The sequence below is a fragment of the Melospiza georgiana genome, chromosome 3 (assembly GCF_028018845.1).
Source record: "Melospiza georgiana isolate bMelGeo1 chromosome 3, bMelGeo1.pri, whole genome shotgun sequence".
Classification (NCBI taxonomy): Eukaryota; Metazoa; Chordata; class Aves; order Passeriformes; family Passerellidae; genus Melospiza; species Melospiza georgiana.
Genome location: NC_080432.1, coordinates 18,936,800 through 20,090,232, shown reverse-complemented (window position 1 = coordinate 20,090,232; position 1,153,433 = coordinate 18,936,800). Strand labels below are relative to the sequence as shown.

At 39.6% G+C, this 1,153,433-nt stretch overlaps 6 protein-coding genes and 1 non-coding gene across 13 annotated transcripts; 4 read left to right on the top strand and 3 right to left on the bottom strand.

Annotated features, from left to right (window-relative positions):
* Positions 1-18,534: 18,534 nt before the first annotated feature.
* ISM1 (isthmin 1) lies at positions 18,535-59,972 on the top strand. Its single transcript, XM_058021247.1, has 7 exons — positions 18,535-18,544; positions 19,200-19,675; positions 41,710-41,946; positions 51,645-51,912; positions 54,843-54,986; positions 57,437-57,526; positions 59,455-59,972. The coding sequence occupies exons 1-7, from the start codon at positions 18,535-18,537 to the stop codon at positions 59,970-59,972; spliced, it is 1,743 nt and encodes a 580-aa protein (XP_057877230.1).
* Positions 59,973-88,473: 28,501 nt separating this feature from the next.
* On the bottom strand, positions 88,474-167,475 carry TASP1 (taspase 1). Of its 2 annotated transcripts, none has more exons than XM_058021338.1 (14): positions 167,406-167,475; positions 164,647-164,864; positions 162,900-162,967; positions 161,366-161,434; positions 152,793-152,913; positions 151,536-151,620; positions 145,915-145,994; positions 135,462-135,568; positions 128,545-128,664; positions 127,479-127,557; positions 112,968-113,078; positions 103,649-103,759; positions 100,010-100,083; positions 88,474-89,958 (listed from the first exon to the last, which is right to left on the bottom strand). In XM_058021338.1, the coding sequence occupies exons 2-14, from the start codon at positions 164,783-164,785 to the stop codon at positions 89,863-89,865; spliced, it is 1,260 nt and encodes a 419-aa protein (XP_057877321.1). In that variant the 5' UTR covers positions 164,786-164,864; positions 167,406-167,475; the 3' UTR covers positions 88,474-89,862. The 2 variants fall into 2 exon arrangements, with proteins under 2 accessions (XP_057877321.1, XP_057877322.1); XM_058021339.1 differs by having other exon boundaries at positions 145,930-145,994.
* Positions 167,476-174,909: 7,434 nt separating this feature from the next.
* ESF1 (ESF1 nucleolar pre-rRNA processing protein homolog) lies at positions 174,910-206,115 on the bottom strand. 4 transcript variants are annotated; one of them, XM_058021353.1, is made up of 14 exons: positions 205,939-206,115; positions 202,382-203,060; positions 201,316-201,644; positions 200,338-200,451; positions 199,566-199,666; positions 198,303-198,455; positions 196,787-196,901; positions 195,427-195,565; positions 189,613-189,774; positions 182,863-182,984; positions 181,598-181,688; positions 176,818-176,885; positions 175,967-176,113; positions 174,910-175,815 (listed from the first exon to the last, which is right to left on the bottom strand). In XM_058021353.1, exons 2-14 carry the CDS (start codon positions 203,058-203,060, stop codon positions 175,516-175,518), a joined length of 2,520 nt encoding a protein of 839 aa, XP_057877336.1. In that variant the 5' UTR covers positions 205,939-206,115; the 3' UTR covers positions 174,910-175,515. The 4 variants fall into 4 exon arrangements, with proteins under 4 accessions (XP_057877336.1, XP_057877339.1, XP_057877338.1 ...); XM_058021356.1 differs by having other exon boundaries at positions 206,043-206,077; XM_058021355.1 differs by having other exon boundaries at positions 205,887-205,946.
* Positions 205,865-214,169, top strand: NDUFAF5 (NADH:ubiquinone oxidoreductase complex assembly factor 5). The gene is made up of 11 exons (XM_058019470.1): positions 205,865-206,443; positions 207,670-207,710; positions 207,929-207,992; positions 208,644-208,691; positions 208,793-208,896; positions 209,695-209,734; positions 210,674-210,871; positions 211,888-211,948; positions 213,194-213,277; positions 213,617-213,699; positions 213,814-214,169. Exons 1-11 carry the CDS (start codon positions 205,865-205,867, stop codon positions 213,898-213,900), a joined length of 1,389 nt encoding a protein of 462 aa, XP_057875453.1. The 3' UTR covers positions 213,901-214,169.
* Positions 214,170-261,362: 47,193 nt separating this feature from the next.
* Positions 261,363-1,109,384, top strand: MACROD2 (mono-ADP ribosylhydrolase 2). 3 transcript variants are annotated; one of them, XM_058019700.1, is made up of 19 exons: positions 261,363-261,594; positions 265,453-265,551; positions 284,941-285,048; positions 446,568-446,597; positions 525,036-525,152; positions 759,968-760,089; positions 833,628-833,658; positions 859,741-859,814; positions 1,028,650-1,028,731; positions 1,042,658-1,042,699; positions 1,045,629-1,045,694; positions 1,058,015-1,058,077; positions 1,061,337-1,061,402; positions 1,072,044-1,072,121; positions 1,072,733-1,072,807; positions 1,073,303-1,073,392; positions 1,098,793-1,098,876; positions 1,104,342-1,104,410; positions 1,106,197-1,109,384. In XM_058019700.1, exons 1-18 carry the CDS (start codon positions 261,549-261,551, stop codon positions 1,104,401-1,104,403), a joined length of 1,335 nt encoding a protein of 444 aa, XP_057875683.1. In that variant the 5' UTR covers positions 261,363-261,548; the 3' UTR covers positions 1,104,404-1,104,410; positions 1,106,197-1,109,384. The 3 variants fall into 3 exon arrangements, with proteins under 3 accessions (XP_057875683.1, XP_057875682.1, XP_057875681.1); XM_058019699.1 differs by having other exon boundaries at positions 265,453-265,569; positions 1,106,201-1,109,384; XM_058019698.1 differs by having other exon boundaries at positions 265,453-265,569.
* Positions 362,651-373,903, bottom strand: FLRT3 (fibronectin leucine rich transmembrane protein 3). The gene is made up of 3 exons (XM_058019697.1): positions 373,832-373,903; positions 365,932-366,665; positions 362,651-364,845 (listed from the first exon to the last, which is right to left on the bottom strand). The coding sequence occupies exon 3, from the start codon at positions 364,798-364,800 to the stop codon at positions 362,851-362,853; it is 1,950 nt and encodes a 649-aa protein (XP_057875680.1). The 5' UTR covers positions 364,801-364,845; positions 365,932-366,665; positions 373,832-373,903; the 3' UTR covers positions 362,651-362,850.
* Positions 648,894-649,084, top strand: LOC131082164 (U2 spliceosomal RNA). Its single transcript, XR_009114322.1, has one exon. It is a non-coding gene; the product is annotated as a U2 spliceosomal RNA (small nuclear RNA).
* Positions 1,109,385-1,153,433: the final 44,049 nt, after the last annotated feature.

Below are 1,153,433 nucleotides of genomic sequence, written 5' to 3'. Positions count from 1 at the left end.
TAGAAGGATGAAGGAGGTGTATTTTCTATCCCCAAGAAAATACAGGCCAGTGAACCTGATGTCACTTCTGACAACTGCAAGAAAATCAGGTGCACAAAGGAGCTAACATTAAGTTCAAGAGATTGTGGCATAAATTACACCAGTCATTATAGTTTTGATCATTAAAATAGTGGTACAAAATAGTGTCACTATTAGTGACACTATACACTATAGTGGTACAAAATAATGTCACTACCCAAGGTGCAGTGCACATTAAGTGAGTAAATTGATATAAAAGGTATCAGGAGGGTGTTTTTATCAAGGTCCTGCAATGATTTGTTCTTTCCCCCAAGATGTTCATTAGTGTTATAAAGGATTTAGAAGGACAAAATAAATAAATCAGCTGCTGGAAAAGTTGCAGATATGCCACAGTGGTAAATAAACAAAACAGGCCAGGTCTGTGAGGCAAACTGCAACACTTGGCAAAGTGGACTCCTCTGAACATGTGTTTTAAACCAGCAAAATGCAAGGTCATAGATCTGAGAACAAAGAGTGCAGATGACATTTACATCCTGGCAGCAGGGACTGTGACAGCTTGGCCCGGGTACAGGCTGTGGGATTCATCAGTGCATGCACGAGAACAGATTAAACCCAATCTCAGACCTCCTAAAATATGTTTGTGTTAAATCCCTGTAATCAGCTGTTCTCATTAGCCAGACCACTCTGTTCTCAACCACTGTGTAGTCTTTAGTGAAAATTTGCCTGCTTAGGACAATTTTCCCCCATTTTCCCACAAGCTGTAAAAGGCAGAAGTATCTGACTTTGAACTTGAAACTTAAATGTTTCTTCTCCCTCTGAAATGCCTTATCATCTGTAGTGAATATCCTGAAGGTTGCCACTTATCACACCAATTACCTGACAAGAGACCAAGTTTTAGGGCACCTCTGCCAATTTTGAGAGAAGAATCAAGGGGCCCTGTGGAAATCAAAGTCAAAACATCACTAAAGATCCAATGGATAAATGGTGATGTTTGATTGGAAAGGTTCACTCTTGCATTCTTGAAGCTCATAAACCCTGCAAGGCTGAGCAGTTGATATGGTTCCTCCTTTTATGTAAGAAAGTATTTCTCAGGTATTCAGATGGTAAAAAATGCCAGGATTAAGTTATCTGTGCAAACTAAACTAATTTTCCTTGTGAATAGGAATTGGGATAGCTTCTCATCACATAACTGCTCCATTTTCCCACAGGTCCCCTACCTTAATTATTTTCCATTTGCATTACTAATTAATACAGACTCCCAAGTTCTATGTGACATCTAAAAATGCAGCACAATCTGTAAATCACTAGGATGCTCTTGGAAAGAATCCCATTCAGTCATCACTGAGCAGGTAAAATGCCAAAAATGAACATCAGCCAGCCTCACAGCTGGGGATATAGGACAGGTCAGAGGTATTTCCTTACCCTCTTGGACTTTTCCAGGAGCACATTAACCACAGGAGAAGCTGCAACACTGCACTGCTGATAATCCAGCCATTTCTATGGAGGTTCTTGCTTATTGGTACAAATACTGGAAGATGTGCTGTCAAGCTCTAGAAAGAGGCAGTGCACACTTAGACACTTGCCCACATTCCTCTCACTAGGAGCACTCCAAGATGGTTTTTATCTGAATGTTCATGTGATTAAAAAGCAGACACCATACCCAGAGCAGGGCTGCAGCCTTTGCATTAATCAAATGCAAAATTTTCCTCTCTGGAAAATGCTTGTGGCTGGTAATTTACAGCATTTGCCAGCCCTTCCTTGTTAAAAATGCATGTCTTTCCAGGACTGGTGAATAGCATCCCTTTTCTGAGCTTTTTGATGAAGCTGGATTCCCCCTGTAGCCCTAAAGCTGCACATTCCTGCTGTACCTTTCCTTGCTTTCTGTGAGCTACAGAAAGCTCTGTCCTTCCTTCTGGCCTGATGAGCACAATCAGACCTGAATAAAAGCACAGCATTTTTACTGAAGGGACCTCCAAGGTCAAGCAAACCTCTCATAGCTCCTGTGTGTGGCAGCAAAAGTGAGGACAGAGGCACAAAGTGGCAGAGCAGTGCTGATTGGAGAGCTCAGCACCAGGGCACAGTGCTTATTGTGTGTAATGGTGACACGTCCCTTTTTGCCTGGCTGGTTGGATTTCTTTCTGTTTTGATGTGCTTAGATTAATGTTATGGGCCCTGTCAGAAAGGGACAAGTCACAGAGCCTGACTGCTCCTTCCTGCTTCTTGTTCCTCCAGTTCCAACCTTCTGGGACAGCCAAGCTATCCACTTCTAAGTGGTGTCCAGGAACTGGAAGTGAAGGGGTTTTTTAATCAAAATGCCTCAATGTCTTCATTTCTCAAGCAAGTGAATTTGGCTTTCTAACGAAAGACTGTGATTGTGAGAGCCCTCCCTGTATGGACTTTTTTTTCTTTTTTCCTTCGTCTTCCAAGCAGATTTGCCCTGCTATGACTCTTGTCTTGCAAAGGCAGGAAGGCTCCTGGATTTCCTGTCTTTACCCAATGAACATCACTTAGCATCCAGCCAGAAGGCTTGGTCAGGATGAAAACAATATTGAATTTTTGAGGTCTCATTTATTTAAGAGAGTAAAACGTCTTTCTTCTCAAAGTGCTTCTCTTTAGCTTTCATTTCCTGTGCACAGAGTAGCTTTGTCTTGAGTACAATAATTAAGTTGTTGACCTTCCTTAGAGGTCAAACATAGCTTCCCTTTAGAGAAAGATAAAAACGAGCAATAGGAGATACTTTGCCTAGCTTAAGATACTTGGTCTGTATACCTGTGATGTTTCTGTAACTTCTGCTGGATATTTTTCTCAAGATAATTCAGGGTGACATGCTGTTGATCCATTTATTTTGGGAGGAACATAGTATTTACTGGAGTTGCATTTTCCTCGTTCTTAAGGAGAAAGAAAATTCTATTGTAACTTCACCAAAGAGCGTAAGGTAGCATGCATATGTTTAATGAGATTTTTTAAATGGCATTTTTACTCTATATTAGTGATTTTTTTTTCTCTCTAATCATCTGAGAATGTTTTTTCAAGATCAAAAATAAGAATGGAAAAGCCCAGACATTTTCATGCATTATACAAGGCAAATTATCATTTTTTTCATACTGCTTTTTTTTTTTTTGTATGTCAACATTCACATTCTCCTCCTTGTAAAATTGCAAATGTCTAATTGTTATGGTTTTCTTTAATTCTTGTTTACTTGTTTTTAAATATGACTGCTAGTTTACATTAATGTTCCTAATAGGCTGATGTTGCATTCCATATGGGATATGAAGTGATGCCAGCAGCTCAATTCACAGGAGCTGTGCCTGTGTGCCCAAGTGAGGCACTGGGATCTTCTGATCCATTTGAATAAGTATTAGCAGCAAGTTTGACTTCTTTTTTATGGAAATGTGAGATCTTGTCCATGACATGGAAATTGGGGGCTGGATTATGCTTTACAAACTGGGAAAGAAATAGAAATTACTGCAGGTGGAAGAAATGTGTAAATTCCAGTGATAGGAGGCTCTGTTGTTCATCTGTGCAAATGGCAATAGATGCTGGAATTGTTAGGCATGTGGGAGGAAGGAAGAGCAAACAGGCTTCCACCTCCACTGCTGGAATAGGATGGGGCACCCTTCATCATTTGAATTATGAAACCTTCTATTGTAAACCCTCATATTCCCTTTCTTGTACCTTTCTTATTCTTTCCAGAAGCTTTTTTCAGATTTCCTTTTCTGGTGCAGGCTGTAGGATGAAGTCTGAAAGGGCAAGGTATGGAGCCATAAAGAAGCCCAAATGTACATGTGCTCTTGGAGGAAAGAAAACTAACTCACATCACAGTTGAGACCAAAGTTCCCTCCATTTCTCACTATTTTCTCATAGCTATTAATACATGAGCAATCCCCTCCTCATTCACCAAAACCCTTAAATTCATCACACTGTCCCATCAGGGCAAATTAAAGTCAAACATGCCTTAATGACAGAGGGGGTTAAGTGGAAAAAAATCAGGCCTGAGCAAAGCATCTTTTTTGTTTCCAGAGCAAAAGAGCAATGCTGGTATCTAATTTTGGACCCCAGGGAAATGCCTCAATACTGAAGTGGTCAGCCCCACGTACAAACTTAGTGAGAGCCTGGTATTCCCCACTGCCAGCAGTCACTCAGACTGTGTGGGCACCCCTCAAAACCCCTAAGTAGCAGCTATGGTTGCAGTTCTTTCAGCCATCTTAGGGCTTTGTAGGTAAATGTGGTCCAGCAGCATCAAAAGGCAGCTCTGTTTCTAATAAAGATTAAAAGGCAGCTCTGTTTCTAATAAAGATTAAAAAATAAAGATTAAAAAATATTTTTGAACGACCCTCCTTGTTCCTTACTATTATACGGTATTAAAATATAAGAGTGCAGCCAAAGAGAATAGAAAACAAAGAGAAAAGCCTTTTAAAAAAATTCCACATTTTTATATCCTTCCCCTACCAACCCACCACAGAATTCAAGGGTGGGGGATTCGAGGGTTGAAAGAATCTTCATATGGTGCCAAAAATTCCCCACAGATCTCTCTGGTCCCTCAGCATTTGGCTATTTAAAGCAAACACATTGTGTTTTAGATGCTAGTTTAGATCCATTTTCCATATGAGGAGGTGGGATGTAATTAATTAGCTGTTCTTTTGATTTCTGAGTATCACATGTACATTTCATAAGGGCATGTACTTTTGACAGGCTGGAAAAAGGAAATAAAATACAAGTTGCACCAGTTAAGTCTTCCTGGTACAAATGATGGATCAGCAGGGGATTGCTACCAATGCTGATTGAGTCACACGAGTGTTAGTACAAACCTAAGGGGGAAAAAATCTGGATGAAATCACAGTAACAGAGTTTAAAGTGTTTATTTTAGTCATAATTGCACTGTTTTTACATAATGTCTTTGATCTGTAGGTTGAAAAGAGGCAAAGCCAGTAATCCACAGTAGAAGTAACCAAAGATAAACTTCTCTGTACAGTTTAAGAAAATGAAGTCCATAGTCAGAGATACACACATGAACATATAGGACAGGGAGGTGAAACCCAGGCTTCAGCATGCCAAAAACTACAGTTCATTGCCATTTCAGTTAATGGAGTCTCTTTTCTGGATTTCTGTATTTACTTAAACCTTTATGTGGATCATGTACCAGAGAAAATCCCACGTAACAAAGCAGTCAAAGTGAGGGAGAAACCTCTACATTTCCCATCCAACATGACAAAAATAAATAATAAATCTGCAAAGCTGGAACAGACAGCTAACTCCTCCAGATCCTTCATTAGCACAGAGGTCCAGCTGCTTTTGCTCCATGACCCTGTTGGCCACAGATGGACATGGAGATCCCTCAGAGTGTCACCTCCAGACTGGGAGCCAAATTCACCACAACAGCAATTTGATGTCTACAGTGACTTAACAAAACAAGCAAAATGAAGAAGCAGCCAAGTCCTCCATATCTGCTCTCATACCAGGACTGGATTTACTCATCCACAGACCCAGGGAGCTGCAGCACCAAAGCAAGTGGCCTGTGACCTCTTGGGTCAGGGGATGAACCAGAATAAACAAGCCCAAGAGTCCCAATTATCTCTCTCTACTTTTTGCCTCTTTATTTTGTTTTCTAAAGCTAAGGAGCATCTCCTGACTGAAATGCTTGAAGGTTGAGGACATAATGATACTCTTTAATTGCACAAGTCCTTTGTCATCTTTATCTCTGCCCAGAGGAGAGGAGGTTTGTAGAGGAGCTTTGGCCTTTATGTGAGGTCTGCTGATGTAGCTGGGAAAACACACTCTGTTGCACAAATCCTTTCTCTGGGAAGTGCTCTCTTCTGCTGTGAGATCAAATGTGTTTAGGGCATCTAGTGTGTCCCTCCCTGTATGGGGAAATATTGGTGAAAATGTCAAATATGTATATTTGGTGAAAATGTCTGGGCATTATTTCGTGACTGTTCTTTTCTTTACTGTTCCTATGTGCAGTTTTCCCAAACGATGCCTGGAGGGTTTCATGCAGGCTGATTCTCCCAGGGCCCTCTCTGTAAGAGCAGAGGAAAAGGCACCTTTGTGAGGTGTTTCAGAGCCAGAGGCTGCATCAAAATGCTGAGCAATTCCTCTCTTGCTGAGCTGCAGGGAGGCTGAGAGAGCCCCATTGGAACCCTCCCTTCAGCCCACTGTCCCATGCACTGCTGGTCTGTGAATGGATGTAATTGCAAAAGTGAATCACACTTTAATGACAAATGCTTCCAAAACAAAGCTATAAAGTTCTTGACTCAGTTATTAAATTTAAATGAACTGTTTAGGTTGTTTCCTTCCACACACCCCACCCCCATTAACTTATTCTTGAGGGGAATGTATTTATGGAGCCATGTGCTTCTCACATGGTTGAGGCTAAAAATAGCTTTAGAAACTCATTCCAGCTAAAATTTAATTTAAAATCCAGTTTGTCAGCCTAACACATTGGTCTTTTAGCCTGGTTTCTTCATTTGTAATGATAGCCTTGACCAGTCTTTCGAGTGCTGCTTATTTCCTATGCTGTTCCTCTATTAAATAATATTTAAATAAACACATTCCTGAGCTCAAGGAAACCCCCAAATTACATACAAAATTGATTTTCTCTGCATGGTCTGGACTTCCACTTGGGCAAAAAGAAACTTACTCTCAAAAATACACATATGCACTGTGGAGACATCAGCTCAGGTTTCTTGCTTGGTTTGGGTTTTTTGGGGGAGAGAGAGCCTTATCAGTCATTGCAAGAGTATTGTCTAAGGACTAATTTGTTTTTTCTATGTTCTTTTTTGTCAGCAATCAGCAAATGAGATGCTTCAAAATGTCTGAACCCTCATGGGTCAAATCCTTCTGTTTATTTCAATGTGAGTTTTGTCACTCATTTTAAAGCAGAGACTGTAGCCCATAATAGACAATTACACAATTCCTGGATGAAAGGGATGTTTTCTCCTTGCCCTAGATCATTAAGTCCAATGCAGAATCTTTCCATTCCCATCAGTATTTAGTTTGTTTTTTTTTTTTTAAATTGGTCTTGAGATGACTGTGTCCTGAGCTCCAAGGGTTGAAATCCTCTAGCAAAGAGATTTCCAGCCTGTAGTTTATGAATCTGTGGGGCAGCAACAGGCAGCTGAAGAAAGCAAAAGTAAAATCAGCAGCCTCAGGAACTGCACAGGGATCCCTGTGAAGCAAATGCAGCATTCCTCATTAAAAACCAGATGGAGCACCACTGATTTTCTTAATATTATGCTATACAAGGTAGAGATTTTGGTCACACAGGAATTATTAGATATGCTGAGAAATTTTTTGTTCTTCTGGTTTCAACACTTTTCTGTCTGAATCTCACTACTCATTTCTACAGTGTTAGGCCTTATTTATTTAAAAGCATGGTCCTTTTTGCTTCCAGAATTCATGTCAATTAATGATGCTGCATTCCCTTTGTCCAATAGGATGGAAGAGGCAATTCCCCTCTGTGCAAACCAGTTGCTGTTTTACTTTTCAATCCACTTGTACATCTGCTCCCTTCCTTCCTTTTTTGCCTAGGTCCCTCCTCACATGGGAAATTCCTCCTTTGCTTCAGGTTTGTTTAGCTTTGTCACTTTTGGGTTGCCTGCTAAATTTAGCAATCACTTCTTAGGTTTATATTTACATATATGTGTGTGTGATTAGTCTACTTTTTTTTTTTTAAATGTACTATTTAAATAATTTTCAGTCAGTGGCAGAATTTTCAGCCCTGATTGTTCAGTTCATGTCATCAACTCTAGCAGGAGTCTCTCTGCAAGCCCAGGTAACCCTTGTCTGGTATTTTGCTGAAACAATCAAAGAATGTCAGTGGACTGGAGAGGTATTAAATATCTTTTTATGTTATCCTTGCAAGTCCTCTATTTCTTCAAGGACTGTATCAACTATTTGATCTGATGCTGGTTCCTACAATAAGTAGATGCCATGACAGATATAACCACTGCTCTACTCAAACCAGGACTGAGTCCTTGTGCTTCTGAGAGGATTGCCATGGGTTTACTTGAGACAGAATTAAAGCTGCCATACTTAACTCATTTGCAAATAGATTTGATCACCACAAGAAGGAGAAAAACCAGAGCAATTTAAACATTTACAGATTCATTTTTCCTCCAAGATTGTGTCCAGTTATAATCAGTTTTTCAGGCAGTCACATAAACATAGGTGAGTTTTCTTGGGATTCTTGGGGCAGGTTACAGGCTCAGCACCTTTAACCATTGCTATTTTTGTTTATGAGTCTACAATCAGCAGCTTGAATTTCACACACATCCAACTGATCTCTTCACACCTAATGTCTCTAATTGCATTTTTAAGCAGGAGTGACCATGCCTTCCAGTCCTTTCACATCCTGCACATACATTCTCTATCTATTTCAGTTGGAGGGTATGGGATTTTTTTTAGTTGAAACCCCTAAAGAAAGGGAGGTTAACATCAAAAAGTGCTTTATAATAGTATTGATTATCCCTGCAGATTGGAAAGCACATGGTTTGCATCCTCCCTACCTGAAGGAGGGGGCACCTACACCCCAGTCACACCAGTTTCAAACTGGAAGAGTTAAACTGATGTAAAACCCTGTGTCCTTTAGCCTCGAGGAGCAATTGGGTGTTAAAAAGGCAGAAATCAGATTTCAAGCATGTGAGTAAATGCATGCCAAAACTCAGCCTTTAACATGAAATTATTTCTTAATGTGGTTGGAAGGGGCACAATACTGGCTACAAAAGGCAGGAAATTCAGAGTTAGCACCTGTGCACCATCACCTTCTGTGTGCTGGAGCTGCTGCTCTGGGACACCTTTGGGGTTTACACAGCCCAGATTCTGCAGCCTCCACGCTCTGGGTGCTCTGCAGCAGCAAATGCCACCAGACACTCCTAAATGCATCTTTCAGGACTCCTGGTTGAAGCTGGAGTCCTGAAGAGCTGGGAGTTAAAATCTCCAGCCACCAGAGTTTGCCTTCTGCTTTGGAGCCCCTTTGACTTCATGATTTCCTCTATACATGGCATCCTTAGCAATGCCAGTTTAAAAAATATCCCACTCATTCAGTACACTTAAGTGGCTCAAAGCTTGAAGGTTTTAAGGGAAAAAAAAAAGAAAATAAAAGCAGTTGTGACGTTCATGGTGAGAGCAGAACAGCAGATTTCAATCCAGGCTCTAACTCCCACAGCCCCCCCAGTAATTAAACAAACAGCCAAAAGTTTAAGTGTGGACCAAACTGGGGATTAGAGGCAGGTAGGGATGTGAGGATGAACCCTGGCTTGCTGCTTGGCTGGGACAGGGATTTGGAAACCCAGGCCACCACCACATCCACAGAAATCAAAGGACAGCAAGGAGGAGAAAAAGTTCTGCTCTCTTTGAAACAAAGAGCTGCCAAAATGTTCGTGTCAAGGATTTTGGTTTTTTTTTCTCTTGCTTTGGGCAGGCAGAGCTGGGTTGCAGCCAAGCAGCTCAGGACCTCACTGGCACCCAGGGACCAAAACAGAAAGTGCAAAAATGGGGGTGTGTGTTTAGGGGAGCTCTGTAAACACAAACCCTGCACACAAACTGTTAAGCATATTCAGGATTTGGAGTTTTTGCTTTGGCGTCTCTGTATGTCCTTTAATGAAACTACTGGCAATGAGGTAGTCTTTTTTTCCCCTTTGGTTTGAATTTCTAAAAAGCATAATTTCAGCAATTTTTCTCTGTTCTTACACACACACACAAATTGCTTTAGACAGGAAGAAATTGCTTTAGACAGGAAGAATTTTCTAAATTGAGTTAGACTTGAATCAAATAATTGAAAACCTATTTTTAAAAAGCACTGTGGTACTTTGCATTCTTAAAAAAAATTCTTGTATTCCCAATTGTTTTTCAGTAAACTTTCATCGGTCTGTTGAAAGTTCTGCAAGTGTGAATATTCAAATTTCAAACATCTGGCTTCAAAATCGAGTATTTCAGAAGTACTGTATCCCCCTTACTGCAGAATTGTCAGTAAAACTTCAGCAAAGACCAACTCTTTTCTTTGCCAAGGGGCTGGTTCTGCATTATTCACTCAAATAGGGTCTTTTTTCCCCATTGACTGGAATGGGAGCAGAATCCATCCTGAAATAGTAGCCCCCCTGGTTTAATCCATGACAAATAGACCCTTTGAAATGAGTTTCATCTTTTGTGTCCCATTTGTTCTCTGATGCAGGTGTCAATTGGATCTTTTCCTGTCTGTCTGTGCTTGAAAAGCAACACGTTGTAGTTAAACCCACTTGTAAATTGGAGCATTTTACAGAAGAACTCCCCCAGGGATCTACTAAAAAAGCTACTTGAGTTTAAGAACCAGAAGTCAAAAAAGGGTTAATTTGCTTTCCCTTTCTCATTCTGTTTCAAGTAGTTTCTTGTTTAAAAAAGATCTCTCTACTTATATGTCTCATACTGTATTTATCTCCATATAAAGTAAAAAGATTCTTCACACACAGGGTCTGATCCTGCCTGCACTGAAGTTCATTTATTTGTAAATCATGGAAAAGAATTTCCTTTTATAGTGGGCCCAGCTACAAATTTCCTATTTTCTTGAGCCAACAACCTTATCAACAACCTGCTTTGTGGATCAAGGGCTAGAAACTGCCTCGGAGTTTTCAATCTTGTGAAAAGGTGACTCTGGAACTAAAACTGCAAGAAGCTGGCCCAGCTGCCCTGCCAGCTGGACAGACTGGTTGGCTATCCAGAAAAAAAATACACCAGCAGCTTCAGCAGCAACAACAAACCCACACATATCACATTGTGAAAGAATGAGATTATGTATAAGAAAATGCATAAAGTGTTATCTGATATAACTGCACAAAATGAGCAACTTTATAAAGGCCTGATCAGAGGGGGCTGTGTTGTTTGCAGTGATGTGTGCCCCTTTTCTGTACCAAATCCTCCCATGAGGATTTGTGTAGCATTGCATCACCTGCTGAAGCCAATTCCAACTGCACAAGGATGTCACTAATGCATAGAGAAGAAAAATCTTGGTTGCTCATTAGCAGCAAGTGCCTGTCTCTGTCAGCAAGGTGGAGCTCCAGGTATTGCTTCTCCCATGCTGTGTTTCACATTTGCTGCTGTCTTCAGGGCACCAGAGGAGTGAAAATCTCCTACAGACAGGGCAGCTGCCTTGAATAAACACCTGCCTTGATCTGCAGTGATTGCCTCAGTGCAGGTTCCAAAGTGCTGCACATTCAAACCATTCTCCCTCTGTCTCTCCAAGGAGCCTCCAGCCAGCCCAGAGCGGTGTCTCCATCCAAGAACATCTGCTCTGGCAGGACCAGGAGAGATGTTTGTGTGATTTCACCAGTGCCTGGTGAGTGTCTGTGCTCCCTGCCTGCTGTTTACTGGCATGCAGCAATCAGGTTTGGCTCCCTGGAGCTTTCTGCAGCTTCTCTCTGTGCTCTGACCATCTCATCCAGACCCACCCAGACTCCCAGCATTGCACTGTGGACAGCAGGTGAAGCTGTTGCTATCCAAACTGGGCCTGAGAGCACCAGCAATGTGCACATTTGTTTGCCAGACAGCACACTGGAAGCTGGGTAGCAGAGAATGGTTTTCTTAGAATTAAATACTTTACAGGAGAGGTCCCAGACTCTGTTTTCTTTCTCTGTTGCCTTATTTGACATAAAGTCATCCTCCACATTCCCCAGTTATTCCTGTCCTGTGCCAGCTGGGACATTCCCCAGGGAATCCCTCACTGTTTAGTATTGGGATTATTATTTTGGGTACTGAGGTGTCACAGACATGGGCACTGCTGTGAGCAACACTGCACTAAGGGAGGGCACAGAGACAGCTGCACTTCAACCCTGCTAGGAGGAGCATCTAACCCAAATGCCCATCCTTTGTCCAAGAAGAATTCATTTGGCACCTCAGCAACTTAATAAAAAGCATTAAACACATTTGCTAGTTTAAATTATTTCTTCACCTGCTGTAGTAACTCTGAGCCTGTCCTTGGTGTTTCCTTACAGCCAAACACCTTTACTGGGCACCTTGTCACAATCTCTACAGAACAAAGATTTACTTCCCATAAAAGCTTTTTCCTTGTATTTCAGAAAAATGTGTGTTTTAAAAGACCAGTCACAGATCATTCAGATGTCTCTGCAAGGAATACAGCATTTCTTGTCAGGCTCTGATTTGGTGCCCCAATGGCCCTCAGAGAAAGAGGCAAATAGCAGGGAAAGAACCTGCCCTCACTCTCCATGGTTCTGCCACATTTGTTGAAACAGGATTGTGGCATTTTTCCTCCTGCATCAGCTTGCGGTGTGCAGTGCTTATCTGGAAACCTTTGCTTTACAGAGGAGAGTGTTTATCATCAATACTGCTAAAGCACTGGCTCAAAATTGGGCTGAGAAACTTTACTGTAAATTCAGCACTTCAGTATTTAATTACTGGAGTATTAAAATATGCAGGTTTCAAAACCAAACATTTCACTGATGTGAAATGATGTGGCATCATTTTGACTTGACAAAGCACTGCACAAAGACATTGGGAAACACAAGTGTTGGCTACCAAGCAGAGGAACTGACTGAGCAAAACCAATAAAATGAACCCCCCTGATTTCCTTTCCAGGACCTGTAACTAGACCAGGCAGATCCTTACCTGTGCCAGTGCTGCAACTCACCGAGAGGAGTTCAAGTCCCTCTGCACAGGCTGTGCCACAGGGGTGTTAAATCACCCAGATGAGGCCAGGTGACACTTTAAACATGAAGTCATTCAGAAATGAGCTCAATTTTCTTCACCTCTGGGAATGAAGGCCTTCCTGCAATGGACACAGGTAAACACTTCTTTTAGGAGACAGGCTTTCATCTCCCCCACCACCACAGGATTCGCTGTGAAATCCTCCTTTCCCTTTCCTGCTGCAGAGCTGTCCTGCTGTCCTTCAGCCTGAATTGGCCTTATGCTACTATTATTATTATTATTATTATTATTATTATTATTATTATTATTATTATTACTACTACTACTACTACTACTACTATTACTATTACTATTATTATATATTATATTATATTATATTATATTATATTATATTATATTATATTATATTATATTATATTATATTATATTATATTATATTATATATAGCAATATATGATATAATATAATATAATATAATATAATATAATATAATATAATATAATATAATATAATATAATATAATATAATATAATATAATATAATATAATATAATATAATATAATATAATATAATATAATATAATATAATGTTATTGTTATTATGTTTCTGATCTCCAGTCACAAAAATAGTCTTGAAAAAAGCCAATTGCAAGACAATAATGTGATATTTTTCCTGCAGAAGTGAAGAGTTGAAAACCATAGGTGCAGAAGGTATAAATTGCTCTGTTTATTTCTATTTTTTTAACTCTCAAAAATGTTGGCAGCTACACTGCTGGACATAGGATAAGGCCTGTCAGAAGCAATCAAGAAATTCAAGCCTTAGTCAAACATTACCTTAGGGTAATTTACATCTTTTTTAGCTGTCAGCTATGCCAGGATCACCTCCTTGCTCTGTATTTAGCACCCACCAGACCTGTTTGGGTGCTGCTGTGCACCCACAGACAGCCTATGTATACACAGGGTGAGCTGCAGCCTGATTTATTTCATGTAATAATTTGAATTTAGTGATAAATTTGGCTGAGTCAAGTTAGTGGATGAGCCAATCTAAAGGCTCACTGCTGCCAGAAAACCATAGGGAATGAGGGTAAATCAATCCAGAGTGGGAGCCTTTACTCTGTTTGAAACACTCAGCTCCACTGCACCAACCCAGGCACTTCTGCAGTGCTAAAACTCTCTTTAGAGGAAAGGCATTTGCTGGTTTCACTGCATTTCTCCAAAGAGGCAAATTTGCCTTGTGGCAAGCTCTCATGAAAGTCAGCAGAATTTAGAGTCTTTGGGCACTTCTGGAAAGCCCAGCCTGGCGTGCTGGTTCCCACAGCCCCATACTGCCATAGCACAAAAATGTGCAGCATATTGAAATGTGAAAATGTGGCAGGGCATAAAACAAAGAGAATTTGGTATTAAAAAACCCCAGCCTAGCTGTTGGGAAAGTGGACTGGACTGTTGTTTCTGTTTTCTCCATTTCCATATTCCATAATCCAGACTTGTTATACATTTCCGGTTTGGCTTCAAGTTTTAATAAAGTGGCTGCTGAATTTCCAGCCTGTCACACAGGCACTGCAGAACTCAGAAATCTTGACCCCAGCTGGTGGCAAAACATGTAGATGGGAAGAAAAGCACCAGTCTAGGAGAAGCAGGAAAACTGAGAACCCTAAGCTAATCAGCTCTTTTAAAAGAGGGTGGTTACTATTCAAGTAGTAATTTATTGAGATAAAGGAGCCATGAGTCACAGAAAGACTTAGGTTGCCTGCAAGGGAATGTTATTCTTTTTTCTTTCCTTTTTTCTTTTTCTTTTTTTTTTTTTTTTTCTGAGAGAAGACACTTGTGTGTGCATTTGCAGCTTATAGCTAAGAGGTTGGGGCTAGAAAGCTAATCAGCCATTCTGTCTCCTATCTGCTGATCTGCTGGCCTTGGGGGAAGGGGAATGTGGGCAAACAGGCATTAAATTCCACTGGCAGGCGACGGGAAGGTATTCCTTGATAAGCAGCATCCAAGATGATGAGCCATAAAGCAAAGCCCCTGTGAGGAAGCAGGGGAAGAGGTAGGGAAAGCTTTGAGCATCTGTCTCAACCCAGCCTTGCTCAATGCTTGCCAGAGCAGAGGTCACCACCAACAATAATAACCCTGGAGAAGCCAGACGTATGCTTTCCATTCACCAATAATCTACAAAGCATCTTAGGGTGAAATCCTGGCTCCTCTGAAGTCAATGGGAGCTTTGCCAACGACTTCAGTGGAGCCAGGTTTTCATCCCTGATAAATTTAAAGCAACCCCCAGGCTTAAAGATGAAACGACGGCATCCTGGGAGTGGGTGCAGGCTGAGGAGCAGCAATGCTGCTCTGAAAAGCTGTCAGATCTGACAGACAGGATGCCTTCACAGTCCTGGAGCAATGCCAGGGTGGACAGGGAAGGGGTAAAGTGGACAATCAGGTAAACACCAATAACTTTTAACTGCTGGGACTGCTTCATTATAGGAAGTCTCGATACTGTGACATAAAACGCAGTGGTCCTTCTCACTTCTGAGATAAAGCATATAAAGTGAGTTATGTTGATTTGTATTATATCATACTGATTTTTTTCCTCTCCCCTTCTTATCCAGTGATTTTCACGTTGGCCTTGAAGGTTGTCACCTGGTGGCACTCATCCAAAGTGAGGATTTTTCACACTTGACCAGGTACAATCAATGAAACAAAGCAAAATGCTCATTTCAGTCCCTAGGAGCACCCAGCCTCTGCAGTGTGCTGTGTCTCAGGCAATACTTTGGTTTCCAGGACTCAACACCAAGTGCACAGTGATGCAGAGGGGCTGACCCCAGGCAGTGTGGGGGACAGTACATGGGTGATAATCTGTGATGGCTACAGCAGGAGACAGGAGCATCCCCATCAGGACATGTCAGCAAGGACACGACAAATTCAGCCCCGGACAAAGTTTGCTGGCTTGGAGCACTGAAGGTGGCACAGTAACATTTTTGTTGGCAGGCTGATGTAAGGGAGACCCTGGCCCCTTCCTCTGGCAGTGTCACAGCTGCAGCCAGCAGGCTCCTGAAACACCTCCCAGGAAAGAGCCCTCACCCTGCAACGTGGGCAGCCACTACTCACTCTTGAAGCTGCACAAGAAGAAACATGTGAGGTGTGTGAGAGGCAGGGTGTCAAGGACCTCCCACGGCTTCCTGACTGCCATACCTGAGCTGGGCTGCAGCACCTGACTGGACACTGTGGCGCTCATCAAAGAGCCTGGGTTCTTTTCCCAATGGCTCTTGCTACTTCCCTGGCACTGGCAAGAAGCTGGGAGCACACAGGAGCTGAGCCTGCCTTTATCACTGGAGGGAAGAGAAATGGAAGGTAAAAGCTGGAGGTGGAGGGGTGAGGTGTGAGCTGTGAACATTTACAGGGAGCTATCACAGGAACACACCTCTCTTATCCCAGCGCCACTGCCAGACCCACTTGCTGATCCAGCTCCCTGTGGAGTGCCCATAACCACATCCCCGGAGCAGCATCCCCCCAGGCTAGCTATGGTCTCCTCCTCCTGGTGAACTTCATCTTCCAGGGACTAAACGGTGGCTGCTTGAGCAAGTGTCCACCCAGCTGGGAAAAGAGAACTTTCCCCTCTGCTTTTAAATCCATCTCCCCTGCAGGTCTTGATTTAGCCATCTGGACTCATCGATGAAGTCATCTGCTGACTGAAGAGTGTTTGTGAATTTAGAGGGGGATCTCCAGAGCGTGTGTGTGCCCACTCCTGCCTCGCTGCCTCACAGGCAGCAGTGCCATTCCCAAGTGCCACCTCTACACCAACTTTTTCCAGTGGGAAGAGGCTTTGTTTCCTCACTGCCACCCGCCTGCTGCTGCAAGCAGCCCTGCTCTGTCCCTGCCTCGCTTTGCACAACAGCTCAGAGCGTTGATGTGCCACGAGGAGATGCTCACCAGGGCCCATCTCATCTGGATTAAAGATGTCTTTGGGTTCAGTTTCATAAGGCAATGGAGAGCTTGCATTACCCAGGGCTTGGCTGGGGCAGATCCATGTGTGTTTTAAACCAGGCTGTCACTCAGACTGTTTCGCATTAGGAGCCTTCAGCCTTGCTCTGAGGGCTGTCGACTGGTGCTATGGAGCTCTGAAATGCAGAACTCATGTGCCAAGTTTCCACTTTTCTTCAACAGCCACTAGGTATGATCAGACTTTGGCAAACCTGGAGGACACTTGTGCCTCTTGGCTGCCAAGCCTGCCTCCTGTAGCTGCCCTGCTTCTGCTCACTGCCACCAGGATGGCAGCAAGGGTGGCAGGAGGAGAGCCAAGGCCGAGCGATGACATCCAAAGTATAATCAGTGTTTTTATCTTCTTGATTAGCCCAAGGAATGTTTGGGTTAAAAAAAAAAAAAAAGGCATCACATTTTTTAAAAGCCATGTGACAGTCCCACAGGCTGTTATGGCTTTATGCAGTATTGAATAGCTCTGGATGATCCAAGAGCATCGGTGCCATACCGGGTAATTTTCAACAAGTGCTGTCACGGGATGGGAGCTGCACCTCTGACACACTCAGGGCAGACCCATGGCAGTCCCTGCCCTGCACAGGGATGATCTGTGCTGATCATTCCTACTGCAGTGCTAACATGGAGCATGTTTGTGGATTTAAAAATCCTTAAATCTGAAGGTTTGGGGTTTGTGGCTTTTGGTCACATCTTTAATGATACCCCAGTGCAATCATATTAACTATATTCTTGCCTGATTCCTGCGCAGTCATTGGCAGTGGTTATCACTGGACATCATCCTGACTCACTCATGGCCAAAGCTTTCAGATGCTCCAAGAGAACCTCTGGGGAGCTCTGATTCTCCTCATGCCCCAAAAGTGCCACTTTTCCAGGGCACAGTGAGGGCTAAGGTTCCCACGATGTGCCTTGTCCCAGCTGGCACCACACACTGGAAGAACATCTCACCTTACCTTGCAGGAAATCCTGCTGAGGACACTGGTCTCCAGATTAAAATGTTTCAGATTGGGGGATATTTTTTCCCCAATTTAGACGTTTTAGACCAATTCAGCCTCTCAGCTGTCACATACTCACAGATTGTTCGTATCCTCGTTTTTACACACAACATTCCCAATTGCGCAAGAACGACAACAAAGATTCCAAAACTCCCATTTTTTGTTAGGAGGCTTTATTTATGCTTCAAGTTGATTTGAGCTGTATTTGTTCTTGTTACTGAGCTGCACCTTGAGCACCCACAAAGCAGCCCAGCTCCCTCAGACTGGGCGCTGAGATATTGACTTACAGCAAGTGATAATCCGACCCTCATTTTCACATACTCTCAAGCCCACGCTACTTTTAAGTTTGAGGGCCTCCCATCTGAGAGAGAAAGGTTTTTCCACAGTACTGACACAGGTCAGCTACCCAGAGGAAGAGTAAGGAGTGTCAAACCCTGGTGGAGTCCCACTGGGGCCACACAGACCGGCTGAGAGTGACGTGTCCCTGCAGGGCAGATCCATCGCAGCCGAGCAGGGATGGCAGTGGGGAGGCAAGGTGCAGCCGTGTGTGTGTGGGGAGGGGTGCGGGAGCAGCACTGGGGTGTCCTGGCAAAGCAGGGCACGGAGAGGAGCAGCTCGGCACGGGGAGGAGGGGGGGACACGCCAGGCTGAAGCAGGAGCTGCAGAGAGGGAGAAGGAAAAGGGGGGGAGCAGGGGAAGGAGGCAGGGCGGTATAAAAGCATCCGACACGTACCTCTCCCGACACAGAGCGAGGGGGCGAGAAAGTGGGGCTGGAAGCAGCAGCAGCAGCAGCAGCAGCAGCAGCAGCAGCAGCAGGAGCGGCAGCCGCTCGCAAACACGCACGCACGGTGGCAGGAGCGAGTGCGGCGCTACCCCTGCCAGCCCCAGGGCACTGGAGGGAACAGAGAGGAGAGATGGAGCCAGGTATCCAGCTCCCCGGGAGGGCAGCGGGCAGCTGAAGCTTTGCGCATCCCCTCCACCCAGATCTGCCCCCTATCCCGTTGCCCACGGCTGAGCCAGGGGAGGAAGAGGAAGGGGCACGGGAGAGGGAAGCTGCAATCTGCCCCTCTTTTTCCCCGGGGAGGTCGCAGCTCGAGGGGAGCTGGGAGCCGGCGGGGGTCGCGGCGTGCCCCGCTCCGTTCTCCCCGCACGGCGAGGGGCCGGGACAGCGGGGGCCGGGCAGAGCAGGGCAGGGCCGGGCAGGGCAGGGAGACGCCTCGACGGCCGTCGGGAGGGGAGGGGGGAGCGGCGGGGCGGGCGAGGACACGGCGGCGGCGGGGGAAGCTGGTGCGGGGGCCACCCCCATCCCCGCGCACGGAGGGAGGCGATAGCCCCGAGCTCTCTCCTCCCCTCGGAGCGTCCCGGCTTCCCCGCCATGTGAGACTCGTCCCCGGCCCCCCCCGCCTGCCTCTCCTCCCTCCTCCCTCTCCCTCGCACACGCACTGCCGGCTCCCCCCGTGCTCGCAGCGTGTCCCCGCCGGCCGCCGAAAGCCTCTGCTCTCCGCCGGCCGCGGCTCCCCGAGGAGCTTCGGCCGCCCGCTCCCTCCTTCCGACGGCCCGCGGTGCCTCTGGCTTGCAGGGCTGCCCGCAGAGACGCCGCCGGCCTCGGGTACCTGCCGCCCGCCGCCGGGCAGCGCCGGGACTCTGGCCGCATCCCGCCCCGACGTGGCTCCGCCGTGGTGCGGCGGCCCCCGCTGCTGCTGCTGCTGCTGCTGCCGCCGCTGCCCCGCGCCCGCCGCCCGCCCCGCCGACGCCGAGAGCGCCGCGCTCCCCGCCGCCCGTCCTGCGGCTCCCGGGGCCGGGGCCGGGGCCGCTCCGGTGGCGGTCCCGGTGGCGGCGGCCGCCGCGGCTCCTCCTCCTCCTCCGCCTCCTCCGCGCCCGCCGCCGCCGCCGCGGGGCCCTAAAGCCGCCCGGCTCAAGAGGATGGTGCGGCTGGCGGCCGAGCTGCTGCTGCTGCTGGGGCTGCTCCTGCTCACCTTGCACATCACCGTGCTGCGCGGCGGCGGCGGGGAGCCGCACGCCCCCTCGGCTGCCGGCAACCACAGCCAGCGGCAGGTGAGTGCCGCCGCCTCCCCCGCACCCTCCCGCGGGGCAGCGCGGGGCTGGCCGAGCCGGGGGAGCCGGCGCCGTGCACCTGCCCCGGCCGCATCCTCCTCCTCCTCACGCCCGGCCCGGCCCCGAGGGCTCCCCCGCCCGAGGGCTTCCCCCGGGGCTTTTTTACGGGGTGTCCCCCGCCCTCCTCGGCTTTAGGCTGTCGGGGCAGCGGTGGCAAAGGCAGAGGCGTCGGGGCGGCTCCCACGCGTGTTCCCGCAGCGCACCTGGGCAGCCTGTGGGGCAGGGAAGGGATGGAAGCAGCCGTGTCACGCACGGCGTGTCCCACCCAGGGCATCCTCCTTTCGTGGGGCACAGGGTTCCCCGGAGTGAGGGGGAACTGATGGGTGTATGGTCTCGGGAAGTGCTGGAACTAAGCGTATGGCTTTCCTTGGAGAGCTCCAAGAGACAGCCTGACATTCAGTCCTGAAATAGGCAGCAAACTTAGGGTCTAAAGTGCTTGTGATGTGAAGGACAGTGCTTGTGACCCAGCTAGCCCATTCCAGGCTTTTAAAAGACTTCTCCCATGAAACTCCACTGTGTATTATGTCCAACAGAAGTGAAGGAATTTTTTTGTTCTGTTTCGGTATTCTTTCAGGTCGTTCTTTTTATTCATGTTGCCATTCATTTATAATGGTTGGAGACAGTGATCAAAGCTGCAGCGTCACCAACATCTGCAGACAAAGCTTGTAAATCTCTGGTCAGTTGCGTGTGCCCTGGCCAGCTCTCTTCTCCATCCAAGTGGTAAAATAAAATCAGCTACCAAGTCATGGGATAAACTGACAAAATAATTATTATCACCATAAATTTATGTAAACCATCCATCATCTGGGTAAGAATCACAGCACCAGCAGAGGATAGAAGCCAAGGAGAAGTCAGGAGAGTGCAGGCTGTGCTGGTCGCTCCATGCTGGTGGTCCACAAAATGAACCCCCTGGCCACGGGGAGGGAACCCAGCACTGCAGGTTCAACATCCCAGCACAGCCTGGAGCCAGGTCCCCCCTAGCTCAGAAAACCTCCTGCTGGACTTGGTGGGAGTGCTGCTGGGGAGTGCTGAGCCCTGCACTGGGGGTCAGGCCCCACCAAGCTCTCGCTGCTCTTTTATCACCGGCGTGACACTCCAGGATGGTTTTTTTTAATATCTGCAAGATTTTTGGTAATAGTGTTTTATAAATGATGCTTTCTTTTCTCATGGGCACTGGGAATGCCTTTTTAAATTATATTCCTTGGAAAAGTAAATTTGGAGAGGTTTTTTATGAGGTGTTTGCTATCATTAGAATAACCCTGAATTTGCCTTTTCTTGACAGGCTTGTAACATAATGAGAGAAACATCTGGGCAAGTGGGAACTCTGGGTGATGCCATTTCCCTGAGGAGCTCCTTTTAGAGCACTCTTGTAAGGTTAGGGTGAAACGAGGAAAATCATCTTCAGATAACTATCTTGGATTATTATCATTGCAGTTGCCTGTCTCACAAAAACCTGTAGATTGTTGGCTTCAAGAATTTTTTCTGCAGTGATGTTTTACAGATTACCTTAATAAACTCTGTGCCTTTAAGCACCGTGATAGGTTTAGCAGTTCATATTTTCATAATGTTTTGCCATTTGTAGAGTTGAAATCCTTACATACTTCCCAACTCCATTGATTCTGCAGTTATGTATTTGAGAGACAGTGTCTGTACAAAACATTACTGGGGGAAAGGATATTGATTAGAGCAATTGGTTAAACAGAGGGAAATCTATCAATTTTCTGGTTTTATAACTTCCAGGGATTCTATTGCTGGCTTTAGAAAGTTGCACTTAAGCAGGCAGATGCTCAATGAGAAGTTTGCACGAGGGTCTTCTCATTTTGGCAGATTTTGGGCTGTATCATGGCACGTGCTGAAGTAAATGCAAAATCTTAGTGCACTGCACTCACAGGCAGAGAATCAGTGTGGAAAATACTGCACAAACCCAGACTTGTTGATATGAGCACTTAGATACCTCTCAGGGCTTTTCTGTCCTGGTACATCTGTGGAGAGGAGTGATTGTGAGAAGTGAGTGAGATCCGTGTTGCATTTGGTGAAATTTCTCTTGAAGAAGTGTTGCAAATCCAGGAAAGAGTAATCTTTGCAACAAAGATGTTTATAGATGTCTTTCAACATGGCAAATTTGTATCAAAAGTCCCTGGCAATTATCAAATAGAGGATGTGGTCTATTAGGGCTTAGGCAGTCTGTTTGCACAAATGAGGTAGTCAGAATTGGGTCCTTTTTACTTAAAATGAATTCAGAAAGAATCCTTCGTAATCTTAAAATATTGTTGGAGATTTAAATAGTCTAAAACACCTGTAGGCATTTGAAGTCTGATTCAGTAAGAGAAGGAAGAGCTTCTCTTTCTCCCACCCTTGGTCCTTCAAATGAAGGAAGGATTTTGCAGGGTAGGTTTTGATTTCCTTTGGTCTTTCAGTTGGGTTAACCCCTGCAATTAACTGGACTGAGAGATGAAAGAAATATACAAAAAAATACCCTTCCATCCTAAAATTAAGCAAGTTATGTTTTCCTTGCTCTTGCTGCTGTTAGAACTGGGCTGTGGCAGGGCAAATGAGCACAAAATGGGAAATCCATGCTGGAGCTGTAAAGCAGCTCACAGTCTTGAGTTATGAGAGGGAATCAGCCTTGTGTTTCTCAGTCAGATTTCATTCCCTTCCTTCCATCTCTTCCAAATGGGAAAAAATGGATAATTGAGGAAGGGGGAGATTTTTTTCTGCTGAGAATTCTACTAGGTCTAATTTAATTATCATCCAGAAGCTGTTCTGGAGCATATTTATGAAATAAAGAACTACAGACTTTCTTTTCTGAAGAAGAGCAAATGAAGCTATATTAAGAGATGGAAAAAAGCAGCTTGGGTATGTTTCTATCTTTTTACATAGTTCTAAAACCAAGGGAAGGCTTGAACATAAATTTTGGAAGACATTTTTAATACTTTACGATGCTCTAAAATCTGTGCTTTCATTCTGAGAGAAAATATTTCATCGTGAAGTTTATCCTCTTCACTTCTAATTTTTCCATAGCAAGCCTTGCACACCAAGAATAACAGTGTTCCCACACCAAGAAAAATGACCTTGTAAAATGCAGTAGCAGAGCCACCAACAATATATGCCATAGCACATGAAGTCAGATTCTCCACTGCAATACTTGCAGCCGTATTACATTAGACTGAAACTCGGTGGTTGTGCCTAAAACTGGAGCCGAGTAAGAAAACATCATTTAAAAAGCAGCACACTGCTGTAAACACATTTTTTTTTTCCTTTTAATCCCCCTGCTCCTGCCCTTGTCCCCCCCTTCAATAAGCATGCAAAGCAATTGCACCCTGTTGGAAATGCTCTCTGAGCCCTACCAGAAAAAAACACATTCTGTGTGGGGGTACCAGTTGTGGGTTTCTCTGGGTCTGCATTGAAGGCACTTGAGATGGTGTTTCATGTTTGGACTCAAATTTTTATTATTTCTTATGAGTAAAGCAGTCTTATTACTTTAGGTTCAGCAACTTTTCATTAGAAGGCACAAAATGGCCAACAATCTCTTGTTCCAAGGTCTTTCAAGACTAAACTGTCCAATTAAGAGCTGACACCGAGATTATTTTCCCTTTTAACCCAATAACTGATCCCAAAGAGCTGCAATGTGGATTTTTCTGTCCAATTACAAAATGCCACCCAAACCCATGGAGAAGGAGGAAGAAGAAGCATGAAGAAGAAACCCAGGACAGCACCCTGTGCCCTCCATCTTGCTTCAATCCACAACAGACTAAAAATCCCCAAACATAAATTTCTCCCCAAGTGATACACCCACACTATGCTATATAATCCATTTCACACTTTTGTGGATTCTGGTCCATTCTGGAGTTTAGGAAACTTTCTCCATGGTGAGGGTCAAAGTCAGAGCTCCCCTGGGGGTCAGGGCACCCCAGAGCAGACAGAGAAATATTCCCAGTGCTCTGGGTTTCCATAATTCTGCTCCTTATACACGGTTGCACAGGAGTCACTCTCCAAGCTGTGTGAGTATCCCTTTACAGGGATGAGCTTGTAATTTTCTCCCAAGATCCCCTGTTCAGTGTCATGAGTGGTTTAGCAATGGTCTGCTGTCTGCTACCTTTGCTGGGGTGCATTTCTGTCTCTTCAAGGGCTTGTGAGTTCTTGCTGACCCTTGTACTGCATTCAGGCAATTTGTAAAACTATCTCCAGTTTTCACCTTTCAGGCTTCTTCAGCTAAGTAGGACTCAAGCTGTTTACTTTGGGAGCGTTTTAGACTCATTTTTTTAAAGTAAATTTGAGCTCTGGAGCTTTACATTTGGTTTGCTCTGTTAGGAAATGATGTCTACATCATCTTTGAAAACCTGTCCATTCCACATTCTGCCTTCTTGTTTTCCAGACTGCCTTTAGCCTGTATAAGGTGCCAGTAAGTGGATGTACATTTAATGTGGACCCTAAATCCTTCCCTGCCTTAAGAGATGTTTATGCATTACATGAACAGCTTCCAGAGCACGTGGCTTGTGAACTGGGCAGGCTGATTCTATGTAACCCAGAATCTCTTCTGGTGAGGAGGTTCCTCATCACAGGGGATGCTGGTTTTTGTGCTTTTTGGCAGTGACAGTGGAACCTGTTCTCAGCTTTGCTGTGTAGATTCTTAGTCAAGGCTCACCTTTGCCATGTGTTCCCACAGCCATGTACTGAGATTCTGCAATGGCTTAGGCCATGTGCAGCTCATTCTCTCCTCTCCCAAGGGAGGGAACTGTGTGTGCTCTTTAGTGGTTTGGCTCTGGGGCTGTGGCTTGTTCCAGGATCCAGGGGGAAGGAAGGGTCATCAGCTTTACGTGTGATGCTGCTGCATGCAAGGAAGCAAAGGGTAAAATGGGAAACAAAGTGAAGGAATGAGGTTGCTGCACTGAGCAGAGGACCATTTTCTGGCATCCTTTCTCCTTTCAAACCCGGCTCCCAGAAATCTCCAGAAAGCATTAATTAAACTTCTCTTCATACCTATCACTTTGACTAATTTCACAGCAAACTAAAGTATCCTTGGTGGAAAAGTGCTACTGCACCTTCAGGATAGGATGTGGCAAGGTTTTTAGTATCTTAGACTACTGCAATAATTCAGAACAGTTATCCAAGAATATTTTAGTTCTGGCTGCAAGGATCAATGTTAGGCAAGTGTGAATGTAACTTCCTGAGTTAAATTTTACCAGGATGTTTGGATGAGGCATATTTTGCCAAACATCTCTTAAGCCCAACAGCAAACAGTTACTGTGCAGCTTATCTTGGATCATCACTGATAAGTACCTGGCATTAAATCACAAGGTGCCTCTCTATTTTGTCTCTGTAACTACAGATCAGAGCAGTTTTTCCGAGTGCCTCATGCTGAAGAATCTCTTTGAGTTATTTATTTCTGTTTAAAGCAAGATTTAGGATTTTTTCCAGTTCTTTATAGTATTGGGCTATTTGTAAGAAAAAAGCAGAGTGTGTGTTCTGAATTCATCCTGGGCCATCACAGTGTTCTCATGTTCATTCCCATGGTCCTGGAGCCAAACACAAAACACAGTGGCTACTACAGGGAGAGGTGCAGTGACATGGTGCAGCTGCATTGGTGTTTTCCACTTTGTCTCATCTTACCTGGACAGCCAGCACAAGTTCTGGAGTAGCTTTTATTTTTAACTCCTGTTGGTTGTGTAGAGAAGTTTGTTCTACACAGGAAGAACAAACTCCAGTAATCTTAAGAAAGCATTAACTAAACTTTTCTCTATACCTATCACTTGGATTAATTTCATAGCAAACCAAAGGATCCTTGGTGGAAAAGTGCTACTGCCTCTTCAGGGTAGTATGTGGCAAGGTTTTTAGTATCTTAGACTACTGCAATCATTCAGAACAGTTATCCAAGAATATTTTAGTTATGGCTGCAAGGAGCAATGTTAGGCAGGTGGGAATGTAACTTCCTGAGTTAAATTTTACCAAGATGTTTGGAAGAGGCATATTTTGCTAATTTTGGTCACAGCAGCTATAACAGTGATACAACCACTCTGCTCCTGACCCTTTGCTCTTGCCTGACTGGTACAAAACTCTCTCCTTTGCTTCTCCTGCTTTGGTTGCCAGCCCTTAGGTTCAGTCACATTTCCCTGTTCTGTCCTTTCCCAGTGCCAGCTGCCCACAGAAAGAGGAGGCTGCAGCTCTGCTGGTGGCCTCAGCAATTTCTTCATCACCGTGCTGTGTGGTGCTGCTCAGTGTGTAGTGCCCTGTGGTTTGTAACATCACTGCTATGGCCTGCAGGTACTCAGAGGTTCCCAGTACTCAGAGGTTCAGCGCACTGAGCTGTTCGACACCTGGCTCTGCTGTGGAATTCCTTTGCTGAGGAGACATCTGCTTAACCAGTACAGGTTCTGTTGGATGTAAATTGGGAACTGCGGCTTGAATCCAGCACTGTTCTTTTGTCTCTGCTCGTATCTGCAACATCTCTGTGTCAGTAATCAATGCTGAATTGTTCCAAAGTGGTGGAAAACTCCGTCAAAGAAAACAATGAAAGAATTGTTGATAAGGTGGAAACACTTGTGTTAAGCTCTCAGATGCTGCATTATGTCACAGTATCTCAGAACTTCACAGAAAGTGAAATCCAGAAGGCTTCATTGATAGTAGTATTGATAATGATGCAGACAGTGCAAGATTGGCCTGCCAACATAATGTGTATGTTTGAAAACTTTCTGAAATCAGTGTGACTGCTGAAACCCCAGTCATTGGTAGGTATTCTAGTGGGAAGAAAAGATCAGTTTGCAGATATCTAATGTTTTCTAAGATGCACTGGTTTGTGAACATTCACGCTTAAGAATTTTCCCTCTGTTTGGCTTTATTATGTAAAAGTGCACAGAGTGCAAGTAATGCTAGGAAATTATTTTGCCATCCTTCTCCTATGCTTACATTCTTCTGCATTACTTTAAAATCTTGAAATACACTCCTATTTTGAATATATAGATAGACAATTGAGATGTTTCCTTACACAAGTGTAAACCTAAAATATTGAAGCCATGTAATTTTACTTGGTGCTTACATCCTGACTTAGCAGCTTTGGCAGGTTTAACTGTGAGCACTGGTTGTTTTATGCTCTTCTGGGTGTTTTGCCAGTGTTCCTTACAAACAGATGTGGTAGTACCCAGTTGTGCCTCATTTGTTCTCTTCATGGTGTTGGTTAGTGCTTATTTGGTCCTTTTTTTAATACCACTCTTACCTTGCTGTCTGCTCTAAGACTGCACTACATAAAAGCCCTTTGAAGTGGCTGGATAATGTTCAGTTATCAGAAAGGTGACTTTTTAAAGGTATTATTTCTCAGTGGTGCCTTTTTTCCCCCCCTCATTTTACTTTTCAAATGTCAACCCAAGCTTGTGGAGGTTGAGGTTTCAGCATTGTGGTGCAGCTTGTGAGCAATGTGCAGTGCAGTGGGTCTCCAGCCTGAATAGAGACACTGTCAGAGATGAATAATGAAGTGTTAACTTTAAAGTGAAAAATACAAAGTGCTTCAGTAAAAGGCAGAAGGCAGCACTCAGTGATGGAGTGGTTACTGCTGCACTTTAAGACCATTGTGTATATTTTACAAGTTTTAAAGACAGTAAATGCCAGGCTAAATTCATAGTCCAAAGCATAGAGATGAATAACATTTCCAAGAAACAGCGCAGTGAGCTCACTGGTACATCAGCAAGAGCAGAATATTTCCAGTGTTGGTATTTCCATGAACTTTTGATTTGAAATACCAGAAGAAGAAAGAAAACAAAGTGAAATGTAACTTATTATTGTAATAAGGGATGGCTTGCCACAGTGGTCACTTCTGTGGCACCAGAATGCTTGGTTAGAGGAGCTGGTGTGGGCGTTACTGGTAAGCAGCTCCTTTATCCTTTTGTCCTTGTTTTTCAAGTGCTCAGAGAACTCATAGCCATGGGTCATATCTTTTTTATTCCTCTCTTCCAGCAGTCTGGCTGGACAAAAGCAGGCCTGGAGTTGTTCATCTCTAAGCCTTTAATGTAGGGAAGTGCTCCTGAAGATGAGAGGGGGAAATCAGGGATGAAAACTTTCTCTCACACTCTTGGTGGAGTCAGTGCACATTGAAAGGCAGGAGGAGTGCAAACATCCCTTGGCTTTTATACTTCTGTGCTAGATCTGCCTTCTCAGTGTGTTTAAATTGACCTCCTTCCACTGACTTCCACAAAGCAAGGCAAGTCAATGGTTTGTGTCAGCTGCAGAGCCAAGATCCTCTTGAATATGAATCTTTCATAGCTCAGTTTTCCCACAGAGCTGATAAGCACACAGCAAATGTCATCAGGACCCATAAGGATGAGCTGGGCCCTGGAGTGTGGCTTTCTTCATGTTACATGAATTCATTTCCATCTGTTGTGTTTTTCTGCAGTGAAAAATCCAGGTGTTTGTTTGTTCCACAGTAGTTCTTCATCCTTGGGAAGATGAACGTTTCCTCTTTGCCAGCATGGCTGTTGAGATCAGTTCTCATGACAGAACCAGTAAGTTTTCTGTAAGTACCTATAAAAGCCAGATAGGGCCCATCTGTTTCTGCCACTGGAGCCACTCTAAGAAAAGCGGATTTCTCCTCTTCTAAGGAGCTGTGACTGGTCCATGTCATCCATGGGACAGGTACAACTTCCTGAATGCTCCTTTCAGGCATCTTGCCTTTGCATTCTCATTGAGTTGGGTGCTCAGGTACTGGGTTGGGCACTCAGTCAAAACACTTCCTCAAATAGAGGAATGCCCAGGAATGCTGAGCAGGTGTGACCATGTTCACAGGGGTCTTAGGATGAGGGAAGAGACGAGGATCTGACTCCATGTTTCAGAAGGCTTGATTTATTATTTTATTATATATATTACATTAAAACTATACTAAAAGAGTAGAAGAAAGGATTTCCTCAGAAGGCCAGCTAAGAATAGAATAGGAAGGAATGATAACAAAGGTTTGTGGCTCGGCTCTCTGTCCAAGCCAGCTGGGCTGTGATTGGCCATTAATTACAAACATCCAGCATGGGCCAATCACAGATGCACCTGTTGCATTCCACAGCAGCAGATAATCAATGTTTACATTTTGTTCCTGAGGCCTCTCAGCTTCTCAGGAGGAAAAATCCTAAGGAAAGGATTTTTCATGAAAAGATGTCTGTGACAAGCAGGAGGTGAAGTCCTTGCACTGAGAGAGATGTGCTGCAGGCTGTGATGGCAGGAGTTGACAGCAGAGAAACAGTAACAGAAATAACAGGCAAGAGGACCGAGTGATAATACAGCTATTTTTTTAAGCTAGTGCTTCAAAAATTATTTACACAGTTTTAGTATCTTTATTGCCTTAGAAGTAACCCAGCAGCCTCAGAAGAAACCATCATTACTCCACTGGAAGCAGCTGCTGAAGTTCATAAAGATAAAATATAAATTTGCTTAGTTTTACCTGCCATATGCATCAGTGCAGGATTTTAGAATGAGAGTGGTCTCAATATAACATTAATAACCAGATATTTACTAATGTCTGTTTGCACAAGCTACCCAAAGAAACAAACATGATTAATCGTTTCAAACAGAAAATGAGAACCATAGCTGTCCAACATAGATTCTGTAACACCTCACTCTGCTTGCCTCCTACATCATGTGAATTGTTTATGCACTATTTAATTTCACGGCCAGAAATTATTTCTCTTCTATTTAGCAACATGAGAGCAACAAAACTGCCTCTGTCTTTAATGTCTGCTGATTCAACTCTCATCTGAAAGGGCCTCTGGAAGTTACCTCAGTAATCAGACTGGAGTTGTTTAAGATGCAATCTGTATATCAGCATTTTGTGCTCCTGATTTTAAGATTCTCTGGTCAGAAGCAGTCTGTAAAGGCTCGCTGCACAGAGCAGGCTATAACAAAGCAGTTAATGATTCTCATGGCATGAATGCTGCCATTACAGTTTATTTGAATGATGCTGGCATTCTATCTTAAATATATCACTTTTTATTAGTTGGTTGAGGTATTTTTTTTGAAACCAACTCAATATCAGGCCTGGGTATGCATCTTAGCTAAACTACAACCCAGCCAGCCCATGCCTTTTGCCCTGTGGAGTGCCCGGAGTTTTTTCAAAACATGTAACCACAGTGATATTTTTATAAAGGAATGTTCACCTCATGGGATTTTTTAAAGGTGTTCTATTTTTTTTCCAAGTTACAGCTTCACTTTATTGTACATGATGTCCAATAAAAAAGATATATGTCTGTGATTGGACTTTGAAAAAGGGCCATGGTGCCTATTCCATTTAAAGGGAATGAAGTCAAGCAGTAAATTTGCTGGTCGCCCTTTTCATATTGACTGTATCTTGGCCAGCAGTTGGTCTTTGATGTTGTAACAATAGAGCAAAGGCAGAGGAGGAGGAGGATTAGGACCTCCATAATATAAAAACAAGCCTGCATTCATCATGATTTTTATGGAGCACAGTCCCTGTCTATTGGAGGTTTGAACTATAGGCTTAATGTTCTGCAGAAGAGTACAGCAACTTTAACATTTGCAGGTGGTTTACAATTCATCCATCATTACTCCTACCATCTCTTCTTAATTCAGTTTGTTTAGGCATTCAGCATTTGACTTTTTCTATCATGTTATTCCTTTCTACAAGAGGAAAGCAGATGTTTGTCAGGCAGGACAGAGCTTCTGGAGTATCATTTTCCATTTTGGGGGTTGAGAGTCACATGATTTATGAAAGGCTCACTGCAGCTGGCCAGTAGAGTATCTATTCCTCACCTTGTGCTTTAAAGTCCAGGCTTTTATTGGGAAAGAATGGGGGACTTGATATGTGTGTGTCTAACATTTGTGAATTTGTATCTCAGAGGGGATATTTCTGAGGCATGCTGCCTGTAATTTCAGGTGTATCAAAAGAATAGTGGCAGAGGTTTTAAATGAGCTGTTTAGCCTGGTAGAGTCCTGGAGAATTTTGATGTGTTGGAATGGTAGCAGCACCAGCTCTCAATCCAAACATGCAGGAGGAACAGGGTCATCCACTGCCTGAAACTGTTCAAGGTACCAAGAGTGCTGGTGGGAGCAGATAGGCCTCAAAATGTGAGCAGAGCTTGGAGAGAGACAAATAATGTGGAAGGCAGCATGAAGAGAGTGTTCCAGGGCTGTGATGATGGCAGCAGCAATGAGCCTGCTGCAAGGGCATCCAAAGGCAGCTCTTAGGAAATGATCTGGGGCTAGATCAGGTTAAATTGCTTTGCTTCACCAAATCCCAGTGGCTCCTGCTCAAGGCATGATCCTGAAGCCCACTGACAAGGCAAAACACCAAGAAGTTTGTCTGCCAGACTGCAAAGACACCTGTCCCAAGGAAGGGAAGGGGTGAGGGGAAGATGCCGATCCGTGATGCATTTGACAGTTCAGCACTTGATTTTGTGATGAATCCTGTGCCTTCTATGGGTTCAGATTAGACCTGTGAGTCCAAATTCATGAACAAGCCACTGCTTGCTCGCTGAGCTGCGGTAGCTCCTTAGATGTCTTATTCCACCTTCATCCTGCACAAAATAGAAGGTGAATTTAAATTTTTAGTGAATCAGCACTGAGCAAACAAACCCTGCCCAGAACTCTCATCAGGGTGACAGCAGCCTGTCCTCAGACCAAGGACATGGCTTGTCAGTGGGGAATCTGATTTTTAGTGAACATCTACCATGATGGCCATTTTCTGCAGCAGATGTAGCCAGGCAGCATCAGGTGCAGAAAATGCTCACCTTCCATTTCTGTGCTCAGTTCTGTGTGTCCTACATCCAGCCCAGATATAGTGTTGTCTTGGCTGTTGCTGTTTTCCTCAGCTGCTGAGAGCAAACTGCATGAGGCTCAGCCAGTATAGGGTGAGTTCTGGCTAGTTAGAGGCATCACTAGTGTTTGAAAGGGTTGGCCCTTGAGAGATCAATAGCTCTGAAAAAGCTGCTGAAATCCTCCAGTGGATGTGAATTTGATCCCTGCTCTTCTTTGATCTGGCATTCATGGCCCTTTGAATAATGTAAATCAAAGCTGCCTTTCTCACCTACCCATCCCTTTTTCTTCTTCTGTCTCCTGTGAGGATCATTTTTTCATGTTCTTAGGAATACAGCTTTGGCTGTCTGAACATCAAGATAAAACAAACTCATTATTTGCATAACATCAGAGTAAGGGCCAGATTAATACCACCTCTCTGATTTCTTTTTTTCTTCCTTTGTGCTATTCCTATAATAAAATACAAGGGGGGTGTGCAGCTGAAATCATGTGTTTGCACACATATGGACTGAGTGGGGGAAAAGAGATGCATGTGCCAATTCTCTGAAATGCACTGCTGCCATTGATAAAAGGAGCAGCAATTACATTGTTATATTGGGTTATAAACCCCATAATACTACCATGAAAATGATTGCAGTTTGCTTGGGAGAGCTGGATGAGGAGAAAATATATATATTTATTTCTTTAGCAGAGTTAAGTAGCTGGAAGTGAGTTCTGAGCCATAGCCTTCAATGTCTCTGCTGGTTTTGCTTTGGGATCTCTCTTTGTATAGAGCTGTGGCTTCTCCACAAGGGTCCCATGTTCTTTGTTTCTCTGTTCCTTGCCAGAGGAGGTGAGGGCACACAAAACTGAGCTTCTTATCTTTCCTCTCTTACCTTTGTGCTGTGTTGGGCTGCTGGGACTAATCTAAAGATGCCTTTTGCCTGCTCCCTTACACTTTATTGTCAGTGGCGTCTGGGTGGCTTCAGGCACATGCTAAGGCTATAACAACTTTAAAAAATAAAACCATTTACCCTAAAAATAGCTCAGAACTAACTAGTGATCGTGGGGTGGGAGGGAGACAGAAATGAAGATATTTTCATTTCATGTAAGTGTCAGATTCAAAAGCATCTGCCTTGCTCAGTGCATGTATGGAATTCATTTCCTGTCTGCAGTCGATTGGAATGCCCCCCGAGTCGTTAGAAATTGAAAATCAAGTCATGCTTCTTTAATCAGCTCTAGGAAATAGCCCCCATCCCTAACTGTTCTAGGAAAATTTATATATACATGCACTGAATTTATGATGCAGAAAACCTGCCCTTCTCTCCAGGGTGCATCCTTTCTCCCCTCTTAGACAGAGCAGGGTCTTCTCAGTGTCTTGCCATGGTGTGCCACCTATCCACTCACTGGCTCTTCTTCCCCATCGTGGCACTGCAGGGAGGCCTTTCTCCTGTGAATCCACATCCCCTGGTTTCTTGATCTGTCACTCAGGCAGCCCAGGGAGGTGCAGAGAGAGAGCAGGATGTCTGTCAGGTACCTGCTGCCGATTCCCCAAATTCTGGGACTCTGGCTGGGCCCTCCCCTGTCAGGGGAGACCCTCCTGGAGTGGCTCTGTGTCAGAAAGAGACACTCACTGGATGTTTTCAGTCTTCAAGTTCTTGTTTATTGTTTTCTTATCTAGAGTTTTGCACGGTGTCCATATCAGGCTCAGTGCACTGGAAAAGCACCACAAAAATGGCCAACAATCTCTTGTTACAAGGTCTTTTAAAGCTAAACTGTCCAATTAAGAACTGACATGTAGATTTGTTTCCCTTTTTAACCCAATAACTGATCCCAAAGAGCTGCAATGTGGCCTTTTCTGCCCAATTAGAAAATGCCACCCAAACCCATGGAGAAGGAGGAAGAAGAAGCATGAAGAAGAAACCCAGGATGACACCCTGTGCCCTCCATCTTGCTGCCATCCACAACAGACTAAAAATCCCAAAATCTAAATTTCTCACCAAGTCATGATACACCTACACTGCTCTCTATAATCTATTTCACACTTTTGTGGATTCTGGTCTATCTTGAAGTCTGGGAAACTTTCTCCATGAGTGAGGGTCAAAGTCAGTGCTGCCCTGGGGGTCAGGGCACCCAAGAGCAGACAGAGAAGTATTCCCAGTGCCCTGGGTTTCCACAGATGTCCACTGCTGATGGCTTGATAGGAAACCACAGCAAGTGTTGCCTCTGTGTGCAAATGCCATGGATGCTAATGACTTGCAGTTGCTCCTGTATCAGTCTCCAGAGTTTTCTAAGCTGTGCACTTGAAAGAGTATTTCCCTGCAGGAGCTGAGGTGCTGGTCCTGAGGCAGCTGCTCAGATTTCTGCTGCTGTTTTGCTGTAAACTCCTGGGCGCAGTAACCCCTTCCAGAGAGTGTTGTGAGGTATTGGAGGTGAACAAACCCTGCCTTTCCTCTGCCTCCACCCTCTCACTTCCACCCAAAGGAAAGCGAGCATTAGTGGGGAAGGCAGCTAAAGGAGAGGCACATAAATTATCTAGCAGCCATTTGATGGTGTGTGTGTGTGTGTGTGTGTGTGTGTGTGTGTGTGTGTGTGTGTGTGTGTTTTGAGCACCAAGACTAAAGTGATTTGCCTTTTTTCAGGCACAGGAGTAGCTTTGCCAGAAGCACAGGAAACATCATGTTTTTGGAATATAACACTCGTCTGCTTTCTTGCTTTCCTGTTATTAGCTTTTGCTTATGTGATGAAGTCATCATGTAACTTTCAGTCTCACAGGGACTAAACACTTTCTAGTCTCTAAAAACATCTGCCAGTTAACACAGCGAGAGTCAGAGACACTTTTGAAAGCATAGGGTGTATATTCAGTGGCATAAGAGAGGGAGACATGGAGGCTGGGAATAGCTGTTTCTTGGACACTAACAGCTGAAGGCAACTTTGGAAATTGAAAAGGCTTCAAGCAAGGTTACTCTTTTAGCTAGGGAGAGATAAAAACTTCACTTATTAAAGCTGGTTCACCTAGTGAAATCCTAGCCATAGGGATTTAGTAGAATAAACTTGCAAAAGGACATAGTTTAAAACCCAGGAAAATAACTTAAGATGTAGGTTTGTTCTCTTTCATTTACACTGATGTTTTGTGTGCTGACCTGCAAAGCCTGAAAAAAGGGTTGTGTACAAAAAGTATTAATATTCTGAATTTCCTTTGCAGTTTTAATTGCAGCTTAAGGCAACTTTTCCCATTCTGTTGGAATCTAATGTGTAAATTATGATGCAGATTTCAGATGATGTGTGAGATTAAACTAGTTTAATTGAATTTAGCAAAGGTATAAGTAAATTCTGTTTTATAGCTTTATTTCACTGCTGATTTGATGCAAGTCTTTAATAAGGCCCAAAAAGAATTAGAAATTTCAAAGAATTTGCATTTTGGCACCACAGGTCATTCGTGTAGAATACTTGGGCTACTCTTCAGCTGTACCTTTGCCTCTTCAGCCACTAAACCCTAATTTAGTCCTGTGTGGAGAGCTCAGCCAGGGAGCAGGGATTACAGGGAAGATCTTTAGAGTCATGAAGAATAGCTTAATGTTCATCAGCAGCTTAGGCAACTGAAAATACCTGTTAACTAGAAGCAAAATTTGGCACTGAGCATCTGTCAAAACCCTACACAATTCAATTCTGTGTGCTTGGCTGTCCCCTGGATGGCTGAGCAGATATGCTGAAGAACAAAGCACCAGTGTTGTACTACATTAGAAAATTTGCTGAAGGGCCTCTGTTTTTTTTTCCAGCAGACATTGAGCTGTAATCACCACCAAGTTTCTATTATCAAAGTGTTTATACAAACTGGCAGTTCTTCACCTCCAAGCTGAACCATGCTGTTTGTATTTTCCAGCTGAATGAAAACATGAAATACAAGCAAACAACAGAGCACAAAAAATAGCTGTGATGTGAAATGTGTGTCCACAACATGTAGCAAAAAGATCTGAGTATAACATGGTTGGTTTTCTCCTTAAGCCCAGAGTTAAAAACCCTGTCTGCCAGAACCATTCAGATGTGGAGCCACTGTTTGCCAGTGGTGTGGAGGGGACAGAAAAACTCCCAAGCAGAATCTGAGTGAAGGATGGACCAAAGCTTCATAACTGCAAGTGAATAAACTGGTTCAGTAGGGGAGGAATGGTGTTAGGATGGACCAAAGCTTGATGATTATAAGTGAATCAACTGCCTCAGTAGGGGAGGAATGGTGCTAGAGCTGGTCTGGCACTCAGGAGGTTTCAGTTCACAAGGTTCAACAAGGCAACAACAGGCTTTTCCTCCACTGCAGAGGGTGCTGATGTAGTGTTAGCCATGTGCCTCAAAAGAGCTCTCTGGTACCTGCTAGATGTGAAGGGGCCCTCAACCCTGCAGCCTGAGGATCTCTGCAGCCATAACACATGTCCTGGCCTCACATTCAGTCATCAGGATTTTCTGTGTAGCCATGAGGGCTGCACAGACAAGTTTATAGTGTAGAAAGACTAAAATTCAAAAGCTGTGGTTCTGTGATGAATGTGCCCAGATGCTTTGAGATGCTCCTGAGAGCTGTTTCAGCATAAGGCAGACAACAGCTGGGGTGGGCTGGGTGTGTGCTGGGGCACCCCAAGCACCTCACTTTGCCACTGGCACCAGCATGTACAAAGACCATTCCTTCAACAGTGACTGTGGATTGATGAATGCCCTGAGCCTCTGACTTGCAGCAGTATTTGTGACTCCATCCTGTTCTCCACAGAGACAGAATCTCTTCCAGAGCCATACAGCCCCTGAAGTTCCAGTGTCTCAGAGCAAAGCACTGTGTGGTGGCTGGATTTAGTCTGTCCACGGCTTCATAGTCACACAGGCAGGTGTAGTGCAAGTTAGAACTGCTTACACTGTCATTTTACCAATTTTCCTGGAGAATAATAGAGAACTGTTAAAACACAGACCATGATTAACAGAACTTTATTATTGTTGTTATTATCCTTCTATTATCAGTGTTATTATCCTTCTATTATAACTGTTATCAGTGATTCATCTTTTATTTGCATGATGTTTAAAGCAGATTCTGTATTTTGGACCTGCTTAGTGAAAACAATTGTGTACATACAAGCCAATACCATCTGTTTCAAGTTATTTATTAGCAGTGATTATCTAAAATGCACTCTGTTTTTGGAACAATTAGTTTGTGCAGTTTTCTCAAGATAAAATTTTTCCCTTTACTGGCATATGTGAGTGAGGGGCTAGCTCATTTTAAGGGAAAATTAAAATGTCTTAGAGTGGTTGATGTAACACCCCTCTGCTCTGACTTCCTGTCTGACTGCCTGGACTGTATGTGGCATTAATCATAAAAGAAATCTTTCTCTGTGTGTCTCTGATAATGTTTCTCAGCTGTTACCCTCACTGCCTGCTCCTTTAACGTGCCTGATAGATGCTGTTTGTACTCATGATAGATGAAAAACATAAATAAACTCCAGGAATTAGATCACCCAGGTTTGTTACACATCTTGGATCTGTGCCTGTAAGAGTCTCATGTAGTATCCTGGTGTGTTACTCAGCCTCCCAAGACTGGTTAATTTTAAAGTGATCATTTAGCACTAACCTGAAAACCCACAACAGCCTTCAAAATGAAAACAATCTGTTTGGGCAGGTGGGAAATGAAACCACTCCTAATGGCCATAATGGTTTTCTGTGAAGGCCTCAGGCCTCATTTTGTCTCTGATAGCAATACAGCATCTGTGAAGTTTCCTAATAAATAAAAGTTCTTTGTTGCTGGTGATTGAAGATGCTGTACAGGTGCATCATGAAAGTGCAGTGACAGACCCTCGGTTTTCAATTCAAGACCTCTTGTCAAGATCATTTTACAAGATATTTCAAAGGAGTATACAAGAAATAAGAAAGCAATGTAGCTGCAGCAGGGATTTAGTAATAGATTCCCTTACTGGCTGGGAGCTATTAGAATAAAAATTGTATCACTTTTCTAAAATCCTCTAATAATTAGCAGTGCTTGCAAGTGTGCTTTTGCTTTGGCAAGCAGGAAGTGAAGGAAAGTAATAAATATGAAGGGCAGAGAAAGAGCAACTGCTTCAGAATATTTTCTATATTTACAGTCATTCCTCACTTACTCTCTGTCTTGGTTGTTTTTCCAGAACTGGAAATGGTATTAAAATAAGGAAGAGGGGAGGGAGATGGACTCCTTACTTGCCAAAATTGCAGAGAAATTCCCTTTTCCCCTAGTTTGGTATTTTTACAAGTTCCCATTTCTATTTAGCTTCTCTGTGGGGAAGAGAAACAGTACATTTCCCTGCTCTCATGTCTGTTGTGACAGAGGGAGAAACATGATGGGAAGGCCTAGGAGGGTGTTAAAATACAACTCTGATTATTGGAGAGTTAACCTGCAATATCAGGCAGAACATTTTTCCTGTGTGCAGGGCTGTCCCTTGGAGCCTTAAACCCTGCCATAGTGCAAGTCCCACCTAGATCACTGAAAATTATCCTCACAAAATCCTGTGAATTGCTCTTCTTTTGTGGTTTATAGATGGACACAAACATTTTGATATATGCTGACCTATTGCCCTCCCTTTTTCAGAGATGGGTGTTGCAAGGTGTGTTATTCTGTAATGCAAAAAATGTGTCAGATCCTCTCTCAAGGGTTTATTTCATTGCTTTGTCACACAACCCATAAGAATGGGCTATATCTTCCTGCCTTCACATACTGTCCACACTTGGAACCCTCAAAAATCCTAAGCTGTTTTTGTATTAGGAATTTTTATAATTATCTGATCCCGTGGGGCCTGCAGAACTGTAGCTTACAGACAGTATGAGTAACCTCTCAAAATCATCTTAATGGAAAGTCCAAACATTGTGAATAATCCTTTTAAATGAAGAGGGTAAAAGTGTTTTATCTTAAAATATTTAGAGCAGATGCATCATTTGAGTAAGAAACCAGTGTGCCTGAATTAGAAATGTCATAACTTCAGAGAAACTGAGTCAGTAGTTCTGAATGAAGTGACATAGCTTTTAAAGGAAGGCAAACAACACTGCTTTCCCAAAAGCATCACTAATAAAATTGTGTACACCTAAAAATAAACAGTGTGAAATATAAACATGGGAAATAACGTAAAAGTAAGGAAAGAAGAATATCCCCCTTGAAAAAAAAATCAAATTTCATCTATTAGCTTTGGAACACAAACCCTACTTTCTTCAGAAAGGATGCTGGCATTGCAATAAGGACAAACTTTTTCCTGCTAGATGGGTCTTGGAAGAGCCTTAGCAGAGCTAATGCAGTAGCACAGGGTGAGCACAGTCTTCTCTTCACATGCAGTTCAAGCTCACTTTTGTTTTTGGCAGCCTCTTTGATCTTTTTACCAGAAATGCACATTTCTAATAATACTGCAGGTCAGCTGAGACATGACACCAAGAAGTATCTTCCTAAAAAAATGGACAATCTCTTCATTTTATTAACTGGAAACAAATGTCCGCTCACTCATCGTACCACGAGCAGATAACTGGAACGATCACACACAGTGAGCATTTCCACTTGCAGTACAACACAGAGGCCCAAGAGCTCCTAAAGTCCTTTCCCAGTGCAGAAGGGGCTGTGAGGGACAGCCCTGCCTCTGGGCAGAGCACTGTTTAACCTGGGTAATTCCTGCCAGGCATTATCCAGCCCTGCCCTTGAAGTCAAGCTCCACATCCCACCCTGTGGCTCAGCAGTCGCTGCCATCAGAAATGTGTCCCTGATGTGCCACTGGGGTCTCTGGGTCTGCTCTGGGCAAGCAGAGGGGTCCATCCTGCTCCCTTGCCTGCAGCAGCCCCTGGGATGGAGCAGTTATCTTGTCCCCTCTCTGTTTCCCTTTGCAATGTGGAGCAGCTCCATCTTGCTGGGTCTGTAATTAAGGACAGCCCCTGCCCCAAGCAGCTTGGTAGTGGGCCCGATCAGCCTGATGTCATTACTTCACCATGACAATTTCCTAACCAACTCCATGTGATATTCCATCTGCTTGACACTATTAAAAACTTTTTATATGGCCCTTATTATTGTAGTTGCTGAGCTCCCCGCAAACATCACAGTGAGGAGGGGAAGTGCTGTTATCCCCACCGAGGCACCAGCAGAGCATGACCTGTCAGGATCACACACCAAGTCTGGCCAGAGACTTAAATCTGGGTCTCCAAAGGCCTTGGCCAGCTCTAGCTGCGTGGTATGTTAATGTGGAGAGAAGCAGGATGCTCCTGAAGGAGCAGGCAGATAGGGAAAGGATGGAATTCTATGTGAGATTTTTATTAGTTTTTAATAAAATCTTACTTTATTTTTAATAAAGGTAAGATTATGGGCATGATACTCCACTAAAAATAGTTGAATGCCACATTTTTCCTGTTCTTCTTAACTGAAGCAATTTAATCACAGCAATATTACGCCCTGTTGTTAGTCAGACATAACTGAAAAGCCATTTAATCTTCATGCACCAAGCATGTTAAATTCTAACTGAAAAGTGTTAAGTTAAAGCAGCACCATATGAGTGAGGAACCTGAAGTTAGCTAAGTGGCCGTCAGTTTAATTTCCTAGAGCTTCCTGCTGTGTGATCTGCTTTCTACTTTGTATTGAATAATGGGTGGGCCACCAAAGGCATCTGAGAGTCCTTCCTGGTCTCCAGCAAAGAGAAGAGCCTGATTTAGCCTTCAAGCAGAGCAGACTGTCAGGAGCACACACATTTTTAGCACTGCACACATACACTAAATTCAGAATTTGGTGAATTAGAATTTATCTACATCTCACAGATTAGAATTTATCTACATCTGTGCTGTAGATAAATGTATAAAATTACCCTCTTGGCACTTTCAGAGTGTAACTATTCTGGGAATGACAATACAACAACAATATTAATTCTGATAAATTGCTTTTGCTCTTTACAAATAGCGTGCAGTGAGGAGGGTAGAGGAGAACTACCTTCATTTTTACTTGAGACAATTTCACTTAGTCCAAGATTAATTCTTCAAGCTTAGTTTAACTCAGTGAACAATTTCCTGTAATGCGCACAGGTTTTATTCTAACATCCCTTTAAAGGTCAATTTAGAACATTCTAAGCAAATAAACACAAAATAAAAGAAAAAGCATTGGAGCTGTTATCTATCTGAGAGCTCAGCTAAAGGTATGCTGGGGCTTAATTTGAACCAGGGGAGCTGGATAGAGATTGCGTTTAACCAGAAACGCTGGCAAAAATATGCTTCAGTAGAGCCAGAACCACATGTGGCCATTCCACTTTAATTGTGCTTGTTTTAAAAGATAGGTCTTTAACATTTACCCTCTCCATGCTTGCTGTCTCTTTATGAACTGAAAATAAAAACTCCCCAGGCAGTCATACTAAGACCTCAAGCTAAAATTTTTTCAGCTGAGTCAAACCCAAAACCTGTGTGGAATCTACCCCATGATTTTTTTTTTCTTTTTCTTTTTTTTTTTTTGTAGCCATAAGAAGATTGGACTGCTGTGCTGTTTTTTCCCCCAAGTCCCCCAGGCCAGTCCTAACCCAGGGAGCCAGTGTTTTGATACTAAATGTGTCTCCTTGGTGAGGTCAAAGGCAGTGGCAGCAGTGCTACTGGTTCAGAGGCAGCCTGCTGCAATGTACTACAAAACCCAGAAGTACGCTCAACAATAACAAAGGCATTAACCGCTGACCCACAGCTTGGTGAAATTCAATCCCACCATTAGGCAAACATGAAAATGAGATCCCAGAGGAAGGAAGGTTCAGATGTTCAAGACCAGAGGAATTGGGTGAGGAACACAGAGACGAGATGGAAGTTGTTGCAGACTGAGGGGAGAGAAGGGGAGGTTGCCAGCTCAGCGGTAGGATCTTTTAATACCATAAATTTCAACATGGCCTTAACAGTCAGTGTTTTTGCTTAGCTTTGGAACAAAGCAAACTCAAATGATTTAAGATGGATGCCTTTCAGCATTTTTAGGGACATGTTTAATGTGGTACAATTTGATTTCCCAGAGGTTACTTCAGAGCCTCATGTTTCTAGGTTTAAGTCTGATGCTTGTGTCCACGTGTAGGTGCTCATCACAAGGCTGGAATGGTTCAGGAGCCTGGAAGAACTGAAGTCTCCAAGTGTGACTCAGTTTTATCTTGTGTCAGCTGGTTACAGATCTGTGTTTCAGAAGTGAGCTGTGGGTCTGGGTGCTGTAAGGCTGGAGGGATGGGGGCTCTGGCAGGACTGCACACTCTCAGTTGTCATTATTGGGCCTTGCTTTTCTTCCCCAGAGCACACTGAGTGCAGAGGACCATTCTCCTGAAGACAGTTTCACCCTGAACCCCGAGGAGCGAGGAGAATACCCCAATCTCCAGGCTGCCCACCGGCCCTTTCCCAAGGAGCAGTTCCGGCAGGAGAGCGGGCATACGGCCTTGCAGAGAGATGGACCCAGATCTTTTCTCCTGGACCTCCCAAACTTCCCTGACCTGTCCAAAGCAGATATCAATGGGCAGAATCCCAACATTCAGGTACAAATTTATGTTAATATCTGACCATTTTATAACTTACACAAAGTTATTTTACTGAGCCAAGACAACTTTCAGCCTGGCTTCCATGATGCACAGCCAGAACAATCCGTCTCTACCAACAGAGAATCTATATAGTACAATATAATGTAATACAGTATTATATATTAAATATATATAATGCATACTTTTTCTCTCTAAGTTAATGCACATATTGCAATTTTTTTCTGAATTTCTTCTTGGATACTGTTGATTGCATAAGCATGGAGATCAATGTAGACCTACTTGTGATACTAAACCCATCTTTGTGATTGCCATTTTGGAGCATAATTGCCTTCACTGAAAATAAATGGGTGTTTTAATTTCTGCCTTCAATTTACTGTTGTAAAATTTTTGAACAGATTTGCATTTTGTATACTATTATAAAATGCAACTGTCCCCAAAGGCTAACAGAGAACAAGTATTTCAGTTTCAGCTCAAAATGCATTCTTCTGTATGGAAGTGAGACTTAATTTCCGTAGCAGCTGCTTGTAGTATAAAAAAATTTGTCTGCAAAAAACTTTGTTATATGTTATTCCTCAAACAGTTCTTGGGTTTGGAACGGCCTCTTACAAGCCACTTGCATCTTGAAACTTCAAGGATCGGAAAGAGGAAAAAATGAGTGATTTGTTTTTAATTCAGAGCATTAAAGCAAAATTGGCATTAATAAGCAGTCTTTTTTAACCAAAACAATAAATTCAAATGTTCTTCTGCCTAAGATGTGCTTATAAAAACAATGCCCTAATAGATCTGGTTTTCTGGTTAAATTAATTCCTGGCTTCTTAGAGTTCCCCAGCCCACAAAATTACCATCCTTTTGATATGTCTAAGAAGTATGTATATAAAGATGTAATAGATCTGCTGGTGAGAGGCCAGCATGCTCCAGAGGGCTGGAGCACCTCTGCTCTAGAGACAGGCTGAAAGGGCTGGGGATGTTCACCCTGGAGAAAAGAAGGCTCAAGGGAGACTTTAGAGCACCTTCCAGTGCTAAAGGGCCTCCAAGAAGGCTGGAGAGGGACTTTTCACAAGGGCATGGAGTGATAGGGCAGGAGAGAATGGCTTTAAACTGGCAGAGGATAAGTTTAGTGGTTTTAACTAGTAGTTTCAGGAGGAAATTCTTTACTCTCAGGGTGGTGGGGCCCTGGGTCAGAGAAGCTGGGCTGCCCCATCTCCGAAAATGTTCAGGGCTAGGCTGGATGGGGCTCTGAACAACCTGGTCTGGTGGAAGGTATCCCTGACCATGGCAGGGGGGTGGAATTAGATGATGCTTAATATCCCTTCCAACCCAAACCAGCGCATGATTCTTACCCATAACTGGATGAGGAGAAGCTGCCTCCACAGCATCACTCCCTTGCATTCACCATAGATGAGTTGGGCCATTAAGAAGTCTCACAGATTTGGGTTCAAAGGCAGGTCTAATACTTGACAGGCTGAGGGAGTAAACATGTTCAACATGTGGTGATGGAACACATCTCTTGTGCTAGGAGAACCATTCCAGAAATCTTTAGGAAAGTATCTTGGCTTGAAAAGTCAGAAGTCTGCTAATGAAGGCAGGAACCTTCCTTGAAATGGAAAATGTAAATCCCTTTCCTCCAAGTTATTATCATTTTGAAATTAAGGGGCTCTCAGACAAAGATAGGGGAATAGGAATAACAATTGTTTACTAGGGAAATTAAAATACAAGTGCAATAGTACAAAAAAAAATCAACACTGACAGAGTCAGAATATGACCTGACAGCTTATGGGTCAGGGTGGTGTTAGCAGTCCCATTAAATGGTGGCTGCAGCCCTCCTAATGTTCCAGGTGTGGTTCTGTTGGAGTAGGGATCCTGGAGAAGGGTGGAGTTTTCCTCTGAAGGTCCAGTGGAGGTGTAGATGGGCCTGGTCTTCCTCTGGGAATCCAGTGGGAAAGGGCTGCTTCTCTGGGAATGCAGTGGAAAAGGCTGGTGTGGTGTTCCAAACCTCAGATTATATCCAGGTAGGAATGCTTGGCTCCTCCCTCTGGGCGGAGCATCTCCCAATGGGATGATGGGATTTTATCAGCCATGCAGTGACACTCAATGGCCCATTAACAACAGATGGGAGGATTGGCTGTGGGAGAGATAAAGAAAACTGCCCAATGAACAGAAGAGAACTGCCCCACCCCTAACAGATGGCAGTAGAATACACACCCCCACTCACGTCTTGTGACCTAAGAAAGAAGGGAAGATTGGAAGCTGAAGGGACCCCAGATTGTGGCGTGAGGCAAATGATGCAACATCACTATTTGAACAGTATGTAAACTGCAGAGGAGGACAGGAGGAAACAAAAACCTTTCCTGAGCAGTGACAGCATACAAAGTTCAGACACAGGGATAAAAGAGATGGAAACAGTTCCCTGGCTTGTTTTCATGGTAACTGCTGGTGCTGCTAAGACCTCTTTTTCCACCATCCAGTCTTGGAAATATGTTAGCAGCTCTGTCAGCAGTTTTGCTGGACTCTGAGAACTGGGAAGACTGGTTCTGTAAACTGAAAAAGGGCAACACTGATCCCAGATCCCTATGCACAAGGTTGAGCCCTTTCAGAAAGAGGCTCCCTAAGTTCTGCATTTTATTTGCTCTGAATTTACTCTGCTTATTTAGGTGAGTAAATAGTGAGTACACAAAGCTTCTTTAAGTTCTTGTTTGACACCCTTACAGCTGGTCAAGCCTCATGGACATAAAACTCCCATTAATTCCTTACAGAGTCAGAGAAAGTTTATTTTTTTGCCTAAAGGTTGTAAAAGTTGGCCTACTCTTTTACGAAAAAACAGGATTATAGTGAATTCTTCCTTGTTAAACAGTACTATACTGACCTGAACAGAAATAGAGACACTTGACTTGTAAATTTCTCATCGGCTGTTCGGCAGGTGAAAACAGAATTGATGCTTATTTTTCTTTTTGCACAATGCCTCCCAGATCTGTAAGTTACAATTCTGGGAGTGTTGATTTAAAGAGTCCTCCTAGGACTGAGAGGCTTGATAGGAGAAAACAGCCTCTGTTTTAAGATAGCACAATGGCCACATTTTCTTCTCAAAGACTCAAAACCTCTTTTTCCTTCTACTGCATAAACCAAAAATAATATTTTTTAATGGAAATTATACCTGGGAATTAGAAATCCAAGAAAGAGGCATAAAATTCTTCCAAAAATGAAGGTGGAAAGAGTGAGTTCTCTTTAGGGCCATTTCTTCTCTGGGTCCTGTGAGGTGGTGCTTGCTGTATCATGTCCTGGTATGTGTTGTTTTAATGATGAACTAAAAATGAGTATCAGAACACCATCAGAGGAATTCAGACTACCCCAGGTACTGCCATATTTATTAGATGCTAATGTAAGTACAGCAGACTGTCTCTAGAAAACCCTCAGAAGCAACAGGCAGAGCTGCAGTAATCCAAGTGACTCTTTGCATACATGACCAGGACAACCCTTACTGGCCTTCCTGTGGTGTTGTAGCCTTGTAAAATCTCCCGTCATTTAAAGTGGCATTTTATGCTTCAGCTGTGCTTCCACACTAGTTGTTGAGAGTAACCACAGTGGGCACAGAATGGCTGCTTGGTTTGGGGTATTTTGTTTTCTTTTTTGTCATTTTAACGATTCTGTCAATGCCTGGAAGACTTCTAGATGAGAAGGTGATTACAAAAACTGATTACACTATTTTTTAGTTCCTTTCACAAATGGAAAATCCCTGCTGTCTAGGTTTGCACTTGTCTGACAGACCAGCCAAGGGATGCCTATGCAAACCCTGTAATTGGTCAGGTTACTCAAAGCCAGAATTGTTCTTTGCCCTGAGCAGCAGAATGAAGTCACATGGAAGGTGTACAGGAACCTGTCTGTTTTCCATTTCTGATGGGTTTTTCTTGTCTGTTCCAAACAGCCTCTACAACCTCTCAGCAGCCAACCCTCTGTTTGGAGCCAGATGTTTCAACCTGCAGTTGAACTCTTGCTCTTGTCCCTCAACTTTTCTTTTTATTAGTGGCTTCCCAGGTTTGTGTGCTGAAACAGGGTCAGGGAGTGTTCTCCTCTGTTGTGGCACTGCTTTGCTGCTTCCCCAGCAGTGCTTGACACCATGAAAAATGAGCAGAAAAGGCAAAACTCACAGAACCATGAAGTGTGGGTTGGGTAGAACTTTCAAGATCATCCAGTTTAAGTCCCCCTGCCATGGGCAGGGACACCTTCCACTAGATCAGGTTGTTCAGAGCCCTATCCAGCCTTGTCACAGCTGCAGGGCAATAAGGGCATTTTGTTAATATTAATGTTCCTCACTGAACTTAGGTCTTGGTCAAGCTTCATGACCAATAGAGCTGAAGCCCAGTTGAGTGAGCTCCAGTTGTAATGTATGTGTCAAACTTTTGATGAGGTGATGTGTTCTAGATGAACACTGCACAGAAACAGGTAGGATTCCTGTTTAAAACCATGTTGATAACCATGTTAATTGACAGGAGTGGTTTTAAAGCAGAAGAAGTTAATGCCTGCTTGGTCTTTGCCATTTGCCATGAGGCCTGTGGCCATATTCACCAGCCACACCACTCCTGTGCTGCTGTGTTTGCTGTGTTATCTACTTGTTACCTATTTTCTCTCTTTGATACCTACTGGGTTACTGCCTTCTCTTAGAAACACATCTACACAAACATACACAACTACAGAGAAACAAGGCTGTGTGATCTGCTTTGAAAAAAGAGCTGCAGGCCTCAGCTCCTCTCCAGGTTCACCCATGGCAATTTCCCTCACCTCCACCTGCATCACAATGTCACTTTTCATGTATTTTATTATATGAACTTTTTAGCTATCATTTATATTTATCCTTTGAAGCTGCTGGTTTCAGTGCATTGGAAAGCAGCACCCTTTTGGTGTTGTCACAAAAGACTCAACAGTGTCTGACCAGCCCTACCAGTCTCATCTCCAATTTAGCACAGGAAGAGGCAGAGGGCTCCAGTAGTGCTTGTTTCTTGTAATGCCTGTAAGGTTTAAAGCAAAGCATTTGCTGCCAGGTGCAGCCCTGGAAGCACAGTGGAGCCTTGCAGGAGCTTGCAAGGTGTTCCAGCTGCAGAGCCTTGTGGGGGCAGAAAGTCCGGGGTGCCAAGGTTAAACCCCTGCCAACACCAGAGCTGTGCAGGTTTCCTTGTGTCATGCTGTAACAAGAGCTCACTGCAGAATGCAGAATTCAGGGCTGGAACACATTTTTATATCTGGGGTTCATCAGAGATTCCAAATTGGATTTACAACATCAAATAGAAGTTTCAGGTCTCAAGGCACATTGTCTTCTTTGCTCCCAAGAAATCTTCAGGGACCCTCACTTTTCAAGTCCAGAAAACTGTTCTAAGTGACATGACACAACCAGAACTAAATTATTGCCACTGCTGATAGCATTTTAATTAAAATTATGTGATGTAAAGCCAGATGTACCATTTCAATCTCGTACTGAACTTGTTCCTGTTCTCCTGATATATTTACCTCATTGCTGTCTTACCCAGAATGGCAAGTTCTCTATTGAAAATTTGCATCAATTGCTTGAAAAAAAAAACAGGATAGAAAGGCTGTAGGATCTGCTGCTTGCACAACATCACAAACATATTTCTTCCTGAAACATAATCTTCTGGTCACTTAGGGCAATGTTTACACCAGTAAAGTGAATTCAGAAACATTGTCTCAGTAAACAGGACAAAGAACACAGAACTTTTTGTGCACTCTAGCAGGCTGGGATAATATTTATCTTCTGTATATTTTTGGCCAGGAGAAAATTGGATGTTGGTGTCTGGAGACATCTGTGCATGATACACTTGTTTCATTAGAAATTGCCTGCAAATCTGTTGTTTTAATGTGCCTACGCCAATTGTTTTTAACAGTTTTCAGATGAATGTCCTTATTCCTAGCTCATACAACCATAAAAGAAGTGGATTTATTTTAGGTTTGAATACTTCTGGGGATGACTGTGGATTTATACAAGGACTATGTTACCACAGACATTTTGGGAAGTTTGAGAAAAATCTTTACAGTTTTGATAATCACTGGAAGAAGAAATCAGCCTCTAAAATGGGCTCCAAGATAGAACTGCTAAACCAGATCTGTTTTTTAATTTTTAAGAGAACATGTTTTTGTTGGAATACTTACACAGTATGAAAACTTTTCCAGAGCTTCTCTAAACGCCTGGTTTGTATTACTCTAGTTCTTGATCTTTATTCTCTAATTCCTGATTCTTTTATTCCTTTTTATAAACAGCCCCCAATATAGAAACTGATCACACAAGTGACATATTTCAGTGCCATGTATGTGTACAAGCGTATGTGTAAGTGCAGTCATGGGCTAACACTGTAAGTCTATCTGTGAGCACTGGGAAGAACACAGTGAAAGCTCATTTTTCAAAATTTTAGAATGGAATAAGGGAGCAATTTCTCACTGAAACAGCACACAATTCTTCTCACAATTCTGCCCTAACTTCTGGGTCATAGAGTGGAGGAAGAATTACTAGGATTGTGCCTCTGGAAGGTCCATTAAGCCAAGTCCCTGAAAACACCAAAGTCAATTGAAGTTGGCTTCTGATTTCCAAGAGTGACAGTTCAGACAATCCCGGGATTCTTTACAGAATTTCTTTCACTGTATAATTTTTATTCAACAATAAACACCTTGGTAATCAAATCTTAAAGCAGTGCGGAGGGGAACATAGATATGTATCAGACTACCACACTGGATTTTGCTTTTGGTGTTTTTGGTTTTTAAATTGGCTGTGTGTCAGGAAACTCATTTTAGAGGCCTTTCTAATAAGGTTCCTCAGAGATAAAAACAGACTGAAGTGCCTATTGCACAGATATTCCAGTCTTGGAAGTAAGTAGCTGTATGAAAGTGTGTGTGTTCCACTGGAAGTATGTGTGTTCCACCTGCCTTTCCTCACCAAGCTCAGCAGAGGTTTCTCTGTCCCTGCAAACCTTCTTTTCCTTAAGATGACTCGGCATCATCAATCATTATTTAAAATCAAGTCCTTGTGGTTCTTCAGATTGTCCTTGGCTGAAATAATGCCAGTTCATGCTGATTGACTTTCATACAGCTACAGATTATCAAAGCATATGGAACAATTATCATTTTTTTAAAATCAGAGGGGTTTTTTTTTCCACTTTGCTGAGTCATTGCTCAGAGAGTTAGTGTGGTCCTAAAAATACTTGCTGCTGAAGTACTAGAATTGTACTGATTTCCAGGTGGGGAGTACTAAAGCCCCACCACTGGCAGTGTCTGCTGCTCAGTAAAGGCCAATTCCTTTCATTTATTGTGAAAACTTGTTTTGCTTGGACAGAGGTAACAATTTTGAATCCCTGAACTGACTCTGATGTTTTCAAGCTTATGAAATCCATTTTCATTCTCGGTCTGTAGAAACTGAGGTTTATGTAAATGAAGTACCCATTCCAATTCCATATTTAGGCTGGGAGTGAAATACCCTTTGTGTAAAGGAGCCATTAGGCTGACAGCTGCACTTTCCCTTGCTCTTGCTCTTTTCCCAGTGGAGCTTCCTAGTAGCCTCCAAGTTTTTTCATTTCAATGGCCTGGTCTATGGTAAAATGCAAAGCATGAAATAATAGATCCAAAATCTCCTGTCTCCAAAGAAAGGATGTGTGGGCACTGTTTGTGTTTGCAGCTCTGAAGATACAACAGTTCTGCTTTGCTTCCCATGTCACAGCCTGTGAATCACAGATAGCTGTGACCTTTTCTTTCTTTTTCTTGTATGTGTCTTGTGATTTTACTAATACCAATTGTATAAAACTAATCTTTTATGTACAATACACATCCACAGAGCTGTGTAAATTACTTTTAGCATAACAGTGTATTGTTTCTGTTTTATGCAACCTGATTTTCATTGTGTACCATCTTGAAAGGCTGAAAATGCCTCTGTACCTATTAAACATTATAGATACATCTGACAGTCACTTGTGGTTGTTTAGCCAGTCCAGTGTAATCACTGAACCATATTACCCTGAAACATCAGAGCATTTTATGATCTATCTGTGGCCAGGCAATGCTTGCATGACTCACAGAGCCAAGGTTTCTGGTGGAGAGTCTCTGCTTCTACCTAAATGGCCACCTATATGCACACACAGTATTTATCCAAGAGTTTTACAATTACACATTGTTCTGCACAGAAAACAATAATCAAAGGTTGCTCCTATGCAGAATGATACTGCATTTATGATGTCTGAGAGGGAACTGGGCAGCAAACTCTGAATTTTGGTTCTGGGCTTCTGTTAGAAACCATAAACAGGTCGACCATAACAGGTCATTATGCTCTCCCAGCACGACAAAAGGACCAACTTTAAAGGGCTTTGCAGCAAGTGGCTCACTCAGCAATGGTCAGAGGAGCTGCTGGCTCCCATCACTGCCACAAAGTGTGGTTTCATGCAGCAGGAACAGCTGGGCTGCTGCCAGAGGGGCGAGACAGATGCAAACCCAGCAATACCTGGGCTCTGCACCTTGACCTTCTCACACATGGCCTTGCTTATCCTGAGTCAGCCCAAGTCCTTGGAACAGCGTCTGCACACTGGTGTGCTCTGTGCTTGCCTCGAATTCAGCCTCAGCATAGAGCACAGCTTTGGTTTTCTTTTTCCTGGTCATATACGTTAGGCTCTGAACACATTTTCCCCATAGGGCAGAGAATTCTGCTGCGAGGGTTTTAGGCACAGCGTGGGTTATTATTTTGTGCAGGATTTTTCCTAGCCTTGGTTCTGAGGTCTGATTCAGCAGAGGTAGCAGAAGGAATCCCTCAGCCTCTGCATGTCTCTGGGCTCAGTAATCCACATATGGATTACAACATGCCAAACCCATGGTATTGCACAGCCCCCTTGCCAGGCAGCACCTTGTCTGTCACCTTGATATTTTCTGAAGATTCCTATTTGCCCAGGATTTTCTCCTGGGAAGCTGAGAAGCCTCAGCTTCTCCCTATGTTTGCTGCTTTGGAATGTGGCTTAGACATTGTTTACCAACAGGTGCATGTTTGATTGGTTTCTTGTGAATTGTTTTTACGTAATGGCCAGTCACGATCCAGCTGTGTCAGACTCTGAGGAGTCACGAGTTTTTGTTATTCATTCTTGTTAAAGCTCCTGTCTGCATCCTTTCTCTATTTATTTAGAATAGTTTTAGTATAGTATTCTTAATATGATATGATATGATATAGTATAATATAATATAATGTAATGTAATGTAATGTAATGTAATGTAATATGATATGATATGATATAGTATAATATAATATAATATAATATAATATAATATAATATAATATAATATAATATAATATAATATAATATAATATAATGTAATGTAATGTAATGTAATGTAATATGATATGATATATGATATGATATGATATGATATGATATGATATGATATAATATAATATAATATAATATAATATAATGCAATATAATGCAATACCATGCAATATAATACGATACAGTACAATACGATACAATACATTACAATACAACACAATACAACACAATACAATACAATACAATACAATATATCAGCCTTCTGAGAACATGGAGTCAGATTCATCTCTGCCCTCATCCTGGGGACCCTCACCAACACCACACGTTGTCTTTGCTGTGTGGAAAGCTTTCCCCCTGACAGAGAGGAGGCACTGACAGGTTGCTCTGCTCTGAATCCCACAGGTTACCATTGAGGTGGTGGACAGCCCTGACCCAGAGCCAGACAAGGAGCTGCAGAAGGAGGGCAGCAGGCCCAGCTGGCCAGCCCCCTCGCCCGACTGGAGGAGCTGGTGGCACAGGTCCTCCACGCTGACTCGCATGAGCAGCGGTGACCAGGACTACAAATACGACAGCACCACCGAGGACAGCAACTTCCTGAACCCCCTGGGCAGGTGGGAGAGCCATGCACCCAGTCACCGGGCGTTCCAGTCCAAGGAGCAGCCAGAGTACGGTGGGTTTGCATTCCAGGCCTCCCGCGGGCATCCTGGGATTCTCAAAAACAAGCGTGGGGGGGAAGGAGAATGGTGAGGCATGGCTGAGATTCAAGCAAAATAGAGTTTTTCAACATGTGGCTTTTGTTCATCAGCTTTCAAATACAAATCTGTGCAAATGGACAAGCTGCGCTGTGGTAGCTGCATTCCACTAGTAAGTCTATAATCTTGAAAATCATACCAGTTATCCCAGAAGAGGGCCTTTTTTAGTCCAACGTGTGCTTTTTTTAAAAAAGTGGAGGAAACAAGGTTTCATATTTATTTTTAGAGTAAGGGTAAGTACAAATTTAGAATTGTGCGGTGGTTTGGGGACCAGAATATAATTATTGGATAAATAAGCAAGATCTGAAATGTGGTAGCGTTTGGTGGATACACAAATAAGATGAGTTATGTTGGTGCATGTGTGGGGAGTGGCGTGTGCAGCAGGAACATTGTGTATTTGTGTGTGTAATATTCTTCCAGATGTGTCATGGGGAACACAATTGTTTTCAGCTTGTTGTATGAAATAGTTGCAGAAACTAGAAACAGAGCTACAGCTCTTCACTGCCCTGACAGGCTGTGACTATCCACATGGGAATGGCCCAAGGGAGGTGAGCTAAACTATGCTCACAGGAAAAGCCCCTTGAACTTGTGTGTAAATACAGATTACTTTTAGTCAGAACAAGGTGTCATGCTACTTTTACCCTGGCATTTCTGTTGTTATTCCCCAGATGCTGCAGAGTGCAGTAAAACAAAGTAAAACAAACTTATTCTTCCATGGTTTGACTGACTTGAAGTACTAGAATCTTAAAAATCAAGAGAGAGTTTTTTATGGAATAAAAGCTGTGGAATAAAAGTGTGTTTAAACACATACATATGTATTAAATTTTTCGGCCAGAAGATTAAATCTATCCCTTCTTTTTGCACCTATATTTATTTGTGGGCAGGGTTTATTGCCAAGAATTCATATCTTAGGTAGTTATTCATATAAGTTAATTGTGATAGAAAAATCATAGTAAGAATTACAAGTATGAATATAGGAAGAACAGGTTGAGCTGCAGCTGAAAATCCGACATGGTATTTTCAATAGTGTGCTTCATAGTGCACTGTAAACACGAGGTAGGTAGGTCTAAAAATTATCCTAGAGCTCCCTGCTGCACAGCAGAGCATCCAGCTAGCTGGAAGCAACTCCTGGCCTCTTGTCTAACCTGAAATGCTCTCCAGGAGGATGCAGCAGCAGATCCTGCCCATGAAGGGTGTAGATGTTCCACCCACTGACACATTCTTACCTTTCCTGTGGGTGTCTCTCTCCCCTCCTGCCACTTCCAAGGGCTCTCCCTGCCCTTCCTGGGCATCTGTTAGACTGGCATTGTGTCTACTCACCTGCCCTTCCTCCTCACCAGCTGTATGGAGATAAAAGAGTTGGAAAGGAGCTGGGAAGAAGAGCAGGACCAGGCACAGTGGGCAGATCACATTTTCCTGAGACATCTGATGCCTTTTTTGTGCTATTGTGGTGCCTGCCTGCTGGCGAATCCCAGAACCACAGGTCTTGCACACTGACATTAGCCATGTTCACACCCACATCCCACCACAGACACCTGATTCCAGTGTGGTGGCTGCCCCATCATCAGCCCTGTCAGAAAAGGAGGAGGAACACATAAGGTCCTTGCCATGAGGAACTCACATCTAGGCAGCTTGCTCTGAGTGAGATCTATAACCTCCCCATACTCCTGGCAATAAATGTTTAATAGCACCCCACAGAGCTGTTGTCAGTCGCTGCATATGGAACAAATCAAGTTACGTGTTCTGCTAACCAGCTCAGGAAGCCCACAGACAGCATGGCCCTGGGGGAAAGTGTGTAGCACAGAGGCCAGGCAAGGCAGGGATCCTCCCTGGCTCTGCTCTAGCTCAGGTACTCTCCCCTAGAGCTATAGAGCAGGGCTGTCTCTGAGCCACTGAACCAGATTTTGCTTTGCTGTCAGTGGCGGTGTAACCCAAAGGAGCTGCAGCTGCAAGTTGTGATCACAGTAAAATATCTCCTGTAGGTTGCAGGGAAAACCATTAAGACAAATGTTCCCTCAGCTAGGGAGGCCAGTGAGGAGGCAAGAAAGCTGGGACAGGTTCATGAGCTTTGTTTGGTGGCCTTCACATGGTGGGATGTGCAATAGTTTACACAGCACACAAAGGGAACTGGTTCTGAAGGGTTTAGGTACTCACAGCGCATCAGCTTTTTGTTTTGGGTGTCCAGTGCCTTCGGCAGTCTGCCAGAAGAAAACAAAATCATGTTTCTTTTTCATAAGGTTCCTTCTAGTAAATATCCAGATTTGATGTTCTTTAATAATTCACATGAAACACTAAATATTGTATGTTGTTCTTGGTGCAAGAAAAGCATGCACTTCCCTGCTCTCATAGCAATATTCCCTGTTCAAGGGACTGAAAAACAAAATTGTGATTTTCACTCATGACCCTTAGCTTCCCACAACACACATCTTGCCCAAAAACTGAGTACTGTTGTGTGCTTTGAAAAGACGAAAAAGAAAACTCAGTTTATTCTTTGCCTGATGAGTCTGTGGTCCGCAAACACATTCCTGTATGCAGGGAAATGACGTGAATAGATGTGTGCTGTTAGTTCACGACCGAGCTTTGCAGCTCAGGATCCTCAGCAGCCAAAAGGTCAAAAGAGAAAGGAAATATTTTTTCAAATAATGTTGCGTGCATTTCCCTGAGGAGCACCAAGTGTGAAAACCATTTAAGCAGCAGCCTCGCGCCTGGCACTCGGCCCCGGCTCCAGGTAGAGACATCTGGATTCCATTCGTGCTTTGCCTGCTTAATAGAAACCACCACACAGTAGTTTTTGGGCAGCAGGAGTTTTGTTTCCTCATTTCCTCCCTCTCATTTGTCCTGTGAGCAGATTACATGGACGGTGAGGGCGAGTGGAGCCCCTGGTCCCCGTGCAGCGTCACCTGCGGCAGCGGCAGCCAGAAGCGCACCCGCTCCTGCGGCTACGCCTGCACCGCCACCGAGTCCCGCACCTGCGACAGGCCCAGCTGCCCAGGTGGGAACTGCCCCTGGAACTGCTGCCAGGGGAGCAGGGATGGGTGGGCAGGGGTGGAGAGGGCTCTCTGCACACTGAGCCTGGGGGCTGTGTGCGCCGTGGCAAGGTAAGGGTGCTGGTGGGATAAAGAGATTTTCAACGCTGTTTATTCGTAGTAATGATGCACTGCTAGATGCAGTCCTCCATCCCCTGGGACTTAAAAGACAAGTACAGGCTTTCTCTAGGTCGTGGCAGTCATTTTTGTGCACGGGTGTTTTATATTCTAAAGGGTGTGATCTACTCCCTTGAAACAAATTTTGAGCTGTTTTAGGATTTCCAACTGGCTGTGCTGTTACCTCAGTGAGCTCCTGTTTTGCTGTGAAGGGGATGGCATTGCTTGCATTGGGATGAAGAGATGTATAGTTTTGGCTTGAATATATTTAGAAAATATGGCCAAGGAGCCTTGCCTTAGCTCCTACCCATTCACAGGATTTGACATTTTGAAGTGTCCTCACCATCACTCACTTACCATCTTCACTTTGGCAAAATCAGGGCTGAGCACTCAAGCCCACATAATGAAAATTTGAAGCTGCTATGGAAAACTGGTTTTTAAATGTTGCTGTGTGTTCAAATTTAGACCAATTTGTCATGCAGAAGCTGCCACAATGCAGGGGATAGGTGCAAGTTCATTACTTCCCAAGATCAGAGAGAAGTGAAAACACAAGTCGTGGTGGTATGCATTACTCTCAGTTTACTTAATGACTCAGAAAGGCAGAAATTTTTAAGCTAGAGGTCAGGCTTTTTTTAATGGGAAATAAAATGTCAGCAGTGCTGGAGAGGAGACTTAGAAGACTTGGTGAAAGAGTTGGAGAGAAGTTTCTGACTAGCAGATAGATCCATGTCTCCATTGCAAAGCAACAACTGCGAGGCAGTTGAGGGGAAAATGTTTCTGCATGCTCTCATGCATCCTAAAACCTCAATAATAAGGAGTAATTCCAGAAGAAAGCAAGTAACCCCCAGTTATATTCTCTAGTATTTATTACCAGCTAGCACCAAAAAGTGGCAAACTTGAAAGAATATATTATGTCATACAACAGACCTCCAACGATCAGCAAGCAAAATATATTCACTCTTTGATGCTGTGCTGACATTTTCGAAATTACAAGGTCAAAGCTCAGCTTCTGCTGTTTATAATTCCAGCAGTGAATTACTGCCTTGTAATGGGTTCTTGGGTATATATTATTCTACATCTAGTGCTGGAGTTAAGGCAAAACTCTATGATAATTTTGTTGAAAATTGGCCTGAGGCTGTTTTGAAGCTTTGCAAGCCACTATTATGCCCCAGTTCAGGAGATCAGGAGAAAGTTCATTGGCAAGAAGATGGGTGGTGAATAGACTTCATTATTAACCATATAGTTATCACATACTAAAGATCTTTCAGTTCTCTTTAAAGGCCTTTAATTCAATGGAGAGGAAGGAAAAAAAAACCTACTTGTGTTAGGCCTGCACAATGCTAGGCCTAAAAATGCTAGGCACCTCAATAGGCTGAACTAAAGCAGCAACAAAAGGATGTTTACTTTGGCAAGATCATTTTTCTGGCAATGTCTGTGTCTCTCAGCTGGTAGCAAGCAATTAACTGGAGGCTGCTGGTAAATCCTGATATGTTGAGATCCTGATATTTTGTTTTGGCAGCTGTAGGTGATGGGGATGGAATTGCTTGGAGAGGTTGCTTATATCTTACCTACTCACACCTTTTAACTGCCTGGCACTGGGAGAGACCAACAAGCATCAGTCTTCTTGTACCAGCATCATTCTTCCTTGAGAAATGATTGCCCACATGCAGGGATGAGCTTCCTCACCTGACTTCAGCCCTGTCACCCTGTTTTACCTTATTAACATCTGTCACAGACATCTTTTCATGAAAATCCTTTCATCAGGATTTTTTCCTGCTGAGAAGCTGAGAGGCTTCAGGAACAAAATGTAAACATTGATTATCTGCTGCTGTGGAATGCAACAGGTGCATCTGTGATTGGCCCATGTTGGATGTTTGTAATTAATGGCCAATGACAGCCCAGTTATCTTGGACTCTGTCTGAGACACAAACCTTTATTATTCATTCCTTTCTATTCTTAGCTTAGCTGGCCTTCTAAGATGAAACTTTTCCTTCTATTCTTTTTAGTATAGTTTTAATGTAATATATATCATAACATAACAAATCAAACCTTCTGAACATGAAACCAACATTCTCGTCTCTTCCCTCACCTGAAAACCCCCGTGAACACCGTCACAAACGTCACAGGTTCCTTGGTCATTATGGTTTTAAAAGAACAGTCCAGCAGCAGCTTCAGAATGGTTTTCTGCCCAAACAAAGCACCTTGCAGAGGCTGGGGAGGAAGGGGAGGTGAGTTGGCAGCTGGTTCCATTGTGTTTGAGTGGGGAAGCAGCAGCAGCACTAACTCGTGTTTGTCCTAGGGATCGAAGATACCTTCCGGACCGCTGCCACAGAAGTGAGCTTGCTGGCAGGGAGCGAAGACTTCAATGCAACCAAACTGTTTGAAGTTGGTAAGCAGCCTCATCAATCCTTCAGTAACAGATAAGAGACTTCCTTAGGATTTTCTTAGTCCTTAGTGGGATCAAGACGCTGAGTTTTAGCATTTAGTAACAGCCATTTGTTATCTTGCTCACATTTCTGATTTGAAAATTTGCTTTGGTCAAAGAATCTTTCTCCTCTTAAGTTCTGTGCTTGTTTCATCATAAAAGGGTTATTTGTTGTCCTAATTCAGAAAAGAGCTGTAAGACTCCACAGTAATGGATGGGGAGGAAAATCAAACACTCTTTATTATTTTGATTAAATAGCCTCGAATGGAAGACCCTATAAAAGCATTTTCATTTCATGTAAAAGAGTACAGCTGTCACATCAGAAAAATTGAAAAAAAATAGACAATGACTTTTATGAGCATGCATTGCTTTTATAGCTCTGTGTGCTGCAGTAGTAGTAGCCAAAGCAAATTTATAGGGCATGGCTTGATTCTGAACTATCTCAAACTCAGTCCAACATCTGCAATGTCCTGATTTCGTCCATTCAATGAAACCACAGTGTGGCCACTCATAGACACTGGATGCTGGATTAATTGAATAAACAGTGTAACCCAGCACCTCCCTACTGTGGGAGAGCAGAGCACAATAGTTAATGACAGCCAGGATGAGACTCTTTAAGGAGATAGAAAAGCAGGAAACAGATCACTAAGTAAATATTCTGCAAGAATGTGTGCTGTAAGAGTTTTAGGTCCCAGTTAGTTTCTCTCCTGCAAAGTCCTCTTCAAGTAAGTGTGGAGCAAGATATGCAGGTGGTTTTTGACAGCCCATAGGATGATATAGACACCTTAAATAATGTTTTAGGCAGGAGATGTTTACCTGGATTCTCCCAAGAGTCTTGCAAAATAATGAAGTGCTGGTATTAAATTTGCTGCTGGTCTACAAATCTCTTTAATCCTGGCTATACGTCTTGCCTCTGGCACCATAAACTCCTGCTGATGTACAGCCACTCTGATCTTTTGTCACATATGTCCTTTAAGATCCTGAGTCACTTTTGGCTGCATTTGCCTGATAAGATGTCAGTCTCCATGTTCGAGATACTGATGCTTGAAAAGTGAATATCAAATAGAAAAAAGTATTTGTTCTTTAAAGAAAGACTGAATTAGGGTCTAAAATGTACTTCAGAAAGAGTAATACAGGCCTTGCTTGCCATCTTGGAATCTCTAACATCATCTGAAACTTAATCCTTCATCATCTGACTGCCATTTTTCCTGTTGAGTGTGTTCTGACTAAGGTTTCTAACTGGAGACTGGCACCAAATCACTGTGATTTCCCCCTTACCAGCCCATGGTAGTGTCTCTTGTGCCTCATGGGGATATCAGTAGCTTAGTGAGAATTTGCCAGGTAGAAAAAGTGTCACAGATTCTTACTGGCTCGGTTCTGCCCTGTAACTCAGACTAGCCCTGAAGTCAGTCACAGGTGATTTCTTTATCTGACAGGACAGCACAGTGGTACACTGTGGGCAGGGCAGCAAACTGTGACTGCCCTTTCTTTCTGCAGCAGAGCACTGATGCTGTGTCACCATAGGACACGAAATAACACAACTCAGACACGCAGCTTTCTGATGGTAAAAAGAGAACTTTTTATTTCTTATAGATTTCTAAAAGTGCCAGTGGATTGGAGGGTGACAGTGCCACCTCTCCAATGACACTGGACAAACCAACAATCTATTAAATTTCTCTCCTTCCATAAAAGAATGCAAAACAATAAGTTATTTACGTAAACTGTGTGAGAAAGTTCATTACAAGAACGTAAACATCAGAAGGCTCAGAAAAACTTTAAAAATCAGGGCAACACTGCTGAACAGCTACACTTGACTCAGCTGCTATCACTGATCACACCAACTGGGATGCTGCTTAATGTATCTTAAGTTTCCATTTCCTGCCCTGAAACAGATACTGATAGCTGTGAGAGATGGATGAGCTGCAAGAGCGAGTTCCTGAAGAAATACATGCACAAAGTGGTCAACGACCTGCCCAGCTGCCCTTGCTCCTACCCCAGAGAAGTTGCCTACAGCACTGCTGAGATCTTTGACCGGCTCAAGAGGAAGAACTTCCGCTGGAAGGATGCGAGTGGTCCGAAGGAGAAGCTGGAGATCTACAAGCCCACGGCGCGGTACTGCATCCGCTCCATGCTGTCCCTGGAGAGCACCACGCTGGCGGCACAGCACTGCTGCTACGACGACAACATGCAGCTGATCACCAGGGGCAAAGGGGCAGGGACACCCAACCTGATCAGCATCGAATTCTCAGCAGAGCTGCACTACAAAGTGGACATCCTGCCTTGGATCATATGCAAGGGGGACTGGAGCCGCTACAACGAAGCGCGGCCTCCCAACAACGGGCAGAAGTGCACGGAAAACCCCTCAGACGAGGACTTCTACAAGCAGTTTCAAGAAGCAAGGGAATACTGAGAAGATTTTCCTTTTCTTCAGATGCTAAATAGCATTCGTTTCCTGGATGCCAAAGAACTGGTGGTGGCTGCTGCACTGGCTCCTCGACAGGGGCCGGTCAGTTCCTTTCTAATGAATGTATATAGCTGTAATATAATAATACATGAGTATTTTTCACAGTGTGTGTAATTTATAAGCACATATCTCTCTGTCTCACACACACCTATTTTTGCATACAGACATACATAAGTCTTGTCCTGATAGGATTTTATACTGCAATAACGTTCGTGTAATAATGTGCATTTCATTTTATTTCCCATCTGTAACCTAATGAAGGGGGTGGGGGGTAGCTGCCATCACCATCAGGCCCCAAGGCCCCAGCTGAGGAGGCACATACTTAAAAGTTGTTATAAACAATAGGATTGAAGAATGTACTCCTCCATATGGGAACGGTTTACAAGATTAATGCACCTACAGCATCAGTTTTCTCTATAATTGGTTTCATGACCGGTCATATCTAAGGAGGGAAGAATTTTTTTTGGAAGGGTAATAGTCAAAAGTGAATATAGAAAATCCCTACCGATTTTTCCTCTTGGAATTCTTCCTGTTACCTTCTAGATCAGGTATTTGCAGTCCACCTGGTGTAGGCTTGCAGGAAGATGTAGCTGTGGTTTTCCTATGGGCCAGAAAATGTCCTGGTGCAGTGCTTCTGCAAGAGTTCCAAGCAGCCCCCTCCTGGAGACATCTCTGATACGGAGCTGCAGCTGCTGGGGCTTCCAGAGCAGCTGTGAACCTGTGAACTGAGCATTTAAGTATTTGGAGGAGTGAGGGCAGAGAAGGAATCCATATCAAAGGACCAAAAAGATCATAGTTCCTTCCCAGTTTTTTAATATGAAGAATGTTTGGACCTGCTTGTTTCTTTCTTTTAAGAAAAGGAAGTTTATTATTTTAGAGAACAGTAAAACTGGAATCCACAAGTTCCCTGGGATGAAAGATGCAACAAGCCCTTTTTCCCCATTTTTCTCATGCTGAATGCAGTGTCCTACAGCAGAAGCTGTTCTTTAAGGGAAGCTTCCTGGGAGGAACTACTGGTGTCTTAAAGTGTCTTAATTTTTTTAAAAAAAGCTAGCATTATTTTTGTAAAGTATTTATTGAATTGTAAGAATGACTCACATGTGGGATGTATCTCTAACATAAAAGGTTTCTGTAGATGGAACTTGATTTCCAAGAACACAACTGTTGTTAGGCAAAGATTTTATTTCCAAATTTTTATAAAGTGCAAGTTTACAAACTGTCATAAAGCAGCTCATATCTGCATTCTGACGAAAGATTAAAGTTACACCCTGGGTAAATAAATACTTACAGTTCCATCCTTTGAAAGACTGCCTTGCTGCAAGTCGGTGTGTTCATTTGGAAAACCAAGGCTAAATGTCACTAGAGAAATGCCTATTTTGGGGTTATGTGGTCTGACACACATTTATGGAACCTCACACGGAGTTACAGCCGACCGGCATCGCCGTCAGCCTCAAAGATTCAAGACAGACATAAAAGGCAATTCCCTCTGCTATATACAGGCACACATAGATGACATTTAAGGTCCCTTCCAACCCAAACCCTTCTATGGCTTCCTGTAAATCCTTTCTGCGTCTCTGTTGGCCTCTGGGGTGAGGTTGATTGCGCGCTCACAGACGGACACGCGCGTGGTGCCCCCGGGCAGGGCCAGCTCTGTGTTGGCCGGCCCAGGTGGTGCCAGCCGGGGGTTCAGAGCCAGTCTGGGCCGTGCACACCCAGTCTGGGCCGTGCTGGAGGCTCTGCCAGCTCTGCTGGGCTGCTCCAGGTCTCCAGAACGCGGCGGTCTGGGCAGAGCCACCGCACATCTGCGCCAGCGACGGCTCCGCTGAGGTCACCTCGGCAGCTGGAGAACTTGGCCAAGGCATCCGAGCATCCCACATCCAGGCCTGAGCTGGTGGGGAGGACGTGGATGTGTTCTAGCACAAGCTGGTAGTAACAAAACATGGTTAGTTGAGAAAGAGGGTAAACAGAGGGATCACCCCTTTTTTTTTTTATAGAAACCAGATTTTGTAAATGCTTGCAAGGTCATATGAAGGCGCCACTAGCTCGTGGAGCCAGTTAAATTGACAGCAGATGGATGAAAGGCACAAGGAACTCCAGGATCATTTCACAGGGAAGACAGGTATTTTCAGGGAGAAAGCTCTGCTTCTTACTTCACAATGTGGGGAGGGAACAATATTCTCAGGTTTCTCTGGGAGAGAGATGAGAGCATTGGTCACAATTCATGAAATATAAAACACATCCCTGCCCTTTGTTGGATTAGTAAATTATGGTGCTATTGAGAAATGCTACTACACTATTAATACAGAACATAGCACATAAAGTGTTGGGGAAGAGGAAAAATTATTCTAATAAATGAAATGACGCACAAAGTTTCGCTCGTAATTTGCCAAGGCTGGAAACTCTGAGGGAGCCAAATAGCTTCTGATAGGACCTACCAGGTGTTTCATAGGATGAGTCCTGGAGAGCAGATTGAGATAAGTAACAGTCTTTATTAAAAGCAAAGTCTGTCCTACTTCATAATAAATTATGATCCATTTTATTTTCTGCTTTCTTTATCTCCTTTCCAGTGACCAAAACTGTACATCAAAAACCTTTGTGTAGTAGACTTTAGCTAGGAGATGGAGGGTACCATGGCCAAATTCAGCTCCATCTTTTAAGTACAGAACTCTTCCTATTAGAGCAAGGCCCAAGGAAGGGATTGTGGCTCCCATTCCCAGGCACAGGGCGGTGGTGAGGAGAGGATGTTGTTATGTTTCTTATGTTGCCACAGAAAAGACATATTGGAACACTCAACCAAAGACATGGGGGGGGATTGAAACAAGCATAACTGAGCAGGGAAACTGAAACAAGGAACCAGTCAAGTCATCCAACTTATTTTTAACTCCCTTTCAATCAGCAGATACAGATTAGAGCACGGCTTCTGAGTCAATTGGTGGGAATGAATCAAGCTGGCACAGCTGCTGTGAAAGATGTGTGGAGCAGTGCCCCGAGGCAGCCATAAATGGATTGAATTGTACCTTTGATGGTTAAAAGGATGAGTGGGCCTGGCTTCACATTGCCCGGACAGCTGCTGAGCAGCAAAATTCCACTAACATAACCCACAGTGATGCATATGGGTTATAGGACAATATAGAGAAAACCAGAACCATGCGCACATCGACGAATCCCCACAGCCCTGCATTAGTTACCAGCTGCTTTTCCCCCCTCCTGCTGTGCAGACTGGTTAGCACTGTCAACACAAGACATTCTTTGGAAAAATGCTGGTGAGCTCGTGGGGCTGTTCCAGATACAGCCATCACACTGAGGTTGTGGGGCTGGCTGCAATGAGCTGCTGATGCACCTGACACATCTGAGTGGAGCCAGCTGAAGGCAGGAAAGGGGGAAATTCACCTTTTCCTCTTGAGGAATCTGCCCTGCTTGAATGGCAGGGCCTTAATGCCACGGTGTCTCATTTGTGATCAGGAGGGAAGGCAGTGAGGAGGGAGAGCATCAGCAGGAAGACCACCAAAATGAACATGACACTTTTCCCAGCAAACTGGAGGGAGTGTGCGTTGCCACCTGGCCCTGTGGCATTTCTGTGCCAGCTGAAGGAGCGTGTGTTTTTCTGTCACCAATTTCCCGCTTCTTTACCTTTGTAACTTGCAATGGAAAAATGTGTGGGCAGTTTCCATTATGCCTGTGCTGTTTCAGACAAATTAAGGGGTTGGCTAAGAAATCGCTGGTTTCATATTTCATACAGAAAACACACACATGCTTATATTTATATGTCTATGTAAATTAATTTAGGATATCCTCTAGTCATGTGCTGTACAGCAGTGCCTGCAGGAAGGGTCCCAGAGCAGAGCACTTCCTTGCCTCCTGCACAGGGCATGAGGCTATTTTTGCACTTGCACAGGGGGGAGAAGGGCCAGGAGGCTAAAATGGCAGCAGTCATTCTTCAGCTCTGCCCCTTACGAGTGGCAGGTTTATTCATTTTTCCTTTTCAGCTGCTCTGCTAAAGCCACAGAGGCCTTTTACGACCGTGCTAATTTTCTATCAGTTCAGGGAGTTATAAAGTTTTTCTTTATTTATTCTCTATCACAAAAAGGATCTGGGAGTGGAGGGGGATTTTTAAGCATACAGAGAAACTTTTCATTCAGTACATTGCACAATTTACAAGGGGTTCAGAATGTTATATTCTGGAAGTGATAGCAGTATTGCACAGGTCAGAGTGGCCAAACTGAGCACAGCTAAGCGTGGGTGGCTCTGGTCTTCAGAGAAGTGCTTAGATAATATTTCCTTTTTAAAACTGGGCAAACAGCATTACATGTGTTAAATGTCAGAGCTTGCTGTTTATTATGGGTCTGACCAATGCTTTGCTTACAGTGGAACAGTGCTTCACTTATGGATTTCAGGAGGACTCTGGTAAGACTCTGAAACATGCCTGGAGCAAGAGACAGCATGTGCACACCATGGTGGTGGATACAGGATGTGAGTCAGAAGGTTTGGGGAGCAGAGAAGGCTTGGGAACCAGTTCCCAGTCCAGGCACCATATTCCAGGCTGGTTCCTGCCTCTGCACAGCTGTGCTTAACCCATTTGCTGTGCTTAGCCCGTTCCCTTGTCCCCAAATCCAAGATGCAGCCATTCCCCTTTCCACACTTCCCAGGGGCAGCTCTTAAGGGGATGCTGCTGAGCCATGAAACACAGAACTGGGACACAGCTGGCCTTGGAAAAGCCCCATCTGCCTGGTAGGGCTCCCTGAGCCGGGCAGGGAAATGGGAGAAGTGCAAATGAGCTGCACCATGCAGACACAGGGATTCCTGTATCCCACTGCTTCTGGCAGAGCTTACCATCAAGCACTCAACGGGGAGCACCTTCTAATCACAGTGCAGCCAGGATTAATACACCTCCTGCCTGCCAAAAATGAGGGCAAACCTTGAGCAGCCTTGCAGCACTGCTGCAGCTCCTGTTACCCCAAAAAGGACAGGGGATCCAGCCTGGCATGATATCTCCATCCAGGAGCCAGCTCCCACCAGGAAGCAGAAGCACAGCTCCATCTCATGTGCAAATGTCCCAGCTATTCCAGTACAACCAGCAAATGACAACTTGGAGAAACAGCAAGGTCTGCCGCTAATGCCCTGCAGCAGTAACCACATCTGAATTCAGTGCATCAGTTGACCTACACATCTCTCCTCTTACAGCCTGCCTGGGAAAAACCAAGAAAGAGTGTGGAAACAGGAGGAGTCTCTGGGTTGAGAGGATACCGTGACAGGAATGGGAAGAACCTCTGGCCAGTGTGGGGAGGAAAGAACAGTGCATTGAATTACAGCATGGCCTCATTAAAGGTGATCCCAATTTAAATCAGCCTCTGGATGATGATTTCCTGAAGGAGGGTGCTCTCAGAGAGGGGCAAGTCAAAAGGAACAAAGCAAGACTTGAAAAGGAACTGAGCAAAGAAAACTCAGTGTCTATGTCCAAAGCAGGATTTCCCTTGCCTGGCTGTCCACAGTGGAGCCATTCCCCAAATATTTCACCATGTGTTAAATCGCCACTAGGTACACAATCCCAGAAAAGCCCAATAGAAGGTGCAGCTGGTAGGTGTGGGGGAAGGAAACATTCCTGAGCTGTTTTCCTGAGTGACAATGCCCATGATCACACACTCGGAGAGGCCGCGGTGTCAGTGGTGGCTGCACCACAGCTCCCAGCTGCCCACTGCAGCCCCATGGCAGTGGTTAACCTTGACATATAACTGTGTTTTTGCCCTTGCCCATAGCGGCACAGCTCTCAGTACTCCTGTAATTTAGTGTGGCTTTGCTCACAAGGCCAAGCCCCTCGCTCTGACCCCCAGGCCGGCGGGTTTGCCCCCTCCCAGCACCACTGGCAGCACAAGGGGCCACTGGCTTGGGTCTCCCTTCCCACAGGAAAAGGGGGACCTGGCCTCCTCTTCCCAGCACACAGCCAGGAGGCTCCCAGCCACTGGAGCAGCACAGGCTGGAGGTGGGGAGGAAGCTGACTCAACCTCAAACACAACCGCATCCATCCCTGCTAGGGTGGGTGGCCTGGCTGGAAAGGCCGGGATTGCCCCATGGATTCCCTCTGTGAGCCAGAGGAAAGGCAGGGAGCTGAGTGTGCAGCACTGGTGGGGAGCCCCAGAGCTGTGCACTTTTAGATCCAGCTGTGTGCCAGAGCCAGCACTGCCAGTCTGAATCTCAGTCCTGGTGTGGAGGCAGCACCCAGAGAGCCGCACGGGGAGCTGGGCCCAAAGGAACACATGGAAGGAGAGCCCAGCTTTGATGTCTAAGTCACTGTCAGGATGTGTTTGGTCTGCATTTGAAAGGAGGTGAGGCCAGACAATTCCAGCTTTAGAAGAGGAATCTGCAATGCCAGGGAATCCCACAGGATTATCTGCTCCATCTGACACTTCCAGGCTGGCAATTCTACCATGAGCTCTTGAACAAAGTTTGAATAGGGTAGACCAAATTGAATAAAACTGTGAGGTTTTTTTCTTCCCATGAAGATCCACCTATTTCTCCCACAGATTGCCTTCTGCAAAACTTCCCAATGCTTCCAGCAGATGTAGAGCTGCTCTCCCACATCTTCAAACCCAGAGTCCTCCAGAGAGAATCATGGTTTGGGTTGGAAGGGAGCTTAAAGCTCATCTAGTTCTGCCCACCCTCCTCTAGTTCTGCCCACCCACAGCTTCCACTGCACCAGGTTGCTCACAGCTCCATCTAACCCAGCCTTGAAAGGTTCATTGGCAGCAAAATCTAGAAGGAAACAGCAGCAGCCCCTTCTGAACCATCCATCCCAGCTTTCCTGCTCACTGGCTGAGGTTTTCAGGTCAGGCCAGGTGTGGACTTCGAATAAAGGCTTGAAAGCCTTCTCTGGGAGACACTCATCCAATATGCTTGCTGCCAACCCTGGGGCACAGGGGACAAGTGACAGCCCCTCTCCTAGCACAAACTTGTCCTGTGCTGGCTTTCCAAAGGCCTCACTGCATCCCTGAGCTCTCAGGTCTGGTAGCACCACTGGCATTGCCCACCACTGGCCACTGCATGGCCCCTATTCCAAGATACTTCTCATGCCAGATTTTTATCTTTTTTTTAATGGGAAGAGAGACAAATCCAGACCCCCTGTATGAAGACAATTTGTCTCTTCTGGGTGAGTTCCAACAAGAGGAGTGCACTTTATACATATGGGCTTGCTTTCATGTTTGATTGCTGGACTAAGACCACATTGTTGTCCAGCTCAAGGGAGGGAGAAAAAAGAGAAAAAACCACACAAATCAGGAAAGCATTAGGTAGACCTAGCTCAGAATACATCTTCTGACCAAATGGAGAGCAATGCTTTTTATAATTAGACTGTCTGCTGGGAGTCAAACAAAGCAAATGGTGATGTTTCAGTGTTGTGGGAGCCGTGCAGTCCCCAGGAGATGGTCACACCTTCCCCACAGCATTAGCTGTCATCCCTGAACAGGTTGTGAAGGGAGGCTGTGGTTTAGAAGACCCTCAGAAGGTCTTGAACTGCATAGCAGTTCCAAATGCCATTCCTCTGTCACAGAATCCCAGAGTGGTTGGGATTGGAAGGGAATTAGAGATGACCCAGTTCCACTCCCTCTGCCATGGGCAGGAATATCACCCCCAGAACAGGTTGCTCTGGCCCCCATCTGTTGGAACTCAGCACATACCTCCAGGTGTCCAGAGTTGCTGAGGACCTTGTCAGGGGGCTTGGAGACCCTGGCACAGTGCCCAGAGCACCTGGGGATTTGATTTTCACCCTTGGAGCAAGTTACCAACTTTGTATGAGGACATGAAAGTCACACAGGTTTGAATAGTATAATAATAAAATTATCATAGGGTGAAAATGTAGATTTTAGGATTTTTGGTATGGGGGTTATGGAGACAAGGTGGAGGAAATTTGGCATGTCTAGCCTTTGTTCTTCTTCTTCTTGGTCTCCATTTTCTGCAGTGATGTTGGCACTTTGGGATTGGTTTAGAGTAGAAGTGCACTGTCTAACATAGGTGATAGATATTAGGAATTAAGTGTAAATATGTTATTTGTAGTTTGCAGTATAAAAGGACAACACCACCTCGGGGGTGGTCAGAGTGCCTGTGGCTGCTTTGCTGAGCAGATCTCCGGTGGGCAGAAAGAAAATTTTATAGATAAGAATTAATAAACAACCTCAAGACTGAAAAGTGAAGAGTCCAGACTCATTCCTCAGTTGCTCAGGCTGAAGCAGAGACATCCCGAGCATCTCAGGGCAGCAACTAACAACAGCAACCCGAGAGAGCCATCCACCCTGGCCAATCAATGCAGGAAGACAAGGTGTGAAAACAAACCCTGACTAGTCAAAGAGTGTTTGAACATCATCTTCAAATTTGCACAAGGTGAGCATTTGTGTTTGGCACTAAAGGGACAGCGGCACAACCAGCAGGAGAGCAGATCCAGTGAGTGGGACTGTACCAAACACTGGAGAGAAAACACTCTGTACTGACATGTAGCATCAAAGAGTAAGTGATTCTGTCCTTCAGGTAATGTTTCTTTCAACAACAACCTTTTTATGTAGTGGGAGTGGCACAAATGACATTGAGACACACAGGCACAGCGAAGGGAACTCGAGCCTGACACCCACATTTCTGCTCATGGCAGAAGCAGTGGGCACACAAAGGGCAGAGCCTTTGACCCCCAAAGCCAACAGCAAGGCCCAAACCATCTCTAGCCCAGTCTGTTTTTTCAGGAATCAACTATTTACCAAGAAGAAACAAGTAAACATTTTCCATCCTCTTCTCTTCCTAGACATTAAGCAAGAGTAACTTGTAAATTGCTTCCAGCAACTTCGAGACAACAAGGGAACAAACAACTTTCAACAGGCATTACACTCATTGCTTCACACGAAAACAATTATGAGGCTGAAGGGATCCTGACAGGCAATTGGAAAACAGTCCTTTTTATGCTAAATTTACTGTATTTTAGTCCAATTTTCCATGATTTAAAATGTGCGATGCAATAAAGGGCTGGAATGCCTTCTTTTGTCACAATATTTCACACCCAAGGTCTCAGAGCACTTTTGTGAATCAACCTCTGCAATACTTTTGCAAAGCCAATGGTTTAGGAAGCAGTGAACTGGAAATAAAGGGCAGTTTCCAGAGCTGTTGGTGGTCACAGAGGAGCCTTAAAAAAAAAAAGGAAAAACAAAAACAAAGCTTCATCCCAATATTTGAGCTCCCTGATCTCATGCCCTCCTTGGGCAGGTGTGTGCTGACAGCATCCCAGACCCCCTCACCTGGAGCTGGAGCTCCTCATATGCATGTCCTGGCTGCACTGCATCCCAGCAATGGAAGAAATGAGGAAAGAAGGATGAGATGGGCTCATGGAGGGAAGAAAACATAGGAAGTGAAACACTGCACATTTTGCAGTATTCCAGATTCTTCCTGGGAAGAAAACAGTGTCCACTGCCTCCTGAGCAGGCCACAGCTCAGTGGAACCATTTGAGGGTCCCAGTTCAATTCCTCTGGATAAGCTGCAAAAGCCAATTGTAACCAGCACTGTGGACAAAGGGCTCAAAGCCTGAGCAGACAGGAGACTGGGCTGGTTTGGGGGATCCCACACACTTATGGGGGGGTATTTTTGTACCTCCATGCAGAGGAAATTGCTTGTAACCATAGGCCATGGTTTCTCAGATTCTTTAGATTATCAGCACATAACCAAATATTTTCAGGGTTAAGCTGTTAGCTTAACTATATGCCTAGTGCAGAGCCTTTCTTGAGATAATTCACAGAATCCTGGAATTGTTAAGGTTGGAAAAGACCTCTAAGATTATCAAGTCCAATCTTCAACTGAATATCTCTGTGTCCACCAAACCATATCCTCCACCATTGGCACAATCTCTGGTCAAAATGGGGAAGGAGTTGAGGCCTTTCTACTGACACAGACTTTCTCAGTATGTTAAAGCCAGAATCAGTGATGTACCAAGGCTTTTTATGAGCCACAGTCAGCCCCTACCCAGGGGGACACACCAGGCTTAAGCAGCAGGATCACAACCATACCTTGGTGTGCTTCTCCCTACTTATAATGTTTCTATGCCACTATTAAAAAACATCTTTAAGTCCCTCTTGGGAATCTCAACCCAACAAATATTCATTACCTAATTTCCCCATAGCTTTTAAAGCATGATAGTAATATTAGGAAAATTCAAGATGTCAAGAGAATGAACCTTGCTGAAGTCAGAGAGGAAGGGCTGTGGCAAAACTGGGACCTGATTGCAAATCCCTTTTCCCATAGAGGTCCATATTTACTTCCAAAAGCATGAGCACTACTATGAAATATCACTGAAACACAAATTATAATAATGCTGACATTTCTGAAGATTCCAGTGACTGAGTCTCATGTCTACCAGTGGTTTAGACAGAAACTGGGCACCACCAGGGCGTGCCAGGCAAAATCCAATTTGTGCAACGTTGAACACTGTCCACACCTCAAAGCAGCACACAGACAAGTCCTTCAAAGAACTGGGAATGGGTGGATGCAGGCAGTGCACACGGTGCAGGGTTTGCCTCTCTGCAAATGTGCCACTCACAGATGACACCTTGTCCTGCATCCAGGAGGGCTTTGTTCTCTCTGGGGTGAAACCTCAGCCTTCAATTTGTTCAATGCAATTGCAGAAGCTGAAAGGGTGAGGCACAAAGCCATTTGTGTGAGCACACACATGATGGAAGCACACCGGACATGAATTCCCTCACAGGGGATTGCTTGGGTCCCTTTGGATGGGCACAGGTTGGGACACAGCCATCACCTCCCCCCTGGTGCCAGGCAGCGCTCAGGCAGACAGTCTGTCCTCCAGCCCCTTCTAAAAGATAAATTAGGAAATGGGAAAGAGAGGGGAAGGGGGATGAGTGCTTGTGAAGCTCCCTCAAGAGCAGCTGCAGGCACAGGACACCTTGCAGCACACAGCCTGCAAACAGTGCTGTCAGTGGGATGCAGAGCTCACAGCAGCAAGGGCTGCAGCTCGTCCCGGCTCCAGCTGGGCAGTGTTCTCCTGACCCCTCTGCTCAGCAGGCTGCAAAGCCTTCCCTGGGATTAAACACCTGCCTGACCATGGGAGCCACAGCAGGACAGGGGGCTCCTGGCCAGGACAGGTTCCTGCCTCTCCCCTGCACTGGGCTGATCCGCTGGCTTGTGCTTGGGAAAAACAAGGATGGCCATGTGTGGCAGTCACATTCTCTGGACAGAGAGAGACATAATTCTCTGTCTCAGGGATTTTTTCCTGGAGAAGCACAGGGAGAAGAAAGAGAAAACAATTCTTATCTGTATTCTCTGCTCCTGTCATTTTGCACATGTGGAATGTGTTAGGAAGATTGTTTACCTGAAGTAATTTGTCCATTGGATTCTGCTGAGGATTGTTTTGATTCCTTGGCCAATTGGGTCAAAGCTGTGTCCTGGCTGTCTGGAGACAGTCACGTTTTCTTCAGTATGTAATTTGGTATAGTACAGTGTAGTATCTCTTCAATAATGTAATAAATTATAGTTTAATAAAGAAATTGTTCAGCCTCCTGAATCAATGGAGTCAGATGCCAGTCATTTCCTTGGTTCCTGCATTTCACAATACCCATGGAGCAGCACCAGGGCAGAGAAAAGGGGGAGCAAACACCTGCAGGTGCTGCTTCTGCTGCTGTGGCAGAGGTGTCTTGACCTCAGAGAGAAACCCGCTTTATCCCCACAGGGTCTGGAAGGGAATAAAACCTTAAAATCAGCTTCCAGGGCCAGCTGTTCCCTTACATCACCTTTGCTCACAGGTTTCCATCCCACAGCTGTGACTGCCTTTCACGATGGAGGTAGACCCTCAGAAAACCAGGCAGGGGTTGGATCCCCTTTGTTCTCCTCACTCAGACTGTCTCTTTTCCTTACCCCCTGCCTCCAGCCAGATGTGCTCAGTGCCTCTCTCCTGCCAGCTTTTGCCTTCACCCTGGTGTTCATTCAGCAATTCAATTCAGGAAGCTGATCCAGCTGAAATCCTCAGCGAGGAAAGAAAAAGAAGCTTCCAACCAGAATATAAGCACTGCCTTTGAACACACACACAAGAAAACCTTCCTAATTTACTTAAAAAAAATAGAAGAAAGAAAGTGATTGAAGTGTCTTCATAAAAATTTCCTTTTATGTTGAAGAGAAGTGCCATAAAAATACCAACCTTCTAACACCATAAATTGAGTTGTAGAGGAGATGATGCCTTTACCAAAAGAGGCTGTATGGAATTCATCACTGGTTCACTCTTTTAAAATAAATCAGCTGGCAAAGTTGTGACGTGACCTACTTAATTTGTTGTCCTGAAAGTTGATGAGCATTTAAAATTTGTTCCCAAAGCCTGGAAAATGAGAGAAGGGGGGGAGTGCAGGCACTATATCCAAACCCCTGAGCTGAGATGCTGCCTTCTTTCAGACACTGCAGGAGTCAGTGGCTGCAGCAGCAATGCTGCTTGGGAGGGGAAAACTGGGCTCCAGTGGCCCTCACAAGGGGATCCAGTCATCATCCTAACTTAAAGATGTTCTAGCAGAGATTTGTTACATATATCTTGAGAAGCTTCCACTGATGGAGATTTTACTCCACAGGTGAGCAAGCCATCTTCCACACCACTAAGTTTTTTGCAGAAACCTCCACCCTTTTCTGCAGGTGACAGACATAGTGAGCAGCACCTTCCCTCTCTCCATGCCCTGCTGGAGCTGGAGTCTGTCACTGTCCCACACCCTTAACCTTGTAGTTCCTTGCACTTTCTCTCTTGCTCTCTTCTCACTTCCCCATTTTTATTCCCTTTCCACAAAATGTGGAGCCCAAACCCATTGGGGCTTTCTCTGCCAGGGTACAGTTTGGTGGACAAGTTTTTGTCCCAGTGCACCACAGGCCCAACACACCCCTGCACGTGTTTCAGGTTCAGTTCATGCCAGCTTTGGAAAACTATCCACAACTCACTCAGAATCCATTTACCTCTGTTATTATTGTCATAACCTAAGACTATACAGACTTACATATCCAAAAAACAACAAAAATATTCAAAAAACATTTTTAAAATATCCAAAACCAATAAAAGTAGTTTTAAAAAATCAAACACAATACTAGTCTCTCAAAAATCCCAAATCTCCCCACTCTTTCCCAGGTAAGACACTGAAAACTCCCCTGATGATAAGCACAGCACTGCACCAAAAATGTGGCTCAAGGGATCCAGACAACCAAAGGTTTTGCAAATAGGTCTTGGTGCTTTGACTAAAAATCCTTAAGAGGTTTAAAAGTGGGTTTGGGAATTTTATCTGCAGGGAGATAAATCAATTACATCTACCTGGTAGCATTTATAGCAGCTTAACCTCCTTTGAGAGGTCATTTACTCTCTGATTTGATAAGACTGTGGCCCTTTAATAAGCTGAAGCATTCATATCCTTATGACAATCTGGCACTGGAATTGTTTGCTTTAGCACTGCAGGTTGCACAAGAGACATGAAAGGTTTCAGCGTAGCTGGAAAGTCACTTTTAATGAAATCACCCATCGCTCCAGGGGCTGCATTCTTTACAGTTTGTGCATACTGATGATATGTGTCTTCAGATGCCTTTTGGCAACCCCATGCCATTTTCAGAAACCCATCTGGGACTCAGGAACAAAGCAAAAGCACACTAACATGAGGATGACAGAGCTGGCACAGCTACTGGCTGGAATTTCTTTAAGGAAGCTCAATCACTTGTTCATTTTGCTGGCAGGAAAAGATAGGAAAATGATTGTTCCTGTTCTCAATGAACTTCATGATATTGTTAAATCCCTCAGACAACATATAATTCATGGCAAAGCTGTGGCAGAATTCCTTTGCACTTATCCACAGTGTGGCTCTCCCCCAAAACACAGATCTCTGCCCTCATTTCATACACAAAAATTGCCCAGACGAACAATAGCTCCAACTTGAGAGAAAAATCAGAATGTGTGCCCTTTGTTTTTTTTGTTTTGTTTCAAAACTGCCAAAATCTATTATTATTATTATTGCTGTTGTTATTCCATCAGAGGGAAAAAGTGCATCTTTTCTTGCAGACTCCATGCTGTAATATGGATTGGGGGGTGACTTTTGAAGAGAATTTTCCAGGTAATGGCTTGAGCTTTGCCCTGGAAACCCTGAAAGGGAAGTTCCAAAGTGTGCCCCATACCTGACAATGCCCCTGGGCACCAACAGCATCCAGCAGTGCTCCAAAGGCACCATGAGGGCACATCCCTGAGCCAGAGCAGAGTAAGGAGGTGACACTTACTCCAGCTGTGATCACCAACCTAGCCTAAATCTCCTCCATGGATGCCAGTGGATATTTGAGTGGCACCATGGATGTAGCCCCAGACTGCAAATCATAATTCATACCTATCCCAGCTTTGCATGTCTTTTGGAGAAGAGCTGTGAATCACTGAAGTGGAGCCTTGCAGAGGAAATCCTCAGCCACAACAAAGAGGTTTCATGCTTTATCTCCCCCTCTCAAGTGTTTTAGCAGACAGACAGAGGATTTTCCTCCCAGTGACAACAATAACTACGCTCATTGAAGAAAAATATGTGGAACAGGAAGACCTACATTCCTTGCGTGAAAAATAAGAGTGGTCTGTGCCAACTGCATTTTTCAGGAACAACTCATCCACATGAAAAAATGGCTGCTGTGATAGTGTCCTGAACAGAGGCAATGGTAATGTGCTACATAACTGACAGATGGGAAAAGTAGAGGGAAAAACAAGGCTTGGTCTTTGTTTATTCCTAATATTCCATTATTAATATGCCCCTTGGACTCACATTTAAATGACTGCATCTTCCCCACTCCCTGCTCCTGCTGCTTTGTGGAGCAACTGTACCTTATTCCTATCCTACTCCTTAAACTCCTACCATTCTCAGGAGTTTTATTACTTTGTGTTTAAGAACATTCCTCTAATGAATCCTGATGTCTTGGGCTCTTCAGGGCATGGGTTTGTAAAGCTCATGCTTTCCAAATCATTTAGGTATAAACTTAATCTATATGTCCCTAAATTAATTCAGCTTACCCAAAGGGTATGGCTTAAATGCAGCCTGGTAGTCCAGACAATTGTATTGTAATGATGATGATAATGATGAATTATTATTGTTATTGGTATTACTACTATTGTTGTTGTTTTTATTTTTATTGTTCTTATTTTTTTTGAAAGAGAGCTCAAAAGGGGGAATAAAGAGCTCAGGACTATTTCTTACCCTGAGATTAGCTCAGTTGGTTGGAGCATGATGCACATCATACCAGGGTTGTGAGTTCAATCCCACTTAAGAATCTGATGATCCTTGTGGGTCCCTTCCAACTCAGAAAATTTTGTGAATCTGTGAACCTCTTCCAAAGGGGAAAGAATGACAAGGACATCAGCCTTGCATGTGAGATAAGGCAGCACCCACATTTCACAAAACACATTTAAAACACAAGGAGGGTACTTACAACACAAGGAGAACACAGTTCCTACTTTCTACCTGAGCACTGTCATCTCCAGAGCAGGACCCCATGGATGCTCCCCAGTTCCAGACTCCCCGATGGCACCGGTGCAAGTGCTTGTCCCACATGCAGTGGGTTTGCCCAAGTCCCCCATGGCCATGACAGCAAAGGGCAGTGTCTCCTTTAAACAGGGATGCTCCTGACTCATTCCCATCCTGACAGATCTGCAGGAAACACAGGGCTGAACCAAAGGCAGGAGAAGAGACTTTGCTGATGTGTGAAGGAGCAGGGGCAGCACAGGGGCTCAGAGGGGGCACCAGAAGGAGCAGAGGCTGAGCCGTGCCAGTCCCACCAAGTAAAAACACTCAGCTCCCTTTCAGCCATTAAAATGAGTGAAGAGCAAGACTGTTTGGACAAACATCAGCCAAAAGAAACCTTGGAGGCAGTTAGAAGGCTACTGCTTCATACAATATAGACCATGTTTCCAAATACAAATATTACACTTGGCAGAGACACTCCTTTGCTTCATGAGTTATGTTGCACTTTTTGTTATGTTTAAGTTTGTGCAAGAGGTATAAATAGCTGGGCTGGTATTAAATGAGCTTTTCTCTTTTTTTATTTTTTTTTTTCTGGTTGCAAAATATCAAAATGGGCCCAGCTCTTCATGGAACAAACACACACTATATTCCTGTGCCTGAATTTTTGTTGCTAATTACAGAAAATACCACGTAACTGACAAACAATGTTCAAGAGCCAGACGTGAAAAACACATCTTTCCTATATGAAGTCATTTTTTTCAGAAATCTGTCTGGAGGAGGGCATCTGGATCACCAGAGAATTGACATGTGTGCATACATGAGGCTCAGTGGCCTCACAGAGCAGCAGTTTGTGCTCATGCTGGGCTGTGGAAAGCCCCATGTCCCAGCTGAGGAAGAGGGAGTGAGACAGAGGTTTAGGGTGTCAGTTTAGGGTTCACTCTGCTTTAGGGTGTCAGTCACAGCTGCTTTGGGTGAGCCTGTATTCCCTAAGAACAGAGGTAACAGGCAGTCCTGGTTGTGCCCTGGTTACAGACACAAGATTATTCTTTGTTCTACATACAGTGACAACTATGGTCATCATCCAGGCCTCTCCATCTCAACATGAGAAAGGCTGTACATGAAGGCCAAGGGATACTTTGATTTGTTCTTTGATAAATCTGAGTGTGCATAAAGATGAGAGCACAGCAGGGCCCTCACGAGGCAAATCTCCACTGCTTCTTTATCACCAACATCTACCTGGTTTAACCAATTACTACCTGAATGGATAAAAGAGTTACTTTTACAGATGGATGCAGATTCAACTATCTAACATGGATACAACATGAAATTACTGTCTTAGATAAACCAGAGAGAAGAGTTCAAACACTGTTTAGCAAAGAAAAGGGTTATCATCTTTTGTTGTCTATTCCCACTGAAGTCAACACTTATTTCCATTTTTTACAAAAACTTACTAAATATCCCCAAGCTTTTTCAAGACCACCAAACCAATAGAGCAGACCTTGACTGAAAATGTGAGATTACTGATTAATGATCACAATTTCAGCAGCCCACAGAAAATGAATCCTGTTCAGTTGCAGGGATGATAAAGGGAATGGCACACAAAATCCTTTGTTAAATAAAAGATATTTTGCTTGTGAGTGGACATGGGGAATGTGATTATTCAATGTGTCATGCAGGACCTTTCCATCCATTCATTCCAGCTCAGCAGTCAGGTGAGAGCCACCAAGGAGAGTCTCACCTCACAAATGCTTTGAGGCTCAGATGTTGGAACAGCATCACATCAAATGCTGCAGATTAACAGTAAAAAGTACAGGAAGAAACACAAAATCCCTTTATCCTCTAATCCCTCATGGATTTGCTGATGGCCAGACCTACTCATCAGAAGCAGATGAGTGTGCACTGCATTACATCTTTATAAATAACTTGTTGACTGTTCTTCTGGTTATTTCCCCTTGTACTACTGTAAGGAAAAATATTGGTCACCACTATTGTGACCAATATATGTAGGGAAAAATATTCCCCCACCAGTGACTGGTGGAACAGAATAAGAATTACTTTCAAAACCCCACAGAAATCTTGGTTTGTTGGTTGCTCCTGACACCACTACATTTCAGGAAGTGTCCAACCAGTAACAGTCATCCTAGAGCAATCCTGCAGCCAGTCTCAGTTAAAAGGCTTCTGCTTATCTCACAATCAATGGCTCTTGAGCTCATTTTCAGTTCACATTTTTGGCTGTGAGAAGTAGCTTGTGTTTCAGCCAGCATGATAATCCCCAGAAAACATGCTTAGAAAGTGCTGAGTTAGACTTGCCCAGCTCTGCACTCATTTTCTACAAAAAACAGCATCCCCCAAAACAAAGGTGTGGGACAAAACAAACACACTGTGAGCTAGAGAAGAGCCATCCCCTGTGTTTGCTTGCTGCCTTACTCATTTGGAAAAGAAGTGTATTTTTAACAACACAGAATTAGTGCAGGGTGGTGAACCCTAAGCTGTCATTAGAGGCTGCCAAATGAGCCAGTGTCCCCTGTGCTGGTGAATAAACAAGGGCTGAACAAACAAATAAACAGAGCAGGCAAGGGTGGCTTTTTGGCCTCCAGCACAGGTCAGTGGAGTGGGAGTGAAGAGAAACCCTGAGCTATTTTCTCTCTGCTTCCACACCAGACACTGGTAGGGGTGCCTGGGGTCCCCATCTGGACTGGTGAGATCAGCTCAGTTTCCTGTTTCCCTGTGGTTAAACCCATTGAAGCATCATTCCACTCAAGGAGGAGCCCCTTGCTGTTGGAGAAGCACAACATGGAGGAAATTCAGCCTCTGGATAAATGAATCTGGTCAGTGAGACTGCTTTACAAACCAGGCAGATGCCAGTCCATCAGAGCTGCAGAATGTATGGGCTGAGTTTTATATTTCTTAACATACATTGCTTGCATGGAGCAGCATCCCAGCAGGAGCTGGGCCTGGGAACCCCCCTGTGCATGGTCAGACAAACCTGGGTGAGTGTAAAAATTGACATGCAGACCACTCTGTATGAATGGTTTGAGCTCTGTCCTTGGTGCCTGCCCCTGCATGGTGACTTCAAACATTCCCAAATATTCTCTTCTCAATAACTTCCCTGGGAAATCCAATGCTAACCAGCCTTGTGACACCTCTCTGATGGTGGCCTTGCCAGCTGAGCTCAGATGAACTTCCCTGCATTCATGTGAAGAAACAAAAATATCATCCTTCACTTCCTTTCCCCAACCTGCCCACAAAAGCCAAGCAGAGTTTCTGCTAAAATTAAAATCTTACTCATGCATAGAGGAGGAAAAGAAAGGAGACTGAGAAAAACACGATGTACACAGACTTGGCAAACACCATCCTTGGTTTCTGTGTGGGATTAGTACAGCCCAGCCAGGGTAAGTTCCTCTCTGGGCAATCTTACAGATAGATTTATGGTAGTTGTACTTCTGCTACAATTTTGTTTTCACATTTACACAGTACTCCACATATTCCTTCTCCATCTTCACCATGAATCCAAAGCTGTCGATTTACTTTGAAGCCTTACTGACTCAAGTCCTGCTTCCTCTCCTTGGCTAAGATAGTTCTGTTAAGAAAAGGTAACACCTTAAACATGCTTTCACTTTGCTTTTTGTGCTTAAAGTTTTCTTCTCATTTTTTTAAAGTGTAAAAACATCATTGTGTTAAACATATCTGTCAAAAGCAATAACTGCTTTCACTTGCCTATTGTTACCAAAAAACCTCTCTGAATGACCTACAGAACTGACATTCTCACACAGCCAACAAGGACAAAGAGTATGCCATGCATTTTAGGTTTTTTAAGTTATGATCTAAAGGTAGGAAAAAAGCAATGACCTACCAATTGTCTGTTGACATTCTGATGTTTCCCTCCCTCACTTCCCTGTGTAAAAGAGGTTCCTTCACAAATGAGGCTGGATTATATTGCATGCTGATTTTGATAGCATGAGAAACAAAATATTTGCATTTATTTAGCTGGTAGATTGCTTTCTCCTTTTATGGAAGGGAAAAAAGCCTCTATCAAAAAATCAGAATATTTACTCTCATCATAAAGAATACTGATTTCTGATATTCCAAACATCTGATGCACTTTAAAGAAGATGATCCTTATAAAATCAAATAATAAGCATCATTAAAGGACAAATGAATATTTACATAAAATATAGAGAGAATATATATAAAACACACATACTTTATATACATATATATAATATGCATGTATATAAATATATATAATAAATATCTATGTTATAATATATATAATATGTTATATATATTATACATACAAATATATTATATATATAATATATATGTAATATCTTTTTATATATTATACATACAAATATGTATAATAAAATTAATAAAGCCCCATTGTTATTTCTGTATTATGATATATATGGGAGACCTGCCACATATTAGGTATCAATATTGAAAACATTCAGTATTTGATGTCAACTTCATACCTACATCACTGGTAGCTGGAAGAGGACAACACTTCCAGGAAGGTAGATATATATATATATATATTTTTTTTTTTTTTTAAGCAGAAATTCATATAAACCATACAAGACAAAACTATTTGCTTGTGAGCATCCTTGTAACCCTCATTTTCTAAATTGCTCCAGCTTTTGGACAATTTCAGGCAACTGAAGCCGCCCTGGTTGATGCCAGTCTCAATCCTGCCTGGTGCCATCTGTGCACGTGCTCACGCCCAGCCACCGGGGAGGGCACTGAATGTGCTGGCACGCAACATTGGACTCTAGGTGCTGGAAAACAGAAAGGAGGATGTGCTGAATTTCACCCTCCCCGAGCAACACGGGTTTTGCACAGCCCACCTTACTCTCCGTTCTTCCCAGCCAGAGCAAGGTGGGAAGCAGCCAGGCAGTCCCAGCTCCAGCACCCCAAAACTAATGGCTTAATCTGGCAGATTCCCAAAACCTTTTGGGATTCATGTATGGAGACACATCAGGCTGATGCTCTGCCCAGGACAGGAGCCCTGCTCACAGCTTCGCTCCCAAAGGTGCAGCGGAGGGCAGGAGAGGGATGGAGCGGCAGGATGCGATGTTAACGCACTACGTGTTAGTTACTAACACACTACGCGTGTCATGGCACTGCAGGAAGCGTGTCCCTGCCTGTGGTACCCTCCTGTGGCCAGGTCTGACATAGCAGCAGCTGGACACCTGCGCTCCGACCGGGGAATCGGGAATGGCTTGGCAGGGAGCTTTACAGGTCAGAATCACAAGGTTGGGAGAGACCTTCAAGATCATCGAGTCCAGGCCGTTCCCTAACACCTCAACTAAACCATGGCACTGAGTGCCACATCCAGGCTTTGTTAAACACATCCAGGGATGGTGACTCCACCGCCATTCCAGAACTTTATCACTTCTTCTGTAAAAAACTTTTTCCTAATATCCAACCTATATTTCCCTTGAGACTGTGTCCTCTGGTTCTGTCACTGCTGCCTGGAGAAAGAGACCAACCCCACCTGACTGCAACCACCCTTCAGCAAAGTCTGATCCAACCTCCCTGCAATGAGCAGGGACATCTTCAACCAGACCAGGCTGCTCAGAGCCCCATCCAGCCTCACCACGAGTGTTTCCAGGGATGGGGAACCCACCACCTGCCTGGGCAACCTGTGCCAGTGTTTCAGCACAAACCTTCATCCACATGACTGCCCTGCAATACCCCACTCCTGGTGACCACCATCCCTTGTGTTCATCCAAGCCACCCACAGCTCTGCTTCCTCCCCAGCAATCCCCACACCAGCTTGGTTTGTGGCCCCTGGTTTTGGAGCAGAGTCCTCTGTGAGCAGGGAGCACCCAAGGGTCTGGCACAAGGCTCAGCAGCTCCTGGCTCTGCTGCTCACTGGAGGCTGCCCGGAGGACTGGAGCTGTCCTTTCCATAGCTCCCAGCCAGGCACTGTGTAGGGATGGCTCCTGCCTCTTTTCTCTTATGAACTTATGGTCTGTGTGCATGGGCAGGGCTCAGAGCTCCCCCAGCCATCCCACACCACCAGCCACCACCACTGTCTCTGCTCCCAGCAAGCACAGCCCCTGTCAGCCCTTGGCAAGCAGCTGCTGCTGAGTCTCCTGTGGCAAGTTTGGGCTGGAAAACCAAAGGAAATGGTGTGGGGCACCTCACGACTGCCCAGATCTGCAGCATGCTCAGCAGGCACTGGAGAGTCCTGATTTTGAAGGATGCTGAAGACGCAGGGGAGCCCAGAGATGCAGGAACTTTCCTGATCCCAGCAAATAGTGCCCCATGCCCCCTGTCTATCATCTCCTTCACATTCCCAGCAAAAAGGCTGCTCTTCCTGCTGAAGTGGGGGAAGGAGGGGAAGGATTATTGTGTTAGCCTTTTTCTGATATGGCAAAGCAGTGCCAACAGATGGAGCTGTGCAGAGCAGAGACAGCTCACTTTGGCAGAGCACAGGGGAAGCAGCAGCCAAGCATGGAATTCGAATTATTGAACATAATGAGACATGAATCATCTCCAAGCAGGAGACAAGCTTTATTTACTATGCTCAAGTGAAAAATAAGTCTGTCAACAAAGCTATAGCCCAGAATGGGGGAATCCCAGGATTTCTCCATCCCTTCATGTGAGGATGTTCTGTCCCAGGAGAGAGGAAAGGCTCATCACAGCCCTTCAGCTGGAGCCTCAAAGTCCTGAGCTGAACTCACAGCATCACCCACCAGAGCTTCACATCAAAAGGATATATCATGCAGGACTTCTTCCTTCCCCAGCCTAATCCCAGACTTCAAAGCCTGGACACAAGGGCATGGCACAGAGCTTCCACCCATCATCTCCTTGGAGATGGATCAAAGTTCCCAGCTGAGCCCTCTTGCCTAACCCGAGGCCACAAGCACAACAAGAATCCAGAGCTCACCAGCATAGTACTCAAGTGAAACAAGTGATGGTGCTGGAGAAAGAAAATAAAGATGAGAAAAGTGGAGAGAGAGAACAGGACAAAGTGGACATGAATAAAGATGACACATGCACATACAATTCAGGACACCACTGGCCTGAAAGAACCTGCACCTAGGATTTCCAGATGAATAGTTAATCATGCTCACTAGCCAGCCTGGCCACCATTTTTACTAAAAAAACCATTAAAATGTAGTTTTTGGAGCCTCTGACTTTTTTTAAGTGGAGACTTCAAGAGTTTCCCCAGCAAATTATTCTGCTGATTCTTGGCAGTGATGCAGAAGGGACAATAGCATCAGAGTGATGGACACAGGCTTTAGCACTCCCAGTGCCCTGAGAGCAAATCTCCAAACTGTGGCACTCAGGGAGCATCCCAAAGACAGTGTGACATGTCCTGGGGGCAGGGCTTGGGCAAGGTGAGAGGTACAGCTCAGTCTGGGAGGAAAACAAAATCAACAGGTCTTGTTTTCTTCATGACCTCTCCAGCAGGGGTAAAAGGAAGGTTTTTAAAACCCTGTGTGTGCCATTTGTGAGATCAGCTAACATGGGCTGGTTCTACTGCAGGGAAAGGGATGGAGGGCTGGAATTGGAACTAGTTTGAAGCCAAAGCACAGGGGAGTGTTGAAGGCTTACCCATTTCTTCAGACACCTGAATGCCTTTGGGTGCCATTCTCTGCAGGGTTAGCTCCTATTGACTACCTGACCTGGGCTTGGCATCCCCACAAAAGTAAAAGCATCTTTGTTTTAAATTGATTGTATGACTTTAGAAATACCTAAAGTGAAAATGCTTTAGCAAGGTAAAAGCAAAGGCATCTTAGTTTCAAAACTGAAAACAAGTAAAACAGAAAAGTACCAAAAGAAGAAAACAGCATTAGCTCATCCCTGAACTTAAAACTCTCACACTTTGGAAAACAGGATAATTCATTTGCCTTCTGCCCCTTGTGTATTAACAGTGAACTTTTTGCCTAGTTTCTGTTCCTCATTTTTAATTGGGTGTTTCCTTATTTGTGAGTTCTTTCCTAATTCAGGTACCTCCCTAATGCTGGTCAAGATTCTTGAAACTTATCTGGAAATAACTGTTCTTTTGATGTGCAAATAGAATACTCTAAATAATGTTTTTTCTATCCATTAAACCTTTTTCCTGAGGAATTAATGGAACTGCAGGCATCTAATTGCAACAGATTGCAAATCATCTATTATACAGCATTCTCTGCTGTGCCATGGCATTGTCTTTTGGTTGGATACATTTCCTTTCATGGACATTAGGTGACATGTTATACAATAAAATGGGGTTTGAAACAATATCCCTCCCTCCACAGACACACAATTAGTTTCAAAGGCCCTCATGGCACAACACTGATCATTAATTACCTCAAGCCTCAGCCTGTTCTTATCTCCCCAGAGGAGTTCACTGCCTCCAAATTTTAGAAACTGTTTCTTCATCGGCTCAACAATTGTACTTCACTAGGATTGATTCCCATAAAATCAGCCACAAATTCAATTTTTATAAACATGGCAATACTTTCCCAACAAGATCCATGGTGCATTGTAGCAGTTACTTCCAGGGATGGACTGGAAGCAGTAAGAGCAACATCCAACACAAAGAAGAATCAACAGTGAGTGGAATGATGGGAGCAGTTTCATTTTATACCCAATTTAACATCAGCAAAAGGCAAGTCTGTTTGTTTTCCCCATCCCTCTTCCAGCCATGCATTCCTGTGTTTCCTTTATAAAGTCATGAAGCTGCAGGGCCCAAAAACATCAGCCCCTGGCCCAAGCAAAAATTAACCTACCACAAGAATATTTCCTGCAAAATTTTACCCTTTGGATAAAATCCTGAAGAGAATCATGGCTGCAGATATAATTGATATTGGTGCCATCATGGGTAAAACAAACTCAACTAGGGGGAAATCAATTTATGCATGGCTAATTAAAATAGGTTTGGATAGCAACAGACAAAACACCACCTTCCCTCATAGTCTCTTTCCCAGGCTCAATGTTACTCCCTCATCCATAAATCCTGTACCCTATCCTGCAAGAAGGGCTTGTGGGGCTGTTTCTCATATTTTTTTTCTCACTCCTTGCTACCCATCCTGCTTCTCACCAGGGCCTTTACAGTTGTCCACAGTAGAATACCAGGGACAAAAGAGTTTACTCTTAGCTGCAAAAAGCAGCAGTATTTTCAAGCATGGACAATTTGATGGCAAATCTCAAGCTGACAGGGAGCAGGACTGGGAGATCTCCAACACAGAATTGCATTGTGTGGCTGTTACCAGTCACAACTCACATTTTAAGGAAAAAAATTCTAAAAGCTATGTTCAGTAGGATTTCTGTCACAGGTCCAGTACATACAGAAGATGTTCCAATCCAGGCTGGTTTCCTGCCTTATCACACTTACCTGGGACACTGCTTTGCCACAGGTGAGTTGTACCATGGGAATCCTTGCCCAAGGCTGTGCTCTAATAGGTGGTTGTTGATACCACTCACACACATGTACCTGAAATGAAACCAGGACTGCAGAAATTATCATCTTTAGAAAAACTTGTAAATTATGAAACAGTGCTGAGAGCACTGTGTGTGCAGTCATTGCTCAGCTAGAGCAGATTATTAGCCCAGAGGAGCCTGTGCTTTGGTTCTTCCATTTGGCTTGCTGGAGCCCTACACACCCAATAGATATTCCCAGATAATCCAAGAAATGAGTCATAAAAAACATCTCACACAACCTCATTTTTGAAGCCTTCAGCATTGGCATTAAGGGACTCATAAAGTTGGAGTCCTCTAAGACAAATACCTTCAAGGATGACATCCTGGCTCCACTGAAGCTGATGGCTGAGCTCCAAAGTGACACATTCTGAAAATGGCATTTCACTTTGAAAGGCATTTTGCTTCAGAAAGATGAAATCTGCTGGTCTCTATCCCTATGCCTCAGTGGCTATTTGCAGCAATACAAGATTATCACTGAGACCTCAGGGGTAAGGGAGGGTAGGATGGTTTAGGCACAAGGCCAAGGGAAAGCAGGTCCCACCTTACCTGCCACTCATGCTAACACAATTTATTTGCTTCATTAGGCACACAGGAGTGGGTAACAAGACACATCTGTTGTGTTTAAATCCCTGTCAAGTGATGCTAATGGTCTTTATGCCCCAGGTTATGCGGAATGTGTACATCCTAATCTGTGTCACTGTAAATCTAAACCAGTAAAAGTCACTGTACAAGTCCTTCTTATCTCTGTGTTATCACCCAACAGAGTAAATGATCAAGCAGGGGGCTCTTACAGTAGCAAAACCTCCCACAAGCTTTCCTATAAAAAATGAGCAAAACGAAAAGAAGTAAGTTTAATTAATCAGTAATAAAAATCTGTCCTTAGAGCCACTACCTGAGTCCTTTGCCACAAGCTTCCATATAAAATCTCAACACAATTTCCTGCAAGTTACAGGTTCTCAGCATTTCTTGGCTGATCTGGCTCTGGTATGAGGCACTGGCTCTGTCCCAACCCTCCTGCAAGGAATCTACAGAACCTCTGCTGACGCTACATGGAGGCTAAAAGCCACAGAAATTGTGTTTGTCTTCCCTTTGCTGTAAACCAAAACAAATCTTTCACAGGAAAACCAAGTGTAAGGCAGCAGTTCATACTTTGTTTCTTCAAATATCCCTAGGAAGACAAGCCCTAATAGTATGTGAAGGATATACAAATTCTTTGAAAACCCAGTTTTCCTGGTTACTGTCTCTTATTCTTTTTTTCCTTCAAAATAATTTTGTTTTCCCCTCTACCACTTTTCACTGATTTCTTCTCTCCCCTGCTGGCAAATTTATTTTATATACTCTGCTAACAGAGCCTTTATTTCCCTACCCAGCTACAGTATAAACCTTCCCTTCAACTTTTCAATTTTCTCCTAAACCTTCTCTTATCAACCAAGCTGATAACCAGGTTCTATACCTAAATCATATTTTAATATGAAAAAGTGACTCTCTACTAAGAGGATGGATGTCAGCCACCCAGAATTACACTTACCCCAATTCTGTTAGAGTGGCAAACCTTCTGAGAATGAGGAGATGGTGCTCAGTTATTTGCACACACAGCACTGTAAAAACTGAGGAGATGGTGCTCAGTTATTTGCACACATAACACTGTAAAAACTGAGGAGATGGTGCTCAGTTATTTGTGCACATAAAGCTGTAAAAACTGGCCAATCAACAGATAAATCCTGTTACCACTGAAGGACAGAACTCTTGATATATCTCACTGACTCAAAGTAAACGATTCACATAACAACTGGAAGAAAAAGAAATCAAGAAATTGCATTAACAAGCATGTTAAAGTCTCATAACACTTGAGAGCTTCCCATCTAATCCTGCATCATTCTGCTCAAAACTGGGTTACAAAGACTGTCCAGCTGCACAATTACCACTGTGAAACATTGTACCTGTAATGCCATAACCACCAATTCCTCTGGCTACTTTTTCTATATTCTGCTTTTAATTCACATTTTAAGCAACAACAGCAGTTACCCCAACCTTGCTAGTAACCCTAGATTTGTTACCAGCTTTGTTTTCTTTTAGGCTTCCTCCTTTTCACAGCACTTTCTGTATTGTCCTTCACAGGTGAATGGCTGCAGTTCCCCTAAACCAAGTCCTCTCAGCCTCCACCTCAGTCAAATCTCTCAAATGCCACAGCATTTCCAGAGGTCAATTTACAAGCAGAAAAGCATAGAGTTCACTTCTACAGAACTGTAAAGAGTTTTTAATTAAAAAAACCCAACCCAACCAATCAACCAAAACAAAAAATCCCCACAACTGGAATTCAAATCACCTCTTAAGTTTTTTTTAGTGTAACAAGCCTGTCTTCCATAACTTGTTCAGGTGGAGCCCTTTGAAATCACTCATTGCAGGCTTGTGCTGTTAAGGTTCAGGAGCAAAGTAAGACAAAAACGGGTTATCTGTCAGGTTTGGTTTAGCCGATTAGAAACTTCAGGCAAGAAAATTTATTATGGCTTAAGACTGAACAGGACTACTCTGGCACCTACCTGTCTGCTGATCCTTTAGGACATGTAATTTTGTCTTTGAGTATAATTTGACAGCATTCAAATTTTATTTCTGTGTATTTCACTTGCTCACCCTTCCTTTATAATTTCAGCAGCTATTGCTGTCCACTGTGTCATTTCCTCTTGGGCTGTACCTGCTTGTGCCAGTGGCAATGGTTACTCACCACACACAGGGCTTACAGAACACATCAGTGCAGTGTCCCTCCTCACCACTTATATTCCATAAGCTTCTTTTAAGCTCAAAATAGAACTAGTAGCACAAGTAGATCATAATTAAAGTTGTATAAGATATTACATTGGTTTAAGTGGAGTTTGATAGGAAATTCTGCTCCTATTAGTCTTCATAATTACTGGTACCAAATTCATACATAAGATGGTTTTCTTCTCATATGTACCTTAGGTAGAAAACTCTGCACCAAAAAGAAGAAAAGAAATTGATTGGAGTCTTGTATAGATACAAAAACAAAGTAAAAACAAACTACAGAAATCCTATGCTGGAATCCAAACCTCCAAAAAAAAGATTAAGCATGTAAAGGGAATAAAGCACTTATGAATTTACATTTTACAATGGCATGAAAGAGGGAATTTATGCCAAAATTTCTATATGATGTCAGTAGAGAAAAGCACTTTTAGAATAAAAGCAGGCTAACACTGTTCCTTTAGCTTTTTTAACAACAAGACCATTTTCAAATCTGGCTATTACAAACCCATATACATGATCTTCAATTTTTCACTCACTACACAGTGAAGGGTCCTTCACTTCCTCAGACCATGAAAGCACCACTGAGAATCCAACCTCAAGCATTGTATTTCAGCACAAACTACTTCAGGACAGGCACATTCCATGCTGTTGTTGTGCAATCTGGAAAGCTGCTGATTTATATTTTTTACAGAACTGTATTGAAAGATCTTCAACTATAGGGCTAAACTGAGGTCACAATTAAAAAACTATATAAAGATGACAACTTTTCAATGTATGCTGTAGTGTAATAGTGAAAATTAACTGACGCCATTAAAAAAATTTTATTCTTTTCCATGAAAGATTGGTACTACAATCAATATAACCATTTCATCAGTCAAGTATGTCTGTTATAGGCAGGCACAATATTACAAAACAGGCAAGTACAATGCCTGATTAAGCAAATACAGTCTGAATATCTATTCATCCACTATTTCTGAAAACAGAATTATCAAATATCCACCAGGGAAAAGGATGAACTATTTTAGTTTCTCTTTGGCATACTTATCAGGACAATGAATCAATTACAAAAGTCTTCTATTGCTGCCAGTGCTGTGAAGGAAAAAGGACTGAGTGGAAGGTTTCATGTCAGAACTCACTTTTAGGACTTGGGCAACCTGGCTCACATAGCCAAACTGGTGACAAATGGCAGTTCAGCTGCCAACGCTTCACGAGGCAGACAAGGATTACACTGTTTTACACTGCAGGTTTGTTCAAGGTATCAAAAGAGTTACAGTAAATTTCTGCACAGTACATACATATTACACACAGTTATAAATACCCATGCTGCGGCTGGACACCAGGAAGTTGCTTTACCAACACCAAAGCTCAGTATCAGACCTCCCACCAGCCACTTGATACACATTGCACTTCCCATCCAGTAATATGTTCATTTCTGTACCTCTCTTAAAAATAGATTTAAAGCAGAAGTGAAGAATAATATTGAATCTTTCCATAAACTTTGTTTTCTTATTTACACTGTAATATTCCATTATACATAAAGACTGCGGAACGATACATTATCTTCATATAGCTTTTTGCAACACATACAGCTTGGAGCTATTAACATCTTGGTTTGGGAACACAGATATGACCTATAAGACTATTTAAAAAAAATTGAGCCTTAATTTTGCTCTAGTTTGTTTCACTGAAACCATTCTTTGAACAAAAAAAGAATCCTCCTTACTGGAGAGGAAAAAAACAACTCATGTTTAAATCACCTCTGGATTTCCTTAAACCACTAAGAAACTTAAAAACCATAAAAATTTTTTGCATAATTATAAAGCCACTTCAAAGGCCTGTTACTTTTAAATTTAGAATATGAATGACAATTGTGACCGTATCTTTAAATTATTTTTTCTTAACTTTTGGTTATCTTTGAACACAGAAAAATGAAAATGCAATCATTAATTATACATGATCTTTGCACAACTGGGGAGTGTTCCTATTTTATTTGTGGGACAAAATGAACATGCACACAACCCCCATTCACAGAGTGAGAACATAAACTACAGCAGCACTTGTCTCAAGTTGTGATGCACATGGTTGCAATACAGAGTATAAAACCAAAGCAGAATTTCCAACATCTGTTAAAACACAAAAAACCCCTTATTGTACAAAGAGTCATTCACATTCTCTGCAATGAAGTGAAGAATCAGCTGCTTTCTGGACTCTCCAGCCTGCAAACCCCTCCTTCTATTGCCACGGACTGTCCTGCCACAGCTCCAGGAGGAAGTCTTGAAATGTGAGTCTGTGGAGAAGTCAAGAGAATATTATGGACTGAGAAAAGGCAAAATTATGCAGGACAGTGTAAGCTTGTAAGTACTGAACAATTAAGCTGTTCCCTCACTGAAGTCTGAGGACAAACTACAAAGCAACTTGAAAAGCAACTGAGATTCTGTTTCTATTTTGTTTGCATTAATGTTTAACACATGAAGAGAAGGACCAGGACAGATGCATAGAAAAGGCAAATTGGATGAATCAATGTACTGAAAGTAGAAAGAAATATCCAGAGTGAAGAGAAAAGAAAATACTTATGGCATTTCATGGTTTATAGATCTATTTCTTAGGGTGATTCAGAAGTCTTTACTACCACATACAGAAATACACCTTTGAGAAACCTCAGACAGAATTAAATACTTGACAAACTAACACTTCAGAGGATAAGGCAACTGCAGTGATCAGGATGCAAATAAGCAATTTTGCTGGATAAAATACCTACACATCCACCTAAAAACTCCAATGACTTCCTGTTGACACCTACCAAAAAAAAAAATCAACCCAAACCGAAATTGTGTTTCTGCCAATAGGCATCTTTTTCACAGAAAATTTGAAAAGCCTTTGAGAAGGCACTGGAACATTTCAGCCAGGAAGTGGGTACATTTGTCTGTGTATACAAGACTCCAGCTTATAACTGAATTGTAACTCAGTGACCCTAAAAAACTGCTAATGATCCTTTATATACTGGGGTATGTTTTATTACTGATGGGCAAAAGCACCTGCTTATGAAAAGATATTCTGACTTACTGTTAAGAGTAATGACATTTTATTTCCCTTTGCACATGTTTTTACACTGTGAAAACTGCTCATGTTGTATTGAATTAGGAACTAGAAATTATTCCTACTATGGTAAAAAGCTCACAACATAACATTGCTGGCATTTAGAAACTACAGCTTCCTCTAAGTGCAGCCCAGCACATATTTGTTTGTACTTACATTATCTCATTTAAAAGATTGATCAGTTGCAAAATGTGTAACTTGCAATAAGGCAACAGTGTTTGTTAACACTGTTAAGGGGCTGTCACAAAAGTCCAAATGTAAAAGTTCAGTAAGAAAAATTTGCATCAATTGAGCAGAAAGTGATTTGAGACTCTAAACTCCGCTCATTACATTGAAGAAACATTTTGTGTCTTGAGCAGCTTCTAAAAATTCCTTTATTGATAAGGGGGGGGCATCCTGCTGCCTGCACTTAGGTGGCCTTATTTTCAGTTAAATCACAGAATAAGATTAAATTCACAACATTTCAATGTTTTCATTTTATTGCTAAAACTTGATCTCTGGCTTTCCTGCTTGATATATGAACATATTCTGTGCTTGATATATGAACATGTTCCTGCTTTCAGAACAATTTCAGTTACAATTGTGATTTACCACTCCAAGAAGAAAATAATCTGTTCAAATCTGTTAGTTTCCCTCTACAATTTTTCTGTAGATGTCATTTCATAAATAAAAAAATATTAAAGTAACAAAATCAAGTGGAAAAAAGGTATTTTTTATTCTATGACTGACAGATCAATGATATTTTCCTGGGTCTGTAAAAATTTCTAAATGAAAAGGATGACAGTATAAAAGCAGCATTGTTTGATGGGCTTGGTAGCAAATTTGCTTCCTCATGGGAAGAATGCCACTTGTTGTTCAGTGAGGTACTACAATCAGAGCAAACCAGTAAAGTAATCCTAATGAGTTTTTGAGCAAGGGAAGGAAAATGTACAAGAGGGGATAAGCAGGTGGTCACTATCTATTAATACATTAGCAAGTATCCATACTTAAATAGCCACCCAAACCACATTTCCTATAGAAAACCTCATTTCCTATGTCAGGAGGAACACATTCCCCATACACAAGACCCCAAACCACTGTACACCATCATCTGAAGATTTCCATTTGCAGAAAGACTGAAACCACTTATAACAAAGCATTTCTTAAAGCCTTTACTTGCATCCTGTTTATTTGCATACTTTCTATGATGGAGTAAATACAGATCTGGTTCACACTGACTACTTGTTATTACTTTCACCAATGGCTGCCTTGTGTAGAACAAAACTGAGACAGATCTAAGATGATAATGTTTAAGATGTTACTTAATAAATAATTTGAAAGGGTAACATTGCCACGTCAAGACAACTGTAGAAAACTCCCAAATGAATTCTTACATTTATATCTCCCTTGTTCTTAACCATAAGAACAAACTCCAGTAAATAAAAAGAAACATCAAAGAACACAGAATATTTTTAAATTAACCACAGTACTTATTTGTAAATTCGTTACATTTTTATATCCCAACATCATATTTTACATTAAGTCCAGATTGTATAGTCAATTAGGTTGAGAGTCTAGAAACTTAAAAATAAAAAAGCAAACAAAAAAGAAGAACACTGGAAAGGTTTTAATTGAACTCAATTAGTCTGTGAGCTTTACAAGTTGAATGAACCCACACCTGGAAGAAATTGTGCCTGGGACCACAAAAAAAAAAGGAAAAGAAATATTTTTCCTGAATTAATCCTCCACTTAACTCCACAGAAGACTCTATTTGAGGAAAGTGCATGTCAAAGAATGGTAGATTAGGAATGATGAGTTATCCACATGTTCAGCTTCATATATAGGGATTTTACAGTCCCAAGAATATTCTGATTTGCTTTGCCTTCCCAGAGAAAAGCAAGGTTGGTGAGGGTCCAGCAGGAGATGAGGTACCAACATCTGGGACACCAGTCAGTCACCACAGATTTTTGCTGCAGCTTTGAGGAGGCACCTCTTGTCCACAGTTCCACAGGAAAAAAGGTAAATGCTGGAAGAAACATTTGATCTTTTGCTTCCTAATCCTCTATAAAGCCCAAAAGAGCCAACCAACCTTCTGATGCTGATTCTCTGTGTTCTTGCTACCCAAACACTCAGTGTTTCCCTCTTTCCCTCCTAACCAAATCAACTTCATGAAACTACTGACCCCAACCGCAGTGCTGCAGACACTGGAATGTTACTCTCTCCCAGTGCTTTCTGATGCACACTGCAAAGTTCCCTACCTAAAAAACTAATAGCTCTTTCTGGAATTCATGGAATACAACACCACAGGAACAATATATCGTTTCATCTTTTTGACTTCTATTACTTCACGTCTCGTAGACAAGGATTCTGAAACAACCTTGAGACCAAGGAATATGAAAAATATTTTCTTTTAAAGAATTAGTCTCCTCCATCTATTCACATAAAAGTATCAGTTTGTCACAACCACTTAGAGATTTTTTCTTTCATTAAAAACATAAATACAATATAAAATGAATATATAAAATTTCAGCCAAGAGACAGTGCTGCATGAGAAAGCTGAAATCAAACACTGCCAAGAGGACAGAGTACAACTACCAGATGGCAGCACATTCAGTTCTTAAGCAAATCTAGAGAGTACTTCATGTGTTTAGCACTCTTATTACACATTCAGAATGTGCTTTAGACAGAATAATTTATAAAACAATTTTTTTCCATTCATTACACTATAGAGATGAAATATAATGAAAGACCAAAGGTACAATATCCTTAAGGAAATTGCTTTCTACAGCTTTGCTCCCTGAAAAAAAGAGTACCACCAAACACACATATTCTTTGGAAATTTGGAGCCTTCTAGCTGGGTACACACTTCCACCATGAGAACCATCTGACCACACATTCTGAATTTATTTTCTAAGCAGGTAAGAGCCCATTTTGGCAACAACTCTGCTGCTCTGTCTCCTGGTAATCTCTCCTCCACCATGGTTTGTATGCACACCTGTAGTACAGCAGGGGAAGGTGCCCCACTAAATACTGGCAACTGCTGTTATCAGAAAATCCATGTGAATCTTGCTTGGTGAAATCTTAAAAAAGAAAAAAATGGGGAACAAATAGAAAGAGAGGATCCAGAATATTGTCCTTGCTGGGAAACAACAGAAAGACACAGTGATGGGGTAATTCTGGTCTCACTGCACTGAAAAGAATTATTTTACATACAGGTTGATTAGGAAGTTAAGAGTTTTCCAAGCTCAAATTCATTCTGTGGGTAAGTATATCACTATTAACTATTTATGTATTTAATTAAATCATACCTATATCAAGACAGCCTAAAGACACATACCAACCAATCATCTAATCAGCTCAGCATGCCAGAGTTTTGTAGAGGTATTCTAAAACTCTGTCATGAATCTTCAAATGTGATTTGTATCACTGTGAATTGCAGGGCTAAGGTTATTGCATTTATATCTGCATAGCTGCACACACAGTCCCATCTTCCCTTTTTCCCTCTCTCAGCCAAATCCAGGGAGAGTTCCAGAACTGCTGGCTTTATGCAAGAACCCAACCCAAAAAGTGAATTTCTCTTCTCATATCACAGCCAGTTAACTTCCATGAAGGTCTATGATCCAAACATTTTAACTGGTATCTTAGCACAAATAGGTTTCTATTTGTTTCCAACAAACAGAAAAACCTTTTTATGAGAGAACTGGATGCAAAGAGTAGTTTTCAAATGAAAATTTCTGACTGATTTCCCCAGTCTCCAGACAAGCATGAAGATTAAAGGAATAAGAACAGTGACATATACTTCTCCTGCCTCATGAAGTTAAAAGAGTGTCTCTGTAGTCTGAAATGAATGACTGAATTATTGGACTTCATATTTCTGCTCACTAAACAGGCTTGGTAAATTTTTCCACTAATTTTCAAATTAGAATTAGGATTCTTCCAAGATATGTTTCTTCACCCCATGAGCACTGGAAAGCTGCCCTTCTCCTGACAAAGGGCTTTCACAGACCTTTCACTCACAAAGTCAAATACAGAAGCTCACCCTCAGAAAACCCACAGCAATCACTACAATCAGTGTTTGTCACATGTATCACTTCAAACACAGAGGGAAGGACTTTTGCTACATTTTACAACATCAGTAAAGGCGAGTAAATCTGATGATGACAGCTTACAGCTCCACAGGAAAAGTGAACTGGAGATGGTCTCCCTGTCCACCATGTTTATGTTTGCTCATAGTGACAGTTGAAATTAACTGTCAAGATAAAAATTTCTGTTTGAACATTGCAACCACAACATTTGGTGTGGACAGGAGCTGCTGCAAACACAGCAATATGCAACACTCCCCTCTAATGCTGCACTGTGTCTTGCAAAGCTTTGGGAATTTGGTTCATTTTAGAATGGAAAGAACAGCCTATGTAGCTTTGCATTATTAAAACCTGCCATAACATAAAGCTTAGCAGTTCATGTTATACTAAATGAACAGCTGCCAAAAAGAGATTTAAACTGGCAACTGAATTGGATTATATTCAATATTGCAACTGGGCTTTTTAAATTTGCTGTCTAAGTCATCCAGCTGTTAGAAGAACTAAAATCTATGAGTCTGAACTACTACTCAAAAATATTGCAACATTTACAGTCTGCAATGCTTATAAAGATCATATAGCAGATTTATAAATACTAAGAAACATAGTAAGCTGATAAATGATTTTAAATACTTAAACAAAATAAATTACCAGAAGTGCATTTTGGTGGTATTGAGACTGGATCCTGCACTAGGAAAAAAGGACTTTGACTTCAAATACTATTGACAACAAAGTGAGGAATTACCTATCTTCAAGCAGAAAAATCAGCCACCAGCAACTACTCTCAATCACCACAACAAGACACTGCTCAGATTCAGGAAAAAGTATCTCAGCCACTTACACTTTCTGCATACAGAATGCTGCAGGGCTTGAGTAAACAAATACTCTGCAGACCCTGACTGAGATGAAAGGGTCCCTGTCTGACTTTGCACAGATACACAACATGGAATCAAGGAAAGGCTGCCTACCCATAGCCAGAACCTTCAAGAGATGTCGCTGTATGAGAACTCACATTGCAGGCATACACTGCACTCTCATTTGAGATTGAAGAATTAATTTATTTTCCTTTGAAGCATCCTCCATTGAGTAAGCAGACATGGAACAAGAAGATATGAAGTCTTTGTAACCAAGAAGAGTCAATTAACTTGTGCAACCTAACCATTATCACCCTTCCTTCCCATTCCTCATTTTAATCTAAAATCACATTATGGGTGAATTGAGGAATTATTTCTTCCCACCCCAAATTACATGGGAGAGGGTCTGCAAGCCCTTTGTGCAAACTGACACTCAAATTGCTCTACCAACTGCTACATAAACTGTTAAGACCTAAAGTACTGCACATCATCCATGACAGGATGGACAGAGCTGCAAGAAGCAACACCTTAGAGGAGAGCTACCACCCCAGTGGTGACAACAAAAATGCATCAGCTCTCAGAACATAACCCAGTCAGTTCAGGAGAATAGGAAATGATAACTGAACCCTCCAGAATAATGTTAGAGAAGGGAGAGCCCTGGTAACAGTGTGACCTTTTTAGCTGATGCTATGAACAGTTGTTAGATCTGTTATGGATCTGCAAAAAAACCAAAGCATCTGGAAGGTTGTTCTGAAGACCAACTAGCATCTCAGAAAGAGAAGAAAACTTGGACAGGAAAAAAAAAAAACTGCTTAAATTCATATCAAGTAATCCATGAGTCAACAACACAATCACAAAAAAAAAATCTCCTCAGTTCTTGCAGTTATTTAACCCCCCAGTCCTTCACTCTGGAAGTCAGAACCTTTTGGATGCAGCAGTTACTGCTACAAGAGGAGCTGTGTGAACACAGAGGGAACCCACAAACTAATATTTTCTATCTGCTTCTATGCATTCTCACAGCTGCAGTCAGAAACTTCTGCTGCAGCCCAGAATATTCCAACAGCCTCAGGAATGGATAGAAAGAGTTGAGCATCAGCTACTGTGACAATTCTACCATCACAGAGGTGTCAATACAAGACCTCTGCTTCAAGAGATTTTGGGACGCCCATTCATCTTCCAAAGAACAGGGCTGATGTTGAAACAACCTGTCACAGTATTTTCTCAGGAAGGTTTGGTTCCAGAAACTCCTAAAACAGAGTGTGTCTGCCCCTTAAGCTCATGATAACTGAGGCTCCCAAGCACCAGCCTGGGTTAGTAGGCTGGTGCAGGGTAGTTCAAGAAGTATAGGAAAGAGCCAAAATACTGAGATGAAAAGATCTGTCACATCCAATTTGTGACAAATGCTGGCACCAAGTGATTTTGAAGCTGCTTGTGTTTAGAAGGATGACAAGAAAAAAAGAAAAGCACAGCTGAACCCGCTAAGATCTGCCTTGACTAGCTGTTTGTGGCCTAAGAATCTGAGGGAAGCCACTGGGACACCCACTGTGCAGGTGCTGGAGTTGACACTTCCAGAGTTACGAGCAGTGGAGGAGCTGAAATAGTTCCAGCATCCAGAAAGAGCTGATAGGACACACAAACAGAGGTGATTGTGTCAGCAATGAGGTGTGAACTTAGTTCATCTGGCAAGGCTGTGCAGGATTCTTAAAGCAACATTCACCCAAACACTTTAATCCAACAGGAAATGATGACTTTTCTAGGCAAAAAAAAAAAAAAAAAAAATCTGGACACCTTTCCAGAAAGTATGTTAAAATCAAGCCACTATTACTACACAGCTCTTGCAGGCTCAGCCATTTGGTGCTGGTGAGCCAACATTCAGGCAAGGTGAGAGGCCAGCTGCAGAACCCAGTCCTGACTAAACAGGGAGCAAACAAACCCCTGGTGCCAGGGTACTTGCAAAACAGTGCTTGGAGAGCTCATGCTGTAGAAGCCAGAAGCACCAGCAGGTCACAGGGTACAAACCATTTCAAGTCTCTGATTCCACTTTTCTGTCCCACTCCTCTTTTAAGGAGCTGCTGACAGATAACTGTGCTCTGTCTTGAGCACACCAGTGTCTGCAGGTGAGCTGCACCTACCCTGTTTGCCTTTGTAATAAAGACATCCTGTACCTCCACAGTTTCCACCTGGTGTTCAGAACCACCGTTTGTTAGTTCCTACTATGAACTGTATTAATCTCCCATGCCCAAAGAATCACACTAAGATAGTAAAGCAGGTTCCTTTTCTCTTTAGCATCTACCCCATTATGATTCTAATATTAGTCTAGTAAAAAACTGAACCAGTTCAAAATCAGGCACTGTGACAACCCCTCAGTTTAAGAACAAAACTCAAGTCCTAGACTGATGAAAGAAATAAAACCTGAATGTCTTTACCACCCTAGAAAAACAGGAAAGCAAATATTTCCTTACAAGCTGCTGCCTAATCATTTTGCTATGGTCCTCATAAACAAGTGATAGTTTATACTTTTATGAACTCTTATCCCATTATTCTTTCATGGCAAGCACTCAAAATTAACTGTAGCAAAACAGTCACTCTATTAAAGAACAGAGATTTTTTTTTCACTTGCAATACATTGTGTCCTATTTCAAGCCCAGTTTTCCATCTATAACTTAATCCTAGTTGTAGCAGAACAAAATTCCAGCTTTTATGACAGAAGACTTTTTTTGATCAATAGAAGTCAGCAGCAAAAGCGTTTGTGGTTTTTCTCTGGAAAGCATTTGTGGCCACAGACTCAAAGAAGGAAGAAAGGGAGGGGGATTAACTCTTCAGTGAAGGTCAAAAACATAATTTAAAAGTGATCCAAGAAGAGCAGCTGTGTCTGTCAGCACAATCAGGATTACCAGCTGGAGAATTTACCAGCAGTATGAAAACAATGCACACCAGATGTCAAATGTTGCAACTGTGAGTAGGAAAGCAACTCTGGGCATGGCACTGTCATGCTAATACTCACTGCCAGACAGATTTCATATTTAGCATTTATTTATTAATTAGACACTACCAGGAAGAAACAATAACATTTTGAGCTTCACATTGTAAGTCACAGGCAGGTGTGCACACTGGAAACATTTAACATCCTTTATTCTCAGTTATTCTTTCACTGCAAACACAAGACAACAATTTTAAAGCTAACTAGCAAATACTAGAACATCTGTGCCTGAACTTGCTTTAGTTCCACTCAGTTCAATCTGAGCTTTTAACTTCAGTTTGGACTTTTTTTCAACTAAATCTGAAACAAATATTAAGAAAAGAAGTAAAACCACACTTTCATCCATATATAGCTATCTGGGAAGAACTGTACCTAAGTTATTCAAAAATGAAGCAAATACTTCACTTACAACTCTACCAGCACTTCCTTCATCAGCTGCTTGTTATCTTGTCTTTCTGGGGCATTCTTGCCTTTTTTTTCCTGCCCATTTTATATGCTGAAGATGAACTCATCCATTCCAGTACTTGAAACAGAGTGTTTTACCAGTTTTGCTGGGTAAAATACCTGATGTTGATTTTCTTCTTTATATATGCATATATATATATATATATATATATATATATATATTCTTGTATTACCTTGGTCACACCCCCACCCCCTCTGCATGAATGTCTACAGAAACCATTGCAGTCTCTGCTTGTAGCTTCTCCCATGTTCGTTCCTGTTCTCCAAATACTCTCCTTTTTCTCCCTTGCATGCTCTTTTCCTAAGAATGGATGGTTCATCCACTTGATTAATCCCTACTCCTTGATCATGATATGACAGAATTCTCCAGTTTTCACTGTTAAACTCAAATTTAATGTAATATTTCTCTCATTAAAAATCAATTATAAGGCCCCAAGAAACTAAAAATATGGATGGTAATGTTGTAATTATTTATCACAGAGGGTACTCTAGGAACTTGTTTGAAGTTTGTTTTATATCTTCCTTGATGGTGCAATTGCTTTATCCAAAGGAAGACATGCCCTCAGAAAAATATGGTACCAGCATAACTGAATCAAGATGAATAAAGTTATTTAAGTACAAATACTGTCAGCAGAGGGAATGGACATGTGTTTGTGGCACCATAGCCTGACATGGAACATATGTTAGTATAGGGTTGCTAATTGCTGCAATTAAAAAAAGAAATTAGAAATGCCTAATCAATTGACACATTTAACTGCTTATGCAACCATTACTTCTGTTCTCTTAGAGAAAGAAATTTCTTATATATTTCATTATCATTAATTCAAATTCTCCTTAGCTTCTGCAGTCATCCTACTGTATTACAGCCTGTTCCTCATGGCTTACCTTAGCTTTGCCATCCTGTGCAGACATATATCCAACACACATGCTCTCTGTTGTATGGCTCCACAGAAACTCCACTAGAAAGGAAAATGCAAGAAGTTACAAAAAAGGCATTGGTTTAACATACAAGATGCAATTGAACCAGACTGTGACTTGAGGAACAAATACAGGAAGGATAAAAAACAAAGACCAAAAACTACTTAACAGAGCATTTAAATCTCAAAAGAAACAGCTACCAAACAAAATTTTCCTGAGTATTCATAGTCACACACTGCAGAACTATGAACCACAATGAGAATGTTACTTGGATGACATGGAGCATCCAAGATGAAAAATACATCAACTCCAATTGCAGTTAAAAACTGGACCAGCTTCTAAAGCGGTGGCCTTTTCCACCCATCAGAAAAAGCTGACAGAACTTGTATTTGCCTGCCTCGAACCCAGACAAAAGCATAAAGCCAGGTGACCCAGTATCAGCAGGTAAAGGGGGATTTGTGGCTCAGCTGTTAGCCTGTATCCCAAGCAGGACACAGGCACACATGCAAAAATATTCAAATCTGCAATAGGGGAATTGAAGATATGGATCAGGCAGGAAAGACATCCGGTAAAAGCAAAATTATCCAGCAGACAAAGGAGAGAAGTATGATGGAAACAGAGTAACATGCACAGTAAGAGAGATTTCTAGCAAAATTAGAGGAAGTCCTGGATTCAATAGTACGCTGAATTACACACCCTTTCTTCGTGGAGAGTGTAAGGAGCACTAAAGGTGAGAGAGGAAAGAAAGATGAAGAAGAAACCCCTAGCAAAGCACTCCCAGGTCTGATTACCTGGACTTCCAGCACCAGATAAACAACAGCAGCTCTCTGGTACTGCACTCACAGCTAATTTAGGATATCAGGGTTAGATATCCTAAAGCACTGCCATGATTGCAGGGATAATGATTAAGAAAACTAATCAGTGCTCACAAGTTTTATTAATGCCTGTTAATCCAGTAAGGAGCTGTCCTGAAGTCTGAAAGTGTTCTGATTTATCAGCTGTTTAACAGCCTGTTCCAGTAATCTCTAATTGCCTGATACATATGCAGGTATCTTTATGTACACAAACACACTCCTACTCAGCTGCAACACAAAATTCAGACAAAGAGCACAGCATTCAAATGTTCAGTTCTCTCTTAGTGGAGCTTTATAAATTGCCACACTGTTTTCTTCCTGCTCTCTGTCATGGTCATTTTTCTTTGTATTCATGAAGCCCATAATTTGGAAGGGGAGAAAGAAAAAAACCAGCTGATCAGAATTTAAGGCATTTCACAGAATTTTGTAAAAGGCTTTAATAAAATGCACTGAGGCACAAATTCTTTCTCTGGATTATGGGAGGTGTCTTACATGAATTACACAAGATGCCTTGAACAGACATTTCCACAGATTTCTTTTGAGAGTGATTTTCACATATTGCAAAAAAAGCATCCCTGGATGGGTTTAAAACCTTTACTCATTCCTATTCCTCATTCCTTTAGGATGAAGGTCACAGCCTGCTGAGCACACTTATCCTTTGAACCACATCTCCTTGCATAGCAATTAAACTAGAGCAGGAGATCAAATGTTAGATGATCCCAGCAAGACTTGAAGATTCTGACAGATATGCAGATATCATCATAAAAGAAAAATGAACTTCATGGAGGTGTGTACTCTGCTCCCCCACAACAGATTTGTGACTGATACCACCAAAGGTGAATCAAAAGCTTTCACAGAGTGAAACATATCCAGCACAATCAATGTGTGTTGGAGGTGCCCAACCTCTCCATGGCACCTCAAATGCTCCACTGCCAGTGAAAGCATTTTTTTTAAAGACAAATTTAAAATTTGTATTTAGATTTAATAAATTTAAATTTAATTTAATTTAATTTTTAATTTAATTTCATTTTAATTCCTATCTTTCAATTTTGAGAAGCTGAGAAACAGTTCAGAATAAATACCCTCAAAATATTGTATCTTTGCCTTTGAAAACTACCAAAAGTAGCCTGTACTAGCAGAAACCTTAGTTATTGTTAGCCATTATAGGTAGTGAACTATACTGAAAATTCTAAATTACATATGAAATATCTTCAGATAAGTATATTTTCAACCATTTAATAAGTCACTTCCTTGCCATTTTTTCAATATTAGAAATAAATAAAGATTATTCCTGTAACAAAGACATGAATTCTTTATTCTATACATGAAGTTTTTCAGTATTAACCAATTTATTTTCAGTCCAAACAAACAAAAATACTACATATGTTTAATTGTGTATTATCTCTGCATTCATTATAAGGTAGGAAATTTCCATGGTACAGAAAAAGCACTGTATTACAATTAATCTCTGCTAGTTCAGTGGAAAGAAAACCAAAAATCAATGGACAAATAGTCTTTACTTATGTTGTACAATATGTGGGGATTTTATAAATTAATTTTTGAGGAAAATGTGCCTAATCTTCATGAATAGAACATGTTCTCTTACATGAGTGACAAGCATTACATGAATAGAAAAAAATTCACTTCCAGATCTCAGAAACTGGAGGTTACATTGATCTTGTTTGTTCTTACTTAATCAGACTTATATTTTCATTTTCTTAACTCTTTTTTTTTAAGGATAAAATTTATGTTGCAGGATGCTGTTGCACTAGGTAATGTCACAAATGGGTAAATAATAATAAAGCAGAGTATTACACAAAGGAAAAACACTTTAACTCTGGTAACATTAGATAGGTCAATGTGACCCAATAAATGCACACATAGCTGCACATCTGAGGAGCACCACAGGAAAGGAGATGGCACAAGTGTCATCCTGAAGTAATTCATATGCCCCCAATCCCAAATTCCTTCCCTTAGAGAGACCTTACTGTCTCAGGGCTGTATTTCCACCTTGTTCTGCTCATATCTACAGCCTTCAGTTCCCATCTGTTCCTCCCACACAAACTACAGGACAGTTTTCCATAATACACTTTTTTGCCATAAAGCAGCAAGAGGGATTGCGTTTCCAGGACAGAAAGAGGGATGAAGGGTTGTAAAACCTTTTTGGAACCAGACAGCTACTGGGAGAGGCAAAGTCCAGGTGATTTCAGTATGAGCAGCAGAAAGCTCTGTTTGGTGCAAATGCAAATAGTAACTGTGATTTATTTAAACTGATTTTCCTGGCAATTACCAAGAATAAACAACTTTCCTTACAAATTTTCAGTGCATTCTCCAAATTCACACATTTTCTTATGCAAAAAGGAGGAATAAAGAACTTTTTAGAAAGCATTTTTTAAAATTAAGCTACTGAGAAGCAGCAAACAGCTACATGCATTACTCCCAGCTATAAATGCAATTTTTCCTATGAGGAACACATCCCACCTCACCACAAGCAACTATTGTATCTATGCCATAGGTTTAGAAGGATCCCACACAATCCTCTGAATGGCAATTCTGCTTAGAAATGATGAGTCTGAAAGAATGCTCTTTTCTGGAGTTTTGTTAATATTAGCCTTGTTTGCTCCCTATTTCACTTTATAGATTTTTATTATTTCAATGTCAATTCCATTTTGTTTTCTCTGTGGCTTTCAAACACACACAGAGATTTCACTTCACCCTTCATTTTAAATTAAAATGAGTAACAATTCCTTACCTAGTAAAGTTGGCTTTTCCTGTGAGGATTCAGGCTCTGCTGAACACCTGCAGGAGCGGAGAACGATCACACCTCCGAGCACACCATCTTCATTGGCTAGGAAAGGTGAACCTGGCCAAAATCATGGGGGAGAATTACTTGCAAGAGAAACAATTTCTTGGGCATTTTTTTCTTAATTTGACTTTCTGCCTTTTCCTTTTAATCTTGTCACTAAAATTACAGCTCAAACAGTGCTTTTACAAAAGCATCGGTTCTCTTTTTCCTACTGTTTCAAAAGAATAATTTTCTGGAATGTTAATCTACTAATTCACCAGCAATCAAAAAAATGAAGAGCTAAATGGAACAAAACAAAAACATTAAAAATTATATTTGTGAGTGCAAACCTCAAATGTAATTTGGATGGACCAAGGAAAATATAATAATGAAAAACGGTGTGTCAAGTTGAAAAACAGTTGTGACTCAATATTTAGCTCTTTCTGTTCTATAGATTATATAAAGACAGATCTAAAAAAAAAAAATCAAGCAAATTTAGGTCATTTTTACAGTTTATTCCTTTTTGCCAACTTAAAGCCCTTTGTAGAGGCATCATGGAACTGCTATACTGTCTGCCTTGCTGTCCTTTTTACAGTGGCTCCTGTGTTGTTAATTTACGACATAGGACACAAGAGTCTTCTATCAGAAGCTGGAAAAGCTTTAAAGGTAGCTGAACCAAGTCTAAGTATTTTTTTCTCTGGTTTGCAATTTGAAATAAGATTCCTATTGCTTTAAATGTAGAAACAATGGTATAATTTAAGTACAATTTAAAATGTCTTGAGCCACAAAATTAATCAAGTTCTTGAACTTAGGCCTAGAGACATGCTAGTTACACATCTGCATTATAATGTCTTTTAAAACTGAACATACAATTGCAACAGCCATATAATGTAATTCTTTTCAATTCTTTCTTTTAAATAAATTAGTGTACGGGCACTGTAATTTGTCAGCCACTAGAACTTTAGAGCAGATCTATTCATTAGTCTCCTTTAACTTGCCCACAACTATTTGTATGATTAAAATTACTCCTTTAATGCAAATAACAACAAAACTGCCCAATAAAAAACAACTTTGAGCATTACCATAAGGAAAACTAAAAGCTTCATTGTGTTTTCTCTAAACATTAGAGCAGCCACCTTGAAAAATGATACAAGGTGGCCATTGCAATAGAAGCCCACATTGCAGGAAGATAATAAATGCAATGTGCTTAATAAACAATAATATCTTAGTTAATCTAATGCAAACAGATTATTATCTTTAAAGTGCCACTTGCTTTGTAAAAGAACTATTACTACTTACACCTAGTAATACACCTCCTGTATTACTCACTGACTGTGACCAAGTCCCTGTGAAACAAGAATCCAGCCCATGATAAGGTAGAAGATAAAACAGGAAAATATGTTTGGTTAAAATAGAAACACAAGGCTTGGAAAGTTGTGAAGGGTTTTACCACCCAAGTCAAAATCAGGCACTTCAAAGACAATGCTTCTACCTGAACTCGGTCTGCAGACCTAATCTTACACTAAACTGCACAAATGATTTAGGCTCTAAGCCATGGTGAAAAGTCCAAGCTCTCTAAGCTGTGGTGAAAAGTCATTGCAAAGAGACAGAAAAGCTCAGCTTTCTTTTTCTAATAAGCAGTTACTCCTTCCCTTTCAAGAGCTGTGAAAGATTCTTCCACGGTTCTAGTGAAAAATATTAATTATTTCTTTAATTAGAATGGCTAAAAATGTTCTACTTCATCAGAACACAGCCAGCATACAGCATTCACAGCAGACAGCGTGTTCAAGGGTACACACAGTAAAACACTGGGACTGTATGAGAGCACATAATACCAGACAGCAACTACTGATTATAGTTTATAGAGTTGGTTCCACTGAAGTCTTGTTCTAGAAATGCTTCCATTAGTTTAATCACTTATTTGAGGGATTTTGTTTCTCCCATACTCTGAAAAAAAGAGATGAAAGGGCAGTCTGTAAATAAGTCAATTATATATTTCATCATTTTCCCAGTATTTTTGTCAAATGTGCCATCATGACTGACCAAACTGTCAGCAATCTGAGTAACTTGGATATGGTCTTCTGAAATTTCACAAGGCTTAGCAGTATATTTCTTTCATTGCAGAGACTCTGCAGCAGAACAGTAACACTGCACTTCCATCAAAAAACTTCCATTTTTACAGGGATTTCTTTGCAGGAACAAAATATTCATCTTCAGTGAAACACAGAATAAAAAAAAACAAATCACTCAAAGTAAGTGGGTTTTTTTTGAAAAAGGGTTTAAATAAGTAATTTAAATTTGAGCTTCAAGCACATAAGACAGTCTTCAGCTTACAACTTCATCCAAAAAGATGCTTAACCTCTACATGAACAACTGAGAGCCCCAATTCTGTCAGCACAAATAGCATTTATTTATTGACATTCAACATGGTGTCCATTATACTGCCCTAAGTATGTACACAATTGTTTTCTGAACAAATTACTTCCTTCAATGATAATGCACCATGGAAACTTTATTACCAGCCCACAAAACTCAAAGGCTTTGAAGATCACTCAAAAGTTGGAAAACTGACTGTATTAATTCAGCCTTTGCTGAAGTACACTGCCACCCTACTGCAACTAGAAAACTCCAGAAGAGGATTTACTTAACAGCAGTGCTCCTGATAAAAGTCCTAATTTCAGCACCCACAAAACACAATAGATGGGCAAGACATTGACTTCTTTAAGTCAACACAGGTTGGGCCCTTGGACTAAGAAGAAATGTTGTTTGTGCCACATGAAACCAGGTCACACTGCACTAACTTTGTAAGGTCTACTGGTGTGAGATGAATAAAATTACTTAAAGTGATTTTTAGCAGGTAATTTGAGTGAAACACTGAACCAAATGTCTTTAAAAATTGTGTTATGCAAACAAAGCAAGAATGGCGGGAGACATTATCTCTCCTACACACAAAAACATAGCCTTGCTTGCCTTTTTGATCTTCTACACCATTTCATCATTACCTGCAGAATGAACATTATCCTGGAATGGTGGCAGAAGTCTGAAAAAGAACATTCCCCCTTGTTTCCATCTCCAAACACAAGCAGCAAATGAGGACACAGTCACTTGCACTACTACCCTGCAAAGATCCAGGATCTTCCCACCCACAGCCACCCTGCCTCCCTGTTTCTGTTCAAGGCCTCCATTCCCAGACATCAGAAGGAAATTGAGTGACTCCACCCTCTCCCGTCCCAGATGCCTTCAGCAGCAAGTTCAGCTAAATCATCTCTGCAAAATCAGCGACAATACAGTTTATGTCTCCAATTCACTGCCTAAGTTGTAAAGAATCAATCTCTAAGAATTGTCAAAAATGAGTTGCCTACAATAACATTACAATATTCTATGTTACAGTAAATTCAGGCTGTTCCTCTGCTCTTAAAAACCAGACCCTAAGCCAAATTAAATACATGCTGAAATGCATATTGTTTAAAAGTTACTTATTTTTCAATTAAAGCAATTTTTCAAAAATGTTAAAAGAGGGATTAAAATATAATACTTTTTTTAAGCAAAGATCTTTCTAGATATGTGGACCTACTGATGATGATTATAATTATGTTAAAGAGTGTATTTTATCAAACTAGACAGTGCAAATGAGTATGTCTACAGTAAGCAAAACTCCACACAGCTGAATGCTATGCATCCATCACTGGATCTGTAAAAATAATGGTAGAACTTTTTTTGGTACATTATTATACTTTATTTCTAATGAGAATCCATGTACCATACACACAAGTTAATTTGACTGTTCTCAAAACACTGTGAATTCAAAGGTTAGGAACATATTTCATTAATTTAGTTCTGAAACTCATTTGTTACAATCAATCCATTGAGAAAAACAATAACAGAGCAGACTTTTGTAAAAAATAACAATATAGCTAATGACTTTTTTCTATACACATTTAATTAGTATTTCAAGAGTAGGAGAAAAAGTGGAACTAAAATACTGCCATGTACATTAAAGGCAGAATGGTTTCTCATCAGAAAGAAACAGTGATCTGGCTCCCACCTCCTACACAATTTTTGGAATTCAGCTACACCCATATTTCCTTATTTGGGCATAGCCCATGCACAAGTCCTTATTTGTAATTAAGCCACACCCACATTTCCTTATTTGTAATTAAGCCACACCCACATTTCCTTATTTGGCACAGCCCTGCCCACATTTCCTTATTTGCATTTAGCCATGCCCACATTTCCTTCTTTGGAATTAAACCCCTCCCACATGTCCTTATCTGGGATTCAGTCATGCCCACATTTCCTTATTTGGAACCTAGACACTGTACTTTTCAGAAAAATAGGTTTTCCTGTACAAATTCAAAATTTAGTTAAAATACACCAAAAACATTGTTTTCCACTGCAATAAAACAGAATTGCTGGATAAATCTTTGATCTAATAGCTTGCTAATGACAAAATTACAAAAAGCTGGGACTTTAAATACCATTTTAAGTCTCATGAAGCCCAGTGTTCCTTTCCCAGTTACGCTGGCAGAACCACTGAGGAATGTGGGATGAAAGATCCAAAGTAAAATTCCAACTGCAGCATTAACTAATAATGTTAGCACTGACTGGCCACAGCAGAGAAAAGGGGTAAGACAAAACCAAACAAACCCCATATATTTCATTCGTTTTGGTCAAATCCTTACCTTCCTTAGTCACAAAATTATATTTTACGAAACACATTTCTTTCCTTCAAAGCTCAACTACTCTGTTATTACTATGTGACATACATAAAGCATCACTACATTTTTATTTATGTATTTTTGTATGTTATTAATCTGTAGCAATGGTCTCTCAAAAACAAGCAAGCAGGTCATCACAGCTACTCCACATTCCCCGATCCCATCAAGTTCTGCAAGAGCAGCCAGAACTGAACACCATGACAGGTTCAGCTGCTGATCAGGAACAGAACTGAGAGTTTTGCAAGTGTTAAAGCAAATAATGGCCTCAGCATTCAGCCTTGCTCTGCAGGGGCTACAGTTACAGGTGAAGAACACTTTAATTTACAAAAGATGCTAAAGACAAAGCTCTGCTGTGATGAAGATTGGTCCCTCCAGATCATGGGAATGAAGCTGTTCACTTCTCATATTGCGCCTTTTTCCCCCTTTGCAGTTACTGCACAGAACCACTCTAGCACAGATTCAACACCAAGCTGTAAATGAAGTGTTTTATTTACACTTACCCAGCTGCTCATCAGATGTGCTACAGTCACACTCTTCCATTGCAGAGAAACCATTACCAGCTTCATTGTTTACATCAGCTTTCAAAGGCTTAGAACTTGAGTCTAAACACTGGCTGTGGTGTGGTGTAACCAATTAAGTGCTTCAGCATCCCCCAGTTTTAACAGAGGGCAGTTAAACAATTCTAAACCTTCTTGGGCACTGTGTGAGTGAAATTCTGGCTCTTTCAGATCAACAGGTACAGATCACCTTGGCCACTGGATTGTCAGCTTGTGCACAGAGTGTGGTGGAAGTGAAGCTGTTTGCCACTGTTTCTGCTGTGTATCCCAGTAAACTCCAAATATAACAAGCACTAAATGAAGCCTGCTTTTAATTTCATGCACCATTATTTGGTGAATGTTTAAGCACAAGCTGTCTCAATCAGAGGTCTTTATATTTCATGATACATCAAGTTACAACATCTATATTGAATTTTTAAAGAAGCTGCAAGAGAAAACATTTGCACTTTAAAACTTACAGATAAGGTTTTAAGAAATTAAATAACTGAGGATACAACAGACTAATAAAATCCCAATGCTTTTGACATGAAGAAGCATAGAGAGGACCTATAAAAAATCCTTGTGGAACATCACCGCATTGTGTTTATGAAACTTCAGGATCACTTCATTCTCTTCTGAAATCCTTTTCTCTGTGTCATGGAGAAGCATAATAATGCTTCCACAGTTTGTTTCCTCTGCTAGAAAACCACAAAGGATACTACAACATTTAGAGCGATCCAGCACCAAAGGAAACTAATCTACTATAAAGTAACTACAACACTGTGCAGTGCCAGTCACAGTCTTGTAACTGTTGAAGTATGAGGCTTTTTCCTCCCCTACAAGCATAACTAATAATCAGGAAATTAATTTTCTATGATTCTTAGCTGTCCAAAGTCTTGCTCAGAAGAGAGGATTTTGACACTACATTTTTAGAAGGGAAAGTGTCAGCATTATTCTTCTGCTATTACCTTGCTGCAGACTTGGCTCAACTGAAGTGCAGTTTAAAAATGCAAGAATAGACAAACAGATCTCTGCTAAGGAAAGAACAAATTCCAACTATGTCTTTCAGCTCATTATTTTCTAATACTTCATAAGAAGTTCTAAAGTACCATTGGTAATGCTGCCACTGTTAAAAGCCCAGATTTCCAGCCAATGAGATGACACAAATATTTACTCTAAGTCTACATTACAGTCTACAAACACAAAGTTGGCTGTATTTGAAAGGAATGATGAGTAACAAAATCCTCCCTTCTTCTGTCTGGAAGGTATTTGTGTTTACAGAACACCATTCTTTAACTGTGAACCAAGCCTTCTGCACTCTTTGACTAAAGATATGGCGCCCATTCCATCTACAGAAAGTCTGTATTTCATTTCTCTCACCTCTGACTCAACCAGCAGTTGTGCATTCTCCACAGTAAGCTGGCTCTGAGAAAGGATGAGAGAAGCACATCTGACATGAGTTTGCTCATCACTTGCTGTTTAAACAGCACTCAGTGTCTAAGCCAGGCATTCCCTAGCCGGAAGGATTCCCAGGACTCTGTAGAGACTCAGAGTCCTGTAAACAGGAAGCACCAATCTGATGGCAACTGCCAAAATCAGCTGTTCATCCCTGTGATACAACTAACACACATTTTGACTTCTGATAAAACATTCTAGCTCAGCTTTGTCAAATGCAGGGTCCTTTATAATGCCTGGGTCCATTATAATTCTGGTGACAGTTTGACAAGACCACAAAGCAGGGCTCTAAGGAAGGCAAGGGAAGCATCCAAGCCATCAGCAAGGAGTCTATTACCCCATTTATCCTCATGTTTCACTGTAAGAAATTCTGCACCATAGCACACATCCTGTGCTATCAACTTGCACATCACTTATAAAAAGCCACAGCAAAAAACCTATTTAGTAGAAACCTACTGTTTTTCATGCATGTTTTTAACTTGCACTGTATTTGCCACGTGTAACTTGACATTCCATCATCAGAATTGCCAAGATGGCCAAAATTTCTCTACCAGCTACAACCTCAATACTATGTCACAGGTAACCAGCAAGACGTATCTGGATTTTGGTGTTTTCCTCCATCAGTCTTCATTCACAAGACAGATGAGCACAAACTAGATTTTATGTTTTCTAATCCAAGCATTTCATCTATACAAAAAACAAAGGTGGTGTTATCTTTTTTCCCCACGTCAGCACTGCCCAGAATATAACTGAGATACTACTGAGTATAACTGAGCAGATAATACAATTTTTTTCAAATTTTCTTTTCAATTTAATCCTGTCTCTCACTCTTTTCACTTTCTGCTGTTTAGTTGGGTTTAGTGTTTTCCCAAGGCAATAACACACTACACTGATATCCTGGTACCTCTGTCTATGCAGCTCCTCTTTCTCTACAATTGATAGCTCAGGTGTAACAAATTCTTCAGCAACATTTAATAGGCTCTTATCTCCAACAGAAACATTTTCACATTTCCACTAAAGAACACAATGGATGTATCACATAGGAGCCAGTTAACATTTTAAATGCAAAGTGGTGGCAAAATACATTTGCTTTAAAGAGCATAATGAGAATTGTGTTTTTAGCTAACCATTACCAAACCTAACAAAGAAAATCCAGAAAACTCAAAGCAATTCAAAGAAGGCACCTTGAACTAAAACAATTTAAATTTTGGGCTTTTATCAGTCAGTGTCTATGAATTACTTCATCAGTAGCTTTCCATCTTGTGTATGTACATGCATTAATATAAAATGGCACAAGGCTACGTACAATTTGGGCTTGCTTTTAGCACTCTTAGAACAAACAGCAGAATAAATTTTAAGAGCATGGAATAAAATTTGACTTTCCTAAAGTTAGGTCACTTCCATACAACATCTGCAAAGCAGGTTAGAAATTAGCAAAGCTATCACAAACATCCTTCCTAAAGGCTTCTTTTGGGTACACAAACTCCTAAATTTTGTGCCACCATGCACTGGAATGAGCGATTAAATATAAAAAGCTACATTTTTCCTGCTTAGATTAGAATCTTTTTGAGGAACACATAAGAGTGTTCTGCACTCTTACAATACCTAGAAGTGACCACAGTACAGCAGCTGATTATCAAGTGCAGTCTCCAATGGAAAGGTGACTTCCCTTCAAACAGTCAAATGTCAGAAGCAAAATCTAACATGGATTCAACACTAGAAAAAGATATCAAGAAGCTGCAATGCACTGCTTGCCAAGACCAAGTGCGTTAGTCCCTGAGACCCCAAAAGCTGTGTAATGCCCCTCTTTCAGTTCTAATTAAAGTAGCACACAACAAGCTTTGGCAGCACAGTGTACAAGTATTATGCTGTCCATAAGGAATTTTCAAGATGAAAATTGTCTGTGGATTCTAAAGCTTGAAAAATTTTAAGGGGTTATGAAAACACTGCAAGTCAACATATACACCAGAAGCTCCACTGGAATTTTCAAAAAAGTAGATTTTATGGTTATTTAAAAATCCACTTTCATATTTTTGGTTATGATTTGAGGAAAGAAAAAATATATATATTTATAAGAAATTGAAGATATATTACACTATTCTCTTAAATCAAATAAAAATTTGGTTTTTTTAACAAAGTATATTTCCCTTTTCCAAGAAATGAATTTTACTATGTAAATAGCAAACCAGAATCTGTCTGTCCAAAGCATTTAATTAGAACAAGAAATGGTTTTGAAGTCTACTATTTTTAAAAGAGTTAACATGATGAATAATTTTTACTAATGCTCCTAACTCATCAATTCTAAAATATGCAATTGTACACCACAGCTTGTGATTCAGACAGGAAATTCTTTCCTCAAACCTCTCTGGGTATTCTATGACTCACAGAACAATTGAGGTATTTCCAAGGGTTTTCCTTTAAATATCCTAATATATTCTTCTGTAGTTTAACATTTTTCAGATGTAACACAAGACTAAATCCGAAGCCAACTGCAACACAAGGCTTAAACAGAAATCACAAGAATAAATATCTCTGATAGAGTTACTTGCATTTAGGCAATGTGGGCCATATACTCACCAATAAACTTGTTTTGCATAGTCTCTAGGAGAGCTTGGTGGGCATCCTCTGTTTGCAAAGCACATGAACATTCTCTGGCCAGTATGGTCCTCACAAGGTGCTCTCCACAACCTAAAGAAATATTAAGAATAGTCAAAATACAGATATGACTTTGAAGAAACCCTGTAATTAATTTATATCATCACATTAATTTGACTGTGATTATGCAAAATAATGACAGTTGCTTCACAGTGAAGAAAACGCAAATGACAAATGTCTGCCACACATTTTTATTTTTTGAAAAGGTTGACACGAAGTCACTCAAAAATTCAAGAAAGTCAGTGGTTTTCTCACAACTTTCCTGAAATTTTGACTCTACAAAGTCATAAACCAAACAAAAAATAAACAAAAATTACAGAAAGAAGAAACAGCAACACTGTCTCTGACTTAGCATCTCTATCCAGATAAAATCCTCTTACTAATCATTCTCCTGGGAACAATCCTTGCATGCAACTCTCTCCTTTTGCATGACAGAATATTCTCCTTAGTCCATCTGAGTCAGCCTTTTTGCAACAAAGGAATACGTGAATTCAGCCATGTTTTTTTGCCAAAGTGGCTGGTCACAGGACTCCTAATACAGATTCCTGTAATTTTCAAAGGTTTGTCCTTAAGAAACTAAAAAGCTGCTGCAAACCATCATTTATTGCCTCAGTGTTTTCTGTACCTATCCCCTGGAACCTATTTTTGGTGAAGACAAGCAGGTCATTACTGCTACTCTTGCTCTGTAGGAACACTTTCACACCTGCTATTTTGTCTCCTACACCCTTTTCCCTTCGTGTGCTGTGCTTTGGGACACAGAGCTGCAGCCAAATGGCACCATGGATGTTTACTGGACCAGCTGGGGTTGTTGGGCAGAAAATTCACTGCTGATATCTTCTCCATATAGACCAAGGTCATTACACTACTTATGCCTCCTGTTTTTGATATTTTTCCTTAATGGCAGGGAAGCAGACAAAGCAGCCAGAAGAGGTTTACCCAAGAGCCAGGTGAACTGTGTTATCCAGTTAGGAAAGGAAAAACCACAACTAATGGAGAGTTGTGAAATAACAATGATCTCAAATTACCTAAATCTAAGTGACTGCATTTTGATCAGATTTGTGACTTATCAGGACCTAAAACTACATTTGAACCAGAATATATAGAGAGAAGTCAAACACAGTCTGTTCAATTATATATAAATATTTGTAGCATATTTCTCATTAAATACAAGATGATGCAAGCACTGGAATAATAATACAAAAAAAAATCTGCTATAACACAGTTGAACTTATTAGCTCAGGTACAGAGCTACATAAATACACCTACACAGCCTCCAGAAAAAAATTTATGGCTGGAAACAAACTAGTTGCTTCCAAGTGGCAGGGAGCTGGAGCTGGTAAGCCATCAGACCTAGGCTGGCTTCACACAAAGGCAGCTCAGTCTCCACAAGTAACTCACACTTTACTGGAAGCACTGACAAGCCCAGAACAGAGACACTGTCTGAAGCCAGCCTAGATGTGGCATAAAGAAAAATTTAATAATTAAACCCAACCCCAAGTGGCTCCAGAGCAGCCTGCTGAGTCTCTCATCCCTGTGCCTATGCTGAGTTTAGAGCACTGGCTGCTGTGGGTACAGCAGGGCACAAACACGTTGGCAGGTCTGGCACTGTGTGTTGCAGTGACTCACAGACTGGTTCCTAGTTCTTCTCATCATTTTAAACCCTAACATGGCAACCTACTCAAAGAATCTCCCTCTCTGGCTGCTTGACACACAATTATACCCTTCCCCTTAAATGCACAGCGAGTTTCCACTGTTCTTCAAAGATTGCTAATACAGAAGGGAAAAAAAATTACCCCCCTCATTTTCACGACTGAAAAAACCTCAACCCCACCCCGCCACCCCCACCAAAAAAAAAAAAAACCAACCAAAAACCAAACCAAACCGAAGAAAAAACACCAAACAACACCCTCTGGAACACTATGGATGCATTAGATGATTAGATGTCAGAAAATCAGCCTAGAGACCAGATTGCTCAAAAATTGTGTACACATGTCCCAAAATCCTGCTATGTTCAATCTTCACAAAAATACCTTGGTCTTCAGTTCTGTGTCCCTGCTAATGGGAAGTGTCTCCTGATTAATGCAATTCAGCTAAACTGAGTTCTTTGAAGTGGGACACTTTGGCATTGAATCTACATACAACTGGCACAAGAGAAACACAAAAAATGTTTTGTATAGCAAACAGACTGAGTAAAATCCAGTTACAAATATAGAGGAAAATGAAAGAGCCAAAATACTACAACAACTACACAGCCAAGGGAAGTTGTTCTTGAAAGCACAAGGGAGAAAGTGTTTTCATTGAGACTGACAAGTTCTCAAGTTAATGAAAGAAGTGTCCTGCATAGGAGATAATCTTCAAGAGGCTCATGCAATACAGCAATCTCATCATCTTCTTACAGAAGGGTCTGTCTATTCATTTGCCTCATTATATTCACACTCTGAAGCTTCTGTCCACAATAGAACTGTGAGTTACCTACTATTTATTCCAAAGTGATGGATGAAGAACATGCAAAAAACCCCACAAGATGCATTTTACCCATAGATCACAACATGGACTTGTTTAAAACTAGGAAACTTTAATCACTATGAAGTTTTGCTGTAAAGAATAAAAATAAAATTAAACAGGCAGATGTTCTGGCAAAACCTGAGAAAGCTGGTTTTTTCTTGAAAAAAACCTGTTAGTACCATTAAAATATAACATGTAACACCTTTAAATATAACTATATAAATAAGAAGCAGGGGACTTAAAGAGGAATCAAACAAATGAGACACAAATCAGAGTGAGCCTATGTACCTTCAGTGCATCAAGTAATAAAACCAGATGTTACTACTTTACAATTTTCAAGAATTTCCTAAACTGGAATTAAAAAAAAACAACAATGGCCATTTTTTAGCATGACGTATAATGTTATTTCCCCCCCCAGGAGAAAGACTTTATTGAAGAGTTCCCATAACATCAAGTCTGCTCCAAAAAAAATTCAGAGAGAGAAAACTTAATATAGCTAAAGAACAGCTGCAGCCCACATCCCCATCCAGGATCAACCACAAGGAAAGCAGCTTTGAAATTCTACTAACACATCACACATCTCTACATCCCCACAGACAGAGTAATTTCTTTTTGTCATATTTATGTCAACCTATAAGGCAAAAAACTTACAGCCTGCTGCTGGCAGTGTATGTAAAAATCTTTCAGCACATCACTCGCTGGCAGTCTGCAGGGACAGATAACTAAGGAAAACAATTTCCCCATTTACAAAAGAAAAATTTGTTACTGTAGTTTTTGATGTAGGAACATCTATTTTTGAAGAAGAAAAAAAAAATCTAAGCAGTATGTCACATACTTTGACCAGATACAGGCTAAGAAAAAGAACTGCACTTTCTATTATCCAAACCAAATTTCTTGCAGGTTTAGCAGATCTGTATGTCTGTATAGCCTCAAGCTGGGGACAGACTGTAGGTAATACTAGGACTAGGCACAAAATTAATGTATACATTACTAGAGCAATCAAAACTGATTTTTAACTCACAATATAAAGTTGAGGGTTCAAATTTATAGTTCCAGTCACTTTAGTCTAACCACCAGCATCAGCCAACTTCCAAGAAAGTTGTATTAACATGACTCGAGAGAGCAACTCCAGTGAAAGCTGCTTAAACTCATTTCCAAATCATGCACACAAGTTGATGAAAATGTAAATCTGATTAATGTGCATAACTATCTCCCACTATACTACATTTAACTGGGAGTGTTAATACATTTGGCATTTCTTTCACTGAATAGTACTACCAAGCACAACCAAACCAACAGGGACTCCCACTAAGAATTTTCCAATTCTACATTAAAGTCTCACATACATTTGTTTTAGTAACTTTCCTGTAAACAGAGTTAAAATCATTCTATTATCCTTCCCTAGTTATGATGATGACTTCTTCAGTATCCTGAAGCTCATTACTTTTCAGAGATGAATATTTTGCAATGACAGACAAATGCTTCCCTAAGATTTCACACGAGTGACTCAAACGCAGACGACTAGCTGGAAAAATTTACTGGGTTAAATTACAGCTTCACATTGAAATAACTTTCATATAGTAAACAAATTACTTTCCTAACACAGTAATATTCTGCAAACACCATGCTGCCTACTTGTAACTCCTCTGCTGACAAAAAAGCTCCTGTTGGAACTGCTGTTGTCCATGTTTGCAGGGCTAAGTACAATTAACTGCATTCCTCTAGGATTGCTTCTGGCAAAGGCAAAAACACTTCTACAGAAAACAGAGTTTATAGAGACTATTTTGATAAATCACGCCTGACAAATTTGGTGACCTCTACAATGAGGTTACAGCATTACTATGAGGGTGGTGAGATACTGGAACTGCCCAGGGAAGTTCTGAATGTGCCATCCCTGGAAGTGTTCATGGCCAAGCTGGAAGGAGCTCTGAGGAATCAGTTCTAGTGGAAGGTGTTCCTGCCCACTGCAGGAACTTTAAAGTCTGATATTTAAGGTCCTTCCCAACCCAAACCACTTGAAGATCCTACAAAAAATAAACAGAAACAGACAGGTATTTTGATGCAAGTTTCTAGCCTCCTAGATTAAGGGGAGAGAATATACAGACTCCTAAAGGCTCCAGGCATTGATGGCAACAGATTCCTATGACAAGGGAAGAAAAGAAGAATGAGGCTTAATAGCCACAACACCTTTATTTTGTAAACAAACTACAAACCTAAACAAAATCCAAAAAGATCCCAGAAAACCTGTCTTCAACCAGAAGTTTCTATTCCTGCCTGAAAATTACTTGAATATTATCTACAAAATCACTTGAAGATCATACAGAAACGCCAACACTGATTTTGAGAGACACATATCTTGGATTATGCCACAATGCAGTGCTTCTTTCAAAGTGCCAGGCAGACCAACAGTGAAACAGAACTTCCCTTTTCTGTGGCTATGTGTAATTTCTGATAATAATACACTTTTACCTCCAATCCAAATACTCCTCATTGACTACTACAAGAATTGCACAAGAACAGTGTAGGAATCTACAACCTTTTTTTTTTCTTTGTCTCTTTTTCTTAAGCTATCCTACTATAATTTACCTGTTCTGGATGTATCAGTAGTCCCCTGGAGTTACTACTTCAGCAGTAATTTGCTAGTTAGCCTATGCACAACTTCCATAACAACTAGGGGGAAGGAGAGGTTGTTATGTTTTTATTTTTTTAAGATTGTTAACATGTTTAACTTTTAGGTATTATATTAGATACTATCTTACACTGCGTACAATTCTGAAAAAGGTAAGAAATCTAAGCTTATACTTTATAATATAAAATATATAATAAATTTTAAATGCTAATCTTTCTGTACCAAAGAGCAACTAACATACGATTCACAGCTTATACAAACTTTAACTTGCTACAGACTTGGATCTTTCATTTGAGCTTCATGCAAGAAAATAAGGATTAAATAACTGGGTTTTTTCCTCAGCATAGTGACTTCTCAAGAAAATTTCTAATGCTTGAAATAACCACAACAAGAGGAGAAAGAACCCAGCACAATATAAGCTGAACATCCCATTCAATGCGTGCTCTGCATCTTTTAAGGCTCCTCCAATGGAACCAAGATGGCAAAGGAAAGGAGCAGCATGTCAGAGAGAAATTGTTTTTCTGCTCCTTTTGATGGGAGATGCTTTCAAGTCAGGAAATTAGAAACAGGTGTGCCAGAGGGCACACACATACACACACACACATCCATGCAGCACACTGAAAAACACGCGTTTCCAATTTTCAGACATGAAAGAGGCTCCTGTTGAATGGAAGGAGAAATGAAAATCGAGTTTGCTTTCTGTGAGCCACAAGCAGAGAGCTTGTGGAGCTTTGACAGGCTGCAGGAGCCTGTCTAGCTCTGAAACACACAGTACCTCAACAAAAAGTGTTGGAACTTGTTTTAAAGGAGTACAGAATGGAAACTTGCATTACTCATGTACAGTCAAGAATGGAAAAATTCATCTAGTTTACTCCACTGCCAAAGTATGACTCTTTGCTTTACAGAAGCTGAAGACAGAAGTTACAGGTTATCTGTATTTTATCATCTATTCTACGCAGCAGCATCTGAACCTGGCCCTGTTGTTTCTGTCCTGCTAAGCTTTGATGTTATTTTCAGTTCAATAGTAGTCCCTGAAGTATCAGCTAACAAGTTAAAGAACTCCTATTTCTGCTCTATTTCCTGGATAACTTCTAGTTATGCCTCATGGAAACACTGTGAAACCTGTATTTCAGTAAGCTCTGCTCATCATTTCCAGCATCTCTAGAAAGATTTGAGTAAAACCTTGCATGGCAGTGATTTTACAAAAACAAAACACAGTACAATATAAATATTTAGTTGGCAAGACACTGATACAGGTATATACATATTGAAAAAAAAATAATGCATAATTCTCAAAAGACAAAATGCTGCAGTCTAGCAGAATGCACTACATAGAATGTAATACATGAATACTACAGTATTATATTAAAGTAACATAATTTTAGGTTTCTTTCTCCTATCAGCTGCTGTATCTTGTCTTCATTCTAGCAGGGCAAGTTTTTAAATTACTGACCAACTGCCAGAAAAAACACCTGCAAACAAAGTCCTGTCCAATTCCTAAAGCATTGATCCTAGAGGGCTCAATGGAGCACGTTCCTGCTGCAGACAGAATATCCTTAGGTGATTTACCTACTAAGAAAATGCAATGGAAATTTTCCAAAAGGTTGAAACTTTAGTAAATTTGGGCAGGTTTCAAAGATAACAAAAGAAATTCAACATGCAGACATGAGTGTCTTCCCTAAGGAAGCACCTTCCCTAAGGAAAGGTAGGAAAACACTTCTCTACATTTTTAATATGGGAAAAATAAACTAAAATCACTCCAAAAAACAACTCGTTCAGCTTTTCTACAAATTTACAGATAAGAAAAAAATGGTTAGAGAGATAAGGATTCATTCATTTGGCACTGTAAGTTCTAAATAGTGGTAAATGGCAGATAATTTATCTTAAAAGCTTTTTGTTTGAGTTACTATGAACAAAAACAATTTCAGATGTGTCTCTAAGAGAGGTTAGAATGAAGAAAAAATGTAGGTCCCTTAAAGAGGATGTGCTTTTTACATTCTTCATTACATTTAATACATTTTTAAAGATTAATTTCAGTTCAGCTGTAAAAAAAAAGAAGCAAACACTTTTACCCAGGCCTTCCTCAGAAGTTTTGCTGTTACTGATCTCTGTAACTCTAAACTACACTTCTGTCATATAAAACTTACAGGGAAGAAAGTATGACAGTAGCTTATGTGTTTGTTAACTAAAGGTACAAAATCACTTACTCTCAAATCCCAGAAAAGTACTTAAGACATAGAAAGAGAGTTCAGTCTGCCACCATCTTCATGTCACTTTCTATCCTTGGCACCTATTTCAAGGCACTGGCACAAGGCTCAGCAGCAGGGACAGGACCAAGTGTCCAGAGGCCCTGGTTCCAAAAGTGCTGCTCAGCAAGCACTGAGCCTTCTGCAGGAAGCTGCAACTTCCACATGCCTGTGATCCTTCAAGCCTCATAGATATTATAACATCAAGCCAAATGAAAATTTCAATAAACCCTCTGATTATTGTATCCATCCAGTTCTGCCTCCCAGCAAGCCTTCCAAAGGCAATTCAAACAATCATTCTGATCATTGTGGGGACAAACCCCTCAGCTGTGAACACTGCAGAACTGTGTTTAGTTAATTAGATTCTCCATGCTACCATCCCCACAAATAATTTCTGCCTTGGGCTTCCTCTCTCTTCTCCCAGACTTTGGTGGTGCTGAGTTAGCTCACACAGCACCTGCTACAGCACTGAATCCTCCCAACTGCATCTGGACACACAGGCTGGATGAACTCTTGACAGAAACATTCGCTTCATAGGTAAAGACTGATATGCCTAGAGATAGAGCTCCCCTTCCTACCCTCTGATTCACAGTAACAATGACAGAACTCTTCTCCATTTGCTTCATCTGTGATGCATTAAATGACCTCTTATTCCCCAAATCTTACAGGACCAGACTGATTTTGAGAGATAATACATGTGTCTACAAAGAGATTAATTGTATCACAATATCTATTCCACACAGTGTAGCTCAAACAATCTGTGCAGGATACAAGATCTGCATGTGAAATTCCTCTGGGCATTGGGACTCAGGACTGGCCAGACAGACAATGCTGCACTTGTGTGTTACATAAGGGCTAACAACACATGCAAGTTTGAAGGAAGCTTTATTATCACATTATAAATGTAATTCAGTGGCACAAGCTGCTCAGAGAAACTGTGGATGCCCCATTGCTGCAAGTGTTCAAGGCCAGGCTGGATGGAGCTCTGGTCTAGAGGAGAAGGAATCCCTGCCCAGGGCAGAGGGGTTCCATCCATTAAGGCCCTTCCAACCAAACTACTCCATGATTCTACAAAACAGCACTGGCCAGGTATTCATCCACAGGATCCTAACACAGCCACTGCTGCCCTCAACAGAAAGGAATCACAAAGCCAAAGTTATGCACCACAGGTCAATTTATTGGCATTAAAGCTTCCCTGAAAAGCACTTACTCTGTAGATTTGCACATCACTGTGGTTTGTTTGCAAAAGGAGTTTTCAAGTAGGAATCTACAGACCAGTGGCTGCCATAAGGAGACCAAAATGCTGGCTGAGGGCATAACTCAACAAATAATTTAACAACCACAGCCCATCTCTGCACAGGTGTCATTCCTATTCCATCCTATCCCACGTTGCCTGCAAAAGCAGCCATAAGAGACACAATGGACTGCAAAGAATGACTGATGTGAACACAATTTGAGCAGGAAAAGGTGGGGCAAGGAAAAGTGAAAATATTAATTCCCTTATTGATGTTGATTTCAAAAACAAGAGAAACCTGGCTGGACAAGACTTCCTGAGGTTCTTTTCAAATTAAACAATTCTGTGATTCTTCAAAACACAAAGTGTGCTATTTATCCTTCATGGAATGATGCATTATGGGTACAAATATATATCCAACACAGCTTTTAAAGTATTGTGATCTAATCTCTAAAATGCCTTTATGAGAACAGAGGCCACTGCTTTTGTCATGAGACCTTAACAGTTTTCTAAATCTTGGTGAATTCACCAACACAAGAAACTGGCAAGGAAGCTTACACAGAAAAAATACAGTTTATACATGCATCCCTAAAACACTGCTGTTTTCCCAATCTGATTTTCATTTCATTCAAGAAAAGATTCTGTGCAGGAGACAAGAGCAAGACATCACCAGGAGACTTCTCCCAGACAAAAGCCTCAACTACACCTCGTAAATAAATGTGGTATTTCCAGAAATCTGACATTCCTTGTACCTTCTCAACAAAACACAGCTCTGGCTCAGCCCTGAAACCAAATTATGTTTGTTAGCATGCTTAAATTTTCTGAATGACTTCAACATATGTCAAGTTTCTACTCCTTCTCTGGGATCATAAATTAGGTTGTATTTTAAATCTCCCTTGGATAACCTATGTTATGTATCAAATAGTCTTTCTTGTATCAAATAGTCCCTTCAAATAAATTTTAGTAAAAGCTGGAGATTTTGCAACTTTTTGTCACAGAATTCCTGCATTTTGTAAACAATGCAAGACCTTCTATCTTCAGAAATGCAATATTAAAGGTTTGCTGGCTTCAATGGCTGGTACCTAGACACAGCACACACCCATCCTTTGTATGCTTTCTATTTCCTGCTCTTGTTAAGATGAAAGGAATGTGAGACATTTTCAGTCTCTACACTTTCACTCAAAAATTCCACTTGGGTTTAATTTTCAAGTGTCCTGCATTAGCTGTTACTGTAATTTTATATTTATCTTTATATTTATTGTTAAGGTTCTGCAAATCCAAAGAGAATTAGTATTTCTCTCCCAGGAAAGATACAGCCTGCCCCTTACACCAGCAGTTTTACTTTTGGCACAGTTAGTGAATGAATATTCACAATCATCACAGATATTCCAACTGAATAGGAAATTCAGTGTCACACTTGACATTACTTTGAATGAGAAGAATATGCAAGAAGTCTTTGATTCTTATTATGCTCAGGAAAAACAGGAAGTTTTTTCTTAAAGTACAGCCAAAAAATGGACTATTGCTTCTTCTGTGGCTGGGTTTTGTTCACAAATGTTTTCCCTCCAAATAATACCCATCTTCCTGTGTTCACATTTGTATACCAGCAAAAAACACCCACTAAAGAATTCCAAGCAGCCTTACAAAGTGTTCTGGCCTCTTTTTGTGGGGAGGTGCTTAAAGGGGAGCCTGTTTTGTTTGTGTCTGTGTGCACACATGCATGGAAAAGCTTTCAAACACTACAGATTTGGCTTCTTCTACACTGATCCAAAACCAAGTTTAGCTGCTAATTACATTTATACTAAATAAAGGCCATTGGTCATGCTCATCTCATTTAACATCTCATTTAATTTCACTCCACCTCCACCATCATTCCTGCACAGAATGGCCCTTGCACTGTTACTGCCCAGGTATCCTGGGTGTGCCTCCAACACAACTGCAACATTCTTTGAATTTTAATACTGCTTTGGAGATACTTAAATTCCTGTAATGTTTATCCTTTAGCTGCCAATAAAGTCCCACAACAATTTTTTCCCAACCAAAATATTAATTTTAATATAATTCAGAGTTTACACATCAAAATGTCTCAAAAAGTTGATGGGGAAAAAAAAAAATCAGAAAGGCTTTACTTGTTTACACAGAAACTGAATTTTAGACTGAGAGTTGCAGAATAAACCTTGGATTTAGGGCCCCTTAAACTCACAGTCATTCCTAAGTTTCCCCATCTCCCCCACTATGTTTTTAAAAAGTTTCCATCTTTTCATTTCAGTTGTCCCAGGCCCTGTTAAACTATAACCATAAAATATGAGTTTTACAATATGCTGTATTTTGTAAACCTTGAAGTAACTTTTGAAAAGCCAAAAAAAAAAAAACCAAAAAAAAACCAAAAACCCCAAAACCACCAAAGACACTGTGTTCAAACAACATGGTCAAGTGACTGTTAGAGGTATGAAATTACCATGCAAAAAGTTGAAGTCGTGTCCAAACAAGAACAGAACCACCACCTTTGGCACACTCAGCATAAAAACATGACAAAAATAGCCAAAAATAATTAAGAAACAACTTGCTAAAAGGCATAAGAGCTAATACCAAATCCTTCCTGAAGAGGCAAAAGCAGGAAGCCTCCCAGCAGCTACAGGATCAATAGAAGATCCAAAATTTCTTCAAATAATACACAAGCATTGAAAAAAAGCTGCAGGAACTTGGGATTACTTTTGAGTACTTGTGTGGTGACATCTTCCCCCAGCCTGCTTTTTTTCTAATGAGGCAAGTACTTCAAGACACTGAAGCTTCAATTGGAGGATTTTAGAACAAAATTAATAAAAATTGAAGAATAAAGCCTGCTGTATTATTAACTGTGGAACTTAAACTAAAACTTTTTCCAAGGAAGTTTGTACAAAGGTAATCACAGAATAAAACTATTTCCAGCAAAACTAAAATATTATTAAAATAAAATATAAAATATTCTATTCTCAGTGATCACTAAAAAGAAGTTTAAAAGTGTAAACCAGCACAAAAGAGAAACCTTTTATTTCCCGAAGAATTACTCAGCTAAAATTACCTGGTTTAACACACACTTATACCAAATAATTTTGAGGATACTTTTGATAAAGCTTGTGGGGAATTAGAGTTTAACTTTTTATTCAAATTTTATTTTAATTCCAAATGTGATTTGATGAGTCAGCTATTCTCTGAAGTCATGTAACAATAAACATTAAACATTAGACAGTGGTTGCTGTGGGCATTGAGTAATTTTATTCTTTTTTTTCTTCTCCCCACAAAACGGAAAAAATTCCCTGTAAAAACTATTAGATTTGTGCCAAATTCATGACTCAAAGAAAAATTAAAATAAATAGACACGTGAAATTAAAACAGCAAAATGCTATATTGGGAAAACCACAAAAATTTAAACTGATTGTAGGTTTCTCTTATGTACATCTTTTAAATACCTTTATGTACAGGTGTAAATGTCTGAATGTAAAATGAAACATAAAATGAATGTGCATGTACACAATTTATATATAACATGAAAGTTGTATTTGTTGCTGACTTAAAAAAAACATGTTAAGACAAAACCTGCTTGGAAACCTCCAAGAAGGGGGTAAAATCACTATCACAAATGCAGTCTAGTCTGGGTTTAGTAACATCTAGATTTAGGGGGAGTGGTTATATTCTGTTAAGAATATAATTTTGGAGCTTTCTAAACCAAGGCATCTTCTACAATTCAGACAGTACATTTATTTTCTAAATATTTAACAATTATGTATCTTAATGCATTATTCTCTTCCTTGGCCATGGCAGTTTCACCTGAATATTTGCAGATGTTCATGCCCCCATTCCCATGTCTTGTTGAGATCCAGCCAAGCTGCAAGTTTCATTCTTTCAACTTTTCCTACAACTTAATTTTCCATCCCTTTACTCCTTAATTAAATTCATGGTTCACATCGTTGGATGTTCATATTTTAAACAAGAGTCAGGCATCAATACATTTTAGAACTGCACTAAACATAAAGTACATTATAAAATAAAACATTATGAGCTTCTGAAATGGAAAAAAGAATGGTATTGATTACAGAGGAGTTCTCACTTCCTGTAAACATTTCTATCTCACTCTCTCTCACAGACATACACATACTTAAAAGGAAAACCAGAAACAAGAGTTTAATTAAACACCACTAGTCTGAATTTCAAATCCATGAATGAACAGATGGCCACACTTCACAATCCAGCAGCAGGCCACTCCAATTAACTGGGACTGGGATCAGGGTAATGTCATGGAAGCCAGAAGTTTTGAACCAAAAAAAATCCATATATGTGTATTTGTGACAGTTGTAAACAGTATAACATTGAACTATTTAGGATTATACAAAAGTTGTACCAGCAAAAAAAGAGGAAGCTAATATTTCAGACCAGCATTAAATCTAATCATCTCCTGTGAGGGCACCAGGATGCTTGTCAGTGCTCACATGGACTTCAAATCCAGCTGACTTTGTAAAGAACAGCATTAAAAAAGTAAATAAAGCTGTCCACTTCAGCTCTTCCACAAACAATCTCAATATTGGACTTGTGCTCACTTATTAATTAAAACATGGTCCCCAAATGCTTAAATATATTTGGTTACTCAGTAAGCATCTATTAAACTAAAATCAGTGTGCTGTCCCTTGAGTAAAAATGTCTTCTGACACTGCTGGGTTCAGTAAAACCATCCCCTGAGTAAGCACCAAAAAGGACATCTGCTTTTACTGACATCAAACTTAAGGCTGAGCATCTACACCAGTTTTCAACAGTGCAAGGCAGACATGAATACAGAGGAAATAAAAGCAATACAGGATATTCCTGATGCCTCTATCAAATTTTAAATCTGTCAGCTTGCTCCCCCCACTGTTTCTGTAGCAGGACTCCAGCTCTGCACTGCCCATGGGATACAGCTGGCATTACCCAAATCTGAACTCTGTAGATTTTCTTCACCTGCCCCTGCACTGGATGCTGATAACTCTGACCCCTGAGCAGTGGCAATACCACAAATTTTGCAAGCTGACATAAGCACTTATGAACAAGTGTTACAAGTAGTTTTTCTGATTGAGGCGGTTGACAAAACAAGTGGAAGGAACAAAAAAGTAAAAGCAACTCCTACATGATTTCGCCTTAACACTTTAGTGTTGTGCAAGGCATCAAATAGACACAATATTTTTGTGTATCAAGGACCCTGAGCTTTCCAAAGACAACAGAAGTTCTCCTAATTCTTACATCACTTTGACAACTGCTGAATAAATATTTCCTGATACACTTATTCCAATATTTTGGTTTTGCCTTTTCCCTTCCCTTTCAGAAGGAAAAGAGAGATGAAGAAAAAATTCACTTAAATACTCATCTGAAATAGTAATTAAATATTTTTGAGGAAAAAATGCTGCATGTAGCATTTCTGTATCAAAGGACCCTCTGATTATCTCAGTCCTTTACACAAGGCTTCCATTCCCAGAGGTATTCTGCATTTAATACAATATTGGGCTAATAAGCACTTCTTCACAGGAGAACAGGTTCCCTAATACTTAAGAAATCCAGCACATCCTTTCAGTGCAACACAAAACAGGATAAAAATTCCCATGGTTGCTAATTAAATAAAAAGGGCAATATAAGCAACCAACAAGAGATTTAAATACAATACTGACAGTAATAAATTATTCAAATTAAATGAAACAAATAAATAAATGATACAAATTTAGCATATAGTCTGGAAATTATGTTGGCATTTTGAATTTACAAACTAGTTACAGAGGAAGATAGTAACTTCATTAAATATTTATAAAAGTAGTAAATACCTGAAGTACTCACAGCAGTGGAATAAGGGTTATGAGCTCCTGTGTTTTCAGCCCAGCAGCCACAACCATAAAGAGCTGCCTAAGGAAAGAAGCACATTGTGCATAAAATTAAAGTGTGTGAGATTTTTCCTTTATTCCCTTTCCTTAAAAAAAATACAAAAATAACCTTAAACCAACAACAATAACAAAAAAAGAAACCCAAGAAAAATGCAAGTATAAGTACAAAAGATTAATAAGAATATCATAACCATATTGTCATTCCACTCCATTTTGCTACATCCTTTTACTATTCTTGAGATCTGTTTGTCATAGGTACAAAATTCTAGCCTAGCTTAACAGAAAATGAGGGTAAAGATATAACCCTACTCATATAAAGTCTCTTTCACTCTGCTATTCAAAAAACAAACAAACAAAAAATCTTAACTACTAAATCTTAAAAAATCTTAACTAAAATTTCAAAAGAGAACTGCTTTTTGGACAGTGGAAAATGTCAACAAAAATACAGCTGTACAGCAATGGAGTACAAAATTTCTGCTCTACCTCAAAATCCCCTAACAACAATAAGGTGAAACAACATCATCATCATCATTATTATTATTAACAATAAATACAACTACACATAATTTATAATCATAATTATATATAACACATCATAAATACCTGATATGTTCTTTTATTACTTTTGTTATTTTCTCCAATTCACAAGATAATTTAAAAATTAATTGGGACAGCTTCCCTAAACACTGAGAGAAATCTTTTTTCAAGACTCTAAGCATTTAAGAGACCATTTAAGGATATATTTACACCCAAGAAATTACCTTAGTGATATCTCTGTCAAATTGTAACTAACTACAGAACATCTTCCCGATCACAGTTTTATTACACTGATGAAGGACACTAAAACTACTTGCAAATCAATGCAGTGAAAATGCCTTCAGCATTTAACAGGAAGGAAGAGAGAACAGAAATTTGCTGTCACAGCTCTTGCTTTACACTACAGCTGTTTGTGACACTGAACAATCATTCCCAATCAAAAAAAAAAAATTTAAAAATGTACAATGATCACCTGACCAACTCTTCCAGGGTGCTTCAGTGCTAAACCTCCACTGGAGACAGCAGCAGCCACATTTCCTTCTTGGTCAACAACAACTGCACCAACTGTATCCAAGGTTCCTGAGTCATTCTCCTGCAGGGCACATAAACAGAAAAAAAAAAAATCTAGCAAAAATAGTATATTAAAGTCAGATCATACTCCTTAGGAGTGTGCAAGTGAGAGCCTAGCAACCAAATGGATTTGTTATCATGCACCTGTACCCACTGCCAAAAATCTTCCCAAAATGCTGCTTTGCCTCAGACAGGACCTTAATAAAATTTCTCCAGTAGCAAGAAGGTAATACACATCTCAGAACTGATCCAATGCTTAGATCACCTGCTTTTACTCACAGAAGTGCCAGAAGTCATTTTTTCTTAGTGGTTGCCACTTGTCCACTAAGAAATGATTCAGCAACTGATGCCACATCAAAAGGCCTCTCCTAAAAGGCCTGAAAAAGCATTTTCAGAGGCTCTGATCTTTGAAGATGTGTGATTTAAAAAAAAATGCAATTAAAAAAAAAAAAAAAAAAAAAAAGAAAACAACAACAACCAACCTCCCTCCCCCAAAAAACCTCCAAACCATCACCAGAAAAAACCAAGCAGCTGTTTACCCTGTAAAGAGAAAATACTGATATTCTGAGCAAGACAATAAATGGAAGAAGCCTCAAGAAAAAAATCTCCCCTAGGCCAGATTCCTTCTGCCAGACTTGTTCTCAGCTCAGGAATCTTTGGTGAATAAAGCAATTTTACCCTTTGTTCCTGTAACTAGAAAAGTTACTTCCATGACTCCTGAGGTAGATTTACTCCCCCAGGAGCAGGGGTTTTCCTTTATATCCTTCCCCCCCTCCTTAATGCACCACACTAAGTCCCTCTTACAGAAGGAACAGTTTTCCCCTCTCTGCAGAACCCAGGGCAAGGCACTCACACCTCATGCTCCACCACACACAGAGCATGCAGTGTACAGAAATTAAACCAAATAAACAGAATTGATCCATCATCCATCATGTACTCCAAAGATGCACATTGGTGCTGCACAAGCCTCAAACCTCTTACACAGACTTACCCAGGGAAATAATGCCAAAGATTATTAAGTTTTTCATATAAATATGAATTTTCTGGACTAGAATTCAGAAGGAGGAGTTAAGAAAAAAAACCCACCAGTCAACTTCAAATTATCAAGTTCCCATCATCAATTAAAATTCCCTTGGGCATACTATGTCACTTCTCAAGCATGGTTTCTAGTACTGCAATGCTGATGATACCCTGGCCACACTTAATTTAAGAGAAAACACTTGGGTTAATTCTGTGTCAGTCTCAAAACGAGAATATGCAGTACAGTCAGTCTCAAAAGAAAAAATATGTTCTACAGTACTTTTCAAGCAACTGGAACTCATAGGCAGAAGTTTCATCCTTGGATTTCACCCAGAGAAACAAGAAGTTTCTTCTATGCACCTACACCTGGATCTTCCCTGGCAAGTTCTGCACTCAGATGCTGGCACTGACCACACTCAATATTAAAACAAATTACGTCCCAACAACAAAACACAGTAACTGCTTAAAGACTGACAGGGGTGAGAAGCTAGAGATCCACAGTTTCAACTGGCAGTGGGAAGAAGGGTAAGCTGAAAAACAGAGGAAGGAAGGATCAGGAAGGGTAGGAAAAGTAGAAACAAAATGATTATGGGAGCAAAGAGGATAAGAAAAGAGCCAGCTCCCTTCCAAGTTCTAAAGATGAAAGAAAATTAAGGAACCCTTTTTTAACATCTCATGTGCAAGTGTATTTTCCAGCTCCCAGGACTCCCAGACACAGCCTGAGCTAAAACCAACCCAGCTCAAACAATACTACTCAGGGAATTGAAAAGACCTTAACCAGCAGAGCAGGCTGCTCATGGGAAGTGCAGATTCCCATCCTTGGAGGTCTCCACGACCAGACCACATAAAACTCTTCCCAACATGAATTCTCTTATGATTTCTCTGTACAGTACTATGATACAGGTGCTGCTATCTACATCCCTGCCCTCTTAAAGAATTTGATAATATACATATAATTCATTATATATATAATATTACATTATATAATATATGTATATTAATAATATGCATATAATTGATTATACATATAAATTATATATATCAATTCTATAGACAATTAATATAATTGATAATATACACATAATTTATTGTTATATATCATAATATACATATAATTGATTATATATTATAACATATATTTATCTATTATATATGTTTATACATTTTATATATACATAATATATTTATCTATTATATATGTTTATATATGTTATAATATATACCAAATATATATTTGATGTATATTTGGTATATATTCTATAAAACATATATATCCATTAAAAATTTCCTCTTTCGTCAAATAAAACTATACCCACAACAAAATCTTAATTAATAGACAGCTACAGATATAAAAACCTAGCTTATCAAAGTTTGTTTAAATGAGGCAATTTTGTGGCTGGACATCTTTTCTAAGGGAAGCATTGCTAAGGGAAAGTTGAGTTGGCCCACATACCCTTCTGAAGGAAATCTGTATCTCTGAAGCAAATGAATTCTGTATTTTTCTTCTCAGTAATATAGGTTTGGGGTGGGGGGAAACAGGACTGGTTTGTGATTTTAAAAAAGTCACTGATATATAGGTGATGCTGTATTTTCCTTATTCAGCAAACTGAAAATCAGCCATGTTCTATTCCCCATCCAATGGGAAAAAAAACATTGTCAGCATCTTCATGAACTGTATTGGCAACCCTGATTTCTGGAGTAAAATTAAGAGTTCATCACAATTTAGCAAAGGAACTTTCTGTACATGTCCCTGTGGAAAAGCATTGTGTGCCTGAGGAGTCACTGCAAGGCTGCACCTGCTGAGAAGCCTTTCAGTGTCACGCATTTCATCTCTCCACATCACATCAATGTTGAAAAGCAGAGAATCCTGTCAAGCTAGAGTCAGGACAATAAAACATATTCAGAAAATATTAGAAAGAATGATTTAGAAAGTATGATAAATACTACAATTCACAAAGTCTAAAATAAGACCAAACTTTATACAGGTCCAATAGGGACTAAACAAGATCCAGCCTGCTTGTCCTTACCTTTCTATTGACTGATTTACTTAGCCACCTAAATTTTAAAATTTTGCAGGTTCCAAAGGAAACTTGGTGATATCTGTTACCAAATTCTGTATCTGAGTTCAGTTACTAAATTATACTTGTCCACTGCAAAAGCGGTTTGGGATTTCAACAATGCAGTATTCCAACCTAAATATAATCTATTATGTAGTTAATATTTTGCATGGAAAAAACTGAAAGTCAGTGTTAGAAGTCAAACCTCACATTACTTAATTTGCACCTTGCCAACAGGAAAGGAAATTAATGTATTAAACCATGGTCCAAATACTCAGAATTTGCTAAGAACATGCACACAAAACTGAAAGATGCTCATCTGCACAAATGCAGAGTCCTAAGCAAGCATTTTTAAAATACCCTCCATCCCTCCTGCACATTAAGAAATTTTAAATATTCATCACTACAAGCCCCTAAGGAAGCAATTAGCAGATTAGGAGAGCTCTACCCAGTGCCCACTGAAAGATTCTGCACACAAGGCCTTTTCCCTCTCCACCTGAGATAGTTTTGAAATGCCATGGAAAGTAATTACCACTAAATCTCATCTCTGAGTAAAACTGACAAAACACAAAATTAACCACATTGAAGCAACTAACATTTATATGCTATTACCCAACTATCTAATTATGCAAAGCCTGATGAACAATCCCAGCTCTCCCAGTTTAACAGTTATTTGGTGTGTAAAAAAAGAGCATTTTGTTTGATTCTCATGTGCAAGATAAGGAAATTAATCTATACTGTATTTCCACAGATAAACCCAAAACTAAACAAAAAAACTAAACTAGAATGGGTGAAAATTATTTAGGTTCCTTTTGCCATATTAAATGGATTTTGAAGCATACCTTTGAAAACTGTAAGGTTTTATTATCAATGATCATTTGCATACAAATGTGAGACGGAACATTTATTTCTTTTTTTTTAAGGAAATTCCCAAACTGCAAGACTAAGTAAGACAGACACTAGGATTGCCATAGTTGACTGCTACACTTAAAATTACCTGCACATAGTCAAAAATATTTTCTAAATCTGTTCAGTCTTAATACAGTAACAGAAGCACATGGAACTGTTGATTCCATGCATATTGCATAATTCCAACTGGTGTACACATATGTCAGTACCTATGTTGAACTAGATAAAAACCAAGCCAGTTTTATTAAAACTCAACCTAAATAATGTCATTTATAGAGTTAAATAACTAAGCTATAAAATAATAACTTACAAACACCAATTTGTTCCAAAAAAAATCACGTGTATTAGGGGTTCTTAGTGTCACTTACTCAATCCAAGAAGAGGACAACTTTTTACAGATAAGCTGAGATCACTTGTAAAAGTGATCTAATTTTTAAACATGTATTTTTATTTTTAAACCTGTATTTTTCTTTTCAATAGCAAAAGACAAATAAAATTAGGGTTTCTAGCCAAACTCTGCTAAGCTATTTTCAACAACAATTTTCTCTGGTAAAAGACAGACTAACAGTAAGCTGACAAATATTTACTTCTAATATTTACTGGTGCTTGAGGGAAGAACTTGAGAATGGCATCTGGCTGAAAGAACACATCACAGACACCCCCCATGAGAATGTTTAGTTAATTTTTGTTTGTGTGTGAGTTATTTCTTAGCTAAGTAAATCAGTAAGACTCTGCAACTTGAAAAAGACAAAAGTTTTACACCTTCGAAATTTGGTGAAGTTATATAAATGGATCTTCCTGTATGCAAATGCATAACCCTCTGCAAATGCTACAATGGGTGAACAAAGAAAAACACAGAAAAAAGTCCATTTATCAGGAAATAAAACTCCTTTAGTAAGTTACACTGCCAAGTTTTTCCATACAAACTTGGACAAATTTAAACAGCCTCATTCTTTTTAAGGTTGGTATCATCACATTTTTATTGAAAACTAATTTTTAAACCTGTATTTTTCTTTTTAGCTGGTGATATTTATCAGTAGCTCAAACTTCCAAGTAATTTCAGTCTGTTTTGGTCACAATACTATCTCTTCACACTGGCCTATTAGTTCTGATCCCATTCAACTGCACCCTGGTTAAAACATCTTTTCTACCTTGCTCTCCCCACAGCCTGCAGCACTGACAGAGGCACACAGGCTCAGCTGCAGCACAGAGTTGAAGTGGGTGACTCAAACCAGAAAATAAATCAGCTCTGAAATCCTGCTGAAATGAATGGTCTGCAGCTCCAGAGAAGCATAGCTGATAAAGTTACAGGGGTATTTATCAATTAAAATAACTTTGACAACATTAACTTCTAATTACTCAAGTATTTAAAGGGTTTTAAACCAGTTATTTTAAAACCATTTATGAGAGCACAGCTTTGACAGCGTGAGTTGTAGGGCAACAAATCACAAGGCTCATCCTTGCTAAATGACTTTTTTCTACTAGTTTGGGGAAGATATATTCTACTTTTCTTTTGGAATTTGATTTTTCATTTCTATTTCATTTGGAAAAACTGCTTAGAAAACCTTACTTCTGCCTGTAAGGCTGCAATTGCCCTACACTCCTTGGATAGCAGGAGAATCCCATATTGAGAGCATGGGTTGGTTTTCATCCCTGCTCCATGGACAGGATGTGCCCAGATAGCTGACAAAACCTGTTGTTACTGGATTACTCACCAGGGAGAAGAGCTCTATGTGATCACCTCCTTTACCTACCACCACTGGGAATCTCCCACAAGCTCTGCACAGGACTCTGGAGCCCTTGAAATTTCAAATTGCAGGTTGGTAAGCTCATGCATTGGCATATGTTTCAAGCATTGACTCGCCCCTTATTACATGAAGAGCAAAACTGCACAGGGACCCCTCCTTTCCCCAGGTACACTTTCACACTCCCAGGCTCTCAAGGAGGGAACTGAAATCCTGGCAACAGGAAAAGTTCCAGAATGAACAACTAACTTCCATGGCTCCCCCATCCTTAGTTTCGTCACAAATCTTAAATTCTTAAAAAATATTAAAATTAGCCCCTTGCTAAAGAAAACATCTTATCTAAGAACACAGATGCAAATTGCCTAATTTATCATTATTTGCCTTTGCAGACTACAGAGAATACACTTCTTCTAACAATTCTCTGGGATTTATACCTTATTTAGATCAATATATGTAACTATGCAGTGATCAGACAGCAATGCCCAATCCAAAGGCCCACAGGCCCCAAATAAAGCACAGGCATTGAATTTAATGACCCATACTTTGATACTCAACATCAAACACAAATACTGTGAATGACATTCTCACAGTTTACCAAAGCTCTACATTTAAACTAAGAATGAGGGGAACAGAGGGAATCCCTGGTAGTTTTGTAGCACAGGTAATATGGGCCGGGTCAATGCCAGATGCACATGTTTACCTACCTGATATTTCAAATTTCACCAATTCCAGTTCCATAATGCAGTGTGCTCAGGAGACATTAAAAAGTGGGAAACAGTGACAGAGATCCCAAGCTAAAGAAAATGTTTTGGTAAATAATTATCTGTTTGTATTTACATTTGTTGTATTTCCAGTTCAAAATGAGCAAAATATTTTTCTTAGCACAAGCAAGATATAAAGTGAGGGTTTGGTTTCCAAATAGCAAGGCAGAAAGTATTAACTGCACTAAGTTTTCATTATATCATCTAAACACTAGGATGGACAAGGAGAACAGGCTTCTGAGGCTACATCAGTCTTGTAAGACATGAAGTTTATTAGCAGTCAGCTGTAAGTTTAGGACAACACAAGAATTTGAAACAAGAGCTAACCTTTTCATTTGATTGTCTTCTTTTCTTTAGTTGAATGAGATCTGTTTCCACCTTTTCGGCCAACTCCAGCTTCCTCTTGTTCCTCTTAAAAGCTGCTAAACTAAACCCTATAAAAATAGTTCAAAAGCATGTAACTAAGTAAAATTTACTTATTTGAAGCAAATATTGATAAGTTGACATTTTGAAGGATACATCCCCCACTTCTTTACTGATGCAAAAATGCATCAATAAAAAGCCAAAAACTAAGTATTCAAGTTTCAGTACAAGTTGTTCACATCTTTTCCTAAAAGTTCTAGTATTGTTCAGCAAAAGTGATGAGTAAAATATCTGGTAGAAACACAGCATGAACACATGGAAGCTGGTCTAAATATCTTTGGCAATGAAGCAGCACTGCACAGAAGAGAACAGAGTAAGTGCCTTGTGTTAAAATTGTTTTTGACTGCTGACAAGTAAATAGATACCATGTGAGCTCATTCTGATAGCCATGAAATTAGGTTACTATTTTATTACCTTAATCACATATCTGTATGTTTACCCATATATTTCAAGCCACACACAAGTCTAGCAGTAGTTTATGCTCCATAATCCAACACAGTCTAAAGACCACCTAGGTCTCAAGAAGACAAACATCTACTTTCCTCATCTAAGCCCTACATTCAGAAAGGAAGTGCTCTCTAAAGTGGACTAAAAAATAAAACTGTTATGCTTAAGAGACCAAAATTACATGTTCCCATTTTAGAAGTTTCATTTCATGAACAAATTGCAGATATTGACATATTTAGTTTAAATTAGTTTTGACTCAATATCATCCCCAGGCTGTTTTAACATCCTCTGTAAAATGTAAAGAGGTGTGGAGAAAATGTCTTTTGTCACTTGTTTAACCACACAAAATCAAGCTATTGGGAGAACAGAGCAATTTGAATCTTACTTATACAAGTAAGTCACAAATTCAATGGAAACTAAAAAGCACAGGTTTTTCTATAAACTTCATTTTAAATGAAATTCTGAACCTAGTTACAACACTATTATTCAGAAGACTGGAACAGTTACATGAAGTCTAGTAATAAGCTCAATATTGCAGAGCCAATGGAACCCAGAGCTTTCATTTACAATTCTCACAAAGTACACAGACAGTGAGCATTTTACTTTGAAACTTCTCCACACAGGTGTCAAATTCACCTAGTGAACTCTCTTTTAATCATGTTTTAAAGTATATAAAACTGGACCTTAATGTACACACGGCTAGTTATAGTTAGTTCAAGTATATAACTCAGAAAGTAGTGAGAAAGCTGGCATTTCTCCCCAAAAACCTAATGAATACCAGTTCTTTAAAGATGTAAACTCATATTAATCAGCCATCACCAAGAAGGTAATTCATTCTACTATATAGGGCTGATTAATGCAGACAACACACTTCTATGTTTGAAATGAGGATGAAGAGGTAAAACCTGAATACTTGATAAGATGGAGCAGACAAAGAACCATTTTAGTCAAATACTAATTGGCAGTAGGAAGAAACAAACTAAAAATCTCTCACAGATCAAGAACTTTGAAAACAGAAGTGCCCCAAAAGAAATTAAGCCAGCAGATTGTTCTTAAGAGAAGTTTTAAACAGGAGAACTTGTAAGTTGACACAAGTTCACCAAGCACAGCAAATACCTATGGGCAGAGCCATTTGGGGTGAGTAAGAATGGTGCTGGCCTTGGTATTCCTCAAAAGCAGGATAAATGTGCCTAAACCTGTTACCTGCTGCTGTCACTGCCTCCTGCCAAGCTAGAAAAACATGGACCTACAGAGGCAAAAGGGTGCAGGAGCCCACACATGCAAACTTGAACAGGTTCCTTGTACCTCAGAGCCCAATGCCAGCAGCGTCCTGAAACCTCCTGCAGTATTTGCATCTTCAGCAGCTCAAACACAGGCACAAAAATCTCATCAAATGCACACAACACATGGACTAGCTCCAAGCTGCCCTGCCAGCTGCACAGAGTGCTGCTATACGGCCTCTCAGGATCTCCACCTTGGTAGCATATTTATCCTGCCATTTTTCCACAACACACAAAATTCTCCAAGCTTTAGAGATGTTTCATTCACTTAAGACTGCAATGTCTAGCTAAGCAACTAATTTTCAGAGGTTACCCTGTGCCTTAAGATAGTTTGTCTTTTCAAAACAGGAAAAAACCTAAAGATTTATTCTGAGTGATCTGAATGTTAACACTAACTTCTCATCTGCATTGTTAATTCAAAGTGGTATATCAGTAAGTTGAGAAATATGGGGTAGAAAAAACATCATTATGAACAAGGTACACATCTCTTGGGCCATGTCAGACAGACAGATGAAGACACCTTTCTAGCAGCACTTAATGATGTAGCTTGGAAGAGATATTAGGAGGTTGTGCAGTCCAACCTCCAAAAAACCCAAATCCAGTTTAAAAGGATTTGTCAGATTCTGAGTATTTTCAACAATGGAGATTTCACAACTCCTCTGGGCCTCTGCATCATTATTTGATCAATCTCAGGTTTAAATAAATAAGGTATTAATTCATACTCTTCAGTTTTGTTCAGTTTACCATGAAATCTCATACCTTGCATACCTGTGAGGGAAAGTCAGTCTAGTCAGACATCCAAAGAAGGGAAATTCTTGTGCTCAGGCTACATTGAACTTCTAAATAGTTATTAGGATTAATTTTTACATCAAAGGTGAAGGTTTTGTCTTAGCAAGGATTCATGAATAACAGCCTTTCATTATTTAAGGAAAATAATTACTAGCAGTAATTATCAATTCCTCTTAGCAGGACAAGCCAGCTAATACCTCCAAAGTGACCAAATAGCCATGAAATAAAGGACCAGGTTACAACTCAAAACCTGGCAATTTTTTCCTCTGATAGTTTTATGTCCAACTTCAGTTTAAAAGAAGTCTTGACTCTTATTTAAATCTTAAATTTAGGGGGTTTTTTCTCCCCAGAATAAGGGAATAAAGAATAAGCAAGTGACAGGCTGCCTGCCCTCAGTTTATTCCTGCCTTTGTGATGTTCTATCTATGTAAAACCACTACAAATGCCCTTAAAATGAACAGTACTCTCACTGCTTCATCTTGGTCTGCTAGGGACAAAAGAAACTGAGGAACACAAGCGAGCTCCAAACTACACACATGAAAGATGAAACCAGAGTTTCCTGAAAACACTCTCAAAGTTTGGTCCTTGACAAAGAACACACTAAAACATCAAATTAAAACATTCCATGAACTAAAATACAATCCAGGATTCAAGCATGCTTGGTTAACAACACACACAACATGGAAAAACAACCCACAGAAAATTTTTTTTGCAAATAAGTGCTACAGACAGAAAGAAAACACCTACACACAATTTGAGTTCATAATTCACATTAAATCTAAAACAAAACCTCAACTTTGTGGTGCAAGGACACTACAAAATTTCATTTGTCCTTAATGACAGTATAAAAACCACTCTCACCTTCTCCAACCAGACAGTGCATTCCAAGCTTGAGAAAAGGAAAGGGTCACAACACAGTGATGAAGACAGGAATGTTTTCCTAAAACAAATGCAATATAGCTACATCAGCCTGATGTTGCCTGGGTCAAGGAGGAAGAGAAGAGCAAGAGAAGCAAAGCTTACTGACTGGGGAGAAAGCTAGGAAGAGGGGTAAGGGAGCTGAATTAGCTTGAAGAAGTTTTGGTGGTGGTTGTTGGTACTGTTGTTGAAATCTATGGAAAGGTATTTAGTAAAATGTCCTTTGATTTCGCTCAAGAACTTAAAAGTTTAGATGTAATTCAAAAATGTACTTTCAGATAAAATCCCTGGCAATTAATACCCTACCCAGTAACAGCATGGGCACTCCACATCATGCCTAGAAGAATTGAGTCTTGGGAGTACAACCAGCCCATCTCTTCTGCTCCCTCATTTATGCACCTACTGGCATAAATAGAACTGCCTCTGAGCTGCTAGGACAGGAAGGAAAAAAAAATTTAAAGCCCCACAGCTTACAAAATTACTGTTCTTGTTTAAAAGTCATTTTATCAGGTCTCATCCAGACTAAAGACTCAATGAGTGACAACTGTAGCACATCAGTACCAAAGTATTATAAATAAATCCAACCTCATTTACAGCATTTACCACACATCTCTGCTCTTCTGGAACAAATAATCTTCAAGGACCTGGAGACACCATCCTAATCATCCACATTCTCCCTTCAGCACCCAAGGTACCAACATGAGTAGTCCACATGGACTCTGCAATTTGGTGCAACTGTGCCAGACAGGGGAAGCTCTGGTGGAATATTTGGTCACAGCAGAGCTGAGACAAGTGTGGGGGTTGGCCTGGGACAAGGTTCAGTGGGGCTTAGCCTGGGACAAGGTTCAGTGGCTGAGCACAGAACAGCAGAAGAAGCTCCTGCTCAACACCACAGGCCTGCAGGAGAGGTTGGCATTAGTGGATGTGGTATCAGAACATGCACTTGATAATATTTAGCTGTAAGTGCAGCAGAAAAGTCTGACAGGTTCATTTGTTCAAAGCTAAGACTGCTGTGGATGTTCAAAAGGTTCTGATGTTCCTGGATACCCCACTGAGAAAAGGCCACAGGATCTCCATTACATAATTAATTAGCCCAAGATTCATCTCCCAAACTATTACTGCTAGACAACAAATACACCTTTTTTACATGCTTTTTTCATCATTATCAGCACCTAACAAGGAGATGAGAAAGTAATTTTCAGCAAGCAGGTCAGTGGAAGAGATTATTAGTCTCTGGCTAATGATGAAGAGATTCATCTGTGCCACTTGTTTGCCATAAGATTTCCACATTCTTTACCCACATCCTGTACTCTGATCATTCCCTTAACTCCTTTAACTATTATACTATGTACAGGTAAAAATTTCCTGTTTTTCAAAAATATTGGCAGTTCTATTAGGTAACGATACAATGACTAAGTAAATGAAACACAACTGTATTTCCCATTCTACACAGCTCTTCAGAAGTTAGTCACCTTTCATAGCCCATTAGAAATGGTTCAGAGAACACAGGCATATGAAAAGCAGAGTTGTCCTACACATGGAGTCCTTGAAACTACTGAATTGTACATACAGACTTAAATATAACACTAAGGGCACCTTTTCATTTGTTTAATATTGGTACAATTGATACACCTCTATCTAGATGTTAATCCTAGCCCTTATGTACCCTAAACAGGCCCTCAGATGACAGGCTGTTTATCAGAATACAATTAATTTCTTGCCCAAAGTTAATGCAAAACATTTTCACTACAAAGTCCGTGTTTCCTTAAAATCCCCATGCTTTTATAAGCCACATATATTCCCTTATTTATTTTCAGCAAGGTTGAAAATTTGGAAAATGGCTATGTGAATAACTACATTTTCAAACAGAGGAAGGAAATACATATTTTTAGCACCACTAAATGACAAATCAAGTTCAGGACAATATTCAAACCTTCCTGGTTACAGTGGTGGAACAGCAAGTTGGGAACACAAACTCCAAATACCAACCCGCAATGACACACATTACAAATTATTCTGCAACTAAATATTACACAACCTGGAAGTGTTCAGCAATCCTTGCTTAAAATCAAACTATAAACTGAAAATACTACAAAAACCCCAAGAATATTTTCAAATCTTTGAAGGAGAGATAGAGCTCTGACCAATCATATAGCACCCCCTGGCAGACAGTGCTTAGAGTCAGCTGGCAGAAACTTTCTGCAATTTATCTTTCTATTCCCTATTAAAAGAGAATGCAACTATTGAAGAAGAGAATTAAAAAGGACTATATTAACAAATGAGTTAACCCACAGAAATTCAAATGATCTTGTGAAGAATTCTGTTGAGCAGTTGCTAAAATAAATGACAAATTCAAACAGGAAGATGAAAATTTCTTTTTAACAAAGCTATTTTAAATGACAGATTAACACCACTTAGGCTTGTGTTGGGACTAAAAGACTACTAGAGATAGCTTCCATGTTGCCATACTCTGACAGAAACAGAAAAATGAATGGGGGGGGAAAAGGCATTTAAAAGCATATTTAAAAATAACCTATCTCTCAGAGCACTACTCTATAGATCTGCTCTTTACAACACAAACTCAGGGTAAACTGCTGCTGGACACAGCATTTCTTACTGCCTCCTGCAAGAATTCTTGTTTTTCATCAAGCAGCTTGGAAGACTTTCATTCAAAGTGTCTTCTGGGCACTTTGGCTCAATCTTTTTCCTGGGTAACTTACAGCCATTCTCCTGGCTGCACTCAGCTGTTCAGATTTCAGAACAAAAAGTGACCCTACTGTCTCCAAATCCAGGGAAGATTTACATCATGTATTCAGATTACCAAGCTTCCTAACCAAAGGTCCAGAACACTTGAGTTTATCTCCAAATCTTTCACCCTCCCCTTAAAAACAAAGGAAACATGGTCTGAGCCACTGACCTGAGCCACTGCCTGAAATTCATAGCACAGTTCCAGCAATACACCAAGTGACAATAATAATGAAGTAATGAGAGAACTGGGAGTGAGATTTGGGGTTTTGGAGGAGAGGCAGGCAATACTGGTGGTCAGGGAGACACAGTGTCACTAGAACAGTCTGCCTTACACTCATCCAGAAAAGACTCTCCCTCATTAAAGAATCCAAGCAGCCATAGGATAAAACAGGAAATTCCATGCATGCATACAGTTTGAAAAAAATAAAGTACAAGTAAAGAAATGGTTGTTACAAGTAGAATTTCAAACCAACCCATAGTAGCCCTGAGTCTATTGAACAAGATGTGATTTTACTGATAACATGAAGTTATTCAAGGTAACTTGAGAATTTGACTGAAGAAGGATTCTGAGTAGGATTCTGACAATGAAGTAGCAGTTTTTATTCAGCAAGTCTCAAAATAATGACAATGAGGTAACTCATAGTTGTAAAGGTTTTTGCAGGTGCTGGAAACTAATGAGGGTTCAAAAGGAAACAAACATTTCATGTCAGAAAAGGTCACTGTTTACTTTCCATGTATGCAGGAGTCACTAAAATATCCAGAATTTAGAGTCTGGAATAATGTAAGGGACAGGGGAAGGAAAGCAAATACTTGCTCTGTTCTTACATTCTTCCTTAAGCATCTTCTTTATGGCTAGTCTTGAACTGCAGTTCACAAGTAATGTGGATCCACTGCTGCTATTTTTGTTCTTTTATAAGAAGAAAATTATATTTTTGTTCTTATATTATTCCCTGAGGTGCTTACAGTCACTTCCACATGGTCAGAGTTACAAGTTTGCTGCATGAGGAGGTGCCTTCCATCTCTTTCCCTTGGAAGACTTAACATTGCAAGCAAATGCAAGATGCTGTCTTATCTTACACCATGTTATCTTTGTCAAAGATAATTTACATCTATTATAGGCTGAGTTGATAACTTCAAATAGAAGTGGTTTGGTTATTCCTAGTGCAGGCACAGATATTGGCAGTTGAGGATGGACCTCAAACTTACGTTGCATATTTAAAGTGTACTTTGGATATTTTAAGAGACTCCAATGTACAGTAATTCAGCACTTCTAAACTGTAATCACACCTTAACTCTTGGATTACACTGTCAAAGCAGTCTCTCTAGCACAGGGCAACAAAGCACTGGGATAAGCCTGCATGGGCTCTGTACTGGCAGCCTCTAGTTTGGGCAGGGATTAACAAATCCAGATTCCTTGCAGACTGTGGGCAATACAGACAGATCACATTTCAGGCGTTTGGTTTTTTTGAAAAGCACCTACTTTGTACACTGCAAAGTCACCAGGTTTCTACAAATGGTAGAAATCCCATTTCCTCACACACTCGACAAACCAAAGAAGACAAAGCATGTGAGCCTTGAAAAAACCTTGATGTAATTCAGCAAGTAACATGGTTTAGAACATTCTTCCAGTTTGGTGCTTAGATACTTTGATAGTTCTGAGAGAACTCTGGAGTATGACCACAAAGCAGTTTGTGACTCTTTCTTTGATACTGATCCCAGGGAAGCTCCATCCTTGCAAACCAATCCCCCAGCCTTACTGACACCAGCTAGAACATTCTCATCTCATCTCAGGTCCAAGAAAAAGGAGACAGAATAAGACAACTTCAAAAATATATTTTCCATGTGCAGCACAGAGAAGCCAAAACATGCACACAGTTCTCCCTGCCAATATTTACTGCAAGTACACATCTAAATTTGGATTAGAGGCTTTTGGAGGAGATTTGGTTTTTTGAAAATAAGTTACTAAAGATATTTTCCTGATGTTTGGCAATTAGTGCAGTTCTTTCTTTTACAGAGCTATTCAGAAGATATGTGATGTTTACTTAATTTACCCCCAGTTCTCCATGCAAACTTGACAAAGCAATGGTAGCAACCACTATCAAAAAAGTCTCTCTTTTTTTGAAGATTGGCACATTATTTAACAAAACAGGTGACTTCAGATGAGATCTCTTTGTGGTTGCTTGGAAACAACATCTATTTGATTGTTTCTTAAGCATATCTAACTTTCCTTTCCATGGTAACATTGGATAAATTTATTTTGGCTTCTTAAATGTTACCTGTGAGTTGCCAATTTCTTTTCACTTGTAACAATCCCATTTTCCAATCCCACTGACCAGAGGTCAATGAAGTACAAGATTTACTTAGCTAAAGACTGGGACAGCAATCAGTGTAACATTTTCTGGAACTGATTCTTCAGGTTCTTGTTTACTCTTGCATTGTTTTTTACAAAGGGAAAAAAATCCCAGATGTACTAGCATTAATAACTACACTGCAAAATTCAGTTGTCAGTTCTGGTTGTTTCAACTGCTTTACTGCAAATTGTTTTACTAAATAGAAGTATGCTGAATATACTGCAGAGACAAAACGCAAGTAGTGGTCTATTGGAGCAGGATTGTGAAAATCCATTGGCTGGGATTATTTTTCTGATGTTTTTCCAATATAAATTCATAGTATGGATTAGCCAACCAAACTAGCAGTGGCCATCCTTATTTTTAAACTGTAATGTGCATATTTGTTCTGACTTGGGTACATTGTAGCTAGCAGATGTATCATCTGGCAATTAATGTCACAATCAAAACACACTGGTACTAGAAACACTTGAAATCTGTGCATGCAAACAGAATTAATCAAGGCACCTTCTTTGTGAACTATCTCCTGCATGTAAGTAGCAACTGCTTCCCTAAAAAGAAAAAAAAAAAAAAAAAAAAAGGCAACCTTCCTCCCCCCCAAAAAAACTTTAAAGCATTTAGTGATTTTACTCTTTCTAGAGCCACAGAAATAAAGGTGTTCTGCTCAACTCAGCACTAGAGTAGTTCTGCAAATGCTGTTTTGGAAAGCAGCTAGAGCAAAAGTTGCAGTCATGTGGAGCTAGAGATCAAAACTTTCTGTTCAAAATTAAATGTGTCATGAATACATGCGAAAATCAGTGCAATCAAATAAAACACTGCCACTGTTTCTGGGGTTACACTTCAGCACTGAGCATCAACAATTCTGAGCTGCAGTTGCTACATATTTATCTACATTTAAAATTAGATCCAATAAAAGGCCCAATAAATAATGGGAGCCCTGGGTTTCAACCTCTGATCTAGGGATGGGTCAGGTATTTGAAGGAGCAGTATTGTTTACTATAAAATAAACATTCCTAATCTTCTGTGTTCTCCTTCTTTGGACACTAATTTCTGATTTTTTTCCTGCATAACCTCAACAGGCAGCAAAGGGCATGTTCTCACCAAAAACAAACTACAGACTGGTAGTTTTGGCACTTTGCAAAAGGGAAGAGGGCTGAAGAAGAGAAGGAAGAGAACCACATCCTCCTTTCCATGGGTAAGTGCATTCATTTTTAGCCTAGTTCATAGATGATGTATCAATATAACAATCACTTTTTTTAAGACAAGAAGCTTTTCTAAAAAAATAGGGTTAATATACAGTATAGTTCAAGTCTGTTTTCCAGATTGGGTTATTCTATCAGATTAGGTGAAGTCCCAGGTTAAAATAAAACACAAATTACTTTGACAGCTTTTTTAGACAAGAGAAGTTCTGAACAAAGACCCAGAGATGGGTGTAACTGCACAATCTCAGAGACAAACTGGCACCTGCTGAATTTTGATACACAGCTAGTTGGTGCTGTTAGGACCCAAGATGGATCACAACTGGAGACTTGCAGGACTGAGCTTTTAAAGAGCCTACATTTTAGTTAAAAAGAAGTCCATCATTGGATTTAGTCCTAGAATCACTTAAATGAGATGTTGCTAAAATGCAGCTAAAGTAATAGTTGACAATTTTTTCTATTTAGATACTTATCAGAAAATTAGTAAACTTAAACAACCCTTATAGACCATAACACCACAAGCTAGCTGAACGTTAAGAACAATGAAATGATGCAAACCTCAAAAGATGAGGCACCATTTAAAGTTACTCTGTCCTGTTCTTCCTACTGACACCACCAGTTTACTCACTTGTAGCCATGATACCTGGAGGACATGCTGGTATCCCGTGATCAACTGCCCATCTGTAAGCTCCTTCACCAACTAAAAAGCTAGGAGACACAGAAGAGGGAGTTTAAACAAAACCATATAACAAATCCCCCTTTGCTTGCAATTATTTTTTTCTACCTGGTTTGGTCAATTTTAAATCATAAGCTGTCTATATTTCACAGGACTGTCTGCTATTAATTACATTTGGCAAGCTTATGTAGTTTCATTAAACGATTATGCAGCTCTGACATTAAATTTATTACTGGACAAAACCAAGTGCTAATAAATTTGAAATTCAATACAAAATCAGCTTTCAACTGCAGCTAAAACAGGACAGAGCTGTCTCAAATCTTGCTGTCTGTAACAACTTAGCAAGATCCTGAAGACCAAAAGCATGGGATGAGAAAGGTGAGAAGGGTATTTCCAGTAAAGCCAGTCAGCGCCAAAGGAATACCAAGCAGTATTTTGTGAAGCAAAACAAGCTAAAAACTAACTTTATTTAGAAGGATTAAGGTCTATTTCATGGAGTTTTATCAATCATTTGCAAATGAGATTAGCCCACTAAATTTTAAATAGACTTGTAAAAAGACTCCAGCCATCTGAGAAGTTGTTTTCTAGTCAGTACTGAACACTTTACACCATAGTGAGACAGTACACACTGCTGTGACAACAAACAAGAACAAAAAATATACACACACATGGAACTTCTGGGGATAGAAGAAAAATCAAACCTCATGTTGTTTCCCCTTAGAGAAATTAATCTTATTGCCAAAAAAGTGTATGTAGTAACTAGAAATGAGACACTTTCATAAAGCTGCTGTGCAAGACAATAAAGGACAACTACTTCCAATCTTATTTCCAAATTGGACAATGAAGTTAAGAATAACATAACTGCCTAATGGAGACCAAAAGCAAAGACTAAGAATTCTCAGCAAATTGAAATGTCAGAGTTAAGAAGATGAGTCTAAAGAAGCTATTCCAGTTACAAACTGGTCCCTGGGGCTATGCAGTTCTCAGTTTCTGAGAACACTACTGATATAGCAAACTTGTTGGCATTAATGCTGCTGAAAGTTTTCTTAAGAGTGCTATATCCAACATCAAGCTTTCATTATATAGTATTTTGTGGTGCTATTTTCTATCTTCTATATGATTTAACCAATCCAAGAGGTATGCCCAGTCTTTCTTTACTGAAGTCTCAAAAAAGGTTGATTTAAACGAGAATTTGAATTGTTAAATGCGTATTTCTTACCATTGTTAGTGCAGCTTCAGGTAAGAATTGTTAACATTGCAAGATACTGCAGGATAAGTTATTGGGGACTTTGGTAGAACTCAAGCATCTACTGTTACATAAGTTAGTGCTCAAGAAACAACCTGGCACTGACACACAACATAAAAAAAACTTTCAATATTACCATAAAAAGGTATGCAAACTGCAGTCAAACCTAATTTAGTAGTATTCTTCATTTTCTAAAAGAATGTGGGTTTGGTGTTTATTTTTCAGAAGTAAATAAGTACTTTTCAATAAAATAATTTACACAGAGAGAAAGGTTAAATGGGAGAACAAACTCAACACTGGGAGTTGATTTATGGTAACTCAAGCATAGGTCAGTCAGAAATACTGTGTTTTACAAGCAGCTTCACAGCTGCCTTTTTAAAAACTTAGTACCAGAGAATGTCACTAATATTTCATGAAGAGTGAAAAAAAGCACTCAAGAGTGTCTCCTAACTCATGTGATGCGACTTTTAGTTTGTTCACATTTCCTTAATCCTTAGATTCCTTTCCCTCCCAGAACACATACAGTTTTAATTCCAAAGAGTCTTTAAATCAGAGCAGAAAACTAATTGAGGCTCCATATCATCCACCTTTTTTAAGCTGTTCAGTTTGGATCTTTAAAGGACACCATAACCACAGAAAAGTTGAAATAAACTGTTTACAAGACAAACAGCATCAGGATCTCAATGCTTTGTTGTCTGCACATAAAAACAAAACTACCACCAAGCTTGATTTATTGGGGGAGAGGGAAGAGGGAATAAAGCCAGTGCACTATAGAAAGCAGTCAAAACCACCCCAAGTTTCAAAAGCCTTCAGGCTAATTCAAAATACAACCTTCCAAAGGGAGGGGAAAAACAAATACAAAAACAAAGGATGAATGAGTTTATTCTCTGCTATTCTGAAAGCTGGGTCTGCATAAACAGGACATAAAGATCTTTCATGCAAATATATCAGACAAAGTACTCTGTAGTTCTTACAGGCTCAGAACAGAAAACACCCTCCCAGCAAGGAGGTGCTGCTCAACGTGCTTCCCAGTTCCAGGCACACTAGGCCATATTAATAGAAAATATAAGTAAAGGCCTCTAAAATAGTCTTTTTAGGCAATTTTCTCCAAAAACATGATTATGCTGGTGCTGAACACTCCAAACAGGGCCATTTAATATGGCTGTAGGGAAACAGGCTGCTCCAAGCTAAACAGAAATGTCAGAAGGTTTGGGTGATGGTCAAGGTGATCTGCATGGTAATAAATATACTTTGTAACATCTTATCATAAAATGTAGCAATCACTCTGAAATCAGTGTTACAAAGAAGAAACTGTTAAGAAATACAGAGCAGGGATAAAAGGTGGTGTGTCTTCATTCCTCCTGGGAACTCTGACTAGGCACTGCCCTACTAGTTACACAATGTTTGTATCCTGTACATAAACAGGGTAAAGCTGTGCAGAAACTACAAATCTCTGTATATCCCAAGGGGAAACTTAAGAAGGAATTCTTTCCCATATAGTTATTACTGAGAAAGGGATATGAACATGGAGTTAATGGCAGTACTACTAATGAGTTCTAAGAAAGGAGATATTTAGGTGCATTTGTGCTGTACTGCAAATCTTACATTTAAGACCAGACAGATGTAAAGAAGCCTCTTTCCTTAGGTCAAGGTTTCACAGTAGCAAACAGAAAATCTTCAAGCTTGTTACTACAAAACATCTAATCCATTACTCTGTGCTCAAACACCACTTCCAAAGGTTCATCCAGTTTGTAACCATGCAATTACAAAAGTACTTTCTTTTGTAAAAGTTACACAAGGAACAGGAATATCTTACAGGAGATTATGCAATATTTACAAGTTAAATATTTTCTGTCCCTTCATCAGAGCAAGTCCTGACAACACCAAGCTGAATAAAGTATGACAGAAAGATGTCAGGACCTCAGAGGTTTTAACAACTGCACCATGCATTCAGGGTTTCTCTAAACTTTATAAACTCTATTTAGATAGTGGGATTCTGTGTTTTAAATAACACAACAAGAGATTGATCCAGAAGGACACACTCTACAGAGCAATTTACAGCACTTTAGATACATCAGTTCAGGCACCTGATCCCTCCATCCCAAAAAGCTTACCATCTCTGAATAACTTAATTCATACTCATTGAAACTTCTCCTATGGAAAATCAGAAATATACCACTTTGAATTGGTTTTGAACTGCCACTATGAAAATGCTGCACAGGGGTAAACAGGCCAAGCAAACTATCCCCACTCTTCTTTTATAGTGAAAGTACTCCCTAATGCCACTTTTACTAACCTCACAGCTCCTCAATTTTTCCTGCTTGGTCACGTGCCAAGCATTTTTGGCAGAAAACATTAAGCTAGCTTAGATCATGCTATAGAAACAGTCTGTTCCATAGGTTTCTTTAAGCAGGTTCTTAGGCCAAGCAGTATCTGGAAGATTCCCCAACACACTACATGCCAATGAGAACCAAGATGAAAATCGTGGATCTTTACAATTAAAAATCACTTCCTAGGAATGCCAAAATATGGTTGATCTCTTCTCATTTGACTCTAAGTATTCCCAGCTTTGGCAGGAATACATTTCAGTCCCAAAACAACGTGTCATGCCAACCCCAGCCAGAAAGGCAAGACATGAAATCCTCCATTCCATCACCTTCAATGCACATGAAATTTATCATTCTGACCTTGGCACACCCTGTGTGTATAGAAGCATCCACCACAGAAAGCCCAAAGCCTAAACCATCATATCCCACTAGTATAGACTGTTCCCAGGGTAAAAAAATTGCCATAATAAAATGTGCATTCAAAATCTAGAAGGAGGAAAAGAGGAAATTAAAGTATTAGTCAGGTAACCCAAGTGCACAATATTTGCACAATAAACTGCATGCCTTGGTTCCAAAGACAGCTCATCTCTCACCTTGAGATCTGAGCTACCCTGCCTTTAAAAGCATCTGCTAATCCTGCACAGTCCTCAAAAGATTTAGTCTTGCCCTTGGGGGCAAGAGGATATAGTTCCTTTTCCACTCAGTATTTTTAAAATAGTAGCATCATAAACTAGGTCATAAAGTCACAGCATAACATCCAAGTGCTCTTCCTTACAATAATTCTATACAACAGCGATGATACAAGTAAAGCAATCGCAAGAGCTTGCTCCTGTAGCTGACTTCAGCAATACTTCTGGAACACCAAATTAACACATTTCACACTCATTTCACATTCTAATGTAGCTCATTTTCTCCTGACAGCTAAAGAAATGAGCAGCTAACAGCTATTGAACATAAAATTCCTATTCTTTAGTAAACCTCTCCACAATTACTCTGTTCTTTATCCATTAAAGAAAAGTATTTAAAATGCAAAATTTGCCTGTTGATGGTTTGATTTCAAGGTGGCTTTTTGTGATCTATAACTTTTTTTGCACATGACAGAACACTGAAATCCTCACTGTTTCCATTGGAATACTGCACCACCCAGCTATAGGCTACTTGGCTGACTTTACAGAACAATACAGTCAGGAAAGTAAAATGTGTAAATCTAATACTTACATCTTTTTAAACTACATAAATGCTGGTTTAATACTTTTGCAAATACTGACGCCTAGTTGGCAAAGGGCAGCAAATTCTGCCACAGGTACGACAACTGATGATGGCAGTCAATGAATAGGAATAAATTATTCAAGTTCTCTACCTGTCAATTTAAACTGCTAATGAAAATAAGATGTTTTAAGAGCAATCAACTCTGACACATGTCTTGGATTCTTTCCAAAGTGAGGCAGTAATATTTGGAGTTATTCTGTGTTTAATACTTACCTCTTCCATTTAAGTTTTAGGGACTGCTTGTTTTCATTTTGTTGTAAATACTATTAAATTTATCCTTAAAATAAGAGCAAATTACTAAACACTGCACATTTCCACAAAGCCACAAAGGCAGTAAAACAGGAGATTTTTTTCTATAGTTATTAAAAACTGTTGCTTTTAGTTAAAGGTAGAGGCAATGGCAGTAGATTTCCATTTAATCTTGATGTTTTTGGGTATTTTTCAAAAGGCTACAGTAACAAACATAAGCATTAAATATGACAACTGGAAATAATCAGACAGACAGAAACTATCACAAAATGATGTTGCCATCTATATCTAATACTTCTTTCCACTCAGTGCATAAGAAGTCTCAAGATGAGAGAACAAAGCTTATCTTCTTTTTAAAGACACACTATCACTGGTATGTAAAAGAGCACCAGCCTTCCTGGGTGAGATAAAAACTTCAAACATTGCATATATGCAGTAGAGATGAAAGACCAAAGGAAAGTCAAGCAGAACAAAGCAATTACCAAGGTGGAATTCTGCCAGCAGAGAGTTTCCCCTTCTGCCCTTCACACAACAACCTATTTGCAACCGAAACTGGATTCTTGATTCCTAAAAAAGAAAAATTAGCAAAGAAAGGGAAAAAAACATTAAAATATTTTCCCTCATAGCACTATAGAGTTCATTTTGGCAGTGGATTCCTTTAATTTCTCAGATACCTTTAATTTCCAAGGGTTTGTCAAGTAATTAAGAGACACCTTATGTTTCAATGTAGCAACAACATTTTCGGTTTTCCCTTCACATGCTGTTGGTAGTGACAAATCCTTCCAGTCAACACCTCTCCCACTTTTTATTGAAAAGAAAGAACAAACCATATTGAAATAGGAGGAATGATCTCCTACCACAGAAATCTCATGTAAAATCTATTGTATCAAAGGGTCAAAGATGTTTATAAGCATTAATTTTTCCAGGTGGAATTCTCATTTGGATCTATCTGGCCAGAACAGAAATCACAGGACTCAGGTTTACCTGTCTCTCATTCTCAATTTCCTCCTTCCCCATGGTTGGAAGGATACATTTTGTAACAAACAAGGCTTGAAACACTTAATTTTACTATTTATTTTAGATTTATATCTACATGAGGAAGCTATTACTACAGTTTAGAACTACTGTAGGATAAAGAACAAAACTTCAAATCTTGTCAGAAAAGCTGTTCAATAGTGGTATGAACAGCTAAGGCTGTTCACATACTTAGAATGAAGCCTCAACAATCCCTCTTTGGGACTTGATATCTATATTTGTTTTACAGTGAAACTTAAAACTAGAAAAAAAGAGAGAAACACATTAGTTCTCATATTAAACAAGTCCCATATGCAAATAAATTGCCTGAGCAAAAAAAAAAAAAAAAAAAAAAAAAAAAACAAATAAAAAACCTAATTTAAACACTTGTAATACCTTTTAACAACTGCATTTTATTACAAAATTACCATTCTTCAAATTCATCTCAGCAAACTGAGTCCCACTGTGAATACTGTGTGGTATCACACAATTGTGCTACATCAAAGGATTATCAGTGAACTAATAAGACAACCTGTTCCACAAAGAAATTAACACAAAGCAGCATTTCAGGGAGCAGGAATGCCTCCCCCTTTTTTAAAGGAGCAAAATTTATTTAAACACAGCAGAATTTACAATGTGTCCCCCTTAAAATCAGTAACAACAACCCCAAAATTGATCTTGGCACTTAAATCAGCAGTTAGCTTTATAATACATAATGAACATACCACTCAGTGCTCCAACAGCTCCAAAATTCAATGACTTTCCATCCATTATACTGGCATCACATTCTATCTCACCCAGAAGGTTTAGGTTAGATCCCAATCCTGCATTTGTAAAAGGAGAATCCTAAAAATAAGAATAGAACACTTAAGGCCACATCCATAAGAGACTAGATTTAAATCTCTGTGTAACTGATCTGATGGCACTGATCTTGGTGCAATGCAATTTCTTATTTTAGTAATTTAATCTTCCATAACAAAGACAAGGGAAATTTGAACAGAACATCTAAAATTACGACAATGGACAGCTGTCACCTCTGTAGGGTGTGATATATCTTAAATGTAATAATGCACTAATATAAAAACCAATCACATAACAATTAAAGATGATCACTTCTATGCAAGCAAAAGCCTTACAATACAAGTGGAAATCTCTCCCTCCCCCAAAGTACACTTTGCTTGGTCTTTAACCCATCAAGTATCATTTAAGTAACATTTTATAATCACATCACAGACCAGTCTCCCTTTGAAACTCCTAAGTATGACACTACAGCAAAACAGAATTGTCCTTTTTCTGAACATTCTAAGCCCATGACTAAAAACTCACTTCGTAAAACTCCTATTTGACCATTAGCACAGGGACTGCGGTCTGGAAGCTTCTTGACTAAAAACCAATTCCTATTTCATAGAAACCATGGAACAACATTTTAACAACATCATAAAGATTTTTTGTTAACACCTTCTGTGGCTTTTAACAAACCCAAGTCTGCCCAAAACTAAGTTCTGCATGCTAAAACTGAAGCCCATTTTTACCCTTCCATTTCATCAGAGCATCCCCATGACTTTAAAACCACAAAATTTCAAAGTAGCACAGTTCAGCAGTCTCACCGCCAACTCAATACAATCCCTCTTCTATATGCAAGCAATATAGGACAAAGAAATAATAGCTAAATCCAATTTCAGAGAGATGCTGCATGATTTTAGGGTTTCCTATGTTTCAATTACAACAGTGTAACAACCTGATGTGACAAAGAACAATGTTTGTCTAGATCACCTGTGCACTGTAGAAATATGAGATCTCATTTCACTGATGAGTAGTAAAAGCTGAACCAGGAAACAAATTATTGGAAACAGCTCAAAGTTCTGTCTTACATTTAAAATTAACTGGATGGGTTTTGAACATTCAAATTTGCAATGAATGTGAAGAAATAAAAGAGGTGAGCACATAGAAATGAAAAATAAATCTGATGTCAGTTAGCTTTTATTAACTTTCAAATCAGCAAGCAGTGAGTAAATTCAAAATCTGTTCTGCAAGATGTTGATTCAAATTTACAGACACACAAAGAGTTCTCAGCATTTGAACCACCAAAACACTATCTTTCTGAATAATACACTATCATGAAACTGGCCTTTATCTTCTGCTTTTTCCTTCTGAAGCAGCACAAGATTTTATCCCACATCACAACACTTGCAATTCACGGTGTATATTCATTTTGTTGTTTATTTTGACAGAAACACCTCACAGCAAGTAAGTAAATTTGAAAAGATTTAGGATAATGAAACCTTTAGAGTTTAGAGTGCACAATTTTCTGTAGAAAGGGGATGGGTGGGGGAAAATATGTTCAGAAACAGATGATGGCCTTGAGAAGGCAGAAGATTCAGAGTAGCTGCTGGCTTAGCTGGACTCATTGCTCCCCAGGCACTACAAATATGAAGAAAATTAAGTCAGTGAAGTTTAGGAAAAAAGAGAGCAGATAAGTAGTGGAAGGAATTGAAAGCAAACAGTGAAAGGTACTTGGAAGACACAGTAAAACCAGGAATGCTTAGGATGACCAATGCTTGCTCCTAGTGCTGTCCAAGCCCTCTGCCCCTGGGTAATCAGAGTGCAAAGACACATGAGTGGAGACAAATCTCATGTTCTGTTCCAAACACATTCACTCAGGGCATTACACTTAAAAGAATTAGCAAAGAGCAAGAATGTTGTGCTCCACAGATTTGTCACTGCCAAAGCAGAGGCAGCTGTTATCCTGAGTAGATGTCATGGCCAAATCCAGGGAGTAAGAAGGATCCACCAGAAAGAAGTCCTGGTAACACTGTCCAGAATCCCTCTGCACTCAAGGTACAAAGGTCTCTGCTATCTGGTAAAGGTAATAATCAAAAGAGGCCAGGGAAAAAATACAGGATACAGAGTTCACGTTATTTCTAAGGAGCTGTATGTGCTACATGCTTTGGCATAGCACCTTTACTGGCACCACCTCAAGGATGCACCAAGATAATAATTTACTCAGAGGATCTAAGAACAAAGAGAATGTCACCTATTCCTCCCTACAGAATATCTATTAGAATACTACAGAAATTTTGATAAATAAGAACTCCACACCAAATTGCAGGTGTCTCTTTGGTGGGGTAACTCTCATATTAGGACACAGAAGGAATCTCACACAAGTAACTTCTCCAGTAAAAAGAAATAAAGACCAAATTCCAAGCATCTGTTCAAACTTTCTGTGGAGTTTCAATTAGCTGTAGAATCAGATTGCATTCAATTAAGAAAACAGGCTTAGAATTCCGAAGAGGAAGATGGTTTAACTTCACACATCTGAAAGGCAATCTAAAAACAGCTTTAGAGAAAGTGGGTGTGAACCCATGGAATTTTTGATATCTACTTAAGTTTCTCTGAGGTGAGATAAAAGCCTTTGAAACAATGTGGGGGAAAACCTTTATAAAAAAATGGAAACAAGACCTTCACACCTACTTCTATAAATAGGCAAAGACATGAAATACACCACACAAATACAATCTCTACTTGAAAACATGCATCTCTGCAAAGTTTGACCAAAAGATTTCAAGAGTCTGATATGCAAGTGGAAGAATATAATGTATGAACATCAAGGTGTATTTTGAAATGAAAATTCAAAACTTACAAGGTATGCAGAAACATTTAAACAGAAGCATGAATGACTTTAAAGAGGCAAGAAACAAACTGACCTAAGTGAAAGTCTCTTCATACCCTCAGACAGAAAAGTGCAGTACTGCAAGACCTGACTAGCATAAAATGGGAAAGAACCCAGCCAAAGAATGTGCCCAGGAAAAGGGAGAACAGGAAAAGAGAAAGAGGCATCTTCAGGAATATACTTTTATTTAAAACCACAGCAGCCATCAGCCTTTGTGTTTCTAAGGAAACTGAAAAAGACAAGTAAACAAACCAAGCCTGAGCTTTGCAAGTTAACACAAGCATTGCCACCATAGAACACTAAGGAAGAAGAGAGAAAAGACAAACAAATGGCTATTCAAAGCATTTTAACAAAATGTAACTCTTCAGTCACAGGCAAAAACTAGACTTCGTGGCAAGGACTCCACAAAATGTCTCTAACTTACCATGCAAACCTGTAGCAAAAGAGGTAAGAAAGCTTTAAGACGTGAAATAAGAGTTTTGTTTTCCCAAGTTACCCATCTTGCAAAAACTCTCAAGCTTCTGAGGGCATCATTTTTTTTTACAGAATCCTTTTTACTTCAAAATGTATTTATAAATGTTCTGGCAGAAAATACAGGCATGCTGAAATTTCTAGCTGTGGTCAAAGTTGAAATGCTTGAAGATGTTACTCACCTCTGTAACACATCTAGACAAACAGTTAAAATGCTTGGTTTTCAATGAACATGAAAGAACATTCCATCCATCTTTGATACAGTTTTGGCCATGGCTTATTTGCAACTTCTAAACCAAACACAAAGTCTACAGGCACTTCTTTCCACATACTGTAATTTTAGAAGTTATTTTTCTGTGAGAATTTCATGACAATCAATAATCTATGAGAATGAGTCACATCCCTTTCAATTACATGAGCAAAAATGTTGTTAGACAACACTTCTGTCACAAATTACTGTTGCTCACTCTGCAGCAAAGCATCTTAGTAATGCTTTTAACTGGAATTAACAACTTCCAGTTCATTACCCATTAGAAGTTCATCTATGGTGACTGCCTTAATACAACAAGGATGCTTCTTCTTGAAAGAGAAATCCTTGGGACTAAGACTGTATATTCGAAAGTCCTAACTACTAGGAAAATAATAATAAAAAAAAAAAACATAAAACAATTCTTCAAGAAAAAGGCTCTTTCACTACAAAACTTTGCTGACAACCATAGAAGCACACTGCTTGAGTGTAATAGGTCCAAAACATTCTTTGCATGGATCCACAATAACAACATGCAAAATGAACTAAGCAATTTCAGTAGCAAGGAGATTGGAACCCAAAATGTGACATCTGCTTCCCCATCAATCATATTGACTCCCAATTCAAATGATGTTCATAAAGAACGTTCTACTAAAGTCAGATAAAGAAACAAGTAATCTACATACATATTAGTAAAGGATTACACTAAACTTAGAAACAATTTGAAATCTTCATCATTCTTTACATCCAATGTGTATTCCTAGCACCTGATCAGTAGATTTCATTAAGTGCTCTTTAGTCAAAGAAAAGCTTGAAATTGCTAATTTTCTCACAGCTACACAAAAATGCAAATCAACATGTGGTTTTGCTGAAAACAGCACATTTTAAGTGGGTTGTATGGGGTCTCCTCACCCAACAAAAAAAACCTGTTTAATAATTTCATTGTGTTTCAAGAAACACCCAGGCATCATATGGTGGCTGATAGCAAGAGTGCAAAAACTAACAGTACTGCAATAATGTCTCTGTGAAAGTAAACAGAGTAAATAATGAGTCTTATGAAATACCTTGTCCAGAGCATTTAATTACCAAAGGCTGACAGAGGTAACACATGCACTTGTTTCTCTGCAATACCAGAGTTCTCAAACTACAAACCATACCTGCCTTAATGACCTTATCAAATACAGCTGATGCTTATGAAGACCAGCACAGCTGTTTTACCAATATTCTGTGTCAGTCTTGTTCCTTTGCAAAAGAAATGCACCTTTTCCTCTAGTTAATACTACCACTATTATTGTATTCACAGAACAGCATTTCACTTGAGAGTTGCACAGTCCAACAAAGAAAGGATATTCTTTCTGCTCTTAGAGCCTGGAAAAATAAAACACAGAGAGCATACCACAAGCAAACTGTCAGCTTGCTCATAAAAGATCAAGAGCAACTCTTGTGCCTCAACTAGTCTTTGAAGTGATGCCTTTTGGATGAGCTGCAATCCTCTGAACAGGAGTTCTGTAATTGAGCGGAACTGAGGAAAAAATTCATCTTTTGTGAGATTTCCATGAAAAGATTTGTGCCTTGCAAAGATTACAAATGTTTGGAATACAGCATTAAAAGTCTGAGAGAACAGTAAAAGTGATAAAATATTTCAGATAAACTCATGGCAATGTGTCCTACAGAACCCAAAATACCAAGAAGTTACAGTCAGTATACTTTACAATGAAATTTGTTATCATTTAATACAATATTCTGTTGTTCTGCATCTTCAGTTGTGTTACAGGGAGACAAGAACACAGTTTGACAAAGATTTTTGTTATTTATTTGCCAACTTCAAATGCTAAAACACATTGTTTATGCTAAACCTTAAACAAAAGGGAGTGACAGCTCACTAGAGAGACCATCAACACAAACCTATATTTTTACTCATAAAATCTTTCAATTAATGACAAAAACTATTCTGATTGCTTTGTCAACTTGCCACATGCAGTTTGTTTTCCATAGAGCAACAGAAAAACTACCAGTACCAAAGCAGAACACGCAGCTCCAGCAATAAGAGAGATGTCAGAAGGTAGTGCTCAGAATGAGGTATGAGCAGACACAAACTGTTCCATATTTTGGAAGCTGACAGTTTAACACTTGAGAGTTTCTCATACCAGATTCAAAAAACTGCAAACCACATCGTTTTCTGGTTTGGGTATAAATTTGACTTTCCCTCAATGTAATTGTATAACTACTTTAAACTACAAGAAGGCCAAATCCCAAACTCAGTACTTCCTATTCCAGTAACAGACAGAACCTTCAACTAAGAGATTATATAAATCACTTAATGAATAAATGAAAGCAAATAATTGCATTAACTTAATTACATTAATTACATTGACTGCACTACAACCTGAGCAAAATAACATTTTATATTAAAAACAGGAAAAAGGAAAAAAAAATGTTTTGTGCAACAGAACACATAAAAATACTACCTAAGACAATTGCCAAACCAGAAAGGGGAACGATGGCAGGCATCAGCACAGTAGTAGCAAGACAGATAAGGAGAAAAAGGTTTCTGATTGGAGTAATTGGAAAAAACTTTTTCATCTTAGAGACATTGTTATTATTATACTGCTAGAGTCCCATACCTTCTAGGTAGTTTTCTCAGGAGCAGCTCTTCCCAGCAGTTTTGTTCCTGCTTGCTCATCAGGGCTCCTCCAAGGCTCTCCCTGACCAGCCAACCCACTCCCTTTTACCCCAGTTATCTTCATTAGCCACAGCTGCAGCCCAATTAAGGACATCACAGCTGCAGCCCATTTAGAACAACTAGAATTGGGGCAAGGCCACTTATACAATACAGAGATTTTACTATGGCTCAAAGGCCACCTCTACTATATTTCCCCCTTTTCGTTTACTTACAGGAACAGATTTTACATAGACATATTTACATATTCTACAATACATACCTTTCACTGTGACTCAAAGGCCACCTGTATTTCCCCAACACAACACATATATTTTGCTTATGACTCAAAGGCCACATTACAACACATACCTTTTCCCATAACTCAAAGGCCATTTACAACACACACAGCTCCTTGCTCAAAGGCCATATTCTCAAAGCTCCTGGCTGTCAAAGCTCCTCAACCCAAAGGCCATGTTCTTCTACAGCTCTCAGCTGTCCTATCCTCCATTGTTTTTGTTACATTTCTAGAGCCCCAGCTCTCAGGCTGCCACAGCTCTTGGCTGTCCTATCTTCTATCACGTCGGGGTCACCACTTGTTGTTACCATATTTCTAGAGTCCCATACCTTCTGGGTGGTTTTCTCACAATCAGCTCCTCACAGGAGTGCTGCTCCTGCTTCTTCATCAGAGCTCCTCCAAGGCTCACCTTGACTAGCCAACCCACCCCTTTTATCCCAGTTATCTTCATTAGCCACAGCTGCTGCCCAATAAAGGCCATCACAGCTGCAGCCCATTTAGAACAACTAGGACTGGGGCAAGGCCACTTATACAATACATAGATTTTACTACGGCTCAAAGGCCACCTCTACTATAAGACATAACTTGTTTTACAGAAGCTACTTCTGAGTATTGAAATCTACTAAAGAAAAAGATAAGTCTCTTGGGGATAACAAAAACATACAGACTATTTAGTCCAGACACAGCTGCAAAGAGATCTGCAACTGTTCGGTCAAGCTTCTCAAAGTATGTTTTTCTCTGTAGCTCAGGAACACAATAAAAATCACAACCCAAAGTAGATTTTTATTTTTGTTTTCCACTGAGGAGGGAGCTGACACACAAACCAGTCTCATGGAGTGAGAGCAGCCTCAGTGTGCTTAGGGAAGTGCATGGTAAATAATCCCATTAGAGAGATACTTGCTGCTTTCTGTGAGCTATACTCTAATGTGTAAGATAGCACATGAAAGCATATTTGAACAGCTCAGGGAGACCCACAGGAGGGCTGAAAGCCAAGGCACTTGCCAAGTTCACAGTGTGACTGAAGCCTTGGCTCCCAGTCAGCATGTCTAACACACACTGAAGTATGCACTGACTGCCTGCCTTACGCCAGCCCCACCACGTACATTAATGAACACTTTCCCAACATCTGGATAAGAAAATCCACTGCTAATCCTCTTGGAATACTACCATAAATTCCAAGTGCAGGAAATTATTTTTACAGCACAACACTTACCTTGCTTTCCTTTTTTTTTTTACTAATAAAGTTGGAGGGGAAAAAGCAATTACTGCTTACAGGAGAAGAAGAATACCTGTTTCCATCATCACTGTCATGAGTGATTAGTGGATCTGGGATAATGACCAAACTGCTTCATTTACCACCCAGAAATGGTTAGCTTTACTCACTTCTACATTATTTCATGGGGACCTTTACTGTGGCAGATGCTATAAAAACCTCATCACTCTAAAAAGACACTTTTCCAAAAACCTCACCAGCAGCTGCTCATCAAGATGTTCTATCTTAATTAACAAGTACTGTTTTGAAATAAAAACATTACTGGCCCATTCCTCTACATATATTTTGTCATAATAATCACACCCAGTAGGATATATTTTCCCTCTCTAAGAAGCAGAGCCAGAACAACCTGTCTGTACTCAGCAAGCCAGAAATTAAGTTCCTTACAAAGTGTTCAATAAGTCTTTAATCACTGCATTTATTCTTAAAGGTTAAAGACTATCTGATAAGGCATACCTAAAATGACAACCAAATTGCACCAACTAGGAAACTTTTATTCAGCTTGCATTTTTATAAAGTACTTAAACACATTTACACCAAAATACGGTGGAAAAGCAAAAGATAAAATGAGTGTACCACAAAAACAAAATTCCACTGAGATTGCCCATTTAATATCCCCCTACAGAGTTTTGGCAAGATTTACCCAAGAGGTGTACTTACTACAAGTCAGAAATTCGTACCTCTAATTCTATAAGTGCTGCAGTCACTGCATCTGTTGCAAGAGCACCAGCCTGTAGCTTTTCAATTGCCTGGAAAACACAAGTTTTAGCTGATTAGGAAATTCTATTATTCAGTGACTGAGGCCTACATTTTCCTATTCCTATATAAAATAAAATCTTCACCAAATAATTTAAAATATAAGAGAGTGTAAGAACAAGAGGCACTGGAAGAAGTCAGTATGACCCATATGAGGGCAGATCTGAAGATATGATTTTACTGCTATGACATTGTGACACTGCATTTAGTAGCAGATTTCTGCATAGTCAAATTTCTGTCAAAATAACTTTTTATACTTTATATCCTCAAACACCAAATGTTTCAGTCAACAAGTTCCAATTTTTCCTTCCAAGATTCAACAAAAATTTCTAGTACCACATATAGCAATTACCATAAAATTGAAGAGAACTTCACAAACTCATTTAAAGCCAACATAAATCATGTAAAATAATGTTGCCTTCAAATTATATACAACAGTGAAATTGTAGAGCCTAATAGTATTTATTAGATTCATACTGAACAAGACCTTATAGTCAAGCTTTCTCAGGGAACCCCAGAAAACAACTCTGGCTGCAAGACAAACCTGAAATTGTTTGTTCTTCACAGAAGTTATTGATGATGGCTACTGAGCACAAGAGTAGCTACACAGAATCTCAAATTGGACTTCAATGCAACAGCAGATCTCACATAACTAGCTGCAAAATTACTTTCACCAAGGCTAAAAAAGCCAGTGCTAAGTTTGGATGATTTGTGAGGCCTCTCATTACAAAATTAGATTGGTATTAGGATTGAGCAACAAACTGTAACACAAAGTGATAATTATCAGAGACCAACTCTGAGGCTCCTCTAAAAATCCTGCCAAGCTCCCAAGCTCCTTCTCCCTGGAGAAAGCAAAAGACATTAACAATTTTAGAGAGAGGTCTTCCAGCTACTCATTCAACACTTAAAAGACAGGACTTGCCAGTTCCAAAGCAAAGTTCTTGGAAGAGATGAAAACATATTAATTTCAATGGAAATGAAAGTCTTGCCATTTCTCTGTTTCCAAATTTGATTTTTTTGTTTTTGTTTTTCCTGTTTCTACCTCCCTTCCTATTAAGAGGGTAAGTGCTATCAAGAACAAAATAATTATAGAAACTCCTACATTCACAGAGCAACCTGGATGCTAGAGTTTATTTAAACTCCAGAGTGGATATGGAAGAAATCAATATACAGACACCATACTTAGCTCCAGAAAACAGAAAGCTGTAGGAATACTCCTTGTAGGTACCACTGTGACCTTCTCTTGCTCTCCCAGTGTTCATTTGGTGTCTGCTATTTGCTAGCACTGAAGAGAATGTTGCTGCATCTCATGGACACTCACTGTCCTGCTCTGTATCATCTTAACTGTTTCTGCTCTGTTTTCCCTCATTTCCCTCAATAAACACACAGAGCCCAAGCAGCTAAGTGCAGATATTTCCTGTGTCCCCAGTACAGGACTGTGGAGCTGGTGACATTTACCTTCTGGCAGGCTCTTTTGCACACATGCTTGTACTCTTTAGCTTTGGATTCAGAATGATAACCTGCACCTGCAATTGAAACAAAAGGAAAATCTATTATAGTAGCTGGCAAACTCCAGCCTGTACTTCACATAGAGATTTAAGACACAGGCAGATATAGTGTTCCTGATTCTGGATTACACTGGCATTTCCTTTTTCTATCAGTGATTGACTACTTTATGCATTCCAACACAGAATCAAACACACTCAGTAAAATACAGGATACAGATCATATATCCAGAAGCATGCAGGTATAAATATCAGCATCAATCTTTTCCTATAAAAACTTTCCAAGAGATTCCAGTTTCACTCATTCTTGGAGGATTTCCAGCACAGCTTTTTTCTTTACTGTCCATTATTGGGCAAAACCCTCATTTTTAAGTCAAACTCTTGATTTTCTTTTTTCCACAATTCTGCTCATTTTCTCATGTTTATGCCATGTTTTTAGAGCTTGTTACTCCTGACTTAGAACAAGGAGTTCCTTCAAATGAAGATCATTCAGATTTTTCACCTTTTTCTTATTCTCAGCTTTTGTATCTATCCCATTGTATTGAACCATTCTGCCCTACTTTGAAGCCACTGCCCCTACTTGCATAGCTGAAAAGTTTATTAATGCCACCATTCTACTAAATACAGCATCAGAAAAACAAGAGTGGAGCATATATGTAAAATCTACTTCTGTTTTACCAGGTTTTGCACTTAAAAACATGCTTGTATTTATCTCAACTTCCCTTTGCTCACCTCTAGAAATATTAGTTTTGAGGAACTCTAATAAAATAAGCTTTAACACCAATACCAAAGTGACCCAGTAAATGACACTATATTGAGCAATTTCATTTGCCCTTAAAATAGAATACCAGGGTCATCAAACATCAATCCAGAATAAACTGTTTAAGGTTTGGAGCTGGTTTTTTAACCTTAATGATTTTATAAAGCAAGTAACATGTTGGCTTTTCAAATATTTTAGGCATGACCAGGCCACTTTGCTCTATTTTACCTCATGTACTCATATAGATGCTCAAAACAAATATACACCCAGATATAAGCATTGTTTACTTCATGATTCATAGTATTTAATAAAGAATCTATGAAAAAAAAATTTATGAGCAAGACACACCAAACACATAATTTCTGTATTAGATCTGAGTAGAGGACTCCTTCATTACATGTGGAAAGAACAAACAGTAACTCACTTAAACATGAACAAGATCAGAAAAATAGACTCAGAAGAAATGTCAGAAGGGTAAAAAGATTTCTGCAACAAACAGCCCTAGCAGATTTCAGAAGGTCTTAGCTGGACTGTCCTCATGGACAAGCTAGACAAGGAACGAACCATCAGCAGTGAAAGGACTGTATTTGATCTTTCCATAGGTAAAGAAACAGACTGAAATATCTCCCTCATTTTGTAGGTTTGCCAAGCTTAGCAGGCAAGTACAGAATACCACATTTTATAATAATTTACAATTAGGGGTTTTCTTTGTCAAGGAGAACAAAAACACCATCCAGAACAACCAAAGAACTATATTTTGATTAAGAGTTTCCAGTGCAACCTCCAATCAAACTCCTCATTCCGAGATTTGAACACACAGTTGATGTCACTTTATTAGCACACTAGTAGTCCAGAGCCACTATAAAATTTTTGTTGCTATCTAGTTTGATACCAAACTATTCATTATTTCCATTGCAGCTGTTCTGCTTCCACACCTTACCTGCATGGACAAGCACAAATCCCACTCGTTTCCCTCTTTGGGTTTGCTTTGTTTCGGGCTCTTTGACCACCACTTTTACAGCTGTAACCTGAGATGATTTGGAAGGTAACACTTCTACTGAACTTATCCCCTTCTCCATGGTCACACATTGGGATCACCATCTTCTACTGGGAAGGAGCACACTTCCATTCAAAAATAAACTCTGGAGAGAAATCATCCTAAAACCAGATCAGATATATATGTTAGACACTGACTTCAAGAGATGAATTTCACACAAAGAACCAAATCCCAAAGAATTTTTGGGAGAGAAGTTTGAACCAAGGGGAACACACCTCTCCAAAGCAGGGTTTCCAAGTTCTGCCTCTTCCCTAGCATTAATGAGACCTGAAATAATCAAAGTTCATGCTGCAAGCTGAAAGCAGCCTTTTCACTCCAACATAACTTGAACCTAATGATCTTGCCAGACACTGGAAGGAACTGTTAATATAAATTTTGCTTTCCATGGTGGCCTGTTTTCCAACAATACAACTAATTTCTCCAGCCATCACATCTAACTGGCACATGACTAACCTTTTAAAACACCTTTGCCTTTCTATGCAGGGAATACCTGTTTAAGATCCTATAATGAACTCCTAGTCTTCTATATTGTTTCATCCCATCTCCTTATAACTCCCCACTAATTTGCAGCAGGAAAAGAAAAAATAGATTAACTTTTATTTCATGACAAATTATTTCTAAAACAAAACCCAGCCTAAAACAGTCAAATAATGTTTATCTGGGTAAAGAGAGCTACCATGATTACTAGTAAATCTCAACATGCTAAAGTCAAGTTCAAATAATTTAGTAACTATTGGTTTTGATGGTTACCCTTCAGATGCTAAGGAAATTAATGTTTATAGAAAGCTAATGGAAATATTGTCAGTATTGTCTAGTATGTGAAACAAAAATAACAGTGCAGAATGATGTATTTATCAGGAGTTGCCAAACAAACTGCCTGTATTTACTGCTGCTCTTATCCACAGCTTACTACATATTAATCCTGACACAAAAACATTTGTCTACTTCAGAAGATAAAACAGAGGCATTCCACACACTGAATTACTTAAGAAAGTGAAAAGCATGTAATGTTAATGGAGAAAACCTCTGTAATATATTAAGATAGCTTATATATTAAGAACTAGATTAATTTTAAGGTCCCTTCCAATCCAAACCATTCTCTGACTCTCCACCTCTATATTCCAATATAACATCTATCACTCCTACCATCTCAAAAAGGACTTTGTAACCCAGGAACACTGGAAGGTGAATAGAACTGGGAAAATGAGATGTTTAATGCATAAGACTTAAACCACTAACTCTTGAAATGCTATATGGCTGACTCCAGCAATTAAATATCACCCCATTTAAATGGCCCAAACAATGTAAATGATGTTTACCAAGATTCAGCACTGCCAGAGAACAAACCAGCTGGTTTGCCATAACTATTCCTTTGATACGAAAAATCAGCACAGCTCTGGAGGAAGTTATTCACCATAATTTCTTCCCAAATACTAAACATACCTAGTAATCTGCATACACTTATAAATTTACTTTTCAAAATTAAATATTAACTTAATGTTATAATTATATATGTCCTGACAAAAAATGAAAGGCTACTATAATACATAGGTTCCACAGAAAGTGTTTATGGATTGAATCCAATTGTAATTGTCACCTGAAAAAATTTCAGAGCTAAGATTAAAGTACTCATCACTGCATTTACTTCCTTTTTATCAATAATAGTAAAGATGGCCCCAGCAACCATTGGTCCTCTTTGCTACACCCTACAGAAAGTCACTCCTGCAACAAGGGCACAGCACAGACCTCAGTAAAGAGAAAGAGGAGCAAGTAAGGAATTTAAACTCTCCCAGGAATGGAAGAAATAGCGTGGTAGTAGGGAAAGCAATAATGACGACAAAATAGCTTTTTAAAATTAAGATGGAAATATCACTTGAAGACTTGCTAACAGTATAGCTGCAGGCTGAAAATCCTCACTAGGCCTTTGCACAGAGCTGGGTCTAAGGATGTGTTTATTTCTACAGGGAACATGCAGACAACCCGTCTCTCTCGTTTGCTTCCGTTTGTAACACTTCCTCCACACCAACTCAATTTTCTCCAACACCTCCCATCTCAAACTGGGATCTCAATCTTCAACTCCTTTCACATTCCATTCACAAACCCGCTGCTTCCACGTGTTAAGCTCCCACTGGACCCAACTTTTCCCTTTCAAGCCTCCTCTAGGATTTATCAGCTCTCCCTCCTAGGCTGTCATACTTCCATCACTCTTGACTCCATCCGTCCCTGCTACCCATTTCCTGCTCCCCATCCGTGCAGCGCCAGGAACGGTGGGAGAACACACAACAGCGTGACTGCTGGAGAACAGCAACCGAAACCATTTGACACCAGGAGCCCCGAGCGCACTGCAGAAGGCACTCGGACTGCGGCACGGGCGCTGGGAGAACACAGACACGCGCGAGGGTCCGGTCGGGTCGGGTCGGGTCGGGGCATCCTCCCCTCCCGCGCCTCCATCCCGATCCCGCTCCCGCCGCCCAGCCCGTGACGTCACGCGGGGCCGTGACGTCACGCGGGCAGCCCCACCGGCGGACGCGCGGCCCGGCCCAGGCCCGCTCCCGGCCCGCGCAGCCCCGCAGGCACAGCGGCCGTACCGGGGGAGGCGGGAGCGGCGGGCCGGGGCAGCCCCGCGGCGGCGCCGCACTCACCCTGCACCGCCGCCATCCGGAACCGCCCGCTCGCCCGCCCGTTGCCTCGGTGAGCGTGAGGCGTCCCGCCCCCGGCCCGCGCCCATTGGCCGGGTCGCGCCCCGCGGCCGGAAGTGGCGGCGCTGTTGATTGGCGTCCCGCAGGGCCAATGGCGTTCCCCGGGGCGGGCATGGCGTGTCCCGGGCCGGGACAGCGCTCCCGCTCCGGTGCCGCTGTGCCATCGGTGCCAGGCACGGCTCCGGGCAAAGCAGCGCGGCCCCACAGAGGCCATCTGTGTCTCAGGGCGTGGATAGTAACCTCCGGTATTGTTACCGTGAGCCCCAGGGCAATATATATGTGTGTGTGTATGTATATATATATGTATGTATGTATGTGTGTATATATATGTATGCATATATATGTATATATATGTATATATAATATCAACGTGAGTATATATCGTATCGATATATAATCAATATACATGTCACAGAATATGTAATGTATCTCTATATCTATGCAATATATATATCATATATATTATCTATAAATCATACAATATGCAATATATGTATGATATATATATCATACAAATATACAAATATAAAACATGCTACATACCCATATATCAATATACATATTTCTATCCATATGCAGATATAGTTTATCAATATACATATATATCATCCAATATGAAATACATCTATAGATCAACATAGAATGTAGATATACATCATACATTATGCAATATATGTATGATACATATATAAATATACAAATATATAAATATGCTACAAATCCATCTATAATATCAAGACACATATTGCTATCAATATGCATATACAGTTTATCAATATACAGATATTGATATATCATCCAATATGCAATACATCTCTATATCAGTGTAGATATATATCATGCAATATGCAATATACATATATTAATCTGCAATATACATATGTATTATATCACTACATATATATGTAACACAGTATGCACTATATAATACAATATACAATATACACATATTGATATATATAGCTACACATGTCACTTCTGACAGCTGCTCAAAACTCACCTCATTGATTAAAAATACTTATATTTCATAATGGACTTGCTAGGAAATTCTCACAACAATCAGATATTTTACATCATTCTGCTTCAATGACCATTAAACTATTGTGTTCTGCTAGAGAGTTTTTATTCATTTCTGTCCACTTTGTTGTAGAGGTGGTGTAGAGAACATGTTGTTTACTGAAGCTGCCTTCCCAGGATCAAGGACAGCTGTACATGAATCCCATGATGTCCATGACACCTTCTCTGATGGTCACTGTCATCAGTCCTGGGAACCAGCTGTGTGTGTGAGACACTTCATTATCCCAGTCCATGCTGTCCACTGTTCCCAAAGTGCCTCCACACTTCCAGCCTGTTGCTCCTCTTCTTTGTAGAACCATGAAATGAGTTCAGATGTCCTTACAGATTTACTTACATTGTAAATTTATTTTAGCTGACACCTCAAATTCTCATTTGAAAAGCTCAGCCTTTTGAAGTCAAAACTCTTAAGCTTTTATTACATCAAGACAAGGCGGTTCTGTTTGCAGAATTCACTTAACCTCTTGCTCAAGTTGCACATGAGAAGTGGAAGGATATATATTATACAAAAGCTTATCCTGACCCCTCTAGATGAAGTAGATTTTAACTCCTCAGTTTTTTTTCCTAGGAGTAAGCCCAGTATGTAGCTTGTAATATTAACCATATTACACTGGCTCTTGCAACAGTGAACAATATCATTCACTCTCTGCAATCAAGCTGTCAGAAAATCACCTGCTTCAGCCAAACTACAATTTTTGAAAATAAAATTTCTATGGTACTCTCTGACAATGAACTCATTCACTTCTAATAAAGGGTGTCTTTCTAAATACACCATTTTAATAACAATGAAATCTGTATGAGTAAGGTTGCAGTATATCGCTCCATGTGCCTAGCAGGTGTTGGTTTCTCAGTCAGAGAAAAGCGCCGCCTCCTCGTCCAAGTCCTTCCACACGTGGTTGCTCCTTCCCCTCTGGAGCGCGTCCCCCCGCAGGCAGCGCTGCCGCAGGTGCCTCAGGAAGCCCTTGATGGAGGCAGAGTTCTCCTTCTGGCGGCCGATGGGCTCCTCATGGAGGGGGGAGCGCTCAGCCAGGCAGCAGGTCCGTGGCCAGGCTGAGCGTGTCCAGCTCTTCTCCTGGGAGACACGGGGCAGGGAGCACGATGATGGGGACAGAGGGGCTGCAGGGGCCGGGCCCCCTCGGGCTCTCCTGGGGCCTGGCTGGGCTGCCCCAGGCTGCAGGCTGGGTGGGGAGGATGTCAGGGAAGTTCTGTCTTGTTCTGGGGGCTCAGCCTGTCCTTGTTGCCTCCTGGGAGGGAGGCGGCTGAGCCCAGCCTCTGCTTCTGGGCTCGGGCACGGGGCTGGGGAAGAGGCAGAGGAGCCTTGGTGCCTGCCCAGGCTTTCCCCTGCACAGGGGCTGGCACTGCTCCTCACCCTGCAGCTGCCCTGGCACCATCCCAGCTGCCCGGTGCCCATCCCTCACCTCTCTCCGCTGCCTCCGGGCTTTTCTCCGCAGGCTGCAGCCGATGCCGAGCGCGGCCAGCAGCAGGGCCAGGGCCAGCAGGGTGCAGCAGTGCCGCTGCAGGGGCCCCAGGCTGGCACTGCCCGTGCCAGGGCGCGGCAGCTGCGCTCCCTGGGCCGGCACGGGCAGCCGGGCCGCGCTGCTGGGGGCACGGCTGAGAGCTCTGGGCGTGCTGGGGAGCAGCGAGGCCACGCAGAGCCCCAGGAGCAGGGAGAGCCCCGGGCGGAGCATGGCACAGCTGCCCCGGGAGCTGCTGGGCCTGACCCCGAGCTGAGCTGTGCCCACGGGCTCCGTGCCAGGTGCTGGCACCGGCTGCGATGTCACAGAGCTGTTGCCTGGCAGCCAGAGGCTGGGAATGGCAAGGCAAGGCCAGGCCAGAGGGTCTGAGCAGCTGCTTTGTCTCACTCTGCCTTTGTATATGAAAATTAAGATAGAGGTGCCACTTAAACACTAATTGGGAGCGTTACTTCAGACTGAGAATCTTAATTAGGCCTTTGCATATTTTGTCACAGAATATATTTATTTTTACATATGGTTGACTTAATAGTTTTATAACACTTCCTTCTCATCAGGTTAATTTGCTCAAACCACTTCCATCTCAAAATATTATTAATGTCCACTTACATTTCACTTAGAAACCTGCTGCTTCCGCTTTGGAAGATCCCATTGGACCCATCCTTTCACTTTCAAACTTCTAGTATTTATCGGTTCTCCTTCCTGGCTATCATACTTCCATCAATCCTGATATTGACCCTCCTTGGGTCAAGGAGGTCATGCAGTTTGGTGTCCGACATCTGTGTAGCTAATGAAACAGTATTGAAGGAATACACAGTAATGTGACTCCTGAAGAACATGAACAAAAATTATTTAAGGACTTGGGGGTGCTGGTGTATGAGAGGCTGGACGTGACGTGGCAATGTGCTGTGGCAGCCCAGAAGGCAACCTGGTTCTGGGCTGCATCCAAAGCCCTGCGGGCAGCAGGGGAGGGAGGGGATTCTGCCCCTGTGCCGCCCCTCTGGCGTGACCCCACCTGCAGGGCTGCATGCAGATCTGGGATCTAGCACAGGAAGGACATGGAGCTGTTGGAGTGAGGCCAGAAGAAGCCACCCAGATGATCAGAGGGATGGAGCAGCTCTCATTGAGGAAAGACTGAGAGATTTGAGGTTGCTCAGCTTGGAGAACAGAAGGCTTAGGGGTGACCTAACTGTGGTCTTCCAGTACCTGAAGGGAGCCTACAAGAAAGATGGAGAAGGACTATTCACAAGGGCCTGGAGTGACAGAACAAGGGGGAATGGCTTCAAACTGAAAGAGGATAGGTTCAGATCAGATGTTAGGAAAACGTTCCAAGCTGTGAAGGTGGTGAGGCACTGGCACAGGTGGCCCAGCGAAGCTGCGGATGCCCCATCCCTGGAAGCGTTCAAGGCCAGGCTGGATGGAGCTCTGAGCAACCTGGTCTCCTTCAACCTGGAAGCTGCCCGAAGCACTGACTGCACTGCAAAAGTAAATCTGAATGCTCGGCAGGCGCCGGGAGAAACACAAACACACGCGAGGATCACACGGAGGCAGCAGGAGCCGCTCAGCCGCCCGCAGCCCGCTCCAGCTCGAGGGACCCCGCAGGGCGCGGCCACAGAGCGATCGGAACGCAGGGGCGGACAGGGCCGACGCTCCGGTGTCCGTATGGCAGCAGTAGTAAGGCACAGTTTGCTCCCGAGCGGGTTCAGGTTCCACAGTGAGCCCTGACCCGGGCGGGCTGGCCCCGCAGCGCCGCCTGGACTGTGACGTCACCCTCAGCGCTCCGTGACGTCACGTGGAGAGCGTGCGCGCGGCCGCCTCATGGCGCTGCCCAGGGCCTTGAGCTGCTCCGTGGGATGTCAGTTGCGTTCCCAGCCAGCAGCCAGCAGGAGCTCACCCGCCAGACTTAAGATTTTATAGGGAATTTTGACAAATTATATTTCTGCAGCACTTACTATAGGACTTCCTAATAACGCTGGTTTCATTCTGGCCCGTGACGTCATCCGCAGCAGCCGGTGACGTCACGTGGAGAGCCTGCACATAGGCAGCCTCATGGCACTGCCCCGTGGGCCACAGGCTTCATTCCCAGCCAGCAGCCATCAGGATCTTGCCCGCCAGACTTAAGATTTTAAAGGAACTTTTGAAAAATTATATTTCTGCAGCACTTACTATAGGACTTGCTAATAACACCAATTCCATATTGGCCCATGACGTCACTCTCAGTGGCCCATGACATCACGCAGAGAGCCTGCGCGCAGCCGCCTCATGGCGCTGCCCTCAGGGCCCTGAGCTGCCCTGTGGGCTGTCAGCTTCGTTGCCAGCTGGCAGCTGGCGGGAGCTCACTCACCAGACTTAAGATTTTAAAGGGAATTTTGACAAATTATATTTCTGCAGCACTTACTATAGGACTTCCTAATAAAAACAATTTCATTCTAGCCTGTGATGTCACCCACAGTGCTCCATGAGGTCACATGGAGAGCCTGCTTGCAGCCACCTCATGGCGCTGCCTTCAAGGCCCTGAGCTGCCCTGTGGGCCCTGGGCTTCGTTCCCAGCCAGCAAAAGCTCGCCGGCCGGACTTGAGTTTTCAAGGGGAATTTTGACAAATTATATTTCTGCAGCAGTTAAATAGGACTTCCTAATAACAGCAATCTCATTCTGGCCCGTGATGTCACCCGCAGCAGCCTGTGACGTCATGCAGAGAGCCTGTGTGAGGCCGTCTCATGGCGCCGCCCTCAGAGCACTGAACAGCCCCATGGGCCCTAGGCTTCGCTCCCAGCCGGCAGCTGGCAAGATCTCACCCACCAGACTTAAGATTTTAAAGGGAATTTTGACAAAATGTACTTCTGCAGCACTTACCGTAGGACTTTCTAGTAGCACCAGTTTCATTCTGATCCATGATGTCACCTGCTGTGCCCTGTGACGTCACGTGGAGAGCCTGCATGTGGCTGCCTCATGGTGCTGCCATCAGGGCACTGAGTTGCCCCGTGGGCTGTCGGCTTCATTGCCAGTCGGCAGCCAGCGGGAGCTCGCCCACCAGACTTAAGATTTTAAAAGGAATTTTGACAAATTTTATTTCTGGAGTGTGAAAAACGCTAATAACTTGTTTTTAAAATTTTAAAAGTTTAATAGCAAAAAAAAAAAGTTAAAAAATAGTAATAGAATTAGACAATAAAAACAAAGAGTTTTGGACAGTCTGGGTACCTCTTTCTGGGCAAAATAAGACCAAAAACGCATACAGGGACACACGTTAACAGAAGATCAGCCCTTAAAAGCAACAGCCTGTTGCATATTCATACACCTCATCCATGATGCATAAATTCCATTCAAACACAGGATTCCATCTGGTCAACTTCTTCCTCTGAGTCCCGACTGCATCCTCAGGGCTGAGTGAGGCAGGAAGAAGTTCATTTCTTCTGATAAGAGGGCAATAATTTTTTTTTTCTCTGAAAGATTTAGGCGTCCTGTGGCTGCTATCTCACTGCGAGTCCTCTCTTTCAGAAAAGTATCTTACATAGCATAGCTTTTATTTTAACATTATGTTATAATCTAAAACTGTATTTAACACACTACTTAATAAAATGAGTACAATATAACTTTATAACAAAACACATATAATATTCATTTTTAATATTTGCAAAAAGCCAATCATAAAATACACCTTTTTCACATGCAGCACTTTTATAGGGCTTCCTAATAACACTTAGTTTCATCCACTAGCCAAATTCCATTTCGTAACAAATAATAACTCTTAACAGATTGCTTTCACCAAGAGAAGTGTCATTTGCTTTCCTGTTGGTGGTGAACTCAGGTTATACTGTGTATTAAACATTAGCAAGAACTTGCACTGCACTGCTGAGAGCCACTAAAGGATCATAGAACCATGGAATGGTTTGTGCAGGATAGAGCTTTTAAAGAACATCTAATCCAAACCCTCCTGCTGTGGATAGGGACATCTGGAAACTAAACTTTTTCACCCCCAGACTTTATTCCATCTCCACCACATCCTCATTGCCCTACACAAGATCTCCCCCAGGAACTCAGGAGGCTCCTGCCTAATAGTCACAGAAAAACTTTCTATGGCTTTCTTCCCAATAAAAATGTGCTTCCACTTTTGCATCATTGACTTCTTTTTTCAAAGATCAGCCTTACATTTTTTTAACAACGCAAAATATGTCAGGAACAAATGCAAGTCTTTTTAACACAAGTTTTTGGCATGCAAAACTATGTGGCTTTTGGACAGCAGCTTTTGTCTTCCACATTACCAGGTGCTTCCTATTTTGTTGGACAAAACTACAAGGAAATAACATGCACTCCACAAACCCTCCGGAAATCTTTGGCTTTCTTTCACAGATTTTAACCTGAGGTCCAAATCCAAGTTTTTATTTTTTTATTTATTTCAAGCCCTTGATATTCTTGACAGCACTGAACTGAACCAAGGAAATTCCTCAAAGTACTTTTCTTCTTCTCAGATGGCAATTTGAGGTAGGGCAGACTGATTTGAGAGAAAAGGAGGGTGTTGCTAAAAAAAAAAAGAGGACTGCAACAGGATATTGGCTTTTGCATTATATATATTAGTTTTCACACTGACCATAAGTATTCAGATATAATCTTTATTTAGCTGTTTGTCAGTATAACAAAATCTTTAAGTTTAAGTACATAATGCATAGTTTATAGAAATAGTAGTGGGGTGAAACAACATGTTTTCTAAAATTGTATCATCTAGATCTGCCTTTGATTTTTTTCCTTTCCCCCTTCCCACCTCCCCTTTTTTAACACTGCAACGCTGGAAGACTTGGTGTAAGTATTATATTGATGGAAATGTAATAACAATAGCAAAAAGTTTATTCTGATCTAATGTCATTTAGGTGTGAAAGAAAAAAACCACAACCAGTACACAAAACTGTTTTGGGCCAATTTAAAATATTTATTTCAAAAAGATGTTAGTGAAATACTTCTAAATGCAAATATTTCCATGAATTGGTTCTATGACCTTCAAGTATTTAAAGGAGAAATGAATAAAACATTTATGCAATATTTAAAAAAATCTACAAAAAATTTGTATACAAAATTTCTTCCATTTGTAGTTATATTATTACCTTCTTTATCAGGACAGGTATGTTTTACAGACTTCTGTGGGATTAAAAACTTGAAAACCACTTAGTTTCAGCAATAAACCTCTGCAGAACTGGTTTTATTATTTATAGATAAACCCATAATTATGATGTTTTTAGCCATTTTCAGCACTTCCATTATTTGTAAGAGATGACATGATACAAACCAAACCAGCCCAAAACCATCATTTCCTTACATATGTGCAAAACAGTATTTGTTGTGGCATAGGAAAAGAATGATTATTACTATGAACACTTGACAATTCACCAACATAGTTAATGAATTTTCAGGACATTTTAGGTGGACAGGAATTAGAGCAGCTCACAGTAACTTTAACAGATGTCTCCAGTTAGCAGGGCTTGGACTAAAGTAAAGGCTGAGGAAAATCAAAGTTCAGTTATTTGAATTTCTGCTTTTTCCGTGCCTGAAACTCCTCAGTTTTATGTTTGACAGACTTGATTAGCATTGACAGGGCAGGATCTATGGCTTTCTTGGCAACCTCTCCTTTCTTTGCCACCTTCTTCTCCAGGCTCTTGTTTGCCTCCTTCAGATCTTGCTCCTTTTCTTCTCTTCGGCGAGCTTTCTCTTCCAGGATCTTTTCTACTGCTTTTGTCTTTTTGAAATTTGGATCTGAAGGATCCAAATTAAACAGGGGAGAAGTAAACATGGCTTGGAATCTTGTATCAGCAACATTCACCTGAAGGGAATAAAGCAGCATTTATTTTAGGTCAACTTTTGCCATGACAGCAAAGCTTTTAAGCCTAATAAAACATGAACTGCTTCAGAATTCACAGCTCATGAGATTCCAGGAACTGCTCCAGTCACAAAGTCAAGAAGTACACAATTACCTGGAAGTCATCTTCTAGTAATTCTTTCCTTTTCATAAGAAGTTTCTTTTTCTTCTTGCTCAGATTGTGTTGTTCTACAATCTTTTTATAATTAAAATGTTTTCTGGTGTCATCCTCATCATCCATCATCAGTAGGGCCATTTCAGCCTGTCACAAAATAAAAAACTCCATGTATACAATGAAATTTTTCTGTGAAAAAATGCAGTATCTCATTAATAAAGCCTGTATGAGTCTACATTAATTTAAATAAGCTTAAATAGGGTCATCAGGGCAGTATTATTTCATCCAAAAACATTCTTTTAACATTTTGAGGTTTAGTATTAATATAATTTGATTTCCTTCTTATTAGACATAAAATGATAATTTGATTTCCTTCTTATTAGACATAAAATGAATGCAAATATGCACATTCAATTTTGAAACACAGTAATAATCTCATCTGAAAATTGTACACCAGTACTTAGAAATAACTAATGGATACAATTTAATACTAGTATTCATATAGTAAAATAAAAATTAACAAATCTGGATTTAAGTAATTCCTTCAGTTAACTTGTGCTGAGAAAGGATGAAAAGAAACAAATTAGCAAATAACTTAATCTTCAAGGACAAAAATAGATGGGACAAGGTTTGAACTCACCAGTGTTTCATACAATACTGATGTTAAAAAAATAAAAACTTGGCACTGCCCAACACACAAACTTCTGGGAAGCTTTTGTTCCGAAAGCTCTCACTATTAAAATTGTATAGTTTTATTCTACTGCAATCCTATGAAATTCTGCAGTTCCACTCACAAACACACACCAAATACTTGCAGAATTCATGCAATGCAACATTTTACATCACTTTACCTTCTGTTTTTCAACTTCATCTTCATCTTCTGAGGTACTTTCTACTGATTCTGGCTTCTTCTTTACACCTAAGTGCAAATACAAGGCATGAACAGATTTATCCAAGCTTATGCATGAGGGCATCATTTACCTATAGCTAGAACTGCTAAGTAAATCTCATTTTCTTGCACTCAGTATTTGAATGTCAGATGTGGAAAAAGGCTGCAAAGTTAAGAAAAACAAAGAAGACTTAAAGCAATAAAATAATTTGAATAGTTGTTCAGTTGTTGAATGGTTTGAATAGTTGTTCAGTTTAAGGAGGCAGCAACATTTAATACAGTAAAACCATGGTTTTAAAAATATTTTGTCTTTTTCATACAGCAGTAGAGAGAAGTATCACAATAGTGCAGGCAAACCCATGACATCACACCACTCCCAGGGCATTTTCTAGTGGAAATTAAAATATGATTGACTCTGCTCAGACTGAATATTGTTCTGAGAAAGCTCCCCTGCTCCCTTAGCATTCAGATACACAGTGCTGATAATGACAGACATAATGAACAGTAACAGCATAAGACATTAGCCAAACCTCACTTCTAATGAAAACAGACTTGTTTAGAAATCCTACAATATCAAATTATTCTCTTTGGAATGCCGGAGATCTTGATCAAGAAAAAGCAGGAACAGCAGAAGGTTTCCTGACCTGAACCACACACTCTGACCTTTGAGCTTGGAATGACATTCCCAGGCAATTTTCTGCAGTCCACTGGGGGTACTCTTAGGGAAGATATTTGGGTTCATTTTGTTAGGACAGGTTTGTACTCAGACTGGAAATACAGACATGCCAGACACATGTCAAGTTACATCACTAAGGATACTCTGGAAGAGGATGTATTTCTTGAGAAAGGTTTTTTTCTGCCTTGACTATTCCCTTGACTATTTCTACATGGATTCCAAACTGGAAATGGATTTCCAGAAGAAACAAACCACCACCACAAAAAAAATAAACTATCCTGATGCAGAAAGTCATCAGCTGAACAACTGAACTATTGATTTAGTTCAGTAGTTCCAGAAAATGTGCAGGAAAAGCAGATTCAGATATGACATTGTTACCTAAACTACACTATTTAGGTTGATGTGTAGAAGGGAGAGAAGTAAATGTCTTCTGTAGGCCTCCAACAACTATGGAAGCTTTCTAACTTTCAGAAATAGCTAAACTACAGAAAAGGAGCACAGAGATAAAATTTGAGACAATTATATGAGAAGTTAGATCAATAAATTTCTTTTCTTTGTACACAATTCCCAAAGAAAAGTCATTCAAGACACCTTCCCTCCTCTTTCATTCTATGGGGAATCACAGAAGTGATCCTTATGCCATCAAAGCATTCTGTGGCTGCAGATGGGGCTGAACAAGGAGTTGGTATCAAACTGAGCTCATCTCCATGAGAATAAATAAATTAGTAAACTCTTTATTTCTTACTTTGACACTCTGCAGCTAGTAAAACCAGGTTGGGACCTAAAATCACCCTTGGGATTCAAAAATCTGTATCATCATACTGAAAATGGTTCTGCTTGAAAATTCACAAATGCATCCTTTTTTGTATTATTAACTTACTCCTGCTACAGTCCCTCCTCTTCCCACACACATTCTGTAGTCCCACCACACACACTTGTTGCACACTTATGGCAAACTGCAATCCCTCAGATTTTTCCTAACACTTCATCCCCACTGCCATCTTTTAATCAGATTTGTCCCACCTACAGCAGAAGATACTTCAGTGTGACACAGAACTAAATTGGTAGCTGCCACCAGGCAGTGTAAGGAGTGTCCCATTTCTGCTGTAATTCCCACTCAAGCTGCCATTTGACTCTTTCTCAGCTCAAGAATTTTGTTTGCAACATTAACTTTGCACATCAACAACCTTCCAGCTGGCAGTAAAAGCTAACCTTACCTTTGGGACTTGAGACACAGAAACTGACCCCAAATCAAAAACTCCTCTCACAAGACCTCTGCCTCATTCAGAAACTTGAGTCAGTCTCAAAAGCCTTGCAAAGACACATGGTAAATGAATCTTTTCATCTACTTGATATTTCAAGTACAGGTTCTACAACTGTACTCTGATTTTGTTGTTAAGCCCTTAGGTCCTTGCACTGATACTGCTCCCTTAAAGAGCCATCAGTTCCTACATACATCATAAATTAGATCATGAGAATGCCTCTAATGGTTTGGAACTAATAGGAGTTACAATAATGCATGGAGAATTCCTCAAAGGTTCAACAGAAACTATGTTTAATGGTCTAATGTGTTCTGAAACTGTTCAGTGATCACCAAAAACAGGGCCTTGCTCTCATGTTAATAAGCAATTACTCTATTTAGCCATTAATTTTTCAACAGTTTAAGCTACAAGAGTCATTTTGTCTCCCTTTTCTAAGACCCCACAGAAGCTCATGCAGTAACAGTGAAACTGGCCAAGCCAAACCCAAGTCTTAGAAAGCTTTCTGAAACAGTATGGGCATCAGTGTAAAATTAAAGTGACAATTTTTTTTCCTTGACAATATGAAACTCAAGTCAAGCTTCTAGAATGGATCATCAAGGCTCATGTGCCTGCAGCATCTGACATTTTACTTTGTGGTACTATTAAAAAGTAACATGAAAACTGTGCAAAGCAAGTACTAGCATGAAGCCCACACAGCTTTTGGGCACAGCAGGCACAAAGAATTTGTTCTTCCTTGCCTCTCCCAAGTGAAGCACCCAGAGTGTAAGAATCATTTCCTGCTCATCAGGAACAAAGACATATCTGAGGAACATATCCTTCAGTGGACTTCCCATAAATTCCAGTTTTCCTTGCACAGCACTCAGAGCTTTTAGGCCCTTGGTTTAGCATCTCCTTAACCTCTTGCATCCCTGCAATTGCCTCAGCTCTTGACAGAAACCAAGCTACACAAGACCCATGCATGTTACAGCCAACAAAAGAATCCAGCACTACTGCATCATCAGTTTCTGCACTGGTCCACGTAAGTCTGCAAATAAATCCTGTCATATGCTTTTTCAGCATCATCTAAAATAATCTGACAGTCAATTTAAGGGTGAAATTTCAGTCTTCCAGGGGAATTGTGGAAGGCTTGTGAAAAATGATGGCCATTTAAGTTGCCTGTACCCTAAGTACAAAGTTGGCAGAATTACAGCCAAGTTCAAAGATGACTGTAACTCATTTTCCCTCACTGGATAAGTTGTGTTTAAAAGCAACCCCAGCTATGAGACAGAGGCTGTTCTGGGTAAATTTGGTGAATGCCAAAGTTGTGCTGTGTAATTACCATTAAAATGTAAACTGGCTCCCAGCCAGCCACTGTACTGCCCCTTTAGAACTTCCCCAGGGCTAACCACGTCCTGCTTTTCTCCTGTATCTCAGTAATTATCAGCAATCTTGAAGACAAAAGCTTCACTTCCTTAACTTCTATGTGTATTTAACTATCCTCAAAGACTCCACAAACTTTAAAGTCTATTCTCCATATCATGGACAAGGTTTACTTACATATGTGCAGATAAGCTCATTCTCTGCTGAGCCCCTTTAGGACACAATTTCTCACTTTCTCAATTTCTCAAAATATTTTTTCAGATATTTCACAGAGAACATCACACATCATGTAAGAGTACCTAGGTAACCTTGGTATTAAAGAACAATTAAACAATTTGGTGGAAGGAATGGTTATCTTTACAATTAATTCCTTCAGCCTATACCCAAGCCACTCAGAAAGCATGGCAGAAAACAGCACTGCATGACACTTTCAACTGTGGTGCTTTTTTCTAAAACATAGACAGGACTCACTCTACAGTTCTGTATTTCAGATTATTAAGTACAAAATCATCCAGAGTTGGGGGGGATTGGTTATTTATTTTGTCCTAGGATAGATTTTAATATTCAGGACAGAAGCCTGTGCTGGCAAGTATAAAATTAAAAGTAACTTACCTTTTCCAAATGGAACTTGGATCTGCACTACTATGCTCAAAAAACCCCCAACCAAACAATAGACTGGCAATGAGTAAATCAGTTGCTACCTTCTTTATGTTTGTTTTCTTCTTTTGTTTTTATGTCATTTTTCTTCTTTTAATATACAGTAATATAAGCCACCCTTAGGATCTGGCTCCCAAAAGTATGGAACATCAGAAATTTACCTTTATTGATTTTAATCAGTAAAATCACTCCAAATAAATTTGCTGTTACCATGGCAAAAGCTAATTTAAACATCAGAATAAAAAGCTTGTAAAAAAAGGTATCCTAAAAATCTAAACTGGGCAAGTTATTTTTTAAAATATTACATCTCACTATTGGGGTTTCTAAGCAGCCAAGAGTACTCCAGTAAAAATGTGTATCAGACTAACAGAAAAGTGATTTCTTCTCAAAGACAACTTTGTTTATGATGCAAAAACATTTGACACTTTTGTAATTGACCCGAGCTTCAAAAGGACCCATATATATATGGCTCTTCCTAAATAGAAAGACTTGAAAAGCAATGGAGTTCTCTTCTCTGGAATACTTAGGGGAGCAGCTTGTTTTTAACAGCCATACCCACAAACTGGATCACTCATGGTCTCTGTTGAAAACCAAGAGAATATTTCTTACCATTCCATGTATTACAATACTCATCATTTTATAGGAATAACAATTTTAGGCAAATAACACCTACTTCATTTGATTCTGAACATTCTATCTCTGTGTTCAGTCCAGCCTGACTTTGTTTTGGAAATTCAATATTTAACAAAAGGGCAGATTTACTCTAGAAGTTGCCTGTCTTGACTGACCTGTTTTCTCAAATTCTTCAGCAAAATAGGGGTCATTGAGATCAACATCAGGTGGAAGTTCATCTTCACTCTCTTCCTTCTCAGCAGCAGCCTGTAACAAAGCACAAACATTATTTCAATCAACATTTGATTATTTCAACACTATTTCAGTCAATCAACTATTTAAGTTTAGCTTGAATAAGATGTTTTTAGTAGCTATGAAGATGAAAACTAAAATACTGTACATGGAACATCAGAAAACCAGAGCACAGTAAAAATTCATAGTAAAGAAAAATTGACAATTTCAACCCTCTTTCATACATTTTATTAGGCACATCCCCAAACTGTATATCAGACAACCATTCCAACAAAATTGGATCAGCACTGTTATGTCCTTACTTTGTGTTTCACCAATGCTATGCATGGAGACAAATTTGAGTAAGAAAGTTCACTTTGTGCTGCAGATTTCAAAAAGCTGGAGTTCAGATGTAAAAGAACAATTTTTTTTATTGGCAGTAGTGTGTCATACACCTTGCTCCTTGACTTAATTTACCAAACTGTACAAGCATGTTAAAGTAGAGAAAGTTGCTCTGCTACTGAGCATTGCTGCTTGCTCCATTTTGAGCACTTATTAACTTAAAGAAGTTACTCATCAAGTGCCAATTAAAATTAACTGACAGGCACAAAGTAACTCAAGGTGTAGAGTTTACTCTTACAAGTGTCATTCAGCAATGGGAGTTACACTGGGAGTAATTTGAGACTTTAGAAAATCTAGACTCTGCATGCCACATGCTTTTTTTTTTCTCTTGCAATTTGAAATTTGAATAGTTCTTCACAGCTATTAATTCTTTGTTATTACAGGTTTGGGAAACAAGTCTGAATTATTTTAGCCTCAAAATTTCCAAATTATCATTGTCATAACAACTACAATTATCATTGTCATAACAACTTTGAATTGATATGCACACAGTAGCAAAAAGACCACTTTAATGCATTAAAAATGCAAATTAAAGCCAATTATTATTAGGACTAACTTATCTTTACAGCAACATAAGTAGATAAAAGATGTTTTGTGTAAGCATATGTATGATCAGCAGTATGCTGAATATCCTTTTCCTCTGTAGGTTTGATGAAGTACTCCCAGTACTTCCACATGAATGACCACTGCATATTCTAACCTTAAAATAGCACTGCCAGCTGAAAAATTTATTTTGTTTATCTGAATCAAATATTACCAACAAAAAACAAACAACAACACCCTCTCAAATGGCCAATATAAACATTACCTTTCTCTTTTTCTTAAGAATTCTTTTTTCTTTCTTCTTCTCTAGATATTTTTGCCATGGAGTCAGGTTATCTTTTCCCTCCAACTTGTTTTTGACCATTTCTTCAGCACTTTCTTTGAGCCCTAGGAAAAAAGCCACAGTAAATTTTAAAAAATATGATGAATCTCAATTTTTTTAAATAAACTGTTTTCTCCTTTGCAAATATCTAGCTTTTATTCAACAAGTCTGTGCAAACAACACAAATATTGCTTAAAAGCCCATCTTTATAAAGAAGACTGCTTTACAGGATGTGTTGTTCCAAATAAAACATTCCTTCAGTAAGAACTGTACAAGAGTCAGAAGAAGTGTTTGCTATGTGGTATCTGATCCCCAACACTCCTACTGCTCCTCAGAAAGGTCTCTTCTCCAGACATTCAGCTGTGCAGCCTACAGATGCACAACAAAACCAACAGACATACACAGAGCCCTTGTGTTTAATGCACCACACCATCATTCGTTAAAATCCTGAATTAGTAACGTTGCTGAAGCTTTGCCTCTGTGACAATGCTCTGACAATGCTGTAGGATCTCTGCTGAACACAGTATTTTTCATTCTAGAAAAGTAAACCCCATAGAAGTGCAACACATAATTCTGGCCTAACAGGATCAGACAGTTAAGTTTGGATGTGTGAATTAGGTTTATATTAAATTCTGTAATTTAGCACAGACATCCACTGTTTCCATGCCCAACACTTTCATCTGCATAAACCAGTGTGTCCTAACCTTTAAGCTTTTTGTAAACAGAAGAGAATGAAGTTTCCTATAAGAATGCACATTTCGAGTAGTCAATGATGGAAGAACATCACCTTAAAAATAAATCCATTAAATATCTGAAGCATTCCCATGTAGAATACTTAAATCCAGAATATGCACTTCATTTAAAAGCAATCTTGTAGTTTTGGCAAAAAGTTCCATACATATCAAGAATACTTTTGTAAAACTCATTGCATCACAGAGCACTTGGATGTTATGAGGATGAAAACTGATTTCAGATATTTCAGATGCACCTCACGAACATTCAGCCCACTCTTCAGAAGATGGGCACTTGCAAAAACAAAACCTCATGATCTAAGGAGATTAAGTGACTTAATTGCAATACACTGGAGCACAATTCATTGGAAGAAATGAAATTGACTTCATTGGAGGTAGGAGGTAACAGCCTGGGCAATGAAATATTTTTCTCCTACCTGCAATTCCTTGTTTCATTCACTAAATTTTTTTTTAAGCTTTGGTAACAAATCAGTCAGATATCCTACAGGTAACACTGTCTCCCACAGAGTGACTGAATTTTCTTGGGAGTTTGTAGGAATCCTGCTTCTGTTTCACTCTCCAAGCCTGATATTTGTTGTCTCTTCCCCAGTCCTACTTCCAGTGGTCTCCATTCAGCATCCTCTTCTGCCACACCAGTCCAGCCCTGACTTACCTCATCCCAGTTTTATTGCTTGGAAACCATACTCAGACCTCTCCAGATGCCCTAGACTAGACCCCATTCTTTCTCCCAGATTTCTCAGTTGCCAAGTCCCCATTCCTCATCATTCCTTACAGCTCTCCTCAGTATGGAGGCACTGAAAGCAATGACTGTGGTGGAATCAACAGGGCAGCTTTCATGGACAGCTCTAGTCATCCCCAGAAGAGCAGGCTGAACCTTTCTTCTGAAAAACTGCAAACACTAATCTCTGTTTTTGAGTTCATTGACACTCCAAAAATCATTCCAAGGCTGGGGAGCTGGTTACACCTTGTCTGAAATATGAAGTATGGACAAGATCTAAAATCATATTAAACCATAGGATTGTAGGAGGAAAACAGTGGAGCAAAAACAAGATAAAGGATCCTTCTACTACTCTGGATAGATGCCAGAATGAACAGTAAGTGGCAAACTGTCACAACCACAAAAATTGGGTACTTCACCAGCAAACAAATCAGAGCCACCATAAAGGAAAGATTTTGCATAGATTGACTAAAAACATGCCAGTAAGAAACTCTCATACAACAAGAAAAAAATATTTAGTTATCTTCAAAATCCATGAAAGGAGAGTCATCAGCTTCCTTGAAACTGCACCACTGTAACTTTGAATACTTTGTAGTACTTTTATAGAAAAAATTACTGGTCAGGTAACAACCTTGCAGATTCTCTTTGAAGATAGTAAATACAGAATTAAAAAAAATATGTGTCACAACTCCAGCAAAAGAGAGACCCAAAATCTGAAAGGAAGTTATAATATTTCTGATTTATTTGCCTGGAAAATTGAATCATTTGATCCATCTGGCACTGAAGAACTTGGAGGAAAATCCAGCCCTTTCTTGTGGTATTTGGCAGTCTCATGAAAGGCATTAGAGTTTCTCCACAGATTAGAATGGCTTAGAAACTACTGTCCAGACCACTTCCCGAGCATAAGAGTGTATTTAAGTGGTCAAAAGGATTTTGATTCCAGAAGGGGAAAGGAATTGTCTACTTTAGGTAGAAATATTAGCTGGCCATAGAAAGGTCTAACTTATATACCCTTATTGATATACTTTTTTTTTTTTTTTTTTTTTTTTTTTTTAGAATTAATCAATCAATAGTTTTATTTAATCTTCACAAAGAGGGCAAGAAAAGAGGGGAAAAGAAAAAGGTCATCTGTATTAGCATGCAACAAAATCATACTTCAGGTAAAGGATTAAATGTGTGCTAAATACTACAGCAAACCTAAACATACTTCTGTTCACACTGGTGGGACAGCAAGGGATGGGTGCAGGCAGAATTTTTACTTCTCCAAAAAACTCAGTTGTGAAAACTTATGGAACTTTAACAGCCTGCAACTGTCACTGCTATTAGAGGCTAGAAAGACACATTTCTGTTCTCAGGAAATCTAAACAGCAAGTTCATCTTGTATGTAATACCTCACCAAAAAATGAAACACCTTGTTGCAGGGAGCTGAAAGGAAGAGCAAACAGAAGTACCCTGATAACATGAGACTTTGTCACCTCCAAAGATTAAATATTTAAAGTCAGCCAAATTTTCCTAAGCAGTAAAAGTGCCTGTGAGAACCCACCACAGGTAGCAGCTGTCAGGTGTGAGCCCCCTCACAGCTCAGCACGTGCTGCAGGAGCTGAGGCCTCTCCAGGAAGGGACACACTCATCAGTGACCCAGATGGAGTCTAATAAATATTTCCTATGGAAATATTTCCTATGGAGTCTAAATAAATATTTCCTACGAGCCTTTCTGGGCTCAACATCATCTCTAACTGTACACTTGGACTTTACTCTGCACTTTAAGGACACCACAGCCTTCAGTTCTACTTCTGACCAGAACAAATTTGAAATTTTGCTCTAAGCCTAGCTAAATATTTACATCTTGTTCTTCCCAAAGGAAAAGTTTTGAAGTTCAAAAAACGCCCCCAAAAACTTGGCTGAGTATCATCAAGAAAATGCAGTTGTGGTCTTCTCTCTTTTCACTTTCTAAGGGGAGCTTTGGGAGCTGGATAAGGATTCATAGTAATTGTTACTTAAATCAGATATGATTAAGAAAACAGATGGATGCTTGAATATAACACTGATTTTGTGCCTAGAAGAAACAGACCAAAGAGAGTTGGAATCACATCTAATTTATTTTTGCTGGCACGGTGGTTTATTTAAAACTATTATGATTCAAGAATAACTGAATCAATGACAAAGTATGCTTTCTATAACCATGTGTAAATAACTCTGCCAAAACTTAAAATTTAAATGAATTCAAATATCTGCCTTTCAACTGAAAAACTTCCTAGATTTAACTGTTGTAATTCTTCCATGTACTAAACATTTGGACAGGAAAAAGATTTTGCAATAAGTCAAGCACATGAAAGCAGAACTTGATAATAAAAATATTTCAACAGACATAAACTAGTTCTGAAAAAAATTAAGGAGTCTTCAGAGAATACAACAAAAACTATTTGTGAATGCCCAGAATGCTCCAACTAAACATAAATGAGTTTGAAATTTAAAAGAGCACATTTGTTCAAGAAAAAATAACATAACTAACTATCCTCCCTCCCATAAGGAAGCACAGCCTCAAGCACGTATAAATTGCCAGAGCTATAAACTACTGTGCAGCATGTGCAGCCTATGCCCCACAACACAAAAATAAATATATAAAAGAGTAACCCCTTCAGGTGTGCAGGACCTCTTCATCAAATGCTGCCTGAAATAAGTAATGGCTGAATTTCTGACTGAAAAGCAAATTTAAGACACCCATTTTCACTTTTATTATTTGTGTTTTGGAAAAAAATGTATTGCAGGGGTCAACAGCCAGAAGTGGCACTGCTGCCCTAGTGGAGGGGAACAGTCTCTAACCAAGGCAAGTGACTTCTGTGATTTCCAGAACCTCTGCTCTTCAATAAACCACTCATTTTTCAGGGTAAGAAATGAGTAAATGTTAACATATACTGTAAAATCATAGTTGCTACATTAACATCAAATACTATAAACTAGCCATGTAAAGTTCATTGTGCACACATGCACATTGAACCTAAAATTGTATGAACAAACCTGACCCTGTGCATGGACATCCAGCTAAATTTAGACAAAATCAGTCAAATTTATCAAGATTGGGGGGTTTTGTTTGGTTTTTTGGGTTTTTTTACCATCTCTCCCTCAAAAGAGATAAGGACATAGCAAAAGTCCTAGGAGTCCTACAAGAAGCTGCAGTAGGGAAGGGGTTACTCTAGGTGTAAGGATGTAAAAAATCCAATTTTCTAAAATCAAGTTCCATTGCAAAGAAACAAGAGCCCTTGCAACACAGAACTGGGTTCCATCTCCACTACAGTTAATACTCCATTGCCACTAAATGTGAATGCAATTTACTCAGAACATGCAAGGTACAGTCTTAAGGACAGCCTCTTAAAAAACTTCTTGCTCTCTCAGGCAAGCAAGGCTGAAGAGTTTCCTTTGATCTCCCTTAAAACAATTTTCCATCTCCTAAAATGAATGGTTTGCTCTAGATTCCTGAATATGATACCACATTAAGTTGCTCAAACTTTTTTATGTTTCCAGGATTTCTTTCATACAATTCGCAAAACTCTTCAAAAACCAGAAAGAATAATAAACAAAATATCCTCCAAACGTGTTTTCCAAAACCAACACAAAAAAATAGTTTACTTTAACAACACCTAAATACAAGCATATATAAATAAAAACACACTCCTAGCAGCAATTGATTCACCTGTGGTTTCCACCTTCACTCCGAAAGGTGGCTACAGTCAACGTCTGTAGAAGTCTTATAAAGCTGTCTAGCTATGAAAACTCCTTGGCCTTGAATGCTCAGTGACACAACGAATTATTTACTGAGTGAGCAACATTGTGAATGCAAGTACTGACATGCTGTGGACAGATGGAGTACAACACTGTGTCAGTGAGCTTTTGTCCTGGCTGCATGATACGTGCTTTTCCAAAAAGGTTTTGACAGAATTCATGCCAGAAGTTGTTGGAATTATAAAAGCATGCTTGAAAGCACACAATTTTTAATGCCCATGTATCCTTTTGAATACAGGTCTGATAAAGAAACAGGAATAAAATTGTTCTGTGCAGTTTAGTCCATTTCAGTGAACCATCAGAAACCAGAATATTTCAAACCAAGCAGAACTTCTATTCAGCAGCAGTTACCTGAGTTACAACTCAGAATAATATCTGTATAAATCATATCATTAGATATGCATTCCTGGCTGGGATTAACCCATCAGCAGTGAAGGGCCTGGACCCTGGCATGTGTCTGGTCTTGCTCCATGCAGCAACAGAACAGGGCTGTGTCCTGACAGAGGCTGCAGTGCCACAGCTGCTCCCAAGAAGGGAATGTCATTTCCTACTCTTTCAGCTGCACATTTAACCCTCTGAACATCTGCCTATCTGACAAGCTAACTCAGTGGAAAATATCAAGACTTCTTTTCCAGAGTAGTTCTGTTACTTTAGCAAACAAAATTAGGCTTAGAGAGACGTACCAAGTGCCAGGGCTGGTACAGGCAGTCAGAATGAGCTCTGGGCCAGGATCAAGGTGATGCCCCAGTGCAAACCTTTCCCTCTGTGGATGCAGTGAGCTGTTAAACTGGCTCATTGCACATCACAGAAAGCATTCAGTCTGAGTGGCTTTTTGTCACAAAGCAAAAAGAGAACTAGACACTCATGTGGGGCTCTCCAGATGAGCTGTGCTGGGATGCTACATGGCTAAGTCACCTTTCACTCATTTCCAGATGTCAATCTGGATGTCACTGTTCCTCAGCCATTCCTGGTACCTTGCTTTCTCCCAGAGCAGTTTCACTGGAAGGTCAGATTTCTTCCTCTTAGCTCCCCAAATCTTGAGCGTTAAGCAAGCAACACTTCCAAACCACTCTCCTCTAATTATACACTATGTATCCAAATCATACTGATTTTCATTTTTAAAAATGTAAGTATGTTTTATGACTCTATAGCAAACACATGAATTCTAGTTAAAAAACATCTATGAAGTGATAACTGAAAAAGCAAGTACAAAAAATCCTGGCAAAAAATGATCTATGAAGAGAAACTTAGAGCTGAGGAACTGAGTCCAGTTATGTTATTTCTTCTATTTCCCTCACTGTAAACAATATGGATTGCAATTTATGGGGAAAAAAGGGCTTGCTTCTCCTACTATAAATTCAGCACCTTACACTATATCCCTGTGAGCAGACCAATACTGCCTATCTGCCAAGGCAGGAAAAGAAAACAAAAAATAAACCCTACCTGGAACCCATTTAATCTCCATTCCTATATCCTTTTCTTCCTGTTTTTTCTCTTTTTCTTGGATGCTTTGCAAAAGTTCTCTGTACTTGGCAATTTGCTCTTCATCATCTTTTTGGCTTTTCTTTGGTTTGTCATCTTCCATTTCATGAGCTACATCACCATCTAGGAGGAGAGAGCAAAGTTATCACAGAGAGCCTCAAGAAAATGAGCAACTGAAGTTAATCTTCATGAAATGAACCTAAAATACAGAGATTATTTCCAGAAGATAATACAAAATATTTTCATCTATTATTACCCCACAGAGTAGCCAGTTTAAGAATTCCCTTATTTAGATGAAATAAAATAGGATCTGAAAAGACAAAAGACAATTTGTCCTGCAAAGGAAATCACTCACAGGACACACATCCTTCAGTGGATTTTAGAATTATTACGTTTAGAGTCCCTTCCAGCAGAGTAGAATGTAAATCTCTAAAACCAGCCCTTTGTGTAGATGGGCACTACCTCTGCTAAATTCCAGTGAGCTGGGAGTTCCCTGATTATCCAGGACTGCTCAAAAATGATGGAAAGTGGCTGAGAGCATGTGGTATCTGCCAGCTCCCTCAGTACCCTTGGGTGGATCCCATCTGGCCCCACAGACCTTTGTGTCTCTATGTGGTGTAGCAGATCACTGACCATTTCCCTTGGGATTAAAGGGGTTCCTTTCTGCTCCCTGTTCCTGCTCCCAGCTCAGGTACCCAGAGAGGGGCATTACTGTTAAAGACTGAGGCAGAGGAGGCATTAGTATTGCAGTCTTTCACTCATTCCTTGTCACAGTGCTTCCCTCTACATCCAGTAAAGGATGGAAATCCTCCTTAGCTCTCCTCTTAGTACAAATGTATTTATACAGACAATTTTTGTCTTCCACAGCAGCAATCAGGTTAAGTTCTAGTTCGGCTGTGACTCTTATTTTCTCCCTGCACAACCTCCCAACACCTCTGTAGTCCCTCTGAATTGCCTGTCCCTTCTCCCAAAGTTCATAAAACCCTCCTTTCTTTCCTAAGTTCCAGCCAAAGCTCTGTTCAGCCAGGCCAGGCTCATTCCCTGCTGGCTCATCTTTCACATGGCACATGGGGACAAGTCAGCTGCAGCTGCTTTTCTACTTTCTCATCAGAAGCTGAGATCTAAAAGGGAACCATCTGCTCATCTAGAAAGCAAAAGGCAACTCTGTTTTAAAGACAAGTAGAAAAAGAAGACATTTGCTTGTTTCTTATTCCTAGTGCCCTGAGAAAGAAGAGGCTGCACTGCATGGGAACTGAAAAAATCCTTAAGCTAAAAGAGGATCCCTAAAACCTGGATAGGCAAGGGGCTACCAGTTTGTATTTATCACTTGTTTTGCTAGGAGAAATTTAAGTGGCAATACATATTGTCAGTTTTTCTCCTTTAGATACAACTTGTACTTCTTCTGTCAAAACTGACAGTTTTAAAACAAATGTTCAACATTGCCTTCAGAAGAACTGTAGGGGCTTTTAATTCTGTAAGCAAATAAAGCACATTTGACAACAGCTGCAAGAAAGGAAAGTGAGCTGAGTTTGCTCTCAAAGTTTGTTCAGAGTTCAAATAACCTTGTCAATGGCTTTCAAGTATCAAGCTGTATTGCACAACATCAGGAACCACTTTCTGATGGATATTAAGGCAGCAATGCTTTCTGCCAACAGCTTGTTCAAAGGCTTTTTGAACAAAACACACAAACCAAAAAGTTCTGGGGCATTAACTGCTGCACTGCAAGAGAAATACAATCAACCTGGGAAGGAGAAAAAAGGCAAAAACTGATGAAATTTAGAGTATAAAATACAAACACATTCTTAATGTTTTCAAAAGAAAGTAGTCATAGAAGTACTAAAATATTTAAAAATAAGAAGGTTCAAATAGCAAGGCTGGTCAGAAATATTCCAATACAACAAGTTGTTTTTAAAAGATGACATTAATACCAAATATAACCAAATGCAGAGGTTCAATAAATTAAATCAGTGACTAGCAGCTGAGTTAGCTGAGATCATGTTCTTGTAATCACAGGGCTGTGAAGAGATCATGTTCTTGGTTTAAGAAGATTATCTTGCAATAGCTGAGTAGATGATTTTTTTTTTAAAAAAAACTCAGCCTTAGAAACTAAAGACAGTAGAAAACTTTTAGCAGATATAACATCTGACAAGAGGTCTGCAGCAAAGCTGAATTATTTTAAAGGTGGAGGGGAATTTTCTTTCCATGATGTAATGGCAAAGCAGAAAACTCAGCTACTGACTTGGATGCTGATGGCCATACCATAAAAATTGTCCTAAACGTCTCCATTTTATTCAGGGTAGTTACTCAAATTCAGATAGATAAAAAATAAAAATCAAAATACATACAATGCATGTAGACCCAGAGAACTAAAACCAAAAATCTTTATACTCCAGTGTTCAAGAATCAAGTCTGAGGTAGAGGTTTTTGCACTACAGCATACTATGAAAAATTAAATGTGTTGATGTCAGTTGTGAGCCAGAAAATAATGTGAAAGAAAACACTGGAGTTTAACAAGGTTTTGTGCAAATCCCATTAGTTCATCCCAGTGATAATAAAAAAATTGAAAAATTTAGAATACAAGAAGAAGTTTACTCAAAGCCTACCAAAGTTGGTGCCTTTTTGTAAGATTTTTCAGGGCAAAAAAGATATGGAAGAAGAGAATGCAAACAGATAACAGTAAATGAATGGTAAACATTGAATTCTGGCATTTTTAAAGAATTTTTTGCATTTTCCTTCAGGTCTGTGTAGTCTAACTACTGAGGGGCGTGCACCGGGTGCAGTTTTTAAAGGTGCCCTTGCAAACCAGGTTTTGGTAGCTGCTGTTTCAAGGAGCTGTCTGTGCAGAGGTGAGCTGGCAGCACTGCAGACACAGCTCTGAGCCAGCCAGACCTCAGGCAGGGTTAACGCACTCTGGCAATCAGGGTCAGTCCTGAGCAGGGACTCACTGGCCTGCAAAAGCACAGGGAGATGTGTTCTTCATGTTACTGGACACTCCAACAGCTGATATCAACTTCCTAGGGGGAAGGCTGACATGACCCTTCTTGGCCTTACAAGCACCTTCAACTACAAACCAACCCCAACAGCTCTTGCAAACATGCTTTGGAAAAGTATCCAACATCTGCATCAGTTGCATCAAGTCTCTGATGTTTCACAGAAAGAAAATCACCAGGTTGTGGTATTTGCATTCTGAAATTCCCATGAAATTCCACCCAGGCTTGGCCAACTCAAACTGCTAAACCCTCTTGCTGCTTCTTTCCACAGACAATAATAAACAACCACATGATCTACTTCTGTCACCCTCCATTTGTTAGCCTTCTGTAATAGCTTTAGCAAATATAAACACATGTGGATACTGTTAATTTTTAAGAGAAAAAGCTGTACCTTACCTAATAAAATGCTATACATGCATTTAAATTTATATACGTAGTCATGAGTTATTGCAACAAATAGATTTCAGAGCTGTAAAAAGATTTGATAACTAGTCTGATTCTATCTAACCTTAATTATTGAAAATAAGATTTAGCAGCATTATTTAAACAAAAACTCCTCCCTCCCTTCTTTCACTGCACTTGTGCACCTCTGGTGTCAGGACAGCAGCACAAAACAAAAGACCCTGTGTCTCTGTGGAGTCTTTTAGTGGAAGTGAAATACCACAGGAGACTGGGCTTCCTGCTCAGATTCCCACTGAGGAGAGCAGGGATCCACATGGAGCTCCTACAAGCCTGGTGGGGTTCAGTGTTTGGACAACTCTTGGGTTTAACTTTTAGGTTTCCCTTTGTGGAGTCACACCTTGGACCAAGTGATCCTCATAGGTCCCTTCCAACTCAGGATATTACATGATTCTATCAAGACCAGCTAATTAAAAAAAGTCCTGTAAAAGTATTTATCATAGAGTCTGTTTCACTATTTGTGTGCTGTGCAAAGCAGAAGAGCAGAAAAGATGTGGCTCTTGTAAAGATTTAAAAAAAAAAAACAGATTAAAAGCTTAGACATAAACCCCATAATGCTTAATTTGAAGCATATTTAAAGTGTCATACACTAAATCACTGGTCCACATTGTCAAAATAGCAATTATGGGCTGGATTTGATGAATGCCACAAACACTTCCTAACTGGGGTAAATGTACCCAAGTACCAGAAAATTCAGGAGCAATGTAAAGGAGAAGTTTTGTGCTATGAACCACAACATTCCAGGTCACTGAAATCCTTGATGTTACAGAGCTGTTGTTTAACAGTAATACTAACATTCATGATGCACATATTTTAAGTTGAAAAATTCCATGGAAAAACATGTTAGAACAGGCCAACAAAAACTCTTTTAAAAATAAAACATTTTAATAAGTTTGAAAAGTACAAATAGAACTCCAGGAAATTTTTTCCTCCTTATCAGACTCCTACATTTCCATTCAAGCAGCTGACATTGATTTTTCCCATTTGTGCATAGCACCACGTAATTCTGCTGGATGGAACCCTGACAGATGGAATCCTGTTTTATTTCACATAACTGAATGGATAAAATGTCAGGAACATATTAAAGACATGACAACATAATCCCTCTATTAGCAACTTACTTTTCAAAATATCATTTGAACCTAGATATTTCCAGATTTAAAATTTATTAGTGTGGTAAGATTATTTAAGGTCATTTTTTTTCCTTCCCAGCAATGGAAATTTTAGTCTTTAAAATTCCTGAAGTGTTGTTCACATGAATATTTGCTTTCATCACCACCCTATCACAGATGCTTATCTTTAGCAAATTGATAGCCTTGTACCTGAGAGAAGATTTAAGTGCTTCACTCTGCATCCCTTGGTCCCCTTTACAGATTTCACTAAGTATTGCTAGAGAAACTAAAGTGCATTACAGTGCAGTTTGTGAGTTTTCATGTAAGGTGAAAAACAAGAGGACATTATCACTGCCAAGAGGAGTTTGCTGCCACAAGATTTCCCAATTCTATAATCAGAAGGATCTGTAATTTTTTTTGCATGCTCCAAGCTCATCTCTGATTGCAGCAACCTGCTTTAATGTGGTATAAATCAATTTTAACATCTGTTTGAAAGATCTAATTAAGATTTAATGAAATTTTATTTGCCTTGTGATCTAGGCTGTATATATTACTAAGAGCAGGATGAATTTTAGAATGAAAACAAGCAATTTAAATCAGGAATTTAAACATTGCTGCACCATTTGCAGAAGATTCATATACCTTACAAAGTTATATGAAATAATCTTGACATTCTTAAGAAGTCTGTGAATCAAAGAGTACTTTAAAGATGTTCCTGTTCATTTAGTCATTATCCAACTTGCATTTCAAACTAGGACTTTTCCTCTGAAAAGGAAACACTTCAAGTTCTATGGGCCTATAATTTATCTCAGAAATGAACAGATTAAAAGCAGATATTGCCAAACTTGACAAAGAGATGTCAAAATACACTGAAAAGAGAAAAAAGGGAGTAGGAGGAGAAACAAAAAGCAAGAAAATGATTTTCCACTCAGAGGTGCAAGCTCCTATTCAGAAAGCAGCTACTGTGGTCCAGTGGAAGGTGTCCCTGCCGCTGGCAGGGTGTTGGAGCTAGATGGTCTTTAAGGTCCCTTCCAGTCTGCACTATTTAAAGATTCTGCTCAGGGCACAATCATTATACAACAAATAAAATATTGTCCTTGTAAAAGATGATATTCAAAGCATTTTCTATAGATATGACATTTAAATACATAAATAATTTGCATTCAAAGCCCTGCAGCTAATGACTTCGTGCACAATATTTATTCCTAAAGTACCTTGCTGCTGTTCCTCCTCTTCTTCACTTGATGAAGCCAAATAAGCTTGAAAATCCATGTCAAGCAGCTCCTCTTTGTTAAAAGTTCTGCTGAGTGATGTTACTCGCTCATGATCTGTCTCATCCCATGTGATATCTACCTTAAAAGAAAGAATGCAAGTTGTAGAAGCTGAACACTGAAACTAAACACTGTAACACTGTCCTTTCAGGGAAAATGATTTTATACTTTTCATTCAATTACCTGTTAGTAATTTGTCACCCTGGTTTTTTAAGATTTTCTAAGCCTTCTGATGTTGACATTCTTGTAGTGAACTTTATCACACACTTTCTGTAAATAACTCATTGTTTTGCATTTATTTATGGAGGAGGAGAGAGTTGATGGACTGCTGGTTTGACCAGTGTCATTTGAGAGGTGTCACTGTCACCTTCCAATCCACTGTCACTTTTGTAAAACTATAAATATTGGAGTCAGAGAATTAAACTTCCCTTTTTTTCCTTCACCTTGAGAACGGTGGTGTGCTTGTGTTCCTTCATGTCCTATAGCGACAGTAATTCTCACTACAGTAACTCACTATAATAACCATTTAGTAACCCGAATTTAATTATAAATTTTGGAATTTATTCCACAGTCAGGTTCTGTAACAGCAGGTCCCACAACACAAAAATTTGGCTCTGTGAGCCAAATTTCCTTTGTGGCAACAGATCCTGGAGTTGAAGCAGCCACCAAGCCCTCTCTTTTGCTCTTCCAGCAGCAATTGACTGCAGGAATTACACATGGAATCACACAGGGATTGTGATGGACTCAATGGAAGCATTTGCGCAACTGCGCCCTGGAGCAGAACCTGGAACTGATCTGACTCAAACATGATCCAGCACAAAGTGCTCCTTTCCCAACTAATCACTTCTCCAATCTGCTTCACTTCGTGGCCAGATGGAAATTCTGGCTCTCAACAGGACAGAGTAGGAATAAATTGCTACAAGAAAGGGAAGCCACTGTTGAAGCCTGGCATTACTACCAAAAAAGCTCTTATTGATTTATACACTAACATCCATTTTAGGCAAATTAAAGGATTTGATTGTAAATAACAAACTAATTTTATGTGCAACTTGTCACAGAGATACAAATGAGGTCAAAATTCTGGATATAATTTGTAAAAGAGCAGCACAATCCCCTTTAAAATCCAAACCAGGGTTGCAACTTGTAGGTCCATAGCATGCTTAAATCTTTTAATATGTTTGATGTCTTTATTTTGAAATGGTGGAGATCAACAGGAATCTTTTCCCCAGTACATATATCATTCATAAGCTGACAGCAAAACTAAATAAGTAAGAAAAGCATTACAAAAACATGGTAAAGATACCTTTGATGTTCCCATAGCAGCAGATGTGAAGTACTTTGGTTTATAAGCAGCTATGTTCACTTCTGAGGCTACATCTTTTGGCTTATCATCAAATGTAACATTATCTGGAATAAATCTTGAAGGCAAAGAAAACATGTTATTCTTCAAATACACTGGGAAATTGCATAGTATAAACAGCCTAAGCTTTCCTGAGTATGGTACATCAGCATGAAAGAATTAACTAAAATCAAAGGGGGTAAGCCTGAAAAGGGTACAAAAGATATGGACAACTACTCCCCACATGTAAGATTTATTGCCTGGCTTCTGCAGATCTGTTTCACAGGTTTTCAGTGTATAACACCCTCTTTGGGAAGTATTTAAATTTTCAGTCTGGTATAAAAAGGTGCCTTTTTGGACAGTTTTGTTTTATGATCAATCTTTTCAGAAAGTTTAATATTAAAAATTAGAAAGAAAAAAGTGAATAAAATAGGATTTGGAAACAGATGAATAAGAAATTCCAAACCTTTTAGGAAAGCTTGGTACATCTTGAAAATTATAATTAGTAAGGAAAAAAAAATTAACAAGTAAAAATGGAAGAACTTAGCTTAAAAAAATCCCAAAATCTTTGTTATACTACTTGAGAAATTACTTGTGATTTTTAAATAAATCTTTGCAAATGTAATCTGAGAAATAGTATTCAACATAAAAATTTAACAAAGCAGAAGATTAGGAAAATCATTGGAGATTTTCAAACAATTGAGTTTGTTGTAAAATATTACCAGTGTTTAAAATGATGAAACATTACATGTTCCCTCAGCAAAGACGTCTCCTCTAAAATGGTTCAAAGCAAATTAACTGCGTTTCTCTAGAATATGATTCAAAGCAAAAAACCTTTAACTTTCACTGACTTCCAAGGGTGCTCATAACAGAGGCCCCAGCAGACCAACAGGGCTTTTGTCACAACTTTTTGTGATTTAGTAACTTTTCTGCTTAGAATAAAAGGGGGCTTTTGCAACAAAAGGAAATACTAACAATAAACCAAACCATAATTTTAAATCCTTTCTTTCCCAAACGTGACTTTTGAAATGTCAGAGCATTCAGCTCATTCACAAGGACTAACATATCTATTGCAGCTTTGTGACAACAGCAGCAATAATCTTGCCCTGTGGTAAGGAATCATGAACAAGATCCACTTCTGGACCTTTGGGGAGAGAAAAACAAAAAGGTGTGGTTTTCTGAATCCTATCACTTTACTTAATTGTACCAAAAGCTTGAAGATGTAACCAGAACTTTTTATCTGGCTTCTCTGAAAACAGACTCTATGCAGAGATCCTCTTCAACTTGCCATATTACAATAAAAATGGTTATAAAGAAGAAAGAGGAATCAAAGGGATATCAACAACTCACTGGATGCCAAATTTATCTTCATATCTTGTTTTGGTTACAGAATAAAGTAATATTTACTCTGAATTATTATAAGCTGCCTTTAATTCACCCTCCTTGGCCCAATGTGCAAAAATATCATCAGTGGAGTTACCTCAGGTCTATGAAAGAACAGCTACTTTCAAATTCCAGTCCATCACACTCCTCATAAATTTTATTGGCTGTTTCAGGAGAATCACATTCCACAACTGCATAGAAGTATTTCAGTCGCTTGAACTGGTACTCCCGCAGCTTTTCCCTATAAATCCTGCAAAAGTGGAGAAAACATCAGGCAGGTGAGCTGGCTTCAACAGCTTTTCATTCACAATATCTTTTAGTTCAACTCATCAAAATATGCACCAAAAAACAACTCTCCTAATCTTGTAAGATTAAATGTTGAACAGCACAAAGTTCCACCAGTATTGAGTTTTCTTCAAGTGAAAAAGAACATTTCAGACAGTTTTGTTAAGTGTGAAATTTGTACATGACTCCACTGAAAGGTCACAGGGATGAGGTTCAGTGAATATGAGGGGCACAGGTATCACTGAGGTACCTCTGGGATACCTGAATTTCTGTCTGTTGGATTCCAGATGCTCCCAAGCCCACTGAGTAGTAAATCCAACGCTTCAGGATGCACCTTGATGACCACAAGGCAGGTGACCTCAGAACATGCTCTACATCCACCTTACACTCTCCTGATGCACCAGAGAAAGTCTTCAAAGGGATCTGCCCTTATTTTAGAAGCATCTACATTTTCTAAAAACAGGGCAGTCCAGCAGGATGGATTACACAAATATGGCCCCAGCCAGGCTGCCAAACATCTAGAAATTCTGGGAAAATATTAAAGCAAAACCTTGAACAAAAGCTAAAAAAAGGCAAAAAAGACATGCCTGAAGAAGCCAGGCCAATGGTAGGAGTGAGGAACTCAGCCTAGGAGGGCAGGGCTGCTGCTGATGCCACACAAGAAATCTCAATCTGGGAATTCTTGGACTAAAGTCCCTGTTGATTCACAGGTAAGGATTTTGGCAGTGAGCACTAAAGGGAGTTTACTGCACAAATGACAATTTGTAGAGGAGATATGCTGGTTTTTAACCTACTCATGTATTTTTTCCATTCATTATTCCAATGAGCTACATCATAAAATTTTGAACTCACATCAAAAAGCAGATCTTGTCAAGTTTCATCATCATGCATTTATTAAATGCACTGATAATGAACCAGTGCCTGTTGTAAAAGAACCTTTGAGAAAAACTACAAAATAAGGTGTCCACAGGATACTACCACATAAGAACTCCTGGAAACAGGAGTTGATATGGATTTCCACTAGGAATTAAACATATTATATTTCTCATTTGAAGACAAAAATTAATTTTAATACCCATCATCCTCTGTGGTATTCTCTGGAAGATCAAACAGCTCCACAGGTCCTTTTTGTTCTTCCTCTTTCAATCTCTCTTTTCCAAACTCTGAAGGATAAATCTACAGATACAACCACACAAAACTAAACTTTTAACTGTGGTGTAATGTACACAAGCTAAAAAAAAAAAAAAATCTCTCCAGGCTTTTACATTTCACAGTTTTTAATTAGGATCAGCAAAGGGATCAATTCCATAAACTTTAATTGCTTCCTAATTTTAACTTATGGAAAAGGCATCAGAATAACCAAACTGCCTGCTAGGAATTTTGAGGCAGATGAAGAACAACTGACTTTGTTCATTGTACATTGTGGCCCTTTTCAGAAAGAGGTATCTGATTATATTTCTCAGAGAGCTGAGGCAGACACTAATAATGGAAAAATATAACTTAACTGGCCAGAATACAAGTAATTTATTAATAAGGTTTAAGGCTGGGTTTAAAGTTGGGTTATCTGCCATACAGAGCACTGAATATTAAACTAAAGGAAATGTAGTCTCCTCCAACTAGAGAAAACCAGCACTGAGGGCCAATCTCATAAACACAAGAAGTCAATGGCTTTGACCTCTAACTCTGCCAAACACATGCCTGTTACAGCAAGTTACATTGCAATATAGTTTCTCTTTAAACACATTAATATTTCTTTTGGTTCTCCACAGTACTGTCCTGCTTCTTATTTTGTAGTCTATTTTTTTTAACAGTAAAAGTTCGCACTCCTTTTAGAAACCAGTTCTTACCTTAACAGAAAACACTGTTCCTCCTTTGGGTGTGAAAGAATTGAATAGAGCCAGCAAATCCTTAGCCTTCAACCTATCCCAATCCATATTGCAAACAGCCAATCTACTTGTAATCTGAAACAACATAAAATTCAGAACATAAAATTACAGGTTTAGTTGTTGACTGTTGTAGGGAATACACAATTCTCTAGCAGAACTCAGTGGTAAAAATCAAAGTCAGCAGTAAACTTTGCTGAAAAAACTAAAAGCAGCATTGTCATCGTGACTTTTTATCACTTAAAGAAGCAAAGATGAGAAGCATCAATAACCAGAGCACATAAAAATGACAAATAGTGAAGCACCACAGAATGGACTGCACCAATCACAGATTTAGAACTGCAGTGACAACACCATTTAGGATTTTGTTAACATGGACCATTGTTAGTCTCAGGAGTAACCACTGCCACTGTTGTGACAGCACTAGAGTGCTGTGATTTCTTTACACACTGACTGTGCTAGTTGTAAATTCCTATTTCACTGTCTCATGATGCCTAATTTCTTAATGTGTGAGTAAAGTAACTAAATTTTTGAAAACTGAAAAAAATCAGTAATGAGCAAAAATAACGAGCAGTACTATTTAAATTCTGCAATTACTGAAAGGTTCCATTTTGTTTGTCCTTTCACCTGTAGACAGCTTATCCATAGGTGTAGGTAAGTCTGTTTAGGGAAGAGGAGATAACAGTGAAAACTGCAAGTCTCTCATTGTCAGATAATTTCATTACCACTTCCATTCTGTCACTAAAAGGCTGAAAAACCTTTATGAAAAATACTTCCACAAACTGTTCCATACATGATAGTCTATAATGAACTCACAACATTTCTGAGTTTGTCATGGAGCAACCTATCACAGGCAAAGTGGAAAGTTGCTACACACCTCAAAGTATGGTTTTTACATGCTAGGTGTGTAAAAAGTAACTCTGAAAGTTGCTTTCCACATACCTCATCTCCACGAGGGGCATCTTTATCCAGCTCGCGCCACGAGTGCTCGATCTCTGGCTCCTTTGGAAAGAGCTCATTTAAATCCTCATCATCCTCTGAGCTCGTGTCAATGTTCCCTATGCCTCTGGCTAGATCAGGCCCACTGTCACTTTCTTCATCATCTTCTGAATCACTGTCATCTTCACCCATTTCCTCATCATCTTCTGGCTCCTCTTCCTTGCCCGTTTCTCCACCATCTTCTGATTCCTCTTCTTCCAATTCTGCATCTTCACTTGAAGAAGCTTCTTCCTCTAACTGGCTTTTACATTTTATACTTTGGTCACAGATGTCTGAGCACAGAAAGATAAACATTAGATACATTTTTATATTACAATTACACACGACCCTTTACAAAAAGGAAAACTTCAGGGCTTTTTCATACCTATTTAGAGGACTCCTGAAAGGTGTAAGGATGCAGCAGCAAGTACGAGGAAAATATCAGCATTTCCTCTTTTGTTTGTCTGGTCTAATCTAATTTAATTACTCTTTAGGCCCAGAATTGTACTATCAATCACCACTGCAATTAAATATTCTGCTATTTTATTTATATTACAGAACCAACACGTAGAAATCATTTAATAATGGAGACTATACACACGCACAAGCAATATAAATAGTTTTTCTTCTAAAGCCTGCTCTTTCTAATCCCCCTAATATTAATGGCTCAGTGCTGCCATGTTTACAATTTCAGTCCACAAGCTGTGATGTGCCTTCATGGTATCAGCTCATATATCTGCTGTTCAGTTTGATAAACACAGCAGTGTATATGCTGTTACAAAGTTTACTTTCCTAACTAACCAACAATTTCAGCTCCAACAATTAAAAGGACTGGGATGTTCACAATCTTACTGAAGAATCAGAACTGATTCTATACAGAGCTGACCAAGTCCAATCCTTCAGCAGCACTGAATCTGAGTCAGCCAGCTATTTTATAACTAATCTTGCAAAATATCTTCCATGGATAAAACAAAAGCATCAACGTGCAAATGAACACAACTGAATTCTCCTTGTTATTTGAACAACTAACCTGATTCTTTTATTTTCCCTCCTGGGGAGTGGTCCCTCCTGAGAGCTTTGACTGACTTGGTAGCACTTTTTTGTGAAGACTTTTCCTTGTTTTGAATGGAAATGGGTTTTCCTCCTTGCTTGTTTTCCCCTTTGGCTGGAAGGCCCTTGTTTCCCTGAGAGGGATCACCTTCCACCACCAGTTTCTGTGAGTCTTCTTTTAAGCTGAACTTAGATTTACTTTTTTGTCCTTCTTTTTTAAGGTCATTTAGTTTAGTCACTGCTTCACATGTTTGGTCCACCTCTTGTTGAGTTTTCTTGCTCTCCTCCTTTGGGAGGCCACCAGCAGGGTCCTTTGCAGAATCTCCTTGTCCTTTACCTTTAACTTTCTTTTTCTTTTTTTTCTTTACCGCAATTTCTTTACTCTCCCTCTCTGAAAGGTCAGAGTCAGATTCTGACAAGGCATAAAACTTCCTGAGGTTCTCTGCAGAGCTGTAGTTAACAGGGCGCCCTCTTTTATCCACTGTGTACCTCAGCTTGAACTTCTTGTCATGGAACATGGCTCGGAATCTCTTGTCGATCTTGACTTTGCGCTCCTTCTCAGGCATCTCCCAAAACCTGGGGTCCCTCGCGACGCAGCTGAAGCGGCCATCGCTCAGGATCTCCTCCATCTTCGATGCCATTTTTGAAGACTTGGACATCTACAGTATGGAAACACCAAACATTCCTGATTTAAAAAAACCTTCACAAAACTGGATTTCTGACCTACACCTAAGAAGTTCTTACCAAAAGCATGTATGGCAACTTCATGGCATCACACGCCACTGTTACTGTGATATTTTATGAAAAATCCCTTTGCCAGGATTTTTCTCCTGAAAAGCCTCAGAAAAAAATGTAAACAATTATCTGATTGCTTAGAATGTGGTCTAGAAGTTGTTTACCAACAAGAGCATCTTTGATTAGTTCCATGGGAATTGTTTTTACTTAATGACCAATTCCAGTCCAGCTGTGTCGAGACTGATTTGTCACAGGTTTTTATTACCATTCTTATCTAGCCTTCTGATATCTCCTTTCTCCTTCTTTAGTATAGATTTTATATATCATTTTCTTCTAGTATGAGATCATAAAATAATAAATCAGCCTTCTGAAAACTTCAAGTCAAATTCTGATCTCTCACCTCATCCTAAAAACCCTTCACAACACCACAACATGCCACCTGGTTGGAAGGGACCTCAAGGACTCCCTGGCCCAACATTTCCTGGCAAAAGCATTGAATATACAAGATGGCCCAGCACCCTGTCCTGCCAAATCTTGCAAATGGGAATCTATTGGTTTCTTTGGGTCTGGATTGAAGGCACTTGAGATGGTAGTTCATGTTCAAACTCAGGTGTTTATTATTTGTTATCACTAAAACAGTCACCCAACCATGAGTTCATTAGCAAGGCACAAAATGGCAACAGTCTCTTGTTACAAGGTCTTTTAAAGCTAAACTATCCTATTAAGAAAGGACACCCAGATTATTTTCCCTTTTAACCCAATAACTGATCCCAAAGAGCTGCAATGGGGACTTTTCTGCCCAATTACAAAATGCCACCCAAACCCATGGAGAAGGAGGAAGAAAAAGCACAAAGGAGAAACTCAGGAAGACACTTTGTGGCTTCCATCTTGCTTCCATCCACAACATAGTAAAAATTCCCAAACCTAAATTTCTCACCAAGTGATACACCGACACTACTCTCTATAATCTATTTCACACCTTAGTGGATTCCAGTCTATCTTGAAGTCTGGGAAACTTTCTCTATGAGTGAGGGTCAAAGTCAGTGCTCCCCTGAGAGTGAGGGCACCCCAGAACAGACAGAGAAATATTCCCAGTGCCCTGGGTTTCCACAGGAATCCACTGTAGTAGGAATCCTAGTAAAATATCTGTATAAGTGGCTTTGCCCCAATCCTAGTTGTTCTAAATGGGCTGCAGCTGTGCTGTCCTTAATTGGGCAGCAGCTGTGGCTAATGAAGATACCTGGGATAAAAGGGGGTGGGGTGGCTGGTCAGGGAGAGCCTTGGAGGAGCCCTGATGAAGAAGCAGGAACAACACTGCTGTGAAGAGCTGTGTGTGAGAAAACCACCCAGAAGGTATGGGACTCTAGAAATATGATAATCACAATATGAAATACAACAATCCACCACTTCCCTGGGGAGATTTTTCCAGTGGTTGAATGTTCTCCTTCAGGAAAATTTTCCATCTAAATGGAATCTCTCCAGGAATAACTTGTACCTATTGCCCCTTATGTTTTGTTTTTGATTTCTTAGAAAAACAGTCTTCAGCTTCTCTGTAGCCACCTTTTAAACCCTGGAAGGTGAGGATGAGGTCTCCCCTGAGCCTTATTTCCTCAAGGTGGAACAAACCCAGCTCTCTCTGCCTTTGCTCACATAGCAGCTTCCCAGTTCTTTGGCCATCCTCACGGCATTTCACCAGACCCTCTCCAGCCTGTCCATCTTCTCTGTACAGCAGGAACTGAAACTGAACACAGATGTGACCTGACAAGCACGATTTGGCACAATGACTTCTTTATCCCTGCTGGTGATGTCTGGCTGATGGAACCTGTTGGCTTTGACACAGCAGCAGATTTAAACAAGCCACAAATAATCCTGTACCTACCACGGTCTCAGGCACAAAACTTGGCTTTGCCAGCTGCACTGGGAGCTCAGAAATCCCCTGTGCCCTGGGCTGTGTCGAAAGCTCCAGGAACAGCAGATGAGGAAGGGAATTCTGCCCCTCTGCTCAGGTGAGAGCCCACCTAAAGTGCTGTATCCAGACCTGAGGTCCCAACACAGGAAGGACATGGAGGTGTTAGAGAAAGTGCAGAGACCACCAAGATAACAGGAGTTCCTCTCCTATGAGAAAAGACTGAGAGAATTTAGCATAGTTCAGCCTGGAGAAGAGAAGGCTTCAGAACACCTAACTGTGGCCTTCTATCTGAAGGGAGCCTACAAGAAAGATGGAGAAAGCCTATTTACAAGGGGCTGGAGTAACAGAACAAAGGGGAATGGCTTCAACCCAATAGAAGGTCGGTTTAGATTAGACAGGAAAAAAAAAATTTTTCCCTGCGAGGGTGGCAAGGCACTAGCACAGGCTGCTCGGAGAAGCCGCGGATACCTTATCCCTGGAAGTGTTCAAGGCCACGGTGGATGGGGCTCTGAGCAACCCGGCCTGGTGGAAGGCGCCCCGAGCCATGGGAGGGAATTGCGAACTATGTTTAAAATCCCTTTCAGCCCAGGCTGTTCTATGATCCTACGATACACCTGCGGTGCAGACACATCCCCCGCCCCGTGACTCCTCACCAGACCTTCCACGAGATTAACCAAGTGCGCACCGCAGCTACAACCCGCCAGCAGCGCCAGCACGCCTTCGGCCCCCACACCCGCTCCGTGCCCGATCCCAGCGACGCAGCCCCGGCTTCGCTCCGCTCACACCCACCGTGCCCGGCGCCCACAGGGAGGAACCCCGATGCCGCCCCGCTCACACCCACTGTGCCCGGCGCCCGTAGGGAGGAGCCCCGATGCCGCCCCGCTCACACCCACTGTGCCCGGCGCCCGCAGGGAGGAGCCCCGATGCCGCCCCGCTCACACCGACCGTGCCCAGTGCCCGCAGGGAGGAGCCCCGATGCCGCCCCGCTCACACCCACTGTGCCCGGCGCCCGCAGGGAGGAGCCCCGATGCCGCCCCGCTCACACCGGCCGTGCCCGGCGCCGCTCGCACGCCGCCCTCACCGCACGGCCCCTTCCGGCGGCGCTACGGCGGCCGCGGCGGGACACACGCGGCTCCCCGGGCGCAGGCGCGGAGGGGCGCGGAGGCCGGGCCGATGCGGGGCCTGGCGCTGCGGGCGCGATGGTGCCGCTCGCTCTGGGCGCTGCCGGCAAGGGCCGCCGCCAACGCCGCTTCTTCGCCTCCTCCCCATCCTCCTCCTCCTCTCGCCGGAGCCTCACCGGGCGCGTTGAACCCGTTCGACCGGCGGCTGAAGCGGAAGCAGAAGAACTGGGCGGCGCTGCAGGCCGAGCCCGCCAAGTGCGATTACCTGCGGGAGGAGGTGCGGGGCCGGGGTCACCCCGAGTGCTGGGGCCGGGTCTGGGCCCGCAGCTCAGGGACCATATTGAGAGGCTGGAGCGGGGCCAGAGGAGGGCAGCAGGGCTGGAGCACAGGGCTCTGAGAGAGCTGGGGTGTTCAGCCTGGAGAAAAGAAGAATCAGGGGTCACCTTATCAATCTCTGTAACTCCCTGGATGGAGCTTGTAGCCAGGTGGAGGTCGGTCTCTTTTCCTAGGCAGCCAGCGGCAGGATAAGAAGACATCGTCTTAAGCTTTCTCAGGGGGAGTTTCGGTTGGACTTAAGGAATTTCTTCACAGAAAACAGTGATCAGACGTTGGAATGGGCTGCCTAGGGAGGTGGTGGTCCCTGGAGGTGTTTAAGGAAAGGCTGGACGTGGCACTCGGTACCGTGGTTTAGTTGATATGATAGATGAGTAATGCGATGATTGACCCTCACAATTATTGTTGTTATATTGGTATTATCGTATTCCTGGAGTCCCAGACCTTTTGGGTGGTATTCTCACAGCAGCTCTTCGCAGCAGTGCTGCTCCTGCTTCTTCATCAGGGCTCCTCCAAGGCTCTCCCTGACCAGCCAACCCACCCCCTTTTATCCCAGTTATCTTCATTAGCCACAGCTGCTGCCCAGTTAAGGACAGCACAGCTGCAGCCCATTTAGAACAATTAGGATTGGGGCAAAGCCACTTATACAATAGATATATTTTACTAGGACTCCTACTATACACAATAACAGACAAACAGCATGCATAAAGGTTAAGAAAAGTTTTATAGGTTTATAGTTACGTTTGAACCCCTCACGTGGTTATCAAGAGACAGCTCGGGTTGGGACATCTGCTATTGCTGGCTTGTCACTTTGGCGACACCTGAGCTCCAATCAGGATTTGAGGAAAAGATCTCCACCCCTGGACAGCGAAGAAGGTTTGATGGACAGAACTTTGGGAGGGGTTAAAGGGTTAAAAGGCGAAACCCCCATTGTGTGGGTGAGTACATGGAGGGGAAAATCCCTTGCTCCCAGCACTGTAACCCTTTTCTCTATTCAGTCTTGTGTTGTATTTTTGATAAGGTTGAATGAACCTTTCTAAATTATGAAAAGCAAGTAATCATTTCTCACAGCTGACAAGGTGCTGGTTACTAATAGATTGTACTTGGTGGTCTCAGAGGTCTTTTCCAGCCTCATTGATCCTGTGGTTCTGACCCCGCCTCTCCCCCCAGGTCGGCGGCAGGATCGCGGACCGGGTGTTTGACATCACCAGGTGAGCCCCGCCTCGTCCTCGGCCCTCCCCTCATCCCCAGGGGACGGGAGCCCTGGGGATATTGCTGGATGCTGAGCCCTTTCCCCGAGGTACCACTGAAGGATGCTTGGTGGGCTGAGTTCAGTAAGGCCCTTAGAGATTAGCAGGTGAAACTTAATACAGTCTAAAAAGTATTTTAAGACTTGGTTCTGTTCTGTGTTGCTGATCTTATCCTTTAGAACGTTTCCTCTGGCTTTGGATGTTGGCTCTGGAAGAGGTTACATAGCTCAGCACTTAACCAAGGTACTGTGTCTTCATACTTACAGGTGTTTAAAGGAATTTCATATGTGTGCCTCCCTTTCAAATAGGGCTCTGTCACAACTTAAAACAATCATCTGAGTCTTGATTTGGTAAATGTTCCCCTCTCCCCCGCCCCTATACCTGTAGTTATAGCTCAAAGCTGAATGTTGCACAGGTTGTTCTTGATTGCTGCTGAAAACTGGGCAAACATGCAAAGGAAGTTACCTGTTATGATACAGTGAACTTTTAGTTTTGGGTAGGAATATGCCTGGTTTTTTGGTGACTCTTGGCCACAGTTAGTTGCTAAAGATAAGTGTCGTTGTGGAGGCTTTGAAGCCATTAACAGTTTACCATTCATGAACCACTTCGTACGTTAAAGTGATTCCTTGGCTTCCTTAATCCATGGTTTATGTTTAACTAAACTTATGCCTAAAACTACAGAATGTGTTTTCTGTAACCACTTCTGCCTCAGCTGTTCTCCCTGGGAGCAGGTGCCACATTGGGTGGGAAAAGGGCCTTGTGTTTTATATAAAGCTTCTATCAAGAGTGGGATGGATTCTTTCTAATTTATTCATATAGGTGTGCCAAAAAATAACCCATGTCCATTTACAAAATAGTTCACATACTTAATAGACTTTTAAATTTTTATTTCAGGAAACAGTTGAAAAACTTATTCAAGTTGATATTGCAGAGAATGCTTTAGTAAGTAGCTTTTTGAATGCTAAAGTGCTTCAGTTCTGTAATACAGGGAAGCAAAAGAAGTGAGGTTTTAATGAGCGCTTTTTCTTCCAACCCAACATTAGAAAAATGCTATAGAATCTGAAATCCCAACGATCAAGGTTGTAGCTGATGAGGAATTCCTTCCTTTCAAAGAAGATACATTTGATCTTGTTGTCAGCAGCTTAAGGTATGTACTAATAATTTATTTCTTTTGTTTGGTTAAGTTGTTAATAATGTTCTCTTCAGAGTAGCTTTAAGAAAATAAATCCAACAAAGTTTACTAGTCCGTTAAAAGGAATAAGAAAAGTACTTGTATAGTTAATATGAGCATGTATAGTAGGAGTCCTAGTAAAACATGCATTGTATAAGTGGCCTTGCCCCAATCCTAGTTGTTCTAAATGGGCTGCAGCTGTGATGGCCTTAATTGGGCAGCAGCTGTGGCTAATGAAGATAACTGGGATAAAAGGGGGTGGGCTGGCTGGTTAAGGGAGAGCCTTGGAGGAGCCCTGATGAAGAAGCAGAAACAACACTGCTGTGAAGAGCTGTGTGTGAGAAAACTATCCAGAAGGTATGGGACTCTAGAAATATGATAGCTAGAAGATAGGACAGCTGAGAGCTGTGGCAGCCTGAGAGCTGGGATTCTAGAAATATAACAACAGCAAGCATGCATTAGAAAAAACTGCTGTCCTGGTGGTTCTTCCTGTTTTGTTTGTTTGATTTCCTTAAAACACTTGCAGCTTCTCTCTTTCCTGCATTGTGGCAAACTAGTGTCCAGGGTTTGTTTTCTCACCAAAAAGAAGTGCTATGTAGATAAACTTCTCTTCTTGTTTGGTATTAGTTTCAAGGCGTTTCAGCATGGTTGCACCTTCAGAAATCAGTTTGTGGCTTTGGCTCCTGAAACTTACTTAGCTAATTAGGTAGTTACTGGCATTGCCTAATTTTGATTTAATCTGAAATTGTAAAATGTACACTTCTCTTATTTCAGTTTGCATTGGGTGAATGACCTTCCTAAAGCTTTCAAAGAGGTAAGAAATTGTTTTTTAATACTCTAGGTTAGCACTTGCCATTACTTGCATTGACCAAGAAGACTTTTTGGTATTGGAATAAAGCAAACACTTGTTTAAGACAGAAAAATATTTTTTTCACTAACTAAATTTTTTTTAGCTACCTAAATTCTTTTAACTATTTTTTTTACTATATTACATCTAAATTGCCAAGTTTGGAAGTAATATAATATAGAATCTGCCAAGCGCTCAACTGCACAGAATCTCATGACTGTTGGCCAACAGTCCCAACACACACACACATTGATTCAGTTGGTCAGTGAATCAAAACACACCAGAATCCAATTACCAATTCCCTTCAGGTAAACAGTCTTCCACAATGCATTCCACTTGTGAACAGCACAGGAGCAATAAATTAGATAGGAATTGTTTTGATCATTCTCTGCTTCTCCCGGGTTCAGAGAATGTGAATCTTGTGACTGTCAGCTGACAGACCTGACACAAAAACACACATATACACACAGACACACACACATGGATTCAATTGGTCAATGAATCAAAACACACCAGAATCCAATTACCAATTTCTTTCAGGTAAACAATCTTCCAGAATGTATTCCACTTGTGAATGACATAGGAGCAGTAAATGAGATAGGAATTGTTTTGACCATTCTTTGCCTCTCTCACTGCTTCTCCCAGGTTCAGAGCATGTGAATCTTGTGACTGTTGGCCAACAGTCCCAAAACACACACACAAAAAATGGATTCCATTGGTCAATTAATCAAAACACACCAGAATCCAATTACCAATTCCCTTCAGGTCTTCTTCCATGATCCATTCCACTTGTGAACAATGCAGGAGCAGTAAATGCAAAAAGAATTGTTTTCATCACTCTTGGCTTCTCCCAGGCTCAGAGAATGGCTCTCCCAGCCATGCCCTGTGTGTGTTTGTGTGTTGCAGATCCACCAGGTGCTGAAGCCCGATGGAGTGTTCATTGGAGCCATGTTTGGGGGGGACACCCTGTACGAGCTGCGCTGCTCCCTGCAGCTGGCTGAGCTGGAGAGGGAAGGGGGCTTCTCTCCTCACGTGTCACCCTTCACTGCTGTTGCTGATCTGGGACATCTCCTCTCCAGGGCTGGCTTTAACACCCTCACTGTGGTAATTATAAGTAAGAGAGCCATCAGGGAGGGCAATCCAGAACATCAGAGGTGCTGGAATATGAAAATCACTGTTTGCTAATGTAGTAATGACAAACTGCTTCCTTCTGTATGTGGTGCACCTCACTGAACAGGCTGCAGAAATAGCCTGGACTGCCACTGGTTTTGGCTATGTGGTAATTAATGGAACCAACTGTAGTGTACACTGAAGTGTATCTTTGGCTCATAGCCCGGTAGAATTTGGATGGTTTTCTTGAAGAAATGTCAGAGAGTATTAGACCTGCTTGAAAAAATTATAGACACTTGCTCTTTCTTCTAAAAACAAGAAGAAAATAATGGCATTTCAATTAAAATTTGATTGCATTTGAGCTACTAAGCAAAGCTTTTTAAAAATGTTGAAATAGTACATGCTTCCTAGAAATATATGATTTGAGCAGAAGAGGCAGATGAACAGAATTATAGAATGGTTTGGATTAGAAATCATCTAGTTCCAACCCTCCTGCCATGGGCTGTCAGTCATATTTTCTAGAGAAATCCATTTGCCCAGGGTTCTTTTCCTGGGAAGCTGAGAAGCCTCAAAGACAAAGGAAAACAATAATGATCTGATTTGCTTCCCCTGTGTTTTGCTGCTTTAGGATGTGTTTGGACATTGTTTACCAACAGGTGGTTGTTCCATTGGTTTCATGTGAATTATTTGACTTATTGACCAATCACAGTCAGGCTGTGTCGGGGCTCTGGAAAGAGACACAAGTTTTCTTTAGTATCTTTTAAGCCTTCTATAAGTATCCTTTCTGTATAGTTTAGTTTAATATTTTTTATATAATATAGTATCATAAAATATAAATCATAAAATTAGCCTTCTGAGAACATAAAGTCAGATTCATCATTCCTTCCTTTGTCTGGGAACCCTGCAGGTACAATAATGGGCAGGGAATAGTTTGGGTGTACAGCAAGGCTGAAATAATGCTGTTGGTTTAGTTTGATGTGCTCTAAAATTGAGTTTCTCAATTCTTCCAGGATACTGATGAAATCCAAGTGAACTACCCAGGGTTATTTGAGGTTATGGAAGACTTACAAGGCAAGTATGTTCTTTGTGGAAACATAAATGTTTTCTGTGTCAGTGCACCAGACACAGAACTATTTTACTGTGTGTTTCTTAACTCCAAATCATAGACTAACTAGTGTGGGTTGGAAAGAACCTTTAAAGGCCATCTAGTCCAACTCTCTGCAGTGAGCAGGGACATTTTGAACTAGATCAGACTGCTCAGAGCTCCATCTGCCCTGGTCTTGGATGTTTCCAGGTGTGGGTCATCCACCACCTCCCTTGGCAACCTGAGCCCGTGTTTCACCATCTTCATCACAAAGAATTTCTTTCTAAAAAAAATAAAAATAAATCTTACTTTATATGCAGCAGGGGAAGCATTAAGGTTTTTTCCTGCTGTCTAGTGAGTCAGGAGATTATGCCTGTCAGGAGGTTTGTGTTGGGAAGCACAAGTCAAAGATTTGCTACTTCATGCTCTGCTGTGAATGTTCTGCTTCCCTGGAGTTCTGTTCTGTGTGAGCCTGTTCAGTGTAAGGTGCAGAAAAGCCCTAAAAGGGAGACAGAAGTCCATATCCCACACACTGACTTTTCCTGTGAGCCTTTCTAATTAGCAGGGCAATCAGCAAACTGCTTTGGAATGAGAGTAAATACATCCTTAATTTGGAATATGCTGAGGAGCAGCCAACAATTGAGTAATGGTTTTGTTAATATTCTGATTGCATTTGCCATGGATTGTAAAGCAGTCATTTACATGCAGTCTGTTGTTACTGACAGCAGCTCAGGGCATTTCTTATCTGGATCCACTGCTGTATGGATCCATTCCTTAATGGAAGGGCAACTTTTATGGGGCAGAAACATTCAGATGCATTAAATGATTAAAAATATTAGAATTGTGGTTACTTTGTTTTTTAAATTTCTTGGACTAGTAATTTTAATTATTATCTGTTAAAACAGTATAGTTGTGTCTGAATAAACCCTTTGTACTCATTCTTAAAATCAGTTATACTTAAACACCTAAATGGTCAAAGACTCAGGCTGATGAAGGAATAATTTGAAATGATTCTTAGCAATGCAAACTGTAAATTGCAAAGCATAGGAATTGAAAGTTCTGGATTGTTACACATAAGAAACTCACGTAATGATCTGTGGTATGTTCTCTCTTACAGTGAATAGCAGAGGAATCTGTACTTTGGTTTTATTAGAATGTGTCCTTAGTGCATGGCACTTAACTCATGGCATGTGCAATATCTTCTTTTCCTTAAAGCTAAAACATATTTTTAGGTATGGGGGAGAGTAATTGCTCTTGGAATAGAAAGCCTCTGCTGCACAGGGAGACAATGCTGGCAGCTGCTGCAATATACCAAGGTCAGTATTTGAGACTAATGAGTTCATCTAAAATGACTTTAAGAACATTTTTTCTATCTTTTTTAATGACCTTTTTGTAAAAAACTCCCAAAAATCTAAACAAGCCCAAAGCAAAACCAAAAACCCCAAATACTTGAGAAAAAAATGCCATTATCATAAGCTATTTTTAACCTTAATTATAATGCCAGGATTTGAACTGTATTGATGCACCAGTGTGAGATATTTTTATTGTCCCAAATCTTTCACCAGGAGTCATTATGATGAGTATGATGTTCTGAGAGCTGAGTGTTTCTTAGGGCTGACATCCTGTACCTTCTCTCTCCCTTCCTGCCCTAACAGAAATGTATGGGAACAGCAATGGCTCTGTACCTGCCACCTTTCAGATCTACTACATGATTGGCTGGAAATACCACGAGTCACAGGTAATGTGAAGCTCTTATTTTCTCTTTGAAGGTACTATATAAGTAAGTGATGTTTTAAAAGGTTTTTACATCATATTTTTGTTTAAAATTAGCCCTATATTTTTTTTCCCTTAGGCAAAACCAGCCCAGCGAGGTTCTGCAACAGTTTCATTTGGAGATCTGGCAAAAATAGAAGGACTTCTTAAAAGAGGAAAAAAATAATTGTTCTTCAGAAATAATAATGGTCTTGAAACTTCTATAAAAGTTTTAATTGCAGACAGTCTTCACTTGTGCTTATTTAGTGATGACATCCTGAAATGATAATAAAGTATCTACTATAGAGCTTTTTGTACTGTGCCACAGCATTATCTGTGAGAAATGGTGTTAATTTTTTATTTCTAGGTAAATAGCTGAGCATTTTGCTTTCTCAAGTCTTTGAGAGGACTATTCAACTCTCAACTTTTTATTAAATTTACTATTTTCAAACATAATGCCTCTTTTAGCATTTCAGTATCACAGGCTGCTCCAGGTATGGTTTACATGTCTTGAATGCATTTTTGAATGATTTCCCCAGGATAGTAGATCATAATAAATAATAGTGTATTGTAAAAGTGTATTTATGAGACATCCTATAAGAGAAACTAGCAGCAAATACAAATATACTAATTATTATGGTTTTTATGTGTTGGAGAAGTATGGGTAAAAAGTTACTTTAAGAAATTTGAAGTAAGTGATACTTGATCTAAATGCTAGTTGAAAATTACATTTACACATCACTTTCCTGTTTTCTGTGTCAGAGGCAAAGAGCAAGAAGAGTAATTTTCTCTTTAGCTGTGCATGGAGCTATGACTTTTCCTGTCTATAACTGTGTTGCCAGAAATTGATATTAATTGCAACTATGACCCATTAATATGAGAAAAAATCCCTGCCCAGAGATTTTGTTTGATTGTAGCACTCATGGTGTTGGGGAGAAATGGAAAGGATGAAGTCTATACAACCAAATATGCAGTTCCACAAGTTTTATCCTAGTATCTGAGTGGTGTATCAATCCTGGTGGAGCTAAAGCCTTTTTATTTCCTAGGCTTTTGTAAGATTATCCACCAGGTGGAGTTTGACACAACTTCTGTGTAGCACAAACCCAACATCCAGGTAGTCAGGACTCTTCCCATCTGCAAAGTCTTGGTTTGGGTGTTTATTTTATTGACCAAGCTTTGACTTTGAAGAAGAAATGGGCAGAGAAGGTACAAATCATGAGAAAGAGGGCAGCAATATTCTGTCCTGTTTTTGCTTGCAAGCCTAACCCCTAACTATTTGAGGGAAATGAGTTCATTTTTTTTTTCCTAGAAAAGAACAATAATTCTGCTGAAAAAAGGGGGAGAGGGACTCTAAATGGTCTGTTAACCTTTAAAGCTCTCTAGAGACGAAATCTAATACAAGAGCTTGTTTCTGTGAAAGCTTCTGTTCTTTAATACTCCATCAGTGGGCTCAGTGCAAGATACTGCATCACTCTACAGGTCCTCTCTGGCTTAAATAAAGTCCCCTTGTTTCTGGAGGAATCTCTGGTTTCCCAGATAGAGGTTTCTGTGAAGTTATGTGCCAAATTCATGTAACTTTATAAATCATTGCTTTAGTAGGTTAATTTCCAGTCACTTGAGCTGGTGGTTGTGACTCAGAAGTGTTAAGGGAATGAGGAGGTGGAATGTGCTGGGTAAATGTTAATTGGAGAAGTGCTCCTACTGTGCTCCTTTGAAGTATTTGAGTTATGGTGAAAGGGAAGGATTTCCAGTTCTTTGATTTCATGTTTCATAGATGGCATACATAAATAGTAAAGTGTTTTGGTAGTGCGGAAACATCTTCTGAACAGGAAGAAAAGATAAGTAGCTTTCCTCCTAGCATTTTGGGGGAAAAAAGGTGTAGATATCCTATTAATTTGAAAAATTGGGGAGTAATAAAAGTAAGGAGTAGTAAATATGGCATTGGTGGAATGTGGGTTGGAATTAGGGAACATGTAACAGGCAGGCAAGGTGTTCATTTCCCTGTCTGTGTTTGAATACCTACCTTTTGTGGGGCTTGTTAACTGCATTTATGGGGTTTTTTCTTGGAGGTCTAGGTTACTTCTGGTTTCTACTAGTTGCTTGAATAAGTAACTTTGAAAACACTTGGTTTACTATGAAGAGATATTTTTGTCACAAGGCTTCTGTTTCCTTTTAATTAAAACATTTTTATTCTTTTTCAGATTTAAGTCTTTATGGCTTTCTAAAATGGTAATGAAGAACAGGGTTGCCAGTTACTAGCCTAGTACTTTGTGTGCTGAGAGCTTTTTCAGAGCCAGTATCTCCTAAAAAGTGGTTGTGAAGGTGATGTAATGTCTCTTGTAAGCTTAGTTAACTTAAAAAGCTTTATGCATAATACAGAATATTTTTCTCCTGAATACAGAAGGAGAGAAGAATTCAAGGAGATAATTATTTTGATTCATCAAAAGCTAGGAGCACATAAATAAAAATAAGTTTAGAAGAAGCATGGTTGCACTTAACGAACATGAGTATTTTTATTTTAGAGTTTGAGTCACAGATCAGTAAGTAGCTGGTCTGGGTCTTTGGTTACAAGATCTGTCAATGTTTAGTTTTATTCAAGTCTGTTTAGGATAAAGGAATGAGATCCTTACTTTCAAGACTAAGAATTTCTGAAGTTAAAACATGAGAGGACTCTTCATTACCTCTAATTTAAAAAAAATGTCATGAGCAGAAGTACAGAAGTGAACCATGCAAAATTAAATTCAGCTGTATTTCTTTACACTGTTTAAAAAAATATGAATGACACTCTTTTAATGTTTTCTGGAAAAACTGGGAGCTAACGCTGATCTTTCAGTTGCAGGGGGAGAAACACACCAAGCTTTCATATGGTGTTTAATTGGAATTTTCTGAAGCAAAAACCTGATCTCAGGGATTAAATTCATTAGAGCATCTTGCTTAAGAAGCCACTTTTTAGAAGGCTAGCATGTATGTTAAACCTCTTAAGTTTCCATTTGTCTAACTCAAAGATTTAATATGCACTTTTCAAAGATGTAGTCCATTTTTGCCCAAGTTTTGGAGCCATTATTTTGGAGAAGTGCAGTTATTGTAGTCCTTTGATTGGAATCAATCTGAGTACTGAAGCAAATGTGATTTCCTGAATATCTTGGTGCTGTCAGGTGAAAGAAAAGGAAAAGAAAAATAAAAACCTGAGATAGGTAAGTTTAGTTGAAGAGTGTTTAGTTATAAGAGTGAAGCAGAAGACACCAAAGGAGTTCATTTGATGCTTGTAAGGGGAAAACAGCTCATGCCTTACTTAAAACAAGTTAAAATTGAAGTGATTTGTTGATTTATTGATAGCTTGTAATTAACTGTTAGTCCATGAACTATACATGCAGGATTAATAGCAGCAATATAAGAGATAAATGACTACTAGACCCTTACAAAACCTTAGTAAACGCCTTCACATACCTAAACACACTCCTATAGCAACCCCAAAATGCTCACCCCTGTCCCTTTAGCAGGAGGTTTCAGTGGTGTGAGCCCACCCTTCTCAGAATGTGTTCCTGTGTGTGTGCATCCATCACCTGAGGAGATGTGGAGGCTGTTCCTGTCCCCTGCTGATCCATCCAGCTGTTGGGGCAGGACCCCAAAGGTGACATGTGGTGGTGTTTGCAGGGGTCCCAGGATGAGGGAAGAGATGAGAATGTTGATTCCATGTTGCAGAAGGCTTGATTTATTGTTTTGTGATATATATTATATTAAAACTATACTAAAAGAATAGAAGAAAGGATTTCATCAGAAATCCTTTTCATAGAAAAGAATGAGAATAAAATCTTGTGACTGAGACAGTCCAGACAGCTGGGCTGTGATTGGCCATTAATTAGAAACAACCACATGAGACCAATCACAGATGCACCTGTTGCCTTCCACAGTAGCAGATCATTATTGTTTAAATTTGTTCCTGAGGCCTCTCAGCTTCTCAGGAGAAAAAAATCTGAAGGAAAGGATTTTTCATAAAAGATGTCTGTGACAGTGACATCCCAGGAGTGACCTGTGCTTGTTGAGCCCTGTGTTTTCAGCCCACTGCCAGGGGAGGGTGTTACCTCAGGCCCTCACGGACTCTGAGGTGCCAGGGGCACTTTCTTGCTATCAGACCAGGTTTTCATTGCCTTTTTCCCCTGCTAGAAATGTTACAGCTTTTTATATTTGATTTGATTTTTTTAGCTGATTTTTCTTTCCTATCAGAGGTCTCTTGATAACTGCCTGATTACTATTTCATGTGGCCAATGGTTATCTTCGTTTTCAGGAAATCTCAGCAGATTTTAAGCAAACACCCTCTCAGTACTGGATGTTTTCTATTTCTATCACAGCAGCTGATGTCCAGGATTTTTTTGCCACCTTGTGCTTTATGTAGGTTTCCCCCATTTGGAGGTGTGCCTTGGAGTACAAGGTATGTTGATAAAGAAAGAGACAAATTCCACAGAAAATGTTCCTGTTTGGAGCCTTATTTTGAAGCAGTGAACAATGAATACTGGGGAATTCTATTTGGCCTCAAAGTACTCATGATATATTAAAATTTACGAGTTTTCTAATAATCATAAAATAAGGAGGTTTCATTACTCAAATACAATCTATATATAATATATCAGGTATAATTTCTGGTTCCACAGATGACAAAACTACAGGGACAGAAATACATTGGATACATTTCAGCAATCTTCCTGTACTAAAGGGGCTGCAAAAGAGCTGGTGAGGGACTTTGTAATGGTATGTGGGGTGATGGCTTTAAAGTGACAGGGGGTGGGTTTAGATGAAATTAAAAAAAAATAGGAAGAAATCATTCCCTGTGAGGGTGGTGAGGCTGTTGAACAGGGGAGGTTGCCCAGGGGAGCTGTGGATGTCCCATCCCTGGAAAAATGTTCAAGGCCAAGTTGAAATGTTCAAGGTTTGCAGTAATTTAGTCAGCACAAGGTCTCCCTGCTAGTGGCAGGGGGTTGGAACGAGACAACATTTTACATTTCTCTCAACCCAAGCCATTCTATGATCCCTTGTATAAAATACTACCTTTTTAGCTGAATTACAACATAAGTTACTGTTTTACTCAGTACCTTCATTGGTTTAAGTGGTTTGAATCTCAAACCTTGAATTTTTAAATCTAAAGTAAGGCATCCTAATATTAAAATATCACTTATTCTGTGGAAATACTAGGCAAAATGAACAATTTACTGAGAAAATCTACTGGGTAACAGGTATAAGAAGTAGTAACTTAAAAATTTTTGTTAATAGTGGAATCATTGTACTCCCTGAAGGTTTTTTCTCCCTGGAATTTTTTCCTCTTAGAATTGTTTTCTCTCTAAATTGAGCCACAGATTGTTGTATGTGATGCCGATTTTTTGAGCCATACTATCATCCTGTCTTCACAAAGTGTGTATGGCTGTAGCATTCAGGTGCCAGAGGCATCAGTTCTTACCAAAAATTACATAAGGAATGTTTTGAAGTTTCCCATTTCTTTTTCTACCATGTGTAGGAATGTGCCCCCTGTTGATGGAGTGACTAAATTATCCTGTCTTCTTAAAACGGCAAAAAGCCCAGAAGTTTCTCTCCCAGTTTGGTACAAAGGCACCTCATAGGACATTTTGGACTTCACCTCAGACCTGGGGTTGCCCTATTGGACAGAGGCCAAGAGGTCTTGCCTAGGTAATTCACTGGAAAAGGAATAGAACAAAGGACATAATTGCTTTTGTGGGGTGTTTTAGCAGGAGCAAGAACCTCTTGCCCCTGACTTGGTTTTTCTCTGTAAGAGCTTTGTTATTTTGTCTTTTATTAAACCTTTTTCTGTTTCCAACATTGCCTCAGAAGCCATCCTGCTAATTTTATGCCATTCAGGGTAGCTGGGCTATCTCAGATTCTCTGAGAGCTCTTAAGACCTGGTTTGAGGAGAAGCCCATCAGTGATGTATTTTATTTTTAGTTTTATGAAGATCTATTACTTTGTTCCAGTTCTAGAACTATTGATTGCTTTAATTTGATGCAGAACTTATATTTGTTACAGAACTCTTCATGTTATTTCCTAATGTCAGTTGCTTTCCCTTCTCTAATTAAAAATGTAATTCCCATCAAGTACCACTTCAGATCTGGCGATTGTATGCCCAGTCAATTTCTTGTCTGACTCAAAAGCAGGATGTCCAGTCTTAGACTTCTGAGGCTGTAAGAGCTGAAATGAGGGATGTGGGACTCCAGGGGCTCTCCAAAATGCAGTTTATTCCATCCAGGAGGTTACAGCAGCCCAGGGAGGTGGGTGACAGAGCTGTGCCTACAGCTGTCAGCTCCAGCTGCAGGCAGCCCTGGAGACCCTGAGTTTAGGTTACAATGCATTATAGACTTTCCTTTGCTGAGCATCTTAATACAGCAGAACCAATCTGTACCTTAACTTTTATCTATAGCCTGTCATAACCACTGTAATTACCATATTCATGTTACTGTTCTCCAATCACTGAAAGTTAGTACATTACAGTTTAAGCTAGGAGTTGTTTTTCAGTTTTCTTGCAGTGGAAAATTCTGAGACTTTTTTTTTTTACTTGCAACATCTGCAGTCTTGTTTGCCTGTGCTCTCTTCCTTTCAGGTGGGTTTATCCTTTGCTCTAAGCCATAAAAACCCCTTCTAACTAACACACCCTTTGCCTCCTTGGTTATCCAGTAAGACTGGCTCAGCAATTCTTTTCTTCTATATCAAAACTTGCTTCTGTCTCTTTTCCTTCATCAGACTCTACATTCAAAAATCTTTCTGCCAAGCAGATATACATGTGAGGCTTACTTTTCAAACTTTCATCCTTCCCAACGTGAGGCAGCAGCTATAGTAAGCTTTACTTGGTAAACTAATGCTGAACTTCATAGGTAGCTAAATTCAAAATATAAGCCAGTCAGAACTCAATATCCACTTCACGGAGATTTGCACACTATCTTGTCCAGACCTGAATTTTTAGTCTGTGATATTTTTTTTTTTAACCTATAATTGTTTCTGAAATTCTAAAAGAATAGCTGAGCTGGAGCTACTGCCAAGAGGTTTTGTTAATCACATCTCAAACAAAGCATTCCTCAGATGATTTTGCCTCCAGGATTCAGCTTGGAAGGCATTCTCAGGAGGAGCTGCGGTGCTGTCACAGCCCTGTTGAGTCAACAGACGTAGAACACTTGCTTGATGCATGGATGACTGATCTTAGATTACCACCTTTCACAAAACAAATGAAAACATCTGTTCTTTTATTTATATGTGAGCTCTCCAAGTAGATGTGTACAGTTTTCTTTTTGTTTGTTTTTGCTGTGTGTGTTCTTTTCCCCTCCTGACTCACTGAATCTTCATTGTATGGAAAATGCAACTTAGAGCACTGAATGGATTGGGTGATTGAATCTCTATTCAGGTTGGTTTACGGTGTGGTGGCTGGTATTTTTTTGTACCTAAAAGCTCATTATCCCTTAGAAGATAGCTAAGCACAGAGTTCTAAATTAATTCTATCCCAAAGATATGACATTAAGATAATAGCAAGAAACTTAAGGCTTTCCAGAAAAAACGCCTCACCAAAATTAAGATAGAAAAATAGCTTACAAGCAATAAAAACTATAACCAAATTAAAAAATCACGAGCATAATTACAAATTGTAAACAAGGGTGAGACTATAATAGTATGACTACTTATTAGCCTATGTTTGGAGCAGACTCAGTTGATCTGCTTTGGGAAAGAATTCAGGTTTATGAGCACAAAGGCTTCCAAAGTGCAGGGAAGTGTTTCCCTGCAGAGAGTTAGTAAATCTTCAAAAATATAAAATTACTCAATCCCTGCACTCCTTTCTGGCATTTTCTGCTGGACTGCTTGGCTTTGTTATACTGGCTCTCCCAGACCTCTGAATAGCCATGTAGAGACTGTGTATAATTTTAGAAGTTTTGAGAATTGAAATCAGAGCCCCTGTAAAAAAGATCTGAGAGTTAGATCGCAGAATGGCTTGGGTTGGAAGGGACCTTAAAGCTCATCTAGTTCCCTCCCTGCTGCCATGGGCAGGGGCAGCTTTCCCCAGAGCCCCTGAGTGCTGCAGCAATACAAATGGTTCTGTGCACCTACTTGTTCAGTTCCTGCTGTTGAATATTGCTGAATAACTCCATTGAACTGTACTGTAAATATTATTGTTTTCGAGCAGTTAACCATCTTGAAAGCACATCAACATGACTTAGTTAGTGTAACACTTGATGAATTTACAAATGTATCTTGGCATAAGGCGAATGCTTTTTAATGCTGTGGTTTGTGTGCCTGCTCCCTGCATATTTATTTTCAACTTCCAGTTGATTAGCTGCTTTGTCTTGTGTGTAGAAATGGCCTGTTTAATGCAGTGGGAAGTCAAGTAGAAGCCAGCATTTGTTAATGGATGCTTTGAACAGGCACAGTCAGACATTTTATATTATTCTAGCTAAGCAGGAATTCTAATTTATTTCTAAAGATAGAAGTACAACAACCCAATTACCTAGTTTTTTCACAGAGTGTAATGAGTATAATTAGCATAAAATTGGTCTATAAATTTAATGGGCAATTTCTTGTGTGGACATTGAAAACACTAGTAAAAATGTGGCAGGCTACATTGGAGTCCATATAGTAACTTGTTCCCATTAGATGCTTCCTTGACAGAAGGCATTGCTGTAAAATACCAATCAAATCTGTTCTGCACAAGGACTTTTTAAGGTGTTGGTTCAAACAGGCATGCCTGTAGATTTAAAAGTTCCTTCAATCAGAGAAAATTTTTTCGCTGGACTGGCAGTAGGATTTTTTACCTTTTAAAGATGATATTCTAACTATAAGTTATAACTTGTAGTATATGTGAGGATGTGGGCAGTTCTGTGTGTAGCCTCATAACAACAGCTGGATCAGCTGTTCTAAGTGTAGAATATGCACATAGCTGACAATAAAGATATTGAAATGCTGTTTATTTACTCTTGAAAATGGAAGGGGTGCTGGAGTCCCACACCTGATGCAGAGCTTGTCAAATCATGATTCAGGCTGCTGCCAGCACTTGTGCAATTGATTAGATGTAACCAGCTGTGGGGCATTTCAGAAGTTCTAGATGAGGGAATTCAAAGGATATTTTCCCCTCCCTTCTACAGCTTACTTGTTTATGATGGGGAATTCTCTATGTAAATGTATTTTCATCCGGTACAGGAAACTCAGACACAGCAAAGTTGCAGTGACCTGCTGGAACTAAAGTGGTGAAAATGAATGCTGTGAGAGAACGTATACTTAGAAGAATATGAAGTTTATTCTGCTTTGTTTGTTCCCTAGAAGGCGAATAAACAAAAAATCCAACCCTGAGGCTTGAAGATTAAGACCAAGTTCTTCAAAGTATGTTTTCATGATGGATTTTTGATTTCACCCTAGTTCAAGCTGACATTACTGCAGAGAGAGATAAATTTAAAATTCTCTAAAACAAATTTACCAATAATGAAAATGCTTTAATTCCTTCAGGAGTGCATCCATTTTAAAGGTACTTTTATTGCATTATTCTGCTAAGTACAATGAATAAAATTATAGCTGTGACTGTGAAAATAGCAAGTAATTTCTTGTGCATTAGAACAGCAACTCTCTTAGGGATTTATGCCCTGCCACACCTTTCCCTGTCTGATAATTTCACAGAGTGCAGTTGCCTGCCTCCCTCTTTTGCCTTTCTCATTTGAGAAAATGAAATAGTTTGCAGGTCCTGGGCTGCTTTGGAGAGCTGGTGGGCCACTGTGTGTACTCTGTGACTAGCAGCCTGCCAAACAAGCTCAATTTACTTGGTTTAGGGCCAGTAAAAGATGTGCTTTTACATTTCTAGGATTTAACTCAGGGCAATGCAAATTATTTTATCAAAGTATATGAACCTCTAATTAACAATTCTGTTCCAGGTTAAACCCTAAGAATGTTAATCCTATGGGATTTCTAACTTTGATTTATTCAAGAAATAGTATTTTAAAGTAGGTATTTAAAAAAGGGTTTTTTAAGTTCCTGAGCTCAGTGTGAACCCCACAGGAAGAGGAGAAAAGCATGGAGCAGTCCATTGCTGGCCTCCCTCAAACTGAGCTGTACTCTGCTAAAATAGAACTTCTTAAGGAGGAGAAGTGTTCTCGGGTCTTTTGTTCTGACAGAGTCACAGAAAAGATAGGTCAGAGTTTTAAATAAATCTCTTGGGAGAGTGTATTCATATCTTACCTGGTAAATCAGTGCATCTCTCTTCACTAGGAAGATGTGGTTCTATAATAAGGGTGTTTTGGCAGTAAAACTTGTCAGATGTAAAATGTTTTGTTGGTCTGTGCAGGAATTCAGGTGTGTTTTGACTTGGAATGTGAGAACCACCTCACTTAATCCTGATTATAGGAATAAAGTTATTCACAGGCAGTGCAGGAAGGGGCTGATTTTTGTGGCTGTGCTCACAGGGGTAGCTGCTCCCAAGCCCCAGCAGTGTTTCAGGGCTGCCCTCAGCTCTGCAGGCAACAAAAATTAAAAAAAAAATTAAAGCTCCCATTTCTGGAAATGTGGTCAAGCAGTGTGCAACCTGATCTGGTTGAAGGTATCCCTGCTCTTTGTGGGCAGGGTGGGCTAGATGGTGGGTTTAAAAGGCCTTTAAACCTAAACCATTCTATGATTCTGCAGTCTTACTAAAGTGGAAATTATAATGTTTTTCTCCCATCAAATGGGAGCTTTGTGATTGACAAAATAGAACCAGATGCAAGCACAAAGCAAACCCCTGTTTCCCAAGGAGTTTCAGAAGTTAAAAATGGACATATGGGCGGGTTGGGAAGTTGGCTGCAAGGTCAGGTAAGTAGAGCAACATTATTTCCTGTAAAAATAATTGTGTTGATTTTTCTCTTCTGTGAATCTTTTCAGCACAGGCTTTTACCATGTCTTGGAAGCAGAGCACTTGTGCTCTGAAATGAATAATTAGCTGTTGGAGTAGGTCTGTGCTGTGTCAGTGCTGTCTTCCACTTTCCTTCTCTTATGTAACAGAGAAATTGAAACTGAAATGGGGAAAAGTTACTAGGTCCTATACAGAGGTTGAACTTTTAAATGAAAATGGGATTGTAATGTTAAAAAGATGCTGCTTGGGAAAGACACCTTTCCTCCTAGTGTTCTCCTACTAATTATATTTTCAGCAATGTTCTTGCAGAACTGAATTTCTAAGCATATTTCATTTTAAAAAATAATAGTAATTCAAATTCTAACATGGTGCCACTAACTGGCTATATTTTGCAAAATGGTACCATGAGAAGCAAATAATTTAGTAGTAATAAGGACTTTAGATTCAGCATTCTATGGATCATATGTGGTTTGTATTTTAGTAAAATATGCAAATTTAATTTTTTCTAATGTACTTTGCAAAAATGCTGAATGTGATTATTCTTTTTTGTCTATAGTTTCAGTCATTGTCACTTATATTATGCTGTTTTGCAACTTGTCCAACTCTGTGAAATACAGCTAACTGTATGCTGCTATAATACACTTTTTAATTAAAAGACGTAATTATTTATTTAAAAAAATTATGAAAATCCCTGTTCTGGTAAAGTTTATTCAGCAACACAATATAAAACTAAGCACAGGAGAATGACATCTGTGTAATTTGGTAAGGTACAGCTCTGTTAGAGGAATGTGTGTGATAACCATGAAGAACTGTCTCTTTGACTGAGAACTGGAATAGTGAAGACAAAGGAAGGAAGGAAACTAAGGAGAGGAAGATCACTGGTAACCTAAATGTTGAAATTCATGCTCCATACTAATGAGAGACAGCTTATTACCAGTTCAAGATTTTAAAAGGTATCATATTTCTCATTAACCTTCTTTAATAATTTAGATTTCATATCTGCTTCCCATTTCATCTTTTCATGCCCTGCCTTCCCCTTTATATACTGTAGAAAACTCTGCTAGTTTTTCATTTCCAAGCTGTGTTACCTAGAGGTGCTAAATTTTATATCACAATGGTGTCTTTCTCTCCATTTACTGAATGACAGTGCATATAATTTCTGCATTGATTCATCTGTTAGGTTGCCACAAGTGTTTAGGCTTAAGACCTTGATATTAATTCCTTATGCACAGCTATTTATATCAGGAAAACTCAATTGTTTGAGCACTCCTGGAAAATAAATGCAAGAAGTGCCCTGATATCATTAAATCAAATTCACTGAAAAATAGAAGAAGGAAAATTTGTGCAAAAGTGAAGCTCTATGGCTGCAGTTCTGGAGTTTGGTTAGACATGGAGCCTTGTAGCCTGCTTGAGCTCAGGTATTTTTATTGCTGATGCAGAAGTTGGTTGCATGTATAATATGACAGCAGTTTGGCTTGAACAGGTCTGGAACTTTGACCTCTGGATTGCCAACTTCCTGCAGTTGGTGTTTTCCTTTGCTGCAGGCCCTTGTTACTGGTTTTTAAAGCTGGTGATTATTATCTTTTGCTGTTCTGAAAGGAAGCAAAGGGCATAACTACAAACAGTGAAACTGTGACCAACACAGAAATAATGTCATTGTTCTAAGCAGTCCCAGATAGTTGCAGGGGATGGAAGTTTAGGAAAGGAAGAAGGCACAAAGAATTGAGAAACAAATCTTAATTCTTCTTGTTGTTTGCTTCTTGTTGCCCAGGCCCTGAAGTGCCAAGGTTGCCAAGTCGCTTGAAAATTTCTGAAATAATTTTTCCCAAGTGGAATGAAAGCAATACAGAGCAGCCCATTTGTTACAGTTCTGTGTTTAGCTGGAGCATAGAGGGATTTCTGAGGGCAAAACCTTTATTTTGGGACCTGACTCAAGAAAGCATTTCTGCTTCCTCTTCTTGTTACCAAAAATAAAAAGCGTTATTAAGCAATGCTGTTTGCAGCTATGCCAGGGAAGCTGTATTGCTTCCATGTGATTGCACAGGGTATTGTCAGAGAGCACTATGAAAAGGACTTGGAAACATGGAGCATTGAGAGAGGACAGCTCAGAGGGCACCACAGGCTAAACTAAAGCCTGAGATATCAATTCATTTACAATTAATTTCCAATTCATTTACATTTCTAGGATTTAACTCAGGGCTATGTAAATTATCAAAATATATCAACATCTTATCAAAATAGATTCAATGCAATATCAAAATACCATTTTATAAAATAACATTTAATCAAAATATATTAACATAAGAGGCAGAAACTTTTGAATCTGAAAACGAAAAGCCTAAATGTCAAAGGTAAAGGAATGATAAAAGCAGCTGTGAAGGATGGGGTGGTCAGCAGCTGGATTCCCAAAGCACTGAGGAACTTTGGGTGACAAACAAGAAAAGGGGCACTGTCAAAAGTATCTACTATGGTTTCAGGATCAGAGAGAGAGAGGAAAACAGGTTTATAGAACAACATGAAAAGAAGGCAGATGGGATTTAGAAACAGCTTTGCTAAAGGAGAAATCAGTTGAGTGTTCTAATGATGGAAGGAGAAGGACAAGCTCGAATGAGGGAAAAGGCATCTGACAAACTTGAAACTTTCTTTTTGTTAGTTAGCTGGAGATGACGAGGCACACATTCAATTCTGGTGCTAAAATGGGAGCTTGGAGTACAGCCAGGAGATATTTAGATCACTCAAAGGCAGGAATTACTTTTGGAAAAACTGAGAATAGGTGATGTCATTCAGGTGAAAGAGAGAAAGTGCACCAAAAGAGGCTGCAGGAAAAGGAAATCTGTCTTTTTATCACCTTATTCAATCAGGTTAAGTTTTAGGAGGAGAAGTAATTATTGCTTTTCCTTTCTCCTTTGACATTATATAGACTGATAGATGCAGTTATTGAAAATATTTAAAAAGTCATTATGAAGATAAGATTTGGACTTTGTCATCCTGGTCACTTGGATATGTCAAATTTCAGTAAAGGAAAAATATGTTGTAGATTGAAAAGAATTAGAAGTAATAGAGCAACAGGAATTACTTTGCTGTACAAAACACTGAAAAAGTTTTGGAGAGAAGTTGACTGGAAGATGTTCAGTGTTGAAGGTGAGAGGCTGGAAATGAGAGCAGACAGTGTGGGGAGTGATGTAGGCTGATTTCACTCTATGTGAAATGCATGGTCAGCTCAGTTCCTGGCATTTTGAACAAGGTTGAGTTTTAATGCCTAAGAGGTGAGGGGAAAATAAATTTCCTCTCCCAGACAGGATGAAAACCAACTCCTGTGGCTGCTGCTACCTTCCAGGGAGTGAGTAAATCTGCATCTATTGTAGACAACAAGTCAGATGCAGTGCCATGGCAACTGCTCTGAGACCAAGCAAGTCTGCCTCTTCTTGCTTTCTTATGTATGCTTTTTCCATCCCATTAGACTAAAAGGTTATTTATCTTTTCTCTCCCTCTCCCCCCCAGTAATTGCTGGCTTTGATAATAGTGCGTACAAATGAGAAGATGTCATTCAAATTGTTAAAGAAAGATAAGAACACAGACAGGGATTAAATCACTTGAGAAGGCATCAACAATAGTGATTTTTTTAAAGGAAAGATGAGCAGGTATGTTTCTGTTTTCTGAATAAAAACTTTTTCTCAGTACAATGATAAAATTAAGTCGGTCACTAGGATTGATTTAATGATACAGCTGAGGAAGTACTTCAGGATGTCTGTTTTATGTTGGCAGCTCCATTCCATACAGTCCACTAGTTCCTGAAGACTCCAGCAGAGTTGTGCTGGCTTGAAAGTTTCTCAGAGTTTTCATGTTAATTGGTAAAATTCTTTGTGCCTGGTGTCATCAGGAGCTCAATATCTGTCTTTGGGGCATCACCTCCATGGGACATCGTTCAGAATACTGAAGAAGCCTTGCTGACTTTAGTAAAGGGCCCAAAAGATATTTAATCTTCCTTTGAGAACTCAAATGCAAGGGATGCTACCACAGGCCTTATTTGCAATGATTCATTATTCACTACTTTAATTATTCACTACTTTAAAAAGGTGAACCTTACTTTCAGCCTTAAATCTGGAGCTTGCAGATGTTGCATTGGTTCTGGATTGCTGTGTAAGACTGGAGCCCTTCAGAGTAAAAACAAACCTGAGAGTGGATGGTGATCAAATGATATTTTAACACACTTGGATGAAAAAGAAAGTAAATGTCTTTAGAACTGCTTATTCTTTAAATAGCATTTAATTGCACTAAGTACTGTATACTTGACTGGGAAGATCTTTTTACCCATTTCCCTCAATTTTTATGCTTAATTTCTTTCAATTTTTTTGAGGAAACGTGATGACCTTTTTTCTAGAAAAGATTCATTTAGCTAAAGACATATGTATTCTTTTACAGTTTTACTGACTGTAGATAGGGTACAGAGTGGATAACTTTGTGATGCAAGGAATATTTATGTATGGTGATTATGTAAGTGAGAGGTATGGCTGCACAACCTCAGGATGTGAAAAACCTGCAGAGCATCATTTTTAATATGCATAAAGCTTCATGGTGCATGTTATTTTGTGACCTGATCACAGAATAAATCCTTTCATGAAGAATAACTGCATTCTCAGAACGAAATGTGGATTGATTTCACCGTGTGAGAGAGAAAATATACAGTACAGAAGTTCTTAGAGAGCACTTTGGTAGAACTGGACAGAAAAGTAACAGTAGAACCGAGTGAGATTTTACACTTGTGCAGCACAGCTAAGCCATGAGCCAGACCTCAGTGTTTTAATATGCATGAAATATTCTATGCTTTAATGAGATCTTGTGCTTTGGCTCTGAAGATTGTTAGTACCCTGGTGAATGGCCCTTCAGACTTTGGGAATACAATGAGAATTTGCTTCCTCTTTTAACTCTTCAACTTCTTGGATAGAATTTATTATTTCCCTAAATATAAGCAGCTGTCAAAATTCATTATATATTATAGTACCCCTTTTTGCTATTTTTAACTCCATGTCATTAAGTGGATTACATGGTATCTTTTTGTAATTAAGTGCAGATTAAATATTATACTAAAAACATAAGAAATTACACCTTTTCAGCTGCCAATACGAAATTTCTAAAGGCAAAAGAATGACTGATTTTTTTTTCAAGAAATGTTGGTCATTAAAACAAATATATCTTGTTCTTGTTGATGTGATTGTAGAATCAAAAATGTCAACATGGAATGTGGTCTGTTCTTTCCCACTTACATTTCATTAAAAGGTAATTCATTTTTTTCCGATTTTATCCTTTCATTCTTTGGGAAAGAATGACTTCCTTCCAAGAGTTTAGTTAGATATGTTATCTGGACCCCAGGAAACCTAAATATTAGTAGTCAGGGAACACAGAAAAGATGGAAATCTAGAAGGTGTTTGCATATTAATTTGGTAAGTATTGGCTTTATTTGATAATAAAATAGCATTTCTATTTCCACCAGCTACATAGATTGAAACCAATCCATGGAAATTACTTCTAAAAATTCTCCATGCTTTGAAATTTGTTCAAGACAAGCATTATGGACCCAAAACTTTCTTCATATGAACTTGCAGAGTCCCAAATCTAAATGAAACCTATTTAACATCAATCAATTAAGACTCTCTATAGAAATAAGAGAGGGATTAGGTCTTCCACAGCTTTGATTCCCACCTAAGACTTGCATCACCTGTGAAAGCACTCTCTGCCTTCACTGCCCATAAGGCAAGGCAGCCACTCTCCTGCTCCACGTGTCGTGTTAATGCCTAAAGCTGGGGGAATGTAAATCTTGGTTGTGTTCAGTGAGCTCAGGGAAGCCAAACTGCTCAGTGGAACTTGGTCCTCTGGCTTTGGAGTTCAGCTCTACGTTTGCCTCCCGATTTTCTTCAAGTTTGGCTCAGGTATGGTTTAAGTATAAAGTAAGTGTGTGTTATTAAGTGTGAAAAATCCCTATTTTATGATTGGCTTTCCACAAATACTAAAATTAATATTATCTCTGTTGTGTTAGAAAGTTAGGCTGTATTAATTCTCTTAAGTAGGTGTGTTAAATATAGTTTTAGGTTATAACATAATGTTAAAATAGAAACTATGCTATGTAAGATACTTTTTTAAAGAAAGGACTTGCACCAAGATAGCAGCCACAGGATGCCTAAATCTTTCAGAGAAAAAGAATTTGTTGCTCTCTTATCAGAAAAACAAACTTCTTCCTGCCTAACTCAGGATTAAAGGTGCTGTCAGGATTCAGAGGAAGAAGCTGACACTGACCAGAAAGAATCCTGTGTTTGAATGGAATTTATGCATCATGGATGAGGTGTATGGATATGCAACAGGTTCTTGCTTTTAAGGGTTAATCCTCTGTTAATGTGTGTCCTTTTTTGGGCTTATTTTGCCCAGAAAGAGGTACCCGGACTGTCCGTAACTCTTTGTTTTTATTGTCTCATATTGTTCTAAATCTTAATTGTCCAAATTTTTATTACTCTAATTATATCACTATTTTCATAACCATTTTATTACTATTAAACTTTTAAAATTTTAAAAACAAGCGGTTGGCTTTTTTCACATTAATTATCTCAATCTGGATCCTAGAGAGATTTCTTTGGGTAACACTGTTGCTAATTCTAATTTATCTGATTTCAAACTAAGTCACCAACTGCATGAGAGCTAAATTCTGTTCCCCATGTTGGACTGTAGTGACAGTCAGCCCACTCTGTCACCAGTGCTCAAGGGGAGCTACAGCATTTTCTGGAAAAGAACAAAAAGCAGCCATCCTACTACCCTTATGCACCTGAGCAGCTGCATTAGACTTAGCCATTATCAAGTCCTTAATTATGGCAATTTATCAAATTAGCCTTAAAATAATACATAGCTTTTTCCAAATGCTCTACCATTAGCATGCCCAGTTTTGACTGTCTTTATCAAATAGTAAAAAGTTTTCTTCAAAATGAGTCTTTCCACTCACCCCCAAAAGGTGAAATGAGTTTGATATATATATTTACCTTTTGTTTCATATGAATTGAAAAATATTAAAATGCACAAAAATGTGTTTCCCTGATTAGCTTTTTAATCTGATTTCTTGCTAAAAGTGATCATTGCAGATGCAGTCTCACTCAGCAGATTTGTCATGATAAAATAGCCATAGTTTAGCCTGGGAGGTGAAAAGTGGCTGAATTTGAGGTTATATGTGAAGAGCTAGATATTTCAGCTGGAAAAAATTCTTTCTAAAGAACAAGATCAGGTTAACTCTGCTAGAACCAGACAAACCAGCAATTTGGAATTCTTGTAGCAGTGCATTGGTTTATATGGAAGATGTTACTTTTTTGTGAAAACATGAAATGGTGCTGCAAAGTATTTTCACTGAAAATACATTCCCTGCTCATCCCAGCTGATGATCTCTGAAAGTGCTCAGCAAAGTATAAAATGTATATATATATATTTATGTGTGTATGGTTTATATAGATGTCTTTTGAGAAGGCAAGCCTTAGGCACAAGGCAGTACTTACATATCTGTTATTTTGCAGAGCCTTGCAGACTATGCTGACCTAATAAGTAAGAATTGTTACTTCTTTTCTGACATTGGGAATAGAAAGGAATGAGACTCAATCTTCTGATTCAATTGCTTTTCCTTACAGCACTGAAGCAGGAAGGAACTTTCTCCTAGTTTGATGCTGTCTGTCAGCTTCTGTTCCCCTTTTCCTGGACACCTAGAATCCGCTCTGATTCCATATTTGCAGCCTGTTATCTTTCTTTCACATTCCTAGTTTTTACAACTATTGCAGTATTGCATCTTAGGATCTAGGTTGAAGTCTTGTTGTTCTGGGTACAGTGAATACAAGCACAAGAACCAGCTTCCACCCTGAGAAGCCCTAAAATACAATCTGCTCTTTCACAAGCTGTGCAGCTCCATAGGCTGCATCTTCATTTTTGCTAGCAAGGATCGTGGAGCAGTGGATGTGGATCTGCAGGAACAAACAGGCTGCAGGTAGCCACTGTGTGGGTTTTGAAGGGGTCATGGGTGGCTTTACATGACACTAGTTAAGATCTCATTTTGTGAACTAATTGCCCATCTGTGGTTGATGTGCACTCTCAATTTAGTTGCACCTTAAACTAATGGAGTCAGTGCACATCAAACCTGGTCTACAATGTGAACAAAATCAGGTTGAATGGGGACAGTGGGATTTGTTTTGAGAAGTAGATTCTTGAGCACAACAAGCAAACCCAGGACTGTTGGTGTAAGATTTGCTGTTGTAGCAGCACAAACATGGTTGATGTCCAAGACATACACAGGGAATCCATGTACCTAAATGGATCCAGTTGAAACCCGTGGCTTAACATCTTCTGCTTGGTTTCTATGATTTTTTTGTGCCCAAAACACAGCCTTCATGACTGTCACATATAACACACAAGTTTTTTGTGTGTGACAGTGCCTACCTTGAGCACAACTCAAGAAACACTGTTAGAACAGAGGGCTGAGACATCCCCATAAACACAAATCACTGTTGCTTTTTGTGTTGCTCTTGTTTTGCCCCAGAAAATTTTAAGAAAATATCTGAATTTCTCCCAAACCTGTTACCAGCACACAGGTTAGTGCTTATAAACTCAACTTTTGTCCATCTTCAATATTTTTAATCCAACAACAGTTAATAAACTGTAAGACCTAAAGCAGAGATGGAAAAGGAGCTGTATATAGTGACCCAGAGATATCAAACCAGCCAACTTATGCTAAACATAATGAAACTGTATAAGCATGTTGGGCAACTAAAACAAGCATGCAAAAGGAAATATTTCCAATATTCATTTCTCTTCTTAGTAGTTATTGGACAGTTCAGTAAAAAAACAGTAGCTGGAAAAATTCAGTGCCAGGGCTTATAGTGGAAATTATCAACAATTCAACCTTCATGTGGCTGCAGATATAATGCCAACAATGAGAAATAAAGGTCTTATTATTTGCCAAAACTTAAGGTTTCTGTTAGCTCTTTATGTCTCTGTTAGCTCTGTATTTGCTATTGCTGCACTAAGGACACTATTTCAAGACTGTTGGTTTGCAAAATAAGATACTTTCATTTTACCATCTCTCATGTAAACTGGATGTTCTACTGATGATGCTTTAAGGATAAAATTATCTCCAACAAAACAGAATAATATAGGAAAATTCAAATTGATTTTAACTTCAAATGGTAAAATATGTTTTCAGCCATTACAAATAGAATTTCTTATGAAGCTCACTATGCTTCAGAAACAGTTTAAAGTAAAAGTTTATGACTTACAGCACAATATGGCTACTTTTTTTTTAAAGTACAACATAATCTTGGGAATTAGGGAAGCTTCTAGCTGGTGCTTCAAGGCCAGAAATGCTCCTGCCCCTACCCACCTGCAGAACTGAGCTTGGCACCATTTCCCATAGGAAGCTTAGTCAGCTCTGTTAAACAAATTGCAATGATATGGTTTTGTATTGTATGACAAAACTCAACACCTACTCTTGCAGTTCATGTAGGGTGCAGTAATTTTGAAAGAATAAAGTATTTGGGGAACACACTGCTGAGAGGGCTGAGCTGGTTTTGCTTGTAACATCAGGGAAGCAGCACAGCTCTCGTGAGCTCTGACTCTGCTGGCTCAGCTTCATTTCTAAGTCTTAAATGTGGTTCTCTCATGCTCTGCAAGACTGAATAGGACACACATATAATCAAATATGAAGCCTTTAAAGCTGCCAAGCTGCACAGTCAGTTTCATTTCTTGGCTTAAAGCACCAGTGCACAGCTGGAATTTGAGATGTGAGGCTACAGCGGTACAAAATGTTACAGCAAGTTATGTCTGATGGAACCTCTGCATGGTGGGTTTGTTTGCTTCATTTTGGTTGTTTGTTTGGAGTTTTGTTTTTGTTTTGGGGTTGTTTTATGGAATATGTCAACTACTGAACCTAGAATTGTTTTTCAGGAATAGGTGTACCTATTTGGTTCAGTAAAGTTTTCATAGGCACAGTTTGGAAATTCTGATCAAGAACGTGAGGAGATTTCATTGGCTTGTGGCTTTCATTTAAAAAAAATCAACCAAAAATTTTAAAAATACCCCACCCACCTTAAAACATTAAGTTTTGTATGGAATTTAGAATAAAAATGGTCTTGATCACAATATCTTTGATATTTCCAGTGTAGGCTACTGAGAACTGGGCATGGTCCAGTGAACTCAATGGCTCAGAAAAGCTGATAATCACAAAATCATAAAGGCTGTGGGCCCATAAATTAAGCCAGTGGAAACTGATGTAGAGTGTGGGGTATGCCATTTTTGCAGTGTATTCCAAGATTTTTGGTAGCTACAAGCTGGAATTAAAAACATGAATGATAATTGAGATTAGAAAGAGAGAAATCTACAGCAAATCCTACAGATATTCTAGTGAAGCTCCTTCCATGTACCCAAGGAAATAGCACTGTGGTATATTCAAAATAGAGATAATAATGCTTAGGGATAATTCTAGACATAATTATTATATTGGTTTTTTATTATTTATTATTTATTCTTATTTATTTTATTATTTTTTTTACTGAATTAATATCCATTTTATGTATTAATGTATTTTTGTAAAGAATATGCAGTTCTTCAGAGCCTTTAAAATGAATTTATGGGAAAGGTAAGTGCATAGTTCATGGACCACTTGAAGCTCACCATTCTGCACAAGAGGGGAAGTTCAGAGAAAAAAAAAGACAATCACCTGTACAATTTAAAAGAAGTTGTTGTGATGTTAAATAAGGGAGAAATAGAACTTCCACAATTTCCTCTGAAATGTGATTTAAGTCTAAAGGAAAGCCATGCTGAAACCCTGGAGAAACTTTTGACCAAGGCAATGAGGTTTCACAGTCGAGAGTGACAATTTCTAAATATAACTGCATAGTCACACACTGTTTCCTGCAAAGCTGTAACAAACTGCCATCCTAACAATCTCTTATTGTACAATTGCACCTTAAATTGTCACCCAACACAGAAGTCTTTGTAGATCATGGCACTTTTTAATCTTGTCTGTAAAACTGCAGGAAATATTGCAAAGGAATATTATAGGAAAAATAAATGTTATTTTTTTCAGGTTCTCTGCAGGAGACCAGAGCAGGCTGCCAGGCAGAAATCTCCAAAGCAGGCTTGCTGTCTGGGATGCTATGGGAGCATGGAGCAGCTGAGGAACAGAGAATTACTGTTACATAAGCTTTCTATTTCCTGGCTGAACAAGACAGGTCTCTTGTAGAAAAGCCACAAACTAACATGAATCCCTAATATGGGTGACAAAGCATAACAGTGAAGTGGGAAAAGGCATCCAGGTGTCACAGCTCTGCAGGATGTGCCCCAGAGAGGCAGCTGTCCCACGTGTCTGCACCTGGGGTGCATCAGATGAAATGTAGGTGAATCAAAGTGTTTCACTGGTAATAAACATTCACACAAGAAGCAGAATGGGCAGATCTGGTTTGCAGGGACAAAGGAAGGGGTAAACAGTGCTGGGCCAACATGTCCCTTCTTTCTAGCTGGTGCCTTCTGTGACGGTGTTCACAGAGTTTTTGGATGAGGGAAGAGACGAGGATCTGACTCCATGTTTCAGAAGGCTTGAGTTATTATTTTATGATATATATTACATTAAAACTATAATAAAAGAATAGAAGAAAGGATTTAATCAGAAGGCCAGCTAAGAATAGAACAGCAAAGAATGATAACAAAGGTTTGTGTCTCTGCTCTCTGTCCGAGCCAGCTGGGCTGTGATTGGCCATTAATTACAAATAAGCACATGAGACCAATCACAGATGCACCTGTTGCATTCCACAGCAGCAGATAATCAATGTTTGCATTTTGTTCCTGAGGCCTCTCAGCTTCTCAAGAGGAAAAATCCTAAGGAAAGGATTTTTCATAAAAGCTGTCTGTGACAGCCTTCTGTGGAAGTTTTTACCAACTCCTTTGCAGTGGGATGCAGTCACCAAACTGAGCCATGTGTGGTATCTCACTCCTTTGAAGTTCATACTTGAAGGGGAAGAGCAAAGAGAGATCCTGCCGGAGTACTTGGGTGCATTCAGTTCAGCCTTCTTGGTATCTTAAGAAGGAAGGGGAAAAGGCAAAGTAAGTGGAGAGGGAAAAGACTGACTGGGTAAAGTTGATGCAAAACTTGGTTTGATTAGCATGTATAGGAGTCATTTGTAGTAATTTATCTGCTTTTTCCCTAGTGCTTTTGTCCTAAACTTATTTTGCACTGCAAAGTAAGGCAGTTATCAGCTGCTTTTCTGTTATCCTCTGAGGGGAGCATTTTCTGCAGCTGCTGAATTGCACTCAGAACAGTGGAGAATGATCACCATGATTTATAAGGAGGCTTCAGGTCAGTACCACGCTGAGGAAGTGAAGGAGCAGGGGCTGATCAGACCAAGATAAGTGCTCCTGCCTGGAAGTTAAACGGCTGCCCTTGAGGGGAGACCACATGGGGGTCGCAGGTTCAATTGCTGCAGGGATGTGGTAATCACTGGATGGGTCATTTACCTGAGGAGTCTGGAGACAGCAATAACTATTCATTACTGCAGAGCTATCCAATTGATGACTCTCTTTTTTCCTTATTTTCTTGGGCCTAGCATATAGAGAGCAAAACAGGAAAGCCACTATATTAAACAGCTCTTAAATAAGGTGTAACAATGAGCTTTGTTATGAGTAGTGTTTATACATGGTACTGAAGAAGAGTAAAATGCAGAGGGTGGAGCCTACTGCTATTAACACAAATTATTTCCACTCATAGGTTTGTGAAGTTCCTAGTCCAAATTAACTGAGCTCCCTGTTTCGGAGAGAGTAATGTCACAGGAGATTGAGCTTCCTACTTTGGAGAGAGTCATATTGGAGTCTTCCCTTTTGAGCACAGGAGTAAGAGGAGAAAGATGGGCCTTCAGATTGGTGTAATCCCAAGAAAGGCAGGCTCATGCCCAAGTAATCTGAAGTTCAAACTGCCTGGAACACAACATGGCACAAGAGTTTAAACATTTTATTCAAACTGCATGGGTTATAGAGGCTGGACAGCTGAGACCTATTAAAGGGAGAGCTGTTCCAGTGTGGGTAAAACTGATCTGCTGGCACAGACAGCTAGCTGGGATGCAGAAGACTTGTATTCTATTTCAGATTTTATAAAGACAGCCCATGCTCCCTGGACAGACACTTATCCAACTTCTTCTGTGGTTCCTGTGTGAGAAATTGGTGTAATAATTCTCTTGCTCATGGTCATGTGCTGGTAACCAACAGAAGAGATCACTGCCATGGTGCTTTGACTCCATGCTCCTTCCAGTAAAAGTTCAGAGAAACAAGGATGAATGTGTTTTTTCTCTGGGCTTTGCTTATGAAATATGCTCTCACTGAAGCCCATTAATCCAAGTGGAGGTTGATGCATGGTTATTTGCTTGATCTAATGTTTACTGAAGTCAGCTGAAATCTTTCACTGGGTGTTTAATGTCTTCCCCTCCCTGTCTTGCTGTGATGCTTTATGATCAGTGGAGCAGCTGAGGAAAAATGCTTGAGATTAAAAGCTCTTAGGGTGAGTATTGAGGCAACAGGGGTCCAATGAAAATAACCTGAAGGGTCACATAATTTATATTTTAAAAGTAATTGTAGCCCTACAGAGGCAGTGTTAGTATAAGGACTGTTGCAGCCTTGGTGCTTCAAAGGTATATGGGAAATAAGGTTGTTTAACACAAGGTCTAAATCAAATTTAAATGCATTTATTCTAACCTTTATTCCACTTATCCCCATAGTGTGAAGTGCAGAATAGAGTGCCCAATAAGCTGAACACTGACCCAATAATCTTTGTATTTTATCAGATAAAGCAATTGCATTTTGAAGTTGCAAATGCCATTGTTTCAACATTTGGAACTCCTTGCTTGAGACATAACCTTCATTAGATAAAACTCTACTGAATTTGCCTTCTTTTCCCACAAAGACTTAAAATAATAACCTGGAATACAGGCAAGGAGCAGGAGGAGTGTGTTGTACAAGGAAAAGCTGTGGCCAGCCACAGACCACCCAGCCCTGCTCCAGGACAAGTGATCCTGGTCACAGAGAGGATCTTGGGGACTGAGGGGTCACACTCAAGGTTGGGGACACCAGTGTCACTTCCAGACCAACTCAGTGCACAAACACGTGGACAATGCCAAAAGAAGCCAGGGAGGAAGCTCCTGAAACTGCAGGAGTTTGTTCAGACAGGAAGGAGGAGGATTTCAGTTTTTAATTCTCTTGAGAGAATTAAAATTTTAGTGTGGTCTTCTTTCTCCTTCACTCCTGTTCTGTGTTTCACAAATCCTGACTTATTTTCTCATATGTGAGAGCTACATGATGAACTCCAGTCATAACTTTGGCATGTTCAGTCTCCTTTCACATCAAATGCTTATTTAGGAAATACCTGGAGGACTATTTGTAATTACTATGACACATTCAGTATATCCACAGAGTGTTTAAAAGGGGTTTATTATTATCTATTGTGTTTATCTTTCTGTTCATAGTTTCCAGAGTGCTTTTTATGTCTTTAAGACAAATTAAGGGATGAACCTGGTCTGACAAGTAGCATTTAGACCCAAGAACCAAAATTCCTAAAGAGTCTTCAAGTTCTACAGCTATGGGATTTTTATGAATGAAGTTAGAAGCAGGCACAAGAGGTCTTCAGGTAAGACACTTTCTACAATCTCAGTAGTAAGTGAAAATTTCTTGAAAATTCTGCCATCACTTGATATTTACTCTTCTGTCCTTTGTGCATTATCTTTTAGACTGTGTTTTCTATACCATGCTGTTATTCAGTGATAAAGGGTTCAACAAAATGAAAAATTATTCAAATGAAAAATGGGAATAAGACTATGACTTACCTGGTTTGTACAGATAAGAGAGTATATGAAATATGATGTTGTCAGTTTAATCCATGTTACTTTGGACATGACCACACTTACAGTGTATTAACAGTAGGAATTCTGCTCTGTAGGTTTTGTTCCAGCTAAGTTGCTTAGCAACCTTAACTCCAAGATAATGATGTCTTGCTGCCTGTGATTAGAGAATGATTTTTCCTGTATTCTGTTTATGATATACCTAACTTACATATTTTTGTTGCTTGCAAAGTCTTTCCCTCAGTTTTCATTCCAAATATAACTAAGTATATAAATGTTCCTTGAAGCACTTTATCTTTGAAATTCACCAGTCACCTACTTGAATAATGGAAGTAGCACAATAGAATTATGAGAAAACCCACTCTATACAATAATGCAAAGAACATAAAATGGAGAAGCAGCCTATAGAGCTGCTCCTGATACTGCTGTATGAATACTTAAAATCTTTTCAGCACAAGTGCATTGCTAATAACCATGGATAATGCTCTAGTCCTGTGGTTTCATTCTCCTCTTAAATAAATAAATAGAAAGCTCTGGGACTTGCCCATATGTGATGCTGTGCTTTGGAACTGGTCCAGAAAAGTGAAGTAGTGTACTTTAAATGGTAGCAAATGCCTCTTGATAAAGCTGGGAGCTAGATCAATTACTTTAATAGCATTACAGAAGTCCACTGGACCTCGACACTTACAGTATTGTGAGCTAGCATGTGAAGGATGGCATTAATATATTTCAAAATATTCTGTTAAATTCCTGAACAGCTTATTGCCATGGTTACTGTGACAAGAAATTAAACAAAAAGGAAATAATTTTAAATTAATCCATGCTGAATAAGATTCTAAGGGAATCCAGACTCTCATTTAAGCATTGGGACCCACAATAAAGAGTGACAGCTCTTTGGCTAATAATATAACCCATGCCTGCTGGAAGAGGAGGAGCTCTCTTCTGGGATTTGGGGTGTCTATCATAAATTATTGTAACTCGTCATGGTGTAGAGGTTTGCAACCAAAGTATTGATATTGGTATGGATGCAATGGAAATATCTGCATGTGACAGCACCAGAAGTTACAGCAAAGTATTATGAGACTGGGATCTGTCTTGAATTCCAAGGACAATGTACCCAGTGGTAACACCGAGGAGAATGCTGTTTAAATCCATGTGAGAAAGGAGCACAGCACAGGTGCTTCCTCAAGGCAAGACCCTCCATCCTAAACTCAGTGTGAAAAATGCCAGTCACTTGTTTTTAAGATTTTAAAAGTTTAATAGTAATAAAATGGTTATGAAAATAGTAATACATTTAGAGTAATAAAAATTTGGAGAATTTGAATTTAGACAATATGAGACAATAGAAACAAAGAGTTATGGAGAGTCTGAGTACCTCTTTCTGGGCAAAATCAGCCCGAAAAGGACCCACGTTAACAGAGGATTAACCCTTAAAAGCAACAGCCTGTTGCATATTCATACACCTCATCCATGATGCATAAATTCCATTCAAACACAGGATTCTGTCTGGTCAGTGTCAGCTTCTTCCTCTGAATCCTGACAGCATCCTCAGGGCTGAGCGAGGCAGGAAGAACTCTATGAGAGAACAATGAATTCTTTTTCTCTTAAGGATTTAGGTGTCCTGTGGCTGCTATCTCAATGTGAGTACCTCATTCCTCTCTTTAAAAAAAGTATCCTACATAGCATAGTTTCTATTTTAACCTTATGTTATAACCTAAAATTATATTTAACACACTACTTAAGAAAATTAATACAGCATAACTTTCTAACATAACACATATAATATTCATTTTAATATTTGCGAAAAGCCAATCATAAAATACACATTTTTCACACTCACGATGCAACAAGTTTCAGTGCATCATGTGTGCCAATCCTTTCCCTTTTCCCCAACAGACAAACTTATATTTCAATCAAACAAAAGGAAAATTAAAAAAAAAAAAAAAAAAAAAAAAAAAGAAAAATAGACAATGAGCTTACCAAAAGCTTATGGCACTACTGGAGTCAAACCCAAAGTACTAGCTGTCAAAACTGGTAAATGTAGTTAAGTATTAACTTAATGCTTCATTCAACTCTCTTCATGTAAGAGATGTGAACAAGTCCTGTAGTATGGCATTTACCTGCTGCTGTTAAGGGTTTCTAATGCATCAAGTTGTTTGCAGTTTCTGGCTGTTTATTTGAACAATTATCATTACTTAACAATTCAGCACTTCTGCTCTGAGTATTTGGAGTAAGCTTTTAGTTACTGAGCTGGACTGGCTTCTGTTGCAGTGTTGGGTGTCTGAGGGTGTTACAGAAGCAGGAGGGGAAGGCATCTGTGATACACCATGGTGTTCATGTCTGTAGTGAACATTCTGTAGACCAACAGTTGAAAAACCTGAGCATTTCTGCAGTGAATTCCTGCTGTGTCAGCCTGGTGTTCCTTGAATATTTTTGTAAAGAAGAGAAGTGTTGCCTCAATGGAAATAGAATTGTCTCATGCAGGATATAGCTCCCTTACATGAAGCATTTGTTTCCAATGTCTACCTGCCAGATGTATAAAATCTGAGATTGTGTTTGGTGCTTTCAGTTTAAAGTGGAAACTCAGTCTGTTCATCCTATTGTTGCCAAAGGTGCCATGGGATCTGAAACAGATGACAAAATTATTCTTTCCAAGGAAATTCCTGCAACCAAAATGCAAAACCTTAGCAAGAGCAACACCGAGGCACAACAGGAATACAGTAATATCAAATTTAAATACCTCTTGAATGACAGGTTTAATGTCAAATTTACTTAACTTCACCAAACAAACATGTTTGTACAAGTAAATGTTTGGCATCTGGAGATCCCCCTTGACTTGAAAGAAAGCATCAATTAAATCACTTTAGCTTATGCTGAAGCCGTCTGTGCCAAGCAATACAGTGAGAAACACCTTAACAGATATACATTTTGAGCATCTCATCCACTGATAATTATGAATGAAATTAATGCAATCTGGAGTACCTGATTTTGTAGTGACATCCCCAGCGGGGAGCTCACAGTGGTAATGCTGGCTGGCTCTGGAAATGAAGGTGCATTAAATGTCAGTGAGTTGTAATGGGAACTGAATTTGGTGTGAGTCATCAGAAAAGGGCAACTGGGAAAAACATTATTTCTAAGGGAAGGCCTTTAACCCATGTACTTAGTGCATATGTAGTCACAAAGGAGTTTCACTCAGACTAAAATTCTTTAAAATTACATCTGGTATTCAAGAGACCTAGGCAAATCAGAAAGTCTTTGCTGTCAGAAGTTACAGTATTTTCTATTTTTGAATTATAGCTAATGTTTTTCCACAGAAATATATTTGACCTTTTAGCATTTAAAGATGGACCTATAACTTTGACAGCTAAATATAGTTTTTAATGGTAGTGTAAGAACATCTGAATTAAAATAGTCAAAACATCTCTCACATTATGCAATCACTCAAAATTCAGGTTTAAAACCTTGTTGGGGATTCATATTTAATATTTAGTTAAACATTGCCAATTATCTTTGGAGCCACAGAATAAAAGAGATCTTTTGTAATTGTCACAAAAAGTGACATGGAGCAGCTTATTCCAATGTGAATGAAGCTCTGAACATAAGTAGTTCTTTTAAAGAATAAGAGAGTACATTAAAGGTTCAATATCACTCATTAATATTAGTTACTTCCAACATTGATCAGGAAATGTGATCCTCTACAACTATCTCAAAGAAGATGCTGTCATTTGGATAATTACACGTGACCCCAATTTATGCCAAGATATATGTAGAAGTAAACTACTTCTTACTGCTATTCAAATATTTATAATCTTTCCAGCTGAGTCGTGCTAATTAGACCTTTATACACTTACAAAGAAAATTTAAAATAGTGCTTTTAGCTTGGCTTTTATAAAATCTTTGGGAAAAGAAATAAAGATGTCATACAGCAACACAACTGCAATGGCATCATGTGCAGAAGCCCAGGAGGTCTGAAGAATAAATCAGGAGCTATTTTTTCCATTGCATTCAGATTTCCTATGGCTGTTGTTTTGCTGCCATTGATACACTCTAGTTCAGAACTGAGGGGTTAAAATTGAATTTGAATGTTTCCTAATGCCTTTAAGAGTAGTTACAGAGCAATGGCCTGAACACCAATAGCTACTATTCCACTGTCTGCCAGCTAACTACAACACATTTTTTTTGGCAGTAAAGATCTTTCAAGTTCTGTTTCTCCTCCCACACTCCCAGAGTATTAGCTTCAACTTAATGTGACTGTTACTTGGCAACATTAATATTAACATGAGGTAAGGGTTAATAAGATTAAAGGGTTAGTAACATTAGGGTTAATAACATGAAATGAAAAGACGATCTGGAAGTTATTTTGCAGGAAAAAAAAGTCAGGATCAGGTTCAAATAAAGCTTCTGGTAAGAGAGAGAGGACTTCTAAAGCCCTTTGCATTTATTGATGGCAGGGCTGGATTTGTACCTGAAGCTGCAGAAACCTAAAGGAAGCCACCAGAGGGCCAGTAAGATACTGGTCACTGATAGCCCAGATCAGTTTCTTCCTCTTGTTACTTATTTTCCTGAGGGAAATAACCATCTTTATTGCTCAGCTTGGTTGGGGCTTATGTAAAACAGGTATCTTACTGGAATTAGCTTGTATGTAGTATATACTTTGCTAAATATATTTTATTTCTGTGTAATGATAAAAAAATACTTGGTCTAGATGGTTTAGCATTTTAAAAGCTCTAGGTGAGAAAATTTCTTTGCCTTACAAATCCTTCAGACAATCTACCACAGCACTGAAAACCACTATTGACCGCTATATGGATCTAAAGAATGCGTATTCCACAGTTAAAATACACCAAACATTTCAGAAATCTTAATGATTTTCCTCTGTGACTATTTCTTCATTTTGCTACATTCACTGCACACTTCCCACTGAGTCACTTTCTTGGATCATCAAACAATCTATAATCCACATTTTACAGAACGGTTTTCAAAAAACAATAACCTGCTCCCAAATGCAATTCAAGTGAACAATGATGAATTGGCCCCAAATTCAATTGCAAGTTTAGGCAAATGCTCAGACGTTTTACCCCATGGGATGGACTCACACTGGAGAAGTTAATGGAGAACTGTCTCCAATGGGAGGGACCACACAGCGTGGCAGGGAAACATCTGGAGTGGACATGATATAACATGTAGAAGTAGAAGAAAGTGTAATTTTTTTGTTAAAGATGATGCTTTAAATTTTCAAGACACATCTGCTTTAGAAAAGCTTTGTAGTTCCATTGTCTCACGCTGCCAGCATGCTTTACAGAGGGCAAGCAGCACGTGGGGAAAGCAGATACTTAAAGCCAAGGCTGTTAACTTGCAGTGAGATGATGTCTTCCATTCTTAATCTTTGAAATTCATTCAGTGTGTCCTAGATATGAGAAGAAAAGAAATAATGCACCATTTCTTTCAAAGCAATTTTTATTTTTGAGGTATACACATGGATTTATGTGTATTTCTAAATATTGTTCATCATTCATATTAGCAATAACTGATGTAAAATGTCGCTCAGTTTTCTACTTTTATTCTTAATATATAGAATTTAAGCAGTCTTGTTATGTTGCTGAGCTGTATTTGCAACATTTGTTAAGACTGGCATCCCATACATAAAACATCAAAAAATTCAGTTTATCTGCTTTTGAGATGGCACAAATATGTTCACATATTTTATGAGCTGAATGAATCTGGGCTCCTTAGATTGAAGAAAAGCAGGTTATAATTGGTAGCTGGAAACAGTGTGATCATTGAAAAACATACTCTGCATGTATTGACTTTTAAAAAGCAGGATTAATGACCCATTCACTGTTTAGAAGACACTTCAATAAGTATTCAAAGATTCTGCTTTATTAGCACTAGGAATTTAGTAATAACAGATAACAGAACTCCAGTGTTATCAATGAAATCTCATATTTAATGCTATTTAATGTTTACCAGATTTTGCAGGAAACAAAAAGTAAAAATATCTAGTTGTGTAGTCAACATCTTCCATTTATTGCTTTTCATCATTTTGTACCTGTGCTTCTCTATTTTGTTTTATTTTTTCTTGAACTGTTCTCATTCAAGGAGGCTGCTCTTGTCCCAGATATGATGCATTTAGTCAGCATGTTTCTAGAACTCACAAACCTGGAACAAAACCTCTTGTTTTAATAAGAAAGTAAATCTGATGGACCCTTTCCAAGTATAGTATCTGACAGAATAACTGAGATAAAAATTCACTGAAAATAGAAGTTCTCTGAAATTCTCAAAAAACTGTTGTTTCATTGAGTGTGCCATGGGCAGCACAACCACTTGACCATTTTTTTTCTGATTGTGTTTCACATGAGCCTGACCCAATTTACCCACATCTGAAAGGCAATGCCAAGTTTCATTCCCTGTGAGGCAGCGTAGCCTCCACAGACAGCCTGGGGATATACACACAGATCCAGTGGATGCAGCTATAGCCTTGTTTTATTACTGCTGGAATTTGACCTATCAGAAGGAACCTTGCTTCCATTTTTATCCCGCCAAAGCTGTTTCTTAAGCCAAGTAACCCAAATTCTGATTTTACCTAAGGAAAGAAACAAACTCCAACAAAACACAATATCCTACCCCTATCCATGCACCAAAATACTGACCATGGCTAATGGTATAAATTTTGTTAATGCCCCTCACTGTTACTTCCTCTTTGGAGCTATCCTAAATCTAATTTTTCTTCCTGAAGAAATCTCTTTAATCAACTTTTATGTAAGGGAGAATCTCCTAAGTCTTTGAAGAAATAAAATTTTAGCATTCCTATTATTATTTCCTCAGAATCTGGAGCAGAGTGTCTGGTGCTCAGGTAGTTCCCATTTTTGTTTTCTCTGTCAGGGTGTTACTTTTTCAACTGAAACTTGACATCACTTCTGAAATGGCATTTGTGACCACAGATGGTATTCAATCACCATTAAAGGTAATGGGCACTTTTGCCTGCAGCATCTGCCCTTTGGGACTAAAAACCTTCTCAGTCTTCCCTCTAATCCTGCTCAGATGCAGGAATATACCAGGAGAATCCAACAAGACTGACATCAGACCAGTTTTGATGGTTTCATACATTTTACTTATATTAAACAAGCATACAAAAAATTTCAAACATTTTAAACCTCTAGTTGTCATTGCTGAATCACTGAAATATTTCATTTAGATAGCAGGGTGTGAAACTGCCTAAAGAGGGTGATGGCCAATTAAGGATTGGAAGAAAGGCAGGGGCAGACCTTGTATGAGGCTGGATAATACACACAAAAAAAGTCTGCTGGCAGAGTTATATCAGTAAATGAGTATTTTGGCAAGGATTGGTTCATCAAGCCATGTCAGCTATGCTAAAAAAAGCACTTCAGTATCTTGAAGACTTGTTGTGTCTATGCTGGAGGGACAGTGGAGATCTAATAAAAATAAAACTCAGTGGTGTTTCTAATTTAGAACTTCTTTTAAAATGGGTTTAAATTGTTTTTTCTCTAAATAACTACTGCTAGGATTTCTATCTTCTGGTTTTTCATTTCCCTCTATCCACAATTTGCACTTTGATGACCTCCTTAATCTAGGTTTTAAATCATCTCTATCAAACTAAGATCAAAAGATCTCATCTTGGAATTATAATATTAATATGCTTTGTTTTTTTTTTCAGCTTGGCAGCCTTGTTCAAAAATGCACATCATTTATATTCAGGTAAGTCCTTATTTGCATGAGGAAGTTCAAGTGCAGCAGAATTTCTGTTTTCCCTGGAATATTTTTCATGTTTGAAACCTGTAACCATTCTAGATCGCCTTTTCCATAGCTTGTGTAAGTCCATCAAAATCACATTTGCTCTAGGTAATAAACCAGCCTAAAGCTGAAATACTGGCTGTGACCCTTTGGAAAAATGTAAGGAATTTGTCAGTAAAAGTGTTATGTCCCTTTGGCAGTGTCTCAATCAATTATCCTTGTGCCACTGTAGGTATGGCAAGTATGTTGCCATCAAATGTCCAGGGTGAACTAAAATACATTCTGTTATTCCAGCTTTCATACACAAATTATTTTAAAGCTAGGCAGATACTGCTATTACAGCAAAGGGGAAGATTGTGCAAATTTACTGCAGAGCTCTGCTAAGGCAGATGTGGTCAGACACTGTTAATCTGGTTTCTTAACTTCTCATTGAGTTTGTGGTCCATACCTTCTAACTCTATCCGAAATTGTGTGTTTAACTAGAAAAACAGAAGCTGAAACCACAGAAAAATTGTTGCTGCTCTTGTGATAGTTTAAGGTGAATATTACCTGCTGCATCTGGATATATGGCTTGGTGTTGGGAACTGATAGAGAGTTGTTCTGCCAGCTCCACTTGAACTAACCTCATTACTTTTGGATTCTTCCCTGAGGCTGTTTCTACCCCATTTTGTACAGCTGGAGCAACGTGATGAGGCTGAAGTTTTGCAGGCTTGAGTCTGTAACATGAAACACTAACTCATCTTTTTTTTAGAGGAGTAGTAGATTTCCCTTGTATAGGAGACTTGTTCAATTCTCCAATAATATTTCCAGAAGGGGCAATTAATTATTAAGGTCTGAGAAGGCATATTCTAGGAGGGATTTTTGTGAATTTATATCTGTTCTGATTAAATAATATTTTTTGGCAACATTTAATATTGCTTAATTTTTAAGGTGATGTTAAATAGGGGAAATTATCAGCAATTAAGATGAGTGTCAAATCCAGAAATCATGAAAACAGTTTTGCTGCCTTACAGAGGCAGTCTAAAAGTAATATTTTAAATATTTTTCAAATAGTGTTTTAAAAAACTGGAATACACGTTCAGTAAACAGAAATTTTTTAATATTTCAGGAACCACAGAAGTGGTTCCTGATGAGCATAGCATTTTTCTTATTGTTGGCAGTGCTATTTACCAATCCAGAAAATTTAACCTTGTTTTCAAATGCAACTGAAGCAAGGCCCAAAGAACTAACTCAATTATTTAATATACTGGTTTCAAATGGATTGTGTATTGATAAACCTGTTTATTACCCCACATGCAAAGTATCAACACAAAATAAACTCAGTCTAAAATATGTGCAAGTCACCAGCAGAAAAAAATTAACAACAACAAACTTATGGAGAGCAGCCTGTGATTTTCTTGTTCACAGATGAGACTGTCTCCAGTATAGCTTATTTCTAATAAAAACATTCAAATGCAACAAATAAATGGATTTAGGCAGAAACTAAGATTTTATTTCAAAAACTTACAACTAAAATAACTGCATCTGGAAGCAAATATTTGATAAGCATTTCTAACATACATCTCAACTACAGCTTAGCACTTGAAATTGAACTCATTTAATAAGTGCCCTCTTCACAAATCATGTCTATAAGGTATTGATTTGGATACTAAAAATGAGCAGAACCAAAATTAATGGCCACTTTGCAAAATGTGGTTGTATTCAAATTTTGTGGGGCAGCTTCAGCTGTATGTGGTGAATTTCCATTTCCACCTGATTCCTAGTTTAAGGACCTGGACTGATTCATCAATCTTGGAGGGACTTTTCAGGTTCCTGCTTTATCAGCAGCAAGATACAAGACATTGATGCTGCTATATATAACAGCAGCTTAGTGCAATTTCATTTTTCCAATAATAAAAATATATTTCACCACAGTAATGATAGCACATTGTAAGACTTTATTGAAAGTTGCAATTTTTAGCTAACACTTGAGAGAACACTTACTGTAAGAAACAGTCTTTAAGACTCAGGACTGAAAAAATGAGCTCTCATTAGCTCTACCCATTTCTCCGTTCAAATGTATGTCACTTTTCACTGCCCAGTTCTGCAGTGATGACCAACTACCAGAGAGAGGGACAGATAATGAGAGATGCTTGTGGCTCAGCTAATTACTACTAAGTCCATCTGTAGTAAGATGTGTGACTGGGGGAGGGAGAACAATTTCTGTGAGGTGGCAGCTGTTTACTGAATTAATTTCTGGGTCCTGGGGGCAAATTCCAGGCAATGTATCCCACTGATGGTCCTGGTCCTGCTCCTCCTGAGCACAGGACATGGCTGCTGTGTGGAGAGCAGACCTGAGATCTCCAACAATTTTGGTGATGGGTCATTTGGGAACACCTGTGGTGGCCAGGGCTGGGCAACCAAATTGCCAAGGTGGGCAGCTGCACTCTGAAGTGAATGAGCTGTGCAAGCTGCCCTCCAGAGAATTGGTTAGATTGTGCCCCATTACAGCCATTCATAAGAGCTGTGAGTGTCTCTGAGATGTCATCTGATCTCTCTTCTTCCTGCCTGCTGTGTCTTTAAGTGTCACCTCAGCGTCCAGACAGAACAGCAACCCTCTGAGCGAGGGCTGGACAGAAGCACAGGTCCCTGCAGGGCTCCCTGGGAGTAACTGGAACTGTTGTCATCGCTTTGTGATCTTCCAGTCCCGGCAGGTTCTGCAAGTCGTTCACAGAAATATCAGAGGTGCTGTGGTCTCACCTCCTGGAAGCTCGGGGCACACACAGTCAGTGCCTGACCCTCCCTTCCCGTTATTCCTCAGTGATGTGAATGGTTCATGCTGATTTTGCCAGGCTTGGCCAACCTCATCAGCATGGCACCCAGCAGGGTCTCAGCTCCTGCTGACCCCCTCAGCACTGATTGGGGTCACCCCAGACACCCCCAGAGCCTGCCCTGAGACTACTGAGTGCTCCTTCCCAAGTGTGGGCACTAAATGCTTCAGTTCCAAAGGCTCCAGTAGCAGTGGGTGTGTGGGACTGCTGCCTGTCCATGCTACCTCCAAATAACTGTGTGGATGCAATTTGGGTGCTACTGGTACTTGAGACAATTTTTCAAATTTATTAGAAGAAGTAATGTGCAACACAGTTTGTGACTGTGTTGGAGGGACTGAACGTTCTTCCTGATAAATGATACAATTATGCTTTGAAATGGATTTACATGTTTTGAAACATTATTTCTCTGTGGTTTAAAAAAAAAATTGTTTTCTGCTTCTGAGAATATGCAGGGTATTGGTAAGCGGGTTTATTTTGTTATGAAACTGTTTTGTTTCTATCCAAACAGAATGTACCTGAGGCAAATAGTCTTAATTTGCTAACTAATTATATAATTACTTTTTTTAAAAAAATTAATTTTTTTATAATTCTAACACTTTAGTAACCCGGTAGGATAGTTATTAAAATATAAGATATTAAATTCTATGAGGCCACTTCTTGAAAGGGCTTTCAGGAAGGGATTGCTAAAAGAAGAAAAAGTAAATTCATTTTCCAGCTTATAACAAAAGGCAGCATAACAGCACTGAGCTGTAGCCACCTACAAGAATAATCATAAATTCAGTGATGTTTTAGCCAGCTAGCTATCCCTTAGACTGCTATGCATGAGCAGGCAGAAGCTCTTCATTTTCCCTGGAATGGATTATTTGGAGGATTTGCTATGCATCAGCCTTAACTGTGCTACTTCTTGTATGTAAGTATAGATGGATTAACAACCGGGAGGACATCAGGGCCTTTATCCAGCTTGTAGATAGCCCAGGGAAGAGGACACACAGAGCAAACTCCTCCGTGTTCCTGTGCAGTGAGGAAATGGCCTGGAAGCCAAAGCAGCACTGCAGAGCCTTGGGATAAAGCTGCTGGATCACAGAGCTCCTGTGAGCAGAGGGCAGTGCCCAGCACTGGATCCTGCCCAGCTCCCAGCAGGAGAGAGCAGAGTGTTCTACACTCCCTGCTCTCGCTGACAGGGTCAGCACATCGATTTGGATTCACTGTTGCAAAGAACATTTCTGTATCTACAATAAATAATTTTCTCACAGTCAAACTCATAGTTTGACTGTTGGAAAATTAGGAGTTCGACAGGAACGGAACAGAACTCATGATACAGTCCTTGACCAACTTGAGGAGGAATATAAGCAAACCTGCCTCCTACAGGCCATGAAATACTTGTGGACTGGTAAGAAGATTTGCACTGATTTGGGCACAATGGGAAAAGCTATTAACATACTAGCAACAAAAACTACTGTAGCAAGGCAAAAAAAAATGTTAATGGTGATGAGGACTATAAAAAGAATGAAAGGATTGAAACATCTTGTAAGAACTGTGATGCCAATCTCCTACTTTTCTTGCATCTCACATAGAATATCACTGATACAGTAACTGCTATTTACAAATCAGTAAATTCCAGTTATGGGGAGGATATTTTAATTAACACCATTCAGGCTCAATATTATAATATATAGTAGAATTTTTAAAAAAAATCTCCTTTCAAACCTGAACTCTCAAATTTTGAACGAATTTTTACCAAGTGCTATAAGATAATTCACTGAATACAATACATACAAACTGTTATGGTATCCAGGTGATTAAAGGTAAAGCAGGTTTTTTTATGACATTTCTGTTCTCCCTTCACACCAAATAAATAATTTAGAACAATTTAATTGAGAGGTAAGTAGTGAAGTGGATATAGTGTATATTGCATTAAGATGGAAAAAAAGAGAAAAGGAAAATGTAGATATGCTTGTGCAGTGCTGGAAGCATTGCAAGAAAAGGAGCAGGAGCATGTGTTGCATTTACAGGGGATAAAAATACACTGTGCTACTAATGGAAAGATGAGCAATAAAGAACACAAAATGTTAGGCAAAGCCAACAAAATGCAAGAGAAGACAAAAGAGTAAAGTAAAATTAGAAAGAAAAATTACTTGGAAAGTAATTAAGTAACCATGTCATTCCTTCAGCAGACACTCTCCACCCCAGCTCTTTCTTTTGTCTTGGACTCTATACAGTATAAAGATACAGTTCTTTGTCTAAAAGTCACACTGTCCAGCAGGGTCTGAGGCTACAGCAGGATCTTTTCTTGCAATGTAGTGCAAAAATTACAGAGTGTGGGGGTATGCTCACACAGCCCTATGTATTGTGAGATACATAGAGAGAATTTTTGCTTGGCAGAGTGACTCTGAGATATGTACAAATCTCTTTTCTTGGCTTGGCAGTGAAAGAAGGAGTCAGGATTCTTCTGTTCTCATTCTTAAGATTGTTTATTATTTCTCATCTAACACATTTTTTCTCTGACTCGCTGTCGGTCTGTCTGGCAGGTCAGACAGAGGCACACTGGCCGCCCCTGGGGCAGTGTTATCTTTTTATATTAAAACTACTAGTACATTATTTACTACAACTTCCTGATACCTATCATTCATGTTAGACAGTGAGCTTCTACCTTAAAATAATCTAAAAGTGCTACTATCACAGCAGAAGATGCAGGTCAAGAAGAAGAAGGAGAAAGACTGGACACGCCCAGATTCCTCCATTTTGCCTCCTGACCCCCCATTATAAATCCCCAAAATTCTACATTTTCACTCTGTGATAAATTCACTATTATTCTACTTAAACTTTCATGGCTTATGAATCTTCATATAAGATTGTTTTTTTTTTTTTTCTATGGGTCAAGCTCAAAGGCACAGGGGTCTTGGGCTCTGTGCCAAGGTCTCTGAGCCCCTCAGGCAGGGTCTTGAGTCCTCCAGGGCAGCCAGAGGAATTTCTTGGGTTCTGACATCAGTACACCAGTCAATTGAATTGAAATTCCTTAGACTAGTCCTTTAAAACTGGATTCTAGATGAAAATGTGAAAAGGGTGGTGGTAAACTTCAGCAAATCCAGCCAAGGCATGGACAGGTGGAGAGGCTGTGAATCCACTCCCCCAGGAGGTGTTCAGCATTTTACCTGTCAAATAACCTCTATAACCTAACCTCTCTGAGCACTCTGGTGCAACCTTGCTTTGGACTAAGATCTTCTGTGGGCCTTCCAGCCACATTGCATCCATGATTCTTTCATTTTGTACATGCTGGGATTCTGTTTGTCTCACACACAGAATCTCACCAATGCTCACTGGCACCTGTACTTCCATAATCAAAATGTGCCTTGATATTTGCTTCCAGTCTGTGCAACAAAAGGTGTGTAGGAATGGATGGATTCAACAACAAAATCAATCAGAAATGGTGAGAATAGCAACATGAATACAAGATGCCCTGAATAGATGGCATCATTTGGAGGGAATAAAGCTAAACCAAACAAAATAACCAAGCAAGGGAGAGAGATGGAAAAGCAGACTTGAAAATTAATTCAGTTATTTCTTATTATATATGAAATAAACATATATTTGTAGTGGTATAATTCCACTGATTTTGATGATGCACATTATCTGTTGAAACAAAAATAGTAAGACGTATAACATCTATGTTCGAAACAGCCTCAGTTTCTTATCAGCTGATTTGTACCAGCTTTACCCTGTATGTAATTTAAAAATTTTGAGTTATTTTTTGAATTCTTACATCATTTATCTGTCTGCTCATTCTTTCAACTCTCAACCACCTCTCAGCTTTTTTATTCTGTCTGGTGACAACATTGCTATAAAAGACAAAACAGAAAAAATAGCAGAATAATGACAGCGGATGTCCCCTCTGGTGAGATCTGGATTTCCTCAGTGGAGAATGTATGACATTCTTTCATTTCAGATGCTTGAAAACTTTCTTTAATAATGCAATTTCAGCCTAATTTAACAATTAGCATGTTAGATGTCTTTTAAAGGTACTCCCACCTTTTATTGCTTTCAGCAACCAATTATTTTTCAGCCCAACCAGCCCCAGTTCAGTGCTACAATGGCACAGCATGTTGGAATAAATCACTTGCCTTCTGCCCTTTTCAGTCTTAAAATAAAAATCCAAGCATAGGTGTAGATGTGTGCAGTCATGAGGGAAGAACCAAAACAAGAAAATGCATGTTTGCCTCTTCTTATGGTCACCTGCCTTGATATTTCTAATGGCAGGATGTTGCTTTTCTGGAAAGAAGAGAAGCTATTTAAGCTTCATTAAGGAATTTTATAACCAGGGAATATTTTTACTACTACTGCAGATTAACATTATGCTTTCCTCTGCTAGATGTGATCTCATTTAATTATGTTCTGTCCTTGCAGAGACACTAGACTATCCTGATGTGACTCTCTTGATGATAAGAAGGTTGTACACAGCCTGCTGAGGTCAAGTTCCCAGCAGTCTCAGAGTACATCAGTGGTGCTGGTGAAGTCAATGGAATTGCTTTTATGTACTTTATGTTTGAGCACATGGTTATACCCTGCTTTTTTTCTTTTTCTTTTTTTTTTTTTTTTTAACTCTGCTCTTCTCTATTGAGGTCACATTGACTTTCATTCTGTTTGTGCTTTCAATCTTTATTTTTTACTGAGGACATTGTAGGCTGAACAGGAATTCTGCTTTTTCAAGCGGCATACAAAAGAGTAATTACCTACTTCTAGAAATTGCTTCTAGTAATTTCCTACTTTCTTAAGAGAAAACTCTATAGAGTTTTCTTCTCTATCAAATACTTTGTGGAATAGATCTTAGTTCATTCAGATACAGAATGACTGAGATTAAAAGTTACTTGTGTTTCCAGCAGCCACTGGCAGAGGCCTGAAAAGGTTTGTGCATCACACCTGAGCTGTGGCAAACTCCCAGGGAGCCAGTGTAGCATTCTACTCCACTCTGCATTGAGTCATCTCTGAGTTGGGACACTTTCCTCTTTTCCTCTCTGAGCCAGGAATAGTTCCAGGAGCAGAAGACAGTTTCAGTCTGGATCGACTGCTGAATTTTTCAGCTTGTATTTTTATCCCTTCCATATGATGCTGATCCTGGAGAGGAGCCTAAGTTGAACATTCCTGCCTTTTTTCCCTGGCTCTTCTGCTGCACATAAAAGATCAGGTCTGTGGGGTTATTGTGGAAACTCTGAAAAGTGCTTTCTCTTTTGCCTTTCTCCCTTGCCTCCTTTGCCTGTGGCTGTAATGAACAGGAGCACTCACTGCAGAACTGAGGTACAACACGGTAACAACATGCAGTAATTATAACATGCATCAGTACCACATGGTGCACATAATCACACCTGGTATTTCAGAGCTCTAATTAAGCCTTGGGAAAATGCTCCACTCATTTACATCACCAGACAGAACTGTGTTAAAATACTACTATATTGGAACGATGTTTTCCAAAATAGTTGATTTAAAATAGGTCTGACTTCAAAGGATCTACAAAATTCTCTTCTCGAAGTTTGTAATGCTGCCACAAATAAAAAATGACACGTGTATATAAAAATATTAAAAAATTAGTCTTGTCATAAGTGTCACTTAATAATGTTAGAATATTAGATATAAATTAATATTAGATTATTAATATTAGATTATTTGACTAATTATCTCAATATATTTATGTGTTTAATGTGTTATTTATTTACTATCAAAAATGAGAATATTTAGACACAACTAAATATTAGTTAGTGGTTAAACTGAAACACTGTGGATAATATTAACCAATATTAGTGGTTAAACTGAAACACTGAGCATTTGATTACTTGTGAAACAATAGAATAATGAGATATCAAAAGACATATCAAAAGTACAGAAACAATTGTCTTTCTTTGAATAGTTTGGCTATCACTAATAGTTAGCTATAATTACATTAACTATATATATATAGTTATATATATATAACTATAACTATATATAACTATAACTATATATGTATATAACTATATTAACTATATAGCTAATTATATATATACATCTGTATATATAATTACATAATTATAATTATATAATATATATAGCTATATATAATTATATACTTATAAAATATATAATTATATATATTATATATAATATATAATTATATATTATATATATATATTATAGATAGATAGATAGATAGATAGATAGATAGATAGATAGATAGATAGATAGATATTATAATAGCTATATTTAGCTAATTATTTGATGGAACAAAGGATAGTTCCCTGACAAAGTGGACAAAAATCATAAAGCTGTGAGTAACACGAGTGTATTGCCTTTCTTCTTCCTCTCCACTCACCCACTTGGACAAATGGGGCTTGCAGTTACTTGTTTCCTCTTTAGCTCATTTGCCCAGGGCAACAAACCAAAGAAATCACAGGTAACAGTTTATCAAATGCTTTCAGGCAGTTAACTCCCACTCTTCTGTCACTCAGCATCATTTTATTAAGAGAACCTTGACCCAGGTGTGCCATGAGCTTGAAAGTTCAGTAGGTGGGATGCAGGTGTCACATGAAAGATGGATGATGTGCATTTTATGTTTTCAATGCGCGTTAGTGCAGCTCAGAGTGGACGTGCTAATAAAAGATGACATCTTAGCAGAGATATTGCAGGAGCCTTGGGAAAAGGACTCAGAACAGTTCCAGCATGTGATAGGAATGGACAGGAGGAGAGACTTCATGGTTAATGTACAGGAGCTGTAAGTTTCTATTTGAATTTCCAGCAGTGGAAATGTGCATGGCACAGGGTTTATCAAAATCAGCAGGACCGTGTATAGCGCACAGTTTGCTACACAAGCAAGATTTGAAAAGAGTAATGATGGCTGAAATAAATTTTTATTAAATATAAATAATTTATAAACACATTTTAGATTATTATATTGCTCTGTTATTGGTGTAATAAATCAATTTTGTTTAACAGCTACAGATATTATATGTTAAAAAAGGCACTTTCACATACATGATGAACAAATTTTTTCTTAACACATGAAACTGTCCACAGTGTTCTGTTGCCTTTTGCTTTAATGAGGTAGAAATTGAGGAGTAATCTGAATATAGATCTGCATTTCAAATTTTTATCAATAAAATTGATATTTAAATTATGAAAATTTGAATTATTTAAGAACTTTTAAGACATCTTAATTTCATATTTACCTTTTTCACTGTATTCAGGGAAAAAATGAACAGAGCAAAAACCAAAGAACTGGTTTCCACTGTAAACAATAAAAAGAGCTGCTTACTGCCATTTTCATACAAATTTTCTTCTTGTTGAACTTCACACCTTTCTCACAAAAGTGCCCAGTTTTGCTGCCCCATGTCCACAAACACAGGCCCTGACCCTGCACCACACTGTGGCTGTGAAGGTGGCACTAATTCACCCTCCCCTCTTTGACACGGAATTTTTCAAATGCATTTCAAATCAAGACTTGGAACAGCCAACTTCCATTCCCACCCTGTCTATTTCTCCAGCAACTGACATTTTGACCCTTTCTTTAAAATCTGCATCTCAAACCAACTCTCTCCTGGTGATCCACAGCTCCCACACCACAGATGACCCCCACGAACCCAGGGCTCATCCCAAATTCTGGGGTTTCTGTGGTTGAGATGAGTTCTGAGATATTAGAAAGTCTCTTTTTTCTCAGCCCTGCAACTGCAGAAGAAGTCGAGATTTGTTGGTTCTGCTTTTCAAGGTTGTTTGTTTTTTCTTATCTGTTACATTCTTTCTGAGATCTGTCCAGCAGGTCAGGTTGAGGCACAGTACCTGCCCTTGGAGTGGGGTTGGCTTTTTATACTAAAAACTACATGTACTTTACTGACAATAATTTTCCAATACCTATCACCTATGTTAGACAGTCTGCCTCTACTCTAAACCAACCCAGAAGTGTCACCATCACAGCAGAAGATGGAGGCTAAGAAGGAGAAGAAGAAGGACAGGACACGTCCAGATTCCTCCATCTTGCTTATTGAAGCCCTATTCTGAAACCCCAAAATTCTATTTTTTCACCCTGTGTAAAATTAACTATCATTCTACTCAAACCCTTGTGGCTTGTAACTCTTCACACAAAGTTGGTAATTTTTTCCACGGGCTAAAATCGAAGGCACAGGTGTTTTTGACTCTGTGCCAAGGTCTCTGAGCCCCCTGCCAGGGTCTGGAGCCATCCAGGGCAGCCAGAGCAATGTCCTGGGTTCTGACACAAACTGCCTCCTGCAGGGCCCCAGATCTGCTCAGCTTTGCTCTGCAGTGGATCTGCTGTGCCACCACCTTTATTTTGGTCAGGATGGTTCATGGCAGTGCAAATGCTGCACGTAGTGGCCTTAATGCTGGTTTGGTTGGGTGATCCTGCAGTTTGGATCGAGGCTCTAGCTCTCCTTTGGTTCATTTATTCATTTCTGTAGCATAGTATTCACTCTCATGTTAATTTACATTTCCTATTATATATCTAATGGGAGCTCTCTAACCAGTCATTACTTTATCCATATGTTAAATGTTCATTTTGCAGCTATTAGTATTCTATCTAGGCTATATATCTCTTAAATACTAATTTTGGACGTTGCCCAGTCTTCCTCTGCAGGATGCCACCATGCTGAACCTAGTTCACTAGGATGGACTAAATACACACAGATCATCAGACCAACACCAATTTTCTGTTGCTGCCATTTTCATGCTCATTTTTTCAACAGAACTTTTTTAAGCCCTTCTGAGCATTTCTTTAGCCCTCAATGTATACAGCTCACTACAGTGCTCTCAGAAAATAATCTCCCAGTTTGCAGCAAGATTGGTTTTCATCCAAATACTAAAAGGCTACTTTTTAGGTGAGTTTTCCCACCATGCATGATAATGCTGATTGTTTCTCTGCCTTCAGGCCTCCAGAATCAACAAATGTAAGAAGACAGGGCAGGCTCATATCAGTCAGTGGCACAATTTATTGCTTCTTCAGTGGGATCAGTTGTATCACCAGCACCTGAAGAAAAAAATGTTAAATGCAGTAAGAATTTTCTTACTGGAATTGTTACATTTGTACACTTCTATTTTTAAGTTGAAGGCCATTTTTGTTCCTGTCTTTTATCTTGTCTTTCATTTTGGCGCTGGTGTAAACATCAGGCTTAATTTTCTTTCCCCTTTTATAGATGTACATACTTGCTTTAGATATTTTCCAAAATTAATGGCTGTGGTAGCTGCTTTTACAAATGAAACTGCAGAATGCATGCAGATGGCCTCTACAGGAAGAGAGCTAAGTTTTCTCTTTCTCCCCTTCTGGTCCAATAAACATTGATTTATAAAATGTGGAACAGATCCCACAGGACACCAGAATATTCAGTAGCCTGGTAAATATTCAATGATCTAGGATATGCGTTCAAATATTTGCTCCACATAATAGATGTAAAAAGAAGAAAAGAAAAATTTACCTGTTGGTTTCTCTCTCGTTTTTATATTATCAAGATGAGAAAATTGTGCTTGGGCTGCCAAGGCACATCATCTGGGCAAAGTGAAGTAATCAGGTAAAGATAACAACAGCCCTTCAATAGGTGATGTAATATGAATGCTCAAATATGCTTTGTAAAGAGGACTTGGTCTGATTTATTAAAAGGTAAACTGGGTTCTTCTCTGCATCACCAAGTGGGATAAGATTAACGATTTCACTGCAAGGAACTCTACCAAGATTAATGGCTGTAGTAGAGATGCTAACGTTTGTGTTTAGCAGGAACTATGAGAAAGTAAGTGAAATGTTGCTACTGAAATGTTGCTCAGTTGTACCTCACCTTTCTTTGACACACAAGAGTGTATCAAAAGAGAAAAGCCAGTATTTGACCAGGGGCTGCACACAAGACGGTCTTGGTATGAATTACCTGGAATTCCATTTTCCATATGAATGGATGTAGGTCCTGCGTTTAACTTCAGTTGGACATCTCTGTACCCCTGTGAACTGTTCTGAACAGGTGAAGCTGTGTCAGATAACAAGCACAGTGAGGCTGTGGTGTGTCCTTTGTCACACCAGCCCCTCATCACTCCTACTCCAAGTCAAGCGCCTGCTGTGCTCCAGGGCTAAATCCATTCACTGCATAGGGAAGGGACTTTCCCTCCATGGGGGGCACAAGTGAAGCTGAGAGTGTCTCTAAGTTGTAGGGAAGCTTTTGTATTTGTTTATTTAGTTCATGGAAGTTGGTGTGAAGGAGAAAATTGCTCTTGTTAAAGGGAAGGCTGAGTGGCACAGGGGCCAAGGTCCTTTCCTTGAGCCTTGGATCCAGGCGGACCTTGGCCTCTGCTGCAGCCACAGTGATTTACACAATAGGTGGGAATTTCACAAAGGGCTGAGGGAGTGGTGTGGGGATCCCAGGAGTCACAGAGTCTCAGAATCAGGTTGGAAATGACCTTCGAGATCATCAAGTTCAACCTTTGAGTGAACACCAGATTGTCAACTACAGTAAGGCGCTGAGCATCATGTCCAGTCTTTTCCTAAGTACCTCCAGGGCTGATAACACCACCACCTCTTTGGGAAGCCCATTCCAATATCTAATCACAATTTCTGCAAAGAAATTCCTCCCTATGTCCAACCTGAACCTCCCTGGCCCAGCTAAAGACTATAGTTACATGGGACCACATGGCTGCAGCCTCATTTCAGGGAGTTCTAGAGTAATAAGGCCACCTCTGAGCCTCCTTTTCTCCAGGCTGACCACCTCTAGCTCCCTCAGCTGCTCCTCACAGCACTCGTGCTGCACACCCTACACCCGCTCTCTTGCCCTTCTCCGCACACACCAGCTCAGTCCCGCTCCCGGCACCCTCAGCCCGGCATCTCCAGCTCCAACCCTGTATTGACACCGGCCGGTGCCGTTTCCTGCGTCCCGGACGCTCCACGGGCGCTGCGGGCCCGCGGGAGGCGCTGGCGAGCGGGCGAGCCGGGCCAGGCTCGGGCCCGGGCCCCGGCGCTGTCGCTCGGCAACAGCCCCGCCGCCCCGGGCACAGCCCGGTACCGCCGCAACCCGGAAGCAGAGGGGCGGAGGAGGCGGGCGAGGGGCGGCGGCGGGGCGGGACGGCACCAGGGTGTCCGCCCGCTCCCTCCCTCCCTGTCGCCCCGCGGGGCTCCGAGCGCCAGCGCCGCGCAGAGCACGCAGTGTCGCACCCAAGCACCCGCCGCGCCGTGTCCCCGCACCACACAGTCCCCCAGATCCCGCCGGGCCGGCGGCACCGCGCTCAGGCTCCTCCTGGTCGGTGCGGGAGGAGGAGGAGGAGGAGGCGGCTGCTGAGCGGCGGCTGCCGGAGCCAACGGGCGGCGGGGAGCGGGGCGGGCGCTGCGGGGGTGTCGGGGTAGAGCGAGGCGTGACCCGGCTGACGGGCACCGTGCAGCGGGCGCGGAGCCGGAGCCGGACCCGGCGGGATCAGCGGCACCAGCGGCGGCGCGGGGCGTCGGTATCGCTCGGCTCTGGCTCTGGCGCGGCGTCTCCTCCACCCCCTCGTGAGCCTGGGGAACCTGCAGCTCAAAGCCGCCGCCAGCCACACCACCATGTACCCCGGCAACAAGCGGAAAAAGCTGTGGCGGGAGGAGAAAGGTATTATCGCCCTTGCCGGTGGCCGGGCCCGCTTCTCCCGCCTTTAAGCCCACGTTGAGCCGGAAGGGAGCGAGGGAAGGGAGGGAGGTGGTCCCGGTGCCTCCAGAGCCGCCGCCGCTGCACCGGGCAGCGCTTGCCGCCGGCCGCGGCTGAGGGGACGGGGTGGGGAAGGGGGAGCTCCGTGTTCTCTGCCTTCGTCCTGGGCTCTCCTGGCCGAGCCAGCCTTCATGGCAGCCCGGCCGTGCGGGAATTGGGGATGTTCCCCTCACACCTCGGCGTATCGGTGAGGAGCGGAGCCGCGGGGCGGAGGGAGGGCGGTAAACAAGCCCTCTCCGGAGGGCTGCCCGCCCCCAAGTCACCTTGTGGGAGTGTTTCAGGCCGAAAAGTTGGGCACATGCTCTGGAAACGTGCTTTTTCTGCTTTCAGTGGGTTTGTTTTCTGAGGAGAAGCGGGTTTGTTGGGATCATTGGTGTAATCAGTTTGGATTCTAGCGTCGTTCAGCCGGGGTGAAATGTTTTGGGTATGGGAGTCTCAGAGCACCCCTGCGTCCCATCTTTTCAACTATTTATTTGTATTTTAAGGACCCCCACCTATGTGTTCTCAGTTTATAAAGCCCCTAAGCCAAACTCCAGAGCATGAAAACTGTGGGCCAAGTATTTGGTGCATTGTTTTATTTGGACTTTGATCCCGGGGAGACCAATGTAAAAATTAAGAAAAAAATTCACCGAATGGAAGTGTGACGTTTATATCTGTGAGGAGGAAAGCTTCTTGCCTGGTGTGTTCCAAATAATGTAGTAATAGATGAGGAGAGGAAGAAATACCTATGAGAGGGTCATGTTTTAAGTTCTCTTTTTTCCTTCCATCACCCTTGTGACTCTGTTTCAAGCTAAGAGGGCTGAAGACCAGTTCAGCGAACAGGATTCAAGTGCACGTTTCTGTGGAAAAATTGTTAAAACAGAAATGAACTTATTTTTCTGTTGTGTAGTTACTCCTGTCAAACTCCTCTCAAATGAAGTGAGTCTTTTTCTTTCAAACCATCTTACAATCCATGTTTCTGTAGTAAAGGTGAGGCAACACATTTCTACCTGGCAGAAGTTTCTGTTTTCAATGAAGAAAGTACAGTTAAATTGTCTCAAGCATTGTTTATGTGTGGTCAATTACAACCGGCTTTTCCCTTAATGCTGTATGTTTCACCTTTGAAACATACAAGGGGCGGACGGGGGAAAGTTACTGGTGGGCTCTAGTGAATGTTATTATTACTCCCTCTTGTCTATTTCAGTTGTTGCTGTCTGTGTGAATTCATAGCCTGGCAGGTGAACTCCAGTCATTAGTAAGGAGGGTCTGGAAACTGGAGCTGCTGTGGCACACTTTGGGTGTCTCGGTCCCTTATGAGGATGGTGGTCTCCATCAGCATGGGGATGTTGCTGAATGCAAATCAGGTTTTCCATCCAGGATGCATTTTTGAGTGCTAGCTGGCCACAGCTCCCTGTCTTTTTGCCCAGTGAAAATGAAGAGCATTTGCCAGTCTTCTGCTCCAGTAACTGTTCCAGCACCATGCTGATGTTGGCCCCGAGTACTTTGAGTGAGGAGGGCAGAAAAAGCTTCTCTCTTCATTGCTAGCATCGCCCTTCAGTTTTTAGCCCTGTTCTTACAAAGTACCTCATTTACTAGAGAGGAAAACTACAGAAGCCCAGCTTCCTTCCTTCTTACCCAAATCAAATCTTGTCAGGTCTGCCTTCACCTTTCACAAGCACCCCTGAACCCCTGGGTGTGCTCACTGGCACTGTTCTTCCTATGAAGCTCTGAGTGCTCTTGCTCTCAGCCTTTTATATTCTGAAGCACTTCTTAAAATGAAAAAAGCACTGATTGCTAAATTTGAGTTCAAACCCACTGACAATACGCTTGCTTTTCTTAATTACTTTCTTGGTAATTAAGGCTTGGTCTACATCCTCTCAGGGGAGATCTTCCATGAGGACAGCAGAAACTGAGCAGGAGCCAGGAGTGGAGGTGATTTCAGAGCCTCAGACACAGGACTGGGCTGCCTGCAAACTTCCCAAGTTTCTGCCACAGGCAGAAAGCTGTGCTTGCAGTGAAGGCTGTTGGGAGCATCCTCTGGGAGGTTTGTCAGACTCAATTTAAGTTCTTGCTGCTGACTCACAGCAGCAAACTTTTGTAAAGCTTTCCTACAGAGAAAAACTTGTGTTTTGAAGGCACAGGAGTGGCTTTGTCACCTCTTCAGCAAAGGACACCTAGACTGGCTCTGTTTGTCAGTCCCTCAAAACTGACATGCTCTCTCAGGTCTGCCCACCTGGAGGAATTCCAGTGTGCAGGTCACTCACATACTTGGAGTTTCCTATCCCTGGAGCTTGGGATGGATACCCAGCTGTGCAGAGTGGTGACCCTCATCAGTCAGTTCTCATGGCAGGTGTAAATATCCCACTGAGGTACCAGGCTGAATAAGGAGAGAGAAATGTTTTTGTCAACTGAAGAAATCGGTAATGCTGTCAAAAAATACCAAAATGAACTTATTTTGTTAAGGAAGGCTGTGTTCAAAACTTCCCTTATTAGACTGTGCTGACTGCAGCCTACATAATTAGGAAACTTTATTTTTAAGAAAGACAAAAGAACCCCAGACCAGACCCCAGTGATTTTCTTTCTTGTTTTTTTAAAGATTTGATCTGAGAAGCAGTTTCCATGTTCATCTTTTGCTGCTTCTACTTGGGATGAAAATGTTCTTGTTATGTCTGCCTAGTCCTTTATGTAAAATGCAAATAATGTAGGTCTAGCCTTTCCTCACACCCCTAAACGTTCTCCAGTCGTTGAAGAGCATTTATTACTGATTAATATGTCAAGAAAAACTGTTAAGTGTGGTTAAAGCAACACAGTGGTACTGGTAAAAACAGACTGAGACATTTGAGTAGAGTATGGGTGTCATGATGTTCTCTAGTCATCTTTTTCTTTTTCCCTCTTTTTTGGGAGGGAAAAAGTTCTTCATCTTGTGCTGAACTAATACTAAGCTTGATGAGGTAGGGAGGGAAAAGAGGATGTGACTACAAAAATGAGCTGAAGTGCTGGGGTTGCTTGCAGTTTTGGATCATTGGGATGGCTTTTTTTTCTGTAAAAGTGCATTTATAGCAGGGTCTGAAGAAGAGTGAAGTTGGCAGTTGCTGTCGTACTTGTGCTATGTTTGAGGCTTTACTTTTCACTAAACATCTGAAAAAAGAGTTGGTGACATTCTCAGTAGAAAACAAAAACAACTGTCCATATGTATTTTAGTGTGGTAACCAGGTGTGTCCTGTTAATATTCAAATGAAAATCTCTAAACCTAAACTTGCCTTTTTTTACCACCCCAGACACTTAGCAATTAACAAAACATTTTCTGTAGCTCTGATCTCTTTTGTTGTGTAGTAGCATTTTATTAATTTCCCACCATGCTCCCTGCCTTTACTCAAACTTTTGTTTTTTAAGTTCTGGTTTACAAATGCAAGACTTACAGAACAGACTTTCATACCTGAAAACACCCTATAAAATAACAACTCTCTACTAAAGTTGCTGTTCTCTGATACAGGAATTAAAGTGGCAGGAAGAAGCAGCACAGCAGTGATGTGGGGAGGAGGCCTGGAGAGCCCAGAGTGTGGGGAAGAGGTTTTAACTTATCTGGGATAGCCAGAAAGAGGGGTGTGCAGTGGGACAGATGCATCATGGTCAGCTCCTGTTGTAACTCACTGCCTCACTCTTGCTTGGTCCCCTCAAGTGGCGTTCCATTCCTCAAGGGCAGTGCATTGGTCACTGTGGCTCATCTGCAACAATGTATGAAAGCTTGCAAAACTTTTTTTTATTTCTCTTTCCCCTGAACAGAGCGTTTGCTGAAGATGACCTTGGAAGAAAGGCGCAAAGAGTACTTGGGGGAATATGTTGCATTAAAAACTATTCCAACATGGATGGAAGACTTAAAAAGTAAGAGTGAAAGTGATGGTAAGTGAAGTGGGGGAGTCTTAAAATATAGAGCACTCTGTTTTCTCAGTCTGAAGTTACTTCTAGGAAGGCCAAGACTTAGAACCTGTGTTGTTTTGAACAGTGATAGCCTAAAATTGGGACAGGGGTGAAAAAAACCCAGCAAGATTTCTTAAAGCCTCACTGGTGTCCCAGAACTCTGTTGGTATCCCCAGATGGAGTCACTAACCCTTAAGTGTGTGAAATAGATCTTCTCTGCATGAGTCTTACTTTGCAGATACTCCAGCAGTCAGCCATGCCTAAATTTACTGAGCATAATGATATGGGGAATCTGGGCAAAACAATGCTGCAGGTGACCCAGAAGCAGAGGGTAGGTGTGCAAGCTGAGTTATTTTCTAAGAATCCAGAAACTGGAGAAGATGGAGCCTCCCTTACGTTTGGTTCTGCCTGCTTTCCTGGGCTGAGGAACATCACTCTGGCCAGGATTAACTCTACTTTCCTTAGCATGTGCAGCCTTATCATGGTTGTGATCACCAGTAGAGTTGTCTAAATACTTGCAGTGAGAACTAACCAAAAATATGAGTCCTATTTGCTTACAGGCTTCTCTGCTCTGCAAATAATTCTGTAACAGTGACAGTGCCTTGTTCTTTGTCTAGTTCCCTTTCAAGGGTATGGAGGAATAGGGATGGCTTCTGAGCTAGTTTCCTTCTCTTCTGGTGTTTTTTTTTTTTTTTTTTTTTTTTTTTTTTTCTGTGTCTTGCTATCCTACTTGACTGAAGTCTGTGGTTTTTTTTGAAGGAATATCTAACTATGAGATCTGAAGTGCTTCCTGCCTCTGCAGATATAGGACTAATTTTCTGACCCTTTTGCTATCATTAAAGAGGAGAAGAGGTGTGTAGAGTAACCTCATGGCTGCAGGTGAACATGGTTTTATGGTGATAGTCCAGGTGCAATGAGGCCTGGAGCTGATCAGCTGTTTTTAAACTGGCATGCTGTAACACTTATTTTAGCACAATCTGAAGGAGCTCACAGATTTTTCAGATGTCCTTGTCAAAAGCAGCTATTACCATTGTCTATTCCTAAAAGCGTCTGGAATAATTTCCCAAGTGAAAATATGTCAAGAGATTGCTGAGCTCTTCAGCCCTGCTGAGTAGCTGTATTGCATCAGTACCCATAGACCTCTTTCTCCCATCTGAGTAGGTCATTTATATCTTGCAACATCAGAAAGCCTCTCCATCTAGAAAACAAAGGCTGCATAAAAATAAAGAAGAGTACCTGACTTCTTGCAAGTTGATTTTGGAGGCCTGTGGTAGGTGGGAGTGTACAGTACAGCATGTGGTTTAACTGGGAGACTGTTCATCCCTTCTAGCCCAAACTGTTTTTTTTTTTCCAGCTACTCTCAGATTCTCTCTAAAGCACTGAAATTCACAGATGTTGCATTACTTGGGCTGCTGCAAGTGACAAGGTGTGGATTTACGTTGTGATTGCTGTTACACTTCACAGAAGCAAAATGTCAGTTTCTAATATGTGGGTATTGAATCATGGCAGTGGTGAATTTATTTCCTTGTAGCTGCTCTTCCATTCTTTCTGTTAGTACCCAGTACACTGCAAAAAAATGCTGGAAGGCAAAAGTTGTGCTGGAGCACTTCTCTGCTAGTTGAAGGTTTTGTTACAGTGTACGTTCAGGAGAAAAATATCCTTAGACACTTTTTCTTGGATGTATTTGTTGCAAGTAAGCTATGTGTAGTAGTGAACTGCTGGAAGGTTGGGCTGCTGAAATGCTTTCACATTCCAACTGATTAGGACAATTAAAAGAAGTATGTGTATTAATGTGACTGTTACTGCATTTGTTTCAAACTTTATTTCTCTTAAATGTTGACCCTGTTCTGAAGATATCAAGTGTGTCTCAAAGCTGTCTTTCTGAGCTGAATTACAGAAAAACTAGAATTTAAATCTTATTTTAGCTGATGAGAACTTTTGCTCTGTTTGATGGGACGTGCAGAGGGCAACAGGTGCAGTTTGAATGAGATTCTGGAGAGAGCAAGTGAAGCCCCAGGTGTGATGGAATTGATGATGATCTGTCAACACCATGGTCAAGTTCTGATATTTCCTTCAAGTGAAAGGTGGATGCTTGCACTGACAAATGGAAGGGGTCTGAAGGAAGGTGGTGGTGAAAATAAAATCTTCTGTGTATTTGTCAAGCCAAAACAAAAACTGATGGGGAATTTGGAAAAAATTCTTTACAATTTACTCCCAATACCATATAGAGTAAAAAAAATGACAGATTGATTAGTAAAGCATAGAGTGGCTGTTCAGGGAGAGTGATGAGGAGAAATCAAGGAAACAACCAAGAACAAATCAAGTGAAGCAGGCACAATCAATCAGCTGCTGGAGTAAGAAGCTGTAGGAGAAGGGCAGAGCATCTGAGCTAGCAGCCATCCCCATGGATACTCAGTACTCAACTGATGTTCAGCACTGCACAAGTTTTTGTACTGGCTGTTAGGGAAAATTGTGTGTAAAGTGTAAAACCTTCACAGTGCCTGTTTTTAAATGGGAATGGCTCCCTGGAGGGTGTTGGGGAGTTCCAGTTAGACATCCGTTTTTGTTATCTGTAAGTCTAATGGCAGATTATTAAAAAGTCTGTATGCAGAATGATGCAAACTGAAACGACCTAAGAGGTTCATATTGGGAAGGAACCAATCTCACTGCCAGGGCACTTCATGGGTGCTCTTTACTGGCAAATTGGAAGAACATGCCTTAGTTTGCAGAAGAAAGCTTTTCCCTATCCCTCTTCTACCCTTTGACAGAAGTTGTGTTCAGAACTGAATTCTGGAGAAAACCAGCCAAGCTTGGTGGAAGTTCAGTGTTTTGGTGAGGATGGAAGTTTTTGCAATAGAGCCACATAACAGAGGGATGCACATCTATGTAAAGGCTCCTGAGGAGTAAAGTTACTGAATAGTGAATGGCATCTGGCAAGAGCTTTGTCTCTTTGTAGCAGCAAAGCTATTAAAAAATATTTGGAAGTTCAAAGAGGCAGTGTCTTTTAAAATGCTGTGCTGTGACTAAAAAAAAAGAAATCCTACATTTTTTGCCATTTTTCTCATATGGACACGACTTGCCATAAGAAATTAGCTTGGTGTATGTTAGTGTGGAATTTGCTCAATATTTGTGTTAAGTCTTGGTTTTGGGAAGAGGGTGGCACAATGTGGAATGCAAAGACTAAACTTGGTGCCCACTGTTCTGCACTAAGGGAAGCCATCTGATGTGGGTATGTTCCTTTCCAGAAGGGCTGTGCTGTCAACACCCCTGATTTTTGGTGTGCTGCTTGCCAGGCTGCACAGGTGGATCTCAGAGATCAGGTGTTGCAGCAGTGGAAGGAAAAGGGACAGTTAGTGACAAATGGCCCTCTTAAATGTCAAGAGGGGATGGTAGGAAGACAAAACTTTTGTTCTTGAAGTGGTCCTGTAAATATAAGCTTTCTCTGGTTTAACTGTTTATTAAGGAAATGAGGAGTTGCCCACTTTGGAAGCTAAGAATGAGCTTGCCATAGAGGGCTGGATAGTGTGAATGTACTGTAAGGTATCATTCTCTCCACTTGTTATTCTTCAGACAGACCAAAAGCACATAAATCTCATCTGTTTTCTCATGTACTTTGATACAGAGTGTCTTCCTGACAACATGTGAATAATGAACTTGTTTTCTGAAGTTTTGGAATTTATATCCTTGTGTTTCAATGCTATTTATTACATACCACTTTGTTAGGCACTCATCTTGTACAGCAACTGGAGCTTATGCTGCCCAGTGAATGAAATGCCACCATGTAGGCTAACAACTGGAGTGTATTTTGAAGTTAACTACATATATTAGCTTTTTGTTCGGTACACACTAATTCCTGAAGATATCTTTACTCTGCAGTGGGGAATTTGAGAGATGACTTCTGAAAACTTTTCTGGAAAGCTTTTTTTAAAATTAGGGTGCTGGGAATTTTGTTGTCATTGAGTTTTGTGTGTCACTGGTAGAAAAACGTTTTGTTGTATTAATTGGCTAATTCAGAAAATGGAATAAGTGATCTTGTTTAACTCCAGACAGCTTATAGTCCTGCTGACTCTCACAGCCCTGGAATTCACTGGTATGACAGTGATGCCAAGAAAACAGCAAATTCAGGTGGTGGTTTAAAGATCTTTGCTAGTGGTAAGAGCTGCTTTTCATAGGATGAAGTTAAAATGGAAGGATGCGATAACTGAGTTTATTTAAGGTTAAATGATACTCTGCAGTCCTTTTAAACAAGTCTTGAAATATGTTTAGATGTTTTGGCAGTCTCTGAATCTTTTTAATCTGCTATTTTTAAAGAAAATGATATGGCTTCAGCTATTCAAATTAATCTAACACTGAGGGTTTTATGTATAATCATAAGTTTTGGATTTAATAAAAGCATTGTTGTACTATCAATGTGTAGCTTTCTAAATATTCACAGTGGGTTGACACAAGATTACAGAGACAAAGCATGTAGATAAGCCAGTCCAAATGCTGCATGGTGAAAAAAAAAATGTGTAGAAACACTGAGCTCTGGCCAGCATTTCTTGAGATTGGTAACTAACACAAGTAACTCTCCAGTATCTCCGTGCAGCCCTGCTTGATGTGATTATCTGTCCTCCAGGAACTAGGTGATAAGTATCAAACAGACTTTGGAAAATGACACCACTACTAAGCTGCAGTGAAATTCAGCCAGACATCTACAAGTAAGAAATGGCATCTCTCTAAACCCTTCAGTATTATCACCGGTTTATACAGAAAAAGTAATTATGTTCAGCTAGAACATTGAGATTGTTAGACCAGTTTGACAATCACAAGATCTGTTGGTAAGAGCTGTGTGAAACCTGCATGTTTCCTGACCATTCCTCCGCCAAAAATCCAAGTCCATCAGCTTTCATTGTGATTTTTTTTTTCTTACAATGACTGTAACAACTGTCTTTATAATAGATTCTTAGCTGAGTGGCAAGGATGAAAGTAAATTGAGATAGCAAAAATTACATGAAGCTATCTTGCTCAAAAAAAAAAAAAAGCTTTTGCTACTGAAACTCTTGGTTTGAGGAAGTTCAGAGTGCAGCAGTTTTTCTGCTGAGTACACACAGAAAACAGCAATAATTTGTGTGCCACCATTCAGGGTCTCCTCTGTTATGTGTGGCCCTGAATGTGAATTCCAGCTTCACCCAAACTTGTGCTGTAATCAGTTTTGTCCTTACTTTTCATATATTCATGGCATACCACTGTTCCTCATGCTAAACATCTTATCACAGGGTCTCTTCAAGACTGGTGTGTTAAAGGTTAGAAAACCATGTCTCTTAGATGCACATGGAGAGCACTGCTTATTAATTGCTGTGTATAATAGCTGGGGGAGCACCATGAAAAAACTAACAACTGTGATTTCTGTGAATTGTGTGAGAATTATGGTAGTTAGGTATTCTGAATACTTGTGAAATTAACATGCTTTTTGTGGACATGGCGGAAAATGTGTTTTCTCAGTTCTGCTCTCTGTCCATGTTATATGCATATTAAGGAAGCAGCAAAGGAATTAGAGGGGTGAGAAGGGCAAACCATGTTCTTAGTCTGTGCTGAAGGTGTCCAGGAGTCTGTGTGCCCATGGCATAATGTGGAGTAACTTCAAGGCTGAGCTGGTATTTGGCTGCAGCAGGTATCCAAGGCTGCCAGGGCAGGAGGGTGTAACCAGAGAGCCCTGTGTGCTCTGCTTTGCCCAGGCTCTTGGCTGCCCTTTCAGCATGTGTCCTGAGCAGATACAAAGCTGCAGAGTGGTGCAAATCTGACCATGCCATCTGGTGACCCCCCCACACCCTTCTGGCTTTCTCAATGCATACTTTGGCTATTGATTTCCAAAGATAGACTTGCACAGTATATAGATGGGAATAACCCTTTGTCGTGGTTTCACATAGTTTGTGTTTTAGTTAAGGGAAAAAATCCATGAGCCATGGAAGTGATTCCCTGTAAGGACCTTGGCAGGTTCCTTTGGACCTAACAGAACAATCAACTGGCTAGTTTTAAATATTGACGCTGTTAAATCACTTAAGAGCTCTCTCTTAATAAGAATATACCTCTCTGAAATGGCATTTAAAGATGAGCAAGCCCCAGGAAAAACTCTGGCTTCTGGCCTTTGAACAGGTGACTGGATGCTGGCCAGGCTGGGCCAGGAGGAGAATGAGGAGATGCCTTAGTCTTGGGCTGAAGTTCTCTTGTAAGGCTGTGGTGAAGATACAACTGATACTCCAGAGTTTTTTTCATGGAATGCTTTGGGGGGATGTAGCATTCTAGGCATAGCCATGAGCAGAAGCACCAGTGTTGAAGCAAGCAGATGTTGAAGTAGCTGTGATCTAACAAGGAGCTTGAACAGAGAGAGATGAGAAACCTTGCCCCAGGGGTGGAAGAAGAAAACCTCTGTTCCCTGAGATAAGAGAGCTTTTGTTTCTCTACTAGAGCAGCTCATCTTAAAATTGCACCCCAGTAAGCTGAGGTGGCCCATGATGGTAATTGTGGGAAGACTCCCAAACCATGGGAGGGACTTCACGATTGCAGATTTCTGGGCAGCTGCTATTTGTGACAGTTAAAACCATGAGAGAGCTGTTTCTTGTGGAAAAGTCTCCATGGCATGGCAGTAGACCCTCTAAGTTCCTCGAAGTGAACTGAAGTAAGATTATTTTTTAAGTGGTAAACTGACTGAAAAAAACAAATTTGTCTCTTTACGTTATCAGTAGAAAAAAAAAATTGGAGGGAGGAGAAGCAGTCTGAATGTTTATTCTGAATTCTTACTATTTCTTTTCTTTTAGTTCTGTTAATGAAATTTTCTTTATACCCTTTAAAGTTTTGAGCCTTCTTTGCTCTCCTCCTCATCCTTACCTTGCAGCAGAAAATGAGTAAATAATTCTAGTGGGTGCACTGATGTTTAGCCAGCTCTAGATGCAGTGCATTTATTGGTGCATTGGCCAAGAAACTCAGATTGGTGAACCTAAACCACTGCACTCTTCAGGTACAAGCTTACTTAAGCTTAAACTGAGCAATAATCTCTGTGTTTGTGTTTGTTTGCTCTTGGAGGTGAATCATCTCTAGTTAGTGATATCCCTGATGTGAGTAGGTAAATCAGTGTGTTTAGTCCAAGAGGTGGAGGGAAACTACAGTAAACAAAAAGACTGAAGATGTATTCAGTTGACCTTGTAATTCTCTGGTGAGTTTCATCTGAGTAACCTTTATAGGATGGATTAGCTGCCAAAGAGATGATGGTTGTTTTACAGTTTGCATTAAAGTGGTTTTGGGAAAAACAAAAAAGTTTCTTGCTTTCAGCAAGTATGAGATGATGATTATTAAAAAGTTCAGGTCTGTTTACATAGATTAAGAACACAAAATCCAGTGTAGCTAATCCTCTCTCTAAGAAAGTAAAGCACTTGTCTTTGATGTAATTAAGATGATGACTTCTCTTTAAGCTGCTGCTCTGTGACTTTTTTAACGAGGTAACTTCCATACAGCATTAAGCTTATACAAGTCCTGGATAGAATTATTATTTTTGTGGCTCTTCTTCATGCAGCTGAGAAAGCTCTCTTATCTGCAGTGTCAGACAGCTCCTTGAGGGGCAAAAGTTAACCATAGGAAAGGATGCTGCTCTCAACAACAAATTGATAAATTGGTGTCCTTATTGAGGCTCTGCAAGCTCTTGATGGGTTTTAGAAAGGGATAGTAGGTGGAGATACAAAGGGAAGTTAGGCACATCTTTGCCAGAAAGAATAATTTTAATGCCTAATTACTAGTGACTGAATCTTGACCAGATGAATAACTTTCAAGCTTCTGTCCTGTGCAAGATGAGAAACAATCCTTTTTTTTTTTTTTTTTGTAGCTGCTGAATGTCACTGCACTGAAGTTTTGTACAGAGGTCCCTAAGGAAGTACTTAGTAGAGTTAGGAAGTCAAGATGATGCAGTGTGCTGTCAGCTGGCAGGCTCGGTCTGGGTGTGAGGGAGGACGGCTTTAGCAGCAGTGATGCTTTAACTTGGGATGTGCTGTTCCTCACAAACTGCTGAGAAAAATTGTAGGTTCCAGCTTGGAATATTTTGGTGGCTGACTTGAGTAAGATAATTTAACATATCTTAAAAAGTAGCAGGTTATATATTTAGGCTTCTGTCTTTTCTTAGATTATTATTTTTTTCTATTCTTCATTTTATATGTAAAGGGTGAGTTTCTTTTGAGTGTGGGGGATTGCAGGATCAAACCCCCAAATTAATGTACAATTTCTGTAAGTCATCTAGCTTTTCTCAGCATGGTAGCTTGGCTAGTGCCCTAATCTATAATTTTTGATGGATTGAGGCATATGTCCTCACAGTCTTTTGCAGACAGATGTGAGCCAGTGTGCCAGCCTGGTTAGAAGCCATGTGCCTATGATTAGGTTGAGGCCAAACCCAAGCTGTTAAATTGTACCCTTGTCATGGCTCACTTATGTGGATCTGTTGCCTGACTATGTGACTTTAGGATATTTTCAAATGTAGGTGGAAAAAGCTGATGTCCTTTTCCAGAAGATGGAGCCCTCTTTTGATTAGACAGATAGAGACTGTTATGGCTTGGTTTTATTTGATGTAGCTTAGATATGACAGGTATTTGTGAAGGTGCTGAATTATTGCCTCAACTAGGATTTGCTGCCTGGCTCTTCACATAATGAGTGATGACACAGGGTAGATCACCCAGCTCTGGGTGTGGGAGGCTTACAACAAGTTTGAAAACTAACCTCGCACTCAAAGGAAGTAATGATACTGCTTTAACTCCCTTGATGGGCTTGGGGGATCACTGGTGCAGTTTAAGCTCTGTTTGGATCATGTTTACTAACTTTCGTGTGTAGCTGTATTTGCTTCATGCACAGCTGAACACTTGATTACACATGTGTTAAAAACCCAGTCACTGGAAGTAACATAAGCCTGGCTTTTCTTTTTTGATTCAGTATTCCCTTTTTTATTCATATGCCGTTTTTTGATTCATTTCTACATGCTCAGCATGAAGAAATGTCTCTTAACAAGCCAGCGAGGATCTGAATAATTGTAGTGTAGAATCATAGGATTGTTAAGGTTGCAAAAGACCTCTAAGTTCATTGAGTCCAACCATTAAATGGTAGTAGTTACTCTGTGAAGTGATAGGTGGCTTTCTCCATATGAGGACATCTAGCTGATGTGTATTTGGAAAATGAGTTGAGAGAAAATTTCTCAGCCTTGTAGGAAGTGCTGCTTATTTTTTTTTTAAGGCCCAGAAAATGCTCTTCTGTGCTGGGGAGAAGGCTTAACAATCCAGTAGAAGGATGTTAAATTTGGATTTTGCACAGCTTTAAAAACCATTGAAATGATATTGAGAAGTATTTTCTATTTCAGTGTACAGTGTGAGGGAGAAGCATAATATTTGTGCACAGAGATTGTCCTGAGACTTGCAGGCTATTGCATGTTGACTTAGCATATTTGCCAATAATAACATCCCTGGGAGTGGGTCATCAAATGTTGTGTTGGAGAAGACTTCTCAAGAGTTTACCCAAAGGCTCCTTTGCATCTCTACACAGTCTTTTGCATCTCTAATGCAGAGTAGGTATGAAGAAAGTGTAGATATGAAGAAACTGGTTGCACCTCTGTCTTGCTTTAAAACATCTCCCTGTGTTATCCTGCCCTTTGCTTGTTCACCAAGGCTTGTTTGTGCAGTTATGGGCTTTTTTGATGGTCTCCTTGATATGGCTGGTTAGACTGTGAACATGCTCCAAGTTCTGTGTTTTCCATTTGCTGCACAGGTTTGACTTGTAGTTGAAGTTCAGCCTGCACTGGATTTATTCCTGTGTGCTCAATGCAACCTTTTCTGTGTGAGGTACTGTACTGCTTGCCCACCCATGTATTGTGTGTTGCAGTGCTGTCCTTTGGTGGGATTTCCTAATGAATCTACATCCACTGAAAACAAACCCCATACTTCATGTAGCTGTCACTGAGAGTATGGGTCAGTCATATTTAAAGCAAAAGTAGAGTTCCTTTCTGTTTTTTCCCATCTTCCTGTGTTCTCACCAGTGTTCTTATAGGGAAAGGAATTGTAAGTGTACTACAAATAACTAAATCCAGGAGAATAGGTGATGTACACAGACATTCTTATATTGACTTAAAGGCTTTGAGATTTGCTGTGTCTTTGATTTCTAGGTAGATACATAAAAGAAGATAGAGCTAGATATTTCTGCTGGCTGCTGGTGAGTTTGTAAATGCTTGAGAGTTTGTATTAATTTCCATTTTTTAAGTCTTTGAATGAAGCAAGCATGACTTGCAACACAAATGAGTAGTGGTAGAGTTGTCTTCAAGTATTCAAAGTTGTTTGAATTGAACCTCCACTATTCTTCAGTGACGCAAATTACATCTGGTATCTTGAGGGTAGGGAAAAGAAAATGCTGCAAGGTAAGAGCTACCCCCAAGCCTAATATCTCCATGGAGAAAACATCTCCTTTTGCACCTGCATAAGAACTTACTGTCTTGGTTTGAAAGATTTGTGTCTGCCCAGGAAGGTGGAAAGCTCCCTTGGAATGGAGAATTTGACTTCCTTCCCTTCAAATTACTACAACTTTGAAATTATGGAGCTTTCACACAAAGATATGGGAAAAGGAATAATAGATCTTTACTAGTATAGGGATAACAAGGCAAAAAAGGACAACAGTGGCAGCAGCAGCACAAACCCAGTCCCGGCCTCTCACGGCTGTGGCGCTTTCCCCTTGGGTGCAGTTCCAGGCACGGCCAGCAGGGGCGCTGCTGGCTCACGGCCGGCCAGGGCGGGTGCGGTGATTCCCCCACACTCCTGCAGGGGGCGCTGTGGCACAGGCCCGGCCGCGTGCCCCTCACGCGGCAGTGGTGGGTCAGCCACGTCCCCCTCACAGAGCAATGTGGCTCGGCCATGGTCTCCCTCACGCGGCAATGGCAGGCCCAGCCACGTCCCCCTCACACGGCAGTGGCAGGCTCAGCCACGTCCCCCTCACGGAGCAATGGTGGCTCGGCCATGGTCCCCCTTGTGCAGCGATGGTGGGCTTGGCCGCCTCCCCCTCATGTGGCAATGGCGGGCCCAGCCGCGTCCCCCTCACACGGCAATGGCGGGTGGGCCAGCCAAAAAGATGGAAAAAAAATCTTCCTTTACAAACTCCCAGGGCAGCCAGTCATGGTGTCCCTCCTGATAGTGTAATGAGCTGTAGCAGGAACCTTGGAAGCAGCAAGGATGAGCAAAATCCTGGAAAGGTAAAGGAGATGTGTCAGAAACTCTGCGGCTGGGGTGTGTGGCTGCAGTAGCAAAAAACTCAGAGCAGTGGCAGAAGGACAGTGGGACTGGACAGTAGCTACCTGGCTCCTGAACACAGCCAGCACAGGCTCCCTTAGAGGATGAAGGGGCTCAGAGATCCCAGGATTTTCCCAAGGCATCTGGGCAGATGCTGAAGTGTCCTTTGTTTAGTGAGGTCAGCTGTTAATAAGACCCCAATGCAATGGCCGCTCTTATGAGCAGAATGCTGCTCATGGTAGGAGAAGGCAGAAAACAGAATCCTGCAGTGGTAGCAGATTTTTCCCACAGTGACTGCAGGCTGTTTCCCTTCCCAATGCCAAGAGTAAAAGAGAAAGCTAGGAGCTGCACCCAACCTTTCCCCCAGCCCAAATCTTGGGATACCTCTGCTCTTGCCACAGGAACCCCCATGTAAAGAGAGAGAGTAGCCAGCTGCACACCTCCCCTGAGTTTGGCAGCTTATTTTGTCTTTCTTAAGTACCTGGTCATTTTTGTCTCCTAGCAACATATGGGCAAAAATTCCCTGAGAGAAGGAACAAAAAGAAAAAAATTCTAAACCTCAGCCCTTACCTATCTGTCCAATACGAGAAAACGAAAGTTCTTACTCCCACCTGGTAAGCTGTCACTCTATGTCAGGCAGAGAGGTTTTTGAATGACAATGCCATGAAATATTTGCTGATGGTTTTGCACAAGTTTTGTAGTTTTCTGGTAGTAACATTTTATTTCCAAGCTTTACTTCAAGTACTACAGAAGTCTGTAATACTCAACTAGAGAAGTCGTTGCTCAGCAATGGTGTAGAGAATGAAAAAAGCAGAAAATGTGGAATAAATTGTCTGACAGCTTAATAAATTAATGATTGAAACTAATGAATTTGTGGTTCCCCACTATAAACTTATTTTAATCCTCCTTGATGTTGTATGTGCTCATCTGTTTAAATGGGTTCTCACATTTTGGTGAGAAAAACAGGTGTTGCTGAGGACTAAGTACCTGATTGGTGGTGAAAAGTAATTTTTTCCAGACAGTTTATTGTAGGGGGACACAGTGTGGGTAAATGAAGGTAATGTAGAATGTAATAATATCCCCCAACGAGTTGCAGCTGGACCCTATTACTAAAGATTAGGAGCAGGCTGGATGATAATGGGCAACACCTGTAGCCAGTAAGAACTGGTGGTACAAAAGAGTGGATTGGTGGGAACTGGACTCAGAGGAGTCAGATGGCTGCTGCAAGGACCAGGAACAGTCAGTGCTCAGAGGAGCTGCCTACAAGAAATATCGAGGAGGTATGGGACTCTGGTGCTATGGAATCCTTGCACCATAATGGTAATAGAACTCTTGATATATAAGACAAGAGTTTATAAAGGTGAGGGGATGAATGTTGCACTGTTGGTGGTATGAAGGCTCGTAGTTACCCCACGTGGTACTGGATCAGCTTGAGCACACCAGGAATAGTTGTATGAATGCTGTGATATTGCCAAAACACAGGTCTTGCAGTGAAGGGATCTGCTTGGTCTTGGAAGGAATCTAGTGAAGCTGAATTACCTGCAGTCCTGTAGTTTTATAGACAAGTATCAACATCCTCATGGGGCAATGAACAGTGATCTAAAGCAGTGTCATATGTTTGTGTCTCCATTTTTGAACTTCCATTGTTCATTATGAACTCTTTGTAGTAGAGGAAGGCTATAAATTAGGAATTGAGTTTGAGACAATGCAGTGTAGTTCTTGCCTCCATGTGACCTTGGCTGGCCATTTGATGTACTGCAGTACAACTCAGGCTGCTGTTCACTGAGAAGAATCTGTGTTGAAATTCTTGGTATCACTTGGAGTGAGGTACTGATCATCAGGCTTGGGCAGGAACTTAGCAAAATACCATATCCAACAGCATTTTTATCCCTCAATATCATTACACAGTTTGGAATACCTCTGAAGGTCTGTGTTGTAAAACCAACCAAACAAGACAGGGTTTGTTCACACAGACAAAGCACATCTCCTTCTGAGTCACAGCTGAACCAGCAGCCTTTTCCATGGACCCTAAATCATGAGATCTCCAGCAGGCATAGCAACCAGAACAGCTGGATGGTGACTCTCCAAGTAAACACACAAATACCCAAGGGTCTCAGCCTACTTATGTCTTTGCTGTCAATGTGCATGCTGCTGAAGTGAGAAGACTCCGATTTATGAATTGACAATTGCATGTCCCTGCAGATAAGGGTGCATCACAAATTAGAACTGGGAATGTATTCCTGTTCTTGTTCTCCTCGTTTGTTGTTACGCCTTTCTCAAACTTTGTTATTTGGTACTTTAGCTTTCCATACTGAGTCTTCTCTCAGTTTACAAAAACTTCATAAAAAAGGCAGGCTCCCTCCTTTCCTTCTACCTCTTTCTCTCCCAGACTTCAAGGGTTTTTTGCCTCTCAGCTTTGTTATTTTGGGGATTTAGAGAGCTGTGTGGGATAGACTGAGAAAAAGGTTGTTTAAGGACTGTGCAAGACCTTGTAACACAAGAAAATTGCATTTTGCATGAGTGTTGTGTGGGTTGTTCAGAGGGACTGGCTGTTTTGATCAATTCTCATGGTATGCCACTCTTTCTGTCTGTAATGTGTAAATGTCATCCCTGGCTCCCATTTAAATGTGGCTGAAAAGTCAAGGCTCACACTTAGAACCTTGTTTGAGGGCTGCTGGTAGCTCTAGCACTATGTTAAACCTGGCCTGAACGACTCAGCTCGGGGCTTTTTGTGATAGTTATACAGGTGTGAGTTATATTTCATGCCTCCTGTAGAACCTTGAATAGGAGATACCATGACCTCCTGCCCTGGAAGATGGGGCAAAGTGTGACCTCAGGAGGTTGGTCAGTGGTGCAGAACTGGGAAGTGCAGTTCATGCACCAGATGAGCCACAAAGGAGATTAAAACATGGGAAGGGGGCTGGAGCATCTCCTGTGCCTGGAGAGACTGAGAGAGCTGAAGTTTAAACTGAAGGAGAGGTACCCCAGATGGGATGTGATCAGTGTTTATAAACATAATGTAAGAGAGATCTCTCCAAACTCATCTCTGTGGTACACAGTGACAGGACAATGTCACTGACATAGTGTATGAAAATCCTTTCGCTAGGTTTTTTCTCCAGAGAAGCTGAGAGGCCTCAGAAATGAAATGTAAACAATAACTATCTGATGGCTGTGGAATGTGGTCTGGAGATGGTTTACCAACAGGTGCATCTTTGATTGGTTGCATGTGAGTTGTTTTTACTTAATGGCCAATGACAGCCAGCTGTGTTGGATTCTGAGCCTGTCCCAAGATTTTATTATTCATTTCTTTCTAGCTTTCTGATGTCTCCTTTCTCTTTCTTTAGTATAGTTTTACTATAACGTTTTTAATATAATATCATAAAATACTAAATCAGCTTTCTGAAACATGGAGTCAAAAGTCTCATCTCTTCCCTCGTTCTGTGGACCCTCAAACACCACCACAGGACAAGAGGTAGAAGGCACAAATTGAAAGAGGAAATTCTTTCTGAGCATTAAAAAGCAAAGCTACACACATACTGTTAGGGTAGCTGAACACTGGAACTGGTTACTTGGAGAGGTTGTGGAACCTCTGTCTTTGGAGATACTTTAAATTCAGCTGAGAGAGGGTCCTGGACAACTTGCTCTGGGTGACTTGATCACTAGAGGTGCCACCCAGCCATTCTGTGATTCATGGTGTCTGTTTGCCTCTGGAGTTTGGTACTTGGCTCTAGTCCTCAGCTAATCCAATTATGCCACTCAGTAATTAGCTGAAACAGACCATATTGGCAGAGTGTGCAGCCAGGGAGAAGGTGTTGGTGTTCATCATCAAGTGCTTTTGACTTGCATGTTGTGTGCATTTTTGGCTGGGGAGAAAGTGATTTGTCTGCAACAGATGTTTCTTCCTTGTGCTCAGGTTCTGATCTCGTTTAAGTCCAAGAAGTGATAGAGCAAATCTGTACTACAAATTTGAAGTAGTACAGTGCATCTGTGAGTGCTTTTCCCCCGGTGATGGAACATATGGAAATAATGCTTATCTTGATTTAGATAAGCAATTGCCTTTCCTATACAATCATCCACGCTTAGTAGGAGTAGAAGCAGACACATATCATTACAGGTCTTACAGTCTGTCTTTTTTAACGCTCCATAAGCCTATGCAGAAACAAATGGAATAGAAATTCTATTAGATGTGAGATTAGCAATTGCTAATAGTTCATCATTTATAGTTTGTACAGAAAACTCGTGGAAACAAAGCCTGAAGTAAAAAAAAAAGGCACCGAAGGGAAGAAGCGCAGAGTGCATAGCAGAATTGCTGCTGCACATTCCACCAGGGTCAGATGTGCTCCTAAAGCTCGCTCATTTCCTTTGTGTTTTCAGCAACCCAAGAAAAGTTGTTTAGTGTCCTAGTCAGGTGTTTGCTGAGGATTCTTCCAGGAAGGGTTACCTCTTGTCTGGGGATAATGTGGTTCTTGTCCCTTGCTCAGGTTCTTTTTCCAGATTCTCCTAGAGAAGCCTTCCTTGTGGGGATGTGTCTCTACTAGTAGCTATTGTAGCAGGGATGAGGTAGTGGGCAAACTTATTTCTGTTGAACTTGGGGTGAATTTACTTCTTTCAGCTGTGGAGTCTAAAGCTGACTAGAAATGATGGAACTCTGCTATTTTCAGCTTTTTTTTACTTGCAATCCAGTCTGCTACTTGTTTTTACGAACTTGAAGAGAAATGTGTCATGTTACTTGTTTAACAAACTTCCCTTATAACAGTGTGAGTCTGTGAGCCTTGCTGCCATCAGTCCTTCTCACTTGTTCTCTCTTGGATTTCTTCTCTTATTGGCCTTTGCTCATAGAATGCCAAGAGACTTTTGCTTTGCCAAAGGTATCACTTTATACTATGGGGCTTTGGTACCTATTTTTGCTACTTTGTGTGTGCTCTACTCTTTCATTAACAGTCATTTTAAAATGCAAATGTAGTGGAGTTTTTTTTGTAATAAACTCTTCAAGCTGTAGGTTTTTCTCTTCCCTTTAGTGGTAAGCTCTTTGGTATTGCTGTAGGGATTTCTGTAATTGGATGCTTGAGATCTATTTAAAAAATTAATATACTTTAAAGTGTATCGGACTTTAAAACTTTGGCTATTTGAGCAGTGATTGAGTTTCAGGGCTGTTTTTCCAATACTGTAGGTTTGTGCCATCCTTGTCCATTGCACCAGCTGAGTACATTTATGTCCTGGGTGGGGGCTCCCTCTAGCGGGATGTTCTGACAGTCCCTTATTCATTGGTTCAGATGAACTTTACCCCTTTTCTTTGCAAGTGTGGTTTTTGCAGACTCCATCGAATGCATTTTTCTACCCTTGTGTAAGCTGTAAAGGCCCTTTCCTTTACAACTGATCTGGAAGGAGTTGTAAACAAAGCTGAGGGCTAGGACTGCCTATTTTCTCTATTTGGTGTGAAGAGCTCAGGTAATCAGCCTCATCCTACTTGAAGCTGTGGCTGTGTGGATTCTGAGATGTTTTGTACATGACTGAAAGACCAAAGGATCATGTAGGAGGAAGAGGTAAATGAAATTGGATTGTATAGGCAGAGCGGAGGACTGTATATAGCAGAAGAAGACTGCTGGATCTAGAGGGGAAAAAGTCGGGGTGGGGCATGAATGTTCAGCTGTTTCTGGTGAAGATTTTCAGCTGTAATATATTACTGAGGCTGGGACAAAGGAGACAAGAGGAGGACCTACAGCAGTGTTGCCACTTCTGCGTGTTGTCGGTAACAGCCTAAACCCCTACAGTTTGGAAAGGATGTACCAGGATCTACTCCATCCTTTGTGAATGTGTGTGCAGAGATGGTTTAATGGCCATTGACTTCGCTTTCTCATAAGAGTAACAACCAACTTGTTTGCAAGACTAAAGTTAAAACAGAAATAAAAGCTGTCTTATTTAATAATGAATTTTAATAACAATGAAATCTGTATGAGTAAGGTTGCAGTATATCGCTCCATGTGCCTAGCAGGTGTTGGTTTCTCAGTCAGAGAAAAGCGCCGCCTCCTCGTCCAAGTCCTTCCACACGTGGTTGCTCCTTCCCCTCCGGAGCGCGTCCCCCCGCAGGCAGCGCTGCCGCAGGTGCCTCAGGAAGCCCTTGATGGAGGCAGAGTTCTCCTTCTGGCGGCCGATGGGCTCCTCATGGAGGGGGGAGCGCTCAGCCAGGCAGCAGGTCCTTGGCCAGGCTGAGCGTGTCCAGCTCTTCTCCTGGGAGACACGGGGCAGGGAGCACGATGATGGGGGCAGAGGGGCTGCAGGGGCCGGGCCCCCTCGGGCTCTCCTGGGGCCTGGCTGGGCAGCCCCAGGCTGCAGGCTGGGTGGGGAGGATGTCAGGGAAGTTCTGTCTTGTTCTGGGGGCTCAGCCTGTCCTTGTTTCCTCCTGGGAGGGAGGCGGCTGAGCCCAACCTCTGCTTCTGGGCTCGGGCACGGGGCTGGGGAAGAGGCAGAGGAGCCCTGGTGCCTGCCCAGGCTTTCCCCGGCACAGGGGCTGGCACTGCTCCTCACCCTGCAGCTGCCCTGGCACCATCCCAGCTGCCCGGTGCCCATCCCTCACCTCTCTCCGCTGCCTCCGGGCTTTTCTCCGCAGGCTGCAGCCGAGGCCGAGCGCGGCCAGCAGCAGGGCCAGGGCCAGCAGGGTGCAGCAGTGCCGCTGCAGGGGCCCCAGGCTGGCACTGCCCGTGCCAGGGCGCGGCAGCTGCGCTCCCTGGGCCGGCACGGGCAGCCGGGCCGCGCTGCTGGGGGCACGGCTGAGAGCTCTGGGCGTGCTGGGGAGCAGCGAGGCCACGCAGAGCCCCAGGAGCAGGGAGAGCCCCGGGCGGAGCATGGCACAGCTGCCCCGGGAGCTGCTGGGCCTGACCCCGAGCTGAGCTGTGCCCACGGGCTCCGTGCCAGGTGCTGGCACCGGCTGCGATGTCACAGAGCTGTTGCCTGGCAGCCAGAGGCTGGGAATGTCAAGGCAAGGCAAGGCAAGGCCAGGCCAGAGGGTCTGAGCGTGTGGCTGTCTCAGCCTGCTGCTCAGTCTTGCCACTGTGGGACAGGACTCAGGAGCTTGGGGATGTGCTCTCTGTGCCCAGGAAGGAATTGCTGACATGTCTGAGTTGGTGTTCTTGAGTTGATGGAAATGGAGGGTAAGACTAGAGGAACAAATTTGTTTGGACTCCTGCTACTTTCTCACTAAATATTGAAGACTCTTTTTGCAGACAAATAGATGAACTCAAGCTTCTTGACACTTGTGTTTAGAAAGAATTTAAAAAAGTAATAGTAGAAGTGAATTTCATAGTCTTCCCTTCTCAGTTCATTTCTGGTGATGTGCGTGTCTAACTTGGTGAAGCTTTGGGCAGTATGTTTGTGCAAGGGTTTGAGGTAACTGAGCTGTTCTGTAGAGTGAATCAGATATAAATGAAGTGATTTTGTAAACTCTCAAGAGTTTACAGGAATAAGAGACCTGTGATAACATTATTTAGTAACAAATCTGTTGCAAGCTAGTGTATGTTGTCTTCACCACCTGCGTCCTCCTAGTTGAGCAATTTAAGGTGACAAAGCTTCAAGTTTAAAATTTGCGCGGAGCTTTTTTCAGGCTTGTTGTCTGGCTACATGTCTTCAGAAGTCTTTCTGAATTTTGGAGCTGCTGGCAAATGGTGTGCTTGTGTATTTTCGTACTCATTTGCTATAATTCTGGATTGGAGAAATTATTACTCTGGTTAGGAGGGTAATCTTAATTCCTCAATTTGTTTTTGCAATTTACGCCCTTGTGATTACCGAATAAAATTACTTGATGGATCTCGCTCCAAAAATCTGTATATTTCCACAGTTTTGTAGCCAAACCGTTCGTGGATAAGGATTCAGTGCTTCTCTAGCTTGTATTTGGAAACAAGTAACAAACGAGCAAGCCTGATGTTAGGGCAGTGCTTTTGTCTCTGTGGGTTACCGCTGCCCTCTCGAGGTGAAACCGAAAGAAACTGCGGTCTGTCGCCGTACTGCTGCCTGTTCAGGGCTTGTAAACAATGACCTCGGACCCACTCTTATAACCTGGCTTTTCTGCTTTCTTGGCTTGTAGGTGAAAACACTAAAGAAGATCTGCAAGGGAAGAAAAGTCTGAGTGAGAAAGTTTCTCTCTACAGAGGTGACATTACGCTGCTTGAGGTTGATGCCATCGTTAATGCTGGTAGGTGGTTAAATATTTTATGTAGCTGTGTCTTGAAAATCCTTTACAGCTCCATGGTACAAGTGTGAACTCTGGAAAGTTGCCTGAAACTGGTGAGTCCTGTGGCAATCTGTTGAAAAAATGGTTTTTCCCCCAGTTTGTTCATATTGTATCTGTTCGTCCTGTGTGCATTTACTGTGACAGGGATTGTTGTGAAACACTCATAGCAGGGTCACCGTGAGAAAATTAATAATCTTTTGTCTATCTTTGACTTAACTTGGTTAGCTGAGACTTGACACTTTTCATTGTAGAAGGCTCGTTTTTGTTACTAAGTTAATGCAGTTAATCCAGTTTGTTGTTATGAATCAAGCCACTTGTGGGCTAGGAAATGTGAGAACTTTAACCACGAGGTGATAGAAGACAGAATTTTGTTTATGTGGTTTTCATAGTTGCTTTCTTGTTGGGAGATTGTATGTGTCAAGTTTTTGGCCCTGGTCTACAGAGTTTTAAGTGTTTAAGTACCTCTTCTTGCTCAGTGACCGTGTCTCCATGTGTACAGTCGAGGTGAAGAACTGTATGTAGCATCTTGTGACAAAAAGAGGGAAATGCCTGTGCAACTAATGAATCAGTGTATTAGATTATAGTAAACTAGTTCAGTTTTTCGGCAAAAAAAGTGAGAAGGTTTACCCCTATACACATGCTCATAGCCAAATCTTGCCTGCACTCTCCACTCCTAAAAGAGTGTGTGGTTTGTGTGTCCTGAGGCTGAAAAGTTTTCCCCCCTAGTACTTGAGCGGCACTGATTAATTTTCAAGAACTAATTTTGGTGGTATTAATTTCTTGGAAGGAAATGTGCTGCAGTATCTTCTGAAGTTCAGAGATTCCCAGGGTTGTAATGGCTAAAATGGGGGTGTTTGCTTATCAGAGGAAAATGCCGTGTGGAATTACTGGTTCATGTCTGCAAAGAGCCCAGGAATGTTTGCTCACACAGTGTAGAGGGTAGTGAACAGACTCTCTTTGGCTTTGTATAATGCTTGATTGTATGACATCCCACTTTACCAGTGGACATCTGCTAATGGGTTTTGTGAAGTACAGATGGGATCCTTAGCCATTTCAAAGTACATTTTTGCATTCCAAATACTGAGGCTGGTTTTCCTGTGCTAAAAAATTTAATTCATCTTCTAGTTTCTTGATGCAGAAAAGCTCTCCTAAATAACAAACAATACAGTAGCATCCATGTAACATGATCCTCTCCTCACTGTGTTGACAAGACCTCTGAAACTTGAATATTTTAATATTTTTTCCTCATTCTTTTTTTAAGAGGATTTTTCCAGTAGTTCCTTTGCTGACTTCCTTACTTTATTGCTTTACAGTAAGTCAATATTAGCATACTTTCCATCTTTTATATTTAGCTTCTCTTTGTTCATAGTTCCCTTGAACTACAGGCTGGAACTAGTTAGGGATTAGCTTTAGAATAGGAATACTTCACTTTTCTTGATTTAAATCCCCCTTTAATTATCCTGAAAGGTCCAAAAAAACCTATATCCCAGACTGCAAATGATATTATCTGCCTATAAACCTATTATCTGCCTGCCATCCTTGTGAGAAATGCCTCTCTCTGAGGAGGAAAAAAAAAAGAATCAAATCAACACATATTGATATGCAATTTTGAGAAAAGGTTTAAAGACCTCTCAAAACAGACTGAGGCTGAAAGACCTAAAGAGGGACAAAACACTCTGAAAGTATCTAGATAGCTTAGTTGTTTTTACTGTCGTTGTCTGTAAATTGAATTTGGGCTTAAAAGGGAGATTCAGATTAGATGTCGGCAAAGCTACTTATTGATTGGAACGTGTTTATACAGTGATACTTTGGTGTATCAGATGGAAACAAAACAGCAGCACTAGGGCCAGGCCATTGGTACAGGTGGATTTTTAAAATTCTTCTAACTCGTTATTAACCTTCTATAGTTCCTAAAAGGCATAATATGTTAACTGTTATGAGATATTAATAAGTTTAGGTTAAAATAATAACCTACAGTTACTCTGGAAAAACCATATGCTCTTTATATGACAGTGCAGTAATTAAGTCTAACCCTTTGATTTGCTGAGGATAGCTGGAAAGCTACATGAGGAAGGTGTTGTGGTTCAAGATCCATATTATTTATGCAAAACATCTGCTGTGCTGGGATTCTTTTTAAATCCAACAGTTTCAGTGAAATTTTAGTGTCTCTTAGATGGCATCTAAGCCCATGTTTCTGCACCATATGATGCTTTTGCAAAGAACTCCATTGTTTTTTCTTCTGCAGCTGAAGTTATCCAAGCCTCAAAGACATAAAGCAGTAAGTAGCCACCGTACCAGTTTCTGTATGTAAGTTGAAAAAAAGGCAGCCTGTTGAATATGGAATAGGAGATAGGGTTTTTGGAGGTAAATGTGTGCAAGTTCTTTTTATACTTAATGCCTTTTGACTATCCCAAATGTTAATGATTGACTCCCTCCTGTCTGTTGCAAGCCCTGGGTTAGGAAAGGAGGAAGAGACCCTCTGGAGACTTTCTCTCTGAATTCAGAAATTCCATTAACTGTCTCCTGTAATAAATAGTTTAAAATACAGCAATTCATATCCAAGTTAAAGCCACAGGACGACACAGGTTGAATGTTTACATTGACTTATGCGAAGATCTAAACATGCTTGAAGTAAAGGGAATGGTGTGGTAAATTGTGGGGCTGTGGAAGGGTTCCAGGTGGTTCAGATTGTCTCCAGATTTGGATGCAAACATATTGGCAAAAAAAAATGTATTCTTAAATATGTAAGGAGGAAATGAGACCTCAATGGTGATCTTTTTTAGTTAAATATCAGGATATCATTGATGAACACTCTTGCAAAAGGATCCTTTTTTATCCTAGACTTTTAGCAGACAAACTGAATGTTGCTTACTTTCTAAAAATACCTCATGTATAGTTTGCTCATTCTTTTGAGAAACATCACAACAGCCTCTTTGAAATCATTCAAGACTAGAGCGAGGAGCTGAGATGCATTGTGAGAGAGAAAGGAGTGAAAAAAGGAGTTGATGTGCGATTTTGCTAAAATTGATGTCAATTATCTACCCCTGTAAATGTCTTTTCCTTACACAATGGCTTCCTAAAACTTCCTTGCTACCGGTTTTATTGCAGACAGGTATTAGTTTAACTTGATATTTTGCTTAAGGTGTCATGTTATGCCATTTCCTTCACACATTTTTTTAAAGGATTCAGGTAAGACTTGTATGAAAATCCTACTTTCACTGCTGTGTTCTCCTCTTAGCTTTTTTGTTACCCTGTAAGAAAGTAAACAGGCTCCTTGAGGCATGTATTTACTGCATTAATCTGTGCTGACTGGCCTTTTTAACTTATTAAATGTTCCTGGACGTCACTTCATCCTGATGCCAAAAGTGCTTCAAGCATTTGGAAGCTAGATAACCACAATTAGCCAACATCTGAATAAATCATCAGAACAGAGCTTGGAGGGGGTGTGGTGTGTCTGTGGTGTCTAGGGAGGGGAGAGAGGGGCCATGAAGTCCCTCTGGCAATCCCAAATACTGAAATAAGCAGTAAAAGCCTGAGTAAGGTTTGAAAAAACCAATTTCTTCAATATTTGTAGTACCAACTGAGCATGAAACGACTACATTTCCTCTGCATTTTTAATATGGAAAACTATGTAGCTATTTATGTCATGTGCAGTAACTATCTGAAGTAGGTACAGGAGTGGTGTTTGGGGAGTGGGTGTGACAGGGATGTCTGTGTACCTCATAGCTTAAGCAGCAGTTCATCACTGCTGACCTCAGGTCACTTCCTACCTGTTAATAAATCTTACTGTCCAGTTATGAGATAAGGAGGAATGTACTGATATGCTTGTGAGAGAGTTTTTACTAGGAGGAAGATCAAGGGGAAGCCATTATATTAGGGGAAAAAAGGATTCTCTTTATTTTTATCTGATAGGGAGGAGGAGAATGAGGACTTGCAGAACACTAGAAAAGATAATATTTCTTCTTATCTTTGAAAAATATTCTTTGTATCAGTACAAAAGTATGGTACTGAGAATGGAAACCTTTAATCTTCAGGAAAAAGGAAGATGTTCATGTCTATTCAATTAGATATTACTGTTAACAGGTCTGTAGTATTGCATCTAAATTTGCAGTTAGAGAGTTGCTACAGTTATAGCAACTAGGTGTCTCCCTTTAAATTGTGTTTGAGTGCTGAAATACTTTCTAATACTCAGAAATTTGGGGAAGAAACTCTCAATTTTTGAAATTAATATATTTTCCACTTGAGAAAACTAACGTGATTTAAAATCTTCCTCTGATAAAGAGAGAAAAAGACTTGGTGACTAACATGGTAAACAACTCTTTATGTCCAGTTTTTACTAACCCTGATGCTGGAATTTAGTTCCTGAGCCTCACATTGCTCAAGAAGAGCATCACACATCTGCCTGTGTGCAGTGAGCTGCCTCAGCTGGGAATGCAGGTTTGGCAGGCACAGATTTCTCAGCTTCCCTGGCACAGTGTGCAGGACCAGCTGAGGGAAGGAGCCCAGAGGTGGTGGTTTCCTGGTTGCTTTTAGAGGCAGAGATGTTTCCAGGGAGAGAATTGCAGCTGAGTTTTTAAACAAATTTGCAGGAGTTTGGAATGCAAAAAATTTGGGGAAGAAACTCTCAATGTTAAAATGAATATCTTTCATTTGTTAAAATGAATATCTTTTCTGTGTGCAAAAATAAACGTGATTTAAAAGACTTGCTGACTAACATAAGTAAACAACTCTTCATGTCCAGTTTTTACTAACCCTGATGCTGGAATTTAGTTCCTGAGCCTCACATTGCTCAAGAAGAGCATCACACATCTGCCTGTGTGCAGTGAGCTGCCTCAGCTGGGAATGCAGGTTTGGCAGGCACAGGTTCCTCAGCTTCCCTGGCACAGTGTGCAGGACCAGCTGAGGGAAGGAGCCCAGAGGTGGTGGTTTCTTGGTTGCTTTTAGAGGCAGAGATGTTTCCAGGGAGAGAATTGCAGCTGAGTTTTTAAACAAATTTGCAAGAGTTTGGAATGCTTGTCCTGCTCTACCTCCGTGTCCCAGTACTGAATGTATGTGAAACTGAAAAATATTCAGTTTTAAATACTCTGTGCTTGATTTGCTTGTTGCAAGTCAAGGTCAAGACTGGGTTTCACTGAAGCCTCTGCATGACTTGATTTATAGGATGAAATAGATATTTTCATACTGAATCTCACCTTTCCTAGTGAAATATGCCTTTCTTCCCTCAGGCTTCTGACTTCACAACCATGTTTCAGCATTTTTGTGTCACAGCAATGTCTGTATCCAGTTTTTTTTTATCTGGAGATAGCACATATTTTCTTCCAGATTCATCATTTCCTAGCCTTAACCTTGACTATGACTGTTTAACTTAATGAGGTGTCCCTTTTTTTCTCAAGCTCAAAATTACACATCAAGGTAGAAGAGCTATGTATTGATACTGGGAGCTGAATATATTATCAGTGAATTATGCTTATACAAGTGTGTAAGTATGGATAGGGACTGAACTCTGCCTTTCCACACAAACAGCTTGTTAATGCTCAATCAGTCACTGCAGTTGCCTTGAACTTGGTGCTTAATGAACAGGTGGGGAAAAAGGATGGATTCTAATCTGGAACAGATCTGACATCAGGCAATTTCACTGATTGCTAATCCATTTCATTTGGCAACTTAATTTATCACACAGAAGTTTCATCTTGTAACTTCTGAAGTAGAAATTATTTCAGAAGTGGCCTGTCTGAATATTATGAAGTTATTTGAGTCAGTTGCTGAGCCTGCTCTGGTATTGTGTGTATACTTATTCTCCCCCTTTTTATTTTACAGTGAACACTAATTCTTACTTTAGAGCTCATTTGAAATTAATTTTCAATAATTTCCTATGAAAATAAGTCCCTTAACTCAAATGTTCCTGCTATTGAATATGGAAGAAACAAAATGTAAAATCTGCCCTTAAGCTACTTATATCATTTTGACATTGGATTTTTACATTTTATAGTATTGATTTTTGTGGGGTTTTTATTTTTTTTTCATTTGAGCTAAACATAAATGGTTGATTATACTGGGAGATTGTTAATGAGTTTGCTGTCCATTAGAATGTTTTGTAAATATACCTTACATGTTTTATCTCCAGAGTACAGATAGGAAAATGGAAAACTTGTATTGAAATCCCTTATATAGAGTTGTCTGGCATCTCCCTGTGTAACTTACACAATTGTAATTTCCTCTAGGAATAGAACCAGTATTGCTAACAAATTGTTGCTAATTTGGTTTTCATCTTTACTGTGAGCAGACTGTGGTGTTAATCAAAGGTTTTTCAAGTTATTTTACAGTTGGTACAATTACACTTGTGTGTAAAACCCCAGATTAATTTATGTGTAGTCCTCACTTACTCATCAGGAAAGTCAGTGTTAATAGTTGAGGGAATCGGTCATGCCCAATTGTGACATCTGTGAGTGAGTTTATTACTGCGTTCTGTGGAAAATGCTTTAAGCCTGGCTGGTGAGCAGTCGATGTGGTTAAACTTGCCCTCTGCTTTTGGTCTAATTTCATTTCAGTGCTGTTCTTCCCTGCAGTGTAATACTCATTTGGATGAAAAGGCTGTGTATAGTGACAGTGTTCAAGAGAATGAGAGGGAAGGCAAGCACTGCTGTAGGTGTGGTTTAATTTAGGGGGAGAACTGTGGCTGCTGCCTCAGTTGAACACCATTTGCTGTAACTATGTGGCCAAGGCTTATGACTGAGGAGGCTCACTCAGAATTGCACTGCAGAAGGGATGGTTGGAATGCACTTTGAAAATATCTCAGGTATAATTAGTATTACTCAAAACTTAAGCATTAAAAAAAATAGTTTGGCACTGCTGCAGGCACATATCAGGGAAGAACTTTCTTCCTTATTCTAGGGTGCTTTGGGAAGGGGAAATGAATGGTGGTGAAATATTTTCATTGCAATGTTCCAGCAGTGTGCTCACAGCCATCTCATGTAGCTAATGGAGATGGCTTCTGGGTGGAAACGTGCCTCAGACACCTGGGTGTTATCCTGCCACATGCTGTGTGGTGCCAGCAAGCCGAGAGCCTTGGGTGGTGGAATGGAGGCCTAAACCTCAAGGAGAGCTTTGCCACTCAGCTGCCATATGGCACTGCAAACAGATACTGCATGTTAATGGTAATCAAGTGATGGTTTCAAGCAGTGGGATGTGAGTGTTCAGTGACTTACTGAGAAGCCATTAAAAAAACAGCAGAGAAGGAAATGTACTTTCCACTGGAACAATGCACTCAAAAGGCTCCTTAAATGAACAGATTGTGGGCTGAAGCACCAGACACACATGTTGAGGTTCAGAGCTATGCTTTAAGACTTCTCATGTTATTCTGTGCTGCCATAAGTCTGAGTGGAATGAGATGAGTGTGCATGATCCTTAAGTATCTGGTACCTGACTATCCAAAATGGTTTTTCCAGACAAGTTGTGGATGCCTCATCCCTGGAAATATTCAAGGTCATGTTGGAGGGAAGTTGAGCAACCTGGATTAGTGAAACGTGTCCCTGCTCATGGCAGGGACTAGATGATCTTTGATGGTTCCTTCCAAAACAGGTCATTTTGTGATTCTAGGCAATACCCTGACACGAAATTAATGGCCTCTCCTCTGACAGGATTCAGCATAGTTTGTCTTCTGAAAATCTAACGATAAATGGGCAAGGTAGATGTTTTAGTAGCCTTATCTAACCTGATGGTCTATGGTAGCTGGATTTATTTACAAGTCTGTTTTCAGTGTTGATGCTTTCAGGACAGTATCTGTTTTACCTAGACCAGTGTGTTCTTCCTGTTTCTTTGTGCATCTGTTGTTGAACTCATTTATTGTCTCTGACTCCACTGTGATTACTGACCCTTCATGCCACGGTTACCCTGGACCCGTTTTGCGTGTGTTTCTACAGAAAACTAGCAGTGTACAAGCAAAACACCTGCCCAGCTGGGTTTCTTCAAAGGTCTGTGGCTTCCCTCAGTTGGGAGGCATGAGGTGGCACGGGATGCTGTGAATCCTTTCTGACAGCAGGTGGCAATAGTGCCCCTGTTATCGTAAAACCACTTTTAGGCCTGTGTACCTTAATTTTCCTGGACATAAAATCGGTGATGACTTAAGCAGAGGAAACAAAATGCGTGTATTCGAGGTGTGCTTGTTGGATAGGCCATCGATACAGCTCATGCTTATTAAATGCTGACTCCGTTTCATTATGTGTGTTCAGTGTGTGTTTGAAATAGACCAGGAGACAGGCGTGGTTTGGAAGAACTGTAAGCATCTGTTTTACTTCATAGAGGAAAATATTTTGGAGAGACCTTGCTAGCAGCCTGTCATATCACACATTTGACAGTGCAGCTGTCATCTTGACTGCACTGATGGAGCAGAGGGATGTAAGAAACTACTCAAGGTCGTCTTGAACAATTATGCTTCGTTTCATAATATTAAATCCACTTTTAATCAGGACTTGTGGTGGATTATCTAAAGGATTGTGGGTTTTTTAAGCCGATATTTGCAACAGTGTGTTCTCAGTCAAGATAGGCTTGTAATGTTGGGGTTTTTTTCAAGCTTCTGCATTTTAAAAAACCCAAACCAGTCAAGTAATTTCCAAATGTTGGAACACAAAAGAGAAGACTTCTTTGAAGCCTCCTGTCTCTTCTTAGAAAATATTGGCAGTGAGAGGTCAGCTGGTAGGCTGAGATTATCTCTGCACTGCTAATATTGACCCCTCCACTCCTCTGTCCAGATGTATGTTTGTTTTTTCCTCCCTTTCTGTTTCTAACCATGAACACATGGGGTTTTTCTGGATTTGCACAGATATTGTCTCAACACAATCTCAGTCACTGTAAGTACTACAGTAAGGTCAGCATGGGAATTAGCATTTCTATGTGTCATGTAATCTCGTTAAATATATGCAGTTAAGTATTGAATAGGGGAAGGTCTACTTTGATTGGAAGGAGTAAGCTTTAGATTTATTTATCTAATTTGCTAGATGCAGAAAATGGGATAAAAAAGCTGTAGTCAGAGTTGATGTGCAAAACTGCTATTGTGCAGCTGGCTTACCCTGTCTCGCCCCCCTGCCTTCTCAGGCAGGAGGAGTTCCTTTTGCTTAATTCCCTTTGCTGCTGAGTCTTCCACCCTTTGCTAGGGTTTTGGGTTTGCCTAGTGCTTTGCCATTTGCTGCAGGTCTTGGAAATGTTAGTCCCTTGAAATACAGCTTCCATTACTTGTTAAATAAATAGTTATGGACTGTGAAATGCAGTTTAGGTTTTGTTTTGACCTATGGCTGTTAGCAACTGATTTTCTGAGAAAAGAAAAACGTTTCTGTTTGCAAAACCACAGCTTGCTTCCTTTAGGAATTCAGAATGCCTCTCACTTAGAAATTAGTATTAAGGGTACAGCTTGGCTTTAAAAATCTGGGCTTCAGACTCCTTTGTGTGACCTGCTGCCCCAGTCATAAAAATTAGTAATGGCAGCTAAATACACATCAAAGGTCGGTGGAAGCTTGTGAAAGCAGTATTTGCTTGTTAATCCAAGCACAATGGCAAGTGTGTTTGCATCATGTGCAAGGAGTAGCCACTTGCATGTTAATATACCGTTGTTCAGAGTTGTCTGGATGTGTTTGGGAATTGTTTTAATTGCAATATTGAAGGTGCTGCAAGTCTCTGTGCTTTCCATCACAGTGAGGTGATGAGCTGCTGCTGCTCCCAGACTTCTTCCCTTCACCATAGAGGAGACAGGAACATTCAAGGTTCCTCTTAGTGTCTCCTGCCTGGATTGTCCCTTGCACAGGGACAATATGTTTGAACAGCCAAGAGGGGATGTGGGTGGTCCTGCTCCTTCCTCCCTCGGGGTGTCCTGTCCCTAACATGGAGCTCTTGGGAGCTCTGCAGCTTCTCCCTGAGCCGTGCCCGAGGGCTGGCAGTGCCACGGAGCAAAGATGACTTGGCTCTTTGTAGGAGCGATGTTGTAATGGCCCTTGTTCTCAGATGGTTTCACCACTGAAGCCTTGGAGCCTGAGGCTTTCATTGTCTATTGTGTCTGACCAGTTGAAACCTGTGGGAAAAAGACTGATTTGGAGAAGTTTTTCGGATAATTGTTCCTTCTCTCTTTTATCACTTGCATGTTTGCACCGCAGTAACTTTAATCTGGTGTGCAACATGAATCACTTAAACGTGTCTCTGTAGCACCTTCATTTTATGCTTGAAAGCTGGTTTCTGTCGAGTAATAAATAGAAATAGTTACTATCTGGCATGCCTAGTTGTGGGCTGCCTCAAAAAAGATGATTCTGTCAGCTATATTTGATTTGTATTTAGAATGTTTTGCATTGCAAATCCATGTTAGAAATGCTTTATAAATTTAAAGTGTGAACCATATTGCTTTTTCAAGGGAACTGTACTCTTGTGTCATGTGAAATAACTTTTTATGTAAGAAAGAGGCGATATTGCTTTCAACTCTATCAAACCAGGTTATAGAGGAATGTAAGTCTTCCCTGTGACTTGATATGCCCGATAATAGTAACTGGCAAAGCATTCCCTTTACATTTCTAAGAATTTGTGGTGTACAGGCTATTTCAGAGGAGCTCTCTTTTCTCGTCCTGTCAGTTTCAGTCCACTTTGAAGGGATTATGATGAGCAGTGTGGTCAAGTTCACTTGGCTAGTTCTGAATTTCTACAAATCTGAGTAATTTTATTACTCTTTCTGAAATGAAAATTACATTTTAGAATGATTTTCAGAATAGTCAATCAGTGAAAAATGGTGGATATTAGCTGCAGAGTCACCAGACCAGGAAGCTGAGAGAGAGAAAAAGCTGAGAGAGTTTATTAATGACAACTTATTTCTTTGGTTCTGAAACAATTTTCATTTTAGGGTGTCCATTACCTTGAAAAGTAAAACTACTAAATCAACTTTGGGGGCAGGGTAGACCAGGGCAAAGGCTTACTTGTTGATTTTCTTTGATTCTTTGGGTAAAGGCATCTCTGAGTGCTGGAGGCCAGACAATTTTTGCCATGTCCCAGATGCGTTTTGCCAACTAGCAGTTCTAGCCTTGGCCGAACTAATTATAGCCCCCCTTCCCCACTAGGTGACAAATGCAGCATTTCAGGGAGCTGAGTGATCAGTGTTAGCTGATTCACCACAAAGAGTGATTTCTCTATCTTCTTCCTCCCTTCTGATATAAAAGAACCTGCTTAGGAGGCCCAGACATGGACTTTTGGCAGGGCTTACAGCCCAAAGGCTCATTAGGTCAGGAGTTTACAGCTTTAGAGGCTGCAACTCTAGTTCAGACTAGTCTCCACCACCAGTAATGGATGAGATTAAAACAGAAACTGTTTCTTAAATCTGAAGTGAATCCCTGATGGACAGGACAGTCAGGATGTTTTGAGGTGGGAGTACTTATCTCTATAGTTCTTATCAAAGACTCAGCAAAAGGTTTTGGGCTTCCTACTTCTGTCTTAGTTCCCATGTCCCAGGGGCTGAGTTACATGTGGCTTTTGTTCTGTCATGCTGGCATTGTCAGACTGAAAGCAGGATCTGAGTCAGAAGTATAGTTTAGCAATATCTGCTGCCTTCCTCTCCTGTCCTGTCCTCTAGCTCTAGCATCCAGCAGAGCAGCCTGTGTTGAGTGCAGCCTCCCTTTCTGCCCTTTCTAATGGCTGGGGAGAAGGGTGTGACAGGGGAAGTGTGCACGGTGTTGCCTCTCTCCTTAGAAAGGCCCCGTGAGCTGTAACTCGATGTAGCCTTGTAACTACAAATTGCTGTCTCAAATCATGACTTCCTGCCTGTGCTTTCAGCAGCCAGGGAAGCTGTGCTGATGTATTTAAAATTTCTTATTTGGGCCACTGCTAATCATTCAGGAAAGCCAGGTTTTGTTCTTCTTGGCAGCCTCTTTTAGAGAGCCAAGGCTGTTCTGCTTTGCCTGAGGGTGAGACTGAGCTGGATGGCACTTTGGTGTCTCTGCTATAGACACCGTGCCTCAGGAGTCTCCCTGGAGCGCTGCTGGAGTCACTTCATATTTCATAATTCCTTGCTGACAATTAAGTCAATTTGCTGGTGCAGCCATGATGGAGCTAAGCTAGGACATGTTTCTTTTTTAGCCAAGATATGTAGTGAAAAGCTCGTTCTTTTGCTTTGATTAAATTGAAAACTGAAGTTCGTTGTTACCTCTCCCTGGCTTGGAACGTGAATATGATTTCTCAGTGGCATTGTCACTCTCTCTATATTTCTTGCTCATGAATTTTTAAAAAAAATTATTTTAGGGGATTGTTTTGTTTCAGTGGGTTTTTTTTGTTTGTTTTGTTTTTGTTTATTGAGAGGAAGACTCAAAGCAGGCATGCCTTGTAACTTGGGGCTGAAGGTGGTAAGGCATCACTTCTCAGTAAGAAAAGATGCAGCTGTGAGCAGGGGCCCGTGGAACTCTGGTGGGCTTTGACTTTTTGTGGCAGTGATGGAAAAGCAGTTTCATGATCCAAGGCTTTAGGAAAAGGGCACAGGCACTTTGGATCTGTGCAAACTGAGTAGTCTCTCTCTTCCCCTGTGTGGTCTCTGAATCAAGGCTTTTTTTAAGAGTTATTTGGCCAAATGCAACATCTCTCCTGCTAGAAATATTGCTTTGAGTTTTGATTTTTAAAAAAAAGTTTTTATTGCCTCTGTTAAACAGCATTATCTTAGGAGTCTTGCTAAATGTATAATTGAGAAAATATAGTTGTTCTGTCTTGGGTCTAATTTTTTTCCAGTCCTGGCATGAACACAGTGCTGCAAATTTGGACTTAGTCTGGTGAGACAGAAAGTGATTTAATGTTAGAAGTGGAATTTTGGGTGCTTTCTGGGTGTGGTGAAATCAGTTAATGAATTGGCTTAACTTTTTTGCTTGGGGTTGTTATGCTGTTTAGACATGGGCTCTGTCTAGATGATGTTTATACACTTGAAGCATAATGTTTAATTTTCAATATCTGTAGTGCAACATGTAATATGTGTGTATATTTGCACTCTTTGTGTTTTGGTAAAAAAAACCCCAAAAAACAACTAACTGCAGTTTTAAGTGTTGCTTCCAGACCAGCTAAGGAAATAGTCTGAGCTGCCAGCAGTCTGCGTGGCATTGTGCAAATACAGAAGATAAATCTTAAATAATTAGTGAGACTGAAGAGTTTTTACTTAGAATCCTGAATTTTGATCCCTTGTCAGTGCATATAATGAATCTGTGAATTAGGTGAGAAAGAAATATGCGTATGAACTAGAAATAAAATCAGTTACTGAAGAACCCCAGGCTTTTAGTTCAACTTCGGTGCGAGCTGGTCCAGGTAACACAGAGGGCTGATTCTTAGCAATATTGAGGTAAATCTGTTTATACCATTTCAGTGATGCACTGGTGAAAGGACTGTTTATATATTCCAGAAGTTTATTTCAATTATGTCTTCTCTTGAATGCTTTTTTCTTTTTCTGTGCAGTGTCATAATTGAATTGCCTGCCATGTAACATGCATGCTTGTGTAAGGTAGCTGATAGGAGAAGGGAATGGCAAGAAAACTATGGGAAGAGATTGTTTATGCATTATTACTGTTCTTTTACACCAGTGCAACTGGTGGCTCACTTTTTTCTTTTTAGCACCTTGCTGAGAAAAGGTGTGAAATGTTATTTGTTAATGGATATAGGATTTCTATTCTCAACTTATGTCAACTATTTCATCTTAAGGATGGGAAATGTGCATCTTGGAAGAACCAAAGCATTTTTCTTCTTCCTTTGTCCAAAATATTTCCTTTTCAGAGTGCGTGGATAACTCTTTTTGATACCAACCCATTATGCTTCTGAAGCTTAGTACCTACAGCACATATAATAGCTTGCAAGTTTAATGAAAATACTGATTTTAAATAAGGCATTTGTGTCACTCAAAAGATTTGAGTTTAAGCTCTGAACCTGGAAAAAGCTGCACAAGTTCTTAAATTTAGTGCCGGCGTAGTCATGTTCACTTGGAAGGATTGTTCATACATAATTTAGGGACATAGAAAAGTCTTGGAAATTATGTGTTAAAGGACTATTTCTCATTGAAGTTCCCCCCCCCCCCCCCCCGATTTAATAAAAAAGGCACTAAGTTTTGTTCTTTTAAAGCTGCTCTCTAATCATGTAGTTCATTATTTCAGCTTCAAAGTGTAGTCTGTACAGAGAGGCAATGAGGTGTATCCACATCTAGAAATTAAGCAATAATCATGTAGTTTAGTGTTTCAACGGGCTTTGTTCATTAGTAGGTACAATGATCCATTGTAAGTACTTGCTGTAGTCATGATGTTCTTAACAGTCTGAAACTTAAACTCTCCAAAATCGTTTTTTTGAGTATATATTCCTGACTGAAGTAGTGCTACCATGGGTACCAAATGTGTCTGGTGTAATGGTGATTGTTCTGTGAAGTCATTATGAGAAGAATGCCAAACATTGTGTGATGGTGTAGTGTGTGTGTGCATATGTATGTGGCTTTGGATTAATCAATAATTCACACTTGCACTAAGAGCAAGAGCAACAACTGTAGACATGGCAGAAGGATTGGAGAAGCTTCTTTAATTTAAGCACTTTTAAACAAATTGAAGCAAGAGAAGTAGAAACAAAGGCACACTGGGAATCACTGGGAGAAACACTGGGAAAAACAGGGGAGAATTAAAATTGAAGTGCTGCAAATGAGTGGTAGAAGGACATTGGCACTGACATACAGGAGGGCACATGGGGAGAAAGTTTAGTGGTTTGATGGATTTGAATTATTGAGGTTTACCTTGTCACTGAGTCCATGGATTCACTAAGACAACACTCCAGATTGTGAAGATTGGTCAGTAAAACCATAGGATATGAAAAATATCATGCTTTAGTTTGAGAAGATGAAGAAATGATGGGCTAAAGGTATGAGTGGGAAAGGGCCCCTTGACCAAGGTGCTGTGAGTTGAGGCTGTAGTTAGTTACATGGCAATTTGGAAGCTTCTCAGCAATTGAAATGAGTAGTACTTTACCCTGAGGGAGTGTGCTTGAACTCTTCCTCTATCTAGGACCTGCTAAGCCAGGGCTGTTCTGCAAGTGCATGAAAATGTGGAAGTCAGCCATGCTGAATTCCTTTTATAATTTCTTGCTGGATTTCTTTCACTTTTCCAGCCTTAGTGAAGCAGTTTGCTTCGAGAGTGCGTATAAATTATTTTTCTTGATAGTGTTGTGCAAGGTAACTGTAAAATGCTTACAGGGAGTGGGAGAGAAGTTGATGTTTTTAATTATTTCTGGTATTGCAAATGGACTGTGTTGCAGTAGCTGAAGCACCTGTTGAAAAGCTGCTGATTTTCACTTAGATTTTACAGTGCAGACTGTATGTGTAGCCTAGAAACTGCAAGAAGAAGCCATGGTATGCAAAGCTCCCTGGAATCTGGTGGCTTGTGGGGAAGAGTGTCCTGGTGCAGTCCTGCTGGAGCTGGGGTGCTGCTGTGGCATCTGCACACAGGTCCCACGCTGTTGTGTGCTGCACATCAGTTCTCTGCCAGTAAGACCAAGTGTAAAGCCATGGCTCATCAGTGATTAATTATCAATGTTTAAATCTGCCCCAAAGAAATGGCAAACTGCATAGTAACCACAGTTGCCTTCACAGGGCAAGAGGGGGGAAAACGTCTGGTGGTCCCAGACCAACACTGCCTCTTAACAAGCATCAAATGTTTCATAAATGGAGGCAGAGTTCAAATCACTGCTCTTTAGCTTTTTTGGGGAGATCAGCATTGAATTTATTTAGTTTTTACTGTGGAGACTTTGGGTCGCTAGAGTGTGCTGCAGTCCCAGCCCTGGGCTGGTGTGAGCTTGCCCCAGTGCTTTCCCTGCCACAGGGCAACTGGGAGTTTTTCATCACGTTGCTTTGCTGTCGCCTGGGCAACTTAAGTGAATTTCCCTGCTGTTTTCTTTGTGTTGCACCCTGCTTCCCTGGCGGTGAATGACTTGGTGGCTCGTTAGCTCGGTACCTGTGTGCCCCGGGAGAGCATCTTGTTAAGTGTTGTATTGCCCCTATGGCCACCTTTATTTTGCTGACTGAGGAGCCCATGAGAGGTTTCCATGCTCATGGTTTATAAAGAGTTGGTATCAACAGCATTTAATTAAACCATTTATAGGTGCTGTGAAGTAATGTTTATGGAGTTCAGCTTTGGAGCTTTGTAGTGGTGAATGTGGGGAAGAAAGTGCAGACCTCCTGCACGGGGCTGTGTATGGAAGAAAACACATGGTTTATACAGAGTTTGGAAATGTGTTCATTTTATTTACCAAAAAGTATTGGTTCAATGTTTTTAGAATAAATATGATCTGTTTTCTGTGTTCCTGCAAGTTGTCTTTGATAGACAGATGCAAGTTGAAACCACTAATTTTTTTGACGTTCAGTGCTTTTTTGCTTGCTCAGGAAAACTTTGTAACTTGAATTCCTTTCATATTTTTGGTGAAGGCTGAGGCAGTCTGGATGTCTAGCTTGAGGACAAATCCAAAACCATAGAAATGTAATTAAAAGGTTTTTTATTACTTCTGCTGTCCTGTCTTATTTTAATTAAGTTCATCCTCTGATGAAAATTGCACTCTGAATTATAGTGGGAAATCCATAATGTCGTCTTTTTTTCTTGGACGAAGATCACGGTTGACAATTCTCCTCTGCGGGCACAGTGAGTTTGTGACATGAGGAGAGAAGCTCAGCCGTGCAGGGAGCAGTTTTCATAGGGACAGGCCTGAAGTTGTGAGACTTCTACAGAAGCAAGGGACAGTTGCCTTCCATCTCAAGTATGAGATTAACCTGTGTTCCATGTAAATTTGTATTTTTCAAGTTGGGATTTTCCAAAATGAAAGCCTGTTAAGGAAAAGTCCAATTTTGTGTACATTTCTCTACCTGCACATTTTGCAATTTGTTACTTAAAACTCATCTGGAAGGAAAATAAATGCCAGTGCAGAGCCCACCTGAGCACCCGATACACAGCAGGATTACCCACAGTTATGAGCTTCAGGCTGCTGTTAAAGCCCCCTCTTTCATTTCCCTCACATCTCTGTGTGCCATTCCATGCTCCAGGATTCTCTCATGACTTGTTCTGCAAAGCAGGCAAACATCTTGTGCAATTCAGCAGAGACCTCTTTGGAAAATACAAGCGTGGATTAGGACAGTTAGGGAAAAATATCCTGCTGAAGGGCCTCCTTTCCTGCTCTCTCTGACAACTTTGACTTTATGCAGAAATGGGTTGTCCAGCTATTTTCTCTGTTGAGCTTGTGGGTCAGGTGGCCACATCAGAGCAGCTGAATCCGTAAGTGCTGTTAGTGTTTTATAGCAACACGATAACATTATTTAATCTGGAAATAGTTATGGCTGGTAATATGTCTGGAATTTGTGCCAGATAGTCATTTTCTTGTCTAGAATGATACAAGCTAAACCTGAAGAAAACCAAACCCCAACCATACAAACAGGTCTAGCAGCTTCACTGTGCATACACTGCACAGAGCTGTTGTGTCCAGTGTCTTTAATTGAATGTGATGAGCATAGGTTTGGCATGGCAACTTATGAAAAATAAAATTTCTCTTTACAGGCAGTGAAAGACGAAGGCTTCTTGTTAATTTTTGTTTCACTAATAAGAGAAATATATTTTTTATTATTTTCGAGCTGTATGTTAAGGCTGTAAATTTCCTTGGAAAGCTAGCAAATGGAACATGCCTATGAAGAGATTAAAGTAATTATACTGCAATGCTCCAGTAGGAACAGAGAGCAGTCTGGGATAAAATTATTTGGAGAGACGCCAAAGCCGAGTTTGGTTCCGTTTTAAGCTAAAACTAATTAAAGTTGTCAGGTCTTACAGTGGTCAAAGGTTGCTTAGCTGTTACTTGAAATAAATGAATCTTTTTCTCAGTCAGTAACGCTAGCAGCTATGTGTTTGCAGCTGTCTCATAACAAAAAAAAAGCTCCAAGAACCTTCTAGTTCTTGTGTGTATGTTTCCCTTTGTGCATGTCTATTTTGGCATGTCACATAGTATATCCTGGCCACAATATGGAGTTTTGAGTCTTTTTGTCTGTCTTCCTTCTCCTTTGTGATTTAATTTCACTTGTGAGGAGGAATTCTTATAGAAGAAACTTCCTCAGGAAGCTGCTTTAACTCTTTCTGATTCAGAAGAGCTGCTTTGTGTCTGTATATTCTGTATATTTAAAATAGCCCTACAAGACTAAGGAGAACATTTATGAGTTCTTTTGAATGTAAAGTCTGATAGAATATTTCATTTCCTTAAATATTCGAATATCCACAGGGAGCCTACTTTTTCAAGAGCATGTAGTGACAGGACAAGAAGGAATGGATTCAAACTAGAAGGGAGTAGATTTAGATTAGATATTAGGAGAAAATTCTTTGCTGTGAGGGTGCCCAGAGAAATTGTGGCTGCCTCATCCCTGGAATTGTTCAAGGCCAGGCTGGTTGGGACCCTGAGCAATGTGATGTAGTGGAAAGTGTCCCTGCCCACAGCAAGGGGTTGGAAATAAATTATCATTAGGGTCCTTTCAAATGCAAACCATTCTATGATTCTGTAACTGAAAATGTTTCAAATGTCTTGTGCAAGATACAGTTGATCTGAAATTGTATTGAATGAGTTGTTGTTGATCATTAGTCATGTTTCCAATAAATACTGGCATCAAAATATTCAGGTGAAATCAAAATATTCTCATGGCATTTTGAGGAAGGAGTTTATAATTCTGGTCAGTAGTAGGTTTTTGTAAGAATCTGTGTAAGGAATTACACTATTTGTAACAAGGAGACACTACCCATATGTTCCTAAAAATCTGAAATTATTTAAAGGAATGGAATTGAAGATTGTTGTTTTGTTCTTGTGATGTCGTGTTAGGTGTTTTTCTCAAGGTTTGATCTTGGCATGTTAAAACTGAATTTCTGCCATCTTGCATTTTTGCAGTTTGTAGGAGGAAAGTTTGCAAATGTGTTTTGATGTTTTACATACTCAGTTCTGGCTGCCTGACACAGATTTGGAGACAGCTTCGCTTACGCACCTGTGCATATGTGCAAGCACACGTGTTAAAAAACACAGCCAAGCAGGCCGTTCCTCCGTGCTTTTCTTATGGATGAGTTGTAAAACTAAGGCACTGTTGGCCTTTTTTTTTATCATAGTAGGGCTCAGGTGTGGTGCTGGGCTAGACTGATGAGTGGAAGTGGTGCTTTTGCCTGTCTAGAAACAAATTTCTTTGCATTGCTCATTAGTTCAACTGTTTCCCCTCCAAAAACAACCACAAAGTGTTGATAACTTTCAAAACTAATTTTATGTTTTATTATTAAATTTAGTGAAATCTGTTTATATGTTGGGAGAAAAAAAAGATCTGAGAAGACATGTAGTAGAAAGGTTGATGCCAGTTTTATATACCACTACTGCTAAATAAACTTTTAGATAAAGTTTCACTAAGCTCTGCTTACCATGAAATTTATGTCAGACTTGACCAGCTAAATTCCGACTGGGATGATGAATAGTTTGCCCTTGCAATTAAAAAAAAAAAAAATTAACTTAAAAAAGTTTCTTTATTCTAGGGAACAGCTTTGAAGTAGTACTGCTAGGTATACCATGTGTGTATATATGTGTTTTACTACTGATATCCTTCGTGGGTGAGTATAATTAGAATTGTGGAGATGAGCTTGAAAGTATGAGTTGAGATTGGATGTCTGTTGACTTCCTGTGGTTTTGGGTGTCTTGACCCTGATATTTCATTAAAGGTGTTGACTTAAATTGAAGCAAGTAAAAAAGCTTGTTGGATATTGCAGGCTGCAAAGAGGTTGTTTTATAGCACCGATGTTACCGAGACATTTTTCATATATGAAAATTGTAAATGTGTGAGATGAAACTGGTTGTGTTGTAGGCCTTGCTTTGAGTCTTTACATCTCTACCATCTGTGTATAATTTCATCAGTCATGTTTAAGTGCAATTATGAAATAATACTGTTTCCTTTCCTTTGAGTTTTTGGTGTTGTAGACTTTTCCCTTACGGCAAATTCTTCTCTCTGTAGCTCTTCACAACAAGCTCTCAAAAGCAACTGCACAGAGGAGGTCTATTTAACCTGACTGGAGTGGCAATCTAAAGAGCCAGTAACAAACCCTGTGGGATTGGAATAGCTTGTACTTAGAGCAGGTGCTCTCTAAGCTGGGGTTTAGCAATTTGTTGTCTCAAACAACCTGTCTGACCAGAATGTCAGTTTAAGAAACTTCTATGGAGATGACTGGAGTGATCAATGTGTAATGTTAAAAACTTAATGAACCCTTTCTTTTAAAAGGAAAAATAGACTTAGGCTGAATGCTTTTAGAAAATCAAGAATGCGCAATTGCTGGGCTTCATTTTTGGGTGAAAGAATATTGAAACTGTTTATTAACAACAAGCAAAAGGTACATAATAAGCATGTTAGACTGGATGCTCTCTTTAGATGTTACTCTCCTGAGAGCTCTTCAGCCATGGCAGTTCCTCCATGTCTGTTGGCTGAAGAAGGCACTGTTCAGTCATATTGTGCTGTTCTGTGTTGATGGATGCAGGGAACTTGAGCTCTGCATTGAGAAGCAACCACTAAATGTCAACTTTATTAAAGCAAAAAGGATTTTAGGTTGTTTGCTGCTGTTGCTGTAAATTTCCTTGACCAGTTTCTTTACTGAACTCCTCTGTTTTGACTGTCCCACTCCCCATGGGAGCAGCCTTTCAGAACACACCCAACTGCAGTGTTAAACTTCTCTTTTGGTAAAAGTGATTAGGCAGATTTGTAGTCAGCAGGTCATAAATGCACAGCAAAAGGACTGGACATACACATATGCTCTAATATCCTTAATGGATCGGTGTGCATGCAAGGGGAAGGGACTTTGCAGTTTGCAGGCTGACATGTTCTCCCTAAAAACCATCCCCTATTGCTGCCATCAGGGAGAAAATCCTGGTTAAACAGACTATTTGTCTTGTGTGGCAAGACATTTCTTCTTCCTAATAGCGTCATAGAATAGGTGTTTCTCAAGCTCATTTCTACTAACTGCCCCTGTCAGCAGGAATAAGTTTAAATTTTCATAAAATATGGAGGAAATGCTTCTGCATTTATTTTTTCCATTAGCACTGATATCAGGAGCCATTTTTCCCTTGCAGAGATGAGTGTTGTAAGCAAAGTCCACCTTCTCTAAATCCTTATTCATTTGCCTTGTAATGAGTGGCAGTTCAATTATTTCAGCACCGTGAAGCTATTTGGGATGCCATGGAGTGGCACATATATTTATATATATGCACTTCAGTAGTTGAAGCTGACCAAGGCAGTGATGTGAAGTGGTGCAGTCTATTCCTAGAAACAGGAATAGTCAAGTGGCTGTAATTCAATGGTTGGAATGTGATACCTGTTGGGTTTTGCTGTTGAGTGCATTAATAAACAATAACCACTAAAATGGCCATGTGCAGCCATACACACACATTTCTTCCCACAGCATTTGAATAAAGTACCGAATCCATAGAGGAAAGTATTTTGTTGTCTCTGTGCACACAGAAGTCTGGGGCATTTTCTTGTGAAGTTCACAGTGGATTACCAGATTTTTTCGAATTTGCTTTCAAAACTACACCATGGCAAACTGCACTTGTCACTTGAGTTGCTAATGATACCCAGAAACCTTATGTTAATCACTAAAATCCACAAGTCCCCGAACAAGCAAACAAATGAAAGAAGTAATGGATTAGCTTGTTACGCTGTCCTGGATGACTTGTTTTTCAGTATGCTTATGGGGATTGCTTTCTGCTGCCCACTGGTTATTTAATCCTGTTTTAACACAGAAATTTGGTGGAAAAAGCTACTAAATCTCCTTTTCTAAAATAGGTCTTCATTGTTTATCATGGAACAATTAAAATGAATGTGACTGTCTGTTTATGAAGGTACTAGAGCTTGTAAAACCTTTCTTGTTTGTTTTGGGCTTATTTAAAGGTTGTTTTTGAGGGCTACTAGTGCCAGGTAGGAAATAAAGGACTTTTGAAGCAGAAACTGCATGGTTTTGTAATTTTTGTTTGATTTTTAGGATTAAACTGTGATTACAAAGGAGACAGGTCTTCAAACAGTGCCAGAACAGTAACTGTAGTGTTTCAGTTACATGTCTTGTTTAGTCAGTAAAATTAATGGGTATTCAGTACTTGTACATCTGAAGATAATTTGAGTGATAGTATGTACACATCTGTAGTGATTTTTATCACAGAGTCCTTTGTTGTAAGTATTGAGTATTTCTGATGTTCTTTATTTCACAGAAAAATACAGTGGCATTTTTTGCTTGCTACTGGTAAAGAGTAAATATACTCTTCATGTTTCATACCAGTTCTTGAACAAATAAGTATCTACTGCTGTACCATGAAAGGCCTCCAAAGCTTCCAGGTTGCAGCTGGTGAGAGAGATCACATTTATATCTGAGAAAAGATTGATTGGACCTGCTGGCTCTGCTATAATTTGGTTATTGCCTATTGCCTAATCAATACCGTGCAAATTGAAAACCCTGAGGCCAGGCAGGAGTGAAACTCTCGCTTTTCCTGGTCAGCCGTAACTGAAGGGGCTGCTGCCTGTGTCAGGAAAACAGAAAAGCTCTTGCTTTCATCTGTGGTCTGCAGTGGCAGGACAAAAGGGGAGACTTTCAAAAGAAGTAATGAGAATCAGAAGCCAAAATCCCATTGACTTTTAATGAAGGTTAGGGGCAGATGCTTTCGTTGTGCATCAGAAACTTCCTCTTTCTCAATTGTCCAAGTTGCTGATGGTGGATGAGATCTGCCTGTGCCACCTTTTGGACTCCTGCAGGAACAAAAGTTACCTTGAGTTGTGTTTGCTGTGTGGCCCGAGCTGAGCACAGATCCCCTTTGCTTGTTTCCATGAGGAACGGTCAGTAATCACACCCCCACCTTTGTCCTCCTCCTCTGTGTGCTGCAAAGCCTCTTGAGAGATAAAAGCACTGAGAATTTACTGCTTGGTTACTCTGGGCTGCAGCACTGGGTATCTTCAGAGAACAGAGTCAAGATTTTTCCAAAGTTAAGTTGTTCTGTTGTGTGAGAGAAACTTTATCTGGTTACCTGCAAAAGGTGCTGCAAAGGTCTTTATCAAGCAGTGTTGGAAGTACTTTCCATGTACCTACACACCGTGCTGTGCTTACAGGAAAGTTAATTTAGTGATTAAAATACTTCACTGCCTGAAAAAGTCACCTCCTTTATCTTTCTTTGTTAATATGTGAAGCTACGGTAATAACTTACGCATTTTACAGTAGTACCAGTCACAGCCTTGGAAAAAATGCTGCTAGGATATTTTTTTTTGTTTTTAAATTTTTAAAAGACATTTAGACCTTCCTCACCAGGTATGCTTTTGGCATGCTCACAGGAAGCTGCTCCCGTGATGAGGATTGGCTGGTGCATGCACACTTGCAAAATGCTCTGCAAAGTGCCCATGTAGCTTTCCAGCTGTGACTCTGGTACTCAGGGAATAGGGTCCCTGAGGCAAGCAGTGGGGAGGGAGGAGGGTGGCTTTGGGAAGGATGTGGGAAAAGCAGAGAATTATTTCTTTGAGACTTGAAGTATTCCTGGATACAGTATGGAATTAAACCTAGCTTTATGTCTTGTTTGTGCACTCCTAATTGCCAGGTGATTCCCCTCTCTCTGCATCTGTGAATGTATTGTGCACCATAATCTCTGGGAATTTAGGACTTTATTTGTAGTTATTTTGATAGAACTCTTGGTTCCTGATTTTGTGCTTGGAGATCTTTATATTTTGTGTGCTTATTGTAGGTCTAGCATTTAGATTTTAAATATGCAACTAGTTTAACTATGGGGAACCTGCAGCAAGTCCCTCTATATATTTCTGCCTTGTGTTAGGAGTTGAAAAGAACCTGTATGCAACCCTCAATTCTTTTGAAAAAGGTCTTTGGATGCATTATGGATGAAGCTAGAGACAAAGTGCTTTTTAAAAAGTTTATCTTGCACAGTCATGCTCTATGTGAATGTACAATCTATAGCTCTTACAGTGACAAACCTGGTGCCCACCTTTTTGGCTTGTGGCTTTTCTCCACAGTTCAATAATCTTTATTATTCATATATGAAATGATGAATGAATGCTTTATGAAACCTCACCAATACAGTGTTGGGAAGTATTGATAGCAGTGTAGGCTCACCATTTACCTTGAGCTGGCTTTCACAAGTACCTGCTCATGCCTGAACTGGTACTTGCCAAAGCTGCCCTTCCATATGGGCTATCTGTAGGAAACCAGTGTTCTTGCAGATTCATGGGTTTACTTCCATGGGTGTTGTACATGGATTTAACTTTACCATTCCATATCAGAAAACTCAACATCAACAAGAACTAACAAACATACTTTCAATAACATTTTGAAGTAGTCTACATCAGTGCTTGTTTTTCTCAGAAGTTAGAATATATTTTTATAACCTGAACAGTTACTACTGGAACACTAAGCTGAGGTCTGATTTTGGCTATTAATATTACACCCTTTAGCTGTTCTGTCTGCATCTTTATAGTTATGTAACTTTATTTTTGGTTTAATCTTTCCATTATATAAGCTTTTGTCATTTTTAAGAACAGATTATGAAAGCACAAGTCTGAAGAAACTAGTCTTGGGTGCTTCAGGAAAAAACTGAACATAAGGGCAGAAGTATGGCATTATCTTCATGATTTAAGAAAGAAAAACAATTGGAAGGGAGAAAAGAGGGAATGATTTCAACCACCTGAGCAATGTTGGTTTGGCTGTTGCCAGTAGAGTCTTGGTGCTGAACAGTAACCTCCTGTGTTACCTTTATCCCTGTTTTATGCTCCATTTGTTCAAAATCTAAACGGTTTTCTGTGTTTTGATAACTGAGAATGTGACAGAACATTATTAAAAAGTACAGATCTTTTCACAGGAAGTCTGTGAAATAATTAAAATACATAAACCACCAGTAAGAATTACATAGCAAGCAAGTGGTTGAATTAAACCAGCAACTCTTTAAATATGTAACCTTAGCTACTAATGTACTGACACTACAATTCCTTCCAGCATTGTTCTGATGATGGTAAGAGCTGAAATACCATTTTACAGAACACATTAAAAAAAAGCAAAAAAGCTTAGTGGATTTTAGGTTTGATCTCATCCTCCCTCCCCCATTCACATGGATTTTATTCCTCAGACTAATGTTCTGCAAATTCTTATGTGGGCTTAAGGATGGCGTTTGGTACCTGTCACTTTTTGGTATTTAAAAAATTAAAGTGAAAGTAGGTTTGCTACATGAGTTTCAGTAAATATGGTTAAGGTTCAAATCATGTTTGTTTCTTTGCAAAGGGAAGAAGCGCGTTATTTAGGAGGCTTTGAAGTGAGTGTAGCTGAGAAAGTGGTTCTTGCAGGTTTTTGATGGACTTTGATTTAACATCTTTCTCAACATTTGCTTTCTGTTAACTGGTGAAATTTGGTCTTGGGAGTGGCAGAGTGACCTCTAAGGAGAGTTTAGACTGAGGCTTTTCTTTATATCCATCTGGTTATAATACCTGTGTTCTGATGTGTTTGTAAATGGAACTTTTTCTGGTTTTGCCATGAGAAGCCATGAGATTCAGGGAATCACAGAATGAGCTAGGTTGGGAAAGACCTTTAAGGTCATCTATATCAACCTAAAATCATTTAGTCCAACCTTCTTTTGGTTTCAGCTGCCAGCAAGTGTTATTTTAGGGCTTATTTTGGTTTTGGGCTTTGCACAGCAGCATTGCAAGCTCAAGGATTTCCTTCATATTTCTGTTTTTGCTAAGATCAGTCAGATGGTATCTGATGGATGAATTGCTTGTTGTGACAGGATGTATGGGATCACAACTGCTCCTGCCTCCCTGACGATGGACATACACACAACTGGGATGTACATACTTACAGCAGGAGAAATGGGCTTTGCTGCTAATTCTCCAGTTTAAACCATAGAATAAACAGCTGAATGGTATTAGAGCCATTAGCTGGAGAGATGCAGTTATGGCAATAAGGATACCTGAGAAAATGCAAGCCTAATCTGTTTTTTTAAGAGACATGTTTTTTTATGGAGCATTATTTCTTTCTTACCTCTGCAGCTTAACTTACCCCTTGGGAAAACAAGTTTGCTCAGTGCACCTCCTGCCTCCTTAAGTCCCCTGTTTTTCCAGCCTTGCAGACTTCTTTGGGTGTCCATGTCAGGCTGCATTGTGTTTTTGATCAATCCTGTGCCAATCTTCAGGACAGATGTCACACCCATTTTTAGGTATCTAACGTTCATCATGGGGGGAAAGAAGAGCAAGAGTAAAGGAGAGGATTTTAACTATTCAGGTATAAATTCATTTGTGTGCTTTAACTTCCTCACTTTCCTTTTTTTCTTTCAATCACTTCATTAAAAAAATAAAAATCTAAAGTAGTACCGCTGGTTTTCATGAAGTCCCTAATAACCTTTCTTTTTGGTGGTAGGAGCTTTAGCTCAGCAGAATTCCTTGGAAGGATTCCTTGGTGTTGTTGAATGTCATAATTAATGGGATTTCTCTGGAAATACGACAGGTAGCCAGGGCTTTGGAAGCAGAAATCCTTTGTAGGGAAGAAGTTAATGAGACAGACAAGTCGCAAAAGGATCCGCTGAAGTTGTTCAATATTTTCCTTGTGCTGGGGCAGCTTTCTGCTTCCCTTCCACTGCTGGCTGCTGCACTAAAACAAAGGAAAAATGTGATTTAAACCTCAGCTTCTCTTGTCTTTCAGCCTCTTCTTAGGAAAAGCGGGGGGCTGGGTTTGGTTACTTATTCTGGAGAGACACTCCTCAGAATTTGTTTTCTGTCTAATCAGTGCAGTTTGGTGAAACCAGAGATATTTTTGTAGAATGAGAATACTGAAGACTTTTTGTTTTCTTAAAAGTTTCATGTGGCTTAATTAGGAATTTGTGTTTCCAAATGAGAAAAAGATTTGTGAGTTTATGTGCTTGGGCTTCTCTTAGTCATATATTTTCAAATTCAGCCTTCTCAATGCTTTTGGAAGAAAACAACAGAAATGTCTGAATAATTTTAAGCCATCTTTAAAGCAATATGTTACATCAATTTACTTTTCAAAATTTCTGTGGCAAGGCAAGATCATTCTCTTAGAACTGCAATGCATGAGTTTAGTAGGATATTAAGATGGATCTACAGTGTATGGTAACAGAAAGATAGCACAGGGTATTGTGTTAGTTATGGCACTGTTAAAATTGACAGAAATATTTCCTGTTCTTTCTGTGGAAATTACTGTTTTTCCTTGACTCACAACAGGAATGCTCAACTAGTCATTGAAATATCATTGCCAGATATTTTGAATACATTGTTTTCCTTGAGAAGGAAAGATTATCAACAAATTCAAGCATGTATTCAGTTATGCCATATGTAGAAATAAGGCATTTGAATATTCATAAATAATTTTCCTTGGATGGCTAATGAAGATGGCAGGCAAGAAAACAAATGGCATGTATTTTTATTTATTACCCTCATTATTGAATTGAAGAATTATTGTAAACTTCTTGAATCTTTATATCAGACTCTTTTAATTTGCTTTTAATTCCCTGTAATTTTTTTTTTATCTCCAGCCTTTTAAAGCATTGTACATTATCTGAATCCAGACATGTGGGATTTGAGTTACGCCGAATCTGTTCTTCTGGTGTTCTCTGTGCTTTTGGCCATATGGGCATCTTTGTTTTTCTTTTGTGAGCCTCCTTAAAAGCCTCATAGCTTACAGTTAACAGGAACACTTGCTTTTTCCCACATTTTTTTTTCCACTTTTATAAAGATATCAAAGTCCATGCAAGGGGAGCAAATAAAAAAGGGTTATTCATGTGAAGCATGGATGTTGTTACTGGCACCTGTGTCAGGGTAGCTCCCGGTATCAATCTGGGATAAAGGGATTGGGAGCAGCCCTGCCAAGAAGAAGTTGGGGGTGCTGGTGGAGGAGGACCACCAAGTTAATAAGAGAGATGGAGCTCCTCTCCTTGGAGGAAAAGCTGAAAGAATTGGGGTTGTTCAGCCTGGAAAAGTGAAGGCTCTGGGGGGATGTAATTGCAGCCTTGCAGTAGCTGAAGGGAGCCTACAAGAGTAGTGGGGGGAGACTGTTTAGAAGGGCATGGCATAGCAAGGGGGAATGGATGAAACTGTCAGAGGCCATGTTTAGGTTACATATTTGGAAGTCCTTCCCTGTGAGGGTGGTGAGGCTTTAGCACAGGTTGCCCAGAGGCTGTGGATCCCTGGCACTGTTCAAGGACAGGTTGGACAGGGCTTGGAGCAACCTGGTCTAGGAGAATGTGTCCCTGCCCATGGCAGGGGATTGCAATGATCCCTTCCAATCCAAGTCATTCTGTGATTCTATGATTTTTTTCCTAATACACTAAAAAAAAGCATCTGTTGGCGTTTCAAACATAATTACTTTGTTATAGCAGCATTTTATTGAGCTTGGTTGAGGTCTATACAGACCAGTTTTTTTCTCATTCATATATCTGGAGTTTTTCCTTGGTCTCTTTTCCTTGCTGCACAAATGATAAGTTTTTAAAGAGCCAGCATTGCTTTGCAATGTAAATACAGAGGATGAAATTCCTCTAAGACTGAATTTAGATTTGAGATTGCAGTGTAATGAAGAGAGATGGGAGTAGAGGTAGAGCTTGGTCTTTTTAAATGACATCATTTTTTCTTGTGGCTGCTTAGTGCTTTAACATTTTAACTTGATTAAAATTAAACTAAAGGCGCTCCTTTATTCTCCTTGAAATTTCCTACTGGGCTTCTGGAAAGCTTTTGTTAACTAACATTTGCCTAGCTGATAACAGCAGAGCTGTGGCTTTCAGGTGTGTGTCAGCAAGCTGGAAGCCGAGACTCACACCTGGTGGGCTGCATCAGTAGTGAGCCTCAGGGTGATGTTCCCCATTGCCTTGGCAGTGACATATTTCCCTCTGTCAGGTTCTGTTTACCTCATTGTTTCTTAGCTGTTTGATACAAGTAACCAAATTCTTTAGAAATACCTGTGTTTTGAATTGCAGGTGTTTGGAAATCATTGTGGTATTTATATTGCTAAAATATGCAGTTGTCTGGGTGACAGCCTGGAGAAGCATCCCCTGGGTGAGAGGAGGAGGGTGGAGGTGTTCTGTGGGTGTAACGAAGGCGGAGTGCACAGCCACACATTTCTGCAAGGAGAAATGATGGTTTGGAAATTGGAATAAATGTGAGAGAGCAGAAATTTCAGTTGGATGATGGGGAAGATTTTGGAGCTTTCTCCTGTGGAAAAGAGTCTCAGCAGCTGAACTCTGTGATGTGAAAGCAAATGCAACACGCTGCCTGCACCAGCTCCAAGATGAGGGATAGCCTGGCTTTGCACAGCTTGTGCCTCTGAAGCAGCCAGGAAGCCTGAGAGCATTTGCATTTTCTGCCCTGAATCCAAGATTTTTCAGCACACATTTATAATTTTGAAGTGTGTAATAGTAATGGAGTCAAAACTGCTTCATGGAATGAAATTTTCAAGGAAGTGCTGTAAAGGAAGGCATTTCTAGTGCAAGACTTAGATTCCTTCATCAGATAACCTGTTGCAGAATTGAGCTCTCTCTGGGTTCAGCACATGAGATGCTCACAAGCCAGGTCTTCATAAAGCTCAGCAGCAGGAGAAATCTTGTGCATTGTAAACAGGAGCAGTGTCCCTTGTCAGGGAAATTGCCAGGATTATCCTGAGTCGCCGGGTTCTTAAATGAGTCTTGAAACAGGGCAGTGCTGAAGGAATTTATGGGATAGGTTTATAATCAACAGATAGTTTAATTAATGTAGCATCTTAACTACTCGTCTCCAATTTAATTTTTTCCAGATGTTAAGTTTTAATGGAAGTTTCTTCAGTGACTCATGAGGAAGGTTAACATCTGGGAAGAGCATTTAGGGAAAGCTTGCATGGAAGTGAAACAATATTCCCTTAGATGTTACCTTACATGTCAGCACAAGGCAGTCCTGAGATTTGGGGAGGTTTTATGTATTATTACATTTATATGTATCACACACATATTATTTTGGATTGGTCAGCTTGGCCTAAATACAGCTAATATCACTCCTATGTTCCACTTTTCAATCCTTGTTTTCTCTGTTCAGAGGTAAGATTGAGATAAAGACTGCTTTTCAATATCTTAGCAAGCTTTTGCTTTTATAGTACACTGTAGGAATTACAGGATAAGTTATCTGCATTGTCTATCCATATGGAAATACTTTAAAAATCAGTATTATTTAAAAAAGCATTATCAGTCTTAGATGGTCTAGTTGCTGTTTCTTTAGTTTGTATGCCAAAGTGATTTTATTTCAAAATGTTTCATGTTCTAGGAAAATCCATATGAGGACTTCTGAAAGGCAGTGCCCAAACCCAAAGAGTAGTAGGAAATGCTTTCCTGAAGTTCTGTCCCAATGCTGGGACAAGTGAAGCACTTGGAGATATGTTTAAAGGGTTAAAAAAAAAAAATGCCCACAAGCTTTATGTTAAACCACATGTTTGTCCATATGTTTTAGATAGGCTATCTATATTTTTGTAGAAAACTGATATTAAATGGAAATTCAAACCTTTGCAGCTTGCTTAACAAAAGACACTTGTGGTGGAGCTCTGAGGTCCCAGGACAGTTCCATTACTGTAATTCCACAGCGTGAGCTTTAACTGTATCTGGAGATTTTAATGGATCACATGGGAAGTAAATCTCTTTGTACCTGCCTTAAGCCATCTGTTACTGATACAAGATGTTGAGCTGCCTATCTCTTTCACTTGGGCACAGCTGTGCGCTTCCATAAGGGCCGCCTTTGGAACTGTAAAGGGAAGTTTCAGATTCCATTCTTCTCCCCTGTTACAGGAAATCTCATGCTTTCTAATTTCAATTGTGTAATTTTATAGATTTTTCCAGAAGATGTAGGTTTTCGATACATTTCTAAATCTAATGAAGCTTTTAGAAATGCTTTATGACTTTTAATGTACTCCCTTCATTCCTCCATTCTTTCATGCATTTCCTGTTGTTGATCAAGTTTTTGTTGCTATTTAAATTGCATGCACAAAACCTATTTGTACCCAATTGATATTGCTGAGTATCAATGCAAAGCAAAATTAAACATTAGATTTAAATAATGGACTTGTTTTTCCTACTCCTTGTTTATTATTTTCTAATATAACTGTAATCAGTGAATATTGTAAACAATTCATATAACTGGGAGACAAATAAAGCAGGATTGAAATTTTATGCCTGATAGGACACACAAACTGTTAACGTCTAAGATGCAATTGATTTGTAATAAACTAACAATTCCCATTTGCAACTCTAACCACTTTTCTGAAGGCTGCTGGTTTCATTTGTTTTTCAGAAGTCATATTAGTTACTTCACATTTCTTTGGGGAACACTTTATATCACTGGTTGAACTCCCCACCCTGGAAATCTGAGACTGATGTTCTCCCTCAATAACCAGGACCTTCTTTGCTGCAGTTTCTGGAAAAAAAAATTATGGCCATCATTCAGTAAATAATCTCTAGCAAAGGGAGGCTTCTTCCATACAAATAATCTTGGTAGTAAACCCAGGCCTTCTCACTTACACTCCAGTGGCATGGGACTTCAGGCAGTTACCTACCACTCTCTTTAGCTCATTCTTTTCAGTGTCAGAGGAGTAGTAGATTTAAAAATGGCAAATGTAGGTGATGGGGAGGTGCTTAGAAATCTGCTCCTCAGAGAGCTGCAGTAGTAGGCAGCTCCTTTCTTGTAAGTATATTTTAAATAGCAGAGAGGAGGAAGCTTTATAGAAAAATTTTTAAGTCGTAGGGGAGTAGTGTGATGACAGCAGAGAGTAATTTTTACTACTTTTTCTCTTTGTAAGGAGTAGCTGGTTTTGAGAAGATGTGAGTGAGTGAGTGAGTGAGTGAGTGAGTGAGTGAGTGAGGGGAAGAATCTTCCACAGACAGTGTTGGGGTGGTGGTGGGTGTATGATGAGGTGAAATGGCTAAGGGGGAAATTGGCAGGACTGATGAGGGCAGGTAAAGTGTGAGTGCTGGTATGAAGGTTTTGAGAAGAAAAGAAATTCATTATGTTGGCTTGATTCTTCAGGATAGTTTTATCCCAGGCAAATTTGTAAGAGCCCATTTTTAGTATGACTTCTGTTTCAGGAAATAATGACTAGAAGCTTAAATTTCTGTGGAAATCTAATTTCTTTAGCATTAAGCAATATGAAGCTTATTCTTTCAAAAAGCAAATTGATGTAGTTATTGCTCATTTCAGCAAGATGCAAATTATATATGTAGAATTGTCAATAAAGTTTATACAAGATGCTCTGTATTCATTGTCTTAGGTTTAATGAGCTGGGCTAATTATACTGTGCCATAACTAACCAAGTAACAGCCAGATTGATTTTTTTTTTCTCCTACAAGATGCTTTGGGCTTGTAGTTCTGAGATTTAATATACCCATGTAATTGCATAATGTTGCAGTTCAGCAAGTCATTGGGGAGTGTTTGGATTGTTAGTAGCAGAGTGAGAGCCTGTAGCTTCTTGTCTGCTTTGTCCACACATACCAGCCTCCCCTTGGGAATCACAAAATGATTTGTGTTAAACAGGACCCTAAAGATAATTTAGTTCCCAACTCCCATCCCTGAGCAGGGATTGACTCTGATTTCTGAGGAAAATCTTTGTTATCTTAAACACAGAGTAGTTGGATTTCAGTTGTCTGTGTGGGAAAGAAACCCTTCTCAATTCCACATTTTCATTTTCTCTTTTATTTCAGTGGGTCAAAGGCATGATGGTTTTGTAGGAATGTATATCTTCTGTAATTTTTTTCCCATCTGTGGATGAATTTGCCTCCCTTTCCACTGTCCAGTTTGGCCCTCTGCTGCTTCCATAGGCAGTGCAGCAAGAGCACCTCTGAAGGCAATCCAGCCTTTCTTAAAGAGGTGCCCCACAGCTACGGTAGATTCCTTTGGAGTAACTGATATCTCTCCATTCCCTATAGACAGAGATGGGAAGTATTTACCCCAGTAAAAATATCTGATTTAGACATTTGTCTTGGCCATAACACATTAAAAATAGCATCTTTCACATCTTTCCTTGCACTAGCTGTCTGTTTCAGACTGCTACTTCCAGTTGGCTGGACTGGATTTCAGTGGGTGTTTCTACCTGTTTATGTCAAGCTCAGTGGCTTCTTGTTCAGGAACATGGGCAGCCTTTGAACTGAGACACCTTAGCAAAGTGCTTCTCAACATATTCTCCAAGCAGCCAGGTAAACCAGGTAGACTTGACTTCCCTGAGCAGATACAGAAAGGTCAGAGTAGGCCTCAGCCACATAAACTGACATGTCTTTTTTATTTTGTAGCTTGGCTTAGGCTTAATGATTTTGTAATATTTTCTGTTACCTTCTTTAAGCAGGAAATGAACCCTCAAGTATGCTGTAAAATAACATCTTTCTTTATTTCCTTTTGAAAAAAAGAATTAATTGAGCATCTAATTTTACTTAAAATGTCATAGAATGTGTTACGCAGGAAGAAGAATCACCAAATTCGTGGATTCATAACTTGACCATCAGTGGGTTTCTTTCAAATGTTGACCAATTAATACCAGTCTGAATTGTAAAACCAAGCAAAAGTGGCTTCCTTTGTCATATTTTGTGGGGAAGTGTTTTAGGTTTAAATTTTTCAGCTCATCGTATTACTTCTTGAATTAGGTAAACTGTTAAGCAGAGAGGAGGAACCTTTATAGACATCTTTTTAAGTAGTAGGAGAGTAGCATGATGACAGCAAGTTGGCCATTATAATTGTCTTTTTAATAGTTGAAGAAGCTGAACAGCTTTTACCAACAGCATAATTTGTTTGCTTTTTTCTCCCCACTTTTTTGAAGAGTAAGCAGAATATGAATGACAGATACTCTTCAAATAGGTACTTGGTATTTCATGTAATTAGAACTAATGTTGCTATTGCCATATTGTTGCAAAAATGCCTCCAATGCATCTGTTTTCCTGGGACTGAATTCCAGATGTTAATTTGCAGTCTGCCATCTGTTTGGTTTTGGAGGCTGTGTCAAGTTGCAGGTCAAAATTACGACTTGTTTGCTGTCAGGAGAACGGCAGCATTTGCAGCACTCAAATCTTGAAACAAATTCTTGGCTGTCATTGCAGCCTAATGTATGTTTCCCTTACCTTGCTAGAGGGAATGAATGTGCACAGAGCTGGGATCTGGTGTAATTGTATGTGGCCCTTCTGGTGTGCTCCTTGGTTTGTGGTGTGCAGAGCTGGCGGGCTGTGCAGCTCCTCCTTTGATGCTCCCCGAGCCTGTGGAGTGGGTGTGGCAGCATCGGGAAGCAGCCGGTGACCTTCTCATCTTGCTCAAGTGCTGAAACTCCTCCTCTCCACAGCCATCAAAAGCCCTTTGTAATTTCCATTCTACCATGGCAGTAAATGTTGTAATCTCAGTCTTATGACTGTAGTAAATGTTGGGTTTATTGCTAGGTGAAAATACTTTCAGCTATTAACTATGGAATTATAAACTACTCCTCTGTGACAGCAAAAACTAAATTCCATTCTCTCACTTTGAACTCTGGCTGAACAATGTGTCCTAACAAGGTAGTATGATTTTTTTTCCCCCCTAAGAATCTGTGTTTGAATTAATGTGGAATTTGTGACATGCGGCCTTACTTGGGAACTCATTATAGTTCCAATCATTATCTAACACTTCAAAAGATAACTACACTTAATCTCTCTTCAGACTTAGGTTAATAGTTGGTTTTTTCCACAAGAATTTCTTTTTTGTTGCTTTGGTTTTATTTTTTTTCATGATCTGATAAAAAGGTAGTGAAGAAAGGGGATGATTGATGCTTCTTTGCTGTTGTCTTTGCCCTGGGGACACTGTAGGAGTTTATTTTGATCCAAAAGTGATAAATCATAGAATCATGGAATGGTTTGGGTTGTGAAGGACCCTAAAGACCATGCCATTCCGATCCCCTGCCATGGACAAGGACACCTTCTTCTAGAGCAGGTGCTCAGAGCCCCATCCAGCCCAGCCTGGCTCAGGCTCAGCAGACACACATGAGCAAAGCAGTGCATATGCACAGGTTTGGGAGTAGCCAAAGCTCCTTTAATTTAGCTTATGGGCAAGTCTTCCCTGTAATTTGTCATCCTTGCATTCCAAGAGTTCCTGTTATTGCAGTTCCTTAAAGCTGTAAAGCAGCAGCTGAGGATGATCAGTGCTGACAGGAGAGTACCTGTCTGTCTTCTGCGACTTTTACTTGGTATTGAGAGCTGTGCTGTACACTTTGTAAGAAGTAACTGACTTCACTTTTGCAAGATTTGCATTTCAGTGAATTTTATTTTTGTAATGTAATGTCATGCACTGAATTTGAAAAGTTTTGGCTTATAAACACTGCATAGAGGTGGTTAAAATTATTTTTTCATTTAGCTCCCAGTAACTTGAATTTATGACACATCTGTTAACAGGCATATCCCTCTCTTTCTTCCTGCTCAGAAATATGTTCTGATATTTTAACTTATCTTCCCTCTTAAATGAAAGTTGCTGTTGAGTCACTCTTGCAATGGGCAGTACTTTCATTCAGAAACCCCTGCAGTAATAATTTCTGGTGGGTGCTCTTAACACGTCTTTTTGCCATTGGTTTAACTTAGCTCATGTATATTGGTGCTGTGAATGGCTGTGTAAAAATCCTTTCCATTAAAATGCTTCATGCCTAGTGCTACCATGCAAATGAAATAATTCAGGACAGTTTTTTGCATGTAAATTTTTAAAAGGGATAAAAGCAGTAGAGCAGTAATGTGAGTCTCTAATGTGTTTAGAGAATGAAAGATCAGGTTGCAATGACTTCTAGAAAGGCAACAAAAAACTTGTATCTTTGGTTTTATAACCCAAAACTTGAGTGAGTAAATGTTCAGAGCAGGAACCACTTAGAGCAGTTTAAGTAATGTTTACCTTTTTTTTTTTTTTTTTTTTTTTTTTTTTTTTTTTTTTTTCCAAATAAGAAACAAAACCACTTTTTGATGCAGTCAAAATGGAAATATATATTCTGGAGAGGTTACAACATAGAAAAAACAGGATCTTGTGTTTCTTCTACAGATTTACTTCCATCCTTCACCTTCAGCTGGTACCAATTGAGTTTGGTTGCTCTGCCTATAGTTGTTTACCCAGATGTATATATGATAGTAATTGACAGCCCTGACTTAATTGCTATTTCCAGTTTATTAAAATCTAAAATCCACCTGTAACTCTCAGCTGCAATGCTTAAGATTAAATTGCAGCTCTCAGTTATAAGACAGGAAAAAAAAATCATCTCTAAGTTTTCAGTAATCTCTGTTAAACAAATGTAGGGGCTTGCAAACTCAAATAAGATTAATAAATTCTCCTTGTAACTTAAATTTTCATGCAATATTACAAAAGAACTGAGGGTTTTGGTGTGGTTTTTATTTTTCTTTTTTTCTCTCCTACCATATGCTCACTGTATATTGCATTAAGTGTAAGGAACATTTGTTAAAAGATCTGAAAACCTCCAAATCCTGGAACTGGAAGAGATTATCCAAAGGAATGAGAAGCTGCAGGGAGTACTTTTCTCCTGCTGAATTACCTTTTTCCTGAGCACAGCTCTTCAGTGCTGGATGGCCATGCTCTCTGGCTCATCCAGGGATTTGGAGTGGGGATGGTGGTGGTGAGAAATTCAGGATGGTGGAGAAAGGGGACAGGTGTCCTTGCCTCTGCTTCCCCTTGCTTCAGTTGCTGAATTTTTTCTACCAGTGGTGTATGTGCATCAGCAGGCCAGACATGGTAAAACCCTTCTCATACCTTGTCATGGCCATGCTTTTGGTCTTGTAAGAAAATCTGATAAAGAGAGCTTGTGTAGTCTTTAAAGAAATAATCCACAATTAGGCATGATTGTAACTATTCAAAGTACATATGAACAGTTTTTTCCCTGCTCCTTCTCTCTAACCTACTTTTACTTGTTTGCAACAGCTGCCAAACACAAAGCAAAAGCAAAGCAAAAAACAGAACTCAGGCACAAAAATGGTCAGATCTTGAGTGTTATTGTTGGAAGCACTTTGCCACATGTATGTGCCCATCACTAGTTTACATGGGATTTGGTACTGGATGTGAAATAAGAATTTGTTAACCTTAGTTTGCATTTTGGTACTTTAAATGACATTTTACTTAGTTGTGGTGATTTTCACAGGATGAACTCCAGTTTGTTAGTGTATTTTGTCTCTTCGGTGTAGTGAACCAAGTTCTCTTCATAAGTGTCTTGTTACGGTGTAAAAGTTAGGAAAGCATTTCCCTGGGTTGGCAAAGGCAGAAGCTGTAATCAGGAGCTGCTGGGGCTTTTCAGTGGTGATTGTGGCGCTTATATGTCCCAATATAATGTACTTTTTGGCGAAACCTCCCTTTTTTGTGCATTCTTATGCCCTCAGTGGTGCTGCTACCAGCCAGGGAATCATGGTAATAGTTTGCTTTGCTGAGCTTTTTTTCAGATAGAATTCACATGAGGAAGGAGGAGGAACATCCCAGATATCTGATGTTTAAACTTTGTCTAAGGAATACTAGTGTTAGGAAAATTAATCCACAAACACCAGAGGTTTATGTCCAAAAAGGAGACAGAAGAGTCCTTTTACTTTATTCAAATAAAGAGAAAGGTCATGGGGCATTCCTCTGGGATCTCTCAGATTTTTAGAGGATGCAGCCTCCCTTTTTATCCCAATTTCCTGGCTGCATTTCCCTTCTCTCTTTCCCTATTGGCTGAGGTACTTGAGAGGTACAGACTCCCCAGAACACCTGATACCAAAGATTTCCCTCTAAGGTATAACCCTCCTTTTTAATTTTTAATTCTTATGGAATTTAGGGGTTTTTCTTTCCCATTGTTTCTTTCATCTTTCAATGTCAAATTTCATTTATCAGCAAACCTAAGGTTTATTTGTAAAAGCAAATGTCTTTTTCCATTCATCAATCAGTGGAATTCTTCCCATTGTTTCTTTTATCTCCCAGTGCTAGTTTTGTCTACCAGCAGACCCACAGCTTGTTTGTAAAGACAAATCTGCTATTCCTCTCACTAGTGAGTGTTTTTATTTCTTGAAAGAAAAAGCAAAGGGTGAGTGAAGAAAAAGTATTGGTGACTGGATCATATTTGTTATGAAAATGTTTGATTTGTACCTTAATGGGAATAGAAAAGTAGTCATTGTTTGTGCATAAAAGCAGCTGGTACTGCTTGGTGCCAAAGAGAAGTTCCAGCAAATCCTATGGAACAAAAACAGTGGAGGAGAGAAAGGGTGATTCATAGCAGTGAAGAAGTTACAATACCAAGATAAAGGAAAGGCAGCTCCCCCAAAATTGTTTGAGGCAGGGATGTTCCATGGGATGCAGTGAAACACGTTCATGGTTTTCAGCTTCTAATGGGAACTCCAAGGGAATCCATTCCATGCACAGGTGGGCACTGAAGGGAACAAGATTTCCTTACCCAAATTGCTTGAGTTTTATAATGGACATCATGCCAAAGTTATTACAGGTACCTGTGACTTGCTGTTCTCTTTGAAGAATCACTTTGCTTTGACTCAAAGTTTCCTAAGAGTTTTTACAGACAGATACGAGGAAGGTTGAAGGCAGTGGGTGTTTTTCTGGGGGTGGGCAGAGAAGGTACTGCAGTTGGAATTGAATTTTGTCAAAACCCCTGAAGACTCAGCAAGGTATTCATAAGATTTGACAGAAGAATCCCACATAGGGTAGGCACTGGCAAAGCCCTGAAGTGTGGAATGTGACAAAACATGGCAGATTTCTAAGGGTCTATAAAAATAGAGCCTGAGAGGCAACGTGTGCTGGTGTCTGCATCAGTGAATTTCTTCTCCCTTAATAATGATGCCCTGAAGGCACCATTCAGCTTAGCTTCAAAATGGTTATGATCATTAAAAGCAACAAGCTGCTTCAAAAGTATATTGGAATTTAGGATACTTGATTTCAAAACAAGAAAAGAAATCATGAGGCTGGAGCAAACAAGCCAGGACGTGCGGTTTCAGGTTGTAACTCTTCTTCCTTACAAAACCAGCCATGATGCAGCTGTTCAAGTGCAGCCTAACATAAAGCATCAGTCAATAATGAGTGCTTTGAAAATAATGGAATTTTTACCTTGCTAGAATTGAAAAAACATGAGGAAAAGTTGGTTTCTTCAAAAAAATGTTGAATGCATTGTGCAACAGGCGATATTATACTTGCAGCACAAGTGCTTAAATAGTTTAGAAGTTTTGCATGAAATAGTTATATAAAATGGATGAGTAGAGTAAAATCAAACGCTGAGAGGAGTAAGTCAATCTGTAAGAAAGTGAATCTGTAAGACACAAATGACAGCTTATGGAATGTTTATCTCAGAATTAATTATTCATATATATGCATGTGTATATAAAAAAAAATGTACCCCAGTAGAGATAAGAGCTAGAAATTACAGACTGGGTATGAGTCTCAGTTAATTGTTTGATTTTTATCACTTCTGCAATACCAATTTCTAAATTCAGTGTTTAAACAGTATGTCACTGAAATGTTCATTTTCACACAAAGTGCACAAGGACTAATTAAAACAACAACTTGCACAGAATTGTTTATATGATGTCAGTATTCATGTTTAAGGTAGCACATAAATCTGTAATTGCTGTTTTCTTGTTAATTACTATTACTACGAGGGTTTGGATTGTTTGAAGAGGAGTAGCTGTTTCTACCACATGTAGCTTGAGTTGCATGTCTAATTATCAATAACAATAGTTGTGTATTGGCATGTTTTTCAAATGTGGCAATGGCTTTTAAAAGAAATGAGAATAATTTCCTCTGATAGAAATGTGAAACAGTTCTTAGACTTCATAATGAGAGATGATGCAACTTTGTTTTGGAGTTTATTAATCGAGTAAATAGGGATCAGTCAGACCTGCTGCCTGTGCTGTCTGTAGGGGTACCAGGATCACCAGCAGTCCATTGCCCCTGTGAGAGTGTGGACTGACAATGCCAAGTGAGGCATTTTGATAATATTTACATAGTGTTGCCAATTGCAGTAGCTAATTTGTACTGTGGAGTCTGTTACTACCCTAAGTTGATACATTTTCTCACCTCAGTTTCTTACCTTCAAATGTGCACAGTACTCACATGTGGTGCTGCTCCTGCAAAACTGCTTTTGCATCTCTTCAGAGGAAATACTGCCTGTAGTGCTACCAGAAATTGAAGAAAAAACAGTTCTCGTGTGAGCTAAAACATTACTTCTATAAAAACCATCCTAGAAACTTGTGATACTTTAACTTTCTCAGCAATTTTATCTGAATTCCTGTTTTATCTCTTACACCCTCCTGCATGGTAGCACCTGGAGTTTATTCTCATTATGTATTCTGGACTCTTACACATGTCACGGATGTTGGTGTTGTGTATGCTTTTAATTTTCAAATGTTTTAGAGCTTATATATATATATATCCAGTCAGCTTGTTCTATAAACATTTCAATAGTCGGCTGGTCAGCAGTTTGTCGTGTGCAAGAGTGGTAAAATCAACGTGTAACAGTTAATAGGAAATGTGTGTTTTCTGAGAAGAAATTGTAGAGAATATTTGGGGTTTTTCCTTCTGCTTCTATAGTCACAAAGCTTGGATTGAGTTTAGATAGCCAGACTTGAAATGGATTCATTCTCATTGTACTCTATATGGAAACTCAGTCAAAATTTTGTAAAATCTGGATCTTGATTAGATGACAAAGGTTTTAGTAATGATCTTGGCTAAATTGTTTGAACCTCTTCTGCTGTTCACTTGAGGGAAAGATCCCTCAAGCATGAAGAATAGTATTTTTTCCAGTTTCATTGTGTCGCAAAAAAAGAGGGAGCAAGAGGGTATTTTGTGCTTTATATAGCACAAGAGGGTCACCAGATTTTTATTTTTTTTTACTGACTGCTTTTCATCCCTTTAATGGGCACTGACCAAGAGTAATATACCAAACATTTATCTTCAGTAAAAACTCAGTACTATGTCCATGCATTACTGCAAGAGTGAAAACAATTCTTATTCTTTGTGGTGTAAAAGGCCCATGCTTTTTTCTCTGGAGTGTCTGTGCAGATGTGCATTGATGTAAATATGTTCTTATACCCAGATGTCAAAATGCATATTTCCTTCTGTGTCTTCAAATGCCACTTTTACGTGTTTCCTTCTTTTTATTTGTTTGTGTTTTTAATTTTTTATGTTTTTTTTTAAATTTTCCCAGCTGACTGCTGGCTGGGACAGAGTTCTCTGTGCCCTAGCAGATTCCTGCTTTGTAAGACGGGCAAAGTGTTAATCAGGTCTGTGTAATCCACACCAACTTGATTTGTTGCCAGACATATAATTTAAATACAATACAAACATAGAATAACTTTAATCTCTGCCTCTGAAGTTAGCAAGTTAAAAGTTAATGCAAAAAGGAATGATCACAAAAGCCCCTTTCCCTAGGAGAAAAGATTCCACTGGCAACAGTTTTGCCTGTGGTATGATATAAAACTTGGCTATCAATCAGAAGTGTAGTCATTTGTTATTGTTTTATAAAGTATTATAGCTCACTCAGGCACAGATGTTATTTACTGCCTTGAATTGAGTTCATGGATCACTGTACTATTCAAATACTCTTTCTCTGCTCTTTTTGACCCCACTTGCAGCTGAACTTCTGAATGTGAAGGCTCATTGTGGTTTGGACTAATATTGATTTCTACTGCTCTTGTGAGGTGTATCTGCTTCCAAACTGAGTTAAAATAAAGAAGGTTGTTTCTTAGGCCTGACTAATCTCTTAATGCAACCATTCTCAAAGCCATGATGAAAACCAGCTGTTTTTGTCTCCTGAGGTGCCCTGGCCAATATCTTGCCTTTTTTACCTTGGAGAAACTTTGGAGGGTGAGGTTCAAAGACTGCCTGTAGCTTGAGTTCTAGAAAATGCAAAAATAATAGGGATTTCACATTGTACTTGTTAAAAGCAAAATGATGTTATTGCTAACAGTTGTTAATTCTGCATTTGATAATGTGGTTGCTGCTTGTGCAAGTGATTCCTGAAAGAAAAATCAGTGTGGTTGCAAATGTGTAACAAAATGAGTATTATTGAAAATCTGCTGAATTCTTGATTGTGCATGTGTTTTTTGCAGGAAGATGAGATATAAAGAAATCTTAATGCTATGTAGTTCATGATCTGTCTTGTTGATTTCCAGGCTCTTTCATTCATACATTTATCATTCATCAGAATTTGTCATTTCTCTCAAATGTTCTGTGATTCCTAAGGGAATAGGAGGTACTGCCCTGGTCACATTCCTGTTCATGCACAAGAATTTTCATTTCCCTGCAAATATTTGTAATTTGTTTATCAGAAATTTTCTGTTTTCATTTAGAAAAATTTTTGATACTTATTATAGCAGATTGTTTTATGTGATACCATGAGATTTCATGGAATTCTCTTTCCTCAGATGCTTCTGAGGAAAATCTCTGGATTTTTTCAGTAACTGTGGCAATTTTTATACCTCAAGACCTTTTATCTCTCAGTCTTATTTGGCTTTCACAGTCACGCCAACATATTTCTCAAGGTAGTTAAGGAGTGATTCCTTTCTTTTTTACTTTAGAGTTAGTTTATTCTCCTGAGGGAGCAAGGAGAAGAAACAAAGTGGAAGAGAATTGATAGCATTACACAAACCCTGAATATAAAACAGCTGCAATGTGTTCATGTGAGGGGAACTTGTGGCTTTATGAATTAACTGCTTTACCTAACTGCTGAAGCTGACTTATTACCTATCAAAAGTACTGACTAAGACTGTAAAACTCTGAGGTTTTTTGTCTGTAATGCTGTGAAATAGATGGTTATGAATAAGATTGGTGGTTATGAATAAGCTTATGAATTTACCTCTCTTTATCTCCCCTTCTGGGGCATTCAAAGACAACATGTTTAATTTCTCTGGGTAGCTTCATTAGGTATCTCAGGGAGCCAATCACTTCATTACTTGGCACTGTGTGTTACATAAAATACCTAGTATACAGAAATGTGCTTGTCAATTTAGCAGAAATGGATCCAAGATCTTCCATTTTATTCCTTCTCATCTGTTAACCTGGCTTCTTTGTTCACCAGGCTACATCTAGGAAATACAAATACAACAAACCAGAGTGCTGGTAGGGATCTAAGTCTGTGTTGAATCAAAGTAATCTAATTCTATTGCTGCTCAGGGAATTCAGGCCTAAATCCTGGTATTCCTGACTGATCAGTGCAGGAGATTGGTCCAGAAGCCTCGAGTGCAGCAGCAGGGAGGCGATGGAGCAGCAGGGAGGCGAGTGAGTTTGTCTCTGATGCCAGCTCCTCTCTGGACATATGGTGGGACATATGGCTCTGGCAGGACTGTGTGCCTGGGCTGGGGGTAGGTGACAAGCTCTGGACGGGCAGGGTGGGATGCAACCCTCACCTCTGACGGCTTTGTCTTACCCTGCACCATTCCAGGGAGGGTGTGGGATCTCAGCACAGCAGTCCTGATGTGCAGAGTCACCGAGACAGCCCTTGGGGGGCTTGGAGGTCCTGGAACATTGCCAGAAGTGTCTGTGGTTGGACTTTGATCCTGCACAGGAGACGACACCTGTATGAGGATGGGAGGATCACACGGGGATAAATGGTGAAGGGATAGATTAATTATGGTGCGAAACACAGGTTTTAGAATCTCGGTACAGGGGGCTTCTATGGAGACAAGATGGAGGAATTAGGGCGTGTCCTCCTTCTTCTTGTCGTCCATCTTCTGTGGTGGTGGTGGCACTTTGAGATTGGTTCTTACTGAATGTGCACTTATCAATAAGGGTGAAAGGTATTGGGGGGAAAAAGTAAATATCTTATTCGTAGTTTTGGGTATAAAGATAAGTGACCGCCCCGAGGGCACTCAGTGTGCTCATGGCTGACGTGCTGTGCGGATCTCTGTCGGGCCAAGAGAAAATATTGTAGATAAAAATTAATAAACAACACTGAAGACCAAAAAACCTGAAGACTCCTTTCGTCCTTTGGAGCGCGGGCTGCCCCAAGGCCATCCCGAGCCTTTCCAGGCCATCAGAAACAGCCGAGAATGGGACAGGAGGGCTTCTTGCCTTGAATTCCTCAGTTGCTCTGTGTTTTGGCAAGTGAGCAGAGATGACTGCACAAAGGTGGCTGAGACCATCTCTGAGCTGGTGCTGCAGGCTGGCTCTGCTGCCAGGAAGCTCACAGGGTCCTCTGTCTGCTGGGTGAAAAATTATCACATTTTAAATGAACTTTATCCTACTTTAAATACCTTTCAGTTTCATGTGCTTTTTTCCAGCCTCTCCACAGAGAGTGCTGCTTTGTAAATCTGGATTTCTGCTCACCTTAACCTTTCCCATTCCAGTCTGGAGAGTCCCAGTCTTCCCCATCTCCTGCTAATGTGAATGCATGAATATATGGTTTCAGCTGTATATTTTTAAGTTGAAGCTTGCTGTGTAAGGTACAGTACTTGAGCAGCATTTCCAGTGAGGTTTTGCTAGGAAATAAGCAGGAGTCAGACCATACCTTTTCATCTAAGAGAATAAATGTCCTTGTGGAACTGTACTTTATGGATTTGTAAAGAATTAAAAAATGCTTTTAATGAAAGTTCTCAAGAGATTTCCAATGATGAAAGCCTAATGCCACTGCATGTTTGTGTTTCTTGAGTTATTCTCAAAAAAAGTCTTCAGTGGCACTAGAGTTCTTGAAAAAGAAGAAACCAAACCCTGAAATTAAGGGAAATGGTTGGGTTTGATGTTAAACTATCCGGCGTCTCTTTTACTTTCCCCAGCCCAACTTTGCCACACAAGCAATGCATTCCTCAGATATTGGACATTGGGTTACTCTGTGCACAGGAAAAGCTAGGAAGCTTTCATGGACATTTTCCCACCATCTGCTGAAGGCAGACAACCTGTGTGAGTGTGTCTGTGATTCACACCACTTGCCCAGCTGGAGCTGAAGTGATTAGTTCTGTTTCAGTGTGAAGCATTCCTGCCTTTTGGACAGGTTTACATCCATCTCACAACTAGGTTTTTATTGAGAATTGCAGGATTTTGTCCTTGTCTTGTAAGATGACTCCCTTTTTTAATTTTTAAATTTTTGGTGTTAATTTTATGTCCGTTACATTGCAATACCCAGATAGCTGGTGGCTGTTTCTGGGCTGGCTGCATGAGGAGAGTTGGCAGGCCACTGGGACAGGGGGGTTTCAGCTGCTCTAAGCCAAGCTCATGTCACAAGTCACATCTTCTCAACTTCTAACAGGATTTTGGAGCCATGAGCTCTGGTCTTAGGAGCTACCATTCTAGCACAGTAGTTTTTACAATAATGTTTTATCTAAGCAGATTAACAGGCATACTTGTAAATTTTGTATCCAACCCTTGTTTTTGTGCTCTTTTTCTATCTTAAGCCATCTTCTATTTGTCTCTACTTCCACTCTCTTGCTGTGTGCTTATTTCTCTTTCACGATCTTTTTCTCAGTCAGTGACTTCTTCAATTTTCCTGCCGTCCCAAGTTTTTGTAATCAAACTTTCATCTCTGTTTCCTTATAATCTGGCAATTTATATTTCACCTTCTGCAGCTTTCCCAGAATATATTGTTTGCTAAACCTCCTTCCATGACCTGTGCTCCTTTCACTGCTCACCAGCCTTGGATGCACTTACATCCTTTCATGTATATCGATGGTGCTTTCGATTTTCTACTTCCAAATACTCTTGTTCTGCTCTGGTTCCCTGCTGCTCCACTCCACTTCCCACCAGTCTTACTCAGGAACTCTGTTAGGAACTCACATAGAAAGCCAATCCTTCTCCAGTTTATTCCTAAGAAAAGTGGGGAAGAGCAGAAACTGAATCCATTTTCTCCAGGAACTTCTGATATTGTGGACCTTTTAAGAAGGTGCCCCAAATAGAGAACCTTGCCCTGTACCTCAGTTAGTCTTCAGGTGAAGCTTTTTCCAAATGTGCTTGGCATAGGAAAATGTGATATACTTTTCCACAAAGACTTATTTTACATAATGGGCTATGAAGATAAAGTCTAGATGATTTGCATAAAAGTATAACAAAAAGTGAGAAAAAACTTACTACTTTTTTAAATCGCTTTTTCTAAGATGGGATAGAAATTACTCACAGACACAGATAAGTTTTATGTATTCATCACTGAGAAATCAAGTTTTCAAGTTGTTTTTTTTTTCACTTTTTTACTTTCCTTTTGGTGTTCCATCATAAAAATTCATTCTTGAAAATCAGCCATTCATTTCTGGAGACAGTGACATGAGGTACAGACAAGGCTCAAGGCAGAAACTGTATTAACATTATTTTTCTGAAAAACCTATTAAATGGAAGTTGAGATCATCTAGAGCTTCCCAAATTTTTCAAATTTTTGTCATTTGTGGATCTTTTGTTTGTTTCTTGTTTTGTTTTTTAAATGAGTTGTGGGCGTGGTGGTTTTTAGGTGTAGGTTTTCGGGTCCTGCTGCCAGACAGAGCTTAAAGCTGGGTCTGCAATGACTTCAATGAATGTTAGAAGGCTTTGAAACAGGAGGAAAAAAAGGCAGGTTTTATTATACTATAAACTAGAATAATTGACTGTTTAGGTAGAAGTCAAATGATATGGGAAGGTGTAAAAGAAATTAAGAGGTTCGCATAGAAGTTGTTCCTTGATCGTTGTGTCCTGGTGAGTGGATTCATTCTCTCAGCCTTGATTTCAATTGTCCACTGACCCTGGTGGCAAATCCTTACCTTGAGTTACAGTGTTTCCCTTGTTTATTGCTCTAGTTTCTAATAAGGATGTGGGAAGGGTTTTCTGTCTAGGATTGGCTGCCGTGGCATCTGAGCAGTGAACGTGCAGTAATGAATTTTCCTGGGGTGCTTTCAGCCTCCTCTGATGGGTAGCTCAGAGATTCCTTGAACACAGGGGTTTGACCTGGAGGATCTCAGGTGCACACCCTTGACCTTTGCAGTGGGAAGGTCTCTAGGGCTGTGTGCTGGAAACAGGGAACTTCAGCACATCTCCTGCCCTGGTGATGAGCAGCGTGGTCTCACACCAGAGGCACTTCCTTGGCCTTGGAGCTGGCCACATTCTCTGTATTTCAGTCTCCAGCCCATCCTTTTAGCCACTTTGTTACCCTGTGGAAAGAGCAGATGTTAGTAGATGTATCTGACTGTATTCCTTTGGGGAATGGTTTGTTTTCTTCAATCTTTCTGTGCTCAGCTCTTAAGCTTTGGAAAGGTGGTTTGTTTCCAGTGTGCACTTACCATGACTTGATTGGGAAACATAGCTATGTCAAAGGACTGAACATTGAAAAAACTTAATATATTGAGACAGCAAGATATGAGAATGGAAACTTTCTTGTCTTTGTCAGCTTTCTATTTCAGTAGTAAACTGAGAAAAAGTAGGGCAGCAGCACTAGAAAATATGAAAACTAATCGATGTAATTATAATTATTTTTGTAAATCACTCTTTCTAATTATAGTTACAAATGGGAAAAGCATCTGGTGTCACAGCAACAATAAAAGTGACATAAGTCTAATAGGAAATCAGAAAACTTGTCTGAGACTTGATCCCTTTGCTGCCAAATTCAGGCTGCTGCATGTATTTGCGTAGGAGTATTTTATTCTTAGTAAAATAATTGTGTGTTTGGCCATTTTCTTTTTGGTGCAGTGGCAGCCTTAAAGACAGCTTTGCAATTGCAGATCAGTAGCAATTCAGAAAAAATGTGTTCAGAAGAAAATAATCTATTTTGTTGCACTTACTGCAGCAACAATAATGTAATTTTGTTGCACTTACTGCAGCAACAATACTGTAATGTGTCTTTTTGTCCAAAGCAGTCTGAAGTGCTTCATCATAGAATTGGTGAATTTAAAGGATAACTGTAGTGCTGTCTAAAGAATTAATTAAATCAATGTAATTTTAAATGCTATCAAAAGAGTTTTAGTGTGTATTTGAATCTTAAAGTGCTAGGGAAAAGAATTCTATTTTTCTGGTTAAATATCTATTTATTTTTTGAAAATTTGGAGGGAATAACTCTGTTTATTATATGGTAAATGCATCATATTATTTTTAAATACAAATACAGCCTTTCCTATTCTGAAATAGTCTCATTGGCTTTGGCATTTAACTGCATGTTTTAAACTTCTGTGTATCTGGACAGAAGATTTTGTGCTTTCAATGAAAATTATACATTTTGAAAGAACAACAGGTAGCATCTTAGTTTTCCTTTAAAATAAACAGCAGCATCAAACTCCCAGTCTATAGCAAATTTTTACTCTCTGATTTGTATTTGGGAAAGGGGGAAAAAACCACAGCAACATATTCAGTATATCAGTGTCTGATTACAAGATAGTGGGGCATTGACACAGAACAAGAGGTCATTTGTGTTTCTAGCCAGTTTCTGCCTCTCTTCTCTCAATTAAATATGCTAACATGGCAAAAAAACTTTGTGTCACTGACACATGCTTTAAAATCTTCATCTGGAGGCCTGTTCTTATTTCATTAATTTTCCCCTAGGTAGCAGTGCTTAATTATGAGCTGCATTAAAGCTTATATAAAAGAGGAAAAATCAGATGCAGATAAAATCAAATTTTCTTTTTATTTTATAGGCTTTCTGGGGGCTACATTTGAACTAAAATAACTGCAGTGACAATTAAAAAAATGTCTCTGACTTCAGGGATCTTTTTGAACCACAGGAACTGGACAAATGTAATTTGAAAGGACCTTGGCAATTAACATGTTGTCTTCTGCTCCTGTGTTGGACCCAGAATAGCCAATTAATTATGAATGTTTCAGCTTGTGGTTTTAGGTCAGATTAGAGATGTGGCTCATGCCTCTTGACAGATTTTTTTTCCCCTTTTTCCAGTAACCTAATGAGGAAAATAAGCACAGTCCAGGGGCAGGGGGGTAAGTTGGAGAGGTGACCAGGATCTAAATGTCATGCTCACAGTGTTGGACCAAAATGGGACCAAAATGTTGGTGTGGGAGGTGTTTTGCTCTGTGGTGGCTTCTTCGCAGTGGCCTTGCTTCTCATCTCTACAAAGGTTTGAAAAGGAAGGGTAGGGTAGCACTGAGCAAATTAGAATAAGTAAAAATGTGCATAGTCCAGTGGTTTTTAAGAAAGACAGCAAAGGGTAATTGCTGATTATTTCCCCTCACTGAAAACTTTGTCTCTTTTTGAGTTGTTTTTGTTACATTAGCTTTTTGGCACGAGAGTTGCCAAGTGGATGTAGCAGTTTTAGTGCCCTGCTTATTTCCAACCTTAAAGGTAGCAGAGCTTTGATACTCTTGTCTACAGATTTAGGGATGAACCCCAAATTCTTTGAGGCAAGAGATTTACTGACTATTTCAGCCTGAGTTTGTGTGGAAAATTTAAAATAACCTGAATGAGGGTGGTAAGATTGTAGGGGCTCAAAAGCTTTCTACATCTTACTGTCATTCTTTCACAAACTCTTGTCCTCCCAAACTCTCTGGAAAGCAAAATTAAGGGTGTTGATCTGAACACATTTATTGCACAGCCTGCCTCACCCAAAGTTCTCTCTCAGGAGACACTCTTGACTTTTCCTTCCTGCAGCACGGCTGTTTGCAAGGCCAGCAGTTCACTGGATGCTGACTATGGATTTCACTTGGCCTATAAACTATATTTTGCACCCACAGAGCAGAAATCTGTGCACCTTCTGCACCTAGGTAGTGCTGCCAGCTTTCAGCAGCAAAGACATTGGTTTAAAAAAAACCCCCAGAATGCAGCCATGTAAGAGGATTTAGTGTTTTTCTACCTTTAGTGCATAATATTCTCTTCTACCCTTCAAACTTTGAGGGAAGTCTCCAGTGAGTGACATATGGCTGATAGAAAATGTGTGCCTGAGCCATATTAATAGAAATGTTTGTGGCTGAACCACATTAGTACAAACCTTGCTTGTTGCATTCCTGGGAGACAATAATAATGCTTGTTATGAAATCTGGAAGTGACAAATCAGCCATTAGGATTTTATAGCCAACTTTTTTTATTAAACGCTTGATGCAGGGTGTTTGGGCTTCAGAAATCAATGTGTAATGTTACTGCTGTCTTGGGCCACCTGAGAATGTTATTCCCAGGGGGGCAAGAAAATATTAAAGATCATCAATTACATGCAGCATCTTAAAAGGATGCTCAGAACATAGGTATGTACTTCTAATTTTGCTCAGTTTGAGGGACAGTTATGGCCTAATCCCTGAGAAAGCAGCTGGGTTTATTTGGGAGACAAAAGTGGGGAAGATCAAGGTGAAGCTGAAGGACTGTTGGGATTGAAGGAGGATGCTGAGCACCATTTCTGTGGCTGAATCAGAAAAAACAAGAGTCAGAGCTCATCTTCAGCTCAGTGTTGTCCCTTTGGGCTGGGCAGGGCTGGGGACAGCACAGGCTGAACTGTGCTCTGCTGACCACTGAATGCAGAACAATGTGGATATTTAAAGCTGCCATGCTCAACAGTGGCCACAAACGTGTGGTTTCCAAAATCCTGGTTCCTCTGGTCCTGGTGGAGAGCCAGTGGTGATTTTAGGCTTCTTTTATTCCTTTGTTTGGTTGTGTGAGAAGCTGTTCAAGCTGGTGGGTATGGAAAGTGGAAAACTCTTTGAAGTATTAAATAACATCTTTTCTTTTCTCCCTGTTGGAAAGATGGGATAGGGAGCTCAGGGGTAATTCTGGATCTGTAAAATTGTACTGGAACAAATGAAGTGCCTCTCAAGTGCCAAATAAAGAGGTATATGTTGATGTCATCTAATTTTAAGCTAATAGAATATGTTTGCTGCTCAAAACCCATTGCATTTTCTTATATCTGTGCATTCAAAATAGGTCTGACTTCAATCTATTCTTGACTTTAAAAAAATTGTGTTTGGACATCAAAAAATGAGTTAACAATTCCATTATCCTTGTGTACATCAATTTCAGGTTTATCTGCATCGATGGAAAAGTCTTCTAGGGATAATTTTTTTTAACTGGAAAAAGTCTATTACTTCTTGCAAAATCTATGTAGAAAGTTGCACAGTTGCTAATAATCTGGGATTTCCCCAGTGTATATTTTTTCCTTGCTTAGAGTATTTGCAATTAGAAGTCTCCATCTCAATGGGATAATTAAGAAATAATTTACCACTTGGAAAGAATAGGTCTCTTCAGGCAAACTGCCCTGCTATTGGTTAATTATTACTAATTTTTGGTTATCTGATACAGTTCTTCCTGACCTGACATCTGCATAATGTAGAAGCTAATGAGAACAGAAATTAAGCCTGGTAGTTGACATGTCCTCTATTCAATTTGAGAGACTAACATGGAGCGAGATTAAAAATAAAATTGTCAAAGTGGGACTTCAGCATTACTGGCAACTTTATGTGATGCACCAAATTTTTATATAGATGGAGAGATTTGTGGAGAGAGAAAGACAGACATGTGATTTAGCAACCTACATTTGATTTTGTCTTGCTAGCTGAAATACTGACCACAAAACATGGATATTGCTGGGTACTCTGGGTAACCTTAACACCTGCTTGTGGGACTTGCCATAAAATCAAAATTTTCTTCTTTCTTTGCAGTAAATTAAGTTTTACTTTAGCAGTTCTTCAGGATATATTTCCATTGCATATCATCCTGTCTTTTACATTTTTAATGTATCTGAGTATCATTTCCATTTATAAACTGCACCCTTGTCACTCTCCTGTTTGCTCTGCTTGGTTGGAGAGGTGAGGTCCTGCTGCACCTTGTGTGAGGCAAGAAACTCTGGTTCTTGCCTGATGTTACACCCAGAGGGTTTTCTACACCTCTCCTGGCCACAAAATATTTGTCTTTATGTCAAGGCTGGAACTATTGAAGGGGCTCATTTGGAGACATGATGGGATGTGAGAGTGTTTAGAGTCACAGAACCATGGAATGGTTTGGGCTGGAGGGACCTTAAAGGTCATCTGCCATGAGCAGGGACACTTCCCACTAGAGCAGGGTGCTCAGAGCCCCTTCAGCTGTCCTTGAACACTCACAGAGATGGGACATCCACAGCTTCTCTGGGCAGCCTGTGCCTCACCACCCTCACAGGGAACAATTTCCTTCCTGTGTCTGATCTAACCCTTCCCTCTGGCAGTTTAAGCCATTTCCTCTTGTCCAATCACACTCCATGCCCTTGTCAGAAGTCTCTCTCCAGCTCTCTTGCAGCCCCTTTAAGACAGTGGAAGGTGCTCTGAAGTCTCAGTGACCCCTCCTCATCTCCAGACTGAACAACCCCAGCTGTCCCAGCCTGTCCTGAGGATAGCTGCTCCAGCCCCCTGATCATGTTTATGACCTCCTCTGGACTCACTCCTGCAGAATGTTTGAAATTTCAAAATAATCTGTCTTTTGGCATCATGAAAAGTAGCTCATAAATTTGGACAAAAGAAGAAGACAGCCCTTCAGTTGTTAATGCAAATTAAAACTGTCTTATAGGCACAGAGAGGCAAATGGCCTAAATAATGGCATGTAGTAAACTGTGGTTGTTTTTAAAAAATAAAGGTGAGATACATGACAGGACCATTACAGAAATACTAACCTGATGTTCACCTTGGGTCTTGCAGCTCTTATGCGGTGGTAAAGGTTGTTTTACTTGGATAAGAACAAGTTATTCCAATTAGCTGTGGACATGGACATGTGCATTCAGTGACAAAAGGCCACCTAACATGTTTTAGAGGTAGTTAACCTGTGTGGTCGTGATCCTTATTGATCCAGATGCATTATTCCATTTTTAAAAAATGCTCCATTTTGCTTTTGTTGACAGCAGAGGAATAGAATAATGTTACACTTTGAATTTTTCTTAGTGAGAAAATAGCTGTATCCAAATTGAGGGAATTATTATGATAAATGAGCAAAATCTGCTCCCATCTCAAAAACAAAACTTTTTTTTTTTCTATTCAGAAGGCACACAGCTCATGAAATATGATGACAGATGCAAACAAGCGAGTTACAAAGCCCTTACAATAAGATTGCAGCAGAACTTTAGAAAAAGGGGGAGTGCAGCATTCGAGCCGAAGCCATCTGTCTCTGTTACTGAGCATTCCTTCCCTTGGAGAGCATAATTATGGGTCTGGCTTTCTGCTGCTGGATTTTTATACAAATTTGTCCCTAAATAAAATAGAATTGATCCAGAATAAGGTGAAACTGACTGCTACTCTATATTCCCTGGACTGTGGCCACAGAGTTATAATTTCCATTGCTGTTTGACGTTTCTGCAGTGGCACTTGGGGAGAATGGTGGAATCTGTGGTAGTGGGTTGCGGACCTCGTGGCTTGTCATTAAAAAAGCTTAATCAATAACAGAATTTATTACATTGGAACCATTTTTTTTAGGAGTGACAGGGAAATTCTCAGTATGCTGCTTTAAGTGATAAATTGGTTTGGGCTTGCTAAAGATTAATTATATCTTTTAAATAAAATTGGAACAGCAACTGAATTGTATTTCTTATAAGGGGGAGATTGAGCAAATTTTAGTATTTGGCTTAGAATTCTGGAATGTGTTTTTTTATCTGTTTTATGATAAAATATTACTGTTTTGAATAATGCACTATTGTGTATATGAATCAATCAAGTTAGCCATCTCTTGTTTCATTTAGTCATAAAAGACTTATTTAATAAAAGTTCTAAGCCTTTGTACTGCAGTAGAACTGCATCAGGTCATCTTTACTTGGACCACAGCTGACTCACAGTCCTGTCCCAAAGTTAAGACAGGTGGTGTAGAAGAATTTAGCACTGCTCTGTGCAAGCAACTCTATTGCTTATGTAATTTCACATATTTAAAAAATGAGGTTTCTAAAATAAATACAGTGTGGAACAGAATCATCTCAGGTGGAAATAAGATTGTTTTTATCTCCTCATACTGGCTCTGAACTTAGTTTCATGATGGAGGTGGTGTCAGGTATGGAAGCGGTACTGAGATGTGTCTTGGCACAAAAAGTAATAATGCAGTTGAGGAAAACATGAGGAGGAATGAATTACAATGATCTTTAAATGCTTTTTACTTGGAGAACTTGAGAACATTCAGCATGTTATTAAAAAATAAAGAAGTTGGTTTATATTTTGTACGTACCTATTCCCTCTGAATAATTCTGTCATTGATCTCTACACATCCCTCTGCTGCTGGCCATGTGCAGGCTGCACCCTGTCATGATTTGCTGTTCCTGAAGTTTAATGGGATATCCATGAGAATCCTGCTCCTTGAAATAGTAATATTTATCTTTTTAAATTTTTGTCAAGCATTTTAGGAAGGTCAGATTTGCCATCAGTTAGCTTAGCAGCTTTTTACCAGCTTACAGTCATGTAGCCTGCGTGCATGTGTTTGCTGCTCTCCCCACTGGGCCAGAGGAAAAGCAAGCCCAAGGAGGTGAGGGAGAATGGGAGGCCTCTAAAATATAAATTAATTCCCAATTATCTCAGATCCAGTATCGGGTACTTCCTGACTTCAGGTGGCCGAGTATCTTTTATTAGTGATAAGGAAAATCTCTCTTTTTTCCCCTGTACGTTCAGAATCCATTGTCTCTATGAAATCTAGAGCTGTCTTTAATCTGTATTTTAAATACTTGCACCAAAGTTTGGCTCAGAAATGGTTTCCAAGCTTTGTTTCTGTCCTGTCCCTCCTTTGGTCTTGCCTTAACAAGGTTCAGCATTAACATCCTTGTTCCCTTACACTGGACAGGCAGATGCCAGTGACCTGCAGCCTTCCTTTTCCTAAAGTGTCATGGTGCTTTGGGTAACATCTGATTTTCTGTTCTCTTCCAGTCTTCCAGTAGCAGATGCTTATTTTAAAAACAAATATTAATACATTAGTATGCAATGCTCAGAGCAGCAATTTGAGAACACAGTTAATATGATTTTCCTGTTCTGTAACACTTGTTTTCCTTGTATGCAAACTCTGGTGGAGCAACTGTGACAGTCTTCTCAGTTGAAGTTTGAATATTAATCTTGCATTGGCTATAGAGGCTGGTCCCAGTGTAGACTTTAATGAGGCTGGCACTCAAAAGCATTCATGTGTAACTGGTGCTGTCTTGAGAGAAGATGAAAACACTCTCTAGTCACCAAGGGGCAGCTGAAGTCGAGGAGCAGCTCACCAGCTTTTATTGCTTCCTCGACTGCCTCTTCTACTTGGTTTTCCTCAGCTTAGTTGATGTTTTACATGAATGTGCAGGACTTCTTGCATTTTCTATTTAAGATTTTCCTATTAATTTAACACTTTGTCTTTTTTTTTAAAAAGGCCAAGACTAAACAATTTCAAGATCAAGTGTCAGGCAGCCCCTGAGATTAGAGAATTTGGATAACGAATGCTGTAGGGAACGGAGCATAATGGTTATGTAGCTTCTGCTTGCTGACAGAAAACAAAATCTTGTCTATGTAAGACAAGTCAGTGAGGATGTTTGGACACCCTACCACATCCCATGCAGGGAATGAATTCTTTGAGATAATAGTTATTGTGGTTTTTGCACAATTTCTATGTTGCACAATTTCTGTCTGGTGTTCAGTTAAGTTAGAAGAGAAATTGATGCTTAGCAGTGAGTTGCATTCTTTAACAGCAAGTTTAATCCTTTGGTGTGAGTTTTCCCAACAGGTTTTTATTTATCTTGAAGGTAAATAGCTATTAATATTGGCAGATGTTTTTAAAAAAGGAAACACCAAAACCCCTCCACACCTCCAAGTAAATGGCCTGCCCACAGTGACCAAAAGTAAGTGTTAAAACCCAGCCCTCCAGTACTGTTCTTAAAGGATCTTGGGCAGAATTTGGCCAAGGGGCTTTCAGTCCTGGAGCTATAACTTTAAGTGCATTAGTAGTCTTTTTTTTTTTTTTTTTTTTTTTTTTAAAGAGGATTAATTGGACAGATTTTCAATCTAGCCTGTTAAGGAAACTGGGGCAGTTCTGCTTGCTTTCTGCCATCAGTAATTCCTTGTGGTTACTGGAGCTGCTTATCTAGAGAGAAGCACTAGCAGAATTTCGTCTGTTATGGATAAGCGCTAAAAAGTAAAATAACTGAGTCACAGCAAAATGTGTGTGCTCTGTGGACAAATGCAGTGAAAACTGTTGGGGCACATTTGAGTGGGAAAAGGACAGGATTTGCATGGTGTTGTCAAGGCATTTCCTATGTGGCATTTGGGGAGCTGATGCTTACTCCGATGAAGCTGTAGTGATGCTCTGGTTGGCTATGGCAGCGCTTGGGAAAAAGCTGAAGATTTGATTGCTTCAGAAATCTGTGAAAGGATTCTCAGTTTGAGAAACTTGGGTTGAAGGATTTTCTGCATATTTTGCAGTGTGTATTGATTTCCTGCTCTGCACCTGAAATATGAAATGTGAGGTAATTTCCTAGTTACATGGAGTATTGGACTAAATCCAGAGGGGAATAGATGAGTGCCAGTGGAGCAGAGCTGTTGTGTACTGTAACCTGTGTCTTGTTCTGTGCAGAGACAGGCAGATATGCAACCTGGTGGAGTGACTTAGGAGAAGGGGAATCGAGGGAGTGGATTAAAACCAGCAGCTCTGCTTCTAACTTGTGCCACTTGGGGCAAATCACTTCAACTTGGAGTGAAATACTGTTTTCATTAATTCACACGTAAACTTCTCTTGGTTTCAGTGGAATGTGTTTTCCTCCTCTGCAGTTTCTTGTGTTTGCTTTCAGATATAAGGCACAGGTGGGGAAAAAAGCTGGTATCATATTGAACATCATCAATGTTATTACAAGGCTGCCAGCAGAGAAGCAAGCAAATAAAACCTATTGAGGCTGCATGTATTAAAGGTTTTCCTTATACTGATGCTTTCCTTGGTTATTGAACAATTTTGCATTTTCTCATTTCCAGATCTTAAATTCTGTTGTTTTACTGACATTTTATTAACTTGACACATTTTAAAACGTGTGGTTTCTGCCAAGTTTGCCTGTGGTGTTTGCATATCCAACATTATTGTACTTGTGTGACTCTTTCGTCCACTGGAAGAAACCTCACCCAACAACTGAAATGGTCTTAGGAAATTCATGTAGAAAATTACTTCATGCTGTAAATACATAATTAGTCTTGCCAACCATCAGAGAAAAATCCATCTCAATACTTTGTAATCTCTACAATTATTTCCAGATTATGACATGATAAACAATTGTCTTGGGTTCCACAAATTAAAGCATAGCCAATAAATGGCTGTTGAAGACAGTGGTGAATAATTGCTGGTGGTGAAGGGTGGACTTTTCCCCTAGGTTAGTCTCAGAGCAGCTTATATGCATTAATAAATAAAGCTCTTCCTTCCCTGCTCTCTTCCCAGCCTGCAGTGCAGTCTGTACAAGTCCAACTGGTCTTTCTTCTGTTGTTACATGTCTGGTTTTAGGCTCTAGCTGGAGTTTACAGCATGCAAAAATGCTTTTAATTTTTCACAGAGTTGGAAGACCAGGTAGTGAGGGGCAGTTTCAGGTACCAATCTCCAGGTTTTCAGAGTGAAAAGAAAGATAATTATTGCCAAGGAATGAAACCTTTATTTAGTTTTCCATAATCTGGTCACTTTCAGTCACCGCTAGGTATGGCCTGATTTAAACAAGGCACATAATAGTGAGCAATTATGTATAGGATTATTCAGTATATGCTGAACATTAATTGTCATATTTGGAATAAAAAAATGGGATCATTGCTCGCACGTCAGAAGAATGCCAGCAGTTGGTATTTCAGCATGAGAATATGCTGGGAATTGGTCCATTGCTAATGAGAGAAGTGGGCAGAGCTAATTTTAATAAAAGGCTTCTAAGGACCTTCTCTCACTTGTTGGTTTTTCTGACCTTCAAAGAAAAACTTCTTTGCTAACAATATTTGTTTGAACTTAGTCTTTATTTTTAATGCAAAGTTAAAATCAACACTGCCAGCACATTTCTAACAAGAGGTAGAATGCAGTGTCATTATATATTTCATTATAAGTGATTCATTGTATTATAGGTGAAATGTGTGTTTACTTCAGAGACTGTGTATGTGACCAGGAGGAAAAATAGTGGCCAAGAAACTTCTTAGAAGGCAGAAGGAGGTCTCATCCCCTGCCTCTTTTTCCAGCACACTTTCTGTCGTTCATGAAGGCAGCTGCTTTCCTATAATCATGGCTATACAGAAAAACAGAGGCAGCTTCAAATGCTTCAGAGCAAAAGCAAAGCTATGAATTCTGTAGATTATTGATGCCCTCAGTGACCCACCACTTTCTCACTTTGTTGGTTGTAGATATTTGAGTAAATTATTATTTAATATGCACGTGTGGCTGTTGTGCATGCTGTGGTCTCTGTTCATGAGCTTACAGGAGCTGGCTGCTGCAAGGACGCCTCCACCACGTGTGGCACCACCTGAGTCTGAGTTTGGAACTGAGGTTTCTCTAAAGGGCTCTCAGGCAAACAAGTATTTTCTCTCCAAGTGCTTCTTGGGAGTAGTATCTCCTAAGGAGGACTGTGCTGAAAATCTGTGTGGTGGCTGTAATGCTCATCTCAGGAAAGGGTTTAATGTATTCCCTCATTCCTAGTGGTGTTTAAATGGTTTTTGCTTTCAACTATGTCATCTGGAGAGAAAATAAGTGTAAATATGTCTTAATATGCTCTGTGAAAAAGGTATAAAAGTATACCCTACTCAGGTGAGGTTTTCTATATGTTAGTTGTAGGGAAATGAAAAGAAAATTTATGAATTAAATTAGTGGCTTTGTATTTTTTTCTAACTTAAAGATTAATCTCTTTGAATTTATAATGTACTACTTCACTGAGAAGAACTTGGTGTTTTTTAATCCAAGTCGTTGGTTTTTGAGCTGTATTTTATGTAAGTATTCTTCATTTCAAACTATGACTATGATATAGCCATCTATTGGACCTGGTATGCAGCAATCCTGTGCAATGCTGGAGTTCTTTGATGTGCAAGCTTTAAGAATAGGAGATTACCCTCACTCTCTGGTAGATGAAGAGATTTATTTTTCATCTTTTTATGAAACCTCATCTAGAAGTCATTAAATTCTATTGAAACCATCCTATTTAGTTCAATGGGAATTGAATAAGGAACATGATTTTTGTGGTCCGGTGTTTAAAAAACCCCCAAAACAACAAGAACTTGGCAGTAAAGTCATAATTGCATCCAGATGAGTTTCTCCAAGTGGTTATGAAGCAGCTGATGGAAACGCCTTAACATGACCAAATTCAGCATGCCACTTGTTTCTGTGTGTGGGAAAGTCCAACACAATCTGGAAGTAATTAGTCTGGAACCAGCAGCACTCCCTGAGCAGTCCTTTTAAAATGAGTTGCAAATAAAAAGGCTGGAAAGTCCCTATTAATAGGTATATTATCAGCTGTGTGTTGTGAGAGGTGTTTTTATCAGTAATGTGACTTGCACTTTTTAAAATGTATTTTTGACCTGTGTCATGCTGTATGTGCAGCACACTGTAATAATGGTTGTCTTCCTGTGGACTGCACAGAGCTTCTGTTCCTCTGCTTGTGGAATGGTTAGTGTTTTCTTCCATTTGATAGAGTTTCACATCTTCCTGTTGTTGATTTTGTTCTGTTTTTCTGTGCATTACACAGTTTTCTGGGCCAAAACCTCTTTTTTTATGAAAAGCTGGGACAGTAGATTAAATTTTCTAAGCAGTACTAGTGTGGTGATGTAGGCACAGGAGCCTTGGCTGTGGAAAATTTTCTGTACTCTGGCTGGGTCCTTTTGTCTATTGGTACTGAAGAAGGAAGAAATTTGAATAAAATACTTGAGAATGAAACTAAGAAGAAATCCATTTCAACAGGAAAATGGAGATTAGTGCACACATAATGTTTAGCAGTGAGTTTATTCCTTGTGGTGCTGCTCTGTCTGTGGTGATTCATTCCCAAGTGCAGCCGTCTCAGGGCAGGGCATCATCCTGCCTCTGATGGTGTTCACTAGCAGCTGTTTAAGGAAGACAATAAAAAAAGACAAAAAGCTAGTAAAAGCCCACCAGCATTATGTTCCCATCTTCAAAAATGGGCTGTAAATGTATCTCCCCAATTTAAGTGGAATTACTTGTGCTGTTTCAAGTAAGGGAATTATGAAGGCAGTGTGGCCCTTTATCTTTTCTTCTGTGAGGTCAGTGCTGAACTGCTGAGCTATTACTGCTTGACCAGAGACCCTGAAAAAATGGGATGGAGCAAAATAGAGAAGAAACTAAAAAACTTAAAGATCTGATTTTTTTGAGGGGCAGCATGTACAGGAATGGAAGCATTCTTTGGTATGCCTTTTAAAACAGCAATAGTACATAGGAGGTGCATTTCTTAATGTGAAACAGGAAGAGAAAACAAAGGAGGAATTTCAGTAAAATGTACTGATTGAAAACCAGCATGACATAATATACTCTCTAGCTTCTGAAACAGAGAAACAAAATTAACTTTTTCAATTCTGTTATGACTAACCAAGCTGTAATGTAATGTACTAAATCCCTCAGTATTATGTAATAAAATTAGTCAAAAGATGACAAAAGCAGAAACCATACATGAATGAAAAAACCTTGCAGGACTTGTATTTAAATTGGATTGTGCCTGTTTGATTTATGCTGGTGTGTAAGTACACTTGGCTCAAGTATTTGTGGAAGCAAGGACAGTAGCCTCTTATTCTGTGTTTGCTGTTCTTTTTCATTGGTTGCTTTTTTTTATTATTTGGAAATACATTACTAAATATAACAATAGCATTGTCATTTATAGGGTAGTGGGAATAGATAAGTCTGTTGTGCAGTCTGAGAATATAAATAGGAAGAAGCAAAAAGCCTTATTTTGCTGCAGCATGGTAAATGGTGGAATTGCTGGATTGTCTTGAGCTCACTTGGCTCAGCTTAGGTGCACATAAAACCCATCAGCAGCAAGCTTTTCACTGAAGCAGTATCAATGCATTTTAAGAGGAAGCACTTCCTTGGTTTCATTTAGATTGCAGGCCAGCTCTGCATGTGTTGATATTTCAGAAAGAAAAATGTATTCAAATACCAGTTTTTTGCAACATAATTTGTATGGTACCTCTAATGATGCTGTGGGTTTAATGATGGTGGTGACTCTTTATTCATGCATAACATGCATAAGCCTGCAAGCTGTGCAGACCCTGTTAGCAGCTTTTAAACAGCCCCCCCAATCAGTTATGGAGATGAATATCTAATTTATAGCTGTGAAAAATAAGAGGAAACAGAGGTGGGTCTTCAAGTTCAAAATCAATGCCTGCCTTTCTGTTTGAGCCTTATTTCTGCTCCCTGCTCCTGCCTGCTGATAGAAACACCCCTTGATGCTTCATCAGTATATTGTTTTCAGCTGCAGCATGCAAATACTGTCAGTGTTTTCCTATCCAAAGACACTAGAGCATTGCTCTTCTCTATTTCCATTCAGCAGTGAGAGGAGTTTGAAATGTCTGTCCTGAACAAAAAATTGCGCAGAAATGGAAAGCTGCTCTCTAACAGAAGTTGTAAAGAAAGTAGCATAATGCTGTGGGAAGGAGTAAAGAAATACATTAAAATTGAGCTTTTCTTTGTGAAGTGAAGTCAGTTTAAATGAGGCAAAGAAAAGGATTGAATATAAGCAAGCATGATGCTAACTGCTCTGGAATTAAATAGCATGGACTGGGGGCCCAGATATGTTCCTGCTTTCACAGTCCTGTTTGCTTCCAGCACTGTTCCTGGATTGATTCCTGCCTTGCACTCCAGCCAGGCCAGGAGGCTTCGTGCTGTAGTGACAGAGGGATTAGGGCTGCACCCTTTTCCCTGGTGGTGTGGGATGTCTGTCATCACACTGTCTGCTGTGGAAGGCACATCTGTCCTGCATCTGGGGCTGCATCTTCTGCAGAGCAAATCCCTGACTGGATGTTGGGTGCTCTCAGGCCTGCAGGTGGTGGGGATCCTGTGTCCCAGCTGGTCGGTGTGATGTGGCATGGCAGGGTGTGCCAGTTGGTGTGCTTTGGTGTGCCCTGGCACAGCCTGTCCTCGTGTCACCTGCCACCTGCAAGGCGTTCCCTGAGTGGGAGCGGGTGGGAGGCAGCGTCTGTCTGGCAAGGCTTTCTGAGTGCTGCAGGAGTTAATGGGGTGCACGTGACTCAGGTTGCTGATACCAATACTCTGATTTACGTGCTGATGGATCCGACAGGCACCCTGGCTCCCTTGAGCCCTCCAGCCTGGCCTGCCTGACGGAGATGCAGCGAGGTAGCGCTCATCCCGTGCTGGTTTCAGTCCACCCACACGCGCCATATGCATAATTTTTCCATAAAGGATGACTGTCGGGATATATATGATCTCAATCTAAGACAGTTGCACGTACTCTTATTTTTCACATACAACTGTTTAGAGGTATAATTTATCTAACTAAAACTAATTGTTGAACACCCAAGCAAAGCTAATGGTTCGTGTGATGCTTATTTAACAAGAGTCCTGATACTTGCTACCTTACGTTTCTCTTTCTCAGTTCCACCGGGTATCTTGTGTTTGTTAACATACATGCTTTTACAGGAATTTTTGATAAGTATGAGGATATTGTTGGCATTCCAAGTTAAAGATAATGGTCGGCTTTTCAGAAGGGCTCATTGTTGGGTGACTCTCACCTCATTTAAGTTGGTGGTAAATCCTTCCTTAGTATCAAAACTAGTACAGTTAGGGGAGCACACAAGCAGTTTTGGAAATGATGTTCTAAGAAGTTTTTTGCTTACAGGACTGACAGGATAACAAGCTCATTGCTTCTGTTACAATGCTAGAGTTTGGCTATTTGCATAACACAGAGCAGTAACAATTCAATTTACAATTCACAAATAAGCATTTTAAATAGTGGCTTCACACTGAATTTTGTGAATGCTTCTCAAATAAATTGAAGGTTTTGAGCACATTTTGTTTATATTGGGAAGCTGAAATTGTACTTGGATGCCCAAGCCTGAAAACAGAGTGTAATTTGGCGTTAGTGTGTAAATGCTTCCTGAACAGGGGGAAATACTGATACAATTGGGTGTTTAGTTGTGCATGTAATAGATAATAACTTGGTCATTCTGTACTTGCATTGTAAACTTGCTGGTTTTGTTAATTAGTTGGCTGTCAAGAGAAAAAGCCGCAGTTTAGAGGGACTCAGGATAAACTTTTTTAGTTTCTTAATCAATATTTACAGGTAATGCTAGTACCAAAGAAGAAGACCTCCTGTTTAGCTGCGTGCTTCTCGCAGCTGAACAATATTGCTGGAGTTTTCCCCTGGTTGCTGTGCTGGTTTCAAGTGTGATAAAGCACAGGGTGGGGCCTGGGAAGCTTTGGTGGTGGTGATCCTGGGCTGCAGGAAGGTGTCTCCCAGCCACAGGATTGTGGTGCTCCCGATGCCAGGGGAGCTGTGTGAAGGTGAATGTAGGAGTAGTGGCAGATGTGCTGACTGAAGAGCTGCATCAGGAGAGGCAGAGCTGAGAGAGAGATAGACGGTGAAGTCACGTATGATGTCTGTGATAAACATGATAAAAACTTGCTGAGGAGCAGCTTGGATTACAAAGAACTTTCTGCCTCTTTCATGTCTCACGATAATTAAATGGTCCATTTTTATTCAACTTCTTTCAAATGGGGTTCTAATTAAGCAATAACTAATGAAATATGAGATTAAGCATCAGCAGATCTCTGGTGGGCAGAGACGTGCCCAGGGCAAAGTTTAAAACAGTTTTGTAAAACTTGTGTTTGAAACAAAGCAAAAATATTTATTTCTGAAGCAGGAGACAGATTCTGTGAGTGTAAATGCAGATTGAATTAATTTTCTCAGTGTTTTGCTGAACTGAAAGAACATAAAATTCAATATGTATTCCTTTTAATGTGGTTGCGATATCATCACCACAAATTTAAAAAAAATGGGTCTGTAACCAGATAAGAAGATGCTATCAGGCACTTCTAATTTTAATTAAGGTTCAACCTATTGGAGGAATATATATTTAAAGAATTAATTAAAATGCTGTTCACTGTATAAGAGATACCAGTATAGGAAATTAGCTAATTGCAGTATCAGAGGGGATCTGTGCTTTGCAAGCTGTTTTGTGATGAAAGCAACTTCATGTGGATGAGAGAGACATCTTGGGGGGGACCAGGAGATGATGACAATGACCTTCTTTCTGGGTTAGTTTGAGTAAAAGTGGTCGCTGGGCTTGCTGCATCTGTGCATGTCAAACAATGTTATTTCAGTCTTTGTTTTTCTTTGGGGTGTGTGGCTGGCACAAATGCTCTAAATACTCGAGATAATTGGGCATAATTTGATTGCATCATGGTAATCCTGTCTCCTGCAAGAAGGGCTTTTGAGGTGGTTAAGATACCTTTAAAGACTGGAGTCTTTCAATTCTGTCATTCTTGATAACCTTTTTATCGCTGCAAGTTTGCGCGAAGGTGCTGCTGGAGCTCCTCAAAGATCAAATCGTGCTTTATTTAATATTTTCATTAGCAGCCTTTACAGAAGAATTAAAAGCTTGCTAAATAAATTTGCCAACTCCAAGGCTGAGAGACACTGGCAAGGCGGGGGAGGACTGGATTATTAAGTGAGAAGAACTGCTTTCTTCTGCCATTAATTGGTTTCAGGATAATGTTGTGTGCTTAAGGATGGATGGTATGAATTCCTTCTCTAAGCTCAACATCACCATTTTGGAGCAGTAAAGAATGAAGGTATCCTCTCTGTACTTAGGAAGATGAGTTTAAACAGCCGCAGGTCAGGGAAGGGTAATTAGGATAATGGTGGAAGGATCAGCCGGCATTTTACCGGTGGCCTGGAAGAGCTTGGCTTCAGCCTAGAAAAACGTAAGCTGAGGGGAACTAGGATTGATTTCCATAAGTTTATGGTAGGGAAAAAACCCAACCAAACCACAATGATTTAAGCTAAAGGATGGCTTTAGAAGGCTGTATGGGGTGTGAATATGGACTCCATCTGGCAGGCAGATTTCTCACTCTTTTTGGTGCTTCCATGGGCACGGTGCCTTGAGCATTTGCAAATATAGTTTCGGCAAACCCCAAGGTCAAGTGTTGGAAGTGTCTCCCCCACAGAGCACATTTATTGGGAGCTTGCTTTAAATGATTTCTTTGAAAAGGGAGAACAAAGCTTCTAGGGAGAAGTACTTAAAAAGGGAACTTAATGCACAGGCAGCTCTGTCTTCTTTAAGAATTTAGTGCTGCTCTTGGTGGGTGTGTGGATGCGCCAGACGTCTTCCAACACCTCTGAGTAGGTGCCAGTCTGTCAGATTAGCTCAGCTAAAATAAACCTTTCTCCCACTCCCTGCCTGCTATCAGCCCTTTGAGAGAGAATTGCCTCTTAAAATCTACTGGGGTGTTCACTGGGCTTTTATTCTGTGGTTTTAAGCTAGTTTTGAAATGAGCAGAGAGGAGGTGAAAAATGTTGGGCGCTTTTAACACTGTCGTTTAATGATCTCATCCTTTGAGCCTGTTTGTGGAGAGGTGGCTTATCTTGAGCCGTTTTCTCCTTTCCTTGCCTGTTTTCCACGAGAAAGTCTCCTATTGTGTTAAGCTAATAACCCTTATTTATAGGTCAGTGTAGAGTATTAATGAGCTTTTTACACTGTGGTTGTGAATGTCACACTTGTTTCTAAGAGTAGGAGTGGGAAATAGAAAATATTGCCTGGATTTGTTCTCCTTTTTTCAACAGCGTGAAACAGTTGATCTGATTTAAAAAATAAAAAAAGCTTTGATCAATCAGAGCCTTTTAGCTTTTGTTATTTAAAGTGCAATCCTGAGGACCAAGCATTGTAGCACTTGCCTTCATAAGCACCTGCTTTAGGAAAGTTAAAAAAATAGAAATTTGCTGTGAAATGGATGTGTCTGTAACGAGAGAATTTTGCAGGGCAACCTGCAAATAAAAGTTGAGAGTTTTTATTTGTCTTGTGAACCCGTAGTATGTTCACTTAGCTGTGATGAACCTCTGCTTGCTGCACAGCAGAGTTTTGTCGCCTCCTCAGTCAAAAAGCAGCAGAATTAGTGTTGACAGAGGTATAAATGTGTCAAGCTTGGCTTAGACCAGGAGTGGCCAGTATGACTGACTTGGTGTAACGTGTCCAAGTCTCCATATGGGTGGCAGGTCTGAGAAAACAAATTGTACAGCCCAGAAAACAGCATAGTGGCAAAGGGACACCGTGGTTCGTGGAAGGGACGCGGTGGCAGCAGCTCTCCAAGGCTCCCAGTCCTGCCTCCTCGCCAGTCTGAATTGCAGAGCTCCCCAGTAATGTCATCCTTCAGAGTTTGTGCAGTTTCATTTCCTCCAGCAGCAACTGCTCCAGCACAGCGTTGCTGCTGGCAAGGCGAGGTAGCCCTGGTGCTGTCACTTCCATTCCGTTTGCAGCCACTGCAAACAAAGGGCTGAACATCTGCAGGTTTGCTTTATCAAATGGTCCTCTAACGCTGCAAACAAAGAAAAGGGAAGCTGAAGGCATTTGAAAGGAACTTAACAAATTAGTGTTAGTATTGTAATTTGCTCACTCTTTACTTTTGGCTGCTTAGCAAAAATTGCTTGGAAGACCTATTAATTTTATCATAAGAATGATGATGCTGTGTACAGAAAAATATCTGGCCATATGCTTGTATCTTTATTTTAAAGGACAAAGATTAATGAAATGTAATTTAAAAGGAAAAATTAAATAAAATTTATAATTATGTTTATTAATATATAATTGTATAATATCTATTATTATATTTATTAATTATATTATGTATCAAGTTTATTTTTATACATTATGCTTTCAAAGAAAATGGATAATAGATTTAGAGCACTAATACTCCCATTTGCACTATGGCTGTGTATGTAATGTGGTTTTAAAAGATCAGGGTAAGTGTCATGTAAAGAGTGTTCTTGAATGGCAGAGTAAATATCACAAATTCTGCAATGTTAGACGATCTGATGTGGACTTGCATGGATTTCAATATTGTGTAGCTGACTTCATATCTGGTTAGTACATTTCACATTCCTCTGGCATGTTGTGCTGATTCCTTCTATTGCTGCTACAGCTGAGCCAAAAATTACTGGTCCCTTTCAAGCTGATTGGAAGAACATTTAAAAATCATTAGTAAAGGAAGAATGCTACATAAAAGACCTTACAAAGCACATTTTTTAAAAAGACTGTTCTGGACACAGAATATGTTCAGTTTTTTAAAATAAAGTTGAAATTTGTAAGTTGTTTCCTATGGTTGGAGGAGTGCGCCAAAGTGGTGTTTGTGTTTCTTTTTCTGCTAGTTTTCTTCCAATATGAAATACCTGCAATTAACACTGTTGCTTTTCCCCATATAGGAAATATTAGGGGTTTTTTTCTAGGCAGATTCAATGGTTATTACTCTTGCAAAACTGGATTTAACAACAAATACCCCCAGCACTTTGCAGTGTTCAAGAAGCCTGCACCATCAGCATAAAATTGTATACCTCAGGTATTAAATAGTGTTTTTTTACCCTTAGAGTAATAGTCAAATCTGGGTCAGCTCCCAGAAGAATGAGAGTTTAAAGGTCTTGGACAACTTCCTAGTGCCCACATAGGAATTGGCGGCTTCCCTGTTGTGCTTCAGTGGTTCAGGGAAACCTTGGCAGTTTTTCATGTGCTCTCTGAGTCCTGTGCTGAGGTTGCTCATCCGTGGGCTCACAGAGCCGCTGCCCTCCTTTGGAACAGAGAGATGTTTCAGGCTGGCATGTGGCATCCTGGCATTGATAACAGAGCTGCTTTGAGATGTCTGTCCTGCACCTGAGCAGGTGACCCCCCCATAAATCTGTTCTGTTCACTCGTATCAGGTCGTTGGGATACATAATGTCCTAAAATAACCTCGGTGCTCCTGTTAATTTTTCTGTTAATAGACCCAAAAGAAAAAAAATAAATAATCTTGCAGAAGATGGGTCTTCTGTCTTGGGAGTGTTTGGAGCTCAGATCCACTCCTTGCCTCCCTGTTCTCGCTGCTATTGAGCCTGTACAGCATCCTTTTAATACAGCTCTAACCTGCTCAGCCAGATGGTAAATGTCATAGAGATATCTTCATGTTTGTTTGGGGTTTTTTTCTGTGTAAGGTGAAGTAAACTTCAGTAAATCTCTCATCTGATCATGGAGAATAAATTTGATGTTGCTTTTGGGCATACTTATTCCACATCCTCTTTCTTACTTGTTTTCAGGACATAAGTGACACTAATTTGCACTTGTACAGTTCCTCTATCTTGATTACTGAGCAGGCTGCATGATGTGGAGATTAGCGATGACATTTTGAAAGACCAAACGCTTGCCAGTGTCTTTAAAATTCTCTACTTTTCCTTCGTTGTATGATCAAGCCCTGGGGGGAGATGTCAGAGGCAGCTTCTTACAAATGGGAAAGCACTAGAAAACACGATCCCCGGCTTGTTTGACAGATGAAAGTTTATCCCAGTGGAGTTTTTTTGCAAAGGAAGCAGGATTGACTGTCTGCTGAGCAGACCTAGCACCTGCTGGAGCTCCTTCTCAGCAGAGAAAAATTGTTTTTTCCCCTCCATAGTGGCATTTGAGCTGGTTGTGACACATGGGAACACGTGCCTTGGCAGGTTTCCAGGCTCCCATTGACACCTAGCATGGTTCATTTCCCTATCCTCAGGAATTCTGCCTCATTCCTGGGAAGGCACAGGCACGTCCTCGATGGGTTCCTGTGCTGGCAGTGATGCACCCAAGCATACCCAGACATGAGCTGCTTCTGTTCGAAGACGTTTTCCTGTTTAATATCCTTTAGCACCAGTTTATAGCAGCACTGTAGAGATTTCCATGAACAACTAGGGGAGACTTGACTCATCACTCCCATACTGACTTGCAAACCTCAGAAAGAGGTCAGTGTTATGGGGATTTGACCTAATAACTTCCTAGAGCTGCTGCGCAAAACAGAGTAAGAAACATTTTGAAGAGCTAGATTTATTTTCTTTTCCTGGAAATATTGCCACAGAAATCTTTGCATCAGTCAATTGCTGCAGAAATTTTGCATAATCCAAACCAGGCTTTTGTTCATACTTCACTAGTATCCTTTCAACCCACTGAATGCGTTTTAATTGATTTGGCAGGATTATACTGAAGGATAAAGTTAGTCTTTACTAGCACAAAGGAGAACAGTAGGTAATTTTAAATTTTATTTTAATTTAGCTAAATAAACCAGCAGTATCTAATGTAGCAGTGGGTGCTTTCAGTAGTGTTAGATATTCTGTGGAGGAAAAATAAAATACCTGTCAGAAATATGCTGATGATGGCGGCCTGCCTGGAGCTGAACTCATTGTAACAAAGCCTCCTGGACTGGAATGGGTGCTGCTCCTGCTCCTCACCTCCCAAGCAGTTTTTGCAGTGTAAACCCACAGCCAGCAGCTGTCAGGCTGTGCAGGAGGCACTGCTGGGCTCTGGGGCTCCTGTGCTTTGCAGGAGGTGTCAGCCAGGCCATGGCAACGGGAGCTGGAGCCTGGAGGAGCTCAAAGAGTGGGATTAGAAGAGCTTACATCCTTTGACTGTGTACCGGATCACTGGATTGAAATCACTTTGATAGGTGCTTTCTGAGGATTTTGCAGGGTTGGTTGTTTTTTTGATTTGTTTGGGGGTTTATTTGAAGTCCCTGAGCCTGAGTTGCTTTGCTCTCTAGTTTTGCAGCAATAGCAGCATTGAGTTTAAAATGGGTATTAAGGCAATCCAATTTATACTGACTGTACCAGCAGGGTGCTCCTTCATGGGACACAGGATATCACCTTCAAATCCATATCAAAGAGAGATCCTCGCTTCCCCTCCCTTCCCAAAGTGGTGTGGTTGCTTTGGGAACAAGATGTGTTTCTTGCATGAGCAGCTCCATAGGTCCTTTTGTCAGAGTAGCTGAGTTTGTGGAAGTTTGGGTTTTTTAATTCCTTTCACTGAAATAAGGAAAATCTCCCTGCAGCATACAATAGTACCCTTTTTCATCTAATTAGCATACTAGTACAATGTCGTTTCCCTCTCCCATCTCTAAGACCCTAAAAGAATTTCAAGAAATCTCTTTTTGCACTTCTAGTATTTTATGACTAAAATTATACAAGTGTTAAAGAAGTCAGTTGACAACAACACAGGGCAAATGGGTGGGAATTGTACTGCACAAATGGCCATTTCCGTCTGTGCAGAACATGTATTGAAAAACACTGGGAGGTCCTCAATAAACATGTGCTCATCATAGCATTGGGGATGAAGTCATATACACAAAACCTTGAAAATTTATTTGTAGGTAAAACTTGGCATTACATCAAGTTTTCCATGCTTGAAAGATAAATTGTTTGTTTTTTGTTTTTTTAAAGAATAGTGTAGGGTGGTAATAGATTTCAGAGGCTGGGACAAAATGTTTCCAACAAAACACAGAAATTTAGGACAATTTTTTTTTTTCAGACAAAACCAGTCCCTATTAGTTTTGTTCAGGTGTATTTGGCTTCTTTTAACGCCTCTGTCTGTACCCAAGGAACATTGATCAGTGCAGCTCTGTCCCTAGGCCAGCAGATAATGAAAGACCTGAGCATTTCCTGAGACAGATAAGGTACAATAAACAAAGTAGTTGTTATTTTTTTTTAGCATAATTCAATTCTCAGTAGTAGAAATGTGATTTTGTGGTGTTGCATTTCTCCTCCAAAATTCTCTTTAACTCATCTTGTTTATTTGGACTTTCTTAAACTTGTATATGGAACATGGGAAAGCAACAGTGGTAAGAGCAACTTCTTAGGAATATATTGTTATCTTGTTCCCCCAGCCTTAAAATCATGTATCTGTAAGTTCAGGAAATAGTGGAGATTTCCAGGGAAAATATTTTGTGATGTGCTTGCCCTGGATTTAAGTGCAAACTATTTAAGGAGGGTTCAGCACTATCCCACTATGTGCCAACAAGTGTGATTAGCAATGAAGAGGTTTTTACATGCATAACAGTCCTGTTTACTGGACAAATGCTCTCAATGAGCTTCATTTAATTAACAAAGGAAAAAAAAGAGTAGAAAGAATAACCTGGAGATGGTGGTTGTCCTGCTGGTGCTCAACCTTTTTGACCCTTAAAGGTACTGACAAATATTCCTGTAATCAAAAGCACCAGGGTTTGTAAGTGGGAGAGGTGAGGCTCTGTCTGAGACAACCATGGCTGGGCTGGTGAGGTCTTACATGCAGTTCCATCACTGCCTTTTTTCCTTTATCCAAGGAAATTGCATGAGGTCAGCAATTGAGCTCTACCACTGATAATTCTCCTGACTGCTTCATTTGGCTGCAAAATGCTGAATTTCAGCAACCAGAAAAACTTCCTAGACCTGGCAGTACTGTGGTGTTTTTCTTAATTTTTATTTTAGCATGCTGTATGTTATTTCTGTATCAGGGAGAAATGAAAAGGTTTTTAGAGGATGAAGTAGGTTACATGCCATTAAGGAGTTCATAAGGTAAAATAATTGCTTTAAAGACATTAGGCAGAGGTTCTGTGTTATCAGCTAATGCCATAAAATTGTATTTACTCACTGGGTTAGCATTTCCCTGTATATGGCTTTCTTTCTGTTAATAAGCTCATGTTCCTCGTGGGCAGTAATTTATTCCATCAGGCTTTGGAAATAAGTGTCTTAATGTTTTTTGAGAAGATTACTGAAACCAGGTAAACAAACAAAATACCACAGATTCTGTACCTATCCACACTCAAACTGTGCAGAAAATGAAAACTGTGTGAGGAGGATTGCAATGCAAATAACTCATGTCCATTAAATGTGGCTTGAACAGGGGGTGAGCATATTATACACACCATCAGGAAGTTTACACAGGCTTGCATTTGGGATGTAATTCTGGAGTAACAGTTAAAATACAATTTCTTAAATCCTCTGCTTTGTCAGCCTTCCTTGGTAAAAGGGTTTACCTTTTTAAAAATGGTTACTTTTGTACTTCCTCATTGAATCCATGGAAAAAAAAACACTCGAAGAAGCCAAATAAACTCCACTTTACACACACAAAGCAGTAGCTGAAGAGGATATGTGAGGTAAGGAGGCCTTCTTGTGCTGCCTGTTCAAGCCGCTGATGCTTGGTCTAGTAATTGAGGAAATTTTGTTAATACAGCAGGCTCAGAGGTGGACAAAGGCTGATTTGCCTTGGCTTCTGTGTGTAATGTAGCCTGAAAGATGCTGCTTCTAAGCCACACCTGCATTATGGAAAACAACTGCTCGTGTGCATCTCAAAATTTATAAGTCCCTGCTTTTGATCTCACAGTACTGAAAACAGATTTCATTACCTTTTTGCAATCCTTGCAATAAAAGCAAGGCTTCAAGTTAAAACCCTGGAAAGCATTATTGTGAGGTGAGATGGGAAAGCAGAGTTTGTGGGGACATCTTTTATCACACCAGCACCTGCTGTGTCTGAGGGTCTTCATTTAAAATTATCAACCAGTTGAATTTGTGTCCCATTAAAAATGGAAAGGTTTGCGGTAAAATTATTTATTGTTCCTAATTACAAAAGAAAAAAAAAAAAACCAGAAAGAATATTTAACAAAACTGGTCCCCACATCCACAAAACCCATCTGTTTTCATGTGGAAAGCCAGTTTCCTAGTAGGCATTTATCAGGGACTAAGCCACTGGAGGAAAGCGGTATTACATAAATTGGATGTGCAGTTCTGAGCTAAATAAATTTTTAAATATTTTGCATAAATTAGTGACATTAAATTATGCATAATGTGCATAATTCCATCCTTTTGTAAATGATGTTCCCACAGTTAGTGATTAAAGAACATGGTGCAGCCCCTGGAGTTGGAACAATTAGACCTTCCTCAGCTCTGTCTATAGATAGGCATTCCTTAAGCTCAGCAAGGGGACAGCAGTGTGTGCTGGCACTTGGCTATGATCTGCTCCCTGTTTTTGATGACTTAAGAGGGCTGTTCAGGACAGAGCATCAGCCTATATGAACACTATCAACCAGCTTGAACAAGTCAGATTATTTAATTAGCCCTATTAAGATCCTTCTATTTTTATAACTTATTTATGAGTGTTCTTGCTAAGCTTAGAAGGTCCAGCTTCAGATATCAAAAAGATTTTTTCAGCTCATGTTGGTAATTTTGAGGGGTTTTATACTGTGACTCCATTAAATTTTCATTCTAAGAAAACAAAAAAGGGGCTTTGAAAAGCAGTTGAAGTTGGGAAATTCACATCTGCAGTCCTGAGCTGCAGGTTTCAGGCATAGGGCATTTATGATGTCCATGCATGATGGACATTTGCTTGGTTGCCAAAATATGTATTGTATGCTTTTGCCTTAGACCATCAAAAGTCCAGAGAATGTTTATTTAACACCCATTTGAAGAGTCTTGCTTTCCCCCAGGGGAGAAATGTTCCTCAGGCATCACTTCAAGACTGCCATGCTGTGAGTATCTTACTTGATGTCCTGAGCTGAGAAAACAAGGTGATGCTTGTTTTGAGCATCTGCTTTGCCACCCTTTTACTCAGATTACATTCTGCTCTTTTCTAGTTTTTTTGAGGGAAGCAGGCAATGATTTGATGAAAGAACTATTAAATCAAACATTCATGTTTACCAAAAGAAAACACTTTTAAAACAGTTGTGTCCAGAATTTAATACCTTTGTCATGGCTGTACCTTCAGAGTGTTTGAAAGGGCTCTAATTTCATCACAAGGGTGGGACTCTTATCCACCACTCCAAAATTAAATTCATTTGCAAAGAAAAGAAAAAAAAGTTAAATTCTGATGTCTGAATTCAGTCACGAGCTTTTTGTCTCTAATGGAGCCACTCTGGGCTAGTTTGGAAGATGAAAACTCCTCAGGTATGGAGTAACTTCATGCTTTAAAGAAAAATCAGTGATGGACAAAGATCAGTCTCTAGGTGATGCTGACACAACATATGGATTTGGAAGTAAGATTAAGGCATTCTGAAAGTGGAGAGTACCCATGTGAATTATGGTTCTGCCCAAAACTATCTCAAACAAATGTGGTTTGGGTAAATTGATGCAGATGGCATCTGCCAGCTCACTTCTGGAGATCCTATCCAACTTTAGCTGCAGGTGAATGTACAAAATTTTATCCTCTTAGCAGGGAAGTCTATATATGCTTTAGTGCATTATGTCATCAGTAAATTATTTTAATAGCAAATAAGCCTTTATTACTTTTGCTCTTGCTTTATTGCATTTGCTGCTCTACATTCAATATGTACAGCATTGGCACAAGATAGCTTGCATGCTCACTAGTGCATTAGCAGGAGAGATGGAAACTGTTTTCCAAGAACATAATACTTAGAATTTGGTACTGTTAAAGCCAGAAGAAAAAAAAAAAAAAACAATTAAAAAACCCCAACAGTTGCTGCACATCAGGCTCTGGTAGAAAGCTAGGAAGTAACAGCTTATAAATGAAGCAAGTTTCTCACAGAATCATAGAATATACTGAATTCAAAGGACCCATCAGGATCACTGAGTCCAGCTCCTGGCCCTAGTTCTGGAAGGTGCCAAGATGAGAAAGTACCAGGGTGTTTTTGGAAACAGCTTTCAGATTAAAACAGAACTGTGGGCAATTCAGGATAGCAATATAAATTTAAAAAGGGACAATGATAAAGAAGGTAAAAGATAATTAGCGTAGTATTTGAATATGGAGAGTATTCATATGAATATTCAAGTGAACTCTGCACACAGAGAGAATATTCAAGTGAACTCTGCACACAGGTTTAGGCAACACTGAAAAAAATCCCACCCCTTGCTCCACAATTGAATATTGAATAGTATACAGAAATAACATGGAATTTGGAAATTGAGATAAATTTAATGTGGTTTAATGGCATTTGATAAACGTGCTGGATAAAGTGCCTACTGTAGTAATCTGCTTTGCCTGCATATATACCTGTCTGACTGAAGGGATTTATGGTGGTGCTGGGGAGCACTGCATGCAGCAGCTGCAGCACCAGGATGAGCAGCAGCCTTGAGGAGATGGGCCTGACATGGAGAGGAACAGAACTTTGTATCAACAGCCAAAGGAAAAAAACACAGTTTGGTTTGAAAGCAATCTTTCACTTGCCAAATTAATTTTAACGTTATGTGTGTGGAGTAAGAGCTCCTGTAGAACCCCAGGAAGGTCTTGTACACTCACTCCAGTGTGCCATTTTTTGCATTGACATCACATGTGCTAAGAGGACACCAGCTCTCCTGGTTGCCTGAGGAAGGCAGAGCCCTGTCCAGGTTTGCACTCTTGCTGGTGGAAGATGAAGTAGGAACAACTGGGCTGATGTACTGAATTTGCTTTGGATTTGTACACGACTGCCTCACAGGCAAAAATGTCACATAAAAAAGTAATTTTACTTACATTTACTTAATCATACAATTATCTCTTCAAATGCCAACTTTTTTATACCCTTATGACTTCGTGTGGCATCACTGGAGTTGGTACATACCATTACCAGGCACTTCTGGCTTAGGTGCCTCAGAAGGCAAAGCACTCATTGAGTATTGTTTTACTTTTTTCACATCAGTTTGGAGCCAAACTGAGACACAGGTTTTCAAATAGCTTGAAAATCCAACAAAACCTGTTTAATGTTGTAACTGGAGAACTGCTGGCAAAGAACTAGGCTCTCTTGCCAGTGACCCAGCCATTTCATGGGCTCAGGTATCAGGGATGCCCGTGTGTGAGTGCAGACAAAGAACAGGTCTGTCCAGTCCCTCTCTGTCATTTTCCTTCCCGGCTCATTGCTTGGGAAGCTTTTTGAACATCAACATAATGAGGCTCCACATGCTCAGTCTTGGCTTTCTTGCCCCCTAGATTGGCACCTGATGGGACAACAGAGCAAAACAGTCTTGTTTGGTGCATTTCACTGAGCTGAGTGTTACACTCTCCTTTCCATGGATCCATTCAATGCTCCATGGCTTGTCCAAGGTCAGTAAGGAAGCACAATGCTGAGTGCCTCCACTGCTCAGGAACTGCAGGAGACATTTTTGAAAGTGATGTGTCAACAATTCCATGGTGCAGGGAGTTTGGAGAGGAGCTTCCCTGGGCACATCTGGAAAATGAGGATAAAAAAAAGTGTGTTACTGGAAATTTTGGGTCTGTGGAGTTAAATGGATCCCTGGTAGGAGATTGATTTGCAGGCTGAAACCATTAGTCTCAGTGTTGGTCACTCTCTCATTCTTTACTACTCTTAAAGAAACATACAGGCCAAGCACCACTAAAATTCTCATAGAATTAAACTGCATTTGGTATACATTCCTTATGGTCTGAGATATTATCTGAAGTATTAAATTTTTCATTTGCTGTTTCTTTAAAAAAATCCCTGTACTTCAGAGGGTTCCTTCCCTCCCTTTCATTGTTCACACTGTTCACTGTTGTGAAAACTTTTTTCCAAGTGATTAATAATGAAGAAAACCTGCAAGGGTAATACTGTTAACCTGAACACAGAAGCTCATGACCTGAGAAGTAGTAACTTCCGAGTGGGTTTCTTATCAGAGCACTGCAGAGGTGCAGCATAATTCTGAAGTAGTTTTTCAGCTTCATTCATGAATAAGACCAGTATTTTTCATAGTTAAGTTATGTATGAAAAGGTGGGTATTTTATTATTTCCTTTTTTCTTAGTTTTTAAAAGCTTGATACATGTAGTGTTGGATCAAGGCACACACAAGACTGGCCAAAGGGCATACAAAGCACTTTGGTTTTTAGTTGAAGAAACAGAATGATTATTGCAACAAAGAGTGGCTTGGGGTTTAAACATAATAGCTCATAGTTCAGCAGGAAGGCAGAAAGAAACATGTTACCTTACAGATTTACCAAGGAATTTCTGGATAACTGTGACAGTAATGGGCAGTATTCCTGACTGTAACAGCATTACACTGAACACAGACTCGGTATATGCTTCAGAAGAGCTGCATTCTCCATTTTTCTGCTCACCTCTGGGACCACAGTTTTTGAGACCTTGCATTTATTGCCTTGGGTTTTGTCCTGCTCCCCTTTCTTGTGAAACTGCACTTTCAGCCCTTTTTCTTTTCAAAGCAGTTTCAAAGCATTGCCTGCCCTTGTCTCCCAAATGCCAGTGAGCATCCATTTTGCCTGTAATATACAGACTACTGACTCTGATAACCAAAAAACTATTCCTGAACTGTATCTATCCCTTTGGTTTGTAGAGCCTACCTTTTTTTTTTTTTTTTTTTTTTTATTATTTGTTTGGAATTTGGTTATGCTTTCCTCTAGGGATTATGGGATTTTTTAAACACTTGCCAAAAGCTTCAGTCTCATGCATATCATCAATTTGCTTGTTCTCATTTAAATTGGATTTCACCACTGTTGAATGGATATATCCAGACAGCTGATATTGCCCATTACTACACACATTTTTGTTTATTGAATATTGTTGTGGTTTACAGATTTAATAGACCCAACACTGGAAGTTCTGTGAGTTTTTTGTAGCCATTTTTGCTCTTCCTGACTTGCCAGGTTCAACATAATTTTATTAATACCAAAGTGAAAAATGACCTGTGCTTACACTTACAAGGATCTCAGATGAATGTTCTGACTGCTCAACACGGCAAGAAAATTCACTTTCACAGTCAACAAGTCATCTTACTCAGTAGAACACAAAAGTTAAATGGTCTGTAACTTCAATATTAGCAAGGAAAATACAGTACAAATTACTAAAAAATACTAAAATATAGAATTGTGGTCAGGTATCCCCACTACATTAATCGCAGCAGTAGCCTGAAATTTGAAACTTTTAATAAAAAGTTCTTAAATATAAATTATATGGCAAATGTACAGTACATTGCTTTGTCAGTCTTTTAATCCAGTGTTTTGCAGTAGAACAGCAACTGTTAAGTCAGTCTTTTCTTGTTTTCTTTAAAAAACAAAACAAACCCAAAAAACCCAACAAAACCCAAACCAGTCTTTCACGTCCCTCAGTATCATGAGTGTGAATGATCTGAATCTGGAATACCACTGTCTCTGTAGCTCCTGTTACTACTGCTTTCACTGTGGCTGTTCTTGTACAGATTCATGCCATTAGGTGGGAAAATGGTGTGTATTACAAACTCCTCCTTGGACACTTGGTCACTGGTAATTGGTATCATCTGGAAAGAAGTCTCCCTGATTTCCAAGATGGAGTTATCCTTCTTGGTTCCCGCTTCGGCATAGTCATCTTTTCTCCGGCGTCCCTTGCTGTAGGTGCAGTTCCGGGAGAACAGGGACCCGTTTCTGTGCACGTACCAGCAGACCAGGGCCAGCAGCCCTATGGCCACCAGCGCCACCACGCCGCCGATGATGGCGGCCAAGGGCAAGCTGGAGTTTTTGTAAGGTTCTTTCTCCTGCTCCCGGTTGAGGGTGGTGGTAGGGTTGTACATCTTCAGCGGCGCCGTCTCGGTCTCGATGCACTCGGGTGTTTCGTCGGAGAGATAGATGTTGCTGGTTTCCATGGGAACCATGCACACTCGGTACGGCGACTCCGGTTCGAGAGCCGTGAGCAAATAGTCGCTTCTGTCGCCTGTAACTATAGTTTCAGTTATAGATCCAAAGGCAGGGCTGTGGCCCATCTTGAGCCAGCTCAGTCTCAAAGCAGTCATGGGTAGTGCAACTTTCCAGGAGATGTGGATGGTCTCCGTGCTTACGGATTTCACAAATATCGTAATGATTTTGCGTACCGGGCTCACCGTGGTTCTGTAGTTTTTATTTAGGTTGGGAGTCTTGATGTCTGGTTGTTTGGTCACAGAAATGGGCCAGTGTCCCTGGGCTGGGTATAACGTGTTTGGTACTGCAGTAGTGATTTGGACGGTGCTTATCACGCTATCGTCCTTACAGTCAAACAGGTCTGCGCTGAGGTCTTTGATAGCCATCCCACGTACTTTTTCTGGTGCCTGACACATCAGTCCACGTACGTTCACTTTCAAAGGCAGTGACTGTAACCAGTCACGCACCCATTTCATTTTGCACCCGCAGTGCCAGGGGTTGTTGCGAAGAAAAAGTTGAGTGATGTTGTCCAGGTCATCAAAGACACCCTGAGGTAAATTGCTGAGATTGTTATTGGACATATCTAGTCGGTACAATTGCCGTAAGTAAGAGAAAGCATTGGGTGGCACGCGGTTGATGTGGTTTTCTTGGAGATAAAGCTTTCTTAGGTTTGTTCCCGGCAGATTCACCGGTGCAGCTGTGAGTGAATTGCGGACCAATGACAATTCTGTAAGATTGACTAGATTAATGAAGACTTTGTCTCCTAATCCATGATTATTTAGAAGATTTCCATCTAAAACAAGGCGTTTTAGATTTGTAAGGTCTTGAAGGGACAGCTCAGAAATTGTGGAAATGCGATTATCATCCAAGCGTAGCTCTTCTATGGTTTTAGGCAAACCCCAGGGAATGGTGCTAAGGTGATTTCGAGAGAGAAAAAGAAGTCTGAGATAGATGTTGTCCCGGAAAGCTCCATCCTCGATGCTAACGGCAGAAACAGAATTATCATCCAAATGCAGTTCTTCCAGATAAGGAATTTTTGAAAGTGAATCATAAGTAATGGTCCTTATATTGTTCTCCTGCAAATGCAGTTCCTTAATGTACTTAGGGAGGTTAGTGGGGAATTCATCTAGGCTGTTGCGGTATAAATATATTCTTTCCACCCTAAGCAAGTTCTTCAGTTCTGAAGGAATCCCAGCATTATTTATTTGATTGTTCTGAAGGAAGAGGGTGGTTGCATCTTCTGGGATTCCTGTAGGAATAGACGTCAAATCGCGATCATTACAATATATGAAACCCACATCACAGCGACACACTGAAGGGCATGATTTGGCACTAACAGAATAAGGTGCCATGTCAAGTAACAGCCCTATTTTAGTCCAAACTAGGAAGATGCTCCAGGTAACACTAATCATGGTCAGGAATGATGAGATTTCTATACAGTTCTGATCTTCAACAATCTAAAAAAACCAAACAAACAAAATTATCCAGATCATCAGTGAAGAAACCGCAATAAAAAAATCAACATTACAGAAGACATCTGAAACACACATTAAGCCAAAATTCAAGTGCGTAGGTGCATTTTACTCTCTTTTCCTTACATCAATAATTCTACTTCTTGTACTCGTTCAATTAACTAAATAGGTTATTCTGCATAGTGATTAAAAATAATATAATCAAGTATGCCTGATCTGTGAATTATTTTGCTTAAGCAACAAGACTCTTCCTAAGGATTCCTTCCTATTTCATGTGTACCGACAATCTTTGTTCACAGATACCAGATAAGAACGGAACAGAAGTCACACCAGAGTTCAAGTAAATCATTCTATATCTGAAAGATAAGAAGTAATTCCTAAGCCAGCTAACTTCCTCAGGAGCCCTTAAGTGAACTATAAAACCCTTACCAAACCCACAAGTCTAGTGGTAGCTATTTCAGAAGTTCAAAAAAAGCCCTAAAAGCAAAGCATAAAATGCAGATAAAAGTGAGGCCCAGTGAAGACATTTTCCCAAGTCTTCCCCAGTGCTCAGCTTCACAGTGTGTAACTCAAAAACACTGTAGACTATTTTTCTTGGTTTTCAAGCTTAAGTGACTGCTCAGAAAGGTGAATGTTACAACTGGCAGGTAGCTGGTAGAGCTATGGCTTTCTAGTTCACTGGATGAAATATTTCATTACATGCTTAATTTCATGTTTAAATATTTGTCATTCTCAAAAGTCGTTTTACTAAGTAGCACACTCATAAGAGTCTATTTGGCAGGTTTAATCACGTTTTCCCCTCCTATTACTAGCATAGTAGAAATTAACTCTTGAGACTGAGATTGTACTTTGCATTGGTAGTGTGTTTGTACACTGAGCTCAGGTATTTAGCATTTTTATAGCTTTTAAGACAACATAATTCAATTACCATTGTAATTAGGGTTGTGAGAACTCCTGCAAGATGACCTATGCATTAAGCAGTGTCATGACCTTTTCTCTTATGGGTTCATATATTAATTGAACTTTATTCTCAGAGGCATGAAAAGGAAAATGAATTTATATTGATCCTACCGTATTTAAAAGTATGAGTAAATTTTGTGCTTGAGGATATCCAGTGAAGGGATGTCTTTCTGCCCAGTCACTCTTATGGTTTACTCCATGAAGCAGTTTTCTCTTGATGGTGTTTACTCAGATGCTCCTTGGTGGTGGTGGTGTTTCCTGGCTCCTGGCACGATACTCAATGAGCATTCCAACCAAGATTTATCATGGTACATAAGCACACCAGGCCCCAGTGTAGAAAAGCTTCAGCTTCCTTCTATTTTAGTCCTCATGTGAAGTCTGTGAATGAAGAGCCTCTTTTGTTTCCTTTAATGCCTTTAGCAGGAATTACTTTCCTTGTAACTCTTACAAACTCTTCTGTGCAGCGTAGTAGTCAGAGGAGGGAACTGCAGTGCCGCGTGATAGAAACCATTCATTATGCTGAGGACTGCAGCCTCTTCAGGAGGTCAGGAAAGGGATGCTTTTCCTATCCAGAATTATCCAAGTATGACCTTTGTACAGTAGCTACATCCTGATACATCCACACCTCTTTCAGAGAAACGTTTTCCAACTCTCACTTTTTAATGCTCCTTCCAAATTTGTAATGCAGGAAAGAATTCCTCCTGTGCTGCAAGAATGCAAGTTACTTTACCACAGAAACATCAGGCAATTCAGATGGTTTTCTTCATTATAAAAAACCCCCACAAAAATATCAATTCCTTCCCAGAAAACTCCCCTTTGAATGCTTTCCTCGAACTCCTAATGTCCTGCAAAAATAAAAACAAAAAAAAATGGAATTAATAACAACTGGTGCATACTAGTTTTAAGGGTTGCATCCCCTGTACATGAGTAGCACACCTTGTTTCCCCAGGGCATTGGTATTTCAGCAAAATCCACAGAGCTCTTCCAAAAAATGTTTTGCTGTGTAGTTTCATGTTACTGCAGTTTTGCTGGAACTGTATTTTCCCTTATTTCAATAGAAAAATAAGGCAAAGAGTAATAAAATATTTGTAAATTAAGTTTTTCATCTTATGTCAAATGCTAGTGTTACCTCCTTAGAGGAGAACAAAATGGTTGCTTTTGTGTTCCTGGCAAATAGATGATCTCCTTGGTTTTAAGTGTAAAAGGAGCTAATTGCTTTTCACTAGCTACTGTGTGAAAGGGAAAGCATTGTATTAATACATTTCCCACTTTGCAGCGTGTTGATTCTGAGCTAGGGACTAGCCAGGCATCTGTGTCTGATTTTTGGCAATACATAGGTGGGTTTAGTCTGTAAGTTTTCTAAAAATATTATTTCTTTCCTTTGTATTTCTTACAGAAGACTAATTAATTTTTTAAACAGCATTTTAACTTGGGCTACTTCATATCACTACTGCGTAAAACATCCAGTGAGATACCAAGTCCCCAGCATGTCTGTAGGTAGCATGTCTGAAATAAAAGTGGTTAAATCTGAAACGAAACAAATCCTTAATGTGTACTTGCTTTTCCCTTTTGTGACATCACATTTGTCCAAGGGACCAAGCACGATCCTTGGAACCAAAGCACTTGGCAGGAACAGTGTGCTGAGTAATGCTTGCTTAGTTGCCTTCCTGGGAGCAAAACTAGAGCATCTTCTGCTCCTCTGTAAAATACCTGACCTAAACACAAACACTCTGTGTTTTAAAAATGTCTTTTGCAATTTGTAGCAGGTCTGTTATGAAACAGGCCAGTCATACTCCTTACAGCAACACAGAATATGCAGTGATATATTTAAATAGATACAAATTCTGCTGCTCTTTTTCATAGCAAAATGTTAACCATAAAAAAAAAACCCAAAGCCCCCCATTTGAGAGATGGTGTGAGCACCCAGTGAGGGAGTGGAAAAGACTCTTCTCTCCTGCTGCTGCTTTTGTGCTCCTCTGAGCTTTGTTTTCAGAATCTTGTTTTCAGCAGTTGCCCAATGAACAAAAGAAAAGAACTCAAAATAAGAGACCCCCATGGTGGCATAAATAAGTATTTTTATGTATGCTTTATTTAAGGCAAAAAAACAGTCTATGTGGCCACATTTTAAACAGAAGGGAATGCATGTTTAGTGGTAACTTATGTAATTTGGGTACATTATATAATCATTATGAAATGGAACAAAAAAGCTCTGTATTCTTCCAGTGTCTAGTTTTCTTGCTCTGTATTACTCAAGTGTTTTGGGGAAAGAAGCCCAGGCCCTATTCCTAAAACTTTGAAATAAAGAGCAACTTAACAGCTGTAGAAAAAAATGGTGTCTCTTAGGAACTAATGTGAAGTCATGATAGAAGGTATTTTCTGGAAGGGTATGGTGAAATAGGAATATAAATTCCTTTAATAGGCCTTTGAAGGCTACAATAACTTTTAAGTACTTAAAATCATAAATTTTCTTTAGAACTCGGAGCTGTAAAAAACTTGTTAGTATTAAGCAAAACGTTGGCTCTAGTATGCATACATTACATAGATACATGCACACAGCAAGTTCATTTATTTTACCTTTCTAGCACATAAACTGTTTCCTCTGTGCTTCATTTGATAGTCATCTCTTCATTTATTGCCACTATTATAATAGCAGTAATGTGTAGGATTAAAATGAAAGCACTAAAGCTCATTAAGTTCCTGGAATTTTTTTCTATCCCTTCTCTCAAAAGTTACATGAAAACAAGAGCAAGAAAAAGAAAACGTCTCTTTGGAGAAGATGACACTGTTTCAAAAATGTGGATTAAGACCATACCCCCCACTCCCTTTTCTAAACTTAGAATAGTTTTCTTCAGGTCTTGATTGTTTGATATCTTGCACTTCCCTTTTATATCTCAAGCTATAGCTGAAAACAATGTTTTTGCATATCAAAGGCTCCAGTGATCTGTCTGCAGAGAAGAAGGGAATAGTGCTGCCATGCTCCAACTTTCCCCTTCTTGAGCTGTCTCTAAATATGCCCTGACACCAAGTCATTATAGCTGATCGGGCAGGATGAAAAGAAAAGTGACCCCCACTGGTACAGACACTGTGGCCAGGTTTCTGCAGCATCAGATTGGGAGGCTTCATGGACACATGGTTTTGAAAGAAGCCATTATTTTGGAACAGACCAGATTTTAGAAACTGTGCTAATAATTTTTAAATGCAAAAAAAATCGGTCCTTGTTTTTTGGTGACAAAAGTAACACTGGAAAAATTGAACAGCAGCCTTTTTGCTCTTTATTCCAAATTCAATGTTTTCCTCAACTTTCTGAACCACATGGTTAAATTAGTTTTCCTGGGATTGTGTAAGCTAGGGAATTACTAGAGATATCAGCTATGTGTGGACCTTGCATGTGGACCTATTGCTGTGGTACAGCAAAAGTTTTATCATCTCATTTTAAAATGTTCAACATAAATTGAGCTATTAAAAAACCAAAAAAAAGTACATAAGAAGCACATTGTATTTAACCTGAAGTATGGAGTCCAGCTGCACTCACTGTACCGTAGGCAGGCAATGGCTTAACAAAATAAATAGTTTTGGTAGATTTGAAAAGTTGGGATTTTTTCTAAAAACAGTGTCAAAGATTTCTTTCCAAGTTAATAGAAAATGCGAATAAAATCAAGACCTGCCTCACTTGAGGTCACACAATGCTTATTTGAATTTCTAATCTACCTCTGTGTTCTCCAGCAGCAACTCTGGTAGCTCAGTGGCTTCTTTCTTACCATCAAAGTAACAGAGGAAAGGGAAGCTACTAGGTATTTTTAGGTTGTAAAAGACAAAACGATTATTCAAAGCCACCATTAGAAGGTACATACTTGATAAGCCAATTTGCTTAACCACTGTACTTGTATTCCAGAAGTAGCTCTGTATTTGTTTAGAATCTGAAGCATACCAGAAACACAAAATGTGCTTATTTTTTAAAATACTTGTGAAGTCCATCTACTGCTTATAAAGTCAGTTGTGCTTACAAAGGTCATGCTGCAGCTTAAACAGCTTCACCAACTTTTTTTTTTTTTTTTAAGAAGTTCCACAGTGCTAATCTAGACTTAAAACAATGTCCACACTTTGTTTTCTTTAAGTGTATTACTCAGGGTTAGTTGATAGTGACAGCAAAATGCTTTCTAAGCACTCTGTCTAGGAGCTGCAATTTCCACGATCATCGTATTTCAGGAAGGTGCCCCAGCCTTTTGTTTGGTGCTAGGCAAGCAGAAGGTCCTCTAGCTGTCTGTGCAAGGGGTAAAAAATGCAAAGGAGTTTGTTAAAGTGAGAGTGAGCCCTTCAGTCAGACTGTAGCACTGCCTGTTAGTGAGATTTGTTGGTGTTTTTTGTTGGAGATTTCATTTACTTGCAGAAAACTTGCTCCCACTTCTTGTGCAGTAGGAATAATACTGCTGGTGTCTTATTAAGTCCAACTCAAGTGTCCTAAAAAATGCAAATTGTTATGTGATCTTCCCTCAAATGCAAGTAAATCTGACTTAGAAATGAATTCTGAGTAAAAGCTTGACTCCACACCCAAGATCAGCCAAACCTGTATTTGCTGTAGAGGATGGAAATGAACTATGAGTGCCTCTCTTCTGAAGTTTACTTCTAAAATGTTTCCTAGTTTTGAAGATGCTGGGTTGAAAAGACCCAGACTATTACTTCTATTCCTTCTCACTCTGTTGTTTTGACTGCTCTGCTGCACGTTAAGAAAACACTTTGAGGGGGAGATCTTTTGCAAAGGATTGTTGGTTTGTGTTTTAGTGCTCTTTCAGTTTAGCCAATTATGGCTTCTACGTTTTCTTTTTGAGAGCTGCTGCTGAGGTAATTTGTCTGGGCATTAAATAAAAGAATAGAGAACAAATGCTGCCATTGTTTCAAGGGAAAAAAAATCTGGTTTTCCCCTCTTGACAAGTTTAGGTAGAATTATACCTGATAGGGAGTTTCTGGCACAAAACTCCTGACATGTAAAAACATTATTTTAACACTAGATAAAGTTTCAGTCGTTTTGTTTCTTTGCTTTTGAATAAGTTGTTTGCTCATCTCCTGATTATAAAGTTTGCTCCTCAAAAAATTAGAAAAAACACGAAGCTGTAAGAATGTTTGGCTTCTTACAGCTCATGAAAGGCACAAGAGAGGTAGTGATGCCATAAGATATGTACTGAACACTTTTCAACATTCCTGCCCTGAGTGGTATTTGGCTGCTTTTAAAAAGAAATGTAAGCAATCACGTATTAATTCTTCCGTGCACTCCTGTGCTTTGAAGTGATTAAGGAAAAAACTTAAGAGCTAACTAGCCATTAGCATCCATGCTTCCTGCTCCAAGGAGACAAAGATGGCCATCTCCCAACTGAAGCCACTTCAAATAACTGCAACTGCAAAGTTTGCAAACTCCAGCAATTGCTTGGATTAGTCACCATTGCCTTGCACAATATCAGACAACTTTTAGCTACTGGTGACAGAGGAAAAAACCCAAACCAAAACAAACCCCAAAAACCCCAACCCAGAAACTCATCTTTATTTCGTTCTTCCTGTAAAATGTATCCACTTCATTTCTGGAGATCAAAGCTCGCTGTGAGTTTACTACAGAGTTTTTTGCCCACTGGGGGGTGGTACATGCTACAAAACCTGTGCTTTTAAGAGCCACAAGTCAGATGTTTTTTGCTGCTGTCCAGTCTTCTCTGCTTTAATTACAACAAAGTCTCCCGTTGAGAAAACAGAGGCAGCTTGCAAAGGAGGGAGTTATAAAAAAATAAAATAAATCACTCTTCTAGAGAGTTTAAAGAATTTCCCATGCTGATTACTTGCAGTATTTATCTGGTTGTTTTCCAGTTAAAATGGTACAAGTGTACAAAAAAAAAAAAAAAAGAAGAGAATTAGCATTTTAAATATATTCCAAGGGCTGTCACTGTTTCTGGTATACAGGAGGAGCACAGAAGACAGGAAAAAATACAGCTTTTAGAATTGATTAAATGTGGATGGAAAAATAAAAAAGCTTGATAGCAGCATGAAGTAGGATTAGAATAAACCCAGTGTATTTCAAAGATAATTGGCTTTCTGTAAACCCAGGTATACCTTTTGTTTATGAAATATCTGAAACCCTATCTTAAACAGGGCTGTATTGTATGGGTTTGGAATAAATTAAAGGAAACTTGAAGGTGGGTTTTCTTTTGAGGGAGGGAAGGGCACTGAAAGCTCTTGAGTATGACCTAATGCGTGGCATATATCGACCAGGAAAACACAGACTGGTCTTCTTTCTGTTTTATAGCAAATAATTATTTTCTTTATACACTTGAATTGACAAATGCGTTTTTCAGTCTAATTCAAAGAAATGTTCATTAAGAAGCCATATCCCCAGGCAATAGATGGTGAGCATAACTGATGCTTCTATCTTTTTGGGCAGTATATTTTAGACAAGGAAATTGGGGTCAGGATAATGAACTGTTTTTTAAAGTCTGAACATTTCCAGCCTCTTTGTATAAAAGATGTACACGGAAATGCAAAATGTGAATCTTCATGTTTCAAAGAGGCAAAGAGAAAATGCATTCAGCTAATGTGCAAGAATAAGATTGAACTGTAAAGTAATTCTGCATTTTGGTGTGAATCTGGTGTAGAAAATACTCCACTGTACTCTGTTAACTGACCAGAACTGATCCCTTGCAGAAGGGAAGCGACTTGCCTTCAGCCCGAATGAATAACCCGTCGGTAACAGCATTCCATGAATTAGTTAATTACACTCGTCCTCGCGTTTGCAACACTCCTTGCAACTTTGCCTGGATGTGCCAGGGTTGAGCTCAAACCCCTTTGCGGTCTGAGAGATTAAAATTGAGGCAACCTCAAAGAGCAGGACTGAGCCAGAAAGGCAGCTGTCTGTGCAAGAGCTGAGCTTTTATTCACCAAGGGGATGAGCTTGGAAACTAAGCAGGAATCCAAAAAAAGAACCAGCCAACCAACCCCAAAATCAAAAAGCTGTGCCTGCTTGCTGTGAGCTATGGCAGATGCTGGAAGCAGGACCACTACGTTGGGAAATGCAGGAATACTTGGGCTCTGCCTGATCAACTAAGTTGCAGCAGCTTCTAATTGCATTTGAGGAAAAGAGCTAAGACCAAAAGATTTTGGCATATCCAGCAGACGATTTTTGAGGTCAGAATCACGTAGAGATGAGGTGTGCAACAAAGTATGTAGTGAATTATTTATTTGCAAGCCATTTATAAATTAATTAGCTGTGCCTATACGGGGGCACACAATCACTTAATACACTGAAAACAGCTGAAAAGTTGATTAGGACTAGGCGAGCACCTATGGAATCGCAGGAGGATTATGAGCCAGCTCTTCTTCCCAAAGAAAGTGGGGCGTCGGGGCGGGAATTTGGGCCTGTTGCATTCTTTCTGTGCAACCATTTTGTTGCCCATCTTCTCGCCCGCAGACTTTGTGGTGCGGGGGACAGCGCTGCGCAGGGGCGCGAACGCATCGCCTCGAATTTTTTTTTTTTTTTTTTCCTTTTAAATAGATGCAGCAAGAAGGGGATGGAGGGAGGGGGAAGTTTCCCAGCCGTGGGAGCGATGCGGGGTACGCGCAGGAGCATCCCCCACCATCGGCGTTCGAACGCGCGGCCGGGGTCCCAGCGCCGCGGGCGCTGCTCTGCGGGTCCCCCCGCGCTGCTCTCCGCCCCCGCGCACGCAGGCAGGGCGGCTTCGCGCTGCCTCCTTCTCCGGGCGCCGGGGCAGCGCCGGCACCGCACGCCCAGCCTGGGGAACCCCCGGCTCCGCTCCAGATGTGCGGGCTAAGCCCGCTGCGCTCCTGCGCACCCCGCCGGGAGGGAGGGCGGGCGGGCGGGCTCTCCCCGCCGCAGCGCCGTGCCCGCACTCCGCGCCGGGAAGCGGCTGGCGGTGCGGGGAGCGCGCCCAAACTTCCCTCCACATCCTCCTCTTTCTCCGCATCCCCCCGAGCCGCGCAAGTCCCGCGGAGGAGAAGAAGCGGTTTATGCCGCGCTTACCTGCGGAGCGGCGCGGGGAGGGGCGGCGCGGTGCCGGCGGTGCTCCGGGAGCGGAGCGCGGTGCGGAGCGGGCGCTGCGCTGTGGCGGGGCGGCCGCGGACGGAGCTCGGCGCGCGCCCCTCAAGTCGCGGCGGCAGCGGCGGAGCCGCGGGGGCGGGGCCGGACGTCACGGGGGGCGGGGCCGGGGCGGGGCGCGGCGCGGGACGGCCGCTAGGGGGAGCAGCAGGCGGCGCCACCGGCCCGCCGGCCGCGCAGGGGGTGTCGGGGGCGGACGTGGCGCCTCAGCCCCGCTCCGGGGGCAGAGGTTCAAAACTATTGCTTTAGCCTATTCTTGACGTGGCAGGGAAGCGATGGTGCCGCTGGTGGCCGTGTCGGGAGCGGGGTGGCTCCCTTTCATGCCCCAGTTCATCCCCCAGTTCATCTCCCGGTGCCCGGTTTTGGGCTGGGGAGGTGATCCCGGTTCTCTGGTTTTGGGTCCAAGGAGCAGGACAGGCCGCGAGTTTCACGAAAAACAAACAAAACTTTAAAAAATTAAATTTAAATTTATTTGCCTTTAAAGCACAAATAAATGGATAAATTTTCTCGGTTCCAGTCACCACATGGCTGTGGGTGCTGTCGCTGGCTCCCCTGGCATCTCCCAGGCTGTGGCGCTTCGTGAAAAGCATTGCAGGCTATGGCAGTTTTGAGGAATTTGAGGGTTTTCCCGAGGTCACTCCTTTAGAATCATCAAATGGATATGAACTCGCCAGGACATCCCTTATCATGCGACAGGACTGAGATTGAGTGCGAACTGCGGCCTGGCCAGGCTGCACTCCTTGGGGATTTGTCCTAAAGTTTCTGCCCTTCAAACACAAGCAGAAATTTATGGTCGTTAAAGGGCAAAGTAGAAAACATCTTCCCCAGGCGTTTTTTCATCAAACCGAGTTTCCTTTACCTGTAGCATTAGCTTTGGCAGATGAGGTTGATGTTTCTGTTGTTTTGGTTTTTTAAAAATTTCCCATTGAATGGGATGTCTCTCCCAGCAGACAGCTGCTGCATTCACGAGCATCCCGTTCTCTTCATTGGCCGTGCACAAGTGATCTTGGCCACCTCATGCAGGGCCTTGACCAGCCTGTTCTCCAGCACACAGCCAATGTCTGGGGGAAGGCAAACTCCTGAAAACTGGCTCTGCTCATCCCAGTTATCCTCCAGTTGCACTTTTTGCTAGTATCAGAAGACTACAAGACCAAGCTCCATTAAAATTTCAAAGAGAGCTCAACTTCTGTAAATCCTATAGAAACTTCTACATAGGTGCACCGTCTGTGTAAAGTTTGAATACTTTAATTGCTGTTGATCTCTTTTGTCACAAACAAAACCAGACAAAAGTGTCAAACTCATCCTTCTCAAGAGGATTTTAATAAATTTTTGAATGCTGCTTGATTGACTTGATACTTAGAGATATGAAATGTTATATACATGCTGTATTTATTCAACTAATTAAAAAAAAACTGGATTGATTTTCTTTTATAAGGAAGGAAAAGGATTTTTTCACTGCCACTTCAATTCTAATCTTTCCCTGAGGAGAGCAAAAACTAATAATAAATTGACTTCAGGTTAAGGTGCAATTGTCTGTATTGATAATCCTGGCAGTGAGCTGTGTCCTAACCAGCTCAGAATGATCATCTGTATTGCACATACATCTTAATGCATATCTGGCACATTATAGGCATATGGATACATATGTACATGTATTACATGAACATATCATACATCTAGTGCTACAGCATGGCCCTGTCTCATCATGTGGGACAGAATAGTGGGCTCTGGAAATGCTAAGACTTGGGAAATGTTGCACCTATCCTGTTTTGTTTGGTTTTTTTTTTTTTTTTTTTTTTTTTTTTTTTTTTTTAACTGAGATTCCTTAAAGGTTATAGTAGTATTTTTCAAAAACTTTATGTATTTGGTATTTCTCAAGCTGTATTACGTAAGAGATTCCAGGGTTATGTTGCTGTGCCATGTTGCTAAGCCTTCACACAGATCTGTGGGATGCTTATAAAAGATGTATATGGTACTCATCCAGCTATCTCTCAGCTTAATTCCAAGGCTGGCCCAGTACTTATGGCACTGGTTAGAAATTACAGTATGTGTTCCTAGAGAATTCCAAAGGGCATGTCAAAAATAATTACATTTCACCCGGTCACAGCTGCTCTGGAGTACTGAAGGGTCTTTAATGTGCTGTTGCAAACAGATTTTTGACTGTGTTATTTTATGCAAACTTCATAAATATACTTCTTCAGAAGGTGGGTAGCCTTTAAAATGCTCTCCACAAAAATATCTTGTACATGGAGATCTTGACCACGTTCTCCATCCTTTTCTTAAAATGTAGGAATTCAAGGTGTCTTCAGTTCCAAGAGAATGGAGAAGTTCTGTTAACAAGGATGGAGCTACTCATATGTTGGGAATAAAAATATGAATATTTAACACACAGGCGTGTGTGTATATTCCTAGGCGTGCCAAAGCCTAGGAATATAATGAGATATTTTAGTTGAATTTTTAAGTTAAAATAATGTTTTACCTGTATTTTGTTTATAGAATTAATTAATGCTCATGACACTGAGATTAAAGTTCTTGTCAGACCTACAGGGAAATTACCTTTTGGAAGACACAGTAATCTTGTTAATGCTTCATGGGCTGAGAGGGTTTAAAAGATGTCGGGTGGGAAATTCAGAGTACTCACACTACATAATGTGTTTCACAGAATTTTATGCAGGTTTATAACATGCTCTTGGAAGGTGCTCTTAGGCTAATGTGGAAATGATGATGCCTTTTTTTTTTTTCTTCTCCTAAGCATCCTGATGGTGTGATAAGAATTGAAGTTCTGGGAACTCCCTCAGCCAAGGGTTGACCTGAATGACTCTCCCTGTGACTTGACAGGATTTCTGGATATACTCTGTCCTGCTGTAGATCAGGTTCCAGTCATATACATTTCCAGGCAGGACATTTATGAAATATTGAGAAACCAAACACCTTGACTGGGAAGTGAAATTGAATCTGAGATCACTCATCCTCAGTGAAGGAGAGGGCTGGCTGTCTTCAAGAATCAAAACTGAACCCTTGCTTTGTTGAGCATCTCAAGGACAGGTTTCTGTCAGATAAAGCTGAGAGTAATAGTTTGATATTCAATGGAATAAGCTGAAATGAATGTTAGTGGGTTTTAGCTTCAGGCTTTTATGAGGTTATATTGATTTTCCAAAGCAAGCTGTCCCAAATCCAAGTTAGGCATAGGCTGATTTGTAGAGACATGTAAGGAAAGAGGATGCTGAAATATGAACTTCAGTATGATGCACATCCTGAAAGGTTTCCTGATATTCACTAAGTAGTGTTTCTCAGCAAATACATATTGCATTTTGTGTTAGACTTCAGTCTTTAAATGATCAGAACCATTTCAGAATTAGAATCCAGTTTTGGATATATTCCTTCCAAGTACAAATGTCTGTCAAATTCAGCTTTCAGCACTGTGTATGTACATGGAGTACCTTGTCAAAGTTGGTGCAGCAGCTCTGTATCAAATGTGTCAAAAATGGGAGTGTAATCATGCAAGACTGTCCACAGCAGAGCTAGAGAGGTATGAAGAGTCTAAAACTAAATACTTATTTTAAAGTAGGTGGGCTCAAGTGTGCTTCTTTCTTTTCCCCTGCGAAAGGAATGTGAGAGGTAATAGTTGTTACTGTGGTTATTTTGTCTCTCTGTCAAGGCCAGGAGGTTAGACCACTGTACCTGTATTTTCTGCCATTCCTCCCTCTTCTCTCCAGGCTTTCTCCCCATTCTTCTTTCCAGCTCTCCTAAACAGCCCCAGGGAAAAGCCCTGTCAACTCAGAAACACTCCTGATGCAATCACATCTGTATTTTCCCTAAGGCAAATAAACAGCTTTGCTTGTGAGATCATGTGCTATGGACAGCAAAATTAAGTAACTTAATAGGGTACTTGAAATTGCAAAGCCTTTGAGTGAGGTATTTATTTTTTATTATTTACAGGACATATTGCAGTGGGTGAATAAGCTGACTCTGTAGAGTCCATTCCAGGAAAGTTTGCTCCTAATGCTCAAAGTGAATATTTGTATTTAAAAAGCAATTTCCTCTGTTTGTTAGATGTCAAACCATGAAGCCACCATGACAACATTTTTAGGAGAAACAGTGCTAACTCCTTTGCAGCTATGAAGAACATGGAGTTTTTCCTTGCTTACTTGACAAAGTAAGCAATGCTGTCAGAACACAAGAGACTTTCCTTTTGCTTGATGTGGCTTTGAAAGTGTGTTAAAGGCAGGAAAAATAGTGTTCCTCCAAAACAACCTTGAAAACCTTAGCTGAGATTGTTAGTAATGTCTAGTGTGTGTGAGGAAGAATCCTGTGAAGGAAAAAACCTGCTGTTCTGCCCTCAGGGTAGTTCTGCATTTGCAAATTCACATTTTTATGGATGAGGCCTATACTGAGCTGAACAAAGTGGTAAATGCATTTTTACACCTGCCTCTATAAAAAGGGCTCCAGTAGTACAGAAATACATTTAAAAAAAGCTAAAGAAAAAACCAACCTGAAACCTTCTGAAATGGCAGGAAAAAAAATCGGGTGCAATTTTGGTCTTGGACTCTTTCTTGGAGCTTTGTTGCTGCTTATGCAAGAGTTACCCAGAGCCAGCCTTTGAGGATAGAGAGATATGCAAGGCAAGGGTGATTTGGGGCTTGCTAAGAAGGGGCTTGGGGTGGATGACTCCTTTCTGTCCATGTTCCTGTTTTGTTTGTTAATGTTGGAACTCATTGCTGCTCCTGCTGGTGCCTGTTTAGACACTGGTCAGACAATCAGTTGGGCAAAATTCATGTTTCTCGTTTTATATTCATAACCAGTTTTTATAAATCATAGTTCTTCACAAGTTTGTTCTGAAAGCTTGAAAAGTCACATGTTTTCTCTCAAGTCTATTTGCAGGCCATGAAAATAGTTCTTCTGGTACTTTCTCTTTGTTTTTACTTCCTGATGGCCCCAGAGGATTTTCCGCCTTTGTCTCCACCACTCAGCCGCCCTCTGCCAGGCTTTTTGCATATGCCCTGCCTCTTACCCACCTCCTCTCCCCCTCCTCCTGCAGTGCCCAACAGTTGTTTCTCCACACATCAACCCACATGGGAACATTCACATTCCAGCTTTTTTTGCATTGTGCATTTTTTTGTGCCTTGATCTTATGCCGAGAGAAGCTGCTTCTGTTGAACTATTTTCTCTCTCTTATTGTCCTCCTTTGGCCCATTTTACATGTTAGAGAGTTTCCTATTTTCTTTCCTCCTCCTATTAGTTGAGCAGTCTTGCTTAGGTCTAATCTGGTAAAATTACAGTGGCTAAGTTTCTGCACTTGTATAATGTATGAGTTCCCCAATTTGAGTATTTAGCATTCCTGGTAAACTCAAAGCAAGTGTATGGGGATACAGTGCTGCTGAAGGCATTAGGTGGTGATCTGTAATCTCTGCAAAAACATACACCCCCTGCTTTGCAGGCAAATGGAAGCATTAGCACATTTATTTTGGCCAAATGCACCACCCTAGTTGTTTGTGTCTAGTCTGTGTTAACATCTAGCAATGAGCCGGAGTCTGTGCATTTGCTGATTTGCTTGTGTAATACCTGGGTTTGAAATTACGAAAGGCTGTGCCAGTGTTGAATATATGAATAACTCAGAAGTGTTTATTCTCAGGAAGGACTAAGTTTACATTGTCTGAACAGATTTATTTAGTCGTGAGCAGGGGTTATTATTCTGTCTTCCTCTGTTCAGCAAGAGAGGCTGTTTCAGGAATGGCTTTGTACAACAGCAGTTAATGGGGTTGGCAGAAAGTTATGGGTTGATATGGTCATTAAAAGTGAGTTAACAGGAATTTTTAAATTTCCCTGGCCATGAGAAACGCGGTGATGAAATTCTGACTCAGGAAAAGGACACACAGGCAGAATCTTTATCTTAGTTGAGAAGACAAGTAAGTTTTGTACAAGGCTCAACCCCACCAGCACCATCTGTGTGAATTGGTGTAGGCGCTGGCGTGTTTTCAGCATCTGCTGGCTGAATGTGCTGTGGAAAGATCCTTGAAGCTAAACAGAAAAAAAAGTAGTTGTAAGGCATATGTGTGTGTTCTTTCACATTTCCTTTCCTAGTCGTACATCATTAATGGTGACTTTACTTTTTACCCATTAAATTTTGTTTAGAATTTCCCTCATGTGCAAAGGAGATCTCATTCCTAAAGCACTGGCATTCTCAGCAGAGGCATCCTATTTCCTTTGAGTCTCAGAAGCACATTCTAGTTGGAGAGTTTCCCAGGTACTCCTTGAGCAATCCCTCTTTAGTCTTCACCCAGTTCCAACACCTAGAATGACTACAGACACTGAGGAGTGAGAAGCTCTCCCCTACCAGCTGTCTGCCCAGAACTTGCTGGTGAGCAGGGAAGTGAGAAGAAGGCCTGAGACCTGGGAATTTGAGCAGGTGATGGGCATGCATTATTTAGTGGGTATGACTTGCTGGTACTGAGGATGAAGTTCACTGAAGTGGTAAGAGGCTGAATTTTCATGGGAATTGGAATCTGAAATTAATTTTAAGCTTGGTATCTGGAGCAGTGTTCCTCATTTTCTTTTTTTTTTGTTCTCCCTTCCTTAATCCATCTTTAATCTCCTTCCTCAAAGGTTTTGTTCTTTGGCCTTTGGTGCACACACACTAATTGCTGCTGCCAATCCCAAGGCCTTGGGGGAAGTGTTGGGAATCCTAAAGAGAGGTAACCTGTAGGAACCCATAAGAGACCTTCAGCTCTGTGACTCAGGAGAACAAAGCCATTTGGCTGACCTGGATGTGGCTGTGTGTGATGTGCAGCACGTAAGATAGTTGACTTGCCTGAGAAGGTGACAACAGCAGGTCTGTTAGTGAAGAAGAGAGTCTGACTTTTTCTTTGAGTTCCTTGTTTCTCCTCTCACCTTAAAAGTAAGAAAACCAAACTCCTGCCTTTCACATAGACAGCTGAGCATGTTTTTGTCTCCCCTAAGAACGGTCTACACTGTATAGCTTTGTATCCAATTCATTGGTGGGAAAAAAGATTTTCAAAGCTGCTTTATCGTCACTCTTTCACCTGCTTCTCCACCTAAACCCCACTGCTCTTCACTGGAAGTTTGTGGCATTGATGCCAGAGGTTTTGTCTCCATTCCCTTCTGTAAAAAATGTGGAAGGCAGGCCTAGCTCTGCCAAGACAGCAGGTTAAACACAAGGCCTGTAGCACAGTCATTACAGTCTAAGTCATGCCATGGGATAGAGAGATCAGTGATATACACTCTTGAGTGGTTTGGCTTTTCATTTCTATGCTTGCTACTCTAGGTGGGTTTTAAAACCAGGATATAAATCTATTTCTAATCTTCAGGTATTTTGACAGAAACTCAGAGGTCTAAAACTCAGTTTTGCACATTGCTCTGAAAGCAGAACTATGTAGTGATGGTATTGACAGGGCTAGCTGGACCCATGGTCTGAATCAAATATGGTCTGTCTGTAGTCCTAATTAAAGCATTACTGTATCTCTCTCCACATAAGCAGGCTTTCAGATACAGTAGAATTGTGAGAACTATTTGATTACCACTTAATGACAAAGAAAAAATAAAATCTTAATTTGAATGAGACAAGCAGACAGAGTCCCTCATTAAAACTGGAGTGGTTCTTGACCTGTTCAATGATTCTTTAAAATCATGCATTTCTCAAACCATCAGTAGCCCTAACTAGCAGATCATTTATAGGTTTTGTTCACCTGATATGTACCTCAGGTAAAAGCCACGCAAGATGCTTGTTACAATAGCAACATAGTTTTGTACATAAAACCTCAAACCTTTTACAAATCAATTGGCCACAGTACCCCCTGAGATGCAAAGTATGATTTTTGAAGGTGATGCTTGAAACATCTGCTTTTGTAGTTAAAATGCACTGAAACCAGAAGTTTGCCTTGCAAATGCCCGCAGATGCAACACCCAGACTCCAAGAGAAGCTCAGGAAGAGCTGTTAACAGCTGCACTGGGAAATTACCTTCATATTTAAATATGAATGCATCTAAAAATAGCCCCAGTGAGAAATGAAAACTCCATTTGTTGTTAGCCTGCCTAGTATTTGTCTTTATTTCTAGTTGGTGTTATTTTACATTATTGTTGGTGGATATAACAAAGCCTATTTCGTTTCTTCTTGATCATTTTTTCCCGGGGGTTGTAGAGAGGTTCTGATTGCAATTGCAAATTCTTCAGCGAACAAGTCGTGATTGCTATGGATTGTTCAGCCACAATCATTTAGAGCCTGTGCCGGGTCAGCTCTGTGCTCTGTGCTCTCAGTGGAGCCTAGAAGCACATAACAGGTTATTGAGTTCAGGTCCTCAATACTCCAGGCAAGAGCATCTAAAAATGGGTTTGCGCAATGCATCTGGTTGGCTGCTGCTGCAGAGGGCAGCCCCATCTCTGCTTCTGTATCAGCTTGTGTTTGGCCAGGCCTTTAGTCTGCTCAGCTGCCAAAAATGCAGACTTCCTCCCAGAATGAAACATGTTTTGGTGGTGCTGCTTTTCTGTGCAGCTTATGATGGAGCCAGACAAGTGCTGGTGCCTGTGGGACCATCCTGTTCCTCTGCACTTTGGTTGTTGGGTCCAGCGTGCTGCACTGTGGAGCTGAAGGTGGCTTTTGTGGTCAGCTTTCAATGTACTGCAGGTATGCTTTTCAGAGAGGTGAAAAGTCAATTTCTAAGCCTCATTAGGGGCTCTATTCAGTCTCCATGGATTTAATGGAAACTTTCTGTGTATGTGTGCATGGAACAGTTTCAAGTCAAATCCATGCACTCGAAGAGCAGATGAGCCAGCTCTGAATGACAGCCAGTCACACTGCACGTCACAAATTGCTGCTGGCTCAGTTTCACTTATTTGTTTATTTACTTCACCGTTCTGAGCTGCCTGCAAAACAACTGCAAAGCCCTGCTGCCTGCTAGTTATGGTTTTCCACCCACCACCGCCCTTCAAACCTGACTTCAGCGCTGCATCTGTGAACTTCTGCCTTAAGAGGTCTCATACAGCCTTGTTCATAGCAAACGTACGAGTTTGGCATATGCAGCTGTCAAATTTCTTACTGTTTATGTCGCCTGTCATATTACTACAAAAACATTTTTCTTCTTTGCTTTTCAGTTTCTGAAACTAAAGAGAAATACTCATCTCTTTCTGTAACCTGTAATTCTACATCTACTGTATTTTTAATAACAATAGATGCCATAACACACTGTGGCTGTTAGTGTGGAATTGCTTTGTTGTTTTCCTGATGGTCTAAGGATTTTAATATGTTGGCCAAATGCCTCATTGAAAGGATTGTGGCATTGGCATGGAAACTGGCACTTTCATCAAATTGTGTGGCAGCTGTTCATTTTGTCATGACTGTAGCAACCCTTTGCTCTCGCAATGTGGTGCTTGCGTTACTTAAGGTTTCAAGTAGAAGCAGTCTCATGTAACTGTTGATGAAATGTGCAGAGCTTATTCTGGGAGTCCCTGAGCAGTGGGTGCTGCCAGAGACAGGGCAGGATCTCTTCACTCTTGTGACCAGTGACTCGAGGAAATGGAATTAAGCTGAGTTAAGGGAGGTTTAGGTTGAATATCATGAAGGGGTTTTTACCCACAGGGTGGGTGTGTGTTTAACAGGCTCCCCAGGGAAGTGGTTAAGCCTGACAGAGCTCCAGAAACATTTGCACAATGCTCTTAGGCACATGGTGGGATTCTTGGGATGTACTGTGCTGGGCCAGGAATTGGGCTCAATGATCCTGATGGGTCCCTTCAAACTCAGCATATTCTGTTATTGTATGATTATTAATCCTATGTAGCCAGCTTTGAAATCTATCTGTGTTCTCATCCTAGGGTGGTTTGGGTCCGTTCCCTTCTTAGAGATGAAGAGAAGTTACCAGCATTGATCATTAGCTGCTTTTGGAATGACTTTTGGAAAACATCCCTGAACCTCTATAAACCCAGGAATGCCGTGCAGAAAAGCAGGGAATGTCAATTTGTCCTTTGCTATGGTACTCCAGTCTGTAGAATGCTGTGTACTAGGAAAACATATTTACATAAGCTTGAGAGTGAGGAGGACATGGTAGGGATTTGCATTTTCATTTTGGTGAGCAAAGACGTTGCTGTGTTGTGTTTGTGGCAGAGAGCAGAGGTAGATGGGAATGAGGGAGCCGTGGCAGCCAAAGCAGGAGTCATTTACCAGAGGAACGATGAGGCATCACTCTAACAGGCACTGACCTGTTGCTGGCCTGTGAAGGGCTGTACCTTTCCACTTTGAAGCTCTACAAGTTTAATAGCTTTAACCCAAAGGCTTTCAGAATTCTGTTGGATATCCTTATAATACCGTAGATGGCTTTGCATACGTATTTTTTATTTCATCTCATGGCAGTGATATGCTGCCTGGATTATAGGCATCTTTTTGAAATTGCTAATTAAAATTCCTTTAAAGTTTTTGGATTTGCAGGCTGAGCTGTCTTCTGTATTGTTTCAAAAGTGGGTGTTATAAATTTTGTAGGCATTAGTGTGTTGTTTAGAAAACAGATGTTATTTGATATCTTCAAGTCATCTGACTTTTTCTGGGTAAGAGGGAGAGCACTGTAGACAAAGAGGAGTTTTAAAACCTGGGCTCTCAATTTGTGTGTCCTGTGGCCTGCCAGCTCTTTTACCTTTTTCTGGATGGCTTAGTCATCCATCCAGTTAGTGGTGAGTCTGCTTTAATGTAAGCACTTGAGGCCTGGGTTTTGGGTCTGTTATTTGAAGTGGAGTTCACAGCATTTTAAATTTTAAAACCATTACTTTGTAATAGTATATTGCAGTGATCTGCAGCAGAGAAAACAAATTGGTTAGTGCAGGAGTAAATAATCTCCAAGAATAAGGAAAAAAACCCAACATATAGAAGATTGAAGGAAATATTTTATGGCTTCTACTAGTTTTTTTATAATCAAATGTGACTGCTTTCCTCTCTGTCTGTTCTCTGCACACACATGCACATACATATTTTCCTTACATTCCAAGTGTTTCTGATCAGAGCAGCTAGTTGCAGGCACAAAGGCTGTTAGGAAAATATCAGTCCTAGAAAGAGCAGCTATTGAAAGATTAGACGTGACTGAAAACAAAATCTTGTAGAAGAATTTCTAATGTAATTGTAACATAATTTGTTACTGCTTTTGCTCTGCTGTGGCATGATTAAGTACTGAATTTGAATCAGCTTTTAAAAGAAAATGCTTACTTTCATTCCACAGCACAATTGGCAACTAAATAAAAGTTCAGACTGGATTTTTTTTTTCCAGCCCTCTTTTCACAGAGAAAGAGAAATGTACATAGGGTCTTTTGTATTTTGCATAGGGGAAGTGTAGCACAATGGGCCTGTTGGAGGAAAGCAATTCCGATAATCAGTTTTCTGTACTACTTATTACAACTGGTCAGGACTGAGGTTTAATTAAATTTTAGGGATAAAGGACAATAGAGTGTGCTAAGGATGGCGAGTCAGCTTAAACTTAGAATTTCCTGGCTTTAATCCATTTCTGTGCCAACTCAGTAGTACTTCAATGTATGACTTGAGATGGGATTCATTGTATAGAAAGCAATAACTGTTGAGGTTTTTGAAGTTTTCCAGGGTCTCCTTTTACTTCCAAAATAATTATTTGTTCATGAGTGGGTAATAGGAGTGTGGCACCTGGGAATGCCCCCCTTCTGTGCCAAGTTTCAGTGCTGTGGGTTTACACACTAAGTTGTCAGGTTTGTTAGTTTGTCACTGTTTTTAAAACAATTCTAAAGTACAGTGATTTCAAAAGGTTAGTTTGTTAAGAGCAAATGTTTTTTGACTCTTAAATGTCTTGTATCAAGTTTAGAGAAGATGGAAATAACCTGGTGTGCCATTATGACATTTAGAGTGACCTTCTGTATAATGGGGCCCAAATAACCTCTTGGCACTATTTTTTGGTATCACAGCTGTCACAGGCACAGCTTCAAAAGACATCCTGTCTTCCAAGGTGGAGAGTCTGATGCATATCTTAAATATGAACTGTTGCATGCTTGTCCTCCAAACTGGCATTGCTGTTAAAACCTGTTCCAGTTTGTGATCTGCCTGGTGGCAGTGGCATTGGGCATCGTCAGCAAGGCAAGAGTAATCTCTGTGATAAGAATTGTCACATATTCTGGGCTTTGAGGGCTGCAGGTAAATCACTCCTGCCTTGTTTTTGGATGTCTATATTAATTGCATTCTTCTGTTTGCCCACACTGAAACAAATGTTCTAGGTTTTGAATTCCTTCTTTAGAGCTTTTCTAGTGCTTTTCTAGAGCCATTAACATTTTTTCCCCAAGGTGGATACAGCTGCAGCAGTGATTGCTTCAGTTTGTGCTCAACCAACAGCACAAATTCAGAATAAAAGAGAATTAAAATTTGAATTCTTTGTTGATGGCATTCACTCTTCAGCATCATTTTAGCTACGCCTTTCTGTCAGACTCTCAGTCTACAGATTTTTTAAAACCAGTTGTGTAGAATTTTATTTTTCAGGCACATCTAGAGTATTAAAAAAAAAGAAAAGCAGAATGGACTGTCTAGCAGGGTGCCTGGAATTTTGCTTTTGTATTCTTTAAGAGTCATAAGAAACTTGAGCTGGTACTTCTGCCCTGCACTGTACTTCTGTGCTATGTTAATGCTTCTTAATGATCAAGTGCCACTGTTTTAGCATCCACTTACATAATTATTAGATAATTAAATAAAATATACTAATAGTGGAGAGCCCCAAAACACTATGTTGAGATATGTTTAATTCTCCCGCTGTGAAAGAAAACACTGCTTCAGAAACTTTCCTTTTCATGCTTTTTCCTTCACACACTTTATGCTTTTGTGGGTGATATACTGAGCTAAACTGGCATGTTATGAACAGTCTGTGCTGCACTTTTGCATTGCAATAGTTTTTCTTCAGTAATTATGTGAGAAATTTAAAAAATCCAACATAAATCAATACCCAACTTAGATCTTTTGTATCTATCTGCCTTTTAGCTGCTGTTAGAGGATACATTTGTGGTCCTGCATGGTATGGGTTGAAATACCTAAAATTTGAAAAACGTTTAGGCTTAAAAATTATGTTTGCAATTAGTTAATTCTGATGTAGAATAATTTTATTGAATAAATTAGGAACTATAGTAAAATGGAGGAGACACCTATGAATTTTGCCAATGTATGATTAAAGTGAAAACTGCTTCACACTACCTAATTGTATAAACAGTGTTAGTAAGACTAATTTTATAGACTGTAAATATTTGGATTGGCATTTGTCATAGCATTTAGTTAGGACAAGCCCCTATACTGTATTTATTCCCAGCCTAAGACATATGCTACTTTTACACAGATGTTCCAAATCAGTGTGTTCGGGCTGCTTATTCCCACCTACATTCATGAATCATTTGAAAAGGGAGGATGGAAAACACTGACATTTTTAGCAAATGCAATTCCAGAAACTCATTAATAAATAAGTTTCACACGCCCCCAAACCTTGAATTAACAATAAACCTTATATGAGAATGTGAAAATGATACCTACTGGCCATTTTTTCCCAGTGTTTGTGCTGTAAATGGTACAGGGAAGGCTGTTGAGTAATTTTGCTCAATGATGGGCTACATATTGCTTTTACAGAGACCAGTTTTCTACTTCAGACAACAAAAGCTCAAAATTTTGTTGTTTGTTTTTTTTCCTTAAATTCTAATTGCTGAAAAATTATTTCAGCTAGTCTTGCTTATCATATAACAATGAAGTTTTAGGGCAATTGACCTGCTGACCTTAATTCCCAGGAAACTGTCACATTTCTTCTTTATTCCTTTGTTCACCCCAACAATGTGACCCAAAATACTACGGAGCTTTAAAGTTTCTCAGCGTAGTAAGGTCAAGCTTGAGTCGCCATAGTTACAGTTGAGCTCGGCGGGTCAGAGGGCAAACAGATTAATGATGTCAGACACATCTTTAAATGCTTCTTACACCGCTTGGCCGTGCGGTGAGCAGCTGAGCATATTTGAGATGACAAAGGCCTCCTTAAGTCTTGCTAATAGGAGGGTCTTGGGAGACGGCTGATGGAAGGGTCCCTTCCGCTGCGCGCCGCCGTTCAATATCCAGCGCCGGTGGGCACTGGCGGCGGCTGCTACGCTTCACACTGTCAGAAGAATATTGCAGAGTGGATAAAGAGCTGCTGCTCCCCTGTGCCTTTCGTTCTGGACATCCGATTCCTTTGTCCAGGATTCAGTCCAGTGGTTAAAAGGCTCAGAGAGGATGTAAAAGAGTAAGCTGGGAGAATATATTGCTGTTCTCGATGAAAGACGCGCGCTTCCCTCCGCGGTGGTGAGGTGAAGCCAAGAGAACTGTGGTCGGAGTGCCTGTTTCCTGGTACTTATTAATAAAAGCCCTTCTTCATACATGTAATGGTCAGATATTAATAACGTATCTGCATTCTTCCTCTAGATAATGAAACTTTTTAAATTAAGAAGGGAAATATGGCTCACTTGATGACTTACATGGGTTCCTTGTGGAATAAGCCTTGGTTTGGTCTCATGTAGCCCATTTTTATCAGAATTCAACAAGACTAAATAGCTGCTTGATCATTTTACTTTACGAGCAAGAATGTTTTTTCTTTATGAGATCATATTACTTGCACACCTGCACTATTGCACTTTTTTCGGAGAATGATGCATGTTGCACAAAGATGAGAAGCTCTGGGTGACTTGACATCATTGCTATGGTAGTTTAAAAAAAACCCAAACCAATAACCCCACAAACCCCAGCAATGACTTTCACATGCTCTATATCCCAGTATCTTCAGCAAGCTTCTGATTTTGAAATAACATCTGCGTGAAACATGAATTTATTCTTGAAATGGAAATCCAGCTAATGGCTTGTGTAAGTCTCCAAACTGAGTAAAAAGAGTAAAAACTTTACAATGACTTATGGAAGCAGCATCAATATTTCTTTATTATACGTGTACACTGTCCTTCATCAAAATGCATTATCAATTCATCATTGGGTAGTTGACAGCAGGAAAGTAGGAACTGTTGATGTAAAAGTAATTTAGATGAAGAGGGGAGTGAGAGCCTTTCTGCGACAGTGTCCTGATGCTCCTGGATTGAAGAAGATTGTCAGTCCTGGGAAGGACTTGATTGCCTGGTGCTGCTTTACAGTCTTTGCTTGTGACTGGTAGAACTGTGGAGAACTGTGTAGTATTTCCTCTTCAATCCACTGGAATTAATTGCAACAGAAGCATTTGGACACCCAGTGGTCAGCAAAATAAATACTTATCTGTCACGGCTTGTTATATTGGGCTGTATCAAGGGCATAACAAACAAAAATTTATGTTCTTTCAGAGTCATTAACATATTACTTATGCCTCTGAAAGGTGCACTGTTAGCTTTTGGATAGTTTTCATAAAGTTTTCTTATCCTTATATTTGATATTCAACAGATTCTGTTCCCTTCAGTCTGAAGTTCTGGGAGTGCAGTGTTGTCTTTATTCTAATACTAATGAAGAATAGACCACTCAAGTTTAAATATCTTTTCACTGTAGCTGTGAGGTGAAAGAAGAAGCTCCTTATTTTCCAGAATTACTTTTCCAGCCTTGTAGGATATATTATAGCCTCTTTCTCTATAGATCTCTTTCCTTTGGCCAAGTGCAGTTTCCTTTTCTTCCTCAGAGCACTAATCTAGTACTTGAGAGTTAAGTGCTGCCCCTGTTTCATGTGGTGCTCGTCTCCTCCAGTCCAAATTTTTTCACATTCTCCCCTGTGAGACCTTGCTGCTTTTGCACCTACTTTTTCACCTGAAGTAAGTTTTGATTCCGTCAGTGCACAGAGTCATCCATGGAAAGTTTTGGGTTGGAAAGGACCTTAACAATCACCCAGTTCCAGCCTCCTGCCATGGACAGGGACACTTTCCATTCGACTGGTTTGCTCAAAGCCCTATCCAGCCTGACCTTGAACAGTTCCAGGGATGAGTGATCCACAATGTCTCTGGACAGCCTATTTCAGTGCCACCCTCACAGTAAAGAATTTTTCCCTAGTATCTAATGTAAACCTACTCTGTCAATTTGGATCCATTCCCCCTTGTCCTCTCTCTCCATGCTCCTGTTAACAATCCCTCTCCATCTTTCTTGCAGACTCCTTTCAGGTACTGGGTATGTCACCCCTAAGCCTCCTGTTGTATAAATTCTTTCAAGCTTATTAGTGTTGTGGAGACTTTCATGTGTCAGCTGCATCTAAGAAGTTAACTGATATTTTTGAAGAATATTTCTTTTAAAGAGTAGCTGAGTTTGTCTTGGTCTTGGGAAAACTGAGGAGTTCCATGTGTGTGGCATACCTGGATATACTAAATACTGCAGCTGGGCCTGTGGCATGCAATCAGAGTGGGAGAGGGGGTCTGACTGCACAAGAACTGGGGCAGAGCACCAGCAATTCATTTTATCAATAATAAGTCATGAGTAGAGCACTGGTAAACGAGTGAGGCACTGCTGGTCCTTGTACAGGTGCCATACCAGGACTGGGAGAGCTGTTTTCAGACAGAGATATTCTCATCCAAGGTGAAAAAGCAGCTGCTGCAAACTTTCTGCAGGAAACTCTTCACTTGTTTCCTTACAGTTCTGTGCACCTTTCAGTTCTTAATCGGCAGAACAGCTCAGCTAAGGGATTTCTTAATGTGGCAGGTTCTGGACTGACAGCACTTGTATCCCCTGGGAGCTGTCAGATTCTGCTGCTGGGGTTGGATTTGCCTGTGATCATTCAGTGATTAGTAATGACACTATTTCTTTATGGTCATTATTTTGAGGGAATTTTATGTGATTGACAGAACCACATAATTAAGAAAGATGAAAAAAAAAACCTCACCCCAAACTTTGAGCTAGCCAGCTCTCAAAGTGTGCTTTTCTGATGTGGGAAAACGTGTTTGTCATTCTGTACTTGTGTTGATTTAGACATTGAGTGCATAACTCAAGATCCCTTGGCTTCTAGAGCTGTATTGTGTGTGCTTTACTGGCCTGTTTGGATTGTTAGGAACTGCATCTCAAACGGAATTATTATTCTGTAATGCTGCAATAGACAAAAGTTAGCCTCAGTTTCCATGTGCTAGTCATGAAGTGTATTAAAGGGGTTTGCATCTTAACAGATAGACAGTGATTCTCTACTGGATTCAGATATAATGAACTAATTGTAAACCTGATAAAACAAATGCTAGAAGAGTAAAAAATGTGTTGGAATCTCTGGCTACAAATTTACATGCCATATCCTTCCAAAAAACTCACCAAAATCAAGGAAATTTGCCAATTTAATAGTGAGTTTTGCTAGGTTATATTATGTTTTGTGTGTTTTGACAGATGTTGTAGCCACATGTTCTGATAGATTTTTTTGTGTCCATTAAGCACTGATATCATTCACTGGTTTCAGCTATGGCATGAGAGATGGCTGTGAGCACCTTTGCAAAAACTGCACAGAAAGACTCCCTTTGTCCAGCTCCAGAGATCCCTTGGAGTGACTGACAGCAGAGCTTGCTTTCCCTGCTTTGAACAGAGTCCTTTCATTTGCAGCCACGTTTAGGATAATTCCATGAATTTTCCTTGTGCTCCCTAGCATTGCCCCTCCACTTGTCCCTGTGCCTGAGCTTTCATTCCTGGTGAAACTCAAGGCACTGTTACTGGCCCATGTCTTTCCCTATCTGAAACTAATTCTTCTTCCTGATGGTCTTGAGGGCAGCCTGTGCTAGTCACATCAAAGGTCTGGTTTCTTTCAGGGCGGTACTTGATAGGGATGGAAATTTCCACAATCCTCTCCTGATGTTAATAGAGGAGCTCTGATTTATGAGAGATATAATTCTTCCAGTTTTAACTTTTACAATTCATGAAGCTGCTCGTGTCTGGGGTTATTATTAGATTAGGTATCCATTTTCTTAATAAAAAACGTGGATAAGTGGAGGCTCAACATGAAGATTCAAAAAGGGAACTGTAAAAAAAATTACTGAATAATAGAATTATTTTTCAGGATAATTTGTTTTATACTAATCTTACGGTGCGAAATGTGCCCAAGCACAACTTGCAGTGATTTGCAGTCTACTTCCTAAAAACAATTTTTATGTATGATAATTAAGTAACTTCTGATAAGTCTGTGCTATCAAGTACTGTGGGTTTTTTCTTTTTCAACATAGCATATAACAAACCACTGCTGTCCTCATCACTGCTGTTGAACTAAAATTTTCACCATTTTTTGTCTCAAAAAATGTATTTGGGAAGCTTGTAATGAAAAACTTCCAATGTGAAGTCCATTCCCTGGACTTGGAAAGTGGCACAAAAGCAGATTTTTTTGAGGTGATTTCCTAAAACTGGAGCCTTGGACCATTGCATGTGTGGTGTGGTTACGTGAGCGACTGTGTACGGCCACTTTTAAGCCATTTACCAATTTAAGACAAATGGGAATTAAATGATGGGGGAAACCTGTAGTAGCCAAATCTACTGACATGCTGCTTTTTTAATGTGAAGTTTATAAAAACCCTTGAGTGTCGTGTCTGATGTGATTGTCTGCCATTATAAATGGGGTCTGGCAGAGTGGATGTAATTTGTGTACGGAATGAAACGAGCGCTTAAGGGTAAAACGTACCTCAGGTTTTTAACATAAACACAAGCATAATGCAGGCTGCTTTGGGAGGCCTTGCTATTTTCCTGTGTTAAATCTCATCATTTACTGTGCACTCCTACTTAGGTAATGTTTCATTTTAATTCCATTCATAGTGAACGTTGTTTTTTTTTTTTTTAAATAAAGCATCTGAGATTTCTTTTTGGTCAAGAGCTCTTTTGAAGTGCCCAGGAATACTACTTGCAGCTGCATAAATGGTTTGGCACTGTAATTATGATCCCATTTCTCAAAGGTAAATGAGAGGAGAAACAAAAAGGGGCTTCCCCTAATCTTGTTTATATCAAAAAATGGCAAGAACAAATCAAAGACTATAAAAATAATAGTAGCAGATGTAGAGAAAGTCAGAAGCAGGAGAGGAGCTGGGGGAGGTACATTTTCTTTGCAGATGTTTAGAGCAGAAACTAAATAGTGTGACATACCTAATATTGTAAAAACAATATTTAAAAAGTTGATTTAGAAGCAGATTCAGAAAGAAGGAGGAGTTTTTCCCTTGATGGAACGGGAGATAGGGTAATCATCATAGAGAGGGCTTGAAAATCAAAAGGCATAAACAAAGTTCAATTTAGTTGTACATGTGTATCCTTTCAGCTGGCAGACCAAATTATTCTGATTGTTTCTCATCAGATTTTAGTCCTTCTGTTCCATACTGTTTATATTAACTTCCATTAACTTACATGTTTTGAGTGAAAGTTTAAAATGGGCTATGGAAATTGCTTTCATCACTTCTTGATTTTAAAATAAGCATCAGCACTGTACCTATAATAGATTAGTTTTAATCAATAGTGTATTGATAACATACAATAACATAACCCAGAATAACTGCATGCCTTTAAATGGAAGTTTAAATACTTTTTTTTTGGTCAGTGATTTGAATAGGCTTACAGCACCCAGAGAAAGAGTTGTGTTTAATGCTAGAATTTAGATATTTAGGAGTTTTGCTTTTGCAATTGAGATATCTTACTGCACTTTAATGCAATGGACTTAAAACAGTAAATCTATAAATTGAGAAGCCTGAACTTGCTGCTTCCATGTGCAGGTTAACTCTGAGTTCATTTTCCATTCCTCCAAAATCATCAGTGATGAATATAGTCCAAGGATCCAAGAGTATATATATGCATATATTTTAAGCATTGTTGCTCACTGAATAATTAATGTGAAAGCTGCTCATAAAGCTTGGCCAGTAATGTACCTTTGAAAGGTATTACCATCAATATCTGACATGACTTTGATTTCCACTAATGATATGTAACGATGAGGACTGCTTAATCTGTCACTGCATATAAATCACTGTAGCTGGGTGGTCAAGGAGACCACTGTATTTGGTAGTTTGGGAATGTAAATCCCTAATCCATCACTGGCAAACTGGATTTCTAAGTGCTGCTTTATATGTTCTGTTGTAGGTCTTTGTTTATAATGTATTTCATGGGTTTGGAACTCGTAAGAGGTGAAACTGGACAGAAAAGCATTTATTTAATGCTAAAATCCCAGCACATAAAGCTCATTTAAATAAGGAGAGCTAAAATGTCGAGCAACAAAAGGTGAATAAACTATAAATGAGCTCTGAACTACTAACCAGCTGTTACATTCCATTTTAGAAGCAAAACAAATTAATGCAAAGAGAGGGGAAAAAAATGCAAGGAGAAAAGAAAAGGATTTTTGAAGCAGAACACAAATAAACAAGTAGTGCCAGAAATGGAGCTGGCACAGGCGAGGATGGAGGCACTAATTGTTTGGTAAGGCACACACAGACATGGGGTGTGTGAACATGGGGTTTTATCCTCATTCTCAGCTGAAGAAGTAAAGATGCTTTAGCCAGTGCTATGAAAGACTTGGTAAGGAGCCAAGATTGGAACGGGGTTTGATCAGCCTTCAGTGAGAAAGAAGCAAAAGCAATTAGAAAGAGATCAAAAGCCTGTCAATACACCTATGGAAGACTTTGCTGGGTGGAAAAATTACTCTGTTTAGTAAGTGACGTGTTTGGGTGACAGTATATCATCAACTTGGTAAGAAATTAGTTCATTTCATGCAATTACTGCATTTACCTTCAGAATCACATCTTAGGCTGATCCTGTCAGAGGAAAGCAGAGAAAACAATGGGGATTTGTATTTCAAGTCTGGTGAACAGTGAGAAAATAGTCTTAATTTTTTTTATTGAGTAAAAACTGTCTTTAGTGTGCAACTAAATCCTTTCTTTTGGGAAGGGGAAAGAAGGAAGCCAGAGGATAATGGAGCTGTGAGCAGTAAGTGTGATGAGTTGAAACAATTAGGAATTGCTGGAAAAAAACTTTTTGAAATTATTAAAAGTGTTGCCCAAAGAATGTAGAGTAGTCTAAGTGAATCCCAGCCTTTTGTATGCATCACGTGAAGTAAGCGTCCTGAAAAAAAATTACTGTTGAGTACTCTGCAATGTTTTGAAAACTGGTTAAAGAATCATGAACAAAGCAATGCAGTCAGTTGATGAATTGGTTGACCATTTGCATTTTATGAAGAATTATTAGTATATATGTTGTTTTAGGCCATCAGGCTGAAATGATAGATAAGTAAACTTGTGTACTTTGAAGATAATACTTCTGAAGATAAGTTTGGAGAGTTCAGAAAAAGCCAATGTAGAAAATGAAGTTGAGGAAAGGAAAAGGGAATTATCCTTCATGGAGAGTGTTTTGTGTATCCAGGGGAAAAAAAAGGCACCTGGTAAATAAAAAAATAGGGCAATAAGTGGTTATGATGAGAAGGGACTTAGTGAATAATAAAAACTGTGGGTATAATGTCATAACTTGGTTGTTCTCTGAAGAATTGAAAGCTAGGGTTGTCCTCTGGTTGCAAATAAGTCCGATAGTCATTATAACAAAGCAGCAGCACTGGCTGTGCCTAACCAGCCAAAACCCCTGGGGCATCCTGTCTGTCATATTCTGAATCCCAGGAAATTCAACCACAGCCCTGAGATCTGCTGTACCATGCTGTCTCTTCCCCTGTCTCTCCAAGATGGTCTGGGGAATTGGATGGGAATAGAAAATCGCTGACTGAACCCTCCCCTAAAAAGCTTCAGCTCTTCACTTTTTGCGTCAAGCTGAAAATGGTTCTTGTGTCAAGCAGTAAAAGTAGGCTAATATGAATTTTTCCTTAGAAGTGAGAGGGTGAAGGATATGAGACACAGATAAAGTATTGAACAGAACTTAAAAGGCAAAACAACACTGCCACGTCTTAATTGGATCCTATGAAAACATTTACATCAGTATGGTAGTTACCCTTTTATCGTTGTTTTTGCAGTCTCTGAGACATTATAGAGCAATCATTTAATTTCTATGTTTACTTTGAAATGAACTAATGCAGAGTGCTGGGTTTTCTGGTTTATGACTTGTGTTACTGCTTCACTGTATTAAAATCCTCTCAAAGTTCTTTAACCAGCACAGATCTGTTGATAATTAAAATCTAAGAATCAGCTCTCTAAACAAAGCTCAGATATTTGTTTCTCCTATGCTAAAATAAATATTGATTAAGTGCATTACATGGCAATAGAAAAGCTAAAGTGAAAGGAAATTTCTGGTTGTTTCCCTTTTTCTGGTGAGTAAGGACATTTAGCAGTGTGCAGGAGTAGAGGTTGTGAGGCTGATGTGGAAGCAAAACATGAAGAGGAATTACTTGGTCCACAAACCTTTCTGACTTAAAGTGAAATTATTTGCTAATCCCAAAGCACCAAAAATTAATAGGCCAAGATTCCGTGGTTTTAACAGAGGCAAACTGATTTTTTTGAGTGATCTATGCACATCTCCTGTTACATTCTTAGCAAATTTAGTTCTGCTTTTAAGAAGCTTTTAAAAACAGGATAGTATCCCTCCTTTCTTCTAAAGCTGAGTTTGGAGGGGATTTCTGTGCTGTTCTTAAAGCCCCACTGGTCATGGCTGACCCCCCAGTCTTTCTACCCAGTGCAAAGCGCATGTCCTGCACCCATTTTCAGTTTTGTCTTTAAAACTGTAACAGGAACTTGTGGCAGAATGCCATTTTATACAGACATCTGGCTGGCTTTCTTCCCCTGTTTAAGCAGAAGCAAATATTCCTTCAGGTTTTGTGACAAGGTGCTGTGTATGTAATTTGAGTACTCGTTCAGGACAGTAATTACTACCGTGTGACATTTGGTGAATTGATGCCACAGTTTGTCAGATTCTCATGGATTTTTGAATTATAGAGGATCACCAGCCACTGCTGATTATTGCTTTGCAATGCAGATTTTAAGAAGAAACAAAGCAAAGATGAGGTTTCATGTAAGAGAAGCCCTAAGCTGCATTCAGTCAGATTCAAGGAGCCTGATGAAGTCTTCTGGAGGAGCTGATTTCTGCCCATGATGAGCTGCTTAGTTGATTGAATAGGTGATTCAGTTCCTGACAGGTGTCAATCTTAATGTTTGCTTCTGAACTTCTGTTTTGCCTCATTTATCTTAATCTCTGATTTTTTTTCAATTTTTTTTTTTTTTTTTTTGCTTTGTCTCCTGTGCTCATTTCCATTCTGGTCTCTGTGTTGCCTCTTCCTTTTGCATGGCAAACCTTGCATCGCTTTCCTGGAGTCCCCTCCACATGCAAAGATTAAAGCAGGCTGCTGGTTTTAAGTTCTAATTAAAAAAAAAAAAACCCAAACAACAAACAGAATCTGCAGGAAAGATGTTATATTTTAAAAAGCAATCTAAAGATGAGTAATGACCTTCCCTTTGTCCAGAATGGCTAAGATAAGATAGCGAGAGAGATTTATAAAAGATACCTCAGTCGGGAAATGACTAGTCAAAAATCAAGATGAAAATGTCAGAATGAATATGTATGTATCTGTCCAAACAAATCTTTAAATGTGCTTCGACCATCTCCTAAACTGAGTTCCACAGATTTTTTTTTCTAGGGGAGAAGAAAAACCCAACAGGAGAGGGATGTCTTTTAAAGTTTCTCAGAATTTATCCTAAATTAAATTTTTTTTTGTACACACTGAACCTACTCCTCAGCTTATAAATAAAGTATTGTTTTTGTTGTATCCAGTGGTGAATTATGAATAGAAATGCCTAAAAAGTGGAAAGCTACAGTAGTTTCCAGACTATTGACTGAAATTAGAGATGTTTAATACTTCATTCCTTCTAGACTGACTCTCCAAGTACAGTAGTTGACTAGCCTTGCAATTTTTAGAAAGAATAAAAAAAACATACATCATGCTGTTTATTGAACTGAAAGTAAAATGCATTGTTTGTATAGATAACACTACTTAAATATTAAATACTTTTTAAAACTGAAATAAGGTTATTCCAGTGCTAGAACACTGAAGCCAGGAGGCCTCGAGCCTGCTCTCAGATTGCTGCAATTTTGGGAGCTATTGCATGCAGTCTGTCAGTGTTTGTGTCCCTGGCACAAGAACATGTGAGCAGTGCAGGAACTGAAGTTGCTAACTGGGAAATTGTAATAAACTAGTAGTGTGCAAGTAATGATGTGTGCCTATGCTAATTTTTTTAGTAATACTTTACTCACTATTCTGGATGAAATTCTCATGTTCTTGAAGGGATCTGGTCTTAAAATCTTTAAGCCTCTGTCCATATAAGGTCTGTAATAATTTAAAGACAAAAGACTGTCCTTTCTGTTGCTGTGCACAGCAGACGAGGAAAAGTGTAGTTGCCCTGTGTTTAATTGTGAAGTTCAGCAAGGTTTTTTGTACCTCAGAAATACTTGGCTTGGTTCTGATTTATGGAAGATGAAATTATCAGTCACACACACACACAAAACCCCCAAATGCTGTATTTGCTCAAAACTGAAGCATGCAATTTAAAAATAATGTTTGAGTTCTGTTGTGAGCATGACAATATGTCAGAATTAATGGGAAGCTCTTGTGCCTGTGGAAGCTTTGAAATGGGAAAGGAGATTTTATCTCTTTTCCTATTCTGATGTTCATGTGCTCCCCTGTGTCAGATCTGCAAATGTTTTGGATCTAGTGCTGTGTGTTGCTAGGTGGCACAGATGATAAAAGATGAATTTTCCCTGTTCCTCTAAATGATTTTGTTTGTGGTTGATGCATGTGTAGTGATGACTCTTTTTTCTGGGGGTAGTGTGATGGTGGGGAGGAGGAGAGGTGCTAGATTCAGGTTTATAAACTGAAAAATAAAAGATGTTCACACCTTCAAAAATGTAAGCAAAATGTAGTTTGGCCAAAAGTGTGGTCGTTTTGTAAGTTTTTCTAACATGTTTATTCAAGAGTAAAGGGAGCTTTTCCCTCTCTGAGTGAAAATTGTCAAAACCAGGATATGTACAACTGGGACTGCTTTCCTGTATGTGGTTATAGATGATGGCTTTGCAGTACATGATGCTGCTTGCTGCAGGGACAGGCACAGGATACACAGGGTTGAAACGGATTTCTGGACTCTTCCAGTCCAGCCCTGCATTCAGTCAGATCAGTTTGCTCAGGGTAGAGCCCAGCCCAGCCTCCATGGCTCCCAGGATGGAGATTCTCCACCTTTCTGGGCCACCTCCTAGTACTTAACTGCCCAAATGATGCCTAATGTCTCACTGGAATTTCCAGTTGATGGAAATCTAAGATGGCAGGTGCCAGGACATTGTATGGAAGATAGATAAACATCCACTGTGGTCTTTCTTAATAGTGAAACACACAGTTTATTCTGTGTGGTGTGTGACATTTCTTGCCAGGGCAATGAGGTAAATGCTTTGACATTGTGTATTCTGCATCTGCTCTTTTGGCTTCTTTGTTGCAGAGGGAAAGATTGGTTGGATCTTGAGCTGACCAGAAATTGAATGTCCTGTTTATTCCTAAAGGCATGAGCACTGGGGTGAGGAATCCTGCTTCCCATCCTGAACACATGCCTGCAAAAACCTGGGTGTTTGAGTGATAGGATCCACTGCTCATCACTCCAAGGGATTTTGTTTCCTGCACTATCTGTGACAGCCATCAATTGTCAGATCAGATTGTGTTCCTGCTGTAGATGCTGCTTCTCCACACTCTGATTTTTTAAGCCCAGACCATCTCTGTGCATGTGTTTATAGCAAGATCTTGGTTTTTGCTAGCAATGTGCACTCTGTGTTTTCATGAAACTGCGTTTCCACAGTTCTCAAATTCCTTGAGCTTGCTGTGGAGGAAACCTCTATTCTCAGTCTCATGCTTTAGGATGAAACATGTTAGTAAGGTAAGATCCATCTTACTTCCTCTTACATGTCTAACCTTTAAACACCTAAATGTGAGCTACACGTGTCTCAGGTTACAGCCAATGGAGAGAAATAAATCACAGAAAGAGATTCAGCTTGATTAAATTAGGAATTGAAGATAAGTTAGAGTAATTGCTATCTTAAGCTGTTTATTCCTTTCCATTGTCTTTAGGAAACTCTGACAGTTAAATGTGAGCTGGTTGCATTAACCCGTGGAAACCTTACCTGGGGTGGCTGAAATCCCACCTTCCTGTTATTGCTCCACACTTTTTATGTTCTGCTTGCTTAATTATGGATGCTGCTTTTAGCAGACAGCCGTTCTGTCTGTTTAGTGTCACAAATTCAGTGCCCCATACGCTTTGGAAAGAGATTCTGGGGTGAGCAATGTGCTACAATTTAAGTGTTTGAATGTATTTTGATGTGACAGCTATGTTGTCTAACTAGAAATCAGTATTTTATGAGTTCTGAGAAGGGTGCAGTATTGCATAAAGGTAGCTGACAGCTTGTGCCTGCTGCTCTGGAATTTCCAGACAAAGACTATGCAAATGTTGACAAGATATAAAAATAAATACTTGTGAAGTATTGTACTTGATCTGGATAATAATAAGACTGGTTTTAGCCAAGCTGTTTCCCCTGGTGGCCAGCACTCAAGTGTTTGGGAAGACACCAGATGACCTCCAAGGAGAGGATGTGGGATTTTGTGTTTGCTTGGTGCTTTGTGGTTTTTCCTCTTTTTTTTTTTTTTTTTTTTTTCCTTTTAGGCAGCTAAACCATCTGAACTGATGGCATGAGCTGTCAGAAAAATCCTTCTTTGAAACATGGAGACTGACTAGTATTTTCAAGTTAGGAATAAAGGCAGAAATAAAACAATAAAACTTAAACAATAGAAGGCTGAATCTATTATAAGTTTGTTGGCATGGGTTTTTTCATAATACTATCAACTTTGTGGATTGATGGCATGGAAACTGTTTTGTCTAAGAAGTGAAAAATTAGATGACCACTTGTTCCTGAGAGGTAAAAAGAAGATGCACCTAACACTTAAAATTTATGGGATAATTCCCTGCAAATGCTGGACTTGAACTGAATACTTGTACTTTGAAATAAGGGTAAAGTTGTGGCAACACTTAGTTGTTCAGGAAGATAAAGCTTCTTTCCTGTGGTTGGGATTTGATGTTTATTTTAGAGTTCTTCAAGAGCATGATAGTATTCGGAAGATACTTTAACAGCAAGTGAGGCTGTCACATATACATGATAAAATGCATTTTATTATGCGCTTTTGCAATTCACCAAATGGATAACCCTGTACTAAATGTAGAATTTATAAGTAGAAGAGCATTGGAAGAATATAGCTCAATATTCAGAAATATGCTGTCTATAAGAGGCAATGAAAACATGTCTTGGCACTTGGAATGGCATTCATTCATTCTTCATCACCAGCTATTGTGAAAGCAACTTCTAGTAAAATACTCCAGTGTTTGATTTTTCTATATTAGACTACAAGGCCTCTGAAAGTTTTATGTAATTTTTTTTTTAGTTTTCCATTCTGTCTGCAATAACTTTTAAGTTTTGTCTTTCTTTCCCTTGTGCATGTTTTCTTTCACCAAGATGGAAGTGTTGTGCTCTCAAAATGCTAACCTTTCCAACATCCCTGTGACATATTCATGCATGAATACTGTCTCAGTCTTCAGGGAGGTTATTCCCCTGGAGCTGCAGGAGGACACTGTAAGAACTTGGGCTGAAGCTCTGGGGTCCCTTGCTGTAAGGCTCGTGCTCAGGGAGGTGGATGATGCTGTGCTAGGCAGTGACAGGCTTGCTGGGGTGAGTCAGGGAGTGCTGGTCACATGAGAAATGTTTTGACTAGAAACAACTCCAATCAAACAAATCTCTAGGGATATAACTGTCATGTTTCTGAACAAAGAATGATCAAACAAAAGCTTACAGTGAGGTCTTAATCCAGTCCCTGACAAAGCATCCTCTGACTTCACTCAGGTAACATTCTGAGTATTGAAAACCTGTCTAAAAATTCCTACCTTTTTATACATTTTTAAAAGTAAATTGTAATAATAAATGTATTTCTACCAGCATATCAACATAAATTAGAGATTAAAAAGATGATTAACTTTTCCATTGTACGTTAATATTTAATTGGCCCCAGAGATTTTTGTCTCTGTAATAAATGAAAAGTGTTGTCTGAAAGATTCAACTCGGGATCTTCATAGTTTCCAACTGTAAGTTTTCTATACACTATTTAATACTGAAAGAAGAGTCCTAAGGTAATTGGAAGTAACATCCAAATTTTGCAATGTCCTTTAAACATCTTCAATGATGTAAGAGAGTGACCTTTCCCTGCTTAAAAAAAAAAGAAAAGAGGGAGAGAGAAAAAAAATTACCTTCTACAAGAGAGCAAATACCATGTACTGTGTTTAGAGATAAGTGTTAAAAAGTCACCCAGGTAGAAGAGGTTTCCTTCTCCCCTTGATCTGCAAAGATAAATGTAAACATTCCAACTGCAGGCTCTCTGAGTTAGGGTGGCACTGGTTAGACCTTCTCAAATAAAGAGATGCTGAAGCATACCATCTTTATAATTATTCCATCCTGACTTTGAATGATTCAAGGAAGTACTTTTATTAAAAATTCAAGTGTCAGTTTTGATGTTTAGCTTCTTTATTGGAACTTTTAAACTTAAGGCTGATGGCAGTGCCTTCAAGATGCTTTTGATTTACCTATGAGTAAAATCTGAATCCCATTCTGACTGCACATTTTCCAGATTAGTCTGAAGCTTATTGTGTTGATTTATTTTAGTGAAAAGAAGTATGTAGTCTTTTCAAACAAAAGAAATATCAGAGGTGATATTTTATTTGCTAGCTGAGCAGAAAAAGAAAGCATAAGCACATTGGTCTATTTGCTCAGTTTAGTGAGCAGTTCTGGCTGCTGTGGTGGAAGGTTGGTCACTGTTCTTGGGGGGAAATGTTGAACTTTGGGATCACCTAAGTTACCTTTCCTCTTCTGTACAGTCATCAACATTGTTGGGGTATTTTTTCATACAATCATGGAATGAATGCTTTGGGTTGAAAGGGACCTTTAAAGATCGTCCACTTCTAATCCTCTGCCATGGCAGGGACACCTTTCACTACACCAGATTGCTCAGAGACCGATCCAACCTGGCCTTGAACATTTCTAAAGATGTGGTTTAGAAATGTTCTGGGCTACCCATTCCAGGGCCTTGCTGCGGTCTCAGAGAATTTCTTTTTAATAGCCAATCTGACCCTACCCTCTGTCACTTTGAAGCCATTTCCCCTTGTGCTATCACTCCACGCCCTTGCAAAATTCCCTCTCCTGCTGTTTTATCATCCTTTGGGAATATTTGCCTATTTTCTGAAGTTCTTGGTTGTTTGTTTTAATTGTAACCAATGGAATCTTTCTCCTTCTGTTGCTAAGAAGAAAATGTTTACTTTTTACAGTGTTTCCATTTATCTCTTCAGCTCTTGCCTGGGGGGGGTGTGTATGTGTATATTCTTTTGCTGATATGAATTATATTTTCTGTCTGGAGATCATAAGTTTTTTTGAAAGTGAAACAAAATGATTAAACTGAAGTCAGCTATATTATTTGAAGCTGCTGTATGTGTTTATCCTCATAGTGCTTAATCCTTGACTTTGCCTCAGGCTACTAACCCTAGCTGGTTATTAATTCCTTAAAAATGCCCTGAGCCAACATTGCTGCTGTTATAACTTGTTTGGGGCTGAAATGAAGCTGACGTTTTTCTTAGCTGCAGCATCTTCCCGATGTAATGTCACGGGATCAATTGGTTTCAGCAGTGCTGCTATTTCACCATGTGCCTCGAAAAATTTATTTCTTGTACAGCATCTGTTTAAGACTTCTCAAGTTAGCGTTTAGTCTACCAGGAATGTAGCCTATTTTAATAAAGAGATGTCAGGTCTTTTGGAAATACTCTCACTATACAGATCCTAAGTGGCCTATTATGAAGAAATCCATTGTTTTAATTTATGAAAACAAAATCAAAACCCTTCAGCGGGATCGGAAACTTGGGCCATTATGGTGTGGGAAGAGGACAACTGTGAAATTGGAGTGAAATACAATATGGTTTGAAATGCTATAAACTTCTTTTTGTATACATTTTAGGGATTATTCCATAAACCACTTGAGAAATGTTGGCCTGGCATGCATGTGTCTGAGGCATTCCTCTTCTGAACATGCAGCAGAGCTTCATCCAGGCTGGAGTTTAGATTTTTCTGTTTTAACAGAAGACTTCCTATAAAAATCAAAATGCTGTAAAATTACAGATTGGTTTCAGGAGCAGCAAAACACCTTGGAAAATTATCTCCTAGTGCTCAGGCCAATCCCTTCCTCATCAGCTGGCATGAGCTGAGTCAAAGCCCGTGGAGCACAGACAGTCTGTGCTGCCTGATGCCCAGCTTGGCTCTGCCTGACTCAGCACTGATGGGAGGCATGTCTCAGAGGAAGGATGAGTCTGAAGGGTGTGCTGGTGTGTGGAGCCTCTGCTCTTGTGTGCCTGAAATGCAGTTGGGATGTCCTGGTAAATTCCACTGCCTTGGGAAGCCTGCACACAGCGTATGCTGTATGTATGACTGACACAGTGTGGCTGTGTGAGAGCCCTGCCTGCAAAGGAGATGGAGCAGCATGCATCTGCCAAAAACTCACCTCACTTTTGTACATCTACACTTTATTTTTCATGTTAAACAGCTCTGCTTTTAAGGGTTCTCTGAAACATATTCTTGGTTTTTTTTGAATGAAGTAAAACATGTTTTAAAGTAAAACCTGTTTACAAGTAGTAGGATCACTTAAACACCTTCAAAAAATCTCCTCCATAACACCTTTAAAAACACCTTCCACTTAAACATCTTAAAAAAATCTACACCCTACTCCCCAAACTTTTTCCCCACTCTAATTTTTTCCTTATGAAGGAAGTTTTGTCTCCAAGTTTCTATTTCAGAAATAAGTGACTTCAAAGATAGCTGCAATCACATCCCAAATCACATCCCAAACCACTTCTGCTACTTTCCAGGAAACCTTCCCAGCAGATATCTTGGAAGAAAAAATCATTTGATTGAAAAAGAGCAACAGAAGGAGGTCATCCATTACCAAGAGTAAAATTTAGCAATCTGCTCCTCCCTTCTGAGGAAAGAAGGCCAAAATACAGGCTACTTTTAAGGTTCCTGGTGTGTTCAGCCTCTAGAGCATTTTCCAGTTCTTGTTAGAGACCAGGCAGATAATGCTGTTTATAATCCTTGTGTGAGGGACCTCACAGAATGTTATTTCAATGCATCTTTCTATCAATCTATAAAGAATTCCTAAATATTTGAACAGTAAAATGACAACTTTTAGCCAAAAATGTTACATTTATTATGTTTCATTGACCTATTTGCATCATATCAGTGAAAAGCTCCCTCCCTTCTCATATTGCCAGAAATGATTCAGTTTACCATTTAAACGATAGAGTTAATCATTACAGATAATTAAAGCAAAGCCTGTGTGAAGAATGCTGAAATTCTGTGAATATTAAGGAATGAAATTATTTTATGCTAGATTTCTGTAATGAATATAATATGAAATAATTTCATCCATGCTAAACAACTTTATTAACTATAAACTTGGTGTGATTTCAAGTATCTCACAATTTTCCCTGTGATGACACTTGTGGGAGACAAAGTTAACAGGATGATGAGCAGAGGCAAATGGTGGCCCCATGGCCTGGGAGTTCCAAGGCAGCTAGTTTTGAGTCAGTGGTTATAAATTATGCTTCTATGTTTGTTTTCAATGTAATATTTATAATGTTTTTCCGTGATAATATAATAACTTAGTGAAGTCAAAATGTGAGATGCATAACACTCGTGGTATGTAAAGCACTTCAGAAATTAAATGGAGACTTCCAGCTGCCTTTTCTCCAGGGAAGGAAGCTCTCCTTTTGGAGCTGCATGAATTTTCCTCAGACCTGAGAAGTTACTGTGTTACATGGCAGGAAAAGAGAAGAGTCAGGGTTGGATCTGTAATGCTTCCCTAAACTCCCTTTTGGAGCTGCTTCTACCAGCCACTGCTGTAGCAAACTTCCTCTTTGGATGATGGTGATCCCAAAGCAAATGGCACTGGGAAAGCCTGGATCAATGGTGTACAGTCTGTAAAAGCAATGGAGAAGCTTATTTAGGGAAATGCTGGTTCTCATGCATTAAAAGCTAGGAATTAAATGCTGGAAATGAAAGATGTTAAAGTAGGACAGATTTAGTTTCTGTGTTGAACTTGGTTCTTCTGGCTGCACAGAGAAATCTGTGAAGATTTTGAACATTGAGCAGAAGTGGGCTTGGAATCAAGACAGTCTGGATGTTGAATCGAGTCAGGCTGATCTGGTTTCAGCAGAGTTCCCTGCCGCAAATTGAGGTTCATCTCCCTGAAATGTGCAGCACAGGCTGCGGTGTGGGAGGGAATCAGCGAGGGGTTAAGAAGCACGAGTGCTTGATGAGAACAGCTAAAATTTTCGGAGCGCTTCTTGTGTTTTCAGAGGCGAGGCTGGCGCAGGAGAAGGCAGGGAGCTCCTGGCAAGCCGACAGCTCATCCATCCCAGCCTCACACCGCGACCGCATGCTGCCGGCGGCTGGGGCGGGGGCATGCGGGCCATGGAGGATCTGCCAGTCAGGGAAAAACCAGCGAGTCATTCCAGCCCCATCCTCCCATCTTATCCTGTGCACAGCCCCTCTCCGTGCCCTTGCTTCACGCACAGCCCTGGAGGCACAAGCTGGTTGTTTCAGGAGGAGTTCTGATGTGGAAAACATCCCCTTCCTTACTCGACAGTGCTGCCAAAGATTATTGAGAGCTGGTATCTGCTGACTCCAGTGACAATTTCTAGTAAGTTTTCCATCACCAATTTCTATGGTGATGCATGAACAAAAAAGAACACAGTTTGACTTTCAGCTCCGGAGCTATTTTTATAAGGCTGGCTCTTAAAGACAAAAGAAAACATTTTCTTTCTAAACTGAGCATATTTGACACTGAAGGTCAGTCAGAGATAATATGACCAGAACTCTGGTGTTTATGCACTCATTTGCTTATAGAGCAAATTAAACGATTTAATGACCTGATGACTTCCTCTTCTATCATCCCTAAATGAAATATAACCCTCTTCACCCCTTTGTGTGCCTCTCAACCCATTTAAAGATCTTTTAAGGTTTTTTTTGTCCATGAAATCGGCACCTTCCATTACCCTTACCAGGTGCAGCAACTGGAATTCCTGAAATGAGATTCAGGGGCGTTATGTGACTGCTCCTACCATTATGCAGATAGTAATTTCTTCCCATGCTAATTATTATCAAACAGCTAAGAGAAAGATTAAAAAGCACTGTGTTCCTCAACCCCTTTTTTTGTCCCCCATTATATTTTCTGACAGAAAGGAAGAAAGAATCCTGGAAACCAGTTAGTCAGGGAGATGCAGAGAGTATCTGCTCAGAGCCTCACGTGAACCTGGTACTCCTGTGAGGCCAGGGAGAGGGAGGGAATGAGGGGGAGAGAGAGAGGTGTGGACGTTTTTATCAGAAGGTGCTTTTCTCACGGTGCCCAAGATAAAGGGAATGACATTCTTGCAGTGCCCTAATGGGGGTGGAAGAGTAACTGGATCCTGAATTAGGTGCTTCACTAATGTGCCTATTTTTTCCAGTCCATGTAGTTCTGCCTAGTGCCTCAGGCTTCTGCAATGGTGTTTTTATGCCACTTAAGGTCTTAGATTTGTACTTTTCAAACCGAAGAAGATGCAAGGCTTGTAATTTCTTCATCCTCTACCCAGTTTTGGTTTTTTTATAAATTATTATTTTTTTAACACTGAGTTCAGTCCAACTGATGGTTTTGATTTTGGGCATTTTTTTGGCTGTTGGTTTTTTTGGTTTCTTTTTGAATCAGCCTAATTGTGACATTCTGTGGTTAATTTTACTTGGATGGAAATGTAGCACATAGTGTATTGAGATCCTGATTTTTTTTTTTTTTTAATTTTTTTTTTGTCGCGTTTACAGTCTTTTTTCCAATGTGGGCTGTGGTTTCATTACAGTAAGTTCCTGCTTTGGATGCAGAGACTTACGTCAGATTCACCAGCTGCTGCTCTCCCAAAATAGGCAGCGTGCCAGTACCAAGGATTAGCTGGGTTACTGTTTGTCCCACCAGTTGTTTTTAAAATCTTTAACTGTGCAGAAACATCCCTGTATGCCATCCCTGAAACTGGGTGCCTGATGCCTTCTGTTCCCACCCTCCTTTTAAATTTTCTTCCCCAGAAGAAAACAGAATCATCTATAGAAAACAGAATCATCTATTTTGGTTGCATTTTTGGTATTCATTAACTCGATTTGGAAAACACTTTTGTCAGTATGTTTGCGCTTTCTTATAAGCTAGCAAGCTTCCATATAAAAACCTTTCTTGTCTTAGGTGAAGGCTTTTTGGGATGGGTTTCCTCTGTGAATCACAGTGGCTGCAGTTTTAGGATACTGTCATTAAAATGCTTATCACAGGGGTGAATGACTTGCTTTCTGATAACTCTGGAGGGGAAAAGAGCAGCAGTAAGCAATGCTCACCCAAACCACAGTTTACTCAGCTTGTGGAACAGTTTTGTCAATAAAATTACCTCCATGCTACAAGAGCCATGGCTTGGAGACCACGGCTTTGTGCGAGCTCTTCTCAGTCCATCAACTTCACTAATAAAGCTGAACTGAAATCCTAAACTGGTTCCTAAATTAGGCTCAGAGTTGAGCAGCATGCCTGTATTCCAGTCCAGGCAGCCAGGGATTTGCCTTGCAGAGGTTGCCTGAAGTACCAAGTGTGTGCATTCCCTGGAGGAGCTGAGGCTGGCAGTGGAGGAACCTGGGGCTGAGCATCCGCGTGCTGAGCAGAGATACACCCCTGTTACTGTTGGTGCACTATTTCTGTGCTCCCATGAGAGTGGCTTGGGCCTTTTCATGGCTTGCTTTCTCCTAAGATGCTTCTGTAGCCTTCAACTCTCCCCCTTGTCCAAGTTAATCCTGACAGTTTTGGAGCAGGCATGTCCTTTAGGGCAAATTGCAGGAAAGTTAACGGAGGACCATGAACACTTTGATGTGTTTGCTGCTGTGCTCCCTGAAAAGATGACAGGTTTTAGCCCAAGTTTAAAATAGAAATCTGAATTGTAGCTGCAGCCCAAGCCAGAGCAGCCAGTCTGGAGATACAGGGTCTTTGTACTTGTACCAAAGGTGATGGTATTTGGCCAAGACAAATGTAGGAACTTTGGGGAACCAGGAGTTAAATAAAGAGAGACTGCAGGGCTGTTCCTCTGCTCCAGGGCAGCTGCTTCCTTCCACACTGTGGGATTTAACTTCATTAACCACACTAGGTCTATCAGAGTGTGTTTTAAGACCTACAGAAGATTTATTCTCAAAAGGAGGAAGAGGATTTTGAGGCCTGTAAGATAAGTGCTGTGAGCATAGAGAAAACCTGTGTGTCAAGAGCAAGAGAGTAGCTTGTCTGGGGAAGAAGAGATGGTAGATTTAGGAGAATATTTTCCCTCTTTGTGTCTAAAACTTTCAGACAGAAGGTGGATTTTGACTCTCAAACCCTGTTGTTTTCCCCCACACTCGATTTTACCAGGTGGGCACTTGTGATGAGAAGTGTGTGGGGTGTGGTGCTACATCCCCTTCAGTGTCCCGCTTTGTCAGCAGCCATAAGTAGAAGGGGGAAGCAGGAATATCTAGGCTGTTAGTGTGTCCCCTGAGTGAAGGAGAATTGAAAAGCTTTTGTTCAGAACTCCCCTGGATGCTGCACCTTTCATCAACTCTTCAAAGTGTCTGATGAGAGTGACCCAACTGCTGCTGCACTGCTGGTCTGCCCAAGCCATGTTGTTTCTCATTAAAGAGCCTCCCTCCCCACACTTGTCTCTAGCAAAGAACTCAGAAACTTTCTGTCATCAGGTGGTATTTTAGGGGAGGTTACTTTGTCAGCATTCATCCATCAGTTGTCTGACATATGTGTCCTATCCAGAGAGCTGTGCATCAAGCCTTCATGAGTGTATCAGGCCCATTCAAACATATTTCTGCTGGATTTAGGATCACCTCAGGAAGCCAAAGTGAAAATAATGGGAAAGGAAAAATATGCACCCTAATTCTAATTTAATTTATTTTTGTGCAGTTTTAAAAAAATTGTATGAGGATTATACCACTTCATTAATACACACACACATATTAAGGAGTCCTTAAGTAAGTATTTGAAACCACACCTCCCAGGCCTGGGAGTACAATGGTTGTCCTTGGGTTCAGCCTGGTTCAGGCCACCCTGCACAGGATTCAGTGCTGTCCCATCAGGGAAGACACCAGATGCCATCAAGGGCTGGCTGGGTGGCTGAAAGCCTTGAGCATCTTGTTACTGTTTCCAATGATTATTTTTAAGTCTCTACCTCTTCTAAATCTCTCTTTTAGATATCTTTTAAATCTCTTCCAGTTCAAAGGTATCATCAGCATGTGCTGAAATGTAGGACTTCAAAATACTCCCTTCTCTTTCTCCTGCCTTTCAGTCCCTTCATTTCTGTCTTTGTTTTCCCTCTCCAGATCTACAATGTGAGCTGAAAATCTTGCTCTCATTAAAAATTTTGTGAAATCTTCCCCATCCCTGGAAATGTTCAAGGTCAGGCTGGATGGGGCCCTGAGTACTGGCCAAGTGGAAGGTGTCCCTCCCCATGCCAGGGGGTTTGGAATAAGATGTTCTTTAGGGTATTTTCCAGCCCAAACCATTCCACAATCCTATGAAGCGTGGTAGTTACCAGGGTATTGAAGATTAATTAATTGGGGAATTCAGTGGAAAGATCTTGCAGGTATTTTCCAACTTAAAGAATTCTGTAATTGCGTATGTCTGATTTGAATTTTTAAAAAATGTTATTTTTACTTTCAGAAGTAAAAAAGTTAACCTTGGCATGTCTCCACCAAACTCTCTTTGGTGGACTCCTTTGTAGTGCAAAAGCCAAAACACTCCAGTGTTTTTTGTTTGTTTGTTTGCTTTTTTTTTAACTTCAGCAGTATCTCTGTTCTCATGGCAATGGGCATGGGTTGCCAGTACTCTGAGTGACAGGAGGAAAAGGTGATGTTTTTGATGCTTTGACAGCTTGGACCTACTTAGCAAGCATCCTACCTAGAAGATATTATTTCTTTATCAAGTGCCATGTTTCATTTTGCAAATGACATAGAACTGTGTTGGCCCATGTCTCTGTGGCTTTCCCTGGAGACAGAAAATACAAAATGGTATGATTTTCTGGAAGCATTTCATTGTCCAATGCACTGATATTAAAGACTGTATAAATCAGGCCTTTTAATTGTTGGCAAAGTGACATTGCCATGCCACTAAAGGATGTTCTTTGTTGAGGGGAAAAAAATATGCTTTCTGACTTTAATGGATTGCCTTAAAAATCAACTTAAGGAAGTTAAAAAGAAGACAGTCAAAAATGCTTTGCAGTCCAATGAGTGTAATTTAACATTATTGGTAGCCTGAACTGTGGTAGCTTGATTGTGTTAGTTGATGTTCAGGTGCCAGTTAACAGCATGATTGCAGCAATATGGTTTCATTGATCCCCAAACCAGATTTTGATTTGATTTAACTGTTGTCTGTGGTTGTCAAGCCACGCTCTCAATGATTCAGTGAACTGTCATAATGGTCCATCTTGTCTCTGTAGCTTTTTATTCCTATTTTCCCGTGCCATTTTCTAAGCCCCTGTGAGCACACAGAAGATCAGGAACAGATTAACTGGGTAACCAACTGTGGGCTAGGACCTGATCCAGCAAACCATGAACATGGGCCCTTGTGGTTTACGTCACTTGTGCACTCCTAAAGGTGAACATATGCTTTGGTGCTGCGGTGAATCAGCCTGCAAGAACATTCCTAAGTTAACATCAGGGCTGTCTCAAAGAGGAAAAAGGTGGTTTTTCCTTAGCACTGCTGATTCAGTGGTATCCAGCAGAGCTTTTTGGAAACAGTACCTGAAAATTATTTTAGCTTTTATTGCAGGAGGAAAAAAATCTGGCTTATTGCATTGTAGATAAGAAAATCAGACTTAATATGAAATTTAGGAAGAAGTGCTTGTATCTGGCATGGACAAATGCTGCTTTCTCCTCAGTTGAGGTTTGTGAAATTACTATATCCAAAGTTTTAGAGACTAATGAGAGAGTTTGTGATTCGAGCCATGCTTTTGCAAAGAGAAGTAAGACTGTCCAAAATGCTTACCTAGTCCTCATCTGAATTAAATGTTTTGCCTTATACTAGCAATAAAATTGTATATGTGAGTTGGTATAGAAAGGATTATTCAAAGCATGAAGATTAAAAATAAATTCCTTCTGAAATATGTGCAAGAACCTAGACCATGCATATCAAGGTGGCTGTAATGTTTCCACATTGTTACAGGTAATAGTTTGCAAATACACCAGAACAGGAGAATGACATGTTCTAAGTGAAATGTATTGGTTTGACTATTATTTGAAGGTAGTGTAGAAATAGGGCAGTGGAAGATCCATCACAAGGTTAGCTTTAATGGTTACAGTCTTTGTTGTTACCAGTTCAATACTGGGAAGCTCTAGAACCCAAAAAATTACAGCTATTAAGGAAAACCATATTTTTTTCCAATATGTTAAATATTTTTGCTGATGACTTAACTGATTGAAAATTGTCCAGTTCTTCTTTCAAAACTGAGACTTTTAAAGACCAGATGTAGAATAAAAATACCAGCTTACACAAGGGCTCCTTTGCAACTGACAAGAAAGAGAAGCAGAAAACGGTATGAAGATACAATTTGCATATAAAAACAATCTTAATATCAAGCTTGTATAGTTTATATAAAAACAATGGCTTCCCAGTAGGGTGGTACCTTTGTACTTTGATAAAAATGGCATTACTGTAGTGAGTTAATCTTAAAAAGGGGATTTTTTTGAAACAGCACTTGAGAAAACCATGGAAAAAGAATCCAGGTGGAGAGGTGGTGTTAGATGTTGGATTTCTTTTTGCCATTCAAGTAGAAGATGGCAATTAATGCAGTCAAGTTGATTTTTCTGCATTTAGTCACTCAGCATAAAGCATGAAGCTCCCAATTCAAGCCTGTGTACAGCGGGTGATTGCTTCGTATTATGCTGAATAAGGCTGTTTCTGAACTGCCACTGCATCTCATCAGCACAGAGTGGGCTGACTTCACACCAGTTATTGAAAACACATTTTCATAAGTCTTCTTTCCTGATAAATATCCAGCCAGAATTCTCTTATACGTTGTAGTGTGCATTGCTATTGAGAAATGTTTAGCGATGCATGTATAATGCCAACCGTACAAATACGGGTTTGTAATATTTCTTAGCATATGTGTTATGAATTCTTGAAGTTATCTCAGTCCTGCAGTATATCTGTGCTGAGCAAACCGTGGCTGGGGGCCAAATCCATTTTACAGCCATCCAAAACAGTCTTGTGACCAATCAATCAAGTTTACACTTATAAAATGCCCATAGTATAAGCACCTAAGGCACTGTGCATAATCCATATGAAAATAAATACGATATACTATCTCTGAATGGTGAAGTCAGGTGGAATTAGACATGTTCCTCTGAGGTTGTAGTAGATAAAAGAAGCTGGTTCTATAGGAGGAGATGATTAACACATGGTACAACTGCACACAACTCGTAGAGTTGGTCGCACTTCTGAGATGTGGATGGAAAATTGATTGAATGTCTGAAGGGAATGAAAGGGTACTGAATAAGAAGGTTTTATAAATGGGACACAGGCTGCTGAGCCTTCTTCTGCAAATTGCTGTTTAGCCTTGTGGAGAAGGCTCTTCCTTCACAAACACAACTCCACAGGATTCAATTATTTCTAAAATTTTCCTGCTGTTCCTAAGAGTGGACAGCCCTGAGGCTTACTGGGTTTTGCAATAAAAACATTGCAGATTGGTCAAGTGTGCACTTGGCTGTTTTTTTTTTTTTTTTTTAATGGAGGTGACATCCATGTCATGAGTAAAAAACTTATTTTTCAAAAAAATGGGGGCAAAACCCCTACCATACATAGTATCTCTGGATACTGCAGTTTATTTAGGAACCAAAAGGATGAGAGGCTTTACCCTGTTTGATGATCTGTGGCCTTCCCCACAAGGATGATCTTGGCTGTAGGAGCTGGGACTGAAAGCCAAGTTCACAGTTAGCTCCTGATATCTGCCCCCATGCATGAGCCTGAGCTCCAGGATCTAACCAGCATCTTCTTCCCTTCCTTCTTCCCACTTCCCAGGCCTCCCATTTGCCCAGTCTAACACTCCCACGTCCAGAAGCACGTGGGATCCACCTCCTAATTTTCAGTTCTGTCTCGTGTCCATACCAGCTGCAGCTAGCAAGTAGCAGGCTTGTGTTTGAGCATTCAGGAGTTCATTTTTGCTGCCCCCAATTATCTGCCACCCATTAGCTGTTACAACTTCAGTGACTTTTTGTTTTTCCCAACAACACCCCAGCACTCAGCTATTAGTAGGCTGCTGGTGCAGCTCCCAGCATCCCGCCGCTCTGTGTGTGTCACAGCGGGAACCATCCAAAGAAAGCGGCGTTTTTTGAGAAGGGGTGAAATGGTTTAGACAGTGGAGAATTTATTCTAATACATGAATCCAGTATTTGAACGTGCAGGTAGACAAAATTGCTTCCTGTTCTGCTAATCCTTTTGCTGGATAATTTACAGCCTTCTGGAAGTTCATTTCTAGTCTTTTCAGCTTTCGTTGATAAAGATGCAAAAAAAACCAGACATGTACAAAAGGACTGTATATAGCGTATAATTCATTTCGCAGAGCTGGGACATCTCGCTGAATGTGCCATTGATTTACCCTGGCACTAATTCCTAGTGAGTAGCTCATTTTGAGAGTAGCTACAAGTTGGCATATTTGCAGGAGCATTGAATTCTGGCATGCAGTCACTGTTGTATTAAAAACATGATGTGCAGTGAGTCTGGAGAGCCTTTGAAAGTGAGATCTCAATAGAAGCCATGAGTTGTATTGTTACTCTCAGTGCATGCACTGTAAAAACACCCCAAAAACTAAGCTATATATGTTACCAATAGTGTGCAGTTTAGGGAGTGGATTTTTCTTCCAAAATGTGTTAGTAATGTTGTGTTTATTAAAAAATGATTCTCAAAGCCACTTTAAAGTCCATATGGTATCTGTTATGATTGCCTTAATAACAATAGCATAATTATGTGTATTATATCCTTATAGGATTGAATGTGCAACAAACATTGCTTGTGAGCAGCAAGTTTTTATGAGATGACAGCTGTTTTAGAACCAAAATTATAGCTTATTTATTGTGTGTATGCATTTGGGCTGGGTGAAAAATAGCAAAAGAATGAAATCTGCTAAAGGACTATTTCTCAATAAGTGTTATTTTGCAATAAAAAGGCTGGTTGTATTCTAAATGAACAATAAGAATGGGTTGGTTGGAAATAACATATTTCTGTAAAATAAGATGTTTCAGAAGGATGCAGAATGCACCAACTATCAAGGTTTTTATTCCTTTTTTGTGAATGAGAAAGGAGACCTCCTTCAGAATTGGGTAACTTTGCTTGGTAGTGGAAAGTTGTGGTGGAAAAGATGAGGCAAGAGGAATCATCCCCTTTGTAAAGCAAGGCCTGGGTGGGAACAGAGGGGAGAGAAGGGAGGAGCTCTTGAAGGCTCATATTTTTTGTGGATCTTGTAATGGAAAGTCTCTGTTGTCTGGTCTGGCAGGGCCAGTGCTGTTACCCCAGGCATTACATATGAGAGTGAGTCGAGTTGAAAGAATTGGTTGCAAGAAGGTTAACTCTAGACTAGGGTTCTCTTTTCCCCATTTTCCTTGCCTTTTCCAAAGGAAAAGAAGTGAAGGAGTGGCAAATATAATACCACTGAAAAATGTGAGGTACCTCAGGCCTTTCACACTCTGTAATCACTACATTAGAATTAATGGTCAGGGCTTTAGGATAAGTTGCAAAAAGAATCCCTTGTGAAAATGAGTCTTTTAATTGAAAGTTAGCTTTCTACTGGTATTTTCTTGTCAGGGAAGTGTGTGTCAGTTACAGATTTTAGGAACTTGCTGAAGGTTACACAAAATCCAGAGTTTCAGCTTGCACATTGTTATTTGCAGAGACTGTCACCTTCTTAGGGAATTTAGGAAATGCAAGGTGGGAACTTGTAGAGCTGTACTGAGGAGGCTGGGGGGGAGGAGTTCAGGTGGGTGTCTTCATTCCTGCAGATGAGCTGGAGTGTGGTTTCCTAGGAGGGAAAGAAAAGGTACGTGCAGTACAAATGAACCGACATTTCATAACAAGGCTTATAAAGCATTAAAATTCAGGCACAGCTTCTGTACAAACACAAACCAAGGCTTTTGCATGTACAGAAAGAAACTCTCATTCTCTGTGAACAATCTTGGCACAAAGGGAGCTCTCAAAATAGTATAAGGTTGTTAAAAAGTGGTTCCCCAGTGTAAATGAATGTAAAATTTCTGGTGTGTGCTGTGAGTGAGTGTCCCATTGCTTGAGTCTCATGGAGATCTAAAACTCACTAGGAGTAAGAGTGACAGCTCAGCTTTACCCTGCGGTGATACTGTGACAACACTGTTGGACAAATTCCCTCTAACACAGGAGAAAGGTTGATCAGAAATAAACTAGGCTACAAAGAGCAACTTCAGCGATTCTGAAAATCCTCAGTGCCATGAGAGGAAAAATTACAGCAGACAGAAATTCTGTATAATCCCTGCTTAGCTTGCGGATCTCATTCCTGCAGGTGCCTGTGTCTGTGCCTGAAGGGGTCTTGCCTAGAAGGTTTCTGGGTTGTGTATTTTAAAAAAAAACCAAGATGGAGTGCTGGAGAAAAGGAGAATTCTGGAAACAACCAGGCTTTGAGTTTCTTGGAGGTATCACTGCTGAGGATCAGAGCTCAGGGGCTGGGCTCAGGCTACCTCCACCTCCAAGTTTTTCCAAATTTCAGCCGTCAAATGCCTCACCAGCATTTCCTTTACTTGGATGCAACTGCATGCAGGGTGGGGGGCTTGGTTTCAAGGAGTTTCTCTGTAGAATATGGGGTGTGTGGCCCTTTGACAGGCAGAGGTGCTGCAGAAAAGCCTTCCCTGAGCTGCTCTCTGCTGTGGCTCTGCTGCTGCTGCTGCTGCTGCTGCTGCTGCTTGTCACCCGGGATCCCTGGGGACTGCACGCAGAGCAACAAATCCTCAGGAGGCTCCAGCTGTTCTCTGCTGGTGCCTTCCCAGCATCAAAACAAGTGTCTGCCTGGAAATCCAGTGGCACAGAGTTCATGTGCTCTGACGATTGACATGGGCAGAAGAGAGATCTCTCTTCTTTAGGGCAGGGGTTTTTCCAGATGGCCCTGTGGAAAAAAAAGTACTGTATGATGGCTTCCTTTGAAAATGCTTTGTAAAACTCAGAGTTCTTCCCTGCTGTGTAACAAAACAAAACAAGTATAGTTTTTTTGTTTTTTTGGTTTTTTTTCATTTTCAGGTTCATTTTCGACATAGCAGTCTATGCCAGATCCTTTGAATGGCAAACACTGGCAGATTGGATCATCCTATCTCTTTTGTGGTAGAAATTATTGTCAACTGTGTGAAACAGTGATGTTGGCTATTTATGCAGTGAGAGTTAAGTAGCTGTAAATTGTGTAACTCTTGTTAATCTCTCTGAAAGAAATAAGCCAAATACAATGCAGTTGAGTTTTATGGTCTTGGGTTTTATTCTGTGGCTGCGTCATTTTTTATTTTTACCAGGGCTATGAAATGGTTGTTGAGCTCATAATTGGATGGAAATACTTTGTAAAATAGTAAGCAGGTTATTCAGTTTTGTCTGTTGTCTCTGATGTGATTTAAAGCAGTTAAAAAAAAAAAAAAAAAAAAGTGCAAATTTCCAGAGCTCATTACCTAATGCACTGAATTACAGATGGAAAGAAATTATACAAGTATAATGGCTGATCCTGTTGGGATCAGGCTGCAGGATCTTTCAAATGTGTGTATCCTAAGTATAAAGGTGTGACTTCAAAGCACAAATCCTCATTCCGGTGTTGGCTTTTATTTGGAAACCGTTTTACAGCACTCCAGAATGCCTTGCACAGAAATTCAACAGATTAGGTTATGTTAGATAGGAAATGTGTTTATTTCTTTTCTTTAGCAGTAATGTCAACAGGTTTTCCAGTGGCCTGGAAGCTTCTTGGCAATTTCAAGTACTGGAGGACTGCTCTTCCTTTAGGAGAGGGTTGTGTGAGGAAATGGGCAATTCTGATGGAAGGAGAGTTGTAGCTGGTGGAGAATTTCTGCTTCTAGGGGAAAAAACCCAAAACTGTCTTAGTATGACATGGTTGGATCTAAAATAGCTTCCTAGTTCTCATTTTTGCTAGCATAAGCTTGTATTGAAAAAAAAAATAAAATATATATATATATATATGTGTGTGTGTGTGTGTATATCTAGAACAAAATGTTTCACTGAAACTAAAAAGTAAGACATTTTTTCTGTTACCAGAAATGAGCTGCAGAGGCTTGTGACTGTCTTTTGGCTTTTTTCCACTTCCAAATATGAAGGGATTTAGATATGGGACATTTGGCATAACAGAAAATACAATCCCAGCCGAATTCTGGTCTCTGCAAAGCAGCCAGATAAAAGATTGTAATTTTGATTTTAAGTTTTCAAAGTTCAGACTTTGTAAGGTGCATCATAGAAGCATTTGCTGGTTGGGTGTTATAATAAGATTTGGGGAAATAAATTGTGTTACTTAAAGAAGTTTTGGATTCTAAGCAAAACAATATATTTCCAAGGTGATGTGACAAGTTTGCTGGATTCTACAGACATTAGTTCTGCCCTGTTAATATTTGTGGTACTTTTTTTCTTTTTTTCTGTCCTGAGTTTCCAATTTGGGTGGTGCTCCAAGACATTATATATGTGGTTACTGCACTGTTGCTGTTTGTCTTTCCCTTGCTTGAAGCTGGTGTTTGGGAGTGAACAAAACATCTGTTGTGATGAATCTATTGAAGAATTAATTTAGGAAACAGTCAGTCTTTCAGAGTTATTTTTAATGATGGAAATGACTCAAGAAGGAAGAAAAATATTGTTGATTACATCTGTCCCAAATGTTGCAGGTGTGTAATGCTGTTCATTAGGCTGATACAGGTCTTGCTGGAGTTTCCACTTCAGCTGGAAGATGTCACTTCACTTAAGTGGACACTAAGTCTTCTAACAGTTAACACTTAGAACTCTGTTCCACCTTCTTGGCATAGTCATCTGCATCTGAGCATCATCTGCAAATTCTGTGGTGGGGAAAATGGGCTGAAATACATGGTGTGCCACAGCAGCCCTTTATTGCCAACAGGAAAGGACATGCAGTGGGATCAGAACAGATATGTTGAACAAACCAGTGTTTAATCTGTAGCAAGAGACCCTTGCACCAAGCTAGGATCATTTCAGAAGTGTTACAGTATTTTTCTCTGTTTGATTTTTAAGCCCCAAACATTGCAGTGGAAGTCTATAAATTGCACTGGATGTCAGAAATCAGTTTTCAGGTGAATATTCTGATACCAGAGCTTGTCTCCTCTTAAATCTGGGAGTATATCATGAAGACTTTTGGTAGAATGTGTGGAATAATGTTGCTGTGGTATAATACGCATACCAGAAGGGATTTGCACTGAAGTGCTGGTAACCACGAAGAGCAAAGAATTTCCCTTTCTTAATTTCCAGTATCAGAGATGTTCTAACAGGGATTAGACCATCCCTCGGGGGAGAAGTGCCTGCTTGACACAATACAGGCTGAATATTGCTTTGGGATCAAATCAACACTTCCTTTGCTTACAAGAAGCAAATATTAAAAAAAAAAGAGAAAAGTACAGTATAAAATTATCTGGTTTGCTTTGCTTACTTTCAGGTGAATGCCAAAACAACAACTTTGGTCAATCATTTAATGATTAGAATCATTCATTCAGTTGAAATAGCTTGCTGCTTTAAGGCCTGTTTTTAAATCTAACCTGTTCAGGCTAGAAAGGAGCTTGAAAATAAAACAACATCAGAATCTCAGTGTTGCAGACAAACACCTACATGTTCCCACTGAGCAATTCTGCTGCTTAAATATTCTTTGCTCTTCCGGTTGTGTATCTGCCTGCAGTCTTCGGGACGATTCCCTGGAGATCAAGGAGTCAAGCCAACCAACACAAATATAGAAGTGTTGACAGCAGAGAAGAAATCTGCCTCTTTGTAATCTGAATCTTGGGTTTGTCTGAGTTTCAGTGTTGTGCAAAAGACTGGAGGATGGGGCTCTGAGCTCTGGGTTGAGTTGCTCATTTTCCTGAACTGAACATTAATGTGAAAGTCCAAAACCATAACCTCAACTGGCCCACTCCTTCAGTAATTCTTATTTACTTACTGTTTGTATTTGTTTGACTCACAAGACTAATTTTAGTTATGGATGTGTTTCTTCCTGTTTCTTATTAGATTATTCCCTGATTGGAATAGTTTTGCTTTGAAAAAAGGTGTAGATGCCATCAATAGAAGTAGATTTTTTTAACTGTGTTCATTTCATTGACTTTGGAAGAGAGGTTGATATGTCTGAAATTTTGGAGAAAGGAAAATCATCATAGTCTTTTTTTCAAGAGATTAAACAAAGAACTTTGGTTTTATATTTAATATACTCAAAATAAATTGCATATTTATGGCATAAGCTATTAATGAAGAAGAGTTGCACAGAATAAAAGATATTTGTAAAACTTAATATTTTTATTGAAATATAGCTGTCTTTATACGCTATTATGCAAGTTTCATGTCTAAAATTGAGCATAAATATTCAAGTGAAGTTCTTTAATGTGTTAAAATTCTACATATGTGAAAGTCTTAACCTCATACTTGTCAGATGAAATTTGTTTTGTGCAATAGGAAAATAGCAGGAGTTTTCTTAATTAAGTAACATTTTTTTCTTCAAATTCATTTGTTCCCATGTTGTCATCAGTTAAGGAAGAGGTTGTAGAGACAAGTTGCCTACCTGTATGCCAGGATGATCAGGTCAAAAAGCTGTGATTAATAAAATCTTTTTGCTATAAATATATTCCAGACAATTCCATCTATTTTGTTCTCATCAGAATCAAATTATAGCAAATACTTGCTTTACCCAAGATCCTCTGTTCTCCAAGAGCCCTTCAGCATTACTTGTAGCACTACCTGGAAATACTAATGAATTTAAAAGTACCAAAAGAATTTAAGCTGATTACATTTAGTGCCTTTTTTCTTCTGAAGGTGTTTCAGGCTCACTTGTCTTTCCTTAAGTGGAGCATTTCTGGAGGTCTTTCCATTTGCATGCTTTGCATATGATGTCTTCCAGGATAAGGTCTGTACCATTGACAATCTGCAAATTAGAAGAGGAAAAGCAAACTCTTATGTCAAAGCTGAAGATGGAAAAGATGCAAAAATATCTTTAATGTAAGGCACATAGCAAAAAAGTCTACTGAGGGAAGGTCAGTTATGAGCTCATTTCTGTGGAATTTTGGGTAAGGATATACAAAATGCTGTGAATGCTCCCCACCTCTCTCAACTGGACAGATCAAGGCTGCAGCAAATCTTCATACAACCTTCTTGTTGGAAATGTAAATATTTTGCTTTAAGGTAAAACCACTGTTTCCCAAACTTTGTGAGGAGTGAGAAAGGTGAATTACTAATGGTATAAATGGTTGGCTGAAATGGTTTTGGTATGCACAGTGGCAGATGTAATGTCATTATGTTGAACACAGCTTGGTAAAGCTGAGGACTATAAGCATTTTTTGTTCTGAATAAGTTATTAAGAAGTGTAATAAAAAAAAAAACAACTAACACCTGCATAAGTAGAGCCAGTGCCAGGTTTAAAGTGTGCAGGAGCCAGACTTGCTGTGCAATGAGTACAAGGCATGTGAAACTTGTTGCCAAATGGTATTGCAGTTGCTTTTGGTTTAAGGAGAGGCTGGATGAGTTCATGGATGAGAAAGTCACTGGGGATTATATAGAGACTAAAAGCAAGTATGTGGAGTATTAATAAGAGAATTGTGCTTGGTTATCCTGTTCTTGGTCATCTTTTGACACCTTTGTTAGAAGTTCTAGTGGGTCTTTGCTTTGAAAGAGTACTGCAGTTCTCATGGTCTTTCCTTCCAGAACACCATCTGCCATGTATGAAAGGTCAGTTACAAAAACAAACCAGCAAATGGCAGAAAACAAAGTCTATCAGAAAAATCCTTTGGTGATATGGGGGAAGAAGTCATTAGACCAGTCACATACCCATCATATCCAGCTGCTGTCTCTTCCTCTCTGCAGGACAAGGCTGAGTTTCAACAAGAAGACAAAGAAATGCTGGAAGGAACTTTAGAGCAGGGCCTCTAAGTTTGTGCTCTTATGGAGGGTTGAAAGGAATTACAGAGTCTGTTTCTTATCCCATGCCCAGTACAAAAGGCACAGGTGGGAACATCTGGAGAGGAGTGGGAGACCTCAGTGCTTGTTTTTTCTCAGGACTTGCATTCCCTGCTCCCTGTTTCGTGCCCCTGAGTTCCTGCCTCGCTGCTCTCCATGCCCTGTGCCAGCGTCAGCGCTTTCCCTGGGCTTGGGACTGCTCTGCTCCATTCCCAGGCTGGTGCATGGAGAGGGGAGGAACGAGCGCTTCTCCTGAGGGCAGGACCTTTCAGATCTTGTTGTGCTGCTTCTGTACGAAGTGGCAGCCTGTCTTTTTTAGCTGAGATTAGCTTGTCAGCAGGAGCACTCATTTCCTGGAAGCAGGATGTGGAAAAGGCAGTTGCAGGGGGCAGGTTAAAACACAGTCCAGTAAAAAGTTGTATGTGCAGGGCAACGTGGACTTGAAACTCTCCAGTAGCCTCCATATTAGTGTCACACAAGTCTGGCTGAAAAGCATGAGTATGCATGCTGGATCATCTTTGGGAATAAATGGCACATGGAGCCTCATTTTTACTTCAGTCAGTTGCTTCATTATACTGACCCTCTGTCTTTGGAGGACCTGAATTTGTAGAGGCAGAATAGATATTGATTTCCTTTCCTCTCTTCTTGAAAGAATAGGCTTTTGGATCTTTCTCTTTTTCAGTTTCTGAGGCTGTAAATCAAAGAAGTGTTTATGGAACTGGGAGCGTGGAGGACTTTAACTTCTGTTTGTCCAGCCATTGGAATATTGAAACAGTATGATTGTGAAAAATCCTATCAAACTCCATCAAAATTGGCAGAGTTTTGCAAATTTTTTGAGTTGGAGTAAGTTAGAAGTTTTAAAGAAGCTGTGTAGAATCCACACTTGCTTGTACAGGCACAGAGTAGCATGACCTGGCCCTTATATTGCAGAAATGTGTGTCTGAACAATGAACATGGGGAGAGGGCAGGGAAGAAGCTGCAGAGTTTACTTGGGTCCTCACCACACTGAATTAAGGGAACAAAACCTCTATTCTGGGCCACTGTGACCTGGGGGCAGCACACAGTGGTCCAGCAGCACTTGGCAAGGATGAAAATGTCATCTGCTTTGTCCTTAGATGCTGTCACAGGGATCTCTCTCTTCCTGGTGGAGGAGCAGGCAACGTGGTTGCACTTAGAAGGCTGTGATTCCCTTAATTCTAAGCAATTGTTTTTGGGTGGGTTTTTTCCACAGCCTGTTAGGATCACGGAGTTGTTTAGACTTCTAGTTAGTGGCAGAAGCAGCAGAGACACTCAGTCTGACACAGGCAATTAAGTATTATATTTTCAGGATTGGAAAGGCAAGGCTGCTTTAGAAAGAAAAATCAGAGAAGAATTATGATTGCCCATGAAGCCTAGATAACACTTGTAATATTTAAGATATATATACTTGGACAATGACTTACATTGCAATGATTTAGGAATTGATTTGTAGAGGTGGGTTGTAATACTTCATGGTTTTAATTACAACTGATAGCACTGAAGCCAACAGCAAAAAATAGTGTGGTGGAAAGCCAGCTAATTAGGGTCTTAAACAAAAACCCAGCCCTCTCCAGAGGCAGTGTTGTTAACAATTTTTCCATTGTTGCAGAGTGTGGGTTCAGTTTTAGTCCATAATAAAATATGCTGAAATAGATTTCCTAGAATTGTCTACATGAATAATCATCTTCAGTGGCTGTGAAAGTATGGGAGAATATCTGTTTAAACAAGTTGCACGTTCTCTGGCAATCAGTGTTTACTCCTTTTAATTAGAATTTAAGACTAACTGGCATATTTTCCATATTGTATGTTGGAATGTAGAAAACTCTTAACTACTTATGTGTGTAAGTTGCACACATAATTTCTTATTCTTTCATTATTTCTTAATTTCTGTCAAATTTCAGAACTTCACTTTGGATAATCCTGAGGTATCCTGAAAAAAGTTATACTGATTGTGATGAGACTTAGCTGATAACTCATGTAAAAACTCTGAAATGATGAGTCACTGAAGTGAATTGATTCTTTAAATACCCAAGCTGGATGCCATTATGTTATTTTATGTGTGTACCTTATATTTATAACAAGAAAATCTTTCTTTAATAATACTGTAAGTACTTCTAAATAATAGGCTTTTGACCACTGTTACAGGTATAGCTTCTGAAATACATCCTTCAGTCCAGTTCATTACTTCTGGTGCAGAAGAAAGGAGGAGCACCTGCCTTGCAGAAAGAAGTTTTTTCTCTCCTTGTCAAAGGAGAAAGCAAAGATGCAAATGAAAATAAGAAAACATCCCAAAATGCAGTGGCATTTCATAGGAAGGCTGACATGGCTGCTAAGATAAAGATGCTTGCAAATTCTTAGAAATTATATTTCTTTTGGAATTGTCTGGGAGGATATTACCATAGGATTGTTCTTTGGTTAAGCAACCCAAAGAGATGCACCTTCAGTGTATCTCCATCTAAATAAAGAAACCCAACAAAACCACCAAAACCCCTATTTTGCCCACATTATTTTTTCCTTCTGGAAAACTGGGCCTACCCTGAGCATCTCTTCCTTAGGCTCACCAGTCAACCAGCAGGTTTTCCATTGACAAGGGTGAGGCTGTTGTGGTGGTACTTGGAGAAGTGGTCCTTGACCTTCTAAGCCTCTCGGAGGCAGTGGTTTAGAAATTCATAGCCTTTCAAGTCATGCTTTTTGGGAGTCAATATTTTTTATTATCAGCCAGGAATTCACCCGGCTAATGCTTTCTATTGTCTGCGGTTTTATGTGTGAAGCACTGTGTTAAGTTAATGCTTTGCTATGTCTTCCCTCTTATTTAACCTTTGCTTTTGCCAGATTCAAGTGGCATCTTTTTGTTTTGTTAAACGGGCAATGATGGTGTGCTTCAAGTACTCCAAAGGTTTTCCTGTTCAATGCTGTAAAGCTGGAACAACAACAACAAAAAAAAGTGCAGTTGAACTTTTAAAGCTTTTTTTCCCCCCCAGCACTCCTGGAACTCAAGTGAAATCAATTGTTCTGTAGATTTGACTAAACCTGGTGCTTTTTGGTGCAGGTAGAGCTGAAGGTTGGGTGAACCTTTCACTGATAACATTTTATCCATGGCTTGTTCCTCATTATGGCTCTTTATGGCTTTGAGCATTGCTGGTGTTTCAGAGGCCAGGGTACTCGGGATTGCCCGTTTTGCTATGTAAAATTAATTAAATTAGGGAGAAAACAGGATAAGTGAGTTTGCCAATATTTTATCTTTTTAGTTTTGAGATGCCCTGATCACCTTTTGCACATCCTGATGAGTAACACACAAACCCTCTCGAGGGAACAATTACCATTAGAGGATAGTGCTGAGGAAGGACTAAACTTTATAAAGGAATGACTCAGGCCTTCAAAATCCTACAGAACACAGAGAAAACAAGCCAAGTGTCCTGTAATTATGATTTCTGTACTGTCCATGGTGCCGTGGTTGCTCGGTGAGGGCTGACACTGCTGTGGGAAGCAGGAGTTAGCACACGCTGCTCCGTGACTTGCTGTCAGCAGCAGGAAAGCTGCACTCAGAGTTGTGCCACGTGTCAAAATGCTGAGTTCTCCAATTTGTGGAAGCTGTTCCATATCTGTCTTGTTTTCCTCACAAGTGGCATTTTGTGGAGAGTATCCCAACAATTTTATTTCTGAACAAATAAGGGGAAAATATATTTATTCTCCCCACTGTGGAGAAAATGGCTGTTTTATGTCCACCCACGTGAAGTAAAACTACTTTGGTGCATTTGAACCGAGCCTCCTGAGCACTTCCTTTTCAAGACAGAATGCTTCTCCCATAATCACAATTTGTAAGCTCCTTTTAGTAAGACCTGCTCATGTTTTACTTCAGAAGAGCTTGTGGGCCTGTGAGTATCCAAGGTCTACTGACATCCACACACCAGATCTGCTGTGGCATTTGGAGGTAGTTTAGAGTGGCTGAAGAGACCATATTCCTTCCTGGAGCTAAACTGTGCTCATGCTGTTTTCTGCAGGGTTTGATCTGCACTGTTAAGTGCTGGTGCATTTGCTTTACCTTCCTATTTAAGGAGTGTTAGATGGAATTATTTTTCACATATAACTGCTCAGTCTCTGCTTTCCAGATGATGTATTACAGTGTTAAGCTTCTGGTTTAAACATCACTTAAAATCTGAATTGCACAGAGTTACAGAGCTCAACTTCACCCCGAGGAGTTCCTGTAGATCAGGTGGCAGGACACTGGCAGGTTAATTTATGTAGTAAAGCCTCCAATTCCATCGTTAATTCTGGACTGTCTACTGTCACTGTTCCGTGGCTAGAACCTAGAAGTTGCCATGGGCATTCCATCATGAAAATATAGGAGAAAAATCAAGACAAATGGTCATAAATAGAAAAACTTGGGGCTTTAATCTAAAAGTTAGTTTTCAATTAATGGCAAGAGGAGGGCTGTTGTTTGACATCCTACAGTGGAAATGGAATTTCAATATGGATTTTGCAGGTTTATTTGCTGTTAATTGCATAAATAAGTAGAAGAAAGGATGGGGAGGGTAAAGTTAATTTGAGTAGAGATAACTCTTCTGAGACAAATCTTAAATCTTGCTGAAACAGGAAGGTTAAAATAGTACTCACTGGGCATTAAATTTAACTTTTCCAGTATTTCTTTCTTGTAGGCTGATTAAATTGTCCAGTCTCAAGGGAAGCAAGGGGTTTTTCCACATTGTGGTAATGCTTGGTATTCAATATCCAGTTTAGGTTGTTTGTTTAATAATTCAATATCTGTGATGAGTCTTGGTAAGTGAAACTTTTTGCTTATACATCTGAGTTGTTGTTGAAAAATTCCTTAATATCTGATCTTAAGAATATATATTTATCTATATCCATTTATGTCTTACAAACTTGTTTTTCAATAATAGTATGATTCCACAACACATCTCTGTTTGCAGTTTCATAATTATATTGCCAACATTTATAAGACTCCACAGAACAAATTTTAAACTATCAATATGGTGTCCAGTAAAATATTCTTAAGAGCTTTGATTTTGATTGAAAAAAATTACCATAATGCATAGGAAAAGATAATGGCTATTCTTCAATCAGCTACTTCCTAGTCTCCTGTGACCTTTTAACTCCCAGGCTATCAGATAAGGTTTTCCAGTTTGCAGCTGCATTGCCTCTCAAGAGAAAGCCCTGATAAATTAATTTGAATTGGAGTTTTTTTCTTGTCTTACCCAGGAGTGTTTTGAGGTGTCTTTATTGAAGGATGACCCCGAAAGACAGAAAATAAGGGAAGTTTCAGGCAATATTTATTGGGGCAATTAAAAAAAAGGGTTGCTCTGTCAGACATGCATGCTGCTTGGATGAAACCTGTGTTAGGTACTTATATCTCATAGCTGCTTGTTTACATATTTGCCTTCTTTCTGAGTTAAGTCCCTTTAATCCGGTTACTGGAACTGCATGCGCTGAAACCGAAAAGCAAAATGTCATCTCACAGTGGAAAGCTGGATAGCAAATGGGCACAGGGCAGCTCAGGAGAGCAGTGAGGGGGGGGCTGAGTGGTGTAGAAAAATAAACTGGTTGGGTAACACAAACCTGGAGAGGTAGAAAGCAGCTGAGAGAGGAACCAAAGAGAGGAGAAGTACCTGGAGATGATGTGGTTGTGAGAAAATGTCATAATGTACAGCCTTGGAGAGGGGAGAAATGTAGAGATTAGATCAAGGGGGAGGGAAACCATGAGTGGGATATCAGAGACATGAGAGCTGAGACAAGATGAAAGAAAACTGTGGAGACAACATCTTTGTCTCTGGTAGAAAATCTTGGACAAATAGTGCTTATTGCCCCTGATAACAATGCCTCATTTGGGCTCAAGATTATTTCTTTGCTCAGAAGTAGCAGTTCCCAAAGGGTTGCTTTCAATGAAATACTACAGCTTGTAGTTTTTTTTTGGCAGCTGTCTTTATTTAAGCATAACTGTAGTCATGGAAGGGTAAAATGGCTGTAGAAGACAATCCCTCGCTGGAGTCTCAGGACAGAAAGATCCCATGAGCAATGTGAAAGTACAGCTGCTTACTTTATGTTCATACAAGCTGACTTTAACTTGTGCAGGTGGGGGCAGACCTGGTTGGAGTTAGTCTCTGATGCATTTCCACTTGTGACAGTATCTGCCAGGTGCTGGAATCCTCCCACTGTACCTGCTGTGTGCTTCTGCCAAGGTCTCACTGCAGCTCCAGCACTGGATTTGTGTGTGTGTGTTACTGGGGGTGATAGCCTGGGCTTCCCTTCCATGTTGTTTCACTGTATCCTACCAGAGTGAGCATGCTGATCTGCTCCCAAACCACTAGGGCCTCTTATGCTTTAAGATTTTGAAAATTGCTCCCGGCTGTCTCTTAATCTTCTCCAGAATGCAGATTTGCAGCCCTGAATGTGCATGGTGAGAGTGCTGTAAGCCTGTGGGTCTAAAGCTGACTGGGTCTCTCCTACAGCCAGTGGAAAAAGGGAGTTTGCTTTGCAGGATGGGAAGTTCAGTGGCTGCATCCAGCTTGCTTTCTAGGAAGACTGATGGCTACCTGGGGAACCAAGGAGAGCAGCACATTATGGTAAATTATTATTTGTGAACATCCTGTGAAATCTAATCTTCCAAACACTGTCATTTACCAATTCCCCATTTGCTTTCTACCCGTGTGGTTTCAGCAGCATTAGTTGCACTCGGCTGGTTTAGCAAACATTTTTTGTCATTACATGTATTTGCTATTACATTCTTCCAAGTGTAAATCATGGAAAGTGAAATCATTAGGCAGTTGAATAGTAATAAAAGTATCTCAACCCGATGTTCTGGAGATACCTATACAGTCATTTATAAAAAAAATAAAATGAAAGAAAGATTAAAGGAATATCAGAGGAAAAATATGTGTTCCTGCAAGTTTTTAAAGCTACTGTATGTTTTAATAATTTTCTTTTTCACCAAAAGAAATTAATATTTTTTCAGTTTGATGACTTTAATAAGTAGATGATACTATACAGAATTTATAGTTAGAGATTTTTTAACTGCAGCTGAGTAAATTTTCAAAGTATTTCTTGTGTAACAAAATGAAAGATGATAGTTTTTAAAAAAATATTTCCTTGGGATGCAGCAAGTTTTGTTATAGTTCTCAGACTTTAAGATATTCTATGAATAAACAAGGTCTTGCATCTTTTCTCAGGGATTTTGTTCCTTCTGGTGAGTTTTTTAAACAGTGTGTTAAAGTGGAGCATATCATCCTTTTTCACTGAATTTTTTTTAACCAAATTCTTTCACATGTGAATTAACTACATTTAAAGCATTTAATGCTTTTCCATATCCCTTCTGCTAATCTGCCTGGGATGCCCTGTTTCCCAGAGGCATTTCCTTATTTGGTCTTAGCTCCGCCCACATTTCCTTATTTGGACATACTCTCACCCGCATGACCATATTTGGAATTTGGTCATGCCCACATTTCCATATTTGGGCATAGCCCAGCCCACATGACCATATTTGGACTTTGGCCACACCCACATGACCATATTTGGAATTTGGCCATGCCCACATGACCATATTTGGAATTTGGCCACACCAACATTTCCTTATTTGGGCATAGTCCTGCCCACATGACCATATTTGTAATTTGGCCATGCCCACATGGCCATATTTGTAATTTGGCCTCACCCACGTGACAATATTTGGAATTTTGCCACGCCCACATGGCCTTATTTGGACTCTTCCCCAGCCACATGACCATATTTGGACTCTGGCCACGCCCATATGAGTGGCTGGGTCTTTATCAAGGCTCAAGGCTGCCAGCTGTCAGGGTCTGATACTTGCCATGCTTGTACTGTGCCTTCACCTGTGGAATACGATTTTGACAACAAACATAGTGGAAGTTCCTGTATGGAATAATACTTTTATACCATGGCAACACTATCACAACATTACTGCTCTTCCTGCACTCATTTTCTTTTACTGGCTAGAAAAGCAGTGGTGTGACTGGGGAGTTGGATAAACTTGGGCAAGCAGAGAATTGAGCCTTTTCTGGGTTGTCTGGTTTTTTTGACCTTTCAGTAGATCTCAGGGCTCAGTATAGGTCAAAAGTTCCAAGACAAAAAATGATGCATAGATTAAAATTAACTAGTACAACTAGAATGCATAGAATCGTAGGATATTCTGAGTTGGAAGGGACCCACAAGATCATCCAAGTTCAGCTGCTGGCCTTGCACAGGACAGCCCCAGGAATCACACAAACTCCCCCTAAATAAATAAGCAAAACACCCAAACAACCCGTCTTTGACATAAAGATGCATAGAACTTTTTTCTCCTCAATAACAGCCCTACAGTTCTCTCTTGCAGTGAGGCTGCTGGGCTGGGCTGGGCTGCGCTGCTCCTGGCCAGGGTGCTGGGGACAGAGACTTGCAGAAGTTGGCTGACAGCATGAATAACTGGCTGGAGGGGGGAGGTCAAAGCATCTGATCACTGGGCCTTCTAGTACTTTCCAACAGTAACTGCAGGAGGTATTAATTTTGTCTGTCAAAACAGACTAAAGACGTACTTAGGCGCTGAAGATTATTCATTTAAATTATGAAAAGGCTGAAGTTACAGTGATGGATGTTTTGGAGGATGCAAGAGGGGACTTAGTTCTGTTTAAATATGAATTCACTCTGGAGCTGTTGTAACATCCCTTACCGTAAGAAGTGGAATTGCTGAGCTGCAGGATTTGTTTTTTGAAACTGTGCTTAGGACTTATCTGGTCTTCTGCTTCAATGGCATTTCTCAGATTAGGGAATTTAATCTTTTTAAGCCTGGCTGTTTAGTCAGTGGTGACCCTTGTGGCATTTGTGGCATGGGAGCTTTCCATGCAGCTCTGAGCTTTGGCTGGATCCTATGGGAGCTCTGTAGGTTACGTGAAAGGGACTCAGATCTCCCAAAGGACATCCTCTAGAATGCATTTCTGCATCCTCTAGAATGCATTTCCTCTAGGAAATGCAGGAAATGCAGGTTAAGTGCATTTATTCTTCTCAAGGATACTTTGGACCCACCAGTAGGTGAATTTGTCTTTATGAAAGTCTGTTTTGTGCACCAGACATTAAACACTTCAGATCTCAGCTTCAGTAAAATGGCAGTGATAGAGTAGATGTTAATATCCTGTAAATTAACGTGGATTGTTTCAATTCCAATTCAGCTGCTTTTTCTTCATTTTAAAGAGGTATCTTATGTGCCTCAAGCAAATACAATTTTATTCTTTTAAAGATTAATTTTTAACAAGTGATGGTGGAACACATCATGCAGTTGCCTTTTTAGCAGTTGTCTGGTTCTGCCATGTGAGATGCAGTTTGTGTGGAGTCTTGGTCAGTTTGTTACAGGAAAGTTTATTACCCCATGCTGAAGCGTCCCTTTCACAGCTGATTTTTGTGCTGTTCCTTGTAGGACCTGTTGCAGCTTTTATAACCATAGCTCTTTAAAGGTGTACTTAAAATAAATAATGTGAATTTAATGTGTAGCTACATTGGTGTATCTTCTGGGAGAAAAAAAGGAGACAGAGTTTTTGCAAATCTTACTTTATGGTCGTGGCTTTGTGTGCTTTCTTGTGGTTGTTTCTTGTTTTTTTTTTATTTATTTATTTTTTTGTGTGTGTGTGGTTTCAGGGTTTTTTTGCTTGTTTGTTTCTTTTGTTTTGTTTTTACATGTTGTGTTTTTGCTTGCTTTTTATCTTTTTATTTCTCCTCTGTTCCTCTTTTCTTCCTGTGTTTCCTAATTGCTGGTCTTGCAGAGGAAAACCAAATTTTATCATGAATGGGGCAGAAAATAGCCATCAACTAGTAAGGAGTTACTGCTAGTGGATCCATGCTTTTGGAATATTGAAGTTCTTTTCCCATTTTATTTACTGCATATTTAATGAGTGCTTCAAAAGTCAGAACCTTCAGGAATTTCAAGGTATTTCTCTGCACCTTTCCCTATCTTCTAAGAGAAGAAAGCCTAGGAAAAACTTGGGAAAGGGTTTTGTAAAATACCCTCTCAGTTGATTGGGATAACAATTGGGAGTGCCTAAGGATATGTGCAGACATCTTATCTAAGTTTAGAACTTGGTTTGAACTTTGATTGAGATTTATTGTTCTGTTAGATATGCTTGATTCCATTACAGCCTTTAAAATGTTCAAGGCCAGGCATTTTTGAACAAAAGTGGTGAATAAGTGACTTGCATTTAACATAAGTATGAGGCTTCTCCAGCCTAGGAGTTCCTATCTCAACCTTGATTAAATAACCCCTCCAGGAGGGGCTCAGACAAAGGCTTGGTGTGTGTTTGCTCAGAGAGATACTGCTGCTTTCTGCACATCTTTACAAACTAAGGGACTTTTTAAAGACTTCATGGCTACAGGCATCTTGGCACAGAAGGGGACTTTGTGGAAAGCACATCTGCTGTCTTGCAGCAACGTGGCCTTTTTGTAAGAGACACGACATATTTCTCTAGGAACATGCATGGCTTGCCTGTTGCTAAGGTCTGTATAGTTCACCTTTCCATGTTTCTGAGCATATTCCAGGATGCTTGTGAATACTTCTGTGGTATTTTATCTACCCTCCGGCTCCCCCCAGTCTCCATTAGTAAAAGATTGTGCACATAATTAGTTAAAAACTTGCCTTGGATTTAACAAGTTTCCTTTTTGGAGAAGGATTGCATTTTTTGTGGTGGGACAGAATTTCTCTTTTCTGCAGTGCACATGGCAAAATGCAAGGCTGGCTGATTAGTGAATTCAGCAAAAATAAAATAACTTGTTCCAGTATTTTAGACTTTAAAATGCCACTATCTGTCTTACTAGCACCCGTCCTTGATTCATGGCAGTTCTGCTTGCACAGGGACTGCAGTGCCTTCTAGTAAGAGTCACCAGCCTGCTCCTACCCCTTCCTTGCATAGATTAGATGGCTGTGCAGTATTAGTAGAATGTAAACTAGCAGTTTAAATGAGATTACTGGGATTACTCATCTGGATGGACAAGATTTAAAGTGGTCTTGATTGAGGTCCTTAGAATTGTGAAGTAGACAGCAAAGCCATTATGGACAAAAGGAAAAATGAGAAATGGGAAATAGTTACAATGTAAGAATGGAATTGGTTTATGTTTTGGGTATTTCAGAAGAAATAAAGGCATTATATTGCCTTTCATTGCTCTGATTGGAATGGTGTTTTTTTTTTTTTTTGTGGCAAGAGATAAGAGAAACATGCCATGAAATAATTTCTTTTTAGATGCAGAGTTTCATAGCAGTAAGAAATACCTTTGCTGTGGAAATCAAGTGAAGGAAATGTACTTTCTCTCTAAATGTATCTATGTAGCACCATGTGTGTCCAAAAGACTTGCTTAAGACACCTTTCATCTCACCATTTTTATATTACAGCAAAAAGACTTTTATATAGGGCCAAAAGACTGAGTAGGAAATACAGATTAACACTCAGTGGATCCAGACAAGTCCTGTATAATCAAGGTGTTGCAATATTGAAGTAATAAACTCTCCCCACAACTTCACATTTTGGAAGTAGTCTTTGCTGAGTTTTATTCTTGGCTTGTAGCTTGCTATTTCCACCTCAGTCTGATAGCTGTTGTCTAAGGAATATTGGAATTTGTCTTTATTTTTGGTCATTTCCTTTCCCTCATGTGCAGTATCAAAGTCACCCAGTTCTCTTCCACTACCAAGCTTTTCTCCTTTGTTCTCATGTAAGAATTAAGGGTTTTTATTCATTGTAATTTTCAGTAATTAAACTGATTAGAATTAAACTGGTGGGGAAACTGCATTTGATTACACAGGCAATACAGAGGAGGTAAAACTCATCTAACTAGGTTCCTTTCCAGCCTTTAGGCTTTTAATAGCTAAGTTAATTTCCTAGAGGAGTATGGGCTGATTGAAGGAAAAACTATAATCATTAATTGCAGTAGATTTAATTTGTTTTAAGTATAAAGAAAAGACTGCCTGAGACTTTGGGGGAAGAACAGAGCCATGCTCCAGTGCAGTTCCTTATTCCAGCCAGATCACTGTGGATCTTGCTGCCTCTAAAATACTCCGGTAACATTTTGGGGCTGTTGGGGGGTTATATACATATTGGTAGGAATGATATCAGCATCACATGAGATAAATTATCAAGACATCTTTTCCTGCAAATAATGACCATGAACTTGTGCTGGGTACTTGGTCATGTGGGCTTTGAACTGTTGTCTCCCTGCCTGATGCTTTGGGCACAGCAGATCCTCTCTAGCTCCACTGAGCCATCTCTTTGCTGATGTGCATATGCAATGTGGGATTGATGTGGCTGCTTTTCAAGAGAAAACAGAATTCTCCATATTCACTAAAGTTTGTGGGGTTTTATTGTCATATAATTTATTTCTCCCTGGTGGTTAGAGCATGTGACTGCTGTTCTGGGGCCTCTCTCTATTAATTGCCACTAGAAAAGTAATTTTATATAGACCTATAAAAGATGATTCATAATTTTCTTTTCTGAACAGCTATAAAAACATACTTTACCTGCCTGACAGATGTGCTTATGTGTAGCATAAGATACCTGTGATATCCTTTGACATTACTGGTCTCTGTATTCATATAAACAATGTTTGTACTTTGCCTAATTTTGCCTTTATTTTCTCAGTACATTTTTCAGAATTACTCAGCTGCCTCATAAATCACTCTAGCAGTATTAGAATAGTGAAATGAAGTGTTTGCTCTGCACAGATTAGATTATAGCAACCTTGTTTATATTTCCTAGACATGGAATAGACCATAGGGACTTACATACTAATCCTGGATTCAAATGGTCTATGTGAAAGCTTGGAGCTTCTTAAGATCTTTATTTTTCCTCGAGGTAAAGTATAGAAGGAAAAATAACTCATTAAAATATCATCTCATTGACTGCAAGGCATTGGAAACTTGCTCTAGATGGACTGTATATATTGCAGCATTTTGGAGAAAAAGGATTCAGCTTGGACCAGTGTGATTTTTGAACCAATATTCATCCAGCAGAGTTTTTGAGCTACATGAAATTGTCTTCCTTTTTGGCTAACAGAGAGATTGGTAAACCAAAAGCACAGAAGTCCTTATTTAAGCAGCACTTTAAAAATGCTCAGTAACAGCACAAAAAGGAGCAGCATACTTTGAAGTGACTAATCAGCTTTCCCCAATTTATCTTTGGTTTATTTATCTGTAGAAATTGTTTGTAGTATTTTTCTTTCTTGTTCTCAGTCCTAAGCTCTGATTCACAAGCCACAGTCCTTTTTATTGAAACTCTCAGTGAGAATACTTCGTAGGCTGTACAAAATAGCTTCTGATTGAGTTGTGGCCCAGGCAAAGGGCAGATGTGTTCTATTACTTGTTTTATGTGCTGATATTACTCTTGAATTAGTGGGCACACTGTGACTAGAAGCAATGGAAAAAAAAAATAGCAAAAATAGCAAGTATGAGCAATTCTTGCGGTTTTGGGTAGCGGCTATGGCTGAAAGGATTTGTGGTGGAAGTGCTTGTGGTGATGGTGGTAATTTAACCACAAACATCTCAGCCACCAGAGGGTGAATTTATACCATCTGTCTTGGGTTCACAAAACACAGATGTCCCACACTGCCACTGGACAGTGCCTGCCTGTCATCATCAGCTCTGGAGGGAGATCCATCTTCCACACGTGTTGTGCATCCAGAAGTCCTGGCTCACCCAGACCATGGAAATCTGTTGCCTAACTGGGAATCACCCTACATGACAAGGTGGCACGTGTCCTGCTTGATACAGGCAACATTTCCATATCTAAATTGACCAGTGGCATAAGCAGGAAGCAAGGACATGAAATTCTAAGGATGACCCACTGGTGCCTACATGATGAAGTTATTGATTAGGAGTTGCAGCTTGATGATTATTTTTCTGTCTGCATGGCATTATCAGCGTCGACAGTGCAACATCCTGCCCTCCTGTTGTGCTTCACAGAAAATGAAGCTCCTTGTCCAGCATAACCTCAGTAAAATTTTCATCAAAGCCTTAATGCTGCTTCTGCTAGAATGCACAACCTTATAACAACGCTGCCTGTTTACTGCAAATTTTTGGATAATAGCTTTAATCTGCCTTACCTTCAAGAAATGCCTGTAATCATAGTGTTAAAGAGGGATCTTAAGAGTTTAACAAATCAACTCATTGCTTTATTACTCAGGCAGCCATGGGGAGCACAAGGGGCAGGCACACAGGGGATGGCCAGGGAAGTGGGGTGCAGGGCACTGTTTGCTAGGGAAGTAACCACACAGCACAGCTCGAGCTGGTGGTGGTTGGGATAAATCTCAAACCATGAGCATCTGCAGCTAGGAAAGATTAGAAACCCTCCACAAGCTGACAGGAACAAAGAATTGTCCCACACAATCTAAAATCTGTCATTGACAGGGATTTCATCTGGGCTCTTGGCTCTGTCATGCCTTTGAAAATATTTTCAGGCCTTCCCATCATTTTGATTATTTGGGATCTTCCTTTTCTTTAAAGTTCCTGAATAGAGTTTTTAGAGTTTTCAGGGAATGTGAAAATAGTAAGCTAGCAGTATTTTTTTCAAACTTTAGTTTATGTTTCTCCATTTAAAGATGTGTCATGGACTGTACCTTCCAAGAGCAGTAAAATGGAGAGGATGATCGATCTGACTAAGCTGACTTACTTTTATCATAAAAGGGGAAGTTTCTGATGTCTCTGATAGAGTAAGTTGATGGCTACACTTTATTCTTACTGTCTTTTATGGTCTTCTCCAGATTTTTTTTAGGCTATAGCTTTTTGAAACAGACAGTTAAGAAAAAGTATGGATAGTATATTTGACAGCAGGATAAAGAAATATTTGGGACAATATTATTAGAGGCAGTGCATGATGTCCAGTCCATATTTTACCATAATGCATTATTTCTGGTTTGACTGAAATACTGAGGTTATTAAGTTCCACTTTCCCTTACAAAGGAACACATGACTGTTGTTATACAAATATTTAGCCCTATAGGAACAGTTTGGGCCTATGTTTGAAAACAACACCCCCACGACTTTAAAATACATAACCAGATCCTCTGTTTCTTCTGTAATGTGGCTCCCACAGACCACAGTAGGAGCTGCTCCTAATTTCAGTCTATATAAAGAAAGGATCATTAGAGAGGTGATGCAACATGATCATGTGCAGAGCATGTTACACTCACCCAGTTGGACACATTTTAAAGTCAGCTTCAGTGCTTTGCAGGCTCTTCAGCTCCTACAAGTCTGTGCTAGTAGCTTGCAGGAGCTTGTAATTCACTGTCAAAATCTTCCTTCCAGGCTCTCTTTCAAAAACAGTGCAATAACAGCTTGCCTTCCTCTAACTTGGAGGCAAAAGTTGCAAGTAAAGTCTTGTCTGTGTAGCTGAAAAAAACCAAACCATACCAAACCAAAACACCAGGGCTGTTTCTGTTTTGTAGGACATCAGGTGTGCCTTTTTTTTTTTTTTTTTTTTTAATGGATTGTTCATGAGTGTTACTACCCTAAGAAAAAACAGTGGTGTGGACATGTGCTACTTTGACTTGAAAATACACCCACTGAGGTCTCCCTGCAGCTGGAGCCATGACCACCCTTGCTTGGCTTGCCTGGGAATAGAACAGGGGCAGAGTGGGATGTGCCTGCACCACAGGGAAACTCTTCCTGCTGTTTGCCCCGTGGAAAAATGGCAGGACAAGGCCCCAGGTAGCTTCTTTCCTGCAGTGGTCTTTGATTTCATAACAAATTAGGGTTTTAAAAATTGATTTGAAGCCTGAATGTTGAATATTAATGTTTCAGGACTGAAATACATTTGTTTTTCTTGTCTTTTGTTTTCATGTTCAGAGGGTAACTGTTGTTTTAATGCAGCTTTTTGCAGTCTGACATTTTCCTTGGAGAAGTTAAATATTAGGCAGTTTTCTGTAGAAAAATATTGAAATGAAACTCAGTTTCATTTATATATAGCTACACCATAGCTACAACATAGCTATGTTTTAAAAATAGAAGAAAAAGGTCATAAGATACAGGTAGACTTTGGTAGGTCCAGACCTGGCTGTAATTTTGAAAAGACAAAAGCAACAAAAGCTTGAAGAACTTCAGTCTGATTTTTTTTTCCTGTTTTCCAGATAACATATTCTAGTTCCTTTGGGATACTGGAAAGATGCCTGAGTTTTATAAATTTCACTAATTATTTTGCAACAATTACTACCAAAACTGTTTTCCTAATTGTGCTAGTAGAACCTTGGACCACGTCTTACTTTCTTTTGCATAGGCTTTTAAATATTGATAATGATTCTATTTAAATGGATTAATTATATACTGCAGCACTTTGATTCCCTTTAATGTTGCATTTACAAACCACACAGATGCCCTAAACTGTGTAATGAAGAATGGGTTTTAGTAGACCTGAATATTTTTGTCCTCATTATTCTGTGCTGAAGGAAGTTCCTGTTGCTTTACATTTCAGCTCAGCTAGATTGTTAAATACTTTAATGATCTAGAAAGCAACTTTTAAGTGGCTGAGCAAATCACAAACTGATGCACAAAATGGATCAAATCTTAATTAATCTCTTTCCCTTTATCAACTTGTAGTGCATGTGACAATTTATCACCCTGTTTTAGAATGAAATTCTTCCTGGTTTGTGCTTTTCTGATGTTTCCTGAAATGAGAGGAATGAGGGGAAAGTGAGCATGGTTTCTGTGGAGGGGCACACACAGAATATGGCCATGGGTCTTTCTGTGCTGACCAGCCCCTTTTAGCCTTTTCTGACTCCTTCCCTGCAAACTGCAGGCTCTGATTCAACAAGTCTGTCATCTTCTCCCTCCAAGGATGACATCAGCCTCATCAAACAGGTTCTTCTGACTGTCCTTCTTGAGGCACTGGCAGGAAACCTGCTCCTTCTTCATCACTTTCTTTCTTTTCTTTTGAAACAGATGGTCCTGTCTAGCTGAAATTAATGCCACTGGATGGGTATAATAAGTATGAATTTCATTGGTAGGAAAGTGTGAACTGCTGTTTTTGCAAAAATTTCACCTGGAAGTGCTTTGTGTAGTTGTGTTTGGGACCATTCTTAAAAAAACAAGTTCATTTGGTTTTTGGGATATTCTTTTAAGTTACATTTTTTTGTTGTGGTTGTCTGACTTTCCCACCAAGAAGCAATTTTGGTGGAGTCCTCAGGCTACTGCAAAGTTTAGGCTTCTTTTAAAGCTGCAGCCTAAACTTCAGTCCACATGGAAGTTTATACAGCAGCATTTAGGAAGTACTCTGGGCCAAACACCTTCTCTCATGGATTTTTCTCAGGATGTATTAGTCAACTTCAATTTCTGTTAATTTTCTTTCACCCTGCATTAAAGCAATTACTGTATTTCACTGTATGGTAAAAAACCTTCATTCTGCTCCCTCTGCTTTGAAGTTATGCCTCCAATTAGGCCAAGTTGAAGATGTTATCCTGATAGCTGTGTGCTCATTTCTGTCCCTTGCTGCTGTCTGCTGCCTTACCTACCTTGGGTCTTTGGTGCATTTGGTGGCTTTTTTTTACTCATCATATCAGATTTCAGAGATGCTTTGCATATGGCTGATTAAGCTTAATGGATGTAATATATAACTTTTAAAAATAACCTTCTTGCATAAATGCATATCATGTATTGAGTTGGTAATGTATTAGAAGAAGAAAAATAACTGAGACCTTATGACAGTTAGTTTCCTTATTGAATTCAGAATGTTGTGAAGGCAATTTCCTTGACAGGATCAACTCCACAGTACTTACTAGTATGCTGATTATTTTTTTCCCCTTAATCTACCTCTGACATACCTTTTACAAGCTTGAAATTAGAGACAATGACTGCTTTATTTGCAAAGATAGCCAACCTTAGTTTAAAAAACTCTGTTCTCTGTAGAGAATTTGTGAGTGGGGAAGAGAATATCACAGGTTGTGACAAGTGAGCCACAAAGCCATTTTACTGATTCCAAATAAAAACCTGTGCTTCTAATTGCACAAAGCCTTCCATTAGGGTTTTTTTTTTAATCTTTTAACTTGTAGTGTGCAGTTTCCATATCTAAAAAAAAGGTAAGACATGGAAAACTCAATTCCTTCTTTAGTATCCCACATCATCTGTTTTGCTAAAACAAAGATGATGGAAACTTCATGAGCTGAATTGTTTGGTCAAACTTCTAGGGATCTTCTCTTTTTAGGAAGAAAGCTTGAAGTTGGTACTTCCTATTATGAATAAAATGAGACTGGATAAATGTTTGTGTTTATTTACAGAGAGGTTTTTTAGGGAGAAAAGGAGATTTTTTAGGAATGAAGCTGAAATCTTTTGAGTGTGTATTGAGAGTATGATGTGCTCTTGATCACACATTAAAAGTAAGCAAACCCGGAGAGGAGCAACTTGCTTGTAGAAATCTTCTGTAAATTGTTCCACCCATATTCTGGAGCTCTTTCTTGGGTATGGTTATGTGTTTTAAGTCAATCTTATTTGGCCACTTAGGCCTAGTGGTTTTCTGATTTCCAGTAGTTTCTGCTTTGCATGATTAGCCACTGACAAAACTTTGCCAATCTGGCCCAGTCTGTTGTTATAATGTTATTTTACCTCTCCTGACTGCTGTGGCTTTATATGCAGGGAAACATTTTAAACAGAGTGGTGACTGTGTTTTATTTACTGTACCTGCTGCAAAATGACTTCATGATCTTTAAGCCTGAAGCTTTTTACTTTAAGGCAGCCAAACACATCTCTCACTGAAAATGTTTGGATGTACAAGGTGCAGCTGTTATCTCACTCCTCTTTGTTCTCTCTGGTTTCTTGAGAGAAGATGAAACGAAATGCAGTGACAGGTAAGGATGTCTCACAAAACATGTAGAAGAAATGTAGCTTCCATTCCATAAATTACTGTTACTCTGCTCACCAGCTGCCTCTTATGATGTTTTATTGATGAATAAAAATGGTGTCTGAGGCAATAGAATGTCTTGCATCTTACAATACTGCCAGTTATAAAGTTGTCTCCTTGAATAAATTTCACAATTAGAAAGTATTGACAAAAATATTCAATCTTTTTTACATCAAAATAAGCTCAAACATCTGCTGCCAAAGTCAGACAATATCAACTAATCTTTTAGAGTTATATTTTTATTATACTGACAGATGCATGGCTGCATGACATAGATGTCAATTTAAGTTACTAGTGCCATTAATACTTGACAAAGACATGCTCCCAGAAGAATTTATGTTCTTAAATTGTTGTCAGATGAGTATGTGCCAACAAAAAGTAAACAGTTATTCAGTCGTGTTGTTAACAAAGCTAAAAGTGTGTTATCTCCAGAGAGATCACAAAAATTGGTATTCACATCTTTCCTATTCTCTAAATTCCTCAGAATTGACAGCTGAAGAAATAATTCTGTGCCTGCAATTGCCTGTTCAACCTACCCATCCATACATCCCCCTTCATTGTTTGTATGTTCTGGCTAGCAGTGCAGGAAGATTTTCAGTTTTGTTTGAGGTGAACTTCTTCAGCATTCAATTACTTTCCTCAAAATTTCAAATAACCTTACTATTTGGTAAGAATGATGTTGTAAAGAGAACAGTGAGGAAAACATTAACACCACACCAGCATTTCTGATCTGCTTATTCAGTCAAAAAACTGCTGGAAAGTGACAGAACATTGCCAGAGGATGGATTGTAGGAGAACAGAGATAGTGCTGAAGGCAATCTCAGTCCTGAGCAGTTGCACCTGTGCTAATTACCAAAGAGTAGGACCAGCCCTGCCCTTAACAGGGCACAGCTGTGTCCAGTAAGGATGGCTGTTAGGAGTGGGTTAGCTGGTGGAGAGGAGGGCCAGAGAGTTGGACTTAGTTGGCTGGGCTGTGAGGAGCGGTAAGAGCAAGGTGGTCATGCAAGGGATAAGAAGGAGTCTGCTGGCCATGCAGAAGGAAGAGAAAAGGAGTCACTGTGTGAGAAGCTGCCTGTGGGAACTCACAGAGAGAAGGTATGGAAGTTTTACAGTAAGGTGATAAACTGATGGTGACGGTCAGATTGGTGCCAAGCACTGACACCAACAATTGGTGGCCTGTATGAGTCCTGATGCAGCATAACTCTTTGAGAAGGCTGAGGTTTAAACCACTGGTGTCCAGTTCTTATTTGTTGAATTTGTTGCTATAGTCTTTTTTAAGATTTGTACATTTTAGTAACCTGAGCTTTTGTTGTGGGTATTCCATCATGAGCAACTAAGCTTGCTTGAAATTCTTTCACTCCAGGTTTTTTGTTTTCTGTACTTTTTCCCTTCTCTCCCCACAGTAGTTTTTTGGAAGGAATTTTGTTTCTTAAAGCAAGAGTTGAGTTCTCAGGGTACAGCAGACTAATGTTCTGGGTTTCTTTCGCAGGTTGTCCTGGTACTTTTAAAAAGCATGCTTATCTAGTCCATTGAGGTTTTAAGTAACTTGAAATACTGAATTTCTGGTTGAATCTGGGGCTATAAACATCTCATTAAGGGCTAAATCGTTATCCTTAGTGATTAGATACTGGTTTTTTTTGTTGAAGTGATTTTTTTTAGAGTGGCTTTCTTCTTAGGGATGAGGCTGAACTTTGCAGAAACACTTTTTCTGCTAATGGTTCTAATGTCCCTATTAAAAAGAAACCCAGACCCAAAGGGCTGAAAGCCATCTTAACACTTCTAGATGTGTTTCTGCTCACTGTACTGAGACAGACTGGGAAGATGAGCTCTGTCTCTCAGAATGCAGCATTCAAGTCTCCTTTTAAAGCAGTGGTGATGCACAGTATCTCTAGAGCTGTAATTTGTGTCCTCATGAAGCCACTATTTAAAGGACACCACAGGAACTGGTCTCCAGATATGGTGCTCTTTTTTTTTACTTTTTTTTGAAAAAATTGAAGCTTCTGTTACTGATGTAGGCAAAAATATTTAAAATTAGATGAACTATCACCTCTGCTGCCTCTTTAGGGCCATCACCAATGATGTTTTGGATGGGACTCTATCAATGTGTGTTGTATTTCAGTCTCGCATAGCAGTCTGCTGCCTGCCTGACCACTCTGTGTATATATTAAAATAATATTTCAAGTTTCTATTGTGAGTAGATTTTCAGAGTTAATGCTCAGGAATCTGTTGTGGACTCTAGTTTTTAAGGAGGCAATTTCAGAGAGGTTGGGCAGGTCACTTTGAAAGGGTGATATGGGGAATGAAATGAGGTGCAAGAAGCCTTTATGCACATTTGTTTGGAGCCCATCTTTGCTTTCTTTTATTGTTCTTTGCCTTGGTAACTTGGTACCAATTTAATCTTCCTGTTTCCTCTCACCCCAAGTCTCCTGTGACTTGAGAGTCTTGTATAGCTCTGGAAAAGAGAAATAAGAACAAGAGGTTAGCCAAGATGGATTTACAATCTGCAGTTGTAAAATCATAGAGTCATGGAGTGGTTTGACTTGGGAGGGACCTTAAAGATCATCTCATTCCAGGTGTCCTGCTGTGGACAGATATTCTGGGGTGACACCTTCCCCTCAATCAGGTTGCTCAGGGCCCTGTCCAGTCCAACCAGGAGCCCTGCCAGGATGGGACATCCATCCAGAGCTTCTCAGGGCACAGGGTGGCATCCAGAGCTTCTCAGGGCACGTGGTGACATCAAGGTGTTCTAGCCAAGGCTGGGCATGCCCTGAGTGAGAGGAGTTGCAGCAGTGTAACCTGTGGGGCAGTTTGGGCTCTGTCAAGTTTGGAGGTTGAAAGCTTCCTGGGACCTTCTGCTGGTTGCTCATACAGCTGCCCATAGTTGAACCTCTACAGCAGGAGCAGCTTCCAAAGGGTTTTCCAAGACTTGATGGTTTGGGAGCTCTGATGGACAAAATGCAGCTGCAGATAAACACAGAGGGACTGAGAGGAGAGGCCATGCTTGCTCCAACATAACATGATGTGATTGCAGCCATGGGGTTGTGCTGACCTCTGTGTGGGAGAAGATTCATTAGGTGTTAAGTGACAAATTACTTCTGTGGTGGTAAGACTTTCCCAAATATGGAAAGAAATGTGTGCTTTATTGAACCTTTCAGGAAGCGTCTGAAAAAATCTGAAAATAAAAGTTCTTGTTTTTTGACACATCATCTTTCTAGAAAGGAAACTGTAAATATAAGTCAGTCTTGTTTTTTCCTGGAATCATAGGGAGATGGTTTGATTTTGCTTCGATTATGCAAGCAAAATTAAAAAGTAAAGAGTCCTTGTGAATTATTACTGGATTTTCAATAGCTGTAGTAGATGCATTGCAGCCAAAACCCCATTTGAACTGTTTTTACTGTTTCTATAGAGAAGTGTGTGGTGCTGACTTACTTTTTATGTTATTAAGAAGTTTTTGGAAAATATTGGCAAGATGAACGTTGTCAGGAAAACTTAATGAGAGAAACATAATTCTCTGAGAAGCCATTGAATGAAAGTTTGCAATGGGGATGTTGGCTGGGTATCCAAAGAAACTTTTTTAGCAGTGGAAACTTTGGTAACAAGTTTTAGCTGTGTGTCTCAAGTCTCTTGAACATAATAACTGAAATCTTAGAACGTGACTCATGTAAGGATTAGAATAGTTTAATTGTAGGTGTATTCTGCAGTGCCAAAAAAATAAGCTGGAATAGCAGGCAGTAGGTGACATTTTGTTCTTTTTAGTTTCTTCTGATAAGAACTCTCCTGATTTCTATAGCAGATAAGTACTTCTTACTGCAGGAAAGTGATGTTACCTGTTACAGGAGGTCTTCAGAAGCAGCTATAGAAATATGTGAGGCTGGCTTTATTTGTTTCTTTGTTTAATAGTGAATTTCAGTCAGGGCAAGAATTAGGTAAATATAGAGAGGTTGACATTCTTTGCAACATGTCTGCACACATTTTTTATTACCATCATTATGCCTGTGTCAAAGGCAATATGTTCATGGCAGTATTTGCTCTCTGCTAGCACTTTAGAGAGGATAGGCAAGAGATGTTCATCACTTACAGATAATGCTGTTGTTTTTTAAAGTTTTCCATTTTGTGCCTGTTGCTCCAACCTTTCTGTGTCTTCAAACAAGCACTTTGAAAATGGCTCCAAATTACTTTGTTTCAGAAAAAAGGGGTTTTTTGTCCTATTTTCCTTCATCTAATGTTCCAGGCTACTAGAAACAGACTTGGGTGAGGAAAAAACATGAGAACATTTTTGTAGGTCATGGTTTCAATGATTCCTCAGTGACAGTAGGACAGCTAATCCTAGGATGAGTAAATAACTTAGTTGCTTTGATTTGATATGGTCAGCTATGCTGGATATAAAACTGCATTTTTTTTCTTTAAAGAACATTGCATTTTGACTAATGTAGAAGTACTTCTTGAGTAATATAGAGATACTTTTGAGCATGGATCTTGGCTGTGATGGAAAATCTGGCTTTCTGATGAAGGCAGTTTTACTGCGGTGTCAGGGAAAGCTGACTGCAAATGTTTGAGCTGAAAATGGATGTTAAGTCCAAGGTGTTTGTAGAATATCGGATAAAGAAGAAAACAACGATAATTATCAATTTTATATAAAAATCTCAAGGAAGTGATGAAAAAACCTAACAGCAGGGAATTTGCCTTTTACATGCTTCTATTGAAGAGACAAAGGAAAATGACATAAACAATAACATATACAAAATACCTGATTTACTCTGTGTATCCTGCTATATACCCTTGTCCTGGAGCAGGACATGGTGTGAGCTGTCTGTTCTTTACTCATCTGAGATAGCTGTGTCTCTCTCTTTGTTTTAAATATATTCTGATACAACAAGGTTTTGTTTCCCACACATCCAAAGGACAGGTTTAGAAGCTTAGGCATTCCTTCTGTTTCTGCCTAGGCACTGAAAGGAAAATATCTGGCATGACTCCAATTGTGCAGGCTTAATTTGAAGGACCATCTTGTATCACCATGCTCTGAAAATTGCTTTTCATAAGTGATTTATCAAGTTCTGGCCTGGGTAGCTGGGTGGTTACAGTGCTGAGTCAATTAAGCCTGCTGAGGGAAATCCCAGCTCAATTGCACAAACCCTTTTACATCAATGGAACCAGGATTTCTCATCATCATCATCCCCAAAGGTCCCATGGCATAGAAAACAAGGAGAGATAATCAGAAGTTGCATCAAAGTCTATTTAAGTTTCTCTACAATGGAAATTTTAAATTAATTTGGTAATCACAAAGGAATACAGTTTATAGAATTAAAAATGCAGGATTGTAATTTCATAACCTATTCAATGCATTAGCTTTAGTAATTGTATTATTGTTTTATTTATTAGCTTGCATTTTCAAAGATACTGCAAAGGTAAAGCTTGTGATTGCAGTTTACAATAAGTGATTGTTTTTGCATTAAGTGTTTTCGGGTAAGGGAAGAGTAGCAAAGTTACTGAAACAATGGACAATCTCCTGTGAAACATCTTCTATTTTGGTTCCATGTGTATTTAGAAAGCTCAATGCTAATAATTCCCTTTTTGTTTTTCTTACAGCTAATTCCAGCCTTCTTGGAGGTGGTGGAGGTGAGTCTTTGCATAATGCTTAATTAACTTTTAAACAAACATGAAATATATGCTGGATCAATGCAGAGCTTAGTTGGTTATAAAAGAATATAAGTTCAAAAGTTGGAAATATAAATTTATTAGATGGAAAAATGCACTAAAATCCATAATCTTTCCTATCATCAAGAGGTAAGGTTTGCAACTGCTGCTGAATTTGGTTTCAACTCTGGGTCAGAGTAAGGGCTGACTAAAACATAAAGGGACTGCTGAACTGCCTTATGCTGTGTTGTGTTTTTAAGTATTTAGTCTTTTTAGTTTACCCCAGGGGAATCTCAAATGTATGATTAATAAACTATTTTAACAGATATATGGAAATATTAAAATACAGTAAAATGTAATTATAGTAAATGAGTGTGGCTTTATCTTTGTACTTTTTTTGTTTTTTTAATATTTTTATGGTTTAAACTTGGTTGCTTACCTTATTCCGCTTGTCAGAATAATCAAGTAGATTTCAATACAAATCTTTGGTGCAAGTCAGAGATGCTACCAATGTGTCTACTGCTAAGGCAGGGATGCTCAAGTAGATATCATGGTATTGCTTCCAAATACATGGATGCTGGTTCATTTTAGTAGATTGATGCTATTTTACTTTTGGTATTTCTGTAGTACTGTGGCAGTGAAATCTACATGAGTGGTAAAATTCAGCAAAGACAAACCCATAAAGAGCTTCATCTCAGATTTCCGTGACTTCCCCTGCCACCCAGAGGGAAGTGAGCGAGCTCAGTTCTGGAAATTTCCCAGCGCAGGAGCAATGCAGGCAGCAACTAATGCTCCTTCCTGGTGGGAGCATTATCTCTATGATCAGAGATTACATATGTAAGGGTAATGGAAAGGGCTCTGTAAAAAGACAGATCTCTGTTGCTTGTGAGGCTGCAGGCTAAGTTGTCAAAGCTTTTGTTTTAACTGAACAGGCAGCTCTTATTTTGCACTAGGAAAAGGTGCTTGACAACTAAATAAAATCATCTAAATAAAACCATTCACATTCTTCAGCTGTGTGTCTGGACATTGAAGTACAGGGCAGCCTTACCTGTTAATCCTGTTGGATTAATCTGTTTCTTTTGATTTGAGTTAGTTGTTTGCAGTATACCAAATTTTTCTTTGTTTAAAAGATAATCCTTTAGGAGGTAATCCTTGGCTAGCTGTTCCTGTTTCTGCAGAGCTGTTCCTGCACCTCCCCTCCAGCACTTGCTCCCAGCTGGTAACATTGAAAAAAAAATATAAATCAATGCAAATGTTCAAATTCTAATCAGGTTCCCAGAGCACTGCTGCTGCTGAAAGGATTTGGCTATTAACTTTCCGTGTTATTTATTCAGCTGGACTGTACTTCAGAAGTTGATGTCTGTTCAGTGTGGCCCTTGATAATGTGGCTCTCCCTCTGCAGCAGATGGGATGAGCCTGTGCTGTGGGTCAAATTAGGGTTTTCCATGTATTTTATGTGTTAAAAGTGGCTATTAAAAAGATGTTCTCTCCCCTCATGGCAGGCTGAGATGATGGCAGCCCAAGGTGAGGCTTCCCATCCCTCCCTTCCTCCTCCTGCCCGGACATCCTTTGAGGCTTTTACTGCCATTTTAAAAACTCAGTGCTTTTGGGATTATGGGGAAGCTGCTGTGGGAGGTTGGGTTTGGGCACACAGTGGGTTCCTCTGGGTACAAGGTGCTGCAGCCCCATGGCCAGAACCTCAATCCCAGATCCTTTGATCTCTGGTGGAAGGATAACCATGTACCCTCTTGCTTGTGGTACAGGAAAAAAAAACCCAAATCTGTCAGTTTTAGGGCTTAGAGGGTGACTGCTTATGGCTGAGGGGCTGCATGTGTGGAGGTGCCACAAGCCACCCATGGGTAGGGCAGCTGATGTCCTCAGAGCACGCTAGTTTAAGATTGCCAAATTTTCTGAATAAAAATCCTGAGTTTCATTGCCAAAGCACTCTAGATTTTGGACAGATGCCACAGGTGCATATTTTGAGAAGGGAAACGTGTGTGCAGTCTGCAGGCCAGATCCTGCTCAGGGGTACACCAAATGGAGGAGCCCTGGCCAGCCATCTACCTTCCACAGGCAGACGGAGCCTGGAGCCCCTGGCTTTTGGAAAAATGGCTTGGTGCTCTCCACGGGCATTTTTCTGCAGAAGAAATTGTTTGATTCCCAGTGGAATGGTTGTGGATTTTAAATTCTGGGTATATGTTTTTTCTTTTATCCAGAAGAAAGTGACGGTACCACTCTGTGTGAAATATTGATAGTGAATTATTAAAACTTTATTATATACGTAAACACCAAAGCCTTCTTTTGATTGCAGATGTTGAATATTGATGGTAATGCATAATACCAGTGTAGTTTCTCCAATAATGGGATTCAGATCTCCTTGGTAGTTCTTGTTAATTTAATCTCTTTGTCACTGCTGGAGGTATGAATACATGTCTTAGTTCTACAGATAAAGAAAACTGGAAATTTCCGCTTGTCCAAGCTTATGCAACAGGTGCTGTGATTTTGAGCTGTTCTGTGTTTGAACTCTTTTCAGAACTAAACTCAAATGAATTGGAAAGAGTTATTTGCACATCCTGATCAAATGTTTGCAAATCACTTTCCCTGGGTGTTAAAACCATTTTCTTCATGAGACCTGCTAAGAAACCCAGTGGGCAGCATTGTGGGTGAACATGGTGCACCTACTTGCAAGTTCAGGGGCTGGTGGATTTGGGTGGCTGCATATCTTCCCTGTGTCACCTCAGAGCCACATCAGGGCATCCCTGTCCTTGGATTTCCCAGAGCTGGAGCAATGGTTTGTTCTTGCATTCCCTATTTAAATGCCGTCTGTTCATTTTCATGACCATTTGGAATGAAGAGATAAAAGCAAAAAAGATACCAGGAACAATTTTTCACAGAACTGTTAATCATAAAATCAAGAAACCCACAATGGAGTCTTTAGTTAAATATAGATGTTGAAGGTTTTTTTCTGCTTTTCAAATAACTCTGAAGTTTCCAGGATTTCATTATGAGTTTGGTGAGTGAGCCTTTTTTCTTTTTCATTCTTTACTGTTTTTAATAATTGATTTTTAATTAGGAGGCATATTTCACTTTCAGGTCTAGATTTATCACACATTCAGCATCTCACTGCTAATAACTTGCATGGAGCATTATAACTTATTTGTGCATTGTGTATTATTTGTCCCATTGTGTTCAACACTGCAAAGGTGAAAAATTTTCAAGAAAATTACTTGCATTTGGAAGGAGTGAACAAAAACGTGGTATTTTGAGAAAAAGTGTAAGCTCTTTTAAAATGTGTCCTGAAATTTGACTTCAGAAATCACAGTGCCCTATTTTGCATGGAAGTCTTTTTTCTTTACACTCTTTTACATTTGTGTCAAGGAATTAAAGCATATGATTTCATGTATTTTATTCAAGCAAAGTGAGCAAGAGCTGAGGTTTGTCCTCCCTTATGGCTTTGGGTAGTCTGTGGGGTTTTTTTTTGGGTACTGTGCTCTGCTGTTCCCACCTAGTATTTAGTTATTTTATTCATGGTTCATTTTTCCTATACTTGATTTGCTGACCGTAATCATATTCTTCTTGCATGCTGATTTCTGCATTGGCTTGATTTCATTGACCTTAAATTAAGGGTGTATTTAATTTTGGTTTTTTCTTTGAACCTCCATAAGATTTTATTGCCTATGCTGGAATTTGGGAGACATCACCTTTTAGTGTGTGTCCTGTTATGATCATAGTTTCTTTCAGCTCTGTACTTAAAACTGGTAATTAAACTGGTAATTTTGTCTTTACAAACTCAGAGAGAGGAGGTTATATTGCAGTCTCTTAGTGTCATTTGGACCCAGTTTAAACTTCTGTGTTGCCCCAGAAGATCTGTCTACTTTTCTGTTTCTCTCCATCTCTCTCTTTTTTTTTTTTTTTTTTTTTTTTTTTTTTTTTTTTTTTTTTTAACCAATATAACTATTTTTTTCCCTAGGGCTTTTGGAAGCATGGAAAAAAAAATAATTCCCATATAGCCATAAGTATTTTAGTATATCTTAAATGTGGACCAGACCTCCCTATCCACCCTGCCAAGGTACAGTTTGTAGGCACAGTTTTAAGCAATTCTTATGGCATGGGGAACTTTGTGTTCATGGTCACAGCAGGGAGCTGGGTTTCTCTGTACTGCATTGCACAGACCCCATCTTGGAACTCAGGATTTGCTGCTTTTATGTTATATTATAAGAGTGACACAAAAAAGTGTTTTCTCCTGAAAGAAATTAGCAGACTGACTTTTATCCTGGACTTGTGTCCCTTCAAATGTGTCAACTGCTGCTTGCCAGCCACCCTGTCTATTTTTCAATTAATTGTGAGCTACTGAGCTAAAAAATCCAGTGATTATCCAGTCAGTAGTGTCAGGAAGGAACAGCTGACAAATATCTTGACATCCCTCCCCTTAGCCAGGGATAAATTTTTATTCTCACAGCTGTGTCTTAGGTACATTACTGGCCATGTCCAGCCGTCTTCTGGTAGTTAAATCTCTAGCAAAAAAAAACCAAGAAAGGAGGTTTTGCACTTTCTTAATAGTAACTTGACATCAGTTTACTGAATGGATATTAATGACGCTGAGAAGTGAAAGCTGTACAAGAGAAAATTGGAGACAGGAATGAGATAAGTTGCAGAGCACCCTGTAGCAATATATATGACAGCAGAAGACTTTAAATACCAGACTTGCCCTGCACTCTCCCATTCAAAATGTGTAATAGGAAGAAGACAAGCCTGTTTTGTCCTAAACCAGGACTAGATGCTCTCTGTTTTGGATTTCACAGGGCTTGGCTTTGATATTTACATAATTTAAATGCCAGAGAAGCAAGTGTTTAAATCCAAAGTTCAAATTTGTGCCTGATGTGGGCATAACATGAAATGCATCCTGTGAGAGGGAGAGGAAGGAGTTTGGGAAAGGAGCACTGACAGGACTCTTTCATCAAGAAAATAAGCATTATTATTTGGTATTGTGTTGTGTCAGTCTGTTGGCATGTTCTTGTATCATGTCAAATGCGTTTGTCAGATGGGGGTGTGCTCACAACAAATGGCTCCATGGAACAAACGTGCTTCCCCTGGGATTTCAGCTACCTTCAAAAGCTCTCAGTTGCTTTGTACACTGCACTGTCATAGCCTAGGTATGTAGATAATGGCTAGGAAGGTACAAAGATCTTCCTGGTGAATAATGACCACGAGGAGAACTGATAATTTAAGGCAAATGGCCATTTGCCTTTGTTGTTAATCAATCCCTCTTTGCTAGAAGATTGCTGCTACAATTCTGTAGCGTTGTTAAAGTATTTTATCTCCTTTTTGTATTTGCATGCTGTTCTTTTTCATCTCTGTAAATAGAGTGGGTTTGAGAAGACTGTATCCACAAGTTCCCCCACTGTGACAGTGCATCAGCCAATTAAAATGTTACTATTTATGTATTTTTTTCCTGCACCTCTGTGATAGTTCCATTGGTAGGCCAATAGCTCAGAGTAGACTGTAACCCTTTCAAGGTGTTTGGTTCAGCCCAAAATCTTGTTCTTCATGAGCTTTTTGTTCTATCAGATCAAAGCAAATATATTTCTCAGTATTTTAACACCTTGTTACAGAATTTATTCGAAGTTACTACGCAAGCAGAGTCTTCCTTTACAGGTCAGTTATTCTCTCTCTCCTTCCCTCCCTGTCTCTTTCCCTTTCCTTTCTTCTTTCCTCTGTGTATATATGTTTAGTTTTAGGTTTTGCCTTCCGTTATTGCAGTGGAGTTTTAGTTGAGCCTTTAATGAAATTAGCAGATTTTCTCATTTTGTAGTGCATCAAGACATATAATGATGAAAGCTCTATAAATAAATAAGCACAGTTTATTTCAAAGGACCCTTAACATAAACTGCTGTGGCTGTATTTAAAATGTGTGCTCTACTCTAATTTCTTTTTTGTTTTTGTTAAAATATGATATATATTTTGCTCTTTGGCTAAATAGGGTGCCAGCTTCCTTTTTCCAGTCTTTTTATACAATCTTATATGTAATAATCATAAACAGGAAGTCTCAGGATTGATTTTAAGTATTTCTCAGTTGTTGCCTAATTGTATCCTGCTAATTACTCTTTCCGAGCAGTTAGTTAAAAATAAATAAATAACTTTTATTTATAGGAATTGATACAGCTATATGATCAGTTTGTGTTTTTCTGGTTTTTTTTTTCAATACATGTTCAGCCTGTGATTCTTTAAAAGGGTGCTCTTGTTCCATCTGGTGATACAGAAATGTGACTTTCATTCATGAAAACAATCTAAGATTATGTCCATCCAGTCAAAATCACTGCTGTCCTCAGCGTTTTAATGCTGCTGCTGTGTTGCCTTAATTGGGCATTAGGAAGTGATGTTTTATATTTCACTCCTCAGTTACTGAGTGCTGAGTCCACAGTACCCTCACTCAATTGGGAGGTCTCTCTCTGTCTCAAGCAGACCATTGCACTAACTCTCCTCATTTTGTTCAATTTCATTAGGAGGTCATTACATGTTATGTACTCACAAGTAAAGCATGAAGATAAACACTGTCTGCTCTCTGTCTATACATTACATTCATATATATATGTGTGTATGTGTGCATGTCACTATGGACGCTTTTTATCTGAGCTTGCAATTGCTTCATGAAGTCAGATTTAGCATGTGTGTACCGAAATAAGTGCATAAAAATAGGACATTAATTTTCTTAGACTGGGGCCTTTAGTTCATGGTCATTGAAAATTTGAGGCACTCTTGATATAAATCTAAGGTGAAAAGGCAGGTGGTTATGTAAGGAATGTATTTATTTCCTTTTCCTTTTTGTTTCATTTTGGAGGACAGAGCTGCAAATCTGGGAGAGAGATCACAAACCTTCCCTACATGATGGACATGACATGATGTATGAGGCAATTCACTGTCCATTTATGTCAATGCAAGGTGATCTAAAAATGTAAACACTTTTTCCTCATACACACACATACATGTGTGTCTCACGTGTCTTGCATGTAGAAAACACAATTTTTTCATTTAACAAGGTGCTGCTCAGTCATCTTAGGAACCTTCTCCCTGTAGCTGAAGGTGAGTGGCACAGTTGCCAAGGGAAAACAGGCTGGGAGTGCTGGAAGTGATGCACATCTCTACAGGTTACAGTGAGAATGAAATTGAGCATTTGAGTATATATATGTACCAGTCTATAGATGCTTTTTAAAATTAAGCATTTGGTTGGTTTCCTTAATGAAAAAACTGTAAATTGGGACATCTGTCAAAGTTGTTCAGTTTCATGCAGAACAATTTTGACAGTGTCCTTTTTGCTGAGGTAAGAATGAAGTGAACACGGCAGGAAAGACATGATTTGTTAGGCTCAAACAGTGGGTGGTGATGTTTTTAAATCTGTTATTCAGAGGTAGGATCTACAGCTATTTTCCTGATCCTGAGGAGAACCAGGAAAGGAGGTCCTGTAGGAGGATCAGGCTACAATAGGAGAAAAATGAGAAATGCAATTTAAAACATTTAAGATTGTTTTAATTGATTTTACAGGGGGATATTAATAGAAATAACGTGAAATAAAGGAGTGATGGAGGTACTTGAGTTTTAGATATAGAGGCACTTTTGAATATCAACCCCTTTACTGAAGCTTTCATGCTGGTATGCCTAAATACAAAACAAAGTCCTTAATCAGTAGAATGTTCCTTAAAAGTACCTGTAAGCCCCAAGTGCATTAATTTCTACATCAAATGTGTATACAGGTGTGACATGAAGGCATACAAAAATGGCACCAGCTGTTTGCTGATTCTTGTTGGTTATTCTTTTAAAATGTGCACATCCAGTAAAATGAGAAAATGGGCATTACATGGCACTCACACCTTGCAGGAGGAGGCAGAAAATTGCTGTACCACTGTCTGCTGATGTACTGACCCCAGAGGTCAGAGATTGGAGATTGTCATGGTCCTTAATTCCCAACCTCCTTTAATGAAAAAAATTTACAATAGTTTCTTCTTTCTGTTTCTAATGAAAGTAATTGCATCTTAGTCACTATATTTTCAAAGACAATTTTGAATAAAACTCAGGATGAAACTACAGAGCCAAGGAAAACCCAAGTATTGAATTTACAGATATTACAGAAAGAGTTCACAGTTCTTCTCTTGCTGCATAGAATGAAGGAATATGAAATCAGGTCTGCATTCACCTCTCACCTTCTATTTCAAATTTCCTGCTCTTTCTGCAGAGCTTCACTGCTCATTTATGAGTTGCTCTTTCCTGATCACATTTTTCCAAAGTTCTTTCTTCAAAGCAAAGTGCTTACAGATTATAACCTGCAGCTTATCAAGAGCCAGGAAAATCTCTGACAGACTAGATGGCAAGATAGTTGAGTCTTGGAAAAATCTGTCCTCCTTTGTTTGCAGTGTTCTTTTCTTCCCTTCAGCTTTAGAACCCTGTATCAGACAGTGTGAAGTGGGATGAACTTGTGGCATAATACAGAAAATGAAATGTTGTGATTGGTAATGAAGGATTAAAACTCTTACATCTGTGGAGCTGCTTTTTAAGAAACATTATTGTAAGAACTGCATGTTCAAGTCTCTCTTTGCAGTTGCACATCTTTTTGAATTGATAATATTGGGTGGCAATGCAGCTGAGAGTTGCTAATTTTCATTCTAGCGACATATGGAAGACTACAAAGTAGACAGCTCTTGTGATTTAAGAAACAAATAAAAACCTCCCTGCCCTTTTTAGGGCATCAAGTCTAGCCTGAATGACTTTGCAGCAACAATTTAGATGTAATTTTTTAAAACCATATGTAATGGCGAAATAGTAATGTGAGATGTGAAGTGACCAGGGCCAGTAACTGCTGAAGAGGGCGTGGACATGAAGGAAAACACATGGTAAACCTCGTTTCTGTGAGCATTATTACCATGGAGTCTAAATACTCCACAGACCTAATTACTCTGCGAACAAAGTAATGTTTTCTCCAGTTTCCAGTTGGAAAATGAGACTAGGAAACCGTATGTTTTGCAAAAGGTCCGTGTAGAAAAGAGCAAAAAACAGCTCCCTGGAGGCAAAGAGAAAATGTAGAAACTTACATCAGTTTTGCAGGTAGAAATTTTGGTTCCTATTTGGAAGTAAGAGGAATTTTAATTTTTGTATGAGTGTTATTGGTAAAAACAGGATGATGTTTGGAGGAAGGGAAAACATACTCTGCTGAGAGCAACTTTCTCACAATTAGACCTTAATTGGTGATAGAGCAAATCCTCTAAGGAATGGCAGGACTACCAACTGGAAATAAGTACTGCTAGATAAACAGTTCTACACTAAGGGACTAGAAGGGAATATAGAACAAATGTGATGTATTTGAGGTTACTGCTGTTAATAATTCTAAATAGACAGAATTCACTGTTCTTACTTGGGCCTTCCTTTTTTCATTATGTTAAAGAAACACTGTTTATTTCTAATTTTAATTTATATAGTGTTAATAAAAATATGTTTTAAAATACTTGATGATAAAAGTTTTTTGCATTAAGAAAATATCTAATTTTATTATCAATCAAATCTAGCCTCTTTCAACAGCTGAAGAATTTCAATGTTTCTTCTATAAAAAATGCTGTCTTATGATTATGTGCAGAATAATTGGAATTATTTTCTTTAGAAAGTCACCTAATTTGCATATTGTTCCTTGTACTTTATGAAAATGCCTCAATGCGTATGGTTTATAATTCAAGTTTCTTTTAAATCTGATTTTCTTTTTAAAATGATGTTTTTGCCATTTGGACTGGCAGATCTGTAGTGTTGTAGTTTTGGCTGCATATACAGTAGCAAAGAACAAAATATTTTTTGTCACACTTCTGTTACAGTTCAGTCTGTTCCTTTTACATTATCAGCTTGTTTCTCTGGGCTTCAGAGGCGTCTGCTTTAATTTTTACTGGGCAGGGCTGCAACTTAGCAAACTGGGGTAAGCTTCCCAAATAATTCACAAATGTGGTTGATTAAATCAGTTATGTCTTGGCTGAGTGATCTATGAGCGTATTATGCACACACAATGTTAAAAGAATGTTATTAAGGTGCAAATCTAAGTACTTCAAGTTAGGAAGTGCCAAAATTGAAGTTGCCTGCAGGCTCACAGTCTCTATGCATGTGTGTATGTATATAATATTGACTTCAACTGTGCAACTTCACTGTTCTTCCAGCTGGAACATCATCTCACTCAAAGCAAATCCTCATCCTTCTCACTCAAAGCAAACCCAAGGTTTACTTGTTGAGTATTTCAAGTCTGGTCTGCAAACCAGTATTTGTTCTGGTATATGATTTGATAAGTAAATTAAAGATTTCATAGGTAGTTTATTTGTCTTCCCCAAAACAATGGTGTTACCTTGACCAAAAGAAGAAGAAAAGAACCAAACCCAGAGATTAACATCAGAATTCTAATTTTAAGGCCCAGGCTATACAGAAGAGGGCTGATTTATTTGTAGAGTGGAAGTCCTTTTGTTTCAAAAAGTAGGTCTGATAAATTCCAAGCAATTCTTCAAACTGGAACTTGTGTAGTTTAGGATATCATGTCAGATCATTTAGTTGAAATGTACCTTGAGATTCCCACCTTCTTCTCTACTTGTTCCCAGTCCCACTACCTGCATTTTACAGTTTATTGCTCCCTTATTCTCATCCATTCTGAAGACTGCAGGCCTAAATTTACATATTAAAGAGGAATTGGGTTTAGGGAGCATTTTTTACTCAGACAATTTCAAACTGTGGTCTTAAAAAGGTGCTTTGATGTCATTAAGGAACAGAGAGCTGATTGAGAGAGGAGTGATGGGTGTGGAAACCAGTGTGGAGGGGAAGAGATGAGTGATAACTTCCTCTGCTGCTGGGCAGAGGGTAATGTGAGACTGTGTTCTCAAACATTTGGGGTGCAGGAAGTGAGCGTCCCCTTTCTAACTTTTTACCTTAATGTTCACTTCTAAAAACAAGTCCCAGTCACAGTTCCTCTCTGCTCCTGGCTTACTGTCCAGTTCCTTTGCTGGGAAATGGTTTAATTTTACTCCCAGGCCAATTTCCCAGATTCTCTCTCTGAATTTGCATGACTGTGCCCTTTCATTGCCAGCTTTATTCTTATGCTATATCCTAATCACAGCCTTAGTCCCCAGTCCCTCTCATCGTCAATCATATCATCAGCCTCTAAATGCAGGTAGTGGCACTTCCTCCTTTCACCAGTTTGTGCTGGGATGAAGGGAAAAGTGTTGTGAGCAGGCAGTAATTTCTTAAGCCAAATGAATTCATTACTCAGGCAAATGAAAGAGAATTGCCAATTTCAGAGCTACTGCAAATGAAGGAAAAGTTTACAAAAGGCTACAGTTGTGGTTGTCATCTTTGTTTATCTTCCCATCACAATTTTGATTTAAAATGTTTAACCCAGTCCAGCTGTAGCACAGTGGTCACTCTGTCTGCTGTTCCATGGCTTTTAGGAATGAAGGTGGTGTTGTCACTGTAAAAGGATAAAACCCCTGGTGTTCCTACCTTCTTTGTATTTCTTCACCCTTGATGACTGGGCAGTAATTTCTCTGTGGGGATTATTTGTCCAAGGATGGGGCCCCTGTTCCATCCAGATATAACCCAGCTGCAGTGGAATTTCACCCTTCTTTGGGCTCACAAGCAATTAGCACTGCAGGCAGGACTGCCTGCCCTTGCAGGGAACAAAAGATGCAGCAGAAAAGTTTTCCCTTGAAATGGCAGCTGGACAATGAATTGGGAGATTAATCAGAAAATTATTTCAAGGCACTTTTTACAGCAAGGAAAAGTCACATGTCCTCACCATGAAATAAAATGAGAATTCTTACATGTGTAAGTTTATACATAGATAACTGGTGGAATGAGCCTCAAAAAAAGGGATATTCTTAATAACATCAGCTACAGATAACAGTCATGTGTGAGTTTTGAAGGAAATTTGCTCTGATGACAGGTCAGTTTTCCATCAGGAGCTGGAAAATTGCAAACATATGATTATTCAAAAAAGATTATATCTGCAAATAAGATATACTAAGCAAATACTGGCAAGTTCATATGGGATATTATTATCTTTCCCTTTGAGACTTGATTCAGCAGAAGCAGTAGATTTTTTTTCCAACATAAAGAATGTGTATGTTTAGAGGGAAATTGATTATAAAGGAAAGAATTACCAGTGCACATCAAATATTAAATAGGATTCTCTCTTTTTCAAAATTAGTTCCCAAATTTGATGCTGTAAAATTTTAGCTGTAGTGGGAGAGCTCCCAGAAGACCCTTCATTATGTCTCATTATAACAGCATATGTGAGGCCATGGTACCCTTGGTTGCTGTAGTTCCTTATTTATTCAGGAAAAATATATTTTATGGCCGCACAGCTGGGTAGCCTTCTGTATCTGTAGATTTCTCCAGAAGTAATCTTTTCTATACCCCATAATATCTTGATTTTCCTTAGAAAGGTCATAAACCAGGCTTCTTTCATTTTTATATTTTTATTTCTTGACTACATGGTGAAGTTTAATATCAGACCACAACTTTGTCTAGTGCTTCTCTGGGTGTTCTTAATAAAGGGAGGGGTTTTTACCTTTTAAAAGGAGAAATTTTAAATTTTAGTATGGCAGCACAAGTATGGCAGAGTTCACACTCACCTGATGACAGGTTTGCCATCAAGGGTAAGAATTTGGCTGTACCTTTCTAAAACAACCTGAGTTCTTAGTCAGGTGTTTTTCTCATTTATGTTATTTAAATCCTAATAGCTCTTATTGAGCAAGTTGGATCAGATCTCCTTTGGAACTCTTACCAAAAAGCTGTTTAAATAATATGTAGCTTTAGGTGTGAGATTTAGTTAAATATCTGTCCTGCCAGGGGAGACAACTGTTAGCAAGACTTGTTTGCCACAACTTTACAATTCCAGTGGTAATGTTTAAATTATTTTATAGGCATGAGCTATCCAGGCAGGCTGCTGTGGTCCCTAAGAGCTTTTTTGGGCAAATTACTGCCCTAAAACTCGGTGACTACTTGTAGTGTAATAATTGAGGAAAGATGATTAAATATATGAAGCATTTCAATATCCATTTTAAGCTCACAGTAATTCCTGACAAATGGGAGCATCTTGGCATTTAGAGAACTACAAACTTCCAGTTTGTAGTTTTTCCAGTTTTTTGTGTGGACTTCCATTTGGTGTGAAACAGAACCTTTGCGATCACACGTTTGTGATATCCACGGTTGTCTTTGGTCATGCTGAGTCTGATCTCTCGTGGTGGTGGGATCTGGAGGTTTGTGAGTGCAGTTCCCCCTAAGATGGTAGAAGACAATTGGAAAAACACTTGTTGGATTTAACCATGGAGATCATTCCTTTCCCTCATGTGACTTTGCACACAGGCATCGCAGCTGCTGATCTTTAGCAGGTCTGGGAAGGGGCGTTCCAGCTATTTTAAAAGATTCTATAAATAATCAGGGGAAAGCAAGACTCATTCAGACAATAGCACTTTGCTTAGGTCACTCTTGGTGGATCATTCTCAAACTCCTCCCTGTTTTCTTGATTGTTACCTTGCAGCTTCCATAGGCAGTCTTTTAAGTTCATCACCATCTATACCATCACGTCATTGAAACATTTTCCCTGACATCTTAGTTTATATTTTTTGATTGTTGGTACAGCTTTAAACCTGAAATTAAAGGATTCCTGTTGCTTTCAGCTGGGGGAGAAGCTGTCATACCATTCAGTGCCTCATCTGTGAGCAAAGCAGGTGCCTGTGAAAGGATCAGGACATGCAGGAGCTTTGTAGACTCATTAGTTTGTTCCACACTGCCTGATCTGGTTTTGCTTTTGTAGCAAAAAACATCTGTGAACAACAGTGCACCTGAATTTCTAGGGAGAGAGATGCCAGCAGTGCTCCTGCCTGCTTCTTTTTGGGTAAATCTCACTTAGATGCAGTTGTCCTGAATTTGCAGAAGGGAGCAAATTGCTGTCTCCTCTTCATCTGTGGGAATAAATCAGAAATGGGAGCTGTGGGCTTGGCATTCAGGCATTTCCATTTGTAGTACACTGACATACTAATGATGGTAATTTTGCATTTGTTACTACATGCCTAATCTAATTAAGTTTCTCTTAGGGTACAATTGTTGTTTTCTGTATTTAATTATGTAACCACCAGGTGCAAGTGTTAATAGTGGCTGAATTGAGAAGGCAGTCTTTTATCTTTGTATTATGTAAGAATTTCTTTTCTGTATCTTCAGCTTCCAGTGAAAAAAGTGCTTACAGTATTTGATTGCTCCAAGGAGTTCTAGTAGCACTTCTGATTGATATACATAGGAAACACTAATGAGGACTGAACACTTACATTACTCTTTAATTTAGATGTGTTCAGAACCATTTATGAGCTCTACATTTTTGGTTTCAGGTGTTGCAGTAGATCAGACTCCCTTTCCCAGCTATCCTGTTGATTTTGAAGGTTGGCAGACTTGCCACACTCTGACAGATCTGTTTCTGTATGTTTGAAAAAGTCTGAACTATGTAGGGATTTGTTGTCTGAAGCTGAATTTCGTGGAGCACTGGCAAAACTGCTTCTGTGACTGCCAGCCTGGCTCTGAACTTTTTGCTACCATTTCACCAATGCTTGTTCAAACATTTTGAAAGAGTTTTCAGCAGAATTCTTTGCCTGCAAGAATAAACTCAAGTATTATTTTTAACACTCAAGGATCTGAGCTTTGTAATGATGTAAGAGTGTGCTTGGAGGCAATTGACTCTCAGAAGGTTTTGAAATTATAACTTTTAATTTTTAAATAAATTGAACAGGAATTGCTGTAAATGTTTCCACCTGCAGATTGGCAATTGTTTTAATCTACTAAGTAAAAATAAGTAAAGCTTGTATTTTCTAGCTTCTAGTCAGTCATCAGTAATCTATAATTAGATAAATTTGGCATTGAGTGTAATAGAAAAAATAGATAAATGATTGATGCATGTTTATTCTAAAGCATAAGGTACCCATGCAACATTCCCGTTACTAATGAAAGAAAATTGTCTGCAGAAGCCTTTTTCAGCCTCTTGGCATTTGTGAATAAGTATACATGTCTGAGTAGAAGTATGGCCTGTATGTACCATTGGTTCAAGCCTGCTGCCAGATGCCTTCCTTTCTTAGTTACTTTTCAAGGATGCATTTAAAGAAGGATTTTGAGCTCACCATGGATGACAAGTCAGTGGTAGTGAACCAAAATACACTGCTTTTCATTTAAGGATCCTGTGGGATCATTTTGCCTTGAGCTGTGAAGTGTGATTTTACACTTGAACCATTTTCAGTATAGAAACATAAAAGTTCCAGTTTATTCTGGTGCAAGAATGACAGTATCCATTGGTTTAATTCTACATCCAGGTAAACAGGCTGTGTCTTTTTTTTTTTTTTTTTTTTTTTTTTTTTTTTTTTTTTAATTAAGCTTTCCAGGGCTGTTAATGGTAGAGAATTCCCCCACTCCTGCCATCTTAGAGACCTAAGTTACTTCAAGTTTAGCTTGTTTCTTACCCTTCAGGCCTTTACTTCAAACTCCACTCCTTTGATGGTTTATCACAGAATTTGCTCAGAGGCTTCCATTTTTGAGGTAGTCTTTTAATTACTACTGATTATGCACTGCATCAGAGAAAAGTGGTTGAAAACTTTAAAACCACAAATCAACTATACATCAATGTGTTACAGTAATGAATGCTAACATACTGTTTCTTCAGGAAGAGCCTGTTAGGGACAGAAGACCATGTTTCAGGTGATGTTAAAAATACTAAGCTTCACTTCTGAGAGCAGCTTTCTAGAGGTAGTGGTCAGGTTTCATGAAAAATTAATTTTAAAAATATTAGAATAGGTATATTTGATATTAGTTCATAGAAGTCTTCAAATTAGTATCAGGATTAGGTCTGCAGATTAGTATCAGGATTAATGCTTTCTGGCAGCAAGGCCTGACACTGAATGCAATAACAACTTTTCACTTAGTTCCTCTATACTTTTAGCTTTTGGATTAGTTTTTCCATTATTCCTGTTCCAGGAGCTGCTTTTCCCCCAGAAGTACAATGATTTATTTGGGTGATAATACACAGGCTGTGGTATTTCAGAAGCTGTTACCAGTTTCCATGTAGGGATGCTTGGAAAAAAAGCAAATAACGCTATCTTGCAAAAAATATGCTGGCTTCATTAGGTGCAAAACTGTCTCAAATGGCCCTTAAGCAGCACTTTGGCTTCTCCAGCTTCTCAGCATGAAAACATGTCTAAGTAAGTTATATTATTTCAGGACAGTGAACAGCTTGCTTCAGATCCAGCAACTGTGTTTATTTTTTGCTTTTGGTTTTTCTCCCAAGTGAAGAATGTCACTCTGCGCTGTTTACATTTACATCTCAAAACAATTAAGTTAAAACAGCTTCTTAAGATTGGGAGCTGGCTTTCTCTCAGGGAGAGCTTTACATTCAGTTTCCAGAGTCATGCAGTAGATAGACTTATTTTTGTGCCTTTTTATTTTTTTCCCCAAGCTGGTGTGATTTCCTTTATGTTCATCTTTCTGAAGATATCTGAATGCTGTTGATTTTGAATTGTGCATGTTGGTAGGAACACTTAGATGTATTTTCTGTAGAGTGCTTTAATTATGAGAAGAGCAACCAACGGATTTATTCTGTATTTGCTGATATTTCTTATTATATCTTTGGGTATCTCACTGAAATACCTTTTTGATGAAAAAGCAGAGTAGTAAGCAGTAAAAGCTTTCCTATATTTCATTACAGGACTAGGTACTAACAAAATACAGAGACTTTACTCCGTATATTTTTCCATGTCCTTGTACTAGAGCCATTTGTGAAATAGATGACTAGGTTTTTTAGTCTGAACTGACTTATAGCATAATTGTATTGTTCTAGTGCTTCACAGCAATACTACAATATGTAGAGAACTTTGAACAGACCCAGTGTTACCAAGTTTTAGGGCACCATCCTGCTCTCTTCTTTCATCCCTTCCCCATTTCCAGATTTCATCAACCTACTCCTGTGCAGCTGCAATACATGTTGATGAGTGGGCAATCCAATACTCCTGTGCTCCCTCTTAGAATAACTGGTGTTTCTTTCTCAGAAGACTAAGCTTTAAAAATAATTTTGCCCCAGGGCAAGGCACTGCGGTGAAGATTTAGAAGTCTTTAAAGCTCAGGACCTTCTGAGCCTTCTTGTTTCTGGATCCCGATTCTGTTTGCTCCTTGTGGGGTGGAAGAGGATGCCTGTGGTTTGAGTGACCTGCCTTCTGTAGGCAGTTGCTTCCTCCCTACTGTTCATTTGCAGAGGCAAAGCTCTTTTTTGGCAGGGAGCACCAGGTGGATGTGAAGGATTTTGGCTGGGAGCACCAGGTGGATGTGCAGAATTTTGGCTGAGAGCACCAGGTGGATGGACTGGATTTTAGCTCAGAGCACCAGGTGGATGTGCAGGATTTTGGCTGAGAACACCAGGTGTTTGTACTGGATGAGCTGTTGTGCAGCCTTGGTGTGGCATCTGCTGGAATGGCCTCCCAGCAGGGCCATGTGAAGGCTTGCTGCACAGGCAACATGGGACATCAGTTTTGCGTACTGTTTTTGTTATTCCCTAAACACACATTGCCCAGGCTCTTTGAGGTAGGAATGATCCTCTACAGATCTTCTGTCATCCTCTGACCTGAGCAAGTTCCCTGTGAAAAGTCCAGAGTGTTTTTATGTCCCTCCTACTTGCCAGTGGACAGAGCAGGTGTAAAGCAGGGCAGTGGGCTCTCAGTTTCTTACAGTCTGGAGGAGACCCTGATTTTCTTTGTGTGTTTGTCATGCCCCTGTCTGCAGGCTTTTCCTACAGAGCCTGGGGGCAGCCTGTTCCCTGGAGGGGTAGGTGGTCAGCAGAGGCAGGCTGTGGGAAAGGTGCTCCTGGTTCCCAGGGCTGGTGCTGTCACCTCTGACATTGCCTGTGGCCCCAGCAGCCGCACTTGAGACCAGCATCATTTCCTCCACTGGTTTTGCAGGCAGTGCAGTCCCAGCTCAGAGGTCTGCTGTCAGCAGGGGTTCAAAGGGCATCGTGTGGGATTTAGCCACTGTTGCATATACAGTTGAGAATAATTTTCTGCTCCTTTGATAGCTCTTGATGCGTTTTATTCAGTTCCAATCTAATCAACTTAACTGTTTTAGCACATTGTCTTTCTTCAGACCTCTTACAGAAGGCTGGTGTAATCTCTCTTAAAAAGAAAAAATAATTCCCCTTTCATCTTTCTGGGGAGATCACTTTATTCATGTGTAGTGACCTGGCTTAGCATTTGATAACTAATGTGTCACTGCAAGTTCCTCATTACGGCCCCAGCTTGCAGACCACCTGGAGTGCTCCATTATTAATGTGAACTTCAGGTTCAATTTTTAGATGTGTGCAGGTGCATGTGCACTATTCACTGCAGGCTGGTGACACTTGCCCCGTGAAGGGACAAAAGTACACACGGCTGAATGTGTCTTGCAGGCCCATGGAGCACTTATTGTTTTGATAGCAGCCATAAGACAAGTGTGAGCACTGAGGCTCCAGCTCTGTGTTGATTATTATCTAACTTTTGCTTTCCTTGGCAATCATCCTTTGATATATAGGCACTTAATCTCAGTGCCTGGAGAACAGAAGTAGAGAAGCCAGAGAGGGGAGGATAAAGGGGAAGCCACGCTCCGGTTAAACCAATAACATGGGAAAAGCTTAGTTCTGATTCCAGACATACATGGATCTTTGGATGGTAGATGATAGTTACATGGCAACCAGGCTCTGCAGGGCCCTCCAGGTTGCTGCTGGTTGTAGTGCAAGATGTAAGTAATCTTGTTGATGCAGCCAGGATGCTGTTAAGACGATGAGTTTAGGAAGGATCTTCGATCTCCTTGATGGAAGCTTAATTTTGTCTGGGGTTTTTTTTTTTTTTCAGTAGTTGCTTAAGCCACCTAAACTCCTCTAGCCATCCATCTTTGCATCCTGAAATCACATAAGTGACCTACTGAATTAAATCTCTGATCTTAACTTGTTTGTTTTATAGTCTAAATAAATGAAAAGGCAGGAGATAAGAGTCTAATGTTGCATACAAATCAGCGGAGCTTGGTACAGTTGCAGGGTTATTTATTGGTTTTACTGAGGTTTGATTTTCAGGGTTATTTCCCTTTTCTTTTTAAAGGGGGTATTTCTTTGTGGACTTCTTTTTGTTTTGTTTTCTTTTTTAAAGGAAATATGGAAATAGCAGAAGTGGGAGGAGAGGAGGATTCATAGGAGCAGTGGAGCTGGGAGGACAAAGGGAGATGGGCTGAAAAGGAAAGGGGAAAAAATAGTTCTGAGTGTGTGAAAGGGAGTGGGAGGAACAGGAAATCAGAATGTGGGTTTGCAAGCACTGGGAAGTGTGGGCAGGAGTAAATTGGACTGGGAAAGAAAATTCCTGAAATGTCTTGTTTTGTTTAAAGACACCAGCCTGTTTATAGTAAAATAGCTTCTGCTTTACTCACTCAGGACAAGGTCTTGACATACTCTATCTGCTAAAAACAAATAGTGGAATACATTAGTAGATTTTTTTTATGAAGAGCTAAAGCACAAAAAGGTACTTTCTTAATAGCTTAGTATTTTAAATTAACATCTCCCTCAAGTGCCAAAGGATTAAGGGTTTTAAAATCTTATACAACTGTATATGGTTTGTGCAGTTACTCTTTGTAGTCATTTTACCCTTATTTAAACTGAATAAATACTGATTTGGGTTTTTGACACATTAAGAGTGATGCTGTGTTCTTCTCACAGGTTATTGTAGACAAATTAGAGTCAGGGCATTTCAGACTAATGTTTCTAGTTATGGCCAGTAACACTAAAAAAATGAAAACTCTGAGATTACTCTGAAAATTTTGGTTCTCCTTTTAAAAAAAGAGTAAATTAGATCTCTAAGCACTGATTTTCTAAATTTGCTGGTATTACAGTGATTTTGCCTTTTGGAGTTGTTTTCAAATAAGTGAATATACCTATCTTGTAGCATTTTCAAGTGCTATTAAAAGATAAAAGAAGTCTAAAATTTGATTGAATAGTTTGGCATTAATTTAAAATACCAATTAATGTTATTTAAGATCTATTTATTTCTCCTCCACACCTTAAATATTTATGGAGGAACATCCAAGAATTTGTATGGTGTATTTAAAACCTATCTGGTGAATGCCCCTTGTGAAATAAATTATTTTTATTGCAGTTTAGAAAAGTATATATTTAATAGTGCAATGCTTTGCTTATGTACTTACATAACTCCAGTGTATAATACAGGTCCAAAGGTCTTTAATTAATTACAAAGATAGGACTTTAATGACAAAATAATGGCTCTGGTGTATTTGTACCATTGGGTTTAGACATTAGAAAGGTTTCATATCTTTCAACTCTTCCTTATGTGATGTTACAGTAGTGCCCCAGACATTTTTTAATGCATGAGCAATCAACATAAATGAAAACTAGAAAGCATTCCTGGTAAGACAAGAGGCAATGTTACTTTCAATAAGGTGACTTCAGAGAACTCTCACACAGATATTTCACTAGAGACATTCTGGTTTGACCTCTATCTCACCATGGCTTTTTTTGTTTCCTTTCTATTTTTTTTTGTCTTTTTTTTTTTTTTTCTCTTATGATTAAAGAGAGGAGAGAGAGGAGAAGAGGTTTGTAAAAGCCCTCCAGAAAACTGACAGTTCCTTGTAGAATTGTAGGTCTTTGTAATTTCCATATATTTTCCTGCAGGAGAATGGCTTTCTAAGAGCACGTTAGCCTTCAGCCTTGGCAGGTGTGGAAGTACATCTGCAGTATTGTGATTGAAATGTTATACCTGCTTATTCTAAAACTGACATGAGAGGTGACAAATGACAGAGGCATTACTGGGTCAGGTGAAGTCTTTGTCATAATCCCTTTTCCCTGAACTTTTAGCTGGTGCAGCAAAGAGAATCCTGTTTCGGGGATTATTAACACCACCTGCTACAAAATTCCTTGGGGAAGGACTGGAGTGCTTTGGATTCAAACACTGGCTTTGAAACATGCAGGAAAATGGCACAATCTCTGCAGACACTCTAATGACTACTTTGGGTTTGGTATAAGCCAGCCTTTTCACTGCAAAAATGTGTTACTAAGGATATAAATGCTGTTTTTCCCATTGCAATGTAAAAGGGAATTTTCAGTGAATTCCTTAAGTTCTTGTGTTTGACAGGATTCTGCTGCAATGACTTGTGCAGCAGGGTTGAACTGATCTCTGGTTGAAGCCCCTTAGTTTTGGGCAGCACAAGTAGAGAGCTCTATCTCCATTATACAGGATTTTTTACTTCTCTTTCTTCTCAAGCACTGTTGCATGTTTTTTAAGCTTTGCTTTGTGTCTGGTTCATCCAGAAGGCAGATTCTTCTCTCAGGAAGAAAAAGTGGAAAGCCTGTGGGACAAGTGTTTTTCTCTTGGATCGAGTACTTCTGTCCTACTTGTCTTGCGTAGCTGCAGTCCATTGGCAGGGCAGGAGCACGGTGCATCCCTGACTGGCTGTGGGGAGCTGGAGAGCAGAGATGAAAGATACCTGACCAGAACCTGGGCACCAAGTTTGACTCCCGTTCACCTCCCATTCCTGTGCTGGCTTTTGGGTTTTTTCAAAGCCAGATGAGGAAAAGTGCCTCCTCTCAGTCATCAGCATTGATAGGACTAGAATCCTGCTGGAGCTGCCTGAGGCAAAACAGGCAGAGCAGAGGAGCACGCAAAGTCCTGGGCTCTTTTCATCACAAGCTCTGATTGCAAGTCCCCCTGGAACTAGGAGGTGAATCTGTTCCTTTGTATTTCTGACTGAAGTGAGTGCTGATTGATTTGTCAAGTGATTACATGCTCAGATGAGATACTGGGATGTACAGTTTGATTCCATTCAGCACCACAGCAATGCCCAGGCAAAACTTCATACAGTACAAAGAAGATTGTAGTCATTGTAGGAGGATGTGTACACAGAAATCACCTTTCTGAATGGGTTTTTTGAACCTTATTCACCATTGCCTCTCTTAGTTTGTTTTCCCTTAGCAGAGTTTTCTGACTTTGCCCTTGCAAAAAGCAGAATCTGCTGTGTAACTGTTGGCCAGAAGGACCCATTTCAAATAAATAATCCTAATGTGCCCTTAGTTAATTGTCTTTTTGGGTATGTCCATCTTTTTCAACATCAGGGGCTGTAATGTGTACCTAGACCACGAGGAAGTTTCAATTTACCAAAAAGAGCTCTAAACAAAGGTACTGGTTGCTTGGCATGTTAGTATGTTGGGAGATGTTGCTCCTGTGAATATGAATCCCAGCATTTTTTTTTTTCTGGCAGAAATGCCCCCTTCTCTCTCAAAATGAATCCCCCCAAGTCCCAACTACCCACAGTTTGTTCTTGGCTGACCATTTTGTTCTGCCATCTGCTGTCTGACATCACTGCATTGTATAATTTGCAGAGTCAAATTTACAGTGTTAGAGAATCTGCAATCTCCTGTAAGATAAAGCTACTTTCTACAATTTTAAGCTCTGAAACCTAAAAAGAGATGGCATGTTGTACAGTTTTTAGGAACTATGTGAGAAATAGTGGGTGCTGCTTACTACAGTCATGATTTCCTAATATATGTGTGTTTCTTGAAGGGTAGCTCTCAATATCTGAGGCATAATGTACTACGAGTATTTTTTTTCTTTTAATTCAGAAAAGGATTTTTCTGTAAAACAATTGGTGTTTATGATGTGGTGTGAATGTAGTATTGTATCTGAGCTAATCCTGGAGTCTTTTTTAGAAATTTGAGGCTACTTAAAACAATTCTTGGCATAGTAGTTGCATTTCTAAGCAGTGGCTCTTTGCTTTGGTGGAAGCAGGGTTTTTTTTTCTTCTATTGCACATTAACCACACATGTTCAGAAGAAGTGACTCTCTGATTAAGGACATTGCTGTAGCAGAAGAAAAAAAAATTTTTAAAGTTTTATTGCCATCAAGCCACTACTAAAATTATTTTTTTTTATACATGCTAAGTCTTGAGTTCCTTTGAAGTTGTGGGTTTGGGTTGATTGTGAGCTCAATCAAAACTCTTCCCCTGCAGTTTGAGTGTCTGAAACCTGAGAAATAGCAACTAATTGTTGTTTGGCCAGGATCTGGTTGGTTGCCAGATTGAAACTTCTGGGTCTGAAAGTGGAGCAAAGAATGAATGGTCTTAAGCTGAGAAAGATGCAAATTGATAAACCAAAGGCAGCCTAAATATTAAATATGAAATTGAGTTTTTTCTATATATTGGTAGAAACACCAGTGAAGAGGGGGCTGAACTGTTGAGAATTAAAAACAAGATTGCTGAGCTGAGAGAGTCTGAATCCCTCAATTGTCTGCAAGTCACTTGGTGATGGTGGTTAGAGGCTTAGGGACTCCCTTGGCATGGCTTTCTTTGCCTCAGGGGAAGTGTGGGTATCTGTCTGTCCATCTAAATATGTTTGTATAAACAAATATATGAATTTAGAAAATTTCATTTCAGTTTTTGCGCTCTCACTTTTTTAACACCTGTTAGAGTTGCAAAAGGTTGTTTGAGACTGGCTGGGTAAAATTATCTAAAATTCTGGGACTTGCAAGAACTCAAAACACAACCAAAAAAGCCTTGAGGTGTGTTTTGAAGTGATGTATGGACACAAAAGTGATTGACAAGCCCCTCAGCATGGGCCTGATTTTTTTGAAGTCTCGGAACAGTATAGCTTTTGGGTTGGACTTTTTTGTTTGTTTATTCCTTGTCTAGAAGCCAAGTTTCTGAGTTTCTCTGAGGGGTCCAAAAACCCACTTTTAACTCATCATAGGGCAAAATAATGCTGCTCTTCAGTGGTTTGTTTTCTCAGTGCTGGCATGGAACCCAAGCAGAATTCTGCCTTGAGTTTTGTAACAGCCTCTCCCAGTACTGCCTGAATTACCAGTGGTAATCCAAAACACTGATATTCCTTCCAGATGGAGATGGTGGTGTCCAGATATCAATATAGATTATTTAGGAAGTGAGGAGAAATCATAAATGAATACCAGAAAACACTAAAGGATGTATTGTTGTTCTGGTGTCCTCAAGACTGATCAGGAGAGGGTTGTGTGTCTTCCCCTTCACTGCTTCATGGACAGAGCAGGGAAAAGGGGAGATGTTTGCACAGTCTGAGAGGAAATCGTGTTCTTATTAGAAAAAAGGCATGAATAAGATGCAAGGGACTATGTGCAGTACTTAAATGCTATCTGTATTGCTGCTGGATCACGACATGAAAGGGAGGCCTTTGGGGAGGAAGCTGCGGGACAATACAGCCTTTCTGGGCACATGATCATTGTCTTGTGTCTGGACTGATCTCTGGAAATCTAGTTCAGGGAGTAATTTTAAACTTCCCTTAAACATCACTGACTTGCTGAAGTGGTCAATGTTTTCATTCGTTTTGTTGACACATTTTGGTGGCGTGTTTTAAGACGTCTATGGCTGTCTACTGATGTACACAAACGAGCAGGCAAACCAAACCCAGGCTCTGCCCTACAGTTTGTATGTGTGAGGATTTCACTCTGCATTGGCCTTCTGCTCAATGCTTAACTTCCTTTGGAAAGGGTTGTACATTTTTTAAAATAAATATGACATATGAAGAAGATGGCAGTCTGGAATATGCCGTTTATAAAATGGAAAGAAATCTGTCTTAACTTGCAAAAATGAAGATATCCCTCGAAACACAGGAAGGGAATATAACTTGCTCCTTTTTTCCACAGAGATATTTTGATGAACAAAGCAGATACAGTATTCCTGTGTGTTATGGTTTTCCTTAGAGTTAGGTATCTATTTCCTTACTTTAGTGTTTAACACTTAATCAAACATACAATCGTCTGTGTTGGAGTAATTTATTTTCAATCCTAAAAGGTAAAGAGAGAGTGCAGATGCTCACCCAAGTTTCTTTGGCACATACATGTATCTCTTCCTGCAAAGTGCTGCAAATAAAAAGTAATTCTCCATTTCATTAATGCACTTCAGCTTTGTTATTTGAACTTCCTGTCTCATATATGTAATAAATGAAAAGGAAATGAGACTTTGGAGAAGATAATGTAAACACACAATATTTCTGTGGTTTGACTGAAATTAAATGAATGCCTTTTGTAAAAAGCTAATTATTGTGTTCAGAGTCTAACATGGACCTGGCCAAGTCTGTAGTGCCTCCATTATTTCAGGCATCAGCTTTTATGAAATACAGTATATCATACTGTAAATATAGAGGTGCTTTATTCTCTGCTGACTTTTGCATGTAAAGCAAAAGGAAAATAAAACGCAGTTGTGTTCTCTCTTGAGTTTTGTCAGTTTCATCTCATCAGTCTCTTAATGTTTAACTTAGATATAGGAGCGATTTAATTTTTGGTACATCAGATTTCATTGTGAGGGTGTGTTCTTATATGTGCTGCATGTAGGTAAAATAAACTGAGAATAAAGTAACTTAAATATAACACAAAAATATTTAAATGAGTGCTCAGGCCTCCCTGCTTGTAACCTCTTCTCTAATTCTTAATTCTTTTGTCCTGGATTATTTTCCCACCCTTCCAAGTAGGAGTTCCACAAGTCCATGTTTCTGTCTAGTTTCCTTCCCATGCCCCCAAGCTGTTGTGATTCAGTCCTTAGATTAAATAGTCCAGACGTGTTCTTAAAGTATTGAATTTGTTTGGTTGAAACTTGTTCCTCTTTTTTTTTTGTATGTGTGTTGTTTGTCTATTTGTTTGGGGGTTTTTGTTTGTTTGTTGGAAGTTTGGGGGCTTTTCTGTATATTCTAAAGAGTAAAATTTAAAATCTGGTGAAGACAAAACTCTTGTCCTTCTAACAGATTGAAGTATTTTTTTCTTTTTACTGATGCATTTCATCCTTCTTTGCATTATGAGTTCTAGAAATGAAAAGAGATTTATATCTCTGTGTGTATTTTGCCTTTGAATACTTAATTCCTGTCAGTTTTGACCACTGTCTCTCTGTTTATATTATACTATATTGGGATTGCTGAATGATAATTTTTTCATGTTTTTATCCCTCTTCCTTTGGGCAGTTCTTTGGGCTGGGGGTTGATAAGTAGATAAGTTCACTCAACCAAATGCCCGTCAGCCTCACTTTTATTTTTAGTTCCTGCATTTTGAAAAATTGAAAAAACCCTCTCTTCGGTATTGAATCTGATAAAATGGCCTAGACCTAATCTGTGAGTAGCATATTTAGATTAGCTTCATAATCCTAAGAGAAGGAAGTATTTGTTAGGTGATTTGTGTATGTCACTTTTAGATGACAGAGACGACTTTGCAGGAATTGCCTTTGGTCTTTTAATGGCAATTAAAAAGCTTTCTCTGCCCTCATCAAACTCATGAACAAGGGCATAGTAACTGCAATGCTTGTTATTTTAGAAATTTCACCTACATTGTCCAAGTTCTACATAGACTATTTTTAAAATACAGAATTAGTGCTATGCTGTCTGTTTTGTGTGTTTGCTTGGGAGTGATAAATAATATATAAACATGAGAAATACTGTGTCCACTTCTGGGCTCCCCAGTACAAGAGAGATATGGAGCTTAATTGGCTGTTAAAGGCTTTTCTGTAGTCTGAAATATCTGAGAGCCTCCACGCATCCAGCAGCTACAAAGGGTTTGGGGAAGGTTGGCCCTGGGTTTTTAAAGATACAGGAGACTCAATGATTAAAGTGAAATACCTTTCTTATGCCAATAAAGGATTCAAGATGCCTTTTAGCATAGTGTATTTCTCAGTTTGCTTCTCATGCTGGTGGTTTTGGAGAGGCAAATGCAGAGAAATGTGTCGAACTCAAATATATTTAAAACCTGATCTTTGAGAAAAGGTTGACAGACGTGGATTTCTTCTGTATAAAAGAGAATAGTGATCAGTTGTTTTCTGTGCCTGGTGGCTACATTAGCAGAAAAAAAAAAAAGATTAAAGTTGTAGTAAGGGGAGAGACTTCCTCCTAAATCTAGGAGCTACATAACCATTAAATAGTAAATAGGCAGAAAAGCTTTTTAAATATTGGCCAAATATTTGGCAGGGATATTATTTGTTAAATAATATCTATTTAACACAGATATTTAAGTAGCAACAGGGAGAGTAAGATGATGACCTGGGTGACTTCTTGAGATCTGTTCATAATTTCTGTGCATTCTGTCTGCAGCAGTATCTCCTTATTTACATCAGTATATTAAGAGACTTCGGGGGAATTTTTTGTGTAGAAAACCCACAGTTTCTGAGGAGTCCTTAATTTATTTAGATTTATTTAATTGGACATCCAAGCAAAGGAAGTGTCAGATTATGGAATTGAGCTTTATTGCTGCTGGATAAGGAGGGCAATTAAGAGATTGCCAGAATTGCATAAACCATTTGAAGTGCAGCCTTCTTGAAATGCCTTGTCTGGATGATCCTTAGAACCATCCACTGTGGAGGTTGGTGGGCCAGCAGGGAGAAAGTCCAAATGCTGCCCTGGGGAACAAGGGAAGCAAAGCAAAACCACCCTTGTTAGGGTGCAAGAGCCTGAATGAGAGATGTGGGATTCCAGGGGCTCTTCAAAATGCAAAATGGAGCTGTCAGCTCCAGCTGCAGGCAGGCCTGGAGACCCTGAGTTTAGGTTACATTGCATTATGTACTTTACTTTGTTGAGCATCTTAATGTATAGATTGGTTCTACTGTATTAACTTTTATCTATAGCCTGTCATAACTGCTATAATTACCATATTCATGTTACTATTCTCTAATCACTAAAAGTTAGTACATTACAGTTTAAGCTAGAAGTTGTTTTTCAGTTTTCGTGCAGTGGAAAATTCTGAAACCTTTTTTCTACTTGCAATATTTGCTGAGTTGTTTGCCTGTGCTACCATTCTGATTGGTGAAAACATCTTGTTTGAGGTGGGTTTATCCTTTGCTCTAAGTCATAAAAACCCCTTCTAACTAACACACCCTTTGCCTCCTTGGTTATCCAGTAAGACTGGCTCAGCAATTCTTTTCTTCAAAACTTGCTTCCATCTCTATTCCTTCTTCAGATTCTGCATTTAAAATCTGTCTGCAAAGCATACATAGCTGTGAGATATTCTTATCAAACTTTCATCCTTCCCAACATTAGAGTGAGGAAAAAGGCTTCTCCCAGCATGCCTTGCTGTGACATGCAGATTCAATGTATCCCATTGGCCCTTCCCCCTCACTCCACCCCTGTGCCCTCATCCCATTGGCTGGAGTGTTCTCCCCCACCCCTCAAAATCCAAATATAAACCCCTGCTTTCCCTGACTGAGTGGCTTTTCATCCCTGGAGTCTTTCAAGGAGGAAGCTCAATGAAGGCTCTCTTTGAACCCCACTCAAAGACCCCATCTCTCTGTGTCTCTGAGGTGTCTTTCTGGAGACGCTTCTTCGGGAAAAGTCGCGGCGCTCTGAGCAATGCCCACTGTGACAATCCACATCTTCAGCGCATGTTTTGTGATATCAAATCAAATACCTACAGGCCCCACAAATCTGTTTTTGTAGGATATGAGCAAGCTAAAATTTATAATATAAAATGTATCAAGTTACAGTGAAAAATATGTTGAGAAACAGCGTAGGGATATGAGGCCATGAACACCTTATTGTCGTCAGCTGTATAGGACAAGAGGAGTATTTTTGGACTCTGCTTCAGCTGCCCAGTGCATAGAAAATGAGTAGCTGATCAGTGATCATTCTAAATACCCATATAATTCTTAGCTTCTGTCCAAGTATATAGACATTCTCTGTGGAATTGAAATGGTTTTATTTCAATGAGTATAGAAACATTTTGCACAGTCCTCTGCTAAGTATGAAGTGCTAACCCATGCATTAATATAAAAGATATTCCAATAACAGACTATATCTTTGCTAGTGATGTTAGTTCAGTTAACAGATGATCACTTGTATGCAAAACCCCTCTGGGAGGTTCTTTGATGTAAACAGTTGCCTCTAAGTGAGAGAGAAATTGCTGTTGTGAGCCATGATATGCTGGTTGTGTAACACTGTAGTACGTTGGAATTTGCAACAAGTGGGAAACACAGGCTCTTTTTATGGCTGGAACAGTGAAATCTAGTCCATTTACACACTGCCCTGAAATACCCTTTTCTTGAGTGGTGTCAGCAACAGTCTGGTGTGTTCCAGAGCTGATTGGCCAGTAGCAGACTTTGTTGCTGGCAAAATGTTGTTCTTATATGTGAATATCAATATTACAAAGGTATAGTTATGTCCAAAAGCTGAAGGCTTGAAAACAGCTATGTTTTGTATCCTCCACAATACTCCTCCTTCGTTCTTTTCCTTTTTATCTTTCATTTTTGTTTTCTTTGTGATTCTTACACTTAGTAAAATTTAATTGTTAGCAATGTCTTCTCTGGGTATCTGTTGGGAACTTTCTAAGTCTTTAAATGTAGGAGTAAGGACTCGTTACCAGCTGAGCAATGTCTTTTATTCCTGTATTCATAGTCATTGAATATTAAGAGAGATTTGGTCATAAAATACTACTAAATAGTGATTTAAGCAATCTGTAAATGTTGCTTTTTTCAGAATCAAATGTAACTCCTCTCTTATCTGGAATATTACTTTACCATTTTAGTATACTGTTATCCATGAAAAATGATATAGAAGAAATGTTGAGTTTTCTAATTAAAAAATTAAAAAGCAGTGTATCTAGACATCTTGCATGTTGTATATCCATCACAAAAAATATGGGAAAAAAATCCTTTTTCTGCAGGAATATCCATTTAAAAAATGACCAATTTCTAGGAAGGCCCGTTTAAAGAGATAAAGGATTATGCAGTCTCTAAATATTGATCTTTTTGTGTACAAATATATGTGCTTTTTCTCCCATTTTGTCAGGAGGACTTGGATGATGGTGTGCAATATTAAATCATTGTGTAGAAGGAAGAGATATTTGCTTCTAACTCATTGGGAATTACATAAATTTAGTCTCTGTGCTTAGTGTGGAGTATGTCCCGCATAAAAACTTGAAGTTGATATACTCTTGTTCTACTGTGTTGCTTAATAGATTGATTTAAAAAAAAATTGTTACCATGTTATTCTCTATAAAAGTGTTTTCATTTGCTTTATAGGCATTGAAAGTTTTTACAAGTCAGATTACCCAAGCAAATATTTTGATAGCTCATGCAATGGTGTTACAATCTTCAGTCCTTTGGAAAGGGACGAGAGTAGTTCAAACATCTGTGAGCTTTTATTCTTATTGGTAACAGTGATACATCTATTTAAAGCTAGAGTGAGGCAAACAGGTTTTATTAACCTTTGCAAGGTCATTAAGCCTTTCAAAAATTTGGGAGTGATGAGCTGGAAGATTCAGTGTTTCATTACTTACTCCGGAGCACTGCAGATTGCACCCTCGGTTTTCAGGTCTGAAAGCTGAGGCCCATTTGAAAGGTAACTGTAGCAGACTAGAGAATTTTAATTTCAGATAAAATAGTGTAATAGTTTATGCTGTTACTCACTCAGTGTCAAATGTGGTTAATGTTTGTGTCAGTTTTGGAGGTTTAGGAAAAGGCAAGCACCTGGTTACAAAGTACTTACAGGGTACTAAATGCAGCTGTTTAAGGATGGGGTGGGTACATGGGTGAAAGTTTGTGCTTGGCCAGATCCTTTCCCTTGTGATAAATTTTATGCAAGTTCAAAATTAGTATTAAAGCAAATAACAATTGTTTTACTATTCTAAGTCTTAGTGCATAAAAATATTAATAGTTTGAGAGGCTAGAGAAATCCAGATGACAAGTTTTCTTTATGACTAATAATTCTAGATCTCCTGAATCATATGGACCCTTTTATTACAGTTGGTCTGTGAAGTGCAAAGCATGTCACCCTTCCCTGAAATGGAAGAAATGCAGAAACCTATAATGCATCAGGAAAGGGTTAGAGATTGATGAACTCAGTATCTGAGGAAAGTACTGAAACATCAACATGAGATCAAAATGAAAGGGCAAATAAAAAGAGCTTAGGTCAGCTTTTAAAATGTAATATTCTTTGGCTAAGATCCTACTTCTTCATGCTTCGATTTAATCTGTCAGGGCAAAAGGGCAAAGGTTCCCATGATTGCTGGGGAGGGTACAAGATGCATGACAGAGCAATTTGCTGAGTTTCTCTGGATGAATGTAGACAAAGCTTGCATGTCTTTGCTCTTTGTCTCTCTGACAGTAGCCTTTAACATAGGCTTATTGTTCACTTTTTGGGTCACTGAAAGGCATTTATAAGGTATTTCTGGTGCAGAAAGCACATGAAACTGTTTTCTAATTTGTCTTAATTGCTTGTCTCAGTAAATGGTTAATTCCCATTTGTATGTGCTCAGCAGTTTAGAAAATAGGTGTTTGCTCATATTTGAAATCTCAGTAATTGCTCAAAGCCCTTAGAGGTGTTGGTGGATGATCAGCTCTAGACCACCTAAACCCTTTTATTGTCTCTTCTCATGCTTTCAGAAATGCTAGGTAATTATTTTATAATTTGTACCACTTTGTTCCAAAGAGAAAAAGGCCTGAGTACAACTTCAGCAATGTTTTGTCATTTGAGACTGTAGTTCTTGATTTCCTTTTGTGACAGCATGTGTGTTAACCCTTTGTTGTGCTGTTAAAACCTCAAGTACTCAGATTGGCCATAAAGTTACCAACCAGTACATGTCTCTCTCCAAGTCAATCAGGTTTTGGTAGCAAATAGGGGAAATGTGTGAGCACAGACATGTGCCTATAGAAGTTCTAATTTGGCCAGAGCACAGTTATTTCTACATTAAGAGATAATTCCAAAAGTCTTCTGCTATTCTGTGCATTACCACTAATATGCACAGATTCTAAGGAAAATGGAACAGTGCTGGCTTTTCAGGCTTGTACATTGAATTATTGATCCTGCAACTGATTATTCCTAAATAGAAGAACTTTCCAACCAAATGCAATGGCCTGTTTCAGAAATTTGTCAGAGATCTGGAATTGAAGTCCACACGAAATATCATCTTGGTTTAAAGAGTTAAATAGCTTGGTACACCTTACAGAAATAGGCCAGAGGCTTCGTGTCTCTTGCCTAATTTAATTCAGCTATCCTCTGCTGATTCTGAGAGAGAAAATGTTTTGCAAACCTAAGTTTGCCATTAGCTGGACAAATACAATGTCTTATATACATCTTGCATATTATAGTAATATTCAGGAAATCCCTCATAGTAGCAACAAATGACTTGGATCAAGGTTAATTTTGCTAGGGAATGGCAAGATCACTGCTAGACATAAAAACAGAGAGGGTAAGACTTTACAATCTATTTGGACAGTTCTTAAAAGCAGTGTTCTTTAATCTGTGTGCAAATTCCCACTACATTTCTGAGCAAAGGAGGAACATGACTAATGAGCCTATGGTAGGTCATTTTACAGTCCAAGTTTGTCATCATATTAAGTAATGAGTGTTAGGAATTTAAGAGGAATTATTCAATGCATCACAGCATTCTGGATCTGAGTAGTAATTCCCAACAGCCAGTGTAGTCATGGCATGCAGGACATCAGTTTGTCAATACTGCAGACTTTGGGGGAAAAGCATTATTTATTGGTCAGACTTAATAATATCTTAGAGTCATCCTCTTTGATTTTCCCCTGTTTTTTAATAACTGCTTTTGAGTGTTTCAGTTCCTTTATTTGAAAAGAAAAAGTACATTAGGCAGCTCATAATGCTTTGGACTTGAGTTGGGTAATGTCCAGACATAGAGAACAACTTGAGCAAAGGTCAGCACCTGAGCAGTGAGAGCTGCATGGTCAGTGAGGGGACCCAAGGCTGAGGATTAACAAAGAATCCTGATATCAATGTTTACCAAGTGCCAGCCAGAGTTTGGAACAATTTGAGCTGAGCAATGCATCCCTTATCAGTCACCTAATGCTGGCTTGTGTTTTTCAAGGGTAAAATTCCACTGTTTTGCCAGACGTGATGGTGTGTTCATAGCCTTGGAAATTTAAGACAAATAACAGAGGATACTAACCTGCTGGTTTTGGAATTAATAGTAACTAGACATAATTTTTTTGGGTGTGTTGCCTAAATTCACTCTGCTAATGCACACGCCTGTCCCAGCAGCATCACCTGATCTCTGTCCATAGAGATACCTGGCCTCAATGCCCAGGAGGAGCTGGGCCTGAAGAGCCTTTCCTATTGTGTAATTCCTCTATTTTGCCCTAACTGGATGCATTTCTGTTTTTAGGACTGCTCCAACTTAGCACACATAGCTCCTTAAAGGAAAAGCAAAGAACTTATTTCAAAATAATTTGTTTGCAGAAGTCACAGGAGCAGTGGAAACCACTATTTACATTTAGGTCTTTCAAACAAAAGAAAATTAAATGGAATTTTTGTTTTGCCTTCAAGTATTTAGTGCTGCATCATAGGATAAATCAGTATCCATGATTTTAGGTAGCTTTATTGTTTGTTATGTCTTTGCTATTTTTCGATTATTTTTGGCATGCCTTCCTCTGCTGATACTTATGTTGACATTTATTCTGATTAGTTTAAATGAAGGTTTTAACCCTGGCTTTATCCATTTAGATGGCATTGCTTTTGAAAGAGTAGGAATAGTAATTGTATCTAACTATGCAATGCATTTAGGTACTTTTTATTTAATGTCTGTAACAATACATTCCTTTTTTGAAGGAAATGAGCCATGCACTTTCTGGGAGAAATCTGTGTTCCTATGTATAGTGGCTCCATGGAAAATTCCCTTTTCAGCCTTTTCAGGTGGTTTTTTTGCTATACTGAGCAGTATAAAGCTTTGCAGTGTTTGTGCTTCTGACATTGTGCAAAGGCTGGGAAGATTATTCTCCTGAGTGGATCTATCCAGTGATGGAAGGTGCATGGATTCAGGGTGGTGGCATTTGTTTATTCAATTGTGTATTAAAATGAAAAATAAATGGCACTGAGGTGTCTTGTTTCATTCTTTCTGGGTCCAGGTTGGTAGATATTGGATTCCTGTGATTGTTACTAATGTGATGTGAGGTGAGGGCACTCAACACCCTGTAGATGTGATCACATTTGAACCTTTTCCTGAACGGTGCTTTTACTGATTTTCAGTCGTTCTGTCTTTCCCTCATTTGCGTCTGCATGTTGGAATTTTTCTACCTGCACAACTTACATGAGTTGCCTATAAACATTTTCAGGGAAATGTAGATAAAACCCAGCTTTTCTTAATTCCTGTTTTTTCCTTAATTTAAAACCTTTTTTTTGTTGCTTTTGACTGAACTATAAATATGGTATGGGATACCTTTTATTGTTGGTGTTAAAGAAAAAAGGAAAATACTTAATCCAAGAGAATAGTTTCCTTTCATTGGTTTTGTGAGATATGCTTCAGGAAAACATTTTTTCCTACATAAACTGTTTGATTGATTGGAGAATATCATATCACAGGCAGTTGGAGAGTACGTATTTGTTGGGAGCACACTGTTGGGAGCAAACTGAGAAGAGTTTGAGAATAGTAAAGCTAAAGTTGGTTTGCATTTTCTGAGTAAAAATACTCATTTTGATAAAAGCAAACCCTTAGCCTACATAAATCATGTATAACCTATCTGGATTAAATCATCAAATGCCCAGGATGGTTTCTGCAGGCTTGCATATGTAGAAGCATTGGCATTTGGTTACCTGGACAGGTCTGAAAGCATGTCCATAGGGGTGAAACCTGGTATCATGAAGTATCCAAATCAAACATAGGTAGTTAGTTGGTATAAGAAACCCTTTGTCTTGTTTAAATATATATTCCAGTTTATGTGCTGCTAATAGTACATCTCTTCTCTAACTAGCATTGGAGTTTTTTTCAGCTGAAGATGAAAAAAATAACTAGAATTTGTTTGAGCAGTCATTTGTGTTGGACTTTTTTGTTTTATGGATTGAGTAAGAAGAGAGATGAATAGGGGAGATGAAGAAGTTATGTTCTTAATACTAACACAGAGTAACTCCTTACTGTCTTTGGTTGTATCACTGTACCACAGTCTGCAACTGTGGGTTTTCACAGTCTAGTATTGGCATATTTTATGGTTATGAGTGGAACAGAGCTCTCTCTTTTCTCAAGTAAATAAGTCTGGAAGCTCCTAAAGAAAATAAAAAACCTATGTACCAAAACTGTTTATAACAGCTCAACTTGTGATAGTGAAGGATATCTGTCTCCAGTGAAACACTGGTGGCTGATTTGGTCTAGATATTCATTGATTTGCAAACCAAAAAATAATGACAAATTATGTAAACTGGTCTGAAAGCTCAAGTTTGTGACCCCTAGCATCTCCTTTGCATTTTTCAACCCACTTTCCAACATTTTACATTTCTATAGCAGTAATTGAACTTGAGAAGTAAGTGGTAATTGATGTACCAAACCTGCTGTAGTGTGATTTAGGTTATCCAGTGAGTCAGGCTTCTCTCTGACACCAGAGAGATGGCATAGCATGTTTCAGATGATTAAAGCCAATCTACTGCTAAGGCTTGAATTGAATGCTATGCATTTAAAAGTAGTGTGCATGCAGAATATTGCTTGAAAATATGGAAAAAGTAGATGTTATTTCATAACATTAAAAGAAATGAAACACACTCATGTAATTAGTACCCTAAGGAAAGGAATCAAAGCTATGTAAGATAATTAAAAAGGCTTGTGATAAGCACAACTTCTGAACTAGTTTGTTGTGGATGCACTATTTTGATTTCTTGTGATGGCTACGTTCTTGGAAACTTGTTTGAGAGGTCAAGCTGAGTTCCAGGAGCTTATCAGGCTCAGACAAATAACAGCCGTGTTATAAACCAGAAAATAATGCAGGAAGGAGAGAGGAGAAGGACAGAAAAGTACATTTGGAAAGGTGAAAGATTCTCAAAAGTAACGCTGGCCAGTTTTCTACTGATTTGTATATTTTCTGTTTTAAGAGTGTTTGTTTTATTGTGTTTTAGAAATAGTGCCAGATTTAAAATAATCTATTCCAAGGATAATTAATAGAGGGTGGTACTATTAAGGGTGGTATATTTTTTACCTTATCTAATTTACAAAGGTCATAAATCTATATGAACAAGGGGAAGACCACTATTTAGAAAGCAGATGTGAGAGCCAAGAGCTTTGGATCTTTTCCAGGTGATTTTTCTGGGCTGTGTACCAGATCTATCTGCAATAGTAAGGAATTATTTTCTGGGTTCACAGTGGAGTGACCACTTGATCCAGAGTTGCAGAGAGGATCTTCCCCAGCCTCCTGTGGGTGAGCCATGAGTCTCACAGCTCTTGCTCCATCCCAGGAGTTTTTGTCCACTTCCTTGGATCTCTGCACAAATGGTGCTTTTTAATTTTTTGATTTTTATTTCTCTCATTATCCTTTGTGGAATATGCTGTCCTGAAAGGATGTTTGAAACACTTATGTGGCAAAACCTCATGAATGTCATTTTCAGTGGATGTTTTGAACAATACTGAAGCACTTTGGAAGCACCTTTTAACACACAAATTAATTCACAGCTTTGCTATTTTCTTATATGTGAAACAAGATTTTATCCGAAAGTCCACATTTCTTTAAAGCAGAAGTTGTAGTCAGTGACAAAAGGTACAAGGAAGTCACAGCTGTGAGTTAGAATGAACATTCTCATGTTTTCTTTTTATTTTAACTTAATTCCTGTCAGAGTTTGTTCTTGTGCTTTTAAACTATATCCTTCCTGTTATCAGTAGATGCTCCCTAATTAAAAGCTTCTAAAACGTAACATAAATTAAGTACAGAGGAAGGAGTCAAGGATAAACAAATGCTTATAACTAGCTTGCTGTGAGTCTGGGGTGTAGCTGGTTTGCATGGATGGTTGAATAAAGCTTAAAAAACATCCAAGCTGTGTATGCTGAGACAAAAAAACTTGGAGAAAGCTGGATTACTACCTGAGACAAAAGCCCTGCATGATTCAGGAGCTGGAAATACAAACGGGATCATTAGTGATGTATTCCTTGCCTTTCTGCCTTAACGATACTGGCATGAGTGAATCTGCATGTCCAAACCTTGCTTGGATTTTTTTGAAAGTCAGAAATGGTGGCTGCTTTTTTTTTTTTTTTTTTTTTTTTTTTTTTTTTGCATAATCAGTATGATCTTTGGTGTAGTGAATTATTGCTTCTGACCCATCTCCTCTTCTGCTCTGTAGCATTGAAAGTCTGCTGAAGGACAGGTGAAACATAGTGAAGTACATCTCAGCAACAGTAGTTCTGCAGCCATTGACACAAATTATTGCTATTATTGCTGTGGTGTATAGTGCTCTGTCAGGCTGAAATTACATTTGTGTGCCTTTTAAGTTTCTTCACTCTTCTCTGCAGTTGGGCAGAACATCAGCTCTAGACCCCAAGGGCCACGTTAAGTACAGCATCACTTTGCTGTGAAATTGCTGTTAAAATTTGCTGTTAAAATTTACTTCCATTTTTTTTTTCCTATTTGGTAGTGTCGATGTCAGCAGTGTATTCGAATTTCCTCAATTCAGACAGCAGTGATTCCACCAAAAATAGTTGCCTTGGAATTTCTTGTGACCAGCTACATGATGATTTTGCATATTGATTTCTACTGATTTTTTTTTTTTTAACAAATATGTGAAATGGCTTAGCTTGTAGTCCTTGTGGAATAAATTGTCTTGTCAGACAGTGGAAAATATGCACCACTTCTCCCCAGTCAATGTGTATGCCAAAGAGAATAACTAGTAATAAGAGAAGTACCTGGCTAGGATGTAAAAAAATGTGTTAATTACTTTTGATGGGAAAATGAGATTTTAATTTATATAATGTCTTCTTCTAATACATTCAAGACACTTACTGTTAGTAATGAACAAGGAAAATCAAGAGCAGCTGTACATTCTGAGGAACTAGCTATCAGAAACTGAGCTGAGAATCCTAATATCTAGCTTTTCATATTATTCAAATGGACAGCATCCACATTTCCCTCTATTTTTAGGGCTTTTTTCATTCCAGTATTTGAGAAGTCAGAGTGAGACAAGAACCTGACAAATTCTCATAACCACTTCAATAATACCTTTAATCTCAAACATGCCATGACATTAATTGTACTAATATTTAGCATTGCTAAAGGAATTTTCATCATCGTGTTTTAAAAGACTGTACACAAATGATTGGAAATGTTAATTCCAGCGTACAGATAAGAAAAACTAAGCAAAATAATTTTGTATATTTTAATGGTGAGCTGTTTGAGGAGCTGGCGTTACATTCATCAGTTCTCTTATTTCCCATCTGTTCCCTGAGCAGCTGCATGTGCAGGGATTTCTCTCTTTCCCTCAGTGGTGGGCAGAGAGCAGAGGTGGATGAGTGGAACAAGAAAACAGAGCTTGAGCACCAAATTCCCTGACACTGGCTCAGGTTGTTGGGTGTGGATGGGGAGCTGGCAGGAAGCAGCATGGGACCAGTTGGAGCAGAGATAAGCCAGGAGGAGAGGAGGGAGCAGGATGCTTTGCATGCTGCCTGGCCTTGTGATGTGGGTTATGGAAGAATAGTGTCACTGAGATGAAACGGGCTCAGAACAGAGATCCCCTTGGCTGGAGCCTGTCAAACCGGTTGCATGTGAAGCTCTCAGACTTTGGAGATGTTCCTGGTCCCCCCATTCCCACCATTTTCTATTCCAGCCTATGTGATCTGCAGCTGTGTGTTCATCTGTCCTCTCTCAAGTGCTCCTTTTTGGTCTAATATGAACTTTATTGCTATTTTCCTTTCCTCTTTTTCTTTCTTTGTTTCCTTATTTTACTTTCATTTGGTTTGATCTTCTGATTATGCCCTTTCTCACATTATCTTTGCTGTTTTACTTTCCTAATCACTTCCTGGCAAAGCCCCTTCCAGCTGTAGGGAAGGAACATACATAGCTCATTCAATATTTACTATCATCTTCCCTCTGCTTCTGAGTTGTATTAGCAAACCCTTGCCTGTTTTGTCAGCTCCTGTGAGTAGGACTGATTGCTGTATGTTGGACATTTAGAGAAGGGAGCTATGATTTTAAAAATGCTTTATCCATGAGTCTGTATTTGCCTATTCATAATCCTCTGTCACAAAAGCACTTGAAAAATTCCATTGTGTGCAGTGCCGAGCTGCTCCTCCAGAGGCTCAAAGCTCTGTCATCTCTCCCTAACTGCAGGGCAGGCAGCAGGTTAGACTTGCCCACATCAGATCACTTCACTGTGGCCATTTATTTCCATATGTTTAAGTCAAATCAGTAATAGGGTGTTTGGAAAATCTCAGCCATAAAGGTTTAAATACATAGTTTTAGCAGCTCAGGTTTCTGATGCTCTCAGGTTCATCTTGTTCTCATGTCTATATACTGAGCCTTAAAAATGTGAGGGAGTTTGTGCATATACCTACAGGCAACCCTGACTTGGCCTTCTTTAGTCTATTCATCACATAAAGAGATTTTTTTTTTCTTAAAATTACTCCTGGGTCATTTGAAGTTATTGAAGAATTATCAACAGAAGAATTATGAACTAAGTTATATGAAGAATTATTAACAGAAATATTTTCTGATGATAATATTTTACAAAGAATATGAAACATTTAAAAATAGGCATATTTGAGCATGTAATTTAATAATAAGACATTATTAATATTGGGTATCAGTAAAGACCCTAGGAGCAGAATTGCCTTGCAGACCTTTATTTTCTGACTGTATCACTTGCATGGCCACATTATTCATTTGCTATGGTCAAAATGAAAAAAAGAACGTGGAATTGTTTTCATAGGCCAAGGAAAATATGTGAGCAGTAATAAGAAGACTGGCCATGTCAAAATCTGGAATCATTCTTCAAATTTGCTTTGAAAATTAAGCTTTTAACACCAAGCAACTGGCTCTCTTAAATATCTTGTTTCAAGGAAAATACCGCAAGCAATAAATTGCAGTATCAAATGGCCACTGTAACTAAATCTTGTTCTTCCTTCAGTGGCCTCAGGACAATTGGTCTAAAGTCTCCTTTAAAGAAAAGAGCTATAATTACTACTGCAATTGTTTGCTTTGCCTCAGATGTAAAAAATGTGCTTCCTCCTCTTTTGTCCTTTTTATGGCTATTTTAGCTTCATCTTTCACTGTTTAACTGTTTATGTCTAAATAGATTCCCTCTAAGGTCTAAAGACTGCAAGTGACTAACATGCAAATTGGCAGTTTTTCTGATAAGTTCAATATCAAAATTAATTAATATTCCAAAATAAAACTTTTTTATTTGTTCTCAAAATACAGAAATAGTAATGTTTACATAACAAATGATCTACTGATTATACTTCTAATGAGATGAAAAAGCATACACTAATTAAAAAATATTAAAATTCCTTTGGAATTTGTTTTTACTGGAGATTAATACTCAACATTTTAGAGGACAGAGGGTCTTGGCAGATCTAAACAAAGCTGTTTCTACAGGGTTGCTGATGTTTATAATCTACAATAGAGAAAGGAGTGTTTTGTGAATGTTGGGAAAAGATCAACACTAAGACCTAACAGATGGGTGGTATCAGGAGAACATTTGCTAACAATACTTGATCTTAAAGACCTGCTGATATTTCATGGAAAAGATTTGAAAAAAGATTCAGCATAGATTAAAGAAAAAGGCTTCTAATAACACAGATTTCACAACTGTATTTCACATTGTTTTAGTGGACTAATGAAACAGATCTCATTCTCTGAATTAGTTGTTCCACATGTCAGTTTATTTGGTTGCGGGTTCTTCTGTGAGAGTGTAGGGTTTGGCCTCAGCATTATGAACAGTCTTCTGTACACTGCATTCTTAAAATTCATATGCAGAAACTTTTGAGACAAATAATTAGATTTGCGTATTTAAGTGAGTTTAAATAGCAAGCACACTGTGAAAAGATCATTTGTGCGGAAACTTTCTGGCTTTTCTAGCTAAGATGGCAAACCAGGCTTAAACAGTTTGTAACTGGAGATAAATAAGAATTCAGAAGCAGAGAGCTGGAAGTTCATTGTTTGTAAAATATTTATTTTGCTACAGTGCATGAAAGTAATGGATTTCAGGGGGCATTAAATGATTCATATTCTCTTTAAAGGAAAAAGTTCCTCTTGATGTAGTATGAATTATTTTAAAAATGCATTTTCTGAAATCTGCTGTTAGCTCAGAGCATCTTGAACTGTGTTAGGTACCCTGTGCCTGCCATGTGGATGTATTCCTGTCTTTTGCACTGGGAACTGAAGGACAAGGCCAATGATGGCCTAAACTGAGGGGACTTTAACTTGCCTCTGTAATGAATAAATGATGTGATGCCAAAGGGAAAATGGTTAAAATTTTTGCAGCAGCATTTGCAAGTAAAGCTCTGCTGTGTAGGGTTTGCATGGGGAGGATGGGGGGATGATGCTACCAGGGTGGCTTCTGTGAAGCTTCCAGAAGCTTCTCCCATGTCCAGTAGAGCCAATGCCAGCTCCAAGATAGACCTGCTGCTGGCCAAGGCTGCGCTCAGCAGGAGTGATGGTGGAGTCTGTGGGAGAGTGGATTTAATAACAGCAGAAGAGTTACTGGGCAAGAGGAATTGCAGCTGGAGAGAGCAATCAAAACATGTGAGGGCCCTGCAGACACCAAGGTCAGTGCAGAAGGAGGAGGGCAAGGAGGTGCTCTGGGCAGCAGAGCTGATTGCCCTGCAGCCTGGGGTGCAGCCCGTGGTGAGGCACGTCTGTCCCTGCACTGGAGCGGGGGGGGATGCTCAGAGGAGGCTGGGACCTTGCAGGGAGCCTGTGCTGGAGCAGGCTCCTCACAGCACCTCGGGACCCACAGGGAGGAGCCTATGCTGGAGCAGGTTTGCTGGCAGGAGATCCCATAGGGAGTTTGTGCTGGAGTAGCCTGTTCCTGAAGGACTGCACCCCGTGGAATGGACCCACATGGAAAATTTAGAGAAGGACTGTGTCCCATGGCAGGGATCTGACCTTGGAGCAGGAAAAGAGTGTGGAGAATCTCTCCCTGGGGAGGAAGGAGCGGCAGAAATGACATTGTGTGAGATGAACTGACCACAGGCCACCCCTCCACCCCCATCCCCTGTCCCCTTATGCTCTTCTAGAGCGGTCAGAGACATCAGGAGTTGAGCCCAGGAGGAAGGAAGGAGTAGAGAGAGGTGTTTTAAGGTTTAAGATTATTTTCTCTCGTTACTCTTCTCTGATTTGATTGGTAAGACATCAAATTTCCCCAAGTTGAGTTTGTTTTGCCCAGTATGGTAATTGGTGAGTGATCTCTCCTGCCCTTACCTCAACCCATGAGCTTTTCATTATATTTTCTCTGCCCAGCCAAGCTGAGGGGGGAAGTGATAGCACAGCTTTGGTAGGCACCTGGCATCCAGCTGGGGTCAACCCACCACAGATGAAAATTTTAGAGGTGGATTGATCCTGTGCATACAACCATCTTCTTATTGCTTGTCAATTTGTCCCCTTGTTTGTGCAAAATGAAATATGCATCACTGGATGAATATTTTCATTAATAATTGGGCAGGTTTATTCAGTTTTCATATTTTTCAGGTAAAATGGCTCTCCAGTTCCCAAGAATAAGACTGATCGTGTTCTTTTCCTGAAATAGCTGTAACACTTCTGAGTTTTGGAGTTCAAATTCCATATTTGACTACAGGACAAGCGTCTGCCCCTGTCTGATAGTGTTTTATTGCTTTTTAACCAGTCTTTGAATTTTCAGACTTCTTAATATTTTAACAAACACATTCAGCAAAGAGTGTATCCATATGGAACATGGTCTCCTTCGGAGATGAAAGAGAATTTTTAGGCAAATATGTTTCCATGCAGTTCTCCAATGCAAATAATAGTGCCATTTCATTAGTATGAAAATAAGCTGAGGAACATTATTAAGGATGCAGATAATTCCATGTCAAATGTCATGACTCCTGCCAGGGTATTTTTATAAATTGGTTTTCATGGCTGATTTTGAGCAGCACCTGAGCAAAAAGTAAACAAAAAGTGGCCTCATACTCAACAGCAAAAATTAAGTTTTTTAGTATTTATAACATCCATTCCTTCTTCTGAGTCAGGCAGATGTTATTTGGGGAAAAGCAGCCACCCATGTAGTACAGTACAATGGACCAAATCAAGTCTATACACATTAAGTTCAAACTTAGCATTTCCTAACTCTCAAGTGGTTCTCCATACAATAATTATCTCAAAGCATACTTTTACTATAAAAGAAGCATTTTCAATGTAGCTAGTGCTATTGCTATCAACCTGTGTGCTGAGGAGAGCTGTATCTGAAATTGTGCAGAATAATTTGCTGTTATTACGCATGTTTAGCTGCTTTGCCCCTTTGTAATCTCAGATCTTTTTTTTCCCCTAAACTACTGTATATGTGTTTGCCCTTATAAAACATGTCTGTGAACATATTTTTGCTCTAAGTGCTTTGAATCAAGTGTTTGCAAATGTTTTCAGAGTGTGGCCCACATTTTTGCTGTACTTTAGGTTGCAGAGTCTGTGCCTTCCAGTTCTGACTTTACATCCTGACTTTCTGCTTTATCAATACTTCAGCTGTTGCTCAGAAGGAAAATAAATATGTCAGGAGTATTTTATTCCTCCTAATGCAGTTCAGCAGTTGCAGAGGACCCATTGCTATCAGATAATAGCAAGCTTATCTAGAAACTTCCTAGCTCAGCACTGGTGAAGCACAGATGACATTATGAGACTCAGTGCCATAACTGATATTTTTCCCACAGATACTGTAAATTCCAGGTAATGAGCAAAGAGTGCATTTCCTAACTTGTCCAAATTAGTTATATGCATCAATGCTTAACAGGAACTTTTTCATCATCACAAAAATCTGGCTCTGGGAAAGAAATATACTCCTCATTCCCAAAGGTCAGCTGTTTGAATGGCAGACTTGAAGCCAAGTGTTGCCTCACTGTTGAAAAAGCTTTGTTAAATCCAGCTGAATTCTGCCTCTTGTGTAAGCCTAGAAAAAAATATTGTAGCCTTTGTATTGGGTAAATCAGAACTTCTGGTAACAGAGCCTACAGCACCATGAAAATGTTCTGTGCTTTTAGAAGAGAAACTGTAACCAGAAAATTCTGTTAACAGGCCCTTGTTACAGCTTCAGGGTATAGATATAGGCTGGGATGGGGGAAAAAAATTTCCTCCAGGCAGAAATGACAATTGTGTTTTGAAAACACCTGAAGAGGGTGAGAAATAGAGTCAGATTTTTCCCTGGCACTTGCTTAGCAAGCTCAGTTCTAAAACTTCTTGCACAGAAACTAACCCTAGATCAGTGCCCTGGGCTGCATCCAAAGCCCTGTGGGCAGCAGGGGACAGAGGGGATTCTGCCCCTGTGCCCAGCTCAGGTGAGACCCCACCTGCAGGGCTGTGTCCAGATATGGGATCTAGCACAGGAAGGACATGGAGCTGTTGGAGTGAGGCCAGAGGGAGCCACCCAAGATGATCAGAGGGATGGAGCAGCTTTCCTTGAGGAAAGACTGAGAGATTTGGGGTTGCTCAGCTTGGAGAACAGAAGGCTCAGGGGTGACCTAACTGTGGCCTTCCAGTACCTGAAGGGAGCCTACAAGAAAGATGGAGAAGGACTATTCACAAGGGCCTGGAGTGACAGACCAAGGGGGACTGGGTCCAAACTCAGACAGAGGAAGTTTAGATCAGATATTAGAAATTCCTTACTGTGAGAGTGCTGAGGCACTGGCACACGTTGCCCAGAGATGTGGCTGCTCCATCCCTGGAAGTGTTCAAGGCCAGGTTGGATGGAGCTCTGAACAACCTGCTCTAGTGGGGAGTGTCCCTGCTCATGGCAGGGGAATTGGAACTGGATCATCTTTAAGGTCCAGTCCAAATCTTTCTGTGATGTATTACTTAGTCTTTAGACTGGCTTTGTTTTAAACTTTTGGTGTTTAAATGTGTTTGTATTTGTGCTTTTAGCTAACCCTTTCATGACTGTTGAGGACGGTGTTTTACCATGTCACTCTATGTTTCTTTGGAGGTGTTTCTCTCCCTCATTGCTGGATGTTCACTTATATCAGGATGCCATTGGAATCAAGCTTTAATATAATTTTGTGACAAGACTTCCTTCAGTGGAAATTTGGAAAAGACAAGGGTTCCCAAGGGTGTGAATGGAAACCTCCATTAGGGTGTTTTGATTTTTTTTGTCTGGATGATCTCCATGATGGAGTGAAGCAGAGAACTGCACGTTTTGCTTCTCAGCTGGGCACCTTTCTGGGAGGAACAGTGACTCCTCATGCCCTGGGCAGTGTCTGGCAGCTGTGCTCTCTCTCTCTGTGTTGACAGCAGCTAACAGGAAGAAAACCATAATTTCCTGATGAATTTGTCCATCACCTTTCTTGGAAGGAGCTACTCCATTAGCATTTTCTTTCCACCAACAAATGTTTTTTTTACATTTTTCAAATGTAAATTTTTTTTTCCCTTCATTTTTTTCTTCTTTTTTTAAAATCCCTGGAGGTCCTCACTTTTGACAAGAAAAATCTTGTTAGGTCATCTCTACCATCTCCTGACTCATTCAGGGTTGTCCCACAACAACAACGATAGCTTTTTGTCCAGTTTAGTGTTTCACTTTTCCCTGGAGAGGAGATTTTAGGTGACAGTCTAATGCATCTCAGTGGCAACTACTTTGTGAGACATGACATAAAAATGGCTGGATTTTTAATACAATGCGTCAGCGTATGATTCATATTTAAAATACTTCACCTGCATGAGTAATAACAATTCAAAAAGTAACCTCCTTAGTAATCTATTGTGTGTCTTGTAAGAACAATTTTCAGGGCAGGAACAGATTAATGGAGTCAGGACTGATTTAGCATAATTCCCCTTAGAGATTCTGCAATGCATGAACTACACAATTGGTTTGTTTGCAAAGGTTTTGGGGTTTGTAACTCTTTATTTCAAGTTAGCAAAATGCCATCACACATTTATAAAAAACCCCCCTTTAATTTCTTCTACCTGTTTTGATTGGTGTTTTTTTTTCCCCTCCTTGCTGGGGTCAAAATAACTTTGCTGTAGAAAATTTTAAATGAAAATTTGTCAAAGAAAAAAATAAAATTAGTTATGTGCTCCTAAGTAATTTACAGCATCCTGTGTCAGAAGCTGTTTCAGATGGTTAATTATATATATGTTCGATATGAATATTATTTCTTCCTGAGCTATGCTGCACTCTGATCTTTGCTTAGTTTATGATATCATAGAATCATAGAAAGGTTTTGATTGAAAAAGACTTTAAAGATGATTCAGTTCCGACTCCTGCCATGGGCAGGGACACTCCCCACTAGAGAAGGTTGCTCAGAACTCCATCCAACTTGGCTTTGAACACTTCCAGGGATGGAGCAGCCACATCTCTGTGCCAGTGCCTCAGCACCCTCACAGTAAGGAATTTTCCTTATAACATCTGATCTAAACTTAATCTCTCAGTTTGACCCATTCCTCCCTGTTCTGTCACTCCATGCTCTAGTGAATAGTCCTTTGCCATCTTTCTTGTAGGCTTCCTTCAGGTACTGGAAGGCCACAATCAGGTCACCCCAGAGCCTTCTCTTTTCCAAACTCAAAAATCCCAATTCCCTCAGCCTTTCCCCATAGAAGAAGTGCTTTACCCCTCAAATCATCTTGACTTGCTCCAGCTGCTCCATGTCCTTCCTGCGCTGGGGATACCCAAGAGTGTTTTTAGTGTCAGATAGCTCTGCTGAGGTGTGCTGCAGGGACTGGTGGGTAGACCAGTCACTCTAAGATTGGTGCCCATTGGGGGTAGAAGGTTTCCAGGTTGTTACCCATTCCTTCCCGTAGCTCCACGTGTGGTGGGTTCAAGACAGCCGGTTCTTGGTGGACTCGTGCTTAATTTGATGGATCCTGTGCTTTGTGGGGCTGGGAAGCCGTGGTCCAAGGTCTTGATTTGTTACATCTCAAGCACTAACACAGCACTGGACATCTGAGCTGATCCTGGAGTCATAGGCCTCAGCTGCTGGCTGGTTTGGTTTTAGTCAGGCATATATTCCTATTTCATTTTTTTCTTTTTTTTTCCTGCTTTGTAAAGATACTGAAAAACTACCTAGTATTTATTTTAATATTCACCAAAATATTTAAAATATATTATTTTCCTTAGGAGTAAAGGGAAGGGGCAGTAAGTCTCTAGGTGCGTGTTCACAGCAGTTAGTTCATGCCTTTGTCACCATGTTGTGAACTGGCCCCCTAGGAGTCAGTGAATGGCAATGGCCTGAGAGTTAAATTGTGTTTGGGGAGCTGTTGGCACATGAGTGTCACACAGTGCTGCATCCTGGGCACCTCCCAGACACAGACCTCCAGTGAGCAGCAGCAGCATATGATCTCATCAAAGATTTAGAAACTGGGGGGCGGGCACAGTGCCAAGTGATAAAAATGGACAAAAGACACCAGAAGAACCTGAGGAATAGACTGGAAGCTTCTGACATGTTGTATTGTAAGGGACAGAAAAAAAGCAAGACAGAAACACTTTCACCAGCTCCCAGAGGAAGGGAAGAATGACACTTCACGCTGTTTTTGTCAGAAAACTCTTAGTGGACATGAATTATAACCTCACTAAACCATACCCCCCACTGCTGCTTCTGTGTCCAAGACAAAAGATATTGTTCTTGGGAAAAAGTGTTGTAGGGTCTGATTCTTTTCATTATCCTTTACTTTTAAAACAACAAAGGAGTACAGCTGTGAACTGATCTGATGTAAACATCTTCTATCTAGACAGAAATATTTTTGGTATATTTATTTGATCTCAGCATTTACTCTCTTGGCATTTTATTAGCATTTGTTTATAGTGTTACCATGTTCCTGTAAGGACTCTCACCCTTACAGACATCCATTGCCATTTCCAAAAAGGATGCTCAGCTCCACCACAGACCATTTTAGATTTAGAACATCTGTAATTCAAATTTCTGTCCTAGTGAACTTGTCAATATCTCTCTGAGTAATAATCTCATTTCCATATTACTGACTTCCTTTAATTTGAGTCTATGTAAAATTGTTCTAGGTAATAAGGACTTCTTAGTTGTACAAAATCACTAAAGACAAAATATTACTACTAACTTTGAAGTTAAATCACATATTTCCAACCAATTTATAAAATAAATCTTACAAATACAGTTTTATAATCAAAATGCTGGCAGGACTTTATTCATGGCTGCATAAATACTGCTGCTTAGATGTAGCCCTGGAAGTATAGAACTACCTGTTTGTAATTTTAGATACAGCTATATAAATTTGTTCTGTTTGTGTCATGTAATGAACTGAAGCAATGCTGCAGGCAGTTAATGAGGTTTGCTCCAACTTATAATATCTGCACAATTCTTCTGCCTATGTTGTGGCATTAAAATATTGTTATGCTATGCTGCTACTGACATTGTTGCTCTTAAGGAGAACATCAAAATGGGTGGTTACTGCTATTTATTTGAAATGGGGGTTATGTAATTTTTTTGTGGAGAGTAATGTCTTCTTTTCAGCCTGAAAATGTAATTTTTTAGTAATGTTTTTACTCTGAAAGACACAAAACATATTTCCTTTTTGAAGGCTGCTATCTTCCTCTGTCAGTCTGTTCTGAGTGTCAGCTGGGTTTTTTTTTCAGGGGCAGGATGTCAAGGGGTCTTGTAACATCTGGTGTTGTGATCCTTCTGCTTCCCCTCCGAGTGAGGCACCTTTTTTCTTTTTCAGTTTCTGAGGCAAAACAATTCCTTGGACTGAAAAAGTATAGGTGCAAAGCACATTTTCATGGGCTGGAAAGACATTTTGCTCCTGGAATTACCCTGTTTTGCTGTTAGCCTGGTGGCCAACATTTAGTATGAAGTCACTTTTCACATTAGAAGCACATTCCAGCTCCTGTACCCACCATGAATTTCCAGATCAGTGGTGAATTGTGGGTGCTGGATCTCGTTTTTTGCACTAAAAAGTCACTAACTTGCATAAAATAAATATTGTCTGGGATAGAAGAAAATCTTACAGGAAGGACAATACATTTAAGGTGGCAAAATATCCTAAATAATGTTACGGTCATGTGAGTTGGATTAACCCTTGGAGGAGGGGAGAGGCAAAATTTAAGACCTTGAGTTGGCAAAAGCTGGGAAAGGGTTTGTCCCATGGCAGAGCCATTAGACTCCAAAGGCCACGTTGTATTTGGATGTGCACCACAATATTTCACATCTTACCCAGAGAAAACTTGAAGTGATTAGGCAGGACAGAACCAAAAGAAAAAAGTTTTGCAGACAACTTCCCCTTTTGTCCTGGCTGGCAGCTTCCTGTTTTCAAGCTCTGTTTCAGTCAGCTCAGTGCTCTTGGATGACAGCAGGGTGATGTTTTGGTTTTTTTGCTGACCTTGTGCCTCCAGTGGGAGCCTCTGTCCAAGCATGGGCCCCCCACATCTGTCTGGGGGTCCCCCCTTTTCTGTCTGCCACAACCAGCCAGGGAAACCCTCTGCTGTGGGAAAGGGCAGAGAGCCAGTTTGTCGTGTCCTTCATGGGGATAACACTTGGTATGAAGAAGCTCAACAAATTACTGCCTCTCAAAGTAGACTTCTCTCAGATAAAATGAAAGATTGGGAAAATGGCACTTTCTGGGAAAAAGCAGCTTTCAGACTGCAATAGTTTGAATTGCAGTAGGATTAGTTAGGATTGTTTGTTCTGCAGTAGGATTGCTGTTCAGGTTTGGATTAGATACTCAGATGTATGTCAAAATCAGCTTCTTCTCGTAAGAAGGTTGTGGTTTCTCTTTTTCTGTACTGAATGTGCTGTTCTTGACTTCTTCTGAGGATACCTGTGGCCTGTGGTCACTGCAGATCTTGCCTGGGCATTAGCTTTATTCCATATTACTATGGGATAAACCCCCAGGCAGGTAACTCATCCCCAGTCCTGGCTGCCCTGGGGATTCTGAGACCTGTGTCAACATCTGTGCACTGCAGCAGAGGCACAGCAGCACAAGCTGGCTACTAAACTGAGTCCCAATCTCTGGAATACTTGGTTGTTTCATCCACTAAGCAGCTTTGAGTGTCCCACATACTTCTCTGCAGCTCCCTTTTATCACAGACATCCTCCTCAGAGAGCCTTCTGCAGAGCCAGTGCTGCCTCACTGCCCCCTTCCCCAACTTGGATGATTATAAGTGAATTCAGTGCTGTGCGTTCTAATTTTCATGTCAAGTGTCTGTTCTTCACACACCGAATGAATGTGTGCAACTTCAGAGTTTTCTCGGCTGTGGTGTTGACTTGTGTGTGTTTTTGGGAAGGCAGACATATTTCCTAAAGTTTCTCAAATAATTGGTTCCCTTTGGCTAGCTTATTAGTGTGTATATATATATATATTTTTTTTTTTTTGGTTGCATGTTATACAACAGTGATCTTTACCAAAACAGATTTTTACTAGAGAGATGGAAATTCATTACTTCACTGTTAATTTCTGTGTCTAGCAGCTTTGTTACATCTCTGGTCAGTAGGAATTTTGCCCTTAAGCAAATCACAGAACTTATCTCTTCTGGTACCCCTTACAAATGATTCCAGGTTAAACTTGCAGTGCTGAGCCTTGCTGAGTGGTATTAGAGAGCATCACTGTAGGGACACATCCCATAGGTGCAGCTCCCCCAAAGTGCTGTTCATGTGACTGAAGGATTTCTAAGGAGGGATCTGAAGGTGGATGGGTTGTAGAAGGGAAAGAGGGGAGTTATGACGTTTCTACTTGTTGTAAATTAAAAATTTGACTATTGGCACTCACTGGCCTCTACCTTGCCTCACAGAGCATTTCTGTCCTATTCTGTTGTAAGACAATAATGTGGAGCTTCTCCTAACAGATCCATCAGTGATCCCAAGTGCTATCGTTTGTTGTATGCCGTATGTTCCAACTACTTAACAAATTCTCATTATTCCTTAATTGCCTGCTTTTTAAAATGAAGTGTGGAGTTGTGAGACAGGGTATTCAGGCACTTACTAGACTTTGAATCATAAACTAGATGAATGTTTTTTTAGGAAGCAGAGAAGAGAACATTATCTTAGGAAAGGATTGCACTCGTGGGCTCTTGGCAGCAACATGTGGATTGCTTGCTTTTATACCTGTGGAACTCAATTTTAGAACATATTGGGTTTGTTCAATGTACATGTTGTTTATAGAGCTTTTTAGTTAAAATTATCTACCCAAATGTTTCATCACCAAGAGGCCAGTTTGAGCACAAATTAATGCAGTGGTCAGTTTTTAACTACTTAATTCTCAGCAGTGGCCCATTATACCAAGTTTTGTGTCTCTGTACAATATAGTTAAGTGTTAATTAAAGAAAGGGTTAACTTATACATTAAAAAAAAGGAGAAGTTGATGTTGATTAGCATGGAAAAACAGTAGGGAAAAAGTAACTTCAAGTAATACATAGAAATTGTGTAAGCTAGTATTTATTGGCTGATGTTGAATATGGCTTTTCTATCTTCACTGGTAAATGCATTACTAGATCTGTCTCCAGTTTGTTTACAAAATATGCCTCCCATCCACTTCTCCTTGTAGCAAAGCTGGAGCCTGCAGCCTTGGCTCTGCAAGCCCTGGGGCACTGGCAGGGTCAGCTCACACAGGCACAGCCTGTTTCAGAACAGGGACTGCACTTGTCACCACTTCAGTGCACCATTAAAGAGACAAGAGCCTTGCAAATCAAGAACAAAATGAAGTTAGGACTAAAATCCAACCAGTTCACTTGAGTGCCATGATTTAATGATAGCCCACCACTCCATGCTGTGGGGGAAGATTGTTGTTTTCAGCAGAGTTGTAGGATATACAACGCTGTGTCTGGGGCATGTGTGCACCTCCATGCTTTTATTGCAAGGCTGGGCAGCACAGGCATGCTAACATGGTGCTTCAGCATCCCTGAATCAGCAGGGTGCCATGGCTCACTGGATCTTCATGGCCTTTTATATGAGGCTCAGTCTGTGACATTGTACCCCAGTGGCAGAAGCAGAGCGAGACAGATGGCAAAAGCCATTCTTTTGTTGGAAAAACTAAGGTGGAGACAGGAAAATGGAAAGAGAAAGTATCTGTATAAATTTGTGCAATGAGGAAGACTAGGAAGGACAGTAAACAGTGGCTTACAAGGGTTAAAAAGCAGGAAAAAAATCAGTGTCCTGTTTCTTGGTTAATATACCCCATTGATTTCATAAGATCTCTGCTGCAAATTGTCTTTCTTTGCTCATTTTACCAAAAGCAAGTGATCCAGTGGTAATATTCTCACCATCTCTATTTCTGTCTAGCCTTCAGAATTAGTTTCCTGTACATACAGATACCATGTTATGGTGTGTAAAGCTTGCTCCTGCATCAGCCTTTAGTTTGGGGCCCTGGAGCATTTTCCTCCAAGTGGGAAAAAGCACTCAGAAATGCTGTTGATAAATGAGCCAGAGAATATCTGGCTATATAAACTCAGGAAAATCAAACTGCTTGTACTTTTTTTGTTATAATGGAAAGCTAAGTCACAGGTCATCAGGTTGGCAAATACCTTTGTTGTTTCCCTACCACCAGGCTGCAAAACCCCTCAGACAGATGGTGCTTCATTGCCCTGCAACGTGCCATGGGTGAGAAGAACCCACAGCCAATAGAGATCCCAATCCATGCCTTGCTATTCCCACCTCAGCCTGCTGCCTCATCCTTCCCATCACAGTTCTCACAACTGCTTTCCACTCCATCACTCCCTGGCGTGATTTCGCTTGAGACTTATGTTTCATAAAATAATCCAGGAGCAGGATGGTTATACATATATACATAAATATAAGGAAAAAATCCTCAGTGATTCTCTAATATCTCCATAAGCAGTCTCATCACATTCTTTTTAATTTGTTTGGGTGCAGGTAATTTTCAGCAGGGATATTGCAAAGTCTGAGCTGGCTTTCAGTATGTTCTGATAGTTGACTGGAAAATTGGTTTGCATTGTCTCTTTCTTGACACTTTTGTCTCTCGGGAAAGGTTTTGCATTTCTGTTTCACTCCAAGTCCTTCCACACCACTCAGGGACACACTAGGCAGGGCTAATCCTACAGAAGTGATAGAGGAGGCAATTTACAGTGTAAACTTGACACATTTTTTTTTACCTCTGTACAGAGGGGAGGTTCAGGTTGGACTTTGGAAGGATTTTCTTCACAGAAAGGCTGATTAGACATTGGAATGTGCTGCCTAGGGCAGTGGGAGAGTCACTGTCCCTGGAGGTGTTTAAGGAAAGACTGGGTGTGACACTCAGTGGCACGTTGTAGTTCACAAGGTGGAGTTCAGTCTAAGTTTGGACTTTATGATCTCAGAGGTCTTCTCCAACCTCATTGATTCTCCTATTCTATGACACAGATTACCTGTTTGGTTCAAATATTTGTTCAAATGCTCCCATCAAAGAAGAAGCCAATCTCACTTGACTCAGAAAAGCAAAATACTGGAAAATATAGCAGCATCTGGAAACAGTGCTCTGAGCTGGAAAATCATGGGCTATGGTTTGTTTACAGTGTCCACATACATGACTGGAAAATTATTAAATTCTTGGGAAGTTTTATGAGGTCTGATGGGCCTTTATGAATCTTTTAACCTCTCTCTATTTCCTTAAATCTGGATTTTTATGCAAGTTATTTCTATCCTATTCTTTCACGCTGCCCTTCCACTGACTGCTTTAAAATAAGTCAAGCTTCTCTAGCACATGTGGCTTTCCACAGCTCAGCTATGCTCCCTGGAACAGTAATTGCTTTGCCAGATCATTTTTTTTGGAAAGGCTTCCAAACAGTGATCTAATAAACCTAATATGTTAAAATACTTGAGTATTCAACAAGTGTTTGGCGAGACGAAGGATGTTCTTGGAATCAATATCCAAGGACTGTAGGACACGTAGTGTCTTACTGTGCTTGCAGTGCTGCAGCTGATTTTATACTTTGGTGCATTTAGAATTCAGGGTTTTTTCCCTCCCTATCTTTGTTTTTTCCCTGATCTGTGATCTTAATTCCTGAGGTAGGAGCATGTGCATTGGGCAGGTCAGTGTTCAGAAGTGGCTTTCTCCAGCTGCGTGCTCTCCGTGCTTGTTTGCCTGGTGAGAATTTGTACTAAAACATTTCCTTTAGCTGGATGCTGAGCTGATTGACTTTGTCATCACCTGCTGGATTTCTTCAGACCTGGGGGATTTGGGGAGGCCAGTGGGTAGGTGGAACCACTGTTCAGCAAACCAAAGTTTAGTTGTTCCTCCTCCCTCCCAGAAACTGAAGGACTGTTTCCGATGTAATTGGTAGATAGAAAGGAGGTAAAAATCATAACAAGACATAAGTGGTTTTGTTAGGAGAGAATTTTTCTAAGAACAGATGGAGGCCTAAGGAGGACCTAGGGTCTTGGCAAGGACTGTTTTATATGTCTTTCTCTTCCTGGATTTTGTGTGTGTTGACATCCACATTATACATATATATGTGTGCATAAATACACACATTTATATTGGAAAATGTTGGAAAAAAAGGGAATGAACTTTCCTGTCTCTGCAGTATTGACTGAGGAGTTGGCCCATTGGCTTGAAAAGCCCCCAATGTTCCTGTCTCTGCCCATATCTCTCTTTTTTTTTTTTTTTTTTTTTCCAGTTGAAAAGAGTTTTGTCCTTTCTAACACTTTTCCCCAGTTCATAGAAAGCGAGGTCAGGGATGGTAATCCTGATGAGCAGGGCCTGAGGCTGTTTCTCTCACAAGTCTGCTTTTGTTCTGTCAAGGGTCCTTGCTTTGGTGGGAAATTCTTGATTCCTATAGTTTTGCTGCCTCCAGTGTCTTTAAGAAGGTTTTAAAGCCCTTTTAAAAATTGCTGTAGCTTGAGGTGGCTCTCATTAGTGACCAAAAGTAGCACTGCTGTTTTCCCTCAGTGCCAGCATGTAACAATGAAAGACCATCCCAGCCCTAAAGAGCTCGTGGTGTAAGGAGGGGAGAAAAGACAGCAAGCAGGCTTGGAAAGCCCAGTGCAATGCAGTGGTGATCATGAATTTTGGGTCAAGGAATCCCTTCTGCCAGCAGCTGGAAGTGGCTGCCTAGGTGGAGCAGGCCACTCTAGGTCTTAATTTGCTTGCAGTTTGTACCCAGGAAATAAATATCAATGGTAGTGAGACCACCTGGATTTCATAGATAACAGTTATTAGTGTGAGAAAAGAGGCAAAATGTTTCTTCCAGCTCAACCAAGTCCAGCAGAGGAGAGGGGACTAGTGAGTGGGAAATGGCAGGCATAACTCATTCTGTGGCTAGGGGAGGGATCTGTGCTTACTATGGGCTTCAGTTAATGTTGTACATCATGTCCATCCTGGATTTAAGCTTTCCCAAGGAAGAGCACCAATTCTGTTTGCCTAGGTCAGTACAGGCATTTACTGTACACAGATTTTCAAAGCAGGGTGAAATAATGGTGTTCCAATAAAACATATGATGACTTTAATTTCTCATATCTAGGTATGGTTTTTAACTGTGTAAGGACCAAAAATGAACTGAATACTTTTATCTGGCATGCATGTCCTGATTTAAAATCCTCAAGTTAATCTATAACATATAACCCTTTTTTCCCCCCAGTGTCTTCTGAGGTTATGCAGTGTACTAAATCTTCAGAAATAGATGTTTAAGCTATGAGAACATGAGACTGGACTGCCCGCTTTTCTCCTTCTTGTTGTCCAAAACTTTTGGGATTTGAAAACACTGTTGACTTAGATTGGTTAAGGATGTTCTCTTCCATTCTCCTGTATTTATCAGTGATAATATTCTGCTTGTGTAATATGTACCCAAGTCAAATTATCATAACAAGATCAAGTGGGTAATAGAGGCTCAAGATGCCTTGCTTTCTTCCCAGAAGACTGTACAAGATGGTGAAATAGAAGCCCAGACAAATAATTAATTATTGACTTTGAAAATAGGAAGAGACAAGCTACATAAAAGTAATGAAGTCCTGTCTTCAGAGATTACTATTTAGCCACACATAAAAAAGTAGTGACCTGTGTTTCTTGTGAAGAAAAGATGATGGCAATTAATGTTTTTCTACAAAGCTTCCCTTCTAAAACATTTTCTGCTGAATTACAGAAAAAGGTGTAAGTGGAATATTACAGAACAAAAAAACAAAATGGATTTTAATTAACAACAAATAGTCATGATAAATTAGCACTCACCATCATGATAAAAATCTAATAAAGGAAGATTTTTTAAAAAAACATACCCCTTCTCACCCTCCACTCCTGAAGAAATTAAATAACATTGACAGTTCAGACACTTGCTAGAGAAAGCAACCTGGATGATTAATCTGTTTAGTTCTCTTGACTGACATTTACACAGCTAATTGTGTAGTGATGATGCTTCTTCAATAGGTCTGAATATTAATGGAAGATTTGGTTAAAGCTGGAACTTGTTTGTTTAAGAATATCACTGGAGAAATAAGAATGCTTCATCAACTTCATAGTTTCATCACAGGTTTTATGACATATCATGGAACTTTAGTGCATTTATGACTTGTAAAAAAAACTTGCTCAGATGTTTGACATTCTGTGCTTCAAGGAATCCTGATTGGCAGTTGATTAGCCTTTTGCTCAAGTCATTATCATCTTTAGTGAAATTAGTTGGCTAGAAAATTGCATTGTAATTCATCAAGGGGAAAGGAGCATTTCAAAAGCTCTTGAAAGTATGATCCTTTTTATTTAGTATACAATATCAATTATTTTCCTAGCAAGCTCTTCGAAAATGTCCTATTCATCATATTATAGCAGCTTGTATTAAGTTATTATCTCGGTCTTCATTTCAGTCTTTTCACTGAAACTGGGTGATACCTGTGTTTGAATTAGCTCATGAGTAATACTGAAGGATGTGTGTACAAGAGTTTGGTTTTGAATCAGAACGGCACTGAAACTGCTTTTTAGAAATGAGCCCAAATGCATGGAAAACTCCTCTCATTATATTTAACACAAATGCTAGTAGTCAGATTTTACTCATTCAAAAGGCCAAGTTTTTGCAAAAACCATCTAATAAATACTGCACCAATGTTAAGGTGAAGAAAATGTATTTGCAGAAAGAGCATTAGTTTTGCAAATTCTGTAGTGTACTGAAAAAAGCTAAGACAACAGTTTTGATGAATGTTCCTCATTACCTGAGTGGAAAGTAGGGTGCCTGAAGCACGGTGCTAATGAGGTGGAGCAGGGTGGAGGTCACCTGCTGGAAGCACTGGGGAAGGTTTTCCCTGCCTTGTCTCCTCCTGACACCTTCCAGCTCTCCCAGCTCTCTTTCTGTGAGAGCTCCTGCTCAGAGCGTGACATGAAACAGCAACAGGAGGGCAGGATCTGCATTCCTCTGAGGGAGTTGGTTCCTACCCTGTCCCCTCCAGCCACCCCAAATGTCACATGCAGAGACTGACCAGCTCTGGTGTCTGGGGACTGTCATGCCCTGCCTGAGGGGCTGCACTGCAGGTTTCTTATCACTCATATTTCTGATTGCTGTGCTCCACAGTTCAGTTTCATTCCCTACTTTGCACTTGGGTTGTGGAATGTAACAGGTTATAGGAATGTATAGGTGTGACGGTGATCACAGGGGTTTTTGGATTGGGGAAGAGATGAGGATCTGATTCCATGTTTCAGAAGGTTGATTTATTATTTTATGATATATATTACATTAAAACTGTACTAAAAGAATAGAAGAAAAGGTTTCATCAGAAGGCCAGCAAAGAATAGAATAGAAAAGAATGATAACAACAGCTTGTGTCTCAGAGAGTCCGAGCCAGCTGACTGTGATTGGCCATTAACTAGAAACAGCTCTATGAGACCAATCACAGATGCACCTGTTGCATTCCACAGCAGCAGATAATCAATGTTTACCTTTTGTTCCTGAGGCCTCTCAGCTTTTCAGGAGGAAAAATCCTAAGGAAAAGATTTTTCTTAAAAGTTGTTTGTGACATATAGGTTCTCTGTGGTGTTGTTTCATGCAGTATAGGTAATTCTCTTTTTGTCTTAGTTGTTCTTCAATCTCTAGCCATGGCTTAAGGTTGCCTTAGGCATAAAGAGATGCTTTTGACAACACTGAGTGTCACTAGCTTCATTAATTTCAGTTTTTTATACAATTAACAAGGTTTTTTATGGTGTTTTACTGTAAGCTTGCTTGGTTTTAGATGTTTTAAAGCAGTATCTTGATATTAGAATTTCTAGTTGAATTAAATATATATTTAAGTGAAGTACAGCCACGTGTGTACCTTATAAAATTAGCTACTATGCAGTGATTATCCAGTGGAATTTAATTCCTAGCTTGCAGATAATCTCTTCCTACACAGAAAGTCAGAAAACATTTTTATCATTACATTTAACATTCCTCTGTGAGAGTCTGTAAGAAAACACGTCAGATGAAATAAGAACATTCTTTGTGTGTGTTTTAATAGCAATTAACTCACTGGACACTCTCTAAGTCCTTAATTAAAATGATGGGTTTGTATGTTGCTTTGTTTCAGTATTGACAGACTTGTCTGCCCAAGATCATTTAATGAATCCCCTCAGCATTGAAAATAATAATGGGCATCTCCCATAAACTAAAGCATCACCAAACTTCTCTGTCTGTCTTCTCTGTGCTGGAACAGCCTTATTTGTCATGCCTTTCCATTTCCACTGCACCCTTATTATTGCCACTGTATGCTGCTTCTGCCTCTTATCTGATAGACGAGTAGCAAAAATAATTTGGGCAAAACCAAATCCATTTAAATTGTACTTATTGTAAATTATCTGAAAAATGAGTTGCAGAAAGTTGCCTTCCTACTTTGAAATTCAGAGTGTTGCATGTTTTGTATCTTTCCTCCTTCAATTATTGTTGTGGTAATAGAACAGGTGGGTTTTTTTTCTAATGTAAAATCTTAAATTCCTGGAGTAATAAAGCATACCTATATTAAACTCTGTACAAAATATTTGTCAGAAGGAGTAATTAAAATTAATTAGTGCTTCTGGCAAAAGTGTAATTGTGCCCTAAAGGTATTGAGCACTGGACTGGAAGATGTTTTTGAGAGTTTCTAACAAAGTAAACAAAACAAATTTCTTTAAAAGCAAGACTGCTTTGAGAGTCAGCCCATATTATTGCAGCTTATGGATATGCACTCATGCTTCTATTATGGCTCTCATGCCTGTTGATCACTTCTTGTTTTCCCAAGAGGAACTTTGTAGTCTCTTCAGGAAGTATTATCAGCTCCAAGCTGTTCCTCTTGGCCACCCTGCTCTGACCACAGGCTAAATTAATACTCCTCATGCATAAAATATAGGATGGAGGGATTGGTCATGTGTGCTCCTCCCATCCCCAGATGTTACATTAGGATATGCTCACCCAGAATAATGTCACAACCTTTCATTATTTACAGGAGTCAGAGCAGCAGCTGGTTAATGATGATGGTGTTTGGCATATCTAGAGTTCTTCTATCTGAGGAATGTAAAGTGCTTTACAAACACCAGTTAAACAAGTGTTATCTTTCCATCATTACTATTAAGTGGCCCTACTGGAATAATCAGCCTGCTATTAACTGGAGTTTCTCTCTTCTCCAGTCATATTTAGCATGGTGAAATAATTGACATACATACTTACTGTGTGCTCTTATGTCCTTACTTCTCCTGTCCCTTTTACTTTGTACCTTACTCCTTTAGGACTAGTTTTGGAGGAAGGAGCTTGATTTTTAAAGAATGTTTGTTCTCTAACTGTGAAACTGAAAAAAAAAAAATCATTTCATAGGAAGGTGGTTTTATAAATTGTTTAAGAAACTGTAAGAGGTCAGTCTCCAAAGTCAGGCTCTCTAAGGCCCTGTCTCAATGTGTGTTTCAGAGTGGCTGGAGAATATGCTGCTTTCTTGAATCTTTGTAGAGTTGCCAGAACACCTTTTAGACAGAGGAAGAAATAGAATCTTATTGTTTGGCAGTAGTGATGGGCTACCCTGTATGGTTCTAAAGCTTCTTGGCAATGTTGTATAGCTCTTCTGTCTAGGAAGAATATAAAAGTTGCAGACAGCTTTTATCTGACCTGACAGGGTGCAGTAAAATGTGGTACTCACAGCTCAGGAGGTGCTATCTCTCCAAATGCTGCCAAAATACATCGGTGTGCCACAATACAGGGCTGCTTTATTAAACTCCCTAAATGAGAAAGTGGGATGGGATTTACACATTTCCTGTCTCACTAGCCAGAAGTACCTCTGTTCCCTTTCTTAGGGAAAACCATGCACTTGTAGGATATTCACTTTATGATTTGAGACCTCTTTGCACTCATTTGCTTGCAAAGTGTGATGGAGGAAAACCAAGAGAAAAGACCTGTGGCTGTGCTGGTTGTTGTGGATGGCCATTTTGTAAACTCTGGTGTTGCTAAGTCAAGAAGTCATACAAAGGGCAAGGGATATCCTACAGGTACAAGATGTGCTTTTCTCCAAGCAGAAAAACAATGCTAGTCCTTTCACAGCGTATTTTCAATTCCTTTCCCTGGTAGATGTCAGAGTAGCAGCATTTGAAAAGACAGGGGAACATGGGACATCTCCTAGATTGTAGCTTAAATTCACCAGTACTTGTCCTGGAAGAATTTCCAAAATCTGTCCTTTCAGTTTCTGACTCTTCTGTGCTAGATGAAGTATTTGAACACAAATAACTATGTTATGTTCCCATTCCTTAATGTGATCATTGTGGTTGACAAAGGATACATATTATGTAGCAAAACCCTCCCTGTACTAGTGTAGATTTATGCTTAAAATTTGTAGTATTTCTTCTGGTAAAATTGACTGGAAGCATTACAGAAGGTCTGAGGCATAAGGAAAAGAAATCAAATCTCATGTTTTCTAATCTTACACACACTAAAATCATTTTACAATGATTTTTAAGCTGTACTGTGTTAGGTCAGGTCTGTTACTTGCCTCTTCTGGGGAATGTCTGCATATGCTCCTGAATGTAATAAGATCTCTTCTTTTTCTAATTTTTTTCTGTAGCTTTTCTTTTCAGTAGTATGGAAGAATTACGTTTATGCTCTTGGGAACTGTTAATGGTTTTGATTCAGTAAAGCACTTTTTGTATGAATAGATAACATTTATCATTTGCTTAATAACTGTCAATTTATGTGCTAATGTTGAATAATCAGAAGTAAGATAGAGAAAACACATTTGGTTATTTAACAATGCCATTTGACTGTTGCTGTGTTTTAAGAAGGACTATGTAATTACACATGCGAGAGAGACTTTGGCAGCACAGGTATTTAGAGTTTGGTTGTTGAAAAAGCGATATGTTTGACAAAAGCTTAGTTGTTGTTTTCCCATACCTGTGCTGGGGGACAGGAGCACTGCAGTTGGTGTGGTGCTTTGTGCATCCACCCAAATATTTCTGCACCCAGTGGAGAATGCTCCCAGAATGCTCATCTATGAAGAAATGTTGTGCCTCATGTGCATTGTATCCAATTTATTTTTTTTTAAATATGCCTTGTTTTGCTTGTTTTGTACAGTGTAAATCCATTTCTGCTTTACTTTGTAGCAGTTTTTGTTTTGATGTGTGGTGAAGCAGTATCTGGCCTAGTGTAAGTAAATGGAGCATGAGAAATGGGGAAAAAGTACAACAGTCACACCTACTGCAGCAGGAGTGGGAGCAGAGCCATGAATACCTAATTGACTGTAGTGATTGCTCTGCCCATACACACATTATTTCTGTGTGTGTTTTAGCAAGGCTTGGGTTTTAATTCTTTCCCAAAGCTCAAGACCAGAATATGTTTAGAAAGGACCATTGAAGAGACCAATGACAACAGAGGGGGAAGCTTTCCTCTCAAATGAGGAGTCTTGTGTATTGCAAGAAATCACTCTCCTTGCTGTCCATTGCATTGTGGGAATGATTTATTTTGCCCTTGAGATTAATTTAGGAATTCATCCATGGAAATGAGAGTAGTGACACTGACTACTGGGTCTTTAGGCTCATCCTAGCATTGATACACTCCAAAAAGCTTTACATACAAATCTCTGCATTTCTCCCTTCTCCCTGCTGCAGTGCCTCTGATTTTTGATGTTTGAAGGCATTGAGCCCTGGGTTATGTGTGTGTATATATATATATATAATGTTACTATTAAAGCACTACTCAATCATTTTAAGTTTAAGCATAGCCTGAAGCCAATAAGTAGAAAGAGGTTTAAGAGGAAGGAAGGGGCTCTTTTGGAGCTGTTCTGCAATGATTTTTTGATTGTTCACAGAGTTCTGGAGGAAGATGTGGCCAAGGTCTTATAGACAAAGAGAGCTGGTCGGACTCCTGAATCCCCAAGACCTTTTATGATAAACAGATGGTGCCAAATTTTGGACGAAATCCATTGTGGAATTACCAAGGGACGTTGTCTTTTTGGGAAATGGTGTTTAAATATGTCTCTGTATTTGACAGGGATGAAGTATACCTCCTGATTTGCTGGAATTAAAACTTAATTAGGCCAGATTTTTCTGAGAAGCCCTAACAACTGTGTTCTCCCTTAAAACCTGCAGGTTAATGAATAATAGAAGAGAAAGATTGAGCATGGCTATCCAAACTTTTTTTCCTAGTCACTTTTTATTCTGTACTTTACTGGGGTATCTGTTTAAAATATCAAGGGAACATCAGTAATTTCACAATGATTGACTCCAAAAAAAGTGCCAATGCTGTCTCATAGAGCTATTTTGTTGCTTTCAATTATGTAGACTTGCAACACTAGCTCTCATTTGATAGGGAATCTGCTGAAGATGAGAAAACATTCAGATGGTCAATATTCCAGCAATAAATGCTAGGGGTGGAAGTTCAAGCCCTGATGCTCACTGAGTCATCCTCTCTGTCATGTCCATGATCTTTCCTGTATTTCCCAAGTGTCCTGACCACAGGAGCACAGACTTCTCTTACTCATTCACACATAGGCACATTGCTGTGGAGTGACCTGGGCCTCCTTGAAGTCCAAGACAGTTCTGTCAGGGATTTCTTGTCCAACTGGAAAGGAAATAGTGATAGTGTCAATTTGTGCTTTGGTTGTGCCCCATCCTATATAAGCAGTCTACAGATGTTGAAACACTCATGCTCTGGTTTCCTTGTGCTGTCTGTTACCTACTATTAATTCCCAACGCCTTATTTAATCTAAGGGTTATTTGCAGATGTGTTTGATAGGGAGTTGTAAGTTTCAAAACAAGTAGATTTCTAAAAACTGGCATCCAGAAAGAAGTTAAAGCCTCTGTTAAGCTGGGGAAATCCAGCGAGACTCTACCACTACATATTTTGTTGAAATCATGCGGCTGTATGTAGATTAGCTGTAGCACATGTGACTTTTACCTGGCCAGCAACTCTCAAAAGTCCAGGTTGGAGATGTGGAAGAGCTGAGTGTGAAGTGAGTGAAGGTGAGACAGGAGATCTGGGGCTTTCTGGAGCTACAGGGAGGGTTTGAACAGTACTGGAAATACTATCCATCATTTTACCCTCAGTTTCCCTCACTATGTTTTCCTATTTGTTGTTTATCTCCCTTACAAAGTACATAAAATTCTCTGATAAATGAGCTGTTCAAAACAAATATTCTTGTAATATCTGTATCTCTGCTGACATGCACATAAGGCATTAATTGACAAGGAGTGATATGTTGGTACTCAATTTTAAAAAATCCTACTCATTTGAAAAAAATTATGAAGAGTTTAGTTCAACAGAGAAAACTGTCTTTCAGAAAGTTGTGAACATTACTCTTTCCAACATTACTCTATCCCACTGAATTTTGTACAGTAATATTTTAAAAAATGTTTTTAAAACTCTTTTTTTGGGATGTTTATGTAAGGGATTTCGATGGTCAAATAGGTTTGTTCAGGCAAAGCAATACTTAAACTCCAGGCCTTTGCATGTCAGTGTGAACTAATTAAAATCATATTGTGCAATAGGTCAAGAGATCAGGAAGTTGGCCTTCTAATTAGAAGAGATAGTTATAAATAAAACCCTGTTGTTGAAAAGGAAGAAAAAAAATAAAGAAGATCTGGATGTGAGAAAAATAAATCAGAACCCTGTGCCTCTGCTGAAGGCTGTGTTAAAAGTCACCCCTTTCCCTTTTGCCTCTCCCTGTGTTACACTGAGAGAGACTCGAGGCTTCAGCCTGTCCCTCATTAAGGCTCTTTGGGCTCATCCCTGTGCTGGCAGGGCCTGCCCATGTTGTGCATACCTCAGTCCTCAGATAACAAATAATAGCCTGGCCTCCCCAAACAGAGTCTGACTGGAGAATTCAGATCTGGTTTGTATTTGCTGTCAGCTTAGGCCTTTCATCCTCCTTAATACTTTAGCTGCACCCATTTTTTTGCGGTTCTTGCTATCACCACAAATGGGCACCTTGCCAAACTGGATAGGTGTCATCTTGGGACTGCTTTTGCACGAGCTTTTTGAGCTAGCCTTCATTCTTTATTGTTTAGCTTTCACTCTTCCATCTTAATAATTGAAAAGCATTTACTTTCAATAACATGTAGGTGTTGGGTGTTGTTTTACCCTGGAGCATAAACATAATTAGTAAAAAAATAATAACAATAAACAGGTTTTAGATGGTGGAACAGCTCTTCAACTTTTTCTGTAGTTTTTCATCACTTCAGAAGGATGGAAGGCCCATCTAGTTCAACCAGGCATTTGTTTTGCAAAGGGAACCTGGGCAGGTGGTGGGACTGCATACCCTCAAGGCTCCAATCCAGCCTAATTTATTCTGACTCTATGAAAGCATATATGTTGAAAATAAAAGCCATTAATAATATTAAGGCTTGTAAATCTAAGATATCCATTTATCAGAGTGAAAGACACCATCTTTCCATAGGATCATGACCAGCTTGTCTTTACAGTATGATGCTGGTAATACTGGAATACAGGGCATGTTTATGGTGTGGGACTGTAAGTTAACCACTGGTCTTCTGGAGACTGTCTTGTAAAATGTTTCCTCAGCATATTCACACATGTTGCTTTTCGTTTGACCTCAGATGTGTATTTCACAAGGACTTTGCTGTGCAAAATGTTTTGTATAATATTGTGAAGGCAGGGAAGGATTTCTTTTCTCCATCTTCCCATCAGAAGTAAGTAGAACCATAGGATTAGATTATTTCTGTAAGTCTCCTGGATGCTCTGAAAGAGTTTGTCTGTCCTGCCCTCAGTCTCGTTGGCTCCCAATGCTTCATCCTTAACATCGCCACTGCAAGCAGAACATATTAGTCATTGTAAGACAGGGCTTGTTTATGCCTGTACCCTGGGGTGGCTGCTGAATGTTTTTGTTCTGCCGTTGCTCAGTTGTTTGTTAGTGCCTGTTTACAACTACAACCTTAAGGGATGAATATCCTATCGTGCTGACTTCTGTGTGTGGCTGATACAGAGCTCGAGTTTGATGTGATTTGTTACTTTGATCTTTTGAATTTTGATTCGTACAGGTTGTCGGGCTCAGTACCAAACTGCTGCTTTGAAAATGTAAAGATTTGTTTTATTTGAGTGAGAGTGGGACTTTCCCCCTTTATTTGCAGCTACGCTAACTCAGGCATGGCTAAAAATCCTGAAAAGTTCAAATAAATTTCAGTTCAAACCCACACAAGGTGCGTGCACTTTTTTTTTTTTATAGTTAGGGCCCAGCATGTGCTTTTGAAAGAAATTCCCATGTCCTGTGGCTAAACACTTTGATATTTAGCATTATCGTGTACCTTGGATATCATGTACCTTCATTATCATGAACTAGGTCTCTTTCTGGTAAAAGTAGACTGGAAAATGTGCCCCTAATGCATTCCACTGACAAACTGGCATTCAGCCCTAGAACCAGTCAAGATCTAGCTCAAAATAAAAAATAAATAATGCCCCCAAACAAACAAAAGCCCTTTGCACCATCAAAAAGCACCTGAACTGTGTATGGTATTTATACTACAGGCTCTCACCACCAGCTGTTTTGCTCCACAAGTGTGTTCTTATTGGTCCTCTGTATTTGCTAATGAAGATGTACCCAAAGTGGTAATAGAAAAGTGCAGATAGTATCCCCTGTGTATAGATGGCTCCAATTCACCATATCCCTTCTCATAATCCAGCTCATGATTTGCTCTGTGCAAGCCTTTTTGGCTTCTGTGAAAGTAAGTAGGTGAAGCTGTTTTTAAAAGTATGTTTTCTGAGAGTGGGTGGATTAATAATAAGAATCATGTTGAACTTAATTCTGCATTTGACACCACTAACAAACTATTAAGTATTTTTTTTTATTTTTCTAAAAATGGGTAAAGATTTTGTGCTATAAATGTTTCCAGAAAGGAGGCCAAGCTCGAAGAGGAATTTATTCCCAGGGTTCATCATGGATACAGTCTTTGGAGCTTTGGTACCTTCAGCCAGTGTTGCCTGTCCTCTCACTTTGTCATATTGGAGTGGTTGCTCCTTTCTGATGGTATCAGGCTGCAGTTTAGATATGAACTACCCATGGTTTAATGCCTCTGATGTGAACATTCCAATGTAACTTTTCAGAAACAGATTAACCCTTTGTGATTTTAATTTCTCTGCAAGCTTTTCAAGCTTTTTAAACTGGCACCATCTTTTTTTTTTTGTACAATCATCAAATATATATTATTCCCTCTCCTCCCTTTAATGGAAGCTGGCAAATAAAATCTGGAGGCGTAAATATAATACAAAATGTCACAGGATATATGTTGTTCAGTCTTTCTACTCATGATTATATGTATTTTCTTTTAAAACTGTATTTTTATATATTGGAAATATGCACACTTGAACGTGTTTACTACAGCTTTTATGGGCTAATGTTGAGCTGCTTTTTCATTTTAAAGCCATGTCTCAGTGCTCTTGTATTATTTTGTTAATATTGCTCAAACTGCAGAGCACTTGAGATGCTTTGGCCAAAGTGTTGTTCAGAATTACGTCTTTAAAAAATCAGTTAATATTGATCCACATCCGTAGAATGTTGCTATGGAATTGATGCTGTTTACTCGTTAATCACTGCAGACTGCAGCTCCCAGTGTTGGCAATGTGACTTGTTTGTTACATGTGACGATTGCTTTATAAATGTCAATAAAATCAAGACAAAAAACTCTAGTACGACTGGAAGTAGCAACTCAGTATTTTCCTCATTATTTTTGGCAGCAAAGTAGTCTTAGAGAACAGTATGCAATAAAATACCAGCCAACTGAGTCCCACACTGTGGCTATAATTACATATTCTTGTTTGCTAATCAGTAGAATTTTTCTGTGTACACTATTATACTTTAATGGTTCTGTTGCAACACCAAATTTACTACAATGTTCTCTTGAAGAAAATGGCACATAATGATTTTGTATTTACTACAAGAAGATATTAAACTAAATAATACATAATGATGCTACACAGATTAACGAAGCTCTTTAGTTCTTCTGTTCCTTATCTATGCTTTAATGGTGTTTTAGGACAAACATAAAGTTATTTGGGAGGGAATTACCAGAATTACCGAACTGGTAAATATAGCCATCTGTGTGGGATGTCTTGTTTCTTACTTGAAAACTATTAGATTGTAAATTTAAGCTGTGCTTAGTACTTTAATTTCCCTTCCCACAACTCATGGAGCATAAAGAGGGTTGCAAGCAGCTCAGATAAGTAATAAGTTCATTAATTACAGGTTTACGTTTTTTGTAGGTTAAAAAAGCTTGTGTGGGACTTGATTAAACAAGCTGTTGTGGTGTGGCCCTGTGGAGGACTGGGCAGCAAGCAGCTCAGAGGAGCTCCACATGCAACTTTTGGAATCAGTCTTCCATTTAACTCTAATGGTTTCTTGCTGTTATCAAGCTCTGTGCCCTCCTCAGGTTTTTTATATTATTTCTGTCCAAAGTGATTGCACTGCAATAACCCCCAAGTACAGTGGGCAAGGTGGAAGGCATGTTATCTCAAGCTTTGCCATTATCTTGTTGTGACAGAAATAGAATTTATTTCTGTCATTAAATAAATAAATAACACTCAAGGATTTCTATTCCTTTTCTTTTTATTCATGATTATTCTGTCACCAATTTCCACTTGATAATTCTTCAGATAATTTCTACAGTCTTAAGTTAGTATAAGGCTTTTCCGTTTACCTTGGAAACAGGACTTTGCTGTCAGACCCAATCTGTCTAGCAGTGGAAAAGGCAGGCATGGTCCAGTGATGGCAGCTTGCTCCCTGTACTGCAGATACAGTTAATTATGTGTGAAGGTTGTGGTTTTTTATAGATTGAGATATAGATCTAATATTTTTTGTAGATTTGTCAGTTTCTGCCATGCAATCTGACATAATACTGTGAATAAATAGTTTCTCTTCTGAATTTGATTTATAGTGTAAGTCTGTATCAGGATAGGATACTGGTTTCAGAGGGGAAGTTGTATTTAGTTTGTGATATCTTTTGCATGTGACTGAACAAGTTGATATTTCAGCATTGCTAAATGTTGGTTGCATCCTAGATCTTGTAAGTTATTTTTTGGCAAGATCTAGTAAGTTACTTTTTTCTTGGTTGTGTTGGATGTAGGATTTGTCACAGGCTCTCAACAAAAGGAAAGAATATTTGAGGATATTTGTTTTTATGGGTAATTACTTCTCAGGCTTGTGTTAAAACACTGTCTGAAAGAATGTTGTTCATACATCATTTTCTGGTTAATCTAGTGTTTACCTTTTCCTTCTCTTGCATTTATTCCATTAGAATACATTGTCATGCATTCAGTTGGATTTACCTTTTGCAAGGCAGTTTTTGTATACTTAATACTGTTAATTAATCTGGTTTGAAACAGCACTCCAAACTGAGAGGATGTTTCTGTGGTTGCAGACTGAGAACTATCTCAACCAAGTTTTCTCCCTTCAGTGGTTCACAATAAAAGTAAATTAGCACGGGTGAAAATGGTCCAGGAAATAAGAAAAACAGCTGCTCCTCAGTAAATAACTTGGAGTTTTCCTAGAGCCTGTTAAGCCTTGCTGCGAGGCAGAGAGTATCTCCTTTGTTGCTGCTCAGTCTTACTTCTTTGTACATTCCAGCTGCTGCCCTAATTCAGAGTTCCTACAATCCCCATGGTTTTTTTAAGTCCTTTTGAAGTATGCCCAGCACTGAATGTACTTTGCCTCTGTAACTGACCTTTCCTCTGGTACTTTCTTCACCCTCTGTCACACAGTTGGCGCATCATGGAAACCTCCAGGAAGATGTTGTGCTGCTGCATGGTCAAGCTAAGCCTGTGTGGGTTAGAGGGGAAGGGAAGAGATAGCTGTTAAAAACAAACAAATTGCTTACAAAAATTTTTGAGGATGTAATATTTGAAGCTGTAAATCATGAAAGCTTTTTCTTGGCAGATCTGCCCACCTTTCTTTTAAAAGATTTTTCAGAAGTGGAGCTATTCGCCTTGCACCATGCACTTCCTTTGTCTGGCCCTGGCTCAGTGTCCTCTCCCAGGCTTTCTGAGAAACTTTAATGTATTCTTTCATTCCAGCAGTGATGTATAGCGTTCTTGTGCTTGGTGCACCCTGTGGCTAAATAGAAAAATCACCTTCTCCCATGTCTGGATTAGTTATATTTAATTAGAAGTCATATTTCCTTATGGAAGCCCTCAGGCTTCAAATCCACAAAGACCTGTGTGAGAATGGCCTCCTTCCATGTTCTCTGTTGAGAAGGGTTTATATCACCTCCCCTTGCATTTTTGTGGGGAAAGAGTGGTTAACATTACACTTTTTTTTTTCTTTTTTAATTTTCACTCTACCTTTAAAATTCTCAGGAATGACATGCCAAAAGCCTTTTGGGCTGTGAGGATGCATCACTGTTATAAGGCTTCCTTTTACACAGTCATTTTGTAATTATTACTTGATAGCCTGCTCTGTCTAAATCCTTGACCTGTGCCTGTCAACTGCTGGCTGATTGTAGTGAATAAATTTGTATAATCACTGCACGATGACTGCTTAATAACTGTACTCCAAATATGCAAATATCTATTCTGGCTTAATACAATTCATCTGCTTTGACCGGCCCGTGCACTTAGAATTTTTGAAACATTTATAAGTAACGTAGCACACCATTGCAGTCTCCTGCCTTCTCATGCTGAACTCTAAAATGCTGAAATGTACAGAGAAGGAAAAGATGAATTGCAAAAAAATCCAAAGGAAAATAGACATCAGACAACAGAGAAGAAGCACTTGTCTCTATGTGTTGTAAATGAGGGGGAAAAAAGCCCCTAAACAAAAAACTTCCTTTAGGATTATAGAAAGTTTTTCTATTATTCTGTTTTTTAGGTTAGCAATATGCCTTTTCTCAGAACAATCTGTGGTATTAATTTGCTTGTCTGCATTAGGAGAAGACTACATAAAATTGGAAGATGGGATTTCAAAAATGTATTCGAGTCGAAGACACTTAGAAAACACTCATAAGAAACCCCCAGCCCAAAACCAAAAAAACCCCACCAAACCAAAAATTGCCAAAACCACGAGATAAAAAGCGAGGCCATAGTCATACAGAAAAGACATTTCTCATGTTTGTGATTTTCCAGTGCTGTGGATGCCCTGGTAATTTCTTTCTCTGATCTTGCCCTCTTCTTTTAAGCATTTTCTTTGGCCATCAAGTGGCATAGGTTACTGAGACAGATGGACAGCAAATCATACCAGTTGGTCCATTTCTGTGTTCTTTATTGCAACGTCAGAGCATCAGTAAATAGCTTTTTAAAAATAAAATCTGATTTTCATTGCCCTATAAGACATGTTATTATCTTATTATCAGATTCTTGTTCCTTTAGCCTTTCTCTGAGTTAAACCTAATGTGTCTGAACCGTGCAGGAGGAAAAAGAGAATCCATAGTCGATGCACCAGACAGAGCTTGGTATGACAGTAGTAGCCCAGTCTTCAATAGCCATCATGGCAAAGAGGGGTTCAGAGACATTTTGAAGGCAATAATATGGATATTTACTAAAAAATTACAGTCATGTAATAATAGCATGGGAACATGAGTAAAAATAAAAATCCAGGGCAAAGTAGGCGTCTTAGCAATGAAATGTAGACGAACCTTTGTTGTCTTTCCAATCTGTGCAGTATCCAGCTGGAAACAAAGTAATGTGGCTGCCCAGGAGGCTGAGGAAAGGATTTCAGAGTGGTCAGACCCATTTCTTCAGGGTGATACCACCTAAAACAACTTGCACCTTCTTAATAGCTGTCTTGGGAAGCTGGGGGTGCAAGCTGGGAGGAGTGTGAGCTGAGCTTGGTTTAATAGCACAGAGTAACCTGAATTTCTCCAGATTTATCACTTCCTTCCTCGGTAAACAACAAACAAGCAATTTTTGTGCTCGCTGTATGTAGGGCTTAGCTGTCTCCTTTCCATCTGGGAAAGAGTGTGGCATGTCAGGTGTCTCAACATCAACACAATTAAAGGGAAGTGAATGGCTCCTTCACACATGCCTTAATGTCAGCAGTTTGGACTGGGAAAAACTGGAAAAGCACTATTGGAGCCTTTCCTACTGTTTTTTCTTGCCAAAAGTGTGACATTCAGACAGGTTTATCAGCCCCGTGTTTCTCTGAGCCCTTATGCTGCTTGAGTGGGCTGACAAAAGTGTGAATCCTATTGACATTACAGCTCTCATCTACAAAATTGGAGCAGAGCACTCGAAGGCTAAGGAAGATGATGTCATAAGTGTGAGATAAAATGAACACTTTCTTCATTGTTTAGTTGTTTATGGAAGGAATTTGCCAATCATTGCCAGCATGACAGGACAACTTTGACTTGGCTTTTAGTTTATTTTTAATATGAGTTTCTGGTATCCTGAGATACTTAACTAAAACAAATAATCTGCCAAAATTTGTGAGTTTCCTGTTGGTTTGTGTTTTGTCAAAGTAATAATAATTGGCTGTGTACAATAAATGTAGGGCACTTAAATTTTCAGATTTGTGGGCAAGTGAGCTTTATTTTGAATTCTTGTTGATTTCTTTACCCATATGGGCTTTTTGCCAGTTTATGGCAAGGACATTGATTATGTTGGATGTTTCAGCTGCTTTTGTTATGCTTGACTGTGAACTGCATCCAGATAAGGTCAACCTTCTCTTAAAACAACCACTAGGTTTTAAAATTTAATTCCCAGTACTTTTCACCGTGTCAGGCAATTACTGGTGGTTTGTAATGCTAAATTTATAAGATTTCAGCTAAACAATACTCAAAATACAAGTTTCCCATGTCTGACTTCACAATGAGGTTTACACCTGGCCTTGTTATGAGTAGTTTTGTTCCTTGCAGTATCTACTGGAATAATGGTTTACTGTGTTTTATTATTATATTTCATTAAACTTGCTCTGCAGCGTGGTTGGTTGGAGGTAGGAGGATCCCCAAATGTAATTCTACCTGCCTGAAAGGCACCTTGTGCAGCCTCAGAATGTTGATTCTTCAGAAAAGAAGGCACTGTGCAGAGAACTTGGATTGACACATGAGATAATCAGTACTTTAAACATCAAGACTTGTAGGTCTCATTTTGATCTTAAATAAGGTGTACACACTAAGGGTTTTGAAAGTAAGAATATTTAAGGAACGTGAATGTAGACTGTGATGAAATGTGAACCTAATTTAGGGAAGTAGCCATCTCAGAATAAATGGTTCATCTGTGCTTTTTGTGTTGAAGATGGAGAATTTTAAGGATGAAGGTTAAGATCATGCTTTTGAATGCTGACATTTTGGCTGGGAAATACTGTATAATTGCTAAGTTTTAAAAATTAATTATGTTGGAGGCCTGTAAACCAGTGCATTGATTAAAAATCTCCAGTCCATTAAACTTCCCAATGACAGAGGCCGTCTCAGTAATAAAAACTGCTGTTCCCAGCAGTTGACTGGCATCTGTGTTATAATCTTTTTAAGATCCCCACCTTTGTTCGTTAGAGCATCACCTGTTGTCTCTTGAGGGCAGGATTTATTTCCTCTTGACATCGGTCTCAGAGGTACAGTTGCAACTTTGGCAGCAGTTGACTCCAGTGAACTTTGCAGAGGTACTTCAGTGGTTCAGCAGAATGAGGCTGAGTTTCATTGAGTTGGTTCTTTGTTTGTTATGTGGGGGTTCAGTGGTGGTTTTTTGGAGAGTGGTGCTTTTTGTCTTTTTGTTGGTTGTTGTTTGTTTTCCTTCTGGTTGCCACACACACCCTTGCAATGGGCATTTTTGGAAGGTCCATAAGAAGGAGGATGTGTGTAGCAGAGAACCTACAGTGCACAAAGCAGTTTCCTCTTTTGTCCCCAGCAGTGCATCTAAAGCAATGACATTATCCTGGTTTTATACACTTTTATGACATTTGCCATGTGGCAGAGCAGTACCATGTCAGAGATATATCAAGCACAGGTGACTTTCTTAAATAAGCAAACCTCATGAATTTCCTACTGAAAACACAAAATGAAAAATCTGGAAAAGCACCAGAGAACAAGAATTACTATGGAAAAAAGACTATATGGATTCTTGAAATGTAACACAATAAATCTGCATATGTTGTTTACATCATAGCTTCACTTTATTCAGCCTTGCACACAAGGTCACAAAAGAAATTTGGGCCTTATTATTCCTGGAGGAGTTTGTATTTTTTGCTGTGGTGTTAGATTACCTTACCCTTTTTATTACCATCTGCACTGCAAGGCTAGTTTTGCTGAGGTTATTTTTTTTTTAAGCAGCATCCCATGATACCCTTAATTCTGTGTTTCCTGTGCTTTTGCTTCATTTGCAATTTTAAGAAATTTTCTCCAAGAAATAGATTTGTTCTAGATTGTATAGCACTAAATTAGCTAGTATTTTTACTATGAAACTTTAACCCTTTAATTCTGGAACACAAATGCAATTGTTTTACAATAAATTAAGAAAGGATTTCACCTGTTAGTGTCCTTCAGTGTATAGGGAGAAAATGGTGTCCAAGTTTACATATTTTTGTTTAACATGATGTTATTAATATGCTGCCCTTTTGCATAGGATTTTTATTTTGATACCTGACTTTGTTCATGTATTTTAAGCAATTATTTTCAGCTGACTTCTGTGTGCAACCAATGCCGTTGACTGCAGTAGGTTTGGAAATAGTTTTTCTTCATTAATGGCTTCTGGTGAATTGTTGGGAGAACAAAGCACTGTCCCTAGTGGCTCCTGAAACTTATGGAAGCATGCAATGAAATAGCTATTATTTTTCATGAAAAAAAATAAAATTAGAGTGCTACTTTTAATAGCTTTACACAAGCATGAACAACTTGAACTACAGAGAATGAAATTAATCTGAAGTTTCTTCAGTTGTTTTTCAGCCCTCAAGATATTGTTCATGTTTGTCGGTCTACAAAATTGAGATGCCCCTTCCATGTGCTTGTCCACCCAAGCATGGTGAAACAATAAATACAGAAACTCAGTTTTTCTGGGCTCTCCACACATGAAGGCACTGGGTAACAGGATCACTTTTCAAAAGACAGGTCGACCTGCATCCAGTCTTTGCAGTCATTCAAAAGCCAAAGTGTTGTGTGCTATTTCAGAGTGTTTATGGGACCTCAGATTGTGGGGTTCCAGTTTGTTGGGATGGGAGGCAGAAGGGAAGAGGGTGTTCTCCACCATCCTGTAGGTGTTTGCTGCTTCACTGGTGGCCCTAGGCAGGACTCAGTGCTCTCAAAAATCCTTTGAAGTAGCTTGGTTTATAAGCCTGAAACTCATTTTAAGAAACAGAGTACCAAGGGGGATGGTTAGAAGGCCTCTCTTTAGTACTTTCAAGTGTTGTCAGTTGATCTGCATGCAGATCAGAGATTGGATTTCTTTCAGTTATGAGTGACAGTTTTGTCTGTGGGATTTTTCCGACATCTTTCCCATAGACCTTAAATGGCAGGTCACTTGTGTATGAAAATGACCCAAAGCATATCTGTGTGATTTCCATAAACCTGAACAAGAAGGCAGCCTCTAGAAGAAAGGCACACTGTGAGGCAAAGTGAGGGCTTTGAAGTGAAATCACATTGTTTATTGGTTGTAGAAAGCAGTGATGAAGCACAATTCCTTGTCGCTGTCATGTGATACCAAATCAGATTTGACTGGGTTTTTCAGCCAGTTGTACAGTGAGCAGTGGGATATGGTCTAATGTCTTCCAGATCTGTTTGGAATAATGCAGATGAGCATCTATGTAGCAAACTGAAAATTGAAAATACAGATGAAATATCTGAAACAAATATATCGAGGGTTTTTGACTTTGCTATTAGTTTGGCAGCATGCCATTATTATAGTGTAAATTTCTTCATCATTGCTACAGAATAACAAAATGCCTTTGACCACAATTTTTCCCTTCTGAGGTTGTTATTATCTGTAATTTCCACTAAGTTTCCCTGTTAATAGTGGTTGTTTCTCTATGCACTGATGTTACAAGTTGCTGCACACCTCCAGAAAACAGAATATCTCATGTAAATATTTTGTACATGCCTGCTCCATGTTTCTTTTTTCTTAATTAATATGTCTAAGACATATTGTAGCAGAGGCCGAAGAATCATATTTAGATTTGTCAATCTACTCTACCTTGGCAATTACCTTACTTTGTGTTATTCAGAGTGCTCATATTTGACAATATATTTCAAAATAGTTCTGAAGTGAATTTATTGTTTAAAACAGAATATTTCTGGCATGAGTTATTGAGTTATGAAATAAAAAATGCTGCATAGACCAGAGGTCATCTCTATTAATGTATTTAATGAAGTATGATAGGAAAAAGAGAGTATTATGAAAGTTTTGGGTGGGTTGGTGTTTGGTTTTTGAGTTTTGATTTTGTTGGTGCTGTTCTCCCCCTTCCCACCCCCCCTTTCATTCTTCCCTGTCATCAGTCACTGAAGTATATCAAATGCTAATTTCTGCTTTTCCATCTAAGCCTGTCTGGAGTATTCAATCATTTTCTCTTGTGCCACCTTTATAAGGGAAGTATGCATGTCTACTTGTTCCATTCTGGCAGATGTCTTCCATTTTCCTTGTCATATGTCAGGATTGGTTGTGATAGAATTGATTTTTCTCTGTTAAGAATTCAATTTTTTTTCATTATTCTTTCATCCTTCTGGAGCTTCTTTGCTTATAAAGGTTGGACACAGACGTATGGAATCAGGAAACTACTGATAGTCCATCTTTATCATAGCTGTATTTGCATTTAGAGCACCCTTCCTACATGAGAGGGGTTATAGATGGGGAGCTGGGATGTCCTGTGTGATCACAGCTGCTCTGACACATGGAATGCTGATTTTGGCTATTTTAATCCACCACAGGTTTGAAGTGGCAAAACTGTGCTTCCACTTCTCTGGCAGAGGTGATGGTTTCCTTCTGCAGGAAGGAAACCTTCCTTTCCTCTTCCTTTCCTCTTCCTTTCCTCTTCCTTTCCTCTTCCTTTCCTCTTCCTTTCCTCTTCCTTTCCTCTTCCTTTCCTCTTCCTTTCCTCTTCCTTTCCTCTTCCTTTCCTCTTCCTTTCCTCTTCCTTTCCTCTTCCTTTCCTCTTCCCTCCCTCCCTGCTGTTTGGCTGTGCTCTGAGCTGGACTTAGGCTCAAGTGGGTGGAGTTTGAGGAAGAGGAGGTTGGTTTGTGCAGTGGAAAGAGCAGAGCAGCTGAGCCTTGCACAGACACTGCTCAAAGGGATGTGCTGAACTGGTGGGGACAGGAAGGACCTCAGGGGTGGGAATGGTTGGTCAGCCACCAAGCAGATCCTTGCATGGGCTTGAGTCCTTGTCCAGTATTCCTAAGGACTTCTTCCTCTGTAAAGGATCATGGAGAAAGTGCTAGTCCTAAGCATCTGTGCTGTTTTTATTTGGTGTTTCAGGAAGTGCTAAGGTTGGTAGAGGTTGTGGTGATGCTGCTTATAAAATTATTTTGAGGTTCCAATGCATACTTTACTTATCCTGCTTGGTTAGGAAAAGCATTTAGTAATTAGGTTAAAACAATTAAATTGGATATTATGTGCACAGGATAGATTTCAAGCATTCTTTCTTCCCTTTACAAAACATTTTTCTTGCAGTAGCATCTTGGAGTCTGTTAAGCAGAGATTTTGGATAAGTTAAAAATAGAAGTTCAGCTGAGGTAGAACAAGAACATTCTCTGTCTTGGGACAGAGAATGTGCAATGTGCTTGCAGCTGGTGGCTTGGCATCCATGGTGTTTTCAATAAATAATTTTAGAAAATTTTGTTGAAAGTGCAATATCACGTGATTCTGTAGTTTTATATTTTGCTAATATAAAGTACTACAGAAAACCATTGTGAAAACCAGTGACCAGGATGGGCATGGAGTATTGCAAGAACTGCTTATCCAATTTTACTGCGTCACCTGAACATGACCTCTGGTAGAGAACTCCTCAGAAAGGACAGTCAGGTTTTTAACACTTAGCAGAAGAGTTTCATCCATTTGAAGATGTTATCTGTCTCCCCACCTGGGGCTGCCTGACTTCAGGAAATACTCAACACCTCATAAAACCAGTTATGGCTTGAAGGTGGAGAGGACATCTCAGGGGGAAGGAATTTCCCCAGTGGGCTCTGCATGGTTGGTGGGAACACTGAGTGCCATGGGTTGCCCAAATGGGAGCCTGTAGAAGCTACACAGCTCCTGCTGTGGACCTGGTGATGTGAATCTCTTAAAATCCCATCCCCCCTTGGCTTTCCAAACCTGTTCTGGTTTAACTGCTTCTGACATGCTGCAGGGCACAGCTCTAAGTCGGAACTAGTTAAATCTGAAATAAAATCTGAAATCTTAAACTGTGTTAATACAGACTCTTCCTTTCTTAGCTCTATAAGTATTTGTTTAGCCTTTATACTTGTTTATTTTACCTTTTGAGTTGATGTTGTAGTTTATGTGAAGATTATTTCTTCTAGTTGAACTCCATAGCTGCTGCTGAATTAGGGCTTTACTCTAGTGAATACGTTCATGCATACACTGCTTCCTTTATTATTTTCTATCCTTTTTCTCAAACTTTTTGCTATAATTACAGTAAATGATTTCTTGGATTGCATGTTGAGAGGGCAGAATTGCTGTGCCAGCAGCCTTGTTTTATTCTTTTGCTGGCTCCTGAGGGTAATAAGATCTATGCACTCTACAAATTTTCTTGCATACTTAGCTGCAATTGCAACCTTAAGTAATTATTTTTTAATTAACTCCAAAATATTGCATGAATACTGCAAAATTTAGAAAAAATGGGAAAATTTAAAAAGCTCAGTAGTAGGTATTTCTTGTATTTCAAAACAATAAGCATTATTTCTTGGCATTTTTATATAAGGCATTAGTAGCATGGTGACATTAAATGACCTGCACAGTTGTAGAAGTATCAGAGGTATGTTGTAAAAGACTTTGGCATTTAGATGGGGATCAAATTATTTTCATAATTGGTTGTGAGAATTTCTTAGAGCCTTCAGTAAGATCCTTTTCTAATACTGAAACTTCTATTTCACATTTTCTGGATATTTGCTTTTTAATTAGCACAAGTTGGCTAAACATTAGGGTTTTGCAAAACTCACTGACTAATTCTATCAAAAGAAAAAATTGTATATATTTAGATATCAACTTAGAGATCAGTTGGTCTGGGCTGTGGGTGTAAAAATGGGCAGTAAATGTTTATGACCGTGAGTAAAGGCAACATAAAAAGTGGCTTTTAATAAATTTTGGCTTCTGGGCTTGTTTTGCAGTGGATGGCTGCATTCACCGAGCTGCTGGGCCCTGCCTGGTTGCTGAGTGTCGCAACCTGAGCGGCTGTGAGACTGGACAGGCCAAAATTACCTGTGGATACGACCTACCTGCCAAATGTAAGTCAAGCCTGCCTTTCTTTTTGTCTCCAGCACGTGCTGCTGGTGTGCATGGTTCATTTCCCTGCAGTCTAATTCAACGGGGTATTCATTTTACACAATTAGCAGTGGGACTTAATTAAGCATGTTCTGTAATAATGCTTCCCCTCAAAGCAATTCAGGCTTTTCTAAATGATTATTTCACCTATGTTATGCGATGAAAACTTACATGTCTCTAAAATATAAAGCAGCTTTCATGTTTATTTTTTGCAAGCTAGAACCTATCGTTTCATATGCATAATGAAGGATTGGAAATGCTTTATGAAATATGAACAAAATATACATTATCATATTTAAGTTCCGCAGAGACAGTTTTTTGAAATGTTGCATATTTGATGTTCTTCATGCTGATTCCTTGATTGTGAATACTTTGAGGGCCCAGGAGATCAAAGTGATGTATTGTGTTTTCAGCTGCTGTGTAGTGTCTGATTGGCAATTACTGTGAAGGCATCTGTCACACTTTAGCTTTCGACAGAGTGCAGCTCAGTGCTGGAATGTTTGTGCACTTTGAAAGTGGAATTGTCAAAAGTTTTCCTCCTATTTCAAGTAGGAAGATGGTTATTTGACTGTGTTGTGTTGATGTTGAGCTTGTCTTGCAAAACACTAACACTTTCACAGCACATTGGTTGACCAGTCCATTATGTGAGAATAAAAAGTAGGAAATCTTTGCAAATTAGGATATTACAGAATGATATATTGAGACATGAAGATACAAATACCAAAAAGCATTGCAAAGTTCATATAACTAGAATTCAACTCTCTTTTTTTTTGTTGTTGTTTTTGAGATATGTGGGTTGCAGCAGGAACATGGCTCATTCAAAAATATCCAGATCTCTCTTAACTGTTATGTAAAATCAAACACTGGCTGCAGTAGCAGGTATCTGTCTAGGCTCCTGTAGTCTTTAATGTCTTGGGTAAATAGGAAAATTGTTTTCCCAGTAATTTGTTTGCTCTTTCTGTGATGACAGTGATGAGAGTTTCCAGTTATTTTCTCAACAGTGATAGTTTCTATGTGTGGGAAAACTTTGCTGTATTTTATGCGTAGTTTTACCACATGGTAATGGCCATTTATGAAAGGCTAATTTGGCTAGAGGTCAGGGAAATAGTTCAGGAAAATTCAATGTGGTAGTTAGCTTGGGTTTGTATCTGGTTCGGATCATGACCAGGTTCCCATAAAAGGGATTGTTGGATGACACATCATAATTTACTCTTCTGGGGTAGGTTAATGTTTAATTCTTCCCCTTTAACCAAAAGGTAACTCTGGATGGACAGAAAAGCTGCTCATCAGTAGGTGCATTATTCCTCCCATGTATTTTAGTGATAGAAATGAAATACAAAGTATCAAGGCAACTGATATGTGTGTTAGAAAGAGGAAGGGTCATGTCTGAGGTGTGACCTCCCTTTAAATCTTGCAGCAGTTCAAGGGACTGCTGAAGTTGGGTTTGAAAAATGGGATCTTGTTTGAAGGCTATAGGAAAATCTTTGCTCTTTGTGTAGGAACAATAAACAAACAATTAGAAAACCCATTATCACTTGAAGTTGGAAATAAAGCCTGTAACCAGGCATGGGGAAAAGCCAATATTCTTCTTAATCAGTATCCTTAAAAATTGAAATTGCATCAAAGCCATGTCTATTTGTATTTGATCGTGCATCAACCTGAGAAGGGGAAAGGATTCCTTTAACACCAACAGGCACAGGGAGGGAAACATACAATTTTCATGCAGAGGCTGAGAATTTAAAACTCTTGATTTTTAAAATTTTTTTCCTGAAAATATATTTGTGTTCTCACCAACTGTTGTTTTCTTTTACTTTTGCCTCTATAAGCTTTAGTTTGTGGGCTCATTAAATTAGTGTACCTTTTAAACCATTCATCTGAAAGTGATCAAGCAGTCGAGACTGGTTTCATATTTTTGAGAGCTATAAACCCACTGGATATCTTTTGTCACTCTGTCACTTTGTCTAATGGTATGACAGTTTAACTGTGGGAACTATTGTGCCTTTGCCTTTGCTGAGGAAAGCAGTGCTGTGAAAGGAGGTCCAGACTCTCCCATCCACATCTGCTGTGAGGCAAGGTTGTGTGCCAGCAATTTGCTGGAGGTTATGGTTGATTGCTAACTTCCAACTTTCACAAGCAGTTTGCTTTTTATTGATCTGTTTGTGGATAGGGCAGCAACTACAATAATCAGTTAACACTTTTTTGAGTTATGAATTATTTATTCTATTGTCTGTTCTTCTCGTGACTGTAGTTGGACAAACAATTATAGCAAATGTAAAATTAATTTCTTAGCATGATGAATTGTTGTGTTTGGGTGGGGGTTTTTTTTGTTACTTAACAGAATTCTAAAATGTTAGAATTTCGTTTCCTACCCCTGGGATTTTCCCATTTCAAGTTCTTGATCCTGAAATGCTTTGCTTGGAAACAGTTTGCTGAATTCAGCAAAGTTGCTCTGGGATGCAGCAGCCTGTGTGTGCTGTCTGATGCAGGACTTGGGCTTCAGCAAGGGCTCCATAGTAAAAAAGGTTTAGTATTCAAAAATTGTGCAGCATATTGCTTTATTTGGCACTGAAGGGAAGTTATGCTTTGTTAGGAAGGTGGTAGTTGGTAAATAAAAACCACTCTGGCCATCTCCTTTATGATCTATTGTATTTTTATTGAGTACTTCGCTATATTTACTTAGGTTAAACAAGAGCATGTCTGACAAATAAATTCTTCATAGTGGAAAAATTGAAAAAATAATATCTGACTGAAAAATGCAAAGATCTAGTGTATAGGCTGGCTTTCTGTGATTTGTTCTTGGTGCATCTGAGTCAGAAATCAGTTTATGAAGTACACAAGTAACAGCAAATGTTTAGAGAGAGGATACATACAATAATTCATAATTTTCCTTGGTTCCTTATTGCAATAATGTGAACAGACCAAGATTAACATGTCTGTGACCTGGAGATGTTTCTTTATGAACTTTTCATGCCAAAAAGTAATCTGTTTGAAAACAGGAAGGAAGTCAAACTGAGTTTTCTAATTACTAGTTAATGTAACATTCAGTACAGTTTTACAGAAATCAGTGTAATCACCATCTGCCTCCTGTACTGCAAAAGCCTACACAAAGCCCCCCCAAATGCCAACCAAGTGATTTGCTTGAATGCATAATTTGGTTGATGTCATCTATTGTTGTTTTTCAGCAAACAACACCTATGCAGGCAGCAAGTTTCCGTAGTGCTCTGGAGGACTGAAAAAGGCAGTGCTTTTTGCTCTTAGTTTCCTTTAAAGCTGTCCCAGACTGATCATCAATTATTTAACTTCTGTACTTCATATTGTTGTTCCTTTTAAAGAACAGTTCATTCTAAATATTGTACAGCTGATCTTCAAACACTGAGCAGTACTCTGATACTGACATGCTTTAAATAACAGATGAACAGTATCTGTTTAAAGCTCTACTAATGCTTGTTTTCTTTCTCGTTTGATTAATAGTCTCAGTTGGCGCTGCTGGCAGAAAATGGGCTGGATGTAAATTGTGTTTATGGCTGGAACGAGGGGTCCATAACAGCTTTGTGGATTGTTATCTGCTGCAGAGGTTCACTGTAAAAAAAGACCCTGTCAGGACACATTAGAAATTAGAGTCCCATTCTGCCTGGTATTTAACAGGCCTAAAAACAACTGAAAACCAGCAGAGGCACATGGCACCCTGACCTAGGCAGGAAAGGACCTCCAAACTAACTTTTTTCTATTGTTGCCAAGTCTAGTAACAATTTCTTTATTTTTCTGAAAAATGTCTGATAGTAAAACTCCTAAATCTAGGAAAATAAAATCTTACAGCCTCTAATATGGGATAGAACCAACCATCAGTAAATCTAAAAGGTGGACTTTTGGTGGAGACACCTTGCTAGGCAGTTTCTAAATACAATGGTTTATGTTCATAATAAATCTATAATATTTAGAAAAATTTTTTCTGTTTGCTTGACATTTTTAGTGCTTTAAGCACAGTTCCTGAGTAAATAGCATATATAGGAAGTCTTCTGGTCCAAGATCAGCCTGGAGTAATATTGTGAATGTGCTCTCAGAGACAGTTCCTGCTGTGAAATAAGTAGTTAGGAGAAGTGCTAGTATTAAACACAGTAGGAGGAATCATCTTTTAAATTTGTTTAATCAGATTAAGAAGTGGAGATTAAAAAGCAGAGATTAAAAAGTGTGCTACTGTTATGTAGGCATAATTTCCAGTCTTGAAAAGATGAATATTTGCAGGGTATTATTTTAAAGTAAGGCTGTAATGGTACTGATTTTTCAATCTCCTAATTTTCTCAGAGATCAGTTGCAGAGCTGTAATTAAAAGATTGATTTATGCAGAAATGGAACTCCAAAACTCTACTGCACTACAAAACTGACCAGTTGGAAGCATGGGGTATAATGTTCAAGGATATTTTTCAGACTTCCATAATTCCACAGAGAAATTTGTTTACTGATTTGTATTACCTTATTTATAAAACAATACATGTTTTGTTTCAAATTATTCTAAATTTCTGTTATGTAGGGTTTGAAATGTTGTCTCACATTATTGCCAGCCATGTGCCCAAACTGCATGACACCTCCTGAGAAGGCAAGATATAGCTGGAGAAACACAAGCATTTCCTGAGCTGCAGCAGCTCTTTCCCATCCCTTTAAATCATTGTCATTGCTGATACATTAAAAACCAATTTGAAAATTAAGCCAAGCAAGTTAATACTAATCAAAAGTCTGAGACCTCTTTTTCTTGACAGATATTTTTCTTTTTCAGTATCCTTTAGGAAAGGTTTTTTTTATAGTTAACAAAACCACTTACCACATATTTGTGTTTTTCTTCTGAGTGGTTTCTGGGTTACAAAGGTTTTTTTAATAAGATCATATTATGTATTTTAAGACAGTTTTGAAAGTAAGTGAAGTCATGCCTTTATTGTGTTTTAATTTGATCTAATTGGCTCCAGTCATCTTAATGACCTGCTGTATTCACCATGAAGTCACACACATGTGTGTACTGTCAATGTGTTGGAAGGGAGGTATTAATGATTACTTCTTTGGTCCTAAAATCTCCTTAGATTTTTTTACAGTGTTTATTGTAAAGTTGTATGGCTTGTCTCCTCCTTACGTACAACCCCACACACCTGTGAAAAGGGAGAAGTTGGGACTCCTGGGGATGATGGGGAATGCATTTATTTACTTCAGCTAAACAAGTTGAAACCTCTCTTTCTCTTCCAAGTCTGTGCAGGCTCTGTTATCAGTTTGGGAATAAAAGAGACAAGTGCTGTAGCTACCAGAGGTTATGAATCAGCAAGAATCCTCCATCACAAGAGTGTACAGTCTTTGTCCTTGGATTTGCGCCTAGCTCATAGATGTTTTTTTTTTAATGGATAGATTCTTTAAAATTTAATTTGTGAATGGACCCAAGTGTGTGTGTGTCAGTGTTCTCTGCAGTGTCATGCTGTGGTTAACTCATGGCATGCTCTGCTGGAAGCTGTCGTTTCACATCTAATTGTTTGATTACAAATGTATGTGTTGTGGCTAAAGGAAAGGTTTTACTATCTATCCTCACTTCTAAATCTAAATCCTCCTCTTCTGGCCATTGCTTGTTGTAGTCTGGTCACTGAATACTGAACTCCAGGACAGAAGTGGGCACTGAGAAATTGTGGAGAAATTTGCTCAGTAATTGGGTCCACCATTGGCAAAAGTACAGTGTGTGTGTTAATGTGTTGTAATAGCAGGCGGTGGAAACCTGATGCCATGAATTTCCCTCCCTGGCTTTACTTCCATAATTGTGGACAGCTACATTTTCTGCAAAGGTCTGATTTTCAGTGTTACTGAAAGCAGCCACAGGACTGAGTTTGCAGGGTGGTGGTTTGGGACAGCAGCCTGCACTGTTCATCACACTTGCTTGGCATGAGCATCCAGCACTGTCTGGAAACCCCCTTGATGGAACAGAGAGTGAGTTACAAGGTGTAAACACTTTGCTAATGCTTAATTTATGTGCAAGGTACTATTTCAAATGTCTCCTAATTAGGTGCAAAATAATTTGCTGGAATATGCCTTTGCACACTGGCGCTGTAGAGTCATTCCTCAGGTATGTTGGCACTGGAGAAGGGCGGTGTGCCCCTTAAGGCTAATATATTTTATTTCCTCCATACTTGGATATACTTGGTCCTTTTTACTCAAATAATAATAAAAAGATGGAAAAGTCTATTGCATGAAAAATAAACAAAATTCCCATCACTACAGTGAGCTGACAAGGGGAAAGGGTTAGAATGGAGATATTTATACTCCTTTAAGTGCAGTGGTTGCTGCTCCCACTCTAATATGTCCCCTCAGTAGCCAAAGCCAGTGCTCAGTACTTGAAAATTAATCTTTGATGCATGAGATTTTGTCTGCCTGAATTTCGCTTGTCTCATTTTAAATGGTGATAGAAATTGCTTACTGTAGTAAAACACAACATTAACCTCATAGTGTGTTGGCACTTTGTGATTTATGCTGGTTTAGTCTCTGAAAAATATGCAGCCTGTCTCCCAAACCTGGATTTAGCTTATAAAGTGTGCTGGCACAGGCCTGGGGCTGGAATCAGAACACTAACTGCTGATCCTCTATTTCCCTGGAGTAGCAAAAAGGTTTAAAATTGGAGCCCCTCAGAGGTCATTACCTTCATATCATTCTTTCAGATTAATAATAATTATATGATTGTAGCTGGAATGTTTTAAAAACAGTACAGCCTAATTTTCTTTCTTGAAAGCAAAAAATAGGATTCCTTTTTGTGCTGAAACTGCACATTACCCAGCCAAAAATATGACAAATTATTTGCAAATGGAAGTAATCAGATCATAAGTAATAAATAAAGATTTTCTTTCTACTATTTTGAAATAAAGCAGAAGGAATAATATGAATCTGAAAGGTGCTGTGATTTTTTTTTTTTTTTGGAGCTCTCCTTCACTTACCCACAAACCTTGCAGTTGAGGTTTAAAGTTGCTAATTTGGTGTTGGGTTTTTTTCTGATTATATTTTGAAGGAATAATACAGACAAAAAGCAGGACTGTTGTGTGAGTTCATCTGTAATGTAATTGCTTTAGACCAAGCTTAAGTAGATAGGATGAGAAGGTGATGTAAAATGATTTTTGAAAGATCTTTGTTTCACTCAGCTGAGGAATTCTGAGGCTGTTCCATGTAAACAATGTTTTGGTCTATGTATTTAGGGTTGTTTTTTTGTGAAAACTGAGGCCAAGCAGTTGAAATATTTCTCTTTAGGAAGAAAACAGCAGGTGTGAGACTATAGGGTATAAATAATATTTTAATTGCTGTAGGAAGGAATCTAAATACTGTTAATCAGATAGTAATAAGAAGTAAAATTGGTATTATTTTATATATTGAGGATGCTGTTTCACTGCTGGTGAAAAGAGAACATCATGGAGGATATTTTGCCTTCAAGTATGGGGATGAAATTCACATGGGTTTTTGTTGTTGCTGTTCAGCACTAGAAATTTGTTCCCCCTTATAGTTTCTAATAGCAACTCCTTTTTCTTAATACTGCCTTCACACAGATTTTTTTTTCTTAAGTTTTAACTTTTCATGCAAGTTGAAGACCATTCACTAGGGATTTTTATTTTCATTTTTTATAATTCTCAGATTAATTTCTTCATTTTTTGGTATTTGTGAGTTTTTGATAATGTTTATGAAGATTCTTGAGTTGCCATCAGTGATTTTTTTCCCTTTTTCAAACATAAAAAAGCCAAAGCAAGTGATGGAAGGGACACATTTATGTTACTGTATGTCTGTAGCTCTGTGCAAGCTGGTCAGGATTGCAGATTATTTACACCATTGCATGGCTTGCAAGTGCTGTATCATGTATTCTCCTCTGAGTAGATGGCAATATCTTTTAGATTATTAGCTGGTAAGAAAAACTAGGTTCTGGATGTGGCTCCTTTTTGGCCATTTACAGACTACTTGGAGAAGGTTTTAATGCTTGCAGCACAGGGTTCTCAGCTTGCTGGACTTGGTCTGCTGAGAATACAGAGGAGCTTTGGAATCCATCATCTGCAGGGCACAGCAGTCACCCTGATCTGGGATTTAGACTTTTCTGGATGTATCTAAATGCTAACAGAAAACCCAATCTGTGACTTAAAAGACTCATCAGTACTCCAAGAGACGGGTAATAGTTCTAGGACTAGGTGTAGGAGGAAGCTGTATTCATGGAAGATCTAATACTCCCAACAAAAACTTTTTGTGCCTCTTTCTGCCCATGTGTTGGTTTGTTGGTGAGTATAATTTGTATCATATAATTTATGTAGTAAGAAGCTAGAAGAAATTATTAATTAAACAACCATCACCAACTTTGAATTACATCTTACATACTCTTGCTTAGCTATTTGTCATGATGTGAAACTCTCTGCTGGCTCCTTGGGAAAGTGAGTTATACTGAATTTCCTTTAACACAGTGGTCTGAATTCTCATATTTCGTAGTGATATGTCAGAGAGATGGACGGAGAAATGTCTGAAAAATCTCATATTTTAACATGACAATGTGTTGGAGCATTACTGCACTCTTCTATGTATGCTTCCTATTTAATTTTTCAATAAAAATAGCTGGTAACTTTCCAAGGCTTATAAATAAATAAATACGTAAATACATAAATGTAAAATGCTTTGCAACGCTAAAAATAATCTCTTTGATATCTGATTATAGCTATGTCTGTCTGGAGCACTTTTTTTTTGGTAACTTTCTGACTACACTTCCAGTCAAATTTTATACAATGTTTTCATTATAATTAAAACACGTGGGTTGGTTTTGAGAAAGTAAGAATACAATAAGAATATTGTTTGAATATCTCATAGTCTTCATGGGCTGTAAACAACAGGTCATAAGACAAGACTGTAAACTGTTTGAAGTACCCATGAACACAACAGCTCCTATTGAAGCATTTTTGTTTTAACAGCTGCATTATTCAATTTTAATCCTCCAACAGAATTGGGGAAGCTCCACATGTGTTTATATGTAACACAGAGAGGGAGGAAAAAAACCCTTGAGACTCTGAGAGGTGTCATGGACACAAAATAATGTCATGTTATACATTATTAAGAGCCCTCAGTTTGTAAATGTAAAGTGTAATGTAAAAATTCATTATCTGTAAGCCCTCAGTTTTGAAAATCACAGTTCACTCAAGTAAAAGATTGCATTTATGTCAGGTATAATCCTGTCAGAGGTGTAATCTTGTTTAAAACAACTTTTTTTTCCGCCAAAATGAAGCAGAAATGGTCTCAGGGAAGACTTCATTTAAAATTAGTTTGTTGCAATTCAACCCTATTCATTAGAAGCTGAAAGTGGAGTTAATGCAAAATTGACTGGGGAGCCATGGATAGTGTGGGATTTCTTTCACTTTAGACAGTTGAACAAAACAAACATGCAAAAGAAGTCACTGTAGATCACAAGCTTACACTTTGCAAAGAAAGCCAAATTCTGAGAGTGAGTTTTGCCTTTGAATGTTTGGCCCTAGCCAAAAGAGGGATATGAGGCTCCAGAACTGCCAGATCCATCCCTGCTATGTGCTTGTTTTTTACAGGATATAAAACCTCCCCTCTTGGTGTGATTTACTGCTAAAGAATATTTATTACCTGCCTTGCTTAAGGACTGTCCCTATGTTAGCTTGGGAATAATTTGGTTAGAAGTAAAGAAAACTTGTATTACACAGGTTTCCCACCATGGGGAATTCAAAGGCATCAGAGAAGAGGCAGAAGGTCCATGATGGAGATTGCTGAGTCTTTCAGATACATGGATGTCCTTTTGCACCTACACATCCATGAGTCCTCTTTCTGTACAGAACTTTAATTTTTCAGTTGGAGTATCTGAGGTTCTCTCTGCATCCCCCAGATACTTTTTTTGCAGTTAATGTAAGTTAATGTAACTTATAACACTTCAAGGTCTCTAAAACCACAGGAAGATTTCCTTTCCTTTCTGTTTTTTTTTTTTTTTTTTTTTTTTTTTTTTTTTTTTTTTTTTTTTTTTGTTACTTCTCTTTGTTGTAGGCTTGAGACAATGCTTTATTTAGCTTTCCTACCAGCTGGTTGTGTCAAAAAGAGCAGTTAGTTCATGGGTCAGAGAATCTCTTGTGATCATAGACAGAGGGTGAGGCTGAAAATGAGAAAGAACTTCTTTTGTCTTTTTCTTTTTTTTAGCAACAATATTTTAGAGGCCCAGTGACCATGAATCAGAAATGAGTAAACATGAATGAGTAAATCCCCTGTATAGCAGACACAGCATTTCTGAAAAGGAAATCCTCTAAGGTGGAACAAACCCTCACCTCATACACAAAAGAGCTGGGGGCTCTGGCCTTTTTCACATGTTGTGATGCTGCTTGGTGTGTTGTGTTTGGCTGTAGCATATGAAGAAATTGTAGCTTGAGCTTGTTCCACTGCTGCTCCCAAACTGCTCAGAGTCACCCTCATGCCTGCAGGGATGAAGAATTTAAGTGCTTGTTTAAAATTAAACAACACCCCTCCTTGTGTGTAAGCTACACTAGACAGACACATGGACTGACATGAGAGCCATGGGAAGGAGAAAGTTTCCAAATCTGATTAGGCTCTTTTTTAGTAAGAAGGGAACATTCAGTTTTTGGAATATTCTGTGCTCTAAAGGTATTCTTTGAATTAATTCCAACTTCCTTGTGTATCTAAATGATACCCAGTGAGGACAAACTGAGGGTATTAGAGCAGTTTGAGTAATCCACTCAGCTGGCATAATTTGGTAATAATTTTCTGTCACTCCTGTTCTGTGTTGGACTTGAATCAGAACTGCATAATCAATTGCTCTGTAACTCATTAGCTAATCTGCTTCCTTCCAAGAATCCTATTTTATTAAATAAATGGTAATTCATATTAGGTGCAGGTGTGGTAAGTCCCTGTATTGTTTTTTTTCAGCAGTCCAGGATTTTGATGTACCCCTGCAGGGTGAATGAGTGGTTTCCTAATGTGTGTAGTTTTTTAGGGAGTGAATTCAGTGTCTTCAAACCTGGGAGAGCTTTAGGCAGGGCTGGTTGCACTGAGCCCTGAAATAAATGCTTCCAAGGTAGTCCCCCTTTTAGCCTTATGTGCAAAACACATGGTTGTTCCCCTCCCACACTTTTCCTCACTTTTCCATGTAATCTAACCAGTCAAACACATGTCCCAGCCTATGGAAGAGGAATTCAATATTTTTCTTTAAAAGAGGGCTTTGCTTTTAGCTGTTACCTTCAGGCTCTCCTTAATACAAACCAGTGATAATGCTCATTTGAATTATTGTGTGTTTTAATTGGAGAAATTGTAATGAGGATGTGCTGTTGATGTTTGGATAACAATGTGTTTACAAAAATTTTAAATTTTTGTGTTTTAAATCATAAAACACTTCTGTCAGCTTACAGTATCTGGATGCTCAACATCAAACCCTAACCCTACAGGAGCTGTGGTTTGACTCCAACCCCAGTATCCAGTATCTAGTTGCACCTTTAGTGTCCAAACTGGTAAAATGGCAGCCATACAATTAACAGTGTACAATTAGTAACAGTTTCTTCTTTACATGCTTCTCCTGGAAAATACAGCATCCTTCTCCTACCTCTGCATTTTTCTACTTCAAGCTTTCCTTCCTCTTTTCAGCACTTTCTTGTGCAGTCACTTCAAGTGGGGATTTCTCAGTATTATTGTTTTATTGGGTATTTTATTCTTCATCTATTATTCATCTGTTACCTTGTTTTAATATATGCATTAAAAAGATAATAGACATGTATTTTTTTCTGACATGAATCTGTGCCATACTCTCTTGTATACATTCAGGGAATCTCCCCTTCATTTTTACCTGTCACAGGTCTTGAAACATGGCTTGTGTATCAATTATCAAACCATACCCATTTTAAAATTCATTTCTTCTTGTTCCTGCCTATCAGATATTGAGAAATGGTTGACTGCAATTTCTCAAAGTTGCAAGAACTAGTCTAAGCTTGCCTTCTGATCAAATAAAGTCTTAAGACATAATGCTTTATAACAGGCCAGACTATGATTAAACACATAGAGTTTTAACTTGTGAATACTTGACCAAATAAATGCCATAATCAACTGGAATAGATGGCATGTGAAGATTTGCTGGGTGTGAAATTTTTTTTCGTTACTTTCTTTCTTACCTTCTTTATTTCTTACTTTCATGACCCTAGTGTTCATTTGCAATCAGTCTCACGATATACATCTTTAAAATTATCAGTTGTTTGGGTTATTTTAAAGAAATTTTAGTCTTCTAGAGGGTTGTATTTTGGGTTTTCATGGGGAAGAATTATGTGTTCCACTCGTGGGCTGAGCAAATATTTTTGTATCTTGCCTGTAACATCACTTGGGACTAGCTCCAATACTGTTAAAAGTATTTTGAGAGTTTGGTAGAAATCATGCTTTTCTCCCTTTTTAAGGGATCACAGTTTTTGAAAGCTAGAGAAATTTCTTTGTCTCTTAGCTTTTGGTCTCAAACAGAATGCATTTCTTTAGCTTTAAAATGCGAAGTTTCTGTTTAACCATGGATTGTGAGTTCCCTTCTTTTGTACATTCGTGTTTGAAGGTATTCATTTGAGGGTAATTCCAAATAAAAAGAAAGTCTCTTGTAGCACACTGGATGTCTGCAGGTGTTCTAATCTCCTGCTATATCACTGTCTGGGAGATTTCACCTTCATGTTTAGGGAGTTCATTCGGGCTAATCAGGATTGGCAACTCTGTGCAAATGAGATTGTAAATGAAGCTTGAAGGTGGAATTTATTTTAAAGAAAATGTTTGGATTAAAGAGCCTGTGTTATATTTATCTTTCTAATTTTCCTCTTCCAGCTGAGCACCCTTACCATTTTCATATTTTCTTATATTAAAATTTTTCAAAATCAGAGAAATTAAGGCAGATCATTAATATAAACTACTGTTTTTTTCCTGAGTATCAGTCATACTTAATGCATTCAGAATGCAATGGTAGTGTATGGAGAATTCAGTCCTAGCGAACATGCTGAGAAAGAGACAAGTAAATTGGTTTTCCTTCTTCATTTTGAAATGTTTTCTTGAGGACAGTGTTCTGCAGGAAGGAAGGTTAAATTATGGCTCCCATTTAGGAAGCAGCCCTGTGTTTTAGGAGCAGCGAGAGATGTTATTAAATGCCATTTCTCCCTGAAGTCCTTCCGAAACTCGGTGGAGTTGGTTTGAAAACTGATAGCGCTTTGCCCTTCATGAGCAGCTGGCTTATCTTTATGTTCCTGGAGACTTGTGGAATTTATTAAATCCTTTAAGGAATAAAAATGGCATATACTTTATACGCACAGATTTTAATCTATTTCCTTTACTTTATTGACGTTCCGTGCGCATGCAAGGTCAGTGGTGTCTCTGGTGCTGCCCGTGCTGGCAGGGCTGTGCTGTTCTCACAAGCACTCCCAGTTCTCTTCCTTCAAGTTCCTACTTGACTAATGAAACGTTTGCATTGCTCTTTTGCCCAGTTCCTAAAAATTCCCTGAGGAGCTGTTTTCACTTTCTGTAGAGCATTTGCATTTTATCTTTGTAAGAGAGGAGTTTTGGCATCAATCTTTTTTTTTCACTCAAATGGGATTGATTTTGGAGTTACCTACACAACCATTCCCACATTCCTGCTTAAGTATAAGCCTTCAGAATACATGGAACAATAACCATTGCATATCAGAAGATTAACTAGACCGGAGAACAATAAAACTTAGTGAAGCAGGAATCCTCAAGTGATGTGGAATGATTTTTGAAGCTTATGTCAGTTTTGTGAGAGCTTTAATTTTACATTCCTATACCTTTCAGATTACTTGACAATAGCAAGCTAATAGTAGGGTGTACTTTTTCTACTTAGAGAAAGGAATGGAACAATTAAAAAAAAAAAAAGTTTCTTGCCTGAGAGGCGGAATGGGGCTTGTTGTTTGAGATTTTGTGTGAGAAAAAGTTCAGTTTGCCCTCTGAAGTTGTCATTTCAGCAACCTGAACGAAGTGGTTATGAAGGATTTTTGCTTGTAAAGCCTTTTGGGGAGCTTAATGTAGTTTGCAAGTTTCCCTGTGACATTTAACAACAATTGGTTAGGTTGTGGCAGTGTCACAATCCATATTTATGCATCAGAGATTGATTTTCTTACCTTGGCTTGTGCCTTTTCTAAAATGGCTGCTGTAGAGTTAAATGTGCTGTCTGTGTAAATCTGTTTCCATATTGTGGGTGGCACTGAGTGTGTGTGTTCATAAAGCATATGGTCATGCTCTTCAAACAATGGAAATCTAAAACCAAGGAATTTCTGAAATACAAAAATGAGAGCAAATCTTTCTGAAGGATAGCAATTTCTTCACAGTCAAATAATTTTACAATTTTTCCTCCTTTAATTTTTTCTGGGCTTTCCCAGGCATGTTTAATGCATGTGTGCAATTCCAAAACAATGGAAAGAATAACATTCTGGGATGTCATTTTGAACAAAAGAAATGCAAACTGGAATGCTGAAATTAAGCCTGGAATAGCTGGGAAAAAAGACAGTTGGTTAAGAGATGTATAATTTTGAAGGTATTAATTCTTTGCAGCCTGAGCTGTCATGTTTCAAACTGCTTCCTGCAGCAGAATATCAGAAGCTACCAATTCAAATTGTCAACACAGAGTAAACAGTCAAAATAAATTAAAATTGCCCTCTGTGATTCGTTGTCCTGAACAATTTGAAAGGAAGTGGTGTTATTGAGATATGTTATTTTCTCAGCAGGGAAAGCAAATGTGCCTTCCTAAGACTTATCTGTCACTTCCTAAATACCTCATTCAAAACCATGCATATATTTTCATTTGTTTGTGATAGGCATGGAAGTGGGAAGTCCCCATTCATCCTTACTGCTCTCAACATAATATCTAACAAGGCTGACAGGTCTTGTAATTTGTTTGCTTCTTCTATTCTTTCATTTCTTTTTCTTCAGTTCACAAAAAAGCTGTATTCCTACTCCTGTCACTTTTTGTGTGCTAAACTCACTTCAAGTGAACCTACATTTAAATCTCAAATCTTCTGCTCTGAATTAAAAGGTGACTGCACTTACATGAATAGATTTTTGAGGATGAAAATAATAAGGTTCAGTAGCTTAAAATTTCATTACCTAAATCTGTTAATACATACTAATTCTAAGCACTGCAGTGCTGATTTAAGATCTTACTAGAAGCTTTTTCAGAGAGATTGTAGAATGAGTGCATGGGTACTAGGCACGTGGGAAAGTCTGGACGTTAAATAATTCTTCAGATAAAAAAGCAAAAAGGCACTGGGGTGCCTGAAGACTCCTGCTTAAAGTGTGCCTGGGGTTGAAAATTCATTCTGGCAGCCTGTGATGGCTGCAAGCATCCAAATGCCTTAAGAAAAGATTGCAGCTACTTCATGGGGTGCATTGCTTGATGGAAGATGCTCCAAGTATGCATTTGCATTGCCTGGGAGTGTCACCCTGGCTGTACAAACTTGAATTAAGGGCTTAAAGTATTACATTATGAGAGGGAGTGAGCAGAGGAGAAGAGGAATTTAGAACTTTGACCAAATAGAGAATTTAAGCTGAAAACACTGCCTCTTATCTCCCTGCCGTTTTCCTTGTTAAAATTCAGTGAGATCTAAAAAGAAGAGGAATAATTGGGTGATGAGTTGCTGCATGAAAATTTCAAGGAGGAGTTTCTGTTTTGTGGCTCTGTGTCAAGAGCTTTCTTACTATGTGACTGTTTCATAAAATGAGTGGATTAGTGGTTGAAAATGTGGGCATATTGAAGGTGACTACAGTAAACTGTCATTAAGTGAGCAGGATTGTTTACCCTGTGTGACTGCTCTGCCCCTGCCCCAAACACCAAATCCTGTCAGGCTCTGGGCACCTCTGGAGCTGCTGGTGGGAGTAGCAGGGCCACTGCTGAAAATCCCAACTTGCTTTACAGGTTTCCTGGCACCTTTCAGCAGTAGATGGAGGAAGAATGTACCAGACTTGTTGAAACAGAGTGATCTATGAGTGCATGGAAAAAATTCCTCCAGCCATACCATGACTGGAGCTAGGGTGTGTCCTGCGCAGTTTGGGATGGGAAAGATTGTTTCCTGGAGGCAATCATGGTCCTCCAGTGGCTGCCTCTCCCCAGAGTGAGCTCAGAGGCCTGTGTGGGAGGAGGCCCATTCATCATGGCCCAGATCTGCTGTCAGAGCATGCTCCTGTGTGTGGCTGTAGGGATCTGCCTTGGAGTTGTGCTCCTTTAATCCCTTCACACTGCCCGCAGAATTGCAGCTTGACATCATGGTGCCCTGCTTGGTTTTCTAAGCAGAGGAGCAAGGCAGTCTTCCATCTTCCTTGTGCCTCGTTTCCATGGCAATAATGAATGAATACAGCATTTTAAAGTTTGTAAAGGATTTAGACCTAGCTGTGCATTCATTTTATATTTTCTTATTTGTGATGTGCACAAGTTTATAAAAAGAAATCAGGAGGTACAAATTTCCCTAGCTGGTGACTAGTAATAAAATATCAAACAACTTTTAAATTGTTAGTAGATCGGACTTCCAGACATTTGTCTTAATGTTTGGTTCCATGTTTAATAGAAGTTCAGGGGAAATAAAAAGGGCTGTTTCATGATTCTGTACAGGGCCAGGAGTTGGACTCTGTGATCCTTCTGGATGCCTTCTTCCAACTCAGCATATCTGTCATTCTGTGATCATTTATTCAGTATTTGGGGAAAGTTAATCCAGATTTAAGGTGTCTGTTCCAGTGTGCTTCACCTCTGAGCTGCATGATTTACTTCTAACCAAGGGCTTTGTGCAGCATGGAGGATCATGGTATTGGAGATAACGAGGTAGACCGCATTATAGCATTTCCCTCCCTTTTCCTTTTATGCTTTCACAAAGCAGAAGAATGTTTTCCCTTGTGTTTCTTGAAGGAATCAGTGAGTAACTTTAGGAAAATAAAATTATTTTCTTGGAAGACATGGGGCTTAAACTTAATACTGAAGCAGCAGGTGAAAAATCATCGTGAAGCTGGTTTTAATGTGGGAAGTGGAGAATGTGTAATTGAAACAGTATGCTGATGAAAAGGCATTATGTGAAACTGTCAGAAGTCATTATAATACACTAATTAACATGCTTTGCACCTTAGCTTATGTGGTTGTGTGTTAATATTTCTTCCTCTTTTGCCTGTTATGTTCCTTAACCTTTTTTGCAAGTATTTGAAAGCAGGCATTGGTATTTTCCGTACTTTGCTCTTTTAAATGCTTTGTTAGACAAACCTGTCACCTGTATAATATGGATTTTCCTCCTGATAGCAATTTAATGTGTATGCTTGGGCTTTTGTTTTCCTAATGCTGAAAACAGATTATAGCATAGATTGTATTTCATCCTAAGCAGATAATGTCAGATTGTAAAGGGAAAACTTTATTCTGTGCATGTGACTGATACTTTTCCCTTGCTTGGGGCTTATCTCCCTCTTGTTGTGAGCTTTTTCTGGAGAAAGCCTCCTGAACATAACAAATTGAAACAGCCCAATAGATCTTCATACCTCACAGGACTTGTGGAAATGCTTCAGTATGAAATCACACTGCTTAAAATGCCATCATAGCATTTATGCACTACCTGAGGAAATAACAGCTTAGGCAATAGGAAGGGCAGGAATTGGTTCCACGACTGAATTTCATCCAGTGCACTAAATTTAGCTAATAGTGCTTCAGACTGATTACCATGATCTTTGCATACTTACGAATTTTGCCGCTGCTGCTCTTCTATTCTCCCTAGCACATCTACATAATGTGAGGTTTAATGCCTGCTATAGATTTTCTGGCCTTTCTTGGCTTCAAAATACAAAAAGGCAGGGTGTAAGCTGATGCCCAGCGTTTCTGAACATGCCCACACTTTGCAAGGTTCAGTTTATGGTACATCCCCAGATGTACCAGCTGATTCCAAGCTCTGTCAGGGCTTCCTGCTGCTCAGATAGGTTTATCCATCTGCATAAACCTTACCTCAGTGAATATTTTGGGAATGGAGGAATCAAAAATGAAAGATGAAAATGGGGAAAGTACCATGTGTTGAAGGAAATCTGGGATGAGAACAAACGCAGTGAAATCAGACTCCTGTTTCTCTCCCTGGTGATGGATTTGAGATGGGAGCAGTTCTTTCAGTCCTGAAGTATTTAGAGTAATTTTCCTTTTTTCTAAGGCCAAACATGGAAAACTTTAGTACAGCAGTGAGAAAAGCTCTCAACAGAAAATTCTGTTTATGGAAATCGTTGTGCAATCCATGACTGTCAGGGTTTTTCTTGCTCTAGTGTGCATGCCCACATAGACATCCCTGCTGAAAAATACCATTTACAGTTAATGCCTTAGGCACATCTCCAGTGTAGTGAACATGTATAATTTCTAACATAATATTATGTGGTAACTGTTGGCAAACTGTTCACGCCATGATGGAAGTCAGCTTAGATTAATTACTTCTTGATGTTAGGAAATGGCAGCTCTGAGAGGTACAAGCTGTCCCTTGTGCTTTAGAGGCAAGTTGCTGTCACGTCTGGGCTAGTTCCTCCTGTAAGTCATTGTGTTGGATGATCTGGGAACACCTGGATCTGTCAGAGGATGCTGCTGGGGCAGGGTGTGGATAGGAGGCAGGGAACAAGGTCTGGGCAGTGCAGGGGTAGCCTGGGGGAAGGGGGTCACTTCCACTCCGGGGTACTGTTGGAAGGGTGGATTTCCTCGGGCTGTGATTGCTATGATCCATTCCTGAACTTTGACACCAATTGTGAAATTGTGTTTCCTCCTCTTTACGCTCTTTGCGTAATCCTGTGAGAAATCGCAAGATATGCATCAGTTCTAGTGCTGCTTCAGGATTTCGTGATTTCCCAGGATCCTGGGAATAAGGTGGAACCTTCTGGCTGGGATCCTTTCTTCAATGAGTTTAGCAAAGTATGTTTTATGTAGGTGAAATTTTGCAAAAGCACAAAGGGGCAAATTTTGGCTGCTTGTGAACAGCCACCCTTTGGCTGTTTGTGAAAGCCAGGGCTTTTGCTCCATGCAGAAATACATAAATAACACTTTTGGAAAAGCCTCTTGGTTTGCTCTCTGAGGCTGTGTCTTCATAATAGCTCTTCCCTAGATTTGTTCTCAGTTTACAGATCTACTTGAGTAGTAACAGTAGTGCAAAAAAATTACTGAGGTCCTCATCCTCTCTTTTAGTTTAGCTAGAATGATTTCTGTAGTGAGACAGTCCTGCAGTTTTAATTTGGAAGGTCTTTGGTGCCTTGAATAACAAATATAATCTGAATTATACCTGTAAATAATAACTGGTGTTGGAATCATCTTTATCTTTTAAATACAATCTATTTGATTCGCTCAAGTTTCTTTTTAATACTAGGTTGCTTTCTGTGTCTACCGTTTTAGATCGATTGGTTTGCTTTTCTGCTGTCAAGACTTGCCCCTCTGTTGTTGTTATTGGCAGGTCTGGAGCACTTTTAATGTCCACTCAGTAAATTGAGCATTCATTGACAGTTGTTCTCCACAGCAGCTAATACAGTGTGTCATCTCATGTATCTCCTACTTTAATGTCTATTTGAGTAATAGGAAAATAATGGCATTTACCTGGGTAAACCAAATTAATTTTCCTTTGCTTGGTAAATATACTGTACCGACAAAATTTAGGATATGTTCAAGTAAGGAACCAGTAAAAAAGGACATTAATATTGAATCTCTGAGATGAAACTTGTAGGTGTGTGGCATGCTGCCTGCTGTAATAAGCTTTTCAAATGTGCTGTAAGTACAAGAATTGTTTCTATTTCCTGGCCAGACCTTGCTCTCCACTTGTAAAAAATTATTTATTCCTTCCATTTTTTGATTTGGTGGAAAAGAAACTACTTAACCCTAACACTAGAAGATTTGCACTGATATGACAAGAGGAGAATGGCTTTAAACTGACAGAGGACAGGGTTAGCTTGGATATTAGAAAGAAATTCTTCTCTTTGAGGGTGTTTGAACAGGTTTCCCAGAGAAGTTTTGGATGCCCCATCCCTGGAAGCGTTCAAGGCCAGGTTGGATGGGGTTCTGAGCAACCTGGTGTAGTGAAAGGTGTCCCTGCCCATGGCAGGAGGCTGGAACTGGATGATTTGCAAGGTCCCTTCTGCCCAAACCATTCTGTGATTGTGCAAAATCTATCAGGCAGTCAACAAGAGTTTTCTAAATCTCACTCTATTACTCTCAGGAACACTGTCAGATATTTATAGTAAAAGCAATTATGTTTGGTGGGGGTGGTGGTGATGGGGACAGACAGGATGGAAAGCGGCTATACAATGCCACTTCTCACAAATGGTAGGTGTCAAACAAAATGTAAAATCTGAAGGTGCCATGTAAGCTCAGTTCTCAGAACCTTTGTTTGGAAGACATGAGTTTTACTGACAGCTTATGACAGAAAGCTTACATTTTCCAGGGTGGGCTGAAATGTGGCTGAAATGCATGGCAGTCAATCTCAGCCATTCACATCTCTGGTTTTCACATTTTGATGCAGCTAGAATGAAATGAAAAAAGTACTAAAGAAGCACAAACGAAGTAATTGGAATCTAATCATGCTTAATTATGAGGTATGTGTTTAATTTTAGGCATATAAATAGGCCTACTGAAGGGAAAAGGACATATTCTTTTCATTGCCTAATAAGAATTTTGTCATATGTTTGCTCTTGAAGTAGTTGGATGTTTCTGATCTTTTAACATGAGGCTCCTTACAGTCTTCCAGTTACACAGGCTTTCTGTTAAATAGGCTTTACCTCTTTATTGGAGTTAGTTAAACAGGCTTTAACTTGTTCCCTGAGAACAAATAACCTGACAATAGGATTATCAAAATGGATAACGTAGCCATTATCCGTTGCCTTAGTTAGGGTTTATATCAGCCATTTTTTTGCCCTTTTTATTTACATTTGTCATTTCATACTTTTAATTTTTTCCCCCCACTGCAAAAGGGAGCACATGTTTGCATTAATGAGCCTTTGATGCCATTGCTAAATTTAGCAGGTGGAGGCAACTTATCCTTGATGTCTGTTAATGATTGCATGCAGCATTATTAATTTCTCATGTAGAGAGGACCTGTTGATATACTTCTATATATTCTCCACACTGGATGCTCAGTTTTGTCCAAGGACAGTCTTTTTTGTGGCTTTAGAAGTCTGACCCAAATAGAAGAATTTTTGTTCCTGTGTCACACATTGGTACACGTGGAACTTTTACATGAATGCATCTTCCTGCTTAGAGTGTGTGCATCAGAGTTTTTTAGACAATTACTTTAATAAAAATGTGTATCTTCATACCATCGTAGGAAAAACTACTTAAACAATAAAGAATTGTATTTTTCACCATAAAGGTTAAGAGTTTAAACATCTTTTTATGTATCTGGCACTAAAGAGATGGTATTTTGCAGGGATTCTTTCTGTTTCTAGCATGTATTATTAGAGCAGAAGTATGTTGCATTTGAGCTTAGACTTAGATCTGCTTTTTTACCTCCAAAGATATATAGCATAAGTTTTCACTTCTGAAAGTTCATCTGTGCTGACATTCTCATTTTTAACTCATTAGAACCTCTAGAGCGGAGCGGCTTAGGTATGCTTTGTGGTCCTGAATTTATTTACCTCTTGGGTAACCGTAGAGCCTTGAAAGCTCCAGAGAGCTGAGTTTCAAAGAATATGGCAAGCCAAAAGGTTGACTAAAATCATGTGTCCCTGCACCTAACCCCATCACCCGAGTCATTTTCAATTGTTCATTGGCATATGCTTTTCAGTCTTGTTCAATAACAGGTTTGCAGACCTTTGACATCTCTATTTAAAAAAGAACTGACAGCTTTCCAGCAACAGCTGGTAGAAGGCATGTCTAACTGTTCATTATGAAGTGGATTTAAAAAAGCATGCAGTTTCCTATTTCCTACTCTGTCTCCATGTTCAAAATGATTTTTACTAAATTTTTTGCTTCTGCTTGACAGATTTAGCTGGTATGTAATATTTGCTTTTTACTTTACTGAACACTGCCTTACATGGGAAGTATGAAACCAACAGTCTTGGCATGGTGTGTCAGTATTGTGAGCAAATTTTATAATTGGTTGAATTGCTTTTAAAATATTACCTGCAATAATTTCCTCAGATGCTGCATCTCAAATTTTTCTATACAGTTCAAAGAGACCACACAGCCAATTGCAATTCGAATTGTTTTTGCAATTTAAACATTGCAAATTGAAATCTGACTTGGTGCATCCCATTGAAATGCAGTAACAACTATTGGTAATATTTCCTTACAAATTACTTTATAAATAGGTCGATTTCCTGTTCATATTCCTGATTAAGCAGCCAGGTATAGAAGGAAAGTCAGGGCTTTTCTGGAGTCTGCTGGCAAAGGTTGTAACAAGGAAATAGTTTCTTAGCATAAAAGCCTGTCCGCATGCTTACACATTCCTAAATGCAAATTTTAAAGCTGATTTCCATTTCAGTATTCAGATATTTCCTTGGAGTGATGGATGGAATTTTCTTAATAATATGAAGTACACGGCTGTGTGTTTATGAAAAATCTGAAGCCCTAAATTTTCAGTGATGGTTGTAATTGTCATCCAAGCAACAAGCATCTCCCTGCTCTGATCTTCAACCACTACTATCGTGCTATTGAAAGCTCCCCAAATATGTCAATTTGCTTTCAGACTTTGATCCCTGACTCTTCTCTTGAGCTCCCCCAGGGCAACATTCCACTTCCCTGACCATCTTGTATGTAAATTGTTTTCAAATGAGTGAATTAATCAACATTGCAAAACCTTAATTGAAAATACAACTGATGATGCATGTCAGTTCATTCAAGTTAGAAATATATTTTAATTTTCATGTTCCCCAGAGCAATTAGCATTTCTCACTTTAACTTTTCAACCCTGCAAAATTACATAGGGATTTTAACCTGAAAAATGCTGAAATTACCATTGTCAAATGCCAACTTTTAACTTCCCTTCTGTTAAATGCCATGAAAACATTTTTAAGCAATTTTCATCAAAAATTTTTGAAGACAGATAAGGAAGAAGCTTCTACCAGGAGATAAATGATGGCAGTAGCTGTGCAAAGGGATAGCCTGGTGGCTATCACAGACAAACATTTGAAGTCAACTATTTCCCTTTTTTTGCCTCTACAGTTGTACCTTGAGTTTGTTGCTAATGCAGTTGTTACTGTTGGCCTCAAGTAATGCCTTCCCCACCTTTTTCAGATTCTTAGGTGAATAAAGTGGTTCATGTGATTCAAACAGCTGTAGTAGGAAGAAGGTGGGGGTTTTTTAAACTATTCTTATTTTTAAATTGAAGAGCTTATTAAAAAAGAAGCACTTCAGCATGTTAAATTACTTAATGCTGCACATCCTTGGAACCCTAATCACTTCCAGATGGAGCAATTTATACTTCTAAGAGAGCTCTAATTTTTAAAGTGAATCGGGGTTTGGGTATCTACATCTTAGAGCACCCTTGTACATTGCAGAGCCAAAGCCCTTAAAAAATTAAGCAATCTAGTTTTGAAAATAAGTGCTTTATTTTTAAACTTTATTTAAGTAGTTCCTATTAAAGCCAGATTTTATTTCCTGCTGCTGTTCATATGGTGCTCATATGCATTCTTTTGAGACTGCAGTAAACAGAGGCAGGAAAGTAGGAAATATAATTTGGTGAAATAGCTCTGGAAAGACAAACTGTGTGTAGGTGAAAGTGAGATAACTTTATACGTGCCATTCAAGGTGCTTCATAATAATTGCTGTCTTTGCTAAAAATCTTCTGTTTCTCCTCACACATCTTGTTTTTAAATCCCATTTTCACGTTATCTTTTACAGTTATTTGCTTTCCATAACCAATCCATTTCTTTTTGTCTTGTGGTCTTGAGGAAATGAACACACTACTCACTATTGCAGTGTTCAGACATCCTCTCTATAAAATCAATGCAAAATCAGTGTCATGACTCGCTTCTTTGCCTCTTGGGGCACTTTCTTACAACAATGACAATTTCTTAGTGATCTAAACATGATGTAGCAGAATCACTTCCCCAGCAGTGTAACACAGGCTCATATTCCCTGGAAAAGGGGTTGAGTGCAGTGGTGTCTGTTGCTCAGAGCCTTAACTATCCTTAGAGAGTGGAGAGAGAGTCTTTGTCTCTGCAGTTGAAAAGAAAACTTAGTAAATAAGATAATTCTATTTGAAATTTTAGCTATTTCTAATTGGGAATGTTCTATTTTTTTCAGTGAGTGGGATTTCAAAAGATGGATCATGGTTGGCCCCACTATTCATTTCTGTTTCATTGCCTAGCAGATGAAAGGAAAGAATAGTACAACTCATCTAATACTTTAAGTCTTGAAAATGCTAAATCACATGTTCATTTTGCTGGTCAGATACATGTAAAAATTGTAATGTGGAGTTCTGTATAATTTGCTTTTTCTTTTAGGGTCAATGGAGGATAGGCTGGGAAACATGGTAAATCATGGGAAATTATAGACATTATTTTTCTCTTTGTGCTCAGAAGAAAAAGGGGAAGCAGCAAAGGAGTTGTACTGGGATAAACTGGGCTGAAAGGACCCAGTGAGTCATGCCACATTCACTGACATGTTGATACCAAGATAACACCAAGAATATGTCATCATTTTTTACCTTGTGACTTTTTCTGTTTGTGTGGTGATTTCTTGGACAGCCAAAGGCAGATTCCAAATCACACCCCAAAAGATGATATGTCCCTAAAGATGATATGAAGGACTAGCACTTGAACCTGCCCAGGACATCCCATCAGCTCAGTGTTTGAGTAACTCTGTGATTGCTTCCAATAGCCAAGCAAAAAGCTGCAGCTTAGAGCAGGTGGCTCTCAGCCCACATGTGCTGCTTTCCAGCCCTTCTTTAACATCCACTGTCACTTTCCCCTGGAGACAGAAAGTTTTATTTAGTAATGAGTTCTGTTTGAAAAGAAAAAAGGTTAATTTTCTCATGTTTTGTGCTTGTCAGAGGTGTTTTTTTTTTTTTACTTTGAAGTCAGTTGAATCCTGAAACAAGCCTAGGTTCTCTTTGTGTTTCTCCCGAACTGCAGCCTCAGTAATTTATGTAGACATTTCATTCTTAAATATCCAGATATTTTAATTGTCTGTACATTTACATTCCACATTTTCCCATCATAGAGTGTCACAGAAGAACTAATTCTCAAAATATATCTTTGATAAAAATACACTGTATAAATTTTAGGAAGTTCACTTGTTCTGTGATTGTAGGCTATGAATTTTTCCTACCACGACAATGAGTTTTAAAGTTGTAAATGCAACCTATTTTAATGAAAATGTATTAGCAATTAATTTCTGAAAGCTACAGTTTCTGTCATTACTGTGTGTCTATGACAAACTCCACGTGCAGTTACTGGAACATACACATGGAACATTTTTTCTCATTTTAAATTTGTTAAATATTACTTGAGCAAAGCAGGAAAGATTTTTTCCTATTTTCATATTACAGTAATGGGATGATAATAACTTTCATGTTGGGAAGAGTAAAGGAATAGAGAAACGATATGAAATACCACCATTACAGAAATTGCCAGCTCATGAAAACATGTAAATCCATGGTGTTAATGTGTGGCACTCTTGGTTGTTGGAAATATTCCTCATTTTTGGGTTGTTGTTGGAAGTTTTCCTCTATCAAAGGTTTAATCAAGACCAGCAGTGTGTGCCTTGATATATATTTACTAAATATATTTAGAAAAGCTGACGCTGTAAAATGATCTAAAATAAAACCTTTTTTTCTGGAGCAGGTCCTACTCTGGGGACACAAGATTTTATAGTGGTGTGGGCTGGTCCAGCACAGAATTTACAGGCTTGAAAATTTGCTACTGCTCATTTTATGAAAGCTAGATTACAAATGAAAGACTATGTATTCATGTGATATGTGAAGCCTAGGCCTGCCTTGCCAGCTGGTCAGCTGCCAGGTATAAATTATGCTGTAGGTATTTTCATGTAGAATATGGATAACATACTGCAATTTCTGTGTTTAATTTATTAAAGTACAGTGAAAAGCAATATATAGTCAGCATTTGTGTCCTTTAACTGCACACTAGGCATATGCTTTTGTTCTAAATGTAATCAAAATTATGGTATCTCAGATACCACTTAGTGAAATCCATTGGCAAAGGCTGCAGTTTTTATTGTGATGACTATATTTTTGCATGTCTTTAAATGAAATGGCTTTGCTGTTGCTGCTGATTTTGGAGGCGATGTTCTTTTCCTTGCAGCATGGTGCACAGCTGCTTTGTGGAACAGGGGATGTGGGAAGGTTGTTGGTGCTCCCACTTTGCAGTTCCATGCTAATAACAGGGAAATAAATCAAAATCATTACTCTGATGCTCTTCCACATTTTTCTAACACCTGCTCCACGGGTGGCCATGGATAAGTTGTTAAGTGGTCCCATGGCTCAGGTTAAAGTGCCTTTGTCTCTATTGGCAGCAGTTTTCAGCAGTGCTGAGAGGAACATCCCACAGGCACAGACTCTCTTGGAAGATCATTACAGCACAGGATGTGTGGCTTAGTATAGTTTAAAAAAATTCACATGCAAATCTCCCATTTAGACCTAGTACAGGTATAGTGAGTAGAAAATTATTGCATGGTGCCTTCTTCCTTCCTAAAGTAGCTTAAAAGCTAATGCGAAGTTATCTTTTAAGATTCAACTGCCAATTAAAGCAATAGCAACATAATCAGTCATTAGAGCATACTGTATTTTAATGAGCTGAAGAGCTCTAAATCTTCTTTTTCATCTTTGACCACATCTCCACATATTTTATTTCTTAGATGTCAGACATTCAAATGGTTTTCAAAAATTGGGCATGGGGACCAGGATGTCTTTATTTTAGCTAGTCCATAAGGAAGTTTGAGTTTTAGGGAAATGTTTATGCAATAAATATTTATACTGATATTTATTGTTAACTTTTACTGTCTGATCTTTGCTGCATAAAGAAGGTCATGCATCACTTTTTAAATTCCTTTAAAATTTGCTTCATATTCCATCAATGAGAGTATAAGCTCTGTCCAAACAAAAGGGTTTATCTTGTGGTCCTGACACATAATAGAAGAACCCAACTATCCTTTGTAATCAGGGCAAAATTTGGGTTCTGCCCCCAAATCTGTGGGCTTCTCTAGCCTCTGTATAGTGAATTAGAGCCCCAAATATTTTTATAGCTATAACCTTGAGCAGTTGTTTTGAGATAGATACCAATAAATATAATGGGTCCACGGGGAAGAGACAGAGCATTTTCAGATTTATGAAGGGGGAAAAAAAATCAATAGTCTCCCTGAGGCTGTGTAAGTCATGAGTAGTACCAGTAGCTTTATGCAAAGTTGACAATATCATGAAATACAAACCCTGGGTTTGGAATTTTACCAGGAATTAAAGGGGCATTAAAAAGAAAAGTAAATGTTTTGGCATATGGATTAAGAAGGTGGTTTGTATTTCTTATCGTTTTGCACTGCAAATTCCTTTCAACTGAGCAATAAAAGACAGTTCAGAAAAGATTTAAGAAGAGGTTGGTTCTCAGTCCACATGTCTCATCTGAATTATGTCTTTCACCACCCTCTATTAAATGTGTCTGTCTCTGAGGAGTGCTCATTCTGTAAATGGTGGGTTGCTGGGACTGCTCTTTAGCGAGCTGGATGTCTTGGAATTAGGAATAGATGCTGGTTTTGAACCTGTTGTATGTGCTCGTCACTTAACACATAGCAATAGCAATTACATTGCAAATAGTCACACCTCCATACACAACAGTTCTGAGAAATCATCTGGTTGCTCCCAAGTCTCCTTGATTGTCCTTCTCTGCACATGCTGGTTTGGTTTTCAGGTTGTTGGTGAGTTTTGTCTCAAAGCAAGGGAAAAGAAAAAGAAAATGCCCTCAAGTTTAGAGATATTTATCTATATATAAAAACATCAACTGTTACATGAATAACACAAATTGCACTGTGGCATGAATTGATGTGTGTGTATTGGAAATTGTACTTCTGTCTTTGAAAGATTACTTCCATAAGAGTGATCCGTATTTGTGAGTGAAACAAAGAGAAAATAATTCTGTTCTGGAAACACTGTGGTTCAGTGCTATCCTTTCAAGTACAAGTTCAATTTGCAAACCATCTTGTTCTGTTACCATCAGCATTTTTTAAATTATCATCTTCCATTTTCCTGTATACATTGCAATATATGCAAAGAGTAACATTGTGCATAGATATTTCACTTCTAGTTGCTTTAAAAAGTCTTTGGAAATGAATTTGGGATGGCTCTTATGGCATTCTGTCATGGTGTGATTGTGGTCTGTTGTTTGAAGATGAGGAAGATTTCATTGGGGAAGTCTCATATTTATTTTACCTCAGTATACAACAAATTTAGATACTACAGAAAAGATCACACAATAAGAATGTAGGGGATGTTACACTGAGAGGCATTGAGAAGTATTATATTTCTGCTGTTCCCCAAAAAAGAAAGTGTTGTTGCTGCTGGAAAACTGAGATGCTTAACAGCATATGAAAGATTTTTCCACTCTTTATCTACAGTATAAAAGACTTGGAGGAGATACTTGTTTTACATATGGACTGGAAGAGAATCCTGCTTACTCCTGGAAGAGAATCCTGCTTACTCCTTTGTTAGTTATGGTAATGGAGGTATAAATAAGAATACCTATGTAATCTGCACTTGGATCAGCGGAGCAGTTTCTGGTTGGAGCTCGAGGCTGGGTTTCCCCAGCAGGAGCTGCTGGCTCTGCCTGTGCAGGTCGGTTCTCATGGCCAAACCTCCTCTGCTGCCTCCTGCCCCCAGCAGCCTTTGAGGTGGGCAGGGAGGGCTGGGTGCTGGGCATGTTCTCCTCCATGGCCCCAGACAGCTGTGCTGTGAACAGAGGGTAACTCTGTCTCTTCCCATGAAAGGTGTGTTAAAAAATATGGGAACTCGTGTTTGGGTGCAATCCTTGGCAAGATGGGCCTTGCAGGGCTTTTCTTCCCCCACCAGCCATAATGCTCACCCATCCTTCTTGCCTTGGCTTTGCACAGAGGAGGGGACTGGAATTCTTCACTTCCCGATCAGGATTTGGCTATGTCTGTGGTCAAGAAGATTAAATTGTATTCAGGCTCTGTTTTAAATATAGTACCTGCCTGTAGTTTTTAAAATGGAAAAAAACCCCAAAACAAAGGAGAGAAAAAGCTTCAGCTGTCTGGGACATGCACACAGTTTGGATATGCAGAAGTGGAAATAAATTTAAACATGCAGTCCCAAAGTAAACAGATATGACTGTGAGTATACACAGGGAACAGATCAGTTGAGCTTTACACAGTAATTTTTCAAGTTAAACATGCTTTAATGTAAGCCATAAATTTCATCATATGAATATTTTTATGAGCTGCATTTCATCCATTTATTACTCTGGAGTTCCAGATAATGACAACAGGTAAATACAGTGCCAGTTCTCCTGCATGCTGAGTCACTGGAGCCTTCTCTCTCCTACACATTGTTTGAGCAAGGGTAACAAATTACTGCTATCGTTTCAGACATATTTCAGTGAGATTTTTATTTGACAGTGCAGCTGCCATGATTTCATGCATTAGTCCGGGCTGCTAATTTCTGACTTCAGGTTCAAGGTGGAGGGTCTAGTTTTGAGGATTCAAATGTGTTAGTAATGGCAACTTCTTCACAGTATTCTTTCCTATTTTGGGTCAGATTTTACATTTACTTGGATCTTGATTCTCAGTTTGTAAATGAAACTAATTTCTAAATCTGTAAGATTGTAGTGCTCATGAAGCAATGATATACACTGAAAATAAAATAAATTAGAATAATTTGCTATAGATTTCAGACAGATTATCATACATATGCCTTATTACATGCCCCTGTGTTATTAAAAAAAAAAGTCTGGAGTGACTAAGAACCATTTGAGAAACAGGGTTGTGAAAGAGAGCTCTGCCATAGTCTGCCTTGGGCAAACAAAATCTCGATTCCACAAGAATATTCAGGTGAGGACGTGGAGTCTGCTGGGGAGACTGTGGCCTGCTGAGGACCAGATTCATTCTGTCTGTCTTTGGCTGCTTAACTGAGGGATCTGCAGATGTGGCTGAAGGAGGCACACCCACGTCTCCCTCCTCCCTCCTGAGGAAGGACAGCTAAGCTGATAATTTAAGCATATTTGTGAAGTGTCTGATGGATAATCACTACCCTTGAGCATAGGCAAAAGACAGTTTGTATTGGAAAAGTGCTTTTTGAGGATGGCAGTACATGTTGGGCATTATCTATGTCCTGTATCCTTAGAGGGCAGTTTAGTATTTTTCCCATGTGTACCTGAGCAGTAACAGTCTCTTTTGAAAGCTTTACTGCACAGAAGTAGATCACAGCAGAGTCCAAGAGCCAGTGTAGCTCCCTAAATTTGCTTTTCCTGTTTCAGACTTATTAGTATTTTCATCACTAGCTTAAAATTAATCAGGGCAGACAAGTCCTTGCAGCCATGAAGCTAAGTGCTGGAAGCAGTTATTGCTTTTGTGAGTGCTGTACCATAGCAACCCTGTCTGTGGCATGTACCAAAGCACTGCAATTTGAATTTTGGGAGATGAAGGAACTAGCTCTAGTGTTAGAAACCTTAATCTGCAAATGGTATAGAGCTTTGAATGTGGAGTGACCTTGTTTGCCAGGCAAGGCACCGTGCCTGAGAGCTGTATAGTAGCTTTCTAATTCTTTTCCAAGAGTAATGACATCTCTCATCTGTGTGTTGATGACAAAATTGCCATGTTTCTAGAAAAGGGATTGTACTGTATCATGTAATCTCTTTCTCTGTCTTCACTCAGAAGGAGATTATATTTGCTTCAAAACATAGTAACAAGAAACTGATTCTGTGAATTTGAGGATAACATCCTCTCTCTGCTCCAAAATATCCAAACCTTTTTTTGATTGTTATTCATTCCTTTATGCAGGGAAATCCACCATTGCCTTTGGTCATTGCAGCTTCTTATATCTTCTACTATGCTACACTTAAAGATTTTGCCATGCCAATTGAAATAAAAATTATATGCTGAATTGGAAATGCTTTATGGTCCTTACAGTGGATAAAATATGTTAATTTGTGTAAATGCTCTTTTGAGAGCAGATGCTTGCACTGAAAGCATGCTTATCTTAAAAGCTGCATGTCTTTCATTCTTTTTTATTCAGAGTTTATTTTTTTAATACGTCTAATATTTCAGAAGAGTTTTTAAAGGAGATATTGGAAGCTAAGTGAAAAAAAAACTCTCCTCACTTTTTCATAAATATTCATGATTTCATAGAAAATCTTATAACTGAATCGCTATTTTCTTTTGAGGTTTTGTGTTTTCTTCCCCTTTCCCCCCTTTTTTTCCCCTTCCTTTATGCTTCATTTCATTGCTATAGATTAGCAATGCTAAAGAATGCTAGGTTGGCTGTGCCATTGTATGCTTGACATCAAATCTGGTATGTGAAGTGTTAGTCTGCTCACTTTTCTTACATACGTTTTCTGTATCTTAATCATGTGTGATAGCACGCAAGTGAATTAAGCAGAGTTAATATGATGAACTATGTACTTGCAAGGTTTAGAGTACAAGCTGAAGCATTTATTTGTGTGTCATAGTTATTTAGCTTATAAATAGAAATATATGCACGTTGCCTTTGAGGCCAGCAACCACAACATTGCATTATAGGTTAATTGTGAAGGAAAGCTTAGTAAGAAACTTTTTTTTGGAAGTACTTCTGTTTCAGTGCTCCTTATTGAAAAAGACTTCTGTCAAAATTCACCTGTTAAATTGCTATTCTGAATCCAGTGGTCATTTATTTTAAGTGAGACTACAGCTTGGTTCCCAGGCACAGGTATGAGAATAGAGTAATTCTGATTCAGGGGAAGTGGCTTTTGTTTTATCAGATTCAATATATTTTCTCATTGATGAGATGTCATCTTGGTCTTCCTGTTTTTAGTAGAACCTCTTTTACTTGAAAGAATAGGCAGAAATGATGCCAGGTAAAGCAAAAATAAATGTCTGCTACCAACAGCAGGGCAGTACCATTGGAAATACTGACCTGCTAGAAAAACATGCAGCAAAATACATCCATACATTTTCCTTACAACAAAATGTGGGCATATATATAATATTAGAATCATTAAATATTCCTTCCTTGGGTTTTCAAGTCTACACCTGCTGTTAATCGGTGCACTGTATAATACATAAAAGATGGATGGTGCAGTGTGGCAAGAGTAATGAATTTCACTTTTCCTGCTAGGAAACCCACAGAGCCTGGTACCAACTGATCATAAATAAGTGCCCAGTCAACAGCAATGTCAGTCCCTGTAAGGAGAACTTTGGGGTAGATAAATCAAATGTTGTTTAGGATATTTTTCTCAGTAGGAAAAAAAGACACAAGTGCTTTCTGGATGTTATTCACTGCACAGTTTTATTCCATCTCATTCACTGAATTTCAATGTATTAGACACTTAAAATTCAGTCAAATGCAGGGGAGAGAGGGTAAAAATGGCAAAGGATGAGGATATTCAAATCTCTCTGGAGAAGTGAGTATATAAAACTGAAAGCTGGCAGTGCACTATAATAGCAGAGACCTGTAGTCCTTTCTCCCTGGTCAATAAGTTAGTCAGAAAGACACTTTGCATATATTACAAATATATCCTTTAATAATGTATTTTTCTTTGAGAGATTTGCCCTTCTTCCCATCTTGTTTACCTGTTTTTCACCATGTGCAATTTGCGTTCATGTGACATGTTTCTGTTTGAGTAACACAGGCACGCAGTGTCATTTATGCACCCCACAACTGCCCATGGCTTTCTTTGGGGCAGAGCAGGAATGATTGTTAAAATCCAAAATTTGCTTGTTACGTACCATGCATTACCATGCTTACCATGGATTGCACTGGATTGGAAAAGTGTTGTGGAGAAAGCTGTGTTTTGGTTTTTATGCTGAACCTAAAGTTTCTACTATTGCTTCTAGGAAAGCTAAATAAACAGAAACAGAGATTACAAATTCAGATAATTTCTTGTCCTTTCAGTTCTTTGTTTTGTGTATGGTCATGGGAATGGAAAATCCAGTTATTTGTCCCTGGTCACATCTAGGACTCCAGTAGAAAAGGAGATCTTGAAGAACTGAGTTTAGGGAAAGGTGAACATGCTAATAAAGTGTGTGTTTAGTTAAAAAAAAAAATAAACTCCTTTCTATATACTATGTTATATATACTGGTCTGAAATAAAAATTGATGCAAGTCATTCCTAGAAGGAAATAATATTTAGAAAGTATCAAGCACAGACTTTACATCCTCTAGCCTTCTGCAGCCTGTATCCCAGTGGCAAAGAATTTAATGGTTCAATCAGGAATGAAACTGAGGTTCAGGTTTATTCCTCTGCTCCAGATGAGCCACAGTGGAGTGTAGGGCTGTTGTGGTCAAGTCTGAAGTTGGCCATACATGTGTGTATTTTTTCACTGTTTCCTTTATTAGGATTGTTTTTAGTTTCTAGGGGTGTTAGATTTCTGCCCATTCCAATTGCTTTTGCCAGCAAGTTTGAAGATAGCAGGGAGTCTAAGAGACGAAGAGCTTGAGTTGAGCTACGTATGTAAAATGTCACAGCAATTATGGCCCTGTCATCAACTTCTCTCTTTCAGCCAATAGACCAAATTATAAAACCAGTGCATGTAAAGAAATTGCCTCCTTCTACTTATTCCAAGTGCTTTTGAGTGGAAAAGGTCCACCAACATTGAAGTGAAATAAATAAAATTGCTCTGGCTGCTTGAGCTCAGCTGTGGTGCTACCAAAGACAGTTGTTGAAATAACTGAGGAAATCCTGCAGATGGTTCTCTGGCTGTTGAAATTGTAGATTCTGATTTGTTGAAGTGCTTGTCTGTTCCATGGTAGACTGGAGGCTCCTCTTCCGTGTTATTTTGGTTATGTTTAGTAGGTATCTATGGAATAAAGATATCACAGATTATGTGAACTAGCTCACTGCAAAAGCTAGATCTACGACCTCTTCTAATGGTCAATAGTAATATCAACAACAACATCAATAAAAACATCAACTTTGGGTGCTAGTCTTGCATGCTACAGTGATGCTGCAGTTGATGACACAATTAATGTCTTTCACCTATAATGATTATATGGGTTAATATAATATTACACGGATGAGTAAAATGATTTGGTGTACTTTGTTTAAATAAAGGTTAATAGCTAAATATGAATAAGCATAAGCTGAACACAACTGAAGTGATAGGAGGGGGTGAAATGCCTTGGCTAACAATATTCTGGATGTATATAAAGGGAATTGTAGAAGATAACACAGATATGTAGAAGCACAAGAATGGGGGAATCCTTTCATCTTAATTAAAAATGTTTAGGACCTGACTGGGAAACTGTGAGGGGTTAACGAGATAGCTACTAAAAATTCTGCAATGGATAAATAAATAAAAAAAAACATAGAAGATACTATTAGGAAGGAAAAAAGGGGTGCAAACCAAGAAGTATGAATTTCATTTGATAGTGGAGCAGTGGCAATGTCATTGATACTTGGAACCATAAGGGATGCAACAAGAAAGAGGAACGACTGAATTTTTTTCTGCTCATGTTTTTAGGATACTGCTTGCATGTCTGGGGTAGGATTCTTGGAAATACGTGATGTGCCAAGGGGATGAAGGAAAAGGGGATATAAAATGGCCTGAGGAAAAAAATAGTTCTATTTTATTCTGCTTTACTCCAATAGTAAATTAAAAGGAAATCATGATGTACAATGAAAGAGCAAGGCAGACGTAAGTTAACACATTTAAAGGGCTTGATCCAGTTGGTTTAATGTGTTTAAGAGATCAGTGTATATCCTGTTGTGTCTCAGATGAAACATTCACTGATATGCACGAAAAGAAAATAGATGAAAGACTCAAATTTTCAAGGCAGGTATTATTTTTTTTTACCTGTGAAATCTGGCTGCCAGTGCATAAAGATTTCCTGTTAAGTGAGAAACAGAACAAAGGAAAATGAAGATAAAATCTCTTCCATCTAACACGACTGCATCAAAGCTTATAAGGCATATCTTCCTTTCACGTTTGTTTAGTGAATGTTAGTGTCTGAATTTTTAAGGAGACTTTGGTCCACAAAATGTCATGCCTTTGTTTTTGCCAAAACCACACTGTAGTTTTCAGGAGGGAAGTGGAGTGGAAGCAAGAATTCCCATACAAGTAAATTCCTCACGGTTTTGTAACCAGCCACAGAACGAAACATGGGACTGTTACACTCCAGTAATAAACTGCCAAGGCTTCAGAGAGCTTTCATGTCCCCCCAAAATCCTGTCACTGCCATCACACATTTAACCCCTCTATGCCATGACTTGAGGTTTTGTGCTGTAGGACTTGTGGACAATGGAGCAGCTGCCCTTTGCTGGCTCTCTGCTGCCAGCCTTTGAATCAGACACGTCATTGGCAGCAGTGGCAGAGAGAGTGGTGCTCTTTGGAGGAGACAGTCCTGACTTCTATGCCTGGGTTAGAAATAGTAACAGAGGAAATGCTATAAGCATCAAGGAATTCCATATTTAATAATAATATCACCCTATGGGCCTGTCTGCTTTAAACAGGCTACTGAAAATCACTCTTGATTTTAAATCATAAGACTTTGTAACCTTTTGATTTTCAGAAAATAGAACGTGGTTAGTATGGAAATATTTGGATATATTACATCCATGCTTTTTTTAAACGTATTGTAAACAGAGAGGAAACCAGTGCATTTACTGCAAAAGTATCTTGAGTTACCATGTATTTTTTTAGTCAGTAGTGACTTTTTTACCCAGAATCTCTACCCAGATGATCTCAGTATCTAGCTTAGATATGAGGTGACACAACAGACAGTAAGAAAAACTTAGGCCTGGGAAAGGGAGAGGACATTTACATAAAGTAAATGAAGGTCTTTGATTGCACTCAGTTACACAAGATAATGGGTTAGTGTGGTCATTTCTTTGGGGAAGGTTTTTATTTTTTGTTTATGAATAGATTTAAGGAGCAGAAGACTAATGCTATGGCTCAAACTGTTCAAACTGAAAGGGTGGATTTGGCCTAATACAGTTTGATAGAAGCATCTAGGAAAATGATTCAAAAGGCTTTTTCTGAATTCCTTTGATCATGTAGCTTTCAAAGCATAATCAGACTGCTCTTTGGTTCTAAAGTAGGGCATTATCAAAGAACATGTGCTGCATAACATCTTGCTTCTCTGTAGTCAACCAACTGCATCACTTAGTCTTTACTTGGGAGGATGCGACACAAGCCTGCATAGTTTGTCTCAGTTTCACTTGTTTGTTTTTTACACCTTTAATGTGTTGTATTAATAGAAGAAGAGGAGCCTCTGCACACTTGTGGCACTGCCTCTGGGAATGTCACTCCAATACAAAGAGAAATGCAATTCCACCTGTGTAGAGCAGTCACGTACACCCGTGTGTGCAGTACACCAAGATCCAGGTTTTAGCTGCCTTTTAGATATTTTTGTGTTTACAGCTCTGTTCTCTCCATAGGCTTTTTTTTCCTGTATGCTTCTGCACAGCCAAGCATTCTGTACACTTATCCATGCCTTTGTGACACAGCTTTCTTTGTCTTGCTGTCCCTTGGGCCGCTTCCAGCCTCTTGAGACGAGAGGTGTTTACACTCCTTGTCTCAGGTAGCAGTGAACTCTTGATTAGGCAGCCAGGCTGATGTTACTGCTTGGGTGTTGTGCAGTTGGAAATGACAGCTCTCAGCAGTAACAACCTGTGTGTCTGGGGTGTTTAAGTCATGCATTAAATAGAAAGCCTTCCTGTGCTTGCCTCAGTTTTGTGAACTTACCACATGAAAGGGATTCTTTACACTCCTGAGGTCCCATGGGCATTGATCCATGAGCTTTATCTGTGCACATAGTTGCTCTGAGAGAATATAAGCTTTGGAAAGCTTGTCCTTTGGTTCAATCCAGACTAGCAGGTATGTTTGTGTTCTTGGTGGACGTGTTTGTCTGATTGCCTGGGTGAGATAGTAGGTTTGTAGATAGTCTGTACCCAACATTCAGGCTTGTTTGCCAGAGGTAGCTGGCTGATCCTGCCTGTCTCCAAAGTAAATGAATGGCTTTTCATTTATTTTCAGCAACAAGGAATTTGGGGTTTCTGAAATGGTACATTGGACTTAACTTGGAATTAATCTAATTCAAGTTTTGTAATTTTTGTAATTTGTTAGAGCTGGTATGCAAATGGGTAGCTCAGATATGGGTGATGTAGTGTAGCAGCTATTTTGATTAGGAAATCGGGGACCAGTGTAATGGGAATATTTTGGCGGATTTCCACAAATACAAATAAGCATTATTTATTCTAAACTACTATGCTATCACTTCAGTAACTAAAATCAAGCATGAATCCAACAGATTGGTCAAGCCTTAGTCATATAGTACCATACACCTGACGCTGTACTGTAGGCTCTGCTGGCTGCAAACTGATGGCCAGAACAGCACGAGGAAAGCAGTGGGTGACACCCTTCTTCCCCAACTTCCACCTGCATTTATACATTCTTATCCCACACATCCTGCACCAGTCTTGCCCCAAGGATTACATCCTCTTATCCTAGGTCAGAACTGGTCTGTCCCAGTGTGCCCAGAGGGCTGTCACCAGAGAGAGCTCAGCCATTCTGATCTCCTCAGATGTGTGTTACCTATTTTCAGACTGGGTCATAAGTTGTCATGTTTGTTCAGGGTGTTGCAGTCTTTGTATGACTTATGACTGAGTATATGATTATCTTTGCCTTATGACTTTTTCCTTGCAACTCTGCCAAGCACAGACACTACCAGGTATTTCAGTTCCTACCCTGTGACATGCCCTCTTGAGGTATTTTTGGGGTAGAGGGCAAATGAGATGTGTTCCACAAATAGTCCTTATGCTGCAGTGGAATGAGGATGGCCCAGAAATTACATGCACCTCACATCACCTTCATCAGATAGCGTTACAAAGGAATCCAGCTGCAGAGTCAGGCCCTTTCTAATTGAAGGGATATCACTTGGGACTCTTTTCCTTGAAGACTACCCACACATCATCTTTGAGATTCAATCATGAAATCCTTTAGTGAGGAGACACCCATTGACTTGCTGAGCAGATGCCTTTGTAATCTGTCTGTCTAAAGTCATCAAAGGTGAGGATTTCTATATAAAAAAGCCCCAAAGCTTAAACAACCTGCCTAATTTTGCATTAGATGTCTTCATGGATTAAAACATGACAATTTTCTGTATGGTCAAGTCAACAAATCCATGGCAACCTTGACTTACTTAGATTTCCAAGCATGTTCAATAAAAGGCATGATGTGGGATTTTTTTTTTTTTGTCAAGTGTACATATGCACTTATGCAAAAGAATTTTGCATAAAAAGAATTTCAGGAAGACTATCTGATGGGTTACACCTTGATTTGACTCACTTGAAGAGAGCATGGTTTGTGGGCAAGGAATGGAGCTCGACAGAGTCCTCTGCAAGTCTCAAAGAAAGGGAAACCCTGCACCACCTATCTTTGACTCAACAAAGTGCAGCTCAAGTTTCATCAAAGCTGTGGGGAAATCCTCTCGTTTCTGCTCTATTGCTTCAATGAAATGAAAAAAAGTCTTTTGAAAAGCAATCTTTTATCTTATTTGGCAGATATGGCCAAGTTCTGCCACCAGATTTCTCAGATGTAGTTTATGTAATCACATGGTGCAACTCCTTGTTAAAAGAGGGAGATATTATGTTTTTGTCAACATACATCTTGCATATATTAGAGTGAAGATCTTCCCACGTGTGGACTCTTCCCTTCTCTGGACCTCTGCCACAAGAAGGGTAGGAGTATCAGGATTTAGAACACATTACTGCAATCTTATTGTAAAACACAGACATTTTTTTTCCTTCATTTTTCTGTTTTAGGATAATAACAATTTTTGAGCAGCGAAATAGTGTACACAATTATGCTATCCTGGCTTGCTAGCTTTAGAAAAAGACCTCCTGTCATCCTCTGTTTAGAGAGCCCTGTCTACTAAAACACAAAGCTTCTTGGTTATTATTAGATATTTCAAATTGAAATGATTGTGTGAATCAGAAACTGACATTTTCCCAGCAGAGAAAGAATTTCTGAGAATTGAGAGTGTTCTGAAAGAGTTCATCTTCCATGAACTGAATGCACTGCTATAAATTTCGTTGCTCCCTAATCAGCTCTGAGTATGAACATAATTTCCATAGAACTTACCCTCTATAATGGTTTTTCACAGGTTCACAGCTTCACAGAGGCTGTGATACACCAAGAACTGAGGACAGTGTGCATTATACCATAAATACTTCCTTTGCTTTGTAAAGAAATCTCCCGTGCTCAGCGTTTGCATGTCATTATCTCCCTCACAGCTGTTTGTGAGCAGTGCTGCTGTCTCAGCTCTGGGAACAAACAGGTTTGGGCATGCATGTGAATGACATGCTTTGCTCCTGTCTGTTTTGCAAGCTGGAATTGTGGAAGTATCTCCGTTCTCAGCTGGAGCGTTATTCTCGGTAGTAAGTCTTCTTTTCCCAGGCAGATTGTTGACATGTGCTAATGAGGCTCCAAATAATATAAAATAAGGGTTCCCATGGTTGCATATTTTTTAGTTCAAAAGCTTCTTCTTGTGGCAGACCCAGGTACAACACGCTGACGCCGTCTGAGATCATTTGCTGTGCAGTTTGCCTGCCCACAGCCAGAATGCACATCTACTTTGCTATTGTAACTCTAGTGTTGGTTGAGACCTCGGAATTAAAATATTTGGCCTGAGGTACTTTTTTGATGCACGCTCATTTTCTTTCCATACTAAACCAATGCTAACAGCGTCTTCCAAAGCAAATGAGAAAGCAAATGTGTATATGTAGCATGTTGCTCAGTAGTAATCTTATTTTCAGACTAAAGGAGCATTATTTCATGAAGCGAATCTATGCCACAGCCACTTCAGTCCAGACCTGTAAGCTATACATACATTCATTCTATTATTCCATGTACCACCTTCCTTGGATTGTGTGAGTTCTCTGAGAAAGTGATCCTTGGAGCCTCACAGGCATCCTCTACAATTTTTGTCTCAGGAAAAAAATGTGTTCCTCAGACAGAACTCTTCTTTCCCATGCCACAGACACTGTCTCTGGCACAAAGGGACACCTGCCAAATTGTCTGTTATCCTTATGACATGAGCAGCCCTAAGTGGCTCTCAACTTCATGCCTCAATAACAAGTGTGCCTTGATTGATTGCATATCAGCTGGCTTGGTGTCCCAGCCTCCTGCCTTTTCTGGTCTGTGATACCTGGGGGAATGGGGAGGGGAGAAAGAGTGACTGTTCCCATCCCAGTGCCTTCAGTCCTCTCAGGCCCCTGCTGGGCACTATGAGTATTCAAATTAAGTTTTTAAAGGTAGGCGGTGACTTTTTTCCTGTGTCTGTAATCTTAATTTAATCACAAAGTAATTCACGTACGTGCTTCCACTGGTACACTCTTGGCTGTACACAAGCATGTAAATACTTGGCTTTGTAAAGCTGAGGGCTTTGTCTTTGAAACATTCTCCCAGATTCCTAAATGGAAAATAGCTGGGTGATTTTAATGGCAATAAACCTTGCCAACTGAGCTTAATTATTTTACTCCATTTTTTAAAAAGAAAATTTCCAGTGGAAAATACTTGAATTTTTGATTACATATTTTCCCAAAAATGTTAGCCCAGCTCAGTTCAAAATGTTCTATAAAGCTGAAGGCCCAGTGGGTGTCTTTCCATGGTTTCACAGAAAACCTTGGTGACTTCCCTTTTTGTTGTTTTTCTAGCACTCTGTGGTTTATTTTTGCAATGTACCTGCCATTTGGAGCCCTTTCTCAGCCTTGGCAGGAAAAGAAAAAAATAACAGCTTCATTCAATTGGCAACGTGGTTCTTACTCTGTCACCTATTTGGAAGTGTGAAACCTTTTTGGTAGAAAAAGTAATGCTTAAATATTTCTTATGAAGAAGCATAAAACTGCACCTATGAATATTATGAGTAGGTGGTATTAACCAAATCAGTACCACATGCTGCTACACTGTGGTCTTTTAAAAGCAAGGTACAATACTTTTTTCACTGATCAAGGTGAGTTTAACTGCATTTTAGTAACTCTTTGCTGAGTTGTAAGGTTGTGTTTAGTGTTATTTATAAATGTTGTGTATGCAACCCTCTCCTTAATCAGACAGGAAGCAGTGAGCGCATGGTAGTTGTGCTTGTCCCAGGAAAGTCTGTCCATGTGAATCCAGCTCACTGGAGCATCCAATGAGCACTGGCAAGAGGCAGCTGCTCACTTGGACAAAACTCAGGAGATACCAACTTGAGATTTCACTATCAGGGGTTTTATCTCAGTCTCTCCATTCTGTGGTGTCTCTCCTCCTCCTAACTCCCACAGTTTGGCTGCTCTTTGCAGTGTTCTTTGAACTGAGTTAGCAATGAGAGGGGTCAGAGCAGAACCTTGTGTGAATCACTCCTGCTTCTTGAAATGCATTTCAGCTGGACTTACCTGTTCACCTGTTTTTCATTTGTTATCTGTGGAGGAGCACTTCTGCTAAATGCATTCATTAGGGATTTTTGCTTGATTTCCTTGGGTCCCTGGGATATAATTAATTATTGATCTCTAAAAGTATCTTCAAGAACAAAGGAAGGGAATTGATTTTAAACATTGACACAAAATACATTCTTTGTTTTGTTAACAATTTTAAGTGAATAGGAATGATTTTTTGGGAGGTTCTCATTTTACCTCTCCCAGTGTTCTTGAGAGTGAAGAGAGAGAAAGAGAATTGTCCTTGCAGGAACTGAGTGCTTTCTATAGTGTAAATTAGATGCATTAGTATCTTGTGAATAAAGCAGAGTGAGTGTCTAGTGAAAACACTGCTCTAATCCAACATGAACATACCATGTGTTTCAGTTAAAAGTGTGAAAAACTATCAGAGGTCCAACATAAACTTTGAATCCTTGGCAGGGTAAAGTGCACCAACAATATGGAAATGAAAGTAGAATTCTTTTCAGGGATGGCAGTGTTTCTGTATTTCAGATTAATGCAATTTATTATTATGACATTTACAGTTAAGAGTATCTTCCAACCATCTGTAACATTCAGAGATGTTAGCTCTTAATGGTTTTGTCTTTCTGTGCAAGGCATTATAAAGTATCTCTCCAAAACTTCTGGCACTGGAGTATGTGTATTCTACAGTCAAAGTGCAGTAGCTTGAAAAAGAAGTGTGATGTTATTAGGTCTAATTGTGCATAATTTTAAAAGCTGTTTGACATCTAAGGAGGGATAAATGCTTTCACACTTGCAGCGTTCAAACACGGCACACTGTCCTCACACCAATTAATTACACTGCTGTGTATCCTATGGTGTGACCTTCTCCTTAGCTTTCAAGCTTCTCCTTTTTATTAATTTATATCCTCGATATTAAGTACATATTCTGCTTAAAGATTTGTAAAGAATTGGATTTTTCTGCATTTGTACATTTTTGCTATATGTTAATAAAGGTAAAGATGGTTTTGGAATTAATGTGCCCTAACGTACTCCTTGAACCTAAAATTCAAATTAGATTCACATCTATACATTATAATGCTGGGAGAAGAAAAATTTCAAATTTCAAAGCATGTATCCCATCGAGGTTAACTTACTATTTATTGTACAAATTACACTTATGCACTAGATCATTTAGTGTTGGGTTTTATTGCAGGAAATCTTGGAATTTCCTTCTGTGTTACAAGGAACCAGCATTTATTTGCTTTTGAATGCAAGTAGGATCTTCTGGATCAGATATGAAAATCTGAGGAAGAGAATTTGTATTTTAATACCTACATAATAACATTTCTGTTTAGATTTGTATCTCTTCTAAATAGAATAAAGAATAAGGATATGGTTGTAACATGTTTTGCATATGCTGTGAACACTTTAAGAAAGGAAGAAAGAATGTCAGTTAAAAAAAAAACTCAAAACAACAAAAGCAAAATTTTGTAGTGAAATGTAGGAGTTGTTGAATCTGGGTATTGAGCCTCCGAGGTTTACTTTTCTTAGTCCCTCAAATAAATATTTTAATTCTCAGTCAGAACTAGTAACTTTCAAGAAATACTCATTCACTCTCACATTTTGGCATAACAAACTCCACAGGTCCTTCAGGAATACTGATTTTCTGAATGGTGTTTTCTCAGTTGCACTCTTGACCAATTGCTTTCTCTTTTGAGTGGGCAGGTGAAATGGAACTAAGGAAGCAGAAGTGACTGAACGCTGCTGGTGGCTATGGTTGCAGCAGGGAGGGATTTTTAGGAAACAGATGGCTGTCTGCCAGCAGTGGAAAAAAAGCCCTTCACTTGAGGGCTTAAAGAACTCCTCCTGGCTTTCTTTGCAATGCAGTGGGAATGAGGGGCAGAGCTTTCCTGTGCCATGGGTGGGAAACGTCAGACTGCCAGGGAATGAGAACCAAAAATCTAGAAAATGTGTGTTGGCTGTGTGGAGAAGCCTAGATGAAGTTCTTAGTTTGTATGTATTAGAAGACAGTCTGAATAAAATAAGCATACAGACAGAGAGCTAAATGCAGGAAAGAAAAAGTATTTATATGATTTATTTAGTTTAAAATTCACCTTCAGTGACAGGATTCAGATGGAAACCTAGAGAAGGGAGGCAGCATTGCTCAAAAGGCATGGAAAGAAGCTGATTAGAAATTGTCACATTTTCAGGGGAAAACAGGAAGAGGAAATCACATAAGAGAGAGGATGAAGCAATGAATGCAGAAATACCAAAAGGAAAGGCATTCCTGTAGTACTAATATTGATGAAAATGACACTTTAGGTAGTGGAGCCTGTGGAAGAATTTTGAGTTCTGCCAGTGAACAGAAAAACTACTTCTTGTCCTTTAGAGGAGCCCAGCAATTTTCTCTATAAGCCTCTTCTTCAAAAGTGAAAATAATGAAAGGTTAAAAGGCTACAGTGCATTCAGAGAATAGAAGAAAGCAGCTCATTTTGGAGTGTATCCAAAAAAAAGCCATCAGTTTGGGTATGTTGTGGTACAGCAGTGGCTGAGAGGAATCAGTTCAGGTCTGCAGGAGGAGGGGAAAAGCAGGAAGGAAGAGATACAGGATGTTTTTGATGGAAAATGCCCAAATTTCTTAGGGCTACCTGCAGGCTTAGGTTTGTCAGTCATGACACCAAGTGTCTTCAACAAACACTAGATGGAAACCTTAACTGTTTTTGAAGAATAAAGACATAGGAGCACAAATCTGTCAAATTGTAGTGTCTGATATACTAAAATAAATACCAAATTCCTCAGAGACTGAAAGGGCATAGTAAAAAATAAGAGCACCACTGAAAAAGACTGGCCCTGGAGATGAATGCTGTGAATGGCATAACTTGCATGACCAAACATGCAATCTCAGAAATATAAGTTAAAAGCTGCGGAGTTATGAATTGGAGAAAAATCTCAAAATACTCCATCTTCATTTTGAAGACTTGAAGCAGACAGGATGTTCCCTTCTTTTTTTCTTTGAAGGAGAGAAATCCTTTTGGTCCTCATGACAGGGATGTCAGCATTGTAATAATAAAACAATGACAAACAAATGGGACTTGCCATGGATTTCAGGGGGCCACAAGAAATATTGTCTGCATAGTTATTTGCTGAAGCAGATATTAAGTGATCCATTTCTCCTGCTGTTTTCCAGGTGACATTTTAATGCTAGCCTGTGACAGCTTCATACTTAAAAAAATAATAATAAAAGCAGTCCTGGTAATGTATGAAAAAATATGGAAGTGATATATTTAGACCACACAAGTATAAAAAACATCCTGGTTAACAAGAACACTAATTTAAGTGGCACCACTGGGAGTTCAGAGAATATAAAAAGGATGCTCTTTTTTGGTAGCTTGTGCACTAAAACACAATACTTAATAATGCCTCTTTCAAACACAAAAACTTAATGAGAAAAGCTTGTACATCTAAGAGGTCTTTTTAGGAATGTGCATGTTTTTCACACTCCATTTTCTTGTTAGACATATGGATTTCAGTAATTTTCACATCACCAAAATGCTGCATCAGATATAAGTATCAAAGTAGAAAAGAAATAGCAAAGACCTTAAATAGCTGTTTGAGATTCATTTATGCAGTGCTGAGAAGCCACATAGAAAGTCTAGAAAGAAATATTTAGAGTCCCATAAAAATAAGTAAGATTTGCTATTATAAGAAAATTGTTCTTATATAATGCTCATTCCACAGACCATTTGGTACCATTTCAGCACTGTGCTTTCTTAGCTTCTTTATTTCATGTTTAAGAGAGCTCTCAGGCTAAGCCCAGTAAAGGATAGGTGTGCCTATGTTCATCTATAGGATCAGTAGGTTTGAATTTATCGAATTCCCATAATTCCCATGCCATTCTGGAAAGGGACAGTTATCTTTTTTCTTTTTTTCTTTTTCTTTGTTTTTTTTTTTTTTTTTTTTCTTTTTGTCCCTAGCAGTTAGAGAAGCATGCTATGTCTTGCATGAAACAGTTCTACTGTAATAGATTGTATGTTTTATTTAACCAACTAGTTTCTGGCCTGGAGCAAAGCAGAATAAAGGTGATTTTTCAGAAAGTTTGTAAGTGTGTGCATAGAGAGGTGATAGAGCCTGTCAGTGGGACAGGGCCAGTTCCCATCTCTGAGTGATCCACAGCTTCCCAGCACGGAATAATCAGCAGAAAGCAGCATCTGTGCTTTCCCATGTGAAGGCCACTGAAGTTTATTCAGGAGCCAAGGCTGTGGAACAGGATGGCTCCAGCAGCTCCAGGATGGCTAAATTGGGGTTTAGGGAAAGGTGATGTAGCTTTGTGGGGACCCTGGCTGGGAAGGATACAGGGATAAGCAAACTGAAACTGAAGCCATCCTCTCTTCTGGTACTCAGTTTTAGTTTGGACTTTGTTTTGTTGGAATTTAATTTGGGTTTTCTGTTTCGGGGTGGGTTTGTTTTTTTTTTTTTTTGGTTTTTTTTTTTTTTTTTTTTTGGTGGGTTTTTTCAGTGGGTTTTTTTCAGGGGGGTGGTTTTAGTTTCTTTTTTTGTTTGTTCGGTGGGTTTTTTTGAGTGTCTATCACAGAGTATTTTCCAATTTCTTAGTCAATTCCTATTACCCTTGCTGTGACCTTTGTTCAGGTACTGTGATTATGGCAGCAAGAATGGGATCTTTTTTTTGGCAGGGTCTCTATTAGCCCTCTACCCCTTTTCCTCAGATTATTAAATTCTCATCTTTATGGATTCACTTGTTTCTAATGCTCTATACATTAGGAGTTTTTACTTTCCTCTAAAAACTAATTTCAGACATTGGAACCAGTAGATACCCTATTTCCCAATGGTATAGCAGGAGAGATTAAAAAGAAAACAAACCAGAACATTGCTGAGAGACCAATGTGCTCTTACCTAACTAATCAGTATGCAACCATCAATCCTCTTCTTCCCCAGAAAGCAAAATCTCTCCCTTCAAGGTTGCAGTTAGGAACTATTCACGTACCCAGATGGCTTATGGGCATTATCATGACTTGTGAATTGAATTAGTCTTCATATGGAGTTCCATTTTTCTTCTATCCTGAGCTGTATTTGCATAACTTATGGCAAGGGTGCACTGAGAACAAGGTTCACTTGAAGCCCTCCTCCTTTTTCCTGTGGCACTGCAGTGGCCAGCAGTGCCTGGGAACAATAACACTATTTCAAATGCCTGACAGGCATTCACTGGTTTATGCATGATGTAGACTTTTCCTCCAAAAACAGGTTTTCATCATCAGTACTTGACATCACTGATAGGCTGTCAGTGGGAAAAGAAAGAGTTCAACATGGTTATGATGAATGAATTTGAAAATGCATGATGGTGCCTTTGAGGGTTTAGAAGCAGCATTGCCTGGGTAGGTACACTATGGATAGCAGCATTTTACATGGTATAGGAATAAATGCTGATGCTCCATCTTTATTACACATACTGACATCTGCTATAAGCATTATATTTGCTTGCTAAAAAAGAGCTTTTTCCAGCATCCTTTATGGTGCACAGCTACATTCTGAAACGAGTCTTTCCACATTAGCCACATTTATTAATGACTCCAGCAGAATTTTTTAACATCTATCAATTTGGAAATTTAACATGTTCACCTGCAGCCTATTGTAATTCAGGTCACTGTAGGGAAATGGAAGCTTAACATTTGCAAATAGGCTCTATTTCACTGAATGTGATGGATGTGGGTATGGATTCTCTGTACACTGAATGGGTGCACATAAAAGCAAGTATTCTGTCTTGCTCTGAACGTGATGAATGTGAGACTTGAATGCCTGGGTACTGAAAACACACAGTGCCTGAATGGACAGGTAGACTGTATCCACACTTCTGATCTCTGCTGCATACCTACCCACACTAGTCATTTTCTTTGGTGCCTGCTGAGAGCCAGATTGCAAGTCTCATAGAGGGGGAATTCAGTGGGAATCTAAAACCCAGGATTTGTGGCCCACTAATTGAGACAACACAGGAAATATCAAGGAACATCTGTTCCCTACAGTCACATATTCTCAAATAAAAAAAGAAAGGGAAGTTTCATCCTTTCTTTACTTTGATAGCCTTAGGTGTAAGAAATAAGTATGGGATGTTTGTTGGGGTTCAGAGTTCCTTTTCTAAAAGAACCAGTTATCAATAGCCTCCTCACAGTGATACAGGATACCTGCTCTGATTTTCCCTGCTGGAGGTGAGTGGATCATCATTGATTGGTTGTGCTCCAAGTTTCTTACGGCTCAGGCTGCAACTCTGCACTCCTCCCTGGAAAACACCAGCGTAACCTTTCTCAGAGGGAGAGGACACTCAGTGAACATGAAGCTGTGTGATCTGGTGGACAGAATAAAAGGGCTGCTTTTGTCTCTGGCATGGGCTTCTTTTTGCAGCATTCTCAGAATTGCACAAGCCAGGCTTTTCATGCTGTTACAGCCCAAGTCTGGAGAGGCTGGGCACTTGAAATTTCCACTGGAAACAATGAAAATGTATTAACTTGGGGAAAAGCATGTTGGTTTTAACTTAGGAAAATAAATAGAGATGATGGAGCTATTTGGAATAGAAGACTGATCTAGAATCAATATCCAAAGCCTTTGAGAAGGGACTTCAATTACTGCCAAAATCCAGGATGGAGCAGAAAGACTAGTACTAAAAGGAAGTGTAAGCAGGGAATGGCTGGCTTCAAAGAAACCAAACCTATTCATTTTGCCAAGAATTATTTTATACACTCTGGTCCCAAGCCATCCTGAGGGCTTTCACACTGTCCCTGTGTATGCTCTTTCTAGGCATCAAGACCCTCTAAAGGTTAAAAAAAAAAAAAAAAAAGGTAAAGGCCAGAACAGAAGAGTAACATTAATGTGGAGCTGGAAGAATGAAAGAGTAAAAGATAATTGATTCAGAAGAGAAAAGGGACTTGCAGAAGCTTAGATGCTCTGAAACAGAATCTCAATTTTATTACACAGAGTAGATTGCAATTCTCAGTGACAGACTTCTGCTTCTCTTCTGATTTGAGTTTCTCCAGTCATTCTGACAAAATAGTAAAAAATTACTTTTTAGGCCCTCAGGGGATGATGAGGAGCGGTTGGGATTTACAGTGTTGATTAATAGAGTATGAACTGTCAAATCTGAAAGGCAGCTATCCCAAAATGCCAGGAACATCCATCCCTCTGACACACAGCGTGAGTGCACGTGAGCTGCTTGAAGTGTTTATTGTAATATTAATTGTCATGTGAGGTGTGCACTGCACTCCTGTGCTTTAATGTGACAGCAGTTTTCAGGTTGTTCTTGACAAAGTGTCTGATCATGCATCCCCACAGCACTGAGCAAATACATCTCATGGTATGTCAGCTGTCTGAACAAACCTGCTACCTGAAGCAAAGGCCTGCTCCCAGCATATTTTTTGGTGTCCCACCACTTTTTACAGAGCCTTTTGAAAGAGCTGTTTGGATTTTCAGAGTATCCTTTCATTTTAGGAGCAGCATAGACAATTCTGAATTGGAGCTGTAACTCAGTGAAAGCGGTTGAAAACATCAGTGAGTGTTTTGCACAAGAGCAGCAAAAGACTAAGTAAGGTCCAAGCAAGTGCACAGGGATAAGAAAGCCAAGAAATATTTCTGACTGTACTCTTCAGATTCATGTAAGCTGGTGCTAGTTGTCTAATTTGTACTGTGCATGTGCGTAAGGGTAAGTTCAGCTCAGCTGTCTGTAATTTTATATCCTGTATTTTTTTATGGTGGATAATGAAAACAGATTTTTTATTTTCCCAGTTGATTTCTTCTCTGTCAGTCTGATCGTGCACTAAGTGTCATACTTGTGACATTCAGTCTAAACTTCAGAGATGTAACAGGTCCCATTAAGCTGAAAAAGAGATGTTGTGGCCTTGAAGGACTCCAGTCTAAATATTCATCGTTTTCCTTGATGAACTGAAGCAGGAGTGCAGGCACATTTGACTTTGGGACTAACCTACATGTCTGTAATTCTTAAGAAAATAAAAACCAAACCCAAAACTAGAAAAACTCCTCACTGTTCCCACTGTCAGCTTTCTGTACCTACAGGGCTGAAAAACATATTCAGGAAAGAACATTTAATTTATAAGTGTAGCATGGCTTCTTGCCCTGGAAAATGAAGGGTTTATTTCTTTTATACAAAAAAGGAAGTAATCTAAATATTGGAGTATTTTTGCTTTTCAAAAAGAATAGAATTGATTTTGCAGACAGCACACATTTGTTTTATGCTTTAGTCTGTGTTTACACAAAGCGCATGCTACTGGTAGTAACTGAAGTAGAAAGAGATCTTTGGAGCTTTATTTGGGAAAAGTTCATCCGTAGAAGTGTTTAAAGATTATACAGTTACATTTGCGTAACTCTCTTGGTGTTTTCTGAGGTGCTTTAAATTTTCAGTGTAAAAGAGACATTTGGACTATTTGGTTTTAATTCTGTTTACCTAGAGGCCTATGGAAACAAGTTTCTTTAACACTTCTCAGAGCAAAACACAATCCAGGAACAGTTCCTCTCTTCAATAAGCATTCGAATAACTGCACATGTGTCTATAGAGATTTGCAGCTGTAAATGACTGTCTTTATTAGGAAATATGTAACTTATAACTTGTGTTTCTTGCTAAAGTTAGAAGTTGACAGCTCAGACTGTGAGACAAGGTGTGGATTTTAAATAGAGTGCACTAGGAGGAGAGACTGCAGGAGGTTTAGGGGGTGAAGAAGCATTAGCACTTTAGCTGGACAGCTAAATACATTGGTAATCACAATTTTGTGTTAAATATAGTATCAACCCTAAGCACATCCTCTATTTTTAATAACTTAGAGGTGTGGGAGGCTTTATATTTATTTCCTTCATTTTTTACTTGGATGTATTTAAAATACATTTTTTCTGTACCCTTATTCAGACCAAAACAAACAAACAAAAATCTGTTATGAAAATCTCTTACTATTGGCACTTACAGATCAGAAAAGAGAAGTAAATTGCTGTAAAATTTCTAGGAATGCTTGAGCCATAGTGCATGTTCTCTTTGCTTCTGAAGCTTTTAGGCTGTTTACTGACAACCACTGCAGCTTGTCCTTTGACCACACACACATTTTGATAAGAGGGAAAATTACAAAAGTGGAGAAGATGAATTTTGCCTTGAGTGACCTTGGGCTCCTAATTGCTGGAGGAGTGAAGAAACACCCCTTTGAAGTGCAAAAGGCTGGGACAAGTGGGAAAACAATCTCTTGGATATTTTTCATTGCAGAAGTGGATCTGTAAATGATAATCAAGGAGCAGGCTTTTCAAGAGTTTCTTGTCCCCTTGCTCTTTTCAATGCTTCCTATTCTTGTGCCGCATTCCTTATGCCCGCTTTGGCATTTGGAGATGAATGCCATCTCATATGGTGACAATAAGGCCAATTCAGTGCCCTTCTGTAGGACATTAGGCTGTATGTCCAGCTACACGTAAGGGATTAATTAAATAGCTGTGAATAGCATATTTGAGACAGAAAGGTCACTGTCAGCACTTGGTGTGCTTATGCTAACCCGTTATGTTAGGAGAATAAAATGATGCATTAAGCATAATTAAACGTGAATTTGAGATGCTTCAAAGCAGAACCAGTTACTGTCACTTAATTGACTTGGTTGTGTTTTGTGTAAATGGTTCTTCAGACTTTGTTAGTAGTGGGAAATTCTTGTATTTATATAAGGTATTTCTTCTCTTAGCAGCCTTATTCAGTCTTCTTGTCAGCTCGCCATCCTTTGGTAGCATGATTGTATTTATAACTAAGCTATTGTATCTGTCTTGGTTAGCAACTGGTATCTGCTCTAAAAAAGAAAATATATATTTGGAAAAACACCCTGTCTAAAATCCTTTTTTGGAAGAAGGTCTTTGTTGCTGCTGTTTTGTAATGAAAGTTGAGCATAAGAGGGGTGAAGAAAAGAGAGAGATGAGTAAAAACTCTACATGGTGAAGATGTCATGTCTTGCCCACATGGATCAGGCTGTGATGCCTCTTTCTTTGTTGGATGGAGCTCAGGGCAGGGAGAGCTGAGCAGGAGCACAACCAAAGCCTTGCACTCGTTCTCTGCTCTATCCTGAGTTCACTGCAAGTGCCAGCAAATCTCTCCTGCCTGTTCTGCCCCACTGCTGTGACCTTCCCAGCCTTCTCACCAGCCTTGGGTCAAGAGGTTAAATCACAGAGGGTCTCCACCAAGAAAGGAAATCCCATCATCTTCACGGCCCCACAGCATCAGGATTCTTCTCCTTGTGCCCTGTGCTGTGCCCATGGGATGCTGCAGTTGCCAGTGCAGGTTCTTCTGTACATCTTTAGTGGCAGATGGGGCTGCAGGCTGCAATCTCCTGGACACCAGCTCTGTGTTACAAAGTGGATGCTTTAGTGTTGGTTATTACTGATATAAATTGAACACCACTGTGCTGGGCACTGTAGGAATGGATAATAAATGGCAGTCGTTGTCAGAAAGAGTTACCAGCTCAGATTGTTTTGTGGTAAGTGATGAGGCAATAGGCTGCTAATGCACAAATTGCTCAGGCACAGGGGAAATACTGAAGTACTACTGTCATGATGTTTTCTGTGCTTAATTTGCTGGCATTATTATGTCATACTGGTGAGTTCATCACCCTCTGATATTGCTCTGTGTTCATAATGACCAGTATAATATAATTTGTGTACTGTTCTTGGAAATTATTTCGTATTCACAGTGTATTCTAAAAAAGAAAACACAGAGAGCAGAAATCCTAGCTATTGTTTGGGAAGGTTGTTTGCTTCAGTTTTCAATAATGCCAGATGAAAGCATTTATTACATCTATTCAACTGGCTTTTTCTTGCAAGGAGAGGTTATCACTTTATAGTACTGTAGGGTAAGATTTTAATTGCATTCATCATACATGGCAGGGGATTGGCTAGGATGGCCTCTGAGGATTAAAGCTGGTTATCTGAGTGTGAAGGAATCATTTGGTGATCTGCCAGTGCACTCTTGTTTTGAGGGCAGCTTTTGCTGTCAGCCTGTTTATCTGAGTGCTTCTTCAGCTTTTCTGTGCAGTTACCTTGGGTGCATGAGGGCATTAGCTCAGGACACCTGCATCTCCAAACCCTTGGCTTACCTGGTCTGCTCCGGACCCTTGTGCTTACATATTTAACATCTGGACTTCAGTCCCTGGAGCCATGCTAACATTCTTTCTTATCACATTGCAAATACATTGCCAGAGCTGGTTTTGGACTTTATTTTCATGGTCTTCCTCTTCAGCTGATAAAGGCATGTCTCATCCAGTGCACAGTAACTGGTAACTCTTCCTGGTAAAACACAAACCCCATGTGTAGATGATGTCACATCCATCTTCTTCTGGAACTTCGCGAGCTACCCAAAAATATTACTTCAATTAACAAACTGATAATGCATTCAGAAAGTACTAGGAAGAAAAGCATTCCTTAAAAAAAAAAAAAAAAAAGAAATGCCTTTTTAATGGAGGAAAACAGCATTTGGTATGAAATAGTTATAGACTTAATAAATGTGAACTTCTTTTATTGAATCCTGCTGACAGACAAGTAACTTAAATCCTTATATGTAGGAACTTTATTTATAGGGAGGTTCTGCAAGAGTGAAAAGTCAGGCTCTTGCATCGCCAGCAGAGCCTCACTGGAAAAATATTATTTCATTTATGAATTTATACTGTGTCTCTGATGCACCATGTAAAATTAACTTTTATCTCTAGACAAGATCTAAAATGTTTCCAGCAGTTCACTTGAAAGGATGGGAAAAAAGAACTGTATGTTAACTAAGAAGATGACATCTTGCCTGAGGCAGTCTGCTTTTCTCCTGGCTCTAGGAGGAATTCCCTGTCTCCTAAAGGTCTGATTCTTTGTGTTTTATTTTCTTTCTCTTTAAAAAATACGTAACTGTGGTCTTCTCGGATATTTTATGAGTCCCAGTTGCCAAAATGAAACAAAAAGAGAATAGAAATAATCCATATTCCTGGATAAGGTGAATCATGTGTTAGCCTGCCTCATCTCCAGCTTAAGTGCAGTGTTTGATCCGCCTGGCTCTGGGGAGTGTTCTGATCCTGAAACAACTGGAATCCATAAGAGCAAATTGATCTGGCTTTAAGGTGTGTGTCTCACAAGTGCTTTTCTTTGGGAAACCCATAATGGAATACTGCTTCGGTAGCACTGCAGAGGGTGAGCCACCGTGTGTCCAACAGAAAGAATCCCACACCTGGGTGCCCCAAACAAAGGGATCGTGCTCCCACCTCCCTATTCCACAGGTCTCAGCTTTGCAAGTGTGTTTATGGACATTGAAATACTGTCTGCTTTATAAACTTTGGGAACAGTGGATGGCAAAAAGTCCTAATCTATTAGCAAAGAAGTTTTCCACAGAAAAAGTGAAAAAGTTTCAAGTTCAGTGTGACTTCATGAGCAGACTGACTCTGTTTGAAAGGCAGTTCTGGCTTTCAGAGCGTGCTGCCAATCAGAACCCTGATGCTGCTTTGAAAATCACCATGGGAATGTCTACAAATAATAACCATTTCTGCCTAAATTAAAATATAAATGAACTTGTACATAAATGCTGTCATCAACTTTATTGTTCAAAATGCTACTGAGCTTTAATGTGTTTTTCTGTCCACTTAGGCAGGAATTCTGCACTGATTCATTCTCAGGTGTAATACTGAACCTCGACAGCTGTTTTAAAAGTCCTCATGCAGAAACTGATCCTAAGCTCCTAAAAGTCTTAGAATATCTGATATCCATCTTATTTTACTGATTTTTGATGTCAGTGATTTGGGGTAAAATTAATTTATTATTATGCCACAGAAAAACAGATTAGTAGGAACCCTGTGTTGTTTTTCTCAAGTTTGTCTTCCATGAGGACTTTCCATTTCTATTAGGTGAGCCAAAGCTAAGGTTGTAAGTGTGTGGGAATAGGTCCTTGTGTCATGTCCTGATGCCTCCAAAGGTTAAGTGGAATAAGTGCATGAAATAGGTCAGCAAAGATGGGCAGAACCATGATCACAAATTCTACACATCACTTGTGCATGGAAAAAGCGAAACTGTTTGGTGGTGATGTGATAAGAACTGGAAAAGTGTAGGAAGATGGAGATGTGTAAGGGAAAAATGGGAATCAGAACAGGGGTATCTATACGTAGTCTTACTTGTTCTTCTGTAATTCTTAAATCTGGCACTTGAAAGGTCTCTTTGCTTTCTCAGGAGGTGTTTGGCTGTGTATTTGTCTAATGGGTTTATGTAGCTTTGTTTAAAATAGGGTCTTATTATTTGTATAATCATTATCAAAGCCAAAATTTTACAGGCCCCCAGAGATTTCTTTAGCTTTGTGAGCAGATATATTTTTTAAATTTTATATTTAATTCCAAATCACAGGAATGCCAACTTCTGGGGTTATGAAAACCAGTGCTTTATAATTCTTGTGCAAAATATGCCAAAATAATGAACTGGAAACCAAATTATTTTACTTAGTCACAGTCTTAGTGTCATGAGTTAGATTTTAGGGAAGGTGGCAGCAGAAACATTGGCATACTTTAAGTCAATATTAAGCACCAAAGGATAAAAAATATTACTGGCCTTGAGGAACCTTTCTCTTCCAGTAATGCTGTTCAGCATCATGTGAGCTATTCTCCCTGTGACAAAGGTTTCCCATTCAAAACAGGAGTAAGAGTGCATTAAATAAAGTGAAAATAATTGCTTCTATCACTTCATAAGATTTTGTAGTAATAGGTATAAATACTTGTCTATCACAGAGATGTTGCTTTTCATTTCCAAAATATGCTGCAGATATTAAACCATGTGGTTTTTTGGGTGAAAAGGGACTTATCTCCATTTTTGAGCCACTGCTTTGAAAGGAGGCTGTTTTTCCTTGAAAGCTTTGTTGATCTGACTGTGCTTTGTAACATACAAAAGTAAGATGTTTCAGCATGTCTCTTTCTTCTGGAATCATTTAGTGCATGAGATGATGAAACCAATGGGCCAATTTGTGAACGTCTGTCTTGGCAGTTAAGTGTGTCCTGGACATTTTCCAAGTACCTGAAGAGCCCTTGCTTCCTTAGGTTACCTATAGCTTAGGGTCTCAGAGGGAGCTGTGTTTGCTGTATCTCTGTGAACCAAGAGGCCATTAACTGGAAGGGTCACAGTGTTAATGGAAGGAGTAGTCTCCGCTTGCCATTATCTTGCAAACGTTCTGCAGGAACCAGGGAAACATAACACTTGCTCCCTTTCTTCTCTAGGTGGTTTCTAAATTGGTGACCTCAGTGTTCTGTGACTAAATAAAGAGATTAGATGCAAATACAGAGGCCAACAAAACTGAACTTGCTCAAACTGCTAGCGGAGAGCCACGCTCCATTATATGGCCACTTTGGTAGCATCAGGTCAAATTCCTCTTAGATGAGTAAAGGTCACAGAGATTGTATTGCTTAATTGCCCAAATTTCTCTTTGTACTCTCTGTTCTAATCCTTTCGTGTACTCGAGGAGAAGAGCACTCACTCTCTTTGGGACTTAGCTGGATGGAGGGTACAACACAGAGAAAAGATAAAAGGAAAATTTCAGATTAGGGTCATGTCACTGATATACTGAGCAACTAAATAGTTTTTCCAGAGTGTTTAAAAATGCCCCCCAAAATAGTGGAAAGCATTAAAAACAAAATGTATAACTTTCTTCAACATAAACAGTGTAATTGTGTAATTTGGAAAGAAACTGGTTCCTTAAACAGAACATGAGTATGTTCTTTGGAGTATGTTCTATTCAGGATTGTTGTGATGCTGCTTCATGTGTCATAAATTATTTTATTAATTATTAATGCTTCTTAAAACCTCAGTTTTAACATTTGGATAGTCTTCTGGAAATGTAGAAAGAAATATTAAACATAAAGTTAATCCATTATGCACAGTATAAAAATGTCCCTCCCTGACAGAGGAGTAACGTGACATTACATCAGAAAATTGGAGAGGATCCTACACAAGAAATTTTAGATTTGCTTTCTGACATCCAGCTTGAATTTGCTATCTGTCCAGCTATCCACTATCCACGTAACAATTATTAGGGAGGATAACAGAGATTCCAAAAGCCAAAAAAGAATAAGACAAGAGTCCAGTTTGAAAATTTAAAGATATTATATGCTGATGTTTTTGTGGGGTTTTTAAAATACCTTCTTTTGTTTTAGGCTTGGGTTCTTCTTATGTAAATTGGAATGGGCTTGGGACAAGTCGATTATTAGCCATATAAGATAGATTCAGTGAGGATATGAAGAGTTGAATTGATGTGTAAAGTTTAAGTTTCTTGGTCCAAAGTAGCCCATTTTAATGCATTTATTTTAATCAAGAGAGTCTTGATAGTTCAGCTTGCAGACTACATTTCCTGCATTTGTCTCCATAGTATTTTAAAACTGGCTTAGAACTGGAGTAAATTAACTGATTGTGACTTCAGATTAGAATGCATATGCAAAAGCAGATGATAAAGCATTAATTAAAACTACACACACGTATATGTAGAGAGTTATCTAAAGCATAGTTCCAAGAGGACTCTCAAAGAGGAGCATGTCCCTTGGTTTTTTTGTGCCTAAACTGGGTCAGAATCATCACTGATGACGTTGTTCCCAAACCTGTATTCTGAGTTGAATGAGGTACAAGTATGCTTTTGATAATCCTAGTTAAAAATACTTTCTGTGCGTGCTCCTAAGGGTCCTTAGGGCACAAGGACCCTTGGATGGAGAGGTAACAAACCCAAGAGCAGGTAATACCCAAGACATTGTGTGTTCTGTGCAGAAGGGTTAGCAATCCCAGGGTGATGTGATTCTGAAGTTAGGGTGAGGTTGTTGACAGCACCAGTTATTGCTGTTGCTTGGTTGCACTGATTCACAAGTGAACCAGGTTTTGATCAAACAAAGGGAAAAAGAACTGCTCTCATGTGTGATGTTATCTGAGATGGCTCTATCCATTTCACCTTTGGCTCCAGTTATTTTGGGTCATGCAGTAATTCACTTTTCCATTTATTTTTTCCTCTTCATTCCAGTAAGATGCATTAGTGATCAGAGCCACTCTGCTGTGGAAAAACATCTGGCAAAATTCTGCTATTGTCTTTGTCAGCTGTCAGGTTTTTTTTCAGTTTCTTTCCAAATTACACTGTTTCTTTTTACTTTCCACATATTAAGCACTCCAGTTCCCAAAATTACAAGTGTCTTGACCATTTTGTTCCTGCACTGTGAATGCGCTGCTTAAGGCACATGCCACACATGTTAAACTTAGGCTAAGAACAGAAGACACTTTGGGAAAAAGCATTAGACTGTTCTCAATTACAGTTAAGAGGGAAGATTAAAATTGCAAAACTCAAACCATTGTTTAAAATCTTGCCTTCAGTTTGACCCTTGTCATCGGGTTTCTTATTTCATAGCACTAAACCAATATTTCTCAATTGAACTATTTTGCACATTTAGAAGTCCCTGCAAATTCTTACAATGGCTTCCTTATTTTCTTTGCTGCTGTTTTGGTTTTGTTGTCTTATAATTGAATGTTAGTCCTTTTCTTTTAGTATTTTGATTCATAATGCTTCTTTTAACAGTAAACTATATACAGCTTATGAATAAGATCACATAGCTTCCACCAACTTTAATTGCAGAAGGGAAAACAGACTTGAAGTGCTGCTGCCATATTCACATTTATGAGTTCTCTTGCTATGCATGTCCAATAGAAGTTACATAAACCTACCTAACAAAGTAGTTTTTCTGTCTTTTCAGGCGAATAAATACTGTTCATTAAGATAAATGAATAACTCACTGTTATTCATTGCAAAGGAAGAAGAATTAATTTAATATTTTTACATCGCTGATTTCATAAATAATGTTCATGCCAATTCATTCCTGACTCTTTACAAGATTTTAAACATTTTCTCCATTACCCTGTAAAAGATCCTTTCTCACTTATTTTGGCTTCTGTGATCCTAAGCCAGCAGACTTCTTCTTTTTTTAAGGTTGGAGGTTAATTGGACAAAGCATTTCTTCATTCACATTTCAAAGTCTTCTATCTGATTTTTCACATTGTGGAGAGACTTTGAACTTCTCCTGGAATGTCAGATCTCTAAAAAAGACTTCAGGGAACCCATATTTTTTTGCTCTACTTCAGGGGTCGGGGCAATAAATGATTTTTAGGCCTTTCTCTGAAGGCTGCAGAGCTAATTCCACCTACTTCAATTACAGTGGCCACAAGTCTCCACTAACTTGTGCCTTCCCTTCCATGGAAAGGGGGTGACCTTTTGATGGATGTGTAAATGAAAGAACAGCACGAATGGAGTCTGTCAGAAGTGTTTGTGTCTAGCCACCAAAGAGAACCTTTCTTAGGCTAATGAGAGAGAGAAGTAAGCGCCAGTGCTGAGGCACTTGCTGGGAATTTCAGTCAGTGAGGTCGATCAGTGTTGGGCTTTCATAGCCCCATCACAAATATTTCAGGGATGCTGTATTTTGTAGTTGTGAAAGCATGTGACAGGATAACTACTAATAGTGATGTACTTCTCTAATCTGTGTTTTCTGACATGGATCTTTCATCTTGTCTCTGAAATGTTTTTTTTTTTTCATATCGTCTGCTGTGTTTTTTTTACTGTATGTCTTAGAGACCCAATAACCTGTAGTGAATTTATTTAAGACAAAAGAGTGACTCCTGCAGCAAGTGAGTGGAGCCTTCTCCCATGTTAGTTGTAATTGAGGTTATGGCATGGCACAGTGCCTTTGGCACAGTTCTTTCTGTTGCTGAGAAACTCAAACCATGGTTTGGAGGCTGCTGCAGTGTAAGCAAAATGAATTAATTATTAGAGACATAGGAAGAATTAGAGGAGAAGAAAACGGCTTCTGGAGTGAAATACAATGTATTGACTTTGGGAAAGAGAGAGGAGGAGAGCAGACAACTTAGTAATGAATAATCCACTTTCATGTAGCTAATGACACCTTAGCAGATCTGCAGGAGCGAGCCTGCTGCTTGGGTTGGCTCTCCACATGCTGTCAAATGTTTCTTAGAAAATTGAATTTTGTTACCGAAGTCTTTCCATGGATTTAACTGTGGTGCTCTGTAAAGGGGTTTGAGAGGTATCAAGTCACGAATATTATGGCCTGCAAGCTGGTTTTAAATATATTTTAAAATTATTGCGAGAGCTCTCACCTCAGGAAAAGAAAACAAGTGGAAAAGAAAGAAACAAAAAGTGGGTTTGCATAAATTTTAGTGAAATACTGGTCTTTTCAAGTTTAATATTTAAAGAACGTGGAATATACTATTGAAGCAAATGTTCACAGATGTGCCTCTTCATTAATTGCCTAATCAAGCCTTTCTTCCACAGAGTTACACAGTACTTCAGTTTTGTGTGTTCTTTTACTATCTGCTTTGAAAGAATGTTTGTTTAAAATATTGGATGGTCTCTGGGTGAATTTTGGTCCATATAGCAAAATAAGCAACCTATGCTTGGATTTTTGTGCCTCTGCTGATGTAACTTTATACCCTATGAGAGGTATTGTAGAGATGCCAAGGAGAAGGGACTATTTGACATATGTAATACTTAGCAAACTTGCCTTTCCCTAATTTTTGCCTGTCTTGCATTTCATTACTTTGCTGTTTACCTTTTCTTTATTTTTATACTTACATTTTTAAAATTTCTCATTGAGAAATTATTATTCTATTGTAATTAATAATTATTTTGAACAGACATCAGTGAAGCCATTATGTTTTACTTTTTGAGGGTGAAGGAATGCCGTGAATCTCCCTGCACTGACAAAAAGGGATTTTTTAAATCGTTTTGAGTCTCCTCACTAATTTCATCTATCTTGTGGTTTCAAAATGTACCTGTTGGGTAGTATGGGAATGCTCTGGGAGTACCACAGGTGGATCTGATCAGCTCAGTCTCTTTCCTCTGATAAAGGAGGATAAATCTGCTATTGTACAATGTTATTCTGCAGCAGGACACAGGAACTGATAATCATAGATGACCCCACTGCCTCTGTGCTTAGGGCTTTACAAAGTGAGAAAGGTCTTGCAAACATACAGTTAGGTCACAGATTTGCATGGCATTTTTAAGAGTTCACAGGAGCACCCTTATCTCCTTGGTTAACTTATTAAAGAAAAGTTTAAATAAGAGAAGAATGCATCTCTCCAACTCTCATCTGTATACAGCTATGGTTTCCACCCTGTGGGAAAATCTAAGTTTGTCAGAAAACAGTAAAAGGTTAATGTTATTTGACATATCAAAGATTCTACAACACGAAACTGTTTGCAGTGGTATGAAATCTAAGTAACTCTGTTAGTGAAATAGTTCAGATCCATGCTGGAGCATCTAAGAGGAGGGGAAAGCATTTGAAGACTCTTATCCTGAAGTTAAAAGGTGGATGTTAACTTCCCATCCATTCCCAACTTCACTTTGAGGTTGGCATATGAATTTTGTTGAAAGACAGTTGGACTTGTGCATTTGGAAAGGGTACCTTTAACAATTTTTTTAGATGGTTTAATGTGGAGATGTTATAAATTCGTGTATCAATGTGATCAAGTTGGGTTCAGATTGAAATTCAGACTGATTAAAGAAGGGAACAGAGATCTCTCAAGTTCTTTCACCAATTTTGTTTTAATATGCTTGATATTTTTATAACAGACTCCAGCTTGCCTTTCTGTGCGTGGTGCTGACACCCTGAATTGAAAATTATGGCACAGCTCAAGGATGAGATCGATTGAAGTGCTTTTTATTACTGACTGTTCCCAGGCAAAATGTTTTAAGCAAACTGTGTAATGGAGGAAAATTACATTATATGGGGTGCTGGCCTTAAAGAGATCTTTATATTATGCCTTCTGATAAAAAAGAAGTGCATTGAAATGAGTAATTGCAGTGTGTGTACAAGGAAAAAAACCAAAAGGTGTGTTTTGACTGCTTAAATGAATGAAACTGAAAATCCAGAAAATTGGGTTGGTTTTTATGTTGTTTGATAGAGAACATTCAGTCTACTTAAAAACTCCAACTTTTAAATTTGTACTAGCCTGAAAAGCTGACAGGTACAAGCCAGCACCTTTCAAGAAGTCTGTAGCCATTTGTGTCAAAGTACCTGTGTCATGGGTTTGGAAGTGCAGTTTAAAGGTTGGCATGCCCCACAGCCATCTACAAGTTATACCACTTTTGTAAAAAGAAACGTTGCTCCTCGTAGTGGATCAGACTGAAAATGTGTTTAGTCCAGTGTCATGTCAGGCACCAATGAGAATATTCCTAAACCTCAGTTTATTAGCCCATTTTCCAGATATTTGTAACAGAGACATCCTCAGCCAACAGTAGTGTTATTTTTACAGTAAATGCTCTCATAATGCTTCACATTTGAGTGTTCTGTCACTTTATTAATTCTTTTATTGCATGTTTATTAAAGAACTTGTTTCTATTTGGGGTTTTCTTGCAGCCTATTATATGTGACTGTCACTCTTGCACATGGAGAGGTGGTGAACGACTGCCACTTCATCCCCTTATCCAGGCCACTCAAGTTACTTTAATCCTTCATCATAACTTTTTAAAGTAATAATTGTTAGAGTTGGCATTTAAAAATATTTAATGGTAGTTAATGAAAGAGAGTGGGGCTTTTTTTATGGTTAATGGCTTCTGTGTGTTGGTTAGGGCTACGTGCTGAGTTCTTGGAGCCCTCTGCAGGAAAGTTGTCCTCTCTTAAGAGAAGAGGGTGGTGTCCATGCATTCATGTAAACACAGGGAATTACATGATTGCTGGAGGGGTGTGTACAGCTGCATTTTCTTTGTTTTGATTTGTCTATTTTTACCACTCCAAGGTAATAGCTTTGATCTGTTGGTGTGGTTTGTGTTGCACCCAGCAAGCAGCCAGTGCTCTGTTCTCCAGGGTAGCTTTGCTTGTGCTGCTCCTAGGAGAGAAGCACATCATTTACATAGCAAGCACCCTTTTTTCTTAATGCAGTGCTGCTGCTTATATGGTCAGATAGCTCATGTTTCAAAGGGCAGGCAACACACCGTGGTTCATTTCCATCTCTTTTGCATTGTGCATGTTTTGCTTTGCATCTGTCTTAATTTGCTTTACGTTTGCCTTAATGTGCTGGTTGTAAGAGAGGCAGGCGTCCCCCTTAATGCAATTATGGGTTATCTTTTGGGACAGTAAAGCTGCTGTGGGACCAGCTAGTTGTAAGGGCTGGTAGGAATGATGAACCAAAACCTCCCCTACAGGATAAGCTGTTCTTTCTAGCTGACACAGAGTAACTCACACAAGAACCTGCCTTAATAAAGTGCACATTAGCCAGCAGTGATAGCAGAGAGGTCAGTGCCACATCTGGGCCTCTTCCTGACCCACACCTTGCTTCCCTCTCCTGCCTGGTGTGTTTGGACAGTGTTGATACAAAACTTCACAATCTGCTCAGAATTCCTCTCTGAAGAGTGAACTTCTGTCACCTGTTGGTGACTCGACCTGCCTGGGTTTGTAAGAATCGATAACGGGAGGCTAGATATAAAAAAGGAGTGGGTTTCATGAAATCTTGTAACAGCTGTTGATAGTTTATTTGAGAAGAGTAGCAGGCAAAATGGGAAAGGGTAAAAACACACTGAGAGAAGTGAATTTTTGCCTACAATTAATTAAAACAGACCTCAGCAGTTCTCATAGCTGTCTTCCTCATCCTGTGATAGTTCTCAGTTGATAACAGATTGCCTCTGACAAGGAGATGGTATGTTGTTTCATAGAGAAGCTCTTCTTTTCAAAATTTAAAGTATGTATTTTTAAGGATGTTTGTTTGCTTTATTTGTGGTAATAAAGGATAAGGTGCTGTGGCTCTGGTTCACCAAAGCACTTAGGCATGGGCTGAAGAGCCCTGATGAACAAATGGCTGATAAGGCAAGTTCTTTATCTGTCTGACTAAAAAAATCTATTTTTCCTTTTTCTGGTATCCCATCTTCCTGTCAATTGCCATGGTTTTTGCACTAATGTTCAATATACCATGGTAGGATTAGAAAAGTAACTGTTCAGGCTGGTTTTGCAAGGCACAGTTTGGAAGAAATTAGTGCCACTGAGCTGCAGAACCATGCACTTTCCTTCCCAATTTGCTTGTGTTTAGCAGTTGGAAAATTGGTCATTGGGCCCTGAGGATGCGTGTATATATTTACTGTGCTAATTTTGGGACAGGCATGTTGTTAGAGCACAGCTGGCCCTTACCACCTAGGTGGAACACGCTGTATTCTACAAGGCTTCTGAGCTCTATCCTTCTTGGGGTGTAGGATGTCATGCCTTGGTGACCAGATTGAGAGGATCTTCATTTGCCTTTCACCGTGAATTTATGGCCCTGGGCCAAATGAAGTTCTCTTGATGCAATATGTGCATGGGCGTGGAAGCAGAGATAGAAGTTCTGGCTTCCCTGTAATGGGATAATGGAAAGTCTGTAGGGAATGGGACAATAATTTCCCCATTATGAATGGGCCTAAGAAATGAGTTTTTAGTTCCACTAATGTAAGTCTTCTCTATGCCCACTCAATTTATTGTCTGCTATGCCTCTGGCTCTGCTCTAAGAAATGCTTCTGCACATGTCTAGACTGATTAAGATTCATATAAATAGATGCTTTCTATATGAAATGCATTTTGGCACTGTATTGACATTGGAATATATTACTCTCTTAGCCTTTAACAGTTGAACAAATTTAAATAAAGTGATGGCTCATTTTTACAAGGTGATAAAATGAACATAATTGGGTTAATAACTTAATCTGGCAGCCTGGAATTAGATTGCACGTACCTGTATGAACAAAATTTGATTAGGGAAAATCAGATTTTCCATTCCACTTGCTGCTTTTGTGACCTTTGGTTATTCCATATCACTGCCTAGAAGGAGCCCCTTCAGAGCAGCCACTCCACATCTGATGGTGTCACTCATCCCAACCCCAACTGCTTTTTATCTGTAGTGTTGTCTTACTACAGGACAGCCATTTTTTTTCCTTTAATATTGCTAAATAAACTTCCTGTAGAAGAGTCAGGCACAAGAAAGGGGATTTAGGGCTGCTTTGGCAGATGGCTCTCACAATTATTTCCTGGCGGAACAAATCAAATTGGCTGAGATGAATTTTGGGGATGCTAACAGTGGTTAGTTTGGCTTCCTAGAATTTCCTGTGTGAATTTATTTTGCTTACCAACATTTGGTTTGCCTTTTTTTTTTTTTTTTTTTTTTTTTGTAGATTTGGTTGGGGTTTTTTTGGATTTTTTATTAATGTGTTCAACATCAGTTTTCTAATGCCAAGAGCCCCACAGTGGAGTTGATTGCAGAGAGTTGCTCAATCACTGAACTATCAGTGACTTCTGTCACCAGGACTTCAGGAACAGAACAAAAACTGCCAGAACCTACTCCTGGTCTCACTAAAATTACTAGCCCTGCTTCCTTGCCTGACTAGAGGCTGCAGTAACATCATCACTCTCTGCCTCAAGTATTTCCATTGACAGAAAATATTAAATGTGATAATAAAGCACAGTTTGTGCACAGACTCACGGGCAATGGTCACTAAGTGTTTCATGTCACTAATCATCACTGACCTACATATTACTAGTTGTGTTGATGTGCCTCTACCACATTCTGCTTTGTAGCCATTCCTTTTCCCTCTTAAAATATTAAAATATTGCCCTGGGACCACCAGGTTATATCTGTGACATGTGCTCGTGATATGGCATGGTAAATGGGTGCTAATTGATTTATTACCCTTTCAAGGTTGGAACACTTATATACAACTAATTTAAATGTTGACAGCAGATGAAAAGCTTAAATACCAATTGCTGTTCCAGGAGAAAAGTTGTTTTAAATTAATCACTTAAAATTCACATTTAATGTAGTCAAGTTTAGCGATTGAATAGACTATTTAAATAGAGCATCAAATTAATAGATCTGGAAGTCTCTAATGTTCAAATGAACAAATTAAGGCATCAATGCTCATTATTTAGCCTTTTAAGGATGAACTAATGTCAAAGCTGAAGGAAGGCTGGCAAAAGTTACTTTTTGCTAGGACATGTTAATTTTGTTTCACTGTCAGGAGGTGCAGTAGCCCTTCCTCTGTGTGGTGGATTATATTTTCAATGCTGTGTGCTTGGGTGTTCCAGGGTGCTGTGTATTGTCCAGGTGCTATGTGAAGTTGATCCCCGTGCCTTGACATGCACACAATGAAGGTTATATAAAAGTTCAGCTTATCTTGTAATATGAGTGAACTGTTTCCTTCTGTTCCAGATATTTTTTCTGCCTGTGGGTATGTTATTAGCAATTTTATTCAGTACAATCTGCAACAGTAAAATACTGTGGTATTGTTCACTTCTGATTATACTTTTAAATTTGCTTTTACTTGCTTCCTGTTGCTGTGCAAACTCTTATGTGTGTATATCCTCTATGATAAAACAGGTTTGCATTGATTACAGCATCCTTAAAAGTTCAGTCCAATTTGTAGTAAATATTTTTGTTGTGCTTGTTAACAGACAGTATATATTCCTTGTATTATACTATTATGTCTGTCATTATAACACCTACAAGGGAATGCAAATGAAATTAATCTCAAAATTTCAGACATCTTCATGACATCTCTAAATTCCTTTTCTTGTACATGTTTGTATTCCTAGACAGTGTCTTTCTATGTAAACACATTTAATCTCAGATGCCTTCCTTTTAAGAAATGATTGTTATTATGGGCTCCTGACCAATGTATGATTGCAGCTGAAAAACTGAACCAAGTGCTGCCTTGTCCAAGGCATGGACTGTGCGTGTGCAGAAGGGAATGAAGACTCTATTAGGGGAGTGTTTGCACTTCAGATGCTTCTAGACATGTTTTCCAAGGCAAAACCTGCCACAGAAAATTATCCATATTTAGGAGGTCAAATAATTTAGAATAATTTAGAGGTACAGAAAGAATTGGTCTTTTTTAATAGAAATACTCAAAAGATTGTTTTCCCTGGAGAGGAAGATGTAGAAAACATCAAATAGTTGTTATATACAATGACACAGTGGGGAGAACTTGGTTTGTATGTGGTGCGTGAAGAAAATGGGAGAAGTTTAATGAAACTGAACAAGTTACGGAAATCAACAGCTGACATAAAAAGTGTGTAATGTTTGATTACTCGCAACTCTAAAATATTAAACTAAGTCTTTAAAAGAAGTAAAAGCAAAAGGTGGAAGGTGAGATGCTGGGATTAGACTTTTGTAGGTCAATACTTAGACGTGAGAGGAAAAGCCTCTCAAGTTACTTGGTGTTCAGTCAAATGAATGAACCCGGGTTTCCTCTGGGGAAGTGTCCTTTGTCACCTGAACATCCCCAGTGAATTAACAGCAGCTCCTTTTCTTTCTCCTGCCCTGGGCTGCACAGGAGACCCTTACCTCTGCTGGGTCAAAAGGCTTTGGCGTGGGTGAGGCGTGATTTGGCTGATGGGCCTGGAAGTGTGATGTGATGGATTGTCCAGGGCTGCCAGACAGGATGTATGGCTGCAGGCAATGGCTGTCTCTGCCTCAGCAGATGCAGGAATGTAGGTGTTTCTTTAGCTCTGTCAGCCAGTGTTCATGATACTCTGGGAGTTTAATTGTCTCAAAGACTTTGCTGCCCTTTCATTTCAGTTTTGATGAAGTTGGTCAAAAGGTTCAAAAGTCACGTTCTGGTGATGGAAGAAGGGAAGCTGTCACGGCCACAGCAGTCACATAAGCCTTTTTGCTATGTGAAACTAGAGCTAAATGAGAAAAACTGCGTTTTGGAAGTAATTTAAATAACCCTGCTTCAGGGCAAAAGATGAAGTTGGATTATGTTCACAAAGTGGAGAAGACATTTATCTTTAAGCATAATTTTATCCTTTAACTGTGTCCATCTGGATTTCTTCTGTCTTCCTTGGAAACATTTGATATTGGCCACAGTTGGTGAAATGATACTGAAGAAGTTGAATCATTATCTTGTCTGGCAATTCTTAGACTGCCAAGTCTACCACCCTGTCCTCATTAGCCTGATTAATACAGCATACAAAAAGTCTTCTTTTACTAAGTGATTTGGTTGTATGTGCTGATAATTGAAGACTTTTTTGCTCCTTCCAGAATTTTAAGCCCAACTGCTGTTGCATTTGAGAGCTGGAGTGGCTTGTGAAGGGATAAGAAAGAGCAACCTTGCTACCTTCCTTCTTAAACGTGACGGAAGAGCAAACTGGAACAGCCATCCCTGACTTTTGAGCGTAGCATATGTTCTGTGTTGATCCAGCTCTCTACTCTATAAAAAAGGGGGAGGGCTGAAGGAGTTGCTGACAGACCAGCACAGTTTTTGTGGTGTGTGATGTGTGCCAAATTTCCAGTGATCCAACAAAGCCATCTGGTTTCACATTTATCAAAGGTCAGTACTTATGCATTCTAGCAGCACAGCTGAATTGATTCACTGACATGGAGGTAATTATGAGCTCAGGTCAGAGTGATGAAGGTATAGCAGTGAAAAATCCTGCCTTTTGATGTCAATCCTTTAGATGATCTGGACCATACTAAACTGTGGCTAAATTCTGTCTATTCTTCAGGGTATGTGAACTTTGGTGTCCACCAAACCACCACAATGCTTTTCTGAGAGAAAAGCATTGACTTATATAATATTACCCTATATAATATGGAGTTTTCTTTAGCAAAAGTCCTAGAAATTAAAATAAAAAAACTGGGAAACTTCAAATATGGCATTGGAAAGGGAAGGATTGAAGGATCTGGTAGATGTCTTTTTGACACAAAAAACAATTAAGCAGCTCTTGATTTGGGACTTCATATTAATGATTCCAAGCATACAGATTGTGTCATTCCAGTTGTATGTTAAAATTCATTGATGCAACTAAATTTTCAGGATCTTTATGAAACAATATTTTTTCAGTTAAATTTTCATTAGCTCCTCATATAAAAGCAGCAGCAACAGAGCAGAGTTTTGCTCCTTCGGTTCACACATTTGTCTCTAGTTAGCCCAGAATTCAAAGCACTAGAATCTTTTTATACACAGTCTAAACTATGAGGTTATGTAGTTTAGAAGCATCACAGCCATACGACAATCTCTGCTTACAAACAGAGATATTGTAGCTTCAGAGTGAAATGTGCCTTAAGACTGAAGGGATATACTTATATCCAGAGGGGATCTACCACCCTTGTGTGAGAGGTTGGACTGAGAGGATCAGAAATTTCTTGATGGCATTATATTTTTGTTCTCAGATTTTATTCCATGATTTTACTCTGTTGGTATAATTTCCATTTTACAGATGAAGAATGGAAAGAGGTTCATCCTCCTGGACCTAACATAGAGGTGAAATGCAGTGTATCAGTGACCACTATATGACTTAATTTATTCCAGTGCCAAGCAAACTAGATTAGTTTCTTTTATCCTCTCCTCAGAATATCTGTGTCAGTGTGACCATGAAACCTCAGTTAAGTGCTTTGGAGAAGTTATTTTCCCCCATGACACTGAGTTTTTCTAGGAGTCTTTAAAGAATAAGGCCCCAAATCCACTAATTTGCTCTTCAGCTTGAATACATATGACATGTCCTACTTCTTCTCCTTCAGGAAGAACGGAGAGAGAGATCTGTGACATAATAATCTTTACTGTAATTCTTAAAACCAGAAAGATCTTTTTTTCTCTATTGTTCCTCATCATCAACCTCTGAAGAGAAAGCTTCTGTGGTCTTGAAATTCATGAAGAACTACTCCTCCATCCCAATTTGAACTCTTCTAAGGACAACAACTTCTGCTAAGTCATCAGCATCCAAATTCTTCCCTTTCAACAAGAAAGCATTCAGAGGTATTGATCACTTTTCTTCTTTTCTTTTTCCTCTGATATGCTCTAGTAAGAACAATTAAATCTGTAGCTAAGGCTCATGTTTTCTTAAAAGATTCTGCTGCTTTCTGTGGAAACATATCTTATCATGCAGCCTGTTTGAGCCCAAGAATATTTTGAAAGACCCACACTTAGCAGGTAGCCCATTTTTGTCCTTTGCCTTGTAAAAGATTACCCCTCCCTCTGATCCAAGTTTTCACTTTGGCACAGGGTTTGCCAGCTGACAACACTCACTTGCCATACCTAATTACTCTTTTAGAAAACATTTTACAGGTTGGAAGATGTCTGTATAAAACTCCACCAGTCAGAACTGAGTGAAAGTTTTGCTATTGACTTCAGCAATGTCAGGATTCCATCTTTTAGCCCTATTAAATGGAAAGACAGAAACCTTTCCTGTCAGTAACCATTAGTTGTGGGACTGCACTGGAATTACTAGAACTTTAATGGCCCAATAAATCAAAGTGGTTCAAGCTATTGAGGGCAGCCTAAGATACTGCCACACACAAACCAAGCTATCATGATTACTTTCACTGTTTTTCAACATTTATTTCTTCTCCCCTTACAGCTTATTGTCTCCTACTTTTGATGGGAGGCAAAGAGTGGGAAGAAGGAATCCTGCAGTGCAAAGTTACAATTCTATCATGATTAGTTTTTTACAGATTTAAAGGATAACTATTAAGCCATGGTTGATCACATTGCTGTAAAATATAGTTATTGAGTGGTTTTGCTTTTCAGCTTTTACCTTTTCTCCATAAAATTTCTGCTTGATTGGCCTGGATTCAGTGAAACCTCTCATTAGGGCCCCATGGTTCGTTAGAGCTTGAAGAGGCATCACTGAAAATTGAATTGACTGTGCTGTGATTCTCTAGCTGCTGTGGTTAGAAATCATCTGATGTGATGCTGTGTCCTTTGCATGCATGAATCTTTCTCAACTCCATAGCATGTGTTAAGGAGTTAATTTGTGTAATATCTAAGTTCTGAAATGCAGGATCAGTAGAGAAACACTTTGTACAATGTGAAAGAATATCAACAGGGAATGCATTTCATTCTAAAAGGTTTTCAAGAATTTACTATGATGATCTGTACAAAACACCGATTTTCACACTGGGGTTTTCTTCATTATCTTTTGATTTGAGAGATGAGACTGACAATTCCTTAGGCTTGCTACTGCCATTAGCCAGATTGATAGGCAGAGGAACAAATGCCATCATGAAAAATCAGTCTTTAAAACTTTTCTCCCCATCCCTCAATAAATGGAGTAATAAAACATAATTATGTTTTTTTAATCAAAGTTAGAGTCATGTTTGCCAGAGCATGAATGTGATTTGCATACGTAATTCATTGACACTAAAACTCAGTCTGTCCTGATTTAAATCATGAAATGAAATATATGGAAGGGGATGGGCTCTAATTTGAGAAACTAATGACTGAATTGATGAAAACAGCAACAACAGAAATGTTTCTGCATGTGCAGCCACAGGGAATCCTACTTGCCTCCTTGTGGGGACAGCTATACCGATTAACATGGGGTTTTTTGGTGAAACAGGGAGGGGAGCCCATGTCATGAGAAATGATGGTACAACTTAGAGTGGACCTTTGATCTGGAGTGAAGATGATGTGACTTTATTTGACCCAGGAACTGGTACCTTTTTGCCCTCCAGCTGAAAATCTGACATTTTACAAAATATGTCTCTTTAAAATGGCAGTTGTCAAGCTTTTTAAACAGGCAGAAGATCATTCTTTCAAGGAACTTGGCCTTCCCTGCCTTGCTGTGGAGGGGCAGAGTACCTGGAAGGGGAGAAACACAGGATGGCTCTTCCTAGGAGCAGGGAGGAATCTCTTTGGTCTTCTTGAATGAAAATAAATAGGAATTCATTTATTTTGTTGTGTTCATGCATAAATCATCTGCTCATTGCCCAGAAGTGTAAGGATGATACGTGGCTGTAGGTACACAAGGGAGGTTTTGACTCAGTTGAACATGTTCAAGGAGAGCTTTCAAGCCTCTGCTGTGGGTATCAGTATTGTTTGAATTTGTTATGAGCAAGCCCCAGAAAGAATATTGTAGCTTTTTTGTTGGTATCACATAAACTTGGGTTTATCTCAAATAATAGAGAGTAAGAAGCAATGATAATCTCCATTTTAATCTATGTACTCTGTGAAATGAAACATCATGCAAAATTACTGGGTTTTGTCTCTGAGGAGCTTGAGCATGCTGATAAAATGACATATTTAATCACAAGGAATATATTTAATAAGAAGGATTTATGTGTCAAAAACTGCAACTAAATGACACAGGAGCTGCTTAGAGATACAAAGACAAAATTTACACTTTCTATTCCATTTCTATGAAATGAACATTTAAAGGTCAGGAAGAAAGGCTAGTATTTGCATTTAAATGGAGAAGTTTTAAGTTGAAATGGTGATTGCTGACCTCTGCCCTGACTCAAGTAGATTTTTGAGGTTTTTTTTAGGACTGAGAATAAGGCACCAAAAAAAAAAAAGGCTAAATTACTATAAATCAGTAAAACAATACAACTAGTCTCAGCTTTTGTGTTATTGCCACCTGTTTGCCCATATTTGGTCTTCATCAAGCTGTTCTGTGCTTTGTGTGGTTTTAAATAATGTTTGGCCTCTAACCATAGCCACTTCAGTGCCTTCTAAGGGGGAATACTTTACAAATTCAAGGAATCTGAATAAGAAACTGCCAAGGGAAAGTGCCAATCCACTTATTGAAGCTCCTTGTTTTTACGGAGCAGGCACATTTCTCAGTGTGTGCATGAGACACTTGAGAAGTTTTTGCTGTTCACAGGTCTGAGGTTCAGCCCAATACAGACTTGAGAGGGTTATAACATTTTCTTTTGTGGTGCACAAAGTGATGTTCCAGCTTTGGAGCTACACCAAAGCATCTCAAGGACTCAGGTTTGATGGGAAGCATGTTTTTCTTTCTGTCCACTTGGTACTGGTGGGTGGGATGTGGTATCTTGTAGCTGCATACCTCCATACTCAGCTCCATGTTCCACTCTGCAGCAAGTGGTGCTTTACTGCCCTGTGTGCTCAGGGGCAGAGGCCTGTTCCTCACATTAACTTGCACTGAGTGAAAATACTAACAAGTAAAGATTGTTTTTCCCATTCACCTCTTGTTCTGTGAGCAATGTAGGCTGGACAAAAGATGAAGACACAGCTGGGACTTCTCTGTTGGTCCCAGCTTGGACCAGGCTGTTTAAATACAAAAGTCCCAATCCTGAGATTCAGGATTCGCTGTTCTGGTGCTGACACCTATTCTGTGGTAGCGCTCCAGGTATGACTCAGCTTGGTCTGTGTATCAAGTTCTTGAGGGAATTTTCACTTTTTGTCACACCACTTACAAGTGTGTGCAGAAAAAAATGCCATATTACCTTCTGAGAGCTGCCTCTGAAATGTCACCTGCATCATCTTCTGAGCTGTCAGGAGTGGCAGAAAAACTTTCACTTATTTGTTAAAGAGCCTCCTTGCAGCAGGGGTTTGCTGTGTTGGAAGTAGTGCAGTAGATGGGAGAGATGTGAAAAATGCACAACCTGAAAAGATGCTCATATTTTAAAAAGACTTAAAAGATGTTAATATTTAAAAAGAAACCTGCTATTCTTAAAACTTTTATAAGTTACAGTGTATGTTCGTGCAGTACATTATACTGTAGGTAATCTCTGTAACTGGGTAGCATTTAGATTACCTGTATATTTACTCTTTTTAAACACAGGCTATGTATTTCAAATTTGCTAGCGAAAGAAGATTGAGTAGTTTCTGATATTTCACTTCTGACATCTTCCTGAAAAATTACAGCATTAAAACCACGTGGTTGTGACTTGTTTTTATAATTCTGAAATATGAAATACTCTTATGAACTCTTTGGAGCTACCTGTCCAGACTCATATCTGCACATAGAGAACTGTAGAAAAAAAAAAAACACAGCAGGAAAAGTTTTTATTACCCCTTACTAATGATAATATCTTAAGACTTATTGGTAATAAAATTCTCAGCTAGAAATATGAGGTTTTAATTGATCCTGCCCTTTTAATAAATCATGTCCAGGGTTAAAGATTCCTGTTCCCACAGACTTGGGCAGGGGTGAAGGGTCAGCTCTCCTTGTAACCGCTCACTCCTTGAAAAAGGAAGAGCTCCTCCTTTGCTCAGCCCTCAGTTATGGGCAAGACAAGATACTGAATTTGTAGTTTCATCTGTGCTGTCTCATGACTTCCAAAGCTGCCAGGTGACTCCTGTTTTTTTTCTGAGAACACTGCATTGCGGTGTATTTTGGTCTTGAGGTGTCAATACTTTTTTGAAGTCAGAAACACACTTTATTTTTTCAACATGACTTCTAGAATCATGCTGCTCTGGGAGAAGTGTTTCTTGCTTCATGTTGTTTTTGAATTATTAATCATATTAGTTATGATTGATACTGATCAGGGCCCTTAATTTTCTGATGTCAGTTTTGTAGTGAACACCCCATCTCCCCATCATGGACTTTTTCCTTTCTTATTAATGCTGAGAGATGCCAGAGCTCATGGGTGAGCAGTCAAGTAACTGAGATTTCACAGCTTCCTGCAGTTGCATTCCCTGGTGTCAGAATTCTGCCTGAAGAGATGCTGCTTGAGTGCTGGTAGGAATGTTTTGAAAACTAATGAGTTTACTTTGCATGTGTGGACCATTACATCTCTATGTAAATACAGTGATTATTTGATCTGCAGCTGGAAAAGGAGTCAATCTGCAGGACAAACTTAAAATATGTTGATAAATATGTTTGAAGTCTGCCACCTTTATTTCATCGAAGATCTGTCATATTTTTTGATGCCTGTTGGCTTTTGGGGTAATACAGGAACAGGTACATGTTTTTGCTGGTCAACCATCCATCATGTTAGCAGCTGGGGCCAGCATAAGTGTCTTACATGAGTAAGATTGGCATCTCCTGAACAAGAACTTAAACTTAGTTGTACTTCTCAAATTTGGAGTATCCAACACTCACTGTTGACCTTGGGCTTAACCATTGGAAGGGTTTTTCTGGATGGTGTGTGTTTTAAACCATCAGTGTGTCTGGAGACCAACATCTTTACCTTAACTGTGTTACAGGAGGTTACATTGTTCTTTTTAAACAGGATGTGCTTGTAGACCTAAATCTCTATCCACTAAAGCATATCTCATATGAACACATAAATATTTCACTGTCAGGAAGTAACAACTTATCCTTTTTTAGCTGAGGAAGGTGAGACTGTTTAAAACCCAAGATTGTTGGTATAGAAGCTTCTAAATTCAGGGCTCATTAATCAGTTTTACAATCAGAGCAGCAAAAATAAAAAGTGTATCATCTAGAGCTGTGATTATTTCCATCAACGACAGCAGTTTAAAATGTGACTTGTGTAACTAAGGTAGTAAGTAGGAAATTAAAAAAAGAAAAAAATTCCCCCTAGACTATAACATTTTAAATTGGAGGTGATATAACAAGCAAGAAGCAGACAGGAAAACTTCTTGCTCTTTGCAGAGTGAGGAGTGAACTTTTGACATGCTGACTTAGAGTCTTCCTCTGAATTTGCCTAATTTGAAATACTTTCATTTCCTATCTTCTGACATTCACCCAGGACCCAGTTACTTCCGGCCAAATTTCATGAGTCACAAGATTCCTCCTATTTATCTCAGCCAAATCCATTTTTTACAAGCTGCCACTTGCATTTCACATTTCTACTGGGGACATTGTAAGGAGAAGAAAATAAATTAAGCAATAAAAGCCAGAAGATTATTGTCAGGAAAGTGGAACAGCAAAAGAGGAAAAGTGATTTAAACAAAAGAAGGAAAAGCCAGCTAGGAATTACTTGCATTTTCTCTGGTCTACTTTCATTAATGTGGAAACCAACTTGCTGAAGGAATGAGAACCTCCTGTGGTAGTCTATGGAGAGAAGAAATAGCAGAAAACATTTGCAGTGCTGTGAACCTGGTCTTGCTGGTTTTGTTTTGAGTTCCCTTAGTGCTAATAGCTCAGAAAACAGCAATAAAGATGAACTGTCTGCTGCCACATCTTATTAAACACTCTGTGTTGATCCAGCCTGAATGAGGTGGCTGGGCAAGGTGGGTTCTGGCTTCTGACACCCTCCAGAATACAAAAGGGACCAACAACCTTCTTGGTTTTGTGAAAACAACCCAAAGAAATAATTAATTGGTTTTTCTTGATATCATATGGAAACAGTAAGGCAGGAGAAGAGATCCTCGGTTAGTTTAACATGGGAAGCAGATCAGACATTGCTACCAAGAGGCTCCTCAGCCACTGTTCACAGAGCTGGCCAGGTCCTGAGATGGTGTTTTCAGGACAACCATCCTCTACTGTGCACTTTTGAATGGTTTATTTTGTATTAAAAAGTATTTAATAGTAATGGAGATTCTGATTTTTTATGTGCCTTTAAGTGGTATTTTGGAAAACAGATGAAATTCAAATTGGGGCACATTGACATAGTCTGCAATGACTTAAACGTCAGTGAAGTCACTGACCTTCAAGTTTGCATATGTGATCCTGCTGAGGTTTTAAGGTTTCTATAAATCTTTCTTAAATAAATAACTTTGTATTGTCCAGTACTTAAATATTCCCAAGCCTGGGAAAAGTTTAGTTAGGTGCAACATTCCTGTGGTTCCATAAGCATGTGCACCATCTGGAGCCAGCACCACAAACAGCACAAACGTGGCAGGCTGCGTGCTTGGCTGTGTAATGATGTGAAATCTCATGATCTTCTTTGTAGTGATGTTTGGAAACCATAAATATAACAAAACATAAAGCTGTCACAGTGCATGGTAGTGGCAGCCTCCTGAGAAGGTAATCTTCTTGCAATTAAAGCTGTTCATAGTGGGTTTTGACCTGTAATTTATTGTAAATTGAAGATGCAGCAGCAATAGAGACACCTCAAATTCCCAGGTCTCCAGCTGCCCTGAGATGCAAATGCCAGGTTTGCAGTTACAAACATTGTGGAGGTCTCATTTGCTTTCATTTGCTTAGATATATATATATATATTTGTTACCTTTGCATGGACGTGATTACTGTGGAAAGAGAGACTTGCACTGTCAAAATAAACCACTGCAATAATGAGTCCTCTAACCTTGGCTGATCTGCAGAAACTCCAGCTGAGTCCTCATCTTTACAGCTTTTACTTCCAGTTCCTTTTAAAATATATTTGAAAAAAATGTAACAAGGCTTACAAATTAAAAGATAAATATACAGAGATGTGTATAATGGCACATTAAGGTGACAATTTCCCCCTGGATCGTGACTTGATTGTGTGATGTCAAGAATAATTTGTCAAAAATTTCTTACTATGAATGAATTTACATCCTGTGAAGTTAGAAGTCTCCTTTTTGCTCCATGTTCAGCTTTTTAAAAAATCTACTTGATAATATGAAGATTCTAACTTAGACTGACAGATCAACAGAAATTTAAAGTTGTCTTGTCTGTCCTTTTTATGTTTCTTTTCTGCCAATGAAAGTACTGCCACATGGACATTGTCAGTCATCAAATAGCAGGAGGAGAGGTTTCCTTATGAGTTTTGGCTGTCAGCAGCATAACACAGAATGGTTTCGAATTCCCTCAGCCCCCATACATTACTCAACAGGAGAATAGGTCTTGATCCTTTCCCCCTTAATTTTAAATAATGCTTTTCCCAATACATGCTAAATCTTCGTAGATTTTATTTTAGATTTTCTTATGATACAAGATCCTGTTGTGGTCACATGTTCTGTACAGGATTTTCCTGTGCATGGCCTAAATTTTGATTTAGGAACTAGTAAGCTGGAATGAGTATGTAAGGATACAGTTGGCAATTAATGTTTAATTCCATCAAAAAAATTGCTATAACCCCTTTTGCATGGACTTGCAAGAAGAATGGCAGACACTAAAGAGATGATTTAATTAGATGTCAGCTTTGATAAACTAATTTGTTTAGAGACGTATCTGGCAAAAAGTTGGATTGCACTGCAGGTTCCTGTTTGTATCTGACAATTTACATAGGGCTGCCTTCATCTGCTCTCCCTTCCTGATCTGATTTCTGTCTGGGGTCCATCTCATTGCTGTAGCAGGCATTAGAACCCAGACAGAGGCCTTAACTTTTGTTGTCTTCACCTTTCAACTGATTTCAAGGAACCAGGCTTGCATGGAAAAGCTCCTTGCCCTGGACATCTGCTGCTTGCTAATTGATTTAGTTTAAGCAGCAACATCCTGATCTGCCTGGAGAGATACTGAAAATGTTCATGAGGCTGCTGGTGGTGGTTACAGGGGTGAAAGGAATTTGGATATGCAGGAGAGAATCCTGACAGGGATTCCCAATCCTAAGAAGGCCATCAAAGGCAATGAAATTTTATCTTACTGGAGAGCCTGTGGCTACAGAAGTGGGTGGCATTTGAAAAAAAATGTAGGTGTACCATATGCTTTGTCAGCTAGGACAGAAAATGTCTTGCCTTACTTAGACTTTTTCAAAACCAACTAACTTAAACAGGACCTGAGGATATGAGCCATCAACTGGAAAAGATCCATGACCTCTTTGATCCTGCTTGACCAGAAAGAGCTGCCCTGTCTCTGAGGCTGTGCCAATCATACTTTCTCCTTTCAGCTTTGCATTGTGTTAAATGTTGTTTTAATTAAAAATAAATAGGCAAAATTACTCCTTAGAAGTGGTATCCCAGGAACAGAATTCTTCAGGGTATTTTGCTCAACTTAGGCTTGTTTTCATCAATTTTGCTGGCAGACCTGGAGGATATGTGTCAATTCTGTGATCTCAGTTATGTATGTTAAAGCTGAAGGAATAGTTAAAAGGTTACAGCCAAAATTGACCTTAAAGTCGTTTGATGTTCAAATCTTTCATGTGTTGACAGGCCTGCTCACGTGAAGGGTGCTACTTCAGCAGGAGTTTTCCACTTCTCTCTAATGCTCACCTGCCTCTTAAAAATCTCACATTCAGATGGGAATTTATAGGGCTGTTGCCTTTTAACTTCTGGATAAGTCAAACTGGGGCCCCCATAATAGTCCATTGATCCATTTCCCAATGAGTACACATTTTAAAGGTGGAATAGAGGTTACATTATTATCAGGACAAGTTTGTTATCCAGTATGTGTATGTTTTCCCTCAGTAGATATCTGAGAAGTGGTTCCATCTATAGGTGATTAGTTAATTCTTATGTGGCCTAAATGTTATGGTTCTTTGTTGAGCCCATTTCACCAAATAATGTATACCCTCCGATAAACCTGAGTGCCTTACCTTGTCTTTTGCATTTATAGTCTTCACAGTGTGGAAATGGTTAAGGCTTAGGAATGCTTAATCATTCCTTATCCAAGGAATGGATGGAATTTGTTCAAGATGCACAGTTCTGTGTATGGGTCTTATGATACACTGAAGTATGTCAGAAATGTCCAGCATTTCAACAAGCAGGGAACTGAGCAATGGGACTAATTCCTGTCACTCTTCTTTGTTCCTTACCTCCAGCACCAGTGGGAGAAAGGTGTGGGGACCAGAATTCTCTTTCTGCAGGGTCTTGTGCTGCTTTTCCTTAGTGTGTGTGAGCTGCTCCATCCCAAATTGTGTGCTAGGTTTGGTGTGTGGTTATGAGCTTGATCATTTTGTCATGAAAAACCTGTGCCAACCCCACTTTTTTCTTTTTTAAGCCTAATTTTGTAGCTTACCCTTGCCAGCCCACAGTCTTTGTGGGCTTTTTTCTTTCTAAATCCCTGAAGTTTGTCTCCATCATTTGTGGGAGTCAGCATGGTATAGTGGTTAGGTAATAAATCTGGGTTCCTGGCTCTGGCTCAGACTTCTCACATGATCTTGATAAATCATTTACCCTTATTGCCTCAATTATGAAGCAAAAAGAGGTAATATTTACTTACCTCAGAGGCACTGTAAAGTTAAAATGCTTGAAAGCTCTTTCACCTATTTCCCTGGTTAGTTATGTGTCTTTGTAGTGTTTTTGCTTCCATACTGAACTTTCTCTTTGGTGTTTTTTTTTTCCCAAACTTTTCTCCCTCAGTGGCCACTACCCATTTTGTACCACAATTTTCTTATTTTCTTTTTCTTTTTTTTTTAATTTTCTCTACAGTGGAGGGTTACAGTCTCTGGCTTGTGATGTGTCACCATGTGGGTCATCCTGAAACCCTTATCTTGGAAAGCCTTGTTGAATCTTTTATTATGCTGCACTTCTTTGGTGGTTTTTTATGTCCAAACTTTGCAAAACTGTGGCTTTGTAAAGTGTTTCTGCTTTGTTAGTTTTCAGTTAAGTTCTCATAAAAAGATTCAAAGCCACAGTGCCCTTTCATATATTCCACTTGTGCTTTTTTCTTTCACTTAACCTTTCTATATTGGTTTAAGAAGCATCTCTAGGAAATTGCACTACATTCTCTGTTAGGGAACAGTGGGTTTTTCAGGAGTAATTACCTCCTTACAAATACACCTGTATTTTTAAACAAAGCAAACCCTTTTAAGTTTTGAGGCGGAGTAGAAGTGCCTGAACAACTGAGCTATTTCAATCAACTGCTTGTGCAGTTGTATCATCAGTGAACGCACATTTTATGTTCCACCATGGGTGCCTGTCACAGGCATTATGTAAAAGACAGATGGAAAAACAATTGTGGGAAGAGGAATATCCTTGAAAGTTGAGTACTATTGTTCTTTTTGTTTGCACATTTATTTTGCATGATAGATTTTTAAAACAAATCCATAAAATTTGGGCTGCTTCTGTTCAGCTCCCTTGGGACATGAACTACCATCTTTTGAAGATTTTTTTTAAAGTATATCTGGGTCTCTCCTCTGTATTAATTTTTGTACTGACAAAATATTACAAATATTTGTGAGTTTTAAGGAGATTAATCTAGACTGACTTTTAATGAGGATATGCCTATTTAAAATGCACTAATGATACTTGTCAGGATTGCAGGTGAAAGCAGTCTTTTCCCTGGTCACTCAGGGATGTACACCCACGCTGTTACTGTGAAATATGCTGTCTGGCTTTTGGGTTTTTTTCATCTCTCCCCACTGCTGGAAAACTTGAGACTTCAATTTTTTTGGCCTGAACTCCATACTGTCCCTGATAGAACTTGGAGAAATGTTTACTTCAAATCCAGATGCTGTCAGGAGTTGCAGGCTTAATCAACAGACCCCATGAGAGATTACTAGAAAAGTGATTTAAACTCTCAAATTTTAGACATTTTCTGCAATCCTTCAACTTCCAGGGCATGTGGTGGAGCCTGTTAACCCCAGTTCTCTCCATCTCTCTGCCTCAGAGGCAGTGGGATTTAGTCTGACATACCTTACAATCTCAAAGGGTTTTGAATCTCACAGAGCAGATTCAGCCCTTCAGAGCACAGAATCATGGTAGGTGCTTTTATTTTCAGCACCAGGTCTGTTCAGAGGTGGTTCATTTAATGATCCTGTCTCTGGCTGGAGTTCCTGTTCCTCTGTAACTCTCCCACAGCGAGCAAGTCTGATAGTTTGGCATTTGGAAGCTAAATCAATAGCACACATTCAGGAGGATAGAGATCTGCAAGCATCAGTGGGAGCAGTTCTTGCAGCCATGCCACTGACTCTTGTGCCTTAAACACTGAGTGAGAGACACTTGCTGGAACTGAAGTGGATGTGGGAGTTCAGTGCTCATAGTCAGTCCCCCTTCTGTAGTGTTAACTCTAAGGTATCAATTAGAATAATGACTATGCTGTTTAAACAGCACCTGTTTTTTTTCTTTTTTTCCTATTTTGAATTGGCACTTTAAAAGCCAGTGATCAAGTTACTGCTTTATTAATGTAGATTTGGTGAATATACTAACTAATGACTTCAGAATTTGATGTGACGTGAATGTTCTATTAATGCAGAGGAAAAATTAGGCTATCATCCCTGTCAAGCAAGAAGCAAAGGGATGATAAATGGGGTGAATAGTTATCCTAGCTCCATGCAGCTTCATGCAACTTTGAGGTACCACCCTAAAATTATCCTTTGAAGAGTTATTTGTAGAATGAAAAAGAATGAAACGAGGCATCACTTGCCATGTGTTAGATCCCTGAATGACAATGTCATGGGACTTTTCCTGGGCACACAGGGCAGGGAAGTCATGTTGTTTCAACTTCAGCATCCATCACTGGTGGTTACTGCAGTGCAGTGTTGCAAATGAGAGTTAATGTCACAGTTTTCAGTAAACTGGAGCTTTGTCTTCCTATTTGTTTTTGTCATTTAAAAGGAAGTAGATTCGCCCACAATGAAACTGCATCTGCCAAGTGTTAGGGAGCTGTTCTGTAGCATCTGCAGCATTGTGCTAAGGACTGCCTTAAGGTCTTTCCTCCTTTAGGTACCCTTTAATTGAATAAATACTGCAACCATTTATTTCAGAGGTATATTCCTCTAAAAGGTTTCTTTATTGATTTTTTTTTCAGTGTTCCCTTTCTGTAATTTCTGTGGAGTTTAATTATTAGTTCCAGGTATCCTGATTGAAAACCAGACTATAAGAAATGGAGGTTTAAATTGAGACTTTTGTTTTGAAGTGTTTTAGAATAGTTTTAATATAGTTGCTATAATGTATGTTTTTCTGTTTACACTATTAGGTAAATGAGACAAAAATGAGAGCTTCTGTCTGAATTTTGGTATATGAAGCCAGAGTCCCAGAGCAAATGTCTGTGTGATTAAAGTGGTATTGAAGCATTATTAAAAAGCTGTAATTTCAAATATTTTATGCTTTGTTTCACATATAGTGCATATACAGTGAAGATTAAATTCTTAATGTAATTCTGGTGCTGGCACTCTACTGAAGTCAAAGAAACTTTTCACTGGTCCCTATTGGCTTTGGATCAAGCTCTTGGTTTAAAGTATTGATTAAAAGAGAAACTCAATCTGAATGGAAAGCCAAGATAATTGATACAGCAAATGTGAATTAGAATAAAGAAAAAAAACAAACACAAAACAGTAGCTCCCAGAAGAGTACATCCACAAATGTAATTTTTCCCTTTGATTTGACAGACCTGGTTCCAGGTTCTTATTTAAAAAGCATCTAAGTAGTGATTTTTTCTGTACCTACCCATGCTTGGTTTTCTCCTCTTTATTCTTTTCCTAATAACTCTGCCATTTAATATATTTTGTTTTCCTAGTATTTATTAGATTGCTATGCAGTAAAAATATGATCAGAAGAGACTTAATTAAGGGCTGCTGCAGCAGCTGAATCTTTGAAGACAATATACTGTAGCAGTGAAGACTGTCAACCACCCCAATAAAAGAGGATGTGCCCACTGGGAGAACCAATATTGTCACTTAAAATCTGGTAGCCTAGGAGGGAAAATCAGAACAGTTCAAAGTGTCTGTTGTATTCCTGTCTTACCTAAATCACAGTCCTCAACAATACAAATGCATGTTTAAAAGGAAAAGGGAAAGCAGAATGGAGTAGGTTCTCAAACAGCTCCCCGAGGTCTGCCATATCTAAATACTGTGAATGAAAACTGCTGAATTAAATTCATGCAGTCTGTTCAAAAAATCATATGCTTAAAATACCTGGGTTTGTATAGCCTTGGGAGGATTATGCAGCAGAGAAAACAACTCAAAAAATAATGTAAATTCAGGAGACATCACAGAACTTTGTTGTGCAAGCCTGCTGTGTTTCAAGTCACGTTGATTGGACAGACCAATACTTGTAATTTAGAACTTAAATTTCAACTGAGTAAATAATGTTTTATATGCTCCTTAAGGTGGCTGACATTTCAACCATCCAGATTAGTAAAATAAAAGGAAATTTGAAGGACACCTAAAACTGAAGTCTAGGTGAAAGGAAGAATAATGTGTGTATCATTTGCTGCAGTCCTGCCCTCTGGGGGTACAGTCAGGTTTTGATCTAGAGACAGAAATTCACAAGAGAAGGATGCATTTTAGGGATGTACTCTTGATGATGGGTAGCCCTCTCTCTCTTACACAATACAGCCTTTTCCCCATGTACCTTTTTCCTTTGGCAGGAAAATCTATAACCCGTTTGACAGGAGAGCAGAGTGCTGCTGCATCGATCACTTCATTAGGCTGCAGGTGAGGCTCCTTCCTAGCACACCGAGGCCAAACGATTCCTGGCCTGGTCTTCAGGTAGGGAGGAAGCTTTGAAGATTTGCAGTGTGCAGAAAAAGTGTCTGTAAAGCACAAGACCTTGTATTTTGGCTTTTCATTAGGCCAGTTGTTCCACTGGTGAAATTAACACGGTGGGGAAGTAGTTAGAAGACGAGGAAAGGGAGGAGTTCTGTATACTTACATACCCAATGGTTTAGACATGCACAAATCACAGTGCATATCTTCAGAATGCAATTCATAGTCTTAAAGTTCAGTCCTGCTCCTGGGAAGGGCCAATGGGAGATGCTATTTTACTATAGTTTATTATAAAGTATTTGCTGTACAAATTATGGCACCTGTAACTGAAGGGTGGTCCTAGTGTCCTACAGAAACACCCATATTTTGTCTTCATGAAGACACAATCACGTTCTCCCAAACAGATAAAATGGAATCTAATACAGGTTTATTTTCCTTAACCTTCTTTCCAAAGAAAGAAGGAAAATATGTGCCCAAGGGTAGACATAAGGAAGGGAAAGCACAGTTAAGTCTTTTTCCTGAGAGAGTTTGTTCTCATTATCTAATGTGTCTGTAGAAGGGGGGTTTTGTTCCCTTTTTCATACACAGCATTTGGTGGCTTTCATTTCTGAATAGTCTGTTGCAACCTTTGGTCTCCAGGTTCTGCTTTGTAAACAAGTACAAACACACTAAAAAAGAAAGATTAACAGTAATTTTTCTATTCAGAAGTTGAGGTGAGATCACTTTTCTTTTCAAAAGAATTGTGTTTTTAAATGCCATTGTGTATGTTTACTGGGTGTTAGATGTTTTGTCATTCCATCTGATCAATTACATTTTAGAATCATAGCCGTAGAAGATATATTTTATTATTAGTCAAGTATTTTTTTTTTAATTCTTAGTTTGTCTGGCCTCACTGGAAATTCTATTATATGAGTCTGTGATTTTAGGTAGAGCTGGTCAAGAATTTTCCAGTATAATTTTTTTTCTCTTTAGAGCTCACCAGTTCTTTAAAAGAGAAACACTTTTGAAATTCATTTCATATGCAGCTGATGGACTGGAATTAGTAATTGAGATGTTACTATTCTGTTGCCTTCTTTAAAGGTTTAATAATGTATTCATTTTCTACTAGTTCATAGTATTGATTGGTGAATCAGGTGTGTTTCTTGAGTCTTGGCAGTTAAAATTTCAGTGGTCCTTGAAAACGGAAGAAAGTATATTCAGCAATAAATTATGAAAAAAATCTTGATAGATAAACCAACTTAAAATTACTTTGCTTTTCTTCATACCAACTTATCTATGCAAAAGAAGTAGTTTATTCAGGAATGAACGTGTGAAGCTTTGATACACGATCAAAATTATACACTTCTGACTTTCCTTTGCTGTTATTTTATTTTTACTAGAGAATAAAAGTGTCTCTGAGCATTCCCTATAATGCTTTTGGATAGAAGACCAATGAAAGTGTGTCTAATAAATTTAAAAATAAGTTTCATCCCTGTATTCAAAGGGGACTTTAATGAGTTTTTCACATAGTAAACTGTAGTGGGTTTTTTATGAACAGGCCTACCATGCTTGTGGTGAAGGCTATGTAAATTACACCGATGCATATTTATTCATGTACTTCTTGTGGGAATATATTTAGGGGCCTATAAGCATATATCAGAATTTGTTACAGGGAAGGGAACTTTTGAGGAAGGCTTATTATCCCAGGAGTGGAATTAAGGTGAAATTAACAAGTAATTGAAGTTATCTTTGATCATGATTTTTCATTCCCTTTTTTTCCTTGCTCTTAGGAAGTGAATATTTTTGATGTTCAGTAGAGCAGTACAATGCAGCACAGAGAGGCATAATGCTGAATTTTCATAATAATGTTTGTAATGCAAATGAGGGACACTTCAAAAACAGGTTGATTAGCATTTCTTAATAAATTGCCAGTCTCCTCCTTTTTTCTTCATTAATTCTCTCAGCAGATTACATAGCTAGATTTTAGCATTAGTGAATGTGAAGTGTGCAGTGGCTTCTTGTGATATAATTATTTGGTGGCTCTAAATAGTTTCAGATTGTGCGTTTACAGCACTTCCTCCAGCACTGAAGCACTGCAGTGAATTAATGAGCTGCTTGTCACCTCTGGGACCTTTCCTTTGAAATCCAGTCTGCCTTCATGTGAACTGATACCATTGCAGGCCAGCAGCTGGGAAAAGGTTAGAAAATGGATGAGCTCCAGGGACATTGCTGAACTTCCACAGGAGCATATATTTACTTTAGCGCTGTTTTTTGGAGATCAAACCTGGGGAAATGCAGAGCTGCTTGCAGTGCCTCCCACTGAGCACATCAGCCAGCCAGAGCATTCCCCGTGGTGTGGCTCTTGGTGATGGGCTGTGCTCTCCTCTCCTCTCCCTTCCTTCCCTAGGTCTTGCAAGGGAGGTGTTGGCAACACAGCCCCTTGAGCAAACAAATGGCTTCTCCTTCCTATGTATCATTCAGGTTTCTTCCTAAATAATTTTGTTGTCTTTTTAATTGCCAAAAATTCCTCTTCTTCCCTCTTATCTTTATTTAATTTTAAAAATAATTTATTCTCTTCCTTCCCTCCCAAATCTTGCTTTTGCTGTTTCTGTTTCTAGTCTCCTTTTCCTCTGTTTCCCACTGGGAGACCCAACAAGCCATTTCCCCTGCCAGACACCTGTGAGGAGCTATCTGCTGCCCGTTTTTTGTTCTCATTAGAGAGACTTCAGAGAATGAAATGTTCATTGTACTGCTTTGATTTTAGAGGAGAAACAAGGGTGATGTTGTGTGAGCTTTCAGTTCAGAGCATCAGTTGGTGAGCATAAGTGCCTGTCCATTTTTGATTCCAGTTGAGCATCGCTCTGCTGGTCAAATTACTTTTCCTGACTGCTCAAGGCAACAACAAACTGAGTTTTCAGGGGCTGTGTTTAAATGATATGTGCAACTTGTGATAAGCATTCAGATTGCACAGCTGAACTTGGAAATTTAAAAGCTGTGGAGTAGAATCGTAGATTCATAGAACAGTCTGGGTTGGAAATGATCTTTAAAGGTCACATAGCTCAGCCCCCTGCAGAGGACAAGCTGCAACTTCTGAATGTCCCTGGAGAAGCTCTGAGTTAGGGATACTTCATCTGCTCTAATTTTTGGGTCTTCTTGAAGTGGTTTACAGCATGGGGCTGTGATCACACTCTGTAACTAAGTAACATAACTCAAGATTCCATTTCCAAGATTCTATGCAGGATTTTTTTTCCCAAATAGGAATGTAGAAATAATGTATAACACTTCCTCTCATTAAGATGGTCCTGGAGTCTTGTCTTTATTAGTAAATTGTCTTGGCAATCTTCTTCCTTTAGTGTGTGTTGATTTTGATGAGGTAGTTCATCAGAAGTCTGTTGTAAGCCATTTTGGGGGCCTTCTGTCATTTTAGCTGGTTGTAGATTGCCACTGAGCTGTCAAGCCAAGGCTGGAAGCTCTGTTCTCTGATTTCCCTTCCAAAACTGCAGGAAAGTCCTGTGCTGCTCTCCTTTCTCAGTAACAGAGTCACTTAAATTTAACATTTAGGATAAACCCGTGGTTTGCACTATTGATGATTACTTAATCTCTTTGCTTTTGATTTTGTGTGGGATCTTAACCATTTTAAAATAAGAAATGCAACTCCAAGAAGCTGTGTAGTTGAACAACACAACAGTGTGTGGCAAGTTACAATGATGACTTTTTCTGCCCTTTACTTTTTTATTGGATTTGAGAAGAGAGGGAGGTGTATTATTTAAAAAATACTGTTGCTAGATGAATTGAGTGAAGGAAACCTTCATTTCAAGGAAAAGGTTGCTTTATTTTTTCCCCTTCCCTTCAGCATTTGAATTGGAACCACAGCAAGGCATGGTTTGGAAGGGACTTCTGGAGATCACTTAGTCTCTCTTTCTGTTGGAGGAATTAGATTTGATTATTCAGGACATTACCAAGCTGAGCCTGAGTTTTTCCACCAAGAAGATTCCACCATTTTGAGTGATGTTTTCCAAAGTTCAGTTGTTCTCACTGGAATATTTTCCCCCTATATTCATCTGTACTTTCCCCTGCAGCAACTTGTGCCCATTACCTATGTTTTGTGAAAATATGTCTTGAGGGGAAGAGTACCTCTGCTTTCTCCATATCTACATTTGAAATGGGAGGTGCTGGGAGGGAATGACTTAAACTGAGAGTGTTCTGGAGGAAGGCCAGGATGTGAACACCCACACAAGCCCTTCTCTGCAGTGCTCAGATACTAATGAAGGGAACTGGTGGTTTAATTTCTTTATGCCTACAGGAGCAATCTGGTTTTTGATCATAAAGTAATTGTAAGAGTATGAACTGCTTCTGTGTTACTTCAAAATGCCTGCCTGGCCTCAGACACTCCTGGAAGTGCTGTAGGAACTTGCCAGGCTGCCTGGCTTTTTTCTGTCCCTTTTGCAAGACGACCTGCTCTCTTTGCCTGTCCTCCAAGCCGGGCATCGAGCTCCCACCTCCAAATCCAGAGACAGAGGCTGTGTGAGCATGACCCTTCTGAGCAGGGCCCAAGGGCTCATGAAGTGGTTTCCAGGCCCACCTGGACTGGAACACCAAGTAATCTCCAGTCTGTTAAGGAAGAAAGTCTGTCATATTTCTTACAGTGCCTCACCTAGTATGGCCCATGAGGGGAGGAGGTGAGAGGATGCACTGAACAGCCTCCCCAACCACCTAGTGTGGCTTGTTCATCCTCTGCTGCTGCCTCCAGCAGCTTCCCTATGAAAGTTTGGAACATAGGAAGCAAACTCAGTCTTTATGCAGCTCTGTCAGCCATTATGTTACAGATTTACTGCCAAAATTCTGATCATTTATTGAGCTGACAATTGAATTCATTTGTTCCCTGGAAAACGGGGCTGTGCTGCCTGCCATGTTAAGGTGAAACAGCTGGAAGAGCTGTGGGGGGATAAGCTGGCTCAGAGCATGAGGCTGGGATGGGAGGGCTGCCCAACCACAACACACACTGCTGGCTGACAGGGGAGCAGTGATGGGGCTTCTGCTCCCTCCTGTCCTTTTACCCAAAACCTGATGAGTTGATGTGTTGTCAGGTAGTCTGGACAGCTTTGCAGGAGGGGCTGAGAAACCAAAAGCCTATTCTTGATTGTGAAGGACTTTATGCCTGAACTACTTTGAGAATCTGAGGCTCTTTCAATGCCTTGTACACTTGAAGCAGTTACCTGGGACTCCTGAGAGATGGATGATGCAGGGCCAACCTCTCTGTTAAGCCCGTGGGCTATTTGTATGATTGGATTAGGTCAGTTCTAATCAGATCTTTTCCCCTATCACAAGCCAGACTCAATGCAATGTAATCAGGGAAAGCAGCAAGAATGCTAGCATGGCTTATTCTAATAAAGTGAAAAATCAACTTCACTTTTTCTTAGGTTGTCGCAGTAATTTGTTTTAGCAATTAAAATTTAATTCAGTCAGAAATATGCTATAAAGGCATGATAGCGTTGCTAAGAGCCAGAGCTAGGAAGCTTTGCTGGCTTCCCTTAGTGGTGAACCAAGAGAGGATCAGCATGGAGTCTGAGACATTGAGAGGCACTCAATATATTCAGTGTCTGCATTCTTATTAGGTGTTCTGAATTTGACTCCCAATGACATTTTATATGTATGGAGGGGAAAAAAAAAAGGAAAATATATAAATATGGGAAGTTTTAATTTAGGCTTGTGAGGACAATAGCTTAGCCAGTTAATTAGCCTTCAGAAATGGTTTCTTTGTGTGGTTTATTTTATAGAAATGTTCAATGAATAAAGAAAAACAGGTAACAAGTGAAGAGCAATGTCCTGTTTCAGTAATGGTGCTGAAACAATCCTTTTTTCTTATCACTTTAAGTTACCAGTTACTTTTCCTTCCCTTATTACTTCATTCTTAACTTAAAACATATTCAAAATTGTGCTCACATTGTTTGATGAAGGTGAAATTTCAGAAAGTAGAATATTTGGAAACAGGACTAATTTGATTTATGTTACCTGTCCTCCTGGGAGCATTGCTTTGCTTCCAGGTATAAAGACAGAGGAAAGTCAATCAGTTCCCACATATTCCCACTATTATATCCCTTGTATCTGATACTGCAGAAGAATTTGGCCCAAGACCTAAGAGATTGTGCCTTTTGCAGGCTGTGACTGGTGGGAAGGAGAAGACAGGTATTGTCATATTGTGATCATAAAACCAGAAAAGGATCTGAAATGCTTTTTTTACCTTGACAGTATCCTTGGCAGAGCTAGACAGGAATCTACTAAATGGAAACAGTAGCTAGACCAAAGGGGAAAGAAAACATGAGAGTAAGGCCCCCAGTTCGATCCTGAAATTGCTGGAATATTTTGAACAGGCTAATGATGGATAGCATATTCATACTAAGAAAAGATTTTGGTAAGCAAAATAAACCCCTCCAATTAGTTTCCACCATGATTCATTTAGATGTAATTTTCAGTTGGACTTACATCTGGACTAATGTCAGCACTGGAAGATCAGTTTGCTACTGAAGAATTTGAAATTGTATCTGGAAGGGCATGGTAGGAAGTGGGATCCATTTCATCAATTTCTTAGGAAATTAAGTTTTCAATTAAAATAAAATTAATTTATCTTCCTAGAGATAGGCCTGTAGAGACTTGCATTTGGGTTATTATTCAAATATCCACAAACAGATGGCTCCCATGTTTCTTTACTTACTATAACCTACCCAAGCAGAGCAAAAAGCCTCACCAAAAATAAATCCCCACCAAAAAAAATGTCCACATCTTAAATATCAAAACAGTTCCCTGAAACTGTAATGCCAGTCTAGGATACTTGACTTGCTTTGATCTCCATTGGTGTGCAAGAAGAGAATATTGAAATAGGTAGGCATGTTTCAGGGTTTGGTATTTGATATTTTAACAAGTTGTATTCTTAAAACTGTAGTCAAAGAAGGTCAGTAACTATTTTTTGAATGCATGCAAAATGTTGTGGTCTGAGTTGGAGGAAGTAACTTGGTCTTATGTTTCACTGGAAGCCTCCAGCATAGCTTGGGAAAGGTGTGAAGTTTTCCACTTGGGATCATTCCACACTTCCCCCAAAGTATTCTCATTCCATTTGTTTTCATATGGCTCTTAGAATATTTGCTAACATGTAGAAAATTTCTGAAATGTCCAGTGCTGTTGAAAATGAGCCTTTTTGAACCAAAGTTCAATCTTTTTTCACAGACACAGATTTATGGCTGGGGAGCCAGAGGCTTTGTGAGCAAGGAGTTCATATTTGCTCTCAGTTGGTGCTAGGTAGACATTTGAGAGTGCTCAAACCCTCCCCCTCTCTTCATCCCATGCTTTCACTTCCACAAAGCTGGAAATACTACAGATATGCCAGACAAAGGGAAACTGCATTTTTTGAGAGGTGGAGAAGGAAAAAAAAATTAAAAAATCAAAGATCAAATATCATTCAGTGCTGCAATTCAGTGTGAACAGCTGGAGGTGGCAAGCAGAAAATGGAAGAATTAAAATAATCCTAGATCTGCATTCACAAATCCATGGAAACAGAATTTCTCTTCAAAATTGTCCAATCCTGATATGTGTGCAACTAGGCCATAAAATATATTATGAAGGTTTAAGGTGTGGCAGAGTGGAGGCAAGAATTTGGAGTTTGGAGAAAATAAAACAAGGGTGAAGGGGAAAACAAAGGAAGAATTCTGAAAGGAAACATGTTGAAGGATAAAAGCTGGCACTGGGAAGCTGTCTGATGTGCTGAGGTATTGATCCAAATGCCCTATGAGCTTTGCAGAGAATAATGTGAGGCTTTGCTTTCCCTGGGGGATTCAGGTATGATAACTTTGCAACAATTCAGATCAAGGGGAGAAAAAGATCTATCTCAAGTCTTGTAGAAAGATAAACCTTCTGCCATTTTCTAAACCCAAGTTCTAACACATTTTACCACACTCAAAATGCAATCCTAATTTGGGAATCACTAAGATCTTGAACTACAGATCTCTCTTTCAAAATTCTGAGAGCTGTGCAAATTAATTTATGAGAAACCCCAGAATCAGCCCATACTATTTTTTCATACAAAGATATGGAATAGAAAAGGACAGATAGAGAAATTAATATTTAGAAAAAAATACAAATATATTCTTCAAATAAAACTGAATTCCAGGTAGTTGCTGAGTATTGATACTCACCTGACAAGAGCAGAAAGGGACATTTGCAGTGAATAGTGTATTAAGTAGTTGGAATGTGAAGTGTTTACTAAAATAACAGTAATTATTCAAACCAAGCTAATGGCAGTGAAGTTGTTGGGAAGCCTGTGGAAGATGATATATTTGTTTGCTGCAGCATGAATGCTGTGGGTTGGTTTTTGTGTTTTGTTTTTTTACAAAATACTATGAATTTTTAAATATTTTTTTATTTATTTTTTAAAAGCTTGCACCACAGCACAATCTAATCAAAAGGGAAAAATACAAATTGTTCTTCTGCATCTTCTATCTGGAGGCAATAGCTAACAATATACTGCAATACACTTGATTATGACATTACAGAGATTTGCTTTTTATTCTAAGGGCTGCATCCATATCACTAAAGTGCAGCTAGAAGCCTATTAAAGAACTTTTGTTATCTCAACTGCAAAACTAAACTGATTCTGTGCCTATTGGCAAAGGCTGAAGTTTCCATTGACAAATGCATGGAATATGGAAAGATTTTGGTTTTGTATTTTTGACAGCCAAAATGCTTTAATATTGTAAAGAATGTATTAGGATACCGTCAAAATGAACTTTTAATAATTTTTTTCATTACTCAACATGTTTTTTAATATTTAATTTGTCTTTTGGCTTTTAGTATGAAAGTGAATCTGTTATCTGCTATTATTATATCTTTGGATGTACAAATGTCCTTTTTCACCGATGCACACGTGTGTTAAGTAAGAGAGTTACTTAACTATAAAACATGGAATCCCAACCCCAAGCAGTAGATGCCAAATGTGAATGGATTTTTTTTCAATTTGTATAAGGACTGCAAACTGCTAACACACCATCTTTAGAAGAATTTTCATGAATTTTTTTTACAGTTTTAATTATTCACCTTTTCTCATGTTGTTAAACCAGTTAGGAAAAAACCACCTCTTGTCCAGGTATTGCAGGTAAGATGTGTTGTTAGAAACAAGGTGCTTTTTCTTCTAACAACCTGCTTTGTTCTTTATATAATTTATAGGGGAAGACATAAAGTCAGCTAATGAAATAACTGGGAATGGATTGCCATGTCACACACAGGAGGGCACAGAGCCCTCGTTGGAATGACTGTGATGAATGGTGGGCATGGGGAGATGAAGTGGTTGTTTGTGCTCCCTATGATCCATAACCTCCAGCTTCAGAAAGCATCCTTAATCATGACAGCTGTTGGAAGAGAGAGAGTCCTGTGGATAGCAGGGGAAAAACACACCCCTGGGTTTTCTGAAAATTTCTGTTGTTGGCTCCTGAACCCCTTTGGTGTTGCACGGCGACTTCAAAGCCAGGAGCAGCAGGAGCAGCTGTCCAGCAGCTGTGGGATCTGCCCAGCAGGGCCAGCACTGCCAGGATCAGCTCATCTCATCTCATCTCATCTCACTCTTGTGTGGGTGTGAGCAGAGGGGCCTCCCTGCTGCCCACCTGTTGATTCCCCAAACTGAAGGGAAATTAATTGCCTACCATTTTCCAGTGCTCTTCCAGGTCTGCTTGAGGCTGACTAATGGCTTCCAAATGCTTTTGAAGAGAATTTCCATAGAGGAGGAAGGGGAGGCAGGTAGATGGGAGGAAATTGCCTGAGCCTTGTTTATTCTAGGGAGCCAGGATCAAAGCAGAGCCCAAATGTGCATTGTATGAATTAATGCAGATTGTCTCATCCAGGTATGGGTCCAATGCAAACACCTCCCTCTCCAGCACTGTGAGCTGAGACCTTTGCCTCACAGCTCTGCATTTTGAGTGGGACTGCTGCAGCTCAGGTCTTGGCAGAGTATTATCAGGTCCTGTGCGTGTAGGAAATTCATTCTGAATGGTTTTGCCACTGGGGGTCAGGTATTGGAAACGGGGACCTCCAGTGATCTTTGGGTCAGGTGAATAAACTGCTCCGCTTACAAGGAAGCACCTTGTTACTGAGAAATTGACTGCTGAGTAGTAGTAATTGTATAAATTAGCATTAATTTTTTTTAAAAAACATAGTATCAGGAGATTTTGCGAAACGGTTTAGCAAACATTATATGCAAAAAGAATGAAATAATAGGCCTCAGAGGTTAGGCTGGATGAAGAAGCAAAGAAAACCATTACATTAAGTGCTACCAGCAGGGATGGAGAGTGTTTCAGCAACTTAAATTTCTCAATATAAAAGATGCGTGTGCATAAAAACATCAAGATGCCAACCTAGGGGAAGTTGCATCTCTAATTGTTCTGTAGTGTAGATGACAATTAATCAAGATGGACCCAGCTGGTTTAGTTTAAACATATCCAACAAGTTGTGTATGGTATAAGCCAACTCAGCAGAGCTCTGTTTAAAAGCAAAATCTGCCTTGTGTGAAACTCTACATATTTTCTGTGGATTTAGTCTCTTGGTGACCATTTATATTTTAGGAACTGACTTGTTCTCTTTCATTAAACTTGCCTTAAAATGGAGAGCAACTGTTTAAGACCAGAGCTGTTGACCTTACATTTCACAAGTAATAAGATTTTATTTACTGTAGTTACTACAGGCATACTTATACTGGAAAAATATTTTAATACTTTGCTATTCCTGATAAACGTAAATACATACACCATTCCTGTACATTATTCAAAAGAAAAACCAACAAAATAGTTTAAAAAATATGAAACTGGGCTGAAAAACATCAGAATGTACAAGTGCTGATTTTGGTTTAGTGCAGGAATTTTCAAGCCAAAACATGTACCAGTTTCACAGAGTTGGGATTTTTTTTAACTTTTGCTTTGATGTGCAAGTCCTTCAGGAAGCAGATGGACTTGTGGCATCAGTATCACCCTTAGAAAAAAGCAGCTGTCATTATAGCCAAAACCAGGTTTCATTTTAGTCAAATGTGAATTTTTTTTCTGCTGTGTATATTTTCATGTCTATGCCTGTGATTCCTGCCTGTAGTTTTGCTATATGGTAGCAGTGCTTTCACATGTAATTTTATTTATGATTTTCCTGTGTTAGACTTTCTGAATCTTCCCAGCAAGGAGAAAATAAATTGCATACTATTCATAATCTGAAATGATTTTTGGTTTAGGTAGACCCCAAGAGAATTTTAAAAGCTCCTTAGTGTTTTGTACAGGATTTGATTGTCTCTGAGTTTTACTGACTTTTTCTTTGGATTGTGTGCTGCTTCCTCGCCCAAGTTACAGATCTGATAGAGACTGGGTTGGGCTTCCAGATGGGAAGATGCTGACTTTTTAAATTTGGTTTCATAGTTTTTGTTTTGTTTTCTGAGAAAATACAGAGAATGAGGAAATGAATCCAGTTAAGTAGTAAAGTAGTTTGCAATTAAAATATTTCAGTTTTGGGGGTTTTTTTCTCAATCTTCTGAAATGTCACAAGCAATTACAAGTAATTACTTTTCTTATTGGGGTGCTTCAGCTGAGAAACTGTTCAGGTAGGGATTTTGGCTGTGACCTGTGGGAGGCTGCAGGATATGTGGAATCCCCCATCTTGCTGTTGTTCCTGACACATACATTTTCCAGAACAAAGCAGGGGGACTGTATTTGCTTCGACATCCATGGCACATCAAATAACTCTCGTGACTGTGACTGATCAAATAACTCCTGCACTGCAGCCCTGTCAGAAGGGAGGGAATTCAGAGAGGGGAAAAGCCTCTCACAGAAAGGGTTGGGAGAGGCAGGCTGAGGTGAGAAAAAGAAAATTAGTCCATTTTCATAACAGAATGTCCTGTTTGTGTGTGCCAGCAACATCATGGATGAGGGGGAGAAGGAGAAATACTCCCTGAGTTACAATAAATAGCAAATGGATTGGTTAGGTCAAAAAATGATTTGCTTTTCCTTCAGGATGGTATCTGACCCAGGAAGATGCTGGCAGATCTGCTTGGTTGCTGTGTATTTTCTTTTCTTCTGCTGCATTCATAGCACTCACAGAATAATTTACTGCAAGTTTCAATACTGATCATTTACCTAACCCTGTCAACACGAACTGAGAACAGAGAGAAAATACGATTTTGTTTTGATCTTTCCGTGACCTGGCTGCTAGAGGGCATAAAAATATGTACTCTGATTATTATGGGCTTTTATTAGTTTGTTTATTTATTCCTTTATTTATTTTTGATATCCCTTTAAACAAAGACTGTGGCATGACAGTATTCTGGATTCCTAAAGCATGCTTATCTTCAATTCTTTTTTAAATCAGAAAATTGTTGTTCTGTGTAACAAAATGACTAAAGCTGACAGTTTGATGTGAAGCAAAAGGCAATTGGCTTAAAGAAGTTATTTTGTGTACCTACAGAAAACCCAAGAGAGAGGCTGATTTATACCTCAGTCAAATCACATGCTGATAATTTAGGTATCTCTGTCTTCTGCAAGTGTTAGGCTCATGCTTCAACATGCAGAGTGACAGCTAGATTTTAACTTTACTCTATTCAATTTCCTGAATGGATTCTTAATTACTTGCCAAAACAATATTGATGTTAGATTATGGACTAATAGTAGGTTCTCTGAGGTACAGGTTTTTAGCAAACAGGCAGGAGGTCTAAGGTCTCCTATGAATATCTTTTAAAATTTTGCATTCCCTCGTTCTCCCTTGCTGGCATTTATGCTCCCTCTTTTGACGGTGAGCTGGAAGCGACACTTATCAAAATAAAGTGACAAAGATGCTTTCAAAACTGTCACTTCCTTATGAAATTTCTTATTTCTTCAGATTTGAAGCTTCTCATGCACATTTTTATCTACTGCTTTTGGAATTAGAGCAATATATTACAGAAAGGTAACAGTGTAAGAAAAATTGAGGGATTGTCGGTTACAAATGTAATTTTTGGTCTTACAAATACACAATTTTTGAAATCAAAAAGCAGTATTGAAATCTAACCCAAACGCTGATTTTGCATTTAAACTGTCAAATAATTGCTTACCAATATAAACTTCATTTCCTACATATTAATGAATTGCATTTTAAGGCAATACCAATAGGCTAGGTTATAATTTTCCAGGAGTTATTACTGCGCTTCATAAAATTGTGCTTCAAGAAAATAGTTTTTTAAAATAAAACTATTTTTATTGTATGGACAGTTTTGCTTTCTCTAGAAGGCCCAGGAGAGAATTTTGGATGATTGAGGTAGCGTTTCAATTAAAAGTGCAGGTATGACTTAAATGTTGTAAGTTTAATTGAATTTTTAAAATAATTTCAGGTTAATTATATGTAACAGAATTTGATAGCAGCAAGACTTAAGTAACCATTCTGATGAGATACTTCTCTTCAAGAATACTATTTATTTTCATGCTATTCTCTATTTCAGTGACGATATCTATGGGTATAAGAATGTGTATTTTAGAATTTCTTGCAACTTGAAGGACTTGATATTATGTGGAGCCCCTCTCTGTGTTAGCTGCCTTCCTTGCAGGATGAACTGGGAGATCCTCTTTGGATTCCAGACCTTGAGCTCCCAGCCATAGGTTTCTGAAGCACCTTTACCACCTGAAGTTTTGTCATGTTGGCTTTTTATTCTCTTATATCTATGTGAAGACTGGTTGGTTAGTGGTAGTGAAATATTTGCAAAATTCTATTCTAGTTTCTAGGGCAAGAGCATTATTTTGGTGCCTTTTTAAAAAAAATGCTTGGGTTTATTTGTCTACACACGTCTACACACATAAACACCGTGTATATTATTGACATTGCATCCTATATACAGTTATCTATATTTTTAACATCAAAACAGTGATGGCAAAAATACAAAAATAGGTATTTTTCCATAGTGTTGACAGTTTTAATTTATGGACAGACATTTCCAAATTGAATAGAAAAAGGGACATTTTCATAAAATAATGTCACAGTGACGTAATCTCCATGCTGGATATAATACTGTATATACTGCATTGTAAATATTCCCCTCCAAGGGGAATGGGACTTCTATAGGCATGTACTAAAACTCTTATTAATTGTTAATGTCTACAGTAACTGAATATTGTTGTAAAGACATTTTAAAAAATCTCCAGTATTGGAGGAGTCAGCTGAAAATAGCTGTGTGACATGCCTGAAACAGATTCAGACATCTCTGCTGAGCACAAGGAAAGACCTGAATACCAGGATTACAGATCCCACAAATCCCCTGCTCAGTTTTACAGAAGGATCAGGCAGTTTATGTATGCAGTTAATCTATTTTCGCTTCAGTGGAGTGATTTGCAGCTGCAGCCCACTTCATAGGCAGATCAGAAGCTACACTGTAATATCTGTTTGGCCTGTACCATTTTTCTTGGAAGGCTAATTGTTTAGCTTACAGCATGCTTTATTTTCTCAGGGTACACTTAGAAATAAACAGAGCTCAGACAACCTAAACCTTGCTCCTGGGTGGAAACTCAGCCATGTCTGGGGCAGTTGGAAGAGCAGTCAGAGGAAGCCCAGGCATTGCAAATTTAGCTCACTGGGGCATGCCTGGGTGGTCTGTCCACACATCTTTTGGGGACACTTCCACAGATCCTGTTCAGGTGTTTGCCACAGCCAATGTTGAAAACCCTTCAGATCACCCGAGCTGGAGATGCAGAGGGGGACTGTCAGCAGGACAGGCAGGTGAGGCAGGTTTTCCAACTTGTCATTATCCAAAGCTAAGAGGATAACAGCCTCCAAAACCACAGTGCCTCTTCAGGCCTTCAGTCTTATTTATTTTTTTAACCATCCCTCTCAAGCTGCTTTATTTCAGTTCACAAGGAGCAGTTTCCTTTACTGCTCTCTAGTACTTGCACGTATCAAGGGCCAAGTCTGTCTGGAAGTCTGGCTCTACATTTCAGGGAAAACAAACTCAGAGCCTGGCTGCTGTTGTGCAGCACCTACAGTAGCTGAGCCGTCATTTGGGAAACATGTTCTGTAAGGTTTCATAAAATTGCAGATGCTCTGATGTTTTGCTGAGCTAGGAGGAAGTTTGTTGGTGAAATCAATAAACTCTCAAGTTTTCAAGTCATCAAATGACTTGAAAATGAGAAGGTTTTTCTTTTCTGACAAAGAAAATCTTCAAACATTTCAAAGTATGAAGTGATTAGGGCTCATAGAATTGGAGGTCCTCTTAGCATCCGTATCACTTTGGGAGGTGGCACCAAGTCATCTAGGCTGTTAGGAAAAAAACTCCACATCAAAGCTTCAGCGTGCCTACACAAACCTCCTGTGCATGGAGACCAGGATGGGAAGGCATCAACTTTGTGTTTTCTGCCAACAAACCAAGAGCATCCCCTGCCGTGAGCCAGCGCACCCGATGGTGATGAGAACTGCTGCATCCAAACACGGTGCCTGATGAGCAGGGCTCAGCCACTGTTTATTTATTTGGGTGCAGATTTTCATCACATCAGCCTTTCAGCATTTGCATATGCAAACAGGAGATCTGAAGGGTAACAGCTGTGAAAATACATGCTTATGACCTACCTTACACACACTGTATGCAACCTTGGGATGTGGATTTTATATGGGTTAAAATAATTACAAGCACATGTACGTAGGCACACTGTCACATTAATTTCCTGCTTTGTTGTGTGTTTCTTGGACTTCATTAGCTTCCATCCACAAGTAATTAGATGTACAGTTCAGAAATACTTAAGTGTGCTCCATTTCTTCTCCTATCACTTTGGATTCTGATCAGCTCTCTTGGAGCTCAGCATTTAGTGCAAGCTCCTGCAATTAAGCCCTTCCCCATGGCATTTTACCACATGGTGTCATGCTACAGCGCTGTTTACTTAATCGCCTTACTTTGCTAGATGGCAAGTGTTTCATTAGGAACTGTGAGGAATTTGTTATAATGCAACATAATCTAATGAGGGCTTGTCTCCAGTCAGGACACGTTTGCATTACTGGTTGATGTGATTATGTAGGTAGAGCTTCAGTTTAAACTGGACTAGGGAATCCTTTGCACACACATTTAAAAATGGAATTATGTTGTTGCTAAATGAGTACCTGCAAGGATATTGGTATGGTTCATTTCATAGCTCAGCTGTGAAATAATGCAGAAGACTTTTCTTTTAAAAGGTTCAGACAACTAATTTAATATGTAAACAGTAATTCTTTGGAGAGATACCACAGCTGTGTAATATGAGTGTCATTCTTGTTTTATTGTGGACAGACTTAAATTTAGCATGATGTCATAAAAAAATGATGCATGCTTCTAATTTGAACTATAAAAATAAGTTGAAACATTGCCTTCCAGGTATTTGGACTGAGTCCTCATCTTTGATTTTGCTAAAAGAAAAGTTAGTGGTGGGAATTGGTTTAGAAAATGTGATTCAAACTCCTTTGCTTGCCCAAGCCTTGATTCAGAATGTAATCTAGAGTTTGGCACTGCTAGTAAAGGAGCAAGCAATGCCCTGTACCAGCAAGCTAATTTTGATATAATTGTATTTATACTCAAGATTAACAGATGTTTCGCAGTTTGAACTCAATATTTTGCTCTGCCCCTACACTTCAACTAACAGGTGCCTTTAGAACTTTTGCCATAATGATTTTGAGCATCAATTAAAAACATGTAGTATAGGCTGATTTAATAAATATCAGAATACTGAAAGCAGGTACTGAGCAGTTTTCCTAGGTGCAGGTTCTCGCAAACCTGTGGACAAGTTGTTCTTTGCATGTATTTGATGCCAATTTAATTTACAGACTGTATTAAAATTCTATGAGTAATTATTAATTATTATGAGGTATTAGAAATGCATACATTTAATAATGGGTATATCAGATTCTATCTGGTTAGCATTTATTACCCAGAAGATTTTCCCTTAAACAATGGAAATATGTGGCTTGCACAGCATAATTATAGGCTATGGTTTCTTCCTTCTGATGCTGTTCTTGGGTTGGTTAGCAGGAAATCAGGTGTATCTCCACTCCAAGGACACCTTTGTGCTCCTGTACATGTGCTGCCCACATGTAAAGCAGGATTTGAGAGTTGTTTGTATTTCCAGCCCATACTGTAGGATGTGGTGTAGACTAAAGGAGTACACAATATATTTTTTTAACATACAGATTTAAAGCATGAGGTTACTGCCTGTCCTTTTGTTGCTTCCCAGCTCTTCCTGGAAAAAACCAAACCTGTAGGAAACAGGTGGGAGAGGTAATCATTTGAGTTTCATATTATGATATGGATGGCCTCAAAAGGATTTTATAAATTTATGTTCTCTATCATCCAAAGTTCTGCTCTTTCTTAGCATTACAGTGGGTTGGCTGCTGAGTTCTCTGTTCCTGTGCTCTACTTGAGCTGTTTGGAATATTACTTTGAGAACTGGAAGGGTTCTGGGGTGCTAAAACTTGATTATGAGATGTTTCTTTGCTTGACAAGATGAGCAGGTCCATGTGAAGTACAAAGCAGTTGTGTGGATTGACAGCAGACAGGTTTCAGTCACAGAATCGTGTTGTGATTTGCTTGTCTTTGAGGTGGGAAGCCAATGGAATTGAGTTTCAAGAGGATAATTGCAGCCTAAATTCTCAGTTCAAGTTTTGTGCCCTTTTTAAAAAATTATTCTTAAAAAGATTCCTTCCAGTGATTCAGTGAATTCTGAGAGTTCTTCAGAAACTTTGTTTATAATTTGTCTTTCTGAAAATCAGAGTAAAAGGTGGTATGTTAAGGAAAAACTCCAACTGTCCAAAAATCTTCATTTTAGAATCTGAATAATCAAGGGTCCCCAGTCTTTATCAGTAAATACTTCCTGTTGTGAGTGAAAATTGTCCTTCAGTGTGGTGAAGTGACAGTGGTTGTGTGTGCTGATACCTCTGCTTTGTAGGAGTCTCTGAAGCCTGGGTAAGTGATCCCAGCTTGTTACTTCCCACCCCAGAGATAAGCTTCCCTACTCATTCACCCGACCCTCCTCAAAATCAGGAATTAATTCTGTGGATGAGGACTGTTTTGAGTGGTAAAATAATCCCTTTGACTAACCAGGATAAGCCCAGGGAACAGACAGAGCCCTCTTAGGCAGTTCCAGTTACACTTTTCCCAGTAACAACTTTCACAATTCCCCATGGATCACGACACAATTTATTGGGCTCTGCCCACAGAGCCTGGCTGGGGGCTGTGGCTTTTTTAAATCTGCTTTCTTGAGAACCACTTGCTACAGCTCCTGATTTTCATTTGTACACTTGAATGTCTCAGTTCAGGCCCCTCTTGCTTGAGCTGTCCCTCTTCCCAGCCCCTTTACACATCCCATCTGAGTCAGTTCACTCAGACTGCTTCTCTGCTCAGCCCCAAGACTGATCTCCTCACACAGCAGGTTTGTCCCTTCCAAACCAACTCAGTACACTTTCTGGTGTGATGGGAACACTCCACTAACACCCAGAAATTTTGGAAAGACTGATGTCTCCCACTGAAGTCCCTGGTAGCTGACATCCCAGCTCAGCTCTCTGTTTATCCCATCCTGTTTTCTGGCATTGCACAGCAGTACAAATCATTTCACCAGCTGGGGACTCTGCGAAGGTGCTCCTCACCCTTGTCAGCTGACATGTGATGCTTTAGATTTTAAGACTGTAATACACACTTCTGTCATTTTAAGACATCCCTGTTACTTTTGTTGTAATCATTCTTTTGTACAATTCTGATCTTTCTCTACTTATTTCTTCTTCTGAAATGATACCATATCTGAGTTGTAGGAATCTGAGTTTTAACTCTGAAATGATCCTAGTGTGATCCGGCTATGTTCCAGGATATGAACTGATAGATTTTGTTTTGCTAAAGTTCACTTTTGATCTGGAAATGAAATTCCCAAGATGCCTGTGAAGAAATTTAAATTCCTTGAACAGAATTTTGATGTCACCAGCTCCAAACCAGTCATCCGGGAGCCTGGCATATTCTAGTATACTTTATTCAATAGACTGAGAAATTTTTGGTAGTTGTGGACAGTGATAGAAATAGAAATGTAGCTTTTCATTACTTCTAAATAATCTAGAGATGGTGGACATTAACCCTGGGACAAAATTCAACTGAGGCATACCAGTCAAGATCCAGTTTAAGTGATTTTGATGTTTTTCTTTCAAATTCATTGTTTGGCAGTGGGCAGTTCTTTAGTACACAGCAGTTGCTTTCATTTTTAGCATTAGTTACAGGAAAATTTATGATGTATTGTACTTCTCCACAAATATTCAAGTGCTCCTCTGGAAGAAGGTATGCAATAAATAACATTGCTTCATACAGAATGGACATGAATACATTTATTAGTATAAGAAGAAAGCCTTGAACTAAAATTCTTATGGATTTTCTAAAAGTATTTTTACCAGGTTTTGCAGTTATATTCTTTAATGGAAAACTTTGCCTCCTGCTAATGCACAGTCTTGTCTGGAAATTAGCATATGGCAAAATACTGCTGTAACTACAAAACAGATATACAAAAGACAGAAAATTTATCTGTATTAAATCATTATGCTTTTAATCTAAAGTATTTACATGCCTTTTAAAAATACTGAGAAATCTGAGTGTCTGCCAGCGTATAGTGGCACTTGCATTAGCTTAAGTTTGCAAATACCAAAATCAAGAAATAAGGTGCAGGGTTTTTTTCAGGGTCTAGTGATTTATTTTAATTACTTCAGACTCCTGGCTTCTGAGAAAATGGGTTGTTGGTTTTATTTCTCAGGGCTACTGTTACATAACCCCTCCCAAACCCTTAGCACTATAGTTTTCTTCTTAAGTAGGCTTAAAACACACATGGGAGCTTTAACATCTAAAGAGATAGATATTCAGCAAGGACTGAGTGTGAGACTGACAGTGCCAGAGCCTCTGAGCTGCAGGAGGGACTTCCCTGGAGTCACCACCAGACTTTTGTGATGTTCTCAGGCCTCATCCCGGTGAGCGCTTGTTCCATACACCTGGACTGTCATCCCTGCAGCCCTCTTTTAGCCTAGAAACAATTCCCTGCATGGGAAAGCACAGTCCTAAGCCTTTTTCTTTCAGAGACATGCTCTGAAAAGTGAATGTAGAGGATGGATTTGTACAAGTGAAGCTTTTGCATTTCATTTGTCTCAGTGACTCAGATTCAATGTCATGTGCACAAATAAAAATGTTTGTCTGTAGCTGGCTATTCTTCCAAGAGTGACACAGTCAGGCTTTCTCCTTTCTAACCAGCTAAATATCATCTCCTTCCCTGGCCTCAGACTAAATTCTGGAGGCATGTGCAGGAGATGTCAAGATAGGAGGAGCTATCTTCAACTTTCCACCCTTTAGGATAAAGATGCTCTGAGAAAATTTGAAAACTGAGAATGAAATTGCTCTTTCTGCTTTGATTTAAACAAGGGTAGAAATCCTGTGTCCATTAGGGAGAGCCTGGCCTCAGAAAACGTGCAGGTAACAATTTCTCCCTGCTCTGCAATGGTGCAAGGCTGGTACTGGATTCTGTCCTTGCATTGCTGTATAAAAATACCTTATCAGAAGTGATCAAAATTAGATCACATTCTTATTCTGTGAGGATGACATGTCAGAAGATGTGAAATTCCCAGTGAAATAACCTGTATATCAAACAGTGAGATATGCCTGCATACATTCTTGTGTACAGTGTGAACACCCACAGATCCCCTTTTATTGCTTTCTTTCCTCCACTTGAGATCCTGTGAAATCCCACTCAGAGGGGGGCAGATTTTATGATTGGATTTTGTTTTATTGTTTCTACTTGTGCATTTGCTCCCTATATTTTTGAACTCCCTATGTATGCCTGTGTGCGGTGTTAGAAATCTGGGAATAAATTTACAAATAATCTTCAGGAAGTCATTGCAGTGCAATGCTTTCCTTCAGGAAGGCTTTTTGGTCCTGTCTTTGCTTTTATGAAAATGTGGAAATAGGCTAAAATCCCCAAGAGAAAATATTAGAGAATTTATTTTGCCCTAGTGTAGATTTTAAGCTGTGGGTAACAAAACCTTAGTGCCTTATTCAGCACAGCAGCTCCTCCAGCCATACACATCCTCTTTCAAGACATTTCACCATGAAGGATTTTGTTGTTGTTGTTTTTATTTCTGCATTTTTTTAGTCCCCTCTTTGTTTTGCAAATGGGAAGTGTGGTATGTTTCAATTCCTTTGCTCCCTGGAAATGTTAAAGCCATTTGCTGTTCTAACTGATCCCTGCTTGGAGTGTTTCATTACTGATGCAATCTCGAGGTGAACATTATGAAGTGAAGTATTATTCTTGATCTCACTGAGAAGCTGTAGGGAGTCAAGCTGCAGGCAGCCAATGTCAAAATCGCCTTTTCTAAAGGATTTTTTTTTCCTTTTCTTCTTTTTTTTTTTCCTTAGAGTGAGGGTGAAGTGCATTTAAGGCTGTGTTTGCTGATCTTGAAGCTTGGGATGTAACAAGTAAAATGACAGAGAAAAATATGACCTTGCAAAGAATGAGATGAATAAAATCTACATGAGCTTTGGGAATAATGGAAATGAGGCACAGCCCAAATGAATGAGACCTTTAAAGGTTGCCATTCCCTTCAAAAAGGTTTTTGATACAATATGAAGCTTCTAACAAATGGTTAAGAAAAGACAATTATGGTACTATCCATAGGGTTCAGAATTCAAGGTGCTCAGACTTGCTGCAGTTTGACAGCCATAGAAACCATTTCCATTTAATCTATTTAACAAGAATGAAAGGGTGTTTTCGTGTTCTAAGTATGGAGAATATTTAGTCATTAATTTAGTTTTATACTGTTTTCACTGCTGAGATTTGAGCATATTGTGGAAAATTAATTATCTTAACACATACCATACTTATGAAGTATTGATTTGCCTTTTCCAGTTAGAGAAAATTGTACCTTTCTTCCCTCTTAAATTGAATTTATTTCTTCTGATGAGTTAGACTGGAAAATACTTCATGAAAAGGCAGGATTTTGAAAAGCAGGGTGTATTGAGTGGATCTTTTGAAACAAATTTGAAATATTTTGGGCAGCTTTCTTTCACTGCCTCTCTTGTAATGTATCAATCCCCAAAGAAATTATGTAGTGTATCTTCAGCCATTAAAGAATAGGATGATGATGATGATGGGGGTTGTTGTTGTTGTTATTATTATTGTTGTTTAATTAAGTCCAAAGATTCTTCTTTAGTCATGTCTTCATGTAACTGGATTGATGGGTTTTCTACATTCATTCTAGAGTGACTGGTTTTGGACAAGGGAAAGAGAGATGGGAGTGGAAAGCAAGTTGGTTTGTGTGGTACACAGGGTTTGTTCTGGTTGGGTTTGTTTGGGTTTTCTTTTCCCTTGGAGGAAAATCTGTAGCTTTAGAAGGAATGGAAAAAGAAAAGATATATATTCACTTTAATTTTCCTGTTGGTTTTTGCTTTCTATGCCAAATGCACCTCAGCACCTCTTGTGAGTGGCACCAGTTACACATTGGTGCTCTTCTTGCAAATCCTCTTGTTTTTACACTGTGGGTAATGAACCCTCCCTCTCCCTCTGTTGCCCTGCCGTGCTTTTCCTTGCTCCTGTTCTGCCAGATTTCACTTGTGATTTCTGTAGCTGACATATGAATGCTCAGAATTTCAAAACAGCCCAGGGCTGCAATTAGCCATTTGTCAAGGTGTGCATAAACCAAGGGCCCTGCTCGCTGCAGTTCTGTCCTTCACTCCATCTGCTGACACACCACAAAATTATCCTCTTAGCTCAATGAATGACAAAAGTCCCACAGCCACAGAAGCCTGTGCGGGTAGTATATAAAAACCCCATTGTGTGCAGTCACCCTTCCCCCCTCACTGCAGAGTTGTTTTCCCCTTTCATCTCGGGGCTTCTAAAGGCAATAAAAGCTTTGTCCAGCAGCAGTTATAAATATCTGCTGTGCCACACCCCCAGTTCAGTGCTATTATGCTTTGGCTTGTATGGCTGGAGCCCCACGAGGCATTTTCAAGTATCTTCTCCATCCAGCTCAAGCAGTTCTCATCACTCCAGAAATGTCTTTCTTTAGCTTATAGGACAGAAGAATGAGCTCCCTTCAGAGCTTAATAGACCTCTGCTTCACACAGCAGCTGAAGGGGTCCTGAGGTAGTGTAATGAGAACACAGGCAATCCAAGCTGGAAGTAAAATACATTTTCTCTGTGATGTGCTCAACCTTTTCTGCCCTGGGGCTTAAACACTGAAATCGACTCTTTAATTTAGCATTCTCCTCCGTACACTGAAATGCTGCTAATGTTTTGAAGAGTTAACAAGAGGGTAGCAAAAATGATGTGTCAGATATGTGTGAAACCATAAAAATTCTAGAGGCAAAACAATTTGAGTCATGTCAATGGGTTTTGAAAATATCATCTTCTGTCTACAAGAGGCCAAGGAAAGGAACACATTGAGTATATTTTTGTCACAGAATTTTACAAACTCCTCATTAAATCAAACTTGAATTAAAGATTGCTTTAACCACAGTTAGAGTGTTATTACCCTTATTTCTTTAGAACACCAAAATAGATTAATTTTGAAGTTGAAAAAGAATTTAGAACAATCGAAAGCAGTTTAAAACAGAGATATTTTGGGGAGTTTTTTGTCAGTTTTGTTTGTTTGTTTGTTTTTCTGTAGAAGCAATGCTCTTGGGACAAAGGCTGGGATTTGTGATTCACCAGTTCAGTTGTTCTTACAAATGTGACATGTCTGTCAGTTTTTCTGATTTTCTTTTTCTTTTTTTTTTTTCCCATTATTTTTTATTGGACAAGCTTGCTCTGTATCATGAGTGCAAGGTTTCAAGGAGATTAATGCCCATTTCCAGAAACATGGCAATTTGTTATGATTTGTGATTCATAAAGGTGGCTATTTACACCATCTAAAAATGTTGAATAGGGCATCTATTATTTAACCTGTCTAAATTTTTTTAAGTGCTATAAAGAAGTTCATTTATTCAGTAAGAGAGTTGCTTTTCATGACACTTTAACATCTGTTTCCAAATGATATCTTCAGCTCTGCAGCAACACTTAAATCTACTTTGGAGTTGGAAGCTATTACATGTTAGCAATGGCATATGATGCAATTTTAAGCTGTTCGTGTGTATTTAAAATAAGATTGATTTACACTAGTTTCTTTTCTAGGGAACTACAACCTAAAGTAATTCTTAATGATCCAAACACATGGAAAACTGGTTCATAAAATCCTCACTCAAAACTACAAAACTCGGAAATCTTTCAAAGCCAGTTTAGTCCAGCATGACGGTCATGGCTGAGAAGACCCAGCTTTCTGACAACTGTTTGGTCGGCTTGGAGTTTTTTTTCCATTATGTTGCTTGTTCATAGCTCACAAAATGCAATGTAAAAATAAATTCTTGCAATATTTCCTCTGGTGCAAATCAGCTGGAGATACAATTGGGAAGGTAGAAGGTGTGGGTTTTAACAGAAACCTTGCAACTAAGACTTGCCTATGTGCACCCGTGTTCCACACACTATTTTGGGTGTGCAATAATGCCTGATCCCAAATTGGTCTCTGGCTGGCTTTAGCTGTATGGGCCCACCTGACGAAACAGTCTTGAACTCATCAGGAGAGTAAAATTTTTTTTTTTTTTTTAAGGAATGTACTTTTGGCAGCTACTCCCATCTTGTCATGGAGCTTATATTTGGCTGGACATCATATCTGTTATCTGGCTTCTTCCACTTAGGAAGAGAGCTGCAGCAAAGCCTCTCTTTTTTTTGGAGTAGGAACGAGAAAGGAAGACAATGAAAAGCCAGTTAATCAGGCAAAATATGATCTAAGCTTTTCTCCTGCACTGGCTGGCAGACAATCACTATTTCAGGTTCTGGATTTGAAGAGGATATTTCAAAGGTATGAGCACAGGAGGGATGCCAGCACAATGGATAATACTTTGGGAATACCTCGTCTGGGAACTCCACCGGTCCTTCCTTGTGTGTAAGAGCCTGAATGAGGGATGTGGGACTCCAGGGGCTCTCCAAAATGCAGTTTATTCCAGGAGGTTACAGCAGCCCAGGGACGTGGGTGACAGAGCTGTGCCTACAGCTGTCAGCTCCAGCTGCAGGCAGCCCTGGAGACCCTGAATTTAGGTTACATTGCATTATAGACTTTCCTTTGCTGAGCATCTTAATGCAGTAGAACCAATCTGTACCTTAACTTTTATCTATAGCCTGTCATAACTGCTATAATTACCATATTCATGTTACTATTCTTCAATCACTAAAAGTTAGTACATTACAGTTTAAGTTAGAAGTTGTTTTTCAGTTTTCTTGCGGTGGAAAATTCTGAGACCTTTTTTCTACTTGCAACATTTGCTGACTTGTTTGCCTGTGCTCTCTTTCTGCTTGGTAAAAACATCATCTTGTTTGAGGTGGGTTTATCCTTTGCTCGAAGTCATAAAAACCTCTTCTAACTAACACACCCTTTGCCTCCTTGGTTATCCAGTAAGACTGGCTCAGCAATTCTTTTCTTCTATAACAAAACTTGCTTCCATCTCTATTACTTCATCAGATTCTACATTCAAAAATCTTTCTGCTAAGCACACATATCTGTGAGACTTTATTGTCAAACTTTCATCCTTCCCAACACTTGTGACCTATAGGCAGGGCCAAATCTGTACTGTGTTGTGACCAGTGTTTTACAGACCCAAGGTGTGATGGAAAAGCAGCCAGAAGTCCTATCAGATCCCATTGTCAAGGCAAAGGAGGACATGAGTTGTTGCTGTCTGATTAACATCACAGTAAATGGGATCTGTTAAGTCTAAACAAAATTTGCTTTGGTCCCCACTTTTGAGCATACCTTTATTATTTTTAATGGATTGAAGCTGACAGGAGATTTGTGTAAGAAGATTTTGCGGAATTCTAATGAGAATGAGTTCTTTGTCAGCGTGCGACAAAATCCCGAATCATTCACAGAATGTAAGATGGTGTTAGTGTTATCCAAGATTATTTACAGAGTATTTATAAATGGCTAAATGGTTCTGTGTTGTGTATTGGAGACATTTGTGGGCTCTGGAAGCCCTGAGGCAGCAAACACCCCTCTAACTACAAAGGGAGTGGGAATTACTGCCAGTAATCCAGTAGGAGCCAGGGAGGGCTGTGTGAGCATGGAGGCTGTACTCTGCTGGGAAGGGCAGAGGTGAAGAAATCACAGACTGTTTTGAGTTGGAAGGGTCTCACAAGGATCACTGAGTCCAACTCTCAGCCCTGCACAGGACAGCCTCAAGAATCCATGTGCCTGTGAGCATTGTCCAAACATTTCTTGAACTCAGGCTTGGTGCTGACAACATCAAGCCGTTCCTTGGGGCCCTGTCACTGGTCACCACAGAGGAGAGATCAGTGTCTGACCCTCCATAAGAGGAAGTTGTAGACTGTGATAAAGTCTCCTCTAGCTGTACAGACCAAGTGCCCTCAGCTGCTCCTCCATACAACTTCCCTTCAAGGCCTTTCCCCATCCTTGTGGCCTTCCTTTGGATGCCTTCTAATAGCTTAATGTCTTTTCTGTACTGCAGTGCTTAAAACTGCCCACACATAGCACTTAAGGTGAGGCTGCACCAGTACAGAACAGAAAGGGACAATCACTTTGCTTGAGCAGCTGGTACTGCTGTGCCTGGAATATGGTTGGCACAGGGCTCAATGCTGATTGATGTTCAGCTTTCTGTCAGCCAGGACTCCCAGGTCCCTTTCCATGGCCACTCGAAGGGAGAAAGCAGAAACCCCCAAGGTACTCTGTTGCTGCCTCTTACCAGGCCCCCACAGTGATTTTGTGGCTGTCAGGAAGCCAGCAGCAGGTCAGCAACACATCCAACCCTGCCTTGTGTGCTGGACACTCAGCAGCCCATCAGCATTTCCCAGGGGAAGGGCAGCAGTGGCAGCAGCAGGGTGTTGTGCAGGTCCAGTGTAGCTGGGATATTTCATGGCCATTCTTGAGCACACCTGCTTCTCTCCCAGCAGTTGCAGGTGTGCAGTAACCATGTGGCTGGCTCTTGTCTGAGGGAGTAATTGCAGCATCCTGTATGTAGCCATGGGAGAATGTAAATTTCTGCAAAGGCAAGAAATACTGCATGAGGTATTTAATCCTTCTTACACACATAGCCTGTTTTCAATACCTTTCTGAAGTCCTTTTCTGCTCTCTGGGAGCATATGGGCACTGCTAAGATAATGTATTAAGGAGAAAGCAGAATTTTCCAGCTGCCTCAGTAGTAGGCTTCAATTTCTGGGGTTCATAGATTTGTGTAAAATTTATCTTATCAGTGTGTCCTGTTTTGATGACTATTTGGTAATAACGGTCACCCACACAGTGTGCTGGGACACCATGCTGTGTGGTAATGAGCACTCCCAGAGTTCTCTAAAGGCCTCAATTAATCATCATAGTGCCAATTAAAAAGGCCATTAGAAATGCTGTCCGTGGCCATCAATCCTGCATAGCTGCTCCTTCTCCAAGAGGTGCATGTGTAATGCATTCAGATATGCACACATATGCAGGCTCCTTTTTCTAGGTCGATACGACCTGGCAGAGCGATTGGGCAAAATATATTGGCAGTGGCAAGGAATTTATATTCTGTCTTATGTTGTAACTGTAGTCAGAGCCCAAATTTATTCTGATCTGCTAAATAATAAATCAGGTTTTGTTTCTCCAAAGTATGATGTGGGTCATCGTGTGGCACAGTTACACTCCAACTCTCTTTGGAGTTGCATTGCAGTATTATCAAGGTAAGAATTTTAAGGCCTCCATTCATTAAATCCTTTAAGAACAGTGCTATGTTATCCCACAGTTCCTGGGGGCTTCTTGTTGTTGCTGTTTTTATTAGGAAGTAGATTTCATGCTTTGAGCAAGGGTCTAAAAATTCTTAAGGGGCTGTGGTTCTGCTTTTTTCTTATAAAACATTTGCCTAAATTGTTCCAAGTTACAGTGAGGCTCTGAAAACCCCTTTTTTCTCATGCTGAGCAGAGGTGAGCTATGCTCTGCAGGAAGAGTGGAACTGGATGGGATGGGACAGATCTGTAATAAGTGCGCCTTTATCAAAAACTGGAACTTAACACAGGATTTTTCTCTGCTGTTAGCAAATACTCGAGGAAATAAGTAGCAGATATGTATGCTATCACCCTGTTATCACAGAAGATAATCTGCTAGCCCTGTCTTTTACTTCAATTGTTTAGGTATCACATTATTGATAAGTGGATCTTGTGATGGATGATATGGATGGCGGCATCAATGTGCTGCTTCATAGTGGGATATCAGTTTGGCTTTTTAGTTGATAGAAACAAAGCAGGAATCCAAACAACCAATTAAAAAAAAATAATCCAAGCAAACCAATTCCAAGTTTTTGCAGTTTCCAAATCCCAGAAATTACATGCAGGGGCTATGCATTGAAAGACACTCAGAGAGTTACATAAACAGTTTTGCAGTTTTGCCTGTTTTTTGCCTTTGTATATGATTGCCAATATTTAATTTTTGATAATGTGATCACAGAGCTCAAAAGAGTTTTTTTGATTGCAGAAGAGGATGGCTCTAGGAATTGGGCTTGTGGCTTTACAAATCAGGCTTGTGTGGTGAAGGAGCTCAGTGTCTGGTTTATTAGCTGAAACAATGAGGTGGGAGTTGTGTGAAGATAAGAGATAGAACTTTTATAGTTGCCTTGCAAGGCCACCATCCTCTCCTTGATGGAGGACCTCGGTGGCATCATCACCTCAGCCAGACAGCACCAGCTGATGTTTGCATTCCCAGAGTGAAGAGCAGGAGGCTGGGACAACCACAGTTCCTACAGCTGCTGTGGGAATCAGTGGGGAGATGCTCTGAACCCCATAAAATGCTAACAAGTGCTGAATACCCGTAGTGGGTGGACCTGCTGGCTTTTCACACGGGCGTGCAGGAATTCTTGGAGTCAAAAGACCTTCATCTTCTGTGCCCCCCTATCCCAGCTTTTATCCAGGAAATGATAAAATGCTTTTGTCAGAAGGGAGTGGGAGGGTTTGCAAACAGTAAATAGCTTTGTTGTAAGTAGTCACATGTTAGCATGCTGATCACCAGGAAAACTTAATGATATTAAGCATTTTGCATTCAGAGCAAAATCCAGAAGGCTGTTACAAGGCAGCCAGAAATCACAATAAGGGCAACCATTAACCAGTTACTTTTCATTCAGTGAGACCCTGTGTTTCATGTGTAGTGGGGCAGAGGAAAGATGCAGCTTGTTAACAAATGTTCAGAGCTTAAAAGGGTGACATTTTAAATTAGCGTATTTGCAATAATAAAGGAACATAAAGCTTGTATCTGTTAAAAGGAAATTTTAAAATGAAGCCTCTTTCCTGCCCTTTAACTGAGAATCTTATGATTATGTTAAATCCCAAAATGTGGCTTCATTATTCATTTCCTTTTTAACAGAATGTAAAATAACTGGAGCTTGAGGGTTTAGTGTATTAAAAAAAGAAGTAATGCTTTTTCATTATAACTTCTGGTAGTGTTTTAATTAAAGGTATTAGGAGAACTGTCATGGGTAACACATTTTTAAATTCTTGTACATTGTGCTGAAGAATATCTAGGAAGTGGATTATGTGCGCAAGTTGTTCCCTCACAGTGAAGTAGACCAGATTTTGTTATTCTTTACTGCTTATCACCTGCAACTTGATCATGTATATTTACATGGCAGAGAGGAAGAATAGGATTTGTTCATAACAAATCAAGGCTGTTTTTGGCAAAACTCGGTGGTGTTTATTCATCCTAAAAGAAACTGAAACTACCAAAAAATCTGACAGACATTTAAAGTTAAGACCAAGAAAACGATTTAACTGTCCTTGTGTCTTTCCTAATGTGCTGGCTTTGCCATGTCTGACAAAAAACCAATTTGTAATTAGCTTTGAGAATTGACAATCTGTTAAACTGCTGAGAAAGCTAGACACACTTCTGTGAATATCTATGTTAAGGGCAAAAATGTCCTGGGAAGCCCTCTTTTCCTTCTGGCCTGAGCAGGTGACATGGCCAGCCTGCCCCCAACTTGGCTGAGACTCTTCTGCCTAGGTGAGCTGAAAAAAGACTATTCCAGAAATTATAAACTGACTAAATTTCTTCTGCACATTGTTAGTAGGGAAGAAAAAGTTATGGAGAGAGGAGAAGTGTTCTAAAGGTTTTATTCTGATTCTTATTATTCTTTCTTTTAGTTACTGTTAATAACTTTTCTTTATACTCTTTTAAAGTTTTGAGCTTGCTTTACCTTCCTCCTAATCCTATCTCACAGCAAGAAATGTGTAAATATATCCTTGTGGGTGCACTGGCATTTAGCCAGCACCGAACCCACCACATTAATTAGTGCGTTAGCTGGAAAATCTCAAATTGGGGAACCAAAACCACTACACAAAATTAGTGTTTCTGCCTGATTCAAGCTGAAACCACCACACTTTTCTTTCTCATTTCACCCCACCACTTTTCCCCATGTGCCTCCCAGGTATGCCATCATAGCTTGTTTCAGCCTGTGTTTGCATGTACCACCTTTAACAAAGGTTTTTGGGGATTCATTCCAATTGTTCTTGCTGTTCTGTTGGGTTCATGTGGTGTTACCTGCCTGGCATCCTCAGTGATGAGGCACAACCTTTCTGCAAATTCCAACTTAAAAGAGTGATCCAACAGAATTCTTTGCAAGCTTCCCCTCATCTGGTGATCAGTGTTTTAAGCCAGGAAATGCTTCCCATTTTTTCTTGGAGAGTTTCCATGATGTCCCTGCCTGTAGAACTGTGTCTGAAATACTTTACAGGAATGACAATGAGCAGTACAGAGGAATGTATGAAAATTGCACTGGTTGCTCTTTGGAGTGAAAAGTTTGGGATTTTAACTCCAATATTCTGAATGCGAAGAGGATGGTGGAAGCAATTGGGGTTGTCCCCAGAAATTTTACTGTAATATTTTTTGAAATAGATTTTGAAAAGCTTAAGCTGTAAGGTTCTAGGAGGATATTTTCAAAGTAGAATGGTGTTTCCACCAACTCCCAGGCATCTGTGTAAGCAGGGAATGTCACCACTTCAGCAGCTGCCAGTGCAGCTGACCTGGGTTTGAATGGAGAGGTCTTGTTGATTGACGTTTAAACAAAATGTTAATTTGTTTACATGCCATGTGGTCCCAGTGGGACTTGCTCAGATGACTACATACCTTGGAAAGCCAAAGTTTTGGACTGTTACAAGGAGTTTGTGTAGTTTTTCTGTTTGTACTACTGTTTTTCTCCAGATTCACTTATAAGGTGGTTTTATGTAGGTCTTTTTACTTTCAGATTTAGCTGAAAAAAGTGAAACTTGTGCCTGAATTCAGCTGCAGTTACTGTCTATAAACACATAAACCAAATTATTACATAAGTCAGGGTTATTTCTCAGGGAGAACAGTATACCCCTGAAATAATAGCATATGCTGGCTTCTCTACTTGGATGAGAGGAAGAGCTGTGTGGTTGCACTGCTGTTGTGCTCTTTTTCAACAATTAGTAAATGAGTTATCTTTTCGCTTCTTACTTTTTGAGTTATTTAGCTGACTGCTGACTGACCAGCCATGCTGAAAGCAGGTGGGAAAATCTGTCCAAATTGCCCTGTTTTTTTTCTTTTACTATTTTTTTTCTCTGTTTCTTCTTAGGATCTCACCTCATTACAAGGTAGGTAGGGTAGCTGTGGCCTAATTGTTTTTACCCAGATAATTAACATCCATGCGGAAATGTGGGTCTTCCCTGCATTTTTTTCCCCAGATGAATGGTTCTCAAATTTAGTTACAATAATACAATAAATGCAAATTTATATTCCTATGAACATAGCAAAGGGAGCATAAAATAAATTCTTACTTATTCCCGTCTGTGCTTGGTAGGAGTGCTGATATACTCCTAAAATAATTAGGTCCAAGTGTTTAATCAAACACAAAATTTTGTCTTTTCTATTACACAAAAGCAAACTATTTATCTTGCAAGTATTTGAAGATTTATGGAGTCCATGTGAAGAAATTTTTGCCCATTAATGCACATTATTAATGAATGCCTCTGGTTCATTTGGGAGTTTTGTATGTAGGAAACATTAATAGACCGGTGTGTGAAAATTTGTCTTAAGTGTCTGCAACAGTATTTACTTAAGTGCAGATGTCCCATAGAGAATTGGCAATGCCAGCACTTCAGCAGAGTGCCCAAGGTGAAATTTTATAAATTATATGTTGGGTGTTTTAGCTGGTTGTAACACTAAGTAACTGCATCAGACATAATAAATAGTATTGTAAAAAGTAAATAATAGAATTGCTTGCAAAGTTACTAAGGGTAAATAGTTGTTATAATTAGTTTTAGTTGAGGTGATATGAGATGCTGAATCTGAAAGAATACAGAATTGTGTAGAGTGTCAGCTGACATGTCAATGGGTGAACTCTGTCATTCTGCTGCCTCATCTAATCAGTCCAAGAGCAGAATCAGTTTTGATAGCAGACCATATCCTTTTCAAAGTAGCCTCAGTTAAATGGAGGCTCAGTTAATTCAGGCCCAAGTTTAACTTTGTCTTTCCATTTGAGAATGTGTATATTCAGATAGAGGCACACTGTTCCTCAGACATCTCAGCAGACAAAATGAGAGTCTCTGCAATTTTTGATTTAATGGCTGTTGTGGCATCTCTCATTTATTAGCAGTTTGACACTCATCAAGACCAGCTTTAGCAATACTTTGGGCCATTGAGTGAATTGCAACTCTTGGCTTGGCAGCAGATTTCAGAGAAGCGCAGTGAACTGTGGGAACTGGTTTAAAATCTCAGATAAGATGGAAAAACACCCCCCAAGGTGTTAAGTGTCAGAACAGTGAATTTGAGGGCAATTTTCATTTCCTTGTCAACAAGATGAAAATGGAGCTCTTTCCCTGGGAAACTGGGAGAAAGCAGCCATGCCATGTAAAAGCGTTTTGCAGGAGAGGTAATGTCCTCTCCCCTCCACAGCTGCACATTAAACTCAGGCTGCTGTGGGTAGAGGGCCAGGCATTGGGTAAGTGGGCAGAATAAATGGCTCTTATGGAGTTTATTCCCATTATCCCTTCTGCAAAACCAAGGGAAGCCTCTGGTAATTCGTTGCTGGTGAAAATGATACATCCAGTTTTTACCACCTCATGCATTTTCTTTTGATATGTGGGGCAAAGTGAAGAAGTGTTAAATTGAAGCAGAGGCAGAAGAGGGGAGGAAAAAAGGAAGAAGTCCTAAAGAGCAAGACTTGGGACAATGTACAATGTAAAATGCCAGCCCTTAAAGCTAAAAAAACAGTGTTCAAAATTGCTGAGTATGAAGCAAACATCACCTGGATCAGCTTTCCAGCATGACAGTGTGACCGATAATTGAACCTGACAGAGAAGCCTTTCAGGAATACAAATACCACAACTGCTCTGTTCTGCCTATGCACCAGTATCTCCGGCCGGGGGCTGTGTACAAATCACAAACAGGACAGGACTGCTGGGAACGTGCCTTGAGCTGTTTTATTTTCCAGCATCAGTCTCATTACATGGTTATGACAATGGGGAGATGCCAGGCAGCAGACCAAGAACCTAATGTTACAACTTTTATAAGGTTTTTGACCAATCACAGAAAGCAAAAGCACATTGACAGTAGTTCTATCCAATCACTGTAAGCACAGGTACCTTTGGTTAAAACAATGCCTGCTTATTTTGAATACAATACCTGCTTGTAAGCCTTAAAACACAATGCACGGAGCTCCATTATTAAGCTTCAAGCTTCCTAATATCTTGCTAGATAAACTTTTCTGCAGCTTAGGGAGTTGTTCTAGACAAGCATTAATACACAGACCATTGTTCTATTTTTCCTTACTTTTCTACCTTTTACATAATTTTTCTGCTGACCTATCCTATGGCTACTGCTTAGCTCTAATCACAGTTCTGCTGTCTCTGAGGCTTGCTTTTTGCAGCTTTTCCCCTGATTTTATGGATTCCCACTCACCAGAAATGCAATATGTGATCTGGGACTTCCCTGCCAGCGCGCTGTCTCTCCCGGCCTCGCCTTTGATGACCGTCTTCCAGGGGAAAGCACCGCCTTTCTGATCCCATCAGAGGAGAGAGGCTCTGTCTCTGTGGTCCTTTTTGCAACCTTTTTGCTTAGTGAACACGGGGGATTTGTTGAGAGATGTATTGGGACCTAGCGTGTCACAGGCAGGCTTGTTACAGATGAAACCCTGTTGACAGAAAGGATTAGCTGCAAGCAAGAGAGAAAAAAAAACAACAAGTCATATATTTTAAGGACAGTCGTGGTAGAAAATTTTGATTATTTTTTGGGTAAGTAGATAGTCAGGGCTTTGTGTTATTAGAGATTCTTTACCCTAGGAAACTGGCAGTGATTTCAGCCTGGGTGCTGCCAAACTGTACTCCAGAATCTGAGGTTTCATATGAAAGAGGGGGGAAAAAAAGCAAAACAAACAGAAAACCCTCTATACCCTGCAGCTGCAGAGAAAATGCTTAGAAACTCACTGTGACCAGGGTTGTGTTCTTGTCTTGAGTCAGCAATCAGCTTGAAGCAATACCTTTGAGAAGAGTGAACTGTGCTGGTCATTTCAATGCATGTGAGGTATGAAGCCTGGCCTGTTTACACAGCAGCTAGCTCATTTCAGTGCTTTTTTTGGTGAAAATCAATGTCATGCATGCTCTTTGAGAATGCATTTTCTTAGGACACAAGAAACAAACCAGAAGGAAGGTCTATTATTTGTAATGTAAATAAGAATTAATGTTAAACATAACTTCTGCCCTTCTTCTCTTCCCACCCAACAACCCCCAAAGAAAAAGAGGGAGGGGAGGGGAAAGGCAAGCAAATTTTCAAATTGTGGAGAAATGGATAAACATGGGATATTTTCTTTGCCCACCAGAAAAAGCTTTAGTTATATCCAGACTCTTGGAAAAAATCAAAACAAAACCCCCTTCTTCCTACTAACCCCTACATTCTCTGTAGTACCATATGCCCCAACTTACAATTATCCAGCTTTTCATACATTCCACTTCTGCTCTGACAGCTATACAATGTACAACAATTGCACAGAGTCAGAAGGCAAATCTGGGATGCACCAAGAATAAGGAATTTACTGCCAGTTTAAAACAATTGTAGTGAATATGGAAGTAAATAACTTAAGTAAAACTGGATACTGATGGTGTTTTTCATTTCTGTGTGTCTGTCAAAGTGTCCAGTCTCCAATTCATGTAAACAGTACTGTGAATTTACTTTTTTCTTCAGCTTTGCTGGATGTACATTTAGAGGCTGCAAAATGCAGGGGATCTTATACTTCATTGTCATGAGCCCCCCAAGGAACCTGTTAATCAGTGGAACTATTGTATGGCTCACGTCATGTTTGAGCATTGGAGCTCAACATGAGAAAAGCACTGTAATCACTCACAATTAGTACTGGGTAAGCCTCACAAGGTTTACTTACGAGTCCCCTCATGCCAGATTCATATCCAAAATGTATCTGAAGTATCTGAACCATTAAGAGTCTGGGAGGTAATACTTTGTCATTGTATAAGGCAGAAGACTTGTGTATGAAAGGGCAAGGGGATTGTGAAATAATTACTGTCTCTGCATTTAATTTGAGTCAATGAAAATGCCAGAATGATTGAAGTGTTTATGCTGAAGATCAAGGAGTTATATTGGAATAGGGTAATCAAAGCCAGGAACATCTCCTTTAAAATTTTTTAATATTTCTCAGGGAGGAGATAATGGAGGACTATCAGAGTAGAGCAAGGGGAGTGTTGGAAGGAAAGTCAGGATCAGAGGTCACACCTGTGTGAAGTGATGGTTTGAAAATGACAAGTAAAAATGGAAATATGCTTCACTTGACAGTGATGAATGGGTTCCTTGACCTGAGGAGGAAGACTAGAGGTGGCTTTGCACAATGGAGATGGTAATTTGATAGTGGCAATTATAGGTGAAAAAGTTAGCCAGTAAAAATACCGTGGGGAAAATGCCTGCTCTCAATTAGGAATGGTACTCATGCCCCTGGGCCTCGACTGCCAGGGTAGCTGTGCTTTTCTCCAGCCTGGGATACTTTCAGTGTGCCATTTTTATGCTTTGAGTGTGATTTTCTCATCCCTGTATTCGTTCCACCTGTTCCCAGTATTCCTTTTACTTCATGTTTGTTTATGCTTTGCTTACCTTCAGCACAGGAATATTCTGCATCTCTCCTCTGTATTCTCCTCCTAACAACATCAAACCTCATGGAGTTGGTGAGCTGCTGGGCCTGGCTCAGAGTCAGTATTGCTAAACCTGGGACTGTACATAGAGTTTCCACGATGTGGGAGGTAGGATCAGTCATATCTTGTTCACACATCTCTCATGTCTCAAGGGCAGGAAAACATTTGCCAGTGGCCTGTAACTGTGCCTCTCTGCAGGCAATAAATGCCAAAAGTCTCATCAGCTTCTACATTCTGAGGCAAAAAGTATGTTGTAGGCTCTAGATGGCCTCAGAATAGGAAGTATGGATTTTGAGGTTAGGAGAGATTCGCTTAAAAGAGGTTCTGATCAAGATGAATTGTGAAAATGGCAATAAATCCTGTGTTTTAAAAGGTAATAAACTGACTATTAATATTTAAGGCAGAGCTCCAGGCAAATATGAGTGGCAGATGGAACCACCTACCTTCATGTACCTTCCTCCTCCGTAGCACTCAGCAGGAGAAGCTGTAGCATCCTGAACCCTACAGGGTCTTCCTTGAGGCCCAGAGAGTCAAAAGTGCTTCAGACACTATGTGCATGGGTTTTGTTCCTTTTTGTGCAGGTTTTTGTCTATTTGACCACATAAGTCCTTTATGTTAACGTGACATTGAGCTATTTCTCAGCTAAAAGTACTGAGTACGTTGCAGTTTAGTATGGTACAATTAATCATGTGTTTGGGCACCACAAGTTTTATTTTGTTGTGAAATAAGGTGGCTGGAAAATTGGAAATAATAAATAGTGAAGGCCCATGTTTAGCACGGTTCTTTTCATCTACAAATCTTCGTAAAAATGCACCAAAGGTTTCTTCTAAAGAGTTGAGCTACTTGCCAAGTTCCTATCTGTGTGCTATCATAACACCAGTTTGGAGACTCTCAAATCCTGTGACCCATTTGGGGAACACTCATATCCATAGTTCTCCCTCTTTCTCCTGCCCTGGACCTGAAGTCTGATTAGTGTTTAGACATTGCTTTGAGATAATGATAATGTGCCTTTTAATTAGCATCAATATTTTTAGTCTTTTGGGAAATAATAATGTGCTTCCTTTTTACTCTGACTGTTGACAGATGGCCACTTATTAAACATCATTAAATTCTGATATCAATCATTTTTGTGCTTTATAAAATATGCTCATCGTTTAAAGGAAATGATAAGTATAGGAGGAAGATTTTCCACATGGATTGTGTAGACTTTGATGCAGTGCTGCAGCAGTAATTGATGGAGGGAGGCCTTATTTTTTAAGACATTATAAGCATAATCTCTGAGGCCTTGTTAACTCCCTTTCAGGATATATGTGTATGTTAGGAGTGGCTCCTGAATGGAAGTAGCCCCAATGCTTCTGAGACAAAGCCACTATTTAAGCGTTTAAAAACATGAACTTTTGAGAAGCCTGTCCTGATATGCAGAAAACATTTTGTGCATTTACCCAGGAATCCATGTTGTGTGTGGCTTTGTGAATGCCATGAAAAAGCGAAGATGGATTCCCCTGCATCTGTTATTTGCAGCAAGGCTTTATTTGACTTGATGCATTCTTGGCAAGAGCTTCCAATTCATTACTTGTGAAACTTTGTTTAATGGGTACAATTACGATCTGCATTGTGCCCTTGCTCATCTTAATAGCAGTATTAATTTGCAGGAAGGGACAAAAATCATCTTGCAGAGTTATCAAGCCGTGTTTAGACTTTCTGAATGCTAATTAATTCAGAGCTCAAATGCTGTACCTGCTGTTTAAAAGGCTGGCAGCTTGTATTCATCACCTGAGTGACAGCTGTTCCTTGCCTTTTTTACTCTTAGAAAAAGAGTGGGGAAGATTAACTCCTTCCCATGCTGATGACTGCCATTTTGAAGCAACATTTATATTCAACTTTTAAATGTTAATTTTTTTTTCTTTAACAGATTGTCTGATTTTGACAGCACATTAGAGAAAGGATTGGTGACTGTATGTTGTTCAGAGAAATTGCTAAATATTTCTCCAAATCACTGTTATTTTTTCTGGGCAGGGCAAAAAGCCCCAAACAGTCTCAGTGACATTTGATGCCAATACCAGATCCATATAAGCTAAAAGAGAAAGAATTAAAATATGTAAAAGTCAGATTAGAACATTTATAATGAGTATGGAATCTGAAGAATTTTTTCTCCTGGAATCAAACCCCTTTTTTAATATATACTGTCAAGAAAATATTTATTAATTGCAATGAAATTAAATGTTCGCTTAGGCCATTTAAATGTCACAGAAAATAAAAAAGTACAGTTGTATATTTTATATGCTGCATTCAAAGCTCATTGAGTTGCTGTTTGTTAAACTGAACTTGCCTGCTCTAGAAGAAGTGGTAGTAAAGACAGGGGCTTAAAGGCATGCAGGTGATTTGATTTAATTTAATTAAGTCTGAGAAAAAGTATCAACTGGTACAATGCAGATGTTCATATGCAGGTGTGGGAGGATTGCAGAGTTTGCCTGAGTGACTGAGGAAGTGGGATAGTAATATTGGATTAAGTTCCTTCTTTTTCACAGAGGAGCAGATAACTGAAATATAAATGTTAGCTCCATTCCTCCATTCCCAAAATACCTAAATTATACGGCATTTTTTTTTTGGAGGAAACATCAGACAAATCAGTAGTTGTTTCATGTCAGAAAGTATTGTGGAGCTACTGACACCAAACAAAATTCCACAAAATCTTCCAGTTAGTATTTTAGGATGAATCCAAAGTTTTTTCCTTTGCTACTTTAAAGGCCTACAAAGTCTGGTATGTGTTTTGCTACATAAATATTTCAGACGTGCGGGTGTGCAGTAGACATGTCATAATAAAATAAAATTTTCATTCACCTTTTGGAGGCCCTGTATCTTTAGGGAAACTCAGGGTGGACTTGGCTAATACCTCAGGGCTTTGATTGTGCTCACATTGGGTTTTCCGCATTCTGGCTCAGTAAATCTCATTAAGCACATGCTGAACTTGACCATTCATTGTTCGTTCTCTTGACTTCAATAGCAAATTAAGCACATGCTTAAATGTTTTTCAGAGCCTTAGGGAAAGGTGATTAAACACAGTAACAAAGCTACGCTGTTAAAATATTTTAACTCATTAAAATCCAGTGGATTTGCTGATAATGATTCACTAAACACTCTGTATTGAAAATTAAACAATTACATTATAACTGGCTGATTGTCTTGTGCAGCTTGGAGCACCAACATCAGGATATTAAATTTGTCTTGCTGTGACAATACCTTTCCTTTCACCTTGTGACCTGCTGTTGTGTTCTTTCAAACAATTAGTGATTATGGTGAGTGATTGAAAATATCATTGGTAGTAAAAAGGCTTCCAAGTTTTTTTACGAAGTGTTTTTGAAAATAATTTTAAAGAAATAGTTGTCTTTTTCCAAGTTTCTACACTATCTTCTGTTATTACTCATTAACTTCAAAAGATGCTTTCTGTTTCCATGCACAGGAATGATTTTTTGATGCTTTAGCAGTATTGACTTAGTGCTCTTCATGTGTGGACAGTTTCTCTGCTAATTTATGGTGAAGTTTGATACCGAGTAATTGTGCTTTAGCAAGGCTGGTATTTAGTCTTTGAATTAGTGTGTAAGATGCTCTAATGAGTCCAGCAAGGATTAAGAAAATGCACTGCAGTAATTCTGTTTGTAATAAGTTATTTATTCAAAATTCCCTCAGCTTTTTAGAATTCTGTGAAATAGTTTCTGAAGGGGAGATGTGTTTCTAAAAACACCCTTTATGAATCAGAAAACAGAAGATTCCTTAAATATTTGGGGCTGGGAGCATCAAAGCTGCAGGAGCTTGATGGCCAGAGCTAAGTGTTTTCTCTTTTTATTTAGTTTACCATAGAAGAAATAATCAGATCAAGGCTGAAATATTTTGGCAGGCTAGACATGGCATCATTAACTTCCTCGAGTTCCCGTCCTGAAACAGTTCCTGTGTGTGTAAAATCATGAGCTCACTGAGATCCTGGAGCGAGTTATTTGGGGTCTGTAGTCTGTCTGCAGCTTTTTGAAATAAATCTGAGTGATAAAACTGCATAATTGTTGTTACCCTGGTGTTAAAATCTTGGGATGATTCAGTCTCAGCGTGCGCACTGAGTCAGAGCAAGAAACCATCGAGTCTGCTGATTCGTGTTTGCCTCTTGACCTTTTGGCAAAGATCAAGTGCAGCATATGTTTTTATCAGTTTAATAACTGTTATGTCCTCAGCTGGAGGATTTTATATTAAATGAGTTTGGGGACTGGGAAATGTACTAGGAGCTTATGCCGTCCTCTCCATGCGTGAAGGCTGCTATTGCTGTGTTTCTAGAATGGTGTGAAAAGAAAAAAGGAAAAAAAAGGCAACAAGTCCCGTAATGACCATAAAAGAGTGCAAAGGGAAGAGCGGGAACAGAGCAAACATAGATTATGCCTCTCCACAGTGTTCTCTTAATTCCCACCAATTTTCAGCTCAGTGAGTTCCCGAGCCTCCATAAAACCCCATGTAAAATAAAATTAAAAAAAAAAAAACTAAAATAAAATAGCACTTCAGATTCTATTTTAATCTTATTTTCACTGCCTTCTCAGTCTGTACTAATATATATTTTGTGATGTTCAGTATTGTACATTTAGATTGTCGTCCTCCGGACTGGGTGGTACCTTGTGCCTGCTGGGTGCAGTCAGCCTACACTTGGTCTTTTCTTGTTCTTACATCACTGGTGCTGTTTATTTTCACTGACCACTCTTACAGGTAGTGCTTTTCTGAAAAATGAGATAAATAGCAATCAGGAATAACTGCAGAGTGCAGCAGATAGAAACACTCTGCATGATGGTGAAATGCAACATTCAGGATTTGCTTTGGTTTGATTAAGGAGCGTTAGAAAGAAATAGATGTCATCAGTATCTTTGAGGAAACACTATTTTTTAAATGTAGGTGTTTAAAATATATAAAAAGAGCCAAGAAGCATGGTGAGCTGGTGTTCACTTGAACGCTTTTGACTGATTAAATGCTGACAAAATTCCATTTTGTAAGCTGGAGGTCCAGTTCATACATGCTGTAGTCAGTGGTTGGCTAACAGGAGCTGGTTTTATTAGGCCTGTGGCACTCACTGCTGAGATCCACGTAATGCAGCAGGTGATCACAAGCATGGCTCATGACATCTTTTGAAACACAACCACGCCACTAAAAGCCACGTTGATAAGACAGGGTGAAAACTGGGTCTTCTATTTGAAATAAAATTCATGCAGTTTAGATAGAGAGTGATCACAATTTTTAGATGACATAAGAATTTGACTCTTCAAGCGTGTTTTATTAAGTGCGTGAGGTAATACAGAATGGAGGAACCCATGTCATTGTAAATTAGTTTCCTTGAGTTAAGTCTCATTACTAAGACACCTTCACTTTTTAAAATTATTTTGCCTGCCATGGTTAATAAAAAGGAAGTTAATTTGCTGTGACATTTTTGGTGGTAGCTTGGTGCACTACCAACTTAATTGCAGTAAAATAATAGTTTCAAAAAAAAACCCTAAAATTCATGTTCCTTGCATTTTGAATCACTGAGTGATTTACTAGTCATTATTTATAGCCTCAGTATTTCAATTAGAATAAGTTAAATAAAGCTTATGTGGGGGATGTGGAAGTGCTTGTTGATTGTTATTTTTTTCATGTTACTATTTAATGGAAAATACTATATTTTGATTTTTTAAATATTTCTGCTTGGATTCAAACCCAGAAGTCTACAAGACAGAAATCCACTGCAGCAAAATGCCATCTCATTACCATGCATGCTATGATGCTCACAGGTTATTGTCAATATCCAGTGTCTACTGGCATGGAAGCTTTTGTTTGTCATGGGAACAAAATTATTGTTCTTTGTTTGTCTAGACAGCTGAGTTCTTGAAACGAAAAGCATTTTGATCCTGGGATAAATATTGATTCTCTCTTCTCTCTCTCTGAGAAAATTAATTTAGCGTGTATTATATGCACCCAGGTAAGGTAAGGCCAGCTCAAGACCTCACAGGCTACTTAAACCTGTGACACAGGCCAGCATTCAAGAAGTGGTTTCATTACCCCTAGATCAGCCCATACTTGCTGGTTCTTTGGGAGAGCATCCCCTACAACAGAGCAGAGAAGGATTCATGCGCAACTTGCTGATAGCAATAGGATCCTAGATTTATTATTTTCAGCCAAGAAGCAGTGGCATCAATTTGCCTTTTTTCCCACTCCCTTTTGGGTGGTTCTGTGCCTCAAACCCAGGTGGTCAGGATGAGGTCACAGGTATTAAAGCACTGTGCTTCCCAGAAACAGCCTTCAGAGAAGCCCAGAGAGATCTGCATTTTGCTGTGCAGATTTCTAGCATGCAGAAAGCCTTTTCATAGTGCATTGGGCAAAAGTAGAGTGGTTGGCAGTAGCCAAGTCTTCCTTTATCCATAGACATGGAAAAGGGAGTGCAGAGTGTTCATTAATTTAGGAAAGTGAGCCTCCACTGCTGTTGCCACTCCTCAGCTGATCTGGGACACCCTGGGAGAGAAGCTCCTTGGCATGTCCTTAATGCACAAACTGAGAGAATTGGCAAGGAGAACAGAAAGAGTTGGACAGATTTCCTGAAATAATGGTGCACTGCCACCTTCTTTTAAAGGCACACTTCCACCATCTCCTTTTTGCACCTCTCTTAAGAAGAAACAGAAATACCTGAGCCTTTGTGAATTACTGCAGTATGTCTGCTACCATCACAGTGTTTGATATCAGTCCCTGTCTGTGTGCATCCCTATGGGATTCAGAGCACAAGATCACATTCCTGTGGAAGCTGTGCCGTGCAAGTGCAAAATTTCTGCTGCCCCAACTTAAAACTTTCATTAGTAAATAAACAGACCAGATTGATTGGCTCCCTTTAGAGAGTTATATGGGATCATGATTTCACCCTCACAAAAACAATAATTGGCATTCTAAGAAAATAGTTCTAGTGGAATTTATTGCAACATGATTTGTTTTGTTATTTGTAAAGCCTGTGTGAGCTTCTGCCATCTTGAATCACTGAGTATCATTGTAAAACTGTTTTTTCATGTTTATATGGGGAACACTGGTTTTTATTTTATCTCATCAGCCATTTCCTTAGTAAAATGTTTTGAAAGGAGGAAGAAAAATCAAAAAGGCGAAGGAAATCTTAGAGAGACTATATCTCTTGCCACTATGTTGACTGTTCATCTGAGACGCTGTGCTAGCATGCCTTTATTCCAGAGCCAGCACTGTTGAATTAATGTTGAATTCACATTTAATATAATTTTTCATTTTTGACTCCTAGTACTAGTTTTTAAAACTTCCACCACAAATAGGAAAAAATTACAAAAAGGGCTAACATACAACTTGCTTCTCATGTGCCTCAGAAGGCACAATCCTACCACTGACATTCTGAAAACAGTTAAGGTTGTTTAACAAGGTTTGAAGCTAAAGCAGGGACTCCCATATGACCTGTATTACGTCTCCTCAAGGGAATGCATTTTCTTAAAGTGATGATTTATGAGATTCAATACTAATGTCAAACTTCATTCTGCCATGTGAAGTAACATAATTAAAACACCGAAATAGCAGAACACAAGCAGCAGAACATTGTTGAACTTGTAGATATTTCCACATAGGTGATGTAAAGTTTGATGGAAAAGTGATATGAGTGCTTTAGGCATGTCCACATGAGATGTAAGAAAAACAAGCCTTAAGCAAGTCTGCTATTTCCCTCAGAAAGATTTCATCCAGAGAGGAAGATGGAATATTTATGTGCAATAGCAGCTGCATATTTTTAGAATAATTTTGAATTCTTTTATAGTAAGTCTCTTGTGTGATTAGAAAATAGATACAAATCAGATGAGGTAACAGTTTTGTCCTGTTTGTGTGAAGTGCTTTTCTAGGATAAAATTACATTTCCTTCTAAATGCAGTATTCATTTGGGAGTAAATTAATTAAGGCTGAGTGGATAAGTATCTGCTGTCGTTCTGCAGTCATGACATGGCAAGACACGAGCTATCTGCATGCAAAACTCATCAGTACATGAAAAAAGTAAAGTGCCTGTGCCTGTTGCTTATATTGCTGTTATGGGATACTTTGAATAAATAACTTAATTCCATGTTCATAATACTCAAAGGTATAGTATTTTGTTATTGCTATTCTTAATTTAGCCTGCAACAGTGTAACAGCTCTTTTTTCATTTGAGAGCACCATTCATGGGATAGGAATGTGGTCTCTGCACTATGCCCTAACAGGTTTCTTATTTTATCCTTGCTATGGCTTGAACAATTGAATATGAATATAATGTAGATCAGGCATCCCACAATGACTCTCAGGTTGGGCTTCCCTCAGTGATTTTCACAGATGGGTAGGACTGATTGGGGGGGGGGGGGTCGGTCATGATTTGAGTTGATTAATTACTCTGGAAATTACATTCTAGAAAGCTGGGTGGTTTCTTTGTTCCTCTTTGAGGGGAGATTTCATGCTGGAGAAATGCATGATTTTCTTCATGTTTAAAGCAGTCCATTTCGACAACAGAGGAGTGCACTTTGGCTTTCCATTGGGCTGTTGCAGATCATTGGCTCGATATCTACCTGTGTTTAAACAAAATTGATTTCTGTGCTTAGTCCCGTCATCCTGTGTGATATTTTATTGAATTACTTTTTCTACCCTAAAACTGTACTAATTCCAAAATGGTTTTTACAAAACAACATTGACTGTAAAGCTGTGTGTTTCTATGTAAGTGTTCTTTTGTATGGCTTCTCTGCAATACTATTTCAAAGTGGTGGATGAAAAATCAAGTGCTGAATCTTTGCTGTCTTCAAGCAAATATTATGAGCGATGATATAGCTGGAGTTTAATCATAAACTTTTCCCTTTCCTGACAGTACTGACATTTATTTTCTAGACAAACAGATGAATGTTAGATAACAAGTTGTTTTGAGCATGTGTGGTGTTGATGCAAAACTAAAGCCCATATATTTTTACCCCAAACCTCTGAATTGTGTTTAAAAAACTGAAAGCCTAAAAGGTGATGTGCAAAGGCTTGTGAACTACTCTAACAGTTACTCCATTGAGCTGGCTTAAGCCTGGGGTAACAAACCACTGCTGATCCATGTGTAGGACAATCCATTATCCAGTGGACATGTCCTGATACATAGCACTGGAGCCTGAATATTTAGTAATATTCCTTTTTTTTTTTCCATGAGAAACTTGACCTATGGCTGTTGCTGTGAGAGAAGTTGAGTGGTAGCCTGTGACCTGAGCTTTTTAGAGGGTTTCACAGCACTGTCTGCACTTCTTGCTGGGTAATTGTCCAAACAGCCTCCACCAGAACAAGGAAAGAAAATGTGGGCATGTGGAAGAGGGAAGGACAATTTTAACAGGGTGATGCTAAATACAGAAAATACAAGGGAAAGCCCCAACCAGATTGAAGCTGAGAACTTAGATTTTTCATTTTTAGCATCCCTTTCTGTATGAAGGGCAACATAAAGGAGCATGGTGCTCCAAAGTGTGGGGATTTGCATCTGCAATATGTTGTTGCATACTGGAGCAAAATTTTGGTCCTGTGGTTGGCTCCCCAGTCACTTTGGGAAGCATAATACTGAGTATTTCTTTGTGGAAGAGTATTAAAGCATGTGTAATACAGCTAAGTCCTTGAACCTTTGTGTTTCTGTGATTTTAAAAATATTTTGCTGTGTGTAGGTTTTTTTGTTGGTGGTGGTTTTTTTTGCTTTTTTTAATGAGTTGTCTAATCTAAAGGCCACATACAAGCCTTCAAGTCTAACCTTTTCATTTTGCTTGACACTGTTGAAGAAGATAAGAGGGGAATGCTGTCAGAGTTTACACAGAGGATGGAGAGGGGTGGTGGTGAAGGGGATAATGACTTCAGCTCTGATTTTCTCCCTCCTGCTGCAACAAGGCATCTGTATTCTCTGCTGGGTGCAACCAGCCTGCAGGAGGCTTCCCTTCCTTCAAGCAACAAGTAAGTTAGGAACTCATCTGGGGAATTAAAGAGACATCAGAGCTGGACATGTGGTGACTTGTTAAAAAAAAGATTAAAAATTATTGATGGATGTTGAAGAATAAAGATGGGAAGAACATGAGGAAGGACTTGGGTGTATTTCCATGTGCAGTATTGTAGGATAATGCTGTTATGGCATCAGGTGCCATGAGCTTCCAGCCATCCATAGAGACAGAGTTCCATTTCACATAAAATGGTGGGAGCTCAGTCAACTCACCTTGCAGCTGCCTGACACCTGGAGTAGTGATGGAAGAACATGGAAAGTTTCTGGGCTGAGATCAGCTGAAGCCTTCTCTTACTTTATAGTAGCTTGTTATGCCATCATATTCAGGCTAACAGTATGTCAGTTATTTTGCCTAGCAGTCAGACTCTTCTTTTTGTGCTGCAGAAACAAACTACTTTTTTTTCCATTGCTTTAATATGGAATGCTCTGCTCTTTAATTAGATGGTCTATAGGCAGCACATAAACAGCACTCTCCAGTATTGTTTCAGAAAGTAAATAGCATGTGTGATGCCTACACTGAGCTACAAGAGAAGTGCAGACTGACATAAGTTCTTGTTACTTGCTTCCATATGAACAGCTCTAAATGTCCCTTCCTGAGAAATGCACATTTGCTGCATTCTGGCTCAGGGGAGGCTGCATGTCTATTTGACATGCTCTCAGTGGAGAATTGCTTATCCATGCCTGATCCTGATGGGTTTCACCTTCCAAAAGTAACTTGCATAGGTCAAAAGTTGGCAAGATGGATTGAAAAGTGTTTCCAGCTGATGGAAAGGCCTCTGGTAACTAAGTGGGGGAATTTGAAATCCAATCTATTCTCAATGGAAAACCTGCAAATAGTCCATGTTTCAACACAGACAAGCTATTCCATTCTCTAAGTGCTGACATACAGGAGTTTTTCAAACAACACAGACTTGAATCAACTAGTTTTAGATCAAAGGTACAAATTCAAAGTCTACAAATTAATGGTCTGCTATATGGCTAAAGAACTTCTTTTTTTACTACTTCAGTGCAGTGTTAATGGTCACACCTGCCTGTGAACGCCTCCAGACTCCCCTTCCTCCTCCAGGTCATACATTCATTGATTCTGGCATGCCAGATTTCTTGTTTCTTTCCCTATTTAAATCCATAATATTTTCCCTTCTTAGATGGATCCTTCCTTCCTTCATCTGAATAGACAACATGTTCATCTTTCCTATTTTCTCATCCAAATTTCTTTTTCCTGTTTACTTTTTTCACTCTTGCCTGTTTGCCGTGTTTAGGTTCTTCCATATGCCATTTCTTCACAAGTTGTTCCCATATTGTCCAATACTTTGGGGAAAACACAAGTTCTCAGTTGTTACCTATTCCTCTACATGAAGGAGAGCATGCTGTGAGCGTGGGATGAAAGAGTGGGTCTGGCTGGGCAAAGATGATTTTATTCCCCCGTGGTTTTCTTAGCTGCTTTTCTTTGCTTTCCATTCCTTCCATCTGTCTGGCTGTAAGCAGAACATAAAGCAAAGGAAGGGCCAAGTGTCTGTTAGTTTTCCTGTTAAAATACAGAATAATGATGATGATGAGAGTCAGAGACTGGGCACAACAGCATAGAAGTGTTTTATGTAAATTTCTTTAATATGGTTTTCCTTAATTTTATTCCATTGTTTGTACTTTTTTTGTTTTCCTGTTTCTACCTCTCCTAGTTCATGCACACAATGAATTGTGGTATTATAGGACATCTCTACTCAAAGACATTTACTTTCTCATTTCCCTGGAACAGGAGACTATACTTTGTAGAGGAATTCTATACTTTGCTATAGGAATTGTTCCAGGAGTGATAAGCTGCCCTTCATGGCTTTGTGCAGAGCTAATGAAATCCCTTGTTACACCTGTACTTGTACATCCTCACCCTGCCCTTTTCAGATCTCAGGTTTCTTACTCAAACTGGGGTATGCAAATTTCTAATTTAAATTCAGAACTAAACAAGGCAAGGAGGTCTCACAGTTGTTTTGGTATAATCTTTAAAAACAGTTTCAAAACCTGAATTCTCCCCACAAGTGCAATCAGCAAGGACAGATTTCCATAGTACAGGAGCACTTTTGTTTGACTGTCTTGAGCAAATTCTCCTACTACCAACTGACTACTGAGATTAAGTGGAATTTCTAACAAGTCTGGTTACCATAGGTCAAGCACCCTATCTCTAGTTACACTTATGTATTGCAAGCCTTGTGTGTTGCAGTAGAGATTTATCTTAGCACAGTCATTTTATGGTGCTTAGAATATTTTCCTACTCTGCATTGCTGCTACTGTAGATAATGGATGGCCACTTGGTTAATGTTTGATGGCAGTTACAATGCACCTCTCCCAAAGTTGTGTCCTTATGCCTTTATACTAGAACTGACCTTCAGGGACAGTAAACATATTGTTTGGCAACGAGTTAATTACAGGCTTTATCTTCCAAAAACATTCATGTCATGGGTGGGATAATTAAGATGCCCTTGCAAGTGAAAAAACTTTTTGACTTATAGTAATGCTCCAGCATAGGTGTTAGAACTGAAGTCACTACAGTATTACAAGAGCTGTGTACTCATGTTATTTTGACTAAATAATTCTCCTCTTCAGGCTGTAAAAGTGAAAGATGGACTTAAATTATATTTTTAGCAATAAATTCTGTAAGTCTGCAAAGAAAAACAAAGGAATTCGGTTGTCCATGGCTATGATGGGCAAGCAGAACTGATTGTATTTGATTTACTGTGGGATTCGTCACTAGGATTTATTTTGTTTTTCTCCCCTTTCCTCCTTTTAAGGCCTCTGTCTTTTGTTAAATGGTTAGAATCATATTGACCCTTTCTGACTTTGTAACTTCATGGTGATAAATAGCTAATTATTTGCAATTGAATTCAAATACGACAGAAACAGATGTACCTGTGATTACCTTCAGCATGGCTCAGGGGGTTTAAGTTTAACACAGTATAAATACTTTGCAGAAATATTATTTCTGAAGTGGAATACTGCAACTAGTGGAGGCTATCATAAAGATGTTAATGAGCTCTGTGATACATACATTTTTGTTGTTTTTTTTTTTCCTGAAGAATTTTGGGGAGGGAGGGGAGGAGTGTCCGCTGGTGACTCCTGAAGTTCCGCTTATGAAGTGTGCAATCTCTAAGCTAGGAGCATTTAGTTTGGGTGAAGTTGGGAAGTATTTTTTTCACAATTTACATTCAAAAGAGGAGGACACTCAGCATTTTGAAAAGTTGGAGCTCCTGGAGGGGCACACTGCAGTGTTACTTTGTGAGTGCCACTTGAATGAAAGTCCTTGCTGGCTGGCTGAATTAGGGCAGGATGCACAGTTTGACAGTCCCAGCACATCTTTGTATTAACATGAAACTAAGGATGGATGCACACATCAGTGTAATTTTAAGATCTGAATTGTAATATCTGAAAAAAGCATGGATTCTGCACTTGTTCTCTTTCTCAAAACCTGGCTCAAGGAGATCAATAGATCTGCTAATGAGCCATGTCTGAGCTGCTGTTTTCTGTTTCAGGTTTGCTACTCAGAAACTTACATTCCAACAGCAATAACTAGTTCCCTTTTTAATGGTCAGTATCATCATGAACAATCAAATAACTTTGGAATGTATTTTATTTTTTTCAATAGAAGGAAAGTCACAGTAAAGCCATAATATATGGAAGGTGATGAGTCATTCCTTGCCAAAATGTAGCAGAAGTATGAAGGATTGGAACATACATTTTTAGTTCTTTTTCTGGGTATCTCTTTGTTAGGATGAGAATATTTAAGCATCCCAACATTTGAGAATAAGAGAATAAAAAGTGATCTAAGCACAAAGTCTTAGATTAATGGCATGCTGTCATTTATGTGTAATGGAGCACTGTTAACATCCTCTTGTGTAGGTGATACACTTACACAGAATGTCCTGGCTGGGTGTAAACTAACTGCAAAGCAATAGCATAACACCTTCAAAATTATTAATTTTGAGGCTGTCTTGGTGACTATCTTGTAAGTTAAATCTCTCTATCTTGGCGCTTATGAAAATGTTGACCACATATTTGGGCATGGTGTGTTCAAGTCAGATAATCTCTTCCAGATTCCTTCATTATTAAATGGCAGTGGAATGTGATTTTTACTGTGCAAATTGTTTCAGGAGTTCCACATTTTGCAATTCCATCTCCAGCCCTAATCCAGAAGCTAGTTCATGTTTGTTTTACCTTCTGCAGTACATAAGAGCTGAGCTCTGTTGATCTCTCAGTCAGGATGAGGTACATCTTAAAACAAAGTTATCAATGAACAATCACATGCACCATATAGCATTTTTTATTTCATATAAACTAAATAGTTGTTGGTGAGCAATCTTTTCACTTTTCATGTTTTAATTTTTTAAATATCCAGTTCCCCTTTCATTTATTTTATTTTAGAAACTTCATAGCCTATTTTCGCATTGTTTGTGTTATTTATTTATCAGATTTACTTGTGTTTTCAGCATAATATGGTTCTGTTGAATTTCATTTGAGGTGATTTTTTTCTGCCTAACTATGTGCAAATAAGAATTTTGATAATCCTTTTCTTTTTAAATCAGCCTGTTTAATACTTCTGTCACTGTTGCATGGAGATGAGAGACTTGACCTATTTTTAAAAATGAGCTTTTTATCTTTGTTAGCTACAGGAGAACTGAATTTTAGAATTTTCAGAATTTATTATTTTATTAGCTGCCATTAGGATTTGCGGGTGCACACATGGAAGATATTTTCCTTTTAATTGTGATCATTTGCAATGGAACTTAGTGGAATTCTTTTATTCTTGTAACTCCTTGGTGCTTCCTAACCTTGTTCTTCAGCCTTTGATTTTGACCTGCTGTATTTGCTTCAGCTTTGCTACATAAAAATTGCTTGGATTCTGCTGAACTATATAGATTATTCCATTTCATAGGCATTCTAGCAAAAAGCATGAACGGTTATTCGTATATGATTACGATTATTTCTGATGTGACATTTACCCCCAAACTATATTAAGTTGTTAGCCCTGGAAAAAAGTATTTTGTTAATGCTATTCTGTATTCAATGGCTTTGATGGTACTTGTTGCAAATGTTACAGATTACTGTCAAAACTTCATTATCAGTGATAATATATTAATGCAATAAGTTGACAGAGGGGTTGACTGAATGAGTATTGCAATATAGAATTAGGTTGGTGTAATAAGATACGTATGCCCTGATCCTCCACAGCCTTTATATGAAATCTGTTAGAGACTGAATTCCACAGCCTTTATATGAAATCTGTTAGAGACTGAATTCCCTTGCTGCACTGTTATCATTCCCAGAGTGACTACTACCATTTTTTTCTATGATTCTTGAGGAGGGTATGCATATATTATAGAAACTCAATGTTACAGAGTTGAAAATAGATTTTCTTTCAGTTTTTATTTAAATATTTATATCTCTGAATCTAATAGCATTGTAGTTAGCAGAATGTGTAGCCTTGCATCAGTCTAACAAACCAGATCAAAATACCCTGTGTTTATAGTATATATAATCAGTGTACCATTTATTACCATTATTTACAAGTATTAAGTAATTTGAGAGGACTTGTCATTTCTGTACAAACAAAAAATTGCTTGCAGAGGTGTTTGCAAAGAAAAAAAAATTAATGGAATCCTTCCAATAGCTGTCAGTTTCTTCCTTAGAGTTTGATAATTGAAAGGTTTGTTATTTTTTTAGGAAGGGAAGATGGTTTCGATTATCCAAAGGCAGTGGAATGTTTAACTACCCTTCTGCTATCAGTGGACTTGTTTACATTAGGATTTTGACTAAATTGAGGCTGCACGTATCCAGATGTTATCTGCCTGGGTGACTTTTTCATTTACTTTGGCAAGGGATTTGATGGTGTATTGCTACCATCCTTTTGTCATTTTTCACATTTTTCACATCACATTTCAGGCTGCACTTAGCCTTTCCTTTTCTCAACTTCCACTAAATTTTTAACTTGTAAACTTTTGCTCCTTTTTTTCTCAGGATGAATCCTTACTGAAACCACCAATGGGCTTTTGGTATTTACTGCAGGTTTTCTCACTGGTTGTTGTGAGTAAACCCAAAGTCCCAGACAGACAAACCCAAGATACAAAAGAAACTTTTTTTTGTTTGTGATTTTTATCTCTAGTTGTTTTTGTTGTGCTGAGGGGCAAGAGATGCATCTCAAATGCATCCAGGCTGCAATGTCCCTCAGCAAGGCAGCAAAGACAAAGCTGTCCATCAGGAATGGGTTTCTTCCCAGCACCCAGTGGCCTGTGGTGCCAGTGGCTCACACAGAGAAGCAAGGGCTCTTCATCCAAGTAGGATACAGCAGGATAAAGTTCTAGAGAGCGTCAGCGGGGAATTGTGGAAAACATTTGCCTGGACTACATAGTAGCAAGGAATAGTCTCTAGTTCTGAAACATAGCAACAGTTGGACAAGACTTTGATTTAATTCACTGCTGTCATGTCATTTTTCAGCACCAGTAGGGGTTGGGAGGGAGAAATATCCAAGCCTAGAAACCTGCTGCTTAGGATGTGCCCTGTTGAGAACCAGCTTGAATAAAGAATTCCATTTTTTGTATCTTCAGAGTGCTAAAGATGTAAGGTGGGTGAGCACTCAGGCTCAGCAGCAATCAGACAGAGCTGCAGCCAACAGAAACAGACTTTTGACAGTGTAAGATCCCAATCTTTGTCCCAGTGAACGTTTCTGCTGAGTTGTTTCACCTCTTTCACCTCTTTCAACCTCCAGACCTTCTGGTTGGAAAGAGTTCATGCTGGTCCTCACATGACTCACTGATACATTAGCTCTGAATGGAGCTCTGCTTATTAATGTTTATACAGTCTTGGTAGATCTAATCCTATTTGCAGGCCTTTAAAATGCCAACTTTTTATTTTAAGCCTGGTTTATGTTTAACTGCAATATTTAGCCTCAGAATGTGTTTGTGGGATTTTTCCTCAAAGGCATTTTCCCTCAATAGCATTTTAAAGTGTGTGAGGTTTTAAATCAGTAAAAGTAATGAAACTGTGCATGCTCTTTTGCCTTTGTCATTTAGGCAAGTCTGTGGTGTGACCATACATTGGAGGATTTGAATCAAGCAGATCTAATTGTTGCTAATACTGTTTATTTTGGTAATGCCTAGAAAAAAGCTATTATTACCAGTGCAGAAACCATGAAGATGGGTTTATGTTCTCTTTTAGTTCGCTTATAGTAGCCAGGGGTGAGTGGTATTGGTAGGAGTTTAAGTTAAAATCCAGCATTGATATCAGCAAATATCAGACTAGTTCCAGTTAGACTGTAGGAGAGAGAAGAGGAAAGGGAGAAAAAGAAATTGATTATGAAGATGCAAGGTAGTTGGAAGGAAATGGGAAACTGAAGAGGGAGACATAAATACACAATGAAACTGAATTGAATGAGGGGAAAGTAAGGATGATCTGCCAGGCAGAAGATCAGTTAGCACAGGAAAACATAACAAAACAAGGCATTTATGGATAACCAGAAGTATCTCTCTTTGGCAGCTGCTGCAGCTGCTTTCACAGGTTGGAGAGTGATAGGTCTCTCTCTGAGTATTTTCCCCCAGGCCAAGTGATGGACTGAGATTTGACATCTGCAGTGAACTATCTGCTGTCAATAAATTAGCGCCCATAATGCGATGGTTTTAGATGTGTGCCTACAATTTGCACGGAACTTTTTCCAGTGACTTCCCAGCCTACCTGACAGGCGCGGAGCAAACAGGTTGTGTGTTATGGTGGTGGGAGCTCTACCTCCTTTTCTTCCTCTTTGTAAATTTTATAAGAGAGCAGGGGTTCACTCCACATTGTGAGTCATGTTTGCAATACAGCTGACTCACTGCATAAGGGTCTGATATCTCTATGGGAATAGTTGATTTGAGAAAATGATTTTTAAATGTTGTGTCTGAAAAACAACATGAAAATAAGTCTTGTGTGTCTTAGGACTTTTGCTGAGTGGGGAAATGCCCTGCAGTGTTAGCTTAGTGCACATTTGAACAGTATCTTGTTTAGGACCAATGGCAGAGTACCATAAAACTCTGAGAGAATCAATTATCATGCTTTTTCCATTGGCATTTTTGAGGACATATTTGTTCTTCATAGATGTTCTTTGAAAATGGTGTTGAAAAGGTTGGAATTTTGTTTTATAGGATTACTTTACACAGGAGAGTAAGGCTTTTGGTAAGTGTTATGAATCTATGTTTTCCCACTTCCTTAGTCCTTTACAAGCACTAATCAGGAGCTTGGTGTTTAATTGCACTGCGTCATTGGAAATTACAATGTGGTCAGAAGGAAAGGGCAGGGGAAAATTTACCAGTGTTGCTTTTCAGTTCAGCCAGGTTGCCTTCAGGAGATCCCAGCAGATCATTCTGCTCTTTGCTCCTGGCCTTGTATATAATTAATTTGGGCTGAGTGACTGCTTTTAAATTGAGTTTTGTGGTAGCTGCTGGTTCAGAGAGTAGGTCTGAGCTGTCAGTCTCGGAGCTGTTTACTGCTCACAGGTGTCTTCTCAGTTGATGGTAATAATTCACTTAGAACAAAATAACAAAATGGGCTGAGATTCCTGTGTCCTCTTCCTCTGCAGAGGTGGGAGTCTTGAGAAGAAAGGGAATTTAATAAAAACTGGAGCAAAGCAAAGAAACCAGGATTAGTGGTAGAATCAAAATAGTTCTGAAGTATTTGGGGAGCTGGAGCAGCGTGGTTGGAGGACAGGGGGACATTGCTGCCTAGACAGAAAACAGTGTGCCAAAGGACATTGCTAGAAGGTTCTGCTAAATTCCAAAGCCATTCAGGAGTAAAGAAGGTGAGGCTTTGGGATGAAGGGGAGTTTGCTTAATTTTGTTTTTCTAGACTGTTCTGTCTCGTGGTGTATCTGAAGTAGAGGTTCATAGGACCTCTTTACAAAGCTGTATGGGACATGTAGCATCCAACCCTGCTCACTGGAACAGTGAGGTTCTGCTAGAAGGTTCTGCTAAATTCCAAAGCCATTCAGGAGTAAAGAAGGTGAGGCTTTGGGATGAAGGGGAGTTTGTTTAATTTATTTTTTAGACTCTTCTATCTCTTGGTATGTCTGAAGTAGAGGTTCATAGGACCTCTTCACAAAGCTGTATGGGACGTGTATCATCCAGCCCTGGTCACTGGAACAGTGAAGCGCTGTAATCCAGGGCTCCCAGAAGGAAGGAGCAATGAGAAATTAGTAGATTTAAGCTATCAGGTTGTTAATTTTTTGTGAGAGATGTTATGAAGGACTAGGCAAGCTGGGGATTATCCCAGTAACACTTGCCAGAAGACTGAGCTGGTACCAGCTTACCCCAAAGGAAACTTGAGAGCACCTGGACACATACCATGTGTAGTTTCAACATAAGAACTGCAACTGACACTATTTCCCTGACAGCTTGGCAGGTTGGAATAACAGTGTGAGACTGGAAAAGAGCAGAAAGAAATGTTGTACAGAGAGCTGCATGGCTGACTGCATTGGTGCCTTTTTGTCAGTGTCTTCACCATGAGACATGCACAAAGGCCTAGAGCATGTATGCACACATGGTGGCATACACATCTTGTGAGGTGCCATTGGAAATAACAGCTCTTCTTCAGGTTCCTAGGAATTATATTTAAATGAAATGATCAGTAACAATTGCTACTTGAAGAGATTTTCAGACTCTTAATATTCAACACACTGTATTTCATTTCGTGTTTCATTCCTGTTAACAGACAGACAGGATTAGCTGGAAGCCAGAAGGCACAAGCTGGTTTTGAGGAAAGGTGAATTTTACAGAATCAAATGAGTAAAACTCAAAGAGAATTCCAGCTTTAAAATATTTATTATTAGGTACTTTGCTTCTTGAGTCTCTGACATTGCAGCTCACAGAAGCAAAATGAAACAAAGCTGTTACCAAACTTTATCAATCCCAACAAAATGTGAAGAGGTCAGAAGTGCCATCCTTCAACCCACTGCAGGTCAAGCAAGTCTGCAGATACCAGCTGTAGTTTACTAAGTCCTGCCCTGGTGACTTCACATCCTCTCAGTCCCATTTCTCAAGTGAGTTCCCTGGTCCCAGGTGGACTTTGGAGGGGTGTTACTGAGCTCTCTGTATCTTGATTGATCTTGGAGATTGGGATATCTTTGACAAGGAACTGCAAAAAAAAGGAGTATGCTTCCAGGTGATGCTAGTATCCCCATTCCTTCCAGTCTCATACTCCTTTAATTTGGACTTTTTATAAAAATGCTTTTAATCCACTTTCTCTAGACTAGATTCAGTAATTTTTCACCCACTTCATAATGGCACTCACCTGTATTTAATTTTATTTCCCAAAGTAAATTTGAACTCAGTGTAAGAGTGTAATGCAAATGCAACAAGGACAAAATAACATGTATCAATTCACTGGCTGACACTTGCCCTTATTTCTGAAAGCAATGCATAAATTCTTTACTCTTTCATCTTACTAATTTCGACTTTCATGCACAAGCTTTTATCTTGTGTAGAAACTACAAAATCAGTGCATACATTTTAAATGCTTCAGAACTAGGAGGTGTTAAATCTTTTTCTCCTGAGTTCAGATGCTTTTCACCTCTTGCTGAAAGTGTTTCCTTAGTTCAAATTTGCTATGCTTGTCTCAAGCGCAGGAATGTTGCCTTGGATCATTTGGAATGAACAGCTGCAAGGAGATCTCAGAAAGAGAATATGCTAAGTAAATTAGAGGGTTTAACTGCACAGCAGTCAGCAGTCTTTCATCTGCGACACTGTGTGCTTGTCTGTGAGTTTGGGAGTAAGTTTCCAGAGTTCCAGAAAGCTCCTGGTTTTTATATGTGGAATCCCAATGAGCAGGAACCTCTGATAGCAGCTTTTCCCAGTATTTAATCCTCACTATGTCAGTGAAGGGAAGCTCAGATTTTTTTTCCCCCATCACCCCTTTGTGCACAGTTAACAGTGAATATTCAGAAATTCCCTTTCTGAAGCTTTTACCAATGACCTTACCCTCACCCAGAACCCCACAGTAAGAAAGCAACATCCCTTGACCTTCTTTACATCAAGAGGGAAGGTGTTAAAACACCCATATTTTATCCATACAGCTGTTGCCTTGGCTGCCATTCATGCTTTAACACCACACTTTGATGTTGGAGAACTTCAGCATAAAGTGACATCCATAAATCTTTGTATTGGTAAAATTCCTGAAATGCAGTTTTTACATCCACTTTATTGCATATTCTGTGCTTTAGCCTGCTACCTGCTGATGAAATTGAAAGCATTTGGGAGAAAAAGGGGAGGGAAAGGGCTGGGTGGATTTTTTTACATTTTTGAAGTGAAAGAACATTTTATAGATTCATTTCATTATAGTATATGACATCATTTATTGGTCATTTATGTAAGGTAGTAAAATAACTGTTCCCAACTGCTTCTCCATTGTGAAGTTGCACAAACTGTTAGGATAACTCTGTGAATCAGGTTTGAAAAAGAAGGCTGTCAAAAAATGTGCTTAAAATGTTTAGAAAGCACAGCATATTTGAGATTGAAGTCTGTGCAAAATTTAATTTTCTGTCTTTGAAATACGGAGAGCAAAGAAGTTCTGAATTCACTTGACAAATGAAGAAATTAGGAAAATATGAATTGAGCAAAACTAGTCCCTGATTTGCATGTTGTATGTCAGGATAGAGCAAAATGAGTGCCTTAGGAATAAGATGCTGGTAATAAAGATTATATAAGATATATTAGTCTGTGCCATCTTTCAGAAACCTCTGAAATACATGGAGATTTTGAAAAATAATAGTAGTTGCTGAGCCAGCCTAAGAAGCACTACTTTCATCTAAAAATATGGATAAATCTTGTTTACCTGCTGAACTGTAATTTGTCACCCTAAGGTTTATCTGTCATTTTATGTAGGCACAGCAGGGTGCTTCCTCCAATATTTTATCTGTAACCATCACAAAACAAGCTGGTTTTCATTTTCAAAGCAGTATTTTCATCGTGTCCATAACTAGAATGTATCATATTTTCAATTGGTATGTCAGAGACATTGTTGTAAATACCCTTTGTACTCCTTGAAAACTCTTGGCTTTATTAGAGATAGTGGTTTAGAATTTTTCCTGTCAGAACAATGGATAAGATGGTTTCACATTAGCACTTCTGGGATTTTTGCTGTTTTTACACTGTTAAAAATTACTCACACAAGCACCTGCATGTGTGGAAGAAGAATTACCCTAGACCAGTAATAGTTACAAAACCTGTTATTTTGCTGCTAGGAACCAGGATTTCAGTGCAGCATTCCAGCTGCTAATGGATATTCAGGGCCCTTCCGGATGGAGTCTTCATTAGTAGATGACAGATTAACAGAAGAGCTGTGTTTTATGGTTGGGGAGGTTAAACAAAACTCACGTTGCCTTTTGGATGGAGGGGAAGTAGGATCTTTGAGAGACTTCACAGGAAGTCACGGGAGGAGAATGCCACGGTGATTGATGGAAGTGGTCCATTATCGAACACTTGGAGAAAACTTTTATTCCCTCTGAGTAAATCACGTAGCTTGTGCAGGGCACAAGTAGAGAATTAATTTTGTTGCCTTTTGCTGGAAATATGTCAAATGGTATTCAAGCCAAAATTTAGGAAGGGAAATTGCATAGCGTATTTAAGCCAATTGTGTGGTTGATGTTTCCTTTGAATTTAGCAGCTTTTATTGTTTGGTAAATTATATTTTGTTGAAAATGCTCTTTTTATGTCAAGGTCATTTAGATTTCTATGCGCATGAAATAGACCAGCAGAAGTTAATTTTTTTTTTCATGAACTAAATATATAAATAGGTTGATTATTTTCATCTAACTTAAAAAACTGCAATTTATTTTTGCAAAATGCTATTTAAATATTACTTAAGGAAATTACATTCTCTCAGTTGCTATTAGCATTTGAGTTGGTCTGTCCCCTAGGTAAGGAGATCCAAGCTTGGAGAATTGTAATTTTCTATGTGTCACATATTGTGAAAGTGTACTTTTGGCTGGGGAAGCTGCAAAGGAGTTCAGACTCAAAAAATACCTTCAAGGAATGCTTCCAAACAGGAATGGTCCATGGAGCCACCAAAGGGCTTCAGGACTGCTGAGTCCCCAGGGAATGCAGCCCCTGAATGATTAAGGTAGGACTTGGTCTGTGGGATGGCCCTGGAGATGGGGTTGAGATTTTCAGCTTGAATTAATGTAGGCTGGAATCTACCAGGAGCATAAGATAATATCCAGGAGGGAGTGTGAAACAAATTAGTCCCTTCCAATTGCAGAAAGGCTACTACTGAGTGTTTCTGAGCAGCCACATTTTGCACAAGCTTGAACTTTTGTATTAATTCTAGGTGTGCCTCTGTATGGGAGGAGAATCTCTATGGTTCATGTCTGAGTCACCATCGAGGGGACCTTGTCTGTGGGAAAAGGATCAGGTCTTAAGCCATGTGCAATTTGGAGAGTTTTCTGTAGGCAATTATTTTAGTGTATAATCTTAATTAAATAATAATTTAAGTATGATTCAAAGCTTCCCATCACTCTGGAAGAACAGATGGGGAAGACATTGCTCAGGGAGTTCTCTAAAAAAATATTCACGTCAGACTTATTCAGGTTTGTTTTGTGCCAGGTATTTCTTTGTGCAAGAAACTGATAGTCCTGGCAGTCCTGAATAATCAGGGTTTACACATCTTCTTTTAGACTCTGGGCTAGCTTGTAATCTGTGAGACAAAAGAGAGATCATGTTTAGCTCCTTTTATCTGACACTGAGTTTCTGTGACCTACATGTCTTGTGACAGCTGGAAATCCTAATGCACTTGGCTTCTTTATACATAGTATATACATTTATATATACATATTTCTTTATATATAGTGTGTTATCAGCAGAAATATGCCAAATTAAATGTTGGTTATACAGGTGAGCTGTGTAAGCATCTGATGTAAACCAAAATCCAGGGGTTAAAGTGTGACACTGTTCCCTTAAAGCCTGCCAGCCAACCCAAAGGTGCCAAAATTCAGGTCTACACTGCTTCTATAACAATTCTCTGCATGGCTTCCTGACTCATGGAACACAGATTGTGCTCTGCAGTCTGAAGTGCCATCAAGGTCCTTTAAAATTTCAGTCTAATTGAAGTGAAATAATTGAAAATAAAAAATAAATAATCTGGAGTTCAAAGACCTCAGAGGGCAATGCAGGTTTTTTTTTTCCTTGCATATATTGCTACCTGAAGATAATTTTGGAATAGATTGAAGTTGTTTGTCAAAGAACCTACAGCAAAAATCTGTGCTAAGATTTCTTGTAAAGATGCAGGAGGACAGGTCATCCTGGCTATTTCCTGTCCCAGTAAAAAGTTCTCATCTTTTGATTACTTAGAATTTTGCTCCTAACTTTTATGAAAGAGATTCTACTGAGACATTAACAACCTGTGAAGTGACCTGGGTTTCTGCCTCAGATAAAGGTGTGTGTTAGAAATATGTCCAAATTGGAAGTTCTGATTCACTTCTCCTGCTTGTAACTTCAGGTTGGATGTAAAGCCAATTCCTAATCTAAGTCAGATGCAGCAAAAGCTTCTATCCTCATATACAGCATCATTCAGGCTGGAGAATTTCACTGCATCCTATATTGCCAAAAGCCTGATTCCAGGTAAAAATCCTGGGTTTCTGTTCCTGGGAAGTCCAGCAAATGGAAGAACATTTATACTGAATTCTGTTTGCAGCATGTTGCTTCATTTTATTTTTCTCTCCCTTATTTTTTCCCTATTCTGTAATACAGTTTATCCATTACTTTATGTTTGCTTTTTTCCTGCCTATTTTACTTCTTAATTTTTCTCCTGTTTTTCCTATTATCCACGTTTTCACTTTTTTCAAAAGTAAATGTTTCTGTCTAGGTGCTATTCTTCTGTCTGTTGTATTTTGCTTCTTGTCCAATATTTTTGTTGTTTATTTGCTCAGCCTTCTCTAGTGATTCTGCTCTGCCAGCTTTTAAACTCCCTGGTCTAAATGTTTGTTTTTCAAAGGAATTATTCTGGTCTCCACATACTCAGCTGTGCTCTTTTGTCTCTCATGGCCTTTTAACACTATAATACATTCATTGTTAAAGCATCATTAAAAATAGCTAAACAATGAGCAATATTCTTGTATTCTTGGATGCAGGAGCACAGGTAAAGGGGGAGACTGCTCATGACACAGGATTTTTAAGTGATAATTTCCCATGATTTTCCCTCTAAGGTTCCTCCCTGCAAATGTAGTGCTTTTGAAAAATTTGCTTTATTGCTGTGATTTGCCTGGAGCAGAGTGTAAATAATGGAGTGAAAATACCTGCAATTGCTCCATAAATTGTTCTGAGTTTGCCTGATCCCAGATGAGCAGCATTGCTGGTGGGGTGTTGGGAGAGTTTAGAAGATGCAGGAACTTCCCTGACATCAGGCAGGATACAGACAGAGCTGCTCTTCCCTTGCTAGAGCAGGGAAGCCCTTTGTAAAATCAGAGTGAGAAAAGGTGGTTTTGTTAGAAAAGGTGGTTTTCAAGAGCCTGGCACGGGCTTGCACAGCATAACAAAGGTTTTCACACATTGTGAAAGGTGCTTTTAATACTTCAGTGAGAGATACGGAGATCTGCATCAGCCATCCCAAACCACAGTGGGCCATGGGATGACTCCCCTGCCCCTTCCTGCTTATTGGGAATTTCTAGCAATTTGACTCTGTGTTTATTTTCAGTTCCAAGACCCACGGTGCCTTGCTCACGTGCAAATGCTTGGAGTATTTCAGTGTGTTCCTTCACAGGGAGTGAGAGGGATGCAAAGTGGCCTTTTTCCCAGTGCAGTCCCTGGTTCTGGTCTGTTCTATCAGTACAAAGTGCTGAATGAAAATGAATTTAAAAGAAGCTTTTGAAGAGGCCTCCATTACATAGTGGTGGTTGAGTCCTCTCTGTTGTGTTTGACCCTATTTGACACCCAACAGCTACTGGCACTTTCAAAATTTAAGTGACTTTGGCTTTTTAACTTTCAATGCTTTCTTCCAATTAATATGACCAGGTCTTGAACTGAAGTCAGCTTATCCCAGTTGATGATCCTCTCTGTAACTCTCCTGACCAAATTTCCACAAAGGCTTTTGGAGGGAAGCAAAGAAAGGGATTGACCTTCTCTTTTTGGATCTTTTTAGAACTGACCTGCCTGTAGAGGTGCCTTTAATTTCAGGAGCCATGCAGCATAAATTCTATGCATTCTATTGCTTGATGTAGTGAACAGGCTTTCTGTGCCTATGAGATGAAGTGTTACAAGTAAAACAAGGAGCTGTTGTTGATCTATTTTCATTTTGTGTTACTCAGGAGTCCAACTGACACAAGCCATTAAAACTGTAGCATCACCTGGTAACCAACAACACAGGCTTGAAGCCTGTGATAAGAAAATGACAGAATGTTTTCTACAAATAAATAGAAAGGAAATAAAAAAAACCAAAAAATAAGACTCTTTAAACTCTCCAGTTTTCCCATGCAACTGATTCACTCTACTGTGGAGGGATAGAAGGTAAGAAAATAAGGATAGTGCAGAAGGTAGTCTCACACCTGAGGAGTTGCAGCTGTACCAATCACCAAAGATTAGGAACAGCCCTGCCCTTAACAGGCCACAGCTGTGTCCAATAATGATGAGTGCTACAAAAGAGTAGGTTGGCTGGGTGAGAAGAGAGTTGGAGATTGTTGGCTGTGCTGTGAGGGGAGCTGTAGTTTGTTGGCTGTGCTGTGAAGAGGGAGTCAGTGCTATGAAGAGCTGCCCATGAGACATCACCAAGAAGCTATGGGACTTTTGCAATAAGACAACAACACTCTACAGCCTCCAGAATCTGGAGAATTATACTGCACCTTCCCTTCATGGTATGTCTTCATGCCCACACCCAGCCTAACTTCCTTAGGCTGCATAGTGACTTCTTAAATTTTTTCCTGTGTCCATATTACCCACCAACGTTGCTTTTAAACTTCACTGAAGCAGCAACACTTTATCTTCCACAACTATTTCATGGATTTTATAGTTTCTGTTTTGTAGAAGCAGACACCTGGGGGTAGAGCTGTAAATAGGTTTTCCACAGTGGTCGCCATGTCCTGCCTCCCTCCATCTTCAAAAAAGAGGCTTCTAGCTTGAATGGTTTTTTTAGTATCAAATCAATTTTCTGTTAGATTTGAACTGAGTTCCTCATCTAACTGGGTTCCATCATCAAACTTTCCATATGTAGATTTTCAACATCTTTTGCACCTGTTTTGTTATGTTATTGAGAAACTGTTACCAGTAGCAATTGAAGCTCTTGTAGGGAAAATATTATCTAAAACAGAGATACATATTTTTATTAATTACTTCTAGCAGTAGGCAGCTGATTTGTTATTGGTGCAAGGAATTTTCAGTGTGACCTGTTTGGGCAATGATAATGTTCACCTGAAGGCAATCCCAAGCATTAGCTCTTCAAATTGCCACACACCTGGTGGTATTGCATATTGCACTAACTGTTCAGGCTATTGCAAAATTATTAGTAGATTGAAAATAAAATCTTATGTGGATGACAGTTTTGTCAAAGGATGATCTCAGTATTCATGTAAAATTAATCATCCTGGCTCATTATTTGGTTTTTGTTATGTTCTGAATGAAAAACTATGGCTCTTGAGATTTACTTACATGTGCTATCTTTATTTCATTTGTTTTGATAGCTAGCCCTAAACATTTGCTTTTAAATAATTAAAAAAAAAACACTTCCATATGACTTCTTTCACATCACTTCTTAAGGATCTACTTAACTATAAGCATAAGGCAGGTTCAGATGGTTTGGATATAAGTTCACTTCTGAATAATCATGTCCTTAATTGCTTTGCTAAATTGAGCAGTGGCTTCCAGTCAGCAATGGCATGTGAGCGTGTCTCTGCTTAACTTCATGCTCAGATGTTTTTTGAGTTGGGATATTTCGACTGTGGGCCTTCCGTCCCCATAGGAGCTGTCTGATCCAGAATAAGGAGGTAATATGAAGAATTGCTTTTCAGAACAGAGCTGTGAACTGTGTTTTTGGAATTACTGTTTCCAAATTTCCTTCTTTCTGAGCTTCACAGGTAGAGGCTGGTCCATTTCCAAACCAGCACCTTTCTGAGTGGTGGCCCAGGTCTCAATTTGTTTCATTTGTAGCCCTGACTTTGTTATTTTGGGGACTGGTTTTGGTTTGTCCCAGAAGTGCATCCAGCTGGGGCATTGAACTGGAACTAGAAATACACCATAGTTTATCACATTACATTTATGATGATAGAAGTCCTTCCTTTTTCAGTTTGTGCATTTTTCACTTTGTCTAATTAAGGGAAAATTGTTTAACTACTAGCATGTAAAGAAAAGTTTGTATTCTTTGTTGCATGAGTGTTAGTGCAGTCTCTGCCATTCTTACAAGGGAAGAACCATTGTGAAGATTTTAAGACTTTGGTAGTGAAGGTCATTGAATGGGCTCATTTTTACTGTTTCCTTAGGAACAGACCTTAAAAAATCAGTAGTAAGTTTTTCCCCTTATGTGCAATGATTTTAAAAGTGGTGTAGAGGATCTTGTAGAAAACAGAGAATACTGAGGGCTTTTATCATAGTTTTTTTCATTAATACAAGAAAAATGTCAGGGATAAAATATTTTTATTCTGTTACTTCTTATAACTCCTTTCCAGCTCCCTGGATATTTTAGAATGTGTGCAAAGGAGCCTAGGAATGTCATGAGGTACACAAGACAAATTCAATACCAGAATGACTTGGCAAAGTGTGTTAGAGAGTTCTGTGGCTGCCCCAGTAAGAAGAGATGCAGAGGGAAATGGGGCTTTTATAAGAGTGGCTGTCATATTGTGAGGGCAGGACAGGTGGAGTGGTTGATGGGGAGAAAGGCCCCAGGTGTACTGGGTTCCCACAGGTGGTTCATGGAGGAGAAGGTGGGAATCAGCAGCTAATTACATGCAGCTGATTATGTGAAGCTGTGGGATTAACAGCTGATTATGTGCAGCTGTGGAGCAATGGTAAGCAGGCCTGATGCTGCCCCATCAGCTTCTTGCTGATCAAACAATTTGATCATTGCTGATCAAACAATTCCACTGATGGCACCAGCCCTTCAGCCATTGATTGATAAGGTGGATTTTCCTGGGATGCGGTGCACCTGAGAGCCCCAGCACGGTGTGAGGGATGGTGAGCTCCCGAAATCCTGCATGATTCTGATCCTCTCGGGAGAGATCTCTGTGGCAGCTGAAGAGTTCTTGGATTGCTGGAGGAGACAGAGCTATCCCTCAGAACAGGATGGGGGATGTCAGGTAGGGAGGTGGGAGAGAAATACTAATTAGTGGTAGCATGAGGCCTTTTTGAGGCCTTCAAAATGTAAGTTCTGGTGCTGGCTTGTGATGGTGGAGAGAGGGTGAAGATGGAACTTAAAATGGTTATGAAAGGATTTATGTCATATTGTCTTTGAACTGGCATGTTTTTAGTGGCCACTCTTTCTGTTCCCATGTAGTAACTGGAGATTAGATAGGTATTACCACCAGGTACCCTGATAAAGGAAGAGTGGTTTTCAAGGAATTTGGGTAAGAAGCTTTGATATACTGCTTTGATATTTATGTTCAGGTGTGTCTCTTCCTGCTGTTACCATTGCTGAGGAAACTTGATCTTGAGTTGCTTTGCATGCTGTAGTGTGATGGGTTGAGTTTAGACAACAAATGATAAGATGAAGAATAAATACTAGAAATAACAATTGGTCATTTGTTTATTTTGTTAGAGTACTGATTATTGTTTTCGGATATAGTGGTGGAAGTAAATTATCTATAATCTAGTTCAGTGCAGTTATTCAGATTCATTTGCTTGTCATATTATACCAAAAATTCTCATCAAATAATGAAATATAACAAATCTTGATTTAAAAAAGAAAACCCAAAACCAAACAACCACTCCAGCAGAGTTAAGTGTGTTGTTATGCCCTTAATTCTGTATTTTACTTTTTGCATGCAATCATTTGTATTATTTGGCAATCATTATGTGGTAATGGAAGTGAGCCGAAACACTGTAAGTGCAGAGCTGTCTTTTATAAAGAGATTTTTAGAAATAAATGGGTTGTGGCAAGGAACTATTATATAAAACACATCAGCATACACAGAGTATCTTCCATATTTAGTGGCACTACAAAAGTATTCATAATTATGTTATGTGTGGAGTAATTCTCATGGGAGCTATTTCATGTAATTAATTTCCAATAATTGCATTATTATGTAATAGCATATCATATGAGTAGATGGGTACTCTGTATGGTGGCTGGAGACTATAAATGGCTAATCTTTAGTTCTTGAAAGAGAATAGGTTCATACAGAAATGACTTTTTGCAAGGATGATAAGGCAGGTGAAGTGTTGCCTACTCTGTGAGGAAGCAGCATCAGGCTTTTCCCAGCAGGTCTGTATTAGGAGTGCCAAAGAACTTTATGCTTTGGTTCAGGGTATGCTTTCTTATTTATGGCTTTGGAGCTTACTCGGGTCAAGTCACAAACAAATTTGGCTTTTTATTATTTTCACCTCACTTCTGAAATCACAGTACATGAGAATTCTTTGAAGTAAGTTTACTGGTGTAAGGTGCTGAATAGAACATTGTTTCGTTAAAACATAAGACTTCTGGCTTACATTATGTTCAAGTTCCTTGTATATACTCTAATAAGAGGTCTGGCTATAAAGGCACAGGCCTTGTTAGACTGTGGGAGATGCTTTACAGAACTTTTGGAAGATTTCTACACAGAAAAACTGATACCTACCTTTCACAGAGTTTTTAAAATCTTCCATTTCTCCCTGCCCACTTTTGTATTACCTTGCACAGCAATGGTAATGACAATGAATATATTAGAAAACGTCACTTAGAAGCTAAATCACTGTCTATTATAACTATCAAAAATTTATATTTTATTTAATATACTTGGTTGGAGAGATTAGTTTCTGACAGTAAATTATTGCTCACTAATTATGGCTGTCCTCATGCCAGCTGAGTGGATTCTGAGTAATATCTGAGGTTTTACTGGTATTTGAAAATCAAAAGAAAATTATGTTATTTTATTTTCAAAGTTTAAAGAAGTTAAGCTTTTTTCCAGTGTTGCTGCTTTGTTGGCCACTTTTGGGGCAAGTCCATGACAGCTTAGTACTGATGGGGAGGCTCTGAAGCAGTCTGAGTGACTTGGCTTGCTTGAGAAGGTGGAGAAAAGGTGGCATATTGACCTTTGGGGTCTTTTCTTTTTCCAGGCCTTTTTAGTTTTACCTCTTAATTTTCACCATCTCCATTTAGTATGTGTAGCAAGTATCCAAGGACAAGGAGAGTATCAGGGTAAGTGATTTAGTTAGTTGGGATCAAGCGTCTTCTTTGGTATATGGGAAGAGATGAAGGATAAATAGAGGAGTGAGAGCTAAGAAAATGCAGCTCTCATGATCTGTGAGGATCTAAACTAAAATATTGTAAGCTTTGTTCCTGCAGTGGAAGGGGGGGCTGCTGTGGAAAAGTAGCCTTTGTTTTTTGTCATAACAGCTGGGAAGAATCAGGCAAACTCACATTCTTAAAGAAAAATGGAAAAAAAATAGTCTGTAGCTTCTGTTTTGAAAAATTTGCACTAACAAAAATGCCAGGTTGGTTCCTTTGGCTGTTGCTTGGCAGGCAGAGCTGTGCCAGTGCCACCCCTGCTCTGTCGATTGCAGCACAGTGGCTGAATGACATCTCTGCCCTGCTGGGAGGTTTTTGCCAGGCTGAGTTTTCTGAGCTTCCCCTGGGCAGAGGGAAGAGGAAGTGCTTAAAATGCTCCTTGACTGATGATTTTTAAGTGAATGTGTATTACAGCTGGGTCAGCACGAGGGAAGTGCTGGCTGTGCTTGGTGACACTCACGTGCAGCAGCTCTTCAGCACAAGTGTGTGTCCCTGGCACTGCCCCATGCCACCCTCCCAAAGAGTGCCACCGGTCTGCTTCTCCATAAGCTCCTTCTCCACAGTGAAACAATGCCAGAAAACACTGCAAACCTAGTTCTGCTCTAAGTCCTGAGAGAAATGGGTTTGGGAGGCTGGGGGAATTGGGTTTGTTCAGCCTGGAAGAGAGATGGCTGTGGGGTGACCTTATTGCAGCCTGCAGTACCTCGAGGGAGAGTAGAGGAGTGCATCTGGCGTGGGTAGCTGGGGTGGAGTTCTGGGTGGGAGCCTGACTCAAGAGCTTCCCACCCTTTGGATACCAAAGGGCAGGAAGATGGGTAGTGCCAGGCAGGTAAATGGACATGGAGAGATATAAATGCAGGATGTCCCCCAGGCAGGGAATAACATGCAGTGACTCCAATGATTTCAGAAGGCTGAACAAATGCTTTATTAAGCTACACTATAATATATTACGCTATATTACTACTATATTATACTCTATACTGAACTAAAATGCTCTATTAAGCTATACTATATTATAATACACTATGTTAGTACTATACTCTATACTAACCTATACTAAAGAAAAACCTGCGACCCTTTCAGACAGTCACGACACAGCTTTGACCTAATTGGTGCATTAGTCAAAATAGCCATCAGTAGAGTCCAATTAACAAATCACTTGTGGTAAACAACCTCCATAACACATTCCACCTGTGCCAAGCGACAGGTGCAGCAAATAGGGATAAGAATTGTTTTCTCTTCTTTCTCTGAGCTTTCTCACTGCCTTCCCCAAGAGAAATCCTGGGCAGGTTGTGCCTGCAGTGAGCTGTGGTCACAGAGAGACAGAGCAGGAACCATGGGCTCAGGAGGAGGAGTGAGACTTGAGTTGGAGGCAGGGTATTAGGGGATAAAACCCCAAAAGTTCCTTTGTTGGGGTCCCTCTTTGGAGGCACCAGCTTGAGTTGTTGCTTTGTTGCTGTGCTGTGAATAAATTGCTTTAAGGAATAAGACATCTGGGACTTTGCCATGAGAAACCTGGGCTCAGACCAGTGAGGAAACCTGGTCTGACTGTGTGAGTGTGGGCTGTGAAGGGAGTCGGGGGGGATACATTGGGTCACCAGAGCCACTGTGGGGGGGCTTCAGTGCTGGCTGTGCCAGTCTCTGGCATTGGGAGTGGGACTGCCAGAGAGGGTCATGAATGGTTAGAATGGAAAATTTCCTTAAGAGCAGCCTAAAGGAAAGTTGGGGAGGGACTTCTTAGATGAGCAGTTAGTAACAGGACAAGGGAGAATGGATCCAAGTTGACAGAAAGTAGGTGTTGGTTAGATATTGGGAAGAAGTTATTCCCTGTGATGGTGGTGAGGCACGGGCACAGTTTGCCCAGAGAAGCTGTGGATGCCCCCTCCCTGGAAGTGTTCAAGGCAAGGTAGGATGGAGCTCTGAGCAACCTGGTCTAATGGGGAATGTCCCTACTTATGGCAGAGGAGCTGGAACAGGATGATCTTCATGGCCTTTTTCAACCAAACCATTCAGTAATTCTATGAAAAAAAGCTTACGTGTCAACCGAGAAGGTCAGGGAGTAAGCGGGGACAAAATCCAGGTATTGTTCTATCTCTTTTCTTCTAAACAGCAGCACAGCTGTCAGAGGTTATTATATCTTTAATTATTCCAAGCTTATGTAGTGGCTTTCAAGTATATAGGATCAGCATTATGCTGCTCATTTCTCTCTGAAAAGTTTTTGTCTCGTATTAGCAGCGAGTGTTATTTGCAAACAAACTGCACCCTAGCACTACTTTCCTATGCTGTTCTTGGGAAAATTTCTGTATAAATATAAATTTCTCAATTCCTAATTTTAAAGTGTGTATTTTCAGAACACCAGGGGTATTGTCCGTAGAATGCTGCTGATGTTTGACATTCTGCTCTTTACAATAAATTAAATGGAGATCCTTAGGAGTATCTATGGAAAAATGTTCTCCTGAAGCTGAATCTAAGCTGGTTTTCTGCTTAAGAAGCTACCTGGCTTACAAAATTATTGGGGCAAAGAATTTTGCAATGGGACCACTCAGCTTTTTGCTTTAAATTTCAAATAGAATCTCTGTCTTTGGCTGTGCTTTTAGCCAATGTTTTTTTTAAAAAAAAATCTGAAGTTCATAAAAAGCTTAAATAGTTTTTAAGTAGTATTTAATCTATAAACAACATCTGACTTGATAATATCCTGTATGAATGCTTCTTATATGAAGTCCATTGGAAGCTGGTGATAATTTCCAGCTTTTTTCTTCTTCGTTGCATTGAATTTAGAGGTCTTTGGAACATTCCTACAGTCAAAATTGTCCCTCACTTAAGATGAGGACATGTCTGAATAATTTAATTTTCCATGCCTTGCATGGAAGCTTCTAGATATTTGTGAAGTCAAGTAATGGATGAGACTACTGAGGTCCCTGGTTCTCTTCTTGCAAAGATATGCCAGAAGGTAGGATTAAATACTTTAGTCAGAATATTTTCACTCTTTTTTGAGCTTGAAATTCTACCTCCACTTAAGTAGCAGATGAAACAGTTCTGTTTCTGAGTAACCTTAGAAAGTACGTGCTTATTCTGTGGTAGTGTGTTTAGGTTTCAGCTTTACATGTGGTTGCCTTAATCAAAATACCAAGATAGAAAGGAGAACTCTTTAAGGCTTAGACTTTTTTCTATCCTAAACTAATGGAAACAAGCCCTGTGGTCCCAGTCTGCTCATAGTTGCTTGAGATGAATAGCTGAATCTAAATGTCTTTATAATTAGGTGCTTTTGACTACAATTTTTTCCCTGATTTTTTTCCCCCATCCTTTTTTATTCAGTTTCTCATACCTATAATCCATATAAAGTAATAAATCTCATAAACTGTCAGATAAATTACATGTTTCAAATATTTCAAAGTTGAAAATATGTAACAAGCAAGAATATATTTTCAGGATACCTTTGTTGAAGCTCCCCAAATTGGCGAAATATTGAATCATAGGATGGTTTGGGCTGGAATGGGCCTTAAAGATAACCCAGTTCCAATCCCCATGCCATGGGCAGGGACGCCACTTAGCAGACAGTATTGCTCAGGGCCTCATACAGTCTGGCTTTGATCACTTCCAGAGATGGGTTGTTGAGAACCTCTCTGGGCAACCTGTTCCATTCATTCAACACCCTCCCAGTACAGAATTTCTTCCTAACATCTCATCTTAGCACGCTCTCTATCAGTTTGAAACAAAATTCTGTGTGTGACTAATGGGATGCATTGGTATTAGAATGTGAAAACAGATTTTTTTATATGCATGTTTTGCTTTTATATGGGAATAAAATGCTGAATTCTACGTAAAATGTATTAGATTGAACATGCTTGCTTGAGAAAATCTTTGTCAACTGCATCTGACTGTTCAACAAGACTGCAATTCGGGTAAATAGGATGCCTTTTGGAGATGAAATCATGAAGATGTTTTTCCTTGCCCTTTCCCTCAAGGCCATGGAAATGGAGAAGAATTTCAGTGGGTGCATGTGTGTGCCCAGTTTTACACTTGGATTTTAAGCAAATGCAGGATGAAGCTGTGGGTTGTGTGTTTTTAGGTATGCATCATTGGCTGCTCTTTTGCAGTTTCAGTGCTCTGAAACAATAGTTGCCTTGATCTTGTCTAAGTCGTGAGAGATGAGTGGTTCTGGCAAATTGAGAATGTAAAAGATGTTCCCACTGTTTAAAAATTCACAGCTATATCCACTGATTTGTTAAATCTTCATGTAAATGCCTGGTGTGTATGCAGTCAGCATGTTGTATGGACTGGCAGGTGCATGACTAATGGATTGCTTCATATTAGTCAGCAGATACAGAGATGAAGAATAGAAAACACCCAGAAACAGTTAATTTATCTGTTCATCCCACCTGAGCAGCTCTTGAAACCCCTGCAAGACTGAGCTGCCTCTGCAGTTTTCATAATGTAATGTAGCATCTCCATTAATTAGTGGTTTTGGTAAGAGGCCAAAAGGAATGTATTTGTTTCTTAATAAGAAAATAATTATTGTATAATTTTCTTTGACTGCATCAGCATTTTTGAGTAGTTTTCATATGAGTTAATGAGAATCTCTTTGCAGAAGAATAATCTTTCCTCTTTTGGTGGGTAAAATTCTGTGTGGGAGTAAAAACCTTATTGGCCCATGTGTTTGTAATGTCTGCAGCACTGAGTACTGCTCAGAATACACATATTCCTTGATGTTTATTTTCCATGCTTTTTAGGAATTCTGTGTTGGTTGTTTAGATGAGTAGTTAATGGACTTGCTTTTTTATACTTAATGGGAATGGCCCCTCCTGATGTGCAAGAAGGTCATTGCTAATTTGTAAAGTGCATAACTCAAGGAAAATGAGTTCGTTTGCTGTGTCCACATTAAAATGAATACAATTTTTATTTAAATATATTAATATCTGCTGTTTGCTAACCACCCCACTTTACATTATGGAAACTTGGCAGTCTGAAGGAAGGTAGGAAGCTGGTGACAGAAGAGTTTTTGGTAATCTTTTTTTCATATAGATAACCACAATTCTGTCCAAACCTATTTGAAGTTACAGTAGTTCTCTTTCTCCCCACTGCCCACCTGTCTGTGATTTGTGAACAGATCATTTAACAAATGATCATCTAAACCCTATGGCTCTACAAAAAGGTAGAAAAACTGGTAGCTAGCAAAGATTTTTTAAATGGAAGGGAATTAAGTGCTTGATACTATTAATAGTGGTCTGGCCATCACAGGGCTGACATTTCTTAGTTGACAGAAAGATAAAAAGAAAAGCAAGCATTTAGACCATCTGTATGTCTTTAAAGTGATTTGGGATCTGAGAAGACATCTGATTTCACTAAAGAAGCTAAACATTCCCAAGAAGATAGTAGTAATAGTGCAAGCTGAAGGGTGATCCTATTTTACTTTTCACAAGACTAATGGGAAACAGCTCACCAGAGATGGCTCCTGTTTTCTCTAAGAATTGGCACAATTTGCTTAAGCTGGAAGACTTTAACTGCACCATTTTCCAGGCCTAAAATATTTTAATGGTCTTGTTGTTTGGAAGAATAACAGGGAAATAATGCTCTAAATGAATAATATATACTCTAAATAAAAAAAAAAAAAAAAACAAAACTAAATTGCCTTTACCCAGTAAGGGTAAATATCCTTAATAAAACTACCAGCAGGGTTTTTGTGAGTCAGAACAAGCACGAACACTGAATGTATTTTTCAGACCTGTGGAAAATAATTTTATGGAATCCTTATATCATTATTATGTAGTGAGACTTCGGATTCCTACTGTGTGTTGCCAAATTGTGGCTAGGTCATGGCTCTCAGATCATCTGGCACTGCAATCATCTTGCTCTACAAGGCTGATGTTAGTGCATTTTCCAGCAGCATCCTGCAAACAGGAAAAATGTCCTTCCTTTTGTGTCACATGAAGGAGCTCATCTTTTCCATCTCCATGCAAGGTACCTCTGGCTCCTCACACTGCTTAAACAGTCCAGTTTAAAGGAGAGATATCTGAATAAAAATTAGGGATTTCCCACTATGGTCTGGTTTCCTTTGGGTGTTTCCAGTTGCTTGACCCATCATTGGAAGCTGTTGGCTTCTGGCAGTGTACACATCAGCTCAGAGCAGCAGATGTTTCCAGCTGTGAAAACTAAAAATCCTTACTTAGTGCTTGCTGTATCAATTGGGGATGGCTACTCCATGTAGGTGAAATTCCCTCTTATCCACCTACTTCATGTTGACAGATAATAGTTTGTGGTTGATTAACAAATAAACATGCAATTTATTACTATTGCCTTTGCTGGTACCTGGAGATGAATGAGGAAAATGTTTTGGAGAGGTCATCTCCCAAAGCTGGTGAGGCTACCAATGTAGGAGCATTTGCATTCATCTTTTCATTGAAATTCAAAGAAGTAGGTCCAAATTTGGCAATTCTAATAATATGATCTGTTAAATACAGAAAGTAACATGAGCTGGTGACTTGTGGATCTTTCATATATAGGTCTGTAGGTTCTTTTGAAGAGTTACCAATGAAAGACTAGTACTTTTCCATCAGGAAATTTTTATTCACAGGCATGTAAGTTACTTTCTCTATTAAAAAAAAAATGCAAAACAGCACTTACTGTTGAAGGAATGCAATAGTTTCTAGCAAACAGGTTTAATCCAGCTTTTCAATATAATGTCTGGCTGGGAAGGTTGCTGGGATGATACCTCGACTTGTAAATCTCACTCTGTAGTCAAATTTGTGTGTTATGGATTTGTATTTCTAAAGGCAAATACTTTTTGTCACCATAAAATGATCATGTTCTTCAACTGGATTATGGTGATCCCTCACAAAGAAAAACTTGTATAATAATTTTACGTGGCAAAGGAGTGATAAAAACATTGCATATGAAGGTGAACTGATCTTACATTGCATAAGGTCATACAAAGGTTGTCATTTTAATCTCAAGTGCCTCTTCATAGGCTAATCTCGTAATAGTCAATCTGGGTATAAAAGTCACCTTATCAGTTTAGAAGGAAATAATAATTAAAAACCTGCTTTGGCTGAGTAACATTCTCAAAGAGCACAGTCTTACTGAATATACCATTTTTTAGATACTGTACAATTTTACACATTTTTCTTGGTTTCTGTCCAAGCCCTTAAAATAATGGACCAGCTACACTGGGGACTTGCAAAGGACTTCGTTCTATGTGTTGCTGGTTTTTATCTGTGTGAGATAATTTTGTGTCTGTTGTAGTTGATGCTTAAAATGGTTTACTTTACAGTTTTAAGATCAAAGAGCCATCATGACATTATGTGATGCTTTACAACATTTGTAGCTGTGTCCTCATTTTTGACGGTATAAATGCATTGAGGGGAGAACTGCATCTTAGTGAGCTTAATGGTATTGATAGAATATCTCTAGTCTTAATCAGTCCCTGGGGCAACCTAAATCTGTATATAATGAGCATTCTGGAAACAGTGTGTCTACCTCTATTGTTAGAAATCAGAGCTTAGTGGCTTTTTTTTGCTTTTGTAATTGGTGTGATGTTCAACTTGAGTAAATTTCATTCACATTAACCTTGAAGTAAGGAGCTTCAAGTTGTTGTTTGTTATTTTTTTCATGTCTCAAGTGTTTTGTTTTTCATTTCTTTGTGCTTTTTATCATTGGAAAATGAAATGGAGTTAATACCTTTTATTTGTTACAACTTCTTTTATATTCTTTGTTTATAAAGAACTTAGTTCAGTTGGTTGCATAGGAATGAAAATTAAAAACAGGTGGTATCAGCTCTGTTGCACTTTTAAAGAGACGCTAACAAGGCTGCTGGGTTTACAGGCTTATTGACAGAAAACAAATGAATTTTATCCTTTCTCTTCTCTTCACTGCTTCTTCCTTCTTTTTCCTCTTAGTTGTGCTTTTCTGGGCAGGCATAATAATTGAAGTGTTCAGCAAATGATTGTTAGTGACTGGCAATGGGATCCAGTCTGCACGGGGCTCTTGGCTTCGCTGCGTGTGAGCTGGAATCAAAGTTGTTGTGTAGCTAACTTCAGGAAAGATTGGAAAACAAATGAGGAAAGGTAGATTACCTTTTGGTGCCTTACAGGATCCTGTTCCAGGTGTAAAATACTCAAACTTAATTTAAGGCTCTGAAAAATACTGTAAATATTTTAAATAGAATGGTACAAAAAATTGCTATGTAAGCTTTTGCCACTTATGTAATCCATCTTTGTGAGTTGTTTCTCACTCAGGGACATAGCTCAAGATGGAATTCTCTTCTGAGGGTTTTTCTTGGCTATCCTGTAAGTTTGTTGGTTTTTGGGTTTTTTCTTAACTAGTCCCAATGTACACATTGGAGGAATAGCAACAATGTTTTACAAAGTACTCCTTTAGCTGGTGATGTGGATATTGTGTTACCCAAAAGAATTCTGTTTCTTTCTTCACTGACTTGTTTTCCACTTTTCCTTCTCATAAGTTATTTTTTATGCCTTCACATGGGGGTCTGCCTTTTAATGGATGATGTTTTCTTTTTTACATCAAGGCCTTGTTTCCTATTTCTTCATTGTTTTACCTTGATGTTGGGGCTTTTTAAAGAACAGTGTTGCAAGACCTGTAAGCATTTATGTTTATATGTGTTTAGAAGAGATGAGCTGTGTCCATGCAGTTATTTCTACACAATAAAAGCAACACCAAGAATGTCTGGTGGACAAGGGGAGGTGTGCTGTGCAGCACAGTTTCCCTCAAGGATTGTATGTGTGTTGCCTGAGTTGTGTATTTTCCAGCCCTTTCATATGGATATGGTATTAAGCCGAGGAAGGAAATAAATAACTAAAAAGGAGGCAGAGAATGTGCTCAGTTGTTTGTACCATCTCCTAAACGTGGTATTATCCTTTTGCAGACATTCCTGGCCATTTCAGCAGAGACTTATCTAATAAGTATTATGTCTTGCATGTATTCCCTTCACATCTATCACCAAGCTGGGATTTTTCACTGTGGCTTCTGATTTAAATGGAGGAGGCTCTTGCACTTGTCCTGTTGCAGAGTCTGCATGCAAAAATGGGAATTATCGTGGTCATCCTCTGCACAATAAGAATGATCACATTGCATTGCCATGTTACCATGTAATAGAGGATGAACTCTGTCCTGGTTTGTGTTTGATGTTCAGTGGCAAAAGCAGGTGAAGTATGTGTGAGATCTAGAACACATTTAGTTTGAAGTGGTTGCCTAATGCTTTGTTCTGAGTTTCTCTTGGATTTGTCAGTTATCCTGTATGTTCTCTGAAATTGCTGATCATGTTTAGAGAAAAGCATAAGGTAGGAAGTGTCATCTCTTTCTCATGAGTTGAAATATTGCAAATAATATTTATGTTGAAGGATTTGTTCTGAAATGCTCAGATTTTCCATATCTTTTTAGTGTGTGCATTTATTTTATAGATGAGCAAATCTTGCAAGGTATACATTTGTTTAATTTTAATGCTGTATCATGGCATACTAACAACTTGGTATCCTTAACAGGTAAAGAGAAATCCTTTTACTGTTTTATACATCACATGAAACTTTGAGTACCATGAGTGAAATTTGCATATTACTTTATAAAACATTATAGGAAGCTGCAATTTAATGATGTTTACAGCAATCTGAAAGAGTTAGAATTTTTTCTGGTGGTGCCATACTGAAGAACATTTGCGCATACAATTATGCTCATAACTTATTAAAGCTAGTATGAAATTTAAATAAAATGGAGTTGAAGTTGTACTGAAATCTGTTTAGTTGTGGAGGTTAGAAAATTACAGATCAGGTCTGCTAAGTAGCTAGAGGGTTTTTTCCAGTTTTACATTTAATCACATTTATTCCTTGTTCAGCCACATTATTTGCTTGTTAAATGCACAGGAGAATATTTTTTATAAATTACCTAAACTTTTAATAGCTTATGCACACAGATTTTAGAGAGAATTAGTACTGCCAGTGCAGTTCTAGAAATGCATTTAAGATTGACTAACTGCTATTTAAAATGTCTAGATGCAGAGGTCAGGCTGTTTTTTCATGTATATGATGAAAACACCCCCCCATAGCAGATCTGTGAGCTGCTAAGATTCCCCGATCCAGGGTGAATTGAATTGAAGGGGAGATTTCCCACCTGTTTTGGGTCTGTTTTGGCTAAGATGAAGGGAATTGTTTAAAGATTTTTTTTTTCTTGGTGCAGTTCACAAAATGCACAAAACCTATTAGCGCTTTGTATGTTGCCATGTTTGAAGCCAGAACCCTTCTTGGTCATCTTGCTGAGATTCCTTCTAATTATCTTTCTGATTTTGACCTTTAGAAGGGACACTCCTAGACATGGGAATACTGCTGAGGTGGAATCTCCATTCCACACTATGGGCTGTAGCAGTATTAAGCATTTCCCACATGAATTTTCAATGGAAAACAGAAGATAAGTTGCATGAATGTTGCTCCTGGTCATTAGAAGAAAAAACAAACAAACCACCAAAATGCTTCATACAAAAAGCCATTCTTGAATCTTGGAATTTCTTGTTTTCTCACTTGGTTTATTGCACTGTAATTCTTTTAATTGTTGTGCATAAGGAACATCTCAATGACCTTTCTGTAAAGGTAATCAATATATTTTTAAACTGCCAGTCAAAGGAGTAAGAACATGGCTGTGGCTAGTCAGAAGTTGCATTTCATGAAGCAAAATTACGCGTTCTCAGAATATTCAAGCCCAATTCATTAATTATCATTTTAAACAAGGCTTAAAAAAATAAAGAATCAAATTTAAAAAATCGAATTGAGAACCTGACAGATTAATGCTCATAAAACACTTTGGAGGTGTAAAATGCTGTTTCCAGTAGAAGTCGTTTAATCTGTTTGAGTTTTTTTCATTAAGGCATGGGTTTGTGTCATTTTGATTCAGAATGAGCTGTTGCAGTGGGAGAGTTCCCACGAAGGTGCTCAGCTTCACCCAAGCACCTTGCTGCCCAGCTGGGGATGTGTATCATCAGCTCTGCCCTGGCTTGCTGGTTAATTATCTCTGTGTGCAAAGCTGCAAAGAGAACACATGAAAGAAAAATGTCTTTGCACAGCAATAATCAATAAGACCAGCAGTATTTTAGGCCTCTGGTGATCGCAATTTAGTTGTTTTGAAAACAATCACAAGAAAGACTAATGATGTAGAACTTGTCATTTGCTGGTTGTTCCTGACAGCTGAGAAGGAATTGTGTTAGGAAAGGGATTAGTTAAATACTCTGTTTATCTGATTGTCTCAGTGAAGGTTTGAAATATTAACTGTAAATTGTACTGCAAGGTTTTAAATCAATGGCCAGCTTTACTGCCCTTCAAGGAGAGGAAGAACCTGGGGATCTCTACACACGTTGCCAGGCCCAGCTCCATTTTAACTTTTGGGAATTGAAGCAGCTCTGCAGCACAAGTTCCTGGAATAGTACTGGATTTTTGGCTTAAAGAGGTTAATGACCTTTATGTTAAAAATTACTCCTTTATTTTATGCAAGGGGTTTAGTCTAGAACTGCCAGGATTTTTTTTTTCATATTTGTGTGTAAGATTGGAGGGAAAATGCTATATAATTTTCTGTTACGTTTCTGCTAAGCAAATTAGTTCTAAGTGAACCGACTACTACAGTCTCTTTTTTCTAGAGTTAAAATGCATATATATTTTCACTAGATAACTTTTCTTCATTGGCTTTCCAAGGTGAGTGAGCCAGGTAAGTGCTGACAGGTATTTGTCATCTTGAACGGTGAGGCCAAGTTTGCTTTTGGGAATAAAATCCCTAAATTGAAGGAATTACAAATGGCTTAGCATACATCTTGTGCAGCAAGTAATATGCTGTGTTCAGAGCATTTTATATAGAGAGCTACACCTGACTTAAAACTCAGAGAACATAAAAAGTGTGGCCTTTGATACTCCAAATTATCTGTCTGAAGACTGGCTTGGGAACAAAATGTGATCTCCTTGGAAGTTGTTGTAAATATAAAGTAAACATTTATTAAGAAGTAATTTTTGACTGAGCTGAGTAGAACTGCATAGCAGCTGCTGTGAGGACAAAGAATCCAAGGATGAAGTGCAGAAATGTCCAGTGAACTCTCAGCTAGTTATGGTGGCATGAAAGCTATTGCGGGTTGCCCATTATCAGGGAGAGGGTGTGTAAAGGCTTCTAAAATCAACAATATTTTTGATGCGATGTTTTGCTGACCACAGAGTCCCCAGTATGATGAAGATGGAAAAAGTGCCCGAGTGAGCATGGAGCCACGAAAAGCTCCTAGGCCTGAGTTTGGGGTGTGGAGCAACAGTTCTGTGTCAGTGCTGAGGCTGCTCACTCACAGCTAAACCACCTATTCCAAAAAAGAAAAGAGACTTTGTAGGAGGTGTAGAAATAATGAATTAAGAGGAGAAAGTGTAGCAATCGTGTCCAGTAAAAAAAAAAATATATATATATATAATGAGGGAGTAATGGAGTGTAGATCTTTGATATTAAAAGGTTTCTGTTTAAAAATATAGTAGCCATTAGTTTTCTGTGTCTTTTGGGAAGAGCTCAGGAAGCAATTGGTTCCATTTGAAGCTAAGATGGTTCTCCTTAGATGTTCAAAACCCTTCTTCTGAGTCATAGACTTAAAATAATTTTAATGGAATTTCCTTTGTAGAAGAGATTTCATATATACTTATCTATTGATCTAAAGCAGCCTTATAGATATGCAAATATATTTCTGTAGCAGTTATAATGAAAATGTATTTCCATTGAATGCTTGAGACTACATAATGTCTTCCAGCTCCAAATTTCTCTGACCCTCTGGTGATTTTTTTTTCCTTGCTTTTGCCAAGAAAGCTACTTGAAATGTGCATTAGCAGTTATTTCTCATGGTAGGTCCTTGAGAAAATGCGCTGAAATTCATTTTAACCTTCAGGCACTACAATCTGCAATCTGTAAGTCTGTTGTAATTTTTTTACCTTGGAGATTGAAGCAGTAGACAGGGCTGTGCATAGAAATGGAAGAGAAGCCCCAGGCTACACCCTGCTGCTCTGCTGGGCTGGTACATGGTTTCCTGAAGCTGCTTATGCAGACTGTGTGCTGGTTTAAAGCCTGGGATTCATGATCAAAATGTAACAGATTACTGTGTTTTAACACAGGTTCATGTACTTGAGGAAAATAGTGGGAGGAGGATTCAGGATACAGTGGAATGTGTCCCTGCCCATAGCAGAGCAGTTGGAGCTAAATGGTCCTTAAGGTCCTTTCCAGCCCAAACCATTCTGTGATTAATTAACTTTAGTTTGCATAAGCAGCTTCTCATGGCAGTGCTTTGATACCCTATTCTTTCTTCTGAGTAAGTCTCACTTATTTAGGAGTTTGCTGAAATATGGGGTTTTTTGATCTGGTTTTCAGCCAATAAATTTAAATTTGCATTAAAATGAGGCAATATCCACTTCAGCAAGACTTGCCAGGATGTGGCTCAATAACTCATGGCTGGAGTTGTGTGGAGTGCTCCACTCCTTACAGTCAGAAGCAAATCTTCCCTATGCTTGTTCCAGGGCTAATAATTTCAAACAGTGATGCTTTTGTTCCTCCTTTGGAATTTTACAGGACTGAAAGTTTATGAATAATACTTCTGGGCTGTTCTTACCCCTCCATTATGTAGATTTGAGAGAAGCAATAGAAAACTCTTTTATTACTAAAATGAATGATCTTTGCTCATCGCTAAAAGGCTCCATCTCAACAGAGTGGGTGAAAACTGTTGTGCTGGGGCTTTCTCTGCAGGTGTACATGGGATCAAATGCCAGCTAGAAATCTGTGGCATGCAGAGGGCTCAGGGATGAAGTGCCCTGTGCTCATTTAGGCCAAGAGGCCCATTCTTTGGGAGCCTGAGGTTCCCAGCAAAAATGTTTTCCAGTGTTCTCTTCTTCAGTACCATTCTAGGTATGGGACAGGGTTTCCTTTCACCAACAAAGACTAGAAAATCATGGTATTAGAGAATGTTTAAAATAATAAGCAAACAGGCAGTAGAGACATGGCTTTTTTTGTTTTTTCCAGTTATCTGCCTTTGATATTCTGGGATTTATTCAGAGGAAAAAGAAGTTAAGATTTCATGAAGCATCATAACTTGTTGAGCAAAACCTCAACATTTTCAATGTTGCACTTTCAAAGCTTTCAAGTTGTTGTGAACAAGGTTTCTAAAATGACATGCTATTGTGCATCAGAACTTCTAGCATAGTATCAAACGCAGTTATTGAAGTTTTAAAATTAAGTGAAAAGAGTCATTGAGTTCAGTGGCAGTATAGAAAGGCCTTGTGGCTTATCCTGGAACTTTGTGACGTTTTTGAAATCTAAACTGGTGTTTGTGTCTTGTGCTTGTTGAATGTGGCTTCAGGAGAGTAATAATATGTACAGTGCCAGTTTTTCTGGAGTAAGGAAGGTAAACACAAGGTTAAAGAAAGCTTTGAAATGCCCCCAGACTGGTCCTTTATGGTTACTGTGTGTATTTTTCTGCATGTGGGAAAGGGAGAGTAAAAATTGAACTTTGCAGATGAAAAGGAAGATGAAATGCAGGGATGGAGTTTCAGTGATGGAAAGCAAGAGGGAGGGAGCCTGCTGTGCTGGAAAACTAAGGGAAACCTCTCCCGAGTGAAAACATTGGGAAGCAATTGAAGCCTTGTTGCCAGTGTTAATGCTTGAGAGTGTCAGTGCTTTGTCTTGGTTTTCTCTGATACCTGATCCAAGGGCAAGTTCCCTCCTTGGCTTGTTTACCTTGCCCCCATCCCCAGACCTTGAGGCCCTGAAGGTGAAATGTGACTGATACACACCATGGAGATCCGTCCCTGTGTGGGATTTATTCCTGCAGAGTTTGGAAAGCCATGAAAGCTGGAGGACAGGGTTTGGGCCAGCCAGGTCCATTTTCAGCTCTTGTGTGCTGCAGAGCTGCTTTGCTGCCCATTTCTACCTGCTATTATAAACTTTGTATCAAAGTTCTACTGAATATTTTAATTAGGAACTGTTTAGGAGATTTGGTGAAATTTGAGATGCTCTGGGCATCTTACCTCTGAAACTTCCAAGTTGAATATAAAATTATATTTTCCAAGCAGTGTGGGATTGACTTTGAATACAAATATTTGCCTTTGCAAATATCTTTAAACTTTAATTAACAGGAAAGGTTTTTTTGGCTTTACTGCTGTGGTTCAGTTAAGGCCAGGCTGCTACCAATAGGGAAAAAGATCCATTTAATATATTACATGTTTGCATGTCTGCTTTGACATCCAGTGTGTGCAATATCATTTATTGAGACAAACAGTTCATGGCTTGCCATTTTGGGAAGGCTCATATTGGATACTAGAAGGAGAATTTTGGAATACTTACTCTACCTAAAAAAATTAATCAGTCTCATATTTTGATGTTCATGCTTGTATTTCAGTTTTTCCCAATGCACAGGACTGAAAAAACCTCAAAAACACTCTATCTTTATTTCTGAAACTTTTCTTGAAATGTCCTGTTTTTAAACCATGCTTTTCAGAGTATGAACTCACACAAGGAGCATAACAAGCTCTCTGGAAATCTTTACATTGATTTTAACTTAGCAACATGACTAAATCAGGTAAATTTCTTCAAAGAATTTATTGTTATTTGCTTAAAAAAACAAAGCTTATTGAATTTCAGTGTGTGCAGTAATAAAACAAGTAATATGGCTGAAAAATGCACATTAGAATTAGATTTGACACCCTTATTTGCTTTATGTCTACCTTTATCTTATGATGCATTATTCACTGGTATTATACAGACCATTTTATTAAGTCTTAATCAAATGCATTTTATCATAAGTGTCAATTCAATATTTTGCTATTGTATTTCCATTTTAAAATACTGAGCTTTTTGTAGGGAAATGATAAATGTATGACAGTTTGGTCAGGAAGGGACAATTTTATATTGGCATTTTGTTAAATTGTAATAAATTGTAATTCTGCGTTCTGCTCTAAAATGCCTGTGGATTCAGTCTGTTTGCTTATATGAAATTGCAAAATTGGGAAAGCCAAGTGGCTGATGCATGTTTATCACACTTGAATGTGTTAGAAAAATTGTTTACATGTGAAAGTGAATTAAACCTTTTTGATCCATGCAGGTTGTTTGCCCTAGAGTTATTCAGAGTTATGTGGCATTTAGGGTGTGTGTCCAGTGTGTGATTTTGTACATAAAATACAGACCAGCTAATTGTGCATGTTACTGTACACAGCTGTGTCATTGCAAAGGTAAGGGTAACATGGTTTCATACATTCACACAGTCTGCTTTTTGGACTCTTAGGTATTTGGATTTGCATCAACTGTACTCAAAAAAATAGTTTTTTCTGCCTTTAGTTGGCTGGATAATGTAAACCACCAATTAGTAGCTGTTTTAAATTAGAATGTTGGCCCTCATTGCTTCTCAGTAGTACAGCCCAGTTGTGCTCTAAGAACAGAGCTGGATGGTTCACCCCACATAGGGCTGGAAGAGGCTGGAGTTTTGCAGGCAGGTAAAAGTTAAAGATAATAATGCTGAATTTTCAGCATCTCAGCTGAAAACTTGCATTTTCCTTACTAAATACAAACACATTAAATGGTTGCTTAACAGTCTCCCATCTGGGAAGCAAGAATTAAGTGGTTTCCATGTCACTAATCAATTTGTTTTGTTATTCCCATAAATTTGCATTTCTCTGCAGCAACAAAGACTTGTCTAACTACAAAGCATGCTTAGAAGGAAGTGCTATTTTTCATTAAGAGGCACCAAAAGACAGAGCAACCAATTTACTCAGGCTAATACAAAACCTTCATTTTTCTCTCTAAATTCTGCATTAAGCTACGCTAATGCTGATGGGAATTAAGCCACGTATACAGCCTCGCAGGCTGCAAAAAACTCTTTCACAAACAGAATAGATGATGTTCACTGCTGATACTTTTTTTTTCCCCCCTCCAGGCTGACTGTGCTTTGTGGTAGGAATACACATTATGACAAACAAAGCAGTATTTATAGTAGTACTAGGAAGCTTATAAGCTCAGAAGCACTGCAGCAGTTTGCACTGTTACAAGTTCTGACTCTTTTGTCTCAATTTTATGACCCTGAACATGCGGCATCTAGAAAAAATGAGGAAATCCATTCTTGAAGAAAGGTTGGGAAGTGTCTAAGTATTATTTCTTATGTCATTTGTTAATAGAGCCAGAGTTAAGGTAGAGGATAACTGACCTGCCAAGGGCCTGATGCAGTTGTGACTGAGAACTGTGAAATACAATCACAACTCTCAGTGCTCCTCTGCTGTCTCCATCAGATGGTGTTTTGCTGCTGATGGTCTGTGTGTTTAATGGCCAAAAAAATAAAAAGCTTATATAAAATTTCTGCTGTGCCCATCAGATTCAGTGCTGCCATTCTCAAATACTTGAGTCTGCCTAAATGAAGTGATGCCTGTGTGTAGGAGCAGCCTTTAACTTGTAAAAAAAGGCAATTTAAATATGTGACCAGCCTTTTCTTGCATGAATGCTATCAGATGCTGGTTTTCCAAGTGTGCTTGAGTGAATGAAATTAGGCCTGTATAAAGGAAATACAAGAACCTTGCTTTGAGCTATGAATAGCAGATGGAACAGTGCTGGAGTTGACATACTTGACTTTCTCAGCCTTACACAAAATATTAACTTGGATGACTTTATAATGTAAATTTAACAGGTCTGTAGGGTTTTTAAGACAATATAAGCTGTAAGAATGGATAGCTGGAGCTCAAGAGCAGTTAGGAAATACTTCTTTGCTGAGAGCATTTGGAGTCTGCTGAAGTTTAGTTTCAGAATTTTAAAGGGTAGAATGGAAGCAGATGTCAGAAAATGTGAGTATTTACTGTGAATTTTATAGTAGTATTTTTTGTGTTTGGGTTTGGTTTTTTGCTTGTGGGTTTTGGTTTTTAATTTAAAAATATTAAAATGCATTCTGAAGTTTGTCATTCAGGTTGTAATGCCTACTTCTTACCCTTTGGGAAAATGACCGGTGGTTCAATAGGAGGCTTTCCTGAATTCCTACTTAATCTGCTTGGGCTTAGTAGGGTTTTTCTTTGCTTTGCTGGCAGTGCTGTGGTCTGAGTTGTGTGGACATTCTGTGATTTGTCCTTTATGAAAACAGGACAAAATCTTAATTGGATACTCTGGTGCTGATTCTGCATCCTGGGATATGTTGTTATCAATTCTGATTTCCTTAAATATTTTGCTCTTGTACTCAAGTTATGCAGAAGCTTCTCAGGCCTTCATAAAATGCATATATATAGTCAAGATACATAGCAATCTATTAATAAAACTCCTATTTTGGGTGAGTCCTGTGTTCATACTTGATCCTTCTGTAAAAAGTACCTTCTTTGAAAACCCAAAGTCATTAAAGGGAATGGGGAGAGAGATGAACATAACAGCTATAGACTATATGGAAAAATTGAAATGGCTTTTTTAGTTACTTATATTGCTTCCCCCCCTTCCCCAGCAGTCATCAGATCTCTTTGTTTTAAAAATCCTGACAGATGTGATGATGTGTTCCTTGCTTTGCCTACTTTGTTTTTATGGCTTCCAAAAATTCAGTCTCACTCCACTATATAAGCTGACACCCCAACACATTTAAATTCTCTTAGCAGAAGAACGTGCAAGAGCTACCACAACCTTTTACCATCTGGTGCATTTCTACTACCAGCGATATGGACTTTAACCTACTTATTGCTTTTAGTGTTTTGCCAGTGGGATTTACAGATTTAGGTTTTCTTTCTTGATTTTTAGAAAAAGATGTTTTCAAATCTAACTATTTTTTGATTCGATCAATGCCTCTGGCAATGCCAAAAGTTTTTTTTTTTTCATTTCTATATTGAAGTAAAGAGTATTATAAAGATAGGGAAGTGAGTGACTAAAAATCTATTCATAACTTGTAGCTCTGATTTGGGTTCAGAAAACAGATTTTGTAGCTTGAGTAAAAGAAAACATGTATGTATAGATATTAAACCTATTGGATTGTTTTAAAAACAAAAAATTAAACATTTTTTATTTTTGAACATTTTTTGGGGAGAGTTTCTATTCTGGATTTATCTTAAGGAACTGAGAATGGTGCTTGCCTTGTCTTACAGAGAAATTAATGGTTCTCTTTTGAAAAGCTTATGCAATACCCACAGGTAAATATTAAGCATCAGGTATATGCTACAGTTCACTGGAGGGCTGGGAAGACAGCGAGCTTGTCATCATTCCGTGGCTCTGCCACAGTAGGAGTAATTTCTAGGAACTGCACCAATTCTTTCAGCATTTTCTATACCTGTGTCTTCTCTTCCTGACCACCAGATAGTTTCATGCTCTGCACAGTTAGTCTGCAGGAACTGCAGCTCTGTACCCAGTTGTGTGAGTTGTTCCTGGAGGACCCCTTATTTCAGGTCCCCATAGATGTGCATGCTCTGAACCCCATACTTTATTGATAATTATCACTACAAACACAAGTATAAAGAACTATAAATATCAGGATTGTGACCTGTAAAAAAAAGCCTGTACAAGAACCCATTATGCATGTTCTTCCTAGGAAGGTGAATGATCTTTCAGGGTAAAAAGTCCCGATCTTACTTTCAAGTATGTCTTAGGCTGGGGATTTATTTCAGGTCTTCAAAACACGAACCTTTAGATCCTGGAAACATGATCTTTTTTAAATTATGATAGTATCACTCCTTTAAAATGTGTTTTAAAATGTATTGTGAATTTTAAATGTAAAATGTAAAATTCTAGGAGTCATTTGCAAGAAGAGCACATTTTCCCTTTGGCATGTTGTAATTATTTTGGAGACTTAATTTGTCATGTATTCCCAATGGAGTTCTTGAAATATTAGATTGCTTTCTTGAGGTTTCTCTGATGAGCAGGGGCAAATTTGGATATTTGATCCTCCAGCTAGAGCTGCTATTGATATGACAAATGGATCAGTTTGTGTTTCTAATTATGCTGATAATGTCATATTCAAATTCTTAATGACAAACAAACAGATGCATACATTGTGGAAGAAAATATGAAATCTTTTCCAAAAAAGCATGATGTTTATCTGAAATTTTTTCAGTCATTATGCTCTGAAATGTAACATTTATCTTGGCTTTCAGTTCCATTATGTACTCTTGAAGGCCCCTCTCTCATTTATTACTGTAAGCATACCAGAACAAATGTCTTTCAGATGTGAAAAATCGATCATCCCAAAAACGTCGCCAGTGGTTATTTGGGTGGATTAATGCAAGGTGTTGGGAGAGGAAGGTTGAAATGAAATGTCATAATTGAGCAGCACAAGTCACCAGAGAAATAAGAGTCAATTGATCAAGGTTCCAGCTTGAGAAGCCTTTTGAAAAATAAAATGGGAAAAAAATACCACCTTAAAAAAACAACGTAAAGCCTTCTACCAAAAAAAAAGGCAGCATAAGGAAGGAACTGTGACAGCGATATACAAACCATTCAATTCTGGAATGGGCACACACTTTGTGATTTAAGTTCACTGAGTACAGCAAGAAGTTATTTTCAGATTTTTATTTGTTGAGCCTGAATCTGTTTTTAGAGCTACTTCATAGTTCTCTGGGAAACAGAAAATGGAAGACATTCCTGGACTTATTCTGTAATCTCTAATGCCTGAGTGTCAAATACACAATCTTTCTCATCAAGTCCATGTAGCTTTGCACCTGCAAAGGAGAAGATGAATAGTGATGGTCTTATCAAATGAGCTGCAGAGAAATAATCTATTTTTCTTCTATTAACAGCTTAAATCAGCTGTCTACAAATGTTGAGTGTTTTAGCTGATTTGGGGTAGGATGAATCCCATCTGTGTAGCTGAGAGGATGTTGTTCAGATAACAAACAAATTGTAACAAATCTCTTTTCCCCTGCAATGTGCTGAAGAATAACTCTTATGAATAAGAGATCACCCACGTTTACGCTGTTCCACTGAAATTATGGAAAACACATTGCTGACTCCTGCCACATTCCTACTGTTGTCTTCAGTGACTGAAGCTTCCATGAGAGGGAGGAGGAGGGTCATTAATATATTAAGAGAATAATGTATAATTAATATGGAATATTTTGAAAGCAGAGGAATCCCTCAGTATCCTGATGTTCTTAATTTAGTATGTAGATGATTACTCCCTTTGCAACGTGCAAGTAAACATGGTGGAATAAGAAATATGTTATATAACTGTGTTAGGGTTTCTGGAACATTTTCAGTGAAGGAATGTCTCCATTTTCTTGGATGGATGGACCAAACAGTGAAGGTGGTTTTGGAAGAAGAAATATTTGTGAAAGCAAAATTATTTCACTTGGGGGAAGAGGGGAGGATATTAACTCCCATTAATGCTTGCAACCATTTAGATTTTAGGGCAAGAAAAAACATGATGGACTTGTAATGCATAAGGCTTCTCTGCAGCATACCCATTGCAGTAAACACAGAGACTCATGAGAAGAATATTTTGGGGTTTGTTTGGGATTTTTTCTTTTAATTATTTATACTAGTTAGTTAAAAGAGCTTAATTTAATAGCTTCATTTCCTTTGTAATTTTTAATGAGACATTTTTTTCCAGAAAACATCAGTGAGGGTAAAGGGTCTATGTGCAAACTACCCACAGGTTATTTTCTTTGAAATCAGAGTGCTTTTGTGGAAATTGGGAAGTTAATTATTAAATGCCGGTTGTCATTGCTGCAAACTTGCAAGACTGCAAGAGAAACAAGATTATAATATAAAACATAAAGCAGAATATGACAGATGTTTCAGAGTTAACCCTGAGTTGAAAGGGATTAGGGGGGGAAAGGCATTGTTTGATAGTATTTTAATATAGATTTCAACTCATGGAATTGAGTTATGCACTGTGATGATTTTTTAGTGCAGATACAAAAGAGGGGATTGAAAATAAGCAAGGGAGTGATACAAGGCAGGGGAAAATAAAATGTTGATTTGTGCTTGTATACCTTTTCTCAACACAGGCTTGACAGGTCTCTAAAGCGCTGTTCTGGGGGAGGAAGTTTAGGTCCAAATTCATTGTTTGCCCAGGCTGATGAGAGTGTTTGTTGGTGTTAATGCTGCTGATATTCTGCTTGGAATATTCAGAATATTATCTTGAGCAGAGAGAGTTTAGCAGTATATATATATTTTTTAAGGTCAGAGGTATAACTAGAACTCTTAAGTTCCTGGGCTACTTCCTTGTTTTCCCAGGCATACTCCAGGGAATAACCCTTGGTCCCATTCAGTTAAATGGAAACGTTTATATGAATCTGAAGTCATAATTTCTTTTTCTTTTTTTTTTTTTTTTTATCCCTGTACAGCCATAGAAAACTGGTGTGTTGAATACACCCTATCTTAAAGCAAAACCCTTATATAACATGTTACTTGCAAGCTTTCATTAATGGTCCATTATTAAATTAACTGAGACATATACACAAGCTAAGAGTGATTTTCTCCTGTCTTTCCCTCAGTTCATTTAAATGTGGATTGGTTCCTTTAACTTGCTACCCCTGCTCTGACATTGAGATCTGCATTCAGTTGGGAACATCCTCCAAAAGAGAGCACCAAGTGATCTGTGTTTAAATTCTATGTATTAATTTGGATTCAGCATAGCCCTCTCAGGAGACCTAAATAGAGCAGGTCTGTGCAGCCATATATCACACTTGAAAAGTTTCTCCTCCAAGGTGAACTGTAGCTTCTCTTTATTAAAAACATTTATAAATTAGTAAAGATGAAACAATAAAATTCAGACCCACTAAGAAATTAAATAGTTTTGTTTAGATGATAAGTAATTCAGCATGGATCATTAAAATTAATTAGAACTGTAAGCTTATTTTGAAGCTATAAGAATTCAAAGCAGATGGGATTTCGAAGGAAAGGATAATCACCCTTTCTGTATCTTTTGAGAGTTTTAAAAATAATTTAGTGATTTGAATAACAGGCCAGTAGGTTCCTTCAGCTGGTGTGCTAATGGTGTAGTGGTGCTTTCCCTTCTATAGCATCCCTTTAGGTGCTTCACTGAGTTTTCTAGCTCACAGTTAAGGAACAAAGCATTTGAAAATATTAATCTTTCTATTAATAAAGATGGTATTTTTTAAGTTTATCAGGAGTCTCCAATTAGGGAATGCTCACTGTTTTCGAAGAAACTCTGGCATGTGGACTAGAGCAATGATTTAAGCAGCATAATTAGTGACTAAATATGAAGATGCATTGCTTTGTGTCCTGGTTGGATTTGGTGCAAACTTGTGCTTTCAGTTTGCCATTGCTTCAGCCAGAAGCTGAAGTTGTAAGGCTGGATGGAGGCCAGTATGCAGATGGCACAGGTGCTTAGGAAATGAAGAAGAGCAATAAGGAGCATCCTTTAGAATGCCCACTTAATTGCTTCACATTTTAGCATTCAAATTGCTCCCACTTCCAAATGGCCGTTCCTAATTTTCAGCCATTACTTTGTCCTGGTAACTAGTCTGGCAAAGGGCACCAAGACTTTGTTCTTTGTATAATACTAGAGTATTTGCTATTAGTTTTGGAGGTTACATGGGTGTCTGTGGGATCGTGAAGACCCAGACCAAGGACATGTCATCCCACAGTCAGGCAGTGACTGGGACGCAGTGTGTCCATACTGGAGTATCTTCAGTAGACTGCATGTCTGAGGGAGGCTTTGGTTTGAACCTGGGCCCAATTTAGAAATAATGCCCTAATGGTTCCATTTACTGATGTTTTAATTTTTTTTGCAGACCATGCTACGTTGTTAAACTTTCATGATTTTGAATTTGAAATGTTTAGTCAAAAGAAATAAAGATTCCATTTATTTTCACACAGTATTCCACACAGGCCTCAGCAGTAGTGTCTGCGGCCTTTCTAAGCTAGTAGGCCGTGGCCAGGTTTTTTCTAGGTGAGCCAAACTCCTTGCTGGAACCCCCAGGTATTTGAAGCTCATGTTTTATTTTCCATGCCCTGCTTAGTCTTAGCTCAGTGACTGCAAAGGAAGCCTGTGCTGTAGGCTGATGAAGATGTGAGCTGTCACTTCAGAGGTACCCACTCACTTCTCAGAGGACGGGAGATCATAAAGTACTTTAAAGGTAAATCAATGGCTTCTGTAATCTATTAATTGACACCATGTAAGTTTAAAGGGAACATTCAGTGAGTCACTTAGCCAAATGTCAGTGCAGAGCCCTGGGAAGAGGAGAGCTTTGAAACACAGCAGCTTTTACAAACCAAGCTGCAGGTTAGGGCTAACCCAGTCTATTTCTTTTTCAGTGAGTGTGCTTATTCCTTACACATACCTGATCTTCTTTGGGGGAGGACCCTCCTTGCCTTTTCCAAACCTCAGTTCCTCTGTGTTAAAGAATATATGCAGTTAGTACTCTTCCAGTATGTTTGGAAATGAGTCTGCCAAATCAAAAGTGCTTTTTTAATACAGCTTTTTTCTAAAAGGAGAATTAAGAGATTTCTCTACAACTGTTGTATTTTTGACTTATTCAGACTCAGCTATCAGCTCAAACTGGGGAAGTTTACAGGAAATTGTCTCTACTAGGATTGATATTTACCAATTCTGAAATGTTTTTAAGATTGAGGAAAAGGCGTTTGAATTCCACATGTTTCCATGTACATCTTTTGGGTAGATACTGAACCAATATCTTATTTCCCTATTGTTTTATAGTGTAAGCATGAAAAGGTGTTGGTTATGACACCCCAAATTCTTGTATTCCTGTGAGAGATGATGAAATCTGTAACATGGTTGAATTTAACAAACTGGCAAGTGTCAGGGCTATTTAAGAAACTGGCAAACGTCAGGCATAAAGCTGATCAGCATTTTCCTTAATGTCCTGGGTGATGGAATGCAGTGTGTGCCCATTTGGAAAAAAAAGAACAATTTAAAGAGAATGATTGGAGATACAGAAAATGTGACTCCATGAGGTATAAATAGGAGGAGAAAAGATTTAGATGGAGGAAAAGAATAAAGGAGATGTAAGGGGTTTTTTAATATGTAGTTTTACATTTTAAAAATTGATTAGTCTGTGTGAAGCATAAGAGGAGCAGCAACAGGATAAAAGACAGTTAAAGCCTAGGAAAAGCTGTTTATTAAAATAGGAACGGAATAAAACAACATGGGAAGGTGATGGAGGTCTCATTTTTGAAAAGCTGTTAGGATAGTTAGAAAAAACACTTATTTAGTTGATTTTATTTTAAAGGTGGGAAATAATTTTCCAAAATGCTAGACAACAGTGCTCTCCAATGTGGAGCCATGTCCTTATTTTGTGTGAAAGGGGTTGCTGCATTGGCAGATGCCTGGGAATGAGAGAGAATGACTGGCTTTAGACTTGCTGAGGTTTTATGTATTTAGTCACTTTGCAGGCTAGAATCATAGAGTCATTTCTGTTGGAAAAGACTTCTAGCAACACTGAGTCCAACAATTTAGCATAGAAGAAATGCAAGTGCTCACATGTCTTGTAAGTGTTGACAGCATTTTCCTTAACTAAAGGCGGTCTTTTGCAGCTTTGTAGGAAGCCCTTGTGCTGCAGGGGATTTTGTAGCAGGGGAGCCACAAAATTAGCACATGAAAATGCAGATTAAGTTATGAAAAAGTGGCTTTTGGAATATTTCTTATTAACATCAAGCATGTGTAGCATGATGCAAGACTTGTCAGGAAGCTGACAGAGAAAGTTGATAGCCTTGCCCATAGGTGAGCTCCTGGTGGGCTCCCTGTAGTCAGAAAGCTTGAAATAGCTTGTGGGGCTTTTTTTTATGTTTCATTGAAGAATATGAGATGAAGTTCATTACAAATGCAGCAAGTAAGAAGGTCAGACACCTCGCTGCTTTGCTGAAGAGTCTGATTAATCAACTGTTGATCTATAGTGAGAGAAACAATGTAATTAGAAAAATGGATTAACTGTAAGTAAGCTTAAATCACGGATTTTTAAAAATTGCATAGAAGGAAATCCTTCCTCACAAATTAAAATAATAATACATTTAGGGTTGCAAGCATGTTGCTTTTCCTTTCGAGATGAAGCCTTGTATATGTTAAAAAAAAAAAGGGGGAAAAAAGAAAAGGAGAAAGGTGTATGTGTTAGCTAAGTGAATGTAGTGACAACCATGTCACCATTCCAGACTTGTGCAGTATGGGTTTTCCCATACTGGGAGGGTAAGTGCGGTCAGGAGAGGGTGTAAGCTGTGCTACTGCAATGCAACCGTATCTGCTGTCCTGCAGGCAAAGACAAAACCATTCCTGGGGATGGAAAACATTAAAAAAAAAGAAATCCAGCAGCAAGGTACCTCCTAGACCATGGGAGCAGGAACAGTGCTGCACTGCGGGGGCTGAGGAAGAGCTGATCTCTATTTCCTAGGGCCCTCAAATGTTCTGTTTGAGGTCACACTTTGTGACTCCAGGTTGCTATAAATGTGGAAGGGAGTGTAGTATGAACAGTGAGTGTGTACAACTAACAAAAGAGTCTTGTCTTACCATTTTGTAACCTCGCTATATAAACCACTGCATTTCCCTCTCCAGTAGGGAAAGGCAGTGCCTCACTCCTCTGCCTTCCCCTCATTTCTTTATTTGCCCTGTTTAGCTTGAAGCTTGCTGGGTTGAAGAAGAAAAATGGGTGTCTCAGTGAACGAGAGCAAAGCTTTCATTTATTTTTCTTCATCCTCTTCTGAACAGGAGCATGTGGCTGTAAATGCTGTCCTATCTGAGTGGGAACCAACCTTGTGTTTCCCTCCTGCCCTTCCCAGGACACACATCCATTGTGCAGCTGGCAGCCCAGCTGATCTAGAGTCACCACAGCAAGCAGTTCAAACAGTGAGAACTGAAGCACTAATTTTACTCAATTAAAGACCAGAAGGAATAGCTTGTGAGCCATTGAAACCAAAAGCTGTAGGAGGCTCTCAATTGGTGCTGTCTCCATCTCACGACTTGACTTGTGTTGGGTAGTGCTCAGTATTTTTGGAAGCTTAGCCTAACTTTTGTTTCTGTTGTCGATAAATGTTTAGTTTTATCCATTTTGCATTTGGTGTGCACAATCTCTTTTCAAGCCTAACCTACTTACTCCACCAGTGACAATGTCCAAACCTGTGTGGTGCTTCCTCAGTTATCGTCACAGAAGTATCTGTGGGCTGGAAAGCCTTTCTGGCTACTAATGTGTGATTGAGCTCTCTTTGTGTCTTGCAGAATTGTTTTTAGTTTTGTTTCTGCTGGTTATTTATTCCCAACTATCTTCCAGCAGGAGCCTTGTGTGGTGGAAGATCTTTCTCACAGCCTGTTTGTTCACTTATCTCACCACTTTCCCAGACTCTCTTGCTGTTTTCTCTCTTTGCCTTGCAGAGATTTCTCATCTTCCCCCTGTTGCCCTTTTCTATTGTTCCTTTCTCTTTTGGAGATTTTTTTTCCTGTTTTGTTTCATCTCCCGTGGCTATTCCTACTCCCCCTCATTTCTTTGTGATTGTTTGCCAAATGCAGGACATCCAGTGGGGTTGGTCAACATGTGTTTTTGCAGCTGCTGTAAGAATATAGAAGGGAGATTTTGGATATAGAAGCTGCTGTGTTCTTGTCACTCTGCCTGCCTGAGTTAGCACCTCAAGCAACAGATCTCCTCCAAGAACCAAGGGAGAATGGGAAAAGGATTTTGAAGCCTCCAGCTCTTTATCCATAGTTCAGGGATTATGGCCACAGTGGGTGGGTTAGATACACAACTTTGCAGCTCTACAACTTTTATCTTCCCTGTATCTAGCAGTACTAATTCCAGTAGGATTTCAAGTGGTGAACACACTTTTGTACTGAAGTTTAAAATCAATTATTGCTTAGTTTAAGCCATGTTCTGTAGAAAGCATGGAAAGATTGTCAAATGTCACAGGAGGAGGTGGTCAGAAGAACAGACCATGCTGGCAGCTGTTGCCAAGCCCAGGGATGGTTGTATGGGCTGGGCACTGGGATTTTGTGGCTGGTGGATTAAGGGTGAGCTGAGATTTTACTTGTTAGTGTTTTTATATGGTTTCCTGCCCTGGCATGTCTAAGCTTAGGAAGGTACTGCATGTTGTTAAGGTGACTGATCAGGTGGGAATTTCTAACACTTCAGAAAGCCATGCTTCCAGCGTGATCAGGTGCATTAAGTGGGGTGGTGGGAAGTGAAAATCATGGAATGGTTTAGAGGCTGAATCCAACAGATGCCAAATGATTTTCCTTTACACCTATGAGCCTGCATTAAATTTAAACAGTTGTAAATCTTCAAAGTGGCTTGGATTACTCTTAAGTGAGATGGGTTTTTGTACTAGTCTGTTCTTCAGCTGAATAGTCTTTAGCTTGCTGGGGCTTCTGAAGGAAACGTGTGGTTTCTGCTTGGGAAGAAGCTCTGGGTGGCTCCTGGCCATCAGTGCAGTCTCTGGAGGTGGAGTCAGGCCTGGGCAATGCCTAAAAATGGAGCAGCAGCTGGTGACATCTGGCTGCCAGAGGGCACTCGGGGTCACAGTGTCCATACACAGCTCCCCCACAAGGGAGCTCAGCACAGAGGGTTTCAGGTTCTGCTTCCCTTTTTCCTCATTCTCCCCAGCCCTATCACAAATGGTTCTCCTACTTTAGTTCCAAATTAAGATACACAATTAATTTCACAATCACGTACGACCAAGAACATGACATGTAATTTCTTTCAACTCAAATACTGTGTAGACAGAAAATCCAGTGTCTCTTTTGGTGTAAAGGGTTTTGTTTGGGTTTTTTTAATTTGTAACAAGCATGGAAAATTTATAAAACATGCTGAAAGATATGAAGTTGCTTAAAACTTATAAACTTAGAAATACATTTTTCTGTGAAATTGCATTTGTCATTATTGTTTTCTTTAGCTGCAGACATTATTTGATATGAAATCTAGCTCTAAGCTCTCCCAAGCTGGAGATGTTTAATTTCTATTTTCATGGCATCCCGCTAAAATCAAAATTCAGTGTGATTTGTGATTGCTTAACTGCTCACCGTTTCTTGTTCACTCATGGTTCCTATCATATTTTTCAACCAAGATCCCCTTTTAAGGTGACAGGACTGAATTAATTTTGCACCCTAAGGTTATAATAGTTAGAAGCTGATATCTTCTCTTTCTTCCTTTGTTTTAATGTTTGTATTTTCTTTTGAAACTTAAGGTGGATAGGCCGATTCTCTTGAGCCAGCTTTTTTCCTGTATGTTTTTGTTAAAAATGAAATTAATTGAAAAATTTATTTATTTCATGGTTTGGAAAACTTTTTTTCCTTCTGGTTAAATTCATCACCTTGTTTTATGCTCATGGGTTAAAGGGGAGCCTTAGCACCAAATTGTTTTGTGGTTGTTTTTTTTCTTTTTCCCTGGTTCCTTACTCTATTCTATTGTTTGATCCTTATTGAAAGACAGTTTCTGAGGGAAGCATGGAAATGTCATGTCTGTGCAATGTAGGCCAAATCTGGTGTATGTCAAAACCAGCTGAAGTTGTGACATTTTAGTGAGTTAAACTGCTCAGCATACCTGTGCAATTATTGGAGAGGGGATTGTTGGCCACTGACCTTGCAAGTGCAAGCTGAGCAGCCCTCTGTGCTGACCCAGCCTTGGGCTGGTGGCTGCTGAGCAGTCAGGCACGTGTGCCACTCCACCTGTAGTGCCACAGCCAGCAAATTAAATCTCACTGCCTGGGCGTGACACAAGGGCTTTGGATTTTGGGCCAGCAAACATCAGCTTTAATGGAAACTCATGTGAAAGAAGGCAGGGCTGCCTTTGATGTGTGTGGATTGCTTTTTCACATTAGTGCAGTCTTAAAAAAGCAAACAAAACCCCCAGATTTATCCATAGTGGAGCCTGGGATTTAGTCTGGTTTGGCTTAAAAAACCAAAAAAACCCCAGCAGGTTTTCTAGGTAATAGAAGTAGCAATTTTGGATATGCAGTTCTGTCTTCAGTTTTGCTAACATGCCAACATACAAAGATGATAAGGTAAGAAATCAAAACCATTCCAGTAACTCAATGGATCCCTATTAGTTTTCAGGCAATTGGTTTTTAGTGGGCATTTGAGTGTTTTAGATGCTCTGCTGCTGGGAGGGAGGTGGTGTTAGACTTTTACTGTCAATTATTTACCAAGCAAGTTTGCTATTGACTGTGTTCTACAGAAGGGATGGGGGTAGAAAAAGGCAAAAACTCCTTTTCTGGTCCAAATTAATACAACATTTTCCCATTATGCCTTTGTTGTAGACATCTTTTCTAACACCTTGATTTTTTTTTTGTCCCGGTGCCATAGCTTTTCATTATTAGGTTTGGGTTTTTGGGGAAGTTTATGCTATAATCAGATTGGCTTCATGGAAAATTCTGCTGTATCATTACAGTGATGCAGAGAATGCCCATATAAAGCATAAAAGAGGAAGAATGGTTTCAAATTTTATATTTGAATTTTACTGCTTTTCTGGTAGTAACATCATCCTGATTAGATTTAGTCAAGGCTACTCTGTTGGGGCTGTGAAGCATAATGGAATGTATCAGATAAATCCTTTTATTTTACTGTAGGGCACAGCTACTACAGCTACTCTGTCCCTTTTAAGGCTTGTATTCATAATATATTATTAAAAAGAAAATAACACTTTGCATTAATATCTCACCTCTTAAGCCATTGAATGAGGCTGAATTTGTAAACCATAAAAGGTGACTAAAATGACAGTGGCAGTAGCAGGAAAATCTTGGATTGCAGTAAACCAAGTCTATTGATCTTGAAATGAAAGTTCAGTGGAAAAGCTGATGGAAAAATAGCAGAGCACAAAAAGACAAGCTGCACAACTAATTCAAATGAACTGTGTGGCTGTGAACATTGATGTGAAAGAAATGCTAATGCAAACAGTGCAGAAGAAACCAAAATGGAGAAAAAAAATCCTACCAGTGTTGTCATTTCTTGAGTATACATAAGACATGATTTCATATGGAAGTAGTGGTGTTAGTGGTTAGTCAAATAAACTGAAATGTTCTGTGGTGTCTGTGGAGGCAGGAGTAGAATACCCAAGGTTTCTCTGCACACCCCACTGTTGAGTGTGTAATGACTGCAAGTCCAGAACTTCCACAGCGTTTTTAAGAGAATATTGTGAAAATACTACTTGATCATGTGTATTGAAAGGGAAATGCAATCAAAGTCCATTATAGTTTATCAATGGGTGCAGTAAAACAATGTCAACTCCAAAGACACTTTGAAAATCGCTGCCAGGCAGCTGGAGAAAGGATGCAAATCTCTGTTCCTTGTTACGCACCCATGAACACGTGGCTTACACGATGTGAAGCGTTCAGCTATGGGAAGGGTGCCCTTCAAAAATATAATTGACTTTCCTGGAGTGAGATGTAGCAAAATCTGACATGGCATCTCTCAGTTTCAGGCAAATCCTTCTGGTGAGTGAATCACAGATGTGCTTCTGAGGATTAGAGTCTCACCATATTTGCAAAAGGGTGGGGTCACTTCCCTACAAATGTAGCAGAATAATCAGGAGCAATCAGAGAATGATGCTAGGAACATAGATGGAAGTTGATCAGTGAAGATATCTATCCTCTAAGAGGTGCCACTCAGAACACATTATTGGAGCCTTCTAGAAAAAATTGGCCAAGTACAAAGGAGAGTCAGAGGAGCAGTTTTATTTTCTACATTGTTATTGTCAATATAACAATTCAAAAGGTGATGTATTCATTTTCTCTCAAATTGATCATACATAGCTGGTCTCCCATAAGACTGTTGAATTTTCTGACTTGAATATTGCAGGTAACAAATAGGGAGATAAAAAAAAGATAGAAAAGATGATAGCCAGAGTTATCAACAACAAAAAAAAGCACCTTATCCAAAATAAATATACTTATGTATCTGTACACAGTTGCCAAAAGGCTAATGTTACACAGACTCATAAAATTGCATAAATACACGGTGCATGGAATAGGGATGTGATATAAATCAATTCTTTGGTGAATTGTTTAGAGTCTGGATCTTGTTTTCAGGTCACATCCAGCCAGTGTTGTCAGGAAGGCCTATGGTATTTGGGATTTGGATTTAGACTGTTACACAGGTTTTAAGTTGGTTTATGACTGAAGTTCTAATTTTAAGGGGCAAACTTCATTGCAGTTAGGAAAGAAATAATTGTTCCACAGTGCTTGAGTTTACCAATCTTCTGATGATCACAAAATCTCCCAATACCCCAGGCTGTTTCTTTTTCAGGGCTGATCTGCTGATGTTTTTCAGAAGCACTTCTTCATCTTGTATGTTTTCATAATGAGCTTCGTCTGTACTGCACATAAACTGCACAGCCAGAGATAGTGGAGAAATGTGTCAGGATTTATTTTAAAAGATGCTTTTCAGCTTTCATATGAGCAGTAAGCAATGATCAAAATGAAAGACAAAGCATAGCCCAGAGGAAGGGTCAGCATCTGTGCAAACTTGTATGCTAAGCACATTTGTGGCTGGGTTGAATCCTCTGCAGGAGTATGTGTTATTTATCATGTGGTTTTACAGCACTTAGAACCCCTTCAAAATCAGCCCCCACCAAAATGAACCCCACAAACCCCAGTTTAAAATAGCATAAATACGTTTGAATGATGAATAATTCAAAGTTGACATCACATAAAATATTGTCAGAAATCCTGACACAGCTATCCCAATGCCTAGGACTGAAACTCACAACTAGTTCCTGGATCAAGGCAATCTAATCAAGAGCAAAATGTCCCCTATTGTGTTATAGCTGTACGATATGCATTAACCCATGGCATGCTATAATTTCATTTTTTCTGCAGGAGTTTAACAACTTAATAACTAACCTGTGTTTCGGCCTCTGCCTTGTGTATTAATGTAGGCAAGCTGACAGCTTTAAGCAGAGAAAAATACATAAAATGTGTTAGGGAAACATTTTGGATAGGTTCTGCTTTAGTTGAAGAGGATTTCGTAGCATGACAGCAGAAAGTTCAGTGCTTTATTATTTAAAATTAGCTATCACTGTAAGTGCTAATTGAGTAGAAATATGTTTTCAAAAAGCTGCTAGATAGTGTATACTCATCCAATGACTCCTCCTCTTTAGCAGCTCTGCTTTTATCTGTGAAGGGTTTTGCTGCAGCACAGATCAAAGTCATGATACATGCTGCTTTACAAATAATGCCTCTCTTTTCTTTCCCTTCTAAAAGATATTCCAAATAAAGAGACTTATTAGACCTTTCAAGACAATTCAAATAAGATGATAGTTGGTGATGGTGTTGAGTTGCCAAAACCAAATGATACAGTGTCAGCATTACAAGAACAAACTATTCCCCAAACAGTCTGTGTTGGGCTTTTATGCCCATCTGGCTGCACCGTGTTCTGTTCTCAAATACAGTCTCTAATTCTATGATAACTCCCCCAGATAGAAGTGATAGAAGTATTTCAGGAAGATTTTGAGTACTTCAGCAGCTTGGGTTAGGGAAGGATAAGGAGTCCCTGTTGTGTTGGTGCAGTCCAGGCAGCGTTGCCTCTGCTGCCAAATTTGCAACATCTGTAAGTGCAGAGGGGCTGCAGGGGGTGGCACAGCTCAGATAAGTGTCAGTTTTACATCCAGACATGTGAAGTTTGGGTGGAAGTGGATCATAATAAGATTAAATTGCAGTGAGTTTACCTTTTGTGTCTCTTGCCATCTATGTATAAGCAGCAGGAGAAATTACCAACCATCAGCCTTCAAGGGTTTATCTCCCTCTGCCCCCCCTTTCCCTTCCTTGCATTGCATTCAGTGCCAGCAATCAGAAGGAAACCAAGCACCCAGATTATTTATTATTTTTACATAGGTTGACATAAAGGAAAATAACCCTTTGCTGTTGCTGCTGCTGTGTTTGTGAGACTGGATTTGCAGGAAGACATCTCCTCTGGTTTAAAATACAGGACTGGAAGTGAAAAGATGAACAGTCTGTTTGAGCAGAGCTGTGCTGACATGGTAAATGTGATGGTGGTCCAGACAGCAAAGTCATTTTAATTCTTTGCAGAGAGCATAAAGAAGCATATGGAATTTATAAACTTTGCTGAGGTAATACAGCTCAAGTTTGTGATGGTACACATTGGCAGTGGATGCTGATGAGATGCATAGCTGGACAGATGAGGAGGAAAAATGACTGGAGGGATGAAGGAAATGTTTAGCAGAGTGGCAAAGCATGTGGTTTTTGTAGAGAGATGCATCAGTTTCATTTCCCAGCAGCAATGTGTTTAGAGAAGTGTTTCAATTACCTTATTACACATAGTGTCTGAAACTGTCTTTAAAAATTAGGAAAAAAAATTCTGATTGCCTTTGTCTAATTTGTCTAAACCTGGAAGTTGAAATGTGACATCTGTTACTCTACAATGTTTCCCAATCTCTTTTCTCTATCCACAGTTTATTATTATAGGATTTCAGAAGAGATTTTACTTTGTCACTTGGCTGTTTTGCAAAGCAAAAGGCAGTGTGAAAACACGAGCTTTTCAAAGGAGTCTCTAAAGAAAATCAGATAGACTTCCAGCATAAAAAGAAGAAAGAAGGAGAAAATGATAGCCTAGGCTTAATGTTCTGACGAGTGTAATGCATGTTTGGCATTTGGTGTCTGTTTTTGCAGGATAGAAGGCAGGATGGGTTCAGGCAGGGCAGACCTGGACTGTAAAGACAACCTGATCCTTCTACAGGATTGCATTTTTTAATCCTAAATAGAAGTTTGATATCCTAGAATTTAGAGGCAAACAAACATGTAAACTAGGAAGGGATAATAGTTTAAATTAAGGTTTTTTTCTTGTTTGTTGTCTGAAGCACATTGGCTATTGCTCCTTTGCTGTTTTCTGCTGCTTGTGCAAGTCTTCACTCTTTCATTCCAAATAATTAGTTCCTATTTTGCAGCAGTATCAGAAAGTATTGGATTATTTTCATGTATTGGAAATTTCTGAGTGAGTTGGACAGCTTTACAAAACATGCAATCCTGAATCTCTTGCTGAAGAGTATAAGAGATGAGTTGAGAGCAAAGTCAAGAAATGTGGCACAAGGTAGTATTTTATAAAAGAAAATATTATGCATAGCTCAGGTTTGGTTGCTTTCTGAAATTTTACAACATTCTGCAAATATAAGAGAACTCACATTTTTGCATAGTTTGCAGTTTGACATATTTGGACTCTGATAGTCTCAAAAAGTAAAATATCCCACAAAACCAGTTGAGAGCAATTACTCAGATTGTAGCTGCAGAGGAATTGATTGTGCTGATGTGTCATAATGTGAGGGTACATCCATATTTTTATTCCTGGAAACTCTGTGATTACTTTTTTCATCTCTTACTGTGGGAATGCTTTCTGGCTCTCCAGCACATCTAGATGTGATTGTATGACTGTATATAACCATGTAAACCATAGTTATGATTATGTTTCTGTCCATAGAAGGATAGATAAGTTTTGCTACATTTTTTTCCCTGAATACTGATAGGAAGATTCTCTGTATCAAAATATGGAAAATCCAAATCCAAACTTGAATTTGGGACGAGTCATAGGAGTAAAGCAGAAAAGCAGTTAATAATTTCCATAATGCCACACATAGCAGAAAAGGGTCTGCACTCCAGGTAAAATAAATAAGGAGTCTATCCCAGCTGGTTGCACTGACCCTCTTGCACACCTCCTTGCAAACTGAGGAGTGACTTTCCCCTGGTGTTATCCTGAGTCTTCCCAGAACACTGCATTTCAAAAACAGATTAGTTTTTATACAGGAAATTAAAAATAAAGGCAATCACTAGCCTTGTGCTCTTGTAAGAGTGGGTAAACTAGTCCAGGATGGTCCCTCAGTCAAGTGTATTTAATACCATGCTTACTTGTTATGCAAAATAGATGTAAATCTATGTAGATATAAATGCAGAATAATAGCTTTGACCCTCACGCTGTTGGCAGGATGCCAGCGTGGCCCTGGGTACCTCAGCACTTTCCATCTCTATATCCTGGCAATTTCCTGGGATTATGTTATCATTTGATTTTTAATGGGAGTTTCAGCCTCCTAACAGTCTGATCAGTTTCCCTTTTACCACCAGCTTTGCTCGTGCAGAAGTAAACAAACGCATTTATCACCCCTGGGATCAGTAAGTGCTAATAAAGTTGCTGCTGCTTGCATTTTGGGTTTGGTTTCATGACAGAAGCATTGTAAATGAACGAGTTGCGTTGTACTTGTGCCACAGTGCAGCAGGAAAGGGAGAGATCCAAGGTGAGAGCATTCCTGGTGATGGATGTGGGGAATCCCTGCCCTCCCCAGGTTGGATCAGCCCTGGGATGGGTTTCTGACCAACCCACTGAGCCCCTGCAGCTCCCTAAAACCAACCATGGTGGTGGCACTTCAAGACTGACGTTTTGGAGGTGTACTAGTTTGGATTTGGTTCCAGTAACTTGGTGTTTAGTTTACCAAAGAATGGAAATATGTCTGTAGAACCGCTGTAGGGTTTTTGTTTATTTTTTCAAAAAGCTGGCAACACTGTGTTAAAGCTGGTGTTTGGCAGGGTTACTGCTTTTCTTGTTACATGTGAAAATCCTGTGATTACATTGCTGAAAGTCTACTAAGTTGTCTGGTCTGACGTGTGTCCCTCTGGGAATCCATAATAATACATTCCCTTCTGTAAAATCACTCTGGCACTTCAGGACATTTTCATCCACTTTGAATTTTAGGGTATTCTAGCTCCCAGCCTCAGCTATGCCTTTTAAACTAATTTTTTTTTGCTGTTCCTGGCAGATATTTCCAGTGGACATTTTCTGTTAAAAGTTTTTAAAACAATATATATGGATGTGTTTAATTGCTGAAGACTAAGAGACCTATGTCAGCAGCACTGGCTGTGTAGCCCCAGAATTTCTTGCAAGGTGATACATGTTTTGTAGTACAGATTTTTTTAAAATATAAAAGTAATTTCAACATTAATGTGTGATGCTTGATTTATAGAACAAAATGTTATGGTTTTATTTGCCCACAGAAACAATTTCAAGTATAGCTCCCACTCATGTAATCAAATTTGTAAAATAAATAGAAAGAGGACAAATAAAATGTCACTTCTCCCTGCACTCCAGTCAGGAATTTTGATTCCTTTTAAATTACTAAGTCCACTTGTATCTTTTCATTTTGTCATTTCCTATGACAGTTATGTTATAGGACTAACAGCACTTTCGGAGCACTATCAGTTCTTTGTATTGAATCATTCCTCTTGGATTTTCATTTCCCTGTTCTTGCTAGTGAACTTGCTGTTCACCAGCTTAATTCCGACCTTGGAAATATGTCCAGACCTGTTCTCATATGTGTCAGAGCACACTGCTATTCAGGAACACGTAGACACAGTGAATTTGTGAAGCAGAAAGGTCATGCTGCCTTCACAGGAGCATTAAAACAATGAACTTGGTATCGAGTCACCCAGAAAATGCTTAGATAAATTTGCATGAAATAGTTGTGATAACAAAAACCTAAAGAGCTGATTATGTTTCTCACTTGAGAACACTTCAGAGATGCCTTCTTTTCATGTTGTCCTTGGTCCCTGACCTTCACCTGCTTTCAGCACAGTCACCTTCCCTCTAATTGATGGAATCATAGAACGGTTTGGTTTAGGAAGAGCCCTAAAGATCTTCTAGTTTAACCCCCTGCTTTTGATCAGGAGTTCCAGTAGAGCAGGCTGTTCCAAATCCCATTAAACCTAGCCTTGAACACTTCTGAACTGCTTTAAGGGTAAAATATGAACCTGATGATGATGCAGGTGTGCCTCTTTGCAGAGGGCTGTCTCTTCTGTAGTCCTCCCCATGGAATTAAGATTTTTAGAGCAGGAATAATACAGTACTGGCTTTTCTTGAATAGTTTGTCAACGCATAGGTTGGCTTCTGTTAATCCTTGTCACAGCTGTGGCAGGTATTTACAGTATTGATGTGTCTCTTGGCAAAAAAACCTCTTGTGCCTACACTTGCTCTTGGATTGTGTTGGTTTTTTGTGTCTATCAGCTGTAGATTTTCTTGTTAGCCTTGAAGGTCACTTTCTAAATAAGCAGCAGCTGCCTTATTTACTGAATGGAAAAATCTATCAGTAGAAATGGGGTATGGAAAATGAGAAACCATTCCAAAAAAAGAGTGGAAAGTGCAACTCAAGTAGCTTCGAGCTAAAGATTTTGTGGTTTCTCACAAAGGCAGACAACAGGATCTCTTAGATTTTGAGCCTCCTGTTGGGCTCATTATATTTTCCTAAATGTTTTCCAAATAATAATCCAGAGTGAAATTGAAACCAGTATTACTGTCAGATTTTTAGAGCTCTGATGCTTAGAATGACATCATAGTAGCATTACATTTTGGAGACAAATGGCACACAGAACAAAGACGCTGCATTGAAAGGGTTTTCCATTTTCTTTGGTTTAAAAGGGTGTTTGATGTTTTTACTGACTTGGACTTTGATTGCAGAGTCCTGTAGTGTTCTGTGGGCACCAAATCCTCTGTAGTGCTAAATTATCACAGAATTGTAGAATGGCTTGAGTTGGAAGGGACCTTAAAGGTCATCTAGTTTCAATCCTCCAGTGTACTTTGTACTAAAGAATTTTAGTGATTTTTGATAAATAACTTTAATTTCCAGTCTTGCTTCTTTAAGATCAAGAAAACACTGGGTTTTCTTACAGAATGTAGACATTTAGTTTTAGACTGATGTTTAGGGAAAAAGAGGATTGTCTTGGGAGGGAATTGTTTCCTTGTGAGTGAAAAGACTTAAGGAGGTAAGTGTTAAAAAGTGAAAGTACCATCTTTTTGTTATGACCTGTCTTTGCAGCAACATATTGAGCTGGATCAATGATTATAATGCCAAAGGGATTATTTAGTTTTAAAAAAATGAAGATTCAGTTGTGTTGCCCAGCAAAGGCATCACTGGAGCTCAGGTGTAAAACTACTACAAAACTCCTGCACTGCTTTTTCTGTAATACATGATATCACTCATTTGAGATAGCACTCATGTAGCCACTTGACTTGGTGGAATTGGACAGATGGGGAATTTTTGCCTTTTTGTTGGACTTTGTTTCATCAAGACTTCCAGGCACATCTAACGTCCTTGATCCTACTGCATGGTATGAACCCTGGGCTTTCCAAAAACTCGCTTCCACAGAGGATTTTCTCTCCTCCTTCCAGATAGTGCCTTCCATCACCTCTATTCCTAGGAGGATAGTGTGAGCAGTACTTAACTCTGGACTCTGTCATGAAGGAACACTTGTGCTGGCAGTGTTTATTTTCTTTTTTTCCTATTGATATTCATTCATCTCACCCTCTCTTTTCTTTCTTCTTTTGGACTTCACATCAGGGGAATTGCAGAAGGGGAGGAGGGAATGGAGAAAACCTTTTAATTGTACATTGTGATGGCCAAATGGTTTTTTAAAAAACTAATTAAATTGTTAATTCTCTGCAGTAGTGTCTTGGGGATAACAGCATTTTTCTGCAGTCCTTGGATTTTAATGACACCAGTTGGGAGATGCATGTAAGGGTCAGAATGTTTGCATGCTCTTGCTTACTTGATGGCTTTTGATAAAGGTCTACCTTGGTATTTAGCTGCAGAGTTCACTTTTTTATGTGTGCAAGAATGATACTTTTGGAGTTTACAGAGCTCAGCCATTCCCCTTCCTCTTTTGTGCTGCAGGATTTGGGCAGAAATGTCACATTTGGTCTTGGAGGACTGGGGACAGGGTGGTACCGAACATGCTCTGGTGAGAGAGAAACCTGGGGTTAAAATGAGGTGGTAAAACCTGGTATATTTTTTTTTCCAGATGTAAATAAGTCACCTCTGCAGTTAGTGTAATTTGTTTTTATTTTGCTATTCCTTGTTGCTTATCTGAATTTCTTTTACTCCCACATTCATGTGTATTTTAAAGAATTTCTTTTTTTTTTTTGTAACTTCTCAGCCACAATCTCCTTTATTTTGTTTAAAATTAATTCATTTTTTTGATTAGATATGGTAAATATATCCTGGTGAACTGCTGGCAAGCTGCTAATTTGTCTCACAGATGTACGCCTCAGACGTCCTCACAAATAGAAACAGTAACCTTCTGGAATTGTTCAGTTGCCATACAGAAATTTATGTTCTTTAATTGTTCACTTCAGGATCACAGAAACACAAATGCAATCTCATCAATGTACACTCAAGGCTTAAGAGCTCCATGCTGTTACATCTGTGTAACTTAGGAAGTTTAAAATGGGCTTTGTAGATGTTGGGAGTAATGGAGAATGTTGTTTATTTTTTGTTCATTTCCATCGTATGTCATACTCTGTGTAGGAATAGTCAATCACGTTGGAGTGTCTTCCATAAGGATTTCCTGGGCTTCCAGTGGGTCTTGTATATAAATATTTAACTTTTGTTTCTTAAATTTGGGCTAGGCAATATTTCACAAGGGTCTCTTATGTAAGCATGAAACACAAATTTGTTTGTTTGATAGGTACCAAATCCTTGAATTATTGGTGGTTGTGCCAATATGGATGGCTTGCAGTAGCATCATAATCCTTCTAAAATAAGGTGGTGGCGTTTTTTTAAATAGATATTGGAACAGCCAGAAGTCAATACCAAAGTTGAGTCGTTGTCACTTGGCCAGAAGTCAATACCAAAGTTGAGTCGTTGTCACTTGGCCTGTGCCGATGTGCTTAAATTTATCAATGTGCTATGGTTTACACATAAAGTGATGTCAACAAAGTAAGAAATGTTCTCTGTAATCTGGGAAGTAACTACTTTTCCTGAAAAGATGCTCAACAGAAAATTAACATGGCATCAATTTTGCTGGGCAACATGTCTTTTGTAATGCTTTGAATTTAGCTTCAGCATGGATCCTAATGTGCATATTAATTACTATTCATTTCATTAAGACAGTTTAGACAATGTTATGCCTGTTACATACAGGAATAATTAGTGCTGCTTTCATTACTGCTGCAGCACCACATCCTTCTCTCACCTGAGTTACCGCTTTTCCACCCCTCTGTTTTGCATTCAGATTTGCGGTGTTAAATAATAAAAGTGAGATCAAATTCACAGAGCTGGTCTCCAGGCATCTTCTAGGTCAGCCCAGTGTTTTTTTGAAGACACAACAGAAATATTTGAGCTTCAGAAGCACATTCCAGACTAAGAGCGGGAATTCCTATCTGTCATTTAAATCTTCTTTAATAAAAGATTAGAGAATAAGCAGCATGCCCACATATTTTTCATCCATCTTGAAAGAGGAGATGGTGAAGCTGAAGCTGGTCCTGAGTATTATCATTTGTTCCCTGTTTCTGGGGGAGAGCTTCGTTGCTTTAGGAACAAGTAAAATGTCAAATAAGCATTTGCTGTAGATATAATGAAATTTTCTGTACTGATTTTACTAGCAACTGCAGTTTGGGAAAGAAATGTTTATATCTTAGCCAGCTGGAACTGCATTGGACTGTAACTTATCATTCATGCTGGATTTTTGGTGTCCATGTGTTCGCAACCAAAAATCTTGTAAAATTAGATCCAGCACTTGCATTTATGTGTGTAGTATATGATATTTAAAAGATAAGCTGTTACACATCTGCTTATTTTAGTGTACAATCAGACTTAGTATGTAAATGGTCATCCTCAATGCCAAATTTTAATCATCAGTTACAGTATTAGACTCATTCCAAAGTATAAGTTTTTGATTACATGATATTATAGGTATTCAATATGCAAACAAAGAAATGTTTGGGTTTTATTTTCCTCCATATGCAGTGCTTTATTCATACATCCTGAAATTAAAATTTGGATGTTTTTAATTTTCTAAGTAACAGGCTGATAACACTTAATATTTAAAATAGGTGCAGAATGCAAGTAGTTGTTTTATTGCCATTGACATATGTCTCTCTGTAATTGTTTTGGCTCATGCCCTGGGTGAGTTAGGAGGTAGCAACCATGACTTTTAATATTCTCACCCCCTTGCCTCTTTTTATTTCCTTTTTTTTTTTTCCTTTATTAGTTGCAAAGAAAATAAGCTTTTAAAAATTTTTAAGCTAGGTTCATACTCATACCCTACTGTCTTCCAGTTTTTTAGATTTTAATGTGACCTGGTGAGAGAGAGGAAACAATATAAAATCTAAGTTTATTTTCTCTGGTATGGAAAACATCTCTAAAAAGGACCTACTTTTTTATTCTGAAGCCCAAAAACAGCAATGATACATCTTCAGCCAGGAACCTAAAAGTAGAGAAGTCTTACTCAGAGGTTTATTATCTGAAAACATCCTTACTTGAAAGCAGGAGCCCAGTTCCTAGGACTTACTAGGAGAGGGATGATAGTTTACATGATCTGGAAAAAAATGGAAAAGAATTGCCAGCACCTTTGGAAATGAAGTATGTTTAGTTATCTCTGGAATATTGCTCTCAGTAGTGCTGTCCTGCAGTATTCTGCCATGCACAGGCTTCCCAGTGGAAGCCAAGGTGCTGGTCTCAGCTTTAAACAACTAAGTAGTGCTGCAGCTTTTTTGTAATCTATCAGAAAATTATTACCTTTAACATTTGTTATTTATCAGAAGCATTTCAGCTGGGAGGGGGTTTGGGGTTTGTTCTGAACACGAGGCTTCTGTAATGCAGGACTCTGCCAAGACTTTTGGCCTTGGAGCTGATTCCCTGTGTTATCTTTCTGGATGTGCTGGAAAAGCTGCTTTGCTCTGAGGCTGGGGAGGGTTTGTTTGGGGACGTGAGGTTTTGTGAGGTTTATGGGATAGGAGTAAAGGCATGGATGGCATAATGATAAAACTAATGGTCAAATTTGGCTCCAGCTGTGCCGTTATCAATATGATGGCAAACTGAAAGGGTGAAATACATGGAATTGAAGCTCATGAAAAGGTTTGTAAGAAGGAATGTTACAGGGAGGTCAGAAGAAGAGGAGCAGAAGGCTCTGGGTTGACATTATTGGTTAGATTGGCTTTCAAAGCCTGTTTGGTATGGAAACCTGATGTCTCCATTAAGAGCCCACCGTGCTGCTGCAGCAGGTGTTGGTTGTGAGTGTCCAGGTCTGCTCCAGTAAACCAGATTTCTCTGGAGACTTGAGAGAGACTCTGTGGGAGAAACCTCCTCTGAAGGAGAAACCCTTAATATTTGTAATTACAAAGTGCAATTGGGATGTCCACAGAGAGAAGGTCTGGCAGCAGTAAATTGGTGGCAGCTACCTCAGTGCTGTGATTCAGGTCTGCCTCAGAAATAAGGAACAACATCATAATATCAAATACCAGCTTTATTTTCACTTTCTTCTCCTTCAAGAGTGATTTCAAAATAAGTGTGTAGGGATGCTACTTATTTCCTGACCATTTATAAAAGTTATTTCAGTGAAGGATAGCAATTTCTCCTCTTAGTCTAAAACATTCTTCTGAAGATCAAATATTTTTAATGTGTCCTGAAAAATAAGTTTATTAGTAGCTAGAGAAACAGTGCAAAGCTCAACTATGCTTAAAATGCAATATATGCCACATCAGTGCTAATCACTCAGTGCTGTGTGGCACGATGTCTTTAATCACCTATGAGAACTTTCAGGAGCTGTTAACATTTTCTTTCATTTGTATAGCAATGTCATTCTCTGTTTTTTGAGGGAAGAATAACCCTCTGTTGGCTTATGCAAATAAATAATCTCTTACTGCACTTGAAAAAGAATGATTCCCGAAGGAAGATGAGTGGCAAATCGAACTGGCTGCAAATGAAAGTAACCTCTCAGACCAGAGTTACAAATGTTTTATTCAGATGAACAAAGTATCTTTGTTTTAGCACTTTAATCTATTTTCCTTTCACTTTTTTCTAAATAGTACTGTCATTCTGAAACGACAAGGATTGATAGTTAAATTACTGTTGCCTAATTTACCTCATTGCTCCTCTGTAGATAGTGTTTGACTGAAAGTTCAAGTCTTTTGATGGGTATCACTAATATGGAATTTTTAAAGTTTGAGGCAATGCATTTCAATTTTTGACAAAAATGTAAGCAGTTTGCTACTTGGATGATTAATATTTCAAAAAGAGATGATTAACATTTGCAAAAGAATGAAGTGTTTTGGTTTTAATTAGTTAAAGGATTGTATATTTGGTGCATCTCAACATGATAGATTTTCCCTAAGTCACCTCTGTAGCTGCTTATTTTAAATTCTGGATGTTGCCTTAATGTGGTTAGCTTTTGCAGTCAGTGTATTTAAGTTCACTGAAGTTTTTCTTCTCTGTCATTCTGCCATGAATTATCTGGTGAATAGTGTTTTGCAAGCATTGGTGTAGTATTGTCATATTTGAACATTACAAGAATGTCATTTTTATGGTTAGATTAAAAAGAACCATTTTTTAGCAAAAGTCCTCCAGCTAAGCCAATATGTTTCAGTGAAACTGCCCTCAAGCAGCTGTCATGGATTATACAGTAGTATTTATACCTGCAGGATTGATGGGCAAAGTTTCACCAGAAAGCAAAAATGAAGCAGGGAAACACTGTATTGTTATTTTGCCAATTTCCAAGGCTGAATGAGAGAGAATTGTCTGCTTTTGGCTGTAAGCATGAGCTTTTCTGTTTGTTCCTTCCCTGAACCTGCCTTTGCTGAGCGTATTGGATTGCTGTGTCTGTGCCAACGCTGCATGTATGTCCATGTTCAGGAGGATTTTTGATGATGCAGCTCTCAGCTGCCAGAAGTGCAGCCAATGGACTGATGCTCCCAAGGTCATCCATAATGTGCTTGGGTGTTATTTCCTTGCTGTGTTCACAGCCATCCCAGGAAATGGAGCTGCCTTTGATTGTTGGCTCTGGCCAGAGCTTCGGACAAATCTGCCTCTTCACTTAAAGCTGGGGAGAGAGAAGGCTGATACATGGAGGGGAAAAAAGAAGCAGAAACAATGCAGTTTATATGGCTGGTGGCTTTAATTAAAACCCCAGTGCAAAGTTAACAAATATACACTTAACAGTTTATGCTGAAGTTTAGTAAAAGCTTATTTAAGTGCTCGTTTTTTAAGCAGTTGTTTTTTTAGGCAAAGGATAGTTGATGCTGGCAGTATGGAGGATTAATTTGTGTCTCTGGATTGCAGTTAGCACCATTCTTATGCTGTTGGTTTTATTGGTTTTATAATATTCTGATGCCAAGCAAAGGAAACACTAAATATAATGAGGCAATTTTGAAAGTGTTTGAAAGCAACAGAAATTCCTGTAAATTAAATTCAGTTTTTTGTAAAGCAGAAGATGAAGGTCCCCTTACCCATATGCATGTTGGTATATGTGTGAATGTATCTTAATCAAGAGAGAACCTGCATTTTTTCTACAAAGGCTCATACAAATGAGCATTTATTTCCTTTTTTTTTTTTTTTAATACAAATTAGGTTTTTTTGAGCATACAGAGGGCAAGCTTTGTGCTTAGTTTTGTGAGAATGGAAGCAGATACCAAAATCGCTGTAGTCATCTGGAATGATTTTTTTATGCCTTTTCTGTGCTACATAGGAAGTGTTTGGGCTGGATTCCCCTGATGTATCAAGTCACGTGGTGCAGGCACCACTGTTGACATTAGCTGCTCCATAAAAGAGAGCTTTATATTTGTCTACATGCTCCCAGTGGGTTGCACATAATATACAAGGAACAGCCTCCTCAGCAGGACACCCAGACACTGGCAGTCGTGTTTATCTCAATGGTCTTTTGACTACAGCCCCTCTGAGAATCCAGATAAATCTAATGTGTCACACGCTGTCATATGGACCTTTTGTCCAGAAAGCCCAGAAAGTGAAAACTAATTGAAGTCCCCAGTGTGAGTCTATAGGTAGCTGGGGAGATGTAACCAGACAGCTGTAGGCTGTGTATTGATTTCTCTCTTCTTTAAATTCAGGACCTCTGGCTGTGCTGTCACCCAGTCAGCAGTGCAGCAGGACCATGACCTTGTTCTTGCTGAAGTCAATGGCAGTTTTGCTGTTGAATTCAACAAGAGGCCAAGTCTGAGGTGAGAGCTGGCTGCAGGTCTTTAAGTGAAAACACCTAACAAGTTTTATTTCTTTGGGGTAATATTTAACTATTTCAGTTTCGCTCTGACACCTACACAGAAAACAAAGTTCATCCCTGGAGGAGTTCATTGCAAGACTCAGGTTGAAGTTTTAAACTGCTGCACAACATTACTCAGCTCCTCTTGTAAGGATTTTATGAATTGCCATTGTTATTTTAGGTGTAACAAATGAAGGATGAAGAGAAACTGTAGGATGCAGTGAAAGCTTTTGTCCCAACAGCATAGTATTAGTTGAGGTTTTAAAGATGGTGAGCACTGATGGTTGTTTGGTATTCCTGATAATCAGGTCCATTGCTCTGGCAAACAAGTTAAACATCCAGATGAATCAGAGGTAAGACACTAGAAAAGTGCACCAAGGCCAGAAATCTCTTTCTGAAGAGGGGTTTAAAGATTGTTTTGCTTTATGAGGACAGACTGACTTCCAGAGATTTCTCCATATAATCCTGGGAAAACATCTTAACCAATTAACATGGGAATTCTCCCACATGACACTGCAGGCACAAAATTTTTTTTTTTTCCCCTGATAAACCCTTGGCAGAGATATGATCCATTGAGAGAGGAGCTGAGAGCTGATTAGGTGTATTAATATTTCTCTAGCTATACTGGCACTTATCCATGAAGGGTCTAAATATGCCACCTGAGAACTGACAGAATTGAGAGCAGGATGTTTATAAGGAGATCACAACGAAACTAAGGTCCTTACCTGTCTTATTGCACTAAATAGTTTATTTAGTTGTTGTTTTACACTGGGTTATTAGAGATTTACACAGAGTAGTCTTTTTTTGCACTGCATAGTTTGTTATATCACATGGTTTGTTCTTCCAACTCTCTTACACTTACCCTGTTGGTAAGAGACTGGGGCTGTGAATGACTGCCTCACTGACTGAGGTGCACAGTTCATATCACACTATATCACAGTTCATATCACACTTATATGGGTTTTTTAGATGAAATTCATGCTTTCATAGTCTGTATTTATTTGGCTGTATGCAGACTTCCTTTCTGAGTTTATGGTGATCACAACAAAAGGTTTAATACATGATCTTTGTATCTTGCTTCACTTTTGTGTCATTTGGTTACTTAGTTCATTCCATCCATTGGCTTCACATCCAATTAGGGCAGCTTCTGAGTGAGCAACCATCTTCTGTGATTAAATACTCTTTTGTGGAACTTGGCTCAGGAACTTTTGCAGTTTTTAAGTATAACTCTGGAGAAAAACTAGATAAAAATCAGCACCCTTGCCCTGTGTGGTCTATTCATTTGGTTTGTATTTTGAAGATAGCTTGTCAGAAGGACTAGAAATTGATTTTAACAAAAATTAAATGGGAGGGGGGAAGGCAGGGCCAAGGACTGTGCTGTGCCAAATAATGTGATGCTAGTATTTAATATTCAAAGTAGTTTGCTTTAATCACATTTGCTATTACTCAGAAGGACTGAGGAAAACTTGAACAAGTGTTATATCCTAGTTCTGCTATGACCTTGTAACTACTTGATGCTCTCTTTTTCTTTCATTACTCTCCCTGGTGTTTTGAAGAAGTTGAATACCATTCTAGTATTTCATTTATTGGAGGAAGTCAGCAGGTGTGTGCTAAGTGGCTTGCCCAAGACATGCAACCTGTCTGTGCTAAAGGCTTGAACAATAACTGGATTGTCTTGTTCTTTATTGCATACATTTGTGAGAAGTACTTTGTAAGCTGCTTGAAAGGAAGTGCGGGGAGGAGGGGTCTTACAGGCTTGTTTATCCATAGTACTTTCCTTTTGAATACTAATTTTTCAAGTTTTCATGAATGAAAGAGAAAAGAATGAATAAAGTAGCCTTGTAAAAAATAATTTTCCAGTTTTTGAAAGAAGTGGAAAGTCCATTCTGAAAAATTCTGGCTGTTCAGAAATCCATTTTGGTTTCAGCAGCTGTCTCTGATCCACAGCTTTCCAGTTTTGCTTTAAGGATGTGAAGTTATTGACAGTCCTACACATCCGTGAAAGGATAAGTAAATGAATTGTTATTAAGGAGTGTTGAAAGAAGTGATTGTCATTGAAGAGTTAGGAAAATGTTAATGTTAGGATCGACAAGGAGGTAATTATACTTCAGTAGCTTCGTGTTCAATTGATGTTTACTGACAGGAAATCTGGAAAGTATTTCAGAGGCCTATAGCCTGCCTCCTCCTTATTTACATTTTCTGTCTCTTCTCTGGCCTCTGGTCCTCTTTGCCCCTTTCATCTATGCCTTCTATGCCTACTTGTGTGCATAGTCACTTTGGAGGGGTGGATTAAAAAAGCTGCAACCCTCTTTCTCCTTTCATTGGATGTAAAAGATTTTTTAACTCCAGTTAGAACTGAATTCAGTTCACTGGAATTCATTATTAATTATGAAAACCATATGGGCCCTATTCTTACATTTCATGTACTTTCTTGCCTTTGGTTACCTATGTCAGGGGGACAGTTCTCTGTTTAAATTTGGATATTGGGGTCCTCCTCTCAAATGCTTGAGTGTGTTTAAAGCACTGCTCAGAAAACTGCTAGCACTGGGCTTATTTCCCACAAGGAGCTAAAAATAGCAGAGGGAGGAATGACTTGGGACTCAGTCTGGTGGGTTTGGGTTTATTTATTGGTTAAAGTATTTCACAACTGAAGTTTGACATGACTGGGAAGATGCATGTACCATCTGACTCAAAGCTAGAGGCTCTGATAGGTCAAGAATCCTCCCATGTCCTAGCCCTGTGTGCCCAGGAATTCGTGCCTTTTTACCTAGGAGGATGGACATCTTTGTAGCATTGTGTGAATGGAAAGGTTTTTCTTCCCAGAGCCATCTAAATATTCCTCTCTTGGAGGTTTTGGAGTCTTAGAGCTGCTAGATGTGTTTGTGCCAGCACCAATAGCAAAGGAATTGGAGTTCTATATATTTCACACCAGTAGAGCCAGCCTATTTATGGAGGGAATACAGCAGTAGAATCTTGTTTCTGCAGTGCCTGGGCAGAAGATGCAGGTAATTGTCTCACTGTTTGGCATACCAAGGAAATTATTTACTTGCTGAGATACAGCACTTGTTTCTGGTAATCTGAAGGACAGTGGGAATGACCCTGTAGCAAACAGCCTCTTCAGAGGAGGGAGCTTCTCTACCTGCTCTCCAAAGGACAGCAGCTTGGGCAGAGGAGGCCCAAATGATCCAAAATCTTTGACAGCTTCAGACCAGTTCTTGACAGGGATACCTTGCCATGGCAGCTGCTGCTGGGGTTGTTTCTGGCAAGGAGGGGGAAGGGCTGGTGCCATTGCTGTGCTTTCCCCCAGCCAGTCACTCCAGGGCTCCTGCCTGTGCTCTGACAGGACCTGTTTTTCTCTCAATGCAGAGCAGCTTCCATTTCCTGCTTTAGTGATAGGAGATCTTACCTTTTTCCTCAGAGTGCCAACAATGAGCAACGTGGCTGGGTTTGGTATTTATTTAGTACCAGCACTGCAGAGACCATGGAAATAAAGCTTTCTCAGTCCTGAGGCACTGAGTCCTCTTTAATGTGCATTGACAGAAGTTAGGGCTGGTGAATGCAGGAGATGATGTCCTTGGCCTTTAGGAACTGGGGTATGAAAAACAAAATGCTGGACCATGCTGAGCACCTCCTATATCTGTCAGAGGTGCCAGCAGCTCTCCATAACTGGCCTTAGCAAAACAATCAGCTGGCAATTTACCAACAGAAATAGCTGCACTGCTGATTTTTAGAGGTGCTCAGCACCATCTGCTCTCACAGGACTCACCTTACTGAAGAGAAGGTTAAGTGGCTATTTAATCATGGTCTGTAAGTACCCACTGAGGGATAAGATGTCTGGAGCAAAGGACTCTTTAGCTAGCAGGCAAAGCCACAGGATCCAGCAGCTGAGAGTTGAAGTCAGCAAAGATCAAATGGGAAATGCAAGGCGTATTTTTAAGAGAAGGTAATTAGTCCTTGGAACAACTTGCTGGTGGATGTGGTGAAGCTGTCTATCACTGCAAGCATTTACATTGCATCCTACACTCTACTACCATCACAAGTAGTTGGGCTAGACAGAATGGCTGGCCAGGGAGGAATGCTGTGACCTGTGTCATGGAGGAGGTCACCCGAGATGGAAATGTCACCCCTGTGTCTGTAAAGCAATCCACCTGGAGTCTAGGAGGCTCCACAGAACCCAACCTGAGAGGAGGATTCCTTACAGCACCTCTCCAACTTTGACAATTGATTGTCATTCCCTGGTGAGCCACAAAAGTCTCTTTGTGTGCAGTAGATGCATAAGCCTTGTGGACTGACAGTTGCATTACTGAGCTGGGGATAAAAATTTAAGTCTGGTCTGTGTCAAGCAGGGCAAGCTTTTTCATTGGAAATTGTAGAATTAGACAATGTATAGTCTGCCCCATCTTCTTAGCGACTCACCTGTTGACTCAAACACTTTAGGTCTGTCCCTGAAAGCTAGTTTGAAAAAGTGTGTCTCTATGAAATGATTCAACTCCAATTAAATGTGATATTTTTATTAATTTTTTTTTATTAGATCATGTGATCAGGACCTGTGAAAATCAGTTTTGAGCAAACAGGAAATGTAACAATTCCACCATGGTTCAGGCTGGAAGAAGTTTTGCTGTAGCGCTGAAGAAATAATGCCACTCTGAAAGTTGAGAATTAACCATGGCAATCTTCTTGAGGGATAGGGGGAGATGTTTTGTTGCGGATTCAAAAGAGAGGCCAGCTGGGTCAGGCAGTGAAAGGTCTTTCAGCTGCAGTGTGCACTGTGAATCAAGATGATGAGGACCACAGGAAAGAGGCAGCAAAGGAGAAAGGGCAAGTGTTGTGCTTGCTGCCCAGGCAAGCTCCCCAGCTGGGATCACTGGACGTGCCTTATCAGGCTGTGCCACAGATGGGATCAGATCTGCCTGTGCAGCCCTCATGTCCATGTTTCCATGCAGGAAACAGAACCAGAGCTTGAGGACACAAAGAAAGGCCGAGATTGTACCTTCTTGCTCCCCGTGTATGGGATGCTCTACAGTCAATTAATGATGATATGTGAGTGTTGGACTCCACCTAAGTGCTTAGGCTTGTGTGTTCTGTAGGCTGTTTGTAGGAGATTGCCTAGACTTTGGTTTATTTGGTGGGTTTTGGATTGCTTTCCTGATGTTGAGAAAACACCCAGGATCTGAACTCTCTGAGTACGTAGCGGGAAGGATGGTTTCAGCTTGCAGCATGTGTTAGCTCTCCTATTATGGCAGTGGTTACCCTACAGATAACACCCTTTTTCTGATGGTGAACCACTGTGTTTGTCCCTGTATCTGAAACTGAAATCTTGGTTCACACTACTGGCACTTCAATCAGATCCACTTGATTGGGTCAGCATTGCCCAGGCATCAGAGACATAAACTCAATTCCAAGACCAGTTGAAAAGAAAAAGAAGAATCTGAGTTCCTCAGCATTTAGAGTCAGTGCTGTCTGCTGCCCATGGAGGGCTTAGCTCCACTGGAAAAGCTTTTCCTTATCAATGTTGTCACAGAGCACAGGGGTTTGCTTTAAAGCTTCTAAAGAAGTCAAGAGGTTTTAGAGATGTAAGCTTTCCCTAGAATCCACTGTCACTTGCGTGCTTCACTGTTAATACTAACAAGTTAATACTTGATATGCCTGGAAACAAATGCTTTTTCATTAATACTGAGAAGGTCTGGAGGCTATTTGATTTGTATGCTTGCTTGATGAAATTACAGTCTATTGGTGGTCAAAAGGATGTTACATGGTAATTTACAAGACAGGGCAAGTCGGAGAGCAGTTTTAGCTGACACACCTGGTAAAATGTGCAGCAGTTACAATTTTTTTAGTTCCTTAATTTGTCTCTGAGGTATTACATGAGTTTTGATTTTGCAAAGGCAATTTAGAAGTGAAGTGTTTAGGTTTAGCCTTTTGAATCTTTTGGTATGAGATTTTTTTTTCCCCCTGCATATTTTAAGCATGGCTGAAGTCATTGATAAACTTTGCAAAACAATTTAGAAACTTGATGTGGAAGAAAAGTATAGCCCTCAATAGGTTGATGATTTTGGACAATTTTTGAAACAAGATTTATCCTGTGCTATTCAGAAAGGAATCACCAATGACCAGTGCATCACAGAAAAACTCTGTTGTGGTCTCTATGTCCACTTTGAGCTAAATTTTGCCAAATCTGGCTGTTTTGTTTTGAGAAGGAACAGCCATATTACCTAGCAGCACACTGGTTTGCCTCCTTGTTGAACACAGTCTGACCTTATTCAATAAAGATGTGACAAGTGTAACAAGGTATAGCAATAACAGAGGATCGAGACAAGTGCATTCCATGCTCAGGCTGGAAGTCCCCAAAGATGTCTGCCGTTTTTCCATCCCCCTTTAACGAATGAATGTTAGAATAAATTGTCCACATAAAGTCTGCCAAGGAGAAGGGGGCCATGTTCTTCATGTTGGAGAAGAATATGCACTCAGTTGCAGTTGGGTAGTCACAAGTAATTTGGACTAGCATCTGGTGTTTTATGTCTGTGGGCTTCATCTGCAGCTATTATCATCAGGGGACTGGGGTGGAGAGGGAAGGAGGGAGAAAGGACTAGGCTTGATTGGTTTCTGTGTTTTGGCTAAGACGATTTAAACTTTGTGAGAGTCATCTGCTTTATTTCACAGAAACAAAAAGCAGATGGGGAAGAGGATATAAACCAGAGAACAGTTAAGGTGCAAGGTTAACTGTGTCTGTTGTTGAGATACCTGCATATTTCTTTGAATAACATAATATATGATTGAAAAAAGAGGTGTAGTAAGATTTGTATTCATTAGCAATAATGCAGTTTTAATTGTTCTATTATTGCCTTTGTACCACGTTAGCAGAAAGAGATTTATGCTTGCTGATGTACGCTGAAAAAAAAAGCTGGATCAGCAGTAATAGGATAAATGGATCTGTTTTGAAATATATGAAAAATATTAAAGCACTGCCAGTAGCACCATTTAAATGGATGTTTCCATTTTAAAGTTGACTTGGTGAGAGTTGCTTCTGCCAGCAGAAGCATGGGCAGACTGAACCCATCCCCTGGGAGACTCATAGCTGGAATTGCCTGTGTGCCCTGTGCCAGCCATATCAAAACTGTGAAGTGGACAGGCTGGGTGAACTTTAGGGGCTGCTGTTGAAAGATTTGCTGACCTTATTTTGTGAGAATATTCTCTGGTTTGGGAAAAAAAGAGAGAAAAGTATTTCTAGTCCTTTCAGTATCACAAGACCAAGCTGCTTTTCAGCTGCCATTTTAACTCCACGAGTTAATTGAGAAGAAAGCACCTATAGTCCTACTCTCTTCTGTTTCCAGGCCAAGTAGAGCACTGGCGTGACTCAAAGCAATAAACTGCCAGTGTGGTCGTAATGCAGGTTTGAATCCTTTGCACATTCATTTGGGAAAGATCCTTTGGATCTCACTTGTAAAGCCCTGGGTATTCTTGCAGTTTAAATACAATTTGAAGGCACACAGAACATCAGGGTTTCCCAAACAGTGAAATAACCAGTAGAAAAATTGTAAACAAATACTGGGTTTTGGCATTTTGTTGTTTTTTGGGGGTTTTTCTTGAGTAGGTGATGTGTAATGTTGCCGTTTCTGTACGTGCCCGTCAGGCAGGATGGGACTTTGCGCAACCCAGTCTAGCTCCCCATCATGAGATGCTTGTACTCTTCAGCAAAAGCTTTCTGGGCTATTTATCCCATAAAAACTGCAAGTTTATGGTCTCAAACCCAGGCTTGCATCCAAGGGGAGTGTTCAGGTGAGACTTGGCCACCTCCTGCCCCATACAGCACTGCCATCCCTCTGCCAAGCCCAGTACAGCTTTACCTGCTATAGTTAAACCCTTCCAGCGAATCCCAAATAAGGAAATGTGGGCAGAGCTAAATCCAAAAAAAAGGAACTGGGGGTGTGGCTGAATTCAGCCATAGATGCAATTTGGCCATGCCCCTATTTCCTTATTTGGGCATTGCCCTGCCCACATGATCATATTTTTGCACTTGGCCATGCCCACATGACCATATTTGGAATTTGGACATGCCTGCATGACCACATTTGGGCATGCCACACCCACATGGCCATATTTGGCACTTGACCACGCCCACATGACTATATTTGGAATTTGGCCACATCCACATGACCATATTTGCCATTTGGCCCTGCCCACATGACAATATTTGCCATTTGGCCCTGCCCACATGACCATATTTGGGCATTGCCCCGCCCACATGTCCATGTGTAGGCATTGCTAAATTCCAAATATGGACATGTGGGCGGGGCTTTGCGCAAATGAGGTAGCGTGTGTGGGGCTGAATTCCAAATGAGGGAATGTGGGCATGGCTAAATCTGAAATAAGGGACTGTGTGCAGGGCTAAATCCCAAATAAGCAAATATAGGTGGGGCTAAACCCAAATAAGGAAATGTACTGGGGCTAGGCCCAAATAAGGAAATGTGAGCGTGGTTGAACCCAAATACAGAAATGTGGGCAGGTTAAAGTCCATATAAGGGAATTTTTCTCCCATTTTTTTCCCATTTTCCCCCAATTCTCCCCAATTTTTTACTTTTTTTTCCTAATTTTCCCCCAATTCTCCCCAATTTTTTTACTTTTTTTTCCTAATTTTCCCCCAATTTTTATTTCCCTTTTCCTCCCATTTTTTCCCAATTTTCATCCTATTTTATTTCTATTATTCCCTAATTTTTCTCTTTTTCTCCCCAATTTCCCCCCCATTTTATTCCCATTTTCCCCTCAATTTTTGCCGATTTTCACCCAATTTTTCCCCATTTTCCTGCTGTTTTTTCACCCATTTTCCCCTCATTTCCCCCCAATTTTTCCCCACTTTCCCCCTATTTTTTCCACCTAATATTCTTTTTTTTCTACAAAAGATAACTTTTTCGTAAAAAATTTGGGATTTTTCTCCCATTTTTTGTGCAAGCTTACTTTTTTCATGGCTTTTATCTTAAAATAATAATTGATATATTAGCTGCTGGGAAATACTGTTTTTTCTGGCAGTTACAAAACTGAAATGTTTCACAATAAAACATTTCAGAACTATGGGAAGCTTTGAAAAAAACAACCAAATTTCTTTTTAATCTTTGCAAACTTGCCAGTGTTAAAAGTGAATATGAATAATAATAATAGTAATAATAATAATAAATGCTATTATTCTGCTTTGGCAGATATGCAATTTGTGTGCATTTACTTAGTCAAAGACGTTTTTAGTTGTTGGTAATTATTTCATTTTTATTTTAACAGCTAAACTGTAAACCTAGGATGCAATTCACATTAATTATGTCTCAGATCAAGCCCCAGTTTGGGTAGGAATTGTCAGAATGATGATCACAAATAGAGTCTATGCTTTCTGCCTTAAGTTTCTGTTGGACTCTGGCTGTGCTAGGAACCTGGATATTAATTCCTGAATTACACCTTGTAGTGATAAAAATGGATTCTGTGCATGTGGCTTTTTTAGAGCCAAGAGTAACCTGCACAATGGAAAGTAAACTGAGAGTCAGATGGAAAAATCCCACAAGTCTCAGGAGGGAGAAGGAGGCAAAATGTTGTCAAGAAGTGTGATGGGGTGATTTCTGATTCTTTTTTTTTTTTTGTATTTTCTTTATTTATTACATGAAAAGCAGTACCTTACTAGATCTGGCAACTCAGAAAATTATTTTCCAGTAGAAAAAAAGGGCTACATTTACTGAGTATGAGTGAAAAGACCATTGTTAAATTAATCTAATTCTGCACAACATAGAGTTCATTCTTTTTCAGGAGAATTTTAGAAACTGGCTGGATTTCAAGCTATGTTTTAATGTTTTAATGCAACTTTTTGGCTGCCTGCCTCCTCAGAAAGTCAAAGGCCTCTGCTCAACAACTGAGTATAAATACAGTCAGAGCAGTAGGTCTTTGTTTCAGTCATGCAGAACCAATTTCTTGTTTGATGGTATCACTGTTGCATATTTTTAATTGAAACTGTTTTGAGAAGTACTGATGTAAATCCTCATTATTATTCTGTTTTCCCCCTGTAAGATTATGGTGCTGTCTGACTTTGTTTGATATTGCTGTGATCACCAGCACTTACATTCAAACATAGACATATCCCCAAATTTGGGAATTGGGATAAGAACTACCTTTCAGTGATTAAAACCAGAGTGCCAGAGAGTACCAGTGTATTCATTAGCCTGTTAATGAAATGCTTCTGCTAATGCCAGTTGTTATAAAGATTTAATAGGTTTAACATGGGGCTGTGGCACAACCCCAGCAGCCCTCAGTGCTCTTACTGAATCTAAATATTCGTCTTGGTAAATATGCCTGATGTTTATTCCATAGTGATGATTACCTCTGCTGCCCAACAAAGAGAGGGGAACCTCTACTGTACATTAAACACACCCTTCAAAACAACATTCTCAAAATAACAAGCATTCCTTGAAAATCTGCTTTTCTTCCTTCTCAAAAGTAACAGTTCCCATTAATAAGGCATCTCTTTTAGAAAGACATTCTTTTAATCAGCAATTCTTTCTATCAGTGGCTCTTTTACAGAGAGTTAGATGCTGAAAAAAGGTGCGAGCGTAGTTGAATTGTAAGTTACAAACAGTGAAATAACTCATACTGTGTCTGTAAAGTTTATGTGTGGAAAATTCTTCCTTCTGCCCCCCAACTGGTACCTGACTCCCAGGAGGAGGGTGGAAGTCCTAAATATTCAGTTTAGAAAATTAATGCAGTCTTAGAGAGCGGAAAGATTCTTTTTCCAGCAAGGGTCAGATTTTGAAATCCATCCATGGCTTTTGCTCGGCCTTGCATTTGAAATGGTTATCTGAGGTTTATCTTGGTGACCTCTTCCAGCCTCTTCAATCTTTCAGGTTATCTCGGGAAGAATTTCAAATGCAGCTCTGCAATACCCTTGCCATTGAGGGAAATATGACTTTTTCTGTTTCTGTTTTTAAAGGATGATGCTGAAGCAAAGGCAAGACCAAAGGATGCGAGGTGTTTGCTGAGTGTCAGTATTTGCAGGATATTTTTTCTAGTGTGTGTGTTTTCAGACAGCCCTTGAGGGGCTTGGGGGATAGATGTGTTCTGTGACCTGTCCCAGTGAGAATCCCAGCACACTGAACACTTTCCCCCTTTTTTTAAGATGGGATTGAACTAGATGGGTTAATTTTTCTTCATCTACAGCTAAAATAAGTCTGGTCCTCAACTGATTCATAGTTCTTTTCTGTACTGTTGTGATCTATCAAGTCTGTAATTTATGAGATAAGGTGATAGAAATTAGTAACAAGATTTAGCACAAGTGATGACAGCTACAATGCTTTAATATCAAAACATCTCACTTTGGTCCTCAGCGCCTGTCACAGGGTTGGTGTTTTGTCTTCTTTGATTTTGCCACATAACAAACCTGGAATTTTAGAACTGATGCAAGGTTATAAGTAGTTGAGTTTCGTGTTCGTCTTCCTTTCACCTTTGTTTTTAAACTGATCTTACTGGGTCTGCTCAGGGCAGATCTGGTTATTCCCTCTACTTTTTAATGCTTATATGGTGGCTAATGTGATTTTGTCACCTCCTACTTCTTGCTCTTTACTCCATAAATATAATTTAAGCTATGAAAATATACCTGTAGCACTTTGCCATCCCAGTCACTTCAAATAGATGACATTCCCTGAAGGAAAAGTAAATTTCTAGGTTTTCTGTGTGCTGACTGAGTAGTTAAATATTTGAACACTCTCAACATTTAATCAATTAGATTTTTCAAAGGCACACAAAAAACCTGGCAATCCTTTTGTTTGTTTATTAGTAGTAGGCTCAGGTAGGGTGATTATATGTTGTGTCACTAACAGTCTGAAAGGAATATTTGGGAAGACTCTGAAATGTAAATTTGGTGAGCAGCCTACCAAGAGGGAACAAAGACAAGGATTATAGGAAAGAATTTGCAGGCAAAGGCAGATTAAAGGGACTTTGTTTTACTCATTAGTTTCTGTTCCTTCAGGAGATGGGCTATAAATCACCTGAAAAAGCTGAAGTGCCCACTTGCAGGCTCTGTGCACCTGAAACTGTGTTGAGTTTTGCCCTCACTTCTTCCTCAAATACCAAACTAGTTGGAAAGGAAAAGTGTTGACTGCTTTGTGTGTGCTGATGGGTGATATAGAGTGTTACAAAAAGTGTGCCTATCAAATTTTTTAGCATCTTCCAATACTGTTGTTCCATAAGGAAAACATGGTCCAAACTTTGCCCTGGCTCACTATAGCCAGGACACTGGGTAGACCATCTGGGGCAGTGTATTTGTGTGAAATTTGAGTAGTAAATACCTACAAAAATACTCACTGATGGCAATTTAATGATTGGACTCAGTTTTCACAGGCAGTTTTAGGCACCACATAGATAAGGATAGAAAGCTGTAAGCATCTTTAGGTGGCCATTGAATCTTAGTATGTATTGTATAAGTGGCCTTGCCCCAATCCTAGTTGTTCTAAATGGGCTGCAGCTGTGCTGTCCTTAATTGGGCAGCAGCTGTGGCTAATGAAGATAACTGGGATAAAAGGGGGTGAGTTGGCTGGTCAGGGAGAGCCTGGAAGGAGCCCTAACAAAGAAGCAGAAACAACACAGCTGTGAAGAGCTGCTTGTGAGAAAACCACCCAGAAGGTGTGGGACTCTAGAGATTTGAATACAACAGGCGTCCAAAGCTACAAATGGTGAAGGGCCTTGAGGGAAGCCACATGAGGAGTGGCTGAGGGCACTTGGTCTGTTCAGCAGCCTGGAGAAGAGGACACTGAGGGGAGAGACCTCTCAGCAATCTTCTCTCAGCTTCTCATGGGGGGCAGAGGAGAGGTAGGCATACATCTCTTCTGCCTGGGGGGCACCAGGGACAGGACCTGGGGGAATGGCCTGAATTTGTGTGAAGGTGAAGAGGAGTGGGCTGGATGACAGGAAAAGGTTCTTTCCCCAGAGGGTGTTTGGGCGCTGGGACAGGTTCCCCAGGGAAGTGGTCACTGCACCAAGCCTGCTGGATTTCCAGAAGCGTTGGTGCAACATTCTCAGGCACATGGTGTGATTCCTGGGGCTGTCCTGTTCAAGAGCAGGAGTTGGAATTGATGATCCTTGTGGATTCCTTCTAACTCAGGATATTGTGTGATTCTTAGTAGGAAAAGCAGAGGCAGGATGTGAATAATTTAAAATGCTGTGATCCTTTCTGCTGCTGTCTCCTTGGTACCCCTGGGCTAGGGAATGCATTTGCCTTCTGTGGTCTCTATAGGTGTATAGCTTTAAGTTGGAACAAGCTTTACTCTTCACTCTGTTTCCCCACTGAGGCCTTTGGCAAAGATCTCCAACACTTTTAGGCAGTGCTAGGTCTATTTTCTAGAAAGTGTTTTAAGTACATTAGTTAATGGTGTGAGGAAGGAATTTTTCTTCTAGGTCCCAGGAGCTGTAGAAACTTTCTCCTCTTGACACAGAAAATCCAGTAGGCCTTAAATCTGCTTTCCAGCTCAGCATGGTGATCAGGCAGTCTCATGTTGATCACTGAGGAACACCCAATTACAGCATAATTTTGCTAATTCCATCAAAAGTGATTTATCCACTGGCTTGGCCAGCAGTGTAAGGGCAGCTTGAGGTTCATATTAGGTAATCTGAGCAGACAGGTAGAACAAATTAAATAAATAACATGGTGGCATGGGGTGGGTTGGTGGAGCATAGCTTCTGCTCCCTCATTTCCCTTCCAGCTGCTTGAATGCGCATCTGGAATGCTCTGGACACTTGGAGCCTCATGTTCTGCTTTGCACCACTCCTGCTTTCATCAGGTGTCACTTGACAAGGCCTCGTTGGGGCTGCTCAAAGCCTAATCTGTAGGGAGGCAGGAATGACCAGTTTATTTCCCTGGTGATTTTTTTTTTTTTTTAGTGATAGACTTTTCTTTTCCATGTGACTTGCCTTTGCCTTGCAGCTCAAGCTCTGATTCTGTGCTAAAACTAAAATCCTTAATCACCACAAAAATTATGAAGTCTTCATTGTGAGAAATTACTCTTAAGGTCTGAGTGAAAAATTCCCTTAAAAAATTGCATGTTGATATATTTGATGTGGATTATATTCTGCAGTAATCCCTAAGGATTTTTTTTGTAGCTGTTTTAACTTTGAATGCAGTTTGTGTGCAGGAAGGGCAGCCATTCTGTGCAAGACACGCTTGCAAAACTTTTTGTGCCTTACTGTATGAGGACTTATGCAAAATCCTTAAGGTTTTTTTAGTAAAAAGCAGTTATTGTGCACAAAATTTGAAATTTGCGTGACAATTTTTTGTTTCTGTGTTATCAAATTAGCACATCCTACTATACTCTAAGTGCTAGCAAAGTGTCTGTTAAAAGACATGTAACAGGTGAACTTAGAATTTCACTTCTGTGCCTTGCATTTGGTAATGTAACAGGAGAGGTCTTGAATACATGGCTCCTTTTGCTTGAAACAAAAATAAAATCTTTTATGCAACATAGAGAAGATGGGCTCTCAGAAAAAAAAAGGTAAAACAACTTGTTATGAAAATACTAACTGCTAAGAAAAGAGAATAAACATGTCAGTAGGTATTCAAAAACATACAGGTTGCCTTAAGCATTGTAATTGTTATGCATGTTCCTTTCTGTTAAAAAGATATTGTCTAATGTACTGACTTTATGCCTGCAAATTAGGCTTTTTGCTGATGATAAGGGTAAATTTCTTGAATTCTGAAGTATGAGACGTTTGCAGGCAGCAGTCTCATGCAACACTTTCATATTTCATTTAAAAATAAAAACTAAAAGTCAAATAATTGCAGATTATGATAGCACAGCAATTTACATTGGGTATAAATTTGGTTAGATGCTCTTTCCTTGACTGTTAAATACTGATTTTGGATCTAGATTGTTCATAACATGGTGTTTTCCCTCCTGTTGTTGTGTGGCCCAGAGTTTGTATGAGATGCCTAGGATGGGGGTGGGACAAGTGCAGGGCTCATAAATGCAGCAATGTTATTTGGATTTTAATTGCATTGGAATTTATGGGATTTCCACTAAATCTATGCTGCTGCCAGAGTGCCATCAGGCAGGGAATGTACAAAGGCTTTTACATGATGTCTGAGCTGCAGCGGGTCTCTCAGGCTTTGGTGATCTAGCCTTTTTGGCCATGAATGTGTGGTTGTATTTGTAAACTCTTTTTGGGTTTTAGTTAATTCAGTGCTTCAGGACAGAGAGGAACTGGCCAAGTTTCTCAAAAAGGCTTTTGCTGTTTTGAACTATGGGATGACCCTCTTCTCTTTGTGTTGAGATCTTTGAGGGCAAACAGTGCTATAGTCAAAGATCATGATCATCCCTCTAATTCCTTTGACAGGGTTTTGGGAATCTTAAAATCTGTTGTGTAACTCTCATAATTTTGGCACTGAACAGGCTTCTGTGCTGAGCAGAAATGTAGTGCAATACACAAATAATCTGTATTTGTGAGCCATCCATAGACCCGTGCAAGTGCTGTCACAGAATTGCTATATTTGCTTTTTGTTCCACTCAATTGACAAAATAAATTCTCTTAGTGTCACTCCATCTGTGTTGGAAATGCCCACAAAACTTCCTCCAGCATGGACAGAACAGCAAGCTTTGCAGGACCAAGGCAGCTGGTCCTCCAAATTTGCCTTTCATTCAGTGCTTTGGGTTTTAAAATGAAAACACAAAGTCTGCTCCTGACAGCTGGTGAGGGTGTTCTTGGTGATGGCTTGGAAAGTCTTGGACTCTATAGACGTGGTTGAATGGGGCATGCAGATGTTTCTAAGTGTTGCTAAAATTGTTGCTTCTGGTGCATATAATAAAAAATAATATAAACCCTGTCAATAACTACTAGTCTTGCACTGAAGGACTATTTGTTTGGGTTCTTTTTGTAGTAGGAATTATGATTTCTTTTCCCAAAATACTAATCAGGTTCTTTCACAGGAATGGTCAAATGATGGGCGAAAAATTTACATCTTCAGAGACACGATAACACAAATACCTGTTTCTACTGAAGGTTGACAGTCTCTTTTTGCAAACACATTTTTTTAATGTGTTTACCATTCTGGCAACCTTTCATGTGTTACGTGGTCAGTCCCTGGTGTGTGAACCCTACAATTAAGCATCTGTCAACCCTCTAACCATGATGTGTCATCATGTCTAGGCTGGCGTTCTTTTTTTATGTGCTCCAAATGTTTTAGCTTTAAATCTTATTCTTCTAACTGTGTATCATTGTTTCTGATTGATTTACAATGTTATTTTGCATAACAATACAATATTATTTTGAAGTTGCTAAAGAGTTTTTTATAAATCAATTTATCTAGTCTGATAAATCAGATGGTGGATAATGCATTGATTTTGGTTTATTCAGTTGAAAACTGAGAGCATAATTCTTGGTAAGTGGTGGGAATGGTCTTATGCTAGCCAGTGCCTGAGAAGAGGAATACTATCCTTCATCACTGAGTTAATTAATAGCAGTTTATATTCTCTCAGGGTGACTGGCCCAGTGTTGTTAATCATGTCAAGCTTCTCTGATTTATGTTTAGTGTAACCCTTTTTTCATGTAAGGCTTACTATCTATTTCAAAACCCAGTGGTCCAAGGGTGGGTATAAAATTACTGGGTGGGTTTGCTAGGTTTGTGCTGCTCAAACTCTGGTACAATGCTTCTTCAGAAGGGTGTGGGGTACAGTTTGGGTTGTTTTTTTTTTTTAATTGTGTGAAAACGACCTTAAAATTAAATTCAATATTAAGTTTAAAATTCAGCTCAGTACTGAACAATGTACTGTCAAGTTCTTGTACTTGCATCTGTTTGGTTCTGGTACAACTCAAATATAAATACATGTCCATGTGCTCTGCTTGATATACAGAGTATTTACAGTTGAGCATCTATTTCAGAATGGGGATGAAATCTGTGGAACTGACTGGTTGCCGTCTTATTCTGTGTCTAATTTTATTTTTTTTTCTTACACATAAAAGACAGAAAAAAGCAAAATACTCTTCTCTTTGGTTGTTCTGGTATACAGATATTGTTTAAAATAATTTGCTTTATCGTTTGAATATCAGATCTATGCAAAGAATAATGCTTTAAGATGCATAACCCTGCTGACTTCAAAGCATCAAAGGAAACAGTATCCTGCCTGGTTCTAGTGCACTGCCCTGCTTTTAGCCTAGCATAACTTGGTTTTCTCTGCAACAGATTCTTTTGCTAAGGTGGGTAATGAGCAGGTGAAATGTGAGGGGACATTGGACCCAGATCTGAATATGGTGATGGCTGCCAAAGTTGGTCATGCCCAGGGTCACTCTGAGTCCTAGTGGCCCTGGCTTGAGCCTCAGAGTGAGGTCATTTTTCTCTTGACTCACCAGCCAGGAAATTATTCTGTGGAGGTATTAATTCAGCCCAGAGAATTGACCTCCTGCTCTTTGGAAGGAATATCAAGTCACTGGTTAATAGTGTTGTGTGCTTCCACTAACAAGGAGGCTGATTTAAAATCTTTTCACTTGGTGTTCTCACATGGACCTACATCAAAGTAGGCTTGGTTGAGAAAACTGCTGAGCTAAAATGGAAATAAATATACACTAGGGGGGAATAGCAGAGCTATAAAAATATTCATAAAGTCTGTGTTTAAATAACACAGTGCAGCATCTTTTAACGGAGGCATATTGTGTGTAATAAAGTAAACATTTGAGGTTAACTGCTGTAGGTGGAGGTTATATGCCAATGAAGCAAACCCTTCTGTCCCTCCTGTAACTTCAACACAGGGCAGAGCCTGACTGTGATGCATTCCTGCAGCATCTCTTCACATGGCACTGCTGTGCCCTTGGGAGCAGAGGTGCATCTTTTTAAAGGTGCTTTAAAGAGAAGAAAAGGGGCTCTGCACATGTGTGCTGCCTCTTGCAGGGCACACAGTGACTGCAGCAGAGCTGTAGTGGTGCAAGTCTCCCTCTGCTGTGGATGCCGGCTGGGAGAGCTGGACCTGGAAAAGATTCCAGGGAGTCCTTTACAGCAGCCTTCAGTACCTAAAGGGACTGCAAGAGAGCTCTTTGCAAAGGCATGATGTGATAGAATTAGGGAGAGCATCTTCCAAGTCCCAGAGAGCAGGTTTAAATTAGATAATATAGGAAAAAGTTCTGCACTGTGAGAGTGATGAGGCACTAGCACAGGTTTCCTAGAAAAGCTGTGGGTCTCCCATCCCTGGAAGTGTTCAGGGCCAGGTTGGATGGTGCTTGGAACAACCTGGTCTAGTGGAAGGTGTTCCTGCCCAGGGCAGGTAGATGGAACTAGATTATCTTTAACATGCCTCCCAATCTAAACCATTCTATGATGATGGGAGGTGTCTGTTCTGATGGCAGTTTACCTTTCCAGCACGCTGCCTAGTTTCTGAATTATTTTCTTTAAGTATGTAATAGCTTGCTTCAGTAAATGTTATTCTCCATTGATGTTTGTTTTCAATTTTTCTGCTTCTCCCTAATCTTCCATACCGCTTATTCTCTCACTTTATTGTAGCTTGGTTATAAAAGTATGTACCTATAATAGTCTAGCAATAGACATGTAGTAGATACTGGAATATTTCCTGAGACAGTATATGAATATTTCTGACTCTTTATTGTAGGGACAGCAAATAAATAGCAAATAAAGGCTTGTTGATGGCACTCCTTGGGCACACTCTGTGTGGAATAGGTGGAATGTCCAGTTTTGTGTGGGTGCTCTTTCTCTGCACAAGATCAACTGCTTTAATTGCTCACTCTTCCTTCATCCATCTTCCTTAAGATGCTGAATCAAAATCCCATTCCTCTGCTAATCTCTCTCCACATCATATATTAGATTTCCTAACCACTCCATAATTCCTACAAGAACTAACAGATCGTCAGACGCCTGTAATAAAAGCGCTGTTTCCTTCCAGCTGACTGCACAGCACAGTCACACACACTGAGCACCATAAAGCTCTGAGCTGGCTAATGGAAAAGGGAGCAGCAAGGAAACGTGCCCAAAATGTGCAGCAGAACTGTCCAGAGCTGTGAGGGGTAAAATAGTGCACCATTCAATTCATAATCTGCAATCCCATTATTATGCATTGTTGCTGATGTAGAGGCTGGATTATCCTTAGCATCGTAAAGCTTCGAGCTGGCTAAGCGAAAAGGGAGGAGCAAGGAAACCTGCCCAAAATGCACTATGTGCAGCAGAATTACACTTCAGAGCTGTGAGGGGTAAAATACTGCACCTTTCAGTTCATGATCTGTAATCCCCTTATCTCTGAGCCATGAACTGCATTGTTGCTGATGTAGAGGCTGAATTATCCTCAGCATCATAAAGCTCTGAGCTGGCTAATGGAAAAGGGAGCAGCAGGAAAAGTGCCCAAAATGCACCATGTGCTGCAGAACTGCACTGTAGTCCAGGGGTAAAATACTGCATCTTTCAGTTCATAATCTGCAATCCCATTATCCCTGAGCCATGAACTGCACTGTTGCTGATGTAGAGGCTGGATTATCCTATCTGTTTTTTCTACCATAGATCCAAAAGTTGACACTTTTATGTTGTTGGACAGTAGATCAAGTTTTACAGCAGCAACAAAGGATTAAAACAGTTTTGTGCTGAGGACATTCAGAGGATAAACAGTACTGTGTTATAAGAGGGAATGGCAGGCAGCTGTGTCACCATCTGGGAGAGAAACATTGAAATGCTATTAATATATAAACCTTTTAGATTTTATTCTTTTTTTTAGAATTGGTAGTATTCCTAAAGAACTAATTACAACTCTGTAGTCAATTTTGGTGTGAAAGGATGCTGCAAATAGTATTACAACAACAATTAACATGAGCACAACTATCTTCTCATTTGCTTTTAAGGTGTCTTCTTCAGACACTAGAGAACAGGGGCAACATCAGATCAGGTTTTGTTATGGCAATAAATCTACTCTGGTGCATAAGCACTCCATTTGACACAGAAGAGGACAGTGCAGATTCTTGTCTATCTCAGCAGAACTTATCCATATGTATGGCAGTTACTCTTTTAATTCATTGTCGTAATCACTTAAATATCCTAATTGGCTAATTTTATTATTGCATTTACTGCTGATGTGCTAATTGTTTTCTTTCTGGGAAAGCTGTAAAAAATGATACTTGATTTATTTATCTTCTGCTTAATTTAGTTTTATTACAATATGGTTTGATTTCATTCTGTATTTCAGGAAATCATTATCATACATAAACATTTTAATGAAGAAGGGTTAGGGGCAGAATCAAAAAGGGAGAAGACAGATAAATACAAGGTAGAAATTTTGTGTTTAAATTAATTTCTTTTGTGATCTCAACATGTTTGGCTGTATTTCATTCATTTTGTTTCCTTGCAATAAAACACAAAAATAAAAAGCCAATCAGGACAAACTCTCCAGGGTTTTAATGTCCTGGATTCTGGTCAACATGGCCCAGTTGCCTCTTTACTTTCTTGAAAGCATCAACCCTTTGAAAAGGCTCATACAGCTGTGCATAATTGCTGAGACTCTGCTCAGCCCTGAGCTGTGGAAGGGAATTAGCTCCCCAGAGCCAGGATGCTTTCCTTTGAGGGAAAACAGGGCAGGAACAGCTTCTCATCAAGATGATACCGGGTGAAGTGCAGAAACCATTGAGTCCCATCTGGGAAGTGCAGCTCTCTCTCTATTAGAGGTAGAGATTGCTATAATACCAATTCATCAGCCTATTTGCTGTACTTTTGCTCTGCTAATTATTTTGATGGCTGTGTTAGTTGCTCCAAAGGCCAGTGCTGACACTTCTAGGGGTGAAAAGCAAGTAAATTCTGAACATAAACTTCAACTGAGAAAATAAAGGAATGTGCTTAAAATTGAGCCCACTCTGGCTGGTAGGTCTGCAGTATTTTCCTCCTTTTGAATTTACTGGGTCAAAACTTGGAATAAGACCCATGATTTTGTTTCATCAGTTGTAGGTAATTCTAGAAACTCTATTCAGCTTACGGCATTTGAGGAAGGTGCACCGGTTTATCTTGATTCAGAGCTATTAATGACTATCAATATGGTTAAGGGCTCACACTTTTCTCTTTCTGATATGAGAGAGAAAAAAAATCTGCATTCTGACCTCTGTAATTTCTCTCTTTTGTTGCAGCATGTCCTAAACTCTACATATGCCTAATTTCTAACTAGTCCAAATCATCTGGTTTTGAATTTTCCTTTTAGTGATGGAAATAAGGATGGAATTCAAATTCACTGAACCATGAAACCATTAAAGAATCAAATACAGCGTTTGGAAGGGGCAGCTGGATAAAAACTAGACTTGAATATCCAAATAGCAGAGAAGGCTCTTCTTAATTGTTCTCTTTTTGAGAAGTTAGCAAATTGGAAGAAAGTGACTCTTTTAATGAGACTATATATTTGACAGTTTTATAGCTTATTGGTTAAAAGATGTGTTTTTAAAGTTTTGCCTGTTTTCTTTCTCATTGCCTGTTCATAAACATCCCCTTTACATGACTTTAGAGATCCCTCATTGACTTTGCATGTCATCTTTGATGACTCTTTAAGAATCCTAAGACTTGCTCTTTTTAAGGGTTTTGGAGTTCATTCTGTGATGTAGATACCTCTCCTCTCTTAGAAGCCCTTTTCAACGCTAAAACATAGTGTTAGGTTTTCGTAGAAATCAAGGAGGTTTTGGATAACAAGTTTTGAGGATTAAATAAATTGTGCTCTGTCTCCCTAGCTATATTGAACACACTTCTGTCCATTGGGGGGTTTTTGTGGGTTGTTTTTATTTTTTCTTTCTTTTTTTGGTTTTTTGTGTGTGTGCTTGTTTGTTTTCTTTTTAATAATTGTGCCTTTTAATGCAATATATGAGGTTTAAAATTTCAGATGACAGGATTTGGGCGGGGTGCAAGCAAAGTCACTCTTAAAGATCTTGAATCTTTTTTTGAAAGAGTTTTCTGTGACCTTTAGCAGGACTGGACTAGTGAAAAGGATACTGTTCAAAGACTTTGAAATTAAGGTGGGCACCAACAAGGCTTTCATGAATTTTAAAGAACCTTCTACCTGTCTCTCTCTGTCTGTATTGCAGTACAAGAAATCTTTGCTTCCATAGGAAGTAACTTTATTTCTACCCAGGGCTATATGTTTCATGTGTGCAATCTATTTTTAAAATGAAGTCTCAACAGTATGTGCAGCTTACATCCACCGTAACCATCTATCACTTGAAAGAAGGCTTTAATTAACAGAACCCTAATTTTAATGAGGTACTGAGCCATGATCTTGTAAATTCTGTGGCACAGAGAATCACTTAGTTCAGGTTCACTCATAACAATCCTCAGCATCACGGTGTGTTTTATGACTGTTGAACAGATTTTGATGTTAATCTAGGAGCCCATTCTGGAGCGACTTTGTTCTTTACCTTGTAAGCATATTTTGAATTAATTGTGTAAAGTTTTTAAAGCATAACTGTTACTTGCCTTCTGATCCAAATGCCTGCTATGTCTGAACTATTCCCCCTGGGCCTCCAAGGACATTCAGAGCTCTCAAATCCTTCCCAAAAGTGTCTTTGCTGCAGTACCCAGGCCAGGGTAGGCATCATTTCTGCAGAACCTATTTGCATTTAACAAATGCAGCAAAGCAAACAGGTTATGCCATTTCACTTAGCTCCCGAACGTGCTCTGCAGGAGGAGAGGGCAGTTTTGGTGGCATGGTTGATGCTCTGGATGAGATGTGCTAATTTCAATGTGCTGCGCTTGACACAAAAGCAGAAGGTGGCAAGGGAGGCATCCCCGAGTCGGTGCTGGATTTCAAGTGACAGCAGCACGCTGAGCTACTTTAACCTGCAGCCAGCTCTCCCTGCTCCCCAGGGGCAATTCCACATGCTGAAGACAGAAAGATGTATCCACAAGCTCCCTTTCCCTGCAAATGCTGCTGGGGCGAGGATGGTGGCTCTGCAGCAGTGTGGAAATGTTCCCTTTGTGGGAGGATGGCCCTGGGGCAGCAGTGCCTGCTGCTTTGCCTGCTGTTTCCCAGAGCCCTCGCTAAGCACAGCACGCAGGGGAATTTAAGAATGAATCCCTGTGTGAAAGGCTTGTTTTTTCCCCTTCTTTTGAAGTATTATCACTTACAAGGTGCCATTCAGGTTGTTGGGAATGTTTTTTTAATGGGGGCATTGTAAAGACAGGGCTCCCCCATGAAATCAAGAATGAGAAATGTTGAAATAGTTCCCTGACAATAGAATAGAATGCCATTCTGACAGGTTTTGAGCACTAAGTGTACAGCTGTTTATCCATAGCAAAATAGGAAATTGATGACACTCAAATTATTAGGTACACTATTTCAGGTAATAATCATGCATTAAACTAAGTTTTTTATTATTTCATAATCCAAATGGCCCGGTATTGCACTGGGTTTTTTAACTATTATGGACCTTTAGTACTATTTTTAAAAAAGACTGAGTAGAATAAAAAAATTTTGGGTTGGAAGGGACCTTAAGGCCCGTCTAGTTCCAACCTTCCTTCCATGGGCAGGGATGCCTTCCCCTGAGCCAGGTCACTCAAAGCCCCACCTAACCTGGGGGAATATATCCAGGGATGGGGTATCCACTTCCTTTTTGGGCAGCCTTTGCCAGTGCTTCACCACCCCCATAGGGAAGAAGTTTTTTTCCTAATTTCTAATCCAAACCTATCCCCTCAGCTTGTAGCCATTCCCTCTTGTCCCATCAGTCTGTGCCCTCTTGTAGCCCCCTTTAGTCTCTGTAAGAGGCTCTAAGATCTCTAAGCAATTGCTTTCACTGGAACCTTCTCCTCTCCAGGCTGAGCAATGCCTCTCAGTCTGTCTTCAAAGAGGAATTGCTCCAGCCCTCTGAGCATCTTCATGGTCCTCCTCTGCCCTCACCTCAGCTTGTCCTCTTATTTTCCAGTTTCTTATGTTGGGGCCCCAGACCCCACTGCAGGGGGGTCTCACCAGAGTGGAGCAGAGGGGCAGAGTCCCCTCCCACACCTGCTGTCTCCTGGTGCTTTGGATGCTGCACAGGTGGTCTCTGGGCTGCCAGTGCATGTTGCCTGGTCATACTGACTTTCTCCCACACCCAATTTACCCCCAATTCCTTCTTTTCAGGTTCTCATTCCATTCTCCACCCAACCTATACTTGTGCTTAGGATTATGCTGACCCACCTGCTGGAAATATGTTTTTTAGCAAATTGATAGTTATTTAATATCTTCCTGATACAGTAATGTTATGTGAGCACACAGCATTATACCCATCTCTCTACTGCCAACATTCACACTTGAAGGGCAGACTTCTTTTGAATTTTTGAAAAGTGTACATTTCATAACATCGGAGTTCAGCATAATCTTTTGACTTCCCCACCAACCTCTATTTCATATTATCAAGGAGATACACTTCAAGAATTTAACTGATGCTTTTGTTTAAATTATTGGTCCATTGTTTTGTACTAAGATGAGCAAACTATGAGGATAATTTTATTTGAATCTAAGTAGTCTTCCTATTCAAACAGTATTGAAAAAAACCTTAAATCCACATTTAAGTTACTATTCAGACTTCAGTTTTAAGTTACAATTCAGAGTCCAGTTTTTTAAAGTAATGGTGCATTTTCATTGTCTTGTCCTACTCATTGTGTGATGAGAATATAGAATTATATCTTCTGGTATCTGTGGCTTGTACCACAAATAAATGTAACTGTACCCAACTTTTTCATCAGCCAGTAATTGAGAACATCAGCAATGGTTTCCATTTTAGGCATAACTTCCAACAGTTTTGCAACAGTTTTGTTTGTGGATTTTTTTGTTGTTGTTGTGTTTTTTGTTTTTTGGTTTTTTTTGTTTGTTTTTTTGTTTGTTTGTTTGTTTGTTTGTTTGTTTGTTTCTCCAGAATTGAATGTGCAGAAATGAATGTGCATTTACCTTGGCAATCCAATTTCAGGGGATGTTTTTAGGGACTCCTTTTTGGAAGCATCAGTGTGTTCTTCTTGAGCCTGAACCCTTGCTGAACACTAAGAGCTACTCAACTAGTTTTTACTATCTGTTGTCCTGTAAAGTAATAAATGGCCCAAATTTTCTACACACTAATTAAAATTCCATTTCTCATGAATTCCTTAATTGAGAGCAAGTCATTATGTGCTTTGTTGATTCTTAAGTGCAAAGATAATTGCAATGGGCAGCATGAAAGTGGTTTGATTATTGCCTGTCGACTCTTGTGAATTCTAATAGGTCTAATTGCATAGCATCAATTCATCATCTCAGCATCACTTTTTATTATTAGCTCTCTGAATTGTAATGTGCTCATAAAGAAGTCTAGTAGTATATCAAGGATGACATGGTACCTGGCCTATTGTAATTTTCCTTCCTATCCTAATGTTACTAGAGAAATTAGAAGTTTATTATATGGTCCTCCTTTCCAGAAACTACTTCAAAATCTGTCTCCATGAAGAAAGGGATACTGTCTTCCTCTGAATTTGCATTTATAATTTCTCTGCTAAATGATAGTCAGTCCTATTTTTTTTTTTTTACTTTTCTAAAGCGTTCCCATAAATCCTGACCATAATGTGTTGGCTATGAAACATCTATCAAAAGCTTGATGACAGGGTCCTTTGTTATTGCTGAACACTTCTTAAATGATGAGGACTCTAATGAGGTGAAGTTCCCAACAAAACTTGGTTACATTAGAATTTGTTCTGTGGGAAGTTGGGAATGAGGATTGGTTTCGTGGGATTTTTGTTTGTTTGTTTTTGTGGTTTTGTGGTTTTTTTTGGTTTTCTGTCCCTAAAGCCAAGAGTATCAGGTATCAGTTTAAAAAATCTCGAAGATGGCTGAATATAACTAGAGAGGAACACACATGAACCGTGAACAATATCAGCACTAACATGGAGCAAAAGCTCCCTTATGAGTGTTTCTAAGAATGAAAAGATGCCTTTGTGCTTATGTTGAAGCTTTGCCTTTTTCTAAAGCTTCAAAGTGTAGTGAAATCATCATCCAAGATTCCTCATCCTTGGCCTCTTCCATCTGGTGCTATTTAGAGATTTGTCAAACAACAGCCACCAACAGCCAGTGCTTCAAAGTGATTTTCCAAGTCATGCAGCAGCCCAGGTGGGCTTTAGCACTTGAACTGGGTAAATGGCACTGTGAAGCAATTGGATTTACCTGTTTTGGAGTGTTGCTTTCAGGCCCAGGATCCACACTGAAAACACTCACCTGCATAAGGTGAGGTTGTTTGCCATGATTAGCATCAACCATTTGGCTTGCTTTGAAAAAAACACTGCAGTGGTATCACAAGAACATGTGAAAGTACGAGTCTGTGTTTGATTTTCCTTTCTGCTGTCTTGCCCAACATGTTTTAGCTTGCTTTACTGTATGTTGCTCAGCTGGTAAGGTCAGCCAAATGGTTTGCTGCTTCACGTGCTCTGATTTCTAGTGCTTTGTGAACAATAAGAGCTGACATTATTCTTGAAGCAATTGCTTTCACTGTAAAAATACCAGTTTGTCTTTCTGACAACCCACAAAGGGGGAAATAGTGCTGTAAAACACAACTTTGCACATGGACTTCTAACAAGTCCCTCTAATCCTCAGGCTGGTGTTCAAGTGGAAATGTGATTTTGCAGACGTTTCTTCTTTTCCTGGAGAAACAATGCATTGAATTTGTGAATACTGCAGGTGGCAAAATAACCATTTTGCCTCAATGACAAGTGCAATAAAATTTACAAATATTTTCCTCAGTATGGTGTCCCAGAAATGAAGCAGTTCCCTTCAGCAAGGGACAGTCTTGGGTTTGGGAATGGCGTGTGGTTTTGACACTTTTCACCCGCTCAAGTTTTGCCATCTCCCCATTAGGTTTTTTCAAAGGCATTGCTGCCATTTCTAGCCCCAATCTTTCTGGTTCCCACTTCCTAAACCCCAATATCCCTTTTGAGCGACCTGAGTTGGAAATTCTCCACTGGTGATTATTGTGAAATGCCTGGACAGGCTAATGGCATGCTACAATATTACTGAGCACATAAGTCGATTTTATTTACATCTGTGTTTCCTTTACAGAGAGTAGAAGCTCAGGAGTGTCCTTCAGCAGCTCTTTTAGCTCATTACATGACTTTCCAGCAGGTTGTTTAAGTACATTTTTCTCAACTGAGCTGAACAAGAGGTGACACCAGTGTTTCTCCAAGGGCTCTTCCCAGTGACATTGACATGGAGAACATTAGCAGTGCAATAAGCCTCAGCAAGTTGCTAACAGTTCACTTTGCAATACATTTTTTATCTTGGGGAAAAAAAAAATAGTTTCCCTGTTTTATTTTGGTATGTTTGCTCGTGCTGAAAATTCAAATGTTTACAACTTAAAGTGATGCAAAACACTTTCAAGATGTTTGTCAAAGCTTGTTTTTCACTTGGAACCACAGAAGCATTACATATTGTGTAAAATAACATACCACCTTTTTTTTGCTAAATACCCTCATTGGGTGCATTTCATGTTTGTGCTTAGCTTTTTTTGTCTGCCAGTGATTCTGAACACGTTTGCTGGAGACTTTTAGCTCCTTTCCACCTCGGTGGTGCTCACCTGTGGTGTTGGTGAGCTGATGTGAGTTGTAAGCAGGCAGGCTCTGTACCCCAGCTGGCAGCTAGCCTGGCTGAGCTGCTCACAGTCCAGGACAAGCTGTATATGCCTTAATAAGAAATATTGCTCAGGTAGATGTTGTATTTTGGGCACAATCCAGAGAGTAAATGGAGTAAAAGATGGAGTGGTGTTTTCTTGTCTTTCTATTCTCTCCTTTTGGTACCTCTCTGAGCTGGAAGGCTGGAGCGATCAGATGATTTCAGTGTGATGCTTGTGGTGTCTGTGAAAGCTCAGTCCTGAATGAAAACTGATAAAAGCATTAAGGGCAGAGTACCGTGGCCAGGCACAGCCTCATCAGTTTCTTTGTCCTCTCACCTGCCACGAGTCACATCCTGCTGGAAATATGGAGTGAGATATGAACTGAATGGAAAATTGTAAACTTGGGCTCAAATTTAAGGCCTCCTGAGAACAAGCAAGATGTAACAAGTTGTGGGGTGTTTGCACTGGGCAAAGGCTCTGGTGGCTGAGCGTGTGTGTCACAAAGTGGTGTTAGGACAATTCTACCTCCAGTGTACCCCTGCTCTCCCAAGTAAAATGGCTGCTCTCAGTCTTGATTCAAGACTTACATTTACTTAGTTGTGCTAAAGCAGTAGTTGAATTTATTAACAACATAAATTAGCCTCTTATCTCTTTTCATTTGAAGTATTCAGAGAAATAATAGCTGTTTATTACACAGCATGCTGGTAGCAGAGCTGAAGCACTGAAGTTCTTTAAATCTGTTATTTTTTTCTGTGTTCTGTATCAATAGCGTAGATGATCTGTCTCTAGTCTGTGCAGACACATGCCTTTCTATTTCCCTCCTCCCTCTAGGACCAGGCTTGCCTGTGCCCTGCCTCCATCATCTGCTGGCTTTTCTTGTAGGATGGATTGCAGAGTGCTGGGTTCCAAGTGCTAATATTTGTCTCATTGCCAGCTGATGAAACTGAAATATCTTTCAAACTGGAGAGCATCTCTGGGGAAGAGGTGGGGGAGAGCATTCAAAGGAATTCTTGGCATGTACAGAATTCTCATAACTTGGTGTCTGGATTATGTTAATATCAGGAGGGTGCTTTACTGTGGTTTCAGCCAGCTAGAATTAAAATACAATTGATGATAGAAAGTGAGATTCCTCTACTAGGCAAGAAGTCTCATCCTGTGGTTCAAAGAGCTGTCCAGTTATTTCACTTATCACACTTATGTAAGGCAATTAAAGTGGCACTGCCAACTGGAAATCTAGTCAGCTTTTAAAAATGAGTTGAGCTTGCTTTTGGGTGCTGCATCATGTCCCTGTTTCCACTGACTGTGTTTGAGTTTGGGAGAAAAGTTTCAATAGTAAATTTAATGTTTTCCTCTTTTTGTTGTTTTGTGGTAGGCTCATAGATATAGTAGGGCAACCATCTCTTAAGGAACAGACTTTAGACAAAGATCTGTTAAATGCAGCTTGCTAAAAGTACAGAAGCTAAATACTTAACTAAGTTAGAGACTGTGGGTTTTTTTGTGAAAGTAAAAAGGTAGTAAGAGAGAGATTTTTTCAGTCATGCTGTTTAAAAGATGAGATGGTAAGTGTGCATTCCTTCATCCTGAAGGTGTGCTCTCATTTCCTTTGCTGGTGTTTGGATTCTTGTTACCTTTAAGCAGTAGTCTCACCAATTTCTGTAAGATTGCTCCCGAGTTTAGAAGCAGTTTTCCAGTTTGGAGCTATAAATCACTGTGTTTATTGCTGTATAGAATGGAGTCCTGTAGCACAATTCAAATGAATCCTCAGCTCTGTCTTTTTAAACTGGGGTTTATTGTATTTTTAAAAATATTTAATGGATTCAGTCTTTTAGTTTCTAATCTTCTCCTCCATCTGCATCCAGCTGGATTTGAGAGCTGATAAGTGGTGCCAAGAGGCTGCACAAGCCTCTCCTATCTGCATTGCATTGTTTGTGATAAGGGAAATACTGAACTTTCCTTGCATGTTTTCCAGTATTCAAACTTGAAAGTTAATTAGGCTGATTTAGCTGCCACTGGTTTCTTTAGAAGATACATGGAGAACCTGTAATTTTGTAATATTTTTTCTGTTTTTCTTAAAGAAGACATATAAAATCCTTAGCAAAGCATCTAATTTCTGCTGTGACGGGTATGTAGATTAGAGAAATGTCAAAGAAAATAGATGTGCTCAAATTTCTTAGATGAAAGAAGTTTGTTTATTTCCAAGAAAACATATAGTAATAGTAAATGAAAGAAACAAATGTGGGAACTTTTTGCAATGTACTTCCCTTAAGGAACAGATGCACAACTGAAGCTATGAATATAATAAATTTGTCTTTGCAACTCTGAGTCATACTTTGCCTCTTGAAGAAGCCAATAAAACTTCCTCTTAAGGAAACTATTCTTTCAGTCTTTTTAAAAATCTTTTTACCTGATCTAATTAAAAAATTGTATCCCTTCAGTAGACAGACAAAACCAGTGCTGGCAGCTTCCCCTCATTTCACCTGAGGTTATTCTGCTGCTAATTTGTGATTAAGGGTTGTTTAGTTTGGTCTTCTGGAAACTTCCTGCTGTAATCACCAATCCTTTCAAGTGAAGATCAATGTTTTGTAAGTTTTTGTGCTAATATTCTTAATTTCTACATGAAGGACATATAATTTGAGTGATTCAATAGTTTCATAAGGGAAAGAAAGCCTGGAAGTATTGGCACAGTATCTGGGAATCTGCTTGTATTTAAGATGTCCCATGGCATGGTGAACATAACGTGTTGGATTGTTTTCTTTGTTTCTTGCGATGTCTTGCTTTGTTCCAACATCCCTACAATGAACTTGATCAAGTAATAAAGAGCATTTTAATACAAAATCCTGGAAGTTATCAAAACAGAATTTGCACAGAAAAAAGTCCTTAAAATAGGAAATGAAGAGCTTTTGCTATGGCTTGTTGTTAAATTATCAGAGCACTCTGTAGCACTGTTCAGCACTCAGAGGAGAGCATAAGAAATTTAGTTCTGAGTATTAATCTTTTCTGGATGAAATTAATCGGGTACTGTGTTTCGTAATGAGGCTGAGTGAGGTTTTGTGTGGATTTTTTTTGTGGATGATTGGGTTTTTTTGGTTTATTTCTGTTTTGTTGTGGGGTTTTTGTTTAATTTTGTTTTGGTTGTTTTACTCTCTTATTTTCCCCATGTCCTAAAGGGTGTATTTATGCTTTAATTGTGCAATACTCCAGCAGAGGTGACTAAATTCACTTCAACAGAACTGGGCTGGGAGAACAGACAATGTGTGACAAGAGGTCCTTGCTTTGAGAAGCTGAGAACGTAAATTAGCTCATTTCTGACTTCTGTGCCTGTGTAATTAATCGAACTCCAGAACTAGAACTGAAGTTAGCTTAATCCCCGTTTACATTTTTATGACTTGATTTGTGTTGGATGTTTTTATGGGTAATATTTGAGAGATTCTCGACTGAATCAAGAATCAAGTGAGATTAAGTATCCCTTGAATTTACATGGCTGGTGTTACATCCTTCACCAGGTTTTGGATTTTGGTGTAAAATTTTTGTGGAAAGGTAGACTGAAACTCTGTCTTAGTTTCTAAAGAACAAATACTTTCAGTTTAGGGCAAGCAAGTTTATTTTTGAGTGTTGAAAAGCCTTGTCAAATGATTTAAACCCAAAGTCGCTCACAAACATCTTTTGCTATTCAATATAATAAAAATAGAGAATCTATGTGGCTCATGCTTTGCTATATGTAGCAAACATAAACAAAAGGACAGATTAGGACATTTTTGTCTAACAGTAGCCCTGTCCACTTGTGAGGATTATAGTCAGTAAAGGTGGAAAACAGTGCTTGGGTCAAGGGGGTCACTTGGTGCATGTTTTCATGAGCCACTCCATGAGGAGGGTGCTTGCCTGAGCTCCTCTGCTGCTACAGCAAAGTGAGCTTTCCTCTGGTGTGTGGGGCTCAGAATCCACCTGGGGCAGCACAGTTTCATCTCTTCTGCTTTTCCTAGGTATATTAAGGTCTTTATTTGGGTAGGAAGGTAGGGAACAAGGATAACATTTGAGCATTTCTGCTGCAAATTCTTCCAGTCGAGATTAAAAAAGAGACCAGGAGTAACAAGTTGTGAATGTCATAACTTCATGTTCAGTCCTGTCATGTTCATTTCATGTTCATTGGTATCACACTATGAATATCCCAAGCAGAGCTGTTGCCTTTTAGCTTTCCATGTGGGCAATTATTTCCATGGAAGTTGTGGGGCCGTCTGTCTGGCCGCTGCTTTGACATCTGTCATCGTGGCACTAAATTGCTTTGTAAAACCTATTACTTTGGGATACAGCACAGTGTCTCTTAATTGCACCACTTGCTCCTCCTGCCTGAACAGAGCCTACTTTTGTTTCCACTGTTAATGGTGAGGCCCTGATGGCAGAGCGATGCTGGGAGTTCATTGATGGGAGGGGAACTGCTCTGGGATTACACAGACATACTTGGGCCCTGTATTTTATGACAGGCATGAGTGCCAAAGAGGCTTGGGCTTTGACTTGTGTGACTTAATTCTCTGGCCGGCTGTGGAGGCAGTGGTGTAAGCATTGTAAACAAGCTCCCTGTGTTTTCCAGCTTCCCACGGGTGCTGGGCGGTCTCTCTCTGCTAAATGCAGGCTATTGAGTGCAAACTTGTGCAGCTCCCCACAGGGGCTCTCACAGTCAGCAAATCCCTCTCCTCTCCCTTTGGGAATATTGTTGTCTGTGCTGTCTTGTAGTTCGGATATCCATCTAACCCACAATGAGGGATGCTGGTTAATAATTTACAGTAAACATATTCTTTACCTTTCCTTGGCAGACAATGCCATTTAAGTGAAAAATGGCTTAAATATTTTACACAAATGACTTCTAGATATTGTAGCTTTTACAGCAGCTAATTAAACATTTTTTGTATTCACCCAAAACAGCTAATTAATCACAGAAGGCAGTTATAAAAGGTACAAAGTTCAGATTGAGCAGTGCTTACTGCCCCAAGCCTACAAACCTGAAACTGACTCTTTAACTGCTCATAAACACAATATATACCTATACAAAGCAGAGAAATGCTTTTGAACTTAGGAGTTGTATGGTATTTAGTCACACACAGCACGCAGTGATTTATAAAAGATGTCTTACATTTATAATATTCAGCTTTGCTAATCTGCTTTTGGAGAGATGGAATTAGACTGCAGTCCTGTGGGATTCATTTCAGCTGAACTTAAAATTAACAGTTGTTTTTTGCATGCTGAAAATGCACTTTTTATCTGCATGTAGCTAGAAATAGAAAATGAAAGGCTGAGGAATTTGTATCCCAAAGCAATAGGCTGCTCACATTTCTGAAGAATAGGGATAACCAGTAGCTATGAGTATCTGGAGGTAATTCCATTTGCCACTAGCTGAACCTCAGCTCAGATCCCTTTTCAGCACCAATATGATGGTGAATATTGTGTGAATCAGGTGATAATATTTACAAGTGGAGCCCTCAATGCTCTGAGTTTTTACAAGTTGTTTTTGTTTAATTCAATGGTGCATGCAGTGCAGCACCTTCCCTTTTTGAAATTCATCTGGCTCCCTCTGTGATTGACAGCGTCCAGCTTTGTTATGCAGTTGGGTGGATGGGCTGATCATGGCTATGAATGTGTAAAAATGGGATGAATGAGAGAAATATGTAACTGATTCTGGCTGTGGTTCATTAGCAGTGTGAATGCACCACACTCACATCTGTAAGGGAAGGAATGAGAGAAACTTATTTGTACTTTTTTAGTTGCTTGGAAAAGCTCACTGTGCTAATATTTTTGCCATCCAGTGTCACGTTTTCAAAGAACAAGGGAAGAGTAAATTACATTGTGACTAATTAAGGTCAGTCCTCCAGGTTGGTTTTTGGAGACCAGTCACTTCTTTTCACCCTTTTCAACTGGAAATCGTGTTTCATCCTTGTCCACACTGCTCTGCCCTTTCTTCATAGCAGTACAGTTAAAAACTTGTGTGAGAAAGCAGCAAGTTAAGGTGTATGGATTGACTTTTTTAAGAAAAAAACCCAAGAAAACAAGCCTCATTGGTCTTCTTATGCATAAAGTTTGTACTCCACAGCAGTTGTAGTTTCAATTCTGAAATATCTCCTTATAAACACTGCTTTAAACCAACAGCTTCATTAGCATTAAAAGCAGTTTGCTCCATTGTTGTGGCCTGAATCCCAGATAAGGATCCACCTTCCTTGGGGGCTCTCCACCTCAATGAACTATTAAAAATGTAAGCAAACATCTCTGCTCTGTGTACACACAGTGATTTATGGACCCATGGATTGCAGCTTTCTTTTTAATGAAGTTTCCTATCAGTGTGCTTGGCTGGAAGACTTCCCACAGTAAATCAGCAACTCCACAGCAGTGCTGGCAGCTTCTTTTGACACAAAAGTTAAAATACTACAAATGGTTAGTGTGGCATTCTCTGTGTGATGACCATTCCCTTTTTTGACCTGTTTACTTGGTTCTGAAGATAGAAAAACATGTTTTGGTTTTTGGGAAATGTTTGCATCCCTTACTCATGTTTGACCTCACTGAGAAGCGCTTGGACCCCAAAGGGTCCAGACGCTACAAGAGCAAACAGGACCCAGCTTTTCCAGCAAAACTAAATATTTTTTTGAGTTTCTCCACATTTTCCCCAATTTAAAAGTCTTTAGGAGATCTTTTCTGTGTCATGCCGTTGTGTCCACAATGTACCTGCAGACCTTGGTCATGCCCATACCCACAGCTGGTGCTCCACCTGCCTTGCTGCTGCAGCTATTTTGCCTTCTCTGGTGAAACTCATTGCTGTTTATCTGTCCTGTGGCAATCCTTTACTGTTGTGTTTTCCTTCAGAAAGCCCACGCTCTTCCCCAGGGTGGATCCTTGTTCTGGCTGGGTGTGGAAGGTGCCAGCTAGAACAGCAGGGCAGCAGTTCTGCCCTGAATTTTCTTGTGGACAAACATCTGTAGACCTCCCCCACGGCACACGCTCCTCCATCCTGCTGCTTTCTGCAAGGGATTATATGTGAGCAGAAAGGAAACTATTGTGACAGACGAGCTTGAAGTTGGACAGTGTTTGTTGACGTATTAAAAATAAATGGTTCTGCTTCGACGTGTGAAGTCTGATTCTCAGGTAGCAACTGTGTGGGCTGAAGGAGGGGGAAGAGCTGTTTTGTTTTCTGGTTTGTTTCCTTTATGCCTGTATAATCTCAAAGGGTTTTGCCCACCTGCAAACCTAAAGTTTTTTGGAGTAGCTTGAGCAGAATAAGCTCAATGTAGTTGAGCTTACTGTAGTTGTAGTTTTTGTAGCTTCCTATGTAGTTTAGGAAATGTGTGTATACACTCATTTTATTGACAATGTACAACAATATAATTATTATTTCCCTGTTTGTCTGCTGACCATAAAGCACTGGCATATTAGCAGAGTAATGCTGCTCTGCTAATACAATCTTTATCGTATGTTTCAGTATAATAATGTGCCTAAGAAAAGCATTTCTTTGCCAATAATATGCTGTAAACAGTTACAATAGTTTTGATATTTTATAAACCAGTTCATAGAATCACAGAATGCTTTGGGTTGGAAGTAACCTTAAACAACATCTAATTCCAAAGCCCCTGCCATAGGATGCCTCCCATTAGATTGGGTTGGTCAGGGCCTGTTCAGTTCATAACCATCTTTTGTATCCTGTCTAAAGAACCACCTATGATGGACATGGAAAAATTTAAACATAAAAGCTAATAACTGCATTAAAGATTACTTATTTATGTGAAGTGTCTGGTACAGCAATACAGGATTACTAATGAGTTGCTATGAAAGTGCTAAATTGAAAAGTTCTGAAAAAAAAGATGACAAAAGCATTTTGCATTTATTGAGCAAAACTAGTATTATTAAACTAGCGTTTAATTATGAAAGACTGAAGGAATGGAGCTAAAGATTGGGTGAGTGAAATGCATCTAGAAATTATACTGTGGGAGTTTTATACAGGAGGACCCTGGCAAGAATTTCGTACTCGGTCTGTTCCCCAAAACTCCTTCTTGCCTTTAATTAATAAATGAATAATTTAAGCTATTATCTTCAGCTTTCAAGGAGCTATACATTGAAATGCAATAAACTCAGCCTTAGCTGAAAGAGGGAAATGTTTATGATTCTTTTCTTCTTTATCCTTTGTGCATTCTTTTAAAGTTGGTTTTATAGTTGTTTCTTGATTTGCTTGTTGGCTGCTGGGTATTGTGAATTCTAAATTCATCATAACAACTCTGATCTTGGTGTCTGTAAATGTAGAGGAAACTTGACTGCCTTGAGATTGATGAGTATTTTCCTTTCTCTGTAGAATCGCAGAATCATTTAGGTTGGAAAAGACCTCTAAGGTCATTGAGTACATCCAGTAACCCACGCTGCCAAGTCTACTGTTAAATCATGTCTCTGGCCTTGTAATCCAAGTTCACCTGTTCCAAAATAAAAAACAAGGGGAAAAAAGTCAAGAAGTTTTGTTTTGCTTTTTTTCCCTTTCTCTGAAGTTGCCAGAACTTCCAAATGGAAATATTCCTTGGAAAGTTCCAACCTCCAGGAAACTGCTATAGTCCTGAACAGAAATTAGAGTTTTTGGTAATGGAAGTATTCACATCACCTTATCTCTGCAGACAGAAGCAAATTTTAAACTAGCTCTATCCTTTTTTCAAGTCCTTTCTTAATAGCTCTCAGTTTATGACAGTAGCTAGAAAACATGTAGGAGTATAACTCTCTGCTGAACTCACAGGTTGTTTTAGTGTCCTGCTGTCATCCCCCTCGTCAGTGGATAAAAACTGAACACCTGTTGAAGGTTCAGTGTAGGGAGGGTTCTCTGGAGTCACTGTCTGGCAGCTGTGACATTCAGCAGAAATTATCCAACCTGTCCATCTTGTTCCCACAACTGGAGAAAATTACTGTGATCAAAATGGAAAGGAGAGTTCTCAACCTTTTATTTACTTCACAGGAGGGAGGTCTTCTGTAGCAGTTGGAAAGTTTAGCTGTTATAGGTTTCAGTTTCCATCACAGTGGATTCCTCAGTGTTTCTGGGCACTGGGAATCAGATGTGCTTTTATTTCCTGATTTATCAACACTTTGTGGCTAATGTATAGAAAAGATTTTGAATTTTTCAGAGCATTGTAGCTCAACCTAAAAGCTTTTAAATAGCAGAGAGCAGACAGATGATGTCTGAATTTTAAAAAAAGACAGTGCATTTTAATGTTATTTTGTCCATTTTCTCTTATGCTTTGGCATTTGTTGGATGGAAATCATCAAAACAAGCTTGGACAGAGAATAATGGTGTTAATTCAGTAGGATTTGTGAGTAAATTGAAATATTCTGGAGTGTAGCAACAGCAGATGTTGGTTGGAAACCTGACCCACATGGGACAGAAACACAACCTAAAAGGGGACCAGCAGTACTGCAGTTGTAAGTATTGGCCTAATCCCTGTAAGTGCAACATTGAAAAAAAAATAAAATAATGCCACTGTTTATTTCTGCTGTACATTGTAGGAAATTATAAAGAAAGGAAAAAAAATATACATCTGCCACCGTAGCTCATTTTATTATGCTCACATATACTGTGGAAGAATGATGTGTAAAAAGTAAATGTGCTTCATAATATTTGGGGGACTAGGAAGGGGGAGATAATAAAAAATCATGGTACCTTTTAATTTGTAGGTATCTTTTCAATGCTTTTTTCCTCCAGGCTCCTAAATTCATTTTTCTTTCAGCACTTTAGAGACTTTGATTGATTGCAGCATCAGATTTTGATGAGTCCAGAGGCATCATACCTAAGATATGACTCTGCTTTCTCTTTTGGCTCGTTATAAATTTCTTCAAAGAGAATATTTTGTTTTACTGCATGGCATCTCCATCTGGTCTGATGTGAGAGGAAAGCATGTTTTTTGAATAACCAACACATTCCTAAGTCTCAACTTTTCTTCTTTTCAAATGGTTACTGAGGAAAAGCAAAGATGACCTGTGTATCACCAACAGTGCTGAGGCTCTGTATAGTGAACTTTCCCAGTGAGTGGGCTTTGAGGAGTGAGAACAACTGTTTCAAAGTTCTACAGTATTTACAGCTGTAGAGGCCTTAAGATTTAGAGGATTTGTGCAAACATTTCATCTCTCCAGTACGTGCATTGCAATAGACATGTGACAAAAATTCACTGTATCTTTCTCATGTTCTCCTTTAGTCCAAAGCCTTCAATGTTTAACCTTTGCTGATTAATGTTTAATTATTGGACATGCAGATTATGATGTGTTTTCCAGCTAAATACATTTGTTGCATTGTTATTTCTTCCTTTGTGTGTAGCTGTAATACCAGATCAAATTGATGTGCAACACAGGAGCATCTTTAATGTTTCTTTATCTTCTTTTTTTTTTTCACTGCAGATGTGATCCATACTGTTGGGCCCATTGCAAGAGGCCATCTCACTGACACTCATAAAGAAAACTTAGCAAGTTGCTATAAGTCCTCTCTGAAACTGGCAAAAGAATACAACATCAGATCAATCGTAAGTATTGTGGGAGAGCACATTATTGTTCTTTCTAGCCTCGATCTTACTTTCCTTGATGTGGAATAATTATGATTGTAAGCTTCCATATACACTTCTTGCTCTTCATGCTATGAGAACCCAAAAAATTAAACATTATTTGGCCAAAACAATTGCTAGATGAAAGGACTAAGCTTATTTTAGGAGTTAGGGAAAGTGTGCCTGGTAGAAGGAGTACAAGCAGCTGTCTCACTGAAGAAGGGAGGAAGCTGATCCCATGGCTCATTCTTATACTGTATTATTTATTTTAAAAAGCCCTAAGAAGATCACTGGTCAGGAGGATAACTGCATGCAATATAGCCTCCTAAATAGCTGAGAAGTGATTAATATGTTGCTTATTCTACCTATTAGTAGTTCTTCCTAAAAATAAGGGTATTGGTCAATTGATGCTGGTTTTAGCACCCTCTCACCAAAATCTATCATAAAATAATCAATTTATATGATATTTCATTGAACTATATCATTGAACTTCAAATATACAGTGTTTTACCTCAGAGTGCCAAATTTTCAAAGGCCACAGAGGAAAGGAGCTTTTTCCTCTCCAGCTCCAGAGCTTTAATTCTGTAGCTGACACGGTTGCAGTTTAAGTCTTCACATATGCATAGGTTAGTTCCTTGTAGGTTTGAGGAAGAATTTGCCTTCTGAGCCTGACTTCACACCTTTGGGGTCATTTTGACTGGTTATATGATAGCACATGTTCGGCAACTTAGAATGCAAACATACAATCTTAAAAAATGTAAGCTGAACCAATGGTGTTAGATGAAGATGTAATATTCAGTAAGAGGAAGTTATTAATTAACACTGAAATAGCACAAATGGAAAATAAAGCCTTTTGAGGAGAGGGGCAGGACAGTTTGTAGAGCTCTGAACTGAAGTCAGGTGTGCCCTTCAGAGTCAGACCTGATGAATATCACTTATTTATTTCTTTTTGATGAGAACTCTGCTCTTCAACACTTTTTGTGCTCATGACATCATCTCTCTGCTTCTCAAAATGGTGCCCAGCAATCCCTCTTTTTGCCATTATACAAACCATTGTGGGGTCTGTTTTCTTTGGTGGGTTTGAGGTTTGCTTGTTTTTTTTTAATTATAGACATAAAAATTAGAGCTGAAAACCACCTTGGATTGGTGGGCGTGTTTTGAACCCCTCTCTGGTGTTTTTTAAACACCAAAGGATGTTCATGAAATTCTCACTGGAGCCAGTAAGAGCTTTGTGCAGTTGTTCCTACATCCATCCCTGTTTCTGCCTGCTCTGGGCATTCACAGGCTTTTAGGGCATTCAGGTTAGTTTGAATAAAGTTCCTAATATGATATGGGAAAATGAAAATAGAATAATAATTATGAACGGGTGTAAAAAAGAGTATTGAAATAACAAAGGAAAAACGTTAGTGGGCATTGGTCAATGCAGGTAATGCTTGTATCTGTAGAGAGTCTGTAATTTTTAGGACATTCTAGGTGGTAGCATAGTGTTTCGTATGGAATAATAAAAAAGGATTGTACTCATAGAAACTAGCCTGATATTTCATGGAAACTAGCCTGATATTTTGTGAAACCTGGCCTGATATTTTAATGAGGAAAGATAACCACAGGAGAAATCCTACACAGGTTATTTCCTTGCTGGTTAAGAGTTGTTGCCTGTGCACCTGTTTGAGATAAAAGATGCTCAGCACCCAGACTTGCAGAACACAGCTGCACAAACTGAACAGGAGCCAAGAGCCATTCATTCATGGCAGCATTTGGAAGCTTAGCAAGCAATATGGATTTTAAAGGCCACATGACAGATCGTGGACTGCTCTGAAAAGCCCTAAGGCCAGTGATTTCAGTGATGCCTTGGGAAGTGAAGGCTACTTTAGTGTCTGTCCTAATGACCAAACCAAGCCTGGAGAAAAGTAAGATGTATAATTCATTCAATTAGGGAGCAGGAGTTTACTGTGAGTCTGAAGGAAAGGAATGCCAAGTGTAAGTGGTTTCACAAGATCCATACTGCAGGTGTAGAGGGAAGGAAAAGAAAGTGATTTAAAATATCCAAGATTTCTGAGGCTTGCAAAGACCTGACAGAGTGAGCAAAGGATTCAAATTGACTCAAACATACAACATTTGAGTGTTAATTTGGTTATGGCAACAGAAATATTTGCAGTATGAAGAAGACAGACAAAAATTGAGGGGGAAAAAGTTTCCCTGTGTAAAACTAGGAAGAGAAAATCAGCTGTGATGATGGATGGCCTATTTTGATTGCCTCTTGAACAAGAGGATGAAATAAGTATGTGGAAGAGAAAAACAAGTATTTTTAAAGTAGATAATGAGTAAAAGGAGGAAAAGCCATGTTAATGACACATAAATAAATAGGTATTGGTGATAGCAAGTTGCAGTATGCTAAAAGAAAACTAAATCAGAGAGCATCAGTGCACTAGTAATTATAATAATTGAGAAGGAAGCAGGAAGACATTAGATTGTAACAGCACAAATCCATTACCTTCAAAAACAGAAAGGACAAATCTAGAAATTATTGCATAAAGAGGAAAAAGCCCCACCACAACTGGAAGTATTTTGAACATGAATTGTGTCAAAGGAGTTAGAATTGCTGGAGGCATTATGAATAGAGGGTGATGATGAATGGCAGCACACTGAGCTGGACCAAAGCATGCAGGGTGACTCAGGGTGCACCACTAAATGCAGTTTAATTTAACAACTTAATGATTTTTGAAGAGTACATAAACACCTCATTAATTACATTTACAAATGATACTACAATAGGCAGTGTTGCAAGCACTGGAAAAGGACAGAGATATATGATAACAATTGATGAGAGACTGAATACAACCTCATCAGCATCCAGTCCAGTACCAGCAGGGAGTTTCTGCCTTTGTTGCAATGGAGGAGAGGTCAGAAATGTAGCTGGCAGCTACAGTGGAACTCAGCACAGGAAATGGAGTAGCTTGTGGTGGGGAAAAAAACTCAGTTTACAAATAGACCAAGTGTGTCAGAAAACCAGCACAATGAGGAGATGGTCTTGAATAATAAGTCTCAAGTTAGATGTACTTAAATCAGTTACTTGTTTCACTATTGGATATTGTTGATCTGCCTCTGGAGAAATGATGGATGCCATGGGGATTGTATTGCAGTTCAAAGTGCACTGGGGAGAACTGGAATAGGGTTCAAAACAGACCCAAACTCTGTTATACATATGTGTATGTAGTTGTTTTACACACTGAGGAAGGGAAGCAATTGCCTTGAAATACTGTGTAAATTCTGAGATGCAAGCTTTATGGAGAGGAGGAGAGAACAATATTATTGTGTTTGTGACAACGGGACAGTTACATGGTGGAGCTGATAATAGTTCAAGTTACTTTCACATCCAAGGAGTCCAGGCATGGATGAGAGCAACTCTGGCTAACTCCTAAGGGAGCACTGATATCTCATCTGAACATATTATCATCTTCACGTGTAAAGAAAAAGAAAGATGGGTACAACTGAAAATGAGATGAGGGAATGTAATGAAATGCCCATCAGAGTGATTGCCAAGGTTCATAATCCAGCAGCAGCCCAGCTGTGGGTGAGGATCTGCATGGACATTAAGGCAGGAAGAAAAGCCTCAGGAACAAATTTGATCATCCTCAGGATTGCTCAGAGAAGTCACACAGCCACTGACATTTGTCTCCTGATGCTGTTTCCTGAAACATTTTATATTCAATATGAGGTTTCCAATGCCATATCAGCTATTTTGTACAGAGTCAGCCTCCCTCAGGTCATCCACTCCATCTGCCTTCTAGGCTACTGAATTTTGTGTTTGTGTGTGTCCTTGTTATCTTGCATTTCCAAATCCACGTGTTGCCTTTTCCTCAGCACTTGTTTGTGTAGCTGTGCTCCCTCTAGGACACTTGTGCTGCTGTCTGACTATTTGTATGGCCAGGGTGAACCTTTTGTCTTGGATGAGTCTTATTTAGTTAATCCTCTGTCTGGTGAAAGAGGATACTTGAGACAGGTTTCTCTTTATCTCCACTTAAGTTGGTACAGCTGAATGGGAGAAAAAATATTCAAGGCAATTCAAAGAGAGTAACTAGCTGGTGTTTGAGAAAATTAATTTTATTAAATGTTCAGAATAATCTCTTAATAGTAAAAAATTTGTATGTTGATGCTTTTCTGTTTTGCACTGTACTAAGGATTGCTATTGTGCATCAATAAAATCTCTGCTGCCTGAAACACTGGAAATACATCACAGGCACCAAATCTTTAATGAAAGAAGATTTCGTAAAAAACAGTCTAATAGGTGCTTTTCCTCCCCTGTCTTTCTGTACTGGTTTTCTAAATAAGAGAGTCTTACAGCCCAATTAAGTGTAAGGTTATCAGGAAGACGCGGGCAGTTGTAATCACTGTTTTCAGATTTTAAATTGGTCCCCTGTTTACACAGTCTTTGAAATTATTTACTCTGTGTGCTCTTTAAGTTTTTCATGGGACCTCTCATCCTGCTTTTCTTTGCAATGCACTTCTTTGAAGCCATCTGATACCCTGGAAGCTTTCTGAACATCAAACACTTCCCTGCCACCTATTTTATTCAGACTTCACTTGTGGTTTTGAGAAAATTTCAATTAATTGCTGTCAGTCAGATTGCAGGTAGACAGGGACTTTATGAACTGCACAGAGAATTTAAAAAAATGATGGTGTGTGTTGTTGTGGATGGGATCCAAGCCAAAAGAGCTGCAGTGTGTTTGCAGAGAGGGGAAGCTGGTACTGGTGCCTCACTCAGAAGGCAGAGCAGGCTTCCTCCACAGTGGTTAAGGAAATGGAGTTCTGTTTGGGACTACAACTCTGCTGTTGTTCAGGACTGTGCTCGGAATTGCAGTCTGTAGGAACCCTTCATGTTGGCAGGGGGTGAATTGTGAAGCTTTAACAAGAAGCATTTCTTTAGCCTGTACCCTCTGACCTCCACCTCGAGGGAGAATTACAGGGGACCAAAAGGGGCAGGAGGAAATCCTCTAAGAATGTGGCTTTTTGAGTTCAAGAAGGAGCTCTGCTTATCACCAACAAATGCATTAACAACATTATATGCTAAATACAGATTTCTTTCTTGTTGTTCTCCCACAGTCAGGTAGGGAAGAGTTTATGTTGTTCTTGAGCCTTACTAGTTTAGTTTGATGTGGCATTAAAAAAACAACACACCAAAAAGATGTGTCTCTTTCTGTGCTGTGAATGCAGAAAGTTGTTCTGCTCCAGGCAAAACCTCTTAGCTGGACTTCTCAGAACAGCCACACTGCTGCTCCTGTCTGAAGTACATGAAAAGGCAAAAGGGCATCTGGAAATAGCTCAGCAGTGAGAGGGCCTATTCAAGGGCTGATTTGCTCATCACCAGGTCGAGTGGAAAAGCCGTGGCTGGGTGGTGGGATGGCCAGTGACCTGTAATGATGGGATATTCCTGGGAGAGTGGGTTGTGTCTCTGGGCTCTGAATAAAGTGTGTCCCTCCTGTGCACACAGCTTATGCTGCATTTTTGGGGAGCTTTTTCACAAAAGTATGTTAAATAGGATCAGGAGGTGCTTTTTGAAAGCCGTGTTTTGCCTCCATTCCTGGGGTCTTCAGTCACTGTGCACAATGCATGATACTAGCTGTGCATTTGCAGGGGCTTTGAAATTAAGAGTATTATTTGAGGCTTCCTTAGAGAAATATTTCTTTCCTTTATAATTAAGTTAATCTACAGGGAATTTCAGCTCTTATCCTTTTTTCAGGTGTTTTTTTAACCAAGGTCATGTAATTATATTTTGTCTGTGATTGGCAAAGTTAATAAAAATACTAATATAACTTGTTTGTACAGAAACACAACTTAATAATTATTCAGAGCAGCATATAAAAATACATCAGGAAGGGTACCTGCCACTTACCTGTTTACAGCACTTAAAAAAGAAACAATTTTTTGTAATTGTCTAAAATATTTGTCTCCCCCTGTAATTAGGGATTTTTAAAAAAGGTATGCACCAATATTCTTGGTATTTGTATCCACTTTCAAAAGGAAGCTGTACTTGTGCTAAGCTGCACAGTTTAATTGAGCTTCATTTGAGTAGAGACATGTTTAGCCTTTGTGATGCCTGAATCTTCAATTATAACTCATAGACTGAAATTTTCAGTAGCTGTTTCAAACCAAGTGTGTTTTCAACTCTTCCTGTGATAAACTATAAAATTAATGAAAGAGGAATTTTATTTGAATTGCAGCAGGATGCTTAAAAAGGTGTACTATTGTGTATTGGTCTAACAATTTGGTTTACACTCTTGCCTTTACCTGTCTTGCTCTCTTGTGCTGTAGAGTTATGTTTTAGGGAAAACTTAAGTGATTTTTTTTTTGCTATTTCCAACGAAACTTATTTCTTGCTGAGAATGTTGCCATAGCAATGAGTTATAAGTCTGAAATTCCTAAAGGTTGGTTTTATCATCTTGTTTTCTGATATAGATTCATATCCATCAATCAGAAGAGTTGCTTTGGAAAGAAAATTTCCACAGTATCATAAATCCACTTAATTTGTTTCTTTGAAACACTTGTTTAACTTGTAAGCTATGATATGACTGATGTTATGTTTTCAGATTCAGTTTTCTCTGCAGCTTAGCCTTCCTCTTTTTTTTTCTTTTTAGCTTTCTTCTTTTAGGTATTTTCCTGATAATATATTTAAAAATTAATCTACTACTTTTAAGTTTTTCAGTTTGCTTAATCATGATGTTGGCATCAAATGAGGAGGTCGTGATCTTTCCCTATGATTCCAGAAATTATTATAGTTGGCCGTACTTTTCTTAATCAAAGGTGAATCCGCTGCTTTGTTTTGGATGTGCTCCCAACCATTTCTTCCAAAATTATCTTGGTAGATTGAGTTGCAGCCCTTTCTTCATTTCATGAAATGAAATGTATTCAGTGAGATCGAGTGTAAATTGCTACATCTAAACAGAGATGCTCATTCAGTTGAGAAAGGCTGAGGAATGATTGAAGCACTGGGCAGAGATTCTTCAGAGAGTAAGTTGAAGTTTGTAGTGGATCTTGCACTGGTGGTTGCATGTTGAACTTTGACAGCCTTACCCTGTTATGGGAAAACCAAGAAAGGAGCAGCTGTTGACAATTAAACAGGAAAAACTATGAAGTTACTTGTTGTGCTGCTGTGTCCAGTGGGGGACAGACAGTGTCTCAGCCAGAGATGGAGTTAGAAACACACCAAAAGTAGAGTGAAAGAGAATGGTCTCCTCTCCTCAGTGCTTAAAATCCTAAGATGAGAAGAAGATTAAAAACCCCTAGCACATAAAAAGCTATTGAGGGGTAAAAGTAAATTGTTGTCTGGGCTAGGAACAGGACAAGAAGAAACAGACTGAAATTACAGGATTGGACATGTAGATTTGAGACTGTGAGAAATTTCCTAACTAGAAGGTTGGTAAAACATTGGGAAAATTGCTTATGAAAGTTGTGGCTACACCAGTATGTGCAGGTGAGGCATCACCAGCATTTAAATTTTGATTCTGCCCCTGTCTGGTTATATATGCAGTATGTATTTCCTAGGAGGAAGGGGTTTTGTTTGATTTGTTGTTTAAAATGTATGAGAGTGTTTGCTTACCATGGCTAAGAGTGGCACAAGCAGCTCAGAGGTGTACAGTGATCAGCTGTGAGTATGTTTTATAGCAAGGCACCACACAGAAATTATTTGTTGTGACAGTGATGATGCTGTGACCTGATATGATTCTTCCTTTTGTTGAAGTTTGTAGTGGAGTATGTCTATGATGCTTCCTGCATAGGAATATCCTCACTCTGCTTGGTGATAAGCACCTTAGCTTAGGTTTGGAGGGCAGACAGGGACAGGAACAGCCCAAAAAATTGAGCAAGTGCTTGAACCTCTGCCAGCAGATGAATCTCAGGATGCAGGGGCTCAGATACTGCACCAAGGGGCATTAACAGAGGACAAAGGTTAACATAACCCTTTGACCCACCTGGTTCATCTTCAACCACAAAGTGTCTGATGGTATAAAGAAATAACTGTGTTGCTTTAATAAGCTGCATTACCAGGCAGTCTCAGTTCTCCATTTTGTTGTTCTGTGGTGTTGCTCTTGTAGCTCTTCTGTAACATGGAGATCTTTGTGATGACAAGAAGGAGAAAGGTGAATTATTTTTGGGGGGGTTTAATGAAACACTGACTGAACACTGAAAAAAAAAACATCCTGAACTGGTGAGGAAAGAAAGGGAATTACTTGCTCAGGAATAAATTCTGCAAGTTTGTGTATGTGATGGGTTTAATGTGCGATAATTTGCCAATCACCCTGTGGGAATTCTGTGCTTAAAAGGGTGAAACTTTCTAGAGAAACACTGCCTGTTGGCTCAATAATTGGAGAACTGTCTCATTAGGGAAGGATAAAGTACAGATCTGTCACACAGTGGACCACAATGTTCATTACATGAGACAGCTCATAAAAGCCAGGGATTGCTGGAAAGTCTACATCATAAAATGTAGAGGAGGAAAATGTTTGATGTTTCTGTGCAGAGGAAATTGCACTTCATTGGGATTGAAAGAGAATTAAAAAATAATAAAAGTAGACTAGAGGGATTCTTATTTGCATGCACATCTCAGCTGTGCAGAGTCAGGTATTTAAGAAGTTTGTCATTATTTGAATAGCACATTCTTGTAATGGAAATTCACAGTAAAAGTTAAGCATGTACAAATTCCTATCAAATCCCAGAGAGCTGGTGAGCTGTGGCCATCAGGCTCTGTGCAAAGCCATCCTTGTCCTTTTGTCTTGCTGCCTTTCATTGACATATTCCCTATCACCTTGCTGGCGGTTTGTAGGCTCTTCAGGAGGGCTTGTGTTTCCTCTGTGAGAGCAATCAGTGCAATCCCTGTTAAAACTCATGGGATCCTCAGCAGCAGCAGTAATGTGCAATAGAAGTTGCAACAGCGTTGGTTTGTTTGGGTTTTTTGTTGACACTGACCGCTGTCATTCTTTCCATCGCCACAAGTGGAGTCAAATTTTGCTGGAATTAGAAATTGCTTATTCACAGGTTTTTCTCCTGGTGGTACCTTCTGTGATGCCTAAAAATGTATGAAGGGGCTTTCTGGCAGATGACTTATCAGTACCAGATTTCTTTTTCCCTTGCAATTTGATGTTGAGGAAAAGAACGTGTGATACTGCATTTTGGCACTGCACTGTTCTCCCAAGGTCCTTATCACTTGGCTTTTTTTCATCTGACAGTTTTGAAAGATTTCTGTACATTCTATTTGCATTTTTTAAACATTAACATAAAAGAGAACAAACATTAACACAGAATGAACAAAAGCATGAAAATTTTTTTCGTTTGAAATCAATTTTTCAAATAGCAAATTTAAAAAATAATTTTGAACATTCTTTTTATATTTAAATAGCTAATGTGAAGCAAAGAAGTTAGCAACTAAAAGCATAAACTATTTTGTGTGTCAGATGGGCCCCATAATACTTACCTAGGTTAAAAACAGATTTATCATGACAGCATAATCTCTGTTTAGGATCAGAGTAGATATATTGGAAAGTAATTTTGAGAAATAATCAGAAGAAGCATGCTTTTGTGAGCCTTATTTGACAACTCATTAAATATGATTTTCCTGAATTGCTAGTAGTTGCTTGGAGCCATTTACATTATGCGCAAATTATATATTAAATCATAGTTACATATAAAGAAACAGCCATGTTCAGTAGTCAGTTACAAAATTTATACCCTTATATAAAGGTTTTCTAGTATTATTCCTGTGGGATGATGTCATGTTATCTTTTAAGGTCTCTAAAGTATAAAACCGCTGTAATTAGAGTAATATAATTTAAGTAATATGATTGGCACTTCAGTATTTATTCTGATGGAATATTAATTTCTTTCATCTGAAAAACTGTTCTCACTGAATATAAAACTACATGCAGTATATATTCAAGCAAACACTTCAGCAGCCTGTTTTTTCAAAGCTGACTCCCATATCAACTCCTAGTGATGCCTGTCAGTTAGGATTTAGAGTTCTGTTCATAGCAGAGATGAAAACAAATATAACAGTTATTTACTTTAGTAACAGAAAATATTATATAAAAGATGAGTGTGGTGTGGTTTCCTGTGGCTTGTCATGGAAAGGCATCACTGCTAGGAGAAAAGAATAATTTTAATTGGGACAATTATGGGTAAATGGATTTTTCGTTTGCTCTTATTACGCCTTTGATAAAAGATGACTGCATGAGTAAAAGCTGTAAGCCAAGAACACACATTCCTGCAGACTGTAATTAGCTGTAGCACGTTTAGTTTACAAGTGGCCTTACTGAAATATTATTATTTTCTCTAGTCTCATTGAAATATTACATTGTAAATCTTTTTCTAATGAGACAAATCACTGTATTGCTGGGTTTTATGAATTTCCATACCTTTCTGAAATTTCTTCGACATACTGTGGCTGTATTGAACCTTTAGGAATTAAATCTCAGCCACAGAACCATGCACTTCCAGAGAGGCAGAACTCACACCAGACAGTGGTTTTTGTTTGGACAGAAACCTTGGGTGATGATCTCAGTGTTTGGGCAGAGTTGCCCACTGACACGTCCTCCTGAGTCCACGCTTCCATAACCAGAGGGCAGTTTTTCCCCTGCTTGTGTGAAAAAGGGAGACTGAAAGTGTGTCAGAACCCACAAGAAAGGTGAGAGAGCATATGGCCTATAAATGTTTATATTCATTACTGCTAAATTTTCATATTCATTACTACCAAGTTTTTATATTCATCGCTGTGGCTACCGGAGCCTGGGCCCGTTCTCAGAACCTGCCACGCCAGGAGTGGGGAGGTGTCACCCTTGAGCTAAGAATGACACAAGAACAGACCAGAGACTTAATTGCAAGAGGAGAAAAGAAGGCTTTATTACAAAAGATTCTTTGGTTTTTATACACTGATAGGATGCATTCTACTTGATTGGCTAGTTAAGAGAAAACATCTGTCTCACACACCATCCTTGAGAATAGGAGAACAAGGTGGAAAAACACTGCTTGCAGATTGTTTATGCTAACAAGTTATCACCTCCTCAAAATTCTTTTAAAAATTCTTAAAAAATTGTAAAAAAAAAAAAATTCTTAAAAAACACTCCTTAAAAATTCTCACAAGCCATTGTATGAAACTATTGCTGTTTCTCTCTCCCTGACTGGATGGCATCCACAGGGAACTCCCTTGGGATGGGGATTTACCAAAGGCAGAAACTTTAAAGCCATTTGCTCTATGGTGCCAGACCCAAGCCAGGGACCAGGCAGAGGAGAAAAAAGGAGGCTCTCCATCTTGAGGTTCCCCAAAGAAGAGTTTATTCCAAGTAAAGGGATCATACCCAAAGAGCCCCGGGCACTCCTGTGCGAGGGGTTTTGTACAGGTACAAATCAGGGGGTGGATACAAACAGCAAACCAACAGGGAATCCTTGGGAAAGGAGTGAGGGGATTCCATCAAGTGTCTGGGCCCACTTGGGGTAGGAGGGTGGAGAGGATGGGTCACAAGGGCCAGTGGGGCCTCCAGGAGTAAGGGAATTCCAAAGGGATGTTGCAGACAGAGATTGGCCCGAGGTTAAACTGGCAGGGAAGGTTCGGGAATGAGGGGCTGGGTTGCCTTGAGAGGCAGGGGAAAGATCTGGAACAAGGGGCAGGGAATGGCATGAGGGTAAAACCCAGGGGTAAATCAACTCAGGGAGAACATGGGAGTACAACAGAGCAAACAACTTAACAAGGAATCAATAAAATAGAGTTTGAACTGCAAGGCATTACCTGTTGGCATTCCTTCTTGCGGAATGCATCCCTCCCTTAGTCAAGCAGAGAGAGTCAGGCTTTTTGCAGGGAATTTTTCTGGCATGGTAGTGATGGGATTGATCCTCCTAGTTTGTAAGCAGATGATGTTTCAGTGAGACTTCTCTGTGTTCATTATTTTGGCATGCTCTGGATTTGTCTGTGCCTGCCTCTGTAAATGTGCTTCTTTGTGTTTTCTCAGGCATGTTGGAACTGAAATGTGCCTGCCCCCTCCCCCCTTCCCCCAGCATTGTCATGGCCCTGAAGTTCAACATTTGAGTGTTTGTGCAATACAGAAAATTTCCTACCTGCCTACCTCCTGCAGCAGGAGGAAATGCTGCCATTATTAATTCTGGATCACTGAAATGTGTCTGATATTGATCTTAAATCTCCATCTCCTACTCAGTTCTCATTCATGTCTCAAGTCCTTGGGTGAGCGGTTTTTCCAGCTGGATCATTGTAGATCAGAATTTTTTTTTAAAGGAAAATACACAGTGGTACAAAAGCATTTCTCACTAATTTCTGGTACATGGCAGCATTCCTGTTTGACCATTCCTTATCTATTCTTCCATTTCCAAATGCACCAAGACTGAGTTTGGTGACAAGGACAGACTCAAGACAAATATGAGTTGTCAAACTGTTACTTTTTTTTCTAAATTCATGTCTCCCTTGCATTCTGATTTCCCTGTTTTTATACTGTGGTGCCATATTTTCTTTCTTTAACAGAGAAACACATTGTTCTAAACATGGCATTATTACTTACTGCTATCTTGAATCAATATGTTGTTGTCTGTAGCTTTGTTTCTTTCTTCTTCCCACTCAGTTTGTGTACATCCCTTTTTTGATCCCTCAAGGTGTGCTTCATTGTGTTCGAATTCCATAGGATATTTATTTATCAATTTATTTTTTTTTCCTAATCTTTCCTCATCATCCTTTGTTCTTTATTCTCATGTGTCTTCATTATTTCAACCCTTTTGGATAATCTGTCAAATTTTTAACGGTCTATGACTATCAAAGCCACTGAGCTGCATTAAATAGAAGCTAAGTTGTATCCAGGCCCACCTGAAGCAGCAGATATGTAGAGATTGTCATTTGGTTATCTCTCCCTAGCACATCTCTTCTCCATTGCCCTGGCAGAATGTGACATATAAGCTAAATTTTTGTTGCAGTATTAATGTCTGAATGCTCATAATTCACCAGTTCAGTTCTCTGTTTTCTCAGGAAAGCAAGCAAGCCCAAAGCACCATATCCAGGTATATTCAAAATAAAATAGAGAAAACTAAAAGAGTTGGTATTCCTAAAAGAAAAATAGAGTTTCAATAGACCACCAACCATTTGGTGCTCCAAGAACCACATTGCTAGAAAACTGTGGGGTGGCAGTGCTACCTGACACTGGTTCAGTTGAATAAGCTGCCATCCCAGATGATGTATATTCATCATATTTCACCCCCAGATGCTAATGACGTTAATGATGGCTAATTCTGCTTAGGCCTGATGGTAGCAGTGACTACAGCTTGTAATCAGGCGTTAGAAACATCCCACTTGATAAATTCATGGATGCTGAGCCAAATCACCTACTTCGCTGTTCACTTTAATTAAAATTGCTCATGATCGATGGTTTTAAAAGCAGGAGCTGCTGATGTTGTTAATCACCATTTATTGTGCATCATTTCAGTGGTACATCTGTTTCCCTCCCTCATAGTTGGGGAGGGAGCTCTTTTGCTGTTGTCATGCATTTGGCCTTAGTTGGGCTTGTTTTTTGGAAGGCCTAATCCAGTGTTACCACCATCATCCAAAGAGTTTCTGCAGGAACCAGAGACAATTGAAATAACTTTTCCTATTCTGACTAAATACTCACAAATCTTGACCATGAAGAGCTCCATTACAGCCACACCATCTGTAGTCTCTGAACTGGGTGGCTTGGATGAGTTAGTACAATTTATCATTGTACCTTTCTTTTGTAGTGCAGATGTACTTTAAATAAATGAAATAATTTTTCTTTATTATCTTCTTGTTAAGAAAACCAGCCCTTGCATTTTCCCCAAGTGAAGGGCTTCTCTGAATAAATATGCAAAGTATCATTTCACAAAATTACTTTCTCCTGAATCCCTTTGTGCTTAGTCCCAGCAGAGAAGGGAGAGCTGAGATGGTTTATAAAACAAATGCATGCACCTTGCAAGCCTTTATGAGGTAGTTTGGGGAAAAAAATGGAATGCTACAAAAGAGCCAGGGAGATTCTGGTTAAATGACAGGGCCCAGAAAATGCCTTGGAGTAGAAAATGCAAAGTTAAATTCTCACTAGTACCTAAATTACAGTCTGGACTTAATAAAAGCATTTTCAGCCAAATAAAATGCTATGTAGTTTGGACTGAATTGTGAAAGTTTTTGTTAGTTAAAAATAACAATTCCCTTGTAATTTTGGCTTCTGAGCAGTACCTGTTTCAGCAGTTAAATCTAAACAGGAGAATAGCAAACAGGCAGGAGTACTCAGGCATTAATACAGCATAAGAATGGGTCAGGAAGCGCTTGAAAAATCCCACCCAAGGCAAATTTGCAAATTGGATGAACGCTTGTGGAGAGGCTAATGAGAAGCAGATGCTTGGTCCTTTGGAGTTCCAGCAAGACTGGGGCAGGTGTTAGGAAGGTCAGGTTTTGAAGTCAAAGTCCTCCTAAAAGCATATAGATATAGATAGATATATCAGACATATGACCTTTCCAGTTCTTGCGCAGTTAAGAATGTGCAAGTGATGTTGTTTAATTTAACTGTTCCTAGAGAGAGGGACTTTGTGCTTCCCTGGTTGTGCATCCATTTTTCACCTTGGTGTGTGTGCTGCAAATGTGGCAGCACCAGTGTCAGCAGGAAAGTTTTTACTGAGATCCTTGCATGTCTCATCTGTGTATCTTGTGGTATGGAAAAGAGCTTGGCTTGCACTAGAGAAATGGCAGCTGATCAAAATTAAGGTCTCTTTTAAAAACTGGTAAGCAGCAGTGGCACTGGTAATAGTCCACAGATTTCTCATTCAGTAGGAAGAACTAGTTCATAGTAATAAAAAAATCTTTAACAGTTATGAATGCATGTGGAAGCTTTTGCCTTATGAAAGTCTCAGGAAACCTTCTGTGCTCTATACTCCAATTTTTTTGGTTTGTTTTTTTTTTTCTTTTTCTTTCTTTGAAAATGGCTCAGTAAATCCTTTTTTTTTGTTGTTTTGTAAATCGTGTTGGTTCTGTATGGACATCAAGTAAAGCACCACCCTTAAAAACTTAACTCAATGACCAAAGTTCATGTCAAATGATGGCTCACTTAGAATAAAATGGTGTTTTATGTAAAATTTTGGGAGGCATGATATCTGTAAATTAAGGCTATGTGTACAGTGGATCACTTTGGTGTTTAACCCTTAATGCAGTAGGCTCTCTTAATGTTGAACAGTAAGCTTGCAGCTACACCACTGTTCTCCTCTGAGTTATTATTTGGAGAAATAAAATCTTTGAAGGGCTCTTGAACACAATGGTATTAATTGTGTGTACACCTTGGGAAATGCTTGGTTTTAAGAAAAAACCCAACCAGCCCACCAAAACCAAGCCAACATCCTGTTCCCACCCCCAAAACAAGTGAAAATGTTTGTTTTAAATTGAATGATCGTAGATGCTTTCTCCCAGCCACTGAAGATGAAAAATTTGGACTCAGCTGAAGCTACTGGTGTCAAACTCCCATGTTGTGTATCTGAAGCAAATCCCATCAATTCTCAGCACTCAAAATGTCTTCAGCTGGCATAACAACTGCCATCAAAAAGTAATAATCAAATCCCAGACAGGCAAAGGGAAGGCTCTCTAACATATTCTGGTAAATCACTCATTACCATGTTGATGTCAGAAAATAGCACCAATGGAAATGATCAAAGTGAGGTAGTATTCTAGAGCAGAACAGTGTCAAAAATTTATGTTTTTGCAAAAAGGCTCACACAATTTCATATAAATTTTCATTTTATTATGACTTTAATCATTGTATACTCGTGGTTTCACTTCAGAAGTGCCTCAGGCTTTTGCTCCAAGCAGTCTGAATGTGCTTATCACAGATTATGGGCCCTGCTTTCCAGTCACTTACATGGAATAAAAATTATTAAAGGCTTATGGAAAGTCATAATTTAAAATACCAAAATGCCGGTATATTTTGAAAGCTAATAGATGACATTTGCCATAAGGAGTGGTAATGGACAAAGCCCCAGCAGTGGAGTAGTTGCAAATATTTGGAGATGTACTGTGAGCTAAGCGAAGGAGCAAGCCTGCCTCCAGGACATGCCCTGGCTGCAGTGAGATGATTCATATGGATAGATTTTGGATTCATAAATTGTAGCCAATTCATGAATCCAAACTGTGCATGGATAACCAAGGCTGATCTTATGTTTGATTTGTTTTCCTTGTCTTGATTTTAACCTTTTTTTCCCAGCGAGGTAAGGTAAAAGCTTGTGTTTGGGTGACAGGCTTGAGCTTCCTGCAGGAAGGATTGTGTTCTTTTTGGGTTGACTCAGAGGGGGTTAAGAACCTTGGCACACTTTGAACTTGGAGACATTCCTGTAGTAATGTCCAGCATGGAAAAAGACATGCTTAAGTGATTAGGAAATTAAATCTAGAGGGCAAATAAATATAGGATCGCTGACAGAAAGAGTGAAGAATAATACAATTTTCAAAATTACCTGGTTGCAGAACATAGTTCAAGGTTCAGTACCTCGGAACTGGAAGGAGGCAAAATGGATAGCAAGTGTTGGATTTTTATTATTTTCATTTTTTAAATGAATTCTTGGTCAAGGTAAAACAAAATATCAGGTGTTTTGGGAGGTGACTTAAGGGTTGCATCCTCTGTAAAAAAAGGCAGGATGAGAGTCTAGTGAAAAAAGAATTAAAATGGAGGCTCTGTGAAAGGGAAGGAGGAAAAGACAATGAGGTATTTATTTACTAAGTAAATATTTTCATGGTACAACCTGGAAGTTTGGTTTTTCTCCTTATACATACATAAATATTTACATGGGAAATGAAGTTTACTCCTCTCTGCATGATGCAGCTGTTGTGAACAGGTATCTCTGAACCCTAATGACTCACTTTCCACCTGTAACTTAACTGAAGGAGTGTGGAAGCATGTAAAAATACCAGGGACTGACAATGGAAATCATAACCTGACTCATTAATGCAGCAGGAAGAAGACTGTAACTTTTCCCTGGTACATGTGGAGTCAGTAATTAGCCAGTGGCACTGTCAGCATTGCTCTGGTGTTTTTATAGCACCTGTGGATGAGCTGTTCTTAGGTGACTTGTCACTCAGTTACAGAAACTCGTACTCCAGTCCACGTGGAATTTTGAAATACAGCAGATGGGAGAGGATGTGAGACTTTTCTGAAGCAGAATAATAAGAAAAGGCTGGCACATCCCAAACACCAACTAGTGTGTGTGCTGCTGAGCAGAGGGGCTGGCTGTTTGATAAGAGCGATTCACCTGAGCTCGTGGTGCTGCTCGTGGTGCTGTGTTCACGTCCCCACCCTCTGCAGATGCAGGGATGTGCAGCCTGGCACACCAATCCCCTTCCTTAACCTGGGCTTGAGGCTACCAGAGTGCTGGCTGCTCTTTCATATAGGGAAAATCGTTCATGCTTCTAATTCTGCTTCCTTTGTACTTCTAGTTGACACAGGAGGCTGAAGGAGAGATTACAAATACATTAGAAGTGTGTTATTGTTAGACACTTTACTGCATCTTACATATTTTCCCAACAGATGCAGATTTCTACATTGTTTTGGGTTTTTTTTCATTACATAGACAGTGTTTAAAATAAGGATTGTTTTGGAAAGTCTTTTATAATACTACGGAAGTTTGTAATTTGAGCACCTCAGCTTAACCTGAACTATTTTTAATTAGCAGTGCTTTGTTTTCTTCTACATTGTTACACAGATAAACAGAACAAATGGAAAAAGGCTAATTGATTTACCTTGCTCAATTTATGGTAATGCTTTTGATAACATTTGACATCATTTTCTTAAACATGATAGAGAAGGGGGAGTTGTGGAATGTTTTGTTCTTCCTGGTGTGTTATTTTTGGTAAGTGTCTGGGGTGCATTTAGATAAACTACAGTGCTAAGTCTAAGCAAGAAAGACCTAAAAGCCCACTGAATTACTCCTATTTGCATTGAGAAATTAACTGTAATTAGCATTCAGGTTTTAATGATACTGTATTTGTGAAGCTGATAAGGCCTCTGGGAGTGTGATAGCAGGAAACTTCTATTGTTTACTATATGCAAATCAGGCCACTTAGCTTTAATTAGAGGTTGAAACCTGGAGCAATTATCAGCAGTTGCTTTAGTATTAATGAGCTTGACAAAGCTGTCCATCACAGTTTTTTACAAGATTGAGAATTAGAATATTTAATCCCAGTTGGTTCCCTGTTCAAAGGATGTGCAGCCTACATCAAGCAGAATAATTTCATTTTGTATGCCATCCATTTCATTGGTTCCAGTCACTGCAAAGACTGAAATCCTTGCAAATTTGTATAGCTGCTATTTTCTGCAGGATGGTTTGAGAGTATATGAGACAATTTCCTTTAAGGTTTATACTGCCAATATTTTTTTTAGAAAGTAGTGGTTCTAAGAGCAGTTGTGCAGTTGGAATACAGAATTTAGTTGCTTGACATCTGAAACATTAGAGCTTACAATAACTGTTGACTGATTAATTTCCTCACAGAATTAGCTGATGTCTCCTCATGTGTGATGGTGATGGATATTTCCTTTCACATTCTGATTTTAGTGGAGGATAACAAAAGAGATATAAGGGAAAGAGAAAAAGCTTACAATGCCTAGCTCCTGAGATGGTTTTTATTTCTCTCTCAATGAAAGCACTAACCATTAGAGTCTTCTGTTGCTGCTCTTTAATGTTTTTTTTGCTTTTTAAAAGCAGTTTTTGTGCTAAGAAGTAAAAAGTTTCAGAGAAGATCTATATACTGCGGGGTGGAGGGTGTTTTAGGAATTGCCACTTGAATGTTAGTGCTTTTAAATACATTGCTGAAAGTTTTCTATTTTTGGACTAGCTCTTTGTGAAGTACTTTTCTCTTCCACAAGTCTTTAAGTAATTATAATAGGTACTTTACATAGAGGGATATGTGTATATATGTATACATATGTATATATGTATGTATACATATGTTTATATGTATATATCTATTTTTATATATATATATAAATGTAATAAAGTCTTCATTTTTTAATTGTCATTTCACAGAGAACAAAACCTAATTGTGAGCTTTCTTATGCTCTCACAGGTGAGGCTGAAGTGAACCCAGCCATAGATTTTTTTTTGGCATTTCTCAGGTTTCTTAGGATGCAAAAATCATTACTGTATTGAATAATAATGCAATGCTTTCTTAACTGCTGGCCATTTGGGTATGACATGTGGTTTTAGCCCCTCTGTTTTTAAATACTGGAGGTTGTGTTTTCAGTAGACATGGCAGACCAGAAGCTTTTGCAGGGCATTATTTTGTGAGGTGCTATTGAATGACCCCAACTTTGAAGGTACAAAGTGGGGGCGAGCTGTGGAAATGGTTTATGGCACGTGGGAAGCATTTTTGGGGGTCCTGCTCTGCCATCAGGAGGGACATCTGAGTTCTGGTGTGGGTGGTGGTCAGGCCCTCACTGCAGGGTGGGTTTTCTTCCTTCTGATGGGGTTTCCATTTCCCTCCTGCCCCATGGCACTCCAGAGCAGCTGCCACTCAAAGACAAAGCCTGGTTACATCCTTAGTGTTGGAAAGGCCATATCCAAAAAGAAAGCTTTGTTTTCAGGGGGAAGGTCAGCTGTAGAAAGTTTTAAAAGGTTAAATAACTGTGCATGTTCTAGATCAGTATCTTTGAGAGCTGAATACTTGGGGGAAAGTAGCACTGAGTCTCATTTGTTTGTAATTCTGAGAAAGCCAGAGCAAGATGGAAGAGAATTATCAATCAGATGTGGAGATGCTGTTACCAATTCATTCCTCCAGGAAAGCACAACTTCTAACCCATGTGCTTTTTGGTGAAACCACACTTCTGAATATATCCTAGGTGAACAGAATTGAGGCTAAGGGGCCAATGCTCTGTCTCATAGGCAATAATTGGGTTGTTTTGCAGCCATGGGAAATGTAGTATATAGCAATTTTCTTAACTGTTTTGTTTTTGAGAAAAGGCTAGTTAGGCATCATCAAATAAGTGATCCAGCTGGCTGATCAGAAGCCATTAATTGCTAACTCCCAAATCACCATCCTTCCACTCTGGCCTGTGAATTACTGTTCTGATTGTCCATATTGGGCCAACTTTGGTGTAATCATATGCAACAGTAATCTGTATTTCATGTCAGGTAATTTGATTTAAGCAACAGACCTAACAGGGCACTAAAGGATAAAAGACAGCACATGAGTTACTTACCTTAGTGAAGCTTCTTCTGTGCTAGTTTATTATTAAGTAGTGAAAATGGGATTCATTTTGTCCCTTTATCCTGTGCCATGAGAGGTAATTAAAAATTGCTGCAAATATCATTTCCTTATTGATACTTTCCCTACTATTAACTTCATAATAATACCAAATTCCATTTTTAATACCTAAGTTACATAAAGCATTAATTCCTCAGAAGTTTATTTTTTCTTTCTTTTCTCTGCAAGGAAACTGTGATTTAACCTTGCCCTAATTCACTCTGAAGGTTAAATGTGGTTTCAAGAAAAGGAGAAATTGGTGGTGGTGTTGTTTTTAAATGCTCCAAGACTTTTTAAGTATTTTTGGCATACTGAAAATTTACCATTATTATATAGTAGTATATATTTAGCATTTATTATCTTTTTTATGGCTCCTTTTAGTTATTATATTCATGAAGATAAAAGACTCATAAATTACCAGTGAATCAAAACCACATTTAGCTACAGTTACTAATTCAGTCAGGCAATGTTTCTGGTTTTGTTTAGAGCTCTTCGTGTCCCTTTACTTTTTTATATTTATAGCCATTTACCCACAACAGCTTTATTTTTTTTTTTTTTGCCAATAGGTGACACACTCAGTGTTTCTCAAACCCTTCCAGTGGCAGAACGTTTTGTTGGTGTATTTCCATTTTCATGTGTTACCCACTTTGTTTAAAGTTTATTTGAAGTCTTCATGGTAAAAACCTGGAGGGGAACAATTTGAGTGTTTCTATTACATCTATTTTATTTTATTTGAAAATTTGAAGTAGGCTAGGCTTAACATTAACATTTCTCTTAGGAAAGATTTTGCCTCATCTCCGCTCAGATGTGAACCCTATCAAAGAAGCATCACTCTGAACATAATAAAATTTGGGAGTGGGGATTGCATTTGCCAGGCTGCCATAGGCATTTTAGAAGGTTCAGTGTTATTTGTTCTAGACATAACTCTTTGAGTTTGCTTACATCAAATATCTCCTGCCCTCCCTTAAGTGGTAGCTCTGATAAAGTTGCCCAGCAAACATCACAAGGTCACTGCAATTCATCCCTGGGAGCTGCTCCTCGCTGTGGAGCAATCACTTCAAGGCACACGTTTGTTGTTTAGCAGAGAGCAAAGGAGAGATGGGACATTGTGGCTGCTTCAGAGCAGCTTTGATCTTCTCTTTCCTAACAACAGTGCACAATGGTAATTACAGTTCCTTTTAAAACGTGTTACTGAGGTAGGATAATAAGTGGAAAGGGAATTTTCAGTCATTTCCAGTGTCGATGAATGCATTATTAACTCCCAGTGATTTTGCAGATGCTATTTCTGCCAGATGAGCCTGAATGAGAAGAGCCTGCCAGATCAGCTATTTCAGGAGCTCTGTTTTCTGCACTCAGCAAGGGATGGTTCCAGTCAAGTCTAGCTGTAAATCCGAATCCGGGAGACGGGGTGTCTGTTCGGGCTGCCAGCGTGTTATGTTAGCCCAGCTCTGATTCTTTTGTCTAGAGCAAAACTGAAAATCCTGCTAGAAAATTCCCTTTTTGATGACTGCAGCCTCGGCTGGCTGGCTGACTTAGTTCTGCATCGTGGAAGGGCAATTAGCTTTGCAGATGTCTCTGGGCAAGGCAATGAAACTGAGGAAGGCTGCAGAGAGAGGCCCTTCCAATACAAAACAAACAACCCCAGATGGGTGTCAGAGCATCAACACCCATGCAAGGAAATTCTGGCATCACAGAGTCATGTAATCATTTAGAATGGAAAAGACCTTTAAGGTTATTGAGTCCAACCATTAACCTGAAACTACCTGGTCACCAAGTGCTGCATCTAGACATTCACATTTTCTCTTTGCAAGAATGACCAGGGAACCTTCTGGGCTCTTCCTGGCTTGTGGTGTATGAAATTTGAATAAAGATATTCCAGGTGGAGTCCCTCCACATCAAAATATCTAAATCTACCTGTCACTGAGCAGCTGGTATGTAATTTTTATGGGTTTTTTAAGGGAAGAAATTGAAATTTCTTTTAAATTAAAAAGTTTTAAAAGTTTTAAGTTTAAAAATCATTCCAACTTATAGTTCTGTGTAATTTTTCTTTGAAATTGACTTGAGTGTTTAGACCAACTCCATGGTTAGTGGAGGCTGTAATGGTGTTCCTGAGCTTATAAATAGCAACAAAGCTAGTGATCAGTTTTAGTAATCCATTGGCAGCATTGCTTACCAAAAAAAAAAAGTGGACATTTTGAAATTACTTCAGCAAAAAGCTAATCAAGCTTAGTCACACTCTCTGAATTGCTAACTTCTGCCTAGCAAGTTTGCTTGATTCGACATATGCTACAAAAATTGCAGTTTTGGGGTTTCATGGAAGATTATCTAAACTAATAGCTTTTCAGAACAACTCTGCTGTTAAAGAATGTGAGAGGATTTCCTTGATTTGTTTTTTATTTGTTCTTCCCCTGGACAGTATTGCAGGACAAAACTTGTCTTTCATTATTTCATTCATTCTTGACAGTTGCAGCTCCTAATTATGCTTTAGTTATCATTCTCTGGAACAGCTTTGATGCAGTGAAGGAAAATAATTATAGCCAGTCAAAACATTCATGTGAAGCTGCAGGGTATTTTTTCATGTTGCATTAGAAAGTTGAATCTCAGATTTGTAATTTGAAATTTGTGTTCCATAGAATTGGAAACCAGAAAATAATTTCTGCAGCAAGCAAATTATCCAGTACCTGTAGCAACATGACTGCAATCTGTTTCCCCTGTTATCTTTAAAATGTTGATTTTTTAGAGATCCATCAAAACCGCTGTTCCTAAGAGATTGTTTCTATCAGATCAGTTGGGAAGGTCTCTAAGAGGACTTCTTTGATTCCGTATGCATTTTCTTGTATAACGTGATGGAAAATATTTGTGGGACTGGTAAATGTAAGTAAAATTCATTAATTACTACAATTAACTTAAAGAATTGTTTTAATATTTTTTTCAAAGTCAAAATAAATATTACCTATTCTGAGAAGATGTTTTCCGAAAAGAAAGCTTTGATCCAATTGTCTTGTGAAGATGATGCTCCATTTTAGCATTCACTTGCAGCATTATTTCTAGCAAACTGTGACAATCAAAAACATTTTCAGAGGACTGGGACTTAATGCTCTTTTTCTTGAACACCAAGGGATTTAAATGGAGTTTTCCATTGTTTATATGTATTTTTTATTGAATATCTTTTATTTAAAGTCATACATGCATTGTTATTTTACTTTATTTCTCTTTTGGCCCTTCAGCGTATTTGAAGTCTAGAATTCACAGAAATGACTCAAGGGCTTTAGAGCAGAGTGGCTTCAGTAGAAAAAAATTAGTTTTACAGCATATTTGATGTGTAACTGTCTTCTCTTAAGAGTTGGTAGCAGGAACATTTGTAAAGAAGCATGCACATTCTCATTGCAGTTGAGTAGCTCTTGTCAGGATTGAAACCTTCAACCTGGTGGTGACACACCACTGTCACTTGCATGCTAAGGAGTGAGTTATTTTGGAATAATAAAATAATTTAGATTAGAAAAGCCCTTTAGGATTGTTGAGTCCAACCATTAACCCAGCACTGCCAAGCCCACCACTGAGCCTTGTCCCCAGCAGTTGCATCTTTTACTACAATCTTACTGCAGTTTTAGTTGCTTGTCCTCTATAACAATTTTGGAATCTTTTTTGAGGTTTTTTATACAGGTAGAAGAGTTTCCCCACCCTGTTGACCTCAGTGGAATTTCATTTCAGTCCATATTGAGCTAAAAGTTCTTCTGAAGAGCTCTGTATATGTCCTCATTATATATTCCATATTTTGGTCACAATAATAAACACAGTGTTATAGATGGGGTTGAGGCACCTTGAAACCTCATTTGCTTCCTTTAGGCCTGTACTGGCAATATACAATAATAAACCTTTCCAAATTTGTATCTCTTTTTGTTGAGCCATCTGGCTCATCCTGTAAATAAAATGTGTAACTATGCAGCAAGTATTTATAGCTTACCTAGTGCTGTTACTATTAGTTTTAAATTGTTGGGAATGTAATAATGTTTTAATTCACAGTCCCTTTATCAAATTGTGCTGTTCTTGTAGCAGGAGAACTTGAAAGGTTTCACTGAGTCGTACCGCGGATCTCACTAACTCTTGTGTCTGCTCTCAAGGAGTGGCAGAGAAAAAATCCTTGGGGAAAAGAATGAGAAAAGGAAAGGCATGCAGCAATAGACATTTTTTTTCCTCTTTGTTTGCTTTTCTTAATCTCTGCTGAGCACTGAGCTGATGTTTTCTTCACAATTACACGTAACTCCAAGCTGCTGTTCCTGAGTTCTAATGGCTAAATTACAGCTTATCATTGTGTAAGTAAAGTCAGGATTGTTTTTTCAATGCATGTTAATTTGCATTTGTCAACACAGCGTTTCATCTGCCATTTCATCCATCACCTGAGCAGTCCATTATTGTGGCATCCTTGCACAGCTGTTTGCAGTGGGATTTGTTTGTGAGCTGCCTCAAAGAGCTTCACCCAGGCACAGGTGCCCACCACAGGGCAGGGCTGGGAATATGGATGCTCTCTCCATGGCAGTCTGTGTGAGGGGTATGGTGAGAGTGGTGTGACTGTCCCAGTACATTTTTTTTAAGTTTTGTGGCTCTTCAGGATGTTTCGGTAAGGGCTGGATTGTATGTGTCAGTGTTAGAAATGCTTCTCAGCTTTTGTTGAGCTTCCTTTCCTTGCCTTCATTTCTTGGCCTAAGTTTTTGAAGTAGATCACTTTCTTAAGGTGTTGGAGATGGCTCACTGACTCTTCAAAGTCCTTATCATTTGCTATGGCCACCTGAATGGGCACCTGTCTTAGTCTCATTTCACTTTTATAGAAAACATGTTTACAACCAGTAAAAATATACTTGCATGATGTCGGGGATGGTTTGGTATGGGTGAGGCTTCTGAGACAAAACACCCCTTTTGCCAGGCCCCCAAATCTGACAGATTTTACAATTTAACACCTGCTGCTGGCTCAGAATGACCAGACTGCCTTTTCTGCTCATATCCTTGCTTGTGCTGGTATTGTCCATAATTGATCCTTTCTCATAGGATTGATCCTTTTTTCATAATTGATCCTTTTGATTGCCAAAGTTCCTCAGCACATTCTTTTTCCATGGCACTGGCTATCTTTGGTGAGCTGCTTACAGCAGCCTGGGTGCAAATTTTAGTAGTAGGAAATGGAACTAAACTGCTGCCAGCTGTTTTAGATAGCTACTTGTGACAGTGTTCACAGGGGTCTTAGGATGAGGGAAGGGACGAGGATCTGACTCCATGTTTCAGAAGGCTGATTTATTATTTTATGATATATATTACATTAAAACTATACTAAAAGAATAGAAAAAAGGATTTCATCAGAAGGCTAGCTAGGAATAGAATAGCAAAGAATGATAACAAAGGTTTGTGGCTCAGCTCTCTGTCTGAGCCAGCTGGGCTGTGATTGGCCATTAATTACAAACATCCAACATGGGCCAATCACAGATGCACCTGTTGCATTCCACAGCAGCAGATAATCAATGTTTACATTTTGTTCCTGAGGCCTCACAGCTTCTCAGGAGAAAAAATCCTAAGGAAAGGATTTTTCATAAAAGATCTCTATAACAGCTGCTGATGAGAGACCATTGGGATGCTTGGCTCCCATTGGGGAGTGCAGGTCAACAAATGAATGCTGGTGTGAAAATTAACATTTACTTCCTTGTCTTTCATTTGTGCCTTAAGAATGTTGTTGTCGAAAGATTTGTCTCCTCAGAAGAAATGCAAATATTTGTGGTGGTGTGTTCTTGGTGGGAAAAATGGAACTACCCATCTTAGGCAGCATGGTTAATTTGGATTGGGTGCATTTTGTAGGAAAAGAGTTGGTTTTGACTGCTTATTGTTGTGATTTTTTTTTGTTTGGTTTGAAAATTAGTTTTAAATATGTTGCATTATATGGTGTAGATGTGTGAATCTTCTAGCCAGATATATATCTTTTTTTGATCAATGTGTACCTGGGAAGAAGCAGCACGTTCCTACCTCCTTAGTGAAAATTCTGCTAGTTTGATGAGGAATGTGAGGAGTGCTGCTGTTTTTAATTATTTTATTATATGCTTTCCAAAGAAACTTTCTCCTAAAGAGTATTGTACAGGGGGAGTTAGAAAAGCTCATTAATGGTGATAGGATGTAAATACAAACCAGTAAGAAAGGAGGTGACTGAATCATGTGGCTGTATCTAACTCATGATATCTTGCTCTCAAACAACTAGATTAAATAACAAAACAAAGCCTGTTTTCATTCTTCCCTGGCTAAGTGATGCTTCAAAACACTGTCAAGATGTTGTGTGAGATTTTTATGTTCATAAGATAAAGAAATATAAAGAAAGGTTCAACAGGGGATTTATTTGAAAGAAAAAACTTCATGAATGCTTTAGTCATTTAAGAGACTACCATGGGACACATTATTTTCTCAATAATTATTACACTTAATATTTTTTGATGACTCATCTTTTGCCACAGAACACAATTAAAATGTCATATTTTAAATAATAGTTTTAATAATAGTTTCAATAATTTCTCTGTCTTTATTCTTTTTATTGGGAAAATTTAATGAAGTTTTTTTTTATCAGTAGCAGTTAAATTTCTTGATAATTAAATGCAAGTTTCATAATCTTACCACTTTTAATTTGTCCCTGAATGATGTGAGACAACTGGGAGGTTGGTGTAATGCTTGTAGTCAGGGACACACTGTTTTAAATCTGAATTTTAGAAATCTTGCAAAACCAGTGTTTGGGCAGCTTTCTAAAATGCATATAAATCCATGCATCCTGTTGGAATGTGATAGAAAAAACAGGTTGTGACAAAGCAGTTGGCAGGAATATTGGATTTTTTGAAGATTTATTCGATTCTCAAAATCTGCTCTCACAGGCAGGGAAAATATTTTCTTTATTTCTGAATGATTTTTGAAGGACCACAGAAAGATGCAGGAGTGTAACTGCCTTATTAATCACATTTTACTGCTGCTTTACCCACTGCAAGTAGGGTAGCCAGAAGTGCCTTGCTGTTTGAGCATTACAAGTTTCCATTTCACTGGGTTTGGGTGTTAACAGTTAATATTTTGATCCAGCTGAAAGCTTTGGGAGTTTTAACTGCATGGTGATTCCAGTGATGGATTGATTTGCAATTCTGTTTGGAAAGATTTGGGAGGAGGTACAAGATTTGAGGTTTATGCAAACCTCATTATTTTTTTAAATAGACTATTTTGAGTTCAAATTCAGTTTTTGGAAGGAAAAAAAATGAGGATTGAAAATGTCACACAAATCCATTGAGATGTCTTAGTGAAAAAATATAGAGAATGAAAATTATTGTCAAGCAGAGTAAGAAAGACATTAGGAAAATGCTACAGGGTGCAATTTCATGAATAAATATCACAGAAAAAATGATCTTTACTATTAATGAGAAAGTCCATATGAATGTGCTTGCCTTGTTCAGATGTGGAAGAGAAAAGAGTCAGTGCTCTGTCCCATTTCTGTTCAGAAATGTCATCAGGTTTATTGTTTCTTGCTATACTCAGGCAGACATTGCAATTGCATCATTAAAGATGTTAAATTCTTTAGCCTCCACAAGAGACCCTACCCTACCCCTGATTCATTCTCAGAACTCCCATCTAAACTTGGAATTGATGTAAATATTGTCTCTTATTCAACATTAAGAAAATTCAAGCTTTACTGAAACATTTGGCAAGAAAGCTGTCATATAAATTTATTTTTGAGCTGTCCTGTGGTGGGGACTTCCACAGTTCAGTCTTATTTTATTGGTAAGAGCGTTGGTAGCAATATGAAAAAAAGGGAAAATAAAGCCATAATTGTTTTTTATCTATATTTTTCACCCGCTCTGTACTTCCATCTTCTTCCTTGTTGTGCATCTTCCTTTCCAACATATGAGTGCACCAATGGTTTAAATCAGTGTAAAACGAGCCAGCTGGGACACCAAGAGCAGAGCGGCAGCTCCACACGGGCATGGACACAGCTGGATTTGCTCTGCCTCATTGCCCCTAACCCTGTGTGATGTAGTTACAGCCCAAAGTAAATGATCCCAGTGTTCTCAGTCTCTTTCCATGAGGGGCTTTCTGGGAAGTTCAGCAGTCTTTGAACTCTCTCTAATTCTACAAAATACTTCTGGTGGTGCTTGGCGTGCTCATAACCTCGCAAATCATCCATGCTGACTGGCACCTGTCTGCTGCATGCCTGGCTGCTTCCAGAGCTTTCCTGATGGCAGTGATTCCACCTAGCTGCTTTGCAATTCCAGAATACATGGGAGCTGTTATGAAATATTTGTTATCTTTAACTCTGGGTTAACTGCATTTATTAATGTCAGTCCGCAAACTTTAATGGAATGCTTAATGTGGTCTAACGTTCTTAGATTGTTTGTTCCTCTACTCTCTCCCCCTTCCTTAAGGCTAAATGTTCTTGCTTTCCTCTTCTGTTGTGTTCAAAGAATTGTTTGAAAAAAGTAATACTCTCCTATGTCTTGAGGTCAGTGTGCACTCACATGAAAATTTGCAAGGGAGGACAAAGAAAAGTTCTTTTTTCAAACTAGAATTCTTTGTAAGATTTAGAGAAATTTGAAATACAGCAGAAGCCTTTGTCACAGGCTGTGCTTTCTAAAATGGGAGTTTTTATCTAGAATACAGCTTTTCTTTGCTGTATTTCTAGGATGGAAGCTTCCCCAATGAGGAAGAGGTGAAACTATGATTTAAGTGAACACAGAGCTGCCAAAGCAAAACTGTTTCCAAAATATCTTCCCATGCGGTTTTTATAGTGATTGCATACATTGTTGAGCTCCCTTGTCTTTTAAAAGTCATACCACACATCAATTTTCTCTTTAGTTCTATATTTAAATGTACTTTAAATGTAATGGTAATGTTTTGGATTCAGGAAAATATACAGCAAGAGTAACCAAGTAGATTTTTCACATATTTACATCTTTTGCATGTAGTCATTACAATATGTTGACTGTTAGTCAGAAAATATCATGTTGTTTCAGAGTTTATGATACTACAGTTAAACTATCAGGTAGTCTTTTTTAGGGCAACATGGAGAATATTTGTGTCAGAGTTGCTTCAGTATTCTAAATACTGAAGTGAGGTAAATGAGGTTATTTAAAATACTTCCAGGCAATATTCCACGAACAAACACATTTTATGGATTTTTCTATTCAGAACCATTAAGAAATGCAAAACAGCAGTGTAAAATGTCAATACATGGGTTTGAAGGATTGTTTCTTTGAAGTTGTGAGGTGTTCGGTACAAATAGATAGTTTGTAAGAGATACCCTTTTAATGATGATTTGTGGCCACTTAACAGTATGATAAACACAAGGATTGCGTTGGCATGATGTTATTGATGACCCACGTTAGGAGGGATGGGTTATTGGCTCCGTTATTCACAGCAGCACTGCACAGCTGAGATGACAGGGCAGGACAGAATGACTGGTTGCTGTGACACGGGAGGACTTCTGAAGAAGCTGAGCCAATTTAGAGGAATTGCAGAGGAGAGGCTTCCTGGGAGTGGGCCAAACCACCAAGGGTTCCATATGTGTTAACTCTTTCTTTCACCAACCATTCTTTAAGTCTGCTTCAGTTTCCTTGTCTCCTCTGAACAGCTGATTCCTGTTAAGTTTACCATGAAGGTTAGTGATCCTGAAGCACTCTAAGCTGGGACAATAACCTTTGTTATCTCCTCATTCTAATTCAGATTTTCACAGTGGCAAATGACGTAGGTAACCTGTAGGAGAAAAGCAATGAGACTCGAGAAAAACCTTCTTTATAGACACTGCATGATCTAGGTCATGTCTTCTGCTCTGGGGTCAGAAATAAATGGGGCAAGAATATCAGGAACCTGAGGTTAAGGTACCTTTGTGTCTCTTGTGCCCCAAACCTTTCCTCAAAGGTCTTGCTTGAACTAAATTAAGTGCCTAAATTTTGCAGTACTTTGGGAATAACGTAGACTCTTGGGGAAGCTCCCTCTAACATTTTATACCCTTTATTCATAGCTAACAGCTCAGATTCATAATGGTTTGCTGTGGGTTTAAGTGGTAACTGTTCCACAGTGGCATGTGGACCTGAGCAAAGGCACATCACAGTTGTGTGTCTGCTTTCCAGCAAATTCCATGCATCTGCACATGCTGTGGATAAATTATTTTTATCCATATATATATGTTCAGATATATTCTTTTTTCCTCAGATATATTCTTTTTTCCTCTGTCTTCTGGCTGGAGGGAAGGAAAAGAGGAAGTGGCTTCCTATCTGATGCATATATGTTCATATACAAACATTTCATACAAACATAGCAAGCAAAATTAGGGGATTAGAGGCATAAAATTGAATATTACTCACTGCCAATCTAGAAAACATGAATGTCTGACCTGTGGAAGTTCCTTCTCTCTAAGGGTAAAAAATAATGTAAATCCTTCCAGAAAGAAATCCAAATAAATAGTGGAGCAGCCAAAAAACCTACCTCACAACCAGATTTCTCAGTTGAATGGGAAACTATGAAAACACGAGTGGGATCAAGGTAAAAATTCTTTTTCCCTCCATCTGCCTGGTGACATGTTTTTCCTGTCTTAAGTCAGGCATGATTTCCAGGCAGTGACTTTTCCCTGCTTATTAGGAGTAAGAAAATAAGGCTTGGAGATACAAGGCAGCATGAACTAACTTAGGTTATCACATCATACCTGGCTGTGCAGTAAGCCATTGTTTCCCTGAGAAATCATGTGATTTAATTGTCACTTTTGTTCTTTAAAGTTTTGAACATCCTCCGTGAATAGTTTCAAAATACTGAATCAAAATACTGTTCACTGGAAATCTTAATTGCTTATCACTGAAGGGTACTTTGCAGAGAAATGTCATTTTTCAACTCCCAACTGTTTCAGTATTGAAGAAGTTGAACATAAAGATTTTTTAATTGTGTTTTTTTAGGAAAAATGTGTTTTGACTGTTCATGCAAAGGTGGTTGAATCAATTTCTTCCAAGTACCTAAAAAATTCAGCTTAGGACATAGCCTGAGAGATGGAAATTTTAGACTGTATTGAAACTGAAAGTTTTAAATAGAAATACTGTGATTTTGGGCAATCTTAAAGCTACTGCTCTGCAAGCTCCATCTACAATAAAAATCTGAGATAATTTGTCTAATATTAATCCATAAAGTTTCCTTTAGCAAGAGCATGGGTTGGTGAAGGCATTGTATTAACCTAAAAAACTTTCTGAATCAGGGACTCAATTATGAAGTTAAATGAACTGTTTTAACTTAAATGGTTAAAAATGAACAAGGAAGTAGGTGATATATGGTAAACTTATAAACTCAAACTTTTAATGGGTTTTTCCCTTTCTGCCAGTTGCAGCCTGGTATGAAACTGCCAGAAGCTCTTTGGTACAGTGGTTGTGTGGGTCGTACAGCTTCTATTTGCTCAAATTTTCTGAATGTTACACCCATTTTTGTAGCTAATGGGGTTTTGCTGTCACTAGCATCTCTTATCTATCCTGTAGTAAGTAACTTTGTCAGTATGAAGGAATCCTCCATTTATGTAGTTGTAATTCCCTTATGGCAGATAAATTTTACACCCTACCTCCCTTTAATCAGTAGAAAAACAAAATACTCCTTTTTGCTTCTTTTGGTTTGGTTTTGATTGTTTGGTTGTTATTGTTGTTGGTGTTTTTTGGCCTTTTTTTTGGGTGTGTGGAGGGGGGTTGTTTGGTTTCCTCCAATGTTATGGGAGAGGTTTTCACTCTGGGGTGTTTAGCACCAGGAGCCTTCCACACTTATCCCCACCTATAAAGATCCTCTTAGAGGAGATCTGCAGTCACAGGCAGGGCATTGCTTGCTCGCCCTTTGAGCAAGCAATGGTCATGTTGACCATTTCTTTACAGAGCTGCAAGTGTTTCTTTGGGAATAAAAGGGAGGTACTTGTTCTGGTGCAGGCAGATGTTTCCAAAGCTGAGAACTGCAGGCTCCAGCTCTGTTACCTGATGGATTATGGTATCAGTGCGTTTATGAAATGCACCACTGTATTCTATCCGTGTGGTTTCAGTACTGAATCAGCACCTCAGTGCAGATGTCACTGTAACATCCCTTTGAAATGAATGAGAGCTCATTTAGCCAACTGCCTGTTGTTTGTATCTGTAGGTTTGTCTTCACAAGAGCACCATTCCAGAGACTCAAGAGAAAATATGAATATTATGGTCTGCCAGTAACAAAAATGCATTGCAGCTCTTCAGAGCAGCCTTACCTTGGTGATACTTCACTAAATCTATCTCAGTGTAATTTGCAGATGTCTTGGGGTCAGTGTTTTAGGCAATCTTCCAGCCTCTTGTTTAGCATCTTCTCTGCCATACTTCAGCTTTTCCCTAATCTTATTTCTCTTTTCAACAACCTTCAATGTCTCAGTGCCTGAGAGATGTTAAATATATTTTTTATTACTAAAATACAACCAGGTGGTCACATCTCTGTTGTTGTCCCTTGCTCTAGATTCAGTCCTGAGATGGGACTTGCTTGACTGCCTCAGACTTGATGTCTCTCCATCCTCAGCCCTACCACTGGTGTGTCTGGGGGCTTCAGAGAGGCAGTTCTAGTACTGAGCTACTGAAAAACAGGCAAAAGCCATTCCTGATGATTTGGGAGATCATGTTGAAAATATTTGTGCTTCCTTACTTTTTTATATTAAATAATGGAGCCAGGAGCAGCTGATCTCTGACGAACTCCTAAGAAACCTACCAACAATTTGCCAAACCTTGACAGCAATTTCTATCTCTAAGTTTGAGATACTACTCTTTTTCCTCTAATTTTGAATGTTGGGTAGTTAAAACATTTGGATAATGAAATGTTGCTAACAATTAAACTGCTTGAGAGATCAGTTTTGCAAATAATTTTTAGGTCTGGAGTTGAACAAAGGTCTCTTTGTGACCAAAGAAATGTTTTTCGCCAAGCAAAGCAAGATGTAGTAACCTGCTTTAGGCCAGCAAGAGCCTCACAAAACGGGGTAATCTCCTGAGCTGTGGGAAATGATGGTTCCCTGATGCCACAGCTTTCCCCTAAACCTCAGTGATTTTGTCAGCCTCTTCCTTAGCTCCTCCCGATGTCCATGTTTTACTTATTTTAGATAATTATAAGTATTATTTGGCTGGATACTTGATATGGAGAGACAGCTGGGAGGTTTTTTTCAGCATTTTGGAGAGACCCAGGGTCCCTGTCCAGTCATCTCCAAGCTGACTGTATAAAGTGGAGCAGCTTCAACAGGACACACTGAGCAAGTGAGAGACACCAACTCCTCAATCTGTTAGATAAGGAAATGCTCTTGAGATATGAGGAAAAAAGAATTTAACTGTTTTCATCACATTATACCACATGTGCTCTTCTGTGGTTCTTAAAGAACATTTCCAAAGGGGCTGTGTGAGAAATAGCCACGGGTTCTCACCAGGTTTTAGCAAACCCTTCCTTTGTATTATTTTATTTGTGTGTCTGAAGTATCCAGTCAGTCACAGCAGAAGGTTTTATTTTATGTGTGACAGAAACGAAGAAACACACATGAGTTGGAAAGAGATGTCAAATATGTCACCTCTGAAATCTGTCTGTTTCAGTAAACCACCTTATTGATCTGCTGTGTTCTGCCCTTAAGGCTATGCCTGTGGCTGGAAAAAAGTCTGTTTCTTTAGCAAAGTTTGATATGATATGATTACCTGCTCTACAGCAGCTTCTCTTTCTTTCATCTGCAGAGTTCATTGCAGAGTCATACAAGTATGTATAAGGTTTTTTTCGTTATATATTGAGTTGCTCTTTAATCTGGGTTTAATTGAAGACTATTGCATAGTAACAGCACTGTTTTGCTCTCTCACTAGAAAGATGCTAGAAAGCAGTATTCACTATCTCTGGTACTTGTTTAGAGTTTTCCTTTGGGCTGAGAAAACAAGGGTTTTAAGAAGAAAGAGTGTGTTCCATATAATGAATCAAAACAGTCTCTAAGGAATGATAATGAGTCTAATTACTAAAAATTGTGATGCTTGATTGTTTTAATAATTTGGGAGGAGCTGGTGTTTTATCTTGACTGCAGTAAGCCGTTTTGATGACATTTAAAAAACCCTTTTCTTCAGGGAAAGAGTGAATCCAATGTTCGTTTATTCTTTCATTTGCTTTTGGTTACTGGCAAATATTTTCAGATTATTGTCAAAAAATTAAGGGAGGATTCTGCTTTGGTTATCACAGAATATTAATTCCCTAAGTTATTACTGTACACAGTGAAGATTAGATAGACTTGAGTAAAGGGCAGATGTCTTAGACATATCTGGTGCTTTTTTTTATGATACACCCTAGAACCTTTGTTCTGATCTTTTCAAATCACTTGGAGAAAATATTGAATCTAGGTTAGAGTCAGGCAAATAGTTATGACCTTCATTTGAGGCATTAAACCTTTGTTTTGGAAGCAAGATTTTGTTAGGCTGAAGTGTTATAGTTCAAATTCAGAATGCTGAAGTGCTGAAGGTGAGAAAAAGCTAAAGCCAAGTACATAAATTCCCTTTACTTTTGATGTAACTCATGCAATAGACACCCAAGGTGATTCAAACCTTTTGGAGGAAATGGCCACTTTCAGGATCTCAGCATTTGAGGCAAAACATCATCAAAATCACCAAAACATTCACTGTGGAATGTTTTAGAGCTGAGACATGGCAATGGCATCAGTTAACCTGACTTGGTGGCTCAGCTGCAGGTTTCTGGCTGTGCCTCACTGATTATTGCCAGGACTGGCACAGCACATGGGAGGCTCTGGGGCTGGAGGGAGTTCTTAGGTGGTGTCCTTTAAAAATGAAGATGTAGCTGATGTAGTGTGTGTTCACCTGCTTCTCTCTGCCAGTGCATTTCTCACCTCATAGCTTCAGTTTCACTGGGACTCTTTGATTCACTTCATTTGTGAAATTATTTATTATAACTCAGAGATGGAATTAGTGATTTTTTTTTTTCTAGTTCTCTCATATTTGATGCCCTAAGAAATTTAGCTTACAGCAGTTGAGAAGTGTTGAACCATTGCACGCCTGCAGTTAGCCTTTCACAAATTATATGTAACTTTCTTTTTCTCTCTCACTTAGTTGGTTTTGGACTGGCTGTTTCATTTCATGTTATTCCATGTGCAGAGCCAACTTTGCTGATGCTCTTGCACCCTCTGTTTCTAAGCCAAGCATCTTTTTATTTGTCTTCACTTACTGTACATCTTGGTTCCAAACTTAACACCATGAATCAGATGCATAATTGTATCTCATTACTTAAATCACCAATCTCTGTTAGCTAAAAAGGCAGGGCACTTTTTTTTTTTTTTTTTTTTTTTTTTTTTGCTATGACAAGGTCTTTTGTTATTAGCCATTATCTAATAAGACAAATCTTGACCAAATAACCTGAAAAAGAGGTGAGCTAAAATTTGCCTAAGGAGTACCCATAAATTCAGCCGTGTTAATACTGTGGGTGGACATGGATGTTATTTAAAACAGAAAATTGCAGAAGTAAAATTGGTTGCAGATCTCTCTTACCCATTTTGAGAATTTCTCCGCCCAGTTTGCTGTAACTTGTCTTCTGTTCTTTTTCACTTTTGGAGCTTAGAGTTATCCCAGAATTAGCAAAGTCTGCATTTTCTCTCTTCCTTTAGCCTTTTCAGGCTGAAAGGATCTCTATGTATCCCAACATCATTATGTGTGATATATGAATATGGATGTTATATATAACATAAAAGACATCACGTCTGACGGATTGATTTTTTTTTAAAGAGTGTTTTACTAATGTGCCATTCTGAAAAATGAAAGGTAACTGCTGAAGTATTAAAATACTATTACTTAAAAAAGAATATCCTTTAGCACAATGCTACGTGAGATAAGGATTCTAAGCTATCGCATCGCTATGTTATGATAGGATAAACTGGATAGGAAAAAGAGCCACAGAATGGTTTGGGTTGGGAGGGACCTTAAAGATCATCTATTTCCAACCCCCCTGCAATCAGCAGGGACATCTGCCAGTGAATCAGGTTGCTCAAAGCAGCCTGTCTCTGAGTACTTCTAGGGATGGGGAAATAACAGTACATGTGTGTTACAGAGCCTTTTTTGGAATGGCTGGTACAGACACACACACATCATTTCCCCACAGTTGTGGCAGCATGCTTCCTCTGGAATTTTGGCAGTACCTTTCTCAGTAGACTTCCCTCCAGAGTTTTAGAAATGTCAAACTCCCATTGCTATCTAAGCAACGTCTTACAGACATGTAGCCCTTACCTTGAAGAGTTGCATGTGCTGTACTGCATTTAGTCCAGCAAACTATTTCTTTGACTCTTTTGTGTTGGTGGTAAAAATTAAATTACAAGTATTTTTATTAACAGTGCCCTCTCCTTTGAAATGAGTTTAGTAGGTGTATGTACATCTGTTTGTGAGAGAAATGTTTATGGGAATGGGTGAATAAAAGGTGCTGGGGAAGTTTCCCCTTACAGATGTCATAGCACCATGTCCTTGTTTTCCATTAGAATTAACTGTAGCTATAATAGTGAGAATAAATTGCATTTGCACTTTGTGCTTGGCATGTATCCACCCCTAAATACTTCTACTGTGCTTGAGGTAAGCAAAATTAGTTAACTTTGGTGTAATTGTTCTAGTCAAACTGTTGTAGACACTACAGATGCAGAGAAAGCAGCTTAAAAACACAAAATATAGCTGGAAGGGGGGAAAAACATGTGTGAACATTATTGTCTGTGATTGCATGAATATCTGCTGTTAGTGGAAGTTAATCTACCGTAGATCAGTATTAATTTATATCAGTAATAATTTTAGTCAAGGATTCACTGAAGTCAAGAACAATTCTACCCTGACTTCATAACAAATGGATTGAGTGGTGCCCAGAAGTTACTGAAAAATCCTTCTCCTAATGTTTTTATGGTCACTGGGGAATGTGGTGTTTTTTAGAAATTCCCATATGGCTGAAATAATGCCCCCCTTCCATATTGCAGCTGGACACCCAGATCTGCAGTGTTTCTTGCAGTGCTCTGTTGTGTGCTCTGTGGAGAACTAAAGTCTTCCCTTTCCTCACTGTAACTTTAGGCCGTGGAGGATTCATGATGGGAAGACAGCAGGATGCATAACAGATATCAATAGATTTGCTGAAATCTCTAAATGGATTTCAACCAATCTGAGCTTTAATCTGCTGGAGTGTGGGAAGGAAATCTATACTTCATTTTTGACTTGGTTGGTGGTTTGAGCTTTTTGTTATCTAAGCAGGTGCTGGTTTCTTCTGCTCCTGTTGTCAGGCTCACCTACATGAACGTGGCACAGCTGTAGTAAGTGAATTGCTGTGCAGTGAGACACAAATATGAATGGGCTGGTATGCCACCACATCTCAATGATAAATTTGTGGTTTGTGTCTTAATGTACATTACCATGCTAAATGAGCTTGAAGATCCCAGCTTTGACCAGTGGATAAATGGCCTCAGATATGTGCATCAAATTGGTGGGTTTCTGTGTTCATTAGAGGCTTTTGCTATGAGCCATTACAAAAATGGAATTATTTCTCCTCTTTGTAACAAATTTTCTACAGATCATTATTGAGGTCAATGGCTTGAACGTTTAAAAAAGTATCTGCAGGGTTATTTGAAAGATGTGTTTCTCTAAGGGACAATTAAGTTAGTTATTTTTAAAATATTTATGTAACTGTCACTAATGAACTTGGATGATTATAAAAGGGAATTCTGTGACTGAGCACAAAGTTGGAGAAAAGACTATGTTTGTTGATGAGATAGACATGAGAAAGAAGCAGTACATTTTAACCATGAGATTCAGGGTATCATCTAGAAGCAGTTCTGGCACTTCTACTCAGTCAATGAATATACTGCTGTCCCTTATGCACTTGGTCATGTCCAAGAGTTGAGTGAGTATTCAGAATAAAATTGCTTTTCTCTGTGAGGCAGCAGAAAATGGAGGTGATTTTTCACATTAGCACATTTGTGTGCTCCCTGGTGGTAATCTGGGAGCTGGGGATTACATAAAAACCAGGTCCTTTACTGCTGTCCTGTCTTTCTTTTCTAAAAGAAAAGCTGCTTGAATTTTCTGTTTTAAAGTGAAGGGGAAAAAAATCACCTCACTGAAGCAAAGTGGTGCTGAGCCAGCACAGCAGTGTGGTTCATTAACAGGGGCTCAAAGCACTCCCATTTTCATATCAGTTTTCAGTAATATATGGGAACCTGCAAAAGCAGATAAGATTTATTATTTAATAATCTGACCTTATCCTTTCCAGTGGCATATAAAAGATGTTTGACAAAGCCTTGTTCAGTGTTGATTTTTTTCCTGCATGCATAAAAAGCAAACTGAAGTTTTAACTGCATGGAGTAACTTCTTGATATAAAGAATTGTTTGATAGGGAGGGTGAAGATGTTTCTGTGACCATGGATTTTTTTTTCTCTAGGAAATCTGCCTGTATTTTGAATTATAATTAGTTATTAATGAGCCACATGCAGACTGAAATTAATGTGATCTTTTGTAGACTGCGGTGCAGCATTCTCTATAATTCATGAATATTTTTCTTGTAATCACAGAAGACCTGAGTTTGGACAGGGCCTCTGGAGATCTGGAAATTTTTTCTGCTTTCTCTACTCAAAGCAGGCTGCTAAGCATAATGTTCCTTTGGGGTGTATCTTGAAAGATGGGCACCCTGTGACCTTGCTGGCCAAATTGTTTGGTGTTCAACCAGCTTCTCAGTAAGTGTTATTGTAGCTGAAAACCAGCAAATTTTTAATGCAAAATTTACATTTTTGGGAAGTGTCAATTTAAGATGGACATGTGACACAAATTTATTAAACAAAAAGAAAGGAATTAATAAATGACTCTTCAGAGCTGAGTAAGATCTCCACTGTATTAATTTAATCAAAGGTACCTCCAGATGAAATCAGAAAAAATCCCACTGTTAGCTTTGGTGGCACTTGGGTGAGATGACAAGACTTGAGCTTGTGAAGGTAACTGTGTCACTGTGGTCTTTTGGGGACATGAATCAGGACACCTACTTCAGCCAGGTGTCATTTAATTTCAAATGTGGGCTTTTTTTCCTCTCAATTGAGGAGGCTGATTCATTTTATTTGTCAAAGTTGCATTGAATCCAATGAATTCTCCCAGAGAAAATTCAATTTCATTTCAGCAACCCACATCTTCCTTTTCAAGCCTGTGTCATTGTGTCACAGATACTGTTTTGGATGGAATGATCAATGACAAGTTATTTTGTCACAGAATGAGTTAACTGATTTTTGCTGCAAAGCTTATGAGAACTGAAAAATACCAGGAATAATTTCTGTTTATTAGAATGAATCCTTGAGGTCATTTTCAGGATATCAAAGCAAAGATCTTAATTAGGATAAGTTCCAGGTCTTAAAAAAATTGATTGTGATAGCTTAGGAAACTGGAAAAGATCTGAAGTGTGCTGTTCTTAGCATTGTCAGAGCTGAAATTTTTGATTGAATTAGAAAAAGAGTTTTAATGGCTTTTTTTTTTTTTTTTTTTTTTTTTTTTTTGTTGGCAGAAGAGACCTTTTTTATGTGCTGGTTAAAGAATTTCACTTTTTTTTTTTTTTTAATAAGGCTTAATCTGTTGAAACCAGATAAAGAGGTGCACATAATTAAAATAACTCCTGCATTCCTCATTTGCATCAATCCAAGGTTTTCCAATTACTGTGGAGCTATAAATCCATATATATATATATATGGATTTTTATGTATTTATAGGTTTGTCATATATATTTCTGTAGAATTGCAGGGACTTGTGCAATACACAAAAATAACCTACTTCAGGTCTCTGCTTTACATTTAAAATTGTTGCATATAAAGATTTTGTCAGTTTGCTCCTATTATCAATTTAGCCTAATTTTGATCCTCAGGGAGAGAGAGAGGATCAAGCTGCCAAATGATATATATATTTGCCAGGTTTTCCAGAAACTTTAGGTTAGTTGTTAGTCCTTCACTACAAGAAAGCAAATCTTTTGATCAGAAGAGAAGATTAATTTGGCAATGTCAGCCTTAAGCTGCGTTTGTCGATGTTGCAGAACCACCACCTCGTTTGACACTTTCCCTTGCCTGATTTGAGAGCAATTGAGAGCTGAAATAATTGGTGTACTTAAGATGAAGCAAGCAGGGCTCTACAAAGAGGTCGCTCATGGCTGCTGGCACTCTGCCTGGGGCTGGGCAGGGATCGCCCTCACAGATCAGAGGGGGAGTCCATCCAATTCCAGGTTTGCTGTCTGACAGCTGCTCCAGAAGAGCAAGTTAAGAAGCCTGTGGCACACAGCTAAGGGATAACCTGCCCCTGACCTAATTTTTAGTCGGTCTAGGTTCAGCTCTCATGCAAGAAGGCATTGCATCTCTTCTGGAATGCTTATAATGCATTCAAATTTATTAGTTGATGTTTTTGCATACTGTTTATTTGCTGTGTAAAAAGCAAACAAGCACCAAGTGAAAGCACTTTTTTTCAATTTCATTCACTGACACTTTGAGAGGGACTAGAAATTCTTAGTAGATATTTCTCCTGCAGTTTATTCTTGCGTCATCTCGTGGCTTGCGTGACTTCTCTGTCTCGGTGCCTCCTGTGCTGTCCGGCAGGATACAATCAGAGAGGGGTCATGCCAGGTTGGACAAGGGAAAGTGATTCCTGCTCTGGCATGCAGCTTATGTCATGCATACAAGTCAGGAACAACAGCATGAGTCACTTGCAGGCAGATCTCTAAGGCAAGGGAATGCCTGTGCTTTATTCATTTCAATTAAAACACATTCTGCCTGCTGCCTGCATTACGTTTTGTTTGCTGCTTTTGAGGTGCAGAGCATACAAACTCTTCCTGCACAGTAACACCTCCCATGAACCAACATGGAGCAACAATACCACATGTATGTTCTAGCTGTAGAATAGATTGTAGAATAAATGGTGGGCCTGATATGTGGATTTTTCTTTTAAGTGGTATCTTTCTTGTGAACAGTGTATTATAAAATGATTACGGTTGGCAAGAGAAAATAAAAGAATGTTGAAGAGTGTATAGAATTTCTCTTGCTGATACAAGAGTATAGTTGATCACTTGCCATAATTACTTTATACTATAAAGCACCTATCCTATCTAGTTTCACTGTGATTTTCCTATAGCTCAGTTTGATTTATGGTACATACTGAGCCCTCTTGCAATGCTGCTATGCATTAGTATGAGCATAAATCTTTTATTTTCTTTTTGAATCTGACATTTTTGCTTACCCAAAGTTGCCACTAATAAATTCTACAATATCCTTTGCATGTGTTTTTCAAGAGTCAAGCCCATGGTGGCCAGCTATGTTTTGTTCTCATTATAGGTGTTAAAATGATGAAAGACCCTATTCTTGAGCTCCCCTGCCCTGGGTGAATCTCAGCACTTGATTGTGTAATGCTTCTCTGGGCCTTTTAGTCCCTATAAAAATGAGGGGAAATGATATATGGAAATGAATATGGAACAGTTTAGTGAGGTATGGGGTTCTTTTCTTACAGCTGTTTGTCCTGCCTGTACTGCATTTAAGCAGTGATGCAGTAAAGGTGAAGGGTAACCTGGAAAACTCGAATGCTTTAAAAGTAGTTGGAGAGGGAAAACCTTTGGCATCTGGAGCAGTAAAGGCAGACTTAACAAACATATTTCCAGCTTCCTGATCAGCACTAACAGCAAGCTGCTGCTAAACCAGCTTGGCTCTCCGTTATTTATGGTGTACAAGTTATTTTAAAAGAGCTTCATAATAACAGTACCATTTCATTCCTGTCTTTTCTCTGACTGCTTTTCCTCCACCTCTTCATTTTCAGCCCCAGTGTTTCAATTGTGTGACATACCAAGAATTACCATTCTCCTCTGGTTTATGGTGAAATATGTCCATGCTTAGTAGCAAAAGCACATTGTGTGTAGATCCAAGGTGATGTACTTTGTCTCCCACATTGGTTTTGGATTTGCTGGTTTTAAGAATGAATGGATGGCGTGTGAGCCCAATGCAGCATTGGGAGGGAGCAGCAGCAGGGCCAGATCTGTCTCTGGCTTTACAGAGTGACAGAGGCAATGCAGAGGCAATCAGTGCAACTGCCTGCTCTGCCTGCCAAGCACCTACCACTCACAGTATGTGCCAAAAAGGCTTTCCACAGCTTGCCATGTATTTGCTGCAATGACTTTAGTCAGATGTGGGTGCTGGGGGAAAATAGCAAGGAGTAAGAAAACCAGATTGGGAGTTCAGTGTGAAGCTGCCACTTAGAAAGGGATCAAATTATGGACCCTCTCTTTATGGTGGGTTTGAGCCTGTAAAAATATTGAGCAGGGGATTATTGGTTTTGTCTCTCTTGACCTCCTTCTTTAGCATGAACTCCACATCTTCTCGTGCTAATCATCTGGTCTCTTGTCTCTCCCTTCACATTTTTAAGCAATTTTCTTTTTTTCTCTTCTTATATTACCTTCCCTTTACAGCTTATAATTGATTCTGTTTGGCTAAAAGCAATATTAGAAATACCCTTATCCAGTCTTGATGTTCTCTTTCCTAATGAAAATGATTGAAATATGCTTTTATTTATTTTTTTTTTCTGGGCACCTTCCCCAAAGATTTTTTACAGCCTGAGTTTAGTTTTGGCTGTAGTATAGGAACAGCTTTCTTGGGAGTTTTATGTTGTCTGTCCCTCAATTTGTGGTTATGAGAGTCCCCTGTTTCCTCCCCCTTCTACTTGCCCTTTGCAAACATGGACTATTATGTATTTCAATATCACTGCCTCAGCAATTTCTGGTAGGTTTGCTTTGTTTTCTTCTGCCATGCCAATGCTAAGCAAAAAACCCAAGTGCTTTCCCTTTTTCTAGAGACTGTCCTTCTACTTTGTAACTCTTGGCAGAGAAAAACTTCTCCCAAATGTTTCTGGATCTCCAATCATCTTTCCCCAGCTCTTTGTTGGAGGGGACCAGCCTGATATCTGTGTAGGGGTGCTGCTCATCACTCACTTGGCACTGGGTGCCCTCAGTCCCCAGAATGGACCTGGCAGCTCCTGGGAGGGCTGTGCCTGGAGCTCTGGAGAGCCACACAACATCTGAGGAGTGGTGGCACCATGGGCTCTGCCCCTTTGTCCCTGAGTCAGAAGAGTCATGACAACTCCTGAGGGATCCAAGGTGTCCCCAGCTGTCCCCTCTCCTGGACGTCTCTGCCATCCAGGATGTGTGAGTGAAAAGCAGATGAGTGGTTTTGATCACAGTAAGAGTTAGATAGCTGGTGGGAGATTGCAAATGAAGTTACCAGCTGACCTTACCCTGGTGTTGCTGCCAGCCCAGGCTCTGGAGCGTGTCCTGCTGCTTTGCTGGTTGTATCCTGGCGTGTCCCACTGCCAGACCACAGGCGGAGCAGCTTGCAGAGTCCCATGGCTTGTGAGGGACCCCCAGCTGCCATCCAACCAAACTGCCAGCTCAGAGCAGGTCTGGGTAAAGCAGAGAGTAGAATTTAAGCAAGATATATCCCAACAGGTGATTAATATAACGCCCTTGGCTCTGCACAGAGATTAGGCTTGACAGGAACAAAAAGGGCTGGGAGAGGGGATTTTGACCTGCATTAACACTCCCTCTGTGCTGATCATGGGACACCATTGGAGAGCAGATGAGAGACAAGTTGGTGGAGGTGAGAGAGCAGGAGGTTGTTAGAACTCACTAAACTGGAAAATTAAAAACAAATGCTTGTTTGTGTACTGTGTGCTAAGAAAGGAATACAACAATGCAATACAACCTTGTTAAACCTAGAGAAGAGAGGGCTCCAGGGAAACTTTAGTATCTTCCAGTACCTAACAGAGCTCCAAGAGAGCTTGAGAAAGACTTCTCATAAGAGCATGTGGTGAAGAACAAGGGGAAATGGCCTTAAAATTATGGAGGGCAGGGTTAGATGAGATATTGGGAAGAGAAACTCTTTACTGTGAGGGTGATAAGGCACTGGAACAGGTTTCCCTGAGAAGCTGTGGGAGGCTCCATCCCTAGAAGTGTTCAAGGCCAGGCTGGATGGGGCTTGGAGCACCCTGGGCTAGTGTAAGGCATCCGTGCCCACAGCAGGAGGTTGGAACAAGATGATCTTTGAGGTCCCTTCCAACCCAAACCATTCTGTAATTCTGTGAATATAAATTAAGTGAAAAAACATCATGACATGTAATTCTTGAAATCTGAGAGGTTTTGCTTCTAGTGCTTGGCATATTCAGGTACTGGCATGTATTAATTTCAATGTTATTTTATTTGCATTAATTGAGACCATTCCAAACTTTCTTTTTCACTTATTGCTTAAATTTGCAGGCTTTCTTAAAATTGGAAAAAAGCTGATTGATCTCTGTGTTGACACATCACAGTCATATCCAAGTCATAACATCAGGGGCATATCATAACAAGGGATTGGATTTGCTCCATTCCCAGGTATCTGCAGGGTGCACTTGATGTGATTCCAATACTTTTGTATACAAAGGTTTGTGATGGAAATAACCCTACCGTGGAGTTAAGGAATAAAGTTACATTTGAATCCACTGATTCATTATGATGTAATGTAGACCCGATTTAGTTTATATTGTTTATTGCAGAAATATATGGTAGTGTGTAAGATATAAACACTGCAAATTCAGTATAAACACAGGTAGGACCTTGTCAAAACTGCCAAAAGAGAGTGGCATGATATTTGGAAATGGAGAAGCTGAGCCCACAAAATAACAGCTGCAAAATTTTTATCTTTACTGTCTCCAGTTGTGTTGCAGTGAAATCAAAATCTTTAAGCAAGAAAATAAATTCCATTAACTTTACTCAGTGTTCTGCAAGGAGTAACTGATTGGAAACAAATACTGAAAATTGCTAATAATTTCCTTTAGATCTTGCTTAAGGAAAAGAAATACTGCTTCTGTAGTGGAAAGGCACTGATAAGTAGAAGATGAGTTACCAAGGAAATATTCTCCAACAGCGCTTGGGATCCCTTCTCCTGCTGAGCTGTGGGCGAGAGAAGTGTTTCCACAGCCAGTTCTTCCATCTGTACTCCAGCAGGCTGGCAGCCAGGGATAGAGCCTGATCAACAGCCTCAAGGGGATGTGGCTTACCAGCTAATGAGTAATCTGTTTGGCCGTTTTGTGCTTTGTAGATTGATTTAATTTTTTTTTTTTTTTTGGTCCAACTTGAAATTGCCAGAGTAGCAGCCCACCTGCCAGTAGTCCAGCCTTTGCCAAATAATTTGTGCTGGCATCCTAATTATCTGGAAAGTCCAATTCAAAAAAAAAAAGAGCTGCAGACAGGAGAAGAAGAGCATTGGAGACATTTTGAAACTGTTCTTTGAGAGGAAAATATTATCTTTTTTTCAAAGAAATACAATTCTGTTTGATTTCTTCCTTCTGGGAATGCACAGTACTTCCCTACACAGTGTATGGCCTGCGGTGGGGTGCAAAGCAGTGATTTGAGCTGAGGAGACCTTGATGGAAGCTCTCCAAGAAAAAAATCTGTGTACTTGCAGGCCCATGAGTAGTGGGTTGCATGGTTTGGTAGGTGGCCCTCTTTCCTGTGAAGTCTCTCTGTCCCCCAGCATGCAGGGCTTGGGTTTACAGAGATGGTGCGGCTCAGTCGTATTAAATAACAAGAGAATAGATTGAATTCTAGGTGAACTGTTCACTTTTGCCACCTTATCTTTGAGATAAGAAATTGGTATAAGAAGGATGTGGATTAGAGAGATAAGGAACAACAGAAGATGGCAGATGTGTAGCATAGTCCAGCCAGCGTGTTCCCCAGAAGGTGGGTCACTCTGGGAACTGAGACATGCCAGGAGGCCAAAAACTGGGATGCTTTTGTGGAGAAAGGAGTTCAGTCCTGCCTTGTCTTTCATAATGCTATTCTATCATCTTTATATGTCAGATGTTTTCTGGTGTCATAATTCCAAAACATTCTTTAGAGAAGGAGGTGTTTTGTAGCAGATTTTAGCAGTTGAATCTTTGCAGTAAGAAACCCTAGTGATGTTTTGTATTTGGTTGTTCATCCCTTTGCATTAAAGCAGCATCTCAGGGGACATGTCCCACCTAGAGACAGAATGATGGCAGCCAAGACAGGTGATGTGTCCAGGCAGAATGGAATGAAGGTCTCCTGAACTGGGTGGTTTCTGGTGTAATATCTCCCTTGAAGAGGTTCTCATGCCCGTGTGATTCAAGCTGCGGACTACTGACTTCTCTCCAAACTTCTTCTGTTCCTGTTTACTTTGGACAGAGCAAAGACTTTCTGCAGCCAGCAAGGCCTAGTCTTTGGAACATGAAGTTTTTCAAATAAGTGTTTAAGGCTCTTGCTGTGGCAAACCTTCTGGCACGTGAAGAAAGTTTTTTAGGCCAGCTTGTACAAGCTTGGCAGCATACACAATTTTGTGCAGTTGGGCTTAGCCAAATGCTGTATTCAGACTCTGCAAAGTATTTAAATATGTACTTAACTTCATTGCAGTTTAGCAGAACAGGTAAAAACCTTAATGTTTTGTTCAGGGGTGGGCTGTAGTGCAGGAATTTAAGTAATTTTCACAATCAGAGCTCATGTTGTTTCTCAACAAAGGAAGAAAAATAGCAACAGAAACTTCTCTTAGAATTCACAGTTATTCAGTTGCTACAGTAAATATAGCCATTTCAAAAGACTTATTATGAGACTAATGTAGCTGATAAAAAGCATTTACATTTCAAATATGGAATGCAAATATGATATATTTTAAAGGAACATTCACGTTTTGGAGAACAGTGAGACTTGGGTTGCAGTGATTGCCATGATCTTTTTCTCACAGCTATTTGCTGTACGTTGATTTTGGCAAACAAAGTTATATTTAATCATTTCTTTTGTTTGTGTGAATTTATGGAGTGCACTTTACCAACATTCCCAGTTGCACTCTCTGTTGGGTAGTTTTCTTTCAGTGTGTTTCATTTGTATGCCAACATTGCTCACAAATAGTGTATCTTGTGCCTTACTAGCCTTTGTAGGATTGGTTTTAGGATTCAACATTTTCATTGCTTTTGCGAGTGTGTTTTTCCCTTTCTTTTCCATTTGGCGTAATTATGTGCTCATGATTATTACCTGCATAAGTCAGCTAAGCCCTTCTTTGCTTGAATGTTAATCTTTGTCAATTCTTCACCCACAAAGTGTGAAGGTAATAGTATTGCTAACTGGTTTCTGTGAGGCTGCATGCTGAAAAACGTTTCACATTAACAGGGTAATTGAAACTGTGGCTAATGTATTGGTCAGAGTTGGTAAGCTTTCTAAAGGCTCCTTGCAGAGAAATCCTGTGGCAATTATCCTAAAGAATAGACAATGTATGTAGTGAGCTATTCAGACTGGAAATTCAATGCTTTACATGCCATTTGGGGTGCTGATTTCGTCACTCTCCCTCTTTTGGACATTGGAAGGACTATTGGTGGAGTAAAGTCTCATTCAAACAGAACAAAAGGCACCATAATTTTGTTTTGTCCTGTAATGAATGATCCTCATGATTCATGGGATCCATGGGTCATGCTTGCATCCTGTGGACAGACTTTGTTTTTCATTATTTTTATGTAAGTAGAGGGTTTTAAAGTCTTCAGTTTTCATCTCAACAGAGAGTACCAAAAATCATTACATTTCACCTACCTGTTTTTAAATTTAAGGGCTGTGTTTGCTCCTGCATTACCAAGGCTGAATTTGGCTTTCTGAATAACATCTGTGTTCCTTCTGTCTCTCTTTTAGCTGTCTACATAAGCCAGTTGTCTGAAATTTTACATGGCTTTGAGTTTTCCCCTGGGGAAGCTGAGGAAAAATGAGAACAAGAGGTACAATCTGTCCATCTTAAAGTTAGCAGCAAAACTCTTGTCATAAAGGCACAATATCATCCTAGTCTGTGCCTTGATTCTTTTAGATGATAGGGAAAATTGGTTAACATAGAGATTTCAAATTGTTCTGATAAATTTTGTAGACTAAGCCCACATTTGTTACAGGAGTCAGAATCACTAGAGGCAGCAGGATGTAAGAAACTGGGTGCTGTCCTCAACTTTTCTTTAAAAACAAACTTGAAACCAAGAAAATCTGTGGAATGAAATGGATGCCTGTCCAAAAGCCCAAAAGTTGTGGGCTTTTATGACAGATCTCTGCCACTTCATTTGTTAGTAAAATTGGAAGCTACAGGCTGGTGGGTAGGGAGAGGAGTCCGGGACACAGAGGTAGGGAAGCAGAGGGAGAAATAGTATAAAATGAACTTGGATGCTTTCCTGCCAAACTTGGGGTTTGGTTTTGTTTTGTTTTGGGTTTCTCTAAGCTCTGTCCACTGAAGTTTTTAAAGTAAAATGCAATATCTTTCCAGAAATATCTTCTGGTAAACTTCAGTTATATACTACATAATAAATATTCCTCACCAAAGTACTATGAATGTTCTACAGTATGGTCAGAATACATTATTATAGGGGTTATTTCTGGATTTGGACTGCTGTAAACTTTTATAAATGTAATTTGCCTTGCAGGCATGGAAAAAGGAAGAAATTCAAATGTGTGGTTAATTCAGCAGCTGTGGGTTTCTCCTTGAAACTTCACCATTTATGCTGTGGATGCTATATGGATCAGTGCCCAAAGTATCTCAAGTATTTTGGCATTCCATGTGCATGCTGAACTGCGGTGTGACAGAGCAGCTCATGCAGCTCTGCAAGGAGGAGCCTCAGGGACTGTAGGAGAGCCTGGTCCTTTTCTGTCAGAGTAGTGTGAGGAATTGTGATACTGATCCAGCTCTTCAACACGGCAGCGTGTTTTGCTTAATTTCATAAAACAAAGAATAATAATCAGGTCAGGTACAGGCAGGCATTTTGCAGTGAGCAATAAACAAAATAAAAACAAAACAAAATAAAAACATCCAGACCCTTGGGTGTTGCCAAGAGGAAGGAAAAGCAGAATTATCTGTGCATGGCAGCGAGACACGTGGTGTCAGGTAGGAACGTGCAGGCTTGTCCTTCTCTCTGTACCCTTTCTCCATAGTCTGAATAAAAAAAGGAGATGGCAGCAATAGGAACGCACTGAGAACTTTCAACCTGTTAAGTAAGGACCAGATGATGATATGTCTGACACTTGTGCCCCATAGACAAAAATCGGTGTTTTCAATCAACTGGCAATAGCCCCAGTAATCCCCTAAAACTCCTAATCCCTGAGAGCTAGCACCTAACAAGGCCACAGCTCTCCCAATACCTCCAAGAGTGGGCTTTGGCATGACAAATTTAGCACTAATCTCATTTGCCTACAGGCTGGATTGATGGCTGGATGACAAGGAGTCACAGTCACTAGTCTGACCCTGAATTTGGAGGATTTTGATTGGCATTATTATGCAATGACAGATTTCTTTGTTTGCTGCAGTTCTCAGCTGGACCTCCAACCACTGGTTTTCAGGATTCCCCCTGCCCCTTTCTTAAAAATCTGCTTCCAAGAAGTCTCTTTAGAAGAAATTAGAATTTATGAGCAACAAGTAGTTGTGAACTGATTTTCAGGATGCTGAATGCAGTATTCATTTGGACACTGCAGATTCTGTATCTTACCTGTCAGCTCCTACAAAAGAGAAATTTGTCTTTAGGTTGGACTTAGCAAAGTTCTTTTGACATGTAATTTCCAAATTTCATTGAGACAACACCTCAGATCTGGGCTGAGAACAGGAAAAATGAAGATTTGCAGTTGGTTTTGGAGTTCTGTTGAAATATGGTCTTTCACTTCATTGCAGCAGCTTGTCCCTTCAAGGTCAAGAAAGCTTACTGCTTGCTGGTTGTTAGCATATCAACTGGCAGCAGAGCTGAAAGGTAATCTCACAGCTCAACAGGGATTTTACAAGATATTTACAGTATTTTTAGGCTGTTATCAGGAAGAAATATGTGTTTAAAAGAGAAAGGTATTCAGAACAAAAATTGGAAAACGACTGTGCTCCTAAAATAGGTGTTATTTAATTTTCTTTAACGAGTCTCTCAGATTTGTATGATCTGAAGAAAAAACAGAATATTGTCTCTATCAAATTTGGTATGAAATTTTTTGGAGAGGGGAGGTGGTAATGCTTAGAGACAATAAATACTCTTGGTAAGGTAACATGAAATTTATGACTTCAAAGTTCAGAATTTCCTTTCATTTTTCACTGTTGGTTTCAGCTTTGCTTTGCATCCACTTTACCTCCTACTTACAAGCATCCTTTTGAAGTCTTAATTTTATTCCTAGATGCTGCAAAAAAGCAACTGTGATAATATTTTCTGGCAGATCTTGCATTACAAAAGGCATTTTCTGCTGCAAAATATTCCTGGTGCAGTCAGACACCCAAAAAGTCACAGCCATCCGCATGTTCCACTACACACTTGTGAAAAAGTAGTTATCCAGCAAAAGCTCTCCAGGCAGTGCACCATTTCTTGCTTTCTGCAGTTGATAAGTGTATTAGTAGCATAAAAAAGCTAAATGTATCCATTGTAGTTATTAATTAGCATGTTTTCTCCTAAGATGAATTAGAGTGGCATCTAAAAAATCCTGGCAGAATACTGGAAATTAAAATCGATACAAAAAGAAAGGATACTTATGGTATGCACACTCTTGTTTTTCTCCTCTAAATGGCCCAGCCTGTGTAAGCTGAACATTTTAATTATCTATACTACATTACCTCGTATTTAATTTTTTGTGTTATTATTGACCAAAACAGTGCACATAATTAAAGAAAACCTAATATCTGATATCCTTACCTGATATTTGTTGTGTAATTCTGTATCTTACAGATCTCATAAGGGGAAAATAGTGCTATATTAGAAGCATAGTTTTAGATATACTATTTTAGAAAATGTGTATTATATATTATTTTAATGTAGTAAATAATTGTTATTTTAGCAATTTATATTATTTCCTTAATAATGAGCAGTGGTATAGTGATAAATTTAGTCCCAGCAAGGTTTACATTATACATAACATTTATATGAGAGAAAAATAAAATATTATATTATTAGTAATGATATATAATCAATACATATAATATGGAAACCAAGTTATTCCATTAAAAATCATATATGATATAGGAACATTTCAGAAGAGAAGAATAGAACTGTGTTTTCACAAGCTGAAGGCTAGAAAAGGCAGTATTTGATGTCTGTGCTGAGTTAATTTGAAGGCATCTAGTTTCAGGTCTGACTTTGTAATCATTAATAATCTTTCATTATTTCATCTTTTTATTATTTTTGTCCTTCTCCGTTATTTTTTTTTCACATTTGCCAATCATGCTTCTGACTCTTACCTGTAAACTTTTTTAAACTCTTGACTCTTTAAAGACAATCATTTATTTTCTGCTTCTTACTTCAAACTGCGTGCTGGAACAGCACAGAGATTATGATAGTGTTGGATTCACCACTACACAGAGCACATTTTATTTTCCTCTTGACTTCTAAGGGGCTTCAGCCGATTTTATTAAAATAATAGAGACAGCTAAGATCTCCTGCCAGCCCCTCCCCCTTCCTCCAAGTCCCAGCAGCTTGCTTTCTCACTAAAACATAAATGGAATGTTTTGGAAAAGGAATTCCAAAACCTTAGCCATCATCTCTTACCCATTAGAGGTATAAGGAGTTGTTTGATATGTTTTCAGTTAGCAGAGAATGAGGCTGGAAAGGCTGATTTGCCAGCAGATTGGTCAAAATTGCAATAATAATAATGAAAAAAACTGTTTGGTTTTTTTTTTTTACCAGATAAAATCTCAGACATACGTTCAGCAAAGGGAAAGATCAGTCTACAGCAATCTGCTACAGCCAAAGACATGAGATCTTGACAGCCACTATCACAATCACTCAAAATATTACCCTGGTAGTTACAAATTCTTTCCTAAAGATGCCCAATCTCTCTATGAATCAGCTGGGGAAGTAAAGTCTCTTTTCAGGATCCTTTTCAGGCAAATCCCAGGCTCCAAATGGCAATTCTATATATTTTAAAGCTTTGTCCAGGCTCCTGCCCTAGTAGTTATTTTGGTATATTTTTTAGCTGCCTGTTTTTTAGCTTTGCAGTTAACTGTGCACTGAGGCAAGCAAACCACAATAACATCTCTCTGGTTGTTAGTCATGTCCATCCTGCACCCTGTGCAGACAAAAGCAGCGTGCACGTCACTTCCCCAGTTTGGATAATGAGGTTTTTCTGTCAGCGCATTCACCAGCAGACGCCCCTCTGGCTGCTACAGCTGCAGGCTGTGTGGGCTGGCACACGAAGCCTTTGTCATAAGATCTCTGGTGTGTGGGTCTTGCTTCCAGGAAAATGATGTATAGGGTCTTTTTCCACCCCCCTGTAATTAAATCAGCCCGTGATCGTGATTGAATTATTGGTCTGACCGAAGAAAATCCATCTTCTGGCAAGTTGCTAAAGTAGCAGGAATGATTTCTGTTGTCCCAAGAATTGTCCAGAAAAAAAAAAGAGACTTTGGGCAGTGATATACTGGCAGATTAAGTCAGAGCAGGCTTTGGCATAACCATGTTCCTGCTAACACCCAAATAGGAGTGACACAGTTGGTAGAATAAAGGCAACTCATGCAACCATCTTCAGAGAAGGGATGACTTAGATTAAACTACCTAAAAATAGCTCCAGGAAGTAACCTACAGAAATAGGTTAATTAAATAGTGAATGGGCATTGGGAGAACAGACAGGGACTAATGTGATCATTAAGTTGACTCTGTGCTAAATTTATTCAGTAGTGGAATTCAATTTTTCCCCAAGGTTAAAAAATGATAATTCAGGAGTGCAGAGAGTTGTAGGGCAGCTTACGTCAATCTCCATCCCCTTCCACTCCCCAGCAGAAAGCACATCCCTTAGGGAAGGTAACTCTATACAGATATTTAATAATAGTTCATTACACAATTAAAACTGCAGGATTTTCTGGTTACTATTTTAATTTTTAAATGGATTTATTCTGTGAAGTTTTGCCATATGACAGTCAGATTACAGAGGTGGGTCTGGTGACACCTACTGTGTCTGAAGCTCAAGACAATGGGAAAGTATTTTGGGAGGAATGTCAACATTCTGAAGCTATTCCCGCTTTACCCTGTTCATTGTTAGTTTTTCTGAGGTATTTGCTGTAATGGTTGAAGCTGGGGGTGTTGATGGATATGGAGCATGTAAACTTCAGCTGCTGATATAAGCTTAGTGATCTTTATGGCTGTCTTTATAGTTGAATTCATGAATAATAGATCAGGTGAGGAAAATGCAGCACTCTCAAGCCTTAGGCAACCCAACCTGGCCAAACTCAAAGACAAGAGAACAGTGGGAGATAAATAATCATTTTGCCAACTTTTTCTCAGCTTGTTTTTACTGGGATCATCTTTTTTTTTTTTTTTTTTTTTTTTTTTTTTTTTTTTTTTTTTTTTTTGCTGTGGACCAGTCAGCAACACATCAGCTTCAGCTTTGTATATCACCTAGCTGTGATGTACCTGCCTTGCAAGGGGAATGCTGGCCATGATGTGACTGATCCCACATGTCAAACTGAAGGACACATCTATTGGAAGAAAGCACCCTAACTGGTCTTTTACCTGGCCACAACCTCTGCAAAGGAGGAGGAGAAGGAATAACCGGAGTTTGGTGTCTCTGTAACACTGGTGATATTCAGTGCTGCTGACAGGATCCAGAAAAGTCTGGAAGAATTGCTTAATCCCTTCCAGGGTAGAGAGGGAGAGGGAAGGTTTTACAGCATGAGGCTTCAGAACCGGAGGGGCAAAAGAGATTTTGCAGGAAAGCTTCAACATGCAGAGACGTTTTCCTGAAACCTGGTGTTTACTCTGTGTTGCTAAAAGCAATGAAATGCCATTGGCAAAGGCAAGAGGTGATGTCCTGGTGTTAACTTGGATGTACTTAGTGAGGAGAGCTGGGAAAAAACCCAGCTTGTGGATGTGACCAAAATCAGAAATAGCCAGGTGGGACGTTTTGGCTGTGGGGTTTGTCAGAGCAGCATTGGGGTTGACTATTAGAACTCCTAATAGTCATCTCTCCAGGAGAAGTCATTGTGCTCCACAGCTATGTCACCTTTTAATCCTTGGCCCCTGGCTCTGGCTGTTTCCCTAGGATGGGAGCTCTGGGGTAAGAGCCAGTCACCAGCTCGGTCTTCCAGCCTTGGATGACTCCACAGGCAAGGGGCTGCTGAGCTGAGGAGCTGCCTGAGGCTCTGTGTTTTTGCTTTGTTAGGGAAACAGGTTTTTAATGTGTGGAGCTTTTTGTAAGGTAACATGATTATGTTAATGATGTACCTGATTCGTGCTGGTAATTTATTACATCATGCAAATGACTCTATGAAACCCCAGCCTTGAGCTTTGCTATGAGGGCAGACTGCAGAGAGCAAGGACTGACTGGAAAAGCTGCTCAGAGAGCTTTGATATTTCTAAAGTATATAAATTCAGAAAACTCTTACAGGTGGAGTGCACAAGGCTATTTCTACACAAAGTTTGATTAGCAAAGTGCAGCTAGCGTGGGAAACTTCCAAAAAGATATTAGAGGTATTTTCCAGAAAGAAACAGCAAAGGAGAAAATCTGCAAGCATCTGTTTGATAAAACATAATCCAGCTGGGGTAATTAGATCCCAGTAGGATGACTTCTGGTTTTATGTCTCCAACCAAAGGTTGATTTACAGTAAGATGTCATCGCTTCGAGAAGGAAAATGGAATATTTAATAAAGATCAGGGTAACAAAAGCAAGTTATTTTTGAATTTAGGAGCGTACCAAAATGTAAATTAATTCTAAAGTTTCTCACTTCTGTATTCTGATAAGGTGAAAAGATTTTTTATCCTTTTGTTTGTTTGGGGTTTTTCAGTTGGTTTGATTTGGTTTTTTTAAGTGGCTGAAGGTTTTCTTTGATGCTCTGTAACCAGACATTGTCTGTCCAAAAGCACTTCTCACTGGGAGGGTTGCTTGTATTGCACTGTTGTTATAGGAAGGCAGATAATGTGGCCAGTGTTTATTAATGAGTAGCTGATGGGACACCATTTTACTACTAAAAAAACCCCAGGAAAATTATAGAGCTTTGCAGACCCTGTGGAAGATGTGTCTGATCAACTAGTTTGCTGATGTTTGAAGTGACCAGAAATAGCAGAATTCCAGTCCATGTTGCTCAGGCCGCTGCTTAAGATGCAGTGGGACATCTCAAAGTGAGACTTCATGCCTCTGGAAAATAAATCCTTGAGGCAGTAATGTGAGTAAAGCAAGTGTGTGTATGGAACTGAAATTCTTATTCAATTGTTACAGAAAAACAATTTCTTTCAGCAGAAATCCAGGAGTGACTTGTTTCCTGTGTTTTTTGTTTCTGAGCTCCTTTTACCTCATGAATTCATGTTTACTCTCAATGTTAGGCTCTTTTGACTATAGTTTTGAAGTCAACATGTTGAAATTGTAAAGAAATAATTTATTTCAATGGTTGAAAATGGGAAAACCGTCTGCTGTTGGGAGGCAGCTGTATGAGGGCTGTTTGGCAGGGCTGAGAATGGCGTTTTGTGGTTTGAAGGCTGCCTGAGCATCTCGGTCTGTGGGACACAGCAGCTTTCACCTTCCCACATGGTGCTGGGTCAGTGCTCACACTGTGAGTCTGAAAATAAAACCTGGGCTTTTGCAAGAAGCATCTTTCCCCTGCATTGCCACTGTGGATGCACAAGCTCAGACTGCATTTTGTTGTTGCTGGGAGCAGAGGAGTTGTCTGGGCTGGCAGTGGAGCAGTGCAGGCAGATGTGCCGTAGGCTTGAATTCTAGGTCATGCAAACTCAGGGAAGGGTGTGGGCTGTTTCCAGAATTTCTTCTGCTGATCTAACTTAAAAAAGCTGGGTATAAGGAGAGTTCATCAGCAATCAAAAGAAATGCCCAGATTTTCCACCAGCTGCAAATTTCTAGTAAAAAGCCCAAAGAAACAGAAAAAACAACCTGGATGTATCCGGCTGCTGCATTTCCAATTCTGATTTTTTTTTTTTCATTTCACGTTATTTTTCATTTCACTTTTTTTTGGTGAATACACTAGGAAATGAAGTTGTTTCATTTTCTACTGTGGTTTGATGATACAGGAAATCTGTTCCAGGTCTCTTAATGCTGCAGAAGGGCTGCCACAGCCATGTGTTAAACAGCCCTGGTCTGGCATAAAATCATTACACTGGTTCAATTTCTAAAACCTTGTCATATTAGGTGTTACATATCTGCACCTCACTACTTTTTTTCTGGATTAAAATTTGTCCCCCATAGTACAGCCAGCTCAAAGCCAACAAAAACTTTGTATATGGGGTTCTGTCTCCTTCAGCAGAAACAGTCATGAGCCCATCAGAATCACATTAAACTTTATGACACTGAGGTATCCACACATTCACAAATCCTCTTCTGGAGAGTGTTTTGTGGCTGTAGGAATACTTTGGAGGGTGGGGAAGGCCCAAGAAGCTTGGGGCACTTCCTTCAGAAGATGCTTAGAATTACCTAGCTCATGCTAATAACATGAATTGTGCTTTTATAATGTGAACAAGTTAGGGTTCAGCTGAAAGAAATGCATGAAACTGAAAAAAAATATATTTGAGGCAGAGTAAATACTTGAAGAACTGTGCAACAATCTTAATTCTAGAGTTTTGTGACTTTTGGATGCATTGGCAGGCCTAAAAAACACTTTTAGACCTATTGCCATATACAGAATATTATTACAGTAGATCCCAGGAACTAAATGTTGTAATAGGTAGCTCAGAGAGCCTGTCTTTCTAGAAATGTGCAGGAGATAGAGATGGCTGAATAAAAGGAAATACCTTGCCAAAGGAAATACCTTGGGAGGTTCAAAAACACTTTAGTTTGGAAGTGGCCTTGACAGCACTTGTTTCCCCCACTCCTCCCTCATTTTTAATGTCATGGCATGCTTCTATAGCAAAGCCTGTTTATATGTAAATAGTTCCTTGATGGAGAAATTGCCTTAGTCAATATGCAGCAGCCTTCCTAGGGCTCACAGGTTTTACAGGGCCAATAAAATCTCTTACTGTGGTATGCTGCAAATAGGTTCATTTGAGTGGCATATTTGTCATATTTCAGTCCTTGAAAGTCATCACCCATGCTAAGACCCACAGAGCTGCTCCCTCTACTAGTGCATTGGGGAAAACAATCAGAAGAGTCCAGTGAAAAAACTCCTGGGTTGAGATAAGCCCAGTTTAGCAGGGTGTCCTGGTTCAGGGCAAATTTTGGTAGAGAACCCCCAAAGGGGCTCCTCTAGGAAAGCAAATTCAATTGGTCCCTCCCCGCAACCGGTTTGGGAGAAACTACCTCCTTGGAAAAAAATGGAAAAAGCCTGTTTATTAAACAATAAAACCTAAACAATATTAAACAATAAAAACCCTTGCTGCCCCAAAAGAGATGACAAACTGAGAAAGTCCCCTTGGTGGGCTGTAGTTCAGCTCACTCAGTCTCTGATCAGTCCCTCAGTGCTGGAAATGCTGCGGCCCAGGCCGGGCCCGGCCTGGTGGGCCTCAGGTGCAGCTGCCGGTGCTCTGCTGGTGTTCAGGCCAGAGCAGGTTAAACAGGTCCAAAGAAAAGAGAAAAAAAAACACAGCCCAGGGAACTTCTTTGCCTTAGCTATTGACAAGAAGGCAGATCCAGTAAAAGAGTTCAGTAATATCAGAAAGGGAGTAGACCACATTAGATGAAGCCATTGAAAGTCCATTGTGTGACAGGATTGGCTTCACCCCCACCACAGGGACAATTACAGAGAACAATATGCAGTCCTGTTGTTTTTATTTGAGGAGATCACTCTTTCTACTACACAAAAGCCAATATTGCAAAATTTGAACATGAGGCTTCAACAGAGCAGACTCAATATCAGCAGAGGCAAATATTGGGAATGCCATCCTACTACATCTCCAGGCATTTTACTGTTGATCCTACAGCCTATTCCCCTGTAAAGGATGTGGTGTTCCCCTCTGAGTGCTGTATTGCCTTTCAGCACTAGACTCTGAGCACAGACTGTGTAAAATATACTGCCAGTCTCTGTCACATATGGGTACTTTCCCTTCCTCACTAGTACAATAACAGATTGTTGTTGTCATTTTAATTGTATTTAAAGGCAAAGATGTGCCTTATTCTAATTTCTGATGACAAAGCTTGATCAATTTATGCTGTTTCTCATAATAATTATTAGCCTAGACTCAGGATTAAGACAGTGTGGATTTCTCTGTGAAACATACAACCTAGGTTGTGGTGGTGAGTGCCTAACAGCTTTTCATTTTGCTTCCTCCCCCCCTGTATTTTTTTTTTTTTTTTTGAGTAAAATTTATTTACTTGCTAGTTTCCTTTTGTATCTAATAATTAGGAGCAACATAGGAAAATGTAATTTTTTTGACATGAAATACAAAAGAATAGACCTTCCAGCCGTTTATGAAGTGAATTATTATGCAATAGAAAAATATTGATACTGCGCTATAATTTGAATTAGTCCATTGTTAAAGTGCATTAGGTATTCACTTCCTGAAAATTAAAGTAAAGCAATCAGGAAAATCATAGAATTACAGAATGGGTTCAAAGAGACCTCCGAAATCATCTTGTTCCAAGCCCCCTTGTATTGGCAAGGACCCCTTACATTATCCCAGGTTGCTCCAAGACCTGTCCAGTCTGGCCTTGGACACTTCCAGGGATGGGGCATCCACAGCTTCTCTGGGCAACCTTTGCCAGGGCCTCATCACCCTCATATTTAAGTTTCTTTTCTCCCCCTTGCTCTTATTTACCCACACAGCTCTATGTAGGGACAAATGTTGTTTTGTGAAGGAAGGGAGTGTTAGTATTTAATGAAGTAGGTTTGCTACTTGTATGTCCTTGGAGTTGCTGCATTAAAATCCTTATATGATAAATTTATGATTTACAGTGTCTGCAGCTGCAGGCAACTGCTCTCTGAAACTCTTGGATCTTACAGGTGCTCTTAGAGTAAAACTGGTATCCTCATTGCCTTTCCCCTTCCATCCTCCATCATTGCAGTTTTCCTTCCAGATCTCAGGGCTTTTCTGTCCATGGAAATCCATGGCAGGTGTCCTTCACTGTCCTGACTGATGGCATAGCCATATCCTCTGGAAACTCTCAGGGCTTGCGGAGAAAGGACTACAATTTTTGCTAGATCATGTACAGAATTTCTCTCAGTCATAATATGGGATTGGCCACTTTTTTTTTCCATGCCATAATGCTAGACTTAAGGCCATACTGGTTCTAATATGGTAAAACATATTATGTTTTACCATATGCCAATGTTAATTATAGGTGAAGTGGTAGCCAAAATCCTGAAGTGTATTAAAGTTGGTTTAGCTTAATCTGTGTATTTTAATTTTCTGCTTTTTAGTTCATAAAGAATTTGTAGCTTATCTGGACTGATCCCAGCAGCTGAAGAGACCAAATCAGTCATAGCTTATGCTTTTATTATTACTGGTGTATTTAATGTGGCTGTTTAGGGACCCCAATGAAGAGGTAGTGTTAGCTGTTAGGATTTGACAAAGTGAAACACCAACTTAACATTTGTCGAGTTTTTTAGACACTAGGTTTGAAGAAATATTTTGAAGGAGAGAAATGAGGAAGCTTTGTGCTACACTTGTAGTACTACCAGCCCAATCATCCCAAATATATTCCACGTACAGCTAAAACCACAGCATTTTGATTTATCATCAGTCAATTTACCACTATTTTTATGAGGAGAGCTTACTGTCACAAATATCTGTAAAATAAAATAATGTCTCCTTGAGAAGAAAAGCCAAAACCTTTAGCAGTGCTCTTTGTCCTGTGGCCACAGGTCACTCGAGCGAGCTGAAGGCAGAGCTGCTGTCACAGTGCTCTGTGTGCCAAGGAAGGCAAGGGCTGACTTGGCTTGCGGTGTACGGACTGAGAAAGGTCAGGGTCCACTGCTCAATAGCCTGTAATGTTCAAGCTATTTCCCTGGTTTATTATTAGAACAGCTCAAGAATTGGCTGAAAAGTCACATGTATTGGCCTCCCTGCCATCTGTTTGCTGCTACCTGCACTTGGAATTGCTATTTTTGCCCAGCTCTGCCCATCTGTCCTGGGCAGTGTGTGCCCCCTTCACTGGGATGAAAGTCTTAACTTTCTTGTCTGGACACTCTAGAGAGAGTCTCCTACTTTTTTTCTGGAACCAACTAAACCATGAAGGCTTGTGCTGCAGTGGCAGCCTCCCTCCTTGCTGGGTATTCTTGAGAAAATAAGCAGTGTTGTTTATTCTGAAATATTCATAGGATGGAGGAATCAATAGCCTTTGGAAGTTATGGATTAGAAATCAATTAGCAAATGAGAAATGAGCAAATGAGCTGTTCTGTCAATGGAAGATGTTAACGGCAGTATTAGGGGGAATGGTGTCAGGACCAGTTTTGCTCCATATATTTAACAGTGTTTCCAGCAGTGCAGTATAGAGGATTGTAATTTACTGATGACTCAGAATGACTGACATTATATATAGACTTCAAAGACTTTAGATAAAAATTGCAGAATCCACAATGGAATCATGTAAATTGCTAACCCGTGCATGGACTCTTAATTAGTTGTAACTCCTTGGGGAGAAATTATCTGAAAGTGATTTTGGATGACTTCTTGAAAAGAGTTCTCTCTGGAAAGGCAAATCAAAAGCTCAACTTTTAAGATGTTGCTTGGGATGGTATGTTTCTTAGGGGGCTCTATAATGAGAATGCTGCTCTCAGATGGAACAGTGAGTTACCAAAAAAATATAAGATATAGCATAAGTAGAGTTTTGTCAAATATTTTAGATATTATTAACATTGTTGTATTCAATGTGTTTATGAAAGGTGAGCATAAAACACATCTTTTGTCATAAAGTTAAGGCAATATAATGTTTTATGTTTTGGATTCAGAGAGCTGTTCATTGTGCAGTCATGAAGTATTTCCTAAAGCCTCCTACAGCAGCACATTGGGAAGAGACAAAGGAGGCCAGAGGGAGAGTCTTCACAAAGGAAGTGAGGACGCTGCCTGGTGGCAGCAGCAAATCCAGCAAGGAGCAGCAGGGTCTGTATTCCCTTGTATGATTAGCACTGGCTAGCGTGGTACACATTTCTTGTTTGTGCCACAGAGAAGCACAGGCACATCATGCAATAAACTCCCCCACTGGCTTTACAACTTTACATACAAAGATAGCCTTTGCTCAAAGGACATCTGCAGAAGCAAATGGGATGGAAGACTTGCTCTCCAAAACCCTGTCTTGGTCAGGGCAGAGGAGGCTTGCAGTCATTTGCTATTTTGGCAATTGCTGTCCTGATGCAATTCTAAAATCACAGGGATTTTATCTTACAACAACACCCCAAAACTGTGCATTGTGCCTGTTTGTTCATAATTTTCTTGATAGTTATGCAGCAAGTTTGCTGAGGAGCGTGTGAAGGGCCGTGCTGGGTCAGCCCAGGTGCAGAGTGTCTTAGTGCCCTGCCTTGGCTTGGCCAAAAGCTGATGCTCAGCTTTTGGGGAGTGAAGGGATGGGGTAACATTTAGTGGCAGTTGACAGAGTACTTCCCTAGCCCTGGTTTTCATCACTTAGGGACTTTTTGATCCACAGCTTTTATCTCCATGCTTTAAATTGCTCATTGGCTTTTTTCTTAGGTGAATTCATATTATTGATTTTCCACTCGCCTAAGCTTTTCTCATTTCTGTGGCATCCACGGTTTTATGTGAAGAAGAATCTCTTTTTATTCATTTTTAATTTGCAGCACATTGGTTTCATCTGATATCCCCTATTTTTTTTCTGTTCACCTGGAGGTTTGAGTTGTAGTTACAACAACTGAGGTTCCTTCAAGGTGTCTGTGACTACATTACTGTTGTAACATATTGTCACTGTGTGCAGTGTTACAACAACAGTTTTGTTGTATTAGCTCTTCTCATGTGTAAAGGGGAAAATGCTTTAGATGAAGGGATTTTGTTTGTAGTTCATTTTCATTTTAACTTCAGCTGTTTGTTTTTTTTAATATAGAATTAGTCTTGATTATCTGTTAAGTTTAATGCAGTGTTACTTAGTGCTATATTGCAAATGATTTAGCATTGTAATTCAACTCTACAATGTGATTATTATTTAGATATATTTCTGTTTTCACAACTAGGTAATTCTTGACTATAATAATAATTTTTAGATATTACTTGGTTCTTGAACTGTTGTTTAATAATGTCAACTTTTAGGGAAATAAACACTGTGTCTCCATCTACTGGATACACAAAGGGACCTACGCATTTTGCCCATATGTAATCTCCTCTTTGCTAGCAAATGTGGGAAGAATTTAGAAAACATGAGTGGGAGGTCTGTCAGGTGTGGGCAGTGGATAAATGAGTCCCAGTCTGTAGGGTTTGAGGGGAGGAAGGACAGAAAGGGATGGAGGGATTTGTGCACTTTCCAAGGTACAATGTGCAAAAGGTCAGAGAAAATGTGGCAATGCCTGTAGGAACAACAATCAAATCCCTTAACTAGTTGAAGAAACGTTTAAAGGACTGTGGAAACAGATGGTGCATGAGTTAAAACTGTACAGGAGCAACTTACCTTCTGCAGTAATTTCAGCAAGACAGTTATTTCTGTGGTTGTTACTCTCTCATTCAATCACAACATGCAATTACTATAGCAAACCTTCTGTCATATTGCACACGTTTTCACACTTGTCAGAGGAAAAGTCATAAGATTAAACAATATGGTTTAAAGTACTGTTTAGTTATGAATTTCATAACTGTATTTTAATGCAAGACAGAAGCTTTCTGTTGGAGTAGACCTTAAAAGTAGAAGAACCAGGGGAACAGACTGTGGAAGAATAACAAGTAGTGTTGGCCATACAAATCCCAAGAGCACAAATGGAAATTTATGCATGTTAATGCCTTCAAATCAGTCTGAAAAGAAGCAATTAGTGCCCTGAAAACTGAAATCAATAGGTGCTTGGAGAAAAGACAGCAAAAAGAACTGGGGCTTTAGTACTCTACCAACATTTCCCCTTTTGCTTTTATACAGTCTTTACCATAGCACATGGTATGGAACCTTTCAGTTAATTCTTAATTCTCTTCAAGGTATTTGAAAACAAGAAAATATAAAGCATCTAACCATGCTAAACCTTTACTATCTTCAGGTAAAAGTTCTTAATTTCCTTCATTCTCCTCCCTGATTTGGGATGTTTTGGTATTGGCTGGTTTTTTGTTGGCTTTTCCCCTTTTCTGTGTGCTATATTTGTTCTCCAGAACTAATATCTTTTGATATAAACATAGCTGTATATGTATATATATATAAATAAAATCTGCTTTTGTCTCTCATGGTAAATAGTTTACATGAATGATAAATATTAGTAATGCAAGTGGTTATTCCTTACAATGTTTCTTGAATAATAATGTGTCTCTGGGTTAGACCTTCTCATGTCTGTCTTTCCTTTAAAAAAAAGAATAAAAAAGGAAAGCAACAGAACAGAGATTTCAATATGCCTATTTTTTCTTCTTCTTTTTAATGAAAAAGGCATCTGGGGTTAACTCAACCAGAAAATAAAGGGAAATCAAAGTGATAGCTATATTTTTGTGTTTCATTTTGATTGCACTGTGCAGTTTTCTTCATTTGGGAAATATGTATTTAAAAAGAGAGAAAAATCTTTATGCCTGTTATTCACTTCTGCTGTTTTTGCCATTTTAAAAATATACATACCAGTTATTTCCATACAGAATGTTTGAAAGCAGGAAGAATTTGAAAAGTCATTATATTACTTGAATTCAATAAAAAAAACCCCTGTCTAGATCATTATATTAAACAGGAGGACATAGAAAATTAAAGTCACAGTTCCATTTAAAATTGTTAACCTTGTATTTTTTGCAGCAACACCTCTCAAGAGAAGGAATATATGTCTGTAAGAGAATGAAAGCTGAAGGAATTAAGAGAAAATAGACATATTTTTTAAGATTTTGGGGGGTTTTTAAGATTTTTAAGATTTTAAGATTTTTTTCTACTTTTCCCATATGTGTGACGGCCTTTTTTGCATTGACATTTATTGCGACAAATCTCAACACATTTGCTGATGCCAAGGAAAGTGTTGTGCAGATTCATTCAACTTGGTAAAAAACACTGTTGGGGCTACTCAGAATGAGGAAATGTGCCAGAACCTGCAAACCTGGATTGGCCTCTCTTCAGGACTCCTCATTTTCTGAGTGCCCTGTTGAAGACATTGCCACTGATGTTTCCAGAACCTTCTTTCAGGCAGCAAGTGTGTTGTTTTCTGTTTTCTGAACCAAAGCCAGTGTGCCAGAAATGAGGTATCCAGAGTTGCTGACCTGTTTTGGGTAATACTGGTGGAGTTTAACTTGTTTATTTGTGTCATTCAACAGCAGTTTGAAAGAGGAAAAACCAGTGGTAATAGGATTTGGACTGCAGCTGAAGCTGAGGGTTTCTCCTGCAATGGCTCTGAATCAAGCCGCAGATGGTGGTGAGATTCCTGTAGCTGCTGCTTTCCTTGCACAGGCATTCCAGCAATGCTGAGAGCAAGGCAAAGCCTCAGGAAAAATTGTAAAGTGGATCTGAGAGCAGATGTGCCCCAGCTGCAAGGGAAGTGATAATGGAAGCAGTGAATTTGGAGTGGGGTGGATGGCGGCAATCTGTGATCGGGGAGGAGAGTGCAGAAGGATGGAAAGGAAAAAATGATGGTGTGGGGGTAACAGCAGACAATAAATAGGGAGGGTAAAAACAGTGCACTGGGGGGACTCTCAATGGCCATAGAAATGCCTGTAGGGATTGTGCCTGGGGACAGGAGAATGTAAGCTAAAAATATGAATAACCTCCTTGGTCTTTAAAAAGAGTCTCAAGTTGTCTTTACTGTGATTTATGTCACCAGACCTCCTCCACAGAATTGCAGTCACATAATCCACAACTGCTGTTATTTATTCTGGATAAAGAAGGCAGTTTTGACTGTGATCTCCCTTGACATTTTCCAAGGTCTGTGCCTGTCTCATACCTTTCATCATCGTGTACTTCTTCAAGGCATCTCTCTTACCTCTCGCAAAAAGAAACATGCATTGCAGTGGCTCACCCTGGACCAGAGTGACACAGACGTTACAGGTTAGGGGAGATCAATTGCACAGCCCTGCTCCTCTTCACCTGGGAGGATCTTTGATGTGTTGACAAGGTTGGAATCCAAATATGGCATGAACCCACTGTATTGCCGTGGTTGGGGTGGCAGGAATGATATAAAATAGCATCTCACTCAACAAGGTATTCTCCCTTTTTCATTTTACAGTCTGTGTCAATGGCAGTTGAAACTATTAGACCTGCATTAAAATTACAAATTACTTTATATAAATGGAAGCTATAAATATCGCAAATAGTAAAAAACTAAAATTACACTGAGGTTCAGAAGTTGGTACGTCTAAAACCTTCAAAATTAAGGACATTTAGTGGAAAGCCTCAATATCCATCTCCCCTTAATTTACTTCATTATTCTTGTTTGTCAGAGTATGATCTCACTGCTGTGTTAATATCATTTAATAACTTTTTCTTGCAAGGTTGGCTCAGATCTGAATCAAACCACAGTAGAGGTGCAGTGGTATTTCCTTGAGTGTGTTGGTTTAAGTGAAGCAGTAAGAACAGGCTAACCTAGTCTTAAGGATGAAGTAATTGTCACTGTTGTCAGTAAATACTTTTGTTGCTGAGTATCTCCTTTCTAAAGCTTTTATATCAATATATAGTCTTGTGGTTTCTTATTCCTTTTTCTTTTCATTCGAAAATATTATAAATGTAAAGCTACTATTGATCTGTAGATGTGGCACAAATTGATTTGAATGAGGGACCAAGACACTAAAATTGAGCTCACTAAGAAATTGCTAGCAGGTAATTATGTGGATGCCGGCAATGCTGATGCTGCATTAGGTGTGTCCTCTCCTACCAAATCTTGTGGGCTTGGGCCAGGCTTGCAGTGCCTGTGTCTCTGAGCACCATGTATGGCTCAGCACTGGCATTTCCTGGGATGGAAATCTCCCTGGGCTTACCTGGAGCCTGCCTTGAGTCTAGCACATCTGATTGTCACACCAATGCACAAAACTGAGGGTTCTGTGTAATTCTTAATTGACTCTTTGGAGAAACAGAGGGGATTTGCTGAACTTGGAAGTCCCTGCTTGTCTCATGAAGGTGGAGAAATCTGGCTCAACATTTTTCATTAAAAGTAATTTTAAAGTGAGTCAATGGAATAATATTCCTGTGGTGAGGACTCAGAAGAGAGAGAGTGAGTGTTCCTGAATCTTTCTGGTGAGTACATATGATTTCCTCTTCTGAGGGAAGGATCTGTTTCACCTAAATTTAGCTTGTGAATCTAGCTTTGCTCTGTAGTCAACAGCTCCCCATGAGAGCCATTCATTTGACCTAAACTAGGTCAAATTACCCTCTTTATTAACTGTAGAGAAAACCTCAGGCCAGAAGTCCAGCCTGGAATTGGAAAGCAGAGATGAAACTGGATCCCAGCTTTCCTCTTAGTAATACACACATAAGATGAGGTCTGTGGATACTGCAGGATCTTGTGAGTAGAAATATGTCAGTGGGGAAGGCATGCTCAAAGCCTTCTGTGCAGGTGCCTTGGCAGGCTGAAGGAATGGAATCCCTTCATACAACAGGTGTTTTTCAGTTAATATGATTAAACAGCATTATTAGTCTATGGAAAATAGTCCATAACCTTCATTAAAAAAAAAAAAAAAAAAGGGGGTAAGGGCTGTATCTGCATTGTTCTTGCGAAGGAATTTACATTTTCAAGCTCTTCTTCTCAAAGTGGCACTGAGAGTTCAGGGACTATAGAGGCAAACGTAGAAACTGCTCTGTAGCACCAGGAGGCTAGTTGAATGTTCCTTTCTGTTCTTGAGAAAGGAAGAATGATTTTTAATTTCTTGCTCTTCAGCATGAAGGAAACTCATAACTGTTCTCTGCTGGGGCTGAAAGCACATCACAGATGTGGTTCAAAATCAGTTTGTCATTCATTTCAAGCCTGCTTTGGCACAGGATGGTATAGAAAGAAAAAAAATAAATCTGTTCTAAATTTGCATTTGATATTTTATTCTTTCCTTATCATCTGCATTTTTACTGCTTTAATTGGTATTTCAACTGCAATGGCTTCTAAACATCCTAGGCAAATGCTGTCTTATAAGCCCAATTATTTCTTTCTAATTCTCTTTTTTACTGTGCAAAAGGTGGACTAAAATCTGGCTGAGTTGCTGTGATTTCCAGGGTGGTGGTCTGTGGCACAAGGTCCAGCTGGAGCCAGTCACCAGTCCTGTACCCCAGGGGCTGACTGTGGGGCCAATGCAATTAAAGATCTTCATTAGTGACTCAGATGATGGGGAACAAAGCACCCAGGGGAGTGTTCAGAGAGCAGAGAGCTGGGAGGGCCGGTGTTTAAACACAGGAATTGACTGACTGACTCTCTGGTTGGTCAAACAGCACAAGAGGCTGCCCACAGACATTGTAGGGTCTCCATCTGTGGAGATATTCCGGCCTTTACTGGTCCTGGGTGACCCTGCTTTGAGCAGTCTGGCTTCATGTCTCAGTGTTTCTAAATATGATGATTTTTAAAATATGCACCAAACTGTTAATTTGTAGTTCCCCCATAAGTTTTTCACTTTAACTACAAATATTCAAATAGTTTAGGGAGAAGAAACCTCACCCCACAACTGAGTTTGTATGTGGAGAAATCAGGTTCTTTGACTCAATTGCAGTCCAGACCTTTATCCCAGCAGTTAATTGAGCTATTGCTTTTTATTACTGAAAGATTCTAAATTTGAAAAATGTTTAAAACTAATTTAGTGAGATTTCCTCAAGTAGTGAACCATCTTAATTTAATTCCACATCACAATGCTTTACTGTCTCGTGTAGGTCATTGTAGCATCTGGTTGCAATGTCTTCAAAAAAGAACATATCTATCTTAAATTCATGTCAAGTTAGAATATACAGATGCGTTAGAATATACAGATGCTAAAAAGAATTTTTAATTTTTAGTAGTCATTCCTCAATATTTTTTCACCACACATTGTTGAACAAATGTCATTTGGTTGAAGGTTTTTATTACTTCAGTAAAAAAAAAAAAAGAATTGACATTCAATATGTGAACTGAGACGCATAACTTAACAATAAGAATATTGTCACACAGCAAACAGGTCATCAGAGGATGATCATCCCCTGCAGCACCTGATCTGTTTAGTTTGGTAAACTGGAAATTTTAAAGGTACTATTTCTAGCCATTTTAACCTCTTAAGTGGCCTCTCTCAGTAGCTGCTGTCTGTGTAAACAAACAAACTCGAAGAAGTCCTCAACCTTTGTGGTAAACACTTACCTAAAGCAGTGGGACCAGCATGGAGGGGAGACCTGTGGAGGTCCTCTGGAACCCTGACAGATGTTTGTTTTCTGGGCTGTGCTGAATTTCCTTATGCACTTGCTGCAAGTTGTTCTAACTGCATAGTGGTGCCTTCAATCAGCTGTCAGTAGCTTTGTGACAGGTTCACCACACACTGGTTTGCCACACAGCTGCTGAATTTTTGACTTAAATTTGATTATTGCTGCATATCATTTTCTAAACTTGTTGTTCTTTGGGAGAGTCTTAAACCACAACACAGAAAGGATATTTCACGTTGGGTCTGAACCCAAGCTTCAGCTGTAGTTGCTTGACCAGCACTTCGTTAGCTGTCAGCAGCATTTGAGAACCTGGTATGTAAACTTTCAGGCTTTGAAATAGCTGACTGTTTGTTTCCACCAAAAAAATTCCCTCCGACGTTTCTGGCACTTGGGTGCCCAGTGTTTGACTCTGGTGAAGGGAACCTTCCAGTGTGTGAATGAGGGAGCTTGTACAAATGCCTAAAGCCTGGCAAGTGACATGCTGTTTCAAGACATTGGTTATTTTTGAGGTATAGAAATTGCTTTTTCTATTATTTAAAGACATAAAAAAATGCTAGTATTGTCTGTCATGAAAACTGAGCTTAAATATTGTCATATTCAATTATTCCTTTTTTTTTCTCTTCATGTTCAGGATAGGGAATTATGTTGGAATTCTCTATTTATGAATAGAGAATTTTCTTTGAATGATAGTTGCTTTCAAAATCTGTTGTTTGCTAAATTATGGTTCAGAATTATGACCAAAAGAGAAATAATTTCAGGAGAGAGACTGGAAAATAGCATAAGATTTTAATTTATTTTTCTTCCAGAGAGCAGTAGAAGGATTTTAAAAGGCAAAAGGATAGTATTATAGTTAGTAGTTTATTAAATGATTTGGTTTATAAGTTTGATCTAGTAACAGTAGCAAAATTTGACTTGAGTGTTTGATGTTGCTGATCTTAAATATGTGTATAGGCACCTTGTGAATAGTTTGTGCAGCAAAAGATGTACAATAGTCCCTGAAGTTTATAGTTTTATCGTGTTTTTCGAAGTTCAGTGTTTTCATAGAGCATGTTTTTTTGGGAAGCATCTAAAGTGCACAAGCTTTTTAGGAGCTTAGGCTGATGAACAAGAATATCAGTAACGCAAGGTGCATGAAGGAATGGCTCTCAAACAGGAGAATTAATCCTCTTCATAAGATGATGCAGTGAAATCAGAGAAGGGTTTGCGTTTGTTATTTTTGTTTGCTGTGTTACATGCTGGAAGAAAAGTGCTTACCTTGCATGTGGCTTGGTTGTGGCAGAAATTACACTGGGAGACCAGTTCAGAATGCTGAGCACTTAATTTGAAGAAAGTCCTTACTCTGTGTAAGCAATTAGGAACTGTGGCTGCAGTAGGAGGCATCTGGTCATGTAGACTTAGTAATTGTATTCATCTCATGTATAACCATTAATACACTGCAGCTCAGTGGGAACTAGAACCCCTTGATGTAGAATAAGCCCTTAAGCATTTAAATACCCAGGTGCTTCTTACTGAAATGTCTCAGAGTCCAGCTTGGCCTCCTCATGGTGACTGTTGTAAATGTTCCTCATAAAGCTGCATTACATTTCATCCTAATTAGCACTGCTGCTGCAGCCTTGGTAAAGACACATTGGATTAAAAAGAACCAGAGGCTGAGAGCCCACATTTCTCTCCTACAGGAATTAAATCAACTTCAGCCTTACAGTATTCACAGACCTGATTTAATTTGGCCTCTTTGTCTAGATGATTGCAAAAGCACAGTAGCAGTAGGAAGCTCCTGCCTTTGTTACTTGTGTTTAACTTCAAAGTTGTGTCTGCTTTGAGTGCTATCAGGGTAGCATTTCTTATTAGTCCCCAAATAAAGCAAATATGCTATTTTGGTAGCAAATAAATTAAAAGTTCATAAATAATTAGTGGTTACCATTAACAAATTAAGATGATAAATGTTTTTATTGTGGAAATACAAATGAATGTTACCTACTGTGAAATGGATTTTTTAAATTGAAATCAGATATATAATTAAGTTGTTATTAATTAGGCACAGAAAAGGTTAGAAACCCTAACATCTTTTGTCCATAAGCCAAATATTGTAGTATGTTGATATCCATGCTGTGAATTCTCCATTACTGCTCTGCCAGTAATTTCAACCTGGCATCTAGACTAAATTGTCTCCCTTGGAGCCAAGAGGAAACAGGGCTGATATGTGATCTCGGGCATGGGTTTTTCTTGAATGAATAAAAGCACTGTCACATTTTATGAAATTACATCTGCTGGTTATGTGCTGTGATCATCTCTGAATGAGGGAGAGGGCAGAGCTCATCTGAGTTATGGCACAGACCCATATTCCAAAGGAACTTGATGGGATTTGATACAGTCTTGTAACTCCATTCCAGATCTGTTTCATTTAGCTGCATGACAGAAACTGAAAGCAAGGTAATGATTGTGCCTACACAAGAATTTTTAAAGTGTTCAGAAACACACAGAACACACAAATTGCCAGCCAGAGCTTGCTGAGTAGCCTCAGAACACGTTACTCTGTGAGTGGAGATGAGCAAGCTTGACAAGTGGCTGCCATGCAGAGCTGGAAATGCTGTTCTCATCTCCTGTCTCTGAGCAGAAATGAGAAGCAAGCTTGTAGGGGGATACAGTTTGGGTAAATGAAGGTGGTATAGAATGCAATCTTATCCCCTAAAGAGTTGCAGCTGAACCAATTACTAAAGATTAAGAGCAGGCCTGATGTTAACAGGCCACAGCTGTAGCCAGTAAGGAGAGTGTTATAAAAGAGTGGATTGGGTGATTGAAGGATCTGGAGTCAGTTGGCTGCTGTGAGGACAAGGAAGAGTCAGTTCCTAGAGGAGCTGCCTACAAGAAACATCAAGGAGGTACAAAACTCTGACAATATGGAACCCTTGCAATGTAATGACAACAGAAGCTTCTTCCCCTGGAGCCCTCAGGTGCTTGGCTCTAGCACCCCAATATCCAGCTGTGGTGCCAGATGTTGGCACTGTGTGCTGAGCCTGCCCCACAGTGCAGTAGCCAGTCTTGTAGACCCCTTCAAGGTCCCTCTCAAGGCTTTAAGGAGGTTCATGTAAGGGCTCTGTGAACTTAGAGGTGTTTTAGAACTTTAAAGATTTGTGCTCTTGCTCAGAGCCCTGTCAGCCCTTTCCTGTGCAGAAGGGAGGAACCTGCAGTGACTGGGGGGAGCTGCTGCTCCTTGCTGCCAGGGGGATGCAGAGCCACCCCACCCAAGGTCCCCCAGGTGGGTGGGTGGCTCTGTCACACATGTGGGAACTGCAGTTAGCAGTGGAGATGTGTCCCAGAGACACCATGTGGGGTGTTGCCCAAGGAGCCACGGGATTGATGGAGTTCTGGAGGTGCTGCAGGACTCTCCCCTTACCTGGTTGTGGGGCCAGTAACAGAAGGAACCATGAATACTCTGTTACTCCTTTTCTGAGGCAAATGAGTGTCTGAGTCCCATGCTGTTACTCAAATTCTGCAAAGAATAGAAAACAAAACACTTGTTTGGAGCAATTACCTCTTAACATGTGGAAACTGCAACAGTGGTGAATTTTGAGATCTTTTTCTAAACTGAACAAAATCATCCTTTATGTTTCTCTCTGATTGTTGAAGTATCTGTTGCCTCTTCAGCCTGAGCTCTGTAGCCATGTGATGGTTGTTTTTTCTTTTTTCTACTCTATTCTTCATTTCTTTAAAGAGCTGATTGTTGTGATTTATTGGGTACAAACTACAAAGCTAAGTACTTTTCAGGATGTAAGTTGTAGTGGCTATGAGAAGGAATGAGACTATAATTCTCTTCCACTCTATTTTAGTTAAGTATTTTCAGAGGGGAGGGGAGGATGTATTCTTTCCATTAGACCTCTCCTTTCTTAATCACCATTCCCTAATTAATTCCCTGGTTAAATATAAAGCAAGCATTAGCTTTGAATAATGTTTTCCTGTGTGATTAAGTAAAGAAGAATTTCTTTCTTTTGTATGATGACTCATTGCTGGGGGATCTGGAGGGAGCCTCGGGGTGGATATTTGAGACTTTGGTCCCAGGTGCTCTCATACCTTTGAGCTGTGCCTGCTGTCAGTCCAGAGGTGGGAGGCAAAGGCGATATCACGTAACAGCTGAACACCAAGAAAATTGCCTCTCTCCTGAAACGTCAGCTTTGTTTTTTCCTGGTGGAAATCTGACTCTGGCTCATAGAAATGCAAATCTCAAGACAACACATAGAGCTAGCAGGAATGCAAATTATTGTTCTTCCTGGCACAGTGTCTGCAATATTTCTAGTTGCGTGTTGTGTATTCTTTGGTGTCCAAGCTGCCCCAAAAATGTGCTCTTTTCTTTTCACCAGCATCTTCCAGTTCCTCCCCCTGTGCCAGTTTGCAAACCTTTGGCTTGTAGCAGTACAGCTGTGTTGGGTCACACCGTAAACCACATCCAAAAGAACTGAGGTCAAGAACTGAATCAAAAAATGAGATTATAGTGAATGAGGACATGGCAAAGAGGCATAACATAGTCTAAGCTGGCCAAGCTTATTTTACTGATGAAGAAATATTTTCTAACTCTAACCAGATGATATGACTTTGTTTTTTGCTACTGTAGTAGCTTATGGTGTTCATTTTTAGCTCATAGCATCAAATTTTAGCTCAAAAGGCAATTTTAAGAATGAGTCTGTGTTCAAATGTTGCTTGTAGCTCAAGATGTGAAAAAGAATGCAGTTTTATTAATGTGGCAGCAAGGAAAAACTATGGAATATGTTTCATATAATGACATGAAAATGCCTGTGATTTGACTGCTGTATCCATGAATGCTGAAACATATAATCTCTGGGTGTTAAAAAACAGGCATTTAAAAACACTCTTGGTTTTGATAAAAAGTATGGTAAACAGAAATCCCACTGATGTTTTTTTCCTTTCATATGTTTTACAGGCCTTTCCCTGTATTTCAACTGGAATTTATGGTAAGACACACCTTTGATGTAACTTATTCTTACTCATTTTTCCCTATTACTATGGTATTTCAAACAGTGATATTTCCTATCAGATGTCTCATTAGTCATTTTATCTCTCCAATATATTTATACTGTGTTAAATAACAGAGACCCAAAGGCTTTGGCTGTGACTGGATGCTGGTGTCCTGGGAAGTGGGATTCTGTTGTGCACAGCCCTTAGAGCTTGTGGGCCAAAACCTGAAATTGTGATTTCCTTTCTGCACTAACTCTTAAACACGCTGCTGTTATTTCAGCAAGGGAAAAATAGGGGTCTGGCAAAATTTTCCATCCAGAAGGAAAGAAAGAAAGATGCCATGATGTCCAAGACTGGCCAAAAAAAAAAAATAAAAAAGCCAAGCCAGCTTGCTGGAGTTGCAGGAAATTGTCTTAGTTCCCTTGAGTTTTGCTTCCACCGTTTTGGTTTATTAATTTACATGCAAATTTACATGGCCTGAAGGAACTGGAAGGAAATGGTTATTGTAAGTCTCTTGCTTTGTTGTAATCATAAGGTAATCCATCACTAGCAGTTAACTGGCTTTTGGTTGGCGTTGTGAAAGAAGTGAGCATGATATTTGAAGGAGGAAAAAACAAGTAGTTCAATATTCAGAGAAAAAAGTTGAGGAATTGAGAAAACATGCAGACTACAAAGGGGATTTTTTTTTTTCCTTAAACAATAACCTATATGGATTTTTTTTCCATTTATATCCAATAAATGATTGTATGTTTGATTATTTGTACAATTTAATGTTTTTAAAATAAGGATGTTTTAAAGAAACATGAGGATGCTTCATGTGTTGAACTGTTGAAGGCCAGGTGGGATGGAACTTGGTCTAGTGGAACATTTCCCAAGGGGGATTGGAACCAGATGATCTGTAAGGTCCCTTCCAACCCAAACTGTCAATGATTTTATGCTAAACAGCAATAATTTTTTTAAAAAGCCATTATCATGTAACAATGTAGCATGACATAAGTCATGAGATATAGTAATTGTTAGATGAGGTAATTTGAGCATTGACTAATTAGATAATTCAGATTCAGGAGGGGAGAAATGAAGGCAGAAATATTTAGGCTTGTTCCTTCTATTTTAAGGACCTCTTATTAAATTTTTTTTTATGATTGTAGATCTGGAATGGGCTTCAGAAGGTAAAATCTAGTTCAGTTTGGGTGCTGTATTCCCTTCTACTTGAACTGCATTTCCGTTGTTGCAGAAGAACATGCAGATGCCATTTCCATGAGCACTAGAACTGGCTGAATAGAAATCTGGTTTCAGATAAAGCTTTCCCTCAGTTCTCAGTTTTGATCCCCCTTTTGAACTTGGAGGCAAGCTTTGCATTTTAGTCCTTGATTCATTGGCTTAAAACTTGATCTTTTACATAGATACATTTTTGTTTAATATACTTATTTTTGTTTACATTTTTTTTGTTTGGTACGTTTATTTTAGAATATCAAGCAAGCTATGATGAAACTATATGGAAATTACCAGTAATTGGGAGGTACAAAGAATAGTAGTTCACTTTATTTTAGAATTGGCCTAGTTAATAGAAAAGTCTCAGCAGGTGAGAAATATGGTTCCCTGAAGCCAGCAGAGAAAGTTAGAAAGGATCTCTGATAGGAATAGTGAGTTTATGGGAAGTTTTCAATGCTTTTCTCAAAGGTAGCTGTTGCATTACTGAAACATTATACACTGCAGCAGATGCTTTTTCTGTAATTGTTTGCTGTTTTCACTGCTGGAAATAAATTTAAATGCATTTGTGATAAAATGCCTGGCTTTTCTGAGGCTGCTTTCAGGAGTTTTTTTTTGGAGGGGGGAATACAGCCTCTATTTGATTGTACTGTTCACATTTTAAGAAATGTCTTTTATTTCTCAATTAAAAAAGTACTTCCCTTCTTTCCAGACTTTCAGATGCACTGCCTGAGAGTAATAATTAAAAAGGCAGCCCTGCATCTAGCTTCAGGTGTCAGTATTTTCAAGAATGTTTGATAGCAGTTGCATTGCTAAAATTACACTATGGGTGGTGACGTGTTTGCAATGTAAAGTACACACAAGCCCCACAAAACTGTGCTTTAATCTTTCTGGTTTTGTTGGGGTTTTCCCCTTTATCCATGCATATTCCTTTAGATAAAGGCAATGTCTAGGTGGAAAAGTGGGTCAGCCTCATTCCTGGTGGCCAAGATGATTATCTGTGCTGTGCACCCAACACTGGACTGTCCCAATGAAGCAGTATAGAAGGAACTTGCTGTTTCCTCATCTTGGATCCATACAAACAAATTCTTTCCCTTCAGAAACCCCTGGCTGAGGATGCAGTTTCTCCTACAAATTGAAATGCAGCAATTTGCTGGAGGTTGGCTGAGTATATCCAGTTTGAGGATGTGGGCTGAGTTCTGCTCCAGACGCCTGTAGATGTGTAGGTTGCTCACCTGCACTCTCATCCTTAGGACAGTGTTCACACTTCTGTGGGGAGCAGTCCATTCTTGTTTTCATCACTGCAGAGCACTCCTTTACTCCTATGAAAAGGAAGCTGGGAAGAAACAAGCAATGCTTTTCCTGAGGTCTTGGCAAAGGGTAGATTGCTTTCCATGGGAAGAGTGTTGGACAGAGGAAAAGTCTGCCCTCCTCCCCAGACTCTTTCCTAATGCTCCATCTCCACCCATCACGCTGTGGATGTTTCAGCTTGAACAAGTCACAGCCTTGGGAAGGCAATTTGGCTGCTGCACAGTGCCAGCAGGCAAAACTTGGGTTTTCATGTGCTCTGTTTAAGGAGTGCTGGCAACAAATCCACTCACAATGGATCTTTGACTTAGAAGTTTGATTCAAATGAGGGATTCCATCTTTGAAAAAAAGACATAGGCAGCAACCAATGCCAAATTTTTGTAAGAACTAAAAAACAAGTGAGAGTCTGCCCACAGGCACTCCGAGAAAAAAAATTCCCTACGAGATCCTAAATCCCTAATATATTTTCCTAAGAGATCCCTGTCACCTTTAATAAGCTTAAGAACTGCTAATTAGTCTAAGAAAGCAAAGGTTGTGAAGGTTTATATCCCCATGGATCCCTGGGTTACTCTCTTCCATTTCAATAAATGCTTTCATTTATACTGAGAGCACGAAGTTTCCCAAATAAAACTGTTTTGGGAGGAGGGCTGAGGATTTACATCCCTCCCATGGCATTAGGGAGGTACTGGAGTATCAAGCTCCAGACATCCTTAGGAGCTGTTTAGTAACACACAAACATAAGCCAGATCAGTTTGATTTTTAGGAATTTTTTTACATTTTTGTCTCTTTTTCCTTTTAAAAGCAATTTTACTATCTGTTTGGGGGAAATATTATAAAAATTATGAAGGAATCTATAGACAAATCTATAGTTCAGAGGGTACAAAGTGCTATTTTAGGCTGTAGTATGTCATATTTTTATGTCATACCAGTGGATCACCATTTACATGTCCAGTTTCCCCTTAATTACTATCTTATTATGTCTGAGATAGCTCCAGAATAGGGGATTGAGGAGGAAATGCCACTTTTTTCAGTAGATTTTCTAGAAGATCACCTCATTAAGAAGCTCTCCACAAATTGTGGTGTTTGCAGCCTGCAGAGTGAACAAGGATGCTGGATGTGGTGCTACAAACCTTCCAAGCCACAAAATTAAAACAAGGCTTTGCAGATGGATGTAAGGAGACAGGATTTTTCATGTTTGTCACAAATATTTTGAGGGATAATTGTGGGATAGGCTACATATGGGAGGAATTGAAGATGTTGTGGTCTGTGCATACCTGTGTGTTACCTCCTTGCTGTTACTCTGCAATAATACAGGGTTGGGCTTTGTTCTGAGAGACTTATATTGGCCACATAAGCTGCTCTTTGACAACAAAAACTAATATTTAAATGTTATTTTAAACTTAAGGGAGGGAGGAAAAGAGAAGAAATAAAGTGGAAGGAGAAAGGTGAAACTCTGAATTCGAATTGGTATATATATTCCAATTGCTGTATGATGTATCTTAGCTTGATTTCATTAAAATTATGTCCCCTATCCTTTCTGAGAAGAAATATAAAAGCAACTCTTAGTTTTCTTACGAAGTTGTACTTGTGTTAATTTTAAAAGGAGAGAGATGCCATAAAAGTGCAGAATGTCTGTGGCGATTTAGATGGTGGAAATGCACATTTTCACCACATTTTAAACATCATTATTACATTGGGGTAAATCTTGCTGTTGTAGGATCCCCTGAGGCTTACTTTTAGCTTTTGGCCTGGTAATGACAAAACATTGCATGGGTTTGTTTTTTTTTCTTTTTCCTATGTGTTGCTAAAGGGAAGTCTGAAAATAAAAAAAGTAGAGTAAATTGGATGTGTGTATAGGAAATAGAAGCATATTATCCCTTTCTTAAGGGAGAGTGCAGGGAAGGAGCACAGCTCCTCTGGTCTGCTTTCGATTTGGGGAGGAGGTCCTTTAGTCTTGTGCCAGCTTGTGTCACCCCTGTCCTGAGCCCCAGTCTGTCCTGCTCAGAGTCCGAGGGGTGATTCATCCTGCAACAGAGGGCTGGGAGCATCTCCACCAGCCCTTCTCCCCATGAGGTGATCCCAGGGAGATTATAACAAGGGATTAACCAACAGGTGTTTGACTGAAGGATTGTAAAATCCGAGTCAGAAGACTAAACCAAATGTTTTCAAAGGCAGAATAAATTCCTGACACAGGGTTAAAGGTTGAGGCCATCTATTTCCATCTTTCTCATCTGTTTTTTTTCCCCTCATTTTTCTGTTGGCATTTCATTTCTGGAATAGATGTTTCTTTAATGAGCAGTTCTAATAAGGGCTGCACTGTCATCTTTCCAAGGAAGGAGTCAGCTGTAAATTTTCCAGGGCCACCATACACCAGTATCTAATAAGTAACTATCAAGTGGTTTTGTATTTATCTTCAGTCTGGTGCTTTGAGTTTCTGTCACCATTAAAAAGGCTTAATGCTTACGTGAGCATAAAATTCAGATATTGTGATGTCAGTTGAGGTTATCCAGGAAAATGGATATTATCCTATAAATTCTTTGTGAGAAAAAATCCCAATCTGGTAGGTCACATAAGTTCCTATTAAGAAGATTTTCATAACTAAGCTGATTTTTAAACTTGATCAGCAGGTCCTCATCCTCAGCTTAGACCGCAGCAACTTTTTTTGGCACTGTGTTGTTTTAAAATACCTTTTTTGTAACTCATTGAGAGTTAATTGCATTTTTTTATTTGCTGGTTAATTGGCATAACGTAATATGTTTGTAAAAATGAAGATATATGAGAACTCATTCTTTGACACTTCTTTTGAGTCTGATCACCACTTAAATAGATTATTATTAAAAGTAATGGTAACAGCTATGAAATTACTATTATAATTTTCAAGTAATCCTAGAAATCTAATTACTACTTGTATAAAAATTTGTTGCATGCATTATTTAACAGTGTTCTTATTTCAGATAGTGTGGTGTCCATGATACTAATTGGTGTCTTCCCATAATTTAAATACTAAAAAATTATTACAGGGAAGTGTAAATTGATGAGCTCTCAGCAGTCTAAAATTAACATTCATGTGATGTATTTAGCAAGGAGAAGCTCTAGCTTGATTCCAGACGAGAGACTTAATAAGCTCTCTTTTTCAGTGGAAATTAGCTTTTTATGGATAATGTAGTTTGACTATCTAGAATTTTATCTATTCTGAAGGTCTTGCTGACTGCTCCAGTTTGCAGCATTTCTCCTGAACACCAGAGGACAAATCCTGTCCTTCATGAAAATGGCATTTAGTGACTGTCCTTAAAAATTCCCCTTTGAAAGCTTAGACTGTTGACTAAATAGTCACTTTCCTCATGGCATCTCTTTTAATCTTTTCCCTGTTCTCCTTAGGAAGAAATAAAAGTCCATGTAGTTACTTTTTCTTCTTAAAATTATATTTTTATTTCAGCCATATTTAGATTACAAATATATATATTATTATATTATCACACCTTTAAACCTTGCAGCTGCCCAGCCTCTTTAACCTCACTGCCTGGGTTCTACTCTGCAAGAAACAATTGTGTGCTCTCTTGCTCTTATTTCATAGTGTTTTGCACCTTGAAGCTACTAGCCTGGCTGAAGTTGCTTTACATGAGCTCTGTTGGGATCTCCAGATTCCTGAGGAAAAGCCAGGAACATCCCCAAAAGCTTCAAAAACGTGTTGAGTTTTGGGCACTTTTCCCTTTTTTCCTTTCACTTTTTGTATTATTATTTTTTTGTCAGGTAACTATTCTGTAAAGCATAAATAAGCTGGAAAAGTTCTCTGGTATCCAGAATGCATATTGCAGAAATTATAAATAAGGCTTCAGCTGATCATTTATATTATTTGCTGTCATATTTGTGGTTTTCTATTCAAAGAGCTAGGAACATCTCAACTACCATGATACAAGTTAAAGCTCTATATTGTTGTATACCAACAGAATCACTTAATTCTCTTTTCTAAATTTTCTTGGCTGATGTCAACATGATAATCTGATGTGTTTGTTCTATGCCTTTACACTCTGGAAAAGCAAAAGCTCTTTGAAGCTAATGTGTTAAGAAATGAATTGAAGTAAGAAAATAAATCTATGTGGATCTCATCCTAGAGACATTGCATTAAGATGATACATGGAGTATAAAATATTTCTTGGCAAAAGGCCCAATTATTGCTATCCAAATTTTTTCTTTGATGTTATCTTGCCCCTTGCCTCAGGAAAGAACATGTCTTTAAAACTGAACTGGAGCCCCAATCCTTTAGTGAATTCTACCGTGTTGCTTTGGGTGTCTTTTGACCATAGTCACTATTAGATGTAGTGTGAAAACACAATCATTATAATAATATCTTTTTCATGCCTTCCCACATTTTAGCGCTTAGCAGTGATTTCATTTACCTGTGCACTCTGGCTTAACTAGTCTTGCATGTAATCTTAGTTATACCCCAAGTTCTGTATACTTTGGCAGCTAGAAAAAGCTCACCAACGGCAAGATTTCTATTCCTTTTAATACCATGCAATTATTTTATCTGGAGTTTGCAAATGTAAACAGAAGGAAGCTGCCATGAAACCTGATGAGCATGGTTTAATTTTAGGTAGTCCTGTGAGGAGCAGGGAGTCTGGCTCAATAATCCTCGTGGTTCCCTTTCAGCCTGAGGTATCCTGTGATTCTGAGTGTATTCAGCTCAGTCCCACTCACAGCTTGAAACTCATTCTGTGAGGACAGGAGAATAGTGCAAGTCGTTGTGTGTCCTTGCAGAGGTTTTGAAAGCCCTGACACACTGAAGCTGAGTAGGAGTAATATTTGTGGTGTCACATATATCAAATAGTTTTACCACAAAGGTGTTGACCTTTGGTATCTTTTTGAACTTCTGTGATTACATTTGATAGTAAATGCCTCAGGAAAACAGCTTCTGTTTCCCATTAATTCCGCAGTTTTTAGTGCAAAGGGTCTATCTGTGATCTGGACACAGAATATTGTGATGCTGGGCCTTATTTGTGCTAGTTTTTATTCTCCATAGCGGACATTATCTCTTACTGTTTATTTATGCAATATCTATTGTAATGGTCCTAGTCACTGTTGGAGACCCTTTTGTACCACTCCAGTACAAACACAGAAAGTCACCATATATATAATTTACATTACCTAAGTAATCTCTCATTCTTAACTTTGGTCACTCCAAGAAGTTTGGAAGAAGAGTGTGTGAGAATATAGAGACTCTTAAGTGGATTGTGAGAGGTAAAAATGCATTGCTGCAAGGGCAAATATCTTTCTCCTGAAATGAAAGAAGGGATCAACAGAATAAACCTGCTACTCTGAGTCTCATCAAAGTACCTGAAAGTCAAGCTAAAGGCATCTCTGGCTCTAAGAGTCGTTCACTGTGTTGTCCTTTTCCCTGCATCTTTGTTAAATTGTGATGCTGCCATATATCACTGGAAAGGGCAACTGCCACTGAGGCAGAATAGCAGAGCTGAAAGGTTCTGTGTAGTGAATGACTAATCCTGTTCCTAAGCCAAAATCCTGTTTATAAGATGTATTCTGCAGCTCTGCACACTGCAGATCGTGTTGGCAGCTGGGTTAATGGAGGGCCACCTTGGGCCTGGAAGAGAGTTAGTTGTGTCTTTTTATCTTGGGAATGTATTTAAAGCTATTGTGTGCTGCACATATTGGCAAAATGTTCACCTGCCTTCTGTCTCAAGGTGTGATGTGCCAGAAAATAAAGTACTGTGAATTACAACAATGGAAGGAAGCATCTATTACAATGCTCTGATTTTTTTTCTTTTTGTAGTAAAAGGGATTTTCTTTTTAACTAGTTATTTCTGAGGTAATAAAAAGTTAGATTTATACACATACTTTGAATTTATGCAACTCAAGTAACTAGCTGGTGAGTGTATCAATGATTTAAACAGATTGCATGCATTACCAGGGCTGCAGTGTTATTTCTCAAATTCCATATTGATAATTATTCATAAAATATCAGGTTGTTGTGGAATTGTTTCCTGTTTAATTAATCTATCAGAATCTGATTATTCAGTTTAAGCTAGTTTCTTGTATGGATGAAATATTACACAGCTAGTAAGAACACATAAGGCTTATTGCAGAGGAAATGCAGCAAGAGTCAGAATTTACCTTTCTGTGAGTACTGCTGGGGAGAAAGTTGAAGTCCTTTCCAGAGCTTCTGTGCAGAGCAGAATCACTGCTAGGTTTGTTTACTTGGCAGTAATTGTATACATATTAAATTCCCCTTCAGGTTTGTTCAGGGTGAGGCTCACTGAAACAAATGTACACCTTCTTGTTGACGAGTGTTAAGTCAGAAATTGAGCACATATGAACAAGGTGACTACAAAAACAAGTGTGAGTGGGCTTTTTGTGTACCTGCCAGGCAGGCAGGATAGAAGTCACCCATTTACACTGTGGAGCTGGTTTGCGCCGGGGGAAGTCACCTTCTGCTTTAAAACACACTTTGGGTCAGGCTGCTGCTCCATAGAGCTGCTTTTGGTTTATTTCTGAGCTGTCACTACTGCAGGAAAGGACTGGTTCAAGGGGTGTTCTGCGAGAAGATAACTGTAATTGGCAATCCATTTCTTCATTTCCATGCTATAGCCAGCCTTGACGAATTAATCATGATCAAATACAGGCTGTGGGAAGGGGGTGACCCACGTAGCACAGAAGAAAAATGAGGCCCTGTGCTGGCATGACAGACTAATCCTTCAACTCACCCATTTGACTGAATGAGGGGACTTGTTGTTGTGCCTGTCACCAGCGCCGCCCATAAACAAACTGCTCCCTCTCAGTCAGAGGGCTTGGCGGGGGTGAGAAAGGTTATTGAGAGCATCCCAACCCCTCATCCATCACTGATGTGGATCACAGAGCTCCTGGGTAAGCCCTCAGGAGGAAAAGTCACAGTGGCTTACAAGTTCCTGCCTTGAAGAGAGAACAACCTGAACTGTGTTTGTGGAGTGATTTTGTGCCTGATCACATGGGAACTCCTTGGTTTGGCAGGATGTGTTATGGCTACTGCAAAAAACAGCAAAAATTTGAGGTTGAAGTTTAGATTGTAAAAGGGTCCCTTCCAACCCAAGCCATTGCATGGTTCTGTTAATATTGCTGGCAGGTCTAAGTGGTTATAGCTTCCCACAGACTCTGATTTTGTCCCAGGGAACAGGAGGTAAGCTGGTTCCAGATGGAAAGGAAAACAATGGCAGCCTAAAGAAAATTATTTACTCTGACAGCTGTGTAGAGAACTTTGGAACTTTTGGTAGATGTTTGCTTAACTTTCTTCATTCTTCTTATCTCTTTCTTGGGATTGTGCAGCAGCTGTGTGGCTTCTAGAGTTACTTGGGGAATATGGGACTCCTTTAACTGGCCTACTCATAGCAGTACTCACAGTAATGTTCTTTACTTACTAATGTACTTTTTTCTATCTATGGCTATGATTTTAGGTTTCCATCTGGTAACTAAATGGAAACAGAACTAAGTTAATGTTGGAGCACACTGATTTCAGAGAAGCCATGGTGATTTGCACTAGCTGTGAAATATCAAGAGGAATAAATGTGGTTTTTTGTAGTTGATCCTATTCACTTTGAATAACTTCATTGAGCTCTGCAGAGGAGAAATCTAGTCCAAGGCATTGTACCTTTTTAACAATATTTGATTTGGGCAGGGAAGACTTTATCTTATTTTTTCTTGTATGAGTATCTAGCCCCTTGAAAAGAACATTGCTTTAAAGTTTCATTTGTAAACAATTTGTAAATCTCTTTTATTCCTTTCAGTATATTACTTATATACAAAAGAATGAAAGTACTTGCTTTCCTATAAATTACTAGATGATAATCTGTATCTATCATTTTCCAATTTAGTTTTGGACAATGCAGCATATCATTTTTGCCCCCCTTCTCTCTCTGATGTTTGAAAGAACCCTTTAGCAGAAATATGGTATAATTTAAAGGGTAACAATTTCTTGTATGCGATGCTGTGGCAGGGGAAGAATTTTTGCCCCCTTCTGTTTCATTTCTCTCTGGAATACAAACATTAAACCTTCATTTTCAGGGAGTATCTCATATAGAAAATATAATATTTCATCATACCTTGTGACTTTTTTCTCTTACAAACCAAATTTTGGGTTGCCTAGTCCAGTGGAGTAGCACTTCTAGGTCACTCATTGAGAAATGTGCTATTCAATGTGAATAATTTTATGCCACTTGTGCATGGGGAAGGCCTGGTTCAGAAACCCCTGAGCTAAATAAGAGCTGATATAAATGTCAGCATTTGTTCTAGCTACCAGCCAGCCTGTACTGTATGTTCTTCATCCATTTTTTTGTTTCTCAGTTTTGCTGAACAAAAACCTATTTCTAAACCACAAAAGACACCACATGAAGTGTTTAGCATTTTGATGAGAAAAACACAGCATAGGAATATGTGGAATTTAAGATTAGGTAAAACAGGTGCATCCTTAGGAGGAGAATAAATGGACTGTTCAAGTGGTGACCAGTGTGTGGTGTGTAGTTTCAGCTTTATGTACCAGCTCATTATCCAGTGCTGGAAGAATGGAGTATCAGTTTTATGCAGAATGCTTATCACTGTAAATTGCCCAGTGTAGGCTGTGAGCTGCAGACAGTGCAATCATAATAGCTTCCAAACCAATGCACTTTTATGGATTCAGAGCATTAGTCATTCTCTTACGCCCTTAATTACCACTAGGTAGTTACACTTGTGTCTGTAATAGGTGCTAAACATTCTGCCACTGATAGGTTTTTAACTATTCTTTTTGTTGTAGCAGTAAACTCTCTATAGCTGACTGTTAGGAGGCCAGAACATTATTTTTTAGCCTAGTGCTATTAGGAACATGTCCTGTGGCATTTTGAGTTGTATTTGCAGGTTGGTTGTAGCCTTCTCCGTTTGGTTTGGTTTTCAGGGTGGCTTTTTCCTGTCTTTAGGAATGAGAGTAAAGAACAATTCTGCCGTTAAGCTGGCACTGCTTAAGAGATTCTTTTTCCCTTTTTGCCTAGTTTACAAAGTGAAAAAGGAAGGAAACCTGATAGTTTTTTCACAGTACTAGAAACAATATGGAAGAAACAATGATGCTATTTACGTGCTGGCCATGCCAGCCAGTGCCCTAGAAATCTTCTGTTGTATTTTGCTATCAACATTATAAGCTACAATTTAATAGTTTTCAGTAAAGCAATGAATCACTGATGTGTAGTAGACCCTTCCCCCCCAAAAAAACAGTGAGATTCAAAGCTCCCTTTTAATCAAAGCTGCTAGCCATGACTCAGGTAATGAGAATGCATATTGGCATTGCTTCCATGTCATTCCTAATGAGGATTTCATTTTATGGAATCCTATACCTGTCTCAGTTGTGTAGTGTGGTGTAGTTGTCCATGTTTTATTGACCATCAGTAACCAGAGGCAGTGACTGTCATTACCCTGATTGGTGGCCAAGAGTTAGAGAATGTACAACTGACAAATTTGAGTGTAACTCCCCACAAATATTTTCAGTTGGTATTTTCCAAAGTTGTACACAAGTGATGTGGGAATATGTAACTACTCTGGCCTTGAATTTCTTTAATAATGACAGCATATTCAAAATTGTCTTGCTAAGGGCAGTCAGTGGTGTTCTGGCTGTGGAATTTGAGGCATTTGAGGGTAAATAATTAGCTTCCAAATCCTTTCTTAACTTGTCCCATGTTTTCAAGACTCTTTCCTAGTCATTGACCTTCTTCTGAGTTTTCCATGTTGATTACATGGCATTTATGCTGACCTTAACTAAGCTGAGCATTTTCTGAAAAGGAATAAATAGAAACATTTCTCCATCAGCACTAATGCCAATAAAATATAGGCTTAAAGTTCATAAAAGTATATTAATTTAAAATTGCATGATTTCAAGAAATTATCTACTTTTAAAAAATTGGATTTGATAACAAGTTATGTCTGCTTGATTGACCAATTTCCACAAATTATTGAAGTTTCATGGTATCAAAGCTTTCTGCTAGCAAGAGGTCACCTTGATATTTGTACTGAATAAATTTCAGCCTTGGCTCCACATTTTATCATTCTTGATGTCTTAAATTTTCCCTTACCTCCACAGTTTTTTTTAATCTACTTATTTTTATTATTTGTTTTTATGACTTACTGTCAACATATTTCACTGATTTTCTACTTACTAAACAAAATGGTTCTGTCTGAATTTCATGTGTAGCCTTAATTTTGTAACTTTTAATGTATGATCTATGCTATTTAGGTTACTTGGTATTTATTGCTTGTTTTTGTCACTGCCTACTAAATACATTACTATCTACAGATCTCTAAATTGTAAGGCTGCTCTCTTCCCCAAAAATGTCAGGAGTGATGATGAAATTCTCTTTTTCTCGAGGATAAATCAAAATATCCACACAGTAAATGCTAGAAGATAATCATGGGCTTCAGTCCAATCCTGAATTATCTGTCTATAATGTTCAGTGCTTAAGACAGTATCATCCTGGGGGAACAAGGGTGTGACAGGTTAACCTTCAGTTCTTATAACTGGATTTAGAAGGTAATGTTTTTCCACATTCTGAATTTGCTTTGCTCCAAGTGGATTGTGGCCTTTTTTATTTGTTTACTGGATTTTCAAAAGTACTTTGATCCTTTCAAGCATCACTTCTTTTTTGGTGTGTTTCTGGTGGTATTATCCCATGCAGCACATGAGAAAGTTAGATGGTGAATTTGATGGAAAATCATGAGAAACAAAATTGATGTTAAAACTTTAGCCCAATAAATGTCCCAGAAGCTCACGCATTCATTGTTTCCTCCCTTAACTCTGTTATTGCACACAAGCTCTTTCAAATGTGTTCTAAGCAGTTTGTAAACTGCTTGCAAAAGTATGTCTGACTGCTAACATTCTTTCCTTCTTCCTGCTCTTTCAATCAGTTTAGAGGGTTTTTCTTCACATTCCTGCTGGAGAGGGGATGTCTTAATTTGACTTTTGGTGCTTGCATGAACTCAGATAACCTGCAGCAATTAGTCTTCTAGTTTCTTCGAACTATTTTATTTCACAGAGGTTTAATTGTAATCTCCTATTTTCTAAGAAATACAAATCCTTCTTCCTTAACCTTTCTGAAGTTTAGAGATCCTTCTTTCATTTGGATGCCCACCACTTTACTTCTCTAGTCCTAGAATACTTTTAAGTTAAGGCTGCTCGTTATACAGTGGTTTCAACACAACTTGATTAGCCCCCATTACAGTGCTAGTATAATTTATTTTTTACTTATTCTAAAATGGTTTATATAGAAACTATGCCTTTCCTCTTTGTAATATTTTAAAATAATAATATTCAGACTTTGAGTGGCATAACACCTCAAACTTTATGTATGTTATTCTTTTTCTGTCTCCTAGTAGTTACTGTGACTACTGGGATTGGGACTTGTTCTTGCATGTGATTGGGACTTCTTTTTGCAGGCTTTCAAGTTGTGTGTTTTGGTGAAGAAAAAAGAGTAGAACATGTAAAATGTTTTATGGCAGAGGAACCTGTGGTTGTATGGTGACTTGATGTTGGCTGACAGATGCCCACCCAGCCACTCGCCTAATTCTCTTCCTCCTCAGCAGGACAGGAGGGGATGAGGAAATATGTGCACCAAGATAAAGACAGGGAGATGATTTGCCAAGTACCATAATGGGCAAAACAGTCCTAATTTGGGGAAAATTAATTTAGCGTATTGTCCCTAAAATTAGATTTACCTAGTGAGATGCAAAGGTCTTCCCTGAACCTCACCTTTCCCAGGCTCAACATCACACCCTCACTCCCCAATTTTCTCCCACCTCCTGCAAGAGGAACTTGCAAAACTGTTTCTGATTCTTTTTTCCCCCTCACTCCATGGTACTGTTATTCTCTTTCTAGATTTTGACCCATGCATTGATACATAATACAACTTTCCATCCTTTGTGCAGTTTTGGGGCTTTTTTAAACTGATCTCTGTTCCCAGAGGTTAGAGGAAAACTGAGCTTTGGAGGCTACTGTCTGCATACCAGTAATTCACTGAAATAATCCCAACCCAAGTCAACATTGCACTGGTATTTTTCACAATCTGCAGATGTGCAGCTGTCATGATAAAGTGAACTATCTTGAGTGTAATTGTATGTGTAGTGAGGACGCTTTGATAAAATTAATGGAAATCACACTGACTAAACTGTTCCCTAAGCTTGATTCTAAGTCTAACATTATTTTTGATGAGGTAACAAGCTTCTCTGAATTGACAACTTCTTTTTACATATCCCCCAATTAAAAATCTTCTATTTCCCCTCATTTGCCTCATTGTTTAACAATCAATGTGGGTTCTCCATGCAACGCATTTAATGCTTTTCCATATCCCTTCTGCTAATCTGCCTGGGATTCCCTGTTTCCCAGAGGCATTTCCTTATTGGGTCCTAGCTACGCCCACTTTCTGTATTTGGGCATGCCCTGCCCACATGACCATTTTTGGAATTTGGCCCTGCCCACATCACCATATTTGGCATTTGGCCGCTCCCATGTGGCCATATTTGAAATTTGGCCATACCCACATGACCATATTTGGGCACACCCCACCCACATGACCCTATTTGGAATTTGGCCCTGCCCACATGACCATATTTGGAATTTGGCCATGCCCACATGACCATATTTGGCATTTGGTCATGCCCACATTTCCTTATTTGGGCATGCCCCATTACTTTTTTGCATGCCCTGCCCACATGACCATATTTGGAATTTGGCCATCCTCCCATTTCCTTATCTGGGCCTGCCCCACCCACATGACCCCTTTGCAGCCTCATGGCCACATTTAGATGGAAATTGAGGTGTCAGGTCTATTTTCACTTTAAGACTGGGTCTGGAGATGCCTGGGTTTTTAAGTGCATGTCTTTAAATCTCGCTTGTCTGACAGGTAGTAAGAAATTTACATTTAAATTGTCGAGATCAGGTTCTTATTTGTACTGCATTGTTGGACAAGAGAGATTTCTCAGTCTTCCAAATCCTGCACTGCTTGATCTGACCAACAATAGCACTGGTTCTTTTGTTTCAAATCCGGACATTCCTTCTGACTACAGTAATTGTCATTTGCTCTGTCACTGCTTTTTACCCTGTTTCAGTTTGAATATTGTTCAAAATTACTTGCTAAATATGTGTGTTTGGGCTTTATGTTTCCCCCTGAAAAATGGCATCTCACAAAACTGAATAATTTTACTTTAAGGCTGGATTTACTGCTGTTGGTCTAACCAGAAATTTTGATGTCTGTTACACCTTTCTGAAGGCTAGGAAATCCCATTCCTTCTACATCAGCCCATGTTTGCTCATACAATTATATAAATACAATTAAAAACCCCAACAATATACTGGCAACTTAACCAGATTGCATGTTGAAAATGCTACTTAAAACAGGTTCAATAAGACCTAAAGTTCATATCAAGACTAAATTGGATTTGAGTTTCTGGAATTGCATGTGCCATTGACTGGTTATTTAATTTCCTTTTTGACTGAAGAATGCAAGACTCGATAAAAGCATAATTGTGAGTGAAATGCAAATCAGAGATGTTAGGTATTTGTAACAAAAATTTGTTTAACAATTAATACTGTGATCTTTTGAAACCCTGAATTATCTGATGAGGTCTGGATTATTTTGTTGATCAGCTACCAGTATTGGGTTTAGAAAGCAACTGCTTCTTGGGGGGATTGTTAATCAAAAGTGTTCTGATGTGGGTGTTATAAGACATAAGGTTATTTTAATATTTTACCCATTAATTTATTTTTATACTCTTTAGCATTTGAGATCTTGCTAAGGGCATCAGAAGTGTGTAATGCACAATTTTAACCAGGCAGGTTTGCTGAAATCAGAGTTTTAAATTTCAATCTTTCCTTACTCTTGCTTTAAGCCAGTTTTTCCCATTATTCCAAACTTTAACAGTCTTCCAATTGCTTTTCAGCTGTTGTGTATAGTGCTGTAATCTCAGAACATGCAGAAAGGTTTTTCACTGCAGCTTTGGGGGAAGGTTGAAGAGGTGCTAGTGGATTCCTTGTAGTTTTTGTTTAAAAAGTTGTTGCTGCAGTGCATCCTGAAATGAAGATAAATAGTGTAGATTGGCTAGTTGCTGATAGATGCAGGAACATAAAAGCAAATAAGGCACATTGTGGTCCTTGCAGGACACAAAAGAAGGATATGTGGAGCTGACTACTATGGAAATGACTACTTCAGAAATGACTACTACAGAAAGCAGCATCTGGGCAAGGGGAAAAAAGCTCTTTCTCTTAAAAAATTAATGCATAAAATTGTTGAGCTAGTGCAATGATGCATCAAGTCCAACAACCTGCACAAGCACTTTTTTTATCAGCGAGCATGTAGTATGTGTTCAAGTAGCATGAATTGCCTTTCTGCAGGGTGAAGAACAAGCCATTAAACATCAAATTTAGAATGCACCCCTTCTCTGTTCCTCCCGAGTGTACTGGCATTTTTGAACTCCACATTAGATGGAAATATTTCAGGTGTGAATTGTTGTAGATTTCCTGAATACAATAGCTGCTGGTGTGACCCTTTATTATGGTTTACTGCAGTCTGAGGCTAAAATTGAAAAAAAATCCCCAGTGTGAATAATAAAGTCAAACCAAAAATCAATAATGTTTTTGTTAAAAAGACTAAACTAAGTAGATTAAATGGGCCAGACATAGTGTCCTGCTTTTTCACCCAACCTGCCCTATAACTTTCTTCCTCATATGTCTTTTGGGAAAAAAGATAAAAGAACAATTTTATTTCCTTTTTTTTTTTTTACTTCTTTCACAAGGAGTAAGTATATATTGTTTCAGCTGATTATGTGCTCTTAGAAAATCTTTAATTTCCCTTGGAGAGGAGATAAGAGCAGTGCTTCAGTAGAAATAATGTCAGATAGTTTTGTTTGTTCTTGTACGGGCATGGCCTTCCCCAAAAGCTCTGTTGGTTTTAGATAACCCAGCGTGGTCTTTGTCTTGCATCTGCTGGAGCAATTGAACACAGTGGAAGTGATTTAAGGGCTAGAGCTGGGCTGGTAATTCTCTCTGTGTTCTTCATGTGATTTTGTGGGGTTTTTTTCACTATTGCCTGTGCATGTTTCATTCCTCTGAAGTTCCTCAGACTTTCTGTGCTGCCATTTTCCTTAATTTTGCTGTGGTGGCCTATGTCCATTACATGCATGTGTTTCCCCCTAGTTCTTGTAATTCTTGCCATGCCTATTCGAGACAAAGTACTGAGAGCTCCTGTAGGAGGATAGAATACAAGAAAATAAAGATGGTGTAGAAAGTAATCTCACCCCTAAGGAGTTGCAGGTGGGCCAATTATCAAAGAATAGGAGCAGGTCTGACTTTACCAGGCCACAGCTGTAACCAGTGAGAAGAAGATGCTATAAAAGAGTGGGGTGGCTGGGTGAGAAGGGAACTGGGGCCAGTGGTTGCTTTGTGAGGCAGAAAGTGGCAGTGCTCTGAGGAGCTGCCCAGGAGAAACACCAGGAAGGTAAGGAACTTTTGTGGTAGGAGACAACAGTATGGAACCCCTGCAATGAGATGACAACAAGCTCCAGCAAAGCCGGTAGCCCTGGTATTTTCTCTAACATTCAGCCCTTCTTCCCAAAATCCTACTCCCCATCTTGCACAAGAGGTTCCATGCTCCCTGCCTCTCCTCCTCTTCCTCCACCTCAATCTGCTGCTCCTCAGTGCATTTTCCTGGCTCCCACTCTCTGCATAAAGATCCCTCAGCAAGAGGAGTGAGTCTCTCATGGCAATTCCTACCCCTTCTCCCCCTGCCTGGCCTATGGTGGCAGACATATTAGTAGTAAGCTGGTGGCACATCAAGAATACTACTTCAGATAAGCCTTCAATTGGAGCCTGCAATCAATAGCAGCATGCCATGAGGAACAGTGCTTGGCAAGGTACAGAATCATTACTTTATTCCCACTGCTGAACAGATCATCCCTTGGTGCTTGGAGACTGTGTGTGTCAAGGGGGGCCTGGGAATGGTGTCAGTGTAGGTTAAGGAGGTCCAATGCCCTGCACCACACGTTTCAAGAGCAAATACCAGTTTCAAGTGGAATTCAGAGCATGTGGGTGCACGGGGGTTGTTTTGATTGGGTTTTATCTCCTGTGGCATTAGCGAGATACTTTAGGAAGGTAGGATTGATTCCTTACACTTTGCTACACTTGAGAACAACAGGGCATTTTTATTTAAATCATTGGGTGGAATAAATATTTAACCATGTTGGAATTGTTACTAGACTGAGGCCAATATCCCATTGCTGTGCAATTCAGTGTATGATGGGAGATTTCACAGCTGAGTAGTGCTTTACGCTTTGTTTCAAATTACTTTGGCTGTATTATGTTGCCACCCTTAAACCCAACTTGCTTGTTATATATGGCAAAAGAGAAGATTTAATACTCTGCATTAGAAAGCTCATGTGCACTTTGAGATCTCTTTCAATTAACATTTCTTTGTACAAGGTTTGTTTCTGGAATAGCAATTCTGGTTATGGTATGAAGTGTATTTAAAGGAGAATGATGTGCCTGAGCTCAGGAACAGCTGTATACATGTGTTTAAACAGCTGTATAGTTTACACAGACATTGCATATGCACCCTCATAGGCAGATTTTATAATTGCAAAACTACCTGTATGATTATATCTTCCACTTGCATTTGCATTGTGTAGGCTTTCTCCTCCCATAGGAGAATGCTAATGGCAAGAGCAGTGAGATCTTTTTGCTTTCAGTGTTGCACTGGTGTCTCTCTGATCTTTCCCCTACTGTGCTCATCTTGAAGCCTAATTTTCTGCTTGGGCATTACAAATTCCCTGACAGACAGAAAAGCTCCATCACACAGCACAGTAAACAGCACAGCTACAAAGCAGTTTTGATTTCCAGAGTCTCCAAGTATTGCTTGCTGTGTTTTTTTACAAGACTGCTACAGAATCCATTTCTCCGTGATGTATTCCCTGCAAGCATACTCCTTTACAAATGCTGGAAAAGTGAAGCCAAAACCTAGACTTCTAATAAAAAGAATCTACTACTACTGCAGAAAAGTGAAATTCTTACACACATACAGCTCTCCTTCAGAATGGCATTATGATATTTCTTGCAGTAAGGTACTTGCAGGGGAGCACTCTTCCTCCTCAGTAGTCCAAAGGTAAATGCATTTTCACTAAAAATTTGTCCCCCCTCCAATGTTAATAAATTACAAACAACTCAGTAAATTTGAAATGTATTTTTTCTTCAGTGGAATCTTTAGACTTACTGGTGCAAGCCTCTGTTCACATGACCTACATGATTACAGTGTATGTCTCTGCTCAGCTGACACTTTTAACACAGTTATAGGGCAGGTGTTTTTCCAGTGATACCAACATGGCAGAGCATGAAGTGAAGCATGGTGTGATATTGCATATTTCAGAGAGAGCAGCTGTGACCTAGTTTGTCTTGCACTGTAGCCACCTTTTGGCAACTTCCAGCTGCATCCCTAAGCTGAGCCCAGATGTAGAATGGAACAGAAAAGCACCTGAGCGGCAGATGGTGCAGGTGAGTTGATGTGCTGATTGCACAAGAGGCCACTCTCAGCCAGCACACCCTGGGCACCTCTTCTGACAAGCCAAGGCTGAGCAAGCCCTGGCTTGTCAGGACAGTCCATGTGTCTTGACCTCCAACTTGTCTTGATTTTGCTGGCTTGTGTGAGTTCCATCATGCTCCCTGGTGCCAGCATTGACTCTGACTGACTTAACCAGGGATCCCTGTCTTACTCAGTGCACTTCTGCAAATAAAGAAAGGCTCTCCCTTATTTCAATTCTCTACCAGCTTAGTGTCACTGTATCAGAGCAGAAAAGTTCTTGTGAGGTTCTTTATTAACCACCTTCCACCAGCTGCATCTGTCATGTCAGTTGAATGCAAGTGGAAATGATTCTTCAGAACTGCATGTGGTTTTCTGTTGCTGCTGAATTTTTTTCACCTCAAAGGTTTGCACCTTTCTTAGGAGCAATTGAGAAGTGTATAATGATTTCTTCAGAATAATGTTTTCTTTATGCATTTTGAAGATTTCTTATTTCCCCTTCTATATTTTACAAGAAAGATAATTAATTAGTGTAGCACAGTCTGTGAAGGATACAGTGAATACGTGCGGCTTTGTTTCTTGGGGTAACAGAAAGGTTACTGGCTTTTCACAGTACTTAATTCCATTTTCTTAGAGTTAGTTTTTGAGTGGACAGCAAATAAGGTTTTCTCTGGCTGAATGAGTTCAATAAGGCAAGGTAGGTTATTTAGCAGAAGATTCATGGCTCTTCAGTTTAGTCTTCAACATAGCCGATCCATATGAGGGTACTTTCTTTCCAAGTTATGAGAGTCCACAAAAATGATCAAGGTAGGAACTTAGCTGGTTTGTTCAATCACTATGTGACAATGATTATTAAAAAATAATTAAAAAAGAAAAGGAAGAGTGAGTGAAAAAAAGGCAAAAAGCTCAAGAATAGCAAGACAATAAGCTTTTTGGTAGAATACTATCATCTCTCTCCAAACAGAATGGATTTACCATGGTAATGGGAATCAACATGAATTCATGAGTGAATTAATTTTGACTACTAAAATACATCTCTGACAAGATGATTGTATGGGATCAGTTGCAAGATTATTCTGTTTATTTCGCAGCTGAAGCACAAGTGGATGTATTGAGTTAACCCTACCTCAGGCATGCTGGGCTGTGCATCTCATTTGTTCTCTTTTGTTGTCCTAAGCACTATCTGCATTGTCAACAGCTGGCCTTAACCCACATGGCCATAATGAAGTGCAGTTATTTATGTGTTGGTTGTGATTCACAAGGTATTTTCAGTACCAATAATCATATCAGGTTTCAGAACATGTATAGAATAAATTCTTAGTACCTTTTTTCCTCTTCTTCCCCACTTATTTCCTTTAAAGCACCTTTGTATTCCGTGCCATCTGGTGCTGATGATTCCCACATAGCAAGTACTTGATGCACGGTGGAGATAGCCTGTCATACTGACTGCAGAGATGGCCTTCAATGCAGTCCCCCAGTTTAAAAATGTGACAAGCTACTATTTGGAGAGCATCATTTATATATCTGTAAACATACTGACAAATTTATAAACGTAAAACATGGAAGTTTTTCCGTTTTAACAGTCTTGTTGATTAAGCTGTGGGACTCAGGGTTGATTTTAGCACACAGGAACAGTCTGCAAACTGTTACATCTTGATATATGCACAAATATGCCAGTGTAGATATTTTTCTGAGGAAAATATGAAAATACATAATGATTATTTGTGTTGATGTGCATTTGGTTCTTTTCATGATTTGCTTCAAAATTAAACCATTAAAACTGGCAAATAAGAATATAAGACCATGACAAGCCTTTTAGAATCCATAGAGAAGGGAACATTTTAAATTAATAAAAACCTGCCTAGCACTTAGGCTGTGCTAGCAAAAAAGGATAGAGACCTTTTTGTACCAGAAGGAGTTGATTTACAGAAAACATTAGCTATCTCAGTTGAACTGACAAATTATAACACTTATCACTGCGGCTTACTGAAGTGATTTTTCTGGATTGACATTTGCTTGTTAGTATTATAGCCCTCCTGTTATAATCTGTTATCTTAATCCTCAGGTAGGTCATATTCAAGTTTGATTACTTAATACCAGTGTTTTGTTAATGGGCTCTTCATGGGGAGGTGGCATTACCTGATTGTAAGTTAGACATTTTTTGTAAGACTGGATCAAGCCCAGTAAAAGAGGCAGATAAAGCTACCAGCATCTCCACAAAATTTGGGAGTCCCTGAAATTGATTTCTGTTAGTTGTGTGTCTCAAAACCCTTGTTGCTCTGTTATGCTTTGAAGAACATTGTGCAGGGCTGGAGTTGGACTCTGTGATCCTGTGGGTGCATTTCAACTCAGAATAGTCTATGATTCTATGGACTGCTGGTATATGTTTTTCTGATATTGCACAGATGAATTAGGCATAGTAAAGACATTCATAATTATTAAATGTTTCTCCACTGAATCCCCCAAGCACAAAAGACTGAGTATTTACACAAGGGTGTCTATCAACAGGGAATTCACTGCATATTTTGTGTACTTTGATGAAACAGGACCATTTATGTTCTTTCCAATTGCATTCCAGGGAAGAAATACAAAATTTAATGGAAATATCAGTGTGTATCTCTAGTTACCTAGTTCTCCTCCACACTCTTCTCCTCTAAAACAGCACATTTATTTCATATCAGATCCATCCAAATAATTCTGCCATATCTTATCATGCCTTTGCAGGAAAATTATGGCCATGATGACTGCAAGGACTGTCATAGCCTAAGGATTGCTTTGCCAGCCGTTTCACAGGTCAGGGTTACAATTTCCAGGAATAAGTTGGTAAAGCCCTGGAAAGAGTTGCAGAATCTTGTAAGTTTGAAGACCTCTCTAAGGAAGCTTTCCTAGGCTGTCACTGTGGGTAGTGTCTGTGCAAACACCTACCAAAAGCATTGGAGATCAGATGAGGTGCATTTATGTGATGGTAGCAAGGTGCACACCCTGGTTCCTGCTGAGTTAGAAGGTTTGTACCCACTGTGCCATCAGCTGTGATGATGAAAGCTGTGCTGTAAAGGGTGGCTGCTGAGCTCAGAGGGGCACCAGAAGAGTGGCTCCTGCTCATATCCAGGATTTTGCTGTACTTAAGGAGCTGGGATCCTGGTAATGGATGGTGAGATGTGATCACTTGGCACTGCAAAATGAAGATGGTGGCCGTAAAATTGTCACTTGCTGAAGCAGCTCTTCAGGAAGCAGACACAGCCTGCCCTGGTTTTTGGTATGGGTGGGTATGTTGCCAAGGTGTTTGCTGTGGCAGTGGGGAATGTAAAAAGCTCAGTCCAAGTTAGATACCTGTGTCTGTGGGTCTGTGCACTTCCCCACACACCTGTCCATGACATACAACCTGCCAACCCTCTCTTTTTCTCCATGCAGACAAACACAGTGAAGTCCTGAACCTCATGGCCCATGTGTGCTTTTTTGTGCCCTTGTCCTTTTCAGTATGCTGGAGGAGCACTCACTGCAGTAACATGGCCCACTGTCACTCATTACTTTACCCGTTTTATCTTTTGTGAAATTGAGCCTTTAGCCAGAATTGCCTGAGCTGCTGCTCCAGCAGTCAGTAAACTGTGAGGTACCTCGAGCTCATTTCTCTCAAGTAATTTGATTCCCACGTGCTTCCTGAGATTGCTTTTTCTCTGAAAGAGGGATGGGGGTACAGATGGGAGCAAACCAGAAATGTTCCAGCAGGCAAATGTAGGCTAGAGATAAAAACAATGCAAAAGTGTGTTTTAACAGATCCCATCTTGCTTTATCTTACTTTAACCCAGTCCATAAACAAAAATGTTTTTCTGTTTGAGAATCAGACACACAGGAGTTTTTGTGCTGGTGCAAGGTTTGCAACAGGAGGCTAATTCCATCCTGCTTCTGCATATAGTCAGTAAGATAATCCTTTCCCTAAAATTTGCAGAAATGTGTGTAAAATGCTAATTAGATGATCCTTTTTGGGGGTTAGCTGATCATAAAATACTCTGATGGATTTCAACATATTTTCTGAAGTCACACACAGAATTCAAGGCTGTTTATTTAGGTTGCAGCACTGTTTCCTTTACATTGTGGTGACTTAGTAGTAATTGAAAACCAGTTTTCTAGATAAGGTTCTATTTAAGAATGGTTAGTATGGCAGCAGTTTCTAAACAGTGTACAATTTATGGAGAGATTCTATACAATATCCAGTGCTTTATCACCATTTTGGCCAGCTACCCTGCTGCAAGGGAGTGAAAAACAAGCCTGAAAAGTTAATCTTGCTGGAGGGAGCATTGTTCTGAAAATAAACCATTCAGTGCATAAACAATAGTATATCAGTTGTCTGAAATACGCATTTGTCCCTCTGCACGGTGTTCATTTTATGTCCAGGCAGAGCTACCACACTCAGGGTATGGAATTTCTGTGTGAAAAAGCCCCAGATTGTCAGCTAGGATATTACTAATTTGAGCAGATGGTCTGCTTAGAGCTCTGTTATTTTGTGTTATGAAAATGAGGCTGCTGGAAGTCCCCGCTCTGGGTTTCGTTAGTGGTCGTTAGCTGGTGTCATGAGACATATGCCTTGATGACATCAGCAGCATTATTAAATGTTACAAGAATTTATTTTCCCAGCAGCAAGGGAAATATCCACAGCAACATTTGTAGGGTCTAAGCTAGTTTTCTATCATGGACTTGGTAACTTTTTTTTTTAATGTAAAAATATGCTTTATTGAGAAATGTATTCAGAGGACACACATGCTAAGTGTTGATATAATCCAAAACTGAGTATTTTGCTTGTTTTTCTTGATGAATTGTTGTCATCTGTCACTTCAGAAGAGTACACATGCTGCTGGAGCAAATCTTTGCAGAGTCAATTTACAGGAAGTGATGTTTTGGGAATGTGATTCAGTGGAGGGATTTTGGTTTAGGTTGGATTTTTTCCTAATCTTGCATTGCACAAATTCTGAAAAAGGGTTAAAGAAAATATAAGTCAAAAAGCTGAGAATTTATAACTTTTTGCAGTATCTGTGTTTCAGCTTATGGTGCAAGGGTGATGTAAGAAAGGCTGTATCTACACAGCTGTATGCCAAATTTCATGACTCTTTCTAACCCTGTTGCTTGCTTGTCCACTGTGCCTGCAGCTCCACCTCTTCAAAGCCTGTTCTATTAATCTCACCTACTGAGAGAGATTCATGCAGCTTATGGGGTTTTATTTTTAAATCCTCACAGAAACGATTTGCTGCCCCCAAGTTAGGAATTTAAAGGAAAATTAAATTAAGGAGCCTAAGTAATGAAAGCATCCATGGATTTGATAGGTAGAAACCATCAAAGAAAAAGTCTGTATCCCTGGAAAGAGTTTTGTTATTGTTTAGTGCTGGGGGGAATTGCTATTGCTAATGTATCATGCAACGCAAGGTCTTAAGTTCATATGCTTATGCTTCATGACTTCTTTAATTTCCAAAGTTGTTTTTTATGATTCAGGCCATAAATTGAGAGATTTCCAAATCAAACATTTCTCTCTTTATAAGGCCTATGGCATTGGGGTCATAGTGTGGTGTGGTTTTGCTGACAGATGGATTAAAAAAAGAAAGCCTTGAGAAAGCCCTTATGCCTTAAGAAATGTCTGAATTTTTCTTGCTGCCATGAAATGTAAGCCCAGTATTTGTTACTGTGATATATGTTTTGAATGCTTGCCTGTCCAGTATGGCACATGATAGCTCTCTATTGTTTCTTCTTCTCTTGAGCAGTGGACTTCTCTTAACCAGAGTCAAGGAAAAAAAATCCAATAAAGCATTGTTGTGTCTATTTTCAATTTATTTAGCTGGGGAAAAATTCAACAGATGTTGCCTAAAACCTTTGTACAAATCTGTGAAGAAGGGAGTTGACCAGCTGTAATTGCAAAATATTTTAAAGAATAAGAAGGAAAACAACCCAGGTTTTTGTTGTCTTGTATGTAAAAGAAATTATACCTTTTATTTATCTCCCATTTCTTCTCTTTTTCAGGTTTTCCAAACGAGCCTGCTGCTGTCATTGCCCTTAGCACTATTAAGGAATGGTTAAGCAAGAATCACAATGAGGTATGGAGCAAATTATTTTTTTTTCAGATTTCTGTTTAAGGTTATGGTCTTTGACTCCAAAACTGTGAAAAGAGTAAACATAGGCTTGAGCCTTGAAGTCAGGTCAGGACATTATAGCCAGTGGAAGATTTTTATATCTAAAAGCTATACTAGAGTTCAAAGGAAATACCTTTGTTTGAAACCATACTGTGCATTTTCTGTGAATTTCCTGTGCATTGTAATCTTTCCTGGCAAAGCAGAAGACTGTTCTCTTCCTAAGCTGGTTCTGAGTGTCAGAGTTTTTGGGTAATAACAAGGAGATTCTTGGAAAGGAAATGTGCACACCAGTTGTCACTGGAAACCGCCACCAAATGTCAGTGGTGTGCCAGAGGTCACTTTACAGTAAAGACCTGTAGGTTCCCATTTTATGTTTTCATTAATTTTTGTATTTACTTCTATTTAGTGTCACTAAATATGTTATTTTTTATTAGTACTGGTCATCTTCCAGTGGCAACATAATAGTGATTGTTTGTACAAGACAAAAAATGCTTTTAACAGAATGATCTGCATCTCTCCCCTTCCCAGTGTTTGTCTTTCTCTATTCCTAGTGTTGGCTTGCAGAAGTGCAGCAAAAAAGTGGCAAAACAAATAATATCATAATGTCTTAAAGCGACAGTCTGCCTGTTTCCTTGTGACTATAGCAGATTTCAGACAGTTGAAGTTGTTTGGTATTTTGTCAGAAAACATTGAACAAAGCATGCAGTGGAGAAGCACTGCATACAAGGACATAATTAGTGATATTTTTCCTCTAGTATATTCAAGGAGCCTATTTTTTTCCCAAGCATCTGATATATCAGGGTATGAATTTAGTGAGTTTATGTGGTTTTGTTAGGTTTTTTTGCCAAATTTGGATTGAGAGGAAGTAATATGTTGAGATTTGAGTGGTACAATTGAGGTTTTCAAACCTGGAGGTGCACTAAGGAGGGCAGACCTGTCTGGACACTGATTATTTCAGCGCTGAGTACTTGGTTGTTGTGGCTTTTGCTGCTGTCACAGTTGCTTCCCACAGCTAGAAAGATGAGCAGTGAAGCAGGGATTTGGGGTGGACAGACTTGATTAACACTATTAGGGCCTAAATCTCACCACCTTAGCCCTAAACTTATATTTTTGGGATCTTGTCTGTTTCTAAGTTTCACCTTGATGTGTAAGGTTAAAACCAGTATGTTTGTGGTGGTTACCATCTTATAATTTCTCCTAGCTTCATTTTAACCCTATCATTTACAAAATAGGCTAAAAGGTTTAGTTTTATTTTTTGCTCCAGAAATAAGCATTTCTTCCTCAAAAACTGAGTCTGTATTGTATGTACACCTCCTGCCTTGCTCCTCACAAACTCCAATTTAACCAGAATTACCTGTAACTAAGTAGCTGTTGTTTATAATATTTGGACAGTGAAAGGAGTCCAGGCTAAATACAAAGCAATTATTTGAAGTTATCCTACTCATTTTACACCACAGTTGATTTTTCAATTTGGACTATTATGGCTCATAGTTGTTGTCCTAAATGTGTTTTTCCTAACATCCTGAATCCCAACCTCACCAAGCTGAGGTCTCACTGTTTGATGCACTTGGAGACATATGGGTGGTGCAATTATTGCATATTACTGGTGATGATGATGATGACTCAGAGCTGTTCCCCCGGAGTTTTTGTTGATTTTCAAAGGAAGTGGAGTATTATATTTCTGTCAAGATATGTTTTGAGGGTTTGGTTATCCACAACTTTGTGCTTTCTCACATGAAGCTTACTGTCTTCCTGAGGTTTTTCCACAATCCTTTGCCTTAAGTTTTAGATTATGGCATACTAGCATGTTTTACTTGTCTTAAACAGGACAGCAGCAAAATGAAGATAATTCATTTTATGAAGGACGGCAGTAACTTTTGCAGTAAAAGGGATCTTTGGGAAGCATACCATTACTGGATTTCTGTCATTTAATGCATATAGCGATGTGGGCATAGTTACCTGGTTTAAAAGAACTGTGTCAAGTGTCAATCTGATCCATTTTATATTGTTATGGAACCGCAGAATGTTTTGCATTGCAAGGAACCTTGAAGTGCATCTAATTCCAGCCCCTGCTGTGGGCAGGGATGCTACCCACTGTGCCAGGCTGCTCAGGGCCCCATCCATCCTGGCCTTGAACACTGTCAGGGGTGTGTACACTTACTCCCTTGGACTAGATTTTGTGTTTTGAGTAATAATATTATACATTACCCAATCTTTTCCCCAAAGTAGCTCATCATACAGCCATGGAATTAAGGGAGTTTTTGTGCTTTAATATGGTCTCCTCTTATTGCACACAGCCATATGATATAGTCCTTTCTACAAAGTTCTGGCTCAAAGACAGATCAATTCCCACTACACCCACTGGATGTTTAAATTCACATTTTCTAGTCTGGGAGCAAAACCCCTAATGATCTGGCACAAGGGCAGCTTTTCAGAGTGCTGTCTGCATCTCATTCCTGTTACCGCTGAGCCAAACCTGCTCTCTGTACTGCCTGTGCTGACAGGATGAGTTGGTGTGTCCTGCTAACAGCCTCTCCTGAGCAAGAGAGGCCTCCTACCCTTGGCTCTGCCAGAGTTAAATCAATCAAAGTCAGCTTCTTCCCCTCAACCTCTGCTCTGCAATCTGCCTTGCCTGTGAGAAGGTTCTGCTCCTTTAGTCCCAAAGGTGTCTGGCAGCCAGTCGTGCCCTTGGACCGAAACACTCACCGAGGTCTCAAACTGCTTGATTGTGGAATGTGAATTGACTGATTGAATTCAAGAAGTTTTAGTGCAAGATAGAGAGCATGCTCACCAGGGAATCTCCCTCCATAGCAATATACCTGGCAAAACCAGGCAGGTGAATAAGAAGGAAAGCTGATAAATTTCCAAGTCTTCTGTTGTGCTCTACAGCAGCCATGTCTTGTCTGCCTTCCAGCAGCCCAGGAATCTGTGACCAATTTGAGAAAGATAAAGGAATATTCTTGTTTTCACCTCTCTACCTTTCTGTAGTACTTCTTTCCTTTGATGGTGTAATGAAGATGTTTCAGATATTGATATTAATTCCAAATATAAATAAAGCAGTTGCTATATTCCTTAGTCAGCCCAGAGGCCTGAAAATGTGACTTGAAGGACTTCTGCAAGCTGTGTTAGAGTCCTGCAAATTTCTCTGTCACAGTATTTAAAAGACAAGTGATTTGCATTTAATAAAAGGTTTTCTTATCCAAGCCCATGGTTGTGCTTGACCCCTCAGGTGTTTGTATAAAAACTTATTAGCATGCTTAACTCTGATGTCACTTAGATGAATGTCTCATTACCATGCAAATGGAGTTAGCTGCTTTCTGAGGTTAATTGTTACAAAGCAACAGAGAGGTACTTCTATTGTAATTTACTCAACACACAGCCACCATAGTCCAGCAGCCTAAAACTCAACTACAAAAAGTTGTCTGGAAAAAACAACCATATTTTAGGTAGTGGTTTGGACTCAGTTTTGTGCAGCAACAGCAGCACCCTTCCACTCTTGAAATGAAACCCTTAGTCAAACTAATCTCTGGCTGTGCTTTACACCCAGGTTTGCTGACTTGCAGCCAGGGGGCAAATCTAGTTTAGAAGCTGGTAAATGGTGTTATGCTGTAAGTGTAGAAATCCCTTGGAGCAAGCTCCCCAGTATGGCCTCAGTCAGCAGTAGTGGTTAATTTACTGCAGACCACCTAGGCTATCTCCTTAGCCGACTGTGCTTTCACTTTGCACAAAGTGCTCCAGAGGTTTAATAGAATTCTTCAGAGCACAAAATAGAACTGGAGTTCACTCTTTAGGAAATTACACCCTGGGATTCATTTTAAAATGCACATGAAGCTTTTTAAACAGGTCAGAATATTTGTTTCTGGGATAATTTGGCAAGGTTTGAGGTGTTACTAGCTGATTTCCTGTATCTCAAAAACATTATGACAGCTTTAAATACTGGACCTCCTACATTATTGGGGGTGATGGGGAAAGGGTTGTTTGGGGTTTTGTGGCAGATATATAGAAATGTTTCCAATGATAGAAATTATCTACTTCTGCTTTGCTGTGTTTCTCAAAAGGGTGAAAAGTAAAAAGACCTCAGTGTGTGCCTTACCATACAATACACTGACATGGAAAGCCTCAGGACTTTTTCACTGCTCAAAAAAAGACTTTAATTTAACAGCACATTTAATTCAAAGTATTGTTCTTTCTCTTGCACAATATCTCACAACATTTAATACACGCCCTGATAGAACAACTAGGAAGGTGCAATGGCAATGTGTGTCTGCCAGTGGAATAACTGATACAAATTAAAAGCACATAAATGAGAAATAAATAGACACATTCTGAATTCCTTTTCATTAGACTCACTGCTGAAGAGAGATTTTGTTTCTTATTTTGCCTGAAGTACATGAGACTTAGGTCCTTGTCTTTTAGCAGCTTGTTATAAATCATCCCACAGCCGAAAAAAAAAAAAAAAAGTGAACATTTCCAGCAAAGCAGGATGAGCCAAATCCCAGTCCAGCTGAAATTAGTGGAACTCTGTTTTAAAGGGGGTGGGGAGGTGGTCAGGATAGCATTTGCTATGCTCCTCCTGGCAAAAATGTTCATGAGGAAGCCCCTGTTTCTGTAGTTAGGCACACTCCAAGCTGGGTGTCCTGTACTTGTGCTTCCTTTGATGTTGTGCTCCATCCAAATATGATATGTGGGGGAGTTTTCCACTATTAATGTAGCTAAAGGTAGATATCTCATGCAGCTAAAGTGGTGCTGGGTACTGTGACCAGTTTGGAGAGAGATATTGTAATGAGCAGCTACTGCCTGGGAGGTCAGAGCAAAGGGAGCTCTCTATTGCACAAAGCAGGCTTGCCTGAAAGATCATTTAAATATTAATTTTATTGTGTTTTTAATTTCTCTAACCCCCTGATTTCTGTGGTCTCAGCAATCTAATTCTGGCTCTTCATTCTTCAGAGACAATTAAACAAAGTGGCATCTAGAGATGAGGTCTGGGCTTTATCTCTGCAGAAGGATGCAGATGGAGACAGCTTGTCTTGGAGAATGTTGCCTGATGCAGTTCCATTTAATGTAACCTCAGTTAGATTTCCCTAGGGCAGAGCAACTAACTTTCAACATGTATTCCAGAAAGGAGTGGAGTAGCTAGCTGGCAATATTTAATTAATGAAAACCAGTGCAAAAAAAGCCCCAAACATGTATATTAATGTAAACAACTCCCCTTAAGACAGCATGACTTTTACTTTTGTTTTGTTAGCTTTCATGTTTACAGTTTTATAGTTGTCAACAAAACCATGTGAAATTTTGACAAAAATTATATGTATTTATGCCTAAGGCGATATCTTTTAGTTTGGGCCTGCAGTGACATGTGTTTATTGTAAAGAACATTTATTACTCAGAAATAAAGCTCTGAAAATGCAGGTTTCAATAGAAGCCACTGACAGATCCTCAAGGACAGCAAGGGTGCCGATAAAAATTCATCCGGCTATTTTGGTCGCTCTGATATGCCAGTATCACTTGATTAGCATAATCTCCTCCCCTCCCCCAGCTCTGTTCTCTTGGGTAGGTTAAAAAATGATCTCCTTTCTATTTCTACATTCTAATTAGGTGGTAATCATATGCTGCTCTGATTGAAATGAAAATCAGCCATCATGCCACTGTCATCTTGCTGAAGACGAGAAAAAAAAATGCTTTTCAACTGGTACAAAATTTAAATGATTTGCTTGCTCTGTATAGCTGCTCTCTCACCAGCCTCAGGGAGATTCAGTGCTGTCCCCAAAGCCCAAATCTAAGTATCATCCCCACAGACAATTCATTTTCTGAAATGATAAGGCAGCTGCCAAGGCAGCAATGCTTTTCTTCTGTGTTCTTCAGGCTGCTGTTTAGTTAGAGGGGTGATAAAGGGAAGCGGACAAAGCCTGTCTTTGTTACACGTAATACTTTATTTATTAAGTTGAAAAGGTTTTGGTATTTTTGCTAGAGCTACTGAGAAGCAGGCAGGATGTATCTCTCCTGGACAGAACTGTTAGAGCTCATGATGGCTGGGGATGTCCCAGGCCAATGTCCTGTGGTGTGGTTTCTGAGATGCTCATTTGTTACCAAAATGAAACTGGGAGGAAGGATTTGGAGCCACGGCTTTCTGTCAATGCTTCCCTCTAAAATTTGTGGAGGATTGAGGAAATCCATGCATAGTGTAGATGTTTTCACTGAATACATCCTTGTAAAAATACATCCCTGTCTAACCTTAGTGTACTGCATCAAAAACACCTTCAGTAACTCCACTGCAGCTAATGAGTGTCACTAATACAAAACAGAGCTCTGCATGGGTTCTTTTGTGTTTACAGCAGTTAACTATCTAATAATTGAAATTTGCCAAAGTATTTGTTCTTTTTATCCTTGCAGTTTAATAGCAGTTATGATAGCAGGAGCCTGGATAGCTTCAAACTTCTGCAGGCGTGTAACTAAATTAACAAAATTGTCTGCTTCAGGGCTGAGATTTTGCTTTGTTTCTTTGATTTATTTTTTTTCCTTGTAATTTCTGGGTGCTTGGAGGGGCCTTACTACTGTGGTGAGCAGTGTGCAAAAATATTTGAAAATAAGTAGAAACAGTGGCTTTATTTTCCTTCTTGTTACTTCTTACATGACAAAAAAGATCAGGATAACATCCTGTGATACTTGTACTGGCTTTCAGCCAGAAATCTGATCATTTTAACTGGCTCCTCAAATCAACACAATTGATTTGTCCAGAAGAGGTCCAGCCTTCATTTTGGAAGGATTCAGTTAATGTTGCTGCAATTCTGGGGACTCTAAATTTGCTGGTGTTCCTCATCCTGTGTGTATGTAGGAACATGTAACTAAGGAATAACAATCCACGTAGCTCGAGTGAGATTCATGGATAAAACACTTCATGAGTAATGGAGAAATTGCTGCAGCAATCTTTGTTTTGCTTCTGAGCTCTTCACGGTAGTAAATCGGTTGTGATTTATGTTTTGCTCTGCTTTGGTGTCTGAACTGTATCAGTGGGTTACAGCTGGGTTTAGCAGGAGCTGTGCTCAGCTGGGGTAGAGGAGGGAGATGGTGGATAATGTTTTCCTTCTGCTCTGTGGAGGTTTGCAAGGAGGCTCCTGTTGTGGAGATATTCTCCTTTGGGAGGCTCCTCGGAGGAGCTGCCTGCCAGGGATGGGTCTGGCTGGCAGTCACAGCAGACATGGACCAGGTGGGAGGGATGGGCAGCAGCTGCTGGCCAGGCTGCCTGCCCAGCCACAGTCCCCAGGGACAGGGATGGCACTGCTGGCACAGGCTGCAGCCCTTCTGCACAGGGCAGGAGCTCAGGCTTGTTTCTTGCTGCTGCCGGCCCTTCCCTGGCATCCTGCAGAGTGCAGGTTGGCTTCTTTGGATGCTCTGTTCCCAACAAACTCACACGGCTGCTTTGCTTCTGGAAAGGTGCCACTTTGGTTTGATTTAAATTCAGTTCTCTTGCCTACAGTGTTTTCCAAAACAGAATGTCCAGTGTGGAACATGAGGGTGAAATAATACTGAAATACAAAAAAATACATTAGGGGAGTCTCGTACTGAAGCAATCATCGGATCACCCTATGAAGAACCGAACTGTTATGAAAGAAATAACTGTAATGAGAATATTTTGTTAGGTTTTATTCCACTTTCCCATCTAAGATCTGGCCAGTTCCTATCATCATTTCCAACCACATCAGCCATCAACAGTAGGTCACAATCAAATATATGCAGCAGGAAACCCACATGGATCCTCATAGCCAGAGTGCATTCCCTATGAGGAACAGAATGAGTTTATTGCTGCTAGGCTTCAGCATCTTGACATATAGTTTGAGATATATGATTCTGACATTTAATAGGTTAGATGATATTGGCCACATACTTCATAGGTTCTGTATCCTACTGTATTCCTGGGAAGGTGAAAAATAGGTCTGTCTATGAAATAGGAAATGACAGAACAGATTGAGAAGAGCACTGTGGATGTGGAGAGCATTGACAATGAGGACCTGTGGAAAGATGGGAATGATGGCAGGCTTCCAAGATAAAATAACTGAAAATTAATACAGAACAAATTGCTTAAATTTAAATGTGAGAACAGTTTAAGGGTGCATATGACCTTCCTACTTAGACTTCAGGACAGATTATGTGATTCTTTTATTTATTTGGGATTAATGAAAAATGGAAAATAAACTAGGTGAGCTATGAAATTCTTCACTTCCACAGGAATTGTAAGCAATGCTTCATGGAAAGAGTTTTTGAGTAAAGGCTATACAGAGACTTACTCAGGGTTTTTCCTTACTTCTTACCTGATCTCCCATGAGATAAAAAATGAAATTTACCTTTTACAAGCATAGACTGTTTACAGCTACTAAATCTAAATTGAATTAATTTCTTGAAGCCTTATTTTCTTTTTACCTATATTAAAAAAAAAAAAGGATGAATATACTTTGTGGCTAGTAAAATAAGTGGGAAACAACCAGTGGTTAGATGATAAATACTGGTGAGGGTGAAAGCAGAATTAAGTAGCTTTAAAAGCAATATAATTTTACAGTTGAGATGAAGGTTTCCATGGCACAGAGCACAGCTTTGACTTGCAGTTATGCCTTGTAAATAAAAAGGTCAGTGTTGGAATGTCTCTCTTATTTTCTGTTTTCATCCTGATTCAGTAGCACACTTTCATTCAGGAGTAAATTTGCATTTACCAGAAGTGAATTTGGGATGCTTTTTTGAACCAGGAGTATTGAACTTCTCTCAGATAGTATATTTGTCTCATCTTTGCTATTAGACCTAAGGTACCACTTGGTAGGACTTCCCTGCTCTTTTTTAGGCTGAAAAGAAATACTAAGAATCAGCTGCTGTATCTTCATCCACATGATGAATGCTCAGAAAATCCAGGGGAATAGGTGTTCTTCTGATTTCTCCCCCTTGCAAGAAACTAGGGCCTTTCAGGAACTCACATCTAAATTTTCTTGATTTGATGATGTGTGAGGAAGGACTTTTTCAAGTTCTGCATTCTTTTCTGGTTTCTTCCAGACAGCTTTTCCACACACTTAAAAGGTACTGTGCATTTAAACCTCAATCCAGCTGCATATTTTCAGGCTGGGGGAATGGTTTTATATGTAATTTTCAGCCTTTTCTGCTGGAAATTTCACCTTTCGTTTAAAGCCCCTTTGGGTTTGTGATCTAACCAATAAGTTAGAAAACCTTAGTCTTCTACTTGCATATTGAAAATCTTATCCTTTAATTTAGATGGTGATGGATTATTTTATACAAAAAAATGCATTCTATATAAATAATTTCATTTATTCTTTTTGCTTTTGCATTTTTTAATGTGCATATCAAATGTCTTCTCCATGTGTGGAAATAAGTCTTTGAACTTGCACTGTTGCTTATTGTTATAGGAGTTGGGTGCTCAAACCTGAAATGAAACAAACTTATCACAGAGCACTTTCACCCCCCTGACTTCAATCCTGATGCCTGTTGGATGATAACCTCTTCCCTGTGGACATTTAAACAAACATCTCCCTTTGGGGTTGCATATAATAATATATGATCTGTATGATGATAACCTCCTGTTGGGAAATGTTTGAGAAAGGACAATAGAAATGAAGTGCTTCAGTCCTTCTGACTGTGTTCCCTGTTAAAATCTCTCCCTACAGACATCATATAAAGTTCATTAATATTTACAAAGCAAATATATTTCTTTTCAGACAGCTGAGGTGCCACTGCCCTTGATTTTTGTTGGATTCTGTGAACTTTGATAGAGTTTTATATACCATAACTGCAATATCTCATTAATATGCATGCTTAGATTTGTAGAATATCCCAGACATTTTTTATCCAGCTTGATTTTTATGGGGCACATTGTATGAGAATAAAACCTCATCTTAACTACAGGTTGCTTATGTGTGTATGCTGTCACTCAAACCCCTCAGATGGGATCTGAGTCTTCATGGGAGTTTGGGAAATGCCTGGCATGCTCTTGGTACTGAATCACTTATTAGCAAGGTGGAGTTGTGTATGTAAGAAATTACTGTAGTGCAAATTATCAAAGATGCTTGCAATTCAGTGTTCTGAGTGTAAATCCAGAAAGTGAGCTTCTGTAGGCTAACACTAGTCTTCAAAGCCTTCCTAAATTTTACTGGAGGTGGAATTTTTGCAGTGAAGGAATTTTTGCACGGTTGCTAGCAAGGAAGGACGGGCGTAAGGATCGCTAATCATGGAATCACAGAATGCTCTGAGTTGGAAGGGACACACAGGAATTGTCAAGCCCAGCTAGGGTGGTAGTGTTCGTGTTTGTTATAGGAGATACAGAAAAAGCCTGAACTAGCTCCCACATTGAAAGCACAAGCATTTGGAAAAAATATAGATACATTTCTTAGCACTTGTGGTAGTGTAAGCGTGGTGCTTCAGTTTCTGCAGTGCTCTCTTTGAGACAGAGATGTCTTTGAGGGACAATCCCATGACATGCAATTTATAGCCATGGTACTCCAAAAATAAATGTAGCTTGTATGGTGCCTCCAAATAGCAAAAGCTGAGAGGGAAAGAAGCAACTATACATTTTTTTTTCTGAGATATTAAGAGAATAAAGAATTATAGGTATATAATACCATGTAAAAATACTAATTCAATGTGAGATTGCCCAGTGAAATGGGATTTCCTCCTAAATGATGAGTAATTTGTCTTTATTAGTGATTCATGGTCGCCTTTTATGTTTTGTATGTGGGAAAAAGGGATCCTGCTGCTATCAAATGAGCTGAGACCTGGGGCAGATGTCCAGCTGTGGACAGCCATGGAGACCCTGTATGATTTTTCTCTGTGGCCTGGACTGGAATTAAGCAGGGGCAGGGAGTTCTGACACTGTCTCTTACCCAGAATATTGCCTGACCTTTAGAAATGAAGTGCAGAGAAGCTGTTTGATCCAGATTTTTAGTTGAAAAAATATCTTTGTTGAAAGGGAGAGCTACCATAGATCATGTGAGTGCACTGTTGGCTGGTGAGTTTTCTGAAGTGTGCTGGTGGAAAAAGTTGATCTTGGATGCCCAGCATATCCAAAGCAGTCCCATGGAGTAAAAATTAATTGCTGATGCAGGGATCTGGCAGGTTCCAGTATGCACTGCTCTCCCCTCCTTTGTACTTCGTTTTCACTTTCTTCCTTTCAGCCATCCCTCTTCTGCTCCCTGTGTGAGTGGTGAATGTGCCTATTTGTATTTGGCTTTATTGCCTGGGCATTTAACTGAGTGCTTTGCATCAGGATGTGGAAAACAAAGGCTGTACCTCCACTCTGGGTCTATCTCATGTGCTGCACCTTCTGTTTTTAGGTAGGGATTTCAAGTCCAGCTGCTCCTCATTGACCCTGTAGGGAAATGGCAGGTTGAATCAATTATTTGACATGCACATTCTCTGTTGGCACAATTCTCCAGAGCCTTATAATGGCACAAGTTATGATACTTGCTAGTGAAAAAAGAAAGTTACAATTGGGTATAGCAATTAATATGCAATTAAGGAGGCATTCTTTTTTCTTCCCAAGTATTTTTTTCCCAGCTATTTTTAGATTTGAATTGACTGAATGGTTAAAGAATTGCTTTTGGAAAGGAGGATGGTAGTAGCATTTTTTTCCTGCATGAGCTTTGATTTTCTTCCTGCAGGGACAGCAAGAAGAACAGACAGCTGTTATTCAAAACAAAATTGAACATAAAATGCTATCAAACCATTTAATTTCTCTGAACTACAATGCAGCAGTTTTATGTTTTAATGATGTATTGTTTTTTATCATATGTGGCATCGGTGTTCACGCTTACATTTGTTTAGAAAAATAACGAGATTTGAAGGTAAATGGAGTGTGTATCTGGAAACAATCTATGTCTAAGGCATTGTGTTAATTTCCTTGCTGCCCAGGGCAGTGACACTGCCCAGCAGGATGAAATGAGGAGGAGGTTGAAGGGTGTTGGGCTGTGCACGGGTTGAGATGTCAGCACAATCTGGAATGACATTGTCTGGGAGGAACAGAGCAGAGCAGTGCCAGCCCCTCTTTGGCCCAGGCAGCCCTGCTGAGGCTCCAGCACGGGTGTCAGTGTTTGTTACAGGAGACAGAGAAAAAGCCTGAATTAGCTCCCACATTAAAACCATGTGTCAGTTTGTGCCAGCGCCTGGAGTGCTCTGTGTGACACTGACACGTTGCCACTTTGGACACTCAGGGCCACCAAGCAGCCCCAGTTCAGCTGCTCTGCCCCCTCAGACACCTGCATTGTGTTTGACCTTGTGATGTATAGGCAATAAAGACTATTTTATAAGAGTCTCCAGAGCTGTCATGTCCCAGTTTTCAGCTAGATTAATTAGCACCCGTGTGAGTAATTCCGTACGCAGTCATTTTGAGCTGATGATTTTCTTCCAGATTATTTTCTTCTAAATGCTCTAGCAAGTGGTTTGGAAGAAATATTCAGTGGTTGATAAAGGTATTTATGCATGTGAAGCTATAGATGGTGTATATTTTATAAAGCTTTTTCAAATGAAAATATATGACAAGTATAAGGTTTTGCTGGCTGGGTGGCCTCTGTGGGCTTTTGCTAAAAGAGGTCAGATTGGTTCTGTGAACTTAAAACCACAACTCTACTAATTAATGTGATAGGAAAATGTTAGGAAATGCAATATAATTATTCACAAAACTGGGTCATAATTTCTTTGGCAGTTAGTTTTTGAGCATGTTGCCACACCACAATGCTTTCCATTAATAATAAAGACATTTTGGAGAAATAGTATTAGCAGCTGGTTGACTGTAGTTAATTGATATATTATTGTATTCCAGCACATTCTGTCAGGGACTGCTGTGAATGGCTTAAAGGCTTCTAGGGAGAAATAAAACCAAGATAACCAAGGAGAAGTTGTTTAACTTAATAGTTCTCAGGCTCTGTATACCCTGATTCAAGGAGGAAAATTACTGAAATACAGAAAGAATGTTGGTTTAGAAAATAATGATATAATGATTTAATAAATGTTGTCTGTGGGAATAGCGCATCAGCTCTTGTAGGAGTAGGGTAGCACAGTGGAGCTCCAGAGAGTTTTAAAACCTGAGTAACTAAACAGCATAAATCCATTCACTTATGGATTTAATCCAAGTGTCTTTGTCGAAACTTGGAGTAATGAATTGACAAGCAGTTTAAGGAATTAACCCTTTATTAACAGGGCATGCTAATTACTGCCTTCCCCCCTCCCAAAATTGACAGAGCTTCAAATGAATGCATCTTTGTTTTCAGAGTGAGGACTAGAGGAGAGAGGCAGAGTGAAGCCCTGGAGAGGAATTAGCAAGTCCTTCACCTTCAGATCACCAATTCCAATCCAGACTATTTTTTCAATTCTTGAGGGCTTCCCAGCCTCTGTACTGGTCTGGCCCCTGCAGAATGGAATTGAGAACATGGCTTTGGTCCCTTTTGTCCATTGACATGACTCCAGTTGCACTGATGGACATTATGTATTGCAACAGTTTTATTCTGCAGTCATAGCACCCAGCTGGAGATTTGACTTTTCTCTCCAGAGTTGCTGGGATTGGGCACAAAACAGCAGCCTCTGGTGTGGATAGTTGCAAATGTTCAGGGATGTAAGAATGAATTCCTCCTTAGATGTGCTTATTGCAGGAAAGGGAAAGTGAGTACTTCAAAAGAACTGAGCTATTTGATCACAGAACATTTTATTGTACAGTTAATTATGTCAAATAGGCTGAACTGAGATGGGGTTCTTAGTGACTCCTTTGCTGTTTGTATAATTAGATCTACAGAGCTGTTTCCTCAGCTGGTGTCAGGCTGCTTAGCTGTGTTTAAGTCAATTTGCATCAGCTCAGAAGCTGGACCCTGCTATTTATGGAACCATTGACTGTTTATTATACCAGAGTAACACACAGCCAAGTTCTGTACCCTGAGGAAATATAGGCCAAGATGTATAAAGTCAGAAAAATGGTGCCCTGTTCCCTTTTAAGTCGTGATGGGCTAATCTCAACCTTCAGCACTTTTATTTGGCACTTTTTAGAACTTGCAGCAATTAGATACAGAAGTAAAGAATTGCCTTGGTGTTTTGGGTATGGACTTGAAATTCAGAGGAAACTGTGTGGTCGGGGATTTTGGTCTTTGTAGTCTGTGCAGGTATGGAAAAGTTTTAATATTGAAAAAGATAGACCCTCTCTATATTCAAGTATTCAGATTCAGTTTTAAATGATGACATTAAAAAATGCCATCTTTCCCATGCTTTCATAAGTTTGAAGCCAGTGTTACCCTGGTGCTTTCTACAGCTGAAAACACAGATATCCCAAAAGAGTAGAACTCTCTGTGTCAGTTAAATTATTTTAATACAGTTCATCTTTCAAATTGGGTTCAATCTGTTAATGGATATTTTTAGCTCTGTAGGCCTTAGAATGCCCAGTTTCTTACACTGCGCTTTTCTGTTCATCATTGCTAGAAACAGGGTTAACAGATTAATTACAAATACTGTGGAAAATGCCAGTGTCTAATATTGTGATTAATAAAGTTACAGTCATTTACCTCAACTATTGCTTTGAAAAGATGCTTTCCCTCACACTAATTATTCCTGTATTGTCCTTATTTGCATCACAAGCATTTCACATCACAGGCATTTTGCTGTTCTTCATCTTAAATTATTAAATCCTTCTTGCTCATGCATGAATCTGGACAGCTGGATGCCACTAATGGGGCAGCTAGTGCTACCCAGTGGTCTATAATCAACATTCTGTTGCCACACATTAGCATCACACTGCATGCCTGAAAGGGCTAAGAAATTTGATTTGTAAAGCAACAGCTGATTAGGGATGATTAACAAAAAGAGGGTCATGGATATTGTGTAACACTGACTCTTGTCCTTTCAGAATCCAGCCTAGAGTGCCATATCTGCTGTGTCAATGTGTACAAAAATAGATGCACCATTATCCAAATGTTTTTATCACTAATCATTTCTCAAAGGCTGTTCAAAGCCAAACACATTTAATAGCATTTAAATGAAAACAAAGATGGAAATTGTCATAAAGCCATGACAAAGGAAATTATGTCTATTTTAAACAAAACATCCCCATTTTTCTGCAGTGTTAATGGAACACAATATGCCATGTTAAATATATAAAAATATTACTAAATCTATCTTAAATGCTTTGGTAGATTCCAGGGTCTTCCAGATACTGAGGTTGATTTGAAGACTGTAAAAATAAGCAGTTCATTTTCGAAGGAGAGTGAGATACCCTGGGAAACCCAAAATTGTACCAGGCACTCTTGAATGTCTGCTGAAGAAAATAGTCAGTGGCTGCAGTGTAAGCTGTTTATACCTTCATGATAGTTCCATGTCTTCAGAGTGCTTCTCTGTAAGCATCATCTGCACCTGTATGTAGGACTGTCTCTAGTTTGTAGTTTTAGATGGCAATGCTTTCCTTTGTTGAAAAAAAAAACCAAACCAAACAGTACCAGCAAAGCCCAAAGAAAACCCCTCAACACAGAAACTCACAAAATATCAACCCCTAAAAACCAACCAAACAGAAAATCCCAATAAGAACTGTGAAGCCAATGGTTCTTAGATATCTTTGCTCATTCCTCATCCAGGGGACCTCAATGTATGTCTCTGCTAATCATGGAGTGGTTAAAAATCATCTTGTTCCAGCTCCCCTGCCACACCAGAGCAGGCTGCTCAGAGCTCCATCCAACCTGCCCTTGAACATTTCCAGGGGTGGAGCATTCCCCCCTTCTCCAGGCAGCCTGTTCCAGTGTCTCATCACCCTCACAGGGAAGAGTTTCTTCCTAACATCTAATCTAAAGCTGCTCTCTTTCAGTATGAAGCTATTCCCCTTTGTCCTGTCACCCAGGCCCTTGTAAATCATTCCTCTCCATCCTGCTTGTGGGCTTCCTGCAGGTACTGAAAGCCACAGTTAGGTCACCCCAAATCCTTCCCTTTTCCAGGCTGAACAATCCCAATTCTCTCAGCCTTTCCTCCTAAGAAAGGAGTGCTCATGCTTTTCTAGTGCTATTGGTACCCAAGAGAGGAGACAATTCTTTCTCATCTTGTTGTTAACCACCCTTGCTAAAGGATGATTTTGAATGGGAAACACTGATCATCTTAGTGCTGCCTATATTCATCTATTGCCAGTGCTGGAAGAGTCATTCAACTGAAAGATGATCTTTGCTGTGGAATTTTCACAGTATTCCCCTTATTTCAGATTCTTGGCCACCCCAACATATGGCTTTGATTGGATGTCAGCAGCAGTGGACAAAAAGTGGGCATAAAGTGGACAATATGGCATTTCCATGTTTCAGTAATGCTGAGTCCAGAAGTCCAGATGTTGTATTTATTTGTCAGGAATTTTTTTTTTTTTTTTGACAAAAGGAAAAATGGATGTGACAGGAATTGTCAAGCCCAACTAGTTGTCTAGGTTCCCATTTGAGAAAGGTTGGAAGACAAAATAAAAAATATTTTATAATAGTTTTAAAAATATTACACAAGAAGAGATACAGATTACCTGCTTCTTTCTGTCATACTTTCACTGGTAATCACTAAAGCAAAAAAAAATCATGTTTGTATAAAAAATTGGGAAGAAAGTGAAATGCTAATTGCTGCATTCTTGGTTACAAACCACAAAGGGATGTGGGTTACAGAGCTGTTGGTGCACTCATGAGGTGCCTGTAGGCAGCAAAACCTAATGCAATCCTAGGGTACATAACTAACCTTCTAATGTACAAACTGTTCCAGTTCATCACTGCAGTGGACATTATTAAGACAATTATTTGATCCTTTGTGACTTGTCATTCTATTGTGCTGTTATATACATCAATCTAATCTAATGAATATGCTTTGAGGTACAATTTTCATCTCTTCTTGCAAAAATGCTTTATTGCAGAAGGCAGCCTTTTTAAAGGCTTGTCACTTGAGAGCTCTGGTGACAATAAATGCTTTGCTGTTCATTTACTGGCAGGTCACACAGTTAAAAGCAATGCAGAAAGTGGCATGGAAAAAAAATGGATTGTTTAGCTCTGTGCCTTGGCTGATTCTATTTATTTTCATTTTGCTTGAGTTCAAGTTGGGCTTATAACAGGATATTTTGTTCAACTTGCATAAGTTCAGAAGGTGCCTGAACATATAAAATACAGTGCAAGGTCCAAGCAGAAATTTATTCATGACCCAAGTCTTTTGTTTATGTCTTATGATTTTGCTGATAGTGTTTTTGCTAGCTGATTAGTCTGCAAGTACCAATTCTACATCTATGTTCAAATGATTAGAGAAATGATAGTGGCAAACAGAAAATACTATAAGTAATACTAAAATACTATTATTGCTATGGCTTTTTTCCCCCTGTGAACTTCTTTATTTGTGTTTTCTGAGATCAATGGTATCCAGCTAGAATAAAGTAGATATAGATTAGCTGTATTATAGCTCTACTCTCAGTGAGAATATGTCAATAGAGAGATCATAGACTTGTTTAAAAAGGTACACTGATATTCACATTGGATAAAGACTCTTGGGGAGGGAGTCAGGGATCTACAATTTTGATGAATTTGGATGAACACACAGATACATGTGTTTTTTATTGTGCTGAGCCTCTAGGTCATGTTTTTGAGATTTTCAAGTCTGATTATTGCCAAAATACCTACTAATTTTGCAGCTTAAGTGGAAAAATAAAAAATTGCAATTCACTATATTCACCATATGACAAAAACATAATGTTTAAGAGAAGGCAGCACTAGGAAATGACATCAAAAGCTATTGTCTGGCGTTCAGGATGTTAATAGCAATTTGTGTCTTTAGAATGAGAAGGGAAGAATGCAAGGCATTGTTTATAATTGCAATTATAAGCACAATAAAAATGACAACAGGCAGCCAGTTTATGGCAGCTCTGCCAACGTGCTCCACGCAGCAGCTCCTTGTATTGGCCAGCAGTTGTGATTCCAGAGGCATTTTCCCTCGGGGAGCAAATTCAGTGTATGAACACTGCTGCATTTGCGTGTGGCAAACCAGCAGTGATGGCAGCTGTTGATAAAGATGCTTCACCCCCTGGTTCTGCTCTTGCTCATCAACACAGCCTGAGCTGGGGATGGGTGGGCTCTCTATCTCTGCCACAAGGGTTGTCCTTGCCATGCAGCACTGCAAGACTGGGCTCTCCTTTCCTATTTTGTCAAACAGTGAAGAGACCCAATTACTCCCAGTGCTTGGGAGTCTGGTCTTCTATACAAGCATTTAAAAAGGAAGAAAACAAGTACATTATATTAAAAGGCTCAATGGCTTTTTACTGTTTTTGTCTATACCTCCGTCTCCTTTCCCTCCATACAAGTAAAGAAACAAAGCAGCAGCTTTCTGACATTTATCATGGACATTAATTATACTATCTCTGCCTTCCAGAACTAGGATATCACAAGGAATGTATTAACAATTTTGGCTTTTTGAAAGCAGTACTTTATTAATATAATTAAGTAGGAGTACAGGGTCAGCAAGTGAGGGGAAAGTACACATCAAGAGCACTCTCTTGATTTTGGAATCAATATTTTGTTTCATAAAGCACTCCTTAATTACTTATGGGTAAATATATCTGAGGAGTGTGTATTAGCTACTTGTTTATCTCAGAACTTTATTTTCTGGTCTAAGCGCTGCAAAATCTTTCTTAAAGTTGATTCTGGGGAATAAACTGAATTGTTTACTGCAAAATTATGAATAAGCATATTGATTCTGTATAATTCTGGGGTTCTTTTTGATGTAAGAGAAGATACCTTCAACATTTTGCAGCAGTAGCACTCGCATTATAAAAGCTTTAACAAATATCTCACATGTAAATAACCTAAATGCAATCTCCCTTTTGATGAGAGTCTAAATGAAATTCTCCTGTACTGTCATTGCAATGGAAGGATGCTACAACAAACTGATAGTTATTTGGCCAGACAAATCTATGTTTTAATTCACATACTGATTCTTTTAGAAGTGACACAGAAAATATTTCTAGGAGATATCAGTTTAGAATCATACTTAAAAACTGAGCCTTCCCTTGAAAAATCATAGTATTGGATATATGTCTTTGTGGATCATGAGAGATCTCTGAGAGACAATGACAGGGAGGCTATTTAAATTCAGATGTACCCAATCTACTTCTTGTAAGAGAAAAGTAGTTTTTACCAAATAATGGAAAAAATTGACTTTAACTGTGGAATAAAAATGATAATAGAAATATAACAAAAGTGTATGAATATACAGTCAATAAACTATATTAAATAATTTTGAAAAATATATGGAGACAAAACAAAAATTAAGATAGTTTCTCACCCCTGAAATGTTATTCCAGTGTCAGTGCTACTTCTCAGCTCCTGCCAGCAAAGTTTGGCAGCTTTATCACACCTGAAGATCTGGCCCTACTCAGGGCAGCTAATTTACCATTTCACCTCTCAAATTATACAGTTTGAATGAAGAATCCAAGTACTTTTTGTTTTATAATCTTGTAAGATTTTTCCTTTTAATTCTAACAAGAGTCATGTTTAGGTGTTCAGGGCCATTCTTGAATACGGTTTATGAATTTCATCTGATTAATTTTACCTTTCTTAATGAGATTTCCTAATCAAAAAGTCAGAGTTCAAAAGCAACATAGGTTCTGCTTTAAGCTAATGAGCAACTGAGTAAATTTTAAAATGTGAATTTCTAGAGCTTAGTACATTTTCTCTGCTTTTGGTGATGGTGGTGAAAATTAAGAGCGGAGTTTTGAGCGAGAGTCATTCAAATCTGGATGCAAAACTGGCAAATCTGCCAACTTGTACTGTGGCTATTTCTGCTGTATTGTAGGAAGTTCTCCATGCTTCCACACAAGGCATGCAAGATCTTTTTTGCTGTTATGCTAATGTTGAGGAAGATGTTGTTTACAAATATTTTCCCCCTCTTGGTACTTGCATCCCATCAAATGTAACAAAAGGTCGTAAATGGACAATAGAGTGAAGTCATAAGTGAATTGTTCTCTTTTCACTACAAGTATGCCACATTATTTTTAAAATTTCCAAAAAAAATTACTAAAATGTCCCTTGAGACCTAGAGGAAACTGCTGAAGTTTTGTGATAGTTCTCTATCCTTTTTTCTGCATCATTTTAGGCAGATACAGATTGTAATCTTATCTGAAAAACAAAGATGAAACTTACAACTGTATTGTATTGGGTGGAAAATGTTGTAGTTTCAGTTATTTGTTTAAAAATAGTTTATTTTTATATGCTGAAAGTCTGTGTGGGTCTGACTGTATCATATGTTTTGATAACACTGGAAATTGTCTGTTCTTCTTAGAACATGTGCGTGTAGGCATAGTGCTGCAAAAATGGAGGGTGGTTTTACTAGATATAATCCAGTTGAAATCAGTAGCTGCTTCAGTGCTATTTTTTTCACACTAGTTCTTCCCCAAAACACTCATTAGGTGATTAGGTGCTCTTTTTATCACAATTGGGCAGATGTACATCTCTGTTTTCCTGCAACTAAAGACACTTTTTGCAGGGGTAGAATGGAAAAGGATACGCTCTGTGTCTCAGAGCATTCTCTGTTGCTGTGAAGTACTGTGCTGTCTTGTGCAGGAAAAATTCCCTTTGTCCTGAAAATCGTGGCCACTGTAGAATTTTTACTGAATTGAGGTACGTAAGATGGGCATGAAGCAGCTGGAGGATAATGAAATAAAAGTGTTCCTGCAAAGCCTTCTTTCACCTCTGTCTAGAAGCAGTGTGTTAGGTTGTCTCATCATGGGATTATTTATTTTAAAATACCAATTCCTCCCCTTGCCAGTGTTTTTTTTTTTTTCAGACTTTTATCATCCCCATGATGAGATTAACACAAACTCTAGAAGAATTTCAGAGAGAAGTCTCTTAGGCAGAGGTTCAGATAGTATCCAGCAACAATGCTATTCTGAGTACACTTATATTGATTTTACTCTATGTTCATTCTCTTATCAGTTTCAGATGCTTTTATCATACTGTCATCATTTTCCAGGATGCAAGGAGTAACATCTCTAAAAATACAGTGATCCAGTGACCCAGTAAAACTGACTAAAATTTGGATTTATTACCAGATGTTTTGAAACTTTGCCATTAAGTCTCTAAGTTCAGAATGCATGCAGGGCATACAGATAAGTATTTTACAAATGCTTGTTGTGTTTTTAAAAGATTTAGAATTTTTGAATTCAGCTTTTTAAATTTTACATTACAGCAAGCATAGCTCAGATGCCTAGGAGACAAAGTCTCCTTAACTTTCAGTGAGAAATCTCAAAAGCTTTCCATGTCCTGCATGACTAAATAATCTCTGGAAAGGCAACTGAAGCTCTTAGACAGTGAAGGACTTGGGACAGTTTTTTTTTTACTTCAGTTGGACTCAGATACCCCCTCATGGAGATACAAACACTCCTGAACTGACAAGACTGTGCCTCAGAGTAACTGTTGTCATATGGCCTCTGTCACTTCCAGTCTGAGGTTTCTTCCACCAATATCATCCCATGATGGTGCTGTGATGTGGTTTGTGGCACTGTGCCCAGGACAAAAATCAACGTGCCCTGAAGGAAAATGATAGCACTGTGATTTTAGAAGGTCACTGATCATCTCTTAGGCACCTGGCATTTATATATTAAATGGGGAACCCTTCAAAATGACATTTCAGGTGAGGAAAACGAAACCAGTGTGAGGCCTGGTACATGCCCACACAGATCTGAGCTGATGCCAAAGCACATCAGTGCTTTACTGTGGGATCAGTGACATTTAAGACCTGATATTAGAAAACCATCAGTCAGAAGTTCAGGCCTTCTACTAAGGACAAGTTGGAAGTTGTCATTTTGTGGCCTTCTAAAGGTTTTTTTTTTTCCAAATCTTTGAACTTATGTTGGAGATTAATAAGTGCTTTTGCTAAAATGTTTTTATCTTACAGAGCAGGTTTGTGCCACCAGGTACATTTTGCCCAGTTGGGGCCATTTGGTCACAATTGTGGTTGATGTCCATAGCTGATGGTTGAGTGTTGCAGGGCAGCACAGAGCCTGTTATTTTTGTTATTATTGCCCTGTTTTTACCTGCTTCCACTAGCAGATAGGTCTAGACTAATGGATGTGGCTGGATTATGGATGGTCTCAGAGGAATCTCGGTGTAAATCTGTTATGTCAGGTTTGTGTGAGATTCCCTACAGCCCATTATCACTACTGGAACAATCAAGATGAAGCAACACATTCAAATATGTTCTGTTTTAAGACTAAGGCCCTCTGAAGCAGCATATCATATCTTCTTGTGCATAATAGGGAAATGCAACTGGAGATTTGACATAAACAAAACAAATTATGTGACTTAGAGAACATGATGGCTCACTGAGCTATATCTAAAAACCTTCTTATTTTAAACAGTGTCTCTTCATCAGAACACATGGTAAATATTTGACAGCTGATACAGCTTTTAACCAGCTGCAGTGTACTGCCATCATGCTCTGTCTCTTCCAGGTTTCTTGATTTATGGTTTGCTGAGTTGCAGAGGCATCAATCTACAGATGTGCATTTTTTTAACCAAGTCTCACCAAATTCAATTGAGCTGTGTACAGAAGGGGAGATTCCCACATACACACACATTCTCACAGTGAAGCACTCATTTAATCTGTCCTTTGTTTTCAGAGCAGGAATTTTAATCAATATATTTATTATTAGGCTGGCTTGAGCTTAAGGAGAAATCCAATGAAATTATGTTCTCTTCATTGAGAATGCATTTATCATTTGGTGCTGCAGCTATCCAGGATGCTGGAAAATGATGACTTTTGGCAAATGTACAAGAAACACACTTGTTGGGCAGCTGGTCAGGGATGGCCTGGATGCCCAGCCTTCCCAGAGAGAGATCCCACAAGGGACATCTTTCTAGGGGTCTCAGGCAGTCCTTCAGCCACAGGATAACCTCAGCAAGGGGCAGGCAGCTCAGCTCTGAGCAGTGATTCCAGCTCTGCCGTGCGAGGTGCACCCTGGCCAACACAGGGACAAAGAGACAGGAGCACCATGCAGCTGTTCCAGAGGTAGCCTTTGTTCCAGCACCCTGCAAAGGATGCCAGTGATGACAGCTCCCCCTGAACAGGGCAGAAACTGGAGTTTTTATGGGGAAAAGTGGGGGTGGTACAAAGGGGGAAAAAACAATTGGTCACAACGAATCTACATGAGAGTCCAAAGCATTCTAGGAACTCACCATGACCAAGGGAGGATTTCTCAGTCCAGGAGAGTTTGAGAAGATGTTATAATATCCCATTCAAGAGATATCTCTCCAAGGGAGAGGCCCAGCATGCCTATCTGTCTCCACACAGACTGAAAGATGAAAGAATTTCATGAGATACTCACAGGCCGCTTAATACCCATGTGCCTGTAAATCAGTGGTACAAAAAACATATTAGGCTGCAAATCAGCTACATGAGACTCCTGTTGATCATCTAACGTAGTCCTGATAAACTGTTTAGTTCTCTGTTGTAAGCAGATCTCTTTCCTAGACTGTCCAAGCTCCTCTTCTTCCTGAGCTTTAAGAAGAAAGAAAATAGAAAGATATTTTTGCCTAAGTTGGGTTTCTCAGAGAATTGACACCTCAGGATTGCTAGGTACATGCACAACAGCTTAGGGGAATAAATCTCTTGCCTTTATGAATCCATGGAGCACTTGTCTCTTCTTCTCAGCAGGATCAAGCCCTTCAGGCAGGAAAAGCAGGCAGCCTTTTAGCATCACTTTAACTCTTTCTTGTCTCGTTTTGTACTTGAATCTGTCATTCTTCAGTGCTTCTTTAAGCTTAGATAAAGCCATCTGCTGAATGGGTTTCACTGGGGAGAGAAAAGTGTGTGTGCATAGATGGATAAACATTTAATAAACTTTCTACAGTTTTCATCATATTTTATAGTAGATGTGGATTAACTCTCTTTTAGGAGTTACTGTCAGAGGAAGTGATGGAAATTCATGATTGAGCTATCAGTGCCCCACTGGCTGCAATAAAGTAAAAAAGAATGCTTTGCAAATTTTTTTAAATGTTTTTTTCCATTTTCCTAACTATGAGACATGTGTTTGTCAAATATTTGGATTATGCCTTTGTATATTGTCTGTGCTTTCAAACTGATAGTTTCTGCAAGTTTGGCATAGAAAGAAGGATTTGATTGATTTGCGATGTCGCTGTGATAAAGATTCACACTCAGCAATTGATTCTGTAGCATTTAAACCCAGTTCAAAAATGTTAACACACAAATTAGAATACAGAGTTGTCCTTTTTTAAATTAATGGTTTGTTAAAAGAATGTTCACAGTCTGAAACAGTAGCAGTAGAAGTGAAATTATGGAAGCTACCTTGGGAGCTGCATAACCTATAGCTTGTCTCAGCCCCCTGTAATTTTAATAGCTGCACTCAGAGTTCCTGTGTCAAAGTGTGGCCACCCCCGGTGTTTTGCTGTAAACAATGTCACAAAGTGTTCCTTTTCCTTGAGATTTTATACCAAAACTGTGTGTTATTGTGGACCTGAATACATGTGAGACTATAGATTTTCATATTAGGCTTTGTTTTCTAACTTTTCTCCTCCTTTCGACATCTGGAAATTGTTTCTTAAAAGGCATCCTACCCTATTCTGTCTTCTCCAGTAGATGTATTTTAGATAATGAATTTGCTTAGTGTTAGGATAGCTGCAGTCCTGCCTTCATCAAAGGTTGTTTCACTCTGTTTTGCTTTTATCTGGACATTTTCAGAGAAGATCTTTTCCTTTGCTATCAAGTTCCTTTTCCTTTGCTACCTCTAAGCCATTACAGATCTTGAACTGAATTTAAGGTATGGCATTACAAAAAAAATCCACACCACTAAATTGAGTGCTAGAGGCTTGCACCACATGCTGAATGTGGTGGTTTGGGTTTTTTCTTCTTCTACCAAAATATTGTTTTTAAGCGATGGTACAGAAAGCTCTGACTGATAATGTTAGCTTCTTTCTTCTCAGGCAGAATTGCATGGGAAAACCCAGAAATTCTAAGCTTTAGCCAGAAAAAAAACCCCAACCAACCAACCAAAAAAAACCCACAAAAAACAAAAACCCCAAAACCAAAACAAAAAACCACTTCTCCATTCTTTCCAGAATAAATGCAAATTACATTTCAACACCTTGCCATCCTCAGTCCCCTGCAGAGTCAACAGACAGAGCTACACCAGAAAGCAGTTTTTCACACTTTTATAAGTTTTGATCCATTTGTACATTGGAGTTAATTATCCAATTACAGCTTCAGGTTAGGAAGTCCCATGCTCCCAATTTGCTCTCCTCAATTTGCTGTTGTTTATACTTTTTGGCCTGAAGCTGCAATGGTGTCCTTGATTCTCAGGCTGGAATAGCATTGTTTTTTCCAACTAAATGCTGAAGGGAACTTGGTAACATGTTATATGAAGTTCAAAGTTATATACTAATGCAGTACAAAATCTGGAAAATATGAAAAGCCAAGACTTAAGGCATCACCATGACACCCTTTTCCTGCTGGTACTAAAGGGAGTCAGCAACATTTTTGGCCTCCCTCTCACCCATCACAGACAAGAAAATGGGAGTGTCAATAGAAACATCAACCTGGCCCCACAATGAAAATTGTAATCTGTTTCTAATCAGGAGCCTTATTAGGGTGTATCTATTTACAGAACTATTTCTGTGTATTAGAGGACACTTCTCTCTGTGTCACCATAGCATGTGAGCCTCCTCCGTGCCCTCATGGCTGTTCCTTTGCTGGATCTAAATTCAGTGGCAAACAACTGAGTTGGGTCAGCATCTCTGGCTACCTGGTTTTGTGAAGCCAGTCTTCATGCTCTTGGGGCTGGCCACCACAGGGTGTACTGGTGGGAACAGCACAGAATTACAGAATGGTTTGGGTTGCAAGAAGATTGAACATCATCTCATTCCAACCTCTCTGCCATGGGCAGGGACACCTTCCACTAGACCAGGTCACTCAGGGCCGTGTCCAAGCTGGCCAGTGTTGGATGGGGCACATCCAAGTCCCATCCAACCAGGTATTCATTGACATGAGTAGTTTTGTTTTACACCTTTGCACCTTTCTTTACAATATCTTCCCGTTGAAATTGATATCACTTTCTCAGCTTATCTTTTTCTTTGTCCAAATATTGGCCCTTCCCTAATTAATCCTTCTGAAAGCAGAATCGGCGTCAGGTGTTTGATGTGAGGAAGCACAGCTCACATCCCTATCTCCTGACATGTTGGCCTCTCCTGATGGATGTTGGTGCAATAATTCCTAGACATTCAGCCAGAAGCAGCATCTGGCTCTTCGCCTCTCTCCTCAGGCACTATATTTGCAGCTTTGAACTTGCCTCTGTATGTATCACACTGCTCATGTGTCACTATCTTCCATTATCCTTCCTGACTGCTGTGCACTTGGCTGGCAGTTTCCAAAGGCTGCCTTTAAATTTTGAGTAAATTGTGGTCCCTGTGGGTTTTTGAGAGCCCAGCTTTGAAGGAGGATTCTCTCTTCTTCTGTCACATTGCACAGTGTGGGAGTTCAGGTCACACATTCTTGAGCAAAGGAAATTCAAAGACCTATTCAAGACCACGGGAAGGCCATCAGATTTCCTGCTTTGCTTTCACATGGTGTTACTTCTTGATAAAAACAGGATTTTTTTTTCCCCCCCTACTAATCCTGAACAGATCTGTGATATGTGCAAAGGGTCTGAAGATGTTGTGTTTGACATCAGTATCACTCAACAGTGTTAGTTGTGGCAACAAAGGCTTTTTGTTATGGAATACTTGCTTAGTTTTTGTAGGCTTATCAATTGGAAATATGGAATTCTGGATTTATTGCCTTGGCAAGTGCTAATAGACAAGTATTTTTAAAGATCATAAGATGAAGCTAATGTAGTACAGAGTACTTTGTTTTTACTGTATGCAGAAGGGCTTGAAAAATTTGGTTCATATTTTTATGAAATTTTCCTTTGGCTTGTTAATGCCTGGTAGAATCACTTTTTGTTTATCTAAAATGGACTATGCATGAATTTACACCTAATGGAAGAGCAGTACGAGTTGAGATGAGGTCAGTACCCACTGTGGATAATATTCAGTTCATGCTAGTGAGCAGCTGAAGGCATATACATCACATGCATTAAGTTCTAATTTAAAATCTTAATTGAGACTGAAGTAGTTCACAGGGTTTATGCTGTCCCTCTTCACAGGAATGCAGAATGCACACAGGGAAGTTATATGTCAAATTACTTTGATGTCTCATAAAAATACTATAATTATTTCTTCTCATAATTTTGGGGTTTTGCTAATCTGATTTTATTATGAGCTTTGCATTATTTGCTCCCCTTAAAGCTTCAGATCCTGGTATCCTGCAAGAATCACTTCAGAATCTTGTAGTTTTTATTCAAAAGGAAAGAGTTTTTTCCTCTTCTGGTCATTCTAAAGGAAACTGAAGACCCAGTGTAAAAGGAATGCAGAGGCAGAGAACAGAAACTCCATTCTTGTAAAAACATGATCTAAAAATGTGGGAAGATTTAAAAATTACAAAAGTCAAATGTCAGACTGGCCCCTTTCACTTTCTCTGAGTGACCAATTCTAGATGCTTAGATAAGGAGAAAATAAAAAAAGGAAATATACGAGGAAATAATGGGATAAATGCAATGTGTTCTCCCCCACCACCCTGTTCTTTTCTGCCAGAGTCTACTAGTAATTTCTTTTGGTAATTCCTCTGATTTGTTTTTGTTGGACTGGCATAATAAAATAATTAACTTCCATGAAAGTACTAGATGTACTGTACTGGATTTAAGGTTGTCCTTGAGTCTTTTGTCATGGCCCAATCCTGCCTCCAAAACTCAGGAGATGGATATGTATTTGTACTGTGTTGGCAGCATGAAATTTATTTGTTGCTGACTGGTGCCACTAATGAAACTTCTTTCACGTAAACTGAATATTAAGTATTTACCTGTGTGTGTGCCAGAGCAATCATGGAGTTTTGGCATAGGGAAGCTAGATGTGAGTTTATAGAAGCATTAGGAAACACACACTTCACATGTAGTGTGGCTGAGGGTCTCCTGCTATCTCTTATTTGATTTGTAGGGGATTTTACTCGGGGAATACCAAGTAGTTGCAAGAACATCCAGCTATTAATATTTATTTTCACCAGCAACCCTTCACACTAGTAGATCCTCCAATCTCAACAGGAACTGCATAGGAGATATGGACACTTACATAAGTAAATAGAATTTTATTCTGGTTTATGCAATATGTTGGAGATTGTTCATTTAGAAAATGATCGAATGCCTCCCTGAAGCTGCTCAGGTTCAGTCCTGAATTAATTCCTTAGACAGTGCAAACCCTTCAGCCTTAAGTCTTACTCCTCTGATGTGCTCTCCTTTGGTGCCCAACAATTGATGGTAAGGCAAAGTGAGGTAGAGTCACAAACCTAAATAGATAAACAGAAATCTCTTCCTCTTGTTGCTTATTCTTTGTTTCTGTACTTGTTAAGATAGCCAGAACTTATAGCTCAGCTGATAAATAGCAGAGAATCCTTTTTTCCTCTGATAATAAAATGACCAGTTCCTAAATATGAAAAAAATCATCAAAAACTTCTGTGTTTATTTCTCAGTCTTCAGAGTGCATAGAAATGGTTCATTGGAAATATTTGCCATTCATAATTTGTGGAGTGCTAATTAGGCAGGGTTGAATGAACAGCCATCTCAGCATGAATCAGAAAGGCAGCACGTGAACATACTGTAGATAATATTCTTCTGAATGTTTCTTTAGCTACAATCAAAATGTGCTGTTGATGAGTAGCACAGTGAGTAAACCCACGTGCCTTGGATTTTTGTGGGTAATGAGTACAAAATAGATGTTCAGAAGTGTGTTATGAAATGAGTATTTGCAGAGCATGTTTTCCATCGTTGCTGATTTCCTACTTTGTGAGAATGTTGCTTGGTTTGCTATGAATAACATTTCCAACTGTAGAAAGATAAGTAAGACTATATAATGCAGACTTAGAGTTTTCTGCTTCTGTAGTTTCAGCTATTTGGAATATAAATTCATTTTGTGATCCTATGAACAATTCCACGTCCTATCAGTACAGTTTCATCTAAAAGTCATTGCAGTGAAGTAGCCTACTGGATGGTGTAATGAAGATGGTATCATAACCAGAAAGATTTGCTCTTAGTTAGCTAAAAATAATTTACTGTGAGCATCAGAAGGTTCAGTGAGTTGCCTTTGAGAACTGATGGCATTTCAGGTTTATGGCCTATGCTTATCTTGGATTCTTCACCCACAGCAATTTTGCAAATTAGTTTGGTGATATTTCCAGCTCTGCAGAGTGTTCAGATGGAGAGGTACCTGAGTGAAGATTCTTTACCAAGATCCAGTGCCCTGATCCTTCTTTTCCAGGAGTCACAGACAGAGTGCTCGCTTTCACCACTTCTTGAGACCCGCTGCTGAACTCTGTCTCATGCAGACTCAGAGGAGGACAATTAAAAAGGGTCATATAAGGCTTTGTTTTCTTTCAGGCATGCCCTGAAAACAGCCTTTCTGGGAACAAGATAAAAGCTTTACCCATCTGTCCAGTTGGGACTGTTTGGGGAGTCTTCAGCTCTGGCATCTTGCTGAGTAGCACTGTAATGGCATGCTGCATATGAACAAGGTGAATTCCTGGGAAGCTGAAAATTGGATGCAAGCAGTGGATTGGTGTCATTTTTTTTTCATAAAGAAACATTTAGATTTATGATTCTCCTGAGTTAGGCTATGAATTCTTGCTTGTTTTTCCTGAAGTCCTTGTTTATATTGAGGTGATTTACTTGCAACAAAAATGAGCTTACTGTGCGAGTTGTGTCAAGTAAATAGTAGGTTTTTGATATACTGCTGTCTTACAGTTTCCCTATTAAACATAGGATGTTATTTATGGTTATATGCTTCCTCCTCAGTGATCTTGAGTAGTGAAGTGTGTAGCACACTGTAATAGATATTTTTAACTTTAGAAGACCTGGTTTAAAGTTAATGCTCTTTTTTTCTTACTTTAATTAGTATGCTAAAGAGTGCCTATACACATACAGAAACACTTTCTGTATGCAATATGTATCATGTACTCTAGAAAGTTGTTTTCTGAGAGTTGGAGTGTTTTCCTTTATTGCTTGGCTTTGGTAAGGAATGGGGCAGTGAACGTTTGTCAAGCTCTGGGAATAAGTGTTGGAAAGTCAGTGTTTTCAGTGGCCTTGCTCCACAGGTATGTCCTCCACACAGCAAAGTACTAAAGCATGTGCAAAATTTCTAGGGTGTACTTGAATCCCTTGAGAGCCCTTTTGAACGTGTGATAGAGCACATTGCTTAATGTCATTTCAGGCTTGCATTGTTCCTTTTGGTGTTTGATGGCAGTAAGAGCTGAATTCAAATAAAGCAACTTTGTACGGAGGATCCACATTGAATTGCCTGTCCAGCCTTTTATCTTTCTTGGTATTTTGGAGTGGCATGAAACACTGTTTATTGTTATAATAATTAATATCTGTATATGTAATATTAGTATTTATTCTACAGGAGACGTAGAATATTGAAGCAAAGCTGATATCCCTCATCTCTACTAAGCTGTTTTCCTTTTGGGCTGCAAGGGAGGTGTAAATCTTCCTGTTTCTTGATTTGCTATCATATTTCCTTCTAAACATATTTAGCATACAATTTATTTTTATATATACTGTTCACCATGCAGAACATCATAAACTACTTTACAGTCAGAGAGTAAGAGAAAGCAGAAGAAGAATTCTTTAGTTACAGTCAACCGAAAAGGGAAAGAGCAGTGCATTAAGATGCTGTAAAAAAATGAAAGTTGAAATTTTAAAGTAGTAAAAATGCTAATCAGCATGCTGGAGTGATTCATTGCAGCCTCTTTTCAGAGATGTGCTCTGCTGTACACTGCTTTCAGTGCTGTTATTTGCAAGTATCAGCATATGCTGTGTATCTTCCTGCCTTCTGAATGCTGGAGTGTGGACATTAATGGGACAGAAAAAGCACAAATTTTCTGGGAAATTGGATGGGATCTGAGGAAAGAACAAACAGCATGAAAATGAATGAAGACTATTACGTGCTGTATTTATAATGATCACAAATACCTGCTTGCCTTTGAGAAATCAGCAGCCTGTTCCATTACTGTTCTCAGGACAGAGTTCATATTTGAGGTGATCTAAAGGCTTTGGCAAGCTATTTATTTGTTTAAAGCATTTGCCTAGATGCATTAGAAGAAACTTTTCTCTCTTGCTGTGACCAAAAAAAGAAAAATTTAGCTTCTATGAATCAACTGGAGCATCCCATGCTGAGCTTGCTTTATACAGTCACGGCTTTGCTGAAAAGACAATTACAAACACTATTCTTGGTATAGCAGAGCTGTTATTTTAGTGTGAGGAGGCACGTGGGCTCTTTTATGTAAGATGGAGTGTGCTTGATCTACTTTTGGTTGCCAGTATTCTGCCAGTTAGTGGTCCCCAAACAAGATCTTATTACCATTTTTTTTTATCCCTCTCCTGTGGGTAGGCAAATGTGAGAGGTGTGATTCACATGGGATGAGAATAGCCTTTAAATTTAATCCCTGAAATAAAAAGGAACATCAGCGGAACAAAAAGCGTGCAGTCAGTCTCACCATCAAAGTGTGCCGTTATCCTACATGTCCTGAATTTCTTTATTTTTGGGATCCAGCTAGAGCTTCAAGCTCCATGAGAAGAGCTTTTCTTGTCAGATTATCAGCCCTGTTCCATTCACTGCAGAAAGTGGTGTAAGTTACAAATTCTGGTGGTTTTCTTTGAAGAAGTTTGGAATGTATTGGTGCTCATCTATTGTGTCAGGCAGGATACACTAAACTGTACTCAAACACAAAACTTTCCCTTTAATGTTGTTATTTCAGTGTAAACTGCTTTTTCACTAGCTACCACTTTCAAAAATAGATTATAATGTGCTTCATAATGTTCAGGATGTTTTAATTTGATTGGAAATAACAATATATTTTAGAACCTCAACCCAAATGGTGTCATAGAGCACATATTACTTATCAAACATATTTTTCTGAAGATGTATTTTAAATAGAGATTTAAAATTCCTAGTAGGAATAAAGTGCTGACTTTTAAAAATGAACTTTCCACTACAGGTTATCATCAGCTGCATGCCAGCATAACTAGAGCAGACTTTTATCATGTTTTATTAGTGTATTCTATATGAAGCTGTATAAAAGTGACATGTCTGCTACCAGTAGACCAAAGCTAAATGCTATCATCACTACAAAGGCTTTGTTTTCTGAAATCAGCATTTTTTTGCACTTGTCAGTGACAGGGTTTTGCCTTTGGCTTTTGGATAAAAATCAAACGATCTTTTGGCACTGAAATTGAGATGGTGAAGGTGCACAGAATACTCCCTTGGCATCTTCACACAACTCTTAAGCCTTTGCTGTTTGCAGTAAATTATTTAGGCAGTTATCATTAAATTGGCACATACAGGGGCTTTGAGGTGCTTTTTGCTTTGTAACAATATAAACCCAGGATAATGCTGAAGGGATTAAAAGAATTATCAAGACATGATGTAGTAAGAGATGTTGTAGAATCTTTTCCTGACAACTTTATGTTGAATAAGTACCCTGAGCACGTATTATTATGTATTATTACAGAATGTCTACATTTTAGATCATTGTGCCATACAGCTTGAAGTCCTATTTTAAAGAAGTAACAGCCTAATTTGCAGTGCAAGTGTGACAAATGAAAAGGGAAAACAACAAATAGTGTGAACTAAAATTGCACTGTTACACTGGCTATTTGTAACATGATTGTTTTCAAAAGGCATATTTTTTAATCAGCTATCCGTGGTACTATTTAAGCACAATTGGTTAGCTGGGGTTTTTTTGAGATTCTTTTCCTTGCTTTAAAGTAGAGATAAGCCTTCAGGAAGGATTTGAAGCGGCAGATTATTTCAGAATCGAGGCAATTTTGTCCCTGGCCAGTCAAGCTTTGGAAAGGATCATAGAATCATAGAGTTTGAAAAGACTTCTTAGATCATTGAATCCAACCATCAGCTCAGCACTGCCAATCCACTACTGGACCATGTCACTGACACCACATGTACATGTTTCTGAGCACTTAGACTTCCCTGCTCCAATGTCTGACCACCATTTCACTGAAGAAAATTTTCCTAATGTCCAGTCTAAGCCAGCATCAAGAGATGTGTGCTGGACAATGGCATTGCTCTTTGTTGTCTGCTGGGAGAGTAGGTAGGAATACAGATGCAGTTATCCTTCTTTGTGTTTTTTACTTATCAAACTCTGGCAGCAAATTGGGAAAAACACCTTGGATTTCCTATGGTGTGGACATGATTGTCCCTGGGAAGGGTTATTTAATAACCAAGGCCAGGATAATAAAGCCACTTTGAGAATTTGTTCTATTTAACAGCATGTGCTCTGCTTTAGAAAGACTCCATCTCCAACCACTGTGGCTACATTGCTTTATTTAGAATGAGCAGCTTCCTGACTTTCTTGCCTTTGTTTCTTCACTCTTTTTCTTCTCACTCTGTGCCCTTGCTGCCACCACCAGGCTTTGCAATCCTTGGGTAGCAGAGGCTCTGAGCCCTCTGACATCTTAAATAAATTTTGCTTGTCATTGGTTGGTGTTTCCAATTCCTTATTCCTGCCTTCCTTTCCCAGCAATGGCTGATCACACCTTTCTCTGTGGAAGTGCTGCTCATCCCCCTTAGTTCACACATTGAAAAGCTCTCTTAAACTGTCATTTTTAGCTGCCCAAGCTGACACCTCTCCTCCTCATATAGATTAGTTTCACATTTACAGCTTAAATATAGATTAGTTTCATATTTGTGACCTAGCAAGATGCTGCCCGTCCCTGGCTGCTGTCAATCTCTGTTCTCTCTCCTGGGAGAAAAATAGGTGACCAGGGGAAGGCACTGCCAGTTCTGCTTTTCTTCTCTATGTGATGCAATCTGACAGGTACCCTGTGCCACTTCCTACCTCTGAGAGATGCAGGCTTTCATTCAGGAAAGTGTCTTATCTTCCTTCAAATAACCTGTCTGAAGGGTCTCCGTTTCTTCTCATGCTTGTCTCAGGGTGGTTACATTTCTGTGCTTTTTTCTCTCATTCCAGATTAATCCAACAGATGTTGTTCAGTTGGTCTGTTTCTCAGGGTAAATCTTAAAAGCCTTATGCCATCTCTACTCCTACCAAACAATTTCTTTTCTATGAGAAACCCCACCAATGGCCCCATAATTTTGAAATTCACCCTTCCTCAGCATGCACATGCATTCATTTATATTGACCTCGTTGTGGAAATACACTTCTCTGCCAAATTAAAGCTCACACAGATACAGTTCAAATAAAGACATTCACTCAAAAGGTAGGGCAGAGGTAGGGTGCCTCACAGGAGTTCGTACATAGAAATTAACATTATTATAATGAAAGGGGAAGCCAGGCTCTAAAGGCCTTACATAAGTGCCCTGAAGTCATAGGAAACAACATAATCTCCTTTCCAGAGTTCAGAAAGTCATGATAATATGAAATGGCTTCTCTAAGAGCAAGGATTGGTAATAAATCTTTCAGCTCAGGGATGCCAAATCAACAGAAGACAATAAAGTGATCTGGCCCACTACAAAACTGTTAGTCTGTTCTGAGCAATATGCAGATCTTTTGAGTACAGAAAGGAAATTATGAGTAGTTAAAGACACAGAGTTTAATGAGGAACTTGGATAAAATGCAAAGACATTGTTTCAGATATTACTGAACTCCTTTCTTTGATAAGATGCTTGACTTTCTATTTGAAGGCAAAACATTAGATATTACCTGCATTTTGATAAAGTATGAGATGCAGTATTCAGTAGGAAATCTTCCTTAGCTAAATAAAGTGGAGATCTGTAGAAATTGTATGATAGCCAGCTGGAGATACAGCTGGGGTGATGGGATGCCTACAAGCATTTGTGAACTGGGACAGGCAACAGATCCTGAACTGTGGCCATGGCTTTGATTTTCTGTGTTATTTCTAGTGGTGGCTACTATGTAAGACTTGGATGAAACCAGTGGAATTTCTTGATGAAAGTTGTGAGGCTTTTCCTGCCCGTAACAGTAATAGATAATGTTGAAGACTGAGTAACAAAAACATTATTAAGTTTGTAGGGGAGTTGTAAGGTAATAGACATTAGGGTTAATAAAATTTTCTGCTATATGGAGTTCATCAATTGGAAATGACAGAGGAAAAAGACTCAGAATTATTAAATCATGTAATGGCTGAGACTGAGTGATGTGATGAAGCCATGGGCAAGGCAACTGCAGTCTGGGGAGGGATGGCATGAAATATTTTAGTGAAAATAGACACACATTCATGACCTGAAAAAAACTGGGGAAACCTTATCTTGTAATCATTGTACCGCTCTGATCACTTCTGTTTAAGAACCATAGGATCATAGAATGTTTTTGTTTGGAAGGTAACCTAACCAACCCTCCAGCATGAGCAGTTCACCTTGCCCTACACAGGTCGCTCCAAGTCCTATCCAGCCTGCCCTTAGATAGTTACTGGAACAGGGTGTCCATCCCTTCTAGAAAAACACAGACTGGAACTGGAAAACAATGGGGAGAAGTTACTCTTTGAGAGGGGGGTGTAAAATTTGGCATGTAAAATCCAGGAAAAGTTACCTGAGAGAGGAGCTATCATTGCAATCTGTAGGTACATCAGGCAGGTAACAGCAGAGGTGCTGAAGGTGGAGGGTGACGCTGGCACAGGAGAAAATTGAGGTAAACTGACCTGAACCTGGTGAGAAAGTGCTCAGCTATCCGAGTGAGAAATTGTGAGCAGCCTGTCCACTGGGGGACAAAACAGCTTAAGTAGTTGTAAGACAGAGCCTAATCCTTTTTAAGGAGGGAGTTTATGACTTTTGGTCACTTTGACCAAAGGAGTCAGAACTCAGAGGGGAGATGTGGGACAGTCCAAGCTTTCAAACAGGATCACCTAGTGCTACACTTTAGTTATATATTTAAGCAGCCAAATGAAAACAGTCTAGAGTTTTTAGGTTTTGGTTTCCCTAGGAAGTACTGCTTGGGTCTAGAGAGATATCTATATCTTCGAGTTTTCACATAGTTACTTTGGTATATAAACACATAGAGGGGGCTAACACCAAGAGGAGCTGCTGCAGCAGCAAAATATTTAAACATCATAATTCCAGAGAATCCAAATGTGAGGTTTCAGAATATGACCTCATTTTCTAAATAGAAATAAAAATGTTCTATTTAGTTTTCTTTAGTTAATATTGATAAATAAGTGCATCATTAGTATGTACAGTTAGTGTGTACATCATTAAGATCTTTACAGTTATTAAAATGGGTATGGCAGATTTCCTATGTTTTTCCTATCTAAAAAGGGTATTGGGGCAGAGTTGTAATTTTCAGAGGGACTGTTGGCAATTCCACACTGGCATTTATGAATGGTCATATTACACTTTTTTTAAATGCATGTAGTGGGTGAGGCTTACATGATTTGGAAATATTTCAAAACACAGCTGTCAAATCTTAGCAATATTAATGCTTCAGACATTAAAATAATATTCAACTGATAAATCAAAATATTTTTCATCACTCCCCCATCCTTTCCCATTAAAAAATAAGCACACACTTCTCTCCCCCTCATAAAACCCATACACAGCAAAATAGAATTTTTCTTCACAAAAAGAAGAAATAAGAAGTGACTGTACAGATAAGATAATATTACTTTACCATTCTCCAGACTTCAAAAATGAGCACTAGGCTGGACTGGAGCAGAATCTCAATCAACTATTTAAAGGGTAGTGAGCTAGGAGAAGGCTGTGCTGTACATCTTGGGCTGAATGTGGCAAGAGAAGTTTTATCTTCCACTGATTTGTTTTGAATGTTGAAAAAAAGGGACAGCGTTTTTTTCCCTTCCTTTTTGTTTCTACATTGTTTCTTGATCTTAAAGAGATTTGAGTAAGTTCATTTGAATTAGCCAAAATTTGTTCTTGAAACAGATCTCTCAAACTTCTTTGTACATACATTTATTCCAGATGCTCCCAGCTCAGCCAGTGATACTGGGAGAGTTCTTGCAAGGCCAGTTGCTCTGTTGTTTGTTATCCCTTTAAATCACAGCAATTAAGATATTCAGTAAGTATATTACAATACAGCCCCAAAGCAGTGACAGCTTGAAATAATGCATGAAGAAGTGTTAGTGCATTTGAGCATTTGAGTTGTTCTCCTTCTAAGTTGTTGCACACAACCTAACTATGACAGGCATTGAAAGAAGGTGCCTGCAAGTCATCTTTTCTTCCAGGCTCTAGTAAAAAAAAAATTTAAAAATTAGAAACTATGAAAAGGATGTATCTTATCCCAGAAGAGCTGATATGAAGGAACCTGCTGTCTTTTCCCCAGTACCATTTCGCCAAGCACATATCAAACTGTAATTTTATTTTAGACATCCTTCTACTCCTGCAGCAGCTGCCTGCGCACATCACACTGTAGCATCACACAGGATACAGCTCTAAACCACTCCAGGTGCTGTAGAGGAGGTTGCACAGCCAGTGCTGATAGAGCTGGTGGAATGGACCATAATCCTTGGCTAACAAAGAACCACAGTGCATCACTCTGTAGTCTATTGTAATAAATATTTTATTTACACTTAGTATTTTTATGGTTCTTTTCATAAATGATTGGATGTTTTCCATTTGTGAGCAGCTCCACTTAGCCTGTCAGTTAACCTATAACCTCCTTAATAAAGAGTTCTGAGAAAGAAGGCTTAACAAATGCAAATTTCCTTTCGGAATTCTTAAGGGATATTGCCAATAGGTGAAAAAATGAAACAATGATAGAAGATGCTTCCAAGGACAACTTTGAAATCATCTAAGTGGTCTAATAGCTATATGTGGGATGCTATAATCAACTCTTTGAGAGAAAAACATAGTTGTCTTCATTAAAACATTATATCAGCTGATAGCTTGGGTGGTGTTGTAGAGGGATTTTATTCGCCTGTTTTGTTTGGGCAGAATTGAATAATTTTAACAGAAGACAGTGTTGAAAATGAATAATCTTGCATGATAATGGTGAAAAGGTTTGTCTGTGAATCTGAACAGAACTGGCTCAAGTATTTGAAAAATGGCATCAAGACTTTAATAAAAAATAAATGTCATTCCACAGATGGGGCAAAATGTCAAGGACATATGTACACTTAAGCAGCATTAATGAGGGTGAACTTTGCTCATATGCAGGGTTTTTGATAAAGTAAAAATTTGAAAAGTCAATGTATTTAAACCATTTTCACTTAAAATGAGACAACTTAGAAAAGTACTGAATTTCTGCAGTCTGGCAGTAAAAATACCATACTCTTCACCTTCAAGACATATGCTTCATTCTGTTCCTTGATTCTTATTGACCTATCCTCAATAAAATGCTTCCATATAATGAAGAAAAAAAATCCCACAGAGAGAACCACAGTAATTTCTAAAATCCTCAGAAGTCTTATAGTTAATTTTCTATTTCCCATCCCTTCCAGTTTTGCTTTAAGATCTGGCATCAGGAACACAAGTAAAGACTGGGAGGGCCCCAAGGCTGGTCCTTCCAAGACCTCTGCTTTCAACAGAGGTGGCAGCACAGCCAGCCATGTGCTTTGAGCCCCAGGCAATGGCTGAGTAAAGTGGTTGGAGTGGTTGGGTTTTTGGTGATACTACATATTTAACAGGAAAGGAGCAAAGAGGCGGAACATTGTGACAAGAAGATGTCACTTCTTTTATCTGCTTTCCCTCTGTTTTGCTGTCATATGCTTTTTTTCACCTTCCCCCAGAGTTTTCCATAGAGGCTTTTTCTGTCCAGAAATCAGAATTTTTTTTTCTGGCCAGAAATCATGATCATTTGACAACTGCTGGCCGCTGTGCAACGAGCTGAATAGTCCCATGCCAGGTGTCCATTTCAGAACACAGAAAGCATTATGGTTGTTGGCAGCAATTAGCGCGTGTGTTGGCAGCCTCACAGGGCATGTGAAGGATTGGGTGGTCAGGGGGGTAATGGTCACCCTTTGAGGTCTCTGTGGAGACACATCTTGGCACAGGCATTAAGCTCTGTGTCATAAAAGTCGATGAATTGTGTTTCTTTGCCAGGCTTTTGTCATTTATTTTTAGCTGGTTTAATTTTTTTAAAAGGCAAAGAAAATAAAAACCCTGAGGAATTATTAATGTTAACTGGGGTATGTTTGCATTCTGAAATCCTGTCTCTAGCTTTTGATTCTGGGGGATTCTGTTTTTTTTCCCCTTCTCTAATCTCAGTGTGTGGAATTATTTCTGCTTTTACATGGAAGTCCCTCTGTACCCACTGAGGAAAAAGGGCCAGATCTTCTAGATCTGTGGTGATTTTGAGTGTTGTAAAATGCATTGGATTTTATTTTTATGTCTCCCCAAATTTCCAACAGAGCAAAAGCAAGTAGTGATGGCCATGGCTTGTCCTGTAGATCTGTGGGTTAGGTTTGTGTGTTGCATCAATATGCAACAACAAAATTAACATATAATGCCCTACATGGATAATTTAGGGAGGTCTGATTTCAAGATCTCTAGCCCATTATTATGTCCCATTTTATGACCTGCTTTCCATTGCTTAGGAGTGAGCTGTACATTCACTAGCTGCAGGGCTTTTTTCTCTCCAGGATGCACAGATGGTATGTGTTTTGGACAAATCACAGCTAAGAAAAAGATGCTGTTGTTTCAAGGAGCTTCATAAGGATGTTGTGTCACACCATATGTGGCAGAATCAAGAAGATGGAAAAAATTAAGGATGCTTATAAAGAGGGAAAGGATTGAATGGTGGCCAAGAAAGCTGCCTTGAGAACTGGTGCCTGTCTGGGCCTGTGAGTGAGTCATCCAGCATGACTTTAATAGAACCCCTTGATGTTTCCAAGGAGAAGTATTAAGGTCTGGCTTTTGATGGCTGAATGGCTGGAGTCAGCATTATAGTGAGAATGTAGGTTCCTCAAGTAGGATGCTTAAAAATAGGGGACATTTCTTTAGCTCCTGCTTCTTGCTGTCCCCAACTCTCCACCTGTCTGTTGTATTGCAGTAGTGCTTGTTCACCCTGGTGCCCTAAATTCACAAATGTTCTACAATTTGGAGATACACTGTACTTGGATGCTAGGGAAAAGCCAGCATTTTTTTTAAGAATGGTTTCAATAGCATGTGGGTATAAGAAGATGGGGATGAGAAGAAGGTGTACTCTACCTCTTTAGTTTTTTACCTTGTTCAGAGGTACAGAATATTAAATCCATGCTTGTTTTGTGAACATTAGTGTTGCATGGATAAAGAATGTGCAAAAATGCACTATACTACTATATACTTGTATAATTCAATTGTTTATCTCTTTCCACCTTGCTTCAGCATGCTTTGTGTGTGTTTAAGGCAGTAAACAGAGCAAACAGGAAGCTTTTCATAGCATAGGGAGGGCAATGTCAAGCACAAGTCAACAAAAGTTTGTATAGGTGCATTCTTGCAGATGGAGGGCAGGTCATCTCATTTTACTGTGTAGTGCAGGATACACAGTAAAGTAAGATGGCTTTACCAGAGGACAGGACACACTCAAGAACAGTGTGGCTGCATTAAAACTTCCAGGCTATCAAATTGATTTGCTGCAAGAATGAGTTATTCATTCATTTACCCTGGGGAGAGAGCATATGACATGCAGGAGTTCATTAACATCATGGCAGAGTTTGTGATTACACTTGAGGACAGTAGAAAGGGATTTTAGTGCCTCTTGTCACTTTTCCTGATCAGGGGTTGGAATGGTTTTATTACCTTCTGCCTGTTTAACTACAGAAATGTTTTCCTGGATGCTGAATGAGCATTAAGTCCTGTTTCCCAAGCTACAGGGAGAAGATTGATCTGATCAGAAAGAAGTAGAACAGAGCAAGTATCAACTTTTATGCACCTTAGATCATTGTCCATACAGGTAGTTAAACATCTGCACACACCAGGTATCTGTGCTGCAACTTCTTGCAGTCCTTGGAAACACTGTGAAAAGTGTCTGAAAGATGTGATGAATTTGTTGAGTGTTTATTTCAGAAGTGTGTTTTATTCAGAAGTATCAGGTGGATAACTCCTGAGAGAGGTGGTATGTATTTTACTACTGTTCCCAAAATATGAGAGAGGTGATGGGGGATAGAAGATAAGATGTGGGAGGACACATTTCTGACCATGTGGGCATTACACCAGCACGAACCTAAATATGAGCACAAAGATGTAATGTAGTATTAAGAAAAAAAAAAAAAAAAAAAAAGGTCACCTAACTCCCTTATATAAATCCAGAAAAAATTTATTAACATTGTATTTGTCCAGAATCAAATCAGGAGTTGATGTGCTTATGTACCTGTTAGGTGTTGATGTGTGATGGAGTTGTAGTGGTCAGTACAGGAGCACTGCAGTGGGTCAGGAAAGCAGGCAGAGGTTTCCTTCATTTGTGAAAGGAGACAGAGCTGCTCAGTAACTACTCAGTGCTGGCCTTGTGATGTTTGCATCTCTAAGGGAGGAAAGCAGGAATTATTTTATTAGAAAAAATTGTAATACCACCCTCTGGTTAAGGTGAAATTAGAGCACATTTTGGAATGAAAGATCAAGTCTGTCTGGACACCTGGGAATCTTCAAATGAGAGATTTGCTATAAAAGTTTGAAGGGGGAAGATGGAAGTACTGAGGGTGAGCTTTTATAAGTATTTCCAAGGGTTTTCTTTTATTGGAAGCTGTCCATAGGGAACCTCTCCCTTACAAGGAAATTTTCTGATAAAAGTCAGGTGTAGGCATTGTCTAGCAGATATACCCTCAGGCATAAACTCTGCACAGAGTGGAACTGTGCAATGAGCAGAGATGTAAAAAGGAAAAAGTATTATTAAAGCATTGCTTTGCTTTCATTTCCCCACCTATGTCTTTTATAAAGTTGTGTAACTGTGCTGCTTATTTTAGATAGTCTAAATAAAATTCTTTTATTTTAGTTTATATTAAATTGTCCTCAAACTGTAGCACCACTTTAACTACAAGAGCCAGGTGGGAAAGGTTGGTACCACAGGAGTCAGGAGAGGAAGGAATGTCAAGGGATGAGCCTGGCACCTGTTGGTAAAATATCAGGATGTCTGCACAAATCCAAAACCTTCAAGGGACCATGCTGCACATGCTGCTAGTCTAAATGTTATTTTACTCCTCTTTGTCTAGTGTTTTAGGAGCATGGTGTGGCCAAGCCACTGAGCTGGGGGATATTCTGTGATTTACCTGGATTTGGTTCCAGCAAGTGTGACTTACAGATGATTTAATGGGCTGAGCTTTTGGCCTGATTCTCTTATCCTTTCATCACAGAACTTTGAATTGAATATAGTAAAAGGCAAGCTTGGCTTTTACCTGGGAGCCTTGTTCCACAGAGGGACCCGTAACCTACAATCCACAGTTTGTTAGAGAGGGTTTGGTAGGGCCTTGAAGTGAAAAATATGTACCCAGATAGAGTCTTATTGTGCTGTTTTCTGTTTGAATTCATCCAGCCTAGAAAGGCTGAGACAAGCTGCTGATTGTTTCCCAGTGCTGCCTTGTGAGACCTCACCTTGTGTGTGTCTGATTTGTGCATTCTGTTCAAAGCTTTGAGGATCTGCAAGCCTCTCTTACCTTCTCAGGTTTGCCAAAACCAGCTGTCCCTTCCTTGCTCTATCAGTATTGGGCAAAATTTACACTTTTGCTGCATTGATTTGGTCATTATCTGGTGAACCTGTAAGAATTAACATAACAAAGTATGTTATCTACTTTACTTAAAAGTAGATATTGAACCAGTAGTTATTGAAAAAGGAGGTTGTGCTAATTGTCTGTCAAATATTTAATTTTTACTTATTCTGATAACTTCCGAAAATGTTGCAAGTTTCCTCCCTGGAGGAGAGCGAAGTATCATTGAAACTGATGCTTAATTTAAAGTAAAAGTAGTGGATCTGTAAAATTATTTGTGCATTATATATGGTGTTGAGTGAATGCTGTGGACAGTTTTATTTATTTCAGTGCATAGGATGTTTATGTGCAATATCCAGAGAAGCTGGGCAATGGTACCAAGTGCCCATGGATATGACAAATCCATGATGGGACTTGCAAATATCTGTTTTCCTTGTTGCACTGTGCATCCCTTGGTTTAGAACAAGAGTGGATGAAATAACATCCTAAACAACTCTTTGGCTAAAACTGTCTTTTCTGGCAGTGAAACAGATTGGGATGTGGGCTTCCACCATGGAAATGCTCCTTGTAGTGTGCTATTAAATTGTGGGGAGTGACAATAACACTTTTTTTTTTGGTACAGCAGTATGAGTGCTTGCCAAAACCACTTCTATAGATCAATACACACAGAGCTATAAATCCTAAGCATTTACACCAAATTAGTAGTATTGTTTCTTTATAATATTAATCTTTTATTGACCTGTGCAGTCAAACATTTAATTGCGACTTTTTGCTTTTCCATGTTTCATTTTCAAAAAGGGTAGTCAATGTTCATTAGTGCATAGATCTAGAAAGCTAATTGGGGAAGGAGAGATGGGGAGGATTGGTTGGGGGTTGAGGGGGATGTGTTTATTTATTGGAGGAGGGGGGTTGTTCTGGTTTTTGTTGTTGTTTGTCTTGTTTGGGGAAATGGTGATTTTTGTTTCTCTTTTTTTTTTTTTTTTTTTTTTTTTTTTTTTTTTTTTTTTTTTGAATTGGAGAGATTTGGAAAAATATAAAAGGTTTTTTATTTCCTGAAGAATGTGATGTGGGCTGACAAACTAGCACCTGAACTATTGCAGTGTTACCTTAAAGGCAGGTTTATTGAAAGAAATAACAACACATGAATGTTTTTAGGGCATATTCAGTAAGTACAGAGGAGCTCCCAGTGGTCATCCAGGAGAAGCCAATGGAAAATCACACTCATACTGAGGCTCAGTAGTTGTGGAATTTGAGTGGCCTCAAGCACAACTTGCTCATTTTATTAAGGGTGGAGTGGGAGTGTCAGTGTACATTTTCATAACTCTGAAAGGAGTCAGGAATTTTTAGGTGTTCCATCCAGCCTTAGGGCTCATGCTACTTATTTTGCACTGTATAATGATAGCTCCTGCTCCCCAAGGCAGCAGAGACTAACAGCGTGGAAAGCCTGTGAAATAGCAAAGCCTGAAGTAATGAAAGAGCCTAATTTTCCTGCTTTTTAAAGGAGATCTCAGGAATTCATTTTTCAGTCTGTTTTCATTTATAAAGGGCTCTACAGATGAAGCCTACATTTTACATTATTACCCATTTTCTGAAGATTAGCGTCCCTAACCTCTAGCAGGTTTTGGGTGCAGAGCATGTATTTTTAAGTGGATTTCACAGAAACATGTCAACATGTGCCTCATGGAAGGAGTGAAAGGGATGACTTTAAAACCATGAACCTCTAAATCGTCAGGAGACATTTTTAAACAGAAATTATTTGCATCATTTCTGCTTGGAAGCATCTGAAACGAAAGGAGTTTTGAGCTACCCTAAGTCTGCATTTTTTTCCTTCTGTGTTTTGCCTAATGTTGCATACATGATGCAGTTAGTAGAATCTAACATCTTGTGAGGGACAGATCAAGCTCTCCAGGATGTCATGCTTAAAATCTGGAACAAGATTCTTTTTATTGCTGGCAAAGGCAGCTAAAGGAAGTGGAAGAATGTAGTTGTTCATGATGCAACAGTTAGCTAACCTTCCAGATTTCCATCCCATCACTGAACCAGGACTGTTTTCTTCATTAAATTCATATAGTGACTTCCTTCAGCTGTGCTCATAAAATGAAATACTAGTTGAATTAGGGTTGTGATAATATGAGATGCCTTTTCTTTTTTCACCCTAATTTCCTTGCCTGTGAACATTTTTCTGATCTCAAATGAAGGTGACCTTGCCTTTTTCATTTTTTCATTTTTCGTACTATCAAATGTCTCTTGAAATATCACAATTCAAAATGTTTTTATGTTATATTCCTTCAGTATTGGAGAGAGGATAATTATCTTTTCTGAGAGAAAGAACCTGGTGAAATATTTGCATTGCAATTTGGAAGTTGATGCCTCTCTTTTATGTATTCTGCCAATCCAGCTGAGAGGCAGCTCATGTTGCACTGAAGGCTTAAGTTTGTATTTCTCTCCAGCACTTCTGTTTTTTCTAATGCTCACTGTTGATTGCTTTAAAATTACTTCTGCTCTTCACTAGGAGTACCCTTGGGTTGTTTTACAACTTTTAGGCATTCTTTCTCATTTTCCTGAGTAATTCTGAGAACCCAAAGGCCTCCCTAAATCTAGAATTATAGAATTGCTTCAGCTGGAAGCAACATTAAGGATCATCTCATTCTGAACCCCAGCCATGGACAGGGACCCTTTCCACCAGGCCAGGGTGTCAGAGCCCAATCCAGCCTTGCCTTGAGCACTTCCAAGGGTGGGACATCCACAGCTTCCCTGAGCAACTTGTTCCACTGCCTCACCACTCTCTGTGTAAAGTGGTTTTTAGTAATATCTAATCTAAACCTACTGGTTTTCAACTGTAAGCCATTGACTGGAAAAGAACAGTAACAGAAACATGAAGAGAGGGAAGGCATGTTGCTTTCTGTAGGACCGTTGCACACAAAGTAGAGGACTTCCCATTAGGTGCCTAATGTTTCCATCAAATTCCATCAGAAAATCTGATATAACCACTGCCAAAGCACTTGTGGTCCTCTTTGGCTTCAGTCAACATTGGCTCATTTAAAAAGATTAAGACTGAGATTTTCAAAAAGATGCTTCTCTGTTGTCAGGTTTTACTTCTGAACTGAAAGGATCAAACAGTGTCTGTAAGGAGTGTACCTTAGAGGATTTGTTCTGGTTTTATTCCTATGACTGAAATCAGAATCTAATTTCACTTTTTTCCTCCCTTCTGTCTGTCATAGTAATGTTATGTCTGATAGTCATAGGTCAGAGCTCATCTGTCTGCATTAGAAAGACATTTTTCACTCAGTCAAAAATATTGCAGGTTTGCTGGCAGGAATAACTGTTTTGCAGAAAATGTTGGTCCTAGTTGTAAAATGTTGGTCTGTTGAATTCTTCAGTACTGACCTAGGGCTGAGTGTCTGCTCCTCATCACCTGCTCAGTGTGTGCCAAATACTGGGAACAAGGTTGCAACTGAAATTGGAAACGGCCTTTGTCAGAAAACTTTTCTTCTGTGAGAAATAGAACTGTTGGAGATGCTTCATCTCCCACATCCATCTTCCCTAGAGTTAAGACTGTCCTGAGTTTACATTTCTTTATGTTTTATTATTAGTAAATGGCTATTCACAGTAGTGAGATGATTTTCCTTTGTGAGTTCATCAACTTGCATTGTTGCATTTCCATTTTGATAAGTGTTGGAGCTTATGTTTTGGTCCCAGGAGGATGTGAACCAGTGAGTAATCCCAAGTCACAGTTTGAATTATGCATGTAGCTATTGGCTGCCACCTCCCATTTCCCAGTGTACTTCCATATAATGATTCCCCTGATTATAGACTTTTTTGATACACAAAAATGTGATTTTATGACTAGATCATAATTAAGCCAGGAAGCAAGTATGTTTAGATCCTTATGCTGTTCAGATATGTAATGATTTACTATTTGCACTTGTAAACTATTTTAAGGTCTTCTAATGGAAAGCTTCTCAAGGACACCAACATTAGGACAACCTGTGGCATCCTCCACAGCTCTCACAGGGTCATTAATGCCTTCAAGTTTTTTCTCACCATGTGATTGCATATATCTGTCCTGCATTTAGTTTATTGAGCAGGACTGAACTAGGTGACTACCTGTTTTTAGTTAAGATAGCACAACTGTACATCAGCATTAATGAAAGTTCGGTGTTTAATTAGTGAATAAAGGACAGCCAGGTCTGTGGCAGCAATAAATTCTTATTTTCATTCAGTGTTACCAAAGAGATACTTAAAGGTTGGGAGTGTCCCTGAGGTCTTAAAATTCCTGTCTGTTTTTTGATGAAAAGCCCAGTGGATTCTTGAATGTGTTGTGTCTGCCTTTTAATAGAAATGCCCTGCTGGCGCAGCAAGGTGAGGGGAATGGGGCAGGAGTGGCTGCTGTTCAAGCAGCTGTTTCAGAGTTCAGAGTCTTGTGTATGTGCATGTACAGCTATCTGTATTTGTGCTGTTTAGGCATCAATTAAATTGATTTTCGTGGCAAAAATACAGAAATTTATGAAGCAGAAGTAGATTCAGGACCCTTTGTCGTCCAGTTCTGTAAGCATAGTCTCCAGTGCATTGCTTCTGCTGCCTCTGCACCCTGTATCCCCTGTAAACAAGGATCATGATCACAGTCCTGTTCTCTCAGACATTGTGGGTGCACTGACAGACATCCTAAGCCTTCATGTGACAGGGACTGAGCAGCTGCATATCAGTAAAAAACTTAAGGGCAGCTGAATTTTGATCTAATGACAGATGTCTCAGCCTTGATTTGCAACAACCAGGCTGCTTCCCATATTTTCCCTGCAGTGTGCCTCCATTTCCCATCCTGCCTGAAAAAAAAAAAAAAAAATGAAGCAGGTTTCTGCTATTCTTCAGCTCAAGTTATTTTACCTTCGATCATCATGCAAATTTCTGGCCAATTCAGGCAGAGCTTTTCAAACCATGTTCCACCGAGCAAGCAGGGGTTTTCAGTCACTCTTGAGCACAAAACCTTGCAATCTAGCTCTTTGTTGCTCGTGTTCAACTTCCAGGCTGTACTCCCTCTATTAGTGACTCTTCCTGTGTAATTATTCACAACCCTATTTTGGCTCTTTCTAAGGAAACTTGTCCCAGCATCCGGCACATCGCCTCTGTGGCAGATGATGCTGCTGTTGCTGTGTCTTCTGCCTGCATGGTTTAAGATCAGTGCAGAGCCATTCAAGCACCCTGAAGCTTTTTTTTTTTTTTTCTTCATTTGTTTTCAACCTTTGAAGATAATAACCAGCAGTGGGAATATCATTGCTGCACCTTGTGAGATCGTTTGGCTGCATCCAAGGGTGCTCCCTTGACTCCATGTTTCAGAAGACTGATTTATTATTATTATTATAATTTTACTATGTATATTATATTAAAAGAAAATTATATATTAAAACTATACTAAAAGAATAGAAGAAAGGATTTAATCAGAAGGTTAGCAAGGAAAAGAAGAAAATTCAATGATAAGAAAATCTTGCGACTGACCAGACAGTCTGAGGCAGCTGGGCTGTGATTGGCCATTAATTAGAAACAACCACATGAGACCAATCACAGATGCACCTGTTGCATTCCCCAGCAGCAGATAATCAATGTTTTCAATTTTGTTCTGGAGTCCTCTCAGCTTCTCAGGAGAAAAAATCCTAACAAAAGGATTTTCCAGAAAATACGGATACATCCCTTGATGTTCTTGTCTTCACGAATGGTGTGGATTAGATGTAGGAAATTCAACAGGATTGGCAATTATTTTGCAACTATGTGATTTAAAGTGTGTCAAGGTATAACTTGGGGGCTTTTTAGTACTTTCTTGTTTCTCATTTCAAAAGGTACTTATGGAACAGCTGCCAAGAATAGGGTGAGAGTCTCCTTCTTCCAATGGAATGCTCAAACATTAATCTTGTTTGTCATCCTGCCTTGCTCCTTGCAGACTCCTGTTTGTGTCTGTATTGTCTCTTTCCACCAGAGGAATGGGAAGCACAGTCAAGGCAGGCTGTTGTCTGTGCCTGGTTGTATTGGTGCAGGGCTACAACACCTGGCCTTGCTGCAGCCACTGGTGCAGCAACATGCTGTTATCCCAGGTGGGATTAGAGCTTCTGAGCTGCAATGTGTATCCAGTTTCTCTTTCTGAGGGCAAAAATTTCTGCTTTTTCAGTCCAAGTGATGTACATCACATAGGCTAGTACATTTCAGGTTTGTTTCACAAGTAGGAGGATGTATAACCTGGGCTTGCCAAGCACTGCAGTGTCTGCAGCAATACTAAACCATATTGCACAGGGGCTATCTGATACACCTCTTAAATTGTTCATTGGATTTAGAAGAATAAAATTATAATTATCAAATCATGAAGAATTAAATGCACAGTGTAAAATTATAATTTTGAAGTGTTAGATTTTGACTGTTGAGTTTTTAATTCAGTTTTAATACTTTAATAATAAAATAACTTTATTTAGTAATGAATTGAAGGTTATTGAAAAATTCAATATTTATTATAAAAATAAAAATATTTATTGAATAGTTACCTTTCCCATCAGTTTTTGGCTGATTTAATTTACCTTCAAAACTCTTTTTACCTCTCTGCCTTCTCAGTGGTTCAATAAATTAGACTTGAATGTAGACCTCAGAAGTTCTTGTTTCATTATTAAAGGCTCTATAATTCCTAATAGGCATGGCCATCCTTTGGTGATGCTGTCTCAAGCCCCTTTTCCCTCTCTGATCCTTTATTACTTCTTCGACTAACAGAGTTCTTTTAGTTGGATTTTGCAAGTTAAAAAGATTTCCATGTGACAACGTGTATGGAAACTCTCCAGGCTGGTTTTGTTAATTTCCAGCCCACCTAGTGGTGTTTGCACTGAATAAAGTCCCGTCGTGATGCCTGTGCTTTGGAGAACTTGCTGCACTGTTGTTTTTCAACATGAAGTGTGTCTTTTGTACTGTTTATTTTAAAATATTTTAAAAGACATTATAGCTCAGAATCCTTTCTTTTCTCCAACTATGGAATAGTGTTGTTTTACATCTTGGACTCCTAGAAGTCCTGACTTCTGTTTCATTGTTGATGAGCTTTTAAAGGTCCTTCCCTGAAATGCCCTGGAGATTGATTTATAGGAGTTTTGAATTCTGCACATACACCCTGGTTGATAATCACTGCTGCACAAGGGCTATTCCTATAGATGAGGATTTTTATTAGCCTAAGTATTGCAATCTCTTTCAGCTGTAAGTGTACACAGGTAATTTTTTTTCTCTATACTTCACTGCTATTTTGGATTGGTTTGACTTTGTGTAATTATAAACAAATTCTGATAAGTGAGGGTGTGAGTACTGTTGGTGGGAGTACCTGATAAAAATTTCTGAAATAAGCCATTAGATTAGATTTTTGTTTTCAAGATATCTTAAGTGTTTGGTAATTTTGTTTCTCATCAGGCTTTACCGGAGTTAAATTTACCTTCCAAACCATTTTTTACCCCTCTATCTTCTCAGTGGTTCAGTAGAACAATTTTACCACTTCTGTTATGAGAGAAACAGCTGCTTATTACTCTCCAAAACAGAGATAATGCAAGCAATCATCAGGTTTGAAAGAAGTGTGATTACTTTTGGCCAAGGCACTAGTGCACATTAATACCTCTGTTCTTGGAGAACTGAATGTCCATTGCATGGGCTTGGCATGTGACATTTTCATTCTGTGTCACCTGGGCTCTCAAAAGTAAATTTCTCAAAGTAACTTGTAAGGCTTGTGTGCAAACTGTATCAAATCTAAGCTTTGAATTTCCCTGCTCCATATCACTGGACTTCCCTTCCATCCTCAAGTACAGGCCGTGCGTGTTTCTTTTAGTTTGCAAATTGATGCAGAAAATGTACCTTTTTGATTTAGGCTTTACTAGATATTGGATTTTATGTCAGTGTTAGAAGATTCAGTGGTGTTTTATCTGCTGATTACTTTTATAATGTAAAGTGCCTGGTGATGCATTGCATAGAAGATGCTATAAAAGTAGTTTATGGTGTGATAGCAAGGAGAAATGTGAGGAGAGCAGATTCACTTTATTAGATGAGCAGGAGTCCCCAAGCAATCATTTGTCAACAGTAGATAACAATTGGTTTATCTTCAATCACTGAACCCTTAATAAACATGTTTTCAGCTGAAGTGAAATGGTTATATTGAAAATAAAGTAAAGGGAATTTATAGGTTTGTGTCAGTTTTATCTATTAAGGGATAAAATTTGGATGCATATCAAGTTTTTCCACTAAATATCTTTTCCAATAACCATGTTGATGAAAACAGGAATAATCAACTAATCTTTCTCAATGTTAAGTGGACAAAGTCTTTTTCTGGGAAAAAAACAGATGAAAACATTTGCATTTGTTTAATTCTATTGTGTCCATTATATTTGACAGGAATAAGCACAGCCATTCTATATAGAGAGGTCCCATTACCCACAAACACAAATGTTTCTTTAAAGCTATTTTTCAAGTGCTGTCTATCATATTATCTCCTATTTGGCAGCAGGTAGTTTGTTTTCCAGCCTTATTGGACTTTAGCCTTGGATAGGAACAATTTTGACAAAATCAGCATCAAAGGGCAGCCTTGGCAGTTGGCTCTTCACAAGTATTAGCCAAAGAATTTGTGACAGCCCTGGTGGATACCATGGGTATTCTCATCTTACTTTTACAAACTGAGAGCTTAAGGCTTTGGTTAAAGCTTTCTGAGCCTCTGAACCCTCATGAACCAACATGTGGGTTGGTTTTGTTGTTTGGGATGGGGTTTTTTTGGACAGACTTCAAAGGTGTTATCAGGATTCCTGAATCTTGGAGTAAAGTTTGTTGTAAGACCTCTTAAATACTAGCAGTAATTTCACAAGTGGCTGTGTGTGATGATACTGCATCAGCTTGGGCTGAGTGTAGAAGAGACACAGTTTTCATGTGTGATCTGACTTCTGCTGAGCATAATTGTGTTGTACCTGAGCTTCAGTGTAGGATTTGGGTGAATTTTGTTTCAGAGGACATCAGTGGCTCATAAATGTTAACTGCAGATAAAAGGATTGTCTTGGGCTGGTTTTATCTGTTTGTGGTTTGGGGACAGTTTTGCTCACCCGCTATTTCTGAAGTCAGTGAAATTGAGGAAAATGGCTTCCAGCAAGTGAAATGTGTGCCTTAACTCTGCTTTCCAAAATAGAGATGTGCTGTGTGCAATTGGATAATCAGCAACTGGGGCTGTGACATCTCATTTTTTATCAAAGACTGCTAAATAATTACTGTTTGCAAAGCAAGGATTGGCATGGACAACAGCAACCTCCTGTCTTTTCTATTGAACTCTGAGCGTGATTATGGAAATGTAAATGTAAGAAGCTACAGAGTATTCATAGAAATGCTTTGGGTTGAGGGGAGCCTTAAAGATCATCTCATTCCAGCACCCTTGCCATGGCAGGGACACCTTCTGCTAGACCAGGTTGCTCAAAGTCCTGTGCCAAAGAGTTGTGGATTCCATTGAACACGAGGCATGTGCATGCTTTGGAAACCCCTTGTTCATGTTAAATTACATATTTGTGAAAATGAAAGTGTAAATTTTTTGCCTCTGACTGATGAGTGGTTTTCCATCAGCTGAGATACAGGATTTCTTTCCTTGGCTGTATGTTGTAGCTATTATTACTAATTTACCTTCATTAGCAGTTCTTCTAATTAGCTTGATGGTAAGGCATTAAGCCCTACTATTTTTTCCTTCAAAGTTGTAGATATCTTAAAAGGGTGGGAAGTAAAGTGGGGGAAACATCACTTTGCAAAAGAGCCATTTAAAGATGACTTCTGCAAGGGCTTTTAATGACACGGCAAAGGGCTTGTTTATATTTAGGTATATAGTTAACAAAAAATGAAAGTGTGCCTATTAATAATTAAAAGGAAAATTCTTGCTGCCAATATCTACAAGATAATAATTGAGAATTTCAAACATTTTAAGAAGAAATATAATCATGTGAAAAATAGGAACAATTTGAACAAAGCCACTATAAGTAGGCTCTGGTGACGTTAAAGAAAGAAAAATAAATTAGTCCTTTTGGGTATATGTTCCATTATGGAAAAATATAGAAATCATATATATAGATTTGTCATTAATAATGTTAGATTTGTCATTAATAATGTAATAATAGGGGAAGTTTCAGTTTTTGTTTTTAAGTGATCTTGCTTCAAATTCTAAGAATTTTAATGCAATATAAACATTTTTTCCTGTTTCTGAAGGGAGAATGAGTAATACAGGGTATTACTGAAACCAAAAAACTATTTTGTGAGTCTTCAAATTGGTCAGTTATAATTTTCTTAAAATCGCCATCTCTTAACAAAATTCAGTGCAAGTCTTCCTGAGTGGTATTGTTATAATAATTGAATATCAGAGTTAATGCAATATTCAGAAGGTTCCTTTCCTTGTTTTCTCTCTTGCCTGTCTGTGCATGAAATCAGCAGTTAATGAATCTTGAGGCAGCACAATTGTTCTGTTAGCCTCTCAATATATATATGGACTTTCAGTAAAAGGGGAATTTTTAAATCTACAATTTAATGTCTTTTCATTGTCTAAGAGCTGTCTTTTGCTAGAAAATATTATTTCTATGTATTGAAAGGCTGAGAAATGAAATATGCTAATAAAAGAATATCTGATTCATTATCTAGAGAATAATTTTATGGGGGGAGGGGGAGGGGAAAGAGGGATTAGAAAATTTATGATTCATATTAAAATGTGGTTTTTAGTTGAATCCATGACACATTTTTCTGTTGTTTTTTTTTTTACAGTAAAAGATAGATTGTGACTAATATTAAATGGATTATTGGAAGGCAAAAGAAGAGGAAGTTTTATAATGGATTTGGATCTTCAGGGCCAAATCAACAAGCCAGGCTATAGGATTTCTAAGGGCATGTGGATTATTCTATTTCTAATAGTTTTTAAATTTCTAAGTTCCTGATTATTTAGTTTACAGTATCACCAAAAGCAGCAGCTGCTGCATAGACACCCTTGATCGCATAACCTCTCTCCTGAAAGTTTCCATGCCTAAGAAAGTTAAAAATAGGGCGAGGAAAGGGCAAAACTTGGTGGGGTTTTTTTTTTTGTCCTGCTGCATCTGTGGCAGTTCAGCAGCCTCAATAAGCTCAGGGAGGGATAGGGAGCTGCAGTGGAGCATCCTGTGTCCCAGGGCATGTGGTTCCACCAGTGTCTCCTGCAGGAAAAGGTACAGGGACATCACAGAGGAGCTTGAGCTCTCTGTGGGATTAGCCCAGTGTCCCTTATCTCCCTCTCCATTCAACAAGGGAAATAAAAAGGCCTTTTATTTTAGAATACTGCTGTCCAGGCCGACTTTGCACTTGATCATCATCATCTCATGCCTTGAGACAGCACCACCCAGTTGTCCCATGTTGGGTCTCTTCCGGCAAATTGATAACAGAGGCTTGTTTTAATCTTCACTGTGCCAGAAAGAGCATCTCTAATATTTACAGCTGCTGTTAAATACATCTCCTGATAGAGCTTTTGTCCTGTCGCTCACAGGATTGATTTGTGCCCTGATTTCTGTGGCAGCAGGACTCCTGAAACCACCCTAGAGAAGCTGCCAAGCTAAGCTGCACCAGTTCTGTCATCATTTTCATTGCTGAGAGGAAAAGCATTTTTCTTCAGCAAGTGTCTACTGCTTCTCCTTTATTTTTCTCCTTTATTTTATCCTTTGCATGTGCTGTTCCTCTCATAACACTTCCTCTGTCATGTCAACAGTCAAGTGGAGGAACGAAAGTGCAACTTTCTCTCCTTCCCACTCTTCTCCAGTCAGGTTTACTGAAATAGATGTGCCCCTTAAGCAGTTTGTTGATGTTTGGAGGCAGTGATCTTGGAGGTCTTTTCCAACCTTTGTGATTCTGTGATAGCCTTGCTGCTGGTGGCAGCACCATTTTCTCTCGGCTGTTAAGGACCAGGGCTCGGGAGCACCGATGATGTGCAATGTCTGCTGCTCCCAGCCTGGAAGGCAGTGCAGGGATCATGCTCAAACCTCACTGGAGGCCAGAGGGTTTCATTTATGACCAAAATATCTGAGTACCAACGGGAACAGAGGGGCAGGCTGACCCTCAGGTGCCGAAGCCTTGCTGTACCTACCAGGGCTTGGTGAAGTCACCCGCAAGTCTGTAACTCTCTGGGAGATAAAGTGATTTAAAGCTGTTCTACAGAAATATGTGCACGTCTTAAGGGTCACAGAGCTAATGCAGTGCTGTGAGAACTTTTGGCAGGCTGGTAAAATTTTGAATTAAAAATATCCCTGTAATCATGTTCTTTGAAGTAAAAGCTTGTATGAAGCTACCAATCTTGTTCAATGGAGATACATGACAAAATTTAAAAATCTCTCTGACCATTTTTGCACAAATAAGGTAGTTCAGATACCATGACTATTCTGCCCTTGTAGATCCCAAACCAATGAAGATTCATGAAATGGGGTGAATGCCCCTTATATTTTTTCAAACCTTAGTTTTAATGATTTTGATTTATCTAAGTATTTGCAGTACATCTGTAGGTTTACAGAAACAGGATCTGACTTTCCAGCCTGCAGCAAGAAGCCTGAAATTGTCGTGACACACAGTAATTTAGTTCTAAGCAACAACAACTTGGTATAAGCTGATGTTTTAAGGTACAGTAAAAGAAAGTGGATAAGAAACCCACAGATAATAAGTATTTTCATATTGCTCTCTAATCCTGCTGTGGGAAAAAATATTGTATCTTCCACTTAGCAAAGCTGGCAATTGAAAAATTTAAGAACGGAGATTTATGGCACAATGACAATTTCATGACTCTTCATGATTTCGGGAGGTTTTTCCCTATTACTGATTATTACCAGAGATACTAGAGTAGACAGAAATTTTTTGCCTAATAATTGCTAGCACATATTTTCTAAACCTCTTCCATAACTTTCCTGCTCTTTAAACCCAGCATCATTTAACACCAAACATCTAAATCTTAAAATAAGCTGTCTGAAACAACCAAGGCTGGTTGTTTCTCCCAGCTGGTATAAATATGAACAAAATAAGTAGGTGAACATTCTTGAAGTAACAGCACATTCAGCTGTACAACTGAAATGCTAATTGTCTCTTTCACAGCATTTAAAATATGGGTTTTAAATGAGCTAAAGTAATGGATAAAAGATGAGAAATGGTGATAAAGGTTCCATGTGGTAGGAATTTGTAGACTTGTAATGCAGTCAGGCTCTCCAGTATGTTTGATATGGCTTTTGAAGAAGAAAGATCAGGCAAAAACATTGGTATTATTCCTTACATTGCCATCCTGTCTTCAGGTATTGGTGTGTATAGATATCCTGTATGGATGAGCAACCCAACTCAAAGAAGCAGTGCATCTGTCAAATTGCCAGAAAGTTTTTCATCATCCTTATGTTCTACACTTTCCTTGTGTTTGATCAATAATGCTTAGGCTAACATCTGCCAAATGCCAGTGACCCCAGCACACAAATGGAATGAGCTCTGATCTTGTTCCTGTGGGTTGTGATAACAGGAGCCAGACTGCAGCCAGCTGTTGTGAGACCACTGGTTCAGGTGCTCAGGTGAAGGCTTGCACAAGTCCCCCATATGGGATTAAATGTCAAGCTAGATTGTACATTACATGTCCACAACTTGGCACAAGCTTTCTGCACTGCAGGGCTGGGAGGGGCTTAGCAGGTACTCCAGAGCAAGGAAAAATTAACTTCTCTGGTGCTTTTCTTAAGGAAAGTTAGCCAGCTACTACTTGCTCTCTTTCACCTCTGACATTTGACTCCTGGCTGTCTGGCTGCCCTAAGATCTTTCTCCCTTTCCTCCTGAGCTGTGAGTGCACATGAAGCTTGCTTCCCCTGTGTTGTTTCTGTTGTCTTTATCTTTATGTGAGATTCCTTCCTTGCTTTGGGGCAAGACAGGTTTGTTCATGGGCCCTACAGCCACAGGCAGCCAGCTCCAATCTCCAATTTTCCCTCACTTTGTCACAAGAAGTAAAGACTGATGATTGCTCAGCCAGTCTCTAGGTAAGATACAAGCTCTTCTGCTTGTCTCCTTTTACCTGATCTCCTTTCTGGGATCCTGAGTATCAGAGGAAGAATAACAGCTTGCCTTGTGACAATTCAAAATCTGTCTTGCTTTCCTGACCAGTCAAATGCCCCTGCTAGTGAAATCATCACAGCCCACAGCCATGTACACACTGAAATGTGACTGCAAGTGTATTAAAATATTCTGTTCATCTCAATCTGGCAATTCCAGGATCGGGACTGCTTCTTTTTAAGACTTACAAGTCTCAAAGTTTAAATTTCATAGGGGAAATTAGAATGAAAATTATAGAAAACATAGTAAAATATTTCAGCAGTAGTGGAAAGGGTAGTTAGCAATGCTGGGATTGCAAGCCAAATTTAAAAGTAAGTGTGAGTAGAGGCAATGAAAATTGAGGACCATTCTTATATTTATCTTAGGCAGTTACAGCAATTACTGTGGTGCCTTTAATACTGGCACAGAAGGGCAGTACCTTTCTCAGCTAGTTAAAAGGAGCCGCAGCAATGAGTAACTACTGATGCAGTGCACTCACAGAAAATTTGCATTTTGAAAGGTATAGCAAAAGCTAAATAGACTAGAATTTTATTTTGTAAGAAAAGTTTTTCCTGGTTCTTTAGAAAGTCTCCCTCAAGTGAGGTATTTTTGTTCTGTACCTTTGAAAGACGTGCTGTGTGTCACCTGACCAAAAATTGTCATAAATGCCTATTTCCCTTGTGTACTTTTGTGCATTTTGCTCAGTCACCCTCAGCCTGAGTGTTTAGAACAGGAATTCTATTCACACCTGTCTCTCCATAGTCACAGAATAATAGGATTGAGGAATGGCTTGGATTGGAAGGGACGATAACCCCCTGCCACGGGCAGGGATGCCTCTCATTAGAGAAGGGCACTGGCCATCCAACCTGGCTTGAACACTTCCAGAGATGGGTCATCCACAGCTTTTCTGGGAACCCGTTCCACTGCCTCATCACCCTCACAGTTACTATTTTTTGCTAACATCTAATCCAAATCTCTCCTCTTTTAGTTAAAACTGTTCCCCCTTGTCCTGTTGCTATCTGCTCCTGTAAAAAGTCACTCTACCTCCTTTTTATAAGCCCCTTTAGTAGAGGAAGGCTGTCAATAAGATCTCTCCAGGCTGAACATCCCCAGCTCTCTCAGCCTGTGTTCACAGGAGCAGTGCTCCAGCCTAAGCACCTTAGTGGCTCATTTTGAAGGACTCAGGATTATTACTGATCATTTGGATGGGAATTATCTATGAGATTTTAAAGAAATAAGGAAAAGCAAGAGAAATTGCTCTCTGGGTAAATAACAACTGTAACTAGACCTAAATGGTGAAAAGCAATTGCAGCTAAATTTAGACCACAATTTTATGCTTTAAAATATTAGTTCTGTGCATTACTGTATCAAACAGAAGTACAGATTCTATCTGATCTGGTGTGATCAAATTACCTGAAGCATGTGATATGGAGCTTATGATAGGTTCAATTAGGAATGAAGATGAAAAGACACAGATAATTCCTAACACATGGTTTATCCCTCTGTGGCATTGTTCATTTACTAAAACAACTTTTTGACTAGTGTGATTTTGTAGATTAAATTTATTTCAGTCAGTCTCTGCATCATGGAGTTGGAGACTTTCACAACTTAATGCTGGATATTCAAAAGTGGGACTTCCTTTATTATTTATCCCACAGATCTTTGGGATCTGTCTACCCAAACTTACATTCATGTGGGCCCTGTTACAGGGTTGTTTGTTCTACAGCTTCCACAGCAGAGGAAGCAGAAAGGCCAGCACCTCTCTCTTCCCTCTGGTCACTAGTGACAGGGAATGACAGGAAATTGTGTCATGGGAGGTTTATGTTGGATATTAGAAAAAAGTTCTTCACAGAGAGGGTGGTTGAGCCCTGGAACAGGTTCCCCAGGAAAGTGGCCACAGCACCAAACCTGACAGAGTCCAAGAACAACACTCTCACAAGGTGTGATTTTGGAATGGCCTGTGCAGGGCTAAGAGTTGGATTTGATGATCCTTGTGGGTGCTTTCCAACTCAGGACATTCTAGTAGTCAAATTCAGTTTAATTTTTCATCCCTCATTACTGGTGTTATTTTGGTTTGTATCCACTGAATCAGATTGTCTCACTGGAATGCCAAAGTTGGGTCAGTAGCAGAAATGCTTTAAATCTATTTTCATTTGTCTGACACAGGAGAACAGCAGTCCTTGAAAAGCTAGGGAAATTCACTTAGTACACTATGAAAGTATACTTGAGTGTACTGAAGTCAGTCACTGAAAATCCTGCACAGGGGAATCAGAAGAGAATTGTAGGTACATAAAAATAGAATATCTATATTTTCAGAAAGACTGATGAAATTATAAATTTTACAAGCTATTGTGAGTAATCTGCATGTTTTTAAGGCACTTCAGTGATGTCCAGAGCTTACACAGAGGAATCTTTGGTACTTCTAAACTATGGAATTGGCAGCTAAGTTGCAGAAAATAGAAATAAAATTTGTTGCCCTTGTTAATGTTAGTATTAAATATCATTGTCTCTGCCTATCTCTTTTTAAACCACACTAAGCAGAGCTCAGAGTGATACAGTCAGGTTGAATGCCCTTTCTCTATTGCATAAATTTAATGCTCAGACTTTGTCTCTTGTTGAGCTGTACGTCATGTTTGCTCCTCTTTGTGTGACAGCACTAAAGTAACATGAATATTTATCAGGTTGATAGAAATTATATTAGAAATCAGGATTGTTAAATTAAATTTAAAAAACCAATCAGTCCTTAGTATCATGATAATTTTCTGTAAAGTCAAATTCTTTTATCTTTTAAAATGTTCTGCTTCATATGCTCATGCTTATTGAAATTGTCCATTGTTCTGCATCATATTTTGGCCAAGGAATTTTCCAAGGGTTCTATAAGCCAACATCCAAATATTATTTTGCATTACTTTATTACTAATACACAAACTTGTATTTTAATTTTATTGGCAAATATCAAACCATTATACTGAGGACATCAGAGCTGCCAGTACATGAATATATCTCATTATCATTGAATGGTTTTGGTTAGAAGGGACCATAAAGATTATCTAATTTCACCCTTCCTCCATATATCCATCTTCATGCATAGAGGAGTAAACCACCATTCTGGTGAAGATGCCTATTCCTTCAGTTCCTGGGGACAGGCATAGCACAGGAGCTGCAGATGGAAGCATGGGACCCACCTCAGAATCTCATTTGAAATCAGTTCTTAAAAAAAGGCTCAAACAAAGCTAATTTTTTTCTTCTTCAATAGCATGTGTATTTTAGTGTATCTGTCATCTCTAAATTCACATTAAGAGGTGCTGCAAAACATAAGTATAGAAACCACAAACACACAAATAATCAGGATGCAATAGTAGACACAGACTGTGCATTGCAGAGTCCACAGCAAACATTTGCTGGCATGACATGTAAGTTGTCCAGGACGGCATATGCTGAGTAGGATGGAGAAAACCTGTTCATTTTTAAAACCAGCTCTACCTGGGTTTTATTTTATTTTACTTCATTTTATTAGCAGAGGAGAGCATGCTTCTGTTCTGAACCAGGCACAAGCCATTCTGTTCTTTATCTGATAATTGTTCTGTATGGTTTCCATGATTAATGCTGACCTGCAGTCCTGTTCTGTGAGAGATAGCATCACCCTCAGATTCTGAATCCCGCTGAATGCTTGAGTTTCTGCTTTCTAATAACTGGAAAAGCAGGAAATATTGTTTGAATATAACCCAGGCATTTTTCAAATAACTGCAAATGGCTAATCTAGGTGGCAATCCAATTATTTGGAGCTAAGATGTAAGACCCAAAGATTCAGAATAAGACACACAGCTTAGTTCTTGCCTTCATTTGGTAACTGGTTTATGGGTTCATTTAGATTTTAGCTTGTGTGCTTGTCTAAGATAGAGTTTCATATTGCTCTGTGAAGCTGTAAACCACTTTTCTGTTTATGCTGTTTACACTCAGGACCTTACAAAACTTTTCATGGCCTTTAACATAGATGACATTGCTGGGGATTCATTACATGGCTGTCTAAGTACTTTCTTTTTATATCAAAATGATTTATACATTCTGTACCTTTCCCATTTCCTCTTTGGAGAATACCAGAAAAGTAAGGCCAGTGCAGCAATCTCTATGATTGATACCATGATTTTGAAGACAGATGGGAATTATTTAATTCTAGGGGACTTTCCAATTAGCTCTCTATCCTCCCTGTGTTTGGAATTATCAGTTAATTTTGTGTGCAGGGTTAGCTCAGCAGCTCCTGTCATGGGCACTGAGAACTGAGAGGCTAATATCAAATAAATTATATCACCTGAGCTGGAATACTTTTCCAGGTATTTATTCAGGAGTGATCCTTAGTATTGAAGATATTTGACATCAGTATGGGGCCACTGCCCTTGAGGAAATTTTTCCAAAGTCAAGCCATGTAGGAGTGACCTTCTTTTAATTACCTGGTTTTCCATTGCTGATGAAGGGAAGCAAGCTAAATGTGATTGATATTCTATTCTTACTGCTCTGCTCTGAAATTTAGCAAATAGAGGTGAGGCACAGAGGAGTGGAGGTTATAATGGCTGTGGTCAGAGGCTCTTGAGACACTGGGTTTTTGCAAGGCAGCACCCTGACACCCAGAGTGTAGAGCACAGAAAATCCTGGCATATTTCAGGAAGTGTGATTTGGGGCAGCAGCTCCTGAAATTGCCATTTTAACAAATGTGTTGGGTGATGACTCTGGCACTAGAACTTCACTGTCTGCTTTTTAAGAAGAGGAGTGAGACTGTTGTAAGTGAATGCTGGAAATCTGGACCAAAAGCCTGTGCAGGCAATTATGAATATTAGTCACTGTAAACAGGACACACAAGGTTTTCTCTCTGATAATTACCCAGTTCTTGGCACCGTTTCCTGCTCTCCAGCTCCACCTGATTGAGCTTTAAGTCACCTGAAAAGAACATCCAGCTTTAAGAATCCAGCTCCTTGTAACTGTGGAAATACACTGAACTTTGCAAGAACCCAGGTGACAGGGCTTTACTGGGAGACTGCAGACTACCGTGCTGATTTTGTGGCATTTCACTCTGCTAAAAAGCTTAGATTGTGCTGCATGATCAGTGTTATCTCCCTCATTCAGGTTTACAGTGGCAGAGACAGTAGTTTGGGTAAAACATTTTCCTAAAAACTCCCTTTCCTGTGCACTGTGTTTATCAACAGTGGTTTTGTTTGCATGTGACATACATTTCTTTTAATGCCTGGAAGAATGTGACCCACTCCTGCACTTATTTGAGGAGTGAAACCACTATTCATTGGGAACAATGTAATTCAATGCAAGAGGTATTTCTATTTTTTGGGCTAAATAATAGCAATTATTGTTTCGCTGCTGCACTGCCATTCTGAAAAAGATATTTGCCTTTTGCATTATCAGAGAAATATGAACTCCACCAATAATAAATTATTTCTTTATCTGCTGTAGGCAATATGTTATTTATATATATATATATTATATGTATATTGTGAGAATTAGTTATATTTTATTACTTCCTACCAATCAGAGTGAAAAGACTGACAGGTAACATGCAAAAGGAATTTTATCAGTTTATTTATCAATTTATTTATTTTCTAGATTACATTTGCTGGTGTCCTTTATTTTATTAGCACATAATAATATTAAATCATTAAATTTTCATTACTGAGGAGATAGAAATTTGTGAAAAAACTCACATACCTTTAAGGGAAGGAAGAATAAAGAATATATGGGTCTAGAAATCCCAGGGAAATAAATTCCTTTAAAAAGAATGCTTCTGCAGTTCTAATGATTGAGCTTATCAAATTTCATCTACACTTGCATAGGTATTCTAGATTAATTATTTTTTACCAATTTTTTTTGCCTTTAAAATATTCATTTTTCTTTTGTTCAGCTAATCAGGTAACAAGTAGCTGCCCATTGTTATCTCCATGTTAACTTGAATCTTGCACTGTAATTGAACTCTTTCTTTAGCCTTATCTAACAAGGAACTTATGTGAATTGAAAATCTCTAATATCATCATAATCCTTTACTTATCTTTCTTTGCTTAGGAGGTAAAATATCCATTGAGCTTGACTCACCTGGAAGATTTATAGAAAATTAGTACCCTGAAATTTTCCATGGCTTATGCAGCTGCATTCAACTTATCTGACTGTCCAGCCAGTGTTATGCTGCTCTGTCTCTGCTGTTGCTAGAATTTAAATTCAAAACTCTATGCAGCAGGGATTGCAGGCTGACTCCATCAGGAGCGATGTCAGTAGCTCCTGTAGGTCAGGATTTACTTCCCAACCTTTCCTGTGCTCCTGAATCACTGATAAACACTATGATCTCAATAACACTGCCCCAATTTGTAGAATTTTCTAGATTCCTGGTGTGCAGGAACCTAGAAGTGTGCCAACCTGATTTGAGGACACCTGTCCTATAATAGTAAATGCTCTGATTGACTTGGGTTTGGCAGAAATTGCTTAAAAAGCTTTTTTCTTATGCTGCTTATCATAAACAGACTTAGAATGTGGAGGGTTCCTGACATTCATCCTGCATTCTGTCTATCTTATACCTGGATTTTATTTTCACATGTCTGGAGATAGCCTGCCTTCATGGTAATTTAAAATAAATCACAGAGGGGGAAAAAATGAGTCTTGTGCTTTCATTTTTATTAGTTCATCTTTGGAGTCTGAGAGAGATTTTCTTTCTTGCACTGCATTGTGATTGAGACAGGATGTGATCCACTGTTTAGGCAGTTGTTTAATAATTATCCTTAAAATCATAGATAATGACATCAGGTTTGCAGAACACCTCCTCATCTTGCACAACACTGAACTGTGTTTATTCCTAAAAGTCCTTCCTGCTTCTTCAGCTCCCAGGGCTCAAGGCCATTGTAAAGCAGACTGTGCACTTTGCAAAATACAATTTTTAAGCCCATGCAGCTAGATTGTTTCTCTCTCCTTTTTATTTGTCAGCAATCTCTCCATATGACTTTGGGTTAGTGGAGAAAATCAAGCAGCAAGCTCAGGGCCTTTTTTTCCATTATCTGTCTGTCTCCAACTGTTTGGCCAGAATCTGGTTGTTGAATTGCCCTCTAGGGCTATAATTTATTTTGATAATGTAGGTTCAGAGATCTGTGCTTCTCCTCTCTCAGATGCTGGGGAGAGAGGAGGAACACAGCCAAGTCATCCTCTGGTGCTGAAGAGCTGCATGTGCCTTTCACAGACCCTTCCCAAGGGTCCAAGGTGTATTTGTTACAGGTGTAGTCACCTTTACAGGTGTGATATCAGGTACAAAATTCTGACTTGAAGAGAATCAGATTTTAGTAGGTAAATTTTGTTTAAAAATGTGGACCTTAGGACTTTTAATTTTAGCATCATTATGGTAGGTAAAGTGTTAAAGTTGATGTGTTATAAGCAATTCCATTCTGGCTATTCAAAACCTGATTATCAGAGAATCTGATTCTGCTATAGAAAATCATCTGGTTTTAGTCCCCCCAGTGAATGTTCAAAGCCTTTGGTTTAATAAATTCTTTTTCTGCAATGTTGTTTTAATATGACAAGCATTATAAACCTATTCCCATCAGATCTTGTTCAGTTTCTCTCTGTTTGCACCATCTTTGCTCTTTGCAAGTTTGCACTTTCCTAGTGTCACTTGCAAACTCAAGCAGACCCAGGCAGCCTTGGTGCTTGTACCCCTCCAAATGCAGACATTCCCAATGGTACTTGTCTCCAAAATGGTCATGATTGCACTCCCAGACTTTTCCTAGGAGCTGCTCTTGGCCTCCCAAAGCCTTCCAGTTTACATTATTAATGGCTGAGTTGTGTGGAGGGACAGAAGGTAAGAAAATAGAGATAGTGTATAAGGTAGTCTCACACCTGAGGAGTTGCAGCTGTACCAATCACCACAGATTAGGAACAGCCCTGCCCTTAACAGGCCACAGCTGTGTCCAATAATGATGAGTGCTACAAAAGAGAGGGTTAGCTGGGAGAGGAGAGAGTTGGAGTTTGTTGGCTGTGCTGTGAGGAGCTGTCCATGAGAACTCACTGAGAAGGTATGGGGCTTTTGAAATAAGACAGCAACAGAGTTGGGGTTTGGGCTGTTTATGCCAACAGAGATCACATAGGTCCTGATTATTTTTGCCCTTGTCTAATGAATTTTCTACTCTAAGTCAAGTGTTTCTAGAGAAAAAAAAAAGCAGATTTTTGTTCCTTGACAGATGTTTGAAGGGGGAAGAGATTTAGCAAAGCTTTGTATCAGCAAGCACTAAATTAATTAGAATCAATGCTTTAGAAAGGATGTTATCAATGCCCCATCACTTTACATCAGGCAGCCTATGACTTGGACTCACAGGCTGAAGTCATAGCATCCTACATTTTCCTTACATCTCATTTTATGTAAATAAAATGTTGTCAAAATAAAGGGAGATCATTTTCTTCTCCCTCTTTCCATTCTATTCCTTCTCCCTTCTCCTCCTGTGTTTTCAGGGAATGGATTGTCTGACTTCTTTTTTTAAAGGTCTGTTTCTTTTAGTGAACCTGGTTGGTGTTGTGTTTGTTTTGCGTATTGCAGCATCCTACAGAAAATGTCTGATTGTTATAATAGCAATGGGCAAGAAATTGTTCAAAGTCCATTTATTAATGTTGAAGTAGTTTTTGTGTCTATGCCTTGTTTCACAGATTTTCCTCTTTGCTTTATTCCTCATGTTTGGTATGTCAGACAAAGGCTCTTGTACTGAACAGAGCAATTAAACATCTGGTCAGTCATGTCACAACAGTATTTTTTCTATTCTCAGAAAGCACTTGTACTTGCTTTGTGAAAATGCTGTGCGTTCTCTAAAGCTACTCAGACTGTTTCAGGGTTTTATATCAGCTGCAAGTTCCTCTTTGGTTGCTCCAAACCTTGGAAATTGAAATAACTACTTCTGTTAATGTGACAAGATGTGATAATACAAGATCAAAGTTTCTTGCATTATGCCATCTACCACACCCAATGTCTGTTTCTGCATTTCCTTGGAAAAATCCCCCATTGTATCATAGCCAGGCATTTCTCTCATATTATAGTACATTTATTTGTTTGCTGATTTGTATGTTTGGACAGGTAAGGAACCACCACCCAACAATTTAGGTCATCCTGTGTCACAATAGGAGCTGACTCCTGTGGTGGTGTTCACAGGGCGGGGTCCCAGGTTGAGGGAAGAGACAAGAATCTTGGCTCCATGTTTCTGAAGGCTGATTTATTATTTTATTATATATAGTATATTAAAACTGTACTAAAAGAATAGGAGAAAAGATTTCATGAGAAGGCTTGAAAGGAAAGGAATGGAAAGATAATAAAATTTTGTGACTCTCAGAGTCTGAGACAGCTGGACTGTGATTGGCCATTAATTAGAAACAGCCACCTGAGACCAATGACAGATGCACCTGTTGCATTCCACAGCAGCAGATAATTATTGTTTACATTTTGTTCTTGAGGCCTCTCAGCTTCTCAGGAGAAAAATTCCAAGCAAAAAGATTTTTCATAAAATATATCTGTGACATACTCCCACACAGAATGTGCCAGGATATCTGGGTTTTAATGCAGACCATCCTTCCCATGGTGCAGACAGGATGGACATGTCCCAGATGGGTTCAGATGAAGTGCCCTTCTGTCTGGCACTGGATGCAGCACGTCACCACCACTCACTGCTTGTGCAGGGAGAGGCACGGTGTTTGTCACAGGTGCCATTGGCAGTGTTGAGGGTGCCCTTGGCTTCCACCCGGTGCCTTCTGCACCCTCCAGCCTTTGGGAGCCAAGGGCCATGCCTGAGCTTAGCAGGAGCCCTCGCTCCTCTAAAGACCAAATCTCAGGATTTCTGCTGGTCACAGTGACCCTGAGATGCATTAGAAAGTCTCTTTGCCCAGACTGGCAGTTGAAGGAGTCAGGATTCTTCTGTTCTTGTTCTCAAGATTGTTTATTTTTCTTATCTATAACATTCTTTCTCTGACCTGCTGTAGGTCTGTCTGGCAGGTCAGGTTGAGGCACACTGTCTGCTTTGGAGCAGTGTTATCTTTTTATACTAAAAACTACATGTACACTATTTACAATAACTTCCCAATACCTATCACCTATGTTGGACTGTGAGCTTCTACTCTAAACCAATCTGTAAGTGCCACCATCACAACAGAAGATGGAGGACAAGAAGAAAAAGGAGAAAGACAGAACATTCCCAGATTCCTCCATCTTGCCTCCTGAACCCCCATTCTAAATTCCCAAAATTCTACATTTTCACCCTGTGATAAATTCACTATTATCCTACTTAAAATCTCTTGACTTGTAATTTTTCATATAAAGGAGGTGATTTACTCCATGGGTCAAAATCAAAGGCACAGGTGTCTTGGGCTCTGTGCCAGGGTCTCGAACCATTCAAGACAGCCAGAGAGATGTCCTGGCTTCTGACAACCAAATCCTCATGCTGGGGAGGACAGAGGTTCTCAATCCTGCTCTGGCAGCTTCCCACGGAGCAAATCTGTGGGTGAAAGCAGGGGAGCCCTGCTCCTGCACACCAGAATGTGCCAGATAGAACAAAACCACCATCGATTCCAGGATGGGAAAGTGCTGCATACAAGCACTTTTCCAGTGCTGTTTTCACCTCTCAAGAACACTTTCATCAGTGCTTTTTCGAGGTGAAGAACATCACACAGACCTTGTTAAAAAGAAAAAGAAAAAAAAAAAAGCCATCAGGAAAAAGGATCTGACATATCTGTAGCTCTGGTGTTGTGGAGCATTTTAGCATCTCTTGTGAATTGCTGACTGCTCCCAATTCACACTTATTAAATGGACATTCGAGGCACTTAGCACCTTACAGGGGGCATTCAGCACTGTTAGCATCAGTGTCTTCCTAGGTCTTCACTTCTGAAACAACCAGCTCTGCAAAGCAGAACAGAAGTTTGTCTTGACAACCTGTTGTGATGTATGGGTCCAATTACTGAAGTCTCAACACTCATGTTGGTTCTGGAATTTTATTTTTTTTTTTATAGTAGAAGCATAATCTGAAACAAGGAATTCTCCTTTATGTTACATTCCCTCTAGGCGAAAAAGTAAATATAGGGGAGGAAAGAAATTAATGGAGCCTATAACTCATACTGGTGTTGTTTGTTCATGTACATCACATTACTCTGCCATGCTTACTCAGTTTTTCTCATCATTCTTTCTCCACTCCCAGCTCTCCCTCCTTCTCTTATCATATTTTTACATCAGCATAACATTTTGGATTTCATAGAATCCGCTCATAATTTACTCTAATGCTAACAATGTGAATGTTGGAGATGTAATTTACACCATTAAGTTGAACTAGAGCCAGGCACGTCTCTAAGAGTTGCACCTGCTTTCTCTAGGCTATATTTAGTGGAATTTTCCCTATAATGTTTAATTCATATTCTTTCTGGGAATATACTTAGTGAGATAACAATCGAGGTTAGGGTTAGGGGAACTTAGTACAATTTGAAGTTCTATTATGTAGATAAAACATTTTCCAAACATTTCAGATATCCCAAAATGCATTTTCAATTATGTGAGTTTCTCCCTCTGCTCTTTCTCATTGTTAAATCCATGTTCACCTTCATTTCATTTCCATAAAGAGCATATCCTTTTTCTGCCTAAAGGAGAAAACAAACAAGAACCCCAACACACACATACCAAAAAAACCCCCAAACAACCAACCAAACCCAAACAAGCAAAAAGCACACCAAACAAAACCACCCAAACCCAAAAACCCTACAACCAAAAAAATAAACCCAAATAACCACACAGAAAAAAATAGGCCACAAAAAATATATATAAAACCAGCAGGAAAGCCCTTTTGTACAAGTAAGCTTTCTAATTTATCCTTCTGATCTGGAGAGATGGTCAACCACTGGCCCTTCCCTCTTACAGGAGGGAAATAAATAAATTTTGTCTTGTGGAGTAATGTCCCATTTTCAACATACAGCATCGAAAGTGCATGCTCAGAGACATATCAATAAACATATAAAGAATTTTAAAACACTTATTTGTGGCACATTATCTGAAATTAATGTAGCTTAGTCAAGACAATTATTTTTCCTCTGTCATTCTACATTAAAAACTGCAGGCCAAGGCTCCAAGCAGCCAGGTCTATTGGAAGGTGTCCCTGCCCATGACAGGGGGGCTGGAACAAGATTATCTCTAAAGTCACTTCAAACCAAAGCCATTCTATGATTCTCTGGAAAATGAACTTATGCTTATTATCAACAAAATTGGAGCAGCTCCCTCCCTACCTTGGGCACGGGTAAGTGTTAGATTGTCCTTACTTGGATTAGGAACAAGCCTTCCATACTTAGAAATGTGATTTGTTTTCTTGCTACCTAAATTCTTCATCCTTAGTGTTTTTTTAAGAAAAGTTAGCCCATGAAAACAACAATGTGCTTTTTAGTGGCATGAAACAATGGGAGTGACCATGTGTTAGGTGCTCAGTCCTGGGAAGTGCAGATGCTGACAAGAAAAGATTTCTGATCAATATGAGGGGCAGTAATGCCAGCAGGTTCAAGTCCTTTCTGACTCTCTCTCGAATTTCTTGGGGTTTCTAAACGAGACAATAATTCTTGTGTTTAAATTGGGGAAATCGTTTAGACTTGGTCAAACCAAAGGTGGTCAAAATCCTTTTCTCTTTCAAGAATATTGAGTCACACATCCATTAGCAAGCTGGAATACATTGATTTTTCAGGTCTTCTTTTCTAGAAGTCTCTGAGGAAGTTTTTGTCTTTTGTGTCTCTCTGATGTAAATGAATGGAAAGTTCTCTGCATCCCATGTAGTACAATGGTTTGGTGGTTTTGAGTGCTACAGGAGGGCAAAACTCTTTATTGATCTCTTTAAAATACCAAGGAATTAACTCTGTTGGTTCGTAAATCTAAGAAAATACATGAGCTAAGCATATATGTCATTGGACTGCATGCTAATACCTGGTACAAGTGCCTAAAACTGCTAAAATGTCTGGGGTCTATAAGAGAGGAAAAGATGGTTACAGAAATTCACTTCACAATTTATTATCAGAATTATACTCCTGTATGGCTGTAACCTGTGGAAGGTCTTGTGTCAAAAATGATAAATGGTCAAAATGCTGGTAGCAATTTATGTTTGCAATTGAATTTCTGCTCAGCTAAACCTCCACTTAGAGCATATACTTCTTGGTAGAAAACATTAAAATAAAAGACAATTTTTTGTTTTCTGGTAGAGCAAGGAACAGCTTGTGGTACCTTTAAAGAGCTCATTGCAGTAAAGCCAAGGAAGAAAAAAACAAAACAAAACAAAAACCCAGAACAGATTGCTCAGCCTGTGGCTGGACTGGTACAAACAATCTGTGCAAGATTTCTCCAGAGGAAAAATCTTGAGGCTTCTGCTGCTGAGAAACATAGCACAGAGCAGTGAACTGAAAATTGTTGAAAAAGCAGAACCTTTACTTAAGACAAAAAACAGCCCCAAAGAGTTCTGCTGTGCCTGCGATTCTGCTGTTCAGCCTGCACCCCTTTCTTCAGTGTTTTTCTGTTCTAAAGGAGTATTCTGCTGTGCTGGAAGTGCAGTCTGCAAACATTTCACTCCTGGGCTGTTTTAGGAACAACCTGCTCCTATAATTTAATCTTTTATTTTAACTTCTAGTCTACCACAAAATAATTCCCCTATTTATGAAAACTGCATGGTTCCCTTGGTTCATCTTGCAGTGCACTGTTGATTCCAGATGGAAATTTGATGCCAGTCAATCCTACAATACCGTCCTGTTTTCTTTCATGTTTATGCATGGTGTTTACTTTCATAACACTGTCAGTATTCCCTTGATCCCTTGCTTAGAAGTGAGGAACTTCCTTTCCTAGGGGAGACACACCTGGAATAAAAATAATGATTTGCATGAATTGTGTCTTTGCTGAATATGGAATTTGGAATTCATCTGGAATTTGTTACAAGAAGCAGGGCAAATGGCAACTGGTGATGAAGGAGTAATACCTGAGTGTGGCAGAGCCACCTCCCCTTTTCTGTCAGAGCTGTGAGTAGTGGGGAGAATCCACCCAAGGCAGCCAACACTGGGCTCTCAGAGGGAAGCAGGATGGGGTAGCCTGGATAAAGTGAGACCTGGATCAGCGCAGAGATGGAGCACAGTCAGTTTGAAACAGCGGCAGGGAATTCCTGCAGGCACAAGGGATGACTGAGCAGGAAGGGGGACCATGGCTGAACACAGTGCTTGGTGTTGTAAACACCACAGAGCTGGAATGTGGCTACTGGTGGGGGAGGAAGATGAGGGCTTGTTTCATCCTCAGCCTAGAAAACCCACTTGCTGAGTATCAAGTGCTGTAGGATAGTTTTCTCTGTTGGTTTCACCCTCCCCTCCTGTTGGCTGGTTGTTTAAAGTTGGTTTCTCAAAGCTCTTCCTCAGGATGGCAAAACTACTCCAGAACCAGTGGTGGATTCATCTTTGTAGCCTGCTTGTTGACACAGTGTGTTTCTGTTCCACCATAACATATGCCAGATAGGATATTTTGTTCTAAACACATCCTGCAAAACAGTTTTTGTTGATTTGGGTTTTTTTAATATGATGTTCCCCCCCTTCCCACCTCTGAGCTAAACAAGATATTTGAATTCTTTGGCAAATGAATCAAACAACACCTTCTTCTCGTGCCATTCAAGACACATTTGTGAATTTGCCACTCAGTCTTCTGAAAGTCAAGCTAGGTGCATGGCTTGTGAGTGTGCACAAGGTGTATCACCTGCTGGCAGCCTTATCCTGGAGTGCTTTAAAGCTCTCTGAGTCATGGTTGTTCACCCTGTTCTCATTCTGTTTGAAGAAAATATCACTTTTATTTCAAATTCAAATGCCTGCAGATTAAATACTGTGAGCTTTTGAAGACTTCTATAGGGATCTGTGCCATTTGCAGTAGATGCTGTCAAAGGCAGCCAATGAGCAGTGACAGCAATGTCATCTCATGTCTAATTGCCTGAAATGCATTGCTCTCCTCTCCCAGTCTTTGTGCATCTTTATGGTTGAAACACATAACACTTAAACGCATTGATGGGGTTTCTTTCAGGAAGCTATTTCTCCTATCAATATCAAGTGTTATAATTATTTATATTTGGAAAGCTGCACCTTTGCTGTCAGCCCAATTGGTTCTCTAAGGCTGTCTGGAAGGGAGAGGTAGAGTGGTTTTCCACTGTTGTGGGGTTGGGTCTGTAATTCAGGAACCTGTTTAAAGCATATGTGGAAGTGAGGGTGAACTCTCTTACCCAAGCATGAGGTTTTTCAATCCTTGTCTCAGCACTTAAGCAGTCACATTTCCCAAAATATTTCCCTTTGTCTCCTTCACTTGTCATTGCAACCTAAATTGCCAACCCTTAGCCTGTAATGAGTGACTGCTGCTGTTTCACAAGATCTTCACGGGGGCCTCATGTTCATGTGTTGGAGGCTGGAAGATTTTTTAAATAAACCTTTTTTTCTTTTATTTTTTTATTGGCTAGCCACAAAACTGAAACTCTGGTCCAAACATCATCTCACATTTTGGTTCCATATATCTGTTTTTTTATTTTGGATTTCCCAAATTCAATTATGGCCTCTTCTCACCTGTTTGGGGTGCTGCTGTAAGTGCCATATCCTTCTCTTTTGCATTGGACATTTTACTCCTGTTTTTTTTGTTTTAATTTTGGTTTTTTCAGTGCCTTTTTCTAGCACAACAGATGGATGTGTTCACTTCTGTGGCTTTTTTTCCTGATGATTCCACACTGTGAATTCACCTCCTCAGCTAGGCCAGCCTCTCAGTTATATTCTTAGATAAGATCTTTTGTAGACCCTGTGAATTATTCCCCTTGTTCTCCACGAATACATTTGTTAAAATTTGTTAAATCCTTCAAGTCCTTCCTTAAAATATCCTTTGGCATAATAATTGTGAAGTAGTTGACATCTCTCTTCATCCATCTGTTGTCTCATAATGAGGCAGTGAAATTCAGGGCTATTTTTTTTTTTTTGTTCACACACTATTTCTTAAGTGAGCCGTGCTGTTCCAGTGACCTCTGACAAACTGCAGCAGAAGCTGTTGTCAGGGCCAGACAGGCTGTTGGGAACTGAAGGGTTTTCTCCCTGTGCATCCTTATCACAGTGCTTGCCCTCAGCATCCCTTTTGTGTAACCTATTTTTAGGTGACATCAGGGGGATGCTCCCAGATGGTGAGGAGACACTGTTTCCTTATGCTGTGCTGAGGTGTGCTGTGTGTAACACCCCCAGCAATCCAGAAAATCCACCTTGTAGATAACCAGCTGTTCTTCATCCTGCTGCTGCAAGGATTAAATCTCATCATTAACTACATGAGGCACAGTCCTGTCTGCTTTCTGCATTGCAGTGTAAGTCCTCGGAGAGGAGAGAAGGAAGTAGTGTGTGTTTGGTGGAGATTCATCTTTGTGTAAACAAAAAACCAATTTTTAGGTTTATTTAGCAACAGTTGTGCCCTTTGAATGCTAAGCAGGCATTTAGCACTTGCAGGTGACAGTGAAATCAAGATGTTTACAGAGCAGTGGTGATCCTCTCAGATTCAGAAAACTGCATGGTATCAGAACTAGTGACATCTTTCTTTATAGTGTGACAACAGTGCCATCCATTTGTACAGTGTGATCAAGGACCTTTTACTAGCAAGTGCTGTGTCTGCATATTTTCATTAATTCCCTAATAACAGCACACATTCCAGGAAGTTTTGCATGAGCAATACCTTTCCTCTGGGGCATCCTGAGAAAATCAGATTTATTCTGTAGGTGTGTGACAGCCAGGCTGGACGTGCCCTGGTGTCCAGACTGTGTCCCTCAGTGGCACAGAGTTTGCAGGCAGTGGCTCCTGCAGCACTGCTGCAAAGAAATCATCACGAATTTTAAGTGAACTGAAACTAATTCATTAAGACCTATTTCTGCAGCTTATTCTGGCACGGTCCTTACAAGAAAAGAAATCAAGTCTTAGACTAGAGTCTGAAATAAATGAACTGTGGTTGCATCATTCATGCTGTTTATGCTTTGTTATCCCAAGGTGACATTTCCCACAGGCATGACACAGTGGCCAATTAAGTGCAAAGCAACAGCATCAGCACAGAGTAAAAGCATTCCTAATTCCTTTTTCCCCTCACTTTCCTCCAGTCATAGATCCTTTATGTGTATGACTGTGCCAAATTTTTCCTCCTTCTCCCTCTCCTGTTGTTGTTTCCTCCTCCACAATCTTTCCTGCTGGCAGCCCACTGCATACAGGATGGAGAGCTCTTGGAAAGTATTTCTGGATTTCTTGTCCCTGGGAACCTGCCTCATTCCATAAAGAGCCATCCCACTCAGGCAGAGGGTGTGTTACTAGCAGGAAAACCATCATCTGTATTATCAGGATAAAGGGAGAATTCTTCTCTTGGCTAAGCTTGAAAAGCTAGGCTGAACTCTGATTCCTTTGAAAACAGGGCATCTTCCATCTTCATCCACTGATTTTAGCAGCATACACTCAGCAATGCACTTTTTGCTCTGCTGTTTCTCCTCATTATCAGATTTATGTAGCTGTTGGGTATGTATTATTTTCTAAGGCTGAGAAGACTAATATCATCAGCCATAATTCTGTGGGTTTCTCCTGAAGCCATTACCATAATTAAGATAATGACATTTAAAGCGAGTGTTTATTTCATACTACTTTGTATGGCAAAATATAATTAGATGTTTGGCTGGATATGTGTATGGTTGAAAGGGATTTTAGAGGCTGAATAAAGCAGTATTTTAACTCAGAGTGAATCTGGAACTTGGAGCAAGGATGCAATGGGCACATCATGAAATCTGCTAATAGAGACTGAGATATTTCTGAATTCCCCTCCACTTCAGGAATTCTTTGTCCAGAGTGACAAATGTACCTTTAGATTTACAACATTTCCTCAGGTCTTGTGCTAACTGTACTGAGTTAATCTTGTAAATATTTATCTGCCTTGCATTTGAAGCAAAATAAAGAACAGTTTCTTCGCACACTCGGCAGTGCAATGTGGGCTTTTCCTGCCCTCTAGGAACTTGTTTATGTTTCCCACACACACACTTGAAGCCTGAGATCCTGAGCAGAGAAGCAGATTGCAAGGGAAGAATTTAGTTGGCTACCATGTGGCTCTAATCCTTCATTTTTTCATTTGAAACAGCAAGTTTTGCAGATATTGATATGGCTAAAGGTGTGTGAAAAATAAGTTGATTTCATGCTTCACAATGACATTTTAGGCATCACTTGATGCCATTTGTCTTTTTCTTTCAGACAGAAGTTCTCTATTTTTGGAATGTTAGTGAAGGGTAAGACATCACCTGACTAGATGAAGTGCAGCTTTTATGTATCCCGCTTGGCTTAAAAAAAAAAAAAAAACAACAGAGGGAATGGAGAAAAGGGTGCCCTATCTGCTAAGTAACTCAGAGTAAAATGAGGGTCAAAGAGCATGAGAAGAGGAAAAAATATTTAAGCTTAAGTATGTCAATTTTTTTAAAAACAAATTGAGTGCTGATTTAGTTATTTAAGTCAATGTTTGTTGCACACAGCACTAATGCTTCCAGTTCAGTATTAGGTAAAATGTTTAATCCCATAATCACAGGATGGTTTGGGTTGGAAGGACCTTACAGGTCATCTCCTTCCAACCCTCCTGCCATGCTTACAGACACCTTCAACTACCCCAGGTTGCTCATTGAACCCCATCCAACCTGCTCTTGAACCCTTGAACAGTAGTTTAAACTATTTTATCCTTGAGGAAACCATTTCTTTGTTGGGTCGCTCCCAGGAACTCTCATCCTAAGAAATGCTTTCTCAGCCAAGTCCTGGAGAAGGTCTCTCCTTTCCAACCATTGTAGCACATACTGCATCTGTCATCCATTTCACCTTTCCCAATATTTCCCTTGTGAATACTTCTACCAGCATGAAAAATTATTTCTCTATTTTCTGTTAGTCAATGATCCCTGGAAATATTTATCCTTCCCTCTATTAGCATAGTGTAGTGGACACCATCCATTTCAATGGAATAACTCTGAAGTCAATTTTTGAAACAGCATCAGTCTCAGAGTTTCTAATGAAAGCCTTCTATCATATTGGCTATACCGTTTTTCTGCATCTTTGGAACTTTCTTTGCACCTCTTACTCTAGTTTATTTAGGCTTTACTGCCTGGTTTACCTAGGTGTCAGAGACTGGAAAAGCCAGGAGTGTCTCTCTTTCTATATCTTTCCTGTCTTTCTGTTTTTCTCCCCTTCTTTTAAATCTCTTCTCATGGAGCATAGCATTGAATGAGTTACAAGGCTTTGTGGGTTCAGTGGGCTAAGTCTGTGCTGTGATAAGTGATGTTATATATTTACTCTTTTTTCCAATGTTCCTGATTTTCTAGTTTACCAGTAAGCTTTTGTGTATTTTTACCTCTTGAAAATATTTAGTTGGAATTTCCTTCTTTGCGCCTACCCAGAGCAAAAGAACCTTGACTTAGCCCTACGTTTAAGTCTCTTCATTCTTTTTTTATAAATCCCACCATAAAAGCTCCTCACATCACCATTCACCTTTTTTGCATGAAATTATCTAATTTCTAGCTGGGATGAGCATCTGAAAGGGAGACTGTGCTCATGTGCACACTCAGTAGATAGAGACACAGGAGCTGGCAGTGAGGTCTGGAAAAGTCTGATGGAATATTTTCAAAGGAGGCTGATCATTTTAAGCATATTCTGTTTTATTCCCAGCCTGGTTTAGTCTTAAATTTTTCTGTGGTTTTAATTTGTCCTCAGTTCAAGGCCTGCCCTTAAATGAAATCTTATTCCAGTTGAATTTTATACCAAATTTTGCTGGTTTCAGCAAAACTAGTTTTATTTCCTGTATTTAGCTGAACTTTAAAGCATGGTGCCAAATTTGGGAAAATACAGGGAAATTAAAAATAAAGTGAAAACTGGGCCATTTATATGATTTATCTCAATACATGTCTCCCACCTGAATACAGTTATACAATTAAAATTATAAATTTGGGTACAATCAAATTTTTTTTTAATTAGACATATGAAGATGCTTATCTTAAACATCTGTTTCCAGCATTACATTTTGCTGTAATTGAGGTTTTCCTTCAACTCAAGTCCAAGATGAAGTTCCATTGGAAAGCTGAGAAGGGGTCCATAAAGGACTGTACAGTTTTGTGGTAGAGAGAAGCATGTTGAGCTCTAACATGTGTGTGAATGAGTTTCTTCTTCAATGGTAAAGGATGTGGGTACTGCTGTTATCACCACATGGAGCAAATGTCCTTTAGCTCTGTTGATAAACAGACAAATGTTTTGGAGGTAAAAGATAAAGAGTCCAGTTCTGGTGACTACATTGGTGATTGCATTTGAGTACGAGCTTTGTCTCACTTGTACATTTCAGAAAGAAATACTGCCATCCCAATTTTAGCATTCCAAATAAGCTGGAAGCCTAAAAATGTATTTTAAAGAAAAAAAAAAAATCAAGAGTGCTGTAACATTCTATGAAACCTTTGTTAAATATTTTACCAGATTCGTGAGCATTTGCCAGTCTGTTTTGTGATCCTTAAAATCATCAAGCATCAGAACTTGTACCCATTTTTTACAGTATTTGTATTCAGAGTTACCAAAAACTGACATTATTTTTTTCTGAGCCCTTTATATCTCATGAGGAATGTGCAGGTTACTGGAACAGGTTATATAAGTATTTTAGATTCCTTTATAAAAGGAATGGTCTTTGTACTGTAAAAGAGAGAGAGCTACAGCTGTCATGCTACCTGCTCTGTATATAAAGATATTTTAAACATTGCACACAAGGATATATGTTTACTTGAGATTTCTCTGAGAATCATTCTTGACTCAAATTGGACAGGTTTTAGTGGAGAAATTACTTTGAAGTATCAGGTATCTAAGGTTGAAATGGCTCTTTTTTGTGGAAAGAGCTGTCTAGGAATTTTAGTGCTGGTGATGTTTTTGAAAATATGTCAAACTCAGTAGACCCTAATAGCAGCAAATTATTTTTCAGTCTGTGTCTTTTAGAGTTCTGTTACTCTCCCTTTCCACCATTTTCCTCCTTTGATTTACAGACTTTGTGTGTAAGATTCAGTACATTTAGGCAGATGTAAGCAGCTGGAAGCAATAGAGTTAGAGCACTTTGAAAGGCTGAATTTTCACAAGTGGTTTGGGCTTTAGATGCTGGGAGTCATTATGTGGTGCTTCAGAATAACATTTAGAGAATTTGCTCTCATGGCAGAGATTTGAAAGACTTTATTCACGGGTTGTATTTCACTTCTAAAAAGTTGAATAAAACTGCATTGCATTATATTTTTAAATGAAGAAATCTGATTGAGCCATGCAGACACATTTTAGAAGGATATATATTCTAATGGTACAAATCACTACTTTTATTCCATGTATTCATAAAACACATGCTCCCAGAAGCTTTGGAGAGAACCTTTTTTCTTGCCAACTATATATAGTATAGTGAATGTTTCCTTTAAACTCCAGCCAGCATCCCATGTAAACATGATGAAGTTAGCTACAGCAGTTTTGTGGGGCAGCAAGGATCTGTGGTCTCACATTGTGCCTTTTTTTTTTTTTCATTGCTGTGTTTCTTTCACATCTATTCTTTCTATCTTTGGAGGCTGATTTCATTAGTTCTTATGCAAGTGTCCTATGTTTTATCCATACCTCTCTGTGATTTCATATCCTCCACTAATTTAATGTTTTCTTTCAATAAGTTTTTTTGAGATACTGGCAATGTTTTGAGGGGTACCTAATTATAAGCCACACAGGGCATTATTTGCTCATATTGTCTCCTCTTGTTCATGGCATTTCCAATGGAGTGCTCCTTTCCTCACTAGTAACACAGGGAATGAAACCACCATAATGCAGAGTAGCAGTCCAGATTGTTTCAGTGGATGTGTGTTTGCTGTAATTGCCATTCCTGCAACAAATTGTTCCATAGATGTGGGCACCATGGGTTCTCCTTTCCTCAGCTGTTTCACTTGCTTTCAGTAGCAGAGTAAATTTTCCCCCATCTGTCTATTCCTGCTCATCCAGTGGTTTGTAGGAGAGGAGTGCCATACCAATTATTCATGGTCTTTGGGTAGTGTTTATGCACTGTCACTTTCAAACAGAAAACATGGATGTGTGTGACCCATAAAGGCACATCAGAGCATGTGCTGCATCCCTGATTTCTGCAGAGCCCAGGTAGCACAGAACTGATACCTTCATCCATCAAGCTTTCATTTCTACACATCTTTACATTCTTCTAACTAAACAAAAAGGCTTGAGAGGGACTTCTTTCAAAGGCAAGAGGGAATAGCTGAACTAGGGAAGGTTTAAGTTGGGTGTTAGGAAGAAATTCTTTGCTATGTGGGTGGTGAGGCTCTGGCACAGGTTGCCCAGAGAAGCTGTGGATGCCTCATCCCTGGAAGTGTTCAAGGCCAGGTTGGATGGAGCTCTGAGCAACCTGGTCTGGTGGAAGGTGTCCCTGCTGAGGACAGAGGGCTTGGAACTACCTCATTTTTAAGGTCCCTTCCAACCCAAGCCATGCCATGATATAAAAAAACATTGAAATAGTTTCAGGCACTCCTCTTTTCAGAATGAAACAGAAATTACAGTTTTGGCCTTCTTTAGAATGAGGGTAATCAGAACATCACATTTTGTAGGAATATGATCATACAGAGTAACATTCTCAGGGAGCTGGAACCTGGCAGGTTGTCTGTGCTGAATTGACAGAACTAACAGCAAAACACTACAGCAGGCAGAACTGAAAATACTGGGATAAGGCTGTATGAGAGTCAATGAAGCCTGGAATTCTTCAAAAGAAATGATGAAATATCTTAACATCAACTTATAATAACCATATGCATGGTCTTAGTGGACCTGCAGCTATGTAGGTGTTCATATTCGTAATTCTAGTGTCAGTGTGTGTTCAGAACCATTTTTTCCTTTCTTTCTTAAAAAAGATAAGCTATCCAGGCAGACTTTACTATCTAGCTTAATTTCAATCTGTTTTGAACTAATTTTTCTCCTTTTTTAAAAGCACCAAGTTTTGAGTGTCTCTGAAAAGGCAGTTTTAGAAAGATGATAATCTCCACTCTGCTTTTGTTAAATAATCAAACATAGTTACTCAAATTCTGTTATTAGAATGTCTATTGCATGGAGGTGATTTGAAACACACCTTTAGCAGAAGTTGCATTTTGGCGATACATTTACATGAGGTTTCAAAATAATATCAAGATAAATCTTTTATTTCTCTGTATGGACTGGTTACTCTCTGGGGTAATTTCTAGCGAATTTTGATGATTATTTATATGGCTGATATATTCTACCTACGGAAATAAAAAATGTGAAGTAAAAAGTTGGAATGAGCAGCTAAGTTGGTCCCATTTCCTGCCAGACAGAAAATGTCTTTTGCCTTTTGTTTGTATTGAAGTTGGTGCAGTCTGGAAGAAAATAATGCACTGGTTTTGCATTGCAGTTCTTTTAAAATTATTACCCTTAGCTTCTATTCTATTCAACTCTGCTATCCCAGATTAAAAGAAATTCAGGTCAAAAGGCCCCTAAATAACCATCTGGTCAGTAACAATACAGGAAACTGATAGCATTGGTATTTTCTACAAAATATCAGGTGCCAGCTGTCTACTTGATGTTTGCCTACTCTACTTCCACAAAAAAATTAATCAGGATTGTTTTAATTTTCATAATATTTAAATTTTGCATTTGGCTCATGAAGGGAGAAGGATATTTTTCTTTTTAAAGAGGAAAAGAAAATAATGCTATCTATATCTTCATCTGTTTTCAACTCTGTGCTTTCACTCTAGAAAATATAATACTTTTGTTTTCTGCATTCCCAGTTTTTAAGTGCATTTGCACGTCGCAAAAGGTCTTGCTGACAATGAAATTCTGTGCCAGGTGTCATTTCTCTTTAGTGCTTCATGTTACCATGTTGAAAGAAAAATAAAGCCCAAGTTGCTCAAGTAACAGATGTCTCTACCCATACCCACAGTCCCTTTACCACTGTTGCTTTAGACATTTTTCTCTTCCAGGGCCAGTCAATCTGAATTTTCTGTGACTCCAAATTCTTAGCACCAGAAAGCAAATGTTCATAACAAACAGAGCTTTTGACTTACAGACTGTGAAATTCCTTCCTGAAAGAATGAATGACTCATTGCACTGTTCAGCCTATAAGTGCTATATAGGTGACATTATTTGGATTGCTGTAATGCCACTCAGCAGATTGCAAAATCCTTCCCACTTGTGAGACAGCACATGGAAAAACAGGTTCATTTTTGGTCCTGGAGAGGCAGTAAAATACTGGTTAGGGGAAAGATTTGAGTGCAGCTTGGATTGTACTCTAGAAAGAAGTCAGGGTTTGGTGGCCTCAAGATGTGGTTACAGATGAACATTTCCATGGCTGAGTCATCTCTACTTTGACCAGCAGCACATTCTGGTAGTGCTGCTGCCAAATCACTTGGAGATCCTTGGACTTTAGAAATGCTTTCTTCCCACTAATGAAATGGTGTTCAAGGGAGGCACCATTATTTGCATGCCCAGTTCATCTGCTCTTGTTCAGGCAATAGTCTGGGCCTCTGGTAAACCTCTGTCTTGCTGTTATGTTGGAGTTGCAGGTTTATTTGCAAAGACTTCAGTGCATGGCTGTGCCAAAATGACTAAAATAAAAGTTCAAAATTCTGCATTTTTTCTATTAGACTTAATTTTGTACGTGTAAAAACAGCATAGGTACAAATATAAATACATATATTAAACCTTTTTTTTTAATGAAAAATGGTCCTATTTTAGGACATTTTGGAAAAGCAGTTCTCACTTTATGCTGAAGACTATTTCCACTCCGGGCTAGATACTGATAACTGCCTGGTCAATACAGGTTAAGAGGCCAAAGTTGACACAAAGGGAAGTAATCATTTCATCCACAGCAGTGCCATTGGGTACAGAAGCCACATGCTCTAAGCCAGGCTAGATTGTGGGCTATTACATAGAGAACAGAAATCCTGATGTTTTCTTCAACCTTTTCCATAAAAATGAGATATATTGTGAACAAGGACAAATAGTCAATTTGGTTGTAAGAATGAATGATTCTTGAGGAGGGCATTAGTGTATTTTACAAATATAATTATAAAGTGCTCCCACATGGTTGTTCTCTTTGATACATACATAAATCAGAATTCAGAAATGGATAAATAAAATATTTCTAATATCAAGATTAATGATGAAACAGCTTGTAGCCAAATTGAGCTGATATTGCTTACTTCAAGGTTATCTTAAATCTCCCTGGGCAGGGGAAGACAAAGAGCCCACCCAAACTTCAAATGCTGTCAGTTCTGATGTTCAGTCCCAGCAGACATTTACTTACACAACTGGATGGGCTCATTAGAAACTAAGCTCAACTGCTGCCAGTCAGGATGTGCTGATTTGCACAGGCAACTTGATTGTGTGGCATCCTAACAGACTGGTAGGATTGCTGTGGGGTGAGGCAACAAGTAAATCTTTGGGTCAGCTGATTCCAGTCAGGTGACCAAAAGTTTGGCATCTGTAGCTGATGATATGTTCATAAAATTTTCTGCAAACATCTTCATGTGATATTTTCACTATCATTAACTTTGGGGCAGAACATAGTTTTTTGGCTGATAATTGGATATTTAGGTAGATTTCAATCTTCCAGCTTACTGAAGAGAATGTGCTTGACATGTCATGAAATGAAGTTCTATAAGTTGCTTACCAAGAGGGAGAACAGCACAGCAACCAATTCCCTGAAATGCATCATGTCTAGTTCAAGTTTCTCCAAGTTACCTAAATCTCTTAATCCTGTGTCTTTAAAAATAACTAGTGATACAGCTTGTAAGGCTGAGAGACAGCAAATTGGCTCAATTTCAAAAAAATATGCATTTCTCCAATGAGTGTCACTGTATTCACTATCTTTAGGGATACAGGTGCATTAGCCATTAGAGGAACAATGCATTTCTCAGCAGTAGGAAACCACCATGGTGTCATCCCACTTCATTATCTAAGGACAAAGCTACAGGAGGAAAAAACTGCAAAGGGCTCCTATGCAGTTATCAAGGGTTTGTTTCTTCTGTTTCTGGCTTTTCTGAGTGAAACAAATTACTACATATCAAGAAACAAAGCATTAGAATTCTGTTAGAAGTCTAGATGTCGCTACAGTTTGGGTATTTGTTATCCTGGTTTCCCAGTCATGGATTTCCTCACTGCCTACTTCTATCCTTTTGTTTAATTCAGTTCCTTTTCTGCTTTTTCTGAAATACCTGTGGCTCTCAGTACAGCATTCGGGTTGGAGCAACACATTGTTCTGTGTTAACAGAACACTTCAGACTGCTTAGAAGCAAACTTGCTGTTTCTGGAGAGGGTTAATTTTACTGTAGGAAAGGTCATTGCGTGTTCACTCTTCTACGAAAAAAAAATGCAAAGAGATACTTCAGCTTTTTTAAATAAAGCTTCAGTTAGGATTGTTACTCTATCAGGTTGCTCAGAAAATATTTGGTTTGTTTTATTATTCACAGCCAAAGATTATCTTTGAAGTCTAAAATTTTGTTTAGTCTTAGGCATGAAGGGGAAATACTAAAAGTTCAGAAGGCTTAGGCTTGACCACTTGAACTTGAGTGTGGGCAGGAAATTGTTGTATTGTTGGATGGCCAACTTTATGAAGTGAACAGTCTGTCAGGGAGTGGGCACAAGTTTTTTCCTGCTTTTCTGTGTTTCCCTAATGGGTTTGGCATAGGTTAGTGGTGAAATGGGCAGAAAATCTGATAGCTTTCTTTGGTCTGAATGGTCTGGCCAGATTTCAGGATCTGGGACCATTAACTTGGCTTTTCTGAGTAGTGACATTTTGAAAGTATGCAGGAAAAGGAGGGCCATAAAAGCAAGACTAGGAGCTAGAAGAGGTGGGGTTTTTTGTTTGGTTTGGTGGGGTTTTTTTTTTGGTTGATTGGTTTTTTTTAAGCTTTCACTGAATTTGATATGGGGAAAACTTTTGGAATTGAGGCATTATTCAAAAAGATGCTTGCGGTAGTTTGTATAGCTTTTAGTATCTGAACAGTTACATAAAACCTTTTGAGCTTTGGCTTTTGCTTGCAGCATAAGCTCAGCCTGGCTATTCTAGCAGCCTTTGAGAACATCTGCACATATTTATGGACTCTGAAGTTCGAAAACATCAGATCTTTGGGTTACAGTGAGGTTCTGGCCCTGTAAATGCACCATTATTCATTCCAAGTATTACCCAGAATGATAGCATGCCATTTCCATCATTATTCAAATAAAAGAGTCACCAAAAGCATTTTTTTTTCCAAAGTCCCCATTAAACTAAAAGATGGGGAGTACAGGAAGTGTGGATTCCAAATCTCCTTGTGAATTGTCAAAATTGAGGCTGAAATGAACTGTTAGAACACAGGTTGGAGCCAGGAAATTGGTTTTCCTTTCTAGAGCTCAGAATGTACTTGGCATAAAGGGGAAATTAGGAGGGAGCCTGAGGGAGTGTCACTCGTCAGTGAGTCCTTGGTGCCTGCACTATGGGAGGGGCTGAATTTCCCCAGGAATGTCCTTAACTTCTGTGGGCACTTCCTAATTATGTGCAAGGAAACCCTCCCAGGATCCCAGCTGGAGCCTGATTTTCCCTGTGCAGTGCCACACAGGCTGAAATTCCATGCCATGCTGATACATAGCAATAACAGGTGTGAGAATTCTTCCTGCATTAAGTATTGAGGTTATGTCATGGAATCCTAGAATTGTTAAGGCTGGAAAAGATCTCTAAGATCATCAAGTCCACCTGTTAGCCCTGCCCTGCCAAGTTCACTACCAAACCATGTCCCAAAGTTCCACATCTACACATTTTTTGAAGACTTCCAGGGGTGGTGATTCCACCCCTTTTCTGTGCAGTCTGTTTCAATGCCTGGCCATGCTTTCAGTGAGGAAATTTTTCCTAATATCCAATCCAAACATCCCCTGTTTCAAGTCAAGACCATTTCCTCTCATCCTGAAGCAGAAGATTAAGAGAAAGGACAAGTAGCAATTTGGAAACTAGGGGCACAGAAAGACTTTAGAGATATTTAAAATGTTGTTAGAAATACCACCAAGTAGTTTGTCAGGTGTTCATCCTTCTGTGAAAGGTGTAGGAGACTTTACTGGTGCCTGAAATCAGGTAGGGAGCACTGTTCTCCAAGGAAACACCTTGTGTGTGTTTTTTTAGCGTTTGGAGTTTGGATGCCCTAGAGCATTCTGAGATCTGACCTTTGCTGCCTTATTAACATCATTGGTAACAGTGTTGGACACCTTGCAGGGGATGGCTAACTGGGAATTGATCTTAAGGAGCTCAGAAAAGTCCTGATTTGTGCAGATGCAAATGGAAAGCTCCATGCAGGTGCTACCTGCAGTCACCACCACCTTCTGTCCTTGCCATCCCCTCCAGTCCCAGCAAGTCTGACCCTGCTTGGAATCTTAATCTTGATCCCTTAAAGGGTAAACCTCCAGTAATTTAATTAATATGTACTTTCTCTGGCAATTATTTTTATTATTTCAGGAGTATTTTTTATTATTTCTATCTGGAAAGCAACTCTGGCATGCCAAGGCTTCACTGTATTTAGCAGTAGTTTTTCTGTTATATCAAAGATGTGTTTCTTGAGACTATTTTTGGTTTTGGTTTGTTTTTTTTTTTAATTTGAGGAAATTTCACTTTTAATCATTAATTTAAAAATTCAGTATTGATTTACATATCTCCAGTTAATTGCTTATAGTGATTGAAAAAAAAAAAAACCCACAAAAGCTCATGTTTGTGAAACAGTTATAGATACTGAACATACTCTTTCTTAAGTATGTGTAGAATGAATAGAGAAGAACTAGAATTTAAAAAGAGTGTTTCCAGGCAATTAGATACTAACTTAAGGTGCTTTAACTGCAAAACCAGTTAATGAGTGCACTGTGTACCCACAAGCATTGTCAGTGTTAGCCTTAATAAGGTACAAGGCAATAGCAACTCAGCAACTGTAATGTTTAAAAGGGAGCAAATTCATGGCACGTGGTAATGTAAGGAATTGTCTTTCCTTTCCTGGGATATACATCAGTGTCACTTTAGTGGCAGTTAAAGGGCAGGGTAACAAAGTGAAAAATGACAGCTCAGTCCTCAAAGTGAAAAAGTATTTGGCATGTATGGCCAAGAAATGATGTGATGGGACATGGCAGAGGACTGACCACAGCAAATTGAATGGCAGAGCTGGCAATGACCTTACCAGGCTGCCAGAATGTCATTTGTAAGCCACTGTCTGTGCTCATTCTGTTCTTCATGGAGTAAAGTTGGCTGAGCTGCTTCTCCTGTTGTGTATGTCTGTTCCCTGCTCTCACTAAAGGCCATCTATTGCAGCATGAGTCACAGAGAGAGTTTTGAAGGCTGAAGTATCATCGTCTTTGTTGTCCTGTATTTATTGAGATGGTGGCCCAGGGACATTATTTTAATGATGCACAAATCTTCCTAATCAGTTTACTGTCCTACTTTTCACAATTTTGCATACTGTTTGTCAAATTGCAAGAGAGAGATCTTGCTTTCTTCCCATTCCCAAAGGGCTGTTGATTTTTTTTGAGAAAGGTCTGAGATCACAGAGGACACTAATTCTTTAAAGCTGGACACTGGTCAGCTGTATCTAAAGGTTTTCCATCTTTAGGAAAATGGGTTTGCACTCTTTACAGTGGTTATCAGTTCTGATGTTTTGCTCTGCTAGATATAAAGTATGACCTGAAATGTTGCTCTCTCCCAGTTCACTGTAAACAGTGTATTTTAGAGCTGTCTAGTCTGTGTATTATGCTCCTGTCCCTGTGCTTTTATTTATCTTTATGAAAAACCTTTGAAGTTCTCACTAATAAATCAGGAATCAGCAACTAGTTTAGGAAAGTACAAATCTTGGCAGTTTTATGGGTTCCATATTTTACCCAATCTTTCTGGTTAATGCCAACAAAACTGCCTAACTTTGGATGTTTTCCTAGTCAGCTGATGCATCTCAAATGTATGCCTTTCTTTAAAAAATGAGGGGTAAAGTACCTTAAATTTAAAATACATAAAAATAAACATACTTCTACTCAGTATTTGCATAATCGAATTATTAATTTGTGGCATACTTTTATAGTGGTCCAAGTGAAAATTCAGTATCACTGACAACCCCAAAGTTTGATGTTAACTGAGTTTTGAATGCTTTAACATTTATATATGTTTTAACATTAGAGACCCCACAAGTCATTTAAGCTAAGTCAGGAGAGGAAATGGTGAGGAGATGTTTTAACAGCTGATTGTGCATTGCCATTTATAATTCACCTGTTATCTTTACATTGACCTTGGGGGCACTTGGCAAAGGCCCTTTTCTTTTCAGGGCTACCAGTGGTGTGTAGGTGTGCCTGATGACTGAAAGAGGTGGATGTGAATCCATAGTTTGTACCTGTACACGACACTTTTACACAAACACTTCAACACCACTCAACTTTATGCATGCCATTAGTGACAGCTTGGATTTAAGCAGATTTTCTGTTTCTCTTGAAACATTTGCTGCAGTTTCTCTGCATGCTTTTAGATGGTTTTGGTGCAAGCAGGAAAGCATGGTGATAAAATCAGCTAAAGAGGTAAACACCCCTTTCCTGATGCATTGCTTTGTGGCAAACTTGAGGAAAATACCATTCTATTACTTTAAATTTCTTGAAGAAAAGACCATTAAAATGTGGAATTATTTAGGTTTGGAGGCACTTTTAAGATTATCTAGTTCCAATCCCCAATCAACCATTCACTGAGAAAATAGAAATACTCTGTAGAATACAGAATATCTTTTCTTTGCAATCAACATGCATAGAAACCATTATAGCCGAGTCAAATTGTGCTCTATGATGGCAATATTTTGGGATCTGATGTCTGTTGGTTAGGAATGTCATGTTTACAGCAATACAAAAATCTGTTGTGTTTGCATGAAATTTAACCCAGGGGTTAATTTTCTGTGCATCTTCAGTTGTGTATGACCTGGAAAGGACTCATTGTGTCTGTTGGCTTTGTAAATGCAGTATCAGTTTCTGGTGTCCTTGATGTAGCAGATTCAACATCAAATTGAAATATCAAAGTAGAGAGTATGCAGCATTGATAGGTGAAGATCCAAGGTTGGATGCCCATGGCTGTAACCACTACAGGTCAGGAAGATGGCAAGAAAATGACTGACTAAAAGCATCTATGTCTTTGGTTGGTTTTATTGTTTGTTTGTGCAGGTTTTTGATTTTTATTTTTGATGGTTTCCATGGTGGCAAAGGCTCCCACTATTGGTGCTTTCACTTGTTGCATTTTTTCCCAGAAACTGCTATGCTTTCAGTCCTTGTAGGAGAGGGCAAAGTGCTGAGGTAGCTTGGAGTTTAAAGTCTAGCCAAATAGTCAAGTATTCTCTGAAGTATATGGTTAGATCCAGAAGCAGGGGTCTATCTGAGCTATTCTGGGATTCTCCCTAGGTGAAGTGGTGAAGGAGTTGCCTGAGCTGCACATTCCTTAGGGCCAGAGTTACCTGCTGGAATTCTGGGCTTCTCTAACAGTCTCAGCTTCTCCCAGCCTGTATGTGCGCCTGGGCATGGAAAAGGTGGTGACAAGTGGCTAATGTTGGTAGGTTTTGCATCATCAGCCACCCCAACTCATGGGAGGAGAGCTGAAGCTAAAGGCAGTTGCCAGATGCCCTTGGGGATTGGAATCTCACTTGAAAGACTTATGCTGATTTACTGCTTACTAATTGTCCTCTCTTCTTCCTCATGTTTCTTCCTTTCCCACTTACCAGCAGAATTCTTAGTGGTTTAAACCCTGCAATTCAGTAAAGCAACCCTCCAATTCAGGAAAGGAATGTTTCCTATAGAATTCGCTCAAAGGAAGTTACCAAGGTATCCCATGTTTCTGGGTGGGGGCCTGAGTTGTGGTATTTAACTTCTAAAGAGGAATCTGTGGATAATTGAAAATGTTTTTTTTTTTTTGCTACTGGCTGCACCTGGAAGAGCCAGTGATAATGGTAATTAAGGGTTGCTGTACACTTGTGTTCAGTAAATCACTGCTTTGCCTTGCTTTTTACCTGCTTTTTTATTAAGAAGAGAACAACGGGATATCATTTTCAGTGATACTCTGAAGACCACAGGGACAGAGATTGCCATCTGGACCAAAGCAATAATCCATCTTATCTCACTTTCATCCCTGACAGCTGCCGAACCTGAAACTAAAGATTGTTTTTCTTTTAAAGCATTAGGACGTCAGTGCAAACTAATCACTTGACCCCTAAGCTTGGCTAATAGCCAGTGGTTCTCAATGCTGCTTTCCTGCAGGTGGTGTAGCCAGGACCTTTTTGGGGTTTTTTCCTCATTCACAAGATTTTTGTGTGCCATTTTAGTCTAACAGCAGTAATTTTTACTAACAACCTCCTGCAGGAAGAATGAAGGTTGCTGTGAATTTTTGTTATGATGAAATTTTAAAAATGGATAATTAAACAGAGAGATGCAACTGATATTAATCAGTCAACAGTTCCAGCCTGAGAAGTCATCACAGACATCATCTGCCCGTGCATTTTAATATCACAACAAGAATTTTCTATTGAAGTATGAATGGTAGCCTTGAGGCACTTTGAGGCCACTTATACACTGCCTTCCGATGTTGCAGATTTTGGTAAAAATTGCTTTGGGGAATTTTTGAGAATTGTAAATTAATTCTTACTGCTGCATTTGAGTCAAATATATTGTCTTGGCATGCAATTAAATTTCAGAGATAGAGATGTGAGTGACTTGGGAGTGTTTAAGTATCAAAGTTTTAATGGATTTTCCTTCATTTTACAGATTTAATCACCTTGTAGTGGGCATGTCATTGATTTTTGAGCGTATTTCATTATTGACTCCAGTTGGGAGTTTATTTTACAAATTAGTGGCATGATATAGCCATGTGTCTTTCTGCTGTTCTCTGAAATTTGTGTAGGGCTAGGGCTAGATCATTGCTTTGTATTAATTCCATGAATTGGTCATGGACATGGTTTATATGAAAAATATTCTGCTGTCTGAAGTTGCTTTATAATTTTTGCGTATATGAAAGAGAGAAAAGGTAATGAGTTGGATTGCTTAAGTGCTGGTTGATATATGTGGCAGATAGAAGCAGAGCAGCTTTGCCACCTCTGCCATTCACCATACAGGAGGCTCCAGTGGAACAGGATCAGATTTCATCCCTTACACCCAAAAATCCTCTCTTAACATCAGAGCATGAAAGGTCACTGGGACCTCTGTACAATTTTCAGATCTCAGCAAAAGCTCTTTACATCTCATCTCTCCATGGCTTATCATTCTTTCTAAAACTGCACTGCTTGTGTTTTCCCTGATTTTCCCCCTACAAGGGTGTCTGCCACCACTTCTGGCACTGGCAGAGATGTTAAAGATGGAAAAGGGGGGAAAAAAACCCACAACCTGTCAAATTTGCTTTCCTCAAAGTTTTGGTCTCCATTTTGGGTAGTAAATTGATAGAACAAAACAGAATTTAATTTTTTACTGTTCATAGCTTTATTTGAGCCTATAAAATATGGATAGATAAATAGCAGTCAATGTCTATAAAGTCTTGAGTAAGAGTGAAAAATTGGATAAAATCATTTTGTGCAGGGGATGGTTTGGTACAAAATAGCCAAGCGAAGGAGTCTGATGATGAATGATTAGAGGGAGATTGAGACATTTATCCCCAGGGCAGGAAGAGGGAATGGATGGATGTAGGAAATTATTTGGAGGATTAACTGCAGTTTGAAGAAAGGGAGGACAGGGAAAATAACTGACAGTAGTTTGCAGCAATGATTTGTATCACAAAAGTAATATTTCCAACCAATGCCTCCCAGAGGTTTCTAGAGTGTGAGGACTGAAAATTATAACTTTATTTTAAGTAAAGATGGGTAAATACAGAAAAGTTGAAAATAATTAGAAAATTATTTGGAATTGATCCAAACAATTTTTTACAGGCATGAAAATGCACTTGTTTTGCTGGGGGGAGGATAAGAAATACAGAAAACTAATAAAATCTCATTCTTTGTGACTCAGTTAATTTAATGACAGAAGGGAATGTTGTCTGTTTTGGGCTTTTGACATTTTAGCAACAGAAAGTATGTTGCTTTCTCAGCTTGGCATTCTCAAGAGATAAAACAGTATCTCATAGTCTGGTTTAGGAAGCAATATACTGCTTAGTGTCATTACATCTAGCATAATGCTTCCAGATTCATAAAATTGTATTGACTAAATCTTTGTATTCATATGGAATAAAATTCAAGAATATGTACATGTAGGTCTAGTGTTGTAGCACAGCAAAAAGACTTGTTTAAATTCTGTAAGATGTCTGCTTCACCTGCAATATATTTGTAAGAAACAGCAAGTACCAAGCTGACATTTACTATTTGTAGTCCAAGGGCTGACATCTCATTTATTCCACCTGGGACTTCACTGTCCACGATGGTTTTGAGCTACTGTAAACAATAAGCTGAAAAATTTGCTCATCATATTTTACTGTCAGAAATCTTTCTTCTGTAGCCTCCCCTGGTTGTGTCAGTGGAGTTTGTGCAGCAGAAGTGTGTTGGCCCTCATATCTAGTGATGTTTTCAGCAGAGATCATTATTTTGCAATAAGAACATCTAAATTGAAAGGCATTACATCTTGCAAGCTCTGTCATTGCCAACTGTTCTAAGTCCTGTGCTAATCCACATTATTCATTTTACATAAAGCCATAAATCAGTGCTGTCTTGTCAGTATCATGATGCCCTATTGCTAACCTATTCTATCTTTCCTTCTGAAAGTGACCAGTGTTGACAAAAACTAATTTATTTTGAAGAGTAATAATAAAACTCACCATTAATTAGCAGATTATCCACAATATTTTAATTGATAGGTTGTATAATATTTAGAAGTCAATGGCTTTGCTTGCCTTGAAAATTAGTATTAAATTTATTGAACACCATGGATAAGCATTAGTTACAATGACAAGAATAAATTGATGGTTTTCTCCATGATTTTTGAGGAGTGATGCTGTAGCAGCACTTAATCATTTCTCAGCATTTATCATAAAGTGTAGAGCTTGACTGAGAGTAAGTTTGTGTAGTAATGGCTGGCAACAAATTTAAGAATTTAACATATTGATGTTGGACTGAAGTGGCACACAGATTTATGCACTAAAACAACTTTTAAGAAGTTGTTTTAGTGCATAAATAACTCAGGAATGAAATGTTCTAAAGGTTGGGGGGAGTGTGCTGCCAAGGATTTTAAGAAATGATAACATCTGGAATCCCTGTTTCACAGCTTTTTTTACAAGACTTAAATATTGTGGGTGCCTTTAGAGAGATATGTGCAGCACAGACAAGACAGCACGAGATAAGCCAGACATCAGGCCACAGGAAAAAATCCTTCATACAAATCCTCCTTCTGTGAGGGGCTTTTATTTGCCTAAAACCCTTTTTTTTTTTTCTAATAGACTTTTCTGCTTAGGGGTGTAAAGGGGGTCGGGGTGGAAATGTGAGGGTGTAGATTGTTAACAGCTCTCTGCTGCCCTGTGGCATGGACCTGCTTGCCCAGACACCTTTTTTAAGAAGGTGGAGAGGTTTTTGTGGTGGGTCAGAGCAAGGACCTACCCTGAGCACTTCTGCACATTTTTTTCTCTGTGGGAGAATATCACAGCTGCTGAAAAAGACTAAATCTGGTACTGTGGATACTCAGCTCCTGAGATCCTACTGCATGTGCAAATTCAGGTACTTGTAATGCTTCTCAAGTCTGTGACACAGATAGAAAATAGCTACCCTGAGAGGGCATAAAACAGCATGTTGTAAACAACTGTGCATTTTCTACGTGAGTCGTAGGGATTTTTTTAGTAACTTTGTAGCTAATTATTTAAGCAAAATTGGGTAAATTGTTGGCCACCTTTTCCATTTGGTTAGTGTCACACAGTCTGATAAAAGTGGCTTTCTCAGGTGCAGCAATGTTGTCAAGAGCTACAGCCAAAGAAATAGATTTCCTAGCATAATAGGATACATATATGCACCCCTGGGGACTCGGGTGGCTCTCAGGAACTATTGCCTTGGCTGGTCACCCAGGCTCTTGGTTTTGAACACATGCCAGGGTGTGTTAAGCTGAAATGATCATGAGATGGTATTAAAAATGAGACAAAAAATTTGCTCTCCCCAGCAGAGGCGCTGAAGGCTGGGATGCTGTTAGGTACCTCTTCAGGGCAGTCTGACTCAGGAGAAACCATTCCAGCTCACCTAAATGCTAGCACAAGGATTATGTCTGAGCTTTCTTTGGGCCATGAGTTTTCTCATCTCTCTTTGCCCATCTGCTGCAATTTGGCCTTGCTGCAGCCTGTTCTGTTTTCCAAATGGACCCCATATGGGATATGCCCATAGTGTGGTCTCCATGAGCCAGCCCTTTCCCTGTGTATTTTCAGCTTGTGTCCCTCACACATGGCATTTCCTTTATTGTTTGCTTTCTGCAGGCCTGATGGTCATTCTGTATAGCCCTGTCCCTGATGACCATAATGCCAGAATGAAACCTTTCACTTCAAATTGTTTATAGACACAAAGCTAAAGGGCTGGAGTGGATTTGTGACCCTGTCTGTGTAAAGCAATCTGTAGAATGCCACAATTTTGAAAAACTGAGTCATCTCCATGGACATCTGTAATGTAAAAAGCACATTTAATAAGTTTTTCAGGTGCTCCTTTATTACCTTATCATTGGTCCTCACAGTAGCTTATTGTAATGGTGTGAGCATATAAAACATCTGTGATGAAATTGAATTTCTGATAATGATTTGCACTGTGAACCTAAGAGAATTCATTTAAAGCCCACTTGTGAACCTTTCCTTCCATATCAGAGCAGCTATTTCACAGAATTAGTACTGAAGCAATGCAATGATTCTAGGGGGCTGAAATGCTTCCAACCTGGACCTTGAGCTGTCTCCACTTGCTTCCATAAAAAGAAATTGGATATTTACCTGTCTCACAAGCGATTGTGAAGATCAGGTGTTTGGTGTTTAGCATCTGTTTAAACATAATTTTTCATGGAGGAAGAGAAATTAATTATAATTGCTCTACTTTTTGACACCTAAGGACAGTGTGCACCTTCTCTGTAATTTCTGGGGTTTGAGGAAGATTTCGTGTTGCATTTTATTCTTTGGCCAGTTTATCTATGGCACCATGTACTTAGAATAAAGCATGAAGATTTTTCAAATTCATCAGCCAAATATATGAAAATACAAAGGCAGTGGGATGAGGCTCATATTTTTATGTTTTTTTTACCTGATGCCCTGCTAATTGTGAGGAGCAGAGAATGACATGCTGAAGAGAGGAAGCTGCATGCAGCAGGATGGAAGAGACAGCAATGTGCAATGAAGTCTGCTTTGCATTCACGGATTTTTTCCTGGCATAACTTATGCATCTGATACTGAAAATCTGGTCCAGAGCCTTTTACAAACAAACCCTAGAGGCTGCATGTATACTAAAAAAGCACTTTATATTTTGTTTACATCCCTTGCAGAAGATTGTTATAATATAAATTACTAGTTGAGAGATCCTATTTCTGTGTTTGCTTTAGGCACGTGCTTATTTTAGCTTTGTAGTTTTCTGCAATCTTAAAAAAAAAAAAAAGACTGAAAAACAAGGAGCCTTAGAAAGTTTTGAGCAGAAAAAAGGTATTACTCTGTATTGTTGCCTTTAGCCCAAGCAGGCAGAGTTTGCAAACTCTCACCCTTAGGAGACAGGCTGTATGTACAGTGATTTTGCTGATTCAGTTTGTGACTCAAACTGGAAAAGTTCAAACATCCGGTAGTTACTGCCACACATTGACATTGACAGCCCCACATCTTCTGTGCAGAGTTTTTTCTTTTGATCAGCCTGGTTGATGTTGAGCTCTTGCCAAGTGTGTGTTGTGATTGATGTGTTTGCCCCAGTGAAGCAGGGAATAAGCTGGAACATCCCAGCTGCTCTGTCTGTGTCAGTTTAAGCAGAAAGCACCATATTAGTAAATACCGAGTCCTAGCTTGTCTTGAGTGATGGCACTTAATCTTGAGACTCATATCTTACCTTATCTTGGAACAGCCTCCCACTAATGTGGATTCTGCTGTTTCTTGCTCTGTTCTTGAATATACAGTGAGGTAATTTGCTCCAGTACCTTCCATTTATGTTGCTCCAAGTTCAGGGCAGGAGCTCTTGTTTCCCCAGCCAGATGCACAGAGCATTTGATGTCCACTCAGCCAAGTCTCAGTGTGTTCTTCAGGTAACTTTTATGATCTCAACACACACACATATTTATTTCTCCAAACCTTTCTAAAAGCACTTTTCTAAATATCTCCTTTGTGCTCTTCTCTGGACTTTGATCAGTTTACCTTTTTCTTACTCTACATGAGACCTCATTGTTTTTGAACTGGTGATAGCAATGGACCAGTTGCTCTGGCCATTACAAATGACACTCCTTTTAGTGCATTCCTAGAATAATGATTTTCATCTTTTGTGGCAAATTTTGCATCACAGTGTTTAGTCACTTATCCTGTGATGCATGTCAAATTCCTCCAAACCTGTTTTCATAGTCTGGCACTAACCATTTGTATTTGTGACTTGTGTGTCGGAGGTGGTGCTTCTCATTGTCTTTGATCTCAGACAACTTCTCCATTTCAGCAAGACTTGTTTTCTAAAGTCATACTCAGAATAAATTGCTCTTCTTTTATTTTTTCTTTTCCCACTGGCCAGTTTTTTGTGTTAATTCATTCCATCATTAATGATATGAGCAGTCAAACATCAGAGCCCAGAACAGTCATTGATGCCTGTTTTGATACAGTTTCTAGTTTTGCCAGGAAACCACAGGTAATTGTCCCTGGAAGCATATTTTCAGATGGACCTGCACCTATTGTGTTGGGGTTTCATGTTAACCTACATTTCTGTGGTTTGATTTGGTGCATGTCATGTGGAATATATCAGGAACAGGAGTGAAGCCAAGGTAGATCCCATTCAGTGCTTTCTCTCCAGTCCACTTGAGGAAATTAGGTTGGTTTGACAGCATTTGTCTTCAGCAGCTCTGTGCTGGCCAAACTCAGGCATGCAGTGATCCTCTGGATGTTTACTTGGGGACAGTTAAATGTATTTTCTAGATTAGAACCTTTCTAATGTAAGGAGTTGCTGTGTAATTTCCTAAATCTTCACTCTCTTGAGTTTTCCCTTACTTATTTCTTGCCTATCTTTTGGAATTTCTCTCATCAATCACAAATTTTTAGGAGAATGATCAGTATTCCCTTGGAGTCTCTGGAGTGATTTCAACAAGCTTCAGTGTCAATTGTTTTATCTACACATGTCCAAATGCACTGTTTCTCATTTTTTCCATCCTTTTTTTTTTTTTTGTTGAACTTGATTATGCTTAAGGCTTTGCTCACAATGAAACATTTTTGTGAAGAGTGAAGCAAAAAGGCATTGAATGCATCAGTTGTGTCCATTTCTCCATTTACAAATAAAGGATCCCTTCCCTTCCGCATAATGTAGGATCACTGTCAGACTTAAACCATTAGCTCAAGAATTGTGACCACATAATAACTGCTACTTGTTCTGCAGGATAGTCAGGAAAATCTTATAGTAGCTATGCAGAAGATGAACTTAATTTGCTGGCTTAGCATTTTTTTCTACAATATGGGAGAAAACAAAATCTAGGAAAACAAAAAACTGAAAACAAAACAAAACCCTCAAAACCAAAAACAAACAAAAAACAACACCACTCCCCCCCCAAAAAAAAAAATTCAAAATCAAACAAACCCAAACAAACAAAAAACCCCACCCTCAACCAAATAACCAGAAAAAGGGTCTGGGAAATATATTTCTAGAGTTGGAATTTTGGCAGCATTACTCTCTGTGTTAATCTATGGAACCTGGCAGGTTTTGTGTGTGGTCATCAGCACTACTCAAACACCCTCCCATGAGGACCTAGAGCACAATGGCAAGTGTGTTTTTCTTTGTGCATTCCAGATGTTTACATCTCTAGCCCATGTTTTCTACCTTTGGTTTGGCTTTATTACCTCTTGTGTTTGTCATCCCATTTTCTCCCATGTCCTCTTTGTTTTTCTCTGTGGATGGGAAAACATTTGGCCCTATTGTCATGGAGTGGTGTTAGAAAAGTGCATGTGGCAAGAATTGTATATATTGTGGACATCCCAGAACTTCTGTTCCACTGTAATTCAAACCATGAGGCTGAGTGGGTGGTCAGAGATGAAAGCAGGATCTGATAGCAGAGAGAGTATAAAAGACAACTGCAAGTGGCAATTGAATCCTTACCTATATTTAAAGCGGAAAATGTGTGTTCCTAAGTGCCACCTGTACGAGAGGGCAGATCCAAATCAGGGTGAACTGCTGAAGCTGCATCAGCTTTTGTGGCACTCTTCTCTCTGACAATATCTTGGACTTTTATACCTCAATTCCATTTGGCTTAGCATTTGTTATTTGGGGAAAAAAACAACAGAATCCTAGGATGGAACTGCCTTGATGGCAGGAACTAACTTACACACTGGTCAAAATACATGAGTAAAAGAATATAATTACATTAAGTAATGCTGGTGTCAGTTCTCTTTTTTATTTGAAGACAGAAGCGCTTTGAATGTGTAATTAACTTCTTCAAATTGCCTGTGGTGCTATGACCAATCTTAATTAGTTTTATTTTGAAATTGCATCCATGCAATTCAGTGCACTGAATAACATTGTAATAAAAATAAAATTTTCAAAATATTGTTTTCAGGGGAGAAGGTTGCAAAAGGAATTCCGTAAATCTTGTCATTTTGGGTCCATATAAATGTTACAGGCAAAATGTCATGCTTTGACTACGTTCTGTGTGTTTTTTGGGTTTTTCTACTAGTGACTCGTTTTTTAGTCTAATGTTTTTAGCTCTAGCAGATGTGTACATCAAACGTTTATAGGGAAAAATATTTTCACTAAAAATGAGCTCTCGTGAAGTAGAAAGAATTTTTATTATGTCACTTTATGCACAAAGCATTTGTTTTCTAAACACTATGGGCATATAAACATTTAAGAAGCAATGCTGTATATTCGCAACATGATGTGTCTATCACTTCTTTTTTTATCACAATTTCTCCCCAAGTGATACTTGTAATTGTAGAGTTCCTAATAGTTTACCCAGCTGCATGCTTCTGATGGCATCCTGGAGCAGTGATTTAATGTTCTGCCGGGACTAATTTTAGTGTTTGAATCCTTGAATGCAGGAAAATTACTCTTGGTTTATTTGCACTGCAGTTGTTTCACCTTCCCTTATTATGTTTTCCTTCCATCTATGGGATATTGGAGTATAGTTCTCGTAAGGATAAGAATTGGAGGGAAAAACCCATTGCTTTCTTGTCACAGATGCACAGATTATAAGGCTGAAGAAGAGGATGGTGATGAACTTATAGGCTTTCTGAAACATGCAAGATATTGAAGTACTCTGACTTTAATGTCTTAATTTTTGAGGTCACCAAAGTTCTGGTTGCATTGCTGTTAACTTTTGCCCCTTATTTCTAGCTTCATTTTTTACCCGTTTTCTTTAATCTGCAAGGTTAAAGACTCCATAATGTTGTATTAGGAGCTCATGATTGGTTGATTATAGAGCTGAATCAGTCATTCAGATTGGCAAGGACCTCTGGAGATGTGTTCTTCCATTTCCTTGCTCCAAGCTCTGCTGTGGGCTGTGTCCAGTTGGGTTTTGAATCTCTCCAAGGCTGAAGATCCCACATAAAAAATCATTTATCCAATTATATGGGGCACTATAACGAGTATGGCTTTATGAAATGGAGGTCACCAGTCCTCTTTCTACTCCTCCTTTATTCTCCAAGTTGTGGAAGACAGCCAGGTTTATCAGTCAGGATTTGACCTTGGTGCTTCCCTGATGATTTTTCCTGTCCCCTTCTTGTCCTTTTTGTGCATGGAGGTGTCTTTGGGAGCATTTGCTCCGTAATTTCCCCAGGAAATGAGGTGAGCTTGACTGGCCTGCGGTTTCTTGTAACTGCCTCCTCTCCCTTCTTGGACAAAGAGACAGCTGTCAAAATTTCTGGAAGATGCAATAGCATCAAGTGGCTGCCCAACACCCTTACTCATTGTGAGTTGTGTGTCCTTTTCACTTGTTGCTTTCTAGGATAAACTCCTCACTCCATAAATATGGTCTTTTTTTCTTTGTTTCTGGATTTATGTTCAGTAGCAACTTGGATAGATGTTTGGTCCTTTCTGGCCTCTACTTGGAGAACATCCAATTCAATTTTAAAACCTGTCAGTTAGCTGATCTTTGATATATTTAATGTATTGTATAAAATTTGTAGTTTTCCTATTTCTTAAACAAAATATTACTTGGCTCTGAATTGCATAACTCAGGGAAATTTATCATCTCTGCACCTTCAACTTTATTAACCTTATAGTGTGTAATGTCATTGTCATAGATCTTGAGTTAGATTGACAAGACCATAAACACTTCTAACTTATATAGCCCTTCTTTAATTGCTTTAAAAACAGTTGTGTTGCTTGTTCCATAATTTTTCCCAGGACTGGTTTCAGGTGACAGGTCTCTACTTAGTTACTTGTTGCTATAATATCATGTTTGCTTTTTTCCAAACCTCTTGAATTTTTTTGTACTGTTCAAAGAGTTACTCAACATTGATGTTGATGGTAAAAATTTCCCCTTGGAAACTACTCTTTGAAGGTGTTGCCCTGAAGCTTATGCAGGGCTGCTGCTTTAAAAAGGTCTAACTGTAGAAGCTTTATTTAAACATCACCCTCGGTTACTTTTTGAATGAAAGATAAATGTTATCATCATTAAGTGGTATGACATATCTACTGACTTATTTTCCAGATACAGGAGATTTATTGACTGCTTCTATCTTTTACAGCATTATTAACAACTAGTCACTTTTGTTCACTAATCAACAAGAAAAATTGCTGTGTCTCATTTGGTTCCTTACACAGTTTTAAAGAAACACCCTTTGATTTCTCGTTACCAGCGATTGCCAATTTCTTCTATCTCCTCTTACTTTCCATTTTATTCCTACTTGCAATGCATCACCACCTCTGTTAAGTGCCTGACTGATACAGGATATAGCAGAAGTAAAGGAATTTATTTCTATGCTGATCCCCACACATTTACATTGCCGGGTGATGCATATCCATAGCCTGAATCTTTATTTTTCTGTCAGTGTTTTAATGGCCATCTCTTTTTTCACTGTTGGAGCTATTCACAGAGTAGATGTGCCTGTTTATTCATGGGGAGCTGTTTTCCCTTTTTCTTGTGCCAGTTTTTTTCCTGTGTATAGATAGCCATCTTTCTTGACTGTGAGTTATGAGGCAGCTGGTTCTGTATTTTAGGTTTTTAATTATCTGACATAGTTCATATTCAATCTCCTTATTCTTTCTTTCTTGGGATATAACCATTTTTGGTTTTGGTGAAATCACTTTTCTTAAGAAGCCTCAGACTATTACAGATTATTTCCTTTGTACAATGAAAATAACCAAGTCTAGATAATTTCCCTGAAGGCACTCAACATTTGTTAATGCAATCTATCTATTTTTATTTATCCTGTTCATATCTAATGCTGAATGCATCTTTGTACAGGTTTCTAATATTTTTCACATTTTTGAAGTTCTGAGGAAATTGTTCCTACAATTTATGGCTGCATTGAAAAAACTATCACAAATCCACTGTGTAATAGTATTTGTGAAATTAAAACTATTTGGTGCTCACCATTGCACTATCTCTGATCTGAGCAGGGTTTATGTAATTTCATCAGCCAAGATGGACTGTAAGTATTTGTCAGGGAAGCAAGAAATTTGAAAGATGGACTCCATTCTTCATTTTTTCTTTGTACTCTAAATCAAAAGGTATAGAAACACATGCTTTTGAGTAGTTAATAAGGAGGGGGAAAAAAGCCATAAAGCTCCAGGCTTCATCTTCTGATATGCTAATTTTGGAAATAAAAAAGAGCAGTGAAACTCTCTGTAAAGGAAAATCACAGAATGTCTAACAACAATACCCTTGCCAGAACGCTGAGAACCATTTCTTATCTCAGCAAATCCTCCCAGCCCTGACTGTCATATTAGCCAGTTTTATTCTTCATTGCTTGTCTTTGATAATCTGCTGCATGCTCCCATGGGAGAAAGTTCTGCCCATTTGCCTGTGAGCAGCTCACAGTGTTTAATGAGTATCTGCACGTTCTATCAAGGTTTTAAAAGCACTTCTGCTCGGATAAATTGAGCAGTGCCTTCATTGGCTTTATGTATGCAGACATGCTATTCCTCTCAAAAACAATAAGGCAATTGAGTTTTGTTTGGTTTTTTGTTTTCTGGGTGTTTTTTTTTTTTTTTTTTTTTTGTTGGTTTTGAGGTTTGTTTTGGGGGTTTTTTTGTTTCTTTTTTTTTTATTATTTTTTTGTGGGTAGACTTTCACATTGTCTTTTTTTTTTTTTTTTAAGATTATTTTTCCAGTGTTTTCATTTCAGCTGCATCTGAAGACCAAGTTTATCCTGGTTTCTGCATTATGGTGTAATGCTACCTCTATCGAATCTCTTTCCAAAGAGGCAGGAAAAGATTACATTTGTAATCTACTAGTGTGTAATATATTAAAAGAAAAGATATCTTATTGATTGTGAAATGTGACAAATTTTCCACCAATTATATCCCAAAAGAGCCTCGTAGTGTTTCTTGGCACTGTCTGCCTTAAAATGGTTTTTGGTCAGTCCTTTACAAGCAGGTGCTTAGAAAATGCTTACTTAATCCAAGTCCTTCAATTTTTTTTTTTTTTTAAATATACATTAAATGTCATTTTTATCTTGTCTGTTCCCAAAGTTAATTGTTTCAATAGTATATAGGTGCAAAATTGACTTAAAGAACTGCAGTGTAAGCATATCCTGGGTTAATAAATCTCTTGTCCATTGCATTTTATGTTGGATAATAATTTACTTTGTATTCTTATTTTAGACTGTCTCAATTTAGTTTTAAGTTCCTTAGTACCTAGAAGATGTTCCAAATATAGTTAAAGATGCCTATTTGTGACAGCATTGCTATTTCCTCAAAAAATAATTTTTCATTGTGGAACATTATAACTTCAAGTATCCTTAACATTAAGGAACTTGGCGTAGTTTTGGTATCTCTGTGATAATTAGGAAGAAAGGGGAGAAATCTGACCACTGAGAGATGTTTCTCAAGGCTGTAAAGCAAAGTCATGCAACAGAGCACCACAGGCCCCATGAGCCAGCTGGTTCTTGGGAATAGCCAGAGATCTTTTTGTGCCCAAATTTACATAGTGAAATACATCTGTGGTACAAGCACCATTTAGAAATCAGCCAGAAATGGGAACCAGAAAAAAGATTGACTATTTCTTTTTATTTCCTTTGTGGGAGAACTTTAATTTCATGCATATATTTAAGTTACTTTTTGTTATTATGGAGTGTTTTGAAAACAAATAACCTTTGAAGATGAATTTTTTTGTTCTTTAAAAGAGTGTTGGAATAAGCCTGTGGACTGTTTAAAGTTTTCAGTTAGAAAACATGGAAGGTTCTTTTTGGGGTTGGCGGAGGGGTGGGACAGAGAGCTCCTCTTTGCTCTGCCTGTCCCGATTGTGTTGGAAACTCATTTGCACGTCAATTCTGCGTGTACAGAGCACAGAGAGCTTCTGTTTGAAAGAACATTCCCCACATTTAGTGAGGAACTAAGGGTTAAGATGCTGGTTTTACAGCAGATTAAGATGGACTTAGTATTTCTTCCCTGTGCATCTTTAACCTTGTGAACCAGCACATGATACTGCTTCTTCCTTAATAATTGTGGAAGGCAAATGAGAAACTGTACTGAGACTTTTAAGGGCATGGGACAAAACCTGCTCAAGTTTTTTTTCATTACTCCAATGGACTTGGAAGTTTGTTGTACCTGTCTGCTAGAGAAGGATGTTCTCTAGATGTGGCAGCTGCTACCTTGGTGTTTCAGAGCTTGTTTGGTGCCTAGCAAAGCTTCATAAACCAAAAACACGTTGCAAGATGATTTCCCAGCATGGAGGGGCTGACAGATTGCCTCCCCTCTTTTGCTCCCTCCTCAAAGGAAAAAAGAAAGGTAAAGATGAAGTCTTAAGTAACTGCGAGGGAGATGGAGTAAACTTCTAGAAAATCAGTGAGTGTATTTTCCAGTTTCTCGAAGTAGAAGCTTGGAATAATATAACTCAAGATTTAACTGGTACTGATAGCTAAGGAGGAATTATTTAATTCATGTAATAGATACCTTAGTTTTGAATTGAAAATATTTTTCCTCTGAGAGTTGGAGTTATAAAGGAGCTCTGTTGGTCTACAGGAAGTATCTGAGAAAGGGAGGAAAGTTTGGGCAACAGCACTGGAGCAAGGGACAGGACTGGGACTGGCAGATGTGTGTCACTGTGCAAATGTGAGAAACTAAATTATGAGAAGAAAGTAATTTATTGGTTTTACAACTCAATTGTAGATTGCAAATATGCCTGGTAGGCAAAGGAGGTGAGTGCATATTGACCACCAATATGAAGTCAACATTATTGTCAAAGACTGCAGTGTTTAACCCACAGGGAAATCTGACAGCCAGAACCTCGATGGACTATGACTGAAGTGCCACAGTGCTGTGAATCTGCTGATGTATTTCTGCACCATTCAGCTCATTTCAGTGCTGGACCCCTTGTGCTTTTCTCAGATTTTATTAACTTGTGTAGGTGAATTCACCATCATCTAGCCAGTTGCCGGTTGGAATGTGCCCAGAGCATAGTAACTATTAGTTGTTGGCAACAGAAAAACTAATCAAACAAAACTCTTCCACTCAAACTCTAAACGTTATTACTGTTTGAGATACAGAAAGGAAAAGGAGTTAGTAATTGGAGGATAGAACTCACAATTTAGAAAATCCAGGTGTCAAATACTCAATAATAAATTCAAAATCCTAGTTTTAGTGTATATTTATTATCTGTCCTTCAATTTTGTGATACAGCTTAGCCCCTTCCTCATGAAATGATCATTTACTAAATGTATTCTGAGTTATTTGGCAACTGTTGCATGGTACAGCTGGAAATGTTTTTCCCTTCAAACTGCTTGGGTACTGTATGTGACAACCCCTCCAGTTTTATACCACAGTAGATCAGATACATCAAATCACTTCCACGATAAAAATAGCTTAAATGTATTCATGATCTTTTAAAAGGCACATTCCAGATGTTTGTTAACTCCTTGACCACCAACAAAAGAATGGTATAAATACTAATGTAGCACAGTGCTTTTTAATGAAATAGAAATGGTCTTCAGTTATTATTAGCACAGCAAGGGTTAATCAAACACATTTCTTTATGCATGGTCCAAGTTCCATTATTAACTTGGCAGAACTTAAGCTTTATAAAATAATGTCAATATGTTGCTCAACAAGCTTTATTTATAACCATTTCATCCTAATATTGCTCTTTACTTGTAATTAGTACAAATAGAAAATTATGTGGTGCTAGTCACTTTCAAATTGATTTAAAGAATGATAAATAATTTTCAAAAATCTATAAACAGATCTTCTAATAACACACCCTTAGAAGAGACTTTGGCTGATGACACTTCAGGCTGTTGCCTCAACAATTCCATAATTAGTTATTAAAAAAAAGAGAACTCCTTTTGATTTCTAAGTAAATACAATGGCATAGATAAAGCTTGAAACGAGTAGTGTTGGGTACAAAGTTTTCCTGCCCCAATTTCCTTCCTGCTGAAGATACATATCAGTCTCAGATCCCAAATCCATGCTAGCAAGAGAGGATTATTGATTTCAGTTGCCCTTAGTCAGGTTGGTCAGCGCAGGATGGTTGTGTGCAGTAATTCAAGGTGAGATTTAGCACAGAACATTACCTACTCTGCTTTAACTCTCATGTGAATATACTTGATGCGCCCTAAAACTGGGTGGTGCAGCCTGCTGGATTTTCTGAGTTGAACTTGGGGAGCTTCAGTTTGCCCCCATTAGCCTAAACATGCAGACAGGTTTCAGTTCCTGGAGGTCTCTGATGTTTGCTGCATTTTGGGGCAGCCCTGATGGAATCCATATAAAGGGTGATACACAGGCATAGTACAAAGCAGTACAAAACTTGAGAGATTTAATGGAATTAGGCTTCATTTCACTCATTTGGATGGAGTGATTCTCAAGACTGTCTGAAGAGCAGTCAGCCAGCAGGTGACAGGCAGAGAGCTAGGAATGGCATCAGCACCTTCTTCATGACCTCTTCATAAAAGTTCTAGCTTCCACTGACCTTTTTGTTCCTATGGGAGCATCTTTCCAGAAACAAATAATGGAAAAGTTATCTGAAAAGAGAAGAGCTGGACCAAAACAGCCTCTCCTAGGCTGGAAAGAGGGAAAGGACTTAATAATTTTTCAGATATGCTGGATCACTAGTTAACTGCATAATAAATGTAATGAAACCACCCTGACCAGCTGCCTTAATAACTTCACAACATATAGGCAGCTAATGGTGAAATCATTGTTGGGTGGGTAAAATTCATCTGAAGAGAAGACACAAAATTCTACAGATCATTGCTTTGGTTCTTAATAATCATTCACTACAGCCCATTGTCCTCATGCACATTTTTCTATCACACCTTGGCAGGAGAACTGTGTGTTAATATTGTAAAAGTATTACACCTAGTACATAAAACGTTAATACTTCTCTTTTTCACAGTTGTGTCATTCCCATAAAACTACTGAAAGAATCCCTGGGAATGGTTTTAAGGATCTAAGACAAACATCTCAGTATTAATGAAATGGTCCAAAAGTCCTTATCTCATTACGCTGCCAGAATGAGTGTTCTAACAGCTAATAAAGACACTTGTAAATTCTTCCTCATGGAAGTCTGTCTTGATTTCTTTCTGTTGCTTCTAAATTACAAAATAAGCTGAGAACAGCAAAATATTGAATTGGGCTAGTAATTAAATGTCAGGCATGGGCTGCCTGTTAAAATCAAAGGTTAACTGGCAGTTAAGAGCATTTATGACATATCTCTAGATCCAGTGTCTAGTGACATGCAAAATAATAAGATAATCTTCTCTGGAATATGTTGCTTTCCAGCCCTAAAATGTATTTGTAAAGTTCTTAACACTATTTCCTAGTTCATGGTACTGCCAAATGCAGGGAATCCTGTATTTCCTTTCTCAGTAAGCATACTTTTTAAAATCAGTGTATTAAAAGAGTAATTACCATGCTGAGATTGTGTTCAGATTCTGATTTTTGTTCAGATTCTGATTTTTGTTCAGATTCTGCAGAGGAGAAGATTTTGTGTTTTAAAAAAGCGATGTTAAAATATAATACTGAATTAAAACCCAAACCTTTTTTTGCGTTGGACTCCAGTGAGCTTATTTGCAGCGGTACTTGGGAATTTGTGGTTCCTGTGATTGAAGAACCTGACGCACTCTAATATATTGCAGAGCTCCTTTTTGGCATAGATTAATCCTCATTTTATAGATGGGGAATAGAGTACAAAGAGATCAAGGTATGTTGACACTCCCAGTGGGAGTTCAGTCTAGATAAAAGCTTTAGAGGAGATATTTAGCCCTGGAAGTGTATTCTGGCTCTGCTTAAATTTCCCTATCCTGGTTTTAATCAAGGTAAATGAACCTTTATGCCAATGTAGCATGCACATTTCTGAAGAAGTTTGAAAATCTCACATTCTCTCATACAAAAGGAAAAAAAGATCTTTTTCTTTCCAAAAGGAATGTTTAGAATGTCTTACTTGCATTAGTGCTGATTGAAATATTGGCAATTATAAACCATTTGAATACATATTGAAGACATACTTACAGGTATATTCTTTTATGTATACATATGTGTGTGTGTGTATCTGAAACTGGGTTTCCTAAAAAAGATTTTGAATGGCAGCTGAGTTTTTGATATTTCTTTAATAACATTTTTGAGATGCTTTGAGACACAGGATTGTGGAGAAGAATTTATAAACTTCCATCTAATAAAAGCATATTGCAACATCATAATACTGGAATTTCACTTCACTGAATATATTTTTAAAATTAGAACACAACCACCTTACAACTCTTATCTTGTGCTGAATCCTTCATCACCATCATGATGATGGGCAACAAATCCTTGAAGCCCTTGTGTTAGCTGGGTAGTGTACTAGTATTAATTGGGTGAGACAGATCAAGTAATGCCAGAAAACGTTCAAAGATTATATTCTTGTAGCCTCAAGGTAAGTTTGTTGTAAGCTGACAGCTTTTTGGCTCTATCATGTTTGGCTTGTGGCTACTTTGTCAGTTCATCTGTTGTTGATATGAAATGGAGATCAGATGGTCTGTTTGGCACAGGCAGGTGACCTGCTTTGATCAGGCTCCCCAGAGATTACAGTCAGGTCTGATTTTGTACTTAAACAGAAAGTGAGCTGTCCTGAGGAGTTTCTCACTTTGAGAGCTGCTCGTCTACCTTTTCCCTCTTCTGTCAAAAGCTCAGCTTGGTGACTGAGAATAAAACCTTAATGTTTCATACCAAATAGTCTTTTTCCAAGCTTTTCACTTCTTTTGAAAACTCATTTTGAGCAGCAGAAATCACGTTGTGTTTTTGTACGTGCAAAGTTTCTGGCCATCGTGTTCAGTCAGGAGGTTCTCCTCCTTCTTCTGAGCTGTGAAATCAGCAAAGGAGAAAACTCCCCAGCCCCTTGCAAAGCAAAACACAGATCCATGAAGGCACTTTCAGTAGTTTTGCAGACTTTGAAATAGATGTGGTTTCATAGTGAAATGTTAGCTCACTGAAACTGGAACTACTCGAATTGCTGCTGGGCAGTAGAGAACACATTTTAGAGCTTTCTTGGTTTAGGGACACTCCTTCATCATGTTCAATTTGCATCTCAGAACCTGTGTGAATAGCAAGACCTTGCTCCAATATGTTTTTTAAGCTCAGTGTGATATTTTTGGCTAATAATGAAGAAGTTATCTGGTGCATGATCTCTGCTTGGAACACAGATAAAAGACCAGCTGTTATCTGTATAATGCACACATCATTGAATTGGTTAGTGAAGCAAAGTTCGCATTTAAAATCATTTGGATCTGTGATACCAAGTCTATTTTAAATCCAGAAAGGCGCCATATGAAATATTAGTGAATGAAGATATTCTTCCAACATATTAATAACATCCATTTCTCTGTGTTAAAGTGCTTTGTTTATTTAAATTGCTCTGTTGTGATGTTATATATGCAGTAGATGATGCCCTATAAACCATAAAGATATCAGATGATGAAGAAAAGAGAAATTTGTCACCTGTTCACTAGAGAAACATCACAGGTCTGAGTTCAGAAGGAAATGTAAAGTGAACTTATGATTAGTAAGGTCCAGCTATTGTTACTCAACAGTGGGCTCACATACTATGAGGGTAAAATATTACAATTTGGAAAGGTTATTTCTACCTGCAGGAAAGCAAGACAAACAACAATTACAGCATGCCACATATTTAATTGCATTTACCATGACATCTAGCAGATGCTGGAGAAAACAGGATCAAAACTTTTGTGTCCTGAGGGAAGGTCAGCTCACACCAGATGTACGAGTTTTCTTCCACTTCTTATATAGTAAAAAATGTGCAGTAAATTGATTTAAATCTTACTTGAATCTCCCTAGAGAAGTATATATGTAATAGCATTTCAGCTTTACTGACAATATAGGTACCATTCATTTACCCAAACTCATTCCCCCATGCTAATGAGGTAATCTTATTCTGAAAGAACAAGCCATTAGGAGGAAAGTTTGTGTATGGAAGCATAATGCTTCTTAATGGTGTATACAGAGACTTTTGCTAGTAATCACTGGGGAGTCTAAAATAGGAAATAATGCATTTTTACCAATTATATTTTTATATCTTTATCAAAAATACAAAGCTTGAGTTAAGCTTGCATACAAGCTTAGAAACAAGAATGAAAACCACCTTTATAGGAGAATATTAAGTGTGGAATGATGTGTTGTGGGAAATGTCATTACTGTAGCACTGGAAAGAAAAATGTATACTTTAGGAGGAGAATCAAAGCTGATGGATAGTGTGTTATCAAAGATGAATTTTGACACCTGCCTATCTTTTGATCTTGAATAAAGCATCTAATCAATTCTGAGTTTGTTTAATCCTAACTTTATATGCTAGATAGCTGAAGCTCTATCTTAAAAATGGCAATGGCTTAAGAAAAGAGATAATTAATCTGTGTCCACCTTCAAGTTTCAGACTGCTGAAAATGGAGCAAGGTACTATATCTCTGCTTAGGTGGAAGTTAAATCTGCTGGATGCTGTCAAATGTTTAAATTGATGAAAGAATGATTTTACAGATGGGTCCATCATTTTTGAATACCACCTGAGAATTTACTGTTATGTAGAGGTCAACTGTATGCATAGAAATGTGTAGTCACTTGGTGCTTTGGAAGAGATTTCTTGGAGAAAATGTTTATTTAACTCCATGGTGTGGTTTGCAGCCTTGTACTGTTGAACACACAGAGCAAGTGGTTATCAAAGAGGGGGCATTGCAAGGTCATGAAATTCCTTTCCCTGCTGAGTAATCACACCCTTGTGGATAACCAGTTGCCCTGTCCTCTCAGTCTTGCAGCAGGGTAAATTACAGATTCCCCACAGGTGCACTTACTGATTTTGGCTTGTCACGTCTGCAGGCCAGTTATTTACTTAGAGCAAACACAGGGTGCGCAGTTGCTATTACTGGGTGCTTGTCCAATTTCACCTGGCATCGCCAAAATGTAAGGATGACAAGATCCTCCTTTTGTTTCTTTTCTGAAAGAGTGGCTGTACCTCAAGCATTTGGTCTTGTTTTCGTTTATGCCAATTAACAATATAAGTGATGATGGAAAATTATGTTTGGAAATGGCTGTTCCGTCCTGACCATCAGCCTTTCTTGGGAATTTACAATTTGGTTTACCTGGTCTATGAAGATGATAAAAAGTGAGGTAAACTCGATGAAATAATGATAAATAATATTCCCTGAGACTTCTGATGATGTGAACAATTAAGTTTAGTCATTGAAAGCCAGGTTAAGAGATGAAGATACTGAGGATCTTCAGCAATCCAATGAGTTTTGCCTCAGGTATGGGTAGAAAAGGTGATGACAGTAATTGCTGTTTCTAGTTTAATTGCCTCTCTAATCTGAGTTTGAATAAGATTCACAACAGTAATGAGAGTCTGATATTTCCTTTTGAAATTTCAAAGTCTTTCTAGTTCCTCAAAGACGGACTAAGCACTCTCAGTCTTTACACAGAGTGAATAGGGAGTTCTCAACCTTGCAAGAAAAAGTGGAAAACAGTTTCTTTAAAACATCTCTTTTTTGACTTCTACAACCTTATTGCAGAGGATGTAGGCAATGTAATAGGTAAGCAAGACACGAGCTGCAAAAAGGGCAAAGCAGAGCTGAGGTGAAGTTGGAAAGGGGAGGCTGGAGGAAACAAACCACAGCCACTGTGCAGGCTCAGTGAATAGCAGCATCCAGCTCTGCATTTTACTGCCAGGCAGAATCCTTGGAAGGTATGACCTAAATCTTTTGTGCTCTTTATGAATTGTTTGCAGTTTGGCCATGGAAATTGAAGATATAACATGGTAACGAGAAAAGCAATCTTTGCAGACTGAATATTATGGAGTTGTAGTAGTTTTCCAAAATGACTTCTCAGTTTTGGACCTAATGAAATTTTATTGACTAATATAGTGTTGAACACCTCCTAGAATCAGGGCCTTTCCCCGTGTGAAATGAGGAGACCATGTGGGAAGACAAGATTACTGGGGATTTTGCAGAAAGGGAATGTTACAAATGGGATGGGGAGTGTTTGGACAAGTCCCTGTCTCTGCCCAGACCTCTGGCAGTAGACAGTAATTTCACAGAGGCACAAAACCCACTCTGGCTTTTCAGGGTCTTAATAATAGCTGATTAGGTCTATTACAACATTAATTATTTATTGAACAGACCAAGAAAAACAGACATAAGACTTTAAAAGATTACTTAGTGCACAGGATAAACAAAAGAAACATTGCTAGTGGGTAAACAATTCAGTGCATGAGTGAGGTACAGCTGGCCAAGAAATGGTACAGGTTAGGATTCAATGGATCTTAGCTTCCAGTTTCTCATGGCGCATACAGATGGTCCTTTCTGTGAGTTTCCTGAAGAGTATCTGTGGTGGTGACCACAGGGGTCCCAGGACAAGGGAAGAGATGAGGATCTGACTCCATGTTTCTGAAGGCTGATTTATTATTTTATGAGATATATTATAGTAAAACTATAGTAAAAGAATAGAAGAAAGTATTTCATCAAAAGGCTAGCAAGCAAGAAAGGGAATGATAACAAAAGCTTCTATCTGACCAAAAGTCCAAGACAGCTGGGCTGTGATTGGCCATTAATTAGAAACAACCACGAGACCAATCACAGATGCACCTGTTGCATTCCACAGCAGCAGATAATCAATGTTTACATTTTTTTCCTGAGGCCTCTCAGCTTCTCAGGAGAAAAAATCCTAAGGAAAGGATTTTTCATAAAACATGTCTGTGGCAAGTATCCACAGAGATCCTCCAAACTTCCAGGGAGTGTGCAGGAGGCTTCTGTCTCTGTGAAAGTTTGTGTAGCTTTTATGCTGTAAAGCAGTGTATTTCAGTCAGTGATATCTCATTTTTATCTCTCTCTACATCTCACTTTTCAGACCAAGATGTTTATTCTTTGCTGGGGGGTCTTGCTCTCTTGGCAGCAGAGATAACCCCCCTTGTTGGGCATCTGTCTGCTGGGTTATCTCATCCATAGCCCCAGCTGTCTTGGGGGTGAGGTGGGGAATGTCCTGCCACAGGGTATCCGTCCCTGCAGGATTGTCAGATGCTTCCCTATGGCTTTGTTGCTCTTTCCAGCAGCCCGGGGAGCTAGCTGTGAAGATGTTCTCTTGATGTAATGAATAGTCATCAGTTAATGTTGTCAATAACACATCAGATAAATGCATCAGAGGGAATTCCTCAAGCAAATGTTTCTCACTGCAAAAACCTACCACATCTCCTTCCTCCTCAATTCAGCACACTGAATATACAGGGAAATAAATTAGTTCAGATAATCTCTCCCAGCCAGAAATATATATACAACCCCAAAGAACTCTGAAAATTAATGTTTTCTGGTATAAACGAATGTTTCCCAGATATTTTTAAGGCTTTTTTTTTGTTTCTTTGTTTGTTTGGTGGGAAAAGATATGTGAAACTCTTATATTACTTTTGATTATATATATTTTTTTCCTCATGCAACAAAGATTGGATGGGTCCTATAATTTGAAAGTGTTTTCATCCATTTAATGACAGTTTTCCTGTGTTTTTCAGCTGTACATCATGAGGACTTTTCAATGGAATGGATTTTTTCTGAGAAAAGAATGGAATAAGGCTAATCTGACCTGAGTGCTTTGACTATCCAGATTAAATTTATAATCTGACACAAACCAATTTACCTGGTTTTACTCTGGGCTCATTAAATATGAATTACACTGAAGTATTTTGAATAACTGAATAATGGATGTGACTTCTAGCAATATGAAATGCAGGCATATTATTTGTGTTGGAGGGGAAAAAAGACCCAAGGCTGCAGGCACTGTTCTGGGTTTTTTGCTGTCCAGCCTAGTTTTTGGTTCACTGACAGTACAAATATTGATTAATGAGTTCAGTAAAGATGTGACAAAGCTGTTGCTGCTGCCTCATGTTTGTTTTCCCTTTTCATGATACATTGAGCAAGATATGGAATCCTGTCCAAAAGATCGTGAGTGATAAAAACATTTCAGTCATGGGAGAAATGTACTGTAAATGTCATCTTTTAGCTGCGATTTCTGCCTTCCATCAGCAAGCAGTGATTGAATCTACTAAATGAGAGAAGGCTGTTGTGCCAGTTAGGGATCTATTTAAATGAATTTTGACATGGACTGTTGCCTAAACAATCAAAGATATCAGCAGGAATAGGACACTGTGTATACAGGGTATATATCTAGTCTGTATAATGTTTAAGCAACTTGAGGATTTTTTTCCTTGTGGCTCCTGACTATAAGCATTTTGTTGTTGTCAATGTTGTTGATGTCTGCAATTGGTATGGCTTGATTTTGGTCCTTTGTTGAAAAACAAAAAAATCATACAAGTCCCCAGAGTATTGGAATAAGAACAAGTTATTCTTATAGTCTAGTTAAGCTTTGTGAAAACAGAAATCATGTGGATGTATGTGAGTGAGAAAAAAGGGAAGATGGAGCTGTCAAGAGAAAGAGTATCTGAGATGGTAGTTAGAGTAACCATGATACTGTATACCTGGGGAAAAAAAATAGGGAAATGCTGATTAAAGAGAAAGTGCTTCAGTCCTTTCATCCCTGTGGTCACTTCACCTTAGGTATGGTGTCCTCGCTTACAACAGGGCTGCTCACATAGTAGGATATTATTTTTTTTGAGCAGCGGCTTCAAAGCACAGCCTTAAAAAGGCACAGGAGTTGTCAGGGGTTTATATATGCAAAGAGAATCCAGAGTGTGCTTTTTGAAAACCTCCCAGAGGGCAGCAGCTGGCTCAGGTACATGGGGTGCCACCCAGGCCATGTAACAGCATTGGCCTTGCCAGTCCTGAGTGCCCTTACACCGCTCACATGGGATCCAAAAGTACTTACAGCAAATCCAGTTGTGCCGCAGCTGCCCAAAATTGCTGTGCTAAATTTCCTCTTAAAACAAGGCTCATCTGGCTCCTGTCTTCTCCTACCCCCATTTCTGCTCATGCTCTTTGCTGTTATTGCCCTTTTTAATGTGTAACTCCAGGAATGAGCTGAATCCCTCAGCGGAATCAATCTCACACGATTGAATGGAGTGGTCCATCAGGGGAGCTGGCTGGTGTGGATGAATGCATGCCAAGCAGTGCTGCCACCTGCATTTCTTAGGATGCTTGATTCATGGGCTGTTCTGGAAAACTGTTTTAGCTCCTTTTAGCCAAAGGGAATTAGGGATGTTGTGAAATACTTCCAGTCTTTTTATTCTTTTTGTGCGTTTGGTGCAGTGGGAAAAAAGGTGAATGACAGATTTGTTTTGCATTTCTATAAGCAGTCATAGCACTTCCAAAAGAATGCAGCTGGAAATATTACGTGGCAAAATCCTGGTACAAAAATATTACTTAGGTCAGATAGATTCATGTTGAATTCCCTTAATTGCTACCAGAGCCATGGTAAGGTCTCCAAAATATCTGGAAACATGGAGATATTATCAACAGGAAAATGCTTTTAAAAAATATAAACACAGCTTTTTATCAAAATCTAGTGTTTTTTCTAGGAGAATTAAGATCTCCTTCACATCAGCAAGTGAGAAGCTCATGAGGTATGTAATTAGCAAGTTCCTGCTTCTTCCATGTCATTTTTTGGGCCAATCTGTTTTTATCATGATCTTAGTCTAATCAGATTCTACTGATTGGTGGCTTGTGAAGAGAAAGTTTCTTCTTTATTTTCCTTGTGTGAGTTCTGTGCTCCTTTAGCAGCCTAGGGATGGAAATTTTTACTGGAGCCCTTTGGTTTCCCTTTCTCCCAGCTCTGCTCCTCTTGGATAGTTGTTGGAGTGTGCCTCTGTGTTGGGCTGTGTTTGTAAGAGACATCAGGCTTTCAAACGATTATGGACAGACTTGAATAAGACTTACACAGGAAAGATGTCATGGAGAAGTTTCTTTGCAGACAAGCAGTGCTATAAAAATACATTTGTTTCAGTGGAGCTCCTCATTCAAAATCCCTCAGCTAAGAGAATACTGAAATGGTGGAACAGGTAAATGTTCTTATTGCCCAGTTCTTAGGATCTCTCTGTTGCTCCCATGGCAGCACAGGCTCAGCTGTCAGCACCCAGGAGAAAGCCACGACTTAGGAATGTTTCTAGCCACCCTCCCAGTCCTGCCATTTCTCTTGTAGGCTCCTGCCAGGAAAGCATGAGATGAACATCAGCACCTCCTCCTGTGGCAGGCTCTTATCAATCCCCTTGGTGACTCCATCCATCACTGATAGCCAAAAAAAAACAAAACAGCAGAAGCTTCTACCCCAGCCACTTAACATGATACTATATTTTGTGAATGCAGGACCTGACAATGTGTATAGCAATCTGGAGTAGTCTTTGTTTAAAAATAATAATTAGCTATCTAATTGCATGTCCAAGCCCTGTTGATGCATTTGCATTTGTACATAATTAGGGTTTATTTGAAATCGTGGTGGTTTAATGGTTTGTCTCCACTTTCTACAATGAAATTAGAGATAAATTTAATTTGAAGTAATAAAGTTCAAACAAACACCAATCAAAACAAACACCAATCAAAATCAAAACAAACAAACAAATAAACCCCATAAATTACACTGAACATATTGATCAACCCCAACTCATGCAGCACTGGCTTATGAAAGCTTTCATCATTGAGGATTTGCCCTGAGTCCTGTTGAACTTGCCTGAGTAGTATTTACTCTCTCAAGTAATAGCTGGAAGCACATTGTGGACCCATTAAACTTGTACCATATTTGTAATCAACCTGCAGAACTAAGTGCCAATTACAGGTACATACCTGCCTAATAATTTGTTATACCCAAATTATATCCCACAGTATCTGCCTTTTTGTCTAAATGCCAACAATCTCATTTCCCTTGCTCCTAGCCTGGACGCTTAAAAAAGATTAGACAGAATAACAAATGGTAACATTATCTTCCTAAATGAATTCAATGGAGAGAAAATAAAATTAAGAGTGAGGCAGGAAATCGTTAATATGTTTATGGAATTATTTTTATTGCATTAGTGAAAACAGGTTTTCATCTACTTCTGACTTTCCTTTCAATTGCAGTAGACGTTTGATTAAAGCAGGATCAAGATATTACTGGCTTTTAAAGTTGTTTCTATGGACTTGCAGGCAGATGATATATTGAGAAGCAAGAGGTCAAAGATAGGTATATTATCATAAAGGAAGAGTACTCTCAAAGTTCAGCTGTGATTTGCCATTTCAGATGCTCTGGTTAAAGATCCATCTGTAGGAGTTACTGAGAAAGTATAGAATCACAGTCATTAAGGCTGGAAAAATGAATGGTATTATGTATCATTTGGTTGTGTTTATATTCTTCCTTTGTTCCTTTTCTCTGGGGAAAAAGTCTTTGTGTTCAAAAATTCACTGTTGATAACTGAAAAATCACTGATCATAGCTTTCCTTTAGATGGCCCTGTGTGCCATAGCCTCATAATTTTAATAGTGTGCTGGGAAAAAAGGGAATACCTTGAAGTGCCAGGGCTGCTCTGTTCTGGATTGGGAGTCCAGAGAACAAAGAATGAGATCAGGAGAGGATGAGCAGTTCCTTGTCTAAGGTGGTGGAGTGGTCAGTGCTCCATGGCCGGTTAGGGTTGATTCTGCTCTCAGGAGAATCTTTTTTCACAAAAAGTGGAGCAAATATACAGAGCAGTTACTTTCAGCGAAGCATTGAATTGGAATAAAATTATTTTTTTTATTTGAGGATGAGTGCCACCTGAAATTTAAGTGATCCCTGAATGCATTGATGATCGAGGTCAAAGCCTCTGAAGTGCCATTAGATGATCTCACAGGGTTAAGATACAATTTCATGTGTGCCCATTATAGCTGGGTCAGTAGGGGGAATTTTTGCCAAGAGTCTGGAAATAGCCTCTGCATCTCTAGCAGGATGCCATAACTGTTCTGCCACTGTTTCTCCTCTGCTTCCACCAGCTACTTAATGTGTAGTGTGGAAATATTCCCATTTATTTTTATGTGGCATTGTACAGATGGTTAGACCTTATGGGATGCTTAAAATGTATGCTTTGAAAAGATTACCTTTTGGCCTTGTAGCTTTTTTTTTTTTTTTTTTTTTTAACTGTGGGCAACATTAGTGCCTAGAACTAGATTGTTTATGAAATAATATTGCCCACTGGCAGTGAAGGAAGAGGCAGATAGTGTTTTATGTCATAGTGACAGCTTTCAAAGCAGCTCATTCCAACAATTTAGTCCAGGAGGAAAAAGCTTTAGTGTGTGCCTGAAGGAATTTTGTGCTACAAAACCTACATATAAGTTCACATTAGAAAAGATTACATACATTGAACAAAAAGATTGATGATCTTAAGGAGATTCAATTTCAATACTGATCCTCTGAGAGCAGGTACAAAGAATGAGATATTGCGTGTGCCTCACTGTAATTATGGCATTCAGAAGACCCCTAGTAAAGAAAATAAAAATGGCACAAAATGTTTAAAGAAGCAATTTTTTTCTGGTTGGAAAACAGTCAGAAATTAAGAAATGGTAATTTTGAAAGTGTTTTTCAATATGAATCCTGTTGCCGTGTGTGCCTGTTCTGGGTTGCCACGACATCTGTGTATGGAGGAGGGAAGTTTTATGAGCCATTCATTTCATGTATTTCTTAACTCCTTAGCAGTGACAGCCTTCCTGGTGTTCTTTTGTGTAGGTCTTGAATTGCAGCTGCCTATGATTTGAAGGAAGAAATTGTGATGAGGCATCCACTTGATGTCTTTTGTTACTCACCAGGGCCTCTGTCCTTGGCTGGAAGAGGAGCTGGTGGCAGAAGTTGCTGTCCCTGAGAGGCACCATGGAGCCTTTTGGGGATGTTTGCTGGAAGACAGCACAGAAAATGCCACAATGACTCCTCCTCCAGGCACCCTATAGGAGAAACTGCCCACTCCCCGAACCTGGTTATTTTTGGTTATTTTGTTTTTTGCCCAGTCCCCTGACCTGGTCATTTTTGGTATCCCCGAATGATTCCTGTCCCATTGTTTTTCCTGATGCCTAATGAAACCAAGTCTCTGCTAATGAGGCTCCCAACTCTCCTCATGGTCTGTGTACCCAGATGGAATCCTAGTCTTGTTCTCCATCCTCATATTTTTCATCCAGTTTTAATGATACCAGTCTGTGTAAGCAGGTTTTCTCCTCTCCCAGTTTACATTTACCCATGGAGGGCTTACCCTTTTAAGCAGAGCCAGTCCCCTTCTCCCAGCTGCTGTCCTGACAGATCTGTCTCCCCCCTCCTCTTTTGTAGACCCATTTCCCACTTTGTGTTTTAGTTTCTCATCAGCAATTTTTTTTTTTTAATCACTCTTTAAAATGAGAGGCAAGTAGTTATTTTAGAATGACTTAGACAGCAGTGACTCTGACAATGGATAATCCTTCAATAAACAACATTTGGAAGTAACATTCTTGGCAGAGATTTGATAGGAGAAGTGTGAAGCCTGGTGGTGTTTCAGTGTTTCTGTGGATTCTCACTGCAGTCCATCCTGCTTGGTGTAGATTTATAAATATCAGAGCAGTTAGCACCACCAAGGAGGTTATTGGCTATGTCCAAATGTAAAGCTGTAAAGTAAATATGAACAGGGATGTAATGTGCAATGTGAACAATTTGCTTAGAGCTAAGTGATCATTCTGCTGTGTGTGTTAGATTAATTGGCAACATCTTGGTGTATCCAAACTTGAATTTCAACAAATGGAGAGGAAAAAAATGCTGTTTTTGAAAAATGAGTGCTTTATGCATTTATAGTTGCATGTGGTCTGTGATTGCTGAGGTTAACAGCTGCTCATTTTATTTCTGCTGATTTTTCAATCATAAAATAATATCCTGTTCCAGGCAGAGGATTTTAGGAAAATACTGGAACAGATGAATAATATTAGCAAGTTACTAACTAAATATAATAGAAGAGGTATGCATTTCAATGTATTTAATTTTTGGGATTATGGAGTTGGCATAGCATTAAAATGGGTCCTTACTATTATGCTATCAGACACTGGAAATGATTGCATGTCGTATTATCATTTATTTGCATTCTAATTAGGCTTCAGAAAAACTCTATTACCCAAATATTCACCTAACTATAAAAATTGGACAGTCAGTGCAAGCCTGCTGCTCACTAGGACTGAATGAATCCTGAGTGTTTACTGGTGATATAAAAGATATGTAGGCAGATATAAAAAATAAGTAGGCAGAGGGAATAAGGGATTCTCTTCAGAGACCTTAACATTCTCAAGCTCCTCTGAGCAGTATGCAAAGGGTAATAATGATATCTTAATTACCAAAAATCACAGCTCCATCTCACTGCTTGAAGGGACAACTTAATAGTGGTAAAAAAGCAAGGTTGCATTTTTTATAACCATTACTTTTAAGAACTGACTTGAACAAAGAATTTCTTTTGTTAGTCTTTACAGCTGTATGTTATGGCTGGGGAGGCTATCACCCCACAAATCCCCTTTATTGGGAACCTGGCCTAACCAGCAGCCCAGGATCTGAAAATGTATAAATTTGCTGTGCCTCTGTGAGCACCCATTATTCTTTTCTTTTTTTGCAACTGAAATAAGCAACATGATGTAATAGAAAATGAATGTTTTCTTTACCAATATAAAAACTGAGAGCATGTCATGTCAGGTATTTGTGTTTGTTATGTCTTGCAGCATCATCACAGTGTTTAATAACTATTTATATTTAGTTTTTGCTGTCACACCTGGAAAGTCCATACCCTAAATAAGTTGACAGAAAATCTGGATCTATTTTTTTCTAGGAAGATTCACATTCACTACTATGCTCCATATCTCAAGGTGTATTCATTTTTGGTATAGTTTTCATAGTATTTTTAGAAACTGCTAGGAAAAGTTCTTTTCAGCCAAAAAGAGGAGGTGCACTATAGTCTCTAGCATTCAGTGATAGTGGTTGAGATTTCAGTACAAAGTGGGGAAATGGACAAACCTGTGTTTATTCCCAGCTCTGTGGTAATTAGCAAATGAGATACAATTCTTGTCTTTACCTGTTTCTGCCAGAAATATTAATTAAAAATATTAAAGCTGATATCTCACCCTCCTAAAGTAATGACCATTCTGGGGAGAATATGCAGAGAGGGCAGAGGAGATCCCAGTCTGGGGAGAGCATGACCAAAAATCACAGCTAGCTTACAAGTAGCATGATGTGACAGAAATACTAGACATCCAGAAAGTACGGCTTTGTCTTGAAAATAGTGCAGCTTGGCAGTCTTTTTTTATTTTTTTTCTTAGAGTTTTGGAGGAATACAATGAAAAAAGAACACTTCATTAATCTGTTGTTAATTTAGTAGGCAAGGATAATTTATAACTCACAGATCTCACACACTATTTATATTTTTTGAAGGCTGGTACAATCCCATTTCCCAGATGTAATACAAGCAGGGCATCAGTTCAGAAGCTGCTGCCATATCCACTTAATTAATAACACTCACCTAGTTTAAAATCTGGGTGAGAATAATGAATTAGAGGAACACAGATGTAGTCAAGGGAGATGTCAAACACATATCTAGCATCAAAACTGAAAAGGCAGAAAAAAGTCAACTTCAGCTCTATTTCAAGTGTTTTCTTGGATTTTTAAGTTTTTATTTCCTGAAGCAATGCGTGGGGAAAAGGCACTCCAGCGTTTGCCAGAGCAGCAGTAGCTGTGCACTTAGCACACAGCAGAGTCTGCATTATTTCACAGCTGCTTCAAGGGACAGCATTTTATCTCTTTTTCTGTGCTGCCTCAGCTCTGTAGCAGTGCTTCCCATGTAGGTCAAGAGACCACGATGGTGCTGGTCTCTTTATGCCACCATCAGAAGCGTATAAGTGTTAGCTTAGTGGGGCTTGCTTTCTGGTTTTTTATTTGTATTATTTGGGTGCAGAGAGGGTGAATAAAAGGTCTTGTTAAATATAAATAGAAACATACAAAGCAAAAGAAAAAAAATATATGTATTATAAAAATACAGGAGCAGTGCTGTGTGTGATAACTATGTTAAGCATCGGTGGATGCAGCTTTTTTCACAGCTGATCTTTTTGCTGCTGTTTTCCCCCTTTCTCCCTGTGATTCCACTTTACTCCCTCTCCAGTCTCTTCCACACCTCTTAGCCTTTCCTGACCTGTGTGATATTGAAAGTACATGGAGCATGTGGAATGCCCTCCTCTCAAGTTCACTCACCCCAATGCAGAGCGCTGCCTTCAGGTTCAGTGGCAGCAGAGACTGTGCTCAGGCTCTTCCATGGAATCACTTCCCTGCTGTCAAAACACACTTCCTAAGTGTGAGCAGCAGCCCAGCCCAGAAACACACAGGATAGCCAAGGTAGGGGTAGAGGCAAGATGGCTTCAAACAGGGAGAGTTTTGGTTTGGGTATTAGAAAGAAATCCCTTTTGGGAAGGTGGAAATCCCTTATTGGGAAGGAGGCATTGGCGTGGGCTGGAAATTCCTTATTGGAAAGGAGACATTGGCATGGGTTGGAAATTCCTCATTGGAAAGGAGGCATTGGCATGGGTTGGAAATCCCTTATTGGGAAGGAGGCATTGGCATGGGTTCTCCCATCCCTTGGAATGTTCAAGGCCAGGTTGGACAGTGCTCTGAGCAGCCTGGTCTAGTGGAAAGTGTCCTTCCCCATGGCAAGGGGGTGGGAATGAGATGGTCTTGAAGATCTATTTCAACCCGAATTGTTTTTTGGGTCTTTGATATATGGCAGCAGCTTTACCTGCTCCCTCTGCGTCCCACTCGATCTCACCTAAAACTTTTTCATGTCAACATCTAAAATGATTCTCTATGTACCTGTGTAAACCAGTGGCCTTGAAATTAACTCAGTCACTGGTGGTGAAATTCAGTCAGTAAGACCAGGAGTCATGTCAATAAGAGTAGAAGGAGTTGTGGTTGTCTCCCAAAAAGGTTCCTGGGCTGCAGGTTTTAGTCTTTCAGTGACACTACATAGTCTAGTACATCAATTTCCTTTACCTAAGCCATGAGCAAGGCTTATTTTGTAAGAATACTGTGATATTTTTGTGAAATGTCAAGTGATTATCTCAGCAGAGATTGAATATCAGGGGCTTAGCTGAATGAAAAAATAAGAGAGAATCTCATCTTTTATATAAATGAGAGAAAAGCCTAAATAACTCTGTGAGCTCTGATCTCCAGTTCATTGCAGGAGCACATCACAAAGTTCCCAGAGAGGAGCATGGCTTCAAATAGGGACCTGAAGTCACTGCTACATCACTCAAGCCTGACTAGTGATGTCCAATAAAGAAAACTGTTCTGTGCATATGGTAATAGGAAAATAAAGATCATGTTGATATATACTGCAGCACAATTGGAAAATTGGGATTTGCTGGTAAGTTCCACTTGTGGGGCACAGACACCTATTACAAACTATGAAGAAGTGATAGTTAAAATGAGACTAGGTTTGAATATAACATATTCATGTCAGATTAATTTTTTTTTCAAAGTAATTTCAGGATTTTTGCCTATGCCATGACTTCAGAGGGGGTTTAGGATTGCTTATTTTTTCCCTTCTAGAAAAAAACAACCTATTTTGCATGAGGTAGGCTAGATGAAAATATTGGTTATTCTAAAATAAGAAGCTAAAATAAGAAATGTTTGTATCTCAAAAGATATGCCATTAAAATTACTGCTTAGAGAATTTGAAAATATGAATGTGAGAGGACAGGCTCCCTTATTTTAGCTGTGCAACTCTCATATCCATGAACCTAAGTTATTAAAAATTTGTCATCAGTCTCCCCTGTAATTAGGGGAATAATAATGTGGAGTTAGCTATTGCTATTTAAGCATTTAACGTAATTTGGGATGAACATGCCTGCATGTCCCCAACTACACTTGTTTGTACACATTGGGATTTTTTTTTATTAGAATATACCAAAATACTAATTTTCAGATTATAAAATAATGAAATTACTGGTATGAGTTCACTTTAAAAGAACCTTCCTGAAATAAGAAAAATGCCTGATATCTTATGCATATGAACATGCATGTTATCAAAACAATGAATATACTTTTAAAAATAAATACATGACAGTATTTATTTGTATGTATATATTCAAAATTGTATTCATATTGTATATGTGGCTATGTAGGCACTTGCTGTAAATACTGGGTCAGATGCAGGCAGGTCAGTTACACTGAAATTGCTTGCAAATGCCACTAATTTATTTGTGCTGTAAGAGAAAACCACAGTTCCTTCCTTGCTTGCTGTCGTTCTGTTATTGACTCACATCTCATATCCTGAAACACACGGACAATAAACACCAGTGAGCAAATAAAATACTTTGTAAAATATTCTGCAGGAGACTTGTTGCTCCATGTAGTGACTTTCTGAGCAGTGTCGAAACTCTTTGAGGGCTAGTGCTTGACATTCCCATCTTTGTCTGTTGACAGTGTAAATTTTAATTTAGTGGATTTAATTTGTATTTTAAGTGGCAAGAATGTGTGTTATTGGAGTAATTACTGTAAAGCTCTTTAATTATTGATTCCCCAACATAGCAGGCTTGACAGTTTACCAGATATAATGAAGGAAAAGATACACATTAGCAGGATGGATATGGAGCAAACAAGCCTTTTCAATAGAGACTTAATTTATTCTAATAGACATACAGTAATTACTTAGGAAGTAAGACTGTTTTCTTCGTTGTGACACTAATGATTCAGATGAATCAACAGAGAGGTGATGTATAGGTATGTTGTAACTATGTTTAAAAGACCACTGTTGGCTTTAAAGGTGCATAAAACCTTCGGATTTACTTATCTCCTTACTCCTAAATGGAGATTGGTAATAATACATGTGTATTCCCCCCATCCCTCTCCATCTTCATTTGAGTTACCCAGGAGAAAAGGAATCAGAATTGCTCCTAGTTAGAGCATGCAGGGCCAAAGAAACGAGATGAGACCCCATATCCTAAAGCACACCCTCTGCAATTGGCTTTTCCTAGAGAGCTGAAGGCATGAGGCAGCCCTGCTGGGTTCAAATGTGTGATTTTGGCCATCCCCAGGCATTTTAAACCTCCTTTGTGACCTGGCAAGTCCTGTATCTCTGTATGTGACCATCCTGGGACTGTTAACTGTGGCCACCATTATGGAGAACTTGAATTGGTGCAGATGCCGCCTTTTCCTCATTTTTTTAATATGCTTTTGTTACTTTCCATTTCTTGATGTGCAGTTGTAGCAGAGCTAAACTTCCCTAGAAGCACAGCCTGAGTCAACTTCTGTCCCTGGGAAGGAGCTTGGCTCCCACACCCACCATCCCATCACCAGCCTGTTCCTAAAGTCACATAATCCACTTTTAAAAGCAGCATGAATGTGTTGTTATGGAGAGGTGCTGGACCTGCTTTGAGACAGCATGAAAGTGCTGTTTTGGAGAGGTGCTGGACCTGCTTTGAGACAGCATGAAAGTGTTGTTTTGGAGAGTGTTGGACCTGCTTTGAGGCAGATTTCAGCTGCATTAGAGACCACAGGTAAAAGCACACGAGGATGCTCCAAGGGCTCAGGTTTATCTAGGATCTGAGAGGTTTTAAGGTATTAGTGTGTATTCATGGCCAGGGAGAGTAAAGATGCCTGTAAGTGCTGTGACTTCCTCTACAGCTGATTTTAGCATTCAGAAGGCATACCCAGATACCAGCAAAAAAAAACCCCAAAGAGGAATAACAAGGCAACACCACATTTGATTATTCCCTGCTTCTAAAATACAAGTTCCTCCAAGCAAGAAGGGTTGTAGGACTTTCCCATGATTGAACAGCACCTGCAAAACACAGTGTGTTTTACAGGCATTGCAAGACTATGCTTTGAAAGAGTAAGGGGTTTGGGTTGGGCAGCAAGAGCTTTAGGTAAATGAGGGGGAATATTACGGAATCAATATCATAACATACAGTAATAATTGTTTGACAATCACCTGAAGTTTCAATCCCCTGCTTGAATTTAAGAGCTGTGAAAAGGAAATGAGTGCACAGAGGCAAATGAGACAACAAATTGAGACTATTTCTGCCCCACTGCCTGCTGTGTGTCTGGTCAGTATCAGAGCTCCCTGTGGGAACTGGCTGTGCTGTGGGCAGTAGGGGTGCAGCATCCTGCAGAAATACACACTTGCAGTTTCTGGTGGTGTTCATAAGTTAATGTCAGGAAAAGTGTAAAAAGCTTCAGTAGCTTTGCTGGCTGCTGCAGTTCCCGTGGAAGTGAAATGGAAGATTTGCTGGTATCTGCAAAGGTTTAAGCTCTGACTGAGAGCAGCTGATCACGAAAACTGCTGTTGCTGTACAGTGCATGTCATAAAGAAAGAAAAATCCAGATTGTGGCTAGGCAAGTTTTCTTTATTCCTTCAAAGCCAGCTGCCCAGAATGTACATATTACCAGCAAAAGAGCTGGCTGAGTGTAGATGCCTTGCTGCTTGCAGCTGGGGTTGCAGCCAGCACTCTTCAGGGAATACCTCACAGAGGGTCTCTGCTTTTGATGAAAGCTCACCTTTGCAGCCAAAGGGAAAACCCATTTGGCCAGCGCAGTGACAGACTCTCTGCATGCCTGACAGCTGAGAAAGCACAGTTTTTGGCTGTGGCTGTGTTGTGATGGATCACTTCCTCACTGCCATTCACTCTGGGCTGGCTCTGGGGCAGGGCTAGGAGGCAAATGGGGAGACTTTGGGAACGCTGCTACCAACAGTGAAGAGACAAAAAACATTAAATAACTCCTGGAAGAAATAAAATCAAATAGTTGGGAGGCTCATGAAAGGCTGATGCTCATGGCATGGCTCTTTCACGGGCATCAGAGCAGAAACACAGGAACAAGCAGAGTGAGGACTCAGTGCCATTATGGTACAAACTGGGGGCCTGTGCTGTCTGTGTCTCATCTTGTCAACAGCAAAAGGATGAGCAGACCTGGATATCTATATTTATCCTGGATATTATATACATGCACATAGAAAAGCTTTATTCGCATTAATAGTTTCAAATAATTACATTGAAGAGGTCACATCATACTTTTACTAATAAAGTGATGATGCCATTCTAGGTGTAGTAGTGACAGTGATACAATAGGTGACTTCAGTCTTTAAACTTAATTTGATGGTGATTTGTTTTCCAGTGTAAAAGTGATAATGTAGTAAAAACTGAAGAAACAGTCGAAATATTAATTTGTAAGTAAGAAATCTTTAGCTACTACAAATCTGCTTAGAGCTGTATCCATACAGGCCTGTTGAGAATGAGGGCTAAGGAAGATATTATAGATCACTGGATTCATACTCAGCATGTGGCTGTATGTCAGCTTACAGGACTGGAAATAGCACTTGATTTCCTCTAATTTCTGTGCAACTTAAAAATCTTTAAGATCACAAAAATAAAAAAAAAATGCATATTCATGAAGAAGATAAATGTAAGAAAACATTTTTGGTGTAATCTTTGTTTGTACAACAGAGGAAACACTGAACTTTTTCATTGCAAAGGACTTGACAGGTAACATAACAATACTACTGCCTGCTTTATATCCTTGGGAAATATTTAGGAAAAGTTGAGTGTCTTACTCTTTGTAAATCTAAGGTTGTAGTAGTTCAGATGGCTGAAAAACTAGGAGTCTAAAAGCAAATGTCTTATTTCTTGCCATCTGTGTGAATGCCATTTTTTGAGAGATTGTACCCTTTAATTGACTAGGAAAGCTATTTCAGCACCTTGGCTGAATTTCAGAGGAGTACTCAAGATAGTACAATTCTGTGGAAAAGTAATTCTGCATTTTCAGGAGGAAAACACAAACATATTGCAAAAGTTTCTTCTCCTTTGAAACTTTCCAGTAATTTGGGAGCTAATTTTTGCATATAAAATGAAAGACCCTTGCTGGCCTCATTGGTATTGGTAAATCATTAACAAGTCCATGAGATAAAACAGATATATACCATCTTCTGTAAATTAGTATCCTCAGACTGCTTTCCCTTGTTCCTTACCTTTTCTTTGACTTGTCTATGGGTCAGGCATGAAGAACTGGGTATGTAATTCATGAGTGTCATTATTTTATAGGCAAAATTCTTAAATATTTTTTAAAACAAGGATAGAGACTTCTTACAGTTTTAATGCACTTATGGCGTAATCAGTATGAATGAAGAGGGAAAGACATTTACATACTCAAAAAAGTGGATATCTAGGCCTATTTCTTGTGCACTAAATTTTTGGCCCTCTAATGTACAAAAACTGTCAGCAAGAAACATTTGAGCTTTGAAGGTGTTGAGGGTTTGTACAATATATTCTGATAACAGAATCTCATCCACTTGCTCAGTCTTAAAGATATCAGACTTCCTTCCTTCCTTCCTTCCTTCCTTCCTTCCTTCCTTCCTTCCTTCCTTCCTTCCTTCCTTCCTTCCTTCCTTCCTTCCTTCCTTCCTTCCTTCCTTCCTTCCTTCCTTCCTTCCTTCCTTCCTTCCTTCCTTCCTTCCTTCCTTCCTTCCTTCCTTCCTTCCTTCCTTCCTTCCTTCCTTCCTTCCTTCCTTCCTTCCTTCCTTCCTTCCTTCCTTCCTTCCCTCCCTCCCTCCCTCCCTCCCTCCTTCCCTCCTTCCTTCTGTCCCTCCCTCCCTCCTTCCCAAGGAAACGTGTGTGAAATGATAAACAGTATTCTTTAAGGAGATTTTTTTTTCCTCAGATGAGACTTGTGCTCTTCTTTAAGCCCTACAATTTTCAAATTGCTTTCACAATTTATTCATTAGAAGTTCTGCTTGGTTTTTTGAACTTTTGGTCACCAGACTGCACCAATCGTCTATTAAATAATTTAAATGTTATTTTTCAACAGGAAACAAAGAGAGTTGAATGGCTTGGGTAGAAAATCCCCCAAAGATGCAGTGTAATGTGCTTAAGAAACTATGATAATTGCTTTAATGAGCAATCAAATGTGCATTCTTAAAGTCTCAAGTAGTTAAAAAAAAAAATTTGCCATTTTGAGAGTGGCATATCTTCTTTCTGTTTTGACATTCAGCTGCATTAGCATACACTTGTTACAGTTGTGGCTTTAAATCCTGCTAGTCAGATATTCTGAAATCTACTTACACTTTCACCCAGGGCTCAAGTTCTTCACCCTCAAACCACTTCACACGTTTCAAGTGCCTAAGTGCCAACAGAGCCTTCCCTCCATCACAGAATGTGCTGCTATTATCACTTCCCAAAAATACTTTCAGGCATGCAATGGGTAATTAATAAACTTGAATGGTTGTAAGGAAGAAATAATGCTGCTAAAAGCAAAGTAGGGCTGAAAAGGAGCCTTTCATTAGAATTCACTTAAAACACTTAAAATCCACTTTGCTTGTAGAAGTCGCCCTAGACAAAATACCCTGGCATATGTTTTCAAATGTACTTTGCCATCCTAAACATTTTCCCTCTTTTTTTTGGATTTCTGTCTGAGTTTTTCATCCTTCTGTAGGCTTAAAGAAATAACATATATACCATGTATTCAAAAATAATTATAACCTCAAGGTTATTCATTTTTCTTTCTTCATGGGATAAAAAAGGGATGTGCCATATTCCTAAGTACTGAATTTGTTTTAGCACAGGTCTGCCTCTCTTCCTTAATGCCAGAGACATGGATTCTAGCTGGTATGTGCAGATCCAAACTTTTCAGTTACCTCAACACCAAGCACTAGCAACTCTCAATATAATGGCAGCTGATGGTGTTTATTTACTGCAAGATTGAGCTGTTTGGACTCAATTCTGAGCAGAGTTAATTCTGTAATTAAGCATTGCCTATGGTCCATTGGCTTTAAAGACCCTCAGTGCTTAGCTCAGGGGTTTGCTAAAGTGCTGTCCTGAACAGGAGCCAGAATTTGTACCCAAACCCCCTTGTTCCTCTTGCCCCCAGGTTGTATGTAGAAATGTTCTCTGATTGACAGCACCTCGCTAATATAATTGCATTGCTGGGCAGATTGTTTTAATGTACATGGCTGTCAAAAGGTTATGTGCACCTTCAGGATGCCACCTCCTTCCCCCATGACTAATTCTGCTGCCTGGAAAATGCAAAGGAGCTGGTATTGATTGGAATGAGTTGCAGAATGAGTGGCATTAGACTTTCACAGTACTGGAATAGTGATGGGCAGATGAGCTAAACCCTCTCAGGGGCCTGCCAGTGTTGATGACTAGAAGGGATATATGCAGCAGGATAATGAAAGATTGTTCAAAATATTTGCTTACCACATGAATTCAGTAACCTTAGGATATGCCTGCTAAATGGGTGTCTATTGTTCCTTTCACTTTGTGCTTATAGGTGGAGTTTTTATTTTCTGTTTGCTTTTGTGTTTGGGATGTATCTTATTTTATTACAGCTAGAAACTCTGCCTGTGAAAAACACAGGTTGGACAGAGTGTGGAGGGACAAGAGATACAACCCTTTCCCTTATCCATAAATGCAGCAAACGTGCGACCTACAGAGACACTCCACTTAGGAAATGAGAGATTTATATGTATGATCCAATTAATTAATCATTCAGAATGATGAATATATTTATCACAGAGGAACTAACCCAAGATTTAATGTTTTGTCTTCTTTTATTTAATTTTATTATGTTTATTATGTGTTGTGTGCCTCCTTTGGAACATAAATTGATGTCAAAAAATTAATAACTCTCATTGGGACACCCCAGAGTATGAACCCAGTCTTTTACCAGTACAGCCAGATTAATATCATTGATATTAAAAGCTGATACGAAATAGAAATGAAGACATAGTAAATCTGATGGTTAAAAATTTGTTTATGGAAATCTGTCCTTGGGCCTCTAAAACACCCATGACTGTAAAAAATGCCATAAAAACAGCTTGGAAAATATATTTTGTAAAGACTGCTTATGCATTCAACTTCAAACACCACTGTTTATCAGAATTACTAATTCTTCTATACATTTTTCCCGTAATAGTAACTGCCATATAAGCAACATGTCATTGTGTGTATTCCTAAGGTCCCAGGGTAAACTATAAATTAGTGGGGAAATTACGAGTTTAAACTAATTCTTAAGCTTAACTGAAGTAAGAGCACTCTTTTATTTGTAGTTGTTAGAGACCAAGACATTTTAGGTATCCATCACACCAAATGTGAAAGAATTGAGTATCAATGGTGCTTTTAGCCTCTCTTTTCAAGTAAACAATGTTCCAGAGACATTATTTAGCCATAGAGGTGCTGGCCTAGCTGTAAGATTATGAGTTTATTTTTTAAATTGTTTATTTCAACTCTATTGACTTTTTGGGGCCTTTTGGAATAGTGAAGTTCTGTTCAGCAAAAATACCAAAATGGAGTGTATAGTAATGATTTACTAGTTCACTCCTAAAGGTTTAATCCAAACTCCATTGTGATGGTGAAATTTCTTTTCAAGTTATTTACCTGATGGATAGCTAGATGTTCTGTGCATATGAACTGCAGTGGTTGCTTTTGATTGCATTGAGAGCTTGGCATCATCATTTAGTCTCTGATAGAAATAAGTTTTAAAAGTCTGAGTTGAGAAAAATGTAGTTGATGTAGCATAACCTGCTGCTTTCATTCACAGAAGCAATTCAGATGTTAATTTAAAGTAGTTGTTTGATTTCTGAGCTATGCTTTCATGCAGCACTGGTCCATAGTGGGTCCTATAGGCTGCTAAAAGTGGCCTGAGGAGCACACTCAGGGATTCTTTGGGTTCTTTCCCAAGCAAAGGCTTCAGCCTGATCTTGACTCAACTTTTGTTCCTGTCTGTTCAACCTCAGAACCGTGGGGTTGAACTTGGAACAGAATCCGGTGCTGCCCTTTGAACCAAAAATTTTTTTAAAAAGAAACCAAAATAAAAACACAAAAGAAACCCAAAAGAAACAAACAAAAAAACCAAACCAAAAACCAACACCAACAAAAAAAGAAAAAAAAAAAAAAAACCACACTAGTTTGGGTTTGGGAACATCAGTGTTGTTTTTAAGTCTTTTTCTTAAACTTAGAAAAGACCAAAAAAAAAGTCAAATGGAAGTGGAAGCTCTTTTGGTTAGGTGTTGTTAATATCTCATATATGGTCTGTTAATCCCTGGGTTGGCCCTTCTGAGAGCGAGGCATGAGAGGAAGGTTAAGGGTGAGATGGAAGCAGCTGTGTGCAGCCAGCAGCCTTCCAGAGCCACTGCATCCCAAGGCTCTGTATACAGCATCACTTTTGGTAGGAGGGAGAATGAATTTTAAGTTCCCATCTTCCTTCCTGCTTCACATTGCTGTTAAACGTTGGGATATCAGTGTTCTGGCCTGGCAACACAATGCTGAACAGAAGTTACATTTTCAGGTGGCAGTGGCAGACGCGTATTTACTGCTTAAAAATCCACTTAGCTCCTGTGCTGCTCAGGGCAGTGACACAGCAGTGGTGGGGAGAAGTGGTTGTCTGTTCTTCTCACAGCCTGCTGCACAGAGTGAAAGCTGTCTGCTGTGAGCAAGCTGAACAAAGGCTGCAGGAATGTAATTCATTGCGAAAAGCATCATATATGGTGGAACACATTTGTTTACTTCATCCTGCAGAATGGGGCCTTTAAGTCTGTTTCTCATTTATTGCACGTTAGAAATATGAGGTAAATGCAGAAATCGTGCATTAATAAAGTCCCTTTATGTTCCCAGCTGGCATGAGAAATAACAGTTGTGGTTCACTGAAAATTACTCTGGGCCACCAATTTTGATGTGATTTTAGGTTTTATTTTCAACCATGCAGGAATTTTCCTGTGATGCTTTCTTTTTTGTATTTTATGAGCAGTTAGTCTTTTTGTTCATCCCTGAAGAAGGAGTAAAGATAATTTCTTTCTTTTTTTTTTTTTTGGTCAGAAGAAAGCATTAGCAAAGCCAGTGTTTATCCAGTATTTATCACCAGTGGAAGAGCTAGTAAAAATAAATACATAAAATGAAAGGACACATTTGCAAGTAGTTATTTATGGAGCAGACAGTGTTGGCAAATTATTTTGATCTGCCTAACAGCAAAATTTAGCAGCCAAAAAATAGCTTTTATCTCTGAGATACTTTCTTCTGTGCTTAGCATCAATCTTGTTTCTGATCTCACTCCATTTCATCTCTCCATAGAACATTCATCCCTCCACTTCTTATTCCTCTCCATCTTTTTCTCACTGTGCCATTCCCTGTTTTCAAGTGTTGTCTAGCATCTTTATTTCTCCACTTTACATGTTTTTCCTCTTCTGAATCCTGTCTGCTCCATGAATTCCAGAAATCCTGTGACTACCATATTTGCAAATTGACATTGCCAGGAAGAAAGTTCCGCTTTAAGCTGTAACTTGACAGTGCTCATGTATTTGTATTTTCAATAGAAGCTGTTATGCCTTGTCAATTTGTACCATATTTTGTGAATGTACTTGTTCCTATTGTGGAATATGGAAGAGAAGGGGAACATGATTAGTATGCAAATTCACCTCTGAAATATGAAAATGTACAAGACCAGAATCTCATTTTCAATAAATTTCATATTTTCACTGGAAATAGAGAACATCAGCTAGGAAAAGAGACAGTTCCACTAAAGAGAAAATATTATCTAGTAATTAGAATGTTCAATGATTTTTTCACTTCAACCTGACCTACGGAGTGGGGTTTTTTTACATATAGCAGAGCAAGATGGTTGTTAGAAAGCCTATTTTGCTTTATCTCATTGCTCCTTTCCTGTGGTCATTTTCTTCTATTTTTTCTGTTCTTTCTTCTGTTCTGCTAGAACCTGGACATAGACACCTATTGCATCCCCCCCAAAAGCTCCTTAAAGGTACAAAATTAAGTCCATTGCTTTGAACAGGTTTGACATGTTTTTTCCCCGTCTCCTGAAGGAGGAAATTTTCCTGATTGGCATCTTCATTGCCATCCTTATAAAGGCTGAGCCCAAAGCTGCCTGGCTAATGATAGGGTGTCCTTTCTGAAGCAATTCTCAAGCACTGCAATACTCATCTCCGAAGTCAGGGCTGTGCCAGAGTCAAGGCTTGTTTGGTCCCCCAGCATTTCATTCTGCAGCTGCAGCCATGAATGCCATGGACAGTTCTTGTCTTGCTGTCAGCTTAATCATTGTTATTTGAAAGCATTGTCTGACTTGAGCTGTACGGCCTGTAGTGTTCTCTTAAAGGTCTGTACGCAATTCTTTTGCACTATTTAACTTGAAAACGCAATCTGAGCATCAAAATATTATTTTTTACGGGGCAATTGGTGAAGCGTGCTTTCGTTGTTCTTCAACATGTCAGAACAGACAACACAATTATGAAAAAAGCTCAAAACTTGTCTACCTCTGCTGTCAGGGAAGTCAGGATTGAAACTTCCTTTTGTTTTTCCAGCACTTCCAGAAATGTCACACATCTGAGCCAATACTGCTAATAAATGCCACCAGGTTCCACCCAGAATCATTTTCTTGTGCTATTTTATTGCTGAATGCAGTAAGGGATACTTTTTCCCCCCATGAAGGAAATACCAATATACATAAGCTGAAAACTTTTTAGGAAAATTATTTCCTGGAGAGAAAAAAAACTCCAAAACTTCTCAAATAAATCTGCACAGCATTTAGTTATCATTCAGCAAAATGACATGGTATTTATTTTTCTTTTTTATTGGATTATACTTGCCTACCTAACAATATTTTTAAAATTCTGCAAGCATTCATTCCTGTTCAATAAGACTGGAACTTTTCTTAGGCATTGATTGCACTTCTCTCTAGCTTTACTTTAGGTTTCTCACACAAACTTGGCAAGTGGCTTCAGCTTTCTCATAATCATAAATTTCCCATATGTAAAATAAACAGAATAATTCTTGACCCAGGGGGGATCCTTGTGGCTTAGTTCATTAACTAAAGACTAAAGTACTAAATAGAAAAAGAGTAAAGGAATAACTAGAGAAAGGCACTGTGGAAGTTTGGAGGATCATTACTGATACAGCTGTGAGTCTGCAGGCATTCAGTTGTCACAGACCAGAGGAGGGGAGAATTCAAATCAAAGCCACAGTGCAAATTTCTATAAATGCAGTCTACATCTGGAGTGAGAACCAATTCTTACATTATGTTCCCCAAAGAAATGTTTACTCAGCTGCAGAATATGTATTGTTTTAGCAAACATCAAAAATTATGGGAGTTTACAGCACTCTGCTGCAGTAACCTAATTAACTCACTGTTGATGAAATATTTCAGATGCCAGAACCAAAATAATTATATCTGCAGTCTCAGCTGAGGACAGTGTGCTGGGAAATAACACAGGGTCAGTTCTTAGACTGGTGTTAAATAGCACAGATTTGTTGATTTTGGTGGAGCCACACCGATTAACTGCAGCTGAGGGACTGCTCTGCCCCATTTCAGCTGGAAGCTAAGAGAGAGTTGGGCTTTCAAAAATCAAGTTCAAGTCTTTAAAGCCAGAAAGGTTATACTTCTCAGAGTATGCTGCACTGGAGGAGAAACTCTGGTTCTGAAGTGTGGGTGAAATTCTGTGTCTGTTACTTTGTCCCCTGGGTTGATTAAATTTGGAATATAACTAGCAGAGTATACTGGTAATTACTCTTTTTGTTTATCTTCAGTGTACATTGTTGGGTTAGCTGCCTTAGTTCCTTGTTTTTCTTCTAACAAATTTAGTATAACACACTATCAATTATTGAGTGCATTATGATTATCTTGCAAGATACACTTAAATCTAATGCTGAACTATGCCAGAGTACATTTTGATTGAGAGGGAAAAACTCAAAATCTAGCCAGGATATCTCAGATTCTGATGGGGATCCCTGATGTCTCAGGCTCCTTGGGAGTGAACTTGGCCAAACAAAGCAGAAAATGGACAAAAATCTGGATATAGGTCAGGAATTTCTAACAGCTCAATGTTTTGGTTTTTTTTATTGCATCAAATGACTTTATGTTATGAAATGTTGACTAGGGAGCAATTGCCATGCATGATTTAGGAAGCAAGTCTGAGAGTGCTCAACATAGGTAAAACACTGTAAAACCTGAGTCATGGCTTTATCACCTCTTTGCTTGCTCAGTGTTTGGTGTGAAAGCCTCAAAAGTCAACTCCCAACTTTTAGACCTTCTGGGCCATTGTTGGTCAGAACATAAGAACTTCAGAAACACCAATCTAACAGTTTATTTCATTGTGTTGGACCGCCATCTCTCATCTCCCCAGTTCAGTCTTTGGATGTTCTGCCAAGGACTCAGATAATTTATTTTTTTGTACAACTGTGATATTTTATAGGATGACTTCACACTATTAGGGAAGTTTATATCTCTTGAATGTTAAGTGATTTACTTCAGACTCAGTCAAATTGCTGTTATGAGAGTTTGCAGAAAAAAAAGAGGTGGACGCTCAAGTACTGTTTTCCCCAGGAACAATTTAGGGATGGAATCCAGGACTCTCCTGGCTATCATGCTTCGTTGCCTTTCATCACTTCAAATGCTCCTCATTCAGCAATTTTTTTGTTGGATTGTGGTTTTTTGGGGGATTTTGTTTGTTGGGGTTTTTTTTGTAGTTTTGTTTGTTTGTTTCTTTTTTGGGTTTTAATTTTGCATTTCATTATGTATGCTGACTAAAACCTCTCAGCATTGTCTTATTTTCTGTTATTTTTTGATGTTAGAATATTTGCCACACCTCTTCCAGGGGCAGGCTTTTCAGGTGACACTTCCTTATGGCTCTTTTTCTTTCTATGGAAGAAAAGACTAGGGACTTTCTAACAGCTACAGAATTAGCCCTTAGACAAAGGTGTTAATAGTGCCTTTTTTCCTTGTAAAGTGTATCTAGGAATGTTGACCAGCTAGTAAAATAAACACCCCCTGTGTTCTTTGGCTTGGGATGTGATAACATCAAAGGCTCATTTATGGTTCCCTTTGCCAGGTGTCACTTTGTTCACGGGGCTAATTGAAGTTGTCTGGGGATAAATATTGGTTAAAAAGTGGAAAGAACAATGAATTGATTTATTGTAAACCACTGTCACAAATTTTACCTTTTGCTGCAGTTAGCAGGCAGACTTTGTGTGTAGTGGGGCATGAATGGGCATGGAGATTTACACAGGCCAGTCATGCTGCTAATTCTTTCAGTATTTTAGAAGAGATTGAGCTTTTGATGGGATCTTTTCATATTTTTTGGCTATCAGGCTTCAGATACAGCATAGAAATTGGTAACATGTGGAATGTGGTATTCTCCTGTGGAATCATTCTCATGGGCTCTGTAGGCTTGGAGAAGAGACTTTGTGGCTCTTTGGTACTTTGGAGTGCCTCAGTTTTTACAGTTGTGGCAATTAACATGGGGTAACCAAGGTATTTCCTGGCTTTTAAGCCTCTCACTCTTCCCCTGTGGCCACAGTGCTGTTCAGCCCTGATGCAAAGGCTGTGGCACACTCTCCCAATAGCTCTGTGCGTGGTGGGCATTCAGGAATGGAATTCCTGCTGGTCACAGCAGTGGGAACAGGTATTGGTTTGGAACAGCCTGGTTTTAGGTAACAGGGGGGCCACAGGGGTGGCTCCTGTGAGAAGCTGCTGGAAGCTTCCCCCTATGTCTGGCAGAGCCCATCCCTGATGGCTCTGAAGATGGACCTGCTGCTGGCCAGTGACAGAGGCTGGTAATGCCTGTGATGACAAATTTAAGAATAAAATCAAAACAAAGTCATGGGGGGGTTTTGCTTCTAGCCAGGGAAGAGGAGGAGGTAGAATATGCGAGAGAAACAACCTGGGGGGGAGAAGTGTTTTAAGGGCTTGTTTTACTTCTCATTATCCTCCTCTGATTCTGATAGTAATACATTCCACTTTGGAACTAAAGTGGAGCCTGTTTTGCCCTTGAAATATTTCTCCCAGTCCTTATCCCACTCATGAAGCCTTCAGTATTTTTTTCTCCCTCCATTGCCCAGCTGTGGCAGGGGAGGGTGAGTGAGAGACTCTGGTGGGTGCCTGGTGCTGGGCCAGTGTCAAACCACACCAGCACACCATGGCATTCACTACACAATCCCAAGACTTGGCTGTTCACAGCTGAATCTTCCTATGCTGAGCTTGCTTTAGCTTCTCATTTAATATTTGACATGTCAGCATACACAGGCTGGCTGTGAGTATACTTGCAACCAGGGGTGTGAGCATGCCAGGCTTTTCCTGATTTTGGGAATATTTAGATGCACATAAATTACATATTTCTTTTAATTGCTGCATAATTTAATACATCTTTCTACTATTTGCTGTGTATTTATTTATTTTTAAAATGCATTTCCAACCAAAGTATCTTCTGCCATTGATCTCCAGTGGCAACTCTGTGTATGCAATTATCACATTTTTCAAAATGAAGTGATTATTGAAATATATTTCTCTCAATGCTTGCCTTTCCCTTCAGCTGCACCAACAGTAGAATTTGTTACTAGGCAAAACATATTGACCTTCTTGTCACTGTGTTTTTGCATCTCCCTCCCTGATTACACCTAAGCACTACAGCTGGATATCCATATTCATAGTGCTCTACCACATGAAAAATGGTCCATCTGCATAGACTCAGCAGTACATTCCCACCTGAAAGGGAGCTTTAGCCCATCCATCAAACCTGGGAATACATTTTCCAAAGTAGGAGTGATACACGGTGTTGTTCTGGGCATGTCATTTCAACATTCTGTGCAAAATGAAAACTCAGAGAATGGAATCTGGGAGAATTAAAGAAAACGGCCTGGAATTCCAAAGAAATGAAGATTCAAAGGGATGAGGCTACACAATGAGCAGAAAGAGAAGTCTGAAATGTTACATTACACCCACAGAATTTAATTAATCGTTCAAGGAATTGATCATCCTGGTAAGATGGTCAGGGTGAAAAATAAATAATGAAGTATCAGTAATTAAAAACAGTGTTCAGAATTAGTTGCCTTGCATTTCTGATGCATGTTTTTTACCCTCACAGTAAGACATACTCTGCCTCTGAAATGTGCCTGGTGACAGCTCTTTGTGCCAGGAGAGGAATTGGGAAACAAAAAAGCAGATTGCCCCAGGGAAAGTTCCCATGAACATTTGGGAAGAGGGAATGTGTTTGCTTTAGCTGGCCAAATAATCACAAACTGGGGACTGTTCCATTCTTCCTCAGCAGACTCCTATTTCCCACGTTTTTCCTGATGCAGTGGGATGAAGCTGTGGAGGTGCATACTCTGCTGGCTGAGAAAAATTGGTGTGGGACACAGGTGGAACAAAAAGCTCTTTCTGCTCCCTCAAAACAAGTCCCATAGAGCTCACAGGGCAAAGCCAGGCTGCCTCTCTTGGCTTACTTCTGAAGATTGAAGTGTATTGGCAAAGTTTTCACTGAACATCCCTGAGTGATTCAGTGGATTAACCTGCTGAAAACCAGCAGAGCCGAAGGGCGGAGGTCACTCGGGCACTTCTGAAAATGTTATGCTGTAACATTATTCTGAAAGATCAAAACCCCAAATTGGTTACACCAGCTTAAATGAAATTACCACTGCATGCCAATCTTCTCTTAAATCACTTTTGCTCTGGGGCATCATCTGTTGTGGTCAGGAGAAATCTTTCTTATTTCTCAGGCTGGAAATTGTACAGTGAGGTCAGAATGTGGTCGGGCTCACCAGTGTCACGGTTTCAGCTGAGTTGATTAGTACGTGAATTAATCTTGCTAGCAGCAAAAATGAATCTAACTTACTTTGAAGCATCTGGCAGTGACAAGGATGCTGGGCCCTCAGTCTGTTTTGATGTAGCAAAAAAACAGCTCCTGTGTTTCAGAGCTGAAAATCTCATACTTTGGATGTGAGCCCACGGTCAGTGGCCGTCTATTAGCGAGATTGCTGCTCAAGGCAAAGTTTTAGTTCAAAAACTGGTTTGAACTAAACTCAAGGAAAATAATTCAGAGTTTGGGATTTCTTAGAATCACAGGATGTTTTGGGTTGAAGGAGACCTTAAAGATCACCTCATTCCAACCTCTGCTGCCGTGGATGGGGACACCTTCCCCTAGACCAGGTTGCTCAAAGCCTAGAGAAGAGAAGCAGAAGGGAAGGAAATCCTTCCCAAATGCCCTTGCACAGAAGGCACAGGCCAGTCTGGATCTTCACCCCATCTCCAGCCACCAGCTCTGTACATTAAGTCCCTGTACATCCTTCTCCTCCAGCCAAAGCTCCACTGGAGATTACTCAGCACAGAACCAACATCTTCATTTCCTTGAGTGTAGTGTGCAGTTAGGGAGAGAGAAATTTTATATATATAAAAAATATAAGTACTTCTATATTTTATAAAATATAAATAAAATTGTATAAAACACAATACACTTTTATAATACATTAAATATAGCTACATAATCATTTATTCTTAAACTTATTCATGTATATATACTTATACATGGGGAATAGTAGCTGTCTTTGCAACTCTTGCAGTAATTTTGGTTTAACCACAGGGGATCCCTGTTATGAATTATACTACTTATGGAAAGAGGGGTTTGACTCTTTTTTTTTTTGTTACATGGGCTGCTACCACTGCACAGCTATTTCTCAGGTATGGGTGTGTGCTCTTACCAAATTAATATGAATGAATTAAGGATGACTTTCCTTACTGTTTCCATAGGAAGTTAATAAAAAATATTTTCTCCTTTTTGCATGAGTTTTACACCTGAAGGTGCTGAATCAGAGTCTACTATGGTCAGAATAGTTTATAGCAGCAAGGCAGAAATGTCCTATATAAATACAGTTATAACAACTGCCTCATATATCTGCAGAGCTTTAGAAGGGTTCAGTTGATGTTTTATTTAGTAATGACATGGTGGAAAAGCTTATAGAACATTAATAATGCTGAACACTTCAGCCCTGTGAAATGTCTCAGGCTACTTGTCTCGAAAAGTGGATTTTTCAAACCGTTTTTGAGAACAAAATGCTCCTTTTTAAATGAAATTAAAGGACATACTTAAGGACAGTAAAACGTGAGGTACCTGCTGGTCTATAAACCTTCTGTCTCAAATATGTGTGGTGCTGAGCATGGAGAGTTGGGTGCAGGGGCAGGTGGTCACACAGGAACCTTTGCCATCATTCCTCATTACTCCAAATAAGAAAAAGGGGTTTGTTGGTTTGTGCCCAACACCTGACCAAAGGTGTCTGCACTTTGCATTTCTGTACATGCAGAACCACCTCCAGAATAAGCTGCCCTTACAGACCCTCCATGGTGTTTTATTCACAGTATTACAGAGGAGTTAAATGCTGCCTTTCATAAATATGTATTAGATGTGTTTGTGTTTTCCAATGTATTATGTTAGGTAGGGAATATCAGTGCTGCATTTTAAAAGGAGCTATTTCCTTCTCTGTGCATTTGTCTTTATATCCTCAAAGAGAAAAAAAAATTGTTTTAACTACCTTGCTTCCCACACAGTGCTGGGAATGTGTTTTAGTGACATTGTTTGGTATTTAATTAAAATAAACACAGAGAGGAGAGATTTCCCTAAGGAAAGAAGTCGACTAATTGAGACTTCTCCACAGTAATTCAGAGTATTAAAGCTTTTCTAAAACTGTCTTTTTGACCTGCCTAAGTTCAGGTATGATTAGAAGCTCCTGTCACTGGTTCTGATTTGTCCATACAGAAAAAAATGTGGATGTTTCCATAATGCTCCGTTTTAAGTGGCTTGTGATGCTGTGTAGTAAGTGGGATAAAACTTAGGGATTCTTATGCTGCCAGTTACTGTTTCACTTACAAATGCCAGGTGCTGGGAGGGATGAGTGACTGTGCTGAGGTGAGGAGCTGGAAGTTGTTAACTTGCATTAACTTGACCACCTTTCTAAGCTCCTAACCTAAGTTTTAAAATGTAAAATCCCAGCCTCAGCAAAAAGCATCGTGCTTTATGACTGAAAGGAGCTCACAAGTAAATCACTCTGACCTGCAGAGGATGCCTTCAGCAGGAAATGGTGAGGCCCTCCAAGCTCTCCAGATACTCAGAGCACAACTTTCTGCTCCCCTCCAGCCCCTGGCAGCTTTTCACTGGTGGCTGTGAACCTGAGCCGTCACTGCTCCTGCTAACGGAGGGGAGAGAGCAATCCATGTGCTTAGGGCTGGCATTTGGAATTCTTCCCTTGGCTGTCCCTTCTGCCCCTGATGCAAAAAGCAGGCTGGAGCTAGTCTGCATTAATACCTAAAGGATCTTTATCCAGTCTTTATAGCTGTATTTTCAACAGCCTCTCAGGTGTGGGCTATAGACAATGTTCCTTGATCCATTTGGGTCTGGGGTTTTGTTGCACCATGTCTTTAAGAACTTCCATTTCTTTTGATTCTCATGTTTTTTAAATACCCATTTCATTTATTTATTTCATTGATTTAATACCCAGACTAATGCATATGCATTTAAGTATTTTTTATGTACTAAATATATCCCCAAATGGGAAACTATTTCCCTTATGAAAAATCACTTTGAAATATGAGTAATGGTAATATTTCTGCAGAGGTATTTTCTGAAAAATGAAGGGAAAATTGTTATGTCCATGGCATAGAAAATATAAGATGGTTCAGAACTGTATAAAATGCTTGTCATTCTCTGATAAATTCTTCATGTTTTCAGACTATTTTCCTATTCAACTCAATTAGTTTCAGCTAAAGGCATCTAGAGGCATCTTCTTTATAGAAACTAATGAAATTATTTATCCAATAATTTCTATGTTGTAATTATACGTAATTAATTTTTCATGCAGAATACTTAACATTTTTTTCCTAAAATGCATCTGATAATTTTTATCATAATTCAACATTTCTGTAAAAGACCAATACGAGCAAGTGATAATTAAGTATGTGGTCTCTGTGGATATTTACTAGATCTGTGCAATCATTGTCCTGGAAAACAACCACATTTAATAGTGAATATGGCACATAAAAAAATGCTGGTTTTTTAAGGGGATAATGCATCACACAGTATCTGTGGGTCAGGTGCCTCCTGCGCTTGGCACATCAGTGCTCCTCATCAATATAGCATCTGAGAATCATCCTAATGGATTGTGAATGTGTTTCCACTTTTAAAAGTTAACTTTTGAAAGGTAATAATTTGGACTTTCTCCTATAGGACGTAGGAAACCGTTTTCTCTCTAATAATGGTCCACAAATATAGATGCTGCTGGGTTTCTGGTTCAGTTTTCTAATATATCCTATTTACAGTAATTGCAATCCTTCTGGATGTTTTAGATGGCTTTTGTCTTCTGTTTTGTATTTCAAGAAATTGATGATAAATGACCTTTAGATTCTTTGGCATTGATAAATTCCAGTTCTAATGAGCTGTTAAAAGAATAATAAGTGCAGTAAACTGTTTGTCACCACTGACGAGGATAGAGAGGGCTGACTTTTGAGAGAAGTTAAACTAATTGATTTAAAAATAGTAGAATGGTCCCTGTGGGTGGCAGGCTACCAGCAATCTTTTTTTTTTTTCTTACTAAAGTCTGAACTTCTACTGTGTTTGTACTACTGCACGTGCAAAATCTGCCCTTCTCATTAATTATTGGTTCTGTAGTGGCTTTAGAAGGGGGCACTAAAAGTGATGGCAATCTTCCAGTTAGCACCTCTTGGTCATGGCTTGATTTGAACATTAAAGCAACTCCATGCCAGTGGAATTTCTAATAACTATTAGCCAATCCAAATATTGCTGGTTTTGTATGGAAGATGACTGGATTCCAACCCTCATCCCTGTGACTTTAATAGAACTGTGCCAGTTTAGATCCATTTAAAATCTGTAGCACTGTTTTAGTTTTTCTTTGTCATTCTGCATTGTGGAAGCAGTGCTAACTTGCATATTTTCTGCTCTAGTAAGTTGACACACACATTCTTATACCCCTGTGACTGTAGCAGGGGGAAAAAAGAAGGCAATCTGATTTTTATTTGACTTTTAATCTTACCTGGTTCTCTGCTTACATTTCCATAAGTCAGTTGTCCTGACTGTGTGTTTGTTTATATATTAATAAGATAGGTGTCTGTTCAGGCTGATGTGACAATTGAAAATGCACTTTGACATCTCAAAACAAAGTTTCCAGTGTGCTTTAAACCTCAGGGGACCTGTTCTCAAAATGAGAAAACGGCACTGCGAATTTCAGAATTGTGCCAAGCAATTATACCACAAGGATTACACAGTTAAGTGATAAAACAGACTTAGTTTGTGCACTTTGTTACATGGAGCCAGAACTGGCCAGGGTTTAGCCTGCTTTCTCAGCCTGCAGTGCCAAACTACAGGTAGCTCACGTGTTCCAACTGTCGGGTGAAAACAGTGGAATATCAATAGATCAATAAATATCAATATCAAATATCAATAAATATCATTCTACAGATGAACTAGAGTAAATATCCATAAATATCATTAGATAATTTTTCTGATTTTCTACATTTAAATCCTGAATTTCTGAATGCTAATTTACAGGATGTCATCAAATTTCCTGGGATGCATTCAGTAGCTCACAGCCTGGGTGCTGATTTCTTCTTGGAAAAGTCAGAGGCAGATTGCCTGCGGTGGCATAGGAATCTGGACAGCAAAGCAAGGCTAAGACGACTGAGGATGCAGTCTCATTATGTGTAATTCATTTTGGAATGATCCTGAATCAAAAATTCATTTTAATTGTCACATGTTTTTTCTGTTGGATGGGGTTTTCATCATCCTTGTCTAGTGGAAGGTGTCCTTGCCTATGGCAGTGGAGCTGGAATGGGATGTTCTTTAACATCCCTTCCAACCCAAACCATCTAATTCTGTGTAAAAGCTAGGCAGGCTCTTTTGGCCTATGTGTTTAGAAGCGTAAAATCATAATACTTACTTCTGAGCCAGACTTAGAAAATTTCCTAAAACACTACATTTGGCCCACATGGTTCCAATCATGGCAGTTCTAGCAGTTCCCTTTCCTTTGGATCAGTCCATGGGGGCAGGGAATATGTTTTAGAGGCAGTGTGCAGTTAGGACCATACCCAAGCCTGCTTGCCTTTTAAGCAAATTTAAGCACATACCTCCCAAGTACCTCTTTGAAATATTACTCTCAATTTAGCTCTTTGCTGCAGGTGTCAAGCAACAAATTTCAGATCCCACTTGTGCTGACATTTGCTCTTGGGGAGAAGGAAATTAGATTTCTACTAGTCTGAAACCAGAAACAAATGTTAGAACTGAGAGCAGTTTGTTTGAGCCGCAATTTGGAAGGATGCAAAAATAGCGAGGTTGGTAGCTGAAGCTGCTTTTTCCCCTTCTGTGCAGGAAAGCAGAAATGATCCCTTCTTTATTCTCAGATTTTCTGCTTTTCCTCTAATGTGTGAGGTTAAAGGAGGGAATTTTCTGACTGTAAATCCACCCTTCAGAATTAGCTGGGTCTTTTCACTTCTGCATCTGGCTGACACTGGTGCAGATTTTCCTTCCTTTCTGTGCAGCCTGGCAATGAAGGCTGAGGAAGAGGTTTTCTCCAGTGGACATGGTAGAAGTTCCGTACAAGTTGGGACCAGTTTGGTGCTGGAAGAGAAGCACAGAAACCACGGGTATGCAAAGATGTTGGATGTTGAGATGCTTGAGCGCGTCCATAGGAGGGCAACAGTGCTGGTCAGGGGCTGGGATCACAAACCCTATGAGGAACATTTGAGGGAGTTGGGGCTGTTTAGCTTGGAGAAGAAGAGGCTTAGAGGTGACCTTATTGCTCTCTATAACTTCCTGAAGGGAGGTTGTAGACAGGTGAATTTGGTCTCTTCCACCGGGCAGCACTGACAGAACCAGAGGACACAGCCTCAAGCTACATCAGGGAAGGTACAGATTGGATATCAGGAAGAAATTTTTCACCAAAAGAATAACAGAGCACTGGGATGCTCTTCCCAGGGAGGTGGTAGAATCACCATCTCTGGATGTGTTTAAAAAAAGATGGAAATGGCACTTGGTGCCATGGTCTAGTTGAGGTGTTAGGGCATAGGTTGGACTCGATGATCTCAGAGGTCTCTTCCAACCTCATCATTCTGTGATTCTGTGAAAGAAGCTGCCCTATGAAATAGGGAAACAAGGGCAGTGCAGTCACATCAGCAAGTCCCCGGCTCCCAGCTCTTTCAGGGACCACGTGGAACCCAGTCCTTCATGAACACATCCCTGTGTGGAAAAGGGGGGGTTCAAAGTGCCCCAGGACTCCCAGTCTTGTGACAGATTTCTTCTTGCAGGAAGCACCTTATCTGATCTAAGGGAAAGGAGGCCATGAGCAGGCCAAGCTCCTCTCTGGAGCAAGCAAGAATATCTCATGGGTGTGCTCAGCATATGCCAGAGCTGCACCATGTCTGCTAGCAAAGAGTGGCATCACACTTCCTCTGTAAAGAACAGCTCTTTTCTGTGTTTATTGATGTTCTTAGTTTATTTATCAAGCCATCTGCCAGGTATGATATGAAGATTTTGACATCAACATGTTATGAATTACAAGTTCTCTTCTTTCCATCATATTGAAGAGAACAGTATAGTTGCCCAAAACTAGGGGCAACTGGAGGAATATGTCCTGCTTTTGCTTAAGAGGGAAAATGGAATGAAAACTAATTAGGGAAAATGTTTTAAAAGCCTGTCCATCCTCAAATGGGTCCTTTAAAGCTCTGTGAAACTTCATCCTTTCTGTTTATTCTCTGAGAATAATGGCTCCATCCAGCTTGTACTTAAAGAATCAGAGAATAGCTTGGGTTGGAAGGGACCTTACAGCTCACCTAGTTCCAACCACCCTGCCCTGGGCAGGAACACCCTCCACTAGATCAGATTGCTCAGAGCACTGTCCAGCCTGGCCTTGAACAGCACTTGTCAGGTTGGAACTAGTCTACAATTCTTTGGATGTTAAAAAGCAAGTCTGGTTCCAGGACTGAGGAGTTTGGGGTCAGTTATTTGACCCCCAGAGGTAGGAATGTCAGAAATCTTGTTAGCACATAGGTACCAATATTTTCTTCCCATCCTAGGGGCTTCTTTTGATAAATCCACATTTCTACCAGGAAATTTAAATACCCAATTTTTTCTTTGCCCATTGAAATTCATTATAATATATTTTCAGTAAAATACGCAGCATAATGTATGTTTGGGGTATTTTAGTAGTTACTGTAATTAGTCCCCAGCCACAGGCTCAGAGCCGGCGATTAGAGAGAACATAAGCAATGGATCTTTAAACATTCTTTAACTGTTGGGAGAAGGAAAACATACATTTCTATGGTACCAAAAGATGGCAGAATTTTCTGGACTTAGCCAGTGAACAACTGTGACATGTTTCTTCAATGGCATTGCCCTGGATATTGCTTCTGCCATTTCTGTTTCAGTAACATTTTTTGAAACTGTCAAAAATCAGTGTTTTGACTCTTCAACTTAAATATACTTTTGGAGGTAACTGATCAATATTAGAGATATACTCTTTTTTATTTTTTGGTTAACAAAAGCTAGAACTTAAATTAAAAAAAAAAAAAAAAAAAAAAACAAGAACAAAAAACAAAAGCAAGCAAACATTAAAAAAAAAAAAAAAAAACCACCAAAAAAACCCAACAAAAACAAAAAACCAACCAACCAAAAAAAACCACTATCACAAATCCCACCAACATCCTTTAACCAGTTTGGATTTGGTATAATGGCTTCTTATCAACACTGGAGGGGGATGTCTACATCCTCACATGGTGACAATCTTAGTCTTTATGATCCATATGAGGATGACCAGAATTTCCTGGAATATATTGCACAAACAGAAAATGCAGTACCAAGAATTCATGGGAACTCTTCTCTGCCTAATTTGCTTTCATGGACTGAAACTGGCTCATGACTGCCATCCAAATCTCCAGAAGCTTAGGAAAAATAATCAAAAAAGCACCAAAAGAAGCAGCTTGTTAGAGGTAGGATTTCTGAAAGCACATCAGAAAGGTGCTTCAAAATAATTCAGAATCTTTTGAATGTCAGGTACATTTGCCATAGTCCTCAGAGGAGCTGCAGAAAGAGGACACAGCAGAATTTTTTTTTAATACAGTTATGCTCTAGGAGGGTGATGTATAAATATTTGTTCTATCTTTCTTTGACCTTGTGGTGACTTTTAGCAGAGTATCATCAATAAATAAGGCATTGCTCTTCATTTAATTTAATAACTTATTTCCTGGGGGATGTCTTCTGGTCCCTTGCACATGGATATTAAAATATTTTGGCCTCTCAGCCTAGTGCATCCATGTTGCCAGCCTTGCAAGAGTGTAGACACAAAAAACATGTAGGATTATTTTTGATGTATTTTCAGTACCTTGTAATTATGGGTGACTTCACATCAAATGTCACAGACTTATTTTAATTGAAATAGATCAATCTAAGAAACCTCAGAAGAGTGATGCAGGATGGTTTTTAACAGAGACAAGAAGAGAAAACTAGCCAATATCAGAGTGAGTGAGCTGTAGATGAGGTGAGGGAGTTAAAAACATCCAAAGCTGCAGAAGCACAATTAATCCGTAGGCTGAGCATCAAAATAACCCCTCAAGTGACTGCACAGTCCTGGAGCTGCTGTAAGGAGTGTACCAATGTCCTACTGGTTAAACCCTGTTGGGAGGTAGAATAGAAGAAAATAAATATAGTGTGGAAAGTAATCTCACCCCTAAGGAGTGGCAGCTGGGCCAGTTATCAAAGATTAGGAGCAGGTCTGACTTTTCCAGGCCCCAGCTGTAACCAGTGAGAAGAAGAGTGCTGTAAAAGAGTGGGGTGGGTGGCTGGGTGAGAAGGGAATTGGGGCCAGTTGCTGCTTTGTGAAGAAGAAAGAGTCAGTGCTCTGAGGAGCTGCCCATGAGAAACACCAGGAAGGAATGGAACTCTTGTGATAGGGAGACAACAGCATGGAACCCCTGCAATAAGATGACAACAAAGCCCCAAGGTTTAATCTTCTTTTGTGTGTTCCTCCAGACTAATTCTTATTTCTTGTCCCTTTCTCTCGTGCTTGATTTTTTTTCCCCATATGCCCACTGCGGGCACCACCACCTGGCTTTCCTGGCAGGGATGTGGGGCCACGTCTGCCTGTGGTCCAGATCATACCAGGCACTAACAAAGCTTAGGAAGCAGAACATCCAAAGTGGGGCATTAGGGTCATCTTAAAACTCTTCCTTTGTCTCCTTGAGAAGAATGGTGGTGGAGCATGTTGTTTAGGCATCTCTCTGGTGCAGGGAGCTAAAGCGCTAGAAAGATGACCAACCTCTGGAGTCCTTGGGGAGAAGTTGGATGTAAAGCTGTTTATAAGGCATGTTTGGAGGAAAATTACAGATGGAAGGTGACTGTTAAGCATTTTGAGGTAAATTGATATATTAAAAATACTTCAGATGATGAAAGTATTCAACAGACTGAGGTCTGACTGCTTTAAAAGTCAGGGGAGTCACAAGGCAGTGGCAGGATCACAGCTTGGACAAATGGGGATGGAACAAGACTTGGGGGGATGGAGCAGTGCTGTGAGCAGCTTCCTTGAAAGAGAAAGGATGACTATAGCACACAGTCAAGAGTTTAGGAACAGTATTTCTTCTTCCAAGGAGTCTTGGGAGGCTAGAAAGAGTAAGGGATAGGTAAAAGGTAAAGTTGAATGAGGAAGACCTTGTGCACAGGGCAGCCCCATCACACACATGGCTGTGCTGTGCTGGGAGGACCACATGCCATTTGTTCTGCACATGCAAGGAGTTGCTAATCTAGACATCTGTAGGTCATATAAACTCTGCATAACAAGGAGCAGAACATTGCTACTTATAATTAATGGTTCTTAACATGTACATTTATTCACAGAGCCAATAATGTTGTGAATATATTTTAATTTGATACAAATACAGACAGAATGAAGTGAGGAAGAGGTAATGACATCATATTTGTAAGGGCTCATTATAGAAATGTATATTTTCATAAACCATACATCAGAGGCCCAGGGAGAAGGCAGTCCCTTAAGAAGATAAACATACTTTCAGCATAGTGTTTGACCCTTGCTTTTATTTCTTTTCCCTCAGCTACTTAAAGCCCACTAGAAATTATCCTCATTAGAGTATCACTTGACAACACATCAAGTGGTTTGGTTACAACAATGGTATTTTAAAAGAAAGCTAAAGTGTAAATCTTTAAACGAATACCAAAGTTGTTAAGATTATTTTATGAATACTTCTCAGTGAAAGGAGAGCACAGCTAGGTGGAAATCTTAACACATAAATGCTAGTGTCTGGAAACTATTTATTTAGCAGAATTATTTAGCCTATTAGCCTGTTAATCAGGTGCTCCTTGCACTAAACCTTATTTTCTAAACTCAGGCTGTGCCCAATATTTACCTCCAGGTAATGAGGTAATACTGTTAAATGTGGAGGACACCTGCTTATTTCTTGGACTTGTTCTATTTTCAAGCTTTGGCATTCTTACAGCTTGTCAGAGAGAGACATCTGGGATGTGATTGTTATTGGAGGTAGCTGAAATTGTCTGTTACAGCATTTTTTGTGCAGAAGATGGGGGATTTGTTCAAAATGTGTGGAAGGTATCTTATTTTCTTAGTTAAAAGCAGAATTATTTGGAAGATGCAGTCTCTGTTTCTTCTTGGTCCTTTTATGCCTCTGGTTTGGGGTCAGAGACAAGTTTTTAGTCTGAGAAATTTTACCATGACATTTATAGTGATTTATAGGATGAACCTTTCTAAAAAGAGACAACATTTTATGAGACTGGTTAAATACCTGTCTGCCCACAATGTACATTTGCCTTTATTACCATATGTAAGCATCTGGGAAACTTCCACATTTTTCAAGACTCGTAGCCTGAACTTGTTTCACTTTATTTCACCATTTGTAAAATACATATTATTCTCATTATTCATCTTTTCCAATCTGTAATTGTGCTCATTTTAGTGAGGGCTGAAAGAAGTCTCAGCACAAAATCATAGCTGCTCTTTTCATCAGTTCTGCCCTTCTCCTGGCACATTGTGCTGCCTTTCCAAAAATACAGCTCTCTTCTGCTCCCCTTATGTGTGTCTGGAATAGTCTTTTCCTTTGTGTGCAGCCTGAGCCCTGTAAACATGGACACGGTAGGAGTCCTTTAATAAATTAGCTGTTAGCACATTCAGAACTCCTAAATGATGGGGTGTGTGCTGGAGCAAGGGAGGAATTTTCATCAGATCAGAAGTTGTTCTCGTGCTGGGAGTTAGAGCTCAGGAAACTGCCACCAGTGTTATTAGCAGCACATCCCAGGGGAACCCAGAGATCAGTGCTTAACCCTTCCACTGCCCTCGTCACTTAATTGGTCATCCAAATGAGAGCGAGAGAAACCCATCCACAGGCCCTGTGCAGAGAATCAGAGTTTTCTCTAATAACAGAGGTCTCCATCCCAGAAATGCAAGCAATCAAAAGCATTATTTTGGTGCAATAACCTTTGGTACTGAGTCAGAACAGAGGCAGCAGGTCAGCATGGATACCCCGTATCTAGTTTTATTTCCTTCCCCTTATCACAGGCTTTGCACAGCAGCTCTAAACAATATGCCAGCTGCATTGGAGATGATTTAGTTGTTGGAAATAGGTTCCTGCAGGATTATAGGTGTGATCACAGTGCCTGACTCTTGAGACCTCTCTCAACAACAAGTCCTTTATTGATTTGCCTTTGTGCTGAGAAGTGAGGCGATCAGAGGGGATGGATATAGAAAAGCACATTTCCACTTCCATGAGGACTGGTTAGAGTCTGCTGAGAATCCCATTGCTTTGGAAGAGAAAAATCCCCTGTTGCTTTCCAAGCTATTAACTGTTTGTGATTACTTTATTAAAAATACCTCTGACTGTTCCTGTAGCATTGTCATTTATAGGTTTAACCACATAACCATCTCCTGATATTTGCTAGCTATTTTTGTTCTCATTTATTTAAACATTTTGCCATCAAAGACTTAAATGATGCATTCAGATAATGGCCACAAGTAGTTGCTTTAACAAGAGAATCACCAGAAAAATTGCTGTTTTAATACCAGCCTGGGATGACCATTCCCTGTCAGACTGCAAGAAAAGCAGTGTCATATGAGGGTAAACCTCACCACTTTCTGGGGAAATCGTGTAAATACCAAGCAGGCAGGAGTTTAGCAGCAAAAGACAGGGAAAAACCACAACTATTTCTTTGTAGACTATCCAGTTGTGTATTAGGTTTGATATTCCTAGGAGTGGTTGCCTCTGTAAATGGAAACAGACAGGGGAAATGCTGCATGCCTGCCTAACCTCTGCTCATGCTAATGAGAAAATCCTTGGCCTGGCTTCAGTCAGCGTTGCTGCTTTTCTTGGAAGGCTTGCAGGGCATCTTACATGGTATGTAATGCACAGTGTCTGCCTAAATATGCTTTATGAAGTGTTTTGTGTATATCTGTTCTTGGAGATTTGGCATTGTCTGGTGGGCTTTTATAGAATTGGCCTTGAAACACAGCCATCCTCCAAAAAATCCTACCACAAAGCAGAGACTCAAACAGGCTCCCAGCACACCAGCTTTGGTAATTCAATACCACCACCCATTTCTTTGCTGTTAAATTGTTCCTTTTGGCCCCTAAAATCATGAGCCAGACAAAAGAACTAGAAAAGACCCCACAGCTTGAAAACTTAAGCTATTTTGGCCTCTAACAAAAGCCTTTGCTTTGAAAAGGAAAAGATATTTGTTAAACTACTTAAGCAGTCAATTTTTGGGCACTGAAGGCAGCTGAAACACAAAAAATAAGAAATAAAAAAAACTATGTTAAAACAAGCATTGCAAGACATTTTTTTTCTGTCAGGAAATTAAAACAGTCGTTTGTGGATGCTGATTCTGATGCAGATTCAGAGCTGAAAAAGAATGTGGCCCAAGGGGCAAATCCTCCACCCTGCACATCAGCAATGATCTGCCAGTTTACTGTGTGGTTCTGCCCTTTCCTCTTTCCAGGTTTATGTGAAAAGAACTGGTCCCAGGGATTGGGGAGGGGGAGGAATGTGAGGTGTGTGTTCTGCTACCTTTTATTATTGATTTCCCCAAATTAGAAGTCTCTTTCTAATAGAGAGGAGGCTGAAAAGCAATCAATAGTGTTTATCTTACCAGGCAGTAGTTCAAACTGCAGTGGAAAATGCTGTAATTCACCTTTCTCTTGTTACTGATTAGTGCAGTGCTGCACAACAGATCTGGGGTTTAGTGCTGGAAATCCCTTAATTATGCACTCCCCAAATATGTTAAAAATAATATTAAAGTGTTAGGCATTTCTGGCTTTACCTCCCTCCTCCACTACTCATATTCTGTTTGCAACTCACTACAGCTTAACTATGTGATTTGTATTGGGAAGATGATTTTTTTTTTTCATTCATTTCACTTTATTATATTTCAGCAGAGCTGTGGCATCCACTTAGATATCTTTACTGCAATTGTTTCATGGTGAGATCAGATTGCTGCTGTAGATACATCACAAAAACAAGTAAGAGAAAGTTCAGGCTACCTTGCTTCGTTTTGATGAGCTGCTGTAGCCTGGTTTCACAGGACAGAAAACAGAAAAAAATAAAAAGAGAAAATAAAAGGAGAAGGGAAAGGAAAGGAAAAAAATTTAAAAATTCAATCAAAATAGCACCAAATTAAGGCAGAGAACTTTATAAACAAACACAACTTGAGCATAAAGGAAGTACATTGATCTGAAAGTTATGATGGGGTAAAAAACCCATTAAAACTCCTAAAATCTGTGATTTGTATATTTGTATTATTTCAACAGAAATCATGTTTTGAATCTGGATTTAAAATAGTTGTAATGGCTGTGTTCTGTAGCTTTCAGGCTTCAAAACCCGTGGCTGTACAATTTATTTCAAACAACATTTTCTTTTTAAGTTGTTCTGATGTTCACTGAAGGAATCCTGTATGCAACACCTCCCAGCTCACCAGTTTGCATTGTGAACCCTCAGATCAACCAATTCACACTCACAGGAGCTGGCAAGAGCCAATATGATTGAAGTAATTACCTTTCTAGATAAATGCCGATAACAGGTCAGGTTGAAACCTTTTATGTAGGAAGCCCCACAAAGGCTTCCAAGGCTACAGGCAAGATCCTCTCAAGGTTATTTTTGAGTTTTCTTGAGCTTTTTTTGTTAGTGAAGGAAAAGTTAGGGTAGTGATGGCTTTGTGAGTGGGAGCTCCAGCTGAGTGCAGCTCCTTGCCTGCTCCATGCCTGGCAGCATTGCAGCAGCAGGTTCTTCATTTCACTGGCATCATTCCCCAGTGCAGCATTCCAGGCTCCTGTGAAAGAGCTCTGCAGAGAACTGAAGCCTAGAAACACAGATCCAAGTGGCAGTACATCCTGCAGCACATGGAAGAAAAGTGCAGCAAAAAAACAAAGCTTCTTTCCAGAGCTGTTCCTTCTGCTGCTGCTTCAGATCATCAGAACTGCTTCTTTGATGTTCCAGGAGAAAACAACCCATTCTACAAAAAAAGATGGCACCTCCCTTTTCAGTGCAGTAAAGAGAAAATATCCACCTAAAGACATTTATATACAGGTAATGGCAGGAGGGAAGTGACCCACCTTCCAGAAGTGTGCAGTGGTCATCACAGGTGAGCCTGGCCCGAGCCCCCTCATAATTAAAGAATCCCAACTGAGTTCCGTGTGAACAGGTCTCAACCACAGCAACCTTGCAAATCATTTTGGGGCGTTTCAAGCAGGTCACCAGCCTCTGCTTTGGTGTTTTTCTGGTGTTCCTCAACTTCTGAAGAATGGAAAATGCCGTCTTATTGTTGCCAGCTCTTGTGTTATTTGATGTTTCTCTGAAAGCTTGAGCTTTGAAGGCTTGCAAGACAAAGATCTTCTTTTTTGAAGTTATTTCATGTGTGCTTTTAATATGTTCTGGTGTTTTGTAGTTGGAAAACATAGGTGAGAGCATGACCTGTCTTCCTAAAAGCTCAGAAATGACAAGGCAGAAGAGATGCCCACATTTATTAGTTTGTGAAATGCTGTGAATTTTTAAGTTGTCATCATGATTAAGGCTGTAAATATGGTGTTTACAGCCACAGTATGTTTTTAGTTCTGCAGGCAGTGTGAGGTTGGAAGAACAGAATGCTGTGTTAGAGCCACAGAAATTCAATCACTCCAACAGAATTTCTTAGTGGGCAGAGTTGTCTTCTAAGGAGAAGGATGCCATCCTCATCCTGCACAGTAACTGAGAAATAGTAAGTTTTCCTCCCCTAAGATAGCATCATCTTGCCATTGATCAAGAGGCAGCTCAAACCATCAGATGACATCCCTTGAAAACTGACATTTTTAGAGATGGCAGATTTGAAATGTTACAGCTATAGGAGGACTTCCACTATCTGTATTATAAATCCACGTTTTAGAGAGTTGTAATTTAACCATAGACGGTCACTGTGCTTTGACTCTTGGCATAAAAATCACAGCTCTGGAGCAGATATTTTTATAAGAGAAGATATTTGAGAAAAGTGATTTGACTTTTCAGAGATTTAGATATGTTCAACTTATCTCTCAGCACTTTAGTCTTACAGAAGTGAAATGTGAGTGAGTTACCAGATGCAAAAATGTAGAGCTTTGGGTGGGTATGACATGATCCACAGCATGTAATCATTTGGTTTTGATGGTGATGAATAACGTAAATGCAGGGACATGCTGTGTGGGTTTTAACATGGGACTACTGAGCATTGGAGTCAGAAGCTAAATCAGGTGGAACTGTCTCCAGGATCAGCTTTGTGGATGCTCCACACATCGACGTGGATGCTTCTGCATACTTGCAGGTGAAATCAGAAGTAAAGAATCTGGAAGGAGCTGCTTGCCTCATAGGTGTTGCAGTCTTGTGCTGGCTGTGTGATGTGGAAGAGGCCACAAATTCCCCTTTCTGCGAGATCAAGAACTCCTTGTCCTCTCCACGCTCAAGGCTGCAGAGAACCCAGGTTGCAGGGTATAGGTTGGAGTTATTAAAAAGAGGTGCCAGATAGACTCACATCACTTCTGGGATTTGATTGTTGGAATTGAAATGGTTTATCTGCTGTATTTGCATGAGACATGCTTTTATTCTTTACTTTGTTCCCCCTACAGCAGATATACAGCCAGTGTAGAGTTTTACATAAGTCTGGAACTTATTATTATTGAATAATGTATGTATCTGGAATCCTGACAGGGCCATATGGATTTTTTAACACCCAGCATTACTGAACCTTTGGAGCAACTGCATGAAAGGGAGGTGCCAGGCAAGAGGCTTTGTTGTGGGAAATTGCTGTAGCCCTCCAGGAGCCAAATTGACCTGCACTAGCCCAGCCCAGCCCACTGTGCCACAGCAGCTGACTCTGCTCTGCCCTTTCCCTATTCCTGTCTAGCTCAAATGAGATAAAGATGTTGCTTTCTGAGTGGGAAAGGCTGAGAGCTCACCGCAGAGCCAGGCAGAATTAGAGCAGGAGCTGAGCAATGTTTTGGCAGGCTTGGAGCACCCTCAATTTTGAGCATGGGGCCCCCCAAAGCTCAGCTTGTCCATGCAAGTTCTGCACAGCCAATGATGATGCTGGGAGCTGCTGTGGGATCTCACTGTGTTTACCTTATGGATAAGATATGCAGGGTAGCTGCCCCCTGCCCCCAGAAAGGTTTGAAAGCTGACACAGTAAACCCTGTAAAAGGTTTCATCTGTTCAAAGCCAGTCAGTTCAAATATAATTTATTTCTTTTCTTTCTTTTTAAGAATCTCTGAATTAATTTTTCTTGTTTCAAGTGGAGCAAATCGGTCCAAATTTTACAGAGCAATGTTGACCAAATCAGATATTTCCCACTCTTGTTTTTCTTTCTCCATTAATTGGAGAATAAAACATGATGCTGAATAAACACACCTATCTGTTATCAGCGGTACAGTAGGGGAGTTGTTAATGGGCATGGGTGCGGTGTGCTACAGACAAGGTTCTGAACATCCAGAAAGATTTTTACCAGAGAAATTCTTGGCTAGGTTAATCCCACACAGACTAATTTATATTATGGATAGGCATGTGTTTAAACAAATACAAGGCATGCATAAAATATCTCCTGATTTGAGAGCTATAACAAGGATAGAGTGTATTACCACCAGGTCATCCAGGAAGCTGGAAACATGGAGCTGACTTGTTCACAGGTGGTACTTAGGCCAGCTGTAAGTCATCATTGTTCCTCTTAACTAATCAGGAAAATTATGTAGTTTTATCGGTTTCTGGTTATTTTAGACTTTCCCCTGTGAATGTGATCATGGAGAAGTAATTTTGTGCAAGGCGGGGATAGCCAGGCTTGTTTTTTTCAAGATGCAACAGATGTGCTTGTAGGTACAAAACATGACCCTTGTGAAAGCTCTCTGAGCTCTCATTTGGGAAGGGAGACTCACAGTCATGGCATCTCCTCAGTCACAAAGATAGAGGGGAGGAAAAACAAAGTCCAGACAGAGGGGGATTGGAGGGAAGCAAGGATGGGGATAGATAATGATGATACCATCAAGTTCTTACATAATCACCTTTTCACACAATACTTTCCACCAAGAGATCAGAAAATAATCTAAGGTCTACAGCTCTCACAAAGATGAAGGGGAGTCCCAATGCTGTGTTGCATCCATTACACCTGCTGCATCTTGTGCAGGTCAAAGCGAATTAGTTAAATCACAGCTAACACTAGTGAGCCACTCTTCTCAAATATTCTGTGCAAATGAGAATGCAATTAAGTGTTTACAATCTCTCTATACAATGTTAATTACGGAGTTTTGAAGGAACTGTATACCTGGTATATCTTGTGAAGGACTCAGTAATGAATGTGTTGCAGAAAATTTCCAGCTGGAGTTCAAATAGGACCATTTAAAGATGTTTTACTGAACAGAAGTGCCAAATCTCTAGGTTAGGGTTTGGCAGTGAACCAAAAACACTTTCCACAAGAAGTGATTATTATGTATGATTCATACACTGTGTCCACATGAGTGAAAATAATACTGTTTAGCTCTCAGTGCTCAAAGTGCTTTTACATTTTCAAAGTGCTGTGCACACATTACTTAATTAATGGAATAAAGTAAGTTACATTTTTATGCATTTAGCATTGACATTTTGACAATAAATGGTTTTGGAGACTTTATATGCATCAGTGCATTTGAGCAGCTTGTATAAATTGTTCTGATGTTCTCAATTTTATTTGAGCATCATCTTAGTAATTGAGATGCATTTTACCTTATGATGAGGAGATAGATAGAACTAAGGTTATCTGTTGACAGCAACGTACCATAAAAAGGCAACTTCTTGTCCTTTCTAGTAAATCATAAATCTGCTCAGTTGCTCATGTTCTGCAATCCACACTGCAGAGGTAAACACACTGGTGGAAGTCAAAACCCACTAAGAGCCATCATTAGTATTCTAACTGCAGAAACAGAGCTCCATCCAGAAGATGGATTTTGTGGAATTGGTATACCCAATGTTAAGCATAGGGGCTTGGTAAAGTGCTGGAACATCTGCTGGCTGTTTTCAGAGGACTGTCAGCCTATTACCATCTATTAAAATTAATTTAGAAGTGATCCCTTAGAGATGAATCTCATTTTTCCCCTCTTGATCCTTACAAAAAGTGTTGGCATGCTGTCGGCATTTATATCCCATTGGTTTTGGGATTTTTCCTAAACAACCTATATTAGACTTGCAATATCCTCTGTCAGGAAGACATCTGTCAATAGCATCAAGCTGGCTTAATGACCTTTTACACGAGGGCATTTTGGCTGGATTGCTGTCCCAGCTCACAATGCCAAATCTGTAATGTCATCTGCTCTCAAGCACAGATCTTCCTTGCTGGTCCCAGCCTCTCTCAGCTACAGACATCCCAAAAGCCGGCTCTGAAGTGCAGCCATTCCACAAGTTGACCCAGTCACCAGCTCAAGTTCATGAGTGTTTGGGAATAAGTATTTTACATCCAATTGGCCTGACTTGCTGCTCATTGTTCCTCCTGACCTCACTTCTGATGAGCAAGAAACATGCAGAGGTTGCATTTAGGTCATGCAGATTCTTGGCATGGGTTCTTTCAGGATGCTGGGAATCAAGCATTGCAAAATCTTACAAAAATAGCTCATCATTCTACCGCCACTATTTAACAAAAATGGCATTATTTTGTTGAACCCACCTGAGGGTTTCAGGCACAAATAGGGTGTACCTCTAGACATGCAGAAAGAAAATGATCCTGAGTTGATCTCATTTTTGGAAGAGACACTGGAGTAAGCATCCTGGGAATGGAAATGGGTTTTTGTAGCAGTACTATAAATTTAACATTCAGTTTAATTTTTGTCTGGTTCTGTCTTTTTCTGGTGGCAAAAAGATTATCTCTAGTATTAGAACGAGACACATACAGTATTTAAGAAAATAAGCCTTTGTCCTTGGAAAATGGTCTTTAATAGCTTGCATTAGTGAGATCAATTTGTTATCTAAATGACAAATAATGTAATCATAAAACATTTTCTTCAAGGAGAAAGATTAGGTAATATTTACTTCAATGATTCAGTACAGGTTTTAGGAAGAGCAATGGTGTTGCTGTCATATTTTTTGAAAAATCCTTTCGCCAGGATTTCTTCTCCTGGGAAGCTGAGGAGCCTCAGAGAAAAATGAAAACAATAATTATCTGATTGCTTCTCCTGTGTTTTGCTGCTTTGGAATGTAGTTAGAGATTGTTTATCCAACAGGTGATTGATTGGTTTCATGTGAATTGTTTTAACTTAATGACCAATCCCCATCCAGCTGTGTCAGGACTCTAGAAGAGGTCATGAGTTTTTCATTAGCCTTATGTAAATATTCTTTCTCTATTCTTTAGTTTAGCATAGCATTCTTTACTATAATATAAGTACATAATGTAATAAATTAGCCTTCTAAGAACATGAAGTCAGATTCTCAATTCCTCCTTCATCCTGGAGACCCTGAAAGTACCACACAATGGTTGCAGAGCAGTTTCAAGTTATGCCATATGTCCTCTTTTCTTGGGAATGCAGAATGTTACCCCTTTATTGTGATTCCACAATAGGAGTTTTAATCACCTCATTAGGTAGGAGTTAATAACTTTTTATACTAATGTTATGTCTACCCATGCTCTTCTCATACCTTATATTGAGGTGCTGTGAGGAGAACTTGCAGTACCTTGCTGCAGGTTAGGTGAGCCCTTTTCATCCTCTAAAAGTGCAGCTTTTATGACATCTGTTGAATTTTTGGAAACCTGGATGTAGTCAGGCAAAATTGGTGACCATGTACTGCTGTCATCTTCCCAGCAGGGTGGGAAGCATTTGGTTGCACTGCCCCAAAACCCCTGTGAAATCATCAGCCTTTGGATAAAGAGTGACAAATGTGAACATTAATGAAGGGTGAAGGAGAGAGATGAGGTGTAAATGAGAATGATAAAAGGGAGTGATAGCAAACAAGGGAAATATTCAGTGGGAGTTTTCTTCTGGACTGCTCTCATTTACAATAGGTTTGAGAAACTTCATCACATCATGTATTTTGAAAAGCTTCCTGAGGTGAAACTTTCTGGGTTAGATGCTTATGTAATTTTGTACGTGGGAGTCATGTGTCCTCTTTTGATGAAAATACTTTTAAAAGTTGTGGTTTAAACCAGCTTTGTAAGATCCAACCAGATTTCCTTTCCAATAATTTAGAAAATAATATGAAAACAGCTGGAAGATATCCCAGCCCCTGAGGTGGGGTGAAACCTTTGTTCAGCCTCAGTGAGAAAATTGTTGCTGAGTTTAGCATGACTGCCGTTTTACCCTGCCTGTAACAGCGCGCTTAAGAAGTTGTTTAAACCATCATCATCTTCCAGGAGTTGTTTCTCCTGCCCTGTTTTTGCAGTTCAGTTATTGTGCACCCTTTAGGAGCCTCAGCAGCAGCAGTGGGGAGCTTTGCTTTCCAGGACAATGCATCCCCATTGCTCTTCCTGATGGTTCCCAGTGCCATGCAGTGCTGACCCTTCCTGGCACTGGCTCTAGCATCCAAACTTAAATTACTCAGAATTTAGCCACTGGAACCATTCACCCCGAGAAATTGTGGGTGTCCTATTCATGGAAATATTCAAGGAAAGGCTGGATTGGGCCCTCAGCCACATGATCTAGTGGGAGACATCCCTGTCTGTGGCAGGGGGATTGCAGATAGATGATCTTTAAGGTCTCTTCCAACCCAAACTTGTGATTTTCTGATTCTCATACCCGTCTGAAGTGTAGGAGGTACCATCACTTGGTCTCTCTGTGTGGTTTTAAGTCCTGGGGCTGTTTTGTATTCAAAATCTTGCAGCAGCCACTAGGACAATGGCAAGGAGGTGATCACATTTCTGTGTTCAAACATATTTTGGTTTTTGAGTGGTAGAGTCTGAGCAAGTAGTGCTGATTCTCCTGCTGGCCTTGGGAAGGAGTGGAAATTTTATCAGTAGATATTATGTGGTGCTGCAAGAAAACTGACAAAAAACCTCAAAACCATGAGAATTTTCCAAAGTGACAGCTCAATCCAGCAAAGAGCCGGAGCACAACAGTTCTTGGGAATTAGTCTACCACAGGTTCAGTGTCCAGCTGTGTTTAGGATGCTCATAATCATAGGGAACTTAGGGATATTTAGGTCCAACTTTTAGTAAAAATGTAGTGAAAAAGTGATGTTGTAAGGTAAAATGTGATGCAAAACATGGTTTATGGGATCGCTACACCCTGCTTAATTGTATGCCACAATTCCATCTTATTCAGCGAAGCTCCACAATGAGGACATAATGATAACTCTAAGTAAGCTGATGATTTATCTCCTCCATAAGGCATGGTTGTTGTAAAACTGCCTATCAGATATTTTCAGAGTACTATCCTTCACAAGCCCTTATTTAATGCAGTTATATTTGCATGCACACCCTCTCTTCCCATTTGCCATTTGTCACTGAGATAGCAAATTACATTCATCAGAATCCATTCATTCCCCCGGTTTCGCTGAATACAGGAATATCTTGGCTGTGTCAGCTGCCCTATGACTGGAAGCTGTGAAAAATGGAGGTTGCCTTCAGCTATTCCAAACTTGTATCTTCAAAGGACAGTGGGTATTAAGCTGGAAAAGATTAATGGGCTTTATGTCATCGTGTTTGTGTGGCACAGAAGTGAATTGTGCAGATTGATTGATATCTTGGTAAAAACAAATGCATTCTTAAACTACTCTCCTGGCCCTTCCCTGGCAAGTTTTAGTGACCATCAAAAGAAATATACTAAGATGTTCCCTTAAATCCTAGACTTTTTTACAGGTTTTTTCACCTTTAGGAAAATGAAAAACTTTTTGTAGTTGAGAACAGAACCACATGTGGACTATTAAGGACTGGTTATTTTATAGCCTATCTGTGTTTATATTACCACTACAGGGCTGTCACATCTTATTTGTCATATAATTGTGCAGTAAGTAACTGGGACATACCCAAATGGCTGACAACAAAATTGTGAATTCCTGTGAAAATGCTGTTATAATTTCTTATTTGAGATCCAGGTTGGTTCTTTAGAACAACCATTCTGCTTGTCAGGCAGACGCTTTGTTCACACACAAAAAAGGACCAGCTCAGCACAAAGAAGGCCAAAAGGGAACGCTCTACCTGCCCTTGAATAATACACTGTATTAAAAAAGTATTGAAGGTATTCACAGAGTGAATTCTCTCACAAAGAATAAGTAACTCTTAAAAAACAATCAATGTATAAGGGGAAAAGAGTTATCAGTATTGATTCACACAATTCACGGATGCATTGAAAATATATTTCCACCAGAGAAAAAGCAGTGGTGTGCAGTGAAGCTTGTGAACTTTGCATGTGACCATTCATGGGATTTTTTTTTTTTTTCATCTGTAGCATCTTTGGTCAAAAGAGAATGGGAGGAAAAACCCAGGGTCCTACTCTACTTCTGCTGTTCTTGTTCCTCTGTGACCTTGGGCACATCAAATCTTCACCTGACAGCAGATCTATCAGAACTATCACAAAACTGTAATGCTGACCCGTGCTTGAGAACTGTGGGTAGAAGTTTTGTGGGTTTTAAGATGCTTCAGTTGTGTGGAGACCAGCTTGGGCCATGGTGATAACTGCACTGGTGTGTCTGGTAGCTGTGTGATACTGAAGAGTATCAATAGCCCTTAGCTTTGAATATGAGCAGACCTGTAGGACCAGACACAAAGGTCAGGGAGAGACATTCTAGCCATATTTTGAATTTTTATTGAGTTTCAGTGTTAAAGTAAACATTTTGGTTTAGAGGCAGAGATTGTTGCAAAGCCTTATGTACTAGGATGTTGTTTGTATTAATATTTTAAGCTGGTAATAAATTTCTCATGGGGTTTTTGTTGATTTTGGTTTGGTTTTCTGAATTGCTCTGGGACTTTTAATTATCTTTCACTCCAAGCTAAGTATGTGTTCCATCATGAAGGAGGATATTAAAGCAGTAATAATAACTTTATAATTCTGTTTTTTAACTACAGTAGGACCAGCATAGAAACCATCCCACTCTGTGTTAAGCATGAATAATTTTATATTTCGTATGGTTTCTATTTTTTTTCCTCCAATGGCTAACTAAGTAATATGATGGTTTAAGTAAGAGTTGCTTCTTCACAGATAGTCCTCCACAGGTACTTGCTCTTGATGCAATACCATAACTCTCCATTAAAACCACTACTTAAAAGAGGCTTGCAGTAATGTAAATGTTTAAATTTAGCTCTGGATTCCAAAGAATTTCAAAATGCAAGTCCTTGAAAAGCAGAGAGCAGTATCCTGAAAGAGTAGATTTCTCCCTGGATTAAAGAGTAATCCAGAGATGTCCTGTTTGCCTGAAGCTGGGCTCATTTGTGTGATTGCAAGGTCAAGTAAACACAGGGTGTTTTGGCTCAGGTCTGCAGTGGATTTGAAGTTGTGCCAAGAGAAAAGCTCTTAAGGCTAGGTGAATGGCTTTGTGAACATCATCACACAGTTCGTTGATTGTCAAATTCACCGTATCACCAGTCTGACACCTCTGCCCTGCTTATATCTTGTTCCCAGGATGAAGGCAGCACCAAAGCTTTCTATTTGCCATAAATACTAGACTGAAGTTCTTTTCAGGAGTAATTCTGCGATTATAGACCATGATGTCATGCCAAAAGGAGCAGACAGTCAGCTAGGCTTTATGCTCTAATGGTTTCTGTGAAATTAGTAATAATACCAGGAGACTGATTTTTAATTTATAGTGCTGTGAAATTAGTATTTATAGGGCCTGAAACTTCAGAAAGCGTGTGAAAACTTTTGGCATCAACCCTGCTGGTCTCCAAGGGGAGATACAGTCCTCTCTTCTCTGTTTGGTCAGGCAGGCTGCTCTCTGGACAGCTGGCCAGATGTTCATGGTGCTCAGGAAAGGCAGCATCTCTGGCAAAGTGGATCACAGCTGCTGGCAGGTATATAGCAGATGGCTGTGTTATTCTACAAAGCTGGTGTTTCCATCTGTTGGGTGGATGGGATTACCAGAGGATCAAATCAGGCAGAGGGTAGGCTGAAGGGGAGACTGCCAGCACCAAGAGAGAAAATCATCTACCAGTTCCTTAGCAGGGCAGAATGAGGTGTTGGTCTCTGTCCTTCTGCATGTTCAGTGCATCAACTCAGTCACAGGCAGAGAGGAACTCTGTCAGGAAACCAGAAAGAGATGGAAAATAAAAGAAAGAAATGGCCAAAAAAAAAAAAAGAGATGGCAAATAAAGTCCCCGAAGATAAGCAAGAAAGAGATATGGACTTCAGAACAGAAAACTGAGCCCTTGTCACAGAAGTAGAAGAGATTTTACATCATGTGCAGAGACCAGCTAGAGCACTCATGGCCTGCTCCTAGAGTGCAGTGAAAATCTCTTGCTCCTTATTCTGAGCTGCTCACAGCTGAGATATTGATTCCGTGAGAGCATCAGAAAACCCGGCTTGGGTTGCTTTGTTCTCACTGGTCTCTAAAAGGGAAGTTTTGCCAGACAATGAAGGCTAACAGTGCTGCCCATGGAAACATGGTCCAAACAAAGGGAAAAGGTTGAATCACAAGAAGGTTCAGGTTGGGAGGGGCCTTACAGACCATCTCATTCCAATCCTCCTGCATTGGGGGTCCTTTGCCAGACCAGGTTGCTCAAAGCCCCAAACAACTTTGAACATTCAGAGCTCCTTTCTCACAGGCCATGTAGTCAAGGCATATTGATGGGTTCAGGCAGCTCTGAACTGTGACTGTTAAGGATATCTTTGAGAAAGTCTGTGGCATTCAGGGTAATTAAATGTCTCTATCAGATGAACTTGAATTCTTGAGGAGGCAAATTTTCTGTCTGGTGCTACAAAGTATAGATGCTGATCCAAGCATGCTGAAATCAATGAAAAAAAAAATCTCTGGTTTGCTTCACTGAGTTTTGAATTAAATCCATGGAATTTTGATAAACTGAAAATGTTCCTGCAAGCTTCTGGTGCTCACTGTTGCCTTATGACAGTAAGTCCTAATGGGATCAGGCCGGAGTGCTGCATGGCATGGATTTGCTACACCTACAAAGAGCAAAAAGCTGCTTCCTTCTCTTTGTGCTGTATGATCATTCATTTGATTTAGGATTGGGAAACATTTTTTGAAAGTTCTCATTGTTTTTCTGTCGTGTATCTTCTGGTAAGATTTAAGTGATGATGAAACTTTTTGATGCATATAAAAAGCAGTCACTTCCTGTTAGGTGAATGTCTTGGTGCTGGAGACATGCATGAAACACTTGGGAGTGCTGAAACGCACTTGGGTTTGTTTTCATTGCAAGCTGTTATTTTGTTAGGACAGGGGGTGGCAGTGACATGGAAACACTCATTATATGAAATAGTCTAGAAAGCCTTTTGATCAGTGTTTTGCTTCAGATGTGTGTTTGATCTATCCAGCTCGTTACTTTGTGTACATACAGCTATACCTATAAAAGCATTTGGCGTGTCCTGTGGCTTGTGCTTGGCAGTAGCTCTTTAAAGCAATGTATAGGTGCACAGCCAGGTGTTCCTGTCCCCCCAGCAGGCAGGGAAATGAAGCCAGAGGAATCACGCAACCTGCCCGAGACCACAGCAAAAGAGCTGAGGTAAAAACATAGATATGTTTGATGCTAAAATATAGAGAGAATCACAGACAGGCTTGGGTTGGAAAGGATCTAAAGTTCATCTCATTACAGCCCCCCTGCCACAGCCAGGAACACCTTCCACTAGACCAGGATACTCAGAGCCCATCCAGCCTGGCCTTGAACATTTCCAGGGATGGGGCAGCCACAGCTTCTCTGGGCAGCCTGTGCCTCACCACCCTTATTGTGAGGAATTTCTTCCTAACAGCTAATCTTAATCTCTTCTCTTTTAGTTTAAAACCATTCCCTCTTATCCTGTCTCTGTATGTCCATGTAAGAAATGGCTCTCTGTATTTTTTTTATGGATACAGCTGTAAATTCCTACTGTAGCAGCAGCTGCATGCAGAGATGTGCATGTAAACATGCAGTGTCCTCCCACACAATGCAGTAGAGGGCAGGGCCCTTTAGGACAAGCTTAAGGGGCCCTCAGCAGCTTTCCATCATTCCTGTGCATGTCCCTGAGCACCCACCTGACCGGCCTTCCATGCAGCTCCCACAGACCATCAGTGGTCTGGGAGTGAACTCACCCAAGGTGCAGCAACTCACCAATAAACTGAAAACTCACAACATGTAAAGTGCTCTCAAAGCCACCAACTAACAAAACCCCAAAGATCAAACACCAGGAAGAAATATCTTTGCCCCTTGCTTTGCACTAAGATCAGTGCTGCTATTAAACCAACTGTGCTTTTATATCCATAGCTCATTAATTGAAAACACCAGTGGAGATGTTTTCAGTTCATGAGATATGGCTGTGTCCTTCTAAAACTCTGGTGTTAGGGTCCATTCTACTGCAAAAAATGTGTCCAAGTCCAGTCTGAGTGGGGCTTGGAGGAATCAGATCTCATGGAAGGTGTTCTTGCCCATGATGGGGGAATTGGAACTGGATTGTCTCTGAGGTCACTTCCAACCCAAACCATTCTGTGATTCTATAAAAATAGCCTGAGTCCTGCAAGCCCTGCAGAAGTTTACTAATTCTTATCAGGTGCTGCTAACAAAACCACCTGGAAGCTATTCCCATCAAAATTAAATAAAGCAAGGAAAGCAGGGCCCAAGGTAAAAACAAAACGAAAACAATCAAATGTACTCACAGCCTTGAGCTGTGAAGGTGCCTAAGTGAACAGCTCATGCATTTTAACTCCCTTCTTCCTGTGCTGCAGTGCTCTTGATTTTGGGGGTTCTTTGATCCACCTATTCATAGCTGCAAAGTGAGCAGAATTTAATCAGGCTCTGACAGGGCATGGCTGATCTTAATACCAGCCTTCAAAAAAGAGCTGTCAGTCAGGGATGAGCTTTAATACCTTCAACCTGCAGCTCCTGTACAGTTCTGCTGCAGTTGAGTGGTGCTTGGTCAGCAGGGGAGGAGCTGGGCATCTGCAGAAGGCTCTGGGGGTCTCATCTGGGCACCATCCCCAGCCTCCCCAAAGGGATGATGTGACACTCTAATGGAGCTGGCATTTCCAGGCCACATGAGAGGAGAGATTTCCTAACTGCATGTCCCAAAAATCCTGCTGAGCTTTTGTGGGCCAGCAGGAAAAGTAGGTTTATAGTTGCTTGGATTTCCTTATTGTAGCTGGAATGGGCATAGTGAGGACAAGGGTTGCTTTCCCTACGTAATCTCAAGTTATTTTAGTTGAGGATATTAGATAAAATAGCCAGGGACTGGAAGAATGATAGAACAGGGGTTAATTTCAGATTTACTATCTGCCAGCACATGCCATGCAATCAGATAAACACAGGATTTCAGCTGTCATCACAATATCTTATGCATACTTAAAAATAGAGCAGTTTTTCTCACATCAAGAAGAAATGGAACAGGTTTATATATAGGATGTGTACAGTCAGGAGGCCTGAAATTTAGAAATAGTCTGCCAATTCTAGAGAGATTCCCTATTTTTAAGTTAAGGAATTATATTAGAAGTAGTAGAAATTCTTATGGTGAAATTTTGCTATTGCAAGCTGCACTGAATAAATAAATAAAAGTAAAGGGAACATCTTGAGAAGTTGGATTACACAGAATGAGGCAAATTTCTGTAGGATTTTCAGCAGAGAATATGGGACTATGCAGACTCTCAGAAACTTCTCTGTATGGGAATATCCTTCCTCCTCTGCTTTATACATTTCTGTCCTTGCTCTTTTGTCTGTTCTGGTTCATTGGGCCTATCACTTTTAATGCTTGAAAGTCTGCAAGGCAGAGAGGGAAGATGACAATCTAGCAACAACCCAGAAATATCCTGATGCAATTTTCACAAGAAATGTAATTTAAGCACTTGCTGATTGAAGCCTCCCTCCTGAAAACAGCCAACTTAGGCAGAAACATAAAATTATAGAATAGTTTGGGTTGGTAGGGACCTTAGAGATCATGTCAAATCTCATGTAGGTAAAATGAAACACTTGTTGGCAAGGATGCTTTACGTTATGAATTTGTGAGTATGGAGATGAGCATGGCTTTTTGGCTTGAGCCCATAACTAGTATTCTAGTATTTGAGTTTTTTATTATATCCCTTTATAAGAGCAGCTGATGCCATGGTCCAGAATATTTTTAAGATCCAGCCTGGTTTGTTTACGAGGGATGCACAGAACAGCTTGGCTCTGTGAGCATCATATGAGCAGAGAGCAGCAGGCAGTTTTCTTGGTGGAAAATCTGCTGGTAGGCTTCCCTGCTCTGCTGCCTTCTCTCCTGCTCACAAGCTCCTTCTTCCTTCACACTGACATAGCTTGTACCTTCAGTCTCATAGAGTGTCCTGAATCAGCAAGGTTGGACATCTCCAAGGTCTTCACATTCAACCTTTGAGTGAATTCCATTTTTCCCAGTAACCTATGTTGTGAAGTGCCATATATACTCATTTTTTTATCAGTTCTAGGGATGGGAACTCTATCACATCCCTGGGGAACCTGTTCTAGTGCTTAACCACTCTTTCAATGAGGAAATTTTTCCAAATACTGAACCTGAACCTCCCCTGGTGCAACCCAAGTCCATTACCCCTTGTACTATTGCTGGTTGTGGCATTACATACCTAGTCTGGTCATTCAGATGACATCATCCCAGCTGAGGTTTTGTCATCACCTCTTGTTCCAGGATGTCCCTGTTAGTAGCTGCTGGTATTTTCCAGCATAACCAATGCTTGCCTGCTCTCATCCCCTTCTGGATTCTAACAGGCTGTGCCAAAAGGAGCTCAAAAATGAAGTCCTGAGCTGTTCAGCATAAAGGTGTCTTTGAAGGCAAGGCTTGGACTCCACTTCTAAGACCAGCTGCAGCAAAAGGACAGCATTTTCTACTGAAGATAAGGGAGAGAATTTGCATCTTGAGAGTGTTCCTCTCGCTGTTTCTCTGCAGGAGGGGAGGCTTGTGATTTTTCTAGCACATGCAAAGGCACTCTTGAGGAGTTGTGCTGTGACAGATTGTCCTTTTGCCCGTGGAGGCACCGTGACAGCATAAGATGCCAAGCTTCCTGTTGCTCGGGCTGCATCCCATCGTAGTTAACCTCTCATGCACTTGAGAGAAAGAAATGATTACTGGGTTGCAGGTCCCTCAGCTCAGCTGCAGGAGGGTCTTTTTGTTTTCCACAGCACCCCTCCAAGCTGAGGTTTGGCTACAGAGGCATTTTGTGCTGAGAAATGCAAATAAATAACACAAAGGCATTGCAAGGCTGAAGTTCAGTGTGGGTGTTTTTTAGCCTTAAAGGCTTTAGATTTCTTGGTTTTGATTTATTTAGCTTTTTAATTATTTTTGGTCTGTTTCAGAAAGGCTTTTCACACACAGGGATCTCCCAAAAGAATTTATTTGAACTCATTGGTGGGTGGTGCATACATTATGGGCTGTGGTTTCATTGATATGCTCAGCCTCGCTAAGTAGATGGCATATTAAATGTTTTATTTACCCTGTGTGCTACCTGTCATCTAATCAGCTTTTGTGTTTCTGCTGCATTCTATTTGTATTACAGTGAGAATAAGTGGTTTCATGTAAATTAAAACCACATGAAACCTTTTAAAGCCATTTTAAAATACTAAATGGGTTTGCAAATAGGTTTGTCGGACAAGGATTGGAAAAAGAGCTCTTTGCTTACCCATTTACTCTTCTGTATGCTTATTAGGAGTCCCCACATGACTTTTTCATCGAACATTGCATCCCAGTTCTCATCTGGAATGCCAAAGTCATTTATGCTGTGCTCGAGAGCAGTTTGCATAAACAAGAGGCAGTTAACAAAGAACACAGTCGTGAGCTGTGATTGCAAAGGTTATATTATAAATTACAACACAGATGTACAATAAAGTCAAGACATGCAACCCTGTTTTCTTGTTTGCCTGAAGCATAAAAGCACATTGTTTTAAAAGTTTCTTTGCCTTTATTGACTGTTGTTGCTGATATGGATGATCATGATGCTTTCACTGTGAATCATTTTGTTTCTTACAGGTGGATCGTATCATCTTCTGTGTCTTTTTGGAGGTTGACTACAAAATTTTCAAGAAGAAAATGGGCGAGTTTTTCCCTCTAGGTAGGTGTAAAAATCCAGCACCATCTGACTTTAAAAAAGCATGCAGAAAAAATGCAACAGCTGGCATCTTTTCTTCTTTCCAAAGCCAAATACTGAAATGTGAACTTTCTTTAAAGATCAGCTGCACATAGAGGCTCTGATCCTGGACAAATGCAGAGATTTTTAAATGTGTGAGCCATTTAAGCTATGTCTAATACTGCTTTTGTATGCTCAGTACAGCTAATCTCTTCATTCCATGCTGAATGTGTATCTCTTCCCAGAACTTGGTGCATGGCACTGGCTGTCTTGACTCCTGAGAAGAAAATTATTTGCACTGATGTATATAGCTCCTAGTGTATATTGCTTTTCCATACACTTTGTACACACTTTGGTCTTGCATTAACAATGCTGGTGAGGTTTCTCTGGGTCTGAAAAGATACCACAGGGGTTAGAGCCCAACTGTGTCTGAATGAGGAGTTTAAACTTGAGCTGTCCCTGTGTGAGAATGAATGGGAGAAAGATGGCTCTCACTGGAGCGCTTGGGAAATGCTAGCCATTCATCTTGGATTTCACACAGGAGGTTGCTTTCTAGATTTAAGGAAACCTGGTGGATAGTAAATTTGCTAATCCCCCTCCTCCAATAAATCTGTGATTTATTTTTATCGCACATCATTAGAAATCTGCTTTCCGTAATTTTATCAACCCTAAAACTCCTCCCATTTTATTTTGCTTTGTGCTTACATCAGTCCAACTATGTGTGAAAAGATCCAGATTTTAGTGTTCTGTTTTATCTCCCAATAGTCCCCATGCTGTCTGTCAAGTGGAAATGGCCCTGGAGTAATAGGAAGCAGAGCTTTGGTGTGTTCAGAGTTCAATTAATTTCACAGGACTGTGTTGTCACCGTAGCCTTAGTGGTTTTTTCCTTTTGCTCTGTCTGGTAGCATGGAAATTGTGATATTTTTGTCTAATCTCACTAGAACAAAGCCTTTGTGTAGATGACTTTGTAATCGCCATTTTGCAGTGATTGGCAGCTGAAACTTAAAGACCTATTGAATTATTCAGGTAGCATCAAATGATGTCTAACCACTTAATAATATTCTTGTCTGGAGCACACTGAACATGCATTTCAAGAAGCTGCATTCATATCCAATCCATTCATTGAGTGATTTTATTTTTTTGTCAGTGTACCCAACCCAAAGGATAAAGTGGCAGTACCCTGCCCACTGCTGCTGGCTGTGTTCCTGCCCTTCAGATTAAGTGAGAGAAGAATATAGCATCAATTTGTCAACAAGACAAGATCATTAATGCTCACTTTCATCTCTAAGGCCTTGGAAATCATGTGTAAAGCCTGGTATTATTTCTATAAATGTAAAACCCACCTGGGTTTGAAAGTTTGAGAGACAAGGTGCTTCAGAGCTGTATCATGACAATCTCAAAGGCAAAGGCAGAAAGAGAGCAAGTGGAAGGTTTATTTCATTTGGATTTTTTTTAAACCTGACATTATTGAACTCCTTTCTACAAATAACCTGTGCAGCTGGGTCTTTTGTTATAGAAAAACATAAAATTTCATTACACCACATTATGTAGATGATCTGCCATACCATGGTTTCAAAAGTATGTTTATTCTCATGTATGTAAAGGTTTTATGGTTTTTTTTTTCTCAAAAGAAAATTGGGAATCTGATATGTGACCATAGAGAGGTGATTATGGTAGGGACCCTCTAAATCCAGTGTTCTGCATATGTGGCTATAAAAATGTTCATCCAAAATTTACAACTGTCCAGAGAAAGTTTAGTCCTCAGTATCTGAAATTTAGATAATTGTAGGATATCGGATTAATAAAATGGCTTAGGACCCATTTGCTACGCAACCCATAGACTCCTGGTTGCAATTTTCTCATAACTAATGATTCTGATTTTGATATGTGTTGGTGTTAGTGGGTATCTGCTGTCTGATTAGCCAGAGCCTTAAAAGGAACCTGTTTAGCTCTACAACTTTACTCCTGATGCAGTGAAGGATTTCCTGGGAGTGGATCAGTAGCCAGGGATTCAGGAAGGTTTTGTTTTAGCTTTTTTACTTTTAGTGTCATTAGATCTTCAACTTGTGAGGAGACAGGGAGAGGCAGGACTTCCTTCCAAGTCGCTCTCCTGTAGTGTCACTGGAGAAATGGTCACTGTCTGGGCCTCTTTTGTGGAGTGCCCTAACCATTCATGTACAGTCTCAGGCTCTCTTTGCCACCTTGAAATGACACTTTTCCAAGAGATGTCAGCTGAAATCAGCCCCATGCTAAACTGCCTCCTGGTGAGAGCATCCCCTGAGGGTCTTTATGGAGATCACCAGATGACCATCATGTCTACTCTTTGTTCCTTGTGTCTGGGGAATTGCCATCTGCATTTAGCACAGCAGACCTGGACAAGTTACCAGCAGACTCTCTCTCTGTAGAGATGTCCCATCTCTCTGCAGGACTGGCTTCCTGCACAAAAGACTTAGCTGACATGGTTCTGTGTCAAGGAGTTAGCAACTGCCTCTACCTTTGGCAGTAAATTCCTGATATTTTGACTTTGGAAGAAATTAATGAAACTGGTGGTTTTGTTTTGGTTTAAAGGAAATCTATTAATTTAGTGAAATTAAAGTATTTAAGGATAGGCTTGCCCTAAATTTGAATTCATGGGACACTATCTAAACACTCACAGGAGAGAATAACACTGAAGTATTTATTTAAGCTTAGGGAAAAAACATCAAGGCATTTTAAAAAGTGCATCTTGCATTCAGAAACATTGTGAAATATATCTACTTTAATGGATGTGGACAAAAATGCTTAGAAAGAAGAATATATTCATAGAGTTATATACATAAATAGTTATTACTTTAAACCCACTGCATTAATAAATCCAAAAAGACATGCAAGTGCTTGAGCTAGGTAATGAAATCGGTAATGAAATGAAGCTAGAATTACACCTCAGTGCATTAGAGTAAGTGGAATATAGATATAGGGAAATTGTTCCATTAGTTGAACATATCATTAGGCCTATTTTGCAAGTGGAATGCCGAAGAAATTAGTCAAGTAATAATATTGATATCAAGACAACTGCCAAGAGTCTTGTCATTTTCAAACTTTAAGTATATAAGGGGAAGAGGTAGACTTCAGAGTAATGTCATGCCTTAGCAGTGCGGGAAAGTTGTGCAGTAACTGAGCAATTGCAACTGTCTCAGCATTTCTGATTCTGTCTCAGTGATTACACAACCCAATCCAGAGCCAGCATGGTCCAAGAGGGAGCAGAGCACCACTTATCTTTGATTCAAACATAGGTTCTCACGTCAATGTTGTCCAGAAAACTCCTGGTTTGGTTAAGTAAAGGGCCCTTGTCAAGGCAGAATTTTCTGTTGATCCTCTGGGGTTTTGCTGAGAAGATTTTGTATATTCTAGGAAGAAAAAAGCAGCAGAAAGAAAAACTTCATTTGGTTAAGATGGATCACTGTTTTAACATATTAAACGTTGCTACAGTGATGGGTTTTTTTCTTCTTTTTTATTAATTGAATCCTATCTCTTTGTGCAATGACATAGCCCAGCTATTCTCCCTTCACCTGTATTGGAACATTCTTTCTACTTAAAATGAGAGAATGTCTTTCAGGCAAATATAATATCTTTGCCTGCAATTCTGGCTCATATGAGTAGTTTTTACATTGCTGGATTCATTGCTATTAGTAGTATGAGTGAATTTTCTGGGAAAGGAACTGTCACTTAGATCATTTTTTCTTTTGGAATGCATTGTTTCTTCTAATAGAACTCTGTGGAGTCCAGACACCAGGCATTGCTTTTCTTGCTAACTAAACATATTTGTAAGACTTACCAGAAAATTGAATCCCCCTTGAAAAGCTAGATTTGCCGACATTTACCTTGGAATGATACATACTTCTAGAATTCCATACATAGGAGGAAAATTAAGAGCATTTGTAAACAGTTGCCAGCTGGAGCAAAGATACCTTTTTTCTTTTCTTCCTGTATCCTGTGTACACAAAGCTACTTAACATGTCAGACAGATAATCTTGTAAGGACCTTTGGCAAGTGCTTACTTTTCATGGTGGCTGTCATATATTATAAACGGTTTATCTTCAATTGTAATGCTTAAAGTATTTCTAAATCTACCACCTGTTACCAGTGGATTGGAGAGGAGAAACGTTTTTTTCCAAAAACGTATTTTAGATGGAAATAGTGCTATAAAAGGGATGTTCTGTGAAGCTGCAGCATCCAAGGTTATTTTACTTCTTGCCACTTTAAACAGAGTAACAAAATTACTTCACTAAAATATTGCAAAAAATTCTGGAGAAAGGACGTTTGCACTTTGATTAAGCCAGTTTATAGATGGAAGGTGCATGCTTTTAGACTTGTGTCCTTTTAGAGCTCATGAGAGGATGCTGAGCCCAGGAGTTTGTCATTGTTGGGAGTTTTTTGTTTGTTTTTCTTTTTTGAGCCATTATCAGTTGGTGTTAGGAAAAAGAGACATAGATTGCTTCATCTTGAGAAAACTGGAAAACTTTTTCTTCCTTCTGTTACAGGCTATGATATTTAATGCATTTTCTACTTTCATCCTGGTTGATGAAAACACTGTTTCCCCTACCCAAACCATATGGATAAGAGCTACTGCCTTATAATAATTCTCCTATTACTTCAGGAGGGTGCACAGCATCCCGCTTGTGCATAAAATGTGCAAATATATTACAATTGCAGAGGAAATTCATTGTTAAGCGATCTCCCAGGCTTGGAATCAAATTGGAAACTGTCTAAATGGCTGAATGAAGGCCTTTGTATTAAAAAGGCCAATCTCTGCACTAATACGTGAGCCAACTCCTAAGCAGGGGCTGTGATTTCTGTACTGGTGTTGAGAGGCATTGCTCTCTCTGCTTACTGTGGCAGGCTGCACTGGGGCTGGAGCACTCCCCTGCATGAGCAAAGGAGCTGTAAGTTAGCCCTTAGCAAGTAATCCAGTATCAAATGGATAATTCATCTGATAAATTTAGCCTCTCTATTTGCATTTGCAGCGTTCACGAGCCAATTCGTTTCCATAATTCATCACCTGAATGTATTCCACCAAATATTTTTCATGGGCTTTATTTTACTCTGTGGAGAGGTGCCAAGCAGTTAACTGGAAGTGCCCAATATCCTTTATGGGAGGTTTCACCTGGGCAGTGATTTGCCTCATAAGTCACAAGGCTTTGGTTTTCTGACTGGTTCAGGCTGGAGTACAAAGGGGCCCCACAGAAATGTTCCATAGGGAGTAAGATTTGGGGGAGTTCGATATCTCTTTGGCTTTCTTCTCCTGATCAATAAGGGCCACCCCAAAGGTTTTGGTTGCAGCTGCTTTTCCTGTCTCCATGCAAGTTTTCCAAGTTGTCTTCACAGCTGATGAACTCACAGGGTGAAAATGGAAGCAGTCAGACCATCCTATTACTTTCTTCACTGCTTTCCCTCACAAAGCTTGCAAGGTGCTGTTTGCTGTCTTGCTTCCCTTGCCCCATCATTCTGATGGAGCTGTTGTATTGAGTTGCTTAGGGGACTTCAATTTCTCTGCCTCATGAAACTTTTGTCTTGTCCCTTGGAGATCCTGCTTGGCTTTTCAGATAGTGACTGTGCCATGACCACGCATCCCTTTCCTTTCCAGAGCTGTGTATCAAGCCATTGAAAGCATACCCCTCAGTATTTTTCCACCCTGCTCTGGATTCCATGTCAGCATTTAACATTCCCCTCAGATTTTGAGTCCTGTGCAAATCTTGTGTTGAGACAGGGATGAAAAGGATTTTTTGGTGGGTGGAAGACAGCAGTCAGTTTGGAGAAGTTATGGCACACTGGTGTCTTCATGTGGGTGCAAAATGCTCTCTGTATCCCTTTGAACTGTCTTTATATTGGAAGATGTCATACTCAGATGGCTCCTGCAAGGCCCCTTGCTGAAGGATTTGATTCCAAGCAGCTAGGGAGAAGCACAGCCCCACTGTTTCCCCTGATGGTTCCTTGGCCCTCAGCAGTGGAGGATTCCAAGGAAGCACTGCCCATCTGGGGAAGCTGGAAGAGCCTATGCACTAAAATAGGATATTGGCTTTGCTCTAGTTCTCTCCCACAGCACCATCAGACCCTGATCAAGTGCTCTACAGTGTAAATAGGTTGCTGTAAAAATTGTTCTCAATCCAGAAGCTTAAAATAACCACGATGTTTAAAGTTTCCATTATGAAACATGTCTGAAAACAACTTACCTCAGAAAATTTCAAGGTCACTTAAATGTGTCCATAAAACTGTAAACCAACATTTTTCTATGACTTTCTGTCTTTATCTGCCAGGGTAAACACTGTGCCAGTCCTACCACTCATTGGAGTTGTCTGTTTTGCCCATTTTGGCAACGCCTCAATGTAGTGCAGCAGAGTGATCAAGCAGCAGGTCACGAGTGATGCTTGAGGGACAGAGTTTATAGTTGATGGTTCAGATATTGTTTTCAGCATCTTAGGAGACATGCAGATCAAGAAAGGGTTCCCAGCACTGTCCAACATGGCAGCGGGTTTCCAGAACCTAAAAAAAAAAAGTTGATGGGTTGTTTCCCTCTTCCTTTTGAATCATAATAAAACTTCCTGATATAATCTCATCAGAATTATTTTCTGGCCAACTGCTGAAAGAGAATTGCTCTAGACAGACTTTTGTGTTGCAAGTACTGGTCACCTAAAAACGTTGTTTGAGAGAGGCTTGTCCTACTATGTCTGCACTATGGTCTGGAAAACCATTTAGCTCCTCATTCCTGCTGGCAGCAGTGTCACAGCTGGGAGCAGGGCATGGATCAGCAATGGAACCATAACCTCTTTAAGTGCTGTTGTCAGGAGCTTCTGCTTTGCTAAATGGAGCCTCATCTTCTTTGCATCTTGAAGGCATTTTTCTTGTCTCCTGCTGTGAGACTGACAGCAGAGCCTACAATCCATCCAGAAGTTTGGGAAAATGGTTGTTTTCTATGTTTTTCTCCACTCACTCCAAATCCATGAGCTTTCCAGTTCCTGGGAGACACCTGGGTAGGAGCTGTATTGAAACAGCACACTGCCAGGTGGATGGAGATGCCCTTGAAGGCACAGGGGTCATTTAGAGGCAAGGATCAGGATGCTGTGCATGACAACAGCATGGGGGAGCACAGGAAGATGATGGTAATTAAAAAGGTGAATATGGAATAGATATTTACCATCTCTTATAACACAAGGAGTGCAAGGTATCCCGGGAAATTATGAATCTGGAAGAAAACAAGCAAAAGGAAGTCGTTTTTCACCCAACATACAGTTAGGATCTAAGAGTACTTAATACAAGTTGCTGCAGAGCCTGTAGGTCTTAAATACAGTTTAAAGAAGGATTAGCTCAAGCAACAGAAGACTGGTGCAACAACAGCTATTAATCTTCATGGCCTGTGTGTAACCTGGGGCTCAGAGAGTGACTGAGATGGAGAAGTGTGTTGCTGTTCTCTTCTGGATGCAGCATGGATGCCTGCACCAGAAGATGAGCAAGCAGATGTGTATAACACATCCTGTGAATACATCTCTGATCAGGGATCTTCTCTTCCTACTCTGTTGGGTATTGTGGCATCTCATTAGAGCATTCCAAATGCATTTTATGTCATCATCAGAAAAATATCCTGTCCTCTCTGGCCTCAGGCTCCAAATGACTTCATGTGCTCAACTGCTCCTTATTTCCAAGGGAGCAATTAAATTTGGGGTTGTCTCATTTGGTTACCTCTGCAACCAAAATCAGATTAGTGATGAGATGTTGTTAGAAGTTTGTATTTGCAAATGTATGACCATATGCAAAACGTGCCATTTTGTGTGTGACTAGTAGATTAACACCCAATTTAGCACTTGTGTGAATGAAACTTTGTTATTTTCAGTACTTTAGGCCAGAGAGGAAATACTGAATATGTTGGATTTTGATTTTTTTGATACCTATTTCCCCAGGGAGTGCCTTGTTCCTTTTATGTAAGGTAGAAGCAACTGCAAAAGAGAAGTCCAGATCTGATCCTGGTGTGAGTGCCATTTCCTTCACTGGACTAAGGTTGTCCAGTTCTCTCTCTGTGGGAACAGCAGTTTCTGCACATTCTTTGTATGCAGCTGAGGTTCATATGGTTTGTTTGGTATGTGTTTTACAGCAGATCAGGTGATACAGTTCATAAAAGAGGTCACCGATGTGATGACAAAAAAGCCACAGTGCCTGACTTTTTAGGAGATTGGTAGTGAGGATTTCTATGTGCTGTGGCTTCAAAAACTGCAAACACATTCTACATTCAGTGAGACTCCAGTGCTGTGAGACTGGTGTAACCAAGCAACGCAGGAAGGAAACTGCTTGCAGTGTGGCCAGGATGTACAGAGTGCATCAGTGGAAGTTACTTTACAATTAGACTAAAAATTTAATGAAACTTACCCAGGATCAGGTGGAGGTTTATGTAGTATGCTCTGTATGCAGGATTGCATGATAAAAGGATAGAAATAGGACCATAAGAAGTGCTATTTTTACTTCCAAAGCAGAAGAATGCCCTTTTTTTATTAAAGATCTATTTGTTTTATCTTTTTCTTTTTCCTTTTTTTCCTTCATCTTAGGAGCACTGAGGATGAGGAAAGGTTTTATATAAAATATAACTTTTTACTAGGAGAGGAGAAAAGAGTCAGGCCTGCTTTAGTTGATCTCAGAGATTTCCAAACCTACTTTTCCTCAAAGAAAATACTGTCCTTTTCTGTGCTATTTTCTGTCACATTTCCCCAGTGGAGAACTGAGTTGGGGGAATCAAAACAAGCAAAATAACTTGAGGTTATTGCAAGCCTCATGTGTATGTTTGGGCCTCAAGAAACCTTCCTGTGTGGCTCCTGTGCTACAACAACTCTTGTGCTGAGCTGGACATAAAGCCTGTACAGTGTCATGAAGCTCCTTTTGGGTATCAGCAGTGCTTGCAAGCCACCAAAATAAGTGATTTTTCAGTTACTAGGTATCGTAAATAGATTAAATGAAATATTATTATAAATCTCCCTAAGGCTGTGAAGGTAATCATGCAGTCAGGTGGTTGAAGCTTTGGGATAAAATTTTGGCAAGAAAGGTGTGGGAGAGAGAAATATGGACAGTGAGAACCTGCTTGGTCTTTTCAGCTGCTGGAAACCTGATATTATCATGGTTCAGAGGGTTTGCCTCAGGTGGGTACCCCTGCCTGCACTGCTGACTGCTCTGAGACTGGACACAAAATGCTTTTCAAGACTGACCTGAAATGGGATCCATTTTCCTCCAAGGTGTGAGACTGCTGCCCTGCTCCTCCTCTGTAATGGAAATAGTGCAGCAGATCATGGAATACTTGCTAGGGAAATGCTTGACAGTAGAAACACTTCAAACCAGACCCCTATTTTTGCATTGCAAATACGCTCAAAAGGATGGCTCTAGCTTTCAGTGCTGAGTTTCTGGGGGGGTTTCCTTTGGTCTGAGCTTTTATTTTCAGACATCAACACTACGATCACCAGCTTGTCATTTCACAAACTCTGCCCATCTCATTGCTCTCTTAGACAGAGGGGAATGTTCATGCAAGCTGCAGAGGGGATTTTTATCCATTCCCAGTGCCCTCCCAGTTCCCCCCTTCTTGTGGTGAGGACATGGAGCCATGGTTGCCAGGAGGAGCAGCCTGAGACATGCAGGTTGACAAGAAATGGGGAAACATCTGGAAATCAGGAAACTGCAGAAAATGCTCAGTAAAAAAATCCTGAAGGATGCAATTAGGCAGCTGAGGAGAGATTAGAGGGAGGCAGAGAGGGGCCAGCAGCATGCAGTGGGGTTGGGGAGTGCCAGCAGGGATGCAGGAGCTGGAGGCAGATGAAGCAGCAGCCTCCTGCAGCACAGATTTTGTTCTCATGTAAGGGTTTCTCAATGTGCAGTGTTTGTGCTGGCTTTCTGCATGTTAACATGAAGGAGAATGCAAATGGAAGCACCAAGGAAGAGGTGGTTTAATGGCTTTGGGGATTGTGGTGGTATTTAGAGCCTTTCACCTCTCTGTTCCTAACATAAATCTTAACACAGATTGATGATTTTAGCCATCTGGCTTGTGTTTGCTTATATGCCATGACTAGGGAGACAGGGAAACAACCTGACCAGCAAGGCAAAAAGCAAAACAAAAGGATCTGAGAGAAGGCATCCCCTTCTCCTGTGTCAGTAAGAGCAGATATGCAATTATTCCATTTCCCAAAGCTCTGCAGATAGCAAGGGAGAGGGCAGTGAGAGAGCCACAGGTATCACTCAGTGCATGGCCCCAACAGGGAGCCTGTGGCTCACACAAAAGCTTCTGCTTTGAGCACCTTGCTCCCAAATGTAAAACTCTCTGATCTTTAGAGATATAGTTACTTTGATAGCCTGGCAGTTAGAGGGAGACTTTCAGTCATAGGTTGACTTTCAACTGTAAATTATTTTACTTGAATGGAAACTTCTCCCACACATCACCCATTTAATACCTTACTTTTATGTAGTGTACCTGAATTTTTAAACTGGAAAATTTTGCACACACTTTGGATTAGAATGTTTTCTTGTCTCCTAAGCCTTCTAAACACTGCTGTGACTTTTCCTGGGGACGGGCTGACCCTTTCTGGTAGTCACTGTCAGTTTTCCTCTCACTCCAGGCTGCAAGGTCAGTCATTGCTTTTCTAGCAAAGTCATCTTGGTGGAACTTCCTAAAATCCTGGGCTTTAATGGGACAGTGATGAGAAAAGTCATTGTTCTGCTTCTCTGGCCAGAGGAGTAACCAAGTGTGGGTAGAGGTGTGCACACACTGGAGCATGTTTTGCTGGTCAAATATTTTTCCACAGCTCTCAAGTGAGGGTGAGAGGTAGAGAGGATCTCACCTCTGGTCTTTCCAGTGGGGGAGTTTGGACAAGAAATATTGACAATATGTACGTAAGGAAATGTTTGCTGCTGTCAAAGATTCACTCTAAGGTTCTCCTGTGGTTTTATCAAATTTTTCTTTGGGATTGACTGTGGTGCATATTTCAAACCAAAACAAATCTTTCAAAGGCTTCATCTAGATGGGGTAAAAAATTGTATAGGAAAATATTTTTTAAACAAATCAAAAGTTTAAAAAACTAAACAAACAAAAGAAAAACAAAACTAGGTATAACAAATTAATTCATGGTAATATTGGCACTGATTTTGCTTTATATTAGACACATAGAGCTTCAGTAAAAAATATTTTTACTTATTCAGAACCAGTAACCAAGAAACTACCCTTAATATCATTCTTTTCAGGAGGTAAGTGAATGCATTTTGGATATAGACTTCTAAATCACTGGTTTTTATCTCAAATAATTGGTATTGGCATAGAGCTCTGCCAACTAAAAATGGTGTTTATCACTTCAGCCAGCCACACCAAGGCCAGTGAAGGAGAATGTTTTATATTTAACAGGGAAATGCTTCCACCAGATGGATTAATAGTGTGAGAGTAATAATTATAGACACATGAAGTGGCTGGGGATTGCTGTGTGCCAAAGTGAAACTCAGATTCATACCTAGATTGGGGTAAATTTTTCAAAGGCACCACAATGACTCAGATCGCGTCACCAAGTGATTGGGAGGCCAACTTCCATTTTCAGAAATTATGCAGAGACTTCATTGCCTTTCAGCAAGCCTTTGGTACTTTTTCTCAAAAAACCCCCAGCCTTTCATTCAAAATTAGTTCACAAAAGCAGTCTTCACCTCTTCATAATTATGTTGCATAATGACTTCCCTGCTTTTTAATAGCATCAGATTTCTTGTCTGTGTCCATTATCAGTAGCTTAGAAACTATTCTGTTGCTTTGGGAATTTCATATTCCAAGTCACTTACAGAACTATAATTAAGAACTTCCACAGAAGACCTGGTGATATATGTATGTTAAGATTCTGCTGATTTAGTCTCATGTCTTAGATTAATTTGAAACCTTATCATGCTGGTTTCATTATAAATGCTTCCATGGAAAGAACGTGTTATTGGAAACTGAATAATTAATAATCTCTGTGTTTCCAAATGTTTTCTGATCAGTTTGTTGAAGAATAGCAGAACTCCGGTTGAATATAATAGCTCTGTTGAAGCCACTGACAGAATTCCCATGGGCTTTAACAATATTTTTCATTCTCTTATCTTAAAAATTACTTGTCAAAGCTCCTTAAAGTTGTATGTTGGGGATTAGGATTTTTTCCTTTTGTTTTCTTTCGCTTAGGAAATGTTCTCCCATTTGTTGCTAAGAAACAATAACAACTGGTAGGTAAGAGAGGAAAAGGATGTAGCCACAGAGGAGGAGTGCAGCTGGCTGCTTCTCCCTTACCTGAGGGATTTTCTCTTGGGAAGGCCAGGGTTACCAAGGGGTTTTGGGCTGGGGAAGGGGTTGGGCACAGCCTCTGGCTCCTCTCAGCTCTCACTCTCCAGGGGCAGAGAGGCTGCAATCACTGTGGGGAGAATTCGCCACCACTGCGGGGTTTTGGCTCCTGCTGATGCCTCTGGCTTTATCTTTTATATTTTTCAGATTCTATACTGTTTTAGTGTATAAGTCCAGGCTTCATATTAAGGGATGGTGAGCTCTCTTCACAGAATAGGCAGACAAAACAATTCCTTCTCTGGCTGGGGACCCAAGGACAACAGATCCAGATCTCAGGCACAAGAGCATAAATAACAGTGGGCTGAAGAGAGAAAACAAGAAGGATGGGAACTCACAGGCTAAAGCTATAATTGGACAATTAGTTCTGTTAGGAAAATTAATCCACAAGCATCAGAGGTTTAGGTCCAAAAAGGAGACAGAGGAGTCCTTTTACTTTATTTGAATAAAGGGTAAGGTCATGGGGCATTCCTCTGGGATCTCTCAGATTTTTGGAGGACACAGCCTCCCTTTTTATCCCAATTTCCTGGCTGCATTTCCCTTCTCTCTTTCCCCCTTGGCTGAGGTACTTGAGAGGTACAGACTCCCCAATATTCCTGACAACAAAGATTTCCCTCTAATGTATAACCCTCCCTTTTAATTTTTAATTCTTATGGAATTTAGGGGTTTTGCTTCCCCATTGTTTCTTTCATCTTTCAATGTCTAATTTCATTTATCAGCAAACCTAAAGTTTATTTGTAAAAGCAAATATCTTTTTCCATTCATCAATCAGTGGAATCCTTCCCATTGTTTCTTTTATCTCCCAGTGCTAGTTTTGTCTACCAGCAGACCCACAGCTTGTTTGTAAAGACAAATCTGCATTCCTCTCAGTTCCAGTATGCTAATGGACCAAAACTTGTAAAAGTGAGAGACCCTGTGACTGGTCATCCATTTTGTGGCCATTTTAAGTTGTGCTGCCCAAGGTGGATCTATTGAGACCTCTTTATATTTATTTTTTTTTTAACTCAGCAAAGCAACTTGTAAGACATTCTTTTGCTACCAAAATGGAACTTTTTGCAAAAGGAATTGTCTTTCCTTGTCTCTCATCTAAAGGTTAAAATGATCTGTTCCTAGCTAGCCCAAGTTTGCTCTTCACAGATTCATTTTGTTCTTAAACCAATTTTCCTGTCTGGCAAATATTTAGTAACTTCCTTATGTGGTTTTCTATTAGGGTAGCTAGTTCTCTTCTTAACATAGCCAACTGTTCCAGGGAAACCAAGCAAAGTGAAACTTTGCAAGTAAACCAAAAGCTCTGCAGGACAGAGAATGGAATTTCATATTATACCTGACTTTATTTGCAGAATTTTGTAAATTATGCAGACTTTTATTCCCTGTCTTTATTCCCTGCATTACCTGTGTCTGGTATTAACCAGGATCAAAACCTTCCTCCCCATCCATCTCCAGATTTCACTTCAAAATGTTAAACAGGAGGAGGGAAAGATATGGGCAATCTGAAACATGGAATATTTCATTTTAGATGTTTGCTGGTATTCCCAGTAACCTTTTTCTTTCAATTTTTTTTGTTTTGACAGGTGATGCAAATGAAGAAGGGCCTCAGCTGAGTGAAGAGAGAGGTGAGTAAAGAATATTTTATGCTAAAATATATCACTTCTGTGAAGTATAAGCCAAACTGAAAAAATTCTAGAAATTAATTGCCTTAGTCAAGATAAGCAGTGCTAATCATTATTGCCAGTGTTACCACAGTCATCTCTGGTTTTTACACAAAATTAGGGTGAACCATCCCTGATAATAAATAGTGCATAGTAAGACCAGCTAAGACTACTTTTTTAATGTCATCACCTCTGAGCCTCTGGGCAATATTTCATTCCTTCTTATCAATAGCTAGTTTGAACATGAAGGGGAAATAATAACAATTCTTCAGTCTCTTTGTCTGTAAAAAAAGTATGAATAGAGCAACTCTTGAGTCATTTGCCATTCTGAATAGTGGCAGTGATATGTTTGCAATGAAAACAGTAGCAAAACTCTTCCACAAACTCTTAAATACACTGAGATTGGTCAGACAATGGTTCAGAGGATTTTTTCCTGGTCCTCATGGTTTACTGTTTAAAACAACTGTCACTGTTTAAGCTTTGTGGATGACATGAAATGGAAATGGTGAATGGATATAAGGGGAAGAAACCAGAGGAACGAGAAAAGGAGAGGACAGAGGATTAGAGAACTCCCATGAGGACAGAAGCTTCCATTCAGGAGATTCCTGCTAGTTTTATCAAGGAGGCTTCTTCCAGTTAATCTTGACCAGTTTTTTTTGTAACAGATTTCCACCACAGCACCTTCTGATACTTCCCCTCCCTCATCTGGAGGTCCTCAGTGAGCATCTCCTGTTCCATACGAATTTCTGTGCACTGCAATCTCCTTTCATTTGCAGAGTAGCTCCCTGTACTCCTCTGCCTCTCCTTCCAAACTTCCTTCTAGGTCTCTGTGACCCTGATCCCATCACGGTCCAGGGACTGTGCAGGAACATCCAGCTCTCTTTATGAAAACATAAGGAGCTTAGGTCAGACTTTAAACTTAAGGTCAGAAAGGAGTGCCACATGGGGAGAGGCAGGGATATAGCAGCCAGAAAACAGAGGTAACAGCTTTTGGAGCAGTATTTTGACCACTTAAATTGGCAAGATTGTCCTAAAGACAAATGCTCTTTATTAAAATTAAGAAAGTGAGATAGAATTGAATTACTCACATACAGATCTCAATTTTGGAATTTTTGCTGACATTTTGAGCTGTCCTGCCACCTTCCCAATCCATGGCTCTTCTGGGGTTTTTTTTGGCATTAGTATGGTTGGCAGAGAATATTTCTGTGTTCCCTGGGCTCCATGCAAAGCCAATGATTGACTTCCATTTAGTCTTTTGAATGAACACAAAATTCTTAGAGTTATAAAATATCCTGAATTGAAGGGACCCACAAGGATCAGTGAGTACAACTACCCCTTGAGTCTGCAAGTTCCTTTTTCACATCCTAACTGCTCTCATACCTTTTGTTTTGAAATTTTCAGCATTTTGGTTCTAGATATGTGTTACTGTGGAAGGGTAGAAGATAAAAGGGGAGAATCCAAGTCCTTCATGAGAGCTGGGCATCTGACTGTCAAGAGATGTTTAAAACTCCAGCAACATAAAGAGTAGATGGTTGTGGGGCATATATGTGACAGCAGGAGAGACCTGGGAGCTTTTGAAACACTTAAGCAATTTATAAAACGTGTAGATAGTTTTTTCCCAGTTGGTAATTAGCTAATCAGTTTGAAGTAACACCATGATTCGTATTTTCTAATGGCAACAGGAATAAGGGTGAATAACGTGAGGTCATATATCTTCCTAAATTTCCTGGTTAGGAGTGGCCAAGGTTTATTTCCAGCACACACAAAAGTATGTTTTCTTGAGGCTTCTCCTGCAACCAAGCCCTCAGTCACAAGGAATCAGGAGGGTTGACAGAAAGTCAAATGACAGAAAGTCATTTTCCCATCACGGTTGAATGCATTCAGTAGGTTCAATGAATTGAGTTTTAATTGTCTGTCAGTCACTGCTTTTGTGGTTAAGCAACAATGTTTAAAGAATGTTTTAATTAGGGAACCTGCTCACATTAAATGTCTTAATTTATGAATACCTCTTATGCCTAATTTCCAGCTTGGCCTCCCTTTTTATTAAGAGGCTTTCTCTGCTACCAGTTTGTGCCCTGAGGTGTGTCATAGCAAACAAACAGTAATGCCATCATTTATGTTGACAGGATATTTTGAAAATATTGTGCAAGAAGTTCATAATATTTAAAATTTAACCAGCTGATATTAAACACTCTGTGCTGCAGTCCATATAAGTAAGGGAGATCTCACATTTAATTGGCCTCAATTATTTCTTTTACTCCCTTTCCTCCAGCTTGTCTGAAAGGCTGGAATGGATTTTTTCAACCCAAACTTTTCTATCTTGTAAAGCTTTCATTTCCTTAACTGCACTATCTGTGAAGTTAAGGAAAATTTTGAAACTTGTGAATTTGTGAAATCTGTGAAATTTATTTCCCTACCTTTCATTTAATTATTAATTTCGGTCTATATTCGCTTGTTGTTGTGTTAAAACAGTGAATGGAGAATTGAGCTGAGAAAAAAGATTATTTAGTTCAGATTATTTATCCACAGTTCCATAATGCAGTATAATAAATATTATGTTTACAACTACAAATTAGAACATTATTTGGTTGGGGGTTATGATTGTTGTTTCTGTAGTGCTTGTGATGCAGTATGTCATTTCAGTATGAGCTTTCTTCACTTCTGTCCTGTGAAAGTCAGAGAAAGTCCAGTCCAGCTTGAAATCCACATTCATATTATAATTTTCATAAGAGATGATGCAATAATTAATTTAAGCAGCAGAAAGATAAGCATTGAGTACTGAATGGAGTGCTAAGATAAAACACACAATTGTGGAATCACACATGGTAATATCTGATACAATGAAATAATTTCCAAATAATGTATGTAATTTATATTTTTTTTATGTTTATAGAAGGCCAGCCTCCATCTCCCACAAAGAGCAAAGAGCAGCCTGAGGACATGCAGGATGATGCTGAAGGTAAGTGCTCTAACAGCTTCTGAGGGCTGTTAATCACTTCACATTATGAGGAAAAGTTTGCTTTGAATTCTTGGGAAAGAACTGGAAAACTTTCAGTTAAGAATGCTCTTTGCACACGCTTGGTGAGTTCTTTTTGGCCTAGATAAAGGGATTATAAATCTTCTGAAGTATATTTCATCCTAAGGTAGATTCACAATTACAGACCCTATTTTTATATGATGGGCTACCAATTATTGCTGATACATCTTAATAAATTGCTGCTGTTTTATCTCTAACCAGTTCTGACTTCATGTAATTAAAAATCCCAAGTGTAATCCATGTTGTGAGGGGCTTGGGCCATGGTCTGGTTGCTTAAGTTGGCCAGGTACCTGCTGTGAAACACAGAGCGATATAATCCTCACTGTCCTTTTCTGCAAGAGATTTTTGCTGTTTTCCTTTTTACAGTGTTTGTGTAGTACGTCCTTCTGCAGTTAGGAGTCACAGGTGATAAACATCATGCTTATAGTGTTATTCCTCTGAGGATATTTTCCTCCACTTGGGTCTGCTCAGGGAAGCTTGTTCCTGTGTATGGACATAAACGTGTCTGTGTTGCTCTAAAACTGGATCAGAGTGTATTTTCCTAATCTCTATCTCATTGGAAGAGTTGTTTATAAGATGTTAACATCAAAGGCTTATTTTCACTGCTTTCAAATATGTGGAAGAGCAAAACACCCCAATCCTGAAGAAATTCCTCTTCTGTGAAATAGATAAAAGGATAAACCTTAATCTTTAATCCATGACACTTCCTTATCATGGATTCTTTTTGACCTGATATTCCTCAAATGACCTATCTAATTTTGCATCTCAGTGGCTCCACAATCTTCAGCATTTTGACTTAGTGCTGTGCATTCAGCTCCTAAAGGACTCTGTCTAGGGCATGGTGTGAGTCACAAAGAGCAGAAAAGTGTTAACATCTATCATTTTAAGGAACTGCTAGGAACATGCTGTCACTAACATTGTGACTGCTTGTTACGGGCAAGTCATTAAAGCAATAGCTGTCATCACCTGGAAGGCACAGCTGTTGGAGGGACCCAAGAAATTTCATCACACCTGAGTGTCTTTCCTTTCATGCTGCACTGAACCCAGTTCAAATTAAAATACCAATTTTATGTTTCAGTTAGAGAGTTCAGCGATGACAAACCACATGTCCATTTCTATTCAGGCTGACCCATGGTTGGGATCGTGGTGACACCTTCAGTGTTCCTAAACAGGCAGAGCAAGAGTTGTTTTATGACGTATTCTTGCATGGAGTCTGGCTAAAACTTTTCATTGTATCATTATCTTGAAAAAAAGAAAAAACAAAGTGAAAGGAAGAGAGAAAGTATTGTCAAACTGTAAGGTTTTCCTTCCATTTAAAAACTAACTGATGTTGTTTCACTCTTTCTGTGGCTCCCTAGATATAGTTTCCTATTTCTCTGTGCCTGTCCATTTTTCCCAGTGACCTACTGTTCACTTTGTGAAGCACAAATAAATGTGTAGGAAGGGCAAAGTAAACAGTATGGCAATAGAATTATTGCGTTACTCCTGAGCTGTAAAATGCCTGAATTCCTTGGATTTGCTGCCATGCAGTAGATTTTGCTGATGTAGAATTGAAGTCTCTAAAACAGAATCACTGCTGCTGGATTTAATATAGGTGGTGGCAGAGCCCCCATGTGCTGGGCAGGAAGCAAACCTGCAATGTTTGGGATTGAAAGTTCAGATTTAGCCCTGAGAGTTGTTGGGATGGAGACAAGAATAGGTGATTAGTGTTTGCTGAGGGGCCTGTGGAGAAACCTGGATCAGATTTCTTTGGCATTACCTGTGCCTCTGGAAGAGGAGACAAGAAATTGAGATCCAGACACTGAATTCCTGTCAAGTTGCCAAGTGGCTGGAGTGTAATGTAACACACCTGTGAGCCATTTCCATTGCAGTAAATGGGATTTGCACACATTTGTCTGAGAAGAGGATTTACTTTCTCCTGGTCTAATTATTAGCTGTTGGTTTTGACGAATTAAAAGAACTTTTAATGGGGAGCCTTGAAGATTATGAAAGTTCTGAAGATGTGACATGAACCACAACTACATGTCTGAATAGTTTTATTTATGTAGGGGTTTGTCTTCACTTCCAGCAAGCTAGCTTTTTTAAAAGAAAAACTGAGTAGCTAATGCATATAAACAGTCGTGAATAAAACACAACAAAGGCAAACGCTGCCTGAGGTCGGCTTGGTTGAATTTCCCTTAGGGTAAAACTGAAGTGCTTTGTGGTTTGGTGTGTTTAAACTTGGAGATAATTCACTTTAAGTACCCCAAGTTCAAAAAAAAAAAAAAAAAAAAAAAAAACACAACAAAGAGGGAAGGAAAGGGAAAAGGGAAAGGAAAGGAAAAAGGGAACGGAAAGGAATCACACAAGAAAAAGTAAACAAATATAAAAAAGAAATCCCCACAAAACAAATTAAAATCCCAAAAGCCCAACCACTATCTTTTATCATTAAAAGCAAGTCCAAATTTACCATAGGTTTTTATTTTCCCTTTGGTAACATGACCAGCTATAAAATATTTAACAAATATACACTGAGACGTGGGAACAACCCAATGCATTTTCCACTGCTTGGCTGTGAGTGTCGTTTTAGATTGAAGATGGGAGTACAACTTGTGATGCTAGCAGCCTTCTGTCTGCCCTTGTGGCAGTCTCTGGAACCCATTCCACTGAATTCAGCAATATTTCTGCTGTGATATTTTTCTCCAGCTCACCAGGCTGGTTCGTTGGCTAGCAGTAATGGAGCAATATCATTTCAGGGCATGTTAAAACCTCCACAGAATATTGGGGAAAGTAAGTTCCTTTGTTGTCACCCTCTTTGCAATCAAGGAGAGGTGAGTAAGTGGCTGTGTGTAAGGAGCTTGTTTGGCAGTAAGCTAAAATAAACACTTGACATGCTAATGAAAGCAATCTTATACCAAACCACTAAAGTATTAATGGTATCTGTTATTATGCTATTAAATGTATTGTTCTCTGATTCTGCCCTGTTGGTAGAGAAAAGTAAGTGTGGACTGCACAGCAGATTCTTATGTCAGTGGTTGTATTCCATAGATTTTCACTGCAGAGGTATTGTCTGTGAAAATGGATAGACTAGGAAACCTCTTTTATTCACGGATTCCCTGCAGTATTTCAGGTTTGACATGTGCAAACATGCCAAATAATTTTCTTCTTTTCTGTTCTTTTTTTTTTTTTTTTTTTTCCTGCTGCTTTCCTGCATCCTGGGAGAGTAAAAGCAGCCAGGGATAATTTTGCCTTTCCCTCAGTCAGATGCATTCATGGATTGAGTGGTTGTAAAGTGTCAGATGAACAAAATATGTTTGGTACTAAACAAAACATATGCATGTCTTACTTCAGCAGCTTCATAACACAATCTTAAAGTGGTTACATAGACAAAATGGCAGTACTTGTCACAACAGAGCAGCCATGAGCTGGCACAAATACCACAGTCACCGTTCTCATCCTACTTCGTGTCACCAAGCAAAGGCAAACCATTTATACAAAAGCCTAACTAAACAAAAATCTTAAATGTTCCTTGTGTCTCTTACCTACCTCCACATGTGTCCCCCCCATATGTAGTGAGCAGCACAGTGTGTGCAATGGGGAGAAGCAAAACTGTTTGTCCTTTCCTGCTTTGCAGGATTTCTCAGATATAAAGCAGAGCCTGCCAAAGAGCTTCCCCATCCATTCCCTCCATGGTCTGTGTGAGACCAATAATGTATCAAAGATGAGTAACACATCTAGTAAGAGCAGCACAAATGCCTGCTTTTTCTCTTCCTCCAGCAGAAAAATAATCAATCCATGCAGCAAAAGCCATTTTCTTGCCCTCCTTCAAGGGATGTGAAGACAGAAGTGGAGCTCTGGAAGTTGTCTTGCTCCAGCTCCTCTCACAAGCTGCTCCCCAGATGAATGACCAGATTGCTCCTGATAGATTGATAGGCTGTTGTTCTCCCAGGATCAGTTGTGGAAGGAGCAGGTCTGTTGGAGTTATTTGTCCAGAATGGACTTTGTCTGCTTTCCATTCACTTGGTGGGGAGGAGAACAGGTTGATGAATAAGCCAAACCACAAAGTTCAAAATGAACACAAATCACCTTTAGCAGAGTTGATAGTGTTGGTTCCTTTGCCTCATGGGGTCACCACTATTTGGCCTCTTGGCTTTCAAAGGTAACATCACATTTCTGAATGTTGTGTCAGAAATCCAGGCTCACCAGCTGGTAGATGCTCTGTCCATCAGAGATGTCAGTCTGGTGACTGAAGTACGCAGCAGAAATGAGGCAAAATAAAACTGCATCTTAATCTCATTGGTCCAGCAGGTCATGGCCATTCAGTAGGATTCTTACTGAGAGGGAGATACCCTGGATCCTCATCTCTTCTCCCAAAAAAGCTTTTGTGAAATGGCAAGAAGTGCATAGTCTTGGGACCAGGAAATAAACCTCTGTTTATGGCTTAATCTTCTAATTGTGAGATTAACACAAGGCTTCCCCTTCCTGCTTCTCCATTATTTGCCATGAATTTTGCCACTGTGCTGCTTGCTTGCTCTCTAGTGTGACACTGTTCACAGGGGTCTTAGGATGAGGGAAGAGATGAGGATCTGACTCCATGTTTCTGAAGGCTTGATTGATTTTCTTATGATATATATTATATTAAAACTATACCTAAAGAATAGAAGAAAGGATTTCATCAGAAGGCCAGCTAAGAATAGAATAGGAAAGAAGGAATGATAACAAAGGTTTGTGGCTCAGCTCTCTGTCCAAGCCAGCTGGGCTGTGATTGGCCATTAATTAGAAACAACAACATGGACAATCACAAATGCACCTGTTGCATTCCACAGCAGCAGATAATCAATGTTTGCATTTTGTTCCTTAGGCCTCTCAGCTTCTCAGGAGGAAAAATCCTAAGGAAAGGATTTTTCATGAAAGATGTCTGTGATACTCTAGCTTCATGGATAGAAACCTGGTGGATGCCCCCAGCACAGTCCATGGCACTTGGCTTGTGCTTCTCCCCCCCAAGGTGGGCTCAGTCCTCCCTGGAGCTGGGGGGTGCACACAGATGGCTCTTTCTTGCCATTACACTGAGATGTTCTAAGCATCTCTTCTAAGGGTCTTCTAACACTGTGCAGGCCTGCTTGTCTGTCTCTTTAAGGTATTAATTAATATTATCTAGATTTGACTTTTTGTTCTGCAGTTTCTAGCGAGGGGTTCTTTTATCCCTTGATAAATTGCACTTGCAGTCATACTTTGCATCCCATGGGGCAGTAATTTTCTTCAGTAAATTTCTGCTCCAATCATAATCTACTAAAAATGAACACTGAGACACATAATTATACTTCAAAAAACACAGTCATTTATTCAGCCTTAAAAGTGTTGCTTTTTATTAAGATAGCTTAGAATTGACTATCTCCTTTCTGCCAGCAAACCTAATCCTTTAAAAAATGTTAAATGAAGATTAAGTACTACAGAAGAAATTCCCTGGGAAGGATGTGTATCAAACATATCTGTGAGACGTTTCACCTTAATGCAGATGGGTTATATTTAAAGAGTGGCTATTAACCTCCATCCTCTGTGGTTGATAGCTTCTCTTTTCACTTCTGTTTTGAAGTCCACCATCTGTCCTGACTGATTACAGCTTTCAGAATATTAGGTGATCACCTTGCACTTAGCCAGGGGTAAAAGAGGATGTTATCTGTATTTTCAGTTGTATTTTCTCTCTGAGCAAACATTTCTTAGAAGATTCTTTTCATCGGTGAAGTGGCTTCTGCTGTTCCACTAAATTGCCATACAGTGGCTGTGCAAAACTCAGAAAACACAGCTCATTTTGGCCTCCACAGGTGATGTGCAGTCCTGTGGTGTTGGCCATTTACCCATTTGGGTTTCTTGTAGCAACTGAATGCACGTCTGTGTAACAACACCAGAAAGACACTTGCAATTCCTGGTTTTGCCCTGAATGCTTTGGAGTAGATAATCCTCCTTCTGAGATGAACTAAGGTGCAAAACACCAAGTTACTGCAGTGACAAATGCAGTGTTGTCAGAGCAGAATTCTACCCAGTGACACAGCCCTAGGCACATGCAGGGGGCTCATCTGTCAAGGACTTCATTGCTCATTTTTAAGCACGATGTAAATTACATTAAACCATCATGATTGTTCAGGTCTAGTGCAGGAAATGGGGCTGGTCCCTTCAATCCAAAATGCTGATGCTAAGTAGTCCATGGTTTTGTTTGCAATTTTTGAGGGTTTCTTATGAGTGTAGTCTTCTCTTTGGCTTCTCTGCCTGTTTCTTCTATTTGTGAAAAATCAAAATAGGTCTCAAGCTTTTTTTTGACTATGGCTTGGAAAAAGAAGCCATGTGGCTGTCCCTTGTAGTATGTAGTTACCCAGATGTCAGGGCCACTGTAAAAGTATGAACAAAGGGTAAATTTATATAGTCATGATAAAATTTGAGGGTTTCTTTTGCACTTGCCCTCATGGGGTCACTTTGCTTCTCTGGGATAGGACTAATTGTAGGGCCAGGAGTCAGGGCTTCTTTATAGTGCTCTGAACTCTGCATCAACCCACAGGAGAAATGTCTGTCCCCTTTTATACACTACAAGCACAGTGGTAATACTGTGCAGCACTTTGTAGTACTGCAGTACACAGACTGTGTATTGCACAATCTGAGTCAATGGAGAGTTAGACCCAGTGAGAAGACAAGTGAGCAGAGTGTGTGGGGGTTTTTTTTGCATCAAAATGCCAATATTATCCTTGTCCTCTGCACAGACTGCCTGTGACATCCAGGGTGTGATATCCATCATATTCTGGTTGTGTTGGTCAGCTCAAGCTTCCAGGAGATGTCTCCCTCCATTTGTTTTGAAGCATCATAGGAATAGCAATGCTCAGCATCTCTGGCAATGAAATGCTCCATGTCCCTTGCCCAGCACCTCTATTGCACAATCTGAGTCCATGGAGAGTCAGACACAGTGACTTCACCACTTCTTGTGCTTCTCAGGATGTTAAATACATTAAATACAATAGTTTTATTTTTAGCCTCTGAGATAAGCCACTCAAGCTACAGTTTTCTCATTCTCTTCCCACTCTCCTGGACAAAATGCTGCATGGAAATGAAACACTATTATTTATTGGACTGACAGCTTCACTGGGCTGGGTGCACCCACAGCAGCCTGTTCAGGGCTGCATCTGCAGCATGGTAATTTGTTGAAGCAGCACAGAGGGAAGAGTCTCGTAACTCCATTAAACAATTACTGCAGATAACTTGTTACTAACCCTTCTTAAAATTTACCCCAAAGGGTTTATATACAAGTAATGATTAAAACTGACCTAAATCATAATTTAATTAAAAGAAATTAAAATGAGAACTGAAAATGTTCAGCAACCTCGGGCCACCACATTAATAATTCACTTTAATGTGTTTGTAGTTCTGCAATAATGGCCTTTGTGTGTATGTGCTTCTTGGTTTATGTCTGATATTATTTTACCACTGGAATAGTTTGAAAATGGTTGCAGGCTGTATGATCTCAAGTGCCTATGTGGATGTACATGTGCTTTCTTCTCACATTTCATGGGTTTCAGTGAAGCCAGCCTATCTACTTGAGTGTGGAATGCAGATCAAGGCCTATATTTTTCATTTTCTCATTAATTATTTTCTCTGCTATATAATAAGGACCTTAATGTCATCAGTATGATTACCATGGCAGTATTTCTGTGCTGTAAAAAAGACAGTTCAAAACTGGCACCCCTTTGTCTGACAGATCTTGGCTGTACTTGTATTTGTTTCACAAGAAAGAAGCACGGGTCAGACCAGTGGAGGGATGCCAGAGTCACTGGCCATGCAGAAAAGCAGAGGATGCTCCTGAACTTGCATGGCAGAGCCATTCAGAGATGTAACAGCATCCAAACTGGTGTCCCAGGATGTGGCATTTGCACAAATTAAGATGAAAGCCTCGAGTATTGGCCCTTTGTCACTTTTATTTACTACCCCAGGAAGGAAGAGGGGGTTTGGAGAAACCTTATTCTGAACACTGACACCCTATTGATGATATAAATGAAGCTTTCTCTGTAGCAAAACCAATCTTATTATTAATAGCATCTGTGTTCATGAGTTGGACTAGATGATTCTTGTGGATCCTTTCCAGATCAGGATATTTTGTGATTCTGTGTTGGAGGGGTAGAAATGGACTGGTTTGTACTGGTTATGCAAAATTTCTTCCTTGAAACAAACAAACAAAAAAAAAATACAGTATATGCATTCTGTTTTCTTGTGGAAAATGTCTTTTTGCAGCAGTTTTTGGGGCACTGAGTTTAGCCTCATCTCTCTGTGTGTCACCAGCTGCTTGTGAAGGAAGGTGCTGCTGGAGAGGAGTAGGTGTGTGAGCAGACACAGCACTTGTTCAGCTCTGAAATGGCAAGAGCCAAGAGGCCAGCAGGCTATTAATATTTTTGTCTTGCCATGTTTTGTCACAAGAACAGTGGAAGATGTGAGAAGCCACATGTTTCCAGGCTCTTACAGAGAAAATGTTGAGGAATGCTGAAACCTGCTCCAAGCGTTTGTTCCCTGACCTTTCTTTCATCAGGATCTTCTCCCAGCCCTCTCCTGTCTGATGCTGGCTTATTATTTATCGTGTTATCTGCTTCATGTGGGGGCTGCCACTGCAGCTGGCACCTCACTGGGCATGTTGAATGCCTCTCATAGCAGCAAGTGGGCAGGCACTCCTGGAGAATCCTCTTTTCTGCTGCAGTTAGAAGTGCCACTTGCTCTGCCAGCTTGCTGAGCATGCTGATTGATCCTTGTTTAGCCTCTTTTCTACCAAATATAACATTTGGGGAGGGGCAAAGGGAATGGATTTTTTTGATGACCTCAAAGAAAATGCCAAGAGAAGATAGCAAGAACCTATCAGACAGTAGTCAACTTGGCAAGAGAAAACAGAATATATGTGCAGGAGAAGGTATTTTAGTGTCTGATGTGCTTATTTTGTTTGTACAGTACTACTGTAATCCTCAAACTTCTATTTTTTAGAACTGACTGTCATGCCAGGGGGAAAAGAAACAGATGTTCCCATTTGTCTTGTGCTGTGGCTCAAAATCATTTACATTTTCTGGCCTAAAATGACACGATGTGTCATTTGCCACTTTTTGTATCTCCTTTGGAGTGAGTGACAGATTGCTGTTCAATTACCAGCGTAATAGAAAAGCAAATATTGTGAGGACAGCTTTCACCTAAAGGAAATGCAATCACTGATTGCTGCAGTAGTGGGAAAAGAAGGATGGCAGATACTGTAGAAGCCATCCAGTGGAAAAGACATTTTTAATATAAATAATGTCGTGGGGAAGACTCAAGGAAAGTGTACTGGCTCTGGCTTTTCTGCCTGGAGAAAAGGAGAGCCAGGGGTGAATAAAAATATGATGGAAAAATTGTAAAATGTATTTCCAGCTCTTTGCCTTGAGGACGTGCTCCTTAAAGCCTTTCCATTTGCCGTGCACCCCGTTCCAGTGAAGAGCAGTAACTGCAGAAAGACTCTTCATCAGTCAAAGACACTCAGTGAGAGACTCATTAGAAGGGCTTTTTAAAAGTGGAAAAACCTGTTTGCCAAAGACTTTGGGATTAGTTACTTCTCCACTCCATAGTTTGCTTTCTTGTCAGCGTATTCATGCTCTGCTTCCATCCCTTCTCACAAGATAAATAGATACTCCAGGCCAAGCAGAGCTTAACCATTCCTTCTGCAAGTCATTTATTTGAGCATCACTTGTCCAGTCGTAATTTTTAGCATTTCCATTTCTCTATTTCTGCCAAAGTCACTTGCCAGGCACAACCCTTACTGTCAGTGCACTGATCAAGCTGAATTTTAATGTCATGGTCCAGTCAGTCTATTGGATTGGGTCAGAGTGCAAGAGGTGAAGTTTCTGCTTGAAGTCTTTTACATTTTTCTTTCTAAAGGAACGAAATAAAGTGAAAAGATGTTGAGAAAATTGTAATTTAGGTTCTATGAGACCAATTCTAAACAGTGAATGTCCAGTGAAATAATACATTTAGAGTTGTGAAATTGTGGTTTACTTGATAATCTACCAAACCAGATGATCATTTAAACTTTCTCTTGTAGTTTAAGTTTTCTCTGAGTGACTTCAGCAAGAGATATAGTTCCTTGTCAATAAATATGAATGAACCCCTGAAATATCTGGTTTTAGTCAAATAAGTTGTGCTTATAGTCATAATAATGGATGTAGAAACAAGTATGATCTGGAAATGGAGTTTTAAATTGTGAATGCAGTAAGGTAATGTCTAGAATTAATTTCAGTTATGTATCAGTAGTTACATTTATGCCTGACCTGCTTTTTCTGGTTGTGAGGTTCTTTCTGCGTAGAGTGAAAAATGTCACACTTGACCATAATTGAATCCTTGAAGCTTTGGCACTGCTCATTTTACAGTGATGCAATAATCTCTTTTGCTCTGACCTATTGGTAAAGATTTTTCCAGTGCTGCTGCACTGCTGTGTTATAGGATTGTCTTAATTTATGTATTGCTTGCTGCGTAGCTTGATGGCACCAAGCCTGTGTTTTCAGAGAAAAGGGGTGGGGAGACAAAAGTTAAGATAAAAGTTAAGCTAACTTGTTGTTTTTTTCCATGTGGTCCTCCTATTGTGTGTGGACAGGCAGAACAGTGACTTTGAAAACACCACCTTTTGATTTCAAGTCAGGGAAAGAAAAACCCTTCTGTCAGTCCATTTTGGACATCCACATAACACAATTTTTTACAGGTTAGAGCTCACTAGTGTGCTAAGAAATCACTATGGCAAGGCATCCATTAAGGCTGGAATTCATACAAGGAGTTCCCAGGAGGGCAGGGAGCCCAAGTCCCCACTGATGGCCATCAGCTGCACCCTGCCCACCTCTCTTCTCTCAGGTGAGGGGTGTCAAGGTCCTGCTCCATCTCCTCTCCTCCTGAGAGCAGCTCTGTGCAGGGCCAGCCTTGGAAATAATTCTCCACTAGTCCCATCTGCTGGATGCCAGGAAGAATTGCCTGCTGGAAAGAGGGAAAGCATCCTACCTCAGCCTTTAAACATCAGCTGGGTGCAGTGTGCCACCAGATGTACATCTGCCTGTGGAAAATATGTGCTCTCTCTGTTCTCCTTCCATCCACCCGATCACTTTTGGACCACTGCTATTCCCATCACCAGGTTCCACGTGTTAAGTAAAAGCAAGGTGGCTGACACAAGGAGCTTCAGCTGTGTTGTTTTAGAGAAGCTGTAATCAGAAAACCCAGCAGCCAGCAAAGATCACAGAAAAAAAATATTTGTGTATCATTATCAGGACATTTCCAGGCCTGGGAATGAATTTCCCTTCTCACCATGTATATGCTCAGCAGTCAACTTTTCAAATACCTCATTAAGGCTGGTGCTCAGCTGTTTTTGTGCTGCTGCAGAGCAGGGAGTGTGGCCATGGCATCCAATCCTGCATGCAGCTCTGCAGCCTGTCATGTTGTTATGAAGCTAAAAGACCCTTTTCCATCCCTGAAAACAAAGAAATCCTGCTATATTTCTAATCAGGGCAAGCAAAGTTTAAGAGACCCGTAGATATATTTCAGGGTATTACCCATTCTGAGTGGTTATTTGCTGTTTGATGCCTGCCTTCCAAAAGGGAGCTGGAGGGTAGAAAGTGGGTAATGAATGTGAAGTAGTGAAGAAAATTGGGAATGAATGTGAATGTTAAAAGGGCAAAATTCATTCAGTCCTAGCAATCTGACTTTGGTTTGATGTGTTCTCTTCATTACAGCCATTTGTGATGCATTTTTATACTTTTTGTTAAGTGGCATTGTGGCTTTTGCTTTAAAATTCAATTCAGTTGATTCTTACCTTCTATAGGCATGGAAGTAAGTTCTGCAGGTCAGAAACACAGCCCAAGAATTCTGTTGACATGTTACAGGAGGAAAATAACCTTAGGAAAAAACCTCTTTATAAAATACATAGAATTTCAAGCAGCAATTTCAATTATTGTGGACTGTGTTTAAGGAAATGTCCCTCTCTTTAGTGTTGTTATTTGCAGTGAGCCTATTGAGATAAAAATCTATAATCCTCATCTTGAGATAAAAACCATGACTGGTTTAAATGGAACTGGTCCCGTTGGAAGGTTTTTTCAGCTTACCTTTACATCTCTCCTTTTTTATCACAGGGCTTTGCTGTAAATTAGCAGTTTGTGCTAAATTGGTTGCAATTAATATTGCAGTGCTCCAGGTACCAATAAAAAGATATCTCATAAATAATTTTTATGTGTTTTTCTCAATAGGTGGCAATGGCACAGTGGATAAGCAAAACACGGATGAAAATAAGACCCAGAGCCAAGAATCAGGTTTGTGCCCAGCTCCTTAAAGGCCTGTCTCAGGTTTTATCCACTTTGGTGGACAATAATCTTAGTGCTTTTGAAGGGGAATGTTTGTACATTTTCACCAGATTAGCCCAGGTCTTGAGCAATTCTCCCATTAGAGACTGAATCTTCATTCCTTATGAATGAATGTGTTGCAGTGCAGGAATGCAGACCCCTCTCCAGTTTACCAGCTCTACATTCTCCCTTTAAGGTGGCTAATCTTGCTAATCCTCTCACAAGGAATATTTTTTTTCCCTTCTGCATAGAATAGGAATGAAAGAAAGAAATTTGGGGAAGGAGGAAGCAAACAGCAGGCTCCTTCTGGTGAAAACTCCTGAATATTTTTAAAGGGTATTTTCAAGTTTTAAAAAATTGTCTGCAGAAGTCATAATGGTCATAAAGATTTAAATTCCTAGAGAAAAGTATTGCACATGCTGTGGGTGAATGTCAGAGTTCACAAGTGATGGTTTTGCAGGTGACACGCTTATAAATTATAGTGAGTTCAGTGTGTTGGAATGTATGTCCCTCCATGCTCACAAGAGATTTTTTTCTGTTTGTTTTTTTTTTCTGTTCCGTTGTCTGATTGTTTATGGTTTGTACAGCTCTGTTCCTTGCAAGAGACAGCTAGAATGAATTAGTTACCAAAAGACCTGAAGTGGCAATCAAAATGTCTGTCTATTCCCTTATTTCTTAAGTGTAGTATTACATGTAGCACACTGTTTTTACCTGTGATTAGGATTTTTTTTCATTGTGAAATGCAGAATGTTCCTTAAACATATTTAAACCAGAGGGAGTAAAAGGGTTTTCTTTGGAATTCCTTGAGCTGAAGGCAGCCAGTCAGCAAACACAGCAGATACATTTAGAAGGCCTGGATTCCTGACTTACCTGATTTGCTTCCTGTGCTGTGGTAAGGAGAAGTCCATTGAATGAGGGAATTCTTCCCATCCTGTGCATTGGCCACTGTGTAGGTAAAAGGGCAGCTTTTCTCCCTGCCTTCCTGTTCTGCAGCTGAGTGCTCACATCTGATGTTGTCCCTGCTTGAAGTCCCTCTGTGTTCCACGTCCTTTTTGTCACCTTTTCTGCCTCCTAATGCAGGGCAGGCAGTGCAAGGTGAAGCCAGAAGCAAACAGCATTACAGAATAAAATAGATTCCCATGGACCTCAGCAAACTTTATCCTCCCCCAAGATAAGGGTATGATGGTGTTTTGTAAGTGCTGGAGGGCAACCACATCTCCTTCCCTGATTTTTCCACTTTCATGCTAGCTGTATTTTAAACAGGCCCAGGGGACCAGGGAGAAGAATGAGTTATTCTGTGTGAATTGAGTTTCTCCTTTGAATCTCTGACTAGACTGTGGCATGTCTTTTTTCAAGCAATTTTGAGCTTTTAACTTTACCAAGTACTGCTTGACTGCTAGCTCACCTAAGAGCTAACACTGCCTGGAGCTCCTGGCTCCAGTTGCTGAGGTTCCTGTTAAACCTGATTATAGCATCTGCAGACACCCAATACAGCCCTCTGTGCTTGTCAGTGATAGTCACTCTGATGGGGTGAGTATTTCAGTTTGATTGAATAAAATACTCTTTTTTTCCCCCCAAGAGAATTAAGGAATATTTGCCTCTTGAAACTACTACTTTGCTGTAGGTGTTTTAAATGTATTGTCTTTTTTTCAAAACTGCTTGTTATGACTTGTTGCAACATGAGCTGTCAGAGCTGGTTTATCAGAGCCCTGATATACATTCTTTTGCTATCTTGTATTGGTACTCATGTTTCATTATTCTCATGCGGACATTTGAGATCCCAGCTCCAGAAAATGTCACAATTTAGGGATGGGATTTAGGTACATGCCTGAAGATAATGTCATGGCCACTCATAGCCCAGTAGTCACCTCCTTGACCACGGGCAGATGGTGCTGCAGGAAAAAAATTTACTTGGTTTAACAATTTTCCCTCCTGGTTTAAAGAATGGCAGGAACAGAGAGGGCCACAATTAGCCCAGATTGTTACATCCGCTCAGTGAGTCTCTACTGTTTTCTGCTCTGTGCACTGCAGAGACAAAGCAGCACCAGGAACTTTGGGGTTGCTGCTTTTGCACCCCTTCTTGGCAGTAGAAAATGAGCTGATTTCCCAAGGCACACAGTTGTATGCTTAGAAGATTTCTAAACACCATGAGTGACCACTGTTAGGAGCAATCCCACCAAATGTTGAAGTTTTATTTGTATTATCTAAACCAAAGGCATAAACTTCTGAGTATTACAAATCATATACTTCAATATTGTGAAAGAAAATATAGGACAAAAATGTGATGCTCTATTCTTACCTGGTCCATTACATACAGATTTTCATATTCTTAATATAATGAAAAATATTGTGATATTATAAAGAAAAGTATATATTATAAAGAAAACTGTTGTGGTGGAGAAAACAGTAATCGTCTGAAAAGACTGAAAATTTTAAACTGTTTGGGGTTTTTTAAAAGTCTGGCCTCCAGTCTGTCATCATGAGCTTAACACATGGAAAAACAACATGGCAGGTGGTTCTGAGCTCTTCTTTCAATCTAGTTAAAAGTACTAGATCTAGTTAAAAGTACCAGAATCATCAACATTCTTTTGAAAGAAATTAAAGTCCAGAAAATAAAATGAACACTTATATGGATTTTTAGAACTATAAAAATTAGCAAGAAAATAAAACGTTTTCACTTCCACTATTGATTTAAGTTCAGGTACCAGTTGTATCTATTAACTACAATAGTTTTACCTGCATACTCTACTATTAAAAAACTCCAAGCTGCAGATTTTTAGGGACTTTCTAATTTCAGGCCTGATTCATGAAAGCTTCTATTTTCAGGAAAGCATTTGCATCTAGTCATTTGGATTCCACTGGGATTCATGGACATGATTCTATTTAAGAATGACTTCATTGTTTTTTCTCAAAATATATGGATTAAATGAAAAAATGAATCTCAGAGCAAATAGGATACCAGCATACCCATGAAACCAATAGCTTTTCCTCTCTCTGTATTATGAGAAATTGAAATACAGATTTAACCTGGCTGCATTGGAATGTTAGATTACATCTTGCTTAGGGAAGATGATCTGACCAGTAATAGCCAGGGAATGGATGGAAGCCCAGTAAATGAAATTCAGCTACAATATCTTGTCTCAATAAGGCCTAACACTTTTTTTTCAGTAAAGTGGTTCATCAGTTTTCTATTTAATGAAATTCTCTTTCATTTCCTTTGCTCTTACAGGTGAAACAAAACTTTCAGCTGTAGCCAGCCTATCATCAGAAGATATTGAGCTGAGTGAGAATAAAGGTAAAGATTGGAAATTGTGTTTTGAAATATCCCATCCCAAGAGGACATTTAATGAAACTGTTTTTTTCCTTTGTCTGGAAATAGCCAAAATCACAGTTAAACAATACAGAAATAGGGAAATGCTTGGATTTTCATTTTCAAAAATCTTTGTAATGAAGTACTTGGTACCAACTGTGCTGGTAGGAGAGATGCCACAAATTTGTAAGTCCTCTTGTTACAGAGTTAATACTGAAATACCATACATGACACATCCAAAATAAAGGATTGGGCTCACTGGGGTGATTCACAGGCATATAGTTCAGCATGCACATCTATCTCAGCAATATCAGCTCCCTGCTCAGTGCTCTCCTGATGCGGGAAAAGAAAAACACAATAGCTATAAACACATCAGGAGGAGACAGGAGGAGATGAAGTCATAATAGAGAGGCAGAAAGTAATGTTTATCTTGTGCAGACTGTGCTGGGCACTCAGATAATTTAGTTTGTAATAAATATTTAAAAGTGTCACAGGACCAAATGACAGGGTGTTTAGGAAACAAGAGAGATTATCTAATTTAAATGTTTCAAGCTGAGATTTTTCCTGTGGAGTTGTTGGATTACCAGCAGATTTACCAGTGCACAGCTGTATTGTTTTTGATATTTCTGTAATAATCATGCTATTAGTTGCTTGTGCTGGTCTACATTTTTTAGCATTTTTGTGGGGGTACATCAGGAAGAAGTCTGGGTGCTATACAAAATGTTTGCTACTGGTAATCCAAAACAGGAGTTATGCTATCTATAATAAATACAATCCATCAGTATGGCCTTCAAGAAAGACTAACAGAAAATTTTCATGCATTTTACTGAGATAACATAATTATTAACATCCATTAACTTATTTATTTTAAAAGATTTAATGTTTAATTCAGCATCACTGCTTGACTCTCTTCTCATTTTTCTAGATAAGTGTGACAGGGTGTGAGATCCTGCCCTTTTGTTCAAAGCCACATGCTGGACAGCCTACATACTTACCTGATTATGAGTTCAAAGCCTTGTGCAGGTTGATTTAAGTGTTCTTTTAACAGATTGATTGATGCTGCAAAGAAAAAAAGAACCACAAACCTTTGCTGGAGCACTGGCTTTTGCTTTTGATACATCACAAATTGAAGTCGTGGCAAGGCTAGTGGAAGGCAGAAATAGTGACGGATTCAATCCCAGCCTGGTTGGTGATAGCCTGTCATTAATTTTTCTTGTTTTGATGACATTTGGCCTGTTTATGTATTCTGTATCTGGAAGAATCCCCATTTTCTGTGTTTCACAATGTGAGGGTCACAGTGAGGCTTTGGGTTTGGATTTCCCTTTTCCATCTGCAGTCAGCTAGTGATCCCAACAAATTGTTGTTGTTCTGAGTGTTTGTTCCTAACTAAGAAGATTACTGTCTTCTGATATGCTTCTCAGTGTGTAAGCCCTCCAGGTTTTTACATTGTTGCATTAGAAGTCTGTTCTTAGAGAAGAAATCATCTTTGTGTGATGTCTCACTTTTCATATAATATATTAAGAGTATATATAATGTTTTCCCCTCTTCTCTTGAGAGGCTGACAGAAGAGAGAGTGCCCTGAGAGATCCAAAGTTCATTATCTCTTTGATGTCCTACCTCTCCTCATAAGAAAGATGGGAAGCATCTGGAAGGGAAAAAGGAGTGAGACAAACTCTCCTCCATAGATTTTGCTTGTAAAACTGTACAAGTTTTTTAAAAAGAAAAAGAAAAGAAAGAAAAGATAAGACCATGTTTTCATATTTGCTTGCTAGTTTTTTTTTAATGGGAACAAGAATTTTGAACAGCAAGGCCACCATGGACCAGGCCATGGTTTTAATCCTTATTTCCATTGGTAGATTTTCAGCTTTGCAGATTTTTACTGTGAGGGTGGTGAGGCATTGATGGAGGTTGCACAGAGAAGCTGTGGCTGCCCCATCCCTGGAAGTGCTCAAGGCCAGGTTGGATGGGATGTTGAGCAGCCTGGTCTGGTGGAACATGTCCCTGCTGGGGGATTGGAATGAAATGACCTTCAAGATCCCTTCCAACCCAAACCACTCTGTGATTCTTCAATGTTTCTATAATTTCAGCTTTTGAGGGTTTTTTTAAATAAATACTACTGTTATAAAAAAGTGCTGCTTCTTGAGAAATGGCACTTTTACAAAATCCTGGCATCTCTGAAAACACCTGATGCTCCTGAAACAAATTCCAGCTCTCAAATTGTTTGCCCACTGAGTTAACAAGGCTAAAACCTCCAAGTTCTGGAACATACTCATTTCTCTAGCTCATTTTCAACTAAATGAACAGGACATAAAGCATTTGAAGAAATTATGTTTTCCCAGTCCTTCCACTTAATTACTGTAAAAGATTTATGCCAAAGAAGTCTAGCTGCATATTCCCAAAATGCATCATTTAAACCATTCTGTCCTGCTATGAAAATTTAGGTCTTTCAAATGTCAGCTCACTTTGCACCAAAACAAGGATTTTGAGTCCAATTAGAGTTGACTAGCAGTTTTGCTGCTTTTTTTTTCCCCCTCCTCATATTTCTGAGATTTAAATATAGCAAACACATTGATATAGTTATTGCTCTAAAATGCGATGATATTCAAAACAAAGCACATCCATCTCGGCTACTATGAAGATCTAGTATTTTTGTTGTGAGTGAGTCCTCTTTATCATTTTTTTAAAGGAAGAGAGGGAGGATGGGAACATGAAAGGGATTTTCATTATAAGAGTTGGGGGCAGTGGAGGAATTACACTTGAGGGGCTTTGATTATAATGAAAACCTCCTGTGAGACTGAAAATCTCACATTAATCTAAAAGTATATGTCTTCTGTTACCATGGGACAGATACTGTCCAGGAAAAACAATCCACACAAACCCAGTTTGCACATGGCCTATGAGCAAACTGAATTTTTTGAGTGTTCATCTGTCTCCAGAAAAAAAGGGGGGGGAGGAGGCTGCAGGAAGGGGGAGAACAGTAGTATTTCAAGAATATCAGGATTTTCAATGCCACACTGTAAAGGTATCCTCTTATTCCAGTCTATGCCAAGTTTCTCTTTCCACTGTCTGCAAAGAACTGTTGCAATTTTACCCTTAAAGACTTAAAAACTCTTTTACCATTAAAGAGTTGACATCTCTGGACAGCACCTTTGCAGGTGCTCCATTACTGTGCATGTGGAAGTAGATCCTTTATATCCAGCATATTTCAAGTGAGAGATGCTCCTTTCTATGAAGTGTAAGGGCAGAACAAAGTGATTAAAATCATCAATGTTCATGCAGCAGATAAAGGGTGTATCAGGCAGGCTGCACTCAGTCTATACAAGATTTTGCTGGGGTTACAAACTCTTTTTAAACTGACCATGTAGTATGGAGAGATTGGATTGAAGGATTGAACTTGTGCTTATGTTTTGTTAAAGAGAGATGTGTACGTGCATGTCTGTGTGTCAGAGAATGTTCTGCATCTTCATCTCAGTTGCCCCTTCTTCCAATTACTATTTAACCCAATTTAATGATTAGACTTTCTGGCAGGAAAAATGTAAAAAGAAACTGGATTTAGTACAGGTGAAGCATAAATCCCTACTGTGCAAAGTTTCCGTGCACAATACATTGATTATAATTCATTAGCACCTAATAAGAATTGAATTTTCATTTGAAGGGCAACTAAATTAAATCATATACTAATTAATTTTAAAAATAAAGAAGTGATTGATTGATTATTTCCAGGTGTTCACCAAAGTCTGGGCTTGTGTAGAAGTGCCACTGAAAGCAAGTCACTGTTTTTCTGCATTCTCTGGAGTCAGATTCAGTTGGCTTGAGGGCTTGTGTTTTCAGAAACAGAATTAGATATATGACTTGGCTATGGGTTAGCCCTAAAAATTCTCTTTGGGCAACCCAGAAGCTGGTAAGTATCCTGAACTGTAAAATGTAATGGGTTTAAATTCCTCTTTGGCCAGCTGTAGCTCTCAGTATGGAAAAATCATGATGTCCTAAATACAGAAATGATTGAGAAGGGATAAACTGAAAGAGCATTTCAAATGCAGAGGAGCTGTGCAAATTGACATAAATTAGTCATTGGAAGGCACATGAAAAAGATTGACTGAAAGGCCAATATGTTCAGAAAGAGGTATTTAAAATCAGTTCTTAGGTATATATTAAGACATCTAAATGACTGACCTGATTTTGAACACTCAGCAGCTATGAATGAAATGTTTTTACTTCACCCTTGGGCTATGATTAGACCTAAAGTTTCAGCCTGGAAAATTTCAATTATAGGTAGCTGGAAAATAACCTTTTTCAATGGAAGAGTTTCAGCACCTTCAGCCATACCTGTGGCTTTGCATGCCTACTCGAGTGATAACATTTTCCTGTCCCTTGATTAGAAGGATTCTTGTGAAAGCAAACTGACTAACACAAGCTAATTTTGGGGGTTTGGGGTTTTTCACCAGGGATGTCACCACCACCATCCAACTTCTCTTTACAGCTTCCACAAGGTTCCCTGGGAGCTGTTTGTAATGTGGGTTATTCACTTCTTCATATTTAATCTCACCTGAGTTGTTCATCCAGATGGGGTCCAGCCCCTGAACTACTCAAGAGGTGTTTCTGCTCTAGTACTGGCATGTGCCACAGTGAACACTAATCCACTTTTCTGGTTTATTTAAATCCTCCTTATTTTTGAATATTAACTGACCTGGAGCCATTCAGCTGTGCTCCCATCAGTCCAGCATGAGATCCTGCCCTTCCATCTCCTCCCCCCAGTCCTTTTCCCTGGACAGGCTCTAACCAAGGCAATCAGGTTTTTCTCAGCTTTTTCATTTCCCAGAGCCCTGTACAACAGGTCCTGCTCCTCATGTCAGGAGAAGGATGCCCACAGTTTTTATAGCAGCTGCACCTGGAATTTCTCAGGTGATGATGCCCTTCTGTCAGCTTGAAGCACAGACAGGTGGGAGAAGTATTTTGGTGGTCCCACCTGCAGAGATGAACTGTTTGGTCTTTTACCTGAAAACTTGATAAAATATCTCTACAAGTTGTTGCACCTAAAAAGGTCTGGTTTAACAAGCATTTTTAAACTTGGGCTCCAATAAATCTAATCTGTTATAAAGATAGATTAAAATGAAATCTTGGTGGATATAAAAATACCATTTTAAAGTCAAAGCTCAAGAATCTCCTCCTAACTTCTCATAAATCACCATTTTATAGTACTTCATTTTAACATATTTTCCTCGGTTTATGAGGCAAAAGAATACCCTAATCATGTGGAAGCCTCCATGCACACCATTACCTGTAATTTTAGATGTCTGCTTGATTTCTTTCACTCTGGAAATATTCCAGTCATTTATCACAGTATCATGCTTTAAAAAATAAACTGTACTGAACCTGTTTCTTTCTTAATGACCAGCATTTTCCCTCTTTGATCTTCTTAGAGCTCCCTAAAACATGGTGATTTATCTGTGCTGTGTACAGGACCCAGGTGTTCTGCACATTAGAAACCACTCAGTAAATAAGCCATACAGAGAGTAGCTGGGGAAGTGAATTTTAAAAGAGCATTAAAACCACTTAACATTCAGTTCTTACCATCTCCCCTCTTCCTTGGCTTTTGCAGAATTGTGTTTGAGCAGCATTGCCTTATGCAGTCAAAAGAAAAAATGAATGGCATGGAAAAGCTTGGGGATTTGTACAGGATTTAGACAAAATAGTGCCTGACTATTGGCAGGAAGGATAGGATTGATATTTCACTGCAAGCTACGTGCTTTTCTTGGAGATGAATTCAACATACAGTTGATAGGAGCAGGAATATACTTGCAGAGCATTCTGATCAGCTTTATTAAAGCCTAAATATTTTGTAAAGAGATTGTTAGAGACTGGGGCTAACTCCCAGGTGGACTCAAGCATGCAGTACCACAAGACACTTGTTTCAATAAAATGGAGGGTAGCAGACACAAGCTCTCCTGACATGGACACTGCCACTCCAGCCAGCAAGGAGGAGTTTTGAGGGAACTAAAGGATGCTCAGACTTCAACAGGCACTTCAGCTCCGGATGTGCAGTAGATGAATGTGGCCTATCTTTGGCTTATTTATGCAATTAAATCTCCTGTTTGGTTCATTCATGTGTGATATTAGGAGCTGTGTTCCAGTGGGGTATCAGAACCAGGGGTTCTTTCAGTCCTGAGTGGAGGAGTGTTAACTTTTACAGTCCCAAAGTAAATAGTGCCCAGTGTGTATATTATCAAAAAAATAAGCAATACTTTGCTGTGAAAGACTACCCTGCCTTGGATTCTCTGGTATGACTTAACAGATAATTAACTATTCTAGGAGAAGGCTAACATTGCTTTATGCCATTTTACAAAATCAGGTGAGTAAGAGGTGAACAAAGGCCTTAGGGACAGCCAGAGCTCTTGTAAACCCTGGAATCATACAGGACTATAAAACTGGTCTTACACACACCTGCACAAGGCTCCAAAGGGCTGTGGGCACATAGGAGCAGCTGAGCCTGAGGAATACCACTATCCTACTGAAAACTTGCGCACAGAATGTAGTGTATCATCAGCACTTTTATTGATCACTGCCTTTGGTTTTACACTTTCACTTTTGCTTGGCACAGATTTGCTTCATAAATCTGGATTTATTCCTTCACTTTATTTTATTCCTGTTAATCCTAAAAGTAAATCTGTCTTTGAACATTTTGGCTTGAATATTTAGAGCAATATTTGGATTTGAAAAGAAGGAACCTTTGATATGATCGTGACATTAAGGATTTTGGAGCTCAGAATCTGCATGGTAAAACCAATCAAGACAGGTTTCTGCTGCTGACATAAAACTGGGTGACTCTTACAGCTAGGCAGTAACTTCTGTCCATTGTCTGTTATTTTCAGAGATAAGCTCTGCAAAAAACAACTTGCAAAAAATTATCATTGTAGATTGCCTGGGATCATTTGGAATTCAGTGCAGTTACATTGCTTCTTCCAACACTGGAGCAATGGGATAACTGTTTATGATAAAAATGAAAGTTTAACACAAAATTAAAATTCCTTGAGAATGAAGCCCATGGGACAGACTGCCAGCTGTGTCCATAGGTGGGAATAGTGATGACACCTCTCCCTCTGTGATGCTGCACGAGAAACAGCAGCATGATGGGGCAATCAGGCAAGCACAAGGCTTTTTAAAATCCATTAGATTGGATTCTTAAAATCCATTGACCACTGCACATAATTGTGCCAGTGATGCTGCAAATTGCTTTTTGCATTAAGTTGCAGTCATTCCTCATCCTGGGAAAAAAGGAAGCACCAGTGAACCCTAAGGGCACCAATCTGGGACTATGAAGGTGCAATGGGTGTGGGATAAGGGAGTGATGGGGCAGAGCTGCTCGTGTCTCCTCCTCCCAACACAGGTGATACCATACTTACTGTGGGAGCTGGAGAACCAGCAAAGGGAAAACCTGCTGCTCTCTGTGGTTAGGGTGAGCCCCCAGAGGCCTCTGTGACCCTATGCTGATTTCTTCTACCCCATTGGTTCTTCCCTCTCAGAATCTCTGCTGGTCAGAGTGACTCTGAGATGCATACAAGCTTCATTTTCCCAGCCCAGCAGTCAAAGAAGGAGTCAGGATTTTTCTGTTTTCATTCTCAAGGTTGTTTATTATTTCTTATCTAGAATATTCTTTCTCTGACTCGCTGTAGATCTGTCTGGCAGGTCAGGCTGAGGCATACTGACCACCGTGGGGTGGTATTATCTTTTTATACTAAAAACTACATGTACATTATTTACCATAACTTTCCAATACCTATCACCTATGTTAGACAGTGAGTTTGTACCTTAAACCAATCCAAAAGTGCCAACATCACAGCAGAAGATGGAGGCCAATAAGAAGAAGAAGGAGAAAGACTGGACTTGCTCAAGTTCCTCCATCTTGCCCCCTGAACCCCCATTCTAAAAACCCAAAAAAAACTATTTTCACCCCATGACAAACTAACTATTATTCTGCTTAAACTCTCTTGACTTGTAATTCTTCATATAAAGGTGGTAATTTGCTCCATGGGTCAAAATCAAAGGCACAGGTGTCTTGGGCTCTGTGCCAAGGTCTCTGAGCTCCCCTAGGCAGGGTCTTGAGTCCTCCAGGGCAGCCAGAGGAATTTCCTGGGTTATGACACTTCTCCTGTGCTCTGCTTCTGCATCCTCATCCCACTGGTCCCAGGGTTTTGTCCCACCCCCTGCCTTTCCCATATAAACTCTTGTTTTTCTGCCTTCTTGGAGCTCTTGTGCTTGGCGTGTTTCATAGAGTGCCCTGGTCACAATGAAGATTTATTCTCTGTGGAACATCATACAAGGCTCTCATCTCTTCCCTCCTGGAAGAATTGAACAGCTAGCCAGTGTGAGCAGATGTGGATGCCATGGCACAGAGAGAGAGAAACGGGAAGCGTTTCTCACAGCAGCTTGGGAGAATTTTTAGGGAGTTGTAAGGATGTGGTAACCTGTTATGTATAGGCAATCTGCAGGTGGTGTTTTTCTACTTTGTCTTTTTGTTCTTCTCAAGGACAGTGTGTGAGGTGTTTTTGTTAGTTAGCAAATCAAACAGAATCTATCATATCACTCTATAAAGTCTGCGTGGTTCTCTCGAATAAAGCTTTATTTTGCTCTTTCTACAACACTGCCTCCTGCCTGTTCCTGTGCCATTCTCAGTGCAAGAGTGACAAGCAAAGGACAAATGCCTGTGCCCCTGAGCTGTCCTTCTCAGGACACTTCTTCAGGAAAGTCACGGCACCCTTAGCACCGCTCCATCCACCACAGCATCACTTTGTACCATCACTTTTGGCTGCTTGTTTGGCCCTGGCATCATGGCACTCAAGGCAGAGGACTTCTGATTCTAGCTTTACCAATGCAATTCCTTTTACAAGCATGCAGCTGTATCATACAGAAAAACATATTAATTTAGGGTATGGAGTTACAGGTAGTACAGATCTTGGCTTGTCTGAAGTCCTGAGAGCTTTGTCAAAAACTTCAGCAAAGCCAGAATTTCCCTCAATGTGTTTCAAGTTTGCTTGAAAAATTCCCTATAGAATTTTTTGCTACCAAGAATTTTTGGTACCAGATCCTTCATTTTTGATTAAACTTGGAATTTGATAAAATTCTAATTTAGCTTTGCTCGAATTCAGGCTGATAAGAATAATCCTTTGAACCTCATTGTACAATATGGTATGGAAGACTGGTGCAGCAGGGCAAAAAAAAAGTGCAGCAAGTATAAAGTTTAGCAAATTGTACATCAGTGAATTATTCTACTTTCAAACTTTATTTTTTAAACTTATTGTCATGCCATGAAAGAAGTAAGAAACTGTGCAGGTAATTAAATATTTGCCTTGGGGGATTATTTGCAGTTAATTAAAGCCACACAATTTCAGCACATACCTTTCCTACAGATTATTAAATTTGGATCAGATATTAACAACCTAGCTTTCTACTTATCCATCAGAGATTACTTTTGGACACTTTCAGGAACAGAGTTTTACAGGGGCATCCTTGGGTATATTGTAAGATTTGCTCAGCAATGTTGTTGAGAGGGACCTTCCAGAATTTAAGCTGTAAAAGCACTGTCAAAATGTAATTTATTATCACGTGCTGTAGATCTTTTGGCATCATTACTTACTTTTTCCACTGAGCAGGATTTTAGAAAGCATCTCACATAGGAACACAAACACTGATTATCTGTTTCTGCTGTTACGACCTGGAGTGGGCTTATCCCTGTGGTTTGAACAACGTCCAGTTAGATCAGCACTGGTTTTTAATGAGGTTCAAAGAGAGCTCTTTATCTGGTGAAATCTGTGAAGAGGATGAGCAAAATCACTAAATCACACTAAATCGAGTGTCTGTGTTGCTGCATTACCTGAATGCAGTGGAATTTTGCATTTCGTATTTCTCCATCCCCATGCAAAAACTGGCTGTTTTCAGAAAATGCTGTTTGATGCAACAAAGTAATGCCCTGTGTTTATGAAGACCCCGGATAGCACAGTAGTTGGACTTTCTGCCAAAATGTAATTTAAGTCTCACTGTGGCACTGGTTCCAAGCATTGTTTTGGGCAGTTCATTTTGACAGTCTGCCCCAAAAAAGAAAAGCACTCTTGGCCATAGTGACCTTGGGAGCTTTGTCATCAAGTGACATGAGGCTAGGATTTGCACAGGGATTTATGGGATTTATTGTTTTAGGAAAGATTTAAAGTTTCTATAAATTCAACCATGAAAAACTGTTATTCTAAAGAAATAATAAACCACTTTATTTATCAAGTAGGTGGTTCATGCTATTTCTCATAGATTTGTGCCGCTCCACTCATTAGGAATAAAATTCTTGGTAGTGCTGCTGGTTATTCTTATGCATCTTTTTTTGCCAGCTCCTGGTTTAAGGTTTGTACTGCCAGCAAAATCTGCTCAGTAAGGGTAGGGATTCTGAAATCAATTTGAATAATTGGAACCCACAAATACACTTCTGTAGTTTATAAGACTGTAGTTAAACAGATAGAAAATCGGTCAGTGTATCAAAATGCCAAATAAGAAGCTGGCACCTAAGAGTTCCTCTAACTCAAGTCTACTTTTCCAGCATGAAAACTGCTTCAGGATTTAATTGTTTGTTTGCTTTTTTTTCCTCAGATTCCCTGAAAGACTCCAAAGGCACACAGAAGGGTGATTCAGTGCATCCTGTGATGTGTGAACAAGATCAAGCCAAAGGTAAAGTTCTTAGTCAAAGTTTTTTAAGACAGATGTGATGAACCAGTGTGAAATTTGAGTTCTTCCAGTGTCAGCACCAGTGGGTTTCATCCTGACTTTTGCCACCTTAAGGAAATGCTGTTGGGTAGTAGAGGTTGTGTGTCAGCCTGTTGTGGGGCAGTAACCCCTGATACTACTGGGAAAGCCACATGTCCCTAAATTGGTTTGGCCATAGTGATCCTGGGTGCACAGCACTGTTACCATGTTGTTGCTGTGGTCCTGAAAGTCTGTGGGGTGTTGCTGTTCCTTCTGCTGACCATCAAGTGCAAGCACTTCACAACAGCTCCTATGAGAAACAGTGTCAAGGCTGAGCTGCAAAAGTAGAAATACTCTAAGTGCTGCAGGGTCAGTTTTGAACAGCTATCTAACTAACTTAATGCTTAGTACTGTTAAGTGGTATTTTCATATATAAAATGTGTTCAACATGGTTTACTTACTAGAAAAAAAAAAAAAAGCAGTACTTGGCTTAGAATACCATGCTGTGTCTAAGGTTCATGTTCTGTTTTAATGAATTTAGCACTGCCTGCATGCAGCATCATCCTGGTACCATTTTCTGTTTGTCGTATTAACAGGACAACAGGATGTTTCTGCAAATGAGGAGATAAAAACTGGGGAAGATTCCCAAGATTCCTGCATGGAAATAGAAGGTACTCCTTGTGTCTTGAGATCAAAAGCAAGATTAACAAGCAAAAACACTAACGTAGAATCATGGAATCATAGAATGTCTGGGATTGAAAGGACCTTAAGGATCACCTAATTTTAATCCCCCTGCCATGGGCAGGTACACCTTCTACTCAGGCAGGTTGCTCAAAGCTGCTTCCAGCCTGGCCTTCAGCACAGCAAGGGGTGGGGAATGGACTGTGTGTGTCTCTGGGATTGCAGTGAGTCCCAGTGAAGATCCATGTTTGGAGTAGGCACATGGGATTTTGTGCCTAAATCCCAGAAAGTTCAGTATCTTCAAGGCTTTGCTCTGAACTAGAGCCCCTTGGATTTCCTTGGACAGCTTTTTTATTTGTGCTCATGGAGGAAAAGATCCTCTTCCTCTGCCAGTGTTTTTCATGGCTAGGTCTCTAGTGGGTGTCAGTCCTTTCATGTCCATTCTGAAAAGCCTCACTATTCATCTTTTTATCAAATTTATTCAGATCCACTGTTGAACCAAGAAGGCACAACAGAAGCTGAGATTCCTTTGATACTTGGTGCAGAGGAAAAGGAAGAAGGAAAAGCAGAAGGAGGTGAGCCTATTATAAAGCAGATTGAGACAGAGAATGCTGCAGGATTCATGTTATCCTTTTCTGTTGTGAGGAAACATGGAAAGGGCACAGAAAAGAGCTCTTTTTCCCCCTAAGGAAAAATCTTTTTTTGTCTTATCTTTGAGTGGAGTTTTGATATATTGGACTTGGATTTCAATAGGAAGTAAAGCAAAAAAGTGCACACTCAGGTTCAAAAGTGGCATTTAAATGCTCTCCTCACTTTTCTTTTTTTGCATTTAAGCCCATAATGCTGATTAAACAACCAATTTATGTCCATGTAAGTATCCTTGTGATCACATTTGCTAGAAGCATTCTGAGTATTTAAATAAATGGGTATGATAGTTATTTGTGAGGTCATTAATAGAGATTTAACTAAAGAGTAACTAAAACTAGTAATTCTAATGAAGAAACCAATATTTGGTGAGAATGCGGAGTCTTCTGAAGCAGTAATTTTTTATGGGGGTAAAGTATTTAAAACCTTGGGAATGCTGTTGCAAGGAAATGCACAAATTTAAGTGTTGGATGCTCCTGGGAACCCTGCAATCATCTCACCATTTGTAAAGGCATGTGGTTATATAAAAAGTAATGTATCGTGTAAATAATTCTCTACTTTTAAAGTAAGTGCTAGTTAATTTTTTGGTCATTTGTAGAGCCCAAGGATGAATTTTACAATTCCAAATTAAAATGCAGACATGATTTTTATTGAAAATTCAGGTCAATACTAACTATGTTGTCCTAATTATGAAGTCCTTTTCTCGGCCACATTGACACCAACTTAATTGCAAACCTGCGTTAGCAATATTGACAATTTTCTTCACTGCAAAGCCAGGTTAATAGAACCTCTTTGTTCATATACAGCTAAACAATATTTCCCTTTTTTTTTTTTTTTGTTTTAATTGCCTATCCAAGCTGAGACTAATCACATCTCCTTGTTATCATTTGTGTTAATGGTATTGATTTTGTGCTGTGTTAATGATGGTGAAGGTAGAATTGATAGAATTTTTGTGTTCAAATTCAGGTAAACACTACCTCAGCTGCAAACCCAGGTTATACAGTACAGGCTCACTCTGCTTGCAAATACCAATACTGTTATGTTAATCTCCTCCAAATAGAAATTATTTACATATTATTTTATGCATCATCAGAACTAAATTGGAAAAAATGTACCTTCATATTTGCATATTTTCTCCTCTTTACTTCTTTAGTGTCCCCAACAGCCAGGGACTGTCATTTAGGTCTCAGAAGAGAGATTGTATTTCAACATCTGTGCTACTTACTATTAAAATATGCAATGTTAAGGAAAAGCAGGTAATGTCAGAAAAGGATTGTTCTTGGCACCTTTTCTGTTCCAGCCCTTGATTTAAAAGTTTCAAACACTAAGTAAAAAGTTCTTGCTAAATATTTTGGAACTTGTTCCTACCTGGGGTCTCAGGTGTTGATACTGTGCAGGATTCATCTGATCCAAAGCTTGTTGAAGTCATAGAAGTAGTGTCATCAATTTAAGAGGTCTTTTGGTAAGTTCCATGATAAGAGAAGATGTGCTGAGTCTGTGTGCAGGATAACAGCATAAATATTCTGTCCAGCTTCTTCCAAAGGTACTGACTTTGGCACAGGAAAAATAAATGGGTGCCCTTGCAGAGCAGGAGCAGAGAAGGAAAGAAAGCCTTTCCCTTGTCTTGTTTTCATTCTCATGGGTCTAAGCACCCTCATAGCTCATCTTGCTAGTTGCTTCTTGTTCTGGTGGGCACAAATTCTACCGCATGGGTTTGGAAAGTTTGACACAAACTGAAGTGGGTCTGGACAAAAAGAGGTAAGAAAAATAAAATCAGCTAAAGTTCAGACTGGTAAAATAATATGTATTTCCCAATGAGAGATTCCTCTTAATGGAAGGAGATTACCTGGCATTAAAAAGAGATTTAATATGTGATATTATTTTATGTAACCTGAGTGCTACCTCCTAAAGTAATTCAGCTGAAAGTTTTCCAGCAGCACACACAGTACATTTGATATAGGATGAAATACTGTATTTTTGTTTAAAGAACTTGGGGGAAAGGCTAATGTGGGACTGCTAGTCCTGTAAAACAGAAATTCATGGATCTTTAGTTGGTTTGACCCATTCTGGATCTATATGCATAGCCAAATGTAGCAACTACTAAATTCCAAACTACCCTGTCTTTCTGTTCTACATTAGATTTTCTTGTGCTTGTTTTCAAACTCATCCCAGAGCAAAGGGTAGCATGTAGCTGCCTCTCTCTCCTCTCTGTCTCACTGGGAGCATTAGATTCTTGGGAGTCATCTGCAATCCCTTCAGTCCTCAGAACTGGAGCTGTGTAAGCCACTAAAGTACCAACAAAGTCCCTTTTCTGACCTTAAGCTGGATTTCTGCTCAGTTACTGATTGCAGCTTTGAAGCGTGCTAGGAAGTTTTTCAATGATGTTGTTTTCCGTGGAAGAAATGTCTGTTTCTTGATGGTTTAGAGATGTCTCAGTTTACATGAACTTCTGACAAACCACAGGTTATCTTCGGATTTAATGGTGCAAATTTTACTGCCAGCTAATCTCTGTGTTTTGGGGTTTTTTAAAGCTTGCAGGGTCCCTTCTGTGTAGCTCATTTCACTTCACAGCTCCAGGGTCGTGCTGTAGTGTGAATTCCCAAGGAGTCCCAAATCCTGGTGCTTTCAAGGTTCTGGGATGCTGGGAGCCCAGAGGAATGAAGAATCAAAATCTTGGCAGTCACACTCCTAACTCCCATTGCCAGCAGTAAGAACCCAGCCAGATTTCCCTGAAGAATATAACAATGTGAGGCACTGTGTGTTTCATAAAAACCTGCTGTTGCTTTTTCCAAAATCAGTAATAAAATATCACATGTGCCAATTTATTCTCTTTTTTCCTACTGCAACCTGAAGTTATATATTAAGAGGGAGCAGCTGAAGAAAAAAAGGCAAGCTAAGATGCCTTTTTCATTTTTTTTCCAGCTACTATTATTCACTCATCCTGGTTCACAAAAAAATAATGAAAATCTATGTTTCTTATAAGATTGGGGAATATTCTCAAATCTCTTTATTAAAAACCAGAGCAAGTGGTGATCACTGACCTATTTGCTGGCTAGGTAAGTGTACACAGTTTTAACAGACCTTTTGGCAGTGCCTTTATCTGTACACTTGGAAGAGGTCCTGCTATGTTGTAATGACCATGCACTCAGCACTTATTTGTAGGTTTAATCAGCACATTTATTCCACAACACAATTTGCAGCACATGGAAGTAAATCCCATATTTGTGTGAATATGCAGCCAATTTCTCCTCTGAGCCCACTCTCACCTCTGTCATCTCCCCTCTCTTTCTGTCTCCCTTCATTGAGACATTCAATATGATGATTTCCCTCACTAATCACCCTTAGAAGTAATTTAACTCTTTGAAGGGGTAGGTTTTCTGTCAGAGCACTGGAAAATGAAGAGCTATTGCTGTTATTTCTCTGGTTTTTCTTTTGTCTATTTGGGCTGAAATATTTTGTCACCTTGTGCCAATTTGGAATATTGTTTGAGCTTGACATGTGATGTTTCTCCACATGAGCAACAGAGTGACTTCACCATGAGGTCAGGGCATGCTGGGGGAGGTTTCCATCCTTTGCAGTACATGTGATTTCCTTTGTCTATCTTCTGATCAGTGCTTGTTCACTCTGAATTTGAAGTCTGCCTAATTTCAGGTTTGAAGTCTGCCAAGTTCTCTTCTAGCTAAGCCCAGTTTTGCTCAGCAGTCTTTGTAACATGAATAGCTGTAACCTGTAACTCTGTGGGCAGCACTTTGTCCATTCCTCTCTTGTCCATTTTGCTTTAGCAGGAGTGATAATTTTATGGTGTGATCTTGGAGAGAACTAAATATTCCAAAGCCTGGGGAAAAGAGCTCTCATGTTTTACAGCTCCAGTCTCAGGCATTTATAGGATTTTTATATGCATTGGTACAGTCATAAATAATGTCAGAATAATGACTTTGTTATCAAACAGTCAAAAATTTCAAAATGACATTGTGGCTATAGAGAAATGAAAGAATTCTTGAGAAAGATCTTTTTTGGACAAATCTGACATTTTTATTACTTATTCGTGGCAATTTTATTGCTTAACCAAAGTCCTTTAATTCTTCAAGTGGGAAAGATGAGACATTTTTGGGGAAAAAAATAAAAGCCTTCACTAGAATCTTTAAATAGGTAATTTCACTTTGTTTGGAAAGAAAAAAATACTTTGGATTGCTGTAGCTTCTAGAGTACTTCTAGTATAAAGGCTCCAACTTCTTTTATTCAGTTGCTCAAAGAGGAGAGGAAAAAATATCCTGAACCAGATACAGTGCATTTGGTGTTTGATAAGAACCCATACTGAATAGATCAGATGCCATTTTTTGGGCTGTTACAGCATATGCAGATGCTAAATATGAAATATATCTTTACAATCCTATTCTAACAGATGCTGATGTTTGGCAAAGCAAAAGAAAAGTGCACCATTAGGCTTTTCTGCAGAAATGCTGGAAAGGCTGTGGAACCAGAAAGCTGCAGATGGGAATTGAAAGCTCTAGGCTATGCAGAGATATGGGCTGTTTGGAAGCAGTAGGTGGGACTGCTGGGAGGTGTGCAGAGAGATTAGGAATGGAAATCCTAGAAGGTGCCTCGCCTCTGAAGCCTCTCTTTACATACCTTAATTTTCTTGAGAACTTCACAAAACTCCAGTGAACTTTTCAGCTGCAGCATCAGCCAGCTGAGGAGATTCTGTGACCAGATTATGTTTGCCAGCCCCCTGTGCTGAGTTTGTGGTGGTCCAAGGGCTGTTTGGTCTGTATCAAGCACTCTGCCCTCCTGAAGGCATTATAGCTGTGGCAGAAAAGGACATCATTTCTATGCCTCATGGAAGTAGCCAGGTGAGGCTTACCTGTGTGGGGGTACCAGTTGTTGGTTTCTCTGCGTCTGGATTGAGATGGTATTTCATGTTCGGACTCAGGTGTTTGTTATTTGTTATCAGTAAAACAGTCTCACAACCATGGGTTCATTAGCAAGGCACAAAATGGCAACAATCTCTTGTTACAAGGCCTTTTAAGACTAAACTATCCAATTAAGAACTGACACCCTGATTATTTTCACTTTTAACCCAATAACTGATCCCAAAGAGCTGCAATGCAGACTTTTCTGCCCAATTACAAAATGCCACCCAAACCCATGAAGAAGAAACTCAGGACAGCACCCTGTGCCCTCCGTCTTGCTTCCATCCACAACATACTCAAAATCCCAAAACCAAATTTCTCACCAAGTGATACACTCACACTACTCTCTATAATCTATTTCACACCTTAGTGGATTCTGGTCCATTCTGGAGTTTAGGAAACTTTCCCATGAGTGAGGGTCCAAGTCAGTGCTCCCCTGGGGGTCAGGGCACCCCAGAGCAGACAGAGGAATATTCCCAGTGCCCTGGGTTTCCCCCCTGCCTCCCCTTTGCTCTGCTTACACATTGCAGGCTGCAGAAGAGGAGCTCTGGGGCTTTGGCCCCACTGTTTGTGTGGGGGCTTCGTGCCGTGGGAGCTGTCCAAGCTCTTACATCAGCAAAGAGGCTTCACTGATGGGGCAGCAGATGGGATGCAGATCTCCTGCAGGGCTTTCCTGAGGGACTTCCCTGAGGATGCTGTGCAGCACTGTGCATTGGCAGTCAGGGTAGTTATTACACTGTCAGTAGTCTGCTCTAGATATTGATTTCAGTCTCTTGAGGGGAAAAAAAGTTGTATTTATTTTCCTGCCACAGAAGGAATCTGCTTCTTTTCATTAGTCCCCATATAGCAGGTTCCAACCTGCATGTGCATAAAAAAATAGGTGGTGCAGGATTAATTAGAAGTTTTAATTATTTTTCATCCCTTGCAAGGAAAAATATTTTTTTTTCTGTGTACTTTTCTAATTAGAAAGTAGAAAACATAAGTAATTTTTCAGCTTAAATGTTTTGCTTGCTGTCACAGTCACTTTGTGTTACCGGGGTAAAACAAAAAAGCCAAAAGGAAAGAAAACAGGAAAACAACAATAGAGAATACTGTAACAATGATAGTGTTTAAGGTTTCTTATCTCTATTTGATTGTTTTCTTCATTTCATTTACAGTAAGCAGAATAGAAATAGTATTATGAATTATCAATTTTTATTGCATTTAAAAATTTCATCTCTTTGTTCCTGCTGAAAGTGTTGACAATGCAGCCTTTGTTTAGTTTAATTAACTGATATTACAGCACTGAATTGAATCACAGTCAGCATTAAATCACGTGAAAGAAGCTTTAGAGTGCTTTTCCATATACAGAAAATAATATGAAAGAGAAATTAAACCCTTGAAGATGCTGGAGGAGAAACTGTATATTTTTAATGAAATCTATTGAAGTGCCATTTTCATTTTGATTTTCCATGTTGGGAATGCCAAAAAAAAAATGAAATCATTAAATCCCAGTGAAAAGCAGATGCTATGATGTCATTCTTAGTCCTCATATGGTTATAATAGTATTACATGATATTGTATGTTTTTTACTTGTGAGCTACAAGTCTTGAAGAGCTTTAAGATATTGATAAGACCCTTTTCACGTATGAAAATTGGGGAGAAAATAGAATCTGTATTCCAAATTGTGGGGTCTAAGTCTACCATGCTTTGGTTTTAGCTCACCTCACAGAGAGACAGCACTGCCTTATGGAAACAAAACATTTCTCTCTTTCAAACAATCTGAAACTATCTCAAATAGCACCCAAGGAATGAGGGAAAGAAATATGGGAGAGTGTCTGACATCTCAGAAACAGTGTCCTGTAACATATTGAGAAAATAGGGCTGCACTGATACAGATGGCATCATAGCCATCAGTATTTCTGGAAATAAGCTTAGAGATAAGGCACCACTTTAACATATATGTACAGTTACAGAGGTATCTGTTTGAGCAGTGAGCTTAGCTCCTGTGTGCCACAGTAAGAAATTCAGTCTTAATTAAGAATAAGTCCAGCAGACCAAAGGAGTGCAGGCAGTTTCACCAGGAAACAATTTGGTCCCTCACAGAGAAATGTTATGTCTTTGTGCCATCTTCTACAAAAGGAGTCTTTGTTTTGTTAAGCACTGATAAATTTTAGATTCTTACCTCTTTTAATAAAGTTTGTTTATGATGGAATACACTCATCCCCCTGAGCTGGCTCTGGAACTGGAAATTCTGTTCTCCCACGTGCTTAGGTTTTGGATGGATGTGCCTTGCCCAGGTTGTGGCACTATGTTGTAGCTGTTTCAAAAATTCAAATGGCCACACACTCAGGGCAGAAGGGAGACAAACTGCATTTAACCAGGGATTTTCATAAAATAGAGTGGAGTCCAGTCCTAACTGTGTGGAGACCACAACCAGTGGGAGTGGAGAAGGTATGATTTGGGAAACTGTCTTTTTTTTTTCTCAAATGTAGAACAGGAAGGAATTAAAAGAAAACACCATATGCCCTAGGATTGAAAGATTCTGTGGCTTGTTCTTTGAGGAGTGGAAGAACATTTTCACTTCCCTGATTATTTCTGTAGTTTTGCCTAGTGCTGTGGTGAGAGTAAATCTTGTTCTCATATGAGAAGGGTGGCCTTTACTCACTCCATACTGTCACGTGGATCAAGAGAGACACTTTTTGATTCAGCTCTGTTCTGGTTTCTGTGAATTGCCACTTGTGGCTCTGCTAGTGAGGTACACCATGGCTTCATGGGTGTCCCTGCCTCCTGTGCCTGGAGAGGGAGGCCAGAGCTGTACAAGAAGGGAAATGTGTGTACAGCCTTGTGAAGCAGAGGTTGCTTTGCTAGTGCATGAACTCAACTGAGATGAAACCTTTCTCACTGCAGCTGACCCAGAGCAGGAAAAATCCCACTCAGTCTCACTCAGATCTTTGAAGCATAATGCTTTCCTCTGGATTTTCTCTTCCTTTTTTCTGCACTTTACCCGTAACTTTTTGGCAGAAGGTTTTCTGTCCCCTCACCCTTTCCTAATGTGGTTGACAGGTGAGCATTCTTTTGAGGTTTTGCCATCTGGAAGGAGTTTTCCTCTGCTTCATTGGCTTTTATCACATTTTGCCTCCAGATGAGCATGCAAGGTCAGCATCACCAGCATGCCTGGCCCTCAGTATCAACCCAGCAGCCCATCCTGACCTTGTCTGTAGCCACTCTGAAAGATCTACCAGGGAGAAAGCTCTTCCCTCCTAATCTCTGGAGCTGCATCTGAATCAGGCAGCAGGGTCATCCCAACACGTTGGTGCAGAAATACAGCTCTTGGGGACTTTCTGTTATTTCACAAAAAATTCTCCTTTTTGGGGTCTTGTATGATCTCTGAGGAGCCTTTCCTGGAGCACTCCTGTGTGCTGTGCTTGTGCTCTTAGCTGCAACTAAACCGGTGCTCTGAATTATGGACTGTGAGTTGCAGCTGCAGACAGTCTATGGGCAACTGCAGAAACACTTTAGTTTTGTTTTAGAGATCCAAGAGAAACATGAAGAGTATTGGAATGGTGGGGTTTTCTTACTTACCTATGCACATGCTTCAATGCTTATAATGTATTTACTTGATTAACACTTGATTGCCTTGCTGAAACGGTTGCCAATGATTTTCCTCCCATGTTCAGACTTGTGACTTCTATCCTGAACTCTAAAATCTGTTGCTTTCTACAGCCAGCAAATTTCAACCAAAAGATGACCTTCATTACTGCTTCACTGTTGCAGGGTCTTTACGCTGAAATTTTGGGGTATATAAGCCCTTTGACACATTATTCCCCATTGTGGATGTGGATGTTCCTTTACTGTTTGTTTGTTCTGCAGCCACTGTGCCAGTAATCAGAGGCCAAAACCTCCTTTATTCTATTTACATCATCCTAAAACCTCTCAATACTTACATTACATTACAACCCTTGAAAGGCAGCATGTCTACACATTCAGCATTTTCTCTGTGGAGGAAATATGCAGTCACTTAGAGGCTATACCATTCTTACCTGGACAGAAAAATTAGTTAAACTCTGTTCTGGATTTTGAGCAGAAAAAGTCAGTAGTCTCTTCATTGCCCCCTGGTTACAGCTAACAATGGTGTATAGTCAGGGGGTCAGGATGCCAAATTCACTGTATCAGAGCTTGAAAAACATTGAGATTCCCAATTTGTGGCCAAATGCTATCACAGTTACAGCTACACAGTGTTTCATCAGGTAAAGCACAGCTGCTGGACATGTTTTCACAGTCTGACAGCACAAAGGTGTCAAATGAGAACAAATGGAGATACCTCAGGTGCTTCAAAATAAGATGTCAATATGCTGAAAAATCAATGCCTAACTCCAGGAACTCAAGTTGAGGAAATTAACTTGCCTGATTCCTCCAGCTATCCCAGCTAGGAGTAAGATGAGTAGGAAGCTAACAGACTGAGCAGGGAGCACAGCTGGGTCTGAGCATCATCCCCTTTGTGGGGTGCTGATACCTTGGTATGGTGCCTCCACCAGCCCAGCTGGTCTGGAGAGGTCAGAAAACTGAGGACTTGCTGTTATGAGTGTGCAGCAGCTTCACTCCTTCTTGTTTTGCTCTTTTCTGAGCATTGAAAGGTCTCCACAGGTGACACATTCTCATTGGTGCTGTCCCAGCAATGAGAGGGGTTTCCCACATGGTTGTCTTGCAGGAATCTCTAAGACACAAGGATCAGGGGTGGAACCCTTCCAGCATTAATTCAGATTTATTTCCAGCATGCTCTAATCAAGAGGGTGTGAGGGCAGAGTAAGCACTGGCATGGTCCCTCTCCCTCACTGGGGTTCAGATCCTCATTGCTCCAAGTTTTGCATGGCTGCTGCCAAAACACCTCAGTTCAGCCCTTGACCCTTCTTCTTGTGATCTCACCTCAGATCCATGGTGTTCTGCTGTGGTCCTTACCCACACACCCAATTCTTCCTTTAGATACCAGGAGCTCCTGTCTGGTGCTCACATTGATCTAAACAGCTGGATCACCAAAGAGACCAGAGCTGTGCTCTCATTTTTTGGGACTTGCTCCCTGGGACAGCAGATATTTTACAATTACCCTCACATGAGCATGGCTAACAGCTTCCACACCCATCTTGGTCTGGTAAAGCTGGCATCCTTTGTGGGTTTTTTTTAGCTCTCTCTTCCAAGGCAGTGACTGTCCAGTGTGTGGTAGGTACAGCTGTGGTGGTCTTTTAAACCCTTGTCAATGTTTTTAATGCCTGTATCATCATAAATCTGCTTGCACATAGAAACCTGAGTCTTGAATTGCAGATGACTGAGGTTACTGGGAGGTTTCTGACATGTCTCAGAAACCACACAGTTACTGAGTTACAGGTACTGCAGGCTCCTGCAGCTGGAGCACAGCTGGTTTTCAGGTAAAGGTCCAAACATTTGGATGCTTTTGTGGCTTGGATTTGAATCTTCTGGCAGTGCAATATGAGCAAGTTTGCTTTAAAAAGAAAAGAAAGTTAAAGAAAAAAGTTGTTAAACAATATTCGTAGTATTGCCTGCTTCCATCGTTGCATAAAATAGATTTCCTGGATTCAGTTCTGCTTGCAGATCCAGCTGGCTCTTGAAGTGTGTGAGCATGAAAAAGCAGATCATAAGAAATATATCTTGTACCTATCTAAAGGAACCCAAGTTATCTTAGAAATGGATGCATATAGAGATCACAGAATCTGCTCATGAAACTATTCCCTCTGGCATGAGGCACAGCCAATGTTTAACAGTACTAAGTCAAAGGTGTGATGTTTAAGACACAGGAAATCTTTCCAAAGTGAAAAGAATTTTCAAGGGGAGCCTGGGGGAGAGATATTCATGTCAAGATTTGGCTGTAAAATATGGTTAATGCCATTTGTTCTAATCACAGCTGCCATGGGATATTTAACCACCAGAGGCAGCCATGACCTGAGGCTGATATCTGATCCTGGAAGCAGCAGTGCCATGAAATGTATGAGATTGCCAGAACCATTTCCCTCTTGTAATGAGGTCTTCCATTCAAGGATAGATATAGCTTGCTCTTGCCCAGCTTGTGAATCCAGCTAGATCTCCAGCACACAGCTGAAAAAACTGGAGAAGGATCTGCACGTAGGAGGGAAGGAAATCAGCTGCACACATTCACATTCCAAAAGTGAGAATGAGCACAGCAATGCTTTCTGGCAAAGCTTTGGTCACAGCTTGGGGTGTTGAAGCCAGTTTGCTCCTTGCTAACCTGCACCTGTAATCAGCTGGATACATACCCATCTCCTCGAAGAGAAGGCAGGATGTCATTGGCACTTTCACACCTCACAACTGACAAAGGCATTCAGAGAAAAGATAGTTCAGATTTTGCTCCAGTGTGTGTGAAGTTTGCCCTTTGGATGTTATGATTTTTCTCTAGCTAGTCTTAGAGGTAAGAAAACACAGCTGAGCCTTACCCAGGCCTGAAGAGGCTGGAGTACATCAGCTGCTTGCCATATTGCTGGAACACCTGTGGCATTTGCTTTGAAACCTAAATGCAGGCTGTTCACCTGTACTGCCAAGTACAACAGAAGCTTCCTTCTGGCTGGCAGGGTGGTATTAATTTAAAGAGAGCACCATCTGTGAAGCCTTGGAGAGCAGCAGTCAGGCAGAGAGGTCACCAGGAATAGTCTTGCTCTCATCTGGGGGCCTCGCCACCTGCGTCTATTACCCATCATTTCTAATTAGCAGATGTACCTTGGGGAAAGCCACTCATTTGCTCTCCTGAAGATGCTGTTCTTACTGAGAGATGTTGTTTTTGCTGAGCCTTGTGAGTTGATTTTGTGAGCTTTCACAGGCATTTGGGGTGGTGTGGTCTTGGTGGCTCAATAATTAAGGAGTCCTGTACCTCCATGCTGCAGACTGCCCCTTGTCTTTCCCCTTTCTTCTCAATGCTGCTGCCAGATGGTTGGAGATTTTTCACCCTTTCAAAAGCTTTGTATTTCCCCATCTCATCAAGCACATCTCAGCAATGCTTAATTAACCTAAGGCTTTTCAGGCCCCCTTATTTGCCCCCAGAAGATAAGTTAAGGACTTGAACATTTTCAATAAAGTGCTTGGAAAGCAAATCCTTAGAGGCAAGTGATAGGTGCAGGAGAATGTTATTCCGTGTTATTTAGTTGTTTGCTCTTTCTTCTCTCTCTTCCTTCTGTCTGTCCTCATATCCATACATCCTTCTGCCCGAGCTCTTCTTGTCTTTCAGAACATTCAGGGATGCCCCTTGATTTTTCACATCAGCTGATGTCTGGTACTATCCTGAGAGCTCTTACCCTTGGGCCAGTTCAATTGCTTTTAACCTGTTTTAATCTGGTTTAATCTTTAGATCCCCTGAATAAAAAATGGTAAATATAATTAGCTAAATAATTAATATAGCTGTTTTTGACCTGTTTTAATCTCTTTAGGTCCCCTGAAAAAAAATGGCAGATAGAATTATCTAACCAGTACTAGGAAACCATTTAGTTAAGGTATCTTGATTTATGGTTTGGGATTGTTATTTTTTTGTCTGCATAATTCCCACAATTGCTTGAATCTAGCTTATAAGCTTTATTTACAAGATCAGAGCAGTTGAAATGAAAGCCTGGTTAATTAACAGAAAAATTTATTTGCATCTTGCTTTGTGTTGACATTGAACATCGTTTGTTTCTGCATTGTCACATACACTCTTTTATTATTAATCTGCAAGCTGTAACTGTACAGCTGCAAATGAGATTAAAAAAAAAACACACAAGGCACAACTTTTTTCCCTTTTTTCCTCCCTCCCTATAAAACATGAGAGCTAGCTGCTTAACCACATGAAGCACAGATTTTGTGTGGGATTCCAAACACCTCAGAGATAACTGTCACATAATTTTGCCACCCAATTTAATTCAGTGGCTGGTGGTTTGCATTTACAGGTAGATGAGAGCATCCAGCCATCAGGTGTGTGCATCACTGGAATTAAATGCCTGCTGGTTTATCTGCTCAGGAGATAAATATTTATACATCATTAAAATGGTTAGCTGTATATAGATGGAAATGTCCATGGATGATGGGGGAGGATGTATGAGGGGTTTCCTTGCAGTCACAGAGGATGTGACCTCAATTACTGCAGTTTTCTTCTCCCTGACACTTCCCTTCATGTTGTACATGAAGTTGTTGCTGCTGTGTGCTCGCTGCCCAGAGGAGCAAAGTGCCTTATCTAAGGCCAGATTAAAATGCTCTTCACATGCCTTTCTGATTCTTGGCATTTTTTAAGCCACTGAGGGAAATAAAATGCGAAGAGTGTGTGTAAATGAAATGCACAGTGTAGGTTTGTGTCATGGGGGAGTGTTATCTCTGTAATGGTGCTCCCTCCATTTCCATAACTCAGGCTGTGGCTGAGGAGGAGCACAGCTCCCCAGGGTATCACCATCCCTGTGTACAGACCACGTGGCAATCCTTGAAGTGCTAATTGGCTTCCTTTTAAACCAGTTGTTGCATTTTTCATTCTTTATTTGTTTTTCACTAAAAGGAATGTTAGTATTTTTGTGATGGCTGGCGCTTAGCGGAGCTCCTCTGTACAAAGATAACAAATGAGTTATGTGACCTGACATTCTCCCTGGGACTGGGCTTGGAACAAAGCAAGCCAGTGGCATTTCAAAGCCTGCCTTTAAAGTAGCTGGTTATATACTCTCTTTATAAGAATCACTAGGAAATGCCATTTCTCTGGTATTTTGCACCTTCTCTTAATTGCCTGAGAGGTGGAAAAATATTTGGGCAAAAACTTACAGCAGGGGTGTTGGAAGTAGATGATTTTTAAGATCCCTTCCCAAACTATTCCATGATTCTATGAGCCCAGGACCCAAAGGACAGAAATGCACAAAGCTTGAAGTTGCTCCATGCTTTCTGTGTCCCTGTGCTGTCCAAGAGCTCCAAGTGGTTGGGTCTGCTGCAGGCTTTTGGAAAGAAGAACTGAGCCCTAAACCTTTGAGAGCAGCTACTGCAGGTACTGCAAATTTCTGGGCAGGCTTTGGAATTGACATCTGGGTTTTCCTCTCCCTGCCCTGCTGCTGGGAGTTGCTGAGGAGGCATCACCCCGAGCAGGAGGGGCTCCCCAGCTGCTCACTGAGCACCCCTGATGCTGATAACATGGAATAAATCAGAATTTGGAGGGTATATCCAGAGGAAAGCTGGAGGAAGGGACAGGGGGCTGGTCCAGCCTTGGCAGGGCCCAGCCAGTGTGGCTGAGGACACCAGAGGGACCCAGCATGCCCAAAGCCTTGGTGATGAGGTTTGTGATGGTGCTGTGTTTCTGCAAAATACTTTGTCTTTGATCCAATACTCTATATAACCAGGAATTTTGTTTTGGCAGCTCTTTTCCCCACATTTCACAGGTTTCTAGTTTCTGGAGATTTCACAGTTTTGTTGCTATAAACCATCACCCACTGAAACTGATTGGCCTGCTAGCAGCCCTTGGCAAAATTTTTTAAATAAATCCACCTTTTATGAGGCCTGATATTCAAATCACTGATGGGCTCCCCTTGGGAGGGATGGCCTTTTGTTACAAGCCTTGCTCTGCAGTGCAAACCTGCTTTCACATGGCCACAACAGCAGTGATCCAAGGGCTGGACTGTGATGGTGAATGTCAGAAAGCATTGCTACACAGGCTTACTCTGGGGAAGCCATTCTGGGCACAAAATGTGATCCATGGCATGGGATCCAGTTCTTATCATTTCCTTCAGCCATTTGCACCTTTTTTTCATATGTGAGCTGTGAAAAGAGCTGCATTAATTCAGGGTTTGTAAATTGGAGGACAGGCAGAAATAAATGGGTCTGAACTTTTAGGCTTGCTAAAGTAAATATGCCATGAGACAAGGAGTAGATAAACTGAATTTAGAGAGCTTAAATTTGGGTTAATTTTCATTATACTTTCTATTGTAGGTTAATGGTTACACTGTTAAGTTTTCACTTAGAGTATGAATTGCTCTCTGTTAAGGAAATTAAACATAAATGAAAAATTTTTTCTGATAGGAAATATACAGAAGAATAAGCAGGATCTTTTTACCTATTGGTACTATTAGTATTAATTAGGACTTTTACTATCATTAATGATTACTGCTGTATAGTCCAGTCTCTAAACTTAAACTGGAAATGCCATGCAAAGTGCCCTTCACAGTTTCCTTTATCCAAGGAATGCACAGCCTAAATTCCATGATTTTGTGTGCTCATCAGCCTAATTGAGGCATCCCTTTCATGGACTGCCAACGCAGTGGCACCACTGTCCATACATGGATTCTCCGAGACCACCCAGCTTCCTCCAGGTCTGCTGCTTAAAAAATAGCTTGCTTGGCTCTGCCAGAAATGCTTGTGTCATCAATGCCCAGCAAACACATTCTTAAATGCATCCTGCTGGGAAATCAGAGGCAGTTCCTTCTTGTTCCTCCCTCCATGAAAATGTCTGACAAAATCGAAAAATACTCATGTCCTTTTAAATTGAGGGGGGTTTCATTTTTCTTTTAATTTTTGCCAGCTTCAGTTTAAAGTTCTGGCAAGAGCCAGCAACATTTCTCTGGAAATCTTGGGCTTCACAGGATACATTTGTATGACTCTCTGAAAACATGACATTTCCCATTATACTATCTGTTCTTTTAAACCAGGAAAAACAAAGCATAATTTGATTCAGGAGAAGGTTTCATTAGAAATATTTTCATGGAGGGCACGTGTGCCTTTGCAGTGGGTTCCCTGTACAGCAGGACCACCCCCTGCCTGCAGAATGCAGTGGCTGCAGGGGTTCTGTCACAGTATCAGGGCTTCTGCCAGTCTCCAGCCTGAGCTGGGCACAATATTCCAAATTATGGCAGGTTTTATCAGGCTGAGGATCAGTGCTTGGGCCCCTCATGAGATTTTCAATCAGTTCTCACAGATATCCAGGGTGACTTGAAATTCCCCTTTAAGGCACAAGGCTTATTTCTTCCACACCTGTTAAGAGAAATGTCACAGACTTTTTGAACTTAAAGCACATCTCATGTATGGACCACTTTTTGGTGCCTACATCAAAATAACTGGGCAGCTAAGTTGGGAAGACCTAGATTTGCTATGAGCTATAAATTTTCTGGGCAAAGACCAATTTTCTAACAGACCCTCCCCTTTTAGGGTGTGTATCATTTAAAATAGGTTCTGTGTGAAGAGAGCCATGCAAGGTGTTTGTTTCCTGTATTTTCTTAGATACATAAACATCCAGTGCACAGTTGTGAAAGAAATTTGTTTGGTCTCTTTGGATTGACAGATTGATGTATTTTACTGCACTGAAATGTAGTAAAAAAAATGGAAATTGTACAACTATGAGCCACCTAGACTTTTAAGCCTACTCAGGAAATCAAGATATATATCTGAAAAATATTTATATATATTTTAAGAAATACAATAAAGCTTATTTTTAAGATGGTGAAATTTTTCTATTTTCAGTGCCCAACAAAACCAAGATTCAAGGCCTGTGACTTAATTCTAGGTGACACCTCTCCTAATCCTTTATGGCTTAATCCTTCAGTTTTATCTGTGACTCTGAGGAAATGTCTGTCAGGGCTGAAGTCACTTGCACCAGGAGATTAACACTTCTGCATTCTTTTTTGAAAGCTTCAGTAGCTCCCATGAAAGTAAGAGCTGCCAAGGTATTTGTGGAGACTGTGGGCAGTGACAATCCTTACACTATTGTGCAAATTCTTGCAGACCTGGGCCATGTGCACATTTGTAGAGAGCATTTTTAAGAGACACCTCTTACCTCTAATTGTCACCTTTGTGCTGTGTGCTGGCAAAAACTCTGTATTACCCTCCCTCCAGCTCTGGGTATTCAAGTAGAAGAGGGGAAATGTTGCTGCTTTTTGACACAAGGCTGGAATCACAATGTCAGGGGTTTTTTTTATTATTATTCCTAAGCTCAAAATACTTGAAAGATGTATAATGGAAAGGCTCTGGGCATCTGCAAGTTCCTAAGCTAAGAAGGTTTTATGAATAAATAGTAAAGCATAATCTGAATCCAGCAACCTGAAGAATTTAGCTGGAGGAAGTGTTTTTAGAGTGTGAGTGTCATCTTGCTTTAGCAGGACAGGATTCTGCCACTATCAGCTGCTAATGCAATTATTCTCCTCTGGTTTAATTGGTAGAGGTCTTGATTTTGATGCTAAGATTGCAAACACATGCCCTTCTGTTTTTTGGCACCCCAGAGGAGGGAGCTGGCATTGCAGGAAGGGCTGAGTACTCCAACTTGCCAGCCTGGAATTCCGTGTTTTCTGTGGCCTGTGGCATTTCTGAATGTCCCACAGCCCTGGCTGACCTTCAGGAGAGCTCTTTGTAAGGAAAGAGCTCATCAGTTACAAAGAGGATTTGAGGAGGTGTTACTGAGGATTTGAGGAGGTGTTAGTTTCAAGGAAAATTATAGTTATCTTTCTAGACTCAAATCTGCTAGTTTTCATGATAGACACCAGTTTTATTAGGAGTTCTACAAATTCTGTTGAGGGAAAAAGAATGGAAAAGCCAGGTTGTTGGTTAGAAAGACACTTCGCTTTCCAAGCACAGATTCAGGAGGTGGTGTTATCCTTAGTGCAGGGAGAATTGGCATGGATTGTTAAAGTCCATGTTCAGGATTCAAAATAGTTGCCCTAAATTTCAAAAATGCTGAGCACATCCAAAACACTTTGTGAAGTGAGCCCCCTTTGAAGCCAGATGGAGCTGCTGGAAGCTTGAAGCTTTTGAAGAAAGGGATCTGAAGTCCCTTTTAAAGTGCTCCTAACGTTAGTCAGCTATTGTTGACAATGCTGACCTGTGTGTGCTGGCATCTGGAACAACCTCTGTGTTAAAGATAGTTTGATGGATAGAGGGGATATGATTTCCAGTGCTAAAGGGAAAAAATCCTGCATTTTTTTAATATTCTCTGATAAGAAACATACTGAGACAGTTTTGTCCTCCTCTTTTCCCCCCCTCTTTTTTTCTTAAAGACTTTTGTTCAGACCCTGTGTTGTATGGTTTTGGCCTCCAGTTTCTATTTGGTATCTTGAGGTATAACACAACTTTGAGAAGTTTTCAATAATATGGAGCAAAGGCAGGATGGTTGAGGAAAAACGTGCCTCAGCTTTCAGAAAGAGTTGCTCCGGTTTTTACCCAATGTCACAGTAATGATCTAGGCAGAAGCCAGCCTTGGTCTAACTTGCTGTTTGAATTTACTATCTTTTGAAACAAAGTGTCTGATGTATGTGAAACCTTGTGTAAATTTCTGCTCCCTTGTTCTCCTGCTTGTAAAGTTGCCAGAATGACCAGGAACAGCAGGGTGGACTTCCTCAAACAGTGGGAATGAGGCTGTGTAAGGAGACGTGTTGTTTGGAATAAAGTGCTGTGGGAGACAAGCCCACTGTACATGCACCTAAAATGAGCAGAAAATCTCATCAATCCCAGGACCTGGGTGTCAGTGATGATAGATGTCAGGGCTGATGAACCTGACTGACGACTTGTCCATAGGAATTTATTGTAGTTCTGATGCACATTGCTGGCTTTTTGCCTGCCCACTACTGCTGAGTCCTTGCACAGAGTTTGACAAGAGGAAAAGCTGCCTCTCTAAAGTGTCCTGCAATCACAAAGCTGTTCTTGGTGGTGCCTGCTGACTGATTTTTTAGGAGACGCTGAAAAACACAGTGGCCTTTTTCTTGCACTTACTGCTGTGCACAGGTTGTTTTTTAGGATGAGGCAGGTAGTGAGCAGGAACTGAAACAAATCACTCATGAGTTTCACAAACAGCAGGAAAAAAATGACAGAATGGGAAAGACAGGTAAATAATCATACAATTTCAGTTCCCTTCACTTGTCATAATGCTCCTGAGCATGCTATCTGCCTTATTTGCAGGCAGGGATGGAGCATAAGTGCTTTGGAAGCCATTCAGGACAGGTGGTCTACAGTTTGATCACAACCAGGCAACATTTTAGTTGTGTTAACAGCCAGAGGGAGGAGATGAAGTTTTTTGGGTGCTCCATTTCAAACATTCTATGCTGCAGGCTTCTCTGATGAGAGGTTTCACAAAAAGAGCATCTGGAAAATAATGGCATGGCCTTTTACACATTTTCCAGAATTTAAAAAAAAAAAAAAAAATCAAAAAGGCTTTTCTTAAAACAACGTTCCTTGCGTTCATCAAGAACCTGCTGTGTATGCAGGTTTATCCTGGTTTTGGAGAGAGATAAAATACACAAAGTGCTCCTGTTGGACATGAGTGATTTTAGATGTGCCATACAAAAATTTGTATGGATCTTATGGACTGTGTTGCTGAGTGACAACCCTCACTAGCCTCCCATTCCCAACTTTGGAGAATGGTAGGTGTCGCAGACATCTTTTATGGAAAATCCTTTCCTTAGGATTTTTCCTCCTGAGAAGCTGAGAGGCCTCAGGAACAAAATGTAAAACATTGATTATCTGCTGCTGTGGAATGCAACAGGTGGGGCTGTGATTGGCCATTAATTAGAAACATCCAACATGGGCCAATCACAGCTGGCTCGGACTGTTTGTCCGATACAGAAGCTTTTGATATCATTCTTTCCTAGTCTATTCTTAGCTGGCCTTCTAATGAAAGCCTTTCTTCTATTCTTTTAGTATACTTTTAATGTAATATATATCATAAAATAATAATTTGAGCCTTCTGAAACATGGAGTCAGATCCTCATCTCTTCCCTCAGCCTGAGACCCCTGTGAATGCTGTCACAGGTAGGCACAATGGGATTTTACTAACAGGATGTTTAATAAAAAGCTGGAAGGGGATAGGGATGAGCAGATCTTAGACACTTTTTAAATGTATTTTTTAAAGATTGCCATTCAGCTTCAGCTGGGAATAGCAGTGTCTGGGAGCAGCATGATGCCTTTAGGTACATTTGTGTGCACAAACACAGAGAGCTGAGCTGACACACACTGCACTGGAGGGAAAGGAGATCCATCTCTCTTTGTTACTCTGGAAAACAAAGCCCAAATGCCAAAAAGGAGGGTACACACTCCAGTTAACAACGAAGGGGCAACACAAATCCAGAACGATGCTCACTCACTGCCTTGAAAAGCTGGTACCATAACCAGCACACCCTCCTTTGAAATCTGCACCCTGGAGTTTTCTTTCATCTCTGTGGAGCACAGTTGCTGGGGACAGGGTGGTGGTTGATTGAGGTGTGGCATTCCTGATATAACAGATGGAGTTGTTTGTTATTTACTGAGCCAGGCTGAACAGCAAGAGCCACGGTGGTGGCAGTGCCATTCCTGCAGATTCAGAACTGTCAGGCTTGATCTGCACGTTGCAGAAGGACAACAAAGGAGAAAACTGCCCTCCAGCTCAAACATAAATGAAGTACAGACGGAAAAGGATTGCTGGGTTTTTTTCTTAGCTCCCCAAGAGCAGCAGGTTGAGTGCTTACACCTGTAAAGCCATGCAAGAAGACAGCACAAATATTTGATGTGGTAGAATCCAGTCTGATTAAAAGCGTCAATCATCCCAGATGGATATCAAACAGGAGTCAAACTGAATCCTTGTGTCACAGACAACTTCTGTTTCCAATGAGGCAGCATTTATAATGTTACTAAAATACAGCAGTAAACAAAGTATCTGAAGGCTTGACAGTCACATTAGCAAAGTGGTACAATGAAATGACTGGAAAAAAAGGAAAAAACCAACTCTGGCTATTCACATATTCACAGAGCAAAGAAATGGGAACTGGTTTTGACAGATAAGATAATGCAGCTGTTGGTCAGAAGAGCTTTGTCTGTTTTTTGAGGGTTTTTTTGTTTGGTTGGTTTGGTTTAGTTTTGTTACTCAGATGAAAAAGTGTGTGTTCCAATTTTAAACAGAGATATTTGGATTTATTCTTTTTTAACGTGCCTGACTCTCTCAGAGTCTCATGATTAGGGGAAGCATATTTACAGCTAAACTCAAAACAACAGTGGGTATTGATTGGAGAAATCTGGATTGTTCAGTGTAGCTCTAACATGGGTTTCCTATTGCATAATGACAGAGGTGATTTTTTCAAAGTATATAGCACAAGTAGAAGCAACTCCTTTATGAATAATTTACAACTAATGAATTTCTTCAAGTTACACATTGTCTGTGGGCAGGATAGTATTTTATTTGTATTTCTGCAGCAGCACCCAGAATTGCAGAGCAGATGGGAATAATGGCATTGCCACTTTGCCTGTAAAAATAGTAGTTTTCAGGATTGTTGTAGTATTGACAACAAATATTTTCTCCCTCAAATATTCAGAGTGATCTTAGGGTCAGGATTTCTCACTTACTACAAGACTTCTATAACTGGGGACTTTTTAAAGATTTAAGTTACCATAGAGTATGTGATTACACTGACAGAACTAATTTGTGCAACTAATTTCTTCTGTTTGTCTCAAAGGGGGTCTCTGGCTTTATTAAATAGAATTAAATCATTCTATTAAACTAGAAACCAATAGCAGGAGCCCAGATTGCTGGTTCAGAGCCCACCTGACATCCCTGACCCACACCCAATGCCAAGGCTGGTCTTGAGGGCTCTGCCAGGAGAATCCCCTTGAGACTAATGAAAGAGAAATAAGCATCCTTAAGGTAGGCAGCCTAGAGCAGAAACTGAGTTCTTGGGGTCTTACAGCTTCTAAGCCTGCATTTTTGCCTGCTTTTGTTGAAATAGATGTAAACCTTGTGCACAGGGAGAAGGAGGATGATGAGTGAGACAAGGGTTACACTTTTTATTTGTTAGAATGTATTGGGGATTTGTAAAACAGATGCCTAGCATCTATATTTGGGCAATTTTAAAATCAATGCTGAGGTACCAAGAGCTACCACAAGAGCTTCGTGTTAGTCTTGTAAACAGCACGTGAATTTAGAGGGGGAAAAAATCATCTTTAGAGAAAAGAGTGTATTAACTGTTAGCACATGGAACAAGTGACTATTAAAGGGGAAAAAAATAAAGAAGAGTTTAAATAAGTATACAGAGATTTCTGTCTTCCTGGTGTAGACTTGTCTTGTGCCTCAGAGAAGGCTGTGAGCCCTGCTTTCCATGCCAGCAGCCCATTGTTTCTGAGTGCTGGGCTGGTGTGCAACCACCTGCCAAAGGGTTCAGGTAATGAGCTCTGGCAGGAGCACAATTGGAAATGGGAATTGATATTGAAAGCAGTATCTGCCAGGCTCCCTCCCCTTCAGGAGCCCTCAGCTCCTGCATGGAGACCTGAAACCCTTTGCTTGTTTGTGCTTCAACCTGAAAGAATTGAATCTTTGAGGGAGAGGCCTCATGAATAAATTGGTTGTCAAGGCAGTTTCTGGTATTGATCAAATTCTGCTGTTTATGTGAATTGGGCTGATCTCAGAGTGAACTTGAATTGACTGCACAGCAGGGGAGCTGTTTTGGATAATACCCTTCCCACATGCATGGCAGTATACTGAATGCTCCTGTGTCCATCCCATAGTAACAATGAAGGAAGAAATTAAATTTATATTAACTGAATCTGTAAGTCTTCCCAAAAAATTAGATAGTAAACTGTGAAAACCTCCTCCCAAGATTTGCAGTGGTGCTCAGCTTAGTAAATGTTGCAGATATCTTCTGCCTAGTTTGCCCCTGAACACTGTTTCGCACTATAATTTTCCTGCTGACAATATCCAACAATAAAAACCACTGATACTGCAACAACCCCCTCCTAGAAAAGACGGGGAGTCAGAGTTTCAGACACAGAAAGAAAGTGAAAAAGCAGAACAAAAGCAGCTCTTCTGGCAGTGTTTATGATCCTAAACCTCTGAAAAAAATTTTGCAATCTCTTGATGCTGCTGTTACTCTTCCTAGGCTCATTTTAGGTTTACCAACGCCCATCCTGGGTTTACCACCCCCCATCCCATGCCTGATGTTCTCACTACAAATGGAAGGCAACTGGAACCAAGCACATGTGCAGAAATTTACACAGCCACGTGTGTCCATAAAATTCTCTTTCATTAGCCTCCATCATCACCTTGCACCATGCCAATAAACCTTTGCATGAGAGATTTCTGAAATGGAAAGCCAAAAACCCTTCAGCAGCGTGGTGAAGCCAGGCATGCTGGCTAGTTCAAGTTCTTGTGCTAAGGGCTGGGAGCTTCATGTGGGCATCTTCAGGCAGTGACAAGAGGGGAAACTGGGAGGCCTGACATAACCTGTCATATCATATCTCCTTTATTTGGTTAATACATGGTGGTTGAGAGGAGTCAGAGTCAGATTCAGAGGCAGCAGCTGCCAGTGTTTAGTTCAGCAGCCATCCCAAATACCTCCATCAGACATCAGGGTGTCTTGGTGGGCAGAGCTGCATCCACTGCAGGCTCCACTCATGTGGAGACAGTCAAGTGGACAAAGAGGAATGTTTTTAACATGAAAGAGTAGATTTAAGGCTGGATATTGGGAGGAAATTCTTTACTCAGAGGCCCTAGCACATATTGCCTTGTGAAGCTGTCGCTGCCCCATCCCCTGAAGAGTTCAAGGACAGATTGGATGTGGCTTGGAACAACCTGGTCTTGTGGAATTTGTCTCTGCCCATGGCAGGGGGATTGGAACTAAATGTTTTTTTTTTCTCCCAGCCCACCTGATTATTCTGAGATTTTTCAAAATTTTATTTTTCAAATAACTGCTTCCCTCAGATAATCAAATGTATCTTCCTTCATTAATCAGTGTTTTCATGGTCCCTCAAATTTCATATTGATTTTGCCAGGAGAAGTCAGGCAGGGATTTTCAAACACCTGTTCAGTCTTGTACTTGACAAATTCCTGCCATATTCATATTATTCCTGTAGGGTCACCTGGGTTTAACTTTTGCATGAGCCAGAAAGACAGGTGGGTGAGCACTGGGAAATCTTGGGGGTGTTGGTACATAAACAACCACAGGAGATATCCACGCTCACTCTCGTTAATTCCCTGGAGAAGCCTCTGGAGCTTGATGCACCCACAGAGGGAACATTTCAGGCAGATCTGCAGCATCCTCAGTCACAGATTTCTTCAGGCATTTGGTTTGCATCTACGGGGAGATGATTTTAAAGCAGTGAGGAAGGGGTGAAGCTGCTGATATGATGATCCACTGAAAAGTTTCTACTTGAGAAGTAAGGTCTGTTAAAATGAAAAGTAACATTTCTATCACTGAAAAGTCATCCATGCCCCAAGCTTGGTAGGACTGGAGGTCAGGCACTGGTATAGGCTGACGAGGGAAGCAGTGGAATCCCCAACCCTGGAAATGTTCAGAAGGTGATGTGGTACTTGAGGACGTGGCTTTGTGGTGTACTCAGCAGTCTTGGGTTAGCAGTGGGACTCTGCCTTAGGGTCTTTTCCTACCTCAACGATTCTGTGATTCTGTGATTCTGCAGGTAGTGTGCCAAAGTTGCCAGTGAAAAGAGCATTGGCCATCACAGCAAGCAGAGAGGAAACTAAATTCCCCATTAGGCCATTGGTTTGCAGATAAAATTAGAAGGAAAAGTGGCTGAAATTTTCAGTAGCAGATACATTTTTAGGGACAAAATAAATGTATTACACTCCAGTGGACTTAAAAACCTCACTGTAGAATTCCACAGGAGAAAGAAGGAGGTTTTTGAGGGACAGTGAAGGTTTCATCTGTGTTCTTGAAGGGGTAAATTGTTTCAGTGTATGAATTAAAAGTTTCTGAAATATGTGAGTACTTACCACATTCTGCTGTCTCATTATAACCCCCCAAATACCTGGATCCCGTAGTGACCAATCCCCTGATATCCCAGAATTCAGTCACAGGATGAGTGCAACAGGCTTTACAGCAGCCACAGGAGCAGAGAAAGAGCATGATGGAATGTAAACAAAAATTGGCTTCTTTGCCAATGGCAGAATAGTAGAACTCTGTCTAAAACAGCAAATTCTTTTTTCTTTTCCTTTTCAAATATTCTTAGGAGTTTGAATCTAAGCTTCCAGACAAGCCTGAGGCAGAAGAGATAAAAATATTGAGTTACAGTGATAAAATGCATTTTCCTACATTCATATTCTAGTTTGTGTCTGGCTACCCAGTGTTTTTGAACACTTCACTGTATTTATTTTCTTTCTGCTGGCTATAGAAACTTTACAACTGTGATTAAGTCCCCATCATATACCTCATTTTATGAGCAGAAGGGATTCTTTAAAAGTGATGAGAAAAGAATGGTGGGGAGGCAGAAGCACACACCACAATGTGATTTTAACAATCCCAGTTAAAGAAGAATTTGAATTGCTAAAAATATTCAGGCAATTATTTTCAAACCATGTTCTCCCCATACCCTCTGTCCTCTTCTCTAGTGGGTGCCACTGTACAACAGTGGAGTCTACAAAGGTAAGAGCTTGCCAGAAGGAAAAAAAAAGCCAGGCATGAAGAGTCTGAGAATTAGATATTAATTGGGTACTGTGAGTATTGATTTTTCTCCTTCTTTGGCTTATATTATAGGGATGCAAGAGCAAGAGGAAACTTCCATGGAGCCTGTGAAAATTGACCTTGCAAGTCAAGCAGCAGATGTTTCAAATAAGGATGGTATGTTGTGCTGTTATTTTCAATTCATTTTTAGGGTAATGGCTGTAATCTGACAAAGAGAGTGTTTACATTGGATACTAGTAAGGAATTGTTCACTGTGAGGGAAGGGGGGCAGTGGAACAGGTTGTCCAGAGAGCTGTGGATGCTCCATTCCTGGAAGTGTTCAAGGCCAGGCTCATGAGGGCTTGGAACAAGCTGGTCTGGTGTCCTTGCCCAAGACAGGGAGTACAACTACATGGTCCTTAAAGTCTTTTCCAAGCAAAACCATTCTATGACTCTGTATATTGTCCTGAAGTTGATATCTAGCGTTGCCTTTCTGCAGTTTGTTTATATGTTTCCTCCTAAAAAAAAATTAGTTATATTTACAGTCTCTTCAACTGAGTCTTTTTGAAAGTTTACACCATCTCTACTGTCTTGTGATTCTGGTGAAATTAACTTCCAACACTGTAGCCCTGCATTTTAATTTGATTGGGTTAATGTGTTCAGTTGGGATGTTCTACACTGCCTGCCTTTTAACCAAGTAATATTTTAGACCCACTGTAATGTTGGTCCTGATATAGAATTGGCCAAGAGGTTGGGGGTCTGATTGCAGTTAGGGGATTATTTCTGAATATTTTTTGTGCTGTTGGGGGTCTAACTGCAGTCAGAGAATTATTTCTGAATATTTTTGTGCTGGTGCCCAGCTCCATCGAGGGGAAGTGTTTGGCAGTATAACCACTTTGAACTGTATGTTAATCCCATTCTTGGTCAGCTGTGATTCCCTTTCCTCCTCCTTCAGTATCCACACAGTTCTCTCACTAGGACTTTTACTGTTAATAAAACAACCACAATTCAGTTGAGCCAGCAGCAGTTCCAGTCAGGTTTGTGGACATAATCAACCCACAATTCCTGACTTGGAAATTATATTCCTCCAGCATTGATCTCGGTGAGCCAGTGACCCATCTGTGAGGCAAATCCCAGCAAGGGCTGAGTACAAGGATGCTGCTCAAATCTGCAGTGTGGAATATCTTTGCAAACAAAAAAAAATATCTGACCTTCTTGATTCATCCTGTGTGTAAAGAAATGATGGTGGGAATCAGCATATTGTGCTTAGGCTTTGGGAGGCCTTTTTCACTCATCTTGGTCAGCTCTCTGAGCTACACACAGGGTTTTGGTGGTTTCACACAGAGGGGCTTTTTTACTGCCCCAGACAGCAGTGGGTTTGGGATTGCATGTACAATCCTCATTTTATACCCATAGACTCCTTTCTGTAGGGAAGGCTGTTTTTTAACTCTTTCTTTAACCTCCTCAACATTGACATAATATAAATTGAAGGGAACTTTTATACATCTCAAAGACAAACAAATTATATTGATTTTGCTGTTAGTTATACAAAGAATCTGCTGCTGATTTCCTTTCTCTGATGTCAGATTGTGCTACAGCATTTGAATTTGTGACTGATTAGATACTGGCCTGTAAAGAAGTTTGCAAGCACAATAAAAGCAAGTGTGCATAATGAACTTTTCTTTATTAAAAAATGCTAGAGATTATGCTCTTACAAGTAGAAATGCAGAACAAAGCCAAAGCAGCCTTCTTGACTCATTCTTTGAACAAACCCAAAAGTCAGAGCACATTAAAACATTTGAATTGTGAATCCATGGGATACTTTGGTTATTAAAGGAATATCTTCAGGGATTTCTGGCTGGAAAGGAAGGTGATTGCATAGCTGTTTCAACATGTGCCCAAAGGACAGGACAGCAGGACCAGCCAGCAGTTTCTGAAATGAGGATCTTGATAGATTTCTCTGTTTCAAATCTTGCTTATCTTGTAACATCTTCTGCATATGACTTATCTTCTACCTTTCTTTTCTTTGAACTTGTTTCTTCTCCTCTTGCAAGGAACTAAGTTACATGAAAGAACAGGAAAAGGGCGTTTGCTTAGGCTGCCAAAAAGTCCTTCACTTGTCAGGGAAATTTTTGTTTCTAGTCAGCTTAAATTGCTATTAAGATTATATTACAGGGTGCTTTTCCTTGGACATATACTGCATGTTTAAAAAATAGAGGAAGGATCAAACTCATTCCCTTTAACAGTAATTTTTATGTAAATTGGCTATTTTTTTCCTCTGCTCCCCTTCTTTCTGCCCCAGGAGATCTCATTGCTTCACAGCTGAGAGCACAAACATGTATCACTGCGTGTCCCTTGGCAGCCCAGCCCTTGTGCTTTAATTTCATGTTCAACAGCACAGTGGAAAGTGCATTAGAGATGCAGAGATTTTAGACAGCTTAGGTGCGTCTCAATATCAGTTCATCCAGTGGGCAGGTCCATGAGAGTGATATATTTGAGAAATTACTATTATTTGAGGCCTGGGATTGATTCTCCATCAGGAAAACTGTCAGAAGGTGCATGTGTAGCCTGAATTAGGGCTGTGTATTCAGACACATGTTTTTCCTGCCCATTTCCATCAGCCATCACAGCAAAGATCCTTGTATATTAAATTTCTTGTACCCAGGACAGATTTTCTGATTATTTTTTTTTAATGATGGCAAAGCCCACCTTTGGTGATTGAGTCCTTAGATGGTATTTCCCTGACAGCAGCCTTCTTTTTCCTTCTTTTCTTTTTTCCTTTCCCTTCCCTTCCCTTCCCTTCCCTTCCCTTCCCTTCCCTTCCCTTCCCTTCCCTTCCCTTCCCTTCCCTTCCCTTCCCTTCCCTTCCCTTCCCTTCCCTTCCCTTCCCTTCCCTTCCCTTCCCTTCCCTTCCCTTCCCTTCCCTTCCCTTCCCTTCCCTTCCCTTCCCTTCCCTTCCCTTCCCTTCCCTTCCCTTCTTTCTTCTTCCACGAAATCTCTAGAGATTACTAAGGCAATTTTTAGTTTCCAGCTTGTATTAGTCAGATCAAACTTTTCCCAATGGGGTTGCTCCATCATCTTTTTTATTTCAAGCCTGCGGATGGAAAGCTGCATCCTGATTTAAACCAACATTGATATTTTGGTGTCATCTGCTGTCCAGCTCTGTATAATATCCTAGGCTAAAGAAATGCACTAACTCTCTCACAGATGGCTTTAACTTGACTCTCCAGCCTCTGTTTGCCTGTCTTCTCCTTCATCCTGTTATGGATAGGAATTATTTGCTGGGTTATTTCTTCTCCTCTTGCAAGGAACTTTCTTGCTTTTGGGGGAGAAATCCCTGCCTGGTTATCATTTGAGAGTTGATAATTTTGGACCCCAATGGGTCAAAATTTAAAAGAAATCTGACAGAGAATGTCAACATCCATCTCACAGAGATGTCCATTTCTGGCACAAAAACCATTCGTGAAGGTGCAGAAGGAGGTGCAGGTAAAACTGAATTTAGGAGAAATGCATTTCTTTGCACTCCAGGTGCTTCTCAGAGTTGTTGGCTGGTGTAGCACATTATGGGCAGGTGCAACCAGGCTGCTGAAGTGAGTTAGCAGTTTAAAACCTCTAAAAACCTTGCTTATCAGGGAGAAGCCCTGTTTGGGCTTGTGGCGTGATTGGAAGTAGAACATCCAGTCTAGGGCTAATGATGCTTTTCTGACACCAGCTCGTGCTGGGAGGAACCCAGGACTGTGAGTCACATCCCCCCCATTCCTGGTGGCAGCTCTTCCCCATGTGTTCTTGTGCTGTGTGCTTCACTGCTGGGCTGTTTTCCAGCTCAGCAGAGAGAATTGTGTGGCTGCTCTCATAGCTGGGGCTCACTCAGTGCTCTGCAGAAGCTCGTCCTTCACTCAGACCTCCCTGCCTTTGAACAAACTCCAAAGTCATAGCACATTAGAACATTTAAATTGTGAATCCATGGGATACTTTGGGCTACTTAGTGAAAACAAGTCCAAATTTACTAAAGTAATATCTTAAGGGATTTCTCCAGGAGAGCTTGTGCAAAGTGCTGAGCTCCATCACAGATACGTTGGAAAAGGTTCATCTGGGATGCTGACAGAGCCTCACCACAGGTTTCAATTCCAGATTTATTTTGCAGGGGATTTCTGTAGAATGTGAGTGAAGGCTGATGGTATTTCCAACAAATACTGCCAGTGAAGCTGTCCAGCATGATGAGGCTGGGAGGGGATGCTGTTGTCAGTGTGCAGCAGCCTTCCTTCAGTGATTTTTTTATTAAGCCCCCTGTCTCTTCTATGCAAATATTATTAAAGAACACAAGCTTGCTAAATGTGATGTGCATCAGAGCTCTGTAATCAGGACAGGATAGTTTTCATATTATTCATCGCATACCTCCAGGAAGCCATTACAGTATCTCCTCTGCATATGGGTGATGAATAATTTACAAATAATTCATCAAAACTCCAGCAGGTACATTGACATGATATTGATTCAGAAAAGACATCATACTGCCTGGCTGGAAGTAGCATCATTATTGATTTTGGGGTTTTTTTCCTTCCTCTCTCCCATCCTAATTTCCAAATCTTCTACTCATGGTTGAGGTTTTTCCCTGTCATCCATGTCAAGTGCTTCATAATCTACAGGTGATAACACAACACAAAGCCTGAGTAAAGAAACAAAAAACAGTTTTATTATAAATGGCTTCAAATTCAGGGCAGAACAAATGCTAGATATTGGTCTTAAAACTGCAGGTATTTATGGTTAGCCTCATTATGACCAATCACACCTGCCATAGTTTGGATGATAGTTTTGACAAATGTCATAGTGAAATTAGTTTAAGCCTTCTATTTAATTTCTTTTAATTTTTTTTTTAGTTTTTTTTTTCTTTTTGTAATTTTAAATTAAAATAAGGCTGTTTTTTAAAGAGACCTTACACTAACAAACTGCTATTGTAGGAATATAGTGACATTGCCTCTGAATCCTCCCTGAGGTTCCAGCAATTTGCAGCTCAAGAACTTCTGGAAGCAGCATCTCTGCAACTGAGACAGCATCAAAAGTGTCACAGCCTGACTCCTGTAATTTAGAGACATGGTTTAGTGGCACTTGCCAGTGTTAGGTTTTTGGTAGCACTCAGTGATCTTAAGGGTCTTTTCCAACCTAAATGATTCTATTTTTCCATGGAAATGGATCTGTGTTCATCCTGTGGCTCAACCTGAGTCCTACCAGAGACTTTGTCAGAAGCCAGAGGGTCAAGGTTTGAATCTGGGGGTCGAGACCACTTAGTCCAGCAAAACTCCAAATCATTCTTTGGCAATACCTGTATCTCTCTGGCCTGCAGAGAGACATCAAGGTCATTTTGACCTTGAGCTGGACTGGATGGATGTGGACCAAAGAGCAAATCTAGAGCCAGAGGCTTGCATCTCTAGTGATGCTAAAGCCTTCCTCCTCGCAGGACTGTTTGTCAGAGTGTCCAGGGAACTCCAGGTTAGCATGGGTCCCCTAAGAGACCTATTTGATGACTTAAGAGACTTCTTAATGCAATAAATGTCCCTTTTGGTTTAAAAGCAGTTATTACTCCACATGATAAACTTAACAAGTATCATTAATATAGTTTAATGACCATCTCATTTCTTTTTCAGCTGAAATGAATAGTCAAGTTGAAAGTATAAATGATCCAATGGAAACAGAGCAGAAAGCTTAAGTAACAGGTAAGACCTTCCCAACTATTTTTTTCTCCCCTGTTTACCATACAGTTTCTGTATGAAAACTTGCTTTGAAAGCACCTGAATTAAAGTTAAAATTTACCAAACATTAAAAAAAAATATAGGAAGATGGGATACAAAGGAGAAATAATTGTCTAATATGGCCTGTATTGCATCATAAAAGGAAGAAGTTTATTTGTCAAGCAAATACTATAGCAGCAGTCTGCAGCTTTAATGGGGGTAGGCACTGCATGGTCTTAGATCATCAGAAGGCAAAACAGCGCTGAGATAAGGAACAGAAGAATAAGTGAGCAAACAATTTTTGGCATTGCTTTGGAAAATGACAGGCAATTTATACTGGTTGGAACAAAGCTCAGTTCTGTATGAGCTGTGTTCTGGGAACAAAAGTTCACATTTTAAGGGGTTTGTTGCCCTTGGCTCTCCAGTACCTAATGCCTCTTCAGCAATGCCACTGAAAAACAAGCAAAGTCAGAGAGCTGCCTTCTGGAGCTCTGCTGCTGCCTTCTGGAGCTTATTCTGGCTTCCCACACTAAGTGATAGTGCTGTGGCTGGAGCAGAGGTGGCTGCTCAGGAAGTGTTTTTCATGGCATAAATAGCATTTTTTCTAGACTGAAATGAATAATGTAGTGGAAAGACAGAAGTCCAAGGCTCATCCCTGATAAAAAGAAGCAGGAGCCATTTCTCCCTCAGAAGTGGTTTTCAGGGCACACTGCTTCCTTTGGTGTAGGCTTTTTGAGAAGTACCAATATCATCAGGAGCAATATGCTGCATTGTCATGGGGTTTCAAGATCAAGGCGTACAATGGCAGCAGCTCTAACACAGAGATTTAAAACACAAGGTTTTGTTATTGAGGTCCTTATCAGCCTACAGGTGATGTGCCACTGTGCTGCTGGAGTGAGAAGTAGCCCTGATGGTGTCCTATTTAGAAGTACTGAAGTAAAAGTAGGATGCACTCTCAAAATATTAATTAAAATACAGCATCCATAACTCTTCCTCCCCCTCCCTTAGCTTCTCACTCAAACCAAAAAGAGCAAATAAAAATACATCAATATGTTAATACCCTTCCTCTGTTTAAAAGAAGGTATTTGAATATTACAGTTTTCATGTAATATTTAAGAAGTCTGTTTCTCATGCTGCATTTTCCCTTAGTAATTATTATCTGTGAATGTTTAGGGCTGGAGTACTTTTTGCTCATGAATTAGCAATCAATTAATAAATCTGTTCAGGTCCACTGTGGGGCCAGGTCCTGGGCACACCATGTCTTGCTCAGCAGTTCAATGGCGTGCACAGGGTTGGAAGCAAGCATTGAATTCATTGCAACTTGCTGTCAAAGTCATCCCAACTCCATTGCTGCTGTTTTAATTACTGGGAGAAATCCCCAGGGAGGATTGATCAGCCTGCTAAACCTCAGAGAGTCTCACAAGCGTCATTCTGGAGCAAAGGAGGTCCAGCTGCTTCCTATTTTTAGTACTTTATTGTGTTGTTTGTCCCCAAAGCACCTGCCAGAGCTGGGCGTCTCTGGTATCAAGTTGTTGCTTGGTGGTGCTCTGGAAAACCAAAACAGCCTGATAATCACAGGTGATTTGCTCACCCAGTTGTAGCTGTTGTACATGAGCTGTGTCAAATAGAAAAATTGGGGCAAAAAATGAAACCGTAGGCATCTGTTGCTGGAAACATGAGATCTGGGGGAGACAAGACACATGGGTTCTGTGCAGACATTTGAAAATTTTCCTTTTTTCTTTCCACTTTTCTCCCTGCTGCTGTGGTGAAGGAAGGATGCAGGAGAGGAGAGACCCAAGGAACCCTAGGGGCAGGCGCTGACATCCTCCAGCATCATCCTTGGCCGAAAAGAGCACACAGAGATGATCAGCGGGTTGGGAGGGGGGGAGCTTCTGGGGGAATGAGTCTTTGCTTTTAATTTCTCTTTGTTCTCCATTGCATTTCACCCTGTAAGTCTGTTGGAAAGGATCACAACTTCCCAGGTCTAACAATGTTTTGCAATCAACAACAGTTTCTTCTGAAATGTGAGTCCCTCTCTTACACTGGGTCTTTTTTCCTCCTGCATCATTCCATCAGTAGCCTGTTTCCAGGCCCACCCCTTTTCTAGCATCTTTATCTTCTTTATTTCCCATCATCAGCCTATGCTGTGCCATGTCCTTACATGTGAATAACACACGTGGCCTCAAACAGCCAGCCCCCTCAATCCTGCTTTTCCCAGTTGGTTCTGCACATCTCAAAACCAGTGCTGTCAGTATGACCTTTGGGCACAGGTAGGCAACAGACATTTCCTCAATGCTGGAAAGACTCTGCATTAGAGGCATCTTTAAATACAGCTCCCAGCTTTAACAGCTTCACACAGTGGCTTTTGTGAGCCCTCATTACATTTTCCACTGCATATGCATGGATTTTTATTTTTTTTTTTAAAGCAATTAACAGTTATTTGGATAAGAATGTCTCTCCATATGTCAATTGTTCTGCCAGTAAATGCTGCACTGAAATCTGTAGAAAAGGAACAAAAGGTTTTCATGTACATTTCCCAACTGTACTGTAACCAAAACTGATGGAAAATACACTGGATGGAAGAGCATGAAACCTGTGCTACAAACTGTACTTTAAAGTGCTGCTAAGAGTCATTTGGTCATTTTAAGCAATGTAATTGATCCTAATTTGATAATTTTAAGAAAAATATTTGGTCCTGTACTCTTTTTTTTTCACCCAAAATACTCCTGAATCACAGAATAGATATTTAATATCTGGCCAGGAAAAAAAAAGTAAAAAATAAGGTAAGACATATGTCTATCCTGCTGTGATCTGGGTTCAATGATAAATCCTGTGCTGGAGTAACAGCAAGTCAAGGCACTAACACAGGCTATGACAGTCAATGGTTGTTGTTAATTCAGGAGGGTGTCAAGGAAAAACAAGGATTAGAAAGGAAGGCAGGAGAAGCACCAGATTGCACACAGAGAGTACAGCTCCTAGAAAATACAGCTCCCCCCTCCTCCCCTCCTCTGTGGGACTCCAGCATGCTTGTTGAGGTGGGATCAGAAGGGAATTTCTGTGTGCTGCCTCCAGTGTGAGTCACACCAGGTGTGACTGGTGCCAGAGGGGCTCTCAAGGAGCTTCTCCATCACCTGGACAACTCCAAATTGGATAAATTGCAGGAGTAAATGTGCTAATGTTAGTCTATTAATTGGTTTGAGAATTTTGCTAAGATAGTCTGTTATGGTATAGTCTATTAATCTGTTTGAGATTTTGCTAAGATTACCTGTATTTGGTAACTACCATTCTTCTGCCTCTTGTTCTCTCCAAATACTCTTGAGGGAACTCCTTGTTCCCTTTGAGGTGCCTCTGATGCTCTCCTTTCCCAGCCTTGGGGTCATGCTTGACAGAACATGTCTTTTTGGGATGTGGATTATTTTGCATGGTCCCTTCTGTTTCTGTGCATTTCTCACACTGTGTTGTTATGATTGGAACAGGCTGTCACAACAGGCAGGTCAGGAGTGGATAAATACATCAGGAGGTGGTAGAGCTGTGATAACCTCAGCATTCTGTCCAGTGCCCTGAATCTAGTTCTGTACCTCTCCTGATCGTGCTTCCCCATGGCCAGCATTAACACCAGCCATGAATCAGATGTCAGAATCTTTCTTCACCAACTTTGGCTTTAGCAAGGGAGCCAAAGAGGGTTGGATGCTGAGCTGTGGTCATTCAGAAGGAGATAAAGATTCCTTAAATGTCTTGTGAAGACTGACTGGCAGTTAAAGAAAAAAAAAATGGCTGCAAAGATGCATCATATTAGACACTCTCTAGCCCCTGACAGTAATTTAATTTTGGTTTTTATTTAGCCTTGGTAGACAATAGTGAGTCTTCAAAACAACCATTTGTTGTTTTGACAATGGTGTGTCTGCAAAGCAGAAGTCCAGAAAGTGCAAAGCAAGGAGACCTATGAGTAGCTTAAGTCCTTACTGTACTATTTACAGCATTGTTTATATCTGTCCTCCTTTGGGTGGGTTTTAATTTGAGTTGTTGGCATTTTTCACCAGTCATGAAGTGAGTATACTGTGGCAGCATGAGTTCTCAGCTCTGTTAATAACAGTGCAGTCAGTCTCTGATGTTCTTCTGGAGATGCAGAAAGGTAAGGAGAAGAACACATTGGTTTTGTAGAAGAACAAATGTTAGATGGAGAATCACCACACTGGTATTTATGTCAAGGATTTTGATTTAAACTCAAAATGTATTCCCAGCAGGTGGTGTAAAGGGGGTAGCAGCCTTTGGGTGCTGATTCGTGTTTGCATTCAGTGTAAGAGGCTGTGCTTGATTGTTGTTCCTCCTGTGTCTGGAAGTGCTCATCCCTACCATTAGGCACAACATTCCTCAGGCTGGTGACTGCTCCCATGATGACATCCAAAGGTGATACTGAGACATAGTCTGTAATAATGGGTCACTGCAGCTAATTGTCACTCTTTCTATAAAGCACTGAGAAAGCCTCTCTTTGAATTAACACTGTTCTGCTTTAGGACTTGAATTAAATTATATTAAAAAAACAAAAGAGTTTATATGCAGTGCATGCCAGCTTTGCTTTTAAAATTGCAAAATTTAACAGAGTATGTGGATCTATTTTCTTGGGGAATAGGGATTTTTATCATATTGTTCATCCAGGATTTGCCTTACCCTGACATTTGTGATATAAGTTTTAAAAAATGTAAAAATTGAAAAAGGTAATTTTCTTGACCAAAAAAAAATATGTTTTTACTTCAATGCAAAGAAATGTAGAATGTTGCTTGCAAAATGTCTTCTAATAGATGGTCTAACAGTTATATGGGTTAACATATGCCTTCCTTGTTACTTTGTCATTTACATGGTGAACCTGAGTCTCGTTACTTTCCTTGTAACCTACAGAACCAATGCCTTCATAACTACCTTGTTAAAGCAAATAGTTAATAAAGCTTGTCCTGAAGACAAGGCAATGCCTCCTGTGTGTTTTTGCCCTCCTCACCATGCCAGTGGTAATTTTGGTTGTCCGCAAAGGACATTTTGGTTTGGATGTGCCATCAGCAACACATGCAGTCAGATCCTTAAAAAAATTTAAATTTGTGACTTGGCAGATTCTTGTAACATCCAGATATCTCCTGGCAGGGGGGATTTTTAGAGGATCTTACAGCTCAAAGGGGACAAGGCATCTGGGCTGGTCCCAATGCTGCACAAGGGATGTTACAAAACCTGTCCTGTTGCACTGAATCCCAGCATCTGTTATCTGTCAAAGAATACTCCATATATATGCAATCCACAGGTACAATAGAGAATTATGTATGCTAGATCTTAGCTGTCCTTTCTACCATCACTTATTTAAAAGATGGATAGGTAGAGGATACTTCAAAGATCACAAAAGTGGGGTTTTTTTCTTTGATGACAATGAGGTAGTTGAAACTTTGTGTACCAACCTGTCCTTTCTCTTCTCAGCCAAGGTTTTAAACATCAATAACTGAACTGAGGGGGCTGGGCTGTGTGGGTTCAACACTCTCCAAAAAGTGGCTTCCTTCTCTGAAATATCACCTTCCCTTGTGTGTGGTGTTTGTGAGGGTCCCCAGAACAAGGTGAGAGATGAGAATCTTGGCTCCATGTTCTCGGAAGGCTGATATTATATATTATATATTATTATATATTATTATATTATATTATATTATATTATATTATATTATATTATATTATATTATATTATATTATATTATATTATATTATATTACATTACATTACATTACATTATATCGCATCGCATTATATTGCATTATATTGCATTGCATTATATTATAGAATGCTATACTAAAACTATACTAAAGAAATAGAAGGGATACATCAGAAGGCTAGAAAAGAATGAATAATAAAAACTTGTGACTCCTCAGAGAGTCACTCACAGTTGACTTTAATTGGTCATTAAGTAAAAACAGCTCACATGGAACCAATCAAATATTCACTTGTTGGTGAACAACCTCCAGACCACATTCCAAAGCAGCAAACACAGGAGAAGATAATCAGATCATTATTATTTACATTTTTCTCTGAGGCTTCCCAGCTTCCCAGGAGAAGAAATCCTGGCTAAGGGATTTTCTGGAAAATATGATGGTGACACTTGTGTGCAGCCCTTGGAGTGCCAGATGGAAGAGGACAAGGTACAGGGTATGCATGGCTGTGGCAATGTCTGCCTTTTTGCTGTATGCAGGCCCCAAAAAAGATTCCTGATGAAATGTATGTATGGTGTGAGCTCACCTGAGAGAGAGAAATACCAGAAATAGCCATGCTTCTCACTGGCTTCAGCTGTTTCCACTTTATGTCCAGAACTGTACAGCAGTGGAATCACCTACTTTACCCACACTGCAGCCTATTTCCACTGCAGCAGTGTGTATGATTTGACAGAAAGCAAATAAATTGCCTTCTTAGCTAGGAGAAAATGTTGTCCATCCCACCCTTCTTGGCCCGCACAACCTCAAGAGGAACAAGTCCATGCCAGTGGAGTATGAAAAAGGGCATGTGTTTGTTTGAAGGGGCACAGATCCTCACAGAGGGGGATGTTTTCCCAAATGATGTGGATTGGGAGAGTCTTCTTGACAGATTCCTAAACAAGGTCTGAAAGGAAAGGTGTTGAAGAGGTGGATTTGTGCCTGGGAAATTCTTGTGTGGAGCTGATTACACTGGATGTCAATCTATGTCTACAGAAACAGAGGCGCTATTACCAATTTCCCTAATCAGCTTCTCAGAGTGAGTCTCCAAGAGAAATTGGGTTACCTTTCAGGATTTCCATGTGAATCTCCTCAGAGGGTTATGTGCATGCTTTAAATTGGCTCTGATTCCTCTCCCTGACCCCCTCACACAGCAGCTTACAAAAGGGTCATTATGACCTTGGTTTATTTGTAAGGTAAAAACTGTGCTTTGGGATTTTAATTAGTCTTGGGACTGGACTCTTTTTTTTTTGCCTTTTTTTTTTTTTTAACTGAAGTAAAATTGTCCAGAGACATTTAAATACCCTAATTTCTCACTCCACTAAAATTATCAGGAACTCCTTAAAGTAAATGTCAAATCACTATTAATTGTTTCAGAAATTCACTGGTAAAATATTTATCATAATGAATTCCTTCAGGAAAAAAAATGTAAAAAGAAAAGAAGACAACCAAAAAGATTCCTGATGAAAATACAGAAATACAGACAGTGGAGGAGGTACTTGGGGAGGCTGCTCCATCTGGTGGCAGCTCAGGGCTCGTGGTTTGGGGGGCTACTTCTATTTGCATTTCTATTTACATCATCCACTCTTCTTGGCAGAAGAGCAATTCCATGCACTTGGTGGATGTTGGAAAACGTGGTTGGCATTTCCAATTAGACACACCTCACCTATTAAAAATAGTGACCAAGATCTTCCTGGTTTTCCCCAGGGAAAAACAAGCTTTTATAAATCATTTTCAGTGCAAGTCTGGGTTGCAGTGCTGACACCAGCTGCTGCACAGGCCAGGGACCCTCTTTGGCCTTTGCCCTGTATGTGCAAGTCGTACTTATTTCACACCAGTTTCCAAGGACCTGCTTGGCAGAAGTGTCCTCCTGGATGGGAAATTTAAGCCTAAATTATTAGACTTTAAAATATTTTTAAACTATATCACAGCAGCAAGTCAGGAGATTGTTGCGAAATCAAAGCAGAAACAAAGAAGGAGAGATCAAATCACAAGACAGTTGAGAAACAAGCAGCAGAGACCCACAAATCCAGAAGTACACAAACGATGTGATTTGAAATTAAAAACTGAAATTAAAGTGCCCTTCACAGCACCCCCACACCAGAGCAGGGTGTGTTTATTTATTTCTTGCAGAAATGGGAAATGGGAGGCCAGGTGCTGAGGAGACATTGATTACCTCTTTTGCCACAGTCAAAGCCAATTTTATGCAGTATATATTCTGTATTTACTATAAACTGTATATATTAACTACTCATCATCTATATATAGAACTATATATAGATGATGGGTATTTAATATATTTTGGCCCATATACTGCATGTTATTATATATTGTATGTGTACTACACCTAATTTAATTAGATGTGTGCTCTATAGAAAATTCATTGGATCAAACTTGGTTTTATATAATCCCTAAACACAGGTAAAATCTGTAATATACAGTCAATATTTGCATAAAAAGTATTTTGTATTACATCCAGATATCATCTAACATAGAGATAATATACACCAGCAATCTACTACAAATACTGTGGTTTAGACCACATAATATAGATAACATATAAGCCATATAATATTTAATATTCAATGTATATGTAGCTACATGTACACTAGCACAATAGTGGTATTTTATATAAGATAAATGTAACCTGGGATATTACTGCACACAACAGAACACTCTATATTATGTAGTATATAATCCCTATGCTATTCTATTGTATACTACTTCTTTATGGGAATAGTATCAATATATTATCATATATTATATAATATATTATATATTACAATATATATAATATTATATATTATATGTTAATATTATATTACATGTTAATGTTATATGTTAATATTATATGTTCTATATTGTATCATATTTTATATTATATATAATTATATTATATTATATTGTATTATATTATATTACATTATATATAATATAATATAATATAATATAATATAATATAATATAATATAATATAATATAATATAATATAATATAATATAATATAATATAATATATATTATAATATATATTATAATATATATTATATCATATATCATCTATTAATATATATTATATAATATATCATATATGTCATATATAATCATATATTACCAATACATCATCATATAATGTATCATATATTATATTTGTGTCATACCATATAGGAATTATATCATACGACATTGTTTGTCCTAGTAAATGTCATTAGCAAGATACAATAATGAAAAAACATAATGAAACATAAGAAATCTTATCTTCTTATTGTAATGAATCCTACACTGTGCGTAGTATTTACTGTAAACACATTATATGTTTATATTACATGACATGTGATACAGTATTTAGATAAGTTTCACTGTAGACTGTACTTTATTTCTTGTATGCACCTATTGCATATATACTATGTCATTGTAGATTTTTTTTTTTTGGCAGTATATCCACTTAATAAAATTGAACAAAATTCTATATAAAATGTCTTAAGTAGGATCTATCACTTCCCAAAGACAACTCCCAGGATAGCTATGTGCAATCCCCATGTATAGCATAGAATATGTAATAATGTACACTAGATTTTACTGAGAAACTTTATATCAGAACAATGTTATGACATGAGAGCAGGAGTCAGAGAACAAACAGGACTCTGTGGTGAAGCTGATTTCTATCATGAGCTAAAAACAGAAAAGGAAGTTTTAAAAACCATGTTAACAAAAAGCACTTCTAAGTGTTATTTTATTGCTGTTTCCAGTCAAGCCTAGCACAAAGTGTAAAAGAGGAAAAAGCAGAATTTAATTTCATTAAAAAAAATAAAGGCTGTAATGCCCTGTATCCTTCAGTGGAAGGCTGACAAAACTTGTGACACAGAGAAAACATTCTGACAGACACAAAGGGGGCCCTGGATCATGTTTTGGTTTGGTTTTTTCTGCTTGTCTATATTAACATACAGTTGGATGTGGGGCAAACTAAAATTTTTTAGCCCAGTGAGCAGCACAGCAGCTCCCTGGAGCTTGAGCTGGCCAGCCACTAATCCCATCTCACATCTGGGGCCTCTGGAAGAACAGCCACTGTCCAAAGTTCAGGCCAACACCTCAGCAGGATGCTGGAGAGCTGGAGGGGCAGGGAGATGGGGATATTTGTGGATATAGTGCCAAATCCCAGGCACCCATGTGCTTGGGAATGGGAGGCAAATGGCAGATGGAGACTTTGATCCAGCTGTGGAGAGCACGTGGCAGCCCCAGCAGTGTGACCCCAAAGAGAGGGGGAAAATAAAAACAAACAACAACAACAAGACTTTTATTTAGCCAAAAAGAGAAAAGAGAGATGGAGCTGTAAGCAATGAAAATGCCTCCTGCTGTTTTTGCCTTGCATTCACTATTTTATTTATTTTATTTTATTTTATTTTGCTCTGTTCTATTTTCTTTTAATTACATGGATCAACCAATTCTCCAGCTCCATGAAGTGATGAGGAACCCTCCTACCACAACACATTTTTTTGGCACAGAGCATGAGGAAGATGTGGAGGGGTCAGAGTAGCTCCACTGGAGGGTGTGCATCATCCCATGTCCCTGCATTCAGGAAACTGCCCACAAGGAGTCAAATCAGTATCAAATTGACATTATACAGGAGAAACCATGGTGCATTTGGAGTCTGTTTCTCCCCTTGGCATGACAGAGAGAAAAAATATGTTCTGCAGCTGATTTCTAAGATGTTTTTAGTCCAATATCTATCAGGATTGGGCCTTTCCCTGTGGCATGTGGTCCAGGAAGAAGAAAATCTGCCCACAAAACACCAGCAGAGAAACATGCCATGAGGAAGAAAATAAAGAAAATAAGGCTAGTGGCACGCACAAATTTTAGCAATAAATATGGCCATGTTGCAGAGAACACTCATTTGTGTGTAATTAATGGGGATCTAGGGAGACCTTTAGCTATCTGCAATGAAAATTGGAAATAGACCTCAGAAAGCACCCCAGCAGTGCCATGGGTGTGACAGCACTGCACATCACTGCACCCAGGAGCTGCATGCTCCCCAGCATCCTTCCTGCCCTGAGCTGGATGTGCTTCTGCTGTGCTGGATGATTTATCTCCCTGCCTCAGGGTAATTAAACACATTTGTGTGCTTTGATGCTTCTGGAAGGGAAAGGAAGCATTTCCAACCTGGAGAAAGCCAGAGGATGTGCAGGCATTTACTGAGCTTACAAGGCCTGCACTCCAGTGTGCTGTCCCAGTGTTTGTGTGTGAAATTAATTTACACAATAAAATTTTTTAAATTATGCCTCCTGAGCTTGCAAAAACACATATTCACTAAAGACAGAAATAAAGATGCATATGCATAAACCAAAACAAATACCAGAAAATAAGGCAATAATTCTCTTCTTATGAAGTGAGAGCATTGACATGATCATTTTCCTCATTTGAAGCACAAAACAACCAAGTCATGGCTAATTAGCTGCAATATTCATCAAATGTGCCATATTGATTACAACGTGCTCCGAAACCAATCAGTCTTTCCATTTTAGATATTGGGCCATAAGTGGAGCATCAAACATGGCCAATGTGTCCTGATTGCTATCAATAACTTCACACCCTCTTCATTCACCCAGAGACCAGAAAGAGCTCAAACCCATCATCCTGGTGTCCTTTAACACCACATCTCTCTTCCCATCCTTCTCACTCTCCTTATTTTGGGGGGACGTGCAGTGTGTTGTTATTTTGGGGAATATGCAATGCACTCAATGCTGTATCAGCCAGAAATGTGGTGACAAAACCAAAGTATGACTGCTGGTCTCTGTGGATGCTTGGCTGGTACTTAAATGCATTTTTAAATACTGGAAGGGGATCTGTAAGCAGTGGATCCGCTCTCAAAAAGGGATTTGTTTAATTTTTTATCTGCTTTCTAAAAAATTTTTAAATCAGCCCTTAATCAAGTGAATTTATATTCCAATCCATTGGGCCTTATTTTCTGGAGAGCTTAAAACACACACCCATCATATTTCTCCAGACAGACACACATCTGCCCTGGAGTGAGGAAAAAGCAGGGTAAATAAGTCCTGGGTTTCCCATCTCACTGATTTCCCCCTTCCTCCCCAAAGCTCCATTATTTAAAATATACCTACTGGGCATCAAGAACTGGCACACATGCACCTGTCCCTTCTAGCTCAAGTTTAAATGGAGAAAAGGAAAGGACATCAAATTCAACAACACAAACCATTTGGATGGCCTGAATTGATACAGATCCTTCAAAGACAAAAATTTACAATCCAATACACTCCAGCCAGCCCTAGACCTTGGGAAAAGCTGAACCAACAAGAGAAAGGACACCAAAATTCACCAGCTCCATCTGGTGCGAGCAGGAGACCAACATCACAAATTCAACAGTTCCCATCTGCTTTGCCTGAGCTGCTGCATGAATTCCTCTTTCCTTCCCTGAGACAAATTAATTTACCCAATAAAAATTTTCCCTTTGAGACAAAGGGAAGGCCACTGCTTTGCTTTCCCCACCATCAGCAGCCAGGGAGTTTTCCTGCCCCAGGCATTTTTAGTTTTTTGTTCTGCTGTGGGTCAGGTTCTGAAAGTTCAATATCTAGCATTTATTCAGTCTTTTTTCCTGTTCTGTGCAGGCACCTTCTTTGTTAATAAAGAGTTGGGGTTTTTTCACTTTCACCCACTGGTCTTCATTTCTTTCATTGGCAGAAAAAGGAGATTACTGCATGCCTTCTCTTTGGAGAAAACACTCATCCCAGAGAGGTTCTCTCCCTAAATTTGTCTCTAAACTGAGACACATGCCATGTGCTCTGGCTATCTGGTATTTGCTTCTCCATTTTTGACCTTTCAGTATCTTGTGGATATGTCAAAATAGATTTTTCCCAGAGAACCATTGCAGAAAGGAATTGGCTTGCACAGCCCACTCCAACATTTCTGAGCCAGGACTGAGGAAGCCTCATTGGCCTCCATGGGGTGATAACACATTGAAAAGCCCCTTTGCCATCTCATTTATTACCCACAGTGGCACTGCATGGAAATATTACAAGATCCAGTATCCACAGAGATAGGCTAATTTTAATGATTAACTGAGGAATTATTAAATTTGACTTCACTGCTCCACTGTCATTATGGAATTAGTATTAACAGCCATGTACTCACTGCAAGATAAGTAATGAGACTTGCTGGAAATGACAATGCCAAGGATCTGGATCTCTATAATTATAAACTCAGTACATATAATTTAGAAAGAAAAAAAAATTAAAAACTCTCTCATGAGCCTCAGTTAGTTGCCAAATTGTGCTTGGGTCCTGGGAATGTGAAGCCAAATAATTTTATTTTTCCTCCCTCTAGTCTTCTCTCTGAGTTTCTTGCTCTCTGTGGTTGCTTTTAATTAAGCCTGGATAAAATTATCAGACAGAAAAATCAACACTTTTTAAAATGCCTCACTGCAGGATGATGGCAGGACAGCCTCTTGAAAACTCCAGCAGTTTTTCATTGCAATGGCCACAAGGAGTGCAGTAATGTCAGACCTCCTGCATAACCTGCCATGAATGCTTGGGAAAACAGAGCACAAGAAGAGAGTAAATTAAAGATTTGTGGTGTTGCCCATTCCCCCATCTAAGTTGTGCATTGGAATGTTAAAATTTGCCAGTCCTTGCTTTGCTGGCAATTCCCCCCACATGAAACATGATCATTTCGGATGTATGGTCGGAGTCAGATTTGGGTTGAATATACCCTGATTCCCAGAGCTCTTAATAAAAAGCACCGCATATAATCCCCCGTGATTATGTATTTTTGAACGCTAACACATCCCCCTCTGGTCTCCAGCAGCACCACACCGTGTGTCATTTCTCTTTGGCCTTTGACTTCATCTCTACCTCCTTTCCAACCCCTTTCTGACTGTACCCTTTGTTCAGAGCATCTCAATCCCCCAGTGAACAGCCTGGTGCTCTGGGAAGATCTAAGCTCCCCCCTCACCACTTGTTTTGGCTGTTTTCACTTTTCTGTCATGAGCATCTGATCCACCCACTGGAGTTTCCCATTCTCTGACAGCCATTTATGCCTCATCATCCCCTCCACAATTGCGCTTTTCACTTTGTCTTCTCTTCTTGATCTTCCTAATCCTTCTAAAACATTTGTTTTCACACATATTTCAACTTTCTCCTTTTCTTCTGTCAATGTCTGGTGTCCTTACACCATCTTCAGGGCAATGCTCACCTTTAAGTGGTAAATCTTCCTCTTATCCTGCCACTTCAGGCTCTCACATATTCATCACATGAACAACTGACTCTCTGGACAGATAAATCAAGTATAAATTCTTGGAATTAATCAATGGAATTCTTTTTTCCAGGATGGTCCTCTTCTGCCAAAACAAAGAACATCCTGTGGATGGCAGAGGGTCTAAAATGGAGCCTCTTACAGTGCAAAGAGAAATCTTGGCTTTGATCTTTTTTCTCCAGTCTCTTTCTCCCCAGGGATGATGGATGAACACAGTCCTCGTTCTTACCATAATTTCATAATACCCACATGGGTTTGATGTGTCACCTTCTGTCCAAAATTGAATTTTATCTCCAGTCTTGCATGTTCTCTGTTATCTTCCATTCAGGAGTTATTTATCACTGACCTTGAATAGCAGTTCTTGCCCACAAAAAATTGTGCTGCACCCACCTGCAAATTTACTTTAATTTCCTTTTATTTCTTTAGCCCAATCACAGTGCAAACACCTCCTCTATGGTACACAAAATACAGAAATGGTTTTTATTTTAAAACCACTCTTCTTCTTCACAAGATACAGCCTTCACAAGATACACTCTTTGGCTACCTGTAGGGACTGTCTTTGTGATGTTCTCTTTTTTCCTAACTTCCCTCTCCAACATTTACAACAACTAAATTGGATACTGTTTTAAGGTTTGTTTTTTTCTTTAAGTGAAAATATGGGAGAGTATTTTTACTCCAAAATTCTCCTCTTCTATGGCTCCCCTTCACAGAAACATCTCCACTGAGTTGATATTGTCTGTAGCACATCCTGGAAAAGTTGTCCTGAGCTGTCCCAGAGCTCCTGGGAGATGCCACTGTGAATGTGTTAAAGCTGATTTTAGAGATTCCTTTCAATGTCCACACTGGCAAACTGTTGTCAGGAGAGCTGAGGGATCTGGCAGGAAATAATTGTTCCAATTGTGTTATTGTTGACAGTATTTCTGTAAAGTCTGCATCAAAACAGGGAGAAATGCAGGTGGCAATGCAGTTCCATTGCTGTGGATTTGTCTCTGGAGAAAGAAGGGATTAACACACTTTTCTTAGATGACACTGACTGGTGCCTCCTACCAGACAAAGTTATGATGTTTTTTTAAATAAAAAACATACAGTTTTGGGGTTTAAAAGAGCAAATTGGCAGTAGTATTGTAATGACAACCCAAAGCAGCATAAGGACAGAAAAGGCTGCTGAGATTCATGAATTTGGGCCCTCACAATGGGAATAAAAATATTTCTGTGAATGAAATAAGATACTCACTATTTTTATGGAGCAATTAAGAAAAAAAAAAGAAAAGAGCATGCTAAAAATTCATTGTGGCCACACAAATCTGCCCTTGTTCAATAGGGTGTTGATTTTATTTTTGAAATACACCCTGTGGGGCCAGAGTGCCCAGCTCTGTATCCTCACTGCAGATGTGTTGTCACTGTATTGCAGGGGTTCCATGCTGCTGGCTCCTTATCACAAAAGTTTCACACCTTCCTGGTGTTTCTCATGGCCAGCTCCTCAGAGCACTGACTCTTTCTTCTCCACAAAGCAGCCACTGACCCCAGTTCCCTTCTCACCCAACCATCCCACTCCTTTATAGCCTCTTCTTCTCACTGTTTACAGCTGTGGCCTGCTAAAGTCAGGCCTGCTCCTAACCTTTGATAATTGGCCCAGCTGCAACTCCTTAGGGGTGAGATTACTTTCTACACCATCTTTATTTTCTTATATTCTATCCCCCTACACAGATGCTGTCTGTGCTGCTAATGGCGGGTGTTTCAGGGTGTCCCCTACAAATAAGTACTGATGATGATACAACTGGTGGTGGATTTTGCAGCTGTGGCAAATAAAGGAGATTTTCCAGTGAGGCTTTCACATATCCTCTGCTCTCTCTCTCTCTCTCACTTCTTCTGTACTCAAAAAATACTTTCTCAAAGCAAAGTGATGATGCAACATCAAAAATAGGAGTAAAATAATTTATAATAACTTCAGATAAACAGGGAACAAGATCAGAACCAACTGTATAGCTGTGAGGCCTTCTTAAGGCAGAAAATTCACAGGGTGAATTGCAAAAATAAAAAATACAGGGAACAAGCTTAGTCAACTTTGCCACCTAAATGAACATTATACAGACAAATATTCTGTACACATGCACCATTCAGCAGCATGTTTAATTTGTTAAGCACAAATGGATTCAAAAAGTGAGCCTCTTTATCTTCATTAAAACTGATGAGAATGAATTGCAAGATGTGGCATTATTATTCTGGCATGATTCACTTGGTGTGAAAAGCTCTGAAGCATTAAGGAGCACAAATAGGCTGCAGCACAGCCACATCAGGCTTTGCCATCACCAACTTGACAAATCTGAGCCTTTGTTCTCCTGCACTGCAGGATGCCCAAAAATAATGGCAGTCCAACAGCAGCAAATAAAAATAAAAACAGGCAGAAAGCTCTCTCACGTAAAAAGGTATTAGAGGAATTTGCCTTCTATTTTCAAAAAACACTGCCACATACCCAGAAAGAAGATGCCTACACAGCTCTTCAGCCTTTGCAAAATATTACTTCATGTTCCTCCTTTTATGGCAAAATAGGTAATTAATTTTGAAACTGCTCTTTCTAGGCTTACAAGTATTTGAATTAACTTTTTTCTTCAATATGAAGAGGTAGAGCTGTGCCACTTTTTGCTCTTAGCTTTTCTGTACCACAAACCTTTCCTTTGGGCTCTCTCCCCCTTGTGCTGTCATTGCTCACAGAGCTTTTCAAGGCTTCCTGAAAACAGCCATTACTTGGGCCATCAGTCTAAATTAAGGCAAAAAAGAAATTTAGGAGTGAGCAAAGCTTGCACACAGATTGCTCCAGCCAGCAGGTGCCTGTGGGCTGGGCAAACACCCTTGAGTTTCGCAGGCACAACCCAATGCCTTGCTCTGAATGTCAGCACCCCAACAGGGTCCCACGGAATGCTGATGGCTTGGTGACAGTGGTGTCACAGCTCTGGGAAAAGGCACAAATGGGACTGTTCATGGACAGTGTGCATGTGTGGACAGGAGAGTAAAATGCTACAGCTGGCAGCAGAGACAGTTTTCAGCAAACTCTTGCTTTCATGGTGGAACCTGTTGCCATGTTGGGCCCCTGGCTGGGTAATAATTAGCATTGACTCCATGATTCACAGAAGGCTGATCAATCTCTTTATTATATTATTCTATATATCATTATTTAAAAACTCATTGCTTTTATAGACAGTTACAATACACCTGGACCGAACTGGTCCTCCAATCCAAACACCATAACCACTGGCTGATTAAGAAACCACCCTTTGGCAAACAAATCTCCATGACACATTCCACGTGTTCACAGCAACAGGTGCAGCAAGCTAAGATAAGAATTGTATCTCATTCATTCTATTTCTGAGCCTCTCACAGCCTTTTCCCCAGGACGATGCCTGGGGAAGTTGTTTCTCTCTGTGGCCAGAGAGCTGCTGCCACAGAAAATTTTGGATGTTCAGGTCCTTAAACACAAGAGTCCCAGCAGTGGAGTGAGGCACCAGGAGTTCAGCACAGCCAGAACAGCCTTCCCTTGCACATATGCAAGCAAAGCAGTAAATTGGTTTTGCCCCTGGGACAGTGCCATGGCATCTGAAGAATTTCAGGAGATTTTGGCCCAATATCTCATTAGAACAATCCCCTTTCCACTATTAGTTTGTGATGAAGCTGCTCCCATCTCTGGTTTTCTGGAGATGAGCTAGAGTTCACAAAGAGAAGCCTCAGGAATGAGAAGTCCTAAATGCACATGTAGGGTAGATCAGACCTTCCATATTATAGCTCCACTACAGCAAACCCACAGCCTTTCATGGACACAAGCAGAGCGACTGCCATTTAAGAATCAGACTTCTTCTTGTGGCCAAAAATGCTTCTTCCTCCCAACTCTCAATTAGTTCACAACCACAGTATTTCAAATCAACAGCTAATCAACACCTCCATGTACTTTCTAGCCAGGGATGGAACCTGAGTTTCTTTCATTCATTCTTTCTTTCATTTATTCACTCATTCCTTCATTCATTACAACCACTCACTTTAAAAATTTTAAAAGGTCTATTAAACCTTAATAAAAATACAACAAAAGGACTAAATAAGGAAAAATAGCAGCGCTGGGAGCTGCCCTTGTGGTTCCCACCCACGTGGCTGGCTCATCTTCAAGTTGGGTGCTCAGTATTTGATACCCCTGGGGTTGCATCAACCTTCCTACCTCACTCAGCCCTGAGGATGCAGCCAGGATTAGGAGGAAGAAGTTGACACTGACCAGAAAGAATCCTGTGTTTGAATGGAGTTTATGCATCATGTATGAAGTGTATGAATATGCAACAGGCTGCTGCTTTTAAGGGTTAATCCTCTGTTAATGTGTGCCCTTTTTCAGGCTTATTTTGCCCAGAAAGAGGTACCCGGACTGTCCGTAACTCTTTGTTTTTATTGTCTCATATTGTCCTAAATCCTAATTGTCCGAATTTTTATTACTCTAATTATATTATTTTTATTACTCTAATTATATTATTATTTTTATAACCATTTTATTACTATTAAAATTTTAAAGTTTTTAAAACAAGTAATTGGTGTTTTTCACAGGAAGCATCTGTTAGTATGGTGCTGATGTTCTCTTCTATTTTATATATTTTTTTTTTTTTTTATGGTAAAGAATTGTTATTCCTTATTCCTACATTTTTGCTTGATTGCCCCATAATTTTCAAAGTTATAGCGATTTGGAGGAAGGGGAATTTCCATTCCAGGAGGATTCCCTCCTTCCTTCGGAGACATTTGTCTTTTAAACCAAGACACCCTCCCATCTGTGATCTGGGCCTAGAGAGGGTGGGTTCCTCTGGCATACCAGGTCCAGCCTTCATCAAAGGTTAAATTCAAGACCCTCAACTCAAATGTCTCTGGGGCCCTGGTTCAGTTGAGCAACAAAAGCCAGGGAGAAGTGAACAGGCTTTGGGGTGGTTGCTCACTAGCTTTGCTGGCATTAAATCTGTAAATACGTGTATATATCCAGAGCAAGGTGTTTCCTTTGTGTCCTTGCTTTCTAAAAAAATTAGTAGACAAACCAGAATATCCCTTGGGTGTTTGGCCACATCGCAGCTTCTTAGGAAGAGATTTGCCTATTTAAAAGTCTTCTCCCTGCTGGGAAACTTGTGGCTTCTCCCTTGGCACCTCTGTGTGCAGCCCTTGGGCACCAAGGAACAGAGGAAGGTTTTATCTGTCCTCAGAAGGATAGGGAGTGAATGGTGGGACAGGGGAAGCACAGAAACCCCACATTCCCTGAGGCAACAGAGCAGGCAGGCACCCAGCTTAATTTGGAGAAATTAATACTTGGCTCGCCAAAAGACCTCGAGGCATCACTGAGTACTTTCAGAGGGAAACCCATGCTGGGGAGCTTTAATTAAACTAAACAGCTGGCAAAAAAAAAAAAAAAAACCAAAAAAAAAAAAGGATTAAAAATGTGCAGTGTCAACAAGATATTAATATAAATATTAATAATTAATATAAACCTGAAATCTCATCAGGGATTAAATCCTTCCCAGCTGCTGCAGAACGCCCAGCTCCTCATCCTCCCTATCAGCTGGTTTAGGATTAAAAATCTCACCCTGAAGGATGGAGAAGCAGTGTGGCAGAAGGGATTCATGCTCTTGGAGGAGGCAGAAGTTTCCCAGCCAGGAATCCTCTGGAAGCTTCCCTCTCCCTGCTCAGGGCTGGCTGGGGGCCAGAGCCTCGCCCTGGCTGGGAGCAAGGTGCCAGAATCACTCCATCCTCTCTTTTGGAGAGAACAGGAATGGATTTTTCCTCAAACTCCTTCCAGACAGCACAGCTCAACTCTGTCCAGATTGTATAATTTTTCCCCAGGCTTTTCTGGACACTGTTGTGATATTTTGGCACAAGGATTTTGCTGCCCTTTCCCTGCTGTCTGAAGTTGGATCCTCTTGCTCTGCTCTTGTTTGGAATCCCGGTCTGAAAAATCTGGCACTGGATTTGCTGTTAATTTCATTATTGGTCAGCACTGAATAAATTTGTTTTTATCTGGAAAGCTCCCTCCTTTGCTTAAGTAAGCATGGAGGAACCTGAAAGTTCTTAAAAATAAAGTCTCATATTATAAAATAAGCAAGCACACTCAAATCTGAGTACTCTTTATTTCACAATATCTATCACTCAGCAGCAAACTCTGTGCTTTACACTACAGCACACTGCAGCTCCTAAGGGAACGTGAGGATTTCATGATTCCTCATAGAGGGGATTTTCACATGACTGAAACAAGCCTAAAAAATCAATGGCTGGATCAATGCAAGTGAATATTTTACCTCTGCAAAAGGTGCAAAGCATCACCCACCCCATCTCACAGTGCCTGACTGCTGGGGAAGGTTATCTGGGATGCTGGCAGAATTGTGCATGGAATAAGGATTTTCAGAGGAGAAGGTTCAGAATTAATCTCACGGTTGGTTTGCTGGTCTTCATGGTTACAGGGGCACGAATTCAAACATGGATGGTTATGGGGCACCTTTTGTGGGGCTGGAAACCAATGAGCAGATGACAAACCACTGCCAGCAGAGTTTGCTGGCCCACAAGGGATGAACTCACTTCCTCTATTGTAAGAGCCTGAATGAGGGATGTGGACTCCAGGGGCTCTCCAAAATGCAGTTTATTCCAGGAGGTTGCAGCAGCCCAGGGAGGTGGGTGACAGAGCTGTGCCTACAGCTGTCAGCTCCAGCTGCAGGCAGCCCTGGAGACCCTGAGTTTAGGTTACAATGCATTATATACTTTCCTTTGCTGAGCATCTTAATACAGTAGAACCAATCTGTACCTTAACTTTTATCTATAGTCTATCATAACTACTACAATTACCATATTCATGTGACTATTCTCCAATCACTAAAAGTTAGTAAATTACAGTTTAAGCTAGAAGTTGTTTTTCAGTTTTCTTGCAGTGGAAAATTCTGAGACCTTTTTTCTACTTGCAACATTTGCTGACTTGTTTGCCTGTGCTCTCTTTCTGCTTGGTAAAAACATCTTGTTTGAGGTGGGTTTATCCTTTGCTCTAAGTCATAAAAACCCCTTCTAACTAACACACCTTTGCCTCCTTCATTATCCAGTAAGACTGGCTCAGCAATTCTTTTCTTCTATATCAAAACTTGCTTCCATCTCCATTCCTTCTTCCGATTCTACATTTGAAAATCTTTCTGCCAAGCACACATATCTGTGAGACTTCCTTGTCAAACTTTCATCCTTCCCAGCACTCTGTCATGCAGTGCCATGCCAGCTCTGAGGAGCACGAGCCCAGAGGATGCAGCTCACAGCCCCTGGTGGCATCACAACGTGCTTGGTGACATTCCTCGAGGCAGCACATGGTCCTGTGATGTGTTGCACACCCAAAGTCACTGTGGAGTGAGGTTCCTTCCCCCAGCACAGGGAATTGTGGCAATGGTGCCAGAAGTCTCCCTGCTGGAGCCAGAGGGACTGTGCCAGGTTCCTGCTTCTCAGCCACTCACCCCCACGAGTTCTGTGCTTTGTGTATTGCCAATCCATGAGAACTTTTAAATAATCATTGTTTGAGGGAGGGATAATTGCTGCCTCTTCGTGTGCCCACTGACATCAATGCTATCAGAGAAGCCTGAACACACTCTGCCTTTTCTGAGGAGTTATCACAATGTTGCACAATACCTGTGGCTCCCATCGATCCACCTGTTGAGGATTATGCAGGGCTGTTGACAGATAAGACTGAAAATATGAAACAGCCACCTTGAAGTGCTGGTACCACACAAAGCTTTTGCTGAATACCAATCTGAGCATTCAGACTGCTCCCTGCAGATAACCTAATATTTTTCTGTGTTAACACTCCACAATGAAAGGAATCAATTATATCTACCTGTCCATATAGATTTGGTCTTGTTCCTTCATTACTGAGCAATCAATAAAACATTTCAGTAGGAGCATTTTACGATTACATAATGCAAAGCCTCATATGTGTTTGGCTTCAGCTGATCCTCTGTGTTGTTCTTTTGTGAAGGTTGGATTTATAAATATTTTTTCCCCATGACTATGAACTAATTATATAAAGCAGCCCTGACATAGAAATCCAATCTGTTCTTTCACAAACAGAGCATTTTGTTTGCTGCTTATAAGGAAAAACAAAACAACAAAAAAAAAAGAAGATTAGCAATAACAAAAGAAAAGTCAGATGTAAATATTTCATATACTCATTTTCCTTGAATTAAGTGTGACTCTTCCCTTTTCAATAAGCTACAGAATAATTATCACAGCAACATTGGCAGCTCATTGAGGGAACTGGAATTGAAACACAGTCCTGGCTGTGCATGGGGGCTGCAGCAGTGCCATAGGTTGGTGTGATTGGAGTGATGGTCCAGCCAGGCTGTGAACACAAAAAAAGGCATCAGTAAGATTTTACAGCACTGTTTGGGGCAGTGGATGCTGCTCCTTGTCATCCCAGGTTTTCTTAACTTGATCTCCTTTTTCCTCAGAGAGATTTATCACTCTCTCTGGATGGAATGATATGTCCCTGCACAGCTTCTTCAGCACTGGTCTGCCAAAAAGAGGTGAATAAGACAGTGAATTTAAGCAAAAACCTTCAATAACACATGCCTGTTTTGCCAGCTGATGGGTGCAACAGGAAGAGCACAGACACCAATGGAAAGAATGCTCTTTTTTTTACTATTAATATCAAGGCAACACAGAAATAAAATTATACATTTAATAAAGAAATAAGCTTACAATGCACTCAGTTACAGCAACACACAAAATAAGCAAGATACAAATCATTGCTGTATGAGAAAGAGAGCAGTGATTGAGAAAGTTACATCACCAATTGCTCTAATATGTTACCACCATCCAGATCCACAGTTCCTGGCAGCCCCTGCTGCAGTGGATATTTGGAGAACTTCCCCAGGAATTGTGAGATCCCAGCATAAGGGGTTTGGTGAGCCTGTAAACAAGGTTTGTCTATTTTTAAGTAACTATAGGTGGTATAAGTTAGATAATGCACAGGATTCATCAGTAAGTCAGCTCTGGCTTGGACCTGATGTCCACACTCTAGCACTGCAAAACCCCATTTTAAAAACTAATCAGAACACAAAGTTCCAGATTCCATAAAGAACTTGGCATATGTCCCCAGGGTCAGCATGAGAACACCTGGGGTTTTTCTTTTAAACACAAATATGCTAGAACACAGTATGGGTTTATTTAGTTTTATGAAGGATGTTTTCAGCTTTTAAAAACTCCTTGTGAGGGAAGAAAACTGTACCTTGACTTCAGATTAAAAAATCAACATTCTCCACTAAAAATTCTTTTGGAAAACAAATTGTGTTTTTACAGTGTGTTTTCTCACAAACATTTTGTGCACAAGAAAACTCTGAGTAGATCTCTGTGAGTTGCTTTTATACTGTGTCTAATGGCAAATTGCTAATTCCAAGCGCACATAAAAACCTGAGCTAGACATCCAAATCACAAAAAGAACATCTAAAGAAATACAGTAGTGATTATATCTGCCATATATTTCTGATTTCTAGGATTTATTTTATAACTGTTTCCCAGCCTTTTTCTGTAAACATGAAGGGTATAAACCTGGAAGGAGCAGGAGAGAGAAAGACACTTATTTTTTAGCATCTGAAAGATAATAGTCAGGATTCTGAGGGGTGACCTAGCCACTGTTTTTAGAGCTTTTATGATATTTCTCAGCCATCTTTTCTCTCATTTCTGTGAGGAGAAGTCAAAATCTGGGTTCTTTTCCAGGCTGCTTTTTTCACATTAGTATGGATGGCAACACCAAGTCCTTCTGCTCTTTGTGATGACTGCTCTGACTGGTTTATCTCAAACTTAGCCTGCACTTCTAAGGAGCAGGCTGATTCCTCCAAAGCCTTGTTTGCTTCCTTCTTATTCACTAAGATTTAATGGTGAAAAATCCCTGCCTCCCTTCTGAGGCTGGAAATAGAGGACCATGTTCAGCTTTCAAGGTGTGTCTGAAAAGCTTTCAGGCTTTGCCTTCCGTCAACCTCTGAATGAATCAAGCTCTTAGTGCCAGACCCAATTCACAGCTTTCCCCACTCACATTTATCAGTCTCGTCTTTTCTAGTGTTCATGCAGTTATTACTACTAAACAATGAAACAAATATGATAAGCTAAACATACATATGAAGCATAGCAAAAAAAACAGGCATTATATCACAGAATTACAGTCCTATATAGGCTGTACTACAAACATCCTGGGCAAAAACCAAAATAATGCAGTTTTTCCTTTGTGCCTCTGCAAGACACAGTGAATCCACAGTCACTCACTGACCTGTCCTTAGATCCAGAGGGGTTTGGTTCTTTTGCCCCTCACTGGGTTTTCATTTGGTTAGGTTGCTTGTAGCACCTGTGGTGTAAAAACACCTATGAACAAATTAGTCTGCTGTAAAGCACTTATAAATGCAATCATGCAGTAATTTGTAATATTTTTTGCTGGAGAAAAAACCCACCACATCTACTAGGAGCACTTCTAGAATCATATTTAAAATTCATAAATATTGAGTTTTGAAATTTTCTCTTCCAGACTCAATTAGTCTTACACATGCGAACTCCAAAAAAACTGGAAACAAATCTATTTTTAATTTAGGCAAAGAGGCACTTTCCCCTTGTATACACCTAACTCCATGTTTATAAAAATAGGTCCTTTTCTCCCAAGCCTTGTTCACATTATGTGTGCCCTCCCCATGGCCTCTCTGAGGGAATGGATGATTTTAAACCCTCACATCTACAATTACCTCCAAGGCCCTGATGGTTTCCAATAAGGAGAATAAATTATTGATATGGACCTTATGTGTGCACTTGTTTCTGTAAAGTAGCTCACAAGTACTGAATTCATTTAAAAAAATAAAATCAAGGGAATTGTTATAGTTCTGCAGCATTTGTTCAGAAAGCTTTGGTCACAAAAATGCCTGGCCTAAAGTATTTCCAGGGGAAACTGGAGTATTGACTGCAGAGCATCTATGGGTGTAAACTGGCCAAAAGAAGGAATAAATCAACTCAGGAATCAAGTCAGCAAGCTTAAAGTTTACCTTTTCCTCTAGCACTTGTGGCAGTGGCCACTGAATCAAAGACATCACAACAAATTAGCAAGGTGTGTAACAGCAAAAATGAAGTTTAATGGCACACATAAATTGCCAATTTTTTTAATCAATTCTTTGCGGCCTAGGTCCTTAAATATTTAACAATGGAGGCAAAATGTAAAGATTCTCTCAGAACAAAAAAGGAAATTCTCTACTAAAGTTAGCAATGTGGGAAGGACTTTTTCCTCTTCAAACCTCTCTCTACAATGCTCCAGCATTTTCACACTAATTTCAGCTGGCGTTTCAGTGCCACTTAAATTAAACCGAAACAAAACATAACTGCAAATGAACTGATTTGCTCATACCCTCCTACCTTTTTAGAGGTATGAAATGGAAGACAGGAAAATTACTAGGAGGTAATAAAATTACAGGATCCCCGTTCACACAAATAAGGGCTCCTCTGGGGAATCAAACCCAACATATTTTGATGTTCTTAAAACCGCTGTGGCTCCTTGCAAATTTTGCATGCTTTTTTATGTCTCCATTGACTATGCAATATCTTTAAGATGCAGAATGTCTTCTCAGAAAAAAATGTTGACTTTTCTGAACAATTTGCCCTCTCCAGGAAAACAAAACCTTTTCTGGTGCAAATACAGCCCATTTGAAAACATCAATCACCAAAGCAGACATGAGGGGCAGAGGCAAGAAAAGAACAGAGACAATGTACAGGCTTTTAAGCTGTGTTCAGTACAATTCATGTTCTTGTCCAATTTTCTGCTGCTGTAAAGCAGAGGACACTAATGGTGTCCTCCAGCAATTCGTGGAATCACAGCCATGTGAGCAAAAGAAGGAAGAAAACAAAATTGCTAAAGCAGCTGCAGAGAAACAAGATGGGTGTCCAGGCATGACTCTGAGGGCAGAGGGATTTGGGGAAAATTGGGCAAAGCAGAGAAATGATGAGAGGATATATATTGGCAAGAATGACAACAAAGGATGAGAGGATATATATTGGCAAGAATGACAAGAAATGATGAGAGGATATATATTGGCAACACAGAGATGACTGCTGGAACGCCTAAAGGAGAAAAGCAGCCTTTGTGGAGAGAAGGGGTCAGAATGACTCCAGTGAAACTTCACAGTCTGTCTGCAAAGCCATGCTCCTTCTGCTGGGTGGGTCTGAAACCTTCCTTCTACATCCTTCTCCCACTGCCAATAGCTTTTTCTTTTATTTAAAGCTGTGCATTCTAATGAAAAACAACAATTCATGAGCAGGTGGTGTCTGGGGCTGAGCTGATGGAGTGGCATTTCTTGCTGTATCAGGTGCCAAAATATCATTTATGAACCCCCTCTGCTGAGGCCTCAAGAGTTCCAATGTGGATTCTACAGCTGGCACACCAAGAAAAATCCCACCATTAATTAAACCTTTACAAAATATATATTAAATTTTAACTTCCCTTGATGCACAAGATAATGGGGGAGGATTGCTGGGATTGTGTAATTTCATTTGGATTTGTTCGGATATAAAGACTGTTATTATGAGACTCAGGATCAATAAGAAATGCTTTGGTGCTCTTTATTTATTTTAAGGAAACTCTACAGGCATAATGAAAAGTTTTCATCTTATTTCAGAGATGTAATTTAAAAAATCGCAGCTTCAAAGAAGGTCAATATGGCTTGATGACAACATTGATTTTTGGAATATTACTGATACACCTACTGAGGGTTTTTTTAGGATAACTTCCATCTTCATGACCTCTGTCAGATATAATTTGATTGGTAAATACCTACTCTAAATTAAACCTACACAGTAATTACAGTGCCTCATCACAATTTATTGGAAAATTATTCAAAATGGTTCAGCAAGTAATAAATTTACTTTTACTTCACCTTTGGGACTAGACTTTTGTTTGTGATGGTTACAGGGCACAGAGGATCCCTGAAGTGCAAACTTGGTACTACTGAACTTGGAGTGTTTTGAACATTGATTTGTCAGTTTTCAGGGTGGTTTTCAAATCAAACTCCTTTGACAAAACTGGGTCTTTCTTGCCTGCAAATTGAGGCTTATCGTTTGCTGTCTGTCTGATAGCCTTACTCTAATTCATGGTTAGCAAGCACTTTGGGAGATTTAATTGAAAGGGTTGGGGTGTCTAATGACTCGTTATTGAATTGCCCAGAGAAAACACCAAGCTTGGAGCAGGGATCACCACGACAGAATATCCATAAATATTCATAATATCTGATTTATCCATCTGAGAAATCTGTCTCACTGATTTTTGTTTTCATTTATGGGACAAATAAAATGGGAGAGAGGAAGGAAGGAAGGAAGGAAGGAAGGAAGGAAGGAAGGAAGGAAGGAAGGAAGGAAGGAAGGAAGGAAGGAAGGAAGGAAGGAAGGAAGGAAGGAAGGAAGGAAGGAAGGAAGGAAGGAAGGAAGGAAGGAAGGAAGGAAGACATCTGTCAGAATGCTTGCAGATATCTGGGTTCTGTCCTGCAAATGCCTCCTGGTTGTCATTCTGGTGCAAGGAAGGGCTTTTTGCCTGAAAAAAAACTTACACAAGGAAAAGGATCTCAGGCACAGATGTGGTTGTGAATTTTCCTTGCTGGCCTCCACTGGGATGTTCCATGATGGGTGTGACAGTGTTCACAGGAGTCTTTGGATGAGGGAAGAGATGAGGATCTGACTCCATGTTTCAGAAGGCTTGATTTATTATTTTATGATATATATTACATTAAAACTATACTAAAAGAATAGAAGGAAAGTTTTCATCTTAGAAGGCCAGCTAAGCTAAGAATAGAAAGGAATGATAACAAAGGTTTGTGGCTCGGCTCTCTGTCCGAGCCAGCTGGGCTGTGATTGGCCATTAATTACAAACAACCACATGAGACCAATCACAGATGCACCTGCTGCATTCCACAGCAGCAGATAACCATTGTTTATATCTTGTCCCTGAGGTCTCACAGCTTCTCAGGAGTAAAAAATTCCTAGGGAAAGGATTTTACATGAAAAGATGTCTGCGACACGATGGGGACACACGGAGTCCCTGGATTGAGAGGCTGAATGGGGCTTCAAGAAGGAAGTCCCCATGGTGAGATTACTCCTTTTCTGATGAGCATCTTTGAATACTCTCACCCCTCCAAAGAGGATGGCTCTGGAAGCGCCATGCCCAGGGTTTTTCCTGTCCTACCTGTGCACCCAAAAGCTGCACAGCCTCAGAGTGGCCCCGTGCCATGGTGAGCTGGCCACCAGCCCCTCCATGGACCCCCTGCCCATGGGGAGAGCACCCTCTTGGCTGGGACTGCAGGGGATGCTGCTCCTGCAAGAGACCAACCAGTCAAAAACCATTCCCTATTTCCAGCTAAATGCTGGCAGATATTAGAGACACATCAGAGCTGCTGCTTCACTGCAAATGGAAACCACCAATATCTGCATCTTTGAGTCCAGGAAGGGTAGATGAAGTATATCAGAAACAAACAAAAATAGTAATCCACATTGTATAACTCCCTGTCATTCTCTCAATTAATGTGAAATAATTCCTGTTCCATGCATACACGCATAAATATGCAATATGTAAAATGTACCTTATTACTTACAATTGAAGCCCACTGTCAATTTGAATTAGAGACTCTTCAAAATTGCTAGGCAGGAATTTAGCAATCTAGCTCATAAAGGGAAAAAATTGCCACACTTTATATACAGTGCTATTTTCCAATCATAAAAGGTAAACATTCCTAACCACCTTCAAATCTGAATGTCAAGCAGAGGAATGCACAGAGGAGTATCAGGTCCTGGTGCTCATCTAGCTAGAAATGGTAATTACTCTCATATCCCAAACTGGATTAATCATCTTCAATACCAGCATTATGAATTAACTTTTCATTGACTTCAGGATTCAAGATGTAAATTATTCTGTGCTTGTGAGAAGTAGCCCTGCATCAGACAAATGCTTTCCATGTCACCCTGGGATACCTGCAACATCATATCTCATAGCTGCATATGCCCAAACTCCCATTTTTCCCCCAAAGTACTTGGATTTCCCAGTTTTATAATCTGTGTTACTCCAGTGAACAGGTGTTGGATAAGAGAGGACTTTTGGAGCAAAGCCAAACACTGCTTTTTTTATGGGGCAAAATCAGAATTACCTGCATGGGCCTCCCTTTCTAGGCTACCTGAGAAGAAAAGCAAAGAGGATCAGCAGAGGAGGGAGAGCAGGATTTCCCTAGACCAAAACTAGCCCTAGGTCTATCAAGCAATCACACTCATCTTTTAGTCTAACTGTTTGTCTTTTCATTCACCTTGAGAAAAGAGATTTTTGTCAGACATTAAAACACTTTTTTCTCTTTTTGGTAAACATGTCCACAGGAAACTTAACCTTCTAAAAGACAGTCAATTCCCTAATTAAGCATTTTCTCCCTCTCTCATCAGCAACAGTGAAAACATATCAGGACATATTCCCTGTACAAGATGCCTGGCAATGGCAGTTTCTCTTTCCAAGTCCCCTGGACAAATTCAGTAACTGCAGTAAGGATGTGAGGGATAACACCTGAGGCCCCTCTGGCCTTGCAACCTGAGATGTCTGTTCTCTTGGCAAAGTTTTCCATCTGCTCCCTGTGATCACAGAGAGAACAGAGGGAAGCACACAGTGGAAGTGAACCATCACTTATACCCTGCATGAGACTCCACTTCCAAATTAGGAGAAAAACAAGGGGGAAAATAGGAGTAATAAATAAATTGGCAAGCAGGTGCCTGGCAGGACAGATGGACATGGGCAGCCTGGGAGCTTCATGATTTGGTGCTGGAAGGGGGAAGAGCTTTGGTGGTTTGCAAATCTGGATTTTCACCTACAGCCTCCAGTAAAATCACCTTCAAATCTTGGGAAAGCAGCCTCAAGTCTTCAAGTCTTTAAAGTTATTCACTGTTTATCCACAGCCATGTGGTGGAGCAAAGCCTCCTTTCAGAAGCCCAAAAAGAAGAACTTGGCATCAAAGCCTCCCTATTCCTGCAAGAGAGGAGATTATGACCATACAGCTTTGGAGTTGAATCCACTTCTTGGAAGATTCATATTCCTAGACCAAGGTGAATCTTCACATTCTAGGCCTACTTGTACTCAAAGTTGAGGTCTCTCAGAGACATAACATGGACAAAATTTAGGTCAAAACAATATAAATGAAAGTTATTCAGTGGCCTGTAATATACTCATGGAGAAGATCCATAACTTTTAAAGAATTTTAAAAGAAAACCTCAAAGGCTAATAAGGCCTCTCCACCTGAGCTCTCTGACTTCTGATTTTTATCAGTCCCCATGCCAGATTCCTCACTCTGTGCATAAATAATCTCCTTGCAAAAGAGCAGTTAACATTCTTGACACTAATTCCACGGTATTATTTTTGAGGGAAATGTACTTGCTGCAATAATGAGATGACCTAAGACAATTTTTAATTTTTTTTAACAGCATAAAGAAAGCCTAGCTATCCAGTCCCAGATACAGCAGGACTGAAGACAACTCAAGGGGCTGTGTTGTTTTCCAGTTCTGTCAGTGTGAATGTGCTGGAGTGATTTACAGACCTTCCACACAGAGCAAAAAGGTGGGTACATACCCAGAGGGGAGAAACATGGATATCACAGCTGCCAGGACTTGGCTCCTGTTTGCAGGTTGAGGAAGGGACTCAGAGCACCCTGACAGCCTGAATCAGGTTTCTGACAAAGTCTTTATTAAGTGCTAAACATCTGCTGTTCTATTGTATTTGCAGGGACCCCCGTGGCAGGGAGGAATGATGAATCTGACTCCATGTTCCCAAAAAGCTAATTTATTATTTTATTATACTATATTATATTAAAGAATACTAAACTAAACTATACTAAAGAATACAGAAAGGATACTTACTGAATGCTAAAAAGATAATAATGAAAACTCGTGACTCTCTCCAGAGTCCCGACACAACTTGGCCCCAATTGGCCAAAGAGTCAAAACCACTCACACCAGAATCCAATGAAACAATCCCCTGTGGGTAAACAATCTCCAAACACATTCCACATGAGCAAAACACAGGAGAAGCAAATGAGATAAGAATTGTTTTCCTTTTCTGTGAAGTTTCTCAGCTTCCCAGGAGAAAAATCCTGGGCAAAGGGATTTTTTCAAAGAATGTGGATGCCACACTGGTTTCCAAACACCTCCCAGATCCAAGGGTTGTGTGATGAGAACTTCAGCCACAGCATTTGGCTTTGATCAGGTCAGCAAAGGCTTTTACCACCCACATAGTGAATAATTGATTCAGCTGATTTGAGCAGCACAGAAACAACCCTCCTCCTGTTCCTGCATCACCTGCACAGGCTTTCCAAGCCCTGGGATTGCTTATTTTCCATGTCTTCCTAATTTTGCTTTCAGGTGAAAGGCTTGCCTGTGCTGTCAATCACTCCTTCATTCTTGTGGTCCTGGCGAGGGGAAACCTGCTGCATTTTATGAGGCTCTGGTAAATCTCCCAAAGTCTGAGGGTTTTATCAGCTTCTGTGCTTCATCTTGTCAGTGATCTCATCCTTTTATCTTGTCCCATTCCCTTCCTGAGAGAACTTCAGCCTTCAGAAGTGCCCTGATCCCACCTTTCCCTCAGTTCTGCCTAAACTCAGCTCAGACTAAACTCTCTTGGTTCAGTCTGGTCAGGGATGCTGTTCACCTCTGATGCAGGGGCAAATGGTGCCTGGATCTCAGCAGATGAGGGGATTGCTATCAGTCTCTGCCTTGTGCCTTTATCCAGGAGGAGGTTCAGGAACAAGCAGGGAGGGGTTTCTCAGAGCCCTTTACCAAGCTGATTTTGCAGATTGAACCTGTGGGAATCCAGAAAATCAGAGGGTTTTGGTAAAGCTGCAAAAGGCAGGCCACAGAGACAGCAGAACTGTGGTTAGAGCTAAGCAGCAGCCATGAGATAGGTCAGCAGAAAAATTATTTAAACTGTAGAAAAGCGAGGACAAATAGAACAATGATCTCTGTATTAACACTGATCTAGAATAACTCTCTAAGCTACAGAGAAGTTTATCTAGCAAGATATTAGGAAGTTTGAAGCTTAATAATGGAGCTCTGTGCATTGTGTTTTAAGGCTTACAAGCAGGGATTGTATTCTAAATAAGCAAGCATTGTTTTAACCAAAGGTACCTGTGCTTATAGTGGTTGGATGGAACTACTGTCAATGTGCTTTTGCTTTGTGATTGGTCAAAAAACTTATGAAGTGAGTTGTAACATTAAGTTCTTTGTCTGCTGCCTGGGATGTGAGCTGCTGGCATCTTCCCATTGTCATAATCAGGTAATGAGAGTGATGCTGGAAAATAAAACAGCTCAAGGCATGTTCCCAGTGGTCCCATCCCATTGGTGACCTGTACACAGCCCCCTGCTTTACTTATGCTTGTGCATGAATTAAATTCCAGCCCTTCCCCAAGCACACTTTTTACCAGGCGGGTGCAGGGAGCAAGCACAGCCCATTTACAGTATGATTTATGTTGGATTGCCAAGGGAGGCATCCCATGCTCCTCCAAAGCCTTTTATTTCTCACAGCTCTGAGATGAGTTGATTTTAAGCACAGCCATGAAACAAGCATAGTTTGTACTTCTCAAGCACATCCTCAGGGCATCACTACCTAAATCCTCTGGCACCTTTCCAGAGCATATTCCTCTTAACCCCTCCACAGCACCTCCATCTGGGACATTTGAAGGACAGGTGGAGGCAGCAGAGTTTGCTCAAACAGACATGTAAATCTATAGAGGCATAAATATCAAACAGACATGTAATATCTATGGGAGAGGAGGTTATCAACTGCAAATCAAAGGCTATATCAGCACAGTTGTCAATCATAGGAATAAAATTAAATAGGATTATTAATTAGGATTAATTAAATAGGAATTAATAAAATAGGAAGGACTAAAAAACCTTGAGGAACTAGGACAAGTTGAAGTAGAAAGAAGCTCCATATTGCAAGGAGATGATCAGGCACTTGAGGCTTAACAAAACATTTGACCTGTTTTGGGGTGCAAAAGATGAGTGTGTATTGAGGGGAGGGAATGTAAAGGAAAGAATGGCAAGATTTTGGCAAGGGAACTGGGCTGAACCACCATCAGCTCACAGAAAATTTCCTCCTAAGTGGTGGTGTAAACAATAAATTGGTAAACAAATATTGGCAGTGGAGCCAGAGATGCCAACATCAGTGCACGGCCATCGTTGCTACCTCTGCTTTTACACAGCACTGAGATTCCTGCAGTGCTCTCCTTAACTCTTACTGCTGCTGGGATTTGTCTGCCATGTAAATTGTGGCTTGGTGAAACATCATGCCTGTTATTTCTAGGCAAGAGGGGAAAGGAGCACCATGGGATGAGATGCTGAGTGAATTGGCCACAGAGTTTGCCTGGAGATTGTGTTTGGTCACTTCCAATCCTTTCTAGGCTGAGTAATTCACAGTGACCACCACAGCCTCTCCCAATGGGTGCTTATTTATACACAGAAATCATAAAATGATCATAGATACCCTTGGAAGTAGTCAAGGCCAGGGGCCATGAGCAATTTGATCCAGTGGGGGACATCCTTGCCCGTGGGGAAGGGGCTGGAACTAAATGAACTCGATCAGCTCTAGGGTTTTATGTTCATTCAATAATTTTATCCCTCTACACATTTACCTCAAAGGAGCTTGGCATTACTCAAGCAAAAATAATTTTTAAAAGCTACCAGGAGGAAGTCACTCCTTTTGGCTCCAACCTGGATATTTTCTTGAGGACCTGAGAGCCAAATCAGCTGGGGAATACATGGAGCTGCTCTTCTCCCTGGGCTCAGTTTTCTTGATATCACTTCTGAGTTGCCAGTCCTTTTCTGTACACATGCCCTTCTCCAGATCAACCTTCAGGCAGGTGAGATCCCCAGACAGATAATTTTGTGGTGAAATAACTGGATAGTGCAGGGTTCTATAGGTCCCACTGAGAGCAGTGCATGTGTACAGAGCATCACTCATGGAAAAGTGAGGCAGAATTAAGAAAAATCGCTGTAGGAAAATAGGACCAAATTAGCCCAAATTCACAGAAACACTCTATCACAAGAGTATCACAAAGGACAGTTTCACATCTGAAAGGGTTTTTCAATCCACATCTGAAGGGCAGAATAAAAATGTTACAGGTTATTTAATTTGGCCTTTCAAATAGTATAAATTGGCAAGTCAGCCCCAATATTAATCACAAGATAGATGTTAGGTCAGCCTGAGTTCTTTTTGTTGGATTTTTCTACATTTGTGACCATTTTTCTTACGCCATGAGGACTGAAGTTGTGACCATGTTCACAGAGGTCTCAGGTTGAGGGAAGAGATGAGGATCTGACTCCATGTTTCAGAAGGTTTGATTTATTATTTTATGATATATATTACATTAAAACTATACTAAAAGAATAGAAGAAAGGATTTCCTCAGCAGGCCAGCTAAGAATAAAATAGGAAGGAATGATAACAAAGGTTTGTGGCTCAGCTCTCTGTCTGAGCCAGCTGGGCTGTGATTGGCCATTAATTACAAACATCCAACATGGGCCAATCACAGATGCACCTGTTGCATTCCACAGCAGCAGATAATCAATGTTTACATTTTGTTCCTGAGGCCTCCCAGCTTCTCAGGAGGAAAAGTCCTAAGTAAAGGATGTTTCATTAAAGATGTCTGTGACACTGACGTTAAAAAAAAAAAAATCCAAAAAAAAAAAAAAAAAAACCAAAAAAAAAAACCCAAACACTTTTTTTAATGAAGGCTGAAATTCAGAGAGAACCCAAAAATTCCCAGTGCCTGTGGTGCTTGGTAGCCCCCAACACCAGGAGACACATGGTAGAGCTCACAACAATTAAGCCTCTGCAGGGCAGTGCCTCCATCACAGCCCAAGCCCCCATCCTTGGATTATTTCTCTCAGAAATGCTCCTCCTCAAGGTCTCACACTGTGCCCTTTGAGAGTTCATCAGGTTGTGTTGTAGATCATGATACACAATAACAAATAGAATGCTATTTGCCTTATCCCCAGAAGGCTGCTTTTTAACCAGAGAATAATACATTATTTACAGGATTTCTCAGCAACATGTTCAAACATACAGGAAAAGGACTCTTTGAGCACAGTGAGTCCCAGTGTGAATCATCATTCTCTCCAGCTGCTTAATTACTCTGAGATTATGAGTACATATGATGGTCTGCACTTTTATTTATTAAAATATCCATTATTTTTCTTTTATGTGGAGCCAGGGCACACTAGGAGGCCTTCTACAGCTGAGCCCTTTGAGCCTGCAATATGACTTAGGTAAAATATGCCCTCAAACACTTTTGGACCATGATGGATTTAACTGCTAGTGATCCTGGTCTGATCATAAAGTGACTTTGAAATACCATACATCTGAAAAAAAAAAGTCAAAGTGTTTCATGAAACAGGATTTGGGCACATTTAAGTGATGGGGAGGAATGTGTCTTGCTGAGAACAGCACTTTGAAGTTGCTCCCATCTGGATAATGAACGATTAAAGAGCAAATGAGTTAAGCCAAGTTAAATGCATGGATGTGCCCTGAGCACCCAGAGCATTTCAAAAGGGTGGAAGGAGCATCAGATACACATCTGTGCAAAGGAGCATCAGATACACATCTGCACGCCCCCAGTTACTGACAGTGCTCAGAAAAGCCCACGTGAGCACAAAATGGGTGTGTGATCCAACAAACCCATCCACATGGATGGCATGCAGCACATTTGTAGCCCTGGGTTAAGAGATGCATGGTTTGCAGCTGGGAAAAAGGCACATGAAGGCTCCTCTCAGACTGGTGGATGCTACATGGAAATACCACAAGATCTGCTACAAAAGCATTTGCCCAGAGAAAGAAAGTCCTGGTCTTATCCCTGAACACCAGGATGTATTTTCCAGGTGGTGCTGCAGAGAAGGGATCAGGTACATTCCCTGGTCCCTAAATATAAGTGCTGTGTTAATTCTTATCTCCTTTCAAGGCTGTTGCCAATGTGGGAATTGTTGTTCCATCCTTCTCTTGCACCCAGCTCTGTGTTTGCATGAGGGGAGTGCCAAGAGCTTCTTCTTCCATCTCACACAGACAGGACAGATCCATAATCCATGCCCTTGGGGAGGTCAGGGAAGGGATTTCCATTGGGAAACTCCTCCCTGGGTTACACAGCCCTTGATGCAGCAATCAATGCAGCACCCTGAATAGATAATAGGTAATTAATTACAGGGAGGAAAAGGCAGACACTCCTCAGACACCTGTGCTTTTCCTTTCTAAAATCAAGGGAATGGCAGTAAATAAATAAACATATGGAGGAATTGAGGACAGAAAAGGCAAATAATGCCTGCTGATCCCCTGGAGCTCAGGGATTCCCCAATCACCTGCAGAAACACCAACTGAGAGAAAAGCACAGACAAGAAATGACAGCCAATACATTTAGCTCATGAGGAGCTAGATGCAAACTAATGGCATTCCAAATTTGAAAAGCAAATCCTGAGAAAGGATACCAAAGGCCAAATCCTCTTTTTTTCATTACAACAATGTGAGACTGTGTCCAGTAAAAGAGCTGCAAATCCAACACGTTTTTTTAGATCTGGACATTACTGTGTCCCTGTGAGCAGCAGGGGATGCATTAGGAGGTGGCATAATGCTTGTTTGCAGAACTTTTATGGCTAATTGACATTACTGCAGAGCTCCCCAGACAGTCTCTGGCAGCACTGGATGGCTGAGCCATGGAAAAGTGTCTAATGCTGCCTCCTGTGTGGTACCCAAAAGGGAGCCGTGTTTCTGGCAGACTCCAGCAAAGGAGTCGTGGACATAAATATAATTACACCTGTTAAATCTGAGCAAAGACACTTGTAACCAATCTTTCTTCAACCAATATAATTGTCTTACACATTGCATATTTCCTTTAATTTCCACATTCATTTTGAGACAAGCTAAATCCCTAAGGGACCATCAAAGCATCTCATTTAAGAAATATCAATATATACAAAGGAAAGCCTTCCTTTCAACCAGAAAGACCAGCTGCAGAAGCTCAAAAGGGGCTTTTTTTTTGTTTTGTTATTCTCTGTGTTTAGCTCATCCATCCAGGGAAGTAACAGGATGTGAAGACAAATTGCAGGAGAAGGAGAATGTTGTTAATGATTTCCCTTTCAGCTGCTTGCTCAGCTTTACCTTTGCTAGGAAGGATTACCTGTTGCTGACAAAAGATGTCATCTTCACTCAGATTAATTGCACTCAAATTAATTACTGGCATGGACCAAGGCTGGCTGTGTGTAACATTATTTCTGCATGTTAAATCTAAAAGGTTTTAAGAAAAACTTGCTGTAATAGGACAGCACATGGTTTGTCCAGTTAGATACAGAATTTCTGACCCCGTTACTCACATCCAAATAATCTTTTTAATGTGATCTGAACCATGATGCTTGGATTTTCAAGCCTTTTCTTTCTCATTACATCTTCTCCCTTTATGTCTGCTTTTCCTGCTTCCCAGCATGATTCATCACAGCACGTTGCCCCAGGCTTTATTAGGTGACTTGTGGCAGCCCATTTCCCAGCTAAGAGCCCTGCAGGAGCAGTGTTCTGTGCTGCTGAAATTCCATCCCCCTGAAATATGCCACTTTCATGGTTGTATTTCCCCACAGCTTGTGTTGAGTGCCTCACACTCTATAAAATGCTGTAACACCACTGACTTCACCCAAGGCCCAGCAGCAGGCACATGCTGAGGGATGAAGCCAGCTTCAAAAATCCTTTGACCCTTTAAGATTTTGCTGATGCAATGAGGACAACAAACCTCTCTCCATCCACCAAATCTTCCAAGAAAATTCCTGTATGCCGTGCTGGTGCAGCCATCAGGTGGCACAGCCTTAGGCATGCTGCACTGGTGCCACTCCAAAAGGGACAGGACCACAATTCTGCCCCAAGGTTTTGTGACACTGGGGCTGGGATCAGTGTTAGCTCCACCACCTGTGAATTTTCACTGGGCTCAGCACCTGCCTCATTAGCTATGAGAGAATATGAGAAGTGGAGATGAGAAACTAAGGGAACCTTAAGCATTTCCCTCTGCCCATACCCAAACCTGGCACTCAGCAATGTTGCAAGTGCTCATTTGCCACCAGCCCAAGGGACTGCCCTGAGCCAAAGGGCTGAGGGAATTACTGCCCAGCAAGGCTCTGCCTGGAAATCAGGGGAGCAGAGCCAGGGAATCAGATTTCCTCACCTCTAACTGCAATCTGCTTTGAGAGCAAAAGCACCTCTGTATGATGGTGTTCACAGGGGTTTTCAGGGGAGGGAAGAGATGAGAATGTTGACTCCATGTTCAGAAGGCCTGATTTATTATTTTATGATATACATTACATTAAAACTATACTAAAAAGAATAGAAGGAAAGGTTTCATCTCAGAAGGCTGGCTAAGCTAAGATTAGAATAGAAAAGAATGATAACAAAGGCAGCTGCCTCAGACTCTCTGTCTGAGCCATCTCACTGTGATTGGCCATTAATTACATATATCCACATGAGACCAACCACAGATGCACCTGTTGCATTCCACAGCAGCAGATAATCAATGTTTACATTTTGTTCTTGAAGCCTCTCAGCTTCTCAGAAAGAAAGAATTCCAAGAAAAGGATTTTCATAAAAAGATGTCTGTGACACCTCTGGGCCTGGCCAAAGCTCTTTACAGGCTAAACCAAGAGTCCTGAGCTTATAAAAAATGCTCATTGATGGGTATGTAAAGGGTTTTCTTTCACTAGAACTGAGCTTGATGCTTGATAGGACAAAACCAAGAGTTTGGGATCACTGTAAGCAGAACAACTTTGCACACAGGGAGCTGAAATGATTTCTCACACAGCCACAGGGCAAGACACAATGACTATACCCAACAGCTTGGCATTTTCCCTCATCTCCTCTGTCTTAATAAATCAGTAATGTGGAATGCAAAAAGTCCAGAAGGGCCTTGTCAGGTACTCTGAGGGGACCCTGTCCCTGGCTGTGTCCAGCCCAGCCTCACCACCATGGGATGAGCACACCATGACCTTGTGGCTTCTCTGCAGAGCCCCAAACCACAGCCACAACCACGGGGCACTCCTGTTGATGGCTCTGAGCAGAAGCCAGGCACTCACAGCTCCTCCCAGGACCAATCCTGGAGATGGTCAGTCAGAACCGAGGCTGCCATCTTCCTCCAGGGCTTGCTTAGGCAAAGCTCTGTCACATACCTCATGTGCCAAACTGGGGTGTCCCACAACCAAATCCCAGGAGAAGACAGCCATGGACCCGAAGGAAAACAGCAGGATCTGCTTCACAAGCCCCATGATCCCATGTGAGCCTCTTCCTAGAGCTGCCACCACAAACCCAGCTAAACACAAAGCCCCACAATGCCTGATCAATATGTGATCAACCATGCCCAGCTGCTTTGCAGCTCCAAAGGTTTTGTCAATATGCTGGCAAGCAGCAAGAAAGTCAAATCAGTTCAGTTCATACATATTTAAGTCCCATGACCTACATTATCAAGCTCAGGCTTCAAATATTTGTAATGGCACAATTAGCCCCAGGCACGTTACCTCACTAGGATCAGCAACTGTATATATTTATCTACAAATCACACAGAGGGGTATTAAATGTTGCTGTCACTGTTGTCAGGGAAACAAACTTCTTCTAAATTTTTAATTTTTTAATTTACAATGCTGTATTCCAAGCAGGGATAGTCATTAAAATTGTATGAGGATAAAGGGAAAACAAAATCTGGTGTATCTACCTATGGCAGAATTGATGTACACTGTAATTACAGCAGGTTACTGAGGGAAAAATGGAGTTTTCATGCAAGACTGTGGTTATGAATGTTTCTGCACATTACTTATGATTACTGCTGCTTAAGAAGAAAAAATAAGTTATTGTGCATGTGTAAATTCTTGTCAAAAATGGTAGGTTAGAATACACAATTTACCTTGTGTACTGCAATTTTTATGTAAATACCAAGATCATCACCATAAAAATGGTTGCTCAGTAGAGACAGACTTACAATTATATAAATGGTAATTTGTGTAGTAAGATGCAATAACTGATATCCTAATTTCATTCTTTAACAGAATGGGTGGCACAGTGAATGCTCCCTCTTGGAGAAAATATCTTCTAAAGCCTCCAGAGATGGACTATCTTATCTGTTGGGAAAATTGTTGCAAAGTCTTGTCAAGGCATTTCTGTAGAAGCAAAAACAGGCAAAAGTAAGAGGAAAATAAGGTAAGACAGGCAGTCACCAGCCTTACAGACCCTAGAATTATTTGTAATCTATGTTTCACTGAGCAAGAGACAACACATATAAATCTTTTTTGAGTCTTCCAAAAACCTGGATGCCCAAAGATTTACCATCCTCTGCAAATCCAAACTCACAGCCACATTCTCTCCACTTTCCATCTCCTTGTGATAAATCACATCTCATAAAAAAGAGTTTGCTTTTCAAATTAATGTGTGATGTGTGTAGGCAGAAAGTGATGCTGTGTTCCCAGTCCATACTGGAGCAGTGCAGGAAAAGAGGCAAATGCCAGTGCAGAGCTGGGAGAAGAGGTGGGCAGCACTTGTCCCAGGGCTTCCTCACCCTTGGGCTCCTCCTCACCATCTGGCCAGGACTCTTCTTTCCATGCCATGCAGGGAAGGAGCATTTGGCAGCAGAGACAGAAGGGAAGTTTGTTTTCCTGCTTTTCCTGGCCTTGTTTGTGTTACCTGAGCTAATGGCTGGCAAGGAGGGGCTCTCTGGGGTACCCCACGTGGCTGCAGAAATCCTGACTTTGCTTTCCCAAACATGCAAACCATCTGTCAGCAGCTCCCACACTGGGAACGTGGGCAGGGGGGTGCCTTGGAGCCTTTCCCTGCTCCTGTGTCCTGGCATGGCCTCTGGAACAGGGATGTGCCCTTACCCAGCCCTGCACCTGAGCTGGCCCCACGCATGCACATCGCACGGCCAGACTGGATGCTAGGAGATGTGCAGGGGAGCCTGGATAACCCCAGGGCCCTCCTGCAGCCAGGCACTCCACACCAGTCTGCCCAGTCCCCTCCAGTCTGCCCAGTCCCCTCCAGGCCCCTCTGGGGCCACCAGCACCATCGCCCTGCAGCTGCACAGAGGTCAGAGACCCGGAGAAGTTTTTTATAATTAGTACTTGGATTTGGCCTATGGCCTGTTAACATGGTATACAATTCTGCTGGTTTCCACTCAAAGGCCCTTTATTCTTTTTCCTTTTTAGAGCTGTGAATTTGTTTGGTTTTCTCTCAAGTCTAAGAGACCTAATTATGGTAAACAGGGCAACCCCGACGAGGGGGAGGAATGATGCATCTGACTCCATGGACATCAGAAGGCTAATTAATGGCTTCATTATATTATATTATTCTATATTATATTACACTGTATTACACTGAATCTGCCAAGCACCCAACTGCCCAGAATCTCGTGACTGTCAGCCAACACACACTCCTGGATTCAATTGGTCAATGAATCAAAACACTCACACCAGATTCCAATCAAGAAAATTCCTTCAGGTAAATAACCTTCCTCAATGCATTCCACTTGTTTCCAAAACACAGGAGCAGTAAATGAGCATAGAATTGTTTTTTCTTTCTCTGATGTTCAGAGAATGTGAATCCCAGAAATATCTTTGGGAAGTTGTGCCTTGCTTTTTACCATGAAGAGAAATGAGGCCACACCTAACAACATCAGTTCTTGGGCATTTTTGTAATGGGTTTAGTAAATCAACAAAATCCACAGCATTAGCTGCACATTTAATCCCTTGGTGTGTCAATAAGTTCCCAGCTTCAGTGTTTTCCATGTGATGGAGTTGGAAAACCCTTGATGTTTTGCACCAAGGGGTTAATTTGAAAAGGGACGAGAGCTCAGTTTCAGTTACAAGCTTAGGTTTAATAATAAGGGAATCACAACTTTAGGTTACCTGGAGACCAACCAGTATAAAATTGTCCTTGAAGGTGTATTTCTGTGCAAAGGCAAAAACAGGTTGTTCACATCATAAAGTTGCCGGAAGAGAGAGGAAATACAAAACAAAAATGGGTACTTCAGCTTCCTTTTTTTTTCTCCACATAGTGCACATCTCTGCAATATGTAAGGGAATAGTAAAATTGCTCAAGGCAATGAAAAGGAATCAAAATTACACATGCATTTAATAAACAAAACAGATGCAACTGAAAAGTGAATTAATTTAAAAAGGGCATGAACAAAGGAACCAGAGGAAAGGAACAGCATTGTAACCTGCAGAGAAAGCACAGAGCAGCTCCTGCACCATGACCTGAGTTTCATCAGGCAGGGCAACCTGGGGATGGGGTGTTAAGTCTTGGCTGTTGGGGTGACCAAGTGGCTCCATCACCTTTCTTGGCCCCCTTTTGCCTCTACCATCCTGCCACCACTGACTTCTGGCATTTTGAATGGGTATCTGCCAAGGGAAGAAAAGCATCTACTTGAATGGTCAATATTGGCCAAAGCACAGACAAATCAAAGGTTCATAAAACAAATCAGTTATTTTAAATTCAATGTATCTTGTCCTGGTTTTGGCTACTGTCCTGGTTTTGGGGTAGAGCTACTTTTCTTCCTACAGGCTGGTACAGTGCTATGCTTTGGATTTAGGACAAGAAAATGTTGGTAACAGAGTGATGAGCTGATGCTAAGCAGTGCTTGCACTAAGGCAAGGACTTCTCTGCTTCTCAAACCACACCACCATGGGAGAGGCTGGGAGGGGCACAAGTGCTGGGACAGCTGACCCCAGCTGGTCAAAAGGATATTCCAGATCCCCTGGTCCAGCATAGAACTGGGGGAAAGCTGCTTGGGAATTCACTGGGCAGCACTCAGCAAGCAGTGAGCACTGGACATAACTTGATTTGTATACTCAAATTACTTTTTCATTACTACTACCTCTTCCATTTCTGTCCTATTTCAATCCACAATTTTCACTTTTTTTTCCTCAGTTCTCTCCGCCATCACACAAGGGGTGTGAACTGAGTGAGCTCCTGTTTACTTACTTTCTTTACTTTCTTTTTTCTTCTTTCTTCTTTACTTACTTTCCTATTTGCTCCTATTTACTTATCTCTCCAGTTAAACCACAACAGCACCTTCCCAGAGAGAGATACTGTTGGAGGTTAGCTTCTTATTCTTTTTCATATATCTTTGCCTGGAAGCCCCATAATTTCAAAGTTATAATAACTTGGAGGGAAGGGGATCACATTTTCCTTTCCAAGGGAGTTTCCCACATTCCCTAGCAGACACCTGGTCCTTTAAACCAGGACAGATACTTACCAAGAAATTCCTAGCAGAGAGCTCTGTGCAGCCTTAATAGCCACAGCCCAGGCCTTCATGCCTGGATAATAAATCACATAACCCAATAAAGTCCTGTTGTCGCTGATTTTCCAGAGTATCATCAAGGCAATCTCATTTAGCAGCCTTGTCAAAGATAATTCAAAAAGTATAATAATGGTCAAAGATCTTCAAAATGGTATAGTGAAAATGATTATGTGGCTTTTGTCCTGCAGTTTGCAGGATCCCAGATGACTGCTAATAAACAGGCCAAAATTTGCCTTGTGAAATCTCATCATGCTTTTAAAGGCCAAATTACTCAGTATGAATTTTAAATTCCACCCTTGATTTCATTCACACAGAATGAAATACAAGTTGCCAATACACCCAGCAGAGTCCCAGTCCCCTAAAACCCCATTCCACCACTACAAAAGAACAGGGGTGGTGAAAATCCCCTTGCACATGAAATGAGCTGTGCTGAGAGATGCTCTCAATTTGCTGATAGACTTGACAAATCTGAGCAATTCTGTGTCCATTCAGTAAACAATGCTATGAAAATGTTAAATTACCACAGATTAAGAAGTTTGTGATACCTTTGTTTTTCGAACAATCACTTGGTTTGGTTTTGTTTGCTTGGTCTGGGATTGTTTTTCTTTTATTTTCTTGCAACTTTTTTTGCATTCTTCCATTCTCCACTGCCTTTCCTACCAACACTGAGAATCACTCAAACAATAGATACAGCCAGAGTCTGGCACATAATTAAGATGTTAAGAGGTAACTTCATCTGAGCACATAAACCTGAGCACCTGCTTATGCAAGCAGGTGCCAGAATCAATAGCTCAGGCAGCTTGGAAGCTCGTCCAAGGTTCTGATTTTAGACATTGCTCAGCAACCTTTCTGTGCTGGGGCCCTCCTGGAAGCACTTGCTTCCCTGAACTGGCATGTTCTTTCACCCACACTGCATTAATGAACACTCCCAAGCTCAGAACAGGACAGATCTGAGCACAGGACAGGCTGAGATATGAATTTAATTGTTCACATTCTCTTATGCTGATCTTTCAGAGGGCTCTGCTGCCTCTGCATTGTCCAGCACTCTTCTCCTGTTGCTCAGCTACTAAAATAATGAGAATTGGAGGTGGTTTTGGATGAAAATGGGCCATGGCTTGTTTTTTCAGCAGTAGAGCATTGCCTTCTCTCTTGTTGAACTCAATGAGAAAAACAGGTGATTTGACACAAACATCATTAGTTTCCATAGAACAATTCTTGAAGCTCTCATTATCAGTAGATTCATTTTGCTCCTATTACAGCATGCTACTCTGCACCATGGAAAGGAGTCATTTGCAACCCATACATCTCCAAGGTATTCACATTTGGGAAAAAAAAAAACAACCATGATGCAGAAGTCCTGAAAACACACTGATTTCCCAGGGAGAACAACAACAACGCCATTAACAATTTTCACCAGCGCATTTTTGAGATTCTGATTTCTGTTGTAATTCCCAATATCAAAAATCAAGGACACCAATTTTTGCAGAACACAACTAAAATGTGGTTTCAGTTGATGATCTCTGATCCATGCCTTTAAGGAAACAGAAAAACAGGAGATCAGAACAAGTTATCAGAAGATGAAAACTACCAATTGTCATATAATAAAGGATTTGCTTTCTCTTCAACTCCTCTCAGCACATTCTTATAAACCATCTGTAAAATGAGACTACAGACAAGAAGTAATTGAAACCTTACAAAGAACAAGAACAAGCCATCCAGACAAAACTGTCATGAGAAGATAGAAGAAACTAGCAAAAGAAACTGAGGACTTTGAAAGAGTCTGTAAACTTTTTTTTAGACCTATTTCTTTTTCTGAGACCAGTTTCAAAAAACAACCACCACTACTGCCAAAACTCCGTGTGAGAGCAGAAGCTGTGCTGCATGCTCCAATGTCAGCAGAACTTCAGAGAAAATTGTCAGTATTTATAAAGAAAACAAGGTTTAAAGAAGAAAAATATACAGGGTTTCCCATGCTGCCACTTGCATTTTTGCTTCTAAGACTTGTTACACACTGCAGACATGAGACTAAAGCTTTGGTCCAAAAGCTTGCCTCCATTTTGTCAAACATTCAAGTTCACCCTTAATATGGCTTCCCAACACATTCCTTCTAAAACTCAGTCTCAAAAAGACAAAAGAACAGTATTGTTTGTGATCAGGTATTTCCAGCCAGCTGGATGAGCTCTTGTATGGATTTCACTGGATTTCAGGTGGCATAAGGAAGTTTACCTGTTTCCCACAAAATTAATTTTCAGGTCACTGTTCACTTTCCCAACCTGTTTCTTTCTCAAGTTGCAGCAGGGGAGGTCTAGGTTAGATAATAAAAAAATATTTCTTCAGGGAGAGAGTAGTCTGGCACTGGGACAGGATGCCCAGGGAAATGGTGGAATAACCAGCCTTTGAAATGTTCAAATAATGTGTGGATGTAGCACTTGGGCACATGGTGACACAGCAGCATAGTCCATTAATGGTTGGACTTGATGATCCTACAGGCCTTTTCCAACTTTAATTGATTATATTTTATGATATTTTTATTCCTAATTGACTTTGTTTTCATTGTATTAGGAATAAAAAGGTACATCCACAGCAGCATTCTGGTCTGTCACCAATAATAACAAAACATTCTCTTAAATAATAAAACAACAATTTTAAAAAGTGGCAGGACTCCTTACACCTTTGCCAAGAAAATACACCTTTATCAGACTTCAAGCCTTTAACAGGTTCAGGGCCTGTACAACTGCATAGACTTTAATTGCTCATGAAGCCTGTACTGCAAAGGAATATCTTCTATTTCCCACTATGAGGATGGAAGCCAGAAAGTTTTTGCTCTTTAGCTTATCTTTTTTTTTTTCCCCAGAATCTAATGCAACACAGAGAAAATAAACCCATGGACAGACATAAGAAACTTGTAAGTTAAAAATAATTTATTTTTTCCAATTTTGGGGCATTGGTGAGTTGGGAGCATATAAAATTTCAAGCTTTATCACAGTCTAATACAAACCTATTTCTTATTCCCACCCCCAGGAGCAAGGAGATTGCCAGGAGTCATTTATCAGCAGTGCTTTGAGGGATGCTCACCCTCTTGCCTATGAGCAGCAGCATATTCAGGGGGAAAGCACTTCCAGTTAAAGGAGAGCAGGGTCAAGACCAACAGCAAGGCTTTCTTCAAAGTTGTGTTGCATTTAATCATGTTATGCAGAAAGAAAAAGAAAAAAATACAAAAAAAAAAAAAGCCAAGCACTTTCTCCAGTGTGCTTTTCAGCCTTTTTTGGTGCAATCCTGGTGATGAAAATCTGCTGTAGGCTCAGCGAGGATATGAACCAAGCTGTTTGGTGACTTTAATGGAGACATGATTTCAGTTGCATGGGTAATTGTGATAGCCCCATTATAGTAAAGTACTTAAACACACACTTTGCCTGAAATATATATAGGACTGATACATAAGTTAGGTTTTACTTAAGGACATTTCTCAATTACTTAGGTTCTTGGAAAAAAAGCCACCACGCGTACCAGGCCTGAAAATAACTTTCACAATGTTGTTAAAAGTGTCAGTATGTTGAAAATAAAATTAATGGACAATTTTAGAGCTTGAGGATATCTACAGAAAAATGCAATTGGAACATCTTTAAAATGGCTAGCTATATGCATTTCAGCTTCTATTGAAACTTCTCTTGAAGTCTGAGTTCAAAGACTGTAGGTTATAAACAGCCATCATATTTTTTACTGATGTAATTATTCAAAGATGCCTTCTAGCTTAGCCTGAGCTTGCCATCATTGATTAAACTCTGGACACCAGTGAAAGACAGGTAAGAAGGTGGGAAAAACTGGTAGCTGGGGCTGTGGTCCTAATCTCATGCTTACATTCACAACTCTGTAGCTTTTAACTTGATGACATTGTAAATGGAGTGATTAATAGACCTCTGTTATTTGCAATGTACACATTTCACACTGCAGGTCGGGTAAACTAGACAACATAAATTAACCACCTCATAGGCAAGGTTACACCATTGGAGCATCTGGTCCTGAATCAATTTGTACTGTTGGCAGGAAGCCAGTACAAGTCTTCCTTTAAATTCAAGTGAAAAAAATTAATATTCAAATTTTTCACTTGACTTAACTCTTTATCACATTGAGTTTTTCTTAAACAGGTTCTGCAAATCCAAAGTGACACAAAATACCTCTAGGAGTCCTGTTTGTTTTTGCCTTTTCATAATCAGCATTCACCATGTGGTGCAATGGAGTTCTGCTTGGCACACAGGTAGGTTTTCAGGAAAGAAAACTGCAGGAAATGGGTTTATCAGTGCAGCAGATAAAGCATTTTACCCTTTTTTGCCTGCAAAGTCCTTTCATAGAAGTGGCACCCAGGAAATAATGCTCTACAGTTACACAAAATCATTTTTCTGAAGACTCTGAGGCATTAATTCTTTATCATATCTCACTGCAATGGGGTAGGAAGGGGAACAGGCCAAGGGAGAAGGACAAACAGAACAGTCACTGGCTTTGAAGTGAGATTCAGAGTCATTTATTGATCATCCCTCATTTCTGCCTCTGAAGCACCCCTGTGGGCATCAGAGCAGGACAACCACATGCACTCACCAGTCTTCCATTGAGTGCTGCAACCCAAAATCCAGTGACTCAGCTCACCACAGGATCCCAACCAGCACCAACTTCCACCTTCTGATCTGGGAAGCACAAGCAAAGCCAAATGGCAGAGGGAAGCAGGAAGGGAACACACAGCCTTGTGGTCAGGAGGATGAAAAGTGCACAGAGGGCCCTGGAGAGGTGCAATAAAGGCACTGGGCAGAGCAGGGATCATGAGATTGGGTCCCTGTCAGTGACCAAGCACAGGCAGGTAATGCTCCAGTGCATGAAGGAGTCCAGGAATGTCCAGGACCCAGTGAAAAAAAAAAAAAAAAAAAAAAAAAAACAGTTTGGGAATCAACAGCTTTGATCAGAATGCTTAGCTTCCCAATCAGAGGTATTAAAATACCTAAGTCAGTTAGAATCAGATAAAGTCAGACACATTCAAAGGTAATAAATGCTACCCTGCTAATAACAGGGCCTAGAAATTTTACCCTAACTTTTGTTTTCCCCGAAATTAATTAAAATTATAAAAATACTCTAAAAATTTAAATCATCCATCTTTTTTTTTTTCTTTTAAAATTGTAATTAAAGATGCTTATTGTGTCAGGCTATGCTTAGTAATGGAACCCACCAGTTATCTTTATACATCAGCACAAAATCACAGAAGGGCCTGGCTTGGGAAGGACCTTAGAAATCCTCTAAGCCCTGCCACAGGCAGTAACACCTCCTTGGTGTTTCTCATCAGGTTTCTCACAGCCAGCCCCATCCAGCCTGGCCATGAACACCTCCAGTGAAGGGGCTGCTCACAGCTTCTCTGTGCAACTCACCACCCCTATAGCCAAGAATTCCTTCCCAATATCTAACAAAACCAGCTTAAGGCAATTCCCACTATTCCTGCAGGCCAGCAAATTCATCAGGCATGATTTTTCTTTAGTGAAGGCATACTGGCAGTCACCAATTACCACATAATTTACCATACTGAGCCTTGGCAGTTTCCAAAAGGACCTGCTCCATAATCTTGCCAGGCACTGAGGGAAGACTGACTGGTCTGTGGTTCCTTGGGGCTTCCTCTTTTCCCTTTTTAAAAATGAGGGTTATGTTT

Bases quoted from the DNA above. Each gene is read 5' to 3' on its own strand.
- NDUFAF5 (XM_058019470.1), top strand. From the start codon at position 205,865: ATGCCGCCCCGCTCACACCCACTGTGCCCGGCGCCCGTAGGGAGGAGC. The intron at 206,444-207,669 runs GTGCGGGGCCGG...CTCTCCCCCCAG, and splicing joins GCGATTACCTGCGGGAGGAG to GTCGGCGGCAGGATCGCGGA. The intron at 210,872-211,887 runs GTAATTATAAGT...CAATTCTTCCAG, and splicing joins GCTTTAACACCCTCACTGTG to GATACTGATGAAATCCAAGT.
- TASP1 (XM_058021338.1), bottom strand. From the start codon at position 164,785: ATGGAGAAGGGGATAAGTTCAGTAGAAGTGTTACCTTCCAAATCATCT. The intron at 161,435-162,899 runs GTAAATGTCACC...TGTGTTTTCCAG, and splicing joins GCAAAAGAGCCTGCCAGAAG to GCAATTGAAAAGCTACAGGC. The intron at 128,665-135,461 runs GTTAGCTCTTGT...TGTGCCCTGCAG, and splicing joins GAAGACAATCAAATGAAAAG to GAGAATGACTCAGGAACCTT.
- ISM1 (XM_058021247.1), top strand. The intron at 54,987-57,436 runs GTGGGAACTGCC...TGTTTGTCCTAG, and splicing joins CGACAGGCCCAGCTGCCCAG to GGATCGAAGATACCTTCCGG. The intron at 57,527-59,454 runs GTAAGCAGCCTC...GCCCTGAAACAG, and splicing joins AACCAAACTGTTTGAAGTTG to ATACTGATAGCTGTGAGAGA.
- ESF1 (XM_058021353.1), bottom strand. From the start codon at position 203,060: ATGTCCAAGTCTTCAAAAATGGCATCGAAGATGGAGGAGATCCTGAGC. The intron at 196,902-198,302 runs GTAACTCCACTG...TTTGCCTTCAAG, and splicing joins TGTTCTTTCATAGACCTGAG to ATTTATTCCAGATAATGTTA. The intron at 176,114-176,817 runs GTAAAGTGATGT...ATTTTGTGACAG, and splicing joins ATGAAGTTGAAAAACAGAAG to GCTGAAATGGCCCTACTGAT.
- MACROD2 (XM_058019699.1), top strand. From the start codon at position 261,549: ATGTACCCCGGCAACAAGCGGAAAAAGCTGTGGCGGGAGGAGAAAG. The intron at 1,072,808-1,073,302 runs GTACTCCTTGTG...AAATTTATTCAG, and splicing joins TTCCTGCATGGAAATAGAAG to ATCCACTGTTGAACCAAGAA. The intron at 1,098,877-1,104,341 runs GTATGTTGTGCT...TTTCTTTTTCAG, and splicing joins AGATGTTTCAAATAAGGATG to CTGAAATGAATAGTCAAGTT.
- FLRT3 (XM_058019697.1), bottom strand. From the start codon at position 364,800: ATGATTAGTGTTACCTGGAGCATCTTCCTAGTTTGGACTAAAATAGGG.